The sequence below is a fragment of the Delphinapterus leucas genome, chromosome 1, assembly GCF_059928025.1.
Source record: "Delphinapterus leucas isolate spDelLeu-1000000601 "Yukka" chromosome 1, BTC_Dleu_Yukka2, whole genome shotgun sequence".
NCBI classification, from domain to species: domain Eukaryota; kingdom Metazoa; phylum Chordata; class Mammalia; order Artiodactyla; family Monodontidae; genus Delphinapterus; species Delphinapterus leucas.
Window position 1 is genome coordinate 33,213,667 of NC_143129.1, and position 1,153,433 is coordinate 34,367,099.

General features: G+C 37.6%; 4 protein-coding genes and 3 pseudogenes across 21 annotated transcripts; 3 read left to right on the forward strand and 4 right to left on the reverse strand.

Annotated features, from left to right (window-relative positions):
- Positions 1–131,529: 131,529 nt before the first annotated feature.
- Positions 131,530–133,443, reverse strand: LOC149750447 (uncharacterized; annotated as a pseudogene).
- Positions 133,444–133,647: 204 nt separating this feature from the next.
- On the forward strand, positions 133,648–221,723 carry LOC149750448 (uncharacterized). Of its 5 annotated transcripts, none has more exons than XM_089919687.1 (7): positions 133,648–134,008; positions 144,212–144,369; positions 175,201–175,291; positions 175,515–175,566; positions 180,057–180,174; positions 181,094–181,153; positions 221,646–221,723. In XM_089919687.1, the coding sequence occupies exons 2-7, from the start codon at positions 144,324–144,326 to the stop codon at positions 221,648–221,650; spliced, it is 372 nt and encodes a 123-aa protein (XP_089775813.1). In that variant the 5' UTR covers positions 133,648–134,008; positions 144,212–144,323; the 3' UTR covers positions 221,651–221,723. The 5 variants fall into 5 exon arrangements, 4 of the variants coding, with proteins under 4 accessions (XP_089775813.1, XP_089775751.1, XP_089775901.1 ...); XM_089919625.1 differs by lacking the exon at positions 221,646–221,723 and adding an exon at positions 181,733–182,351; XM_089919775.1 differs by lacking the exons at positions 181,094–181,153; positions 221,646–221,723 and adding an exon at positions 214,624–215,047 and having other exon boundaries at positions 133,650–134,008.
- On the forward strand, positions 201,693–521,817 carry AKT3 (AKT serine/threonine kinase 3). Of its 3 annotated transcripts, none has more exons than XM_089919467.1 (13): positions 201,693–201,753; positions 280,820–280,945; positions 309,626–309,737; positions 336,303–336,447; positions 365,785–365,916; positions 384,807–384,872; positions 386,247–386,315; positions 413,848–413,970; positions 422,898–423,026; positions 435,016–435,230; positions 441,785–441,872; positions 511,703–511,805; positions 518,293–521,817. In XM_089919467.1, exons 3-13 carry the CDS (start codon positions 309,637–309,639, stop codon positions 518,376–518,378), a joined length of 1,257 nt encoding a protein of 418 aa, XP_089775593.1. In that variant the 5' UTR covers positions 201,693–201,753; positions 280,820–280,945; positions 309,626–309,636; the 3' UTR covers positions 518,379–521,817. The 3 variants fall into 3 exon arrangements, with proteins under 3 accessions (XP_089775593.1, XP_089775552.1, XP_089775638.1); XM_089919426.1 differs by lacking the exon at positions 201,693–201,753 and adding an exon at positions 221,650–221,721; XM_089919512.1 differs by lacking the exons at positions 201,693–201,753; positions 280,820–280,945 and adding exons at positions 289,266–289,382; positions 335,006–335,167.
- LOC149750449 (zinc finger CCCH domain-containing protein 15 pseudogene) lies at positions 448,657–451,046 on the reverse strand (annotated as a pseudogene).
- Positions 449,612–450,172, reverse strand: LOC149750450 (zinc finger CCCH domain-containing protein 15 pseudogene; annotated as a pseudogene).
- Positions 521,818–523,443: 1,626 nt separating the features above from the next.
- Positions 523,444–786,695, reverse strand: SDCCAG8 (SHH signaling and ciliogenesis regulator SDCCAG8). The gene is given in 19 exon segments (XM_022579435.3): positions 523,444–523,788; positions 533,376–533,409; positions 533,411–533,500; positions 608,122–608,253; positions 617,398–617,506; positions 619,626–619,753; positions 651,952–652,094; positions 693,013–693,129; positions 695,980–696,114; positions 704,037–704,189; positions 721,854–721,992; positions 735,861–736,049; positions 738,786–738,850; positions 747,134–747,274; positions 752,244–752,369; positions 762,573–762,686; positions 771,583–771,665; positions 772,355–772,507; positions 786,082–786,695. Coding segments are annotated over 19 exon segments (2,148 nt in total). The 5' UTR covers positions 786,149–786,695; the 3' UTR covers positions 523,444–523,758.
- CEP170 (centrosomal protein 170) lies at positions 786,502–932,921 on the forward strand. Of its 12 annotated transcripts, XM_089919100.1 has the most exons (21): positions 786,999–787,260; positions 822,037–822,182; positions 842,376–842,465; positions 849,645–849,723; positions 862,037–862,095; positions 862,192–862,354; positions 863,449–863,583; positions 877,406–877,882; positions 881,734–881,897; positions 882,084–882,377; positions 894,476–894,625; positions 897,411–897,537; positions 899,691–901,523; positions 908,841–909,075; positions 918,447–918,624; positions 920,616–920,786; positions 924,555–924,643; positions 928,114–928,207; positions 928,982–929,033; positions 930,602–930,727; positions 931,205–932,921. In XM_089919100.1, exons 2-21 carry the CDS (start codon positions 822,078–822,080, stop codon positions 931,213–931,215), a joined length of 4,632 nt encoding a protein of 1,543 aa, XP_089775226.1. In that variant the 5' UTR covers positions 786,999–787,260; positions 822,037–822,077; the 3' UTR covers positions 931,216–932,921. The 12 variants fall into 12 exon arrangements, with proteins under 12 accessions (XP_089774959.1, XP_089774879.1, XP_089775226.1 ...); XM_089919075.1 differs by having other exon boundaries at positions 908,949–909,075; positions 930,602–932,921; XM_089918919.1 differs by having other exon boundaries at positions 787,000–787,260; positions 930,602–932,921.
- Positions 932,922–1,153,433: the final 220,512 nt, after the last annotated feature.

Genomic DNA, 1,153,433 nt, shown 5'->3' on the forward strand with positions numbered 1-1,153,433 from the left:
AAATCTTGGTGTGCCACAGACACAGTTTCATTTCCCCTCTATCTATCCCAGTCCTAGGTATCTTCTCTGAACAAGAGCTCAGGTCACACCTACTTTGAGAGCATCAGATTCTTCTGATCTTCCACCTTTCCCAATTTCTCTGTCCATTATAGTTTGTGCTACAAAATTTACCACTATGTCACAGAACTCTATCCTTTAAAATGGTGATTTTTTATGATAAATGTTATTTGTATATTTATCTCGAGAAAAAAATTGGGGGGGAAATATGGGCTTATTTTAATGAAGGCCATGTTTAAGTCTAAAGAGCTTAAAAATAAAGAACTTTTGTTATTGTTTCTTTAAAAATGTACCACTTAATTTTATATTTCTTGGATTATTTCACATATGTACATTATTTATTATATCGCCCTAACTAGACTGATTGTAAGCTTCCTGAAAGCTTGAACCCTGTCTAAACATTTCTAAGTCCTTCTCAAGACTTATAAGAGTGCTGTGAAAGAACAGACAGTAAATCAGTAACTACTGATTTATTAAGAAGGATTTTGTTGGACACACCTCAATTTGATGTTCTCTTAAAGTTATTGGGAAGCAGCCACATAGAAAGTCACAAAATCTCATCTTACCTCATTTTATCTCAAAATTCTCATTTAATATTATTTAATCACTTTATTCTGTAACCAAATTACCCTTCACATTTGTAAGGAGGAGATTTCACGGAAGCAGAAATAGAGTAGACAGTAATTTTCAGTAATTAACTGTAGGGCATGGTACCTTGGACAGCGCCTTGGTGTATTGTATGATTCAACAGTCATTCGATGGACTGAGAGGGATATTTGATTAAATGAGCCTTCAGAAAGCAAATAACTAAGAAAAGAGAAATCGGCAGAGATGGAAGCAGCATGACAGACAGCAGAACAGTGATACTCAATTGGTGCATTAGTGCACTTCAGAAACCCCTAGGGCACCACTTGGAAGCCTTGGGCTTCCTGTCTCCTTGTATATCATGGGAGGCTGGGGGCTCCCCAGAGTCTACATCAGCCAGATGGTGGCAGGACATCTGGAGCATGTCTGCTGATGCTGAGTCGCCCTACATTGACAAGGGGAGAAGAGACTGGGCCAGGTCAAGCCATGTGGCTCTAATGTGTGTACACTGCTTGCCCTCCATCATGCACTGTGGAAAGGCCTTCAGTTCAGCAAGGGCAGGATGGTGCCTGTCACCCTTCCCTCCCCAAAGTGAATGTTAAGAAGCTGACATTTATCAAAATGAACAAACACCTGCTGCCAGTGAAGCATACCCTAAATAAGGACACATAGAAGAAAGAGCATCTAGAGAGTTTGTGATGAGAGCCAGGGGCTCTTGAGACCTAGTGCCTCCAAATGCAAGCTTTCCCTCATACTGTGCACGACACTTTATTACAACCAGCTATACCCCTGCAAGAAGGGAATTCTGTGTCCATGATCTTACTTTGCAGAGATAGAGGAAACAGTGTGCAGCTTTCTTCCTGAGATATATCCTAGAGTCTCAGCCTTTTGTTTCTTCTTTCTCATATACAGCAGTTCATTTATATTCCACTGGGCTTCTGCACATAAAATTCATCTCTGTGTGGGTGGAAGTAGCCCCAACTTACTTCCGTGCTGTTCACAGAGTTATTTTCATTATTGGTACATGATGTGCTATCTCTGTAACTCACTGTACTTGGAGAAACAAGTGTTGGACTCTAAAGGGGTAAAATCCAGTTTAATTGCCTTAACTCTACTGTCACCATCAGGGTAAACATTGCTCTCCATCACCCCTCATCACATGCCTCTACCACCAAACTTAGGTCTAGACCTTCAATAAGAAAACCGGTGTAGACTTCCAGTGACTTAGAATTTAAGCTGTGCTCAATGCTCTCCATTCCTATCACATAAACAGAAAAAGTAAACTAATTTGGTGTATTCCATATCCCTTGCTGAGAAACTCCCTCTGGCACCATGCAATATCTTAAACATAATTTCTGGTAAGGATTTGGTCTGGTTTCAGAAGAGGGAGCTAACACTTACTGAGTGCCTTCTATGTGCCAGACATTTTCACCAGTCTTATTTTGTTAATTATGCTCACAATAGCTCTGGAAAGTGCATATTATTAACCTCATCTTGTGGATGAGAAAACTGAGGCAAAGAGAGGTTCAGTAACTTGCCAACAGTCATGCAGCTAGTAAGTGACAGAGTCAGGATTTAAAATCAGGACTGCCTATTTCCAGGGTCCAAGTCCTTTCCGCTCTGCCATGCTGCTTCTCCTAGTTAGTGCAGGTCCTGTGGGATGAGTGAGGCCATCAGGCATCATTTGGAGTGCAGCAAAAGAGAAAGCCGAGAGGACCCTGTTCAGAAAGTCATAAATGCTCTCTGTTCTTCCCTACACATAATGCAGCAGCACTTGAAGAAAGAAGCAGGCCTCCTTTCCATCAAACTCCTTTGGGGCTTGCTGAGTACAGCTGGATCATGACACATTCTTTCTATCATGTTTCTCAGTCGTCGTAAGGTACTGTTAGCTTTCAATTACTCCTTAATATCTGACTCTGGCTGTCTTGCTTCCAGAGATAAGAGGGCTGCAAAAATCATCCCCCCCTCAAAACCAAGATCTCAGATTAAAAAGCTTCAAGTGGTCAGTCTCCACAGGCTGTGGAGCCAGTCTGCCCAAGTTCAAATATGGCTCTGCCACTTACTAGCTGATTCGTTTTTGGCAAATTGTTTCCCTTTTCTATGTCTTGGTCTCCTCATATGTAAAACTGGAAATAATAACAGTACATATTTCACAAGGTTGTGGTGGAGATTTAATGAGGTAATATACGCACAGCACTTAGATGATACCTGACCCTTAGAAAGGGCTTCTAGCTATGGTTGCCATGTAGGCAGATGTTCCCTTTGCACTGTGGCAATGACCCTGGGAGAGATTTCCTTACTTCTGCTAGAACCACAGCATGGCTGACCAGGAGTCCTTATGAGTATCTGGGGAGTGCAGTTCTTATTTTCTGTTTGATGTGCTCTTGAAGCAGGCCTGGGTTCTTTCCTTTGTATCCATGGATTTATTCCTCATTTCAGACTTCTGTTATTTGGGAAAGGCAAGGGGCAATGCTAGATGCCTTATTCTGGTAAAGGTCTTCAGCTGGGAATGTAACCTACTTCACATCCTTTGCACTGGCCTTTCCCTGGCATCTATCATGACAACATTCCATTTTATTTCAGCCCATTTCATAGGCTGTGGATGTGTTTTATGTCCTACAGTAGTTTTAGAGGATCTGAAAGAATCACTGAAATGAAGGAGCTTGACCTCAAGGAACTTCCAGCCTGTACCCTTTTGTCATTCTTCCAATTTCCTTTACACCTACAAGAATGCCTTTCTGATGGTGGCATCCATGTATATATTCAGATGAGTTTGCTGAAGTTGGCAGCATTATTATATCCTGATAGCTTGGTGTAGCTGTAGTTAAGAAACGTACCCGAGTGCATTCTAAGACAATTATTTTTAACGTGTCTTTCCTTCTCCATTTATACAAGTAGAAAGGTTTGAAAATGTGTAATGAGATGTTTCTGTAAAATCTTGTCCAATATTTAAGAAATATTGGCCTACCTTGTTCTCAGCACTGTAGAAAATGCAAGTCCTTTGCTCTAATGGAACATGCATTCCAGGGGAGGAAACAGCCAACAAACAGGCACTAATCAGGATAATTTCGGTAAAGTACTATGAAGAAAAAGGAGGAAGAGGCAGAGGAAGAGGAAGGACAGGGGGCAGGAAGAACCAGGTAACATGACAGAGAGTAAGTTACAGAAAAGGTGGCAGCACAAGGGCTTTTTGAGGTTGAGGACGTGAGAAAGTCCTTTCTAAAGCAGTGACATTTAAGTTGAGACCTAAAAGAGGAGAGAGCCAGCCACTTAGAGTGAGCAGAAGAGCCTTCTAGGAAAAAGGAACAGCAAGTGCAAAGTCCCCGAGGCAGAAAAAAAGCATGCTATTCAAGCCAGAGAAAGTATGCCAGTTGGCTGAAGTAGGGGGAGAGTGGTTCAGCATAAGATTGCAGGTGTAGACAGTAACCAGCTCAGGCAGGGCCTTGGGGACCATGATGAAGAGTTTGCATTTGATGGTGAAGCCTGTCTGACATGTTAGCGGCTTGTACCGCATGCTAGGCTCCACACAAATGTCTCTCCTTCCTTTGATCTGGCATGATCTTCCTCCAACTTTAATAACCATTTGCTACACCAAATTATTCAACAGTGCTAAAGTAGAGAAGAAAAAGCATAGGAAGGAAGCAAGTTTTAGAGAAACTTTGCCAAATCTGGATGGAAAGGGAGAAAAATAAATCTTTAGTCTGTGTGCTCATATGTCTGAAGCAGCGGTGGCTCTCACCTGGTCTGTTACGAAGACAAGACTGGTCAGTGAACAGCAATTTAAGTTCCTTTGGATAACAGTTTCAATTGTTTTAAAGCAAATCACTGGTATCAGAAAGGGCAAAGTTTATCTTACAGACACATTCAAAATCCCAGACACAATTCATCAATTAAATCATATAAATAACAGCTTTCTTCTGGTTCCTGAGTCTGAACTTAAAATGGGATAAGGCAAGGGCAGCTTATTTGTCAGTTATGTGCCAAAAAAATCAGAGTCCAGTGTTCAGAAACAAAACCTAGAGTGAAAGGGTAGCATAAATCCCTCAGATAAACTCGATATTAAATGATGCTTTAGATAACTGCTCTGTATAATTTGTTAGTTTAAGCATTAAATGTTATTGCACCATTAAGACAGTATCTATTTCTTGTAGAATGTGGTCCAAACTGCTATTTTAAATAGCTAATCAAACAATATGTAGAAAATTAATGTCATTTTAAGGTCTTTCCTTTTATTGTTTGCTTTAATTTATCTAAAGTTCTGGTCTGCTCTCTGTAACATTCAAAATGAAAAGGATAAGAAAACCTTCTACAGCAAGACCACATGAAAAGGATCACTTTCCTCACCACAGTGAATAGAAGGGAAACCCCTTGATTTAGGAATAAGAACTTCCTCTCTGGCAGATTTAATTAAATAACTAAATGTTAATAAAGCGTTTGTCAGTGGACTGATTACTTTGAAAGCAATATATTCCCCAAGTTCATTTTCCAAATGAGAAAGTTAAGAATCACTACAATTTAGGAAATAATCTCCAGAACAATGCACTTTACAATTCTGGCCAGGAAGAAGTCCTCCACCTTCTTCTCTTTTTTGTAAAACGAATGCTATTCATTGTCTTTCCGTGTATTTGAAGCCAGGAAGTAAAGATCTCCCCAAATTTAGAGAATAAAATCACTTTTCTAACAGCTCCTCTTAGAATGGGCTCCAAAGTGCAAAATAAAAAATACAGCATACATCTCTTCTCCATATTTATATCTTCTGTATTTACATCAGAAGTGAATTTTAATTTAGGAAGCACAGTAACTTGTATTTTAAGAACAAATTAGCCTCATTAGCTAGTACAAAATGCTGCTCCTCCAGCTATCATTTTGAGATTTTTTAAAAATTAGACTCATCTCTCCTTTGCCTTCAGAAGCCAATCCTCAGGTTAAGTGACAACCTTCAGCCATACATACAGAATAAGGCAAATCATTTCTTGCTTTTGGTCCTGCCTTTGCAGATATCAGGAGCATCCCGAAGGATGGAAAAAATAAGCTATCAAGTACTTATATAGGGAGTATACTAAAACCAAATTTAAAAACGATCACCTCTGAGTGGAACTTTGCAGAGGAACAGGCATCCAGGGAGATTTCTGGGGTTCTGACAGATGAGCAGGTCCACTTGATTCTTCAGTGTTGAAGGGTCATGGCCAGGGTAAATCTAATGGCTTTGGAATGAAAAGTATGATAACAATGTAACATATTTTTCCAGCCAGAGGCACTCCTTTCACTCTCCTAAAAAGATACTTTAATAATCTCATAGCTGTCATTCAGCAAGAAGTTTTCCTTCTTGTAAATGTCAGTCCTCTATTTTATTTTACTTTATTTTATTTTATTTATTTATTTTTGGCTGTGTTGGGTCTTCATTGCAGTGCGTGGGCTTCTCATTGTGGTGGTTTCTCTTGCTGCAGAGCACGGGCTCTAGGTGCACAGGCTTCAGTAGTTGTGGCACATGGGCTTAGTTGCTCCGCGACATGTGGGATTTTCCTGGACGAGGGATCGAACCTGTGTCCTCTGCCTTGTCAGGTGGATTCTTAACCACTGCGCCACCAGGGAAGTCCCAGTCCTCCCTTTTAAACTACAGTATATACTTTTATGCTAATTATACTTTAATAATTCTTGACTCATAGGTAAAACATCAGGAAAACACCCTTAAATTTAAATGTTCCACTGTTGTTACTCTTTTAAGCCAAATCACACAGTCCGTTTTCTCATAAATCAACCTATCTCTTGTTAATCACTATTGTTGCTTTATGCTGATTTCCCCCTAGTTCCTCTATATCTGTCTGCTCCCAGGATTCACAGACCTGAACATAATACTCCAGTGTGTTCCTGCCAAAAGCACTAAATTATGCCACCTTTCCCTCATGATGTGATGTCTCCACACATATAGCCCCAAATCACATTAGCTTCCGTGGCATATTGCAAACATGTCTAATTTGTTGTCCATTCTCTCTCAGCCTCTCTGGAATTACTGTTTCTGGAGTTTTCCTTGCTTCTGCTTACTTTTATAGCTTGCTTTTTTCCCTCCAAAGCATTGGCGTTACATCTGTCAGATTTAATTCTCATTTTGTTTGATCCTCTCTACATTTTTAACCTCAGAAACCCTGTGTAGCATTTCTCTTTATTCACTGGTGTGTTTCCAGTGCTTCTTGATTTAATTTCATCTGTAAATCTAATTAACATGCTGTTTACTACATTTTTTCCAGGTTATAAATGGACATGGTCAGAAAAAAATCACACTAACAGAGATTCCCGGGGCCCTTCCCAGCATCTCTCCTACTGGGACAGTCTCAGAAAGTGCAATTAACTTTCTCTAGCTCAGGGGATGGCTGCTTCAGTCATTTTACACCATTTTGATGGACAGCTGGGTCTCCCCCCAATCAGCCAGTTTGGAGCTAGAACAATTACAAAAGACAGCAATTACTGAATGCAGTCTGTCATTGTAAAGATGGAGGTTGAGAAGAGGAAAAGGAAAGAAGAAATGGCCCAAGTTTAGAGTCAGATGATAAAAAATAGATCTCAGCCCTCTTGTGGGAGTGGGCCTAATCAGGGGGACTCTGAAAAGCAAAGAGACTCCTAGGTTCGAGGAGGTGAAAATGCAAACCTGCTTTTCTAGTGAGCCTCCAGTTCATCTCTGGACTTCTAGTAACCAGACTCATGATTGTTTTTGTTGTTATTGTTGTTCTTAAAGATTCCAAGAGTTTCTGACAATCATGCTCAGATATTTAAACAATTACTCTTAAGTTATTTCCTTATGTCTTTATTTTTTGTTATCATTTAAATGCATTTCACTTGCGTTTTTAAAGTATATAAAATGACTGACTGGATCTTTTTAAAATTCTTATTTATTTATTTTATTTTTATTTTATTTTGGCAGTGGTGGGTCTTCATTGTGATGTACGGGCTCTTCATTGTGGTGCGTGGGCTTCTCTAGTTGTGGTGTGTGGGCTCCAGAGTGTGTGGGCTCAGTAGTTGCAGTGCACGGGCTTCTCTCTAGTTGCAGCACACGGGCTTAGTTGCCCCGCAGCATGTGGGATCTTAGTTCCCCAACCAGGGATCAAACCCACATCCCCTGCATTGGAAGGAGAATTCTTAACCACTGGACTGGCAGGGAAGTCCCTTCTGACTGGATCTTTTTTTACAATCATCATAAACTGTAAAACTTTGAAGAGATGGCCTGTCATGGTGCCTTCTTTAGGCTGAATAATTCTAAGTTCTTGAAATTTCCCTAATTTCACTTTAGCAATTATCTCAAAAGCACCATATACCTTCTCCATAGCCAGTGAAAAGACCCAAAACTGGGATACTAATCAATGAGCAAGTACTATGTCTCAATTTTAATGGTTACAGTCTTATTAAAACATCATATAAATAAATAAATAAATGCTAGTATATCATGAAAAAAAAAACAAAAGAAAAACAATATGTATCTCTATTTAAATATGAATTTGGAGGTGGAGTCAAGATGGCGGTGTGGGAAGACGCAGAGTTAAGTGTCTCCCCACAATTAGGGCACCTGCAGGCTCCTGGTGGGGGACTCTGACACCCAAGGAGATGGGAGGAAGCCCAAAGTGAACCAGTAGGACACAGGGGGACTGAGGGGAGAGGAGAAGTGGAGGCCAGACAGAATCAGTACCCCTGAGGCTGGGGAGATCAGGAGAGGCAGGTGGGAGGGGCCCTCCGGGAAAAGCAGGAGAGGAGCGGAGGGTGATCATCTGGCCCACTCAGGCCAGGGAGCCTGCTGAGCTCCCAGGCCGGTCCCCTGCCCTCCAAAGCCCCCTCCAGGCTGCGTAGGTCCTTGAGGGCATAGGAGGGAGGCCAGGGAGATCCAGAGAGTCAGGCGGGAGGGGCCCTTCCAGACCCGAGGAGCAGGAGAGGAGGGCATTTGCCCCACCCACTCGAGTCCAGGAAGCCTGCAGTCTCCTAGGTGAGGTCCCCTGCCCTCTGAGACCAGGGGTAGGGGGCCCACCTGGGCCCCTTGTGTTCCTTGAGCCTAATCCCCACCCTCCCACAGTCCCCAGGGCCTTTTCCAGCCCTGTGTCCTGAGCATTGGCCCCACCCACTGCCCAAACCTTGCCCTTGCTTAGGCCCTGCCCTCTACAGCCAAAGCCTTCCCCTCCTTTTTTTTTCTTTTCCCTCCTCCTCTTTTTTACTATTGTGGTACTGACGTACTTTCCAGTTGTTGATTCATCTATATTTTTATTTTTATATTCATCCTAACATATCTGTTAGTTTACTTGTCTAATTTTATTTTTTACTTTGTTATTGTTGGGATTTTGTTTTGTTTTGTTTTGTTTTTGCTGCCCCAGGAAGCTTGTGGGATCTTGGTTCGCAAGCCCAGGGTTGGGGCAAAGCTCTTGTGGTGGGAGCTCTGAGTCCAAACCACTAGACTAACACATAACCTCAGACCCCAGGGAATATTCATCAGAGTAAGGTCTCATGGAGTTCCTCATCTCAGCACCAAGACCCAGCTCTACCCAATAGTCTACAAACCCGAGTGTTGGAAGCCTCAGGCCAAACAACCAGTGAGACAGGAACACAGTCCCACTCATAAAAAAAAAAAAAGGGGGGGGCCGGCAAAATAACATGTCACAGATGAAGGAGCAAGGTAAAAACCTACAAGACCAAATAAATGAAGAGGAAATAGGCAATCTACCTGAAAAAGAATTCAGAGTACTGATAGTAAAGATGATCCAGAATCTCAGATGTAGAATGGAAGCACAGATTAAGAAAGTACAAGAAGTGTTTAACAAAAATCTAGAAGAACTAAAGAACAAACAAGCAGAGATGAGCAGCACAATAACTGAAATGAAAAATACACTAGAAGGAATCAATAAGAGAATAACTGAGGAAAAAGAACGAATAAGTGAGCTGGAAGACAAAATGGTGGAAATAACTGCCGTGGAGCTGAATAAAGAAAAAAGAATGAAAAGAATTGAAGACAATCACAGACACCTCTGGGACAACATTAAATGTACCAACATTCGAATTATGGGGGTCCAGAAGAAAGAGAGAAAAAGAAAGGATCTGAGAAAATATTTGAAGAGATTATAGTCAAAAACTTTCCTAACATGGGAAAGGAAATAGTCACCCAAGTTCAGGAAGCACAAAGAGTCCCATACAGGATAAACCCTAGGAAAAACACACCAAGACACATATTAATCAAACTAACAAAAATTAAATTCAGAGAAAAAATATTAAATGCAGCAAGGGAAAAACAAAAAATAATATACAAAGGAATCCCCATAAGGTTATTAGCTAATTTTTCAGCAGAGACTCTGCAGGCCAGAAGGGAGTGGCAGGATATACTTAAAGTGATGAAAGAGAAAAACCTACAACCAAGATTACTCTACCCAGCAAGGATCTCATTCAGATTCGATGGAGAAGTCAAAAGATTTTCAGACAAGCAAAAGCTAAGAGAATTCAGCACCACTGAACCAGCTCTACAACAAATGCTAAAGAAACTTCTCTAAGTGGGAAACACAAGAGAAGAAAAGGACCTACATAAACAGACCCAAAACAATGAAGAAAATGGTAATAGGAACATACATATCGATAATTACCTTAAAAGTGAATGGATTAAATGCTCCAACAAAAAGACACAGGCTTGCTGAATGGATACAAAAACAAGACCCATATATATGCTGTCTACAAGAGACCCACTTCAGACCTAGGGACACATACAGACTGAAAGTGAGGGGATGGAAAAAGATATTCCATGCAAATGGAAATCAAAAGAAAGCTGGAGTAGCAATACTCGTAACAGATAAAATAGACTTTAAAATAAAGGCTGTTACAAGAGATAAGGAGGGACACTACATAATGATCAAAGGATCAATACAAGAAGAAGATATAACACTTATAAATTTTTATGCACCCAACATAGGAGCGCCACAGTACATAAGGCAAATGCTAACAACCATGAAAGGAGAAATCGACAGTAACACAATCATAGTGGGGGACTTTAACACCCCACTTACACCAATGGACAGATCATTGAAACAGAAAATAGATAAGGAAACACAAGCTTTAAATGACACAATAGACCATCTATTTGGTCTATTGATATTTACAGAACATTCCACCCAAAAGTGGCAGAATACACTTTCTTCTCAAGTGCACATGGAACATTCTCCAGGATAGATCACATCTGTGGTCACAAATCAAGCCTCGGAAAATTTAAGAAAATTGAAATCATATCAAGCATCTTTTCTGACCACAATGCTATGGCATTTGAAATCAATTACAGGAAAAAAAACTGTAAAAAACACGAATACATGGAGGCTAAACAGTGCACTACTAAATAACCAAGAGATCACTGAAGAAATCAAAGAAGAAATTAAAAAATACATAGAAACAAATGACAATGAAAACACGATGACCCAAAACCTATGGGACACAGCAAAAGCAGTTCTAAGAGGGATGTTTATAACAACACACTCTCACCTCAAGAAACAAGAAAAATCTCAAATAAACAATCTAACCCTAGACTTAAAACAACTAGAGAAAGAAGAACAAAGAAAACCCAAAGTCATTAGAAGGAAAGAAATCATAAAGTTCAGAGCAGAAATAAATGATATAGAAACAAAGAAAACAATAGCAAAGATCAATAAAACTAAAAGCTGGTTCTTTGAGAGGATAAACAAAGTTGATAAACCTTTAGCCAGACTCATCAAGAAAAAGAGGGAGAGGACTCAAATCAATAAAATTAGAAATGAAAAAGGAGAAATCACAACTGACACTGCAGAAACACAAAGGATTATAAGAGACTGCTACAAACAACTAGATGCCAATAAAATGGACAACCACAAAGAAATGGACACATTCTTGGAAAGGTACAATTTTCCAAGACTGAACAGGAAGACTTAGAAAATATAAACAGACCTATCACAAATAATGAAATTGAAACTGTAATTTAAAATTATCCAACAAACAAAAGTCCAGGACCAGATGGCTTCACAGGTGAATTCTACCAAACATTTAGAGAAGAGCTAACACCGATCCTTCTCAAACTTTTCCAAAAATTGCAGAGGGAGAAACACTCCCAAATTCATTCTATGAAGCCACCATCACCCAGATACCAAAACCAGAAAAAGATATCACAAAAAAAGAAAATTATAGACCAATATCACTGATGAACATAGGTGCAAAAATCCTCAAAAAAATACTAGCAAACAGAATCTAACAGCACATTAAAAGGATCATACACCATGATCACGTAGGATTTATCCCAGGGATGCAAGGATTCTTCAATATACACAAATCAATCAATGTGATACACCACATTAACAAATTAAGGAATAAAAAACATATGATCATCTCAATAGATACAGGAAAAGCTTTTGACAAAATTCAACACCATTTATGATAAAAACTCTCCAGAAAATTGGCATAGAGGGAACCTACCTCAACATAATAAAGGCCATATATGACAAACCCACATCATACTCAATGGTGAAAAACTGAAAGCATTTCCTCTAAGATCAGGAACAAGACAAGGATGTCCACTCTCGCCACTATTATTCAACATAGTTTTGGAAGTCCTAGCCACAGCAATCAGAGAAGCAAAAGCAATAAAAGGAATACAAATTGGAAAAGAAGTAAAACTGTCACTGTTTGCCAATGACATGATACTATACATAGAAAATCCTACAGATGCCACCAGAAAACTACTAGAAATAATCAGTGAATTTGGTAAGGTTGCAGGATACAAAATTAATGCACAGAAATCTCTGGCATTCCTTTATACCAACAACGAAAAATCAGAAAGAGAAATTAAGGAAACACTCCCATTTACCATTGTAACTAAAAGAATAAAATACCTAGGAATAAACCTGCCTAAGGAAGTGAAAGACTTGTACTCAGAAAACTATAAAACACTGATGAAAGAAATCAAAGATGACATAAACAGATGGAGAAATATACCATGTTCTTGGATTGGAAGAATCAATATTGTGAAGATGCATCTACTAGCCAAAGCAATCTACAGATTCAATGCAATCCCTATCAAACTACCAATGGCTTTCTTCATGGAATTAGAAGAAAAATTTTTACAATTCGTATGTAAACACAAAAGACCCCGAATAGCCAAAGCAATCTTGAGAAAGAAAAATGGAGTTGGAGGAATCAGGCTCCCTGACTTCAAACTATACCACAAAGCTGCAGTAATCAAGAAAGTATGGTACTGGCACAAAAAGAGAAATATAGATCAATGGAACAGAATAGAAAGCCCAGAGATAAACCCACGCACATATGGTCATCTTATTTTTGGTAAAGGAGGCAAGAATGTACAATGGAGAAAAGACAGCCTCTTCAATAAGTGGTGCTGGGCTAGAGGGATGGGATAGGGAGGGTGGGAAGGGGGGAGACGCAAGAGGGAAGAGTTATGGGGATATATGTACATGTATAACTGATTCACTTTATTATAAAGCAGAAACTAACACACCATTGTAAAGCAATTATACTCCAATAAAGGTGTTAAAAAAAAAAAAAGTGGTGCCGAGAAAACTGGACAGTTACATGTAAAAGAATGAAATTAGAACACTCCCTAACACCATACACAAAAATAAACTCAAAATGGATTAAAGACCTAAATGTAAGGCCAGACACTATAAAATTCTTAGAGGAAAACATAGGAAGAGCACTCTTTGACATAAACCACAGCAAGATCTTTTTTGACCTGCCTCCTAGAGGAAATAAAAACAAAAATAAACAAATGGGACTTAATTAAACTTAAGAGCCTTTGCACAATAAAGGAAACCATAAACAAGACAAAAAGACAACCCTCAGAATGGGAGAAAATATTTGCAAATGAAACAACAGACAAAGGATTAATCTCCAAAATATACAAGCAGCTCATGCAGCTCCATATCAAAAAAGCAAAGAACCCAATGCAAAAATGGGCAGAAGACCTAAATAGACATTTCTCCAAAGAAGATATACAGATTGCCAACAAACATATGAAAGGATGCTCCACATCACTAATTATTAGAGAAATGCAAATCAAAACTACAATGAGGTATCACCTCACACTGGTTAGAATGGCCATCATAAAAAAGCTACAAACAAATGCTGGAGAGGGTGTGGAGAAAAGGGAACACTCTTGCACTGTTGGTGGGAATGTAAGTTGATAGAGCCACTATGGAGAACAGTATGGAAGTTTCTTAAAAAACTAAAAAAAGAACTACCATATGACCCAGCAATCCCACTACTGGGCATATACCCTGAGAAAACCATAATTCAAAAAGAGTCATGTACCACAATGTTCACTGCAGCACTATTTACAATAGCCAGGACATGGAACCAACCTAAATACCCATTGACAGATGAACGGATAAAGAAGATGTGGCACATATATACAATGGAATATTACTCAGCCATAATAAGAAACGAAATTGAGTTATTTGTAGTGAGGTGGATGGACCTAGAGTCTGTCATACAGAGTGAAGTAAGTTAGAAAGAGAAAAACAAATACCATATGCTAACACATATACATGGAATCTAAGAAAAAAATTGTACTGATGAAACTAGTTGCAGGGCAGGAATAAACAGATAGACATAGAAAATTGACTTGAGGACATGGGGTGGGAGGGTGATGCTGGGGCGAAGGAAGAGTAGCATCGACATATATACACTACTGAATGTAAAATAGTTGGCTGGTGGGAAGCAGCAGCATAGCACAGGGAGATTGGCTAGGTGCTTTGCAACGACCTAGAGGGGTGGGATAGGGAGGATGGGAGGGAAGCTCAAGAGGGAGGGGATATGGGGACATGTGTATACATATGGCTGGTTCACTTTGTTGTGCAACAAAAACTAACACAGTATTGTGAAGCAATTATACTCCAATAAAGATCTATTAAAATTTTTAAATAAATAAATAAATATGAGTTTAATTAGAATGATTTCTAATTTAATGTATTTTTTCAATATGGAGAGAGAACAAGAAAGGCTATTTTTTTAAACTTGAGTTATTGGAAGAAGTCATGTCAAAAACTAGAGGAGCTTAATAAAGAAATTCTTCCCAGCATAGGTTGGACATTCATCAGGAAGGAGAAGGAAATGAGCTAAAAGAATGGTTGCCAGGGAAAACTTTTTCATATTTGGGGTGAGGTAGAAGGGAGAAAAACTCATTAGAGGATCTTATGAATATTTGACAAAAGTCTTATACCTTATTCCTCTCCAACTTTTTTCTGTCCTTGTAAAATAAAGAAAAGGAAGGGGAAACCACATAAAAATCCAGCTTCCTGTGAGCAAAAACAAAGGAGGAAAAGGTTTTTAGATGGGAGATGCCCAAGAGAGATGAGAATTGTGAAGGCAATCAAATGTCCTCTGTGAGGTAAACAGCAAATAGATGGGGGAAGCTTTTGACACCAAAACCTACTGTACCCCTGAAGCAGGTAGACCACACTGAAAGTGGAAGCTTCCACAACACTTTGCACAGGCCTGCAGCTCCACAGGTGAAAGTAAGTTAAAGATTTTCTCTCGAGAACAGAATGCAGTAAGTCCAAATTGGATTTAGCAGTGATCCTGATTACTGGCCTTGTCCTTTATTGGTTGTCTGGTCCTGCTTAAGACATTTGATCTCTCTCCATATCAGCTTTCTCATCTGTTCAAATATCCTCTCGCGTAGGGTTGTAGTAATGATCAAACGAAATAGTGGAAGTGAAACCTCAAACTTGACACAGAAATAAGATGTTTTTCTTAATTAAGGTTTCACAAAAACTGGAATGTTTTATTGCTACTAAGCGTGTTTATAGTTACTTTTAATTGCCACTGGAAAACATTCCATTTTATATTCATTAGTCTTAGACCAATGATATCAACACTTTTCGTTTTCAAACAGACCAAGAAATAGATAAGAATTAAAACTTTTAAAACATTTGAAATATCTATCAAATACATAATTGCATATACTCCTAATTGCATTTATTCTGTAACAATCTATGAAAAACAATCAGATTTAGTATGCAGTTTTTCATAGCCTTTCAATCTGAATGTTTGTATCCTATCACTTAAGTACTTTGAAATATTTTGCTATATTTCCATTTATTCTACTTCTTTACTAATGATGTGAAGTAAAAAGCAAGTCATGTAATATTTATCACATTGAAATTATCAAATATTTGATAATCACAGTGATGAGTTTCCAAACGATGGGGTAGTTAAATTAATTTAGCCACTGGCATTCCTGAAACAACTGGACATATCACTTGTGGGTTGGTTACTTATCAATGAACGGTTGACCCAATTTGGTTGCAAATATGACTGACATTAACCAGACTACAAATATTTACTATGATTATTGCCAATTGTTCACTGATCTGTGATCTAATCTGTTAGTCATTGGTCAACCTGGAAATGACCTGTGCATTTGGATGCACAAAGCATATTATAATTTACATTTAGCCTCCAACAATGTATAGGCAAGTAAAATACATGTAAAGTATGCTACGGAAAAGTTCTAGGGGTGTGTGTGTGTGTGTTTGTGTGTGTGTGTATGTGTATAAAAGTTGATATTGCCCATTGGCAGTTCTCTAGTAAATGAATATCAAAGAATTTTTGTTAGCAATTGAAGGATTCTCCAGCGATTGTACAAAGATAATGATATATCCATATGTGAAAAGAAGGTTGAGAATAGATAAATATAGTCTTAAGGATCAAGAGTATATACACTGGAACTCATTGATTGGTCTTAGCATCACTCAAAGTGGGTGGGCAGCAAGATATTATGTCCTATAATATGATGCAATAGGAAGTAGTGACACAGCACCAACTATGAAATGTTTCTAAAACTTGAACCTGAGTCCAATCAATCCTAGAGCTCTAAACACCAGTTTACAGGAAATACAGGGATAGAGGATACAAGGTCAGACTCAGAATGTAAGACATTCTAAGGACAAATGATCTGGTTTATCCCACTAATCAATGAAATGGAAAGGATAGAATAAAATAAACTTAAGAGACATAATCAGGACCTTTTGGGGTCCTTATTTGAACAAACTAACTGCATAAACACACACTTGAGATAATCAGGGGACTTCAAAGATAGACTAAGAATTAGATGATATTGAAGAAATAGTTATTTGGAGGGTCATTGTGTTTATAGAATTGCCCTTGTTTGTTAGGAATGAATTATTGAAGAATTTCAAGGTGAAATAGCATTTTGAATTTTCTTTAAAATACTCCATGAAAGGGAGGGGGGAAAGTGTGTGAGGGAATGGCAGGGGGAATGATGAAACAAAATTGGCAAAATGTTAATAATTGTTAAGTCTAGGCGATGGATACCTGAGAACCCAGTATTCTAGTCTATTTACTTCTTTTGTATGGTTTAAATTTTCTCATATTAAAACATTTATTAAAAAGTAAATGATCTACACTTCAATGAATTATTAATTCAGATAACACAATGATAGATACCAGCACAATAGTTTTGGGGAGAAGACTGTAGCTTGAAAATTTACCTGCAAGTTTTAAACCACAAGTCCCCAAAAATAAGCTCAATTCTAAACTGCAATGAAACAATAGCCCAACGATCTCCATACAGACCTACTCTTGTTCTGCCCCCCCAAAATTCCACCAAATTCTTTCCCGTCTGTCCTTCTCTCCTTTCCCACTTCCAACAAGAGTGGGTCATTTTGTAGTTGTGTTATTGCATCTTGATCATCAACACATAAACTTCTGTGATGGGGCTAGGGAGGGAAAACACTGTCTTCTCTCAAACAAGCTTGGTGCTGTACTCAGTACAGGAGTTGATAATCATGACCCAAAGAGGAGCTGGGGCTGAGGTCTGGTTAGGGACCTGTAGCTGATGCAGGAGGAGAATGAATGCAGGGAAGGTGGAAGAAGATGATATCTGAATATAAAAATTCCTCAATTCTTGATATTAATATATAATTTTCCTTTGAATTTTTGTGTAACATTTATAAATGGTTTTATTTTAGATGGATATGCTTTATTTTTGTTCACCACCTCTCCAACAAAAAGGACATTTTTTTTAAGCCTAGGAAAAATAAATATATCCCAGGTTGCCATGTGCAGAGAAGAGAAGCTGCCCCAGGGACAGCGGAGAGGCATAACGTGGAGCAACTGTTTGAAGGGTGGAATGAAAGCACATCCTGATGTCTTGCAGCTAGAGAAGGAAAGGGATATTTACATAAGATGAGATGCCAATAAATTGGAAAGTTCAATGTGCTTAGAAATAGATAGTGGCTCGGACAATGATAGAGGAATCACACTGCTGCAGCAGATTGCATCTTTCATGTTTAATTTTCATTTAATTCCTGAGGAAGGCAGAGGCTCAAAGGAATACTCACCGTCATCCTCATCTTTCAGAAAAACCTTTGCCCACCCCCCAAATGCCAAAGCCTGGAAATATCCCTATTTGTTATTCTCTAACAAATGAATTGAAAAATAAACTGATCACTTTTCCTAAGACATTTATTGATTAGAAGCAACGTTCATCTGAGTTTCAGCCACAAAGCAGTGTTTCAGACCAAGCAAAGAAGTATAGGGCAGACATTTCCAGCCTGTTCATTTAAAGTGATTCATCTGTCATCATTTTTGTGCCCCCAAAGAACAGTAAGCCCTCTCACCTCCTCTTCTGTCTCTTAATTGCTCTGTTACAAATGTACAGTTAACAAATTAAGGTATTTTATCCATTTTAATCAGAAACATTTTTGTCATCTCAGTTAAAAAATGAACTAAAGCTAAGTGATAGAATTAAAGTTCTGAATAATAAGAATAGTTGAGTTGGGTTCAAGATGAGGTTATAACAAAGTAGAAGTAAAGGAGAAATTGAAATCAAATATTTAAATAACTTTAAAGAGTTTTTTTTTAAATTAAATATAGGTGCAATATGCAGAGCCATCTGGAAACAAAGACAGCATGTTTTAATTGTCAAGAACTTGACATCCAGTGAGAGGTAATTAACCCTTATTGTAGTAGTTTCACAAAAGTCTCAAAACACATATAAAACATTCACTGCATTGCATTGATTATGAATAGAAGCTGATTTATTACGCTGATTTTAGTTCAAGGTAAACTGGAAAACCTAAAGAATTTTGGATTTACTTAAGGACACAGAGTAGATGACATACAGCTAATCTTTCTCATCTATGGTTTCCCTTTGGGAGAGGAAGTTGGCTAAAACGTATGTGTCAAGTTTGAGGCTGTGGAAAGGACTGACACCTGATTCTCTTTGTTTCTTCCTAATAGAAAATTAGTCATTAATATGGAAGGCAATCATTGATTCTCTTAAAAATTCTGAATATTGATATTTCTTAGACCGTAGGTTCATTTATTCAACAAGAATTTATGGAGCATCTACTACGTTCAAGAGACTGTGCATATAGATTTAAGAACCCATTTCTTAATCCTTTGTTATGTTATTATTTTATAATTAGGTAATAGTTTTTGGCTTTCCCATAATATGAACAGATTTTTGTTACAGTAAAAATATTAGAAGAAAACAGTGATTTCTAGCCACTAACAAACAACTTGCTTTGTTCTCTCAACTTTGTATCTGCTATTAAATGTCATTACCCAAAAGATTATACTATATTGTATTTTTAATTTGAGCCCAAATTATAGCACTTTAGATGAAATTACAGCCAAGTCCCATTGGTATTTCAAAGTGGCAATATCATGATTTCTCCAAATTATGTATTCCAGCATTTTTTTCTCTTTTCCCAACCTGTTCTGTAGACAGGTTTCCAATTCTGTACCATGTCTTCAAGTGTGATTCTGCAGGAAATTTCGTATAATTGGGAAATATTCACTATATGTCAGAAACAACCCTCTAATTTGATAACAAATTTTGGTTTAAATGCAAAGTGTATTTTTATTTCCAAGAATTTGACCTTTATTTCCCACAAAACTCCTATGAAGAAATTCCATTCATAAATTTTATCTATATCAGAACAAACTTGTCTAATTGGCTCTTCTTTGAAATCTGTATTTATCAATTATGGCTTTCTCAGGGAAATTCTAATTTGCAAAAATGCTCTATATTCCAATCTTTAACAGTTGGAGGTGGATGTCCTTAAGGATAGAGGGGGAAAAAGTTCTTTTTTAAATGGCACATTTACTAATTATAAAATGCTCTTATCTCTCTGTAGCCAAAGCCAAAATGAACATGTGCCTTGTACTAAGAAATCCCAGGATTGTCACAACTTGTGCCAGCTGTTGAGGTTATGACACCTGTGCCAGCATCGCCAGCTCTGCCCACTGTCATCTGTTCCAACAGTTCCATCTGCACTGTTTGTACCAATTCTCCCATTTCTGCATCTGTACCTTCTGCAGAAACATTTCCAACAATGCCAGCTGTGTCATTGGTGCCAAGTATGCCAGATGTTCTATTTGTCCACCCTGGGCCAAATCAATGCAGTTTTGTGCTCATTAGTCTTAGCTGGTAGATTCTATTTTACAATTTTTTGATATGTATTTAGATTGAATCCAGGCAAAAATTCCCCTTATAACAATTTTACAACTATCTATCCATCTTTTGCCACCACAACTTTTTTATCTAACAACATTATAGTCAGTCCATGTGGTCTTGGTCATATTAAACCAGTTTGTGATAACCAGTTCAACGTTATTTGTGGTAGGGCATTTCCCACAATGTAAAACTATATAGAAGAAAATATTGCAAAAGCCATGGAACACAACAATAAATTGCAAAGTAATTAAAAAAGAATAAACTTTGTTCTGATAAACAAATTGAGAGTGCTCAAAAATCAATATGTTGAGCAGATTAAAGTAATCAATGGCATAATGTTTTATTAGGCTGCCTGGGTTTAGTGGTGTTTTAATTGACACAGTTACACATGCAGGTTAATATATATGTCATACACTCCTGTTTTCTGGGTTTGGCTCTACAGAGTATTAACCAAGGGTGCACACAGGTGCTAGGGCCAGACCTACCACGCTTGCCCCTTCCTTGTAGAACTAAGCAAGCTCAGGAGCTGGTCCTCTGGCCAGAAGGTAGTTTCTCTTTCCTCTCTCAAAGGTCAGTTCTACCAGCGCCAACAGAAACCACTCAATGAATAAGAGCTTTAAAGTTGAAAAAAAGTATTTTCATACTCACAACCTCATTATTCTACATCACCACAAACCAAAAAGTAGTGTTTTTCTCTTTTCTTTTCTCATCAGGAAAGCCTTTTTTAAGGAGCACAAACACTTAATCTCTGAATTTTAACCCAAGTTCTTGCCTCTCAAATCATATTCAAGTGTGAAGGATGAGTCTAGAGTTTGTCATTTGAAACTGGTGTTTTACCAGGAATGTGAGGTCCAGATGACACAGTGCTACCTCTGGTTTATTCAGCCTAGATTATTTAACTGGCCCTTTGCAATGATGAAAGTTCCATCTATTCACTGATGCTTGAAAGTTTTAATGATGGAGTTCTTGACAATGGATAAGATGTCAACTCATGATTACGTCCAAAGATTTGTACTCAGTCTATACATGTGACGAGGTACAGTGAGGAAATGTCTCAATAGCTTTATTAGGTTTTCAAAATCCAGGCAGAAAATGCTAAGCTTCCGTGGTGAATCACCAAATCACCCTAAAACAGATGACTTTATCTAGGTCTTAGGCTAAAAATCCTGGTGACATCATTTCTTCCCAGACAAAGGTCTGTATGCTGAGGCTCCAGACCCACATGCACAATGGTCTCAGTGCACTCCAGTGTTCCTGTAATGGTAGGACACCCCTCAATCCATAACACTTCTCTCTTCTAAGGTCAGTGATTATTTCTCAATATCTCAAGTCCTTCACTCTCCTACCCAAATTTTATCTGTTTCTAACCTTTTCACTCTGTACCATTTCCTAACCTTCTCTGAACATGGAAAGGAGGTTGAATAAATATCAATTAATTAAAATGGTGGTTTTCTATCAAAATATGCCCAGTTCCTAGCTTGAGGAATCCAGCTTGAGTTCTCTGACCCTACTTCTAGAAATGTCACAGACTTTTTGATTCTAATTTCCCGTGTTACTAGATGCCAGGAGGGAACATCCTTAATTAGGATTAAAATAGTTTCATGACTTGCTGGGAGAGCACCCTGTACCTTCTCAGAACATTTTAATTAATATAACTTTTGCTCCCTGCTGACAAAGATGTTTCTGATGGTGTTTTGGCCCAACGTATTTACCGCCTTCATTAATGTGAGTCATTTGAATACTTGGAGGAATCCATAAACTTCATAATTTCATGTAGAATAGAGTGTTAGAAGTGCCAGGTAGACATACACAGCTGAGAACGTTTTTCACAATCTATGTGGCCTTTTTTTATAAGTTTTTAATACGGTGGCCATGAGAACACTCAGATTTGCAGACAAAGAATAGAAAATCATACATTTCAAGGTTCCAATGGAAAAGCAGAAAATAGACCTGAATGATTGTGAAATTTTCTATCATTACATTTAGCTTCCCCTTTAGAACGTTGTTTCTCTGGAATTAGTAAGTCACCATAGAGAAGAATACTGCCAATTGATCCTCAAGCCATTTGGAGTAAACTTCAAACCCTCTTAAGTTTCTTGAGTATTTTACTACCTACTTCCCAATCTCACTGTCCACACTTTGAAGTTTGAAAGGAGAATGGAAAATCTTAACTATGTAGCTGCATCATTATCAGATGTATTAGCATACTATGAGTATCACTCTTTAAATCACAAGTATACTAGTGGTTGTATGATCAGTATTTATGAAATATTATAAAAGATAACAATAACTTACACTGAGGTACCATGGCTCAACTGGTACTACCGCCGTCATTTTCATCGTTTCCTCACTCATTTCTACACTATGTTATTTTCAGGCAAATGACATTTCTTGACTCACTAATGTTCCAAACTATTATATTCAGCTCCTAAAAGGCAGTCCCCAAACTCCAGTGCTGACATATGTAGATAAGCTATCTACATCTAGAATTGAAGGAAGCCTGTCAAAATGTAGAAGTTTGAGTGAAAAGGAAGAGGTTAATAGAAAACAAAGTAGGGCAAGGATAGAAAAGAATAAATCACTGCACCAAATTAGGAATTAATAACTCACAAAGTTAATGAACCACCAAGTAGAAAGGAGCCTTAGAGACTCACTAATCCAATCAGAAAACAGGACCTCGGGGATGAAGTAACATATCCAAACTCACACAGCTAATTAATGGTGAAATCAAGTCTGGAACCACCCTATCCTCAGGTTCCTCGTCTGTAAAGTGGGGATGTAAATGATAGTGTGAAGGTTAAATCAGTTAAAGGGTAAAAAGCACTTAGAACAGGGTCTGAGCGATAGTAAACATCATTATCATCATTAGGATGCTTGAACCTGTGTGATTTTTACTTCTCTAGGATCATACTAGCTAAATCTTGCAAATCTCAGCATCAATTTAAAGTCACACTTTTATCCTTGGTTGTAAATTATCTTATTTCTGTTTTGTATTTGACTATCAAATTGGTCTTATGAAATAAAATGTTGGAGTATGAGTCTGGAATTAAGGAATAGCCCAACTGCTTGATTTTCTGTATCTACCTTGCACACAATGCAGACATTCAGTCAATGCAGAGAACTCTGAGGTGCCCACGTTAATGGAAAGAAAAGGTATGATTTATCTAGACCAATAAAGGACACAAAAACAGCATTATTTGGCTTTAGAGAGAAAGCACACTTTCAATCAGTAGCACACTCCCATGTACTCACGCAGATACTTTCTTGTTACCTCTTTTGTGCCAACCACAGGTATGTGGGACTTTGCCGAGCAACAGAAAGAATAAAGCAACAGGGAATCAAAAAAAAAAGAAAAGAAACTCTACTCCAAATGGATTGAGTTAACCATGTTGAGAAATTGGGAGAAGACAGAAAGGAAATTATTATGCAGTTACTAATAAAACTGATATCTCATATTTGTAAAGCACTTTATACTTCTCGGTTTTTACCATCATCTTGATTCTAGGCGTCAGTATTTGGTGGCACATTAGAATCACCTGGGTGAAGGGGGTTTGAAAAATAGGCTGCCAGACCAATTGAATCAGAATCTCTTGGAGATGGAAACCATGCATCTTAGTTTTTTGAAGTCACCAGGCTGTTCAGATGCACCAGGAGGGTTAAGAAACCACTCTTGTAAGGCCAGTCAGTGTGCTTCCCTCTTCATGAAAGCATACTCCCAATATAGAAATGTAAGTTAATCTAAATTAATTATTTAGAACTTCGGAATTTTGAGCTTTAAACCTGAAATATTACTTCATTAGAAAAATTTGGATTAAAGTGGGTTAACTTTTCCTTTCTAGGCTTCTGTTTGCAAATTTATTTCTTGCCTCATATCAATACATTTAAGTTGGACTGAATCACAAAGCCAGAGATAGAACATTAGCTCTTGAGTTTGCTCCATAGCCTCCTGTAGGAGTTTGCCTCGTTGTTAACCTTGTTACAACTCAAGATCCATCAAAACAAGTGTTGCGATGAGTGATGATACGGACAGAGCGTGTTAGAGAGATAGGTCACAGCGCTGGTATTTAGTGCCATCACAAATATGCAGTGATACCTAAACCTCATTCATAGTATCATAGGTATGAATCCACAGTGTGTGGGACATACACTAGATAGTTTTCCTCAAGAAAACCTTTCAAGTCATGTTTAAAACAGTCCACAGAACTTCTATGCATCGAAGGAGAGTTTCCCAACCTGTGGGCAATAGCACACTTGTGTGGCCCAGATGGCTCATGGGTGTGCCGAGATAGTGACCCCTTCACCCTTGGGGCAGTCAGAGCTTCTGCACTAGTTGCCCTCAGACATGAGCAGCCTCATCCGATTAGCCATGTGAATATTAACATTTTCTATATGCCAGAACATGAAAAATGTTGGAGACCACTGAATAGCACAAGCTAAGCAGTGGGGCAGCACTCTCTAGACGATTTTTTACCTTGTTTAATATCCCAAGTTTTTATTTTGGATATTAATATAAAGCGACTATCAACTGTGACTATCATTTCATAAAAGAAGGGGATGTCTGAGCTGTTTGTTTCTAACATTCTTTTTAAAGAAGATGTTGGGGGTAGCAGTTTATTAATTAATTTATTTATTTTTGCTGTGTTGCGTCTTCGTTTCTGTGCGAGGGCTTTCTCTAGTTGTGGCAAGTGGGGGCCACTCTTCATCGCGGTGCGTGGGCCACTCACTATCGCGGCCTCTCTTGCTGCGGAGCACAGGCTCCAGATGCGCAGGCTCAGTAGTTGTGGCTCACGGGCCCAGTTGCTCCGCGGCATGTGGGATCCTCCCAGACCAGGACTCGAACCCGTGTTCCGTGCATTAGCAGGCAGTTCTCAACCACTGCGCCACCAGGGAAGCCCTAACATACTTTCATTTTAAAGTAGTTTACATCATGCAAGAGATTACAGTCCAAACTTACAGTGCCAATAAAATATTTTATCAAGGAGAATTGATATAAATTCTATATCTTACTTTATCTTACTTTTTTTACTATAAAAATGACTATATAAAAAAATTACTATATCTTACTTTCTGATTTTTATTTTGAAATTTTCAGTCCTACTGAAAAGCTGAAATAATACCACAATGAATATCCATATCCCCTTCACCCATATTCACAATTTGTTTACATTTGGCCACATTTGCTTGAGCTTTAAACCTGAAATATTACTTCATTAGAAAGATTTGGATTAAACTGGGTTAACTTTTCCTTTCTAGGCTTAGCTGAAATAATACCACAATGAATATCCATATCCCCTTCACCCATATTCACAATTTGGCCACATTTGCTTGATCTCTAACTTTCCTTTCAGCGGAACCATTCGAAGGTTGCAGATGTCATGTTATGAAACTTCACCCCTAAATACTTTGTCATGCTCCCCGAAGAAAAAATTCTCCAAAACAACCACAATACGGTTGCTCCACCTAAGAAAATTAGGCTGAATTCAATGTCATCTAATAAGCAGTTCATATCCAAATTTCCCCAGTTGTTTCCAAAATCTCCTTTATAGATTTTTTTCCCATCCAAGATTCAATCTAGCTCCATACATTGTATTTGGCTGTTACATCTCTTTGGTATTTTAAAATCTAGAATAGTCCCCCTCCATGTGTTTTTAAAAAGTCATTTGTTTTTCACTATGTTGACTGTTTTGAAGAATCCAGGCAAGTTATGTTGTAGAATGTTCCACATTCTGGATTTGTCTGTTTACTCACACTTAGATTCAGTTAAAAAGGGCATTTTCAAATTCCTGAATATACAGGAAACATATAATCTCAACTAAGTGAATACACTGAATTTAAAGGAGACACCATCTCCATAGTCTCTGTTTTACTCCCCGTGGAGTATCAGTAACTTAGTCGCAGGATGGCACTTTCCACAGGCCAGCGTTAGGTAACCATCATCCTACAGAATAAAAATGATTCCACCATAGACCATCTGCCAACACACGGTACCACTGGCAAAAGATACCAGGTCTTCAGAAGAGTGGCCTAAGGTTCTGCCGGGGTTCACTTATAGGCACTAGAGCAATTGCTCACTCCAATAAATGTGTTAGGCTGAAATGGCCTTTTCTTACCTGGATATCCTCTGTGATCAAAGTGAAATGTGCTGGAGCCCAAGTTCTACTAAACAGTTAATAAAAAGAGATGAATTCAGTACCTACTGGCTTGCTGAGGAGCCCCACACTGTACTGATGTTCCAAAGCACCCATCACAGGGCTGGAGCAAGGCTGACATCACCCACCTGCCTGCTCTGTGAACTTGCCTGGTGCCAAGAATGTCCAGAACTTTTCAGTCATGGACAATAAAATAGAAACACACTCAAGCTTGAGCAAAAAGTGCTTCGGCGGTACCCCGACTTTCATCAAGACATTTCCCTAGTTATGCTGACTAGGATTACAATGTGTGACCAGAGTCCAGGCCAGGGACAGACTCCAGGCAGGGCCATCGTTTCCTCCCTGGGGCAGAGAGATTCCTCCGTCTACCAATCTTTGTGTGGCTGTCCTCGCAGGGGAGCCATCCATCACTCCATCAGGTGCTTCCCTCTGCCTACAAGGTGCATTGAGGGGGGACTTGGGGGGAAGGGAGAGCTGCAGCCACCTCTCTCTTAGTGGCTGGTAGGTCCACTCCCCTCCCGAGTCTGCCCCTCCGCCTGGGGAGAGGGGTGCAGAACAGAGCACAAGACAAGACCAGTGTGCACCCATGTGTCAGGACGCAGATGCCAATTTATTTTAAAAGGACGCTCATCTGCTTCCAAGAAGATTTGCCCAAGGCTTTCAATAACAGACACTTCTTACTTCAGTTACTCCACTTCAGGCTGGCTGCTCCAGCATCTGTTTTGTGCCATTCTGGAACTCACTGCTTCTCCACCACCTCGGCTTAGGAACCATGGAGCCTTCACACTTGAGGCAGTCCAGATGGTGTGTGACTTTTTCAGGGAATAGTTGGTAAATATGGTAGGTAGGCTTGATATGGTGATCAATTAGATATGGGCAGTGTCAGAGGGAAGAATCAATTGTCCTAAAGGTTTCTAGCTTGACAACTTGATCTAAATGTTGGTGCCACTAAATAATAAAAGAAGTTCTGAGAGATTAGGTTTAGGATGGGGCAGATGAGCCATTTATTCACTTATCTTTCACTTTACCTTTTACAGGTTAAAAAAAATAGAGTCTAAGATTGAGATTTAAATAAATGGATAATGCTTGGGAATTCGTTATATAAAAAGATCAAATTATACAGGGGAGCTTATTTTCTCATCTCCTACTGTAAGATTGTCCATTCTGCTACTTTATGGTCAGCATTTTTATCTGTTTTAATAATGACTAATTTCAGGAAAAAATAAAAGAAAATATGGTTATAATAGACAAGACACCACCAGCCATCTAGTGATAGCCTGTCCTAACTTCCTACCTGGTGAAACTTGCAAACAACAAATTATAAAACAATAAAATTATATCAAATGCCACCTTCTTCTTTATAGAACACATCAAACAGTGGTCAAATCAAGGAGATATATTTGTTGGTGTCACTTAGTTGAACTCACATCCTTCACAGGTATCCCAAGATGATCAGATTCCTTGTAGTGGAAATTCCCAAGTTATTAACAACACAGTAGTACAACTCTGTGAGACTGAGTTCCCAATCTTTGGTCACAAACCACACTGCACTCAGAGTCTCTAGCCCACCTGTTAGGCTGTTTCACTGAAGTGCAATAAACTGAGACTTTGGCTTTTAGCTGCTGATCTCTGGAATTCTGTGTATCCTATGAGATAAGAAGCCATCTGGGGGACTTCCCTGGTGGTGCAGTGGTTAAGCCTCCACGCTCCCAACGCAGGGGGCCTGAGTTCCATCCCTGGTTAGGGAAGTAGATCCCACATGCATGCCGCAACTAAGGAGCCCATGTGCTACAACTAAGGAGCTGGCAAGCCACAACTAAGGAGGCTACCTGCCGCAACTAAGACCCAGCGCAACCAAATAAATAAATATTTTTGTTTCTGTTTTTGTTTGTTTGTTTTGCAGTACGCGGGCCTCTCACTGCTGTGGCCTCTCCCGCTGCGGAGCACAGGCTCCGGACGTGCAGGCTCAGCGGCCATGGCTCACGGCCCCAGCCGCTCCGCAGCATGTGGGATCTTCCCGGACTGGGGCACAAACCCGTGTCCCCTGCATCGGCAGGCAGGCTCTCAACCACTGCGCCACCAGGGGAGCCCTAAATAAATATTTTTTTAAAAAAAGAAGTCATCTGTACAATCCAACTTGCCTGTCTCAGAAATAGTAGGTGTTCATAAACCCTTCAAAGGCAAACACTGTATTAGGGACCCAACACCTAATATACAAGTGTAGGAAAGGAAGGTATATTAGTTCTTAAGGCTGCCACAATAAAGTACCACAAACTAGATGGCTTAAACAACAGAAATGTATTCTCTTATAGTTCCGGAGGCTTGGAGTCCCAGTTCAATGTGTCTGTAGAGTCATGCTCCCTCAGAAGGCTCTAGAGGAGGATCCTTCCTTGTCTTCGTAGCTTCAAGGGGTTGCCAGCAATCCTTGGCACCTCTTGGCTCTTGGCAGCACACCACCAATCCTGTCTCCTTCATCACAGGTCATTCTCCTTGTGTGTCTGCATGTATGTCCAAATTTCCCACTTCTTATAAGAACACCAGTCACTGGACTAGGGGCTGCCCTAGTCTAGTATGACCTCATCTTAACTTGATTACATTTGCAAAGATCCAATTTCTAAATAAGGTCACATTCACAGGTAGCAAGGACTCAAACACATCTTCTTGGTAGACACAACTCAACCCACATCTGAAGGAAACTTTTGTTTTGTTGCAGCTTTTTGGCCTTTGTTCTTTGTAATAAAAGGAGACAAATGGTTTTTTAAAAATGCAGAATGTTACAAATTTTCTTAAGAAAAAAATTTTAAGTTATATGAAATAGAAATTTTATTAGAATATTAATATATACCCTAAAAATTAAAATATATAAAAATCTGAAAATGTTATTAACACTATTTGATTTTATTCTGAACTATTAACACGTGAGTCAAACGTGCTAATCGGATTGATGAAGACTTGCAGAGACAGAAACACCATATGGTGACACTGGGTAGATAACTGTGCAGACATGAAAGTGGAAGTGAAAACAATTCTTTGGGCCCCCAAAGATTAGATATCGGCAGTAATGCTTTTAGCACCTCCAGAGATTATCAGTCATTTCAAACATTTAAGATTCCCATTGCAGAAACATGGCACCTAGAGTCAGAAAACCAAGGTTATACAGATATTTGCAGTCCCGTAAACTGTCCTCATGTCAAGCACAAGAAATGTAGTAGGTGCCTCACGTAACCAAACACTGGGCCTGAATCCCCAGATCTGTGATCTAAATGAGCAAAGACAGCACTCCATGTTGCTTTAAAAAGAATGATCATAGGTGTTACACTTTCACAAAATCACCTCTTTCAGCAAAACCAAATTGCTCTATCACCTTTCAATCCAGATCATCATGGTAAAATGCTTTCAAAGCAATTTGCAGTGTTTTGCTTCTTGAGACCACACCCTGCCTGGACAGTCACTTCTGCAATCATCATTTTCTCATAGAGCTACAAAGGGGAAGATTAGCCCCAGGATACCGGGATCTTGAACTAATGGATTTATAGCCATTTATACCTGCAGTGTATAAAGGGCAACAGGATTGTCAGAAAGCTAAACTTTGACAATATCAAGTCACTCTGTCTTTTGGCTTTCTCAAAGCCAGCCTCACTGTTCACTGTTCTCCACCGAGGTAGGACTCAAGGATAAATTAGCAATCACTTTTTCTGCCATTCATCTGGGCTCCTGTGAAATAGTTCCAACCTAGCTTCTACCCTCCTGGGAGCAGGAAAAGACCTCAGAGATCATCTGGTTCAGGGCGGAAAATACTCAAGACTTGGGAGCCAATGACTTATTGGTCATTACCTTGGTTGGTCAAGGAGACTTCACAACTTGTCATCTGGTGGATATGCTAAGATTACTCTTTCCTATTGGATTTCCTTTTCCAGCTAGAACCAACATTTAAGATTCTCGATGCTAAGTCACTCCTTGCTTTCTCCTAGCTTCTCTTTCCGAACGTCCTGAGTGTGCACTGCCCAGCCCAAACCGCACTGTGTGTCTGCTTTTCCCACTGGGTGACGGGCGCCTCCCGGCGGCAGTCCTCTCTTAGCTATCCCTGCCCCCTAGGGTCTAACTCAGTGTCTGGCATGTGGTAAATACTCAGAGTTTTTCCTCAATGAAAAAATATTTCTAGAAAGAACGGTACAAGAGGCCTGCCTTTACAATCAGAGTATAAATTCATTTTATTAAAGTTTTGCCAAGGTAGTTATTTCACAAGTCACTAAGGGAATGAGATGTGATTTGGGTACTTATGTTTGCATGGGGACAGCAGGATGAATGCAGTTAAACTCCAGGGATCTATTTAGGAAAAGTACAAGTTTAATGGCAAATTCCAATTGTCAACAGGGTAGGATGAAGGGCTGGATTGGGGCTGGCTGACAGCTAAGGCTGCCTGAGGGCACTGGGGGCCTTGGAAGGTGGGCAGAGACTTTAAGACGGAGAAGGCAAGGGGCCTGGAAACAAGCATTTCTCCTGTTTCCAAAGTGACTTAAGGCCGTTCCTACTATTGCACTTCTGAGCAGGTCAGGTTAGTTCAAGCGTGAAGCGATTCAACATGCATTGTACATTGTGTAGCCTAAGGTGTAACTGTCACATGCTAATTCCCAACAGTGATGACAAGCCCCTATACGGGGGAAGTTAATTTTAAGCAAAGGCCCTGAGTCAAGACTGCATCCTGCTGCCTTCAGCAGAGGAGACAGAAGACCCACTGCTTGGCTGGCTTGGCTCTCTCATCTTGTCCTGTCCCTGCGTAGCAGCCTATTCCAGTTTCGCCCTGGTGGCTTCTCTGGCGACTGACCCTGACCCATCTGGTTCTTTCTCCTCCCTCTCCCCCAGCAGGGACTCAACATCTGAGCCAAGACTGGTGCCCTTTTCCTTTGCTGAGTAAAGTGAAGTCATAACTTGCAGGAAGGGATGTGCACACAGTCAGAGGTGCCATGAAATGAATAAGTCTTAAGATTCAGGGCCCTTCGCTTGCCCACGATTCTTCTGAGGTCCTGGGAGGGTCGTCAGCAATTTTGCACTTGTCCTTGTGAAATGTTCGCACGTGTGCACACATACACATACACATACATATGTAGACTTACATTCCTTAAACTTCGGGCTCCATACAAGGATCCATCCCTGGTCTCACATAAAAGTCCTGCACAATCACAGCCCTTCTCAGACTACTGTACTGTCAGGCAGCCTGACCTGGCCTAGAAAATTCCATTCCCCAAGCCAATCCCTTAGGCTCTTCCCAGGCCCCTCTACCAACAACAGCCCTCTATGTCTCCCCATCTGTTTATAACAGATTACAACTTGTCTCTGATCTCTCTGAGCGTTTCCTGACCAGAATCTGGGGTTGTGCAGATAAGAGCTTTGTCTCTGCCTTGGCTTGCTTCTTTGCTTTTTTTTTTCCTAAGACTTCCTCTTTCTAGTCATTTTTCCCCCACTGAGAATACAGTTCTCTCCTGCTTTTTAAGGCACATGTCATGGTATAAAATAGAATTCTATTTGGTAATAAAAATCACAACTTGCTGAAAGTCAATGTAAAACTAGGCAGCAAAATTCAAGGTCAGCCTGATAAGACAGATTCCTGAGCATTTTTACCTCCCTTTGAAATAATAACTGGAATTAAATTTCATATTACTAGTTAACTTCAGTTATTCAGTTCATTCATCTTCACTTGGACATTTCTTCCTGCCCTTGGGTGATGTTAGGATTGTAGCTCTTACAACCTCTTCTCCTAAAAACCTTCTTTAAATTCATCAAAGGAACAAGTTCTTTCCTGCCCCAGGGCAACTGAGCCCACTTTTCCCTCAGCCCAAAGGGATTTTATCCAGCACTCATGAGTAGGCAGATTCCTTCTCATCCTTTATAACTCAGTAATAAATATGACTATCTAAAGCAAGTCCACTGTCACTCTCTCCTTGCACATTTTGTTTCCTTATCAGAATATGTAATTATTTATTTGTTCATTTACTTCTCTCTTTCTTTTTTTTTTTTTCCCCTGTGTCTTCCTTCAAACCATAAGCTTCATGAAGGTAAGGACCATGTCAGCTTTGTCTCCACTACATTTGTAGCACAAAATACAGTCTGAAGACAGATGTCATTGTTACAGCAGGCTAGATCACCTTACTTGTCCCGGCTTTTCTCACAGCCCAGACAAGAGAGGCATAAAACATTGTCCCAAGCTCCTGGAAGAGCTCTTCCTAAAAGGGCAGGAATAAGGGAACTCTGTTATTGTCGTCATCTCTCTCGGAGCTCAGGAGTTGTCCTCTGAGGTATGAGAGTGATCGGGTGGCATCTTCAGGGCCTCGCTTCTCTCCTCCCCAACAGGCTGGCTCTCCTGTGCTTGCACACCGACTCAGAAAGGGTGGGCCAAGGGCAATGGACTCCATATCAGACTGAATGGGCTCACCAAATTCCAGCTAGGACTTCCCTCCACTTAGGACAACAGAGTTTCAGGAGACACGGGCATTATTTATATAACACTCCCCCACTGGAGAGATGGGTTCCAATGGTCCGCTTCGACACCAGGGACAGCTCCCCTGGGCCTGAGGGTGGGCCTGGGTGCTGAAAAAGCTTTCTGGGATTCCAATCCCTGCCCCACCTATCCTTTGTTACAGCTTTGAGCCACTCTTCCTCTGTAATAACTTCAGAGGTTCAGAGAGCCATTAGAAGGCTATATTGGATTCAAGACCAGGCTTCGCTCAGACCCAGAACTCAGGGACTTTCCCTTGGAATCCAATATATCAGCGTTACACCTGGATACACTGGGAATGTAGTGGGATGTTGGGGGGGGCGAGATGAGAACAAGTTCAGAATACCAGCTTCTTCCATCAAGAATTTACAGTCTGGTCAAATTTGGGTTAGTCTTGGCAAAATATTAACTTAGAAGTTATTTGTTCTTTTCATTCCTACAGAATGGGATATTTATATGGATGGTGACTCAGAATATTTTAGAAACTGTGAGGCAATTGCATCATATTTAGTGGCTCTGGGGTCAGTAAAACTATGGAGTCAATGTGCCTTAAGATAACTATGGAGCTAGCTCAGAAGGCGTCAACATTGATGTCCCTACCTTTAGTAGCTGGCAGGAAAAACCACCAGCAAGGGTTCACCTTTGATGCAGAATGAAGTGTTTCTTGGGAGTTGTGCCCTGCAGTCAGAGTATTGCAACCCAGAGGAGTTAGCAGATCAGTGAGAACAGGTTAGTGCAGAAAGTACTGTACCTGCAAAAGAGGCCTTTCTTGGACTTCAACATCCTATTGTGTTGTACTTATATTTTTGGTATCCATTGATTGAGAAGATATATAATGACAAAAAGATGCTATGAATTCAGTAACACCTTTAAATGGATTTATGTCTAACTAAATTAGACACAGAAGGAGCTACACACATTTTAAAAACATAATGTGTATATTTACTTAAGACATTCCACATTCAGTCCACATTCAACCTACATTCAGTCTATGATAGACACATGGACAGCTGAAACCCTTGAAACACCTCACACTGTCCAGGCGTTACAGCCCTCATATTCTGCCATCAGTCCACAATACAATGTCAAAGGGCCTGCCCTTCAGGCATGACACAGACAGGCATCAACTGGGTTTGTTCAACAGATGACTAACCCAGGCAGTCGTCCTGCCCTCAGGAATCAGAAACCAGGCGGACGCTGAGACTGCTGACCAAGTGTGGGAAAGCATAGGGCGTGAATCTGCACCAGGGAGGAAGGAGCCTCATATGATACGAAGTCCATCCAGCAGGCTAAGGCTCAGGGCAGGACTCTGCTTGGTAGAGGTTATTGGAAATAGGAGTGCTAGGACAAAGCAGGCATCTGACGAATGGAGCATCATAGGGTGTGGTGGCATGCAACAACTCTGGGGGCAAACAGGAGATCAGGGCCTACCCTTCGGGCTGGTTGGCAGCAAAGGACATCGGCAGGTGTGCAAGTTAGCAGACGTGGCATAGCAATGGTGTCCTGCATGTGCAGGGCATTTAATTTAGTTCTCCGAGGTACTGGATGGTAGATCGGGCTGAGATTGCAGACACATTTCTATTGCCAGGATTGGCTCAGAACTTGGGGCTAGACTGAGGCAGCCAGTGAAGACATCAGGACATTCAGCAGGAGAAACTAAAGACAACGGCTTCAGGGGCAGCAAGCCTGAGAGAATGACAGAACATCACAACCTCGTAAACGAGTATCACCAGACTCAGAACAGATCTGCCTATGCTCCCCAAGGTTCTGAGAACTCAAGCAAGTTATTTAGGAAAAGAGAGAGAGAGAGAGAGATGGAATAATTTCTGAGTCTCCCCTCTTTTTGCACTCTACATGCATAATTGCATACAGTGGGGGGAAAACATTAGTACTTGGGGCCTTGCTTCCAAAAAAAGAAAATGAGAGTGAAGCAGCTTTATGGGCAGAATCTTTGTGGGCTCTCTTGATTCAAATCCTTATTGTAATTCAGGAGCCAGAAGCTTTTCCACACTGCCCCCGCAACTCAGACTGGAAGAAACAGCTCCTAGGAACAGCCCCCCACCCCAAGCCCTACAGAAACTCTTCCACATCCTTTGTCTATGCATCAAAAACAGGATGATTAATGTAGATGGTGGTGATGCTTAAAAAAGGATCCCTGAGACCCAGGGATGTTATCTAACTGCAAGTGTCTCAGAAATGCCTTCCACAAGCCTCAAAGCACTCTCCATCAAACACAGCCAATGGGGCAGCCACGAAAGGCCAGGACAATAAATTGAGATGAGTAGTGCTCAGAATAGTAAAAAGTTCCAGGAATGGCCTTAAGTCAAAACAATGCATCTGGTGGGGAGGGAATTCTGCCCTGAGACTAGCATTCATGGATGGTAATAAATAAAAACTTGAGAAAGAAGGAAAAAGCCCAAGCCAGGAACAGGGCAAGCACAGGGCTGGTTGGGAGCCTCATTAACACTCTGATAGGTGACACCCACTGCCAACCCCACCTGAAAGGATCACTTTTTGGCAAGAGATGCTTATAGTTAATTCAAGAGGAAATTTTCATGTGAGGCCCCTAATCTTCTTTCTGGTCTGTGCTAGTTCAAATCCTTTGGAGGCAGCAAGGACCCCTACTCAGACTGAAGTTTCCACATGGCTCATGCACTAAGGAAAGCATCTTAAGGTAGGACTCTGACCCAGGCACCCCTTCTCAAGGTAGCACCCTCAAAGCATGAAGGAAAGCCTATTTTCTTTCCGTCTGGCCACTCACATCACAGGACAGAGTTTACACAGGCAGGAACAGGCATGGCTTGCTCTCTTCCAACTTCATCACCTCCCTCCCCAACATAGGTATAGTTCATCCCCCATGTCACCAGGCTTTAATAAATAGTAAGGAAAACAGCACCAAGAGCTGGTCGTTTGCTGTCTACTGAATGTGGGCTCTGTGCCATGTGCTATCCGCGTGGAAGTTACTGCCTAATGGTTTCTGGTGTAGGAGATGCTTCTGGTTGCCTATACAACCCCTCCACCCCTCCCTCTCTTCTTTCTAAGGGAAACCTGATCAACCTCTCCCCCATGAAGCTTAAGCAACACCTGAGAAATTGACCCCAACCCCATCTCCAGAGGTAGGCAGTGATATAGGTAGGGTCTAAATGAACAATAGTGAGCCCATTCTCCTTGCCAGAGATTGGCTCAGGAACACAGACAAGAACCCATGGCCTTCCTTCAGCGACTATCCCTAGCCTAGGGGTGGGCATGTGACCTAAGCTGGCCCAATCAGCCTGAAGGGAAGAACTTTTGACTCCTGCTCTCTCTTTCCCTCTCCCTCCCTCCCTCCCTCCCTCTCTCTGTCTCTCCATCTGGGTGTGGACATGGAAGCGCATTGCCCCTGTCGCTGCTGGGAAGCCATTCTGAGAACAAAGCTGACACACAGAGATGGGTTAAGTCAGGAGTCACTGAGAAGTGGAGTCAGAGCCCTAATCATAGAACTCCAGGAGCCTTCCTAGCTTGGGACTTCCTGATGTGTGTGTGACATGATAAATGCCCTTATGACTTAAGCCAGTTTGAGTCAAATATTCTGTTCCTTGCAGCCAAAATCATCCTAACTGATATATCTGGAGTAAAATTCGTTCATTTATTTTCCTCCAGTCCCGCCTCTCTATATTTTTCATTCCTTCCTTCCATTCTAAGGAGGCAGCTCTGCCGCTTTTCTGGCTCTGTGACCTTAGGCAAATCCTTCAACCTCCCTGGTCTTCAGTATCTTCATATTTAATGAAGGAGCTGGACTAGAATGATCTGTAAGATCCCTTCAAACTCTAATATTTATAGCACAAACATTAAAGAGTATATAATACTTCTACTAAAAAGACGTGTCATGTCAAGTAAGTAAACCACTGAGATTAGTTCAAACTAGTTCAAGCTTAAGGCAGAGAATTGCCAAGACAATAAAAAAGATGGCTTAAGAAGACATGAAGCAACCTCTCGTACACAGCAGGCTTCAAGTCAATGAACACAGAAAATCAATGAGGCGAAAACCATGTACCCCTGAGACTGAATGAGGTGAAAATAAATTGACCACAAAATCATATGTTCCTTTTATACTCAGCCAAATATACTCTATATTCCCAGTCACTCTGTTGTGCTTCCTGGCTCTGACAACCCGAAGAAGAAAAGGAGAAAGGGATGCAGTGTCTTATTCATGAGAAAGACAGCAGAAAGCACTGGAATATCGGAGAAAGAAGGAATGTTATATGGGCCAAGAGGCTCTGAGAGTCAATTTCTGTGGCAGTTTTTTCCTTCTATATTCATGTGGGCATTTTGTTCATTCTGAGTCTCCAGTTATTGTGTACTGCATGGACTAAAGACTGTTTCAGTTCAAAGTAGTTTTGCCCCAGTAAAGGATTGTTTGGGGAGGCTTGCTGCCCCTACTTACCTATCTCCTCCAACAAGACAGAGATGCAGTGAAGGAATAAGAAGCACACATAGTTGGGTAGCAGAAAATTTGGGGGTGAGGGCGGGACACTACTATGCTGAAGGATCCAGGGACAAGCAAGTCATTCTCTGTCCCAGGGAGTGATGGCAGTGAGAGCTTGGGAGCAGTGCCTTTGGGACCCAAGTCAGGAAGGGAAGAGGACACTAAACTGTCATGGAACCCCCCCAGTGCAGGTGTGCCGCCATTTAGCATAGTCCTGGCATAAATGTTCTACAGGCAGTTGTTGCATTGATGATTAAAGTGGGTAATAATACATCTAAGTCAATGAAGATACTCTGTGGCAACAAGGTATAGGAGAAATTGAACAAAGGTAGGAGTAGTTGGAATTGTACCTGGAAAGAATAGTGGATAGGGGTCCAGTAGCAGAAAAATATTTACACTAGTTATCAACCCTGGTTGCACTTAGAACCACTTGTGCACATTAACAAAACAATAGTCATGATGCTTGAACCCTACCCCAAGGAATTTTGATTCGGCTGGTCTGGAGGGGGGTTAAAGTTTGCAACCACTGGGGTAAGTGAAAGCATGGTTCCAACCAGCTCTTACTACCAGCTCTTCAAGTCCAGAGTTTTGACAAGAAGTTGTAGGGTGCCTTTTATAGTATGAGTATGTCTGTGCTTTTGGCATGCACACCACCACCAGAACTATCTCCCCAAAGCCCTCTCCTCCAGAACCTCAATGGTTCCCCACTACTTGCAGTTTAAAAATCTAGAACAAATTAATGGCTTTCTTGTGCCTCCTTTTCTTGTGATTCATCAACAGCAGTGTCTCTTTACAGTTTTGTCCCAGGGAGCTTTCTGAACCCCCAAAATAAAGGTTAAAAAGAAAAAGAAGTCAGAAAGTTGAGTTATGTGCACTTGCTTCAAAGGAAGTGTCCAGAAACAGACCAATTTAAAGATTCCTCTCTTGGTGGACACATTAATAGGAAAAAAGGAGGGACTAGAATAGAAGCCCTGGTTAAAGATCATTAGATTCTTGACAGACAGCTGGGTAAGTGGGTGGGAAACTAATCTCCCAGAGGCAGGCTCTCTTTAAGCTCATTAAAGTTTATTTTTAAATTACTCAAGTGTTTTATCAGGGATATTAACTTCTTCCCAGAAGGAACTTGAGAAACACATCATGCAAAAAGTTCAATCCAGAATAGGTTTGGGACAATTTTTCATTTCCAGTGAAAATCTTACAGCTCTCAGAGAGTACTCCTTTAAAGCAAAGAAAATCATTCTGGCACCATCTCATACTCAATCTTAAAACCACAAGACAGTGAGTGACGTTTTCAGACTTTCTAGAAAAAAGTTGTCTGATCCAAGATTTCTATACCTGACCATAAATTATTCATATGTAAGGGGAAACTAAAAATATTTTTGTTATGCAAGGATTTTAAGTGTATCCCATTTTATTCTCTTTCTGAAAAACTCACTCAAGGAAGTACTCTGCCAAAACAAAAATTAAATTGCAACAAAAATTTCTAAATAGACTGAAGCAAACTGTATAAGAAGTATGGTAAATAATTGATTAAGTAAAATTTAGAGTTAAATAGGTGATGATGTTATTGTAAAATGTAAAATAACTGCCAAGAAAAACTTCTTTAAAAAATTAGAAGAAGTATGTAAGAAAAAGCAGCACCACTCTCTCCATTCTCTTCTTTATTTTTCATATTTTATTTTATTTGCTTCGTTGGGTCTTTGGTGCTGTGGGAGGGCTTCTCATCGTGGCGGCTTCTCTTGTTGCAGAGCACGAGCTCTAGGCACATGGGCTTCAGTAGTTGTGGCACACGGGCTCAGTAGTTGTGGCTCGCGGCCTCTAGAGCACAGGCTCAGCAGCTGTGGCGCACGGGCTTTGTTGCCCTGCAGCGTGTGGGATCTTCCCAGGCCAGAGCTCAAACCCGTGTCCCCTGCATTGGCAGACAGATTCTTAACCACTGCACCACCAGGGAAGTCCCTCCATTCTCTTCTGTGGCGTCCATCCCGTCTCTGCTGTTTTGCAGTGTGGCACGTGGGAGTATATATGTAAGTGGTCCATGAGTCTTCTGCCTGGTGGACTAATTTTTTTTTTTTTTTTTGCATACTGATCTTAGTTTATAGCAAAATACCTTTTTCCTCCAGCAGCACCAAAGATTGAGCTGCTTTGACTCGTTCCTGAACATGACATTCTTTAGGAGCAGCCCTAAAAAGACATTTAATAAATAAAGGAAGAGAGTATAGTAAGGGTATAAATATGAGAAAGACCAGCATCTTAGAGTGTTGCCCTCCTAATCTCAGAGCACAGAGTAAAGCTCACGTCCTCCTGCCTTCCATAAAAAGGCAACAAGAGGAATTGCCTGACAGAGAGTAGGTAATCCATACATGTTTTTTTGAAAGGAATTAGACACACAGCTTAGCTGATTTACCTTTTCACTGCAGTCATTTATAAGGATACATTTGGTAGGTAACGTGCAACCACAGTAAGTGATTGCAAAGATTCTTATTCACCTGATTTGTCAGAAGTCAAATCACTGTTAGAATCCCACCTGCTTTTAGTAGGAGTGCTCTACACTCTACCTGTAAGCTTGGAGCAGAGATGTTTGGGCTAGGAGAGCCAGGTGGGAGGGGGTGGTGAACACCCCACAGCATGGGGTAGGGGAGGCCACATGCCCAGCTACACACTGTTCTGTCTCAGCCCGGGGCCATACCCGTGGAGCCACACCCTACTGCCCACAGCCTACAATCTCCTGCCCTACCCTTTATCTCTAGCTAAAGGGAATTTGAAATTCACAGGACCCACTGAAATGCAGCAAGGGTTGGAAGTTACGAATTTATCTTTCTTCATACCACTCACAGGCCTTGAAAATTTAAAGCTAAGTACTTCGTTCCTTAGACAGACAGACACACACACACACACACACACACATATCCCCTCTCTCTCTCCCACTCACCCAAATACAATAGCCCATTCCAGCATTCTGAATAACCAAAGGCTACACTGACAGAGGGAAAATGTGACCTGAGCTCATGTGGCTCCCAGCAACCAACTTTCACATTTAGTATTTTGGTAGGTGTAATAGAAAGCAAGAGACCCTATTCTAATCCTAGAATTTATAACTTTTCTCACCCTCGGCCTCTTAACTGTAAAAATCATAGAGAAGGTTGCTTTCCTGCTTAAAGGAGCCATTGAAAGGTTTGCAGAAGACCTATCCCATCAGATCGGAATCTGCATTTTCAGAAAATTCAAGCATACGCTTGGCGTTTTCTCTTTTGCATGTCTTGATCCACCTCTTTCACGTACAGTCTCCTTTAAACCTCCAGCAGCTTAGCCCGGATGCTGTGCAGCTGGCTAGCGCAGTGAGAGTTCAAAGTGAGTGCCGCGCGCCTCTCCGCCCGCGCTCGCGGAGGCCCGGCGGGTGGACGCGGAGAGCGCGGCGGGAGGGCGCCCGGGGTCGGGACTGCTCCCCGGCTGCTCCCGCTCGCACCACGGCGATCGTGGCAGAAATGAGAGGAATGCGCCGGGTTCACAGCCGCGTTATCAGCCGCCCGTCCCCGCCTTTCACCAGCGGGGCCTTAATCCCCTCTCTGTGCCCTCGCCGGGCATCAAGCCGTTTGTAATCCCGTCCCATTGCGGGTCTCAGCCCCGCTCCCGAAGCCCCCTCTGTCGGGCGCGAGTGGCTGGGCGGGTCGCGGAGATGCCGGCGCGCCCCTCGGCCCACCCTCCCCGCCCCGGGTGGCGACGGGTTCCCAGGAGGGAGAGAAAGTGGCCCAGCAGGATCCTGAGCCTGATAGAGAGAGAGGCTGGGGCTCATCCGAACCCTGACAGGAAAATACTTTCGGGCCCCTCGAAAATGAAAGTGACTCTGTTTTTAAAAACAAAACAAACAAACAAACAAACAAAAAAAAACCCACACACCTGAATCCCTGCTAAAGAGGTCCCAGGAGGGAAAGGATTAGAATTAGCTTTCCTTTTCAGGTTTACCTATTGCTCAGGATGACGAGAATTGGTCCCAGATTCCAGGGACGGGAGTAGAATAGGAGAGCTGGGATTGAACTTTCCTCCCTGAGATGACTATCGATCTGTGATGTGCTTTGTGGTGCTGCAGGGTAAAATTTGGACTAAAAAAAGACCTGTAGGAGAGGAAGGAAAAGAAAGAGATCCAGAGGAGTGTGGAGAAAAGCAACCAGACAGTACAAATGATAAACCATCACCGAACACTCCCTATATGCCACATAATGTTCTAAAGTGCTCAAACGCTGTACATCGTTTAATCTCACCGCAATCCCAGGAGTCTGAGGTAAATAATGTCGTCATTCCCGTTTTGAAGATGAAGACACCAAAGCAAAGAGGTATTAAACAAACCTGCGACTGCAAGGAGATTTGAGCCGAAAGTCTGGCTCCAGAGCTGTAAGGAACTCCCCTTAGTACTGTTCCTTTCCTATTTTGCAAAAACAGGCCAGTTGGCAGGCCCTGGGGAATATACCTGGTTTCAGGCAAATTGTGGCTCCAGTTAGATGAATCACTTAATCTCTGGGTCCCAATTTCTTAATCAGGAATGATGACTTTTCAGGAATGTTGTGAAACTCAAATGAAATAATGTATTTGCATATATTTGCAAAGTAGAAGGCACTTACCATCCTGTAGTCCTAGCCCATCCCTGGAGTGGAGGCCTTAAAAATATCTCCTGAGAAGGGCTCCAGAGTACACTCATTAGCTCTCAGAGGAACTTCCACTTCCGCCTCCACAATTTGTTATACAGATATTGAAAATGCCCCTCTTCCAAGTAAGCCTCCTTCCCCTCTCACCGACTTCTTTGTTCGGTATGTTGAATATACTACTGAATTTAGGTTGCTTCCCACAGGTATTTCCTTGTAAGCTAGAAACAAATTACTAGACATGATATTGGTTCCATGGTTAATATCCTGGTGGGGTGTGGAGAGAAGCCTGGTTTCTTTTTTAAGCGTGGGGCCTGACCTTAGGAAACCACTAACTTCCTTTTTATTCACTGCCTAGGTCTTACCTCCACAGCTATTGTGAGGGGGCACGGGGGGTGGGGGGATTCTCAGGCTCACCCCTGCTTTTTGAATGCTGTATGAGGGGAGCGTCTGAGAAAATCAGTCAGGAGAGCTTCAGGAAAGGAAAGAGGGATCGGGCACGATTCTGCACATGGCTGGAATTGTAGTTTCCATAGTTCCATCCTAGCCATGGTTTGCTAGGGTGGCCATAACAATGTCCCCTAAGCTGAGTGGCTTCAACAACGGAAATTTATTTTATTTACTTACTTCTGAACTTTTACTAAGACCTGAGAGTTAGGAAAAATCTGCATCTTTTTTAAAAGTAGCATGCTTTTTACCATGAAAATGTGAATTCTGAAATGGAGAATATTTTACATATTTCCTTTTGCATCTGGTAACCAGGAAACTTAGATCCAAATTTGCTAGCAGTTTCAGATTTTATGACCTGTGCATCTCCATGCTATCTTGGATTACGGTCTTCCAATCCTATCCATGTTTTCTCTAGCTCTGATTTCTATATTTATATTTTCTCTCTTATTATACAATATATATGTAGATACTGCATCCAATCCATTGTGGAATGTGGTAAGGAATATAAATAAATTATGAAATGAAATAAATGAATTTTTCTATAACTCTCTAACTGGGACCAATAATGAGACTTGCCTGTGCTATGTGCCTGGCTCTTCCATTTACCTGTGAAACACTAACTTATTAGAATGCAATAAGAATTAATGATATAGCTGATCTAGAGAACTTTAAGGTACTTCAGAAGCAGAGAATACATCAACAAAGCCACAACAACCAAAGAAGATAATATTCTTCTGACACCAAGTAACAGTCCAGCTCCTGACGCTTTCCCCAACCCCTGCCCTGCTCTGCTCCTTTCTCCCACCCCAGCCCGAGCCCAAGTGCTCCTGTGGCTTTATTTTCACAAGGTTTTTGTTGTTGTTGTTGTTGTTTGCCGCCTCCCCCCCCCCCCAGTAACTCACAAATTTGCCCCTTGAGGCTTTTTAAATCCAGAATACCTAGTCGGCAAAGCAAAATCCAAATGATCAGAAGAAATACTGTTTATTCTTATCATTATTAGATTCACTGAAGAGTCTGCTTTTGTCTCACAATGGAGTACAAGAAAGTAAGGTACTGCTGTCCAAACATTTTCCACTAAGATGGCAGAAGATCAGACAGCACAAGGGCTAGTGCCACCTGAAGCTAAATTATCACTTAATATACATAGTGAGCAGCTGATGTCCAGAAGTCAGCATCAAGCTTCTTGCTAACATGATGAGCAATGGCCATCTGTCCCCACAAAGCTAGGCAGCATGACCTTCAGTCCCAGGAGTTGCTAGCATAGCTCTTTCCCATGATGAAGGATGAGAAAAAGAGCTGCTTTAATAATTTTCTGTTATTAGCAACAACAAAAACCAAAGTGCCCATCCTTATTTTTATTACATATTTTCTACTAAAAAAAAAATAGAGGAAGAATAAACAGGAACCTGGACAGCAAGTTAGAGCTTAGTGATGTGTGATTCTATTTTCTTAGAAGGAAGATATATGCATATAATTAATATGCAACCAAAGAGCAAAGCACAGCACATGCATTATACTAGAAATTCCTTCATGTTTTATTAATCTAAACTACATGAAAATATCTAGCTGGAACAAAAGCCACAGCTCAGGCCACTAAATCTCTATTGACAAATAGCAAGTCACTCTAAACTCTGTGACTACTGTTATTGGCAGAGAGAAAGTAAACAATAAGAGAGGTAGGTGAGAACAAATCACTACAAAGATATAACCTTGCCAGTAAGGGGTTTGTAATCTAGATTGACTCATGAAATGCTTATGTGAACTGAATGCATTTCCCCATTTGTCTCCTGCATTCTTTTCTGTCTGTCATACAAGGGATCGTTAGCATTGTCAGAACAAAAAGGGGGGAAAAAGTACGCAGCTGCTTCTCAGTGGGAATTCATCAGTTGACAGAGAGTAGGATAACCATGTCCAAGACCAACAAAACCAGACATCACAAAATGTTTCTTTAAGCCTGAGTGTTTCTCACAATATCAAGCAAGTATGTATGCACTATGTTATTTTTGTAAAGAATTCCATTTTTCCATAACCTTTTGCTTAACTCTCAGGATTTAAAAAAAAAAAAAAAGTTTGTTTTTTTTTTAACGTAAGTCATTTCCTAAGAACTTGGTTTAATAGATCATTTAAAGAAATAGGAAATATATAAAAGTTGTTGATGTATTTCCTAGCATGAATTAGAACATGAGGAAACAAACAATCAGCCATGGCTTCATTGTTGGTCTCACAAGGGTCTGAAGGGGTGGGTGGCTTCAGGGTAGTACAGCAGCTCAAAGGTACCCTCGAGGGCCCAAACTCTTTCATTCTTCTGTTCCACCATCCTCTGTGTATTGGCTTTTCATTCAGATATTTGTCAGCCCAGAGTCCAAAGTTGGCTAGCAAAACTTCGGGTATCATGTTCTCTCACTGGCATCCCAGCAAGGAAGAAAGAGCAGAGGCACAACTTTTGTCCTTGCTAGACTCCCTTTTTATTCAGGAAGGGAAGCACTCTGTAGATTTCCCCTTGGATCTTACTGGTAGAACTGGGTCTCTTGTCTATTTGTAGACCAATCACTAGTGAAAATGAAAACAGGTTAAGGACAATCATGATTCACTCCCTGAATGAAATCTCTGCCCGATACCTGTGGGGCGAGGGGTGTGGGGGGGGGACGATATGGGCAAATTGCTATTGGGAAAGCAAGGAACACAATCTATTGCAATGGGCCGGGTCCCAGTTTCCTCCCCATTCTCCAAAAACTCCACCATCACATGGAATTTCTTAGATCTTATCAAGAATGGCCCGTATAAAATAGCTACACACCAGATAGGATATTATATTCATAATCTGTTCCTTTTCTGTCTCTCCAGGCATTTTCCTAGTGTTTCCTATCAATTCTTCTATTGGTATGGCTATATAATTTTTCTTCGGGCAGCATCTGTCTGTCACTCTTATGTTTGCCTCTGAGCCTTTACTCTTATCAATCACCTCTCATGTCTGAATAGCCTTGTCCTTGTACATCAAATGATCCACTTCTATTTCACTAAAAATGAAAAACGCAGGTGCGTCTGCTTGTAGTTCCTACGTTCAGGTTTATATTGTTGAAGCTGTGACTTTGGTCTCTAGGATCAGAGCTGACAAGAGCAAGACAGGTTCCCTCAACTGGCAACAGAAAGGAAGGCAGAGGGCAGAGGTCAGGATTCACTGAGGGATCTTGCTATTGGGCTGTACAGACTTGGCCACAAGTGTCCCTTGCTCGTCTGTCTTCCATGACCATCTATTAGATGTGTTTAGTTGGGAAAAAAACAATCTTCTTTGAAAGAATGCTTCCCGTCAGGCTGTCCGGCCACCACCATCTGCTTTCTGCCCCTCCCCCATGGCAGGACCCAGCTCTACACCAGGCCTCTGGGACAAACCTGACCTAAGGCGGGACGAATTCAAACAGCTCTGCTCCACACTCTGTGGCTCTTATTGCTTGTCCAATCCTAATAGAACATTATCATAAAACTGTTAGTTTCCAAAAAAAAAAGACAAAGAAATCCATATCTGCCTGGGTGGTTTGAGGGCAAAGGGAGATCTTCCTCCTGTGGGAAGAGCAGCAGGATATTGAAGGCCAGAGTGGTGTTTTCTGTGAACGCTCTCTGAGGATCAACCTCACCACAACCCACTCTGGCTTTGCTGGGACAGGTCAGGGGAAGGCGGCTGTACTCCCTCCCCCAGGCCCAAGTGTCACCACCCCCAGTTTCCTCCTGATGTCCTATGCCACAGCTGAGGTGAGGCTGCAAGACATAAATAAGACTTTTCTAAAGAGGCAAGAAAAAGGAAATAAATAGAAATGATTACAACTGATGACTTAGCTTACTACAAATGTGGCTATTTATTGTCTTTTGGGGGTCCACTTCCAGCCTGGCTCTAGGAACACTTTCTGACATCAGAAGCCATCTGCTACAGAATGCAAAATGGGGGCTCTCTGGAGGGCCACAGGCTGACAGCAAAACAAGACTCTAAAGGAATGCTTCTCGAATGAGGGTGGTTTTGCCCCCCAAGGGACATTTGGCAATGTGGGAGTAATTTTTGGTTGTTACAACTGGGGTGATGCTACTGACCTCTAATAAGTAGAGGCCAGAGATTCTACTAAACATCCTGCTATGCACAGGACAGGTCTCACAGCAGAGAATTATCTGGCCCAAAATGGCAACAGGGCTGAGGTTGAGAAACCTACTCTAGAGACACTAGCCCACCTTCACAGGAAAATCTGGGATACCATGGCCCTGGCTCTGCCACATTAGTCCATCATCTCCCTGGAGGACTATAAGAGAGGTAAAGGGAATGCAAAGACTGTGTATTAGAAAGTCATTGGTGATTGCTGCAGCTCATGGGTGACGGAGGGAGTGCTTCCCCCTTACTTTAAGCCTGAGTAAGAGGAGATTTCAAGAAACCTATCCCACCAGTTTGATATGGGTCCTCTGAAATTTAGGAGAAATAGGACCTGGCATCTGGCTTTTCTGGAGTAAAAATCTAAACATAAGAGGCTGACTAGAGCTGGCAGAGCAAAGAGAGGACCAGCTGTACTACCAACAGCAGAGAAGGCCGGCCTGGAGTTGTCTTAAAAAAAGTTAATTAGAAAAAACAAAAAGAGCTTCCCTGGTGGCACAGCGGTTGAGAGTCCGCCTGCCGATGCAGGGGACACGGGTTCGTGTCCCGGTCTGGGAAGATCCCACGTGCTGCGGAGCGGCTGGGCCCGTGAACCATGGCCACTGAGCCTGCGCGTCCGGGGCCTGTGCTCTGCAACGGGAGAGGCCACAACAGTGAGAGGCCCGCTTACCGCAAAAAAAAAAAAAAAAAAAAAAAAAAAAAGACCCTACTGACAAAAACCCTTTGGAGGAACAGATTTCTTACCCTAGCACAGGGGTAAATTGCTAGAATCCCAAGGGATATGGTACAGATAAGGCGGGTTGTAGGATGGACACAATTCCCTGGGAGTTGAAGAGAGAGCCACCACTTTGTCTCCCCCAGCAGAAACTGAACACACTGGAACGTACGTTCATGAGAGTGCTTTATGTAGGGATAGCCTTGAATCTGCCCTTGTGCATTCCTTTTTAACTTGGTGCTTGGTTATTAGTAATAAATTACTTGTAAGTATATACTCTATAACAAATATTAATAATCTGACAATTGAGAACTAATGTCATCCGTTGAAAGAGAGCTTTGACATGGATTCAAATCCTGGCTCTGCCACTTACTAGCAGGGCCTTGCCCTTGTATTTCAGACTATTTAGCTGTAAAGTAGTTCTACAGTTGTTATTTGGATTAATAAGATAAGCACTTAGCACAGAATAAATGTTCAATAAACGGCAGCCTCTGTGCATGTGGATGTGGTCTAAAGTGGAACTCATGGAATTGCAACACATAGAACTTTTCTTTAACTCTGCCTGGGCTCTTGTTGTAGAAAAAAATTATGAGGTTCTTTCTGCTCCTGTTGCCAGACTAATGCACGTCACAGTGCTTCCAAGGGCTACATGTATTTGCTAGGATGCTTTCAGTTACAAGAACGGAAAACAAACTAAATGTTCCTTAAACCATACAGTGTTTATTATCTCACATAAGAAGGCTATAGGTGAAACAGTTCTAGGGTTAATCTGCAACCAGATCTATGTAATCAAGAATCTTTCTTTCCACTCTCCCATTCCCAGTCCTGTGGCTTTTGTCCTCGGGTTTATTGTTTTGGGGTCTTAAGATGGCTGCAGTAGTTCAGAGCATTTTATCCTTACACAATAACATAAAGAGATAGGAAAATGAAGACATTTTTTAATGTTTCTTTTGAAAAGCAAAAATCCCTTTTTCACAGAATATCACTGCTGAGAAGTCTTCCTCTCACATCGAATTGGTTGGAGTTGTGTCACATGCTCATGCTTAACCAATCACTGGCAAAGAGAAATAAGACCACCAGGAAAGGTTTGGACCAATCAAGTTTCACCCCAGGAATGGTTCAGGACCTCTTCTCTGAGTATAAGGACATTGGAGAATGAGTAGACAAACAATTGTGGTTGTTACATCACTCAAAATATTTCCAGGCTAAGACTCTGTGAGAGTCCCATCAATTATATCCCCCATGCAGGGTAAATAAATGTCTAGCATCATGACTACACATAGCAATGGGGTGGGAAGGTGTGAGCTTGGAGTTTTTACCAGCAAACTGCCATTAGAAAAGTATGTTTCCTTTGCCTCTTTCTGGTGAGCCCTTCTCCCCAAGTTTCTGTCTCATTTGGCCAGATATGTGTTTTGTTTTGTTTTGTTTTTAAGTAGTGACTTAATTGCTTTCATCAAAATGATATATACTCATTACTTTTTCAAATGAGCAATACAGAAAAGTATAAAGAAAAAGAAAAGCAATAAATCACCTCAAATCCCACTGCCCAGAACTAACCAATGTTAACATTTGATGAGCATAATTGAACACATCACTAGGCATATGAGATGGATGTGGAAATGGAGAGCTAGATAGAAATAATTTAATGAGGGCATTCTATTTATTTTCTTAATAAATATTAAATTTAATTTTACTTGATTCTAGTCTGCAGGAAAAACAACTTGAAGGGAAACTTTTGCATTTTAGACAAATATTTATTGACCATAAGATACACTGTTTCCTAAAATATCTAAGATTTTTTAAAAAGAGAATAAAATGTTTAAGTTAGACTATAGTGAGGATCGATAGATGGGGTAATTAGCCTCCTCCCATCTCTATCCCCAAATTTCTATTGGTGATATTATTTTCATTTTGTCAAGTTTTGTGATGTTTTCACTATGCTCAATAACCATAACTCTGGGGCCAGGCATTTGAATAAGCCTCCCCTTCTTCCTTCAGGCCTTTTTGAAGCAAAGTGCCTGGAGGCAGTGCCACCCACCCAGACTTCACCAGCTGGGCAAACGGCCACCTCTCTGGTCAAACTTTCATTCCTTGTTCTGAGCTTTTTTATACTATTCCTTTCTCCCAGACTAACCAGGTCCTACTTGTTCTTCAAAGGCTATTTTAAATTCCACATCCTAACATTTCACAACTTAATTTTTACCTTTTCTCTGAAGCCATCCTAAATTTCTTGTCTGTACCATTCATTTTATTATTCATTCTTCTACTGCTTGTTTCGTATGTCTATGTATCATTTCCTCAGGTAAATAATAAGTTCTTTGAGGGCAAGGACCAAATCTAATGCTGCATTTTTTGCCCAGCAGGGCGCTAAGCACTCAATATACACTGAATAGATGTTTGCTCAGTTGAAATAGCCATGTGTAGAGTAAAACAAAAGCAACAGATTCTGGTATAAAAGACTTAAAAAGCACAGGTATACCCCTGCTTGCTACTCACAGATAGCAAATGGCTGCCAAGCTCCCCACACCCTTTGGGAGAACACACTGAAGCATGTCTCCTGGCCTCTTGAACAGAGACGATCTATATATCGCAGGAAATAATAAGTTGATTGGATCATTTTCTGTAGCACCCACGTGAATAAATTCAGAAATTTTAATGCTGAAAGTTATCGGTCAATGGAAGGATGGTACTTTCAATCCAGGAAAGTCCATATTTATTCACTAACATGACAAATATCATTGAACAATTACAACGTGCTAGGTTCTAACATGGTTGAACTTGATATATATGCACTAGATTCTGGTGTTGTTGAACTCGATATATGAGGTCTCTGTCCTCAAGAAGAATAAGGGAGTGAAAAAGACAGACATTAATAAAAACTACATGGTGGGTAATTCAAGAGGAGAATTACAAATGCTAATGGAGGGCAGGATCTGAGGGATCTGAAAAGGCTTCCCTGAGGAAGGGCTACTAAACCAAGAGCTGAAGAGGGAGTACAAGTTCCCTTAATTTAATTAGAAAAAGCTCCACCGGAAGGTTAGATTTAAGGAAATCTTTGCACGCAGGTGTGGAGTTAATGCAGACAGAAGGAATGACTTCTTTAAATATTCAGCAATGAAAAAGGATAAGGAAATGAAAATAACCAGAGGTGACATGTGTTGCATTAGTATCTGTCAGAAGGCTTGAAGCTTTAATTATGAAACAGAAAATCAAACTAGAATATCTGCTTAGTTGAGAAAATTAATAAATCCCTCCATTCTTTTATTTCAACACTCATTATCATTGGCTAGTTACAAGGCTTAGAGGGTCAGTTGCTTACAATTCTGTACAGTAACTTTCCCCCACAAGCATCTTGAAAACTTTTTCTATCCCTGCTGATCATATGAAAAACCTTTATGAATACATTTTGAGAGAAATGTATATGCAAAATAAATTTATTTACTTATACAATAAACATTCACCTATTAGTCTAGTTTTTTTAAATAAGAATTTACCTTTTATCTAAGACTTTGCATCAGGTACTTCATAATCCCCAGTAAAACAGGTAACTCTCATTATATTAACTAGATACATTCCAGCAGTGTGTGTGTGTGTTGTTGTTGTTGCTGGAATGGGGTCCTAAATCAAGAACTACATGTGTTTTCCCCCCACTGATTTCTACTAGGGCAATAAAAATGTCAAACTAAACGAACAAATAAATTCTAGAAATAAAGGCTTTCTACATAGTTGTTACAGAAATACCAACAACATACTTTTGGAACAAATGGTTTAGCTACACACCATTGACCAAATAAGGTCTTCCTCACCTCTGCTCTACTTGCACATGCTGTTCCATTAGCCCCAAACCATATTCCTCCCACCCCCCAGTCACTCTGCTTTAAATGGGATCAAAGGCTCAGCTGACTGGCACAGAGTCAGCTAATTGGCCTGTTAAACACAGGTTCCCTGCCCAGCCCCCTTCAGAAATTCTAATTCTGTAGGTGGAAGATGAAGCCAGGGAATATGAATTTTGGTCACCAGTCCTCAAGGCATTCCAAAGCATGAGCAAATTGGGGAACCACCGCTAGCACCCTAAAGCAGGATCTCCATCACATTGCCCTTCCAAGTCTTAGCACAAGACTCAGAATATTGTAATCCCTCATACTTGCTTGTGGAAGAAATCCAATGAACGAATCAGGAAAAACGGTTCACTTTTTGAGAAGATGAAAAGGCTAAGATGGGTCTGGTCCTTGGGCAGAGGTGTCTGCTGAGAGCCTCCGTGTTCATCGTAGGTGAGCTCTCATCTTCAGCAGCTGGTCCCTTTCCCTGCAGCCCCACAGGCTGCGGGGTCCCTTCCCCACAGCCCCACCCTTCTTCTAGGAGCCCTGACCTCGGGCTCAATTCTCAAGATGTGTTTCTCTCCTTTTGACCAGGAGTGGGGTTGCAATGTTTAGACTTCACCAAAAATGGGCGTCTAATTGCCCGAAGTTGCAGACGTGAGATTCCAGGTACTGAAACATACCAAATTTGAATGAAAGAGGAACACGTGTAATTTGGGGGGGAATTCTGAGTAAATTTTGGTAGGGTTCTACCAATAAATTTATCTCCTAGTTTCCACAAACACCGTAATACAGTTGTCATTTTTCTGAGAATTCAGTGTTAAACGAGATGTGTATGGACAATTATGCACTAACAATCTTCTGAAATCCTAACGATAATAAGACAAAGGGGCTGCCTGAAGAAGGAAGAAATAAAAGAGAGAAATGACAGCGTAAACAAGAGCATTACACTATCCCAGAACAAAACGGGGTAACGGTGGGCAGAAGGGCAGCGTCTGCTGCGCTGCTGTCTGTGAGAGGACTGAGTAAATGGGAGGGAACAGTGCCCCTTCCAGAAAAAATTTAAAAGCACCCGGAGGACGTAGCTGTTCAGGAATGCCTGCATCGTGATTCTTATTTACCACTGCAGAGCTTAAGCCCGGCTGCGTACGCGTTCACAATATAAACAGGAAGGATTAGAGTGACCCCACGTCCCAAAAGACTGAAGCAGTCCGGGAAAAGCTCTGGTTACCTTGCATCCTGAGCAGCCTGCCCCTTGATGACAAACGTCCCAGATCCGGGCGTTCTTTTGTGGTTCATGGGAAAGCACGGCTAATCCGCGCGGCCCCGCGCGCACGCACATCGCCCATTCAGTGCGGCTCACAAAGCGCCAGAGACCCGCTTCGGCCCGCCATCCCCCGGCCCCTTGCCCCGCGCCGCCCCCGCGTCGCCCCCGCAGCCCCACGCGGAAGGGGGAGGCCGGGGAGAGCACGACAGGAAAGAGCTGCCTTTCCACGTCCTCCTCAGTGAGGCTTCGGAGGAAAGAGGAAAAGAAGACAGGTCAGGTTGGTCTTTCTCCTCAAAGCAGTTCTTGCTCTGTTCCACCTGGGATTTACCCGAGTTTTTAAACCCTCCACCCTCTGCTCCCCTCGGCTGTTCCATTCTCTTGGTTCATTTACCACTTTCAATGCTCCAGGCTCTGTTCTAAGAGCCTTACAGAAAGTGTCATAATCGTCAAACAACACTGCGAGGTCGGTCTATTTTACAGATGAGGAAAGTGAGGCACAAGCTAATCCTGGGGGCGCTGGACATGAAATCACATTTCCAGAGAACACATTCTTCACCGCTGAGTTACATGTTGCGGCAGCTGTCACTAGCGCAGAACTTTCTGTAACCTGCAACGGGAGTCACCTTGACATAAACACATCTATGTTTCCATATCAACTGTCTCATTTGGAGAGACCGAGGAGTTCACACGCCAATCAAGTGGAGAAGATGAGGTGGAAGAAGCTGGAGAGACAGCTCGCAGTTTTTCACTAGCAAAGCCTGGCACGATGGAAGTTCCCTGGCTTCTGTAAGAGCGCAGGTTCAACGAAAGCCTCCACTTCCAGCAGCTCCAGTTTCCCCATTAAAGGGGATGAAAAAAGTCTCTCCCTCTGAGAAGGGGACTTAAAATACCAAGCTGTAAAAACATGAACCCTCTGTCCCAGCCATTCTCAGTGAGATGGATGAAAGGAGGGTGCTCTACAGAGGTTTCTTATTTGCTGACAAGTGATCTCCTTGGCATCTTGGAAAATGCCCGAAATAGTAAGCTATGTTCCTGGGAATAATTGGATAATTCAGAAAACAAAAAGGCAGTGAACGAAAGTTTAGGCAGATTTGTTAAGGTCTGGGGGCATAGTAATAAGAAAACTGTGCTGAATGGGTGGGGGTAAAGTTTCAATTTCATTAGTGATTAAAGAAATGAAATTAAACAGCAAAGATATACTGAATTTTAACCTGACTCTTCTTCCAAAAAAATACCTAATGAAGTAGAGTGTGCCATCTTATATACTGTTGCTGGGAGAGAAAACTGGAGCAAACTTTTAAGAGATGATGCGGAAATACTTAGCAAAAGCCTTAAAATGTGTGTATTTTTGATCCAGCAGTTCTACCTATGGAGTTTTATCCTAAGGTAATAAATTTAAATATGCCAAATAATTTGGTTAGAGGAAGAGTCAATACAGCATTCTTCAAAATACCAAAAGAATGGGAACAGATCTAGATGTCAATCAGCAGGGAACCTTTTAGATAAGTTACATAATACATACAAAGGAAAACCTCTTACAGTGTATTGCTAAAAGAAAAAAAGCAGATGTTAAAAGAGTATGCATATCAGGGACTTTCCTGGCAGTCCAATGGTTAGTGCTGCACGCTTCTGCTGCAGGGGGCACAGGTTCAGATCCCTGGTCAGGGAACTAACATCCCACATGCACGCAGCACGGCCAAAAAAGAAAAAAAAATTAAAAATTAAAAAAATTTTTTTAAAAAAGAGTATGCATATCACAATACCTTTATTGAAAAAACAAAGTCTATAGAAATATGTCTGGAAGGACATACAAAACATTAGTACCCAATGATTGTGAGTTTTATTTTCTCCTTTCTGTTTTTAATTTATCTTCAACTAATATGCATTATGAGTAATAAAGAAAAACAAAATGTTTGTTTTTAGTTTTACTTTTTAAATATTTATTTATTTTTGGCTGCATCAGGTCTTAGTTGTAGCACGTGGGCTCCACAGCGTGTGGGCTCTGTAAATGTGGCATGCAGGCTCCAGAGTGCATGGGCTCTATAGTTGCAGCACGTAGGCTCTTTAGTTGTGGATGCGGGCTTAGCTGCCATGCGACATGTGGGATCTTAGCTCCCCAACCAAGGATAGAACCCGCATCCCCTGCATTGGAAGGCAGATTCTCAACAACTGGACCACCAGAGAAGTCCTCCAAAAGGTTTATTTTTAAGAAGAAAACAAATCTCTCTGTTTACCCAATAATGATTAAATGAGAGCAGACTTTGAGTCCAAAGTGGGACAGTACCCCATTTGGGTGAGAACAACCTTCAGGCTTTATGACTTTCATAATGGAATGTAAGTCTTGCCACATGGGTGTCTGAGAAGCATAGGAATGTCCTGTTGTCTGATGCTTGGCAAATGCCCATCCAGGAGGAGTGAAATTCAAAAAAGACCATCTAAGGGGCCTACTGTCCACTGCTCCTGTAGGTATTAGCACAGTACTACTCCACACCAGTAAGATCATTAGCTCTGCACACAGACCTCATTAAATTAGTACTCCATAGAAATGCCTTTGCTGAGTTACGTTATCATGTTATATCCTTGGGTTTATGTTATCATGTTACACCTTTGGCTTCTATCTGGGTTTAAAATGAAATGGTCATATGATGGATCCCTTTTCTATAAATCCTTTGCTGCAGATGTTTTTCATGTCTCGTAATAGCTCTGTGTATTGACTCTCCTGATAAAATTCCTTCAGAGTAGTAGTGTTTAAACTGGCTCCCAGGAGCTACTGAGGGGGCTGAGGGACCAAACCCCTCTACCACTAGGGGACTCTGCTTTTACTTGTTCTGCCACAGATGCCAAATAAAAGGCAGTTTCACCTCCTTCCAAAATTAACCCTCAGAAAAGAGGGATTGCTCTTATATACGTGTGCTTAAAAACTCTCTCAGGGACTTCGCTGGTGGTCCAGTGGTTAAGAATCCGCCTTCCAATGCAGGGGATGTGGGTTCGATCCCCGGTTGAGGAACTAAGATCCCACATGCTGCCAGGCAACTAAGGCTGCACGCTCTGGAGCCTGCGCACCACAACTAGAGAGAAGCCTGCTTGCTGAAAGGAAAGATACTGAGTGCCACAACTAAGACCTGACGCAGCCAAATTCAAAAACAAAACTCTCTCATGTTACCAGGTATGAACCAATTATTTTTGGCCACAAAATATTATTTAGGAAAGACAAAAAAATGTGAAACAGATTGAAGTAGCTATTTCTGGAGGTATGACCTCACAATTGAAAGTTTCTCAATGCCACTGAAATAAGCCTTTTAAAGATCATTTTTTTAAAAAGCAATAAAATAAGTGATTATGTTGTAAGATCACAAATACCTACTGCATTTTTTTTCTAGGACTGTCATAACAAAGTATCACAAACTGTTGACTTAAAGCAACAGAAATTTATTTTCTCACTATTCTGGAAGCTAGAAATCTGCAATTAAGGTGTTGGTGTGGCTGTGCTCCCCCTGAAACCTGTAGAGGGGAATCCTTCCTTGCCTCTTCTAGCTTCTGGTGCTTATTGGCAGTTTTTGGCTTTCCTTGTCTTATAGGTGCAGCACTCTGATCTCTGCCTCCATCACCACATGGCCATCTTTTCCCTTTGTGTCTCTCCCCTGTTCTCCTTGGATATTGGATCAAGGGCACATCTTATTCTAGTGTGACCTCATTGTAACTAATTATATCAACAAAGACCCTTTTCCAAATAAAGTCACATTCTGAGACACTAAGGGTTATATTGCAGGAAGGCAGATCCTTCCCAGGGCCCAAGAGTGGGCTCTTGTCTAACACTTGGAAATGAATTGTCTGAGGAGACACATGTGCTGACAAAGCAAGATACTTTATTGGGAAGGGGCACCCAGGAGGGTAAGGGAATCCAGGAGGACTGCTCAGCCACATGGCTCACAGTCTCAGGTTTTATGGTGATGGGGTTAGTTTCTGGGTTGTCTCTGGCCCATCAGCCAAGATGGATTCCAGTGAGGAGGATTCTGAGAGGTTGGTAGGACATATGGACTGGAATCTCCTCTCCTTTTGACATTTCCCAAATTATTCTGGTTGGTGGTACCTTGTTAGTTCCACGTTCTTTACAAGGACCTCCTGTTTAAGATAACTCATGCAAGTGGTTACTATAGGGCCTGGCCAGGGTGGGCGGTTTCAGTCAGTAATTCCCCTAACAATTCCCCCCTGAGAGACTTGTACTCAAAGATACTTCTTGGGAATTAGGGTGGAAGTCTCCTTCTTCTGTAACTACTTCCTGCTGAGAATAGGCATAATCCTGCCTAACAGAGTAGAAGTCTGTCTCCACCTGATCTGAATGGAGGTATCCCGTGCCCAAAACCGGCATTCACCCTTGTAGTAACAACAATTTAACCTGAAACTGTTGGACCCTGTCAGATATGAACCTGTAAGCAGGTGAAACAGACAGGGACCAAGCAGGAGGCCTAACAGGATGGTCATTGCCCAGCCCAGAGAAGGAGGCAAAATTTGGGGTGAGGGCTGCAGGGTGTGTGACTTTTTTTCTGATTGTTTGGTAGTGAGGTAACAGGGTAGTGCTCCAGGAATCTTGGTGGTGCCCCATCCTTCACCAGGGTGGGGGCCTTAGTTCCTGCAGAATAACTCAAAGATAGAGTTATGCATACTCCTTGAGGAGGAACCAGGACCCTGCCCCAAGGCTGCACCACCATTTGACTGTTCCTCCCCTGTTTTTGCATCCCCTCCCTTCCCTGATTAGCAACTGTTTGAATCTGCCCTTTGGAACTCAGGGAAGGTCTAGGAGGCTGAATGAAGTCTATATCCAACAAATAAGAAACAGGGGACACAAAAAGTATTTGTATTCCAGAGCCCCACAGAGTCCTGTTCAGTTTTAATTCAGGAAACTGGGCGATGGCTCTGGCCACTTCCTGCTAAAATGGGGCATAGTCCTGAAACCAAGTAGGGCCCTGTGGGGCTCCCAAGTCCTGAAACCAAGTGAGGCCTGGGCATAGAGGCCTCCTTTTGTCCACCATATCTTATAGGTGAGACTCCAGCCTCCAGGACCTTCCCTGAGTTCTAAAGGGCTGATTCTGAACAGTTGCTAATCAAGGGAGGAGCAGCCATGAAACCACTTGAGGCAAGGTTAAAGGGACCAGGGAAGCTCATCAAGATTAGGAGAGGAGGGCTTCCCTGGTGGTGCAGTAGCTAGGAAACCGCCTGCCAATGCAGGGGACACAGGTTCAAGCCCTGGTCCGGGAAGATCCCACATGCCACAGAGCAACTAAGCCCGTGTGCCACAACTACCGAGTCTGCACTCTAGAGCCCACAAGCCACAACCACTGAGCCTCCGTGCCACAACTACTGAAGCCTGCACACCTACAGCCCATGCTCCACAACGAGACAAGCCACTGCAATGAGAAGCCCTCGCACCGCAATGAAGAGTAGCCCCTGCTCGCCACAACTAGAGAAAGCCCACGTGCAGCAATGAAGACCCAATGTAGCCAAAAATAAATTAATTAAATAAAATAAATTAAAAAAAAAGATTAGGAGACCACCTGGGACTAGATTAAGGGAGTGCAAGTCCTGTTCACACCCTAATCTTGTCAAAGACCCCACCTTTGAAGCTGTTTTAAAACTCTTCATCAAATCCTCTGGGGTTGGGACACACAGTTTTTCAAGGCAGAAGCCCAATGTGTTCCCCTTTGCCTGGCAAAGCAATAAAGCTATCCTTTTCTACTTCACTCAAGACTCTGTCTCTGGGATTTGATTCAACACCAGTGTACAGAGAGGCCAAGCTTTCAGTAACAGTCCTGCCTCAATTTGGAGAATAGACACCGAATTGGAAATATTTCTGAGTTCCAAGTCCTGGATCTGAGTCTTCTGTGATTAAAATCTCAAGCCCTTGGTCTGCCATTTTGGTGTACTTCAACATAACTTTTGGGGGGATACAATTTAACCCATGATATATACCTACAGAACCAATTTCTAAAAACCAACTGTCTGGTTTTGCTTAAATGACATTTGTGTCTTGAGATAAAGTTCCAATGACTGCACATATATAGATTCAAAAACTACTGTATAGGGGCTTCTCTGGTGGCGCAGTAGTTAAGAATCCACCTGCCAATGCAGGGGACATGGGTTCGAGCCCTGGCCCGGGAAGATCCCACATGCCATGGAGCAAATAAGCCTGTGCGCAACAACTACTGAGCCTGCACTCTAGAGCCTGTAAACCACAACTGCTGAGCCCATGTGCCACAACTACTGAAGCCCATGCACCTAGAGCCCGTGCTCCACAACAAGGGAAGCCACCAAAATGAGAAGCCTGTGCACCGCAACAAAGAGTAGCCCCCGCTCGCCACAACTAGAGAAAGCCCATGCACAGCAACAAAGACCCAACACAGCCAAAAATAAAATAATAAATAAATAAAATTTATTTTTAAAAAAACTACTGTACCCCAAATAAATTAGATGAAAAGATAATATTCTCTAAAGAAAACAATGTTGTCTGTGACTCAAAAAGTCACTCCATTTGATGACGACACTGTGTGATAGTTAATTTATGTGTCAATGGGCTACAGGCTGCCCAGATTAAATGTTAATTCTGGATGTGTCTATAAGGGTGTTTCTGGATGAGATTAACATTTGAATCAGTGGACTCAGCAAAATAGATTGCCCTCCACATTGGGAGTGGACATCATCCAGTCTATTGATGGCCTAAATAGAACAAAATTGGAGGAAGAAGGAATTTGCCCCTTTTTTCTGCCTTACTGATTGAACTGGGACATCTCATTTTTCCCGAGCTCAGACTGAGATGTACTCCATTGGTTCCCCAGGTTTTCAGGTGTTCAAACTTAGACTAAATTATACCACCTGCTTTCCTGAGTCTCCAGCTTGCAGATAGCAGATCATGGGATGTTTCAACCTCCATAACTGCACAAGGCAATTTCTCATAGTCTCTCTCTCTCTCTCTCTCTCTCTCTCTCTCTCTCTCTCTCTATATATATATATATATATATATGTATATGTATATATATAATATGTAATTACATATATATAATTGCAATGTTATATATATATAACATAAATATATATATTCGATTGATTCTGTTTTCTGGAGTACCCTAATATGCACTGATATTAAAAATTCATTTAAAGAGTAAATAAAATTATTTCTTAATATTTGAGAGTTGAAAAATCACATGTTCTAAATTAGTTTTTATATACTCAGAATCCCTTCGTATAATATACATTGAGTTTCCAGGTGATATTTCACTTGAAAAAGGATTCTAGTTTTTTTTTAAGTGTGGGAATAATCCTGGACTCTTGGCTTAAGATCTTAGTGTATTGTTTCTTCCTATTCTATCTTCTTTTTACTTTTTAATCTTTTTTGAGGAACCCTATTTAAGGGTGCCTACTATACATACAAAAATACTTGCTAGACATAGAGGAAATACTAGTGAATAAAACAGACACGCTTCCTGCTTCTATGAAGACTCTATTTTTAATGAAAATTGCCTTTGCACAGCAAAGGACACCGTTAACAAAATGAAAAGGCAACCTACTGAATGGGAGAAAATACTTGCAAATCATGTATCTGATAAGGGGTTAATATCGAAAATATATAAACACTCATACAACTCAATATCAGAAAAAACAAACAACGCAATCGAAAAATGAGTAGAAGACCTGAATAAACATTTCTCCAAAGGAGATATACAGATGGGCAACAGGTACATGAAAAGATGCTCAACATTGAAACAGGAGAGAAGGGGGCAGGGCACGACTTTTAAAAGAATGACATAGCCATAGGACATGACATAAATGGTTAGAACCAACTAGGTCCAAGATGGTTGATGAGACTTCCACTAGACCTTGAGCCTCAGTGTACACTCACTGTACCTCAGTGTACACTCACTGTAACACATCAGCATGCTAATGACACACCCACAGGCACCATGGCAGTTCCAAGGCTGACCATAAAGGTGAAAAAGTGAGCAGTGGCCCAATTCCTGGAAATCCCTATACCTTCCCCCCAAATAGCTGGACTACTCCTCCCACTCATTAGCCTATGAAATTACCCACCCCTATAAAAACTGACAACCCCATACCCTGGTGCCACTCTTGCCTTCTGAGATGGCCCATACTCTGTGAAGTGTGTTTCTCTCTAAATAAATCTACTTCTTACCTATCACTTTGTCTCTCACTGAATTCTTTGTGTGATGAGACATCAAGAAGCTGAGCTTCATTAAGTCCTAAGACCAGGTGTGTAATCTCAGTTAAAAGACTGTGGGTTCATGCTCCAATCTGAGATGCACGGTTTCAATATCACTAATCATCAAGGAACTACAAATCAAAACCACCATGAGATATCACTTCACATCTGTTAGAATGTCTAGTATCAAAAAGACAAGAAATAACAAGTACTGGTGAATACATGGAGAAAAGGGAATCCTCATGCATTGTTGGTGGAAATGTAAATCGGTGCAGCCGTTACGGAAAATAGTATGGAGGTTCCTCAAAAAATTAAAGATTGAACTATCATATGATAGTAGCAATTCCACCTCTGGTTATTTAATTCAAAGAAAACAGAGACACTAACTCAAAAGGATATCTGCACCCCCATGTTCATTGCAGCATTATTTACAATAGCCAAGATAAGGAAACAACCTAAGTGTCCAATGATGGATGAACGGATAAAGAAAATGTGAATGAAATATTGCCATTTGTGACAACATGGATGGACCTGGAGGGCATGATACTAAGCAAAATAAGTCAGACAGGGAAAGACGAAAATGGTATGATCTCATTTACATGTGGAATCTAAAAAAAACCAAACAGACATAGAAACAGAGAACAGATTGGTGGTTGCCAGTGGGGGGGTGCGGTAAGCCAAATGGGTGAAGGGAGTCAAAAGTTAGAAACTCCCAGTCATAAAGTAAGTCATGGAGATGTAACGTACAACATGGTGACTATACTTAATAACACTGTGTTGCTTGTTTGAAAGTTGCTATGAGAGTAGATCTTAGTTCTTATCACAAGAAAAAAATTCTATAACTATGTATGGTGACGGATGTTAACAAAACAATGTGGTGATAAGTTTGCAATATATACAAATAGTGAATCATTATGTTGTACACCTGAAACTAGTATAATGTTACATGTCCATTATATCTCAATAAAAACAAACAAAAAAGAAAACTGCCTTCAATTCTGTTTAGAAGTGGAGAAATTAATGTATAATGGGCAATAAGAGAGAAATAATAAAAGATTATGAAAAGAAGGGACAATTAAATAAGGGATTATTGGTAAACAATCCTTAGCACCCCCAAACTGTTAGTCTTTAGTAATCAGTGGTTGGTTTCTTCATCTCTAACCTGCACAAAGATGGACTAGAATAGAAAAAAAAGAGTGTGTTTCCACAAAATCCATTAAGACAAACTCCAAAGCCATGACTATGAACATAGGGGTACAGCAATCCCCAGGACTGCTGGCCTCATTGTTTTGGGTCCCAAAGTCCATGGTCTGTCTATATGGTGGCTCACTGGGCAAACTGACAACTTTTTCTCCTCTTCTTCCCTACCCCCTACCACAAACCTGCTCTTCCACTGTTCTCCTTGACAGAAAATGGCACCACCATCTACTAGGTTAGTCAAACATACAGATCAATCTTGACTCCTCCTTCTGTATCACTCCTATCAAATTAATCTCTAAGGCTTGGCAGTTCTACCTCATAAGTATCTTTTAAATCTATGCACTTGTTTCCATAACCATTTCTACTACCCTAGTATTAAAAACAAAGATTAGCATTTATTGAGCACTTAATTTATCTCAGGCACAATTTAAACTCTATTTGTATTGACTGTTTTAATTCTGACTACAACTCTATGTGTTACGTACAATTACTATCCTGATTTTAGAGGTGAAGAAATAGAGGCACATTCTCAAGGTCACACAGTAAAAAAGTGATGGAGCCTGAATTCAAACCATGGAAGACCGTCTTCTGAGCCTTAATGACAGTCCTATGCAGCCCAGCAAGGCTACTGCTTTTCGCTAAAGTTTTTGCTTCTTCTATGAGAGCTGAGTATTTTATTCCTCATACCTTCTTACCCCTTTCCACCCTCCCTACCCTCAGCTGATGACCTTGTCTTCCTCGAGAAAACAGAAGCCACCAAATCCACAAACCAGCATTCATCAGTACCTATCTTTGCTATCTCCCTTGTTATAACGGAAGAAGTGTCCATAGACCCAACTAGGAATTCTTGGAGAGAATTCAGAAATTTTGTGAACTTAAATGGGAAAAATATTAAATCTCTATTTTCATTAACTGAACAAATCACAGTAGTATTAGCAAGACTTTTTATCTTTATCAGCAGCAGAAATCATAAATGTTTTGATATCTCCAAATAGCATTCATGCTTCATCATGACTTAAAAATTACAGTAGCAGGCTTCCCTGGTGGCGCAGTGGTTGGGAGTCCGCCTGCCGATGCAGGGGACACGGGTTCGTGCCCCGGTCCGGGAAGATCCCACGTGCCGCGGAGCGGCTGGGCCCGTGAGCCATGGCCGCTGGGCTTGCGCATCCGGAGCCTGTGCACCACAACAGGAGAGGCCACAACAGTGAGAGGCCCGTGTACCGCCAAAAAAAAAAAAATTACAGTAGTTATTAGACCCATTTCTAGATCTTGTAATGTAATATATTAATAGAGAAACATACATATTACTATATAATAAACTTGTCTTTTTCTTTTTTACTATTTTTACTATCAAACCCCTCCCCCAAACTCCAAATTCACAGCCAACTGCCTCCTGTCATCTCTACCTGAGTGTCTAATAAATATTTCAAAGTTAATATATCCGAAACAGAGCTCTTGATTTTCCTGCCCAAACCTGTTGCTTCCTTAAGTCATCCACATGTCAGTAGGTGGCTCTCCCATGTGCTCAGTTGCTTACACTAAAGTCTAGGAGTCCTTCTTCATCCCTCCCTTTCTCTCAGCCCCCTTTACCAAGTTCTGTAAGTTCAACCTTTTAGTTCCCCCACCCCACCCCCTGCCCTCTCCCATCACTACACTCAGCCTCACAGGCCTCCTTTCTGTCCCTCAGCACTCCAGGCTTGCTTTCCTTTCAGGATCTTTGCATTCACTGTTGCCTCCATTTGCATCTCCAGATTCTCACATGGCTTTCACTTCCACACCCTTCAGGTCTCAGCTCAAATGTCATCAACAGCGTATGTTTACAACCTGTAACTTGTGCTTCCATGTCTCTTGCTTGTTTCTTGTCTGTCTCCCCTCTAGATCATGAGCTCCTTGAGGGCAAGGATCTTGTCTGTCCCGTTCACTGTTGTATCCCCAGAGCCTGGATATGGACTGCATAATAGATCAATAACAATGTATTGAATGAATAAATATTCAGTCAATGAATTAATATGTGGCTATTTTGAAGATTAATTAAAATAGTTAGAGCTCTTCCCTCAGCATGGTCTCACCACATGGGGAGTGCTGGATCACTTTTCTCCAATGAGTCTCCTTCACTTTCTCACTATAACAATTCAGGTTGGTCTGACAAATGCGTTCTGATGAAACAAACATAAAGTTGGAATTCAATTTAAATCATGGAAAAGGACACTGTGTGCACAGATGAAAATCCCTTTGGGCAAAAGTGAAATAAATGTAGGGTCAATTTATTAGAATAAATGTAGTCCAGAAAGAGTATGGATTTTGGAGGGAGGTTGTCCTGAATTCAAGTCCCTGTTTTTTTCCTTCCCAGATTTGCATGTTGGCAATTTCTCCAAGGTCTCCAAGCCTCAGAGTCCTTAGCTGTACCCAGGGATAACCTATATCTACATTATAGGTTGTTAAGAGCCGAATGACCTAAGAGTACTCCCACACAGCAGAGCCCTCTGCAGTATCATTTCCATTTGCCACTGTAGCAAGTCCCCTTAAAAAAGCAAGCACTTAGAGTAGCAAGTAACCTAACAGAGCTCCTGTTTTGTCTCATTTTTGAGATTTAATATCGAGCATAATGCAGTTACTTGTGTTTTTATTTTTTTCCTAATCCCCACTCCAATAGGCTGCTGCAAACAAGGAGAATTTACCAAGTATATTTTTATGCCATAAAAAGTTTTTTTCTTTCTTGCCAGCATTTGAATGAGTCCTTTTCCCAGTAGTCATGCTGACAAGGATTCATGTCTGTATTCAGCTTAGACTCCCACTGTTTTTTGTTTTTGTTTTTGTTTTTTGTGGTACGCGGGCCTCTCACTGTTGTGGCCTCTCCGCACGCGCAGGCTCAGCGGCCATGGCTCACGGGCCCAGCCACTCCGCGGCGTGTGGGATCTTCCCGGACTGGGGCACGAACCCGTGTCCCCTGCGTCAGCAGGCGGACTCCCAGCCACTGCGCCACCAGGGAAGCCCTCCCACTGTTTTTTAGGGGTAATTTTCAAATCTTTCTACACAAGTCGACACATATTTCCCATTGATAAATAACAGCCTCCATACTTTTACCACCTGAATACTATTTTGACAGCTCACCTCCCCCCCCACGAAGAAGTTTCTGTGTTTAAGGGAAGTAATTTGTCTAAAGGAAGAGGATATTTTCAGACCACACTTCTAAAAAATGTCACATAACAGGAATAAAGGGGGAAAATGAGCTTTGGAGTAAAAGAGATAGCAGCTGAATGAAAGAAATCTCAAAGTAAAAAGAATAGAAAAGATCAAGAGATGATATAAAAAAGAAAATAGGAATCTAAACATTTGTTAGAAGTAGAGAATGAAAGTAAAAAATGAAGCTGCATTCTTACCCAGTTGTGAGAGTTTTAAATGACTTGACAATGTTAGTGAAAAAGAAAAGAGATATTTCAAACCAGCAGCTTCACCCTTTGAAAAGCTGTCTTTTTTTTTTTGAATTTCAGAATACTGAGAACCAGTTGCTAGAGTTAATACACAGACACAAGTCCTTCATTGTAGGTGATTTTCCATTAGTAATTTTAATAAAAATTATAACTTCAAATAAATAGAGATAAGAAATTAAGTTATAGTCAAACCCCTAGCTGTACCAAAATGTGAATCACTAAGACATTCTGTTTAGTGAAGTGCCAAGTAATTTGTTGGTGCTCAAAGGTAAAATCTGTAGCCTCTCCCCACAATTATTCATATAGAATTTTGACCTGCACCCTTTGTTTTGTTTGTTTGTTTGTTTTCACGATAATACAATCTTTAAAAAAAGAATCCAAAACAGATGTTGACTTTAGAAGGATGTTTCTTACTGACCAAAGCCCCCAAAACCCATTTCTTAATTAAATGGAAACCCTTTTCCCCAATAATTTATTTCTTCACAGTTTATGTAAATCTATCCTTAAGTTTCTTTTTTTAAGATCACTTGCCATTCCACTTCTTAATATTGGTTTATTAATGCTACTCCACATTCCATCTCTTTGTCCTAAAAAGTAAATTATCTTTCCTACTACAAATACCTTCACACAGGCCATAAGCTAGGACTTTCATTCCAAGCAACACACTTCTGCAGCTGTTTAAATCTTCTTCATGCTCTGAGTTTTGTTTATACATATTAGGGTTTTTACTAATCAAGCTCTTTTGGTTTGGCGGCTAGTTATGGAAAGAAGGTTGATTTGAGTGAAGACTAGTGGGTACCCACTAAGAACGTTATCTCTTTGCATGCTTCCAGGGTAATTAACACTTCAGTTATTTTGCCTAAAGTCAAGGCATTTGTAGAACTTCCAAAATGTTTTATCAGTATTACTTAGTTAATAATCATGCACAATTTATGACTGCTATACACATTGTAGCATTAGATAATATGTAAAAAATAACAGCCACATCAAACCATAAAGCAATAATTTGCACTGAAATTTGGAATTAAAAAAAAATAGTATTGAAGTATGCTGGTTTCAAGCGAAAGATTATCATATTAATTCCGTTATGTTTCTCATGAAGAAATATTCTAAAAGATTCTTACTGGTCCAAGCTGATTTTTGACCATAAACAGTACAGAGCACATTGCTTCTATTAGCTATTGGACATGACACAAGTTCTTGATAATATATAATGAGAGAGACTACCGTAAGGATACAAAGTTGGGCACTCAATTCTTTGGGGGAAAGGTTGTGAGACTCACACATGGAAGCATTTATGAACAGGAGAGGTAAACATGAACTTTGAAAGTTTAGGATCATACTAGCTAGTTGCAAGAGCTTGTAATAACTGTTCGCAACCTGTAACAATTTTTTTGAGGGCTCTTATACCTTAAAGATTCTGTATCAGTATATATGTGTTGCTTAAATATTAAGTTGAAATTAAAAATTCAATCAATTATTCTGATGTATTCTCTTTTTGAGTTTTTTTTTTTAGCATAGTTATCTGGAAGCCTCATTTAATGCTCTGAACACAAAAAGAAATTAAAATTTTCTGACCTAAAGCTTGCCTGCCTCCTTATAGCTCAATAATATTCTCAATAACTGAAATAATTTAAAATAAATTTGACCATGTTCTTTCATGTTTGAGCAGCATATGTTATAGTCCAGAGTTTCACTCACAAGTTTTGCCTCCTTTCTCATGCCCTCATTTGTTCTTTTTAAATGGGTTAATAGGAGCTAACATATAGTGCATCTACTGTGTTCTAGACATTAGATGATAAGCACTTTATGTATATTCTTTCACCTGCCATAGTTTCCATTTTATACATAAGAAGCTTGAGGCTTATGGAGAAGCCTCACTTGCCCAAGATCACCGAGCTTTCAAGTATGGATTTGGATTTGAGTCTCAGGTGAGGCAGTCAAGATATGTAAGTAGAGGGCTTCCCTGGTGGTGCAGTGGTTGAGAGTCCGCCTGCCGATGCAGGGGACATGGGTTCGTGTCCTGGTCCGGGAAGATCCCACATGCCGCGGAGCGGCTGGGCCTGTGAACCATGGCCGCTGAGCCTGCGCGTCCGGAGCCTGTGCTCTGCAACGGGAGAGGCCACACCAGTGAGAGGCCCGTGTACCGCAAAAAAAAAAAAAAAAAAAAAAAGATATGTAAGTAGAAAAATAGAAACTGACTAGCTGGTTTTAGCAAAAAGAAAAGTTTATTAACTGGATAATAGATTGCTTATAGAGCTTCCAGGAGGGCTACAGAAACAGCCTCAGAAAAATGGCCAAGAGCAAAGGAAGTTATGCATGCAGAACCACAGCCCAAATCATGCCGCTAAACTCGTCTGGCTGATTCTGCTGTGCAGTCATGTTAGACACGAGTCACAGTAACTTGCGGCCCCAACAGTGCCAGCACTGGGCACCGTACATTGTTGTCAACACCACCATTCTTGGAGCCCTGGAACTTGTATGTTTCAGCTACCACTGCTACCACCAGAAAGAATCTTTCACTATGTCTACATTTTTGGATCACTAGTCTGTGGCAGGTTAGTCTAACTGACTGAGTCTAGGTCATGTGCCTTGGCCCCAACTGCAAGGAAGACTGAGAAATGAGTAGTCTGGCCCTTTTAGCTTCAATAATGGGAGGTGGGCTCCAACTTGTACCAAGATTCCTATGGTGAGAAATTTCCTCCAAAGAGAAAAAGGATCATTTCCTTTTGTTCATTACTCAAGCATTTAATACAATATTGACACTAAGTAGATGTTCAATAAATATGTGTGACATGAACAAACAGACGTATGATCCAATTGTCTCTGAGAGAGGCACAAGGAAAAGCAAGGAAACACCATCAAAAGCTGATAACACTATTGAAATGACCAAACAGGTAAACCGCACTCAAATGAAGTTCTGGGTAGTGGATGAGTAAAACTGGAGGCCCAACTCCAGAACACAAAGCTGAAACTGACAAGGCTGGGACTGAGCTGCTTCCTTACTTCCTGGGTAAGCCATTCTCCTGGAAAAGAATGCCTGAAAGAGTCCCCAGACCCTCAGTATTGGTCACTGTAGCTGCTGTCAACTAGGTCAGAAACAACTCACTCGAAAGTATGGAGAAAGCAGTCAGTGCTTGCTGTATGCTACAGGTTTTACACGCATTATCTCATGTAATCAACAGAACAACCCTGTGGAGTCGCTACTACGTGTAGCTCCATTTTACAGAAGAGAAGAGCTAAGGCTTAGGGGGATTGCCTAAGGGTGCATAACTGGCAGGACCTGTCTTATTGACTCCAAATCCATGCAACACTATAAAACAAACTTAAACTGTAAAAACAGGTTATTGTGGAAGGCATTTCTGTTACAAAATTTACTAGTTTCACTGTCAACTTATCCCATTATTTCTTATTTCACATTTTTACGGAAGAAATCAGCCTACACTTGAGTTGGCTCCAGAGAGGGAGGTGGAGGGCTGAGCTTGATGCTCTCCAAGGTTCTGAAAACCAATGTTTGAAATTTAAAATTTAACTGCCAGAGTAAAGGTAGCATCATTTTATATTGGCTCTTCAATTTTACACCCAGGGCAAAGCCATCTGTGAGCGGATGAAAATGAAATAATTATGAAATTTAGGAAGTTCTTAAGAAACTAAGTTTTCAACACACCCACATCCATTCACTAAAATTAAGGGATGTGAACTCTGAAAACAGACTTCCTTTATACATTTTTGGCTTTCCTCCACAGTTATGAAAGTCAATCCATGCCAGCAATGTCTAAAATCATGATGGGAATTTTCTGAGTGCTGCAGTAAATATATTCTCTTGGTTATGCATCGCCAGTCCTGGAACGTTGCTGAGGCCAGGGTAAGCATCTGGAACCAGAGTACCTGGTGGCATAGGCAAGAAACAGCCAGTGGGGTGATGATCAGAGTCAGAATTGGCAGCAAGAGAGTCTGGAAGAAGAAAAGAAATCAAAAAGAATGGAGGGGAGTAAAGATCTGACTTAAAGAGAAAAAAATCTATAAGCTTGAGTGAGGCCAGTTAGAAGGAGCTGAGGCTGCGGCCAGTGGCAAGTTGTGGCTTTCAATTCGTGGGGAGAAAGGTATCATCTGCTCTCTCTTTACTCCTAATACCAACTGCAGTGTTGCTGTTTCTTTCCAAGTCTTTCTACATAGCTCCACGGGGGTTGACACTGGGCTGGACTGACATCTGCTGCTACTTCTTGCTGCATTCTGTGCTATTTGGAGATACTCTATTGATATCATCCTTCTTTGACCTTGCTTCACTCTGCCCCTCCCACCCCTCCTTCCGCTGTCCTATTTGTAGCAGCCGCTTTAGTCCACTAACAAGGGCTCATTTATCTATTGGTCCTGCTCTTGCTTTTGTTTCTCTTGTCTACTTGGAGTTTAGCTTTTTGATATAAAGCCAGCACGAATTCTCTCTTGTCCTTGAGAAACTGTTGAACATAGGTGACTTGCTACAGCCAACAGGTAAAAGCATAAGCGAATTCTATATTTCATAGTAGTCTGTTTAGCAGCTTTAAACTTTAGCTAAGCAAATAACCGTTTTCCTTTGTAGAAATTGTCATCCTGCCTTATAATCACAATCCCGAGCCACTGAGATATAGAGACCACATGTGTTTAGAATAAGTAAATAAAAAGAACTGAGCTCCTATCATATGGATTCTGGCTTAGGTTGTTTGGACCGTGCCATTGCAGCTGAAGATGGGTTGCTGCTTACAGAATACTAATTACTATTACTATTCTGAACTGCTCTCTCTTGTGAAAGAAAAAAATATGAGAGAAAAGCTTATTTTGGGTTGGTCACTCAAAATCATAAGCTGAGTTGGGAGAAATTCTATGAGCAAATTATATATAGATATATGCTCTATGTAATATATATATATATACACACACACATATATATACATTGTACTCTCTCTCTCTCTCTCTCTCTCTCTCTATATATATATATATATATATATATAACATAGAAAAAAATATATATATATCCAGAATTCTTTACTGAAGTGCCTTTAGGTTTGTACCAAGTCAGAAGTATCATGACTTTTTAGTTATTTAAGTTTTGTGTGCTAACTTTATTACAACAGTCTGTCAACAATATTTACTGAGGGCTCATGTGTACACAGAATAGTAGAAGACTGATCTTACTGTTTGTTTGACTCTATTTAGATAGAACAAATTGATCTAAAAGTCTATTTACCAGAGATTCACCATTGATCATGTATTCCTTGACGTACCTTCTCTTAGTGGATTTAACATCAGATGCTGTGCTGAAAACTTGAAGATAAGAGGAAGAGTATTAATCCTTGTACCCAGATACAGGTTTTCCTGGTTTGTTGGGAAAGCTATGGATTTGGAGTCAGGGGACCTAGGATTAAACCCTGGCCCTGTTATTTACAAGTTGCTTGAACTTAAGCAAGTAACTTACTATTTTTGTGTTCTGGTTTACCATCACACAGGATTATCATAAAGATTAAGTGAGACTGTGACGTGAACCAGCTTTGTAAACTGTAAAGTACCTTTCAATGTAAGGGATTGATTAGAAACTATGATAATAATTTAACACAGAGACTATGAAATGTACAAGCTGTCAGGATTAAGGATCACATTTCAGAGGAGAGCTGCTCTAAATTGTCAACCTATTTTCCCCAAGTACAAGTTAATACTATTATAATAAATTCAAAATATGCTTCAATTTTCTCCTTCTGGGGTTTCATTCCATTGCAAATTAAAACTGAAAAATTCACTAGTAGGGAATGGAAGTAATTTGGTTCATCAGAGCTCTTTTCATTTTAACAATATTCTTTATAATGCATATACTGTAAAGAGAATCACTAAAATAATTTAGAATATATCTGAAAGTGTCTCACCAAGAAATGAAGCAGTTCTACACATTTTCTGATTAGTTGCGTCCTCCCAGGCACCGAGGTCAAATAGGGCCATTAGGGTAACTTTTAGATAGACACATCTTCAATGAAGAGAGCTCTAAGCAGCATTACAGAGCATTCTAAGAACATTCTCTTCAGATGCATATTCTCCGGGAGAGAGTACATTCCCTGTTTCTGACAGTGATCTGGCAAAGGCTAAGTTAAATTACCACAGAAGAACTGAGGAAGGGATTCAAATGCCAGCTAGAGGTCTGGAATAGATCAGTAGTTCCCAGTTTAGGGTTGCCACCCTTTTCCCAGCATTTGGAAAAAAAAAAAGATCAACTATCACCATAATTTTACTTTTTTTAAAAAAAGGATTATCTTTATACAAAAAAAGTAGGATAGCGATAATCACAGAATAAAGAACAGCCCTGCAAATAGAATCATTTTGTTTATTGAAAAACATCACTACACTGTCCTTAGATTTTCCTTTTATTGCAAACCAGAAAAACTTCGTCTGCAGCTAGCACCAGTTGATGGGCCAATATTTGGTAGGAGTTTAGGAGTCCTTTCAACCCTGAAATGCTATGATCACAAAAACGTACTAAAAAAATCATTTATTATATTCCTCAAGTACAAGATGATACTTTTTGGTGAGAGTGTGTGAGCAGCTATTTGTTGTGCTGTGGATAATTTCAAATTTTGAGAGCCTCTGCTATCATTAGAGTTTTGATGAAAAATGGTTTGATATGTTGATCACTTAATTCTGGTTACTCACCATTATGCAATGAATTCACTTTAATAGCTAACAGAAAACAGGAAGAGAAAAGTAAACTAGATAAAAATCTATTGCAGGTTTTTCTACTATAAAATTGCATAAGCTGTTCAGATATCGTACAAGAGAACATTTGACATTTTCCCTCAGGTGGAAGGTTCAGTTTCTCAGGATGTTGCACCAGTGATTTCAGTTGCTCTTTGCCAGGAGTGTGGGATTCATCTGCTGTTTTCTATTTCTATTAGCCGTGAGTTTCTCTGCCTTCAAGTTCCATCTGAGAAGCTGACTAAACTTAGCTCATTCCAGAGAGAACAGCTCCCACTGGGAAGATGTCACTGGCTAAAGTCTCATGACCCAGGTACCTGAGAAATACAAAGCTCTGCAATTTCGTTCATCATGAAAGAGAATAAAATATGTTAAAATATCTGCCTGTGTTTTTCCTAGCCATAATCAGATATTCACTAGGCTGGACCATTTTATATGGAAGCTCAAGAATCAGGATAAATTGTTCCTTAACAGAACAAAGAATTTTTTTTAAATGACTGATATATTTACTATAAATGGAATGAACAAGATTGTGGCTGTGCAGTAATATTTCAAAACTTTGTAAACATGCAATATATAGCATTTCCATTTAGTGTCCCAGGCATTCTCTGTGCAGTGCAGTGACTGCGATGCATAATAATTGTTTCTGTCCAAATCGAATTTCCTTTTTTAAAGCTCATGAAGGGACCGAGTTGATTTCTTGTCCTTATTTTCTCCCTGTATCAGCCTATCCTGAACATCAGCGAATGTAGGATAATGAGTACAGGGAAAATTAACCCATACTACCCTAATGCTCATACACTCATTCACTCACTCATTTATTGTATGAGTATTTGCTTGATGTCTACCCCGTACAAAGCATTGTGCTAAATTCTGGGATTCCTAAGATGAAAAAAGGGTTCACAGCCACAGTGTAATGGGGTCTAAGTTAGCATGTATCAACCCAAAAGGAGTCAGGACAGTGTTTCTCAAAATAAAACCTTTTTTTAAACTACAATCCACTGTAAGAAATAAGTTTTTTATCCCAATCCTGTACTCATAAACACACATATACACACCTTCATGCACACATATGCAAACACATGCAACCAACACTCAACTGAAACAAAATTTTCATAAGTCAAACTTATCCTTTCTACATGTGATACAGTGTAATATTTTCTGTTCTATTTCATTTAATTTTTTTAAAGACTGACATGACTGGCTAAATTGATTTCACAGCCCATGTGTCACAATCTGCAATTTGAAAATTAGTGGTCTGGGATCGGTCAGTATGCAGCTCAAAACATCAAAAAAGTTGTCATGGAAATAAAAACAAAAGACATTACTTAAATAATATTAAAGTATTTAGGCTGATGTACCTTAACAAAGATATTAACCACAGGAACACAAGGAACATTCTTTGCCCTGGCAGTGATAAGCTTAAATCTAATGAAGTACCATTTCACAAAGGGCATTAACTAAAGGGTAGTAAACCTAACACCTTGATTACACTACAAATGGTGGTAAATATAGAAAAAAATGAAGGGCTAAATACCTCTCGAATTTAATCTCCTGTTCTACATCTGTTCACACTTGCACACCACAAACTACATCTTTAGCAATCTAAAGAGGAGCTGAAGGTGATGCAAATATCTGATACAGTTGAAGTTTTCAGACATACAGTCAAATCTTGCTAGAAGCAGCAGAAAGAAATCTGAGATGTAAATATAATTTTCAGTAAATACATTTGAAGGCTCACTGATAACTTACCTTACAAATGTCTAAAATACTAGTGCTTTACTTGCATTGTATGTTTCTCAGGGATGGGACTGCCTGTTTACTTCATCCCAGTCTGCATCAGCTAATTTACCTCGACTGCTCCTCAGACTGCTTTCTTTCATTCTGCATATTCTCCTTAGGTGATCCATCCATTCTCTCGCTTTGAACTTTTTCCTCAATGCACTGACTGGATAGCCAACCCAGATCTTCCCCAGACACATTAGTCAGTTGCCTATTGCATCAATCAATCTAGGGGTCCAAATGATGCCTAAGAAGCAAACATATCTAAAGCCCAACTCCCACCCTCTCTCATAGTAAATCAGTTTCTTCTCTTCCTGTGCTTCCCAATACACTGAATATTACTAGGTAGAACCCGCCCATTTCTACCTAGGAGTCATGTTTTCTCACGTCCCAAACCCAATCAATCAAGTCACCAAGTTCTGCCAATTCTACCTCCTCAATATATATATTTAATTCACCCCTTCTTCTTCATACATGTTGCCTGTATCTTTGTTCTGGTCCTCACCACCTCTCACTGGTACAAAAACCTTTCGGCTGATCTCCTACCTCTGGCGCAGGCCCTGTAACACATGCCCAGGGGAGGGGTTTTTCAGCACCACTCTCTTCTCTGAGAAGCCTTAGAGCAGAGGTCCCCAACCTTTTTGGCACCAAGGACCGGTTTCACGGAAGACAATTTTTCCACGGACTGCGGGTGGGGGGCTGAGGGGGATGGTTTGGGGATGATTCAAGCACGTTACATTTATTGTGCACTTTATTTCTATTATTATTACATTGTAATATATAATGAAATAATTATACAACTCACCATAATGCAGAATCAGTGGGAGCCCTGAGCTTGTTTTCCTGCAACTAGTTGGTTCCATCTGGGGGTGATGGGAGACAGTGACACCCTAAGTGCGTTGCTTATGTCCAGTCTACTGTGTAATCTCTGCTAATGATAATCTGTATTTGCAGCCGCTCCCCAGTGCTAGCACCACCGCTTTAGCTCTACCTCAGATCATCAGGCATTAGATTCTCATAAGAAGTGCGCAACCTAGATCCCTCGCATGGGCAGTTCACAGTAGGGTTCGCGCTCCTATGAGAATCTAATGCCACAGCTGATCCGACAGGAGGCGGAGCTCAGGCGATGATGTGAGTGATGGGGAGAGGCTGTAGATACAGATGAAGCTTTGTTCACTTTCCCGCCACTCACCTCCTGCTGTGCGGCCGGCTTCCTAACAGGTCATGGACCGGTACCGGTCTGTGTCCCAGGGGTTGGGGACCCCTGCCTTAGAGTGCCTGCCATGCCTACAGCACTCTTCCTGGAAGTTTCTTAAGCCAAACTGTTTATGTTGCCTACCACATCCCCACAGCTGATGAAAGATGCTGACCCAAAGGCAACCAATTGCAGGCCTAGGAGGATGTCCAGCATCAGAGTCCTGCCAAAGTGGGGTAGGGGATGAGAGGTGGGAGTGGTCCACACTGGTTTAAAACCGGCTGCCAATCAAATCCTCCCTCTTGGGAAACACACAGAGAGGCTGCAGACACACACCTGCACATGGAGGCACCAGAGACAGCCTAAAGCAGAATGGGCACCAAGACAGCACAGGGACCCGAGCACAGAACATTGTTCTAATTTTCACAATGTCTTGCTGACATGGTTATCTCTTCCCTACTTTCTCCATGAATCCCTCAACAGTCCCCCATGAACTAAGCAAGTTTCTAACACTTAAAACTTGGAAGAGCCTGACACCCACGGCTCACTTTTCCCAATTCATCTTCCATCAGTACATAGCTGCAGATGATTCTCCAGAATACAAATGTGGAGGCACAGTCCTGCATCACAGCTCTTTACAGCGTCTCCTTCCGTATGGGAGAGAAGTTTCAAATCCTGAGCATGTCATGACGTCTGGTCTTGCCTCTTCTGCCTGGGCCTCAGTTTCTGCCTCTCAACTCAGGTGAACCCTCACCTATGCCGTGATCGCTCACCTGCGTGACGCTGCAGACCCTCTTCCCTCTGCCTCGATCCCACCCGGTGTGTCAAGTCTCAGCTTCCACACTTTCCCTCAGGAATGCCTTTCCTGTCTCCTAGACAGTGACTTCAATAAAACTCCACAAAAGCAATCATCATGTACACTGTTACTGTTAACAAATCTGTACCTACTCTGTCTCCAGCTAGGATGGGGGAGGGCAGGGCTTTGTTCTGTAATTCTTAACAATCTTTAATTATTTCCCTTACTAAGAAAATACTTACTGAGCACCTTCTATGCACCAGCCTGTGAAAATATAACAATGAACAAGACAGGCACCATCTTTGCCATCCCAGAGCTTGGCAGGGAAGATTAGCATTAAATAGACAATGTGGCAGTGTTACGTCGAGGGTAGAACAGGGCACCATGGGAGGTGGCAGCACAGGTGGGGAGGCTTCTCCACCTAGCTATATGCACATGAGACCTCGGTAGGGAGCGGAGCTCAGCAGGAAAGAGTTTTATGGGAAGGAGAAAAGAGGGAAAGATAAAGGAAAATGTGAGAGGAAAAGGAATCAGCATATGTAAACCAGTAAGGTAAGAGGAACCTTGGTGCTATCATAGAAAGAGTAAGTTCATTGGAGCTCAGAGTGCCCACAGCCAGGGGCAGGCGACCAGGTGGGAGTGGGCACAGCAGTCAACTCACTGTGGGCTGTCGTGGTCATGCTATCGATGCAGCATTTTATTCTAAGGGCAGTTATGCGCTTTAAGCAGGACATTGGATCCTATTTTGAATAACCAATTAGCCTGAGTATCAGTTACAAGGGAGAAGCAGAGAGGTGAGTTGGAGGGCCATTAGAATAGCTTGGGTGTGCTATGCTGGCAGTGGAGGTGAGAGAAGCAAGTGCAATGGGGAGATTAAGAGGGTGAATGCTCAGGACTTGGTGACTGATTCAGTGTAGGTGTGGTGGCTTTGTAATGTGTCAGCCTGGCTGGGCTAAACTACCTTTCCTAGAATTCCCCTTCCTGTATGTGTCCTGTCTTGTTTCTTCATGAGTTTTTGGAAGATGGAATGGTTAAGTACTGAGGAGCAACTTGTGTACCAGCATAAGCTTTGGAAATCTGTGCTCCCCCATCCTCCGTAATGCGAAGATTTGAGAAGGGTGCTCCTAAGCAGATGGTTGGACAGACTAAGGCATTAGTTTGCTGAGCCTCCATGCTTGCTAATTAATTCTTCAGTTTACTAGGATTTAAAATGATTGTTCAAAACAAGACATTCCTTAAAATAAATGCTAGGTGAAAGTCTCAACATGGTATTGATTATTAAGATGGTTATTTTAAATGGCTGAGGCTTGTTATTAAATAACAGAATTGCCTTACCTGCCCTGTTGGTTTAATTAAGCTGTTTTCAGTTCATAAAAAGATTATCTACAGTTTTGATATTCATTTTCTCCTGGATTGTGTTTTCCGGTTTTCTAGTTAAAATGGTAAATGGAATTCTATAGCAGATTTCATTTTACAATTCAGATATATAATAGAGTTGGCATTTATTACTGGGAAAGCATAATTTTCAGGACTATGGCTTGAATACCCTGGGTATTGAGAATTAAAAGTTGTAAATTCTAGTTTTGACATAGCTGCTTACTATGTTACCACATGTCACCTAACTTCTGGGTGTTTCTTTCTCACTGGCAAATATTAGAACTGAATACTGATCTATCTCATGCAGAGCAGTGAGAGTGAACTAAGTATCTATTATGAAGGATATTGAGACTGTGTACTATTTTCACTATACAAAAGATTATGGGAAAAAAAGCCTAAGGCTTAAGCTTTTTATTGTACAGAATTCTTCACATTTATTAAAGGAGCTTTTGGGTGTTCTTTTTATATTGGAATTCTGATATTGAAAGTGGGTATATGCAAATGCAAACCATGCAACTATTTATTTAGAGCAGTAAATGAAATCTCAAGAACATTTTTGTAATAAGACAGGTGCTCCAATGTATATTATTCCTTTAGAATAACAAACAGATTTTGAAACATGTAATAATTTGGACAGGTTGCTAGGCTTATTGTTGTCATTTGAAAAGAGGAGCGCTGTAATCCAAAAACCTGAGATCTAAAATAATTCAGGGCACAATTTTAAAAAAATATATAACATCAGACACACATGATAAAAATAGGTTAATCGGTGTAATGAAGTTAAGACACAAACTTTCCTTCTCTTCTTACTCCATTTGTTTATTACCATGAGCATCTCTCTTTGGGAGGGACCTTTAGGGACATTTGTAAAAGCAGGTCCTTGTGTTTTCTTAATCTGGTGCCATGGGAGAGGGAATGCGATGAGAGTGTCAAATGCCTGATTGGGACTAGACAGGAAAATATTATCTTTATTAAACATAAAAGTTGATATAATTTTGTAGGCTCAATAAAACTTGTATGTTCTAGTAAATTATGAAAATTATTAGAATGTTGGGTTATCAATAAACAACTAGCAAACTAAGTGCTATTATCATGATCTAAAACACTAAATTAGCTTCTCAAATTTTCAACATTTTAAAAAGATCACTATATACTAAGTAAGAAAATTAATACTTAAAATTTTATTGTATAGAATTTTTTAATTGAAGTATAGTTGATTTACAATGTTGTGCTACATTTTGGTATACAGTAAAGTGATTCAGTTATATATATATATATGTATAAAAATATATATAGTTTTTCAAATTCTTTTCCATTATAGGGTATAATAAGCTACTGAATATAGTTCCCTGTGTTATACAGTAGGTCGTTGTTTTTTATCCATACTATATATACTAGTTTGCATCTGCTAATCCTAAACTCCCAGTCCATCCCTCCCCCACTCCCTCTCCGCTTTGGCAACCTCAAGTCTGTCCTCTATGACTGTGAGTCTGTTTCTGTTTTGTAAATGAGTTCATTTGTATCATGCTTTTTAGATTCCACATATAAGTGATATCATATGATATTTGTCTCACTCTGTCTGACTTAACTTTACTTAATATGATAGTCACTAGGTCCATCCATGTTGCTGTAAATAGCATTTTTCATTCTTTTTTATGGCTGAGTAATATTCCAGCATATATATATATTCTACATCTTCTTTATCCATTCATCTGTTAATGGACACTTAGGTTGCTTTCATGTCCTGGCTATAGTATATAGTGCTGCTATGAAGATTGGGGTGCATGCATCTTTTTGAATTAGAGTTTTATGCAGATATATGCCCAGGAGTGGGACTGCTGGATCATATGGTAGTTCTATTTTTAGTTTTTTAAGGAACCTCCATACTGTTCTCCATAGTGGCTGTATCAATTTATATTCCCACCAACAGCGTAGGAGAGTTCCCTTTTCTCCACACCTTCTCCAGCATTTATTACTTGTGGACTTTTTGATGATGGCCATTCTGACCAGTGTGAAGTGACACCTCATTGTACAGTAGTTTTGATTTGCATTTCTCTGATAATTAGCAGTGTTGAACCTCTTTTCATGTGCCTGTTGACCATCTGTATGTTTTCTCTGAAGAAATGTCTATTTAGATCTTCTGCCCCCAGATTGGGTTGTTTGTTTTTTTGATATTGAGCTGTATGAGCTGTTTGTATAGTTTGGAAATTAATACCTTGTTGGTCACATCATTTGCAAATATTTTCTCCCATTCTATAGGTTGTTTTTCATTTTGTTTATGGTTCCTTTGCTGTGCAAAAGCTTATAAGTTTGATTAAGTCCCATTTGTTTATTGTATTACATTCTTAAAATTTATATATGTACAGACAGACACACACACATATATTAAGGCATTTTTTTATAGGGATTTGATCCTACACAGTGTAGACAGTGCTTATGAGTCTCTGAAAGTCTATTCTCTTTGCATCTGATGTTGGAGTTTAAAGTCCACAGGATGGGCAGCCAGGAAGGAAATGTGAATGTAAAGAAAGAATAAGAGCAATCTGGAACTCATAAGCTCGAGAGGGAGTCCCTCAGGACAAACTGAAACCCATACCAGATTTTGTTGCCTCTGACATTTATGGTGTGGGTATATGTCTAAGCCAGGGTGCTGCCACCCACAGCCGGACCAGGAGTGGGAGAAGCTGAAGGGGGTCCAGGGCAGGGTGGAGCCGTTGCTGGCTGAGTCACTGCCTCACACCATGAGGTGATGAGCCTGCAGGTAAGCGAGAAGGTGTGTGAACTACAAAATTGCTGTTGCTTCACTTGCTAAAAAATAAAGTGTGGTTTATTGAAAATTTAAAGAGTTTATTTCAGCAATTATCAATTCCAACCAGGCAATGGTTAGGAACACTCTGCCAACAGAAGCCAGGGAAAGATATTACAGAACAGGAATGAAAACAAAGAAAGGACATTTTTTGGGCTGCTATGGCTTATGACTTACTTGGCTGTTTGTGATCAGCTGTCCTTAGCGTCTTGGTCTTGATTTCATAACCTTGAGGCATTTGCAGGCTTAGATTTTGGTTTGCTTACATAGACCATGAAAGCATTAGAGCCACCTCAGTCTAATGGCCTCCTTGTTTAATCAATTTCACAACTTCCATCCTCCAGCTCTCCCATAAGAATGTCTCTCAGGAATAAGCTCTTAAACGTTCTGCCTCCTTTTGCACTTATGGTCAGAATGACAGTAAGGCCAACCTTTCTTTTAGGGTAAGGACCTGGTTAAAAATGACTTCTATACCCAGTGAGTAATGTCCCCTTCAAAATAGGTTCTGTAGGAAGTTCTAGTCTTAATCCATTAATTCTTCTGCTCAGATCATTTTTTAAATTCCATTTTTGGAATTTTGTTGTGCATATTCATTCTCAAACAGTGGGAAAGAATGCTAGTCTATTTAATATTGTTAGATATTTGATGTAAAAGTTATTGTAAACTGACTCAGGAGGCAATTCAAAAATGGAGTTCAGGGACTTCCCTGGCGGTCCAGTGGTTAAGAATCCGCCTTCCAGTGGAGGACACATGGGTTCCATCCCTGGTCGGGGAACTAGGATCCCACGTGCCACGGAACAACTAAGCCCGCACGCCGCAACTACTGAGCCCGCCTGCTCTGGAGCCTGCATGCCACAGCTAGAGACAAGCCCTTGTGCCACAACTAGGACCCGATGCAGCCATAAATAAATAAATAAATAAATATTTTTAAAATTTTTAAATAAATAAACTAGGTCTTCCCTGGCCATCCTATTTTTTTTAAAAAACTGGAGTTAAAAAAAAATCATGTTGATTAAAAGTTCACATGATTTGTCTCTCCCAGCAGCCTCAGAAGCAGCGGATTAAAGCTCCACAATCAACTTGATATACCCTGCATCTGTGGAATACCTGAATAGACAAGGAATGATCCCAAATTGAAGAGGTGGACTTTAGGAGCGAGATCTATGATTTTTTTCCCTTTTCCTCTTTTTGTGAATGTGTACGTGTATGCTTCTGTGTGAGACCTTGCCTGTATACTCTTGCTTCCACCATTTGTCCTAGGGCTCTATCTGTCCATGGTTTTTTAAAAAAATTTTTTTTCTCAATAATTAATTTTAATTGTAATAACTTTATTATACTTTACCTTCGTTCTTTCTTTCTTTCTTTCCTTCCTTCCTTCCCTCCTTTAGACAACGAATCACCCCAAATTGAGGAGGTGGTCTCTGAGAGCAAGATTTATGATTTTTCCCCCTTTACCTCTTTTTGTGAAGGTGTATGTGTATGCTTCTGTGTAAGATTTTCTCTGTATAGCTTTGCTTCCAACATTTGTCCTAAGGTTCTATCCGTCCCTTTTTTTTTTTTTTTCTAAATATTTTTTAATTCAATAACTATATTATACTTTATTTTATTTTTACTGTATCTTCTTTCTTTCTGTCTTTTTTCCTTCTTTCCCTCCTTCCTTCCTTCCTTCCTTCCTTCCTTCCTTCCTCCCTCCCTCCCTCCCTCCTTTCTTTCCTTCCTTGCTTCTTTCTTCCTCCCTTCCTTTCCTCCTTTCCTTCTTTCTTTCCTCATACTTCTACTAATTCTCTCTACTTTTTCTCCCTTTTATTCTGAGCCGTGTGGACGAAAGGCTCTTGGTGCTCCAGCCAGGAGTCAGGGCTCTGCCTCTGAGGTAGGAGAGCCAACTTCAGGACACTGGTCAACAAGAGACCTCCCAGCTCCACATAATATTAAACGGCGGAAACCTCCCAGAGACCTCCATCTTAACACCAGCACCCAGCTTCACTCAACGACCAGGAAGCCACAGTGCTGGACAACCTATGCCAAACAACTAGCAAAACAGGAACACAACCCCACCCATTAGCAGAGAGGCTACCTAAAATCATAATAAGGCCACAGACACCCCAAAACACACCACCAGACGTGAACCTGCCCACTAAAGAGACAAGATCCAGCCTCATCCACCACAACACAGGCACTAGTCCCCTCCACCAGGAAGCCTACACAACCCACTGAAACAACCTTAGCCACTGGAGACAGACATCAAAAACAACGGGAACTTCGAACGTGCAGCCTGCAAAAAGGAGACCCCAAACACAGTAAGATAAGCAAAATGAGAAGACAGAAAAACACACAGCAGATGAAGGAGCAAGATAAAAATGCACCAGACCTAACAAATGAAGAGGAAATAGGCAGTCTACCTGAAAAAGAATTCAAAATAATGATAGTAAGGATGATCCGAAATCTTGGAAGTAGAATGGACAAAATGCAAGAAACAGTTAACAAGGACCTAGAAAAAATAAAGATGAAACAAGCAATGAAGAACAATGCAATAAATGAAATTAAAAGTACTCTAGATGGGATCAATAACAGAATAACTGAGGCAGAAGAACGGATAAGTGACCTGGAAGATAAAATAGTAGAAATAACTACTGCAGAGCAGAATAAAGAAAAAAGAATGAAAAGAACTGAGGACAGTCTCAGAGACCTCTGGGACAACATTAAACGCACCAACATTCGAATTATAGGGGTTCCAGAAGAAGAAGAGAAAAAGAAAGGGACTGAGAAAATATTTGAAGAGATTATAGTTGAAAACTTCCCTAATATGGGAAAGGAAATAGTTAATCAAGTCCAGGAAGCACAGAGAGTCCCATACAGGATAAATACAAGGAGAAATACGCCAAGACACATACTAATCAAACTGTCAAAAATTAAATACAAAGAAAGCATATTAAAAGCAGCAAGGGAAAAACAACAAATAACACACAAGGGAATCCCCATAAGGTTAACAGCTGATCTCTCAGCAGAAACCCTACAAGCCAGAAGGGAGTGGCAGGACATACTGAAAGTGATGAAGGAGAAAAACCTGCAACCAAGACTACTCTAACCAGCAAGGATCTCATTCAGATTTGATGGAGAAATTAAAACCTTTACAGACAAGCAAAAGCTGAGAGAGTTCAGCACCACCAAACCAGCTTTACAACAAATGCTAAAGGAACTTCTCTAGACAAGGAACACAAGAGAAGGAAAAGACCTATAATAACGAACCCAAAACAATATAGAAAATGGGAATAGGAACATACATATCGATAATTACCTTAAATGTAAATGGACTAAATGCTCCCACCAAAAGACACAGATTGGCTGAATGGATACAAAAACAAGACCCTTATATATGCTGTCTGCAAGAGACCCACTTCAGACCTAGAGACACATACAGACTGAAAATAAGGGGATGGAAAAAGATATTCCATGCAAATGGAAACCAAAAGAAAGCTGGAGTAGCAATTCTCATATCAGACAAAATAGACTTTAAAATAAGGACTATTACAAGAGACAAAGAAGGACACTACATAATGATCAAGGGATCGATCCAAGAAGATATAACAATTGTAAATATTTATGCACCCAACATAGGAGCACCTCAATACATAAGGCAAATACTAACAGCCATAAAAGGGGACATCGACAGTAACACATTCATAGTAGGGGACTTTAACACCCCACTTTCACCCATGGACAGATCATCCAAAATGAAAATAAATAAGGAAACACAAGCTTTAAATGATACATTAAACAAGATGGACTTAACTGATATTTATAGGACACTCCATCCAAAAACAACAGAATACACATTTTTCTCAAGTGCTCATGGAACATTCTCCAGGATAGATCATATCTTGGGTCACAAATCAAGCCTTGGTAAATTTAAGAAAATTGAAATTGTATCAAGTATCTTTTCTGACCACAACGCCATGAGACTAGATATCAATTACAGGAAAAGATCTGTAAAAAATACAAACACATGGAGACTAAACAATACACTACTTAATAATGAAGTGATCACTGAAGAAATCAAAGAGGAAATAAAAAAATACCTAGAAACAAATGACAATGGAGACACAACGACCCAAAACCTATGGGATGCAGCAAAAGCAGTTCTAAGGGGGAAGTTTATAGCAATACAAGCCCACCTTAAGAAGCAGGAAACATCTCGAATAAAAAACCTAACCTTGCACCTCAAGCAATTAGAGAAAGAAGAACAAAAAAACCCCAAAGCTAGCAGAAGGAAAGAAATCATAAAAATCAGATCAGAAATAAATGAAAAAGAAATGAAGGAAACAATAGCAAAGATCAATAAAACTAAAAGCTGGTTCTTTGAGAAGATAAACAAAATAGATAAACCACTAGCCAGACTCATCAAGAAAAAAAGGGAGAAGACTCAAATCAATAGAATTAGAAATGAAAAAGGGGAAGTAACAACTGACACTGCAGAAATAAAAAAAATCATGAGAGATTACTACAAGCAACTCTATGCCAATAAAATGGACAACCTGGAAGAAATGGACAAATTCTTAGAAATGCACAACCTGCCAAGACTGAATCAGGAAGAAATAGAAAATATGAACAGACCAATCACAAGCACTGAAATTGAAACTGTGATTAAAAATCTTCCAACAAACAAAAGCCCAGGACCAGATGGCTTCACAGGTGAATTCTATCAAACGTTTAGAGAAGAGCTAACACCTATCCTTCTCAAACTCTTCCAAAATATAGCAGAGGGAGGAACACTCCCAAATTCCTTCTACGAGGCCACCATCACCCTGATACCAAAACCAGACAAGGATGTCACAAAGAAAGAAAACTACAGGCCAATATCACTGATGAACATAGATGCAAAAATCCTCAACAAAATACTAGCAAACAGAATCCAACAGCACATTAAAAGGATCATACACCATGATCAAGTGGGGTTTATTCCAGGAATGTAAGGATTCTTCAATATACGCAAATCTATCAATGTGATAAACCATATTAACAAATTGAAGGAGAAAAACCATATGATCATCTCAGTAGATGCAGAGAAAGCTTTCGACAAAATTCAACACCCATTTATGATAAAAACCGTGCAGAAAGTAGGCATAGAGGGAACTTTCCTCAACATAATAAAGGCCATATATGACAAGCCCACAGCAAACATCATCCTCAATGGTGAAAAACTGAAAGCATTTCCACTAAGATCAGGAACAAGACAAGGTTGCCCACTCTCACCACTCTTATTCAACATAGTTTTGGAAGTTTTAGCCACAGCAATCAGAGAAGAAAAGGAAATAAAAGGAATCCAAATCGGAAAAGAAGAAGTAAAGCTGTCACTGTTTGCAGATGACATGATACTATACATAGAGAATCCTAAAGATGCTATCAGAAAACTACTAGAGCTAATCAATGAATTTGGTAAAGTAGCAGGATACAAAGTTAATGCACAGAAATCTCTGGCATTCCTATATACTAATGATGAAAAATCTGAAAGTGAAATCAGAAAACACTCCCATTTACCATTGCAACAAAAAGAATAAAATATCTAGGAATAAACCTACCTAAGGAGACGAAAGACCTGTATGCAGAAAATTATAAGACACTGATGAAAGAAATTAAAGATGATACAAATAGATGGAGAGATATACCATGTTCTTGGATTGGAAGAATCAACATTGTGAAAATGACTCTACTACCCAAAGCAATCTACAGATTCAATGCAATCCCTATCAAACTACCACTGGCATTTTTCACAGAACTAGAACAAAAAATTTTGCAATTTGTATGGAAACACAAAAGACCCCGAATAGCCAAAGCAATCTTGAGAACGAAAAAAGGAGCTGGAGGAATCAGGCTCCCTGACTTCAGACTATACTACAAAGCTACAGTAATCAAGACAGTATGGTACTGGCACAAAAACAGAAAGATAGATCAATGGAACAGGATAGAAAGCCCAGAGATAAACCCATGCACATATGGACACCTTATCTTTGATAAAGGTGGCAGGAATGTACAGTGGAGAAAGGACAGCCTCTTCAATAAATGGTGCTGGGAAAACTGGACAGGTACATGTAAAAGTATGAGATTAGATCACTCCCTAACACCATACACAAAAATAAGCTCAAAATGGATTAAAGACCTAAATGTAAGGCCAGAAACTATCAAACTCTTAGAGGAAAACATAGGCAGAACACTCTATGACATAAATCACAGCAAGATCCTTTCTGACCCACCTCCTAGAGTAATGGAAATAAAAACAAAAATAAACAAATGGGACCTAATGAAACTTCAAAGCTTTTGCACAGCAAAGGAAACCATAATCAAGACCAAAAGACAACCCTCAGAATGGGAGAAAATATTTGCAAATGAAGCAAATGACAAAGGATTAATTTCCAAAATTTACAAGCAGCTCATGCAGCTCAATAACAAAAAAACAAACAACCCAATCCAAAAATGGGCAGAAGACCTAAACAGACATTTCTCCAAAGAAGATATACAGAATGCCAACAAACACATGAAAGAATGCTCAACATCACTAATCATTAGAGAAATGCAAATCAAAACTACAATGAGATATCATCTCACACCAGTCAGAATGGCCATCATCAAAAAATCTACAAACAATAAATGCTGGAGAGGGTGCGGAGAAAAGGGAACACTCTTGCACTGCTGGTGGGAATGTGAATTGGTTCAGCCACTATGGAGAACAGTATGGAGGTTCCTTAAAAAACTACAAATAGAATTACCATATGACCCAGCAATCCCACTACTGGGCATATACCCTGAGAAAACCAAAATTCAAAAAGAGTCATGTACCAAAATGTTCATTGCAGCTCTATTTACAATAGCCCAGAGATGGAAACAACCTAAGCGCCCATCATCGGATGAATGGATAAAGAAGATGTGGCACATATATACAATGGAATATTTCTCAGCCTTAAAAAGAAATGAAATTGAGCTATTTGTAATGAGATGGATAGACCTAGAGTCTGTCATACAGAGTGAAGTAAGTCAGAAAGAAAAAGACAAATACCGTATGCTAACACATATATATGGAATTTAAGGGGAAAAAAAAAATGTCATGAAGAACCTAGGGGTAAGACAGGAATAAAGACGCAGACCTACTGGAGAACGGACTTGAGGATATGGGGAGGGGGAAGGGTGAGCTTTGACAGGGCGAGAGAGAGTCATGGACATATACACACTAACAAACGTAGTAAGGTAGATAGCTAGGGGGAAGCAGCCGCAAGGCACAGGGATGTTAGCTCGGTGCTTTGTGACAGCCTGGAGGGGTCGGATAGGGAGAGTGGGAGGGAGGGAGACGCAAGAGGGAAGACATATGGGAACATATGTATATGTATAACTGATTCACTTTGTTATAAAGCAGAAACTAACACACCATTGTAAAGCAATTATACCCCAATAAAGGTGTTTAAAAAAAATAAATAAAAAAAAAAAACAAAAAAAGTTCACATGATTTGAATAAGCATGTACCTTCCCATGGGGGCTGCTCATGTTCGGATATAAATAACTGATAGACTGTTTCTTTAAAAAAATTCTCACCTCCTTAAATAAGCTCAACATATTTACCAATTCCAATTGAAGTGTAAATGTATTGCTTTGTCTGCTCACCACCTATCCTTCTCTCTTCTGATGACAGTATACTGCTTTTCCTTGGGAATGAGCCCCTTACCCACTTTCAATCTATTTAGCTCCTGGGGAGGATGGACAACTCAGGTGAGATCAATCAGATACATTCCATCACTATGGCTACAGTAATTGGTTCGAGGATGGGCCCCAAACCCAAGTATGAGACTCGATTCCAGGACTTTGGCTGAAACTGGCTTTCTTTTGGGGTTACCAAGTTAAAAATATAAATCTGTAACTGCTAGGAACCATTATATGGGGAGATCTTCCTGAGGATGAAGTTAATGCATAGTAAGGCAGAGCTGAAAGCTGGAGAAAGAATCCTGATGACATCATTTGAGTAGCTAGATCCAGCTCCACCTGAAACGTGGTTCCTGAACTTTTCAGTTATATGAGCCATTAATTTTTTTTTTCATTTCTACCCACTTAAGCGTGTTTCCCTATGTAATGGATTCAGTCAAGAAAAAAAAAACAAACAGGAAATGTTACAGCTTATATGTACACAATCATGTGGCTTATGTGGTGCCCACTTATCTTGTTATTAGTTTTAGTTTTACATCTTTAATAATGTATATTTCATTTTTCAATTTCATAGCTACACAAAGCATTTTTAATTTCTGGACTACTTTACAGAGCTGGAGATTTAGTGGTAGGGGTAGGGAAGAAAATGTAGTTATTCTTAAGACATTTTCATTAGTGACTCCTTAAGTTTGAAATATAATAATTTTGAATTAAGATATATCCAGGGCTTCCCTGGTGGCGCAGTGGTTGAGAGTCCACCTGCTGATGCAGGGGATACGGGTTCGGGCTCCGGTCCGGGAAGATCCCACATGCCGCGGAGCGGCTGGGCCCGTGAGCCATGGCCGCTGAGCCTGCGCGTGCGGAGCCTGTGCTCCACAACGGGAGAGGCCACAACAGTGCGAGGCCCGCGTACCGCAAAAAAAGAAAGAAAAAAGAAAAGAAAAGATATATCCAGAGTCAGCAATGTTACCATAAGAGGCTAAGAGAATTTAAACCAGAAATTAACCCGACATCTTTTACCTTCTCTATGTGTTACAGCCTTCCTTTTGCCAATCAGGTTAACAGCTCTTTGAGTCTTTCTGGCAGGATATTTCCTGGGCTATCATGAAAAACAAAACTCCTATTCTATCATGTAAACCCATTGCAGGCTGTTTTTCTCTAAAAATCTGATCAATACATCTGTTTCCCCAGGAGTAGAGAAAGAACAAACAGCAAGTCCTGATAAAACTTCTCTGGCATTGTTCATTTCCTCAAATGCTATACATGCCACACACTTATTACTTTAGTCCTCTGCTATTAATAAGACTTCTTGAGGAAACACTAAAAGCTCTAATTCCATCCAGATGCAAGCAGTATGCAACACCAGCACCTCATCCTTCAGGTTCTAGCGAAATTACTAGAAGCGTATCATGACTCATACATTCTCAAGCATTTCTCTCTGTCCTGAAATCTGAAACCAGGAAATTTGGAGCAGGTTGCTTTTTGGAAATTTACTTTTCAGCTACTGTAACTCATATCATGGCTCTGCAATATGTTTTCTCTCCTCACCAAGGAAGGCAGTTAACATTAAAGAATTAGCTCAGGAGTTCAGTTCCACATCCTTAAAATCCCTCAAAGGAAAATTACAATGCCACTCACTGCAAACACAGAGCATCATCGAAAGAAGATTTGCAAACAAATCTTTCACTGCAGGTTCCACAATACTACCACTTCACACACAAAGTTGACAAAAGCATTATTCTGTCAGGCCCGATGCAGAGAAATGAGCATGCGTCAGGCAGTGTCTTTTGCGTTGAACCAAATCCTCAAGATGAAATACAATGATGAGCCTATGATTTCCACCTGTTCCTTTTTCTGCAGGAAACCCAATCTCCTGGTGCCCAGTTGTTCAGTGAAACTTGCCCCCTGTCATTTCTCCCACTGTTCCCTTCCATAGTGATATTCTAGAGAGAATGTGCTTCAGAGAGGCAATAGCTTTGTACAGCTTTACTAAAATTTTCTAGAGGAGTATTCTGGAACCTTTGTGACAGAAAGTTTAGGAAAAACTTTTAACCATTGAAACTTCTTATATGAAGTGTTTAACTACACCCCACTCCACCTGCTCCGTGTAAGGCCACTTAAAGAGAAATACCTGTTCAGAAATAAAATAAGTGTATGGGAAATGGCTACTTCTGTTTTGGAATAATCACTGTCTATTTGAACAAGATTATAACTACCAGAGGAAGACAGCAACTCCTGGAAAGTTTGAAAAGAGCAATGATTTTCCAGAACACCCTTTTCCCTATTAAGTATATTTTGGGGAGGGTAAGTAAGGGATGGGGAAAGGTAAAAGTTTTACTAAAATAGTGATACTAAAAGGTGTTGATACAAAGTGTTCTTAATGAAAACTGCTTAGTCAAAAAGTTGCTGCTGCTTCTTGAATTCATTTCAAATAAAGCTCTCTGTTTAAGAGCTTTGAAAGTAAACTATACATATCACAATAGTTGGTTTGAGTTTTCTTTTGACATTATATAATTTCCAACTTTGAGGAAAATACTAGTATTTATAGATAGTATTTATGAATTTTGCAAGTCAAAAATATAACAGACCTTTAGTTGCAATGTTCATATCACTACATAGAGTGACTAATTTTTCAAATTAGTAAAGGAAGTTAGAACTGAGTCAGTGAGTGGATCACCCTAATGAATGAAAATAAAATGTATGCTTCTCTCAAATGGACTGTATTTTATTTTTAAAATATTTATTAAGGCGTATTAGTTTTGTGCTAAATTTTTTTAGTAGTTTTTCCCTATATGAGTTCCAACTCTTCGGTATGATATAGTGTTTATACATGCACAATCTAATATTGAGTCAGACATGAAATGGACATTAACAGATAATAAAAATATACAAACAGTACAGCATATTCTAATCCACTCAGAAGCACAGGTAGAGCGCCACACTTAAGAACCATTTCAATATTTAACACAAACTTTAAGGCAGGAAAAGAGGTCTGTGCTGTTAATCTAATTACCACCTACTAAACTATAAAAACAATGATGAAGCCGTTTATATGTCTATTTTCTTGACCTTGTCAAATTTTACATGTAATTAGATTTGTGTAGCAGGTCTTGCTCTATGTAAAATAAATAATCTTATTATAGACTGCAGCAAACGTTTGAATATATTTAAGCATTCTTTATTTATTCAGCGAACATTCTTAAGCATCTACTATGTGTCTGGCACTATTCTAGGTCCTGTGATGACCAAAGAAAAAGGCACAGTCTCTATGTTCAAGGAGGCGCATCCAGTACAGAGGTGACCATGTAGACAAATGTAATACAGGAACATCATGGTATGTTTTCCAAAAACATTTCTTTCCAAAAGAAATGGCCACTGAGTGAACTGTGCACAAATTAGAAACTGTAAGGCTTTAGTTTCAAAGAGCAAAGAGCTAAGATCAAGAGAAGCAATTGGGCTAATGATGAATGTCCTTTAAAGTAACAACAACAACAGAAAAGATAGCACCAAGATTCTTGTAACCAACATATGGAGATTAATAGCAATTGTGTGGCCTCAATCTTTTCTTGAAAAGTTAAGGTCCAAAGGGAAAGGTGCTAAGAATCCACAGGGATTCACTTTAGTAGCAAAGTGAAGTAGAGGCTGAGAGCATTATAACGTGTGCTATAAAGGGGTCTACAGGGGCTTAACACCAAAGTTCAGGAGCTGTGTAGATGCCCATGTATGTTTAACACAAATCTAAGCAGATGAACACAGTGGAATCAGAGAGAATAATAAAATCATCTTTCAAATAGGGCAGCTGAGTACCGTAGCCCAGAAACCTAGTAATGATAAACTGGCTTAAATTCTCAGAACCTCGTAGAAGTGGTCTCACTCCAAAAGATATTCAGGATAAGTCTGATTTCCTTCTTTCTACTGGTTATTGTCGAATTTTAAAGGAAAATTGGGGCTGGGATAAATAGTGATTACAAATAGATTAATTATAAAGGTGCTATAGTTGCCTTGGTATTTATATTTCTTTAAATTGTCCTCTAATGTAGTCAGCTAACTACACTGTGCTTTAACATGTGTGTAAAGTCTTCGCAATAATGAAATACATTTGTATAAAAATGTATGTGATTGAAACTAATAATCTTTTCAACTCAGTTAATTATGCTTATGGGATGCTTGGATCTTTGGGGACCATAGTACCATAAATCAGCACCACCTCTACACACACATACCTATAAAGGCAGCTTATCTCAAATGCAGGCAAGATGAAATAGCAGGAACAGCTAACATTGCTGATTTTTGCTATATACCAGGTACTACATTAATTATTTTGAATGTTGTATTTTAGTTAATTCTCTCAACTGCTTTAGGACATACGAGCCATAATTATTACCATCTTATACATGAGGAAAATGAGAAGAAATTTACACTTTTGCACAGTTGGCAAGTAGAGAAGCCAGAATTCCAGGCCAGAGGAGATCAGACTCCAGAACCCAGGGTGCAAATGCATCTCATTTTTTTTTTTTTTTGCGGTACGCGGACCTCTCAGTGTTGTGGCCTCTCCCGTTGCTGAGCACAGGCTCCTGACGCGCAGGCTCAGCAGCCATGGCTCATGGTCCCAGCCGCTCCGCGGCACGTGGGATCTTCCCGGACCGGGGCACGAACCCGTGTCCCCTGCATCGGCAGGCGGACTCTCAACCACTGAGCCACCAGGGAAACCCTGCATCTCCTTTTTTGAGGTATAAGCAGCAGGTAGGTACCTGCCTCTAAGTAAAAAAGAAAGAAAACTGATAGAGAGTAGGAGCATGAAAGTGGAATAGGAAGGAAAGTCGCGAAGAACAGAAAGACAAAGAGCAGAGGCCAAAAAAAAGGAACAAAGCAAAAATGTTGTCACTGACGTAATTGTAGTGGGGACTTTTCGACCACTTTATCCCACCACCGAACTCTCTGCAAGACACTTACCATAATCTATAGTTTTCCTTCATTTTTAACCTTGATTACCTCCCACAATAGAAACTCTGTTTTCCCCCTAATATACATACAGCACAGAGCACTGCCCAGCACATAATCAGCGAGCAAGGAGCATTGAATTAATTAAATCAATCAATTAAATAACATAATTTTCAGAATTGGAGGCTAAGTTGCCAGTAACGTTTTCACCCATCAGCTAAGAATTATGTCTGCTCTTCTCTAACAGGAGAGACACTACCTGGAGCGTAGTTTTAGTTTCTGCCCCTTGGGCTGGTAATTCCTATTTGCTTAGCAGTCAAGATTCAATGACGCATGGAAAGGAGGGGAAGAGCGGCTTGTGTTAAAGGGGAGAAGTATGGACCTCCTTGAGATCAAAGATGGATTATTTTGATTAGTAGATTCTGTGCTACTTAAATTTGTCATTAAAGTGACTTCAGAATTGCCTTCCCAGAAGAGGTGAGCTTAGTTGGAGGAGTATGTAGGAGAAAGGTGATGTCAGATGCAGAAGAGGATTTCGCTTCCACCATATAGGGCCATGTGGAAGCTCATGAGGAGGTGGCAGTATAAGGGGAGAGTGGGAGTGGTAGGCAATGTGATTCGAGAGTGGTGGTAGCAAATGTGGGAAGAAGAGGAAATGACAGCACTCAGTTGAACAGTGGGCTTAACAATCTGGCAGTAAACTGGGAGCTAACAAGGCCCACCTGGAGCAGTTAGCAACAAAAGAAACATTTGTAGCTCACCAAGAAGATTTGAGGAGAAAATAATATGATATTTGGCTAGCCTGAGACTCATCTTGGACCCAACTTCTTTTGGAATTTCGAAATGGGCAAGAAATGACTGCGATGTTTGTGCTTCTGGACTGAAGACTTGTTTCTTTGGTGATATTTTAGCCCCCATGCCAGCATCATCATGATTTGCTCCATAGTGATTTGGTCTTGACTTTCATGTTCCTTAACATGAGACATTTTGTTACTACTATCTTCCTTATTAAAATTGTTTTGTTTTATTCTTTGATTAACTTCTTGGCACAGATGTACTTTTTGATGCTAATCGTGGGTTTGTTCCTTTTAACTTTTTATTTTCAACCTTTTTTCATGATAGTTCAACTTTGCTCAGTTATTCTTTTTGCTGTATACTTATAAAACCTGTCTTTCATTTTTAGTCATAAAGGATTCATTCACCTTAGAGATTCCAACACTCATTTTTTTAAGCCTACAGTCCATCTGTTACCATCTCCTCTATGATATTAGATTGTATTTCCCTATGTTGTTTCCTCCAACTTTTGGCAGAAGAGACTATTTTCCAATAAGCCCACTTACTTCATATGACAAGAAATGTATCAAGTTTTTATCAGCTTTCAATGCAGACAGATCGTTAAGCATGCCCCCAAATGTTTAGAATTACCACTTGTTTATGTCACTGATGCAGTGTGTAGGGTGGTTGAGAAGAGAACACAAATATAAAGACTTGGAAAGTGGAGGGCTCTATTAGTTATCTACCGAGCTATAAAAATTACCCCAAATTTAGCAGCTTAAAACTACATACATTCACCATCTCACAGTTTCTCTAGGTTAGGAGTCTGGACCCAGCATAGCTGGGCCTTCTCCTCAGGGTCTCACTAGGCTGCAATCAAGGTGTCAGCCAGGCTGCTTCCTTTCTGGAGCTCAGGGTCCTCCTCCAAGCTCATGTGGTTACTGGCAGAATTCCATTCCTTGCAGCGATAGGACTGAGGTCCATTCCTTTCTGGCTGTCAGCAGGACTGCTTCGACTCCTAGAAGCCATATATAGTTCCTTGCCATGTGACCCCTCACAGACCCTCTCACATGACAACTTACATATTCCAGGGCAGCAGGAGAACCTCTCTCCATTCTGATAAGGCAGAGTCTTACATAACCTAAGAGTAACTATCCCCATCACCTTTGTGACACATCACTTTTGCTGTGTCAATAAAAACTACTCCTTTCTATAGTAATGTGCTGCACCTCCCTCTCCCCTCTGAGGTTGTGTCATAGGAGGCCTACAAGAGATACAGGACTTCCATGACCATCCATCATCCTATGGACTGAATTGTATCCCCCTAAAATCCTATGTTGAAGCCCTCATCCCCAAATGTGACTGTATTTGGAGATAGGGATGAGGTCACAAGAGTGGCGCCCTGATATAATATAACTAGTGTCTTTATAAGAAAGGACCCAGAGAGCACGTTCTCTCTCTTCCTCTCCCCTTCTCTTTTTTCCGTGTGAGGACACAGCAAGAAAGTAGTCAGCTGAAAGCCAGGAAAAGAGCTCTCACCAGGACCCAAGCCCCGCAGGAAACTTGAACTTGGACTTACAGGCTCCAGAACTGTGAGAAAATAAATGTTTGTTGTTTAGGCCAACAAGTCTGTGGTATTTTATTATGGCAGCCTGAACAAACTAAAACATGTCAGTAACAAGGCCAACTTCCCCCCACCTCAGTGTCAGTGGAGGCCATGTGGGGAGCCATAGTGAGACACAGCTGCCTCATCTAGTGCTCATGTGTCAGAAGAGGCCTACTAGGGAGCCAGAACACCCAGCCTTACTCAAGAGTAATGACGAACCGCTCCACCAAAGAGGAAAAAAAAAATAGAAAATCTCAGCAAAGAAACTGAAAATCTCAGCAAAAAATAGAAAATATATATAAGAAATAGAGATTTTCAAACTAAAAAAAATACAATAACTGAAGAAAAAGACTTAAGTGATGGGCTCAACAGCAAAACAGAGAGGGCAGAGGAGAGAATTAGTGACCATGAATGCAGAACAATACAAATAACCAATCTGAACAGTTAAAAATATATATACTGAAAACATTTTAAATGAACAGAGCTTCAAAGATCTGTGGGACTATAACAAAAAACTTAGTATTCATATTACTGGAGTTCTGAGGAAGGGAAAGGAAATGAGGCTTTTCAGCAATAATGCTGGAACACTTCCAAAATTTGGCAAAAGACATAAACCTACAGATTCAAGAAGCTGAGCAAGTCCCAAACAAACAAACAAAAAACCCCAAAGAAATCATTGTCAAGACACATCATAGTCAAGCTTCTGAAAACTAAATAGAAATACAAACTCTTGAAACCAATGAGACATAATGTTTTCCTATATATAGGAAAAAAAGCATTTCAAAAGACAGAGACTTCTCATCAGAAACCATGGAAGCATAAGGAAGTGGCATAACATTTTTCAAGCTGTCAAACCAAAATTCTATGCTCAGTAAAACATATCCTTCACAAATGAAGGGAAAATCAAGACATTTTCAGAATAAGGAAGATAAAGGAATTTGTCGCCAGAAGACTTGCTCTAAAAATGGCTGAAGGAAGTTCTTTAAACAAAAGAAATTGTAAATGAAAGAATCTTGGAACATCAGAAAAGAAGAATCATGGAAAGAGTAAAGATATGGTAAATATGATAGATTTTCCTTCTCCTTTTGGGTTTTCTAAATAGTGGTTCATGGTAGAGCAAAACTTATAACACTGTCTGACTTGGTCTTGAGTGTATGTAGAGGAAATATTTAAAACAGTTATTGTATAAGGGGTAAAGGAGTGTAAAGAGGATGTAATGGAAAGGGAAACTGAGATTTCCACACTTCACCCAAACTAGTAAACTGTCAAGACCAATAGACTGTGATAAATCATGTATATATAGTCAGCCTTCCTATTTCACAGGTTCCCCATCTATAGATACGGAAAGCCAACTGTACCCCAACATTTTATATTAGGGACTTGAGCATCCACAAATTTTGATGCTGGTGTGGGTCCTGGGACCAATCTTCTATGATACTGAGGACGAATGTATAATGTAATACATAGAGCAACCACTAAAAAATCTATACCAAAAGATACACTCAGAAATACTACAGATAAATCAAAATGGAATTCTAAAAATGTTTAAGTAACCCACCTGAAGAACGGAAAAAGAAAACAGAAGAACAAAAGACAGAATAAACAGAAAACAGAAAATTAAATTGTAGAGTTAAGCCCTAAAATATCAATAGTTACCTTAAATGTAAATTGTCTAAATACACCAGTTAAAGACAGAGATTGGCCAAGTGGATGAAAAAGCAAAACACACTATATGCTGTGTGCAAGAAGCTCACCTCAGATATAATAATGTAGGTAGGTAGAAAGAAAAATGATGGGAAAAGGTATACCATGCAAACATTAATCAAAAAAGGTAGGAATGGCTATATTAATATCAGATAAAGTAGACTTCAGAGCAAATTACCTATTAAAGTCCATTAAAGTGGACTTTAGAAATAATTACCTATGAAGTCTGTTCAAGTAGATTTCAGAGCAAAGAAAATTACCAGGAACAGAGAAGGACATTACATAATGATAAAAAAGTAAATGCACCAAGAAGATGTAGCAACCCTAAAAATATATGCACCAAAAAACCAGAACTGCAAAATATGTGAAGCAAAAACTGATAAAACTTAAATAAGATATAGATAAATACACAATTATTGTTGGAGACATTAACACACCTCTCTTAAAAAATGATAGAACAATTAGACAGAAAATCAGCAAGAATATAAAAGGACTCAACAATACCATCAACAACAGGATCTAGTTGACATTTATGGAACTCTCCACCCAATGACAGCAAAATACACCTTCTTTTCAAGCACTCACAAAACAAATACCAAAACAGACCCTATCCTGGACCATAAAACAGCCTCAAATTTTTTAAAGAATGGAAATCATACACAGTATATTCTCTGATTAGAATGGAATCAAAGTAGAAATCACTAACAGAAAGATAACAGGAAAATTGCCAAACACTTGGAAACTAAACGGTGCACATCTAAATAATCCATGGGCCAAAGAGGAAGTCTCAAGGGAAATATTAAAAATACACATAGCTGGGCTTCCCTGGTGGTGCAGTGGTTGAGAGTCCGCCTGCCGATGCCGGGGACACGGGTTCATGCCCCGGTCCGGGAAGATCCCACATGCCGTGGAGTGGCTGGGACCGTGAGCCATGGCCGCTGAGCCTGCGCGTCCGGAATATGTGCTCTGCAACGGGAGAGGCCACAACAGTGAGAGGCCCGCGTACCGCAAAAAAAAAAAAAAAAAAAAAAAAAAATACACATAGCTGAATGAAAATGAAAATACAGCATATCAAAATTTGTGGGTTGCAGCTAGAGCAGTGCTGAGAGGGAAATTTATACCACAAAACGTGTATCTTAGACAAGAGGGGAAGCCTCAAATCAATAATCTAAGTTCCCACCTTAAGAAACTAGAAAAAGAAGATCAAAGTAAACCACAAGCAAGCAGAAGGAAAGAAATTATAAATATAGTAGTAGAAATCAATGATTCCCAAAGCAGAAAAATAATACAGAAAATCAAAGAAACAAAAAGCTGGTTCTTTAAGAAGAGGAATAAGGACTTCCCTGGTGGTGCAGTGGTTAAGAATCTGCCTGCCAACGCGGGGGACATGGGTTCAAGCCCTGGTCCAGGAAGACCCCACATGCCGTGGAGCAACTAAGCCTGTGTGCCACAACTACTGAAGCCCGTGCGCCTAGAGCCTATGCTCCACAACAAGAGAAGCCACTGCAATGAGAACCCCGTGCACCACAACAAAGAGTAGTCCCCATTCACTGCAACTAGAGAAAGCCTGTGTGCAGCAATGAAGACCCAACACAGCCAAAAATAAATAAATTAATTAATTTAAAAAAAGAAAAGATATAAATAAATGGATATACAGACTGTGTTCATGAATAGGAAGGCTTAATGCTATAATGAGGTCAATTCTCTCCAAACTGATATGTAGGTTTAATGCAATGCCTATCAAGATGTGAGCACGATTTTTTTTAAAGATCTAGACAAAATTTTTCTAAACTTTATATGGAAAAGCACAGAAACTGGAACAGCTAAAATCATTTTGAAACAGAAGAATAAAGAGGGAGGAATCACTGTACCCAATTTCAAGAAGACTATGTGGTGTTGGTGGAGATATATACACAGAGATCAATGGAAGAGAATAAAGAAGGCAGGAGAAAAACCCACATGAGTACAGACAACTGATTTTTTATAAAGGTGGAAAAACAACTCAAAGAATGAAGGACAGCCTTTCAACAAATGGTGCTGGAGCAATTAGATATCCATATGCTAAAAAAAAAGAAACCTCAATCTAAACCTCACACCTTACACAAAAATTAACTCAAAATGGATCATAATAGTAAATATAAAATGTAAAACTGTAAAACCTTTAGAAAAAAATATGAGAGGAAATCTTTAGGACCTAGGGCTTGATGAAGAGTTCTTAGATGTGTCATCAAATACATGCTCCATAACAGAAAAAATTGATAAATTGGACTCCGTCAAAATTAAAAACTTTTGTTTTGTGAAGGACCCTGTTAAGAGAATAAGACAAGTTATAGACTGGGAGAAAATATTTTCAAATCACACATGTGATAAAAGATGAGTGTCTAGAGTATATAAAGAACTCTCAAAACTCAAAAGTTAAAACAAAATAACAACAACAACAAAATCCAATTAGAAAGTAGGCAAAACACATGAGACACTTCAGTGAAGAGGATATATGAATGGCAATAAGCACATGAAAAAATGCTTCACATCATAGCCCTTAGGGAAATAAAAATTAAGACCACAATGAGCTACCATTACACACCTATTAGAATGGCTAAAATTTTTTAAAAAGTGACAACATCAAATGCTGGCAAGGATACAGAGAAAGTGGATCTTTCATATATTGCTGGTGGGAATGTAAATAGTACAACCACGTTGAAAAATAGTTTGGCATTTCTTTAAAAACTAAACATATACTAACTCTATGATTCAGCATTCCTAGGCATTTTTCCCAGAGAAATGGAAACTTATGTCCACACAAAGACCTATACATGATTGTTCATAGCAGCTTTATTTGTAATAGCCAAAAACCAGAAACAACCAAAATGTTCTATAATAGGTGAAGAGTTCAATAAACTGTGGTACATCCATACTATGTAATACTACTCAGCAATAACAAGGAACAAACTGTTGATACATGCAACAATTTGGATAGATCTCAAGAACATTAGATTAAGTGAAAAAAGCTAATTTCCAAAGGTCACATACTGCATATTTCCATTTATATAACATTCTCAAAATGAAAAATTTATAAAGATGTAGAACAGGTTAATGGCTGACAGTGATTATAGATAGTGGGGATGGGGTGTGTGTGACTATAAACAGCACAAAGGAGATCTTGGTGGTGATGGAATAGGTCTGTGTCTTAATTGTGATGGTGGCTATATGAATCTATACATGAGATAAAATGACATAGAAATATACATGCATATTATGACAGTGTCAGTTTCCTGGTTTTTATATTGTACTGTAGCTATATAAGAGGTAACCAATGGGGAAAATTGGGTAAAGGATATAGAAGAACTTCCTGTATTGTTACTATACTGTATATGTATAAACTCCCTGTTTGCAATTTGCTGTGACTCTACAATTATTTCAAAGTAAAGTTTTAAAAACTGAATGTAGATGTATGTTTGTGTGTGTATGTGTATTTGTGTGTGTCTACTTCCTGGTAAAATAGCTGTAACTGTCAGGTACTCTGTTTAGTTTGTTTCTTTTTTAGTAAGTTTTAAAGCCATTAACTTAGGACAATAATATTTCCATATCTCTGTCATATTACCCAATCTATGTATTGGTGAGATGATCTTGAGTAAACTCTCTGAACCTCTGTTTTTGCAGTTGTAAAAATTAGGATAATTATACTTACTTCACATGCCTACAGGATTTTTCTAAGGGTCAAACAAGGTTACGTATGCAAAAACCCTGAACCCTCTATCTGACAAATGATAGACTCTCAGGAAGCAATTTCTTTCCTTCCTTCTTGCTTTCCTTTCACTTTGTATTCCACTACTTGCTAATTCTTTATTTCCAGCTGGGTTTCAAGCACTATTCTCACTCCAGTGGATGGATATATTTAATGTAAAAATCCTATGGATAAAAAAATTAAAGCTCTTTGTAGAAATGTTGATTCAAAGTCCAGGACAGGAAATGTCTGGAATATCTTTTTGCTCCATAAAGTAAGAAAACACATAATAGGATAATGTCAAAAAAACCCAGAAGCCTAATTGAATGCATTTCCACTGGCCTAAGATGGCACAAGTTGAGAAGCAAAAAGAATGAGTAAGAAGGTAGCAGCAGAGGCAGCATAGTTTTAATCTCCCTAAATTCCTCTAAAAACATAAAAAGCAGCTATGAGAGCAAAACAAAAGACCCATGGATGATATCTACAATAAATCTAAATGACCAGGTATTCCTATGATCCCCCAAGTACTCAACACCCTCAGCTACAAGACTTGAGCAATATCAGCATTTGTGCTGGAGAAAAAGAGCACTGACAAATGAGCTTCTAATGGCTCTGAGATGGAGAACCCCCAAAACACCATGTGGTACTAACTACAAAGCATGGGCCAATCTGAGAACAACAGCTGAAACTAGGAGGATAAAATTCATTGGTAAATTCAAGGGGATTGTGTTGTAATAAAGTCTAATGGAGCAGTCTGGGTCCTATAAACAAATCTCCCCTACAAGACAAAGCCCCACACTGAGGACAAGGTGATGAAAGGAGAATCCAAATTGAGCAGGATACAAACTAGAAGGGCAAATAAAGATAAGAACCAGTTAAAAGCTGGGAGGGGGAGCAAGGAGATAGGAGACAACAGAAATTACTTTTAATCACTTTGAAAATAAAAACATACAGAAGATAGAGCTCTAGAGCTATAAAGCAAGAAAAAATCTTCTGCCCCTCTCCTGAAAGTACAGGAAAGCTCATTTCATTTAAAAATGAGCATCAGAAAAAGATTATAGCTGAATCTCATACAAAGTTATTATAAGAAAAAACAGAATGAGTAGAATAATATCCTTGTAGACAAAAAGTCATGCCATAAAAAGCCTATAAAAATGAAAACTATAATTTTATACTTAAAATATCTAAAAAAACATGATAGAAATTATATGAAAATATATCAGAATTAGAAAAATTCAGAAATCAAGTGATTTTTGAAAACAAATATTTGAAAAGACAGGTGACAGAACTCAAGAAAGAATTAGAAAAAAAAATTTTTTAAAACAAAAGCAAAATCAGACTAACACACAATGGATAATGTTTTAAAAGAAATAGAAGAAGGAAAATAGAAAGTTTTGAAAAATAAAAAAGAAATTAAGAAAATAATAATAAAGATTTGAAAGAAATAGATATAGAAGATAGACCAAAAAAGCCAACAAACATATGACAGGAATCCAAAGGAGAAAACCAAAGCAATGGAACAGAACAAATGTTAAAAATTATAACATTATAATATAATATTATAAATTACAACATCTTGCAATGAAGAATAATAAGGCAGATTGTCATCTGACTTTTCTACAGCAATACTTTATACCAGAAGATGGTAGAGTTACATATTTAAGACACTGAGAAGAAAATGGAAATCATGGATTTACTATCCAGGCCAAATTAACTTCAAGAATGAAGGTCACAGGGCTTCCCTGGCGGCGCAGTGGTTGAGAGTCCGCCTGCCGATGCAGGGGACACGGGTTCGTGCCCCGGTCCGGGAATATCCCACATGCAGCGGAGCGGCTGGGCCCGTGAGCCGTGGCCGCTGAGCCTGCGCGTTTGGAGCCTGTGCTCTGCAACGGGAGAGGCCACAACAGTGAGAGACACGCGTACCACAAAAAAAAAAATGAAGGTCACAGATAAACTGCTATAAACATGCAAGTACTCACATAATTCTGTTCCCATAATGACTTCCAGAAAAATCTACCAGAGCTTCAAAGAATCAAAAAGACTAGCGAGACATCAAAGTAAGGACTACTGTTAAGCATTATATAAATAAATATTCACATGTAGAACTAAGATTAAATGATAGGATCCACAATCATGATATCTGACAATGTGGAATTCAGAACAAAAAGCATAAAAAGACATAAAAAACATTTTAAAATGTTAAAGGCTCTAATCACAATGAAGATATAATAGTTACTAATATTTATGTACCAAATATAACAGCAACGATTTTCACAGAGCATAAACCATAGGTGATAAAAGGAGAATTAAGACAGAAATACACCCACCCCAATGTTCATAGCAGTACTATTTATAATAGCCAAGAAATGGAAGCAACCTAAGTGTCCATCAGCAGATGAATGGATAAAGATGTGATATATATATATATATATATATAATGGAATATTAACCATAAAAAAGAATGAAATAATGCCATTTGCAGCAACATGGATGGACCTAGAGATTATCATACTAAGTGAAGTAAGTCAGACAAAGACAAATATCATGTGATATCACTCATATGTGGAATCTAATTTAAAAAGACACAAATGAACTTATTTACAAAACAGAAGCACACTTACAGATATTGAAAAAAATCTTATGGTTACCAAAGGGGAAATGGGGGGGGGAGGGATAAATCAAGAGCTTGGGATGAACACATGCACACTACTATGTATAAAATAGATAACCAACAAGGACCTACTGTATAGCACAGGGAACTCTACCCAATATTCTGTGATAACCTATAAGAGAAAGAATCTAAAAAAGAGTGAATATATGTATAACTGAATCACTTTGCTGTACACCTGAAACTAACACAACATTGTAAATCAACTATACTCCAATAAAATTAAAATATTAAAAAAATAAATTAAAGCAGAAATTATTGTCAGAAAACAGAAAAACAGTAGAACTAATAAATAAATCCAAAAGGTGGTTTTATAATCAAATTTTAAAAATAGACAAACTACTATGTATTAGTTATTGATGGCTGTGTAACAAATTATCCCCAAAATTTAGCACCTTAAGACAAACAAACAATATTCATTATCTCATAGATTCTATGAATCAGGCATGGCTTAGCTCAGTGTCTTTAGATCCGAGGCTCTCACAAGGCTACAGTAAAGGTGTCAGCCTGAGCTATAGTCATCTCGAGGCTCAACTGGGGGAAGATGTGTTCCCAAACTTCTTGCTTCTCCTCGGTATCCTTTCTTTCAACTCTTGTGTTTTAGCTGACTCTGCTTCACAGAGTCAATTCAAATATTTAATTTTCCACCAATTCCTTGAATGAATGAATTCTCTCTCACCCACCAATTTTCTCTCTTCATTGCCCTTGTTGAGTTATATACCTTTTATTTATTTACTGTCATTTTAGTGGAATTTTGAGAGGAAGAGGAGAAAAAAATACATTTAACCAGATGTAAATACTCAAAGCATGCCTTACATTTCTAATAACTTGTTAATCTCCTGATCATAAACTCCATGAACAAAAGGACTGTGTTTGTAACTCCAGGGCTTGCATATTGCCTGCCACATAGCAGGCGCAAAATACATGTGTGTTAAATAAATAAATGAGAAGCTGCAGAAGCAGCACAGGATCAAAATCAGTATGAAAGAGGAATTAACAGGTATCAAGAGTCTAAAAATGACTGTCACCCTGGCTTTGCATTGGAAACACCAGTAGGGCATGAAAAAGTCAGTCTCTATCTCAGAATTAACAAATGAGAATTCTTGGGAGATCCCATAGTATCCTAACGATGTTTCCTGACTCCAGGTCTTGAAGCTCTTCACTCCATCTTCCTCACTGCTCTAGAACTCTCTCTCTTGCTATGAAACAAAAATCTACTTGTCCTTTCCCTGTTAAAGTCCTGACTGTGATAACCTTCAGTATAAAGTCCAAATTTCTTAGCATGAAATGCTGTCTCAGTGATATATTGTCCCTGACTACTGCTCAACCATATCTTTTGCACTATAATTCCTCTCCCCCTTGCAGAGTGCTACAGCCATTCAGAACTGCTTGTAGTACCCCAATGATGCCAGCCCACTTTCTTCATATTCTTTTTTTAGTCTGGTGAATTATTAGTCATATTTGTTTTTAATTAATTAATTTAATTAATTTATTTTTGGCTGCGTTGGGTCTTCGTTGCTGCGGGCGGGCTTTCTCTAGTTGTGGTGAGCGGGTGCTAGTCTTTGTGGCAGTGTGCAGGTTTCTCACTGCAGTGGCTTCTCTTGTTGCAGAGCACGGGCTCTAGGTGTGCAGGCTTCAGTAGTCGTGGCTCACAGGCTCTAGACTGCAGGCTCAGTAGTTGTGGCGCACGGGCTTAGTTGCTCCGCAGCACGTGGGATCTTCCCGGACCAGGGCTTGAACCCGTGTCCCCTGCATTGGCAGGCAGATTCTTAACCACTGCACCACCAGGGAAGTACTTAGTCATATGTTTAAACAGAGCCCAAGAACTTCCCTATGAAGCCTTTCCTTATTTTCCCCTGAAGTAAAACATAAAATTTCTCCTATGGTTTGACAATTCCATCCAGTGTACTTGTATTATGTCAGCTAAAAATCTTGTGTACATGCTTATTCTCCATTTCTAAAATACAGGACTTGAGGGTAGGATGTATTACTTATTTGTCTTTGTGCCTGTCTCCAGTGCCCCATAGAGTGTCTATTATGAAGTAAGAAGTTCATAAGGGTTTGTCGACTACATTGTGTGTAACAGTATTTTTACAGGACAGTTTTCCATGCCATTTTTGCTCTTCTTTCCTGAACTAGTTATGATGGATCTTATGAGTATATACCAAATCTACTTAATATTAATACTGTAAAAGCAGTTTCTAAACCCTAAAGGAGAACTCAGGCAGTAGAGAGATTCCACCTATAATGGCTGCAATTTAAATTGCTAAATTTAGCAATTTAGTAGAGAAAGAGGACAAACACACTGGTGATTTAATACCACCATTATTATTCTTGTTCCTAAACCAACATTGGTGTAAGACTCTGCAGCAGGGGTTCCAACTCAATTACCTACAGGAGATAACACGTAACATACATAAGTGAAAGAGCGTATCAAAATGGAGGAACTGTGCCTCTTATGACACGGACAGCCATTTGCTCAACTCCAAGGAGTGAATGCCATTTGAAAACAATGAAATATAACCAATAAAATAATAGTGGAGAAAAAAGAAAATACTAAGAGTTTCATAAGTAATAAAAAAAAAAGACAGAATTAACAGAGGAACAAAAAATAAATGAGACTAATAGTAAGCAAACAGCAAGATGGTAATCTTAAACCCAACCATATGTATAATCATACAAAAGTAAAGTCAAAACTAGCAATTACCAAACTTTCAGTCTTAAGAAACTTTGCCCTAATAAAAAATTATTGAGGACTCCAAAGAGCTTTTATTCATGTGGGAGATATATATATCAAAAAAGAACATATTATATATAAGTAAATATATACAACATGCAAAAACTACCATATTAGTTATTTAAAATGAGAAATGTTTAACATATTTACATATTAATTCAGTTAAAATAGCATAACATACTTTTATGATAAATAACTATATTTCCCAAAACAAAAATATTTAGCGAGAACATTGTTTTACATTTTTGCAAATTTCTTTTAATGTTGGCTTGACAGAAGACAGTTGGATACTCTTGTTTCTGCATTGTCTTCTGTAATTGGTTCTTTTGGCTGAAGTATATGAAGAAAATCCAGCCTCACACAGATATGTAGGTGGAAAAGTTATGTTAATATCTTTTTTGTATAACTGTAGATATTCATCTTTGATCCTACACCAAAACTTGAAAAGTGGCAGTTGCTTAAAAGTTAGTTGCAATGTGGACAATGAAACCATATCAATAAACTTTTCATTGTCAAGTACATTAAAATGCATTTGTCTATCTAGCACCTTGAATGGTTCTTTACCCCGTTAAGACCATGCATTAATCATCTGGAACACAGTGGTTCACTGAGTTTTGCAAATGTTCGCACATTTGCAACATTGAAAAAATTACAGTTGTTCATATCATTACCTACCTCATCTATTGGTAAACTGTCAAGTTCACAGTGACAAGTAAAAGTTTTCCAAAATTCTAACTTTTACTTGAAAGCATAAATGTTATTATTGGTAAAAAAATACCTCAGTAGTTTTCCTTGAGGTAATTGGATCACTACATTTATTTTTGGGAGAATCACTGTCATATCTCCAAGTTTGAATCACCATATTTTGTTAGTTGTTCTTAGTAAAAACAGTACTCCATTTAAAATATTGCTAGTTCAGCTTGCAACTCAAATAATCTCACAAGTTCTTTTACTCAGGGCATCATACTTCAATATGTAGCTGAAGTGCTTTATGTGCACATTTAAACAAATGTATTTAATAAAATTGATACATTTTACTCCTTGATAAAGGAGGTTCTTTAAGTGAAACTTTTTTTAAGTACATGCTGAATACCAATGACTGTAGTACGTTTGATGTCACTGCCTTCATTCATACTAAGGAAATTTTAACCACCATGGCTTTTGCATACAGTGCAAATGTCCCCATAGTAAGAAAAAAAAATAGCATCCTTGTATTATTATGACAATCATTTTGATCTCACAAACACACCCTGAAAAGGCTTTAGGTACTTCCAGGGGTCCAGGGACTACACATTAATGACCTTTGGTCTAAACTGTCCAATTAAAAATCAGAGGTTATCAGAATGGGTAAAAAAGCAAGACCAAAATATATGCTGTCTACAAGAAACACACTTTAAATATAAACAAATTTGTTACATAGAAAAATAATAAAAATATAACACTCAAACACTGATCCTAAGGCAGCTGGAGTGGGTACATTAATATCAAAGTAGACATCATGAAAAAGCATATTACCATAAATAAAAAGGGACATTTTATAATGGTAAAGGATCAATTTGTTAAGAAGACATTATAATCCTGAATGTATGCACACAGATACTAAAAATATACAGAAAAAAAGTGACAGAACTAAAAGGAGAAATGGACAGGTCCACAATTATATTTAGAAATTTCAACATCCTCTCACCAATTGATAAAACAGGTAGAGATTTCTAGTTTCCAGTTCTGCATGTAAGGAGCTTGGAAGTTGCCACTCCATTTTAATAAGAAAAAAACTGAATAGACTGAAAAATCAACAAATTTTCTTGGATCTGTAAGAGAGGTGAGGACACAAAGCAAGCCACTGTTCCCAAGATTGGAGAGGCAGGCAGGAAAACAGTCACAGTTTACTGGAGCAGAGACTAGGAGTAGAAACTGCCTCAGGGGTAGGGAAAGCTGAACTTTAATTGACAAATTGCCAGAGGCTTAATGTGGACAAATTTGGGAGTTAAAACTCTAGAATGGGGTTTCCCTGGTGGCGCAGTGGTCGAGAGTCTGCCTGCCGAGGCAGGGGACACGGGTTCGTGCCCCGGTCTGGGAAGATCCCACATGCCGCAGAGCAGCTGAGCCCGTGAGCCATGGCCGCTGAGCCTGCGCGTCTAGAGCCTGTGCTCCACAACGGGAGAGGCCACAGCAGTGAGAGGCCCACATACCGCAAAAAAAAAAAACAAAAAAAAAAACCTCTAGAATGACCCAGTCATATGGTGATCCCGAAATACTGTACTGTGAAATTTACCTCTGGGAGCTTGACCAGGTTCCCACAGTAAATATCAAGGAAAATCCTCTTGGGCTTCTGGCAGAGGAAGGAGAAAAGGAACCATTTTGAAATATATCAGAACAATCTGTTCTTCTTAACAAGGCCTGCCCTCAAGGGAAACTAGTTAACTAGAGCCTAACCTGCTAGGGTATTATCAGAGCCTTACTGAGCTGAGACCTGAAATATCCAACTCCAGCCATTCTGTCCCACCCAATGTGGGAGAGAAAAGCTGAGAAACACTTGTGAACTTCACAGTCCAGAGGCACAGACTCACTAAAAGACTAATATCTATTTGTAGGACTATAGAACACTTCCTCTCTTCATATCTCATCACCACATTACTAAAGGCCTCTTTACAGCAGTTCCTTTTACCCAGTACATCATGTTCCAGGTACCAAGAAAAAATTACAAAGCATACTAAAAGGCAAAAAAAGTACAATGTGAAGAAACAGAGCAAGCATCAAAACCAGACATGACAGGGATTTTTAAATTATTCAATTAGAAATTTAAAACAACTATGATTAACATGTAAAGGGCTCTAATGGATAAAGTAAACAGCATGCAAGAACAGATGTGCAATGAAAGCAGAGAGATGGAAATCCTAAGAAAGAACCAAAAAGAAATGCTGGAGATAAACATTGTAATAGAAATAAATAATGCTTTTGATGGGCTTATTAGTAGATTAGACATGACTGAGGAAAGAATCTTTGAACTTGAGAATATATCAACTAAACAAGTAGACAGAAAATCTGTAAGGATATAAAAGACTTGAACATTAGCAACAACACTGACTTAATTGACATTTATAAAATGCTATATCCAACAACAGCAAAATATACATTCTTTTCAAGAGAATATGGAATATTCAACAAGACAGATCAATATACTGAATCACAAAATAATTGTCAATGCTTTTAAAAGGATTACAGTCATACAGAGTATGATCTCTACTCACAATGGATTTAAATTACAAATCAATAACAAGATGTCTGAAAAATACCAAAATGTGTAGAAATTAAACAATACATATCTAAAGAAACCATGGTCCCCAAAAAAACATAATAGAAATTATAAAATATTTTGATTGAAAATGAAAATATAGCATACCAAAATGTTTTTGATACCTCTAAAGCAGTGCTTGCAGGGAGATTTAGATGCTTATTTTTGAAAAAGAATTGTCTAAATCAATAACTTAAGCTTCCATCTTAAGAAATTGTAACAACTGGAAGGAAATCATAAAGATAAGATCAGAAATCAATAAAATAGGAAACATGTAAGCAATAGAGAAAAATTAATAAATCAAATGCTAGTTTTATGAAAAGGTCAATAAAATTAATAAATCTCTAGCTTTACTAATCAAAAAACAAATAAGACTCAAATTAACAATATCAGGAATATAAGAAAAGCTATCACTATAAACCTATAGATATTAAGAGGAGAGTAAAAGAATATTGTGATTAACTTTATGCCAGTTAATCCAACAATTTACATGAAATAGAAAAATTCATTAAAATTGTATAAGCCAAAACTTACACAAGATGAAATACAAAATATGAATACTCCCATATCCATTCAACAAATTGAATTTTTAAAAAACCTTCTCACAGAGAAAACTCAGGGCCCAAATAACTTCACTGCTGAATTCTATCAAACATTTAAAGCAGAAATAATAACAATTCTACAGAAGCTTTTTCAGAAAACAGAGGTAAAGAAAATATTTTCTAATTCATTTTATGAGGACAACATAACCCTGATAACCAAAACAAGGAATGGCATTTCTCACAGAATTAGAACAAATAATTTAAAAATTTGTATGGAGCCATATAAGACCCTGAATAGCCAAAATAATCTTGAGAAAGGAGAGCTGAGGAGCTTCCCTGGTGGCGCAGTGGTTGAGAGTCCGCCTGCCGATGCAGGGGATGTGGGTTCATGTCCTGGTCTGGGAGGATCCTACATGCCGCGGAGCGGTTGGGCCCGTGAGCCATGGCCGCTGATCCGGTGCGTCCGGAGCCTGTGCTCCACGACGGGAGAGGCCACAGCGGTGAGAGGCCTGCGTACCGCAAAAAAAAAACAAAGAAGAGCTGAAGGTATCATGCTCTCTGACTTCAGACAATACTACTAAGCTAAAGTAATCAAAACAGTATGGTACAGGCACAAAACAGATGCATAGATCAATGGCATAGAATAGAGAGGCCAGAAATAAACCCATGCACTTATGGTCAGCTAATCTGCAACAAAGGAGGCAAGAATACACAATGGAGAAAAGACAGTCTCTTCAATAAGTGGTGCTGGGAAAACTGGACAGCTACATATAAAAGAATGAAATTAGGGCCTCGTTGGTGGCGAATCTGCCTGCCAATGCAGGGAACGCAGGTTTGAGCCCTGGTCCGGGAAGATCCCACATGTCACAGAGCAACTAAGCCTGTGAGCCACAGCTACTGAGCCTGTGTGCTACAACTATGGAAGCCTGAGTGCCTAGAGCCTGTGCTCCACAAGAGAAGCCACCACGATGAGAAGCCCATGCACCGCAACAAAGAGTAGCCCCCACTCGCCACAATTAGAGAAAGCCCACATGCAGCAATGAAGACCCAACACAGCCAAAAATAAATTATTTTTTTTTAGAAAAAGAATGAAATTAGAACCTTCTATAACACCATATACAAAATAAACTCAAAATGGATTAAAGACCTAAATCTAAGACCAGAAACCATAAAACTCCTAGTGGAAAACATAGGCAGAACACTCTTTGACATAAGTCAAAGCAATATTTTTTTAGATCTGTCTCCTAAAGCAAAGGAAATAAGCGCCAAAATAAACAAATGGGACCTAATCAAACTTAAAAGCTTTTGCACAGCAAAGGAAGTCGCTGACAAGATAAAAAGACAAACTGCTGAACGGGAGAAAATATTTGCAAATGATATGACCAATAAGGGGTTAATATGCTAAGTGAAATAAGTCAGACGGAGAAAGACAAATACTGTATGATATTGCTTATATGTGGAATCTAAAAAAGACAACAAACTGGTGAATATAACAAAAAGAAGTGGACTCATAGATATAGAGAACAAACTAGTGGTTACCAATGGGCAGAGAGAAGGAGGAGGGGCAATATAGGGGTAGGGGATTAAGAGGTACAAAATATTATGTATAAAATAAGGTACTAGGATATATTGAACAACATGGGGAATATAGCCAATATTTTATAGTAACTATAAATGGTGTATAACCTTTAAAAATTGTGACTCACTATACTGTATACCTGTAACATATAATATTGTACATCAACTGTACTTCAATTAAAATAAGATATTACAAAAATACTACATACCAATATCTTTTATGAACAGAGATTTAAAATATTCTTTAAAAATTAGGAAATCAAATTCAGCAGTATATAAAAAGGTTAACACAGTATGACCAAGTGGGGTTTATCCAAGAAATGCAAGGTTAGTTTAACATTAAAAAATCAACTAATGTAATTCACCATATTAACAGAACAAAGGAGAAAAACCAAATAAGTATCTCAATAGATGCAGAAAAAGCTTTTAACAAAGTTCTCATAAATTTACGATAAAAATTCTTAGCAAACTAAGAATGGAAGGAAATTTTCTCAGTCTTATAAAGGGCAGCAATTTAAAACCTATACCTAACATTTTACTAAATAGTGAAATACTGAATGTTTCCCCCCATCCCATATCTCTTTACCACTTCTATTCAGTGTTACAATGGAAGTCCTAACCAGTGTAATAAAGCAAAGAAAAGAAATAAAAAGTATACGGATTTGAATAAAAAAATAAATTATCTTTATTTGTAGATGACATAATCATATACATATGGAACTTACACAAAAGTTGTTAGAAATTGATAAACTAATTAGCAAAGTCATGTGATGCAAAGTCAATGTAAAAATATCAGTTGTATCCCTATATGCTAGCAACAAATAATTAGAAAATCAAATTTCTGAAGAAGAACCATTTATAATAGTTTTGAAGACCATGAAACACTTAAGGATAAAATTAACAAATATATGTAAGATTTGTGCACTGAAATGTTTAAAAATTGTTGAGAAAAAAATTTATCTAAATCAGTGGTGAGATATGCCAGGTTTGTAAATTGGACATTTCAATATTTTTAAATGTTAATTCTCCACAGCTTGATCTAGAGATTCAACAGAATTCCAATCAAGAGTCCAGAAGTGTTATTTTTTTGGCAGGAATTGACAAGCTGACTCTAAAATTTCTATGGAAGAAATAACCTAGAATAGATGAGACAATTTTTAAAAAGAGGAACAATGTTGGAGGTCTTCAAGGTACCTGACTATGAAACTTACCAGTAAACTATTGTGGTCAAAAGAGTATGATGTTGGCATAAGTATAGAATAGAAATCAATGGAACAGAATAGAGAATCCAGAAATAGAAGCACATATATATGGACACTTGATTTTGATGTTGAAAAGATAATAGTATTTTCAGCAAAAGATACTGGAATAACTAGATATCAACACTGGGGAAAAAAATGAGCCTCAATCCTCGCCTCATGCCATACACAAAAATTTACCCCAAAATGGCTCATAGACCTAGTTGCAACTGGCAAAATTATAAAATACTTAGAAGAAAACTTAGGAGAAAAATCTTTGCAAAGATTTGTTAGATATGCTACAAAAAAAGCATAAACAAAATATTGGTAAATTGGATTTCATCAAAATTAAGAAATTCTGCTCTTCAAAAAAACATTACTGTATATAAAATAGATAAACAACAAGGATTTACTGTATAACACAGGGAAGTATACCAGTATCTTGTAATAACCTATAGTGGAAAAGACTCTGAAAAATATAAATATTTATATATATTTGTATACATATATAATATATATAACTGAATTATTTTGCTGTATACCCAAAACTAACACAATATTGTAAATCAACTATACTTCAAAAACAAAACAAAACAAAACAAAAAACACCATTAAGAAAATAAAAGGCAGGCCCCCAACTGGGAGATAATAGTAGCATTTCATATATCTAACAAAGGATTTATACCCAAACTATGTAATGAACTTTACAACTTAATAACAAGAAGACAAACATTCTAATAAAAAACAGGCAAATGATGTAAGAAGACATTTCACAAAAGAAAATAAATGCATAGCCAACAAATACATGAAAATATGCTCAATATCATTAAATTTAAACTAAAACCTCAGTGAGGTAATACAACACACCCACTAGAATGGTGAAAATTAACATGACTGATAATATACTCAGTATTGGTGAGCATGTGGACAACTGGAATTCTCATTGCTAGTGGAAATGTAAAATGGTACAACCGCTTTGGAAAAGTTTGGAGTTTCTTATGAAGTTAAACATATGATGCACATGACCCAGCTATTACATTCCTAGATATTTACCAGAAAGAAATGAAAACATATGTCCATCTGAAATTTTATACATAGCAGTTTTATTCATAACAGCCCAAAACTGGAAACAACTACAATGTCAATCAACAGATGAATAAATAAATCATGCTATAGCTATACAACAGGTAATCACCTAGCAGTATTATAGGATAAACGACTGATATACCCCAAATAGGTGACTCAAAAACAATATGGTGAGCAAAAGAAGCTGAACAAAAAAGAGTACATATTGTGTGATTCCATTTACATGAAATTCTAGAAAGGGGCAAAACAAAGCAGTAATTACTGAAAGTAGATAAATAGTTACAACTGCAAAAGTGTAGTGGGGAGACTGGCCAAAGGTACAAGGGAAACTTGTACAGTGATGGAAATGATCTTTATTTTGACTGTGGTAGTGGTTACAGAGGTCTATAAATTTGTATGTCTCTTGAAATTGCACTCTTAAAATAGAGAATTGTATTTTATGTAAATAAAACCTGAATAAAGTTGATAAAAAAAGAAGCTGTAAATTCAAATATTAAAAATATGACAGACAGGGCTTCCCTGGTGACGCAGTGGTTGAGAGTCCGCCTGCCGATGCAGGGGACACAGGTTCGTGCCCCGGTCCGGGAAGATCCCACATGCCACGGAGCGGCTGGGCCCGTGAGCCATGGTCGCTGAGCCTGCGCGTCTGGAGCCTGTGCTCCGCGACGGGAGAGGTCACAGCAGTGAGAGGCCTGCGTACCACAAAAAAAAAAAAAAAAAAAAAAATGACAGACAGCTAATTAAAACTTTTAGAAAAATACCTACATGAGACTAAGGTAATACATCTGTGACCCAGAATTCTGCTGTCTTTTACCAAGCACTGACTGACAAGTCTCTCTTGTCAACCATTGATGTAAGTTCAGTTGACTTTTGAACAACTCGGGGATTAGGAGCACCCACCTTCCTCACAGTCAAAAATCTGCTATAACTTTATAGTCGTCCTCCTTATCCATGGTCCCGCACTCCAGGATTCAATCGACTGCAGATCATGTAGTACTGCAGTATGTATTTAGTGAAAAACATCTGCATATAAGTGGACTTGCCTAGTTCAAACACGTGTTCCTTGAGGGTCAACTGTATTATTAATATCTCCATTGTACAGATTGCAAAACGGAAGTCTTATTACGTCCTTTGTCCAATTTCACATAGCTGTATGTACATAGTAAAGCTGGGACGCAAACCAAAATTCCAAGTCTTCAATCCTTTGTCAATTCCATTCTATTGGATTGGCCAAAAAGTTCGTTCGGGTTTTCTGCAGCATCTTACAGAAAACCCGAACGAACTTTTTGGCCAACCCAATATTATATATTTATTTGCAGGCTTTTCTAGAAGACATACTAATAATCCTAAGCCTCTCCTTCCTTAATGCTCTGAAGAAATTAATGAGCAAGTGACCTCAAACTACATTTATTTTCTTCTTTTGTTGGACAGGAATAGTCTTAAAATTGTACCGAATTTGTAATGGTTCCTTGCATTTAAGCCTCTCCTCAATACGAGTTTCTGTCTAGGGATTTCTTAGTGATTTCTCTCATTTTGTACTCCAAGGATTAGTCTTGTACCCTTTATATCACATACTATTAACAAGTGTAACATGGAAGCCAAGGTTCTAAACTCCATGATCTAACTAAAAGATAAAGAAGCATCAAATGTTATACAGTTAATTAATATTTTATCTTTAGAAAAAAACACTCCTTCTGCATACTATTCATTGGAAGCTGGGTCACTGGAAAAGGATTTACTTATCAAATGGCAAAATAATGCAAAATGATGTTCATTAATAAGACAAATATAACAATTTACCTGTAAATTGTTATGCTCATAAATATGCATACACATATGTGCTGCAGATTTACTGCACTGAAAACAAACTTGGAACTCAATAAAATTTATATTGAAGTTCTGAATATATTTCTAAGGAAGAAGTATTACTCAACCTAGAAAAAGTGAAAAATTCTCTTGCTACAAAATATAAATGCAATAACAGAAGTTCCAGTTTTTGGTCCAAGTAGGTTTTCACATTAGATACCTCTTTGGCAGCAAAATCTAGCATACACATATTTTACGACCCAGCATTTCCATTCCTAGATATCTACCCAAATGAAATGCATACATTTGTGTACCAAATGACATACAAGAATGTTCACAGAAGCACTATTGATAACAGCCCCAAACTGAAAACAATCCAAGTGTCCATCAACAATGGAATGGATTTTATTCTTCAATGTGACATACTCATACAATGAAGTACTACACAGCAATGACAATGTACAAAATATTGCTATGGGCAACAATACATGTATCCCACAAGCACATTATTGAGGGAAATAAGGCAGATTTTTAAAAAATACATACAGTATGTTCCACTTATATAGACTTAAAAACCAGGCAAAACTAATTTATGATATTAGTAGTTATAGTGGTTACATTTGTGGGGAGAGGTAGGGTGATGACTTGGAGGGGTAGGAAGGGGCTCCAGGAGCACTGGTAGTGTTCTATACCTTCACCTATTTGGCACTTACCCGGGTGAACCTGCTTTGTCATAATTTATTGAGCAATCCACTCATGACATGTGCAGTTTTCTGTATGCACACTGTACTACATTAAAAAGTTAATTAAAAAAAATAAAGGCTTTAAAGAGACATTTTCAGACACATAAAAACTGAGAGTACATTACTATCAGGTACATCCTCACTAAGGAGAATGTTAAAGCAGTGTCACTCCAAGTGAGGTCTATAGATTAATGCCAGTCTGTGAGCTTTGGCTACTAGTCCAGATGAAAGAAAGTCCAGGAACTAGGAGTAAGCAGTAGAAAGTAGAAAATGTACAGCAATTTGACAGAGTACTTTTCTGACTATTGAATCTAATAATGAAAATGTGGGGCTTGTATTTCATCTCTGTTTTCTTCATTTAATTGTCACACTTAATTAATTTATTTTTAAAATTTTTTATTTATTTATTTTTGGCCGCATTGGGTCTTCATTGCTGAGCGCAGGCTCCTTCTAGCTGCGGCAAGCGGGGCCACTCCCCGTCGCGATGCGCGGGCCCCTCACCGAGGTGGCCTCTCGCGTTGCGGAGCACGGGCTCTAGGCACGTGGGCTTCAGTAGTTGTGGAACGCAGGCCCAGCAGTCGCGGCGCGGCGCACGGGCTCAGCCGCTCCGCGGCATGTGGGATCTTCCCGGACCAAGGCTCGAACCGCTCTCTCCTGCATTGGCAGGTGGATTCCTAACCACTGCGCCACCAGGGAATCCCTATTTATGTATTTTTTAATAAGTTTATTTATTTGTTTATTTTTTGGCTGCATTGGGTCTTTGTTGCTGAGTGCGGGCTTGCTCTAGTTATCATGAGCTGGGCCTACTCTTCGTTGCAGTGCTCAGGCTTCTCATAACAGTGGCTTGTCTTTGTTGTGGAGCATGGGCTCTAGGTGCACGGGCTTCAGTAGTTGTGGCACGTGGGCTCAGTAGTTGTGGCTCGTGGGCTCTAGAGCACAGGCTCAGTAGCTGTGGCGCACAGGCTTAGTTGCTCCGCGGCATGTGAGATCTTCCCAGACCAGGGTTCGAACCCTTTTCCCCTGTCTTGGCAGGTGGATTCTTAACCACTGTGCTACCAGGGAAGTCCTGTCATGCTTAATTTAATTCATATTATTGTATTAAAAAAAATTAGTCTGTGATGATTAAAAGAAAAAAAAAAAGTCCTATACCACAAATAGTTTAAGAAACACCGTGCTAAAGAATATGCTTTTCAGAGAAGGATGATTCAAGATGCACAAAGGAATGGAGAGAAAAGAAAATGGTAAATATTTGGTTAAATAAAATAATCACTGATGGTATAAACATTAATAATAATGTCTCAGGGATATTTTTCAAAAGATATTTAAGATGCACAACTGCAAAAATATATAAAATATATTAATTTGGTAGGTGTGGAGGGAATTGAGTTCAAGCATTTTTTGTTGTTGTTCCTGCTATCACTCCAGGAGGAGGGTAAAGGTATTGAGGAAACTCAGACATTGATATGTTAACTTTGCATATTGTAAGTTCTAAAGTAATTAGTAAAATAATAGACAAAGAAAGTAATTGCCAAATCAATAGAAGACCAAAAAAGAAAAAAAAAAAGATAAAATATAATCATTCAAAAAGAAACTAAGAAAGGTGTTGGGCAAAGCAGCATTCACACATATACCACTAGCATGACAGGACATAAATTTAAAGTCAGGTTTTTTAGGGAAACTTGAAGGCATGGAGCTGCTGAAAATACCCCCCAGGCCCCATTTCTCATTATCCCATAGAGAGGCAAGCTTGAGAAGCCGAGCTCCAGAGGGCCCTGTGCTATGCAATTCTATATGTTTATGAGGGACTTGGAAGGAGGCAGGGGACACCAGTTCAACTCTGCAACTGTGAGAACTTCCTGGTCAAGAACATGGCCTTATTGAATGGGAGCCTCTGGATCTCATCTGCATTATGTGCTTCCACTGAGCTAGGATCTGCTGAGGGAGCTTCTTATTAAGCTACAGACAGTAGGCAGAACAAACAGAAACCATCAAATAGGATAATAGATCTTAAAAAAACCCAGTTTTGTGAACTGTTATATGAAATGTAAATGAACTAACTGCTATGTTGTCTGGTTAAAAGACAAAATTGTCAGATTTTGTTTTTCAAAAATCCATACAAAGTGTAAGAATACAGAAAGGTTTAAAGAAAGATTCAAAGTAAAAGGATGAAAAAAATCATGTAACTACTAACCAAAGGAAAACTGGTATAGCTTTACACACACACACACACACACACACACACACACATATACATGTGTATATATCTTGTATATACACATGTATATGTGTATACTATGTAAATACATATACACATATATATGTGTATATGTATTTACATAGTATATACATATATGCATTATTATATACATATAGGTATATGTGTGTATAGAGAAAGAGTGATTGCTTTAATATGACACAAAATAGACATTATGGTCAAAAGCATTATTAGAGATAAAGAGGGTCTCCTCATAATGATAAAAGGTTCAATTCATAGGGAAGCTGTAAGAATTCTAAATTTGTATGTTTCCAATAGCATAGACTGAAAATATATAAATCAGAAATTGACAAAACTTCAAGAAAAATAGATAAATCCACATCATAATGGGAAATTTTAATATACCTTTCTCAGTAATTGATAGACTATGGAGACCAAATGAATCAGTAAAAATATAAAAGATTTTAACATCATGATTTTTAAAGATTTATGTATATGGACATATAAAGATATGTATATGATATAACACCCAACAACTGCAGAATACATACTTTTTTCAAGTGCATATGTGGAACATTTACAAAAACTGATCAAAAGCTGGGACAAAAAACAAGTCTGAATAATTTTTAAAGGATTGAAATCATACAAGGTATGTTCACGTATTTTTTGGAATTAAATACAATTCTAAGAAAAAAATCAGAACACAAATAAAAATTATTTTGAACTAAAATATAATGAAAAGATCACATCTCAGACATATGAGACACCACTAAAGAAGTCTTTAGAGAAAAGTGTGTAACATTATACACATAACTGGAAAAGAAGAAAGGTTGAAAATTAATGAGTTCATCATCTATCTCAAAAGTTAGAAAAAGAACAGCAAAATAAAACCCCAAAACATTAGAGAATAGAAAATTAGAAAGAGAGCAGCAACTAATGAATTTTAAATGTTGGTAAAATTGGCAGACTTCTGGTGAGAATCAACCAAGAGAGCGAGAGACAGAGAGAGAGAGAGAGAAAAAAAATAAACCAATATCAGGAATGAAAAAGATGATATTACAGATTCTTCAGACATTAAAAAGAAATAAGAAGATATTGTTTTTAAAAACCTTATGTCATTAAATTTGAAAATTTAGATGAAAAAGATAAACTTCTTAAAAAATCATGATATATTCACACAATGAAATATTATACAGCAGTAAAAATGAAAAATAAAGCTGCTCACAACAATATGTATGAATTTTAAATATATAATACTGAGAACAAGGAGAAAGTCAAATGAAAACAACGTTATTTATGAACTGACAAATTGGAGGAAACACTATAATGAAAACCATGGAAGTGATTTTTCTAAAAGTGGTTACTATTGAGGGAGGGGGCTATGGGTGGGGAAGAGCACACTGGATTCAAGGTTGCTGCTTATGTTCTCTTTTTTGGATCTGGATGGTAGTTACATAGGTGTTTGCTTTAAAATCATTGGGCAATCTATACATATGTTTTAAGTACTTTCTGCAAAAATATTATGTTTCACAATTCAAGAAATGAAGATAAATAATCAACACATGACTAAAAAGAAAGTCCTACGAGCACTCTTCATTTTGCACATATTAGTTCAATCTTCCTCTCTCTTTCACTGTTTCTCATGCAAATATAGTATGTTGTACACTCTAACTAAAATACATTCTTTTCTGAGTGAAGCATTGAGCTGATTTTGTCTCCTCTTGGAATTAGAATTTTGATTGCTACAATAAGGTAGCATGTATCCTATACATATATTTATCTCAGCAGTCCTTTTAGTTAAGGATTTTTTAGGATAATAAGAGAACCGAATATTAACTTAAGCAGATATAAATAGTCCTATAAAAATGAACATTAGAATTTTGAGGTTAAATTCCAATTTCTCTTCACTAAGGAGCTGGTGAAAACTCTTAGCCAATAGGGCTAAGATAAGTTTTTTAGTCCAGTACACATAACTCTTCTCTCTTTGTCAAGGTTCTGCTGATGCTCTGCTTTGTCTCACACTCTTATTGGACCACACTGCTCTGTTACTTTCTTATGTTTGGCTCTTTATCACTCTTTGTGGGAAATGCTTGCTACTTCTATAACTGATTAAAGTTCACTTATTTTAAAATTCTTTTTGGCATGAAAAGATAGCTTCTAACTGAGGGTTTAAGTAAAGAAGATGCTCTTCCACTGCATGTAAATGTGGTCACCTTGACAACCTGGCTCATTGTTATCCATCCCCTCTGGGCCTCCTATTTAACCTCTTTTTTTTTTTTTTCAATTTCTTAGATTTTTCTCTTTTATTTTTTTAAATTTTATAAACTTGACTTATTGTGTAAATTTAAGGTGTACAACGTGTTACTTTGGTACATTTATATGCTGTAATATGATAGCCTTTGTAGTGATATTTATCCCATTGCATAGATAGTACAATATTGTTGTCTATATTCATTATACTGTGCATTAGATCTCTAAGGCTTATTTGCAAGTTTGTACCCTTAAATAACATCTATCTTATCCCCCCATCCCCTATCCCCTAGTAATAAACATTTTACTCTGTTTTATTAAATTTTTATTTATTTATTTATTTTATTTTTGGCTGTGTTGGGTCTTCGTTGCTGTGCGCGGGCTCTCTCCAGTTGTGGCGAGCGGGGGCCACTCTTCATTGCAGTGCATGGGCTTCTCATTGTGGTGGCTTCTCTTGTTGCGGAGCACGGGCTCTAGGTGCGTGGGCTTCAGTAGTTGCAGTGGGTGGGCTCAGTAGTTGTGGCTCGCGGGCTCTAGAGTGCAGGCTCAGTAGTTGTGGCACACAGGCTTACCGCTCCACGGCATGTGGGATTTTCCCGGACCAGGGCTCGAACCCTTGTCCCCTGCACTGGCAGGTGGACTCCCAACCACTGCACCACCAGGGAAGTCCACTCTCTGTTTTATTTTACTAGTTTGACTTTATTGTTTCCACTATGCTGCAGGCTCTACTATAACATAATTTGACAGCTTGAGACTTGTTTTTGTCTGTGTTAGTTGGATACTAAGCATCAGTTGAATTGGAGAAAGGCATCAGGTTAATCAAAAGAATATTGAGAGAGAAAAATCTAAGCTGATCTAAAAAGTATGCTGTATTGTCAAGGTATGTCCTCAATTGAACTGAAGTGTGAATGGAAGTCTCTATAGAAGGACGGACCTCTATGTTGTGGCAAAGAGTGCTTTTTCCCCCGCAAAGTCAGCATATTAATCATGTAATTGGTAAATGGATATAAAAAATACTCTGGGGTCAGGATTAAAGCTGATGAGCATAGAAGCAAAGAAAAAGAAAGTGAGGAAAAAGGTCAGGTCCCAGTCTGAAACCTAATGTTTTGGGAAAGAGCTGGGGTTGCTGGGATGGTAACCCTCTAAGCAGTCCCTGGGCAGTGAGGAGGGTATTCTGAAGGCATGTCTGGAGAATTTTCAAAGTAATTCTGGCATCTGCAATGGAATAAGTTACTTAATGAGAAGCACACTTACCTCCTGTTCTGTTTCCCACAGCTTGGGATATTCAATTAAGAATAATTGGCAATAGGATAATTATTATTTAATTTATAATGACTTTCTTACAGTGATTTGGGTTGATAAACAGCTTGTATATTTTAAACAATTACCTCTTCCTCTTTCTGAGGTTATATTATCATTTGAAAATACATTGGTTGAATTGTGGGAAGTACTCAAATGTAACCAGATTCAAATGCTGAATAGATGGGTTGACAAATGAGGACACTGTTACCAGTTTAATCCCCATATGGGCCAATTAGTTTCACATAGAGAAGAACTCTGTTCCAAAGCCACAGATTGCACCATTAACCCCAGTCAGCCGTCTCCAAATTGTGTGTCATTGATCATAAGAGGCCCAGGTATGAGTGTTGATAGCTCAGAGCAAACCTATCATCACCTCTGAGAGCAGAGCCATTCTGTTATCTCATACATTCTTCACCTCATAGATGGCAAGGAATATTACCGTAAGATGGAGAAGTTGAAGGCCTCTCTGTTTCCCCATTTCCTGCACCCCATAATCTTATAAAAGGTGAAAAATTACAACTGTATAGCTTCCATTTTTGTAGGAAATCTTCATGCTTTAGAGGAAACTGGTAATAGCATTATAGATAAGCAATACAACTGGCAAGCAGCAAACAAATTTGTGGATTCACTTCATCAATAATTAACTACACCATTCATGGTACCTTAGAAATCCTAACATTGACCCAAACAGATGAGAAAAGCCAAACACATGCTTTCCAGCTCCTGAAACCTTATTACTTCTGGTTAGTTTGTAGAGTAACAAAAATGAATATCAGAAGTAGAATTATATTAAATGTGAAATCTGTAAAATATGACTCTTGAAACACTCAGTCTAAAGTGTAAATGTTTGTGAATCTTGCTCATTCTCAAAACAAATGAAATCTTACCTAATTTAATTTCTTGCTATGGAAAAAGTTTCAGAGCTGTCCTTAACTTGGGACTAAGCCTGAAAAATTATCTCAAAGGGTAATTTGGGGTAAAATGGGGTCAAATTAAAGTAATTTTAAAATAGGCTTTAATAAAAATAGTGTCATCCTTACATCACTTCTGCAAACCTATAAAAGATGTTTTGATATGTGGATCCATTTAGCGTACTTATCTTTTGGTAATAAATGTAATTAAGGTAATGGTAAGACTGATTTTAGCAAAAAGCTGTTGCAGTTCTTCTTTGTAACAGAGTCAACATTCTTGGTTCTTTATAAATCTTCTGAATTAAGCCAAAAATCTGGAGAATAAGGAACAATGATTTAAATCTAATGACTGGGAGCCTGAGTAGATTCCCTTTGTGATTCACTCCTTGTCTTCGGTAGGAACTGCTTTGTATACGGGACTAGAGTTCATGGACATTTTCTAAATGTTGGAACCATTTTTTTATCTTAGATTCCACATCATGTTTATTTTTCACATTCCTTGTCATTCTTGCTGTTTCTCACCCAAACACTAAAAAGTGTTTCTTTACCACTTCCAAGTTTTCAGAGAGTAAAATAATTCCTCTCTCTCCTTGTGAATTTGGATCCCAACTGAAAAATACATACAAAAGATAGGCATTGGAAAAGAAATAGCAGCTTTACATTAGTACAAGTTGGAAATGTGCATTTAGGTCTTCAGACAAGTGAGCTTGCTAAAACTTCACGCAAGTACCAGAAAACCCCAAGCCACACCTTCAGAGTCGGCCTCTTTTGGCATGGGGGGAGCAGACATGTCCCCCATACAGAGGGACCTGAGAATGGGTTAAGTGCCTGCAGGAAGGTTTGGGGGAATTCCTGTGGGGGAGTGAAGGAAGCAGGACTGGGCAGAGGGTGAAGTGCAGCACAATCACAACGAAGACCTCAGTTAATCGTGTGTGTGTGTGTGTGTGTGTGTGTGTGTGTGTGTTGTGATGGGGGAGCAGTAGAGAAGTCTGAGGATATGGATGGTCCTATAGGCTTCCTGAACTGAGGCAAGGGGCTAGACCTTACATCCCAGACGGAACAGTCATTGGGTAGGGGATGTAATCTGGGGTAAACCTGCTCTCTCAGTAGAGGACAATTCCTGGGAAGGGGAATTAAGAAGTGTCAATGACCAACATTCTGAGCAGCTGGAGAAATGTCTGCTTCAGTCCTCAAAGGACGGGTTGCAGATCTGGGCATAATGCCACTACAGTGTTGAAGGAACTCAATCAAATGCATGACATATACCACCTTCTGTTCAAGGCAGTAAAATGCAAGTTATGATTCAGTTTGCATCCTACATGCATCCTACAGGTATTGCACTTGGCCTTTCCTCCTTCATGTCATGAAGCACTGATGCCGTCAAAATTTTCCCACTTGTCTACAAAACTCTATCTATGTAAGTCCTTTCCGCGTTCACTCTTACCTTGGAGAAGTACCCACCTTGCATTCAAGGTTTATCCCTTTATCTTTATTCATCTCCCATATCCTTTAGAATCATTCCTTGATAAATAATCCCTTTTCCTTCATTTTCAATATCTTTCCCTCAACTAGCTCTTTTTCCTTTCCCCATTTATATTGTCTTGTTTCTCTCATTCTTAAAAAAAAAAATCTCATCACCCTGGATCCCCTTCTGGTTATTATTCTTCTCCTCTGTCAAACTTTTTGAAAATACAAAGTGGTCTGGTAGAAAGAACACTGGCTTTGGTGTAAAACAGACCTTGGTGTGAGCCCTGGCTTTGTCCCTTTCTAGCCTAAAAAAATTCCTTAATCTCTCTGAATCTATTTCTTCACTTGTAATGTGGGAATGGCAATTCCTATTTAATGATGGCTAAGAATTGAATATCATAGAATAGATATGGTGGGCATGAATTTAATTTCCCAAATTCCAGTGTTTCTAGAACTGAACTGAATTCAAGTGTTTCAATATTGAGTCTCCATTTGGCTGGGTGGTTAGAAACTTCCTTTCTGCCTGGGGTTGTGATGAGGTTCTGGAGCAAAGGCAGTGGGGAGAATGGCTTACGTGGTAACAGTTCACGAGAAGGGAAAGGGCTGTTAGTCTTGGTTGTACACACTGGCATCCTCTGAGATGTCGGTCATCTCAATTGCCCTTTGATGCTGAGCTGTCCCTTAGTCCCTTCAGTGTCATCTGCTGATGTGCTAGAACTGCAGTGCTAATCCTGCATCACAGTTGAGCGCAGGGATCTCAGATGTCTGCCTAAATCTCAGAAATCCTGGTCACACAGGAATTGTTGTGTTGCTGTCCAAGTCATGCTGGGCCCCAGGAAGTTCTGTGGGGGCTGAATGCCTACATTAACCACAGGAAAGAGTCAACCTCTGGTCCTTCCATCCATCCATGCTCTCACAAGGAACGAAACACAACTTTTCTCTTTTTCTGGAATCTTGAAGGTTACCGGGTTATTTACTCATTTTCTCACTCGGGCTGGCCCCATAGGGCAGGGGGTAAAGCTGGCCCTTCCCCAGAAACCTAGCCATCTACTTCCGTATTCTCTTCCTCCTGCTAGCCTGAGGAGCTTTCCAGTGGTGGTGGTGGTATCCAGTGAGTGAGGCCTTGCTCTTGGCACCACATATTCTCCCAAGTCTGCTGTTTTAAGCCCTAGAGTTATTTCCATTTTGCCCTGAGGGCTAGACTTCTGAAACTAAAAAGCCAGGAAAGGAAGCCTTTCCTCATCAGTCTGCTCTGCCATCTCTTTCCTGAGGCGATGATCTTCTAGTTCTCCTGATGGCAAGGAAGAGCTAGGGGAGTCAGAAACCAGAAAACAATGGTTAATATTTCAAGACAGCATCCTGCCACACTTAAGCAAAGTGCCAGAACAGAACTTACTTAGCTCATAGTAGGTTTCAATAAATATTAGTTCCTATTCCCATCACTCCACTATCCCCTCTTCCTCAATTGGCCATTTTCTCATTAACTCAGTGAAGCTATCATCGCCATTACACCATGAAACTACTTCCATAAAAGTAAACATTTACTCCCCAGTGGTAAAATTCAGTAGGAACTTATCAAATGTTCTCTTTTATTTGAACTCCTCTGAAGTATTTCCACTGGCAACATCCCCCCTTTTTGAAACTCTCTCTACCTTGGTTTTTATAACTTCTGTTTCTCTCCTTACTCATTTGGCTACTTTTTTTCTCTATTCCTTCTGTCCTCAAGTATTAGTGTTTACCAAGGTTCAGTTTTCATATCACATTGCTGCCTGATGTCATCTACCCCACTACCGGTTGCAGATCTATACCTTCAGACCAAGTCTTTTAGCCAGACCTCCATATTTTCATATCCTCAGATGCCTCTGACATTATGTAGAGTGCTTACCACAGTGCTTGACACAGAGTAAGCACTCAATCATGTTGACTGCTGTGTTTATTACTGTATCTACCTGAAAGTCTCACAGGTGTACATCAATTTTAATGTCAAAAATGGCTCATTTTGTCTTTTCTCCCTCATAACCTTGCCTCTTGACAACCCTCCACCCCAAAATAAGCAATAACAACCATAGTGTGCATGCACACACACACACACACACACACACACGCACATTCCTCCTCCCAGGGCAAGGAGGGCATAATTCTGGACATCATTCTTCATTTTTCTTCTTTTCACTACCCCTCTGCCCACCATCTAATCACTCTGCCCTGATGATTCTACATCAGAAGTTACTCAGGAGATTCTTCCTTCTTCTCCCTCTCCACTGCTTTTACATGAATATAGACTTTCTTATTTTTTCTCATGATTATTCTTCAAGCCCAGCTCAAATGCCTTCATGACACTGAAACCTTCCCTGCACCCATTTTCTTTTCCTGGAGGTCCTGATGGTACTCTCTTGCTTTTCTTTGTGTTCCTTTCACTGCCTGGAATGTCTCCTCCTGCCTTATCAATTTCTGACCTCATTTTATTTATTTAAAAAATTTTGGGGGGCTTCCCTGGTGGCACAGTGGTTGAGAGTCCGCCTGCCGATGCAGGGGACACGGGTTCGTGTCCTGGTCTGGGAAGATCCCACATGCCGCAGAGTGGCTGGGCCCATGAGCCATGGCCGCTGAGCCTGCGTGTCCGGAGCCTGTGCTCCGCAACGGGAGAGGCCACAGCAGTGAGAGGCCCGTGTACCACAAAAAAAAAAAAAAAAAATTTTTTTTGTCTGGGCCATGTGGCTTGTGGGATCCTAATTCCCTGACCAGGAATCAAACCCAGGCCCTCAGCAGTGAAAGCACAGAGTCCTAACCACTGGACCACCAGGAAATTCCCTGACCTCATTTTAAAGCTCAGCTAAAATGTCATTAACCTCTCTTTCTTTAGGTTGACCTGACTTAGTCCGTCTCATCCCACTGTTAATTGTTCTGTGATGTGTTCTCTTATCCCTTTATATATGTTTCTATTATTGCATTTATTTGTATTGGTGCTTATTTATGTTGGTATCCTAATAGAATAGAACATCTTGAAGGCAGGCACTGGGTTGTACTCATATCTCTCTCTAGACCTTTGTATAGAGAGTCAACAAGTGTTTATGGAATTAAGTTGAAATGAATGTTAAAATGTGAACTGTATGATCTGAGGTATAAAACGTTTTAGCAGGGAAGACAATAGGACTAGGCAAACATGCAAATAAGTTTTATGAAACCCTGACTGGAGATTTCAGAAAAAGAGTTTATGATAACCCATGATTAAGGAGGAAGTACATAAAGAATAACAAAAGTTGGGGACTTTGCCTTTTTCTTCATTCTTTATCAGTTTTCCCTTATGAATCATCTAAAGAAGCTTTTGCTCATTAGCAAGAGTTCTAGGTATCCTGTAACTCTGATGTCATGTAAATTCAGATATTTAGAAGCAGGCATCTAGAAGGAAGTAACTTTTCGTTAGAGAAGAAATAGAATGAGAACCTTCTGTAGGCATGTGTGACGTGTTTAGTAAATTGTCATTCTCTGACTTGTACACTCAAGGCTCACAATAGCACTTTGAATGGAGCAAGATAAAGTTAAGGAGTTTAAACTAGACACCAAAGTCCAATCATTTTCTGAATCTTTTATACTTTGATATAGAGCAAAGGAAGGGAACTCATTTTTGGCAATCACAGACATTAAAGGAAAATCAAGGCAGCCTTACACTGTTAAAAAAATCCATCTGATTTGAGATTCATGCCAGTATACAGGGGTTTCATGGCTCAATGTAACCTTAGTCCAACTTACCAACTCTTAGTACAAATTGTACTTCTATATTTTTATTTTTGATTTTGTGGCATATTTATATTTTTTAGGCTCTTTAGACATAAAATTTCATAGTGTTCAAATTTTTTAAGAAAAAATTCTGAGAAATTAACCCAAGGCAAGAATCTAAATATTTAATATAATTAATGTGGATAACAATGTATTAAAAAGGCAGTTTGTTGTCACATATTTGTCAAACAGAAATACAAGCATATGTAGAGAAGATACTATTTTAATTAATTTTGTGCCTTGAACACCTATTAGCCTCAATACATTATTTTTTCGGTAATAGCTAATAATTTTTTTATACAAGTGAGCACACATCTAAATAAGAAACAGAAAATATTTATACCACAGAGAGAATATGCTTTTTAATAGGAATTTAAAACTGAAGTTTTAACTGAAATCCCCCAATACAAAAAAGTATGAAATTTCAAGTTAGGTAACTATCATGAAGGAAATAATTCAAAGCCTATTCTGTAACTCAAATGCTCTTATTCACTTTAAGAATATAAAATAGTTGAGACAGAGGAGATTTGTGTAGGGATTTTACTGGGGAAAGTTGAGCTCACCAACTCCAGTGGGGAGGGCATGGAGGATGCTTCTTCAGCTCATGCCAGGGGGCTTCCATGGGCTTCCGTGGGATCATGTGAGAGCTTGGGATGTGTTTGTTCCCTGCAATGAAGGGATTCTGTAGAAACTGGGAAGCAGGTTGCCCAACTGTTTCTGTGGCAGAATCAAGAGGGAGAGAATGGCCTACAGGGCAAAGGATGTGTGAGTGTTTCCCAAGGACCAGGTGAAGTCCCATGGGAGAGAAGGAGCTGGCTGGAGCCATCTTGAGTCCTGCCTAGGAGACCTTCTGCCAGAGGGTGAAAGGACTCTGGTAGGGAGGATACAACAGGGCTGAGGGAACAGGAGCTGATTAGGAGTGGGCAGCTAAAAGGAAAGGTGCATTACCCACATTGTAGGGGTTGCAATTAGAGAAGCCCAGAAGCAGCTCTCCAAAGAGACCCTGGAGAGCCAACCTTAAACACATATCAGTAGCTTCATGGGCCAGTGACCTGTGCAGACCTGTGCACAGAGACCTGTACTCTGTTTAATCCTCTGCTTTGCTGTCTTGAAATTCTTAATTATTTTGCAACAAGGGACCCAGCATTTCCGTTTTGCACTGGGTCCTGTAAATCCTATGGGGGGTTCTGTGTGTCAGGCCAAGAGAGTGCAAAACTGGATAACAACATTACCAGCTAGATAAGAACTGTTTTGTCCTTCATCCAGAGACTGACTTGTGAGGGGTAAGAGGAAAACGAGATGGAGAAATAGGGAAGCTGAGTTTGCCTGTTTTCCCCATACAGGCTTTCAGCCTAAAGAAGGCTTGAATTCTAAATCAAATTCAGTGTTTTGTTTAAAATCTAATTTCTGATTGAGATAGTGTTTGCAACTGAAAGTGGCCATAGTTCTATCTAGGAATTAAAGGTCGACAGAAAAATTCTGATACTGAATTTCCTCTTACCATAAAAAGCAAACTAGTATTATTTAATGAAATATTACAAATTCAACAGTTGAAGGACTTTGTAGTGGGTTAAAAAAAAGTCAGGTGTAGATCTGAAGCTTTCCAGTTGACTCAGAAAGTATTTTAGTACTTTATTACTTCTTCACTAGTAGAAGAAGTTGCGTTTTAAAATTGATGGGGAAACTTTCTGGAACAGAGCTGTATTTACATGATATAACTGAGGAAGGAGTTGAGGTAATTACCTAGGTGAGGGTTGGAAATTTACTGTCATTATTTCACTGCTAGCTGTTGTATTAAGAAGTTGAGTCCTCACAGAGCAGGTTCTGAAACAGGAAATGCACACCACCTCAGGAAGTTAAAATTATATCCTAAAATGAGGCTCTGGGATTAAAATATGTAGGTATTAGTATTATTGCATACCTCTATTTACCCGCAGTCCGAATAATAATATGTATGCTTGTTGCTTTGGAATCAGAACATGAATTCTAGGTCAATTCTCCACGAGCAGTTATTTAATTGTGGTAACTTTCTGTGACCCAAGTGTTCTGAAATACTAAATATAATGTCCAGAGATTGCTTAAGTTGCTAACAGACTTAGCCATCTAAGAGAGAACATGACAATATGAATGAAAAACTTTTCATTCACACTCTAGTAACACAGCAGGAAAACAAGTCTGCCAATATAAAACAAGAGGGAGGTTTCCAGAGAGCTTTAAGTATCCCCTTTGCACATGGCAACAGATTAGTGACATACCTGTTCTTCAGGTATTCTCATGTTACTAATGCAGACCTATACCTTAAGAAAGATAGCTGTAAAAAAGAGAAAAGACAGTATTGCAACTTACTCTTCTGCTACTTATACCTGGACTTAAACTATGTTCTTTTGGAAATTGCTCTATTAATCATCTAGAATATTCATTAATTACAGCTATAGACTTAGCATGGTTATTTCAGAAACCAACTGTGGCAGAGACTGCTGGCTGTTCATCAAACTAATTTCTTTTTCTTCCTGGGCTAGACTCCATTTCATGGGTTGCCTTGTAGTTTGATGGCTTGGGAGTGTTCTAGCCAGTGGAATGGGAATGGAAGTGATGTGCACAAAACCTTCCTTGAGTGATCTTCCATGTTTTGCCCCTTTCTGCCAGCTTGATGTTGTGATTATGTATTGAATGCGTCAGAACTCTAACATGGAAGAAACTTTATTCTTATAAATGCCTAGAGGAGACTTGCCTGCCATTCTGAACTTTACATGGATGAGAAATACACTTCTATTGCTGTGTGCCAGGATAGATTTTTGTATTTATTTGTTGTACCAGCTAGTGTTAACAAATATATTCATGTTTATGGTAAAGGAATTTTAGCTTGCTAATCGCTCACTATGTTTTAGATACTATCTAATATTTCATCACATTTAATTCTCATAATAAGCTGTTGAAGTAGTTGTAACCATCGTTGCACAAATGAGGAAATTAAAGCTTAGAAAAGTTAAGAAACTTGCCTGAGACCTCAATTCTGCAGAGGGAGGATTTGAACTCAGATCTCCAAGTCTCCAAAGTGTGTTCATGATCTTTCCAATAAGCCATCCCAAGAGGAGAGTACAGTATAAACTGCACATAGGACACAAAGAGTTATTTGCCCATTCATTCATTAATTTATCCAACAAACACATTTTGTGCATACTTTGTGTCGTGTTCTGTTCTGGACACTGGAGACAAGATACCCTTGTTATAAAGGCAGAGAGGCAGTACTTAATTTTTGTTACCTGATGTCCTGAAATTCTAAATGTGCCTTCTAGTTTAAGTTACTCCCAAGAAATGGTGGAAGTACTAACAAATAGCTCTCAGTATCTAATTTACTCATTGGTAGTCAAGAAGAGTGAATACTTTTCTTAAGCTGCATAAGTAACTACTACTGAGAGATATTAGCCTTAAGAATTTCTGGCTTAATAAAGAATGAGGGCTTTGTCTCCAAAATTTAGGAGGGACATTCCCATGGATGAACATGCTCTTGCTGCCTATATTATTGGAAAGTGATGACAACGAAGAGATCTCTAGCATACACTGTGTATGAAGTACCATCATATCACAATTGGCAGATTCTCCAAAATTCATGATGGCACAGTCTAAGAGAAAGAACAATGGTACTTAAGTAAATAATAGTTCTATAATAAATAATTGTATAATAAAAACTGATATGCTTTTATTACAGAAATTGATGAAACTACTAGAGTAGAAGTACAAAACACAGAAGAAATAGAAGTTTACAACTTTTCAAATACATGAAGCCCAGAGTATATAATCCATTGTAGTTTATACAATATTTACTTTTAGGGTTTAATCCAGTTAAGATTTAATACAATCTGATGAGATGGAGAAATATTTTGAGGCAGTATGGCTCATAAGACAAATTTGGTTCTCACAAATATGTTGATGTTAAAATTGGAAACAAATGAAAATTGCAGTTGATAAGAGATATCTGGTAATTCAGAATATAACCACTCTCAGAGTTAAGTATTTAAAAGAGCTTTTGAGACACTCTTTTTAGCGCTGGTGTCATAGTGACTATTTTCTTAAAAATAAAAAGTTGGTTGGGTTATTATAGAATAAAAATCTGACCAATTTTTGTTACTCCCAAGCAAGAAATCTGTAACGGAATCACTTTGCCAATAGGGACTGTTAGAGGTCTGATAATTATGGTAATAAATTATATTTTATACACAGATAAACTAAATAGAATTAGGAGACAGTGTATATTTATTAATCAGTTCATGACGCGCTGGGAAATACGGAAGACGGAGAAAAGCAGCAATTGAGGACTTTTATTCTCGGGTGGATTGTATATATCAAAATGGCAAATTTTGTTCTGAAATGGTCAGAGAAGTGCTTCCCTTACAAATGGAGAAAATCGACTTAAAAAGCACTTCCTTTTTTTATTAGGTTTCATATCCCTGTCCACAGATCCCAATAGATATGCATTTCATAAAAGGTGTGGACATAGATGTATAAATACAACTCCCTATATAAATACCAGGGAGATAGTGTAAAAGAATGACTACCATCCCAATGTTGTCAGGACATGGTAAGAGTAGGAAGTGCGCGTCAGAAGGAATCACTCTTCTAAAGAAAGAAGCTAAAAGCACTAACAAGAATCTTGCATTGGGAGAAATAACAGGTACACCATCAAGGTTAGAGCTACGTGGCGAAATAATACGGTTTTTTCAAAGTGTTCCAGAAGCAACAATACATGGTGTCAGAAGAAGTAAACTTCTTCTATAACTTTATGGAGTATGATGTATAGTTAAAAAAAAAATTGGCCATTTTGAAAAAAAAACAGTGTTTCCATTGCAAATATCCTCAGAAGCCATGAACTTCAAAAGAAAGAAATGCTATCTATCTTTTTTGTAGTGAGTGCAATACATCATGGCTTCCCCAAAGTCAATGAAAACTACTGTCTCTAAAAAGTGTGAAATTTTAAGGTTGAATTACGATGCTAATGCAAGCCGTACACTATGTGTGGTGATTGCTTACAGGAAGCCCAGGGAGGATGGCTCTTCCGAGAGAGGTGCTCTAGACTGGACGATAAGGTCTCCTAGGAGTCAGGAACGGTGTCAGACTCTGGACTGACCTCTGAGGTGCAGAGGGGTGGGGTCGGTTCCCGCCCGGCTCCAAGCTTTCCGGGGCGCGCCCCCACAGGGCACCGCCCATCTCTGGGGCCTCAGGTCCGGGCACCTCACGCGCCCGGCCTGACCTGCTTGGAGCTGCGGCGGGCGGGAGGGAAAGCCCCGGGCCTGGCTGCGCGCGGAAGGCAGAAGAGCCTCCCCTGCCGGGCCTCGGGTGCCCGCAGCGCGCCACGAGGGCGCGGGGAAAACCCACAACTTCCCGCCCAGGAACGACGCCCCGCTCCCGGCTTCGGCTGGGGGGGAGGGGGGGCGTGTTCTCGCGAGAGGAGAAGGGGCGCGGGCCGCCGCGGGCTTGGGGGCGCGGGGAAGCCCGCGGACGGGGGCCCGCGGGGAGGGGGCAGAGGCGGCGGGCCGGCTGGGGACGCGGGGAAACAGCTCCCGCCAGTCGCCGTGCGCCAGCCCCTGACGTCAGGAGTTTTCCTCAAAGTCAACAACAAGCCTGCGGCGGCGGCGGCGGTAGCGAGAGCTGATCAGCGGCGGCCCCATAGGGAGGAGGGGGCGGGGAGGCGGCGGCGGGCCCCCCAGCGGGGCGCAGCCCGAGAGGAGGCCGCAGACCCGCGACCCGCGCCAGGCCGCCAGGGCCCAGAGCCTCCACCCGCCGCCGCCTCGCCTCGCCGGCGCGACCCGGCCCCCGCCCGACCGGAGTTTTCTGGTGATGAATTGAATTTGTAGCCGAGATCCGATTCCCACGTAGAGTCTCCGCCCCCTCCCCCCGCCGCCTCCCTCCTCCCGCCGCCGCCGCCGCCGCCGCCGCCGCCGCTGCCGCCGCCGCCGCCGCCTCCGCCTCCGCCTCCTCCCGCTCCAGCTCCGCGGCCCGGCCGGCTCCCTCCCTCCCTCCCCTGCAGCCCGCCGCCTGCCCTCCCGCCGGCCACACCGGCTCCAGGGGGGCCAGAGGCTCTGCGGGGTGGGGGGAGGACAGGAGGGGAGGAGGAGGGAGGGGGACCCCCGAGTCGCCCCCTCTCCTCCCCCCGCCCCCCGGCTCCATCCTCCGCCGCCGCCCGAGCAGCTGCGGGGCCGCCGCCGCCGCCTTTGCAGGTAACAGCCACCGCCCCCCACTCTTGCCCTCTCTCCGCCGCGCCTGTTCTCCCTCCGGGCCCCCCTCGGGCGGGGGTGGCGGTGGGTGAATGAGGTGGGGGCGTCCGGCTTGTCACCGCGCTGGGGGCGTGGGCGGGGGCTGGGTCGCAGGGGGCTGGGGTTGGGATGCGGGTGCGGAGGCCGGGGATGCCCGGCGCGGACGGACCGCACCCCTCACTTTGCTGAGGGAAGCTGAGGCGGCGGTGCGTGGGGGCCGGGGAGGGTGTTCCTGGCCTAGCGATGCGGTCCGGGTCTGGGCCGCCCGGGCCCGGCGCCTCTGGTCTCTGCGCCACTCTCGATACAGCCCGCTCACCCTCCTCGCCGGCCGGCGGCTAGGGGAGGGGGCCCGCTCGGCCTGAGGTGGCGGCGGGGTTATGTAACGCGGGGAGCGCCTGTGTCAGGGCGTTTGGGTGGGGGAGGGGGCTGTGTGCGCGTGGGTGGGGGAAGGCAGGGATGCGACGGCTCCCCGGGGTCTTGTTCTCCACACCGCCCCCCCCCCCCCACTCCGCCGCCGGCGCACAGGAAGAGACGGCCCTGGTCGGGTGGGGGTGTGTGGGAGGTGGGGAACGTGCTTGTCTGTGTTTTTAATAGTAGTGGGGTTTTGATCCGCTCCGGAGTTGTGTGCTAAGAATAGAAATGTACGGAAGATGCTGGCTTTGGCGGATCCAGTGATGCTGTCGCTGCTGGCGGCGGCGGCGGCGGCGGCGGTGGCGGCGGCGGCGGCGGCGGCGGCTCTGGCTGCAAGTAAACAAACCAGCCTCTTCCTCGTCCACCTTCTCCTGCGCATCGGTCTGCATCAGCCATGATGCTAGTGGGGCCCTTCTGAGCCCAAAGTTGAAGCGGAGCTGGTTGCTGTGTTCACCCTGACTCCTAGGCGGGGTCACCCCTTGTTTGGGATTTCCCGGGAATCTACAGTTAGGCTAGATTGAATTTCTTTGGGGCCCTGTTTTCAATACCGGTATTTACTGTTTATTTTCTGAAAGCAGAGGAAATGTTTACCCATAAGTCAAGGCTGACATACTCACGTTTCTTCCATCAAAATAATGTTATGAAAATAAAACCAACACGTTTCACCAGTGTGGTAATTGGTTGAAAGCCCAGTAGTTTGTAATGGATAACGTTTCCAAGTAGAAATTCAACAGTGAAACCCAGGTATCTATATTAATTACTGGTGTCAGTAAAATGTTCACACTTTTTTAGTTCATCATGAAGCTAAAGAATGTGGAATAGTGACTTTTTTTGTAGTTAATGCATTGGCAACTGCCTCAAATCATCAATTTAGATATATGTTCCATCTTTGGTAAAGCATGGTCATGTAATATCTTTTAGTGGACTGTAAATCATTAGACAACTATTGGGCTTTTTGATGGAAAGTCACTAAATTAGGTTATGCATTGTTGGAAAATAGTTGAAAAAGCCAAAGGAGGAAGAATTCCATAAAGATGGTTTAGGAAACTGTCTTCAGAACTTGTCATGGCGAAATATGTGTAAATGAATAGGAATATTACAGGAGGTGGTTGTCTAAAACGTGAAAACATCTTTTATTGGAGTATCTACTTATTAGTATTACTAGCTTTAAGGTATATGACAGGATGCACAATTATTTGCAAGATAGAAGTCAGGACTGTAGATTTTTTTTCCTTTGCCGATACATAGTCTTGACTTTGAAAGTTCACCAATGAGATTGCATCTGAAGACCTGTTTTTTGTTTTTCTCACTAGGGTTTATCCCAATATCTTTGACTGGTTTGAGCTTTTAATTTTAAAGTAAGGGAAGTGCATGTACCACACGAATGAGGCAACATTGGAAGTTAGGTGAATGTAAAGTTTTAGTTTTATGTTTGTACCATGTGTTTGCAGTAGGTAGTATGTTTTCTTAGAGTGTTTGAAAAATAATGTCTAAAGTAATTCTGCAAAAAATTTTTTGAAACTATTATTTGTATTCATTTTGTCTCCTACTTTTAGCCGTTCTGTAATGATTACTTTAGTGAATTGTTTTCCAACTTAAAATTAATTTTTACTTTGACTCTTAGTTTAAGTTGTGTATGTCAGAGTATTGCTTTGGATGTTTTTGTTTATGTAACTTAAATGTCTGTAAAATATTTTAAATAAGATTTCATTCATTCATTCAACAAATATTAGAGTGTGAACTGTGTGGTAGGGACTGATTTGATTAAAAACTTCTACTATTTACATTTCATCCAGAAGATCACCACTATTAGACAGTGAATTTGTTTTCATAATCACTGCAAATCTAAACATGTTTTCGTTAAACATATGGGACACATGTACTTAGCATAGAGTCTTGTGCAAAGTAAGGATTTAAGGTTTTTTAAACTCTAGCTTTCTATTTAAACATGAGACATTCTTACAAAAAATTCGATGGAAATTTTCAACTACTTAGTTTTCTTTAAAAGGAGGAACTGGTTTTACAAATTAATTTTGTGGAAGTTTAGAATTTACTTAAACTTTGCCTATTTTTATGAAAAGATGGCTATACTTTCTTTTGTTGTTATATCTTTTAGTACTATAATTCACCCTTGGGAAGATAAGGCAATTGTTAATGATGTGTTAATTGGATTTTTAACATGATTTGATAGGATCTAGTCTTTATAGTGTGATTAAGTTTCAAGCACTAAAAAATATTTAACATAAAAATATATGACTAACATAAGATGCAAGACAGAAAAAGAAATCATTTCATTTTGACCAAATCAGTCTTGTAATTTGACTTGCATTTTTAAAGTTAATATAAATCGATGCACATGATTAATTTTTGTAGATTTGTGTTAGAGTATTTAAATTATTTAAAATTTCTCTTTTACTCCAGGTTTCAGAGTGCGCATCAGAATTCTAAATGTTCCTTTCGTACACCATGTACTTTTCTGTAGTTGCCTGAATCATCTGAATCGTCTGATGTTAACTTACATGTTTTACCATGGTCTTTTATGTATGATAGAGCTACATTCAATTTAGAGTTAATGCTAGCCAGTGCCTGATGAGCGCTTGCATGTGCCAGGTACTGTTATATGTGCTTAACGTGTATAAATGCATTTAATCTTCACAATAGCCTGTTACACTTTTGAAAGTGATTTTCACAGGAGAAAATACTTTTTCTGGCATTGTAAAAATTTGTTTCATTTTAACTTTAGTAATTTTGAAACACTTTTTCTTTCAGTGTTTGTCCTAACCTGTTTGTACCTATTATTAGAATTCACAATGACAATGCTAAATTTCAATAAACTTGTATAGTATAATTTCCACAGAAATCAAGATAATATAGTAAAACATATTGACTGATCCGTAACTTTTTTTAAATTTCATTTCTTTCAAATGCTGAATTAAATGCCACAGATGTTTACGTGTTTTATTGTAGCACCATAGTCTTTGAACATGTTAGATGTAAACATTTCCTTTGCCAGGAAATCTCCAAATGGTAGTCGATAGGTAAATTAGTGTATGCTTCTTGACCTGTAGATTTGGTTTTTAGTTCTTTTCAGTACTCTGTTTATATTTATTTGTCACCAATTACAGATATTTCACACTTTTAAGTGGGTATATTTTGCTAATATTCAGAGGGAAAAGTAAAAAAAAATTATTGGAAGAAATCACTGGGAGATTTTCAAATGAGAATTTTTCTTCTCTATGTTAATTGAAAAAGCCTCTGACTATATTTGGGAGTCTAGGGGATGAGAGGGGGAGGAAGATGGTATTTTTGCCAGTAGTGGAATTTAGTCCAAATTTTGTCTGAGTGGAATTGATGTTTGAATGTTTTATCTTCTCAACTATATATTAACCTTTTGAGGACAGGAACTGTGTATAATCAGGATACTGTCACCTAAGATGCCATCTATAAGTGAAATAGATAACTCAGTAGCTTTAAACTTGAAGAACCATAAATAAGAGCTATTTAGAGTTCATCTAATGCTATACTTTTATTTTTATGGCTAAGGAAACTGAGGCAGAGAGAATTAAAGGGCCTTATACAGCATTACTCTGGGCCGGGCAGAGTTGGGAATAGGGACCCAAGTTTCTTGTCCTGTCCTGTGCTCTTTCTAATGCACCATTGTAATGAACTTTGTTACAGGATTCCATACCTACTGGTTAACTTTCAGTTTAATCAGGAGTAAAATCTGTCAGGCTGATTAATGACATTTGTGTGTGTGTGGATTCTTTTTGTTTTATAATCAGGGAGGTCCCTGAGTCAGATTTTAGAAGGATTTTACAGGTGTATTGGAAAAATATGGCCAACTGTGCAACTAAGATTGTTTTAGTAGCAACCCTCAACCTGTCCGTGTGTTGTTACATAAGTGCCTTCAAATAGAGACAAGCCACATTTTACATGAGAAATGTAGGGGTGAATTTGTCAGGAGCTTGTTCAGTGGTTTAGGTGAGCCAGAAGAATCCAATAAGCATTTTCTTAGTTGTTTCAAATTAGAATATTAAATATATCACCCAGCATGAGTTGCTTTTTTTTTACTCGATTAATAATGGATGTGTTGGTTGAAATGGCATGTATATGCCCTAAACAGGGGTAGGGAAGAGGGGGGGAAATGCTTTATGGTTTTATATGCATATTTCAAAGTTTATAAAGCTGATTTTTAAGAATTGGCAATTTAGAATAACTGATATTTTGTGTGAAAGTTAGAAATCTTGCCTTTGCTTATTCAGGTATTTTCCCATAGTGTGAAACAGTGAAGATATCTATATGGAAAGAGTTGAAAGAAAATCCACAAAGTGTATTGTAGTATGAAGAGAGGAAAGGTATCCAAAGTATATAGTTTGTATGGTTCACTTCCCTATATGATATGTTTTTAGCAGGATAACTCTTAAAAGGACAGACTGGCTTAGAGTTATTTGAAGTGAAGATCAGGTTACCTTGAATTTCCCTTCCACTCCACTATTTTTCCTTTCCCTCAAATCCTTTTAAAAGTTTCATTAGCCTTATGCATTTATTATGGCATACATTAGCTTCACCTATTTCTTAAAATCAGTAAATATCATAGAATTACACCATGGTTACCCTTGACCATCCTTGTTTTTCAGAGTAGCAACTTTCTATTGTATTTGGATATCAGTTCATTAGTTTGGCTAGCGTACCTAAAGTATATAAAAAATGTGGGTGCAGAGCAAGTATATTCTACATAGTATTAATTATAGCCAAACGTAGTTTATAGAAGGTTGTATTATAGATTTGTATCATGGCTTTTAACTTAGAAATTAACATACAGGAAATTATTAACCTATGAATTTTGCTCTTTATAAAATAGAATTGCTTGGGGTGCTTTTTAACTTTATGTCAACTTAACTTTTAGTCTTCTATTATAATTTCGTTTGTGATGCAGTAGTTATATTTAATTTTTAATTTGTTTGAAAACATGCTTTACTGGACTTACTGAAATATAATTTGTTACAGAAAAAATGTTCAGAACTATTCACAAATGTTGTACATGTTTTTCAGAGCTCATATTGTGTTATTTTGTAGCAAGCATAACAAACTGATAGAAGAAGTAGTTACTTGTCACTAACTTGTTATGGTAACTGTGAGGAAATGTCATCATTATTGATTGGTTACGGTCTTCTTAGGTTCAAAATTGTAGATGTTATAGCTATTGCACAAATTTGTTTCAGAGTTAAATGAGAAAATATATGTGAAAGCACTTTGATAACAAATTATTATAGGTTTGGAAAAGATTTTTGAAATACTTAGTTTTGCTTGCCCCCGTATACTCAATTATAGTTCTTGTCACAGAGTAGATAATCAATACATCTTTATTGACTGAATGAACATATATGTGTGTATATATATACATATATATATATATAATGTTGCGCGAATGATATTTTAAACAGATGTTTGAAGAACTTTATTGCTTAAAATTGAATGGTTGGCTGCTGTAAGTAAACAGATATCTTTTAAAAATTCTTAAAAGTATCTTGAAGAAAATCTCCTATTCTTTCCCTTTTTCCTCCCATAATGGATAATTTTGGGCAGTGTTGATGCCTAATTTGTTTGGGAATTGAAACTTGACCATCTCAACAAAAAGAGTCGAGAAAAAAGTCGAGAAAAAAGGATAATTTTAATGTGTGTTAGGCCTTAAAATTAATAGGAAACATACTTTAATGAATAGGGAAGAATATTTATTTCAACTTTAATTATTTTTTTGTAGGTGCTTCCATAATGTTTAAGTTCAGGTTTGTTTTTACCCATGGCTTCATACCATTCTCTGTCGACTTACAGTATTAATTCGCTTCGTCTTTATTAGGTATCTAAAGCTGCATCTTTGTTCTTTCACTCATCCATTCATTCATTTATTCCATATTTGTTGAGCATCTCATGTGCCAGGCAGCATTAAATTGCTTTACTAAATAATAATGCTATTGAATGAGGTAAAAGATGTGAAAATGTTTTGTAAATTGTAAAATGACATTCAAATGTAATTATCATTATCAAATTCTCAATTTTGTATGAAAATACTTTTAGTGCAACTGCTTTGTGTGAATTATAAATTGAATCTACTAAGAATTTTGTATGAAATTTTTTATAAGAATGGGAAAAATTAGATTACCCAGCAATGAATGTTTAACGCAATAGGTTTAAAAGAAAAATATACCAAATTTTCTTTCTTACAGCTCATTGGATAGAACACATTTCTAAAGAAGTTAGGACTGTAGGACTCTACCTTAGGAAGCAGATTACATGCCTGAAGTACAGCCCATCATTTGGCAGATTAGTGTTTTTAGTAACATGGAAGACTGAGTGGGAGAGTGTATTTGACTTGGTGCAAGAGTGTTGCCACTGTAGGAAAAGTAGATCAAAGAATATAGTTTACTGCTTGAGAGTCGATAGCATTGGTTCTATACTAAAGACAGCGTTTATTTCTATCTTATTGATCATAACCCTAGAGTAGTATACCTTTGAACGTCTTTTAAATTGTGTTCAAATAGTGTATCATTTTAGCCAGAGGTGACCCAGAGCAATTTTAAAGCTGAAAATTATGAATATGGGTGGAATTTGGTAACATTTTAAGATGCAAAATGGATAAAGCCATCTTTGTAGTACCTGGTTCACTGGCCCTGTTGAAGATGATAAATTTTGTCCTGTTGATTTAATATACATTTAAAAAGTTTAAATGTTTAGGCACTGATAAACATCTTTATCTAAAAAACTAGTTTTTGGAAACAGTTTCTTTATAAAACAGAATTCATTGATTTTGGGTTGATCTGAATATTTCAATATATTGTTTTGTCCTGAAGAGGCAGTGCTAGTGGAAAGTGTGTACCTGTTTTTGTGGTCTTGATTCTCTTATAAAGTAGCTGTATGACGTTGGGCAAGTCACTTATCTGTCTTGATTTCTGTTTCCTCAATTGTAAAATGAGGGTCCCTTCTAGCTTTAAGATTCTTTCAGTGAAATGTCCACTTAAAAAAAAATAGAACCAATTTTGAAAATACTTTTGTTTTTCTAGTGTTTTATATAAGGGTATTATAATACAAATTATTTTAATAGGAAAATATTCTATATATGTTTATTGGATGTGTATTATTTTTTGTTTATTGCTAAGTGTTGGTCGCTGATCTCTTCCCTTTCCAATCCCAAGGATATTAAGATACGAATTTTCATTTACCCAGAGTATACAATTTTATAGTCAGAAACCAAGAATGGCTTAATAGATGTGAGGCCTCTTGCTGTAAGTACTACCAAAGAGAAGGTCTAAGTGCAGTTCTTTTAAAGACATCATTTTGCACTAGTGTCCCTAATATTTAACTCCCTTATACAGTTGACTCTTGACCAGTACTGGGGTGGGTTGCTTCCCTCACCCCAACCCCAGTGTCAAAGATCTGCCTACTGCTATCTCTGTCTCAAAAACAAAGGAATTGATATATGACTTATCCAAGGGCAGGAAGCTGAAACAGTGTGGATAAAATAAGGATTCAAACTTTAGTTCTTTTGATTCTACATACTGTGGTCTCTAATTGAACACAAACTTTTCCCCACACTTAGTTTAAAGGTCTGTAAAATGAAAATGCAGGTACTGTATTTATTGAAAAAAAATCCATGTATAAATGGACCTGCACAGTTCAAACCCATGTTGTTCAAGGGTTAATTGTAATTATTTATGTTGTATAAAGAGTTAACCCTTTCAGTTATCTAGCTTCATATTAAGTAGCCAGTTGACCATGTTGAGTTCTTCAGGAAGTTAGATAAATCACATTAAAATGATGTTTTGATTCTTTACTGAAAGCTTTTTTGTTTTTGTTTTTTGCCTGTTTTTAATGGTGAAATGGGTCTTGTCTTGAATTATGTGGCCATTTCCTATGGCTGTTTTTCACAGTGTGTTCCCCTGGATTTCAATACATGTTACTAAAGGAAAAAAAAAAACCCTGTGTGTTCAAGTAAGTTTAGGATTTGCTGAGATAAATAAGGTTATACATTATATATGTTGTACCTTTAATATGGTAATAGTGTTGTTTCAAGAGAAAGACATGGTTTATAGAATTTTGCAAACTTACTTGACCAAATAATTTTTTTTTTCTTTTTTTAACCCTCTTTTTCTTCTTCTTTTTCTGGAATTTCTCTTCGTATTCTGTCAAACATATTTTGGGAGAATACACCGAGATTCTAATATTCCTTTTGACTCTGAATGATTTTGAGGACAGTCTTGCTCCAGCCTGTAGTTGCTGCCCTCAGCCCCATGGCACATGAGTGGGGTGGTCTTCTATTCAGCCACGTAAACTTTGTCAGTCTTTTCTTAAGAGAATGGTAGTCTTAATTCCTGACTGCTAAATGATTAGGCTCTGTACTTAATTTGCGTTGGAAAAAGAACTGTAATTCATTTCAGCACTAGCAAGGAAGTCTAACCTTGAACTTATTCCTATGTACTATTTATTAAAACCATATTTGAGAAAATAGTATAGTTATATAGTCCATACATCCATTTTTCTGGTTATCTGAAATTTATGCCTGGGTTCCTGGGTCACGTTTTTTGGTCCCTTTCTGTGGAAATGCTTTAATTCAACTTTATCTTGGCACTTTCCTTTTTAGCTTGAGAGGGACAATAAGAAATAGCCAGTAAAGCTCATATATATTCCTGTATAGATGTGAGGATATTTTTGAGGGCTTTTGTTTATTACACTACAAGGTATCTTATGAAGACCTATGGGTTAAATTTCAGATTTTTGTCCTAGAACAAATTGTTTCCTTCTGAACAACTTCTTTTTTTCTTTTTTAAAATATTTATGGATACTGTAAATATTGAAACTGATTGTATTTCCTTATTTGTATTGCTTCCTGAAAGCTTCAAGTTAAATTTGTGGTCCATCTTTCACAAATATGTAGATTTTTACTCTGGCTTCTTTTTATCTTAAGTCAATAAGAATGCAGGCTCTGGAATCAGGTAGATTGGGTTCAGATCTTGGTGCCATCATTCATTAGCTGTGTTGAAATCAGGCAAGCCACTTAATCTCTGAGCCTCAGTTTTCCCATCTATGAAATGGAGTTAATTGTATAATAGATGTAAGCACCTGTAATAGTTCTTGACATGTCCTGAATACTCCATACTTTTTCCCACTTTCGTATTCCCTTTGTTTCACTCCATCTACTTTAAAAAATAATTGATTTTATATGATTTATAATATTTTATTTATTGTAATCTACCTAAAATATTTCTTGGAACAAGGCAGAGTAAGCATAGATAAATGTTGGTTACTTAGCACATTTTACATAAAATCCAGCAATTAAAAACATTCACAATTGCTTTGCCATACTATTTCTAAATTTACTGAGATTTTGAAACTAGACATACATGAAGATTTACTTTTAGTCCACCTCACTTTCATTCTCTTCCCTTTTCACCTCAAACACACATTACCAAGGAAATTTTCAGTATTATTTGTGTAGGTGTGACAGTGGTTTTCTTAAGACATTTTTTTGTTGCAACCTTGTAGGTTAAAAGTTTCACTGTCCTTTGAAGTTCTGTCACAAGACCAGGGAAGTGCATTCGTTATAAAACTACTTAATAAATAAGTTCCCCAGTTTGAAGAGCTAGACTTTTATGTGAGGTCAGGCCAGTTGAAGACATTTACAAAGAATTAGTTGTTTGTTATTGCTGTGTGAGTTGCAAGAATGGAAAAAAAAGAAATTCTTTCTTCAATACTTCCTTCCAGGCTGAGTCATCACTAGAGAGTGGGAAGGGCAGCAGCAGCAGAGAATCCAAACCCCAAAGCTGGTATCACAAAGTACCTTTTCTCCAAGTTGGGGGCTCAGAGGGGCGCCATCATGAGCGATGTTACCATTGTGAAAGAAGGTTGGGTTCAGAAGAGGGGTAAGTGTTCAACAAAACTGAAAATAATATGGTTGGTAAGTGTGCTAACACTAAGCGGTGTCCTGGAAGTTGATATTTTTTTCTGATGCTGTTAACAAAGTAAACTGTGACATACTATGTCCACTAAGATAGAAATGATATTTAACATATGTGTTAGGAATTTGCTTGTTATTTAGGAATTCTTTGTAATTCTTGATTTTGATCATTTATAATCAAGAAGGTTTGGCTTTCTGGTGTGTTGTGTGCATGGATGTTACAGAAAGTTCATGGTGTATTTTTCTGTATTGTTCACAGATTCTACAGTCCAGAGAGGTGTCTTTAGAATGATTTAATATCTAGAAAAGTATCTAACTTGTATGCATTTAAAGACATGTAAATATATAAATAAAGTATTCAGATATATTGAGCCAGTTTGGGCGGTGGCAGGGAAAGGGCTTAAAGTAGTAAAGAGGAAGGATTCACTCACAAACTCATGGATTCAGTAATCCCATAGTTAGATAAGTAAAGTCCTATAGTAAAAGACTGAATGAGGAAAGGGATTGTGTGTGTGTGTGTGTGTGTGTATGTATGTTTAATTTCATATTTTAATTTTTCATGATCTACTTTTATTATTCCTTGTTAATAATAAGAAATAATTATTACTTATTTCTTAAAGTTATATAGATAAATACTTTAGATAAATAATTCAAATGCATTATTATTTTTTAATACTAAAGGAACTCTTACAATGTAAAGCTTAGTTTATCCTCCATGAGATCATCTGCTAATGTAGTCAGTGTGTTTATTAGAAATCTAGACTAGAGTTTAGATTAGTTGCCAGGCAACTACTGTTTATCCACATGGCCAAATTCAGTAGGATGAAGATGGCTACATTCTCAGAGCTTTTAAGTTCTCATATATCTATTTTCTGGTTAAAAGTTACCTCTTAATAATTTAGTGATTTTTAATACTCTTTGAAGTTCTGTAGTTAATACTTAGGCTAAAAAGCTGTTGTCAATAGTTAAATATGATTATGTGTTAATGAGTTTTTAAAAATCGGCCTTATTGGGCTTCCCTGGTGGCGCAGTGGTTGAGAGTCCGCCTGCCGATGCAGGGGACACGGGTTCGTGCCCCGGTCAGGAAAGATCCCACATGCCGCGGAGTGGCTGGGCCTGTGAGCCATGGCCGCTGAGCCTGCGCGTCCGGAGCCTGTGCTCCGCAACGGGAGAGGCCACAGCAGTGAGAGGCCCGCGTACCGCAAAAAAAAAAAAAAAAAAAAAAAATTGGCCTTATTGAGTTGTAATTTACATACAATAAAATTCACCAATTTTAATCCACCAATTTTTACTTTGATGAATTTTGCTAAATTTATACGCTAGCGTAACAAACCCTAAAATCATGATATAGAACATTTCTATCATCCCAGCAAGTTCCCTCATTCCCCTGCACAGTCAGTCCTCTTCCCTGAACTCTGGCAACCACTGATTTGCTGTTACTATAATTCTGCTTTTCTGGAATTTCATATAAGTAGGATCATACAATATGTAGTCCTTTGTGTCTGGTTACTTTCACATGGCACAATACTTCAGAGATCCATCTATGTTGTTGTATATATCATTAGTTTGTTCCTTTTTCTTGTTGAGTGGTATTCCACTATCTGGACATACTACAATTTACCTGTTTACCAGTTGGTGGACACTTGGGTTGTTTCTAGTTTTTGGCTGTTATGAATAAAGCTGCTGTGATCATTTGAGTGCACGTCTTTGTGTGATGTGTTTTCATTTTTCTTGGGTATTAACCTAAATGAGATTACTGAGTCATATGGTAAGTGTATGTTTAACTCTATAAAAACTGCTAAACTGTTTTCCAAAGTGGCTACTCGTACTGTTAAGTTTAATTTTTCTCATGTTATTCTCATATTATAAATTTGGAAAGCATTTTCACATTTCAGGGCTGTATAAAAGTTATTTAAAAAATTTTTTAACTTGTCCATTACATTTATATTATTTTTCTTATTTTGTTGGGGGGGGCTGGCAAATAACTTAAACCTTTTGGAGTTTTACTTTCTTTCTTTCTTTCTTTCTTTCTTTCTTTCTTTATTTTTTTGCGGTACGCGGGCCTCTCACTGTTGTGGCCTCTCCCGTTGCTGAGCACAGACTCAGGACGTGCAGGCTCAGCAGCCATGGCTCACGGGCCCAGCCGCTCCGTGGCATGTGGGATCTTCCCGGACTGGGGTACGAACCCGTGTCCCCTGCATCGGCAGGTGGACTCTCAATCACTGCGCCACCAGGGAAGCCCGAGTTTTACTTTATTAATCTCAAAAATTTGCTCTCACAAGACTGTTGTGAGGATTAAATGAGATAGTGGGTGTGGATGTGTTTTGGCAGTTCTAACACAAATGTAAGCTATTACTATCACCACATTTTATCAAGGGTTTTGGGTGGTTCTTGAGTCTTATTTAATTAATTGTGTCTTGTTTGAAATACCAAAATAGAAGTTTGGTGTATAGTGCATGGAATGTAGAAAAATGAAAAAGAATTTCTCAGTGTTTTTCCTGAATTGTTTAGTGAATGGGGATTGTAATGAGTGTGTGTGTGTGTGTGTGTGTGTGTGTGTATTTTGGGATGTAATAGTCATATAAGTATAAGAATTTGAATAGTACACAAGGTATAGAATGAAAAGTAACTCTACCTCTTCTAACTAGTTTCTTTCCTCAGAGAGACCTTTTCTATTTTTAATTCTTCTGCTGATTATTATCCCAGTTTTTTTTTTTTTTTTTTTTTGCGGTACGCGGGCCTCTCACTGTTGTGGCCTCTCCCGTTGTGGAGCACAGGCTCTGGACTCGCAGGCTCAGCGGCCATGGCTCACGGGCCCAGCCGCTTCGCGGCATGTAGGATCTTCCCGGACCGGGGCACGAACCCGTGTCCCCTGCATCGGCAGGCGGACTCTCAACCACTGTGCCAGCAGGGAAGCTCTATCCCAGCTTTATATATAATATGCTAAACATTGTTTTTGATTAATCTTAAGTAATCTAGTATATATCTTCATTGTGAAAAAATGAAGAATTTAAACTTTTAATGCCTATTCTCGCCCTTCTTCCTTTTATTGATATTTGTTTATTTTTTGGTGTTTGTGATTAAACTTCTAGCACTTGCACCGTTAATTCTAGAAAGTATAAACTTGCCACTTTATAAGTTGAGGAAAATTAGTACCCCTCACAATCTTTCCCTTGAATTCCACATTCCCTTCCCATTTTATGTCAACTGTAACATTGATTTTATATTTTTAAGGTTTATAATAGTTATATTTGCTGATTCTAAAAAGCATTAATCCATATTATGATTATGTACATAATACTGCTAAACAGAGTAGTATGATGGGATCCATAGAGAATAGATGGATTTTTTTTTTTTTTTTTTGCCGAACGCAGGCCTCTCACTGTTGTGGCCTCTCCCGTTGTGGAGCACAGGCTCCAGACGCGCAGGCTCAGCGGCCATGGCTCATGGGCCCAGCCACTCCGCGGCATGCGGTTCTTTCCGGACCGGGACACGAACCCGTGTCCCCTGCATCGGCAGGCGGACTCTCAACCACTGGGCCACCAGGGAAGCCCGGGTTTTTTTTTTTAACATCTTTATTAGAGTATAATTGCTTTACAATGGTGTGTCAGTTTCTGCTTTATAACAAAGTGAATCAGTTATACATATACATATGTCCCCATATCTCTTCCCTCTTGCATCTCCCTCCCTCCCACCCTGCCTATCCCACCCCTCTAGGTGGTCACAAAGCACCAAGCTGATCTCTCTGTGCTATGCGGCTGCTTCCCAGTAGCTATATATTTTACGTTTGGTAATGTATATATGTCCATGCCACTCTCTTACTTTGCCCCAGCTTACCCTTCCCCCTCTCCGTATCCTCAAGTCCATTCTCTAGTAGGTCTGCATCTTTATTCCCGTCTTGCCCCTAGGTTCTTCGGACCGTTTTCTTTTCTTTTCTTTCTTTTGATTCCATATATATGTGTTAGCATACAGAATTTGTTTTTCTCTTTCTGACTTACTTCACTCTGTATGACAGTCTCTAGGTCTGTCTACCTCACTACAAATAACTCAGTTTCGTTTCTTTTTATGGCTGAGTAATATTCCATTGTATACACGTGCCACATATTCTTTATCCATTCATCTGTCGATGGACACTTACATTGCTTCCATATCCTGGCTATTGTAAATAGAGCTGCAGTGAACATTTTGGTACATAACTCTTTTTGAATTATGGTTTTCTCAGGGTATATGCCCAGTAGTGGGATTGCTGGGTCGTATGGTAGTTCTATTTGTAGTTTTTTAAGGAACCTCCATACTGTTCTCCATAGTGGCTGTATCAATTTACATTCCCACCAACAGTGCAAGAGGGTTCCCTTTTCTCCACACCCTATCCAGCATTTATTGTTTGTAGATATTTTGATGATGGCTATTCTGACCGGTGTGAGATGGTATCTCATTGTAGTTTTGATTTGCATTTCTCTAATGATTAATGATGTTGAGCATTCTTTCATGTGTTTGTTGGCAATCTGTATATCTTCTTTGGAGAAATGTCTGTTTAGGTCTTCTGCCCATTTTTGGATTGAATAGATGGATTTTTATACTCTCTTGGTACTCAAGATTATCCCATACTTTAGTTTGGCTTCTAGTTTGGCATATAACTTATTTTTGGATTTTCTAATTACTACATTTTCCCCCTGTTGGTAGAAGAGGGTGTCCCTTCTTCATCATATCACTTGGTTATCTAGCTTTTTAATCATACTGTTTGTTGAAGTTCTAATATGAACTGACTTTTTTCTGAGTATAATGCTTAGCTAATATCATTATTTAATTGCACTTTTGGAAAAGTGCTTTCTTAGCTCTCATGTCTTTTTTCTTTTTGTTTTGGATTTATTTTGTAGTTTTCTGGAGTACTTCCTGAAGTACCGTTTTCAGAAAGAATGTTTTTGGGTGCTTGTCAACACCATTTTTGAAATGTCCTTTTCACTTTTGCACCTGATACATGCCCTTGGCTGGGTATAGAGTTCAAGTTTAAAGTTATTTTCCTTCAGCATTCTGAAGGTTGTGTTTCATTACCTTTTAGTAACCAGTTTTACTGATAAGAGGTTTGATGCTAATACGGATAATATTTTTGTAGGTAACCTGTTTTTGTTTTCTGGAAGCTTTTTGTGTTGATGCCTCTTTATCCTTGGTGTTATGAAATTTAAGGAGGATGAGTTATAGTCCTTTTTAATTTATCCTATAAAGCATTTGGTGGATCCTTTGAAAATGTGGGCTGTTCTTCAGTTCTGAGAAATCTTCTGTATTTCTTTCATTATTTTTTCCCTTCTGTGTTCTCTATATTCTTTCATGTTTTTTTTCCTAGAGCTTCTATACCAATACTGTTTTGAAGTTTTTCTTTTTTTTTATGTCCTTGTTTTTTTTCTTTGTTCTGAGAGATTTCCTTGACTCTCTTGCCCTTTATTGAATTACTTATCTCAGCTTTTACTTTATATTTCTGGGAATTCCGTCTAGTTCATAGTCACCGGCTCTTATTTTACATATATAATATAATCTGTAATCTTACAACACTAAAAACATTTTAAGTTTTTTCTCCTCATTGAATAACTATTCCAGTTTGTTTATTTTGGTTCTTTTTTTGGTAGTGGTGGTTTTCTTCAGGTGTCTGGTGATCCCTTTTAGTCTGTATATATTTCTGAATGAAAGACTGGGGTTACAGATAGTGTCCTCTATTTTTACAATTTATGTATTTTCCCTATACTTTGATAAGTTAGATTTCACTGAGTGAGGATTTGTGATGCTACTGTTTAACTGTACTCTTGAAAGGATTAGTTGAAACAGTTGGACATTTTTTTTTCTTCCACTCTTAATTTATTCCTTTAGAGATTTTCAGTATTATTTTAATAATAATTTTATGTTTTAGTCAAGCAAATTTCATTATATAGTCTGTTGTTGTTTGGTTATATTTCGGTTCAAAGAATTTCTTCTGAAAGGTTATTAGTTATTATTTGCTCCTTGCTTATTACCCTGGGTAGATTATTATCACCTGAACTTTGGTATACTCATTTGAAAATAAATATATCTGCCTCCTTTACCTCACAGTGTGACTGTAAGCATTGCGAGATAATGTATGTAGAGGAGTGGTTTTAAACTATTAAACTATAAAGAAAATAAATAAATATAGAAAAATTTATAGTTCTTACTTTGACTATCAGTCCTTTTTCTCAAACCTGTATTTATGAATCAGTTCTTAGCTCCTATCCAGGTATAATCTCATTTTATTTATACTTTTAGTGTTAATAAGTTGCTCTTCAGTAAATATCTTCCTAGAAAAGGAAGAAAAAACTTAAAGATAATTACTGATATTATGTAGGATAAATGCTTTCCTAACTTCGGTTATTAGTGATAGATCAGTAGTGAAACCTTTTTTCCTGTACTTATCTGGAGCAATTGCAAAATGGTGAGTATTAATTGAGATAACACATTAACATAGTATTGTTGGTGTTAGAAATGACAATAAAAGAAACGTCAGTTGCAAACTGGAGTATTATCTGCATTTTCCTTCTTACTGGTCCTAGGAGAGCACCTCACAGTTTGACTGCACATCAGGATAAGAGGCATCTGCATATATATTAGACACTTCTTAATTTACGTCCTTCAAAGACCAGCCTGTAGGCATACTCTAGGTAACTCAATCTTTAAACTAGATGTCAAAAGTTTTGCTTTCTTAGTTTCTATTACAGCTTAGTAGTAATATTTGCTCTTAAGAAAGTTATTGTATTAATAAAATGGGAAATTTAACCTGCTTAAATGGTTTAAATTATAGAAATAAGTATATTGTAATAATATTACATAAGGGTTTATTGTAATTCATAAAATTTTGTTTGGTTAATAGTACTGTTTCTTAAAAACCTAAGTAGTCTTTTATTAATGTGGAGAGCCAGTTCCTTTGACAACAAGTTAAAATTTGTAATGTATTTCTAGTCAACTCATCATCTTGATGTTTTGAAATTGGTACAAATCTAAGAGGTAGTTTTATCATTAAAACATTTTGATTGATGAAAATGCATGATATATTAATTGCTTACACTTTTTGTTGTATTTAACAAATCTAACTTTCATGTTGTGTTTTTTGTGTGTAACCAGCTTGTGCTTTTAAAGAACTTTTTCCCTAGTTTGCCTTGTACTTATAGTTTCCAATTCAGGGATATCCATAAACTGTATCTATTGAATGACATTTGTCTTATATTCTATGAAATGGTTTGATTAGATGAACTAGAATGTTAGTATTTGTTGATTCTAAGCTAAAACTTTATATGTTTATGAGTTTTCTCACAAAACAGCTTAATCCCCACTGTGCAAAATGTACCTCAGTAACGAAGAATGTAAGCTTGGTTATGTTTTTAACGCGTGTTGTGATCTAGTCAATTGTAAGTTGTTACAGAAAACAAAGTGTGCATTTTTGGGGGTGTTTATCTAAGTCCAAGGGTCTTTCCTTCTCCTTTCATTTGTATGTACTTGTGTACATTTTGTTCATGTTTTATTCACAAAGTGGCTTTTGAAATAAATTATAAAGTGATTAAGGAGAGAGAAAATGACAGTATGATTTCCTGTTTACTACTCAGCAGCAAGGGTTTTCCATAGAGTAAAAAGCGGTGGTAGTGGTGGTAGTGACTGTATAAACCACATGGTAGATTAGAGAAGCTCGCTTTGACTATTGATGTTATAAATGGAGAAGAAACATGGAAAAATTAAGTTTATTTTCTAGTAGGATTGAAACTTGGAGATTTAATGTATTTGCTGTAATGTGAAATTTGTTTTTCCTATTGTTTCAATATATTTGTTTTGAAAATTTTAAGTAAACCAAATGGAGAGAACCATCAAATAGCTTTCATATGCATTCTAGGGTTATATAATTATAAAATTGCCATTACACACCTTACTAATCAACAGTTGAGTCAGTGTATTGATTTTATATCCTACAGTCTCATTAACTTCACTTATTAATGTTAGTTACTCTAAATATTTTGTGATGATAATCATCTGCAAAGAGCCACAGTTCTGTTTCTTCCTTTCCAGTCTTTATGCCTTTAATTAATTTTTCTGGTCTTACTTCACTGGTTAGGACCTCTAGTATAATGTTGAGTATAATTTGTGAGAGTGGACATTTTTGCCTTATTTCTCATCTTATTGGGAAAGCATTTGTTTTACCACTAAGTATCATGTAGGATTTCATTGCTGCCCTTTATTGGGTTGAGAAAGTTCCCTACTATTCCCTAGTTTGCTGAGAGTTTTTATCATGAGTGGGTATTCAACTTTTTCAGGAGATTTTCTGGCATCTATTGAAATTACCATTTAACTTTTCCCATTATTCTTTTAATATGTTAATATAGTATACTACTTTCATTGCTGGAATAAATCCCATTTGGTCATGATGATCTTTAATATATTGCCAGTTTATTTTATTTTATTTTATTTTATTTTTTTTTTTGGCTGCGTTGGGTCTTTGTTGCTGCGTGCAGGCTTTCTCTACTTGTGGTGAGCAGGGGCTACTCTTGGTTGCGGTGCTAGGGCTTCTCATTGTGGTAGCTTCTCTTGGTGCAGAGCATGGGCTCTAGGCACCCGGGCATCAATAGTTGTGGCACGCGGGCTCAGTAGTTGTGGGACATGGGCTTAGTTGCTCTGCGGCATGTGGGATCTTCCTGGACCAGGGATCGAACCTGTGTCACCTGCCTTGGCAGGTGGATTTCTAACCACTGCGCCACCAGGGAAGTCCCATGTTGCCAGTTTCGATTCACTAATACTTTGTTAAGGATCCTTTTTTACATTTATCAGAATATTGATTGATAATTTTCATTTCAAGTTTTGCATAAGTTATGGTAGACTCATAAAATAGGTTGAGAATTCCCTCAAATTTTGAAGGAATTTGCAGAAGTTGGGTTTTATTTCTTCCTTATATGTTTGATAAAATGCAATCAGTGAAGCCATCTGGGTTGGAGCATTTTTGTGAGTTTTTTTTATAATACATTCAATTTATTTAATAGATATAGGACTATTCAGATTTTGTTTCATCTTGTGTCAGTTTGAGTAAATTGTGTATTGTGAGGAATTTGTCCATTTCATCTAGTGTTGTTGTTCTGTTGTCTGCTAATTCTGACATTAGGATTTTCTTGGAGTTGGTTTCTGTTGATTGTTTTTTTTTCTTTGCCTATGATTACATTTTCTTGTTACTTCACATGTCTGGTAATTTTCAGCTGTATTACACTTCGTTGTGGATCTCTTATTTCCTACTGAACACCACTGCTTTATGTTCTAATTGGTACTTAACTTGATTCTATTCAGTCTCTACAGTTCATTTCTCCTGTTGTGAAAAGCAGTTGAAATCTCTGCTTTTTTCCTCCACTTTTTGCTTTATGCTTTCAGGCTCATTGGAGTTTTTCCTATGCATTGGAGTTTTTCCTATACATGCAGTATTTATCTAGAATTCGGGCAGAGTTTATGTGCAGGTTTGGGGGCTCCTCTGTGTCTCCCTCTCTCTTGGGATATCCTTCTTACTTTCTAGCCATGAAAAGTTTTCGGCAGTTCTGAACTCCATCATCTGACTCCTTAAGCCAGCAAGACTATGATTTTTTTTGTCTAAGTTTTTATCCACACTAATCTCAAGGAATGGAGGAGCCCCTCAAGCAAAAAGCCATATAAAAGTGCAAATCTCATCCAGTGCAGTTCCCTTCTTTCAGGGGCCAACTTCCCCCCAGTTTCTGCTTGCTTTTGGTGCTTTCCACTGCCTTCAAATAGTTTTTTTTTAGTATTTTGTACAGAATTATAATTTTATGTATGGGAAAGTTAGTCTAATACAAGTCTCCCTACAATCACTGGAAGTGGAACTCTGCTAGGCATATGTTTTAATGTATAGATCTAAAATTGTTCAAGCTTTATAAGTCACTTAGTTTTGTTTTTTGTTAATTTAATTACTCATAACAGATTAAGAGGAGTAGAAGTTTCATCTGCCTTTGTGGTTGAGGAAACAATGGTTTAAACCAGGTGAGCTCCAGTCACCTATAAACATAGCTAAACCTTTTTTCCAAGTAAATTTATGGAACTTTAAGCTAGAGGGGACTTTGGAAGTTGTCTAGTATTATACCCATTTGTCGTCAGATTAGAAAACAGGTCATTTTTTGAGTCAGGGGCAGAGCCAGGGCCAGTAGCGGAATTTCTTTATTGCCAATTTTATGATGCTTCATATTTTGTTTCTTTCTTGTCACTCAAGAATGTACTGGAGTTCTTTTAAAAAATCTATTATTAGTACCTGGTGAGGGGGTAAGAACTGTTGGACAGGAGGGTTTAAAACTCTCTAAGAACGGAAAAGGGGAGTATCTTCCATCTGGTGGAAACTTCATGTGCCATTGGGGAGTGCAGGGAAGCTATACCTCTTGAACTTGTTGTGTTAACTCCCTTGGAGAAGCTACCTCCATAGCTTCTGTATCCTTTGACATGGAGAAACTTTCTTTAATTATTGGCATTCTGTTCACATTGTCTTACTGATGTTATAACCATGCACCTACCACTGTATTTTCTTATAGGTATGTTTTTGCTTATGCCAGTTTTTCTGCTTGGCATTTTTTTTTTTTCCCTTCTGTCTTTGTTGGTGAAAATCTTTCATGACCCTCAAAGCCAAGTTTTAGTATCACCTCCTTGGTATTTTCCCACATCACAGTCTTACAAAGTTAGAATGAATTCTCTTGTCTCTAATATTACATCACTTTCATGCCTTTGCTTCCTTGAGGCTTTATATTGACTAGTTATTACATAGACCCATTATTTTACATTCTCCATTATAAACTCCCTGAGGGCAGGAAACTTGTCCAGTATAATTATATTTCTTTCCCATATAGGGTCTACCAGTACCTTGAACATAGTAGGCTCTTAATCTGTTTTTGACGAATGAATAAGGAAGAGGAAGAAGACAATTCTAGACGTTCAAGTAGCAGTATGTCACAGATTTCAGGGCAAGGAACTCAATTTGGGACAGCTGAAGCAAGGCAGGGCATATAGAATAGATCATCACAGTTGTGAAAGCAGCCTGTACCTAGTATAGAGTTTTGGGATTCCCGATCAGGTCATACATCTGGTGTGTTTTTGTGTGTAGAAACTAATGGGGTAGGAATTAGTAGAACTGACTAAATGGTTATTCCTGGCAGAGGTGGCTGGGCAGAATCCTCTTAGTCCCAGAATAGGTGAGTATATAAGTTATCTAAACCAGGTAAGTGGGACACTATAGTGAAAATACAGTAGTGGTCATAGTTCTGGAAGGTTTATCCATATTTTAAGGGTAATTTTAGCTTTACTCTTAGAACTGAGAAGTGCTTCTGAGTTCATGAAACTTAACTTTTCAAGCTTATAAGAAGAATCTTTTCTGATGGGTTTCTGATGGATCATTTATTGTAACTAAAATCTAACTGTATAAGGCATGACTGTTTCATTATTTAACAGCTCTGAGCACTAGTGGTCTTTGTTTTGCCTTCCTGAGCAGTATAAAACAAGTTCTGTTTTCCATGTGATAGGCCTTCAGATATTTCAAGGTCACTATGGTGTCTTCCCTAAAATCTTCTTTTTAAGCAAAGTGTTCTCTTTTCTTTAATTCGTTTATTGTATGACATGGTTTCTAGCTCTCTCATACGTAATCTTGTCCTACTATTGAAATATCTCAGTTTGTCTTAGAATGTGATGCCCAGAAGTGAACGTAACAATGTATTTATTATACTTTCCCATCACTAGTTTGTAAAAGTTTGTGCTTTCTCATACCATAGCCATCACTGGGTGTTATTCTTTTTGTTTGTTTGTTTGGTTTTTTGTTTGTTTGTTTGTTTTAGTTTTTATTGGAGTATAGTTGATTTACGGTGTTGTGTTAATTTCTGCTGTACAGCAGGGTGAATCAGTTATACATATACATATATCCACTCTCTTTTACATTCTTTCCCCATATAGGTCATTACAGAGTATAGAGAAGAGTTCCCTATGCTATACAGTAGGTTCTTATTAGTTATCTGTTTTATATATAGTAGTGTGTATATGTCAATCCCAGTCTCCCAATTTATCCCTCCTTCCCCCTGCTTCCCCCCCTTTTTAGTTTTTTCCATTATATTGCTATTTTATTTTACATTTCTTTGTTACTGAGGCTTAACTTTATTGTTACTGCTTTTAGCCATTGCTTTCCTCAAATAAATTGCTTGTTCTTATCCTTAGTCAGTTTTTGTATTGAAGCCTACGTCTTTAGTCAAGTTCATAAACTGTATATGTTCTTATTTATTTGTAAGAACTTTTTATATATTCCGGATACTGTTATTTTATTGATTGTTTTGTCACTGTTGCAGATATTGATATTTTCCTGATTTGTTTATGCCTTTTAACTTTAGTTTTGTCTTGGCAAAGGTTTTTAAGTGTTACATATTCTGCTGTATCAAACTTCTCTTCCAAGGAGGCCATTGACGTCATACTTAGAAACTTTTGCCCTGTTTTCTTTGAGCATCATTATGATTTTAAAAATTTGTGTTATGGAAGTCATATATGAGTTCTTTTTATAAAAGACCAAAGCAGCAAGTAAATAGAGTACCATATAATTCCTCCACTATTATTTTCCTTCTCAGAAATATTAGTGTCAAGTGTGTTGTGCCAGTATAAAGTCAAATTTTTCCTCAAATATTTGAGAACCAGAAAGATACATGCCAACTGTAAGTAGTATTTGTCTCTTGCCCAGAGATTGGGATTCAAGAAAATTGGGCAGGGCACAGGAATAGGAATAATTGAAGAAATGAGATTTCTGTGCTCTATTCTGTATAAACATTTGGATCTTTCTGTTTTGTCTCATTTTCCATAAATGGCATCATAATCACTTAACAATATGTCTTAGAGATTTGTCTATGCTGTTGCAACATGGTAACTCAGAAAAGAATGACTACTTTGATAGAACTTGCTTCTAGTGAACCTATTCTTATTTCTCATCCATCTATTTTTCTCATTTTTAAGAACTCATATACTGTCAGTTTAGTCCAGTGGTTAAGAGAATGGAACTTCAAGTCTTGGCTTTGCCTTTTACTACTGACTGGGGGCAAAATACTCAGTCTTAATATGCCTTAAATTTCTCATCTGTAAGATGGAGATGATAATAATGTCTGTTTTATATGGTTGTAAGACCATATAAAAGATCATAATGTTTGATTAGCTTTTATCACAGTACATGGGATATACTAAGTAGTTAATAAACAGTAGCTGCTATTGCTACTTAATATGTTATAGGATATTGCTAACTTTGACATCAAGTTTACTAATATTTAATATTTAGGCTCACCTATTGTTTTCTCCTATAAAAACAGTTAAGGATCCTTGCCCATACAGGATTTATTTTGTTTTGTTTTTAATACTCTTCTGATGCTCTGTATTTCTCAAAGATTATTGATGCTAACTGGAACTCAAAGTGATAACTTACTATCTTCTCAGCACCTTTGGACATCAGTGTTTGCATTATGATGGCTCTCTTGTGAGAAGACAAGTGTAAAAGAGGAGTTAGTATTCCTTTTCTGTTGTCTGGCCTGAATATTGTGCTCTCTTCCTCAGTCTTCATCTTTTATCATTTTAAAAGTTATGTGTGTCTTTAACAATTTTTAAAAATTAGTTTGTTTTTCTGTATTTGCTCTCTATAATGAAACTGCTATCTTTTCCAACACTTTTTCTTAAATTAAATGAATTAGTGCTACAGCAACAAGTATGTATATTTTTTTTCTTCCTCACTCAGGATTGGGTAAGGCCAAATGATAGTTGCATTTTAATCCTGTGGTTGACTAAAAATGTTTGCCATGTAAGAACACTAATTTCCTTATCTTCCACATTTGCAAACTAAGACATTCTATCTAAAATTCATGTGTCAAGGAATAGAGGCTTAAGTATATTTTTTAATGTTATGATATCAACCAATAGAAAAACTAAAAATGAAAATAAAAGTAGTAAAAATTGGGAAGAAAGGTGAAGGGGAACAATTTTTCACCTTCATAGTGGGAAGTCAGTTGATACGGTCACAGGTGATAAGAAAAAGAGCTATAATGCCAGAAGTATTAAAAGTGGCTGTTTTTGACAAGTGGAATGGTGAGGGTGTGGGGGGGTTGTGTGTGAATGGTGGAAGAGACAGTTTATTTTTAAGTCTTACATTCTTTCATCTGTTACTGAATTATTGTTACTTTGTGCATGTATTAGTTAATAGTAATAATAAACTGTATCCTGCATGATACCAGTTTATGAAAATAAAAAGCATAGTTCTGTATATTGATATAGGTGTAAAAATTGATTGGAAGGAAATATACCAAAATATTAAAAGTGGTTATCTCTGGGTAGTGGGTTGTTTTCTTCATTATATTTTTCTGTATTTTGTAAAATTTCTGAAGTTGAATGTGTAACTTTTATAATCAGAAAAGTATTATTAAGGAAAAATATATAGGATTGTCATACATTTGGCACCAGTATGACTATTGTTTATTTATACAAGTGCTATGACTTTTTTTTACTTAAAGGAATTAGAGAACCATATTCTCTATATGTTTTAAATGTATTAGTAAGGCAAGCATTCTGCTAAAAATAACTGAATAAGGAGGTAGCCAACAGTAACAAAGGCAGGTTTATTTATTTTACCTAAGAAGGGTAAAGGTGGGCAGTAGCTGGTTGTTTATCAGATAAGGATAAAATCACCAAAGATTCAAGCTCTCTCTGCTTCTTTACCTTTAGTTTGTTGGCTGTTCATTCCTGCAGTTGTTGCTTCAAGGTTTCAAGATGGCTTTCAGTCTGTAGTGGGAGGTGGCCAGGGTAAAAGGTATTGGGAATTGATACTGCATTAGCGAACCAACAATGTGTGCCACAAAAAGTATTGAGATACATATATATAATTATAATGTTTGTACTTCAGTTCTTAGATTTCTAGCAGAGACAATTTCCAACCTTTATAGAAGTCAGATTGAAAATTTGGCACACAGCATCCTCTAAAATTTACCCCTGTGGAGATTATTCTAAAATATAGCGATTTTTTCTGTTCGTAGGAGTATTAGACTTGTGCTTCCTTCTTAAAAAAAGGGTAGTTTGGGCTTCCCTGGTGGCGCAGTGGTTGAGAGTCCGCCTGCCGATGCAGGGGACACGGGTTTGTGACCCGGTCCGGGAAGATCTCACATGCCGCGCGCGGAGCTGCTGGGCCCGTGAGCCATGGCCGCTGAGCCTGCGCGTCCAGAGCCTGTGCTCCGCAACGGGAGAGGCCACAACAGTGACAGGCCCGCGTACCGCAAATAAAAAAAAAAAAAAAAAAAAAAAAAAGGGTAGTTTGGTATTCTGAGTTGATAGTGAATTAGGAAGTATGTTTGTAAAATGATCCTCAATTTGACTTGATTCTCCTTGCAGAATCCAAATTTCAGTTTCTAGCCAGTTTTCTGAGGATTGTGAGTTTTTAGTGTATCAAATCAATTATATAAAGGTTTTCCTTTTTGTTTTTAAGTCAGTATGCAGTGAAATCGGTAGTCACAGGTTTTATAGCTGATGATTCCAACTCTACCAACCCAAAAAGACTCAAATTACATCGTTCAAAGTGTTAGGTTTTATATTTACTTGGATTTTTTCATCCATATATTTTAATGAGTACTACCCCTTATTTTCTTATTCCTCTGTCACTGACTTCTTTAAAAAAATTTTTAATGCAAATTTATATAGCTTTCAGGGTGATATTTATGGCTTTCAGCATTAAAATGGTGCTGAATAAAAATACATTACTATCAAATTAGACTTGTTTGTAAAAGTTTAGGTCTTAATAGTTGTGTTTATCAATGAATTGATAAACTTCTTTTTTGTTAATTTTTCTTACCAGTTACCCAGAGATACTTATTTAGCCCCAAGCAATTTTATCTTAGTCTAAAAAGGTGTTACCACTTTATGCTTCTGAGGAGTGAAAAATTGTTCCTGTAAAATAAGTGAGCATATTTATTTCTAGTACTTGGATAAACTCATTTCTTTAATCAAATTAGAGAAGTATGTACTGGAGACTGGGGAGGATATGGAGATGCAGGTCACCTGCCTTCATAGAGTCTAGAGTCTAAGTGGGGGAAGAGACTCTTTAAGATGAGTTAATTTCCTCATCTGTATTATGGGGATAATAATAGTTCTTACCTTATGAAAATTATTGTGAGGATTGAGTTAAATCATGTGAAAGGCTTTGAATTATGCCAGGCACATAGTATGTGCTTCATAAATGTTAGCTGCTTTTACTATTATTATTAAAAAATAGAGATTTGTACAAAGTGCTTTGGGGGCACAGACTAGGCAGGGATTGACTCCCTGGAAAAGGGAGGGGAGTGATAAAATTTTTACCTACCTTCAATTCTGCTTCATAGTTACCTTGTTTATCTTTGCTATTGAATACCTACTGCATAGTAAGTCCTCAAAGGAAGGAATCAGAGAAGTTACACAAGTGAAATTTTCTTAAAACATCTTAAAGTAGATGCCAGTAAAATTGGAAGATGTAGCATTAAAATTTATCTCAGTCTTCTATGCCTGACTTAATCCTAGGATAGAATTTAGAATATTTTTTCAAATAAGTAAATAACAGAGGATAATTTAAGGAATAGAAAAGCTATTATTTTTAACCAGGCTTTTGAAACAAGCTGGGTTTTCAAATAGTTTAAGATAATACTTTCTAGCAAGGACTTGGGATGCAAGTATCTTACGCTTCAGACTAGACACATAGCTATATATTTTGACAGAAGTACTGTGTCGTTTTAGAGCAGTATAGCTACATTGGTTATCTGCCGCTATATAACAGATTACCCTACACTTAGTGGTTTAAAACAATGATTTATTATTTTTCATGATTCTGTGGTTTGACTCAGTGGTTATTCTGGTGATCTCAATTGGGGTCACTCAGTTGACTGCATTTAGAGGGTAACTAGGCAGAACTGGGAGATCCCAGAAGGCTTTGCTCCCATATTTGGGTCCTTGGTGCTGAATGTTGACTGGGAGTACCTTGGTTCTCCTTCCTGTTGCCTTTCTTCAGCAGGACAGCCTGAACTTCAGAGCATTTGGCTGGCTTCTGAGAATGCAAACTACCAGCCCTACTAAAGGCTAGAACCAGAGCTGGCACAGCATTTGTTCTAATACATTTTATTGGTCAAACAAGTCACAAGGCCAGCCTAGATTCAAGAGGAGGAGAAACAGAGTCCCTCTCCTGATGAAGAGTGGCAAAGAATTTGTGCCCCCTTAATCTACAGTCGTAGCATGGTGCATTATTTTTGATTGGCTATTTGCATTCTACCTTCCATGATTTATCCCTTATGTTTCTTGCCTTATGTTTTACCTTTTTATTTTTTCTTTCGTCCTCAGTGAATTTTTGTAGTTTGTCTTCTGTTTCACTGATTTAAATTTCTGTTCTTTTGGTACAGTGTGGATTTTAGTTCAGCCTTTGTTTTTACTTTGCCTGTATGCATTTCTTTTCTAGTTTTCTTTTAATATATCCTACATTTTAGCCTTCTCCCTTTTCTTTGCGCCTTTTATCTTTAATTTTATGGAATCTAAATCTTCATTCACAACATAAATCATAGGTGTGGTAGCTGGGCTAGAGTCAGTGTCAGAAACACTGGGGCGGTGTCTACCAGGTTTTGTTATTGACAGTAGGACTCTGAGTCTTTGGTTTAGGAATCTAGTGGAAGATGACTAGATAGCCCCTTTTGACAGAGACAACCCTTCAGCTTTTGATAATCACTGCTGAGTTTTTTTTGTTTTTTTTTTTGTGGTACGCGGACCTCTCACTGTTGTGGCCTCTCCCGCTGTGGAGCACAGGCTCCGGACACGCAGGCTCAGCGGCCATGGCTCACGGGCCCAGCCGCTCCGCGGCATGCGGGATCCCCTGGACCGGGGCACGAACCCGCGTCCCCTGCATCGGCAGGCGGACTTCCAACCACTGTGCCACCAGGGAAGCCCCAATCACTACTGAGTTTTTACATGTTGTAAAAATGGTTTCAGCTGGTTACCCATAAAATTGTAGTGAAATTATAAATTGCTTAAATTTTGTGATTTAAAACACGTAAGATAAATGCTAGTTTAGAAAGCATTTCAACCTGTGCATAACTTAAGTAAACTCAAGTAAAGCCTTTTGATGACTGCAGCTGTGGTAAACATGCTGCCTGCAATCTCAGGAGAGATCCTGGTCCAGAACCACCTGACTATGCCCCTCCTGTCCCATTGAAACTGTGCAGAAGTTTACTGTATTTGAAACGCGAACTTTTGGGGTAGTTATATAGAAATTGTACAGATTTTGGTATCAAAAGTGGTTTTATTTTGCCATAACAACAACCTGAAATGGAGGCCTGTCTTTAGAACTCAGTGGTGGACACAGTCTAGAAAGATTTTGAGGCATTAGTGAAAGCCTGAAAAGCCTTGAATAGATTGTTAGTAGAAGTTTGAGGCCTTTGAGAAAACTGTGGGTAAGAGCTTAAAGAAAAGTAAGAAAAATGTTATCAGCAATTTGAGGAAGGAGATTCTTGTTCTGTAGTGGCAGAAAGTTTAGGAACTCTGTCACCGGCAATAAAATGAGAAGCAGGAAAATGTACACGATGAACTAGGTGATCTAGCTAAGGGAATTTTGTAAGCAGAATGTTAAAAATATTCCTGGTTTCTTCTTGCTGCTTATATATAAAATGTAAAAGGAGAGGGACCAATCAAAGGAAGTACTGTTAAACAAAAAGGAGCGTGGAACTGCTGAGTTTGAAAATTCCTAGCTTCTTCATTTGACCAGTGTTGCTAAAATTAAGGAGTAGATTCTGGGAAACAGCAAATCCAAGACACTCTCAGGAAAACATGTTCTACAAATGAAGCTGAGGATGTGATTTTAAAATCCTTTAAAACCTCAGAAAGATCCAAGGTGTTGTCTCAAAGACCTCTTGAGTCAAACAGTAGGGGTTCTAAGAGCATTTAGAGAGTTGTCCCTCAGCAGTCTCATCAGAGGCCTACGATATAGAAGGAAGGGCTTATCTTGAAGAGATTTATGGATATGGCCTTTGTCTCACAATGGAGTAAACTGTGATAAGATTCTCAGGAGATCCACAAAGTTTCTTCTCTCTTCCTCCCTTTCCCCTCGTTTTCTTTCTTTTAATGAGAGTGAATTGGCCAAAACACTGTCAGCTTGCACTGGACTTGGACAAAGACAGTACAAACAAAAAGCAGCCTTTGGATCCCTGAACCTCTGCAGGCGGGAAGCATGTTGAGAAAACTGCACAGCTGCAAACATGGGCCATCCTTTATGGAAAAGAAAGGATGACTTGGAAAGCAGAACCAAGAGCCTAGAGGACAGAAACAGGCCTTAAATTCTGATCCGGGATTGCCTGTACTGTGCTGGATTTCAGAATTGCTATGAGCCAGTGACTCCCATCCACCTCCTGCTTTCTCTCTTTTGAGCAGCAGTGCTATAGTAGTTTCCCTGTGCCTTTTGTGCCTTTGGTCCTGAGTTCCTGACCCACAGAAACTGTGAGATGATAAAGGCTTATTGTTATTTTAAAGCTCTAAGTTTTGTGGTAATCTGTTATGCAGTGATAGATAACTAATGCAGTGACAAGTTGAAATTGGCAGGCTGAGAACAGAACCCTGCAGACATTTCAGCCCTGGAAGTGGGGGAGAACATGAACACAGAGGGAAAATAAGACCTCTGATTTCAAAGGTCTTCATCTGTTAGAATCATGGGCTGACTGTTTGTCATTGGAAAAAGATGTAAAGTCAAGAATATTAATGTGTGTTCTGTTAAACAGTGGAGAAAGGAGTTATCAATAATTATTGCTAAGGACTAGAATTTTATGTGTAAAATGGGGAAGAACTCTACTTATGTTACCTTTAGTTTTACCATTTAACCTTGTTTCTTAGTAAGCAAAGTTGTTTACATAGTGTATATTCTCAGAGGTCAACTTATTAATTTTGTATAAAAGTATTTAAAATAAATAAATCTTAGATACAGTAGGGCTCTATACTCAGCTTTTATCAGTTTACTTATCTTTAAAGTGAATGAAAAGAAGAGGAAATTACTTTCACTCTTAACTCTTTATTTGAAAATTTTGAAAATTTTAGTTATACAGAAAAGGTAAAAGTTACAGAGTTAATGAGCATGTAAACATCCTTAATGTTTCACCACATTTGCTTTATGTGTGCTTTTTTCCCCACCTTTGAAGGTACACTTGCTAAAACTTGCATATATTTAAGGTATACAATACAATGTTTTGATATATGTGTACATTGTGAGATGATTACCATAATTAAGCTAATTAACATATTCATCACCTCACACAGTTACAATTTTACTTTTTTTTTTTTTTTGGTTGAGTCATTTGAAAGGAAGATGCAGATGTTGCTCCATCCCTTAGTTCTGTTAGCCCAAATCTCCAAGAATGAGGTATTTATAACTATCATTAATACAACTAAGAAAATTAATACATTCAACAATCATATCTAATATGGCAGTCCAATAAAGCTTTTATATGTTTTTAAAATCTAGGATCTATACAGTATATTTGCTTATGTCTCTAGTCCATTTTATTCTGGAATAATAAAAATGTGACATTATGTTGCTTTCTATGACATTGATTCTAATTTTCTTTGAGGATTCTATGCATCATGTTGCCTTGTAGAATATTCCACATTCTGGATTTGTCTAATTTTTCTTTATTATTACATCCAGGTTGAACCTTTTTTGGTGAAAATACTGTGTAGATGATGTATAGTTGATCAAGAAGGTGACTTCTGGATCGCTTCACTATAGATATGTTTTTTTCCCCATTTACAAACCTGTGGGGTCATAATTCCCAACAACTTTTCACTTTGGTTTTAAACTTCCATTGGTGCCACTGCCTGAATCAATTTTTACATTGTGAATTCCAAAGGAAAATTCCTTTGTAATGGCCATATAATATATCCATATTCGCAGTTCCCTGCAAAAAATAAAATTCCTTAGCACCACTGAAAGAATCCACTGTTGTTTTTTCTTGTTAATAATAAATACGTTATTTGGACTGTGGATTTGAATATATTTATTGTCTGAGTTCCATGTACGTTTATTTTTCTTAATGAAGAATTTTGAAAAACTTCGATTTAATTTAAAACAATAAATTAATAACAGATCTGTTGGATAGTTTTTAGAATTTCTAACAGTGAGGCTCATCGAACAGTTGTGCGATACTTTTTGAAAACCAGCTACAGTGTAAGGAGTCACACCAGATAGTATAATGTACTTAACATTAAAAACTGTAGGCCTCAAACACTTATCCAGATAAGTTGAGAAGGTAAGACACATCTGCATATAAAAATAGAATAATATTCACAGCAGGAAAGCATATATGCTGAATCACTGGTATAGTCAGTAAATGATTTTTGTGTTCAGGAAACAGTCACTTTGAACTTTGACATGTGCAAAAGCAGTGTAGGTATATGAAATGTCTTAGGATGTCACTGACATTCTGAACCTGGGCTTTTTTTTTTTTTTGTGGTACGCGGGCCTCTCACTGCTGTGGCCTCTCCCGTTGCGGAGCACAGGCTCCGGACGCGCAGGCTCAGCGGCCATGGCTCACGGGCCCAGCCACTCCGCGGCATGTGGGATCTTCCTGGACCGGGGCACGAACCCGTGTCCCCTGCATCGGCAGGCGGACTCTCAACCACTGCGCCACCAGGGAAGCCCTGAACCTGGGCTTTTGAAACATATATTCCAATAAATAATCTAGTGCCTACCATGTTGTAGCAAGAAGAAGCAAAAAGAATAAAACATGTCTCTTGCCCTGAAACACTATCATTGAGGATGATACTGTACTATCACAGGGATGTATACTATATAAAATCATTAAAAATTCTATAATAGAGGTATCTACTTAGTGCCAAGGCTGTATAGGAGAGAGAACTAGGAATTCACATTGCCTGGGAAGTGGGTGTGTGACAGGAAAGGCTTCACAGAGTAAGTGGCATTTGAGTCTGAGGGGAAGTTTTTAGATTGAGAATGGAAGAGTATTCTAGGCAATAGAAGATGGGCCCAAATGCCCAGAGGTGTGATAGTGTGTGGCTTGGTTTTAGAGCCTGGTGATGCCATTTCAGGAAATTCAGAAGTGGTCCTGGTTTGGGGGAGGGGATGATAGAAATGGTTGTTCAGCCTTTCGTGTGTGTAATTTTTTCTCATACAGGAGAACAACACAGTTGAATTTTAATGGTATGTATAATTTTTCAAAAAAAGTATACAGCAAGCAGTGGACTGAAGAATGAACCTGGGAAACACTTAACTCTACTAACAATTGAGGAATGGGAGGAAAAGGTGACCTCCTTAGGGAAGTACAAAAGGCGTTATTTATTAGGAAGGAAGAAAGCTAAAACAGTAATGTCATTAGAACCAGTTGACAAGAAATTTTACAAGAGGATGGTTAATATCACAACAGAGTGTACAAAGGAAATGAAAACATTTAAAGAGACCATTGGATCTGACAAATAATTTTGTGAATTCAGTTTCAGTGATTTGGGGGAGGGAGTTGGAAGCCACTTTTCTGGGGAAAAAGAGAATGATTGATGCTTAAATACTGGATTTAAACCATTTGTTCGAAAACTTTGGCAGTGAAAAGTAGGGTAGCAATAGAATGAGTACAGTTTGGTCAAGTGAAATTTCTTTTAAAAGTTAGAGAAAGCCTTGTACATGTATGATGGCAGAGTGGAACATGCCAGTGGGAAAGGACATACTACAAGTTGGCAGAGCATAATTGATGGAGCAAAGGGTTGGGAAGAGATGAGAACATAAGAGAAAGGATTAGCCTTGGAAAGGAGGAGAGGCAAGCTTCTAGTTGGTCCAAAGGGAAGGAAGTGATCATGAAGGAAGAACAGAAAAGGAAGGATTATTAAGGAAGAGAAGTGTAAAAAAGGAACTTACATGTGGTGCTATTACATTCTCTGTGAGTTTGGATAGAGCAAAATCATTTTGGTTTTTGAATTTTCTATTTGATTTATGTATTCCAGGAGCATTAATAGAGGAATTATCCACCCAGCGTAATCTAAAGTTGGAGAGCGGCATGGCAGAAGGCTAAAAGGCAAAGGGGTAGACACATGGTATTTTCTACCATTAGAAACATTTTAATACAAAGAAAATATTGAACATCAAAATACTCTAATATTTAAAAATGCAATTGTTGTTGATACGTAAAGATTTAAAACCCTGTTTAGGAACACAATATTACTGGGTTTAATTTAAAAAATTTTGTTAGTATATAAGTTTAAAAGTATATATAGATAAAATTACTAATCCAATGTTTAAAATTTTGTGGCGTTTTTTTAAACTAAGGACTTTATGAGAATAATTAGGACTTTTAAAATTCTAAGCAACAACAACTCAACACAAGCTTAAGCAATGAAGGAAAAATTAAAAGAGGGGATGGATTTATTAGATTATGTAAATGGGGAATCCAAGATGGACTCATTTCAGGTATTCCCGAATCCAGGAATCCTGGTGATGATGTCAGGTGTTCTTTCTTCTGCTCCATTCTGCTGTTTTCCATCTGTGATGTTCTCATTTTCAAGCAAGGTTCTGCTCTGTAGTAGGCATGTGGTTACTAGAAGCCCCAGGGCAATATCATCATGGCTCACTATCCGAAAGGAAGATAGGCTTTTTCCCACCAGCCATATAGCAGATACCAGAGTAGATTGTGTCATTTTTTCACCCCTAATTATCACTGTAGCCAGGGGTATACTCTGCTAGTATAGAGCCTGGGTTATGTGATCATTTCTTGAAGGAGGTCACAATAACTGTGAGCTGAAGGGGTGGTGGCTCAAAACTTTGGCACGTTTCCTCCTAGTTGTATGTATGTATGTATGTGTGTGTGTGTGTATGTAATTTGTTTTGTAACAAACCAAGTAGTGTAATGAATGCCTTGTGTCAAATTCCTTAGGAAAGAATCAGCCTTTGATTGCTTATATAAATGAGTCTTAACAGCTTTTTAAGTTTATGATTTCATAAAGATACTGTAGAAGCCTTTTCTTTTTTTACAAGTAAAAGTGTTTTCTATGCTATATATCAGAGTATTTCCAGGCCTTCACAAAAATGGAGCAGTCGTTCATGGGTTGACTTCAATAGTAGCAAAACAAACATTGTGTGATGCTGAAAAGACCTGGATGTGTATCTAGCAGGAGTCCTGAGTTTTAACCTTAACCCTTTCAGTAACTAACTGTATGTAAACAACACATAAAACTACTTACACCACTGGGGCTGTAAGAATAGATAGGTGGATTAGAGATCTTGTGAAGCTCTAAATTTCTGCTATTTTTAATAGAGTAATTTGGGTTACAGAAAAATGTTACATAGGAGGAATCTTAATATACTGTAAAGAAAATTAATGATCCTAGTTTTCATGTTAGACAGACTTGGATATGAATTCCAGCTCCTCTACTCACCAGCTGTGTAAACTTGGACAGATTGCTAAACCTTGTCTCCTCATGTAAAGAATGGAAATAGTAATAATAATAATAATACCACCTGATTTGAAGTGTAAGGATAGAAATGCATTTGATTTCTGCTCAGTAAACTTTTACTTTTATTAGTTTCTGTAAAGTCCCCTACAAGCTCCAAAATTTGATATTTGGAATTATTTTTGCTACATGAATGTTCATTTCTTCCATCATAACTTTTCTGATAAATTCTATCTAGGAAAATTACTGTTAAGTTACAAATGTATAGTTATAAATGTATATTTATAACAGCTGCATTATGCCTGTGACATGCTTCCCTTTGAGACCATGTAGTAGAGAATTCATATGGACCATTTCATAACAGGATTTGAGCACTTAATGGTTAGCTGTCTTACCAAGAGTTAGGCTTAGTAGGAGATTGTATTGGAATATACCTGATAAAAGGCAAATTATGCTAGCAAAAATGAGGCATACAAACTTAAGAAAATTCTGACTAGGCCATTGGAAATAAGCTGTGGACTTGGGATCTACTAAGATTCCCAAAATCAAGCTAGATAGATATCACTTAAGATTATTGTAAAGATTAAAGGGCTTAAGCCCTTTAAGCATAGTATTTTTCTTATACATTAGCTACTACTACTGTTATTTTTATCTTCTAAGTATTTTTATCTTCTGAGTATGTTTCCTCATGATCAGCAAACCACATTTAGTCGAGAACAAATGCCATGGAAAATCCAATGCAATTTTTTTTTTTAACAATTTGGCAGTTTCTTTCTTTCCCTTTTTTTAAATTAATTTATTTTTGGCTGCATTGGATCTTCCTTGCTGCGTGCGGGCTTTCTCTAGTTGCGGCGAGCGGGGCCTAGTCTTCGTTGCAGTGCGTGGGCTTCTCATTGCGATGGCTTCTCGTTGCAGAGCACGGGCTCTGGGCGCATGGGCTTCAGTAGTTGTGGCATGCAGGCTCCAGTAGTTGTGGCACGTGGGCTCAGTAGTTGTGGCTCACGGGCTCTAGAGCACAGGCCCAGTAGTTGTGGCTCATGGGCTTAGCTGCTCCATGGCATGTGGGATCTTCCTGGACCAGGGCTTGAATCCGTGTCCTCTCTGCATTGGCAGGCGGATCCTTAACCACTGCGCAGGGAAGTCCTCCAATGCAGTTTTTATCTAAGGAGTCTACTGGAACCTTCAATCGAAAAACAAAACCCCCACAAAACTGAAGAAGCTCATCCAAAATCCCAAACTAGGGTTTTATTTTTTTTCTTATTTTGCTTTAGTTCCTGAAATAATTTTTCATGAGAAATTTTTTAGTATTCATTCAACAAATATTTATTCATTATGGACTAGGTACTGAGGAAAAGAGCAGTGAACATAGATAGATAACATACTTTATATTAAGAAAAAAAGCCAGTGGCTCATTTAAATTTTATTTTATAATAGCTGTGTAGTTGCAAAATAAAATTGAAGCTATAAGATTAATTAAGGCTTTAGTATACCAATGACTTTTCGGTAGGCTAGATGGAAAGAAACTTGTTTAACTTTGTTTAATTTGGTGTTTCTGAAACTTTTTGACCTATTTTCCCTTTTTTTCTCCCCCACTGAACCCACTTTCAGAGATAATGGTATATAAGTAGGTTTTTTTAACTGGAAGTGAACAATATTAGGTTAACTATGTGATATTTGTAGGGCAGAAACGGTTGCATATCAACATTTGTAGTTCATCTTATACTAATTGGATTACTCTGTCCTGATTTGCCTGGGACAGTTCTGGTTTATGTCCTGTTGCTCCAGTGGGATTATTTATAGTCTTCTCTTTAAATCTCAGAAGTGCCCTGGTTTGGATGATACATTTTTTGGTCCCCCTCTAGCTAACACTTTTGAACCACTTATTATGTGCCAGGCAGCATTCAACCCTGTGAGGTTGGTACTATTTTATCTTTCTTTTTTAAAAATGAGTAAGCTGAGGTACAGAGAGGTTAAGTCTTAAGATTACACACCTAGTAAGTCATGGGGTCAGGATTCAGATGCAGGCACACTGGTCCTAAAGGGTGTACTCCTAGCCATTATGTCTTGTGACACAAGAACGCTTTGCGAATATGCTTAAGGGAAGAGGGGGAGGACAGAACTCTGGAGAAAAAGCAAGTAAAGGGAATAGAAACTTGGAGATATGGCAGAGAGTAGGAATTAAAATTTGTTGAAATTGATTTATTTCCTCTAATTATCCTCATCCTCTTTTTAACTAGAAAGAGGTATTTTCCTTTTCACTGTTTAATAAGTGCCCCGAAGTATTAGACAGTTTTCTCTTGAAATATAGTGAAAGAGCATTTATTTAAAGCAGTTTGTTTACATGTACTTTGTTTTTAAATTTAGGGATATCTTCTTTTTCCTTAAGTAACAGAAATCACACTTTTGAAAAGGCTTTTAAAAAGCTATCAACTTATTTATGACAGTTTCTTCATAGATCTAAAAGTTAATTTTAGGTAGGGAATTTATGGAGCTTGCTTTTTTTTAACCTACCTTATTGCCATATTTTAATGTTGTCCTATTTCTACCTCATATCATATTGACTCCAGCCTAGCTCTGTCCCCCTTTATCCCATCTGGAAGTTAAGGAATGCTAAAGTATATTTTTGCTTCACTGACTAATAATTTCTAGAACTATGAATTTATTATTGTCTGCAACTGTAGTTAACAGTTTGATTTTTACAACCACACCTTTAAGGTAAATGTACAGTTCTTAGAATTTTAAATGTAAATATTTAATGAAATTGAATAAAACAAAACTATTAAATAAGGTAGTATGTAGGCGTTCAGTTAGATTTACCAAACATTGAGGCTCCATTATGGTTAATTTTTCTGCTTTGTACTTAGGGATAAAAAGGTTAAGTATAACTGTTTTCCTGTATCATCTTTCCCCTCATTCTCCCTTGTTCTCCCTTCCCACCCCTCCCCTTTGTCCTTTCTTCCTGCCCTCCCACAAACCTTACTGAGAGTCTGCTATGTGCCATTTGAGCTCAGGGATATAAAGATGAATAAGTATTGCCTGCACTCATGCCTTAGGGAGACAGACCAGCCCCTGAGTCAACCAGCTCAGAAAAGTGTAGCAAGTGTTAAAGCCAGGCTCGCACCCAGAACTGTCTGGGTTTTTTTAAGGATGAAAAGAATTTAAGTCATCTGATAGGAGGAGCAGAACTTAAACAGATAGGGAAATATGATGAGTATCAGAAAGAGGGGAGCTCATTGGTCACTGCTGAGAGGGCAATTGCTGTGTTAAGGGGTTGACAGCCTTATTAGTTGCCTTGGAGTTGAAGGTTGAGGAATCAATGGGAAATGAGAAAGTAGTCTTCTAGGAAGCTTGATGTGGTGAAGGGGATTAGAGAAGATGGTAGCTTGAGTTTGTTGTATGATCAAGTGACTATTTTTTATAGTGAGGAGATGAGATGAATATATTTGCTGTCTAGGAGTGAGCTAAGAACTGGCAAGGTGAGATTAAAGGACAAGAGAGAGAAGATGGTAGAACAAATTCCTGTAGGAAGTTAGATAATATCAAGTACACAAATAGAAAAGAGGGTTGGTTTTTTGTTTGTTTTGCTACCCTGATGTTTGAATTACATAATAAAATAGATCAGTAAACATCTTTATGATCTGGAAGCTCTTCTAATAGGCATATGTGCTAAAATCATTTAAAAAGAATTAAAGGAATTATACTGACTATGTTGTCTGATATTCCTATATGAAAATAATTAGAAACTCCTTTTATCCGTAACTTCCCTGTTGTTTAGTCCTCCAAACAAAAGCAAATGGGTCTTCATTGGTAAGAAAAAAGAGTATCTGTTTTAAGGGTCAGATGTGTCAAATTGTTCTAACTGGAGGGAGGGGTGCTACTGTGTCATAACTAGCAAGTTTTCTGTGTTTATAAATCAGTGTCTGAGAACCCAGGATTCTCATTCAAGGGGTCTGGGTTAGGACCCAGAAACCAATTAATTTATGCATGAAATGTTTTTTTAATATTTAAATATTTATTTATTATTTTGGCTGCGCTGGAATCTTAGGTGCAGCATGTGGACTTTTTAGTTGCGGCATGCATGTGGGATCTAGTTCCCTGACCAGGGATTGAACCTGGGCCCCCTGCATTGGGAGTGCAGAGTGTTACCCACTGGACCACCAGGGAAGTCCCCTACCAAATGTTTATTGATTGCTTTCCTACCATTGTCTTATTACCATAATGTGTAGGTGATGTCAGAAGGTGGCCCAGGTGCCTACTCTCTAATTGAAGGACAGAGATAATAAATAAGTAGTTAAAAAAACAGGATAATTTCATACAGCCATAAGTGCTACAAAGAAAGTAAACCATGGTATGTACTATGAAAACTAGAGTTACCCTGGTGGGGGAGAGAGAGATAACTTTGCAGACGGTGATCTTGGAAGGAGACTTTCAGGAAGTAAGTTTTTTTTAAACCTTGCTTTTTAAAAATTATATTTTAAAATTGAGGTAAAATCTACATAACATAGAATTGACCATTTTAACCATTTTTAAGCATATACAGTGGCATTAAGTATATTCACATTGCTGTACAGCTGTCACCACCATCCATCTCCAGAACTATTTTTATCTTGCAAAACTGAAACTTTGTACACTTGGCTCCTTCCATGTCCAAAGGTTCTGCATCTGTGGATTCAGCCAATCACAGATTGAAAATATGTTGGAAAAAAAAAAATTCCAGAAAGTTTCTAAAAGCAAAGCTTGAATTTGTCTTGTGCTGGCAGCTATTTACATAGCATATGTATCATTTCAGATATTATAAGTAATCTACAGATGATTTAAAGTATATGGGAGTGTATGCATAGGTTGTATGCAAATACTATGTCATTTTATATAAGGGACTTGAGCATCCACAGATTTTGGTATCTGTGAGGGTCCTGGAACCCTGTGGATACCGAGGGATGACTATACTCTTTAAACCAGGGGTCCCCAACCCCCGGGCCACAGACCGGTATTGGTTGTGGCCTGGTAGGAACAGGGCCACACAGCAGGAGGTGAGCAGTGGGCTAGCGAGCAAAGCTTCATCTGTATCTACAGCCTCTTCCCATCGCTCGCATTACCGCCTGAGCGCCGCCTCCTGTCAGTTCAGCAGCGGCATTGGATTCTCATAGGAGCACGAACCCTACTGTGAACTGCGCATGTGAGGGATCTAGGTTGCGCGCTTCTTATGAGAATCTAATGCCTGATGATCTGAGGTGGAGCTGAGGCGGTGATGCCAGCACTGGGGAGCGGCTGCAAATACAGATTATCATTAGCAGAGAGGTTTGACTGCACAGAGACCATAATAAATCAGTTGCTTGCAGACTCATGTCAAAACCCTATCTGTGGGACTTCCCTGGTGGTGCAGTGGTTAAGAATCTGCCTGCCAGTGCAGGGGACATGGGTTTGAACCCTGGTCCGGGAAGATCCCACATGCCACAGAGCAACTAAGCCCGTGAGCCACAACTACTGAGCCTGCACTCTAGAGCCCATGAGCCACAACTACTGAAGCCCGTGTGCCTAGAGCCCGTGCTCCGCAACAAGAGAAGCCACTACAATGAGAAGCCCGCGCACCGCCACGAAGAGTAGCCCCTGCTCGCTGCAACTAGAGGATTCCTGTGCACAGCAATGAAGACCCAACACAGCCAAAGATAAATAAATAAATTAATTAAAAAAACAAAAACAAAACAAAATACGTATCAGTGAGTGGCAAATGAAAACAAGCTCAGGGCTCCCACTGATTCTGCATTATGGTGAGTTGTATAATTATTTCATTATATATTACAATGCATTAATAATAGAAATAGAGTGCACGATAAATGTAATGCGCTTGACTCCCCCCCCCCCCCCCCGCCTCCACCCCCACCCCACCACCCCGGTCCGTGGAAAAGTTGTCTTCCACGAAACCAGTCCCTGGTGCTGAAAAGGTTGGGGACTGCTGCTTTAGACGGTAACTCTCCATTTCCTGCTGAATGAGATACAGCAGGAGTCAGAAATAGCTGATTTTTTGAAATCAGAAAGCAGATGGACAGGCAGTAACTGATTAGCAGAAAGGAAAAGTTACAATGCCTGTAAGTGCACAATACCTGTAAGAGGTGTAATACAGTTGACCCTTGAACAACACAGGGGACCCCCATGCAGTTGCAACTCCACGTATAACATCACAGTCAGCCCTCCATATCTGGAGTTCTGTATCCACAGATTCAACCAGCTACAGATCATGTTGCACTATAGTACTTATGTAGTGAAAAAAATCTGTGTATAAGTGGATTCGTGCAGTTAAGCTCATGTATTCAAGGGTTATCTGTATTGTGTCTTTCTGAAGCTCCCAAGAGGCTCAGCATTGGGAGGCACCAGATACTAAGGAAAGTTGAGGTCAGAAGTGGAGCTGAAAACGGAGATTGGTCAGAAAATAGGTACGTTTATAGGTTCTTTCTGTGTATCCTTATAGGTAGGTGACTGCCTCCACCACCAATCCTGGCCTCAGTAGACCAAGGTTTATTCTTTATAAAATTGAAGAGGTGCCTGCATTTTGAAACCAGGGGCAGTGGATGGCTGATTATTTAAAACAGGAAGATTAAGGGAAATGTACATCCAAACTCTGGAACTTCTAGCTTGCTTCCTCTTTTCTCCTTCCAGAACTTCACAGTTTATCCAGCTCATCTCCTGCAGAAAACTGAACTATCTTAAGGTACTGGTAGGCTCGCCACAAGAGCCCCCAGAGTGAATTACACCTGTTGACAAGCCTATTCCCCCACACAGATCTTTCAGTCAATTCTTTTCAGAACGTCATTCTTAACTATGAACTAAGAATCCAGGACCATCAGACATTTGGGGAAAGCCTCCATAAAAAAAGAGAGGTCAAAATAAGCAAACAGAAATAAAGGGGTGGAGGAGGGGAGTGATACTTGGAGTATTGGAAGAAAACAGACACCATAGGGATCAAAAAAAAACCTAAAAAAAAATCCTCTACTATTATTATCAGAGAAGACACCTGTTTCTCTCCCTACTAAAATGATAGAGAAAACTAAAGCATAAATCCATGAGGGTAAAGAGAACTGGATGAGAGATGACAGCAGAAAGAAGATATCAACTATCAGAAGCTGAGTACCTGATGTAGATTTTGCAGAGCTGGGAAAGCAGAAACTTAGTTCTGTGATATGGGTAGTTGTGCAATCAGAAGTCAGTCTTTTTTCAATTATGTTGTGCTTTGCTTTATTTGCACTACCAGTTCTTATTTTTTGAGTAGTATACTCTCTCCTGATTGGAGCTGTTAATGGGTTATCCACCAGTGGAGAAATCAGAATTATTAAAATGTAGTTTTTGTTTTCATGTGGTTCTCTTAAGTGGTCATGCGTTGTACCCTTCTCCCTATTCGTGAACCAACATTTCATAGGAATGGATAGCTGATGCTTTTCTGGGTGGCAGTGACAGTGATATTGAAAAGGATGCTGAAAAGAAAATACAAACAATATTCAATCTAAGAATGTGCTCTAAATTTTGCTCGTAAAGTAGTTGTTTAAAACTTGGTTCTTCCTTGTAAAATAATGTAGTAAATGGTTATGAGATTCCCAGACCAAACTTAAAAAACTTTTCTTCAGTAGTTAAATGGACATTGGTGAGTGCTCCAGGAGACTGAACTGTTTTGTATAATATTTTCCTGTGAAAAATTACTTTTTTGTGGTAAAGTGGCTACGTGGATTTAGAGTCATACAGATTTGAATTCAAATCCTGCCTCTGCCATTTTTATGCTGTGTAACCTTGAGTAAGTTATTTAGTGTTTCTGAATCTAAATAAAATCTAAATCAGTAAAATGAGATTAATAATATCCTACCCAGAGGGTAGTTGTAATGACTTAAGTGAAATTAAAATAGATAAAATCACTCAACCTAGCTCCTGGACCCTATAGGGTCAGTAAATGTTCGTAGTTTCCTTCACTTTTACCCTTGAGGTATGTAGTAAGAGGGAACATTAAGAGGGACTTAAGGGAACTGCGTGTCAATTGAAGGTATGTAACATTTTTGAAATGGAATTCCTGTGTTTTTAAACTTTTCCTTATTTATTTGCAACACGTGTGTTCCTTGTCATTTGATATACTTGCTGTTGTAATGCCGTAGAAAGAGCATAGGACTGGGACTCAGGAGATCCAGGGTCTAGTCAGCTTCCTTACTAACTAGATGAATGATGGTTGTATATGTTACTTCCCCACTTTGGGTCTCATGTTTGATTTGAAAAGTGAAAGTGTTTTATCGTAAGGTAACATCTAGAAATTTGTTTCTGCTCTAATATCATATGATCCTGTGATCTGTGAAGCTGAAGTTGTCTTTTTGCGACCTGGGTTTTGTGAGGTGTTAAGGCTTGGGATACATGTATTGTTACGAACTCAATATAATTGTTTGGAAGACTTGAGATTATTGGAGATTATAATAACTAGATTAATAGCTGATGTTTGGCTTTTTCATTGGAAAATAGTTCTGGCTATAAAACCTATTTTTGACTGGAAATATACCAGGACTAGCCATTGTTTTGCTTCCTACAGAGATAAATGATCTGTTAGTGCTGTTCACATGAAGCTATCACTGTTATTTTTTTCGATGTCATATAGATTATACCATTGCCCCTATAAACCCTTTCCTCCCGACAGTCGTGGACATTTTTATTCCTAGCATGATTTGGGATATGTGTGTGTATGTGTTTGTTTTAAATCATGTTTAATGTTTGTTATGCTAATTTTAGTTCAGTTGTCACTACCAAAGCAACCCCCAGGCTAGATCATGTTATTTGTTTCCGTGGTGGTTTTTTTCTTCTCATAGTCTGCATTTTATATTTGTGTGTGTGTGTGTGTGTGTGTTTGTATATATATATATATATTTATATATAGATATCTGATTTTATAGTATCTTTTTTCCCAGCTGGATTGAAAGCTCTTGGAGAGCAGTAACCACATTTCTTTTGCTGACCTTCATCTATTATGTCTGGCACATAATTGACATTCAGGATGTATTTTTGAATAAACTAATAAATTCATATTGTTTCCCAAGAAATATTAAATAAGTAGAAATATAGTGGTAAATAAAAACTCAAAATACTTACTAGAATTAACTGTAGCCTTTGCTCTTATAAAACAGTGAATCTAAAATGAAAGGAAAAAATAACCAAGGTGGTTGTATAAATGACTTTTATTATTGTTTGTGCAAGAACAGTGAACATTCCCTAGTACAGGAAGCAAGTTTTAAAAACTGCTGGCAGAACTAAGAAGTCAGACTGTCCTTGACCCTTAGATCATATGTTTTAGAGCCTGAGTTTCCTCAAATCTTCTTCAGTTTGGAGTAAACATTTTGACACAACGAAAGATTTATTCTGTAATTTTGGTCTTTATAAACAAAGAGCTTAACTAAATTTGTAGAAACAAAAAAGAAAACTTTCTCATTTGTACTAGTTTCATTTTTAAAAAGTTCATTTCCTTTCAAGTGCATAATACTGTAAAGTGAGCTCAGCTGTATTAGTAGATAAACATGTTGATTCATTTGGCCCTGAGCTACTGAATGAAGCCTGGAGGGGCACACTTTGTTCTTTCCCCCACCCAGTGGCAGAATGTTTTTCTTCCTCTTCTCCTTATTGTGGGAAGGAGACTGGAATAAGTGACTATTTAGGTTTACCTGAATTGATTAGGAGGTAAGGGAAAAAGATTTCTTCACTACTTCTTTTTCTTATTTTAATTCTTGTCATTAATATAAAGCGTATGTTTTTCATCCAGTTCTCATACGTTAATGAGTATGTGGAATAGTAGTTTGCTGTTACATATTACTTCACAGTTTTTATGAAGCCATTTTACTTAATACTCTATTTTGAGTTATTTATTGTTATGCGTCAGAGGTGTCTTCAGGTGTGTTGAGGGTGGACTTAATTTTGGAAGCAAAAAAAAGTAAGCTTATATCCAGTGGTATTGGGATAATATACTCATATGATTAATTTATGGTAGAGATTTTATGAAGTATATGAAGAATTTTTGTAAAAAACCTAGGATGATCCTTAGTATTTTGGAACAGATTTTAGAAAAGGACCAAAGTATGTGGCTTTCACATAAACCCTATAAGTAGTTGTTTGTTTCAGCACACATTGTTTCCCGTGTGTTTCATATCAAGTTAGGTACGGTGAATAGGCAAAGATTAATAAGAAATTCTCTGCCCTCAAGTAGCTTACTATCTGTGTACCATTTCCCAAAGTCATTATGGGTAGGTATTCCTCAAAAATAGATTTCTGCTTTTGAATAAGTTTGGGAAATACCTGGACTAAACAAAATAGAAGGTTTCCTTAGTAGGGTTCTCAAAAGTGTACATTGTAGAATTCCAAAAAGTAATTATAGTTTGTGAGAGTCTGAAAAAATTCCTTGTGACACAATTTTTTTTCTCATGAAACTTCTCAGGTGGGATCTGAGGGGATGGGAGGATGTGACAGATAGTGGCAGTAGCATGTTCAGAAAGAGGATGATTAATGTGTCATGGGACACCTTTTGTGAAACAGTGGACTCATGTAATATTCTTATCTAGCCCATGCCTTTGAATACGTCTCAGAAGTCTAGCATTTGCTGCAGATTCTCTGTTTATGCATCTTAATCCTTTATAGTTGGATGAAGGGCTTGATTCTTTTGATTGAATTAGTTAAGTGGAAATGGGAATTAGTAATTAATATGAAAAATGCTACCTGTTATCTCAAATTCAGCCTGTCTGAAAGCAGACTAACCATTTCTTCCAAAGTAGTTATACCTCCCAGCTTTTCTATTTGATTATACTGTTTTACCGCTTTTCTAGCACTTAGACATGAGACCACAGTTATTATTGACCTTTTCCTTTGTCTTATCCAACCATAACCCCAATGCCTATAACCAAATACTGCCTAATTTTTCCGTAATGTTCATCAGTGTTTTTTCCATTCCCACTGCTCATCTAGCTTAGATACACATGAAGTAAATGATCAGTAACTATTTGTCAGGTGATGGAATCTGTGTGTGATGTTTCCCAGTGCTAATCCAACACTGCTTTTATTCTGTCTCCCACTCCTAAATTTATATATCTGTCTGAATTATGCTCTTCTGTATGTGTTATATTACACTTTGTTCTCAAATCAGTTCCTATGTGCCCCTCCCCCTTTTTACATTCCTTAATTTCCTTTTCTTTGCAGCTTCTATTTCTTTTGCATTTCAGTAGCAGGAGTATTTTGTGTGGTGAAAAGTTGCTGTACTACTCTCATGACACTGTTCTCCAAAGCCTGGATCAAAGGGCAGAACAGGAGACTATGGGTGAGTTTCAAGGGCTGAGGAATGCTGTCACCCTCCAGCATTTCTGGTTCAATAGCGTCTAATCATTTTTGACAACTCTACCCCCAATGCTTTTAATAACTTCAGGGTTCATGATTGACTGGTTTGGTCTTATTTGCTTATTGAATACTTATCTGTTAGATACAGAATTATTAATTGTTTGTAAAAACTAAGTTACTAGTTAAATTTTGCTAATTTAAGCAGAAAGGAGGTCTCCTGGAGTTGATTGATGGAGAGGCCAGGCTGTCAGAATTGAGGCTATACAGCTGGGAAAGTGCCTTCATTCCCAAAACAGCTGTAGGAGAGAGAATATTCAGTAACTGAGTATTTTGCTTTTTAAAATTACATTCATATAGCTATTATATTCTTTTCTTTTTTTTTTCCCTTTCTTTTTTTGCGGTACATGGGCCTCCCACTGCCGCGGCCTCTCCGCCGCGGAGCGCAGGCCCCGGACGCGCAGGCCCAGCGGCCATGGCCCACGGGCCCAGCCGCTCTGCAACATGCGGGATCCTCCCGGACCGGGGCACGAAGCTGTGCCCCATGCATCGGCAGGCGGACCCCCAACCACTGCGTCACCAGGGAAGCCCTATTATACTCTTTAATTATAAACTTGTAAGTTGAGAAATTATTACTTTTCTTTTCAAGCAGAGGTTATTGTAGGGGAAATAGTGGGATGACTGGATTTGTATATCCTGGGATTTCAAATCCAGAGATGGGGAGAAAGAGGAAACACAAATTTTCAGAATATGAAAGGATAATTTTGGTCTACTTCGTGCTTGAGTACCCCTTTTTGAGCAGGGTTAGAGGATAGCCTTAGGTCAGTACATTTCTCAGTGTGTACTTGTTTAAACATAATTCAAATCTCTCGGTGAAAATTCTACCGGTTTCTTGTCTCTTACAGAAGAAAAAACAACCAAACTGCTATCAATAATCTTTAAGGCTCAGAATGATCTGGACAGAGGTAGAGTTACCATGAAGCTAATTAAAGCTTGAGGTCTCTTGCTTGTGCAGGCTGTTTCCTGGACGGGACCTAAATTGGTTAAGGCCACCATAGTTTTATACTTTGACTTCCTCCCTGTCACACTCTGCATCCTTGCAGGTTATGTTGGAGTGGACATAGGGAGTTTTGGAATCCTAAGGAGAGATGTGTTGGTACATTTATGTGATTTGCAGTACCTTTCACATATAGTTTAGTTATTGCGGGTTGACCCAGTTTAAGAATGCTTACCACCTGGGATCCTCACATGAAGGTACAAGGCCAGAGGCTGAATAGTGATATGAACTTGTACCGTGACACCCAGTCAGGACTGGAAGAATGTGGGTAATGGAGGAGAAACCAAGATGTCCATTTTAAAGTTTGTTAAACATTCTTCTAATCTTAGAACTCATGAAAGAAATGTAGAAGAGGTTTTCACAAATTCAATAATTTGAAGTATTTAAGCTGGGACAGAGTGAGCGCCATCAACAGGCAATTGTGAAGCTGAAAGAAACTTTTCTAAACTATCAATTATAAAAAATAAATTTTCACCCTCTATTCTAGGTGAAAGACTGAACTGTTCTCTCTGATGACTCTAGAAAATGATATTACAAAATCATTGTCATGAAGAGACAGTCAAGTGCAATACAGCCAAGATATGTAGGAAAAATTATTATGAAGGTGTGCCAGGGAGTTAATTATTTAAAATATTATGTTAGGATTGTTTGATGTGCTTGAGAACTATTAAAATTTTGTAATTTAATGTAGTTTTCTTTCTCATTCTGAAGAAATACTCAATTTAGGACTTAATTTTGTTTTTATAGTTTTGTATTCTCTTCCCCCAGTTTATAAACTTCAATCTCCATTAAAACCTAGATCTACCCTGGATTTCCTCTTGTCTGCCTCTTCTCATATACTCATCCCCTCATTCATTGCAGTCCAGACATATTCATCTGTTTGTCCCTCAAATGGATTATGTTTGCTCTCATGTCAGGCCTTAGGCACTTGGGTATTCCACTTTTTCCTTACCTTTTTTTTTATGAGGAAGATTTATTTATTTACTTTTTTAAACATCTTTATTGGAGTATAATTGCTTTACAATGGTGTGTTAGTTTCTGCTCTATAACAAAGTGAATCAGCCATACATATACATATATTACCATATCTCCTCCCTCTTGCATCTCCCTCCCACCCTCCCTATCCCACCCCACTAGGTGGATACAAAGCACCCAGCTGATACCCCTGTGCTATGCAGCTGCTTCCCACTAGCTATTTTCCATTTGGTAGTGTATATACGTACGTGCCACTCTCTTACTTTGTCCCAGCTTACCCTTCCCCCTCCCAGTGTCCTCAAGTCCATTCTCTACGTTTGCGTGTTTATTCCTGTCCTGCCCCTAGGTTCTTCATAACCTTTTTTTTTTTTTTTAGATTCCATATATATGTGTTAGCATACAGTATATGTTTTTCTCCTTCTGACTTACTTCACTCTGTATGACAGTCTCTAGGTCCATCCCAGATAACTCAATTTTGTTTCTATTTATGGCTGAGTAATATTCCATTATATATATATGCCACATCTTCTTTATCCATTCATCTATCGATGAACAGTTAGGTTGCTTCCATGTGCTGGCTATTGTAAATAGAGCTTCAGTGAACATTGTGGTACATGACTCTTTCTGAATTATGGTGTTCTCAGGGTATATGCCCAGTAGTGGGATTGCTGGGTCGTATGGTAGTTCTATTTGTAGTTTTTTAAGGAACCTCCATACTGTTCTCCATAGTGGCTGTATCAATTTACATTCCCACCAACAGTGCAAGAGGGTTCCCTTTTCTCCACACCCTCTCCAGCATTTATTGTTTGTAGATTTTTTTGATGATGGCCATTCTGACTGGTGTGAGGTGATACCTCATTGTAGTTTTGATTTGCATTTCTCTAATGATTAGTGATGTTGAGCATCCTTTCATGTGTTTGTTGGCAATCTGTATATATTCTTTGGAGAAATGTCTGTTTAGGTCTTCTGCCCATTTTTGGATTGGGTTGTTTGTTTTTTTGATATTGAGCTGCATGAGCTGCTTGTATACTTTGGAGATTAATCCTTTGTCAGTTGCTTCATTTGTGAATATTTTCCCCCATTTTGAGGGTTGTGTTTTTGTCTTGTTTATGGTTTCCTTTGCTGTGCAAAAGCTTTGAAGTTTCATTAGGTCCCATTAGTTTATTTTTGTTTTTATTTCCATTTCTCTAGGAGGTGGGTCAGAAAGTATCTTGCGGTGATTTATGTCATGGAGTGTTCTGCCTATGTTTTCCTCTAAGAGTTTTATAGTGTCTGGCCTTACATTTAGGTCTCTAGTCCATTTTGAGTTTACTTTTGTGTATGGTGTTAGGGAGTGTTCTAATTTCATTCATTTACATGTAGCTGTCCAGTTTTCCCAGCACCACTTATTGAAGAGGATGTCTTTTCTCCATTGTATATTCTTGCCTCCTTTATCAAAAAGAAGGTGACCATATGTATGTGGGTTTATCTCTGGGCTTTCTATCCTCTTCCATTGATCTATATTTCTGTTTTTGTGCCAATACCATACTGCCTTGATTAATGTAGCTTTGTAGTATAGTCTGAAGTAAGGGAGACTGATTCCTCCACCTCTGTATTTCTTTCTCAAGATTGCTTTGGCTATTTGGGGTCTTTTTTGTTTCCATACAAACTGTGAAATTTTTTGTTCTAGTTCTGTGAAAAATGCCATTGGTAGTTTAATAGGGATTGCATTGAATCTGTAGATTGCTTTGGGTAGTATAGTCAATTTCACAATGCAGATTCTTCCAATCCAAGAACATGGTATATCTCTTCATCTGTTTGTATCATCTTTAATTTCTTTCATCAGTGTTGTATAGTTTTCTGCATACAGGTCGTTTGTCTCCTTAAGTAGGTTTATTCCTAGGTATTTTATTCTTTTTGCTGCTGTGGTAAATGGGAGTGTTTCCTTAATTTCTCTTTCAGATTTTTCATCATTATTATATAGGATTACAAGAGATTTCTGTGCATTAACTTTGTATCCTGCTACTTTACCAAATTCATTAATTAGCTCTAATAGTTTTCTGGTAGCATCTTTAGGATTCTCTATGTATAGTATCATGTCATCTGCAAACAGTGACAGTTTCACTTCTTTTCTGATTTGGATTCCTTTTATTTCCTTTTATTCTCTGATTGCTGTGGCTAAATATTCCAAAACTATGTTGAATAAGAGTGGTGAGAGTGGGCAGCCTTGTCTTGTTCCTGATCTTAGTGGAAATGGTTTCAGTTTTTCACCATTGAGAACGATGTTGGCTGTGGGTTTGTCATATATGGCCTTTATTATGTTGAGGTAAGTTCCCTCTATGCGTACTTTCTGGAGGGTTTGAATCATAAATGCTTGTTGAATTCTGTCGAAAGCTTTTTCTGCGTCTATTGAGATGATCATATGGCTTTTCTCCTTCAATCTGTTAATATGGTGTATCACATTGATTTGCGTATATTGAAGAATCCTTGCATCCCTGGGAAAAACCCCATTTGATCATGGTGCATGATCATTTTAATATGCTGTTGTATTCTGTTTGCTAGTATTTTGTTGAGGATTTTTGGATCTATGTTCATCAGTGATGTTGGCCTGTAGTTTTCTTTTTTTGTGGCATCTTTGTCTGGTTTTGGTATCAGGGTGATGGTGGCCTCATAGAATGAGTCTGGGAGTATTCCTCACTGCTATATTTTGGAAGAGTTTGAGAAGGATAGGTGTTAGCTCTTCTCTAAATGTTTGATAGAATTCGCCTGTGAAGCCGTCTGGTCCAGGGCTTTTGTTTGTTTGAAGATTTTTGATCACATTTCAGTTTCAGTGCTTGTGATTGGTCTGTTTATATTTTCTCTTTCTTCCTGGTTCAGTCTCAGAGGGTTGTGCTTTTCTAAGAATTTGTCCATTTCTTCCAGGTTGTCCATTTTATTGGCATAGAGTTGCTTGTAGTAATCTCTCATGATCCTTTGTATTTCTGCATTGTCAGTTGTTACTTCTCCTTTTTCATTTCTAATTCTGTTGATTTGAGTCTTCTCCCTTTTTTCCTTGATGAGTCTCGCTAATGTTTTATCAATTTTGTTTATCCTCTCAAAGAACCAGCTTTTAGTGTTATTGATCTTTGCTGTCGTTAACTTCATTTCTTTTTCATTTATTTCTGATCGGATCTTTATGATTTCTTTCCTTCTGCTAACTTTGGGGTTTTTTTGTTCTTCTTTCTCTAATTGCTTTAGGTGTTAGGTTAGGTTTTTTATTTGAGATGTTTCTTGTTTGTTGAGGTAGGATTGTATTGCTGTAAACTTCCCTCTTAGAACTGCTTTTGCTGCATCCCATAGGTTTTGGGTTGTCGTGTTTTCATTGTCATTTGTTTCTAGGTATTTTTTGATTTCCTCTTCGATTTTTTCAGTGATCTCTAGGTTATGTACTAGTGTATTGTTTAGCCTCCATGTGTTTGTATTTTTTACAGATTTTTTCCTGTAATTGATATCTACTCTCATAGTGTTGTGGTCGGAAAAGATACTTGATACGATTTCAGTTCACAAAGGCTTGGTTTGTGACCCAAGATATGATCTATCCTGGAGAATGGTCCATGAGCACTTGAGAAGAAAGTGTATTCTGTTGTTTTTGCATGGAATGTCCTATAAATATCAATTAAGTCCATCTTGTTTAATGTATCATTTAAAGCTTGTGTTTCCTTATTTATTTGCATTTTGGATGATCTGTCCATTGGTGAAAGTGGGGTGTTAAAGTCCCCTACTGTGATTGTGTTACTGTCGATTTCCCCTTTTATGGCTGTTAGCATTTGCCTTATGTATTGAAGTGCTCCTATATTGGGTGCATAAATATTTACAATTGTTATATCTTCTCCTTGGATTGATCCCTTGATCATTATGTAGTGTCCTTCTTTGTCTCTTGTAATAGTCTTTATTTTAAAGTCTGTATTGTCTGATATGAGAAGTGCTACTCCAGCTTTCTTTTGATTTCCATTTGCAAGGAATATATTTTTCCATCCCCTCACTTTCAGTTTGTATGTGTCCCTAGGCCTGAAGTGGGTCTCTTGTAGGCATCGTATATAGGGGTCTTGTTTTTGTATCCATCAGCCAGTCTGTGTCTTTTGGTGGGAGCATTTAATCCATTTACATTTAAGGTAGTTATCGATATGTATGTACCTACTACCATTTTCTTAATTATTTTGGGTTTGTTATTTTAAATCTTTTCCCTCTCTTGTGTTTCCTGCCTAGAGAAGTTCCTTTAGCATTTGTTGTAGAGCTGGTTTGGTGGTGCTGAATTCTTTTAGCTTTTGCTTGTCTGTAAAGGTTTTAATTTCTCTGTTGAATCTGAATGAGATCCTTGCTGGGTAGAGTAATCTTGGTTGTGGGTTTTTCCCTTTCGTCACTTTAAATATGTCCTGCCACTTCCTTCTGTCTTGCAGAGTTTTTGCTGAAAGATCAGCTGTTAACCTTATGGGGATTCCCTTGTATGTTATTTGTTTTTTTTCCCTTGCTGCTTTTAATATTTGTTCTTTGTATTTAATTTTTCATAGTTTGATTAAGATGTGTCTTGGCATGTTTCTCCTTGGATTTATCCTGTATGGGACTCTCTGTGCTTCCTGGACTATTTCCTTTCCCATATTAGGGAAGTTTTCAACTATTAATCTCTTCAGGTATTTTCTCAGTCCCTTTGTTTTCTCTTCTTCTTCTAGGACCCCTGTAATTCAAATGTTGATGCATTTCATGTTGTCCCAGAAGTCTCTGAAATTGTCCTCAATTCTTTTCATTCTTTTCTCTTTATTTTTCTCTGTGGCAGTTTTTTCCACTATTTTATCTTCCAGGTCACTTATCCGTTCTTCTGCCTCAGTTATTCTGTTATTGATTCCTTCTAGAGAATTTTTAATTTCATTTATTGTGTTGTTCATCATTGTTTGTTTGCTCTTTAGTTCTTCCAGGTCCTTGTTAAACATATCTTGTATTTTCTCCATTCTGTTGCCAAGATTTTGGATCATCTTTAGTATCATTACTCTGAATTCTCTTTCAGGTAGACTGCCTATTTCCTCTTCATTTGTTTGGTCTGGTGGGTTTTTACCTTGCTCCTTCTGTTCTATATTCCTCTGTCTTCTCATTTTTCTTAGCTTACTGTGTTTGGGGTCTCCATTTTGCAGGCTGCAGGTTCATAGTTCCTGCTGTTTTTGGTGTCTGCCCCCAGTGGCTATGTTTGATTCAGTGGGTTGTGTAGGCTTCATGGTGGTGGGGACTGGTGCCTGTGTTCTGGTGGATGAGGCTTGATCTTGTCTTTCTGGTGGGGAGGACCATGTCCAGTGGTGTTTTTCAGGGTGTGTTTGACCTTATGGTTTTAGGCAGCCTCTCTGCTAATGGGTGTGGTTGTGTTCCTTTCTTGGTAGTTATTTGGCATGGGGTGTCCAGTACTGTAGCTTGCTGGTTGTTGAGTGGAGCTGGGTCTTAGCATTGAGATGGAGATCTCTGGGAGAGCTTTCGCCGTTTGATATTATGTAAGGCTGGGAGGTCTCTGGTGGACCAATGTCCTGAACTCGGCTGTGCCACCTCAGAGGCACAGGCCTGATACCCTGCCGGAGCACCAAGACCCTGTCAGCCACTCGGCCAGGTATGTGGGGCGTTTCTTGCCTTTTAGGAAGTCTGAGGTCTTCTGTCAGCGTTCAGTAGATGTTCTGTAGGAGTTGTTCCACATGTAGGTGTAGTTTTGATGTATTTGTGGGGAGGATGGTGATCTCCACGTCCTATTCCGCCGGCATCTTGAAGGTGCCCCCTCTGCCCGGAGGTGGGCGGAAACAGCCAGCCATCTCTAGGCGGCAGTGAAGTTGGGCGGCGGAGCTCACGGGCTCCGGCAGATCAGGGAGAACAAGGTACCCAGCAAGAAGGCGGCCACAGCGCAGCCCCGGTACAGGCTGAGCCTGAGGAGGCTTTCCTTACCTTTTCGAAGGATTTTTTATTATTTACTTCTCAGGACAAGTGTACTTCTTCTAGAGTCTTTGAACACCCAAAGTATCCTTTTCTTCCTCCCTCATCTCTACCACATCACCTGTTCTAATATTTTTAAAGCATTTACCAGTACGTGACTTTTTGTTTGTTTATATTTTTATTGACTGCCTCCACCTTCGAGAATATGAGCTTCATCTGTGAGAGTTATATCGTTCACTGCTGTATTCCCAGAGCCTGGAATAGCGTCTGGATCTTTAGTCACTCAATGGATATATTTTGAATGAAGTGTTATTAATGAGCTTGAACTTGTACATTTTGCTATGTACTTCTGTGCTATGTATTTACAGTTTCTAATTTTGTTAATTTTTCTTGCATGCCATTTGTCTCTTACAGAGAAAAAAAACTTTGTCTCTTACAGGTTGTATTCACTGAATGTAATGCTGGGTTGTCTTATCAATTTGTATAAACACTCTTTTGATCTTTTCTGCAAATATTGCTTAAGTTTGTTATCTGCCATTATATTTTGATTAAAAGCATTCTGTTTTGGAATATTCAAGCAAACAAAAAACTATAGAGAATAATAAGATGAGCACTCATGTACCCGTCTTGTAGCTTTATAATATTTTAGTATCAGATCCTTCTTTTTAATTAATTGAGCATTACAGATGCACTTGAAGTTTATGCATCCCTCTCATATTACTCCATCTCCTTTTACCCTGCTTATCCAGAGGTATACCTAGTTCTGTGTTTGCCATTCTCATGCATTTATATTTAAAATATTTTCTTATGTATATATGCATATATTAATAATAGAACTAGTATGTTTTCAAACTTTGTATAAATGATACCATACTGCATGTATCTTCTCCAGCTTTTTTTTTTATTTAAGTAGGTGATTTACATTGTTGTGATAGTTTTAGGTGTACAACAAAGTGATTCAGTTATACATATATATCAATTCTTTTTCAGATTCTTTTCCATTATAGGGTATTACAAGGTATTGAATATAGTGCTATACAGTAGGCCCTTGTTTACCTATTTTGTATATAGTAACATGTATCTGTTAATGCCATACTCCAAATTTATACCTCCCCCGCTTCCCCCTTTGGTAACCATAAGTTTGTTTTCAGTGCCTGTGAGTCTATTTCTGTTTTGTAAATAAGTTCATTTGTATCATTTTTTTTAGATTCCACATATAAGTGATATCATGACTTTTGTATTTTCTGTGTGACTTACTTCACTTAGTATGGTAATCTCTAGGTCCATCCATGTTGTTGCAAATGGCATTATTTCGTTCTTTTTTATGGCTGAGTAAATATCCCATTATATATATATACATATGTATATACACACACACACATATATATATATATATATATATATATATATATCATATCTTCTTTATGCATTTCATTCCTCTGTCAGTGGACATTTAGGTTGCTTCCATGCCTTGGCTATTATAAATAGTGCTGCTATGAATATTGGGGTGCATGTATCTTTTTGAAATAGGAGTTTTCCTCTTTTCTGGATATATGCCCAGGAGTGGAATTGCTGGATCATATGGTAACTCTATTTTTAGTTTTTTAAGGAACCTGTATGCTTTTCTTCATAGTGGCTGCACCCATTTATATTCCTATCAATAGTATAGCAGGGTTCCCTTGTCTCCACACACTCTCCACCATTTATTTATGTAGACCTTCTGATGATGGCTATTCTGACTGATGTGAGGTGATACCTGATTGTAGTTTTGATTTGTATTTCTCTGATAATTGGTGATGTTGAGCATCTTTTCATGTGCCTGTTGGCCATGTGTATGTTTTCTTTGGAGAAATGTCTCTTTAGGTCTTTTGCCCATTTTTTGATTAGGTTGTTTTTTGATATTGACCTGTATGAACTATTTGTATATTTTGGAAATTAATCCCTTGTTTGTTGCATCATTTACAAATATTTTCTCCCATTCCTCAGGTTGTCTTTTTGTTTTGTGTATGGTTTTCTTTGCTGTGCAAAAGTTTAATTAGGTCCCATTTATTTAATTTTGCTTTTATTTTCATTACTCTAGGAGTTGGATCCAAAAAAGTATTGCTGCAATTTATGTTAAAGAGTGTTCTGCCTATGTTTTCCCCTAGGAGTATCATAGTATCCAGTCTTACATTCAGGTCTTTAATCTGTTTTGAGTTTATTTTTTGTGTGTGGTGTTAGAGAATGTTCTAATTTCATTCTTCTGCATGTAGCTGTCCAGTTTTTCCATCACAACTTACTGAAGAAGACTGTCTTTTCTTCATTGTATATTCTTGCCTCTGTTGTCATAGATTAATTGACCATAGGTGTGAGGATTTATTCCTGAACTTTCTGTCCTGTTCCTTTGATCTATGTGTCTGTTTTTGTGCCAGTATCATACTGCTTTGATGACAGTAGCTTTGTAGTATAGTCTGAAGTCAGGGAGCCTGATACCTCCAGCTGAGTTCTTCTTTCTCAAGATTGTTTTGGCTATTCGGGGTCTTTTGTGTTTCCATATAAATTTAAAAATTATTCGTTCTAGTTCTGTGAAAAATGCCATCAGTAATTTGATAGGGATTGTATTGAATATATAGATTTCCTTGGGCAATGTGGTTATTTTAACAATTATTGATTTTTCCAATTGTGGAAAATGGTATCTTTCCATATGTTTATGTCATCTTCAGTTTCTTTCATCAGTGTCTTACAGTTTGTGGGGTATAGGTCTTTTGGCTCCTTAGGAAGGTTTATTCCTAGCTATTTTATTCTTTTTGATGTGATGATAAATGAGATTGTTTCTTTAATTTCTCTTTCTGATATTTCATTGTTAGTGTATAGAAATGTAACAGATTTCTGTATATTAATTTTGTATCCCGCAACTTTATCTAATTTATTAGTAGTTTTTAGAGTTCTAGCAGTTTTTTGGTGGCTACTTGAGGATTTTCTGTGTACAGTATTATGTCATCTGCAAATAGTGACAGTTTTACTTCTTTGTTTCCAATTTGGATTCCTTTTATTTCTTATTCTCATCTGATTGCTGTGGCTAGGACTTCCAAAACTGTGTTGAAAAAAAGTGGTGAGAGTGGGCTTCCTTGTCTTATCTTTTCACCATTGAGTATGATGTTAGCTGTGGGTTTGTCATATATGGGCTTTATTATATGGAGGTATGTTTGCTCTTTGCCCACTTTCTGGAGACTTTTTATCATAAATGGATGTTGAATTTTATCAAAAGCTTTTCTGCATCTATTTAGGTGATCATACGGTTTTCATTCTTCAATTTTTTTAAAAAAATTTTATTTTATATTGGAGCAGAGATGATTAACAGTGTTGTGTTAGTTTTAGGTGTACAGCAAAGTGATTCAGTTATACATATACATGTATCTATTCTTTTTCAAATTCTTTTCCCATTTAGGTTATTACAGAGTATTGAGCAGAGTTCCCTGTGCTATACAGTAAGTCCTTGTTGGTTATCTATTTTAAATATAGCAGTGTGTACATGTCAATCCCAAACTCCCAATCTGTTCCTCCCCACGCACCCTTCCCCCCTAGTAACCATAAGTTTGTTCTCTAAGTTTGTGAGTCTGTTTCTGTATTGTAGATAAGTTCGTTTATATCATTTTTGTTTTAGATTCCTCATATAAGCAATATCATATGATAGTTGTTTTTCTCTGTCTGACTTACTTCACTTAGAATGATAATCTCCAGGTCCATCCATGTTATTGTAAATGGCATTATTTTATTCATTTTAAAGGATGAGTAACATTCCATTGTATATATGTACTACATCTCTTTATCCATTCATCTGTCGATGGATGTTTAGGTTGCTTCATTCTTCAATTTGTTAATGTGGTGTATCACATTGACTTGCTGATATTGAAGAATCCTTGCGTTCCTGGGACAAATCCCATTTGACATGGCATGTGATCTTTTTAAGGTATTTTTGGATTCTGTTTGCTAGTATTTTGTTGAAGATTTTTACATCTATGTTCATCAGTGATATTGGCCTGTAATTTTCTTCTATTGTGATATCTTTGTCTGGTTTTGGTATTAGGGTCATGGTAGCTTCATAGAATGAGGTTGGAAGTTTTCCTTCCTCTGCCATTTTTTGGAATAGTTTCAGGAGGATAGGTGTTAATGCTTCTCTAAATGTTTGGTAGAGTTTACCTGTGAAGCCATCTGGTCCTGGACTTTTGTTTGTTTGGGGAGTTTTTAAATTACTGATGTAATTGCATTACTGTTAATTGGTTTGTTCATATTTTCTGTTCCTTCCTGGTTCAGTCTTGGGAGACTGTACCTTGCTAAGAATTTGTCCATTTCTTCTAGGTTGTCCATTTTATTGGTGTGTAGTTGCTTGGAGTAGTCTCTTATGATGTATTTCTGTATTTCTATGGTGTCGTTTATAACTTCTCCTTTTTCATTTCTATTTTGATTGATTTGGGCCCTGTCTCTTTTTTTCTTGATGACTCTGGTTAAAGTTTTATCAATTTTGTTTACCTTTTCACAGAACCAGCTTTTGGTTTCATTGATCTTTTCTGTTGTTTTTTTAGTCTCTATTTCATTTATTTCTGCTCTGATCTTTATGATTTTTTTCCTTCTACTAACTTTGGGTTTTGTTTTTCTTTCTGTAGTTGCTTTAGGTTAGGTTGTTTATTTGATATTTTTCTTGTTTCCTGAGGTATGCTTATATTGCTATAAACTTCCTTCTTAGAATTGCTTTTGCTGTGTCCCATTGTTGTGTTTTCATTTGTCTCTAGGTACTTTTTGATTTCCTCTTTGATTTCTGCAGTGATCCATTGGTTGTTTAGTAACATATTGTTTAGCCTCCACGTGTTTGTGTTTTTTTGCAGTATTTTTCTTGTAGTTGATTTCTAGTCCTACAACCTGGTGGTCGGGGAAGATGCTTGATATGATTTCAATTTCCTTAAATTCACCAAGGCTTGTTTTGTGGCCTAGCATGTGATCTGTCCTGGAGAATGTTCCATGTGCACTTGAAAAGAATGTGTATTCTGCTTTCAGGTGGAATGCTCTCTCTCTATATCAATTAAGTACATTTGGTCTAATGTGTTACTTAAGGTCGGTGTTTCCTTATTGATTTTCTGTCTGGATGATCTGTCAATTGATGGTAAGTGGGGCATTAAAGTCCCCTACTATTATTGTATTACTGTCGACTTCTCCTTTTACGTCTATTAACATTTTCTTTATATATTGAGATGCTCCTATGCTGGGTGCATGTATTTTATAATTGTTATATCTTCTTGGATTGATCCCTTGATCATAGATGGATGAGTGTCCGTCTTTGTCTCTTGTAACAGTCTTTGTTTTAAAGTCTATTTTGTCTGATATGAGTATTGCTACTCCAGTTTTCCATTTGCCTGGAATACCTTTCTCCATCCCCTCACTTTCAGTCTCTATGTGTCTCTAGATCTGAAGTGCGTCTTTTGTAGGCAGCATATATGTGGGTCTTGTTTTTGTATCCATTCAGTCAGTCCAAGACTTCTGGCTGGAGCATTTAGTTCGTTCATTTACATTTAAGGTAATTATCAGTATGTATGTTCTTGTTGCCATTTTTTAAATTGTTTTGAATTTGTTTTTGTAGGTCTCCCCCCGTTCTTCTTTTGTTCTCTTCTTGTGATTTGATGAGTGTCTTTATTTAGTGTTATGTTTGGATTCCCTTTTCTTTTTTGTGTGTATATCTGTTACAGGTTTTTTTTTTTTTTAAAACATCTTTATTGGAGTATAATTGCTTTACAGTGGTGTGTTAGTTTCTGCTTTATAACAAAGTGAATTGTTTGTGGTTACCATGAGGTTTTTGTCGGGCACTCTATATATACTTGGTTGTTTTAAGTTACTGATCTCTCACTTTCTAATACATTTTAACAACCTTACATTTGTACTCTCCTTCCCTCACAGTTACTGTTTTTTGACACTGTATTTTTCATCTAATTGTTCTGTGTATCCCTTATTGTGGATAGAGATGATTTTACTACTTTTGTCTTTTAACCTCCCTACTAGCTTTGTGTGTGTTCATGATTTCCTACCTTTATTGTATGTTTCCCTTTACTGGTGATGTTTTTTATTTCGTAATTTTCTTAGTCCTAGTTATGGCCTTTTCTTTTTCATGTAGAGAAGTTCCTTTAACATTTGCTGTAAAGGTGGTTTGGTGGTGCCGAATTCTTTTAGCTTTTGCTTGTCTGTAAAGGTTTTGATTTCTTCATCAAATCTGAATGAGAGCCTTGCTGAGTAGAACATTCTTGGTTGTAGGTTTTTCCCTTTCATCACTCTAAATATATTGTGCCATTCTCTTCTGGTCTGCAGTTTCTGCTGAAAAATCAGCTGATAGCCTTTATAAACCTTCTTTTAGTGTTATGTTTTTAAGGTGTATTTATATTGATACACGGAGTTCTGATTTCTTCATTTTCACTGCTGCGTGGTTTTGCATGAATAAACCACGCTTTTTAAAACTGTTCTGTTGAAGAGCTTTAAGTGGTTGCCAGTTTTTTACCTATTACAAGCAGTGCTGCAACAAATGTTTTTGTACGTTCCCCATGTATATGTGAAATTTTTATTGCAAATAGAAAATTGCTAGGTCATAGGGTATGCTCTCCCTTCACCTTTACTAGATTTTGTATATTGTTTTCTGAAGTAGTTGTTAACACTTTACTTCCACCAGCAGTTTGTGAGACTTTTCTTCTTGTCACACATAAGTTTTGTCATTCTGATGTGTGAGAATTGGTATTTTGGTGTTTTAAATTTGAATTTCTCTGGTTATTAATGGGGTTTCTAGTTCTTTTCATATGTTTATTGCTACGTAATTTCTTTTATAAATTGCATTTTCTACTCTTTGCCCCACTCCCTTTTTTGTATTAGATGGTTTGTCCTTGTTGACTTGTAGGAAGTTTTCAAGAATTGATATTCATTATTTGTTATTTGAATTATAAATACTTTCTTTTAGTTTGTGGCTTGTCCTTTTAGTTGTATGAGTACTAACTTTTTTGTACCAAAACCTTTCATTTTCAATATAGATACATTTGTCAATCTTTTCCTTTATAATTTTGCTTCTTATAATTCTTATAGTTCTTATAATTTTTAAGAACTTCCTTTCCTACATTGAGGTTATAACAATAGTCTTTATTTATTGTCTATTGCTGCATAACAAATTACCAGCAAAACCTATTTGGTTAAAAGAAACAATAAATATTTATTATTTCTTTTCATTTCTGGGAGCAGGGTGTTTGTTTGGTTATGATCTTGGTCTCTTATGAGGTTGCAGTCAACATGTCAGTCAGGGCTTCAATCATCTGTAGGTTTAATTAAGGCTGGAGGACTTGCTTTTAAAGATAGCCTACTCAAATGGCCAGTGAGTTGGTGTAGGCTGTTGGTTGGAGGACTCAGTTCCTCTTGATGTGATCCTTTACTAGGGCCACTTGAGTGTTATCATAATTTGGAGGCTGACTTCCCCTGAATGAGTGAGCCAGGAGATCAGAGTGGAAACTAATGTCTTTTTTGATCTAGGCTCTGAAGTCACAGACTGTCAGTCAGCCTGTTCATTGTGGGAGGAGACCATACTGAGACTGGAATACCAGTGTGAGAGGATCACTGAAGGCTGTCTTGGAGCCTCACTACCAGAGTGTCTTACATTTTTTAATAAGATATCTAAAAGTTATTTCACATTTAGTTCTTCTTTATTCCACCTTGAGGATGTTATGTTTTGTGTGTGTGTGTGGGGAGGTGTAAAGAAGGGGTTCTAATCTTATTATGTTTCTAAAAGTATAATAATTGCCTCAATCTCATTTGTTGAGTAATCCATCATATTGTTCTTTTTATATGTGGGTTTGCTTCCGGGCTCTCTCTACTCTCTTTTAGCCTGCTTTTTCATTCCTGTACCAGTACCACTTTACAACAAGTACTGATCTCTCTAAGGCAAGTCTCAAACTCTTTTTACTCTTCTTCACTATTGGCTTAGCTCTTCTTGTCTCCAAAGGTTATTAAGAGAGAAATTGTTAAATAAATCCATTTGATTTTTAGAGTCAGGTTTTATGAAGAGTTCTGCTGGGATTTTGCTTAAGGAATATAAAAGTATAACCCTTTTTTCATTAAAAAATTAATAGGTGCTTAGTAAAGATTTGTGAAATACAGATAAGTTAAAAAAACTTAAAACAAATAAAGCATCCATAACCACATCACCCAAATATCATCATTATTGTAGCATTAAGAATTTTTAAAGTTTTGATTTTGTAAAAACTAAATCTTCTCTATAACAAAAACCATCACATATTGGGGAAAAAAATAAGGATTAACATTTTTATTATAGTGTGTGTCCATAAAACATTAAGAAAAAGATAAATAGAAAAATGGACAAAGAATATGAACAGACATTTGACAGAGGCGGATGTACAGAGAAGTCCATATGCTCATTCCTCAAATGTTAACATTTTCCACATTTGCATTTCTTTTTTCTCTCCTTATCCTCCCTGTCATTTCCTCTCTGTCTCAGTGCTTTGTTCCTCCTTCCCCATCAATATATGATATTTAAAATATATAGAAATATTTTAAATATATTTAAAGATACTTAGGTTCAAATACATAGATTTTCTGAACCGTTTGAGACATGATGACCCTTTTACCTTTATATACTTAAGTGTGTGTTTCTTAAAAGTAGGACGTTATCTTACTTAATTGAAGTATAGTTATCAAAATTAAGAAATTAACATTGACACAATGCTGTCATCCAGATATTGTCAATAATAACCTTTATAAGCCCTCCCTCTCCAAAAAAATCTTGGATCATCATGCAAGAGTCATTATGTGACATCATGATGTCTGGTCGTGCACCTGATACATCAGTTGTCATGTCTCTTTAGTCTACTTTAATCAGGAAGCACATGATATTGCTTCGTCCCAATCCTGGTGATGTTAACTTTGATCACTGGTTACAATGGTGTCTACCAAGATTCTTCTCCATTGTAAGGTTATTATTATTCCCTCTGTAATTAATAAGAATCTTGTGGTGTGATACCTTTTTTTTATTATTGATTATTTATTTTTGGCTGCACTGGCTTTTTGTTGCTGCAGGCAGGCTTTCTCTAGTTGCAGCGAACCGGGCCTACTGTTTGTTGAGGTGTGCGGGTTTCTCACTGTGGTGGCTTCTCTTGTTGTAGAGCATGAGCTCTAGGCACACAGACTCAGCAGTTGTGGCTTGTGGCCTCTAGGGCGCAGGCTCAGTAGTTGTGGCGCATGGGCTTAGCTGCTCCGCGGCACGTGGGATCTTCCCGAACCAGGGCTCGAACCTGTGCCCCCTGCATTGACAGGTGGATTCTTAACCACTGTGCCACCAGGGAAGTCCTGTGGTGTGATACTTTGTGACCATATAAATATCTGGTTGCTCGTCAAACTTTGGCCCACGAGTTTCAGCATCCAGTTATTGTTCTTGTTTGAGCCAGCTGTTTGTTATTCATGGTGATTTTCTAATTTAGTTGTTCCTTTTTAATTTTAATTGACTTTTCACTACAAAAAAAGGTTCTCCTTCATGAGAACTTTTATTCAAAAACGTTCTCCTATTTTTATGCTAATTTATTCAATGGATTATAGTCTTTTCCCATCATTATTAATTCTGAAATGCTCAAATTATCCTAGATTTGGCCCATGTAAGCCCTGAAAAGCTAGCTCTATATTCTTTTGACATGTTCCCATCAATTTGTGAAGACTTTCTCACACAATAAAATATTCCAGGCTCATCATATAGTTTCCCAGCTCTAGAATCAACCAATTTCTCCAGGGAGCTCTGATTCCTTTTTGTGGGGAATAGTATTATCTTTGTTTTATTCTTAATTGCCTTTATTCTTCATTACTGTATGTTTTTTATTCTATCTTGATTTGTTCTATTTTTGCATGGCTAACCATACTGCTTTAATTATTTAAGTTTTATAGTTTAGTTTATTATTTAATTATTAGATCTCTCTGGTAATATTTGACACTAGAGACCAATCATGTCTTCTTGCTTGTACTCCAAAACCTCATAATTCCTGTTTTTTTCTTGACCTGTTTGATTGTTTATGTCATGCTTCTTCTGGATTCTTCTTCCTTGATTACGATTTTAAAAGGTAGATTGCCCTAGGATCCTCTGAGGAACCAGGCAGTGTCACTGCTTATTCATTGCTGGTGGGAAATCTATACTGGTTCTGTTTCTCTGGGGACAATTTGATAATATATATCAAAATTACAAATGTATATTCCCATTTCGGGAATGTATCCTTCAGGTATATTTTCAAATTTTGTAATGATGTATGTACAGGGTTATTCATACAAATATTGTGTGTAATAGCAAAAGATTTGGAGATTATCCACAATAATCTGAAAACTTTATTAACGTTTTTCTCCCTTTTTCTAGTCATATCTGCATAAGGCTAGATTTTCTTCATATGTGTCAACCAAAACAATATATCGTAGTAGAGTGAAACAAGAGCTCAAATGTCCATTAATAGTGGATAGGTTAAGTAAATAATGATACAGCAGTATAATGGAATATTATGCAGTTGAAGAAGAATAGGAAGAATAGTATTTATTTGGAAAATCATGGAAAAATCGTTGCAAGTAAAAAGGAAAAGAGTAAGGTGCAGAACATATTATACAGCAGTTTTTGTGTAAAGGAGGGGAACTAGATTTATTTGCTCTATTGGCATAAGGAACTCTGGAAGGAAAAAGAAGAAACTAACACTTTTCCCCAGGAAGTAGGGTATGAACTGGGCAGATGACAGAGGTGTGATGAGACTCTTTACTGTATACCTTTTTAATCTGTTTGACTTTTGAGACTTGCAAATATCAGTACCACCTGTTTAATTCAATTTTTTAAATGTCTTACAGTATAACTTACACCTGGTTTTGGCGCAGTATGAATTGGGGCTTTTTACTAATGCTAAACCACTGGCCCACAGCATAAAATGTTTCTCAACACACTGTATGCAGCCTTTTGTCTCTACAGCTTTATAACTTAGCCACTTCTGGCTCCATATTTTACATTCTAGCAACATTGAATTTCTTCTAACACGTGGCACTGTTTCATACCTGTGTGTGTATGTTTTACCTGTGTCTTCTTCATATTCATCTTTTAAGAATCAGTTAGTCATGTTCTGTGGGAAGCTGTTCTGCACCTCTGCAGGCTGAGTTGGGTGACTGTCATAATACTCTGTGTATTTGTCTAGTAGTGCTCTTATGATATTGCATTTTAACGTTCAGCTCCTTGTATAGTACCTAGACATATAGACTCAAAGATTTGATTCAGTTTTTTTTTTAAATAACTCTGTAGGGTAGGGGTCATCTCTCAAAGAGCTTGTAGTCTTTAATAGAGACATACATGTAGGAATGTAACTAACATAAGACAGAGAGTAATAAGTGAGACAATAGGCAAGGTTATATTTCCAAAGAAGTTCTTTTACATGGGTCTTGAAGATGTGCCATGGTCCAGTGGGGGACATTTTAACAGGGCCTGTTTAAGAGCAGCAAACAATCCGGTGTAGCTTCAGTGTAGAGGAATCATGACTCAAGGTGAATTGGGAAGGAAAGGAAAAACAGGGACAGATTGTGAGAGACCTAACATTCTAGTCTGAGGAATTTAAATAGTATCTTGTAGGCAGAGTAGGACTATCGAATGTTTTTGAACAAGGAGCCAATCTGATCTGTGTTTTAGGATGATTACTTTTATACTTTCTGTAGAGTGGTTTGAAAAAGGAAGCTATGAGAGACAGGGGCATCTGTTAAGATATTTTATACTGTAAACTACAGTGTTGAATATGGGATCAAAAAGGAACAGGCAGCTACATTTTCAAACTCCATGTTTTTGTCCATATAGTCCATTCAACCTAGAATGATCTCTTATTCCAAAAGTGATATTCTATTCATCTTTGAAGAGACAGCTTATATGTAACATCTACTAGTAATCCCTGATAAATTCCCACCAAATATAATTAATTATACCCTGTTCTGACTGCCTTTCATTTACTTATGACTTTTTTCATACTCTACCTATCTTATAATAATTGTCTTACTCACCCCTGGAATTAATTGCTTCCTTCTGGAAACCTTTGTGTTACTTTATTTGACCTACTCATACAACACCCAACACATTGTATTATTGTTTGATGTTTTTTCTGTTTATTTCAATAAACATTTCTTGGGTACCAAACCTGGAGAAATTCATACTTTGGCAGTCCATATGTTTGTTTATAATATATGATTAGATGTATGAGTTTTTAAAGGCAACTTTATTTTGATCTCTTGCACATAACATAGTTGGTTACTTATTAGGAACTCAATATTGTAGAGACATTAGTGGAACAGTATTAGTTAAAAGCCAGGTTTAAATCCCGACTCTACCACTGTAGCCTGGATCCTCTGTAGGAAAGTTATTTAGCCTATTTAAGCCATAGTTTTCTCAGTCGTAAAATGGGGAATTAGCTTGGGCTGCCATGACAAAATATCATAGACGGGGCAGCTTAAATGACAGAAAGTTATTTCTCACAGTTCTGGAGGCTGTGAAGTCTGAGAGCATGGTTTCAGCATTTTTGGGTTCTGGTGAGGACATTCTTCCTGGCTTGCAGGTAGTACCTTTTCGTTGTGTTCTCACTAGGTGGAAAGAGACACAACAAGCTCTTGGATGTCTTTTCTTATAAGGGTACTAATGCCATCATGAGGGCCCCACCCTTGTGACCCCATCTAAACCTAATTTCTTCCCAAAGGCCCCATCACACTGGGGGTTAGGCTTTCAACATATGAATTTGTGGCGGGGGCACAAACAGCCCATAGCGCTATCTTATACAGTGGTTTTGAGAATTAAATAATTTATGGAAAGCATTTAGCACTGTGCCTCTAACATAAAAAGTGATGTGTTTAACCTGTTGTCATCATTGTCATTATTTTGACAACATAAATTTTGCATATGGGGTAATGGAGGAAAATTGCAGATGCATTAGTGATTTTTCTCTTCATTGATGGAGGATATGTGATTAATTATGAAGAGAAATGTAGGAAGAAGAGCAGGATTGCAGGCATTCTGATTAGAGGTGCTTTCTTCACTCTGTCAAGAGACAAGGGGAAGATGGATGCAAATGTTAGGTTTATAGATGTAGCATAAAAATGCTAAGAGTAGAAGAAAAGAGAACCTTTAATATTCTTTGTATGTATATGATCTTTAAAATGCAATTCTTAATTGTTTTTATTCAAATCTTTATTTTTCTTTTCTCTGATTTCATTGATAAGGATGAGTTTTTCTGTGAGCCCAGGAAGGCAGAAATATCATTTATATCTTCATCCACAAATAATACTAAATTTGTTTTGCTGGATTTTGAAAAGTTCTGTTTCAGACATTTTGAATCTTAGACATATTTTGACATTTTAGAATTGGAGTATAATATATTCCTATCCTCTAGCTTGTGGATTTACTTTCTCCTCTCTAAGTTAATGAATCAAAGGTTTATTAGCCTTTCTAGGACTTTAAGTATCTCTAATTCTTTCACTTTTGGCAATAATTCTCCACATTTACTTTATAGAGTCCCTTTGGTGGAGGCCACAGGCGGAGAGGAAGCACAGGATTCATAAGATGGAGGGCGGGTGAGTGACTGAGAATTTGGGCTGGACTTGGAAAAAAAAGTGGTAGTGGTTGCACCTTCATAATAGGAATAAATTTGAAGTGTAAGTTGGGACATTACATTGTCTTGGTCAGGTCTGTAAAGATAATGGAATGGTTTTGAGTTTTTTCTTTATGTAAATTTATTAATAATTTATATGACAGAGCTATCATGCCATCTGTACTACGATTTTATCAAAATTCACACTGTGAGCACACAGTTGACAGTTTGCAGGAACATAGAGCCAATAGTTTATCCCAGACTACATCTTTTCTTTGGTAATAGTGGTCAGAAATACATCATTAAATTGTGGTTTGGGACTTATCTTTTTTGTTTTAGTAACAGAAATTTCACCTCTTAATAATATAACCTTAAATTGGCATGCAGGTTTACTGATGAATTTATGGATTTTCTATGAGTGTATGTAGTGGTATGTAGTTAGATAAGACTGATTGTAATATTATAAAGTAGAAAAAGTTTTTCTCTAGGACCCTTTCACTGCTTTTTCCTTGTTTCTTCAACCTCCTCATTTAGGAGTTATCCTCCATAGATAGGCCTTTCCCTGTTTTATCTTTATCAAAAGAAATCCCCCAGTACTTTAGGGCCTTGACAGGTTACCTTTGAAAGCCAAATAGATACATTAAGTGGCAGATTTTTTAACATTTAATTGGGGCTTTTGAAAATCCAAACAGAATTTCCTTTTGGTGAAACTTGAAACATTGACTGACATCTGTTGGGAGAAATATTTTCAGCCAAGAGAGTTTTCTGACTCTGCTCCTTAAGTGACAACATGTTGCCAGGTAGGAAGGGAACGAACACTGTTACATGCTAGTGTCTGAGCATCTGTGCCAGGTCCTTTATACAGTATCATTTGATCCCCAAAGGGAGCTTTGTGAGATAGGCATTCTTATTCACATTTTACAAAAGAGGAACTGAAAGAGGCACAGACAGGTGAAGTGACCTTCCTAAAGAGGTCACATCAGAGGCACATCTTTTTTCTTTTTTTTTTTTTTGCAGTAAGTGGACCTCTCACTGTTGTGGCCTCTCCCGTTGCGGAGCACAGGCTCAGTGGCCATGGCTCACGGGCCTAGCCGCTCCATGGCATGTGGGATCTTCCCGGACCGGGGCATGAACCCGTGTCCCCTGCATTTGCAGGCGGACTCTTAACCACTGCGCCACCAGGGAAGCCCTAGGCACATCTTAAAAGCAGGACTTTCAGACTCCAAAGCTTTTACATTTACCAGTAGACCAGTATTTGTCAGTAATTTTATTTTTTTTGTTTAATCTATAATTCTTTTTGGTGAACATAAAATATCTTGCCCTCAAGAATTCCTTTACGTGTTTCTATAGAGAGCGTTCCCCATCTCCTTCGTAAGACACCGCTTAGATCCTGCTGCTTGTGGTTGATTAGTCTCGAACTTTTTATTGTGTTTTTGGCTAGGAGTATAAAATTGCATTATTAGCAGAGATGGTGAACACTACAACATTCATCTCTAAACATATTGAATTAGATTTGTTTGTTTTTAGCAGATTGGCCAACTTTGAAGTTTGTACTTAGAGTAAGGAAGTGTATGACATATACTACCTAAGTGTACTCTAAGTGTATATACAATATGACAACTGTATATATGTGAACTATAACATTTGGGAATTATCACAGCAAGAATGAATACATTTCTTGTTACTGATACTTTTGAACAGGTATGTTCAGTGTTACAAAACATTTTGAAAATGTTCATTCGACAAAGAAATATAAAGTGCTTGCTATGTGCCAGGGCTATGCTAAATTCTACGCTGAACACAACACTAAAAGCACATGGTTTCTGCCCACAGTGAGATGATGGTTTAGAAGGGAGACAAACTTGTGAGGTAACTATTAAAATACGCTATATTCGGGGCTTCCCTGGTGGCGCAGTGGTTGAGAGTCCGCCTGCCGATGCAGGGGACATGGGTTTGTGCCCCAATCCGGGAAGATCCCACATGCCGCAGAGCGGCTGGGCCCGTGAGCCATGGCCGCAAGACCTGCGCGCCCGGAGCCTGTGCTCCGCAACGGGAGAGGCCACAACAGTGAGAGGCCCGCGTACCGCAAAATAAATAAATAAATAAAATAAAATACGCTATAATCATTACAGTTATGGAGTCTGTAGAAGGAAGAGTGGGTGCACTATGGAAGGACAAGTTAATTGTGCTTGGGTGACTTGGGAAGATTTTGAGAAGAGGTAGTTTAAACTGAAGGCCGAATATATTCTTGACTACAGGAAAATTCATGATCTGCTCATACATATTGTATACACAACATTTGCATGGGCAGCATTTCCCTTACTTGTATGCATAAATGTAGTATTAAGTTTGAACACTTAGTGTCTTCCCTTTACCTCTAAATCATACATCCTCCATATATCTTTTAAAAGGCTTCTCCTGTAGTTGCTTGTTTCCCTTTATTTTTCTGTTCTGCTGTAAAATTTCTCTGGTTTTTGGAAAGAGGCAGACTAATTGCTGGATAGTAGAGGAAAGTTACATTTATGATGATGGCTCTATTTCTACATTCTTTAAAACAGTTAGTAGTGAGTGAAGCATCACAATGATGGTGGAAAATGTAAGTAGAGCAGGGTAATGGAACTAGGTGCCTGATTGCTTTATTATTTTTACTGTCGCACAAATGGTTTTCTTCTATTTAGAATAATCTAAGGACTGAAAGTATGACTAGCTATGTTCTTGAGCTGAAAGTGAAGTTAGAAGACAGTTGTCTGGAGGGAAACATTGCATTCAGTGGTATATTAATGATTTCCTGGCCCATTTTGATTGTAAGGCTTTTTGGTGAATTATACTTATGAAGAGTTCCCCTATGATTAAGTATTAGGATACGTGCCTGTCTCTAATATACATGCTGGTTCTCATAGGCAGACACATTGGCAGATGTTAAGGCAATTCAGTTTAGTTGAGAAAGCAGCATGATATTATGGAAAGAGCCCTGCACCAGACGTTAGGAAAGCTGAATTCAGGTCCTGCCTCTGCCTCTTAGGTAATTTGTTCTCTGCCTTTGAGCTAGTCAGGTGACCTCTCTTAGGCCTCAGTTTCTTGCTTTTTAAATACTGGGTTAGGATAATGCTCCCTAAGGTATTGCTCAACTCACACTTTAATCATTTTATTATTGACAAGGGATTTATTCACCTACCAAATCTATACTGAGTGCTTTCATATTTCAGGTTCTGTGCTAGGTGGTGTAGTCAAAAAGAGACATGGAGGGTAGTCATAGATCAATGGGAGAGAGCTGAGAGTTGAGAAACTTATACAACTCTGGTAAATTTTTGACAGACGTAGCAAGACCATTCACTGCAGGAGAATAGTCTTCAACAAATGATGCTTGTACAACTGGATTTCCACATGCAGAAGAATCAATTTAGACCCCTACCTCATACTGTGTACAAAAAATAACTCAAAATGGATTAAAGACCTAAACATAAAAGCTAAAACTATAAATCTCTTGGAAGAAAATGCATAAATCTTTGTGATCTTGGATTGGGCAGTGGTATTTCAGATTTGATACCAAATGCACAAGCAACCAATGAAAAATGGATAAATTGGACCTCATCAAAATTAAAAACTTCAAAATAGACTTTAAAATAAAGACTATTACAAGAGACAAAGAAGGACACTACATAATTATCAAGGGATAGATCCAAGAAGAAGATAAAACAACGGTAAATATTTATGCACCCAACATAGGAGCACCTCAATACATAAGGCAAATACTAGCAGCAATAAAAGGGGAAATCGACAGTAACACAATCATAGTAGGGGACTTTAACACCCCACTTTCACCAGTGGACAGATCATCCAAAATGAAAATAAATAAGGAAACACAGGCTTTAAATTATACATTAAACAAGATGGACTTAATATTTATAGGACATTCCATGCAAAAACAACAGAATACATATTCTTCTCAATTGCTCGTGGAACATTCTCCAGGATCGATCATATCTTGGGTCACGAACCAAGCCTTGGTAAGTACAAGAAAATTGAAATTGTATCAAGTATCTTTTCCGACCACAACGCTATGAGACTAGATATCAATTACAGGAAAAGATCTGTAAAAAATACAAACACATGGAGGCTAGACAATATACTACTTAAAAACGAAGTGATCACTGAAGAAATCAAAAATACCTAGAAACAAATGACAATGGAGACACGACGACCCAAAACCTATGGGATGCAGCAAAAGCAGTTCTAAGAGGGAAGTTTATAGCAATACAATCCTACCTTAAGAAACAGGAAACATCTCAAACAACCTAACCTTGCACCTAGAGCAATTAGAGAAAGAAGAACAAAAAACCCCCAAAGTTAGCAGAGGGAAAGAAATCATAAAGATCCGATCAGAAATAAATTAAAAAGAAATGAAGGAAACAGTAGCAAAGATCAATAAAACTAAAAGCTGGTTCTTTGAGAAAATAAACAAAATTGATAAACCATTAGCCAGACTCATCAAGAAAAAAAGGGAGAAGACTCAAATCAATAGAATTAGAAATGAAAAAGGAGAAGTAACAACCGACACTGCAGAAATACAAAGGATCATGAGAAATTACTACAAGCAACTCTATGCCATTAAATTGGACAACCTGGAAGAAATGGACAAATTCTTAGAAATGCACAACCTGCCAAGACTGAACCAGGAAGAAATAGAAAATATGAACAGACCATTCACAAGCACTGAAATTGAAACTGTGATTAAAAATCTTCAAACAAACAAAAGCCCAGGATCAGATGGCTTCACAGGTGAATTCTATCAAACAGTTAGAAAAGAGCTAACACCTATCCTTCTCAAACTCTTCCAAAATATAGCAGAGGGAGGAACACTCCCAAACTCATTCTACGAAGCTACCATCACCCTGATACCAAAACCAGACAAGGATGTCACAAAGAGAGAAAACTACAAGCCAATATCACTGATGAACATAGATGCAAAAATCCTCAACAAAATACTAGCAAACAGAATCCAACAGCACATTAAAAGGATCATACACCATGATCAAGTGGGGTTTTTCTCAGGAATGCAATGATTCTTCAATATATGCAAATCAATCAACGTGATACACCATATTAACAAATTGAAGGATAAAAACCATATGATCATCTCAATAGATGCAGAGAAAGCTTTTGACCAAATTCAACACCCATTTATGATAAAAACCGTGCAGAAAGTAGGCATAGAGGGAACTTTCCTCAACATAATAAAGGCCATATATGACAAACCCACAGCCAACATTGTCCTCAACGGTGAAAAACAAACCATTTCCACTAAGATCAGGAACAAGACAAGGTTGCTGACTCTCACCACTCTTATTCAACATAGTTTGGAAGTTTTAGCCACAGCAATCAGAGAAGAAAAAGAAATAAAAGAAATCCAAATGAGAAAAGAAGTAGTAAAGCTGTCACTGTTTGCAGATGATGTGATACTATACATAGAGAATCCTAAAGATGCTACCAGAAAACTGCTAGAGGTAATCAATGAATTTGGTAAAGTAGCAGGATACAAAACTAATGCACAGAAATCTCTGGCATTCTTATACACTAATGATGAAAAATCTGAAAGTGAAATTAAGAAAACATTCCCATTTACCATTGCAACAAAAAGAATGAAATGTCTAGGAATAAACCTACCTAAGGAGACAAAAGACCTGTATGCAGAAAATTATAAGACACTGATGAAAGAAATTAAAGATGATACAAATAGATGGAGAGATATACCATGTTCTTGGATTGGAAGAATCAACATTGTGAAAATGACTCTACTACCCAAAGCAATCTACAGATTCAATGCAATCCCTATCAAACTACCACTGGCATTTTTCACAGAACTAGAACAAAAAATTTCACAATTTGTATGGAAATGAAAAAGGCCCCGAATAGCCAAAGCAGTCTTGAGAAAGAAATACAGAGCTGGAGGAATCAGGCTCCCTGACTTCAGACTATACTGCAAAGCTACAATAATCAAGACAGTATGGTACTGGCACAAAAACAGAAATATAGTTCAATGGAACAGGAGAGAAAGCCCAGAGATAAACCCACACACATATGGTCACCTTATCTTTGATAAAGGAAGCAAGAATATACAGTGGAGAAAAGACAGCCTCTTCAATAAGTGGTGCTGGGATAACTGGACAGGTACATGTAGAAGTATGAAATTAGAACACTCCCTAACACCATACACAAAAATAAACTCAAAATGGATTAAAGACCTAAGTGTTAGGCCAGACACTATCAAACTTTTAGAGGAAAACATAGGCAGAACGCTCTATGACATAAATCACAGCAGGATCCTTTTTGACCCACCTCCTAGAGAAATGGAAATAAAAACAAAAATAAACAAATGGGACCTAATGAAACTTCAAAGCTTTTGCACAGCAAAGGAAACCATAAACAAGACCAAAAGACAACCTTCAGAATGGGAGAAAATATTTGCAAATGAAGCAACTGACAAAGGATTAATCTCCAAAATTTACAAGCAGCTCATGCAGCTCAACAACAAAGAAACAAACAACCCAATCCAAAACTGGGCAGAAGACCTAAATAGACATTTCTCCAAAGAAGATATACAGATTGCCAACAAACACATGAAAGAATGCTCAACATCATTAATCATTAGAGAAATGCAAATCAAAACTGCAATGAGATATCTCACACCGGTCAGAATGGCCATCATCAAAACTAGAAACAATAAATGCTGGAGAGGGTGTGGAGAAAAGGGAACCCTCTTGCACTGTTGGTGGGAATGTAAATTGATACAGCCACTATGGAGAACAGTATAGAGGTTCCTTAAAAAACTACAAATAGAACTACCATATGACCCAGCAATCCCACTGCTGGGCATATACCCTGAGAAAACCATAATTCAAGAAGAGTCATGCACCACAATGTTCATTGCAGCTCTATTTACAATAGCCAGGACATGGAAGCAACCTAAGTGTCCATCAACAGGTGAATGGATAAAGAAGATGTAGCACATATATACAATGGAATATTACTCAGCCATAAAAAGAAACGAAATTGAGCTATTTGTAGTGAGGTGGATGGACCTACAGTCTGTCATCCAGAGTGAAATAAGTCAGAAAGAGAAAAACAAATACCGCATGCTAACACATATGTATGGAATCTTAAGAAAGAAAAAAAAAAAGGTCATGAGGTACCTAGGGGTAAGACGGGAATAAAGACACAGACCTACTAGAGCATGGACTTGATATGGGGAGGGGGAGGCGTAAGCTGTGACAAATTGAGAGAGTGGCATGGACATATATACACTACCAAACGTAAAATTGATAGCTAATGGGAAGCAGCCACAGAGCACAGGGAGATCAGCTAGGTGGTTTCTGTCCACCTAGAGGGGTGGGGTAGGGAGGGGGGGAGGGAGGGAGAAGCAAGAGAGAAGAGATATGGGAACATATGTATATGTATAACTGATTCACTTTGTTATAAAGCAGAAAAGTAGCACACCAATGTAAGGCAATTATATTCCAGGAAAGATGTTAAAAAAAAAATTAAAAACTTATGTGTCAAATGGCACTCTTAAGAAAGTGAAAAGACAACCCACAGGATGGGGAAAATATTTGAAAATCATACATCTGATAAAGGTCTAGTACCCAGAGTATATCAAGAATATATGACTCAGTAATAGAAAGACAGCCCAAATTAAAAATGGGCAGCAGATCTGAATTGACATTTTTCCAAAGAAGATACACAAATGGCCAATAATTCATGAAGAGGTGCTCAACATCATTAACCAGCAGAGAAATGCATATCAAAATCACATGAGATATCACTTCACACTCATTAGGATGGCACTAATCAAAAAGATGGATGATGAAAAGTGTTGATGAGGATATGAAGACATTGGAACCCTCATATACTGCTTGTGTGATTGTAAAATGGTGCAGCTGCTTTGGAAAACAATTTGGCAGTTCTTTGAAAACTTAAACAGAGTTATCATATGACCCAGCAGTTTCGTACTTAGGTATATACCCAAGAAAATTTAAATCTTATGTTTATACAAAATTTGTATATGAACATTCATAGTAGCATTATTCATAAAAGCCCCAAAGTGGAAATAACCCAGATGTCCATTAACTATTGCATGGGTAAACAAAATATGGAATAATCCATAAAATGGAATATTATTTAGCCAGAAAATAATGAAGTGTATACATGCTATACCATGGACGTACCTTGAAAACCTTATGCTAAGTGAAAAAAGTTGGATATGAAAGGCCACATATTGTATGATTCCATTTATATGAAATGTCCAGAATGGGCACATCCACAGAGACAGGAAGTAGTTTAGTGGTTGTCGGGGCTAGGAGGAAGAGGGAATGGAGAGTGGCTGCTAAAATGGGTTCAGGGTTTCCTTTTAGGGTGATGAAAGGTTCTGAAATTAGTGGTGATGGTTATACAACCTTGTGAATATATTAATACTAAAAACAAAACTACACTTTAAAATGGTAATTTTATGGTATGTGAATTATATCTCAATAATTTTTTTGTTTTTAAAAGACATGGTCCTTTCCTTCATGGTGCTAAAATGAACTGTTAATATGATAGGGATAATAAAGGGTTCCATGGGAGGATACAGTATGACATTCTGTCCTACTGTGTGGAGTTGGGGGTCAGATTCCTGGAATAAGTAACATTTAAATGGAGACCTGAAGAATTCAAGAATGAATTGAAGTTACGTAGGTGAAAAAACTGGTATAGTGGAAATTAGGAAACAGGGACGAATATATCAGAATGAATAACTTAAAGCCAATTTTAGTTCTAACAGGTATAGGCTCCTACCTCTGGCACTATGTAAGATTGTCACAGATCTTTTACCTTGAGTAATTTAATTATCCTATAATGTGTATTATGAAAAAATTATGTATCTTAACCTTCTGGGGAAAACATTTTTCATGATTTGATTCTAAATATTTAAAAATTTTAGTGTATGACATTTTATAATTTAAAATTTTCCTGAAACCAGAGCTAGATTCTATAATTTGTTTATGCTGGGTTTTTTTTCTCCCCTTTATCTGTTTGTAGATTTTATAAGCCAGGTTTTCAACCTTCCTTCATGTAAAAATTCTACTGTTTTCTTTCCTTTTGACAGTTTGAGGTTAATTTCAGATCTTTGTAAGCATTATTTGCTATAGAGTTGGGATAAATACAAATGTTTGTTTCTCTTTGCTGTTAGGTAATAAAATATTTTATTAAGAAGAAATTTCAAACATGTACAAAAGTAGAATAATATAGTCAACACCCATGTAATCAACACCAGCTTCAAAAATTTCCAACTCATAGCCAATCTTATTATATACCCACCTATTCCTTCACTTCCTAAATTATTTGGAACCAAATCTCAGAAGTTACATCACTTTATATGCATGTTCATATATCTCTTAATGAAAAGAATTCTTTTCTTTTTAATATGTATTATTGAGTATTTTTTAACTTGGAAATTTTTCCATATGAAAACAAATTATTTAAAAAGTTGTCTCTTGCTGGAAATGAATAGCTAATTTGTTACTCTTTTTTTTGCTTATATACAGTGTTCATTTTTTCTAATAAATATTAGTTATGCTTATAAAATGATAAAGTTGACGTTATGAGAATGTGGTTCATAGTCTTTATGTTCCTTGTTGTGATTAACTAGGACTTAGGCATGGTGAAACTTTACAGCCAGTAGTAGTTATGTCCTTTTACCGTATTCAATGGGCTTTTCTGCTTCGCCTTATAGGAGTGTCTGTATCATTTAACATTATGGGCTACCAGTCCTTGTTGAACACACATCTCTCTTGGCTTCCCTGACGTCTGGCTTTCTTGGTTCATCCCTGTATTGGAGTGCTCTTTTACTGACACATTATCTTTTGATATCCACTACATGTGACTATATCTCATCCTTATTCTATTCTTGAGCCTCTTCTGTTCTCTCTGCAAACTCTTTATTTCTGCTGGCATGCTGCATGACATCAATAAACATACATTATGTATGTATTAGTGAATCCCAAATATTTGTTACTAGTCAATGAAAGAACCTCTTTAATGTTCTGGTTGATTATTTAAAATGTTCCCATGGATAGATATCCCATTGTCATGATAAATTCAGCTTTTCAAAATTTTCATCTTTTTTTTCATTAATACTGATTTCCCTTCACCTTTCCTCTATTGACAAATTATTAGACTTCTTCAAATCACTAGGCTAGAAATATATCTTCCTCCTCTTTCAACCTCCTATGTACATCCTATTATCTTATTCTGTTAACTCTTCCTTCAAAATATGTTATTTGCATTTTCATTATTATTACCTATTCTAAGCATTTCCTTTAGGAAATTTCCTAACTACCTTTAGGTCATCTAAGTGCTCTTCTCTGTGATTCCCTAAACCTGTGTGTTCTCCACAGTCAAGATGATGTATATACATGTCTCTCCCTTATTAGAATTCATACTCTTCAGGGGCTAAGATTGGATTTCATTCATGCTGCGACCATAATACATAGTAATATTCATTAAATTGTTAATTGAATTGAATTGGATTTCTAATCTCTTTACCTACTATATAATATCCTGTAATATCTATTTAAGGTCTTGTCTTTCCCTTGCAGTGCATCCTATATAAAGTACTCTTTGAGAATCCAATAAAAGCACTATAGTCTCTATCAATGTGCCCTGCAAATTTCTGTCATGGAACTTATTGCAATCTAAAATTATTGTTTATTTTCTTTTTTATTATCTTTCCCCCCTTTGAATGTATTTCCTGTGATGGTAGGGACCATGTCAGCCTTACACATTTTATATATACATTCTAATATATATGTAAGTATACATTTTAATATAACCTTGCACAGGGTAGGACCTTAATAAGTACTTATTGAATATGAATGGGTATGCTTCCTGCTTAGTTGAGAGCAGTGTACTTATACATAATACAAATAATTTCACAGCAGTTACAAACCTTAAACTTTGAATCTTTGTTTTATTGTTGTCAGACTGATTTTTTTTTTTCTTTTTTGGCCGTGCTGTGGTGCTTGCGGGATCTTAGTTGCCTGACCAGGGATTGAACCTGGGCCCTCAGCAGTGAAAGCGCAGAGTCCTAACCACTGGACTGCCAGGGAATTCCCAGACTTATTTTTTCTAAAACAGTACTTTCATTGGTAAAAAGTCTAGTCAAACTCTTCTACCAGACATAAGACGGGTTCTGGGAATACAAAGATAAATAAGAACATCATTCCTGATTTTTATGGAATTTTGGAATAAAGAGAAAGAAATGCTTAAATATTCTTGTGGAGGTCATGGAAAGCTTCCTAGAGGACATCTGGTATCTCTAAGGTTTTTTTCAGCTCAAAAATTGTATAATTCATAGGTGCCATTTTCCTTAGCAGTAACAAAAACTTTGGTAGCCGCAAAGCAAAGACTGACTGCTACCAGCAGGATATTCTTGGCTGTTCCCATGGCTGCCCTCATTCTGATTAATTTGAATATTTACTTCAACCTAAGTAGTAACTTTGGAATTTAAATCTAATTCCTTACTAGATAGAGATTATTTTTAGATTACCCATTATTTTGTTAGCTGAGAATAACTCAAAGGAGAATTCAGCAGTGTTGTACATGGCTTTACTGAAGCCAGTGCAAGCTTTCCTTGTTTGTGGTTTGTTTGATTTTTGTTTGGTTAACAAGGGAATTAGGAGATATTTGCACTTAGCACTACTAATACACTATTTTTATACTTGATTTATACAACCAATTTACTTATTTTTGTTTTCACTTTCATTCCCATTAGAAGATAGGCTCTGTGAGAGCAGAATTTTTGTCTGTTGTGTTCATTGCTCAATAAATATTTGTTGAACGAATACTTAAGAAGTCTATTGGTAGCCTTAACAGAGTAGTTTGAATAAAATAGTGGGGATGGAAGCTAGTTTACATGGTTGAGGACAGCCTGAGCTGATAGTGATTTAAAAATCAAACAGGAATAGGTTTTTTCCCCTCCTTTTAAAACATGTGATAAAGAATATTTATGAAAATTCCCTTCTTAGCCACTTTTGTTTCTTTTTACTGCTGATAGCTTGTCAAATCTCTTTAAAATGAGCATGTCCTATTAGGTTTCTTTTTTGTAATTTATATGTGTCCTAATCATTAAATTTATTTATTACTGTAAGTCATATCTCAACTTATTATGACTTTTTAGATTTTTGAGAAAATGAAAATTTTAGCTGTTCTTTAACCTAAATATAGCTGTGAAATAATGTATCAGTAAATAGTTTTAGACCTTAGATTAATTTTATTTTTTAAAATTGCTAAGCAGATGTGTACCGAAAGTAAATATGTGTATAAATGTCTTTACATTATTCAAAATTCTAAAATTAGACATCTGTCTAATGAATGTTGTTCTACATTTTGCTAAATGATTAATAGTAATTAAAAGGTTAAATATAAGCTGAAGAAAGCTTTGAATTTTGAAATGTTTGCAACAGCTAGTAATCTGACTGATGCAGACGTTTTTGTCAAAGTTGAAAAAGTTAGAGCTAATTAATTTCTTGGGAGACATATGATGAAATTGTAGGTGTGATAACATATTTGAGTAACATATGGTAGTTATGGGGCACCTTTCTAATGGTTGAGCAGCCAGTTAAATACAGACTTTTTTGGTTGTTTTTCTTTTATTATCATTCTTTGTTACTGTGTATTTTTAAATTAATTTAGCTTTCCGGAGGTCAGTACTCAGGATTTAATGATTTATATTTAAAATATTAACATGAACACTTTACTCTGAATTGGCATAAATTTAGTAAAAAGTTTTCTTAAAAATACATCCCTTTTTTTCCCTCAGCATATGCATGTATTATACTTACATGATTAAAAACAAATCCAGGGGCTTCCCTGGCGGCGCAGTGGTTGAGAGTCCGCCTGCCGATGCAGGGGACACGGGTTCGTGCCCCGGTCCGGGAGGATCCCACATGCTGCGGAGTGGCTGCGCCCGTGGGCCATGGCCGCTGGGCCTGCGCGTCCGGAGCCTGTGCTCCGCAGCGGGAGAGGCCACAGCAGTGAGAGGCCCGCGTACCACAAAAAAAAAAAAAAAGGGATCCGCCTGCCAATGCAGGGGACACGGGTTCGAGCCCTGGTACAGGAAGATCCCACATGTCGCAGAGCAACTAAGCCCATGTGCCACAACTACTGAGCCTGCACTCTAGAGCCCACGAGCCACAACTACTCAGCCCGTGAGCCACAAGTACTCAGCCCGCGTGCCACAACAACTGAAGCCCACGCGCCTAGAGCCTGTGCTCTGCAACAAAGAGAAGCCACTGCAATAAGAAGCCCGTGCACCACAATGAAGAGTAGGCCCCGTTCACCACAACTAGGGAAAGCCCGTGTGCAGCAACGAAGACCCCAACGCAGCCAAAAATAAATAAATAAAATAAATTCATTAAGAAAAAATACAATATGCTCTTTTAAAAAAAAAAATAAATTAAAAAAAAAATCCAGTGTTTGGGGGATTATACTCTCAGTACACATTGTTTAACTCAAATCACCCATGAATGAAGATCCCCCCCAATGTTATGTGGTTACCTTTGATATACATACAGCACATATAGATACACATTTTAAAAATTTAGCTGTATTTTTCTCTCATAAGGATTCACTCTTTGTATTTGGACTAATTTCCTTCCTTCCGGTCTTACTTTCTGAATACTGCTTGATTACGACAACAGATTAAAAAGGAAATAACCATTCTGTTATTAAAATAGTATCTAATACCTTGGTAGAGGAAGTTCTGAGTTAAGAATTTTGCAATAGAGACAAGTAGTGACTTAGAGTTTTTCATTTTTTTAAAAGTTGGACTTTTACCAACATTTTTATGATTGTAATCTAGTGTATAAATTAAAAATTTCTAACTATCATTCAAAAATATGCACAGTAAAATAAGTTCAGGATGGAAATGCTTCTGTTGTGCTGCAGAGCCATCCACTGGAGGGTATTCAAGTTAACTTCTCTTGGTCTCAATATTCTGCTGATTAGGTTGATGAAATGAAAAATAAGTGTGAAGGCTGTGCTTTTCTAAGTCTTCTGATATTAAATGAAAAGTGGTATTTGCATCTAAAATGAAATAAACTGAAAGGGAATATAATTTTAAACCTTAAAGGAAAGGTATTGTGAAAATTCTAGAGTTATGAATGAGATAACTAACATTCCTTTGGTTTCTAATCTAGAAACTATTCAGAATATTACCGTATTTTTTAATATTCTTACTTTAAAAATTTGCATACAGTTAGAGGATCTAACGTGTCTAGAAACCTCCCAAATTGATTTACTAAACGTTTTTTATATTACCACAATTGTTTTCATTTAAATTTGAGTATCCTACAAATAATTTTGGTATGGACATCTGTTCTATGAATTCTTCCCTGTTCTGAATCTGTTGCAAAGTTTTCCTTGTCAGTTGACATGCTTTTTTAGCCCATGGTGACAAAGACAAATATTCATCAGGGGACTGCTGGAGTATTTTGCTCCAGTTGGGCTCTGAACTTAAGCCTTAAGTTAAGTAATAAAGGTGAACTTTCAAGTGACTCACAATAAAGCACTTACTTTCTCATTAATTTAATAAAATTTCTAAAATTTGCATTATTACCTAATTATCTGTGAACACTGAGTCTTAAAGATAGCAGGATTTTCTGAATATAGCTTGCTTTGAAAATGTAAGTTTCAAAAATGACTTTAGAGATTTATTCCAGTTTGAAAAATGACTTTAGAGATTTATTCCAGTGCTGGAAATTTTAAATAATTTAATTGGTTAAATTGTTGTGATTAGAATCTACAGAAACAAAATCTTAGTGAATAGACTATTCGCTTTTTAGAACTTATGAGAGTTTTAGTAGAGTAAAATAATGATTTAGAAATTAATTGATTGGTTTTGTTAATTATCAACAATAATCATTAAATTGGATAATTTAAAAAAGTAAAGTAATAATCCGTATAATTCTAGTAGTAGGCAGTATTTAATGACGAATGGCAAGATGATAGTTTTTCATTCAGTAGGAAAATTTGATATTTGATTTGGTTTCATAGTTGAATAATTATACTTAGAAATAGCATTTTTTTGCTTTATAAGTTGTTAAAATATTTTTTATTCTGGTAAGTCTTTATGTCATAAAGTAAGTAAATGACAGATATCAAATCCATAAGCCAACATTAAAATTCACTATAAAACTTGGCCCCAATTCTGAAAGCTATGGTTCATTCTAGAAATGTTTCTGGAACAGTTAGTGAATGATTTCGGAAGATGAGATTTACATTTTAAATACAGTGTCAACAGTCTTTACCTTGCCATGCATAATTTGTGTTGCCAGATGTGCTGAGGTCAGTGTTTTAACCATTCATATCTTATTTTCTGAATTTACTTAGTAACTCTTGAAGGGATTTATGATCAAAAAGAAGGTTTTGAAGGAAAGTATGTTAAGAGTCTTATTAATAGTATGGAAAGCAGTCCATTTTGTGGAGCATGATGTGCTCTGTCACATGGAAACATTTTTTTTGGATGCTTTCATAGCCATCTGTAGAGGGTGGATATTTGATTATACATAAGTCAGATAAAAAATAATTTTGACATTGTCTTTGCTTCCCTAAATACCTTGCTTCTGTGAAATGGTGTGTTAGCTTGATCACATCATTACAAAGGAGTTTCATAGTTGGCAATTAAAAGTATGTATAGTAAATTCATTGTGATTTTTAGTATTTTCTGTTGACAAGAAAAATTTTAAAAACAGATGATCGTCAGTCTAGCCTGAGGATTAATGATTTTTTTTTTGCCTCTGGAATGAAAGATTAATAAACATATTTAAAGTCTATCCATTTCATGTAATTTATTCACTAAATATGTGCCAGAACTTCTCAGAAACTCAGAATTACTATGAAACTATTACATTTATTCTTTTGAAACTTGGGGGAAAATGTAGATGCTTTATTCATTTACAATTACCAGGTATACTGACAAAACTATGTTATTTTGACTTTTAGAAATTATCCTAGCATCATAATTTCTAATGAGATATTGGATTTGGACTAGTTCAGGCAGCAAGAAAGATTCTAAGATAAAGGAACTTAAATTCTGTGCACTTTGTCTTCAGCAATAAAATACTTACATTTCTTAAATGCATATATGTTACTATATTCTTTAAAATACATTCATATTATTTTCCTTGAAAAAATTGTCTTTAAGTTAGATGGTATCTCTTTGTGGCTAATGTTAAATCCTTACTATGTATCAAGCATGGTGCTGTGTGCTTTGCATGTAGTATGTCATTTTATGTGTTTAAATGTTAAGGACAGAACAGAGAAAGATCATTAGACCTCTGACTATAGTCATGGGGATGATCTGTCTTATTTAGGCTCAGACATTTAGATAACTGGGACAGGTCCTTCATTGGTGCATATTGATGATGCAGATGACAAATGATCACCCAGGGTTTTAGGAAATCTTTCTAAACTATTGTTCCTTGCTTGACTGAGTTTTCAGGAGCCAGGGAAGATATTCTATCAACTCCCAAGTTTTAAACTTAATATTTGGGATTCAGTAAGTACTTGGAGCAAGGGTGAAGGGGAAGGGCTTACCAGAATGGGAGCTGAGTCTTTTCTCTGCCAGCTGTTCTCCATCTATTCATTTCTTCATTCAGTCAAGAAATACTTGAATACCTACTGTGTTTATGAAGCTCACATACAAGTGAGGGAGATAGCAAATAAAGATAAATACATAAATCATATGATATGTTAGACAATAGAGAAAAATCACGCCTGGGAAAGATTTATGAAACATCAAGGTTGGCAGCGGTGGGGTGGGGGTCATCTTGGTTGAAATTTTAGATAGGATGGCCTGAAGGATTAAGTTAGTACTAGCCATGTATGGGGGACATCCATTCCAGAAAGAGGTTAGCTAGTGTAAAGACCTTGTGACAGGTCTGCCCCACACATAACCCGCATATGACCGCTGTGGGGCTTCACTAAGTAATGCCCTCAGTGTGCTTCATCATATCCTGTTGCATCTCAGGTTGATAAACATGGGCCAGGGGAGAGGTTTCATTTGGTAAGATGTACCTACTATGATGTATGCCTTATTAGTGAGCGAAGTCTAGTCCTCCAGTACCTGATTGCTGGGCTTCTTTGATTTGTGCAGGAAGTTAGGCAGGGCATGTAGCACAACCATGGCTCCTTCATACCTGGGGATGCACATTCTTAGGCAGAAGCCATTGCCTTTGTTAGCCAGGTGTTTTCTCAACTGACAGGATGGGCCACCTAAAGTATAAAACCACATCATGTACCTACAGTGCAGTTTGGGAGTATTAGGGTAAATTGTTTAGAAGTATTATGGTATAAAAGTTAGGTGCCTTTATTAATATATAAGATGCATTCTATCCATATTATTTATTGTCTGAAGAAATAATATTTAATCCATAGTAGTATATATTCTTTAATATCACAGAAATGTAGCTACCTTGCTGGTAGGAGTGATTGTAAAATAGCAACTGATTCTCTTAAGTTACACATAAAATCAGCATCTTTATAGGTGCTTATGGCTCTTGGTCTAGTTTTTTCCCCTTCAATTCTTAATATTCCCTTTCTACTTTAAAAAATTATTGTGTTTAAAAATGTAATACATTGGGCTTCCCTGGTGGCACAGTGGTTGAGAGTGTGCCTGCTGATGCAGGGGACACGGGTTCGTGCCCCGGTCCAGGAAGATCCCACATGCCGCAGAGCGGCTGGGCCCGTGAGCCATGGCCGCTGAGCCTGCGCGTCCGGAGCCTGTGCTCCGCAACGGGAGAGGCCACAGCAGCGAGAGGCCCGCGAACCGCAAAAAAAAAAAAAAAAAAAAAGTAATACATTTACACCAGAATAGTGCTTCATACATAGACTTACAGTAAGATGAAAGAATATGAATTGAACTTTCAACTGGTCACCATGCAAATGAAGAAACAATATTTCCAGTATGCCAGGAGCCATCCGTAAGTCCTGCTCACATCCTCTTTTCCTTCCCCTAAAGGTAAATGTTCTCCTTACTTTTATGGTATTAAATTACCTAGTTTTTACAATATATAGCTTTAGCAGTTATATATCTCTCCTTAAACAGTACAGAATTTTTCCTTTCTTTGGTTTATGTAAATTGGGATAGAACTTTATGCGTTCTTTTGTATCTTATTTCTTTCACTCAGTATTAGGTTTGTAAGATTCATCCATATTTAGTGTAGTTTTAGTCCATTAATTTTCTTTGCTGTATAGTATTCCATTGTGTTACTGTACCACAACTTACTTTTCTATTGCAGACGGGCATTTGAGTTGTTTCTAATTTGTTACAAACTATGCTACTCTGAACATTCTTATACATGTCTTCCTGGTGAATATATGTGCACATTTCTATAAGGGTTTATATCCAGGAGTGGAATTACTGAGTCACAGGGAATATATATACTCAACTTCATTAGAATATGCAAAACTATTCTCCAAAATGGGTGTACCAATGTCCATTTTTGCCAACAGTGTTTGCTCTGTATCATCTCCAGTCTTCTATATTACCAGATTTCTAGTTTTTGCCAAAATGGGGTGTGTGTGTGTGTTAGTGTCTTATGGTGGTTTGTATTTGTCATTCCCTGATTGCTAATGAGGTTGAACATTTTTTTTTCACATTTGTCATTCTTTCATTTATTCTTATATCTACCATCTTTTATCTGGGATTGTATTTTTTTCCTCTTGAGGTATATCCTTTAGAACTTCCTCTAGTACATCTGGCTGGTGGCAACTCTTAGTTTTTTTTAATATACTGTTTTATTTTATGATAAAATATATATAACATAAAAGTTACCATTTTAGCCATTTTTAAGTGTACAGTTCAGTGGCATTTAGTGCATTCACATTGTTGTTCAGCCATCATAACCATCTGTCTCCAGAACTCCTTTCATCTTGCAAAACTCAATCTATACTCATTAAATAACTCCCCATTCTCCCGTCCTTTGGCAACCATGATTCTACGTTTTATTACTGTGAATTTGACTAAGTACCTCATATAAGTGGAGTCCTATAGTATTTATACTTTTTGACTGGCTTATTATGAACCTTAGAATAATGTCTTCAAGCTTCATCCATGTTGTAGCATGTGGCAGAATTTCCTTTTTAAGGTTGAATAATATTCTGTTGTATGTATATACCATATTTTGTTTATCCATTCATCTGTTGATGTCTTTTAATTTTTATTTGTGTGAAAATGTATTTATTTTGCCTACATTCTTGAAGGATATTTTTTACTAAATAGAGAATTCTAGGTTGATACTTATTTTCTTTTACTCACTGAAGATATCATTCCTCTATTTTTGGGTTTCCACTATTACTATTGAAATGTTAGCTGTTAGTGTCACTGTTGGGCCTTGGAAAGTTATCTTGTTTTTCCTCTGAGTAGTTTTAAGATTTTTCTCTTTGTTTTGTGCCTAGACATGTATTTCTTCTTTTTTATCCTGTTTGAATATTCATTAACTATCTTGAATATATAGGTAGATTAATGTCTTTCTGGAAAATTCTTAGCCATTCACTCTTCAGGTACTTTCAGTAACCCATTCTCTCTCTGATCTTCTAGGATAACAATAAAAAAAACTTGTAAAATCTTCCCTATGTGTACTCTATGCATCTTGTACCCTTTCTGTGTTTTCCGTCTTTTTTTTTTTTTTTTTGCTTCATTCTAGTTTCTTCTGATGTTTTCCCAGTTCACTCTTTCTCTCTCTATATTGGTATCTAACATGATATTAAGCTTACCCGTCAAGTTCTTATTTTTGGGTTATTGTATTTTTTAATTCCAGAATTTATATTTGTGTCTTTCAGATTAGCTATGTTACTTGCATAGTTTTATATTTCACTGCTGAAAATTTCAGATTTGACTTTTATCTCCAGGAACATGGTAGGTTTGTTGTTTTATTTACACTCTGATATTTCAGTATCTGGAATCCCTATAGGTCTGTTTTTGTAATTTGTTGTTTCTGTTGGTTTTTGCTTCTGGTGTCTTAGCTCATCTAAGACACTTATTATACTCATTGTACTCATTGTAAATACTGTTGATTCTTGTTATTCATGGTTGCTATGTTATATAAAGTAGCCACAAAAACTGAATCATTGCTTCTAGAGAAAATGCAGGATTTGGGTTAGTTTCCTGCAATCTTGTCACATTTTCATCAAATGAGCAATACATAACCTTGTTTTATGTGTGTTTCTGTTTAAAGACATTTAATATGTGTTACTGATTTATTAACACTGAACTCCAAGCTAAAAGCACTAACTCATGCATGAATGAACCTTAGTTATCACCTGTATTTTTTCTCCGTAAAGCACATGACAGGCTTTTTGTGCTTAGGAACACTTGACAGCACTTTAGCGCTTCTTTTGTGGGTCATTTTAAACAGTGAAATCATTAACAAAAAGCAGAAAAGTGTGAAAATTGGGGCACTAAGTATACTGTGGAAAGGACACTTGTTTACAGTCGGAGAGCTGAAGCAAGAAGGCAGCATCGCCTTTTTCAATTTCACCTGGTGGTTCAATTTTTTTGCAGGTCTGTTCTGTGTGTCTGGAAATAGCTGCAAGAGCACCCAGTGTATTGATTTTTGAATTACAAGTAAATTTTAGTGAGTAGACAAATTTACAAATCAGAATCCTGGAATAATGAGAATAGACTTTGTATACTCAACATTGTATTTGAAAATTATTGGTAGAAATACGAAGCCTTGAATAATGTTTTCTTCTCTCTGAGGGGATTTGATTTTGTATCTGCCAGATGCCTTGGAGGCATTAGCAATCTAGGGAACACCTTAAATTAAGTTCAAGTCTTGAGGTTTGCTGGTCCACTCAGATGTCATGAAGCTAGACTGCAGATCTATGTAAGATCTAGTTTATTTTTTGGTTTTCCACTACCATCAGCGAGTAATCATTGTGATTCCAGCTTAGCATGGGAGTTAGTTTATCAGTCTTCCTTTTGTCTGACATTTAAAATTATTCTTGGTGGAGTATCCAGCTGAATTACCTAATCTCACATTTACAAAAGTAGAACCTCCCTTCCTTTTTCTCTTCTTAATTTCTTCTGCCTTCTCATGATTTTCACATTTCTGTCTCCCTCTTTCCCTTCTTTTGTGTTTTCTTTCATATTTGAAGCATTTGCTATAATTGTTATAAGATTGAATAAATGTTCTCAGTTAAGTACATTTTTTAGATTTACACTAAGATTTGGTCTTCACACTACTTTAGTAATACTGGAAATAAATTAACTGATTTAAAAAAAAATGAAACCTGGGAGTTGGAACAAGACCTTGATTTTTTTACTTCTGTTTTTTGCCCTTTTAAAAAAAATAATTTGTGAAGTGAATCCTCAGCCTTCATATTATTTTGGAAAGAAACGGTGTATAACATGACTTCTTTGTTTTCATTTAGGTTTTTATTGTATTTTATAATAGATGACTGGCTATTGTGGAGAAGTTAAATTTGATTAACATTACCCTCTTGTCAAAACCATCTTTGTCCCCCTTTATTGTATTTTCTAGCAATAGCCTCAGTGATCCTGCTAAAACTTAAGTCAGATGATGTGGCTTCCCACATCATGACTTCCCATCTCAGTGAAAGCCGGAGTCCCTTCTGGGAAGGCTCTAGGTGATCTGGAGCTCCTCATTACCTCTCTAACCTTGTTCTTACTAGTCCCTCCCTTGTTCTTCAGCTCTTCATGCTCTAACCATTCCAGCTTTTTTGTGTTCCTGGAACATGTTAGGTATGTTTCCATCTCAAAGCCTTGCTGTTCTCTATGTCAAGAAGACTCTTCCCCCAGATATCTGCATCTAGCTTCCTTGTATCTTTTCAATTTTCCTTAAAAGTAACCTTCTCAGTGACAACTGTCCTGGGTTACCGTATCTAAAACTTTAGCTCCCCCATCCCCTCCAAACTCTTTATATTCCTTCCTTCACTGTTTTATGTTTTTCTCCTTAGCACTTATCAGTATCTAACATTTTATGTATTCATTTCCCCCCCATCAAAATATAAACTTCATGAAAGCAGTGATTTTTGTCCACTTTTTCCTACTATGTTCCCAGTGCCTGTCATGGAATAGGGTACTCAATATTTGTTGAGTGAATAACATATGAATGAAATTTATTACTAGAACCTATTTAAATAAGATAAATCTATATCAAAATGCAAATAAGGAACACAAATGTAAAAACCTTCACATTTTATGTATTTTTTATTTGTATTTTGAAATAATTTCAAACTTACAGAAAAGTTGGAACAATAACTCAGGTTTTTTTTCCTGATCCATTTGAGTATAAGATGCTCCATTACCCTTCAATACCTTGGTGAATTTTTCTTACAAACAAGGGCATTCTACGTGAGAAGAGTATAACTATGAAGAAATTAATACTGATACATCAGTCACTACCATTTAATCCTCAATGTCTCCATCATTTTTTGAACACATGTTTACTATGTGCACAAGATGGTCTAGGCTCATCTTGCAATACCCCTACCCTAGCTCTGGGATCAGTGTGCTCCAAGGAATCATTTTTGTGTAGAGAATGATGTTTAGAACCTAAAATATGGATAGTAGTTTTGTTCGTTGTATTGGGTGCCACTGTTCTCAGGCCCTTTCAGTACATAATCAGGAAGTGTGTGTGTGTGTGTGTGTGTGTGTGTGTGTGTGTGTGTGTGTGTACGTACATATAGGTATATATGTATACATATCTGTGTAGGTATGTATATATACATTTATATGTATATTAATTTCTGTTATATCACTATCTCAATTCCTGCTTAATACTGCAGAGTTCCTTGTAGTTTGGCCTTTCTATATTTATAATTTGCAGTGAGAAACTAGGTCCAATTATCTTCAATATGTTACTTATTTGATGATTTCCTCTGTGTAACTAATCTATTTTGATAAGTCTTATAAGAACTTTTATTCTGGTCTTTATGAACATTGTTTGCTATATCCTGAACTTATCTAATGGCTGACCTAAAGCAAAGCTTGTTGTAATAAAATTAGACTATACTTCATAAGAAAATGGTGTGGCGAATTCTGAGAGTTTTCTTTATAATTAATAATTCTGATAACATAGAGAACATGATTAACATGCAGCTCATTTAACTAATAAAAACTATTTTTAGCTCGTTAGCCAATCTATCAATATATTAGTAATTAGAGCATTTCAAATTCATACTTTAATGTTTAATTTCTAGTCTCATGTGAGTTTACAGATGTGACAAAAGGGAGGCAAGGAGCAAGAAGGAGCCAGTATGAGAATTAGTAAAGGGTCTTGAGTGATGTGTTTATTCATTAACTTGGCAAATATTTATTGATTATCTCATGTGCATCAAACACTGTTCCCCTGGGAAGGTTGTCTCTTTTGAGTCAAAATAGACAAACTTTTTACCCTCATAGAATAGAGTTTCTCAACCTTAGCACTTTTGGACCAGGTAATTCTTTGTTATAGGAGGCTGTCTTGTGCATTGTAAGATGTTTAGCAGCATCCCTGGTTTCTACCCACTAGATACCAGCAGCCTGCCTCTACTCCCCGCCCCCGCTTCCCGGCCCAGTTTGCAATAACCAAAAATGTCTCTAGATATTCCCAAATGTCCACCAGGGGTGGGGAGCAAAATCACTACTCCTGGTTAAGTGCTGCTGATCACAGAACTTAAAATCAAGTGCAGACACAGATATTAAACAGGTAATCATTCAAATATATGTATTTATTTATTATAAATATTTATATATATTCAGTGATATATATAATTATCAACTGTGATAAATGCTAATTAAGAAAAGTACAGAGAGCCAAGAAAAAGATTACTCCATACTGAAAACAGATGAAAGTTTTTATTGATTATATATTAGGTACTTGATGTAAGAAAATAAATGGTCTTTAAGGGTAGGCTGGCTATATAATGAGTCATACAAAATAGGAGGCTTTTAGGAGTATAAGAGTGTACTGTTAATAACCTAGTTGGAACAACAAGTAGAAATAAGGCAGCTCGTACATGAGGACTTCACAATCTAATTCCAAGCTTCTATAATCTACTCTGGGAAAAAGACCAATATATGAAACAAGTAGAGAATAATTCAAGGACATATATTAATTAAGTACTAAACTTTGTCATATGTTAATGTAAGAGGTGGTTCATTGTTATTTCTCCATTTTGACTTTACGAAGGCTTCATGAAGGAAGCTGGGATTCCAAGTCTTTAATTTAGTACTTGAGGTTCTCTCTAACATGACTCAACTGTAAGAACTGTTTTCAGTTCTTACACGCTGCTACATAATTTCCTAACCTGTTGAAGAGTTTGAACTTCATGTAGCAGATAATAGAGAACTGCTGGAGAGTCTTGAAGAATGTAACATGATGAAATGGTTATCTGCTCTGGAAGAAACCATTCCTTTTTATGCCAGCCTTGATTGTATCAACATTGGGTTATCAAAGAACAATATTATGTAACTATCAAGTATGTATATTGAAAGAAAAAAAATTTCTTAAACCAAATATCTCTGTTTTTTATAAAAAACTGATCTCCAAGGATTCTTTTATCAACTCATCTTCATATTCCCTGGTTTTCTTTATTAAACATTGCTTATATTTTAATTCCTTATACTACTTAAGGCGCCATAAATGATAACTTTTAAGTTAGTGGCCAAGGTATTTAAAACTAAATTATCTTTTAAAAGGTTTAGGCATGGCTTTTCACCTACTCCTTTAAATCTGTTTGCATTCTTTTTGTTGCCTTGCTGAGATCAGGGGTCGGTGTAGGAAAGATCGTAAACTTTGAAATATGGAGCATTTGGGGAAGTTAAGGCCGGTCAAGATGGTACAACATGATGGAAAAGGCATGAAAACCTTGAAACTTACAGAAATAACAGCAGAATGTGGGAGAAAAATATGTTTTGGGAAAAGGATGCAGGAATTATGTCGAAGGTACACTTGCCCATTTTGAATATTTGCTTACTGCCAATTTTGTGCCTGGGAAGAGGGATAAAAACTTTAACTTCCCTTTCCCCACCCTTCCATTTGAAGGACCTTGATTTAAGACTGGTTTAGTTGGTACCGGTTAGTGGTATTTAACCAAGTTAAATAGACCTTTGTGATGACATCCTCAAATATAATGACTATTTATAGCATTGTTCTCTGAAACAAAGCATTCAGAGTACCCACAACCTACCCCTGAAATTAAAAGAGTACAAGACCACTTAGAAACCTGCAAAGTGTTTCTGATATTAAAAAGTTTAAAGTCAATATATTGAGTTTGAAAAAATAAAATAAAAAGTTGAAAACACCAAATCTAATACTTGTGTGTAATTGAAATGAGGTTTTTTAGAAAATTAAATTTGGCAAATGATTAATCCTTAATAAGGATTAATTAGTTTGTCTATTTTAGGGAAAAATTAATTTAACAAACCTATTATTATGTGAAATTTACGTAATGAACATGGACAGTACATAATTTCTGTAACATTTATAGCATCAACTACAGAAAAGGCTGAATTAGTATCATCAAATACAAAGAACATTTATTTCAGAATCAAAGCTATTTGTAAAGCACTGCTCATGGTCACTATAATTAACTCAACATTTCAGGGCTATTTAAAATGCCATGCCGTATCACTTTACTAGATACACCTTTCAGGTGCTTATGTGCTTCATTTTGGATAAGTATCACTTTTTTTGTACCTTCCCATGTTGCGTAGATTTTTTTCTTAGTTGAAAATATTCTCTCATCTGGTGACTTCTGGTTTCGTACCAAAAGTAAAGAAACTTGTAGTTATATTAAATAATAATACAGAGGTCACCCAAAAAGCACTGTTACAGACTCTATACACAGCGTTAGCCCTGGCTCAGCCGCTGGTTGTGATTAGCCAGCCAGGCTTCTATAAGTAAGTTCTCCCACCTTTCCCTGGAGGCAGTGGAGTCTTGGTTGGGTGGAATATCAGTGTGAATAGCAGATTGGCTTAGCAGTTGTAGGCCCCTAGGCTGAAGTTTCTAGAGGCTAGCCAACCTCCTGAAACCTCCTTGATACCTAGGAACTTAGCTTTTACTACCTATCTAGGTCCTGCTTTTCTGTGTCCCCCCCCCCCGCCCCCCCACAACCCTTTTCCTCCCAGCCCCATTCCCCTGTGGGCTGGATACTGTTTCAGTTCTTCCATGTATACCTCAGGCCTGTTCCTGTAGACAAAAGTTCATTCTGCAATAAACGTTTCTGCCTTCTCCACTTTGCATTTCTGAGTTGGATCCCCCATGTACCTCTCAGATCAACAAAGCACCATTCTCCCTTCAACAGTGAACAAGGGCACATAGCAGAATATCCTGTCTTTCTCTTAAGTAGGCTAAGGAGAAAAAGAAAACTACAAAACAAAAACAAAGACTGTATCATTTTAAAAGATGCAAATAGCACTGCCCCCTCCAAAACAAAGGAAATGAGAGTGTATCATATATATAAAATTTAGATATAATTGTATTTCTTAGAGGATTACTCATTTAAGCTTTCTTAAATGAGTAATAAATCCAAATCCAAACATTGGGTGGAAAAGTCCAACTTATTTATAATTGCTTTAGATACACTTTAAAAGTTCTGTCACATGAATGGGTCTTGGTATTTGCCTTGTGGCAAATGTCACGTTATATTGATAGAAGTTGCATAGCTACTTAAAATGTATTGTTCTTCATGATTCTGTGGTAATAATTTTCTAGAAGTTCTTTTTTCCCTTTAGTAGTCTTTCTTTGAGAAACATTTAAAAAATGTATGTCTGCTTTGATGTAAATTAGAGTTGTGACATATTATAGAGCAATTTTCACAAGTAAATTGGGTCAGGTAGCTCAGAATTAATAATCTTTTTTTCTGAAACATTAACTCATTTCCTATATGTGTTTATAACCTAGTAGTGTGTGAGTACCAGCAACTAAAACAAAAGGAAGTTTTCTTTTTTTAAAGTAATTTAAAAATATGATTTTATTATTTCTTAGCAGTAAATTATTAGACAGCCTTAATCAATAGTGTTTAGTAAGAACCAAATGTGTAAAGGGTAGTATGTTTAGAAATAACCCCAATTGGAAGACAAGGACATTGAACTTGCTGTCCTTGTAAAATACAGTGTGTGTGTGTGTGTGTGTGTGTGTCTGTGTGAGTGGGAGAGAGGGCAAGGAAGGGAGGGCTGGAGGAAAGGAGAGGGGTAGGTTAGGGGGTGCATATAGTAGTTGCAAGTAACCATTATGGTGTGAAATTAAAAAGACTTAGGACACATCTAAAGATGACAAAATATATGTTAATGCAATATAAAATTCGGTTTATTAGAGATGAATGAATTATGATTGGAAATAATTGGGGTAAGTTTAAATGAAGGAGGTTTAAAGCAGTGTTTTGAAGGAGGGAAGGCAGATTAGCAGAATGTGAATTTGAGCTAAGTTCATGGGCAAATTAATTTCCACTTACTAACCGAACCACTTTATTCATAGAAACAATACTTTGCCTCTTTATATTGAAGTATATGGGAGGCCATATTGCATTTGGGCAATATGAGAAGATGTAGGCAGGGAAAGATTTTTGAAGGAGTGGAAAAGATACAAAGATTGCTGTGCCATAGAAGCCAAGTGAGAGCAATTATCACAACATCATGTATGGATTTAAGAATGAGGCCCGAAAAGAGGTCACTGATGGCCTCATTAGTGACCTTCTAGAGACCAGTTTCAATAGAGTAGTGATGATAAGCAAATTACAGGGAGTTGAAGAGTGAATAGATATTGAAGAAATGGAGAAAGTCACTATAAATTATTCTTTTGAGTTATTTTTTGACAAAAGGAAAGAAAACAGATTGCAGCAGGTCAGAGGCAGATGATGTTAGAATGGGGTGAGCATGTTCATAGGTTATAGGGAAAGAGTCAAAATGCAGAGTGAAATTCTGAAGATTCAAGAGAGATATAATCACTGACATAACAAAATGTATATAGATAACAATAAAAATGGGACACAAGAACGGGATAGCCCTTGAAAAGGAGGATGTATATGGCCTCCTTTGAAATAAAGAAAGAGGGTATTCCAAATAAAGAGACTATTTCAAATGGAGAATTGAGAAGTTGAGATTATTTACATTCTGTAATTTCCATGTTTTCTAGGAAGTAAGTTTATTATAGAATAAGAGAGATGGCATTTGAAGGAGATGGTTTTGAATAAAGAAGATGTCTGCTTTTGGTAAATAATCATCTGTCAATTTGACTTGTTAGATGGTCAAGTCAACTAACGATGAGTTAACTTCCCAAGGTTACATGAATTACAGTGTATTCCTTTGGCTTAGCTTCATGAATTAATGTACTATTACTCAGAACAATTACACAGAAAATAGATTGGATAGTATACCAAGGGTGGAGATTGATAAAATGTGTGCAGTAAAAGAAAAAGTAGATGAGAAAAATATAGGCTGACCAAGGATTCCATAAAGACAAATGAGTAAGGGTAGAAGGGAACTTGTAGACAGGGAAACTAGGGAGAGAATGAAGGACTAGAAATGGTAAGTAAAAGGAAGAAGTTCAGTGAGAGTGGGGAAATGGAATATTAGCTTAAAATACTAACGGTAGAGTAGTTTATTCCTTCAGCAGTATTTGAGTGCCCACCGTTTCCTGGGCACTGTTCATAGTAGTTTCTTACAAGAGATGGAAGTACCAAATAGGTACTGTTCAACAGAGTTGCCACTAGATGTCACTCTGACTCATGTGGCAAGTCTAAACTTGACACTCCTCAAGATACAGGGCTTTAAAAGTCAGACGTACATAAGTAGGCAATCTTTACAAGTTTACGAAGATTGATTCGTTCTAATTCAGGTATCTTATTTGTACAGCTACATCCAGAGAAAACCTCCTTTAGAACAAAAACAAACCCTGAAAATTTCATGTGATTAATACTGTCTTTGCATTGTTGATTTATTTTTACTATGTTAATCACACTTAAATAGTAGTATTCCTCTAGTGAGCTTTAAATTTTTCTGAAATCCTACACCAGAGTTTGTGCAGGTATTTTCTTTTCTTAATACTGTTTTTAGTTGTTTGCTAGATTGGTTGTGGTTTTATAGGGATGAATGAGTTTTTATAAGGACTAATGAAGCTTCTTGTTACTAACTGTTCAAGATTGTGCATGTCTATACTATACTGTGAGTGTGAAGTTTTGCTTGTGTGGCCTTTCTGTTCTCAACTCTAAGGAAGCACACAGTATCTATTCAGCGTATTAAAAAAAAATCTCATTCTTGTTTTCTATCCCAACCAGATAGGATCACCAAGTAGTTTTGCTTCCTTGTCTTCATGTTCAAATAAAGGAGTCATGTTTAGAAAGCTTGTCAGACTTCCTGCCTACCCACAAGATTTTCCAACTTGGTTCTTTCAAAACCTCTGAACAATCTTGGACAGCTTTGCAATATGATTATTTAAACAAGCATGCAAAAAACAGACAAACTGACAAATGATGTTGACTTTCCCAGAAATACATATATAAACAATACCCAGGCACACTGTATATGTTATAGGATCTGTTTATGTTCTTATGTTTTCATTTATGTTAATTTTTCTTCATTAGACTGAAGAGCCTGAGGAGACATTGCTTGAACCATTGGGTCTCAGTATAAACAATTTGAAAACCATTATAGTAGAAAAAGCATAGTGTCACACTTTCTGCATATGATATGCCTAACCATATATCCCAGTGCTTTTTACATAACCCATTTTATTGCTGGCCCTTAGTTACTTGTGATCCATTATGATCTTAAATGATTTTTAGCCATGTTTGCAAAAAATCAATACTATGTCTTAAGTATGCTGTTTTAAATTTCTCTCTTTTGAATTTTGTGTTTATGGACAAAGTCAGTTTATATTTTAAGGTGATTTTCTGTGGTACTTCCCAATGTAATATTAATACTTTCATTTGGAAAGGTAACTGTTTGCTAACATCATTAATGGTCTATATAAAAACAAGTATTAATCAGGAGAGCCCTTTGCATCAAGGGGCCAGGAACAGAACTTGTGGCACAGACTTGGTAAGCTGCAAAGAAGGAAACAAATACATTATTTGGAATAACTGGAAATAGGCAGAAGATGCAACTGCAACTTGCTTTGAGCATTTTACAAAAGACTTTTCCTTGACTAGAAAAATATTTACTGTTTCATTGGTTCTTAAGACCAGATGTTGTTAGGTAATATTTTGGTCTATTAAGTGAAGATATCTTCCTTTAATCTCTAAATGTCTCTTGAAAAAAAAACTTATTTTGCTTTTTGGACAGGTAAACATGAACATTGCATTTACTGAATTATACTAGGTAGAATGGTAAAACAGGAAAGGAGGTCAGTAAAAACTTCCCAGCAGTTGCATCATAATTTTGCTTTCTCAAAATTATGTTGAATTAATCTTTATGAGTTATAGCCTCTATGGTAAAAAAAAAAAAAAGCATTCAGCTATGATGCAGCAATGCTCCATTAATGAAATTCCTCTGGGAATTTTTCTATAACCACTTTTTTATTCTTAAATTCACTTTGCCATATAATTTTCAAAATAAAACTTTTTTCTGACATTTATATTGGAATATAAAAAGTAAGTTCATTTCTTTGGGGCTTTACAGTGGAAATATTATATATTCCTTTTTAGGAATATATTCCTTTGTTGTACTGAGAATAATAAGTTTATTTAGATAATGGCCATCTATGCTCTCTATCTCTAATCCCTAAAGGCCTTAACCTCCATTAGGAACAAATGTAGATTTTTGTTTGCTTGAAATAGCTTTCTAAGCATGTAAAAACTCTTTCGACATCATTATTTAGGGGCTCCCATCCTCCCAGTGGAATCACAGCCTAATACAAAAACTTTGCAGCTGGTGAGCTCCCAAAGCCCCTTTTGATGATTGTTTTTAAGCTCAGCATGGCAGCTTGCAGTTATTCCTTTCCTGTACTGGTACCCCCCCCACCCCCCCTCAGCCCACTGCCATGTTCATGTTCTTCTAGACGATAAGAATTCTCCAGTGGTAAAATACAGGGCTGAAAATTTTTGATGCCTTCTTCATTCTCTGTTCCTCCTAATTCTTTTCCGTTCATAAAGTTTACTGGAGATTTTCAAGGGAAAGAGCTTGTGACTGCTCTCTGTCTCTCTTTCTCTGTGTCTTCTCTGATGCCTTACTGTCTTAAACTCATTTATTAAATTAAGTAATATGTATATCGACAGGCAGTAAGTATCCAGAGGTTATGGGATTCCTCCTCTTCTCAGTAAAGTGTTAGGAATCAGAGATTCAGTCTGCAGTTCTGACTATGGCTTAGTTATCAAACTTTGAAGTTTCATCTCTTATTATGTTCTCTGTTGAAAAAAATAAGGGTACAGATAACCCAAGCAAGTGGCAGTTAATGACTTAATTCCCTGTCTCTAAAGTTTTTTTTGTTTTGCTTAGCTAGCTTTATCATCTATAGGCTTGTATTGGTATTATTTAGAGAAAAAAATATCACTCAAGATAAATCATGTTTAGCTCATTGAAATGTAAAGACAGAATACATTTTAATTGAATAATTAAATAGGGTGTGATTCAGATATTATGAAATATATAACACAGCTGTAATTGAGAGATCTAAAAAGACATGGAACTGATAGGCCAAGTTAGAGATGGATGTTAGACTACTGAAAAAAAAGATACAGAGAGAAAGTTTGAATATAAAGTACTACCTATATTTGAATTTAGTAAAATAAGTGTTGAACTAGGGAAATAGAAACAAAGCAAAGTGAAAAACTGTTCAGTGAAAGATCTTTTCGTTTTGGTTCCACACTGGGAATTTGTGCTTTTGCAGTTCGTTGATAATGTGTATTAAAGTTATGTTTCAGAGTTAATGCAGATTTTGCTAAATTAATTTTTTGCAGGTCTACATAATACATTTTTAAACTGATACATAATTGACATACAATATTTTATTAATTTCAGGTGTACAACATAATGATTTGTTATTTGTATATATTGTGAAATGATCACTACAGTAAGTTTAATGCATTGTTTCTTTGAAAGCTATTTTCAAGATAAATATTATTGAGTACTGTTGATGCTTATTTTATATAATTAGTATATGTCTTGAATTCACTAAACCCAACTTCAAAGGCATCTTCTAGGAAATCCCTAGAAGTAGTAAAATCTCCATTCCTAGTACCAGTGATCAGATGGGCAGGAGAATAGTCCAGAGGTGAGATTAATAATCTGTCATTCAGGAGAGCAGAGTACTAATATCATCTATTGCCACCAAATTACTTTACCTGTTTTTTGTAAAATAAGAGGGATTGACCTAAATCATCTCAAAAATTCCTGCATGTTTTAGCATAGTGTGATATTTTAAAATCAATGTTTTTAGTGTTGTGTTTCATTTTATTATATAGATATGCCCCATACTTCAGTTTTAGAACTAAGATCTTGAACAAGATCATTACAAGAAATTAGAAAACCTCTCCCATTACTTGCAAAAGAAATATCTTTTTGAGAAAATAATAAACATATATATTTTAATTCATAAGGACTAATAAGTATAGTTATCGCAAATGAGATCCCCACATGGTGACAAGAATAGCCATTTCAAAAATTACCATTGAATATAGTAAGGAATATTGGAACTAATACATCATGGTGTAAAATATAGTAAATCAGGAGATTCTATTTCTTTTACCAGTAGTAATTTTCTGAGGTAAATTTTTCATTAGGGTATGAGATACATACAGAAAAGTAAAAGAATCATAAGAGAGAGAGAGAAAAAAAAGAGAATCATACGAGAACCCCTCTGAATTTTCAGAGTGAGCACACCATGTAACTAGCATCCATACAAAAACACAGAACATTACCAGCACCTTCTACGTTTTCACCTGCTGTCCCTCTAGTCACTATCCTCCACGACGCTAATAGGATGGCTTCTGCACCACAGATTTCTTTTGCCTGCTTTTGAATGTGGAGTCCTGTGGTGTTGTTTCTTTTTATGTTTGTTAAGAGTTCATCCATGTTGTTGCGTATAACATTAGTTCTCTCATGCCAATTGCTATATAATGTTTCCATTGTATGACTATACCACAGTTTATTTATCTGTTCGATTGTTGGATATTTGGATTTTTAAAAATTTTTTGCTATATGTCTTTCAGTATGCTATAGACACACTTCTGTTGAGTATATACCTAGAAGTTGGACTGCTGGACCACAGTATATGCTTATGTTCAGCTTTTGTAGATACTGTTAGATACCTTCCTGAAGGATTGGGTTTTTTTTACATTCTCATCAGCAGTTTATGAGTTCCATTTGTTCTGTATCTTCACCAACACTTGAGATTGTCTGTCTTTTTAATTTTAGTCTTTCTGTTGGATATATAGTGATATGGCATTGTGGTTTTAATTTGCTTTTCCCCGATGACTACTGAAGTCGTTGAGCCCCTTTCTTACGTTTGCTATTCATGTGGAGAACTAAAATAATTTTATGACACTGCATCGAAAAAAAATTAAACTTATGTTAAGAAGGGGCATTGTAAATTAGATATTATATAAAACATTTGGCATAATCACTTGTTCTACCTCTTTGTTAAATTGTGAAATGCTTTGAAAATCTTTTCTAACTTAACAAAACATTCTCTGTATTTCAAACCATAAAGTTAATTTCAAATGCTTATCTTCTAAGTGTTCTTAAAACTAATTATTGATACCAGTTTTGGGAAAAAGCTATCAAAATGAAGTAGTTTAAACAAACAGTATAATTTTTGTGGGTTTTTTTTTGCACCAGAAGAAAAATACTAGACTTTGTAGAGAGTGTAATTTAAAGTTGATCTATCTAACTAATTTTAGTTTTAGTGGCCAATTACATAAAGCCTTATCTTCTAACACAGAGTTTGAAATTTCTTTGAGCAGTATTTTAGAGCTATGTTTCTGAGGTAGAGACCGACTTTTCCATGTGCTCCTACATTTTCTACCTTTCCATGTAATTATATTGGATACATATGACTAGTTTCTGGCCAGTGGACTGTGTGCAAAAATATTGTGTCACTTCTGGGCTGAGGCAGTGTACCTCCTCCCTTGATCTTTTCTCTTGCTATGGTGACTTTGAAGGCTATGTACTCCAAAGTCTCTGTAGTAAGCCAGCCAGCTCTGGTCTGTTGTAGCAGTCAGGGTTAAGTAACCTAATACAGTTTGAATTCAGTAAATGTGTGTGTGTGTGTGTGTGTGTGTGTGTGTGTGTGTATATATATATATATATATATATATATATATATTTAGAAGATACCATGAAGCCCCATCCATGATTTTTGTGAGCCAGAGTGCTGTCTTCCTTAAATACTAGAGTTCAGAGAATATGTTTATGAGGAGAAATGTTTCTGATGGCAAAATAAAAAAGACCAAAAAGTTTGTTTTACTATACTACCAAATGAGAAGAAAACACAGACAGATGTTTAAGGTTTCTGACTGTCACAGAGTCATATTTATCATTTATGTCGAATCCCATCATTTCCACATGATTCTAACTAGTTTGCCTTTTTTTTTTTTTTTCAGTTTAGGAAAGTGACAACTCTCACAGGAGGTGTATGTCACAGAATATATTGAAGGATCATAAAAAAGTATTGTAGTCTACCAGTATTTGCTGAACATTGTGAATACAGAGAACACACCCTAACTGAGATTAGAAACACTTTATTTAGAAAAATAAGTCCTTTTTTTTTTTTTTTTTTTTGCGGTACGCGGGCCTCTCACTGTTGTGGCCTCTCCCGCTGCGGAGCACAGGCTCTGGATGCGCAGGCTCAGCGGCCGTGGCTCACAGGCCCAGCCGCTCCGCGGCATGTGGGATCCTCCCAGACCGGGGCACGAACCCGTGTCCTCTGCATCGGCAGCCGGACTCTCAACCACCGTGCCACCAGGGAAGCCCAATAAGTCCTTTTTATCTTCATCTATCATTTAAAATTTTTTATACAGAAGTGATTTCTTTGAAAAGCTCTAATTTGCTTATTTCTTATTCTTGGTTTTGTTTTAGCAAGAATTCCCAGCAACCAAAAATAAGCCTTAGTTAATAACTTGAGGTAAAAAAGTATTTTATATACCATCATGTGTCTGCTAATCTTCTTGTATTAAATTACTTAAGCGACTTGAGTAGAAAACTTTGAAAATGTGAGATGTGTGGTACCAGGGAAATGATATTAAATAGGACAAAATTGTTTAAGAAATTGAAATGAATAAGAAGCATGTGATAAAAATATGCAGCACTCTCACTGGACTATTTAAATATCTTATGTAAGATTATTGTCGGACTGTGTTCTATAAACGTATAAAAGGAAAATATTAATTCCTTCTATTTAACCTCTTAGAGGTATTGTCAAGATTAATATTCTTACATGTAAATTTTCACAGGTAAGTGTAATAGAATTGTCACTAGCCAAAAGGTTTTAGTTTAAACAACATCAGTATGATAAAAGATAAATGCTCCTCAATAAATTATTGGAGTAGTTTTTTACTAGTGTTATTGGAAATAGGCGATGTAGTACTACTTTTTGTGTAATACTGATTTGTTTTGAAAGAGAAACATTCAAGGAGACAAAAATCAATAATGTCTAAAGACTGACAAACTTTTTACAGAAAATACAGGTATAAATTTTTATTAAATGAAAGACCTAACATACATTTCCCAGATGTACGGCCAACATTTCCTTCAAAAAATAGATTTCCAGGTACTTCATAGCTTAAGCAAGTACTTGACTTAGCCCCTCCCCTCAAATTTCATATTTGAGCTTAATAAATATGCTTAGAAAATTTACATAGATGAAGTTTTAGAGTTTCTAGAGGGCACAATATAAATAATTACTCTCTCCTATCTGGCCTTGTATATACTATTAAGCATAAAATGAAGAGCAAAGATGGAAGCCAAAATATACTACCGATAATTGGAGGTCTTAATGTGAGAGACAAATGGCTTGCTGACTGAATTACAGAGTTAGGCAGACTTTCCCAAGCACATTTCAGGCAGTACAAATAAGACAGTGTCATAGAACTTGGGTCTTTTTTTTTTGGTAAAGGACCAGATAGTAAATACCTTTGCAGTTCGTATGGTTTCTGTCACAACTATAGCTACTCAACTCTGATTGTAGTGCAGGAAAGCCACCAGACACAATACCAAACTAATGGGCATGGCTGTGTTCAATAACACTTTATTTAGAAAAACAGACTGCAGGCCTTGTGTAGTTAGTTTGCTGATCTCTTACACATAAGAACAAAGACAGGAGACTAGCTTCAAAAGGAAGAAAAAGGGCTGAGCTTAATTTTGCATACCAAGATTTTTTTCCCCCAATTTTATCCACCAGATAAATTACTCCAGAATTAGAGTGAGTAAAGGGAAAGAAAGAAGCCTGGAATTATACTAATGAACGTTCCTTATAGGAAACGGGGGGAAAGTTTTCCTCTGATCTTCAGGCTTACTACCCTTGCAGTGAACACACACAAGAACCTGTTCGGTACAAAGCATTACTTCATACTGAATATTTCAACTTTGAGAGTCTTGGTGTTTGTCAGTGTCAGTTTTGGCATAGTTTTTCATCACCAGTTTATTTCTGGCTAGTGATAGTAAAACCATGTTAATGAGCTCACAGGAGGACTCTTAGCTTTCTGCCACATGTGTTGACACGAGGGCATGTTTTAAGATAGCTCAGATTACTCTGTTGATTGATTCATATTTATTGAGTGCCTACAGAGTGCCAGGCATTTTGATAAATGCTAGGGATGTAACAGTGAACAAAAGTGACATGGTTCCTGCCCCCACAAGAGTTTGTGTCATGCACCTGGGAGGGATCTGAGGAGAGAAAATGATCTCTAAGTTGAAACCTGAAGGATGAGCTGGAGGTGGCCAGTTGACAGGGATGGGGAAGGAAAAAGAGTGTTCAGTAGGACTAACAGCACAGGCCAAAAGGGACAGCTCAGGGGCTTCCCTGGTGGCGCAGTGGTTGAGAGTCCGCCTGCCGATGCAGGGGATGCGGGTTCGTGCCCCGGTCCGGGAAGATCCCACATGCCGCGGAGCGACTGGGCCCGTGAGCCATGGCCGCTGAGCCTGCGCGTCCGGAGCCTGTGCTCCGCAGCGGGAGAGGCCCGCGTACCGCAAAAAAAGAAAAAAAAGGACAGCTCAGTGTGTCCCCTGTAGGGAACATTGTTTGAGTGGAAACGGATGAGGCTGGAAAGAAGAGGAAGCCAATGTTGCAGGGCCTCTGTGAAAGTCTGGTTTGTCTGAAGATGACTGAGAAGTGGTTAAAGGGCTTTGAGACATAAGGTCTTAGAAGTTTGCATTTTTGCATACGTTGGGTTTGGGTCAGAAGAGACAAAGATTGAAACCCTACTGCTGCGCTGCCCAACACGGTAGCCACGAGCCACAGGTGCTTGTTGAGTGCTTGAAATGTGGCTGGATGGCTGTGGTAGTGGATTTTTTTTTTTTTTTTTGCGGTACGCGGGCCTCTCACTGTTGTGGCCTCTCCCGTTGCGGAGCAGAGGCTCCGGACTCGCAGGCTCAGCTGCCATGGCTCACGGGCCCAGCTGCTCCGCGGCATGCGGGATCCTCCCGGACCGGGGCACGAAGCCGTGCCCCCTGCATCGGCAGGTGGACTCTCAACCACTGTGCTACCAGGGAAGCCCCTGGTAGTGGATTTTAAATTTTATTTAATTTTAATTAAAAATGGGAATAAAAATACTTTAACTTTTGTTAAAGGATTGTTTATTGTTTTGGTAGGATTACATTCCACTTAACCTGTTGAAAATACAGCATCTGAATTGAGTTGTACTGTAGGTGTAAAACACATACTGGGTTTTTAATTCATGCTTTGGGAAAAAAAGAATAAAATATCTCAGTGTTTTTACTGATTACTTATTGAAATGATAGTATCTTGGATATAGTTGGTTAATTAAAATATATTATTTAAAATAAGTTTACCTGTTTACTTTTTTAAACGTGGTTTTAGAAAATTTAAAATTGCATCTGTTGGATGACTTTGGCTGAAGATCAGGTAGGAGGCTCTTAGAAAAATCTAAGTGAGACATCAGGATGATCTGAGTTAGGGTTGGGGCAACAGGGTAAGGTGGATAAATTTGAGAACTATCTAGGAGGTAAAACAGATAGGATTTGGCATGTGATTAAATAAGAGAGGTGGCAAACTAGTTGTAAGGAGAAAAAGGGAGCCTCAAAGCACTAAAGTATAAGGAAATGCATAGTAGTACCTGAATAGCAAATTAAACAAACAAAAAACAATACATGTTATTTTTCATTGACAATTTAAATCGATGTAGCAGTATTTTTCTGCTTGTACTATTGAATTTTTTTTTAGCATTTTTAATGTTTGCCGTTTAGTAGGCATTACCTAAGAATTGGCTCTTTAGAGTTACATAATTTTGCATTTCTTAGATTATAGCTGGAGGCCAAATTTTACAGTGTAATCGTTTACCATCTTTATATCGTCATTAATCTCCTTCCATCAGTTACCAAGTAGGAAGTGTGGGGCACAAGGTTTTTATATAATTTTGAGTATATGAAGTCTCTCAACACCCTCTAATTTGGTATAATTGAAAATTTTTTACGTTTTCTTTAAGATTAAGCTTATTTCTATTTAAAAGAACAAGCACTTTATTTACATGTGAAGGTTTACTAGCCCATCTTTAAAGCTGAAACCCTAAAATATCTGATGAATGTTAAACATTTAATACTTTTTCCTGCTGGCCTTCTAAGAAATAGGATGCATTTCTAGCTTCATTTTCCAGTCTCTTAAGCTTATGAAAGTAGTTGAGACAGTTTGTTGACCCCAAAGAGATCTTTCAGTCTCTGACTTGTTAGACAACAGGGTCTGTAGTCTTCATTGGCATTCAAATCACAGGCAGCCACTGGGCTCAGTGCAAAGCCAAGCACAGCTTTAGGATTTAGACAAAGCCAATCTGGCAAAGGAACCCAGTTGTCAGGGAAGTTGGCTGTATTGTAAAGAACTGTTGCATAATGGAGAGACCAAGTAGAACTATTAGGATGCAAATGTGAAAAAAATGGTGGAGCTAACCTGCAAAAACAAACATTTCTTTTTTGGTGACGAGTCTATTCATTGTTGCTTTCTTCTGTTTAACTTTGCTGGGCTATAGATGTAGTTGGTGCAATTTGAGTATATTAGTTTATCTTAATCACTGGTCAGAATGCTACTCTATGTTGTTTTTAAGTGAACAGCCAATTTGCATAAAAAGACTAAAGTACTGCAGTATTCTGGAATCTTTTTATAATTTTCAACTGTGTCCTACTTCAGCACTGATCAGTTTTTATGTGTGAATTTAATTCGCAGATTAGGATGAAGACACTTTTTGACCCTTGATTTCATTTCATCTGATTCATAGCAAAATATTATTCTCATCATTGACACCCAGCTACTTCCCTAGTGGACTCTGTTGTCTTATCTAATGTAAAACCTTTATCAAGAGGAAAGTATTGAAATTCTTAAAACAGGACTTTAGTTTTGTTTTACTAATGTCCCATTAAGGAAATCTACCCTTTCTCCTTTCTTACTCTGTTCATCCCTGCCTTGAGTGCCCACTTTTCCTTTTGCCTTCTACTTCTTCATTTTTCTTTTTCTCTTTCTACTTATCATCTTCTTTAGTTAAATATAACTGAATCCACACTTGGTAAGTGCTCTGAAGTGACTTGTGCAAGCTCATATGTCTTATACATGATAGAGTCAAGAAAGCTTTCTAGAGGTTGTGAAGGTAAAACGGAGACTTAAAGGAAGAGTAAGTTACCTGCTACAGTGTGAGGGGAATCAGGTTACTGGAAGGGGACCAACAAAAGTATGACAGAATGGAATCTCCCACCTTTCTGGAAGGGAAAGTAGATCTGTAGGGCTGGGTAGTCGATGAGGAAGGGACTGTATTCAGATAATATTTTACATATGCTATTTAAGTGTGCCACAGTTCATTTATTCAGCACATATTTGTAAGTATCCACAAAGTGCCACTTGCATGGGTACTCTCCATTGGGAAGTTGGGAAGAAAATAGAAGAATATGGGTAGCATCCTTCTGAATGCAATCAGATGGACTTTGAGGTTTTTGAAAGTAGATGAATCTTTTTTTTTTTTAATTACATGAATGAATCAACAGTTTAAATTTTATTTATTTATTTTACCTTCGTTTCTGTGCGAGGGCTTTATCTAGTTGCGGCGAACGGGGGCCACTCTTCATCGCGGTGCGCGGGTCTCTCACTGTCGCGGCCTCTCTTGTTGCGGAGCACGGGCTCCAGATGCGCAGGCTCAGTAGTTGTGGCTCACGGGCCTAGTTGCTCCGCGGCATGTGAGCTCTTCCCAGACCAGGGCTCGAACCCGTGTCCCCTGCATTGACAGGCAGATTCTCAACCACTGTGCCACGAGGGAAGTCCGTAAAGTAGAGGAATCTTGAGCAAAGTCTTTGTACCTCTCTCTGTTTTGTTTTGTTTTAAATTGGCATATGCCTTGACTTTCTCATTTTGCAGTTAGGCTTCCGTCTTTATCTTAGCACTTTCCAAGTTTCCTGATTTCTTTAAGATTCTACTATTACTGTATTCTCCATTCTTGTTTTCTTTTCCCTTTGAAATATCTTTAAGAACAAAATTGCTCTACAGCTGGTGTTTTCCTGACTTTTAAACCTTTATCTGTAGAGCCATTTTCTTCCTAATTCTTGTTTTTCATTTTCTTCTGCGACTTTGCTTCGTTCAGCCTCCTTTAGTACCTTTCTTTTCTAGGAAATTTCATTAACACTGGGCATCAAGCCTAGCCATTTGAGGCCATTTTTTTCCTTGACCTCAGTTTTTTGGAATTTGAATCTTGATTATTGAAGCTGCTAATGGTTAGTGGTTGTAATTTCTAACGTTTATCAGTCACTCAATATAGTATGTACCAGGCACTATGCTGACTGCTTTATATATATTATGGAATTTAAGCCTTGTAACAACTTTGTGTGGTAGGCATTATTATTGTCCAACTTTATGGAGAAAGAAATAGAGCTTCAGAGAGATTAACTTTATGCCACACTGTTAATAGTTGGAGAGCCAGGATTTGAACTCAAGTATCTGACTACAAAAGCATACACTTTTGGGCTTCCCTGGTGGCGCAGTGGTTGAGAGTCCGCCTGCCGATGCAGGGGACACAGGTTCGTGCCCCGGTCTGGGAAGATCCCACATGCCGCGGGGCAGCTGGGCCCGTGAGCCATGGCCGCTGGGCCTGCGTGTCCAGAGCCTGTGCCCCACAACGGGAGAGGCCACAACAGCGAGAGGCCCACGTGCCGCAAAAAAAAAAAAAAAAAAAAAAGCATATACCTTTTTACCTCATCTCAAGCTTCCTGCCTGGTATTTACATTTTCTTATGTTTACAGATTTGTGTTTTTAAAAATAAATATTTGGCAGATAGTTTAGACTAAATATAACCAATGCTAAATGTATTTCCCCCTAAATTACCATTATACTTAATATTTACTTAGGACATATTTTGCATTTAGCACTAGCAAAAGGATGTAATGTCACTTTTTTGATAATATTTGAATTATTAATTTTCAACCTCAAATTCATTCTGCCATTCTGCTTAATTTCCCATGGCACCATCTCACATACCCATCATTTTCTTCCTCTCCTTTCTGGTACTTCTGAAATGTGACCCCTGTATTGAATTGAAATTTTGTTTTCCGCATATGATTGTGTCAAACGTGTTTACTTCAGCTCAGTCTAATTCAAAAGGATAGAAATTGTTGGAAGACTAATAATAATGACAGTGATGACAATGACAATGATGACTACGAAAATGATGATGATGCTAGGAAGACTTAGCCACTCAGATGCTAAAGTTTGTTTCTGGGCGTGCTATAGTAATGTCTGATAATGAAGGAACATGTTATGAGGGGAAAGAGAACAATATTTTTTTTGCTGTAAGATAATATTACTAATTATTTTCAGTATGATTAGCCTGTAAAGTTTTAAATATCTTACAAAAATGATATTTTAACAAATATTTTAAAATAATAGTATGATCTAGTTTTCCTTTTCATAGCTCACATGTTTTAAAAACAATATTCTAGCATTTCACTTTATTTGTGACCTTTATGCACTCATTCACTCACTCATACATTCTTTCATTCATGAATTCTTTTTTGGTCAGATACTGACCGTTTACTGGCAGTGTTAGCGAGGCACAGGAGATATGCTGACACACAGGGTTGACACAGCCTCTGCCCTCATGGACTTCCCGGCATATCTGTCACTGAATTGGATTTTAGAAGGATCGGACTAGCCATATTTTTCCTGTTCAGAGGTCCTGCCACGTTTGACTTCTTGTGGGTTTTAGGTTTTGTGTTAATATATTTGAAAATCCTGACTTTAGACTTACATCTATAGTTATATAGATATGGATTTGATTACTGGATATTTTTTATGATGGTTAGCTTTTACTTCTTAGCATTCTGAAATTTTCTTTGTTTCACTCTGTATTTGTGTTTCTGGGCAGTATCCATGCTATGTATTAGAGCTATAACTATTGGTAGGTCGTGCCTTTTAACTACTGTTTAGTGTTCCAGTTGAATAACTAGCACTGCATTTTACTTGTTCTTTGACAAATTTTTATAGTATTTCCCCCTTTCCCCTTCTATTTAATCAATACTACAGTATTGATTTGTCTCTTCAGTCAAAACTTTAAATAGATTTTGAAAAAGAACTATCTTTGGGCTTCCCTGTTGGCCGCAGTGGTTAAGAATCCACCTGCCAATGCAAGGGACACAGGTTCGAGCCCTGGTCCGGGAAGATCCCACATGCCACGGAGCAACTAAGCTTGTGTGCCACAAAACTACTGAGCCTGCCCTCTAGAGCCCGTGAGCCACAACTACTGAAGCCCACGCGCCTAGAGCCTGTTCTCCACAACAAGAGAAGCCACAGTGAGAAGCCTGCGCACCGCAACTAGAGAAAGCCCCTGCGCAGCAACGAAGACCAGCACAGCCAAAAATAATTAAGAAAATAAATTTAAAAAAACAAAACAAAACTATCTTTTGTGTCAGTGTGTGCTTTAAAGCAAAAGTTTTGACTTTGGTATTTTTCATTGCGTTGTTTTTCAGAAGGTTCCAGTTAAACTAGCTTGAATTGACTCTAGTGTGTCCTCTCTCTATACCTTAAGAGCGAAAGCCCCGAATTGGTCATTTTACTTAAGAGTGTATGAGTTAGCATTGCATGATACTGAACAGGTAAAAGGAAATAAAGTGTAGGAAAGCAGCTAATTATAGTAATTGCAGCTGGTTTCAAAGTACTTCTGACAGTTTGTGTATTATGCTTACTTGAAAGCATCAAATGGGTGCTAGTTGTGAAATAGAACACCTGTTTGTTGTTGAGCATGTGTTTATGCAGATGACTGTTGTTGTCAAAGCACCTTGATGTAGAGTAGTCCTGTTTACATTTACATTCTCCCCAAAGGATTAACAGTGTTCTCTCAATAAATTTGCAGTCTATTCTCCTCTCAAAGGCTGCTGTTTGGAGGATGGTGTGAAAGAGGCAACAAGTGCTTGCTAATCACTTGAATATACATAATTAGCTACAGTCTGGTGCACTGGAATCTTTGTAGAACCATAACAATACTGATTGGAAAAAGCACATAACAGTAGATGTGTTACCACATAGTTTTTGAGGGTACTTGTTTGTTCATTGGTATTTAGTTCTCGTTTTTTAGAACTTGAGTTGTTTTTATTTAAAAGTACACAAACTCTTGTTCTTTTTAATGAACTAGTTAGTGTCAGTTATACAACAACTCTTTAAAGTCACCACTAAGTAGCAAATTTCTAGACCAACTAGAGTCTGAGGTTATTACTTTTAAAAACACATTAGACATATTTAATAATTCCAGAGATTGAGACCATTTAAGCTTATTGGACAGCTAAATTCAATCCACATTGGAGGATTTTTAGACCAGTATAAAAAAACTGTAAGTTTAAGATGAGTGGATCTATATGCAAAGAAACAAAATACATTCTCTTATTTCCTAATGTTCTAGCTTTGTATTACATTGTTGAATAGCTTTGTTGTGGGAATATTTAGACCTCAAAATTTGCATCTTGAAATATGAGTGCAAAGGGAGGGTCATAGGCATTTCAGGCAGCCTTCCATAAAAGCTATGAGGCTGTGGTAATTATTTTCCTTTCCCACTCCCTTCCACAGTCACATCCACTCAGGCTTCCATTCCTGATTCCTATAAAGTTGTAGACAGATGGTCACTCACTAACTTAGCATTCTAGAGGTCTAAGTGTGGTTTTCCTCCCTGCATAAAATATTCTGTTAGTACCGTCAAACTTCAGAAGTTCTGATTTAGAAGTGTTAATAAAGAAGAGACTTTTCATATAGTAGCATAGAAAAGAAGCTTGTTAACTTCATCTCCCTAGGAGGTTACAGTGTTGGCCTATTTGCGACTCCTGCAGCAGTTAGCAGTCCTGCCCAGAACCCAGGTACAATGCAGCAGTTTAGGTGGTATGTGGGGGAGCATTTTACATTTTATTAGTGAAGTATTTATTTTTATATATTAGAGTACAGCTAACCTCTCAGACCTGTACTTTTGTGGTGTGGAAATTGACATAGACTACCCTGAAAAGAGAACAAAGGGAGACTATTTACTCAGAACTTGAGTAGCAAGAGAGTCAGCCACTTTCACTTACATTTGCCTGATACTCCAAGGCAGGAAGGGGAGTAAAAACAGGGAGGCTTCAGGTGTGCCCTGATTGGAGATTATTGGCATGGGGAAGCTAGAGGTGGGCATCTTATGTGATTGGTTTGGGGAGCATGTTTAGCTTTCTTTGGTTGTTCCTGAGTTAGAAGCAGAGGCAAAAATGAGCAAGGTTAGTCATTGCCCAGGTCCTGACTGTTCCGGGCTCATTGCTGTAGAGCTTGTAGTTTGGCTTCCTGGGCTGGTTGCAGAGGTCAGAGTTCTGTTGTCATAATATGTAGTCTGGTCATTGTTTTCATATTCAGCCTCTCAGGTAGTATTGTTAAGGTGAGACTAAATCTATTAAGGAAAAATATTTCCTTGTAATTTTTAGGATATGTACCTTAAACTCATTAATCTTAGAAAGCTTTAAGATTTTAGTGTTTCGAAGTTTTCTTTCAGCTGGTTATCCTTTGAAACCTTGAGGAATTGACAGCTTGTGACCCGAAGTTTTTCTGAAAGAGCATTGTGATTGCCTGTCTAGCCCTGTTTCATAAGATTTTAGGTAAAATAAGCTCTATAATCCAAATTCACAATTGCTAGTATGATGCATTAGCAAGCTGAAAGTTCTCAAGAACTCTATAAATATTTTCCTGATAATTATTAAAATTTATAATTGGTATAGTGTCAAATGCTGCCTTTCCAGGTATCTCCCTCACAAAGTGTTGGTAAGACAAAGCTGAGTTTATTGCTTGCTGCAGTAAGTGAGAATACCACCTGGACAGAGCTTTGGCAGTGTCTTAGAGGGAAAAAGGCAAGGTTGTTATGTATTGAGGACCAAAGTTTGGTTTAAGGTGGGCCGATACAGGGTGTGTGTGTTTGTGTGTGCGCGCGTGTATGCGCATGTGTGTGTTTGATTAGGATTGTATAAGAACCATGATAACATGTAAGGGATTCAAAGCATCTTAGCAAACTCTCTGTTGATAACTTTCCATTGAATAGCTTAGTGTCATAGGGTTGCAGCATGGTACTTTAAGCTGTTGGAATGGTGATTTTTCACTTATTTTAAAGAGATGTAGCTGAGGGCCACACAGTTGAATTCTTATAAAATATCAACATTGCACTATGGGTAACTATCAAATCAGTATTATAATTGTATTATTTTTAATTACTATTATAAAACCCAGGTCAGCATCAGATCTATTAAATTTTTGAGTAAATGTTTCTAAAATATTTATGATGCTTCATTTTCTTGGTTTTACTTTTTTTCTTTACTAGAAATACTTTGAAATAAGAGGGTGGAGTTTCTTTTTCTGTAGCCTAAGAGGATGTGAAACTTGCTTTCCTGACTTCTAAATACCCCTAAGTCATTGTTTCAAGAAGAATAGGACTTCAGCTTTGCATGTTTCGACCTTATAAATTGCAGTTAAGGGCAAGAATCCTTATAATAATAAACCTTTGGTATTGTAGGCTGATTTATGAAGACTGACCCTAGTTAAATGTTGTCTGTTGTCTGCCCTTTATTTTTATTCCTTTAACAGATGTCAGGTTGAGCAGCCTTGTCCTGATTTTGACCAGTGGTGTGTGTATTCAGCCCCAGTGTGTATTATCTAGGTTGGGATCCTTTTGAATGTTAATTCGTTCACATTAACCAAAAACATTTATACTGTGTGAATTGCTCATTTTCTATCATGACCTGGAGGAGTGGAAGTAATCTGTTGGAGACTGAGTGGGCCCACCACAGGAGGCAGGTTTTACCACAGTGCTGACATTCTCTCCTCAGCTCAGGCAGGGAGGCTTGGCCAGGCCACCTGTGCAACCGTCTAAACAGCATAGGATTGGCAGAACCTTATCTGCCTTGCTTTGATTTTATATGGATATATTGGTTGAAGGATGTCAGGTGTTTGGGTAAAATGAGTTCCTCTTTGCTCTCTATCCCTATCACTACCAAATTACCTGCTTTTTCATGAGGATGCTTTGGCTTTTAAAGGCTATGAGAACCATAAAAGAGGACAAATTTGACTCCCAATTTGAGCATGTTGACCCATCTGGAACCTTATATCTTTGGTCCTTTTTTTTTCCATGTTGTTTTGACAACTCTTTTATGGCTGAGGGGACTGAGGACTTGCCCATAGATAAAGAACTTTCTCTTGGGTTGAGAAAGAGAATGTTGGTTGATAAGTTGAGCAACTACAAACTTTTCCAGGAAAATTGTTTTCTGTTATTTTGAGAAGTTACCTTTGTAAGTTATTATAGAAACTGAATTTAGGTATTACTAAAAGACTGTATTAAATATTTGCTGTAGCTTTAGGTTGTTATATGCGTTAGTTGAATTTACTTTATATGTATAAAATATTTTTACATCTAGTAGGTAGGTCAAATGATATTAACCCAACTTTTTGGGGTAGATTAGAAAAACTGACTTTTCATCCAGGATATTTTTCCAGATGTTACCACCAGAATTTACTTAAGCATACTCTAACACATATAAAATCAGTCTTATTCTTTTATTATATACCTTTCATAAATAAATGAAGTGGATTTGACCTCTGTATTGAGGAGTATGTTATCCCCCAGTTGGAACTCCAAATTCAACAAACTTAAGATCTGTTATAATGCCCAGCAGCAGAGTAATCAAAACAGACTTGGAAAGACCAAATATCTTCTCCCAGTAGAAATTTAGCAATTAAGTTAGTATTTCTTAAAGGATGGGCTATAGTCCACCAGTATTAGAATCCCTTGGGATACTTATTAAAAATGCAATTTTCCAGAAACAGGAATTACAATGTCTTCGTTTGGGATCCTGCAAGATAAGTATATTTATATTAAGTGCCCCTGGTAATTCATATTTACACTAAAGTTTAGGACTCATTCTCTTAAATTATGATGAAAATCAATATGAAAAAAATATATTTCAGCTTATAGATATTTATTTAATACATAATTTTGTCAAAAATATAACTAATTTTAAGGTACAGTAAGTTTTATAATGTGGAAAATTTTTCCTCATTTTTGTACTTGAAAAATCTATGTCTTTACAAACTAACTTCTTTATTGATTCTCAATTTTCGATATTGACTACTGATTTGTTCACTTAATAGTTCTCTAATTAGGCTTAAAAGTATGTAGGCTTGGGCTTCCCTGGTGGCGCAGTGGTTGAGAGTCCGCCTGCCGATGCAGGGGACACGGGTTCATGCCCCAGTCCGGGAGGATCCCACATGCCGCGGAGCGGCTGGGCCTGCGAGCCATGGCCGCTGAGCCTGCGTGTCCGGAGCCTGTGCTCCACAATGGGAGAGGTTACAACAGTGAGAGGCCCGCGTACCGCAAAAAAAATAAATAAAATTAAAAAGTATGTAGGCTTAAAAAACTGAAAATAGAGATATCATCAACCAATTTTGTTATTGATTCTGTGTGAAGTAGAAAATAGTAGTCTTACCTTTCTCTGAATTCTTGGTGGTTTTTTTCCCCCTCTTTCTTGATTTTGGGCCTGCCTCATATTGTCTTAGTTGTTCCTGGGTGTAGACTTTTTCCTTCGAGGACCTCAGGGACAAGGACCCTGTCTTCCCCACCAGTCTAACACAATATTGGTACAATGGCTCAGAAAAACTTTTTTTTTTAATTGAAGTACAGTTGATTTACAATGTTATATTAGTTTCAGGTATACAACACAGTGATTTAATTTTTTTATAGATTCTACTCCATTTAAAGTTATTATAAAATATTGGCTATATTCCCTGTGTTGTATGTAATCATCCTTGTATCTTATTTATTTTATACCTAGTAGTTTGTACCCCCTAACCTCCTTCCTATGCTGCCCCTCCCCCTGTTCTTCTACCCACTTGTAACCACTAGTTTGTTCTCTGTATCTGTGAGTCTGTTTCTGTTTTGTTATGTTCATTCCTTTATTTTATTTTTTAGATTTGACATATAAGTGAAAATATACAGTATCTGTCTTTCTTGGAATTATTTCACAAAGCATAATACTCTCCAGGCCCATCCATGTTGCAAATGGCAGCATTTCATTCTCTTTATATGGCTAAGTAATATTCCACTGTATGTATATACACCACATCTTCTTTATGCATTTCTCTGTTGAGGGACACTTAAGTTGCTTTCATATCTTGGCAATTGTAAATAATGCTACTGTGAACATTGGGGTGCATATATCTTTTTGAATTAGTGTTCTCATTTTCTTCGAATGTATGCCCAGGAGTAGATTTTGGGATCATGTGGTATTTGTACTTTTAATTTTCTGAGGAACCTCCATACTGTTTTCCATAGTGGCTGTACCAATTTACATTCCCACCAACAGTGTACTGGGGGCCCACATCTTTCACCAGTGCTCATTATTTGTTGTCTTTTTGACTATAACCATTCTGACTGGTGTGAGGTGTTATCTCATTTTGGTTTGATTTGCATTTCCCTGATGATTAGTGATGTTGAGCATCTTTTCACGTGCTGGTTGGCCATCTGTATGTCTTCTTTGGAAAAATATCTATTCCAGTCTTCTGCCCATTTTTTAATTGGGTTATTCGATTTTTTGATTATGAGTTGTATGAGCTGTTTATATATCTTGGATATTAACCCCTTATCAGACATACTGTTTGCAAATATCTTCTCCCATTTAGCAGGTTGCCTTTTCATTTTGTTGTTCCCCTTACTGTGCAAAAGCTTTTAAGTTTCACTAGGTCCCATTTGTTTCTTTTTGCTTTTGTTTCCCTTACCTAAGGAGACATAACCAAAAAAATATTGCTAAGACTTATGTCAAGAGTGTACTGCCTATGTTTTCTTTTAGGACTTTTATGGTCTTACATTAAGGTCTTTAATCTATTTTGAGTTTATTTTGGTATATGGTGTGAGAAAATGTTCTAATTTTATTCTTTTACATGTAGCTATCTAGTTTTCCCAACATCACTTATTGAAGATGTTCCCCCATTGTGTCTTTTGACTCCTTTGTCATAGATTAATTGACCATATGTGCAGGGGGTTATTTCTGAGCTCTCTATTCAGTTCCATTGATCTATGTGTGTGTGTTTGTGCCAATACTATGCTGTTTTGATTACTGTAGCTTTGTAGTATAGTCTGAAGTCAGGAAGCATGATACCTCCAACTTTGTTCTTTTTTCTCAAGATTGATCTCGCTGTTTGGGGTCTTTTGTGTTTCTATACAAATTTTTAGATTATTTGTTCTAGTTCTGTAAAAAGTATTATGTGTATTTTGATAAGGGTTGCATTAAATCTGTAGATTGCTTTAAGTGGTATGGACATTTTAACGGTATTAATTCTTCCAATTCATGAACACAGATATCTTTTTTTTTTTTTTTTTTGCGATACGCGGGTCTCTCACTGTTGTAGCCTCTCCCATTGCAGAGCACAGGCTCTGGACGTGCAGGCTCAGCAGCCATGGCTCACGGGCCTAGCCGCTCTGTGGCATGTGGGATCTTCCCAGACTGGGGCACGAACCCATATATCCCCTGCATCGGCAGGCGGACTCTCAACCACTGCGCCACCAGGGAAGCCCCACAGATATCTTTTCATTTCTTTGTGTCACCTTCAGCTTCCTTCGTCAGTGTCTTAGAGTTTTCAGAGTATAGGTCTTTCACCTCCTTAGTTAAGCTTATTCTTAGGTATTTTATTCTTTTTGATGTGGTTGTTACGGGGGTTGTTTTCATGTTTTCTCTCTCTGATAGTTTATTATTAGTTTATAGAAAAGCAACAAATTTCCATATACTGATCTTGTATTCTACAACTTTACTGAATTTATTTATTAGTTGTAATAGTTTTTTGGTGGTGACTTTAGGGTTTTCTATTTATAGTATCATGTAATCTGCAAATAGTGACAGTTTAATTGTCGCTTCCAATTTTTATGTCTTTTTTTTCTTTTTCTTGTCTGATTGCTGTGGCTAGGACTTCCAATGCAATGTTAAATAGAAATGGCAAGAGTGGGCATCATTGTCTTGTTCCTGATTTTGGAGGAAAAGCTTTCAGTTTTTCACCATAGAGTATGATGTTAGCTGTGGGTTTGTCATAAATGGCCTTTTTTTGTTGAGCTGTATTTCCTCTATACCAATTTTGTTGAGTTTTTATCATGAATGGGTGTGAATTTTTATCAAGTGGTTTTGCTGCATCTATTGAGATGATCATGTGATTTTTATCCTTTGTTTTGTGAATGTGGTGTATCACATTGATTGATTTGTGGATATTCAACCATCCTTACATCCCTGGAGTAAAATCCCACTTGATCATGGTGTATGATCCTTTTTTTTTTTTTTTCTTTTTTGCGGTACGCGGGCCTCTCACCGTTGTGGCCTCTCCCGTTGCGGAGCAACAGGGTCCGGACACGCAGGCTCAGTGGCTATGGCTCACGGGCCCAGCCGCTCCGCGGTGTGTGGGATCTTCCCAGACTGGGGCACGAACCCGTGTCCCCTGCATCAGCAGGCAGACTCTCAACCACTGCGCCACCAGGGAAGCCCTATTATCCTTTTTATATGTTGTTGAATTACATTTGCTAATGTTTTGTTGAGGGTTTTTGCATCTATATTTATCAGAGATAATGACCTATAATTTTCTTTTTTTGTAGGACCCTTATCCTGGTTTTGGTATTAGGGTAATGCTGGCCTCATAGAATGAATATGGGAGTGTTCCCTCCTCTTCAGTTTTTTGGAATAGTTTGAGAAGGATAGGTATTAACCCTTCTTTATATGTTTGGTAGAATTTCCCAGTGAAGCTGACCAGTCATGGACTTTTCTTTGCTGGGAGTTTTTTTGATTACTGATTTAATTTTAGTACTACTAATATGTCTGTTCAGATTATTTTTTTCGTCCTGATTCAGTCGTGGAAGATTGTATGTTTCTAGGAATTTATCCATTTCTTCTATGTTGTACAATTTGGTGTATACCTATTTATAGTATTCTCTTATGATTGTTTGTACTTCTGTGATATTGGTTGGAACTTCTGCTCTTTCATTTTTAATTTTGTTTATTTGGGTCCTCTCTCTTTTTTTCTTAATGAACCTGGATAAAGGATTATCAATTTTGTTTATGTTTTCAAAAAACCAGCTCTTGGTTTCATTGGTCTTTTCTACTGTTTTTGGTTTTTGTTTTTGTCTCTCTTTTCACTCAGATCTTGATCTTTATTATTTCCTTCCTTCTGCTGACTTTGGGCTTTGTTGTTTTCTTTTTCTAATTCCTTTAGATGATAGGTTATGTTGTTTATATGAGATTTTTCTTGTTCCTTCAGGAAGGCCTGTATTGCTATTACTTCCTTCTTAGAACTGCTTTTGCTATGTCTCATAGATTTTGGAAGGTTGTGTTTTCATTTTCATTTGTCTCAAGGTACTTTCTGATTTCTACTTTTATTTCTTTGTTGACCTGTTGGTTCTTTAGTAGCATATTGTTTAGTCTCCATGTGTTTGTGTTTTTCCCAGTTTTCTTCTTGTAATTTATTTCTAGTTTCATACTGATTTGGTTGGAAGAGATTCTTGATATAATTTCTGTCCTCTTAAGTTTGTTGAGATTTGTTTTGTGTCCCAGGAAAGCATTTCTGAGTGATTTGAGAACTGTTTGTATGTTTGTTATGAAATGTAATTTGTTTTATATGATGTGGGGAAAAAAGGATGTACATTTCATAGAAATCAACTTTAAATGAAGTTTCTTGAGGGAGACAACTTTATTTAACTTGAATTTTATAGTGTCATCTAAAAATACTCTATCTTTTGTTGTGAAAATACTCTATCTTTTGTTGTACCATTTTCCTTAGGGGTTGATGGCTGCATTGTGCTTTTACCTTATATCTGGTTATGAAAATAATGGCGAGGTATATGCTTTGAGTATAGGGATCAGATCCTTGAATCAGTAACAATATAAAGTGAGAAGTATTAATAGGACCTAGTGAATTATCAGAAGTCTAAAAAAATTTAACTTGCATTCTCAGATCTGGAGGTGGAGGGGCAGTTGATTCAGAGTTGACTGGGTTCAAAGTGATAGTGTTTACCTCTACTATGTCATATAGAAAAAGAAAATAGCTTTGGAAGTATGGCTTTTTATTTATTATTTTCTCCTTCTCCTTCTCCTTTCCCTTCCCCTTCCCATTTTCCTTCTTCTTCTTTTTTTTTGCATAGTGACAGGGAATCTATAAATAGTGGTTAATACAGGAAAACTCCTAGGCTAGACATTGTCTTGACAGTTGGTGGACAGATGCTCCTGGTTTGAGTGTGAGACTGAGGTATACAGAAAGCACTTCAAAATACTCTCAGAAGCCAGCTAACTTTATTTTCTTTATATTGGGATTGAGTTTTTGGCTGCTCTGTAATATGCTTCTGGTAAGAGCCAGGTCAAATATTTATGGTTTGTTTATTTTGAATATAGCAGCATCTAGTCATTTTTATAAACCTTTCAGACCTTACTATTACTTATAAACTGATATAAAAAAAGACAACATATACATATTAACAGTTTCACTTTGAGTGTTAAATTTTTGAGATAAGTTTTATTTCTTTATTGATTTTTAAATAACGTGTGTTCATTATAATCAAAAACTTAATAATGTATGTAACTGTTGATATTTTTCTAAAGCATTATTCACTCTCAGTGCTAAATGAAAGAAATGGAAAATAAGCATTTACTTTGCTCAATCTAGCTCTGTGATTTTTTAGAGAATAAAAAAGGAACAGGTATATGTTCCTAATGGGAACTTGGAAAATAAGGCCCGAGGCATTGAAAAAAATGAATTCCAAATTACCCCATCTTCATATTTGAAAGAACTTTCTTTTTTTGATTTTTTTTTTTTTTATATTGGAGTATAGTTGATTAACAATGTTGTGTTAGTTTCAGGTCTACAGCAAAGTGATTCAGTTATACATATACATGTATCTATTCTTTTTCTTTTCCCATTTAGGTTATTACAGAATATTGAGCAGAGTTCCCTGTGCTATACAGTAGGTCCTTGTTGGTTATCTATTTTAAATATAGCAGTGTGTACATGTCAATCCCAAACTCCCAATATAATGTTGAATGAAAAGTGGCTTTGATAATTTTCAAAACAAGCACCCAGATTTATTTCATCCATTTCTTAAAAAAGATTAATTACTTCCTAGACAAGGTACTTTTTGTAATACTTGTTTTATATTACTCATGATTAATATAATATTTCAGGCATGATTTGTCATGATATTTCTTCTTCTGAGTTGGTTGACATTTTATGGAACATATGAATCTTTATTTTTCTGCATTTTGGAAGAAGTTTTCTCTTACAGTGGGGATTGGGCAGGGCACTCTCATCCAGGGTTCTCCAGTTTGGAGTTTTTCTTCTTTTTAGTTGGAAAGAATTTGTTGACCCTCTATGTGTGATATAATGGCCCTCAGACTTTATTTAAAGACTTTGGCCTGGGGAGGTATGGTGGTCACTGGAAAATAGAAAGTTTTGTGATTGAGGAATGTCTTCTGTAAAATAAATTTGACAATTATATTGTTTTCTCCTTAGCATTTTTGTTCATATGTCTGAACTCAAAGGAATGTATAAAATATGTCTTAGAAATGTAAAAAATTAGATGGAACTGCTTTGATGGAATTATGACTGTATATTATAAAGTAAATTTAGGTCATTTCTGTTTCAATTATAGATGTCTTTCTCTAAAATGTTATAGCATGTTTCTCTTTTACAGTAACAAGTTCAAATGTAAGCAATAAAAACTTAAGCCAGCAGTCTAGTACTTGCAGCATGAATTTAGTAGATGTGTCAAAATGTATGAATTGTTCTTAATGTTAGACATTTTGTTCATGAGAATAACATAACACCTGCTGTGACCTTTTAAGCTATGTAAATTTTAGTGACTGTAAAATTAAAATGTTTTCCTTTCCAAAATGTGTTTGGAAATTACTTGGAATGTTTTATGCTTGGCTCTTTTAGAGATTTTATTATGTATTTAATGTGAAGAGATTCAGATTTGGTATAAAAACTGAAGCATATCATAGTTCCTAGTTTTAAAAATCTTTTTAAAAAAGTTATCTGTAGGATAATCTCATTTCTGATATACCTTGTCCAGGAGCAACAGAAAGTGTTATCTAACACTACACTAATATCTGTTTCCTTTTAGCACTGACCATTTTGGAGTCTGTGAACATACTGATACTTTGTTAAAAAAAGTATCAAATAGATAGGATTACATTGGAATAATAAAATTTCCAGGGCTATTAATTCCCTTTTCTCACCATGATATAAAAAATAGTAAGAAAATATAAGAATTGTAAGAGTACTACTTATTTTTGTAACCCTGTTTGCCAATGGAATGTGTTGCAGCAGTTACTTTAAAAGAATGGTTTACGTGCTTATTTTTTCTGAGAGGTACACTGTGAGTTAGGAAGATGTTTAAAAGAAAATGGTGATTCGCATTTTGATTTGATGCAAATTTTAATCCATAATTTTATTATGCTTATAGTTTTGAAAGATATTTGTATTTCAGGAGAGTACCTCTTTAACTTGTTAAACTCTTGAATTAGGGCAATAGTGTGATATTACCAAGTCTGCTTTTTTTCTCCTCACATCTTTTAGACCAGATTAAGTAGGCTCAGTCAGGTTGAGACCCTATTTGGATAAAAATCATAGAACTCTATGTAATACGGGTGGTAAAGCACATGAAGACTGTACTTATATTTGACACTTGCTCATATTTGACTTAATACTTTTTATATTGAGATAATGATTTTGAGTGTTTCGTGTGTGTTAACGGAAAAAATTTTACGCTCCTTAGTGGCAGAGACTGGCTTCATCCCTTTATTTCTTTTTCAATTTTTTTATTGTGGTAAAATGTACATAAAATTTACCACTTTAACCATTTTTAGTTGTACGTTTGCTTTCATTTCTTATGTGTCCCTTGTAATGTAAGGTAGTTCAGAATTTATTGAGAATGTATACTAGATGTTCAATATAGCAGAGATTGGCTGCTTGTTCACTAAACTCATTTGAATACCCCTCTCACCCCAACCCTACATAGCCAGGCTCTGTTCCCCAGTTGTCTTGATAGTAGGTGTAGCCATAAGTCTAAGTTCTGATCCCTGAAATATGAGCAGCATTAAGTTTTGTGACTTCTAGGCATGGCTTATAAATGTCTCCTGTGTTCAGTCCTCTTTCTCTTGTCTCTTCTAATGGCAATCATGAAGCCAAGGAGATGGTTGAGCCTCTAGAAGGAAGGAGTCTGGGTCCTTGAATCACTGCCTGGAGGAGAGCCACCCACAGATCAGGAGTATTTGTTTGACTTTACATGAGCCCTAAATAAAATTTTGGTTGTGTTAAGCCAATAAGATCCCATGGTTTATCTCTTTAAGCAGCTCACGAATACACTGAACATTTGTTATAGTGAATAATTTAGTTTACTCAAAATTTAATTCTCTTTGTTAGGAATTGGAAGTGGAAGTCAAGAAAACAAAGTGGAACTGTCAGTAAGAAATTGAGTTTGGCTCCAGTTGGAGGAGGAGTCAATGTGAAACTAACTCAAAAGATGAGAGATGAATAAAGGATAGTGAGAAAAATTTAGAATGATGTGTTAGGAAACTGATAAGAAAAAGAGAGAGAGAGCAGGGAGTTACGGTATAAGCACATATAGGAGAGCAGTCCTGGGAGCTGGAGGAGTAGGGGACATTGTTAAATAAGAAAATCAAATCTCAGAGTTGGATAGCATTTTAAACACTTGGTTTTAAAAATAGGAATTTTGCCTCATTCCATATGCAGTTTACAAATGTGTTTTTTGCTTATTGCAGGTTTGTTTAATGAATATCTTGATAAAACATGATATTCAGAAAAAAGTGTCATTATTAAATGAGCAGAGTTGCAAACCTACGTGTGTGTGCTGCAATTTAGATTCATTACTCGGATTATTTCCGAAATGAGTCATTCTCTTATGTACATGAAAAGAATTGAATTATGACTATGTTTTATGCCTATATAAAATACAGTATATCATACTTTTACAATGCCTAAATATAGGTGAAGTTTATCTTGTGTTTTAGACGTAAAATACTACATAGAATGTTTAAAAAGGAGAACATTTATGAATTCATTTTACTAACATTTACATTTACTATTCATATTTTAAGTTGATACCATTTAACCTTTTTTTGCCTCAAACCTGGATTTTATCACCCAATAAAAAAGCAGATTGGTTAAATATTGTGGCTTAGATAGGTTTTTAAGAAAAGCTTTAAAAATGAAGAGTTAATAATACATGTAAGTTAAAAATATACTACACGACTGACCTGATGTTTCCAGTTTTCATCTCCTGTGTAAATTATAACGAAAAGAATATGTGCAATCACTGGCTGATGAATACTAATGTCCCAAGTCTTATGTATGGTGGCAGTGGCTGTAAGGTGTGACAGTTTTCTTACCCACTGTTTACAGCAGCTCAGCTGCAGATGAAATTACCTTTTATCCAAGTGGTAAGATACTACGTGACCTGCACTTTGGGCATTGTTGAGGTAGCAATGGCAACCTTTGATTGAAGGGAGAGGTCCTCTCTCTTCCTGGGCATAGTATCCAGTATGAAAAGAATATAGCTCTCTTCCTTCAAGCTACACTTAGTCCCGTGCATGTTGAAGATCACGACATGTTGTAAATTCAGTGTCCTGGTTTCATTATCATGCATTTTAAAACAGAAATGCTATTAAAGGTGATTTGAGTTTCCAGGATTTCTTACAAGTATAATGTGGAATGTATGCTGTATAATCTATGAGTTAGCTAGAACTGCACTGGGCTTAAAGTCAAAAGGACTGGTCCATGGGTGTGTCTCTTAACAGCTGTCAGTCTTGGTTTCCTAATCTGTAAAATCATAATATCCTAAAATCTTAGTGTTAAAAGTGACCTAAGGAGCAATTTGGCGCAAACTTTCACTCCAATTTCTTTTATAATATCTTTGGTATATAGCCGTCCCATGATAGGAAGCTCAAGATCCCATTCTCTTCTCCCACTGAGTGCTTACAGTTTTCAAACTCTTGAGCAAAACATCTCCCCATTCTTTGTGTGCCATCTACAGGAGCAGAAGCTACTGATGGGAATATTAATACATGACCTGTCTGTTTCACAAGTCAAGGGGAGGATCACATGAAATAATGGGAGTGAAAGTGAAGTGAAGTATTGTGAAAATATCAAATCTTATGATTAATACTGGATAGTGATTTTTCAACTAATGACTTGTGTAGGAATTAACTACCATTTATAGTAGCGAAATTATTTCTGCGATAAACTAAGTTTTCAATCCCTGACAAGTTAAATAACCTTTGGAACCCTGTCTGTCAGATGGAGTCTGCCAGTGCCCTAGTATTTTTGATGATACCTAGTCTCCAAAAATTAAAAATCTTGACCCACAATTTAAAAACTACTGGACAAGACTTTTGGGGAGGCATTTAGATTCCCAGTGTACAATAGTAGTAACCTAAAGACTATAATATAAACTGAACTTGTAGTCATATGGAAGTCACATACACTTTTGCCACAGGATTAGTGTTATTCTTGAATATATTGTGTAAAAACCACTTGCATAAAAACATGACTGTGTTTCGTGTACTAAAAGTGGATGACAGACTCAAGTGAGTTCTGCCTGGATGCCTTAATGGTTCTATCTAGTAGTCATACGAAACATAAAGCAGTTTTGGGTAAGTTATTGTTTTTTACTATGTTCATTGACTTATTCTTGAAAGCTTTTAATGAGTAATTTTCCAGTTGCTGAAACTAATTCAGTAAACTAGAAATATGTTTCTTGAAACACATGCACGTGCACACGGCTAGCATGGCTAAGTGTACTAGAGACGCCAAGGATTTATTGCTCTCTCGGTAGGTAGCCCTTTCTAAGGGAAACTACTCTACCTTCACTTCCTATTATTTGGGATAGATACTTCTGGCCCAGTCAAGCTGATGAGTGGACATCTGACCCAAGAGCTTCTTCAAGGAGTTGGAGAGGTGAAAGACTGAAGTAGCTAAGAGATGGAGAGGTGAAACCGTAACATTGTGCTGGGGTTAGAATTGGTATTAATTTATGAGGGAACCAAACCTCTAAGCAAGGTGAAGACCTAGTGGGCAGAGAGAATGTGAAAATGTAGCAGACATATTGAGAGAGATGCAGTGGAGTGGTAGGGGGAATGGGAGAGAGAGAAAGAAGAGAGACCGGAGACAGAAAGAGACCAGAACATCCACAATCCCTGAACAAGACAAAGGGAAGTGATGTTTGTCATTTTCCAGATCTAAATCGCCCAAGTTCTACCTATACAGCTCTTTTCCTTGGATGACATTTTTGTATTCTTACAATAAATAACCCTTTGCTTGTATTAGCTTTAGTGGGGTTTTGTTCCTTGCAACTGAAAGAGCCCTAAAAGAGCACTAAGGGTAGAGACAAAATATCGAGGGTAATCTTTGGCTGAGGCCTGCTTCTGACTACTATTCTAGAAATAGCCTTTTTTTCCTCCCATTCTTTTCTACATAATCATAATAAAATGTTAAGTAATTGTTGCTTTTTAACTTCTAGGCCCTCTTGATTTGAAATTCTGTGAATTCATTCTTATTGCTTGATTTGCTTTTATTATAGAAATGAGAAGTTTGTTGTAAACTGATGCATTGCTTTTATTTCTGCTGAAGAAGTCTGTACGCATGTTATTCTTCTTGAACCTTTTAAGTCTTGGAGCAGGTTTGCCATCATTGTTAGGACATCAGCAGACCAATCATTGTTTTCTTAGTGGTGTGTCACAGACTTTGACCAAATATATGCAGGTATTTAATAAGAGTATGCTATACAATATAAATTGTATTTGGTACCTATTATGAGGACTTCAGTTATTCACATTTAATAAGAAAACATCAGCTTTTTACTTCTGTGGCATATATGAGCTCTTAAAAAGATATATTGTAGGTAAACCGAAATGAGAATGTTATTGGACATACTAGTATCATTTGGTTCTGTAATTCTAATTTATAAACATTTTCTTAACAGTTTAGTTCAGACTGAATTTTGTTCTCCCCATTGCCATCCCCCCTTAGGTAAAGTCTTCAGAATCATGATTACACAAAGAAAGCATTCTTCTTAAACTATTCTTTGTACTCTTGACAAATGCTTCTTATTAAAAGAGACTTTTAAAATCGTCTTAATTTATCCCCTTGGACAGTTAGATTTTTTTGCGTTATCATTACATAATGCAAAATGGTTTCAGATAGTTTAGAAGTTGTTGGTAGATTTAGCTAAGAAAAACTGATGATGAAATGCTGTAGTGCAGTTTTTCTTAAGTCAAGCCAATCTTTAATATTTGGAAATGTTTAGTAAACTAGAAAGCAGAATACAAAAATGAAATATTTTAGTTTTAGGGTAAATTGGTCCTGTGGCTCAATACTAGTAGCATAAAAGAAAGCCACTATACCAGTAGTGGGTGATAAGGTTTTTATTTTCTAAGTTTATATCTTCCAAGGTAGAGATTTATTGTAGGAAATTATTGGTGCAACTTGTTGGATGGGCTGATCCTTCTGAATGTAATTATGCCTGCCTTCCTTGGTGGGATCACAGTCCTCTAGGATGGTATTGGGATCTTATTACCATTGATATAAACATAGTGTACTGTTAATTGAAGACACAGATTACCTCAGGCTTGAATAGGGACTCTTGAGTTCTATGTTGAACTAAAAATTGCTTAAAATATTTTACTTTGTCGTGTCCCCAAAGTACTGATCAGAACAGTACTTGTGGATACGTGTAAACTGTGAAAATTCAGACCTATGATTTTATTTCACTTCACTAGAAATTTCAGTGATTCATGAGTTCTAGTTGAATAGTTCAGTGTTTAAAATGTAGTTCATAGAAGATAAACACTTTACATTTTTATCTAAAGAGGCACACAACTGACATCAAAATGAATTTACTCTTGATTAGAGAAAAACGAATTTTACAATTTTTTTCTACACATTTCTTTTTGTCAGAAAAATGTCACTTATATTGGATTTGTAAGCAATGCCCTAATGTTACTGAAGACTTTTTTGAAATAGTGAGTTTTTATAGATTTTGAAGTAGACCGACAAAACAATAAGTCAATTTATGTAAAAAATTTTTTTTAGAAATATGAAAACTTTTGGATATTATATCCTCCCTGTGCCTATATCATGGTGCTTGGCACACGGTAGTTAAACTATTTAATAACTGACAGATTTTCTTGAAGAAAATTTTAGGACACATACAAGGAAATTTAAATCTAGGTTTACTGATACACATGGAGAAGAGTTACATCTCCATCAGTGAAATATAGACTTGAACCACATGATCTCAATGAAAGGTCACTTGGTGATTTGGTATCTTGAAATGTGTCAGTAGAAATCTTTCCAACAGCCATAGCTTATTCTTTTGGAATTTTCAAAATATACTGTACCTTAACAGCAACACTCCAATGAACCTGTATTCATTCTTTTTTACTGAGTTAAAGAAAAAACATTTTACAAAGTGGACACATTGTTTAATTTTGTTTTGCATTTACTAGGTTGGAGTGCAAGGCCAATAAATTAAACCCAGGCAGTTCTGTTGCTAATTACATACAACTTCTCTTGAGTATCAGATATTCAAATCCATTTTATGAATATGGTAGAGAGAATAACAACTGTAAAACAAAGCAGTGTGCATGTAAGTGACTGTTAGCGTGCATTTCAGAAAGGATAAATGCTCACCATATGGTACAATTACTGTGTCCAAGTTTTCAAATTAGCTTCTCTCATCCTCCTTATTACTGTCTTTAAAAAGAGAGGAAAAAACCCAACATGATTTATCTACTCTGCAGCAGAACTCTTGACGCAAAACAGCAGCCCAGTTCTGTCCAGTTTTTTTTTTTCCTTTAGCATAATAGAGGCTGTCGGACTTTTTTATACTAATTACTGTGTGAGCCTCAGATGAACCCCCTTCAATTCACAGGGCTTTGTTAAGGGAGGAGCTGTCAATGTGTCTGCCCGTTTGCAGCTGTGCTGTGGCTTTAGCTTGCTTAACATTATGCTGCTTTTTAGACTTGACAGAAGGGATTTTTTTTTTTTTTTTTTGTATTAAGGCAAAGCAGCCTTGTAGCGAAATGGTTTAAGCAGCTGCATTGTAGGGAAGCACAAAGAAGTTATTATTGTGTCTGTTTAGGGGGGTAGAATGGAGGGGGAGATATTCGGCTGCTGTTGATGCCGATTGTTGACTTGCCATCTGCCAGATAGGGAGAAGAAAAAAATGACAGCTCCAGCAGGGTGTTCAAGAGGTTGTTTGGAGAGACGCATAAACATGTGCAGATGTCGAACTGAATAATGGCTAGAACTTGAGACGGTTTATGATGCTGCTGATGTTTGTGCATATACAGAATGAATGTATGTGTGGATTTGGTTAACCAAGGCTACATACTAATTATCATTGTTTTCCTGCATGCCCCTTCCCCTTAGCTTGTTAATTAGTTTAGGAGTTTAGTACTTCCTCTTCCTTCTCTTATTCACATCTAGTAGTAGAAAACAACTTCTCTTAAAATGGCAATAAAACCTTTCTTATTTCTCCATATAGATGATAGCTAATCTATTTCGTTGGTATTAGGTGTGAACTGATAACTGATAACAGGAGATTTTGATTAGGAAACAAGGCAGGTGGAACACCATGCTCTTAATGCATACATATATTAACAGTTTTAACACTAGTCAGCATGTAAACTATTATTTGAAACTGAATTGATTTTATAGCCTACCACTAGGGGTGAGATGGAGAACCAAATTCACTTTGCTCAGTAATTCCATCATACTTTGAACTTAGATGTTACTAGTTGTGAAACAAAGTTATATGGGAACCTGGCCTTCTTGGTTACCACTCTTTTTCTCTTGGTTGTCTTTGATTCTATAAATGAAAGTTACACATTTTCATTATGGAGTAATGAATTGGTTGTATATTTCCTTCTCATCCACTCCTGTTATTAGGTATTAGAGATTTGCTATATCTGTAATGTTTTTAAATGCTGTGATAACACTTAACTTCAGGGTGCAGTGTATATGTTTATTTAATGTCTTTTTTTATTACTTTGACTTTAAATAATTGAGAAGGAATAGTGATGTTGGGTAAAATTTCTCAAAGGTATGTATGTTGTAGAACACCTCAAATTTTTGTAAACATCAAAACCAATCACAATATGAGTGAGAAAATGAAAAGAGAAGCTCTGACTTTTTTTTTTTTTTTTTCCTATTTGGATTTCTATTACCAAAAAAAAAAAAAACGTGGGGAATTAAAGAGTTTTTATTTTGACTTTTGGTAAACTCATGCTTTCCTAAAACATTTAGGGTTTTGTTGCCTAATTATTAAACAAAAACCTTAAGTATGGTTGAAAGGCAAACATACTGACAGAGCTTTGTGTCCAGAGTAATGTCTTTCTGAAAGGACTAAAGGGAGATTATCTGTTATTTCTACTCTTCATAAAGAAATAGAGGTCAGGTCTATTTAGAAAAACTTTTTGTCTTACTGTCGATTTTTCCACAAGTGACTCTAATCTGTATTTGCTGAAAAGGCACAGAGAACCATCGGCTACATTGGACCTTTCCTTTGCCTCGTATATTTAGTTTTTTCTTTTATTTGGAAGGCCACACATATGTCCATATTTTTGTATGTAGAATTATGTACATATGTTTATAGTTTCGTAGTCAGTCCTGATATCCCTCTGCTATGCTTGGGAGGAAGCAACATGCCATTTTTCAGGTAGAGGTGTTAAACTGAGAAGAGGTGATTTGACAGCGGCCAGGATGTTAGTGAGAGGCTGAGCAAAAGCAAGCTTGTATAAAAGCAGGCTTGCAGTTCTGTGCTTGGTTCATCATATCGTGTTACTTCAGAACCATTTGTAAAATCTTAGTGCTGGCAAATATACTTACTAAGGTGATTGAAATATTCAAGGCAGAGTGTCTTTGAAGTTACGTCCACCAGATTTAATTGTCAATTAACTTAGACGAGGGACTTTATGAAAGTCCCTTTAATCTGTTTAAGTGTTTTCTTCATGTGTTGGAAGAAGGAAACAATCACTGATATTCAAGGATCTTGTAAGAACTAAATGAGATAATAGTATATTTGGAATGCCTGGAACATGTGCAATAGTAGCTGTTACTAATATTTTATTTTTGTTGGGTATGATGTGTAAGTCAAAAGGCCTATAACTCTTGTAATTGAAGTGCTTATATAATGCTCTGTTGCAAAGTGAGCATACAAAGTTCTAGAGGCCATCTAAGATATATAAGGTGGTTTTCTTAGAACCTTATATTTATTTAGTGATTTATGTGATTATTTCATAAATCTGAAGGGAAATCAGTTATTTCAAGAGAATATCAAGAAAATTGTTGAATGTAACTTTTTTCCGGGCGTGGGATCAGTGGTTATTCAGTAATGATGATTTTATATTGTATCCTGTAAAATCATTTTTCTACTTAAAAAATTTAGCACAGGATTGCTGAAAATTGTATTCATTCCCTTAATTCAATATTAATCTCATTATTTTGGAGCCATATTTTTCTCTGCTATGGCCAATACTTAAGCTGTATTTGGGTTATAATTGTTTTTAAAATAAGGTGTTGGAACACATTACAGTTAATAAATGTAATAATTGTAGTGAGCAAACAACACTAAAAAGAATGTTTTATCTCCTCCGGGCATTTTAAAGCATTATTTGATTGTTCCAACACTTTATTTTGCAGACAAAGAAACTGATCAAGCTCATATAGCGGTGAAAGTCCTGGGATAAGCAGAAGTGTTTTTTTAGAGGAGTGAAGAGGAAATGGCTTTGATTGACCTGAGGGAATCAATATATTCAGTGTAGGATGGCTAGTTACCACTCAGATGTTGGTGGTTCTTTAAGGTGTTTCTTTTAAAATTGTTGTTTCTGTCAGGCATTCTCTCTTTACTAAATATTGCTCAATTTTGGATGAAGGGCAAGGGATGTTGCACCTGGGAAAGCTGCCTGATCCAGTTTCGAAGAGTGGTTAATAGGACTGGGTATAGTCACCAAGGACTTCTGTTTTAGTTTTGAAGAATAAATTGGTTATATTAAAAAAAATAAACTTCAGTTTGAGCAATGCTAGCTTCATACTAGTATATTGAATGTTTAATAGCACATGGGTAGTGGATGCCAGCATTCAGATACAGATAGTTGTGTTGTACTCTAATATTTTTTTAAAAATTGTATGTTTACCAAAAACAACTTGTAATACCAAAGAAGTGGAAATATCCCATAGCCTATGAAACGTATCACAGATTAGGATGAAACTGTTTCACAGTGAGGACATTTCACATATGAGTGAAACTGTACTTGGTGATTTTCAGGATAATTCAAAAAAACTTTAGGAATTTCTAGCTTTAATGTTATTTAGATGTATTTGAATTGTGCCTCAGAAAAATACTGCATGAATGGTAATTTTTAAAAATATTGGCCAGTATGTTGAAAGAATAGTTCATTGTTTAAGGCATCTTGCTAAATGTTTTGGCTTAAAATTTTTAATGTGTTTAGTTTCAAGAAAATCTGATTAAAGATGTTGGTAAACTTGATAACACTTTTTAGAACAGAAGATGATTAAGATACAAAGGCACTAAGGCATAAACTGTGAAGTTCATGTGTTTTTTTGGCTAGGCGAGTCACTTATTTGCTTTTAGACTGGAACACAGCATCAAAGTTCATAATTTTATACTTTTAAGTGAAAGCACATAGAACAGCAGCTGTTGTTTCCTGGCATCTTTCTGAAGAGATATTTAAGCTTAAGTATATATATTTGTTATAGAAAAGAATTTTACGAAATGACCTTCTTTTCTGTCTTTGCATTTGCATTATTTTCAACTGACTCTTTTAAGATAGCTCTTTGTACTTTCTGTTTTAGTAAAATAGGACTTGGAATTTAGTTTAAAACTTTGTTTTTGACCTTAGAAAACTCCATGGTATAGTATAATTTAAAAAGAATAAAACTGTTTAATTCCAGTAGTACATATTTTTAAAATCTAGTTTACCCAAAGTTATGCCAGGTAATGGCATAGTTCCTAAGTGGAGAAATATACCCTAAGTTTTAGAAGCAAGGACTTTTCTTAAAAGTAAATACAAATTCTAAATAAAAGCATCTTTCTACTAAGTGGAAACCATATGTCAGGAAATCTTACTGTCCAAAAGAAAATTTTATTTACCTGCTTCTGATAATTTTTATCTCCTTTCAACAGGTCATTCACTATAAGACAGCTCTTCATTTTCGAGGCTGTGTTTATTTGGGGGGTGGCCGAGGGAGGGGTGGTGGTGATGTGCAGTTTGGACTTGGATAGTCACTAATTAACTTACACCTAAAACTCTGACATGAAGGTTAGCACTTTTCACATTCTTAAATTAAAAGTCTGTCAGGCCACTGGTCTATACAGGGTGAGTTATCCAGTGTTTTGTACATCCTAAAAAAATCTTTGACAAGTGAATACCAGAAAATGTTTTTCCTACTTTGTGTGAAATAGGTACTTTCTGAGGAAAAGGAATAAAACACTCAATGCACATTGCATTGGATTCTAGAAAGTAAATTGATAATCCTTACGCTATGTAAAGATTTTTATAGTTTCAGAATCAGCATGAAAATTAAGTGGGTGCTTTGATCCTTCACTGCCAGTTTGTCATTCATATTATACTTTATTAATAAATGAGTGGTTCATAACAAATGAGCCTATTGGCTGTTAGCTGCTTATAAGAAGAAACTGGAACCCCCATTTAGTTTGGAACTGAATGTTAATCTCTGTGAAATACTTTATCTTTACTGAAAGATTTGTATGTTCTCATGTCCTGCAATTTTTAAAAAGCAAATTATTCTACAGAGACCATTATAATAGAAACTTAATATTTAAACAGCACAGAATCATTTATATAATTTTGCATTTTATTTTCCTTCATGATGCCTTGGTTTTAAGAAAATCTTTCCTCTCAAGCTTACTGGAAACATTTGAAAATGAGTGTTATTTGCTTGTAGAAGTATGGATAATGACAAGAAAAGAAATCAGTGAGCAAATATACAGGTTGTTTTATTAAAATTTATTTTTATTAGAATGGTAGGTAAAGACTGTTTTCTATAATTTCTGTCTATGTGTTAGGTAATACTGCCCTCAGAGGGCCAAGGTAAGTAAATTCATTTTTAATGTTGAGAAGCAGCTTTTCTGCTGTTTATCTGATCTTTAAACTTGCTCTGGGGAGGAAAAATGGACTTCTTTGAATCATTGAATAGCGTTTGATTTATGGTTGCATCTCTTTGATTTGTTCTGTTCTTTAAATGTGTTAGCTGTATCTGTGTACCTCACTTTGATGACAGCCTCTAAGCATGTTCAGTTCTTTTCTAAGAAAATTATAACAGACGACTGGTCACATATTGCCAAATTAGATTGGTTTACAAAGAGGATAAGAAAATTGCCTAGAAAAGTTAAGATGATTTTACTGGGTGTGTGGGTGTGTTTTACTTTTTGTCTCTTTGATAGCAAATATTCTGGTATTCAAAATTATTTGAACCATGCTTTTGAATGTATGGCAGCATTACTTGAAATGGAAGCATTATATTCCCTTCAGTTTTATAAACTTAAGCATAATCACATCTTTCAAATACAATAAATCCAGAATAATGTACTTCACTGGATATATAATTGTTATATGTAAATATAAATATACTAAAAGTTGAAATACACTATTATTCCATTTATAAAAGCCTAACATTAATGTGTGGTTTAACATGTCTCTGAATTCAGAGTACTTAAGATTAAATGATAATTAACTTGTGTAATAAAGAAGTAAAGTGGGAAAGGCCTGATGTGAAAATAATGAGTTTCATGCTTTGCCTTTTGCTTTTTGTATGTAGTAACTTTCTTATGAGATAATTTGAAACAAACATTGAGATGTTTAGTAGTAAATCCAATGGAGTGCTTGCTTTTATTTTTTTCCCCTGGAGTTAACTTGATACTGAATTAAGAAGGACTATTTCTGTGACAGCAATACCAGTTTTTAGTGAAAGACTTCAATTGGTCGAGCATAAATGACATGTAATTCATTATTATCAGTAATAATGGGGGATAAAAATAGGATATAAGCAAAGTGAATAACAAAAATTGAAACTTTATCCACTAAAAAACAGCACGTACTTTGCTCAACTAATGTGGAACAGTGATAGTCTGTATAAATGAAATTAACAAATTACATTTGAAATTTTTTTTGTTTTTTGTTGTTGGTTTTTTGTCTGTTTGTTTTGTTTTGTTCTGGGGGAGGGCGGTTGGTAGCCCGTACAGGGAACAAACCCTACATTTGAAATGTTTTAAAATTATATAAGTTTCAGGTGTATAGCATTATAATTCAATATCTATATATACTACAGAGTGATCACCATACAGTTGATTCCCCTCTACCTATTTTGCCCATGCCCCAAGCCTCCTTCCCCTCTGACAGCTGCCAATCTGCTCTCTGTATCTATGAGTTTGTTTTTGTTTGTTCATTTGTTTTTTGATATTCCACATATGAGTGAAACCATATGGTGTTTGTCTTTGTCTGACTTTAGCCTAATACCTTCAAGTCTATCCATGTTGCTAATGGCAGGATTTCATTCTTTATTTATGGCTGAGTAGTATTCCATTATATATATTGTGGTATAAATTGTGTATATATGCACCACATCTTCTTTATCCATTCATCCATTGATGGATACTTAGGTTGTTTCCATATCTCGGCTATTGTAAATAATGTTGCTGAACATAGGGGTACAGATATCTTTGTGAATTAGTGTTTTCATGTTCTTTGGATAAAGCTACCCCAGAAGTGGGGTAGCTGGGTCATATGGTAGTTCTATTCTTAATTTTTGGAGGAAACTCTATACTGTTTTCCATAGTGGCTGCACCAGTTTACAATCCCACCAGCAGCATCCTGGAGTTCCCTTTTCTCCACACCTTCTCCAGCATTTGTTATTTCTTGTAGCAAATCACGTTTTATTTTATTTTATTTTATTAATTAATTTATTTTTACATTTTATTTTAAATACTCGATTTACTTTTGTGCAGTTTAATACGTTGTACATATTAGGCACTCACTAAGTCTTTTTTGACTAGCCGTACTTTTAGGAGGTTTTATTTATTTAACAAATGCTTGTGTAATACTTACTATGAGCCAGATGTTCTGTGTGCTTTACAAGTACTAATTTATTTCTTCTTCACTACTGTTGTCCCCACTTCCAAGAGAGGAAGCTGAGGCACAGAGAGATTAAACAGCATGCCCAAAGGCACACAACTAGTGAGTGGCAGAGTTGGCATTTGAACTCTGGACTTAACATAATGTGTGCTCTGATTTTTATTCAGATCTCAACTTTGTCCTTTACTTGTTACCAGTGTCTCAGAGCCTCAGCATCACTGTCTGTGTAACGTGAGGACGTCCTAGCACCAGTCTCTCCATGCCTATGTGAAGAGGTCTCTTGTGCATAATTCCTGAGCACAGTGGTTGGCTCAGTACATTCAAGTGCCCTTGCCTGCCTTGCTTTCACCACTTACATACTGTGATACAAGTCTCAGCAAGTCTCAGTAAGTATATCGCCTAGGGAAAACAAAGGAGGGAAGAGAGAAGTTACGAAAGGCCATGGATTCATCCTCAGAATGTGATTTGATGCACTACAATTTTTGGGTCCCATGCTATTGGAAAGCTATTATAGGAGACACTCCATTGGTGAGAGTCCAAGATAAAACCTGATTCTATTTTGTTGAGTTTTGTTCTATAAGGCAGTGATTTTAATATAGGGGTGGGAAGGTTGAATCACCTGAGGGTTTTTTCAAATGTCACAGGCCTCCTCCTGATGAGCAGGCATACAACTTTCTCTGCCAACTCCCTGTCCCTGCCATAGTGAGACACTATTATTGTATATTTTACCCATCAGGTGTTACAACAGAAAAATGGATTGAGCTTTGCAGGGTTGTGTTATAGTGGGATTTCTATTTGAAAGAGCTTTTCTGGCATGAGTGTAGTCCCTGTTCTGCATAGTGGTAGGTTTATTCATCCATTCAGTTACTAGAAAATGCCAGCCTTCTCTGTGGTAGGTGCTGGTGGTACATGTAAGTAGGTTTGCAAATGGACTCAGCCCTTCCATGTTTGATACTCATTAAGACTGTTTATTGCAATGTAAGATATTACGTTGATTTTAATATTTAGAGAATATGTGGTGAAATGCAAAATATTTACAGTAAGGAAGTTGTAAACATTTCTATTAAAGTCTTTTTAAATTGGTCCATGTCTTTGAAATAGTTTAAAATTCTGTTGGCCCTAGCTACTCTGTTAAAATACTGCAGGAATGACTGTATGCTTAATGCAGTGTGTGGAGTTGGAGACTTTTTCCTTATAATGCAGGAAGCAGATTAAAAAGAAAGCTTTGCTTTTGCAATCTACAAGGGCATAAATGTAAGCAAAATAATAATTTAGTTCACATTTAACCCAGCAGGAAGCTGAGTACAGATTGAGTAATTCTCCACCACATATCTACTGCTAAGTAAACTAATCTCACGGTTTATTCTTCATTAAATTGCCAAGATGCTGTTTTTCTGTTGGCTAGTTTGTATGCGTGCTTTGTTCTCTCTCTCTCTCTCTCTCCATTTTCCTTGCTTTTCTCTCACATTAAAACTTAATACTGTAACTCTATTAAGATATTCTTATGTTTAAAAGAATAATTAGTAAGTATCACATTTTTGGCTTACAGTGTAATGTTTCCTAAAAACAAAGGGAACCAGGATTTGATTAACTAATTTACAGAATACCATGAAACAAGTTCCAGAATGTTTAAAGGTAGATGGTAATTGTGCAATTTTCTGGATAACAAAAGAAAATTATAAAGTAGACTAAGTACTGGCAGACCTGGCATTCTGAGATCTTAGAGAAGCTGGCATTCCAACATCTTGTGGTATTCAGTGCATAGGTACTTTTCTCATGATTGCTTCAAGCTTCAAAGCAAAACATGGATCCCGGGCTTCTTTAGGAAGTAGATATGAAAACTATATTTAATATAAAAATGACAAGTTCATGCATTATGCAGTGGAAGCAAAATTTCTTGACTATAATATACTTTTCAAAATAATCATGAAAGAGCATATGTGGTAAAGCAGAGGAATGTGGGTACATCTGGAAAGCATTTAAGGCATCTTGGAAGCATGATGCGAAATTACCAAAATTGTGAACACCTTCCATCTGGCCAGTTGCAGTGGTAACATTGACTAGTATAAGAGCAGACAAATCTCTCAGTGACCTTATGGGATAGTCATACAACCTGGGTGAAATCATCATAAAGATCTGATTGTTTTGCAATATGACCTCATGAATCAATACTATACAGAAAATCATGAGAGGAAAAGACAGGCCTGGACAGTATCTTGAAATATGAAAGGCAAAAGTGTGTTATATGTTATGCTGGATGGAAATAGTATCATAAACTATGTAACCGTGCTTCTCTGCTTGCACTGTCATGAGGCTTCAAAGAGGAAGGGGTACAGGGCCTCATCTTGAATTAACACAGCAGCAAACCTGGATTAACACAGTTCATTTGTGAAACGTTGAAGGACTATATGCTGATACTGCTTCCAGTCTCTTCCCCCACAGAAATGCATCAAACAGCAAATATTATTGAACACCTTTTTCACAAGGCACATAGGTTGCTATTTGGAAATGCCAAGGCATAGGAGATATTGCCATCCCTCGGTATGACCTCCTGGAGCATTAAAAATGATTAAAGAAGTGGAAGAAGTTTTCGTTTTGAATTTTAATTGCTCAGTCATCTGCTTTTCTCTAGCTCTATTTTCACTGCTGCCTACTATACTTAAAGCTCCATGAGGGCAGGTACTATGCCTGTATCATTCATTGCTGCATTCTCAGTGCTTTTTTTAGTGCCTTTTTTTAGTAAGTATTTTGACACTCACTAAATATTTTTGAATGAGTGAATCTATTAGAAGCCCATTTCCCCCAATTTTAAATAAAAATGTTTAAAGAACCTTATTCTTTGATCTGTGATGCTCATTGAGCAGTACCTTAAAATGACTGAGCTGGGCAAGAGTCATTAATGCTTTTGGCATGTTTTGCAGACATCACCTAATTTTCAGAGGCTGGCAACACACATCCAGAGCTGGTTAATGGCTGTTTGTTGAAGAGATTGTATAGAAGACACCATAGAATTTAACAATTTTAATTTACCCGAGGGCAAAGAAAGAACATCCTTGAAAAGGAGTTAATGAAAGGGGAATGATAACCTAAAAATTTAGGTTTGCAGGAGCTGGAAAAGAGTCAACATATATTTAGTAAGCACCTACAATGTTCAAAAGCACTTTCATTTATTAAAATTTCAGATTGTCCCTATGCAGTTGAAAAATTGTTATTATGCTAGCTCATTGCAATGTAGATAATATAAAAAATTCTTTAAGATTATTTTCAAGACATCTATAAAACAGTATGATGATAATTTCAGTGAATAGAATAGAAACTCATTTCTTCTATTCCCTCAGAGATAGAAATAGGGCTTTTACTTAGAACTAATTGGAGTATGATACTTGGATCTGCTATATAAAAATGTAACAGGCAATTTCAAATATTTTATTATGTTTATCATTATACATTTCTTCAGTAACTATTTAGTTATAAGATATTTACAATATAGCACACTATTATGAATTATATATTCGGTATTCATTTATTTATAGTGCTAATATTTATTTATGAAAATCCACTAGTGGAAAAAAGATTCTGCTGTGTTTTCTTTGAGGAAGTTCACATGTGTGAATTTGGTTGGAATCTGTCAACAAACAGCAGAATATTTACAGTATTGTGAACCATAAAATTAAATAGATTTTATATTGAAATTAACATTAAGGCTCTTTTTGTCTTAGGTAAAAGACATGAAGACTTTTACTTAAGACTAATGGTTTCTTAAAGTCATATAAATTTATCTTTATTGAAAGCTGTCATTTTTTGATTTAAAGCACTTTTTGGAAATTCTTAAAATACTTGTATTTTCATGGTATTGTACCCTGTGTATGTCATTTAATAAAAATAATTCAGAGATATCTAAGACTTGTGCTTTTTTCTTTGGAAGACTAGTTACCTCTGTGATATCCTACCGCTATCTTTAAAAAAAAAGTAAAAGATATTAAATCAGTGTTGTGTTTTGGTATTGGATAACCTGTTTTATTTCTTCAGCTAGGCTTTGTTTGATATACCTGAAACTAGTTAAAGAGACTTTTTTTTCTGCTGATGGAGTAAACTTATTACTTATTGCTGCCTATTGCCTCATTTATGTAAATACTCCTGAATAAGTGCTGTATTGAGTAGTAGAATGTTTAACGTGAGGTGAATTGTAAATATTACCATAAATGATAATGGCTTCATTTAATAATAACAATAACAATCTAACACTTGTTATATGCCAGGTAATGTTCTAAGCCCTTTTTATGTCCTTCCAAACCCTTCAGGTAGGTACTGTTATGATTCTTATTTTTCAGGTGAGGAAACTAAGGTGTAGAGAGGTTAATTTCCTGCAGCTGATAAATGGAAGAGTCAGAATTCAAACTCAAGATAGTATCCCTCAGAGATGACAAAGACAAATAATATTACATCTTAAAAACTTGGATTGTGGGACTTCCCTGGCAGTCCAGTGTTTAAGATTCTGCACTTCCAATGCAGAGGACACGGGTTCGATCCCTGGTCGAGGAACTAAGATCCCACGTGCCGCGTGGTGCAGCCAAGAAAAAAACGTGGACTGTGATTAAACAAGAAAATACAATATAAAAAACTCAATATTTTCAGGAAAGCTAAGTTTCAGCTTTATGACGAGTCAAAACAATAATGCCTCTTTCCTGACATGCATGTGAGAATGCCTTCAGCCTCTTCCTTAGTGAGTGATTAGCTTTTGAAGCCTCTGTTATAGCAAGTATGAGTGGCCATTGGTAATTTTAAAAGCTATATCACCTGTATCTGTAACAGAAACCATCATTTCAGTTTGCTTTAAGAAATTACAAGAAGTAAATTATTAAGTAAGGTAAGAAAGCTGGCAAAAGTCCAGAATCTGAAGTCCTCATAACTAAGTAAAACTGTGAACTCCAGTAAACAGCTCCTTCCAACCCCACATTTCATAGATAGGATTCTCTGCTATTTATAGAAGTGATGTGGATTTTCCCCTCTGTATGCATAAGGTATTAACTATGAGTCTCTATACCACTCGTGCCAAGAACTTAATCAGTAGGGTTTTGTTTGTTTGTTTGTTTGGTTTCTGTAAACAAGCCTTTGGTTATAGTGTTGAGACGCTGCGTTAGTTTTCTAGGGCTGCTGTAACAAATTACGGAAAATTGGGTGGCTTAAAACAACAGACATTTATTCTCTCACAGTTCTGGAGGCCAGAAGTTAGAATCAAGGTATCAGCAGGTGTAAGCAGCAGGTGTAAGTTAGAATCCAGGTGTAAGGCTCCCTGTGGAGACTTCAGACGAGAATCCTTGCCTCTTACAGCTTCTGATGTCTTCAGATAGTCCTTTGCTTGTGGTGCATCATTCCAATATCTGTCTCCATGGTCACATTGCCTCTTCCTTTTCTCTATGTGTCAAATCTTCTTCTGCTTCACTTTTATAGATATTTGTAATTGGATTTAGGGCTCACCCAGATAATCCAGGGTAAGCTTCTCTTTTGAGAAGCTCCTCTTCTCAAAATCCTTTTGCCATGTAAGGTGTTATTCCCAGTTTCCAGGGATTAGGGTGTATACATACATTTTGGGTTCACCATTCAGTCTACTACAGAAGCCAAAATATCAGAAACTTTGTTAGAAATTATGTGTTGTGATGTTCATAATAGCATACTTCAAAATATATAAAGCCTCCAGCCAAGGAGTATGAAAGAATTGGAAGCACGCATTAAGGTAGATAGAAAGTTGTAATGGAAATCTTGTCCAGGTGTAACTGTGGTGCTTGCTGACAGTGCATACAAATTTCGAATGTATATTGATGGGTATCCATAGAACAGTCTCTTCAGAGGACTTGGTACCCCATAAATGCTGCTGCTTTATTTAACAAGACTTTCTCCCCATTATAACCAGGCTGTCTCTTAAATTAGTTGAAATCTATGGGCTATAAATATAAAAACATGATGCAGCTTGGTTTTAATGCAGCAGGTATAAACTTAGGTGTAAATGCTATGCTTAAAAACTAAAATGTGGTTGACTTTTAGCAGTCTATCTAAAAGGATTTGTGGCAGAGAGGGTAACTTTATTCTAGGCACTTAGCGCCTGTAAAAGCCAGGGCTTTTTGGCCATATTTTTAGAGCAGCCTGAGAAGATGTGCCTTATTTGAACTCTCACTGCCTCAGCTGAGTGAATTAAGAAAGTGTTCCATGACCAGCTGGACAAGATCCGGTTTTCTTGGGAACCCCAAGGCTGCAGGAACAATTCTACTTTGCCATCAGTTAACACAGTGTCTTGCCAAGGTGTTGTGAAAAGCTATAACTTTTTTTATTCTTATTTAAGCTAGGAATATTATCCTTCTTCTGTACTGGGTCTGGAAGGTGGCAATAAGCTCACTTTTTTCTTTTATTAATACCTTATGAGTTTGTGTCCTCATAAGGCCCATTTCTTTGAGCCTCGGTTCCACTTTTGGAACTAGAAAATGAATAATTAGGCCAACACATCATGCTATTATTATATGAGCTTTAGTTAAGAATGTTTATAGGAACCTATAAAAAAGGATCCACTTGCAGGAATACTCAGAACCCTTCTGCAAATTTTAGGGGGCACCTGAAATCTTGTGTAATACTCATAAGCTTTATGAGTTAGAGACCATTTTTTGGGGGGAGTCTGCAACTGTGTTCCTAGCACCTAGAATAAATGAGTAAATACATGAATGCACTCCAAGCACTTTCTCAGAAAGTCCATTCATACTATAGATGAAAAATGACAAGAAAATAAAAATTACCTTCAGGAGTCTTCATTGAAAGTTTGAGATCCACTATTAGCTTAGCGTGACAGTACAGTTGTTGATTAACTGAATCAATTCAAAATTAGTAATAAAATGTTGTGAGAAATACTTATTTTTATCTAATAAAGAAGGGAAATTTTGACTTTCCAGCTTTTCTTCTGGGTAAATGACTATCTCACAGTCTGGGTATAATGCATTACCTGTCAGGGATGCATAATAAATTTAGTTTTAAGAACTTTTTGGTAACCAGAAATCCTGCTATAAACCACATAAAATACTTTAAATTTCTTAAGATTTGTTTAATAAAAAGATAAGATTTTGTGGTGATGTTTTGTGTCTTTCATCTGCACATGTAAATACTTAGTGGCTGACAGGAAATTATTCATAGAAATGAAAACTTTTATTTCTTTCAATTATACACATTTTTTTGATTGTTTGTTTTGCGGTACGCGGACCTCTCTCTGTTGTGGCCTCTCCCGTTGCGGAGCACAGGCTCCGGACGCGCAGGCTCAGCGGCCATGGCTCACGGGCCCAGTCGCTCCGCGGCATGTGGGATCCTCCCGGACTGGGGCACGAACCCGTGTCCCCTGCATCGGCAGGCGGACTCTCAACCACTGCGTCACCAGGGGAGCCCTACACTTTTAAAATAAGTGTATTTAGTACTCTTAAAAAATAAGAAATGATGTATGAGAAGAAATGGTGTTATCCGATTTTTTCTTCTTTAAAATTTTCAAAATGAATTTGTTTCATTTTATCTTTGGTATAATTATTAAACCATTATTATTTAGCTTATCAGACTTATAGCACTTTGTACCTGTATAAATTCGTTATTGTTTTAAAATAGCATTTGAACTCTAAATATTATATTACTAATTAGAGAACATTTTATATTTTAAATTTTATATAGGAATACTTAAATATGAATGGAAAAATAAAACAATAAGTACAATCAAGAAAGGAACTGTTTATTTTTTAATGGGGACTGTGGGCTTAGCATTCTGGTTTCATAAATTTGGCCTGTGTTTATTCATATTAGGGCCATATTTTTAAGTAAATTAAACTGAGGAGGGGTGTCAGGTTTTCCTTTTCTTTCCCTTAAGTTCTTCTTGTGTGCTTATATGCTTGTGGGGAAGATATTCATATACATATTTATTCATTTAGTACGTTATTATTGAGCATTGATAAAGTGGCAGGCACTAGGTTGGGCACTTGGAGTGTATCACTTTAAGGAAAAAGAACTGACAATGTTTACTTCCGATGGTTAAAACTGAGTTTTAAAGCAAAGAGTAGAATTTTGGAGAACATATCTGCCATCATGAGCCTCACAGCTTCCTACTGCTTGCTTTGATTTGTAGTGATAATGAATATGATCGTATGTTGAATTGTGTCAATATTTGGAAGACCAGTATAACTTGGTGGACTAGTGTTTTCTAAACGAACAGTGAGTGATGTTACAAAATCATGCAGAGTGTAAAAGATTCATTCAGTGTGAAATACAGACCAGTGGACTTCACATAGCAGAGTACAGAAAGTTCATTGATAATGGTTTCAAATTCCACATTGTAGTTAACCTTTTAGAAAATGACTGTTTGTCAAATGCTGGTGTAGTATCAAAGAAAGACATCCATAACTATCTGAATACTCTGTCCTTTTCCAGCTACACATCTGTTTGAGCCAGACTTTTTTTTTCTGTATTTCAATCAAAACAACATACCGTAACAGGTTAAAGCAGGTATGAGACTGGCTGTCTTCTGTTAAGCCAAAGATTAAAGAGACTTGCAAAGATGTAAAGCAGTTCTGCTCTTCACACTAACTTTTTTGTTTTAGAAAGTAAAACTATTTTCATAAAAATATTAATGTTACATATAATGAGTCTATTGTTACTATTAAAGGAAGTAATAAGAATTTAAATTTTCTTTTCAGTTTCTAATACAGTAAACATTATAGATGTAATCTACATACACAAACTTTGTTGGGTGCATTTAAATATTAAAAGTATTTAAGGGTGTAAAGAGGTCTGAGATAAGAATTTGGAGAATTGCTGATTCAGAGGAATGACTCCACATCTGAAATACATGTTCGGGGTGAGATTATGGAGGAGCTCACATTTTATACTAAGAAACTGACACTTTACAGTAAACAGGAGTCAGAATATTTTTGAGCACAAAATGGTATAATGAAAGCAGTACATAACAGACATTAGAATTATCTGGAGGTGATAGATGTATAAGATGGAAGGAGGGGGATGCGTAGAATAGGAGAGCAGTCACAGTGCATTAGCAGAAGGGCAGGTGTAAGGTGTTAGGGCAGTTTGGATTGGCTAAACGAGAGAGAGAGAGAGAGAGAGAGAGAGAGAGAGAGAGAGAGAGAGAGAGAGTACTGATAGGATAAGGAGAGGGAACAGTCAGGTGTTAGGTTTGAGCTTCGATAACTGGTGTCAAGAGAAACGGATTTGTAGGGAAAGCTGAACTGCTTTCAAATTTTTGTAGTGCTGTGATTAAGCACTTGAGATTGAAAAGCCAGGTAGAAATATCCAGTAGAGAACTGAAAATTGAGACCAGGGAGCCTTCCAGCTCTTAGAGTATCATGGAACACCTCTGTTGCTTAAAATTTAAAAGAAGTATGAAGTAAGCAAATGGTGATCCGGTTGTTAAAAATTTATATTTTGGTGACTAGGTGATAGCTTATATCAAAATCTGATAAAATATACATTTATTGACTATTATGTGCTTGGCACTACCATGTGTTCTTAGTTATTACATTTGTGTGTATGAGTGTGTGTATGGTTTTTAAGCTCTATTAACCCATGTTCTTTCATTTCTGTGACTTGTTTACAGCATTTGTACAGTTTTTTTCTCATGCATAACAATAAAATGTTGTTTAAACAAGTTACGATCAAGATTTAACAATGAAAACAGAATTTTTCCCTTTCTTTTAAAAAAATGACACAATTAGTTGTGGTACATGGAAGAGAAACATCTATTTCATGTCCCTCTTATGATAAGTGTTTTTTCATTGAAATTCCTTGATACTGTGTGTATGATTTATTTTCCAAGGCTTTTTAAAACGGCTGAAAATATGCTCTAACAACCATCTGATATGAAAAACTGAACAAAATGTGTACTCAGTTGAATGATTCTCTGAAGAAATAATGGTGCAAATGAATTATCAAAGTGTGAAATCATTAAAAACAAAACATGTTTGGGTTTTTATTGAATGTTAATTGCAGGCTTATGTATTTTCTTTTGTAAACTAAGTTAAAAGAAAATTGCCTATCTGAATTTTTGGAGGCCAGTGTTGTAGGACTTATATTGAACCATAATTTATTTTTCACATAAAAGCTGCTGTTCCTTTTTTCCCCCAGCATTAACATGCATGCTTTCCTCATGTAGGAGAATATATAAAAAACTGGAGGCCAAGATATTTCCTTTTGAAGACAGATGGCTCATTCATAGGATATAAAGAGAAACCCCAAGATGTGGATTTACCTTATCCCCTCAACAACTTTTCAGTAGCAAGTAAGTTAATTATAACTGTTGATTCACCTTGTATTTATTTATTTGTATGGCCTTATGTGTCACATATCATGGGATATATGAAAAGCCTATGAAAAAGTTTAGGTTTGTATTTAATAGAGAAATTTTCCACTTGGATAGAATTTCAGTTCCTTAGCATAGGGATTATCGATAATATGTGGTCTTCTATAATGCAAAATAGTTTAATATTTTTTATAGTTAGAACTTTGTGATAAAAACAATTCCTCAAATACATACCTCAAGTTTTTCTCTATAAAGTGTAAACAAAGACCTTTGAACTTGGTTGCTGGACTGAACTTCGTTGTAAGATGTTGTAGTACTTAGTGCATCTCTAATCAAAGTTTTCTATCATAATTTTAGCTCTTTTGATTGATTGTATGATAAGAAACAAGTGATTTACGTTAGACATTATTTTCTGGGGAGATTTTATGTTTGTAGTAAATTTTTCTTCCTTACAAATATCTAACAAAAATGTTTGTAATTTAAACTTATTTAGAAATTGTATATTTGCTTGAACATAGCACAAAATAAACTGAAAGATGATGATTATAATTGTTATGACCAGGCTTTCAGATTGTTCAAATTACTGATTAATCAATGAAAGGAGTTTTCTGTGTTAATTTAGGAGTAAAGCATTTTAAAAGTTATGTCAACTTAAAACAAACTTGCGTAAGAGATAAAGTTTGTACCATTGGGATAAAATCTTTAACTAGACACCATTCTTAATTTTAATTTTGGCTGTATGTTGTTATCTATTAGCCACATTTAGAAAAGATATGAGAGAAAATTAAAGCAAAAAATAAATTAAAAATATAATAAATAGCAACATCAGAAAATGCAAGGTAATAGAAATCCTTGAAGATTATAAAAGTCATTTTATCATTATATAGAGCCCCAGTTGTTTTTATGGCTACTTTCTTTCAATTTTTTTAAACAAAAAGGTAAAACAGTAAACCAAAGAGTTTGTGAAATCTTACTTAAAAAAAAAAAATTCTCTGTTTATATAAGTGGATTGTTCCGTAGGGAATTTCATTTTTTAAAAAGTGAGAATACTGTTGTATTTGTGTATTAATTAAGAAAATAATTTTTTCTCTCCACCAAATTTATGGCTTTCTTTCAGAAGAAAATTATTTTAAAAATCCTATTGTCAATTGAAATAATATCTTGTACTTTGTATTGACTTTAAGAATGCATTTTCTTTCTAAAGATCTTTTGTGCAAGCATTTGCTTTAAAGTGATAGAAATTGGCTTTTAAAACATAAGCAACATACATTATCATATCTGACCTAAAGCCAGTATGGTTTCTTAGTTTCTTCTGTTTTACTAGCAAATGCTATTATTGGTTTGTCTGAAATAATTTATAAAGTATAGAACTCCTGTATCTGCTGATCAAAATGCAGCATTCTTTGACCTTATGAAATTTCACACCTCAACAAGTTTTAAAGACATACTGTATGTCACAGTCTGCCAACATCTGCTCTGACACTTCCACTGGCAGAGGCTGAAATAAATGCTGCACTCTTGAGGAGAAAACCTATTTAGTGACTGACAGTCAACTTATCCATGAAATCAATATTAGTCGACATCTGTAATCTTTATTTGTATAATCAAGTAGTTGTGGATAGTTGACTCAAACTAATAAGTGAAGTTATAGGCCGGCTCCTTAATTTTTGGAAGGGTGTTAATGTGGATCTTACACTAAATAAACTATTTTAAATTGATTATTTTTAACGCCTGACGTATTGCAATTGTAAGTTTTATAAATAATAATTATCTGAGGAAATAATGTGTAGTGAAATGGGCCCTGGTTGAAGAAATAGTTCAAATTTAAGCTCCACCAAAAGCCATGGGTATGATCTTGGGCAGGTCATTCTCTGAGACGCTGTGGTCTTTAGTCCCTACATCAGCATAGTGAGAACATCTGGATTCAATGAATTTGTAAGGCCCTTTTGTCTCTAACATTCTGTGATTCTGAGGGGAGTTTGAGCAGGCCCTTGAAGAGTGAGTAGGAATTAAGCAAATTAAAATAGAGGTGAAGGATATTCCAGGCAGAGGGTAACAAAGAATGTTTTCATGAGATATTAAGAGAAGGAACAGTTGGAGCCAGAGAGGGTTACTCCACAAATAGTTTCCCTTTTGTCCTAGCCCACTTTAGTATATGAAAAAAGATACTCTTATATGAAAAAAGAAACTAGAAATACAAGGTATTTCGAAGCTACTTTGGGAAATGTTACATATACACATGTATTCCATTCATAGCTACAATGAGTCCCCTATTTTTCCTGATAATTAAAAATGGTACTTCAAAAATTAAATCTTTGTGGCTGTTAATGAAATTTTACCAAAATAGGTTTTTTATCCATATGAAAAAAATAAAGTATGAGAACTAGAAGGGACTTGGAATTGATCTTTCCAATCTTCATGAAGTTTCAAATTCCTTTTCTTCTGATTTAAAATTTCCAAACAGATAAGTCTTTATACTAGCTGTTTCTACTTTCCAGTCCACTGCAGCCTAACTTGCTTTCTTATTCACTTGATTGAAACCACTTTTTAGTAAGTTCTCCAGTGACCCCTTAATTGCTAAGACTAGTAGACATTTTTCAGTTCTTTTTTTCCTGAATTTATATCTGGGATATATTTTATACTTTTGATTACTACTTCCTTTTTGGGATGATCTCTCCCATTGTGTTCTAGGATGCTTTTCTTTCCTGGTTTTCTTCCTTTGCCTATTGCATGCATTTTGATATCTAACTGGATTCTGGCCAAGGGCTGTTCTCACTATGTACCTTCTCTCTGGATGGTCACATTCACATTAAGGTTTCAGTTACTCCTAGTATGCAGCTTGCTCCCACACTTATGTATCTTCAGGGCAGGCCTCTTTTCTGAGCATTAGGGTACTATATTCAACTGACTGCAAGACATCTCTACCTAGATAATCTTTTGTAGTCAGCATATCCTAAGCTGAACTGAAGATAATTTTGTCAACTTTCCCCCCTGTAAGTCTCACTACCTCAGTTCTGTCTTGAGCAGAAACCTGCCTTCCATGCCTTTTTTTTTCTTCAAATCTTCTTCACCCCACTCCCAATTCATTTCTAGTCCTGCTGGTTTTGCTTATTTCTTTAACTTACGTCCTTCTCTGTAATCGCCCTAGAATAAGCCCTCATCATCTCTGCTATAGATTCTTAACTATAGATCTCTGCCTGTAGTTTCTACCACTCATATTCTTCCTTCACATGACTGTCAAAGTGATCTGTCTAAAATTAAGTCCTAACTATGCTGCTTCCCTGTGAAAGCCCTGCCCTGGATCTTCATTGCCTACTGGATAAAGTCCAGACTCCTTCTATATCACACGAAGATCTCCTCAATCTGGCCTCTGCTTTCAACTCTTGCCTCATCTCTCTTTTGCTGTCCAATTATACTTTGGCAGCACTGAACTGCTTATAATTCCCTATATAAACTATGCTGCTTTCCTACTCTGAGCCTTTGTTTTTTCTGTTCCCTCTGATTGGAATGTCCTTCTGTCCTTTACCTGCCGGAATAATTTTTTTTTCGTCCTTTAAGACAATTCAGATTTAAATCCCTATCCTCATTCCTTGCTAAATTATTCCTCTCTGCTCTTTACAATGCCGTTATCTTTTGTTGTTATCACGTTGTTTCTTGGTTGTCTTGTTCATGTGTATGTCTCGTCCACTAATCTGTGAGTTATTTTAGGGGAAAAAGCCTAGTGTTATATCTCCTAGTGCCTACATACTAGGGTTTAATAACTGTTTTTGAATGAATGCCTGAAAACATCTAGTCCAGATTTCTTCTTTTTTAGATGAGAAAAAAGAAGCCTTTGAAAATTCAGTGATCTTTTTAAGGTTGCCCTACTAGGTAGTGGTAGTTAAGTATCAAGATTAAAACTCAAATCTCTCTACCATCATTTAGGTGTTATCTCCCGCTCTGCGCTAGCCCCCCGGCCCGCCTCCCCCCACAATTCCCCGCCTCTATTCTGTGACATTTTCCCTATGTAGAGCTTTGAGATCTGATTTTGGGTCAGATTCCAACTCTTAAATTCTAAATATCCTTTGGCATGTGGATTGTAAACTCTCCAATACCTATAAAATGCGGATAACAGTATTTGACCTTTATCCTTTTTTGGGTGGAGCAAATGTGAACTATATGTGTAATTGCCTTCTAAATATACTATAGAAATGGAAGTAAAATAATATTTTTTTCAAGGAAATTATATCTCTAATCAGAATTATGGTTAGGTAAGTTACTAATTATATATTGAGATTTATCTTGGCATAGGAAACATTACACTTTGACTGAAAAATAATATAGGATACATACAAGCATTGCTGCAAAGCTATTTTCAAAGGTACATTGAGCACAATAGCTTGTCTACCCAGTTAGTAGACATGGTCTGACATTTTGACAGTTATTAGCCCAACTCAGAAGTGGGAACAAATGCCCAATGGAGAACTTGAACATTTGCCCAGGTCTTGAGGCTCATCCTACTTTTGATCTAATCCTTCCTCCTCACAGTGGTGGGAAGGGAGAAGTGCCAACCTGTGTCCCCAGGAGCACCTACTAGAATTCTCCCTTATTCCATGTTGCAGAAACTGGCCCACTCTGACAATATCCCTTTCCTCTCTGAAACCTTTCTTCTATCTTCTTCTATCTCTTAATTGGTCAGTCTGAACTTCGTAGGCCAGTTTTAAAAGTGAAATGACATGTTTACTCACTAATCTGTTTTTCTTCTTCTCTTTGAAAGAAAGTAAGGGAATTATGGGACTTTAACCTATCAAAAACCATTTTTACCTCTGAATAAATATTAGACTCAGAGGTTTTAAATGTGTAGAAAAATCAATTGATTCCTACTAATGCTTTCATTGTGGTTGTTCACGGAGATAGAGAAATAGCGTATGACTTGATTCTTAGTCTTACACAACACGTAATAGAAAAGTCTGCAATCTAGAAAAGCAATCCTGTAAATCTAAAATAACCCTATGCTATATAAATGTATACAAGGATTCTGAGAGATCAGAATAGCTTACTTTTAAAGGGCTTATTGATTATTAGAACCATACTAGATTCTAAAAGGAGTATAAAATACAATTTTTGTTTGTAGGAATTTATCAGTGACTCTGGAACACATTTGAATAGAGCATATAGCAATGGGAGGAAAAATGAGATGAATTTTCTAGAAAATAAATGCTGTAGAAGTTGAGAGAGTAGGTAAAGGTAAGGTAAGATGACTAGATAAGAATTTATGCATGAGATAAGGTTAACATGAGCCCAGAAGGACAGGTGATATTTAGGTTTTTGGAAGAAGGAAGACTTTCTCAGTGAGGTTAACAGCATAAGAAAATATGAAGTCTGGAATTAAGGAGTAGCCTGTTTGTGAATAGTATAGGCAATATTGCTAGATGGATAGAGAGTTTTTGTTGGAGGAAAAAAGCGTTACGATTAGATAAATTGTAATCAGGTTGTGAAAGATCTTGAATACCAGTTTGATATTTTTAATGGAAACCTGTTGAAAACCATTGGTGGCTTTTGAGCAAACCATTGGTGGCTTTTGAACATTAGGTGTCCAATCACTGTTTGACTAAAAAAGAACCTATATGGTTATAGTGTACAGTAGAAGGCATTCATCCATAGATGAATAGTTTTCTTTCTCTTTCTACCATGAGTCAATCAGTCAGCTAGGGATTGTCTTATTTTCCCTATTTTCCAGTCTCACTGCTATCATCCTAGTTCAGTGCTTCATCATTTCCCCCCCTGGATTATTTTGATAGTCTCTTAATAGATCTCTTGCCTTCAAGTATTCTCCTCTCTGGAGTATTTGGAAGCAATGCATAGGATAGATTCATCTTCAGAAAAAAATCTTCCCTTGCAAATATCATCTTGCTCAGAAGAATCTTAAATTTTCTCCATTTTCACAAGAGGAAGATGAATTTTTTCATATTTATACTGTATATATTCAAGTATTCCTTTTCTATTACTCCTCAATGTTCCATACATTTTTGGGACCTAAATTGCTAGATTTTATTAGGTTCAATTGCATGTGGAATTCTAACCCTGCTTTTGTTTTGAGTGATTTTTAGACTATTTTATGTACTTGATCATTTGAAGATTTGGTGCTTTTTTCCCTCTAATTGGGTTCAGATTTTTAGGAAAACAGACAGTTATATCTGGTACTAGGTGCATCTGTCTCACTGTAAGGAATGTCTTACTTAAAAATTAAGTGAATTACTATAAATTTAATCAAAATTTCTTCCTATCCTTCATTTTTATGGGTGGTACTATGTTCATATATTTGCAAAATTTAACCCATAAACTAAGTTTAGAATTGGGAATGGAGAGAACCTTTTTTAAAAATCACTTTAAAAGGATATAGTTTTTAGAAAATTTTAAACAGTATAATGCCATATTTAGTCACATATTTCCTTCCTCTCATTCAAGTCACACTTCAATCTGATAAGAAAAAAATTTTCAATAGAATTTCTACTCCTTCCTCCTTTTTTCTACATTGTACAACGAATGTGCACAAAAGAAAATGTGTAATCCCATTTTAATGGATTTAGAGTTTCAAATCCAGCTCCTCCTACATGTGAGAACAACCCTCTGTATCTCTGAAAGATTTAATCAGTTACATGTCCTTTATAAACATAAATTTATGTGTGTATCATTTGAGTTTCCTATTAGATAATCTCACGATTTTAATCAGGTGACCTGCTCAGATTTTGGTTAGAGCCTGTATTTCCCCTAATACAGGAAAAGATGATCTCTCACCCCTCTTTTCTGATTTACTCTAGAGCTAATCTATTTAGTTGTAGTCTTTACCTTCTCAGCCCCATTCATCAGCATATAACTTACTATGAGATCTTATGTAGAATCAAGGGAAATGATAAACTTCCAGAGCACAATCACTGTGTATTCTCATTTTAAAATTTTCCTATAACATTTATTATAAGATCTGGTATATTGGAAGGTCACTTGACTTGGAGTCAGTAGACCTAAGTTTGAGTTTTGGTTCTGCTACTTTACTAGCTATGTGACCTTGGGCAAATGGCATAACTTTTCTGATCTTTGTTTTTCTCATCTTTAAACGTGAGGTTATCTACTTCTCAGGATTATGGTGAGGGTTAAATGAGATGATATAAGTGAAAACACTTTGTAAATTATAAATGCTATACAAATAAAAGTAATAACATAAGATAGAATAGGCTCAGTAATATTTTCTTTATTGAGTTAAATGGCAGCCATTTTCCCCTCTCGAGCTAAGTTACATTGGAGTAGGGTGGAAACTACTCTGTTGGGTTTTCTTTAAAGACCATTACAAGTTTTAAGTAGAACCTGTCTACAACGAGGTTGAAGTTGAGACCAGCAGCTCTTGTTCGGTTTGGGGAAAATTTTCAGTTTTATTTAATGCCGAAGACTATTGTCTGTAGAGGCTAGTCTTTCTTGTAACTAAACAACATGAGCTAGACCCCTAAACCATGCCCATAACCTTTCTGGAAAACGAAGAAGACATCACTGCAGCTGAAAGGGCAGCACCATTTGGATTGACCTCAGAGGAACTGGGTGCAGACCAAATTCTTTAATTAGAAGTTTTAGTCAGAAGTTTTTTGTTTTTTAATAAAAGTAATAAAGCCTCAAATATCTTTCTGACTGTTCTAAGAGGATCCTTTGGTTACCATCCACTGTGGAAAATTTTTAAATTAATTTGGTTCTCCCATTAGATAATTGCATTTTTGTAAGATGGAGTTTGCAATGGGGATTGTTTTTAGGGGAAGCCAGGCAAGGAGTGATCAATGTTAATAGCTTACGTTAATGTGAGGACATAAAAGAGATCCCAGCAGAACCAACCTTACTTCCTCCCTTCCTTCATCCCTTTCTTTTTCCCTTCCTCCCTTTCTCATCTTCTTCCTTCTCTCTCTGCCTCCCTCCCTCCCTCCCTCATTCAACTTCCCCTAAGGTCAGCAATCAACTCTCACTTATCCAAAGATACTTATGTAAAGAACACCATACATGTAATAATTTTCACTGAATTCTTCTTAAATACTTTTAAATTAAATTGTTTTTAAATATTTTTACCTTTCTTCCTTTTCTCATCATCCTAAGTAACAACCTCACACGCTTTGTTCTGTTTTGAAATTTCTTACCTTATGTGCATATGATTTAAAGCGACACAATTTGGAAACATAGGAGTTATCACAATTAATAATTAAACATATTTTTAGGAAATCTAAGTTCAAATGAATATTTAGAAAGTTTTTATTGAGGGTTTATTGTGTTCTCAACATTGTACCAGGTACTGAGGGAAAAAAGAAGGAAATAAGGAAGGAAACCAACCTTTCTTTGAGCGTTACTATGTGCCAGGCCCTTTCACATATGTTATCTCATTTAATCTTCACAACAACATTCTGAGGTAAGTATTATGTTCTCCATTTTAAAGAGACTGAGGGAGATTATCTGACTTGCTTTAGGTCACTTATCTGGCAAATGGCAGAGCTAGAATTTCAACCTGTGTGTAACAGAATGCTAACCTTAAAGCCTGCATTCATTTCATTAATCCACAGAAATATGATATAGCTCTTGGATTTGAAGAATTTATAATCTAGTACCAAAAATATGCCACAAACCCTTGGAGTTAGTATTTTGTGATTGGTATTTTGATGGTTCAGTTCTGAAGTAAGTTTATAATTAATATATTCAGTAAGAGTTTAGGAAAGGGAGGTGTCATTAAGGACTAGATCATCAAGAAAAGCCTCATTGAAAACTGAGATTGTTTGGAGAAATAGTAAGATTTCAAAAGATGGCATATATTCCAGGTAACAGGGATAGCAATAATTTGAAAAAATTATTTCTAAGAAACTTCGGCTGAATCTCTTATTGTTAATTTAAATGGGTATGAAATCCTCAGATATGAATGAAATCTCTAGATGGTATGTTATTTCTTTATCCCTCTATAGAGTGAAAAATATCAAAGGAGAAAGAAGGATAAATGATAGGAATAAATATGGCACTTGAAATATTTAGCAGAATGCCATAATCATACCAGATACTTTGTTTTCTTAGTGTCAGAGTTAGGCATTCGGTCCCCTATTTGCTTACTTGGCATTTTACATGCAGTTTCTGTAGTAACATTGCTATTCATCTTCTCTTCTAGTAGAATATAAAATAATCTTACTGATGCAAATAAATATTCTATTTTAAAATATCATCTTAAAGTCAATACTCCTTTTTTAGCTAAAAATATTTTGAACTGTAGCTTTTAGCTTGGAAAGGGGCGCATCATCTATCTGTTTATTTTTTCAAAATCCAACCTATTTTGTGTAAGAGAGCTGAGGTGGTGTGAATGCAGAGTGATTACTGGGTGTGGGTGGGAGGATAACCACCTGCAGCCTGTGTGTAATAAGCAGCTGTGGTGGATTTTCATATAATTTTTTAATATTAAATTAATTATTAATAGGTCAATATACTTCAGTTTTTCAAATAAAATTTTACTGAGTGTATAACACTCAGCTAGCCTTTGGTGCTAAGGATCCTTGTACTGTTGTTTTATCTTATTACTGATCCTAGAATTTTCCTCTATGATACCCTTCCATATCTGAAGAGTAAAAATAATTCTTTTTACACACATTTCCGAGTATACTCATTTATCACCTGATTACTTCTATAGATTATTTTTGGTTAAGTTAAATGTAAATAAAACCTAGCTGCCTTATTTGTTTAATATTTGTTTTTTAACTTAATTTTTTTTTTCTAAAAAGTAGAGCTTTATGTGTAATTACTTTTTTAAAAATGTAAATTAGGGAATTCCCTGGTGATCCAGTGGTTAGGACTCTGCCCTGTTACTGCTCTGGTCGAGGAACTAAGATCCTGCAGGCTGCATGTTGCAGCCAAAAAAAATCCCAAAATTGTAAATTAAAAAATGATTATATGCCCATTATATTTGCTGCTTTAATCCCATCTTACTTACAATTAATACATATGACATTAACAGAGACTTAAGGAAGTAAAGGAAGAGAACTAACATTTTTTAAGTGCCTACTATGTATGAGGTGCCTTATTTACAGGAACATGACAAGAAAAACATGAAATGAATATTACCTTAAAAAAACCAAACTAAATAGTGAAACTGAGACCTAGAGAGATTAAGAAACTTTCCTAGAGTCTCAAAGTGAGTACATGGAACAATTAACTATGATTTGGATTCTGGACTAACACCCGGCTTGAATGCATTTAATCATAAATGGGGTTCAGAGATGACGACACTCTTCAAGTAATGTATATTCAGTACCACAAAAACTTCATTATATGTCAAGTATTATTAACAGTAGGTTAATAGCAGACTGTCATTGTTCTCAAGAGGTATATTTTATTTAACTGTGAAATTTATTTATACTACAGCAGAGGGACAAGCATGGAGGTGGTAGCCAGGTGGCTGATTATTTGATAGAAATTTATTATGTAATATTGGGCCAGTCACTTCACCACCCTGGTGTTTTATCATCTGTGATGAGAAGGAGTTGGAATGAAGAATCTCTGAAGTCTTTTCTTCTAGAAGTCAATGATTTGCCTATCAGCAGCAGATAATAATTCCTTGGAACATTCAGTGTATTGAGAAGTAATAATAATAATAACCACTTGTTGAGCACCTGTGTGCTATGCACTTTATATATATATTACTAGTCCTGCTGACATTTTTTCAGGATACATAATATCTCTATTTTATAGCTAGGGAAACTGGGCTCATAGAATTTGCCAGTGGTCATGCATCTAATAAACTTTGGAACTGAAAGCTAAACCCACAGCTTTCAGGTGTCAAGGCCAGTGCTTTTTTCACACTACTGCTTAACTAAAACATCTCTGGCTGCTGTAGGGTCTTCAGGTAAGAGGTTTTCTAGCATAGGCAGTTCAGAAGGTGTGGGCTTTCCATGCCCCTAGACTAGATTATATGTTAGCATTATAGATCAAATCTTGTCATTCTCAACTAGTATATGAAAATATATTTCAGAGCTTTTGGATATTTCCATTTAAGGAAACTGAAGCTTAATGCAGAGAATTTAGTAGGTGAAGATTTCAGCCTTCTTCTTCCAATTATATCAAAGAAGTCATAGGAGAAACACTAATTTTTAGAGACAGAATCATCGGATATTAGTACGAATTATATTATCATTGCATTTTTAACAAACTAGATTTGAGGGACACATTTTTTATCCCACTGCAGTTATATACTAAATCGCTGCCTTTCTGTTTTTCCCCCTATATCTTTATGCTATTTTAAAGCATTTGTTATATTTTGAATAAAGTTAAATGAGGCTCAAGGCCACAGTCAGGGGAAGGACCTTTAAGCCTTGGAATTTAGGAAGGATAGAGAGGCATTCTTTGGGGTTGGAAATAATACATAATCAAGCAGATGCTAATGAAAAAATGAAATGCAGAGCATGAAAAAAGAGGCAAGGGTGCCTGTTTGAAAGTTTTATGGAGGAGAGTACATTGCCCCTTTATTACAATAATGTTTCTGCACTATAATAAGGTCTTTCATTGCAAGTTCAGCTTTTTTCATTCATTTGTTTTGTGCTCTGCTTCCTGTTACTAATTGTCAGCACAATGGTCTTCCAACTATGAAGTCTCAGTGTCCTTTTGGACCAATTTGTCATTGTCTTTCTCCCTCACCCCCAACCCGTGCACTATTACTATGGTTGCATTTTTAGACATTTTTAATGTTTTAAAATGGCAGTGCTTTTGAAACATGCCAGAATAGTTCATGCTAATTGAATCATCCAACCAGCAACAGTTATTGCTTCCAAAAGCACACTGATAAAGTTTCTGTCTCTATAGGATATTCTTATAAAGTAATTAAAATATATAATTCTTTATAACATTATTCCATTTGCATTGTTTCCTTTGAGCTTTACAATCGTCCTATGGAAATAGGACATTTTGTTAAAATATTTTTGTTAAACGGTATTATTTACAGATCTACTCTTACCTCCTAAATTCTTTGGGATTTCTGTGCCTTTAGGAACTTACATTTCTACTGTTTTTCTGCTAATGGCTCTCTATTCTTATAGCTAGATTATTTTACATGACTAAGGAATCAACAATGTTGGCTTAGATTGACAAACCTGAAGAAGTTCAGATTCTGATAACTCTAGTTACATGTTAATTCATGTTAGGTTCTTAACATTTTGGTCAATAAATATTTCAAATGCGCTCTCAGCTTTGTATCAATAATCTAATATTGACAGAAAGACATTTTTCCAATGTAACTTTGGCCAGTTTTCTTTGGGGGAAAACTGTTTCAGTACTCTGCATGTCACCTGTTTCTATCACTTTAATATTGCAGAACACTTGAAAGTGAAGTATATAAATACAGCTTGTTATAAATAAATAAAACTTTCCTTCTCTCTTATAAGCAGCTAACATTCCTAAAACAATATGTGACATACTAAGAAGATCCAAGAATTTAGAGCTAGAAAGCCTGGATCAGAGACTCAGCTTTGCAACCTTAATGACTTGATGATTTTGAACAAGTGACTTAAAAATCAGACAGCTTTCATTTTCTTTTTTCTATTTGTGAAATGGAAATGATGAAAATACTTTAGAACTTTATTGGGAGAAATAAGTGAGAAATAATGCATGTAATATCTTAATGTTGTGGTTAAGCTGCTAATAATATGCTAAAATAAAGACTTAGTAGTTATTTATTGAAAAAGAATGAATTTTGGAGAAATATATAATGGAAAGCATAGTTTCCCTATTGACCTAAGTTGGCAAAGATGAGATTTTTTTTTTCTATTCTGCTAGAGATGAATGAGCTGATTATCCCAATGTATGCTGTTCATTTGGCTTGCAGTGTATCAAACTAAATTATAAATTAAGTATTTTTATACTGTTACAAAGAGGCAGAGACCTGTTTATGGCTGGGTTGAAACTTTTTAAATAAGTTTGAGTAAGACTAATCAGGCTAATAGTATGTAGGACAACTTGGACAGGGAGAGAAGGCTGGAGAAAGGGAGACCATCCAGGAGGCCATTTCAGGGATCCAGATTTTGGTAATAAATTCTCCGGTTGGGTGTTAGCAGTGAAAAGAAGGGATGGTTTGTTACAAAAGAACTGTTACAGTAAATGTTGCAGACTGGGTTGAAGGAGAATCCAAGACGAGTGAGGATGTGTTTCTTGGATGATTAGGAAGGTGATACAGAAATAAAATGAATGGAAACATTGTGTGGACGTTGTAATTTTCAGTTTGGAAGATTAAAAGAAACACCCTTTTAGATATGTTGAGAATGAGGAATAATAGATCCTCAAAAGAGAGATGCCAGTTTTGCCATATGGAAATGGAGCTCGATGGAAAGGCTGGCACTAGAGGGGCAGGTTTAAGAGTCATCAAACGTCAGGTGATAATTGTGGCAGAGCCATGAGAGAGACTCTGCAGAATGACATCCAAAGTCCTTACCAGGTCATTGAAGGTCTTTTTGATCTCATCTCCTACCACACCCAGAACTTACTTTACTCCAGTCACACTAGACTTGCCATTTCTCAGACATGTGTGTGGGCTCTCTCCAACTGTGGGCCTTTGCTCTTACTGTTCCTTCAACCCAGATCACTCTTTCCACAGATGTCTGCATTGGTTGCCCATTTCATTAAGGAATAACCTTTCTAAATAGTCTTTCTAAAATAGTACCACCTTTCCTGTCATTTTAACTTGTTGCCCTGCATAATTTTTCTTCATAGTACTTATTATCATCTATTATGTTATAAATTGTTTTAATTATTTATTGCTTGACCACTTATCTCCTCAGTAAAATATAAGCTTTATGAAAAATAGGGACTTTGTTTTCTTCACTGCTGTATTTCCAGTGCCTGGCTTGTTGTCAGGCATGCTCTGAGCACACAATAAATATTTGTTTAATGAATATCTAAATTTACTAAGGATAAAATTATCGTTAAAGAAAAGCATAACACAAAGTTCTCAGCATAAGGCAGCAGCTCAGTTCTAAGGAAGAATCCTTAAGAAAGAAGATTAATGAATGGTCAGAGAGTTGCAGGTAAAATCAGGCAAGTCTGTGTCATGGGGGCCTGGGAGAGTGACTCACAGGTAGGGAGCCAGGAGCATCAGAGGCAGCAAAGAAATGAAAATGAGAAAAAGGAAAATGTATTTGATGAGAAGATTTCAGGAGACCGGTAGAAACCACAACTTAGCTAAATGGTTAAGGAACATGTAACAAAGGCCACTCTTGTAAATAATGTCTTCTAAAGGGAAGGAAAGCAGCATTCAATACATGTGCATCTTGCTCTATGTGTATATTTATTGTTTGTTTACCCTGGTATGCATTGATAAGCAACTATGAAGATGAGTAGAAATTGTCACATTGATACATGGAAGCTTGAGGTATTTAAGTTGTAAATTAAAGTTGATACAAAATAGATTATTCTAGTAGTGATACCTTTAAACTTCAATGCCCAATGAAATATTCTGAAGTTTAACTTGTGTTCAATGAGTTTAATTTACTAGAAGGGTCTTTATTTTAGGTATTCAAATATACACTTTATTTTTAAAAAATAATTTCCTTGGACATTTTTGGTACATACTTTGAGGAAAGAATCTAATAGTATTTTGGAAGGAGTTTCTGTTTTTGACTTCTTATCGTAAAAATTTTCAGACATACAGGTTAGTAGAGAAAATAGCTTACTGTACTCTAATGGCTATTGTATTGCAAAACAAACAAACAAACAAAAAGCAGAACCAAAAAATAGCTTGCCTAATGGTATATTAGATGTTTACATGACTCTTACAACTCTGTTAGGAAATGCCTCATGTTATTTTCATTATCTTAAACATTGTCCCACAGTGACCACAGTGTATTTTTACCTGAAATTTCAAGTATGTGGAGGGTATGCAGAGAACAGTTGTTCTAGAAGACTCTTGAAGTATTTGTTTGATTAATTAGAAGCAGGATATGGTGGACCAACAAGATGGAGATATGTTGATGGGGAAAGTGTTAGCTCTAAATGTACTTTTGGTAAATGGTGGTATCTGTGGTGACCATATTCATTAAAGAAAAACATATTAGGAGAAGTTCACGTTAACATGTTGTGATTTCAAATACAGTTTAAATCCACAAGTAGTATCCGTGTTAAAACCAAAGAAGTAAGATTTATGATAATTAAAATGTCAGAATTTGAAATATGTATCATAAAGTGAAAACATCTCCTAGAGTGGAAATAATGTTAGTGACCCAGCCTTACTCCCCTCTTGTATAGAATTTTGTATTTTATAAAATAACTTTTTTTTCTTCTATTTCCTTATATGGAGAAGGATATGTTGACTCTGGGTAATAGGTAAATGATTCAGACCCAAACACTAGAAACATGCAGCTGGACCAATGCAAGTTTGGGAGTCACTTTTCTATCATTAGTAATTGAAAATTTTTATTACCGCTAGCTTTACTGGTATTGCAGTTTGTGAGATCCAGCAGTGAAAACATCCGGACGCTCTGCTGCCCTCCTTGCTGCGTTCTTTCTCTTCTGTTCCTCATTTGAATCCACCTTTCCCTTACATGCCTACTTGGAGAAACAAAAAGTGGCAGCATCAGTATCCTACGAAGGGTAATCCTCATCGCTAACCATCCCTATGGTGTGTTCAGAGCCAGGAGCAAATACATTGGGGCCCACCTCCCTGTTCAAACATTGTTATCAGATGAAAGCCTGGATTTCTTTGCAGAAGAAAGGATGTCACAGAAGGGAGAACAGTCAGGCACAGGAAGGTATGGGGAAGGCACAGAGGAGGGAACAGATAGGGCTTTTCATCTGCAGATGATTACTGATTTTTTTTAAAGGCAGTTTTCCTAGCAGTGTATTCTTTCCAGATGAGCATGGAATGTGGATTCAGACAGACCTCAGGTAAATCCTTATACAGTTGCTTACAAGCTATGTGTTTGTGAGCAAGTTATTTAGCTACTTTCAGTCTCAATTCTCTCATTTATAATGTGGAGGATAATAACATAACAGCTCTTAGGTTTGGCCTTCACATGAAATTAACATTTAGAAACCTCTAATCAGTGCAGTGCCCTGGTACATAGTGATCGCAGTACACATGTCCTCTACTGATCTTGCTCTCTACCAGGGTATCTGCCACACCTAAGCTATTATCCCCTCAGTGGAATTAATAAATCTCTTTAAGGCTGATGTGTTGAGTCTTAATTGGGTGCTATGCTTTTTTGCTCCCTGGATAATAAAACCTTTAAATAAAAGAAAGAAATGTTTTTTCCCTCTTTTAAAGAATATCTGTAATAGTATTATATCTGGGGCCTTAAACTCTCTTTATGGTCATTATAACTCAAAGAGCATTATTTAATTTTGTGATTTAATTATAAATAGAATCTATTATTATGTGTTTGTTTTTCACATTGGATGTTAGTGGAACTGTTTTTAAAAGAATATAGTTAGCACTTAAAGGGTTAAAGCATTTGAAATAAAACCTAATCTTTTAAATAAAATATGAACAGGTGATGTCTAAAAATTTTTTCGGTATGTATTTTCTTGATTTAGCATCTTGCATTTCCTCTATTTATTTGGCTTTCAGGTTTACAGAGTAATTACAGCTTTGAATGAAATTGGTCATCTGTGGTTCAGAGTGGTCTAAAAGTAAATAGGATGTTTGAAATTCAGCTTAGAGTTTAACTTGGTCAGGTGAGTGTAGCTAGTGTATCTATTTAATTTAAATACTTGTGTAACAAAAACTTTATTGAAAAATATCACCTACCCATAAAATAATTCAGAATAATGGTAGTAAAGATGATCCAGGATCTCAAGAAAAAATGGAGGCATGGCTTGAGAAGATACAGAAACGTAGACGAACTAAGGAACAAACAAACAGATGAACAATACAATATCTGAAATTAAAAAAATACAGTAGAAGGAAACAGTAGCAGAATAAGTGAGGCAGAGGAATGGATAAGTGAGCTGGAAGACAGAATGGTGGAAATCACTGCTGCAGACAAGAATAAAGAAAAAAGAGTGAAAAGAAGTGAAGACAGCCTGAGACTGCTGGGACAATGTCAGATGCACGAACATTTGCATTATAGGGGTCCCAGAAGAAGAAGAGAGAGAGAAAGGACCTGAGAAAATACTGGAAGAGATAATAGTGGAAAACTTCCCAAACATGGGAAAGGAAACAGTCACCCAAGTCCAGGAAGTGTAGAGAGTCCCAGGCAGGACAAACCCAAGGAGCAACACGCCAAGACGCATAGTAATCAAATTGACAAAAATTAAATACAAAGAAAAAATATTAAAAGCAACAAGGGAAGAGCAACAAATAACATACAAGGGAACTCCCATAAGGTTATCAGCTGATTTCTCAGCAGAAACTCTGCAGGCCAGAAGGGAGTGGCATAATATGTTTAAAGTGATGAAAGGCAAGAACCTGCAACCAAGGATACTCTACCCAGCAAGGCTGTCATTCAGATTCGACAGAGAAATCAAAAGCTTTACAGACAACCAAAAGCTGAGATAATTCAGCACCACCAGACCAGCTTTGCAACAAATGCTAAATAAACTTTTCTAGGCAGAAAAGAAAAGGCCAAAACTAGAGACGAAAAAATTCCATATGGAAAAGCTTTGGTAAACGCAAACACACAGTAATGGTAGGAAATTATCCACACACAAATATGATATCAAAACCAGGAATTGTGAAAAGAGAGCACAAATGCAGACGATTAGAAATGCATTTGAAGTTGAAAGACCAGCAACTTAAAACAGTCTTGTTTATATATAGAATGCTCTATCAAAACCTCATGATAATCACAAATCAAAAATCTACAATAGATACACACACAAAAAAGAAAAAGGAATCCAAACACAACACTAAAATTAGTCATCAGCTCACAAGGGAAGAGAACAAAAGAGTAAGGGAAGAAAAAAGACGTACAAAAACAAACCCCAAACAGTTAACGAAATGGCATTAAGAACATACATGTTGATAATTACCTTAAACGTAAATGGATTAAATGCTCCAACCAAAAGACATAGACTGGCCGAGTGGATACAAAAGCAAGACCCATATATATGCTATCTACAAGAGACCCACTTCAGATCTAGGGACACATACAAACTGAAAGTGACAGGATGGAAAAAGATATTCCATGCAAATGGAAATCAAAAAAAAAGCTGGAGTAGCGATACTCATATCAGACAAAGTAGACTTTAAAGGTGAGACAAGAAGGACACTACCTAGTGATCAAGGGATCAATCCAAGAATAAGATATAACAATTGATAATATATATGCACCCAACACAGGAGCACCTCAATATATAAGGCAAATACAGCCATAAAAGGAGAAATTGACAGTAACACAATAATAGTGGTGGGCTTTAATACCCCGCTTTCATCAGTGGACAGATCATCCAGACAGAAAATCAATAAGGAAACACAGGCCTTAAATGACACATTAGACCAGATGGACTTAACTGATATTTATAGAGCATTCTATCCAAAAACAGCAGATTACACATTCTTCTCAAGAGCACATGGAACATTCTCCAGGATTATTCACATGCTGGGTCACAAAGTGAGACTTGGAAAATTCAAGAAAATTGAAATTATATCAAGCATCTCTTCTGACAACAGTGGTATGAGATTAGAAATCAACTACAAGAAGAAAAGTGTAAAATAAGTAAACACATGGAGGCTGAACAATATCCTATGAAACAACCAATAGATCACTGAAGAAATCAAATAGAAAATCAAAAAATACCTAGAGACAAATGAAAACAAAAGCATGATGATCCAAAGCCTATGGGACACAGTAAAAGCAGTTCTAAGAGGGAAGTTTATAGCAATACACTCTTACCTCAGGAAACAAGAAAAATCTCTAATAAGCAACCTAGTCTTATACCTAAAGCAACTAGAGAAAGAAAAACAAACAAAACCCAAAGCTAGTAGAAGGAAAGAAATCATAAAGATCAGAGCAGAAATAAATGAAATAGAGACAAAGACAATAATAGGTCAGTGAAACTAAAAGTTGGTTCTTTGAAAAGGTGAACAAAATTAATAGACCTTTAGCCAGACTCATCAAGAAAAAAGAGGAGAGGGCTCAAATCAATAAAGTTAGAAATGAAAAAGGAGAAGTTACAACGGACACCAAAGAAATACAAAGGATCTTAAGAGACTACTAGAAGCAACTATATGCCAAAGAAGTGGATAACCTAGAAGAAATGGACACATTATTAGAAAGGTACAATCTCCTAAGACTGAACCAGGAAGAAACAGAAAGTATGACCAGACCAATTGCAAGTACTGAAATTGAAACAGTTTTAAAAACTCCCAACAAGCAAAAGTCCAGGACTAAATGCCTTCACAGGCAAATTCTATCAAACATTTAGAGAAGAGGTAACATGTATCCTTCTGAAACTATTCCAGAAAATTGCAGAGGACGGAACACTCCCTAACTCATTCTAACTCATCATCCTGATATCAAAACCAGACAAAGAGACCACACACACACAAAAAAAATTACAGCCCAATATCACTGATGAACATAGATGCAAAAATCCTCAACAAAAGTACTAGCAATCCAAATCTGACAATACATTAAAAGGATTATACACCATGATCAAGTGGGATTTATCCAAGGGATGCAAGGATTTTTCAGTGTCCTCAAATCAGTTAGTATGATACACCACAGCAACAAATTGAACCATATATGATCATCTCAATAGATGCAGAAAAAGCTTTTGACAAGATTCAACACCCATTTATGATAAAAACTCTATAGAAAGTGGGCCTGGAGGTAACGTACCTCAACATAATAAAGGCCTTATATGACAAACCTACAGCTAACATCATACTCAATGGTGAAAAACTGAAAGCATTTCCTCACAGATCAGGAACAAGACAAGGATGTCCACTTTCACCACTGCAATTCAACATAGTTTTGGAAGTCCTAGGCAGGGCAATCAGAGAAGAAAAAGAAATAAAAGGAATCCAGATTGGAAAAGAAGAAGTAAAACTGTCATTCTTCACAGATGACATGATACTATACATAGAGAATCCTAGAGATGCCACCAGAAAAGTACTAGAGCTCTTCAATGAATTTGGTAAAGTTGCAGGATACAAAATTTGTACACAGAAATCTATTGCATTTCTATACATTAACATCGAAAGATCAGGAAGAGAAATTAATGAAACAATCCCATTTACCAGTGCATCAAAATGAATAAAATAACCTAGGAATAAACTTACCTAAGGAGGCGAAAGACCTGTTCACTGAAAACTGTAAGATGCTGATGAAAGAAATCAAAGATGACACAAATAGATGGAGAGATATACCATGTTCTTGGATTGGAAGAACAAATATTGTCAAAATGACTATAGTACCCAAGGCAATCAACAGATTCAATACAATCCCTATGAAACTACCATTTTTTACCAAACTAGAACAAAAAAATCTTAACACATCATAGACTGGAGACATATCAGTACGTGTTTTGTTACCCGAACATTATTGACTGGAGATGTATCAATAAGTTTTTAGAGAGTAATGCAATTAATATCACTGGGGGAAGTTGTTAGAAGCCTAAAGTTGATCAAGGGTTCATTTTACAACTTAACGATTGTCATTAGTATTTACATTTTGCTCTGTTAGATTTTTGTTCTAACCTTGTGTATATTATCAACACAAGTTTATTACCATAAAATTTTCAAAAATGAAGCATCGTGAAATTTTGAGTGAAGAAGAATTTGTGGGTGAATTTCATGCACCGAAATTTCTCTGATTGTCCAAGTGTCATATATACTACTGTCTCAGAAGATGATCGTTCTTCAGAATATAGTTCTGATTCAGACAGTGTGAATATTAGACCAACAAAAAGATAAAAAACCTTAGCAATTGATTCTGATTCGGAAAGTGAAAATGAAACCCACTGTGCTGGAGAATACTCCTTTGCTTCTACAGAAGTGAATTGAAGATAAAATTTCATGAAATTAGAAGACTTTACAGGTGTGTCAGGTGTAAGTATTGAATGTAGTAACCTGCAAAGTGTTAGTGAAATAACAGAATTAATTTTTGGTAAGGACTTTTTCAAGTTGGTTGCTTCTCAAAGAAAGTTGTATCATGAACAGATTGAAAAATCATATAAGAAGTATGAGAAGGCTTTAAAATGGACTGATGTAACCAATAGTGACATGAAGAAGTTTCTTGGATTAATAATTTTGATGGGACAAATAAAGTCACACTGGAAAGAATATTGATTGATTGATCCCTTACTTGAAACACCTATCTTTCCAAAGATTATGATGAGACGAAGTTTGGAACAAATAATGATATTTCTTCACTTTAATGGTAGCTTGGAAACTCTGCTTCCTGCAGACAGAATTTCCAAAGTTAAACCTCTTCTGGATTATTTTCCATCTGTATACCCAAACAAGAGCCATCACTTGTGGAGAGGATGACTTAGATTCAAAACCTATAATCCTGGAAAATGTACAAAATATGGAATTTTGGTCAGGATGGATAGCAAATGTGAAACTGATATATATGCAAACTTGAGATTTACACAGGTGAAGGAAAGAAATTGCAAGAAACAATATTATCAGTCCTACAACCTTATCTTGGTTCATGGCACCATATTTACCAAGACAGTTATTACAACAGTGTGTCCACATCTGAAATGTTGTTGAAAAATAAAACCAGAATTTGTGGGACTCTAAGAGAGAATCCTGGTCTACCAAACCAATTAAAGGAGAAATCTAAAAATCTACAGAGGGGAGAAATGACATTCACATGGAAGGGAGACGTTATTCTTATATGGAAAGACAAGAGGTTAGTCCGCCTGGTGACAACAATTCATGACACCTCCATAGCATCTACAGGAAAGGAAGACAGGAGGACTGGTCATCAGATAACTAAGCCCACTTGTATATTAGAGTATAATAAATATATGAAAGGAGTTGATCGATCTGATCAATATTTGGCAAACTTTAGTATCCTCCAGGAAACTTGAAAATGGTATAAGAAAGTGGGCTTCTATTTGAGTAATTGTGGTTTATTCAATGCGTTTAAAATTAATTGTAGCCTTAATGCACAGAGTAAAATGACTTACAAGCAATTTTTGTTAGCAGTAGCTAGAGAATGTGTAACTGACCATTCTGATGAATGTAGTGGTAGTACTGCACCTGGTCCTTCTTGTGGCATTTTTAAAAGAACCGCCCACAAAGATCCACCTTGTTGACTATCAGGTAAAAGAAAATAACATGTTCTAGAGGAATAATAGCCACAGGACTAAAAAATGCCACCAGAAAGTGTAGGTTCTGCTCTTTTGTAATAGATGTTCTGTTCCTCTGCACAGAGGTGACTGCTATACTGCGTATCACACTTGAATGAAGTACTAGAATACTTTAGTAAGATATGTAAGATAAGTTTCAAATAAATACATTAAGTGCAAAAAAGTTGTTGATATTTACTCAAATGTGGGTGTTTAAGTATTCACTTACATAACAAACCACCGGCCACAGGCATTAGTTTCTGCCAAAATCCCCCAGTCAATAATGTGTTAAAATTTGTATGGAGACAAAAAGACCCTGGATAGCCAAAGCAATCATTTTTTTTTTAATATTTTTTGGCCGTGCCAGGTCTTAGTCACGGCATGCGGGATCTTTGTTGCCATGTGTGAGATCTTTGTTGTGTCATGCAGGATCTTTTTTACTTGCGGCATGCCGGATCTTCATTGCGGCATGCGGGATCTTTAGTTGCGGCATGCAGGATCTAGTTTCCTGACTAGGGATTCAACCGGGGCCCCCTGCATTGGGAGCATGGAGTCTTAACCACTGGGACTACCAGGGAAGGCCTGCCAAAGCAATCTTGAGAAAGAAAAAGGAAGCTGGAGGAATCAGGCTTCCTGAGTTCAGACTATACTACAAAGCTACAGTCATCAAAATAGTATGTTACTGCACAAAAACAGAAAGATAGATCAATGGAACAGGTTAGAAAACTCACAAATAAATGCATGCGCCTATGGTCAGTTAATCTATGACAAAGGAGGCAAGAGTATACAATGGAGAAAAGATAGTCTCTTTAATAAATGGTACCGGGAAAACTGGACAGCTACATGTACAAAAATGAAATTAGAACATTTCTTTAACACCATACACAAAAATAAACTCAAAATGGATTAAAGACCTAAATGTAAGACCTGATACTATAAAACTCTTAGAAGAAAACATAAGCAGAACACTCTTTGACATAAATCACAGCAAAATCTTTTTCGATCCTTTGCCCAGAGTGATGGAAAGAAAAACAAATAAATGGAACGTAATTATACTCAAAAGCTTTTGCACAGAATGGGAGAAAATATTTTCAAATGATGTGACTGACAAAGGATTAATCTCCAAAGTTTACAAACAGCACATGCAGCTCAATATCAAAAAAACAAACAACCCAATCAAAAAACTGGCCAAAGACCTAAACAGACATTTCTCCAAAGAAGACATACAGATGGCCAGGAGGCACATGAAAAGATTCTCAACATCACTAAGTATTAGAGAAATGCAAATCAAAACTACAATGAGATACCACCTCACACCAGTCAGAATGTTCATCATTAAAAAGTCTACAAATAATAGATGCTGGAGAGGGTGTGGAGAAAAGGGAGCCCTCCTACCCTGTTGGTGGGAACATAAATTGGTACAAGCACTGTGGAGAACAGTATGGAGGTTTCTTTCAAAACTAAGAATAGAGCTACCATATGATCCAGCAATCCCATTCCTGGATATATATTCAGAGAAAACCATGGTTTCAAAGGATACATCCACCCCAATGTTCATTGTAATGCTGTTTACAATAGCCAAACATGGAAGCAACCTAAATGTTCATTGACAGATGAATGGATAAAGAAGATATGGTACATATATACGGTGGAATATTACTCAGCCATTAAAAAGAATGAAAAATGCCATTTGTAGCAACATGGATGGACCTGGAGATTACCACACTAAATGAAGTAAGTTATTCTAACAAAGTCAAATATACAATATCACTGATATGCAGAATCTAGAAAAAATGATACAAATGAACTTATTTACAAAACAGAAACACTCACAGAATTAGAGAATGAATTTATGGTTACCAGAGGGAATGGGTGGGGGGGTAGGGATAGATTGGGAGTTTGGGATTGACATGTACACAGTACTAAATTTAAAATAGATAACCAACAAAGATCTACTGTATAATACAGGGAACTCAGCTCAATATTCTGTAATAATCTAAGTGGGAAAAGAATTTGAAAAAGAATATATACTTATGTGTATAACTGAATCACTTTGCTGTACGCCTGTAACTAACACATCATTGTTAATCAACTGTACTCCAATATAAAATAAAAATTTTTTGAAAAAAGAAAAATATCATGGGTTATGATATAATAAAACCTACCTACCTGACATTTTATCTAAGAATGCTTGCTTTATTCCTGCATATTAAATTGTTCCAGAAGTCATAGATAATCGTTTGGTTAATAGCTTTTTAGAATCTCTATGCAAAATTTCTACTTAAAAAAAAAATTGTCCTACCTTGAGTTAGGAATCTTTACATAATAAAAAGGAAAATATTCTTCTAAAGAAGTATTGGTCAGCCTATTTATTAACCCTGTCCCTTTTAAGAATTCTCTTCAAAATAAGTGTTTTCAGACATGCACCATGTTCTGAAAACTTTCATGGCATATTTTTCCTCATTTTAGAGAGAACTGTATGATATGTTCATGTTTCCATGTTATGACTAACATGAAAGAACCCAAAGTGCTTCTGTTTACTGGCTCAGCTATTTTAATATGGTAATTTAAAGTTTCAACTGTTTTGAGTTTGGATTCAGCTCTTTAATTATATCTGTTTATGCACAGCAGTAACCCCTGAGGCATTGTGGTAGAATATTCTCTTCTGATGTTGACTCGACTGTCACTTGAATATTGTGGACTCCCTTTTGGTAGCCACTTCTCTCTTCTATAGTTTCAATCTAATGGGTATTATTTAGAAGTTGGATTGATTTACAGAGTATTTTATACTGAAACCTGTAAACATATAGGTTTATTTCTATTCTTCATGTCCATAATTACATGTAACATTTTTGTTGAGCTAGAGGTTTCGGGAGGACCTGATTAAAACCTTTATACCATTAGTAGAATATTACTTTATAATTACACAGAATGATTAAAAATAGAGCTTAGTATATGCTGTAAGCCTGTACAGTTTCTTACTCATTTTTCTTACTTACTATGCCCAGAATCTGGTGCTTGGCCCATAATTGGCATTTCATATATGTTGTTGATTCATGAATACTTAGCATATTTTGTCAAAACAAGCATGGTGTGAATAACCACTTATGTCATTTTATTATTATTTTAATATTTTTCCAAAACAATTATATTCATAAATACAAATATTTTATTCTTTTCTAAATGTTACTTTTTAGTAGTTTGCTTGGGAATGGTAATTAATCACTTTTATTTTCCTTTTCATGAATTGGAGTAATTAATAACCACTTAGAATCTCATACATAGTATTTTAAATAGCTTTTACATTTATAGCATTAAGAAGTTCTTTAGATTATAGCATTTAAACTTCATTTAGGTGTAGTGTTGAAAATATGCTTCTTTTAAAGTTTACTTTAATTCCTCTTAGTGCTTTTAAAGATGAGAAAATCTTGGGGCTTAATGTACTTTGCCTTGGGTAATAATAGCTGATAGTGCGTGATAGAGGCTTGATTTGAATCTGGTATTCTAAAGTCTATTATCTTAATTATTTTGACATCACCACAATGGAAAACTTAAGTAAAACTTAAATAGGTGAACCTTAGAGTGGGCATTCTTTCTTTCCTTTTCTGTTCTTCCTGTGTCCCTTTACTCCATGGTTCACTCTTGAGTATTTCTGTCAGGACTGTCCCTCTTTTTAAGTGTCTGTTCTCCATTCTTTACATTAAAAGCCAATTGGCAGGAATTACGTGGTGGTCCAGTGGTTAGGACTCTGTGCTTCCACTGCAAGGGCTCCGGTTCGATGATCCCTGATTGGGGAACTAAGTTCCCACAAGGCACGTGGCAAGGCCAAAAATAAAACAAAAAACACCAATGGGTCAATTAATCATCAGATATTTACTGTGTACCCTTATGTGCTGTCACTGCTGTAGGTGCTCTGAGGAAGAGTCGTACACATAATTCCTAACTTTTGAGTAATTCATCTAGCTAGGACATCAAATTAACATTAATTAAACGTCTGCAAGACAGTATAGTGAACCATTGGCTGGAAGCTTGATAGGAATTTTATAAAGAAGGAAACAGGAAGGAACAATGGGCTTCAAAGAGAATCAGATTGAGTCTGTACATTACAGGCAGAATAAGTTGGGGGAAATTATGTGGTTCTTTATTGGTGTAAATTAGTATAATATCTTTAGTATTTTAAAACTTTTGTATTTCAAACAAAAAATATAAATTGGCATACTATATTTGATTTCTTTAGCATTCATGTTTCAGGAAGTGTGTAACGTTGTTAAGTATTTAACTGTGAAATGATGGATTTTATGATCTGTCGATTCTATTACCTTTTCATTATTTTACATACCACCAGGTTCTCACTTCCCTCCTTACCCATTTTTAGTTCCTTAGTTGATTATCTAAACCACTCCCTTGTCTTGCATCCTGAATTCTGTTCCACTTTCTTACATTTTCAAACTTACTTAGTTAAAATATAGCTTTGCTTAAATGCAATCCTTTGTATTCCCCATCTGCACCTATGTAACTGAAGTTATCTGGGGAAAAATATACAACCGTGATCCCTGGTGGTACTTTAAATTCTTAATCATTAAATTCCATTGGACCCTTAATGTTGTTTAGCAGTCATGGATATTCCCCTAGTCTGTTTGCTCCTAGAAGGCTATTATATATCTTCTCTTTTCTCAGAGCCTAAGTGCATCCTCTTCCAAACTTATTCTTAAGGATGGCTTTACATGCTAATTCATTGGAAAAGTAGAAGCAATGAGCAAATAATTTCTACCAGCTCTGGGCTCCTTTACCCTATCTTCTCTCCTGTTGCATCACTAAATTCTCCATACTCCTGATTATAGCCAGCCCTCTACTTGTTCAGTGAATCCTATCCCTTTTTGACTATATAAGGAAGTTGCTCCAGAAATTTTCTCCTCTTTCCTGTATCATCAAAATTACCTTCTTGTTGGATTATTACTGTCAGAATTCACTCACTTGGAAAATACTTATTGAGTGCTATATGTTAGTTCTCGGTGCTAACAGTATATTAGTAGAGCTTATATTCTAGTTGAAGAAACAGTAAATAAAAAAGATATTAAGTTAGTCATCTCATATGTACAAAGATGGAAACATGCTATGGGAAATAAACAGTAAAGCAGGTAAGAGGAGTTGGGGTGTCCTGGGTAAAGGATGCAGATTTCATTACTGAGTGGCATGGTTGAGGTAGGCTTCAATGTGAAGATTAGAATTGATTTAAGACTTGAAGGAGGTGAGGAGTTAACTGTGGGGTTGTGTGAGGGGAAGAATGCCTGGCAGAAGGCACAACTAGACAAAAGCCCCTAAAGAGAGAGAGTGCAGTGCATTTCCTCAACAACACTGTCTGTTGCAGTGTCAGCAGACAGCCCTATCCTATTTTCTCTTGTTGTCCAATACCAGATATCCTTTGGAGTGTAGCTCAGGTGTACACCTAATAATAGCAGCTAACATTTATTGAAAACTTACTCTGTGTCACACACCATGCTAAGTACTACAATTACGTATTATTAATCCCTACATCAATTTTATGATGTAGGTACTCTTACTGCTTCCCATTTAATACTTGAAGACCAGAGAAATTAATTGACTTGTCTAAGCTTGCATCGTTAATGGTAGGAAAAAAGTTGAATCCAGGCACAGTAGTGTTGAAATCCATACTTTTAGCCACTATGCTATGTTCCTTTTCTTTGAAGTCTTCCTAGATATAGATAACTGCTGACAGAATTTATCACTTCTGACTGACTGGCTCTAGGTACTATAGATTACTAAGAGTTTTAGGGGGTGCATACTGTCAAAGGCTTATAATCTAGGTAGAGATAAGGATACCTTCTTAAAAATGATAAATAGTAATATAAGATACTCTATGCTAAGTGAAAAATGAGGGGTACAATAATAAATAATGAGAATGTAGAGTGGAGAATGTAGTGAGAATGTTATGAGAATATAGCTTGGGGAATGGTCAGTCTAGGACCAGGTTGTTATAAAAAGCTTCATGGAAGGAGTAGAATTTGATCTGGACTTAAAGGACAGGTATTCTTTTGGCTGTTGGGGATTACATATGGTTAGGGGTAAAATAAATGGAAAACATTCCAAATAGTAGTATTAGCTGGATCAAAGGTATAGATAGAGGAAAGAGCAAGATGTATTTAAGGAAAGTTTAAGAGTCCAATTTGGCTGGTTAATAGAGCATGTGAGCAGAATGGGTGATGGATTGGAAAGGAATACTGAAATTAGGTTATGAACAAACAGCCTTGAGTGGAGATCCATAGGAATCCGTAAGGTTGCAGTGGTTTGTTTAGAATAGAACTCTGTACTTCTCAACTGTTTACTTCTTGGTTTAAGTATAAGTATATTCAAAGAGACATTTTATTTTATTTCTAGAATGCCAGTTAATGAAAACAGAACGACCAAAGCCAAACACATTTATTATCAGATGTCTCCAGTGGACCACTGTTATAGAGAGAACATTTCATGTAGACACTCCAGAGGAAAGGTAAGAAACTCATTTTTTCCATTTTGTGAAAAAGTGACAATCAGTCAAAAGGTGTATATGTATCTGACTTGACCACTTGTAAATATCTGTAAATATACTTGTAAAATGCTATAGTCCCCTAATTATTCTGTTTCTGGTATAACAGATAAATGACAGGCTTACAAAAATACTAAATCAAAACCTCTAGAAGTGCTATAAGATGTACTTTTTAACAGAAAATAGAGCACTTAAAAGTTAAAATGTAAATTAAAGAGGACATTTTAATCACCAAGCTACCTTTTAAACATTATGTAATTGATTGTGTTCATATTTGGAATTCTAAGGCTGGTGACGGCAAAAGGTTTCAAGTAGTGTGCCATTATGCAAGTGACTTCCTGGAGTGTTACGCTGAGAAGGATTCTGAGATTGGGTCTAAGCTCAGTGAGGAAAAAAAAAATCAGGCTTGATTGGCATTGACTATCATCACTGCTAAAGAGGGGGGGTGGCAAAATGTTAGTAACTAGCACACCAACTTCATCAGGCCCACATTTCATCCTCCTGATCTACTTACTATCCTCCAATTCTGTCTTAATACCTTTTATCTGGTGGCTCTGATACTGAGTTAGGTCCAACAACCACAAAATCACTTTTCTACACGTTATCATATATGATCCAAATCAGAAACTTTGTGAAGTTAAATGTTATTAGCCTTATTTTCCAAATGAATAAGTTAGGTCCTAAGAGACTTGTCTAAGATTTAAAACAAAAACAACCTCTTCCCCAAATGTAGTAAATAGTAAAGTATTATTTTAATAATACTCTTTTCATCAATAAATAGTAAACAGTAACGTATGATTAATTACTTCAGGAAATATAGAAAAGAAGAAAAATAGAAAAGAATGAAAATTTACTCAGAATTCTAATTCTACAACCAGAGTTAGGGACTGATAATATTTTCTTTTATATTCTTCCAGTCTTACTCTGTGCAGATGTACTTAGGTCTTTGGTATAAATAAAATTTGGTATGTCCTCCCTCCCCACACACCCTTGTCTTCCCTGACCATTTCTATGTGCTGGATCCTCAGTTTGCTTATGTCTCCACCCATAACCATTGTTGGGCTAGTTACCATGTATCTTTCAGATCAGAGCTTAAAATGTCACATTTCCTACAAAACATTCTCTGACTCTTATAGAAGAGGTAGGACTCCCTTGCTATATACTTAGTTATCTCCTTGTATCCTTTGTATCAAGTATATCTCCACTGTAATCTTTGTTTGCCTTTCTCACTTGACTGTAAGATTCTTGACTAGCAAGTATCATATCTTCCTTGCTCATTATTTTATATTTAGCATGCAGTCCAAGGTCTGACATAGTATTTGTTAACTGGCTGAATGAACAGAACTTTTCCCATGTCAGTATATAGTCTTTGAAAATATTATTCTTAGTGGGTTTATAACATCCTATTGAAACATTAATTTTTTCATTTATGTTGGCAAAGCTGGACTTAAGCCATATCTTAATAATTATTACTAGTTTTTCAAAATAGTCTCAGCTTTTTTAGTACATTCTTTAAAAGTTTTGATTAAAAAACATAACATGAAATCTACATAACAAATTTTTAAGTTATGGTATAGTATTATGAACTATATGCACATTACTGTAGAGCAGATCTCTATATCTTTTTCATCTTGCATGGCTGAACCTCCATACCACTGAATAGCAACTCCCCATTTCCCTTTCTCACCCCTGTCAACCACCATTCTACTTTCTGCTTCTATGAGTTTGACTACCTCACCTTATAGATACCTCATATAAGTGGAAGCATACAATATTTGTCTTTCCGTGATTGTTTCATTTCACTTAGCATAACGTCCATGTTGTAGTATATGACAGGATTTCCTTCTTTTTTTTAAGATTATAATGTTCCATTATATGTTTATACCATATTTTCTTTATCCATTCAACCATCAATGAACATTTAGGTTGTTTCCATCACTTAGCTATTTTGAATAATACTGCAGTAAACAGGGGAGTACAAATATCTCTTCGAGATCCTGATTTCAATTCTTTGGGATAAATACCTGGAAGTGGATTGCTGGATCTTAGGGTAGTTTTATTTTTAAATTTTTTAATTAAAAAAAATTTTAATTGAAGTATAATTGATTTACAGTGTTGTGTTAGTTTCAGGTATACAGCAAAGTGATTCAGTTATACATATAAATCTATTTTTTTTCAGATTCATTTCCCTTATAGGTTATTATAAAATATTGAGTGTAGTTCCCTGTGCTATACAGTAGGTCCTTGTTGGTTATGTATTTTACATATAGTAGTTTGTACCTGTTAATCCCAAACTCCTGTGTTAATTAATCTTTTGAGAAGCTTCCATAGTATTTTCCATAGTGGCTGCACCATTTTATATTCCCATCAGCAGTGCACAAGGTTTCCAATTTCTCCACATTCTCACAGTCTTGTAGAGGCCATTCTAACAGGTGTGACATGATGTCTCATGTGGTTTGACTTGCATTCCCATGTTGATTAATGATGTTGAACATCTTTTCATATAACTGTGATCATTTGTATATCTTCTTTGAAGAAATAACTATTCAAGTCTTTTGGCCATTTTAAAAAGCAGGTTATTTGTTTATAGTAATCTCTTATAACCCTTTTTATTTCTGTAGTATCAGTTTTAATGTCTCCTCTTCCACTTCTGATTTTATTTGAGTCTTCTCTCCTTTTTTTCTTAGTTTAGCTAAAGCTTTGTCAATTTTGTTGATCTTTTCAGCAACCCAACTGTTACTTTCATTGAATATTTCTATTCTCTATTTTGTGTGTTTCTGGTCTAATGTTTATTATTTTCTTCCTTCTGCTAACTGTAGGCTTAGTGTGTATGTATAAAGTTAGGTTGCTTATTTGAGGTCTTTGCTCTTTTTTAATGTGGACATTTATAGCCAAAAAACTTCCATCTTAGTACCACTTTTGCTGCAACCCATAAGTTTTGGTATATGGTATTTTTGTTTGCATTTGTCTCAAGATTTTTTTATTTCTCTTTTGATTTCTTCTTGAATGCATTGGTTGTTCAGTAGTATGTAATATGCACATATTTGCAGATTTTCCACTTTTCTTTCTGGTATTGATTTCTAGTTCTATCTCACTGTGGTCAAAAAAGATACTTGGTATGATTTCAGTCTTCTTAACTTTGTTAAGACTTTTTTATGACCAAACATGTTATCTATCTTGGAGAGTGTGCACTTAAGAAGAATGTTTATTTTGCTGCTGTTCGGTGGAATGTTCTGTATATGTCTGTTAGAGCACTTTGATCTATATAGCATTGTTCAAGTTCTATTTCCACATTGATCTTATGTCTGGATATTCTATCTGTTATTAAAAGAGGGGTTTTGAAATCTCCTATTATTGTAATACTGTCACTTCTCCAGTTTTAGTGTTTGTTTCATATATTGCTGTCTTGTTGAGTTCACACATATTTATAATTGTTATATCTCCCTGGTGAGTTGACCATCTTACCGTTATATAATGTCACTCTTTGTCTCTTGTGACAGTTTTTGATATAAAGTCTATTTTGTCTGGTGAAAGTATGGTTACCCCTGCTCTATTTTGTTTATCATTTTTTAATATCTTCTTCCATTCTTGTGCTTTAACCTATGTATGTCCTAATATCTAAATTGAGTATCTTTAGCCAACGTATCATGGGATCTTTTGTTTATTCATTCAGCCACTCTGTATCTTTTTATTGAGTTAAATCCATTTACCTTTTTAAGGTAATTACTGATGGGGATTTGCCATTTTTTTAACTGTTTTCTGTTTGACTTGTTGCATTTTTTTTTTTTTTTGGTGCCTCTTTTCCTCTCCTGTCATCTTCCTTTGTGTTTCATTGATGTTTTTGTATTAACATGCTTTGATTTCTTTCTCATTTTCTCTTGTGTATTTCTTATAGGTATTTTCTTTGTAGTTACCTTAGAGCTCATATAAAATATCTTAAAGTTATAACAATCTATTTTAAAATGTTAATAACTTAACTTAAGTTGCATACAGACCTCTACTCTTTTACTTAAATCCTCATACTTTATGTTCTTGGTGTCATAATCACATCTTTTTATATTGAGTATCCATTAACATGTTTCTATATTTATAGTTTTTTAAATACTTTTTTTTTTCTTTTTTTGCGGTATGCGGGCCTCTCACTGCTGTGACCTCTCCCGTTGCGGAGCACAGGCTCCGGACGCGCAGGCTCAGCAGCCATGGCTCACGGGCCCAGCTGCTCCACGGCATGTGGGATCTTCCCGGACCGGGTCACGAACCCGTGTCCCCTGCATCGGCAGGCGGACTGTCAACCACTGCGCCACCAGGGAAGCCGAGTTTTTTAAATACTTTTGTCTTTTAACTTCTGTATGAGAATTAAGTGACTTACATACCATTGTTACAGTATTCCAATGGTATGTATTTTAAATATCTTTTTGTGTTTCTGTCTAGTGTCCTTTTGTTTCAATTTGAAGGACTCCCTTCAGCATTTCTTGTAAGGCAGGTCTAGTAGTGATGAACACCCTCAGCTTTTGTTTACTTGGGAAAGTCTTTATTTCTCTTTTATTTTTGAAGGAGAAAGTTTTGACAATTATTTATTCTTGGTTGGCAGTTTTTGCCTTTAAACACTTTAAATATATCATTTCACTGTCTTCAGACCTGCAATGTTTCTGCTGAGAAATTCACTGATAGTCTTATGGAAACTCCCTTGTAGGTGATGAGTAGCTTTTCTCTTGCTTCTTTAAAGATTCTCTCTTTGTGTTTGACTTTTGACAATTTCATTATAATGTGTCTTAGTGTAGACTTTTTTTTTCGCTCATCCTAGTTGAATCTGGATGTCCCCTTCCTTTCACATATTTGGGAAGTTTTCAGCTATTATTTTTCCAAATAAGCTTTCTGCCCCCTTTTCCCTTTCTTCTCCTTCTGGGACTCCCGTAATGCATTTAATGGTCCATTTGATGGTACCTCATATGTCCCTTAGGCTTTCTTCACTCCTTTTCATTCTTTTTTCTTTTTGCTCCTTTACCTGGATAGTTTCAAATGACATGTTTTTGAGTTTTCTGATTCTTTCTTCTACTTGATCATGACTGCTGTTGAACCTGTCTGTTTAATTTTTCAGTTCAGTTATTGTATTCTTAACCTTCAGTTTAAAAATATATATTCTCTCTCTGGTGATATTCTCATATTGTTCAAGTATCATTGTACTGAGGTCATTGAGCATCTCTCTTACAGTTATTTTGAATTCTTTGTGAGATCATTGATATACTTCTTTGTCTGTGGGGTCTGTTTCTAGAGAATTATTTAATTCTCTTCATTGGGTCATGTTTCCCTGTTTCTTCATTTGTCTTGAAAGTTTGTGTTGGGATCTGCACACTTGTAAAAACAGCCACCTCTCCCATCTTTAGAAATTGGCTTTGTGCAAGGAATGACCTTTACCAGTCAGCCCAGCTACAGATTCTAGTGAACTCTTCAGCATTGTCTGTGGATGTGACTTCTCTGGATTGGTGCATGTAAATCTCCAGTTAGAAAGACTTGCGGGTTTCTTTTTTCAGGAGCTCATAATCTCTTACTCCTTCTAGTGCTTGTCTGCAGTACTGCAGATTCTCTGGAGCCACAAGTCCCCTAGCTCTGTTTTGTTCTCAGCACTACCTAGGCTTCTAGATTATGCCAGGTCCCATCAGTGCTCCAAGTCAGATGAGACAGAACCCAGTCCCATGGGCAGTTCCCGAGAAACCAGACTATTGGATGCACACTGAACTCTTCTCTTTATCCCCTGAGGGAGAGGCTGCTTACTTGGGATACAGGAGCCTCTTAACTGATTTTTGGATTTCTCACAAAGGAGATTAATCTATGTATTGTTATTGAGTCAGTGTCTCTTTGGGGGGAAGGAGGATCTAGGGCTTCCTATTCTGCCATTTTTCTGATGTCTCCAGTGCATTCTTCAGGTTATTTTTTTAAGGTCTAAAGAAAATCTTTATTAGTATTTTATTTTATTATTATTTTTTTTGGCGGTATGCGGGCCTCTCACTGTTCTGGCCTCTCCCGTTGTGGAGCACAGGCTCTGGACACGCAGGCTCAGTGGCCATGGCCCATGGGCCTAGCCACTCCGCGGCATGTGGGATCTTCCCGGACTGGGGCACGAACCCGTGTCCCCTGCATCGATAGGCGGACTCTCAACCACTGTGCCACCAGGGAAGCCCTTTATTAGTATTTTAAATGAACTGCCTTAAACTTATAAATTAATTTGGAAAACATTGATACATTTATAATATTTAGCATTACACTAGAGTACATGCTGTTTATATTTACTTAAATACTTTGGTAGAGTTTTCTCTCTATTTGAAACAGTGAGCTAATTTGTAGCTATTTCATATTTTTATTGCTTTTGTGATTAGGATGTTTGTCATTATTTTTTCTTATTTCTTGTGTCTAGAACAAAAGCTGTTGGTTTCTGTTTATTATGTAACTCAAAACATTCTTTTGTTGACATAGCATCTTCAGGTAACACCAGTTTTGTCTCTTCCTTTCTGATCATATTATCTATTATTTCTCTGTGTTTCTAAGCAATATTTAATAATTTTCATGACAGCAGATATACTTTTTTCTCCAATTTTAATAAATGCACTTCAAAATATTCACTGTTAAATATGATTTTTTATATATACTTTATTATGTCATACAGGAACATTGACATATGAAACAAGTCATTTCCTTTTCTTATAACTAATCACTTTGTCACCACCATGCCCCACTACACTCACACCCCCAATTGCATGTTCACACATACATGCCCCTTGTGTTATAGCTATATTTATTTACCTGTAGTTTACCAAATACTAATAGTGGGTTCTCACATCACCTGGAGTTCTTTCTGGCTTTTTTTGGCCCTATGATAGGAATACCTTCCTTTGTCTGTCTGTTCCTCACATTCTCTTCCTTTACCAACTCATTGTACATTTCCATTTATAAATCACCTTTTTCTTTTGATCCCCATCCCAAACTTTCCATTGTTTTTCTTAGACACCACTGTACTCAATACATGCTTGTTATATTTTACCTGTAACACCTTGTGATACTTATTCACAATACCAATAGGCTTCCCCTATCACTGTAAGTTCTCCCTACTCCATGCCTTATTTGAGCTTTAGCAGCACTCATATATTAGATATTTTAATTAAATACTTGTTTCAGATAAATGATTAGCTTATGAAAATTGTTTAGTTTTTGTATAAGTGGTATATACTTTAAGATGAATACGTTTTCATAGGGGTCTCTGTTCTGTTTTCTAAATTGACTGCATTTTCCAACATTACATAAGAATTAGAAAATTGGATACCTTCTTTCAGTTAGTGAAATACTTGGGCACAATATTCTTTTATTTATATATAAATATATATATATATATATATATATATACACACACACACAGACACACACACACACACACATCTGTATTGTTCACTTATGGTGAATTAGGTAATTTTGGTTAGTAGTCCACCTAAGAACTTACTAGAAAAGCTGGACAGAATTTTCACAAAAAGGGTTGAGGGGAGGTGACATCCAAGAGCCAATAAGGATGTGAAGAATTATGGGTCAAAATACTCTGGAAGAAAGAAACCCAGAAAAGTGAGCCCACTCTTTCTCTAGGGGTATCTGCCAATTCTAGAAGACATGTCTGACATGTTAAGATTTGGAGTAACTGTCAGATCTGTGAATCAAATTTTGGAATCCGGGGCCTACCAAAAGGAGACATGGTAAATGACTATATTTTAGGTTGGCTCTCTAAAGGACTATACCCTAGAATAAAATGTAAACTGGATTTAGACTTACCTTTTAAGGATTGAAGTCTAGCATTAAATTATCTCATTCCTTAAATTTGGTTAACATAATCCCCTTTTGCGAGTCTCCTACAAGCCTGCTAAAAGCAAATCTCTAAAAGAAGATTATATCTTATTAGGCCTCAAACTATTTCCTTTTTCATGTACATTGTTCAATACTCATTAAAAAAAACAAGTATACAAATATTCAAGACAGTGTGGCCAAAACCACAAAAACAAAATAGACAACAGAGTCAGATTCATAGGGGCTCCAGATAATGGAGTTATCAGGCAGATTAAAATAAATATGTATTAGTATGTTCAAGGAAATAAAAGTTAAGGCTGAGAAATTCAGCATAGAGCTAGAAATTATAAAATAATGAATAAAATGAGAATTATAAAATTAAAAAATAAGATATTTAAAGTTCTTAGTGTTAGTGGGAGGTTTTAGTAATAAATTTGGCCTAGCATTAGGGAAAGTTAGTGAACTCAAAGATATGGTTCTAATAATATCCAGTTGAAAAATGAAAAGATAGAAGGATAGAAAATAAAGATAAATAAGAGGCAAATGTAAGATAAAGGGAATGCAGTGAGATGGTCTTACATAACACACATTTGGAGTCTCAAAAAATAAGAGTGAAAGAATGGGGCAGAAAGTATTTGAAGAGATAATGGCTGAAAACTTTATAAAATGTCTAAAAAGATATCAAATCACTTATTCAAGAAGTCCTATAAATCCTTATGGAGGAAAAAATAGAAGGAAAACCCACCTAGTTTTGTTAGACTTTTGGAAACAAAAGAAAGTGGGAAAATCAACAAAGCACATAGAGATAAAAAATACTTTGCCTTCAGAGGAGCAACAATGAGATCAAGAGGTAAGAGATCAACAGAAACCACTGACATGGAATGTATAGAATGGAATGATAGTCAGAGTTAATGTGCTGAAGGAAAATAAGTGCTAATGACCTAAAATATTTTCCAGAAATAAAAGTAAAATGAAAATATGTCAGTTGAATATTTTAACAATTTCAGTTAAATATTGATAACAATTTAAGAGGTATGGCCAACATGGTGGAGAAGGGAGACGTTGAGCTCTACTCCTCCCACAGGCACATCAGAATTGCAACTGTTTACAGATGAGAACAACCTGAAGACTAGCACGAGAGATTTTTCAAAACTAAAGATATAAAAATGGGTAGGAGGAGTGGAGACAGTTGCAGAGGTTCTCCCCAATGGGTGAGAGGTCCAAGCCTTACATCACGCTCCCCAGCACAGGGATCCTGCACCAGGAAGAGGAGCACCCAGAATGTCTGGCTTTGAAAGTGAGCAAGACTCACATATGGGAGAGCTGGAGGACTGTAGGAAACAGACTTGCTCTTAAAGGGCTCATGTAAAATCTCCCAATGCAGAGGCCACAGAGGCAGTAATTTGAAGAGAGCCTGAGTCAGACCCACTTGCTTGATGACCTTGAGCCTCCCAGAGAGGCAGAAGGCAACTATGACTCCCCCTAGGGATATAGATGCTGGCAGCAGCCATTTTGGAGAGCTCCTACCAAAAGGACACTGGTGCTGGTAAGCAGCATTTTGAAGTTTTCCCTCTAGATTATCAGCACTGGTAGCTTGCCCACCCATCAGCCAGGAAGCACCAGCATGGAACCCAACAGGTCCTGGCTCTGCCCACCAGCCCCAGGGCCCCACACACCAGTGGGTCTGGATCAGCCTTGGGAGCCCTCAGGCACCACAGTCAACCTACTAGTGGGCCAGCAGCATCACGGGGACCTCCCAGAACCCACAAACAGCTGGCTTGGGACATGACCTAGCTATCCCACCAACCGGGTAGCACCCAAATACCCTGGGCCCTGAAGCTGGTGACCCCAGAACCTGGCCTTGACCACCAGAAGATAAGAACTAGCCTCAGCACCTCCTGGACCATGAAGCCAGCTGTACTGGGACCCAGCCCCACCCACTAGTAGGCTGGCAGCCTCCACATGTCAGGGCCTGTTATCCAACCAACTCGGGGGTCAACACCCCCTACCACTGTGCCTATGGTGGTCAGCCCTGCCACAAGAGAAGGGCCCATACAGCCCACATGGAGGCACCATATAGCTCTGGTGACCAGAGGGAGGCGTGTGCTAAGCCCCATATGATGATTCCTACATAAGTCCATTTCTCTAAACTGGGAAATGTAACCAACCTACCTAATACATAGAAATAAAAACAGAGAATTATGCAAAGTGAGGTAACAGAGAAATATGTTCCAAACAAAGGAAGAAGATAAAACCCCAGAAGAACTAAGTGAAGTAGAGGAAAGCAATTTACTGGATAAAGAGTTCAAGGTAATGATCATAAAGATGCTCAACATACTCAGGAGAAGAAAGGATGAACACAGTGAGAAGTTTAACAAAGAGTTAGAAAATGTAAAGAACAACCAGAGAAAACTGAAGAATACAATAGCTGAAATAAAAAATACACTAGAAGGAATCAATAGTAGATTAGATGATAGACGGAAAGATCAGTGAACTGGAAGACAGAGAGTAGTGGAAATCACACAAGATGAACTGAAAAAAGAAAAAGGAATTTTAAAAAATAAAGTTAGTTTAAGAGACCTGGGGACAACATCAGACATACTAGCATTCACATTATAAGAGATCCCGGAAGGAGAAGAGAGAGAGAAAGAGGAGAGAACTTATTTGAATAAATAATAGCTAAAAACTTCTTTAACCTGGAAAAGGAAACAGACATCTGGTCCAGGAGACATAGAGGCCAAAATAAAATGAACCTAAAGAGATTCATACCAATACATACTGTAATTAAAATGGCAAAATTTAAAGAAAGAGAATCTTGAAAGTAGCAAGGGAAAAGCAAGTAGTTATGTACAAGGGAACGTCCTTAAGACTATGAGCTGATTTTTCAGTAGAAACTTTTGCAGGCCTGAAGGGAGTGTCGTGATATATTTAAAGTGATGAAAGGAAAAGATCCTACAATCAAGAATGCTCTACCTAGCAATGCTGTCATTCAGATTTGATGGAGAGAGAAATGGTTTTATAGACAAAATCTAGAAGAGTTGAGCAGCACCAAACCAGTTATAAAAGAAATGTTAAAGGGACTTCCCTGACTGGGAAATAAAAGACCACAACTAGAAAATACGAAAATTAATAAAGGAAACATCTCATTGGTAACCAGGCAAATATATAATAATGCTGGTACATCAATCACTTTTAAAGCTAGTAGAAAGGTTAAAAGACAAAAGTAGTAAAATCATTTATAGCTACAATAAGTAGTTAAGGGACACACAAAACAAAATGATGTAAAATATGTCTAAAACTTTAAATGTGTGTATGGGGGTGGATTGTTAGAATGTTTTTGAAGTTAAGTGATCATCAACTTAAAATGATCACATACAATGTTAATATAATGCAAGTATGATACTAAAGCTAGTCATCATGTCACTAGGGAAGAGAACAAAAGAAGAAAGGAACAAAAAATAAGCACAAAACAACCAGAAAGCAATAAATAAAATGCCAGTAAATACAAAATGCCAATATATAGAGTTTAAAGCAAAGACTTTAGCAAGAGACAAAGAAGGATACACATGATGATAAAGGGATCAAGAAGAACATATAAAAATTGTAAATATATATGCACCCAACATAGGAGCACCTAAATACATAAAGCAAATATTAAAGGGATATATTGACAATAACACAATAATAGGGGACTTTTAACATCCCACTTACATCAATGGACAGATCATCCAAACAGAAAAGTTAGTAAGGCAATACTGGCCTTAAATTTCACATTAGACCAGATAATATAGATACATACATACACACACACACACACACACACACATACAAAGAGAGAGAGGATATTCCATCTAAACCCAGCAGAATATACATTCTTTTCAAGTGCACATGAAAGGCTCTCCGGGATATATCACATGCTAGGCCACAAAACAGGTCTCAACAAATTTAAGGATTGAAATTATATCAAGCATCTTTTCCGACTATGAAGGTATGAGACTAGAAATCACCTACATGGACACATGGCAGCTAAACAATATGATACTAAATAATCAGTGGGTCACTAAATAAATCATAGAGGAAATAAAAGAATACTTTGAGACAAATGAAAATGGAAACACAATGATTCAAAATCAGTGGGATACAGCAAAAGCAGCTCTAAGAGGGAAACTTGTATTAATACATGCCTACCTCAGGAAACAAGAGAAATCTCAAATAAGCACCCTAACCTTTCACCTAAGAAAACTAGGATTAGAAGAATAAAGAATAAACAAAACCCTGAATTAGTAGAAAGAAATAAATAATAAAGGCCAGAGTAGAAATTAATAAAATAGAGACTGAAAAAATAATAGAAAATATCAATGAAACTAAAAGCTGGTTCTTTGAAAAAGTAAGCAAAATTGAAAATCCTTTAGACAGACTCATCAAGAAAAAGAGAAAAGGGCCAAAATAAATGAAATCTGAAATGAAAGAGGAGACATTACAACCAAAACCCCAGTAAAGAAAGGATCATAAAAGAATACTGTGAAGAATTATACACCAGTAAAATGGACAACCTAGAAGTAATGGATAAATTACTAGAAATGTATAATCTCCCAAGACTGAATGAGGAAGAAATAGAGTATATGAACAGACCAGTTACCAGTAATTGAAATTGAATCAGTTTAAAAAAAAACAAAACCTTCCAACAAACAAAAGTTCAGGCCAGGCAGCTTTTCAGGTGAATTCTACCAAACATTTAAAGAAGAGCTAATATCTATCCTTGTTAAGCTATTCTAAAAAAATTGAAGAGGAGAAATGCTTAAATAAATGGTGTTGGGAAAAGTGGCTGCTTCATGCAAAAGAATGAAACTGAACTACTTTCTTAAACTATATACAAAATAATCTCAAAATGAATTCAAGACTTAAATGTGAGAACTGAAAGCACAAAACTCCTAAAAGAAAACATAGTCAATATACTCTTTTTTAAAAAAAATTATTTATTGATTTATTTATTTACTTATGGCTGCATTGGGTCTTCGTTGCTGCATGCGGGCTTCCTTCAGCTGCGGCAAGCAGGGGCTACTCTTCATTGTGGTGCACAGGCCTCTCACTGCAGCGGCCTCTCCCGTTGCAGAGCATGGGCTCCAGGCACACGGGCCTCAGTAGTTGTGGCACACGGGCCCAGCAGCTGTGGCTCGCGGGCTCCAGAGCGCAGGCTCAGCAGCTGTGGCGCACAGGCCTAGTTGCTCCATGGCATGTGGGATCCTCCTGGACCAGGGCTCGAACCTGTGTCCCCTGCATTGGCAGGCAGACTCCCAACCACTGCGCCACCAGGGAAGCCCTCAGTATGCTCTTTGACATCAGTCTTAGCAATATTTTTTTGATAGGTCTTCTCAGGCAAGAAAAACAAAAGCAGAAATAAACAAATGAGAATATATCAAACAAAAGCTTCTACACAGTGAAGAGAACCATTAACAAAACAAAAAGGCAACTTACTAAATGGGAGAAGATATTTGCAAATTATATATCCAATAAATGGTTAATATTCAAAACACATAAAGAACTCTCACACAGTTCAATATCAGGAAAACAATCTGAATAAAAAATAAGCATAGGATCTGAATAGACATTTTTCCAAGGAAGACATACAGATGGCCAGCAGACCCATGAAAAGATGCTCAAAATGGAAATCAAAACCACAATGAGATATCACCTCACACCTGTTAGAGTGGAAATTATCAGAAAGATAAGAAATAACAAGTGCTGATGAGGATGTGGGGAAAAGGGAACCCTTGTACACTGTTGGCAGGAATGTAAATTGGTGCAGCCACTATGGAAAACAGTATGGACAGTCCTCAAAAATTAAAAATAGCACTACCATCCAATCTAGCAAGTTTACTTCTAGTTATTTTTCTCAAGAAAATGAAAACACTAATTTGAAAAGATGTATGCACCCTTGTGTTCATTGCAGTATTATTTAAAGTAGCCAAGCTATGGAAGCAACCTTATTGTGTATCCATAGATGAATGGATAACGAAGATGTGGTATGCATACACAATGGAAAAAAGAATGAAATCTTAACGTGACAAAATGGATGAACCTAAAAGAGTATTATACTAAGTGAATAAGGCAGACAGAGACAAATACCATATGATTTCAGTTTTATGTGGAATCTAAAAACAAAACAGAAACACATAGATATGGAGGACAAACAGGTGGTGGCCAGATAGGGAGGATGCAAAGAACAAAAAAATGGTACCTATGTGATGTAATGAATGCTAATTAGCTTTACTGAGGTATTCAGTTCACAATGCATATTTATATTTTTAAAGGAATTTTAAAGTGCAGAGCAGAGAAGAGATTACTGATACAGTTTGTTACCAGCAGGCCTGCTGTAAAGGAAATCCTTCTTCAGACAGAATAAAAATCATTCCAAATGGGAGGAAAGATGTGAGAATAAATGAAAAACAGTTAAAATAGTAAATAAGTTGATAAAGCCAAATGAGTATTGATCTTATGAACAATAATAATATATTTTGTGGTTTGATTATATAAAGAATAAAACAGATCTGAAATAATAGCATAAATTGAGGTCAACGGGAAAATGGAGTTCATTTCTAGAGACCTCACTGCATTTTCTGGGAAGAGTTAGAAGTACTAATATATTAGACTTTGCTAAGTCAGGGATGAATGTTATAATTTCAAGGATAACTTCTAAAAGGAAAGGAAGGGTATGATGATCACCAAGATAATATGAAGAGAAATAGAATCATAAAACATTAATGAATCTGTTTTACATTATATAAGTGAACTCTGTGTAAGTTAAGAGTATATTTTAAAATAATGCAGAATAAGATGGCTGAAAACCCTGAAGGAAAACCAAACTGGAATCCTGAAAAATGTATAAAATAATAAAACAAAACCAGAAAGGCAAAGAGGAAAATAAGAAGAGGAAACAAGCAGAAAAAAATAAAACAGTGGACTCTTGTGCAACCATATAAATAATTGTATTAAGTATTAATGTATTTAACACTGCAGTTAAAAGGCAGAGAATTTCAGAATTGATGAAAATGCAAGGTTTACTTAAATACTCTCTGTAAGAGATGTACTTTAAATATAAAGAGAGCTAGGTTGTATCATGCATTCATTAAGCATAAAAAAGAGATTTGCTATATTATATGAGATTTCAAAATAAAATATTACTAGAAACTAGTAAGACAGCTATGATAAAAGGGTCGATTGATCTGGATGATATACAATTATTAATATGTATGCATACAGTAACGATTAAAAAGAGAAAAACAGATAATCCCACCATCATATTTGGAAATTAAAAAATTTTTTTCAATAAGAGCAACTAGACAAAAAATCAACAAAGACATAGAATTATACTACCACCATGATGTAATTGATATTTACAGACTACTACACCCAAAATTGTCAGAATAAACAGTTTTCAAATACATATGGTTAATTCACCAGGATTAATTGTATCCTGGTTTATAATCCTGGATTATAAAATGATTGATTAGAAATCAAGTGAATAAGAAAACCAGAAAAGCTGCAGGTGTTTGGAAATTGAATAACATACCTCTTAGTAATCACTGAGTCAAAAACAAAATTCAAAAGAGCCATTACAAATTACAGCTGATCTTTGAACAATATGGTTCGAACTGCACTATTCAACTTATATGTGGATCTTTTTTCAATAAATACATTCTCCAGCGCTACACAATGCTTAGTTGGTTGAATCTGAGGATGCAAAACCACAGATACAGGCGGGTTCAATATGGCAGAGTAGGAGGACGTGGAGCTCTCCTCTCCTCACACCTAGGGCACTTACCAGGCACTGATGGGGGAGCTTGCACACCTGAGGGGATGGGAGGAACCCCCGAGCGATCGGGTAGGATGTTGGGGGAAGGAGGGGGGAGGATAAGTGGAGGCCAGACAGGACCGGTGCCCCGAGGGGTGGCTGGGGGAGGGGAAGAGTTCCCACGCTTGGAGGGGCCCACTCACAGAGAGAGGACCAACAGGGACAGGGAGAGACTCTCAAGGGATCAGAGGATTGGAAGGGAACACAGCCAGTGTTTCCCCTGCCCACTTGGGCCTAGGGAGTCTACTGAGGTCCAGGGCTTGATCTTCTGACCTCTGAGGGCCGCTCCGGCTGCATGGGTCCTGGGGGTGTGGGAGGGAGGGGGAGGAAAAGTAGCTAGATGGGGACTGGTGCCCCTGAGGGGTGGCTGGGGGAGGGGAGGGGTTCCCACACTCGGGAGGGGCCTACCCATGGTGAAGAGATCAGCGGGAATGGAGGGAAACCTTCTCGGGATCGGAGGATCAGGAGGGAACACAGCCAGAATTTCCCACACCCACTCAGGCCCAGGGAGCCTGGTGAGGTCCAGCACCTGATCCTCTGCCCTCCAAGGCCCCCTCTGGCCATGTGGGGCCTGGGGGCATGGGAGGAAGGGAGGAAAAGTAGAGGCAAGAAGGGATTGGTGTCCCTGAGGGACAGCTGGGGGAGGGGAGGGGAGGGGCTGGGGGAGGGGTCACCCCGAGGCCCCTCTGGGGGCCTAGGCCCCACCCCACCACCATCCCCCCAGGGCCTCTTCCACCCACCTAAGCCTAGGCCCTGCCCCCGCCTAGCCCCACCCCCCACAGCTAAGCCTTTTTTTTTTTAAACAGCATGAGCAAGTGGGTTTTATTCCAGAAATGCAACATTGATTTAATATTAAGGCTCAATTAAGTTAAGTATACCACATCAATAGAATAAAGGACAAAAACCACATTAGCATCTCAGTAGCTGCATAAAAAGCATTGGGCAAAATTTAACATCCCTTCATGATAAAAACACTCAAACTAGAAATAGAAAGAAACATCTTCAACCTGATATAAGACATCTATGAAAAACCCACAGCTAACACCATACTTAATGGTGAAAGACAGAAATGCTTCCCCCTAAAATCAGGAACAATGCAAGAATGTCATCTCTCACCAATTCTATTCTATATTGTTCTGGAAGTTCTGGACAGGGCTATTAGGCAAAGGAAAGAAATAAAATGAATCTACATTGGAAAAGAAGTAAAACTTTTCTATTTGCAGATGACATAGTCCTGTGTATAGAAAATCCTAAAGAACCCCCACCCGCTGCACAAAACTATTAGACCTAATACAGGGACTCAACAAGGTTACAATACAAGATCATATACAAAAATCAATTGTATTTCTATTCACTTACAATGAATAATTCAAAAATGAAATTAATAAAACAGTTCCATTTACAATAGCATCAAAAGGATAATATACTTAGGAATAAATTTAACAAATGACATACAAGACTTGTACACTGAAAACTACACAAAACATTGTTGAGTGAAATTAAAGAAGATCTAAATAAGTGGAAAGGCACCTCACATTCACGTATTGGAAGACTTAGTGTTAAGATGGCAATACTCCCCTAGTAGACCTACTGATTCAATAAAATCCCTGTCAAAATTTGAACTGCTCTTTCCCCCCAGAAATTAATAATCTGACCCTAGAATTCTAACAATAACAAATAAAAGGGTCCTGGAATGGACGGAAAGTCTTGAAAAAGAAGAACAAAGTTCAAGTACTTACAATTCCCAATTTCAAAACCCACTACAAAGCTACTATAATCAAGACAGTATTGTACTGACATAAGGATAGTATAGAGACAGATAATGGAATAGAATGGAGAGTCCAGAAACAAACCCATATCTCTGTGGTCAATTGATTATTGTCAGGGGGTGCCAAGGCCATTCAATGGCAAAGAACAATGTTTCAACAAATGGTCTTGGGATAACTGGATGTTCACATGCAAAAAAATGAATTTAGACCTATACCTCACACTGTATACAGCAATTAACTAAAAACTGATCAAAAACCTAAATGTAAGAGCTAAAACTATAAAACACTCAGAAGAAAACATAGATGTAAATGTTAATAATCTTGGACTAGGCAGTGATTTCCTAGGTATGATACAAAAAGCACAAGCAAGAGAAGAAACAAAAATAGGTAATTTGGAATCATCAAAATTAAAACTTTTATCCTTTGAAAGACACTATCAAGAAAGTGAAAAGACAACCCATAGTATGGGAGAAAATGTTTGCAAATCATATACGTTATAAGGGACTTGTATCCAGAATATACAAAGAAATCTTACAACTCAATACAAAAGACAAATCACACAATTAAAAAATGAGCAAAGGATTTGAATAGAAATTTCTCCAAAGAAGGTATACAAATAGCCCATGAGCACATGAGAAGGTGCTCAACATCATTAGCTTCAGGAAAACAAAAATCAAAGTCACAGTGAGATACCACTTCACATGCACTGGGATAGCTACAATAAAACAGACAGATAATAGCAAGTGTGGAGAAATTGGAAGCCTCATACAGTGCTGGTTGGAGTGTAAAATGGTACAGCTGCTTTGGAAAACAATATGGCAGGTCCTCAAAAGTTAAATATAGAGTTACCATATGACCCAGCAATTCCTCTCCTAAGTATATACCACAAAGATATAAAAACTTATGTATACTCAAAAAAACTTATATATGATGTTCATAGTAGCATTATTCATAATTGCCAAAAAGTACAAACAATAGAAATATCCATGAACTGACAATTGGATAAATAAATATGGTACATTTTTACAATGTAATGTTATTCAAAAATAATAAGAAATGAAGTATTTCTTCATCATGGATGAGCCTGAAAAACATTTTGTTAAATCACAAGAAGCCAGTCGTAAAGAACAATATATTGTATGATTCCATTTATGTGAAGTGCTTAGAACAGGCAGACAGACAGAAAGTACATTGGTAGATGCCTAGGGTTAGGGTTTCTCGTTGGGGTGATTAAAATGTTCTTAAATGTGATTAAGTTATGGTGATGGTTGCACAATTTTGTGAACATACTAGATATCGCTGACTTGTTCACATTAAAGGAGTACTTTGTGTGATATGTGAATTATATTCCAATAAAGCTGTTAAAATTGATATACGTAAATAAATTAATTAAATAACACTTCAGTCTATGTCAGATATTCCAGTAATCCCAAACCTTCTCTGGAAATGACTGCTGTGATGCATGGATTGTGGTACCTTGGCTCCCAGGGCAGAGGTTGGGCCTGAGCTCCTGTGGTGGGAGTGCTGAGTCCAAACAGCTGGACCAACAGAGAAGCTCAGACCCCAGGGAATCTTAATTGGAGCGAGGTCTCCTGGAGGTCCTCATCTCAGCACCAAGACCCAGCTCTACCCAACTGCCTGCAAAACTCCAGTGCTGGATGCCGCAAGCCAAACAGCCAGTAAGACAGAAACACAGCCCCACCCATCAAAAAAAAAAAAAAACAGATGACAAAAACATTTTACAGATGGAGGAGCAAGGTAAAAACCTACAAGACCAAATAAAAGAAGAGGAAATAGGCAACCTACCTGAAAAAGAATACAGAGTAATGATAGTAAAGATGATCCAAAGTCACAGAAATGGAATGGAGGCACGGATCAAGAAAATACAAGAGATGGTTAACAAAGACCTAGTAGAACTAAAAAACCAAACAAACAGTGAATAACAACACAATAGCTGAAATGAAAACTACACTAGAAGGAATCAATAGCAGAATAACTGAGACAGAAGAATGGATAAATGAGCTGGAAGATAGAATGGTGGAAATAACCACTGAGGAGCAGAATAAAGAATGAAAAGAACTGAGGACAGTCTCAGAGACCTCTGGGACAATATTAAATGCAACAACATAACAAATTATAGGGGTCCCAGAAGAAGAATAGAAAGAGAAAGTGTCTGAGAAAATATCTGAAGAAATTATAGTTGAAAACTTCCCTAACGTGGGAAAGGAAATAGCCGCCCAAGTCCAGGAATCACAGAGAGTCCCATATAGGATAAACCTTAGGAGAAACACACCAAGACACATATTGATCAAACTAACAACAATTAAATTCAAAGAAAAAGAAATTAAAAACAGCAAGGGAAAAGCAACAAATAAAATACAAGGGAATCCCTATAAGGTTATTAGCTGATTTTTCAGCAGAAACTCTGCAGGTCAGAAGGCAGTGGCAGGATATATTTAAAGTGATGAAAGGGAAAAACGTACAACCAAGATTACTCTACCCAGCAAGGATCTCATTCAGATTCAACAGAGAAATCAAAAGCTTTACAGGCAAAAAAAAGCTAAGAGAATTCAGCACCACCAAACCAGCTTTACAACAAATGCTAAAGGAACTTCTCTAGGTGGGCAACACAAGAGAAGAAAAAGACCCACAAAAACAAACCCCAAACAATTAAGAAAATGGTAATAGGAACATACATACCAATAATCGCCTTGAATGTAAATGGATTTAATACTCCAACCAAAAGATACAGACTGGCTGAATGGATACAAAAACAGGACCCATATATGCTGTCTTCAAGAGACCCACTTCAGACTTAGGGATACATACAGACTGAAAGTGAGGAGATGGAAAAAGCTATTCCATGCAAATGGAAATCAAAAGAAAGCTGGAGTAGCAATACTCGTATCAGATAAAATAGACTTTAAAATAAAGGCTTGTTACAAGAGACATGGAAGGACACTACACAATGATCAAGGGATTAATCCAAGAAGAAAACATAATAATCATAAATATTTATGCACCCAACATAAGAGCACCTCAGTACATAAGGCAAATGCTAACAGCCATAAAAGGGGAAATCAACAGTAACACGATAATAGTGGTGGAATTTAACACCCTGTGTACACCAATGGACAGATCATCCAGACAGAAAATAAATAAGGAAACAGAAGCTTTAAATAACACAATACACCACATAGGTTTAATTGATATTTATAAGACATTCCACCGGAAAGCAGTAGAATACTGCTTAAGCGCACAAGGAACATACTCCAAGATAGATCACATCTTGTGTCACAAATCAAGCCTCGGAAAATGTAAGGAAATTGAAATCATATCAAGTATCTTTTTTGACCACAACGCTATGAGATTAGAAATCAGAGGAAAAAAGCTGTAAATAACACAAACACATGGAGGCTAAACAGTGTGCTGCTAAAAAACTAAGAGATCACTGAAGAAATCAAAGAGGAAAGAAAAGAAGTACATAGAAACAAATGACAACAAAAACACAATGACTCAAAACTGTGTTTCCAAAACACAGGAAAAGCACTTCTAAGAGGGAAGTATGTAGCAATTGAATCTCACCTCAAGAAACAAGAAAAATCTCACATAAACAATCTAACCTTACACCTAAAGCAACTAGAGAAAGAAGAACAAAGGAAACCCAAAGTTAGCAAAGGGAAAGAAATCATAAAGATCAGAGCAGAAATAAATGAAATGGAAATGAAGAAAACAATAGCAAAGATCAATAAAAAGTTGGTTCTTTCAGAAGATAAACAAAATTGATAAACCTTTAGCCAGACTCATCAAGAAAAAAAGGGAGAGGACTCAATAAAGTTAGAAATGAAAAAGCAGAAATTACAACTGACACCACAGAAATACAAAGGATCATGAGACTAATACAAGCAACTATGTGCAAATAAAATGGACAACCTGGAAGAAATGGACAATTCTTGGAAAGGTACAATTTTCCAAGACTGAACCAGGAAGAAATAGAAAATATAAACAGACCAATCATAGGTACTGAAATTGAAACTGTGATTGAAAATCTTCCAACAAACAAAAGTCTAGGACCAGATCACTTCACTGGCGAATTCTATCAAATATTTAGAGAAGAGCTAATACCTATCCTTCTCAAACTCTTCCAAAAAATTGCAGAGGGAGGATCACTCCCAAACTCGTTCAACGAGGCCACCATCACCCTGATACCGAAACCAAAGATATTAGACAAAAAAATTACAGACGAATATCACTGATGAGCATAGATGCAAAAAGGTGCTTAGAGAGAAATGTATCACCTCTAATGCTTGTATTTGAAAAGAAGAACGTTCTCTAGTCATTAAATTTCCATCTTAAGAAAGTAGAAAAGTACAGTAAATTAATCCCAGAGCAATCCAAAAGAAGGAAACAATAGAGAGTAGAATTCAATTAAATAGAAAGCAGAAAAATAATAGGGAATAATCCATAAACAAAAGTTCTTTGAAATACTTAATAGAATCAAAAAATGTCTTGGAAAATTGTTAGGAAAAAATAGAAAAAAGAGGGAAGACACAAATTACTGATACCCCTAGAAAACATTGGCAAACTTGGACAGCTCAATATCAATGAACAGTATTGAGTTTGAGTAAAAAAATTTTTCCTGAAGAAAAACTCCAATTCCAGATGACTTCACTGTTTACTTCTGTCAAGTATTTGAAGAGGAAATATTACCAAGCCTACACAATTAATTACATAAAATAATGGAGGTGGGAACCTTTCCCTTCTCATTTTATAAGGCTAGTGTCACCCTCATTCCAGAAAATGGTCAGTGCTACCATAAGAAGAGAGAACTATATCAACAAAATATTAGCAAACCAAATCCAACAACACATAAAAAGATCATACACCATAACCAATTGGGATCATCCCAAGTTCACAAGGATGGTTCAACATACACAAATCAGTCTATGTGGTACACCACATAAAAGCCAAAAACCACATGACCATCTCAATAGATGCAGAAAAAGCATTTGACAAAATTCAACATGTATTCATTATTAAAACTCTTACAAAAGTGGGTAGAGAGGGAACATATCTCAAGATAATAAAAGTTATTCATGACAGACCTATAGCCAATATAATACTCAGTGGTGAAAAGCTGAAAGCTTTCCCGCTAAAATCTGGAGCAAGACAAGGATACCCACTTGCACTTCTTCTATTCAACATAGTATTGGAAGTCCTAACCACGGCAGTCAAACATGAAGAAGAAATAAAAGGTATCCAAACTGGAATGCAAGAGGTCAAATTGTTATTATATGCAGATGATAATATATTATATATACAAAACCCTAAAGACTCCACATAAAAACTACTAGAAATGATAAACGAACTCAACAAGGTAGCAGGATACAAGATTAACATACAGAAATTGGTTGCATTTCTTTTCACCAATGATGAACTATCAGAGAATATAAAAAAACAATACCTTTAAAAATTGCACCCCCCAAAATAAAATACTTATGAATAAATTTGATCAAGGAGGTGAAAGACTTATACACTGAGAACTACAAAACATTAATAAGGGAAATTGAAGATAATTCAAAGAAATGGAAAGATATTCCATGCTCTTGGATTGGAAGAATTAATATTGTTAAAATGGCTATACTACTCAAAGCAATCTACAGATTTGATGCAATCCCTATCAAATTACCCATGACATTTTTCACAGAACTAGAACAAATAATCCTAAAATTCATATGGAACCATCCCTATCAAATTACCCATGACATCTTTCACAGAACTAGAACAAATAATCCTAAAATTCATATGGAACCATAAAAGACCCAGAATGACCAAAGCAATCCTGAAGAAAAAGAACAAAGCAGGAGGCATAACCCTCCCAGACTTCAGACAATACTACAAAGCTACAGTTATCAAAACAGTGTGGTATTGGCACAAAATCAGACATATGGATCAATGGAACAGTACAGAGAGCCCAGAAATAAACCCACACACCAGTTGTCAATTAATCTTCAACAAAGGGGGCAAGAATATACAACAGGGAAAAGATAATCTCTTCAGCAAGCGGTGTTGTGAAAGTTGGACAGCCACATATAAATCAATGAAATTAGAACACATCTTGTCACCATACACAAAAATAAACTCAAAATGGCTTAAAGACTTAAACATAAGAAATGACACCATAAAACTCCTAGAAGAGATCATAGGCTAAACATTCTCTGACATAAATCTTAACATTGTTTTCTTAGGTCAGTCTCCTAAGGCAAGAGAAATAAAAACAAAAATAAACAAATGAGACCTAATCAAACTTACAAGCTTTTGCACAGCATAGGAAACGATAAACAAAACGAAAAGACAACTTACAAGAATGGGAGAAAATATTTTCAAATATTGCAACCAACAAGAGCTTAATTTCCAAAATATACAAACAGCTCATAACAACAACAAAACAAACAGCCTAGTCAAACAATGGGCAGAAGACGTAAATAGAGATTTCTCCAAAGAACAAATATAGATGACCAATAGGCATGTGAAAAGATGCTCAACATTGCTATTGGAGAATGCAAATCAAAACTGCAATGAGGTACCACCTCACACCAGTCAGAATGTCCATCATTAAAAAGTTACAAATAACAAATGCTGGAGAGGATGTGGAGGAAAGGGAACCCTCCTACATTGTTGATGGGAATGTAAGTTGGTGCAGCCACTGTGGAAAACGGTATGGAGGTATCTCAGAAATCTACAAACAGAATTAGCATCTGATCCAGCAATCCCACTCCTGGGCATATATTCATACAAAAGTATAATTCAGGGGTTCCCTGGTGGCACAGTGGTTGAGAGTCCACCTGCTGATGCAGGGGACACAGGTTCATGCCCCGGTCCGGGAAGATCCCACATGCCACGGAGCGGCTACCCATGAGCCATGGCTGCTGAGCCTGCATGTCCGGAGCCTGTGCTCCACAACGGGAGAGGCCACAACAGTGAGAGGCTCATGTACCGCCAAAAAAAAAAAAAAAAAAAAAGTATAATTCAGAAAGCCATGTGCCCCTATGTTCATAGCAGCTGTATTCACAATAGCTAAGACATAGAAACAACCTAAATACCCATCGACAGATGAATGAATAAAGATGTGGTACATATATACAATGGAATACTACTCAGCCATGGAAAAGAACGAAATGCCATTTGCAGCAACATGGATGCAACTAGAGATTATCATACTAAGTGAAGTAAGTCAGAAAGAGAAAGACAAAATATTATATCGCTTATATGTGGAATCTAAAATATGACACAAATGAACCTATCTATGAAACAAAAACAGAATCTTAGACCTAGAGAACAGACTGGTGGTTGCCAAGGGAGAGGGAGTTGGGGGAGCGATAGAATGGCAGGTTGGGGTTAGCAGATGTAAGCTTTTATATATAGAATGGAGAAACAACAAAGTCCTATATAGCACAGGGAACTATGTTCAATATCCTATCATAAACCATAAAGGAAAAGAATACATTAAAAACATGTATATATATTTAACTGTATTACTTTGCTATACAGCAAAATTAGCATTGTAAATCAACTATAGTTCACTAAAAATATTGATTTAAGAAAAGAAGAAGTAGCCCAATGTACTTTTGACTATAGTCAATGCAAAATTTCTTAACAAAAGTTTGACAAATCAAATTCAAAAAATATGCAAGAAAAAGGTTAACACATTATGACTAAATGGAGTTTATACTAGAATTCAGTTGTATTAACATCTGAAAATCGTTCAACTAATTTCACTGTATTAATAGGATAAAAGAGAACTACATGGTCATTTCAACAGGTGCAGAAGAAGCATTTGAAAAAATTCAACACTCTTTCATAACAAAAACACTCAGCTGGCTAGGAATGGAAGGGAACTTACTCAACTTGATTAAGGGTATCTACAAACTACAGGTTAATAATACTCAAAGGTAAAAGGCTTGATATTTTCTCTCTTAACATGTGGAACAAAGTAAGAATGTCTGCTGTCACCACTTTTAACATTGTACTGATGGTCTGTTCTAGTGCATTATAAGGCAAGAGAAAGAGATGAAAGGGAAACACACTGGAAAGGAAGAAGTAAATTGCTCTTATTTGTAGACAGTATGGTAGTATTTGTAGAAAATTCAGAAAAATAAAAGCTGTTAGAAATAGTAAATGAAATTATTAAGGCTATAGAATAAAAGGTCAACATAGAAAAAGCAATTGTATTTCTAAATACTAGCAAGAAAAATTAGAAAATGAAAAAAAATTTAAACTTCCATAATAGCATAAAAGAATACTTAGAAATAAATTCAGTTAAAGATTTGCAAGACATTTTCACAGAAAATTACAAAACACTGCATTAGAAAATTGAAGACCTAAATAAATGGAGAGCTATACCATGTTCATGGATTGGAAGACTTAGTTTATTAAGATGGCAATATCCTCCAGATTGACCTACAGATTTAATGCAATTCTAACAGACTTTGTCTTAAGAAATCTGCAAACTGATTTTATTTATATGGAAATAAATGATCCTTTATCTGATAGCACAAGTGTCAAAAAGTAAAAGCTTCATACTACTGCTCCTGAGATTTATTATTTAAGCTACAAACTGTGCCTATCATTTTTTAAAACAGAAACTTACCTATGATCTGGGAACAGTTTTTGCCTTTGAAAGCTTTTTCTTGGAACACCTGTTGGACCATAATAAAGAAACTGAGTATGTCAGTGATGGACTTACAATGGCTAAACAATACATTTTAAAAGTGTGGCAAAGTTTTGGGGGTTCATATACTTTATAGATAAGATGTGTGCAGATAATTAAAATTTAACCATACTTTAAAAGGATTTTTAGTCAATTTTCTTACAATTGTCTTCTCCGTCTCCCCTTCTCCTCCCCCTCCTCCTCCTCCTTCTTCTTTGTTAATATACCTCCAAATAAATGCTAGTATATCTTGAGGTAAAGATGGGGCTTATGTATTACTCTGGAATAGACTTTGTGTTGATTTTATATTTTATAAAAGAGAAATATTTGCATCATTATGATTCTTTATTAATGGGAATTTTTTCTTGTTTTTGTAGGGAAGAATGGACAGAAGCTATCCAGGCTGTAGCAGACAGACTCCAGAGGCAAGAAGAGGAGAGAATGAATTGTAGTCCAACTTCACAAATTGATAATATAGGAGAGGAAGAGATGGATGCTTCTACAACCCATCATAAAAGAAAGGTAGAAAATAACATCTTACTCCCCTCCTCAGCACAACATTTATATGTGTAGAAGAAATACGTTAACAACTTCCATTTGCAAAAACTGTTAGCCAATTCTCTTATGATATGCTATTATATTGGTGTGGATGGTTTTTAATAAGGTGAATCTTAAACCTGTCATTGTTTAAAACGAAATAATTGAAACATCACTTTATTTCAGTGTTTCAGCAATTACCGCTGAATGCTGAAAGGGCTGTTAGGAAGTTGTGATTGATGTGCCATCATACTATTTTATAATTTGCATTTTTCCCTTATTGTTTTTAATACTATTTTAGAAACTTGGAAATAAAGTGTTTTCCCTAATATGGTCCTTTTCTATTTGGCATTCTGTGTTCTCCTGAAAGCAGAAGGTGAAATGGCTCTGGTATACTTCCTGCTTTGTGCCCCAGCCTCACTAATGTCAGCAGGAAAGCAAACAGTCTTGGAAATTATAGCTTTTTATTTTAGTGGCTGCTTCTGAGCCAATGAGAGAAATAGATTTTTTCTTCCCTCAGTGCTCCAGAATAATAATTGCCAATTTATATATTTATGAGAATTATAAATTATGTTTTTCATTGCTATAGAAAATTGCAAAGCAACTCCCTATGTAAAAAGTGGTATTTTAAGATTAAGGGTAAAAGTATTCAAAATAGATGAACATGCCATTTTTAATGTTAGAATATATTTGTTATAATAGATTTTAAATTAATCTTCAGGTACGAAAATGCTAATTATTAAGGTAATGATCCATGTAATTTGGTATTAGCACAGTGATTAAGAACTCTTTGGAGTTAGACTGCCTGAGTTCAAATCCTCTTTTTCCTATGTGCTAACCATGGGAACTTGCTGAGCTTTACAGTTACAACTTAGATTTAGTTAATCATCCTTTCCTTACCTGAAATTTCTATTCTAATTAGAATAATATTCTATACTTGATCTTGGCCAAATGTCTGAGAACCCTGTATGTCTTCCTTGAAAACTAATCCTCTATTTGTTAGTTGAATTTTATCCCTGTTTTCTTTTGAATCACCTTAACAACGCTCTGCCCTTGTTCCTCAGGCACTGCAAAGAGAAAAATACAATCTAGCTTTAGCCACCTTCTCAGAGAGAAAAAAGCTTCTTTTGCTCATGTATATGCACATGTACACAATTAATTTGAAATTTGACTATGCTTATAAATTTAAAGTCATATCCTGATTATTGTCACCCTTTGAGTAATAAACTACCTTGTTCAGTAACAAGCTAGACTGCTGTAGAAATTCTTAATAAGAAAGATTAATAGTAAGATGCTGTTTAGGCAGTTAGAGGTTGAAAGTGGGAAGTTTATAACACTCTAACTAGAAATACTGTTACTGATAGATGTAAGAATTTTGGAAATGAATATTTGCAGAAGAACTTTGAATGAAGAGAGACAACCATTTTGAAAGATATAAAAATGGAAAACTATGGAAGATCCTTCTTTTTCTGTTAAGGCAGGTTGTAAATAATTATTAAAGCATAATACGTTTTCCTGTTTTTTTACCAGTTGATTATCTTAGAATTTATCACCTTCACTAATTATCACTTACAAAGATTTATTATATGCTTATTTTGTGCTAGGCTCTGAGCAGTACTTTTATATGTGTTATCTCATTTGATCCTCATAGGAATCATATGAGGTAGGTACTGTTATCCCATTTTACAGTTGAGTCCTATGATATTTAAAGAAGTTAAATATCTTATTCAAGCATATAATGACTTTACACACTATGCAACTTCAGTATGCAGTCTACTTTTTTTTGATTCACATATCTTGAGCTTCTATAATCTCTATAATTGTTTTAGTCATAACATAAACGAGCTATATTAGAAACAAAATTATACAGATAGACTCTCTTATATTTGTACTCTGTTTCTCAAAATAGTATGTCAAATTGTTGCATTTACACAGTGCTTGAATATTAATTTCATTTTATATTAGAGCACTCTTGGAAAAAATCAGTAGAATTTTAATATTATAGAATGCTGGTAGAAAGTGAGGTTTTTGTTGTCCTACTGCTTGAGTTCATGTCCTGGGTCTACAATGTGTGTAATTGTGGGGAAAGTCCCTTAATCTTTCTGTCCTTTAGTCCCTTTATCTATAAAAGGAAGATAACAGTGGTACTTACCTCATAGAGTTGTGAGGATTAAAATATAGTTTGGAATATATGTGAAGTACGTATATACTAAGTGCTCAATGAATATTAGCTATTATTAGCTAGTATTCTACTTTATCTACATAAACATAATTAAACATTCCCACATTTTTAAACTGGAGTCTCCTAGAATTCTCTTGTTGAAACTAAGCCTCCAAAATGAAAAATTGATAGAAGTATTTTGAATTTGGGGGGGTCGGGGTCCATTGTCTTATTTAGCCTATATCTTATTTCCATTGTAATTTTAAAATTTTATTTAATATGAAATAGTATAAAAAGTTTGAAATAACAAAGAGTCCAGAAAAAGAACATTTGTACCACTAACTATGCTATAACAATCGTAATAACTTGGTTCAAAAGGGTGAAATGTTACTATCACTTCCTTAAGATGACTCTAAAACTACAGTTGACACATGAACAACACAGAAGCTTGGTGAGCTGCCCTCTGCACAGTTAAAATTCTGCCTATAAGTTATAGTCGGCCCTCTGTGTCCCAGTTCTCCCTATCTGTGGTTCCTCTGATGCAACATTTCCTCCACATGCACTCTTGTTTTGTATCTGTGTTTCTGCATTTGAGGATTCAACCAACAGTGGATCAAAAAAATGAGTAGAAAAAAATCCACATGTAAATGGATCCACAGAATTCAAACCCATGTTGTTCAAGAGTCAGCTATATATCCTTTATGAATTTCAGTTATAAAAAGAATGTACAAGTTCAGATTACTTTAAATTTTAGATTGTAAACACAAATATTTTCAGATAAGAATATCCTTCTCTGAGAGATAGCTTCAGGATGGCGGAGGAGTAAGGCATGTAGCTCACCTTCCTCCCCATGAATACATCAAAAATACATTTACATGAGGAACAGCTCCTACAGAACACGTACTGAACGCTGGCAGAAGACCTCAGACTTCCCAAAAGGCAAGAAACTCCCCACATACCTGGCTGTGTGGCTAACAGGGTCTTGGTGCTCCGGCCAGGTGTCAGGCCTGAGCCTCTGAGGTGGGAGAGCCGAGTTCAGGACATTGGTCCACCAGAGACCTCCCAGCCCCATGTAATATCAAATGGCAAAAGCTCTCTCAGAGATCTCCACCTCAACAGGAAGAGCCAGCTACACTCAACAACCAGCAAGCTACAGTGCTGGACAACCTATGCCAAACAACTAACAAGACAGGAACACAACCCTACCCATTAGTGGGAAGGCTGCCTAAAATCATAATAAAGTCACAGACACCCCAAAACACACCAGAAGATGTGGACATTCCATCCAAAAACAACAGAATACACTTTCTTCTCAAGTGTTCATGGAACATTCTCCAGGATAGATCATATCTTGGTCACAAATCAAGCCTTGGCAAATGCAAGAAAATTGAAATCATATCATGTATCTTTTCTGACCACAACGCTATGAGACTAAATATAAATTACAGGAAAAAAATCTGTGAAAAATACAAATACATGGAGGCTAAACAATACTACTAAATAACCAAGACATCACTGAAGAAATCAAAGAGGAAATCAAAAAATACCTAGAAACAAATGACAATGAAAACACGAGGACCCAAAACCTATGGGATGCAACAAAAGCAGTTCTAAGAGGAAAGTTTATAGCAATACCTACCTCAAAAAACAAGAAACATCTCAAATAAACAACCTAACCTTACACCTGAAGCAGTTAGAGAAAGAAGAACAAAAAACCCCCAAATTTAGAAGAAGGAAAGAAATCATAAAGATCAGATCAGAAATAAATGAAAAAGAAATGAAGGAAACAATAGCTAAGATCAAAAAAACTAAGAGCTGGTTCTTTGAGAACATAAACAAAATTAATAAACCATTAGCCAGACTCATCAAGAGAAAAAGGGAGAAGACTCAAATCAATAGAATTAGAAATGAAAAAGGAGACATAACAACTGACACAGCAGAAATACAAAGGATCATGAGGGATGACTACAAGCAACTATATGCCAGTAAAATGGGCAACCTGGAAAAAATGGACAAATTCTTTAAAAGCACAACCTTCTGAGACTGAACCAGGAAGAAATAGCAAAAATGAACAGACCGATCACAAGCACTGAAATTGAAACTGTGATTTAAAAATCATCCAACAAACAAAAGCCCAGGACCAGATGGCTTCACAGGCGAATTCTATCAAACATTTAGAGAAGAGCTAACACCTGTCCTTCTCAAACTCTTCCAAAATATAGCAGAGAGAGGAACACTCCCAAACTCATTCTATGAGGCCACCATCACCCTGATAGCAAAACCAGACAAAGATGTCACAAGACAAGGAAACTACAGGCCAATATCACTGATGAACATAGATGCATAAATCCTCAAAAAAATACTAGCAAACAGAATCCAACAGCACATTAAAATGATCATACACCATGATCAAGTGGGGTTTATCCCAGGAATGCAAGGATTTTTCAATTTACACAAATCAATCAATGTAATACACCATATTAACAAATTGAAGGAGAAAAACCATATGATCATCTTGATAAAAGCTTTCACAAGAAAAAGCTTTTGACAAAATTCAAAATTTTGAATTTTTGATAATTGATTAATGATAAAAACTCTCCAGAAAGTAAGCATAGAGGGAACTTACCTCAACATAATAAAGGCCATGTATGCCACAGCCAACTTTGTTCTCACTGGTGAAAAACTGAAACCATTTCCACTAAGATCTAGAACAAGACAAGGTTGCCCCCTCTCACCACTATTATTCAACATAGTTTTGGAAGTTTTAGCCACAGCAATCAGAGAAGAAAAAAAAATGAATCCAAATCAGAAAAGAAGTAAAACTGTCACTGTTTGCATATGACATGATACTATACATAGAGAATCCAGAGATGCTACCAAAAAACTACTAGAGCTAATCAATGAATCTGGTAAAGTAGCAGGATATAAAATTAATGCACAGAAATCTCCTGCATTCCTTTATACTAATGATGAAAAATATGAAGGAGAAATTAAGGAAACACTCCCATTTACCACTGCAACAAAAAGAATAAAATACCTAGGAATAAACCTACCTAAGGAGACAAAAGACCTGTATAAGACACTGATGAAATAAATTAAATACAAACAGATGGAGAGATATACCATGTTCTTGGATTGGAAGAATCAACAATTGTGAAAATGACTATACTACCAAAGCAATCTACAGATTCAGTGCAATCCCTATCAAACTACGAATGGCATTTTTCACAGAACTAGTACAAAACATTTCACAATTTGTATGAAAACACAAAAGACCCCAGATAGCCAAAACAATCTTGAGAAAGAAACCTGGAGCTGGAGGAATCGGGTTCCCTGACTTCAGACACTACTACAAAGCTACAGTAATCAAGACAGTATGGTACTGGCACAAAAACAGAAATATAGGTCAATGGAAAAGGATAGAAAGCCCAGAGATAAACCCACACACAAATGGTCACCTTATCTTGATAAAGGAGGTAAGAATATACAATGGAGAAAAGACAGCCTCTTCAATAAGTGGTGCTGGAAAAACTGGACAGGTACATGTAAAAGAATGAAATTATAACACTCCCTAATACCTTACACAAAAATGAACTCAAAATGGAGTAAAGACCTAAATGTAAGGCCAGGCACTATCAAACTCTTAGAGGAAAACAGGCAGAACACTCTAAGACATAACATCACAGCAAGATCTTTTTTGACCCACCTCACCGAGAAATGGAAATAAAAACAAAAATAAAAAGATGGGACCTAATGAAACTTAAAACTTATGCAAAGCAAAGGAAAACATAAACAAGATGAAAAGACAACCCTCAGAATGGGAGAAAATATTTGCAAACGAAGCAGCCGACAAAGGATTAATCTGCAAAATACACAGGCAGCTCATGCAGCTCAATATCAAAACAAACAACCCAATCCAAAAGTGGGCAGAAGACGTAAATAGACATTTCTCCAAAGGAGATATACAGATTGCCAGCAAACACATGAAAGGATTCTCAGTATCACTAATCATTAGGAAATGCAAATCAAAATCACAATGAGGTATCACCTTACAGTAGTCAGAATGGCCATCATCAAAAAATCTACAAACAGTAAATGCTGGAGAGGGTGAGGGTGTGGAGAAAAGGAAACCATTTTGCACTCCTGGTGGGAATGTAAATTGATAGAGCCAGTATGGTGAACAGTATGGAGGTTCCTTAAAAAACTAAAAATAGAACTACCATTTGACCCAGCAATCCCACTAATGGGCATATACCCTGAGAACACCATAATTCAAAAAGAGTCATGTACCACAATGTTCATTGCAGCTCTATTTACAATAGCCAAGACATGGAAGCAACCTAAGTGTCCATCGACAGATGAATGGATAAAGAAGATGTGACAAATATATACAATGGAATATTACTCAGCCATAAAAAGAAACGAAATTGAGTTATTTGTAGTGAGCTTGTTGGACCTAGAATGTGTCATACAAGAGTGAAGTAAGACAGAAAGAGAAAACAAATACCATATGCTAACACATGTATATGGAATCTAAAAAAAAAAATTAAAAAATGGTTCTGTATAACCTAGGGGCAGGACAGGAAGGAATAAAGACACAGACGTAGATAATGGGCTTGAGGAAACGGGGAAGAGGAAGGGTAAGCTGGGACGAATGAGAGAGTGGCATGAACATATATATACTACCAAATGTAAAATAGCTAGCTAGTGGGAAGCAGCCGCATAGCACAGGGAGATCAGCTTGGTGCTTTGTGTCCACTTGCAGGGGGCATAGGGTGGGTGGGAGGGAGACACAAGAGGGAAGAGATATGGGGATGTATGTTTATGTAAAGCTGATTCACTTTGTTATATAGCAGAAACTAACACACCATTGTAAAGCAATTATACTCCAATAAAGATGTTTTAAAAAAATGAATATCCTTCTCATAATTTACAGAATATATTTTCTTCTTTGTTCACTTTTTGACAAATGGGCACTAGGATGAAGAAAATACCTACTGATTATGGTAGCTATGCTGAGAATTGTCTTAACTGCTCTCTGTTACATTGATCAGACAGATGTGGTAGAGTATTGCCATAGTGTCTGCTCTGCAGCTTGAAACTCTTGGAGAGGGAAGAATACTGGTGGTGGAGAGAAGAGGCAACGGCCTTGCAACCAGATTCAAGTGCTAATCTTTGTTTAAATTAAAGATGATTTTTCAAAGGAATTTGATTAGAGCAGTGGTCCCCAACCCCCCCTCATCCACACACACCCCCGCCCCCGCCAGGCCGCACAGCAGGAAGTGAGCAGCGGGTGAGCGAGCGAAGCTTCATGTGTCGCTCCCCATTGCTCCCCATCTCTTGCATTACTCCGTCAACCATCCCTCCCACCCTCAGTCCGTGTTAAAATTGTCTTCCACGAAACAATTACACAAAAATGAAGGTTGGGGTCTGCTGGACTAGAGGACGCAGGAATGCTTAATCTTGGTCTGCCAAGCTGCCATTATCTATACCCTGTCATCTATGTGAAGTGGCACAGCATAAAAGGATTAACAGTCAAATGGGAATAAAAATTCTGCTTAGTTTTCAAGTAACCAATGTAGGCCTCTCTGGGAGCAGCTGTTTATCATCTCATGACTTACGTAAGAAGTATAATCAGTACCTCCTATATTCCCATTATGTCTGATTCCAGTTCTTGGAATTTTCTTACTTACTGCCTGACTACCATAACTGATAACAATGGGTAGCATACAGAGGAGAGGAATAAAAGAACAGACCTGCTGAAATCAAGTGATCTCTCACTTCCTACTCAGAGGGAGGAGCAGCATAATCTGTGTTGTAGAAGTTGACTGATAAGATTAGAGCTTCCCCTTCCTTGGGCAAAAGCACTAGAGGAAGCAGGCAGAGAGGTGAACTTCTTGAAAGCCTCCTTTCACTCCATGGGCCTTATTTGGTTTATCTCTTACATTGTAAATATATGTGGAATTAATCTTTTTTGACCAAATATGCTAAAACCATTGTATTTTTTTCTTTGTATTCCTCTTCAATTATATATAAATATTTGTAACCTAATTTGGGGGCTAGACAACCTTTTTCTTACATTCTAGTGTGTGTGATTTGAATATACTTATTAAGCACTTTTTGTATATGCACATGCATCTCTTAACCTAAAACAGCCACGTTGATATGTTAGAGATTATGTAAAAGAAAGAGTATAACTATAACTCTGTAAAATATTTCCCTAATAAATTCTTACGTTTGGGTTTTAGAGGGTTAATTTTTCTGGAGAGTGTCTTATGCTCTTAAAAAAATTTTTTTTTATTGAAATATTGTTGATTTACAATATTGCACTAGTTTCAGCTCATATTTTTAAACTTTTTTTATTGAAGTGTAGCTGATATACGGTATTGTGTTAGTTGATTTACAATTTGTGTTGGTTTCCCCTTTGGTAACCATAGATTGTTTTCTATGTCTGTGAGTCTGTTTCTGTTTTGGAAATAATTCATTTGTACTTTTTAAAAAGTTTCCACATATAAGTGATGTAATATTTGCATTTCTCTGACTTACCTTCACTTAGTATGATAATCTCTAGGTCCATCCACGTTGTTGCAAATGGCATTATTTCGTTCTTTTTTCATGGCTGAGTAATATTCCATTGTGTGTGTGTGTGTGTGTGTGTGTGTGTGTATCATATCTTTATCCATTCATGTGTTGATTGACACTTAGTTTGCTTCTATATCTTGGCTATTGTAAATAGTATGTTATGCTCTTATTTTTAATTAAAATCTTATTGTATCTTTTCCCTTAACACCATCCAAGAGAGGAAAATAGTTTACATTTCATTTGTAAAGACTAGATAATCACCGTGTATACCGCACTGAAGATGAACATTTGGTATCAAAGATAATTTTTAAATTTTCCAAAGTTTTATCAAAATAGATATGATAAATGGTTCTGATTTTATCATATAGTAATATAAATTTTATATAGTAATGTAAATTTTTGTTAGTAATATAAGTTTCCATGTAAATTCCTCTTTTTTTTTAAGATTGACATACTGACAGAAGCTATGAAATTTAGTGTTAAGTCTGTCATCCTTTTTTAAAACCTCCTTGTCTCTAAGAATTACAATCCTTAAAGAATATAGTACTATTTCATTATTATATATTGCTTTTCATGTGAAAATGTCATAAAGCAATTTACAGCTTATTTTCTAATTTTTATCCCCAGAATTCATTTTCATTTTATATGATATTTAGTAATGGGACACAGCAAGTATCATTTTCCAGTGTTTTTAGATATAAAATTAGGTGATTACTGTTCAAATAAAGTTGTGAGCAATAAAAATAACATTATGGCTTATTTATGAGAATAATGTCTCTCAGTTCTTCACTGCTGTGAAGTAAAGTTCCCAAATTTAATATCTTAAAACAATGACAGTATATAATTTCTTCTGATTTTGTGGTTTGCCTGGGCAATTCTGCTGGTCTCAGTTGGACTTTTCAAGCAGCTGCATTCAGCTGGCACATGGACTGGGCTGGAAAATCCATGAAAGCCGTTCTCCCATGTCTGGATTTTTGGTTCTCCTCCAGTAAGCTCTCTCTTCATATGATGTCTCATATTCCAGGGCCTCTCCATATGGCCTTTTTCTTCAGCAGATAGCCTGGACTTCCTTACAGCATGAGAGCTGACTTTTAAGAATGAAACTTTTCCAAGAGGGAGAAAGCATACGCTCCCAGACTTAAAGGCTAAGTCCGGAACTGGCACTCTATCACTTTGATGGTATTTTGTGTTTAAAGCTGGACACAAAGCCAGCCCAGGGAGAGGGAAAGTTGACTCCACTTCTTCATGGGAGGAATGGCATGTACATACAGGGAGTCGGGGCTGGAGGAATTAGTGTCTGCCATTTTTGGAGACTACCTAGCACAAAGAGCTTTGTGGTAATATAGTATTACTTGATTTTTAAAAACTTGTTAATGAAAATGAAATTACTTAGTATTACCCACTGTTTGTTCAAATAACACTAGTTCTGTTAACTCTATTCTGTATATTTAGAGTGACATCTTTGGGTTTTAGTTGAATTAATAAATATACTTGGTTATTTTCCCTATCTCTTGCTACTTTTCTTTGAATTAGAGATGCTACTGAATGATTAAGATAGTGTAACTTGACATTTGGAAAAATTACCAAGATTATAGATAGCAAATATTATTGAAAAGGAGTGAAGGCATTCATTTCTAAAATTTTTAGAATTTTTACATGTATCTACAGACATATTCACCAGTGAACCATCTGGTCCTAGTTTTCTTGTTGAAAGGTTTTTTACCACAAATTCAATTTCCTTGATAGATATAGGATGTTCAAGTTACCTATTTCTTCTTGAGTAACCTTTGAATTTGAACCTTTCAAGGAATTTGTTCACTTCATATAAGTTGTTGATTTTATGAACATAAAGTTGTTTATAATACTCCCTTGGGATCTTTTCAGTATCTGTAGAAACTGTAATGATGTTACCTCTCTCATTCCTGATATTGGTTATTTGCATCCTCTTGCTTTCTTTTCCTGAATAATCTGGCTAGAGATGTATCAATTTTATTGATTTTCTCAAAGAACAAGCTTTTGGTTACATCAGTTTTTCATTCTTCTTATTTTTTTTTCATTTTTTTTAATTGGAGTATAGTTGATTTACAATGTTGTGTTAGTTTCTGCTGTAAAGCAGAGTCAGTTATGCATATACATATATCCACTCTTTTTTAGATTCTGTTCCCACATAGGTCATTATAAAGTACTGAATAGAGTTCCCTGTGCTCTTCTTCAGGTTCTTATTATTTATCTGTTCTATATATGGTATGTATATGTCAAATTTGAATCTCCCAATTTATCCCTTTCCCTCCCTTCCCCCCGATAACCACAAGTTTATTTTTGACATCTGTGACTCAACTTCTATTTTGTAAATGGGTTCATTTGTACCATTTCTTTAGATTCCGCATATAAATGATATCATATGGTATTGTTTTCTCTGACTTACTTCACTCAGTATGACAAACTCTAGATCCAACCATGTCGCTGAAAGTGGCATTATTTCATTCTTTCTTATGGCTGAGTAATATTCCATTGTATATATGAACCACCTCTTCCTTATCCATTCCTCCATTTATGGATATTTAGGTTGCTTCCATGTCCTGGCTGTTGTAAATAGTAATGCAGTGAACATTGGGGTGCCTGTATCTTTTCGAATTATGGTTTTCTCTGGGTATATGCCCAGGAATGGGATTGCTGGATCCTATGGTAGCTTTATTTTTAGTTTTTTAAGGAATCTTCATACTGTTCTCCATAGTGGCTGTACCAGTTTACATTCCCACCAACAGTGCAAGAGGGTTCCATTTTCTCCACACCCTCTCCAGCATTTATTCTTTCTAAGTTTTTTAATGATGGCCATTCTGACCCGTGTGAGGTGGTACCTCATTGTACTTTTGGTTTGCATTTCTCTAATAATAAGTGATGTTGAGCAACTTTTCATGTGTCTTTTGGTCATTTGTATGTCTTCTTTGGAGAAATATCTGTTTAGATCTTTGGCCCATTTTTTAAATGTGTTTGTTTTTTTGATACTGAGCTGTATGAGCTCTTTGTGTACTTTGGAGATTAATCCCTTGTCCGTTGCTTCGTTTGTAGATATTTTCTCCCATTCTATGGGTTTTCTTTTCGTTTTGTTTATGGTTTCCTTTGCTGTGAAAAAGCTCTTATGTTTAATTAGATCACATTTATTTTTGTTTTTATTTTCATAACTTTCAGAGGTGGATCAAAAAAGCCGTTGCTGCCATTTATGTCAGAGAGTGTTCTGCCCATGTTTTTCTCTAAGAGTTTTATAGTATCTGGTGTTACATTTAGGTCTTTAATGCATTTGGATTTATTTTTGTGTATGGTGTTAGAGAATGTTCTAATTTCATTCTTTTACATCTAGTTTTCCAGTTTTCCCAGTGCCTCTTATTGAGAATTCCTCCATTGTGTATTCTTGCCTCCTTTGTCATAGATTAGGTGAATATAGGTGTGTGGTTTATCTCTGTACTTTCTATCCTGTTCCATTGATCTATATTTCTGTGTTTTTGTGACAGTACCATACTGTTTTGATGACTGTAGCTTTGTAGTACAGTCTGAAGTCAGATAGCCTGATTCTCCCAGCACCGTTTTTCTTTCTTGGGATTGTTTTGGCTATACATGGTCTTTTCTGTTTCTGTACAAATTTTAAAATTTTTTGTTCTAATTCTTTGAAAAATGCCATTGATAATTTGATAGGAATTACATTGAATCTGTAGATTGCCTTGGACAGTATAGTCATTTTGACCATATTGATTCTTCCACTGCAAGAACACGGTCTCTTTTTCCAATGGTTTGCAGTATCTTCAGTTTCTTTCATCAGCGTCTTAGAGTTTTCAGACTTCATGTCTTTTGTCTCCTTAGGTAGGTTTATTCCTAGATATTTTATTCTTTTTTGATGCAATGGTAAATGGGATTGTTTTGTTAAAATCTCTTTCTGATCTTTGTCTTTAGTATATAGAAATGCAACAGATTTCTATGTATGAGTTTTGTGACCTGCAACTTTACCAAATTCATTGATTAGTTCTATTAGTTTTCTGGTAGCATCTTTAGGATTTTTGATGTATAGTTTCATGCAAACAGTGACAGTTTTATTTTTTTAACATCTTTATTGGAGTATAATTGCTTTACAATGGTGTGTTAGTTTCTGCTTTATAACAAAGTGAATCAGTAATGCATATACATATGTTCCCATATCTCTTCCCTCGCGCATCTCCCTCCTTCCCACACTCCCTATCCCACCCCTCTAGGTGGTCACAAAGCACCGAGCTGATCTCCCTGTGCTATGCGGCTTCTTCCCACTAGCTATCTATTTTACGTTTGGTAGTGTATATATGTCCGTGCCACTCTCTCACTTTGTCTCAGCTTACCCTTCCCCCGCCCCATATCCTCAAGTCCATTCTCTGTTAGGTCTGTGTCTTTATTCCTGTCTTACCCCTAGGTTCTTCATGACATTTTTTTCTTTTGCAGATTCCATATATATGTGTTAGCATACGGTAGTTGTCTTTCTCTTTCTGACTTACTTCACTCTGTATGACAGACTCTAGGTCCATCCACCTCACAACAAATAACTCAGTTTCGTTTCATTTTATGGCTGAGTAATATTCCATTGTATATATGTGCCACATCTTCTTATTCCATTCATCCGATGATGGACACTTAGGTTGCTTCCATGTCCTGGCTATTGTAAATAGAGCTGCAATGGACATATTGGTACATGACTCTTTTTGAATTATGGTTTGCTTAGGGTATATGCCCAGTAGTGGGATTGCTGGGTCATATGGTAGTTCTATTTTACTTGTTTAAGGAACCTCCATACTGTTCTCCATAGTGGCTGTACCAATTCACATTCCCACCAGCAGTGCAAGAGTCTTCCCTTTTCCCCACACCCTCTCCAGCATTTATTGTTTCTAGATTTTTTGATGATGACCATTCTGACTGGTGTGAGATGATATCTCATTGTAGTTTTGATGTGCATTTCTCTAATGATTAATGATGTTGAGCATTCTTTCATGTGTTTGTTGACAATCTGTATATCTTCTTTGGAGAAATGTCTATTTAGGTCATCTGCCCATTTTTGGATTCGGTTGTTTGTTTTTTTGTTATTCAGCTGCATGAGCTGCTTGTAAATTTTGGAGATTAATCCTTTGTCAGTTGCTTCATTTGCAAATATTTTCTCCCATTCTGAGAGTTGTCTTTTGGTCTTGTTTATGGTTTCCTTTGCTGTGCAAAAGCTTTGAAGTTTCATTAGGTCCCATTTGTTTATTTTTGTTTTTATTTCCATTTCTCTAGGAGGTGGGTCAAAAAGGATCTTGCTGTGATTTGTGTCATTTTTCTCTAAGAGTTTGAGAGCTTCTGGCCTTACATTTAGGTCTTTAATCCATTTTGAGCTTATTTTTGTGTATGGTGTTAGAGAGTGTTCTACTCTCATACTTTTACATGTACCTGTCCAGTTTTCCCAGCACCACTTATTGAAGAGGCTGTCCTTTCTCCACTGTACATTCCTGCCTCCTTCATCAAAGACAAGGTGACCATATGTGCATGGGTTTATCTCTGGGCTTTCTATCCTGTTACACTGATCTATCTTTCTGTTTTTGTGCCAGTACCATACTGTCTTGATTACTGTAGCTTTGTAGTATAGTCTGAAATCAAGGGAGCCCGATTCCTCCAACTCCGTTTTTCGTTCTCAAGATTGGTTTGACTATTCGGGATCTTTTTTGTTTCCATACAAATTGTGAAGTTTTTTGTTGTAGTTCTGTGAAAAATGCCAATGGTAGTTTGATAGGGATTGAACTGAATCTGTAGATTGCTTTGATTAGTAGAGTCATTTTCACAGTGTTGATTCTTCCAATCCAAGAACATGGTATATCTCTCCATCTGTTTGTATCATCTTTAATTTCTTTCATCAGTGTCTTATAATTTTCTTCAAACAGGTGTTTTGTCTCCTTAGGTAGGTTTATTCCTAGGTATTTTATTCTTTTTGTTGCAGTGGTAAATGGGAGTGTTTTCTTGATTTCACTTTCAGATTTTTCATCATTAGTGTATAGGAATGCCAGTGATTTCTGTGCATTAATTTTGTATCCTGCTACTTTACCAAATTCATTGATTAGCTCTAGTATTTTTCTGGTACCATCTTTAGCATTCTTTCTGTAGAGTATTATGTCATCTGCAAACAGTGACAGATTTACTTCTTTTCCGATTTGGATTCCTTTTATTTCCTAATTCTTCTCTGATTTCTGTGGCTAAAACTTCCAAAACTATGTTGAATAAGAGTGGTGAGAGTCAGCAACCTTGTCTTGTTCCTGATCTTAGTGGAAATGGTTTCAGTTTTTCACCATTGAGGATGATGTTGGCTGTGCGTTTGTCATATATGGCCTTTATTATGTTGTGGAAAGTTCCCTCTATGCCTACTTTCTGCAGGGTTTTTATCATAAATGGGTGTTGTATTTTCTCAAAAGCTTTATCTGCATTTGTTGAGATGATCATATGGTTTTTCTCCTTCTATTTGTTAATATGGTGTATCACGTTGATTGATTTTGCATATATTGAAGAATCCTCGCATTCCTGGAATAAACCCCACTTGATCATGGTGTATGATCCTTTTAGTGTGTTGTCGGATTCTGTTTGCTAGTATTTTGTTGAGGATTTTTGCATCTATGTTCATCAGTGTTATTGGCCTCTAGTTTTCTTTCTTTGTGACATCTTGGTCTGGTTTTGGTATCAGAATGATGGTGGCCTCATAGAATGAGTTTGGGAGTGTTCCTCCCTCTGCTATATTTTGGAAGAGTTTGAGAAGGATAGGTGTTAGCTCTTCTCTAAATGTTTCATAGAATTTGCCTGTGAAGCTGTCTAGTCCTGGGCGTTTGTTTGTTGGAAGATTTTTAATCACAGTTTCAATTTCAGTGCTCGTGATTGGTCTGTTCGTATTTTCTATTTCTTCCTGATTCAGTCTTGGCAGGTTGTGCATTTCTAAGAATTTGTCCATTTCTTCCAGGTTGTCCATTTTATTGGCATAGAGTTGCTTGTAGTAATCTCTCATGATGTTTTGTATTTCTGCATTGTCAGTTGTTACTTCTCCTTTTTCATTTCTAATTCTATTCATTTGAGTCTTCTCCCTTTTTTCTTGAGGAGTCTGGCTTATGGTTTATCAATTTTGTTTATCTTCTCAAAGAACCAGCTTTTAGTTTTGTTAATCTTTGCTCTTGTTTCCTTCATTTCTTTTTAATTTATTTCTGATCTTATCTTTATGATTTCTTTCATTTTGCTAACTTTGGGGTTTTTTTCTTCTTCTTTCTCTAAATGCTTTAGGTGCAAGGTTAGGTAGTTTATCCGAGATGTTTCCTTTTTCTTAAGATAGGATTGTATTGCTATAAACTTCCCTCTTAGAACTGCTTTTGCTGCATCCCATAGGTTTTGGGTCATCGTGACTCCATTGCCATTTGTTTCTAGGTATTTTTTGATTTCCTCTTTGATTTCTTCAGTGATCACTTCGTTATTAAGTAGTGTATTGTTTTGCCTCCATGTGTTTGTATTTTTTACAGATCTTTTCCTGTAATTGATATCTAGTTTCATAGCATTGTGGTCAGAAAAGATACTTGATACAATTTCAATTTTCTTAAATTTACCAAGGCTTGATTTGTGACCCAAGATATGATCTATCCTGGAGAATGTTCCATGAGCACTTGAGAAAAATGTGTATTCTGTTGTTTTTGGATGGAATGTCCTATAAATATCAATTAAGTTGATCTTTTTTAATGTATCATTTAAAACTTGTGTTTCCTTATTTATTTTCATTTTGGATGATCTGTCCATTGGTGAAAGTGGGGTGTTAAAGTCCCCTACTATTAATGTGTTACTGTCAATTTCCCCTTTTATGGCTGTTATTATTTGCCTTATATATTGATGTGCTCTATGTTGGGTGCATAAATATTTACAATTGTTATATCTTCTCTTCTTCTTGGATTGATCCTTTGATTATTATGTAGTGTCCTTCTTTGTCTCTTCTAATAGTCTTTATTTTAAACTCTATTTTGTGTGATATGAGAATTGCTACTCCAGCTTTCTTTTGGTTTCCATTTGCATGAAATATCTTTTTCCATCCCCTTACTTTCAGTCTGTATGTGTCTCTAGGTCTGAAGTGGGTCTCTTGTAGACAGCAAATATATGGGTCTTGTTTTTGTATGCATTCAGCCAATCTATGTCTTTTGGTGGGAGCATTTAAACCATTTACATTTAAGTAATTATCGATATTTATGTTCCTATTCCCATTTTCTTAATTGTTTTGGGCTCGTTATTGTAGGTCTTTTCCTTCTCTTGTGTTTCTTGCCTAGAGAAGTTCCTTTAGCAGTTGTTGTAGAGCTGGTTTGGTGGTGCTGAACTCTCTCAGCTTTTGCTTGTCTGTAAAGGTTTTAATTTCTCCATCAAATCTGAATGAGATCCTTGCTGGGTAGAGTAATCTTGGTTGTAGGTTTTTCTCCTTCATCACTTTAAATATGTCCTACCAGTCCCTTCTGGCTTGCAGAGTTTCTGCTGAAAGATCAGCTGTTAACCTTATGGGGATTCCCTTATGTGTTATTTGTTGTTTTTCCCTTGCTGCTTTTAATATGTTTTCTTTGTATTTAATTTTTGACAGTTTGATTAATATGTCTCTTGGCATGTTTCTCCTTGGATTTTTCCTGTATGGGACTCTCTGTGCTTCCTGGACTTGATTAACTATTTCCTTTCCCATATTAGGGAAGTTTTCAACTATAATCTCTTCAAATATTTTCTCACGTCCCTTTCTTTTTCTCTTCTTCTTCTGGAACCCCTATAATTCGAATGTTGGTGCGTTTAGTGTTGTCCCAGAGGTCTCTGAGACCGTCCTCAGTTCTTTTCATTCCTTTTTCTTTATTCTGCTGTGCAGTAGTTATTTCCACTATTTTATCTCCCAGGTCACTTATCCGTTCTTCTGCCTCAGTTATTCTGCTATTGATCCCTTCTAGAGTATTTTTAATTTCAGTTATTGTGTTGTTCATCGTTGCTTGTTTCCTCTTTAGTTCTTCTAGGTCCTTGTTAAATGTTTCTTGCATTTTGTCTATTCTATTTTCAAGATTTTGGATCATCTTTACTATCATTATTCTGAATCCTTTTCCAGGTAGACTGCCTATTTCCTCTTCATTTGTTAGCTCTGGTGGGTTTTTATCTTGCTCCTTCATTTGCTGTGTGTTTTTCTGTCTTCTCATTTTGCTTATCTTACTGTGTTTGGGGTCTGCTTTTTGCAGGCTGCAGGTTTTTAGTTCCCGTCTTTTTTAGTGTCTGCCCCCAGTGGCTAAGGTTGTTTCAGTGGGTTGTGTAGGCTTCCTGGTGGAGGGGACTAGTGCCTGTGTTCTGGTGTATGAGGTTGGATCGTGTCTTTCTGGTGGGCAGGTCCATGTCTTCTGGTGTGTTTTGGGGTGTCTGTGGCCTTATTATGATTTTAGGCAGCCTCTCTGCTAATGGGTGGGGTTGTGTTCCTGTCCTGCTAGCTGTTTGGCATAGGGTGTCCAGCACTGTAGCTTGCTGGTCATTGAGTGAAGCTGGGTGCTGGTGTTGAGATGGAGATCTCTGGGAGATTTTTGCCGTTTGATATTACATGGAGCTGGGAGGTCTCTTGTGGACCAGTGTCCTGAAGTTGGCTCTCCCACGTCAGAGGCAGAGCATAGACTCCTGGCTGCAGCACCAAGAGCCTTTCATCCACGTGGCTCAGACCGGTAGTGTTGGAGGGTCTCCTGCAGAGGTGGGGGCCAGTTGTGTCTTATCGTGAGGACAAGGACCAGTAAAGCCTTCTAGTGTTGGAAGGTCTCCTTCACAGGTGGAGGGTGGTTATGTCTCACCGTGAGGACAAGGGCACTAGCAGCAGAAGTTCTCAACAGTGACAGTTTTACTTCTTCTTTTCCAATTTGGATTCCTTTTATTTCTTTTTCTTCTCTGATTTCCCTGGCTAGGACTTCCAAACCTATGTTGAATAAAAGTGGCAAGAGTGCACATCCTTGTCTTTTTTCTGATCTTAGAGGAAATGTGTTCAGTTTTTCACCATTGAGTATGATGTTTGCTGTGCAGTTGTCGTATATGGCGTTTATTATGTTGAGGTATGTTTCCTCTGTGCCCACTAACTGGAGAGTTTTTATCATAAATGGGTGTTGAATTTTGTTAAAAGCCTTTTCTGAACTATTGATATGATTATGTGGTTTTTATTCTTCATTTTCTTGATATTCTGTATCACATTGATTGATTTCCACATGTTGAAGAATCCTTGCATCCCTGGGATAAATCCCACTTGATCATGGTGTATGATCCTTTTTATTTTTTAACAAATTTTAAAAATTGGAATATAATTGCTTTACAATGTTGTGTTAGTTTCTACTGTACAATGAAGTGAAACAGCTATATGTATCCCCTCCCTCCCTCATCACCTGCATCGTGCCCATCTAGGTCATCACAGACCACCGAGCTGAACTCCATGTGCTCCACAGTGTGTTCCCACTAGGTCTGTATTTTACAGGTGGTAGTGTATTTATGTCATGCCTAATCTTCCAATTCATCCAACCCTCCCCTTCCCCCACTGTGTCCACAGGTGCATTCTCTACATCTGCGTCTCTATTCCTGCCCTGCAAATAGGTTCATGTGTACCATTTTTCTAGATTCTACATATATGTGTTAATATACAATATTTGTTTTTCTCTATCTGACTTACTTCACTCTGTATGACAGATGGTAGGTCCATCCACATCACTACAAATGACCCAATTTTATTTCTTTTTCTGGCTGAGTAATATTCCATTATATATATGTACCACATCTTCTTTATGTTTTCATCTGTTGGTAGATATTTAGGTTGTTTCCATGTCCTGGTTATTGTAAGTAGTACGGCAGTGAACATTGGGGTACCTGTGACATTTTTTTAATATTAATTTATTTTATTTATTTATTTTTAGCTACATTGGGTCTTCGTTGCTGTGCACGGTCTTTCTCTAGTTGTGGTGAGCGGGGGCTGCTCTTTGTTGCGTAACACAGGCTTCTCATTGCGGTGTTTTCTTTTGTTGTGGAGCATGAGCTCTAGGTGCACAGGCTTCAGTAGCTGCAGTGAATGGGCTTAGTGCTCCATGGCATGTGGGATCCTCCCAGACCAGGGATCGAACCTGTGTCCCCTGCATTGGCAGGTGGATTCTTAACCACTGTGCCACCAAGTAAGTCCCTGTGACTCTTTGAATTACGGTTTTCTCTAGGTATATGCCCAGTAGTGGGATTGCTGGGTCATATACTAGTTCTATTTTTAGTTTTTTAAGGAACTGCCATACCGTTCTCCACAGTGGCCATATCAATTTACATTCCCACCAACAGTGCAAGAGTGTTCCTTTTTCTCCACACCCTCTCCAGCATTTATTGTTTGTAGATTTTTTGATGATGGCCATTCTGAACCGGTGTGAGGTGATACCTCATTGTGATGTTGATTTGTATTTCTTTAATAATTAGTGCTGTTGAGCATCTTTTCATGTGCCTCTTGGCCATCTGTGTGTCCTCTTTGGTGAAATGTCTATTGAGCTGCATGAGCTGTTTGTATATTTTGGAGATTAATCCCTTGTCTGTTACTTCTTTTGCAAATATTTTCTCACAATCTGAGGGTTGTCTTTTTGTCTTGTTTATTGTTTCCTTTGCTGTGCAAAAGCTTTTTATGTTTAATTAGGTCACATTTGCTTATTTTTGTTTTTATTTTCATTACTCTAGGAGATGGGTCATAAAAGATGTTGCTGTGATTTATGTCAGAAAGTGTTCTGCCTATGTTTTCCTCCAAAACTTTTATAGTGTCCAGTCTTACATTTAGGTCTTTAATCCATTTTGAGTTTATTTTTGTGCATGGTGTTAGGCAGTGTTCTGATTTCATTCTTTCATATGTAGTTGTCCACTTTTCCCAGCACCACTTACTGAAGAGGACTTTTTTCTCCATTTTATATTCTTGCCTCCTTTGTCATAGATTAGGTGACCATATGTGTGTGGGTTTACCTCTGGGCTTTCTATCCTGTTCCATTGATCTATATTTCTGTTTTTGTGCTGGTACCACACTGTCTTGTTTACTGTGGCTTTGTAGTATAGTCTGAAGTCAGGGAGCCTGATTCCTTCAGCTCCGTGTTTCTTTCTCAAGATTGCTTTGGCTATTCAGGGTCTTTTGTGTTTCCATACAAATTGTAAAATATTTTGTTCTAATTCTGTGAAAAATGCCCTTGGTATTTTGATGGAGATTACACTGAACCTGTAGATTACTTTTGGTAGTATAGTCCTTTTCATAATATTGATTCTTCCAATCGAGCAGCATGGTTTATCTCTCCATTTGTTTTTACCATCTTTGATTTGTTTCATAAGTGTTTTATAGTTTTCGGAGTACAGGTCTTTTGCCTCCTTAGGTATTTTATTCTTTTTGTTGCAATGGTAAATGTGATTGTTTCCTTAATTTGTTTTTCTGATCTTTTGTTCATAGTGCATACGAATACAAGAGATTTCTGTGCATTACTTTTGTATCCTGCAACTTTACCCAATTCACTGATTAGCTCTGCTATTTTTCTGGTGGCATCTTTAGGATTTTCTATGTAAAGGATTGTGTCATCTGCAAACAGTGACAGTTTTACTTCTTTTCCGATTTGTATTCCCTTTATTTCTTTTCTTCTGATTGCTATGTCTCGGACTTTGAATACTGTGTTGAATAATAGTGGTGAGAGTGGACATCCTTGTTTTGTTCGTGACCTTAGAGGATATGCTTTCATATCCATCATTGAGAATGATGTTTGCTGTGTATTTGTTATATATGGCCTTTATTATGTTAAGGTAGGTTCCTTGTATGCTCACTTTCTGGAGAGTTTTTATCATAAATGGGTGTTGAAATTTCTCAAAAGCTTGTTCTGCATCTATTGATGATTATATGGTTTTTCTTTAATTTGTTAATATGGTGTATCACATTGATTGATTTGCGTATATTGAAGAATTGTTGCATCCCTGGGATAAAACCCTCTTGATCATGTTGCATGACCTTTTAATGTGTTGTTGGATTCTGTTTGCTAGTGTTTTGTTGAGGATTTTTGCTTCTATGTTCATCAGTGTTACTGGTCCATAATTTTCTTTTTTTGTGATATCTTTTTCTGGTTTTGGTATCAGGGTGATGGTGGATTTGTTAAACGAGTTTGGGAGTGTTCCTTCCTCTGCAACTTTTTGGAATAGTTTCAGAAGCATAGTTGTTAGCTCTTCTTTCAGTGTTTCATGGAATTCACCTCTGAAACCATCTGGTCCTGCAGTTTTGTTTGTTGGAATATTTTTAATCACAGTTTCAATTTCATTACTTGTGATTGGTCTGTTTATATTTTCTATTTCTTCCTGGTTCAGTCTTGGAATGTTGTACCTTTCCAATAATTTGTCCATTTCTTCCGGGTTGTCCATTTTATTTGCATAGAGTTGCTTGTAGTAGTCTCTTATGATCCTTTGTATATTTCTACAGTGTCAGTTGTAATTTCTTCTTTTTCATTTCTAATTTTATAGACTTGAGTCCTCTCACTTTTTTCTTGATGAGTCTGGCTAAAGGTTTATCATTTTTTTTTTATCTTCTCAAAGAACCAACTTTTGTTTTTATTGATCTTTGCTATCATTTTCTTCATTTCTATTTCATTTTTTTCTGCTCTGATCTGTATGATTTCTTTCCTTCTACTGACTTTGGGCTTTCCTTGTTCTTCTTTCTCTAGTTGCTTTAGGTGTAAGATTAGATTATTTATTTGAGATTTTTTTGTTTCCTGAGGTGAGTTTGAATTGCTATAAGCTTCCTTTTTAGATCTGCTTTTTCTGAGTTCTGTAGGTTTTGTGTCATCATGTTTTCATTGTCCTTTGTCTCTATGTATTTTTTTTATTTCCTCTTTGATTTCTTCAATGATCTCTTGGTTTTTTAGCTTTGCAGTTCTTTGCCTCCATGTGTTTGTGTTTTTTAGTTTTTTTCCTCTACTTGATTTCTAATCTCATATCGTTGTGTTTAGAAAAGATGTCTGACACGATTTCAATTGGTAAAAATTTTCTAGTGCTTGATTTCTTACCCAAGGTGTGATCTATCCTGGAGAACCTTTCGTGTGCACTTGAGAAGAAAGTGTATTCTGCTTCTTTTGGGTGGAATGTACTATAAATATCAATTAAGTGTATCTGGTCTATGGTGAGATTTAAAGTTTGTTTTTCCTTATTTATTTTGTTGCTGGATGATGTGTCCTTTGGTGTTAGTGGGGTGTTAAAGTCTCTCAGTATAATTGTGTTACTGTCTTTTTCTCCTTTTTTCGCTGTTAGCATTTTACTTATATATTGAGTTGCTCCCATGTTGAGTGCATAAATATTTATACTTTTTATGTTTTCTTCTTAGATTGATCCCTTGATTGCTATGTAGTGTCCTTCCTTATGTCTTGTAACAATCTTTATTTTAAAGTCTATTTTACCAGATATGAGTATTGCTTCTCCAGCTTTCTTTTGATTTCCTTTTGCATGGAATACCTTTTTCCATCTCCTCACTTTCAATCTGTATGTGTCCTTCAGTCTGAAGAGGGTCTCTTGTAGATAGCATATATGGGTCCTGTTTTTGTATCCATTCAGCCAGACTGTATCTTTTGCTTGGAGCATTTAATCCGTTTACATTCAAGGCAATTATCGATATGTATGTTCCTGTTACCATTTTCTTAATTGTTCGGGGTTTGTTTTAGTGGGTATTTTTCTTCTTTTGCATTTCCTGCCTAGAGAAGTTCCTTTAGCATTTGTCGTAAAGCTGGTTTCGTGGTGCTGAATTCTCTTACCTTTTGCTTGTCTGTAAACCTTTTGATTTCTCCATTGAATCTGAATGAGATCCTTGCTGGGTAGAGTAATCTTTCTTGTAGGTTTTTCCCTTTCATCACTTTAAATATATCCTGCCACTCCCTTCTGACTTGCAGTTTCTGCTGAAAAATCAGCTGATAACCTTATAGGGATTCCCTTCTATGTTATTTGTTGCTTTTTCCTTACTGTTTTTAATACTTTTTCTTTGAATTTAGTTGTTGTTAGTTTGATTAATATGTGTCTTGCCGTGTTTCTCCTAGGATTTATTTAGTATGGGACTCTCTGCGCTTCCTGGTCTTGATTGACTAATTCCTTTCCCATGTTAGGGAAGTTTTCGACTCTAATTTCTTCAGATACTTTCTCAGAACCTTTCTCTTTCTGTTCTTCTTCTGGGACCCCTACAATTCGAATGTTGATTAATTTAATGTTGTCCCAGATGTCTCTGAGACTGTCCTCAGTTCTTTTCAGTCTCTTTTCTTTATTCTGCTCCTCAGAAGTTATTTCCACCATTCTGTCTGCCCGCTCATTTATCCCTTCTAATGCGTCAGTTATTCTGCTATTGATTCCTTTTAGTGTATTTTTCATTTCAGTTATTGTGTTGTTCACTGTTTGTTTTTTAGTTGTACCTGGTATTTGTTAACCATATCTTGTATTTCCTTGATCCGTGCCTCCATTGTATTGTTGATATTTTGGATCATCTTTATTATCATTACTCTGAATTCTTTTTCATATTGCTTGCCTATTTTCTCTTCATTTATTTGGTCTTGTAGGTTTTTACCTTTTCCTTCCTCTGTAACATATTTTTTTGTCATCTTATTTTTTTTGTTGGGTGGTGCTGTGTTCTTGTCTTACTGGCTTTTTGGCCCAAGGCACCCAGCACTGGAGTTTACAGGCATTTGTTTAGAGCCGGGTCTTGGTGTTGAGATGAGGATTTCTGGGAGACCTCACTCTGATTAATATTTCCTGTGGTCTGAGGTTCTCTGTTAGTCCGGTGGTTTGGGCTTGGCGCACACTCCACAGGAGCTCAGGCCCGATCCCCGGCCTGTGAACTAAAATCCCTCAAACCACATGGTGTGGCAAAAGAGAAGAAGAAAAAAAAAGGACCAAATAGAGTGACTGATGTAGAGAACAAACGTTATGGACACCGGGGGGAAAGCAGCTGGTGGGGGTTGGTGGTGGTGGGATGAATTGGAAGATTGGGATTGGCATATATACACTAATATGTATAAAATAGATAACTAATAAGAACCTGCTGTAGAAAAAAATAAATAAAATTCAAAAAAAGGAGCAGTACAAAAACAAACAATAAAAAATAAAATAAAATTAGAAAAAAATATATTAGGAAAAAGAAAAATATAAGTGAAACAACTAAAACAAGGTAAAACAGAACCACAACAGAAAAAAAAAGTGGGCAGCAGAAATCCAAAATGAGCAGAACAATAACAATGTATAAAGAATAAAATAAAATTAGAAAAATTTCAAAATTTATTTGAAAAAATAAAAATTAAAATGAAACAACAAAATAAAATGGAACCACAACCTTAAAAAGAAAAAAATGCTGGAAAAGGCCTTGGCTGTGGGGGTGGGGCGGGGCTTAGTTGAGAGTGAGGTTTAGGCAGGGGGCGGGACCTAGTCTCAGGACCCATGCAACCTGAATATTCAGCACTGCTGGAGAGGGCCTCGGAGTGCAGAGTTCAGAGATAAGGCACTTGGTGGAGGTGCGGGGGCAAGGTTTAGGCCTAACTTGGTCGGAGGGGGTCTTGGAGTGTGAAGTGCAGAGGTAAGGTTCTGGGTGGGGGCGGGGCTTATACTCAGCATGGCTGGAGGGAACCACAGAGATCAGATGATTAGGACCTCAGCAGGCTTTCTGGGGCCCAAGTGGGCAGGGGAAACACTGGCTGCATTCCCTTCCAATCCTTTGTTCTCCCAACAGTCTTTCGCCATCCTTGTTGATCCCCTCACTGTGGGTGGGCTTCCCCAGAGTGGGAACCCCTTCCCTCCCCCAGCCGCCCCTCCAAGGCTCCAGTTCCATCCTGCCTCCACTTCTCCTCCCTCCTCCCTCCCCCCCACGTCTTACTCTGTTGCTGTGGTGTTCCTCCTGTCCCCTTAGGTTTCCGTGGTCCCCCACATGGTAGGTGCCCTAGTTGTGAGGATATGCGAACTCCATGTCCTTGTAGTCTGCTATCTTTATGATCCTCTGAATGTGTTGTTGAATTTGATTTGCTAATATTTTGTTGAAGATTTTTGTGACTATGTTCATCAGTGATATTGGCCTGTAATTTTCTTTTTTTGTGTTATCTTTGTCTGCTTTTGGTATCAGGGTGATGGTGGTGTTGTTGAGCAGGTTTGGGAGTGTTCTTTTCTCTTCAATTGTTTGGAATAGTTTCAGAAGGATAAGTGTTAACTCTTCTCTAAATATTTGATAGAATTCACCTGTGAAGCCTTCTGGTCCTGGACCTTTGTTTGTTGGAAGTTTTTTAATCACAGTTTCAATTTCAGTACTTGTGATTAGTCTGTTCATGTTTTCTATTTCTTTCTGTTTCAGTCTTAGGAGATTGTACCTTTCTAAGGAATTGTCTGTTGCTTCTAGGTTATCCATTTTATTGGCATAGAGTTGCTTGTAGTAGTCTCTTATGATCCTTTGTATTTCTGTGGTGTCATTTGTAACTTCTCCTTTTTCATTTCTAATTTTATTGATTTGAGTCCTCTCCCTCTTTTCCTTATGAGTCTGGCTAAAGGTTTATCAATTTTGTTAGTCTTCTCAAAGAACCAGCTTTTAGTTTCATTGATCTTTGCTTTTGTTTTCTTTGTCTCTATTTCATTTATTTCTGCTCTGATCTTCATGATTTCTTTCCTTCTACTAACTTTAGGTTTTGTTTGTTCTTTTTTGTTGAGTTGTGTTAGGTGTAAAGGTAGATTGTTTACTTGAGATTTCTCTTGTTTCCTGAGTTAAGATTGTATCGCTATAAAATTCCCACTTAGAACTGCTTTTGCTGCACCCCATAGGTTTTGGATCATCATTCTTTCATTATCGTTTGTCTCTAGATATGTTTTTATTTCCTCTTTGATTTCTTCAGTGGTCCATTGGTTATTTAGTAACGTATTGTTTGGCCTCCATGTGTTTGTGGTTTTTACAGTTTTTTTCCTGTAATTGATATCTAATCCCATAGTGTTGTGGTCGCAAAAATGCTTGATATGATTTCAGTTTTCTTAAATTTACAGAGATCCACTGAAGTCAGGTCCCAGGATTGCAGTAATCATGTATCTGGACCCACTGTTGGTGCTATGGCGCATGCTCCATCCTTAGCCTGGCCCAACCTACATGTGTATGTGCCCACAGAATCTACAGCTGCTAAAGCTAAGCGTGTGTTTTCTGTGGGAGCACTGCTTGTTTGTTCAGATGTTCTGTAGGCTCTGAGTTTACAAGGCTAGTCTTGGAGATGTCATTTCACAGTTTGCACAGCTATGAGGAGAGATTTCAGCTTTTCTTCCTTAGTTGATGTCCCCTGGGGCTTAGCTGTGGTTACAACCCCACGTCTGCATGTGGGTCTGCTTGTGAGGCTGCCCTGGAGCATATGAGTTTGCCCTGGCGAGGAGGGGGCTCGGAGGCTGTGTAGCAGCCAGAGTCACGGGACCCCTGGTGGCAATGGGTGCATGGGGAAACCAGTGGCCGTGGGCATGAAATAGTTGGCCCCGGTGGTGGCCCTTTGTAGTGCTCGACCATGGGTGCAAGAGAGCCTTCCCTGGCATTGATGAGGCACGTAGGGAAGCCAGAGGCCGTGAGAGAGCTGGCCCCCTTGGGGGCCCTTCTTAGTGCACAGGGAGGCAAGGGCCAGTGCATGGGGAGAAAGACTGCAATGGCAGCTCCTCCCCTTCTGTGTCACTTAACAGTGGCCCTTTCCTGCTATGGCAGTCTGAGTTTCCTCCACAAGCATTCCCAGTTGTGGATTTCCTCACTCCCGTCTCATGCTGTCTCCACACAGCCAACAGCAATCCTCTCCCTGGATTTGCTCCCCAAACCCCATATTCCAGCACCCAGCCCCTTTACACACTGGGACACACGTCTCAGGCTGGGGCACACAGGGCTGTGGCACAGACCATCTGTGTAGGTCTCACTCTGCCCTGCCTGCCACAGACCGGGTGCTGCACTCTCTTCCAATGGTCCCCGAAACTCCCCTTCTGTGCCAACTGATCTCCCTGCTGGTGAGGGGCTTCCCAAGATGTGGCAACCTCTTCTCTTCTTTTTTGCTTCTTCTTTCTTTCATCCTCCCCAGTTACATGGGGATTTCTTGTCCTTTTAGGTGACCGAGGTCCTCTGCTAACTTTCAGCCTGAGCTCTGTGAGACTTGTTCCATTTGTAGATGTATTCTTGATGCATTTGTAGGGAGAGATGAACTCCACGTCCTCCTACTCCTCCGCCATCGTGACCTTGTCTCCTTTTATTTCTTCTTAAAATTTAATTGATTTCTTTTTTCTTTTCTTTCTTTTTTTTTTTTTGGCCTCATTGTGCCATGCACACAGCATGTAGGAATCCACTTCCTTGACCAGGGGTCAAACCCGTACCCCCTGCAATGGAAGCATGCATTCTTAACCACTGGACCACCGGGGAAGTCCCTAATTGATTTCTGCCCTGATCTTTATTATTTTTTTCTTCTAATTCTTTTGGGTTTAATTTGCTGTTTTTCTAGTTTCTTAAGGTAGAACCTGACGTCATCGGTTTGAGACATTTCTGACATTTACTTCAAATGGGTGGTAAAGAAATAATTCTAAAAAGGCACAAAAATCTTCAATAACTTCTGATTGTTGGTAGGATAAAACCCCAGATCCTTAAATTGTTATTTTTAAATCCCTCTAAACTGAATTTAAATTTAAGATGATAAACTGAGCATACCTCCTCTTTCATCTAAAAGCCTATTAAAATAATAGCAGAGGAATTTTTAAAAGGGACAAGTCCACAAAAATGAAAAGCTGTATGAGGGAAGGACACTAGTGGAGAAACATTATCAAAATTTTGGAAGTTTGTGGATAAATAGAGTAGGAAAAGCATTCATAGAGGGGGCTATGGGGAGCAATAGTAATTCTGCTTGGCAAAATCCTGGTAATCACCTACTACTTAGAAATGGGAATGAGAAATGAAACTGAAAACAGGCAGATTAAAGACATTCTTAGAGTTCCATGACTCCTTCTTCTGCATTGGACCAGTTGCTTTCTCAGAAGATATATTGCTGTTGTTCTTCTGTTTCTTTGCACTGGGCTCCAGAATTGTTTTCAACATTTCTTATACATGTATCTTTCTCTTTCTTGGAGTCCATCCTTATTTTGATAGAGTACATTCTCAAACACTCCCTTCAATCCTTTTCTCTTAGATATATTTGGAAATGTTTGTGGAGGACATTTTTGATTGTCACATTGTCTGGGAGTAGTGGCACTACTAAATCCTTAGAAACTTGAGTTCTTGGAAGTGAGTGAAAATGATTTTATTTTCCCTTTGCCCTTACTAGTAATTTGAGTAGTTGTGAGATTCTACGTTTAAAATTACTGTCTCCACTATCTGCGAATTGCTTAAATTATTTCCAGCATCCATGATTGGTTATGAGAAAGCCAGTGCCATTCTGATTCTTCATCATTTAAGTGTGCTTAGAAGTTGGTAAAATTTGATTTTGAGTAGATAATGCAAATATATACATATAAGTTTACAAATAAATTGCATCAAATGTTTCATATTATGTATTTTCATTTGTATTTTTCAGACAATGAATGATTTTGACTATTTGAAACTACTAGGTAAAGGCACTTTTGGGAAAGTTATTTTGGTTCGAGAGAAAGCAAGTGGAAAATACTATGCTATGAAGATTCTGAAGAAGGAAGTTATTATTGCCAAGGTAACTGGTTACTAGAGTTGATTATTAAATTTTTGTTTATGGTGTCCACAAGTGTGCGTGTTCACGCATGCACATGACTAAACTGTAGAAATTCCATTAAATAACCAAAATGTTGATTGTAGGCTACAGCTACAATAATACCTGTATATTGATATTTATTTACAGTATTAAAAGTTTCAAAGTTTGTAATATCCTCTGACTATTAGAATCTATTGTATTCCTTTGAGAGCGAAATATTTATTCTGTGTTTGTGTGTTTGGGATAATGTTTTCACTATATATTTGTGACCTATATCACTAATTTCAGTAGTGATACTTTTTGATATTTCCCCCCAATATTCTGAGTTTTTATTATTAAATAAAATGGTGAATAGAATAGATTATTAGCATAGATTTTATGTAATCATTGAATAGAAAAGCATTATTAATAACTTTAAAACACTACAATAATAAAACTAAAATGATCACTACGATACTTCTACTTAAAATCCATCACCACACGTAGTTACAAGCTTTATTTTTTGTGGTCAGACCTTTTAAGATTTATTCTTCTAGCAAGTTTCAAACATACATTATGGTATTATTAACTGTATTTATCATTCTGTACACTAAATCCCCACGAATTCTTTATTTTATAACTATAATTTGTATTTTAAAATATATATATTTATTTATTAAATTGAAGAATTAAAATATTATAAATTATGGTTGATTTACAATAGTGTGTTAGTTTCAAGTGTACAGCATAATGATTCAGTTATTTTTTCTGATTATATTCCATTATAGGTTATTACAAGATACTGAATATAATTCCGAGATATACAGTAAAACCTTGTTGCTTATCTATTTTATGTATAGTAGTTTGAATCTGTTAATCCCATACTCCTAATTAGTCCCTCCCCTGTGGTAACCATAAGTTTGTCTTCTATGTCTGTGAGTCTGTTTCTGTTTTGTATATAGATTCATTTTTTTTTTTAGATTCCACATAAAAGTGATATCATATAGTATTTGTCTTTGACTTACTTAACTAAGTATAATAATCTCTAGGTCTATTCATGTTGCTGTAAATGGCATTATGTCATTCTGTTTTATGGCTGAGTAATATTCCATTGTGTGTGTATGTGTGCGTATATATATATATATATATATATATATATATATATACACATATACATACATACATATGTGTGTGTGTGTGTGTGTTTGTGTGTGTGTATGCCACATCTTCTTAAGCCAGCCGTCTCCTGATGGGCACTTGGGTCATTTCCATGTCTTGCCTATTGTAAATAGTGCTGCTGTGAACATTGAGGTTCGTGTATCTTTTTGAATTAGAGTTTTTGTTTTTTCTGGATATATGCCCAGGAGTGGGATTGCTGGATCATATGGTAGCTGTTTTTAGTTTTTTAAAGCATCTCCATACTGTTTTCCATAGTGGCTGCACCAATTTACATACCCACCAACAATGTAGGAGGGTTCCCTTTTTCCCTACCCTCTCCAACATGTATTATTTGTGGACTTCATGATGATAGTCATTCTGACAGGTGTGAGGTGATACTTCATTGTGATTTTGATTTGCATTTCTCTAATAATTAGTTATGTTGTGCATCTTCTTTGGAGAAATGTCTACTTAGGTCTTCTGCCCATTTTTTAATTGGATTGTTTTTTTTGTTAATATTGAGTTCCATGACCTGCTTATATATTTTAGATATTAACTCCTTGTTGGTAGCATCATTTGCAGATATTTTTCTCCCATTCGATAGGTTGTCTTTTTGTTTTGTTGATGGTTTCCTTTGATGTGCAAAAGCTTTTAAGTTTAATTAGGTCCCATTTTTTATTTTTGCTTTTATTTCTTTTGTTTTTGAATATTGACCTAAGAAAATATTGCTTCAATTTATGTCCTCGAATGTTTTGCCTATGTTCTCTTCTAGGATTTTTATGATGTCTTGTCTTATATTTAGGTGTTTAAATCATTTTGAGTTTATTCTTGTATATGGTGTGAGGGAGTGTTCTAATTTCACTGATTTACACACAGGTATCCAGCTTTCCCATCACTACTTGTTGAAGAAACTGTCTTTTCTCCATCTTATATACTTGCCTCCTCTGTCAAAGATTGACTGTAGGTGCATGGGTTTATTTATGGACTCTCTATTTTGTACCACTGAGCTATATATTTGTTTTTGTTCCAGTACCATGCTGTTTTAATTACTGTAGCTCTGTAATGTAGTCTAATGTCAAGGAGCATGATATTTCCAGCTCTGTTCTTCTGTCTCAAGATTGCTTTTGCAATTTGGGGTCTTTTGTTGTTCCATATAAATTTTAGGAATATTTGTTCTAGCTCTGTGACTAATGTCATAGGTATTTGGATAGGAATTGCATTAAATCTGTAGATTTAATAGGTAGTATGGCCATTTTAATTATATTAATTCTTCCAATCCATGGGCATTCCATTTCATCATTGAATGATCTTCAGTTTCCTTTATCAGTGTTCTATAGTTTTCAATGTATAGATCTTCATCTCCTTGGTTAAGTTTCTTCCTAGGTTTTTTTTTTTTTTTACACCATTTCAAATGGGATTTTTTTTTTACTTCTTCTTGTTGATACATCATTATTAGTGTAAAGAAACCAATTTGTGTATATTGGTCTTTTATCCTGCTATCTTGCTGAATTCATTTATTAGTTCTAATAGTTTTTATGTGGCAATTTTAGGGTTCTCTATATTGAGTATCATGTCATCTGCAATTAATGACAGTTTTATCTCTTTCCTTCCAATTTGGATACCTTTTATTTCTTTTCCTATCTGATTGCTGTGGCTAAGACTGTCAATGCTATGTTGAATAGAAATGGTAAGAGTGGGAATCCTTGTCTTGTTCCTGAATTTAGCGGGAAGTCTTTCAGCTTTTAACTGTTCATTTTGTGTTGGCTGTTGTTTTGCTGTAAATGACCTTTAATATGTTGAAATATGTTCCCCCTCCCTCTATACCTACTTTGGTGAACGTTTTTATCATAAATGAATGTTGTCAAATACTTTTTCTGCATCTATTGAGATGATCATGTGGTTTTTGCCTTTCCTTTTTTTTAATGTGGTATATCACATTGATTGATTTGTATATGTTGAACCATCCTTCTGGCCCTGGAATGAATCCGAGTTGATCATGGTGCATGGTCCTTTTTGTCATGTTGGATTCAGTTTGCTAATATTTTGTTGAAGATTTTTGCATCTAAATTTATCAAAGATATTGGCTTATAATTTTTTTTGTAATGTCTTTGTCTGGTTTTGGTATCCAGGTGATGGTGGCCTCATAGAATAAATTTGGAAGGGTTCCCTCCTCTTTCATTTTTTCAGAATAGTTTGAGAAGGATTGTTATGAGTTCTTCTTTGTTTGTTTGTTAGAATCCCCAGTGAAGCAGTTTGGTCCTGGATTTTTGTTTGACAGAATTTTAAAATGACACATTCTCTTTCACATCTAGTGATTGGTGTGTTCAAATTATCTGTTTCTTCTTGACTTAGTTTTGGCAGACTGTATGTTTTTAGAGGTGTACATTTCTTCTAGGTTGTCCAGTGTTTTGGCATACAGCTCTTCATAGTATTCTCTGATTTTTTGTATTTCTGTGGTATTGGTTGTTGTTACATCTCTTTCATTTCTTATTTTCTTTATTTGGGTCCTCTCTCTTTTCTTCTTGGTGTGCTTGGCTAGAGGTTTTTCAATTTTTATCTTTTCAAAATAAACAGCTCTTGGTTTTATTGATCTTTTCTGGGTTTTTTAAATCTATTTTATTTATTCAATCTCTGATCTTATAATTTCTTGTCTTCTGCTGACTTTGGGTTTTGTTTGTTCTTCTTTTTCTAATTCTTTTAGGTGGTAGGTTAGGTTGTTTATTTGAGATTTTACTTGTTTCTTGAGGAAGGCCTGTATCCCTATGTACTTTTCTCTTAACACTGTTTTGCTGTATCCCATAGATTTTGTAAGATTGTGTTATCATTTTCATTTGCCTAGAAGTATTTTCTGATTCCTTTTTTGATTTCATCGTTGACTCATTGATTTTTAAGTAGCATGTTGTTTAGTCTCCCCATGTTTGTTCTTTTCACATTTTTCTTTCTGTGGTTGATTTCTGTTTTCATTCAGAATTTTGTACCTTTTGACCACCATCACCCATTTTACCCACCTACTGCTTCTTGCTGTTCTCTGTGAGTTCATGCCTTTCTTTCTCTTCTTTCTTTCTCTTTCTTTCTTTCTTTCTTTCTTTCTTTCTTTCTTTCTTTCTTTCTTTCTTTCTTCTTTCTCTGTCTTCCTCCCTCCCTCCCTTTCTCTCTCTCTCTCTCTTTCTCTGTTTCTTTCTCCCTTCGTTCCTTCCTCCACATATAAGTGGAATCAAACAGTATTTGTCTTTCACTGACTTATTTCACTTAGCAAAATGCCCTCAAGGCCCTTCCATATTATTGCAAGTGGCAAGATTTACTTCTTTTTGTGGCTGAATAATATTCCACTGTGTGTATCACATTTTCTTTTTCCATTCATCCATTGATGGATACATGGATTTATAAATTGTTTCCATGTCTTGGCTATTGTATATAATGCTGCAACTACAGGGAAGTGCAGCTTTCTTTTCACAATAGTGATTTTGTTTCCTTTGGACAAATACCCAGAAGTTTAGTTGCTGGATCAGATTGTAGTTTTAATTTTTTTGACAAATTTCCATACTGTTTTATATAGTGGCTACATCAGTTTACATTCTCACCTGCTGTGTACGGGGGTTTCTTTTCTCCGCACCCTCGCCAACATTTATTTCTTGCCATTCTAACAGGTGTGAGGTGATAGCTCTATGTGGTTTGGATTTGCATTTCTGTGATGGTTAGTGATGTTCAGCACCTTTTCATGTACCTGTTGGCCATCTGTATATTTTCTGTGGAAAATTGTTTATTCAGATCCTCTGACCATTTTTCAATCAGATTGTTTGCTTTTTGCTATTAAGTTATATGAGTTCTTAATATTTTGGATATTAAACCCTTACCAGATATATGACTTGCAAATATTTTCTCCCATTTAGTAGGTTTTATTTTCATTTTGTTGATAGTTTCCTTTGCTATGCATAAGCCATTTATTGATTTTTCTTTATGATATCAAATTTAAAAAATTAATTGACACAACTGGTGTCAAGAAGCTTACCACCTATATTTTTTCTAGTAATTTCGTGTTTTAGCTCTTACATTCAAGTTTTTAATCCATTTGGGGTTGATTTTTGTGTATGGTGTAAGAAAGTGGTCCAGTTTCATTCTTTTGCTTGTGGCTTCTTAGTTTTCCTAGCACCATTTATTGAAGAGAGTGTCCTTTCCCCATCGTGTGTTCTTGGTTCCTTAGTTGTAAGTTAATTGACCGTATATGCATGGGTTTATTTTTGGGCACTCTGTTCTGTTCCATTGATATTTGTGTTTGTCTTTATGCCAATACAATGTCATTTTGACGAGTATAGTATTGCAATATAGTTTGAAATCAGGGAGCATGATGTCTCTAGCTTTGTTCTTTCTCAAGATTGCTTTGGCTATTTGGGGTCTTTGTTGTTACATACACATTTTAGGTTTTTTGTTCTATTTCTGTAAAAAATGTCATTGGAATTTTGATAGGGATTGCACTAAATTATCAAAGCCTTGTAGTTTTAGGTGTACAGGTCTTCTACCTCCTTGTTTAAATTTGTTCTTTAGTATTTTAATTTCTCTAATGCTGTTATAAATGGTATTTTTTTAATTAAAAACTTCTCTCTTTTTGAGACTTTGTTATTAGTGTATAGAAACCAATTAATTTTTGTATATTGATTTTGTATCCTGCAACTTTACTGCATTTGTTTATTAGTTCTACTGCTCTTTAGGGTATTCTGTATATAAGATTATGCTTATGCAAATAGAGATGGTTTTACTTCTTCCTTTCTGATTTAGATTCCTTTTATTTTATTTTATTTTTTTATTGTCTAATTGCTCTGGCTAGGACATCCAATACAATGCTAAATAAAAGTGGTAGGTTGGGCCTCCTGTGTTGCTCCTGTTCTTAGAGGAAAAGCTTTCAGCTTTTTTCCACTGAGTGTGATGTTAGCTGTGAATTTGTCATATATGGCCTTTATTATGCTGAGGTATGTTCCATTTATAGCCACTTTGTTGAGAGATTTTATCAGAAATGGATGTTGAATTTTGTCAGATGCTTTTTCTTTATCTATTGAAATGATCATATGATTTTTATCCTTCCTCTTGTTAATGGGGTGTATGACGTTGAATGATTTGCAGATGTTGAACCATCCTGGCATCTCTGGAATAAATCCCACTTGATTGTGGTGTATGATCCTTTTAATGTATTATTGAATTCAGTTTTCTGATATCTTATTTGGGAGTTTTGCATCTATATTCATCAAAGATATTGGTCTGTAATTTTCTTTTTCTGTGGTGGTGTTGTGTGCTTTTTGGTATCCTGGTAACACTGGCCTAATAAAATGAGTTTAGAGTGTTTTGTGATCTTCTATATTCTTGAAGAGTTTCAGAAGAAGGACTGGTATTAATTTTTCTTTAAATGTTGATAGAATTTACCAGTGAGGCCATCTGCTCCTGGGCTTTTATTTTTTGGGAGATTTGTGATTACTGATGCAAACTCCATGTTCATTATTCATCTGTTCAGACTTCCTATTACTTCATGATTCAGTCTTGGTAAGTTGTATGTTTCTAGGAATTTATCCATTTTTTCTGAGTTATCTAATTTGTTATCATATAATTGTTCACTGACCCTTATGATCCTTTATATTTCTGTGGTATCAGTTTTGAATGTTCTCCCCTTTTGTTTATGATTTCATTTGAGTCATCTCTCCTCATTTCTTTTTTTTAAATTAATTTATTTTGTTTATTTATTTTTGGCTGCATTGGGTCTTAGTTGCTTCATGTGGGCTTTCTCTAGTTGCAGCAAGTGGGAGCTACTCTTCGTTGCGGTGTGCGGGCTTCTCATTGCGTTGGCTTCTTTTGTTGCAGAGCATGGGCTCTAGGCATGCGGGCTTCAGTAGTTGTAGCACGCAGGCTCAGTAGTTGTCATGCATGGGCTTAGTTGCTCCGCAGCATGTGGGAACTTCCTGGACCAGGGCTTGAACCTGTGTTCCCTGCATTGTCAGGTGGATTCTTAACCACTGCGCCACCAGGGGATCCCTCTCCTCTTTTCTTAATTTGTTTTGCTAAAGGTTTGTAAATTTTGTCTTTTCAAAAAGCCAACTCTTAGTTTTGTTGATTTTTTTAAAAAGTGTCTTTCTAATCTTTGTTTCATTCATTTCTGCTCTAATCTATATTATCTGCTTCCTTCTGTCAACTGTGGGCTTACTGTGTTCTTTTTCTAGATCCTTAAGGTGTAAAATTAGGTTCTTTATTTTAGATTTTTCTTTTTTCTTAATGTAGGCATTTATCACTACCAACTTTCCTATTCTTTTTCTACATTACAAAAATTTTGGTGCACTGTGTTTCCATTTCTTTTGTCTCAAGAATTTTTTGATTTCCCTTTTGATTTCTTTTTTGACTCACTGGTTCTTCAGAAGTGTTTTGCTTATTTTCTATATAATTGTGAGCTTTCCAGCTTCACTCCTGTTATTTTTAGTTTCATACTACAGTGGTTGGAAACTATAGTTGGTATAATTTTAATCTTCTGAAATTTGTTATGACTTGTTTTGTGATCTAACATATACTCTATCCCAGAGAATGTTGTGTGTGTACTTGAGAAGAATATGTATTGTGAAGCCGTTGGATGGAATCTTTTGTATATATCTGTTAGGTCCATTTGCTCTAAAGTGTAGTTCAATCCATTATTGTCTTGTTGATTTTCTATATGGATGATCTTTCCATTGTTGAAAGTGGGGTGCTGAAGTCCTTTACTATTATTGCATTGCTGTCTATTTCAGCCTTTATATTTGGTGACAATTGTTTAATATATTTTGATGCTCTCATATTTGGTGTGTATATATTTACAATTGTTATGTCCTCTTGATGAATCGATCCCTTTATCATTATATAATGAACTTCTTTTTCTCTTACAACTTTTGACTTAAAGTTGAAATTGAAGCTAAAGTTCAATTCTTACAACTTTCGGCTTAAAGTCTATTTGTCTGATAGAAGTATAGCTACTCCTTGTCTCTTTTGGTTTCCATTTACATGGAATATCCTCTTCCATCCCTTCCCTTTCATCATATGAGTTTCCTTAAAGCTTAAGTGAGTCTGTTTTAGGTAGCATGTAGTTGGGTTTTGTTTTTTTATCTACTCAGCAACTCTGTGTTTTTTAATTGGAGATGTTAAACCATTTATATTTTAAGGAATTATTGATGATGAAAGATTTACTATCACCATCTGGTTAATTGCTTTCTAATTATTTTATAGTTTCTTTTTTCTTTTCTTCCTCTCTTGCTTGCTTTCTTTGTGAATTGTTCATTTTATATAGTGGTATATTTGATTCTTTTTATCATTTGTGTATCAGAGTTCTTTGCTTTGTGATTACCCTGCTGTTCATAATAATTTTACAGTTATAGCAGTCTATTTTAAGTTGATAACATTGTAACTTCAATTGATTTTAAAAGTCCTACACATTTACTTCCCCCCCTAACATTTTATGTTATTGATGTCCCAATTTATATTTTTTATATTCTGTGTCCATTAACAAAATATTGTAGCTATAATTATTTTTGATGCTTTGTCTTTTAACCTGTATGCTAGAGATCAAAGTGACTTACACACTGCCACTGCAGTTTTAGAGTGTTTCAGATTTGTATAATTACCTTTACCAGTGAATTTTATATGTTATATGTTTTTATGTTACTGATTAATATCTTTTCATTTCAGCTTGAAGAACTCCCTTTAACATTTTATGTAAAGCTGTCTACTGATAAATTTCCTCAACATTTGTTTTTCTGGGGAAGTCTTTATCTTTCCTTCATTTTTAAAGGACAGGGTTGCTGGGTAAAGTGTTCTAAGTTGATAGTTCTTTTTTTCTTTGAGCACTTTGAATATATCATCTCACTCTCTCCTGGCCTGCAAGATTTCTGTTGAAAAATATGCTGATAGCTTTATTGGAGTTTCTTTGTATGTGATGAATACATTTTCTCTTGCTGCTTTCAAAATTCTCTCTTTGTCTTATATTTTTTGAGAGCTTGTTTGCAGTGTATCTTGGTAAAGATCTCTTTTGGTTGAATCTGTTTGGGGAGCTTTGGGCTTTGTGTACCTGGGTGTCCATATCTCTCTCCAGCTTAGAGAAGTTTTAAGCCCTTATTTCTTTAAATATATTTTGTGTTCCTTTGTCCCTTCCTTTTCTGGATTTCTATAATTTGAATATTGTCTCATTTGTGGTATCCCATAAATCACAGAGGCTTTCTTTACTCTTTCATTCTTACATCTTTTTCTTTGACTGGAAAATGTCAAGGGATCTGTGTTCAAGTTCATACATTGTTTTTTTTTGCCTTATTGAGCCTACTGTTGAATTTCTCTATTTCACTTTTCATTTCAATCTTTGTATTCTCCAGCTCTGGAATTTCTGATTGGTTCTTTTTTTTTTTATCATTTCTACTAGTTTGTCAAACTTCTTGTTTTGTTCATGTATTGTTCTTCTGAGTTCATTTAGCTGTCTCTCTGTGTTCACTTGAATCTTGCTAAGCTTCCTTAAACACTTTGAATTCTTTTTCATGTAACTCAAATCCATTTCTTTGGTGTCAGTTATTGGAAAATTCTTGTGTACCTTTGGTGATGTCGTGTTTTCTTGCTTCTTCATGTTTCTAATGTCTTTGAGTTGATAATCATGCATTCAAGGGAGCAGTTGCCTTTTTCAGCTTTTAAAGACTAGCTTCACTGGGGAAAGATTATCACCTTAAGATGACTGTGAATATGCCAGCTGGGTAGGGTGCAGTGTCTCTGGTTCCAGGGAGGGCACACTAAAGTCCTTTCCATGCAGCTCTGTCAGCTGAGATCAACATCAGCATAGATTGTGACATCTTCTTTTAGAAGATGTGGGTGACAGTGGTGGCAAAAGCTGCAGGGATCCTACTATTCTTTTCTGCCTGTCAAAATTCTAGCCAAGGGAATCCCTCTTGATGACAGGGCTGGTGTGCTGACACTTGGGGCATCAGTGGAGCTGGTATTCTGGCACCTGGTGCGCACAGAGCTAACACAACACCTGAGTCGTGGGGTCACAGGTACACTTACAGTGGCAGTGGCACTGGTTTCACTGGTGCAGGCACGTGAAGACTTCCCATGGAACTGGGGTCTGGGTTCCTGGGAATCACCACAGTGACTCAGGCCCTGGGGTAAAGGGGAATGCAGTAGCAGCAGGATTCCTGGGATGACAGGGTTCAGCAGTGGCTTGGGACCCAGAGCCAGAGTACAGTAGTGTACTTCTTATAGATGGTTGGTCAAATACCTGACTCTGGCCTCAGGGTTCAGTTTTATAGCAGCCGCATCTTGGCCTCAGCAATGGTGAGTCATAACCATGGCCTAGGACCCACGGGGCAGTTACAGAACAGTAACAGATTGGCCCCAGTGATGTTGCGTCATAGCAGCAACTTAGAACTCTGGGGGCGGTTGCAGAGCTCCAACAGCACAATCTACTGATGGACAGTTCAAAGCCCTGACTTTCAACCCCGGGGGCAGGGTATAGAGCAGATGTAGTGCCACCTGCCCCAGTTATGGTGGGTCACAGCTCTGACTTGGAACCCCAAGGACGGTGTGCTGAGCAGCAGCATGTGGCCCTGTAATGGCAGGTCAAGTGGTGACAGAAACCCAGGGACAGGGAACAGGGTTGCAGCAGCACAGCCTGATGATGACAGATCAAAGCCACAATTTAGGACCCAGGGGTGGTTGCAGAACAGTGGCAACATTGCTTGGTAATGGCCCATTAAAGATGTGTGTCGGGACCCTAGGGGCAGGGTGCAGAGCAGCAGCAGGATGGCTCCTTATGACAGGTCAAAGTCCTGTCTTAGGACCCAGGGGTAGGGTGCAGAGCAGTGGTATTGCAGCCCAAGTTATGACTGGTCAAAGCTACAACTTGGGACCCAGTGGCAGGATACAGAGCAGTGGCACAGCCCCATTTACGGCAGGTCAAAGCTGCAACTGGATCCTGGGAGTGGAACACAAGCAGAGCAGCCATGGCCCTGGTTGTGGCATGGTAGAGCCCTAAGGTGGGACATGGAAGGCAGGAGACAGAGTAGTAGCCCTTGTATGGCAGGTCAAAGCCCTGATTAGGACTCAGTGGTAGGGCTCAGAGCAGCAGCAGCTTGGCTTTGTGGATGGCTAGATTTTGTGGCATCCTGAGATCCAGGGAGCCAGACACAGCAGCGACTAGGGTCCCTGAGGCCAGGTGTCATCCGCAGCAACAGCTCCTGCCCCAGAGAGGAGCTGCAGTGGTGTGGACTTTCGGTAGCTCTGTTAGCTGAGTTCAGTCAGTGTTGGTGAAGACTGTGGGAATCCTCAGTAGTGAAAGCTGCAAACAGCCATGGCAGTGAAGCTTGTTGGAGTTCTCTTGCTCTTATTTTCCCATAGGGGGAAATCCCTCTGAGGCCATCTTTTCTGGTGCCTAACTGCCCTGGTCTAGGGGATGGGATGTCACAGGTAAAATGCTTCCTATACTTTTCTGGCAGCCATCCTCGTCTTTAAATCTCTACAGGGTTTATGCTGCTTCATTGCTTTCTTCTGATTTCATTGTAGTCCAGAGCTTTTCAAAAGCTGTTTTCATCAGTTTGTAGTTGCTTGTTGTTTTTGTAGGATAACCTAATATTGGGACCTCCTAGCCCTCCATCTTGTTGACGTCATTCCTAACAAGTCCTATTTCTGGTGCTAAATGTCAGTGATCCCTAAGACCACTCTCAGGCTTAATATTTCATTAGGAATCACGGATCCAGGAAAGCTGATATACTAGTGGTTATCGCTTATTGCAGTGATAACATACAGATTAAAATCAACAAAAGGAAAGTCATATGGGACAAAGTCCAGGAGAAACCTTTCAGGTGTCCTCTCCCAGTAAAGTCACATGGATGCACTTAATTCCCCCAGTAACAATGTGTGACAACATGTGCAAAGCGTTGTCAACCCAGGAAACTCACCCAAGCCTTGGTTTCCCGGATTTTTATTTTAAGTGAGTCATGTAGGCAAGCAGCACCTGTGTGGTTTCCCTAGCCATCCTGAGCAAAATCAGGCACACAGCATTCATCATTCTTCCTGTTGTTTGCATGAACTGGCTAGTCAAACTGGTGTCATGTGGCCCAAGATCTCTGGTGTGCAAAAATGCTCTTACCAGGTAGAATATTCCAAGGGATCAGAGCTTATTTCCCAGGAGCTGGCCAAGGGACCGTCCTGAGGATTGATTTTCCTTGTGAGTGTACAGGGTTTGAGCAATCCAGGCCTTCTGAATTCATTCTTTCCTACACATACACCTATTAAAATATCAAACCAGTGCTTTGACTTGACTGCTGACACTTCTCTTTCCTTGGCTTTTAAGTTATTAAGTGCTGGCCCCTAACCAGAAATTCTTATCATTTGCCAGCTTCTTTGATCCATTCTTTCAGATTCTCATGAACCTCTGTATTATCTACTGTGCAAATGATTGTGGTTTACTGTAGAAAGCAGATAATCAATGTATTTGCTTCGATCTGCTGCATCTTCATCATCTGTCATTGTGCGATCGGAGGTATGATTTCATTGATTTGTGTTCTGGATTTGCTTCTTGCAGTCGTGAAGATTCTGTCATTCTTTAGCATCATTCCTAGGGTTATCATTCACTATTTACTGATTCATTCATTCTTTCTTTCAACAAATATAAATTGAACACCTAATTATTTACTAGTTACTGCCCTAGGCAATGGGAATATGTGAATGAATAAGACTGACCAGAATTCCTCCCCTCTGGAAATTACATTTTAGTCAGGAAACGGACACATGACAAATGAGTAACTCGCAGTATGTAAGAAATTAATACATACCATGGAGAAAAAGTAAGTAGGGTAGGGAAACAAGGAATAGTAGTGTTTGTGATTTTTGTGGGTTTTGTAGTTTTAAATAGAATGATCACAGAAGACCTCACTGAGAAAGTGAAATTTCAGTGAACATTGGAAGGAAATGAGGAAGCAAGGTATTTGGGAGGAAGACTTCAGATATTTGGGAGGAAGACTTCAGGTATTTGGGAGGAAGAATATTCCAGACAGAGGAAATCACAATCAAAAAAGCACTGAGGAAGGAGCATATTTTTAAAATAGCTAGGAATCTAGTCTAGCGTGGCTTGTGTAGAGTAAAAGTAGTGGAGGGTTGTTTAGGGTAGTGGTAGATGTTGTAAGGATATTGGTTTTTACTCAGTGTAATGGGAAGCCATTGGAAGTTTTTAAGCAGTATAGTAACATGATATAATTTTCATTTTAATATCATCACTTTGGCTGCAGTGTTGAGAATAGACTGTGGGTTGGAAGCAGGGAGTTTGTTAGGAGTTAATGGCAATAATCCAGATAATTGATATAGTGGCTTACATTAGGGTATTAGCAGTGGAGGTGGTAAGACGTAATCAATCAGGGGTATATTTTGATGAAGAGCCATCAGGATTGCCTGACAGATTGAATGTAGGGTATGAGAGAAAGTAAGGAGTTGAGGATCATTGCCAGGTTTTTGGCCTGAGCACCTGGAAGGATGCTGTTGCCATTTGCAGCAATGGGGATGATTTTTTTTCTGTGGAGAAACAAACCTTTTCATGGGAGATTAGAAATTAGGTTTTGGACATGTCAAATTTGATATTTCTGTTAGACACTCAAGTTAAAGGCATCTATTAGACATCCATGTCAAATAAGCATTTCTGGAGTTTAGGGAAGAAGCCTGCATTTGAGACACAAATGTGGAAGTCCATGATCACCATATAGACTGTATTTAGGGTCATAGTCTGAATGAAGTCACCAAGGGAATGAGTATACCTATGAAGGTAAGAGGTTAATGACCTCTATTCTGAGTAGGAAGTAGGATGAAACTGTGGGAGTGAGGTTGAGATAAAGAAAGACAACTTAATGAAAATCTCCTGGGCTTAATAAAAGTCAGATAGACCTCGGTGCCAATCTCAGCTCAGTAGTTTAACTAGGTAAGGTGACTTTGTGGGGTTGTGTGTACATTTCATTATACATACCAGGCCTGGTAGGAGGCCTGGGAAAGTTTTGAAACATTCATACTGAGGAATGGAAGAATGACCTTGGTAGGGATGAGTTAAAGAATCCTAAGAAGATTCAGCTGAGATTAGAGAGGGCATTATAATGGTGCTAGTCAGTATGTTTGTGATTTTATTCCCCTTGAGATGTGGAATATATCAATAAAAGTGAGAAAGTAGAGATTGATGTATTCCAATACTGGGAATTGGAAGATGCAGAAGGAAAGAAGGGAATGTAGTGAAGGGCAATATAGACAAGCAGCATGTTCTACAATTTAAGAAGGACTAGGTGCTGAAGATTATGTCATGACTGAAGTGAAAGAAGTTCATGTAGCCCTCCATCCAAGTAACATTGGTTTGGCCAAAAAGTTTGTTTGGGTTTTTCGGTAACATCATATGAAAAACTCAAGCAGACTTTTTGGCCAGCCCGATATTTGGAACAAGAGCATCAAGAATAAAGTATTAGGGCTTCCCTGGTGGCACAGCTTTTGAGAGTCCGCCTGCCGATGCAGGGGACACAGGTTCGTGCCCCGGTCCGGGAAGATCCCACATGCCACAGAGCGGCTGGGGCCCGTGAGCCATGGCCGCTGAGCCTGCGCGTCCGGAGCCTGTGCTCCGCAACGGGAGAGGCCACAGCAGTGAGAGGTCTGCGTACCACAAAAAAAAAAAAAAAATTAAGTATCAAATAACAACATTTGATAAAGGTGATATAATATTCATAGACAACAGGGAACAATTGTGCTTTCATTTTTTCCATCAAGATGAAAAAGATCTTCAAAAAAGGTAATAGCAATAGAAATGAAGGAACGGTGAGGAGAAAGTGTGAGAGCTGGAGAGTGGAAGTATTAGAAGTCTGCGTCTGGGCCATTGCTCAAGTTTTCCAAAGAGGGGGAAGTTACAACCCCAAAATTTAGAGCTTGATAAGTATGACATCTTTGCTACGGAAGAAAAAAGTATAGATTGCTGACATACGGCTTGTCAAAACAGAACAAGTAAATAATGATCACTTGTAGTCCTTGTGGTTTAATTAAGAATAAAGGTGCCAAGGTAAAAACTTCTGCCCTCTTCTCTCTGCTTCCCCACCTGCTACATCTCCTCCTCTGAGTGTCATTTATAGCTCTGGATTAAAAAAAAAAAAAAAAAAAAAAAAGATACTTTAGATATGATGTATCTTGAGTTCAACCAGCTTCTGATAAAAGTCAGTCATTATAGTCTTGTCAAAATGGAGAAAATAATGTGAACAGAGTTAAAGTACCTAGTTAAGTTGGTACCAGGCTTTTTGAAGATGGGAGACAGTGTGGTGAAGTGGAAATGACCATTGATGTTGGACTTAGATGGGATCAATATTGACCTTTTCACCTGCAACTTGAGCAGTTTAACTTTTGTGAACCTTGATTGCCTCATATAAAATGGGAATAGTCAAACCAAACCTGCTCAGTTACTACAAGGATTAAAGGAGATGACACCCTTGGTCCTCAGTAATAGAAATGTTCTTTTCTTCTGTTTCTCTGCCGTCATTTACTCCTTGTGCCCCCTCCAAAAACAACCCCTAACTACCACAACACAATAAGTGCGGCAAATGAAAGGAGAATTTTAAACTCTGTGTAGTAGAGGGCAGTGATAAATTAGAGACAATTGAGAAAATAAATACGAGGAAGACTATTCTGCCTCATGTTTGCAAGAAATAAAATTCCATTCTCTGTAAACTTCTTTCTATGAAAGAAATTAGATTTTAAAATTCATTGTTTAGTATTTTACCATGGATGAATATACATGAAACTATATTTCAAAAGCTTTTTCATGAAAACATTATACTTACATTATATACCGAAGCACTCTTCATTTGTAATCATGATCAACAAATGGATTTTTTAAAAAGCATCATATTGTTTTAGCCACTAAGCTTTATCACTGTTATTTATAACTTTTTGTTTTGACATATTGCTTTTAACTGTAATTAAAAATTATTGACATCTGTGTTTACTTTTTAGCTTGTGCATACCTTATCTTCATAGCAGAAACTAATTAGTATGTGAAATATTGTACCATTAAATTTGCATTAAGGGGGAAATTCTAATTTGATCAGATGTAAAAATATGGTAGAAAATACATTTTAATACATGAAAGATATGTACATGGTATTAATTCTGGTTTCATTCTTACAACAAAGAAATATTGCTTTTAGCTTTTGCCTACCTACATCTTTACTTGGCTCCTTTAATGTGATTAGGCAGATCATAGAATTTAGAAAAAATATAATCTTTCATGAAACTTACAAAGTGATTTAGAAAAACAACTGTTACATATAATGAGTTTGTTTCAACAAAATAGAATGAAATATCTGCCAGAAATATTTTCTGAAGTACTAGAATATCTTTTCTGGTTTCATACTTACCTTTCTTTAAGTCTTTTCCTAGTTCACTGCCTCAAATCCCTTAAAATCGTGAAGTATAAATAGGTAAATGTTATGTCTTCTGTGAATCTCTTTCTGACTGCATATAAAGAAATATTTCTTCTGCTTTACCCTCTTGTTGGAAGCATATAGCTGTTAGTTTTTTACTATTAATTTTATATCTCAAAAATACTCCAAACATTTTTTCTTGTTCCTGCTGTTCCTGTCATCCAGGCCATCCTCATTTCACTCTTGTACTGCAGTTGTCTCCTGATTGATCCCTCCTGTTTTTGCTGTCCTTCTCAGAGGAGGCTGAGCAAACTTAAAAACAGAAATCAGCTGTGGGCCTCTGATCCTCCATCGCCTACACCATCACGTTACCCAACCTATGATCTTCCAGTAGCATTGATTTTCCTTCATTATCCCATTTACTATAGTAGATACCCCAGTTTTCCCTTAAGAAAATCAGATCACTTATCAGAATTCGTAATTATTTCTTAAATTGGATATTTACCAATTTGTTATGTCTTGTCCACTAGCATGTGAACTCCATGAGCAAAAGAATCATATCTTTTTTTTAAACCACTTTATACTTGCACTGTCTTAACATTAAGTAAATGCATATCGAGGATTTGGTTTTTTAATCATTGAATTCAGTTCTATATCTCAAAATAGCCACTGTATAATCCTTAATCTTATATTTTACATTCATTATATGATTCTCATAAACTGCAGTATCCCCTTCTCTTTTTTATTTTTTCCATTAATACTGACCACCATCTGACTAACTGGAATGAAAGCTCCACGAGGGCAGGACTTTGGTCTGTGTTGTTCAGTTGGCCTCTCTTCAATGGGTAGAACAATACCCAGAATATATTTGTTTCATATCTATTGAAGGAATAAATGATTGAATGAGTGAAGTCCCACACATTTGACATATTGGAATTCATTCCTATGATAAACAGCTAAGTTCAACAAACATTAATAAGTACCTACTGTATGCTAATCATTATGCTAGGCACTATGGGCACAGAAATTAGTTATGGTGTCATTTCTGCTTATTTATTTTGTATTAAGATATTTGATATTACTTTAATTAATTTAGAAGTTATAGTATGATATGACAGGGACTTTCATACTGTTTGAGCACTTAAGCCTGGTTCTTATTAAACAAATAAGACTGGAATGCTTTCTTACCCATACTTTATTTCACTGGTTTTAAATACTATGTCATTACACTTTACTTTCTGTTCAGACAGAATTGGTCTCTCCCTCTTGGAATGGGTTTTGGATTTTAGCATCTTTGATCAGTCTATTGCTCATTTATCTGCTAAGTCTAACTAAGGTCAGATGCTTTTATAAAAATAATAAATATAATGCAGTGTCCTAATGTTCCCTTGTCTTACTTATAACCTAACTGTGATTTGCCAGCAATATTAAGAAATTGATCCAGTAAGGGCCTTGTTCAGGATCTTGGCAGCAGCAGAGACCAGAGATGCTGTGTTAGTTTCAGCAGTTGTCTTCCTTTCCTTTCATTCTTTAAGATAGTGTTATTTTTAAAATATGAAACATTTTTCCAGTTCTCCATATGTTGAGGAAATCTTTCCTAGTTCACTTTTGATGTCAAGATGAAATTTATGTACAAGATTGGGGAAATACACTCTTAGTGTATTTTTGGTTTGAAATATATGCAGATTTAAAAAGTGTCACCTAGAATAGGCTGTGACCTTTTTTTTAAAAAAAAAAAGAAGCATGCTAAAAAAGCCACAAGCAAAAATATACAGCTTTTATACTCTGTTTTTATTTCTAAAATGTATAATTTAGAATTAAATCTTTTTTTTTTTTAAGAATTAAATCTTATACAGGTACTGTGTCCCCCTTTTCAATAACTGATTTTTCTTTTAGGTAGAAGACTTGCAACAAATTCTATGATCTTTAATGGAATATATCCTTTAAATCCCCCTGAATACAATGTAATACAGACATGGAAATATTAACTACTCCATGCCTAGCTGTTAACTTATAAGGCATTCTCTTCAAGGGGAAAGGCTTACTATTTCATTTTCTGTGTCCCTGATAATTTTTGCTGATTATTATATCATTATTGCTATACTTTAAGTATGACTGAACTTATATGAGTTTATACATTATAGCCATCTGATTTAAATCACTAATTTGATTTTTTTTTGGTGGAAGAGAAGCTTAGCAATAAAGGGAGCATGTGTTTTAAAATCTTTTTCTGTGTCTGTGTTTACCTCTTCTGGTCTTAGAGAAGTAGCAAAATTTTTATATTATTTGTGCTCAGAACATATATTAAAGGTTTGCCTTTTTCTTTTGTAGGATGAAGTGGCACACACTTTAACTGAAAGCAGAGTATTAAAGAACACTAGACATCCCTTTTTAACAGTAAGTGCTTAGAGGAAAGATGTTATAACATTTTATATTTAAGGGAGTTTAATTATAGAATCTAAGCTATGAAAAATAACATTTTAAATAACATTTATTTAGGTATGACATTTTCTTTGTAGATAAGTCAGTTTGGGGGAAATTATTAGAATGTATGGATTAAGTTTACAATATGCATGCATTTGTAGTCCTCTCGTTATATACCCATGAGTTTTTTGAGATTTTTTTTTTCTTCCCATAACTTTCACTGCCTTAAAAAAATAGAGCAAATACATTTAAAAATAAATTTAAAGATAGCATTTAAGTTAAAAATAGGATAAGTCATGGTACATTTTCTTCATTAGATAAAGTATAAACTGTGACTTAAATACATATAACTTAGTTATTTTGAAACAGACTGATTTTTTTTTTAGTCCTGTTTAGATTGCTTGTAATAGAGGCATAATTTGCAAAGTTTCTGTATGTTCCTGGTTCCAATGAAGTGTATTAAGATTAAAAATCACAGACTTTCAGGGCTCTCCTGGTGGCGCAGTGGTTGAGAGTCCGCCTGCCGATGCAGGGGACACAGGTTCATGCCCCGGTCCAGGAAGATCCCACATGCCGCGGAGCGGCTGGGCCCGTGAGCCATGGCCACTGAGCCTGTGCGTCCGGAGGCTGTGCTCCGCAACGGGAGAGGCCACAACAGTGAGAGGCCTGCGTACCGCAAAAAATAAAAAATAAAAAAAAATAACAGACTTTCAAAAGGAGAAACTTTTAAAGATTTAGGATTATTTAGTAGGTTTTTTCAGAGGTATCACCAGATACATAGACTTACTTTGTTACATTGTTGTATGTTTATTTTTCAGTGTATTAAGATAGTTGGCTCTAAAGTTTTAATATCTTTATAACCTATAAGATTATCTGCAACAACTCTATTGGATTGGGTCATGTAATGCGACCTCTATGCAAGAAGTGATACTGAAACTATATTAGAAACCCAAGTATAACCACTATAACTGTACTCCTAAGACTTTCCCTGAAGTAATTTGTAGGCCTTACTTTTAAGGTCTCATGGATAAGAAATTTAGGGACCAATACAGTTTCAAGTAGATGACATAGTAGATTGAGAAGTGCTCATAACAATTACTAAGTTTATTTTTAGTAAAAATCATAATTCTAATTTTCCCCAAATAATACTCATTGCTGATCTTCACAAAATTTGTTTTATATTTCTCATAAACTTTTACTTAAGCATTCTTAAGGGAATAAATACACTCTTAAGGAACAAAACAATTCATTTTATCAATCATGCTTACTGTTTCTAAGTATTCTCTTTTTGATACCATTGTAAGAATGTAGGATTATAATATAACATTTTTTCTTTTTCATTTCAAGTCCTTGAAATATTCCTTCCAGACAAAAGACCGTTTGTGTTTTGTGATGGAATATGTTAATGGGGGAGAGGTGAGTCAAGAAGTATAACCAGCACTTGCATTTGCATGGTAGTATTGTTATTTTTTAAAACTTATTTACAATACAAGTTGTAATAGTTCTCTACTTCTTGATAGGGATTTGTATAGCTCTTTCTACTATTTTAGTAAATGGGAGCTGAATAATTTTCTAATGAAATATAAGGATCATTTATTTTTTACAATGACTTCTATGTATAGGAACGTTTAATCATACTCTTTTTTCTAAATTTTTTAAATGCAAAAAAATGTTACTACAGATATGATTTTTAAAATCATGGTTTTTAATTTTGAAAACCAGAAATAGAGGGTTTATGATGCTTTACATAGTTCTTCCTAAAGATTTGTGAAACTTATGAAAAATTATTTTGTGCATTTTAAACTCTGCTTAACAATAGGCCATAGGCACATTGTGGTTGAGTTCTGCCTTCTTCTACATAGTAGTTAGAATAACTTTGACTGTATGTAAGGGATTTTTAAGGAATTTTGTAGTTTTGAAGGAAAATTCAATCATTTTAGTAGTATATTTCACCTATTGCTTTATTCTTTCTCCTCCCTATATTTGATCAAAATCAATGCGAAGGGAAAATGTAATTAACTGCACTAGTTAACTGGAAATATTTCACATTGTGAGTGTTCTGAAATAAGTTTAATTATTAAATAAGGGCTTGTATCTCACAGACCTTAAAACAGTCTTATTATCTGAAAGGAGGGAAGGAAGAGAGGGAAGGAGGAATGGAAGAAAAGAGAGGGTGAGGGGGGGAGGAAAAGAAAGAAACAAAGAAGGGAGGGAAAGAGAGGGAGGGAGGGAGGAAGGAAGGAGGGAAGGAAGGAAGAAGAAAATAGCCCTTATACAATATTTTCCCCTATAGAATTATCAGACTTGTAGGAATTAATCCATTGCAAAAAATTCATTCGTTCATTTGGTAAACACATTTTGAGTGCCTTGGCAGTGTGAGTTTATCCAAATGTGTTAAGAATTTATAATTTATCTTATAACTGTATTACAAATTAGAATATATAGTGAAAGAGCTTTAAATTTATCTTACAAGTGTATTATTATATAGTGAAAGACCTAAGTGTTAATAAATTCATAAAAGAAAATGTGTTATGGATGATCTAGCATTTAGGGTAGGCTTAATGAGATTTCATCAGGGGAACTGATTTGAGAGGATATTTCAGGTGGAGAGGAAGATATGAGCAGAATCACTGGTAGGCAAGCACAGAGGAAGAAGTTGAGTAGTTAGATTATAATAGCCCAGGCATGGGACTTCTCTGCTGGTGCAGTGGTTAAGAATCAGCCTGCCAGCGTAGGGGACACAGGTTCAAACCCTGTTCCGGGAAGATCCCACATGCCGCAGAGCAACTAAGCCCGTGCACCACAACTACTGAGCCTGCGCTTTAGAGCCCGTGAGCCACAACTACTGAGCCCTCATGCCACAGCTATTGAAGCTTACAGGCTTAGAGCCCATGCACTGCAACAGGAGAAGCCACCGCAATAAGAAGCATGTGCACCGCAACGAAGAGTAGCCCTGGCTCGCAACAACTAGAGAAAGCCCACGTGCAGCAGCAAAGACCCAACACAGCCAAAAATAAATAAATAAAATTAATAAATTTATTTTAAAAAAAGACATATCAAAAGTGACTTTTGGTTGGGATCAGGAAAATTAATATATACAGTGAGTTTATTAAGAATGTGTTAAGGGTAAAATTATATATTTGGGTTTGAAAAGCTTTTTCCTAAGGTTCTAAGAAAAACATATGTGGAGATATCACAGAGAATAAATAAAGGGTCAGAATATGGATACAGATTTGGGAGCAATTCCCATAAAGACTGTAACTTAAGTTATGGAAGTGGATATTTCCTATTTTGTGGGAAATGAAATTGGTGAAACTTCTATGTTAGTATCTATCAAAATTAAAACAGCACGTATTCTGGGACCCAGCAATTTCATTTCCAGGAATTTATCCTACAAACATACTCACAAATATACCACAGAATAATATATGGATAAATATATTCATTGCACTATTGTAGTACCTTAAATGAGCATTCAGTAAGGAGACTGCTTAATCAGTGTTACATCCACGCAGTGAAATACTTTATATCCATTAACAAGAATGAGGTAGCCCAATATGGGCTGAGACAAGGCAATTTCTAAGATATATTATGAAATAAGAAAAACAAGGTGCAGACAGAATATAAAGTATGCTTCTATTGTGTTAAAGTAAGACCATATATATGTGTATATATGTCTGTGTATACATTGAGTATCTCTGAAATTATGTACTGGACATTATTGCTTACCTTTGGGAAGGCAAGCTGAGTCACTGGGGAAAAGATGGGAGGACAACTTATTTTTCACTTATTTATTCTTGTGCAGCTTTTGTATTTTGTGTATTAAAGTTGAAGGAAGGAAGATAGGCAGGCAGATGGATGGAGGGATGGATAGATGGATGACCAGGGGAGAGGATATTACGTAGGGAAATGATAAACTGCAGGCAAAATCTTGGACAAGCACTCTTAAATTGCAGAAGTACTCTTAGACAGTATCATGTGTTTGCATCTATTACAAAAATTAGCACATTGTTTTATAATTATGTATTTACTTGTCTATCTTTCCTACTAGACTCAGAGCTCCCTAAGGGGCTAACTGGTATAACTCTGGCACCTTCAAATATTTATTGGATGTTTTGAATGAGTAAATAAGTGAATAGATGAACAGATTCCCTCAGGGAACAGGGATGAAAGAAGTTAGCAAAAGTGGTAAACTAGGAACTGCTGAGAAATAGGAAGAAAAATAGAAAGTAATATGGTATATAGTTTACTTTAGAAAAAAAGCTGAAAATGTTTTTTCAGGGGGAAGTATCTTTGAGTGTATTTATAAAGTACATATTTATTATGAGCAGGGCACGCTGGTAGATACTATGGGGCATACAAACCTCAATTAAACATAACTTTTACCCTCAAAGAGTTTATGATCTAGTGGGGAAGATTAGGTACAAAATTTATACTAAGTGTAAAGTGATAATTATCACTTTTATCAGAAGCATAGATTAAGGACCATGGGACTTCACAGGAAAGAAAGAAGAATTTTGGATGGTGGGATGAAGGGAAGCTGCCTAGAAGCTTAGTAGAGGGAGCTAGGTGGCACCTGCGCTTTTATTCTAAACCTAGAGTACTTCAGCGATTAATCAATTGATGACTGTTAAAAAAGTTTTTTTTTACACAAAAGCATATTTTCAGACTAGCCAGATGGTTTTCTTTAGCGATGGGATTATTTCACCTATTAAACTTATCTGAGAAGGAAATCTGTATTCAGTATATGCTTATGGTGACTTATTTTATTTTGGTTTTGCTTTAGGTTCACCATGCCATTATTCTGCTCAGGGATGCTTCCTAGAAATGCAGAAAACTCAATTGCTGTAGAAAAACTACTAAATGTAGAACTTACGTTTTTGAGATGAGATTGAAGTAGAGAGAATTAAAGTACAGAAATCTACAAATTCATACAAACAATCCATACCAACACTTATTGATACACCATGAGTTTCCCAAATGTGGAATGTCTGTGTGGTATCTAGGAAACTTGAGCAGAGAATACTAGCCTGTTGAAAAGTAAGCTCTGGTAAATTGATAGTACTCACCCAAATGGCAGCATCCTCAAATCTCTTTCTGTCCAGTGTTTGCCCAGAGATAGGCTTCTTTAGTGGACCCATTGAAGTTAATTATAACTAGCTAAGTTTTCACTCAATTCATATTTATTGTCTGTTGATTTTTAATTAGCAATAGTATTCTTTTAGCCTATGTTCTGGAATGTTTATTTTGAAGCATAAGATCAACAGCTGAGACATTTCTTTTCTTATACTTTCTTCACATTTTTGTGACTATCTGGACTTCTTTCAGCCTGATAGACCGCACAAGAGTTTAGCATGCTCCTGGCCGTGCTTGTTATTATCCCTGCATTTGCCAATATTGTTTAAAGCACTACATAATCTTGGTGGAAGTAGATTATGAGAGAAATACTGGTTGCGAAAAATCAACAGTGGCTGCTTATAGGCGTATCAGTACAATGGAGTCATATAATAATTTTATTTAATTTATATGAATTCAAAGAAATAGGCCCAGCAAGAGATAACATAGATAAATAGGAAGGAAGGAGGGAAGGAGGGAGAGAGGGAGGGGAGGAAGGAGAGTGGAAGGGAAGGAAAGAAGGAAATGGTGATTCTGCCATTCCGCTTGCTGAGTATATTCAGAGTGACCTGAAGATGAGAGAGAAATTTGCTATTCTTTTATTCCACGTCAGTTTCTACTTGCCATCCTTAGAGTTTCATGGGATATAAATTCTAGTGCTTAAAAATACATAGTTTTTATAAAACATTGTCATTAAGTGCATTGTAAGTAGAGGTGTTCATCTAAAGAAACTATATTATTTCAATGCTAGAGGAAAAACTGTGCTGAGCTTAACTATATTGAGACAGTATATTGGTCTTCAGTGTAGTACCTTCCTAAGGAATTTCCAAGGATGATTTTGGTTATACCTCATAATCTATGTGTTAACTTTAGAACCCACTCCATTATAGTCCATTTGCCTATTAAATATTTAATGAGTAACTACTATGAGTTGGAACTCAGAGGATGTAGAAATAAGGAAAATATGGTACTTTACTTTAGAAGATGAGTATCTAATTAGAGAGACAGACAAGAAAATATACATATGCAGTGTCATTATTGCTATGAAAACACTGGTTGCTGTGGGATACAGAGAATGCCTATTTGAATCAATCCAAAAGGAAGGAGGAGAATGCCAGGGTAGGAAACACTTCTTAAAGTAGTTGCTAAGCTAAGTCTTGAATGTAACTGTAAGTTACATAAATAAGGATGAGAGGGAGAGCATTCCTACACAGAGAAAATAGAATGTTTAGAGTGTGATGGAGCTCATGCAAGCTCTCCCCGATCTCCCCAGATGTAGCACAGTATGGATGATGCATAGAGTCCTGCAGAGAAAAGCCAGAAGAATCTAACCAGGTAGGTAGGGTCATGTTAGGACAGATCTCTCCCAAGTAATTTAGATTTTATCCTGAAGGCAGTGAAGCGTCATGGAAGGACGTCTGTATGAAATGTTTTACAAAGAAGACTTTGGTAGTGGTATGAGGCATGTATTGGAAAAGAAAAAATTGGATACAGGGAAACTACTTAGAAGCTACTGAAGTTGGAAGGTTTTGGTAATCCGATCATAAAAATGATAAGGTTGTTCATTGAGCCAGTATTAGTGAGAAGGAAACAAATTCTGAATGGTGTTTAGGTACTAGAATTCCCAGGATTTAATGACTAAATGGAGAGAAAGGGAAACATCACACAGTTTCCTATTTGCTGCTTGGGGAATTGTGTGGATACTGGGCTGTTTGTAAAATCAGGAAACACAGTAAAAGGAATGAGTTCTGAGTTGATCATCCTGTATGTGAGTCACCTCGTGGGGATCTGAAGGAAGTAGGAGAGTCAGGTCAGAGATACAAATAGACTTCAGCAGCAATGCGGAAACGAAGGAAGGAAAGAAATGTCCAGTGTGAGAACAGTATGTAGTTAGAAAAATAAATGGCTAAGAATGGTGCCTGAAGATACCAACATCAGACATGTTGGTGTTGAGAGAAGCCTAAGGAGGATTCTGGATAGAAAGAGCCAGACAAGAGAAGCCTTAAAAGTTAAGGAAAGTATATTAAGTGTAAGAGTATAGTAAAGATATACAACTGAAAGATAGCAACTGAATTCATTGGATTTGACATCTACTACTAGTTTCTAAGCAGAGTACCATGGATTCTTCTTTTTTTCTGGCATGATGCAAGGTATGTACCTTGGCTATAGTATAGAATATACAAGGGTTGGTTTGGAGCTCAGTAGAACAAGGTTATGAAAGTTCAGTGAAACCTTTGGTGGACAGTAAGTCAGCATCTGGAGATTATAAAAGTACTCTAATAATGTGACCAATCACACTGCTGCTGACATATCCAAGCCACTCTCTTTTTGTAGCTTAAGTATTATCAAATTCATATGAGAAGCAGAAAAATATTGTGGGGAGAAAAAGTAAACTGAACACTGACTAAGGTGTTTAGTTTGATTTAGAATGTCTCTACTTAGGACTCTTTCCCAAAATCTTACTCATAGCCTTATTTCTTTCAGGCCTGTAAACCAAACCTCTATAAATCCCTCTCCAGGCTGAAATCTCCTGGAGGTTAAGAGATTCATTAGTGGGGAAAGGAAAATCATTACAAAGATTTTGTAAATAATAAATTTTTCACATTCTTCTATATTCTTTATGTGGGTACAACTGAACCTAACACTTTCCGTTATTTAATATTCTTGTCCACATTTTAGTTCATTGTACACTCTATAGTAAGCCCTTTGATAAAATTCATTTTCTTTTTGCATATGACTTCCAGTTTCATGTCAATCTTGAGATCCTCTCATACTTATTTCAGATTCTCATTATCTGGCTGGCATTTTGTCTTCAATTATCTCATTTTAAATTCACATGAGACAAAAGTGCCGGCAGTCAGCATTCTAGTTCTACTTACTAATTTGTGGAGGTGTGACTTGGGTGATTTTTAAGTTAAAAGTATCATTTCATATTCATAGTGATGATTTTCTAAATTTTACTAAATTTATAGATATATAAATATCTGTTGTCAAGAGTCTGACAAGCTAAATTCTTTACTACTTTAGTTATTAATATATTACATAGATTTTATCAGAATTCTATTGTTTTCACCCAAAGCTTTTTCAAAAAGTCTCAAGACAAGAAGGATGCATTATAATATTCACATTAGCACATAAAGGTAAAAGAAATTCGGGAATTTTTTTTTACATCTTTATTGGAGTATAATTGCTTTACAATGGTGTGTTAGTTTCTGCTTTATAACAAAGTGAATCAGTTATACATATACATATGTTCCCATATCTCCTCCCTCTTGCGTCTCCCTCCCTCCCACCCTCCCTATCCCACCCCTCTAGGTGGTCACAAAGCACCGAGCTGATCTCCCTGTGCTATGCGGCTGCTTCCCACTAGCTAGCTATTTTACGTTTGGTAGTGTATATATGTCCGTGCCACTCTCTCACTTTGTCACAGCTTACCCTTCCCCCTCCCCATATCCTCAAGTACATTCTCTAGTAGGTCTGTGTCTTTATACCTGTCTTACCCCTAGGTTTTTCATGACATTTTTTTTTCTTAAATTCCATACATATGTGTTAGCATACGGTATTTGTTTTTCTCTTTCTGACATACTTCACTCTGTATGACAGACTCTAGGTCCATCCACCTCATTACAAATAGCTCAATTTCGTTTCTTTTTATGGCTGAGTAATATTCCATTGTATATATGTGCCACATCTTCTTTATCCATTCATCTGATAATGGACACTTAGGTGGTTTCCATCTCTGGGCCATTGTAAATAGAGCTGCAATGAACACTTTGGTACATGACTCTTTTTGAATTATGGTTTTCTCAGGGAATATGCCCAGTAGTGGGATTGCTGGGTCATATGGTAGTTCTATTTGTAGATTTTTAAGGAACCTCCATACTATTCTCTATAGTGGCTGTACCAATTTACATTCCCACCAGCAGTGCAAGAGTGTTCCCTTTTCTCCACACCCTCTCCAGCATTTATTGTTTCTAGATTTTTTGGTGATGGCCATTCTGACTGGTGTGAGATGATATCTCATTGTAGTTTTGATGTGCATTTCTCTAATGATTAATGATGTTGAGCATTCTTTCATGTATTTGTTGCCAATCTGTATATCTTCTTTGGAGAAATGTCTATTTAGGTCATCTGCCCATTTTTGGATTCCGTTGTTTGTTTTTTGTTATTGAGCTGCATGAGCTGCTTGTAAATTTTGGAGATTAATCCTTTGTCAGTTGCTTCATTTGCAAATATTTTATCCCATTCTGAGAGTTGTCTTTTGGTCTTGTTTATGGTTTCCTTTGCTGTGCAAAAGCTTTTAAGTTTCATTAGGTCCAATATGTTTATTTTTGTTTTTATTTCCATTTCTCTAGGAGGTGGGTCAAAAAGGATCTTGCTGTGATTTATGTCATAGAGTGTTCTGCCTATGTTTTCCTCTAAGAGTTTGAGAGCTTCTGGCCTTACATTTAGGTCTTTAATCCATTTTGAGCTTATTTTTGTGTATGGTGTTAGGGAGTGATCTAATCTCATACTTTTACATGTACCTGTCCAGTCTTCCCAGCACCACTTATTGAAGAGGCTGTCCTTTCTCCACTGTACATTCCTGCCTCCTTTATCAAAGACAAGGTGACCATATGTGCGTGGGTTTATCTCTGGGCTTTCTATCCTGTTCCATTGATCTATCTTTCTGTTTTTTTGCCAGTACCATACTGTCTTGATTACTGTAGCTTTGTAGTATAGTCTGAAGTCAGGGAGCCTGATTCCTCCAGCTTCGTTTTTCATTCTCAGGATTGCTTTGGCTATTCGGGGTCTTTTGTGTTTCCATGCAGATTGTGAAATTTTTTGTTCCAGTTCTGTGAAAAATGCCAGTGGTAATTTGATAGGAATTGCATTGAATCTGTAGATTGCTTTGGGTAGTAGAGTCATTTTCACAATGTTGATTCTTCCAATCCAAGAACATGGTATATCTCTCCATCTATTTGTATCATCTTTAATTTCTTTCATCAGTGTTATAATTTTCTGCATACAGGTCTTTTGTCTCCTTAGGTATGTTTATTCCTAGATATTTTATTTTTTTGTTGTTGTAATGGTAAATGGGAGTGTTTTCTTGATTTCACTTTCAGATTTTTCATCATTAGTGTATAGGAATGCCAGAGATTTCTGTGCATTAATTTTGTATGCTGCTACTTAACCAAATTCATTGATTAGCTCTAGTAGTTTTCTGGTAGCATCTTTAGGATGCTCTGTGTCTAGTATCATGTCATCTGCAAACAGTGACAGCTTAACTTCTTCTTTTCCGATTTGGTTTCCTTTTATTTCCTTTCCTTCTCTGATTGCTGTGGCTAAAACTTCCAAACTATGTTGAATAAGAGTGGTGAGAGTCGGCAACCTTGTCTTGTTCCTGATCTTAGCGGAAATCGCTTTCAATTTTTCACCATTGAGGACGATGTGGCTATGGGTTTGTCATATATGGCCTTTATTATGTTGAGGAAAGTTCCCTCTATGCCTACTTTCTGCAGGGTTTTTATCATAAATTGGTGTTGAATTTTGTCGAAAGCTTTCTCTGTATCTATTGAGATGATCATATGGTGTTTCTCCTTCAATTTGTTAATATGGTGTATCACGTTGATTGATTTGCATATATTGAAGAATCCTTGCATTCCTGGAATAAACCCCGCTTGATCATGGTGCATGATCCTTTTAATGTGCTGTTGGATTCTGTTTGCTAGTATTTTGTTGAGGATTTTTGCATCTATGTTCATCAGTGATATTGGCCTGTAGTCTTCTTTCTTTGTGACATCCTTGTTTGGTTTTGGTATCAGGTTGATGGTGGCTTCGTAGAATGAGTTTGGGAGTGTTCCTCCCTCTGCTATATTTTGGAAGCGTTTGAGAAGGATAGGTGTTAACTCTTCTCTAAATGTTAGATAGAACTCACCTGTGAAGCCATCTGGTCCTGGGCTTTTGTTTGTTGGAAGATTTTTAATCACAGTTTCAATTTCAGTGCTCCTGATTGGCCTGTTCATATTTTCTGTTTCTTCCTGATTCAGTCTTGGCAGGTTGTGCATTTCTAAGAATTTGTCCGTTTTTTCCAGGTTGTCCATTTTATGGGCATAGAGTTGCTTGTAGTAATCTCCCATGATGTTTGGTATTTCTGTAGTGTCAGTTGTTACTTCTCCTTTTTCATTTCTAATTCTACTGATTTGAGTCTTCTCCCTTTTTTTCTTGATGAGTCTGGCTAATGGTTTATCACTTTGGTTATCTTCTCAAAGAACGAGCTTTTAGTTTTATTGATCTTTGCTATCGTTTCCTTCATTTCTTTTTCATTTATTTCTGATCTGATCTTTATGATTTCTTTCCTTCTGCTAACTTTGGGGTTTTTTTGTTCTTCTTTCTCTAATTGCTTTAGGTGCAAGGTTAGGTTGTTTATTTGAGATGTTTCCTTTTTTTCTTAAGGTAGGATTGTATTGCTATAAACTTCCCTCTTAGAACTGCTTTTGCTGTATCCCATAGTTTTTGGGTTGTTGGGTCTCCATTGTCATTTGTTTCTAGGTATTTTTTGATTTCCTCTTTGATTTCTTCAGTGATCACTTCGTTATTAAGTAGTATATTGTTTAGCCTCCGTGTGTTTGTATTTTTTACAGATCTTTTCCTGTAATTGATATCTAGTCTCATAGCATTATGGTTGGAAAAGGTACTTGAGACAACTTCAATTTTCTTAAATTTACCAAGGCTTGCTTTTGACCCAAAATATGTTCTATACTGGAGAATGTGCCATGAGCATTTGAGAAAAATGTGTATTCTTTTGTTTTTGGACGGAATTTCCTATAAATATTAATTAAGTCCATCTTGTTTAATGTATCATTTAAAGCTTGTGTTTCCTTATTTATTTTCATTTTGGATGATGTGTCCATTGGTGAAGGTGGGGTGTTAAAGTCCCCTACTATGAATGTGTTACTGTCGATTTCCCCTTTTATGGCTGTTAGTATTTGCCTTATGTATTGAGGTGCTCCTATGTTGGGTGCATAAATATTTACAATTGTTATATCTTCTTCTTGGATCGATCCCTTGATCATTATGTAGTGTCCTTCTTTGTCTCTTCTAATAGTCTTTATTTTAAAGTCTATTTTGTGTGATATGAGAATTGCTACTCCAGCTTTCTTTTGGTTTCCATTTGCATGTAATATCTTTTTCCATCCCCTTACTTTCCGTCTGTATGTGTCTCTAGGTCTGAAGTGGGTCTTTGTAGACAGCATATATATGAGTCTTGTTTTTGTATCCATTCAGCCAATCTATGTCTTTTGGTGGGAGCACTTAGTCCATTTATATTTAAGGTAATTATCGATATGTATGTTCCTATTCCCATTTTCTTAGTTGTTTTGGGTTCATTATTGTAGGTCTTTTCCTTCTCTTGTGTTTCTTGGCTAGAGAAGTTCCTTTAGCATTTGTTGTAAAGCTGGTTTGGTGGTGCTGAACTCTCTCAGCTTTTGCTTGACTGTAAAGGTTTTAATTTCTCCATCAAATCTGAATGAGATCCTTGCTGGGTAGAGTAATCTTGGTTGCAGGTTTTTCTCCTTCATCACTTTAAATATTTCCTGCCAGTCCCTTCTGGCTTGCAGAGTTTCTGCTGAAAGATCAGCTGTTAACCTTATGGGGATTCCCTTGTGTGTTATTTGTTGTTTTTCCCTTGCTGCTTTTAATATGTTTTCTTTGTATTTAATTTTTGACAGTTTGATTCATATGTGTCTTGGAGTATTTCTCCTTGGATTTATCCTGTATGGAAGTCTCTGTGCTTCCTGGACTTGATTAACTATTTCTTTTCCCATATTAGGGAAGTTTTCAATTATAATCTCTTCAAATATTTTCTCAGTACCTTTCTTTTTCTCTTCTTCTTCTGGAACCCCTATAATTCGAATGTTGGTGCATTTAATGTTGTCCCAGAGGTCTCTGAGACTGTCGTCAGTTCTTTTCATTCTTTTTTCTTTATTCTGCTCTGCAGTAGTTATTTCCACTATTTTATCTCCCAGGTCACTTATCTGCTCTTCTGCCTCATTTATTCTGCTACTGATCCCTTCTAGAGTATTTTTAATTTCAGTTATTGTGTTGTTCACCGTTGCTTGTTTCCTCTTTAGTTCTTCTAGGTCCTTGTTAAATGTTTCTTGCATTTTGTCCATTCTGTTTCCAAGATTTTGGATCATTTTTACTATCATTCTGAATTCTTTTTCAGGTAGACTGCCTATTTCCTCTTCATTTGTTAGGTCGGTGGGTTTTTACCTTGCTCTTTCATCTGCTGTGTGTTTTTCTGTCTTCTCATTTTGCTTATCTTACTGTGTTTGGGGTCTCCTTTTTGCAGGCTGCAGGATCGTAGTTCCTGTTGTTTTTGGTGTCTGTCCCCAGTGACTAAAGTTGGTTCAGTGGGTTGTGTAGGCTTCCTGGTGGAGGGAACTAGTGCCTGTGTTCTGATGGATGAGGCTTGATCTTGTCTTTCTGGTAAGCAGGTCTACGTTTGGTGGTGTGTTTTGGGGTATCTGTGGACCTATTATGGTTTTAGGCAGCCTTTCTGCTAATGGGTGGGGTTGTGTTCCTGTCTTGCTAGTTGTTTGGCATAGGATGTCCAGCACTATAGCTTGCTGGTCGTTGAGTGAAGCTGGGTGCTGGCGTTGAGATGGAGATCTCTGGGAGATTTTCGGCGTTTGATATTATATGGAGCTGGGGGGGTCTCTTGTGGACCAGTGTCCTGCAGTTGTCTCTCCCACCTCAGAGGCACAGCACTGACTCCTGGCTGTATCACCAAGAGCCTTTCATCCACACTGCTCAGAATAAAAGGGAGAAAAAGTAGAAAGAAAGAAGGGAAGAAAGAAACAAAGAAAGGAAGGAAGGAAGAAAGAAAGAAAAGAAAGGAGGGAGGGAGGGAGGAAGGAAGGAGGGAAGGAGGGAAGGAAGGAAAGAAAGAACGAAAGAAGATAAAATAAAATAAAATAAGGGTAAAATAAAATAAAGTTATTAAAATAAAAAATGATTATTATGAAAAAAAATTTTTTTAAAGAAAAAACAAAAAACACAGACGGATAGAACCCTCGGACAAATGGTGGAAGCAGCTATACAGACAAAATCTCACACAGAAGCATACACACTCACAAAAAGAGGAAATGGGGAAAAAATAATAAATCTTGCTATCAAAGTCCATCTCCTCAATTTGAGATGATTCGTTGTCTCTTCATGTATTCCACGGATGCAGGGTACATCAAGTTGATTGCGGAGCTTTAATCCGCTGCTCCTGAGGCTGCTGGGGGAGATTTCCCTTTCTCTTTGTTCTCACAGCTCCCGGGGCTCTGCTTTGGATTTGGCCCCCCCTCTGCGTGTAGGTCGCGGGAGGGCGTCTGTTCTTCCCTCAGACAGGATGGGGTTAAAGGAGACGCTGATGCGGGGGCTCTGGCTCACTCAGGCCGGGAGGAGGGAGGGGTACGGAGTGTAGGGCGAGCCGGCGGCGGCAGAGGCCAGCGGGATGTTGCATCAGCCTGAGGCGCGCCGTGCGTTCTCCCGGGGAAGTTGTCCCTGGATCCCGGGACCCTGGCAGTGGCGGGCTGCACAGGCTCCCCGGATGGGGGCTGTGGATAGTGACCTGTGCTCGCACACAGCCTTCTTGGTGGCAGCAGCAACAGCCTTAGCGTCTCTTGCCCGTCTCTGGTGTCCACGCTTTTAGCCGCGGCTGGCGCCTATCTCTGGAGCTCCTTTAAGCAGCGCTCTTAATCCCCACTCCTCACACACCAGGAAACAAAGAGGGAAGAAAAAGTCTCTTGCCTCTTCGGCAGGTCCAGTCTTTTCCCCAGGCTCCCTCCTGGCTAGCCGTGGTGCCCTAACCCCCTGCAGGCTGTGTTCACGCCGCCAACCCCAGTCCTCTCCCTGGGGAATGTTTTTAGTATATACTTTTATAGTATTTCAAGGCTAGTTTCCCAAAATTCATTTAGCCAATATATCTCTGCATCTAAAGTAAGAATCCAAAGACTTGACTAGCCTCAACATCTAAGATGCTTACTTTTATATCTAGAATATCAGATGAAGTGACTGAAAGTACAGGAGCTGCCCAGGCATTTATCTGTTTTCACAATTTCTCTCCACGTGGTTATGGCACAGGAAGGCAATTTCAGGGTAGTCAAACTTCTTGCATAAAGGTTGGATTACCCCAGAGTGCGCATTTCAAGAGAGTGAAAACAGAAGGCACAATATATGTGTAATTTGAGACCGTGAAGAAAAGAAACGAAAGAAACAGGAAATGTAATGAAACAATATTTAAATATTAAAAACTCTAATCTCAAAACACAGTATATAGTCATTTGTGTTCTGCATCTTAACACGATACTTTTAATATTCATCAATATTGTTGCATATATCAGTAGCTTATTTCTTTTTATGGCTTTATTATATGGATGGATGTATTACAATGTGTTTATATAATCTCTAGTAGATAGACATTTGGTTTTCTTGCAGTTTGGGGCTATTATGAAAAAATTTCTTGTGAATAATCCAGTAGAAATCTTTGTGTGGTTGTATAGTTTCAGTTATCTTAGGTAAATATCTAGGAATACAATTTCTGTGTTATTTGGTATGTTCAACTCATAAGAAACTGCCAAATTGTACCATTTTGCATTTCTAGGATGTTACTTATCATCATCACCACACTTGGCATGGTTAGTCTTTCTTAATTTTACTCCTTCTAGTTGATGTGTATCTTATAGTTTTAGCTTGAATTTCCTGAATGATTAATGATATTGAACATGTTTTCCTGTGCTGATTTGCCATGTTATGTCTTCTTTACTGAAGTATCTGTTAAAATCTTTGGTCCATGTTTTGATTGGGTTGTTTGCCTTCTTAATATTGAGTAATCAGACTTATTTATATATTCTAGATACAATTAATTTATCATATATGTTTTGCAAATATTTTCTCCCAGTCTGTGTTCTGCCATTTCATTTTTTAGTGGGGAATTTTTTTCCTGTGTATATTTTTGTTTAAATCCGTTTTTTAAAAGTCATCTTGTTCGTATGTAATTTACATTTAGTAAACTTCACCACTTTTAAGTGTACAATTTAGTGAGTTTTGACAAATGAGTAGTTTACCATCACCACAGTCATGATATAGAACAGTTCTATCACCCAAAGAAGCCTCTCACGCCCCTTTACAGTCAGTTCCTACCATCACCTCCTGTCATCGCAACCACTGAATGTGCTTTCTTACAAGTGTCTTTTTAAGGACAGAACCTTTAAATTAGATGAAATACAGTTTATAAGTGTTTTTCTTTTGTGGTTTATGCATTTTTGGTTTAATTTAAAACATCTTTTCCTAACGCAAGTTTGTTAAGATTTTCTCCTATGTTTTCTTCTAGAAGTGTTAATAGTTTTTTGGACTTATATTTAGGTCTGCAGACCATTTCAAGTTAATTTTTGTTTATGGTGCTTGAGTCAAGGTTCATTTTTTTTGCAACTGGATATTTAATTTTTCCAGCGTATTTGTTGAAAAGACTATTTTTTTTCACATTGAATTACCCTGACACCTTTGTCAAAAATCAATTGACCATATATATGTGTGACATGTTTCTGGACTTGACTCTGTGTATTGATCTATATCCGTCCATCCTTATACTTATATCTGACTGTCTTTAAGACTTTTGCTTTAGAGTAGGTATTGAAATGAGGCAGTTCAAGTCTTCTAATTTTGCTCTTCTTTTTAAAAAGTGTCTTGGCAACCCTAATATTTTCATGTAAATTATAGAATAAGCTTGTTGATTTCTACATGAAGGTCTACTGGACTTTAATTGATAGTGTAATCTGTTGATCAATTTGGGGAGAATTGACATGTTCACAGTATTGTCTTCTGATCCATGAACATGGTATATTTTTCCAATTATTTAGATCTTCTTTAATTCTTTCAACAGTATAATGTAGTTTTTAGTGTACAGGTCTTGAACATTTTTTGTTAAATTTATCCTTATTTATCTTATTTTTTAATATTATAAATGATTTGTTTAAAGTTTCAAATCTGAATTGTTTGCATATAGAAATGCAGTTGATGTTTACTCATTAGCCTTGAATCCTGCATCCTTGCTCAGTTTGTCTATTTGTTTGTTTGTTCTTAAGTATGTTGAAATTCTCTTTGTAGATGATCACATCATGTGGGAGCAAAGACAGTTTTACTTCCTCTTTTTCAGTCTCAGTGGATTTTCTCTCTTCTTGCCTTATTAAGCTAAGACCTTCAGAGCAATGTTAAATAGCAATGTAAGAGCAGACATCCTTGCCTTATACCAGATCTTAGGGCAAAAGCATTTGTACTTTTCACCATTAAGAATGTTGTTAGCTGTAGGTTTTTCATATATACCCTTTAACAAATTGAAGAAGTTCCTTTCTGTTCCCATTTTGCTAAGCTTTTTTTTTTTTTATAAATCATGATAGGATGTAAAATTTTGTCATATTATTTTTTTGTATCTGTTGGGATGATCATGTGTTTTTTCTTCTTTATTCTGTTGATATGTTGAATTTCATTGTTTGTTTTTTTTAATGTTAGACCAACATTGCATTTCTTAGATAAATCCCACTTAGTTATGATGTATTATCCTTTTGGTATGTTGTTGAACCCAGTTTGCTAAAATTTTGTTAAGAATTTTAAATCTTTGTTCACTAGGAATATCATTCTGTAGGGTCCCTTCTCTTCCCTACCCCGAGCAATGTCTCTGGGTTTGGATTCAGGGTAATGCTAACCTCTTAAAATGAGTCAGGCAGCATTGCTTCTTCTATTTTCTGGTAGAATTCACCAGTGAAATTTTGAGACCAAGAGTTTTCCTTGTAGGAAGGTTTTTAACAATGAAGTGAAATTTAAAAAATATATTTATGGAAGCATGCATTTTATCTATTTCTTCTTGAGTGAGCTTTGGTTGTGTGTTTCCAGGAATTTATTTCATCTAATTTTTAAAATTTATTTGCCGAATATTGTTCAATTCCTATCTAGTTCTAGACCCTGAGAAGGCAACTGTACTCTATACAAGGTTCCTTCTCTCATGCAATTCATATTATGCAATTATAAAGGAGACTTATGAATGAAATTTCTTCTTAATTGAATAATTTATACATTTATTGTCTCAAGTTAATAGAAACTGTACTTAGAATAATAAATAGATATGCCCTAGAGACCAGAGACCTAAGTTTGAATCTCAGCTCTACCGCTTAAGAGCTATGTGATGCTAGGCAAGCTTCATAACATGCCTAAATCTTAGTTTTCTCATCTGTATGATAGAGATAATCATTGTACCTATTTTATAACGTTGTTTTAGGATTAAATAATATAATGCATGTAACTTACTTAGTATAGTGCCAAACAAGTAGCGGTACTCAAAAATGGTGCCTATTGTGATAGTAATAATAACATATTTATTATATTTAATCATCTATAATATGGAAATAGCATTTTGTAGCTTTTGTGATTGTTGTTAGAATGTAATATCTTAATGCTCACAAATTGTAGTGTTTATTATTTTTATTGTGTTGGTATTGGATATATTTCATAAATAGCCCAAATATTTCACATTATATCCTAATAGATTTAAATATTTTAAAATAATTACCTTGAGAATTTTTACTCTTTTAAAAGTATATTTTATTCTCCAAATGAAAAATCTATTAATATTTAATGTGGTAGAACTGAGCAATTTCTTTTTTAATCTTGTTAGTAGAGTCATAATAAAATACTTTAATGTAAATTATTTTAATTATGGAAATAAAATTTTAAAAAATTTTAAAGGAACTATTTTTGCACTTACCATATTATAAAGTATTTTCATTAAGTGACTTTTGATCCCAGAAAATTTCCTTAACTTTTCATGCCTTGCATTAATTGTTTAAAAATTAGATAGCTAGTGGGAAGCAGCTACATAGCACAGGGAGATCAGCTCGGTGCTTTGTGACCACCTAGAGGGGTGGGATAGGGAGGGTGGGAGGGAGACGCAAGAGGGAGGAGATATGGGGATATATGTATATGTATAGCTGATTCACTTTGTTATAAAGCAGAAACTAACACACCAATGTAAAGCAATTATACTCCAATAAAGATGTTAAAAAAAAAAATTGCCAGCCTACAGGCTACTTTTTCCAGTATCAGGCACCTAGTTAGATCGAGAATTCTTTTTACATTTTCAGACTTGTAAGAAGAGGGCAAGAAATAGAGAAATAGGGCTTGAGGTATTTAGCTGGAAATTTATAAACAAACAACTGTTTCAGAGTCCAGCCATCTGACCTTAGATCCCTTTCAATTCTCCTGAAACATCCTAAGGGTTTAATTTGTATTTTAAGAAATGTAATTTTGAACTATTTATTAAAATATGGCATTTTATCAGTATCCTTTCTGGAAGAAACTTTCTTCAAAAACTAAATGTAAATTTACATTACTTTACATTAATTTTTCTGTGTGAAATGCATAGAAACTGAGTTCAGCTTGAGAAGAGGATAGACATGATCTAGAAAACAATTAATATGAATTAGCTATTAAATGTAAGTGTACTTTTATTTGATCCTATAAAAGTACATGTTTAAATGTTTGTTTTATTGTATAACTGATACCATTCCAATTGTGTAGTATAGTATTTGCTACAGACTGAATCTTTATTTCCACCCTAGACTCATATGTGGAAACCTAATCCCTAGTATGATGGCATTTGGAGGGTGGGGCCTTTCTAGTGATTAGGTCATGAAGGTGGAGCCCTCCTGAATGGGATTAGTGCCCTTATAAGGGACACCTCAGAGAGCTCAGTTGCTCCTTCCCCATTGTGAGGACACTGTGAAAAGACAGCTGTCTGTGAGCCAGGAAGCAGGTACCCGATCTGCAAGTGCATTGATCTTGGACTTCCCAGCCTCCAGAATTGTGGGAAATAAATTTCTGTGGTTTATAATTCACCCAGTCTGTGGTAATCAGTTATAACATCCCAAATGGACTAAGGCAGTATTGTTGACTAGTTTTCTTGTATGTGAGCTAGAGACATTCTTTTCATCTTAGGTCTTTTTGTAAACCTAAGGGATGTGTTAATCAGCATTATTGCACAGACTCCTATGTCTCATTGCTTAATTAATTAGTTGTCTTTAGGGTACTCAGGTTCCAAGCTAAATCAATATTATGATAATGAATGTAATCATTGTAATTATTGACCCATATTGAGCATATTTTGTTATTTTCTGTTAACTGATATTTTGCTATTACAAAGGAATGACTAAAGTTTGTATAGACAGTATTTGCAAGAAAAAAGTGTAATTGAATTTAAAGTCTTAGATTGCAGTGATAGTTCTCAGGATGTTGTTTAAGTCTATATCTTTATTTTTTTTTTAAGTTTGTTTCATATTTTTCAAAATATAACAATTTATTTTAAAGATAAACATTCTTTAAAATGTAATGAAATGTTTGTAATTTTTTTTAAAGTTTGTTGCATATTTTTCAAAATATAACAATTTATTTTAAAGATAAACATTCTTTAAAATGTTTGTAATGAAATGTTTGTAATGAAATATAAACTTGTATATTTAGATCATTAAGGCAATCTATTAATATTACATTACTATATTCCCACAGCATTGCTAAGCACAACACACACACACACACACACACACACAAACATGTAGTCATTGCTAAAGGAACTTAAATTTCTAAAGGTATGTTCCTTGCTTGAGGAGCAAAAAATTCATTTTTTAAATAAAAACAAGATTAGTTATTTTGTGTGATTTTTTAATGTTTCTAATAAAAATACTTTACCTTCAAAACTTTAAGCTTAATTTTCCTTATAAATAATTCTTTGGAAAGTATTTTTTAATTTAACTTTATTCTTTGCAGTACATATTTATTAAGTACCTAATATGTGCTACATGCTAGGCTTGGTGCTGAGGATGCAAAGCTACAGAGTATTTGTGCAGTCTTCCTCTTTCTTCTGTGCCTCTGCCAAGAAAAAAAAATTTGTCAGAAGCCTGAATCAGTAAAAGCATCAACAGTATGTTTACTTAAAACCTTTATAAAATTTCTCCCATTATGAAAGTAACAACAGTACATGTACATTGCAGAAAACATCAAAAAGTTATTTCAGTTCAATTGATAAAATACTTATTTATTGACTGCATGCTACAAGCTAGTCACTGTGCTATGTACTTAGTACGTGGCATGAGGAAGACAGATGGTCTCACATTTAGGAAAGTATAATGCTCTGGGAAATGGATATTAAACAAATTATTACAGGTAATTTTCAAGGTATAAAACAGAAAAAAATACTCTAAATCTTACCATCTAGCAATGATCACTATTACCATATTAGTGTATTTTCCTGTTTTTATACTGTACCCATAATTTCCATTTTATTTAATATTGTAAAATACATACTAGTTGCCTAGTAATTAATTATGCAGATGTAATTTATTAAATCCTTACTATATTTTTGAACGTTTAGATTGTTTTCATTACTTAACCAACTTTACTTAAGTATAAGCTGCATACAATAAAATGTACTCACTTTAAGTATACATAACTTATATGACTTTTGACAAACATCTATTCATGTATTCCCCATTACAAAAAGATGCAGAACATTTCCACTGCCACAAAAAGTTCTGCTATTCCTCTTTGCAGTCAGTCTTCCCTGTCTCATTCTGTCATCTCCTGCTTCTATACCTGGCCCTAGGCAACTACTGATCTGCTTTCTGATACTAAAGATTTGATTTACCTTTTTTAAATTTTAAGGAAATGGAATCATACAATATGTACTCTTTTATGTCTGTTTCTGTTTCTTTTGCTCAGCCTAATGTTTTTGAGATTATCCATGTCTCAGTAGTTTGTTCCTTCATTGCTGAGTCATGAGCATGCTATATCGATGTTTTTTAATCTGTCCTGCTTTTGGTGTACATTTGGATTGTTTCTAGTCATCGCCTACTATGAATAAAGCTGATATGCACATACATGTACAAGTTTTCTTTTTTCTTGGCTAAATACTGGGGAGTATAATTGTTGAGTTTATAATAAGCATATGTTTACATTTTGAAAAATTCCAAAACTGCTTTCCAAAGTAGTTGTGTCATTTTGCATTCCTAGTATCAATGCCACAAGAATTCTAGTTGTTCCATATCCACACCAACTCTTGGTGTGGTCATTCTTTTTAATTTTAGTCATTCTAATATGTATATAGAAGTATATTATTGTGGTTGGTTTTGAGTTGCAGTTTTTGATGACTAATGATATTAAATATATTTTCACATATTGGCCATTCGCATACATTTTTTTACCTGTATGTTTGAATATTTTGTCTATTTATTAATTGGGCTATCTTATTGTTAAATTATAATAGTTCTTTACATATTGTGGTTACAAATAGTTTGCCAAATGAGTGTATTATAAATAGTTCCTCTCAGACTGTACCTTGCCTTTTCATTGTCTCAGTGATATTTTCTGAGCAACAGAAGTTTTAAATTTTGAAATCCAATTTATCAGTTTGTCTTCTTTGTTTTTTTTAAATACTATCTAAGAAATCTTTGTCTATCATGGATGACAAATATTTTCTCCTATATTTCCTTTTATAACTTTTATAATTGTGCTATTACATTTAGGTTTATGATATTTTTTATTTATGCTGTAAGCTAAGGATTGAAGTTCATTTTTTATCCCATGTGGATATTTGGTTATTCCAGAATCTATTGTTGAAAAGTCTATCCTTTGCCCCATTGAATGACCTTGACACCTTTGGCATATGTGTGTGTCCTTTGCTCTAACACTTTTGACATATGTGTGTGTCCTTTGCTCTAACACTAATACTGCTGCACTATAGAGGCAGTATCCTCAAGGACTCTAGTGGGTGCCACATTTCTTAAGAAGTTTTCCCATTTTGCCTGGTGAGAACAAAAAGTATTTTTAGCTCTATGAGCCTGTGATTTTTTTCACCTGATTCTTTCCAATGGCTCTTTTCCCTGGCCTCAGAATTTTCCTCATATACGTGTGCTGATTAGTAAGACTCAGAGGCAGTTCATTGCAGGTCCCTGGAGTTCTCCTCTTTGTGGTTCTCTGCCTCATGAATTACAGCTACTTTGGCCTCCCCAGTCTCTGAACTCTCTATCCTTACTTCAAGAATTCCACAGGTTCTGTTTTGGTTTTCTTTCCCTGTGTTACATTCTGGATGGTCTCTCCAGGCAGCAAGCTGGAACAACCATAATTACCACCTTGTTTCCCTTTTCTTTGGAGTCACTGTACCTTGAAGCCTAATGCTTAATGTATGAAAATCCTTGTTTTATTTATTTTATATCATGGTCAAAACAGAAGTCTCTAACCTTTATATTTTATGGATATTTCCACTGGATGCAAAATTTTAGGATGCATTTTTTCTCTTTCAGCAATTTGGACATATTGTTCCATTGTCCTTTCACTTATATAGTTTCTGAGAAGAAGTCTGGGGAAATTCTCCTATTCGTTCTTCTGTATGTATTGTGTTTTTTTTCCTTCAGAATTTTTAAAAGATTTTCTGTCACTGGTTTTTCAGCAATTTTAGTGTGATCTGACTGGTTATGTTCTGAGTATTCATGCCTGTTTGTTAGTTTTCATCTCACTGAGTTTCGTTGAAATACCTAGTCTGTGCATTTATCTTTTTTATCCTAGTTTGGAAAAATTCAGTCATTTTGCAGATGTCTCCCTCTCTCAGGATCTGCTGTTATCCATATGTTAGACTCCTTGACGCTGTTCAAGAGGTTGCTGAGATTTTTATTTTTTTCAGGTGCAATTTATATAGTTTTCTTCTGCTATGATTTCTTGTTCATTTGCCTTTTCTCTTGCAATGTCTAATCTGTTGTTAATCCCATCTAGTGAAATTTTTATTCAGATATTATATGTTTCATCTTTAAACATCCTATTTATTTCTATTTCCCATTATCTCTTCTTTATGTTCCTGTACTGCTTTAAAGTTACTGTCTATTAATACCATCATCTCTGTTATTTTTGAGGTCTGTTTCTAATGACTGACTTTTTTGTTGGTGACGGGTCATATTTTCCTGCATCTTCTCATGCCTAGTAATTGTTGATTGTATACTAGATACTTTGATTTTACTTGAGTGTTTAGATTTTGTTATCTTCCTTCAAAGAGTGTTACATCTTGTTCTGGAGAGCAGTTATTTGCAAATATGATATTTTACACTCTTGTTTGTTAGCTTTGTTAATGTATGGTTTAGCTTTTACTCCGACTTCTTTGAAATATCTACTGAATGCCTGCATGTTCAATAATGACACTCTTCTGACTTTTCTCCAAAGTTAAGCAAATATTGTGGCACCATTTATTAAATGGTCATTTTTTCCCCATATACTTCATATCCTTATGTGTAATCATCAACTTTACCATATTCTAAATTTTTATAAAGTAACCTGTTTCTGGCCACCTGATTTCATTGATATTTCTTTTAATTTGTATGCCTATTCCATATGAATTGTAGCTTTATAGTATCTCTCAATTTCTTCAGACAGAAGTTTTCTTGAGAGCATTAATATATTGAGCAAAAATCTTGTTTCAATAATATCTTGTCTCATTTCATTCATTTTTTCTAAAAGAGTCACATACCATTTCTACCTTTATATTCTCTTCTTAGCCCACCTAAGTATGACATCTCTTCCCCGAAAGGTAACGTATGACCTAATTCCTATGCCTGGTAAATGTTAATTTCCTTCCTGAAACTTTCTTTTCCTTTATTCTTCAGGTATTCTTTCTGTTTGTATTTCTTTTAGGACTCTATCTTAATATCCTGTTCTGCTTCTTTTTCCTGTCCTTATGTGCAGTCATACCCTAAAATTCTGACCTTAACTCTGTTTGCAGTTCCTACTAAATTTCTGGGCTATACCTTGCTTCCTTGGTGTCAACAGTATCCTTTATATAAATGACTCACACATTTACCTTTATACCCTTTGGTCCCATAGTTCTGAAGCTGTGCTATCAAGTTCTTATTTAAATGTCAACAGGTCAAAATAAAATCCATTGCTCCTCTGTCTCCATCCCCATTCTTTTCCTTTACACTGCTGGCAGCAACACCTACTCAGCCATCCTTAGGGAAACTTCAACACTGTTGCTCTCTGCCTTTGCACAAATGGTGCAAGCTAGTTCCCTCTGGAATATTGACTCTTGAAAGGTCTGTTACTAGCACTAATGTTCCTCAGAAGCTCTTATCCAGCTCAAAGGTTACTTCTTATATTACCAAACATACTTATTCACTTCTTTATGTGTGCTTTCTATTTTATAACTACATATTTTAGTGGAATTATTTATATATCTGGTTGTTCTAACCAAATAGTGATATTCTTTCAGATTGGTACCATTTCCTCTCATTGTGTCTGCAGCTTTTTCACAGTGGTTGTACCGAATTGGTGTTCAGTAAGTTTTGTTGCACTTTATGAATTGTTTATCTGACTACTGTAGTCTCAGATTTTTTTAATTGATTCTCTAGTTGCTGCCAGAGTTGTGTACTTAAAATTATGCTAATTTTTTTTGGACTTTCCTGGTGGCACAGTGGTTAAGAATCCTCCTGCCAATGCAGGGGACATGTGTTTAAGCCCTGGTCCGGGAAGATCCCACATGCCGCGGAGCAGCTAAGCCCGTGTGCCACAACTACTAAGCCTGCACTCTGGAGCCTGCGAGCCACAACTACTGAGCCCATGTGCCACAACTACTGAAGCCTGTGCTCCTAGAGCCCATGCTCCGCAACAAGAGAAGCCTGCACACCACAACAAATAGTATCCCCCACTCGCCACAACTAGAGAGAGCCAATGCGCAGCAACAAAGACCCAACACAGCCAAGAATAAATAAATAAAATTATGCTAAAATTTTTAACCCAAATGTCTTTGACACTCCTTATCTACAAAATTAATCTCTAAACCATATCATAGCAGTCAAGGTCCTAAACAATCTGGCCTCATCTTTGTGGGGTTTTTTTTGTTTTTTTCTTTTTTTTGCTTAAGTTCTGTCATTATCATGAATGTGTATTATTGTTCTTCAGCTACATTCCCTCCCTATGTGTTGTTTCCTTGCCATTACTATTTTTTTTCTTTAGAATTAATTTCTTCTACATACATCTATTAATTACCTCCTATGTTGATGGACTATACTAGGCTGTGGTCAAAATATTAAGAAGGATAGAACTTGTGGTCAAAATATTAAGGTGGATATTAAGAGGGATTAATTTGTTCCACATACATTTATTAATTACCTACTATGTTGATGTACTATTACTAGGCTGTGGTCAAAATATTAAGATGGATAAAACTTGCACTGTTTTGTATGCTTCCCTTATATTCTCCATTTGTGAAAAATCCATCCTTCAAAACGTGAGATGCTACCTTATCTGTGAAGTCTCCTCAGATCATTCCAATAAAGATTAATCATCCTTTGCCTCCAAAGCATTTTTAATATTGGAATTACAGAATCTCTCATAGCTCTCTTGTTTTTTATCTGTGCATATATCTCCTTCATCGGGTTGAATTTCTTAAGGTCAGGGATTATGTCTTAATCACCATTATATGCCCTCTTTTTCTCTTCCCAGTGTCCAATAACAGTGACTTTAACATAATTGATGCTCACTAAATGGAAAGTTGTTTCAAAGCCAAGGTAGAAACTTAGAAGGAATATTCAGAGAAAATCAGGAGAGTTGTAGTACCAAAGCCAAGGAATGTTTATAAGAAGGAGAGGGTAATAAGTGATGTTCTAAGCTCCAGAACGAGAGGTTCTTGGTTATGTTAACAGGAATAAGTTCCATAAAGTAGCAAGGGTAGACATCAGAGGAGAGCAGATTGAGAAATAAATAGAGTTCTTCTCCTTAAGTAGCTTTTTTTTTTAGCTGATATTTTTACAGAAATTGGCTGGAAGACAAATTGAAGATTTATGGTCTAAATAAAGATCTAGAAGCCTGCATGTATTATGTTGATTTAGGGAAGATCTATATCTTTTGTGTTGTAGATGAGTGGGTACTAGGCTTGACATTTGAAGAAAATTTAGAAATCTAACTACTACTTTCATCTCATTAGAAGACTACCATAAATCTGGGTCACAGGGGTTCCTTTGTCAAAATTGGTTATATTTTGTATTAAAGGATGACAGAAATTACTTTGACCTAGAAATATTTCAGAATGGTTTTACTGATGATCCATGCTTCTTTCTACTTCCTGTCTTTGTTTGAATGGTAGAGCATTAATCACATGTATGTGCCTGTATAAAATGAATGAATTTTGAAGCATATCCCTGAGTAATTTTATACATTGGTTTGATTTTTGGCATAGTATATTTGGTCATTTATAAGACACATTGAACATTTCTTCAGTCAGAGTGCCTTTTATATTTGATGGTGTGTCATCGTTTTAATTGACCTCATTTTTTTTTCTTGGTATTAACATAAAAAGTTGGTGGAGTTGCAATCAACAGCATCTTAGATTTGATAAAATATGACAACATAGTAGAGAGCATTAAAGTTTAGAGACTATCTGCCAAACATTTTAGTTTTACTATAAGTAATGTTGAACCAGTCTTTTTCGGCAATAGTTACATGATATTACCTCTTCTCTCTTTACTATGACAATGGGTTATGCATAAATTTTATCTTAAAATAATGATAAACTCTTAAGTGGAGTTGAAGGTGGGAAAAGGGAAGATGGAATCTATAGAGAACCTCTTTTATGTTACCTAAATTATGATTTGGTGTGTGAGAAACAAATCTCAGTTAACCATAATTCTTATAAATTTGTAGAAGCAGTTTGTAGAAGTAATCTATGTGAAAATATAGTTAATTTCTGATCTTGCAGTCAAGAATGCATTGACTGATTGTTCATTTCTTTAATCAAAGACATGTATTGAGTACCTACTGTGATACTCGCAGTGTACTCAGCACTGCGAACCATCTTTTGTTGCTCTTGGTGGATTTCTTAATACAGTGAAACAGTACACAAAAAGGTCAGCAGTCAATTCATAGTGCCTGAAACCAGCTCCTTCCTCATATACATTATTGAACTGAGAGCTGAGACGGGCAGTTTCTTAAATAAAGAGGCTGTCTAAATGGAGAGCTGGATGCTTGACCACAGTGAGCACCCAATAAATACTTGTTGACTGTTGTTAACAGGAAATGGATGGGCTTATAGTTTTAAGTGATTACATGAGAAAAGGTTGGTGTCATAGTTAATTATTATTGAAATAGGAAGAGTGTGCATTGAGAACTATTAGGGGAATAATGGGAGCTTCTCAGTCCATTTTGGGCATTACTAACGTAAATTGAAAATGTAAAGCCTCACAGTTTCTCATTGCAGAAAACATGGATTTAAACACTGAAAACATTTCTAGAGGTATCATGATGAATCAAGAGTTGTAGAATTTAACAAGTTCACATAAATAAGGTTCCACAAATCAGCAGTCCTTTCTTTGAAATCAAGTGTAACTCAGATAATTAAGTCGAAATATTCCATCTATGCTTATGTGCATTTATTTTAATAAAGTCTCAATACCTAATCCTTGAAAGAGTGAAGCAACAGTATACTGAGTGGGAGTTGTAATCTGATGATGCATACTTTTTCCTCTGGTAACTGAAGGTTAAATGGGTAGCAAGCAGAATGCCTTAAACAAGATTGGTATATTGATTAAAGTGCTGATTTAACAGCTCGCAGTCTCCCCTTGGAAACCTGGAAAAGATAAGCCAGCTGCTGTCTAAGACTGCTCAGTGTCCGCTGAGAGTACACTATCTATCATCACAATATGGTGATGAGAGGTGTTTTATGTTTGTGTTAATTTCCCCCACTAAATCAGTAATTATTACAATCCTGTCCCTGCTGTTTACCCTGCAGCTGTTTTTCCATTTGTCGAGAGAGAGGGTGTTCTCTGAGGACCGCACACGTTTCTATGGTGCAGAAATTGTCTCTGCTTTGGACTATCTACATTCCGGAAAGATTGTGTACCGTGATCTCAAGGTAAAAAAGAAAAGTAATCAGAATTTGTTTTCGCAGAGGCTGTAGGGACAAACACAAAGTAATTACAAAGTTACACAGTTTGGAGAAAAGCAGATTTAGTTGGGAAATAAAACCACTCTGTTTAAGAATTTGGTTCACTGTATTTGACAGGAAATTTCATTCACTGATAAATGTGTAGTAGTTTTATGTCCGAGTTTTTGACATGCTAAATAAGTTCTTCTTGACTGCTCTGATCAAATATGATCTATCAATAATAGTTTCATTTTTCTGAAAGTGTAATGAGTAGTGTTAAACATCTGATTATAAGTCAAGTAACTTTGCAAGTGACATTTTAAAATAAATTTCATTATTATATTCTAACATCCTGTGATGTATTATGAAGAAATTTTTATAATAAATAAGATTACTTGGGGGAAGGAAAATATTTGATTTGGTATTAAATTTTTAGTGGGTTTAAATACCTGAAGCATTTTAATATAGCCTTTTATCAATTTGTTTAATTTCCATTTTGAAAAGCACTGTATTTGTTTTATCAGTAATAGTGACTTTATTTCTCTAAGTTTCTTTCTGTTAAGACCCTCAGAATAGCTCAGGGATTGGCAAACTTTCTGTGAAGGCCAGAGAGTAACTATTTTAGGCTTTGCTGCTCTTACAGTGTCTTTTACAACTCCTCAGTGCTGCTGTTGTAGGGTGAAAGCAGCCACAGACAATATGTAAATGAGCGTGTCTGGCTGTGTTCCAGTAAAACTTTAATTACAAAAACAGGCAGTAGGCAAGATTTCACCTACAAGCCATATTTTGCTGACCCCCGGAGTAACTCATAAAAGATAGCAGTAATTCTCGTGACACTGTTTTGAATTAGATTGGTCATATTAAGGAAATTTGTACCATGACACACTCTGAACAAGTTCTAAATGTGACAATCTTACTTTCTTAAAAAGTAAATCATATGATAATCTTGACCTATTAAAATCTGACACAGAATTGCTTTATTTATCAAGTACTAATTCATTTAAAATATGATTTGTAGAGATAGAAGTTATACTAGTCTTTTATGAAATTCTGTTTCTATGAAATAAGGCATATATTTACATATTATAGCACATAAGAGAAATCACAATTATCCCCTCGCTCCCATTCACTCCTTTTTAAACACCTGTGATTCTTAAGTTATCTAATTATTTAAGCAGTTGTCTAAGTTATTTTAAGATGTTGCTATCATATACATTTGTATTATGAATGATCCCTAAGAAGTAACTATCTCAAAAAATATTATTTTACATGATGACAGTGAAATATAGTATGTATTTTTTAACATCTTTATTGGAGTATAATTGCTCTACAATGGTGTGTTAGTTTCTGCTTTATAACAAAGTGAATCAGCCATACATATACATATATCCCCGTATCTCCTCCGTCTTGCGTCTCCCTCCCACCCTCCCTATCCTATCCCTCTAGGTGGTCACAAAGCACCGAGCTGATCTCCCTGTGCTATGTGACTGCTTCCCACTAGCCATCCATTTTACATTTGGTAGTGTATATATGTCCATGCCACTCTCTCATTTCATCCCAGCTTACCCTTCCCCCTCCCTATGTCCTCACTTCCAAGTCCATTCTCTATGTCTGCATCTTTATTCCCATCCTGCCCCTAGGTTCTTCAGAACCTTTCTGACTTACTTCACTCTGTATGACAGACTCTAGGTCCATCCACCTCACTACAAATAACTCAGTTTCGTTTCTTTTTATGGCTGAGTAATATTCCATTGTATATATGTGCCACATCTTCTTTATTGTTTTATTTCTTAACATATTATTAATTAAAGAAGCTATAAAATTCTGTTTTTAGGAAGAATGAACTATGCAACTATATCTATATCAGGGATGATCAACTAAGTGCCCAAATAGACCAGAGATGGATATGAATCAACAATATGATTATATTTAGCCTGCAGCTTTTTATAGCCAGGAGTGGCAGAATTCCGCATCCCTATATCTGATGTCTGAATGGCCAAATAATCCTATAATGTTTAAATGTCTTGAATCCAGAATTTTAAAAAAGAATTTAGTTATATGGTATGATAAAACATAAGTTATATAGCATTTCCAAATTTACTTAGAAGTAGTTAGCTCTTCTCTGCCTGATCTACTCCCCCCCACCATTCCCACTTTATATTTTATGAATTCTGTTTGTAGGGAGAAGGGGGAGGATTTCCTGGATTTAAGAAAATGAGAATAATTTTGAAGTACTTAGTAATGTATCCATAATGCTTAAAGCTGGAAGATGGAATTATTAGTCTAAAGAAACAGAAGAATACTCACTTGATTGCTAGCATTGATTAAGGAATGATATAATTGGGATGGTTTTGGTCAGTATCTCCATTGATCATTTCTCATTAATGAATCAACATATTGGTACATTGAAGTTCATTTAATGAGTTTTGTTGCTCCATCCTTTCTGATGATGAAATTAGACTAAATTTATTAAGCCACAGTACTAATACTTTGTATATGAATACCAGCCATGTAGTTACCATATAAACAGACCACTAACTTTATTAGACAATTAAGTGGCCTCTGCTCTCTAAATTTATTTACTTTTTAATATAACCTTAAGTAAATGTATAGCATTGGACAGAATCCATGGAACATACACCGAGAAGAATGGATAATGTAAAAAGTCAGACATTCAAAATTTATACGTGTTGTTTGTATCCATATTGCACATGATAGAATGAGATCTTTAGGTAGAGTCGTAGAAATTTAGAGCTGACCCATAGTTTACAGCTGAGCTCATTGAAGACTAGAAGCCTAGTAAGGGATTTACTCAAAGTAATGGACTAAGTTGGTGACATAGTCAAGATTATTGGATTCCATGAATCCTAGCTCCAGGTATAATGTTCTTTTTATTACACCATTCTGCCTTTCTAGAGATGAAATGAACTTTAGGTGGGGGAATTCATTGGATTAATTCTAGGAGATCTTTGTAAATCTAAAATTTGAATAAAGCTGCCAAAGATAAGAGAAGGAATGTTTTAAATATATTTATACAAAATATATTCAAAATAACATTATCAAAAACTGATTTAGGTACCCACTTTGATTTGCCTCAGATTGGTCCCTGTCTTCTCCTTACTAATAACCTTGTGTTTATTCAAATACAAATCCATTTGAGATACTTATGGTAGCTGCACCTCTCAAGTAAATCAGTACCTGTTTGCCACTGACCCATTCATCATTAGAGGCAAAGCCTTATTTCATGTGCAAGTTAATTTAAGACATTTTATCAGTTCATAGTTCCTAATAAATTGGTGTTCACAGCAACAGATAAATTATTGCAACTTTTGTTGTAGTTTAAAAAGTAAGTTTGCATAATTTATCAATACATGTCATGATATTAAATTTTGCTTCAGTAAGGACCCAAATTCTTTGTGATTACTTAGGAAAAACTGATATTGCTTTACGATAGCATAAAAATTTGAAGAAATCCCTCCTAAGACTGTGTCAGTAGTACAAGTTTTTTTGAAAACTTTTCTGCTTAGCTCTTGTTTTTGTAAGTATTCAATATAACCTTTCTTTTCAACGACCATGGCCATCCAAGGATAGAATAGGCTGAACTAGGGACATTTGCAAAGGTACTGATACTGGAATTTCATTAAGAATTAATTTCTGGGACTTCCCTGGTGGCGTAGTGGTTAAGAATCCGCCTGCCAATGTAGGGGACACGGGTTCTATCCCTGGTCTGGGAGGATCCCGCATGCTGCAGAGCAACTAAGCGCATGTGCCACAACTACTGAGCCCATGTGCCACAACTACTGAAGCCCACGCACCTAGAGCCCGTGCTCCACAACAAGAGAAGCCACTGCAATGAGAAGCCTGTGCACCGCAACGAAGAGTAGCCCCCGCTCGCCGCAACTAGAGAAATCCTGTGCACAGCAACAAAGACCCAGCACAGCCAAAAATAAATAAATATTTCTAAAAATGAATTCATTTCTCCCAAGAGTTTATGACAGGGGGAGGGGCAAGAATAATGCATAAATTGCTACTGTATTCTACTTGTGGAAAATCTAATCTTGTTTTCTACCTAATCAGAAATTTAATGGTTAATTTAACCACTTACATTGTTAACGTGAGAAACTGCCAGATAGATTTAGATAATTTCTAAGACTCAGTGATGGCACAAAGGGATGGTTTCAGAGAGCCTTATATCACAGCCCTCCCAATCTTCCTCAGCTCCTAAATAAACCAGCGGTCTGAATGAAACAGTGTGCTTACGTTACATACAGAGTCTCAAGACACATCCTCTAACTCCCACTTCTAACCAGTCACTCTGGATTCCCTCTTTTATAATTTAAGCCACTGCTACTAAGAACCCCTTCCACCTCTAACATTAACTTATACTATTGGGCTATGTTACTCAAGTGTAGTAAATTCTTAAATGTAGTATTTCTTAAACCCCAACCTAGATGGGATCTCTGCTGTTGTATATTGTGAATTCTTTTCCATCTTAGGAAGGTTCAAAGTTTTCCTTTCAGCATTTCAACACACTGTCTTAATTCCATGGTCATTAAGTTCCTGCAGGTCAGCCATGTGACATTTGCAACTTGGATACCCATAAACCTAAATATGCAGTGTGCAGGGGAGGAATTTCTTATTACATTCTTGAGCCTGAGGCAGTCTTGGTACTGATGTAACTGTGCTAAAAAGGATTTGTAAGAGTGAGTGAAGGGTCTTGTTTTTGGTATTGCTACAGTAGCTCTCAGAGGCCTTAGGAACTGCTATTATCATTCCTTTGTTTAATCACAAAGTGTCAGCCATTTAATTAAAATGATACCTAAAAGATATATATATGTGTGTGTATATTTATCATAGATAGATATTAGAATATATATGAATTGTATATTAGAAAGCTTTTAAAAGCTTAAAAGTTAAAAACTCTTAAACTTTCTAATAGGAAGAGTTTAATTTTATTCTAGGCACCAGCAAGAGCAGAAAAAGGAGCATAGTGTTTTCTTGCTATAGTTTCTTGTTCACAAAGCACAGAGGAAAAAGATTTCAAAATCTACCAAATCAAGATCCTCTGTCAAATAATGCCTGTCCAATTGAACTGGGTAAAAAATGTTGCCTTTTTTAAATGGAAACTCTAGGATGTCTAATATTTTTGTCTCCTCAAAATATGAACTATTAGATAACAAACAACCCTCTGATACAAATTGTAAGCATTACCCAGATTTGAATATATAATCTTTTCTTTCAGACTTCCTATTTAACTTCATACATTGCTTTTGCTGGTAGATGCATCCATTAAGCATAAACATAATGCCCTGCTCTCAATCCCAGATGCTAAGACTGACAGTGGAAATAAAACAGATGCATATAAAGTTTTATAATAGAGAGTACCTGAACAGTCAGTTACAGTATATGCATTTTTCCTTTTATGGTTAAGAAAAGGAAGAAGAAAAGCATTAGATTTAGGAGAGAGAACCAAAGAAAGGTGGTTTGTAAATATTTTTATTCCTCCTTTACACAGTGGAAGGGTCCCTAAAAATGTTTGATGAAATCTTCTTTATGTTAGTGTCAAATGCACTAAGGAAGTGATTTCCAGTTGTTTTTGATATATCTAAGCCTTTGATCTGCTTTGGAAAGATTACCAGGTGATTCTGTGCATCCTTCACATTTGTGAATCATAACACTGATCGTTCTTATATTTTATGAAAACTTTGTTATGCATTTGCATAAAATTATTATTTATTTTTTAAACCAGACTGGATATTTAATTAGCCCCAATTTATCTTTATACAAGATTAGATTTGGGGATATCATTTTTTTAAGGTGATATATCTCTGACTGTTGTTCATACTGATGGACAAGTTGTTTTTGTCATTCATGCTCAGCAAAATGACATTTCAGGATGGTGAGAGAAGAAAAATAATTGATGGAAGAAGGTGGACACTATTATAAAATAACTGGCTCAAAAATTGTAAAATATTTGTTTTGTTGTTTATTCAAAAGAAATTGTTGCATATTAAAAAGTGTTTTTTTTGGCTTCCCTGGTGGCGCAGTGGTTGAGAGTCCGCCTGCCGATGCAGGGGACACGGGTTCGTGCCCCGGTGTGGGAAGATCCCACATGCTGCGGAGCGGCTGGGCCCATGACCCATGGCCGCTGAGCCTGCGCGTCCGGAGCCTGTGCTCCGCAGTGGGAGAGGCCACAACAGTGAGAGGGCCACGTACCGCAAAAAAAAAAAAAAAAATGTGTTTTTATTGAAGTCACCGAGCTGACAAAAGTGTTTTATAGGGTTCCATTTCTGAACTTTGCTCTTGTATAGAAGAGCACACACCATTTTGATAAATTATGAATCAGCCATTAAACTCTCCATGTTTAATAAATGATCAAATACATTTATTGATTAAGTTCTACATTCAGTATCTCATTTAATTCTCAAAACAATCACATTGGATCGTTACTGTTATTTACTCTGTGTTATAGATGAAGTTGAGGCACATAGATGTCAATAGGTTACACAGTAAGAGATAAAACTTGAATTTACATTTAAGTTCTCTGACTTGACTCCATAATCTTATGCACATTGCTCTCTACTGCCTCCTATGCAATATGCTACCTTATCCCCATTATGGTGACCTTTACCCCATCTCTCACAGTCATCCTGTAGGCTGACCTTATTTCTGACTATATCATTGTAATTAAGCTGATTTATAAAATAAGTAGAATGATCAACTGTCCTATTTTGCCTAGAACTTCCCCAGTTGTAGAACTTTAAAGTCCTGCATCCTTGGAGCCCCCCTCAGTTCTAGGTAAACTGGGACTCTCGGTCACTTTCATCCTGTTCCTATTCTTCACTCAAACCCTGTCCCTGCATCTCATTTCATTCCTCATCCCTCAACCCTTGGTATCTTGGAAATGAGATATGAGATTAGAGAATTAGGTATGAATCGGGATTTTAAAAAATGTATGTACTTATTGGTATTAAAAACAGTATTTATATGTTTTGATACTTCTGTATCTATCCACTTCAAAATAGTCTCGTCAGAATGTGGAGAATTAGCACATTAGCGCATACTATCATGTTTCACTTTGCATGTAAAGCACATAAAGCGAATTGACATAATATACACCAAACACATTTTATTCAATATTATTATGTATTATTTGACTTTTTTGTAAGAATTTTTGTGTATTATAAAAGATATAGTATTTTAAGAACTTAATTTGGTTTGCTTTTATATGTTATGATGTATTCATATGTTAGAACAATAAGCATATTTTTAAAAGTTAAGAAAAGAGCATATATATTTTCATTCAACAAAACAACAGACACTCCAGTGTATACTTCTCTTTCTTGTTATGGCAAAGTAGGAGCAGGAGGAAGAAGAGAGTGTTGTTTGAAAGAGAAGGAAAAAGGGGAGAAAATCAGAAGCAGAAAGAAGAGAAGGGTTTTCAAGGCAGAAAGAGAAGTAGACAGATTCTTGACGTTCCTGATTGTTTTCCCTATTTAGGACTTACTGCCATTTGTGCAAATTGGGTTTGATTTGGGGGTCCAGTTAGTAGAGAATCATGAGGAAGATGCAAACTCTCTGAATTTAGATAAAATAAGAGAACTTTCATTTTTGAAAGGTTTAGCAATATATTTATGGTTCATTCAGCTCTCTGTAGACAAGTCAAAAACAGACTCACTTCTGAAGTCTATGCAGTGCACGAAACATATTGAGCGTTGAGTTCAGTTGGGTAGCACATTTAAGTTCTATACTTAAGGACTTACGTGTACTCTGAGCTTGCTTAACTGTATTTAGTCTCTGGTTTATAAGACATTGGATAATATGACAGAGTATACCACCATCACATTTTATATGATTGTTGTCTGTTTATGTTCTTATATGGAGTTCTATTTTGAATTTGATACTGACTTCAGAGTTTGGGTAGGCACTTTCATACATCATCATGTTAAGGAGTAGAATAATGATCTACTCCTTAAGTAAGTTAATTATCATTCATCCTGCTACTATTTTTTTTTTTTTTTTTTGTGGTACGTGGGCCTCTCACTGTTGTGGCCTCTCCCATTGCGGAGCACAGGCTCCGGACGCACAGGCTTAGCGGCCATGGCTCACGGGCCCAGCCGCTCCGCGGCATGTGGGATCTTCCCGGACCGGGGCACGAACCCGTGTCCCCTGCATTGGCAGGCGGACTCTCAACAGCTGCGCCACCAGGGAAGCCCATGCTACTATTTTTTTTCACGTGTTTTTTGTGAATGCATTTCTGCATTATGTCTTCAAGATTGTTCTTTTTGTATTAATGGATTCAAACAGATTCCAACTTTATAATACCTGTGCTATATGTTTTCATTAACTGTTGAATGTTTGACTTTCATATTCTTTTTATGTGTAAAAGGGTTGGTAGTTCTTTATTACAAAGAATTGTAAAAGAGGATATTGCCTTACCTTACAAAACAAGATTTAGGTTTGATTTATAACCACCACCAAAGTAACATTTCTGTGAGTGAATATTTTATCGTAGCAACAGACTCCCAAATGAAATGGTTGAAAACCATCTGCATATATCCAGAAGAAGATGCTTGTCTCTTTGGGATTGTTTAGATCACAATTTATTTTAAACAGGAAAAAAGAGGATTGATGTTTGCTTTGGGAAGTTAATTAGGCTTTACTTCTCAGAACTTGTGCAATAACAGCTCTTACTCCTATGGGTTTAAAAATCAATTTATTATTGTGAAGTATTTGATAAAATGTTTCTTTTTACACATGAGTTAGGAAGCTACAGGGTTTGTCTTTGAAAAGTTCTATTAACTCTGTGTCCTCTTTCCAAAATATCTTATTCAACATTCAATTATTTTTCAAAACAGTATTTTCCTATTTTTGAAGACTATAGAACAAATTATGTTGTCTTTCTTACTACACAGTTGGAGAATTTGATGCTGGATAAAGATGGCCACATAAAAATTACAGATTTTGGACTTTGCAAAGAAGGGATCACAGATGCAGCCACCATGAAGACGTTCTGTGGTACACCAGAATATCTGGCACCAGAGGTAGGCTATGTTTCCATTCATAGAAAAAAATAACACTGATATAATGTTTTGCAAAGTAAACCATTTAAGCATTAAAAAAATAGCAGTGTCTACTACTTTGACCTGGATTTCAACATGAATCAAATCTGTTTTGCTCCCACTTGTTCAACATGGTATTCTAGGGCAAAAATATATATAAGTTAAACTTTATAAACTATATAAGTACAAGGATACTGGTAACTACAATAAAGTCCATTTTTATTTCTTGGCCATGTGTGTTTTATTTCTTGATTATGCCTATTTTATTTCATTTATTAAAATAGAATAATTGAATGACTACAGCAAGAATGTGAACAGTTTTATAAACCGTCTTGGATTTTCCTTAGAAACAAAGAAACAGTGATAATTTGTATTTGTAATAGTGAGGGTTTTCATACTTAATTATTGGGAAGTATTTCATTGGGAGAGTTAATGAAATGACAGTAGCTATATTTTGGAAATCATGCCAAACCAAAGCAAGCTTCAACTAGTGCCCTCCCCATGCTGAGGATTCCATACTAATTCATTAATTTGTTTATTCAAACAATTATATATTATTCATCTACTATATACTGGGTATTTTTCTGGGTGGTGTGTTTATACGAACAAGACACAAAGGACCCTGCTCTCAGGGAACTCACTTCTGGTGGAGGGAGACAGAATAAAAATATATATATAACAATGTCATATGATGAAGATGTGTCATGTCATGAAGGAAAAGAAGCTAGATAAAGGGAGGTTGTGGTGTGGTGGATGTGTTAGGTAGTGTTCTCATTATTATTACTACAAAACAGACCACTGCAAAACCTAACCATTTTATGTGATTGAAGGTTCTGAGTCAGGACAGCAGGAATGACTGCTCCATGGCACGTGGGGCACGGCAGGGGGTGACTCTGGCTGGAGGCTGGAATCTGGAAGCTCCCCTCTTTCTGTGTCTGACAGTTAATGCTGGCTCTCAACTGGTACCTTACAGGGCTCTCAAAAGCCTCAGCTTCTCCAAGTGGCCTGGTTTCCTCATACTGGTGGCTTTAGGGTAGCCAGACTATTTTGGCTGTGGGTTCTAAAAGTGAACATCCTAGGGAACAGTTTAGAAACTGCTTCCATTTTTTTAAAACCTAGCAAACCATGAAGAAATGTTTCATTCGTTTTTTGAAAGTTTCTCTTCATAGTATATTTTTAAAATTTTTGTTATCACATACCATAAATTCTACCTTTTAAAGTGCACAGTAGTGGTTTTTAGTATGTTCACATTTGTGCAATCATCACCACTGTCTAATTCCAGAATATTTTCATCACTACAACAAAGAAACCCCGTACACATTAGTTCCTCCCCTAAATCCCCTCATCCCAGACAACTACTAATCTACTTTCTGTCTCTATAGATGTGCTTGTTCTGGGCATTTCATATAAATGGAATCATACAATATGTGGCCTCTTGTGTCTGGCTTCTTTTACTTAGTATGTTTTCGAGATTCATCCATGCTTCAGCATGTTATTGATACTTCATTCCTTTTTATGGCCAAATAATATTCTATTGTATGAACATAAACACATTTTATTTATCCATTCAGCAGCTGATGGACATTTGGGTTGCTTCCAGGTTTTGGCTGGTAATGCTGCTATGAACATTTCTCTGTGAATCCCCTTTTATGGCTTTGTTTCAGGAACTGCACATCATTTCTGTCATATGCTTATTGGTTTAGAATTCCTAAGCCTACACATATTTAAGGGGTAGTAACATAGACCCCACCTCTACATTGTAAAAGAGCATGTGAGATGGGAGATACTGTTACAACTGTCTTTGGAAAATATAATCTTCTACAGATAGAATGTTCAGGGAAAGAGAGGTTTAATCAGAGACCTGAATGCTAAGAGGCAACTATTGTAAAAATAGACGGGAAGAGCTTTCCAAACACAGAGAGCAGCTAGTATAAAAACTGTGAGGCAGAACAAGTTCAGTTCTTCCCTCAAACTCCAACAAGGTTAGTGTGGCTAGAGCCAAATAAGGAGGCATTAATCTTTGATGGATGAAGATAACTATTTATTGAACATGTATTATGTGCCACATGCTATATATGTACATTGCATATTTGGAATAAACTTTTGTGATAGAAAACCTATTTTTTTAAAGGTGAGGGCACTGAGAATCAGAATTTTTCTAATGTAATCTGTACAGTAAGTCCCCTACATACGAATCTTCAAGTTGCGAACTTTCAAAGATGCGAACACGTGTTCCATCAATGTCAGGCGTGAGTGAGATTGCAGCTTGCCCTCGTCTCCTATTGCTGACGATCCTTCAGCTCTACCATCTCCCACCTCTTCTCCCTCCTCCAGTCAGTAACTCTTCTTGCCTGTTCACTCGATGCCAGCCCCTGTATGCCACCTGTTGTACTGTACTACCATATTTTCAAAATACTGTACTGTAAGATTAAAAATGTTTTCTTTATTTTTTGTGTTTGCTTGTTTTGTATGAATTATTTGTGTGAAAACTATTGTAAACCTATTACAGTACAGTACTATGTAGCCAATTGTGTTAGTTGGGTACCTAAGCTAACTTTGTTGGACTTACAAACACACTCTCAGAATGGAACTTGTTCGTATGTAGGGGACTTACTGTGCACAGCTAGGAGGTGGTAGAGATAGAATCAGTATTCTAACTAGGTTTATGTTATAAAGCCTATTTTTACTTTTTTAACCACACACACCATGGCCCAAAAAGGTCACTATTTCAAGGCCACTTATAGATGTAAATAATTGTCATTTTTAAAATAGATGCTTTGTAAATGCTAACAGCAAAAGGTAATCAAAAGAATTAGGAAATAAGAATACATTCAGAATGATACTAGCATTCCTATACATATAGTAACTAATGCCAGTTTATTATTACAATAGTTCTTTTCAGTTAGAGATTAAATTTACATTTCAAGAATGTTGAGTTACTGTAAATAAATGCTAGTAATTTGAAATATTAGCAGTATTTTTCAGTCAATTTCCAAATATTATTTTATCAAGGGCTGCCAAAAATAATATTTTTTCTGCTATGAAATCTGGAGTTTAAAATTTTCCATTTTTGTAGCTGAATTAGGTAAAAGTTTAGAAATGTTGTTTCTTGTTTATTCAAATACAAGATTACATTTTCTAGAATAGGATTGTTTTTGTGAATGTCATGAAAAACAAAATCTTTGTTTCTCTGGAGTTCCAATTGCCCTTGCTATACATTTACCATGGCTGATGATATCCCATATTTAGAATAACAAAATTAGTTGTGTCACGATTAGGAGAAATTATTTCTGTAGAAGATAAATACATCTCATTTCAGAAGCAAATGATCTCCTAAGAAACAAAGATATTGTTTTATATGCAAATGTCATTAACTGAAGAACAAAACCAAGAATTTAATGCAGGAAGCGTCCAATTGTTTCTAAATAGAAAGTTTACAATTCACAAGGAACTGTCAATTTCTTTTTAAAGACATGTAAGAACACCTTTCTGTATACCTTTTAAAAAAATGTTGCAGAAGTCTGGTCTTCAGAAGAAGTTTATATACCCCATGGCTGAGAGATGTTGATTCATAATTAAAATCTTGACACCTTGTTTTTACAGGGGAGAGTGAGCATTGTGGTTACTATCTGAGGATGACAAATCTTGAAACAATTAATTTCTCATGCAGTTATATTTTTATATTCTAAGTGTTTGTGTCCAACACTGCATTTTATTAAATCAGGGTAACTTTGTATTATACTCTTACTTTTAAAAACAAGAATTTAAGTCCTTTTTTCTGATCTCTGATATGGACCATTTCACTGAAGAGCACTCATTCATTCATTAAAGAAATATTTATTGAATATTTATTAGGTATCATGCATTCTGTTAGGTGCTGGGAATACAAAGATCGTAAAAAATGGTTTTTGTCCTCAAGTAGCTTGCTATATTTTCTAAGGTGATAGGATATGGAAAATAATCATTACTGTGCAAGAAAATAATTGCTTTACTAGAATTATTTACAGCGTGGTGAAAGGAAAAGGAAGGGTGGTGGGAGGGTCTGGTGACAGTAAAGAGGGAGCAGACTGAGAGGAGGCTGGACACATAGATTGGGATCAGAATGCAAAAGAGTTTAGATTTGATCTCATGAACAAGGAAAAATCACTTTTGAACTAAGAGCAGGGCAATAATGTGATCAGATATAGATGGTCAGAGTTAGAGAGGGATTGGCAAGAAACTAGCCTCTTCCCTTTACTTCAGATGGTATCTCTCACTTTCTTTGAACCTTGCAATTTCTAGTTCATACCATTATTAATGCCAGACTTTTCTTGATTAGTAGCTGTTTATCAGACTTGGAATATGTGCCTGAGCACTGCTTCTCTTTTGAAGGGCTCATTGTCAATATTTTCCCTTCTCCTCTTCTTATAGAAGACTTGTTTACCCATTATGGAGAGATCTTTCTGCAACCTATCATTCATCTAGCAGTGGCATCCTTTACCTTTTAAACTGTTTTTTGTTTTCTTTTGTTTTTTTTTCTGTTTGTTTGGTTATTTTTTGGCTGCACTGCACGGCATGGGGGATGTTAGTTCCCTGACCAGGGATCGAACTCGTGCCCCCTGCAGTGGAAGCACAGAGTCCTAACCACTGGACCACCAGGGACGTCCCTAAACTTTTAATCTGGTAGGAATGCTTTGCTGTTTAAAGATGGTTGAAGGGTATTTAAAAGATACTTCAAAAAGACTGTTAGAAATCGGTTCAAAGCTGATATATTAACTGTACTATATCTCAGGCTCATAGCTGATTTTTAAATAAACTTTAGTTTTCTCTTGTGGCAAAGACCACCAGGAAAAGAAAAGTTTTATAGTATAAAAATGCCATTTGTTGAAAAAAGGGTATTTTTAAAGTATTTGTTCTCTTCTTTTGATGAAGAATTATAGACCTTTATTATTAAAGGGAAAAAATCGTGTCTTTTTTAAAAGAGGTTGCAGAGATATAGTCCTAGCAGGCATATAAACTATACATTTAGTGTGCTACATCTCTAAAAATGCATTAGTATATACAGTTTTAAAGTGTTTTTGCTCTTTCTTGTATTAGAAGGAAATAAATTTTACCTGCCATATATTATGGACTATAAGATATTTTGAGGGGATTTTGTTTTCATAATCTTTACTATATTTTCATGCCTAGAAATTATAAAGAAATTAGAAATCACATATAAAATCTTACTGTTAAATTTTATTATTTGACTTGGCTCTCATTGAATCCAAACCATCCTTTTATGCAGTGCTAATTATTTAGAGTCTCAGCTTTGCTCTTGAGTTAGCAGTACCTGATCAACTTTCCAACTGTAAAACAGTTTGAAAATCAAATGTAGCTTACATGCAAGACCCAACAAAATTAAAAGTGTTAAGTACGTTTTGGCAGTTCACTTTTATTATGCCCAGTCCTCAAATGTACCAGCAGATAATCATCTGAATGTTAGTTATTTTTCACATGCTTATGTGATCACACAAAAAGTACATGCTAAAAAGAAGCAGATGGTGACAGATGGGGAAGGTTGAATAAGGTGGTTTTGGAAACCTAGAGAAATGCACTTCTGTAATAGTGTAAAAATAAAAATTATTTGATAATCAAGTTAGAACTAACAAAAAGATTGCAAAAAATGACTTGATTGTTGGGAAATACATAGTATCTAGTTGTGGTTGCTGTTCAGGAAAAAAGTGTATATAATTTTATTTCATATGTGTAAAATACTGGTTTTCAGTGGCTGAAAATGGGTTTTTTGATGTATCCCTAGTTTTCAGAACCTCATTTTTGGAAAACATTTACTTGGTATCATTTTATTCACTTTTCTTTTGAAGCCTACTAGCCTTAATATCTTTTATAATATGTATTTTGACAATATCTGAAATAGGCAAGAATATTTTTATAACTATTTTTAAAATTTATTTATTTTATTTATTTATTTTTGGCTCCATTGGGTCTCCATTGCTGCGCATGGGCTTTCTCTAGCTGTGGTGAGCGGGGGCTATTCTTCGTTGTGGTGCACGGGCTTCTCATTGCAGTGACTTGTCTTGTTGCAGAGCATGGGCTCTAGGCATGAGGGCTTCAGTAGTTGTGGCACACGGGCTCTAGAGTGCAGGCTCAGTAGTTGTGGTGCATGGGTTTAGTTGCTCCGCGGCATGTGGGATCTTCCTGGACCAGGGCTTGAACCCATGTCCCTGAATTGGCAGGCGGATTCTTAACCACTGCGCCACCAGGGAAGTCCTTGATAACTATTTTGATACAAAGATTTGCTTAAAGTCATTGTGATTCTATATAGATAATAGCACAGATGGAAATTAAATTCTATGTAAATGAAAGGCCAAAAGGATACAATAACTTCTTCAGAATGGGTTGAGAGAATCATGTAAATTAAGGGTGAAGGTAGTTTGTAGTATGGAGGGTAGTGTACATGGGGGGAGTAGTTAGAACCAAACTCGATTTAAGAGTACTAAATGGAATTTTACTTATTTATTTTAAATACAACAAAGAATAAATGAAAAAGACAATTTTATGGGCTCTATCAATATTATCTTTAGGGGATCTTAAAATAAATGAATGAGGTCAAAGTTATATATGTTTGTATCTTTCATCTGTAGATAAAAATAGTAGCACACATAGTTGCATTTTGCATACCCTTGGACAAAATTCTACTGGTTCTAACAGATTATGAAACTAAATCTCAAATTCTAAGCTTTTTGTAAAAATTAAAAGTTATTTTAGTAGCTTTCCCCAAACTGTATACATTCCTAATATTTTATTTAATTGTTAATGATTCATGTAACAATTATCCTCTTGAGGTGTTTTTGAAAACCGTCATCTTCCTGATAGTTCTGAAAAGGTCTCATCACCAATATTAAGGGGAAAATTAAGTAAATGAGCACAGTGATTAGTTCAGACAGAAGTTGTCTGCTTTATAGTTAGAATTTATATTTAAGAAATTCTGTCATGAGTTGGCTGACTGTTCATACTGTTTCTGGATAATATTAAAAAACATTCCATTTTGCTATACACCTGAAACTAACACAACATTGTAAATCAACTATATTTCAATTTTTAAAAATTTCATAGTAAAAAAAGTCTCATATTGTCCCCAAATTGGATATTGTTTAAATATGAACAAAAATGATATTTTTAGTTCAATGTTAATGTCTCTCAACATTTATAAGTAGCAGCTTTTACTTCCCTAGAGTTCTGTCAGTTTTTATAGTAGCTATTTTTCACCTAAGTTCTTTTCAGTGTTATATAGTCTTTTGGTTTTAACAATCAGAATATTTGCATTCAGTACTTTGGAATGATCCTAATTTAAGCACAGAGTTTAATTTTAAATTCTCTGCAACATAAGAACATATACAAAACTAACCCTAACTGGGAACACTAGTGATTACCTATAGTGTTTTACAATGGCCATTTTTACTTTGGTTGCAAAGACCCAGTTTCTTAGAATCCCATATTGTTTGTTGCTTCAAGATAAAAAGGAAGTATAGAAATCTCTGGGAAGATATGCGTAAGTATGATTTAATCACCAATATTGTATCCATTTAGCTTTTCTCCTTATCAGGAATGTTGCCTGTTCTAGGCAGAGAATGCTTTTGAAAGTACGATGTTAGCTGCATGCAAGTACTTGTGTCTGCATGCTAGGAGGTAGCCATAAAGCTTACAGCATCTTAATTCAGAACAAATGGCACTTACAGTTTCAGTCTCTTTAGAATCATTAGAGTGGTTGAAAACTGGATATAAAGTATATATTTATGAAGAAAATACCAATAAACCATGGAATTCATAATTCTTATGAAATATATAATTCTACTGAAGCTGCAATACATTTTAGAATCTGAATTAGAAGATTTGTAGTTCATTTTTTTAGCAAATTCCTGTGATGTTAGGAATATTAAAGGATTTCTGTAAATTATAAAGTATATAAATGTGTGTTTATCTATAAAACACACATATAAGTTACCTGAAATATAAGGTTACCAGAAAAAAAATGTTTTTGAATTAGCGGTAAATTGGTTCATCCAAGTTCGCAGTTTAGTTTCACAACATAGGTGTACAGACAGTTTGTTTAGATGTTTAATTTTTTCCCCCATCTGTTCTGTCAGGATTATTGATTGAGCAGTAAGCCACTCCAGGGCATACATAGCCTCCTCATAACTGCTTGCCTTGAGTGCATTGTGTGGCCTGGCGAACAAGCTGAGGAAGGTGTTCCTTCAGCTTCCCAGTAAATCTTAATTGGTAAAAGAATATTGAAATGAGTGTGTTTTTTGAAAGTACCCAGTAGCCAAATATTTACATTGGGAACTTTAATTGATGGTATCATTTTAAAATATATAATTTATTATTTAATGTCATTCTTTGAAATTAGTAACCATTCAAGAGCTGTTCATGGTGATTTTTTAAACTCATCTGGGTTTTGATAAGTAGAAGTATCTACACTAAATGTTATCAAATATTAATCAAATATTGCCAGAACATTTAATAGTCATTGATAACCTGCTGTGACTTCCTTGAGTCTTAGATTTTATTATATCATAAAGTGAAGCAATCTCTGGCTTCTAGTGGAAACATTGAAACTAAGCTTTTTTTCCTAGAGCCTGTGCTCTGTTGGGGTGTTTATTGATATGACCTCTTGTCATTTTTTAACATTTACATTCTTTTAGTGTTCCAAATCCCCACTTGTTCTTTATCTCTGTTTGGGCATTTGTGTTAAATGTGCTTATAAAGTGAAGCTGTATCTAAGGTTACAGAGGACAGTAGGTGTAGAAGGAAATACTAAATGTCTGCATTCATATTTAAAGTTGATTTTAGTTTAAACATTAGTGACATTGATTTCATGGAAAAGAGACACTGTCTTTAGTTTAATTCTTCAGGATAAGTCTTTCAGTGGATTATTTCTTTAGGAGCAGGTTTTGACCTGCATTTATATCTAGATTATATGATAAATTGCATTTTAATGGAGTTGAAATGTAACTTACCATTGTTGTACCTCTACATTGCCATTTATCCTACTGGTTGGATCAACCCTCATGATAACCATGAAGTAGATTAGCCTTTTTGCTAGGGAAAAAAAATCGTCAGAGGTAACCAGAAGGAATTGCAACTCTTAGGTTAAGGAATGTAAATTTTATATATTACTAGGCTGTGGATTTTAATTTCACTCTGGAATTTCTACATTATTTCAAAGTATTGTATTTTGAAATAATTTAGATATAAGGAGAGAGAAAAGCCGTTGTATGAACAGTGGTAACATGTTTTTTATTATATAGCCACATGTAGAATATTATAATCACTTTTATATTTATTTCTTGTGTATTTCATCTTCCAGCTGTCTTGAGGTAGGAGTTGAACAAAAACCTTTCTTTTTAATTGATAGCAAAGTCTCTTAGATAAAGAGGCCTGGCTGAGTTGTTGGGGTATTTTCTCCTCAACATTGCCTAAGTTTTACATGTCAGTAAGATAATACATTACATCAGATTTGTTTAGTACAAAGTAATACAGCAAACAGCTCTAATTGTAGCATTATGTATGTATATTTCAATGAAAGCGCGTATGTTCAAAAGCAAAACCACATATCTTGAGAATCAGTGTTCGTTTTACAAAGCTAAATAAAATATATTTTATTTTATCAAGCAGATTTTTTTACAATGCAGTTTTATTTTTCAGTTGCTTATTTCTCTTCAAAAATAAAACCCTTTTTTAATGTACTCACTTTCCCTTCTGGCTGCAAACCAGGTATTTAAACAAAAATAAAGGATTGCCAGTTTTGCCAGCTGGGGATGAGAACCCGGCTGGTGAAATGTGGGTTCGGGAGGCAGTTAATCCAGCTTTTATGCTTTTTATGGTTTTATGAAAAAAGAGGTTAAAAGCTACATTTGGCTCTTTATTGTATGTACCACAGTTTTGTTGCTGTTGTAGGAATGCAGTAAAAGATTACTTAGATTTAAAAAATTTTGTTATTAGGTAAAATCTTGCATCTATTAGATAAAGGCCTACAAACAGTACATTCTACTAATTGGATGTGGGAGAGATTCAAAAGTCACTGGTATTTAAAAATTATATATACAGTATTTCCTTTAAGTACACAGGTAGAATTCCTTCTACTTCAAGTTGTTTCTTGTTTTCTATATGTTCTCACATTACTCATTTCAAACAAGTAGAAATTTTAAATATTTTTGGCTAAAGATAGAAACTAGAATTTATTATTTTCCCCAAAAACATCTTGCTTAGTTTGTTATTTACAAAAGGGTTTTGGAAAAATTTAGAAACTGGACTTATGTTTATATATTGCCAATGCAGTTTCTAGTTGTCTTTAGCCACAAAACAATGATACAATTGAATTAATACTAGGGATGTAATGTACAATATGATAAATATGGTTAACATGCTGTATGTTACATATGAAAGTTGTTAAGAGAGTAAACCCTGAGTTCTCATCACAAGGAAAAAAATTTTTTTCTAATTCTTTAATTCTGTTTCTGTATGAGATGATAGATGTTCATTAAAGTTATAGTAATCATTTCATGATGTATGTAAGTTAAATCATTATGCTGTACACCTTAAACTTACACAATGCTGTATATCAGTTATCAAGCTGTATGTCAATTATGTCTTGGTAAAACTGGAAGAAAACAATCTTTTCGTAGCATTTGAAAACACTACTAAATAGATCTTTAGGTAACATAGTTTTTTTCTTAAAATTAAATTCTCCACCTTTAAATACCCTGTCTACCAAAGTTCCTTTCATAGTATTTATAGTGACCATAGTGTAGCTGTCAAAAATATTATGTGCGTTTTACGAAATTATTAGTTAAATTTTAAATAAAAGTCACATAGGCGTAATCTTCAACAACATACTTACTTAGCTCAAACTAAGAAAGTTTAAAACATGAGTACTACTTTGTTCTGTATCAAATTCTCTCCAATGTCATCAATTATAAGATTTGTTTGATTGATTAATTTCATGTATATGGTTTTCTTGATCTGTTTATCCCAAAGCTAAGAGGATCAGATAAAGTAAGCTTTAAGATTATTCAAATATAGTATCTTAAAATAAAATATTGAAAGATCCAAATAGATAAAGAAAATTCCATTGGATGAGGAACATATGCAGTAGAAGGGTAAATCAAATTTTACCTTTCTGGGACAAATGGCACGTCATCATGTTTCAGTTTGAACAGGTTGCTCTAACATAGCCTAAATTATACTTGCATATTGTTTCTTACTAAATTTATTTTACATGTAATGTGTTTTGGGAAATAAATTTAAAGTCATATACCCTACAAATATTGAGTCCATAATTTTTATTGTTTGTGTTTAATAGAAATTGTTGTGAGGTACTTAAACTTTGGATACTAAAGTTTATTACAACCCAAACAGTAAATCTTTATATTCACCTGTTGCTTAAATATTTCCTGAAAGAGTTTAAACATGTAGGGGCCTCCAAAAGTTTTTATATTTATTTTCATGGTTGTCATGCCCTGGACTCTTCTCTAGTACATTGCATTTGTTTATTCCTATCTGTCACTGTTTGATTTGTAGTAGTTGGTTCTTCTCAGTACAAGAATGTGGTAGACACATTATGTTATCTATAATCAGCACAGTTTAGCTCTAAGTTGTTACTTAAAGTCCATGTTAGTGGAATCAGAATGAAAAATTAAGTAGGCCTAAATGAAAATATGCAAATAGTTTTCATTTGATCCTTAGGGCACTCATACATTCATTTACTTAGAATCTGTTGCAATACCTTTTTTGGTACCCAGTCATTTCTGGATATATATTGAACATTTCACATATATGGTGTGATTTATATCTTTTGTAGGATGCTTCATAATTTAAATGTCAAGATCTCAGAATAGCCTACCTAGGTTATGTAAAAATCTTATGTTTTATAAATAATACTTTAAAAGCTAACGTGTAAAAATTGATCTTTTACTGGTTTCACTTTTAGGTGTTAGAAGATAATGACTATGGCCGAGCCGTGGATTGGTGGGGCCTTGGGGTTGTCATGTATGAAATGATGTGCGGGAGGTTACCTTTCTACAACCAGGATCATGAGAAACTTTTTGAACTAATTCTAATGGAAGACATTAAATTTCCTCGAACACTCTCTTCAGATGCAAAATCATTGCTTTCAGGGCTCTTGATAAAGGATCCAAATAAACGGTAAGCCGCAAATAACACACAGTGAGTTAATGATGAATGTGGTTAGGAATTGTGATATGGAAATTAATTCAAATATAACTAACTCCAAGAAGCAATGTATTTGGTGTAGACATCTTCCTACTGAGACACTGACTTATTTTTAACTGCATAATATAGAACATTTAAAAAATTCCCTCAACTCTTTCCTAACTTGGAAATTTTATACAGATTTTACCACATAAAGATTTTGAGAGTTTTATGAACAAACAGTTTCTTAATTGCCATGGTGCTTGCTATTGTGGGGATAGGAGGATCCCTTTTTTCCTTTCAGTCTCTGGGCTTTATATTTCTGCTGATTTACATTATAAAACAGATAGAACTGTCTCTATACTCTCCTCCCACACGTATGTATGTTAACATATCTAACTACTTTTTTTGTTTGTCTTTGAAGATAATTCTTTTCCATGCATGGCTGAAAGGACTAATGGCAAAAAGTGTCTTTGCATACTTTGTATTTCTATTTTTGTAGCTATAGCTGTGACCTGAGGAATCCTACAGCTCTTTGCTTAATGAGCTGTAGGATTCATTGTTCATGTTTATATCTTTATTTACACATACATTTTATAAGTCATACATAAAATGAGTATTAATTTTAAAATGTCCCTTAATATATGTGTTTGTATATACATGTGTATATTCTTTGTTCCAATAGATATATATGCATATCAGTATGTCTCTGAAAATCTCTTAGACCTTAAGCGTCTTAAGGGTAGGCCATTTCATATATTGTTTAATCTTTTGTAACACCTCACATAATTTTTGTTAATGTTCTGTTTGTGGTTGATGCTCAGTATGTATTTGTTGACAGACTGAATTAATGAGTGAAGGAATAAATGAATTTTAAATTGTGGGCTTTGTCTACCTTAGAGATGGTTTCCATCACATACTTCTAGCTTTTAAATTTGTGAGCAACATGATTTTACCTTCAGCAGAAATAAGCAAACATAATAAAAGAGGTGCCATCTTTATGCTTTGTGAAGAACCATTCAAACATGTTTCATAATTCTAGTAACTGAAACCTTACCTTATATTTATAAAGTGATTTTGTGTTCTTTGTCAGGACATTTGCACATCTCTTGTTTCCCTTGCTTTTTAGTAGCCTGTGGAGTAGGTAGGATAGATATTATTCTCATTTCCATTTGACTGAGGAGAAAATGAGGCCCAGGGAGGGTTACGTGATTTATCCTAGTTCTCACAGAAAATTCGTGCAGAACAAGAATAGAAATCAAGTTTATACTTGCCTATTTGATATTTCTCTTGTATCTTCTTTACAGTGCACCGTTTTCTTAGTTTAGGTTTTAAAATGTATTCCATTTGATGTGATTGTTTCACAACTATTGTAGCAAGTGGTACTTGGCAATAGATAATCTTTATATAGAGCTAGGATTTCAATTTTATCTAGTTGAGTTTTGGATCTAATATTTGCCTTAGATTTCAAGGGCAGTGAATTTTTAACCCATCTTTCTTTGACTCCTTCTGGTTTTCATGTCTATGTCTCATTCATTTTTTTATTGTCATTTCCCACCCTCCACCCGCACCCCACCCCCTGGGGATAGCATGTAGTAGGTACTTAATAATTGTTGAATACACGTGAGGTAAATTTTTAGAATGTTAGTGGCCTGGTACGTAGGACAACTCTTAAAGTTTTGTCTACCCAGAGGTTGATATTGTCTAAAGAGAAGATGTGGTATTTTTAACTATCTGTTATTTCCTTTTAAGGTAGATATGTCAAGCCCCTCCACTGCTACATTAAAATATTGGGAATGCAAGGATGAATAAAATGGGTAATCTCTGCTCTAGTTGTTCATAGAATAATGTAGGGCACAAAACATATATTCACAGATGCTCAGGTTAAACTACGTACAAATACTTTTGAAATTATTAGCTGTTAAGGGGATTGGAAAACTTGAGCTGGCTTATGAAGGAGTTGCAATTTGCAGTGGCTTTCATGAAGAGAATTTTACATGTAAATAACAGCTAGAATTGCAAATGAACATGGCATTTGAGAAGTTCAGCAACTGGAGTGTAGAATATGAGTTGGGTAACATTGGCAGATGAAGCCGATATGTTAGATTGTAAGGACCTTATCTTTCTTAGAAAATATTTAATCTTTATTCAGAAGGGCATGAGAAGCCACTGAATTATTAAAAGTAAGGGATGGTGTAATCAGGTCTGTGTTACGAAAAGGTAACTCAGGAAGCTTTGTCATGGATAGATTAGAACAGTGAAGCGCCAGGGGCAGGTAGGCAGGGTAATTAAGAATACATATGGAATTGTCCAGATAAGAGATGGAGTCCTTCCTAAAGCAGTTGTCAAGAGTGCTAAATAGAACTTTGTGAATGATTAAATAGAAATGGTGAGGAAGGGGAAGGAGTCAGGATGCTTCTGAGGTTTCCAACTTGGATGCCTAGTTTGGAGAATGGAGTTATTATTAACAGAGAAGGAGTACAGGCAAAGGAGGAGGCTTGATGGGGTGGATGTTGATATTAGTTTTGCTATACCGAGTCTGAGGTTTCTATAGAAAACCTAGATGTCAAGCAGGCAGCTGAAAATAGTACCAGTGCTTAATAGAAACACAATAACTAATTTTCTCTGGGTATATGTCAAGGAGTGGGATTGCTGGGTCATATGGTCAAACTAAAAACTATTTTTAGTTTTTTAAGAAACCTCCATACTGTTCCCCATAGTGGCTGTACCAGTTTACATTCCCACCAACAGTGTAGGAGGGTTCCCTTTTCTACACCTCCTCTCCAGCATTTATTGTTTGTAGATTTTTTGATGATGGCCGTTCTGACCGGTGTGAGGTGATACCTCATTGTAGTTTTGATTTGCACTTCTCTAATAATTAGTGATGTTGAGCATCTTTTCACATGTTTGTTGGCCATCTGTATGTCTTCTTTAGAGAAATGTCTATTTAGGTCTTCCGCCCATTTTTTTATTGGGTTGTTTGTTTTTTTGATACTGAGCTGCATGAGCTGTTTGTATATTTTGGAGATTAATCCTTTGTCCGTTGCTTCATTTGCAAATATTTTCTCCCATTGTGAGGGTTGTCTTTTCATTTTGTTTATGGTTTCCTTTGCTGTACAAAAGATTTTAAGTTTCATTAGGTCCCATTTGTTTATTTTTGTTTTTATTTCCATTTCTCTAGGAGGTGGGTCAAAAAGGATCTTGCTGTGATTTATGTCATATAGTGTTCTGCCTATGTTTTCCTCTAAGAGTTTTATACTGTCCGCCCTGACATTTAGGTCTTTAATCCATTTTGAGTTTATTTTTGTGTATGGTGTTAGGGAGTGTTCTAATTTAATTCTTTTACATGTAGCTGTCCAGTTTTCCCAGCAAAGATGAACTTATTTGCAAAGCAGAAATAAAGACACAGATTTGGTATCCACAAACTTATGGATACCAAGGGCGGAAGGATGGGGTGGGATGAATTGGGAGATTGGGATTGACAGACATATATACACTACTATGTATAAAAGAGATAACTAATGAGAACCTACTGTAAAGCACAGGGAACTCTATTCAATGCTCTGTGTGACCTAAATGGGAAGGAAATCTAAAAAAGAGGGGACATATGTGTACATATAACTGATTCACTTTGCTGTACAGAAGAAACTAACACAACATCGTAAAGCAGCTATACTCCAATAAAAATTAATTTAAAAAAAAGAAACACAAAACTGAATATTTGGATTTGGGATCTGTAGATACCTAGGAGGTAGCTGGAGCCATGAGAATAGTGAAAAGTGTAGAATATAAAAAGAAGGCAGCCTAGGACAGAGTCTTGGGAAATGTCAAAATTTAAGAGGTAGAAAGAAGAGAAAGAGCCAACAAAAGGACGCTTCCAAAAGTCTTTGGAAATGTAATCAAAGCTAGCACTATAGTATACCTCTTTATTATTCCTATTCAACTATTTTAAATACTGCCTGAATTTCTTTGATACTCTTTACAGAATTGCTATCAGTTCCATCAAAGAGTCAGCTCTCATCTTGCTTTTATTTCTTATTCTGCATTACATTATGATTATTCTATCAGTATCTCCTTTAGCCTCCTATGCAAATTTTGTAGGAAAAGCATGACCTCATGTTGCATTCAATAACACAAGGAAAATGTGAATTAGATGTTGTTTCTAGTTGTGAAGAATCCATAGTAGCTGAGGATTTTAGTTTGGCTTTCTGATATGGGAATTTGGTATTCTTAGACAAAAATATCTTAATGTAAATTATATTTTGATATAATTTTGAAGTTTTAAATTGTATATTAGGGAGTCATTGACATTGAAATTTTTGACAGTTTCACACTTTGAAGAAGCTTGTGTTAAAGAATCTCTACCAACTTCTAAAATGGCAGCCTAAGATTATATTCTTAGTCTTTGTATAGCATTCATGGCCGATACTTTAATTTTATATGTATTTGATAAATATAGATTAAATGCTGTCTATGTCCAAAGCCAAACTATTGCTAGAGAATTGAGGGGTGACATAAAAATGAAAAACTGAAGCTGAATTAAAACCTTTTAATTACAAAAATGATTACGGTTCTCCATTCCAACTCCTACCTCATCCATCATCTCATATATATAATTAAGATTGAAAACAGTATTGAAATAAACAATAACATAAATGTAAGAAAATACAATGAACTGCTGATTTTTCTTGTGCATACTACTTTAATGCATACTTTGAAATGTTGAATAATTCTTTTCAGAAGCCTGTGTTTTGGTGTTTCTGCTTTCCTGGCTCCCTAAGCACAAGCTTTAAAATGCTTTTTGGATAATCCAGTACTGAACTCTCCCCTCCAAAGAATTTGCATTCTACCAGGAGAGAGACATATATAACTTGAAATAGAATGAAAAAGAGTGAGGCCAGGGAGTCAAGTGCCGAGTGTTAACTAAGTATAGATTTGCCAGTCTGAAAGTTGCAAATATGCATGCAACTATTATGATCTGATCCAATCTAAAAGTTCCATATCAGGAGTGTAGTTTATTCTGTATGAATCTTGAGATAGGAGACCTAGATAGTGGGAACTATAGGATCATCACTACAGATATTCAGATATCAGCTAATTGTTTTGTTTTCCATTCTGACAGTGTGTCAGAGGATCCTGGATTCTTCCCAGTCATGTATTTATTATACCTAATAATAACCAGAATTCATTAAAATTGTATAATTGTTTGTTTTCTATGACCTACTTGCGTTTCTTCTTACTCAGTGTTGTGTTGGGAGTTGAAATGTACCAGCTTAGAAGAGCCAATTGTTAAATTTCAAAAATTTTGTGAGCTGGTTGTTGAATACAGTCATTATTAAAAATTAAATTATATAAACTTACAGTTAAATCAGGAACATTAAAATCACGGGTAAAAAATACTCAAAACTCATCACTCTTTAATAATGTTGTTAAATTTTACTCTTATCTATGCTTTTGAGGTTACTTATCTATTTTGCTTATATATTTTGAGGTTAGAAATACTATATAATGTTTTACTTCCACACATCTTGTATCAGTAAAAATAATAATATATATAAAATGCATTATATTGTATATGCATAATTTCCCTCAGAGAGCTGATTGTTAGGCATTTACCAGCACATATCATTCCTAACGATGAGTAAAATCAAATAAAACTTGCTGTATCAAATTCAGATTTAAATAGATTTCCTTTCTTTTCCTCTTTCTTTCCCTGTCCTTTTTTTCTCTTTTTCCTCTTTCCCTCCCACCTTACTTCCTTCTCTGTTTTTTTTCTGTTTCTCTCATCCTTTCTTCATAGTGACTAGTAGGTACTGTATGAAACTGAGAAAGCTAGAAAGCACCTGAATTTCAGATTGTGTCAGGTATCAGTTGAATAACATTTCCTTCAAAGATGGGGTGGGAGTATTCTAAATTTTTAATTTATATTGAAACTTGCATAGCATATTATATTGCAGTGATATTTCATAGATTAAATTTATCATTTCTGTGAAAATTCATTTGAGATATGAAAATACTCCATGAGTTTCTGTCTGTTAGCAATGTTCTCCAAATTGTTTTTTCTAAGTAATTATCTAGTCTTTTCAGAATTTATGTTAACAAGGGTGCATTTTGACGAAAGTCGTTCTAAAATAAATTTGGTTTATAGAATTGACGATACCATTTATTGTGCTAGGTACTTATGTTATTTCTAACCCTTGCAATAATCCACCAGGCTGGTATTATTAATCCCATTATACAGATGAGAAAACTGAGATTAAGCAACTTTTTTATTGTCATATATCTCATAAATTTCCGAGCCGGTTGCCTGTTTCAGGTTTGTCTCCAAAGCCTATGCTCTTTTCAAATACCATACTGTCCTGAGGCTAGTTCTTATTAATAGCATATTAGGAAAATTAGATCTTACATTAAAAGCTTTTTATTTTTATGGCTATTTATCACAAGAACTATTTACACACAGAAAATTACATTTCACAAAAACTTTGTAGTTATGCATTCAGCTTATGTAAACGTTTTATACTCATTTAATTTTATTTCTGTCCTCGCAGCCTTGGTGGAGGACCAGATGATGCAAAAGAAATTATGAGACACAGTTTCTTTTCTGGAGTAAACTGGCAAGATGTGTATGATAAAAAGGTAGGTTATCTTCATGGCATAGTGTTTATATATTTTGGTTAAAATGAATTTACAGCAAAAAAAATTTTAAGTGAATAAAAGTGAATGATGTAATTATATTTTTCATTTTTACTCAGTCATTTAATTGAATGTAGGACTCCTTAGCACAAAATTTTCTTGATAGTTTTGACTCCCGAAATGCATTTTGAAATTTTATTCAATGTGATCAGTTTTTCTTTTTTATCACAATAATTTGTTAGTTTGCTTCTCATCATTTCCTTAATTCATAAAAAATAAAGGCACCAATGTTATGTTATTCTTCAGGAAAATTAACTAGCAAAACAGTCATAATTTTAAAACTTTGTCTCTATGCCTTTCATTTTAAAGTGAGCTCTTATTTATTTATACAATTTCTTATTTCAAAAGGAATTTAAAGCAATTTAGTTTTAATATTTAACCAAGTAATAAATTTATTTGTCTTCTTTGGAACATCTGTTATTTGAAACAGAACTTAAAGACCCAGAGAATGGATGCTACAAATTATATAATTTTATTTTTACTGTAATCTGCTTAGTACTTGTTTTTAATACTGCAGTGTTTACTTAAGTTTAGGAACAGGAAATTATTGTGTTTGTTCTATCTTTTAAATTTTTTAAATTTTATTTTTACTACTTCAGATATTGTTAGTACAGACACTGATTTTTATATTTTGATTTTCAAATGCTCATATAAAAATTTTACTACGAAAGTTTTATGTAGTTCAGCATTTGCTTAGAATTATTATCTAGTCATTTTGTGTAGTTAGTCCTTCCATTTCAGTTTATTCCAGGTTTCCATATTTTTCTCTAAAATATATATCAGTCAACATTTATGTAGTGTCTACTTTGTGCCAAATATTCTTCTCTATTAAACCCTAAAGATAGAATGATATCATATGAGTTATGAGGAAGTGAGACGAGTACTTCATTTTTGTATTATGTTACAGTAATAGGGAGTGTGGTGATTTTGTAAGCATTTACTGTAAATAGGTGTTTAAAATAGTTGCACCATGTTATGATACCTCTACTCAAACTTCACTTCAATTAAACTTACATCTCTTCAGCTCGGTGCTTTGTGACCGCCTAGAGGGGTGGGATAGGGAGGGTGGGAGAGAGATGCAAGAGAGAGGAGATATGGGGATATATGTGTATATATAGCTGATTCACTTTGTTATAGAGCAGAAACTAGCACACCATTGTGAAGCAATTATGCTACAATAAAGATGTTAAAAAAATTTTTTTGAGTTTCTACCATGTATAAAGCACTATAAAGGTAGGTATTGGATCCTTTTCAAACCTTATGAGAAGCTTGTGACCATTCTTAAGTTTTCCTCAGTGTTTATTAACTTCATGTACACAGTTATACATCCACTTTATAACACTGATGATATTCTTTATGAGTTGCATCCATATATAGCCCCTAATGCACTATGTACTGTTTATCATGTCAGTACACTATAAAAGATCCTGAAATTGGGAGACTGGGATTGACATATATACACTAATATGTATAAAATAGATAGCTAATAAGAACCTGCTGTATAAAAAAATAAATAAAATTAAATTTAAAAAAAAGAGAACCTGAAAAACAAATCTGAAAAGTATCAAGATCTTGACATGTCTCCTAGAAATAATATATGGTCAGAGGTTTTCTTTGGCAGGCAAAGTTATAAGCCACAACTAAATATTCCTTTGATATACCCTGTCCGAGGAGGATTCCACCACAACCACCAACAACAAAATATGACAGAAAGAAAAATTTCTTTAAGAGACAAATGTAGAGCACCAGTATGGCACTGCTAACCTTAAAGAAGGGGCAAAACATGGACTTTCTTCAGTCCTATTCAGAGAGTAAGATATGCTACAAAGATTTTGTCATCAGCATGCAGCTTTTCATGTTAAATTGTAGTTTGGCATCATCTAGAGAACGCTCTGAGAACCCACCTACCACACAGTGAAGAAGCAAGGCTTATCCTGTCACTGTTCCACTGGGCTCAACATGCCCAGAGCAAAGGTACTATTAAGATGTCTACTCAGGCAGCTCCCTTGTGGTGAATGGAACTGGAGAAGCCTGCAAGTAGGGTAGGAGAAGGAGCTGCCAAAGCACAGCTTTGGGTGATATATGTGAAGAAATGAGTTTAAATTGTTAGTATGTTGATAAAAATAGTTGCTACTTAATTTGAGGAAAGGTGTTAGCTATCTTGCATAAAGAAGCACAACCACAAAAATCACAAAGTTTCTACACTCATATACACCTGCTACAGGTTTACTCTTGGGATGTGGGTAGTATACTGGATGTCAGATGATGTACTAATGTTTTCAGCCATCTTCACACACCTGAAGAAGAACAGCATCATAGCAGCATGCTTAAATTTTGAGACTCCTTCTAAAAGGATGTGAAAATACAATTGGTTTTATTTGGGTTTGTATTGTATCACTAACAAACAAGGAATTAATTATAGGAATGCTAATGCCAGTAGCTATTTTAATGAATTCATTTGTAATTCTAGTGTTTTCAAACATTTTTAAGGGGTCCTATGTCTTTAAAACACGTAACTTATTCATAAAAGATTAATTCATCTCTAAGATCAGGTATTTTTTTATTACAGTTTTACTAATGTGCTTTGGGACATTTACTATTTTTATAGATTTATTCCATGATTATTGGCCATTTTTCTATATATTGTGGCAAACCCAGAGATGAAGGCATATGTAAAGATCCTGGCATCTTTAGGGGAAAGCTAAACCTCTTCCTAGGCAAAGTTAAAAGTGAATTAATCTTAATTACAAGTATCATGATGTACCACTCTAAAGAACTTGGTACTGGAAAGTGGAAATACTCATCCTGGATCTGCTTCTTCCCTCTTGTGTGGAAATGGACAAGTTGTTTTACTCCCACATAAAATTATGATCTTTGAAGTATCTTCAAGCTTTAGGATTCTCTGATAGGATATTTCATAATATGAATTAATCTAGTTAAATTTCTATATAAGATTTATACTCAGTTTGTCAACATCTACAAAAAAGTCTGCTGGATTTTCTGTGAGATTATGTTCAATTTATAGAAAAATTTGGGAAGAATTGGCATATGAACATGCTATACGTCTACATTTATTTAGGTCTTCTTTAATTACTCTCAGGAATGTTTCATAATTTTCAGTGTTTAGTTCTTACCCATATTTTGTTAAATTTATCCATAAGTATTTCATGTCTTCTGATGTGGATGGTATTTTTAAATTTCATTTCCATATTGTTTGCTACCAGTAGAAATGGGCTTGATTTTTGTATATTGACCTTGTATCCTACAAGCTATTAGTTTTAGTAGCTTTTTTTGTATATGACTTAGAGTTATCTAAATAGATGATCATATCTTCTATAAATAAAAAGTTTTACTTCATTTTCAATCTGCACGTATTTTATTTATTTCTTTTGCCTTATTATATTGGCTAGGACCTTTCTACAAAGTGGAATAGAAATGATGAGAGTTGACATCCTGACTTTGTTTCTAATCTTAGGGAGAAAACATTTTTTACCATTAAATATGACATTAATCACATCTAGCACCTAAATCTTCATTACTCAATGTCATTCTCCAGTATAAAGAACCAAGGTTATTTGGAGAAGTAGTTGATCCCACAGCTGGGATGGGGAAGATAAAAGAAGAGCCCAAGGAATTTTGTGGTACCAGAAAATTAAAAAATGAAGGTAGATGGAAAAAGGTGCATGTTTGTACAACACAGGAGCCAACCTTAAATAATTCCCAGTGGTGAAAGCTGGGACAATTTCAGTAGCAAAACAAATATTGTATATGACCAAAAAAATAAGATACATATCCATGAGTCTATACTGCAGAAATTAATGATTGAACGAATAGATAAAATACTGAGAAGAGACATGTCTTCATTATAGGTGAATTCCGGTTAATAAATGTAGAAGGAATCAGGGAAATAGAAAATTACCATTAAAACACCAGAGTAAAAATTGCTGTATGCAAGATTCACCAATGAATGTTAAAATTAGTGGGCAAAAGTTTAAGAAGGAGGATATTTGCATGGTGTCAACATATCTTTCCCCAAATACATATTTACAAAGATTAAGAGAGTAATTTTACAGTAAAAAGCTCTGGCAAACACTGTCTTAAACCAAGTGATCAAGATTAATATCACCAGTAATAAGACACTGAAATCATTATAACCCATGATATGATGCCCTGAGAAGGCTGTATCACTTTTGTACTATATTCCCTCAAAATGCATAACCTCAGTATAATCATGAGAAGACCTAAGAAACCCTCAAAAGTGTCAACTTCATGAAAGGCAAGGAATGATTGTGAAACTTTCACAGATTGGAAAAGACTAAGGTGACATGATGACTAAATGCAATGTGGGATTCTAGATTGGATCTTGGAATAGAAAAGGGCCATAAGTGGAAAAACTGGTGAAATGTAAATAAATTTGGTAGTTAATACTTTTGTACCAATTTAATTTCTTAGTTTTGATAACTGTACTATGGCTGTATAAACTATTAGCATCAGGGGAAGGTGTGTAAAGGGTATATGGGAACTGTTTGTACTATTTTTCTAAGTCTTTTCTAAGCCTAAAATTATTTCAGTATAACAAGTTATAAAACTTTGATCTAAGTGTAGGGTTTTTTTTTTTTTTCTTGCGGTACGCGGGTTTCTCCCTGTTGTGGCCTCTCCCGTTGCGGAGCACAGGCTCCGGACGCACAGGCTCCGGACGTGCAGGCCCAGCAGCCACGGCTCACGGGCCCAGCCGCTCCGCGGCATGCGGGATCCTCCTAGACCGGGGCACGAACCCTCATCCCCTGCATCGGTAGGCGGACTCTCAACCACTGCGCCACCAGGGAAGCCCTAAGTGTAGGGTTTTTAATACCTCCTTTATTGGGTTGAGGAAGTTCCTTCTATTCCTAGTATGGTAATAGTTTTTATCATGAATAAGTGTTGAATTTTATTAAAAGTTTTTTGCATCTATTGCAATGATCATATGGTTTTTCTCCTTTATATTCTGTTAAAATGGTGAATTGTATTGATTATTTTTCTAATGTTAAATGAACCTTCTATTCCTGGGGAAAAATCTGCTTACTTATGATATCCTTATTATGTATTGCTAGATTTGATACAATGTGTTTTTTAAAGGATTCTTTGCATGCTTAAATCATGCATGATACTGAGGCGTCATCTTCTTTTCTTAGAATGTCTTTGTATGGTTTTCATTTCAGGATCATGTTTACCTTTTTAAAATGAGGTGGGAAGTATGCCCTCCTCTTCACTTGTATGGAATTGTTTCTGTAGAATTCATATTAAATGTTCCTTAAATCTTTGGTAGAATTTACCAGTAAAGCCCCTTGGGCCTAGAGTTTTCTCATTGTTGGGAGGTTTGTAACCGTGAACTTAATTCTTGAATAGTTAAGGGACTCTTCTGGTTATTCTTGAATAGTTAAGGGACTATTCTGGTTATCTGTTTTTTCTTGATTGAGCTTTGGTATTTTATGGCTTTCAAGGTATTTGTCATCTAAGTTTGCTAATTTATTGGCTTAAAAATGTTTGCAATGGGGGCTTCCCTGGTGGCGCAGTGGTTGAGAGTCTGCCTGCCGATGCAGTCTGACTGCGGATTCGTGCCCCGGTCCAGGAAGATCCCACATGCTGCTCAGCGGCTGGGCCCGTGAGCCATGGCCGCTGAGCCTGCGCGTCCGGAGCCTGTGCTCCGCAACAGGAGAGGCCACAGCAGTGAGAGGCCCGCGTACCGCAAATAAATAAATAAATAAAATGTTTGCAATATTCTCTTTATATCTTTATAGTGTTTGTTGTATATGTAGTGATGACTTCTTTTATTCCTGATATTGGTATATTGTTTTTCTGTGTTCAAAGTCATTAATTCTCATTTTTATTATTTCTTTATTCTGCTTCTTTTGAGTTGATGTTGCTTTTCTTGATCTTCTTTAGGAGGAAGCTAAGATTATTGGCTTGAGACCTTTCTCTTTTTCTAACATAAGCACTTAATGCTATGTTTCTATCTAAGGACAGTTAGCCATGCTTTGCGAATTTTGATATGTTGTGTTTTCATTTCAAAATATTTTTAGTTCTTCTTGTTATTCCTTCTTAACTCAGGGATTATTCAGGAGAGTATTGTTCACAATTTCCACATATATGGATTTTTTAGACATCTTTGTTATTGATTCCTACTTATCTATGGTTGGAAAACATATTTCATATGATATTAATCCTTTAAAATTTATTGAGATTTGTTTTATGGTCGATAAAGTGGTTTATCTTGGTGTATGTTTCATACACACTTGAAAAAGATGTGTATTCTACTTATATTGCATAAAATATTCTACCAGTATCCATTTGGTCAAGATGTTTGACAGTGTTATGTCTCCTATATTATTAGTGATTTTATGTCTACTTGTTCTATCAGTTATTGAAAAAGGATCATTGAAGTCTTTAGCTATAATTGTGGATTTGCCTGTTTCTCTTTTTAGATCTGCTTCTTGAATTTTGAAGCTTCATTGTTAGTTGTATACATAGCAATTTAGGATTTCTATGTCTTCTTGGTGAATCTACCCCTTTTTCATTATGAATGTTCGTTTATATTCGTAGCATTAATCTTTGTTTTGAAATCTACTTTGTCTGACATTAATATAAGTACTCCAGCTTTCTTTTGAATTTGTATATTTTTCCCATCTTGTTATTTTTAACCTATATCATTATATTTAAGTGTATTTTCTCTTAGACATGATATAGTTGATTCTTGCTTTTTTTTTTTTGGATTTTAATGTATGAGGATTTTATTTACAACGTTATTAACAACAACAACAAAGAAATTAAACATAGGTTACTGCAACTGATCCTGTGAGATTTAAGAAGTTCCATTTTAAATTGCCATCAAATTGTCCAAAGATAAACAATACTAAATCTGTGGTTTTCTTTATGAATTACAGTGCTCATATTTTAGGCAGTCCTTTTTTTTTTTTTTTTTAATAAATTTATTTATTTATTTTTGGCTGCCTTGGGTCTTCGTTGCTGCGCGTGGACTTTCTCTAGTTGTGGTGAGCAGGGGCTACTCTTTGTTGCAGTGCTCAGGCTTCTCATTGCAGTGGCTTCTCTTGTTGCGGAGCACAGGCTCTAGGCTCACAGGCTTCAGTAATTATGGCTCGCGGGCTCTAGAGCGCAGGCTCAGTAGTTGTGGCACATGGCCTTAGTTGCTCCGAGGCATGTGGGATCTTCCCGGACCAGGGCTCGAACCCATATCCCCTGCATTGGTAGGTGGATTCTTAACCACTGTGCCACCAGGGAAGCCCTAGGCAGTCTTTTAAACATATAAATACAAAAGAAATGAAATCACTCATTAAAAACTTTGTTAAATGAAGGGTATTTTAAATTTACATTTATGTTGTCCTTGTAATAATACATGCCCGGAGAAAATCAGGAGCTTGAAGGGCAATTACACTTCCTACCTGAGTGGACAGTTAGAACAATCGATCATTTCCAGTTTATCATGAACTACTCTGAACTTACTATGAGATGTAGCCAAAGTCAGAATATAGGAGTTAAGGAGAATATTCCTTTTTTGGAGGCAAGTAAGCCCACCAGAATCAGCATGGAAAATAAGCATCCTATTGAAGAATTCTAGGTGGAAAAATTAATGTAGTCGATTTCAACCATGCTGAGCTGGCTTAATTTTTTCATTGACTTGTATGATGTCATTCTTCTAAATCAAGTGTGTTTAAGTTCTTTTAGATCATCCACATCTTCCCCCAAAAAGGTTTTCATCAATAGGAACAGCATCGATGGCTCCATTTTTCTGTCCCTTCCCTTCATTGTCTTCTTCCAGATCACTTCTTTTGCCATTTTTAGCCCTACCTCTGTAATCTTTGCTTAATTTGTTTTATCTCTTTCTGAAGTATGTGTGCTGAAATCTTTCAAGACTGGCTACAGTAATACCTGTTTCATCTACATCGCTCATTGAATCATCAGCCTCATCTCCACCTGTTCCCTGGGTGTAACAGGTATCATCTGCTTCCTCCTCATTATCATCAGTTCAGGATGAAATTCAAACATCTCACAACTACTGAAAACTAGTGCCTACCCCGCTTTGAAGTCTGCTTTCCTTCTTTGCATTTCTTGATTAAGTTTATCAATCTCTTCTTGTTTTTTCCTTGCATATAAGAAAAGGTTCTGGAGTTATTTTGGCAGCATTTGGACCTAGGGCAGAACACTTTTTCAATTAGATCTTTTAATGAAATTCTCTGTTCTTTCTCTTTCTTTTTATAAAAGATAAAAATATACAATACAATATAAATACAATACAGGAGGAAGTGTATCATGATACATGCAAATATCTCCCCCTCCATGGCATATCCAAAGCCAGCCATATTTGTTGTTTTCAGTAGCTTCAAAGAAATATCTGCACACTAACTGTTTTGGAGTTTTTCTTTTCTGCCTCACTGTGCTTGTTACTCACTTCTTCCAGTTTTTCTCTCATCCCTATTAACCGTAGTATACTTTTCAAGTTCTTCACTGCTTGCATCACATTTTCTCACCACAGTCAAGTCATGAGAGAACTTATACTTATCTCCTTTAGTGCTCTGCCCATGCACGTACCACAGATTTAGGATCTGCACCTTTACTTAGTTTTTGAGCAGCAACTACAGGTTTGAATAGCTCATTTAGCTCTTGCAATTCTTACTTCTTGTCATCTTTCTTCAGTTTCTCTTTGGCTTCCCTTTATGCTACCTGATGTGGATTTTGTTGACCAAATTGACCTTGATGAGTGACAGCCTTGATAAACTTTTGTTGCTTTGCTCCTTTCTTGTTCTTTAGACCAAAAGTTTTGTCTCCAATAATCTTCTTTTTCTACTCTACTTTTTTGCTTCCCCCAGCCTGAGCAGGTTTCTTGGTTGGGGGGCAGGGGGCATTGTGGAGACAGTTGACACCAGCCAGACTTCAGCACAGTTGTATACCATCAGAGGATCTGGACCCATGGCAGGAGGAGGAAGATGAATACGCAACCACCTTAGTCGCTAAACCATACCTTGATTTTTTCTTATTCATTAGATAATATATGACTTTTAATGGAATGTGCAGCCCATTTTTGTTTAATTCAATTATCGACATAGTTGGGTTGAAATCTGCCATCTCGCAGTTTGTTTTTATTTGTTTCTTTATCTGCCTTCTTTTGGATTTATTGACTATTTTTATGATTCCATTTTATCTGAGCTATTGTGTCATTAGCTATACTCCTTTGTTTTCTTCTCTTGAGATTGTTTTAGAGTTTTCCGTATATATGCTTAACTTATCACACTGTACCTTCAGTTAATATTATAAACATATCACTTTCAATAGCATAGTTCTGTTTCCCCTTCCATTCTTTATGCTATCATTTTCATGTATTTTACTTTCATATGTTATAAACATCACAATACATCATAATTCTCTTTAGGTTTAGACAATTATATTTTAATGTGCTGAAGAATGCTTTATATTTACTACTAGTAGCACTCACCATTCCTTTATGTAGATCCAGGCTTCCATCTGGTATCATTTTTTGTTTTCTTTTGTTTTTTTCTTCTTCACTGTTTTTCTTTAGCCTTTACTCTAAAGCTCATTTAGCTCCATGTCTAAGACATGATCCCCCTAATTTGGAAATATTCATGGAAAAAAGAATGCATTTGAAGGAAATATAGGCTTGGAATTGATGGGAATGTGACATTTCAGAGGGGAGACCAATGTAAGAAGAAATAAAGTCGTTATGATTGAAGTGCATGAAATAATTCTGAAGCTGGAAAGAACCAACAATTTATGGTAGATGCAAAAAATGGAGAAGTGAGCCTGTTAATTTGGTATTGTTTCTTGAAAATTTAGCTCATGTTTGATTGATCCACCTACTTACCAGAATTATAAATCCTGAAGTAGGGGAATGACATAAGATGATTGGACCTTTTCAAGTTTGTTGGTATGGACTTTTAGGCAGAAGAGTTCGGAAAAGAGAATCTCATTTAGAGACTGCTGCAATGATACAAGTGTTAAGCGGTAGAGTCCAATGAAACAGAATAAAGGCAATGAGGAAGGAAAAGGAAATTCCGTAAATTCTATAGATATTTTAAAGAAGTAAGAATTAGTAATCTAGTCTGACAATCCTGGGGAAATGGGGGAGGATTATTGCTGGTTTTGGTAATAATTTAATTTTAAATGGAATTATCTCAGAGCTAGAAATACAGCACTAACATTTGGAAATGAGAGCGAGAATCAATAAGGAAATTCAATTAAAGTTGTGGGAATGGATTTCCTCTATAAAAAGGAGAGGAATGAGAAAATAAATGGGAAAGGGGAGGAGATTTAGGGAGAGAGACACAGGGGGAGGGAAGGTATGAGAACACTGAGAGCTATGACTGAGTATTAAAAAATATCCGTGGTCAGGAATGGGAGTTGGTTTGAGGACACATTTTTGTAAGGTGTGTCAAGGTCCTTTGGGAAGTATTATTTAAAAAGTTGCAGTGGCACTTTTCTGACTGAATCACTGCTCTCTATTTTCTGGTTGAAAAACTCAGCATGAGAAGTTTGGTGATTGATGGCAGTCATTCCAATGTTAGTGATTGTTATCGTTTTCATAAGTAAAGCAAGGTTAGACAAGTATAACATGAACACTAACAGAGAAGAGAGAGAAGCTAAAAAGATGCTTCTAGGTAGCTTCATGTTGATATTCTCCTTATCCTACTCAAATGGTGGTTCAGTCTAAAACTTCAGGTCAAAGAAAGATGAGCCACAAATATCTACCAAATGTTCTGACAGTTTAACTTTAAAATTACTCTCTTCTGTTGATTGTGAGGCATTGCACTGAGGATATAAAAGAACACAGACAGCTGTCAAAACCAACGTTAGTTGTGATATGAAATGCAAATGGTTTAAGCTGTAAAAGCCCTCAAGTAGGTTAAAAACAAAATATAACTAGATGTTCTGTACAAGAATCTCACCTAAAACAATATTACACAGAAAAGTGGAAAAAATAAGAGGATGAATAGAAGTTTAACAGTCAAATGTCACAAAAAGTAAGCAGAGACAATTATAATTTTGAGCTAAGTAGATTTCAACACATAAATATTAAACGGGAGAAGTCAATTTTGGCATAATGAACAATAGCATGACCTCCAACATAAAAAGTAAAATTTTTGCACCAAATAGCATTTATGTGCACAAAACACTATTAGAAATGCCAGAAGTCCTGATAGAAATGCAGTTTCTTTCTTAATGTGGCAGATGTTCAACTTTTTGATCTTTTGAAAGAGCCAGCTTGTGATTTTGGTGATTTTCTCTATCAGTTATCAATTTTCAAATTTATGGATTTATGCTCTCATCTTTATTTATTTTCTTCTCCTTATTTCAGATTTTATTTGCTCTTCTATTTCTGGTTTCCTAAACTGGAAGTGTAGATTATTGCTTTTAGATCTTTCTTTTCACATGTATGATTCAATGCTATATGTTTTCCTATATATACTGTTTTTACTGCATCCCACAAATTTTGATAAGTTGTATTTTCTTTTTTTTTTTTCTTTTGCTGTATGCTGTGGCCTCTCCTGTTGCGGGGCACAGGCTCCAGACGCGCAGGCTCAGCGGCCATGGCTCACGGGCCTAGCTGCTCCACGGCATGTGGGATCTTCCTGGACTGGGGCACGAACCCGTGTCCCCTGCATTGGGAGGCGGACTCTCAACCACTGCGCCACCAGGGAAACCCATATTTTCATTTTTATTTGGTTTCAAATATATTTAAATTTTTCTTAAGGCATCTTATTTGACCTATATGCTATTTAGAACTATATTATTTAATCTCTAAGTATTTGGAATTTTTCCAGATATCTTTAACTTATTGATTGCCAATTTAATTCTGTTGTGGTTTGAGAGCATACCTTTGTATGATTTCTGTTCTTTTAAATTTTTTAAGGTGTGTTTTATGGCCTAGAATATGGTTTGTCTTGGTGAATGTTCTGTGAGCTTAAGAAGAATGTGTATTGCTACTGTTGTTGGAGAAGGTAGTCTATAAATATCAATTAGATCCAGTTGGCTGATGGTGCTTTTCAGTCCTTACTAATGTTCTGCCTGCTGGATCTGTCAATTACTGATAAAGGGATGTTAAAGTCTCCAACTGTAATAATGAATTAATCTATTTCTCCTTGAGGTTCTATCAGTTTTTGTCCATTGTATTTTGAAACTCTCTTGTTACATGCGTACACACTAAGCATTGTTACGTCTTTTTGGAGAATTAACCCCTTTATCATTATGTAATGTCTCTCTTTTTTTTTTTTTTGCGGCACGCGGGCCTCTCACTGCTGTGGCCTCTCCCGTTGCGGAGCACAGGCTCCGGGCGCGCAGGCCCAACGGCCATGGCCCGCGGGCCCAGCCGCTCCGCGGCACGTGGGATCTTCGCGGACCGGGGCACGAACCCGTGTCCCCTGCATCGGCAGGCGGACCCCCAACCACTGCGCCACCAGGGAAGCCCTGTAATGTCTCTTAATCTGTGATAATTTTCATGACTCTGAAGTCGGCTGTGTCTGAAATTAATATAGCTACTCCAGCTTTCTTTTGATAAGTGTTACCATGGTTTCCCTTACTTATTTTTTAACCTGCAATTAATGCAATCTTAGATCACATTAGTTTTTTTTTAATCAAAGTACAGTTGATTTACAATATCCTGTTAGCTTCAGGTGTACAGCCCAGCAATTTATTTATACATATGTGTATTTTTTTGTCTTCAGATACTCTTCCCTTATAGGTTATTACAAAGTATTGAGTATAGTTCCCTGTGCTATACAGTAGATTCCTGTTGGTTATCTATTTTATATACAGTAGTGTTAATGCCAACCTCATAATTTATCTCTCCCCCCACCCCCTTTTCCCTTTGGTAACCATAAGTTTGTTTTCTATGTCTGTGAGTGTCTTTCTGTTTTGGAAATACCAGTTTTGGAGATAAGTTCATTTGTAACTTTTTTTTTTTTAGGTTCCACATATAAGCGATATCATATGATATTTATCTTTCACTGTCTGGCTTGCGTTACTTCACTTAGTATGATAATCTCTAGGTCCATCTATATTGCTGCAAATGGCATTATTTCATTCTTTTTTATGGCTGAGCAATATTCCATTGTATATGTATACACCACATCTTCTTTATCCATTCATCTGTTGATGGACGTTCAGGTTGCTTTCATGTCTTGTCTATTGTGAATAGTGATGCTATGAACTTCATGTATCTTTTTGAATTATGACTTTCTCTGGATATATGCCTGGGAGTGGGATTGCAGGATCATATGGTAGCTCTATTTTTAGTTTTTTAAGAAGCCTCCATACTGTTCTCCATAGTGGCTGTACCAATTTACATTCCTGCCAACAGTGAAGAAGGGTTCCTTTTTTTCCCCACCCTCTCCAGCATTTATTATTTGTAGACTTTTTGATGCTGGCCATTTTGAGCAGTGTGAGGTGGTACCTCATTGTAGTTTTGATTTGCATTTCTTTAATGATTAGTGATGTTGAGCATCGTTTCATGTGCCTTTTGGCCATCTGTATGTCTTCTTTGGACAGCTACATGTAAAAGAATTAAATTAGAACATTCTCTAACACCATACACAAAAATAAACTCAAACTGGATTAAAGGCCTAAATGTAAGACCAGATACTATAAAAATCCTAGAGGAAAACATAGGCAGCACACTGTTTGAGCAATATGCTTTTGGATTAATCTCCTAGAGTAATGGAAAAAATAATAGTAAACAAATGGGACCTAATTAAACTTAAAAGGTTTTGCACAGCAAAGGATACCATACACAAAACGAAAAGGCAACCTGCAAAATGGGAGAAAATATTTGCAAATGATATGACTGGCAAGGGATTAATCTCCAAAATATACAAACGGCTCATGTAGTTCAATATCAAAAAACAAACAACCCCATCAAAAAATGGGCAGAAGATTTAAATAGGTATCCCCTCACTTTTAATCTCTTTGTGTCTTTATATTTAAAGTGGATTTCTTGTAGATAACATATGGTTGGGTCTTGTTTTTTTATTCTCTCTGACGGCCTTTGTCTTTTAGTTGTTTTTAGACATTGACATTTAAAGTGACATTGACATAGTTGAATTAATATCTGTTCATTGAATTAATAGTTGAATTTATTTTCTATTCATTATCCTGTTCTTTGTATCTTCTTTTCTTTTCCACTTTTTACTTTTTTCCTGACTTGCCTGGTTTTAAGGGAGCATTTTCTAAGACTGCATTTTTCCTTCTCTCTTAACTTATCCTTTACACTTCTTTTAAATTTTTTTAGTGCTTGACCTTAGAGTTTGCAGTCTATATTTATAACTAATTCTAGGCCTTTTTCAAATAATACTATACCACTTCATGGATAGTATAAGGTCCTTATAATATTGCTGTCATTACTGTCACTTGTCCATAACCTGGAATTATTGTATATATTGTTGCATTACTATTTTGAACAAACTTTTTTTTTTGGCTGCGTTATGCAGCTGCAGGCTCTTAGTTCCCTGACCAGGGATCGAACGCATGCTCCCTGCATTGGGAGCATGGAGTCTTAACCAATGGACCACCAGGGAAGTCCCATAATAAACTTTTTTTTTTTTCTATTGGAGTATGGTTGCTTTACAATACTGTGTTAGTTTATACTTTACAGCAAAGTGAATCAGCTATATGTGTAAATATATCCCCTCTTTTTTGTATTTTCTTCTCATTTAGGTCACCACAGAGCATTGAGTAGAGTTCCCTGTGCTATACAGTAGGTTCTCATTAGTTATCTATTTTATACATAGTATCAATAGTGTATATATGTCAATCCCAATCTCCCAATTTGTCCAACCCTCCCTTTCCCCCTTGGTATCTATACATTTTTTCTGTACGTCTGTGTCTCTATTTCTGCTTTGTAAATAAGATCATCTATACCAATTTTTTCAGATTCCACATATATGCATTAATATACAATATTTGTTTTTCTCTTTCTGACTTACTTCACTCTGTATGACAGTCTCTAGGTCCATTCATGTCTCTACAAATGACCCAATTTCGTTCCTTTTTATGGCTGAGTAATATTCCATTGTATCTATGTACCACATCTTCTTTATCCATTCCTCTGTTAATGGACATTTAGGTTGCTTCCATGTCCTGGCTGTTATAAATAGTACTGCAGAGAACCTTGGGATGCATGTGTCTTTTTGAATTGTGGTTTTCTCAGGGTATATGCCCAGTAGTGGGATCACTAGGTCATATGGTAATTCTATTTTTAGTTTTTTAAGAACCTCCATACTGTTCTTCATAATGGCTGTATCAATTTACATTCCCACCAACAATGCATGAGGGTTTCCTTATCTCCACACCCTCTGCAGCATTTATTGTTTGTAGATTTTTTGATAATGGCCATTCTGACTGATGTGAGGTGATACCTCATTTTAGTTTTGATTTGCATTTCTCTAATAATTAATGTTGAGCATATTTTCATGTGTTTGTTGGCCATCCATATGTCTTCTTTGGAGAAATGTCTATTTAGGTCTTCCATCCATTTTTTGATTGGGTTGTTTGTTTTTTTGGTATTGAGCTGCATGAGCTGTTTATATATTTTGGAGATTAATCCCTTGTTGGTTGCTTTGCCAGCTATATGTAAAAGAATGAAATTAGAGCACTCCCTAATACCATACACAAAAATAAACTCAAAATGAACAAACTTTTGTCTAATTATTTTAATTAAGAATATAGAAAAAAATATTTAATCTTCGTGTATTCTTTCTTTAATACACTTCCTTTCTTTATGTAAATCTAAGTTTCTGACCTATATCATTTGCCTTCTTTTTGATGAATTTCTTTTAACAGTTTTTGCAAGGTAGGTCTCCTGGCGACAAATTGCCTCAGTTTTTTGTCTGGGAAAGTCTTTATTTTTCCTTATTTTTGAAGGATAATTTTGCTCTATACAGAATTCTAGGTTGATGCTTTTGTCTTTCAACACTATGTATTTCATTCCATTTTTTCATTGCTTGCAAGGTTACTGAAGAGAAACTCAATGTAATTCTTAACTTTCACCTTTATAGATAAAGTTTTTTGCTGTGTGTGTGTGTGCGTGCGCACACACACTCACCCACTTCTGCCTTCTCTCAAGATTTTATCTTTGATTTTCTTCAGTTTAAATGGCTATACCTATGGCTAAGTGTAGATCTGGGGGTACTTGTCTTAAATGATATTCTCTGAACTTCCAGGACCTGTAGTATGGTGCCTAGCACTAATTTTGGAATACTGTTATTGCTTCAAATATTTCTTTTGTTCCATTCTGTCTCTCTTCTTCTCATATTCCCATTACACGTACATTACATCTTTTATAATTGTCTCACAATTCTTGGATATTCTGTTCTTTTTTATTCTTTTTTCTCTTTGCATTTCAATTTCGAAAGTTTCTATTAACATTTCTTCAAGCTCACTGATTCTGTCCTTGGCTGTGTTCTGATTGGTGAGGCTATCAAAAGTGTTCTTAATTTCTGTGATGGTGTTTTTGATTGCTAGCATTTCCTTTGATGCTTTCTTAGAGAGTCCATTTATCTACTTATATTATCCATCTGTTCTTGCATATAGTCAACTTTTTCTACTAAAGCCTTTAATATATTGATCATAGCTGCTTCAAATTCCTAGTCTCATAATTTCAACATCTCTCCCTGCCATATTTGAGACTTGCTCTGTATCTTGAAAATATATTTTTAATCTTTTAATATGTCTTATAATTTTTTGTGGAAAGTCAGACATTAGGTACTGAGTAAAAGAAACTGAGGAAACTGAGCTAAGTAGGTCTTTAGTGGAGGGTTTATGTGAATGTCACTAGTTTATCGGGTTTGAATGTACTTAATACTTTTGGTACCTTTCTTTCTTTTAGGAGGTAGTCTACATAGATGATCATGTCATCCATTTCCAACTTGTATGCCTTTTATTTCTTCTTTTTCTTACCTTATTGCATTGACTAGGATCTCCAGAACAATGTTGTATAGAGATGGTGAGAACAGACATTTAATTATTACTAATTTGGGGGAGATAGAATTTGCATTTCCCCTTCTGATTATGATATTAGCTGTAGGTTTTTTTATGCATGCCATCTCTCAGGTTGACAAAATTATCTGGTGTTTCTATTTCATGAACATTTTTATTATGAATAAATGCTGGATTTCATCGAATGCTTTTTTTCTGCATTCATTGAGATAACTATGTGATGTTTCTACCTTAGTTTATTAATACATTGACTCACATTGATTGATTTTCACTTGCATGCCTAGGATAAACCTCTAAACAATCATGGTATGTTATCTTTTTTATATATTGCTAGATTGTTTCAGTATTTTGTTAAGAATTTTGCATTTATAGTCATAGGAAATATTGGACTATATTTTTCTTTTCATGTACTATCTGGTTTTAGAATCAGGATAATGCTGGACACCAAAAATAAGTGGTGTTCCCTCTTCTATTTTATGGAAAAGTTTGCATAGAATTGCTCTTATTTCTTCTTTAAATATTGACAGAATGTCCTGTGAAGCCATCTGAGCCTAGAGTAAAGAAATTCAATTTATTTAGTGGATATACGGTACCTCTTATTATCTGTTTCTTTTCAGTGAGATTTTGTAGTTTATCTGTGTTTCAAGGAATTTAAAAATTTTTGTCTAATTGTTGAATTCATTGGCATTAAGTTGATGCATTATTTTCTTTATTTTTTTCTATTCCTTTTACCTTGTTTTATAAGCTCTTCCTTTTAGCCAATTACGTTGAAAACTTATTAGATTTGAAACCTTTCTTTTACAATATGAGCTTGTAGTGCTGTATTTTTACTACCTCTAAGCACTGCCCTAGCTGCATCATGTAAGTTTTGTTATGTCATATTATGATTTAATTTTTATTTCAAAATGCTTTCTAATTTTCTTTGTGATTCCTTCTGTGACCCTATGGTTTACTGAAGTGTGTTGTTTGATTTACAATATTTGGAGATTTTTTAGTTATCTTTCTGTTTACATCTCTAGTCTAATTTTGTTGCTAAGGAACATATTTCGTATAATTTTAAATAATTTAAATCTATTGAGATTTGTTTAATGAAGAAAATGTGGTTTATGTTGATGAGTGTTTCATGTGCATTTGAAATAATGTGTATTCTTCTCTTGTTATATGCAGTGTTCTATAAATGTCAATTAGATCAAGTGGGTTAATAGTTTTAAGTATTCTACATCCTTACTGATTGTTTGACAGCTTGCTTTTATCAATTACTAAGAGAGGATAAGTAAAATCCTGAACTATAATTGTGGTGTTGACTGATTTTCTTTCAGTTCTATCACTTTTTCTTTACTTTAAACTTAAAGTTCTGTTCTTAGGTGCACCCAGATTTAAGATTGTTATATCTTCATGAAGCGAATTTCATCACTTCATCTAGGTTAGCCAATTTTTGGCATAAAGATTAGAATGGATATACATGCAATAGACAAATAGACAATAGAAAAACAATAGAGAAAGTCAATAAAACCAAAAATAGTTCATTGTTTGAAAAGATCAACAAAATTGACAAACTTTTAAGTAGATTGACTAAGAAAAAGAAAAAGCAAATATTAAAATCACAAGTGAAAAGCATTACTACTGACTTTATACAAATAAAAAGAATTATGAGAATAATATGAACACCTGTACACTAATAAAGTGGGTAACCTATATGTATTTGAAAAATTCCTAAAAACTTACAAACTGCCAAAACTACTCAAGTAGAAATAGAAATTTTGAATAGACCTAAAACTAATAAGAACTAATAAGGACAAAGTAATCAAAAAATCAATAAAGAAAAGCCCTAGACCAGATAGCTTCACTAGAGAATTCTTCAAACATTTAAAGGAGAAATAATGCCAATCCTTCTCAAACTATTCCAAGAAACTGAAGAGGAGTGAGTACTTCCTGACTCATTCTGTGAAGACAGCATTATCCTGATTCCAAAATCATGCAAAGACACTGCAAGAAAACTGTACACCAATATTCCCAGTTAATACACATGGAAAAATTCTCAACAAAACACTAACAAACCAATCAGCAGCATATTAAAAGGATTATACATCATGATGAAGTGAGTTGTATTCCAGGAATGCAAAGATTCATAATACTAAAATCAATCAATGTAATACCCTACTTTAACAGAATAAAGAAAAAACCCATGTGATTTCAGCTGGTGCAGAAAAAGCATTTGACAAAATTCAGCACTCTTTCATGGTAAAAGAAACAAAACAAAACAAAACAAAAACCCATACTCAGAAAACTAGAAATAGAAGGAAACTTCCTCATCATAATAAAGGCCATGTATGAACCCACAGGTCACACACTCAATGATGAAAGTCTGAAAGCTTTTCCCCAAAGATAAGGAAGAAGACAAAGATTCCTACTTTCAGCACTTCATTTCAACATAGTACTAGAAGTTGTTGTCAGAATGTTTAGAAAGAACAGGAAATAAAATGCAATCAAATGGGAAAGGAAGTAGTAAAACTATCTCTGTTAACAGATGACATGATCTTATACATAGAAAACACTAAGGAATACAGACACACACCAAAAAACCTCTTAAAGCTAATGAAAAATCCAGCAAAGTTGCAGATACAAAATCACACACAAAATACATTATATTTCTGCACATTAGCTATATCTGAAAAGTAAATTAAGAAAACAATTCCATAGAAAATAGCATCAAAAAGAATAAAATATTTAGGAATAAATATAATTAGGTAGATGTAAAATTTATATGCTGCAAACTACAAAACATTGCTTAAATAAATTAGACATAAATAACTGGAAAGACATCCCGTGTTTGTGGGTTGGAAACTTAATATTGTTGAGATGATAATTACTGGTCAAAGTGGATGTTACTGATTCAGTGAAATCCTTATGAAATGGTCATATAAAATCATTTTAATATACTTCTGAATTCATTTTGCTGATACTTTATTGAGGATTTTTGCAGCAATGTTCATGGGGATATTGGTGTGTAGTTTAGGATGTGCATTTCTTTTAAAACAAGAAATCAAACCTCAGTAGAACAAAGGAACTACAATATAGCTCTGATCATATTCTGTGATCACATTGCAATAAAACTTGGAGCAATCAGCAAGGAAATACTTCTCTAAAACCCAAACGTTTAAAATAAACTTTAATATAATTCATGGATTACAAAATAGGCACGTTGGAAATCAGAAAATATTTAGAACCGAATTACAATGAAAATTTGTGAAATGCAGCCAAAGAGGTTCTTCTTTTTTCCCTTTTTTTTTTTTTTTTTGGCTACATCAGGTCTTTGCTGCTGCACATGGGCTTTCTCTAGTTGCAGCGAGCGGGTCTACTCTTCACTGCAGTGCACAGGCTTCTCACTGCAGTGGATTCTCTTGTTCCGGAGCACGGGCTCTAGGCACACAGGCTTCAGCAGTTTTGGCATGCGGGCTTCAGTAGTTATGGCACGCGGGCTCAGTAGTTGTGGCTTGTGGACTCTAGAGTGCAGGCTCTCTAGTTGTGGCGCCTGGGCTTAGTTCCTCCACGGCATGTGAGATCTTCCCAGACCAGGGCTCGAACCCATGTCCCCTGCATTGGGAGGCGGATTCTTAACCACTGTGCCACCAGGGAGGTCCAAAGAGGTTCTTAAATACTTGTATTGTGTTGAGAGCGGACAACAGAAAAGAAAGGTCAAAAATTAATTAGTAAGTCTTCCAAATCAAATTAGGAGGGAAAAGAGCAGCAACAGAATAAACCCAGTAGAAGTGAGTAGATACAAATAATAAATACAAAAGTAAAAATGAATGAAATAGAAAACAAACATTTGAAAGGATCAAGAAAACAAAACTGCAGTTATGTAGAATATTACAAAAGTAGACTAATCTCAAAGTTAATCAAGAAAAGTGAGAGAGCACTAAAGTATGTGAAATGGGGCACAACTACAATACAGTAGTTAAAATATGATGCAACTACAATGAAAGAATTACTTGACAATTTTTATAAAGCTATAAATTATCAGCTGACTCAAGAAAAATGTGAAAACATCTATATCTAATCTTTGAATTGGTATACAATCTGTCATCTTTTCAACTTCAATGTTTCCACCCAAATATAGAAATAACAAGTCAAGTCCACATGCCTTTTTTAGATAATCTTCATACAACATTCAAAGAAAAGATAATTTCTATCATTAAAAATATTTTATACAAGCTGTTCCTGAAGAAAAGGAGAAAAACATGTTATATGCATCTGAAATTTATGTTACAACCTTGATATCAAACCCTGACAAGGCTCATACAGCAGAAATATTATTGGCCATTTATGAACATAGACTTAAATTATCCTAAGTAAAGTGTTAACCGGTTATTTCCAACAATGCATAAAATATTTACATTCTCATATTCATGTTGAATTTTTTCTAGAAATATGATTAGATTAAAAATGTTTTAATCTCATTTAACTTATTTAGAAATTGTATAATCCACATGATCATCTCAATCTTTATACAAAATCTTTTCATGAAGATGAAGTTAGAAACTATTCATTATTTTAAAAAACACATTGAAAACACTTTTAGTAACCTTAGAAGTAAATAGATTAAAAAAATTTTTTTAACATCTTTATTGGAGTATAATTGCTTTACAATGTTATGTTAGTTTCTGCTGTATAACAAAGTGAATCAGCTATATGTATACATATATCCCCATTCTCTTGCGACTCCCTCCGACACTCCCTATACCACCATTCAAGGTACTCAGAAAGCACTGAGCTGATCTCCCTGTGCTATGCAGCTGCTTCCCACTAGCTATTTTACAATTGGTTATATATATATATATATATATATCAATGCTACTCTCTCACTTTGCCCCAACTTACCCTTCCCCCTCTCCATGTCCTCAAGTCCATTATCCATGGTTGCGTCTTTATTCCTGTCCTGCCCCTAGGTTCATCAGGACCATTTTGTTTTTTAGATTCCATATATATGTGTTAGCATATGGTATTTGTTTTTCTCTTTCTTACTTACTTCACTCTGTATGACAGACACTAGGTGCGTCCACCTCACTACAAATAACTCAGTTTCGTTTCTTTTTCTGGCCCAGTAATATTCAGTTGTATATGTGTGCCACATCATCTTTATCCATTCATCTGTCGATGGACACTTAGGTTGCTTCCATATCCTGGCTATTGTGAATAGTGCTGCAGTGAACATTGTGGTACATGACTCTTTTTGAATTATGGTTTTCTCAGGGTATATGCCCAGTAGTGGAATTGCTGGGTCATATGGTAGTTCTATTTTTAGTTTTTTAAGGAAGCTCCATACTGTTCTCCATAGTGGCTGTACCAATTCACATTCCCACCAACAGTGCAAGAGGGTTCCCTTTTCTCCACACCCTCTCCAGCATTTATTGTTTGTAGATTTTCTGATGATGGCCATTTTGACTGGTGTGAGGTGATACCTCATTGTAGTTTTGATTTCCATTTCTCTAATGATTAGCGATGTTGAGCATTCTTTCATGTGTTTGTTGGCAATCTGTATATCTTCTGCAGAGAAATGTCTGTTTAGGTCTTCTGCCCATTTTTGCATTGGGTTGTTTGTTTTTTTGATATTGAGCTCCATGAGCTCTTGTATATTTTGGAGATTAATCCTTTGTCAGTTGTTTCGTTTGCAAATATTTTCTCCCATTCTCAGGGTTGGCTTTTCATCTTGTTTATGGTTTCCTTTGCTGTGCAAAACCTTTTAAGTTTCATTAGGTCCCATTTGTTTATTTTTGTTTTTATTTCTATTTCTCTGGGAGGTGGGTCAAAAAGAATCTTGCTGTGATTTATGTCATAGAGTGTTCTCACTATGCTTTCCTTTAAGAGTTTTTATAGTGTCTGGCCTTATATTTAGGTCTTTAATCCATTTTGAGTTTATTTTGTATATGGCATTAGGGAGTGTTCTAATTTCATTCTTGTACATGTAGCTGTCCAGTTTTTCCAGTACCATTTATTGAAGAGGCTGTCTTTTCTCAATTGTTTATTCTTGCCTTCTTTGTCAAAGATAAGGTGACCATATGTGTGTCGGTTTATCTCTGGCCTTTCTATCGTGTTCCATTGATCTATATTTCTATTGTTGTGCCAGTACCATACTGTCTTGATTACTATAGCTTTGTAGTATAGTCTGAAGTCAGGGAGCCTAATTTTCCCAGCTCCATTTTTCTTTCTCAAGATTACTCTGGCAATTCGGGGTCTTTTGTGTTTCCATACAAATTGTGAAATTTTTTGTTCTAGTTCTGTTAAAAATGCCAGTGGTAGTTTGATAGGGATTGCCTTGAATCTCTAGATTGCTTTGGGTAGTAGAGTCATTTTCACAATGTTGATTCTTCCAATCCAAGAACATGGTATATCTCTCCATCTGTTTGTATCGTTATTAATTTCTTTGATCAGTGTCTTATAATTTTCTGCATACCAGTCTTTTGTGTCCTTAGGTAGGTTTATTCCTACGTACTTTATTCTTTTTGTTGCAGTGGTAAATGGGAGTGTTTCCTTAATTTCTCTTTCAGATTTTTCATCATTAGTGTATAGGAATGCAAGAGATTTCTGTGCATTAATGCTATATCCTGTTACTTTACTAAATTCATTGATTAGCTCCAGTAGTTTTCTGGTAGCATCTTCAGGATTCTCTAAGTATAGTGTCATGTCATCTGCAAACAGGGACAGTTTTACTTCTTTTCTGATCTGGATTCCTTTTATTTCTTTTTCTTCTCTGATTGCTGTGGCTAAAACTTCTAAAACTATGTTGAATAACAGTGGTGAGAGAAGGAAACCTTGTCTTCTTCCTGATCTTAGAGGAAGTAGTTTCAGTTTTTCACCATTGAGAACAATGTTGGCTGTGGGTTTGTCATATAGGGCCTTTATTATGTTGAGGTAGGGTCCCTCTCTGCCTACCGTCTGGAGAGTTTTTATCGTAAATGGGTGCTGAATTTTATCGAAAGATTTTTCTGCATCTATTGAGATTATCATATGGTTTTTATCCTTCAGTTTGTTAATATGGTGTATCACATTGATTGATTTGCGTAGAGTGAAGAATCTTTGTATTCCTAGGATAAACCCCACTTGATCATGGTGTATGATGTTTTTAATGTGCTGTTGGATTCTGTTTGCCAGTATTTTGTTGAGGATTTTTGCATCTGTGTTCATCGGTGATATGGGCCTTTAGTTTTCCTTTTTTGTGGCATCTTGTCTGGTTTTGGTATCAGGGTGATAGTGGCCTTGTAGAATGAGTTTGGGAGTGTTCCTCTCTGTGCTATATTTTGGAAGCATTTGAGAAGGAAAGGTGTTAGCTCTTCTCTAAATGTTTCATAGAATTCGCCTGTGAAGCCATCTGGTCCTGCGCTTTTGTTTGTTGGAAGATTTTTAATCACAGTTTCTATTTCAGTGCTTGTGATTGGCCTGTTTATACTTTCTATTTCTCCTTGGTTCAGTCTCAGAAGGTTGTGCTTTTCTAAGAATTTGTCCATTTCTTCCAGGTTGTCTATTTTTTTGGCATAGAGTTGCTTGTAGTAACCTCTCATGATCCTTTGTATTTTTTCAGTGTCAGTTGTTACTTCTTTTTCATTTTTAATTCTGTTGATTTGAGTCTTCTTTTTTTTTTCCGTCATGAGTCTGGCTAATGGTTTATCAAATTTGTTTAACTTCTCAAAGAACCAGCTTTTAATTTTATTGATGTTTGCTATTGTTTCATTTATTTCTGATCTGATCTTTATGATTTCTTTCCTTCTGCTAACTCTGGGGTTTTTTGTTCTTCTTTCTCTAATTTCTTTAGGTGTAAGGTTAGGTTGTTTATTTGAGATGTTTCTTGTTTCTTGAGGTAGGATTGTATTGCTATATACTTACCTCTTAGAACTGCTTTTGCTTCATCCCAGAGGTTTTGGGTCATTGTGTTTTCATTGTCATTTGTTTCTAGGTATTTTTTGATTTCCTCTTTGATTTCTTCAGTGATCTCTTGGATATTTAGTAGTGTATTGTTTAGCCTCCATGTGTTTGTAAATTTTACAGTTTATTTTTCTGTAATTTATATCTAGTCTCATAGCATTGTGGTTGGGAAACATACTTGATATGCTTTCAATTTTCTTAAATTTACCAAGGCTTGATTTGTGACCCAAGATATGATCTATCCTGGAGAATTACATGAGCACTTGAGAAGAAAGTGTATTCTGTTTTTTTTGAATGGGATGTCCTATAGATATCAGTTAAGTCCATCTTGTTTAATGTGTCATTTAAACCTTGTGTTTTCTTATTTATTTTCATTTTGGATGATCTGTCCATTGGTGAAAGTGGGGTGTTTAAGTCCCCTACTATAATGTGTTACTGTTTATTTCCCCTTTTATGATTGTTAGCATTTGCCTTATGTATTGAGGTGCTCCTATGTTGGGTGCATAAATATTTACAATTGTTATATCTTCTTCTTGTATTGATCCCTTGATCATTATGTAGTGTCCTTCTTTGTCTCTTGTAATAGTCTTTATTTTAAAGTCTATGTTTTCTGATATGAGAATTGCTACACCAACTTTCTTTTGAATTCCATTTGCATGGAGTATCTTTTTCCATTCCCTCACTTTCAGTCTGTATGTGTCCCTCGGTCTGAAGTGGGACTCTTGTAGACAGCATATATATGGGTCTTGTTTCTGTATCCATTTAGCCAGTCTGTGTCTTTTGGTTGGAGCATTTAACCCATTTACATTTAAGGTATTTATTGATATATATGTTCCTATTACGATTTTCATAATTGTTTTGGGTTTGTTATTGTAGGTCTTTTCCTTCTCTTGTGTTTCCTGCCTAGAGAAGTTCCTTTAGCGTTTTTTGTAAAGCTGTTTGGTGGTGTTGAATTCTCTTAACTTTTGTTTGTTTGTAAAGGTTTTAATTTCTCCATTGAATCTGAATGAGATCCTTGATGGGTAGAATAATCTTGGTTTTAGGTTTTTCCCTTTCATCACTTTAAATATGTCCTGCCACTCCCTTCTGGCTTGCAGAGTTTCTGCTGAAAGATCAGCTCTTAACCTTATGGGGATTCCTTTGTATGTTACTTGTTGCTTTTCTCTTACTGCTTTTAATATTTTCCCTTGTATTTAATTTCTGATAGTTTGATTAATATGTGTCTTGGCTTGTTTCTCCCTGTTGGTATCCTGTATGGGACTCTTGGCTTCCTGGACTTGTTTGACTAATACCTTTACCATTTTAGGGAAGTTTTCAACTACAATCTCTTCAAATATTTTCTCAGACCCCTTTTTTTTTTTTTCTCTTCTTCTCCTGGGACCCCTATAATTCGAATGTTGTTGTGTTTGATGTTGTCCCAGAGGTCTCTGAGACTGTCCTCAATTCTTTTCATTCTTTTTTCTTTATTCTCCTCTGCAGTAGTTATTTCCACTCTTTTATGTTCCTGGTCACTTATCCATTCTTCTGCCTCAGTTTTTCTGCTCTTGAGTCCTGCCAGAGAACTTTTAATTTCATTTATTGTGTTGTTCATCATTTTTCCTTTGCTCTTTAGTTTTTCCAGGTCGTTGTTAAATGTTTCTTTTATTTTCTACATTGTATTTTTGAGATTTTTTATCATCTTTACTATCATTTCTCTGAATTCTTTTTCAGGTAGACTGCCTATTTCCTCTTCATTTGTTTGTTCTGGTGGGTTTTCATTTTGCTCCTTGATCTGCTGCACATTTCTCTGTCTTCTCATTTTGTTTAACTTACTGTGTTTGGGGTTTCCTTTTTGCAGGCTTCAGGTTCCTATTTCCCATTGTTTTTGCTGTTTGCTCCCTGTGGGTGAGGTTGGTTCAGTGCATTGTGTAGGCTTCCTGCTGGAGGGAACTGGTGCCTGCGTTTTGGTGGGTGGGGCTGGATCTTGTCTTTCTAGTGGGCAGGGCCACGTCCAGTGGTGTGTTTTGGGGTGTCTTTGAACTTAGTATGATTTTAAGCAGCCTCTCTGCTAATGAGTGTGGTTGTGTTCCTGTCTTGCTAGTTGTTTGGCATGGGGCGTCCAACACTGGAGCTTTCTGGCCGTTGGGTGGAGCTGTGTCTTAGCATTGAGATTGAGATCTCTGGGAGATCTCTTGCCAATTGTTATTACATTTGACTGGGAGGTCTCTGTTTGTCCAGTGTCCTGAACTCAGCTCTCCCACCTCATAGGCTCAGGTCTGACACCAGGCCGGGACATCAAGACCCTGTCAGCCACACAACTCAGAAGAAAAGGGAGAAAAAAAAAAACAAAAATAAAATTATTAAAATAATAATAAAATTTTTAAAAAGCAGAGAACAACCAAACCAATAAACAAATCTACCAATGATACCAAGTGCTAAAAACTAAACTATATAAACATAAAAATCTGAAACAAATCATTTGCAGACAGCAAACCCGGAGTCTACAGTTGCTTCCAAAGTCCACCGCCTCAATTTTGGGATGATTCTTTGTCTTTTCAGGTATTCCACAGCTGCAGGGTACATCAGGTTGACTGTGGGAGTTTAATGTGCTGCTCCTGAGGCTGCACAGAGAAATTTAATTTCCCTTTCTCTTCTTTGTTCGCCCAGCTCCTGGACTTAAGCTTTCATTTTGGCCCCATCTCTGCATGTAGGTTGCCTTCAGGCATCTGCTCCAACCCAGAGTGGATGGGGTTAAAGCAGCGGTCATTAGGGGGCTTTTGCTCATTTAGGCCTTTGGGGAAGTCTGAGGTCTTCTGCCAGCATTCAGTAGGTGTTCTGTAGGAGTTTTTCCACATTTAGATGTATTTTGGGGGAGGAGGGTGATCTCCACATCTTACTCCTCCACCATCTTGAAGGTTCCCTAGGTTTTTATTGTAAAATAATTGACTGTAGTTGTTTGGGTTTATATATGGGCGTTCTATTCCATTCCATTGATCTGTGTGTCTGTTTTTGTGCCAGTACTATGTTGTTTTGATTACTGTAGCTTTCTAGTATAGTCTGAAGTCTGGGAGTGTGATACCTCCAGCTTTGTTAAAGAACAAGATTGCTTTGTCAATTCAGGGTCTTTTGTGTTTCCATATGAATTTTAGGATTATTTGTTCTAGTTCTGTGAAAAATGTCATGGGTGTTTTGAAGAGATTGCATTAAATCTGTAGATCACTTTTGGTCTTATGACCATTTTAACAATATTAATTCTTCCAGTCTAAGAGCATGGAATATCTTTCCATTTATTTTTATCATCATTAATTTCCTTAATGTTTTATAGCTTTCAGAGTATAGGTCTTTCACCTTTTTGGTTAAGTTGATTTGTTGGTATTTTATTCTTTTTGATGCGATTTTAAATGAGTTTTTTTACTTTCTTTTTCTGATAGTTCATTATTAAAACTGTGGAAAAGTAACAGGTTTCTGTATATTAATCTTGTATCCTGCAACTTCGGTGAATTCATTTATTAGGTCTGGTAGTTTTTGTGTGGAGACCTTAAGAATTTCTATATAAAGTGTTATGACTAATGCAAAAGAAATAAAAGCAAAAATAAACACATGAGGACCTAATTAAAGTTAAAAGCTTTTGCACAAGCAAAGGAACCCGTCAACAAAAGAAAAAGACATCCTATGGAATGGGAAAAAAAATTTGCAAATGATATGACTAACAAAGGTTAATATCCAAAATATATAAACAGCTCATACAACTCAATATCAAAAAAACAAGCACACAATCAAAAAATGGGTAGAAGATCTGAATAGACATTTCTCCAAAGGAAACATACAGATGGCTAACAGGCACATGAAAAGATGTTCAACATCAGTAATCAGAGAAATGCAAATCAAAACCACAATGAGAGATCACCTCATGCCTGTCAGAATGGCTATCATCCAAAAGTATACAAAGAACAAGTGTTGATGAGGATGTGGAGAAAAGGGAAGCCTTGTACACTGTTAGTGGGAATATAAATTGGTGCAGCCACTTTGGAAAATAGTAGAGTTTCCTCAGAAACCTAAAAATTGAACTACCATATGATCCAGCAATTCCACTTCTGGGTATATATACAGAAAAAAATGAAAACACTAATTTGTAAAAGATACATGCAGCCCTATGTTCATATTAGCACTACTTACAATATCCAGGATGTGGAAGCAACCCATGTGTTCATCAACAAATGAATAAAGAAGGTGTGGTGTGTGTGTGTGTGTATGTGTAAATATATATATAAATATTACTCAGCCACAAAAAGAATGAAATTCTGCCATTAGGAGCAAAATAGATGGGCCGAGAGAATATTATACTTAATGAAATGTCAGACAAACAAAGACAAATACTGTATGATATCACTTATATGTGATATCTAAAAAATCTAAAAAATAATACAAATGAATGTATATGCAAAGTAGAAATAGAGTCACAGATGTAGAAAACAAACTAGTGGTTACCAGTGGGAAGATGGAAAAGGAGAAGGGCAAGTTAGGGGTATAGGATTAAGGGATAGAAACTACTATGTATAAAATAGATAAACAATGATGGAATGTTGTATAGCACCGGGAGTTAGAGCCATTATCTTATAATAACTTTTAATGGAGTACAATCTGTAAAAATACTGAATCACTTTGCTGTACACCTAAAATTAATATAATATGGTAAATAAACTATATTTCAATAAATAAAAAATAAATAAATAGGTTTTTATTAAAAAATATTCTACAAGCTTTATAGGTACTTGTTGGATATTACAAATATTTTCTTTAAATGTGAGAACAAGTTAAGGATGTCTATCAATATCACATTCTAGGCAGTTTTTAATCATAGATTATAGCCAACACAATAAGATAAGAAAAGGAAATAAGGGGTATATGATTTTTAAAGGAAAGAAAAGATCTTTAACAGGGGAGTATATAATAATTAAATTTTGTCCTTTTCTTACAGTGGAATATTATACTGAATAAAAAATTAATAACTTGGACTTGTGTCAATATTGACGAATCTCAAGTATTTAAATATAAAAAGGCATGTTACAAAGGATATTTAGGAAATGTGATACCATTATTACAAAAACTGAGAATGAACTAAGAGATGACTATATTTATGACTTTCTATATGTGGGAGAAAAGTATAAAAACTTGCATGTCAATGATACAAATAAAAACTTGCATGTCAATGATACAAATAAAAACTTGCATGTCAATGATACAAATAAAAACTTGCATGTCAATGATACAAATAAAAACTTGCATGTCAATGATACAAAATACAAATAATTCTACAACAGTATTTGCTTGAATATGTGATTGTCATTGTTGTAGGTTAAAATGTTTGAATCTTAGCGAAAGGTATTTTACTGCATCTCTGTGTTTTATATTCCAAAAAACAAAAGTTTGAAAGTGTATGTGACAAAATGTTAACATCCCTTAGGTGTGGTTTTCTTTTTCTATTCTTTCCTTTATGCTTGAAATAGTTTTTTTTTAATTTTAAAATTCAAATGGAAGGTGAAATAAATGGAAATACCAAGCATGGGCTACTCAAGAAATTTGAAAAATAAAGAGGAAGCAGTATCTAAATGGAACTTCACCTATAGAATGGATTATATTTGTTTTTGTTTTCCCTATGCAGTGAGCCCTCTGTATCCATGGGTTCTGCATCTGTGAATCAAACCAATTGTGCATGTGTGTGCGTGTGTGTGTGTATATATATGTATGTGTGTGTATGTATATATATATATATATATACACATATATATATAATTCTTAATTCCAGAAAGTTCCAAAAAGCAAAACTTGAATTTGCTGCAGGTAGGCAGCTACTTCTGTAGCATTTACATTGTATTTACAACTAATTATATAGCATTTACATTATATTAGTTATTATAAGTAATCTAGAAATGACTTAAAGTTCGCTGGAGGATGTGCAGAGGTTATATGCAACTTCTATACCATTGTATATAAGGGACTTGAGCATCCACAGATTTTCGTATCCGAAGGGGGTCCTGGAACTAATCCCCTGTGGATAATGAGGGACGACTGTATACTTAGGGGAAAAATCCAATAAGGACTCTGAAAGTGGGGTTATCTAGAAAAATAAGATTTAAGATGAGAATATACAGATAGTAAGATGTATAATATATAGATAGTAAGCTGTAAGATTAATAAATATAGAAAAAGGTAAGATATAAGAACAAAGCAAGATCTATGAAGCACAGCTGAAGGGATTAGCCTTTACAAAAGAGGTGGGGCACCTTTGTAGAGACATTGATTGGAAAGAAATAGAAATGCCCACTGAAGCAAACATGTTTATAAATATTTGGTTAGGAAGTTGGGATAATTCCTACCTAAAGGCCGTACTTTCCCTGCCTTCTTAGAGTGAGAAGAATGTGTATGGTTTTAAAAAAAAAAAAAGAATGTGTATGGTCAGTGTCAAAAGCTTGGGGAGAGCAACTGTCTTATATAGGGAGAGGAGAGGGAACCAGAGAGAAACCTAACAGGGACATGTAAAGAGGTTCTGGATAGTGCTTGAGGGTCTACCTGAGATTGAAAACTTTAGAGCCCAATTTTATGCTAACTGTTAAAGCTTTATTCTTTGTAAAGATATATATATATATATATATATATATATATATATATATATATATATATATATAAAACAGTGAAGACCAAGAGGTATTCAGGCATGATTGATTTGAAATCTTTGGCTCATTTTGAGATTGAATTTATACTTACTACATATGTATTTATTTTCCAAATATTTCCTTCAGAGGAGAAGAGAAAACTTAATTTTAGAGAGTAATTTAGGTATTTAATAATTTATTTTGGTCACTTGGTTGATAACTCATTTCAATGAAATGGCAGCTGTGTAAATGAGTAATGTTTACTATTTAAGTGCAAGGAACAGAGTGATACCTAAATGAAATAATGTGTCTTCTGAAAGAGCCTAAGTGAATCTTCCAACCCTTACTATATTAAGTGTTCCAGTTCATTTATTAAACTTCTGTGTTCCTATTTGAAGATTAATCTTCATCTGTCCCAGATTCTAAGTTAGAACTTTTAGTATTTATTTTTCTACATGTTTACCATTTCAAATGCTCTTCATTTTTTTTAATTAAATTTTTTTTCGAGATATACTTCACCCTTTAAAGTATACACTACAGTGGGTTTTAGTATATTCACAGCTGTGCGGCCATCACCACTGACTGATTCTAGAACGCTTTCATCTCTTCATTCCTTCTTGACGATCCAGGTTTCTTTCTGGTATCATTCCCCTTTAGCCTAAACAGTTTCCGTTATCATTTCTTGTAGTGCAGGTTGGCTGTCAAGAAATTTGTTTTCTTTTATCTGATGATGTCTTTATTTTGTCTTCATTTTTGAGGAATATTTTCACTGAATATAAAATTGTAAGTGCATAGTTTAGAGAGTGCTTATTCAATTATTTGTTACCTTGTAAATTATGTGTTATATTTCACTGGCTGCTTTCAATACATGTCTGTTTGTGTGATGGCCTTAGAATAAGTCAGTTTGACTAGGCTGGGCTACATTTTCTAGGATTCCCATGCTTTATGAGATTCTTGTGGGAGATTCCCGGGACAGAAGTGAAGCAGCAGCCATTTTGTGGCTCCTCGTGTTGTTGCATCTATTAGCTCATCTCCTTGCCCTGAGGCACTTGTCAGACCTGCATTTACCCATCTTCCCATGAATCCTATTTTAGATTTTCCCACTACGGTGCTGGGGTGTATGTTTAGCTCCATGGCAAATGTCCCCATTAAGGTCAGAGACAGTAAGAAATAACATGGGTTTCAGACTGTCTTATGAGCTTCAGCTCATGGTTCTGGACTCCACTTTGTTCTTTTCCCCACTTTACATGCGTCTTCTCTTCCAGCCTTCCTGCCCTATGGACACCAGACTCCAGCATTGAACATGAAGACAGCAGCCTTACAGAGAGAGACTGCATAACCAGCTCCCACAATTGAGGAAGTTTAGATCCCTATAATCCCTTCTCACACACACACACATACATACACACACACACACACACACACACACACACACAGTGGCTCTGCTTCTTTGCTTGACTTTGATAGATAGACTTTGGTTTTCAGCCTTTTGACTGTAATTTGAATAGGTGAGGTTTTCTTTATATTTACTCTATTTGGAGTTTTCTGAACTTTTTGAATTTCTAATCTTTCACTAACTTTGGAGAATTTGGGGCCATTATTTCTTAAAATATATTTTCTGTCTTATTGTCTGTTTCTTCTCTTTTTTTAATTCCCATTACACATATATTAGGCCATTTGATATTGTCTCACAGGTCTTTGAAGTTCTGTTCACTTTTTCTAATTTTTTATCCTATGCTCTTCATAACGGATAATTTCTATTGATAAATAGACTGAGTCATATGTAATATTTAATCTGTGGTAAGCCCATATAGTGAGTTTCTCATTTTTCCATTTTAGATTTTCTATTTGGTTCTTTTTAAAATAGTCTCCATTTCTCTGCTTAGATTTCCTATCTCTTTATTCATTATGAACACATTTTACTTCACATCATTCTGTATGGTTATAAAAGCTGCTTTAAAATCCTTGTGTGCTAATTCCAACATTCACGTCACTCAATACCAGTCTCCATTGATTGTCATTTTCTGTGGGCCATCTTTTCCTGTTTCTTTTTACATTGAGTCATTTTAGAAATTATCCTAGACATTGTGACCAATGTGTAGTAGGGCCTCTGAACGTTGATTCTTTGTTTGGTTGTTTGTTTTAGTAGGCAACTTATCATGGCTGATCTCAAATTGCAAACCGTCTTCTTTCCAGTAGGTGGCAGTTAAAATGTCAAGCCAGTTTATTTAGACTTCACTAGGGGGCTTAGAGTCTGTTCTGTGGTTTCAGGAGTCAACCAGAGTTTTGGGTAGACTTTATGTTCAGAACATGGGGTTCCCTCTTTTTAGCTTTCTGTTTTCTGGGATTTTTCACCCCTCACTTTTTTTTTCTTCCACTTTTATTGAGCTATAATTGACATACGGCACTGTATAAGTTTAAGGTGTACAGCATAATGATTTGACTTACATACATCATGAAATGTTAACCACAATAAATTTAGTAAACATCCATCATCTCATATACATACAAAATTAAAGAAAAATAAAACATTTTTATTCCTTGTGATGAGAACTCTTAGATTTACTCTCTTAACTTTCATATGTAACATACAGGAGTGTTTGGGGTTTTTTTAAATTTTTTTTATTGATGCATAGTTCATGTACAATATTATATAAGTTACAGTTATACAATATACTGATTCACAGTTTTTAAAGGTTATACTCCATTTATAGTTATCATAAAGTATTGGCTGTATTCCCCATGTTGTATACTATATCCTTGTAGCCTATTTTATGCTTAATAGTATGTACCTCTTAATTCCCTACCCCTATATTGCCTCTCCCCACTTTCCTCTCCCCACTGATAATCACTAGTTTGTTTTCTATATCGGTGAGTCTGCTTCTTTTTTGTTATATTCACTAATTTGTTATATTTTGTAGATTCCACATATAAGTAATATCATACAGTATTTATCTTTCTCTGTCTGACTTATTTCCCTTAGCATAATACCCTCCAAATCCATCCATGTTGCTGCACATGGCAAAGTTTCTTTCTTTTTCTTTACAGCTGAGCAATATTCCTATATATATAACCACATCTTTTTCCATTCATCAGTTGGTGGACACTTAGGTTGCTTCCGTATCTTGCAATTGTAAATGATACTGCTGTGAACATTAGGGTGCATGTATCTTTTACGAATTAGTGGTTTGGGGTTTTTTTTAATCTATACCCAGGAGTGGAATTTCTGTGTTATATGGTAGGTCTAGTATTAGTTTTTTGAGAAACCCCCATACTGTTTCCCATAATGGCTATACCAATATACATTCCTACCAACAGTGTATAAGACTTCCCTTTTCTCTACATCCTCACCAACATTTTGTGTTTTTTTTTGATGATAGCCATTCTGACAGGTGTGATGTGATATCTCATTGTGGTTTTGATTTGCATTTCCCTGATGATTAGCATCTTTTCATGTGCCTCTTGGCCATCTGCATTTCCTTTTTGGAAAAATGTCTATTCAGTTCTTCTGCCCATTGTTTAATTGAGTTGTTTATTTTTTTGATTTTCAATCTTTGAACTGTTTGTATATATTGGATATTAACCCCTTTTCGGCCATATCATTTGCAAATATTTTCTCCCATTCAGTAGGTTGTCGTTTCACTTTGTCAATGGTTTCTTTGCTGTGCAAAAGCTTTTAAGTTTAATTAGGTCCATTTATTTTTGCCTTTATTTTCTTTGCTTTAGGAAACAGGTCCAAAGAAATATTGCTGCCATTTATGTCAAAGAGCGTTCTGCCTATGTTTTCCTCTAGAAGTTTTATAGTATCCGGTCTTACATTTAATTCTTTAATCCATTTTGAGTTTATTTTTGTATATGTTGTTAGAGAATATTCTAATTTCATCATTCTACATGTAGCTGTCCAGTTTTCCCAGCACCACTATTGAAGAGACTGTCTTTTCTCCATTGTATATTCTTGCCTCCTTTGTCATAGGTTTGGTGACCTTAAGTGCATGGGTTTATTTTTGGGCTCTCTATTCTCTTCCATTGATCTATGTGTCTGTTTTTGAGCCAGTACCACACTGTTTTGATTCCTGTAGCTTTGTATACAGTCTGAAGTCAGGGAGTGTGATTGCCCCAGCTCTATTCTTCATTCTCAAGAATGTCTTGGCTATTCGGGTCTTTTGTGTTTCCATACAAATTTTAAAATTATTTGTTCTAGTTCTGTGAAAAATGCCATTGGTATTTTATTAGGGATTGCATTGAATCTCTGTATTGCCTTGGGTAGTATGGTCATTTTAACAATATTAATTCTTCCAGTTCAAGAACACTGAATATCTTCCATATTTTTGTGTCATCTTCACTTTCTTTCATCATTGTCATAGTTTTCCAAGTACAGTTCTTTTACCTCCTTAGGTAGATTTATTCTTCGGTATTTTATTCTTTTTGACTCGATGGTAAATGGGATTGTTTCCTTAATTTCTTTTTCTGATAGTTCGTAGTTAACAGGTAGAAATGAAACAGATTTCTGTATGTTAATGACTCGATGGTAAATGGGATTGTTTTCTTAATTTCTTTTTCTGATAGTTCGTAGTTAACGTGTAGAAATGAAACAGATTTCTGTATGTTAATGACTCAATGGTAAATAGGATTGTTTCCTAAATTTCTTTTTCTGATAGTTCGTAGTTAACGTGTAGAAATGAAACAGATTTCTGTATGTTAATTTTATATCCTGAAACTTTACCAAATTCACTGATGAGCAATAGTAGTTTTCTGGTAACATCTTTAGGATTTCTGTGTATACAATCATGTCACCTGCAAACAATGACTGACTTCTTCCTTTCCAGTTTGGATTCTTTTTATTTCTTATGCTTGTCTGATTGCTGTGGCTAGAACTTCCAAAACTATGTTAAATAAAAATGGCAAGAGTGAGGACTTCCCTGGTGGTGCAGTGGTTGAGAGTCCGCCTGCCGATGCAGAGGACACAGGTTCATGCCCCGGTCCGGGAAGATCCCACATGCCATGGAGCGGCTGGGCCCGTGAGCCATGGCTGCTGAGCCTGTGCATCCATAGCCTGTGTTCCACAATGGGAGAGGCCACAACAGTGAGAGACCCGCGTACCACAAAAAAAAAAAAAAAGAGGAAATGCTTCCAGCTTTTCACTGTTGGGTATGATGTTAGCTGTGGGTTTGTCATATATGGCCTTTATTATGTTGAGGTATGTTCCCTCTGTGCCCACTGTCTGGAGAGCTTTTATCATAAATGGGTGTTGAATTTGTCAAAAGCTTTTCTGCATCTAGTGAGATGATCATATTGTTTTTATTCTTCAGTTTGTTAATGTGGTGTATCACGTTGATTGGTTTGCAGATTTTGAAAATTCCTTGCATCCCTAGGATAAATTCCACATGATCATGGTGTATGATCCTTTTAATGTATTGTTGGATTCACTTTATTAATATTTTCTTGAGGATTTCTTCTCTCTAGGTTACTTTTTATGTCCATTAATCCTTGCCTTATATATTGATGTGCTCCTATGTTGGGTGAATGTATATATATATATATATATATATATATACATATATATATATGTATATACAATTATTATATCTTCTTCTTGGATTGATTCCTTGATCATTATGTAGTGTCCTTCTTTGTCTCTGGCAGCAGTCTTTATTTTAAAGTCTATTTTGTCTGATATAAGTATTTGTACTCTAGCTTTCTTTTCATTTCCATGTTCACGGAATACCTTTTCCAGTCCCTTCACTTTCATTCGGTTTGTGTCATTATATCTGAGGTGAGTCTCTTATAGGCCACATATATACGGGTCTTGTTTTTGTATCTATTCAGCCACTCTGTCTTTTGATTGGAGCATTTAGTACATTTACATTTGAGGTAATTATCAATAGGTATGTTCCTATGGCCATTTTTTTAACTGTTTTAGGGTTTTTTTCGTAGGCCATTTTTTTTCCTTCTTTTGTTCTTTTGTAATTTGACGACTATCTTTAGTGTTATGTTTGGATTCCTTTTTCTTTTTTGTATGTATATCTATTATAGATATTTTGTGGTTACCAGGAGGTTACTATTATACATATATATGTGTGTGTGTGTGTCTGTGTCTGTGTATGAATGATTGTTTTAAGTTGCTGATCTCTGAATTTCTATTGTTTTGAATTTTATTTTATTTATTTTTTACAACAGGTTCTTATTATAATGTTATCTATTTTATACATATTAGTGTATATGTATCAATCCGAATCTCTCAATTCATACCACCACCACCCCCATGCACCCGTTTCCCGCCATGGAGTCCATATGTTTGTTCTCTACATCTGTGTCTCTTTCTTCCTTGCAAACTGGTGCATCTGTACCATTTTTCTAGATTCTACATATATGCGTTAATATACGATATTTGTATTTCTCTTTCTGACTTACTTCACTCTGTATGAGTCTCTAGGTCCATCCACGTCTCTACAAATGACCCGATTTTGTTCCTTTTTATGGCTGAGTAATATTCCATTATATATATGTACCACATCTTCTTTATCCATTCTTCTCTTGATGGGCATTTCGGTTGCTTCCATGGCCTGGCTATTGTAAATAGTTCTGCAGTGAACATTGGGGTGCATGTGTCTTTTTGAGTTATGGTTTTCTCTGGGTATATGCCAAGTAGTGGGATTGCTGGGTCATATGGTAATTCTATTTTTAGTTTTTTATGGAACCTCTGTACTGTTCTCCATAGTGGCTGTAGCAATTTACATTCCCACCAATAGTGCAAGAGGGTTCCCTTTTCTCCACACCCTCTCCAGCATTTGTTATTTGTAGATATTCTGATGATGGCCATTCTAACCAGTGTGAGGTAATACATCCTTGTAATTTTGGTTTGCATTGCTCTAATAATTAGTGATGTTGAGCAGCTTATCATGTGCCTCTTGTCCATCTGTATGTCTTCTTTGGATAAATGCCTGTTTAGGTCTTCTGCCCATTTTTGGATCTGTTTGTTTGTTTTTTTTAATATTGAGCTGCATGAGCTGTTCATATAGTTTGGAGATTAATCCTTTATCCGTTGATTCATTTGCAAATATTTTCTCCCATTTTGAGTATTGTGTTTTCGACTTGTTTATAGTTTCCTTTACTGTGCAAACACTTTTAAGTTTCATTAGGTCCTATTTGTTTATTTTTGTTTTTATTTTCATTACTCTAGGAGGTGGATCAAAAAAGATCTTGCTGTGATTTATGTCATAGAGTGTTCTTCCTATGTTTTTCTCTAGAGTTTTATAGTGTCCAGTCTTACATTTAGATCTTTCATCCATTTTGAGTTTATTTTTGTATATGGTGTCAGGGAGTGTTCTAATTTCATTCATCTACATGTACCTGTCCAGTTTTCCCAGCACCACCTTTATTGAAAAGGCTGTCTTTTCTCCATTGTATATTCTTGCCTCCTTTGTCATAGGTTAGGTGACCATAGGTGAATGGGCTTATCTCTGGGCTTTCTATCCTGCTCCATTGACCTATATTTCTGTTTTTGTGCCAGTACCATATTGTCTTGATTACTGTAGCTTTGTAGTATAGTCTGAAGTCAGGGAGTCTGATTCCTTCAGCTCCATTTTTTTCCCTCAAGATTGTTTTGGCTATTCGGAGTCTTTGGTGTCTCCATACAAATTTTAAGATTTTTGTTCTAGTTCTATAGAAAATGCCATTGTTAATTTTATAAGGATTGCATTGAATCTGTAGATTGCTTTGGGTAGTATAGTCATTTTCACAATATTGATTCTTCCAATCCAAGAACATGGTATATCTCTCCATCTCTTTGTGACATCTTTGATTTCTTTCATCAGTGTCTTATAGTTTTCTGCATACAGGTCTTTTACCTCCTTAGGTAGGTTTATTCCTAGGTATCTTATTATTTTTGTTACAATGGTGAATGGGATTGTTTCCTTAATTTCTCTTTCTGATCTTTTCTTGTTGGTTTATAGGAATGCAAGAGATTTCTTTGCATTAATTTTGTATCCTGCAACCTTACCAAATTCATTGATTAGCTCTAGCAGTTTTCTGGTGGCATCTTTAGTATTCTCTATGTATAGTATCATGTCATCTTCAAACAGTGACAGTTTTACTTCTTCTTTTCCAGTTTGGATTCCTTTTATTTCTTTTTCATCTCTGATTGCTGTGGCTAGGACTTCCAAAACTATGTTGAATCATAGTGGCGAGAGTGGACCTCCTTGTCTTGTTCCTGATCTTAGAGAAAATGCTTTCAGTTTTTCACCATTGAGAATGATGTTTGCTGTGGGTTTGTCATATATGGCCTTTATTATGTTTAGGTAGTTTCCCTCTATGCCCACTCTCTGGAGAGCTTTTATCATAAATGGGTGTTGAATTTTGTCAGAAGATTTTTTTGCATCTTTTGAGATGATCATATGGTTTTTATTCTTCAATTTGTTAATATGGTGTATCACATTGATTGGCATATATTGAAGAATCCTTGCATCCCTGGGATAAATCCCACTTGATCATGGTGTATGATCCTTTTAATGTGTTGTTGGATTCTGTTTGCTAGTATTTTGTTGAGGATTTTTGCATCTATGTTCATCAGTGATATTGGTCTGTAATTTTCTTTTTTTGTGACATCTTTGTCTGGCTTTGGTATCAGGGTGATGGTGGCCTTGTAGAATGAGTTTGGGAGTGCTCCTTCCTCTGCAATTTTTTGGAAGCATTTGAGAAGGATGGGTTTTAGCACTTCTCTAAATATTTGGTAGAATTCACCTGTGAAGCCATCTCGTGCTGGATTATTGTTTGTTGGAAGATTTTTAATCACACGTTCAATTTCATTACTTACGATTGGTCTGTTCATATTTTCTATTTCTTCCTGGCTCAGTCTTGGCAGGTTATACCTTTCTAAGAATTTGTCCATTTCTTCCATATTGTCTATTTTATTGGCACAGAGTTGCCTGTCGTAGTCTCTTATGATGCTTTGTATTTCTGTGGTGTCCATTGTAACTTCTCCTTTTTCATTTCTAATTTTATTGATTTGAGTCCGCTCCCTCTTTTTCTTGATGAGTCTGGCTAAAGGTTTATGAATTTGGTTCATCTTCTCAAAGAACCAGCTTTTAGTTTTATTGATCTTTGCTATTGTTTTCTTTGTTTCTATTTCATGTATTTCTGCTCTAATCTTTATGATTTCTTTACTTCTACTAACTTTGGGTTTTGTTTGTTCTTCTTTCTCTAGTTCTCTTAGATTCTCTAACAATCTAAGGTTAGATTGTTTATTTGAGACTTTTCTTGTTTCTTGAGGTAAGATTGTATTGCTATAAACTTCCCTGTTAGAACTCCTTTTGCTGCATCCCATAGGTTTTGGATCATCATGTTTTCATTGTCATGTGTCTGTAGGTGTTTTTTAACTTCCTTTTTGATTTCTTCAGTGATCTCTTGATTATTTAGTAACGTGTTGTTTAGCCTCCATTTGTTTGTGTTCTTTTTCGTTTTTTTCCATGTAATTTATTTCTAATCTCATACTGTTGTGGTCAGAAAAGATGCTCGATATGATTTCAAATTTCTTAAATTTACCGAGGCTTGATTGGTGACCCAAGATGTGATCTATCCTGGAGAATGTTCTGTGTGCACTTGAGCAGAAGGTGTAATCTGCTGTTTTCAGATGGAATGTGCTATAAATATCAATTAAATCTATCAGGTCTATTGTGTCATTTAAAGCTTTTGTTTCCTTATTAATTTTCTGTCTGGATGATCTATCCATTGGTGTAAGTGAGGTGTTAAAGTCCCCTACTATTATTGTGTTACTGTCAATTTCCTCTTTTATAGCTGTTAGTATTTGCCTTATGTACTGAGGTGCTCCTATGTTGGGTGCATATATATTTATAATTGTTATATCTTCTTCTTGGATTGATACCTTTATCATTATGCAGTGTCCTTCCTTATCTCTTGTAACAGTTTTTATTTTAAAGTCTATTTTACCTGATATGAGTATTGCTACTCCAGCTTTCTTTTGATTTCCAATTGCATGGAATATGTTTTTCCATCCCCTCACTTTCAGTCTGTATGTGTCCCTACATGTGAAGTGCATCTCTTGTAGACAGCATATATACGAGTCTTGTTTTTGTATCCATTAAACCAATCTGTGTGTTTTGGTTGGAGCATTTAATCCACTCACATTTAAGGTAATTATTGATATGTATGTTCCTATACCATTTTCTTAATTGTTTTGGGTTTGTTTTTGTAGGTCCTTTTCTCCTCTTGTGTTTCCCACTTACAGAAGTTCCTTTAGCATTTGTTGTAAAGCTGTTTTGGTGGTGCTGAATTCTCTTATCTTTTGCTTATCTGTAAACCTTTTGATTTCTCTGTCAAATCTGAATGAGATCCTTGCCAAGTAGAATAATCTTGGTTTTAGGTTCTTCCCTTTCATCATTTTAAATATATCATGCCACTCCCTTGTGCCTTGTAGAGTTTCTGCTGAGAAATCAGCTGTTAACCTTATGGGAGTTCCCTTGTATGCTATTTGTCATTTTTCCTTGTTGCTTTTAATAATTTTTCTTTGTCTTTAAGTTTTGTCAATTTGATTACTATGTGTCTCGGTGTGTTTCTCCTTGGGTTTATCCTGCCTGGGACTCTCTGCACTTCCTGGACTTGGATGGCTATTTCCTTTCCCATGTTAGGGAAGTTTTCAACTATAATCTCTTCAAATATTTTCTCAGGTCCTTTCTCTCTCTCTTCTCCTTCTGGGACCCCTATAATGCAAATGTCATGCATTTAATGTTGTCCCAGAGGTGTCTTAAGCTCTCTTCCTTTTTTTCGTTCTTTTTTCTTTATTCTGATCCATGGCAGTGATTTCCACCATTCTGTGTTCCAGGTCACTTATATGTTCTCCTGCCTCAGTTATTGTGCTATTGATTTCTTCTAGTGTATTTTTCATTTCAGTTATTGTATTGTTCATCTCTGTTTGTTTGTTCTTTAATTCTTCTAGGTCTTTGTGAAACATTTCTTGCATTTTCTCGATATTTGCCTCCATTCTTTTTCCAAGGTCCTGGATCATATTTACTATCATTATTCTGAATTCTTTTTCTGGAAGGTTGCCTATCTCCACTTCATTTAGCTGTTTTTCTGGGGTTTTATTTTATTGCTTCATCTGGTACATAGTCCTCTGCCTTTTCATTTTGTCTGTCTTTCTGTGAATGTGGTATTCGTTCCAGAGGCTGCAGGATTGTAGTTCTTGCTTCTGCCATCTGCCCTCTGGTGGATGAGGTTATCTAAGAGGCTTGTGCAAGTTTCCTGATGGGAGGGACTGGTGATGGGTAGAGCTGGGTGTTGCTCTGGTGGGCAGAGCTCAGTAAAACTTTAATCTGCTTGTCTGCTGATGAGTGGGGCTGAGCTCCCTCCCTGTTGTCTGTTTGGCCTGAGGCGACCCAGCACTGGAGCCTATAGGCTCTTTTTTGTGGCTACTGGCAGACTCTGGGAGGGCTTATGCCACAGAGTACTTCCCAGAACTTCTGCTGCCTTGTCCCTTGGTGAGCCACAGCTGTCCCCCACCTCTGCAGGAGACCCTCCAACACTAGCAGGTAGGTCTGGTTCAGTCTCCTATGGGGTCACTGCTCTTCCCCTGGATCCTGATGCACACACTACTATGTGTGTGCCCTCCAAGAGTGGAGTCTCTGCTTCCTCCAGTCCTGTTGAAGTCCTACAATCAAATCCTACTAGCCTTCAAATTCTGATCCTCTGGTAATTCCTCCTCCTGTTGCTGGACCCCAGGTTGGGAAGCCTGATGTGGGAATCAGAACCTTCACTCTAGTGGGTGGACTTCTGTGGTATAATTGTTCTCCAGTTTGCAAGAGGTTATGGGATTTGATTTTATTGTGATTGCGCCCTCCTACCATCTCATTGCAGCTTTTCCTTTGTCTTTGTATGTGGGGTATCTTTTCTGGTGAATTCCTGTGTCTTGCTGTTGATGACTGTTCAGCAGTTAGTTGTGATTTTGGTGCTCACAAGAGGGAGTGAGCGCACATCCTTCTACTCCACCCTCTTGAACCAATCTCCTGATCTCTGAATTTCAAATGTACTTTAACAACCCTGCATTTGTACTCTCCCCCCCCCTTGATTACTGTCTTTGATATCATTTTTTACATCTAATTGTTTTGTATATTCCTTAACTGCTTATTGTGGATATAGACGGTTTTACTACTTTTGTCTTTTAACCTTCCCACTAGCTTGGTACATGGACTATATCCTATCTTTACTCAATGTTTGCATTTACCATTGAGCTTTTTCATTTCATAATTTTCTTGTTTCTAGTTGTGGCCTTTTCTTTTACGCCTAGAGAAGTTCCTTTAACATTTGTTGTAAAGATGGTTTGGTGGAGTTGAACTCTTTTAGCTTTTAGTTGTGTCTAAAGCTTTTGGTCTCTTCATCAAATCTGAAAAGAGCCTTGCTGGGTAGAGTATTCTTGGTTGTAGGTTTTTCCATTTCATCACTTTAAATATATCGTGCCACTCCATTCTGGACTGCAGAGCTTCTGCTGAAAAATCAGCTGATAGACTTCTGGGAGTTTGATTATATGTTATTTGTTGCTTTTCCCTTGCTGCTTTTAAAACAGTTAAGTCCCCTACATACAAACCTTCAACTTGCGAACTTTCAAAGATGCAAACTTGTGTTCCATCAGTGTCAGGCGTGAATGAAATTACAGCCTGCCCTCCATCTCCTATTGCTGACAGTCCTTCAGCTCTACCATCTCCCGCCTCCTCTACCTCCTGCAGTCAGTAACTCTTCTTGCCTGTTCACTTGATGCCAGCCCCTGTATGCCAGCTGTTGTACTGTACTACTATACTTTTCAAGGTACTGCACTGTAAGATTAAAATTTTGTTTGTTTGTTTTTTTATGTATTATTTGTGTGAAAAGTATTGTAAATCTATTTCAGTACAGTACTATATAGCCAATTGTGTTAGTTGGGTACATAGGCTAACTTTGTTGGACTTACGAACAAATTGGACTTACAAACGTGCTCTTGGAATGGAACTCATTCGTATGTAGGGGACGTACTGTGTTCTCTGTCTTTAATTTTCGTCATTTTAATTGCAATCCGTTTTGGTGTGCTCCTCTTTGGGTTAATCCCGTATTGGACTCTGTGCTTCCCAGTCTTGGGTGACTGTTTCCTCCCAGGATAGAGACATTTTCAGCTATTATATCTTCATATATGTTTTCAGCCCTTTTCTCTCTGTTTTCTCCTTCTGGGACCCCTATGATGAGAATATTATTGTGCTTGATGTTATTCCAGAGTCTCTTAAACTGTCCTCATATCTTTTCATTCTTTTTTCTGTTCAGCATCAATGATTTCTACCACTATGTCTAACAGCTCACAGATCCATTCTCCTCTGTTTCATTGTTGATTCCTTCTAGTTTAATTTTCATTTCAGTTATTGTAGTCTTCATCTCTGTTCTTTATATTTTCTAACTCCTTTTTAAAAACTTCTACCTTCTTGCTCTGTACATTCATTCTTCTCTTGAGTTCTTTAATCACTTCTACGATCATTACCCTGAATTCTTTCTTGGGTAAATTGCCTATTGTCACTTCACTTAGTTCTTCTGGGGTTTTATATTGTTCCTTCATCTGGAACATGTTTTTCTGCTGCCTCATCTTGTCTATTTTGCTGTTTTTATTTTTATGTATCTGGTAGGTTAGTTACATTTCCCAACCTTGGAGAAGTTGCCTTCTGTAGGAGGCAACTTATGCGTCCCAGCGTTGCACTCCCCTCTTGTCACCCAAAGTGCATGCTCTGCGTGTTCCCCCTGTGAAGGCTGTGTGGGTCCTTCTGTTGTGGCCATTATGTGGGTGACCTGGTAGGCTTAGTTGGCCCCAAGTCCAGCTGGTTGCCAGCCCCTGCCTTGTGTGGAGGCTGACAGCTGCTTATTAGTGGGGCCTAGTCATTAGACAGCTGACTGCAGAACCCCAGGGGGCCCCAGGGCTAGTTCTGGTTCACTGGTGGGTGGAGTCAAGGTCCAGAAGACTCCCCATGGCCTTTTTCCTCCCAGTGGTGGGTGAAGCCAGGTCCTGGGCTTAGTGCCAGACTACAGGCAGGCAGATCTGGGTCCTGGATTCTGGCTGCAGGGTCCTGGGATCCCAGAGCTGGTGTCAAATCACTGATGGGGACAGGGGGAGCTGGTTCCTGACACAGTTGGGTGTGGAGCCTAGGGTGTCCCTAAGCTTGTGTTGGCCTGCTAGTGGCCAGGGCCAGGGCCCAGCTGCTCTAAGGGCAGGATCTGGCATGCTGCTGGCAGGCTGCATCCTCAGGCTGCAGGATTGTGGTTTTCTTGCATCTGGTGTGTGCCCTCTGGTGGGTGAGGTTGGTCTAGAGGCTTGTGCAGGTTTCCCAGAGGGCAAGGCCAGTGCCTACTCACTAGTGGGTGGACTACGGTCTTGGCCCTCTGGTAGGCAGTGTCTAGAGGCATGTCTAAAAGTGGCTGTGGGCCCAGGAAGTCTTTAGGCAGCTTGCCTGCTGATGGGTGGTGCTGTTTCCCTGTCCAGTTAGTTGTTTGTCCTGAAGTGTCACCTGAGGCTATTGGGTGGGGCCAGGTTGCTGCGCTAATGAGCCAGAGGGAGAATCCCACTATGGTGGCTGCCCGTGTCATTGTCCATGCAGTAGAAAGCTCCCAAGTATGGCTGCTGCCTGTGTTTATGTCCCCAAGGTGAGCCATAGCCACTACCGGGTCTCTGGGAGACTCTCCAAGACTAGCAGGTAGATCTGGCCCAGTTTCCAAGCAAATTACTGCTTTTGCCCTGGGTGAGATTTTGTATGTGCCCTTTAAGAGTGAAGCCTCTATTTCTCCCAGTCCTTTGGGACTTCTGAAATTAAGCCCCACTGTTCTTCAAAGCCAAATGCTCTGGTGACTCATCTTTCCATTGCAGCACCCCAAGGGTGGGGAGCCCAACGTGGGACTCAGAACTCTCATTCCTGCAGTTCTCCAGTTTGTGGGTTGCCCACTTGGGGAAATGGGGCTTGTTTTAGTTGCAAGTATGCCCCTCCTACTCGTCTCCTTATGGTTCTTTCTTTATGCCTTTAGTTGTAGATCTTTTCAGGTAGGTTCTGGTTGTTTTCATCAATGGTTGTTCTGCAAATAGTTGTGAATTTGGTGTGCTCATGAGAGGAGGTGAGCTCAGGGTCTTTCTACTCTGCTATCTTGGCCAATCTCCTCCTCCCTCACTTTAAAGCTACTGTGCTTATCCCAAACTCTGTCCCCTGGTTCTTCATGGCAGTAAGATTGTAGGTTTCTAATCCAGGTTTTAACCCTGAATGGTATAGACTAGGGTCCATTTTCAGGCTAAAAGCCACAAAAATGGGAAGTTCATTGAGCACCATTCCTTCTTCTTAGTGTCTACGTCCCCTGTATATACCTGTTGCTTCCCAGAACCTTCATATTTTTTCCAGAGTTTCCAGCTTTTCATATTTTTTCAAGAGTTTATAATTATCCATAGGAGGTTTGATCCAATAGGAACTGCTTGGCCATTAACACAAGCAAAACTTAGTATTTGTTCTGAATTGTGCATTATTACATACCAAATATAAGTCTTTTCTTCTGGTGACACAGTAATGCTTTCTCTTCATGCAAGAAGTATCCCACAGGGCTTCCCTGGTGGCGCAGTGGTTGAGAGTCCGCCTGCCAATGCAGGGGACGCGGGTTCATGCCCCGGTCTGGGAAGATCCCACATGCCGCAGAGCGGCTGGGCCCGTGAGCCATGGCCGCTGAGCCTGCGCGTCCAGAGCCTGTGCCCCGCAACGGGAGAGGCCACAACAGTGAGAAGCCCGCGTACCAAAAATAAAAAAAGAAGTATGCCATTTGCATTTCTGTGTGATGAGCACTGCATGTCAGAGGTGGTAGGAGTATTTCAAAGGATACCTAACCTAGGTTTTAAGAATAAAGAAACAGTTATGGAGCCTGCACTTCAGGGTTGGATTAGAATTAACAGGAATTTTATTCACGTTATGATGCTTTTGGATAACTTTAGTATGAAAATTTCAGGCCTTGGTTTTCTCATTTGAAAATGAGGAGCTTGGATTAGGTCTATAATAATTCTTTCCAATGCAAATATTTTATAGTTCAATTAAAATGCATTAATAAGAGATACTCCAAACCTACTTCTTTGTTCTTCTTAAGCAATCCATGCAGACCTCGTTTTATTGCACTTCCCTTTATTGTGCTTCACAGATAATGCACGTTTTTGCAAATTGAAGGCTTGAGCCAATCCTGCCCCCAACAAGTCTATCAGCGCCATTTTTCCAGCAACGTTTGCTCACTTCATGTATCTATCACATTTTGGTAATTCTGGAAATATTTCAAACTTTTTCATTATTATTATATTTGTTATGGTGATCTGTGGTCAGTCATCTTTGATATTACTATTGTAATATTTTGGGGGCACCATGAACCACACTTGTACAAGATGGGCAATAGATGTTGTGTGTGTTCTGACTGCTCCACTGACTGGGCATTCCCCCATTTCTCTCCCTCTCCTAAGGCCTCCCTATTCCCTGAGACACAACATTATTGAAATTAGGCTGATTAATAACCCTACAGTTGCCTCCAAGTATTCAAGGAAAAGGAAGAATCACATGTCTCTCAGTTTAAATCAAAAGCTAGAAATGATAAAGCTTAGTGACGAAGGCATGTTGAAAGCAGAGATAAGCCCAAAGCTAGGCCTCTTGCTCTAGTTAGCCAAATTGTGAATGCAAAAGAAAAGTTCTTTGAAGGAAATTAAAAGTGCTATGACAGTGAACACACAAATGATAAGAATGCAAAACAGTCTTATTGCTGATGTAGAGAAAGTTTGAATGGTCCAGATAGAAGATCAAAGCAGCTACAACATTGCCTTAGTCGAAAGCCTAATCTAGACTCATGCCCTAACACTCTTAAATTGTTTAAAGGCTGAGAGGTACGGAAGCTGCAGAAGAAAATCTTGAAACTAGGAGATGTTGGTTCATGAGGTTTAAGGAAAGAAGCTGTCTCCATAACATAAAAGTTCAAAGTGAAAGAGCAAGTGCTGATGTAGAAGCTGCAGCAAATTATCCAGCTAAGATAATTAATGAAGGTGGCTACACTAAACAACAGATTTTCAATGAAGTTGAAACAGCCTTCTTTTGGAAGAAGATGCCCTCTAGGAGTTTCATAGCTAGGGAGGAGAAGTTAATGCCTGGCTTCAAAACTTCAAAGGACAGACTGACTCTTTTGTTAGGGGCTATTGCAGCTGGTCACTTTAAGTTGAAGCCAGTGTACATTTATCATTCCAAAACTCCTAAGGTGCTTAAGAATTATACTAAATCTACTCTGCCTGTGGTTTATAAATGGAACAAGGCCTGGATGACAGCACATCTGTTTACAACATGGTTTACTGAATATTCTAAGCCCATTGTTGATGCCTACTGCTCAGACGAAAGATTCCTTTCAGAATATTACCACTGCTCATTACAATGGACCTGGTCATCTAATGGAAAGGTATGATGAGGTTAATGTTGTTTTCATGCCTGCTAAGACACATCCATTCTGAAACCCATGGATTAAGGAGTCATTTCAATTTTCAAGTCTTATTATTTAAGAAATTCATTTTGTAAGGCTCTAGCTGCTGTAGATAGTGACTCTTCTGATGGATCTGGGCAAAATAAATTGAAAGCCTTCTGGAAAAGATTCACCATTCTAGATGCCATTAAGAACATATCATGATTCATGGGAAGAAGTCAAAAGTTCAACATTAATAGGAGGTTGGAAGAAACTGATTCCAACCTTCATGGGTGACTTTGAGGGGTTCAAGACTTCAGTGGAAGAAGTAACTGCAGATGTGGTGGAAACAGCAAGAGAACTAGAATTAGAAGTGGAGCCTGAGATATGACTGAATTGCTGTAACCTCATGATAAAACTTGAACACATGAGGAGTTGCTTCTTATGGATGAGGAAAGAAAGTGGTTTCTTCAGATGGAATCTACTCCTGGTGAAGATGCTGTGAAGATTGTTGAAATGAAAACACAGTGTTTAGAATATTGCATAAATTGAATTGATAAAGCAGCAGCAGGATTTGAGAGGATTGAGTTCAATCTTGAAAGAAGTCTACTGTGGGTAAAATGCTACCAAACAGCATTGCATGCTACAGAGAAATCATTTGTGAAAGGAAGAGTCAATCGATGTAGCAAACTTCATTGTTATTTTATTTTAAGAAGTGTCCACAGCCACCCCAGCCTTCAGCAAACAGCACCCTGATCAGTCAGCAGCCGTCAACATGGACGCAAGACTCCCCACCAGCAAAAAGATTAGGACTCACTGAAGGTTCAGATGATGGTTAGCATTTTTTAGCAAGTTATTTAGATATAATGTTATTGCACACATTATAGACTACAGTATAGTGTAAACATAACTAAATGCCCTGGGAAACCAAAAAGTTCTTGTGACTCGCCTTATTGAGATATTAGCTTTATTGCAGTGATCTGTTCCAGAGCCAGTGATATCTCTGAGGTATGCCTGTGGAGTAATTCAGATCATTTCAAGTCCTGTTTAACTGAAAATTTCCCAGATTAGCTGGTAGTGCTGCTTGTTATTTCTTCTAATTTTACGATTCTGCTGTTCAGCTGCTAGGGTACATATACAAGGGGAGGCTTGGATGTACAACTTAGGAAAGATAGGTGTGTGTTTAGAACCTCTTATGACCGCTTTTGTAGAAACTGCTCTCTGACTCTCTTCCTTCCCTCAAATTAAACTTTCACCTTTTCCTCCTTAGCTTTTAAAGCCCCTACCTTTCTTTCTTTACTTCTCACCAAAATCTTATCCCCCCAACCTAGGAGCTCTCTTATCACTGGACCTTTTCTAGGGAGTTGATCTGGTGTGATAATGAGAAGGTGGCTGTCATTGCAGGAACTTGGGCAAAGGAGCTAGGTTCTTGGTCATCCTCATAGAAATATAATATGAATTTCTCTATGAAAATATTATGATTATTGGTTGGTAGTTTTATTATTAGCGTTTCTTTTTTTCCTCTGTATTTTAGGTTTAATAGACTTTAATATTACTGCCTGGGAGCCTGCCCACACTGTGTAGGATTTTTTTGTTTGATTTTGTTTTCTGTCTATTGAAATAGGTCTCAGGTCTTCTCCAACCTCCTTGCAGGCTTTTGTAACAAAACTGATTTATAAATTGGAAATTGCCTATATATAATTTCTCCCCAGTTTACATACTCATTTAACTTTTGCCCATGTTTTTGAACATTCCTAATCGGAAATAGTGATGAGTGGCTGCCACACTGCTGACGCTGGACAGTACCTATGAAATCTCCTGGACGAGCGATAAAGAGTACGTTGTTTCAGCAGGTTCTTAGTGAAAACTGAGGTTTATAATGCATGCAATTTGCCCATAATCACTATCATAGAAGCAAAGTCATTTTTACTACTGTCCCCTGACTTTCAGTAAGGCCCTCTTCATTTCACTAATGAGAACTGTTTTACCTTTATTAGCAGCTCTTCTCCAAGTATAAATGAAATCTTCAAGTATGCCTTGTATCTATGGATGTTTGTGAATAGTATCACCTATGGACAGACCTACAGTCATTGAAATGAATTCTTGTGAACTTTTTAAATGAGAAAATGTATCAAGGAAAAAAAAACATGAGTTCAGATTTCTGAGAATTACTTTTAAAGCAGTTCAAATCAAATACTGTTTGTTTAAAAGCCCTTCTAAGTTCCAAATGTATTAATTAAATGTTTAATGTGTGTTATAGCTAAAATAGTCATTTCATTGGGATCAATTTATGATAAAATAGTTGTATGTTAGTGTATATCTTGGATCCCTTGGTGCATTTTTTATAGGATCAAGGTCAACATTATGGACATGAATTACTATTGTGTGATTTTGCAAAAATGAAATATAGTTTTTTGAGCTTCTGATCATCTGTCAAGAAAAGTTAATTGACATGGGAAAGGTTAGCAGAAAATATAATTAAATCTTGTGTGTCATAGATCTGTTAGTTTTGTTTGAAATAAATCCTCTTTCCATATTCCTATTTTTCCAATACATGCGTATATTGGAATACACACACACACACACACACACACACACACACACACACACATGCACAAACCATAAAACCAGTTTTTCAGAAGAACTAGAGATTAAATAAACCAGAATCCCTACCTAATCTTAGTTACTCTCTTGAGTTATTTTGAAGAGGTGGAATTATAGCATCAGATTAATGTCTGTGACAAATCTAAGCATTCAGTAGTTGGCAGTTTTTACTGTGTCTGTGTTGCCAGTACTTTTGATCCATGTATGTCATCACAGAATGGTATATGAAATAACCACAGTATTTATTTAATTAAAGGGGCAATTAACATTACATAATCACTGTGTCACCTTTCTCTGAAAGTTTCAAGCCCTGCTATTTATTTTAGAGCACCTAAACTGAAAACAGAAGAATATACAGACTTTGTGGTAGCAATTGATTTTGTTGCTAAGGAAGGTCAGGGAGACTGACCTTCAAATACCCATGCTGTCCTTCCAGCCATACCAGAAGTGGTGAATATGACTTACTCTAGCAAGTTTAGGTAATTTTTTTCTCTCTCTGTTCTTTCCCTTACCCTGTAAAGAAACATAAAAATATTTACTTTTAGAAATTCTAGATAGCAAATAGCAGACTGATTTTGTAACAGTTAAAATTTGGTAGAGGGTCAGTGTGGGAAGTGTGGTAGAGGATCACTGCAGAAAGGAGTTACGGAGCTGCAACTCTGCTGCCACTGTAGGTACTTGAGGTTGTAAACCCAATTATATCTATACCTTTTCAGTAAACTGAAAGCACTGTCTTGAACCCAGCACCTTGATCTTCCTGTTTTGATCATTGGGAACTACGTTTTCTGAAAACAAATTAGCTTTTAGAGAAAGAGCTGTGCCAAGTTTAATGTGTCTTTGGGAAAATATGTTAAGTTTGCAGTTAATGACACTATGGCCATTCATTGAGTTAACATATAACGGTAGCTGAGATTTACAGTTGAGTGTTCCTGACTTTGTCCATACCTTACCATTACTAAATGAAAGCTTACATTGTGGCCATTGATGCAGGAGTGTTTTGAGAGATGTGTGCAGAGAGAAAAGAAGACGATATTAAGACGATATTGGTTTAAAGACAAAATAGAAAATTAATGTGTTAGCCCGCTAGGGCTGCCATAACAAAATACCACAGACTGGGTGACTTAAACAACAGAAATTTTTATGTTCTCACAGTTCTGGAGGCTGGAATCTAAGATCAAGGTGTTGGCAGGGTTGGTTTCTTCTGAAGCCTCTTTCCTTGGCTTGCAGATGGCCGCCTTCTTGCTTTGTCCTCTGTGTGTGTATGCTCCTGATGTCCTTTTGAGGGTCCAAATTTTCTCCATTTATGAGGACACAGTCGGGTAGGATTAAGGCTAACGCCCCATTTTAATGTAATCATCTCTTTAAAGGCCCTATCTTCAAATAGTCACTGGGAGAGGTTAGGACTTCAACATATGGATTTGGAGGGAAATACAGTTCAGCTCATAATAATTAAATATTTGAAATTTGTTCACTTATTGTTTAAATGTATATTCTAGTAATCTGTGATAAAATCCAAGCTCTGAGCATTCTTGATGATTTCTGTGAGTATACCTCTGTTGAATACTGTACCATTTTCTTGCAGATCTCTCTCACATCTTTCCCCATATACGAAATTTTAGGGTTTTTACTTCCCTGTACATTTCACTGTATTGCCTTCTTCTTCTGTGTGTAAGGGGGGCTTGGGCAGGAAATAATGTCCTCCAGCATAAATATCTTTAACTAATGTCTGGAGAAGCAATCAAAAGCAAAAACAGTTTTCATGCAGTCTTCACATTCTAAGTACTATAGTAGAAAGAGCTTGGGATCAGGAAACCTAGGTTTTTGCTGCTTCAGTTGCTATTTGTATCATCTTTAGCAAGTTATTTTACTAACTTTAGTTTTAATTTCCTCATCTCTAAAATGGTAGACTGAATGTTCTCTGACATCCGATTGAAGGATATATTCACTTATTCAGGAAGTATGGAATACTACTATGTGGCAAGCACTATTTAAGGAATTAGGGATATAGCCTAAGTGTAAAACAATGTCCCAGATGAGACAAGTATAAAACAAATAGCAAGATGGTACATTTAATCCCAACCATATCAGTAATCACATTAAATGTAGATAAACTCTAAACACAATTAAAAGGCAGAGATTGTCAGACTGGATAAAAAGCAAAAAACACCTCTATGTGGATTAGAGAAACCCACTTTAAATGTAAAATACAGATAGGTAAAATGGGAAATGATATTCCATGCTCATACCAATCAAGAGAAGACGAGAGTGCTTATATTAATATCTATGAAGTAGATTTCAAAGCAGGTAATATTACTGGAGATCAGGAGAATTATTTCATTATAACAAAGGAATCAGTTCATCAAGAGGACATAACAATCTTAATCATTTGTGTACCTAATAACAAAACTTAAATACATAAAGCAAAGCTAATAGAACTGCAAGGAAAAATATATAAATCCAAAATTATAGATGGATATTTCAATACCTATCTTCAAATAATTAACAGAAGTAGAGAGAAAATCATTAAGATTACAAAACACTTTAGCAATACTATCAACCAAACTTAATCTAACTGACATTTATAGAAAACCACCCAATAACAGAAGACTTATTCTTTTCAAGGCCATACAGAACACTTACCATGATATACCATATTTGGGCAAAACAACTCTCTATAAATTTAAAAGGGTCCAAATAATTTAAAGCATGTTCTCTTTGAATGAAAGGGAATTAAATTAGAAATCAAAACAAAAGGATATGTGGAAAATTTCCAAGTATTTGGAAACTAAACACAATTTAAAATAATCCATGGGTCAGAGAAACCAGCAGGGAAACGAGAAAGTATCTTGAACCGAGTAAAAATGAAAGCAAAATGTTATCTGTGGGATACAACTAATACAATAGTTCAAGGGAAATTTATAGTACCAACTGATTATATTTGAAAAGAAGAAAGGTCTAAGATCAGTTCTATCTTAAGAAACTAAAATAAGAGGAACAAATTAAACCCAGTGTAAGTAGGAGAAAGGAAATAATAAAGATTGGGACAGCAGTCAATGAAATAGAAAAATAATAGAGAAAATCAATGAAAGGAAAAGCTAGTATTTTTTAGAAGACTGATAAATTTCTAACAAAATTTAACAAAAAGGTGAGAAGAAAATTATTAATATTATGAATGAGAGGTGACTTTACTACAGATTTTATGGGTTTTAAGTGGTTTATAAGGAAATATTATGAAAACCTTTGTCAATGAATTCAACAATTTTGCTGAAATGGACAAATTCCTTGAAAGACACAAACTGCCAAAGCAAAAGAGATGATCATGAATAGCTTTGTGTGTGTTAAAGAAATTATATTTGTAGTTAAAACCCTTCTCACAAAGAAGACTCCAGACCCATGTGGCTTCACCAATGAATTCCACTGAACGTTTAAGTAAGAAATAGTATCAGTGCTATACAAGTTCTTTTGCAAAATTGAATATTAGGGAATATTTCCTAATTCATTCTATGGGGCTAGCTTAATCTGCTACCCAAAGCAGGCAAAGATAGTACAAGAAAAATAAAACTATAAACAAATTTCCTTAATAGACATATATGTAGAAAAAACACTTAACATGATTTTAGCAAATTAAGTCCAAAAACAGATTTTTTAAAAAAACAGCACATCTTTACCAGGTGGGGTTTATTCCAGGAATACAAGGTTGGTTTAATTTTCAATTGATCACTATAATTTATCATATTAATAGACTGAATAAATACACGTTTATCTCAATGGATGCAGGAAAAGAAGCATTCAAAACAAATCTTACATCCATTTCTGATTTAAGCCAAAAAGCAAGCAAACAAAAATACTCCCAGTAGACCTGGAATAGGAAACTTTTTTAACCTGATAAAGAACATCTATGGAAAACCTATATTAAATATCTTAATGAAGAAAGACTGAATGGTTTCACAAGGCAAAAATGTTCACTCTGTTCACCATTGTACTGGAGGTTCTAATAAGGTAAGGCAAGAAAAAGAATTTAAAATGCATATAGATTGGAAAGAAAGAAGTAAATCTGTCTTTATTCATGAACAACATGATTTATATATGTAAAAAATCAGATGGAATCTATAAAAAGGCTACTAAAGTTTAACCCATGGGTGTACTTGATACAAGATGAATATATAGAGTTCAGGATATAAAAAGAATTGTAATTTTATACAGCAGCAACAACCCAAAGTGGAAATGAATAAAAATATTATTTATGATAACAACAGAAATGTGAAATACTTAGCGATACTTTTCTTTTTTTAACAGCTTTACTGGAGTATAATTGCTTTACAATGTTGCGTTACTTTCTGCTTTATAACAAAGTGAATCAACTATATGTATACATATATCCCCACATACCCTCCCTCTTGCGCCTCCCTCCCACTCTCCCTATTCCTCCCCTCTAGGTGGTCACAAAGCACCGAGCTGATCTCCCTGTGCTATGCAGCTGCTTCCCACTAGCTAGCTATTTTACATTTGGTAGTGTATATATGTCAGTGCTACTCTCTCACTTTATCTTAGCTTACCCTTCCCCCTCCCCGTGTCCTCAAGTCCATTCTCTACGTCTGCATCTTTATTCCTATCCTACCCTTAGGTTCATCAGAACCATATTTTTTTTAGATTCCATATGTATGTATTAGCATACAGTATTTCTTTTTCTCTTTCTGACTTACTTCACTCTGTATGACAGACTATGGGTCCATCCACCTCACTACAAATAACTCAGTTTCATTGCTTTTTATGGATGAGTAATAATCCATTGTATGTATGTGCCACATCTTCTTTATCCATTCATCTGTCCATGGACATTTAGGATGGTTCCATGTCCTAGCTATTGTAAATATTGCTGCAGTGAACATTGTGGTACGTGTCTCTTTTTGAATTATGATTTTCTCAGGGTATATGCCCAGTAGTGGGATTGCTGGGTCATATGGTAGTTCTATTTTTAGTTTTTTAAGGAAGCTCCATACTGTTCTCCATAGTAGCCGTATCGATATGCATTCCCACCAACAGTGCAAGAGGGCTCCCTTTTCTCCACACCCTCTCCAGCATTTATTGTTTGTAGATTTTTTGATGATGGCCATTCTGACTGCTGTTACGTGATACCTCACTGTGATTTTGATTTGCATTTCTCTAATGATTAGTGATGTTGAGTATCTTTTCATGTGTTTGTGGGCAATCAGTATATCTTCTTTGGAGGAATGTCTACTTAGGTCTTCTGCTCATTTTTGGTTTGGGTTTTTGTTTTTTTGATATTGAGCTGCATGAGCTGCTTGTATATTATGGAGATTAATCCTTTGTCAGTTGCTTCATTTGCAAATATTTTCTCCCATTCTGAGGGTTGTCTTTTTGTCTTGTTTATGGTTTCCTTTGCTGTGCAAAAGCTTTGAAGTTTCATTAGGTCCCATTTGTTTATTTTTCTTTTTATTTCCATTTCTCTAGGAGGTGGGTCAAAAAGGATCTTACTGTGATTTATGTCATAGGGTGTTCTTCCTATGTTTTCCTCTAAGAGTTTCATAGTGTCTGGCCTTACATTTAGGTCTTTAATCCATTTTGAGTTTATTTTTGTGTATAGTGTTAGGAAGTGTTCAAATTTCATTCATCTACATGTAGCTGTTCAGTTCTCCCAGCACCACTTATTGAAGAGGCTGTCTTTTCTCCATTGTGTATCCTTGGCTCCTTTGTCAAAGATAAGGGGACCATATGTGCATGGGTTTATCTCTGAGCTTTCTATACTGTTCCATTGATCTATATTTCTGTTTTTGTTCCAGTACCATACTGTCTTCTTTGCTGTAGCTTTGTAATAGAGACTGAAGTCCGGGAGCCTGATTCCTCCAGCTCCATTTTTCTTTCTCAAGAGTGCTTTGACTATTCGGGGTCTTTTGTGTTTCCATACAAATTGTAAAATTTTTTGTTGTACTTCTGTGAAAAATGCAATTGGTAGCTTGATAGGGATTGCATTGAATCTTTAGATTGCTTTGGGTAGTACAGTCATTTTCACAATGTTGATTCTTCCAATCCAAAAATATGGTATATCTCTCCATCTGTTTGTATTTAATTTCTTTCATCAGTGTCTTACAGTTTTCTGCATACAGGTCATTTGTCTCCTTAGGTAGGTTTATTCCTAGGTATTTTATTCTTTTTGTTGCAATGGTAAATGGGGGTGTTTCCTTAATTTCTCTTTCAGATTTTTCGGCATTAATGTATAGGAATACAAGAGATTTCTGTGCATTAATTTTGTATCCTGCTACTTTACAAAATTTATTTATTAGCTCTGGTAGTTTTCTGGTAGCATCTTTAGGATTCTCCATGTATAGTATCATGTCATCTGCAAACAGTGATAGTTTTACTTCTTCTTTTCTCATTTGGATTCCTTTTATTTCCTTTTCTTCTCTGATTGCTGTGGCTAAAACTTCCAAAACTATGTTGAATAATAGTGGTGAGAGTAGGCAACCTTGTCTTGTTCCTAATCTTAGAGGAAATGGTTTCAGTTTTTCACCACTGAGAATGTTGTTGGCTGTGGGTTTGTCATATATGGCCTTTATTATGTTGAGGTAGGTTTCCTTTATGTCCACTTTCTGGAGGGTTTTTATCATAAATCAGTGTTGAATTTTGTCAAAAGCTTTTGGCATCTATTGAGATGATCATGTGTTTTTTATCCTTCAGTTAGTTAATATGGTGTATCACATTGATTGATTTGCGTATATTGAAGAATCCTTGCATTCCTGGGATAAACCCCACTTGATCATGGTGTATGATCCTTTTAATGTACTTTTGGATTCTATTTGCCAGTATTTTGTTGAGGATCTTGGCATCTATGTTCATCAGTGATATTGGCATGTAGTTTTTTTTTCTGTGTGTGTGGCATCTCTGTCTGGTTTTGGTATCAGGGTGATGGCCTCATAGAATGAGTTTGGGAGTGTTCATCCCTGTGCTATATTTTGGAAGAGTTTGAGAAGGATAGGTGTTAGCTCTTCTCTAAATGTTTGATAGAATTCACCTGTGAAACCATCTGGTCCTGGGCTTTTGTTTGTTGGAAGATTTTTAATCACAGTTTCAATTTCAGTGTTTGTGATTGGTCTGTTCATATTTTCTATTTCTTCCTGGTTCAGTACTCGAAGGTTGTACTTTTCTAAGAATTTGTCCATTTCTTCCAGGTTGTCGATATTACTGGCATATAGTTGTTTGTTGTAGTCTCTCATGATCCTTTGTATTTCTGCAGTGTCAGTTGTTACTTCTCCTTTTTCATTTCTAATTCTGTTGATTGAGTCTTCTCCCTTTTTTTCTTGATAAGTCTGGCTAATGTTTTATCAATTTTGTTTATCTTCTCAAGTTCTTTGAGAGTTGGTTCTCAGCTTTTAGTTTTATTAATCTTTGCTATCATTTCCTTCATTTCTTTTTCATTTATTTTTTAATCTAATCTTTATGATTTCTTTCCTTCTGCTAACTTTGGGGGATTTTTTGTTCTTCTTTTTCTAATTGCTTTAGGTGTAAGGTTAGGTTGTTTATTTGAGATGTTTTTTGTTTCTTGAGGTAGGATTGTATTGCTCTAAACTCCCCTCTTAGAACTGCTTTTGCTGCATCCCATAGGTTTGGATCATTGTGTTTTCATTGTGATTTGTTTCTAGCTATTTTTTGATTTCCTCTTCAATTTCTTCAGTGATCTTTTGGTTATTTAGTAGTGTATTGTTTAGCCTCCATGTGTTTCTATTTTTAACAGTTTTTTTCCTGAATTCATATCTAGTCTCATAGCGTTGTGGTTGGAAAAGATACTTCATATGATTTCACTTTTCTTAAGTGTACCAGCGCTTGATTTGTGGCCCATGATATGATCTATCCTGGAGAATATTCCATGAGCCCTTGAGAAGAAAGTATATTCTGTTGTTTTGGGATGGGATGTCCTATAAATATCAGTTAAGTCCGTCTGATCTAATGTGACTTTTAAAGCTTGTGTTTCCTTACTTATTTTCATTTGGGATGATCTACCCATTGGTGAAAATGGGGTGTTAAAGTCCTCTACTATTATTGTGTTACTGTCAATTTCCCCTTTATGGCTGTTTGCATTTGCCTTACGTATTGAGGTGTTCCTATGTTGGTTACATAAATATTTACAACTGTTATATCTTCTTCTTGGATTAATCCCTTGATCATTATGTAGTGTCTTTCTTTGTCTCTTGTAATAGTCTTTTCTTTAAAGTCTATTTCATCTGATATGAGTATTGCTACTCCAGCTTCCTTTTGATTTCCATTTGCATGGAATATCTTTTTCCATCCCTCACTTTCAATCTGTATGTGTCTCTACATCTGATGTGGGTCTCTTGTAGATAGCATATATATGGGTCTTGTTTTTGAATCCATTCAGCTAATTTGTTTGTTTTGGTTGGAGCATTTAATCCATTTACATTTAAGGTAATTATCAATATGTTTGTTCCTACTATCATTTTCTTAATTGTTTTGGGTTTGTTATTGTAGGTCTTTTCCTTCTTTTTTGTATTGCCTGCCTAGAGAAGTTACTTTAGCATTTGTTGTAAAGCTAGTTTGGTGGTGCTGAATTTTCTTAACTTTTGCTTGTCTGTAAAGGTTTTAATTTCTCTGTCGAATCTGAATGAGGTCCTTGCTGGGTAGGGTAATCCTGGTTGTAGATTTTTCCCTTTCGTCACTTTAAATATGTCTTGCCACTCCCTTCTGGCTTGCAGAGTTCCTGCTGAAAGGTGAACTGTTAACCTTATGGGGCTTCCCTTGTATGTTATTTGTTGCTTTTCCCTTGCTGCTTTTAATATTTTTTCTTTGAATTTAATTTTTTTATTTTTTATTTTATTTTTTTTTTGTGGTACGCAGGCCTCTTACTGTTGTGGCCTCTCCCGTTGCAGAGCACAGGCTCCGGACGCGCAGGCTCAGCAGCCATGGTTCACGGGCCTAGCCGCTCCATGGCATGTGGGATCTTCCCGGACTAGGGCATGAATCCGCATCCCCTGCATTGGCAGGCGGACTCTCAACCACTGTGCCACCAGGGAAGCCCTGAATTTAATTTTTGATAGTTTGATTAATATGTGTCTTGGCATGTTTCTCCTTGGATTTATCCTGTATGGGACTCTCTGTGCTTCCTCGACTTGATTGACTATTTCCTTTCCCATGTTAGAGAAGTTTTCAGCTATAATCTCTTCAAATATTTTCTCAGGCACTTTCTTTATCTCTTCTTCTTCTGGGACCCCTGTAATTTGAATGTCGGTGCTTTTAATATCATCCCAGAGACCTCTGAGACTGTCCTCAATTCTTTTCATTCTTTTTTCTTTACTCTGCTCTGTGGCAGTTATTTCCACTATTTTATCTTCCAGGTCACTTATCCTTCTTCTTCCTCAGTTATTCGGCTATTGATTCCTTCTAGAGTATTTTTAATTTCATTTATTTTGTCGATTCATCATTGTTTGTTTGCTCTTTAGTTCTTCTCGGTCCTTGTTAAACACTTCTTGTATTTTCTCCATTCTATTTCCGAGATTTTGGATCGTTGTCACTATCATTACTCTGAACCCTTTTTCAGATGGACTGCCTATTTCCTCTTCATTCGTTTGGTCTGGTGTGTTTTTACCTTGCTCCTTCATCTGCTGCATATTTCTCTGTCTTATCATTTTAGTTAGTGTGTTTGGGGTCTCCTTTTCACAGGCTGCAGGTTTGTAGTTCCCATTATTTTTGGTGTCTGCCCCCAGTGGGTGAGGTTGGTTCAGTGACTTGTGTAGGATTCCTGGTGGAGGGGACTGGTACCTGTGTTCTGGTGGGTGGGGCTGCATCTTGTCCTTCTGGTGGGCAGGGCTGCATCTGGTGGTGTGTTTTGAGTTGTCTGTGAACTTAGTATGACTTTAGGCAGCCTCTCTGCTAATGGGTGGGATTGTGTTCCTGTCTTCCTAGTTTTTTGGCATGGGGCCTCCTGCACTGGAGCTTGCTGGCCGTTGGTGGAGCTGGGTATTAGTGTTGAGACGAAGATCTCTGGGAGAGCTCTCGCCAATTGATATCACGTGGGGCTGGGAGGTTTCTGGTGGTCCAATGTCCTGGACTCAGCCCTCCCACCTCAGAGGCTCAGGTCTGACACCCGGCCGGAGGACCAAGACCCCACCAGCCACATGGCTCAGAAGAAAAGGAAGAAAGAAAGAAAAGAAAAAAAAAAACAAAAACAGACGGAACTCTAGGACATGTGGTAAGAGCAAACCTAAACAGACAAAATCACACAAAGAAGCGTACACATACACTCTCACAAAAAGAGGAAAAGGGGAAAAAAATCAAAAAAATCAAAAATTTAAAAAAGGAACAGAGCAACCAAACCAATTAACAAATCCACCAATGATATTAAGCACTAAAAACTAAATTAAGATAAAAATAAAACCAGAAACCAATTAGATGCAGAAAGCAAACCCTAAGTCTACAGTTGTTCCCAAAGTCCACCACCTCAATTTGGGGAACATTTGTTGTCTATTCAGGTATTCCACAGATGCAGGGTTTATCAAGTTGATTGTAGGGATTTAATCCAATCCTCCTGAGGCTGCACAGAGAAGTTCCCCTTTCTCTTCTTTGCTCACACAGCTCCTGGGGCTCAGCTTTGGTTTTGGCCCCGCCTCTGTGTGTAGGCCACCCTCAGGAGTCTGCTCCCGCCCAGACAGGAGGGGGTTAAAGCAGTGGCTGATTAGGGCTCTCCTGCTCATTCAGGCCGGGGAGAGGGAGGGGTACGGTAGTCATAACTGGATTGTGGGGCCAGCCTGTGGCGGCAGAGGCTAGCGTGACATTGCAACTGCCTGAGGTGCACTGTGTGTTTTGCCGGGAAAGTTGTCCTTGGATCACAGGACCCTGGCAGTGGCAGGCTGCACAGGCTCCCAGGGGGGTGTAGGTAGTGACCTGTGGTTGCACACAGGATCCTTAGTGGCAGCGGCAGCAGCGTTAGCGGTTCATGCCCGCCTCTGGGGTCAGAGCTGATAGCCGTGGTTCCACCCGTCTCTGGAGCTCGTTTAGGCGGTGCTCTGAATGCCCTCTCCTCGCACACCCTGAAACAATGGTCTCTTGCCTCTCCAGCAGATCCATACTTTTTCCCATACTCTCTTCCGGCTAGCTGTGGTGCACTAGCCGCCTTCAGGCTGTGTTCACGCAGCCAACCCCAGTCCTCTCCCTGGGATCTGACCTGTGAAGCCCAAGCCTTAGCTCCCAGCCCCCACCCGCCCCAGCGGGTGAGCAGACAAGCATCTCAGGTTGGTGAGTGCTGGTTGACACTGATCCTTTGTGCAGGAATCTCTCCACTTTGCCCTCTGCACGCCTGTTACTGCCCTCTCCTCCGTGGCTATGAAGCTTCCCCCCCTGCCCCTGAAGCTTCCCCCCCTGCCCACCCATTGTCTCCACCAGTGAAGGGGCTTCCTAGTGTGTGGAAACTTCCTCCTTCACAGCTCCCTCCCAGAGGTTCCCTATTCTTTTGTCTCTTTTTTTTCCTTTTTCTTTTGCCCTACCCAGGTATGTGGGGGTTTTCTTGCCTTTTGGGAAGTCTGAGGTCTTCTGCCAGCATTCAGTAGGTGTTCTGTAAGAGTTGTTCCACATGTAGATGTATTTTTGATGTATTTCTGGGGAAGAAGGTGATCTCCACGTCTTTACTCCTCTGCCATCTTGAAGGTCTCTTCTAGGGATGCTTTTGACAAGATTTGAAAGACCTTTATACTGAAAACTAAAATAATTGTTGGGAGAAGTTAAAAACAGCCTAAAATAATGGAAAGATATACTGTGTTCATGATCTAGAAGACTCAATATTTTTAAGATGTTAGTTCTCTCAAAATTGATAGATAAATTCAGCACAACCCTAATTAGGACCCTAGGAGGTTATTCTGTAGAGATTATTAGGTTGATTCTAAAATTCATATGATATATAGAGGACTTAAAAGAGCCAGAACAACTTGACAAAAAAATGAAGTTGGAGGGCCTACCTACCTGACTTCAAGACTTATTATTAACTCACAGTAATCAAATCAAGAGAGCTTGTTAATGAACAGATAACATCTTTATTCACCATAGAGTTGGGCAAAGAGATCAATACAACACAATAGAAAATCTGGAAAGAGACTCACATATATATGGTTAATTGACTTTCAATAAAAGTATAAATATAGTTCAACTTAGTGCTGAAACAATTGGACATCCATGTTAAAAAAATAATTTGCAGTATATATGAAATTAACTCCAAATGTATTATAGTTCTGAACATACAGGAGAAAAATCTTTGTGGTATTAGATTATGCAGAGATTTCTTAGACAAGGGCAAAGCATGATCCATAGAAAAAAAGTAATAAATCAGACTTTATCAAAATTAAGAATGTGTATTCTTCAAAAGTCACTGATAAGAGAACGAAGAGAGTAGCCACAAATCACAAATCTGACAAAGGACATGCATACAGAGTGTATAAAGAACTCTCTAAACCTAATGAGAAGGAAAAAAAAGGACAAATATTTGAGAAGACACTTCATCAAAGAAGAAATAAACTTGTGAAAAAGGTGATTGATTATTCATTAGAGAAATATAAATTAAAACATAGTGAAATACCACCACGTATTAGAATATAGAATAAAACGTATTAGACTAAAACAATGTTGGCAAGACTGTGGAACAACTAGGACTCTTCTTCGCTGTTGATAGGAACATGCAGCAATGCAACTACTTTGGGAAAGACTTGGGCATAAAGATTCTTAGCAGCTTTATTTGTTATAGCCCCAAACTAGAAGCAACCCAGAAGTCCATGGAGAGGTGAATGGATAAACAAATTGAGGTACATCTGTATGATGGAATATTACCCAACAGTAAAATGGATGAGCTATTGATAGAAGCAATGATGTGGATGAGTGTCAAAATAATCATGCTAAGTGAAAGAAACCAGACGAAGAATACATACTATTTGATTCCAAATACGTAATAGTCGAGAAAATATAAACAAATCACTCATGGCAGAAAGGAGGTCAGCTATTGCCTGCAAGGGGATAGAAGAGAGGACAGGATTACATAGGGTTATGAGAAAATATCTACAGGTGATGGGTATGTTCATCATCTTGATTTCATGGGTATATACATATGTCAAAACATCAAATTGTATACTCTTTTTTTGTACACTCTTAAGATATGTGTGCAGTTTATTGTATGTCAATCATAAAACTGTTCTTTAAAAGTACTTACCCTTGTGGAACTTGTATTTTACTGGGGAGGAGGTGTAATGACAATAAACCTGTATTTTGCATGTGTATATATAGGTGTGTATGTATCAGATGTTGAAAAGTCTTTTAAAGAAAAATAAAGCAATGTGAGGATAGAAAGTAATGGGGAGCGCAGCTGTTTGAGAGAGGAGGTCAGGTAAATGTAGTATCATGACATTTTAACAGACTAGTTTAAGCGCCCTGTAATCTTTTGAAAACTGTTTAAAGATTTGTTTCAGTTTTTTTAAAGTTTCAGGTGACCATTCTGTCTCTCATCTAAAAAGATAACAGCTTTCCCCTAACTTGAAGGCAGATTTAAGATTTACATTTCTGCCATCAGAAGGAACCATATGGGAAGGGTGGGCAGAGGTAAGCAAAACCTACTCCACATGCCCAATAGAAGCCCATTTCTGCTCGGAGAATTTCTTCTGGTTAATTCTTTTTTATTGAAAGGATGAGACCTATTTTTTGAACATTTGTAGAATGGTGAATCAGAAAGAAAGTCACAACCAGAATCCCAGTCTCCTACTTGCCTGCCAGAGAGGCAGTTATCCCTCAGTTTTCTAAAAGGAAAACCAAAAATTCTCCAGTCACTGTCATCGTTGGTGTTGTGTGCATGTGTATGATGCCAGTGAGGGACTTTAAAAATCATTGCTCTTGTGGAACTTTTATTTTATTGAGAAGGAGGTGTAATGGTGATGCATGTGTATATGTGTCAGATGTTGAAAAGTGTTGAAGAAAAACAAAGCAGTGTGAGAATGAGCTTTTGAATGAATGGAAGAGGGAAGATTTCCATCAGTGGAGTGAACTGCTTGCTTGTTTCCAGTCATCCTAAAAGAGCAGCTAGAAACATGTTCTGGTACCTTAGCAGCCATTACAGCTCATCAGTGGAACCTGAATTTGTTTCAGTTCCCAAAAAAGTGATTGCTAATGATACAGACTTTAGAATATCTGTGTACTGGGGGCATAGAGAAAGAATGTTAAAAAGAAAAGAAATTTAAAATGCTTTGTAACATGTGCTGCAAACTGAAATGTGGTGCTTTATTTCGAAAAAATGCTTTTAATTCTGCTCATCCCTTGGTTTTCTAAAACATAGTCTGAAAATCCTAAAGATGCCACCAGAAAACTAGTAGAGTTAATCAATGAATTTGGTAAAGTAGCAGGATATAAAATTAATGCACAGAAATCTCTTGTATTCCTATAACTAACAACGAAAAGTCTGAAAAAGAAACTAAGGAAACACTGCCATTTACCATTGCAACAAAAAGAATAAAATACCTAAGAATAAACCTACCTAAGGAGACAAATGACCTGTATGCAGAAAACTATATGACACTGATGAAAGAAATTAAAGGCGGTACAAACAGATGGAGAGATATACCATGTTTTTGGATTGGAAGAATCAACATTGTGAAAATGACTGTACTACCCAAAGCAATCTAAAGATTCAATGCAATCCCTATCAAATACCAATAGCATATTTCACAGAACTAGAACAAATAATTTTAAAATTTGTATGGAAACAAAGGCCCTGAATAGCCAAAGCAATCTTCAGAAAGAAAAACAGAGCTGGAAGAATCAGGCTCTCTGACTTCAGACTATACTACAAAGCTACAATAATCAAGACAGTATGGTACTGGCACAAAACCAGAAATATAGATCAATGGAACAGGATAGAAAGCCCAAGATAAACCCACGCACATATGGTCACCTTATCTTTGACAAAGGAGGCAAGAATATATAATGGAGAAAATACAGTTTCTTCAATAAGTGGTGCTGGGAAAACTGAACAGCTACATGTAAACGAATGAAATTAGAACACTCCCTAACACCATACACAAAAATAAACTCAAAATGGATTAGACACCCAATAGTAAGCCTGGACACTATAAAACTCTTAGAGGAAAACATAGGAAGAACACTCTTTGACATAAATCACAGCAAGATCTTTTTTGATCCACCTCCTAGAGTAATGAAAATAAAAACAAAAATAAACAAATGGGACCTAATGAAACCATAAACAAGATGAAAACACAACCCTCACAATGGGAGAAAATATTTGCAAATGCAGCAACTGACAAAGGATTAATCTCCAAAATATACAAGCAGCTCATGCAGCTCAATATCAAAAAAACAAACAACCCAATCCAAAAATGGGCAGAAGACCTAAGTAGACATTCCTCCAAAGAAGATATACAGATTGCCCACAAACACATGAAAACATGCTCAACATCACTAATCATTAGAGAAATGCAAATCAAAACCACAGTGAGGTATCACCTCACACCAGTCAGACTGGCCATCATCAAAAAATCTACCAACAATAAGTGCTGGAGAGGGTGTGGAGAAAAGGGAACCCTCTTGCACTGTTGGTGGGAATGTAAATTGATACAGCCACTATGGAGGTTCCTTAAAAAACTAAAAATAGAACTACCATATGACCCAGCAATCCCACTACTGGTCATATACCCTGAGAAAACCATAATTCAAAAAGAGTCATGTACCACAATGTTCATTGCAGCTCTATTTACAATAGCCAGGACATGGAAGCAACCTGAATGTCCTTCGACAGATAAATGGATAAAGAAGATGTGGCACATATATACAGTGGAATATTAGTCAGTCATAAAAAGGAACAAAATTGAATTATCTGTAGTGAGGTGGGTGGACCTAAAGTCTATCATACAGAGTGAGGTAAGTCAGAAAGTGAAAAACAAATACCGTATGCTAATGCATATATGTGGAATCTAAAAAAGCGGTACTGATGAACCTAGTGGCAGGACAGGAATAAAGACACAGATGTAGAGAACTTACTTGAGGACACAAAGGGGGGGAATGGGAAGCTGGGATGAAGTGAGAGGGTAGCATTGACGTATATACACTACCAAATGTAAAATGGATGGCTAGTGGGAAGCTGCTGCATAGCACAGGGAGATCAGCTTGATGCTTTGTGATGAGGGTGGGAGGGAGGCTCAAAAGGGAAGGGATATGGGGATATATGTATACATATAGCTGATTCACTTTGTTGTACAGCAGAAACTAACACAACATTGTAAAGCAATTATACTCGAATAAAGATGTAAAAAAAATAAATAAAATAACATGAATTAAAAAAACACATTGGAGAATAATTTAAAGATTTTTGTCTTATTTAACATAAATTTGGTGACAGTAACAGTGGAAAATGCATTGAATGATGCCAGTTGTGTATTTGTGTCTGTAAAATTTTTATAAAATATACTAATTTCTGTCACTCTGTTTTCCATTTATCTATCTGAATGGTATTCATCAGAGCACATACTCTGACTCCACGCCCTGAGTCTGGGCTTCCTATGTTAAAAAGAAACCTGTAGGCTCTCACCTGTGAGGCTGGAGCCCTGAGAATCAGGAGCCCCCCTCCCAGCCAGTCCCTTCCCAGGTAGCGGAAGTGGAGGCTCACATGGCTCAGGCTTCTGTCATCTCCAGCATCCCAAGACTTTCCCCCATCCCATGCCTGCTGCTGGTCAGAGGCGAATGAGTCCAGTTCTCTCAATCCTGGAGCAGTTACTCTTAATCTTTGGGGTCATGGTTCCTTTTGAGGAATGGGATAAAATCTATGGACAAAACGCTTGCACGTCACTTCGGGGGCTGCCAAGAACCCCTGTTCCAGAGGGTTTCAAGTAAGCAGAGTTATATTTCTCTGCCGCCAAGTATAGAGGCAGCACTCAATCTGTGACCTATGTAACAACTGTGTAGGTAACAGCTGTTATCAAATTGCACTTTTAATAATAACCTGTTCAGCTAGGCACCAGGAAGAGCTAGAGAAAGCCAGCAAGGTTGCGCTTTTCCCACCCTAGGAAGAGCCTACATTTTGTTTCAGCCCAAATCCATCGGTTTTGTATGTATTTTACTAGGAAAAAATATTAGGACAGACTTTTCAGTATCCTCTTCCCACCCTATTTTTTATTTTCTGCTTTTTTTTTTAACATCTTTATTAGAGTATAATTGCTTTACAATGGTGTGTTAGTTTCTGCTTTATAACAAAGTGAATCAGCTATAATATACGTACATTCCCATATCCCCTACCTCTTGCGTCTCCCTCCCACCCTCCCTATCCCACCCCCCCTATCCCACCCCCCTAGGTGGTCACAAAGAACTGAGCTGATCTCCCTGTGCTATGCGACTGCTTCCCACTAGCTATCTATTTTACATTTGGTAGTGTATATATGTCCACGCCACTCTCTCACTTCGTCGCAGCTTACCCTTCCCCCTCCGCCTGTCCTCAAGTCCATTCTCTACATCTGCGTCTTTATTCCTGTCCTGCCCTTAGGTTCTGCAGAACCTTTTTTTTTTTTTTTAGATTCCATATATATGTGTTAGCATACGGTATTTGTTTTTCTCTTTCTGACTTACTTCACTCTGTATGACAGTCTCTAGGTGCATCCACCTCACTACAAATAACTCAATTTCGTTTCTTTTTATGGCTGAGGAATATTCCATTGTATATATGTGCCACATCTTCTTTATCCATTCATCTGTCGATGGACACTTAGGTGGTTCCTTAAAAAACTAAAAATAGAACTACCATATGACCCAGCAATCCCACTACTGGGCATATACCCTGAGAAAACCATAATTCAAAAAGAGTCATGTACCACAATGTTCATTGCAGCTCTATTTACAATAGCCTGGACATGGAAGCACCCTGTTCTTTGGTTCTCAATTATTCTGTTTCACATAATCCCTCAAATATAATATAGAACAACCAGGTACCTACTGTTCTGTGTTTAGTCTTGACTGTGAAGCCAAATACCACATCTACCTTACACAGTCACTGAGCAGTCTAGCCTCTTGCACTATTCATTTAGTATTTGCTCTCTAATTTTATCCTAGAAATGAATTTTCCTAAACTGAAGTCTGTTAACAGTACTCTTTTGCTTCTTACAGCTTGTACCTCCTTTTAAGCCTCAAGTAACATCTGAGACAGACACCAGATACTTTGATGAAGAATTTACAGCTCAGACTATTACAATAACACCACCTGAAAAGTGTAAGTAAATCTAGAAGGAAATTGATTATGTTCTAATGCAATTGAAGAAAACAGCCTTTTTTTATAACTGGATATTTTCAAGGTCAAATTCCACAGTGACTTATTCTGTTCCATTTAAGAACATGGGGTTTTCAATGTGGAAATATCTAAATACAGGTAGCTAAGAGAAAAGTTTTTTTGAGTAAAAAAAAATTATATATGGAAAAATTGTAGAGTTAAGAATTATAGACTAAATTATAGACTAACTAGCCCTTCCTTACTATTCTCTAATAGATTATTTTGACATCAGCTGAAAGGATTCTGAAATGAAGACCTCCCACATTTCCCACTGCTCATTCAGACACAACCTTCTAAATTTTGCTAATTCTGGTCTCCTGCTTACTTAGTAGTCTTTAAATTCACTGTAAACTGAATCACTCTTTTTTACTTAGCTGTGTCTTATGCAGTAATATCTGTGAAGACATAATTTGGTTTGCTAGTAATTTTTGATATTATAAATTAAATTACATATCTATTAAAACTATACATTCATGCACCACTTAAAATCATTCCACATATACTAGTGTGTGCCCTACACTTTGGTGAAGACATTTCACTTAAAGGGAAGAAAAGGTTGTTATATAATTTATAAACATTCTCATATGCTGACAGAGGTCTGTATTCTGTCTTCATTAGTTAAGCAGTAAGGATAAAATTGAGTTTCAGGGACACATTTGGATAGCTAAAAGATTTCTTCAATCACACATCTTTTGGCTCACAATAACATCATTTTAGTTTTTTTCTCCTTTTCTTTTTTATTATATCCTTTCCTACATTCCTTCTCCTCTCTTTTCTTTTTAAAAGGCAGATTAGGGGCTTCCCTGGTGGTGCAGTGGTTGAGAGTCCGCCTGCCGATGCAGGGGACACGGGTTCGTGCCCCTGTCCGGGAAGATCCCACATGCCGCGGAGCGGCTGGGCCTGTGAGCCATGGCCGCTGAGCCTGCGCGTCCGGAGCCTGTGCTCCGCAACGGGAGAGGCCACAGCAGTGAGAGGCCCGCGTCCCAAAAAAAAAAAAAAAGGCAGATTAGTTGATGGTGCTAATTTACACTGAGTATCCATGAGAGGGAAGATTAAAGTGCTGTTTCAAGTGTGGATGTAGTGGATTGATTACAGCATTGAAAGGCAAACCAGGAGTCATCTAGGCCAAGAGTTTTTAACCTGAGACCCAGGGCCTGACAAAAAGAGAGACTATGAACACTGTGAAATGAAAAATATAATTATGTGTGCATATGTACTTTTCTTTCTTTAGACTCGCAAGAGGTTAAGAGCCTCTTAACTTTCATTTTATAAGGGAAGACATTAAAACCCAGAGAGAAGCTGAGCTTCCCTAAGTCCCGCAGTTAGTGTTAGCTGTAGTCACGAGCAGCAGTTATAGCTTGGCCGACGAGGCCCAGGTCAAGCTGTGAAAGGGCAGCATGTTGAAGCGCTGCTCATGGTTTGTCACCAGTGGTGGGTGAGGGCTTCATTGCTAGAATCAGAATCTCTGAGAGTTGAAGATGATGTTAGAAAGCCTGTGGAGTTGTGGGCAATCAGCTAAGGACCGTCTAAGTAGGAGCAGTGGGCGTAGCCTTGACATGGTTTCCCCTGGCCCGGCGCGGGCTGTGGTGATACAATTGTCTGAAATTCTGGGCAACACCGCTGAGTTGTTGGACTGGCCTAGGAGTACTTCCCACCATAGAGCCTCATCGTTTGGATATAACCTTAATTGTAATCAGACCACATTGTTCCCCTGCTTCAAACCTTCCAGGGGCCCCACTGCTGCACTCTAAATCCAACTGCTCACACCGGCTGCACAGCTCTGTCACATCTGGCCCCACCCTGCTCTCAGACCTCATCCTGTCCATCTTCTCCACAGTCCCTGGGTTCCAGCCCACCTTGAACACACTGTGCCTCACTGTGCCTTGGGACTGTGTGTTTACTCTTCTCTGCCTAGAATTCTCTTTCCCCAGACATATGCATGAATAAATTCTTACTTGTCCTTCAGATCTCTTTAAATGTCACTTTATCAGAAAGCTTTCTTTAGCCTCCCGACCTTAAAAACAGTGCAGTCCATCAGACCCCATCACCACCCGCCCCCGCCAATTCTCTACATTGACACCTTTACTTGCTGGTATTCTTCTGGTTCATTTGTCTCTTTGTTTACTGTCTGTTTCTCCAGCTTGAGTGCAGTAGCTCTGAGAAGAAGGATTTGGTTTGTCTTATACACTGCTAACCCCAGCTCCGAGTTAGGTACCTGGCTCAGCGTAGGTATTCAATGAATATGTGTTAAATGAGTAAATAAACAGATTATGGCGAGGCCTGGTAGTTTCAGGGCCAGAAGGAGGCCCGACTCTCTCCAGACAGTGCTGTTGCCCATCACAGCCCAGAATTTGTGTTTGGCTTACCTCCTCACGTGATTTCACAGGGAGCTTTGGGAAGTTAAATAGCGCTTTTGGTATTTGTGGATTCTAATTCTTAGAACAAACTAAATGTGCTATTTTGAAAGTCATAGAAATAGGTAGGCTGTGTAAATAAATGCAAAGCCATGAGTGCATATTTTACTCCAAAATGTTAACAGTAAAATCCCAGTGTAGAAGAGAATGATGGGATTGCAGAAAGCCCTGGACTTAGACCCTGCTTTGTGTCCTGGCTCTGCCCCTCACTAGCTCTGGAATGTGACAGGTCAAAGGGGAGTGCAGGGCTGATAATTTCCAGGAGCCCCGTCTTTCCCCTGTGTGTGCCTGAGAAGCCATCTCTTTAGGAAAGGCACCCAGAGTTCTCTATAGGTTTCAATAACCCTATTTTTAATTTTATTTAAGCATCAGGTTAACCAATCCACAGTGTTCTTTGTTCTGTGACCCACTAGGTGAAGGGTGATGGTAGGTAAATACCTAGCAAAAAAGAGTGGACATGGGGCTGGGGATGGGGGAGGGACCACTAAACTATGCTGCTAGCAGTGAGGAGTGGCCCTGGCCTGATGCTGGGCCCTAGGTGGCCCAAAAACGTGCATCCAGCAAGCATCGTCTAGACTGACAGCGTGTACCACAATCTAGAGGCAGGGGGACCCTGTGGAGCTGCCAACTTATTTTCCAATTCAGGATTTCTAGAGAGAAAAATCAGGGGAAGGAGCTCAGCAGGTGGGCTGAGGCCAAGGTGTGGAAACCAGCAGCCTGTCCTTTGCAGCTCCCAGCACCAGGCCACAGGGCTGGCCTCCTGCCTTAGGCAGTAGCCTCAGTAATTGTGGACTGCAGCACCTGGGTTCTTCCAGGGCACAAGGACAGTGTTTTTTCTTGGATTATCCCTGGGTATATCCTAAATTCCCATAAGAGGCAGATCAAAGGAAAATCTGTGAAGCCTTGAACTGTGATTACATTTAACATAATCTTTTCTTCTTGCAGCTTTGAATAGTGTTGCTGGTGAGAGACCACTGCAGCTCTCAAGCTGCTAAAAGCACAGAGGTTTTGTTCATAAAAACCCACAGTAGGACCATTAAGTTAGCGATTGTCTTCCCACTTGCCACCTTGCTTTTATAAAACAGAAAGGAGCTATTTTTTAGAACAAATCAGCAGTTAGAAAGGCAAGTGTTCCTTTTTTACAAACAGCTGCAGTAACATGCCAGATTTTCCTCACTGGTGTTAATTAATTGAACAGATTTTGGAATGTGTCATCTTGCATTATATCCATTAATGGTCCTCTGGCTTCCTCTTAGAGGAAAAGAGGATTTGTTTGAGCTCCTAGTAGCTTTTGCTGCCATATAATTACTTTGGTTAAATGCTCTAAGGAAGTTAGGCGACTAATGCTGCCTGGATCCAGGGATTCAGAGGTAGAATGTGGGGTTGATCCCCCTGTTTTCTTTTCCCGCATGTGTGCTATTTGGGTTTTTTTCATAGTTCATGTCCATCATCATCACTGTTCCCTCTGAACCTTCCTTCAGTTCAGGAACGCGTTTATATCCGTTGACTGGGTGTGAAGGCCTGGCTGGGGCAGCCGGCTGTCCTGTCAGCTGTCACTCGCATCCAGCTCTCCTCCTTCCACAGCCCCGCTGGCCTGCGCAGCACTGAGGGCCCAGGGGAAACCTTCATTCCTGCCCCAGCACCTTCCCAACTCACAGCTCCTCTTGGGGCCACGATCAGAGACTTGCCCCTCACTACTGCCAAGCTCAAAAGAACAGGAGGGAGATGGAGTGAGAGGGTGATATAATTGAGTGAGAGGGTGATATAATTGACTTTAAAGAAGATCCAGATGCAGGGGCCCTCATATGGTCAACAAGATTTAGATTTACGTTCGGAAATGGGATTAATTTGTTACTAAATTGACAGAATGAAGATTCTCTTTTAACTTTCAGCTGACAGTGCAGCCTCATAGCAATAATACTCCTTGGAAAGGAAATTCAACCCCTCCTCCTGTCGAGAGCCAGGCTGCCCTGGGCTTCAGGCCTCCCTGCCCCTGGTGCGATGCCTGGTTGCAGCCCAGCGAGCTGGACAAGCCCTTCCCTGGCGGACAACACCAGGCTTCCCACATGTGCTGTCTGTTCGCTGTGCAGAAACACACCCAGCAAAACAAAGCTGCTAGCGGGGAAAACTATTCCTTTGAAATGTGATTGGCACGTGTCAGAGTCTGAACATTAAGATTTCAGCTGCTTTTCCCCTAGAGAGTTTTTATAGAGTTTTACAGAGGTTTTATATGCCATCCACAGCTCCTACCGTCTTTAGTATATCTGAAAATACTGTGGAAGGTGTTTGACCTAAAAGATGGTTTGCTTGGTACCTAACTGGTATTTTATAAGGAGGCAGAGATTTCCCCAGATCGCAGTACTATCTGGAAATGAGGACTATAGTTTAAAAGGTCTGTTTGCAGGAGGGAGGTTTACACAGAGCAGGGAGCCTCAAATGCTACTTGTGAGATTGAGTCCCACCTAATACAGTGATACTTTCTGGTACACTCAAGGCTACAAAGTTTGGTTAGCAACTTGATCCCATTTCCAGAATCTTCTATTAAAAATAGAATACTGAAAAGAACAGGGAGAAAAGAGCATGAATGTTTGTTATTCTTCAGAGGCATGCAAAGCATCATCCTTTTGGTGTAACAGGGTCAGTGCCCGTGATGCAGTGGGGTCTGTCCTGTATTCCTTCTCCTATTACATGAAATTGATGCTCCCTGGAGAGGTTGGAAAATTAAAAGAATTGGTAATGTACTTCCTATATGAATTTGAGGAAGTGGAATTATTTTGCTTGAAGAAGGTTGGGTATTTGAAAGACTCGCTTATTTCCTGTAGCACAGCATATGACCAAAGGCACTGCAAGTGGAGCAGAGGGGTTTAGTGGGGTGAGCCCCGACGACACAGGGAGGGACTTTGCGCAGAGCCCAGAACAGGGAACGTTGTGGACTGAGCGACTGAATTCATGACACATGTAAAGGAAGAGCATTCTGACACTGCAAGATTTTAATCATCAGAATAGTTATAGGAAGAGGTTGGGTGATCCTTCGTAACCTTTCAAATGCAAGAAAACAGGGAAGAGGAAAAGGGAGGAGCAGCTTAAATGGAAGTCGTCTCTTTCCATGCCTTTCAAGTCTCCCAATTTGTTTCCTGATGAACTAATACTTAGATGCTGGCCTCTTTCCCTCTCTTTCCTTGACTTATTCTCTTTAATCTACTTTAAAGTTTTTTTTTGTTTTTGTTTTTGTTTTTTTGCGGTACGAGGGCCTCTCACTGTTGTGGCCTCTCCCGTTGCGGAGCACAGGCTCCGGACACGCAGGCTCAGTGGCCATGCCTCGTGGGCCCAGCTGCTCCACGGCACGTGGGATCTTCCCTGACTGGGGCACGAACCCGTGTCCCCTGCATCGGCAGGCGGACTCTCAACCACTGCGCCACCAGGGAAGCCCTCAAGTTTTATCATAGGAAAATTAGGAACAGTAAGTTAAGGCAGATATTAGATGTAGAATAAAGAATGTAAAATCTTAAACATGTAAATCAAGGGCTCAAATGAAATGGAATCCTAATAAGCTTTATTTTGCAATCACACCTAAAGCACCATGAAGAAGAAATGCAAGCATCTGAAGACAGATTGATACTGGATTCTAGGCAGATACTTTGGGTGCCTTAGGATTCTTTGACTTTGTAACTTTGACATGCATGTTTTCATGAAAGTAAAGGTTATGGAAGATCACTTGTTCCTTTTTATTTTTAAAAATCTTGTCTTCTTCAATAGTTTTTCACAGTTTGAGCCTTGAGATGTTAGTGTCTTGAAGGAGATGATTGGATAGTATTATTTCTTCATAGGTCATGTGTTTGAAAGTGAGAAAGTTTTTGAAATAAGTGTATCCATCCTATGTTTTATTGATAAACACAAGTTTCTGGGAGCTGTTGCCTCCGTTAATCTTTATTACGTTAGGGATTAGAACTATATATACCAGAGATTATGTCGCAAAAAGTTAATGTAAAATTAAAATAGCTGTTTCCTGCCCACAGACGATGAGGACGGTATGGACTGCACGGACAGTGAGAGGCGGCCGCACTTCCCTCAGTTTTCCTACTCTGCAAGCGGACGAGAATAAGTCTCTTCTGCTACTTCACTGTCATCTTAGATTTATTACTGAAAATGATTCCTGGACATCACAGCAGTCCTAGCTCTTACAAATGCAGGAGCACCTTCAGACATCCCAGACCAGTCCAAGGTCTTCACCCCTCGCCGCCTTTCACCCACATGAGAACACACATATATGCAGACATACTCGACTTTTGTTTTTGCATGAAATTGTATCTCAGTCTAAGGTCTCATGCTGTTGCTGCTACTGTCTTACTATTATAGCAACTTTAAGAGGTAATTTTACAATCTTTGGAAGTCATGAGCCCACCGTTGTTCATTTGTGCACCAACTGTCACCTTTGATCTTTTAATTTTCGTTTTTCCCTAACAGTGAAGGCTAAATGATTCTAGGTATATTTTTTAACTTTCTAGACGATAAATCAAAAACTAATTAGACTAAGAAGATTTAGTTTATAGTTCAGAACAAGCAATTGTGGAAGCGTGGTGATGTGCATATGCAAAATTTTAGTAAAGCATATCAGATCAGTGCGTAAAATAGGTATGTATCAGTAAGATCCTACTGGAATTCATTAGGAAGCATTTGAGAGAAGGAATGAACAACTATTAAGATAGATATATACATTTATAAATTTAAATTCTTATTCGATACTGCAGAGGAAGCCTGATATTACATGTGGATGTCCAGATTTCACAGGCAGTTGTTGGCAAAGGAACATTGTTCGACCAAGGAAGGAAGCATATGCACAGCAGGGTAGGTCACTTAAAGGGTCTACGATATGATTTGCACCAGAGAGCGTTTTATTTCCCCTGTTCTTGGAAACCTTTTTCCCTTCTTGATATTATCACCTCTGATGGCTGAAGAATGTAGACAGGTGTAATGATCCTGCTTTTCACCAAAATTTGTACACCAAGGTAAACAGGTGTTTGCCTTATTTGTTTTAATTTTTTACTTTCAGTTCTACGTGAATTAGCTTTTTCTCGGATGTTAAAACTTTGAATGTCCTTTTATGATTTTGTTTACGTTGCAGTAGTATTTATTTTTTAGTGATGAGAATTGTATGTCATGTTAGCAAATGCAGCTCCAACTTAACATAAAACAGACTTAACTGCAGTTTCTTTTGACCCATGTGCAAGGAATGTACACGCCGATGAGAATCATGCACTTTTTCTCCTATGTAAAAACAAAATTTTGATGAGGCTCTGAAATTGTACATATAGATTAGAATTTGGCTTTAGGAGAAGAGATGCTGTCATTTAACCCCTTGGTGCTAAAAATGAGAAATCCCCAACTATCCATGCCAAGGGGTTGAAACAAATGGATGTTATATTTGCTCTTTTGAGAATTGAAATATTATGACGGCCTGGCAACATAATGTAATGAAGAAAATTGAGACCTGGATGATAAGAAATGAACTTTACTTGGCAAAATGAACACATCTCAAGTATTTACGAAGTGGGCAGTAAAGGATAAGGACCTGGTGTGTTTATTCTGATCATGGTACATTTATCACTGAATTAAGCCATCAGGGAAAAAACAAAACAAAAAAGAACACCTCCAACTTTTCTTTTTCTGTATATACTCATGTCCTCAAATTCCGACACTTCTCACTGAAAGGGGACATGTATGCAAACCTCATCTTTCTCTTTCATTGATGATGATCTTCAGATTAAACCCTTTGGTGCTAGGAGCTGACATTTTCCAAAGCAGCCTATGAAGTCCAGGGGGCTCCTGACTCCGTGGAGCCATCGTGGAGATGTATTTTCGTTAAACTATCTGACAGCTCCCAAATGGAAGACTACAGCATGGCGTAGTGTACGAAAGAGCAAGTGACTTTCTAAGTAGGATGAATCATATTCATATGCAGATGTCTTAGCCTCTGGACGCTGGAAGTGTGGGTTTACAGATATGAAACCACTGCTGGCAGTGGGTGGACCACTGGGACTGACAGGGGGTTAAAGGGCATTTTACTAAGGCAGCTAAGACATATTCAGACATAGATTTTATCCTAATTTTTCATATTTCTACCTGAGTGAAGTTCATCCTTAGTACTGAGTAGGAAGTTACAGTAAAATGGTAGTTCATTCTTACTTACACATATAGCTCAACTTTTTTTTTTCACTTGGAATTATGTTGAATGTTTCACTTTGACAAGAAAGTAGACTAGAAGGTATGTCCTGTAAGTTGTCTTGCATCCATTATATAAAAAAGGAACAGGTGAGAGGAAGAGAGGAAAGCTGAGACTGGCTGGTATTCAGAGCATTCATTTCTTCAGAGGGAAAGTATACCATACACTAAGCACACAGATAGTTTTGGGGTTTTCCCCCCTCCCCAAATCTTAAGGTGATTTCCATGACCTTGGCCAAGGACACTTCCTAAGGATTAATGACAGCGTTGACTGTGCCTCAGGCTGGCCACTCTGCACAGCTGGCTCTCCGTCCCCAGCTGGTGCCCGGGGCTTAGTCCCGTATCCCCTCCGAGATTCTGTTAGCGTCACACAGGGTGTGTTGTTGGCTTTGATTTTTAAGAATCCCTTACTTTCACTCCCGGATCTCAGTCAGCTGGCATGGAAAAACAATAGAAAACCAGAAATGTGTGTAGAAGGAGATTCTAAAACTTCCCTCATGTCTGCCCATAGCTGAAGTTTCGGATTCTGGTGGACGGAAAGGCCTGGCCCTGGAATCACTCTGTCAGAATAGCAGAAGTTCAGGCTTTGCAGACTCCTTCCTGTACCAACTTCCTTGAAGTCTGCCTCTTGCCATGATGCAGCCATCTTGGAGGAAATTGGCCGTCTCTGCTTGGACCTTTGGCAGGGCTGCTCACAGCTTTGCTTTCCACACTAACTACATAGCATTATTCCAGTGTTTTCCATTTCCCATACCTGATTTCCAGCTTCTTAAAGCTGACTGTTCTTGCAAGGGCCACTTGCTTCTCTTAGAGTACAAAGTAAGGGCCTTCCTTACTAACTGCAGGGTCTTTCTATTACACCTCAGCGTACACACTTTGCTGCTACTGTTTGTACTGTGTCTACAGTAGAACTCCCTTATCTTGCTCCTGGTACTGCATTACAGGCAAGCATGAAATGTAAAGTATTTATTTAAATAAGAAGAAAACCTCTAAATTGGTAATTGAATTACCTCCCTGTAGCTTTATAGTTTGTGACATTTCTTGACCTTGCTAGTTCTTTCATTAGATCCGCGCAAGATCTAGTCATCTGGTTAAGGATTTCAAGCAGACGCAACTATGAACCCAAGAAACTGTATTACTATTACTGTTGGTCATACTAAAACTGTTTATTTCCTTAAGTATATGACCCACAAGGATGTGAAATAACTACAAGAAACTGTTTTTGTACACTGTACATCCTTAGTATTTTTACACGTATATGATAGGGATGCACATTATTTTCCTTCGTACAGACAGCTTAAATAAAGCACTATGTCAATCTGCTACTTCTCTGTTTATTGTTGTTGGATGTGGTTCCGTAATCTCAGAAAATTAAATATTATTCTTTTCTAAAAAAAGATGAATGGCGTCACCTGGTATTAACCCATTCTATATAAAGTGTGACAGGAAAGTATGTACATTTCTTGTAGCTCAAAACACACACAGGATTTATTTTATTACTTCAATAAAATGGCAGTAATACAACTGTACAAACTTTGATGAAGGGCTGCTTCCAAAGGGGGGATGCTGACTTCCCAACAATGGGTTTAGGAGAGATCTGTGAAGCTGGAGATAGAATAGGTATTTTTTGAGATTTGTTAAGCCCCTAGTAGTCCTCCCACCAGGTGGTTTGGACCCAGAATTCTTAAGGAATGTAGCTCATCAGTAATGTCTTCCTGATAATGTGTTGCGCTGCATACTTCCTTTCTTAGAGTATATTTTTAAAACGTCATGGCAAATTAACCAACTGAAACGTGGGTAATAGATGGGCAGGATGGTTGGACTACAGTCTGATTTACCTAGGGTCATTTTTCTGATTTTACCTCATAAACCTAAATACTATTGGAGAAACTTGGCTTTGCTCCTGTGACTATGCCAGATAGAGGAACGGCTTTGGGACCAAAGTTGGTCAAGCATGTTATGTGTATGTCACACAGCCAAACTGGAGGGCATTCTTACATGTGCTCTTCGCTCAAAACCACTGGGGTGGACAGATCCAGGAGGCTAACATAAAGTGACCTCTATAATTCTTTAAAGGTGCTATTTTTAGAATATTGTATAATTTATTTCCTGTTCCTGAAACAGAATTAGGGACAATTAATATATCTTATGTGACAACCTTTATGTCTAGCACACTTGATGAAATCAAAAAAACTTCTGAATCTGAATAGAAGTTCTATTCTTTCAGGCTTGAACCTTGTCCATGCTCGAGAGACTCAATGGTCTTAGCGGGTGTATCATCCCACCGCCTCCAGAGCCCTAATCCACATCCTTCTGAGAGACCATGAAGAGGATGTGATGTGATGTGATGTGATGACAGATCCGTGCCAGGGAGAACAGCCTGAGGTCAGGGACTTGTCCCGACTGCAGCCTTGCCCTTAGTGTTCCATTGTCATCCTCAAGGACAACACAACACTTACAGCGCCCATTTTTATTACTTTAAAGCACTTGAGGGCTTCATTGTGAATAGTAGAAATACTATGTTAAACTAAAATGACGATCTGTGTACAGATGTTTGATAGAAGTAAATTTTGTAATTTCACTGAGTACATTTTTAGCCTCCTCTCAATTACTGCATATTGAAGAAGAAACATGACACCACCAAGCCAAAGATGCTTTTTGTCTGTTTTTGTTGTTAACAGAGTGGAGAGGATAATGCCTAGTGCTTCCTGGTGTCTTCTGACTGTGCGCAAATTAGCAGGATGATAAATAATGGAGTCTTATGGGATGTCGATTAAAAGCAAATAAAGTTGAAGGATAATATATATAGATCTCTCCAAGAGGGAAAGAAACACAAATGGCAGGAAAAAACGTTTGGTCCTTAATACCGTTTAGCCTAGTAAAAATATGTGCCTTTTTTTGGTGTGTTTTTTTTTCATCACTACAAGATAAAAAGGAAACATTTCAAGTCTTCAGAAAATTCATTTATTGAAATTCACATGTGTAACAAAGCATACAAATGAGCAGATATAAAAACATAATAACTTCGAGCCTTTTCTGAAAACATACACCAGGAGGTCTCCTCATCTAGTGTCAGACTTCAGCTCCAGCCCATCCATCCTGCAGGGACCGCTTGGCAACGAATGTGGCGGTGATGACGCAGCCCATCGCAGTCTAAGGTGGGGTCCGCTGGGAAGGTCGTGGTGCATTGTGGCATATTACGTATAAATCAGATGAATGTAAATATCTCTTTGTAAATCATTTATTTCACTGTTTCATCCAGGTCAGCAATCAGATTGTGGCATGCTGGGTAACTGGAAAAAATGATAATAAAAAGTAAGTTTAAATAGATCATGTTCTTCAATGTGATTTGTCTTCTCACTGGTTTAGTTACCTCTTTCTAAGTTTTTGTAAAAAATTCTTATGCAAAAATTATAGAAATTGTACGTAACCAACTGTATGAAAAGTTTGTAGGAATATAAGGTGAACTCTTCTAATGCTTTAAATCTGAAGACACGCTATATTCCAGACCTCTACATGTCTCTTAAATAAGGGTGGTCTGATGACAGGACACAGCTAAAGAGCCATCTCTTCCCCCATGGACAGGAGAAAGGAGACACTGATTCGTGCCAGAATCTGTTTACTGAAAATTGCTCAGACATTACAGTGAGTAAAACTGGACAAAAAAACAGGATGTGGATAGACCAAGTGTCCCTAAGAAATTCCTGGTTAAATGATAACAAGCTAACACCTCCAAACGTTTAGATGCAGACAGTGTGTTTTAACATATATAAAGGCATTTTCACATGGAAACCACCTACCACATGCTGGAAGAGGGAATTTAGTGTGTGTCCTCTCCTAGTTTTAAACAGGAATAAATGTTTCAAAACTAGCTCATGAAAATTGGGTTGAGGGAGTCGCAAGTTAGGAAAGTACTGCTACCTGCCCTAGCGGATGTCGGATGTGGCTGTTCAAATTAGTTTAACCCACGTCAGGAAGTGGTGTCAGAAACCACTGGAAATAGTTACATTGCACAGGACATTTCTCGAGTACCTACTGTGTCCTGTGTGGGAAGATGATTCAGACACGGTCTTTGCCCTCCAGGAGTGTGAAGTCACCAGGATGGTAGAGACTAGCTAGAGGGCCAGGCTGATAACTACCGAATCCCAGTTCTCACTTCAAGAGATGAATTGGAATGTAATGCAGGGACACGGGCCCCATCTGGTCTCTGTTTGGCTGGGTGAGAATCATCTTCAAGAGAAACAAGTGGGCTCTGCACTCCCCAACAGAGATTTCCTGAATTAGAGAGGGCTCTTGTCTACCCAACTTAAGCCACGATTACTTGTGGAGGATTTCCAAGACAGGACGAGTGATCAGCGTTTCCAAGATCAGAGTTTGCACAAGAAAAATATGAAAATTAGCCTGTTATCTTTTTTAAAAAATGAGAAAACGTTTACATTTCAAGTAGATTTCCCAGCGTATGTGAGACACTCATGACTTTTTAGTGAGCAATCCTGTGGGTTTCGACACAGGGCAATTAGAGTATCGTGTGCAGCCCCTGCTCTCAGACAGTGGGGGGCCCCGGACGTGGTGAGGAAGTGAGTGGTGTCTGTGTGCATCTCTCTGGGGGTTTGGGAGGTGGATGGACCCTCCTTCGTGGCGCCCACGGGGCTCCTGGAGCATCACAAGGAAGCCAGGGAGCCCCAGGGCCCTGCTGATGCAGAAAGGGCGCCCCTGTCCTCAGAGGCTGCCGCCAGCTCCATTTGCCCGTCAAACACAGGATCTCCAAGAGCTGATTTGCCTTCTGGTCCTGACTGAACTGATCCAGTGAATGACTGGCTTGAATGACCCTCCCGTCCCACAGACAGGCAGGCTGCCTGCCCACCGGGTGCTCTGGAAATGGTGGCTTACGTTCTAACTTTAGAGATTCGAGGGTGTCTTTGAATACGAGAATAAGCATAAACTGCAATAGGCACGTTTTCAAAAAAAAAAAAAAATTTTGACCTTGAGGTAGAAAAGACACATACGTGTAACACGTACAACACAGAACAGTGAAGACCTGAAGTAGAAGGGAAATGTATTGTGGGAATTTTTTAAAACCAAGCTCCAGGAAACGGGCAGTTCTCGCATGAGTCTTCACGGTTCCCGCCAGGAACTGCCCATCGCCTGGCCCAGTCCCTGCTGGTACTTGCCCAGGGGTCAGCCCACAGTTCTCTCCCGGGCTCCATCGGTTTTCTCTTTCATTTGGTTTTGGTGCAAAGCCCTGCATTCCTCCTCATAGTACTTACTGTTCACTGCCCGAGCCGTCGTGAGCATTCAGCAAATGGGACTGAATGAATCATGTACCCTATGTCACTGTCTTCCTGCTAAATAGCTCTCAGTGTCACCCTTGGATATCTGGATGTTTAGTAAAGAATGTTTCTCGGTTCTTCCCCTTAGGCAGGGAGCATGTCCAGAGAGACGGAATCTTTAGTTACTGCCAAAATCTGGCTCGTCTGCCATCACTTCTGAGGGACATGAGCCATGCCTATTTCCAGAAAGCTGGTTCACTGCCCACACCGCTGTGGACACCGTGAGGTCGGGCTGTAAGGGAGATGAGGGTGTGTGTGCCGATGGGACACAGCCAGTGTGAACCGTGGCTTGAGCCCTCAGCCACCGTGTTCCCGTCCCTGGACAATCACACTTGTCACCGAGGCCCCTTGCTGTGGCCCCCCTGGGTGGTGTGGCCACATCTGCAGTTGTCGGTGGCTGCCCTCCAGATTGAGGAGGGCTGACAGCACCCTGGCAGCTGCTCTTCTGCAGCGCTGTCCACAGATGATATAAATGCTCCCCAACTGCAAGCCCGCTATCAGTGACCCGTTTTCTTTGTTCTCGTTTTAAACCCTAACAGAACCTTCTCTCCACAAACCCTGACTTGTGTGTCTAATTTGTTTCCGAAGTTTAAATTCAAAGTTTAAAAAACGAGTCTCTCTGGGTGACCTGAATTGTTCCCCAAGCAGCCACACTGTGGGGTCCAGCCGAACCTTCTCTGCGGCTTCGTTCCCAAGCCTGCAGCTCAGGGACGTCACGGCACCAGCTAGGCCCTACGCATACGGATGCACACGGTTCAGCCTGCCCCTTGTTTCCACCATGTGTCTCTTCTCTGTGCATCTCCACTGGCCTCTTAGCAGCCCCTCCCAATGGAATATCCCTCCTTCTTGCTTTTTCCCTTGTTCATTTGTACGTTTTCCGTCTCTGTGTGGCCAGGTTAAAAAAAAAAAAAAATGGACCTGTTCCTCATGCCTCTGGCAGAAAAGCATCTATTTTTAACTCAAGAAAGAAGGTAGAATCCCTCCCCCAACCTCTATCTGGGGCATTTCAAAGCTTGGCCTCAGCTGACAGAGCTCCAGGGAAGCCCCCAGTACCCTCCTCCATGTGTCCCCACTTTGGGAGCCAGGCCACTGCTCTGCGGCTTTCTCAGCTGGGGCCCAGCTCCAGGCTGCTGCCCTGTGAGAGAGGGGCCTCCCTCCCCCTTCCATGCAGCCCGTGGCCCAGGGAATGAATACCAGTCTCTCTGGAAGTTCATTTCCCTGCCCATTCATTTCCCAGTTTTAGTCACTCCACTCCTCTGGGCCTGATTTTTCCATCTGTGCAAAATGGATGCTAAATGATTTCTCCAAGTGGCCCTTTCAAGCCTTCAGCAATCACAGTGCTACCCTGCTAGACGGTCATCTCTTCTGGGCCCTAGTAAGGCAGAGAGCTCCGTTTTAAAAGGAAGCTGGTTCTATTACTTTTTTTTTTTTTTTTTTAACCAGAAACTGAGTGATGCGGAAGCAAAGAACTTACCTGAAGTGGTCCAGAACTGTGATTTGAACCCAGGCAGTTTGACCTCAAAGTCCAGGCTCTTTTTATGCTATTCCAACCAGCTTAGTGAAAGAGCAACCACGTTTGATATTTCTGGGATTAAGTAGGAATCAAATATATCAGGCAACCCGGAATAAATCAGCCATGTGACCTATGGGTGGTCACCAATTTGTCCTCACCAGTCCCCTGCAGAACTTTGTAGAAACGTGGCCTCAGACATGACCACTGACCTGTAAGAAGGCAGTTCTCCATCCAGCACGGGGCTCAAGGTCGCGAACTGCAGGTCAGGAGAGGCCTGCCTCTGCCCCACACAAGTCACCGGAGCTCTCGCTGAGCTGTGTACCCCTCCGGCCAGCACAGCTGCCAAACGGGCAGGAGTTCACGGCAAGGTCGCCACAGATCCTCGATTTATTCTTCCCTCCCAGCTGCCTGGCTGGGTCTCTGACAATGAAAGCTCTGTGGCAGGCAGAGTTTAGGCTCCATTTTCCCTGGACTCTGGGGCCTGGCTTTGCTACCTCTGGGCTCCAAAATCGGAGAAGAACTACAGAAGCCAGAAAAACGCAACGGTAGAGGCAGGACAGACTTCCTCGCAGAAAGAAAGTGTGGACAATGACGCTGTAGCTTCCTGAAAAACAGTAGCTCGATCTGGACTTGGGACTTGCAACGTGAGGGGATGCAGCGAGCCCTGTGCACAGACAGGAGCGGTCAGAAGCGGAGGCCACGCGCGCCCAGGGGCGGGACTGCTGCGCCAGGTTCTCCCCAGAGCACACTCCAGCATGGGGGTTCCTTCCACAACCCTCGGGATCCCCAGCGTGTCATCTTCCAGCGTTCTTGAATCTCATGAGTCACGAGAACTTCCCTTGCACATGGGCAGGGGTCTGTGTTTTATACGCACCATGTTTCCATGGTAAATAGATTTTAAGAATTCCCAAAGGACAGACAGTGTCACCAACAGCAGAGAGTGGAGCCTCTGGCTGCCTCATGTTTGAAAGCGTTAAAAATAAAGACAACATTGACATTTGGGGTTGTAATGTGACGGAATTACAGTCTTTTAAAGGCAAGAACCACTTATCTACACTACATGTAATATTCAGTGTTTTGTTCACTTGTCTAATTGGATTAAAATATTTAGCTCCCTTTAAAATCTTGATTGTGAATTTATATTGCAAAATGTAATGTCTGACTCGGGAAGCAATAAGTGGAGCAAATGTATCTGAAGCAATGTAAAATTCAATTTATTTTCCTTCCATGAGTCTTATTCTGAAATTATTCACTCTTGGACAAAGTGAACTAACTGTTAACAAAGAGCAAGTTTGGCTTAAATGAAGCTGTATGCGCTTTTCAATATCAATTACACACAGGGCCTTTAGTTAAAAAAAGAAAAAAAGTTACACTATGCTATTTGAGTTTGAGGAAGCTTGTCTGAGGGCCGCCAGACCCCAGGTTAGAAATGCCGCGCCAGGGTCTTACGTCATCCTTTAACAGCCCTCAGGCAGCAGGGAGTTAATGACATTTTCGCTGCATATGTTCAAGTTTATTTAAAAAAACATGCAAGTCACTTCGGTTGACAGTGTCTTGTACACAGTTTTGAAAGAATCAGGGCAAACTTTAACAGAGTCAGTTTTTATTTGAAAAATATTTTCTGGGAATGTATCAGTGTTTATTTTTGAGACTGACAATTCGGGTGAAAATCAGGATAAAAACAAAAAAACAACAATTTGGTTGAAATCAAATTGTTTGTTTTCATCTATTTAGAATTCTTTCCAAAAAATCTTGGTTCAGGAGGAGGCTTTTTAATTTATTTTATTCAGTGTATCTGCTGTTCTATTCAAGCACCATCTGTCTCGCAGGTAGCTAGCTTCGTGGAAGTGCCGACGTAACTGGGTGAAGCCCTCAGGGCTCAAGGAAGGACCACCACAGACTCTGTGGACACCTCCAAGTCCCAGCTGGGCGACCCTACAGCTCAGTTTGCAGGGGCCCGCAGGAGCTGCACAGCCCTCACTGGAGCGCACAGTTCTGAAGCCTCCCCCTACCTTTCCTTCAGGTCACAAATGGGCCTTTCCTCCCTTCGTCATCATCTGTGTCTTTGTTTCTTGTGCGTGTTTCCAGCTTTCTTCATGAATCCTTTGGTGTAACAAGGTAATCTCCATGATTTTGAACATAATCACATATGTCTGCTGGATCCATGCACAAGTTTAAATCAAATTAGAAAGTAAATTCACTGCCAAAAATGCTCAAAAGTCATAGGGCCAACTGATTAATCACCAATAAGTCAGTTTCAAATGCTGTTTTCTAAATTGTAAAAGTGATGCATCTGAAGGGACTAAAAAGGCATCCCTCCCCAGACTGAACACTGAGGACGGAATCAAACAGCCTTTTGGGACAGAGGCTATCAGAAAATGCAAATCAGCTGAAACCATATCCATCACCAAATAAATGTACAAGTAAAATAATCTTGATGTAAATGACAGTCCTCCAAGTGGACAGATAATTTCCATTCTTTCCCGTCTCTCGGATGCCATTCTCCCCAAGAAAAGACCCTTAAGTTCCTCACCAGCTGCCGCCACCCATCCTGGCCAGATGTTAGAGCCCCAGGCGCTGGGTCACAGACCCCTGACCCCGCTCCCAGCTGTCAGGCCTTACCAAGACTCCCCTGGGGCCCAGGTTCTGTATCCTGGACACCACCCCTCAAGTCCCCACCCCCCAACAACCACAGTCACTCCCGTCCCTGAAGAGAACAGAGGAGTAAGACTGGGTTAGTGTTTTCATGTCTCTATTTCACTACAAGAACTAACATAGCAATTCATGATGTTTCAAAAGCTGTCTCCCAGAAGCGTTTTCCCCAGGAGTGAAGCAGGAGATTCATAAAGCCAGTGTTTTTAATCAGTCCTAAACTAAGAACAAGTCAGAAGAGCAGCCTTGGACTTGGCAATCAGCAAACTGAGCCACGTCCACTGGGTCAGCCACAAGGCCGGCCCGACTCTCGCCAGGCTGGCCACCACACGACAGCAGCGTTTCAGGGGAGACGGGAATTCTTATGGCCAAAGAATGTCACAGCGGCAGTTAGGACGTTGAGCAGCCCCCTCGGCCAGGCATGTTGCTGTGCATGTTTCAGAAGTTAAGCAGAAACAATTTAGAACAATAAAGCCTCCTAAACAGGCTAGATGCTTCCTGTCAGAGGCCACTGGCCAACCCGAGCTTGTCATCTGCTTCAGGGCCCGGGGCTCGGCACAGGAACAAATTGGAGGGATGTGACTCAGCTTCAGAGCAGCTGCCCAGGCCAGAAAATATCCATTCTCTTTTGAGAATCCAGTGGATAGAGATTTTTAGAGTTTGACGTGCAAAATTATTATGCTTAATTCATCCAGGCTGGGAAAATGGAAGCCTTTAGCTAAACCATCCCGAAACCAGAGACAAGACAGAGGAGTCTCTCCCCCGGAGAAGGATGGGTGTGAAGTGGGTGTGGCCGGTGACTCTGGAACCCTCAGGAGGTAGCACCCTCCAAATACCTGCCGGAGTCAAATGGCAGCCTTACTTACCTCAAGTAAGGCTCCCTGGAAACTAAACTCACAGTTCAAGTTTATTCCACGGCAGAAACAGGTCTAACGCCGCACTTGGGCGCAAAGAGCGGGCCTTTGCTTTAGAGAGTAGAGAGCTTGCCTGGGTTCCTGTCTCCTCTTTGAATGCTAGTATTTGCTACTGAAAGCCAACATTTTCTCTACCAAGCTTCTTTTGTCATGTTCACATTAAAATAATTCCAAATGCAATATCTGAATCTGAAAGATCCCTTTAGAGATGAGCCAGATGGGCCAGTATCAGATAGCATAGGATGGTCAAATCATTTCTGTTGCTTCAGGCAAGGGAAAAAAGACCTGCTCATTTTTCTGAGAGAATTTTGAGGTGTTAGGGTATTTTTTAAAATGCATTTTACAAAAATTTTGCAATCCATTTGGCAATTACCGGGTTTTTAAAGCCCTGGAAGAGGTTTCTAAGCATTGATGATCCATGTTAAGATCTAAGTGGGCTGTCAGGTAGGCAGATGGGGAGTTAAAAGGCAAACCCCACAGGATAATGATCTGGTCCAGAGTGGAGAAGAAACTACCACCTGCTCAGAGCTTGTATAGAAGACTCTCCACAACCCAAGTTCTGAAGTCGTTCTCAGCTCTTGGAGGTCAGGAGCTCCACTGGTGCTGTGAGTCCCTCCAGCTGTCTGGAGACCCGATGGCCGCAACCTTTGGCTGGCACCACCCAGGGCCCCCCTCAAGGACCTGCCCAGACAGCTGAGTTCTGGTTGAGGTCTGGCCGCACAGGTACAGGATGAGGTGACTGCACACATTGGAGGAGCTGGGTGAGAGCAGTGAACATCGTTTCATGGCTGTTGGTCCCACAGGATCTCTGCCCAACCTGTGCTTCTCCCAGGACCTTCCCCAGTTTGGGGAGGAGAGAGGAAAAGAAAATCCCTGATATTTCTTTGGCCTGTAATATGCAAGACAACCTGCCATGCACCTCGCAGCTGCCTCATTTAACACTTCCAGTGTCCCTTTGAGTTAGGCTGGTATGGTACCCACTATGCAGATGTGGAAACTGAGGCTTAGAAAAGACTTCAATGACTTGTTCAGGGCCTAGGGACAACGATGCATTCTGGAATCATTCTCTGTTCTTTCTGCCTCCCAACACTTTCAGAGGCTCTCAAACCCTAGTGTCTTCACTGAATTATCCAAACAGCTCATTAAAATGCAGATTCCTGGGCCCTGCTCCCAGAGATGCTATCTTGGTGTGTGTGAGAAGAAGCCCTGAAACCCATGTTCCTTTTTTTATATGTTATATGATGCTTATACAAGCATCCCGGATGCCTGTGTGACTGTAGGGCGTGTGGCTTGTGTACCACCCTTCCCTGCAAGCAGCCTCAGAGGCCCTGGGAGGCGACAGTGCAGGTGTGTCTCCGTCCCCCAGCCTGAGCTCAATGACTGGCTCCTGGGGATGCTCATTTACTATTTGTGGAACAAATGAGGACTTTTGCAGAGGGGTTTGGTGGGCTGAGTGGGAAAAATCACTCAGAGGATAGTGGCTCCTCTATACCTGTTTGGGCACATGGTCATTTTGAAAAAAGAGACAACTGTCTCATCGTTTTCATTTCCTGATGCATTTTTCCCATTAATCATTCCAAGCACTTCTTGCACGGCGTCCCCCGGGCACTCATGGAGCACCTCATTACCCTAACAAACTGCTTGATGGGGTAAAAAGCCCAGCCTCCCTGACAGGAAGAGAAGCAATTTAGGGAAAAAATAAAGGCTTCATTCCCTACACCAAACTTACCTGGACACTCTTTCCCCCATTATCCCTGCTGGTGGCCCCAGACCTAACCTGAACAGGGAAAGTCTGTTAAGGAGTCAGACTTAGGCTCCATTTTCAGTGTCCCTACTTGCTAGCTGTATGCGCTTGTTTGAGCCTCAGCTTCCCCATCTGTAAGATGGGGATAATCAATCTTGCAGGCTTGTTCAAGAGTAATGAGAGTTAATGCATGTTATCTATGGAACACTGCCACGCCCTCCGCAAGCACTCCAAACCCTAGCCCAATTATCAGCCAGCTGATTTAAAGCAAGACTCCTACATTCCATTCACAGGGACTCCCCTAATTGGGAGCACCTCTTTCCTCCACCAATTCAAACAGACACGTCCCCCAGGGGCAGTTCAAAGCTGACCTCCTCCAGAAAGCCTCCTGACCACTGCCTCCAGCCCTGCTCTCCCGCCTCCTGCAGTCCTCAGCGGTGGTGCCCACACGGTGCGGCTCAGCACTCCGTGTGGCTTGGTGCTTCACTGTGGGTCTGTTCTCCCGTACGAACTTTAGCTCGCTAAAGGGGGCAGGTCCAGGGCCCACACTTCTGTGTCCTCCATTGTGCCCAGCACAGTCTTCAAGATCTCCCTCCCAGCTTATTCGCTAACCAACGTGACCCCCGGGGATTTTAGCCTGGTAAGACGCAGCTCTGTAAAAGGAACAAGGGAAAGACCACGTGTACCCCGGTGCGTTCTCTGGTGGGTGAGGTGCCCTGCACAGTACCTGGGATCTCAGATGTCCCACCTCTTCAGACAGGCTGTCTCTCCAGCAGAAGCTGGTTCTGCTTGCTGAGGAGCTGCACCAGCTGCTGGGCTGTGGCCTGGCTGTGCTTGTCTAGTTGCTTTAGCCTGGAGAAAAATCCACCGCAGAATTAGGGATGGGTTCTGAAGACTGGGGGCAGTAGGCCTCAGAGAGCAGGGGAGCAAAGACTTCAGCCCTCTCCCTGTTTTCCAGTGCTCTGTGTGTTGGAGGGAAGGTCCTGACAATGAACTACGAGCTGGGAGTCAGGGTGACCCTGAAGTGAGGCCCTTGGACGGACTCCATAAGGTGAATGGAAGTGTATCAGATATGAAAGGGAATTGGGAGTCTTTTCGGTGAGCTGTCAGTTAGGGAGCACACAGATAAAACTGAATTAAAACTCAAACCTTAAACTCCCAGAGGTCAAAGATGAGGGGCCTAAATGCCTCCACTGTTCAGCTGGAAACATCTCTGGCAGACTGGAGCAGACAGCCGGTCCCGGCTGGGGAAGTGGGCGAGGGAAGGCGGAAACACTGAACTAAGGGTTTTCCATTATTAATCACTCAGTCAATCACGAGCTCTGGCATCGCTGACCAGATGTCTTTAAAGATCCTAAATTTGTCATTCTGCTGATGGGCTCTCCTCTCCAGACTTGCTAATTCTCTATTATCCTCATTTGTCCACAGACGGCTTCCTACAACCAGTAGCACACTCACCCATGGAAATGTAGGCCTTGGATTAAATTTAGACTTGAACAACTACCCAGAACTGTTCCGGAAAGAAGTTGGGTGTGTCATATGCCCTTCCTCACAATCCTCAAAAAGCACCAACAGTGAAATTAAGTTGTATTTTCACAGGAAAAGTTCAAGATGCATTTCAAACTTCAGGCTACATGTCCCGCATTGAGTCAAAAACTTCGAAGATGGTTCTGCAGACCCTGGGCTCAGCCTGCTCTCAGTTCAAGCTCTCCAGCGACCCCATTTCTGGCAGGCTCTGAGCACAATTAAACATCTGTGAGGACAGACATTCGGGACTTAGGTAGGGGTGGGCAGACTTGTTTACTAAAAGGATGCAGCACCTGGAGACAGGTAAAACTAAAACCTAACAGTGGTCTAGTAATTTGCTCACGCTCTCCTCAGGTTCCTCCGCCAGTGGCAACCCTCCCCATTTCCCAGATGGCACCTACCGCCTGCCCCGCCCCCTTCTCGAGCTCCAGTGGGTTTTGCAGGAGGTTGTTCAAGCTGCCCCAGGAACACTTACTGCACCCCAGTCTGCACCCCTATCCTCTCTGCCGAACACTCTGTGCTCCGGGTTTTCAGTCACACCTGGTTTTCTACTACCCCTCCTTCGAAGTGTCCCACATTGCAAGGGTGAGAGGCGGGAACTGGAAATACCCGATGCAGGGGTCTAGCAGGTGTGGCACATGCTCCCCAGGTAGGAGCCCGCTCTGACCACGTCCATAGGTCTATGCCCCGCCCACTGCCCCTGCTGTTTCTGGAGAGAGCAAGGACCAAAGACAGTCCTTTTTTTTTTTTATACAGCAGGTTCTTATTAGTTATCTACTTTATACCTATCAGTGTATACATGTCAATCCCAATCTCTCAATTCATCCCACCACCACCACCACCCCAGACCCGTTTTCCCCCCTTGGTCTCCATACGTTTGTTCTCTACATCTGCATCCCTATTTCTGCCTTGCAAACCAGTTCATCTGTAGCATTTTTCTAGATTCCACATATATGCGTTATTATACAATATTTGTTTTTCTCTTTCAGACTTACTTCACTCCGTATGACAGACTGTAGGTCCATCCACCTCACTACAAATGACCCAATTTGTTCCTTTTTATGGCTGAGTAATATTCCATTGTATATATGTACCACTTCTTCTCTATCCATTCATCAGTCGATGGGCATTTAAGTTGCTTCCGTGACCTGGCTATGGTAACTAGTGTTGCAATGAACATTGGGGTGGATGTGTCTTTTTGAATTATGGTTTTCTCAAGGTATATGCCCAGTAGTGGGATTGCTGGGTCATATGGTAATTCTATTTTTAATTTTTAAGGACCCGCCATACTGTTCTCCATAGTGGCTGTATCAATTTACATTCCCACCAACCATGCAAGAGGGTTCCCTTTTCTCCACACCCTCTCCAGCATTTGTTGTTTGTGGATTTTCTAATGATGCCCATTCTAACTGGTGTGATGTGATACCTCATTGTAGTTTTGGTTTGCATTTCTCTAATAATTAGTGATGTTGAGCATCTTTTCATGTGCCTCTTGGCCATCTGTATGTCTTCTTTGGAGAAATGTCTATTTAGGTCTTCTGTCCATTTTTTTTTTTTTTAACATCTTCATTGGAGTATAGTTGCTTTACAATGGTGTGTTAGTTTCTGCTTTATAACGAAGTGAATCAGCTATATGTATACATATATCCCTATATCTCCTCCCTCTTGCGTCTCCCTCCCACCCCCCCCATCCCACCCCTCTAGGTGGTCACAAAGCTCCAAGCTGATCTCCCTGTGCTATGCGGCTGCTTCCCACTAGCTACCTATTTTACATTTGGTAGTGTATGTATGTCCATGCCACTCTCTCATTTCGTCCCAGCTTCCCCTTCCCTGCCCGCCCCCGGCCATGTCCTCAAGTCCGTTCCCTACGTCTGCATCTTTATTCCTGCCAAGGAGAGTCTTATTTCCTGTGTTTGTAGCTACTTAAAACCAGGTTCAGGGTCTCCCTCGCCCCGAGCCTGGGTTGCAGTCTGGCCCTGCCCAGGCTCCCGATTCCCTGGATCGGCTGGGACAGATCCCAACCAACAGCAAGTATCTTCCATCCAAGTGTGAGCACTTTCCTGCTTCCATACTGTATAAATTACATTACCTACCCTCCCCCCCGCCTTGCCCCCATTGCCCTCCTTCTGATATTGGAGGAGAGAAAAAAACGTTTCCTCTGGTGAAGCCTTGGCCATCGCAGCTTTGGGAAGCCCAATCTACCCCCACTGCCATCCATCACGCTGTTACGTGCAGCAATTGTTCCTGAGAGCACAGTCTCAAACCCACCCCAGTGGTATCAGACCAAACCGAAGTTTTCCTCCACCGAATCCTCAGCATGGAGAGGCTGGGAGAAACAATGACATCCCAGGGAGCAGAGAAGCCAGGCCAGCCAGCTAGGGCCAGGGGGGCATTCTGCCCAGGCTGACCCACTCATCTGAGCAGCGACTCTGCTGTCCAGCACTGGAGTGGGTACCTTTGAAGACACAGAGGTGTTGAGAACAGACTTTTTCCTTGAGAAGCAAACAATCTAATGCTTTGCTATTTAAATCAGACAGGCAAAAACATCCTCATTAGCAGCTGAGCTCTCTAAACCGTCAGGTGTAGGTGGCTTTCCCCCTCCAGTTGAGTCTTGGGTGTGGAGAGAGCGACAGGCTAAGAGCTACTGACGTAGTAGTAGCCCACTGACTTCAAGCTTGCTTGAAACAAATGAAACAGCAGCATGTGAAAAATAGGTGACACCATCGAGGCTTAAAGTCAAGAAGGCGCCAGGAGTGGTCATCCTCCACGTGGTCCCTTGCCCCGTGTATGGATCAGTGAGATAACGTTCCTGCTGACTGATGGGTTTAGTGTGTGTTTTGGGGCTCCTCGAAAGAGTGGCTGCCGGATTCAGGGCTATGGGCTGAGCCAAAGCCTGTTCTCCCAGCACAAACAGCCGGCCACGGGCTGGCTGCACTGCTCACCGCCAGAAGTGGGGTCAGTTCCTGCCTAGACCCTCCTCCAGTGGAGCCCTCAGAACCTAGATGAGGCTCAGCTGGTGGTGTTCTGCAAAATGTGGGCCTTGGAACCCTGCAGCAGATATCCAGGATCCCAGGCCCCGCCCAGACCAGATCTATCAAGTCCCCGGGTGTGAGCCCCATATCAGCAGCAAACCAGGGTTTTCCTGCAGAAGCACCACTGATAGAAGGAGTAAGACCCTTGGGCAAGTCCTGCCTTCCCTCCAAGAGGCTGAAGCCTCACTAGCTTCACAGCTGAAGAGCCAAGGATGGCTTCACTCTGATTCAACTTGAACTCCAAGCAGTCCCTCTAAGGAGTGTTTTTTCTCTCTTTAAAAAATATGCTCCCTCCTTTTTCAGAGTCAGCCTCTATTGTGTCACTTTATTGCAGCAATAAAGTCAATCACAAGTTCAGAAACAGTAAAAACAACAACAAACCCAAACTCACATTTGTTAAAAAAAAAAAAAGCAAACAAACTACAACCCAGGTTTTACATAAAACGGACTTTGTTATGGAAATATATTTCAGTGGCAGCTCTCTCAAGGCCTATTTTGAATATTAGGAAAAGACTTGTTTTTTAATTAAAAAGTTATTTTTTGTAACAGCCTTCCCCAAACACTGTACAACCCAGCCTACGCTATTCATGAATGCTTTATTACCATCAGCGAAAAGAGATTTCTTGGGGTGTCCTATTGACACATACACTGTCTTTTATTCTCCATGGCGGTTACTGCTCTCATTTTTGTTGTGCTTCTAAGTTCAAGTCTTCAGCCAACCATAGCTGCAGCTGCCACCACTGACAAGAGCTAACATTTACTGAGCCTCTGAGCTTATTCCTCCATTAAAACTCACTACAATCCTAAGAGGTATGGCTAGGATTATCATCCCATTTTACAGATGAGAAAACTGAAACTGACAGGTTCAATTAACTTGCACAAAGTCACACAAGGAATAAGTGGCAGAGCATGGAGGCAAAGCTAGGCCGAGTACAGGTGTTCTTAACCACCGTTAACGGTTGGTTAATTCACTGAGTTACCTCAGCAAACCAACTCTTGGTAAACAGTTCTCATGATGTCAAGAATTACAAAAGATCCCTTCCCTTAGGGGGTTCCCAGCCAATTAAGGAGACAAAGTGGGTGCTGCACTGAGGGTACCACCAAGGCATTAAACCACAGGGTCAATACGGTAAGTGCAAGGACCAGGAAGGCTTGTGCCTACTTAGGAAATGGATCACCATTTTCACCATCATCTACTAAGTGCTTACTATGTGCTAAGTGCTTATCATTTATTAACTTTTTAGTGCTCATGACAATTCCATGAAGCAGGAACTGTTGTTATCCCCACTTTAAGGATGAGGAAACTGAGGCGTAGACAGCATATATGACTAGTCCAAGGTCACTCGGATGGAAATTTGGGATGTGAAAAGATGAATGGGTGTTGGTCTGGCAGGGGCCAGGGCAGGGCCTTCCCACATGCGAGGTGGTACTGTAAAGGCAGTGGTGTCTGGAAACTTTGTGCAGTGTGGCTTGACCAGAGGCTGTGGGCTGCTTGGAGGGAGGTGATGTTGGGACCCAGTAACGATTTGAGCCGAACTAACAACGGATGTTGTCCTTCAGATAACGGCATTGCCATTTACCAAGAGAAGATGGGAGGAGGGACAGAACTGGGGTCAGGGTGAGGTACCTGTGAGACGCCCACTCACCCCCCCCCCAGCACTTATTCAGCTTGGGGCCTAGAAGTGTCTGGCTGGATCTCCAGCTGTGCCGCCCAGATCTGTCAAGAGGTAAGGCCGTGAACGTGCTAGGGAAGCCTGGCAGAGATTTTCAAGTTAGTTAAAATTACAGACACCCAGGCCCCCACCACCTACTGGCCAAAACCTCTGCTGCAACGAGAATGAACATGGCCAGGCCCAGGCCTTGGGGAGGAGCCGCCTGTCGAGGCTGGCAGAGGGCACGGAGCCAGAAGACACTGACGGATGACGGGAAGGAGGATGAATGCCGGGAGAGGAGAGGGGCTTGCGGGAGAAGCAGGGCAGCTTGTTGAGTGGCCGCCTGCCCTTCAGTAGGGAACTGTGGCAGAAGCTGCTTTCAGGGGCGGGAGAGGGGAGACCATCCTAGAGAGGGGCTTGTCTGAGCACAAGGCAGCAAGAGGGTGTGCTGAGGATGGAGAGACGAGCCGCTGGGCAGGGTGCCCTGGAGGAGGGAAGAGAAATCCTCAGAACTGGGCTTGCAGAGGCAGGAGGCACCTGGGCAGCAGGCAGGCCCTTCTCCCAGAGGCAGAGGGAGGCAGGCGAGGTGAGCCTGAGCCTGAGAGGCCTCCTGCCCAGCAGCCTCCTTGTTCTGCCCCTGGTAGAGGGTGCGACAGTTTGCTGAGAAAGGAGGCCATGAGACAGGAGTTGCTCTGCAGGATGAGGGAGCTGGCCAGGAGCAGTGTCTCCTGAAGGGGTGCCTTCTCAGGTGGACACTGGCATCCCGACCTGCCCTCCGGATGATCTCACCCCCTTCTCCGAGCCCTGCAAAGCCCTGCAAAGCAGCCTTTGGCTGCTTCCACCCACAAGCTGGCGGCCCCCTCTGCCTGGAACATGACTCCTCCTAACTCACAGGGCTGGAAACTACTTGTTTTCAATGTTCAGGTCTCAGCATAAATGTCCTTCTGAGAGGAAACAATTTCTTGTTCTGTTTGGGCCCTTTGTTTTGAGCCACTTCCTGAACAAGGCGTGAAGTAACTAAAGGAGAGAGCGGGGCTGCCCCCAGGGCCTTGCAGAGGGGACTTTCAGACAGCAGCCCCTCCTGCAAGGAGGGGCCCAGCCGACAGCCTGCCAACCACACAGAGGTTCTGCACAGCAGGAAAGAGAGAGGATTCATCAGCTTTCAGACTTCAATCCCTAATTGGGATGCTCCTTTCCCAAGGCCTATACCTCATCTCTGGAACAGGCAGGTGTTCCATCCTCTCCCAGAGACCCCCAGGACATGCTCACTGTCTGCACCGTACTGTCCCGGCCCCCAGGGGAGCTGTGGCTAGGCCAGGCCCCTCAGGGGCAGGAGGCCATCCCTTCCTGCGAAGCCCCGGGGCTCCCCTGTCCTCACAGGGCACGGCGGCCACAGGAAGGACACTTCCAGGCTACTCTGCACCCAGGCTGGGGTCACCATCCCGATCAGGGCCCATTTCCTTAAGGACCTGCCATCACTGGGCAGACTGGGCCCCCTCAGAGGAGAAGAGCTGCTGCATGGCAAGGGCTCACCTGTGCAAAGGCTCCCTGGGAATTACAGGCGGGCAGGGGCAGCAGTTACGATGGGAACAAGCAGGCCCAGGTCTCCAAAGCCCAGGATGCAGATACAACTAAAGGAGACTGGAATGTGGGCTGGGCCCAGGCACATCTCTATTGGTCCAACAGTGATGCTCTCTGCCACACCCCGCATGCACAATCAGAACCAACATTTTTTTTTTTTTTAAATATGCACGACTTTAAGATAAGATGGAGCGAGTGGTGAAATACAAAACAACTTTATGGAGCTGAGTGGGCTGGGAAAAATATCTTATGCAAAACAGAAGCAGTGCAAGCTGCCAGCTCTGGTCCTGTGCTTCAGACACTCATTTGCTATGAATACTGTGAAAGCAAGTGAATACATATATTTAAATTTTTGTATGTTGTATGTGATACATACAAAATATATGCAGTGTCTAAATAAGTTATGAGGCATAATAATCAAATGAACACTTGTGAACCTGGTGCCAGTGCTGTGGGACCACTCCCTATGTATTTTCTCCAGCCCAGCCCCCTACTTACCCCGGAGGTGGCCAGTAACCTCATGCATATTTGGTTTTTGATCAGAGGTTTTAGTTTCACTCAACATTTAACCTGTGAGCTCCCTACAAACTACTGTGGGTGGTTTTTTGTTTGCTTGATTGTTTTTGGTGGCGATCGTGGTAAAATGTCTTTTGTCCTGCAATGCTTTCAGACTAGAGCCCCTCCTCAGATAATTGTTTGCAAAATGCTCAGACCCACAATTTCCCTGGAAGAGGGGCTTCCTCATGTAAATGAAGAGCACTTTTCAGCTAACATGTGAATTTCAAAGGTGCACATACTGTGACTGTAAAATGTGCACTGAGTTCTCTACTATTCCCAGTAGAGTACTCTAATATTTACTGAGCATTTACTAAAGGCCAGGGAGTGCTGTAGGCAGTAACTAAATGAATCCTCGTAACAATACTGCGCAGTAGGTATTTTTATCATCTGCATTTTGTGCGTAAGAAAAGCCAGGCACAGAGAAGTTAGTCATTTGCCCAAGTTCAGACAACCAGAAGGGGTCGAGCCAGGATTAGCAAGCCACAAATGGCGTGTTCCTCCTTCTGTGCCCTTCTCACATGGGTGGGACCACCCCTAGTCACCTGTCCCTGAGTCCTCCTTGCCTCCTCCCTCTCTGTCCACATCGATTCTGTAGATCAGCCCTAAACCTTCTAAACCCCTCCACAGCTTGTTCTATCTTACGCATCCCACCAGAGCACCCATCTACACTTACTACAATCATTGCTGGTCGGCCTCTCCCACTGAACAATGAATAACATTTAAGGACAGGAATGGGATCTTGTTCAGCTTTCCATCTCCAGCACTTAGCAAGGTGCTGGACAAATGGTGTCAGAAAGAGCAAACCGGGCTTCCCTGGTGGCGCAGTGGTTGAGAGTCCGCCTGCCGATGCAGGCGACACGGGTTCGTGCCCTGGTCCGGGAAGATCCCACATGCCGCGGAGCGGCTGGGCCCATGAGCCATGGCCGCTGAGCCTGCGCGTCCGGAGCCTGTGCTCCGCAACGGGAGAGGCCACAACAGTGAGAGGCCCGCATACCGCCAAAAAAAAAAAAAGAAAAGAAAAGAAAGAGGAAACCACTTACCAGTGGACAATATTTATACCAAATATAATACCTGTAATTTCATGTATAGTGTAAGTACGTTTTAATATTTAATAACTTTGTTCCCGAAAGAACATAACATATAAATCAAATAATTTTAAGTATGCTCTTGAAATCTGTCACTTAATTAAAAGAATCCTAGAACAGATGAATGAGTGCTGGACTTGGAAACAGGAGACACGGGTTCAAATTCCTATCACAAACTACCTATTTTACTTGGGCACGAGGCTTGATCTCTCTCGGTCTCAGGTTCTCCACTTCTAAAATTGAGCAAAGAACACCTCCTGACCTCCTGAATCAGAAACCCTGGGGGTGTAGCCAAGCAGTATGTGTTTTAATAAGCCCTCTGGGTGACTGTGATGAATTCTCAAGTTTAAGAACCACTGGTATGCTATATATAATTCACAGTATCAATCACATACAAAATGAGTTCTTCTGGAGAATAATGTATTTTGCGTGGCTCCAATTTTGATAATCAAAACAGCCAACTGTCTAAATGAAAACTACCCTAGTCTACTCCTAAGTTTTGGTGTCAGTCATAAAAACTTAAGCAAATTGTGTGATCACTTTGAATCTCAGTTTCCTCACATGTGAAATGACAGGATAAGCTAGAAGTGGATCAGCAAACTTCACACCACAGGCCAAATCCAGCCTGGTCCACTGTCTGTTTCTGTACAATCTGCAAGTTAAGAATGTTTTTTACATTTTTAAATGATTGAAAAAAAAATCAAAAGAAAAACAGTATTTTGTGATGTGAACATTCTCTGACATTCAACTTCCAGTGCCCCTAAATAAACTTTCATTGAAACACAGCCATGCTCATCCACTGGCGTATTGTCTATGGCTGCTTTTGCACAGTAACAGCAGAGTTGGGGAGCTGCAACACAGACCATATGGCCACAGAGCCTAAAATATTTATTACTTGACCCTTTAGAAAACAAAGTTTGCCAGCCCCTGAACTAGAAGATGACTAAGTTCTCTTTGAACTCCAAACTTCTACAATTTACAGAATTTTACTATGTTCCTATCCTCGAATACCGCCAGCTATCTAGTCATAACGGTACACCTAGGTTGCCCAAGTCGAAGTTTTGGAAACCCAATTACCCTAATTACTACTGCTCTAGGTAATTAATTTGGTGAATAAGCCATATTAAAGTTGTACACTTTGTTCCAATGCTTAAAAACTGCTGCCACATTTTATGAAATTCCATCTCATTAACGTGGCCACACAGATCAGCTAGAATAAGCCATGTGCTCGGAAATCTGGAACACATTCTAGCCAGTTATCCTCACTTAGAAAATTAAGGCAGTTTCACTAGCTGGTGTGCTGTTTAAATATCCTTTGCCCAAATCTACCCTTTTCAATAATGATTTCAATGGAGGAATTCATTCTAAGGGTCCTGCAATTCTGGGGAGAGTTTACATTTCCAATAAAGACAATTTACATTCCTGTACTGCCCCTTTAATTTTTCATTCTCTCAAATTTCCAATGAGCCTTGGCTGCCTGGGGAGTACAGCAGGGGTCGGTGGCTTAGGGCAGCAATGGGGAAAAGACCCCTGCTCTTCTCTTCAAAAGGGTCAGGTCCTGTTAGACATGTTAGAGGCAACTTAGAGGTCATTCAGTCCTGCCCATTATGGTGAATCTGGGCCCCAGAGAGTACAAGTGATCTGTCCAAGGTCCCACAGACTGTCTAGAGTAAATCTAGGACTGAAACCCATGTCTCTTGACTCCAGATCTAGTGCTCTGCAGCATTTCAAAATCCTTTTTTTAAAAGGCCCTCACTTCTATTAAGGACCTTGAGAAAGGTGACACACTGGGCAACGTACTGGGAAATGGCTGACCCACTTCCCCAAAAAGGCTGGGGAAAAGGGAGGCAATCCTTAGCTCAGTGCTTTTCTACCTAGCTCCGTGAAGAGCACCAGTGTGGGTTTTATTATTGTTCTTTTTTAACTTCCACTCTGTTGCAGACTGATAGTTTTGTGAAGTACTATAAAAATGCTGTTGCACTGCCTAACTGCTATAAAAGTTTCTAAGCACTTTCAATCTCTGTTCTTACCTTGTCACCAAACAGTTTGAGGACTCCTTGGTCTGGGAACCACAGACTGGCGTTGGCATGAAGGGTGCAGGAACCAGAGGCCAGAAGCTCCAAAACCAGCTTGGAAAACTCTCTGGAGGCGGCTCAGGAGCCACAGGACTCTGGGCGAGCCTGAGGTAAGGGAGGGCCCCGGCGGTGGCACCCTGGAGTCCCTGACAAGGTCCCTGGCTCTCTGCTGGACCAGCAACTGCTTAAAACACAGCTGACTCTGGAAACGAGGCACAGTTTCCCCTCAGGTCATTTAGGAACATCTGCTGCATAGCTACCTTGCAGTCTTAAAAGAGCATGTGCTATCTGACCTGACTGAGCTTGTAATTCCCTTGGAGGGCTGGGCATGAATAAAGGATCCGCACCACGAAACAGTGGGGACAGGAGCTGACATGGCAAGAATCTCAGACTCTGAAGGACGTAGGAAGACCATTTGCCTTAAGCCTCAGATACCCTTAACCAGTTCTTTGTAAAACAAGAGCAGAGTCATGGTGAGCACAGCCCCAGTGTGCAAAGAAAAACAGGACAGAGGAATGAAAACTGTTGAAAATCATAATCTTTGCAGAGTAGAATCCAGGCCACTTAGAAGTTCTAGGAGAAAAACCCACATCACCTCTCCTGCCACACCCGGCCTAAACCTAAGCCTGAGTACTCTCTTTTCAAAAATTAGTTATTTGGAAATAATTTCATACTTATAAAAAGTTGCACAGTGTGGCGTTTTCAGGAAGAGTCTGTTGTCAGGCAGTCCTCTGGGTGCCCCCAGAGGCTAAAGCCCTCCTCGAGGGGTCCTGGAGTGTGTCAGGTTCCACACTGTAGTGAGGTTCCCTCTAGTTTCTTCATGTTAGACCAGCCCCATCCTTGAGGTAGTCATACTGGTCACAGAGGTGTGACGAAGTGACAGTGAGCCCACGGCAGCTAAGGAACCAGACTGTCACCACGGCGCACTTACTGGCACACATTTAATTAGCTTTTAATAAAAGTAATTTGATAACTACTCCTGGTCATCCGCTATAGAACTGTCAATGCTGAAAGCTTTTTTATTTAGCTTCTCTTCCATCTATACTGAGGCAGCCTCCCTGCTGACCCTTGTCAAAGAACCCCATCTGCTGGTTGCCAGGGTAACTGAAGGCAACCAATTGAGCTGAACAGAGTGACTCGAATAAAATCTGCAGCCAAAGGAATTCTGCTAAGAGTAATAAATCATTTAGTAAAAGGGGATCCTCCACACAGTGATGAGTGTTGGGATAATATGAATGCATAACTCTTCCAGCGAGAAGGTCCATGGCAGATCAGAGTGGTTAGGCCTGCCAGAGGGTTCATTTGGAAGCTAGTGGGCTCAAACAGCAGAGAAGTCCGATCCTGCCCATTTACATGCCACCATGGGGGAGAAGGAAGCAGCTAAATCGGTTGTTTAATGTTTGGGCTGCGAAATTCTGAGTTTTAAGAAGTGGCAAGAGAACCAGTCCAGGCTTCCAACACTCCTTACTCTATTTTTCTAAAGTACTACAAGTAAACAAAACGCCCCATGTAGCCCAGGAAACTACTGTGGCCTTGAGGAAGGTGGCAAAGAGAACAAACACTGAGATTGCTTTGGAATAAAAATGTCTAGCACCATCTCTTTGTCATCAATCAACTTTTAGGTGCTCCAAGCAGAAGTCATCTAGGTGCACAAAATATGCAGTCCTTGAGATAGCAAGGGAGACAGGATTCAACTCGGAGGGTTGGGAGTATCACCATGGAAAGGTCTCAGAGAGGGTCAGGGCTCTGAATAAGAAAGGCAGAAGAGAGCTTCCCTGGTGGCACAGTGGTTGAGAGTCCGCCTGCGGATGCAGGGGACGCGGGTTCGTGCCCCGGTCCAGGAAGATCCCACATGCCGCAGACGCGGCTGGGCCTGTGAGCCATGGCCACTGAGCCTGCGCGTCCGGAGGCTGTGCTCCGCAACGGGAGAGACCACAACAGTGAGAGGCCCGCGTACCGCAAAAAAAAGAAAGAAAGAAAGAAAAAAGAAAGACAGAAGAGAAAGGGAAAACGAGGCCTCCGGGGGGCTGCTCTGGGTGACAAGAGGCAGCACGTTGCAGGCCCCTGGCAGTGGGCTCAGTGTCGTACCTGAGTCCCTCGCAGCACAGGACTCGGTTCCAGTCCTGACCCCCATTCCTGGTGAGCACCCGCTGTGTAGACTAGGAATCCCTACAGTCAGTAGTGCCCAGATTTTAAAAAGAAAAAACTCCAGACGTGCTAAATCATCCATCCAGCATTTAATCTGTATATGGCCGTTCCTTAGTGGTTGTGATGGGAGAGGCAAGGTTAAGGGCAGTAGAAACAACTGCCCCGATAGCCAATTACCATAGGGGATGAGGCAGCAGGGGTGTGTGCTGGGGGATGAGGGGTGGTGGTCAGGGCAGCCTTACCCTGCAGTGCCGCTCGTCTCAGGTTGCACCCCACCCTTTTAAGAGGTGTACAGGCAGGATGCTGACATCTTCCCAACCCCTGACCCACAGAGCCATGGGAGGACCCTGTATCCTAAGTCCCCCCCAGAGATAATTTCCTTCTTTAGAAAAGAGCAACTGCCAAGCAGAAGGTAGGTTTCCCCCCACCCCATCCTAGATGCCACCAGTGAAAGGATTCATCTTAAGAGTTTTAGTGAGATTCCGTAGACGGAGGCGTCAGGAGCGGCTGTGCCTTTTCCGGGGCCCCGCTTGTCCAAAGAGCCCACCAAGCAAAGCACTCCCGGGCCACTGCGCGTCCGGGAGCCACCAGCCCGGCCCCCACCCAGCGCGGGGCTATTGTGCCTCTGCGGGTTGAAGCGTCGGCGGGGCTCCACGTGCGCCTCTAGCGCCCACACCTGCGCTCGGCCCCCTCCGGGCGCCCGCGGCTGGCAGGGCGGCCTCGCGCTCCAGCTCCCGCCGCCGCCGCCGCCGCCGCCGCGGGCCCCGCCCGGCCCCGCGTGCCGTCCTCCTCGTGGCTCGGCCCGGCCCCGGGATGGTGGGGGCCGCAGGCTCCGGCGGGCGGGCCGCGGGCGGGGCGGGGGGGGGGGGCTGGTGCCCGGCATCTGGCTCCGGAGGCTCCGCGGGGGCTCGCAGGGCCTCTGGACTGCGGCAGAAGGAGAGGATTAAGCTGAGATGGCAGTTGAAGGAAGGAGATGGATGAAAGCTTCATTAACTCCAAGCTCACGTCCCAATTTCTTTCCCCTGAGAAGCAGTGTGAAAAAAGTTTGGTTTCCTTGTGATGGGAAAGTGCTGCGTGATTGTGTTTGCTTTTCTTACCTTTTAATTCCTTATTTGTGAACAACAACAAAAAATTAAGCATTGTTTGTTGATCATGGAGGACTCCAATTTTAATTAAGCAGGAAAAAAATCTTGCTAACAGAGAGGCTGAAGAAATATTGCAACCCGTTTTAATATCTATGTTAGTGATTAAGCTTCTCACGTGACTTAATTGAAACTGGCGAATATCTTAAGAACTCAAAGAAATGAAAATTAAAAGGGTGCTGGGTATGACATGTCTTTATTTTCCCCCTCCAATCTCGTCCAACAACTAAACTGACTTTTATGATCAATCCTAAAATGTGCCATAGAAAACAGACTTCCTGATTCCATAAAAATATCTTGAGTACTGCTTTATGACACAGTTGTTCATGCTTGAATTCCCTCTCCCTTCTTACAAAGTTACCATTAGTTACACTTCTAAACCCTACTTCCAATTCTTTGTCTCTGCTCACTCTCCGGAATTCTCCTCCATATTTCAATTCCCAGACACTCTTGAACTTTGCACATGCTGCCAGTTTCAGCTTGCGCAGAATAATCAGTATATTAATTCCACTCGGAGACAGTGAGATTTTTCTAACACAATCTGCCCAACCTGAACTCTTTCCTTCAGAAACACTTTGCCTTTAAAAAGAAACTCCCAGCATGAACCTCATATGAAGCGACATGTAACAGACAGTGCATGTGGCGCTGGGCGAGCAGCTCAGAATTAAAAGAGAATTTTTCACTTTGTTTCTTTGGTGCCATGTGCATAATGTACATGTGGACAAAACTGACATCAGACATTTAAAGCAAAAAAAGAGTGGGGGGAGGGGGGATGTGATGGTGGAGGGAAAGAAAGAAAATATGTTGATAAAAACAGTAACTTCTGTTAATCTACATTTTTCAGTTACTGTCTTAATTAAGAATGTTAGGAAATATGTTGCAGTTTAATTGCATTGTTTCAAGAAATTCTAATGCTGACAAATTTGGGACCATGTACACTTGGATGGTAAAAGGGATTGAAGTGGTAATTTCTTCCAACTGGTAGATAATCAAAATTATGCTTTCCACAGACAATCCCCCTGCCCTTGATCCTAAATTCAGACGACAAAGTAAGAATAGCCTAACACTTAGCATGTTCAGTATGAAATGAGCTCTGAAAAAGAAAGAAAGAAAGAAAGAAAGAAAGAAAGAAAGAAAGAAAGAAAAAGAAAGAAAGGAACGTGTTTTTAACCTATGTGTATGAGATAGGAATAATTTTTCAATATAAATACAAAGAATTCACAAAAAATGAAAGAGCACTTTATCTGAAATTTCTGGGTAACATTATTATCCTTGTAGAAAATAGTTATTTAGAAAAAAGTCGGTACCAATCTTCAAATTATTCTCTGATGACCTTAAGACAGTAAAAATCATTTGCCTCAGCCACAAGTACATAAACATAATGACAGTCTGAAGACACATTCAGATGTCAGAACACTGTGTCCTTTTCTCCTTCTGCAGCATAGACGCTCTAGGCTTCATTTCTCTTTGGAGGGAAGACTGCATCATCACAAAGCAAAATAAATTAAAATGTATTTTCCTTGCTCAGAGTACCTTTGATAGAAGTTATAGTAGACAGGGTAGCCTCCCACTTGCTACAGCTTACCACAGCCAACTCATTTTTAACCTGGATGTTGCATTTCTTACTTGATCCCATTGTCTGGGACCTGGGTAGCTGGGCTCACTGCCTCTGAGAAGGGAGGTGGCCACTCACACAGCACAAACCAGGCGCTGACCAACGACCCCCACTGACCTGACTACTTCAATCAAACTGGTTTGATGATTTGGTCAGTTCTTTGACTGGCTCAACTATTCATTTCACTGTCCATTAACCACGGTTTATGATACACCTAGAGCCTCAGAGTTAGTTATCTATCCAACTGAGGAGGTGGGCCTAACTTTTCTAGCAGCTAAAGATACAGCATTACACGTGCAATGGCCCTGAAATTAGAATAAAATAAGATCTGTTTGCCCGAAAACGTAGCTGAAATGTCCAAAAAGCTTGGTTAAGAGAACAAACTCGAAAGACCTGCTCTCACTAGGAGGTCTTGTGGCTTTTTCTGCCTCAGCCTCCCAGAACAAGAATGGCCAGAGGACTTGACCACAGCTGAAATCCTGCCAATGTGCTGCCACCATCAGTGTCTCAATTCTTAAACTTTTATTTATGTTTGTATTAGAGAACAGAATCCTAAAGGTCTCAAATTGCTGGATAAATGGCATGCGTGACCTCGGATTCCAGAGAGTTCACCAGTATGGAATTAGTACAAATTTTTTTCATGTCTCACAGGAGGTCCAAAATAGTGAAGGGACACATCTCTTGTGTGCTCAACACCTGGGACCACATAAAACTCCCAGCTGACTGACCAAGAAATGAAAGATTTTCCATCTTTTGGGGTTTCTGTAAATTCTGATGGTAGAGGACATTCCGCCCGCCCCTCCCCACAGTAGCTGGGCAACCTCCCCAGAAAACCCTTTGTCAGGCAGCGCTGGAGGCTGGTGTGCAGAGCCTGGACCCCTGCGGAGGGTGGCAGGAGGGGACACTGTGCTGAGCAGGACCGGAGCATCGTTAATCACCAGATCAGACAATGAGAGGAGAGTTCAAGTGGACACAGAGGCAGGGAGAACTCACGAGTGTAATTATAAGTTGAAAAGTTCTGAGTCAGTTCTCAGAGTTTAGAGAACATTAAAAGAAGAACACACAATACTGGGGGAAAAATAGGGAAGCAGTACACGCCCGAGGGCCAATTGCCTCTCCAGCAGCGGCAAGGCTGTTCCTGGGCTCGCAGGACCATTTGTTCCATTACACAATCTCCTGAAGCCATTTAGAGAGAGCTCAAACAACTGCCTGTACCAACACGACACATGGCTTCCCATCCCGACTCTTTGCTAATCCAGACGCTCTAACCATCTTTCTTTAAGATGCCATATGGTTGGCAGAAGCCTGTAGATCTAGCAGCACATCTGCTTGTGCGTTTCTTCTTCCCTCCATCCCCCCAACAAAAGAAGGATAGAGAGACAGACCAAGAGGAGGGCATGCGTGTGTACCTCTGCCTATATTGTTATTTCTTTTTACAGATTCTAACTAAATAAAACTATTACGGGGATGACTGGAATTATTCAGGGCTGGATCATTTTTTTACTAGACAACATGGCAGATTTATTTGCTTGTCAACGATTTAAATCAAGATTAGAAAAACAAAGGATGGATGATCTCCTTTCTCCAAAGGAAAACCGGTTCAAAGCTCTCCCTCTGGGAATCCTTGAAATGCTTTCTTGCCGAAGGAGAGGGACAGCACCCTTGCCTGAAGCGATTTCTCCTCTTCTTTTCGAGGAAGACAGACAAGCTGAGAAACTAGCAGATACCCAGAGCCTGCTTTGTTAGCAAGCACACGCGGCTGTATGCTAATGCATCGGCACCGACACGCTGCTTTTTTGGTGTGATGAGCAAAGATTGTTGACACTGTTGAAATCCTGGCTCTCCTGGCCTGTGAGCACACGGGCTGCCTCCTTGGAATCTGGCCCCCAGTAAGACAGGCTGCAAAAAAATAATACATTTTCTACTCTCCTGATGACTGAAATCTGGCCATTTGCAACTTAGAGCAGTTGGGCAGGGGGAGGGGACATTAGAAAAACATTCTAAGATATTCTATCAAGCTAGGAATCAAAAAGACACAGGTGAAAATTGTGGGTTTCTTTTAAACTAAAAGTTAAACCTGGTAGACATGTGTAAGTGATCAAGGCCAGGATGCTGGCTTCAGGAGCAAACCCTGAAAAGTGAGGGTGAGGGGCCATTATTGTAGCCTCTGCTGCACCGGGTAGCTGGGACGTTCCCACCACACCGGGCAGAGGGCAGTCTGCAGATGAGACAGCCCCACTAATGGCACCATCTCAGTTACAGGAGAAAAGCTAAGCTTCAGATCTTCTTGTAAATTTTTCTGAACCATATGTTGGTTGACCATGCATGGTTTACCAAGTCTGTAGAAATATATGGCAGCAAAAAAGCAAAGCAGATATTCCGTTGTTGCAAAAGTACTTTTTTTAAGTCAAAGAAGAGTAGGGGAAACCACATCTTCTGATTGCTGAGCATGAAATATCCCTTTACCCGCCTAAAAACTCTAAGAGATAGGTATTATTATTGCAATTTAACAGATAAGGAGACTGAGGCTTAGAAAGGATTACAAAAAAGAAACAAAAGATCCCAGAACTTTGGCAAAGTTATGCAGCTAGGAACTGCCAAACTCAAAAGGCCGTGCCTACCTCACTTACAGTCCAGGAGGCCCCAGGTGTGCAGCTACACTTATACACACAAGCATTACCTAGTGGATATGCCCAGGGTCAAGTATGCAAGTCTAAGCAGGTCACTATTACCTGGTGAGCAATACACCAGTTATAATTAGTATTCAGGCAGGGGCATCAAATAGTAGATTCCATTTACTTGTACTTTTAACGTGAATACAGGTTCATGTAACTGAAATGTATAAACATGAGACGTGACTAAAAAAAACATTGAACATTATAATAAAAATATCAGAATTTATCCATTCAAAAAGTATGCCCTTTAAACAATTCACCTTGGGGCCAACACATGCATTTCAACCACACTGCCATCACCTAGGACTTGCTGACATGTTCCTTCATAGCCTAGGGCTTAGTGGATACACATGTAGGTTTGTGATTGAGTGTATATTAAGTGCATTTCATCAAAATCATATGTTTTAATAAAATACCTGCAGTCTATGCTATACTAATCTATGATGAATCAACAGCTCAGAGCAGATATGAGCCTGATTCTATTATCAACAGGAACAACAAACTATCATTAACAATTCTGTTATTATCACTGAGATGTGGCTATGTAGAATGATGAGTTTAAATTTTAAAAAAAAGATGTATGTTGAAATCTGAGCATGATCCAAGGCAAATGCTTCTAAGCCTATTTCATTTCTAATGTAAAATGATACTACCTACCTCACAGGATTGTTGTGAGAATTAGAGATAACATGTAAAGTGCCCGGCACTTTGTAGATTCTCAATAAATGAAAATACAATCATTATTGTTACTATTTTCAATAGAGGGCTTCGGAGCATATAGAAAGTGCTTTCACATACATTAGCTCATTCAACTCTGAAAACAGCCCTGGAATGTAAGAAGTTTTTCTTCTATCTAATGAATTAGATAGTTGAGATTCAAAAATAAAATAACTAAAGCAATAAATAACAAGAGCTATTATTATTATTAATTATTTACTGAGCCCTTTCTACATGCAGTTACTGTGATAAGTGCTTTTCTAGCCATTTCCAATTGTAATAGCAACACTTTGAAGAACGTATTACTGGTACTCTTATAATTCTCATTTTGTAGACAAGAAACTGAGGCTAAGAGATGCTGCCAATATCTCGCCTAAATGCACATAGTTAGTAAGTGGCAGAGCTGGAAAACAATCCCAGGTCTGTCTTCTAAACCCACAATACTAACAATAGCTGTAAAATATTGAAGACAGGACTAAAAGCCAGATTTCTCTGTTTAAAATCCAGGGCCCTTTTGTCTGTACCACATTGTCCTTTGGGACTTATCTAAAGCTACTGTACATGTGACAATGAAATTTCCTAGCATAAAAATCCTTGTCCTTAGCAAATTTCTATGTATGCTAACAAATTCTATAGGGCTTATGGTTCAAATGTCATAAACAATGCACACTCACACAGAGCCTGAATGCTGGGTGCTCCCCTACAGCACAGTGAAACATTAAAGCAGGGCTCTTTTATAAGATGGCAGGACATGACATATGCATGTGAATGCATCACACACATAAACACACACCAACAAAGCTGTCATTATATATTTGGAAACTAATATCATTGAAACTGTCAGAAACTTTTTTTATCAAGATAATAGTCCTTCAATAAAAATTAACTGTCAGTAGAAGGCTTCCAAATCAAAATTATATGCTAGGGGTACTAGAACATTCAGAGGTTGCTGACCATATGCTGACATGAAGAAATGGGAGCTGGTGCAACTAAAATCTGGATTTATGGCTCACGTATGTGCTTTACCAGACAACCCTCTCCAAATAAGGCCACGGAGCTGCTCTTGTGAACTCTCTCCTTGTTTCTGGTGCAGTGGGACAAGGGGGCAGTCATCTCAGGTAGGCTCTTCTTGACCTCTCTGCTGTCTCCCTCCCTGTGTCCCCTTTATCTGATCGGACCTGGACTGATTTCTGTAAGTCAAGTTTCCCCATTGGTTCTCTCCTCTATTACCAGAGCTTCCAGGCTCCTAATTTCATTGCTGACTTCAACCCAGTTCAAAGTGGAACAGGATTTCAAACAAACAAACAAAATAAACAAGCAGGAGCCTTTGCTATCACTTCAGTGCTTCCAAATTCATAAATCTTTGATCACATTTTCAGTCAATATGGAGGGAGGGTCCCAGCACATGGATTGTGAATGGAAATGTGTTACTTGGAATTTAGTGCTCCGTAAGTGCAAGGTGCCCCACGGGTTTCAGACTTAAAGGATATAAATCTCGAAGGCTTCTCAAGAGTACTCTGGAATGCATCATTATGAGGCAGCACTCATATCTACCAAGAATGGAGACCTACATATTAACTGTCCCACGAGAGTGAGACTAGGTGCCCCAGAGGCAGACATTTTAAATGATATGTCTTTCACTAATTTCATAGGCTGCAGTAGTCCTGTGTGGTAGCATGAGAACAAAAATACTATTTTATTCTAACTTTGCTAAAGGTATGGGTAGGATGGACTTCCCCTATCATAAGTGAGTGTGACTTCCTGAGCAAGCTTATCCACTCTGAATAGGACCTATATAACTTACACCTCCTGGAGTACAACACAAGCTCTGATTTCCTATTACACCTTGTTCTGTGTGCTGGGCACTTTAGCAACTCACATAGCTCGTGTTTGCTGAGCAATTTACTATGTGTCAGGTACTGTTCTGAACATTTCTGTGTGCTAACTTGTTCAATTCTCTTAACCAATTCTCATGATTTAATAGGCTCATATTAAGTACCTTGCCCCAAATCACACAGCACAGAAGCTAAGCCATCTGGGTTCAGGATGCACAGTCTTAACTACCCTTCCCTACAATGACTCTCAGAGACATTATGTAGGAAAGGATATGATGCCTACCTAGCCTACCAGCCATGGGAATTTGGTGTCATTTAGCCTCTTTGACCCTGAGTTTCTTCAAAGCAAAACATAATTTAAACAACAATTGTCACACCTATCTATGTCAAAGGGTGGATATATGTATATTATATTCTCTCACATGTTTACTGCTTTCTTTTTCCCACGTGCAGAAGTCTTTTCTAGGCCCAAGTCGGTTGTGACCTCCTTGAGGGGAGAGGCCAGTATCTAGTATATTTTGGTAACTACCATGGCCAGAGCTCATAGTTAGTCATCACCATCTTCATCATAGCCTTATAAGTTGTTGCCACTGTGGGTGCTAATTGGGGTCTCCAAAATGAAAAACCAAGGAACCTTTGCTTTGCTAGTTAAAGACAGGGACAAAGCTTGTTCATACTGCATTTGGTGTTTAAATGCCTTTTCCAAAACAGTCTCAGATGAATTGAAAGGGCGGTGAAATTAGCCAGCTCCACTAAGACACAAAGCAATTGTCTGACCTGGACTAATGTAGAGCAAAACGAGTGGTATCTTCCCTTCTGGAAGCCCCTGAGGTCAGGTTTGTCACCTGCCCATGTTACACAGGGATATTAAAAACAATACCACAACAACTGACTGGACACAGCTAATGTGATGAAAAGGGTGATGAGATTATATACATAAAAAGAAACACTGCCTTTCTAGAGACAGAGAAAATTGTTAATACAAATGAACAGATGCTTGGGAAGAAAATATTATTTCCAAAACCCAGACAAAGCTCTATTTATTACATTTCAGAGACACTTAAATTATAGTGTCTGAAAGCTATCCTATCAAGGGTATCTGTGACACCTAAATTATCTAAAAATCTGAAAGGTTAAGCCGAAATAAAGACTTTACTGTGAGAAAGACTTAGGGAGAAAAAGTTCTTTTTTTTCTCAAAGGATCAGGTGATTAAATCTACTGTGTAGCATAACCTAATGAGTACTAAGTTCCAGCACTAAACTTTATGGAAATCCAACAGAATATTAAATTCAAAATTCATTCAGAGATGTTAATATGTGCTATTTTAAAATCTAAATGCAAATTTCACTATTCCTATGGTCTGTTGATATTCTTGTTGTTCACATTGGTTCTTTGGGCACTCCGCTGCCCCAAGCTCCAGGCCTGCCCCAGGCGCTCCACAGAAGTCCTGGGGTGTTCTCTGTGCCTCTGTGCTGGGCCAGGCCTAGAATGGAGGTGCTGGGCGTGGCAGCCACTGAGCAGGCTTGGGCTCGGATTTGTTACCATCAACCCTGACCCTCCCAGAAGAAACCAGGCTCACCACTGCCTCTCCCACTGACTAGCATGCTTCTGGCTGCCTCTAGGCATTTCCAGAAAATGGACTGTCACACACTAGGTTAAGGAGAAAAAAAGGAAATCTTATTTAGTTGGGCCCAGGAAAAGTTAAACAATGAATCAAGTGACCTGAATGGGAGTCACTGTCACAGTCCAGTGTAGATATAACTCCAAATCTTTTCAGTTCATCATTCCAGCCAATTCAATTCAAGTAAAATACAGACTTCAGTCTAGATTGGAAAGACAACAAAAACAACAGCATAAGGAAGCACACTAAAATCCATTATCGCCTGTGATATTTACAGGTACTTTCAATCTATGTTTCCTTAGGATGGGGTGACCTGACCTTGAATGCCAGGGGTGTCCAATAGGAATCTTTATCACTCTATGCAAGTGATAGAGTGATATTGCCTTTCTCCCTTCATCTACTTCTTGTTTATTGTTCCACCTTACTTCCTACACACCTCACCGGGTGTTGTGCAGCTTAGTAAGTTAGCAAAGGCTTGTGATTTTCCTAATGAAAGGTGTTAATGGTGTTATGTAAATACACAGTATTATTTTGTCTTTATTCCAGCATTCCTGGATTGAAATAGTTCAGTGTGTGTAAATATGTTGAATCATGTGTATTAATTGCATTTTTTTTTGAGTAATTCCCTGGCATTCCAGTTAACTAAGTAGATGCAAGCTTACTTGCACAATGAAATATTAAGCGTAGTCTCAGACAATTAGTCATAAGTCTTTGTGCCTTTCAAATCAAATTCTAGCTAGATGAATCCACCCAGCACTTACAGTCATTTGCTTGAATACTAGACAGAATCACTAAGTTGTGACCTCCCATGAAAATAAACAGAGGCAGATGCAAAGGTTAAAGTTTACAACATAGCAAGTAGCCTACCCCAGAAGATGGGGACAAGTATGTAAGCTCCTGGTAAACAATTAGCATAAATAACCAAGGAGCCTAAGTGTACAACATTCAGAAAAAAAATTTAAAAGTACGAATACCACCACATGTTTTAAGTTGGAATTTCCAAAAATAAATATTACTATGAGGATCAAGTGTCAATGGGGGCCACGTTAGCTCTTTTTTCTTTTTTTTTTTGCGGTACGCGGGCCTCTCACCGCTGTGGCCTCTCCCGTTGTGGAGCACAGGCTCGGGACACGCAGGCTCAGCGGCCATGGCTCACGGGCCCAGCCGCTCCGCGGCATGTGGGATCTTCCCGGACCGGGGCACGAACCCGCGTCCCCTACATCGCCAGGAGGACTCTCAACCACTGCGCCACCAGGGAAGCCCAGAAAGTGTTTGAGTCAGGATGGTCTTGGGGCTAAAAAGCCACAGGGACACTCCTGGTTAGCTGGCTGAGTCATCAGGTGGTCCAACAAGGCAAAGAACCATGCCATGATATTGGGAATATAAGGGCAGTCAGCTGGAAGTGATGTGCTGCTTCTCATCTTGGGCCTTAAGTCTAGAATGATCTTCCACAGTGTGGAATACAAAAAAATGTTAATAAAGCAATAAGTCCAAATACATGTTATGAGTTCTGGTCACAGTGCCTACCAAAATATGTGATACTGGCCCCTCCCCTCAAAGAGGTCACAGCCCATTTGGGCCTAGAAAAGACCTTTACACATGGGAAAAAGAAAGCAGTAAATACGTGTGAAGGGAATGGTCCAGGTGTGAGTGAGTGGTCTTAGAATTCAGAAGAGGAATTCATTCAAGAAAACTTCTCCATTGATTCTAAAGCACTGTGTATTACTGATTTTAAAAATGCACAACAGTGCATTTATATGCATCAATAACGCAGAAATAAGTAAGGGGATGGAAATGAAATAGACAGTCTAGCTGGTAACAAAGGCTTCGATGTGATAAATTTCAAAACAAAGTAGAATGGTAATGTAGTGCAAATCTGACTGGATGTGCCAGAAATAGAAAATGTTTCCCACTAATGCAAACTTTTTTGGAGACTAAGAAAGTGGACTTCTAAAGCTTCTCAAAGACTGCAAGTCATTCCACAGACAGTTATAAGGAACGGGTAACTCCTGAAAGCCTTCTGCAGATTGCAACAAAGACTTTAGATGCAGCTCTCCCCAACCAGAATTCATGGGCTCACGACGAGGTCAGGGACACCTTACAGAGCACATACTGGAAGAGTCAGACTGACCCAACATACTTTCTCTTTGATCACCCTTATATTTGACTGTATTTTAGTAAATTATCCATGTAGTTGTATTTTGACAGCTCTCTTTACAGCAGTAAAACAAAATGTGTGCATCGCAAATGGCAAAGATTCAAATTTCAGCTATGTTTATCCAAAATAGCACTGAACTGCTTCTGTACTTATGCTATACTGCCTACAGCTTTACGGAAGGGAAGACAGATGGGATGAATTTAGCAGGGAAACAGCTGTGGCTTGAAGAAGAGACAAGCAAAAGTTTTGCTATCAGGCTTCATTATGTATCAAGGTACCAGTAAAATGTGTATCCGTAAGGCAGCCAAAAAAGTGTTTTTCATTTGACTAGTGATAATTACCTTTTCTCAACAGCTGACAATGTTCTAAGTGGCATTAAATAGGTAAAGTAATTAAGCAGTAAGATATAACAGGCAGTGCCTTGCTGGGAATCGTGGTTTCCCTCAAGTGTGCTGGGAGGTACAAACTAAAGGGCCACTGACTTCAACCTCGTGAGAAATGCAGCAAGCCCGAGAATTTGCTGGTGGGAGTGCACACAAATAGGAAAAAGGGGGAAAAGCTATCCATGGAGACTGGCAGTTGGGAACTTATTTGTGTGACCATGACATTACTGAAAGAAAGTTAAGTAAGCTCCCACCTCTACCCTTTTCACCTATTTCTTAATGATGAGTGTGCATCATTCACACTTTGTGGCAATCAACTGGACCTTGAAATGGAGAGTTTGGGCTATTTATTTTTCTGAATCATCTCTGTCTATTTTTAAATGCCCACTTAGATATTCTTCAAGACTAAGATGCTTCAACTTTTCTGAGATCAGGAAATTTCCAGTTTTTACACTGTTGAGGGGGTGATCAATTACTTTGCGAGTTAGGCTTGCTCAGAGTGATGATTCTTGCTGGCACCAATCCCATTCTCTCCTGCAGCCTCAGGGAAAAACTAACAAATGTGCTACTGCAAATCCTATAGATCCTCCTATAGAAGTAGTGTTCACTGCACAAACTTTGTGTTTAAAATAATAAACCATGCATTCTGTGAAAAAATTGTACCCCTGTATTAATTACCTTAAGTAGAGATATTGGGTGGCTACCCCAATTATATATAATGTATGCACTTTATTAACCCCTGATAAACTGCTCTATTAAATAGTTTTTTTTAAATAAATCTAATTTATGCCACAATGGTAAATAACATCATGTTCCACCCAGATCAATAACATTATTATCGCCATGGTAACAGAAAGGGGAAAAGCAGAGAAAGCCTTAAAAAGGAACAAACACAATACAACATATATACAACAAACCATGGTGTGACTGATGTTTGGTGGCACAAAGTTCTCCTAAAAAGTCTGGAATTACCACATCACCACTGAATGGCAATAAATAAAAAGCATTAACATACTCAAAAGCATGTTAACTGCTTAGAAACTTAATAACTTCCTAAGTATCTTACCATCACTTTCCGTTCCCGTTCTTTCAAAAGGTTATATATTTTATTTCCTTCTGTGTGCAACTATCTCCCCCCTCCCCGCCCCACCATAAGCTTATGGTAAAGCTCCTCTACTTTTTTCAGTGACTTTTGCTTCTGGCAACACTTCTCAGGCCTCTACCTGACTGCATCTTGACAACCCCCCTGACAGCCACTGATTTTCTGGGTCCATTTAGCAGCAGAGAGACTGTGAGGTGTTGTGGGGAGAGCACAGGCTCTGGAGTCAGGCAAACCTGTTTAATTTCTAGCTTCACCTCTCATGGACTATGCAACTGGGGTCACATTTCCTTCTTCTGAGCCTCAGTTTCCTTATCTGTGAATTGGGGTAAACCTTGGAGGGCTGTTGTAGAGCACCTAGTGTAACGGCAGAGTAAAGTGTCAATAACTAGGAATGACATTACAGAAAGAAAATATTTTACTGAATTGCCCTTTCTGCCGTCGTCTTATTTCAAATTATTGCTTCTCTTTTTCTTCTCACTATTCATCAATCTGTCTGAAATTTAAGGTAACATAAATATATTTGAAACTGTTAATATTTTACTCTCTCTACCACATTTTCTTCCATGTATCAGAACACAAGATTTTCCCATATAGACAAAGGATACTCATGCTTAAGATACGTATGCAACAGCTTAAGACATGTATGTTGGGACTCAATTCAGAAACTGATCAAGATGCTCCTTGTAGGACAATAGTAGCAGTTTAATGGCAGGAGAGCAGCTCAGATAGCACAGAGAATGGGAACATAAAACAATAGCAAATCTTGTTGGAAGTAAAGGAGGAATTTTTTTTTAAATTGCTATTATGGGAGCTAAAGTATTCCTAAGATTCTTTGCATCAGCATCCCTTCTTCATAGACTTGGGAGCAGCACTGCCTGGGATCAAGTTCAGCCTCTGTCATGTAGTAGCTGGGTGACCTTGAGCAAGTTACTTAACCTCATTATGCCTCAGTTTCCTCCTTGATAAAATGGGGACAAAGCTAGCATTTGCCTCACAGGGTCGTTGTAAGAGTTAAGCATGTTAATGAAGGCAAGTGCTTAGAATAAGAACAATGGCTGGTGCATAGTAAGGACTATGTACATTAGCTGCTGCAACGATAATGATTTTGACAAATATTATATATTTATTATCTGTTGTATAAACATATACTGTATAATAATTATCTCCACTGTAAGAGGTTCAGGAAATTTGTACATCATAGCAGGTGGTTTAATACAGTGTTCAATGGCTATCAAATTGTGGAAAATGGGGAATCAAGGAGAGGGCCAGGAATCAAGAAGCCTTGGAAGCACAAAATGAGAACAGACACAGGGCCCTGCGCCAGGGAGGCTAAAGGTGTGGATGAACTTCTTTTATATAAGCCATGTTCTTAAGATTGTCCTTGTTGAATACTCAGACTTCTTCATAAGGAACATGGTCCTAAAATTAGTAACTTGCTCAGACCCACACAAAAGTCAAGACCAAATAGAACTTTGTCTTGTGTGTCCTGAGCGTTCATTTTGGGATGGATTCTGAAGGTTCCTACAGGGAGCTCTCTATCCATACCATGATACTTGACAATTATATTTCTGACAGAGAGAGATACCTTGGGTACTGCAGCCAAAAAGAGAAGAAAACATATAACAACAGTCTAGCACCAATGCTGTCTCACAGTGTTAAGTCAATAAAATCGCTGTCTCTTGGTTTCCTCATACTGTAAATGATAATAACCACCCTTGATAACCACTTAACAGAGGGTTGGAGAGTGCCAGCTGAAATTCATAAGGGACACTTGCTGTTGGAATTATATAAACACAGAGACAATCTCTCTTTTAAGAATCAATTTTGAATGACTTCAATGTGTTAAGGACAAAAGCTTTATAAAACTAATGAAAAACTGGACTTACATATTGTACTTTGACATCAAGCATCAACATTACAAATGTCAGGTTTGCACAAGGACTGCTACCAGCAGAAAGTTAAGAAATAAATACACTGTATTTGAAAAACTATTTGTCCATGTAGTGATGCCAGTCAACAATGGGAAACTGTTGCAAATATGAATACTGATAGGCCAATCAAAGCAAATACATTTTTACTTAAACGGTGGAGTCTTTCCCTATATTTTCTATAGGGCTCCTATATTGCATTTAAAATTATCAGCTATAAATTGATTTAATTTAAAAGGAAAGAACTATGTCTTATACCCAAAACCAACTATTAAATAATGTGGACATTTAAATAAATTATTTTTAGCTTTGTGATGATTTTCACTGTTGATGTGACACTGAGAATGAAATTTCTTTAATGTCTTCAGTGTTCAGGATCAACACAATAGACACACACTGAATTTAAATATTTATAAGATTCTTTCCAGAAAGAAAAATTATGAAATAATCAATAAGCTAATTTTTACAAAGAAGGATGTATATGGCAAAAAAAAAAAGAAAAAAGATATAAGGTCCATTTGTTACTTACAAAGCATTAATGTTTTCTAACATGTGTGGTAAATACCTATGATTCTTCCACCCATTTTCCTTTTTGGAAGTTCACCACTGTATATTCTGAGATAATCTGCTCCCCTAGAATATGAAATTTGAATAAGGCAGATTTCGTTGATTTTTTTTCCCCAGATGAATACAAAAAGGCCCTTAAAAAACAAATGTTCTTTAAAACACAGCATGATGAGTATATTTAATATTTATTAAAAATATAGCATCTACCAAAAGACCTTGAAACTGAGCTCTAGCTCTTCCAGCCCAATTCTACAAGAGAGAGTTAAATAAGATCAGGATAAAAGGTCCAGGAAAAGCACTATAAAAAAGAGGGGATAAAGATAGAAGATTGCCTCCCAAAATAAAAAGAAAAAAAAGAAACAACCTCCCCCCACCCCACCCCAGCAGAAACAAACAAGTAAACTGCTTCCCCTCCATTTTTTAAAAATGCTGGGAATGATCCACTTTCACCTATGCACATTAGTGTAAAAATAAAAGCTATAAGACTGGTTTTCCTTAGGTATTTGCATGAAATGTAGACACGGCTGACAGTTCATGTGAATTTCTTTTATCACTTTTTCTAAGTAGATTCTCCCATTCTAGTTTCATTACACGTGGAGGCATCCATTTTTTAAGATGACTTTTATTTTGCCACTATAATCCCCAATTTTTCATCTATTTCTGCAGGTTCATTAAACTAATTCCCTGAAATGCCTCACATCTCTTAACTTTCAATAACATGAATGGCTCAGTGGCCTTGAGTCACCTGCGTGACCCAGGCCAGCCACAGAGTTAATAAGAGAAGGCCAGGGTAGCATTAAGGAGGAAAGCAGAACCTGACCACTCTTCTGACCTAATTACATCAGGCTTTCCCTTTCAGTGAACCAAACCAAGGAGAGGAAGCTGAGGAGAAGGGTTTTCTATCCAGATAAACTCTGTGAGCTCCTGGCTCATGCAGTGGATAAGCAGTTGGAGGAGAAAGAAAACTAGAATGATGAAGACCAAAGAAGGGAGCCGCGTTCTGAGGCCTCCCAGACGCTGGCACAGCCATTAGCCCACTCTACTGGTCCTTGCGCCCGGAACACACATGTCTTGAGTGCAGAGACCATTCTGACCCATTTTTTGTTTTCTTGGGGCCCAGGACAGTGCCCAAACAAGTACGGTGACAAATTTGAAACTGCTGGTTTGTTAGGTAACATTATCAAATATACTCTGCCCTTGATATGCGCACAAACAGAGGGGTCTAATAAACTGAACCACATTTACAAACATTACAAGGAGAACTTACTACAACGGGTTATGTTAAGGGAAGAATGTCCACTTAAGTAATCAATTTTGTAAAATTGGATTTAATATATCAGGTTTGCCTAAAGTGAGATATAATGACAATAGCTTGGCTTTCTATCAAGCTGAATTTGGGGTAAGACATTTTGAATTAGGGTCATTTATTAAATTTCAGAGTCTCCAGTCTCTTTGCACAACTGAATGTGATCAAGATAGATAGAAGTAAAGTGTTAACAATTGGGCTACTTTTTCATGTTAGGGTAAAATAAAACCTCAAAATTCCCTAGGAATTTTCTGTTATAATTTTTAAAACTTTTCATTCCTTCATCCTGAAATAGAAAGATTCCCTTAAAAAAAAATTGTTGTACTTTTAAAATGTGCCCCAGATTTTTCTTGTCTGAGGAATTATGGCATTTTTATTCTAAGTAGTGTACATAGCTTTAAAATTAATATTTATTTTGGTTATTGAATCTAAAATAAACATTGTTACAAAGTTATGTGGTGGATTCTACTCACTGACCAAGCATTTATCTCCACATCCTCTAGCAAGTTTTCTCTGACCAACCTAGATGTCCAGCATGGTGGATGGTACACTTGTCTTGTTTATTGAAATCCTGACCAGACAAATGGCCCATCCAGTAGGAAGTGCTATGTTGCTCCCTAGGCAAGATGGAAAAACAAATAAAGAACACTTCTCTCAAATGCAAATAAAAACTACAGTGAGGTATCACCTCACACGGGTCAGAATGGCCATCATCAAAAAGTCTACAAATAATAAAAGCTGGAGAGGGTGTGGAGAAAAAGGAACCCTCCTACACTGTTGGTAGGAAGATAAGTTGGTAACCACTATGGAGAACAGTATGGCAGTTCCTTAAAACACTAAAAATAGAGCTACCACATGACCCAGCAATCCCACTCCTGGGCATATATCTGGAGAAAATCATAATTTGAAAAGATACATGCACCCCAATGTTCACTGCAGCACTATTTACAATAGCCAGGACATGGAAGCAACCTAAATGTCCATCGACAGAGGAATGGATAAAGAAGATGTGGTATATTTATACAATGGAATATTACTCAGCTATAAAAAAGAATGAAATAATGCCATTTGCAGCAACATGGATGGACCTAGAGATTATCACACTAAGTGAAGTAAGCCAAAGACAAATATCATGTGATATCGCTTATATGTGGAATCTAAAAAAATAAACGAAACAAATGAACTTATATATAAAACAGAAATAGTCCCACAGACATAGAAAACAAACTTATGGTTACCAAAGGGGAAATGGGGGGGAACGATATATTAGGAGTTTGGGATTAACAAAAACACACTACTATATATAAAAATAGATAACCAACAGGGACCTACTGTACAGCACAGGGAACTAACCTCAGTACTTTGTAATAATCTATAAGGGAAAAGAATCTGAAAAAAAAAGTATAAATGAATCACTTTGTTGTACACCTGAAACTAACACAACATTGTAAATCAACTATTCTTCAGTTAAAAAAAAGAACACTTCTCTCAAGCAGCTCACCATCCAGCAGGGAACATAATCAGGAAGATAGTGCAGGTTACAGGAGAAGCATGGGTTTTAGAAATCTCAACTATTTAATAATTACACACCTGACAAAGATTCTCTCCTTGACCAATCTTTAGTCAGGTTCCTCTAAGCCCTCTTTTCAACCAGGCTTTGACCTTGGGCTTCAGTGTCTGCCCTTGTCAGGCCTGCCTTGCCCAGTTTTAGCAAGAATACTGTCAGTTTAAAGAGAATCCCCTACCCTTGAAAGCCGATCAGCCTAAATATCTGATCACAATTCCTTAACCTTCACCATTCCCCAAGATCCGATCATCTTGGCCCGCCTTCAGGAAGGATCCTGTTAGATATGTTTGGCCAGAGTCCTCCCTTATCTCTGAAGTTTCTTCTTAGTAATTTTCTATCTACCGGTTGATTCCACACTCCCACCTGCTCCCCAGTCCTGCTCCTTTGACTATCAGCCCTCACACTCCTCCATGGCATATTTGAAATTGAGCCAAGTTCTGTACTACACTCTCTCTCCCCCTATTGCAATAGTGCCTCAATAAAATCTGTTTTTATCACTTCAGCTTCTGTAAGGCTCTGGTTTTTTTGATACTGCTATAAGACTTAGTTTGCTCCTTTGGAGAACAAGATTATTATTATCAATAATAAAAATGAGATAAAATATTACTTTAGCTGAGGCCAAATCCATATTAGTCATTCAGAAAACACTACTTCTTTTCTTACGTACACTTAAAATATATGCTCTAACATGCCCAAAAGGGTACAGTAACACAGACTGTGGTGCACTGGGACTGAAGGGCAAGAAGAAATACGTGCAGAGTGGCTGCATCGCCCTCCCACAGCTCCAAGAAAACCAAATGTGAAAGAAGCTTCTCTGCCCAGATGACTTCGTGTGAACCGTGAACAGGAAACTATGAATTTTAGCCCTGTTACAAATTAGTTCCCAGATGCTCTGGTTGGCCTCTGTGTCTCAGACTCATTGTCTCAAAGGGAAGACAATACTAATGGATCCATCTTGCACAGTATATACAAAAAAAAGTATCTATTTCATGTTTTAAAGGTCACTGAATATATAACAGCTAGATAGTTGAAGCAAAATACCATATTCATCAGTGAAATAGAAAAGTTTAGCAGCATTCATCTGTTCTCATTTTAAATTTACCACAGTATGTAAATTAGAGGATTTAAAAAAGCATCAGGCAAAAATCTGAGCTAGGTGCGAATGAAAAGCACAATCAGAAGCAAATTTGTGACTGCTTGAAGGGTAAGAGTTTGCCAAATGGGCTGGTACTTAGATTTTACTACTAATCTGAGTTTATGTAAAGCCAGTAGAAAGAACCCAATTATTATTAAATACCCAGAGTAGAAGTTTGCTGCTAAACTGCTGTACAGTATCGGTCTCAGGTTGGTTCTTGTAAGCATCTTATTTTAGGTACTGAAATTATCACAGGAATACCACGCACAAAGCTGAACTTTAAATACACAGTCCCAGTCATATATACAGTCTGAAGAAAATAAACCAAATACAATTTGGATTAGAGACTGAATTACCTGATTTTAAAAATATTTTGCAGTAGTTGAGAGAATCTACTCAGCCAGGAATAGCAGTTATTGTACCAACTTAACATTACAAAATACGATTGATGGCAAAATGAGATAACCTGATCATTCTTAACGGGATTTTTTTACATCCAAAACATTCATACTATATCAGAAAAGTACAGAGGCGGGTTTGTGATTCACACTTTTGTAGATCTCAGTGGGCCAATATGTTACATTGAGACAACAGCCTACTATTTAAACAGCACCCTGTCTGGTTTCCATGGAACAAATTACCTTCAAAAACAAAATGAACTAGATTAAGTGAAGCCAAGGGAAGGTCAAACTCAAGAATGCTGCACATTGTCAAACCTGAGAGTCAGGAGGCCTGCTGACTTGGGCTGGGGCCTCGAGCCAGCCAAGAACGAAATTTAGAGTCAGAAACAGCTTAAGTGACTACGAAGTCCAGCCTGAGAAACAAGGAGACAGATGCCCACTCAGGTGCCAAATCCAACCCTGCTTCAAAACCAATTGTGTGACAAGACAGCATAAACCTCAGTCTGAATCTCAGTCTCAGAATGCTTTTGATTACTTCCTGCTTCCTCAAGTAACATCATATTTAATCAATTCTGAAAAGTGGGGATAATAAAATAAATGCCTTTTCTGCCTCATAATGCCTAATCATTCAAAATGTTACACTTTTTGAGTGCCTACTATATTCTAGCACTGTTCTAGGCAGTAGGAAATTGGTGATGAAAACGACAGACAAGTCCTGGCCTCGTGACACATTCTAAACAAGGAGAACAAACAGGGTAAGTATAGAGAACAGGGGGTCAGGAGTTCTTCATTGTTTTGAGATTCTGATTAAAGACCAGCTCTAGAACCTTGCCTGCTACAATGGAGGCACCCAAAAACTAACTGGATCTGCTTCCCAGAAAAGAAATGAATGGACATTAAATTTTGCATACATTTTCTGGAAATTCGTAGCGCATCTCTGGAGTTCAGTTTAAGAAAAGAGAAGTGATCTATAATATTGATAAACCAGCAGAAGAGGAAAGGTCTGAGAACTCAGAGGAAAACATGATAAAAACAAAGCAATGGTATAAGTACAGGGCAAGAGCAATCAATAAGGCAAAATGGAAAAACAGACAGGGATCTAACTCTCTTTGGAAGGGTTTAGTCAGGAAAGGTTTCCTAAAAGAGGCAAAACATGAACTGGGCTTTTTTTTTTTTTTTACTGTTTACATTTCCTTTTACAAAAGTAACACATGCTCAGTGCAGAAAACTTAGCAATTATTGTAATATGTGAAGGAAGAAAATACACCAATAATCCCACTGCTTAGAGACAGTTAATTTATTATATCCTCTGTGTGTCGTGTGTGTGTGTATGTGTGCGTGTGTGTGTGTGTGTGTGTGTGTACAAGTTGGCAATGTTAAATTTACTTTTTACTCAACATCCAGGTTAGATTGAATGTATATGCATTTGAGGCAAGAGCTGGGGCAGAGTTGGATTATTCTGCATAACAGAGGGGTAAGGAGTTTATGGTCCCCAGAACATGAGAAAGCAAATAATTTGAAAGTTATGGGGGAGGGAGGAAGCAGGAGCAAGGAAAAAAGTACCAGAGTAGATATGTAGATATATAGCCTAGAAAGGACTTTGAAGGAGAGAACTAAGTATCAGTGGAGATTACTACATTTTTTCTAAGAGATGTGTGGTGTTAGTGTTCTCCATTTTCTTAATTACAATGTCCTTAGTAAAGTCCATGCTGCTCAGCAGTGCTTTTGTGCATATGAAGTCTTTGGGGAACTCTAGGAGATGTAGATTTCTACATACAAGTTGACATAGGGCAAAATTTGAGTCCACGTGTGTGAGATACAAAATCTAGAGTGTGAAGAAGACATGATATTTTGGGTACATATCTATTTTTTTTTTTTTTTGCAAAAAATAGAATCATATCATATAATATATACTACTTATATCCTATTTTCCCTTGGAGATATATTTTGAACACGTGCAATGTCAATAAACACTTTTCTTCCAATAAATGATTTTACTGGCATTTTATAATTCCATTGTAGGGAATTTACATACTGTTTATGTAACTAATCTTCTGATGTTGGATATTTTGATTATTTGATTTAATATTTTGATTTGATTATTTTTAATGTTCTTCTCTTAGAAATAATACTACTGCTTGGAGTCATAATTAGTAGGACTGGCCAAAGAGAGGTATCATTATACTTATTATACTGTATTTTATTATCTATTAGATTTCTGTCCTGCTAGGACTCTTGTACCTCGCACCAAGGACAATATATGATAAGTGTACTGCAGGGAGGAGAGATCAGCACGGCTGGGAGGTGAAGGAAGGCTAAACACTGGCAATGTCAGGAGCTTGTAAGTCAGCTACCACCTCTCTTCTGATGTAATTCTTTTTTTTTTTTTTTTTTTTTTTGCGGTACGCGAGCCTCTCACTGTCATGGCCTCTCCCGTTGCGGAGCACTGGCTCCCGACGCGCAGGCTCAGCGGCCATGGCTCACGGGCCCAGCCGCTCCGCGGCATGTGGGATCCTCCCGGACCGGGGCACAAACCCGCGTCCCCTGCATCGGCAGGCGGACTCTCAACCACTGCGCCACCTGGGAAGCCCTTCTGATGTAATTCTTGATGCCAATTTCTTGGGATTTAAAATATTTATTGTAAAAACTATAAATCTAGTTTGAATGGTCACAGAAATAAGGGATATGTAAATTTGAAAAAAAAATGTAGACTTGCTTTAGGGAATATTTAAGCCAAACGAAGACATGACCAACAAATGTCATTTTAAAATCATTTGCTTTTAAGGCATTCTGAAGATTCATTCCCAGAGATATCAAAAATGTCACTGGGATTTAGACCAGAGAAACAGCTACTAACAGGGGGAAAACATTACTTGATTCCTCCCTTTTCCTCATTTCTCATATCCTATCAACTGCTAGCCAATTTTACCCCCTAAATATTTCTCCAATCCATCACCTCTTCTTCATCTCTATTTCAGGCTTTAATTATTTCCTATCTAGTTTCCCTGCTTAGCTCCCCCAAATCCATCTTTTATGCAGCCACCAGGGTGAGTTACTTGAAATGCCAATCTGCTGTTGTGACCTGTTTAAAATTCTTCATTGGCTCCCCGATACCTTTAGGATAAAAAGCCAGATCCCTGGCACGGATCTCCAATTCATTCCTGCTTTCTGCCTTCCCCACCCCTCCACCGACACTGACCTGTTTGTAGCTCTTACACCACAAGATAGCACCTCTCTCTCCAGAGCTTTCCTCTCTGCCTGGCATGTAGCCTTGTACATCCTCTAAAGTTAAGTTTTGGCCTCCCTACCTCCAAAAAGTTCCCCAGCATCTCTCGGGCTGGATTTGTGCCTCTCTTCAGTAATCCTATGCTGCTACATGCCCATCTCTTTAGCACATGAGGTGTGCGGGGCTACAGTGAAGGATTTACACCTCCTTCTCCAGAGAGCAAGAGGTCAGTGATTGCTTAATTTATCTTCTGTATCTCCACGACCTGCAGTTCCTATCATGTAACAGGTATTCAATCACTTTCTTTTAACATCTTTATTGGAGTATAATTGCTTTACAACGTTGTGTTAGTTTCTGCTGTATAACAAAGTGAATCAGCTATATGTATACATATATCCTCATATCCCCTCCCTCTTGCATCTCCCTCCCACCCTCCCTATCCCACCCCTCTAGGTGTTCACAAAGCACCGAGTTGATCTCCCCGTGTGATGCAGCTGCTACCCACTAGCTATCTATTTTACATTTGGTAGTGTATATATGTCCATGCCACTCTCTCACTTCGTCCCAGCTTACCCTTCCCCCTCCCCATGTCCTCAAGTCCATTCTCTGCATTTGTGTCTGCCAACAAACACATGAAAAGATGCTCAACATCACTAATCATTAGAGAAATGCAAATCAAAACTACAATGAGGTATCACCTCACACCGGTCAGAACGACCATCATCAAAAGGTATTCAATCACTTTTGTGTTGGTTTTGTTTGTTTTTGTTTTGGATGGACCAAACCATTCTATAGCTTTAAAAGGTTGAAAGAGCTAATAAAGCCAGGTGAGTTCAAATCCTAATGGATTGGTGGAAAGAAATGAGAACACATACGGAATCAGCACACATTAATCCTAACCATTAACTAAAAGCTTTTAAATTAAAAAAAATCAGTTCCTAGATAATTACTCATTAATTCAACATAATTTTATACACTGGGACTTCAGAGATTGATAACTCATGGTTCACACTGAAGACTTCACAATCTAACAAGGGAAAAGGACGTAAAACGCCATGAATACAGTGCTCAAAGTGCTAGAAAATAGAAACATTTACTATAGAAATAAGAGGGCGTGACTAACTGTCTAGAATTAAGGAATGTTGACCTCTAGGGAGAGCTCAAAGTTTCTATTAGTTTCTATTCCCACGCCTACCCATCCCCCAAATCCTTCCCTGAAAGCAGTTCTCATATGAGATATCTAGAGATCAGGCCCAAATGTATTTTTCAGCCTTTCCTTGGGGTCATTTAGTCTCCATAGTGAAGAGGGGGAGATCTAGGACCGTAAGATGGGAATATGGACTTGAGGCAAAGGAGGCTGTCTGGGCTGCCTCATTTACAGTCATTTAGGCTTCCCGGTTCTAGGCAAAAAGCCAAAAGGAGTCCAGGACTCTTATGACCCAGCCAGGCCTAGCAGGAGCTAACCCTGCAGGTGAACACAGTGGCATAATTCAAAATAAGAAATGTGAAATGCAACACTAACACTATGTTCTAAGAGCCATGTGGAAAAACTGGAGCACTTCCAGATATAGGTCACAAAAATGATTATTTAAATGTGGGACAGATATAGAAGTTAAGTGTATTTGGTTTGAACCAGAAATGATCATTTCTTTCCAAGGATCAGTTTCCAAGGGCTCTTCTGCCTGGCCCTGTAAAAGAAGAAAAATGTTTCCCAGCCTCAATTCTACATTATCTCCTTCATCTATGATACAGAAATTACTAGCATTATGTGAGATGTAAAATTTAGCTGATTAAAAAAAAACCTCTCACATAGTTGCATCTTAACAATCATTCTGTAATCTATCAGGTCATTGTGGAAACCAAACGCTTGGAAAATGCCTAACTCATTCCAAATTACTGTCATAAAATTTATAAAGTCAAAGTCATTTATATAACTGCTAACAACCTTAACAAGCAGCTCCATTAAATGTGACCTACAAACCTTGCAAAATAAGGATCAACTAATAACACAATGAGTAGTTAAATGGCCTAGATAGTGTGAGGGAGCCATTCCAGTTTTAATGAGATCAAAGCATATTTAATAATTGTGATTAATATTTACTGAGTGCTCTCTGGTTGTACATCATTATGCAATAAAAATTTAGATTTATATTACTTAATGACAGTAATTAGATGCACATATATTGAGCAGTTTTTCCAAATGTGGGGATGTAGATAAGAGGTTATAAATTATTTTTCAGTTGTGTATACACATCAAACTCTGTTTTTGTCTCATCATTTTTTTCCCTTCTACAGTTTTGGGAGACTGAAAATGATGAGTTAGAAGACAAAAATGACTGCAAATTCATTTAGTGAGTGACTTCTAAGTGCCTGGCCCTTGGCTATGTACGAGAGAAACAATGATAACTAGGATATGGTTCCTGTTCTTAAGGAACTCCTTCTAATGAGTCAGACATTCAAAGAATAATTATCATGTCCTGTGCGCTTGATCAAAATGCTGTTTGAACGAAGTGTTGAGTATACAGAGAGTGGGGTTAAGGAAGGCTTCACTGAAGAGATGAAAGCTGACCTGAATCTCAAGAAAGAAGAGATCTCTAGGTAGAGAAAGGAAAGGTATTTCAGGTTTTGGGAAGCACAGGCAAGAGCATCTGGACTATGAATTCTCAAAGACAAGAGCTAAGTCTTATGCATCTTTTTAATCCCTAAGCTTAGCACAAGTCCCTGCTGGCAGTCAGTAAATATCTCGAGTGTATGTATAAACAGTTAATGAATAGATTAATAATTGGATGAACACAAAATCCTCTTTCTGTATATACCATTCAGAAATGATTCCTGATCCCCAAGAAGAAGGAAAAACATAGCAACAAAAAAAAAATCCCTTTTGAGAGTCCATGAACTGAGAAAAAGATAGCTGTTACTCTCCTTGCTCATCATAGCCAGAAGAATTGTAATAGAGATAATCAAGACTTCCGAGAACTATTCCTCTCCAAATCCATTCCTTGATATAGTCTCAGTAACCTGGAATAATCACACCTCAACTTTCACCTGTAAATAGCAGACTCCCATTGTTTGGCAGTGCAGCTGTACACAACAGCCATGAGCCGCTCTTCCTGCCTATGGGTTAGAAAGCATGGACTTGGTATTCACGCCACACATTAGAGTATAAAAGGAAAAAGTGAAAAACCATGTTTGTAATAGGAGGAGTAAGGGGCGAAAGATGATCAAAGAGCCATGAAAAACTATGCAGGTCCTCCATGAAGTGCCACAGTGGGTTATTTCCACCCTTAGATTAATGACAGGTCTCCAAAAACAGCCCTACAGAGCAGTTTATAGGTCATCATGCCACATCCTCATTTGTGAAGTTTTAAATTTTTACAAGTATTTTAATTTATATTATTATTTTAAGCCAACTTAAACTTAAAAAATGATTAATAATTTCTCAGACTTATCAAGACTTTTAATATTCTAATGTGCATTTTGACTTTCCAGAGAGAAACAGTCTTTGCAATATGTCTCAAACTAAAACATCCTGCATTCCTTTTTTCAAAGGCCATTTTGTAGGACTCGTTGTCCATAGAATACACATTGAAAAATGCTGCCCCAACCCTTTGGGCCACAACAAATGTAGCAAGGGAGTGAAGAGGCAGTTATATAGCATGTTTGTGTGTTTGTTTTGTGAAGTGGCTGTGTGCTATAATCATCATCTTGATAAATACCATGACTTAATTAAGAAAGGAAAGTGGAATGGATGCTCAAACCAAGAAAATAATAAAAGGAGAAGTAGAAGGATTATATTCATAACCCAATTTAGAGAGAGGATAGTTGTTAATTACTTGTTGATTTGTTCATTCATTATTGAGGAATGAGACAATGCATTCACAGTACCCTTTAAAAACCAGACATGGGTTCTTTTTTTTTTTTTTTTTTTTTTGCTGTGCTCGGGCCTCTCACTGTTGTGGCCTCTCCCATTGCGGTGCACAGGCTCTGGACGCGCAGGCTCAGCAGCCACGGCTCACGGGCCCAGCTCCTCTGCAGCATGTGGGATCTTCCCTGACCGGGGTACGAAACCGTGTCGCCTGCATCGGCAGGCGGACTCTCAACCATTGCGCCACTAGGGAAGCCCCCCAGACATGGGTTCTTAATCCAAGAATTTATCAAAACCCATTTTGAAATCACTTGTATTTTCAGCTGTGCAACCTCCTAGGAGAGCAATTGTTCCAGGACTTTATGCAAAGAGTAGAGCAGCTCCCTAAAGAAAGCAGGGCTGCATCCCCAAGAATCCCCAACTGAGTAGCAGGTCACTTGAAAATCTGTACATGAAGGGTGATTCTCTAGGCTGAACAGTGGCCACTGCTTTTACTGCCAAGCAGCTGTGGAAAGTTTGTTTGGTATAAGAATGTTCCATTGGCCCATCTTCTGGGTGGGGTAAGGCTGGCCTAAGACCCAGGGGATGAGAAAGCACAAAGGGAACAAAGAAAGTTCACTTTCTTCTGACTCCCGGTTGGTTGCCTCCTCTCTGGTACAAAGGGGAAAACTGCGTATGGAGAATGCAATGCAGATTCTTCTTATAAAACTAGTTCACTGTATACCTTTACTTGTCTGACTCTAGTAGCTCCTTCCAAAGGATAGTAGGAACTCTCTGAATGGAAGGCCACTTACCCCGATCACCTAATGAACCAACACTCTCCCTTCCTCTCTATTAAATGTATTGAATGACGTCCAGGGCACATGCAATACTCATGGCCATTGGCTGCTACTCTATAGTACAACTGGACACTTCTGCTCTCACCAGTTGTGTTATACTTCCCAAAGTCAGTTGTGTTTCTTCCCAAGTCTGTTTATGCTGCTAACATAAGCATAACTTAATGTTTAGTGAACTCAGAAATACGATTATTAAGAGTTTGCTGATTCTATGAAAACAAAGTAGAATGATTTAGAAAGAATCAACAAGGCTGAGTTAAAAAGTCCGTCAAATTAGGTGTGTGTGAAATAAATGTAAAAGATGTGGTGGGAGGGCAAGAGGGTCATTAAAGTCTCAAATTCTGCATGGAGGTTGCTTCCCAAGTGTCTTTATGTCCTCAGTTGTTTTAGCGAAATCAAAATTGGGTGCATCAAAAGAGGTAATTTTGGTATGGTTTATCCAGGAAAGATGATATGGCTCTCCAAATCAGGTAATCCATTCACGAAGAAAATGTCTTGGCTTAAACATACTATCACTCGCTATGATTTCCTGACCTTTCAATTAACCATCCTACTTCCAGTCTCAAGCTTACTGGATGAGCCAGTTTCTGCTAAACATCTATTTATCTGCACTTAGTATTTTCCTTTTGATTATTAGAACTAACCTACCTCCCTACTTCTGGGAACATGTAAATTACTGAGGGGGTACAGCAGAAAACACTAAAGCAGAAGTCAGAAGACACAGATTCTAGTCATTACCTGAACTGTAATCTTAGAAGTCACCTTATCTCTTTGGGCCACTTTCCTCATCTATGAAGTGTCCATGTTGCGTGTAGGGATGGAGGATGAGAGGTAGATGATAAGAGAAGGAGTTGGATTAGATAATCCTTCAGGTCTCTCCTGATTCTTTAAAATGCCATTCTATGCAATTCAGCTTATATAAGACAGGTAGAGTTCTTTAAAACATCTCTTAATCTTTATTTGGAATATAAAATATAAATATTCAGAAAAAATATATAAATTCATTGTTAATGTCAAGAGTAAGTAAATTTACTTGAGAAAAGTAACATTATTTAGAAAAAATTTTTAGAAATTTTATTTACAAAAAAGAAAATACAAAGTTATATATATACACTCACACACATAATGATTCAAATAAGATCTAAGTTGCCAACATAAAATTGATAACTGATATCCTTATAATTTGAGAATGGGAAAAAAAGTCTCTAAGATGTTACACTTCAAATGTCCATGCTCTCTATAATAAAAAGCTTTTGGAAGAAACTATCTTTATTAATAATTTATATTTCCAAAGTGGATTACAAAGCTATAGTTCTGGGAATAGCATGTAATATAAACTTGTTTAAATAATTCCCAGGTTTATTTTTTTTTTAATTTTACAAATACAAAACTACAATTACTGACTGGAAAAAATAAACTACTGAAAGAAACAAATGCTGTCTTCTTTAAATTCATTAGTTCTGCAACAGAACTAAAATGAAAAATTAAGCTCAAGACTCAGTTCAGATCCCAACTGAATTTCTTTAACAGCAGTGAGTCTTGTCAAAAATGTGTTTCTAGATTAAAAAGAAAATTGTTAGAGAGTACTGCCTAACATATTGTCTTGGTATTTCTTTCACAGAGTGATGCCTGAATCACTTTTTGTGCCATAAAAAAATAAGACTCATATACAAAGATAAGAGATTTAAGTCTAAGTATACATCATCTTTTAAAATAACCATTTGCTATTTGTGAGTGGGAAAAGAAACTGTAATACTCAGTTTATATGCTCCCTTCCGAGAACTATTGGAGTCTATATCAATTTCAAGTTTTCTTTTATGATTCAGCTATTCTAAGAGTATAAACTATTTTATTAAAAATTAATGTGTTATCCACACAAATGGCAAATATTGAAAATAGGAACATAAATAAAAAATAATAAAAATAGTAAGTCTACTAATACTGAAGAGGAAGGAAGACAGGAGGGGGAGGAGAGCATGTGAAAGGGAGAGAGATTTTAAACATCCGGTTTCTATTCTGGACCATTTATAGAAACAGACAGACACAGCAAGCAGAAGCCAAATATATTCTCGGGCTCTGACAGGATTTGTTTTCTATCTTGTCATTACTTTTACTATATTCTTCCTAATAATATTTCTCCAGTGTTCTAGATTTCCTGACCGACAATACCAATCTTATTAAGAGCTTACACATGAGAGTTGTAGAGGATTCAGGCATGTGCATGGAGTCTGGCTGCCTTGTGAGCCTACTTGCTGGGGGTTTGAAGCTTTCCCAGGAACTCTTCAGCACAAAGGCACACACATCCATGGCAACTTCCTCCCCCATCCTATGCATCCTTCCCAAATTCCTTTGAATGATTTTCTTAGGAACTAGCACACAATCCCTGGCAGAGCAGTAGGTACCTACCTGGTCTATTGCACAAAGGTAAAAGTATATGCATGATGCCCATTTCACTACTGCTGGCACAAAGGCAACAGACTCACTCAACATGCATCCTCTTTGTTTGCTCTTTTTATGAGAGTGAGTCCATGTCATATCTCAAGCAAGTACCTATCAAGCTCAACCCTTTCCATTTCAATGCCATTGAGAGAAAGTCACAGTGCCTACTAAACATGCAGCTTTAGACACACACACTTGTCCCTACATCAAAATAAAACACAATAGAATTCCTCTACACCAAAGATAATGAGGGAACTATTTTGAAAATATGAATGATTTGTTTATGCAGACTATAAAAACATCTCTTTGCATCAAAATAAGTGTCCCTCTTTATTGCACACAGACTATTTTCTATAGAATTTAAATTGCACATGAAATTATAATTGTGTCTTGTTTAATGTAAATTGATTGTCTCAATTATTGGGAAAGCATTTGAATTTTAATGGACTAATTTTAATGGACATGTGCCAAGCAAATCAGCAAAAACTCTAACAGCTCTAACTGTGGAGGTGCACAGCCAGACGTCTCTACAAATCAGAAGGGACTGCCTGGTCTGGAGAATTCATCCTAAAGTGGTGGCCCAGAGGAGTTAGTAAGCTATTCCCCATGAAGAAGAGATCAGCTTTTGATTGTCAGTGTTAGAAGATGCTGTGACAGTGAGGCTGTAATTTGGTTTCTCTCCCTGAAAAAAAAAGATTCACTATTAGTAGAAAGGACTTTTATGGCTATGCTTTTTAGAAAAAAAATTTTTTAATGTTCTTTCTTTCTACGGATTAGGCTATCCATGAAAATCAAGGCTTTAACCTGAAGGTAGAACCAACTGAGAATCTAGCAGTACTGTGTCACCAGGAACTAAGACACACTTTTTTTTTTAGCATAGTAAATATACATGTATATATTTATTATTTTTTTAAAATAGATCTTTATTGGATCATAATTACTCCACAATACCGTGTTAGTTTCTGTTGCACAACAAAGCGAATCAGCCATATGCATACACATGTCCCCATATATCCTCTCGTTTGAGCTTCCCTCCCATCCTCCCTATCCCACCCCTCTAGGTCATCGCAAAGCACCTAGCCAATCTCCGTGCTATGCTGCTGCTTCCCACCAGCCAACTATTTTACATTCGGTAGTGTATGTATGTCAATGTTACTCCCCCTTCGCCCCAGCTTCGCCCTCCCACCCCATGACCTCAAGTCCATTTTCTATGTCTATCTGTTTATCCCTGCCCTGCAACTAGGTTCATCAGTACCTTTTTTTGTTTGTTTTAGATCCCATATATACATGTTAGCATACAGTATTTGTTTTTCTCTTTCTGACTTACTTCACTCTGTATGACAGACTCTAGGTCCATCCACCTCACTACAAACAACTCAATTTCGTTTCTTTTTATGGCTGAGTAATATTCCATTGTATATATGTGCCACATCTTCTTTATCCATTCATCTGTTGATGGGTATTTAGGTTGAGTCCATGTCCTGGCTATTGTAAATAGAGCTGCAATGAACATTGTGGTACATGACTACTTTTGAATTATGGTTTTCTCAGGGTATATGCCCAGTAGTGGGACTGCTGGGTCATATGGTAGTTCTATTTTTAGTTTTTTAAGGAACCTCCATACTGTTTTCCATAGTGGTTGTATCAATTTACATTCCCACCAACAGCGCAGGAGGGTTTAAAACACACTTGAATGTAAGCCTTGGACGTCTGAGGGAAGGCCACCCCAGGAAGCTGGCTGCAGACACATCGCAGCAGCACACCACATAGTCACTGCCTGACACTTCTCCTGTTAGAAATCTGTGAAGTCAAACAAATATCCTCCACACTTACAATCACAGGCAATAGCAGACCTCACCCATTTTGCTACCCAGATAGTGCAACATTTTTATAGTTAAATTATAACCAGTGATGCTGGAGGTATAGATACACATCTGCTGGAAATTGCCAGCCTTATAAGATCTTTTTCTCACACCCCAAGCCTCAAGAAGCACTGTTGACAGGTATAAAAATCACCCCTGGGTATAATATGATGAACAATTTACTACACAGCCAAATTTATACCTCAGCTATAAATCACCATGAATTTACTTTAACTGCTATCTATTTGAGATATTTTAGGAATTGAAAATACAAAGTTTTAACCATTTCAGTCTTGAGACTCTTTTTGCAATAGAAAACTGGCAGTATTAATCTAGACATACATGTAGATGTTAGGTACGGAGTATAAATTTTGAGCCAGTGAATAAAGATTTCTTCTCCTATTCATCAAACTTTCCTGAATGAATTTCTATGATGTTAAAGAATCAAGCTGAATATGAGGCATTTCTTTCTATAACAAAATTCAGAAAGGGCCAAAAGTTATGAGCAACTACAATTTTTACTGATTTCTTCCTACATGTTATCTGGCTTGTATAAAACCACCTCAGTGTTAAGATAGTTCAATATCCATGTGTCCTATAACTTTTTTTTAAGAACGCAGAGTTCCCTGCCAACAAGATATTTGATTAAAATTCATAATTAGTACGTCTCAGATTTTGGATAATACCGCCTAACAGTGTGAATTCTACCAAAATGCCACACCCAAGGCACACCATTTCACTGCATAAGAGTATGAAATCTGGCCACAGGTGGGTATCTAGAAATAAAAAGCCGAAGCAAAGCAACAGGAGCATGAAAAGATAGAGGAAGAGTAATGTAAAAGTTAGGGGGAGTATCAGACAAAGAAGAAGATGAAGAAGTAGCAGATAAGCATCACTGGCTGGTTTGAAAACAACTCAGCATGAACTGCACGTTTGGCATTTCAACACCCATCCATCCCACATCCCCACATTTGTAGGGGACTGGTTAAGCTTCACTTAGCAGCCAGAGTCAGTAATGCATCAGCTAGATGGATGTCTCCTTTCTTTTAATGACATTTGCCTAGCATATAAACATTAAAATTTGCATTAAGGGGAAAAGAGTGACTCAAAAGCCACTTTAATGCGGCTTTTCTATATTTCTGCAAAATGCCTTTAAAATATCTGCTCTTTCAATGGCTGCATTATTTTCCATAGGTGATAAGGAGAAAACGGTCCTGCCCCTGTTCTCATACACACACACACACACACACACACACACACACGAGTATAATAGCCATTTTTAACACCAATTGACTTATAGAAAACAAAACCCCAGAAAATACCATTCTATCATCAAGATACTATAAAACCAAATTTTCTCTTTAATCTGTTAAATTCCCATCATGGCAAAAACAATGTATGAAATTGCTCCCCGCAACCCAATTCATGAAATGTTTAACTAAACAAAGGAAAACACTTTAAAAAGGACTAAAGGCATTACTCTCCTTATGTAAGCACCTCAGAAGTTATTTTGGTCAAAATGATCAAAGACATGTCAAAACCAACATGGAATCACACAAAGGAATTAATTCATTATGTTCGATTGATTCTAGATGTCTTTTGTGCAACATGGAAGAGCTAAAAGAGCACAAAAAAGAATACTGCCTACAGGGCTGCGTACACAGCCCCAACTCCAAGTACCCTGCAGGCCAGGGCTGGGTTTTCAGCCCATAGGTAATGGGCTCTCTGTTGGGACTGCCCCTCCCAAGTCAGGTGAAAAAGGTCTGCCTCGGAACAAAACTCCACAAAAGCAGCCTTAAACTGAGTATTTTCTGGGAGAAAAGTGATATTTTTTGCGGTCCTATCTATCAGTGGAGATTATTTAGTTTTTTTTTTTTTAACATCTTTATTGGAGTATAATTGCTTTACAATGGTGTGTTAGTTTCTGCTTTATAACACAGTGACTCAGTTATACATATACATATGTTCCCATATCTCTTCCCTCTTGTGTCTCCCTCCCTCCCACCCTCCTTATCCCACCCCTCTAGGCGGTCACAAACCACGGAGCTGATCTCCCTGTGCTATGCGGCTGCTTCCCACTAGCTATCTATTTTACGTTTGGTAGTGTATATATGTCTATGCCACTCTCTCACTTTGTCACAGCTTACCCTTCCCCCTCCCCATATCCTCAAGTCCATTCTCTAGTAGGTCTGTGTCTTTATTCCTGTCTTACCCCTACGTTCTTCATGAACTTTTTTTTTTTCTTAGATTCCATATACATGTGTTAGCATATGGTATTTGTTTTTCTCTTTCTGACTTACTTCACTCTGCATGACAGAATCTAGGTGCATCCACCTCACTACAAATAACTCAATTTCGTCTCTTTTTATGGCTGAGTAATATTCCATTGTATATATGTGCCACATCTTCTTTATCCATTCATCTGTTGATGGACACTTAGGTTGCTTCCATGTCCTGGCTGTTGTAAATAGAGCTGCAATGAACATATTGGTACATGACTCTTTTTGAATTATAGTTTGCTCAGGGTATATGCCCAGTAGTGGGATTGCTGGGTCGTATGGTAGTTCTATTTGTAGTCTTTTAAGGAACCTCCATACTGTTCTCCTTTTTGACCTACCTCCTAGAGAAATGGAAATAAAAACAAAAATAAACAAATGGGACCCAATGAAACATAAAAGCTTTTGCACAGCAAAGGAAACCATAAACAAGACCAAAAGACAACCCTCAGAATGGGAGAAAATATTTGCAAATGAAGCAACTGACAAAGGATTAATCTCCAAAATATACAAGCAGCTCAATAACAAAAAAACAAACAACCCAATCCAAAAATGGGCAGAAGCCCTAAATAGACACTTCTCCAAAGATATACAGATTGCCAACAAACACATGAAAGAATGCTCAACATCATTAATCATTAGAGAAATGCAAATCAAAACTACAATGAGATATCATCTCACACCGGTCAGAATGGCCATCATCAAAAAATCTAGAAACAATAAATGCTGGAGAGGGTGTGGAGAAAAGGGAACACTCTTGCATTGTTGGTATGAATGTAAATTGATACAGCCATTATGGAGATTATTTAGTTTTAAAGGAAGACCTGCTATTTTGTGTTTCTATTTTATTTTGTTTTGTTATTTAATGAGGATATACTATTAAGTTTGAATTGCAAAATAAAATCCAAGAACTTAAATTTAACAAAAGTATATATTGTTTCCTATGTGCCAAGCAGATTCCAAGCTCATTTCAGTCTTAGAACAGCCCTAGGCAATGGGAACTGTTTTCCCTCCTTTTACGTGTGAGGAAACTGAGTCACCAAGAAGTGAGGTGACTTGCCCAACATCCACAGCCTGTTCAGTGGTGGGCCTGGGCTTAGAATCCAGGCAGGAAGCTCCAGAAACTGCATGTTTTTAACCACTATCCACCACGTGCTCTATTGGTAATTTAAAAATCTTTTTAAAAGCTCATTTAGTCTTGCTATAATAACCTGGGGAGATTTCTAAGGCACATTAGCCTGAAAAGCTGCTAGCAGAGACTTTGACTCTTAGATACCACACTGCCACTCACGAGTTAGAGCGGGAAAATCTGCTGTGGGGCTTTGTGGCCTGGAACGCTGGAGACCTGGAATGGGGTCCAGGACCAGCTCAGATGCTGGCTTCCTGGGGAAACTCAGAGAGGTATGGCAGCATGCTGATGAAAGCACAGGCTCCAGCATTAGACAACCTTGCATTTCTAGACTGGCAATGGGACATATTAGCTAAGTGACTGTGGGTAAGTCACATAATCTCTTGGAGTCTCAGTTTCCCCCTCTAAAAAATAGGAGACAAGAATATTATCTCAATAGAATTGATCCGATGCTTAAATTATTCAATGCCTCTCTGCTGCAGATTCTTTAATCACAAAACTGCAGTGTTGTGTTAGAGATCACGAAGTCCCATCTACCTAACAAATACTGTGATTCCATAATACTACGACTACAAGGCAGTTGATTATAATACTGTACGTAGTGCTTATGCTTTTCAAACATTTTCACACCTATGATCTGATTTGATACTCATTACTAATCTGCATAGTATTCAATCCCTATTTTATGGATGAGGAAATTGAGCCTGAGAGAGTTTATTTGGCTTGGCCAAGATCATACGTTGGCAGGTGACATGGTTGGCCCACAAACTCTGAGCTTTTGCTCCTTATCCAGGATTCTTATAATTTGCTGTGTTTCCACAGAAGACATGACGCCTGCATGCAATAAGCTTACAACACAAATGGAGAAAGTGAAAGAACGTGAAAAAGTAGAAATAAATACTAGTTGCTCCAAGATCCTGGAGAGAATGGAGTAGCTGCCTCTGGTTTGTATGTCAGGCAGCTTGCACTGAGGGGACCTCTTACGCATCCAATGATAGTGCAGCACCCAGGCTTGCTTGGAGCGCAGAAGCCAAGGTAGAGTTTCCATGAGGAGAATGAAGAAAAGAAAATGAGAGATATTTAACCGAGACATGGTTGCAGGAATGCTTGTAACCAGTGAATGGTAATTGATGGCTCTGGAAGGGAAGAGAAGCGAAACAGTAGAGAGGATAGGAGATGCACATAATGAAAGTTTTCTCAAGGGCTGGCCTTGAGGTTGACATTATTTAATGTTAGTATCCATGACAGGTGTACCAGATTCTCTCTGTGCCATCCTTTCCTGGGCCCTCAATCCCTTGCCACTGCTATTGAGATCACTGATTTCATGGAACCCTCTTTGCTCTGCCACCTGAGGCTCACTGCATACAACTCAAGTCTTGGATTCCTCCTGCGCCTTGGAGTCCAATGACATGCCAAATTCTAGAATTTAGGATTTGGCTTCTGAAGCAACTGCTAAAAGGACTGGTAAATGTAATATGAAGTGCAGGGGAATTATCTCCCATGAGGAAAATTTTGGACCCATGGGAGACATGAGATGGAAGTGGGGCAGATAAATTCCCTCTCCTTTCCTCCCTCCAGTGAGCTATCTGGAGGCAGTTTCTCCGTACAGCCTGTCCAGAAACAGCCTGTGTGGCTGTGACTCTGTGGCTTATCATGAAGCAGTTGCCAGTATGGTAACACATTGCCTTACATTATTTTCCATTATTCTATGCCTCACCTTCCTTTCTCTCACTCTCACTGCCCTGGGGTTGCAGCTAAAATAAACATTAGCATGTAACCCTTGTTCAAGTTCTAGGACAGCAGAAGTGGCAAAGTCATCATTGAAATTACCCAGTTAGTTAATATATCTAAAAATCAACGTAAAAAGACATAATTCGTCATGGAAATGTAAGTAGTCTGATAATGTAAGCAAAATGGTGAGAAGTCAATAAACTTAGAAATCAGAAACAGACTACAGATGGGAAATAAGCAGAAAGCTATCAGGGGGTCCCTCTGGCGCTCCAAGTAGGTGATAAATATGATGATGTTTAAAAGGCTAACATCACAGAAATGCCATCCCCCACTCCCCTATCTGCTTAAGATCCTTCAAAGACTCCCTTCTCACAGTGAAGAATAAATTTCAAACATTTTTACATGATTCAAGAGAAAGACTCTTCCAGATCTAACTTCTGAGAGTCCCACCTCCTCTTAATATGTAGGAAGCCACAAAAACATTACTCCCACCCTAACAATGAGAAAAAGAGTCAGATAATCAACAAAGCCATAAGTATTCTTGAGCCAGAGAGCTGAGGTTGGAAGATAACCAGGTGAACTAAATTCCAAGAGGCAGAGTGTCCCTCTGAGGAGAGGCAGAAACACTTGAATTCTTTTATCTTTAGCAGAGCATGGAAAAGAGAAACGGCCACTATAAAAGGAGGGAAGAGGAAAGCAGGTAATGTTCTGATCTGTTCTTACAGTGTAGGCTAGTATGAGAGTCTAGAATTCCTGGGACCCCCAGACACGAGAGGACAAGAAGAGTTTGCATTCATTCTTAAGCACTTTTCCACAGGTTTCCTTCCACTGGATTGTCACAAGAAAGACTGCGAGCAGGAAAGGAGATGTGCACCCCAACCGGACAGGGCACAAGCAAAAACCCTGCTCACAGAGTAGACTCTATTTTTTCATATGAAGCAAAAGCCTCAAGCTTCTGGGGAAGGGGCAAGAAATCTTCCCAGGAAAAGGTTCAGTGCCTCTGGGGAAACGTTAGATGCAAAAGCTATCTTCCCCTGGGAGGGGTGGAACCCTCTTGCACGTGGCCCTAGGAATAGGTAAACTTTCACTGAGGAATACAGGTCAAAGCAAAATCCATCATTGCTGTGATGGTAGACGTTTGAAATCCAGCTCTCTGGGGAAAAGGAAGTTCTGAATTGTAGTGTCTGCCCATTTCTGTGATGTAAATACTTCTACCGTGTCCAACTTAAAACTAACAAGATGATGTTAAATGACTCACACATTTATAAAAATTTAATAATCAGCTCCAGCACGCAACTGCATCTGACCCTGAAGAGGCAGCAGGAAATCCCATCCCCATGCCCAATCCCATGCTCATCATAAACCACAAGGAGAGTCAAATGGAAAAACCAGAAATAAAAAACAGCAATTAAAAAAAAAAAAACCCAGCATCAACAATAAAGAATTTCTTTGATGGGCCTATCAACAGACTGAATTCAACACAGGGAGGGAAAAATCATTAAATTTGAGATTGGTCAAAGAAATTATCCAAGCTAACTACAAAGAAGATAGAAAGGAGTTAAAGTGGGAGGCACAGGGGGTAGTGTGGGGAGAGAAGAGACTAGAACAGTACATCTAAGAGCTATGGGACAACATCAAATGATCTAACCAATGTATAACTGGAATCCCAGAAGGAGGAGAGAAAGAAAGAGAATGGGAAGATCTAACTCCTGCATACTGTCTCTGCATCATCTACCGTCAATCTCCCTTTATATTTTAAAGCCACAGTAAAGTTCTTGAAGAGACCATGTCCTCCTTGACTCCCAGGACCTTCAAACATCTATTCCTTTTTCTCTGTTAAGAGTACTTCTACTTCTCAGGTATTATTTCTCTAAGGAATTGTACACTGGGTCTCTAAACCCAGGTCGGGTGCCAGTCTGGTATGCCCCAGAGCATCCTGATTCACTCTCATCATATCAGATTATACCCCTGTGATTACTGTGTGCTCCTGAGCAGAAATGAGAGCTCCTTAAGGGTAGAGATCATGACTTTTTGGACTTACATTGTGTGTATGGAAGAAATGCTTAGGGATCTTAAGCATGGAAATACATTTTTTTTTCTCTAATATAAGAACAGAAATTTACCTGCTCTGTCTTTTTAGCAAAAGCTCTGTCCAAAGAGTGATGTTCAATGCTCATAACCTCTTGTGGTTATTCGTACATTTCTAACATGTGTCTAGCACCTATTTTTAATTGAATATTTTTAAAAATCTAGACTTAATTGAGGAAAAATAAAAATAATAAACATTATAAAAATATTAAAGCTGGCTCATTATAGATGGTTTTTTTTTTTAACATCTTTACTGGGGTATAATTGCTTTTTTCACAATGTTGATTCTTCCAATCCAAGAACATAGTATATCTCTCCATCTATTTGTATAATCTTTCATTTCTTTCATCAGTGTCTTATAATTTTCTGCATACAGGCCTTTTGTCTCCTTAGGTAGGTTTATTCCTAGATATTTTATTCTTTTTGTTGCAGTGGTAAATGGGAGTGTTTTCTTGATTTCACTTTCAGATTTTTCATCATTAGTATATAGGAATGCCAGAGATTTCTGTGCATTAATTTTGTATCCTGCTACTTTACCAAATTCATTGATTAGCCCTAGTATATAGATGGTTTTATAGAATATTTGTCTCCAAAAAGGCGTTAGCTATTTCCTAGTACTTTATGTTCATAGAGTTTTTTCTTTTCTAATGTTTAAATGTTATAAAAATTTCCCTCCCAGGAATAGAAATTAAAATCTGATAGCCTTTTTTTACTTTTTTCTGTTTCTAAAGTCAAAACCTAAAATAGGTAAAATTGGGGATTTAAAAAGAGTGTGCCTCACTCCCAATTACGCTGAAAATATGATTTTTAAAACAACTAGGTAAATGTATCCCTCTTGAAATTTTATTTGGGGCTCATACTAAAAACTTTCACACATACAAACACACACACACATACATTCATATACTCACAAACACTTAGAATATCATAGGCATATCCCAAGTATTGTCCAAAATGTTGTTCCATAAATCACTTGTTGAAAACTCAGAAGGCATTTACCCTTAGAAATAACATTATGTAAACATGGCATTTTGTTTCACAGACTAGTTCACAAGAGCCTATTTAACCCCAAATATAAATAAACTACCTTCTAGAATGTTAGCCTCTCAAGTTCCTGTTGCATGTCCAAAATCTAGAACAGAACCTAGTATACTAAGGGGTTGGTAAGTATGTTGAATGAAGGATGCTGAATAAATAATAGTGTGAAACATTTGTTGAAGACTAAGTCTGCACCAGACACTGTTCTAAAGAGTTTTCAAGGGTAATTTTAGGCCATTATCACAACCTTATAAGGTAGCATTTTTCAGATAATGAAAGTGAGAAACTGAGGAAATAAGGAAGATTAAATTTATGATTTAAGGAATTTGCTCTTGACCTGACATCTAGGAAGAAAGCCTCCTTCTAGGGTGCATGTTCTTAACTACTATACATACTGTGAAAATTAGTAAAAAGAAATCTCATTTAAAATGGTGTTGGGTTTTTTGATATTTAAAGTGTGTGTTTCTTTATTTCATTTTGGATGATCTGTCCATTGGTGAAATTGGGGTGTTGAAGTCCCCTACTATTATTGTGTTACTGTCGATTTTCCCTTTTATGGCTGTTAGCATTTGCCTTATGTATTGAAGTGCTCCTATGTTGGGTGCATAAATATTTACAATTGTTAATATCTTCTTCTTGGATTGATCCCTTGATCATTATGTAGTATGCTTCTTTGTCTCTTGTAATAGTCTTTATTTTAAAGTCTATTTTGTCTGATATAAGAATTGCTACTCCAGCTTTCTTTTGATTTCCATTTGCATGGAGTATCTTTTTCCATCCCTTCACTTTCACTCTGTATGTATTCCTAGGTCTGAAGTGGGTCTCTTGTAGACAGCATATATAGGGGTCTTGGTTTTGTATCCATTCAGCCAGTGTATATCTTTCGGTTGGAACATTTAATCCATTTACATTTAAGGTCTAATTATAGATATGTATGTTCCTATTACCATTTTCTTAATTGTTTTGGGTTTGTTTTTGCAGGTCTTTTCCTTCTCTTGTGTTTCCTGTGTACAGAAGTTCCTTTAGCATTTGTCTTAAGCTGGTTTGGTGGTGCTGAATTCTCTTGTCTGTAAATGTTTTAATTTCTCCGTTGAATCTGAATGAGATCCCTGCTGAGTAGAGTATCTTGGTTGTAGGTTTTTCACTTTCAACACTTTAAATATGCCCTGCCGCTCCCTTCTGGCTTGCAGAGTTTCTGCTGAAAACAAACAAACCAATCCAAAAATGGGCAGAAGACCTAAACAGACATTTCTCCAAAGAAGATATACAGATTGCCAACAAACACATGAAAGGATGCTCAGCATCACTAATCATTAGAGAAATGCACATCAAAACTATGATGAGGTATCACCTCACACTGGTCAGAATGGCCATCTTCAAAAAATCTACCAAAAATAAATGCTGGAGAGGGTGTGGAGAAAAGGGAACCCTCTTGCACTGTTAGTGGGAATGTAAATTGATACAGCCACTATGGAGAACAGTATGGAGCTTCCTTAAAAAACTAAAAACAGAACTACCATATCATCCAGCAATCTCACCACTGGGCATATACCCTGAGAAAACCATAATTCAAAAAGAGACATGTACCACAATGTTCACTGCAGCACTATTTACAATAGCCAGGACATGGAAGCAAGCTAAATGTCCATTGACAGATGAATGGATAAAGAAAATGTGGTGCATATATACAATGGAATATTAGACATAAAAGGAAACAAAACTGAGCTATTTGTAATGAGGTGGATGGGCCTAGAATCTGTCACACAGAGTGAAGTAAGTCAGAAAGAGAAAAACAAATACAGTATACTAACACATATATATGGAATCCAAAAAAAAAAAAAAAAGGTTCTGATGAACCTAGGGGCAGGAAAGGAATAAAGATGCAGATGTAGAGAATGGACTTGAGGACACGGGGAGGGGGGAAGCGTAATCTGGGCCGAAGTGAGAGAGTGGCATGGATTTATATATACTACCAAATGTAAAATAGATAGCTAGTGGGAGGCAGCTGCATAGCGCAGGGAAATCAGCTCGGTGCTTTGTGACCACCTAGAGGAGGTAGGGAGACGCAAGAGGGAGGGGATATGGGGATATACGTATACATATAGTTGATTCACTTTGTTATACAGCAGAAACTAACACAACATTGTAAAGCAATTATACTCCAATAAAGATGTTAAAAAAAAAAAAAAATGGAGTTGGGAGGCCAGCAGGGGAACTATCAGGCCCTACCACTCCATGTCAATCACAGACCCATGAAGAAAAGACATACTTTGTACCTCCAACAGGTAGAAGGTTACTACTTTACTACCCAGCAAGAGGAAGGAAAAAAAAAAAAAAAAAACCTCCTTGCCAGGCAACAACCCAATCAATTAGAGGCTGTCACAACTCAGCCAATGAAAAGCCACTACTTTGAATTCCCAGTTTCCTCCAGTGAACTCTTTGTTTAATAACAGGCCTGCCCAAGTCCTTCTCTAGAAAAGCACATTCCTCTCCTTTGTCATTTGGACTTGCCTGTGGATCACCACAGATTAGATGTCCTGAACTGCAATTCTTTTCTGTTCCCAAATTAACCTATTTTGCTGGTAAAATAACTGGCTGTTTTATTGCTTTAGGTCAACAATACTGTCTCTCTACTTTCAGTTTCAGGTCAGAACTTGAAGGCTGTTTAAAGAATGTAAGCTCCATAAGGGCAGGGCTGTCTGCTTGTCCAGTGATTTACCCAAGCACATCAGTGCTATATATAATAAGCACTCAATAAATATTTGATGAAGAAGTGAAAGGGAGTCTTTTTCCTTTTCCTGGGTATTGGGCCTATTCTAGGAATAAGCATGAATTATATTAAAATGTCTGACATTTTCCTCATTCTCTTTTGTTGGGTATATTTCCCATTTAATTTTCTCCCAGGTGATCAGTTATGATACTGTCTGCCTTGTTCCAGCTATATAACTTATTCACTCTCGGATCAAAATCTAACTCCTAAAGCTAGAACTTCCTCTGTTACTGGGAGGGAGGAAAGCAATCTGATTTCAGGTCTTCCCAATAAAATGTAATTGAAAATGCCTTCCAGTCCTCTTAGGAATTTGCCAATAATGTGTAGAATAATTGGATTTTAAAGAAATTGCTTACTGACTCCAACTGACTTATATATTTGGTACAATTTTGGGGGAAAGGGTCAAGTTTTCTAAGCTGTTTCTGTTTTTTGTAGCTTCCTCTTTTCCTCTACACAGTACTCTCAGATTGTTTGTCTTTAGACCCCTTAGGGGAGGCAGCCTACCTAATCCATGGTCCAGCAAAATGAAAGCTAGTGATAACCAAGAAACATTTCAAAAAAGTTGAAATGAGCTTCTTTCCTAGCAACATATGGATTATATACCAGTTCCTACAATTTGATATTAGAAAATAATGGCATATAAATCTAAAATAACACAGCAATTATGCTAATTTACTTTTAAAAGTATGTTGTCAGTTATTTAGAAACACAGGTTCCCAAGCAGCTCATCACCAAAGGAGTACCTCTCTAAAGAAAACTGGTGGTGGTGATGGACAGATAGGAGGTGAGGATTATACATATATTTGCTTTAGCAAAAGAGATGCTGGATGATTCACTTCTGAATTACAATTCATACAGGACTTGAAACATAGTTATTGAGAAAATAATACACTGCTGATGTAAATATGTGGTATTGCACTATAGGTCAGCAAAACAACTCACAACAAATGAAATTAATTACCGTGAAGCTAAAGTGAGAGCATTTTATAGTTAAAGCTAATAATGTCAGTATTTGAAGACCAAGATGACCTCAGTGCAACACTAATAATGCAATATGAACTAAATGTCCTTCCCCCAAATCATCAGAAGTTAAACTACTGGTGCTTGTGCAATATCACAGGAGTTCTGCAAGGTGTGGAGGCCAGGGAAATACTGCACTGGCATTCTCAGTAAGTTGTTTTGGCTTATAAAACCCAAATTTCAGTACTTTTAAAACATTTGCTTAATAGATTTAAAAACTGCCCATAAGAACTGCAGAAATGACCTATAATTTTGGGTCAGTTTCTTGGCCATCAGTACCCAGGGAGCTTTGGTCTATATTTTGATTACTCTTCGTAACGAGGAATGATCAACTCAAGAAATTTCCTCAGGAATAGGGGAAGTTTATCAACAGACTTTTGGTTTGTGCAAAATAGAGAGAATAGGAGATAAAACAACAACAACAACAAAAAATCCTCCAGGCAACCAACTCCTACCCTGGCTGCCAAGGGTGGCTGGTCCCCCAGGACATCCTTCCTTTTTGCCTCTGGGGTTTCAGGATGCACAGAGCAGCCAGAAGGCACCTCCCCGAGATGGCAGGTGGTGTCACAGCTGCTCTGGACTCTGGGCTCATAGTGCCTTGACCAGCCCAAATAGAGAGGGAGCTTGCAACCACAGGAATGAGGCAGAGGTGAAGACACTTATTTTTGTGTCCCCTGGCCGAGTACAGTGACTGGTACAAAATAGTTGCCTCATAAATATAGAACAAACAAATTGAGGCCTCAGCTTACTTTACCAGCACCATATCCATAAACCTGCATTCATCAGCTCATACGCTCTTTTCAACCACAGCTGTAGCAATGTATGAAATAACTCTTTCCAGTCCAAGATTAATTCCTGCTCAATGCTTGTTGTCCCAACCCTCTTCTACTCTCAGGATACATAACATTGCCTCTGTGTCTACCTCAGCTTCTCCAGATTTATTTTGATCCTAAAAATCCCCTTCACAGAAATACATAGTTTTACGAAACCCCTTAGAAATTTATTAAATTATTTCATTATTTTACATAATATGATTAAGAGGAGAATTTTAAGTAAAAACATTTTATTTGAAATAAGTATATATTTAAGGATTATAATATAAAATTCATTTTAAAAGTTCTTGAACCTAAAACTACTCTAGAAAACAAGGTCTATTAAAAAATATGATGAGTATTTGCAAAGTCTCTAAGTACCTCTCCATAAGACACTTAATGATTTCTCTTGAGCAGAGAGACCTGGCAGATCCCACCTTGACCTAGTGGTCCAAGTCCACACTGCCAGTGACAGGACAAACTGACAGCATGTACCCCTCAACACAATGCACCAAGAATGACACTTGGGATTCCTGCCCCAAATATACAGCCTCAATCTAATCATGAGGAAAAATCAGACAAACCCACACTGAGGACCATTATGTAAAACAATCGAGCGGTTCTCATCAAAACTGCCAACTCTGGGAATTCCCTGGAGGTCCAGTGGTTGGGACTCCATGCTTTTACTGCCAAGGGCCCCGGTTCGATCCCTGGTCAGGGAACTGGGATCCCACAAGCCGCATGGCGTGGCCAAAAAAAAAGGAATAGAAAAAAAAATTTTTTTTAAGTGTCAAGTTTGTGGATGATGGAGAAATACTGAGGAACTGTCACAAATCAGGTTTCTCCACTCAAGGGAAATTATTAAGGGTCTAAAGACCACTAAAGAGACATGAGAACTAAATGCAGCATAGGTTCTTAGACCAGAATTAGAATATTAGGGGAAAAACTGGTGAAATCCCCATAGGGTCTACAGATTAGTTTCTAGTATTGCATCAATACTAATTTTCTGGGTCAGATAGCTGTATTGTGGTTTTGTAAGAGGCTGACATTGTGGGCAACTGGATGAAGGGTATATAGGCACTCTCAATTATTTTTGCATCTTTTTGTAAGTCTAAAATTACTTCAAAATAAAAAACTAAATAAATGTAATTTTCCTATGTAACAAATGACAGCTATTCATTTCATAAATTAAATTCTTACTGAATTAATTATGTAAGAAAAAAGACAAAACTGGCCAATAAAGTTTTTAAAAAATGTGTTCTAAAATGTATATTTGAAATTAAATCCATGTATAGAACAAAAACCTATAAAAGAGCTTCATGATATTTTTTTGAATTCTTACTTTTTAATGTAAAATTCCACTGTTACTTTTATAGATTCCTCATTTTGTTATTGACTATTTTTTAGAGCAATTAAAGATTCAGAGCGAAACTGAGGGGAAGATACAGACACTTCTCATACACATTTCCCACACGTTCATAACCTCCCCCGTTAAGCAACATCCTCCACTAGAGTGGTGCATTTGTTACAACTGATGAACCTACACTGGCACATCATAATCACCCAAAGTCCACAGTTTACATTAGGGTTCACTCTTGGTGTTGTACATTCCATGGGTTTGGACAAACGCATAATGACATGTATCCATTTATAGTATCATACAGAGAAGTTTCACTGCCCTACAAAATACCTCTGTGCTCCACCTATTCACCCAACCCCTAACCCCTGGCAACCACTGATCTTTTTTTGTCTCCATATTTTTGCCTTTTTGAGAATATCACATAGTTGGAAATCATACAGTATATAATTTTTTCAGATTTGCTTCTTTCACTTAGTAACATGCATTTGAGTTTCCTCCAGGTCTTTCCATGACCTGATAGCTCATTTCCTTTTAGTGCTGAAGAATATTCCATTGTCTGGATGTACCACACTTTATTTATCCATTCACCTACTGAAGGGCATCTTGGTTTCTTCCAAGTCTTGGCAATTATGAATAAAGTTGCTGTAGACATCCATGTGCAGGTTTTGTGGTGGACATAACTTTTAAACTCCCTTTCGTAAATACCAAGGAGCACCATTGCTGGATTGTATGTTTGGTTTTACAAGAAACTGCCAAACTGTCTTCCAGAGTGACTGTACCATTTTGCATTCCTACCAGCAATGAATTAAAGTTCCTTTTGCTACAAAGACTTATCAGCATTTGGTGGTGTCAGCGTTCCAGACTTTTGCCATTCAAATAGGTGGGTAGTGGTATCTCATTGCCGTTTTAACTTGCATTTCCCTGATGACATATGACATGGAGGATTTTTCATATGCTTATTTGCCATCTGTATCTCTTCTTTGGTATCTGTCAAGGACTTTGGTCCATTTTTTAATTGGGTTGTTTGTTTTCTTGTTCTTGAACTTTAAGTGCTCTTTGCATATTTTGGGTAACAGTCCTTTATCAGATATGCCTTTTGCAAATATTTTCTCTTAGTATGTGGCTTGTCTTCTAATTCTCTTGACATTGTCTTTCTCAAAGCAGAAGTTGTGAATTTTAATGAAGTCCATCTTACCAATTATTTCTTTCATGTATCATGCTTTTGATATAACTAAAAGGTCATCACCATTCCCAAGTTCATCAAGGTTATCTTCTAGGAGTTTTATAATTTTGCATTTTATATTTAGGTCTGTGATCCATATTGAGTTAATCTCATGTAAGGTGTAAGATCTGTGTCTACATTCATTTTTCTCTATGTGGATGTCCAGTTGTTCCAGCATTATATTTTGAAAGGACTTTCTTTGCTCCACTGTACTGCCTTTGCTACTTTGTCAAAGGTTGGTTGACTATGTTTATGTGGGTTTATTTCTGGGCTCTCTATTCTGTTTCATAGATATATTTGTTTGTTCTTTCTTAAATACTACACTGTCTTAATTGCTGTAGGTTTATAGTAAGTTGGAAGTCAGGTAGTATCCAGTCCTCCAACGTTGTTCTTCATTATATTGAAATTGTTTTGGCTATTTTGGGTCTTTTGCCTCCCCATACAGAAACTTTAGAAGCAGCTTGTCCCCATCCACAAAATACCTTGCTGGGATTTTGATTGCACTTGTATTAATATACAGATCAAATTGGGAAGAACTGATATCTTGACGATATTGAGTCTTCTTTTTTTTTTTCTTTTTCCTCCACTCTGTTTTAGATCCTATTCCCACATAGGTCATTACAGAGTATTGAAGAGAGTTCCCTGTGCTATTCAGTAGGTTCTTATTAGTTACCTATTTTATATATAGTAGTGTGTACATGTCAATCCCAATCTCCCAATTTATCCCTCTCCCTGCTTTCTCCTGTGGTAACTACAAGTTTGTTTTCTATATCTGTGACTTTATTTCTGTTTTGTAGATAAGTTCATTTGTACCATTTCTTTAGATTCCACATATAAGTAATATCATATGATATCTGTCTTTCTCTGTCTGACTTACTTCACTCAGTATGACAAGCTCTAGGTCCATCCATGTCACTGCAAGTGGCATTATTTCATTTTTTATGGCTGAGTAATATTCCATTGTATATATGTACCACATATTCTTTATCCATTCCTCCATCAGTGGACATTTAGGCTGCTTCCATATCCTGGCTGTTGTAAATAGTGCTGCAATGAACATTAGAGTGCATGTATCCTTTTTTTTTTTTTGCGGTATGTGGGCCTCTCACTGTTCTGGCCTCTCCCGTTGCGGAACACAGGCTCCGGACGTGCAGGCTCAGCAGCCATGGCTCACAGGCCTAGCCGCTCCGCGGCATGTGGGATCTTCCTGGACCGGGGCACGAACCTGTGTCCCCTGCATCAGCAGGTGGACTCTCAACCACTGCGCCACCAGGGAAGCCCCACGTATCCTTTTTAATTATGATTTTCACTGGATGCATGCCCAGGAGTGGGATTGGTGGATCATATGTAGCTCTATTTTTAGTTTTTTAATGAATCTCCATACTTTTCTAGATAGTGGCTGTATCAATTTACATTCCCACCAAGAGTATAGGAAGGTTCCCTTTTCTCCACACCCTCTCCAGCATTTATTATTTGAGATTTTTTGATGATGGTCTTTCTAACTGGTGCGAGCTGATACCTCACTGTAGTTTTGATTTGAATTTCTCTAATAATTAGTGATGCTGAGCATCTTTTCATGTGCCTCTTGGCCATCTGTATTTCTTCTTTGGAGAAATGTCTATTTAGATCTTCTCCATTTTGGGGTTGGGTTGTTTGTTTTTTTGATATAGAGCTGCAGAAGCTGTTTGTTTTTTGTAGATGAATCCCTTGTCGGATGCTTCATTTGCAAACATTTTCTCCCATTCTGTGGGTTGTATTTTTGTTTTGTTTATGGTTTCCTTTGCTGTGCAAAAGCTTTTAAGTTTAATTAGTCCCATTTGTTTATTTTTGTTTTTACTTCCATTACTCTAGGGGGTGGATCAGAAAAGATCTTGCTGTGATTTATGTCAGAGAGTGTTCTGCCTATGTTTTCCTCTAAGAGTTTTATAGTATCTGGTCCTACATTTAGATCTTTAATCCATTTTGAGTTTATTTTTGTGTATGGTGTTAGGCAGCATTTTAATTTCATTCTGTACAGGTAGCTGTCCAATTTTCCCAGCACCACATATTGAAGAGACTGTCTTTTCTCCATTGTATATTCTTTCCTCCTTTGTCATAGATTAGGTGACCATAGGCATGTGGGTTTATCTCTAGACTTTCTATCCTTTTCCATTGATCTATATGTCTGTTTTTTTGTGCCAGTACCATACTGTTTTGATTACTGTAACTTTGTAGTATAGTCTGAAGTCAGGGAGTCTGATTTCTCCAGCTCTGTTTTTCTTTCTCAAGATTGCCTTGGCTATACGGGGTCTTTTGTGTTTCCATACAAATTGCAAAATTTTCTGTTCTGATTGTGAAAAATGCTATTGGTAATTTGATAGGGATTGCATTGAATCTGTAGATTACTTTGGGTAGTATAGTCATTTTGACAATATTGATTCTTCCAATCCAAGAACAAGGTATGGCTCTCCATCTGTTTGTGTCATCTTTGATTTCTTTCATCAGTATCTTATAGTTTTCTGAGTACAGGTCTTTTGCCTCCTTAGGTAGGTTTATTCTTAGGTATTTTATTCTTCTTGATGTGATAGTAAATGGGATTGTTTCCTTAATTTCTCTTTCTGATCTTGCATTGTTAGTGTATAGGAATGCAAGAGATTTCTGTGTATTTATTTTGTATCCTGAAAATTTACCAAATTCATTGATGAGCTCTAATAGTTTTCTAGTAGCATATTTAGCATTTTCTATGTATCATGTCATCTGCAAACAGTGACAGTTTTACTTCTTTTCCAATTTGAATTCCTTTTATCTCTTTTTCTTCTCTGATTGCCATGGCTTGGGCTTCCAAAACTATGTTGAATGAAAATGGCTAGGGTGGACATCCTTGTCTTCTTCCTGATCTTAGAGGAAATGCTTTCAATTTTTCACCGTCGAGGATGATGTTTGCTGTGGGTTTGTCATATATGGCCTTTATTATGTTGAAGTAGGTTCCCTCTATGCCTGCTATGCCCTCTGATAAAAACTTCTGGAGAGTTTTTATCATAAATGGGTGTTGAATTTTGTCACAAGCTTTTTCTGCATCTATTGAGATAATCATGTGGTTTTCATTCTTCAGTTTGTTGATGTGGTGCATCACACTGATTGATTTGCAGATATTGAAAAATCCTTGCATCCCTGGGATAAATTCCACTTGATCATGGTGTATGATCCTTTTAATGTGTTGTTGGATTCCGTTTGCTAGTATTTTGTTGATGATTTTTACATCTATATTTATCAATGATATTGGCCTGTAATTTTCTTTTTTTGTGATATCTTTGTCTGGTTTTGGTATCATGGTGATGGTGGCCTTGTAGAATGAACTTGGGGGTGTTCCTCCCTCTGCAATTTTTGGGAAGAGTTTGAGAAGGATAGGTGTTAACTCTTCTCTAAATGTTTGACAGAACTCACCTGTGAAGCCATCTGGACTTTTGTTTGTTGGAAGATTTTTAATCAGTTTCAATTTCAGTACATGTGATTGTTCTGTTCGTACTTTCTATTTCTTCCTTGTTCAGTCTTAGAAGGTTATACCTTTCTAGGAATTTGTCCATTTCTTCTTGGTTGTCCATTTTATTGGCATATAGTTGCTTGTAGTAGTCTCTTATGATCCTTTGTATTTGTTGTGTCTATTGTAACGGATCCTTTTTCATTTCTAATTTTATTGATTTGAGTCCTCTCCCTTTTTTGCTTTATGAGTCTGGCTAAAGATTTATCAATTTTGTTTATCTTCTCAAAGAACCAACTTTTAGTTTCATCCATCTTTGCTATTGTTTTCTTCACCTCTATTTCATTTATTTCTGCTGTGATCTTTATGATTTTGTTTGTTTTTTGGTTTTGTTTGTTTTTCTATCTCTAGTTGCTTTAGGTGTAAGGTCAGGTTGTTTACTTGAGATTTTTCTTGTTTCCTGAGGTAAGATTGTATTGCTGTAAACTTCCCTCTTAGAACTGCTTTTGCTGCATCCCATAGGTTTTGGATTGTGGTGTTTTTATTGTCATTTGTCTCTAAGTATTTTTTTTGATTTCCTCTTTGATTTCTTCAGTGATCCTTTGGTTATTTAGTAACATATTATTTAGTCTCCATGTGTTTGTGTTTTTAACAGTTTTTTTCCTGTAATTGATTTATAATCTCATAGTCTGTAGTTTGAAAAGATGCTTGATATGATTTCAATCTTCTTAAATTTACATATGCTTGATTTTTGGCCCAAGATGTGATCTATCCTAGAGAATGTTCCACGTGTACTTGAGAAGAAAGTGTATTCCACTGCTTTTGGATGGAATGTCCTATAGATATCAGCTAAGTCTATCTGGTCTAATGTGCCATTAAAGCTTGTGTTTCTTTATTAATTTTCTGTCTGGATGATCTGTCCATTGGTGTAAGTGCGGTGTTAAAATCCCCCACTATTATTGTGTTATTGTCAATTTCCCCTTTGATGGATGTTAGCATTTGGCTTATAAATTGAGGTGCTCCTACGTTTGGTGCATATAATTTACAATTTTTATACCTTCTTGGATTGATCCCTTGATCATTATGTAGTGTCCTTCCTTATCTCTTACAACAGTCTTTATTTTAAAGTCTATTTTGTCTGATATGAGTATTGCTACTTCAGCTTTCTTTTGATTTCCATTTGCATGGAATATCTTTTTCCATCCCCTCACTTTCAGTCTGTATGTGTCCCTAGGTCTGAAGTGGGTCTCTGTAGAGAGCATATCCATTCAGCCAGTCTATGTCTTTTGGATGGAGCATTTAATCCATTTGCATTTAAGGTAATTATCTATATCTACTGCCATTTTCTTAACTGTTTTGGGTTTTATTTTTTCTTCCCTTACTTTTTTGTTGCCTTCTCTTGTGGTTTGATGATCATCCTTAGTGTTGTGTTTGGGTTGCTTTTTCTTTCTTGTTTGTGTATCTATTGTAGTTTTTGGGTTTGCTATTCCCATGAGGTTTTAATTTAGCAGTCTATATATGTACAAGGTTGTTTTAATTTGCTAGTCTCTTTCCCGCCTACGAAAGTTCCTTTAGCATTTGTTGTAAAACTGATTTCATGGTGCTGAATTCTCTTAGCTTTTGCTTGTCTGTAAAGCTTTGGTTTTCTCCGTCGAATCTGAATGAGAGCCTTGCTGGGTATTCTTGATTGTAGGTTTTTCCCTTTCATCACTTGAAATATATCATGCCACTCTCTTTCTGGCCTGCAGAGTTTCTGCTGAAAAATCAGCTGATAATAATAATCAGGATTCCCTCATATGTTATTTGTTGCTTTTCCCTGGTTGCTTTTAACAGTTTTCCTTTGTCTTTAATTTTTGCCAGTTTGATTAATATGTGTCTTGGCATGTTCCTCCTTGGGTTCATCCAGTGTGGGATTCTCTGTGCTTCCTGGACTTAGTGAGTGTTTCCTTTCTCATGTTAGGGAAGTTTCTGGCTAAAATATCTTCAATTATTTTCTCAGGCTCTTTCTCTTTCTCTTCTCCTTCTGGTACCCCTATAATGAGAATGTTGGTGTGCTTATTATTATCCCGGAGATCTCTGAGACTGTCCTCATTTCTTTTCATTCCTTTTTCTTTATTCTGTTCTGTGGCAGTGATTTCCACCACTATGTCTTCCACCTCACTAATTCATTCTTCTGCCTCAGTTATTCTGCTATTGATTCCTTCTACTGCATTTTTCATTTCAGTTATTGTATTGTTCATCTGTTTGTTTGTACTTTAAATCTTCTAGCTCCTTGTTAAACATTTCTTGTATCTATCTTCTTGATCTATCCCTCCACTCTTTTAACAAGATTTTGGATCATCTTTACTATCATTACTCTGAATTCTTTTTCAGGTAGATTGCCTATCTCCTCTTCATTTAGTTGTTCTTGTGGGTTTTTATCTTGTTCCTTCTTTTGTAACATATTTCTCTGTCATCTCATTTTGTCTAACTTTCTGTATTTGTGGTGTCCTTTCCACAGGCTGCAGGATTGTAGTTCTCTTGCTTCTGGTGTCTGCTCCCTGGTGGGCGAGTTTGATCCAGGGGCTTGTGCAGCCTTCCTGGTGGAAGAGACTGGTGCCTGCCCTCTCATGGGTGAAGCTGGATCTTGTCCTTCTGATGGGCAGGGCCACATCAACGGGTGTGTTTTGAGGTGGATGTGAGCTCAGTACAACTTTAGGCAGCCTGTCTTCTGATGGGTGGGGCTGTATTCCTATCTTGGTGGTTGTTTGGCCTGAGGTTTTCCAGCTTTGGAGCCACAGGTTGTTGGGTGGGGTTGGGTCTTGGTGCCAAAATATGGACCTCCAGAAGATCTCACTCCAATCAGTATTCCCTGGGGCTTCTGCTACCAGTGTTCTTGCCCTCGTGGTGAGCGATAGTCGACCTTCACTTCCCCAGGACACCCTCTAAGACCTCTAGGTAGGTGTAGCCCAGGTTGCTATTGAGGTACTGCTTTGTGCCGGGTCCCAGCGCATGTGAGACCTTCTGTGTGCCATCCAAGGGTTTAGTCTCTGTTTCTCCCAGCCCTATGGAGTTCCTGCACTCAAGCCCTGCTGGCCTTCATGGCTAAATGGTCTGGGGGTTCTTCTACCAAATTCCAGACCCTCAGACTGTCTTGGAGGGCTATTTTATGTGGGAATGTCCCTATGTAGCCTGCATGGGTTTAATATTTTTTGGTGTGAGGGTTGTTTTTAGTATAGATGTTTGCCACCTCTTCCTCAGTGTATCCTGGCCATTATCCCCTTTACAGGAGGTGTGACTGATGTGGTGAACAGAGCCAGCACTGGATATTGAGCAGGGCCTCCCCTTTGCTCTGTGGTTGTCATTGCCCTGTCAGACATGGGGTCTGCTCCCTAGTTGTTGGAGTAGAGGCCCTCAGATCTGTTTCTTAGCTGTATTTCTGATCTGTGGTGTGAGGTAGGTAGGATTGGAGTACTCCCACTGGGAGGGAAGCCTCTGAGTATTCCTCCTCTGGACCTGTTCACCTGTGGCTGTGCTCTGTTATGTCACTTTTCACCTGTTGTGCGAGCTCTCTTACACTGTTGTTGGCACTGCTCTAGGCTCCACCTTAACTGTGGGTATGCCGGCAGTTGGCCCTGGTGTCTCTCAGACGTTGTTTTCACCAGGCCACCAGCATAGACCCACTTAAGTCAGGTCCCAGGATTGCAGTAATCATGGGTTGGACCCACTATGGGTGCTATGGGGGCAGCTCTGACTCTAGTCTGGCCCAACCCCCATGTGTATGTGCCGACAAAATCTACAGCTGCTAAAGCTAGGCCCATCTTGGTTGCAGGAGCACTGGCTGTTCATTCAGATGCTCTGTAGGCACTGAGTTTACAAAGCCAGTCACAGCATTGTCAATTCATGGTTTGAACAGCCGTGTGGAGAGGTTTCAGCTTTTCTTTCTTAGTTGCATGGCCCCTAGGGCTCAGTTGTGGTTTCAGTCCCACCTCTGCTTGTGGGCCACCCATAGGGGTCTGCTGTCAAGGTTGCCCTGGAGCACAGGAGTCCACCCCGGCAAGGAGGGGTTGTGGCAGCAGCATGGTGGCTGGGGTCGCAGAACCCCTGGCAGCAACAGGCATTAGGGGGAGCTGGTGGCCGCAGGCACAAGAGAGTCGGCCCCAGTGGGGGCTCTTCCTAATACCCAGCCACAGGCGTGGGCGAGCCAGCCCTAGTGTTGATGAGGCATGTGGGGAAGCTGGCCCCGGTGGTGACAAGGCATGTGAGGGAGCCAGCCGTCATGGGCACAAGAGACCTTGTTGTGTGTGGGGGGGGGCTCCTAGCACCCAGCCACAGGCAGGAGAGAGCAGGCCCCAGAGGGGTCCCCCTAGTGCCTGGCTGCTAGCGTGATAGAACCGGCCCTGGTGGGGGCCCCTCCTAGTGCCCGGCCCCCTGCACAAGAGGCTAGCCGTGGCAGGGGCTGCTCCTTGCACCCGGCTGCTGGCTCGAAAGGGCTGGCCCCAGCAGGGGCCCTTCCTAGTGCCCAGGGAGGCAGGGATGGCACATGGGGAGAGAGCCTGCAATGGCAGCTCTGCCCCTTACACATCACTTAACAATGGTGCTTTGCTTCTATGGCACCTGGGTTTCCTCCACAGGCATTCCTGGTTGCAATGTCCTCACTCCTGTCCCCTCAGGCTGTCTCCTTATAGCCAACAGCAGTCCTCTACCCAGGTTTGCTCTCCAAACACCACATTCCAGCACACAGCCCCCATCCTCACCAGGGACACATCTAGGGCAGGGGCACACAGGGCTGTGGCACGAACCGTCTGTGTAGGTCTCACTCTGTCTTACCTGCCACAGAACAGTTGCTGCACTCTCTTCTGATAGCCCCGAAGCTCCCCTTCTGTCCCAACCGATCTCCCCACCAGTGAGGGGGCTTCTCCAGATGCAGGAACCTCTCCTCTCCTCAAGCTCCACCCCAGGGCTGCCATTCACGTCCGGCTTCCTCTCCTCTTCTTTCCCCCTTCTTCTTTCTTTCATCCTACCAGGTTATGGGGGATCTTTCTTGTCCTTTTTGGTGTCCAAGGTCCTCTGCCAGTGTTCAGCCAGTGCTCTGTGAGACTTGTTCCATTTGTAGATGTATTCTTTTTTTTTTTTGCGGTATGCGGGCCTCTCACTGCTGTGGCCTCTCCCATTGCAGAGCCCAGGCTCCAGATGAGCAGGCTCAGTGGCCATGGCTCACAGGCCCAGCCGCTCCGCGGCATGTGGGATCTTCCCAGACCGGGGCACGAACCCGTGTCCCCTGCATTGGCAGGTGGACTCTCAACCACTGCACTACCAGGGAAGTCCTGTAGATGTATTCTTGATGCATCTGTGGGGAGAGATGAACTCCACATCCTCCTACTCCTCCACCATCTTGACCTCCTTTGATACTGAGTCTTCTTATCCATTAACCTGAATATCTCTCTATTTATTAGTTCTTCTTTAATTTTATTCATCAGAGTTTTATAGTTTTCCACATCTAGATTTTGTACATAATTTGTTAGATTTATACCAAAACTTTTCATTTTAGGGGGGCTAATGTAAACGGTATTGTGTTTTTAATTTCAAATTCCACTTGTTCATTGCTGGTATATAGGAAAGCAAATAACTTTCAGATATTAACCTTGTACCTTGCAACCTGCCATAATTGCTTTTTAGTTCCAAGAATTTTTCATCAATTCTTTCAGATTTTCTACATAGATGATCATGTCATCTTGCAATCAAGAAAGGTTTTTATTCCTCTTCCCTCCCAGTCTTTATACCTTTTATTTCCTTTTCTTGTCTTATTGCATTACTTCCAGTATGATGTTGAAAAGGATGGGTAAAAGGGAGTAACCTTGACTTACACCTGATCAATGGGGAAAGCTTTGAGTTTCTCACCATTAAGTATAATGTTAGCTGTAGGTTTTTTTTTTTTAAGATATTCTTTATCAAGTTGAGAAAGTTTCCCTCTATTTCTAGTTTACTGAGAGTTTTTTAAAATCATGAATGTGTTTGGATTTTGTCAAAAGCTTTTTCTGCATCTATTAATGTGATCATGCGATTTTTCTTTTTTAGCTTATTGATGTGATAGATTACATTTAATTTTCAAATAATGAACCAGACTTGCATACTTAGAATAAATCCTACTTGACTGTGGTGTGTAATTCTTTTTAAATGCTGTTGGATTCTATTTGCCAATATTTTGTTTTTTCAAGGACTTCTCAGAAAATAATGAACAGTCCTCCAAAATTTAACGTTGAATTAGATAAAAATCAATATTTTACTTCTTATTTTTAACCCTAGTTTTCAAGGAATAAAATTTCTATTAGAAAAATACAGCTTACAGATTTGTTAAAGATCATTGTGAGGCAGTTTATAAAAGAATTACCAGTTCTAAATTAATAATTAGTTTGTTACATTTCAGTCAGCAGCTTCATGTCATCATTCAATGTTTTTTTAAATTATTTATTTATTAATTATTATTATCTTTTTTTTTCTTTTGGCTGTGTTGGGTCTTCGTTGCTGTTCGTGGGCTTTCCTCTAGTTGCAGTGAGCCAGGGCTACTCTTCATTGCTGTGCATGGGCTTCTCTTGTTGTGGAGCACGGGTTCTAGGCACACGGGCTTCAGTAGTTGTGGTACACGGGCTCAGTGCTCATGGGCTCTACAGTGCAGGCTCAGTAGTTGTGGCGCACGGGCTTAGTTGCTCCACAGTATGTGGGATCTTCCCGGACCAGGGATCGAACCCGTGTCTCCTGCATTGACAGGCGGATTCTTAACCACTGTCACCGGGGAAGTCCCCATTCAATGGTTTTTATGTATATAATTTAAACAATACACTACCATAAGAAATTTTAAAAAATGTGAAAGTGTATAACCAAAAAAACAACCAGGATTTCTGGGGGTTGGTGACATAATACTAAATCACATGAGAACACATGAGTGCGTTCAGCCCATTTCCACTAGCTCGAGGGCTTGCTCCCTGTGTATACACTGTGGAGTTCTCACGCGGTTCTACTTTCTAGGGAGAAATATATGAATCAATACTTATTTTAAAATATAACTAGAAAGAAATACCATTGCTATCTTTAGCCTGAATTCCCTGGTCTGCCTTTGTGGACACCAAGGGTTCCAAACTACCAGCTGGAAAATGTAACTTTCCTGACTTTAAAACTTTAATAATCTTGGCAATCAGAATTTAATAAGTTCACATCTACTGCAACTCAAAAAATTGTCTTTTCCAAAATGCCCCTCCCAATACATCTACCCACCACCAGTTGGTTGGTCTGTCACTTGCTTTCTCTTGCTTCCCTCTTTTCTGTGCACCCAAATCTTGTGAAAAAGTGGTTTAAATTTGCTATTTCAATTTTTCAACTCACACTGTTTTCAATCCATATTATATGATTTCTGTACCCACTCTTCCAGTACAAATATTTTTGTTAACATAACCAGTGCTGTCCATGTCACTAAGTCCAATGGATACTTTTCAGTCTTATTTAATCACTCAGCAGCATCTGGTAGATCACCTCCTCTTTCCTGAAGTATTTCCATCTGTCGGCATGCATGATAACAAGCCTTTTCAGTTTCTACTTATTTCTCAGGTTATCTTACCTTTAAAACTTTTGATGTTCTTTAGGATTCAGTAAGCCAATCTTCCTTCTCACTTTATTTCTCTAGGTGACCACACTTACTCCCAAGGTTTCTAATATTCTCTGTAAGCCAGTGGGGATTTCTATCTCCAGCCCAGTCCTCACTCCTGAGCTTAGTCCCTTGTGTCTCCATGCTTATTCAACATACCCATTTGTACAATGCTCTTGAACATTAAATTCAACAGGGTCGAAACCTAACCCTTGATCTTATCCCAAACCCAGGCCATCTCGACCACAAACCTCCTTATTTTGTGTATTTTCTATTCTCACTAAGTACTACCACTATGTACGTATTGCTCATGTCAGAAATATGGATATGCACTATTCTCTACCCAACATAGCCAATCAGTCATTAAGTCCTGTTGATTTCACCTCCTATATATTTCACCAATCTGTTTACTTCTAGCACCATTATTATCAGTTCAATCTAAGCCATCATCATCACTTGACTAACTGCTCTACTAGCTCCCTAACTGGTCTTGTGTAAACACCATGGCTCTGCTCCAATCCATTATCAACTCTGGAGCTGGAATGCTATTTTTAAAATGCAAATTTGATCACATAATTCTCCTTTGTTTTTTAAAAAATCTTTTAATATCTTCCTTTTAGTAAAAGGATAAAGTGAAAGGTCTACAATAAAAACTTAAAGGCCTTGTCTTTATCCGGCCCTCACCTGCCTCTCCAACCTCATCACATGCTATTTTTTCCATTATTCTTTATGTTAAACACAGTTTCTTTCCTTCTTTAAAAGTCCTATCTCAGGACCTTCAATTTACAGTTTTCTTTTCTCTAGAAGAGGAGCTGGCAAACTTTTTTAGGAGAGGGCGAGATAGTAAATATTTTAGGCTTTGTGAGCCAATAGGCCAGTCTTTGACTCACCTACTCATTGTAGGGTGAAAGGAGCCACAGATAACATGTAAACAAATGAGCATGACTATGTTCTTGAGCCACACAAAATGGGCTTGGGCTGGGGTGCAATTTGCCAGCTCCTGCCCTAGGACTAATAATCCCTATATTGTCACTCACAGATTCATTTCAAGTGTCATTTTTTCATTGAAACTTCTTCTGATCAGGGTAAGTCACCTTATTAAATGTGCTTATACCACAAAGTATATTTCCCTTTCATATAACTAATCATTACTGCAATTAATTAGATATCTGTGAAATTCTCTTGTCAATATCTATCTTCCCTATAAGGCTGTAAACTCCATTAGACTAGGAATTATATTTACTTTGCTATTTTATTCCCAGCATGTGGTGGAGAACATGACACATGGTAGCAATCAATAAATATTTGTTGAATGAATGAATTTACTATCATTCATATCAATGAATGAATGATTAATCTACTATCTGACCTTCAGTTGGCAACTTTATCTTTCTGAGCCTTAGTTTTCCACCTGGAAAGGAAGATGATAATAACAACTACTTCCCAGGTTTGTTTCAGGTAAGAAAACATGCGTGAGGTGAATTTTGTGAACTCTAAAACAATATACAGATGTAAGAAAAGAAATATTAGAAAGATGAGTTGGTTGCATAGTACAGGAGCAAATTATAGCCCAAGGTCCAAATCTTTTCACTCATTTTGTTGGGCTTCTAGCTAAGAATGGTTTTTGTCTTTTTAAAGGGTTGTAAAGAAAACCAAAACAAAGACTACGTGACAGAGACTACTCGTGGCCCAGGAAGCCTAAAATATTTTACTCTCTGGTCCTTTACAGAAATAGTTTGCTGATCTCTGGCTTAGAAAATAAATGAATGATTAATTCTTTATAAATATACTCACCTTTTAATATTTTGGTGTCATTTTCTGACTACCTTTCTTCTCTTCAATAGAGAAAGTGATCAAATTTATAAACATTCCTCCTGCCCCTGCCGAGGGACTCTATGTTTACTTTAAAAAATTATGATAAAGGGAGTATTTAAATATTTTCTTTTCCCCTCAGTTATATGAACAATTGATTTTGAAACAGAGTAGGCCTGGGGTGTCTGGGGATGGGATAGAAATGGGGAGATGGATGCCAAGAAAACCATCTCCACTGGAAGGTTAACTGCTGTTATGTATGCGATTGCTGAGATTTTTTTTCCTGGGTAATTCATCACTATATAGAAATTAGGAGTGACACATTTATAGTAAATATAAGGGACTGTGTTTTTCACACACAAAAAAATACTGCACAAAAAAGGAAAGGAATTTGGAATCAAAAGATCATGATTCAAGTTTGAACTCTACCAACTTACTCAATATGGCACTTTGAGCAAATACATTAGTATCTCTCAGCTTGAGCTTCTCCATCTAGAAAAAGAGAGTAAATATTGATTCCATTTAGTAGGTGGCTATTATGAGCCAGGTGCTTTACATATATTATATTTGATCTTTATACCAAACTGCAAAGTGGCTATTGTTAGCTCCAATATATAGATGAAGAAACTGATGCTCAGAGAGGTTAAGTAACTTGCTCAAAGTACACCACTAGAAAGAACCAAAGGGTCTGGAGTCAAATTCTGACTCTAGCAATATATTTAACCTTCTTAGGCCTTACATGTTGTATCTTACAAAAATACATACAAAACCTAATTTCTAGAAGAGAAGTTTTGAAATTCCTGCATATTACATTACCAGCTTGCACCTTAAAGGTAGATGGTTTTCCTACAGTGTTCTATATTAAATCTACTTCTGTGTCTTTAGAGAATAGTAAAGAGGGAATGTGCTCTCCTCTCTGTGTATTATAAGAACAACCTAAATTGAGAAAGCATAAATATATAGAAATATTAGATTTTAAGCATGTTCCTTGAGTACCATAGTAACCATGAATTCTATTTATTCCACAGCAATTCCCATTCTGTTTTTGAACCAAACACATTCAATATGTGGCACATCAGTTGATTATTAAGTCTTTATTACCTTTGCTTCATTATCTCATGTAGTCTCCCATGCTGGACACACTGTTCCTCCAATTCATCATTTCTTCTCTGTAACTTTTCCAGTTTGTCACATGTATACCTTTTTTCTTGACTGAGCTGAGCTATTTCAGATCTAGAGAGGTGTAAACACAGAAGTGACTGATGTTAAAGGTTCTTATTACCAGACCATGTTTTTATTGTATAACCTTATCATTTTCTTGAACTCTGTACTTAAACATAACAGTGTCAATAAAAATTATTTTATGTAAAATATTTCAGAAATTACAGAATGTCTAGTAGAAGGATATACACACTGCAGGAACTCAACTGGTAGACAGAAAGAGGAATAACAACAACAGAGAGAGTTTTTTCAAGGAACAGGACAAAAATGATAATAATCAAATCCCGTTTTTAAAAAGACAGCTATTAATTTACCAAATATTTAGTAAGTATCTATTACAGGCCAGCTACCATGCTGTTACAGGAACAACCCCAGGCCTAATTTCTGACAGAGAGTTGTTTCTTTTAATTAACATAGCTAATTTAATGGTACATGATTAAAATCATATAGTTTTAAAAAATGGTGAGGCTTCCCTGGTGGGGCAGTGGTTGAGAGTCCGCCTGCTGATGCAGGGGACACGGGTTCGTGCCCCGGTCTGGGAAGATCCCACATGCCATGGAGCGGCTAGGCCTGTGAGCCATGGCCGCTGAGCCTGCGCATCCAGGGCCTGTGCTCCGCAATGGGAGAGGCCACAACAGTGAGAGGCCTGCGTACCACAAAAAAAAAAAAAAAAAATGGTGGTTCTCTGCCCCCTGACTCCACCTCCAGCTTGTCAATGTAATTACTAATATTTCAGTTTGTAGTTAAATCAGTATCAGTTTTATGTCATAACAACTACATAAATATTGGTCCTTGTTGTTTAAGGAGTATATTATGATTACACATGCATTTGTGTACATTTATTTTCCCTAAACAAGTGGGCTTTAGTGTAGAATGATTGAGTGGCAAGCCATCTTTTCTGATGGGAGATTCCCAATATTATCAGCATCCGTAATTCTTTCCCCTGTGGCCATTCTGTTTCTCAAAAGAAGGATTCTCCATTTTCCTGCTTGTTGTGTACAACCCTAACCATCAGTGGTCTAGGAGCTGGTTGGAAATAGAGGGGTGGTGTACTCACCTTTCAGAATGTAGACTTTTAATTAATTCTTCTATTCTAATTTCAGTGCAGCTATTTTCACCAGTGCCTGCTGGTTTAATCTCTTCAGAGGGGAAGCTCCTAGTTTTCTGGGTGGAGGAGGGATAGTCACCTGGCTGCATGGGGTGGGGGTAGAACTGTCAACTTTGGCTTCAGTCCTATATTCCACTCCTGCCTTCTAAGTCTTTCTGGGATCCTGAGAGCAGATCAGCTTGCTTCACATACAAGTATCCCTGTCTGCAGACATTTAAGACTCACCTTCCTCCATTTGCTAAGTGAGGTACCATTCCCCCAATTTTCTTTCTGTTTTCACATTATTTCATTTGGGATTACAGATATCTATCTACTTTGGTGATGATTGGTGTTTGTGAGGAAATAACGTTACTTCTTCAGTGTCTTGGATGGCCATTTCAAGGCTCAAAATTTGAAGCTAAGAGAGACATTTGTCCAAGAAAAATTGTACTTTGTCCTTGATTTAATTAAACATTACTACTTACTCCACCATCTCCTCATACTCCACTGCCTCATAGGTTAGAACTGAAAGCTTAGAAGTCTTGCACATTAAAATACAAGTAGTTAACAACTGGTTCGTTTCTTGAGGTTTATGTGAGATGCTTGATGTAAAATTATTTCCCTCCAAAGAAAGGATTCCTCCATTAGGTGACATAGCCTTTTTTTTTTTTTTTTTTCCTGGAAAAGATTTGGATTTGCTAAGGGAATTTATCCCAAGGACCAAGCTGCTTCACATGGCATGAAGCAATTGCTCGCTTTTAGTTCACCTCATTCCTCATTTTGTTTTCACCTTGGTTCAAGTTTCATCTCGAAGAACGCTTGCTCTGATTAATACCTGCAGTTCTCAGTATGCCAGCACATTTTTTGAAACTACCTCTAGCTTTTATGCATACATTAGCTTATAATTTATTCCTGTGAATTGTGCTCTGTGCCTCATCCTTCTTGCTAGATTACAGATTACACACAAGGGCATGGATTATCTCATTTTCAAGCTCAGATTAAGCACTCAATCTATATTTACTTCTTCTAATAAGAATTTACTTATATTTGAAATAGTCTAAATAAGTAAATAATGACTATGTCTATCCTTTCAAAATCACATACAATATAAAAGAATTTAGGAGCAGTTATATGAAATTTTTAATTTAGTATTCTTCCACGATTAGTATTTCCTATCACAATATGCACTATGCACTAAAATTCCAAAAGGCCCAAAAATATCCTTAAACTGCATTAGAAAAAAATGCATAAGAATATTTATCTGTTCTCAGGTACTTTCCCAGAAAAACAAGTCACTTTTGAAAAGTCACGAAGGAAACATAGATTTTACAATATAAGAATATAAAGCTTTTACATACAACAAAATCATGTTTTTATGAGCATGTTCCTTGTAGCACTGTTTCTAGAAACAACCTTGCTCTGCAACCCAATATATGAAAACTTAACCCAGAAATGTATCAACAGATGATTAGTTACATTACTTTAAAAAAGAAATATCAAGATGCTATTCTGATAATATGGCTATTTATTGGTGTTATATATTGACCTAAAAATATGGCATATTGGTAAAAAAGGAAAATATTAAAAATCAGCATAAGGTAATTTTATTTTATAAAATAAAAAATATTTTGACATGTATTCCACATATTAATATTGATTATCTCTTGGTGTCCAGATTAGCAATATAAAATATTTTTTTTCCTTTTCTGTATTTTCTGAATTTTTACAATGGACATGTATTGTAATATTTAAAACAAAAAATAAAGTCACCTTGATTTTGAAAAAATTCTTAAGAAACAAAAAGAACTGGGAACAAATTTTTCGAAATTAAAAAAAGGGAACGTAAAAAATGAGACAAATGAATATTAGACGCATTATATAATAAACTGCTATCCCCACTCTTCATCAAAATTCCAATTAAAAAAGTACAAGGGATATGAAAAATACAGAGGAAGAAACATAAATGATCAATAAACATTTATAAAACATTCAATTTCCCTATTATTCAAAGAAATGCCTAATAAAACATTTACTGTATGCCTACACTACACTAGGTAGTGGAATTCATCCTTTACATTATGATCTCAATTAATCCTACAAGGTAAGTGTTTATTCCCTTTTCTCTGGGAGGTAAATATGAGGTTTAATAATTCGCCTAAGGTCACCTAAATGGTGATTACCCAAGCCCAGACACAAACACTGGTCTGTCCAACTCTAAAGGGGTTGTCCCACCCACTGTGCAACATGGCCCCTCACTCCTTTTTTGAAAAACCTCTCACTTCTTTTGTCACAAACTGCTATGTACACATATATACTGAGCAGAATTTAGTGCAGTACTTGAGCAAAGTCATACACATTAACAGCCTTAACAGGGTTCACAGTCTTTGGACCAGCAATCCCCTTTTAGACATCTCAACTAAGAAAATCATGAAAAAATTCAGATTTATGTATAAAATTATTATTATATTATTCATTACATTTTAAAAGAGTTTAAAATTCTGATGAATTATTATTCATACAAATGATTCAACTAAAATTATGTTTCCTGAGTATTTACTGATGTAGAAAAGTGTTCATCAGATAATATTAAGTAAAAAAAGCAGGATGTAAAACTGTATATATATATATATATATATATATACACACACACACATATGTATATCACTCACAATATAAGTGCATGGTAACATACACATTTACCTACACATGGAAAATGACTGAAAGTAAACATGTCAAAAGTTAACCATAGTTAGCTGGATGGTAATGTTACAGGAAATTTTTTTCCTTAATTTTTCTTTGCATTTATAACCAAATGCCCTATATTGAGGATATCTTATATACAGAATTTCAAAAATATAAATGTTAATTGTAAAGTACATATTACTATCAAGTATTTTATTGCTACAGTACTTTTCTGCTTTGCATATTTTATGTGTATGCTTTTCTTTGTTTATAATAGTAATTTGCCTACCAACTTCCAATGTTCAATAAAAATTTGGTATATGTACATGGACATCATCTTTTATCTGTCTAGAGTCCATGATATATTGAAAGAACTAGCAGTTTACAAAGTTCAAAAAGTAAACTTACGAGCTTCTATGTTAGCTTGAGATTACATTTGTGGCATGATTATCCTAGTGTCATATAAAAAGAAAATTGATTCTAATCCATTTTCATAGAAAATTTAGGTAATTTCTGCCTTTACAGAAGCATGAACTTCTCACTGCATTTTTATATACCAGTTATACTGTGTAATTACATTTTCATGAAGTATAATATTTTACTACGATAATTAGGATTACAGTGATAATTGCTTTTTAAAGAAAAACATGACCCCTTAATTTTTTACTCTTTTAGAGTCTCATTCAACTTTCGGTAATAATTAGCAGAGGACATTATCAGTTTCTTCTTGTAGAATATAATTTTTGTAGCATCCCAAACTAACATCATCTGAACATGCCAGGGAAAAAAAATAGTTCAACCGGGTATGTGTTCTTTACTTCAATTAAACTCACACAGTTGGATACCTACTGTTGCCAAAACAGTAATATAATTTATACATTATAGTCCACACAGTAAAACTACACTAAAAGTCATTTAACAATATTTATAACACCATAAAATACAGTGTTAAAATATATGAACTGCAATATGTACCAAAATTATAAAATTTGTTTCTCATCATCAGTGATTAAAGCCAGGATCATTGCTCTAGCCTCAATACCCACAACCCTGGTGACAGATTAGAATTCAAATCTTAATGATCAATTTACAATTAACAAGATAGAAGCGAAACAAATTAAACCAACCATTATATATAACGAGACCCAATGGACTCCCATTGTTCCTCTTAATTACAAAACGCAAATCACAAATATACAATGGGTAGTGTTAGACATCAATCCACGAACCTAGCAACCCAGACAGTGACAATGATAGAAAAGAAAGAGAAGCAAAACCATGCAGACCCCAGTTCTATGCTCTATATCCTTTTCTTTTTACTGGGGCAGAAGTGTTGAGAGGTGAAAACCTAGCACATGCTGGATCTCCATTCTGCAGCTGGCAGAGGCTCCCTTCCTAGCCGGTGCCCAACCTCTCTGAGCTCTTCCCAGGCCACGTTTTAGATTGCACTGCAAACTGCACTGCAAACATTTTACTGCTGATTCATCTAAGTGCCTGGGGACAGGGAACACCTCCTTCACTTTGATAAAGAAAAATCACAGTTGCACCAAAGATATTTAAATATCTCCATTTACCAACTTCAGAAACAACCCTACCACTGTAATAAGCTCTCAGAGTCCTGGGAAATAAAGACAAAAGGGAGCTGAAGTTTATGTGAGTTTCATCTAAAATCAGCCAGAATGTCTGCCTAGTGCCAATTAAAAGCAAAATGGAATTACTTGTCTGATGCTCAAAAAAAAGCTATATAAAATGCATGGAATTGGCAGTTCACTTTTAGTTTTAAAATGGGATGTGCCATTCACAAACCCTGGGGTTACAGACACCACCCGAGCAGTGTGGAAGGCATACTGTGCAGGAAGTACCGGCTTTTCACTGTGGAGGGCTTGCAGACAGCAGAAGCAATAGGCACAGCCATAATGCGACTTACATCTACTTGGGGAGAAACCCATACAACAGGACACACACACGGAGGAGCCATTTCTAAACACTTTCATAAAGCAGCCTAGCATGAGGATGGGATAGAGAGTAAGAGTGTCTGGGATTGGTGCTCCCAGATTGTCAGCTTTCCCAGGGGCTCTAGTCAGAGGACTAGATCTGTGAGTTAAAAAAAAAAAAAAAAAAGCGTATTTTAAATGGTATGAATCCGTTTATTTAGTATGGGATTTTGAATAACATGAAACTCTTAGACATAAAAAATGTTTAAATTGTTAGTCAACATGAAATAAATACACTTACTTTCAGGAAAAATTTTACTGCAGTACTCTGAGGAAAACCTGGATTAAAATTACCATAGGGCCTAAATAATTATTTTGGAGACCGTGCTTTCACAATGACAACAGTTTAGAAAGCTCAGAAAACTTCAGGATTTCCTCACTTCAAAGCACAGGGGGAATTATTTATCCTAAAAGTTTAGTAGAGGGTATGTAGAGGCTCACTCCTGGAGGGCTTCTACAAGACTTAATAAATGTATAGCTTTACTTTAAAAGAAACACTCTGAGCCCTTCAAGTTTTATAGGTGTTTTCAAAGCAAAGGTAATATCAAAATGGAGTGTCTTTCATGTAGGAAGCCAGAGTGAAATGAGAAATTAAGAGTAAACAAACGAACAACCCCCCCACCACCAAATCACAATTTATCCTATTTATAATGCTAATTTCTTGTGAGACACACAAAATGTACATTTTGTAAATTTTAGGGGCACTTAAAAGTTTTAACAGTAATAAGTTACAACTTATCTAGTCTTTATTATTTGCTAGGTTTTAGTTTCGGATCCACTTATAAAGTTACAGTAGATGCCTATTTTAACTCTTCAGACTTACAAGACGAGGTACCAGAGCAGGAGCTGAAACACAACCAAATCCACATTTTCCTGATCCTGCATTGCCTTCAGAAAGGTTTTCCACTGTGGTATAGACTTTATGTCTGTCAGAGAATTATGGCACTCAGACTCTGGCCAAGACATTAGTAGCTAGGTGAAGTGATATCCTAATTGCCAGTCAAGACCCTTAAAATGATACCATCAATGACAGCAATAGCACCTACTGTATACTTCTATGGGTCAAGCATGGTGTTAGGTGCTATGTATATGTGTGTACCTATATACATCTCTCTAAATCACTAATTCCCACCATAAACCTGCAACATAGTTTTTAAAAGGTTTTTACAGATGGAGAAGCTGAGGTTTGGAGAAATTAAGCGATGTATGCAAGGTTATGAAGCTAAGTGTCAGAGCAAGATTCAAACCTTGTTCCTTCTGAATTCCAAAGTGTTTTTTACTGCACACTGCCTGTCATCAACAAAGGAATAGTCTGGAACCAGAGTCAGATCAGGATACAGGGGGTAGTAGCACCATGCTCGTTTGTTTCATTCATTCATTCAGTAAATATGTATCAGGTGCCAGCTGTGTATCAGACATAAAGGAACACATTCAATTTACAAAGTAGCAGTCAGGAGCTAGAATCAGAAGTGAGAGGAGTTGAAGAGAAGAGAGGCTGAGGTTCAAGTTCACTAGACTAGTACAGGGTAAATTGATAGACCTAGAGCAGGGGAAAGAAGGCCTCAGGGCACATGGCACAGGTTAACCCAGGCTCACAGGTTAACCCTCACATGCCAAGTATGCTTACTTCTCCATGGAAATATAAAGATTAATTTTTCTTTCCTAAACTTTCCCATTGTAACTACTTTGGCCTGGATTTTCTTTAGTAGTAGATATAAAATAATTATACTTATTGTAAGAAAGATCATAGGCTTTGGAACCAGAAATGTCTAAGTTAGAATTCTAGTGCTCCTACTTACTAGCTATTTAAACACTCTGAGTATTGGTTTCCTCCTCTGTAAAAGAAGATAACAATTCATGTCTCAAGCTGTTGTGAGAATTAAATAATATATAGCAAGCATATAGCTTCTCTTTCTCTTTTATACACTTCCATTTCCTCAATTATGTCTCCTCAGACAGCAAGATAATTAATCAATAATCAACCCCAAAGCAATCTTAAGATAACACAATCTTTTAAGACCCAATTCAAAATAATTTTTGCTTAAGTTATTAATCTAGTTTGTTTATATCTATGTGAGGTAAATCAAATATTTCTAGTTAGGAATACCTCCTGTTGATATATTATGAGGGTCTCTTCCACGGCAAAATTATTTGGGTTTCCTTGTCAAATTTCCTGAAAATACTGGGTATTTTGGTACCCTAAGCCTTTTCCCATCCCAAACAAGATACTTAATTAGTATTCGCTAAGAAGGTACATGGTCAGAGCACATTCTGGGTGGTTATAGGAGCTTCTGCCTTCCTGTGAGCAGAAAGAATTGGATTCATAAGCCCCCTGATTTTCAAAAAAATTCAGGGATGGGGATTCCATAAGGTAAGCCAGCTTATTGATGCAGGAACCCAAGATAGGGCTCAGAGTGATCAGACATGCTCTGACCCTCCTAGAAATTCTTTCTGAATAATAAACCTAAGTCAGTAGTTGGTTTGCTGAGCCCTATTGCTTGTTCTTTGATGATCTAAGTGAGTTTCAGAAAAGTATGCAAGAGAAGATACACAGATTATTTTCCCATTAGGTTACACTGTAATGCGACATTTTATACCTAGCTAGTTAAATGAATGATTTCTTTTGAGTTCAAGTCAAAGTGACTCTGTTCAACATCATTCATTTACAAGAGGAAACCACAGTTCAAGCAGGTCAAATAAATTTGTCCAAGATTACACAGCTACTGTCAGAGCTAAGATGAGAACTCAGGCTTCTTAGAATTTAGAATATAAGTAATTCATTTATTGAGATAATATGATTAGAAAATGTACAGAAAAAAATTCATTAAGAACCCAATCAGTGGATTTATAAAAGAGCATGTACCTACAAAATCAATGATGGCTATTTTATTAAAATAAAACAATTTTAGGAGAAAGAAAAGATGGTTTTGGTTTATTTCAAAGTATCATCTACTTTTATTTTTATACATTCATATTTTATCCATTATCATTTGCCTTAAAGATAGCTTTTATGTGTTCATGGAGAACTATGATAATAGACTAAAATATGTTAGCTGTGTTAAAATATGACTTTAGAACTGCTTGATTTATCTGCATCCTTTATTAAAAGGATGCCATCTTGACCTTTGTGCTCTGAAATTTCATAGTTTTCAATTCTGAACGTTAAAAAAGTCAAATTATAGTATGGATACCTAATTATGAAAAAACATCAAGGTGTCTGTATGGATAATTAAGAAAATTCTCATAGAGAGAAAATGTTTTTTACAGGAAATATGTCAATACATATCTAATTTTGACATTAGACTATAAAATAGTGGAAGTACTGTCTTTTAAGAAAAAAATTACAGTATTCATATAAACAGTGCTCTGAAAGTATTGTATTATATTACCCACCTGCTTTTCTGAGAGATTTGTTCCAGTTTCTTGGCTAATGTGCAGCACTCTTCCTTTAACTTTGTCAGAAATGAATTCTGGGAGGTCAGCAATGAATACTGTTCATTTTCTAGAAATAACAATAACCCCCCCCCCAGGCAACATAAGATGTTTATGGTTGTAGCTCTGCAGTGCTTCCACATGTATAGTGGTAAAAGTGCTAAGACAACCACACTTTTCCTATAAAACGCTAGATCACTTTTACAGTCCTAGGTCAAAGGAATGCTCATCTGGCAAGACACTAAAGCTTGTGAGACATTTATTTCCCTAATAATTACACAACAGAAACATTTCTGATCATATCAGCTCTGTGTAATTTTTCACATGTTAATAAATTGTCAAATACCTCAAGTGGAGTCATAGATGCTTATATCTTTGTAATATGCAATATATTTTTATTTTGATAATTCTACTATAAACAGTGTCAAATTTATCACAACCAGATAATTCAAAACTAAAATAATTGAGGAACTCTTTCTACACTGTAATTCATGCTTTATGTTTCATATCTGCTCACATATTTCACTACTCCCATCTTGCATATACTTCTCTAATCATAAAAGAAAAATACATAACTTTCCTTATTTTATTGGAAATAAATAATTTTCCCCAACTATTTAGTGTGAGCTTCAATGAAGAGCTGATCAAAGAAACTGAAGAGAGTATGTATTTTTGTGCAAAACAAAAGGAAGTATTCTCATGGTGGTTCAGTTAATACTCTTATCTAGCACTCAGAGATATTGCCCAAGACTCCTTGATCACCGGCATCCTGATAGTAGTGGAGGCAAACAATAATTCATCCTGTAATCTTCTCCTTTTGTTTTTAGTGGAAAAACAACTACCAAGCCTGGAGAATTTTCATTTCTTCTGGCCAAACACTGTGAGAAGAAAATCTCTACTGAAAGTGATGGAGTGAATTATGTGGATCAATATGACATTTGCCTCTTTATTAGCAAACAGATTATTTAATGAATTTTACATTAGCAATTTTTCACTTACAGGATAAGCAACCATTTATTACCATGTCATCAAATATAGTATACATCAAATCACATGAAAATTATCTTTAGGTGAAAAGTTTAACAGGCCCTTTCTTTTCAGTTTTAGACAATGACTGACAAAAAAGCATATAGCATACAAAGCAAAATAAATCAAGGCACTAAAAATTAATCAACATTTTTCTGGAAGAAACAGGATCAATTAAACTTTTGTTTTAATAGTACAATCAGCTTGGTGTATGTGGTGTGGAATTATAATGACTGACACTGTCTTGTTTTGACTAACACTGTCTGTGAACACACAACTCAAAAGTGAAAGGAACTACATAATGCTCTGACTGAACAAATCAAACTGCCTATTTTCAAAGTGCATTTTACTTTCAAATTAAAGGTAAAGAGTTACTGGCCAACTCAGTCTGCAGAATAGTGCCAATGCGATGAAAGATGGCAATTTTTAGCCAAGCTGCCAGCTGTGGTCAATGCCTTGTATTAGTGAATTTTAACAGCAGTTGTGAGAACTTGAAGAATGCAAAGGATTAAACATCACTCTAGACTGGGTTGGGGGAGGTGGGGAAATCATACAAATGCTAAAAATGTTCGAAGCTGCAAAGATTAAATAAAGGAACATATCAATTTGGAGCCACTGAATTACATCCAGCTGCGACAGTGAATTAAGAACCGATTAATGGCTAAAGCTTTTCTCCAGTTTGGATGCTGAAGCAAACTCATTAGGCTTTTAGAGTAGCTATAATGTGTGTACTGTGGGAGCTGTTCAATGCTATTCAGGAGGCTCTAACTGTAAGCTCAGAGCATTTCCCGCAGAGCTTCTGATGCTATTTTCTTTATATAACATGTGTGCCTGAAAACCCAGCCAAAAACAAGCCCTTTGTTTTTCTACTTTGTTGTGGTCTCTCTCAGCTTTACGTTTCTTGAACACAGGTAAATAAACTCATAATCCAGATGGTGCAACAGATGTGAGAGCAGCACTCTGAAATCAACAGACAGTGGGCAATACTTTCCATTTTCTCTTTTAAACGCTAACTAATATGTAATTCGGAATCTCCGGTGTAGTTAGCATCTGCTCCCTTCGGCCAGCCAAAGGTTACAGGTGTTCCTGATGTCATTTCACAGTAAGGCGTGGGCCTGGCTTGTGAGCAAGTGCCCAGGCTCTAATCTTTCCCTACCACCTACCAGTTTTGTCATGCTGGGCCTCCATTTGCTGTATCTTCTGTGTCAGCTCCTGCTCTCTTTGCTGGGCCTGAAGGGCTTGGGCCTTTGCATCGTTGCTAAAGCTCTGCTGAATGCTATCTTTTTCCAGCCTACAACGCAGAGAGGAGACAGACAGAAATTTAAACTACAGATGCACTAATCCCCATCATTTCCCCTACAGACCACAGAGAGCTGATACGTAGTAAATTGTTAAGCATAAGTAGACAACAGTCTTTCTACAGACTCCCCCTTACTTTAGGCAGAAACTCCAAAGGACCTTTCATACAATGTTAAATACTTGCCATAAATCTAAATTGACTAAAGTAAGCAACTTTAAAAATCAAAAAATCATGACAACTGAATAATGCTATTTTGTAACTTTAAAACACAAACACCGTTCTCTATAATATTCTCAATGTTACGTACCGCCAATTAATCTTTTTTTTTTTTTTGCGGTACGCGGTCCTCTCACTATTGTGGCCTCTCCCGTTGCGGAGCACAGGCTCCGGACCTGCAGGCTCAGCGGCCATGGCTCACAGGCCTAGCCGCTCCGCGGCACGTGGGATCTTCCCAGACCGGGGCACGAAAGGCGGACTCTCAACCACTGCGCCACCAGGGAAGCCCATCTTTTTTCTTTTGAATGGTCAATATTTCCTAAAGATCCTGAAGTTACAGGAAGAGCATGACTCAATACACCCAAAACTTAAATTCTTGAAACTAAGTTTTGTAGATAACCTCTGCTTTTCCTCCCAAGCTTAAAACGGAATCTCAAATATAATGTAGGAGATTCTATCTGGAGGCAAGTAAATGATTCTGCAGTACCACATGCATGTTTTCATTAAATATTTTCACACATTAGGCCATGTAATGTGAATATAAATATGAAAATAAAAAACTTCTCCCAGCACTTCATAATAAGATCCCTTTTGGGTCACACTGAAAGAAACTGCAGGATGAGAAGCTTCTGTAGTCAAAGACGATGTATCTCACCCCACTGTGACTGGATATTGACCAGTGGGATGGGTCAATATCCAATCACAGTGGCTCCTAAAGAGAGAAACTTCCTAAACAATTAGAACCTGAAGAATGCAAAGGACCTCATCACTGGCACCACTGTGGATAATGACAATGTGTGTGAGCACACACACATACACACAAACACACACACACTCACACATACACACATTAGGTTGGTTCTTTATTCTCTAAATATGGGTAAGTGATATAAAAGTTTCCTTCAATTAACTGGCTTAGTTATTTCTAACTCCTAATCTTCTTGTGGGCATTTCTCATCCATGCTGCTTTACTTTACTAATTGAGATATTTACTGTCTTGTCTTGCCAAACTAAAAATAAACAATTCCATAAAGCTATCACTACTAGTCTATGTACTGCTGTGGAACTTCAAACCACTGGCTTCTAATCATAAAGCAACATAAGGAAAGTCTGTATTGTAATAGGTCAATGAATGTGGTAATGTTGTAGTACAAAATTCCAGAATGAAAATACACCCACACCTCAATCAAATGGATCATCAGGGGGCCACGCTAAATGTGAAATAAGGTCCCTTCTGGTACTTCTAGTAACAACACCCCGTGGACTTGCGCCAAGGTCTTGCCTCACACTCAGTTCCAAACTGGTATACAGCAACACATGGATGGTCCGTCGAGGCCACTTTTTGCCTCCCCAGTCGTACCACATATTTTCTGGCCATGGAAAGCTGCACATGTCTCAGCGTGGTTTTTTTTGTTTTTTTTTGTTTATTTGTTTGTTTCTTTCTTTGCGGTACGCGGGCCTCTCACTGTTGTGGCCTCTCCCGTTGTGAAGCACAGGCTCCGGACGCGCAGGCTCAGTGGCCATGGCTCACGGGCCCAGCCACTCCGTGGCATGTGGGATCTTCCCAGACCGGGACACGAACCCGTGTCCCCTGCATCAGCAGGTGGACTCTCAACCACTGCGCCACCAGGGAAGCCCGTCTCGGCGTTTTGCTGGGATGGTTTTTTACCCCCGTCCACCTCACCCCTCTCTGCCTCCCACCACCCCGTCACCCCTGCTCAATGTATACTGCTCCTTTAGGACCTGGTCAAAATTCCCCTCCTCTCTTTCCCCTCTCTCCTAAATTAACTGTTCTTTCTACAGTGACATCAGTATATGTTGTGTATGTATGCATCCTACGAAGATAGCATTTATCACACTTTGGTTATTGGTTTACTTGTCTGTCCCTTTCTGCCATCTTTGTCTCTCTATACCATGAGCCCAGCTCAGTACATGGCACACAGAAAGCGGGCAGTGAATGTTTAATGAACGGATGTTCTTATATACTTGCCATAGGGGAAAGAAGGCTGCGGTCTTTAAGTGGAGCTGCAGAATCTGCTCAAGTCTTATATGAGGAGGCAAAAACTTTCCAGACGTGAAAAAAAAGAGAGAAGAGTGTATGGAAGAGAACGGCCCTAATGGTGTTGCCAGATGGAGATGCTGCCGCTGAAGGGGTTAGCTTGAAGAGAGCACTGCAGATTCTTTCACTGAGTAACCATCCCCGAGACAGAACCCTAGCTAGAGCAGGGGATATAGGTCGGGAGACCTAGGACTCTGAGATCCCCAGCAATCGGGTGACCAAAAAATGCATTGTTCAAAACCAATACCCATTTGAGAGTGAAAACGGGCATTACTAATAATTAATAATAAGTAATTATACCAAAACAAACAGTCATAACTGGGACTACCCTTTGTAAACTGGGGTTTATGGTTCACTTACACAAAGGGGTTGCCAGTCTCACCAGTAATTTTCAGAATGAGGAACCTAATTACTGATCTCCTAACTTTACTAGAGAAAAGAACTACTGTCTTATTGTAGTTCTCCTTATAAAACAATTTAAAAGAATGTTCTACCAACAAAAGTTGTTACACATCAACTTTTGTTTCTTGAATCCTTGCCCAACTTTTACTCTGTTTAAGAAACTACACATTTCATTTTCAATTGCATAAAAACACGACATATTTTTGCTTTCCTACCTTCTTTATATACCCCTTTCCTTCTATGTTGCCCTCTCACCTTGCAGGTTCTTTCTGACTTAGCAGGTTTTTTATAAAACCGTAACATTTTAGAACTGAGAAGGAATCTCAAATTTGTTTAATCAAATCCTCTCACATTATAGTTGGAAAAAGAAAAAAAAGGAGGGTCATAAAGAATTAGAAATCTGCTCAAAGGTTACTGTAAATGCTGTAAAGGCAGAGGTGGGATTTGCAATATTTTGATTTAGGAAACTTATTTTATAACACCCTACAGGTAATGCAATAATGGGTTGAAAGAATTAATAAAAATCACTTAGTTATCCAAGGAAGTGATCAGAGAAGAATCCAAACCAATTCATTTAATATTTAACATAACTCTGAAAGACGCTCTGTTAGGCACAGGTCAAACAAAGATACATAGATATGGCATAGTCATTGTCCCAATAGGGGATTCAAAATGGCCAAAATAGAAGGTAAAAGGTGAAATATACCACAAGAAAGGTACTAGGGAATAAAACTACTAAAGCATAGAAAAATAAGTCAATTCCAGCTGGGTGTGAGAGCCTTGTAAAGGATAGCTGGGCCAGGCTTCCCCAAATGGTTTTCATTCAGTTCTTACTCAAAATATTGATGATCTCACTTAACCAAACTTATAGTTACCATACTTTACAAATTGGAATAAAAGCAATGGCAGTAAAGAAGAATTTCTTGGTTGTTATTAAAATAAGGCTGAAAGATGTATTCATAATAGCTAAAACCTGGAAACAACCTAAATATCCATTAACTGCTAAATAGATAAACAAATCGTGGTATAGCCTTACAATGGAATACTAGCAATAGTAGTAATAAAATAGTAATAAAAAGCCATTGTTACATATGACACCTAGGTAAATCTCAAAGACAGTATGCTTAAAGAAGCCAGGTACCAAAGACATATTTTATGATTTCATTTACATGAAATTCTAGAAAAGTAAACAATAGAGTGACTGGTCAGTGTTTCCAGGACCTGGAGGTAGGGAATGGGCATGAGGGAACTTTGGGGTTGATAGAAATGTTCTATATCATGGTTATGATGGTTCTGTAACTATGTACATTTGTCAAAACACATTTAATTGCAAACTCAAAATTGGTGATTTTTATTATATTTAAATTTACCTCAGTAGAGCTGACTTTAAAAAGGAGCAAACGTATTAGAATAGGAACATCCACCTTTTTCTCCAAGTTATCCACATCACCTGTGGCAACACATGGGCGTGTGGGCCATGTCGATGTTTACTTGATAACAATTGAGAGTTAAAAGGAGGGAACAAGTACTGGGTAGGCCTCAAACACAGACTAAGCACACATTGAGGTTTAGTCTCTCCTTTTTTCCGATTATAATTCTGGTTGATTATATTTTCTAAAATGTCATTTACCATCCCATTTAAAAAATGGGATTGAAGAATTAACTATACATTTCTAATACTCAACTTTTCCATATCATTTATTATTTTAAATCTTGCTATTTAGAAAAATACATGTCATAGAGCAAAGATGATTAATTAGATTTTTTTAAAGTACATTTAAAATTTTACTACTACATTAAAGGACTAAAAGTTTCTGATGATCCTAAAATTCACCAGTGAGTGCGGCACGGAAATGATGAAAGCCTCAAGTCTAACCTGAGGACAAGGACGTGGTGTTGCCAGTGATTTGAGGCACCAATCCTGTCCGCCATGTTTCTATTCACCTTTTTACTAGTGACTGAAGTGCTAGTATTAGACATACAACCCATTTGGTTAAAAGGTGTTTCCTTTTTAAAGTAAAATATAGAGAGCTTTGTGACAGTAGCATATTGGTGTAACAAAATGTATGAGACCATTTATAACATACTTACTAGCTGAGAGCCATTCTTGATGGAATTACAGAGAGAAGCAGCAGGGAGGTGGGGGGTGCTATTGTGAGTTAAGAAACATGATGTTGGGCTTCCCTGGTGGCGCAGTGGTTGAGAGTCCGCCTGCCGATGCAGGGGACATGGGTTCGTGCCCCGGTCCGGGGCCCGTGAGCCATGGCTGCTGAGCCTGCGCGTCCGGAGCCTGTGCTCCGCAACAGGAAAGGCCACAACAGTGAGAGGCCCGTGTACCGCAAAAAAAAAAACCAAAAAAAAACATGATGTCCACTTGTCCCAATAATAGTGATATTATCTTTGATCACTTGGTTGATGTTACTGGTGTGCTGGAAAATGTTTAATAATTGATTTGGGGAGGTATCCCTCATTTGCAGTGTTTACCAATTTTCATTGTAAATATTTCTACCAGGTCCTATTTTAATAATATGATATTATCTATTATTCTTGTGCACTTCTTAGCTACCTATTCCTAAGATGTTCCAGTTTCATCTTGTACTGTCCTTTACCAGTCTTGGAATCAGCATTTGCTCAAGGAGCTCTTGGGCCTTTTGGTGGAGAATGGTATTTAGAAATCAAGATCTGTCACTAGGTGGTACTCACTGTTACTGACAAGTCTTGGCTTCTAGGTCACCTTAGTAGACAGAGCCAGTATATGAATATACATATGAATATATAAATATAAATATGAATATTTGTCTATACATCTTTATGTGAATGTATACATACACATTCAAATCGATGTCTCTAATTCCAAACCAATAACATCAATAGAACCTAGTCTTCCCTTTTCCCTAAGTGTAACATTATTCCTCAGCAGTGAGAAACTTGGAATCCATTCTTTAACATACTCATTTTCTCAAACTTGGTATACACAGAAGTGCTTTCTAAGTTGCTAGTCTACTATGGAAATCAAATCTATGAGTAACTAGAATTAAATATTTCCTTATAGCTTTTAGTTTTGCTTTTTTAAAAATTGAACTATAGTTGATTTACAATATTGTGTTAGTTCAGGTGTACAGTCAAGTGATTCAGATTCTTTTCCATTATAGGTTATTACAAGATATTGAACATAGTTCCCTGTGCTATACAGTAAATCCTTGTTTTCATCTATTTTATGTGTAGCAGTGTCTATTAATGCTTTTTTTTAAAGCATACACACCATTTTTCACTTGATTCTTTTTGTGTTCTGGGAAAACCACATCTTAAGAGGCAATGGAGGGACTTCCCTGGTGGCACAGTGGTTGTGAATCTGCCTGCCAATGCAGGGGACATGGGTTCGATCCCTGGTCCGGGAAGATCCCACATGCCACAGAGCAACTAAGCCTGTGCGCCACAACTACTGAGCCCGTGCGCCACAACTACTGAAGCTCGTGCACCACAACTACTGAGCCCACGTGCTGCAACTACTGAAGCCCGCATGCCTAGAGCCTGTGCTCCGCAACAAGAGAAGCCATTGCAATGAGAAGCCTGCGCACCGCAACGAAGAGTAGCCCTCGCTTGCCTCAACTAGAGAAAGCCCCCACAAAGCTACAAAGACCCAATGCAGCCAAAATAATAATAATAATAAATTAAAAAATAAAAATAAAAAAAGAGGCAATGGGGTACAGTAGAAAACTCACAGAGATAGAGGATCCAAGTATAGTATCTACCTCCTGATTACCTATGTGATCAAGAACAAGTAACTTAATTCTTCTAATCCAGGGGTTCTTCCTGAAAATAGGGCAGGAAAAAAGCCTACTTTAAGGGTTAATAATTTTAGTAATCTATTATTTACTAACGTTTAGCATAAGCTAAGCTCTTTACATGTATTCTTTTATTTAATCTCAAACAACCCTAAGACGTAGGTTCTCTTATTATCCTCACTTTATAAATGAGGAAACTGAGGTCTAGAGAGGGTGTACAATTTGTTCAAAGTCCCCCAGTTATTAAGGGACATAGCCAGGAAATTCAGGCGTACCTGAATCTAAAGTCCATAGTATGAATCTCTATGCTTCAATATCTTACTCTGTCAGGGATGCAGAGAAATGAGATAAAGGATGACAAGAGTCTTATTTCAATTAGCCGTGTGTGCGTGTGTGTCATTTACTACCCATATTATCCATCTTGATAGCCAATCCCAAGCTAGTCCTCATTCTCCTTTCCCATTTGTCCCATATGTTATTGGAACACTTCCTCCTACAATGACACCATCAATTAGTTGTATCCTCCTTAAAGAAATATATTGACTTTTGCAAAAACATTAAAAGGCACATAAATACATCTCCTGCCTCAAGTTTATCACAGACTCCCAGGAAAGATAAGACGTGCACATCTTAATTGGAATGTAAGTGCCTGAAGAATAGGGACCTTTGTTTTGCTCACTAATTTATTCCAAGAGCCTGGAATGGTGCGTGGAATACAGTTGTGCAGTCAACAAATATTTGATGAACGAATGAACGAGTGAATGAATGAATGAACAACTGTTAAGGGACAGAAAATACTAAGTATCCTTACAGGTTTAAGGATCCTCCTACCTACTGATTAGAAGAAGAGAATGGGATAAAATAATCTCTATTTTGGCCAATAATTTAATTTAGTTTTATTATTGTTATTGATAATAACAACAAAATAAAAACAAAGTAAAATTAGTAGAGAGAATGATATCTTCCATGTTTGAGAAGAACCAAAATCCTGTACCTGTTTACTATTAACAAGGACTATGTTCTCATATTTGAGCAAATGTAGAAATACAGGGATGAAACAAATAGGGAAAGGAAAATACAAGACGGCTAGGATTCAGTAATCCCTACTTCCTCAAGTATGCAAAAAACTTCATGGCATTATACATATTTCCTAGAGGATATTATTTCTATTTTCTTCCCTGCAAAGTATATCAGAATTTTAAGTACAATGTTGGAAGTTGAGTTATCAGATCAGAGTGTGAGTCACTTCTAGGAAAGGAAGCAGAAACGAAGGAGGTCAACTTCTTTCAAAGGAATAAACACAAAAGAAAGGAAATAATTCACAGAAACTTTCCTAAAAATATTTTTCCCTCCAAAAATGTTCTTACAGTATCTCCAAAATAATTTGAAAATTCTAACCTTCAAGGCCAAGGATGTGTGCTAGACTCTATATTGCCAGCTTCTATTACACCTCCTGAATAACTCACATTTACTTAAGACAAAACCCACAGACTTTTACCATCTCATCATCTTCCAGTGTCTGTGCTTTCTATTTTACAAAGCACAGTCAGATGCACTGACCTCTTTATTCTTCTTTTTTTTTTTTTTTTCTCGGTATGCGGGCCTCTCACTGTTGTGGCCTCTCCCGTTGCGGGGCACAGGCTTCCGACGCGCAGGCTCAGCGGCCATGGCTCACGGGCCTAGCCGCTCCGCGGCATGTGGGATCTTCCCGGACCGGGGCACGAACCCGTGTCCCCTGCATCGGCAGGCGGACTCTCAACCACTGCGCCACCAGGGAAGCCCTCTTTATTCTTCTTAATAGTTCTGTAAGGCATGGAGATGGAGCAGATATCCTTGTTTGACAGATGAAGTATCTCAAGCCCAGAGAATGAAGAGATTTGCTCAACACTGCACAGCTACTAGTAAGTTTGGTGTCCTTTCCATTCCATGGCATTGCCTTACATGAGGAGTTTAGTAAAATTCTATTGCTCATCCAATTCAACAAATACTTAAACACCAATTTGTGCCAGGCACAAAAGTGTGGGGATGCATCAGTATACAAGATACAGACCATGACCATCCCCTCGAAGAGTTCATGGTCTAGTGAAGAAAATAGACAAGAAAAAACAATTAAAATAGTAAGGTAAATAATAAAATGGAGCTAAATTCCTGCTATCATAGAGTGGATAGGACAGGAGTTGGGGAGTAGCTAGGCACAGTGAGGGAGGATTTCAGGAAGCTTAAAATATTAGAGGCTTAAAATGAGTAGTCATTAGCCATATAAAGAAAGAGAGGAATATCGTTACAAGTGAAGTGGACAACTGGTGCAAAGGCCCAGGGAAGAGAGAGAATCAGGTGCCTTTGGAAAACTGCAAACAGTTTTGGCACGAGTGGAGGGTGGAATATATGTGTTGTGGGGTAGAAGCGAGCAGTTGGTGGAGGGGAGACTGAAGAAAGATGAGACTGGAGATGTAGGCAGGAGCCAGAACATGAAGCTATTTTTAAGGACTTCATCCTCAGGGAAATAGGGAGCCAATGTAGGGTTTTAAGCAGGGGAGTGTTGTGATCACACTCGAGCTTTAGAAAGATCACTCTGGCTGCAGTGTGGGGAACAGATGGGGAAGGGACAACATTAGAAGCAGGGAGAGCACTTATTACTACAGCAATAGCAAGAGCAATTTTGGTAATTGTTTCTTAGATATAGTAGATATCATAGATCGATACTGAGACTGAATAGCCATCAAATGCACATTTCAGGATTTTCAGTCTTGAAATTTCTTAAGTAGCTCAGAGGGCTCTGATGCATTAAGTGCTTGTCTTGATCAAAGTTCCTGGGAGAATATTAGGCCCTCCTATATTCTATTTTACAATACCATGGGCCCAATTCTAACGGCTAAAGAATAAGAACAGCATGCTTTTGCATGAAATAAATTAGACCATGATTTTGCCATGCATCTTCATATTGTCAAAATATTCATATTTCCATCTCTGACTTTTCTGTGTAAACTAATCACATTGGTCCGCTCTTGCCTTTCCTCTCTGAAAAATATCAGTTTATCTACATATTCCCAATAATTAATTAATCCTTCTGATGAGTAACTTCAAATTAGACATCAGTAGGATCAATATATATTATAATGGCATTTCTGTAACCTCTCAATGGATCTGCATCACTGTCAAATTGTAGTACAATTGACTGAAAGAGTTTATATTCTATTATTAAAATGTTTTGGAATTAATTTCTAGGATCCATTTTTAAATGGGGAACATGTTGATTACTTTGTGGCTATTAAATTTATTCAGAAATATGCTATAATAGCAAGAGTTACAATTATGAAATACATGTCATAATGTCTCATTTCTCAAGCATAACAGAGTAATGCTTCATTTATCTGGAATGTTGGGAGATGAGCCGTTCCACGAGAGAGAATTTTCCAGGTGTTAGACCCATACAAATCTGACCATTTGCAGTAGAAATATCTAAAATATATTACATCCCTGCTTCCTTAAGCAAATACACCAAATATAACAAACTCTTCAAAATCAAGGTTCATAATGCCTGCTTGCAGCTGCATTCCCTTTGCTAGGAAGCTCCTAGGAATCACTGCTCATTGTTGTATCTTCAGGTATCTACCATAGTGACTGGAAACAGCAGACACTCGATACGATTTGTTGCATGGAAAGTCTCAGGTGCTATTCTAACAAAACAGAAAGCATACAGAAGCACTAATCTGCTTCTTATAATTTTTTTTTATTGATTGGTTTGCTATGATTTGCTGACATGTTTTTTGCTTTGTTATGTTTCCATTTTGTTTTAATATATAAAACTGATGCTTAGGATAGTTCCACTGATCCTACACAGAAAAGTGCAAGGGCTTTGTGATAGTTATTTGCTTCTTAAAAGTACTTTTAAATTTATATCTCAGTTTATGGCTATGTGTCAAATGGCTGAATTTACCAGAAGTCTACGTCTGAGGAAGTAGGGAAGTTCTCTAAGAAAGACAGCAGGGTTTTCATTGTTCTAACGTGATGGCCTTTGGTCAACCACCCAGTATGTTTGTACAAAGAAATTAGGACTGTGATCTGCTGACTGACCTTGGCTTGATAACAAAAACACAGTTCATTTTTAAAGCTTGATTAAGATCTCTATAACATCTCCATTGTTTGCACAAACCTCTGGGGCTGAAAAATACTACGCTTATGGAAGAAAAAAACTGACCTGAGGCCAAGTTTTCAGATTCTTAACTCCAGTATAATTCTCACTCTTCTAAATAAGAAAATCATTGTTCTTGTCACAGTAATTAGGTCATTTTCCTCATCAAAACATTTTTCCTTTTAGTCATTTCATGATTTAACATTATTTCTATTTGGCTTGTTAACACTTGCTTGTAACTATTTTTATCTACATCCTTAACTGTTTCCTCTGCTTCAGGAACTTAAAGTGTTTGTTGGATTTTCTTCTTCCTCAAGCCATTTCTAAGCCATCACCCTCATCATTCTTATAGTTGCAGAACTGTCCTTTCCATTCCTGAGAACCTGCTTTTACCTTTATTCTAAATCGATTTATATTCAAATTCATTTCTGGGAGGCAGCCTGTCTTGAGCCTACCCAAACCAGCAGAATTTGTGCCCTAAGAAAAGGAAAATGAGCAACTAAAATCCTAAAATATGTCTAAAAATAATGTCGCACTTTTGGCCTTTATCCCTTAGTACGTAAACTTCACTGCCAGCAGGGCTGGGTTGGTCATTCTTTGTACACAAGGAGGTAGGGATTAAGGGTGCATACTTTGGTGTCAGACAGACTGGGCATCAGAGTCTCCATACCTCCACTTACTAGCTGTGTACCCTAAGTGAGTTACTTACCCCATCACTGTTTTCTCGAATGTGAAATGGGGTTAGTGGTACCTCTCCTTATAAGACTAGCATGATATTGTATTAAAATACACTTAGTATAGTACTGACACATTGTAAGTGTTCAAAAATATCAATTAGTGCCATTATTATTTCTCAAAAGATGACTACTCAAAGTGTAACAATCAATATAATTACCTCAAAGGCAAAACACCTTGAGGAAAGAATAAAAAATTTCCTCAGTTTACTGATAAAACCTACATAGGGGGAGGTGGTATTGCACAGTGGATGTGAGCTTGGGCTTTGGACACACACAGTCCAGATTTGAACCCTGGCTCCACTATGTACTAGTTGCATGACACCAGAGTGGAACTTCAGCCTAAGGCTTATTTTATCATTTAATAAAATGATATTATTAGAATATGTGAGATAGTCTACATAAAGCAACCAGCAACGTCCAGCCCAGATCATCATTTGAAAGGTGGCTAAATTCAACTAATGGACTGGCATCTAATTATTTGTCAAATTTACTTTCCATAGCTCTTAACATGTAAAGGTAAAGACGGGACAGTAAGATATGGAAGAACTTATTGTAATTTGCTGCTGGTACAGTAAACTCTTCAGCTGCTTTCTCTATCCTCCTCCTCCCCTCAGAGTGACAGTTCCTCAGAAAAAAATTAACCAAAGTTAGTCCTGGCTACCAGTTTTAAATTAAAAAGCTGACATGATTTTCTTATTTGTACAGAATGATTCCAATTATTGTAGAAATCGACTTTAGGGTTTATGACTGCATCTACAGTGGGCATTGTGGGAAAGCCAGGAAAACTGAGGAACAAAAGGTCTAGGGCTACAGTGGTGTGTACGGCAGCCACTGGCCACATGTGGCTACTGAGTACTTGAAATGTGGCTAGTTTGAAGAGAGACATGCCTCAAGTCTGGACTGCTGTGAAGAATTAGAAAAAAAAGTAAAATATATCTAATTAATTTGTATTGATTACATGTTGAAAAGGTACTATTTTCTATATATTGGGTTAAGTATACTATGTTGTTAAAATTAATTTCACTTGTTTCTTTTTAAATATGGTTATCTGGAAATTTAAAATTGAATATGTGGTTTGCATTTCGTGGCTCCCATATTTCTACTGGACAGTGCTGATTTGAGCATAACTCCTTTTCTCCCTCCCTAAAGCAGAGCATCATTTTTAATCTTGATGTTCCATAAATCAAAGTAACCATGTTGCCAAACACTGCTAACTCTAAATGGCTCACAAAGATACAAAATCTCATAATTCTTATAAAAAAGCCAAAACTATTAAAATAACATTTTCTTATCTTGATAAATTTCTCATTTGCATCAGCCAGTCACCATTACTTGAAAAGGAGAAACAAAGAAGAATTCTAATAGAAAACTAAGAAAAGCTAAAGCTGAAGTAGTCACCATATTATACAAATGTAAGCAATACAAGCTTTTTTTTTTTTTTTGTAAATCAGATTTGGTTTGAAGCAACTCCCAAAATACATATTCATATTTAAAATTAAATTATAAAGCATATTAAAAAATTATTCCACACAGCCAAGCTGGCAAATTATAGAAAAATGTCCAGTTATATACATGGATTGTAGGCTCCTAATAAGTTAATGTGCATATAGTTGGAAAATATTGATCATTTAATAGTCTCTCTATAATTGTTAAATGGGAAATAGCAGATTCTCTATGATCCGCCCTCCCACAGATTTCTTTCCTGAATCTTCAGCAATCATCCTCATATCATTCATTCTTTGTTTCTAGTAAGAAACTAACAGTTTCAAAGTCTATCGAGAGTATTAGTTAGTCAATCAATCTGTCAACCAGTTTTTAATAAATTATCCTACTGCCTGGTGAGTTAATCTGTTGTCTTGGTAGTTTTTACTTATTGCAAAACATTATCTCCATTTCATGAAATACAAATAAGCTGCTGAATGGTTTCAAACCTCTAGAAACACTGGTGGAATTTATTTGTTGAGAGAAATGTAATTCAAGGATCCGGAAAGGAGAATGAGTGGGAAAGCCAGGACCACACCATAGTAAGCCCTCATGAGAATCACAATTCCACTCACCATTATCATTACAAAGTCGTTCTTTATAGAAAATCTCACTTGAAATATTTATAAATTATGGGCACCTCCAAGTGTATTTGTAGAAACATTAACACATTATGAGTGCTAAACTTCTTAATTTCTAGAGCTTACTGCCCATGAGTTGCTGCATTTCTTCAGAATACAGTAAAGGATACACACAGAAGGGAGGAATATCAGTATGCCATGAATGGAAGGAGAATGAAATCTACTGCAGAGTTTGACTTAGGGTCCCATGCTTTAAATTTGTGCCAGTAATCCTTAGCAGAAGATTGTTTAAAATAATTTATACCCAAAAGTACCCATAATGTTTTATTCTATAAAATCTTATTCTAAGAATCAAGCTTTGAAAGGTACATAAATTTAATTAGCTGACTGGCATCAAGTTATCTAATTGTCAACTTTATTTTCCAGAACTGTTAACATATAAAGGCAAAGTTGGAACAGCGGATATGGAAGAACTTGCTGTAATGTCACTCTGACACAGCTAATTGTTCAAGTAACGGTCAAAGATGTTCCCCCTCTCTCACTTCCATTTCAGAGCACTGGTTACACCTAAAGTGAAAGTTACTTACCTCCCTGCTCTCTTTGTGAATGAAAGTGAAGTGGGAGGTGGGGGCACAGACTGAAGTTCCGGAGGCACAGATGAGATAAGAAAACAAACAATTTAAATAATTTAATTTTGTGTATTCCCCAAAACCTGATTCCTGGGAGATATGTGAAGATTTAACAGAAAAGTTTCCCTAAGTCATATAAATTTGACTGAAATACTGAAAACTAAATTTCTTTCTAAAGAAAGTCATACTGTGTGTTAGCATATTAAAATCTCTGAGAAGCCCTACTGTCAAGAACCCTATTTAATTCGACTTTCCAAAAGGAATATTTTCACACCACCCACCACCATCAGAGGCAGATAGTACAATGGATAAAACCTTATTCTGGAGCCTAACTGCCTAGGCTTGAATCCCAACTCCACCACTTGGTGGTGCTGTGACCTTGGCCAAGGTATTAATCTGCAGACACCTCGGTTTTATCTGTAAAATGGGGCTCATGGCAGCATCCACCTGGAAGGGTTGCATGGAGATTGAGTTCATGTGAGTAATGTGCTCATCATGGAGTAAGCAGTGTGTCCAGGGAGCTACCTTTACCACTACCCCCAGGAGGAGTGTTCCAAGAAGCAGTAATTTTTGTTTGTAAGCTACACCTCTTTGCTTTTTTGTTTCAAGAACCAATAACCATGTGCCCGAGTCCAAAAAGAACATTATTTTCCCTTTCAGCAACAGGTTGTGTGAAATTTCTACAGAAAGATTTTAATGTGTTTATTCAGATTAGTCATATTATCAATGAATACAAAGTAGTAGTATGTGGAATGCAGGGAAAAGCACTAGACCAGGAGCAAGGAGATGGAGATTCTACGTTAACTTCCACTAAATGACTGTTGACCTTGGGCACGTCACTGAACTTCTCTGCATCTCAGTTCTCACATATTATAATGAGTATTGGCCTACATGGGAGTTTCATTAATTCATTCATTTAAGATGATCTTCAGTTCAGGACAGTTTATAAATCTAAATACACTGTTTTCTAGATTTTACACACACACACACACACAAAGTATGTAGTTACATAAACCTTGTCCACTAGGTTGTAGGATAACTATAAAGAAGAATCATGCTGTCTTCAGTTAAAAATTTTAGTGCCTAAATGTTCCCTCTACAGCTGGAATAGAACACGCACTCAATAAATGTTGAATGAATGCCTCTTTAACTGCAATCAACCCTTATCCCTTCATTCAAAAACAATTCAAGACCCGTATGATGTAAGACACTAAGCTGGGTACAACTAAGTTTACATATTTCTGGAAAGCTATTAGTTTTACCTCTAAAGAGCCTGCAATTTAATTTGCAGTATGAGCATCAGATGATGACACTAATTGTTGCAGTTTCTGTTCACTACCTTTCAGTTTGAATCCCATAATTCAAGTGAGTTTCATGGTATTATTTTATACAGCAGCACCATGCTATTAACATTACTATAAAAAGGTGTTTAGTAACTATGATAGAAGAGATGGCAAAATCAGTATATTACAGTGAAAGCAAGTATGTTCTAATAAATTTTATGTAAAATTTTAGATTAATAAGAGTATCTATTAGGTGAAAACTTCTTGATGGGTTGGGGGAAAAAAGCACATTTTAGAGCTGATTTTTAAAAATCAGGTTATCAATTTCCTTTTATTAGAAGACACAACTATTTTCCCTTCAAATGTATAGTTGTATGTAGCCTCATCCAGTCTTTAAAGTGACCAAAAGTGTTGATCTCTACAAACAATATAAGCGTACATCTTCTACAACTGCTAATTAAATTTCAGTTCTTCTCTTTACAGACAAAAGCATGCCATGGATCATAGATATTTTCTCTAAAATCAGAATGTCCCAAAGCACCCTGCCCTAATCAAATGTAATCTACTTGATCTAGGCTGCTCTGAGATGGGGAATGTGAATGCAGTGCTCATTGAATTTACTCTGAGTATTTAATCTTTGTGAGGAGAATGCAGAAACTCTTGTGAATAAATTATTAGATCTTTAAAATCCCAAAATAATTGTGCATCTTCATTGTTTTTCCTAGTGATTGCTTTATAACGGCTCCTCCTCTATTGGCATCTTTTTATCAGTAATGTAACAGGAACTTTCCAAGGACAAGAGTGGAAGACAAGGGCCCACATAAACGGCATGCATGATGTGACCAGACAGATGATTAGCAAGATGTCTGTAGTTTGCAGAGAGAAGGTTTCATTTTCATAGGTCTAAGAACATTTTTTTAAAAGTCCTCCTTCTTAGCCCCGCTGTAAACTGTTCCTATTGTAAATGATACCTAATTTGCAGGTGTCTGCCTAAAGGCAGGTCACTGAAAGTCAATGAAAATCAGGGCAATCTCAGCAACAGAAATTAACCTGAAGATCATGGCGGGTAAACATATATTTCAGAGAGCATTATTCCAACTGAAACAATCAAACCGGACTTCAAAAAATGAACAGAGACTTAAAACAACAAAAGCAACCGACGGCATCTATTTTAACATTGCAAATTTCTTAGATATTACAGATGTCACCCAACAGTGCGTGCATTTGCTTCCCATATGTGAACAAAACTGAGGCATCACCAGATAAATTTGAATGGAATGTTAATCTTCACTTTAAAATTTTTTTCTTTTCCTAGCTGACGACACAATTTTAGTATTATCATAACGGAGCTTCTGGCTGGAAAAAATTAAATTAATGGATGGATAAAAAAAGCTTAGAAACTTAAAAAAAATAAACAACTTTCAAATATCTATACTTGATGGTGTCAAGAGCCAAGATGAATGTATTTCAATTGCAACTTCCAAACTAAACTCACAAATTACTACCATTATGCTAAGTGTTAGCTACCCCACTGTGCAGTTTTGCTTTGTGAATTTTTACCTTCCTCTATGAACACTTTTAGCCACTGATCACACAGCCTTTCAATGTTTTCTGCCTTTTCCTTTAAATAAACTGGCTCTGGCTCCTTCCATCTGGTTCCCCTTCCGTCAGCAACCCTGCACCTGTTCACACCTCCTCTCCTGTTGGATTCCACTGAACATTTCCTCCTCTGCCAGGGCTATTCTGGCACTCGCAACCTTTCTGTCATTCAATCCATCTGTCAGAAGTGAACTTTGTTTACCGCAAGCTTCTGCTTTCTTCTTCAAGAAGCAAAGCCCCTCAAGGTCATTGTCAAATGAACTGTCGGTATGGATTTAAATCCTCTACCGCTAACCAGCAGAAGATGAAGTTCTGCTGTGTAATGTACTTGTGAAAATTACTTTTGGGTTCGGGAAGACAATAATTTGGAGTCAAAGTAGTAAGACATAGTGTTTTAATGATCATTTGTAAAACCAGACAGCTGACATGTATTCCCTTCATGTGTGTCTGCACTTCTTATTATATCAAGTATGAACTATATGTATAAGAAGCAAAATAAAAGTTTTAAAGTGAAATCAAAATATCATAAACAAGTTTACACTATGTAAAAATTGCTTCATACTATATAGCATTAACTTGAGGAATAAATATTTTCACTAATGAATTAGCCAAGGGAAAGAGTATTCCAATTAAGAAATTTTACACTGAGATGCTTAAAATGTACAAATATGTACCATTTCAATTATAAGCTATATATTAACACATAGCTCCACTACTGCTTTGAAAACCTTAACCCATGATATACAAATCAATTCATGTATATTTTAAATTCCATCATTTAAAAAATAAACAATTCTGCTTAAATAATACTCAGATATATGTTGCCAAACAAACACATCATCTATCTAAAGAAATGCAGTTGTATCAATAGGCCAGTTTTGTGAAAGAAATAAACTCATAGGAATTAGGTGAAAACGATACTCTCAATTAAATTTACTCTGTGTCATCTACAGCTATCAAGTACTTACCCTACCTTCATAAATTGAACATGAAATTACTTTATGTTGAATTATTCACCACTCTTTTAGACAACTATATTCTTTAGGAAAAAGGCAAAGCAATGACTTGACTCAAATTTCTTATAAGAAAAAGGAAGATCACTTTTTAGGAGAAAATATATTTTAAACAAAGCACTGTTACAAATGTAAAGCTAAAAGGCACTTTGTTCACAATGTTGCTTTTATAATTTGGAAGAATTACCCCAAGATTTAATCTTACTGCATGTGCTTTTATGAAGTAAAATTAATCAGGTCTGTAAACTTTTCTATATTATTTTTAGAAAAGATAATTAAACATTTTTTCACTGCCACATAATTGAAAGCAGGTTTTATTAATAAAAAGAGTCTAAAAACATGCAATTTAAAATTTGAATCTTAGGTTTGGACTGATTAAATGTAATTTATTTAAAAAGACTTTGTGAGAGAAATTTTTCAGATGCATTTTAAGAAAATTATTGTAATACTAAATATAAAAGTAAAAACCAAAACCAAAAAACGATAGCTTAAAATCCAAGTACAAAGACATTCTTTTTTAGCTCTAATTTCAATTTTATTACTAATCTCCAAAATACTCTATATCCTATAAATCACTCTTAGCTAATATATATAATTTAATATATGGATTTTGAACACAAAATATGAATTCTAAGAGGTGCTTTCCCTTTCATCTTCCTAAAACGTAATTTCTAAATAATTCAATTTTATGTGGAAAAAAATTCAAAAATAATATCTAATTTACCCAGCAAGTTTGTTAACACTGTTCCGGGTATTTTTTCCTTTTAGTGTAATCTGTGCTTTGACTGTAGTTTGGTTACCTGGATCCCTGCTTCTGAATAGCATGGAAAGAATACTGCTAATTTGATCACTTCTACAGTCTGATTTGCTATATAAAAGAAAGAAGTATTAGCAAAATGCTAGTTTAATAGAGGCTGCTTAAATTACCGTGAAGGAACTGTTCATTTTTAGCAAATTGCGTTTGAAAAACGCAGTAGTAGGCTTGTTTTGGAAATTTGTATAATAAGAACATAAATAAAAACCACTCAGTTTAACATCACTGATAGTCACACACAGATGCATGAATGTGCGCGCACACACACACACACACACACACACACACTTTTCCCCTCCATAAATACGTAAGAAAAAGAACAGGGAAATAATACTACGATTACTTTTACAAATGAGCTAATTTAAGGAATTCAAAGACTACTGTTAATGTTAATTTGCTTAATGTATAACATGCTTATTTTATCTTTTAACCAGAAAACACTAGGAAAAAGTTTTAGATAGTTTGCTACCAACACGGGAAACACAAATTTTACAGAAAAAATAAAGAGGCATTGAAGCAATGTTGCCGGGTTGCACTAGAGAACAGGAAAGCCGTTTCTAAGGGCACTGCCAGGTAAAGACCAAGAGCTGATGTCATTCACATTCTTTAACATCAGTTTTCCTAAAACAGCATAGGGATGTAGGATGGAAGGTAAAATATTTAAACTCCTTAATAAAGAACTGACCTTCATTTATCTACATTCTGAATGAGACTAATAGTTCTGCTTTTCTAAGAACTGAAAATGATGAAAATACTATTATTTTCCTCTGGTTTATTGATTTTTCTGCCTATATATTCATGAAGTCTTTTAATAGCAGAGGATATTCATTCTTCCACCCCCTTCCTCAATTACCTTAAGGCAAGACCTTCTTTCAGATGTGGAAATATTTGCAGGACTGCAGGACAAAGAACTGAGACATTTTCATAGAGTTGATCAAGGGGGAAAAACAGATTTGCAAGATTCTGTTAAAGAGTAAGAAGAGACTAAATGACAACTTTAAATCTGCCACAATCATTTACTAATGTGCTGCTATATCAAATAAGTCTAATTTTTTGACAGCACCGAATTAGATTTATTGCAGAAACTGCTGCATAAATAGCATATGGCTATGTTATACCACCTATTTCAAATCCTGGTAATGTTTCCCTTCCCCCTTCAAAATGAATAAATTGAGCCAAGCTACAAACCTTCTGCGAAAAAAGAAATATACTAGTTCAAAAACAGATGTAGGCGATCTGGATTTCTTTGTTAAAGTAATAGTTTTAGCATGAATGTCCCACTTCTATATTTAAAAAAACATGACTCCTTAATAAGTTATTAAATTTAGTAAGTCAGTTTTCTCTTCCATTTCTTTCAGAATGACTTAATTTGATTTTTGTTTTAAGGTTTTAGGTTCTGAATTATGCTTACATTTTGATGTTCAATCCACAGTTACACGGGGGAAAAAAGAAGGGCAAGTGGCTCTGAATCAAGCATGGCTTAAATCAGGTTATGAGACATTATTAAGCACAAATGCATGTATTGTATGATTGCTTTTGGTTTTCATTTGTGAAAGACGTGGTAGAAATCATATCAAAAAGTCTTCGCTAATTTTAACTATAGCTTTGATACTGCAAACTCTTTGATGCATAAAATATATAAAGTGATCATTCCATGTGCCACACTATACACATTAGGACGGCAGAAACGTACAAACTGCAAAAATCAAAGTTCCATGAAAACTGGGATTGAAAACTCACACGACAATTCCGAGATGGACAATTCTTCCTTTCTCAGTCTCTACCCTGATACCCACCCAACCCCCAACTGTGATGCAATTCAACTCGATTTTTCTTTTTGAACAAAAGTTTCAGTTCTTCCTTAGATGGGAAAGACATTGCAAGGTCTTATCTCAGACCAATGGGCACACCACTGCAAACATCATGGCACTCGGCTACCCCGCAGACTCCCTCTCTGTGGTCAGTCTTCCCAGCTGCCCTATCTGTTACTGTCTGATTAGTTCTGCTAAGGAGCCCCTCCCCTGCCAGCTTTCAGTGCCATCTGTTCTACACAAGATGGCTGCTGCCCAGCAACCTAACACTGCCCTCCTACCTGGCACCCGGCTACCATCCTTACCCCAAAGTGCTAACACAGGTTCTCACTGCTGGCAGAGTCAGGATTTCATTACTACTACTTTGACAAGTGCAGGGTTGTTTGTAATTTCTCTTTTATCCTGATTTTGATTGTACAACCACCTCCCACTGATTCAGTTTGCTTCAGTTTTGTTGCTCACAGATTTTACTCTCCACATTAATCTCCCTCTGGCATGTTACTGCATCTGTTCCCTTTTTTATTATTAATTTTCAAATTCCCACCATTTTTGACAAAAAGGAGGTAATCTACACTCTGTTTCTGCCCATTTCATTTTCTTTAATTTGGAAGATAAGTATGAAAGCATGCCAAAGAAGTTAATTCTCCGTTAACAGTTTATTTTCTGGCATCCCTAAGCCTTTGTATATGAAAAACAGATAGGAATAAATGTTGACTGAATCACAACAACATAGTCGGAACCATTCCTGAATTTAATGAAAAGCAAACATATGAAACAGCATTTTTAAAGTTTATTAGTTATATGAGTTGTCTCATGCAGTCATTCCTTCTTCCACTTTTAACAGATAATTCTTTGTGGAAATTAGTCTGAGTGCAGGATCTGAGTTTGGGTACATCTATAGTTCTGACATGGGCTCTATTTTCACTGTAGATTAATTTTATTATTCCTTAATATAATTATCATCTTTCTTCAACCCAAACATTGATGATTAATTCACTTGCGAATGATTGCGAATAAATGCCTTATTTCAGAAATAGGCCAAGAATAGAGAATTGCCATCAGTGCAACAAAGCAGAGCTTAAAGAGCCCCCAGGTTGTGGAGCTGCTTCCGTGAGATCTTGTTTAACAAACAGTTAATATCAGGAATGGCAAGATGGTTTTTCCTCTAAAGACAAAGAGGACTACTTAAGATTTAGAAAATAGGAAGTCATATATTTAACAATATACGCTCTTTGTGCCCCTAATTTGTCACCACCACCACCTTGCAAAAAAGGACTTGAGTAATTTGATCACTGCCCTAACATTTTCTAGATTGAGCAACACATTGTGACTGATAATTAATTTTACATGAATTCATATTAATAGCATAGGATTCCCTGAATAGATGAGCAACACCTCAGATTTACAGAAACCTGAATGAGTTTAAGTGATTTTCATACTCACATATATCCTCATAAAATCACAGTAAAGATCTGTAGGAAATAAAGTACAGTAGTAGATTTTTCCAAAGGCGACAGAAGATAACCATATACAGACCTATGCCCAGCCAGGTGAACCACACTTCAGATCTGCTATTGGAAGATCAGAAAATCTTGAACATTGCTAAAACCCACTTTTAAGGCCCCATCTTGAACACTGCCTAAATCTATCTCTTGCATATATTCCAATAGTGACTTGTTACTTTATTTTATATAATTCTTTTGTGGGTACAGTTATATATATAACTACTCCCTCAACACAGGGTGCATTCTTTTGGTAAATCCCTTGGCCAACAATAGGCTTCTTGGAGGTAGTCGCACATAGGTGTCAGAGGGATAAGTTACAAAGACACAGGGAGGTACCCTCCCTGCAGGAATTCCTTTGACACTCTCCCTGTGCACCACCCTCCCCATTGCTTTGTCAGGGCAGGAGATGCTCAGCCCTCCCACAGGTGACCTGCGCTTGCTGGGGAGAGGCCACACAGACCCAAGGTGAAGCAGTCTTTGCTCAGCTGGTCATCTGCTTTACAGGCTGCTTCCAAACATTTTCTGACCTCTCTTGTACCCACTCTGAGTTCCTGAATTCAGGGAACTGTCTCCTCTGCTTGTCCAATCTAATAAAATAGTAGCTTAAGAAAAGTTTGTTTACTTGAATTGGGCCCTGCTCCTCCATGAGACATGGCCCGAGATGGGCACTGAGGAGACTGGATATACTCCAAGCCTCCTCTTTTCTCAGTATCCTTAAAATGAGCTTTGATTCCAGGATTTACCAACCAATGAATCACTCTACGATCTACTTGTGGGTATCGGGGAGACATTAAATTACAAGTGAGTAATGCCTAATACTAAGTTGATGATCTTTTATACTTCTTTTACCTTAAATTAGTATTAGAGAGCAGAGCTTTCCTGCAGAAAATTATTCAGACTTAGGGCTACTAGGATAACAATTCTGCTCTTGCTTTTTTTTCTCCTATTTTCATTGAACTTGATGTTCATTGTTTTGAATCAGGCAAGTGGTGTGGACGATGCCTTCTCAGTTTCCTCTGGGCTTCTTCAGAAAATGAATTGGCAGCCACCACCACCATGCTCCAGGCTGTGGGCCTGTGCGGCAGGGAGAAGAGTACATCCCCAGCATGGATTTTCATTGCACACACATTCGGGCTTCACAGACTGAGAGAAGCAAGCCAGGGAACGCTAAGCAGAACCTTCAGAGACACATTCCCTGGCAGCCTCTGACTCTAACCTCCCCTGCCCCGGGCCACACTGAGACCAGGGTTCTTAGCCCATCAAACAGGTGGAGCAGAGTGGGCTTGGGCAACGTGGTGTCCACCAGAGCAAAATGAAATGCCTTGTCTTTCCTGGCTCTCTGACAGCCTGTTCCCTCTGATACTGGGTGGGGGAAGGAAAAGAGGACGCAATTTAAAACAGTACCAAGGCTGTCTATTTCAAGACTTGAAGATGTTGGTTGCACATACATCCATTTAAAATTATTTTTGACACATTCTCTGCTTAATTTATTCATGAAAGGAGTAGAAGAAAAAAAATGAACTTAACTTTTAAATGGAAACTTAAGGCTAAAAATTCCTCAATAATTTGGAAAAAAAAGATACAGTTCACTATGGAATAGCAAGAATACATGTCAATGTTATACCATTCCCTTCAAATGAAGAGATATTGAAAGCTTGGTCTTTTGACCTAAGCTAGTTGTCACCTGAAGAAGAGTGCAGTTCCTTCTGAATTTTTCACTAACGACAAAGACGAAAGGCACGTTTATCCAGCATTTACAGAGATCTTGTCAAACAGCCTGCTGACGAACTTGGTGCTGGAGACACAGAGATGAAAAAGGCCTGCTTCCTGGCCCATGAACTGAGAATTTATAATCCCCAAAGTATTTCTATTTAGCTTTGAATTATGTTTTTATGCTTCTTTGTGAACATGAATCCAGATCACAGGTTCTAGAGTGTGATGGACCCAGTTCAAAGTCTGCCTCCTCCTTCCCCCTGTGTGATTCCTTGTCTCACCCTTCCAAGACTCGGCTTCCTTGGGCTTGTTGTTCTGACTGAGAAAGCAGGGTGTCTAAGCTTCTTGTGTAAAATATCTAATATTTTACAAAGCATTAGCTTTGTAAAATGCAAAAAAAAAGAATTATTAGAAACTTTTTTTAATTTAAAGATACAAAAAAAAAAAAAAGAGCACACTGACCATGTACTTGGATATCCTGGCAATTTAAAATGATAAAAACGTTTCCAAACACTCTCACCTTTGGATCTATGTTGCCACAGAGTAGTAACCTACAGCCCACCATGGACCACACTTACTATATAGCACTGTTACAGGAAAACAAGGCACAGTGCTTGGCACGTGCTAAACATTCACCTATGCATCCTTTATATCTCTCTTTTTATATTCTAAGAGTTCTTTAAATAAAACCACAAAGCATCCCTGTGGAGAACTGATCATGCCTCCTTGGATTTATGTTGACAATAGAGAATCTCTCTCAAACCAACATGACAGAGATGTACTCCTCTTTCTCTTTCCACTTCCAACCATCCCTTAGCCAAAGGAAAAAGCAGGGATTGTTAAAAAGACAACAGAAGGGACATCTGCTGTTTTATTTACTAAGGATCCTGACAACCTTCCCCTAGTAAGAGCACCTCCCCTTGCTTAGTACAACTCTCTTCCCTTACTCTTGAGGTTCTGCCAAGGCTGCCAGCCACAGCACCCAAAAGGGTGTGTGTGCACATGAGTCAGCTTTAAAATTTGAACTGAAGGTTCTGAATTGGAAGTGGAGGAGCCAGGATGTCACATTCTTACAGTATGAAATCAAGGGCATCTCCTTTATGTTTAGTTCAGATTGAAGGATGTGGCTCCATGCTGTGGAAGAACCTGAAAGAATGAGCCAACATTCAGACAGAAGTCGAGCCCTGCGATTGACAGAAAATAACTGCACGATGGTGCCGCCTGGAGTCCCTGGTCCAAGAAACCCCGAGGCCCCAGTCGCACCTAGGTTTTACATGGTCTGGTTATCAAACTAATAATTCCCCCTTTGGGGGTTTCTATTACCTCAACCAAAGAGTCCTGACTCATACTGGTAATCTGAGAGGTCAAACCACTAAGAATGCACTTACCAATAGTTATTAGGTGGAAGCTAAAGGCTCTGGAATGGAAGCCTTAATCACCTCTCCCCAAGTAAAGCACCCATCATAATCGGATAACCTGGTGGCTTCTCTCTTATACTCTTTCTCACTTTCAAAAAGATACGAACACTATAGCTCAAGTTGCTATCTCTCGAGGACATAAGGTCAAATTGTCCCATCTAGATCACAAAAGTAGGTCATAGCATAATACCTATCTTATGGACCTCCCTTAGATTCCTGCTCTAAGAAGTGCTTTGAAGTACATATCATTAAAAACGTTATTTATGTAAAAGGGGAAATACACATTTTAAAGGTAGCCCTGCTGATATAAGCTGGAGCCTAATATGTAATATCATAAAGTAATCTGCCCACATGTATGTAAATGGTAGTCTTGTGAGAGGGATGTAAATTCTATAGCTTTTTAAAGATGTTGGGACATGTCAAAAACAAATACGTGAAGGAATTTCCACTTTTTAATAAAAGCCTCTCTTTCCTCTTGGGTAAAAAAGGAGTGAAGTAAAGGAGAATGATAGTTGTATTACAATGTGTTAAATGACTAAGGCAAATGATGAGCCAAAGGACACTGTTTCTTAGGAAAAGCATAGCCAAGACTACAGTTCACTGACAGGTATTTATATCAGTGTATAAGGGAGCAGCTAACACTAATCTCTATTATAAATTTACGTTACAGATTTTCTTGGTTGTCTTGTAGAAACAATCGCATTAATCCATTTTCCTACTAATTCACATAGAACTACAGACTGATGGATAACTGTATAGGCTTTGCAAGCAAATTGCTGGGTTTCAAATACATACCAGCTGTGCGACCTTAGATGAATTGTTTTGCTTCTTTGTGCCTAGTTGCATCAACTGTAAAACAAGGAAATAATAGTCTGCATCTTACAGGGCTATTGGGAGGGATAAATGAAAAGCACTCAGCTCAGTTCCCAGAGCACAGTAGAGGTTCAGTAAATGATGGCCCCTTGCCTTTAGCTCCTACCTCTATTATTTTTTAAAAAGCTACTTCATGTGACATGGTACCAGGCAGATCCTAAGATGAATATATTCTTAACGTCAGAGACTGATACTTGTATGTATTTAACTTACTTTCATGTATGCATGTGTACCTCCCAAATGCCATTTTTCCCTCTGGAATTTACCATGAAACTTCCTTCATTTCCACTTTCCTATATCCAAACGCTACCAAGGATCGCTAAGAAATTACCTGTCCCTCTGTCCCTGTAATACTTTATCTGGAATCTCCCTTCTGGGTCTTATCATTTATCTTACCAACTCTTTGTGTATTTTTTTTCTTCCCCACTAGCCTATAAGCTTCTGAAGGGCAGCATATGAAGCTATTTTATATCTCCCATCATCCCTAGCACAGTGTCTTGTAACAGGAAACGTTCCATGCAGAGTGAGCAAATACATGAACAGATATCTTTAAATGTACTTCGAAGTTTGTTATTGAAAAGAAAAAAGTTGTTTGACTGCTACTAGCAAAGACATAACTGGGAAGGGAGTAGCCTTGCTTTTGTTTTCATGTATACTGGGCTATGTATGCTTAATGATCATGTTTATTAGGCACTGGTTTCAAACACTGTCAGAGGGGCCATCTTTTAATTACAGAGACCTCTAGTTTAAAATCTTGTGTGTGTGTGTGTGTGTGTGTGTGTGTGTGTGTGTGTGTGTGTCTGAGGTTTTCAAGTGAGCATATTTAGGGGAAAGGCATACTACACTTTACCAACCCTACTTGAATTGTTAGAATGGTTATCATTTGATTCGGCTATGCTTAAACATGTATGTGCATACTAAGTTAAAAATGAAAAAAAATTACAAAATCATAACATAGTATAATAGGTACAAGAAAAATTCCCAACAAAAATTTTCAATCTTATCTCCATGTCTTATTTTTTACCCTGATATACCTGATAATACATATATATGTATATATTTGTTTATTTATATATCAATACTGGGCTTTAAACAAATAGTCGTAAAATTGCAATATATTAACCATTCCTATAATAATGACTTATTGAGCTCCAACTCTTTGCAAAGGGCTGAGGTAGGTGCTCTAAAAAATATAATATTAATAAGGCCTCTCCTCCCGCTTGAGGAATAATGCATTATAGAAGGGACGACTAGCAGGTACATAAAAACTTCAGAGTATGAATTTATTTTTTTCAGATTTTCATTTTTCCTGTTTTGAGGAATTTATTCAGTAGTAGGAATTGCCTTCAGCTCTAAGTGGGAAGGATGATTCAGAGGGAAACGTGCTCCCTCTGGCATGGGTCATCAGGCAGGACTACAGTGGAAAAATCAGGATTTCAGGGAGACCTGGAAAAGAAGGTAAGATTACAATAGGGCTAGAGAAGCTCAAAGGGGTATTCTGGGTGCAGAGAACAGTAAAGGGGGAGAAAAGTCCAAAAGTTGAAGGAGGGCTGCATCTGCTTAAATCACATGTTGGAAATCAGCATGTGAGAGGATGAAACTGGTAGCAATGAAATAAAACCAGAAGGTTGGGAGCCTGTCAGGCAACCTTAAATGCTGAGTGGTCTGGACCTTCTACAATAGCATGGCACCAAGGAAGGTTTTGAGAGCAGGTAACAGAGTCAAGACAGTGCTTATGGATATCCACTTAGCAGTGGCTGGCACAAGAGACTGGAAGGATGTTAGGAGAGAATTTTCATAACCCTTATGAGAAGCTGGCAGAGCCTAAATTATGATGAATGTAAATGGTGGGTAGGAAGGACATTTCTATGAAACCTCTTTGGGCTTCAAACTAAGGAAACATTTTAAACACAGGATACTCCAAGCAATTTAAATATCTAATGTCCAGAAACAGGAATTTAATAATGCATTGTCTTAAATCATTGTTAGAATCATTGACTATCAGAGCTGGAAGGAAACTTGATGATCTAGTCTAACCTAGTTTTATAGGTAAGTTATGTGGGTTCAAAGAATTAAGTAATTTGTCAAAAGTTGCAAAGGTAGTGAATGCCTGTGAGAAGATACTATAACTCAGTTTCCTTAACCCTAGGATACCTACCAACCGCCCCCCCACACCCTTAGTAAAGTGTGTGGTTTTAATTGTTACTTCACCAAAAGCATACTTTGAATCACTCTTTATTCTTTTCTTATACACTGAAGGTCCCATTTCAGTCTCCTTAGCTATTTTTCCACAGTACTTGAAAACATGGTCCTCTCTACATGCTTTCACCCACTCCTTCGGCTACAATATCTTTATGTAAAAGTATCCAGATCTAAACCTCTCGTCCTGATCTTTCTCCTCATGCTAGATCTACACTGGACATCTCCATCGGAGTTCCGAAATAAAACATATTCTTTCCTCTGCTACTCCTTTTACATTCCCTAGTTGAATTGATGGATCATCCAGTTAACACAGGCTAGAAACTTTGGAATCACCTGTAATTCTAGCCTCTCTTAGCACTACCTTAAATGCCTCTTGAAGATACTATTTCCTTTCCATTTTACTGGCTCAGTCACAGCTGAGGACTACTACTGTACTTATATTCTAATTGGAGTCTCTGCCAATCATCTCTTCCACAACCAATCTGTTTTCACAGTGCCTTTCAATTACCTTCTTTAAATATACATTGGATCCTATCATAGTTCAAGCTCTCTTGACTTCTTACTTGAGTTAAACAGCCTCGCAACTGAGGAACTGTAAATGTTTTCTATAAAGGGCCAGATAATAAATATTTTAGGCTTTGAGGACCATAGTCAATTCTGCCATGGCAGTGCTATACATAATACATAAAGGATAATCATGGTCGTGTCCAATAAAATTTTACTTATGCATGTATAATTTTTATGTGTCATAAAACATTGTTTTTCTTTTTTCTCCCCAACCCTTTAAAAATATAGAAAACATTGATAGCTCATGGACCATAAAAAAACAGATGATGTGCCAGATTTGGCCTATAGGCTGTAGCTGCCACCTCTGTCCTAACTGGCCTTCTTGTCTCCTACAACAACTCTCCAAGTTCACTCTCCACACGGCTGTCTGAGTCAGGATCCCAACCCAAAAAGTTGATCATGTTGGCAGCCCTGATTAAAGTACATCAAGAGTAACTCCAGAATATGGCCCACAAGACCCTTCCTCTGGTTCCTCTCCCCTTTCCAGGTTTATCTCTTGCCAAACACCTAATGTGACTGTAGAGTTTATATTCCCTCCCATCTTTATGTCTTTGCATATATTGTTCCCTCTACCTGGGGTATTCACCCCACCTTTCTCCACTCTGAGGACTCCTATTCATGAACTCAGAAAGCTTTCCCTATCACCTTCAGCGGCAATGTAGAATGAGCCCGTTCTCCTTTATATGTGCTCCTGTGGCAATCTTCACTTCTCTAATTACACTGTTATCACACTCTACCATAATTGCATATATAGATCTGGCTCCTTAGTAGAGTGTGAACAACCTAAGGGTAGGAACTGAGTTTTGTTTTCTCTCTATGTCCAGGGCCATCCAGTGTACTTAAAAGATAGTAGGTGCTCAATAAATACTTGTTAAATAAGTGAATGCTATATTTACTAATTGTGTCCTTCAATAAATGAATTTCAATTTTCCATTTTTAAGTCCAATTAGACAATAAAGGGAAATTCCAAAAAAGTGACAGGTTATTTTTCTTTCAGATTGGCCTATGGATTTCTACCCCAGTTTTAATTGTCTTTGCCCTAGAAGATTTGAATCCTTATTTTATCATTACTTTATATCATCTTTTTCATATTTAATTTTAAACTTTGTTTAGAATATGCCACTCAAAATATTTAAATTAGACTAAATGAAGCACTACCTGTGTGGGATTTATTTATTTCAGCTGGTTTACACTGAAAAAGAAAGACATGAAGTTTCCCAGTCACACACTTGAGTATATGAATCAATAAAGAATGGTGAAGGGAAGCAAACTCTATAAAACCCCAAACTATATATCAGAAATATTTAGCCCAACAACCAAGTCACATTTTCAGTGCAAAAGAGAGATATACACAGTTCCTTCCATTTTTTATTGTCATCTTTAAATTTATGAATGTGGATTTTATAAAACATCAATATAGACTAAGTGTAAAATGCTTACAAAAGAGTACTACTTTTAGAAAATAGGTAATTAAGTTTTATTTTCTATAAGACTAAGTTAAATTTTGGTAGACTTGTTGTAAATAAAGCTCAATAGAAAAAGCTTTCTATGGAACCAAGCAAAACCGTTTTTCTTAAGAACAAAGGAATTAGTTACCACCAGTCCATTTTCAGCAGTTGCTGCATCTTAATATGCTTTACTTGCAAGAAATGGATCTTGTCAGACAGTACAAATTGATACTGCACAGGAAAGCTCTCTATGGACTTTGACTTCAGAAATGAACTCTCTGAATAAGACAGAATGGCAAAGGGGACAAAACCAGCATTAATATTTATTTATTGAAGCTCAGCCACACTGAGACATTAAAAGCTGTCCAATTTCTGTGGGTTAGTGGTACTTAGCACACAAATGGTTGGTTCTCAATAGAAGTCTGACAGAGAAGAAGAACGATTAACTATCATGATCAAGCTAAATTCCAAAACTTCTAAGATTAAATAACCATAGGAACTATGTTAACATGACATTCTCAGTTCTATAATGACAATACTCTAAATGGGCATGAAAAGAATAGTTACTATTCTGCAATATTAAGCAATTTTTTATCATTAAAGTGTTTCATCTCTTGGGATTTTTCCAGATATCACACATGTATAAATGATTTGCTTTCTTTCTTTCATTTTTTCCTTTCTCTCTTTCTCCTTCTTTCTTCTCTTTATCTTTCATTGTTTAAAAAGGAAGTTGGTAAACCATTTGGAATATTATCATAACAAAATGTTTTTAACCAAGTTTGATTTTAACAGAACTAGAGGCATCTTAACACTAACCCAAAACTTTGGGAGGTTCACCAACCTCTAGAATATTTTTTTTTCTCCAAATGCAGGCTGTTCAAGTGGTGCTTTTCTCCATCTGTTATCATACCGTGCTCAGAATTACATTGTCATATTTAATGTAAAAGGGATCAGTCCCCTTTCATAGTTTAAATTCAACATATTACTATGATTAGAAGACCAGTGTTTTTCTAATTTATGAATAAACCAGATTCTATAAACTTACATGTGTATTTACACAAAGTTCTCTCTAAAAACTGAAAAACTCTAAGAATTGAACAAACCCAAAGCCTTGATCTGAAAACTGAAAAATTGTACTAAAACTCAAAGGGAAAAGGAACCCATTTATATGGTAATGTGACTTACCTACAATTTCAGTTTAAATTTTTCTCTGTGTATATTTATGTATGTGTGTGTGTGTTTTCAATACAGCAAATTGCCCAATGTTTACTACCAAAAATGTCTTACTGTAATTTAGGGCTGAGCTACATGTTTACTAAAGTTTTATGACAATGATGATCACATCACAATATCTCATGATGGAAGCAATGTAATTTGAAATCACGATAGTGTAAGCATGGTTATAGTAAGGGTTTAAACATGAACAGTGCTAATCAATTTCATCTCTTAAATTTTACACCTCCTTAGGACTCAGGTTGCTTATTTTGTATCAGTTCCATCTCAGTTTGCATCTTAGAATGTCTTTTACTTTGTCTCTTTCACCACTGACAGTATCTGATTATTTCCCTAAATATATTCCTCAGATACTTCAGTTCAACATTTTTATTAGACACAGAATTAACAGGAGAGGTAGTGTAGTGGTAGAAGAAATATGTCATTTTGCTTATATTGATAGAGAATCACCTAAATATTTGAGCATTGTAGATGAAAGGTTTTGTAATATATCAGTAATTCCCTGCCACACTTATCATTCACGTGTCTGGGTGTTTTGCTTACCACATCTCCACTTTTCTTAATATGCCTGAAAACTGTGTGTTAATTGAATGACTAAGACTTAACTCTAACAACTGTTTGGAAGCCTGTGGCAAAAATCAGTGGAATGAAATTGGTGCTATGGTGCATAATGGGATTAGGCAGTACCTGGTGAGGTGCAGTTGGTGCTCAGATTTGCCCAGCAGTTCTGTCAGTTTCAGGCACTCCTCTCTGGCCCGGGTTGCCTTCTGCTGCTCCTGTTCCAAGTGCTGCTTGCTTTCACTCAGTTCTAAACTCAATTTCTCTATTTCCTTAGGTAGAGAGAAGAGGGAAAAAGCATCCTATAAAATATATGCACTTGAATTCAAAATTATCTCATTTTTATTTTTGCCATGAATTTTAATGTGATGAAAAATTATTAGAAAATTTAGGCTAGCTTCCATTTTATGACAAAGGGAACTAACACAGCCCAAACTGCACATTAGTGAGGATTTTTCAGATCGTAAGATTCAGTCTAATTTTAAAAATGAAATGATTAAATGAGAATAGTCAAAATGGATAATCTGCACTTTGAATCTAAGGCTCAGTCCCTTTAAAAAATAATACGAACTTAAAAAGTCACTATTTTTAAAATACAACATTTCTGTTTGTGAGATTAGATCAGACATGTGCAGTGATTTACATCAAATATGAGACTCTTTTTTTTAAAAGATACATTTATGGTTTCATTTGGATGTTTTGAAAACCAAATTAGATCGTAAAATAATTTAAGATATCTTTTAGAAAAATGTGAGGTGTAAAAGAAGGCATCATTATGATGCACAATATTATTTGGAAAACAATAATTTAGGAAAAAAATAAAGCATGAGAACCTTCAAGTGTTTTGAATGTATGACATTTCTGAGCTAAAATAATACTGCATTATAATTGCATTTTAAAAAGGCAACAAAAGCACTCTAAGATTAATAAACATCTAAAATATACGAAAATTTATGGTAGTTTATTCTTTGGTCTCAGTATGAAATTATCCTTTTTTTACTGAAACTCAAATATTTCAAAGCAAAAATATGTTACATAGAACATAGTTTAAATAATTTATACATTAAAGTACAAATATTTATTTATTATGGAACATCCATAATTTAAAAACAAAAGAAAATAGAAGAGATAAATATTCAGACTCTTAAAACAAGAAAAACAAAAAAGGGGAAAGTAAAGGGTTGAAACGTTTTCAAATTCAGCAGAAAGCAAGAAGCAATTTTAATACACAAAAATGCAATCTACTCTTGGAAAACAAAACCATGTCTAAGTAGAGTTTTAAACTTGGTATTTAAGTACATTCTAATTTCCTCATGTCATTACTCAACATTCTGAACAATCTACAACTATATTTAATATATCAGGCAGGATAAACTAAGTAATTTATTTTTCTACATTTATTACACTACAAATATTCAGTTTATCCCCATCAAAACTGTACATTACCAACAATATAATAAAACAACTTACTATAAGTTATTTATTTTAAAAAATCCTAAATAATAATGAGTATATTGCTTTCATTCAGAGTAGATTTTCTATATCTTTCAGATTAGGATACTAAGTGAAACTGATTTGTTTAAAATATTTTTAACCGTTAAAGTTATATCAATATATTTCCATTCATAACTAAACATAAATAAAGAGATGGAAAAATATAATAGAAAAGTCTCCTAAATTTTGTCTAACATTTATGAAATTAACAAAAAAGCAAAGAAATATAGAATTGGAATTATACATTAATTTTAAAATTTCAAAAATTCATTCATTAATTTTTTTACACAGTGCTATATGCAAGAATCTATACTAAATATTATGGTGGACTCAGAGAGTTTCCATCTCTACACTCAGGACGTAACAATTCAGTTGAGTAAATGAGACAAAAACACACAAAAAGACTATCAAAATACAAAGCATATAAAAAACAACAAATGAGATTTAGAGAAAATCTGTGCTTCAGTAGGCCAGATTAGGGATACACTAGCATGGGCAAGAAAAGTGGGAAAGAAGGTAAGGCCACATAAACTCATGCAATGATAGATTAGACCAATTATGAAACATCTTGAATTCTAGATTTATAAAGCTGTATTTTTCTTATAGAGAATGAGGAAAAAATGGTTTAAACAGGTATGCAATATGAGAGCAGAGCTTCAAAAAACTGGATCAATGTGTACGATCATTAAGATAGTAGAGACTGGCAGTAGGGAGACCACAAAAAGACAGGTGCAATACTCCAAACATGAGAAGCAGAGACACTTAAAACAGAAGTATAAAGAGAACATGATGAGTATATGTAAATATCAATAAAAGGAGAGCTATCAGGAGACAACAAAGAATTTTGAATTGAGAGGATACAAAAAAATGACAGAAATAGAAAATGTATAAAATTCCAAACTTTCTTCAAAAGAAAAGGTACAAGGACTTCCCTGGTGGTGCAGTGGTTAGGATTCCGCCTGCGAATGTAGTGGACACAGGTTCGAGCCCTGGTCCTGGGGGATCCCACATGCCGCGGAGCAACTAAGCCTGTGCGCCACAACTCCTGAGCCTGCACTCTAGAGCCCACAAGCCACAACTACTGAGCCCGCGTGCCACAACTACTGAAGCCAGAGCGTCTAGAGCCCGTGCTCCGCAACAAGAGAAGCCACTGCAATGAGAAGCCCACGCACCATAAGAGTAGCTCCCACTCTCTGCAGTTAGAGAAAGCCTGCGCACAGCAACGAAGATCCAATGCAGCCAAAAATAAAATAAATTTAATTAATTAAAATAAAAAAGAAAATGTGCAACAAGTTTTATAAGTATTTTCCAACAACAACAACGTATGTAACCTTACATTGGTAATTAGGTTTTAAGCATAAAGCAGCTGCTTTCTTAATCTCATGTAATAAAAAGTCAGAGGCCACACTGAAAGTCAGTCAAACACAGAGATAAAGAACATGGGCCCAAGAGTCAACACAAATCAGGGTTTCAGACACAGCTCTGGCACTTTCCAGCTCTGTGACCTTGGACAAGTGACACAACTCTTATCAGTTTCTTCAGTCTAAAATGGGAGTGATAACTCTAGCAAGCTCCTAAAACTACTGTGAAGATAAAATGAGATGATGAGTACTTAGCAGAGTGCCTAGCATATAGTAAGAGCTGAAAAAAAGACAGCTAGTATCATTACTACTGATTTTTCTCTGTCTTTCAAGAAGAGCAAAAATATAAGTAGAAGAAGAAGACCTGCCTAAGGATATATAGTTATCACTGAGGACTAAAGAGTTCTTGATTTAGTTCAATAAAATTTCCAGATAAAGTCCTATTTTGGAGAAAACTGAATAAAACTTTATTATAATTTCAAAATGCAAAAAGCATTTTTGCTAGGAAGATGGAAAATTACTGCCTGCTTCTGATTATCTGTGCCAGAGAAACAGCTTATTGGTGCAGATAATCAAAATCAACAAATAATCTAACCAGCTGGACCAGGGCTCAACACTTACTCCCTGAGTCAGGAAAATCTGCCATGGCACCAACTCCAATAGTTAGAAGAGGAATCTCTTGCCAGAAATGCCATACTCCCACTGGCAGGGTAACCCTTTGCCTCACCCAACTAGGTCAAGGCTGCTTCCTTGGCTGTATGTAGTGGTTCAGGGATTAAAGACCAACAACAGTCGTAGGCCAATTGTACACTACTCTCAAAGTACACTATTAACCTGAAATGTACAATGCAGTTTGATATGCCCATCTTTTGGCTAACCAGGCAAAGACGAGTCCAGATAGCTTTACACTGTACCAAAAGATACACTCCAAGTCATGAATGTTAACCACAGGAATAACTAAAAGCAGAAACTGTTAAAAGTGGCTACCTCAGGAGAATAGTACCAAGGATGGGATGTGGAGAAAGGGAGACTCATTACTGTTCATTTATAATCTGTAATGTACCAAATCTTCTTATTAATCATGGTAAACTTTATTATAATTATTTATTAGATTTTCTTATCAAAGTAATGTGCCTAATTTAAGTCAGATAGTACACCCATCTCCAAGCCTAATCCTCAATGGCACACAGTATCCACCCTTGATATTTATCTTCATACTTTTAAGTAACAGACTTATAATGCTATCCCTTGATTTTGCTACATTAGACATCATCTACTGACTTCCTATATTAAAAAAGGTAGTGATTTAGCTCTCTTATACCACCCAATATACCTACCTCATCCTCCCATATAACAATTTTGGTTAAATCATTAGTCAGTAGTTCATTCACATTATAATGATTATAGAAATATTATTCACTACTGAGACAAGCATTATTCTGCTTAAATTAATTTTCTTGTAAAACATTTTATTATTTATGTAGAATTAATTGCTTGCTTTTTAATAGTTATTTTTCTAGGTAAGTAACATTTTTCCCCAAATGTTCAAACAGGTCACTCAAATACCCATCAATAAAATTTTCTCAAATAATGAAACATATCAGATAAATCATCAGTTCTGTTAAATTATTTTCCTAGATATATCCTTCTTGGTGACTTACGTCTGGCCTGGTTGATCTCTGTCTTGGGTTAAGCCTTACCCATGCTCCTATTAGAGTTTCCTATTTTCTGGGTTTTAAGTCATCCTGTTTTACAGTTTACTCCCTTTTTTGGTTGAAATACATTCTCCAGGTAACTTTCACAAGAAAGGTTACATGAATAATACATTTTCAAAAAGTATCTGTATGCCTGAAAATGCTGTTGTTCTATGCATACACTTGATAATTTGGCTAGGTATGAATATCTATGCTGAAATTAATTTTCATTCAGGATTTTTAAGGGATTACTCCACTGTCTTCAAGATTGTAATATTACAATTTAAAAGCCCTATGCCATTCTGATTCCTAATACTTGGTCTATGATTTGCTTTTTTGTTTCTGAAAGATTTTATAATAATTTTTTTCCCTGGAATTTTAAAATTTTACAATGTTAGACTTTGGGATGGGCCTTTTTTCATGCATTGTGCTAGGTTTTCAGTAGGCCCTTTTCAATCTGGAGGTTTGTTTTCTTTAGTTTGAAGAAATTTTCTTGTACTATTATTTTAAAATATTTTCATGCTATATATTTTAATAATTCCTCTTCCTGGAACTCCTGGACATTGGTTTTTGGCTCTGTTGAATTGATCATCTAATTTTCTTATTTATTTTCTGTACTTGTTTTCTGATTCTAACTTCTGAGATAGTCCCTTGACTTTATGTTCCAAAAATTTTATTGAATTTAAGGAAAAAATTTTAGCACAGTTTTCATTTCCATGAGCTATTTCTTTTTTTCATTGTTTTTATATAGCATGCTATTTTTATCTTATTAATATAATATTGTATGTCTCCATTAAAATATTGAAGTATTTTAAATGTTCTCCTCTGCTAATATTGCCTCAGTTTCCTTTTTTGCTATTTATGTGTTTTAGACACTCTATTATATAAGAGGCTTTCTTCAAATACATAGTGATACTTGGCTGTCTTTTCATATTTGAGAATGAAGTACTTAAGAAAAGTTTGGATGAAATGATTTTTGGGTAATGTAATAGTTTAGATTATTCTTCAGCAAATATTTACTTCTATCACCCTCCCACTGGGATTGGAATACGCTATCTCTCCCCAGTGACTTTGGGCTTAGCCATGTGATTTCACTTGGCCAATGGAATTTTCATGTCTATAATGAAAGCAGAAGTCATAAATATGTTTATGTGGTTTGACTTTGTTTTTATATTCTGGTGATTCTCCATGAGAAAAGCATGCCCTGTATAGCTGCTGCCCCTTTTGCCTGGACCACACAATAAATACATGTGGATCAGAACCAAACCCAAACCATAGCTAAGACAACCCACAACCCACAACCTGAAGCAGAGCCACCCAGTCAAATGCAGCACAACAGATCAAATGATATTCCAGCTGACCTGAAGGTTGGTGAACATGAGCATAAATGATTGCTATTGTAAACCATGAGTTCCTTCAATATAAAATAGTTGACAAACCACTCTAAAGGAACAAGGAGTGCTACAACTGTATATCATCTTAGAATGTATTTCATTTTTGAAACAACTGCATGAAGCACATAGGGCAGGTATCCTTGTTTTTCCAAATAAGAAACTGAGGGTCAAAAACATTGAATGATTGTCCAAAGAAGTAAATCTAAGTCTTGAACCAGATGTACTGACATTGCTCCTCCATACCATACCATAAATTAGACAATAGCTTTTAATCTTTTTTATTTTCTTCTCTTTTTAACCAAGATCCATAGTAACAAATCCATTTCACATCACAATTTAGAAACATGCACACTCTCCCACATATATGTATAAATGTAACATTTCATAAAACAATATTAATCCTCATTATATGTGAAGCACTCAGACATTTCCTATTCCTTCTTACTTTATTCCACGTTTAAAAAAAAAAAAAAACTTTTGGTTTCACCCCATAAAATCGACTTCATGGTCCTACAATTTAAAAAGTAGGGAAGGAGCCAAGATGGTGGAGGAGTAGGAGGACATGGAGTTCACCTCTCCCCACAGATGCGTCAGGAAGTGGAACAGGGCTTCCCTGGTGGCGCAGTGGTTGAGAGTCCGCCTGCCGATGCAGGGGACACGGGTTCGTGCCCCGGTCCCGGAGGATCCCACATGCCGCGGAGCGGCTGGGCCCGTGAGCCATGGCCGCTGAGCCTGCGCGTCCGGAGCCTGTGCTCCGCAACAGGAGAGGCCGCAGCAGTGACAGGCCCGTGTACCGCAAAAAAAAAAAAAAAAAAAAGAAGTGGAACAGTTCTCACACAGCACTGGCTGAACACTAGCAGAGGCCCTCAGACACCTAAAAGGACAAGAAAGACCCCTGTGTAACTGGGTAGGACAAAAGAAAACAGAAGGGAAAAAGAAGAGGAGAGGAAGAGGGACAGCTCCGTGGGGGGGGGGGGGGTCCTGAAGGAGAGGAGAGGTTCTTGCATCTGGGGGAGCCCCCTCACTGGCGGGGAGATCAGTTGGGACAGAAGGGGAGCATCGGGGGCTATTAGAGGAGAGCACAGCAACTGGTCAGTGGCAGGCAGGACAGAGTGAGACCTACACAGGTGGTCCGTACCCCAGCCTGAGATGTGTGTTCGCTGGTGCAGACAGGGCCTGGAAGCTGGAATGTGAGGTTTGCAAAGCAAACCCAGGAAGAGGACTGCTGTAGGAGACAGCCTAAGGTAACAGGAGTGAGGCAATCTATGGCCATCAGGGTTTCCTCCGCAAGCATTCCATTTGCAGATTGAAGCTAAGCACCATTGTTGAGTGACACGCAAGGGGCGGGGCCGCCACTGCAGCCTCTCACCCCATGCGCCGGCCTCCCTGGGCACTAGGAAGGGCTCCCACCCATGGTCACCTGCGACACGAAGCACCCTGTCCCCCCCGAGGTCATCTCTCTTGCGCACGTGGCCACAGGCTCCCCCACGCATCCGTCCCCATCAAAGCTCCCCCCACCCAAGAGGCTGCAGCCTTCTCCTCTGCTCTCTGTCCCCACCACAGCGGGCACTCTCACGACCCTGGCCACTGCCGCCTCTGTTGCCCCTCCTCGCCGGGGCAGACTCGTGTGCTCCAGGACAGTCCCAGGAGCAGACCTCTATGGGGCTGGAACCATAGCCAGGCCCCAAGGGCCGTGCAACTAAGGAAGAAAAGCTGAAATCTCTCCTCCCCGTTGCACAAACCATGAATTGACACCACCCCCACTGGCTTTGTAAACTCAGTGCCTACAGAACATCTGAACGGACATCCAGTGCTTCTGCAACCATGACGGGTCTAGCTTTAGCAGCTGTAAACTTTGTGGGAACAAACACATGGGGGTTGGGCCTGGCCAGAGTCTGAGCTGTTCCCATAGCATCCACAGCGGGCCCAGATTCATGATTACTGCAGTCCTGGGACCTGACTTCAGTGGATCTATGCTGGTGGCCTGGTGAAAACAACGTCTGAGAGACACCAAGGGCCAATTGCCAGCATACCCACAGTTAAGGAGGGGCCGAGAGCAGTGTCAAAAACAGTGCAATCTGAGAGATCACACAACGGGTGAAAGGCGACACAACAGAGCACAGCCACAGGTGAACAGGTCCAGAGAAGGAATACTCAGTGGCTTCCCTCCCAGTGAGAGTGCTCCAAACCTGCCTACCTCACACCGCAGATCAGAAACACAGCTAAGAAACAGATCTGGGGGCCTCTACTGCAACAACTAGGGAGCAGACCCCACATCTGACAGGGCAGTGACAACCACAGAGCAAAGGGGAGGCCCTGCTCAATATCCAGTGCAAGCTCTGGTCACTGCAACATCAGTCATACCTCCTGTAAAAGGGATAATGGCCAGCATACACTGAGGAAAGAGGTGGCAGATATGTATACTAAAAATAATCCTCACAAGAAAAAAGCTACTATACGCCAATAAAATGGACAACCTAGAAGAAATGGACAAATTCCTAGAAAGGTACAACCTTCCAAGACTGAACAAGGAAGAAACAGAAAATACGAACAGACTAATCACAACTACCGAAATTGAAACTGTGATAAAAAACTTCCAATGAACAAAAGTCCAGGATTAGATGGCTTCACAGGCAAATTCTGTCAAACATTTAGAGAAAAGTTAACACTTATCCTTCTCAAACTATTCCAAAAAATTGCAGAGGTATGAACACTCCCAAGGTCATTCTACAAGGCCACCATCACCTTGATATGAAAACTAGACAAGATATCACAGAAGAAGAAAATTACAGGCCAATACCACTGCTGCACATAGACGTAAACATCCTCAACAAAATACTAGCAAACCAAATACAACAACACATTAAAAGGATCATACACCATGATCAAGTGGGATTTATCCCAGGGATGCAAGGATTCTTCAATATATGTAAATAAATCAATGTAATACACCACATTAACAAACTGAAGAACAAAAACCATATGATCATCTCAATAGATTCAGAAAAAGCTCTTGACAAAATTCAGCACACATTTATGATAAAAATTCTCCAGAAAGTGGGCATAGAGAAAACCTACTCAGACATAATAAAGGCCATATATGACAAACCCACAGCAAATATCATTCTCAATGGTGAAAAACTGAAAGCATTTCCTCTAAGGTCAGGAACAAGACAAGGATGTCCACTCTCACCACTTTCATTCAACATAGTTTTGGACATCCTAGCCATGGCAATCAGTGAAGAAAAAGAAATCCCAATTGCAAAAGAAGAAGTAAAACTGTCAGTGTTTGCAGATGACATGATACTATACATAAAAAATCCTAAAGATGCTACCAGAAAACTACTAGAGCTTGTCAATGAATATGGTAAGATTTCAGGATACAAAATGAATACACAGAAATCTCTTGCATTTCTATACACTAACAATGAAAGATCAGAAAGAGAAATTAAGGAAACAACCCCACTTACCATCACATCAAAAAGAATAAAATAGCTAGGAATAAACCTACTTAAGGAGTCAAAAGACTCAGAAAACTATAAGATACTCATGAAACTATAAGATACATTGTCAAAATGACTATACTACCCAAAGTAATCTACAGATTCAGTGCAATCCCTATCAAATTACCAATAGCATTTTTCACAAAAGTAGAACAAAAAACTTTACAATTTGTATGGAAACACAAAAGATCCTGAATAGCCAAAGCAATCTTGAGAAAGAAAAATGGAACTGGAGGAATCAGGCTCCCTGACTTCAGACTATACTATGAATCTACAGTCATCAAAACAGTATGGTACCGGCACAAAAACAGAAATATAGATCAAGGGAACAGGACAGAAAGCCTAGAGATAAACTCACACACCTATGGTCACCTAATCTATGACAAAGGAGGCAAGAATACACAATGGAGAAAAGACAGTCTCTTCAATAAGTGGTGCTGGTAAAGCTTGACAACTACATGTAAAAGAATGAAATTAGAACACTGCCTAGCACCATACACAAAAATAAACTCAAAATGAATTAAAGACCTAAATGTAAGACTGGATACTATAAACTCTTAGAGGAAATCATAGGCAGAACACTCTCTGATATAAATCACAGAAAGATCTTTTTTGATCCACCTCCAAGAGTAGTGAAAATAAAAACAAAAATAAAGCAATGGGATCTAATTAAACTTAAAAGCTTTTGCACAGCAAAGGAAACCATAAACAAAATGAAAAGACAGCCCACAGAATGGGAGAAAATATTTGCAAATGAAGTGACTGACAAGAGATTAATCTCCAAAATATGCAAACAGCTCATGCAGCTCAATATCAAAAATAATAATAATAATAAAGCCAAACAACCCAATCAACATATGGGTGGAAGATCTAAATAGACATTTCTAGAAAGAAGACATACAGTTGGCCAAAAAGCACATGAAAAGATGCTCAAGATCACAAATTATTAGAGAAATGCAAATCAAAACTACAATGAGGTATTACCTCACACTGGTCAGAATAGCCATCATCAAAAAATCTACAAACAATAAATGCTGGAGAGGGTGTGGAGGAAAGGGAACCCTCATGCACTGTTGGTGGGAATGTAAATTGGTACAGCCACTATGGAGAACAGTATGCAGCTTCCTTAAAAAAATAAAAATAGAACTACCAAATGATCTAGCAATCCCATTCCTGGGCATATATCCAGAGAAAACTGTAAATTCAAAAGGATACATGCACCATAATGTTCACTGCAGCACTATTTACAATAGCCAGGACATGGAAGCAACCTAAATGTCCATCGACAGAGGAATGGATAAAGAAGATGCAGTATATATATACAATGGAATATTACTCAGCCATAAAAAAGAATGAAATAACGCCATCTGTAGTGACATGGATGGACCTAGAGACTGTCATACTGAATGAAGTAAGTCAGACAGACAAATATCATATGATATCGCTTATATGTGGAATCTAAAAAAAGTGTACAAATGAACTTAAATGAACAAAAATAGAGTTACAGATATAGAAAACAAACTTATGCTTACCAGGGGTTAAGCAGGGGAGGGACAAATTGGGAGATTGGGATTGACATCTACACACTACTATATATAAAATAGAAAACTAATAAGGACCTACTGTAGAGCCCAGAAAACTCTACTCAACACTCTGTAATATCCTACATGGGAAAAGAATCTAAAAAAGAGTGGATATATGTATATGTATAACTGATTCACTTTGCTGTACACCTGAAACTAACACAACACTGTAAATCAACTATACTGTGATAAAAATTTAAAAAAAAATAGAGTCACAGATGTAGAAAACAAACTAATGGTTACCAAGGTGAAAGGGGGGAGGGATAAATTGGGAGATTGGGATTGACATATATACACTGCTATATATATAAAATAGGTAACTAATAAGAACCTACTGTAGAGCACAGAGAACTCTACTCAGTACACTGTAATGTCTTATATGGGAAAAGAATCTAACTGGATATATGTATAGGTATAACTGATTCACTTTGCTGTACAGCAGAAACTAACACAACATTGTAAATCAACTATACCCCAATAAAATTAATTTAAAAATATAAAACAAAAGTAGGGTATATTTCTGATTATAAATTATATATATATACCTTTTTTTACATCTTTTTAAATAGGATTTATTTTTCTTGAGAAGTTTCAGGTTTACAAAACAATTGAGCAGAAAGTTCAGAAATTTCCCATAAATCCATCTCTCCCTCCCGCATAAAGTTTCCCATTAATAACATTTTGCTTTAGTGTGATACATTTATTACAATTGATGAAGCAATATTGATACATTATTATTAACTAAAGCCTATAGTTTCTATGAAGTTTCACTTTTTGTATTTCTTTGACTTTTGACAAATGCATACTGCCATGTATCCATCATTACAGTATCATATAGGATAGTTTCAGTGCCCTACAAATCATCTGTGCTTCAACTCTTCTTCCTTTCCCTTAACCCCCTGGCAACCACTGGTCTCTTACTGTCTCTATAGTTTTGCCTTTTTCCAGAATGTCATATAGATGGAATCATACTGTAACACAGTCTTTTCAGACTGCCTTCTTTCATTTGGCAATACACATTTCAGTTTTCTCTGTGCCTTTTTGTATCTTGATAGCTCATTTCTTTTTATCTCTGAATAATATTTTATTGTATGGATGTAATATAGTTTGTTTAACCATTTACCTACATCTTGGTAGCTTCCAATTTTAAGCCAATAATAAATAAATCTGCTATAAACGATCTGTATATAGGTGTTTGTGTGGACATAAGTTTATAACTTATTTGGATGAATACCTAGGACTACAGTTCCCAGTTTGTATGGTAAGACTATGTTTAGCTCTATAACAAATTGCCAAAGTGTTTTCTAAAATGGTTGTACCATTTTGCATTCCCGCCACTAGTGGGTGAGAGTTCCTATTGCTCTACAATCTGGCTAGCATTTGATGTTCTTAATGTTTTGGATTTTATCAGAAATGTATTTTGCAATTTTTTTCTTCAGTCTGTGATTTCTTCAGTCTGTGATTCATACTCTTAGTATCATTTGCAGAGTAAAAGAAAAACTATATATTTTATATAAATTAAATAGAATGAAATAAAAAATTTCATTAAGAGAATTTCTATTATATACTTCTCCTGATTTCCTGAGAAAAAAAATCTTAAGAAGTGAATGCAAAACCCATTTAAAAAATTTTATGTCATCTTAATCCTGAAGGATAACCTTATTTGGAAAGAAAAGGTAGCATACAGGAACTATTTTAATCCAATGGTAGTGATTTATCCCTGCTACTAAACATTATGTGACTTAAAAATCATTTAATAATCATTAATACAGGGTAATTTATTTGTATACATAAGAAGAAAATGAGGAGAAAAGAAGAAAATACTACAGAACAGTAGGAAGGCTGGAACCCTTCCTTGCATAGTGAGAAAGAAGAACCTGTGGTTTTGAAGCTGAGAAAATTTGACAATATGAATTTATCACTCAGAACCCAATGGAATTCATAGAATATATTTAGAAAAGTAAATTGGCATATGACATTGAAAAATAAAACATAACAATCTATCACTTGGGAGATGAAAAATAAAACATAACAATCTATCACTTGGGAGATAAACAATAGTTTCTATCAAGTTCTGTGCGGGTAAAAAATATGTACTCATTAGAAATTGAGCATTCACCCCCTGACACTTTTATTAACTCCTAGATATTAAGAATGATTTTATCAAATCATTAATAAGGTTTGTCTGGAGCTACGCTAGCTACCTGTGGCTACTTAAATTTAATTTAATTAAAATAGAGAATGTAGTTGCTCAGTTGCATTAATCACAAAAGCGCTCAACAGCCACATATGGATCATGGCTGCCATATCAGACAGTGCAGGTGTAAAATATCTCATCATCACAGAAAATTCTACTTGATAACACTGGTCTAGAATATAGCCAAATTTATTTCTAAGATTCACTCTCAAAACTAGACTCTTGGAAAACCAGCCTAGGTAAATACAAAGATATTAGTAGTAGTAAGAAAGTCATTTTAGAAATGGACAAAATGGCTGTCCTCTTTACTGTAGTAGATGTAGAAGTGTAAGCAGCTCCTTTGCCCCTTTTCTGTTTGTTCATTCCTGTTTTCCTCCAGTCTTGATCATAAAGACGAGATTACCAGGCAACATTTAATCTAGTTCCTGATTTTTGCTTTACTGAATGTACACAATGCCTTGCCTAATCTATTGATTCCTTTCCTGGATTAGAAGGAGTAAGAATGAAGAATTAAGTAGTTAAAGAATGATTGACTCTCTACCCCTAGCTTCCCTTCAGTAAATTTGCAGGTGGACCCCACAGGTGCAGTTGGACCATGTGGGCAAGACAGCCTCCAACTGCAGGTGGACCATGTGAGCAAGACAGCATCCCAAGGAAGATCAGGAGAAGTCAGTAGGTCTGCATGCAATGGAAAGATGATGAAGAATCTGACCTCCTGCCTTAATGATTACGATTGCTTCCCCTTTTTCCCTTTAAATATTGTCATGGCTGAGCAGAATCTTCAGAGTTGGTTTCTAGACACAAGTCCACCTTCTCCCCAGATCGCTACCTTTTCTGAATGAAGCACCTTTCCTTTCTATTGACACTTGCCCCTTGATTATTGGCTTTTGAGTGGCAAGAAGCCAAACTTGAGTTTGGTAACAGAAGGTTGCTGCTATCACGGTTATCATTGTTGAGGGCACACAGCATTGATTTAATATGTTTTTACTTCAGGCCTAACAGTAATACTGATACCAGCTATCATTTTTGAGTGCTTACCATGTGTCAGGTGCTGTATTAGCATTCTGTACTTTTAAATTTTGTATTTTTAATCTCATTTTGTGTTCTTGACAATCTTGTAAAAGTAAATATCCTATCCTTGTTTTACAGATGAGAAAACAGACACAGACATTTAGTGACTTATACAAAATTATATGGTGGCAGAGATGAGATTCAAAATGGGATTAGTCTGATTTCAAGTCCTATAATCTTTTCACTATACAGTATATTGTCTCCCTACACAAACCTTCTGGATGTAACAGAAGATGAAGAAAAAAATGACACAATGTGCTTTCTAAAACCTCTTGGCCTGCAATTTGGCATAGGTAGAAGACACAGACAGACACTGGGAGAAGATTAACTCAGATGGCTGGGATCAAACGTCACACTAGCAAACACAAGGCTCTCAATTTGCAAAGCGCTGGCCAAGATTCACTTTGAAGAAGCATTTCCCCATGAGACTTTAGGGGTAGCCTTGAGGAAGTGGAGTTTGGATGTACTTAGTCTCAGGTCCCAAAGTTTACATCACAAAGATTCCACACAGCACGGAAGTCAACATGGTGCTTGACCTTTTATCCTCCCCAATACAGTATGTAACATTTTGGTGAAACTTTTCAGTTTTTGGTTACTAAATCAATTCTTACTCTAAGCAAATATTCTTTAAATTATTTTAATAAAACGTTTTTTTTCTTTCCTTAATGATAAGAGAAGTGGCATCAACTGATCACATACTCAGAAGCACTTCCTTAGAGCTACAGTAGCTCTCAAAACAAGTTTTCAAAACAGATGACATGGGTCTATGGCAGAAAAAGAAATGCCTTTCTTAAAGTATGTATCTAAAGAAGAAAAGAATTTAAGGCACCTGATACAAAGCTGATTCTGTTACATTGTGACAATACAGCAGACTTTTTGGTTAAACCAAGCTTACATTGCTGTTCTGTGATGCCAGAAAATTCATGGGCAAAAATAAGAATAATTGCAGCTCTGTGGTCAGTATACAAAAAAGAGCTGAGGTGATAGCACTACTTTTTTGGGCTGGTTTAATAAATGCTTTATGCTTGCTAGGAGTAGAGAAAGGGCTTGCTTTGCCCTCTCATCACAGACAAGATATCAGGCCACTCATAAAGTCTATAATTTTTTTTCTTTAAAATATGAGGTGTTGGACTTCCCTGGTGGTGCAGTGGTTAAGAATCTGCCTGCCAATGCAGGGGACACGGGTTCGAGCCCTGGTCCAGGAAGATCCCACATGTCAGGTGGCAACTAAGCCTGTGCACCACAACTACTGAGCCTGCACTCTAGAGCCCGCGAGCCACAACTACTGAGCCTGCGCACCGCAACTACTGAAGCCCGTGCACCTAGAACCCGTGCTCCACAACAAGAGAAGCCACCACAATGAGAAGCCCACACACCACAATGAAGAGTAGCCCCTGCTTGCCGTAACTAGAGAAAGCCCACGTGCAGCAACGAAGACCCAATGCAGCCAAAAATAAATAAAATAAATAAATTTATAAAAAAAGAAACTGAGGTGTGCTTTTTTTTTTTGTCCCCTATTCTACTATGTTCTTTCAGTGTTCTAAAATGGTGCAGTAGTAACAACATTCAAATCATCATATGCTTACACATTCACACTGTAAACACCATGGAGAGAGAGATCTTGGCCTTTTATGTCTGCTGATGTTAAGAGTTTAGGTATTGTTGGAAATACAAAGGAGGATTAAGATGATTCTGGATGAGGTAAATTCTGAAATAAGATGTAACTGTTGGAAAGCCATAAAAAAGAGGTGATAAATTTTTGAAACGATGCATTGCAAAAAAGTTGTTCGGTTGCTATGAACATGACTAAGAGCTAGTTGCAGGTCACAGATCAAATTGGATAAAAAAGACCCCACACTGTGGGTAAAAAGAAGTGAAGTTAAAGAACACAAAGTTGAAGTAAATGGAAGATTCTTAAATTTATAAAGGAAGATGGAAGATTCTTTAAATTTATATAAATCTGCTAATTGCTGACCATGCCACATGGTCAGCATCTATCAATGATGTGGAGTTAAAATGGTCTGAGAATAAATTCTGCATTGGTTCAATACCAGAAAATGTATCAAGAGATGCACTAAAAATGATAGCCATCTATCATGATGATAAGAAAGAATCTACCACTTCAGAGGTATACCTGCCACCTACCCAGGTATACCTCTGAGTTGAATTCTTCATCTTCTACCTGGAACCTCCCCTGTTTCTGCTCTACAGTTTGATGTCAAGGGCCCTCAGTGGATGCAATCTCACATTGCCCTGCTGTGTGGTACATTTCATCCTTGTTTTCATTCATTATGATCATAGAATCAGATGGCTGAGAGTTAACATTACTGCAACAGGAATATATGATGGAGTTGCAATGTCTAACAGCAAGAAAGAAATGGAAGTGTAAGTGACTCTGAATACCATTCAACTCATTAAGTGGACATCTTGGAATGAATATGAAGAGTGAGACATGAATCTATTGAGCCCTTCATCAGTCAAAATGCATGTGTACCTCTCACAGTATGAGCATCCCACCACACTAAGTATAATTTCATATAACAAATATATATTTCATACACATGAGCTCTCAAACACAAGCTAACTTGTTTATATCTGGTCCCTGTCTGAATAAACAGTAATCTGTCCCAAACATAAAAATAAAATGATATGAATTAAAGTTTTTGAGGGTGGTCCAGTGGTTAGGATGCCTCACTCTCACTGCTGAGGGCCCAGGTTCAATCCCTGGTCAGGGAACTAAGATCCCGCAAGACCTACTGGTGCAGCCAAAAACAAAAAAGTTTTTGAGAAACAGTATGAATGTCTCCAATGTGGTAGGAATATATGGCTCAACACATATAAAATCAATACATACAAATCTATGTAGACTATGTAAATTATGAGTGATTTAAAAGATTTTAGAAAGGAATTTTGACCTTTACTTTTCCAATTAAATTTAGAGCATAACCCCCTCCTGAATTGTCATGACACTACAGTGAAATATGCTGAGTTTATTTTAGTAGTAGAATTTATTTCAATGGGTTCATACATAATTTTAGTTCTTTATTTATAAACATTCTAGAGGTTGAATGGGTCAGTTGTACATCTATTCTACTGCACATATCTTAAAATGTTGCATGGGGACATTTAAACAGTCTTGCAACTTTTTTTGTGGAGAGAATATAACTAAAAAGACTAATGCAGGTCTAAATTCCTGTGTACTTATGAAGGAAATCCTTTAATATGCTGTAACCACCCGTGTTATAACTTTTAAAACAAAGAAAGGCTCAAAAAATAACTGTTTGGCTTCTTATTTTCTAGAAGAAAATTTATGTCACCAATGTATGTAACATTCCAATTTAATAAAAGGAGAAACCATTTTACATTTAAAATGTTAAAATATAAAACTGACTTTATGGGAATGTAAATTGGTGCAACCACTATGGAAAATGGTATGGAGAGTCCTCAAAAGATTAAAAATAGAACTACCATACAATTGAGCAATTTCTCATCTGTATATTTATCTAAAGGTAATGAAATTACTATCTTGAAAAGATATCTGCACCCTCATGGTCATTGCAGCATTATTTACAACAGCCAAGACACAGAAACAACCTAAGAATCCATTGACAGATAAATGGATAAAGAAAATGTGGTATACACACACACACACACATACACACACACAATGGAACATTATGCAGCCATAAAAAAGGAAATCCTGCCATTTGTGACAATATGGATGGACCTGAGGGCATTATCCTAAGTAAACTAAGTAAGACAGAAAGAGACAAATACTGTATGATCTCACTTATATGTGGAATCTGAAAAAAAACAAACTCATAGACACAGAGAAAAGACTGGTTGTTGCCAGAGGTGGGGAATGCATGGGTGGGCAAAATGGGTGAGGGTGGTCAAAAGGTAAAAACTTCCAGTTATAAGATAAATAAGACATTAGTTAAAAAAAAAAAAAAGCCAAGAATAAACTATGACTCCTTCCATTCTTTCCTGAGAATTGGGGCCATGGTCCTTTGGTTGAGGGGCAGGAGAGGGTGGTCAGGGAAGATAACCCCACTGTTTCTGAGGTAAAAGTCACCAATGCAAAGGAGTCTTTGACTTGCATTTCCTAACAAATTAACACAATTTTTTTAATAGTAGTAATTCATGTTAAAAAAATGTTAGACCTAACTCTAACCCAATCCTTTTGAAGACACTTCAAAAGTATTTTGCTAGCTACAATAAGTATATTCAAAAGAAAAATAAACCTGGAGTTGTTCCTCTCAAAATGAACTGTATTAAAAACAGGAAGTTCTCTTTTCTGATGGGGCATCTTTATATAAAAAGATTGGTGTTTTCAAAGACCAAAAAATTTATTTGATATGCTTTCCTCTCTGATGAAAGAGGAACAATCTAATAAGTACAAAAACTGGAAGATAAAAAAAAAATACTAAAGAAAAAAATCTACAAATAGTTACTGCAAGCTCAAATGTTCAATACAGTTAGTTGACTTTTATCACCATTTGAAAAATAGTTTTATTACCAATTGAGAAAACCAACCAAAGTAAAAATAAAATAAAATAATTCCAATTTAGGAAAACAAACTGTTACTTTATTCCCCCTTAAACAATTCCTTCCCAACCCCTCAGTTCAACAGAATAAATATTTTTGAGTACCTATGTACCTACTATGTGCCAGACATTGTATAGTATGTATATTATATATTATATATATAACCCGGATTATATATGTAATCCAGGTGGCCAATTACAAATATATATCCAATCTGTCTACTATTCATCTCACTCTGTCTTTCTTGTCCTTTATAACTATTAAAATATAAACTAATTTCCTATCATTTTGATTAAAAAGCAAACCCAGTGATACATCTAAACTGTTATATCATTTCCTCCTCAAATTTATAATCATCTGGGCTATGGTAAATAACAGAAATTACTGCCATACTCTTGTTTAGTTCTTATAAAAATTTATAGCAGAAAATGTCTTACAAGCATTAATATTAAGGCTCCAGGATTCATGTTAAATGAAGTCTACCCATAATTTTCAGATTATATTACATTTCGGGTATAATTTTGTTCCTTATAGCTCTGTATATTAAAGCTGTGAATATTTTCCAATAGAATAATTCAATTTAAAATACATTAGAAGCAGCTCTATTTACAATAGCCAGGACATGGAAGCAACCTAAGGGTCCAACAACAGATGAATGGATAAAGAAGGTGTGGCACATATATACAATGGAATATTACTCAGCCATAAAAAGAGATGAAATTGAGTTATTTGTAGTGAGGTGGATGGACCTAGAGACTGTCAAACAGAGTGAAGTAAGTCAGAAAGAGAAAAACAAATACTGTATGCTACACATACATATGGAATCTAAAAATAAATTTTAAAAAAAAGGTTCTGAAGAACCTAGGGGCAGAACAGGTATAAAGACGCAGACGTAGAGAATGGACTTGAGGACACAGGGAGGGGGAAGGGTAAGCTGGGACAAAGTGAGAGAGTGGCATGGACATATATATACTACCAAATGTAAAATAGCTAGTGGGAAGCAGCTGCATAGTCCAGGGAGAGCAGCTCGGTGCTTTGTGAACACCTAGAGGGGTGGGATAGGGAGGATGGGAGGGAGATGCAAGAGGGAGGGGATATGGGGATATATGTATATGTATATCTGATTCACTTTGTTATAAAGCAGAAACTAACACACCATTGTAAAGCAATTATACTCCAATAAAGATGTTAAAAAAATAAAATACATTAGAATATATGATTACAATAACTGGTCATATTGTCCACTACTAATTACAGTGTTCTTGATATTGCAGCATTCTTTATGTGTAGAAATGTGACTAAACACAAATAAAAAATAAGAGTAAATATAAAACCACACTAAAACAATTTTAATAAACAAGAGAATGAAAGGCATTTTCAAGTAAGATATCCTTATATCTTTATATTTATTTATCTATCTATAAAGATAAATAAATTTAAGTGAACTGAAAATACTGCTAATTCTAAATTATATCTGATTTTGCCACCAGAAACATTATAAGTAAATTTAAATATGTGAAGTTTGTTATGTATTTATGGTTTATAAAATATCTTTTTATTACTAAATGTATTTACAATGATGTCAGGTTCTCATTATGAGATTAAAAATATCTAAAAGACATCAAGGATGTCCTTTATAATCCCAAATTAAATAGTTTTTTTCAAAATTGAGACTATTACTTTACATGAATTGCAGTATAAAGTTCAGTGCAATGTGGAATTTCAATAATTTCCTATATTTTCCTTTAATGCTTTAAATGTAGTATTTTATTTTTAAATGTAGCATTTTTTCAGATACTATCATTACAGGGATACCAATATAATATTCAAGTATACTTTTCAAAGCCAAAAAGTTTTTAGAGTAGATATAAAAGTACTGACAACTACAAAATCACAATTTCCAAAAAAAAAACAAAAATTAAATAAAGCTGTTCCTATTCCAATAATAAGCATGATTTTTCAGTTATTTTATCAGCCATTAAAAATTGTGTAAAAATAAATTAGCCCATTTATTCTTACCTAGACGAACAGGGAATGCTGGCATAACTATTTTGTCTCAGATGCTGTGTACATTTTTATTATTTTGCAACTAGAACAAATTGAAACTCTTATACTCAATGTTGCTTTTATAGGAGTTGTCAGAAAAATATTGGTTAAATATTCTGATTCCTGAAGGGAAAATACAAGATAGGTTTTGGGCTATTTTGCACCTAACTTTCAAGACTTCAGTGTACATTTTTTTTTTTTTTTTTTTTGTGGTACGCGGGCCTCTCACTGTTGTGGCCTCTCCCGTTGCGGAGCACAGGCTCCGGACACGCAGGCTCAGCGGCCATGGCTCACGGGCCCAGCCACTCCACGGCATGTGGGATCTTCCCGGACCGGGGCACGAACCCATGTCCCTTGCATCGGCAGGCGGACTCTCAACCACTGCGCCACCAGGGAAGCCCCAGGGTACATTTTTAATTTATCAAATAAAATTCCTCTTCCTTAAATATTGTGCTGGCTGTATTTCTTCTACAAAAATGTGTTCCAACCAAAAGGACCCTAAAACATTTGGGAGTTTAACTCCCCTGTTTACATCAAGATTTTGTTTAATGAAAGCACAGGCCTTTAAAAAAGAACACAGTTAAAGATAGAAGACACCTCAGTTATCATCTTTATCCCCTCCTTTTACAGATGAGAGCACTGGGGTCCAGTGAGGTTGAATGACCCACTGAGGCCCACTAAACTGGACTCGAACCCAGGCTTCACGCTCTTCGTCCATACCTAGTTCCCTTCAAACATGTAATAATGCCAAACCACAAAGCTAACCCAGTTATGAGCACAAACAAGCTTCTACTGGCAATAATTAATTTTTTAAATGCAATAAAGAAAACTATCATCTGTTTCTTCTCTGACAACTGTTATTCAACAAGAAGTTTTCCTTTTTGCTCTATGTATTCTCTTATTAGTTAAATTCTGTCAATCTCTGACAATCAGAACAAGTTTAAGACTCAGACCCCCTTTTGAAAAAGCTAGTTTCATAAGACAATATACATCATTTCTTAATTTAGGGAAAAATATATTTTATTGGATTTTATTTTTATCAACATTACTGTTTAGTACAAAATATTTCTGTTCTCTCAAACCAAGAAAAGCTCAAACCTATTCAAGATCTCCCTTGAGATTCCATTCAAATGGAATGATTTTATTTTACAGGAAATCGTATTTTAATTTTTTACTAAATCAGTTCCATATGACTGAGAAAAGGAAACCCCTATCCAAGGAGTCTGGACGCTTAACAGTACAGATGATGGAACACAGCTCCTGTTCTTTCCCATACAAAATCACTGGACCTCTGTGAGGTCACCTCTCTTTCTACCTACACAGTTTCTATTACTCCTTGGTGTACCTGATTACAGAGAACATCATATCAATGCTCTGGCTCTAAAACTCTAAAGAGTAAGAGAAGTGGAACATTACTGAAAGCATTCCTAGAGCATTCAGACCTACAGGCTCTTCCCTGAACGTTTATACTTGGATTCAAAATATTCTGACCACTGAAACAGCATGTCTGTCTTCAACTCACCTCTCTGCTGCTACCCTGCTCGCAACACAAAATGGATCCTCTTCCACTGGAAAACTGGACAATTTAATCTTATCTTGTTGGAGGATTTTCACCAAAATTAATGAGATGTTCTTATGTGAAGAGGAAACAGCAAAAAATTTTGTTGTTAAAATAACAACAGGGCTTCCCTGGTGGCGCAGTGGTTGAGAGCCCGCCTGCCGATGCAGGGGACATGGGTTCGTTTCCCGGTCCGGGAAGATCCCACATGCCGCGGAGCAGCTGGGCCTGTGAGCCATGGCCGCTGAGCCTGCGCGTCCGGAGCCTGTGCTCCGCAACGGGAGAGGCCACAACAGTGAGAGGCCAGCGTACCGCAAAAAAAAAAATAATAATAATAACAAAACTAGGTTTATTTTTAGAGACAAAACTGTTTGGAAAAATAAATCCTTCTGTACTGAGACAGGGCGTACGTAATCTCACCTTACGGGGAGTTTTTAGAAAATTCACTTTAGCTGTGGATTATGTAAATATTTCTGTAAAATACTATTTGGGGAACTTAAGAATTCATTGGACTAAGCTTTAACTCTAAAATCACCTATATCTTCTAACTAATTTTGGCAAGAAGCCTTCAATGTAAAGTAGATGCTTTAGTTAATAAATAGTTGGAGTATGATTCAAATTAATAGCATCCACATACAAAGGAGTAAATCCATCTATTCAATTTACTGACCATCTATTCAATCATAAAAGCTCTATGTATGTATACAACTTTTCATAGCTTAGAAAACACTTTCATATGCAGTACTGAATTTATATGCTGTGACAATTACAAAACACATAATTCTTGCTTTCACTCATTTTCATAGAGGAAAATGAAATAGGTATAAAACAGATAAATATAGGGTAATGATTAGGACAGAACACTTTTTTGTATTGAGATATAATTGACACATAACATTGTATTACTTTCAGGTGTACAACATAATGATTTGATATATGTATATGGACATAATACTTTTAAAAATGAGAGTAGGTCAACAGAATCAATAGAAGAAATCTCAGAAAAATGATTTTGTAGACTCTAATTCCTTAAATTTCCAATTTAGTCCATTTATCCAAATTATTTAGATGAAGAAATTAGAATTCCAGGCAGGCCCATTCCCCTTCCTTTGGGAGTTTCCCAGCACAGGTTTAAATCCTGCCAACTAATAATCCGCTCCATATTTACAAAGGCACTTTGATTTCTTAGCCACCCATGCCTAATTTTTCACAATTTGCCACCACTGTAATCTTCTGTCACATGGCTCAGTGGTACCTAAGCACACTAACTGTACATAGTAGGTACAAAAGTAAATATTTTTTGATTTGACTAGAATTATTTTGAAGAAGGTAAATGGTCTGAATCTTAAACAGGAAAACAAACACATCAGTTAAAAAAAATCATACGGAAGGCAGAATGGAAAATACCAAGCTATAAGGAAGTCTTCAGTGACAGGTTGCAGGGCTCTGCCCTGCCTTTCATGTTATACTGTTTAATCCACTGACTTTAATGAGGACACCAATGATACAATGATCAAATTTGCCTGTGACAAAAACCTGAGAGGACTAATTTATTATGGTGAAATGTTAAAAACAGAGTCCAGAAAGGTTCAAACAAGCTGATACCATAGGTCCAAACTAAAATGATCAAGTTTCAGAGAGACAAATGCAAATATCTGTATTTACTGCCCAATTGTAGGGCAGTAGACTTATGCCATTAGAGGTTTTAACTGAATTTAAGCTCACTAAGAGTTCACAATGAGACATGTTTGATAAACACATAACCCAAATGATAACTGGCTCTGAAGCTAGATTAATATAAGCTTAGATGACAGCTCCACTTCTATGTGTTGCTGAGGTCATACCAAAAATATCATATTTAGTTATCATCATGACTCTTTAAAGCAACTAGATAAAATAGAACACAGGAGAGAGAAATGAGGATATAGAATGTGAATAATAATCATAACAGCCTTAGTAAAAATAATAATTATTAATATTTATAGATCACTTATTAATGTCATGCACTGGGCTAAGAGATTATTACCTCAAGGTTTTTACAAAACACTATAAAGTGGTAATTTTTTCTATCCTCATTTTACAGATAAGAAAACTGAGGCTTGGGGGCTTCCCTGGTGGCGCAGTGGTTGGGAGTCTGGCTGCCGATGCAGGGGACACGGGTTCGTGCCCCGGTCTGGGAGGATCCCACATGCCGCAGAGCGGCTGGGCCCGTGAGCCATCGCAAAAAAAAAAAAAAAAAAAAGAAAACTGAGGCTTGGATATATTAAGTAATTTGATCAAGTTCACCGGGTAGTAGATATTAAGGTGAGAATTTGACTTTAGGCAATCTACTTTCAGGGTCTGAACTTCCTGCTACCTAACCACCCACCCATCCAGTTCCTGGGACCCTAATTGTATGCTAGGCACTGAAGCACTGGAATACAAAAGTGGATGTGACAAGTAAGAGTCTCTGACCTCAAACTTACATTCCAATGAAAAAGACAGATATTTTTAAGTAAAAAAAATAATAAAAAATTATAATAAGTTCCATGAAGGAAACAAGGTACTTTGAGAGAATAATGGAGCAGTGCAAGGGGATACACATTAATAGTTAGAGAAGTGAAGACATTTAAGCAGAAACCAAAGAAAGAGAAAGAGGTGGTTAAGCACAGGAAGAGTGAAGAAGAACATATAAGGCAGATGTTTGTCCAAAGGCCTTGGCATCTTTGAGAAGCTAAAGGAAAACCATGAGGCTCAAGTGAATGCAGAAAAGAAAAGTAGATAGGAAGAGTAGATGTTAAGACAATTGCGATCAGATTATGCAGGGCCTGGTAAGCTATGGAAAAGAGTTTGGATTTATATTTCTAAATGCAAATGGGAAGACACTCCAAGTTGTTAAATGGAAGAACAACATGATTCAGTTCACATTTGCCTGTGCTAATATGTTGTGTATGGACTGGGGGGGGACATGACTTCATGAAGCTAATATCGTGGCAAGGAAAAAACAGATAACAAACACAATAAATGAGTAAGATGTGGAGTAAAATAAAGCAGAAAGGGGAAAGAGAGTACTGGGGGAGTGGTGTACAATTTAAAATAAGGTGGTCAGGGATGGGCTCACAGAGGAAATATGAAAGCAATTACTTGAAGGCATTAAGCTAGTGATCCATAAGGCTATCACAGGAAACAGTGTTCCAGGCAAAGGGAATAGCAAGAACAAAGGCCCTGAAGTGGGATTGTATCTGATGTGTTTGAGGAACAGCAAGGAAGCCAATGTGGCTAGAGCAGAGTGATGGAGGAGAAAAGTAGGAGATGAGGGGCAGAGAGGCAACAGGAGGACCAGACTGTGCAGTATCTTGTAGATCAATTGTGGGGACTTTGGCTTTTACCACGACTAAGGTAGGGAACCACTGGTAGTTGCAATCAGAAGAGGGACAAGATTTGTCTCTGCTCTCTGTGAAGGGACTAAAATGGGTTGAAGCACAGAAAAAAGGAAGCCAATTAGGACATTACTACGATAACACTGGTGAAAATGATAGTACCTTGAGCTAGAGTATAGCAGTGGATATAGCGGAAGAAGATATAGGGATGGCAAGCAAGCATCTGAAAAGATGTTTAATATCATTAATCATTAGGGAAATGCAAATTAAAGCCACAATGAGATATCATTATACACCTACCAGAATGGCAGCATATAAAAAGACTGATCAAACACTTTAAACAAATATAATTGCTGAAATATAAATATCATTATAAAAGAAGTTATTTTCATCCTGATTTTAAAACTTTCTAGGCAGAACACTCTTTGACATATATCGCAGAAATATTTTTTGGATTTTTTTTCCTTTCCTAAAGTAAAGGAAATAAAAGCAAAAATAAACAAATGGGACCTAATTAAACTTAAAAGCTTTTGCACAGCAAAAGAAACCATTGATAAAATAAAAAGACAAGCTACTGAATGGGAGAACATATTTGCAAATGATATGACCAATATAGGATTAATATCCAACACATATAAACAGCTCATACAACTCAACATCAAAAAAAAAAAAACAGCCTAATTAAAAAATGGGCAGAAAAACTGAATAGACATTTTTCCAAAGAGGAAATGCAGATGGCCAAGAGGCACATGAAAAGATGCTCAACATCACTAATTATCAGGGAAATGCAAATCAAAACTACAATGAGATAACACCTCATACCAGTAAGAATGGCTATAAATGAAAAGTCTACAAATAAGAAATATTGGCAAGGATGTGGAGGAAAGGGAACCTTTGTACACTGTTGATGGGCATATAAATTGGTGCAGCCAGTGTGGAAAACAATATGGAAGTTTCTCAAAAAGTTAAAACTACCATATGACCCAACAATTCCACTCCTGGGTATATATCTGAAAGAAACAAAAACACCAATTTGAAAACATACATGCACCCCAATGTTCACAGCAGCATTATTTATAATTGCTAAGACATGGAAACAACCTAAGTGTCTATTAACAGATGAATGGATAAAGATGTGGTATATATGTGTATATATATATATACATATTCACACAATGGAATAAAAAAGAATGAAATTTGATGGACATGGAAGCATTATGCTAAGTAAAATAAGTCAGAGAAAGACAAATACTGTATGATATTACTTATTTGTGGAATCTAAAAAGTACAACAAACTAGTGAATATAACATAAAAGAAGCAGACTCACAGATATAGAGAATAAACTAGTGGTTACCAGTGCGGGGGCAATGTAGGTGTGTGGGGGGTGGGAGGTACACACTACTGAATGTAAGGTAGGCTCAAGGACGTATTGTACAACACGGGGAATAAAGCCAATATTCTGTAATAGCTGTAAATGGAAAGTAACCTTTTGAATTGTATAAAAGTAAAAACTTTAAAAAAACTTTCTGCCTGATATAGCACAACAAAGGTAAACTAGGAGTTAGAGGATCTGTCATCTAGTTTAGGTACTATTACTAATTATTTAAAGTTCATTCTTTAGTTCACTCAGGCATTCATTTACTCATTCATTGAACTAACAGATAAAACTTACGGTAGGCCTTCTCTGAGCTGGATACCAGGGATACAATGATGAATAATATATGGACTCTGACTTCATAGTAGTTTACAGACACTTCTGGCAAATAATAGTTTTCTGGGGCTCAGTGTTTCTATCCTCATCTCTTATGCCTCCTTTTGCCCTCCAGGAGTATATGGAACAGTGTCTTTGCATATTCTGTCCCTTTTGCCTGAATGGCCTTCCCTTCCCACTCTCTCTGTTCCCCCTCCAGACTAGGTTGAAATATGAATTTCATGGTAGAATCTTTTTTTTAAATAACAGATTTATTGACATAATTTACATACAACTCTCCCATTAAAGTATATAGTTGAATGTGTTTTAGTATATTCAGAGTTGTGCAACCACCACCTTGATGAATTTTAGAACATTTTAACACCCCAAAAGAAACTCCATACCCATTAGCAGTACTCCCCATTTGCCCCCAACCCACTCAGCCCAAGCATCTACTAATCTTTCTGTCTCTATAGATTTGCCTATTCTGGACATTTCATATAAATTATACAATATGTTGTCTTTTGTGACAAGCTTCTTTCACTTAGCATAATGTTTTCAAAGTTCAGCCATGTTGCAGAATGTATCAGTACCTCATTCTTTTTTATTGCCAACATATAGCTGTATAGACATAGATATAGATAATCACATTTTATTTATCCATTTATTAGTTGAAAAACATTTGTGTTGTTGCGAGTTTGGGGCTATTATGAATAATGCTGATATGAACACTCATGAACATGTTTTTTTAAAAAAAAATTTATTCATTTATTTTTGGGTGCATTGGGTCTTCGTTGCTGCCTGCGGGCTTTCTCTAGTCGCGCTGAGGAGGGGCTACTCTTCGTTGCAGTGTGTGGGCTTCTCATTGCGGTGGCTTCTCTTGTTGCAGAGCACAGGATCTAGGCACACAGGCTTCAGTAGTAGTGGCACACGGGCTCACTAGTTGTGGCTCGCGGGCTCTAGAGCGCAGGCTCAGTAGTTGTGGCACATGGGCTTAGTTGCTCCACGGCATGTGGGATCTTCCCGGACCAGGGCTTGAACCCGTGTCTCCTGCATTGGCAGGTGGATTCTTAACCACTGACCCACCAGGGATGTCCCTCATGAACATGTTTTTGTGTGGACATGTTTCATTTCTCGTGGGTATAGACCTAGTAGTAGAATTGCGGGGTAACTTTTGAGAAACTGTCAGACTATTTTCCAAAGCAGCTGCATAGTTTATAATCCTGCCAGCAGTGTGAGGCTCCAATTTCTCCACATCCTCGTCAACACTTGTTATTATCTATCTTTTTGATTATAGCCATCCTAGCAGGTGTGAAGTAGTATCTCATTTTCGGTTTGATTTGCATTTCTGTGATAGCTAATGATGATGAGCATCCTTTCATGTGCTTATTTGCCATTTGTATATCTTCTTTGGAAAAGTATCTATGAAGATTCTTTGCCTGCTTTGGAAATGGTTTATCTTTTTATTATTAAACTGTAAGCCTGCTTTATACATCCTAGTAACAAGTCTCTTATCAGATAGGTAATTTGTAAAAATTTTCTCCCATTCTGTGGGGCTTTTTTCCACTTCTTGATGATGTCCTTTGAAGCACAGAAGTTTTTAATTTTGATGATATCCAAGTTATCTATTTTTTTCTATGGTTGCTTATGCTTTTGGTGTCATATCCAAGAAAACCATTGCCTAGTCCAAGTTCACAAAGATTTATGCCTGTCTTCTTCCAAGAGTTTTGTAAGCTTAGCTCTTACAGTCACGTCTTTCTATCTACTTTGAATTAATTTTTATATATAATATAAGGTAGGGGCCCAACTTCATTCTTTTACATGTGGATATCCAGTTTTCCCAGCACCATTAGTTGAAAAACTATTTTTCACCCATTGAATTTTCTTATTTTCCATGTTGAAAACTGATTGACTGTTGTGTAAAATCTTTTTGAATTCTCTCCCACCAAAGTAAGCTACCCTTCCACTGAGCCCTCATCTTATCACATTCAACTTTCTCACCAGACCATAAGAGTTGTATGAGCAATACATATATTTTATTTTTCAATGCAACCCCAGCGCCTATTTGTTAGTGACACCTAATAGGTTATCAGTAACTATTAGTTAGATAAATGAATGCATTAAAATGAGGTATTAACTCTCAGCTTACTCACAGTCTAATCATTTATGAAATGAAGGGGCCAAACTAAGTCATTAAAGTCTTTTTGGGTCTCAGTACCCACCAAGCTACTGCCCTTTACTATCTGATGTCCTCCCTTTGATCCTTCATATGAAGCCACTGAAACAAGGGAGACTAAAGATAAAAATTACCTTCATGAATTTTATTGCTATGTGGTTAGAAAGCATCTTCTGAAAAATGCCAAGCTATATTAAGTTACTCTTAACAACCAGCAATGGTTGGGGGAAACGGGGGTGGCGAAAAGGAGCTATAGCAATTACAGTTTAAAAAAATCCATGATTATGGATCCCTCCTGAAAATACAGATAGAATATAATGATGGATCTGTGGTCATGTTGGCCCCTTCTAAGTTATAGTTGAATGTGAAACAGTAAATAGAGGTGAAAGCCCAGTTGTTCTTAGTGTAAATGTCTTTAGAATGCCTTCTAAAATCTTTCTCATTTTCTCTTCCTACTTTGTTTTTTTCCTTTTCCTCTACTCTCCTTTTCTTGTTTTTATAACTGGAACAACTCAAGAGTCCTTTGTTCTCTCCTGGCTGATGAAGTAAGTCAAAGGTATCCTAAATTCAGCATTTAGAGACTTCAGGCTCTGCTCAAGAAAAGCCTGCTTATCAGTAAGTCACACTTCTTATATTATGTATTAGTGAGACATATGTGCCATGTATCTATATATATATACACACATACATACATATATCTGTATATATACACACACACAAAGATATTTGTCCTTAGATTTTTAAATATATAAATAGATATTTGATTCATCCATTTGCCTAAATCCCCTTTTAGACCAAAACATCTGGCTCTTGATATATAAGCCCTTAAACAGCTTCAATCACTGTACACACAGTGGACTTTCAATTACTTAGGGAAGAAACACTGCCCCAGCCCTATTTTTCTATGATAAACGTAAGTGTAGAGACAAGTTGAAAATGACACCCTAAAGTTTCTAATTCAAATTAGGATATGACAATTACCTCTCAGGATGAGATTATCATATTAAGTGAAGTAAGACAGAGAAAGACAATTATCATATGATATCATTTATATGTGGAATCTAAAAAAGTGATACAAATGAACTTATTTACAAAACAGAAACAGACTCACAGACATAGAAAACAAATTTATGGTTACCAAAGGGGAAAGCAGGGGAGGGATAAATTAGGAGTTTGGGATTAAAATGTACATACGACTGCATGTACAGATAACCAACAATGACCTACTGTATAGCATATCTCATAATAACCTATAATGGGAAAGAATCTATATATAACTATATATGTAGTTATATATATATATATAACTGAATCACTTTGCCACACACCTGAAACTAACACATTGTAAATCAACTATATTTCAATAAATTTTTTTAAATGAGTGAATTCAGATTTCTATGCAGATAATTCTGAACAAGTGAAAGAAGGACCCAAAAGAAAAGGTAGTACTTGCAATGATGGGACAATCTTTCATGTCAAAGAATTCAACAGTTCTTTCTCCTCCATCTTCTTAAGATTTCCCTAAAAGTTTTTACCTCCCCCTTTTCCTTGGCTGCCACTTTCTCTAAGACACGAGCATTCCCTTGTACTTTATGGGGAACTTTCAACCACAGTTGACTCATGACTTTTGAAGCCAGGCCAATGTTATTACTTGCATGTTTTATTACCATGGCTGGGGGGGGGGCGGCGGTGACAGGGGGTGGAGGGGAAGAAGAGAGAAAGAGAGACAGGATGAATATGAATGAATATCAGAACTTCAGTTGTAAGTAGAGAGATTCTATACAGAAAAGAATTTTCTATTCTCCACAGGGAATGCCAAAAATTCTCAGGGAAGTCAGAAAGCAGGTCAGAAATAAGGACACTGCTGCTTTCTTGTCTTTTCTTTAAAATCTAAATGTTACTGTAAGTGATCCACTTAAATATAGATGTTAACACCAAGAAGGGTTAAATTACCTTGACCATCTCTTAAGAATAGTAGCATGAAAATCTAAACATCTTGCAATTTATTAATAGTCATGAGCAGCCTGCAGTTATATCTAGAATCTATGTCTAGGGCAGCCTCTCACATTGTACTCCAATGAGGGTCAGGGGAACATGCCAGGGATATGTGAAATCTCTAAGAGAATTAAAAACTTGTTCTCATTCTGATGATTAAAAAATCAAAATACAAAAAAATATGATCATATTCTAGGTCATCCAGATCCAGAATTGCCACAGCATTTCATTCCATGGCTGTATTTATGAGAGCACCAAGGAAAAACTGAAAGTGAAAGCATTAACTATTAATGCCATTTTTCTCCAAAGGAGTTACCAATTTATTCCCAGGGGTCATGGGTTCACACAGATATGAAACTCTGACTAAGGGTATTTAATTCTGCAGGCTTCCTGAAAAGTGACTACTCTTCCAAAATACTATCTTGGGCAGTTTGCTGTTGCCTAAAATCCTTCCAATAGAACTTCATTCTTAATTCAGACTAGGACTTTAATCCTTATTGCAGATTAAATGGTATCTATCTTGTAATTAAATTCAACTGTTTAAAAGGCTAGATGTTTTATTGTTCTACTATTCATCATAATGAAAAGAATATAATCTAAAATTGATGACAGGAAAATTTCATTCTTATTATAACAGAAGTGTCATTTTTATAAAATCAGAGTGAATGGGAAATTTGGAATGACACTTGAGACTCCATGTAATTTTACTGATTTTATTAATACTTAATTCATAAGTAAGAACAACAGAGAAATATTTCCTATGTTTCTGAAAACACAGGCATTTAGACATAAAGAAAACCTTAGCTTTCACTTATCCAAGCTTCTCATTTCACTGGGAAAGAAAATGAGGCTCTGAGAGGTTTGCTCAGGAAGTTAGCTGAAAAGTCAAATTAAGTCTTTGGACTCACAGTCCACAGGTAAAATACTACCCTGTACATTCTGTGTTTCACCTTCCATTATTAGTCATGTGCAAATCTTCTACAAATCGTTAAAGTAACTGTCAATTCTTTTATTTCTAGAAAACTAATCCTACTTGATTCTAACACTGTTAATAAGATGGCATTTTGTTGTATGTCATCTCAAAATGATGTTGAAAATCTTAAAATTGTCTCATTACATAGAAAACACTACAAAGGAAACGAAAAACTTATGCACATATTCCCAAAATATAATACGACTTCTGTGCCTGACTGTAAGACATGCAGCATGTTATAAGTAGGCAATTACTTGGGATTCTGAACCTTATAGAAGACTTTTTTCTATGAGCAATCTTTTATAACAGAGATGTGGCACTTGAGATACTGAGGTCAGTGATACAAGTATGCTATGGAATCAAAAAACACATGCATTCCTTGAACACCTCCTCCTTCCCCTGTGCGCCTATCCCCATTCCTTTGCTCAAGCTGCCATTTTCCAACCTAAATGCCTTCGTCTCCCATCTATGGTGGGCAACATCCTTACCATCCTTCAAGTTTGTCCTCTCTCCTTCTCCTAAATCATCTTACCCTTCGGTAGTTTGCTAATGATAGTTATTATGTTCTTTGACATATATTTATTTGCAAACCTGTCTTACATACTCCCTTTTTTTAAGAACAGAAGTTCATTCTAGGCCAGCATAGTGCATGCAATATATGGTTACTGAGTTAAAAAAAAAACGAGTGAAACTTAGGGCAAAAGGATTCTAAATTTATAACAGTATCTGTTCTCTTCAAAATATGACTTATCACTTTCCTTTGAAAGTACATGTAAATGGCCATATTAAAGTGATCTATGAAGAGAAGGCAGCAACGCATAAAATGCTTAAGATATTGTTAAGTGGAAAAAGTAAAAACCATAATTACATCTATGCTATGTTTACTACTTGAAAATATTATATATGCATATGGACAAAAAGTAGAAGGTAAAACAGAAAAATGAAAACAATTTGCTCTGTTGGGTGGTGGAATTATTGGCTTCTGTGAATGTGTCTATGTTTATACAATAAATATTTTTAAAAATGTATACATATGTAGTAATTAGTAATATTTATACTGGATATTGGTACTAATATTTATGGACTATAAAACAAAAAAGCATCTGTAGCTGTCCTATGTCTAATACCACTCAGTTTGCCAGCCTGCATGGAAACATATTCAAAGAACTGCTGCCACCTGGTAGTCACCATAATTGCAGACTTGGTAATCAGAGAAGGTAACCGGTAAGATTAGAAGGCTGGGTCAACTTTTAAGGTCAAAATAAGCATGCACAAATTTTTTAAGGACCGAAATATGAATCATCCACTGAAATTGAAATACGGCAAAACCTGTATTTCTTTAGGACCAATAGTTGATGAATCTTATGACTTCCTTAAAACACAAAAATATTTCTTGACTTCACTTTACAGTTTTATATTCCTATCCAAAGGCACACATTTATTTCTAAATATTTATCCCATAAGGCGTATTATTTCTAAAATGGCTTGTTTTGTTTCTTATTTGTGCCCTTATCTCTAAATAGCCCTATATTGCTACTTTCATATATATTGTTTCTGTGCATATTTGATTTTTTAAAAAATATATTATTATGGTGAATAGCATTATCATCTTTGCTGGAAAATCAAATGACTTTTTTGAACATACGTATTTCCATGTTGGTTTTATGAATGAGATATACATATACTGCCCCCTAAAACCATGGCCCAAATCATTATTAAAGTTACTAATGCTAAATGCCCCAAGGATCTGCAACTTGGTATTATTCACTGGATTGATTTGGAACTGTTTCTTTGTTCAAAAAAATCAAACTCAATTTTTTACTGCTAATTTTCTGACCTTACAAACATAATTATAATCTTAAACGGAGAAATTAACTTTATGTGGTGTTTTAGAAAAATAATAAGTTGATAACATTTTATAAAATGGAGATATTTTAAATTATTTACGAAATCCTATTTGTTCCATTCAAGCATCACACAGCACAAGAACAAAAGAAGCTGATTTATTAGACATATGCCAGGGTGAAGAATTTTCTCAGAATTCTTGGTTAGCCTGTGATAAGAACACAAATTTATCTAAGTATGATGAACAATGCTTTAGGGCATACTTAGGGAAGATGCTATTTAAAAAAAAAAAAAAGCTTTATTGCATCACACACATGGAACCAGATTCTCCCTCTTATGGGCTGTAGCCAGCATGAAGTTCACACTACATTAATTTGCACTTGTCGATATGCTACTTTGCAAGTATTTTTAAGGCATGTTCAAATGTGTACTCTGTCTCTTAAACTAGAATATAAACCCCCTAAGGGCAGGACCTGGGTCTTCTAGCTATCACCCCACAGTGCCTAGCGTTCTGGTCTGGGCAGGCCAAGCCCTCTCGAATGGCTGTGGTCTGAGTGAGAAGCAGGGAAACGAATGTGCTAAGCCTCCAGCACTGAAAGACGGTGTGAAGAACACTGGAGAGCAACTCTGTCATCACCAGGACCAAGTGATTACATGTACTAACGGCATGCCCAAGTGGCCCAATCCCAGTCATTTTTTAGAGACAGAAGTGAGACTGCAGGTGGTAGTTGGATAGTTTCTGAAGTTTAGCTCTCAGAAGCCATCCATTATCTCAATATATTCCCCAAAAGCCTTCTGAAGAGAGTATACAGCATTACAGACACATAAGAAAGAACAGAGACGAACGGGATTTTTCTTTAATCTGTAGTTGCTAAATTACGAGTAGAAAAGACAAATATCACTACTAGCCAGTTTAACACAGTGAAATATTCCTAGGATGTTTCCAGAATCAAATAAAAGACAATGGACCTCAGAGGTCCATTAGCTTGGGTCTTTAGGTAAAGCATATTACTGCTACTGTTTAAAACTAAAAATTTCAGGGAAGAAACTTCCATGGCCTGTTGTAGCAATCTATTTCAATCTTCTTACTGTCAGAAAGTTATTTCAGGCTGCTGTGATTTCCAGTTGCTGTGATTAAATCTCTTTGTTCTTATTCTTTCCACACTAAAGATTGAGAACAGGTGTTTAACTTTCTCCTTGAAATTATCTGTCAAGTCCTTAAAGACAGTGAAGCAATGCTTTAGTCTTCTCTAAGTAGAAAGGTACAATTCTTCAACTTTTCTTTATTACTTTTATTTCTCTGGCCTTAAGTAGGACTTAACCTTTAGGACGTGTTGGGCTTCCTCTCATATTTACACAAAGCCATACAAAATAGCTGTACTACTCCCAACAATCTAATTCATTCAACTGAACTTAGGAAATAACTCCTGTGTTGATACAGTCCACATTTTTTAATGTCAGCATTAAAGTGTGGCGTCATACTGCTGTAGGTACGAGCAACACTCAAACCTTTTTTGGTGCTAATTTTCTAGCCAAAATTTTCTGATCTATTTCTTTTGTATATGTGCTCTAGCCTTAAATATTTGCTTTGATTACCCCCTTCAGGTAATTTTGAGCTTCAACGTTTCCTACTCAGTATTAGCCACAACTCCAAAGTTATAAATTACACAATACTGATAAGAAAGTCTTTTTATCTCTGAAAGAAATTGAACCAACCTAAAAATGTTGTAATATAAAACAATTTATTTATGTATATGTGTATTCTCATCCAAGCCAGTTTTTAAGCCATGTGCCACTAATAATAATAAGACTAAAACCAATCATATATTCACCTGCTGATGCCATTAGATGATTAAGAGACCAGGGATCAGGCACATTTTCTGTATTTCAAAATACTCTAAAACCATTAAGTTATAATTTAAGATTGATAAGTCTTCAATCTCAGAACTCCACACTCTAGCAGGGCAGGGGAAACAAAGTTTTATCTTTATACTCAGGGCAGGGGTTGGCAAGATTTTTCTCTAAAGGCTCAGATAGTATTTCAGTCATGGTGGGCTACGGGGTCTCTGCCACAACTTCTCAGCTCTGCCTTTGTAGCAGGAAAGCAGCCATAGACAATACATCAACAAATGAGTGTTGCCATCCTCTTCTACAACTTTATTTGTAAAAACAGACTGCAGGTCAGATTTGGCCCATACTCTGTAGCTGGCCAGCCTTCTTTTACAGATACAGGACACCTGCGCATGTTAAACACACACTCATATCTGCATATGTAAGTAGGAGTATATATGTGTGCGTTAGCACACCAAATCTCTGTCTGTCTATCCCCATAGCCATGGTGGCTTCTTGGGCATGTGATCAGTGTGCTCATACAGGGCCCTGTGTTTAGAAGGGCCCTGAACTTGCAGTTTAATGCTCTGTGGTCAACGTCTTAAAATTCTTAATGATTTTATATTGGAATTTGTGGTTTTATAGGTGAAGTCTGATGGTACAATGGAAGCCCCACTCACATCTGTGGTCTTGTCTCTCCACTGACTCATGGCAGCCCTGGGGCACTTCTTGGACACTTGTTCCCTTCTAGCTTCCTCTTCCTGGCCCCTGCCTTGGGACCTTGCTGCTCTCCATGTTGGGTGGGACCAGGTCATGGCAGTGTTAGGGGGAGGCATTCGTTCTGCCGTTATCCTTTACCTCTGGCAGGAGCCTGGATGTGAGCCTGGGAAAGGTTGGGTTGAGTGTGTACACCCCAGGACATGGAGTTGACTATCCCTCCTCCCGCCTGGAAGCACTACAGCACACTCAACGGACTCAGCATGGAGCCTCTGCCCACTCTGACCCCTGTACCAAGTGTCTCCCTGTGTGGAGGCTGCAGTCTCTAGGGGGCTGCCCAGCTGACCACCTTGGGATGGAGAAGACTGACTCTCTCCCCTCCCCACCAGGGCATGGTGTATGGGTTCTGTGGCTAGTGACATGGAGAACCTAGAAACCATGGATTCATCTGTACACTCAGTCATGGGGCACCTATGGGGGTCTGCGTTCCCCCCACCATGAATATCCCTGTGCTGGAGGGAGTCCAACATTAAATAGCAAATAAAAACACCACGACATTCAGAGGGAGGGAGGAAGAGGGAGAAGGGGAGAGAGAGAGAGAGAGGAAAGGCTGCCTGCAGGATAAAGGAAAACGTTTTGTAATTCAGTACCTTTAACATCACTTTTTTCCTGCTTTTTGAACAAAGGGCCCTGTGTTTTCATTTGGTACTAGGCCCTGATCAAAGATTAGGGGCTGTAAAGAATCATCTTCTGAGACTCATCTACCAAAATGGAAGCTAATAAAGAAAATTCCACTTATGCATCACTCATTTCAGAGTCAGCTAACCTTCATATCACCAGGGTAATAACAGGTTTCCTGCAGCCTTCCTAAATGTTAAATGTAAGGCTCTGAAATTAATTATGTATTTTGGATTTCAGACTAAGGGCCTCCTTTCAGAATATGATGATTGGGGTTGCTGCAAGGTAGCCATTTCCTTCAGACAGTTTGCTACAGGATTAACTCATTTCCTTAGAATGGTGATGAGGTACCCTATAAATATAAAGCACAATCAAAACATTATGCAAGAAATTTATTGATAACAACAAAGAAAGTTGAAACTTTTCTGAGATTTCCCTTTATTTCCTATTAAAGAAGGTAACACCATAACATTCTAACATACAAAAACGTGGGTTTCCCTGATTTGAATAAACTAACTGTAAAACAAACACTGTAGAGATGGTATTTGAATATGGGTTGGGCATTATAGGATATTAAAGAATTATTAATATTTTTAGGTATGATGATGACATAGTGATTGTGAAAAAAATCCTTCGTAGATGCACACTGAGGCATTTATGGGTAATAACACAATGTCTGAGATCTGCTTTACATACTTCAGCAAAAGCAGAAGAGAGGGAAGACAGAAGAGGAAGAGGAAGAGAAGATGGAGAAGAAAAGGATGACAAAGATGACAAAGAAGATGAAGATGACAATGAAGGTGAAGATGAAGGAGAGAAAAAAATGTGAGGTAGATGGAATAGGATTGGCAAAATGACGGGCCTAGGTGATGGAGATGTGGGAATTCATTATAATAGTCTCTTTATCTTCATATATGTCTTTAAATTCCCATAATGGAGTGTGTGTATATGTATAACTGTTGTCTACAAAAAATTTCTAATAAAAATCAGGGCACAGATTTTTCATTCTCCTTCATACCAAATGTCTTTTTTTTTTTTTTTTTTAGTGCGAGAAGCATCCTCTGAGGCTGACAGGAGCTCTCTAAACTGAAGAGATACAAAGGAGTTGATGGGAAGGATAATCTGCCCATCAGTTCCTAACACAATAAAAAAAAAAAAAAAAAGAAAAGGAGAAAATGGGAGCAAGAGATTGCCATTGTTACTCTCCTAACCTTTCCTTCTAATTATGCCAGAGTCAAGGCTTGGGTCACAAGGAAAATGATCTGGGTGGTCAACCATTTGCCCTCTTTTGTATACATCAAAAAGCTCTTGTTCTCACCACATTCCAATCTGACAGATTCCCATCTACTTTAAAAATGTAAGAAGCCAGATTAACAAAAATATAAATAAAATATTTATATATTTTACAAGGAACCCCCTTTTTTGTAAACATAGAGATAGCCTTCTTGTTATTCTGAATTGCATGATATGTAACACTTTAAAAGTAAAATATGCTTTATATTATTATAGGTACTTCAGATAAACATTCAACATGCCCAGCTTTTAAAAGTTAAATGTAAATTTCTCTCTTGAGTGCAGATGGTGGCCAAGCAAAGTAGCTCTTCAGTCATAAAGACAGAAGGTCAGGTCATGGCTGAAAGACCAAAGAACAATTGCTGCTTTGCTACTCCAGATCATCAATGGAATGAGACACCACTACTTTCTTTTTTTTTGAAACTGTCTATTCAATACAAAATAGTTACAAGGAGTACCTATAAGATTTCCTCAAATTATGTCCAAGAAAAAATACTAATAAGCACATCACATCTCTGACATCCTAAAAAGGCACATCTCTAACTAAAAATAATACTAAAATCATTATAAAAACTGTCAGTGTTTCCCTATTTAGCAGGAAATATTTACAAATGAAAACTGCTCCTTTTATAATCCTGCAACTTTAGCCTCCACCTCATTAGTGGTTAATTAAAATGAGATATAGCACTAAAAGACAAATATTACAAATACTTCTACACACGTTATTCATTTATAAGGGATATTATAATCTTATTATTCCTATAGTGTTCTTTCTCCTAGAATATTAAAATGTAATTCTTAAATAACTCAGAGACTCTTCCTTACTGTATTTTTCCAGTTAGTCCAAAATGTTATGCTGGCAGATGCTACAGAATAACAGAAAAGGTATATAATAATGCGTAAGCATGCCAATATGATACTTTTTTTAAAAAGTCGTATAATATATCAGAAAAGGAAAGTTCTGTGTTGGTTAGTAATCCTAGATCTTCAGTTCCTGATAGAAAGGATTTTTAATTCCACTATCAGGCACGCCCCCAACTGGATGGAATGAAATATCAACAGTTTCATTATTTGTACATGTTAACAAGGAAAATTCTTCTGAGAATTTAAAACTCTTTAGAACACTTTGAATATAGTGATACAAAAGCATAATTTGATTTTGGTTGTTTAGATTTTAATTTAATGCCAGGGATTTCAGCTACAACTTGAAAAACTTTTTGTACTAAATTTCATTATCACTTTCATTTTCAATACTTTTCCCAATTGTCTTTGCATCATTTGCATAGAAGAGTTGATTGGGCTGAAAGGGAGATATGTTGGAAAATACGGTAAAAAGTGTTGAACTAGAAATATATTTCAAAAAAATTTATTTAGGACTACCCACTTTTAAACCATAGTGATTTCTTTAAAATAATGACACTGAAAACTCAGTCTTATTTTAATTGAATAGATTTCTCAACCTGCTTTCACTGAATAAAAAGAATGAAAGCGTTCAATGTTTTGTACTATAACAAAATTAGAAAATCAAAAGTCAGCCTATTAGAACTGCCTCTCTAAAAACTTTATCCATGTTGTCAATTAAAATTGAAGTATCTACATGATCTCAACAAAGATGTAATGTAAAACATCTGTTCAAACTGAAACTGAAGTAAGTAGCAGTTTTTTTCCTAACATTTCCAATTTTACTGTATTTAGGTTTCCTGAGCAAACGTATTCATGGTTATCTTAGTTAAAACTGGTTTCACTCTGCCAACGATCAATTTGATTGACATATTTACATATCAACTCATCTCATCTCACAAATTTTAAACTTTTTCACTTAAAATTGGATTCAAGTTGGCATCTTTAAAGAACTTTATGTACATATATTTTAGGTTCAAAATGAACATTAGAACATTTTCTTTTACTTTTGTAAGTAATAGATACACATATCCAAATGTATATTTATGACCTGTCAGATTGTAATTTCATATGCATGCAGTTGTATTCGCACAATTTCATGTGAAAGGTGATAATTTTAGGCAACTGTAGATGAAATTCTTTTAACAGTATAAATTGGATCATTCCATTAGTTAGAAACAATATAATAGAAATGAATGACTTAGGAATAAAACCATAACCATTTCAGAAAAAAACATTAGTTATGTCTTTAATTGCTGCAGTTACGCTTGTATCAAATCTTACCTGATCTTTAATTTCAAGATCCCTTTTAGTTTTTGTTCTGTACTCTCTGTGCTCCTTTTCTGCCTCATCCTTCTCCATTTTGGTTTTATTCAATTGATAGCGCATTTCTCCACACACCTGTTAGATTATAAAAACTAGATCAATAGCTGCTGGAATCTACCAGGCAAGGCCTGCAATTAGATCTTTTGGTGCCCCCTAGAGGTCATATAAATAAAACACAATAGAACTTTTCTAAGAATGGCATTTTCTATTAGCATATTCAATATATTCTGTTAAGATGTGGAGGCAATATCAGATGTTATTGAGTCTTACAATTTCAAATGACAGATAAAGAAATGCACAACCAGGGAATTTAAATGATATATACAAGATTTTTCATGTAAAATAATAGTTTCAATTGCATATTATCTAAAATGCACTATCATCTTGCTTTTAACTAGGTAAAATTAGTAATTAAAATATTAAGCTATGTCATTATTCATTCAAATTGTCATGGTTATATAGATACTCTATATTAAAAACTTTCCTTTAAACTCGTTATCAGTTAGGCTTTTATTTAAGGAAATTTATAAAGGTATTTTTCTCTCTGCTAATAGACTATATTATCAATATTTATGAGTAGAGTATTACCCAGCTGGTATTTACCGTAGGCTTTGCAGATTATGTCAATCTTACCATGCACAATACTATGTATTTAAATTAAGAAAGTTAAAAGTCATAGACTGCAACTAAGCCCACTCTGCTTTTAAAATAGCTATGGCATTCAACATAAAAGGAAAATATACATGTAAGTGAAATGACTTTAACATATTGTTAAATAATAAACACACTCAGTATCTTAAAATTGTGTATCATTCTTTATGTAATCTTTTTTTTCAATCCAGGGCATCTACAGACAGATAAATACATTTGGAAAATACAACTAGCAGATAAATCTAAATAAAGAAGTTATTAACTTTTGAGATAACTGAGAACTTGTAGAGAGATCAAGTAATACAAACATCTGCTAAGTCAGCTTCTAAGTTACAAATACAAGTTTTTAAAAATCATGTATCATCTAATGGCTATACTTGTTTGAGACTTCGCAATTTTGGTAGTTCTCCAAAAATGATCATTAGAATTTTAGAAATTAGTTTCATCATTATTGAAGTATTAGAATCTTATAAAACCTATATGCATTTCTTATGTTCAAATAAAAAATACGTTAAAAATAAACTAATCTGTGTTCAAAAATTATAGTGACAAGACAGAAGAAAAAGTCAGTAAGTTTCTCCCCAGTGACCCTCAGAAAGCTAAAAAAAGAATAAAATTACTACAAATTGTATCTGAAATTCAAATACCTTCAATGTGCAAGAGTTGATCCTTCCCCTTTCAAAAATATTACTAATTCACAAAAAGTTACTAAAGCTAAATAAAATTTAAAAATTAAGAATTACAGAAAAAAATTAGAGGAGCCCTAATTGACTTTCTTCACTATTCCAATCTATTTGATTTACATATAGGAATAAAATTTAAAGACCCCAATTATAATACCAGAAGATAACAGTTATACAACTATGGTGTTTAAAACCCAACACCAGTACAAAATTATTATACATAATAAATATCTAAGCATTAGGTCCTGTTTAAAATGATTGTACCCCTTAATTTTATTTTTAAAGTTTCCTTGCCTCACTAATTTCAGTTTAAAATGCATTTGCTAAGTTTATCTGTAACACTTAAATTTCATCTAAAATAAATGAACAAATTAAATTTAACTAGAATTATATTATCCCAGGGTTGGAAGCAGGCTTAAGGCACTCCTCTGATGCTTGAGTCCTTTTGGACAGTTCTAAAGACAAGTAATCATTCTTTACTGTACCAAATTTCAACAGAAAGTTCTCTCCTTATAATGAACTGAAAATCCTCATCATACCTTTCACCTATTAATCCAGGTTAACCATTTCCATCTCTCTGCACCAGTTCCCTTACTTCTACCCCTACCTCCACACAAACATCAATTATATTGGCAAATATGATATTTTAAGCTTCTACATTAGCTAGCTTGAATTTTAGAAAGCAAATGAAGAACTATATAAATTCAAGGAAAAAAAAAGAAAAAATAGGCTTCCTTTCCTAATATATATTAAAGTTAATTTAAATTACTGAGTTATAAAACAATAATGGCATTAAAAATGTGTCCAAATTTAGGAAAATATGTTGAGAAGTAAAATGCAGTATGAAATGGGTATGCATTTTAATAAAATTATCTGTGTATGTACTGATGAAAAATAAATTGATTTAATTTATTACATCATGCGTGTCCATATTTAGTGACTTAGTTTTAAAGCAATGATTACTGAAATCTACACAGACTTCTAGTGTTTCTTAAACATGTACCTTAGCCAGTTAAGATCATTAAGCATTTTAGTTCTTGGTTCACAAGTTTGTGATGCCCATAGTGCAGGCACAGTGATACCACAGTGTAAAGTATAAATTTAAGGACCAACAGAATAAGAAGTTGTAGTATTAGAATCTTGATTTTAGAGAACAGGTCTGAAAGAATGAGAGATGGAGAATTACGTTAAGCACACTTTTCATGTTATAAATAAATACATGTCTTTTAGTATTATTGTGAAGACCAAACTTATGCAAAAAATTACTCCTAGTTGACTAATTCAGATGCACAAGTTTTATCAGGTATTCAATAATTAAAGTAATAAAACTTGTTAATTTACAGTTCTGTCTCAGCAACTTAAGCTCTTTGAGGACATTATTTGTGTCTAATTCATCTTTGTATTTGCAGCACCCAGAAAAGGGCCTGCTGATAATAAGTAAATGTTTGCTGAATGACCATTATGTGGACCTTTATTATCTTGAAATAACAAAATTTTTATACCCCAGACTTCTTTTTGAGCTTTTAACACTAGGAAAAAATTTTCAACTAAAATATTTAAGTAATTAGTAAACTAAACTCTCTCTTTGTACCTTTGTGACATCCATTTCCCGGGAAGAAAGCTGGTTTTGAATTTCCTCTAGTTGATTAACAGCTGAAATTTTCTCTCTTGTAATCTTTTCCACCTGAGCCTCCAGTTGGGCAATACTCTGAGATAGGGTCAACGTCTGTACGAGGAAAAAAAGTCCTAAGTGATAATGTCATTTGACAAAAATATTTTAAATATCTTGAATTAATAGAGTCTCAGCATGGCCACTGGGCTCTCTCTGTAAGTCATTTCTCTGTGGATTGGGTATCTCCATTGCTCTGCATTCTCAATTCATCTCCCTTGACTATCACCTCACGTAATTTTCTTTTTTTTCTGGTGGTGAGAACTTTTAAGATTTGCTCTCTTAGCAACTTTCAAATACACAGTACAGTACTGTTAACTATAATCACCATGCTTTTTAAATATTAAAAATAGAATCAATCAGCAGATATTAAGAAACTTCCATATGCTATACTAACCCTGTAAGAATACCAAAGTTTTATGTCCTTTAAGAATTTCTAACCACCTTATAAAGATATGCCTAATATCTGAAAAATTCAATAAGAATATAAAATAGTATTTTTTAAAAATACGAAGTATTTTAGAAATTTTGTACTATGGTAGACACAAGAATAAAGGTGCTGAATTTATCCTCCATGCTAAAATATATTTCAAATTTTCTTGATATATTATTTCTCAACTAAAATTATTTACATGCACAGTACTTAACACATCACACTGTTTTTTGTTGTCTGTTTCCTCATTAGACTAGAAGTTCCTCAAGAGCATATTCCTCAACAGGTATATGTTTAACATTTGATGAATGAATGAATCAGTAGAATAAATGGCTTTTCGGAGGGACTATACGGATATCAGGTTCTTAGTTTTTCTTCCCAGGGTCAGAAATGTTTTCTAGACCTTAGATTTAACCTTTATAGCTTTTGGTTTGCAATTAGATTTTACTCTGCTCCAGTAGGTCAAACTTTTCTAGGCTATTAATTTCTCATTTGTATTAGCAGTTTTAAAGTGATGAAGAAATGCTACCTTGCCCCAGATCAAAACATATGGGATAGCTATCAGTTTTTAATCAGCTAAAATAAAAACTGATAACAAATTTGAAATAATATTTGAAATCTGTCATTGTACACTAACATGGGTGTGAATTCAGTTTTACAACTGAAATCAATAACTAAAATTTTGTAATAAAAATCAAGATTACCTTTGTCAACTAATTAAAATTGACAACATGAAAATAATGAGCCCCAGTAGCTACTTTCTAATTTAGACGGTAGATGTATTAATTAACATTTCTGGGGATTGCGGAGAATTGTACATTTAACTTATGGCTGTTTACATGTCCTTCTTTCATCAAGAGACTGGCTACAAATCTAATTTGCACATAAAATTACTTTTACTAATACCAAGCTACAAACTATCCTTATGCAGATTACAATCTGAAACAAAAATTAAATGTCAAAAGAAGTTAAATGTAACAAATCAAAAATATTAATTGAATTTTCTTAATTTAAAACTTCAAGTTCGTGAGTAAGCATATTATGAATATGTAATTATAGCTTTTCTGGAACCATACAACAATAACAAACTTTAATTACCAGCTACTAAAAACCATATATTACTTATTTATGTGGATCTATGGTAAACATATTAATATTGTGTGGTTTTTTTGAAGTAAATGGGCAGACATTTATTTTGCTAATGGTAAATTCTGAGTCAGTTTCTATAGCATGTAACAAATCATACACCTTCCATATGATTCTTTCCCTCTGCCACCCATCACTTCATTCCTCTGCCCACTACCTGTCTGCTCCCTTCTGTCACCCACTTCTCAAGGCCTCCCCTCCTGTTGTCACACCTTCTTTTTCTCCATGCCCACCATCTGGAAGTCAACATTACACTGCAGGAGCTTCTCCATCCACATCTGTTGCAGGGGCAGAAGTAACACAGACAGCTGCAACACTGCTGGATGTCCAGGGTGTTGACATCAGATAAGTCCTTTAAACTTTGACAGGGGCAAGCAAGAGACAAGGACACCCAGGATGGGAGAGCTTGATAGAAATCTCTACACTAAAGCAGTCCCTAGTGCACTGAACGTGGTATAAAGTGGCATTCCTCATAAAAAAAGGTACAAGAATTAAGGATTCTAGCAATGGGCTATTATCAAGGGAACCAAATGAGAAAATACACAAACCACAGGGGGCATTCAATAAATAGATGATTGAAGGACTGATTGAACGAACAAACTTAGCGGTTCAGTGCAACCAAAGACCATTACTGATGCCAACAGGCAAACTCACAGCAAGAACTGTTCATGGGGGAATGATTCAAAATCTGTCTAGGTAGAAGGCATCTGCTCTCCTAGAGCTTCCCACACAAATGAAATTTTTAAGCAGTAAGAAGAAAGGAAAGAAGAAAAATAATAAATAGAAGGAAAGAAAATCTACAAGTCTCATGAGCATTTCTACCACTAGGAAAGCAGGGACACCTGCTCCAGCACTAACCATGAGAAGTTACAACGTTATGATTAATTGTTCAGACACCCTATTAAATTAACTTCCTGTGCTAAGCAGTGTGATAATTTTCTCTTTTAATTCCCTTTGGAAAGGCATGTATTGGATTAACTTTCAGTTGAAACTTAAGTAATGTTGCCAAGTTCATTTCAAGCTAATAAATAAAAAGTAAAGCTGGACTTTATATTAAAATTTGTCTGCTTTTACTAACACAAAGGTCCAAGAAATCTACCCAATAGAGCTAATTCTCTCTTTCACTAGAGTAAGAATAATAACCACAAGCTAAAATTTGTTAAATGGTCTAACCTAAGCCAGGTATTATATTAGGTACTTTCAAAACATTATCTCATTTAATCCTATCAATTCCTTGAGTAGATCAACCAAGGATCTACTACTCTGAAATTTGGAGAGGTTAAATGAATTGTTCAAGGTCACATAAAGGTCAATTTGGATTCAACACTAAATCCTTTTACTTCAGAGCTTCTTTCTGCCATTTTCTGTGAGAGTACTTGCTTCAGTGCTAGGATCACTTTCAGCTCTTTATTCATACATCTTTATTTAGGGCAGGATCTTCAGATTAAATGTCAAATAAGGCTTAATGGAGTCAAAAAGAAAAAAAGGACTCAGACTCAGAAATGCATTGTAGGACTTCCCTGGTGGCACAGTGGTTAAGAATCTGCCTGCCAGTGCAGGGGACATGGTTCGATCCCTGGTGGGGGAATATCCCACATGCCGCGGAGCAACTAAGCCCATGAGCCATAACTACTGAGCCGGCACTCTAGAGCCCGCGAGTCACAACTACTGAGCCCGCGTGCCACAACTACTGAAGCCCACGTGCCTAGAGCCTGTGCTCCGCAACAAGAGAAGGCACTTGAGAAGTGCCAATGAGAAGCCCACGCACCGCAACAAAGAGTAGCCCCCGCTCGTCACAACTAGAGAAAGCCCGCGTGCAGCAATGAAGACCCAATGCAGCCAAAAATAAATAAATGAATAAATAAATTAAAAAAAAAGAAATGCATTGTATTTCTGTTAACACTTTCATTCATGAAATAATTATCAGTTTAAGAAAGTTATATATAAAAGCACCTGGAATATTCCCTGGCACAGTTCAGACTTCCTTTTTTTCTTCTTATCAGGAATTCTCATCAACATATTTTTACATAATAGAACTACTCAGCAAGGCAAAAGTTTCCACTAAACAACCCAGAAAAAAAGTCTCCTAGGCATGAACAGTAGCTGATCTTTGCTCTTGATGCCATTCATTCTCTCTCTCAAAGCTCAGCTTGCAACTTTACCTCCCTCCATACCTTACTCATGTTGGTACATCTCCCCCACACTCTGCATTTCTAAATCCTGCCTGTTTTCTTGAAGCTCAGTTAAAATGCCACCTTCTCCACCAAGTGTTCCATGATCTCTTGCAGACAGAAATCTGTTCTGATCCTCTGAACTCTCAGTATTTTAGTCATGCCTTTCCAATGGCATGGAGCCTTCTTCCTTCCATTTGTATTCCCCTTGTATTCATTCAATAAATATATACTGAACACATTTTATGTGGGAGGAATGTGGCCATAAGGCAATAAGGATGTTAACAAACCATATATGCAAGGGAATCATAGTAAATTAGGGGAGATAATTCAATAAGACTTTGCAATACATTGAGTTATTGAAGCCCATAGGAGGGGCTCCCAAAAATTTATCATTGGGAGACTGTGAGAAGAGGTGGTATCGAGAACTCTGAAGGATCAGTCAGAGAGGTCAGAGGAAGATTCCTCTAGGCAATGGGGGTGAGGTGGGGGGTGTGGGGATGGGAGGGGAGGGGCAAAGCCCTGAAAAATCCTGAAATGAAAACACAGTATGGCAGACTGGCATGTTTGCACATTTGAGGAAGTGCAAGTAGATCGGTATGGTGGTAATACAAGGAAGAAAAGAGAAGGGAGATGAGACTGGAGAACCAAAGAGAGGGAAAAAAATGTACAATCTTTATGCTATAGTAAAAGATCGGGTTATAGAGAGACAAGAAAGGATTTTAAAGCAAGAGACTGACATATTGACGTGTTCATTTTAGGAAGATCATCCTTGGATCTTTGGGTAAGAGAACAGATAAGGAGGTGAGACTAGAAGCAAGGGGCTTCTACCATTTGGGGCTGTAGGAATCACCCAAGGGTGAGACATGGAGAGCAGTGGGATGGAGAGACAAGGCAATGTAAAATCGGTAAGGGCCTGAAACTCTAGAACTTGGTGACTTGATGTACAGGGTGAGGGAGAAGGGGGAAACAAGGATGACAGCAAGATTTCTGAGTTGGGCAAATGGATGAATGAATAGTAGTTCTACTATGAGAGGGAAGATGGGAAGTGCAGCTGGTTTGGGGGCTCACTAGAGAGCTAAAGATTTAGGAATCAATACCATACATATGAAATTAAAGCCACAGTACTGCTAAAGACATCTAAATCTAAAGCTCTCTGCTAAACTCTAGAACCTCCTATCAAGGTGCTTTCTGGATGTGTCTCCTTCATTATCTCAAAGGCAGCTTAAACTCAGAGTAACCTAAAAGGCACACATCATCATTCTCCCAAAACAAGAATATGATTCAGGGTTTCCCTGGTGGCGCAGTGGTTGAGAGTCCGCCTGCCGATGCAGGGGACGCGAGTTCATGCCCCGGTCTGGGAGGATCCCACGTGCCGCGGAGCGGCTGGTCCCGTGAGCCATGGCCGCTGAGCCTGCGCGTCCGGAGCCTGTGCTCCGCAACGGAAGAGGCCACAACGGTGAGAGGCCCGTGTAGAGCAGAAAAAAAAGAATATGATTCAGAGAAATCAAAGAAACAGAACCTTTTAAGGAGAATAAGAATGAAAAAATATTCACTAAAAATAGCACAAGGAGGTCTCCAGTGAACACAGCAATAGTAATTTCATTGGCTATGGGCACAGAAGCTGAAATGTAGTGGGCTGAAGAGTGAATGAGCGGTAAGAAAATGAAGATAACATGTATGGACAAATCTTTCAAGAAACTTGACTATTAAGGGGAAGAGTAAAGAGGGATATGGAATTACTAAGGTGGCTTCCAGCCTTGGCCACACATTGGAATCACCTGGACAATTTTTTAAAATACTGACCCCTAGATCCTACCCTCAGATATTCCCCCATAATTCGTTTGGGATGCAGATTGGGCAATGAGAGTTTTGGAACTTCTGTGTAGCCAAGATTGAGAATGACTGGATAGAAGAAAGATTAGTTTCTTTCAACAGGTGAGAGAAGTTTGAGACTATTTTCCTGGTGATGAGGAAAAGGCTATAGTGAAGGACAAAGGTTGAAGATTCAGAAGAGAGTGGGGAACTAATGGAAACAGGTCACTGAGGTGGTGGAAGAGGATGGGATTCAGAGCACGAGGAAAGGATTAGGATTAAGCCACTCCCATTCTGACACGGTTGCAGTACAGGTGAAATTTTACTTTAGGCAGAGGTAGGGGGGGATAAATAAGGTGATTACCATCTAATGGCTGTCAACTTTCTTTGTTAGGGAAGTAAGGCTCTCTGCCGAGAATGAGGGGAGAGGTGGTATGGTAGAGAATTTGAGGGGAATAAAACTGATTTGAAATAGTCCTTGAAAAATGTATCTTAGATACCAACACTTCCCACCTAGACTACTATAATTACCTCCCACCTGATCTCCAGGGGTTTATTCTGGTCCTGCTTCAAATCTATTGACAGGTGATTTTTCTCAAATATAAATGGGATCACGACACTGCCCAATTTACTGCCATTCAATGGTTTCCCTTCACTTTTGGATAACATTTAAAACCTTTCACATGGATTTTAAGACCATTCATGATTTGGTCCTTGCATACTTCTCCAAACTCATCTTCCACTACTCTGGCCCTTACTTCCTATGCTCCAGTCACCTGAGCCCTCTCTAAATTCCTAGAAAGTATGATGCTTTCTAGCTTCAGAGCCTTGGGAGTGTTGTTTTCCTGGGTCTGAAACTCTTCCCCTCAACTCTTCACCTGACCGCTCCTACTCAACTCTTTTGAGCCTCATTTGCAAAACCTCTTTCTTAGGAAAGTCTTCCATGACTGCCCAGACTAAGTTATATTTGCCTGTTACACATTCTCATGGTACCCTATACCGTACCTTCATGCCTTTATCATAGTGGTAAAAACTCATTTGTGGAAGTATGTGTTTAATGTCTACCTCTCCCACAAGTCTATAAACTTCATGACGTAACTGCATTGGTCCTGTGACTACCACATTCCCAGGACCTCCAATTAATATCTGTTGAATCCTGAATGAACAGGAGAGAGAGGAATGCATAGGAGGACTGCTAGAAAGCACCAACAGAATGGTGGACATTGAACCATAAGTGTATGGTGGTGTCATCTGCAAGATTATGGGATTTTTCTTCCCTAGCTGAGATCACCAGTCCAGGTCAGAGAATGTAGATAACTAGACTGACCTGTAAGTAGGTTTTAACAGGCACAATTTTTTTAAAAAGGATAAGAAAATGAGGGAGTTTATCTTGGCTCAGGTAAGGTAAGACTTAAAACTCATTGGGCAGAATTTGTGAGTTTTCTCTTTATATAGCCTTAGGCTTACACACTGCCTTGCACACGGCAGATACTCAGTAGATACTTGCTGAATGAGTTAACTACCACATGTTTAAGACAGCATGTAGGTATAAGCTGTGAGCCTGCTTTGAAAAAACAGAACATGTAACCATTGTTTGGGTTACTTGAGGGACCACATCTTGCTCAATTTTATTCAACTGTAGCAACTTTAAAGCTAGGTTCCACTAAACTCTGTATTCTAGCTTGTTACTCTTTTTCAAACACTGCCCATCTCATGTTATCTGTTCCCTTTGACTCTAATTTCTCTCTTCCATGTATTCATCTGGTTATAGTCATTATTCATCATGTAATTTGCTAGAACCTATTTTGTACAGAGTATACCATCACTTTTTGTTTTGGTTACTTGGTTTCTTACAAGTGTTTTACCTTCTTAAAGGCTAATTTAGGAGTGAGGGATGAAATGGGGGAGTCATCTCTCCTTGATTTAACCAAGCTTGAAATAAAATCTGGATATCTGCAGAGCACCTGCTCTCCTCTGACAAACAGAAAGGGAATCAAACAGAATGGCAGGATTAGAGTAAATTTCACATTTTCCTATCATGAAATCTAATTGATTATTTTCTTTGGAAAGGTCAGAGAATATAACTTTTATTGAGAAACACATTGAAGAATAGAAAATTTTTATGAACTCTAAGTTATAAGCAAATTGACTACTTAAATGGTTTAAACATGTAAGATCATTCAAGGGAGGCTCAAGAGGGAGGTGATATGGGGATATATGTATACTTATAGCTGATTCACTTTGTTGTACAACAGAAACTAACACAACATTGTAAAGCAATTATACTTCAATAAAGATATTAAAAAAATTTTTAAATAAAGATCATTCAAGAATTGCAACCTGCAGACTCATCAATTATATCACCACAAACATTTCTTCTGCAATGTCGATAACAAATTGAACCCTTTAAATACCTTTGAGCCCATGTCCTCTCTTTCTTTTGTTATTTCTCTTTTCATCATCTCTTTCTCAAAGGCTCTTTTTTCTCGCTGAGATGTGAGTTCTTTCTCAAGTCGCTCTGTCTGCCTCTCCAGTTCATTCTTCAACTGTTCGCACTGGATTAAAGCCTGCCAGAATAAGACAGAGTGAAATGGGACCTTAGAATTTAGAAGAAATGAGAGGGAAATAAGACAATTAAGCTTTGATTTTATTTAAAATAGTTACAACTCACTGTAAAGTCAAAGTAAAGAATATTTTTATATTTGTTTGTCAACACCACTTACTGATTCATATGTTACATGTATTCAAATGTTACATGTATTCAAATGTTGTATTTATTCACATATTTCAGTTTGCACAATTAAGGCTATATTAACTAATCAACTAAGAAATTCAGGTAACAAACCTTGATAAGGGCCACAGAGGAGTCTGAATTTTATAAAAGGGAATCAGAAAAACCAAGTGTTCTAGTATTTTCAATTATATATCATGTTTATACTACAAGAAATATATAAGTATCTAATTTAACTGATTTTTCATCTCGACATGGTTAAAAATTATTTGTACTTTAAATGATAAACAGATCAAAATTTTAAGATGAGATGTATTTATCATTACATTACAGGCATTTACTGTTTATATAATAACTGAGCTTCCTTAAATATAAGTACGATAAGATTTGGTTCACTCTCCTTACACACATAACTAAAGTAAAAACTAGGTAATAATCAAGTTTAGATAAGGAAAGACTCAAAACAGCATTTACTACCTAGTTTTGTAAAATGAGAAGTGTTATATTTCATTTCTGGCAATTTAAAAGTCGATAATTGTCCTTTAGTTTAAATTTCCCACTCTGAATTTCCAGAAGTAAATTCTCTCTAACTTCCTTTTGGCTATATTTACAATATCGTTATGCATAACACACAATAATAAACTAAATTCAAAATCTCAAGAAAAAAATAAAATTAAGGTGCTTGACATAGAAAATCTGAGTCATACTATGGTGTCTTAGTCTCATCCCAGTGGCTCCTCATTATATCCTCCTCACTCAAACTCTATTGTGCTCCCCTGAATTGAGAGGAAGAAACTCAAGTCTCATATGACTTATATACTATGTAATTATAAAATGATAGTCACAGTTGTTGTTAATGGAGATGGAAGCAGTCTCAGTAAGCACTGTAAGCTCTATGCATTGCTATGCTTCCCTCTGGTGAAAGCTATAATAAATATAGACAATAAATATCTAGGATATGTGAATTTTCTTCTTTTAATCATGAGAGCATTAAACCCTAATTTCTTTCAAACTCTTCTGGAAATGTTCTATACTCCTAGGCATAAAAACTGAGGATAAAATGCAACTGTCCCAGATTAACCGATAAGCAAATAAAATGCCTGAAAAAAGATTCTCCTAGGGAGTTAGTCCCAAGTCCAATTCTAGCTGAAAATGTCTGGAAAATAAAATTTTACATTAGATTTTAAAAGAAATGGAAAAGCATAATTTTTCTATAATTTAAACCCTTGGAGCTTGAAATACTATGAATTAGAGATTTTTGTGCTTCAGAACACAATTGCTCTTGTGTAAAATATTTTTTATGAACCTAATAAAAATGTTCATAATGTTCACTGATATATGAATATCATGAAAGACTAAAATGATTATGGAATATAAACTAATACATTTAATCAGAAGGTTTTTCATTGAATAAAAACTCAGGAATCAACCTTATTAGGTACAGAACAGTGGAAGGAACTGCTGAAGATCAGGCTAACATGAAGAGCAACTAAAGAGTCAATTCAAAGAATTCAATCAATTCAAGAACAAGGAACAGTAAATGATCCTGACAGGTAAGAGGTCTAACGCTAAGATAATATAAACAAAAAGCACAAGGGAGAAGTTGTAAATCACTTAAACAAAGCCGTTGCTGGAGCCTTGGTTTCATGGATGGCCTTCTATGTGGAGTACACACCACTGAGAGGTGATGGTGAGTATGAAAGCAGTAACGAAACACTGAATAAAAATATTAGGTTAAAAACTGGATATTGATCACTCTCGGTTTGTAGCCAATGATTCCATATAAAATAGCTTTTGCTTGTTTTGATTTTAATATATATGTCTGGTCACAATGAAGAAAATATTAAGTAACATTTGGAATTAGAAAAGTCATTTAATCTTACAGTGGTCCTCATATACAAGATTTGGGTTTACTAAATAAATATTTATACATTCCTTCCATTAAAGCTTTGTCTTTTAATTCTAAAACTTACTCTCCTAGTTTTCAGAATCCCAGATGACTCAGTGCTCCCTGATTATACTCCATATAATCGTTCAGTAAAGGCATATAACCGAATCCTCAAAGACTATCGACCAAAAAGTTCGTTTGGGTTTTTCCGTAAGATGTTTGGCCAACCCAATTAACTGATGGATCTTCACAGGTGACCAAGTTAGTTTGGGATCTGCGGCTGCCATTTCTCCTAGTAGTTCCCAAGGTCGTGGCTCCTTTCTTTCCCTGAGCACAATCCCTTTCTTGGTGGAAATGGCTGTAGGTCTTGGGGAGTTGGGGATTTACACAACCCTCACCCTCCAGTAGACTCAATCTTCAAAGGGCCTTTTCTCTTCTGGGAAATTTATTTGTGGTCATTCTTTGTTGGCCACAGTAACACATTTTTCAAAACATAATTTATTGGGCTTGATATTCCCAGTCCTGGTTTTATTAAACCAAAAAGTATGCATTACTATCTTAATGGAGTCAAAACATTTTCCAAAATAAATTTGTACCTAGTCAACTCAATTCTTAAAATAGGGAAACTCTTTTAGGAAATATAAAAGTCCTTCCCAGGTGCTAGGGTTAGGTTCCTAGATATCCTTGTGATCAAAGAATTCATGATTATAGGATTAAAGAATTATGAGGAATAACAGAGTCCACACTTACGAACATAAACTTAAAAATTTATGAAAATGCTTTCATTTTTATGAAACATAGCCCACAACATAAAAATGATTTTCAACATGTTTTAGGCACTTAATTTACAAATAATGCAAACTATTGATTATTAATTTATAAACTCATCCTTACTAGGAACCTATCAGTCAGTCTATCCCTATCTCCCATTTTCAAGATATTTATAATTTGTTTTTGTCTTGTGGAAGATAGTGTACATATCAAGAAACATTGTATTCTACATTTGTGCTTGCAATCAAATGCTCAAGGCTTTTCTGATTTTCCTTTTACTTCGGGTTTCTAATTCTTGCCTTTCTGATTCTGCTGTAGTCTAAGGAAAACAATAATTTGAATACTTAAAAAGGAAAAAAAAAGTTTGGGGGGACATTTATTCAAACTTCTGGGTTGGTATTTTTTAAAAAATGTTTCTTCAGGGCTTCCCTGGTGGCGCAGTGGTTGAGAGTCCGCCTGCTGATGCAGGGGACACGGGTTCGTGCCCTGGACCGGGAAGATCCCACATGCCGCAGAGCGGCTGGGCCCGTGAGCCATGGCCGCTGAGCCTACGCGTCTGGAGCCTGTGCTCCAGATGAGAGAGGCCACAACAATGAGAGGTCCGCGTACAGCAAAAAAAAAAAATTTCTTTAGAGGATTATCTCATTATAGATATGCTCATGGGAACATCATGCCAAAGCCAACAATTTCCCTTCCAATAGAGGCAGGCAGGTCTAAGGCCCAGTTAACCTTTTTATCTTGTAGCTTTACCAAAACATCACTGCAAAAACCTCTACTTTTCTACCTTCATTTATTCCCAAGTTAATTTTTTTCTCCCTCTTAAAATTATTCCCAGTTGTAATGACTTGCAAATTTCAAAGAAAAACAAAAACATTTATTGATCACTTACTGTGTGCCATATACTTTCCTAAATGGCTTACATGGATTAATTTATTTAACTCTCTCACTGAATTTTAAGTGGCTTTTATCACTCTGTTGATAAGAAACTGAGGCTTTGAGACATTAAGTAACTTGCCCAAGAGCACAGACCTAGAAAGTGGCAGAATAGGGATTTGATCCAAAGAAGTTACACAACTGAATCCAGGCATGGCACTATAATTTTCTCATGTTATAGATTTATTTTCTGATAAAATTCTCAGGTGTTTTCATTGCCACTGTAAAAGTACATATAGTCTGTCCTCCTTATCTGCAGGTTCTGTATTCACAGTTTCTGCATCCAAGGTTTCAACCAGTCACAGATTTCTGTCCTGGAACCAATCCCCCATGGATAAAGAAGGAGGACTGAATATGATATGACATGATATAATACAATATTAATGTAATGTAATGTAATTGCTTCTACTTATTTAGCATGCAATATGCAAAATAGAACACTAGGTGGCAACAAATGTTAAGGAACTATAAGAAGAAAGTAACCATTTCATAACTCAGTAATAAAGTAGTTGGTTTTAAAATTAAAATATGTATGCTGTTTCACTCTTTAATCTCAGAAAGCAAAATTCCTAATACTTTTTTTTATACATCTTTATTGGAGTATAATTGCTACAATGTTGTGTTAGTTTCTGCTGTACAACAAAGTGAATCATCTGTATGTATACATATATCCCCATATCCCCTCCCTCTTGAGCCTCCCTCCCACCCTCCCTCTCCCACCCGTCTAGGTCGTCACAAAGCACCGAGCTGATCTCCTTGTGCTATGCAGCAGCTTCCCACTAGCTGTCCATTTTACATCTGGTAGTGTATATATGTCAACGCTACTCTTTCACTTCGTCCCAGCTTCCCCTTCCCTCCTGGCGTCCTCAAGTCCATTCTCTACATCTGCGTCTTTATTCCTGTCCTGCTATTAGGTTCATCAGTACCATTCTTCTAGATTCCATATATACACGTTAGCATATGGTATTTGTTTTTCTCTTTCTGACTTACTTCACTCTTTATGACAGACTGTAGGTCCATCCACCTCACTACAAATAACTCAATTTCGTTTCTTTTTACAGCTGAGTAATATTCCACTGTATATATGTGCCACATCTTCTTTATCCATTCATTTGTCGATGGACATTTAGGTTGCTTCCATGCCCTGACTATCGTAAATGGTGCGGCAATGAACACGGTGGTACATGTCTCTTTTTGAATTATGGTTTTCTCAGGGTATGTGCCAAGTAGTGGGATTGCTGGGTCATTTGGTAGTTGTATTTTTAGTTTTTTAAGGAACCTCTATACTGTTCTCCATAGTGGCTGTATCAATTTACATTCCCACCAACAGTGCAGGAGGGTTCTCTTTTCTCCACACCCTCTCCAGCATTTATTGTTTGTAAATTTTTTGATGATGGACATTCTGACCAGTGTGAGATGATACCTCTTTTTTTTTTTTTTTTTTCTGCGGTACACGGGCCTCTCACTGCCGTGGCCTCTCCCGTTGCGGAGCACAGGCTCCGGACACGCAGGCTCACGGGACCAGCCGCTCGGCAGCATGTGGGATCCTCCCGGACCGGGGCACGAACCCGTGTCCCCTGCATTGGCAGGCGGACTCTCAACCACTGTGCCACCAGGGAAGCCCTCATTTTGGTTTTGATTTGCATTTCTCCAATGATTAGTGATGTCAAGCATCTTTTCATGTGTTTGTTGGCAATCTGTGTATCTTCTTTGGAGAAATGTCTATTTATGTCTTCTGCCCATTTTTGGATTGGGTTGTTTTTTTGATATTGAGCTGCATGAGCTGCTTGTATATTTCGGAGATTAATCCTTTGTCAATTGCTTCATTTGCAAATACTTTCTCTCCTAATATGTTTTAACATACCTTAGAAATAAAAACTGCCAGACTTGCACTGCATTTTGTAAACTGCTTAGAAATCAATCCTTGAATTATTACTAACTCAGTGAAAAATAGATTTACAATACACAGTAGCCTTTCTAGTTCTTAACCACTAAGATTTTAAAAGCACTAATTACAAAAATTCATCCTAATATTTAAAGCTAATAATTAACTTTACTTCAGCTCAACAACATTTATTGTACAATTAATATGTAAATGGCCATGTGAAGAATACAATGATAGATGTCACAGACCTGGTTTTTAAGGTCTTTTGGTGGAGAGGGCTATGTAAACAGCCACAAAAATTATACACAGCTCGCTAGGAATACAGAGAAGGAAGAGGTTAATTCAAACAAAAAGGTGCTGGGGAAAACTTCCGAGAAGACTGCCATCTGAGATGCCCCTCATAGAATGAATAGATACTTCACAGATGGATACAGTGCAGGAAAGTACAACATGAGCAAATTCATGGAAATAGTCAATTGTAGGTCACGTTATAGAAACAGTATAGGTTATATGAAAACTTGTAGTGAAAGATAAGGCTAGAAAAGTTAGAGTGGGACCATATTGTGAAAGATCTGGAAGGTCATGCTAAGGATTTGTCTTATTCTACTGCAAGAAGAGAGCTGCCTGAACAGGGAGATTTACAGTTTAGGAAAACTTTGGCAGCAATGTGAAAGATACACTGGAATTGAAAGAGACCTGAGGGAGACCAGTTAGAAGGCTATTGCAATAGGCCACATAAGAGTATGTAAAGACTTGAACCAGAGCAGGAGTATAGGTATGGAAGCTGCGGGCATAACTTAGTAGGAGTTTTTGAAGATACGGTGAGAGTCTGATAACTGATTGGATGTTGACAGTGAGGAATGGGGAGGACCCAAGATATTTTAAAGGTTCCAAGCCAGGGCTGTTGGTAGGATGATAATACCATTATCTGAGAAAAGATAATACAGAAAATTGTAGAAGGAAAAGGAGTGATAGACAGTAAGGAGGAGAGAATTTACAATTTGGTGGTGTAGAGTTTCAGATGCTAATGGCATATCATCCATAAAAGAGGTCTAGTAGAAGCAAGAAATGTAGGTCTGGGGCACAGAGGAGTTCTTAGAGCTAAAGGCACAATGTGGAGGTGGTCAAGTGAGGGGGAGACACAAAGTCCTGGAAATTAGGGCAACATGGCTGGACAGCTAGGAACTGACTGAGGAATGTCTGCATTCCAGGCTGGTGGAAAACAAGTTAAAAGACATGTGGAAGAGTAGACAAGAGCAATGCAAAGAGGACCCGCAGAGTGAAATATCAGATTAATCAAGGGGAAATGATGATATGTTATGCTAGTACAGTTAACGTCTTCCTGGAGTTGGGTCAAATGAGGACTGAGATGAAGTCACTGGGTTTAGTAATCAGGAAGTGACTGGTGACCATAATGTGACCAATTCAGTAGCATGAAATCAGACTACAATTTGTTAAAAGACTGACTGCAATGTGTTCAGAAGTGAATGGAAAGCTACAAAGGTAAAAACAATGGAGAATGAAGGATGGAAGATACAAGAAAGATGTGATAACAAATGTCTCAATGTCCCTGAAACCCTAGAAGTAGGAGATATCAAGAACTTAGAGAGATTCATCTTGGGAAGTAAGAGGACCAGATAAGAAAGAAAAAAATGAGAAGACACATTTGAGGGATGAGAAAGTGTTGATGAGGCTCTTGTCAGTTGGTTGTGATCTCAGTAAAGTAGGTCAGCTGTTGAGAGTGAGGTGCTAAGAGTGGAGTTGGGAAAGTGAACAAAGTGGCATTCCTGTCTAGTCTAAAGTACATGTGGTAGGGAGACCTTCAAGAAAGTGGAGTAAGATGTGGAGATCACCTTCCTCCCCACAAATACATCAGAAATACATCCACATGTGGAACAACTCCTACAGAACACCTATTGAACACTGGCACAAGATATCAGACTTCCCAAAAGATGCCCTCAGGCAACCTACACACAGAAGCGGGGCCAAAGCGAAAGCTGAACCCCAGGAGCTGTGTGACCAAAGAAGAGAAAGGGAAATCTTTCCCAGCAGCCTCAGGAGTAGCAGATTAAATCTCCGCAGTCAACTTGATGTACCCTGCATCTGTGGAATACCTGAATAGGCAATGAATTATCCCAAAATTGAGATGGTGGACTTTGGGAGCAACTGTAGACTTGGGGTTTGTTTTCTGCATCTCATTTGTTTCTGGTTTTATGTTTATCTTAATTTAGTATTTAGAGTTTATTATCATTGGTAGATTTGTTTATTGATTCAGTTGCTTTCTTCCTCCCTTTTTTTTATATATATAGATATTTTTTCCCCTTTTCTCTTTTTGTGAGTGTGTATGTATATGCTTCTTTGTGTGATTTTGTCTGTATAGCTTTGCTTTTACCATTTGTCCTAAGGTTCTATCTATCCGTTATTTTTCTTTGTTTTTTTGTATAGTTTTTAGTGCTTGTTATTGATGGATTTGTTTTTAGGTTTGGTTGCTCTCTTCTTACTTTCTTTCTTTGTTTTATTACTTTTTAATTTTTTTAACTTTTAATAATTTTTTATTTTAATAAAATTATTTTATTTTTCTTTCTTTCTTTCTTTTTTTCCTCCCTTTTCTTCTGAGCCACGTGGCTAACAGGGTCTTGGTGCTCCAGCTGGGTGTCAGGCCTGTGCCTCTGAGGTGGGAGAGCCGAGTTCTGGATATTGGTCCACCAGAGACCTCTCGGCTCCATGTAATATCAAACAGTGAAAGCTGTCCCAGAGATCTCCATCTCAATGCTAATACCTAGCTCCACTCAACGATCAGCAAGTTACAGTGCTGGAAACCCAATGCCAAACGACTAGCAAGACAGTAACACAACCCCACTCATTAGCAGACAGGCTGCCTAATATCATAAAAAGGTCACAGACACCCCAAAACACACCACTGGATGTGGTACTGCCCACCAGAAAGACAAGACCCAGCCTCATCCACCAGAACACAGGCAAAGTCCCCTCCACCACGAAGCCTACACAATCCACTGAACCAACCTTAGCCACTGAGGGCAGACACCAAAAACAGCAGGAACTACGAACCTGCAACCTGCAAAAAGGAGACCCCAAACACAGTAAGTTAAGCAAAATGAGAAGACAGAGAAAAATACAGCAGATGAAGGAGCAAGGTAAAAACCCACCAGACCAAACAAATGAAAAAGAAATAGCCAGTCTACCTGAAAAAGAATTAGAGTTATGATAGTAAAGATGATCCAAAATCTTGGCACTAGAATGGAGAAAATACAAGAAACGCTTAACAAGGACCTAGAAGAACTAAAGAGCAAAGACACAATGATGAACAACACAATACATGAAAAATTCTCTAGAAGGAATCAATAGCAGAATAACTGAGGCAGAGGAACGGATAAGTGACCTGGAAGATAAAATAGTTGAAATAACTACTGCAGAGCAGTATAAAGAAAAAAAAAAAAGAGAAGAATTGAGGACAGTCCTAGAGACTTCTGGAACAATATTAAACACACCAAGATTCGAATAATAGGGGTCCCAGAAAAACAAGAGAAAAAGAAAGGAACTGAGAAAATATTTTAAGAGATTAGAGTTGAAAACTTCCCTAATATGGGGAAGGAAATAGTCAATCAAGTCCAGGAAGCTCAGAGAGCCCCATACAGGATAAATCCAAGGAGAAACACACCAAGACACATATTAATGAAACTATCAAAAATTAAATACAAAGAAAAAATATTAAAAGCAGCAAGGGAAAAACAACAAATAACATACAAGGGAAACCCGAAAAGGATAACAGCTGACCTTTCAGCAGAAACTCTGCAAGCCAGAAGGGAGTGGCAGGACATATTTAAAGTGATGAAAGGAAAAAACCGACAACCAAGATTACTCTACCCAGCAAGGATCTCATTCAGATTTGATGAAGAAATTAAAATCTTTACAGACAAGCAAAAGCTAAGAGAATTCAGCACCACCAAACCAGTTTTAAAACAAACCCTAAAGAAACTTCTCTAGGCAGGAAACACAAGAGAAGGAAAAGACCTACAATAACAAACCCAGAAGAATTATGAAAATGGTAATAGGAACATACATATAATTGCCTTAAATGTAAATGGATTAAATGCTTCAGCCAAAAGACACAGAATGGATGAATGGATACAAAAACAAGACCCATATATATGCTGTCTACAAGAGACCCACTTCAGACCTAGGGACACATACAGACTGTAGGTGAGGGGATGGAAAAAGATATTACATGCAAATGGAAATCAAAAGAAAGCTGCAGTAGCAATTCTCATGTCAGACAAAATAGACTTTAAAATAAAGACTATTACAAGAGACAAAGAAGGACACTACATAATGATCAAGGGATCAATCCAAGAAGAAGATAAAACAATTGTAAATATTTATGCACCCAACATAGGAGCACCTCAATACATAAAGCAAATGCTAACAGCCATAAAAGGGGAAATTGATGGTAACACAATCATAGTAGGGGACTTTAACACCTCACTTTCACCAATGGACAGATCATCCAAAATGAAAATAAATAAGGAAACACAAGCTTCAAATGATACATTAAACAAGATGGACTTAATTGATATTTATGGGGCATTCCATCCAAAAACAACAGAATACACTTTCTTCTCAAGTGCTCATGAAACATTCTCCAGGATCGATCATACCTTGAGTCACAAATCAAGCCTTGGTAGATTTAAGAAAACTGAAATCAAATCAACTATCTTTTCTGACCACAATGCTATGAGAGCAGATATCAATTACAGGAAAAAAAACTGTAAAAAAATACAAACACATGGAGGCTAAACAATACACTACTAAATAACCAAAAGGTCAGTTAAGAAATCAAAGAGGAAATCAAAAAATACCTAGAAACAAATGACAATGAAAACACGATGACCCAAAACCTATGGGATGCAGCAAAAGCAGTTCTAAGAGGGAAGTTTATAGCAATACAATCCTACCTCAAGAAACATCTCAAATAAACAACCTAAACTTACACCTAAAGCAGTTAGAGAAAGAAGAATAATAAAACCCGAAAGTTAGCAGAAGGAAAGAAATCATAAAGATCAGATCAGAAATAAATGAAAAAGAAATGAAGGAAACGATAGCAAAGATCAATAAAACTAAAAGCTGGTTCTTTAAGAAGATAACCAAAATTGATAAACCATTAGGCAGACTCATCAAGAAAAAAAGGGAAAAGACTTAAATCAATAGAATTAGACATGAAAAAGGAGAAGTAACAACTGACACTGCAGAAAAACAAAGGATCATGAGAGATTACTACAATCAACTATATGCCAATAAAATGGACAACCTGGAAGAAATGGACAAATTCTTAGAAAAGCACAACTTTCTGAGACTGAACCACGAAGAAACAGAAAATATAAACAGACCAATCACAAGCACTGAAATTGAGACTGTGATTAAAAATCTTCCAACAGGGCTTCCCTGGTGGCGCAGTGGTTGATAGTCCGCCTGCTGATGCAGGAGACACTGGTTCATGCCCCGGTCCGGGAAGATCCCACATGTTGCGGAGCGGCTGGGCCCATGAGCCATGGCCGCTGAGCCTGCGCGTCTGGAGCCTGTGCTCCACAATGGGAGAGGCCACAACAGTGAGAGGCCCGCGTACCAAAAAAGAAAAAAAAATCTTCCAACAAACAAAAGCCCGGACCAGATGGCTTCACAGGCGAATTCTATCAAACATTTAGAGAACAGCTAACACCTATCCTTCCCAAACTATTCCAAAATATAGCAGAGGGAGGAACACTCCCAAACTCATTCTACGAGGCCACCATAACCCTGATACCAAAACCAGACAAAGATGTTACAAAGAAAGAAAACTACAGGGCAATATCACTGATGAACATAGATCCTCAACAAAATACTAGCAAACAGAATTCAACAGCACATTTAAAGGATCATACACCATGATCAAGTGGGGTTTATCCCAGGAATGCAAGAATTCTCCAATATACACAAATCAATCAATGTGATATGAACAAATTGAAGGAGAAAAACCATATGAACATCTCAATAGATGCAGAAAAAGCTTTTGACAAAATTCAACACCCATTTATGATAAAAACCCTCCAGAAAGTAGGCATAGAGGGAACTTACCTCAACATAATAAACGCCATAAATGACAAACTCACAGCCAACATCATTCTCAACGGTGAAAAACTGAAACCATTTCCACCAAGATCAGGAACAAAACAAGGTTGTCCACTCTCACCACTCTTATTGAACATAGTTTGGCAAGTTTTAGCCACAGCAATCAGAGACAAAAAAGAAATAAAAGGAATCCAAATCGGAAAAGAAGAAGTAAAGCTGTCACTGCTTGCAGATGACATGATACTATACATAGAGAATCCTAAGGATGCCACCAGAAAACTACTAGAGCTAATCAATGAATTTGGTAAAGTAGCAGGCTACAAAATGAACGCACAGAAATCTCTGGCATTCCTATACACTAATGATGAAAAATCTGAAAGAGAAATTAAAGAAACACTCCTGTTTACCACTGCAACAAAAAGAATAAAATAGCTGGGAATAAACCTACCTAAGGAGACAAAAGACCTGTATGCAGAAAACTATAAGATACTGATAAAAGAAATGAAAGGTGATACAAACAGTTGGACAGATATGCCATGTTCTTGGATTGGAAGTATCAACATTGTGAAAATGACTATACTATCCAAAGCAATCTACAGATTTAATGCAATCCGTATCAAACTGCCAATGGCATTTTCCACAGAACTAGCAAAAAAAATGTTACAATTTGTATGGAAACACGAAAGATCCTGAGCAGCCAAAGCAATCTTGAGAAAGAAAACCAGAGCTGGAAGATACAGACTTTAGACTATACTACAAAGCTACAGTAATCAAGACAGTACGGTAATGGCACAAAAACAGAAATATAGATCAATGGAACAGGATAGAAAGCCCAGAGATAAACCCACGCACATATGGTCACCTTATTTTTTTATAAAGAAGGCAAGAATGAAAAATGGAGAAGAGACAGCTTCTTCAATAAGTGGTGCTGGGAAAACTGGACAGCTACATGTAAAAGAATGAAATTAGAACACTCTGTAACACCATACACAAAAATAAGCTCAAAATGGATTAAAGACCTAAATGTAAGGCCAGACACCATCAAACTCTTAGAGGAAAACATAGGCAGAACACTCTATGACATAAATCACAGCAAGATCCTTTTTGACCCACCTCCTAGAGTAATGGAAATAAAAATACACAAATGGGACCTAATGAAACTTAAAAGCTTTTGCACAGCAGAGGAAACCATAAAGAAGAGGAAAAGACAACCCTCAGAATGAGAGAAAATATTTGCAAATGAAGCAACTTACAAAGGATTAATCTCCAAAATTTACAAGCAGCTCATGTAGCTCAATATCAAAAAAAACAAACAACCCAATCCAAAAATGGGCATTTCTCCAAAGAAGATACACAGATAGCCAACAAACACATCAAAGGATGCTCAACATCACTAATCATTAGAGAAATGGAAATCAAAACTACAATGAGGTATCACCTCACACTAGTCAGAATGGCCATCATCAAAAAATTTACAAACAATAAATGCTGGAGAGGGTGTGGAGAAAAGGGAACCCTCTTGCACTGTTGGTGGGAATGTAAATTGATACAGCTAGTATGGAGAACTGTATGAAGATTCCTTAAAAAACTAAAAATAGAATTACCATATGACTCAGCAATCCCACTACCGGGCATATACCCTGAGAAAACCATAATTCAAAAAGAGTCACATACCACAATGTTCATTGCAGCTCTATTTACAATAGTCAGGACATGGAAGCAACCTAAGTGTCCATCGACAGATGAATGGATAAAGAAGATGTGGCACATATATACAATGAAATATTACTCAGCCACAAAAAGAAACAAAATTGAGTTATTTGTAGTGAGGTGGATGGCCGGAGAGTCTGTCATACAGAGTGAAGTAAGTCAGAAAGAGAAATACAAATACCGTATGCTAACACATATATATGGAATCTAAAAAAAAAGCTTCTGAAGAACCTATGGGCAGGACAGGAATAAAGACACAGACATAGAGAATGGATTGAGGACATGGAGAGGGGGAAGGGTAAGCTGGGACGAAGTGAGAGAGTAGCATGGACTTATATATACTACCAAACGTAAAATAGCTAGCTAGTGGGAAGCAGCCACATAGCACACGGAGATCAGCTCGATACTTTGTGACCACCTAGCGGGGTGGGATAGGGAGGGTCGGAGGGAGGCCCAAGAGGGAGGAGATATGGGGATATATGTATATGTATAGCTGATTCACTTTGTTATAAAGCAGAAACTAACACACCATTGTAAAGCAATTATACTCCAATAAAGATGTTAAAAAATATAAAATAAAATAAAAGTAGAAAAGTATATGTGGTAGTCAACTGCAAGGAAAAGAATTGCTAAACAGTACTTATACACTGAACATGACCGGTATTACTCTCCTGTGGAATTCATTCTGTTGCTTTCTTACATGGCTTCCCTCAGTAACACTTGATAGGCTGAAAATGACAGGAAAAACATGTATGATTTGATTTGACTTAACTTTCACGTGGCACTGGTAAAGTAGTTAAATTGGAAAGGTAAGAATAACAGAATTCTAGAGTGTTACTGAGAGCACACTGCAATTCCCTTAGCGGATATTTACTGAGTACCTATTACTTACCAAACACTATGTAAGATACTAGAGATTTAATAGTGACAAGATGGACAAGTTACTTCCTGCCAAGGAGTTTAAAGTTTAATGAAAGATACAGACAAATAACCAATAATAATACATTTTGATAAATGCTGTAATGAGTAGTTCTCAACTGGGGGCAATTCTGCACCACCCCCCTCAGGGTCATTTGGCAGTGTCTGGAGATATCTTTGGTTATCAGAACTTGGGGGAGAGGGATGTGCTACTGGAATCTAGTGGGTAGAGGCCAGGGATGCTGCTAAATATCCTATAGCATGGAGGACAATCTCTAAAACAAAGAATTATGTACATCAAAATGTCAGCCATGCCAAGGTTGAGAAACCCTGCTCTAAAAGTACATAAGAGGTATATCAAATCTAGACATGGGAGATCATAGATTTTCTAGAGACAGTGGCATGAAGGATGAAGAAAATATCCAAGCAATGGTGTGGAGAAGAATTTGCATGGCATGTACAGAGACCCAGAGGCTAGAAAAAGCATGGCATAAACACAGGGATTAATAGCCATCACCATCACCACAACTACTTATTGAAGAAATATTTTGTGCCAGAGTTTCTATAAGATAACAGATGTAAATTTTAAAATACAGTCCTCATTAAAATCCTATGTGTCAGATATTATTTCCATTTCACAGATGAAGAGAAACTGAGGCACAGAGAATTAAATAACTTGCCCAAGGTCACACAGCTGGTGAATGGTGGAGCTGGAAGTTGAATCTAGGTCTCGCTAACTCTACTAAGACCATGCTCAACCTCTAAATTCTACTGCCTTTCCAAGCTGACAGGGGCTGAGTCTGTTGGAGGAGAGTAAAAAGTGGCACTAAAGGGTCGAAAGGAAGCACATTAGGACAGACCTCATAAGCATGTAGTTTGGAGATTACCCTGAAGGCAGTAGGAAACCACTGATGGATTTTAAATCAGAGAGTCACATGATAAAATCTGCTTTGAAGAAAGATCACTTCTAGCTGCATTGTAGGGAACAGAGTGAAGGAAAAGAGACAAGGGATGTTATAATTCATGAATCCAGAGATTATGGTATCCTGAACAAGAAAGGTGACAGTGAGGAAAGAATTCAAGCAAACTTCAGGGATTAAAACTCCTATTTAGTGATTGGTTGGAAGCCAAAGGAGAGGATGACATCCAGTTCCCAATCAGGGCATGACAGTGGACAAAAGTGCCATTCAGCGAGTAGAGAACACAGCTGTTTTGATGAAGTGAATATAATGAATTTAGTTTGAGATCATAAAATGCACATCTAAATGGAAAGGGAAGAGGAACAGCCTGAAGATAATAGATAAAATGAGATATGAAAGGAGGCAGAAGAACTGGAGGCAGTTATGAGGACACTGAGTAGATTTAACTGAGATAGGGAGGAAGAGAAAAGGCTCTGGTCAGAGAGATCAGTTTGAGTTTGAGATCTCGTGGACCCTTCAGTTCACGTGGGAGTTACAGAAGAACATAGAAAATGTTAGAGTTAAGGAAAGCAAAGTGTGTCGGGACTAAGATGTTGCATATGTTAACAGTATGGATGTGGAAACCTTTCAGAATGATGAAAAGAGATAAAGTAGAGGGTGCTATGGACTGAATGTTTGTGCCTCTCCAGAAGTCACATGTAGAAATCTAACCCCCAATATGATGGAATTAGATGGTGGGCCCTATGGGAGGTGATTAGGTCATGAAGGTGGAGCCCTCATGAATGGGATTAGTGCCCTTATAAAATAGACTTCAAAGAGTTCCCTTGCCCCTTCCACCATGTGAAGACAGAGTGAGAAGAGAGCTGTTTATGAACCAGAAAGTGAGCTCTCACCAAACACCAAATCTGCTGGTGCCTTGATCTTGCACTTCCCAGAACTATGAGAAATAAATGTTTGTTGTTTAAGCCACCCTGTCTAAGGTGTCTTTGTTATAGCAGCCTGAAAGGACATAGACAAGGGGGAAAAGTGTCAGAGGCTAAAGCTCTTAAAAGGTGTCAAAGATCTTACAACTATTTTATAAACCCAAGTGATGGATGATTTTCTTTAAAAAAAAATGTCAAATAGTGTCTTCCAGATTGAGAGTTTATATTGATTAAAATTAGGGGGAGGAGAATCAACGATGATTTCAAAGAGAAATGGTAAACTAATTTCAAAGACGAGTTAGTAGGTACGAAAGCAAAGGCCTGGAAACAGCAGTATGGGGTGATATGAATGCTGACCCCTCCATCACAGTCACATGAGATAAAATGAACAGCAAAGGGCTTCACTGGAGGTTTTGAGGGTCATAACATCAGCAAGGGACAGCTAGAGTCAGTCCAAATGAAGATGTAAGAGTGTTTGAGGAAGCAAAATATGTTAGGGCATTTGGTCAGAATGAACATAAGTTTCAAAAGGCATAGGGGCATTATGAGGGTCAAATGGTCTAGGAAGAGTTAAAGATGGTCTGGATAGAGATAAACGGGTAAGGCAATGACTGAGGAGAAGCTTAATATAAAGGTGATTAGCCCAATAGTTTAATAAAATAGTGATGCTACTATATGGCTCAGGCCAATGCTACCTAAAGCATTTTTTGTGATAATGGACATGTTCGATATCTGCACTGACCAATACAGTAATCACTAGCTACATGTGGCTACTAAGTACTTGAAGCGTGGCTAGTGTGTTTAGGGAAAATACATAGCAACTTTAATGGCTTAAGGTGTGGCCCCCAAACACAGAAATGAATCATCAGTAACCTCCTACTATTCAAAGTGCTTAGAACACTGCCTGATCACTAAGTGTTAACTATTACTGTCATTATCATTATCATTATCATTAAATGCGTTTGACTTAAGCACACAATGGATACAGACTCATAGCTAAAGATGCTATTAAATACACATATATTATTATTGTGGCATATCTGGATGTTCTCAAACTTTCCCAGGTATAGAGGAAAAACATCTGTCTTCACATACATGAGCATACACAAATGGGTGACTATGGGTGTTAATAGTTTCACTTCGCATTAAAAGTTATCGGCAAATAAAAAGATTAAGCATACAAGTCTCTCAAAGTACTGTATCACATCATAATACTATTCTTTCAATAGTGATACAGCAAGAGAATTTGCAGGGGAATAAGAATTCTCCAAAGAGCAAATCTGTTTAATTTAGAAAGTCAACATTAACAAACTGGTATTTACTTTGTGTGTTTGGAAAAAAACAGTTTAGCTATGGAGAATAACCAAACAAATACTCAGAAAAGAAAAAAAAAGGCAATTATGGCATGCCTTTATGTTATTAGACTTGCCTTGGTTTTCTCAAAGTTGGCCTCCTCAGTCATTTGCACAGCTTGTTTCACCTGCTCATAAGCACTTACTTCTCTTTGCTGCACCTCTGTCAAGCTGCTCCTCACGGAAACTAGTGCAGACATTAAGTCATCTCTTTCTCTGTCAGCACAAAAAGAACATTGAAAACAACAAATGATCAAATGATCGTGTATTCATACGTCAGGAAGAAAAAAGCATTAATATGTATTAGAAGAAGAGCCAGGGCAGGCCAGCTCAGCACATATTCAAGCACACCCCAGAGAAAGACCCTCTGTCCTCACTTGGTGAGGGGCAGGCAGAGCAGCCAAAAAAGCCATGAGCATTCATGGCAGGACTGCATCCACGTGGGATAATAACCAATTATGGAGAGGACTGGCACACTGAGGGCTGGAGAGGGAAGCCCAGAAAAGAGGAAATTAATTTAAAAATTAAAAAGGTGGGGGGCAGAAAAGGAGAAAAAAGTAATAAAGTAGGGAAGGTGGGGATTGTACTTCAAAGTAGAAGTAACCATGGTAAGAAGGGACTACTGAAATTTTGTTTACACTGCCGACTCCCCTCTCTACTAGAACAAACATATGTCCTTTCCTTTTCATCTTCCTTCACAATCCTCTTTTTCACCCTTCTCTATGAATTAAAAACTTTCACCTACTTATGAACATATTTCTTCTTTCAATGGGTAGTACTGTTGAATCACTCAAGTGCCCTGGTTACACATATAATGCTCATTATTTTACAAAATCTTATCCCACAGGTTTTGACCCTTGCCTAGATCCATCCCTTCCTTAGCAATTTTCAGAAGTACCCTAGGCTAAGCTATTTCTTGGGGATAGAATTGAACTGAATGCCAAAATGCGTTGGCATGTAAAATAGCAAGGATCCAATCTTATGGATTAAATAAATCCATATAAAATCCTACATGGCCAGCCCAACACCAGGCCTGAGTGAGCCTCTCACAATGGGAAATTTTACATGATATATCAATGTGAGAATGAGAGGGCAGTTCTCCAAATTACCATCTTCCAAGGCAAAAGTTCTTTAACTGCTTAAAAATACCATGGGAATATTTTGATGAATATGATCAAGGAGTCTTTCAAACAAAGCAAGCGAACAGGATAGAAAGCCCAGAGATAAACCCACGCACATATGGACACCTTATCTTTGATAAAGGTGGCAGGAATGTACAGTGGAGAAAGGACAGCCTCTTCAATAAATGGTGCTGGGAAAACTGGACAGGTACATGTAAAAGTATGAGATTAGATCACTCCCTAACACCATACACAAAAATAAGCTCAAAATGGATTAAAGACCTAAATGTAAGGCCAGAAACTATCAAACTCTTAGAGGAAAACATAGGCAGAACACTCTATGACATAAATCACAGCAAGATCCTTTCTGACCCACCTCCTAGAGTAATGGAAATAAAAACAAAAATAAACAAATGGGACCTAATGAAACTTCAAAGCTTTTGCACAGCAAAGGAAACCATAATCAAGACCAAAAGACAACCCTCAGAATGGGAGAAAATATTTGCAAATGAAGCAAATGACAAAAGATTAATCTCCAAAATTTACAAGCAGCTCATGTAGCTCAATAACAAAAAAACAAACAACCCAATCCAAAAATGGGCAGAAGACCTAAATAGACATTTCTCCAAAGAAGATATACAGAATGCCAACAAACACATGAAAGAATGCTCAACATCATTAATCATTAGAGAAATACAAATCAAAACTACAATGAGATATCATCTCACACCAGTCAGAATGGCCATCATCAAAAAATCTAGAAACAATAAATGCTGGAGAGGGTGTGGAGAAAAGGGAACACTCTTGCACTGCTGGTGGGAATGTGAATTGGTTCAGCCACTATGGAGAACAGTATGGAGGTTCCTTAAAAAACTACAAATAGAATTACCATATGACCCAGCAATCCCACTACTGGGCATATACCCTGAGAAAACCAAAATTCAAAAAGAGTCATGTACCAAAATGTTCATTGCAGCTCTATTTACAATAGCCCGGAGATGGAAACAACCTAAGCGCCCATCATTGGATGAATGGATAAAGAAGATGTGGCACATATATACAATGGAATATTACTCAGCCTTAAAAAGAAATGAAATTGAGCTATTTGTAATGAGATGGATAGACCTAGAGTCTGTCATACAGAGTGAAGTAAGTCAGAAAGAAAAAGACAAATACCGTATGCTAACACATATATATGGAATTTAAGGGGAAAAAAAATGTCATGAAGAACCTAGGGGTAAGACAGGAATAAAGACGCAGACCTACTGGAGAACGGACTTGAGGATATGGGGAGGGGGAAGGGTGAGCTTTGACAGGGCGAGAGAGAGTCATGGACATATACACACTAACAAACGTAGTAAGGTAGATAGCTAGGGGGAAGCAGCCGCAAGGCACAGGGATATTAGCTCGGTGCTTTGTGACTGCCTGGAGGGGTGGGATAGGGAGAGTGGGGGGGAGGGAGACGCAAGAGGGAGGACATATGGGAACATATGTATATGTATAACTGATTCACTTTGTTATAAAGCAGAAACTAACGCACCATTGTAAAGCAATTATACCCCAATAAAGATGTTTAAAAAAAAAAACAAAACAAAACTGTCAAAAACAGGTTTTAAAATATAATAATAAAAAAAAACAAAGCAAGCAATGCAGCATTAACCCTGTAACATGCCATCATGATCCAGATGAAAGAGCAGCTGAGGCAGAAGATGAGGTAAGAAGCATGGGTGTCAGTTCTGGGGTGAACTAACGAGCATGTAGTATTTAAGGAACCTAGTGCAATAATCAGAGGAAAAAGGAGAAAGTCCCTGAATAATCTTGGCCAATGTTTAAAATAAGGAAAAGGGAGAGTTGGGCTGATATGTACATGAGCTTCATCTTGAAATATGGAGTGCCTAAGAAGTGCCTTTAATTCTTAAGTTATTCCACAGTTGCTAGCAGTTTTAAGCTTTATTAAGCATTGTTAATAAGTATTATCACTGTTTTTAAAAAGAAAGTCTAGAAGGCTAACTACAACATTTCCTTATTCCTCATTTCTGGGAAGTTCCTACCCATAGTCTTTCAAAGCCAGCTATACAGAAGATTGCCAATCACCTACCCCCAAGTCACAGGCTGGACTGAAGTCCCAGGATAGTACAGTAGTGATCACTTCTCCTGTCTGAAAAGTACACTGAAGCTCCTCCAAGGCACTATGAGCTACAGAAAGGAGTTTAATATAAAGCAGTTTCACCCTGAATCCCATTTGAAAGTATTTTGATCATTGAGAAAGAAAGAGCGGTTATTGTTGCTCTTACCTACTTCATGACATAATGAGGTCTGAGTGGAAGGCAGAATTAAAAAATACTATAAGGACTTCAAACCAACTTTTAAATTATATCCAATGTACTCAGCAGTCGTTAAGTATTCTCTCCAAAAAGTCCCAAGTGCCCTAACAAAACACCACAAACATATGGGTCATCTGGTCTCCAAGTTGTGCCTGATCCTCTCCTTTTCAGCTGCCCAATGTTGTGTCACATAGTCAATAAATTACATGCTAAAAAATCAACAACGTAGTTTAAAACTAGTGTTACAATGCTACATTTTGAATAGAGACCAGGAAACTCTTTTGATTTATCATATTTGGGATATAACTTTTTAAAAATCCATATTAGAGTCATGCAGGAAATACTATGATACAGTTCTTTGAGGGTTCAGGCTTCTAACTATGCTTCAAACTAGAAATCCAAACATAAAAAGTTTTGGTCACTCTTCAAAGTCAGCATACACTCAGTATTCAGCATTCTGCATTACTAAACTGAAAGAAACTGAACACCAGCTTAGGTCATATAGACAAAGATTTTCATTTATAATAAAAGCAGAAACCTTCCATAGTATACTGTTATTAAGGTAGAACATGAGCCAACGACATGCTGACAAAGCAGAAAACCAAACTGAGAAGGTTAACATTTATTTTAAGAGGCTAAGAGCTGAAATTTAGGATAGAGACAAAGAAATATATAACTGAGCAAGAATCTAATTCCTAAATGACTGCCAGACTTGGAATCAATGTAAACACTGTAGCTTCCTTTCAAAATATTTTTCTCATGACCTAAAAGGATAATATGAAATGCAATATAATAGGGGGAAAAAAAGTTTTTTATTTGTTGATTGGTTTTGTCAGACTACTTAGTTTATCTTAGACTATCCTCTTTATCTGCATGACTTTGAATATGCTTTTTCCATTTTAAAATTAAATTTTCATTACTTTCTCCTTATAATAAATTAATTACCAATATGGTTAGAGACCTATTTAAAACATACTTTCAATTTCAATGCCTTCTTCTACTTCTCCAGTGGTAATCACTGTTAAATATTGTGTGTTTATTCTTTCATATCTTTCTCTACGCATATATATGAACCTGGAGAAAATATATAGTAAGGTTGTGAATGGACCTCTGAAGGAATACAAACAGTTTCATACCAGGTATGTCTTTCTCATCTTGTTTTATTTTTTTCCTTCAACAACATATTTTGGAACTTGGTCCCACATTAGTACATATAGATCTACTTCAATCATTTTTTTTTGGCTGTGCATAAAATTTCATAGTTATCTCAATTGTAGTTCAGTTATTCTTCTTTGAAGAATATTTAGGTTGTTCACATCTAAAAGAAAAACCTCTTGTTTTCTTCTACACCCAGTTTCTGTATTCACAACACTTCTGATACCACATGTGTAGGTTTTCCACATACAGCACTTCTCTTAATTCTCAGTGGACACTAACTGAATTCTGACACTAATTGCCTGGAGTTGGTACAGACCCCACAGGTTAAGGCTCAGTCCCACAAAACTGCCCTCTACTTTAGGTGCCGATTGCAAGTCCCAGGTATCTTGTATCTCTGACCAACTGGCCAGAAATCATGGGTTCCCATGACCCCTTCTAGGATTAAATACTTTGCTAGAACAGTTCACAGAACTCAGGAAAGTGTTTTCCTTACTATTTCCCCTTTATTATAAAAGACCCAACTCATGAACAGATAAACAGAAGAGATGCCTAGGGCAAGGTATGTGGAAAGGGGTGTGGACCTTCCATGCCCTGTCTGGGAGTGCCACCCTCTACCACCTCAATGTTTTGACCAATCCAGAAGCTCCCTAAACTCCATTGTTTAGGGTTTTTACAGAAGTTCCATAGGCATGCTTGATTAAATCATTGCCATTGGTGACTGGACTCCATCTCCAGCCCTTCCCCTTCCTAAAGGCTGGGGAGTATAGACTGAAAATTCCAATCTTCTAATCATATGGATGGTTTCTGTGGCAACCGGCACTCCCATCCTTAGTGGGTTTCCAAAAGTCATCTACTTAACATAAACTCAGGAGTGGTTGAAATGGGCTTCTTAAGAATAACAACCTATTTCAGAAGCAGGGGACAAAACCCAAATATTAGTACAAAATATGTACCTATTACTTTTACCACTTAGAAAAATACAGGAGTTTTAGGAGCTCTATGCAAGGAACAGGAGATGAAGACCAAAATACATATTTCTTATTAAATCACAATATCACGATACCATCACAAATAATGCTGCAAAAAGAGTTCCTACAAATGCCCCATTATGCACATACATACATTCTCTATGGTAGATTCTGAAATGTGTAATACATAATTTAAATATTAATGAATAGTGCTAAATTACCCTTCAAAGTAGTGTCAATTTATAGTTCCACCAGGGTATGAAAATACACACTTATTCATAGCCCCATCATTCTTGAGACCTTTTTTAAATGTTCACCAATTTGATAGTTGGCATTTTAAAATGTATTTCCTTGAATAATAACAGAATGAATACCTTTTAAAATAAGATAAAACTTGCAAAGAACTAGGTGAAGTGGAGATAAGCAGTCTCTAATAAAGAGTTCAAGGTAATGATCATAAACATGCACAATGAATTTGGGAGGAAAGTGGATGAACACAGGAAGATGTTTAACAAAAACTTAGAAAATACAAAAGGAATCAAACAGAGCTGAAGAATATATAACCGAAATTTAAAAATACACTAGAAGGAATCAATAGTAGGTTAGATAATACATAGGAAAAATCAGCAAACTGGAAGACAGAGTAGTAGACACACACACACACACACACACACACACAAGAGAAAGAAATACAAACAAGAAACTAAAAATAGTCATAAAATGAAAAAGGAAAATAGCAAAAGAAGAAGGGACAGAAAAGAACTTCAAGAATAACCCCCAAACAATTAACAAAATGGCAATGAATACAGACTTATCACTAATTATTTTAAATGTAAATGGACTAAAGCCTCCAATCTAAAGACACAGAGTGGCTGAATGGATACAGAAACAACACCTGTATATATGCTGCCTACAAGAAACTCACTTCAGATCTAAAGACACACACAGATTGAAAGTGAGAGGATGGAAAAAGATAATCCATGCAAATGAAAATCAAAACAAAGCTGGGGGCAGCAATACTTTTATCAGACAAAATAGACTTTAAAACAAAGAGTGTAACAAGAGACAAAGAAGGACATTACATAACGATCAAGGGATTGATCCAAGAAGATGATATAACAAGTATAAATATATATGCACCCAACATAGGAGCACCTAAATACATAAAGCAAATATTAACAACCATAAAGGGAGCTACTGACACAATAATAGAAGTGGACCTTAATATCCCACTTAAATCAATGGACAGATCATCCAAACAGAAAAATCAATAAGGGAACACTGTCCTTATATGATACATTAGACCAAATAACTTAATAGATATATGTGGAACATTTCATCCAAAACCAGCAGATTATACATTCTCTCCATTCTCCAAGAAAGATCACATGCTAGGACATGAAACAAGCCTCAGTAAATTAAAAAAAATTGAAATCATATCAAGCATCTTTTCTGACCTTGAAATCACCTATGAGAAAAAAATAAAACTACTAAAACTACAAATACATGGAGTATAGACAATATGCTAAAAACAACCAATGGGCCACTGAAGATATCAAAGAAGAAATAAAAAATACCTGTAGATAAATGAAAATGAAAACACAATGATCCAAAATCTATGGGATGCAGCAAAAGCAATTCTAAGAGGGAAGTTTATAGAGATACAAGCCTACTTCAGGAAACAAGAAAAATCTCAAATAAATAACCTAACCTTACACCTAAAGGTAGTAGAAAAAGAAGAACAAACAAAACCCAAAGTTAGCTGAAGGATAGAAATCATGAAGATCAGAGTGGAAATAAACGAAATAGAGACTAAAACAACAATAGAAAAGATGAACAAGAAGTTACAACCAACACCACAGAAACTCAAAGGATCATAAGAGATTATTATGAACAATATTATGCCAATAAAATGAACAACCCAGAAGAAATGGAAAAATTCCCAGAAATGTACAATCTCCCAATACTGAACCAGAAAGAAATAGAACATATGAGTAGACCAATTACTCATAATGAAATTGAATTAGTAATTTTAAAAATCTCCCAACAAACCAAAGTCTAGGACCAGGTGGCTTCACAGGTGAATTCTACCGAATGTTCAGAGAAGAGTTAATACCTATCCTTCTCAAACTATTCCAAAAAAACTGCAGAGGAAGGAACTCTTCCAAGCCCATTTTATGAGGCCAGCATCACCCTGACACCAAAACCAGACTGAAGAACCTAGATGGAAATTAAATATCCTCAGCAAAATACTAGCAAACCAAATCCAACAATACATTAAAAGGATCATACACCATGATCAAATGGGATTTATCCTAGGAATGAAAGGATTTTTCAATATCTGCAAATCAATCAGTGTGATACACCACATCAACAAACTGAAGAATAAAAACCATATGATCATCTCAGTAGATGCAGAAAAAGCTTTCTGACAAAATTCAACACCCATTTATGATAAAACCTCTCCAGAAAATATGATTAGAGGGAACATACCTCAACATAATAAGGGCCATATATGATAAGCCCACAGCTAACATCACAATCAACAGTGAAAAGCAGAAAGCATTTCCTCTAAGATCAGGAATAAGACAAGGATTCCCACTCTCACCACTTTTTGGAGGGGGGGCGGGCAGGGGGAGCAGAGAAAGGTTTATTGCAGGGGCGTGCAAGGAAAATGGGGGACTGATCCCCCCAGAAACCCTAACTCCCTGAACGGTTTCAGCAAAATATTTTTAAGGGCAAGCTGAGGGAGGGGTGAGGTTGGTTGTTGCAAACTTCTTGGTGCAGGAATCCTTTGTCCATGAAGGTTAGGTCACAATGTTCCTGTAAACCTCCAACAAAACAACTGTTACTCTCTGTTCTGCAACGTTTTATCTCTATATGAATGGAAAAGTGTTATACTCTTAAAGGTCAGAGCCTTGAGAATGGGCTATCCTGTATATTTCAGGCTATAGGCAACATTCTTAACTTGAAGCAAAAGCCATAGAGTACAAAGGTTAAAGTAAAAGAAACAGATTTTATATGGAGTCAGATTTGTTCTTCCCTATCACAGTATCAGACTCAAGGACACCACCAGCTATTCTCAAAACAGTATCTGCTGGCAGCTGCCACCTGCAACCTGATGGTCTCAAGGTCCCTCCTTGTAACTAAGCAATCATTTCAAGCCCCAGCCAATCGTTGCTTAACAGGCACCCTTACTTCTTCTTTTTTTTTTTTTAATAAATTTATTTATTTATTTATTTTGGCTGCGTTGGTTTTGTTTTGTTTTTTAACATTTTTATTGGAGTATAATTGCTTTACAATGGTGTGTTAGTTTCTGCTTTATAACAAAGTGAATCAGTTACACATATACATATATCCCCATATCTCTTCCCTCTTGCATCTCCCTCCCTCCCACCCTCCCAGCTGGTCACAAAGCACTGAGCTGATCTCCCTGTGCTATGTGACTGCTTCCCATGAGCTATCTATTTTACATTTGGTAATGTATATATGTCCAGGCCACTCTCTCACTTTGTCCCAGCTTACCCTTCCCACTCCCCATGCCCTCAAGTCCACTCTCTAGTAGGTCTGCGTCTTTATTCCCGTCTTGCCCCTGGGTTCTTCATGACCTTTTTTTTTTTTTTCTTAGATTCCATATATATGTGTTAGCATATGGTATTTGTTTTTCTCTTTCTGACTTACCTCACTCTGTATGACAGACTCTAGGTCCATCCACCTCACTACAAATAACTCAAGTTCATTTCTTTTTATGGCTGAGTAATATTCTATTGTATATATGTGCCACATCTTCTTTATCCATTCATCTGTCAATGGACACTTACATTGCTTCCAAGTCCTGGCTATTGTAAACAGAGCTGCAATGAACATTGTGGTACATGACTCTTTTTGGATTATGGTTTTCTCAGTGTATATGCCCAGTAGTGGGATTGCTGGGTCATATGGTAGTTCTATTTTTAGTTTTTTAAGGAACCTCCATACTGTTCTCCATAGTGGCTGTATCAATTTACATCCCCACCAGCAGTGTATGAAGGTTCCCTTTTATCCACACCCTCTCCAGCATTTATTGTTTGTAGATTTTTTGAAGATGGCCATTCTGACCGGTGTGAGATGATACTTGCAGCTCCACTTATTCTACACAGTCAACTTATTTAATTTTGATGCTCACCACTTTTATTCAATAGTATTGGAAGTCCTAGCCACAGCAATCAGACAAGAAATAAAAGGAATCCAAATTGGAAAGGAAGAAGTAAAACTGTCATTGTTTGCAGATGACATGATACTATATGTAAAAAATCCCCAAGATGCCATCAAAAAAATAATAGTCATCAATGAATCCAGTAAAGTTCTAGGATACAAAATTAATATACAGAAATCTGCTGAATTTCTATACATTAACAATAAACTATCAGAAAGAGCATTTAATAAAACAATCCAATTTCCCATTGCATTAAAAAGAATAAAATACCTAGAAATAAATCTAACTAAGGAGGTAAAAGACCTATAATTGGACAGCTATAAAACACTAATGAAAGAAATTGAAGACGGCAGAACAAATGGAAAGATAACCCCTGTTCATGGATTGAAAGAATTAATATTGTTAAAATGTCCATAGTACCCAAGGTAATCTACAGATTCAATGCAATCCCTATCAAGATACCAATGGCATTTTTCACAGAACCAGAGAAAATAATTCTAAAATATGTTTGGAAACAAAAGACCCTGAATAGCCAAAACAATGTTGAGAAGAACAGAGATGAAGGTATCACACTCCCTGATTTCAAACTATACTACAAAGCTACAGTAATCAAAACAATATAGTACTGGCACAAAAATGGACACATAGACCAATGGAACAGAACAGAGAGCCCAGAAATAAACCCATGCTTAGGTGGTCAGTTAATCTATGACAAAGTAGGCAAGAACATACAATGGGGAAAAGACAGCCTCTTCAATGAACGGTGTTAGTAAACCTTGACAGCTACATGCAAAAGAGTCAAACTGGACTACTTTTTCACACCATAAACACATATAAACTGAAAATGGATTAAAGAATTAAATGTAAGACCTGCAACTATAAAACTCCTAGAAGAAAACATAGCCAGCATGCTCTTTGACATTGGTCTTAGCAATATTTTTTGATATATCTCCTCACAAGGGAAACAAAACAAAAATAAACAAGTGTGACTACATCAAAATAAAATGCTTTTACACAGTGAAGGAAACTATCAACAAAATGAAAAGGCAGCCTACTGAATGGGAGAAGATATTGGCAAACTATGTACCTGATAAGGGGTTAATATCCAAACGACATATCTGATAAGGGGTAAATATCCAAAGAACTCATGCAACACAACATAAAAAAATAGCCTGATTAAAAACTGAGCAGAGGACCTAAATAGACATTTTTCCAAAGAACTCAAATAGATGGCCAATAGCCACATGATAAGATGCTCAGCAACACTAATCATCAGGAAAATGCACAATTAGATAGCACTTCATGCCTGTCAGAATGGTTATCATCAAAATGACAACAAATAACAAGTGTTGGCAAAGATGTGGAAAAAAGGCAACTCTAGAGCACTGTTGTTGGAAATGTAAATTAGTAAGCCATTAGGTAAAACAGTATGGAAGTTCCTCAAAAAATTAAAAGTAGAACTACCATAGGATCCAGCAATTTCACTTCTGGGTATTTTTCAGAGGAAAACAAAAACAGAAATTCAAAAGGATGTATGCACCCCTATGTTCATTGCAGTCTTATTTCCAATAGCCATGATATAGAAGCAACCTACATGTCCATCAACAGATGAATGGATTAAAGAGTATGTGATGTATGTGTGTATATACACATACATAAACAATGAAATATTACTCAGCCATACAAAGGAATAAAATCTTGCCATCTGCAACAATATGGATGGACTTAGAGGGTATTATGCTAACTAAAATAAGTCACACAGAGAAAGACAAATACCATATGATTTCACTTATGTGTGGAACCTGAAAAACAAAACAAAACAAATGAACAAACATAACAGAATAGAAACAGACTCATAGATACAGAGAACAAACAAGTGGTTGCCAGAGAGGAGGGGTTTGGAAGGATGAGTAAAACAGGTGAGAATAAGCACTACAAACTTCTAGTTACAAAATAAATAAGTCAAAAGGATGAAATGTACAGCATGGGGAATATAGTTAATAATATTGTAATAATTTTGCATGGTGACAGATATTACTAGACTTGTTGTGGTGATCATTTTGCAAATGTATAGAATTATCAAATCACTGTGTTGTACACCTGGAACTAACATAGTATTGTGGGTCAATTACACTTCAATTAAAAGAAAAAGCATGAGTACTTCCTCATGTATTATCTTCCTCTTTTATTGCTTACCAGTTCCTAATCTATATCCATTTTGCAACTGGGCAGTTTTTCTTTTCTGTTTCTTTCAAAAGAAATTATTTATACATTGTACCAAAATTTGTGTTATATAAGATGTAAATATTTTCCCATATTTTTAGTTTGTAATATTGTATCATAAGGATGTTTTGTTTTAATGGAGTCAAGTTTTTTTTTTCCTTTATGACTCTCACTTCCCTCGTCATGCTCAGAACTTTAATTAGCCCAAGGCCATAAAGATATTTTTCTATATTTTCTTCTAATACTTTTGTAGTCTAGAATCATATCTAGGTCTTTAAACCATCCTGAATTTACTTTTGTGAAGTATGATTCCATTCTTTTTTTCAAATATAAACAAGCAAATTTTTAACTTCTCTGAGCCTCAGTTTCCTTAGTTGTAAAATGAGGGTAATGTATTTACCTCACCAATGCTTTACTAAGATTAAAAGAGATTATGTTTTTAAATTATCTGGCACAGTCCTTGGCATATAAGAAATGTTTACCACACGTTACTTGTATCTGAAAATATATTTAACATACTTACTAAATTGTCATTATGTTAAATATATATGTTAATAATATATTTAAGAATTAATATAATATTTAACAAAAAGCAGGACTACCACTGTAGATCATGAAAACTACCACTGGAGAAATTCAGTTTTTATATAACAGACAATAGGTTAGTCATATGTAGAAACCATGGCTACCAGACATTTTGACTGCTTCTAAAGTATGCGAGGTACAGAAGGGTTTTAATATTTATAGAGAATTTACAATATGGCAGGAACTGTTTTAAGTACTATATAGGTATTCTTTCAATGTCCCCTCAAATATAACACTATTAGGTACTTTTATCTCCATTTTCAAATGGGGGAATTGAGGCATGAGAAATTAAGTAATTTTTGTGAGGTTACATAGTAAGTTATCAGTAGAACCAAAGTATGGACCCAGGCAGACTGACTCAAAAGCTAGTGCTCTAGTCACAAGGCTAAGCTGCATCTATAATATCCCAAGAGGTAGGTATTATTCCCCCAAACAAAAGAAGACTCCAAACTTAGGGAAGTAAAGTCATTTGTCCAAAGTTCAAAACCAACTTTATTGACCAAGTCTTTCGACTCCTGACACCAGTTCCAATTAGACGATCTCTGATGTTAAGCAATAAATACCAAAATGCCTGTAGGCCAGGTACTCTGCTAGAAGCCAGGGATACAGAAATAAACAAAGCACAGTTGCTGTCTGCAAGTATACACAATATATTATAAAGTTACAGGAGGAAAGACCCTAAATCAATTGAGGACAAAATGGGGTGAGGCTGGTGAGAGAATACTTCTAAGAGGAAGTGATGTTTGAACTATTTAAATGAACCCAAACAGACAGAGAGAGGTGACCTTGAGCATAGAGAAAAGTAGAAGGCATGTGAGAGAGAACACCCTCTATAAATCATCATTGGATGGTATATTAAATAATAATTCTCAACTTCTACAGAATATAATTTTCATAGGAAAGGGCTTCCTCTGGAATACTGAAAACAAAACAAAAAAGATGTACACAGAAAACTGTAGTATTTCAGCCTAGATGAAAACTTTGACTCCATAAAAGCTCATTTGTAATTTGTCCTTAGTCGATCTCAAATACTAATAATGGGATATAGTGGGCCCTTCTTCCAGTGTACTCATAATATTCTTCACAACAGTCACATGATAAAAACTTGATAAAAACTCACTTTACCTATACTACAGCAGGGATATCCAAAATAAGGCAAAATCGAAAGAATTCCTCTCAAACTCAGTCTTGTTATGAATAGTGCTGGATTTGCAATTATAGAGTTATAGAAATGAACAGAATTATAAAGGTTATCTACTTCAATTCTCTCATTTCAGATGAGACTGAAACCAAGAAAGATAAAATTATTTGTCCAAAATGACACGGCTATACACAGTTGGCAGAACCCACATATTCTGTCTTTAAGAAAGCTACAATGAAGGGACCTTTTAAAATCCATTTTATTTGAAGCTTAACATGCGATTTAGCATGGGGATAAAAAACTACTGTGCCCATTTAAAGACATGAGTTTCCATGTTGCCAAAGACTCCACATATAGAAACATACTTACTTAGACAGTCTTTCAATGGTCTGCATGTGAACATTATTATGGGTTTGGGAAAGCACAGCTTCATGCTGAGCACATTTCAAACAAAGACCACCAACACGGTTAGAAATATTAGCAGCAAGAAGAGACTCTTTATGCTTTAGTCGCTCTTTAAGATCTTCACAATTTTTCTGATATTCAACTAGGTCTTTCCTAAAAAGAAGGGAAAAAAGTTCCAGCAAATGGCCAGGTAAAAGTACACTACTTCTAAATGTATCATCATAGTAATAACTACTATCATTTACTGGTGCTTACCTTATTAGGTGCTTTACATACAGTACCTTATTAGTTCTTACCACAGCCCTAAAATGTAGGTGTAATTATCCTAATTGACACTTTGAATAAAATGAGCCTTGAAAATATTAAATTTCAAGTTGTTTTAAGATTTTAACAGATTAGTCTGCCTCTGATACTGGCTTTTTTTTCACAGGATCCTATCTCCACACAAAAAAATAAAACTCCAAACACAAATCCTAAATAGTTTCTCTTAATAAAGGGGTGGAGCAACATAACACAATATCCTTGAATTGAGGGAAATACCCTATTTCAAATGTTCACCCCTTAAAATTTGTAAAGACAACCTTAAAAGATCACATAAAGAAAATGGATTTTATGCATGAGTAATTTATTACTGTTCATTTTTCTTCAGTAAAAAAAAAAAGAAAATTATCCAGAGACACAGATGTAGAGAACAAATGTATGGACACCAAGGGAGGAAAGCAGTGGGTGGGGGAGCAGTGGTGGTGGTGGGATGAATTGGGAGATTGGGATTGACATATATACACTAATATGTATAAAATAGATAACTAACAAGAACCTGCTGTATAAAAAAATAAATAAAATAAAATTCAAAAAAAATTATCTAATCTACAAAGAACTGCTTCAAAAGAGAGTGGGCTACAGAAAGAAGCTAGAACTTGCCAGACATAAGATTTCATAAGTAGCAGCTATTAGCTGGAAATATGCAACTTGGTAAAGAAAGGGCTGAGGAACTGTGTGTGTGTGCTCTTTGTTTGTTTTAATGGGATAGCTCTTGGATGAGGTTTTTCTCCAAGTTGACTTGTCAAGGATTAAAAGACCAGTATATGGGTTGTATTTTCCTCCCCCTCCCCAAAAAAGCTTTGGTAAAGTCAACTTGGGTAAACTGAGCTTCCTTGCATACACATCCCTTTCATGTTGTATTTTTTTAAAACTTCCTAACTTAAAAAGGAAAAAGTTGTTCTTAAATTCTTAGACTGCTGAAGGCAGGCACTTTATCTCTGGCTCAGACTACTCTCTGCTGTTTCTATTAAATTCAGAGATTTATAGCCATCCTAATTTGTTCACTGTCACAAAGGAGAAGCCAATAATCAAGACACCTGGCTGTCACATACTACCTCGACTCTTGGGATTTAGGGGGCTTTGAGACAGCCTGGGAGAGGTGGGAAAGATCTACAGGAAATCTAAGGGTTAAAAAAAGCTAATCTAATGACACGCTGAAGCAGAAAAATAGGAGCTGTTGATGTCCTATTCCCAAGATGATATCTACAACATAATAAGTTTTCTTTCTACTTATCATGTAGAAAAAGTCTGACTTTCAAAGGCTTAAAAAGAACTTTAGAAGTACATTCCAAAGTCAGAGTCTCCATTACTATTTCTGTCAGGTTCAAATTCAAAACACTCAAGTAGATTCAGTTACATGAAATGGCAAAAAGAAAATTAAAAACAAATAGGTAACATAAAACCAGAGTTTATAAGAGTAGTGATTTTATTTCTTTCTTTAAGAAAATGCTGCTTCAAATAATCTTAAATTATACTAAAAGAAAATGAGGAAACAGAAGAATGCAGGAAACAAAGTCTGGTCCATTGCAAAGTGACGTTTTAATGTAATTAAAGATTGCATAGTTGAATTGTGAATGAGACAAAATAAGTCACATTCCCAAAAATATAATGACCTAGAAATATATCACTTTAAAAACTGAAGAACCAAAACACAATAGAAATCAACATATAGCAAATCAAGAAACCAAAAATTAGACCACCTTTTAAAAGTTTAGGTTTCTTCATGAAAGCTCTAGTAAAGATCCTAGAGAAATCCTCAACCTTATGAGGCATGAAAAGCATAAGAGTATATTAAAATAAATGAATAATAACATTTGCAACAAAAGCCATGAGTTCTGGTTCTTAGTATTACTCTAGTTATGTCTCTAGACAATGTACAGCCTGGAAGATGTTAAATTTTATTTCAAACTGGACTTATTAAAATAAAATTATAAAAATATTTTAAAGGTTATTCCACTTGAAAATATTTCATTACCACTATTTCAATTAACCTTTAATTTAAAAAAATTAACTCCTATCTTTTCCTACTCATATAACAAAGCACTAATGGTTAATCTATAATATATAGGTTTTATTGGGATTTTTGATAACATATCAAAAAGTACATGAAAATTCATATATACTCAAATTCACCATGTATACAAATACTCAAACTATTATATTATTGTTGCAATTTAAAAATTAGACGAAGACTACCTACAGAGGAAAAAAATACTTGCTTGTAATTTGAAAATTAAAGTGCTTTATTTATACTATTTTATTTTAAAAACATAATTTCCATAAGAGCAGCTTCTGATTCTTTTTTCTATGGGAAAACACAAATATTTTACAACTGATAAAGGGATAAAATTTATAATTTAGCTCACAGTTCTTTGAAATGGGATTTGAAAAAGGACTTCACAAATCCCCTTATCCTTTACCATTCTTGGCAAATTTCATATATTGCATATAAAATATCATCAAGTAATTCCTATGCTGACTAAAACTGGCATTTCAGCAAACATTCAAACATATTTTTAAGATCATTATGGTTTTGCCAATAACTTTAAATAGATGATAATACTTTACCTCAAAAACATCAATTGAGATTCCAGGATTTTACTCTTTTCCTCATAAGTAAGTTTTAGTCTCTCCTTTAGAAAAGAAAAAAAAAAGTATATTTCTCCATGCCCTGTGTTTTATAAGCAAATTTTAATTATTAATATTAAATTCATTTCTTTTTACCCAAGAGGAAAATCATTGTGTCCCCTCTGGAATCACGTTCCCTAGTCCACCCCAAATACTCTTATTTTTATTGAGCAGAAGCCTGCAGAGAACTACTGAGTCATGAAATGGTGATTACTAACAAAAATTTTTTTTCAAAATTGCATACATCAGTTCTTATTTTTAAAAAAGTGTGACTCTAGGCAAAACCAATTATAACCTGTAAGGTCCATGAGGACAAGAATCAAATCTTCCTGGAATCTCCCATTGTGACTGCTGCATAGCTGACATACCAAAAAATATGTGCCGGATGAATGATAAAAAGGATGCTATAAATCACAGGACGACAGACCAAAGTGATATACAATCTACAAGCCTCTGCTGACATCCAGTTTTTCTTTAATTCAACATATATTTATTGGGTTTCTAAGACGAAGACACCACTAACCTCCAGGAGATTTAAGAAGGAACAGAAAGACAGATGAACAATTACAACTATTTATAATTTACTCTAATGAAAATACAGAAGGTAAAATGAAATCAGAAAGGCAGGAACTCGTAATTCAGCTGAAGAGAAGTACAGAAGCCTTCATTGGAGGAGATGCAAAGACTTGAAGGATGATTTCCAATAGAGCAAAAGGCACAGAAGCTGGAGAAGGCATGCTATATATTTGGCCAATCAGTATCACTAGAATGTAGATTGCTAGGTGGAAGCGTAGATAGAGATGGGCTGATTAGGTAAGGTGGTCAGTGAGAAGAATAAAAATATGAAGACTTTTATTTAGTCTATACAACTAAATAAAAGTCTCTATGTAGTTGATGTATTAGATGGACATTGAAATCTTTTTATCAGTATTGAATCTTAAATTACTCTGAAGTGTGGAAAAAGGGGATCATCACAAATGAAGACATTGCAAATAAACATCAATAGGTGAGAGATAAGTGCATGAACAAGAGAAATCAAGCAACAAAGATAAAAAAGATTTAGTACAAAGCAGTATAAAAGTAAAATTGAATTTTTTTCTCTTTAGTGTTAAATTTTATTTATTTATTTTTCTATAAATTTATTTATTTTATTTATTTATTTTTGGCTGCATTGGGTCTTTGCTGCTGTGCGCGGGCTTTCTCTAGTTGTGGTGAGCGGGGGCTACTCTTCATTGAGGTGCACAGGCTTCTCATTGCGGTAGCTTCTCTTGTTGTGGAGCATGGGCTCTAGGCACATGAGCTCAGTAGTTATGGCTCACAGGCTCTAGAGGGCATGTTCAGTAATTGTGGTGCACAGGCTTAGTTGCTCTGCGGCATATGGGATCTTCCCCAAACAGGGCTTGAACCCATGTCCCATGCACTGGCAGGCGGATTCTTAACCATTGCACCACCAGGGAAGTCTTAGTGTTAAATTTTATTTTGTTTTATTTATTTTTTTATTAAAGTATAGTTGATTTACAATATTGTATATGTTTCAGGTCCACAGCCAAGTGATTTAATTATATACATTTTTTCAGATTACATTCCATTATAGGTTATTATGAGATATTGAATATAATTCCCTGTGCTATACAGTAAATCCTTCTTGCCTATTTATTTTATGCATAGGAGTTTGCATCTGTTAATCCCATACTCCTAATTTGTCTCTCCTTCCCTCCCTCGGTAACCATAAGTTTGTTTTCTATGTCTGTGAGTCTATTTCTGTTTTGTATATAGATTCATTTGTATTATTTTTTAGATTTCACATATAAGTGATATCATATAGTGTTTGTATTTGTCTGCCTGACTTACTTCACTAAGTATAATATTCTCTAGGCCCATCCATGTTGCTGCAAATGCAATGTTTCATTCTTTTTATGGCAGAGTAATATTCCATTTTATCTATGTATATATATATATACACATATCTTCTTAAGCCAATTGTCTGTTGATGGGCACTTGAGTTGTTTCCACGTCTTGGCTATTGTAAATAGTGCTGCTATGAACATTGGGGTGCATGTGTCTTCTCAAATATGAGGTTTCATTTTTTTCAGATAAATACCCAGGAGTGGGATTGCTGGATCATATGGTAGCTCTATTTTGAGTTTTTTAAGGAACCTCCATCCTGTTTCCCACAGTGGCTGCACCAGTTTACGTTCCCTCCAACAGTGTATGAGGGTTCCCTTCTCTCCATACCCTCTCCAGCATTTATTATTTGTAGACGTTTTGCCTCTCACTGTTCTGGCCTCTCCTGTTGCGGAGAACAGGCTCTGGTTGCACAGGCTCAGTGGCCATGGCTCACAGGCCTAGCCGCTCCACGGCATTTGGGATCTTCCCAGAACGGGGCACAAACCCGTGTCCCCTGCATCGGCAGGCAGACTCTCAACCACTGCGCCACCAGGGAAGCCCCTATTTGTAGACTTTTTGATAATGGCTATTCTGACCAGTGTGAGGTGATAACTCATGGTGGTTTTGATTTGTATTTCTCTAACAATCTCTTTTCATGTGCCTGTTGGTTATCTGTATGTCTTCTTTGGGAAAATGTCTATTTAGGTCTTCTGCCCATTTTTTTATTGGGTTGTTTGTTTTTTTGATATTGAGTTATATTAGCTGTTTGTATTTTTAGATATTAACCCCTTGTTGGTCACATCATTTATAGATATTTTCTCCTTTTCCATAGGTTTTGTTGCTGGTTTCCTTTGCTGTGCAAAATCTTTTAGGTCCCACTTGTTTATTTTTGCTTTCATTTCTTTTGCCTTGGGAGACTTACCTAAGAAAATATTGCTACAATTTATGTCAGAGAATGATTTGCCTATATTCCCTTCTAGGCTTTCTATCATGTCATGTAAAGTTGACAGAATTTCATGATTGAATAGATGTGGGGGAGAAAAAGACATTAAAAATAACCCTGGGTTGCTGAATTGAGCAACCAGGTGAAAGCTGATGCTAAAGATTTTTCCAGACTGAGAAAAGGAGGTAAATAGAACCATTAAAATGTTCAACTAATTCAAAAGAAGGCAGAAAAAAAAAAGGTGAAGAAATAGTAGATGGGGTAAAAAAAGACACAGCGAGATAGTGGATTTAAACCCAAGTATATAAATAATCACATTTAAAGGAAAGATATTGTCAGACTGGATAAAAAAAGCAAAACTCAACTATATGCTGTCCACAAGAAACGCATATTAAATATGAAAATACAACTATGTTAAAAGTAAAAGGATAGGGGAAAAATACCCTGCTAACACTACTTTCAAAATAAAGTAGGAATCAGTCAAAATACAAAAAACCATGTGCTTTTCTCTATACCAGCATTGAGGAGTTATAAAATGAAAAATTTTAAATATGTATGTTGTTTATGATAATATCATAACTAGTCTAGAAATTAATTCTAAAGGAAGATGTGTAAGACCTTTACTCAGAAATTATAAAAGATTATTGACAAAAATTAAAGATGACCTAAATAGAGTGATACATGATTTTAATATTTCACAATATATTACTGTAAAGATATCAATTCCTCCCCCCAAAAAATGACCTATACCTTAAAATGTAATCTCAATCAAAACCACTTAATGGCTTTTTGAAACTTGACAAATTAACTCTAAAATGTACTTGTAAATGCAAAAGGCAAGAAACAGTCAGGACATTCTTCAGGTCAATGAACAATGTTGGAAGACTTGGTCTACCAGATGCAGGGTTATAAGAATCAAGACAGAATAGTAGTAGCACAAAGAAGTAGTAGCACAGACACCAAGGAAATAAAACACAAAGCCCAGAAACAGACTCACACATATACACACACCTGATTTATAACAAACGTGGCAGGCAAATGATTGTCTTTTCAACAGTGGTGCTGTGATATATAAATAACCCTATGGAAGAAGTAACCCCCTACACTTCACATCAGATACAAAAATAAATTCCACATACACTGTAGTTCTAAATGTAAAAAGCAAGATTATAAAGTTTCTGAAAGATAATATAGGAGAATATCTTCATGACTTGGGGGTAGGGAAACACTTTTTATATAGGACACAAAAGGCACTAAAAAAATAAAGGGAAAACACTGATAAATTGGACCACATTAAAATTAAGAAATTCTAATCAAGAAAGAGAAAACGAAAACTCTCAAGAGAGTTCCAAGGCAAGCCATAAAAGTAAGAAAATATGTTTTAACAGATATAACCAACAAAGGGCTTGCATCCATAATATATTAAGAACTTCAAAAAAACATTGACAGATAATTCAAAACAATAAGTAGGATATTAGAACAGGCATCTCACAAAAGAGCACATCAAATGGCCAATAAATATGTGAGAAGATATTCAATCACATGAGTAATCAGAGAAATGAAAATGAAAATCACAATGAGATGGCACTACAAGCCCATCAGAAAAACAGAATATCAAGTGTTGGCAAGGATACAGGGCAATGGTATCACTCATATGCTGCTGACAGAAGTGTAAACTGGTAAAAACCACCTTCGAAAAGTTTGCCCTTATCTCTCAAATCGAACATATATATACACTACGACCAACAGTGCCACACCAAGGTACATACCCAACGTAAATGTATACAACGCACACCAATAGACATATAAAAGAATGTTCACAGCAGCAATATTCACAATAGCCCCTGAAAACTGAAAAAATATAAATGTCTTTCAACAATAGAATGGATACATAGATTGTGTTATAGTCATACAGTAGACCCATCAATGAAAATAAACAAACTTCTAACACATGCAACTACATGTATGAATCTATCAAATATAATGTTGAACAAAAAAGTCTAGACAAAAAAGAGTATGTACTACGTGATTCAATTTATGTAATGTTTTAAAAGCCAGGCAGAAATCAATTCGAGTGTTTGGGGATCATGCTTAGAGATCAATTTTCATAAAAGTCAAGATAGTGATTAGCTTTAAGAGAATGAAGGGGCAGTGACTGGGAGTGGGCATGAACAGGGCTTCTGGGACATGGTAATGTTAGACATCTTACAGGTGACAATTATATGCTTGTTCATTTGGAGATATATCATTAAGCTGTACATTTTTGTTTTGCACACTTTTCTGAATTTATGTTAAATTGTTTCATTAGAGGGCTTCCCTGGTGGTGCAGTGGTTGAGAGTCTGCCTGCTGATGCAGGGGACATGGGTTCGTGCCCCGGTCCCGGAAGATACCACATGCCGTGGAGCATCTGGGCCCGTGAGCCATGGCCGCTCAGCCTGCACGTCTGGAGCCTGTGCTCCGCAACGGGAGAGGCCCGCGTAGCGCAAAAAAAAAAAAAATTCTTTCATTAGAAAAATCAAAGGATGGTATGATGAACTAACGTACATATTATAGAATGCTGCTCCAAGGTTCAGGAAGATGAGGACTGATATGTGGAGGTTATTAATGACCTTGAAAAGAAACATTTTAGGGGAGTATAGGTGGGGAGAAGCTCAAATAAAGTATGTTGAAGAGAGAATGGGAGGTGAAGAACAGAGGCATGAGTATAGACAACTGTTTGGAAAGACATTGGGATGAAGGGGAGCAACTGGGTGATAGTTCAAAGGAAATGTAGGACGAAGAGAATATATTTTGTGTTTGTTTGCTTTGTAGATGGGAGCTAGTAAGGCACATATTTGGCTGAAAATAAACCAGTCACGAGGGATAAAAGATACAAGAACAAGAGGAGGTAAGTGTAAGAGTGAAATCCTTGAAAAAAGTGAGAAAGATTTGGAACATAAAGCACACAAATGCACACAGATGTGACCTTTGACACACACAGGATAAAAACAATGAACCTATAATAGTTATAAATAGAACACTAAGAGAAGACATAAGAGGGAAAATAATTCTAATGCGAGAAAAGGAGGAATGGAAGCATGTAATCAGGGAAGGTAGAATGGGAGGGGACACTTGAACTAAGTTTGGCAGGCTGGAAACATTTAAATATGTAGAGGATAAGAAGGAAACATTTTAGGTAGGGATGATTGCATAAACCAAAGTCAATTCTTCAAAGAGAAATGGAATTGGGAAATAAGTTTATGAAGTAGCAAGTAGTGAGTAGTCTGCATGCTTATAGCCAATACTTGTGAACGTGACAGAAGAGTGAGAAGTGAGTCTGGAAATGTAGTTTGAAGTAAATTGTAGATGGCTTGGGAGACTGGTCTTAATCCTATGGGTATTAAGTAGATATTATAGTTTATTCAGCTGGAAAAAAACATATAATTTAGTCTTTCAGATTTTTTTTTTTAAAGAAAGGAACTCTTTCCTAAATAGTAGAATAAAGCTTGGATTAGGGAATGAGAAAGAGCAGGGAGATTTGGGCCAGAAAGAGCCTTTAGAAAACTATAACAACACCTGTAGATGATAATGACAGCAGAACTGTGATTCCCTCTATATTCCCTAGAACATTCCATTTTTGGTGTTGTTTTTACCCAGATCAGAGGACTTAAAAGTATCATTTGATCTTAAAATAGAATTATTTTAGACTCTTTGGGAAATTAGGACATTCAAAAGCATCTGTGTATAGGGGATATTTAGAAAGCCACAAACATGCCCAGGGAAAATGCATGCTCAGAAAAGTCCTAAGAAGACCTGAAGCTTTCACTCAGGCTGATCTCTAGGCTCAGAGCAAGCCTAGCTGAATGGTGAAGACCAGCACAGCCAAACTGCAAAGACTTGGAGAGTTTGTTCTTCTATTTTGGGGGGCTTTTTGGTGTTTTTCTTGTTGTTGTTTGTTTCAGCTCCTGGCAAAGAAATCTGTCAAACATCAGCTGACCATGAGCTAATGAAACAGAGACCTCAATGATCACACATGACAAGGAATAGTTTCTACAGAAATAGTTTGGAAAACTCTTAAAACAAAAGGACTACTACAGCCTTCAACAATAAAAAAAACAACAAACCTTAAAAAAATGGGATATCTGATTTCCAGAGTTACCACAGTATAACACTTCAATGCTCAATTTTCAACAACAAAAAAAATCACCAGGCATACAAAGAAAGAGGAAAACATGGCTCACTCAATGAAATAGAATAAATTTACAAGAACAATGCTTATGAAACTATAGACATCAGACTTACTAGACCAAAACTTTAAAACAACTGTCTTAAATATGCTCAAAATGCTAAGAGAAAACATGGACAAAGAACTAAAGGAAGTCAGGAAAACAAATTATAAAAGGGAACCAAACTAATTCTGGAGATGAAAACAACTAAAAACTAAAATGAAAAATTCACTAAAGAGATTTTAGGGACGATATGGGCAGCAGAACAAAGAATCAGTAAATCTGAAGATAGGAAAATTGAAATTATTGAGTCTGAGAAGCAGAAAGAAAAAAGAATGAAGAATTATCAAATGATCCAACAATTCCATTTCTGAGTATATACCCAAATGCCTTGAAAGTATGGCCTCAAACAGATACTTGTGCATCAATGTTCATAGCAGCCTTATTCACAATAGCCAATAGGCTGAAACCCCCCCAAATCCATTAACAAATGAATGGATAAACAAAGTGTGGTATATATGTACAATGGAATATTATTCACCCTTAAAAAGAAATGAGGGGCTTCCCTGGTGGCACAGTGGTTGAGAATCTGCCTGCCAATGCAGGGGACACGGGTTTGGGCCCTGGTCTGGGAGGATCCCACATGCCACGGAGTGACTGGGCCCATGAGCCACAACTACTGAGCCTGCGCATCTGGAGCTTGTGCTCAGCAACAAGAGAGGCCGCGACAGTGAGGGGCCCGTGCACCGTGATGAAGAGTGGCCCCCACTCACTGCAACTAGAGAAAGCCCTCGCGCAGAAACGAAGACTCAACACAGCCAAAAATAAATAAATAAAATTTTAAAAAAAGGAATAAAATTATGATACGTTACAACATGGATGAAACTTGAAAACTCTATGCTAAATGAGACAAGCCAGATGAAAGGAGAAATATTATTTGATTCCACTTACGTGAAGTACCTAGAATAGGCAAACTCAAACACAGAAAGTAGAAGAGGTTACCAAGGGTTGCAAGGAGAAGTGAATGGGAGTTATTGTTTAATGGGTAGAGTTTTTGTTTGGGATAATGAAAAAGTTCTGGAAATGAATGGTGTTGATGTTGCACAACACTGTGAATGTACTTAGTGTAAATAAATTATACACTTAAATTTTTAAATGGTTAAAATAGCAAATTTTGTGTTATATATATTTACCACAATAAAAAAGTACCCAAAAAAGTAGGTGCCTAAGAGAGAAGTACCCAAATACTCACCAGTTCTAGTTTCCATTTTTCAGCCTCACTAGCAGATGCAGCTTTGTTAATATCTGCATTCCCATGGGAAAATGATCTCTTGGCAGCTTCATCCACCCTAGAATCTTCACCTGTTGTAATCCAAGAATTCTGTATGTTTCCCTAAAATAAAATGTGAAAGTACTTGCATTCAACCTTTAACTTTAAATCAATATACGTACTTTACAAATGGAATACTGATTATTATCTGTGATGAAAGGAATAAGAAAAAGAGCAGATGCTTCTAAATACAAATCAAGAATTATTTTACATTTTCAAGCTATTAGGGTCATATTCCAAACAAGTGTTACAAAGTCACATTCCTATAGGTATAGGCAATAATGTAAATGAGCAAAGAGGGGTAGATATCAGTATATTGAACAAATGAACTTATCTCTTACTTCTTTGAAGACATATACTCTTGAAACACATAAACCTCTCTTGGTTTGTTTTTCATTTTCCACATTTCATAAAGGCATGACTAATAATAATAATAATACATATGATGTTTATGTTTACTATGTGCCAGACACCGTTTTATGTCTTCCACATATATTAACACATTTAATCATTACAACAATCCTATGAGAGAAGTTTCACTGTTATCTCCATTTTATAGATGGGGAAACTGAGTCACACAGAGTAACTGCTAAAAGTCACAGAGGTAGAAAGCGGCTAATAGGTGGCAGAGCTAGGATCTGAATCCTGGCATTCTAGCTCCAAAGTCCTAAACCACTATGCTCTTCTGCCTTTTCAGAAAATTATTTCTCTTCAATAAGAAAAACAGTGCATGGTGATAAATAGAACTGACATGCAGCCTGAACGTCAAGGACTCAGAAAGTAATGGTTGGGGCCATGACAGAGCAACCAAAGGAAGTAGTCACTACTCAGTTTCAGTCAATGGCTGCCATGTGGGAATACCAACTCACATTACCAAAAAATCTTTTGATTTTTAAAAAGATGAGGCAGATATCTGGCTCTTCAACTGAAACAGTGTTAAATATTGAGTCAGTTTTTCAAACAAACAAAACATGCCTACAGACTGAATTTGGTGAACCCACTGTCAGCTTGCGAACTTTGGCATTCTTTCAACATTCAATGAAATAAGCAGCCCAAAGAACTGGGTGATTTATGTGTGAATCAAGAACTAAAATACTTATATTAATTTACTCAACAAGTAATTATTGAACTCCTGCTAAGGGCCAAGGGACACAGTAGTATTAATAAGAGAGGACATGTCCCCAAACACAGAAGTATACTGCAGTGTCATATGTTAGAATGTAGTAAACTGCATTCATCCAAAGTAGTATTCTGAGATTCTATTCCATATTCTTTGGGAAGTTCAGTTTAATGCAAACATCTGTGTAGTACCTACTATGTTCAGGCACTGTGCTAAAAGCTTGGGGAGGGGGGTAAAAATGAGCAAGACCAATATTATCCTCAAGGAGTTTACAGACTAATGAAGAAGAGAAACACCCAAGCAGATAATTTCAATTTAACAAGGCAAGTGCTAGGCCAGAGGTGTGCATGGGGGACTACGCCAGAACAGAAGAGGGATACTAAGAGCAACTGGAGATTCAAGGAAAGTTTTCTGGAGAAGTTTTGACACTGGTATGATATCTGAAGGGTGAAAAAGAGTAAGCTAGATGGGAAGGGCATGCCAAGAAGAGAGAACATCATGAGAAAACTCACAGAGGCGTGAAACAGCATGGTGCCTGCCAGAGACCTGTAGGCAATTCAGCATTACTAAAGGTTGAAGCACAAGGCAATGAATGTCAGAAGATGAAGCTCTAACTGTTCACAACAGCCAAAATATGGAAACAACCTAAATGTCCATCGACAGATGAATGGATAAAGATGATGTGGTACATATATACAATGGAATACTACTCAGCCATAAAAAAGAATGAAATAATGCCATTTGCAGCAACATGGATGCAACTAGAGATTATCATACTAAGTAAAGTAAGTCAGAAAGAGAAAGACAAATACCATGATACCACTTATATGTGGAATCTAAAGTATGGCACAAGTGAACCTATCTACAAAACAGAAACAGACTCACAGACATAGAGAACAGACTTGTGGTTACCAAGGGGGAGGAGGGAGGGAGAGGGATGGACTGGGACTCTGGGGTTGGTAGACGCAAACTATTACATTTAGAATAGATAAATAACAAGGTCCTAATGTATAGCACAGGGAACTATATTCAATATCCTGTGATAAACCATAATGAAAAAGAATATAAAAAAGAATGTCTGTATGTGTATAACTGAGTCACTTTGTGTACAGCAGAGTTTGGCACAGCATTGTAAATCAACTATACTTCAATAAAAAAATTAAAAAACAAAAAAAGGAAGAAGCTAGAGAGTTAAATAAGGGTCTGAAACGTAAAGCGTGCAATGTTAATAAGCTTGAACTTGATTCTGTAGGTAGGGAAAAAAATCACCCAAGATGTGATTGCATTCAAAATAGTCTTGCAGAGCAATGAAGGAGGGTGGTACTAATTTCCTACGGAGAAATTGGAGACAGTGTGTAGACTATAGATCACTGACTTATGATATAAAATATTGTTATTCTTTGGAAAGAAGTGCTAATCTAATTGACACTTTGTTCTTTCACAGACAGCTTTTAAAAAACTCGAATGATATTTGACCAAGATTTCAAAAATCAAATTACATTTACATCCCTGAAGATCACTGAAAACCTTTGATTTCTTAACTGAGGGGAGGGGTTGGAATGGATGGGGATGAGAAGAGACATGGAAAGAAATGGCTCAGAAATTTTCTACTTTAAAAAAAATCTCCTAGATCTTTGATTGACCACACATGCCAAATTTTCTAATAAAAAGCATATTTTAATATAATTTTTTGAACTCTCAAGAAAAGCCCCTTAAGAAGGAAAAATGATGAAAAATGAAGATGGAAATGAAGTACTCTTTGAATGGTTTTAGTTTTTTAGAAATAATCTGCTTGCTTCTTCAACTGCTAGGTCATAAACTAGGCTAAAAGCTCAAAGTCATGTAGGCTGCCATCCAAGTCCCAGTCCATTGCAAACGAAGATGGTTTGGTTCAATATTGACAAGCTATTCCTAATCTAGGCAGAAAGGCAGTGTAATTCGAGGCCAGGTAGATGGATTTGTGGAGTCAGATAGTCCTTTGTTTGAGTCCCAGCTTTGTGACATTAGACCAGTTGCTTTGGTTACTTAACTGCTGTGTACCTTAACTTAATCACCTGAAAATAGACATAACAACACCTGTCTTGTGTGGCTATCATAAAATGGAAATAATATAATGTAAAGAAAGTACTTGATACAGTACCTGGCATATCACAGCCATGTAGTCATCAATAAATACTAATTCTTACTATATAACTATTTCAATTGTTTTTCCAAAGAAAGCATTAAGAAACTTTGAAAATATATATTCAAATCTGCCAACAGCTTTGGCAAGATTTACCATCAACATGGTAATAGGCTCATTAAAAAGAGTGCAGAAAAAAAAGAAGATAATATCTCTTGATCTGTTTATATTCAAGATATTCTAAATAGTTTCATTTACCTCAAAACTCTCAATACAACACCATGCATAGGTTGCTGAAATGCCTCAATTCACCTACACAAGTAAAAAGTGGGGGCAACAATACTGTAACAACAAAATAACACAGAAGACTAACATTAAAATAGATATCAAGGTCACCTGACACATCTGCTACAACTGTTTCAATATTAGCACTATGTTTTAGCTCATGTGAATGTTTAAACAAAAACCTCTCTACAACTTTATCCCTTCTATAATCTGTATATCTGTAGTTTTCTTTAGCAAGTTTCCTTTGTTCACATGGCAAAGCATGTGAGCGTTTACCATCATTTCCTTCCCCTTTTGCATTACTCACTTCTCTTGCCCTCTGATTCACTTGTCTGTCTAATTTCCTTTCTTATTTCACTTCCCCATCTTCCACTTCTTTCCATTGTATAAATATTGAAGACTATGAATAACTGAGTCACTGTTCGCTGCATATTTGGAGGAAAAGCAAAAGAATATACTTTATTTTAAAAATGAACTTACTTCTAAGTACTTTCTATATGGCTATATCATTTTCAAATTGACACCAAAATAATAAGAAACTAAGATGAAATTTTTAAGTACTAATATTAATAATATAATAATATAAGCTGTGATTAACTACATCCCATAGCAAAGGAGTAAAAAACATTTTGAAGGCAAAAGTATCTCTGATAATTCATAAAAAGATATTAAGCTTAAACTTTATTTAAATATCATCATAAAAATTTTATGTCACAGAATTATAGAGATCATCTAATTCTCTGTTCCTCAAAATGTGCTCCACTGATACTAGACTCACTTTGGCAGCTTGCTAATAATTCATATTTTTAACTCAAAGACTTAGCCCAGACCAACTGAACCAGACTCTCAGGGAATGAAGCCCAGGATCTGCACTGTCAGCAAATATCCCAAGTGACTGTCATTCACATTAAAGGTTAAGAACTGCTAATATTGGTGAATTTCTCAAATGCCAATAAATAAACAGAGGACTCACGAGGTTTCATGCTTGAAAGTCCCATAAAATTACTTGTTCAACACCCAGCTTGTTAGGGACAATGGGAAGATTAACATTTTGAATCTTGGACCCTCAGGTCAGTGTTCTTCCTGCTACACCATGCTAACTAGACTTATTGGAATTGAAAGTCCAAAGAAAATTTAGAGAAATACAACAGAAATCTAAGCTACAGTTCTGAACAGTTGCTGGATTTAACCAAGTCCTTCCTATATTACATACTCCCTGCTTTCAGACCTGCTCTTTCCATATGGAAAAAACATAAATGGTATGCTCGGAAAGGAAACTGGAGTGGATATTAGGCATCATTACATCATTTCATTTGAGGATTCATTCCACCAATAAATTAAAATAGTGAATTTTAATTTTTGAGGCCCCAAGTGAATACCAGCATAGCACTTCTGCCGAACTGCCAGAAAAAAAAAAATCTATGCAATTAAGAAGGCAGGGGGAAAGGGTAGGAGGCAACATTCAAACTATGTATTTTAGTTTAATCGTTTAAATAAATGCTCACAGATGCATCCAGAAGTGTTTGTTCCCTCATTGCTTCCTCTTGCCTTTGAGATTTCAGCTCTTGTTGGAGCCTTTCATTTTCAAGCACAATTACTTGTACCCTATTTTTCATTCCAGAGAGTTCCTCCTATAAAAAACAGAAACAAAAACCAAATACATTACACATTTTTTTCTTTTATTTTAAGAAATGCCACTTGTGGACTGCATACATTAAGCAATTTTAAGTAGTGCTTTTTTTTGTTGATTACTAGATGATCCAATATGATATAAAGCATGGAAGACTGATGCTGTCTACCCCTTTTCAGAAATATTATAATTACATCTAGACAAGGAAAGAAGCTCAAGCATTAGCTAACAAAGAGAAGGCTGGGGGAAGATAGTAGAGGACCTGCTAATGGCCATATCACAGGACTGTGTGGTTTCTGACAATTTTTTGCAGGCTTACAGAAATGCTTTAATTAAAAGGTTTATCTAAAAGACTTTTAAGAATGAGGTAGACTGCTGAAAAATAAGGTAAGATTATTATTCTTGATCAAATGCCAATAGCTTGTTGAAAATTGACAGAGGACTACATAGATAATAGAGGACACTGAGATAGAAAGGCAAGGAAAGTTACAATGAATATCTATGAACTGCTAGCCAGATGGAAGGAAGTTATGAGTGAAATTGTTTGGTGGAGAGCTCTTAAAGAGTGTTTCCTTGGCCGTGCAGGGCATAATACAAAGAATTACCAGTATACAGCAATTAGAAAAGCTATCAAGTTACATCTCACCCTGAAAAAATGTGAAAAATATTGATATATTGATGGTACAATACTTAACTTAATCTTCATTACCAATATAATTGTGCAGTCATTTTTTATTATACTGGTTGTGCAAAAAACTATTGTACAATATATGAAAATTCCATTCAATTATTTTATTCAGAAAAAAAGTCAAAGCTGTAATTGAAAACTGTAATTAAACATTGCATACTTCCAGTTGTTGGTCTGACATATAAGCAGCTTGGAAGACATCAATCCCATCTTCACAATAAGAAAAAAAGCTGAACAAACTGAAAAATCAACGACTCTTCTTAGATCCATCAGAGAAATAAGGTCACAGGGAAAACTATTATCCCTCAAAATGGAAAGACAGACAGGCACTTCTGAGAACCACAATCTACCAGGGCAGAAACTTCTGGGGGGACCAGTGCCAGGGTAGAAAAATATATCAATAAAGTAATTGATGAAATGCTGGAAGCTTAGTGTAGGCCAGTTTGAGTTAAAAACTCCAGGAGGACCCAATCTCTGGGGGGAAGGTGTCTCCTACACTTTTATATGACACTACCAGGTTCTTACAGCAAAGACTAGAGAAAATCCCCCTCCTGCTTCCTCCAGTAGGAGAAGAAAAGTAACCAAAAAGCATTCTGTTCTTTTTAACCAGGCCTGCCTCAAGAGAAACTATCTTACCAGAGCCTAAAAAACATGTTTTTTTTTTCAGAACCTAAGTGACCTGGGGGAAGGGAAAAAAACCAACTCCAGCTTCCTAGCCTTGCCATCTCACTTAAGGGGAGGGGGAGACTGAGAAACACTTGTGAAGGACATAGCCAAGGGGCACAGGGTCACTAAAAGACTGAGACCTAATCATAGGACTACAAAATGCTCCCCATACTCCCATACCCTACCACCACATCAAAAGGGCTCTTATATCATAACAAGGGAATACACTAAAATAACTGCACATCTCAGAATGTATTTAAGAATTCTCAAGGGAAGCCCAAAGACAACAGCAGAGACAAAAACCAGGACACTAGAGGAAATTTTAGCCTCTAACACCTATACTAACAGCAAACAGTAAACACAGTGTAACTCCTACAACAAACAAAAAACCTCACACTAAATGCATATTTCCCTCAGTTCCTTTTACTCAGTACATCATGTGCAGCATTCAACAAAAAATTAGAAGGCATACTAAAAGACTTAAAACACAGATGCAAGAGGCTAAGCAAGCATAGAACCAGTCTTGGATATAGCAGAGATGTTGGAATTATCAGATGGAGAGTTTAAAATAATTATGATTAACATGCTAAAGGGTCAAATGGAAAAAGTTGTCTACATGCAAGAACAGATGGGTAATGGAAACTAAGAAAAAAATCAAAATGCTGGAAATCAAAAACACTGTAGTAGAAATGAAGATTGCCTTTGATGGGCTCATTAATAGACTGGACACAACCTTTTTTTTTCCCCCTATTTTTTTGGTCATGCCACATGACATGAAGGATCTTAGTTCCCCAACCAGGGATCGAACTTGCACCCCCTGCAGTGGAAGCACAGAGTCTTAATCACTGGACCACCAGGGAAGTCCCTAGACTGGACACAACCAAGGAAAGAATCAGTGAGCTTGAAGAACTGTCAACAGAAACTTCTCAAACTGAAATGCAAAGAAGAAAAAGAATGAAAAAGACAGAAGAGAATATCCAAGAATTGTGGAACAATAAAAAAAGGAAAAGAAATATGTGAAGCAATAATTACTGAGAATTTCCCAAAATTAATTATAAGCACCAAACCACAGATCCAAGAAGCTCAGAGAACACTGAGCAAGATAAAACTAAAAAATCCACACCCAGGAATAGCATATTCAAACTGCAGAAAATCAAAGACAAAGAGAAATTCTTTAAAGAAGTCAGAGAAAAAAATACCCTTACCTATCAATCACAGAAGCAATGATGAGAATTATATCAGCTACTCTTCAGAAACTATGCAAGCATGGATAGAGTGCAATGGAATATTTAAAGTTTCGAAAGATAAAAACCCCACCAACCTAGAATTCTGTGTTCAGTGATACCAACTTTCAAAAGTGAGGGAAAAATAAAGACTTTCTCAGATAACCAAAAATTAGGAAATTTGTCTCTGGTAGACCTGCCTTGCAAGAAATGTTACAAGAAGTTCTTCAGAAAGTAGGAAATTTATTTAAATTATAAACTCAGATCTACATAAGGAAAGAAAGAGCATTTGAGAAGGCATATATGGAGATAAAGTAAAATATTTTATTTTTCTTAATGTTAATTGATCTAACAGGTAACAGTTTGTTCTGTATCATATTAGCAATAGTGTATGTAGTGATCATAGCATATGGATAATTGAAATGAATGAAAGCAGTGCATAAGGGTCAGGAGGGAGGAACTGGGAACCCTGTTATAAGGAACTTTCCCAACCCCTGAAGTGCTCATTGAAAGTAGACTTAGAGTAGTGGTAAATGTAACTGCAAACTCAAGGACAACCACTTATAAAAGTTAAAAAAAAAAAGAAGTTCAATTGATATGCTAAGAGAGGAGAAAAATGCAATCATATAACATGGTCACTCAAAACCAGAGATGGCAGAAAAAACAAGTGGAGGACAAAAAAAAGAAAGAAAGAACAAGGGTAATGAATAGAAAACAGTAACAAATATGGTAGGTATGATAGATATCCAACTATATCAATAATCACATTAAACATCCATGATCTGACTATACCAATGAAAAGACAGACTGTCAGAAAAAATAAGACCCAAATACATGTTGTCTACAAGATGCCTGCTTTAAATCTAAAGACACAGATACTTTAAAAGTAAAGGGATGGAGAAAGACATACTATGCTAACATAAATCAAAAGAAAGCTTGAGTAGCTGTATTAATTTCAGACAAAGCAGACTTCATACTAAGGAAAAAAATATCAGGGATAATAAAGAGGCATGACATATTGATAAACAGGTCAATTTTCCAAGAAGTCATAATAATCCTAATGTGTGTATGCCTAACAACAGACCATCAAAATACATAAGGCAAAAACTGATAGAACTGTAAAGAGAAACAGATGTATCTACTATTTCAGTTGGAGATTTCAATATCCCTCTATCAGTAATTGACAGATCTGGCAGACTGGCAAAATATCAGTATGGACATAGTTGAACTGAACGGCACCATTAATCAACTGGATCCAATTGACATTTATATACTACTTCATCCAACAACAACAAAATACACATTCTTCTCAAGCTAACACAGAACATTCACCAAGACATACCATATTCTGCGGCCTAAAACCATATGTTAACAAATTAAAAACAATAGAAATCACACAAAGTATGTTATCAGATCATAATGGAATTAAACTAGAAATCAATAACAGAAAGACAGCTGGAACACTCCTAATATATGTGGTGGTTAAACAACACTCTTCTAAATATATATGGGTCAAGAACAAAATCTCAAGAAATAAACTGAAAATATATATATATATTTTTTGCGGTACGCGGGCCTCTCACTGTTGTGGCCTCTCCCGTTGCAGAGCACAGGCTCCGGAGGTGCAGGCTCAGCAGCCATGGCTCACGGGCCCAGCCGCTCCGCGGCATGTGGGATCTTCCCGGACCGGGGCACGAACCCGTGTCCCCTGCATCGGCAGGCGGACTCTCAACCACTGCGCCACCATAGAAGCCCTGAAAATATTTTAAACTTAACAAAAATGAAAATACAAATCGAAATTTGTGAGATGCAACTAAATTAGGGAAAAATATTAGAAAAGAATAAAGATTTCAAATCAATACTCTCAGGAAACTAAAACGAACAAACAAACAACAACAAAAAAACCCAAATTAAATCCACAGTAAGCAGAAGAAAAGATAAAAAAAAATTAGGGTAGAAATAAATGAAATTAAAAACAGGAAATCAACAGAGAAAAGCAACAAAGCCAAAAGCTTTGTCATTGAAATGATCAATGAAATTGATTAGACTCTAGCCAGGCTAACTAAGAAAAAAAGAGAGAAGACACAGATTACTAATATCAGAAACGATACCACTACAGATCCTATGGACATTAAAAGGATAATAAAGGAATATTATGAACAACTGTATATCCATAATTTGATAACCTGGAGAAAACGAACCAACCCCTTGAAAGACACAATCTACCAAAACTCACAAAAGGAGAAGCAGTTAATCTGAATAGGACTACATCTATTAAAGAAATTGAATAAATAATTAATAATCTTTCAAAACAGAAAGCACCAGGCCCAACACTGGTTCACTGGTGAATTCTGTTAAACATTTAAGGAACAAATGAGACCAATTCTGTAAAATATCTTCTATAAAATACCAGAGGAAATACTTCCTAACTTATTCTATGAAGTCAGCATTACCCTACTACCCAAACCGGGTGAAGACACTATAGGAATGAAAAACTACAGGCCATGAATACAGATGCAAAAATCCTCATCAAAATATTAGCGAATCAAATCCCACAATGTACAAAAAGAATTATACAACAGGACCAAATGGAATTTAATCTACCTATGCAAGTCTGGCTCAATATTTCAAAATCAAATAACGTAATTCAACAAGCTAGAAAAAAAATCATAGGATCATATCAATAGATGCAAAAAAAGCAAGTAACAAAATCCAGGAGCCATTCAAGGTAAAAACCTCAGTGAACTAGGCATAAAGGAAATACATCTTCAGTTTAATAAAGAACATCTACAAATAACCCATAGCTAACATCGTACTTCACGGTGAGACAATAGATGGCTTCCTACTAAGATCAAGAATAAGACAGTAAGGTAGATAGCTAGTGGGAAGTAGCCGCATGGCACAGGGATATCGGCTCGGTGTTTTGTAACCGCCTGGAGGGGTGGGATAGGGAGGCTGGGAGGGTGGGAGATGCAAGAGGGAAGAGATATGGGAACATATGTATATGTATAACTGATTCACTTTGTTATAAAGCAGAAACTAACACACCATTGTAAAGCAATTATACCCCAATAAAGATGTTAAAAAAAAAAAAGAATAAGACAATGATGTCACCTCTCATCATTCCTATTCAACATCATATTAGAAGTCCTAGCTAATACAATAAGGCAAGAAAAGAAAATAGAAGCTATACAAGAAGAAATTTTTTAAAAAGACAGCTGTATTTTTCACAGATGACATTACTGTCTATGAAGAAAATCTCAAAGAATCAAAAAAAACCTGCTAAAATGAGTGATTATAGCAAGGTTGCAGATTACAACATTAATATACAAAAGTCAATTGTTTTCTTACATATTAGTAATGAGTAATTGGTATTTGAAATTAAAATCACAATACCATTTACATTAACACAAAAAAATGAAATACTCAGGTATAAACTGCACAAAATATGTATAAGATCTATAAGAATAAAACTGCAAAACTCTGATGAAGACATCAAGGAATATCTAAATAAATGGAGAGATATTCCATGTACATGGATAGGAAGATTCAATATTGTCAAAATATCACCTCCTCCTAACTTGATAGATTTCAATACAATCTCAATCAAAATTCCAGAATGTTACTTTGTAGATATTTACAGATTGATTTTAGAATTTATATAAAGAGGTAAAAGACCCAGAACAGCCAACATGATATTGAAGGAAAAGAACGAAATTGGAAGATTGACACTACTAGACCTCAAGACTTACTATAAAGCTCCAATAATCAAGACAGTGTGGGACTTCCCTGGTGGTACAGTGGTTAAGAATCCACCTGCCAATGAAGGGGACATGGGTTAGAGCCCTGGTCCAGGAAGATGCCACATGCCACGGAGCAACTAAGCCAGTGCACCACAACTACTCAGCCTGCACTCTAGAGCTCGCGAGCCACAACTACTGAGCCTGCGTGCTACAACTACTGAAGCCTGCATGCCTAGAGCCCGTGCTCTGCAACAAGAAAAGCCACTGCAATGAGAAGACTGCGCACCTCAATGAAGAGTAGCCCCTGCTTGCTGCAACTAGAGAAAGCCCATGTGCAGCAAAGAAGACCCAATGCAGCCAAAAATAAATAAATGAAAAATAAATAAATTTTAAAAAAAGACAGTATGGTATTTGTGAAAGAACTGACCAATAGATCAATGAAGCAGAACGGTGAGCCCAGAAATAGACTTACACAAGTACAGCTAACTGATCTTTAACATGGAATAAGGGTAATTCAATGTAGATAGTCTTTTCAAAAAATGATGCTGAAACAGATGGATATCTACATGTAAAAAAAAATTTAAATAAATCTAGACACAGATCTTATACCCTCACAAATATTAACTCAAAATGGAGCATAGATCTAAATGTAAAACACAAAATAATCAAACAGCTAGAAGAAGAATAAGAGAAAATATTAGTGATCTTGGGTTTTGCAATATTTTTAGATATAACACCAAAAGCACAATTGCATGGAAAAAATTGATAAGTTGAACTTGATTAAAATTAAAAACTTCTGCTCTATGACACAGTTAAGAAAATCAAAAGACAAGCCAAAATTGAGAGAAAAGAATTGCAAAAGACATCATATGTGATAAATGACTGGTACCCAAAGTATATAAAGAACTTTTGAAACTCAACAATAAGAAAATGAACAACCCAATTTAAAAAATGGGCAAAAGACCTGAATAGATACCTCATCAAAGAAAGTATATAAATGGAAAATAAGCATATGAAAAAAATATTCAACACTGTATGTCACAGGGAATTGAAATTAAAACAACAAGATACCATCACATATCTTTAACACACTAGAAATCAAAACACTGACAACACCAAATCCTGGCAATGATGTGGAACATCAGGAACTCTTATTCTTTGCTGGCAGGAAAACAAAATGGCACAGTCACTGTGGAAGACAGTGTGGCAGCTTCTTATAAGACTAAACATACTTTTACCAGGCAATCCAGCAATTGTGCTTTGTGGTATTTACCCAAATAAGTAAAAACTTTATGTCCACACAAAACCTCTACACAAATGTTTACAGTAGCTTTATTCATAGTTGCCAAAACTTAGAAGCAAGCGAGATTTCCTTCAATGGGTGAATGGATAAACAAACTATGTTATATACATACAATGGAATATTACTCAGTGATAAAAAGAAATGAGCTATCAAGCCATGAAAAGACATGAAGGAAACTTAAATGTATATTATGAACTCAATGAAGCCAATCTGAAAAGGCTACAAAACTGTATGATTCCAACTATATGACATTCTGGAAAAGGCAAAGCTATGGAGACAGTAAAAAGATCAGTGGTTGCCAGGGGTTTAGCAGGTAGGAAGGGATAAATAGGCAGAGTGCAGATGATATTTAAGGCAGGGAAATTATTCTGTATGCTACTGTAATGGCGGGTATATGTCATTATACGTTTTTTAAAACTTATAGAATATAAAACACAAAGAGTGAACACTAATGTAAACTGAGGAATTTAGTAAATAATAATGTAATAATATTGGCTCATCAATTGTAACAAACAATTGTACTACACTGATGCATGATGAAAATAACAGGGGAAACGGCTGGGGAGCTATAAAGTACATGCGAGTACATGGGAACTCTATGTACTTTCAACTTTTCTGTAAACCTAAAACTGATCTAAAAAATAAAGTCTGTTAATTAATCAAACTAATAGGCCCTTAAACAGTACTTTCATTATCTTACTCACTTGTTAAAATGTATCATATTTATACTCTGTCTGACTTTCAAGGATTTTGTAATCTTCCATTTTATCAGTTCAGCATTATTTTAATTATTTCTAAGAGATATCCTCCATTGTAAGAATTTAGAATAGATGCCTCATGTCCCCCATAAATAAATCATATTCATCCTGAATATATTCTTTCATTGTTGCTTTTTTTTCTTTGAAATTCGTTCATCTCCCTTCTGCTGATCTAATGATCCTACACCTTAAGATTATTCTCTGCCATAAAAACATCCCCAAAGACACTAGCTTTTAGTAACCTTCTTCTCTCATTATAATTATAGTTTATACCACAAAATAAACGGCTACACTATATCTTCTACAGGGCTGCTGTGGTCCTCATAGGTAACAGTGCTCTCAACTAAATGGTAAGTTTATTATGATGTATATTGCAGAGTGGCAGAATCTGCCATCCCCTAACATGTCACTTTGGAAGAATTATCTTGAGCTAAGGGCACGTGAAAAACAGCAGGTACAAGAAGAGTGCTCTGACTTCCCCTTTTCCTCCTGAAAGCAGGAATAAAACTCTCATGTGAAAGATGCTCTCCCTACACCAGGAAGAAAAAAACATTCTTATCACCAGAAGTAGAGGCTGAGAGAAATCTGTACAAACAGACCTTGTTAAAAGAACTCATCTTCTTTACCTCCCCACATATTTTAGTTACACTTCCACAGCTGCCTCTCTTTGTTCAACCAAGTATAAAAACATTTAGGTTTCACCACTTCTTTGGGTCTTCACTTCCTTATGAAGGCTCCCATGTCACATAAATCCTGCATTAAATAAATGGGTACCCTTTCATCCTGTTAATCTGCCTTATGTCAATTTAATTTTAAGGCCCAACCAAAGATACTACGAGGGCAGAGCTAAACTTTTACTTCCCCTACAATATCTCTTAAGTTTTACCCACAGCATTTTAGGAATTAACAGAAGCTTATTAATGGACTGAGTCCTAGGATATTATTTCAGCTTTTCTGGTAATCCAAGAATACTTGTATAATAATGATTGTATCCCCAAGAACAAAGAGAAAATGACACGCTAAGATCAGGAAACGCCCTTGAAAACTCAAGACATTAAATGTTTAAAGGTTTCTTAAGTTACCTATCAGACTTACACCTTGCAAGAGTAGCCAAACATTGAAAATGTAATACATATAATACTGATAAAAAAGATATCAGTAACTCCTATAAAAATATCACATGATCTGAGGCATTGATATTTTTAAAAAAAACCAAAAAACTAAAACACTAACATACTTTGGGAAGGCAGAAAGGCTCCAATGGCATTAATGACATTACTAAAGTTCATACAGTCATGCAATATGTAACATCTAGTGTTACATGCCATAGGTGACACATCTGGTTTCTTGATCATAAGTATCAGTACCCCCATGAGCTATCTGTATTCAAAGTCAAGGTAAGAACCTTTACACTGACATGGGGTAAATTTAATCTACTGCTTAGAATCCCTACTTGCTGCACAACAATTTCAATAGGTTGATAAGTGTGCGAGAATGATTGGTATTAATATTCCAAAGCATTTGCCATAAGCTGGGCTAAAGTAAACAGGGTGGAAAGGAAAAATTCTGAAACATGAGAGAATATTATCAAAATATTAGACATAGTTAGAGACTACTGGGAAATTAAGTATTCAGAAATGGCATAGTCAGGAGTATCATTCCCAAGCCTGAGAAGCTCCTATACACATCAGTCTTTTCAATCATATAAAGATGGCAACTTTCAATGTATTGCTATAAACATTAATAATAGCAAATTTTCACACAAGGCATTATTAATATCAACTTTAATTTAGGTTGGCTTAAATTTTTAATGAGAAACTTACCTTACAGAACTTGACTTCTGCCTCTAAATGATGAATGTATTGAGACTGGTCACTGATGATGGGAACAAAATTGTGTAGAGCAGGCATATCGGTTTCCTCATATTCTGATGATTTCTAAGGCAAAAATAAAAACAAATGAAGCATGTTTGGATTTAGCAAAGAATCAGTTAATACCATCTCCATACTCAATTTAGCACTGATGTCATATAAACATGGTATAAACATAGACTAGGGAGATTGCTTCAAGATGGCAGAGTAGAAGGACGTGCACTCACTCCCTCTTGCAAGAGCACTGGAATCACAACTAACTGCTGAAAAATCATCGACAGGAAGACACTAGAACTCACCAAAAAAGATACTCCACATCCAAAGACAAAGGAGAAGCTGCAATGAGACAGTAGGAGGGGCGCAATCACAATAATACCAAATCCCATAACCGTGGGGTGGGTGACTCACAAACGGGAGAACAATTATACTACAGAAGTCCATCCACTGGAGTGAAGGTTCTGAGCCCTACGTCAGGCTTCCCAACCTGGGGTTCCAGCAACCGGAGGAGGAATTCCCAGAGATCCAGACTTTCAAGGCTAGCAGGATTTGACTGCAGGACTTCGACAGGACTGGGGAAACAGAGAATACACTCTTGGAGGGCACACACAAAGTAGTGTGCATCAGAATCCAGGGGTAGGAGCAGTGACCCCACAGGAGACTGAACCAGACCTACCTGCTAGTGTTGCAGGGTCTCCTGCAGAGGCGGGGGGTGGCTGTGGCTCACCATGGGGACAATGACACTGGCAGCAGAAGTTCTGGGAAGTACTCCTTGGCATGAGCCCTCCCAGAGTCTGCCATTAGCCCCACCAAAGAGCCTGTAGCCCCCACTGCTGGGTCGCCTCAGCCCAAACAACCAACAGGGAGGGAACTCAGACCCACCCATCAGCAGACAAGCAGATTAAAGTTTTACTGAGCTCTGCCCACCAGAGCAACACCCAGTTCCACCCACCACCAGTCCCTCCCATCAGGAAGCCTGCACAAGCCTCTTAGATAGACTCATCCACCAGAGGGCAGACAGCAGAAGCAAGAAGAACTACAATCCTGCAGCCTGTGGAATGAAAACCACATTCACAGATAGACAAAATGAAAAGGCAGAGGACTATGTACCAGATGAAGGAACAAGATAAAATCCCAGAAAAACAACTAAATGAAGTGGAAATAGGCAACCTTCCAGAAAAAGAATTCAGAATAATCATAGTGAAGGTGATCCAGGACATCAGAAAAAGAATGGAGGCAAAGATCAAGAAGATGCAAGAAATGTTTAACAAAGACCTATAAGAATTAAAGGACAAACATCTAGAAGAATTAAACAACAAAAAACAGAGATGAATAACACAATAACTGAGAAGAAAAACACACTAGAAGGAATCAATTGAAGGATAACTGAGACAGAAGAACAGATAAGTGACCTGGAAGACAATGATGGAATTCACTGCTGTTGAACAGAATAAAGAAAAAAGAATAAAAAGAAATGAAGACAGCCTAAGAGACCCCTGGGACAACATTAAATGCACCAACATTCACATTATAGGGGTTCCAGAGGAGAAGAGAGAGAGACAGGACCCAAGAAAATATATGAAGAGGTTATAGTGGAAAACTTCCCTAACATGGAAAAGGAAACACCCAGGTCCTGCAAGCGCAGAGAGTCCCAGGCAGGATAAACCAAAGGAGAAACACACTGAGACACACAGTAATCAAATTGACAAAGAAAAATTATTAAAAGCAAAAAGGGAAAAACAACAAATAACATACAAGGGGAGCTACCCTGGTGGCACAGCGGTTAAGAATCTGCCTGCCAATTCAGGGGACATGGGTTCAAGTCCTGGTCTAGGCAGATCCAACATGCTGTGGAGCAGCTAAGCCCATGTGCCACAACTACTGAGCCTGCACTCTAGAGCCCTCAAGCCACAACTACTGAGCCCTCATGCTACAATTACTGAAGCCCACATGCCTAGAGCCTGTGCTCTGCAAGAAGAGAAGCCACCACAAGGAGAAGCCCGCACACAATGAAGAGTAGTCCCTGCAGACTGCAACTAGAGAAAGCCCGCAGGCAGCAATGAAGACCCAATGCAGCCAAAAAAAAAACAAACAAAAAAAAACCACACAAGGGAACTCCCATAAGGTTCACAGCTGATTTCTCAACAGAAACTCTACAAGCCAGAAAGGAGTGGCAAGATATACTTAAAGTGAGTAAAGGGAAGAAACTACAACCAAGATTACTCTACCTAGCAAGGATCTCACTCAGATTAGATGGAGAAATCAAAAGCTTTACAGACAAGCAAAAGCTAAGAGAATTCAGCACCACCAGATCAGCTCTACAACAAATGCTAAAGGAACTTCTCTAAGAGGGAAGCATAGGAGAAGAAAAGGACCTATAAAGAAAATGGTAATAGGAACATACAAATCAATAATTACCTTAAATGTGAGTGGACTAAATGCTCCAACCAAAAGACACAGATTGATTGAATGGATACAAAAACAAGACTAGTGTATATGCTGTCTACAAGAGATGCACTTCAGACCTAGGGACACATAGAGACTGAAAGTGAGGGGATGGGCAAAGATATTCCATGCAAATGAAAATCAAAAGAAAGCTGGAGTAGCAACACTTGTATCAGATCAAAAGACTTTAAAATGAAGAATGTTACAAGAGACAAGAAAGGACACTACATAATGATCAAGGGATCAATCCAAGAAGAAAATATAGCAATTATAAATATATAGGCACCCAACATAGAAGCACCTCAATACATAAGCAAATGCTAACGGCTATAAAAGAGGTAATTGACAGTAACACACTAATATTGGGGGACTTCAACATCACACATACACCAATGGACAAATAATCCAGACAAAAAATTAATAAGGAAACACAAGCTTTAAATGACACAATAGACCAGTTAGATTTAATTGATATTTATAGGACATTCCATCCAAAAACAACAGTATACACTTTCTTCTCAAGTGCATATGGAATATTGTCCAGGATAGATCACATCTTGGGTCACAAATCAAGCCTTGGTAAATTTAAGAAAATTGAAATCATATCAAGCATCTTTTCCTACCACAACACTATGAGATTAGAAATAAATTACAGGGAAAAAACATAAAAAACACAAACATATGGAGGCTAAACCATATGTTACTAAATAACCAAGAGATCACTGAAGAAATCAAAAAGGAAGTTAAAAAACACCTACAGATACATGACAATGAAAACACAATGATCCAAAACAGATGGGATGCAGCAGAAGCAGTTCTAACAGGGAAGTTTATAGCAATACAATCCTACCTCAAGAAACAAGAAACATCTCAAATAAACAATCTAACCTTACACCTAAAGGAACCAGAGAAAGAAGAACAAACAAAACCCAAAGTTAGTAGAAGGAAAGAAATCATAAAGATCAGAGCACAAATTAATGAAATAGAAACAAAGAAAACAATAGAAAAAATCAATAAAACTAATAGCTGGTTCTTTGAGAAGATGAACAAAATTGATAAACCTTTAGCCAGACTCATCAAGAAAAAGAGGGAGAAGACTCAAATCAATAAAATTAGAAACGAAAAAGGAGAAGTTACAACAGACACTGCAGAAATACAAAGCATCATCAAAGACTAGTACAAGCAAAAGTATATGCTAATAAAATGGACAACCTGGAAGAAATGGACAAATTCTTAGAAAAGCACAAACTTCTGAGACTGAACCAGGAAGAAACAGAAAATATGAACAGACCAATCAAAAGTAATGAAATTGAAACTGTGATTAAAAATCTTCCAACAATCAAAAGTCCAGGACCAGATGGCTTCACAGGTAAATACTATCATACATTTAGAAAAGAGCTAACACCCATCCTTCTCAAACTCCTCCAGGAAACTGCAGAGGAAGAAACACTCCCAAACTCATTCTACGAGGCCACCATCACTCTGATACCAAAACCAGACAAAGATACTACAAAAAAAGAAAATTACAGACCAATATCACTGACGAACATAGATGCAAAAATCCTCAACAAAATACTAGCAAACAGAATCCAACAACACATTAAAAGGATCATACACGGTGATCAAGTGGGATTTATCCCATGGATGCAAGGATTCTTCAATATACTCAAATCAATGTGATACACCATATTAATACACTGAAGAATAAAAACCATATGATCATCTCAATAGATGCAGAAAAAGCTTAAGACAAAATTCAACACCCATTACGATAAAAACTCTCCAGAAAATGGGCATAGAGGGAACCTACCTCAACATAATAAAGGCCATATATGACAAATCCACAGCAAACATCATTCCTGATGGTGAAAAACTGAAAGCATGTCCTCTAAGATCAGGAACAAGACAAGGATGTCCACTCTTGCCACTATTATTCAAGATAGTTTTGTAACTCCTAGCCATGGCAATCAGAGAAAAAAAAGAAATAAAAGGAATACATATTGGAAAAGAAGAAGTAAAACTGTCAGTGTTTGCAGAGGACATGATACTGTACATAGATAATCCTAAAAATACCACCAGAAAACAACTAGAGCTAATCAGTGAATTTGGTAAAGTTGCAGGGTACAAAATTAATGCACAGATCTCTTGCATTTCTACACACTAACAACGAAATATCAGAAAGAGAAATTAAGGAAACAATTGCATTCACCATTGCAACAAAAGGAAAATACCTAGGAATAAACCTACCTAAGGAGACAAAAGACCTGTATGCAGAAAACTATAAGACACTGATGAAAGAAATTAAAGATGATACAAACAGATGGAGAGATATACCATGTTCTTGGATTGGAAGAATCAACATTGTGACAATGACTATACTACCCAAAGCAGTCTACAGAGTCAATGTAATCCTTATCAAATTAGCAATGGCAATTTTTTACAGAACTAGAACAAAAACTCTTAAAATTTGTATGGAGATACAGAAGACCCCAAATAGCCAAAGCGATCTTGAGGGGAAAAAAACGTAGCTGGAGGAATCAGACTCCCTGACTTCAGACTACACTACAAAGCTACAGTAATCAAGACAATATGGTACTGGCACAAAAACAGAAACATAGATCAATGGAACAGGATAGAAAGCCCAGAGAGAAACCCATGCACCTATGGTCACCTAATCTCTGGCAAAGGAAGCATGGATATACAATGGAGAAAAGACAGTCTCTTCAATAAGTGGTGCTGGGAAAATTGGACAGCTACATGTAAAAGAATGAAATTAGAACACTCCCTAACACGATACACAAAAATAAAATCAAAATGGATTAAAGACCTAAATGTAAGACCGGACACTATAAAACTCTTAGAGGAAAACATAGGAAGAACACTCTGACATAAATCACAGGAAGATCTCTTTTGACCCACCTCCTAGAGTAATGGAAATAAATACAAAAATAAACAAATGGGACCTAATGAAACTTAAAAGCTTTTGCGCAGCAAAGGAAACTATAAACAAGACGAATAGACAACCCTCAGAATGGGAGAAAATATTTGCAAACGAATCAACGGACAAAGGATTAATCACCAAAATATATAAACAGCTCATGCAGTTCAATATTACAAAAACAAACAACCCAATCAAAATATGGTCAGAAGACCTAAATAGACATTTCTTCAAAGAAGATATACAGCATGCCAAGAGGCACATGAAAAGCTGCTCAACGTCACTACTTATTAGAGAAATGCAAATCAAAACTACAATAAGGTATCACGTCACACCGGTTAGAATGGTCATCATCAGAAAATCTACAAACAACAAATGCTGGAGAGGGTGTGGAGAAAAGGGAATCCTCTTGCACTGTTGGTGGGAATGTAAATTGATACAGCCACTATGGAGAACAGTAAGGAGGTTCCTTAAAAAACTAAAAATAGAATTACCATATGACCCAGCAATCCTACTACTGGGCATATACCCAGAGAAAACCATAATTCAAAAAGACACACACACCCCAATGTTCATTGTAGCACTATTTACAATAGCCAGGTCATGGAAGCAACCTAAATGCCCACCGACAGACGAATGGATAAAGAACATGTGGTACATATATACAATGGAATATTAGCCTTATAATGGAATGAAATTGGGTCATTTGTAGAGATGTGGATGGACCTAGAGACTGTCATACAGAGTGAAGTAAGTCAGAAAGAGAAAAACAAATATCGTATATTAACACATATATGTGGAATCTAGAAAAATGGTACAGATGAACCGGTTTGCAAGGCAGAAATAGAGACACAGATGTAGAGAACAAACTTATGGACACCAATGGGGGGAAAGGGGGGTGATGAATTTGGAAACTGGGACAGTCATATGTACACTAATATGTATAAAATAGATAACTAATAAGAATCTTCTGTATAAAAAATAATTTACAAAAACATAGACTAGATCACAATGTGGCTAATAGTATTTATTTCTTCACCTATAAATTCCACAAATAGATAAGAATGAGGGATATGAATATCATTTTTTAAAGATGGACAGTGAAAGTGGTTGTAAAAAGCATATGGCAAATGGAAAAATGCTGGAGTAGTATAATTGGCTGGGATGAACTTCCTATTTGAGCCATCTGAAAATGTGATATCCTATTCAGTAATTATGAGATAAAGGGACAGCTCTTCAAGAAACCACCATAGAAGAGGACTGCTAGCTAAAATTGCAGAACAAGCCACCTGAAGGAGGGATTCTTTAGACAAATGTGCCAAATGTGTGTCAGTAAGGTAAAATTCTATCTACTAATGAGTACGCTAGCAAAACCTGATTTTTAATTTTTGACCCTAGTACTCAAGGCAATTTGAGACTCTGCTGTTCTGGAGCCTCCAAGACTAGAGTGCCAAAGCAGATACGTACAAAAACTGAGATACGCTGCACTGAGGACTCAATGAAGAGACGTCATAAAAAGTGTTAATTCTCTTTACTTCTGCAGCAGTCCTGGAATTGATTTTTTAATGTACATCTTACCTTATCCTAAAATGATTGTAAAATGGTTTATAAATCATACATCATACGATGATATTAGTTAAAGAAAAGAGGAAGAGAGGAAAGGGAAAATGAGGTTCAACCAGTTAGATGAACCCAGAGGAAAGCTTGAGATGAGACACACAACCATTTTGTTTTTCAATCCAGCAGAAATTCCTATAAATGATGAAATACCAGCTCCCATGGCAGAATAATTCAGTAGAGCTTTGCTTCTGGGAATATTTAATAAATTTAAAAACCAAAGAGACTTTAATTAAATGAATTATCTGTGTTAAGTAGAAAGGAACTAATTATAATAATTAATATTAATAGAAAGGGGTTCGGTACATAGGCAAATATGAATTATTATTATGTGTATATAGGGGATAGTCAATGTGAAAATTAAAAACAAGCTTATGTCATGTGGAAAATCTCCATATGAAATAACTTGCATATACTTTGAAGGGTTTATTATAATCTGGATGTCCACATTTTAGAATAACAAGTAATAATGTTTAGACATTTTCTATCTCAACACTGCCTCAGTTTCACTATCAATACAGCCACATATTTTTCATATGTCATATTGGCTATGAAACTGCATTCTAAAGGATAACATCTTCAAAAGCTACTTATTATGGGTATGGCTTATAATCATCACATGTAGGTCATATACATTTAGAGTCTAAGTTCCATTCTTTCACATAGCTCCAATACAAATAGACCTGCGTATTGGTATATACAACTAATGATTTTGATGAGAGTCTTCTTGCCTATTTGAAGTCAATAAGTTTTGTAATATCACTGCTCAGTTTTACCTTTAAAATGCTAATAAGCATGTCTGAGCATTCAACAGATACAGCAACTTAATCTACTAGACTTAAAAGTACTCCACGCATGTGTGCTTAAGAGCATTCTAGAAACTAGGTGTCAACGGTAATAAATTCACTGAATGATGAAGTATTTTTTTAATTATAATTTATACCTATAAATATTGAATAGGAGTATGTAGTACATTTCTCTAAAGTGGGAATTAAACATGAAAGTATGTGTCAGGCTGGAATGAAGTGTTAATATAAGGGTACTTTTATGACATTTCAGCTGTGAGTAAAGGAAACTGACATGTCTCCAAGTTTCCAGCATGTAGCCTTGGTATCCAACTGTCACAGACATTGAAAATGCAAGGTGGTTATTGTTGCTATGACATTTTATATTTGTGTCATACTTCATAGGTTTCTAAAGAATTTTAAATATATGATCTTATCTTATTATTACAAAAACCCTGTGAGAGAGTACATAATAGACCCTAGATAGACCTAAAGCCTAGATTATTATTTTGACCATTTAAACCTGGCCAAATCCTTCCCTCACATATACCCTTTCCCCCACAGTACCCTTCCCTCACACCCACCCTCCCTCACAGTACCCTTCCCTCACACCCACCCTGCCCTCACACCTATCTCAGGCTTTATATCACATTGCCTCAGTCAGAAATAATACACTCCGTCAAAGCAACAGCAATAGAAAACAGCTTCAGAAGAAGCAGAGTACAGCTTCTCATATCACACAATTTTATAACCATATATTTTAAAATTTAGAATAAGATTACATAAAAGAGTAAAACAAAGGACTGCTAGAATTAAACAGTAAATTCTAAAAATAATAAAATATAGATATGCCCCTCTAAAAAAGCAATGGTTAATCTTTTCCATATATTGTTTCTTTTTTATATTTGCTAACAGTTGCAAAGTAAATTCTCCAAACTATTTCCTCACTCATATTTTTCAAGTAAAAAATAAATTAAAAAATCAGAATTCTCTCTGCCATGGAAGTCTCTCTTCTTCAGCCAAAATAATCAGAGGGAAAATAATTTCTTTTAACGTTTTACACTATTAGCAGGCCCTGCTCAGAATCTGTTTACAATATGTACTACTAAAATGACACAGTAAAATTAAAACATGGTTAGAAAAATAATGTTTTTGTCAGGTTGCAAAAGCTGATACTTACCAAAGGGGACAATTTTCGTCTTCTTGGAGATACCTCACTTTCCTTAGTTGCTTGTTGGCATAGCAAAGCTTTGAGTTGATTAACTGTGGAGCAAAAGCGATGGGTTTATTCACCTTATTTTAGATCCATGGTTTATTATCACCCATCTATCCATCCATCGATCTAACAAATATTGTTTAAATATGTATTATGCACCACAAAATGTGCTACTGACTGGGGACACAAAGACAAACAAGAAAACCTCTACCACTTAAGAGCTAAGAATCTTGCTTGTGAGCAAGAGGGATATAACTAACAGATATAAAATTATATAATAAGTTCTAGGTAGACCTAGAGCTAATGCATAGTGCTATGAAGAGGAAGCACATAATTGTTTTCACAGAGAAGACAATACGGTGAAGGATAAACAGGAGATTACCGAGCAGAAAAGGGTGAGAAAAAATCCAGTTAGAATGCGTGGCTCATGCAAAGCATAGAAGCATGGCCGTAGGTTGTTATGATTAGAACATGGCTTGAAAGGTGGACAGTTGAAAGGAAAACAGAAAAATGAGGCTGGAGAGGCAGCTTGGATTCATCTTAAGGAAATACTGCTACGACATCCTATAGGCATTGAGAAGTCAAAGGAAAAAAAAATAAGCAAGGGAATTAGATTAGCTGATTTGTGTTTCTCGACTAAAATCCTAGCAGTAAAGGATAGACTGGAGTCATTACTGTACAAAGTTTAAATAATTCACTGTGTGTCATTCAGGTCAGGACTGACGTTCACACTCACCAGCATGGCTGTGTTGCAGTTCACGCCAGGCATTCCCAGCATCCTCATTTCCTACACTGGTACTAAAAGAAGGATCCATTACATCTTCTCCAATAGTGACATCACCTTCTCTCAGGGCACATTTCAATTGGTGAATGCTTCTACTGGCACGTTCTGTAACAATATGATGAAAATCAGGGCCAGTGAAATCTGGGCGACCAAAGGTACACTGACTCAAGAAGACAATTTCTAAAGGAAAAGCAATCATTTCTGATACTTCATGGGGAAAAAAGCATAGTTTTGTTTCTAGCTTGCTGAGGAACATGCCAGAGGAAGTAAGAGATTAAGTTCATGGGTTAGAAGTTAGACTTGATGATCTCTAAGGTCCCTGACACCTCAGTGATTGATATTCACTATATATAGCTCTATTGCTGAGGAGGAATGAATGGGAGAGCTTCTCCCCCCTCCACTCCTCCAAACAACAGCCTCACAGGGAAAGCACTGTCCTAACCCCTCAATGCCTAAGACTCCCCTACCCCTTCTGGAGAGGGGTGGGTGGGCAAAACTGGCAAAAGGGACACCACCACACCAAGTTCCTGCCCAAGGAGGCCTCCTTGTCCCTGTAGGCCAGATGTCCCTCTAGCAGCAAGAGACATATGACTACCTGGCCTAGTTTTGATCAAGATTTGAACAGCTGACGTGCTTATAGCGGCAGCCTCTCTAGTATAGTCGTACTTACGTACTGCTGGCTGACTACATCTTACATAGAAATTCTTGGTTAGTGCACCTGACTACCCCTAGAATTGAAGCTTAAACTCACTAGCACATACTTAACATAAATAGTCTAAAATGAAGTATTTTAAGGTATATTATTCTAGTAGTTCATCTCTAAAAATAGCCCCCAAAGGACCCAGCCTCACATTCTTGCCCTCTCCCGGGTTGAAACTCAGTGGGCCTGTAACCTGCACTAACCAAGAGAATGCAATGGAAGGCACACCACGCCAGACCAGTCACATCTTTAAAACATCTGGTAGCTTTTGCTTCTACCTTCTCGGAACTCTGGTTTTTGTAAACCCAAAGCCAAACAAAATAGGAAGTCTGGCTACCTTGCTGGTGAGATTGTGAAGAGGCCATGTGGAAAGGAAAGCCCCTGAGACCACCACAGGGAGAAGGAGAGAAGCCCAGCCCCACTAACAGCCCGGTGGAGTCTCCTGATGACTCCAGCACCAGAGGCCATCCACCTACAATGGCATGAAAGAAACCCCAAAACTGCCCAGCTTGAGTCCAATTAACCCACAGATCTGTGAGAGATACTACAAATGCTTTTCTTTGTTGCTTTCTGCCATCAAGCTTTAGAGTGTCTTGTTAAGCAGCAATAGATAACTGAAATAATTATTCAGTGAAATACGTACCCAAAAACATCTTCAGCAAAGGATCGAAGTCTTACATTAATAACAGAACTATACTAATATAGTAATATTATACTGTACTATATGTTAATACTATACTATAATATACTAATGACACTGGTGATGACATTACTAATAATTCTACCCCATTTTATGGATATTTTACATGTATGACAACTGGAGAACCAGGCAATCAATGGGTAATTTCATTAATTAAAGTCCAGTTACTTCTTCAGGTTTAAACTTGTTATTTCTGCTAATCTCTTATGACTAAATTCCCCAGTTCCAATCTAGAAAACATTAACTATAATAAAAAATGTTCCTTGTACATTAGAGCTGAAACCCAGATTTCACTCATCATTTTCAAGTTTTGACATCTGTATTTGAAAGTTATTTTTAATTCATAAATTTACCAAATATTTACATATATCTAACATAGAAATTTATGTTAGAAAAAGATGAATTCCCATGCAAGTTCATGTATAGCTACTATCTATTTCATATGGATTTTATCTAAATAATTCTTAAGATTTTCAGAGGAGATCTTTTTTTTGCGGTACGCGGGCCTCTCACTGTTGTGGCCTCTCCCGCTGTGGAGCACAGGCTCTGAACGTGCAGGCTCAGCGGCCATGGCTCACGGGCCCAGCCACTCCGCGGCATATGGGATCTTCCCGGACCAGGGCATGAACCCGTGTCCCCTGCATCGGCAGGCAGACTCTTAACCACTGCGCCACCAGGGAAGCCCAGAGGACATCTTTTTCTAAGTAAAAACTTTCCCTAATTCAGAGCAACACATAACAATGATGCCAATGAAGTTCTCTCTTTCTTCTGACCAAGGCCCTTCCTTGACAATTATATATATTTCGCCTTGTGTACTCAGGAGAAAAAGCTCCTATTCCTTGCTACCTACGTGGGAACCCTAAAAAAGCTATAAAACAGCTATCTTTTCATTACCAATCATGGATGGAAATATATTTATAAACATATATTCTACAGGACCTTGAAACATAGATTATACTTCCTCCAAGCCCATTAATTTAAGTTTGAAACCAGAAAAAACTAACCATAACTTAATAGAAAAAAATATTCTCTATCTTACAAAATCTCTAATATAGGTTCTTTGCTTACAGCAACTCATTTTCTACCTTGATTAAACTAAAGAAAACAGGTCTTTTAGGTCAGGGTTCAACAGTGAAATTCTACAACTAACTACACAAGAGACCCAGGGAATTTACCACTACAATTTTCTCCACATCAATCCTGTTTCCACGCAGACCTTTCTCTGACTGGAATTTGGAATTGATAACTAACCAAGCCTGGTCTCCTTTTACTCCTCATGAGTTTAAAAAGTCCAGATAAGATGCATTCCTGGTTTTAATAAAATGAGAAGCAGCAAAAATAGTTTTTCAATAACTCAGTATTTTCTAAAGAGACTTGTTAAAAAGGAAAATCAAAGTGTTACTTGATAAGCAATTTAGTTCACACAGCATTAGACTTAATGCACTGAAATCTATGAATAAAGCACTTATCCTTACTGCATCCATTAAAAGGAAAGAGAGGGTTTGAATTACACTATAAGTGTGCTCTGTGGAGCCATCAAATGACTTCATCTATAAGACAAAGGATAATTATTTATTTATACCTAATCTGACTAAAAGTTAATAAGCGATATTAGGAAAAGGAAAGGAAATCTGAAAAAAATTGTGTAGTTGTAAATCCTTATAGGTAGACTTCTTTCATTAGCTTACAATGATGGCAGAGCTTTATGAGCGCATTTAATCCCTTTCCTAATATTGTTTAATCTTTTAGAATTTTTAACATTCAAAGACCATGTGTTAAATTGCACTATGAAAATAGTATTATGTGAAATAGTAATATATTGAACTCAACAACCATCCCAAAGAAAAGTGATTACACAAGGTTAGGGGTTTTTTGCAACGAGTGACTTTAGTTGTTAGTATCAGAGATGAAGACAAGGAATTTCTAAGAACTGTGTCTTAAAACTAAAACTAAGGAGATAAGTGATATTTTAAAGTCATTTCAATACTACATTTCAAAACATGCTAAATGTTTTTTCAAATATTTACATACTAACATAATTATACACTGCAACAAACAGTTAATCCTGAGGAATAACAACACTCAGATCTTTCAAGACAGATAAAACCCCACTTCTCTTCAACTGGAGCCACTGCAACTGAAGGCCCCATAATCCTTATTAAGAACACTGCTCCCCAGATGCAGTTATCTGCTGCTTTCATGTAAGGAAACCAGATTAGACAGGAGGTTCCAGTTGTGGTTTCCTATCCCACTGTTAATGGGCACAGCTTTATCTGTCTATAAATGAGAGATGGAAAGAATACTCATTTCCTCTTCTCTCCTGAGAGGACAGTAAGAGATTTCACAATACATCCTGGTTTCTTCTCTCCAGCACCAACTATGGGCTGAATATAAACTTAATTATGTTCTGCTAATTTTGGGGGTTTTTTGTTCTTCTTTCTCTAATGGCTTTAGGTGTAAGGTTAGGTTGTTTATTTGAGATTTTTCTTGTTTCTTGAGGTAGGACTGTACTGCTATAAACTTCCCTCTTAAAACTGCTTTTGCTGCATCCCATAGGTTTTGGTTTGTTTTGGGTTTTGTTTTCATTGTCATTTGTTTCCAGGTATTTTTTATTTCCTCTTTGATTTCTTCTAGTAGCGTATTGTTTAGCCTCCATGTGTTTGTATTTTTTACAGTTTTTTTTTCCTGTAATTGATATCTAGTCTCATAGCATTGTGGTTGGAAAAAATACTTGATATGATTTAAATTTTCTTAAATTTACCAAGGCATAATTTGTGACCCAAGATATGATCTATCCTGGAGAATGTTCCATGAGCACTTGAGAAGAAAGTACATTCTGTTGTTTTGGATGGAATGTCCTATAAACTACCAATGGCATTTTTCACAGAAGTAGAACAAAAAATTTCACAATTTGTACGGAAACACGAAAGACCCCGAAGAGCCAGAGCAATCTTGAGAAAGAAAAACAGAGCTGGAGGAATCAGGCTCCCTGACTTCAGACTATGCTACAAAGCTACAGTAATCAAGACAGTATGGTACTGGCACAAAAACAGAAATATAGATCAATGGAACAGGATAGAAAGCCCAGAGATAAGCCCACGCACATATAGTCACCTTATTTTTGATAAAGGAGGCAAGAATATACAATGGAGATAAGACAACCTCTTCAATAAGTGGCACTGGGAAAACTGGACAGCTACATGTAAAAGAATGAAATTAGAACACTCCTTAACACTGTATACAAAAATAAACTCAAAATGGATTAAAGACCTAAACGCAAGGCCAGACACTATAAAACTCTTAGAGGAAAACATAGGCAGAACACTCTATGACATAAATCACAGCAAGATCCTTTTTGACCCACTTCCTAGAGAAATGGAAATAAAAACAAAAATAAACAAATGGGACCTAATGAAACCTAAAAGCTTTTGCACAGCAAAGGAAACCATAAAGAAGACGAAAAGACAACTCTCAGAATGGGAGAAAATATTTGTAAATGAAGCAACTGACAAAGGATTAATCACCAAAATACACACGCAGCTCATGCAGCTCAATATCAAAAAAAAAACCCATCCAAATATGGGCAGAAGACCTAAATAGACATTTCTCCAAAGAAGATATAAAGATTGCCAACAAACACAGGAAAGGATGCTCAACATCACTAGTCATCAGAGAAATGTAAATCAAAACTACAATGAGGTATCACCTCACACTGGTCAGAATGGCCATCATCAAAAAATTTACAAACAATAAATGCTGGAGAGGGTGTGGAGAAAAGGGAACCCTCTTGCACTGTTGGTGGGAATGTTAATTGATACAGCCAGTATGGAGAACAGTACGGAGGTTCCTTAAAAAACTAAAAATAGAACTACCATACGACCCAGCAATCTCACTACTGGGCATATACCCTGAGAAAACCATAATTCAAAAGAAGTCATGTATCACAATGTTCATTGCAGCTCTATTTACAATAGCCAGGACATGGAAGCAAACTAAGTGTCCATCAACAGATGAATGGATAAAGAAGATGTGGCACATATATACAATGGAATATTACTCAGCCACAAAAAGACATGAAATTGAGTTATTTGTAGTGAGGTGGATGGACCTAGAATCTGTCATACAGAGTGAAGTAAGTCAGAAAGAGAAAAACAAATACCATATGCTAACACATGTATATGGACTCTAAGAAAAAAAAAAAGGTTCTGAAGAACCTAGGGGCAGGACAGGAATAAAGATGCAGATGTAGAGAATGGACTTGAGGACATGGGAGGGGGAAGGGTAAGCTGGGACGAAGTGACAGAGTGGCATGGACATATATACACTACCAAATGTAAAATAGATAGCTAGTGGGAAGCAGCCGCATAGCACAGGGAAATCAGCTCAGTGCTTTGTGACCACCTAGAGAGGTGCGATAGGGAGGGTGGGAGAGAGGTGATATGTGGATATATGTATAGCTGATTCACTTTGTTATAAAGCAGAAACTAACATACCATTGTAAAGCAATTATACTCCAATAAAGATGTTAAATAAAAGAGGCATGTTTTTTATAACAGAGCTGCATTAAAAAAAAAAAAGAACATGTGGCACATATATACAATGGAATATTACTCAGACATAAAAATGAACGAAATTGAACTATGTGTAGGGAGGTAGATGGACCTAGAGTATGCCATACAGAATGAAGTAAGTCAGAAAGAGAAAAACAAATACCATATGTTAACACATATATGTGGACTCTAAAAAAAAAAAAAAAAAGGTTCTCATGAACCTAGGGTCAGGACAGGAATAAAGACGCAGACATAGAGAATGGACTTGACATGGGGAGTGGGAAGGGTAAGCTGGGACAAAGTGAGAGAGTGGCATATATACACCACCAAATGTAAAATAGATAGCTAGTGGGAAGCAGCCGCATAGCACAGGGAGATCAGCTCGGTGTTTTGTGACCACCTAGAGGGGTGGGATAGGGAGGGTGGGAGGGAGATGCAAGAGGGAAGGGATATGGGGATATATGTATACGTATAGCTGATTCACTTTGTTATACAGCAGAAACTAACACAACAATGTAAAGCAATTATACTCTAATAAAGATGTTAGGGAAAAAAAAGACAGTGGCAGAGGGAAAAAGAGAAGAGGGTTTTTAATTAGAAAAATACAGATTCAGGGGGTGGGTGTGTGGGCAAGATGGACAAAGAGGGTCAAAAGGTACAAATTTCCAGTTACAAAATAAACTATGTCCTGGGATATAATGTGCAGCACGGTGACTATCATTAATAATACTGTGTTGTACATGTGAAGAGTAAATCTCAAATGTTCTCATCACAAGAAAAACAATAATTAAAAAATTAAACTTAAGAATACAAACACAAATACAACCTCTGAGTCCTACAGGATCATATGAACATAAATGTAAGTAAATACTATTTCTGCTGGTCCACTATCCAAATATCAATCAATACAATGAGCACTGAAAAGGTTACTAAGCTGTTGACTGCCGAGAAATTTAAGTCTGTTTTATTCATTTTTGTAATCCAGTTGCCCTACTTTCTAACTCCTAGCTCAACACTGAGCCTCTCTTCATCAAGATGCTTTTGAACAAAAGGGAAATATGTCCCTGTCTAGGAAGGATCATCACTTATATACGTACTGAGGATTACTGATGTCTACATTCTCCATCTGTACTGGGAGATGTGAACAAGAATTATCCTGGTGACAGGGAGGCGGAACCACACCCAGTGAAGTGCTCAGCTGTCTCTGAGAAAACATGCAATGAACCATATCTCCCTAGGCCGAGCATGAGGCGAGCCACAGTTCTTAAAGCATGCTTAGACCAGGACAGACAAGCAGAAAAATGAAACCATGGCAAGATAAGAGACACATGTGTCTGTCCACACTTGACTGGGCCTCAGGTAGTTCAGAAGATTGTTGTCACTGTTTACTAGGGAACTGACAGGTAGTATGACCAAGATAAAAACAGCATAATCCAAAATCAGAGAAAAAGAGCTTTGTAAACGGCAATTATAATAATGAAAGAGATTAAAAGTGTGCAGAAACTACAAAATCTCAAAAAAATCCTATCGTAAGACTCTAAAAGCTGAAAAATATGAAAATGGTTGGTGCCAGGAGTGAAAGATAATCCGAACAAGAATGTAAACATCTTAAGAGAGCAGTGTCTAGAAGATCATTAATGATGGATGGATGCTGGCAAATCAAGATTGACAATATGCATTATGAGGGATACACCTGGTATTTTTTTGGCACCAACTGAGAGGACTTATGCACCTGCCACTTTCCTGATAAAGAAGTAATCCTAGCCAGACTGGCAGAACTTAGGTAAAATTATCAGCCAATACAATCTGTACCCTTAATTGTAATTATTCTCAAGTATGATTCTCACAAAGTAAATGTTATGAGCAATGCCTTGCTACTTCTAGATCATGGTTCTCAATCTTAGCACTATTGAAATTTGGACCTGATAATTCTTGACTGTAAGGTGATGTGTTGTGTTTGTATAGCAGCGCCCCTGGCCTCTACCCACTAGATGCCAGTAGACTCCTCCCTGCCAGTTGTGACAACCAAAACTGTCTCTGGACATTACCAGATGTTTCCTGGATGGAAAAAAAGTCACCCTGGTTGATAACTGCTGGTTTAGATTAATAAAACAAGATAGCCCCTGTTCGGTTTTAAGGAGAGACTTTCCACGTTGCTACATTGTAACTACAGGCACCTCCTGATGAAAAGTGGTCAGGATAGTGAGCCATCCTGCCACTGTGGTAGGCAGTGCACAACCCATGGCCATCACTACCATGAGGCAGTTCTGATCCAGGTATCTGGAGTTGTTATATCTACTGTAATTAAAAACTTGAAATTCATATTTAGTTTCATTTTGTTTCCAGGCCTAATACATGAAGCAATAGTTGTACTCTAAGGCCATATTTCAGAGCTACTTTAGGTGATCATTCCTTTAAATATTCCAGTGGGCTTTGATGAAGCTCTCCCATAATCAAGGTTGCTTTAGCAAGTACACAAGCGCATGTCAAGGTACTTTCCCTACCTTTTGATCCTCAAAGGAGTATCACTAAGTGAAAAGGTGGAAAATCTTAGCAAAAACTGGTGAAATGATCAGAGTTTAAGTCTTTTAAAAATCCCAAGAGTTAATATAATTATTCTCAGTATCTCAAAAGCTTGAGAACAACTTCATCTCTTTTTTCTGTCCAAACATGGCCAACATGTGAAAATGCCCTTACAATCTCATAACACTGAACCACTGTTTTGGTTCTACATTATTTCAGGATGACTATTTACTTGTAAAACACCCTTTTGGGGCTGCTAAATCCTGTCTTTTGCCTATTTTACCTCATTATCAGTAGGGAAGAAAAAATGGAATTCTACTAGCTTTTTGCTATTCTGGTAGAAGAAATGGTCATAAAAGTTAAAACTACTAAGAAAAGCCATATAAGTATATAAAACAAAAAAGGAATATATGTAATTTAAATTTTATCAGCAAAAATGTAAACTCAAATGTTTACAAACTTCATTTGCATTACCAATCCTTATTTATTAATAGCCAATATTTCCATTTCTTTAATTTTTAGAAAAGAGAGATATGTTTCAGTCTGCACTAAAACACCAAAATAATTTTCTCATTTCATAATAAATGCTTCCAGAGCCTTTATTACGTTGTTGCCTGTCTTGGTCTCAATGAGGCTGATAGTTAAACACATAAGCAAACATTAACTATAGAGAATATGTGTGTGTGCATAAATATATACTATATATGGCAAAGAATATTTTAAAATTTTAGAAAACATTTAAGAAAAACAAAAAGAAGAAGAAATACAAGTTTGATGAGTAAAACTGAGAAAAAGAGGAACTTTTACTTAAGTAGTTATACACAGGTTTTCTTAAGTCTGCCAAAGGTCCTGATGATATCACTTCTGGTTAATTCAGTGACCAAATTATTGACTAGTAAGATTAACACTGGCTTTCCACAGATGTGATTCCTTCTGTGGAATGAAAAAAACACTTTGTATGAATTGGAAAGATGCTCTATATCTTACTTGTGTACAATTGGCCCATCAATATTATCTTCAGTTTTATCAAACTAGATCAACTTACAAAGAAAAGGATCACTCCCCCCAATTTTATATTTTCTTCCCATATTCAACCTCTCACTTTCTATGAACCTAGTTCCTTACTCTCATTTGTATATGAAAGAAACAGAACCATTATCATTCATGTGTTCCAATCCAGTGTTGATAGAAGGGACATTACAGATCCAGGGGTCTGAGGTAGTGCCTGAAGGCAAACCAAGCTCTCATGTGTTTTGCTTGACCCACACAGTATAGGACAAAGGGAAAAGAATAAGAGAAAGTGAAGGAAAAAAAGAGGGAGGGAGCAAGAAAGTACCTGGAATGTTTTTAGAAAAAGCATAAAATGCCCAGTTTGGCCAGAGCCTCACCATTCCCTAGTGTCTTCCACTGACTCCACCACATATTTTGTCATCTGCTTGGCTCCTAAAGGCAATAATTCTCCACCTAGTCCAAACTTTTCATATTCCAGATGAGGAAACAAGAATCCAAAAACAGTTTATTAACTTGCCTAAGGTAACATAGATGGTTATTAGAAAAGCAACAGTAAGAGTTGTAACTTGGATCCTAGTTCCACATTCTCTTCTTTGAATCTATCATACTCTTCCACAAATTCAATCTAGAGCCTAAAAACACCAAAATGTTGAAAGAAAAAGGAGGAATCAGCATACAAAATGTATATAGAAAGTAAATGATGTATTCCTGTCTCGGTATAAGTTTGTTCCATCTCTTTATGCCCACCCAATCAAAGGTGGCCAGGAAGTTGGAGAATAGGTGAGTCATGTATACAGGTATAAAACTGTATCCAAAGCTAACACTGCAGCAATAGATGAAACGTGATTCAGTTATTAAGGCTGGGACACTGAATTTCTAACAAGTTCTCTCCTTCTTTCTAACATCATATCCCTACATTCAAGTGTACAAAATTGAAAACAGCCTGAATTTCCTGTTATTCTGGTTTTCCTGACCCTTTCTTGGCTATAAATTAGTTTATTTTATACCTCATGACCTTGCACTATGATGTGTTGAATTTAAATTAGAGGAGGGGTAGTTGCTATTCTGCCCAGTTATCAATACAATTCTGTGCGTCTTGAATTTTAGATGCCGAAAGAGTGAATGAACACCTAACCATATTGCCAGAAGACCTTCCAAGTCACTTCTGGTTCTAGATTAAATTCTGTGACTCCCAGGATACCTGGTATGCCCACTGTATACCACATTGAAAACTTTCAGATCATCTACTATGTAGGAATAATATTACAGATCTGTGGGGCAATGAAGTTTTCTAGTTTTTCTGCCAGATCTCTTACTTTGAAGAAGTCTTTCAACCACTCCAATTCTTACAGTGGGGGAATAGACAATCCAAAGCAGGAGTTATCCTTAGAGGGTGACTACATCTGAAAGGCGTCAGGGAAAGAATAAGAGGTGAGTGTAGAGCCTGCAGATGGGATCTCTATTTCCATGGCTGCTCTAGGGTCATCAGACTCAAGGAGAGGCAAGAATTCCTCTTAAGTTTTAAAAGCAAGAAAGCAACATTGACTCTGCTTTTCACATCAGAACTTCAAATTCTTCATATACTATAATAGTACCAAAAATTGTGTTTAAAGTAAAGAAATGAGGAAAAGCTATAAAAAAATGAGAGACTATCATGGGAAAATTATAAAAGCATTTTGCATTTTTATATGCCCACTTCCTTGCTAAATACAACTGAAAGAATTAGTAATGATTACATGTACAGTTATTTAGAAACCAGAGGAATAACTTGTGAGGAAAGACCAAGAATACCTATTACCTTTTCTTTAAGCATGAACTAGACAAGCCATTTTGGGGAAGTAATGGTGGATAGACAAAACCAAAACAAAAGAACTTTAAATTGCATTTTGTCTGGCCGCATAGTAACACAATTCTCAAGTTATTAGGCACAAAACGCTTAAAATAATGAAATTTCATATACAAAATAATGCCACCATACTGTGTTTATTCAGAAACACACATTTTGACGTTAAAGGGAATTATCCTATCTAAGAGTGGTAATTTATACGTGTGAAGTGAAGAACTTCTGATCGTGCTTCATTTCAATATTAGTTCTGTTTTGTTTCCTTCCATAAGCTATTATATAAACTAAATAAACCTGAAAATTAAAATGCTACTTAATAAACAATAAAATAAGTCCTGAAAACCCATGAAAAATTTCAAGTTTCATTTCTTGATTCATTGTTAAAACTATCACTAAAAATTAATAAAAAACAAACTAACTTTTTGCTCTGCTTTATTTGCTCTTGATTATAAATGTTTTCACTACTTTATATTGTTATAACACTAAATTTTAAATTTATTTTAAAATGAATTATCTTTGAATAAAAACTCTTCACTATAATTACTGAAAGCAGTATCGTGGGTATTAAATATAGTACTATAACATTAGTTTGAAATTAACTACTGCATCAAGTCTAATATTAAATAGCCTCTAATACTTAAATAAAGGTTCAAATTAAGGTTAAAGGAGGAGAAGCACTAGGAGAAACATAATGGAAAACAAGATTTTTTTACCGACCTCAAAAATTAAACGCCACTGGTATTATTGCGCACAGTATTTTTCTTGCTTTCAAATGAAAAGTTACAAGTGGTTATTTCTGTATCTAACAGCTCTTGAAACATCAGTAGGCTGATGAAGGTATTCATTCAGAGCAATTATTTTATTCTTGCAGTTTGAATACTGAGAATGTTGACAGTTTGTAACACTGTTGACAGATGGAAACAATAAATAATAACCCTTTCAAAGTCTAGACTCACTAGAAGATAAATTTGCTAATCAAACAATAAATAATAGCCCTTTCAAAATCTAGACTCAGTAGAAGAAAATTTGCTAAACTCCTTGAAAAACCTTCACTTTGCTACAAGTACCAATTATAAATAGTAGCTAACATTTAATGAGTGCTTATGTGCCAAGCACTGATCTTTACTCTTCTTTTTTATCATAGTAATCTGTAATTATTTTGTTTATTGTGCTTCACTGCATTAATCCAGAGGCTCCCTGAGGACAGTCACTTTGTCTAGTTCCTTATGGTAACCCCAGCATTTGGTATGTCTAACATACAGTAGGCACTAAATTAATAAATGAGTCAGTGCTTTAAATGCTTTAAATATTTTTTAAGCTGTTGGTCATGGCCTAAATGGTTAAGAAAATGCAAAAGAACAGAAAGTAGGGTGAATTACATCTAGTAGAATAAATATTCTTTAATGAAACTTTTCTTTTAGTCTATATGTCTATGCCCCATACAAAACATATTTCTTATTTATGGCTAAGATTAAAAAAGAAAGCCTGAAAAATCACTGCTTTATGTGAATTATTTTATTTGCTCCTCACAAGAACCCTGTAGCCAATATCATAACTTCTACTTTAAAGTAAGAGAAATGAGGTTTCTAGATGTTATATATGATGTTCAAGATGATAGAGCTATCTACAAGTATATCACTTCTTCAGCTACTCATAGGGTACTATAGTAATAAAATCTGAATTAACTAAAAAAAGTTTCAGTAATAGTAACTGTAATATGATTAATAAAGAAAAACATAGGCTTTTAAGGCAGACAGGTCTGACTGAATTTAATACCTGGCTCTGCCACTAACTAGCTATGTTGGCTTTGGCCTAACTTAACCTCTTTGCACCTCTATTTTCCCATGTGTAGAAGAGGGACATTCATAAGATTGTAAGTTTTAAGTGATTTAATGTATGTAAATAGCCTAGACTACTAAATAGAAGCTGTTGTGATTAAAATAATTATTAGTGGTTTTTATTCCTGGTCCAATAAATCACATTCAATCCACTACACCATAATTTGAATGTGTAAAAAGAGCGCATCAGGAATTTACTGGATTATAAAGAGAAGTATGGGAACTGGGCAAAACTGGCATTGAGCCGTCCAAGAGTTTCTGCGGGCGCCGGGTAAAAAAGATGCCCAGGAAAGATCAGGCAGTTGGTTCAGGTAACTATGGGAATCAAGGGAAACAACGTTGCTTAAACGTAAAAACAAACACAACTATTTAATCTTTCCACAGCAACATCCATCTTCTTCCTCTGCGTTCTGGCTAGGGCCGAACCAAGGTGTTAGGAAACGCCCCTGGTCAGCTCCCGTCCATTAGGCCCTGCTATCAAGGGGCTAGGGCACAGAGGTTCGGAGCAACTCACCCCGGAGACTCCGTTGATACTGCCCCAGAATCTCCTCCAGGGCAGAGTTCTCCGGGGACTTCGCCATGAACACACTCGGGGCCCAGAGATGGGAGTTGCGTGGGGAAGTGTCCAGTGTTCTCCCCTCGGAGTGCAAGAGGCCTCAGCCCCCGGAAGGGGCCCACCGACTTCCTGCTGCTGCTGTCACTGGGGAGCACAGAATCTCGTACTGAGCTCTCCAGCCTCTTCCCACCCACGGACCCTCGTGGTGGACGTCGGAAGTTGTAGTCCACAGTGTCCGGGCTTACAGTGTCGAAGCTCCTAAGAGCACTACCAATGACACTACAATTCCCAGAGGGCAACGCGCTCCAAGCTCAAGCTTTGGCGATTTGGCGGCAAGTTCCGGTTGCCAAGAGACTCCTTGGAGGCTCCGCCCATTTCTGTAGCCCAGCCAGGCTTAGTCCTGCCTTCATCCCATCCTGCTGTCTGGACCACCTAACTGACAGGAAGGGTTCACTCAAAGCCTTTACTCTTCTAAATTCGCTTATATGCTGTTGATCCTTGAGCCTTCTCAAGAACGCAAATAACAAGCTCAACACCCTTCAGCCGCAACATCTGCCAACACCGCGAAATAAATTCTCAAGAAAAAGAAGCTCTGAATCTGCCAAACAGCGTAGATCGTGAAGGCGGCTGACACTACCAATCTTAGCACGCCCAGCGACCCGACCACAGCTTGGAGTTGGCGCACTGCCGGCTGGGAACTGTAGTCCTTGCCGGTTGTGGTCCCAGCTAAAGCCCGGGTCCTCTTCATTGTTGAAGCTGGTCTTTGGTATACGCCTGCGTAGTCGGCAGCTGGAGAAGCCTGTGGGTGAGACCCCCCCCCCCCCCCCCGCACAACCCCTTTTCATTGTCTGTGCTTGGCGCTTGCGCAGTAGGAGTTCGCTGGGACTGGACCGGACCAGGGGTAGGGCTGGGCTCCTCGCCCTCTCCCCGGGCGCCTGCGCACTGGGCGGCCGCTCCTTGCCGTTACCGCTATGTGCGGAGCGTGTGCGGAATAACGTTATTGCCCAGCGGCGCCGAGGGGCCGAGAGCTCGACCGCGGCGGCGGCGACGACGACAGGGTGGGGGAGGACGCTTGCGAGAGACTCACGGGACGCGGTGCGCCCCGCCCCCCCGTCCGGTCCCTCTCAGCAGTGAGGGGTAAGTGATGCGCTCCGATGCCGTCGTCTCCGCCTTTCCACATCCTTCTTTTCGGGTTTGCAGCGGGGGCTCGGGCGCGGCCCGCGGCGGGAGGGGTTGAGGGCCGGCGGCGAGGGGCGCTTCCCTGAGGCTTCGTGTGCCGCCCCCGCCCCGGACCTGGGACTCGGCGGGGGCGCCCCTCCCCCCCACCGCCCCCCAACCCTGCGTCCCCGGGCCCTGCGTGCCGGCTTCCCCTGCAAGTGTCCACGTATTGAGTCGTCTCTGGCTCTCCTGGCTTTGTGCAGCCCCCTCCGCCCCAGCAGTTTGCAGGGGTGCGGGCGGAGCAGCGGAGGGAATGGCTACGCTGCTGCTGGAGAAGGGGTTTTCCCGATCGGAGCAGCTCCCAATGTCGTTTCTTTTCGTGTGGTTGGTTTTGATGTGTGGGGCGGTTTGGGGTGGTCCGGCGAGGAGCCTTTCGGACGCGGTGGGAGGGCGTGGAAGACGTGGTGTCACGCACCCCGCCAGGCGACAGCACCCGCTCAGGCTGTGGCTCTGTAGTAACCCGGGGGAGGAGAGAGTAGCTTCCTGTCGACTTCATTGTCCTGAAATTCAAATGTGGGCTTTGGTATGGGTCCCTTCATTTTATGTAAGGAAAAGAAAAATTAGCAGCTGCCTAACAAGGGGCGGGAAGATGTGGGATTTGTACCCTAAGTCATAGTATCTGTTTTTTTAGTGTTTAGCGGAGTTTTACTTGGAGAATGTAAGCTCCTGGAAGACAAGGACAGTACCTGTCCAAGCATTGCCAAGGTGATCCATATAAAATTACTAGCTCACGATGAAGAATGGACCAGGAAGGGCCTGACGACGAAGCTGTTTGTGTAGCAGGAAAATGAACCAGCAGAATGTTTTTTCATAGGGTGGGTAACGCATTCACGTGCCTAAGGGAATAGGTTAGGATACATCCTTCCGTTTTGTTTTTTAAGCATTCAAAATCAAACATAGGCCTGGTACATTTCTGTTTCTGAATTTTTTATTCATATTTTTATTCTCTTAATGAAAATTCATCCAGTTGGGAGAAATGTGGTGAAGCAGATAACATACTTGATTGAAAATGCATCTTTTAAAATGATTTGATTATTAAGCTTACAACCGTTTGCTGGCATTAAAACAAGCAAAAGAGAGATTGAAGCCGGATGGGGAGGAGCAGGTGGAGGAATGATGTGAGAGGAGAAAGTGACATTATGAATACGGTATCCAGATCTTCACTGATATAACCCTGGCTGGATATGCCGCAATGATTTAGGAATTCAGCTCTGGAAATATTACATTGCAAGTTACAAACCATTTTGTATTTTTCTGCCATTGTTTTTTAAAAAGTAAAACCAGTGCTGCTTTTACTTTTTCCTAACTTTGCAAATATTGTAGAATTTTGGTGTTTTAAAACTGAAGAGTCTAAATGCATTTGACAGAGAAAGAGGAAGACACTAAAACTTGGAAAGTTAACTGACTTGGCTGTCCAAGCCAAACTGCTAATGAAAGGCAGAGTTCAATAAAACCAAGGTTTCTTCTGCAATATGCTCTTTTCAGCTGTGTCCCCTAGTCCCCCTACCCTGTGAAAATTTATGGAAAGCTTCTCTGCATGCTCTTTGAGTTGTCTGTGACAATCAAGTTCATTGATACCTCATAGTTGTATTAGTCTAGTCTTTTTCTTTTGATGTGAAAGTAATAATTCTAATGAAGTGGAACTATAATTTTATAAATTAACTTACTGATATAGGAAGAGATGTCTTAACATGGGCTTTTCATAAAAATGGAAACTGTTGGAATTTTTTCCCTTCTTATCAGTAACCATATTTTAATAATATTTTCTGCTATTCGGTAGTATTTTATAATATGATCAACTCTATAAACTCTGAAAAATGAAATTGCTACATAACAAGAACCCATGAAGTTCAGTTTTCTTCAATTAATGAATTTTATTATTTTCAACTTAAAAAAGTTTACTTTTTGAGGAAAAAATTCATGTTTAACTTTTTTATTAAAATTGAATTTGTGCTCTTTTATTAAGTTGATTTTGCCATAAAGTGCTTTTTTGTTTTCTTATACTTTTTATCCCTTAATTCCACATTGTATTTTAATCGACGTTTTTTTAATAGATCTTTATTGGAGTATAATTGCTTCACAATACTGTGTTAGTTTCTGTTGTACAACAAAGTGAATCAGCCATATGCATACATACATCCCCATATCCCCTCCCTCTTGAGCCTCATTCCCACCCTCCCTATCCCACCTCTGTAGGTCATTGCAAAGCACCAAGCTGATCTCCCTGCGCTGTGCTGCTGCTTCCCACTGGCTAACTGTTTTACATTCAGTAGTGTATATATGTCGATGCTACTCTCACTTTGCCCCAGCTTTGCCCTCCCGCCCCCACTCCCCCGTGTCCTCAAGTCCATTTTCTATGTCTGCATCTTCATTCCTGCCCTGCCACTAGGTTCATCAGTACCATTTTTTTTTTTAGATTCCGTATATATGTGTTAGCATATGGTATTTGTTTTTCTCTTTCTGACTTACTTCACTCTGTATGACAGACTCTAGGTCCGTCCACCTCACTACAAATAACTCAATTTCATTTCTTTTTATGGCAGAGTAATATTACAATGTACATATGCGCCACATCTTCTATATCCATTCATCTGTCGATGGGCATTTAGGTTGGTCCCACGTCCTGGCTGTTGTACATAGTGCTGCAGTGAACAGTGTGGTACATGTCTCTTTTTTTGTTTGTTTTTAAAATTTATTTATTTATTTTATTTTATTTTTGGCTGTGTTGGGTCTTCATTTCTGTGCGAGGGCTTTCTCTAGTTCCTGCGAGCGGGGGCCACTCTTCATCGCGGTGCGCGGGCCTCTCACTGTCGCGGAGCACATGCTGCAGACATGCAGGCTCAGTAGTTGTGGCTCACGGGCCCAGTTGCTCCGTGGCATGTGGGATCTTCCCAGACCAGGGCTCGAACCCGTGTCCCCTGCATTGGCAGGCAGATTCTCAACCATTGCACCACCAGGGAAGCCCACATGTCTCTTTTTGAATTATGGTTTTCTCAGGGTGTATGCCCAGTAATGGGATTGCTGGGTCATATGGTAGTTCTGTTTTTAGTTGTATTTTTTTTTTTTTGCGGTACGCAGGCCTCTCACTGTTGTGGCATCTCCCGTTGCGGAGCACAGGCTCTGGACGCGCAGGCTCAGCAGCCATGGCTCACAGGCCTACCCGCTCCACGGCATGTGGGATCCTCCTGGACCGGGGCACGAACCCGTGTCCCCTGCATCGGCAGGTGGACTCTCAACCACTGCGCCACCAGGGAAAGCCCTTTAGTTGTATTTTAATAGACTTTTAAAAAAAGAAGTAGTATATTTCTTAAATTTCAATTTACTTAAAAAATAATCTGTGGAAACCATGTGGAATTATATTAAATCAAACTTGAAATGTATTTTACTGTTAAATTTCATGGTGTGCTAAAATTACTTTGTATGGAAGTAAATAACCATCTGCATGTTTTCCAACTTTACACTGTAAAATTATCATGCGTTATGTCTATTAATGTAAATATCAAGGTGCTTTTAAAAATTCTATGCTTAGGGATTTATTTGTTACAAGTATCAGTTTGTTGTTTCATTTTATCACTTTAGAAAAACCCCAAAAAACTAGTTTTATTGGGCTTCCCTGGTGGCGCAGTGGTTGAGAGTCCGCCTGCCGATGCAGGGGACACGGATTCGTGCCCTGGTCCGGGAGGATCCCACATGCCGCGGAGCGGCTGGGCCAGTGAGCCGTGGCCGCTGGGCCTGTGCGTCCGGAGCCTGTGCTCCGCAACGGGAGAGGCCACCTTTGTTGTTTCCTATTTTGTTTTTTGAAAAATTTGTCTGGAAATCACTGATGTAGGCAACATAAACCTGCATCTTTTGTATGTTAAGATTTTTCCCATTCTGTATATACATGTAGATGATGTTTTTAAGCAATATGTACCTTTAACCCTTTTAAATATCATCTACTTGAGTGTAGTTAAAAGTTGAAATCTTTTTTTAAATTTTATTATTTTTGGCTGCGTTGGGTCTTCATTGCTGCGCACAGGCTTTCTCTAGTTGTGGCGAGTGGGGGCTACTCTTTGTTGTGATGCGTGGGCTTCTCATTTCGATGGCTTCTCTTGTTGCGGAGCACGGGCTCTAGAGCGCAGGCCCAGTAGTTGTGGCGCACGGGTTTAGTTGCTCAGTGGCATGTGGGATCTTCCCGGACCAGGGCTCGAGCCTGTGTCCCCTGCTTTGGCAAGCGGATTCTTAACCACTGCACCACCAGGGAAGTCCTTGAAACCTTCTTAAATAATGATTCTGTCATCCAAGGGATTAGCTTCTCTTCCTGGCTTTTTGACATTTATAAATTTAACAAGCAAGCCCTCTTATGTCTTCATCTTGTGCATGTATTGGATATAGCCAAGGACATACCATGCAAATTTATAAATAGAATAAAAGTTACATAGATAAACTATGCTGGAGGAAAAAGGTGACAAAAAGATACTGAAAACCATTTCAATGTTTTGTTTTTAGTTAAGGAGAAAATCATTATATTCTCTAATACTAAGGGAGTTGGTTGAAGCTTACTGTCTGGTGGAGATGTGGATAATTATATAATTATATTATATGAAGTCAAGTAAGCGTAGATGCTGTGAGTAAAAATAAATTAGAGTAAAGGGATAGAGAGTGGTGGACTGCTATTTTTTATTTACTTTTAAGTAGTCATTCAAATAACACATTAAAATTGTTCAAAAAAAATCAAACAATATTTTAAAAACAAACAATGTGAAAAATCCTCCCACCCATCTACCTTATCTGCTGAGTTAATAGGTAACTTTTCATGTATCTTTCCAGTGAATTTGTTTTCAATTTAAGTAAATACAGTATATATTTTTAACCTACTTACCTCTTTTTACACTAAAGATAGCCTCTTTATACAAAAAAGAGGCATCTAGAGAGCTACTATTTTAGTGAATGGTTAGGGAATACCACTCTTTGAGAAGGTGTCATTTAGCAGAGACTTATGTAAGGAAGCACACCATGTAGATATCTGGTTGGAGAGTGCTGGTCCTGGACAGGAATGGGATGAATGAATTCAGAGAACAAAGAGGCCACTGGCTGGAGATGAGCAAGAAGAAGGAAGAATAAGAGGAAACGAGGTTGGATAGAGATTGTATTGGTTGACTTTATTTAAAATGCCTTGGGAGTTCATTGGAGTGTTTTGAGAAGGGGAGACTAACTTTTTATTGCTTATGTAAAAACACGGAAACAAAACCCAAAGACAAATATCTAAAGAAACTTACCACCTACTAACACTATCATTTCATAAAAAAAGGTTATTTTAACATTAGAAAAGTAGAAATACAGAATGTAAAAAAAAATAATAATCCCTTGAATTGGATAAAAGAAAAAAATCCCTTGAATTGGACAAAAGAATTGGCTTACATTTTTAAAATATGGTTCTGGCTGTTTTGTGGATAATAGACTGGAGGGGAACAAAATGGGAACAGGGAGATGAGTTAAGAGACTATTGGAATACTTTAAACTGAGGTGTTAATGGTTTAGACTAGAGTGATAGTGGTGGAGATAGTGAAAGTTATTAGGTTCTGGTTTTAAAAAATCAAGAGTTTTGGACATGTTAGGTTTGAAATGTCTATTAAATGTCCAAGTGGAGATAATCAAGTAGGCAGTTGAATATTCAAGTCTAGATTTCACAGGAGAGGTTGGGACTGAATAAATTTTAAGCATCACCAGTAGACCATATTTAAAACTCTAGGACTGGAAGACATCACTTAGGTTGAGAGTTTGAGAGTAATTAGATTAAGAGGTCCAAGAAAGAATTGTACCTGATACTGTCCAATAGTGAAAGCAAGAGAGAAGGAGCCATCAAGGATTGAAAAGAGGTGGCCGGTGAGGTAATGAGTGTGGTGTCCCAGAAGACAAGTAAAGAAAGTGTGTTTAGGGACTTCCCTGGCAGTCCAGTGGTCAGGACTCTGCGCTTCCACTGCATGGGGCACAGGTTTGATCCCTGGTTGGGGAACTGAGATCCCGCAAGCTGCGAGGTACGGCCAAAATAAAATAAAATAAAGTAAAATTTTTTAAAAAAAGTATGTTTAGAGATAAGGAGTGATCAGTCAACTATACCACCTTTAATCACTTAAACATTTCTTAAGAAATCAGGTTATATCCTTTTTCCTTGTTAACTATCTCTGAAAACATTATTATCAGACCTGTCTTTATTCCTTTATTCTCATTTATCAGTGAAGATGTTCTTTTTTTTTTTGGCTACGCCATGCGGCTTGCAGGATCTTGGTTCCCCAACCATGCATTGAACCCGGGCCACTGCAGTGCAAGTGCCGAGTCCTAACCACTGGACTGTTAGGGAATTCCCGCGATGTTCGTTATTATTCTCCCCTAGAAACGACTAAATCTAAAGCCGTGAACAAAGTTTTACTCACAAATATATTGCTGCTGTTTCTTAGGTCGATGGATGTGGCTGCTTTGCTACTGAGATTTGTACAGGGGAGATGGTTGCTGTCACTGAGAAGAATTTGCTCTCAGGAATTGCTTCAGAGGCATTAATTGTGTGATCTTGGGCATGTCACATCATTTCAGAAGTTCAGTTTCTTCATCTGTAAAATAAAGCTGGCAGTAGTCCAACTATCTCAGAGGTTTATTTTGTAAAACAAATGAGATAGATATAAAAGACATGAAAGGTATAATTGCACGTAGGGATCCCCTTCCCAGTGCCCCAAGTGTGGTACCACTTGATAGTGTTAGGTTTGAAGAAATATTTTGGTTTGGGTGGTGAATAGAAGTATGTTTTCATTCTGACTCTGTAGGAATAGTTTTTTACTTCTTGTGCATTCTGTCCCCATAGGCAGTTTTGTACATCATTTTACAATACTCTTGGGGTTGGAGGAAAGGACATGAGGCCAGAAAGAGGCTTTGAAATAATAACTTTCTCTATTCGTAAGCACATCTTTCAATTCTAAGCATAGTGTCTAAATGAGAATGAAGTCAGAAAAAAGTAAGCAGCCTAGCTTACTTTTGTTCCAGGCCAACAAAGAGCATTTTCCTATTTTAACTAGCTTTTTACTGGATAAGGATTTCTCAGATTCAAAGCTTAAGGGTTGATTAGGGGTCTTGAACTCCGGTCAGTGAGCTAGAAACTGATTTCGCGAAACAGAGGATAGGGGAAATGAATGTCCTTGATGATGGAGAAGTAAGTATAAAATCTTTATTTTGGTGAAAAAGGAACATTGCAAATAGAGGACTTTCTGTGTAAGCTTTTTTAGGCAATAGGACTATAATTTCAAACTATCTAGAAAATACCATTAAGTCAGGAAGAACACACTCTTACAATCCTACTAGCTAGTGACACCACTGTTACATATTCTTGTCTATTTTGGTTTAATCTGATAACATTTTATCATGAGATTAAACTTTCATTTTACGAAGCTTATAATTTACTTGCAATTTATGGAAATTAAGGATGTTTTTAAAAATTGTAAACAACCCTATAGTGGACATTTCTAACTGAATTTCTGTGCAAATCAGTATTTTTCTTTCCCACTGTTTCAAGAAATGAATTGTGTCAAAGAACATGTAGAGTTCTAAAACCTTTTCTAATTTCTAACGTACTGATAATACTCCATCCGCCCCCGCCCCACCTCAGTCTGTTGCCAAAGTACACCTCCCTCACTGGGGTATGAAATTGTGTTTCTTCAACGCTTTACCACTGCTGGGTATTACATATCTTTTTAAAATTTTTGCCCAGTTGATAAACTAAAAACCTTATTTAAATTTCTCTTATCAGTAATACATCTGAAAGGCTTTTTAAAAATGCTTATTGGTTATTTTTATTTCTAAAATAAAAGGCTCTTATTTTTAGTGAATAGCTCATCATATTCACTTGTAGCTACTTCTTTTTCCAAGATTACCATTTGCCTTTTAAGTTTATGTTATTTTTACCCAGCAAAAATCTTTAACTTGTATATAGCCTAATTTCTTCTTTCCTTTTTCTTACGAAGTAATCCCGCTGCACAACATTTTATTGAATACATACCTATATTTTTTCTTGTAGAATTTATGATTTGAAATTTTACACGCAAATATGTTAATTTATCTAAAATATATTTAGGCATATATATAGCCTTTTGTCATGTATTGCATAACACTTCATTATCTATCACAATTTGAAATGTCTTCTTAAATATGCATAGATTTATTTCTGGATCTTTTATTCCATTTGATTGCTGCCTATTCCTGCACTGCTGTATTATTACCACGTATTATAACATAGGTTTATAGTATCTGTTTACAAATGGATACTTTTCTCCTTAGCCTATTCTGGTGTCATAGAATTTACCTAGTTATCTTTGTATGCTTTTTTTTTTCCAGATGTGTTTTACGGTTATTTTGTTAAGCTCATTTGAAAAAATCCTTTTGGGGTTTTGATTGAGATTAAACTGAGTTTATTGACTTATTTATGATCTAAAAGATGACAAAGAAACTCTCAAACAGGTATTTAAGGCCTTAGTTTTTAATAGTGTTTTCAGGTCTATTCAAGTTTCTACCTGTTTTTGAGTCACTTATGTCATTTTTATCTGCCTAGAAGTTTATTCACTTGAGATTTTCAAATTTAGAAGCCTAAAATTGTAGATATAATTATTCTGTAAATTGAAAAGATCACGTCTGTGGTTACACCTTTTTTTCTGGCCACACCATGAGGCATGCAGGGTCTTAGTTCCCCGATCAGGGACCAGGGATTGAACCCTCACCCACTGCAGTGGAAGTGTGGAGTGTTAACCACTGGACCACCAGGGAAGTCCCAGTTACATCCTTTTACAAAGTTAAATATTTGTGAGGAATGAAGAAAAAAATCTGCCAGGGGTTTTAGTATTTTTTTTTTAAGAATGAGCTTTTGATTTGTCATTTTTGTCTTTATGTTTTTAATTTATTATTTTTAAAAATCTTTAATATTTATCTCTACTAGTTGTCGAATAGTAAGTTTATTTTTATTTTTCAGTTCAGTGGAAAACACTTAAGGCTGTAAATTTTTTTATCAGTACACCTTTGGGTACCTTCCTTAGATTTTACATATATTGGTCTCAGAGTTTTTACTTTTTAAACTATTTATTTCTTTTCACTAGAGTTAATTCGTGAGGTAAGTTTTTGTTTTTAAATACAGGGCATGTGTGTATGTGATTTATTATTGTTCTCGTGGGGTTTTTCCTAGTATTTTTTTAACATCTTTATTGGTGTATAATTGCTTTACAATGGTGTGTTAGTTTCTGCTTTATAACAAAGTGAATCAGCTATACATATATGTATATCCCCATATCTCTTTCCTAGTATTCTTAATGGAAGTTCTCAAGCAGGCAGGGAAATTGAAACAGTTTCATAGTGACTACTCATATACCCACCATCTTGATTCTACCATTAATATTATGTTAGTTTTATATATATCTGGTCATAAATCCATTGTCTATTCGTCAGTCTATGTTACATTTTGATCCATTTCCAAGTAAACTGTAGACATCTGTGTGTGTGTGTGTGTAAGAAAAGTGTTCTTAAATCATTTGAAATTGTTTGTTTTAAGTTTTCTGAATGTGCTTTTGAAATATTTTCTAACAACCACTGTCATATTAAACAAGAGTTTAAAAATGAAATATACTGTTTTCTATTCCAGTAGTACGGAACTCAATTTTTCTGTAAATAGCTAGCTTACGAAATTGACACTGATGACACTGAGCTATTCCATTCTTGGAGGACGGGTATTCATTGTGTGTATGTTCATCTGTGTGCGTGTGCTTTGAAGAGGAATGGTAGATAGTTTGGTTTTTGGTTTTGATTAAGCTGAAGAGCTATTGAACAAAACATACACTGTTTCTCTAATCTAGTAATTCTGCCATTTCCTTCAGTTGCAAATCCAGGAGTGAAATATTTCTTCTCAGTTCTACATCTCACTACCTTCCACTTCAACTATTCCCCTACCCTTCACTTATGTGAAAAATTCTGTGTTGGGCTGTTCACTAAAAATAAGAGCCTTTGCTTGCAGTAAGAGAGCACGGTTAGACCCTAAGAATTTAAGTGGTTCATATAACAAATTCCAGAATGTTAAAGATGCACTATATGGAGTAGGAATTTAAAATTTGTAAATTGGAGAGGTGGGAGCAAATAGAGTGCAATTAAATGAAAGGTAAAGTGAAATTTAGAAATTTATTTGGGAGGGTGACTTAGAGACAAGAGAATTGGGCTATTCAGTGTCTAGTAATTATTGTTAGTGACATTCAGAACATAATTTATCAATGGAATCTGGCACCTTTTTTGCTAATGGTATTTAGGTTAATTGCAAGTTCGTAACCCTTGCTCCCCAAAGATACGAGGTTTGTATAAGATGGATATTTCATCATAGAATGCTGTCTTGACAACCATTTCTTTCATCTGATTTTCAGGTGTCTGGTTTTGTCACTAGAATTTCTAATCTTTGACTTCTTCTTCCCTTTCTCTCTTTTTCTTGGATACAATTTGTAGTTTTTCCCTCCAGCCTCAGCATTCTAAGTCAAGACATTGTGTATTTCCTGTGCCCTAGTACTTTCTAAATTTCTTTCTCTTTAGTCTTCACAATTACAGCCCATTTCCCCCATCCCTACTCTCCCATGTTGTCAACCCAGTCAGTCCAAGCTGAAGGGGTCTTTCTTTCTGAGGAATTAGAAATACGTGTTTTCGTGTACACGTTTCATCAGTGATTTATTTAAATAAAGGGAGGTTGCTAGAGAGAGTACCTGGGTGGTTGATACTGCCATTTATCAAGATAGACAAAGCAGGAGGGAGGCAGATTTTGTTCGGAAGATGGAATGATGGAATTTTTTTTTTCAGATAAATTTTGACAGGTGAGTGGGGACTTGGAACTGAAAATGATTTATAAGTAATTAAGGTCTGCATCTTATAAAAGAGGTTTTGATTTGAAACTTACTTAGATGCATGACTTAATGTAATAAACTGTATTTGAAGTCCAGTAGCTTCAAAGAAGTCTCAAAACGAACATGTATTGGGAAGTAACCTCCTAAAAACACGGATTTAAAGAGAAAGTAGAGACTTTCAAAGAGATTGAGGAGTGGCCACGGAAGTCAGAGAAACCAAAGTAATGTTTCTAGAAGGTAAGAATGGTCACAGATACTGAGAGTTGATGTAATAGGAATATTAATGATCATTGGGTTTAGCAATTATGAGGACATTTTTTATCATGATTCAGTAAGGCAGTTAAGAGGAAGAGAAAGGACAAAAATTCAGTAAACCTTCAGAAGATAGGGTAAATTCAAGAATGGTTGAAAGGTAAGGAAGTGGATTAGCAAAAGCAGACTAGTCATTAAAGCCTAGCACTAAACAGAAGGAAGGAAAGCTCTTTTAGGTGAATTATATACTGTCTGTATTTTATTTTCTTTTTCAAGGCTTTAAAAATTTTTTCATGCTTTCTAATCATTTTAAAGCACATTCTTAACAGTTCTTTTGTAAAACAAGTTTTCAAAATGCAAAAACCTACATTTAAAATAGAATAAGTTCTTAAAAAATATGATAATATATTAATCCCTTTATTTGAAAGTTCATTAATTTTAAGGACATAGATTCTGAAAGGGTAAGATATCCTTAGATTCTAATAGGCACTTGTATTTTTATATTCCAACTTTGCTGTGTGTAAAAGGAGCTAGTCTTAAGAACTGGATTATAGTTTCTTAACAGGAAATAACATTTATTAAAACTAGTAAAGCTACTTTTTAAAATAAGTTGCTGTCTAAGGGTATCATGCTCAAAATCCAAAAGTTACCTTGGCCTTGGAAATCCAAATTTACTAATATGGGTACTGAGTTTTGTTATAAAATTGCTTTCTGATTAGGAGATTTGCGTCTTTCTCTGATAATGTATATATACCATATACTCTAAAAAGTAAGTTTACTATTTGACAAAATTCAAATATAACGATCAAGATCACTTCTTAAAATTGTATTAGAGTTTGAGTAAACCTTCTGTGTTGGATCCAAAATAAATGAAGGAAGCAAAAGCAAAATTTTATCAAATATATCAGTGTTAAAAATAAGGACAGAATAAGGGCTTATGTCCAGAGCAGGGAAGAATAATTATGAAATTTATGAATCTGAGTCTCTAGGCACTTACTGGAAATAAAAATTATTTACTGCTTTTCATATTTTGAATATTTTTATTTGATCATGTGAAAGTGTCTGATCTAAGTCTCCATGGGCTATGAATAAGAAATTAATGGATATCTATGAAATGCAGGATTATTATATCTTTTTTATGGATTCTCGAACATGTAATGGAAGCAGTAAACTACTTCAAATAAAAAAATTTAATAGAAATCACAACAGGACTCTGACTAATTAATTTAATATATATTTTTCCTTTTGCTGGCATTTACCCCATAGGTTGGTCTTTAGTAGTGTGACACGATTTTATCTGTTTAATGCAGTCATAGGAAACTATTTGTCAAAAGTTGCAAAACTGCAGGGAAAAAAATGCGGGTCATGTGAAGGAGAGAACCAACTTCATTTTTTTGAGCTAATCACCTTTATAAGCCTAATTGTTTTACAAATTAAAACATATATTGTTTTATTAGTAAATACTGTCATCAGGTATCTGCTTCAGAAAAATCATACGGCTTAGTTATTTCTGTCTTAGATGACTTTGGAGATTGTTTCTTGCTCTTAGGATAAACACACACACACACACACACACTCTTTGTCAACATGGTGTAAATAAAGGAATAATTTGTACAAGGGGTTTGATCTCCGTTTTACTTTTGGCACTGTTACTATGTAACTATATGACATTGGACAAGTCTTTAGTCTTACTGTCTCATTTTGTTCATTTGTAAAAATAAAAGGCTTACACTATGTAAAATTTAAGATTACCATGTACTTTTAAAGTAATATTTATTGTGTCTGTGAAAGATTTAGAATATTCTTCAGTTGTCTGTTTATGCTCCATTGAGTCACAAATAAATAAGAGAACCAGAGGAATTGGAGGGTTTGTATGTTATGCAGTGGTGTATAGAAATGGAAAAAAAAAAAAATGAAGAGGGCTGATCAGAGGAAGAAAGAAAGGAAGGCTTGAGAAAATAAGCTTTCAGAAGGTAAACCTTTTTTTTTCTTTTCCCCCACATATCCTGATATTCATTTGGGCTCAAAGTATTATCTCCTAGTAATAATTGTTCCTAAAAATACCAATAATCTTTTAATCTATTTTGGCCACTTTTTATCCTCAAACTTGCAGAAGCTCTTCTCCAAATGAAATAAATGTCAATAGTGAATTATTCTTTAGCTATGCCTGGAGATACCCTCTCTTAAAAGAATTGCCTTCGCAGAAATATTCACACTACAAATTATTTCCAGTAAAACCATTACATACCTCATAGTTTTCTGGTAATGAACCTAATTCTGTAAGCATCAGTAGTTTAATGAATTATAAAGTATGAAAGAACAGACTTTCGGACATAGTAACAGTTGAAATGACTATTGAAAAATTTCAGCCAAATGATAGGCTTGATTGCTTATGTAATTTACTAATTTGTATGAATTCTGTATACCTTTATGATTGAAAATATGAAGCTCATTATGCTTGTTTGATCAGATCAAAATTTCTCTTTCCAACATAAATTATTTTTCATCTTCCTGTTCTGTGTGTTTATATTCTAAAGGTATGAAGTTTTTAACTAAAGCCATCCTTAATGTAAATAATTTTGTGATTCCTGTTTGTATAAAGCTGAGCTAGCTAGAGTACCTACTAGCAGTATGTGAATATTTACATTTAAATTAATTAAAATTTAAAAAAATAAAAAATCTTCTCAAATGCATTTGCCATATTTCAAGTGCTCAGTAGTTCACATGTGGCCTGTGGCTTATGTACTGAACAGTGTAGATACAGAACCCTTCTATCATCAAAGTTCTATTGCACAGTACTGTAATATTTATGAGCATTGTAATTTAACATGAAGGTAAAAAGAAATAGTGTATAATTTAGGCTAGTAATTAACAACTTGTTATTAGACAATGAATAAGTGCTTCTGTGATGCATTCATAAAATATATACTTGTCTGAAACATACTCTGAGACTTCTTAGTTATTCTTTTGATTTCAGTTTTCATGTGTTGTACTGATACTGTGGTGGAAATGATTTTATACCCACCTCCCAAACAATTTATTTATAGTGAATTAGATGAGAAAAGGTAGTGTTGATAATTAGAAAAAGTTTTTTTTTCTTAATTGAAATATAGTTGATTTACAATGTTGTGTTAGTTTCTGGTGTATAGAAGAGTGATTCAGTTATACATATATATATTCTTTTTAATATTCTTTTATATTATGATTTATTACAGAATATTTAACATAGCTCCCTATGGTGTACAGTAGATCTTGGTTGCTTATCTGTTTTGTTTTATACATATTAGTTTGTATCTGCTAATCCCAAACTCCTAATTTATTCCTCCTCCACTCCTTTTCCCCTTTGGTAACCATACATTTCTTTTTTATGTTTGTGAATCTGTTTCTGTTTTACAAATAAGTTCATTTGTATCATATTTTAGATTACACATATAAGCGGTATCGTATGGTATTTGTCTTTTTTTCTGACTTACTTTACTTTCTGTGATAATCTCTAGGTCCATCCATGTTGCTGCATATGGCATTATTTCATTCTTTTTTATGACTGAGTAATATTCCATTATGTATATATACCACATCTTATCCATTCATCTGTTGATGGACATTTAGGTTGCTTCTGTGTCTTGGCTATTGTAAACAGTGCCACTGTGAACATTGGGCTTCATGTATCTTTTCGAATCAGAGTAGAAAAAGTTTTTAAATGGCACATAAGGCAGTTATATGCTGAAATTCATTACAGAAGAATGACAGAAACAAGAGACATTGTTCTCATAGAGTGAACTAAGAAAGGTGAATCAAAAACATTTGGGTTTCAGGCTCTTATAAACCCTTAACTCAAGCTGCTTTCTTCCACTGTCACTCCCTCCTGTAGGTTCTGTTTTCAATTCTTTGAGACAGCTTAGTGCACCTTTTCCTGCTCCTAGTAATAGTTGACCTGACAAAGTTTTTCAGATTCATAGTTGTGCATTGAGCTTAGAGATAGTTTACTGTTCTTTCAAATTCTAGGTTTCTGATCTATGCTGTACCCCAGTTTACTGAATTTGTACCATTCCTCTAGATGGATGATTGATTTTTGGTCTCTGATTTTAATATAAATTGATTGATTCTTCCTTGTCTATGGACTTCTCAGGGAGAAAACCTTGGAACCTACTTGTAGCCCAGCAGCAAGCTAAGAGGTAGATTGAAAATAGATTGAATTTTGCATGACCTGTCAATGTTGATTGTGTAAAAAGATAGTGTCACAGAACATGTTACTAGGTAAAAATATGTTCTTTTCAGCCATATTCAAACTCTTTAGCCAAATCTTCATCTATAGGAATTGACATCACTAGCACCATTTTAAGGCATACTTGAGGAAACTACAAAGGCGACAGTAATTGTGGAAGAACCCCTGAACTTGGTATCTGAAAGCCCAGGTTTGAATTCAGATAGCTCCTGTTTACTACTACTAGATTCGTGACCTTGGTTAAGTCATTTAACTTCAGCTTTCTTCAAGGGAAAAATGTTTCTCCCATGCTTGTTTTGTTTCATTCATGCTTATATGAAAGTATAAGCACCTAGTACAGTTACTGGAACAAAGGAGGTACTTAATAAATATTTGAATCTGAGTCTTTATTTGTTAGTGTAAAACAACAAAATTATGTTTTAACAGAGTTGTACAGTTCTAGAAAAGAAAACAAGTCAGCCTTTACATTTTTCATAAACTGGCAGAGAAAACTTGGCAGAAACTTTTTTTTTTCTTTAAAAAGATGTTTATATGAACAAAAGGAAGATCAACTGATTTTTTATACAGGCATTTACATATAAATCATTTAGTGTTTGCTTCTTAGATTTTTTTTTTATGCTTTGAAGGGTGTTTTAAAAATACCTTGTCTTTGTGATGTCGTATAAGAAACTGAAGAAATTCCTTTTGTGTCTTTGAAATGCATATTCTTATTTCTCTGAAATAGTCCTTAAATAGGAAAATTTCATCCTTAATATTAACTTTTTTTTAACATCTTTATTGTAGTATAATTGCTTTACAGTGTTGTGTTAGTTTCTGCTGTATAACAAAGTGAATCAGCTATATGCATACGTATATTCCCATATCCCCTCCCTCATGCATCTCCCTCCCACTCTCCTTATCCCACCCCTCTAGGTGGTCACAAAGCACTGAACTCATCTCCCTGTGCTGTGCAGCTGCTTCCCACTAGCTATCTGTTTTACATTCGGTAGTGTATATGTCAGTGCTACTCTCTCACTTCATCCCAGCTTACCCTTCCCCTTCCCAGTGTCCTCAAGTCCATTCTCTAGGTCTCTATCTTTATTCTTGTCCTTTGGCAGAAACTTTTAATGCCTAGGCAATTTGTAGAAAAGTATATCATCAAATCTAAGTCTTCTTTTGAAAGTATATAGTAAACTCAGATATAGAATGTATGACTATTGATATTTGGAATATCATCTTCATTTTCCTTAATGAAAAAATTTTTTACTTTTTAATGCTGTTTTAGGCAAAAGTTGTAAATTAGGCTTTTTCTCCACATGTATTTGGTTTTTTCAAGATTTAATTAATAATGTATGTGGCAGATTATAAAGGTAAAATTTGGAGCAGTTGTTCCAAAATAATCAAGAGTATATGAAAGCAGAAGTTTTCCCAGTATAGAATTTGTTCACATGCTCATGAACAAGTATCTTGGTAGGTATCCAAAAAAAGCACAGCTGTGGATTTAATTTTAGGGATTAACTGTACTGTCTCAAATGGGGGTGGGGATTTTAAAAGGAATAAATTTTTCCCAAGAATGTATTTCATTATCTCTCCCATATCAAGTTAATTATACAGCAGAGTTGAATTTCTGAGTATGTTCAAAGTATATGTCACTTTCTTAGACACGTTTCCTGGACCACCCAGCCTAAACAGCACCACCTTAGAACTGTTACATCATGCTGTTCTTGTTTTTCATGTTCCAGTCTTCCCATTGTCACTGAAGTTGTCCTATTCATTTACTTAGCTTTTGTTTGTCTATTTTTGCTTCTATGAGATTATGAACTTTCTCTGTCTTATCACTCTTTCCCTGTTACTAGTGCATAGTACATACCTTATGAATGAAGAAAAATAGATTAATTCATTGTGTAGTACTCTAAAATAAGAGTTCTCTGGTGTAACTGTTGTATAATGTTTGTCTACTTTCTAGAACTTACATAATTTTCATTGTTAAAAAGCTGTGTGCATGTGTGTGTATGAAGTTCTTAGAACTGTCTGCCATATAGTAAATGGTCAATAAATGCTATCTATTATTATAAGTAAAAGATTATAGAAAATGATGTTTATTTGCCTTTATAGCATATGATCAATCATATCTGCACCTTATTTGATTCTGAGTCGTTAGCTGAAATGCATCCCTAATGTTTTTATCATTTTCAGAAATATAAGGTGTCAGAGGCAGAGCCTTTAGTGTTGAGGATATTCTCTATTAGGGATTTAGTAGGGGGAAAATGTGAAATAGTAGTCCTGAATTTATACATTTATTTAAAAATTAGTCACTTATCTTTTGGGTACTCAGTATGATAGGATAAAAAGATGTGATATTTATAGCAGCTTTATTAATAACTGCCAAAACTTGGAAGCAAGTAAGATGTCCTTTCACAGGTGAATGGATAAATTGTCATACATCCAGAGAGTGGAATATTATTCAGTGTTAAAAAGAAATGAGCTATCAAGCTGTGAGAAGATACGGAGGAACCTTAAATGCATATTACTAAGTGAAAGAAACCAATCTGAAAAGGCTACATACTGTATGATTCCAATTATATGATGTTGTAGAAAAGCATGGAGGCAGTAAAAAAAAAAATCAGTGGTTGCCAGGGGTTGGTGCAGGGAGGGATGAATAGGAGGAGCATAGAGGGTTTTTAGGGCAATGAAGATACTCTAAGATACCATAATGGTAGATATATGCCATCATAACCCATAGAATGTACAACAGAATTTTATGTCTAGTCTACATATCTAAGATTGTAGGCTTCTCGATTAAGTTATTCCAGTGTTAGAAATTGATGCTATGGGAAATGGAAGAGTCTTGAGTTGTGTGTTAGTTATATTGTTAATCGCTTTAAATGAAGCAAGAAAATGTATTCATTTCTCAATAATAGACGTTAATATTTGTAATTCTTTAGTGAGATTTCCTGGAGTTTTTACTTTTTGTGATGAAAGCCCTTACCTTCTCTCATGCCCAAAACACATGCACATGTATTTAGAGTTTTGATTTTTCAGAATTACGTATAAAACTCTCAGGACCCTGAATCTATTTAGCTTGTTAAATCTAAACCTAAGCCATACACATTTTAATTATATGTTCATGATTAATGGGTAAGCATACTCCATATGGTCTAATCTCTGAAACTATACTAGTAAGTTTTGGGGCCAATCTTTTAGTCTCTTAATTCCTCTTTAGATAAAATTCTTCCATACTCTGGATATATCAAATTCCTTTCTTTGAATTCAAAGAACTCAGTATTCTTATTTAATTTGATCTTTAATTTGGAAGGGAAATACAATGCTATTTTACAATAGCATCTCACCTGTAGAATTCTGCTGCCTACAGCTAAAGATCCAAAAATAAACTAAAGCTTGTGGAGTGACAAAATTTATCTTTCAAATGAAAACACATGTAGTTTATTCACAGGAGCTCTCATTCAGATTCTTGTTGTTCGTTTTGAGCCTAGTTGAAATATACTTATGTTATTTTTAAGGCCTTGCAGGAGGGACTGGGGCTTTAAAGTGAAAAATGAATACTGATGAGAAGCGAGAAGACAGAAAAACATGTACGGTGTGAGTACGGGGTCTCAGAAAAGCAGAGCTATCAACAGATAGTATTAGGACAGATATAGCCCATATACCTTATATATTCTGATGAAATCACTTTTACAGCATAGTTTAATAATTATTGATAATAGTGATGATCATGAGCTACTAGTAGAGTTAAATACAGTAGTTAATATTTTGAGTTGTAAAAGGTGGGTAAATGTGAAATATATTTTAAAATATTTTCATTGAAAATGGTAAAACTAAAAACTGGTATTGATACTTTAAGGCAGACTTTCTATAAAGGGCCAGAAAGTAAATATTTAAGGCTTTGTAAGCCATATGATCTCTGTATGAACTACTCAACTCCACTGTTGTAATACAGAAGCTTTGTGTTTCATTAAAACTTTATTCACAAAGTAGGCAGAAGGCCAAAGTTAGCCAATCCCTGATTTAAGGAAAAATTCTCACTTCTGTGGAAAACTTGAATGTCCAAAATACCTTGTTCTAAGGTAGACAAAACCAAATACAAAACTAAACGAAATAAAGTTTTACTATGTCTCCAATTTAAGAACAGAGGAATCAAGGCAGAGAGAGGACTTGAGTGGCCTTTCTTTTTCAATAACACTTTTAAAAAAATCATGGTAAAGTATATATAACATAAAATTTACCATTTTAACCATAAGGTGTACAGTTCAGTGACATCAAATTCACAGTGTGTAACTGACACCACTATTTCTAGAACTTTATCATCATCCCAAACAGAAATTCTGTGCCCATTAAACAACTTCTTATTCTCTCCCTTCAGCCCCTTATAACCTCTATTCTACTTTCTGACTGTATACATTTGCCTATTTTAGGTCCCTCTTATAAGTGGATCATACAGTATTTGCCCTTTTGCATCTGTCTTATTTCACTTAGCATAATATAATATGTTTTAAGATTCATCCATGTTGTAGCATGTATCAGAATTTCACTTCCTTTTATGACTGAATAATATTCCCTTGTATGTACATACATTTTTTTATTCATCTGTTGATAGACACTTGGTTTGTTTCCACCTTTTGGCTACTGTGAATAATGCTGCAGTGAACATTGGTGTACAAGTATCTGCGTGAGTCCACATTTTTTCAGTTGTTTTGAGTATGTACCAAGGAGTGGAATTGCTGGATGATATGGAAATTCTCTGTGTACCTTTTTGAGAAACCATAGCAGCTACACCTTTACACATCCCCACCAGCAATGTACAGGGTTCCAATTTCTCTACATTCTTACTGACACTTGTTATTTTCATTTTTTGATAATAGCCATCCTAATAGGTGTAAAGTGGTATCTCATTGTGATTCTGATTTGCATTTCCCTAATAATTAATATTCTGGATATGAATCGCTTATCAGATAAATAATTTGCAAATATTTTCTCCCATTCTTTTCACTCTCTACATAGTGTCCCTTGATGCACAAAAATGTTAAGTTCTGATAAAGTCCAATTTATCTTACTTTTCCTTCTAAGGGTTTTACATAGTTTTAGCTCTTATGCTTAAGTCTTTGATCCATTTGGAGTTAACTTTTGTATATGGTATTAGGTAAAAGTACAACTTTATTTTTTTGCATGTGGGTATCCAATGTTTTCAGCACTAATTGTTGAAAAGGCTGTCTTTTTCCCATTTAATGTTCTTGGCACCCTTGTTGAAAACCAATAGACCATATATGTGAAGGTTTATTTCTGGGCTGTCTGTTCTGTTCCATTAGCATATAGATCTATCTTTATGCAGCACTGTACTGTTGTAATTACTGCCACTTTGTAGGAAGTTTTGAAATAAGGAAATGTGAGTTCTTCAACATTGCTTTTCTTTTTCAGGATTATTTTGGCTATCCAGGGTCCCATGAGATTCCATATGACTTATAGAATGGATTTTTCTTTTCCTTCAAACAGTACTGTTGGGATTTTGATAAGGATCACACTGACTTTGTAGATTGCTTTGGTAGTCTTATCACCTAACAATATTAGGTCTTCAAATCTGTGAGTACAGAATGTCCTTACATTTATTTAGGTCTCCTTTAAATTCTCTCAGCAGTGTTTTTTATTTTTCAGGGTATAAGTCTTGGGTCATCTTGGTTATATCTTCCTAAGTATTTTATTCTTTTTGATGCTGTTATAAATGGAATTTTCTTCTTAATTTCCTTTTCAGATTGTTCATTGCTAATAACTAGAAATGCAACTGATTTTTTACTTAATTTTATATCCTGCAGTTTCTCTGAATTCATGCATTAGCTGTGGTAATGTGGGTTTTGTGGTTGTTTTGGTAGACTTTTTAGAGTTCTCTACATATAAGATCATGTCATCTTTGAACAGAGGTGATTTTACTTCTTCCATTTAATTTTGATGCCTTTAATTTCTCTTTCTTACCTAATTACTCTGGCTAGGACTTCCAGTACTTTGTTAAATAGAAATGAAACCAGGTGTTCTTTTCCTGTTTCTGATTTTAGGGGCACAGGTTTTAGTCTCTTACCATTGAGTATGAATTTAGCTGTGGGCTTTTCATATTTGGCCTTTATCATGTTCAAAGAGTTTCCTTCTCTTCCTACTTTACTGAGTGTTTTTATCATGAAAGGATTTTGAATATTGTCAAATACTTTTTATGCATGTCTGCATAATTAACTAATACAATTTCTGATCATTTTTTCCTTTCATTTTATGATTATACTCTATTACCTTGATTTATTTTTATATGTTGACCCGTCTTTTCATTCCAGGAATAAATCCCATGAAGCCATGGTATATAATCCTTTTTAATATGCTGCTGAATTCAGTTTGCCAGTATTTTGTTGAAGATTGTTACATCAGTAATATCTTAGTGTGGTTTTCTTTTCTTGTAGTTTCTATGTCTACCTTCGGTATCAGGTATTGCTGCCCTTATAGAATGAATTAGGATGTCTTCCCTCTTCGGTTTTTTGGAAGAGTTTGCGAAGAATTGGTGTTAATTCCTTTTTTTTTTAAATTGAGGTATAGTTGATTTACAGTATTGTATTAGCTTCAGGTGTACGACATAGTGATTCAAAATTTTTACAGATTATACTCCATTTATAGTTATTATAAAATATTCCTGATGCTGTACAATATATCCTTGAGGCTTATTTATATTATACATAATAGTTTGTACCACTTAATCCCCTACCCATATTCTGCCCCTCCCCCTTTCCTTTCCTCTCTCTCACTGGTGACCACTACTTTGTTCACTGTATCTGTGAATCTGTTCTTTGTTATATTCACTAGTTTATTTTTTAGATTATACATATAAGTGATATCACACAGTATTTGTCTTTCACTGACTTATTTCACTTAGCCTAATATCCTCCAGGTCCATACATGTTGTTGAAAATGGCAAAATTTCATTCTTTTTTATGGCTGAGTAGTATTTCATTCTATATAAATATATATTCACATCTTCTTTCTTTGTTCATCTTTTGATGGATGGACACATAGGTTGCTTCCATATTTTGAGTATTGTAAATAATGCTGCTATGAACATTGGGGTATATATTCAATATGTCTTTTTGAATTCGTATTTTTGTTTTCTTCTGATACACACACAGGAGTGGGGTTGCTGGATCCTATGGTAGTTTTATTTTGAGTTTTTTGAGGAACCTCCATACTGTTTTACAAAGTAGCTGTACCAATTGATATTCCCACCAACAGTGTACAGGGGTTCCGTTTTCTTGACATCTTTGCCAACATTTGTTATTTGTGGTCTTTTTGATGGTAGCCATTTTGACAGGGATGAGGTGATATCTCATTGTGGTTTCACTTTACATTTCTCTGTTGATTAGCAGAGTTCAGCATCTTTTCATGTTCCTGTTGATGTTGAGTTGCATGAGATCTTTGTATATTTACCCTTTATCAGATATATCATTTGTATATTAACCTTTTATCAGGTACATAGTTTGCACATATCTTCTTCCATTCAGTAAGTTGCCTTTTCATTTTGTTGATAGTTTTCTTCACAATGCAACAATGTTTTAGTTTGATGTAGTCACACTTGTTTATTTTTTTGTTTGTTTCCCTTGCTTGAGGACATATATCCAAAAAAATATTGCTAAGACCAATGTCAAAGAGTGTACTACCTGTGTTTTCTTCTAGGAGTTTCATGGTTTCAGGTCTTACATTTAAGTCTTTAATCCATTTTGAGTTTATTTTTGTATATGATGTGAGACAGTAGTCCAGTTTAACTCCTTTGCATGTAGCTGTCCAGGTTTATCAACACCATTTACTGAAGAGGCTGTCTTTTCTCCACTGTACATTCTTTCCTGTTTTGTCATAGATTAATTGACCATATAAGCATGGGTTTATTTCTGGGCTCTCTATTCTGTTCCATTGATCTATGTGTCTTTTTTTAGGCCAGTGCCACACTGTTTTGATTACTATAGCCTTATAGTATGGTTTGAAATGAGGGAGTGTGATAACTGCCAGCTTTGTTCTTCTGTCTCAATATTACTTTTGGCTGTTCAGGGTCTTTTGCGTTTCCACACAAATTTTAGAATTATTTGTTCTAGTTATTTGCTTTTGGCATTATGGACATTTTAACAATATAAATTCTTAAAAATCCATGAACATGGTGTATCTTTTCATTTGTATCATTTTCAGTTTCTTTCTTCAGTGTTTACAGTTTTCTGGTTACAGGTCTTTTACCTCCTTAGATTTATTCCTAGGTATTTTATTCTTTTTGATACAATGGGAAATCAGATTGTTTTCTTAATTTTTCTTTTTGATAGTTCATCATTAATATATAGAAATGCAGCAGATTTCTTTATATTAATTTTGTATCCTGCAAGTTTACCAGATTCATTAATGAGCTTTAGTAGTTTTCTGGTGACATCTTTAGGATTTTCTATGTGTAATATCACGTTGTCTGCAAACAGTGACAGTTTTACTTCTTCCTTTCTGACTTGGATTCCTCGTGTTTCTTTTTCTTCTCTGATGGTTGTGGCTAGGACTTCCAAAACTATGTTAAATAAAAGTGGTAAGAGTGGGAATCCTTGTGTTGTTCCTGATCTTAAAGGAAATGCTTTCTGCTTTTCACCGTTGAGTATGATGTTAGCTGTGGGCTTGTCATATATGACCTTTATCATGTTGAGGTATGTTCCCCCCCTTACACATTTTCTGGAGAGTTTTTATCATAAATGAATGTTGAATTTTGTCAAAAGCGTTTTTTGCATTTATTGAGATGATCATGTGTTTTTTTTGTTTTTTTGTGGTACGCGGGCCTCTCACTGTTGTGGCCTCTCCCATTGTGGAGCACAGGCTCCGGACGTGCAGGCTCAGCAGCCATGGCTCACGGGCCTAGCTGTTCTGCGGCATGTGGGATCTTCCCGGACCGGAGCACGAACCCGTGTCCCCTGCATCGGCAGGTGGACTCTCAACCACTGCGCCACCAGGGAAGCCCGATCATGTGGTTTTTATTCTTCAGTATGTTAGTGTGGTATCACATTGATTGATTTGCAGATATTGAAAAGTCGTTGCATCCCTGGGTTAAATCCCATTTGATCACAGTGTATAATCTTTATAACGTATTGTTGGATTTGGTTTGCTAATATTTTGTTTAGGATTTTTGCATCTGGGTTCATCAGTGATATTGGCCTGTGATTTTTTTTTTTTTTTTTTTTTGGTAGTGTCTTTGTCTAGTTTTGCTATCAGGGTGATGCTGGCCTCATAAAATGGGTTTGGAAGAGTTCCTTCCTCTCTGTAGTGTTTGGAATAGTTTGAGGGTAGGTATTAACTCTTTTCATTAATTCTAAATGTTTGTTAGAATTCACCTGTGAAGCCGTATGGTCCTGAACTTTTGTTTGGAGGTTGTTTTTTTTTCTTAAATTACTGATTCAATTTTATCTAGTGATTGGTCTGTCAGTCTTTTCTGTTTCTTCCCAGTTCAGTATTAGGAAAATTGTACATTGCTGGGAATTTATCCATTTCTTCTAGGTTGTCTGTTTTGACATAATATTGTTCACAGTAACTTTTATGATCCTTTGAGTTTCTGTGGCATTGGTTGTAACTTCTTTTTCACTTCTGATTTGGGCCCTCTTTTTTCTTGATGAGTCTGGCTAAAGGTTTATCAATTTTGTTTATCTTTTCAAAGAACTAGGTTTTAGTTTTGTTGATCTTTTTTATTGTTTTTTAGTCCCTTTTTCATTTATTTCTGCTCTGATCTTTATGATTTCTTTCCTTCATCTAACTTTGGGTTTTGATTGCTTTTCTTTTGGTAGTTCCTTTAGGTGTAATGTTAGGTTGTTTGAGATTTTTCTTGTTTCCTGAGGTAAGCTTGTATCACTATAAACTTCCATCTTTGAACTGCTTTGGCTACATCCCATAGATTTTGGATCATTGTGTATTCATTTTCATTTGTCTACAGGTATTTTGGGGTTTCTTCTTTTATTTCTTCAGTGACCTATTGGTTGTTTAGTAACATATTGTTAAGCCTCCATCTGTTTGTGGTTTGGGTAGTTTCTTCTTATAGTTGATTCCTAGTCTCCTAGCATTTTGGTGGAAAAGATGTTTTATATGACTTCAGTTTTCTTAAATTTACTGAGACTTATTTTGTGGCCTAGCATGTCACCTGTCCTGGAGAATATTCCATATGCACTTGAAAAGAATGTGTATCCTGTTGCTCTTGGATGGAATGTTCTATATATATCTATTAAGTCCATTTTAATGTATCATTTCAGGTTAATGTTTCCTTATTGATTTGCTGTCTGGATGATCTGTTCATTGATGTAAGTGGGGTGTTAAGCAAAAAGTTAGAAAATGTAAAGAGCAAAAAGAGCTGAAGAATATGTAACAAATTTTAAAGTGTGTTAGAAGGAATCAGCAGTAGGTTAGATGATACAGAGGAACAGTCAGCAAACTGGGAGACAGAGTAGTGGCAATCACCCAAGCTCAAGAGAAAAATGTTTAAATTTAAAATGAGGATGGATTAAGAGACCACTGGCACAAAGTCAGGTGTAAAAACATTAACACTATAGGGGTCCTAGAAGTAGAAGAGAGAGAGAAAGGGGCAGAGAACATATTTGAAGATATAACAGCTGAAAACTTCCCTAACCTAGGAAAGGAAACAGACATCTAGGTCCAGGATGTAGAGTCTGAAATAGGATCAACCCAAAGGGCACCACACCAAGATACATTGTAATTAAAATGGCAAAAGTTAAAGATAAAAAGAGGTTATTAAAAGCAGCAAGGGGGGCTTCCCTGGTGGTACAGTGGTTGAGAGTCCACCTGCCGATGCAGGGGACACAGGTTCGTGCCCCGGTCCGGGAAGATCCCACATGCCATGGAGTGGCTAGGCCCGTGAGCCATGGCTGCTGAGCCTGCACGTCCAGAGCCTGAGCTCCGCAATGGGAGAGGCCACAGCAGTGAGAGGCCCGCGTACTGCGCAAAAAAAAAAAAAAAAAAAAAGCAGCAAGGGATAAGCAACAGTTACACATAAGGAACTGAGCTGATTTTTTAGCAGAAACTCTGCAGGTCAGAAGGAAGTGACACAATATATTTAAAGTGATGAAAGGGAAAAGTCTACAAACCAGAAAACTCTACCTGTCAAGGTTCTCATTCAGATTTGATAGATCAAAATTTTACAAACAAGCAAAAGCTAAAAGAGTTCAGCGCCACCAAACAAACTTTACAAGAACGTTAAAGTGACTTCTTTAAGCAAAAAAGAAAGGCCACAACTAGAAACAGTAATCTTTATTATTTTCTTGCTTCAGTTACTTTTGGGTTTGGTTTCCTTAAGGTGTGCATTTAGATTATTGATTTGAGATCTTTTTTTTGCTTGTTTTTTTTATAGTAGTTACAGCTGGAAATGTCTCTATTAGGACTGCTTTTGAGCACATCTTACAAGTTTTGTTATTCTGTATTGTTCTTTTCATTTGTTTCAATTTATTTTTTAACTTTCTTATGATTGCTTCTTTTACCCACTCATTGTTAAAGAGTGTGTTGTTTAGTTTTTACATATTGAGAATTTTCCAACTTTCCTGATGTTATTGATTTCTAATTTCATTAGATTGTGATTAGAAAAGTTGTTTTGTAATATTTCCATCTTTTCATTAAGACTTGTTTTAGGCCTAACATTATGGCCTGTTATGGAGAATATTCTTTGTGCACTTGAAAAGAATGTGATTCTGCTATAGTTGAGTGGAGTGTTTTGTATGTATCTGTTAGGTCAGATTGGTTCATAGTGTTACCAAGTCTCCTCTTTCTTTATTGATCTTCTGTCTGGTTGTTTTTCATAGTTGAAAATGGGGCATTGAAGTCTTCACTGTTACTGTTCTACTGTCTACTTATCTTTTTAATTTTGTCCATTTTTGCTTCACATATTTTGATGTTCTGTTGTTAGGTGTGTATATGTTTGCAGTTTTTATATCTTCTTGCTGCGTTGAACATTTTATCAATATATAATGATCTTTGTCTTTTGTAAGCTCTTTTGAATTAAAATCTATTCTATTTGACATTAACATAGCCACCTCATTCTTTTGATTCCGGTTTGCATGGAATTTCTTGTTTTATCCTTTTACTTTCAACCTCTTTGTGTCCTTACATATACAGACTCTCTCATAGACAGGATCCTTTTGTTTTATCCAGCTTGCCTTTTTCTTCGTTTTACTAGGAGAATTTAATACAAAGGTTTTATGAGGAAGTACCTTGAAATACATAAGTGTTTGAACTCATCCATTAGTTTTCCTTATCGTAGCTTCTTTCCAAATTCATAAAGTTACCAAGAATATTCTTTTAGCCATTTCATCTGAGAGTATGGAAACATTAGCGTATCATATGTTGTTTGATGAACTATACAATGCTCATTTGTCCAGGGATTGTTTGGAGGCATATCCAGAGTTAGATTAACATGACTGTGGAGACTTTTGCCCCTTTTATTTAGCTTCTGTTGAATCATAGCTGGTGTTTGTAATTTTAATAGTATATAACCTGAAGTTTGAAATCAATGCAATTAGAATGAAGTAACCAAACTACAGATATGGAGAGCAGACATTATCATTGGGAATTCAATTCTTTTAAGAGTAGCTAACGTTCTTGAGTCAATCTGGAAAAAAGAAAAGGAAACGATTATGACACTAAAGAAAATTGGGATAATGTATGATCATTGAGATATTTTATTATATTTTGAATAGCTAGTTTATTTTAATGTTATTTTATTTCAAAATCATATGATAAAAGAAGCAGTTTTCTAGAAGTATACTGAATAGGGCCCCTGGAGTTTTCTCTGTTCCTTCCCAGTCTCACTAATACAAAGAGAATGAGAGGAAGCTACTTGGGAAGAGAAGTTGAGAAAGTTTTGGCAGAGGGGGAGCTGTGGGAGGAAGAAATAAAGAAAAAAAGGAATCCTCATAGAATCTTGGAAAGGCTTGGGAATGTGAGATACCAATTATCTTGGAAGACAGGGTGGACTGAAACCAAGAAAATCAGTTGAAGTTCATATAAAGAACTAGTAGGCTCCATTGCCCAAACCCCTATTCCCGCAGAAGATTAGAGGTTTATTATCTGAAGATACTAAATCAGAGAGACTCTAAACATGTGACCCTCAAGGTCCTTCAAGGGTAGGATAAGGTGCTATGCTTAACCAAGGAGATAAATACATAGAAACTCTTCACATGGAATGGTGAGGTTCCCCCCAGTTATTTCTTCTTGACTTGGCTTCCACAGCATCATCAGTGTGCTTTTGCCCACTTTGGGAGGAGATTGGAGGATTCTCCTGTGGGTAAACTGAACTGTTCCAGATGGTGAAAAAGTAAACTATAGATGTTGACCTTTTTCCCAAAGAAAAAGTGAGCTTGCATCTTCTTCTATAGCTGGATTCTCTCCTTGTTGGACTTTTTGTTAATATAAGCTTCCTTTATCTACAATTTGTAGTTCTGTAACACATAACAGCCTTAGGTTTAATTATGCAAATAAATGTTACCATTCTGAGATGAAGAAACTGGAAAAAAGGGAACAATTTCAACAAAATTTCAATTGTGTATTTCTGAAAATACTCAAGTGAGTGTATTGGACTATCAGTGTACTTTTTTTTTTTTTTTTTTTTTTTTTGGTACGCGTGCCTCTCACTGCTGTGGCCTCTCCCGCCACGGAGCACAGGCTCTGGACATGCAGGCTCAGCGGCCATGGCTCACGGGCCCAGCCGCTTCACGGCACGTGGGATACCCCCGGACTGGGGCACGAACCCGCGTCCCCCGCATCGGCAGGCGGATTCTCAACCACTGCGCCACCAGGGAAGCCCTATCTGTACTTTTAAAAAGATACTATATTTCAGTAAATTATACTCACCTTTTGTGCATTATAGTCAGTGATGAAGCAAATCACTCCACGTCTCTCAATGGCTTAAAACAACACTAATTCTATTTTTCAGCTAAGGGTTGAATGATATACTGAGGGCCTGCTTCAAGTTCTGTGTTAGATACACATCTGTTCTACATGTGTCTCATTCTTCTTGAAGTAATGGGCTAGCTAGGGCGTGTTCTTTCTATGGTAATGGCAGAGGTACAAGAGGTCAAACCCAATTGCCCAAGCACATTTTAGCTTCCATTTGCATCACAGCTATTAACACCATTCCATTGGCCAAAACAAGTCATGAGGCAGAGCCCAGATTTATGGAGTGGGAAGTTTTACTCCCACCTTTAATTGGAGGAATTGCAAAGTCATAGGGCAAAGGTTATAGTTTATGGCTGTACTTGAGATGTAATAAGATCTGGGACTGTAATCTTTGCAAAGGTCAGGGTCTTCCATACTCTTCAGTCTTTAGATCCCCAGTATGACCTGAAAACTATTTGTGCTTTGAGAAAGTGTTACAGGAATTTTAATCAGTGATCCATTAAATGTACTTTTCAGAATTGAAATATGTATAAAATAAAGGTTATAGTATTTTTAATTTTATGAGTAAGGTATAAGGCATATTATATTGCCATAATTTTTACCCTAAACTATTTCTTTAAGTGAATAATTTTAGAACATTGACATAGAAGATATTCAACGTATGTTTATTGTTTGGTTGATGTATTTTGAGTCTCAAATTATGACATTATTGTATTATTTGGCAGAAAAGATTAGGAGGAGAGGGAGAAAAGGCAATGAGCATAAATTGAGTGCCTCCCAATATGCTGGATACTACAAGATAGCATATCTATATCTCATTTTATCTTGATGTGCTCTCTTCTTGTTTTTTTGCGTTATTTTTTTTTTCTTTTCATTTTTACAGATAGGATATCTGAAGTGCCCAAGTCAAGACCTTGGGCATATTCCATCCAGTCGGCAAACCCAAAGGCCCCTTTTCCTGCCATTTAGAGGAAGCTGAGCTGAAACTTCTGCCTTGGCCACTGAGGAAGCTCAGTTTTCACCATATGCAAATGTCAGTATTAACTCAGTGAGTAGGAAAAGAGCATTGCAACTAAGGGACCAGTGAGAAAGCTGTCTTAGATAAGGGAAGAGTCCCATGTGAGAACTGAGAGACAGTGGGTTTATATCATATCTCATTCCCTCCCATTGTAGAAAAACTAGAAGATGACTCACGGTCACTGCCCCACCCCAGTAAATAAATACCCTTCATCTTGAGGATTATGCGTTTCATTTTTGTTTCTTAGAAAATGTGTATATTTGTTACCTTTTAAGTGTCATTGAAAATCAAAATAAAATATATAAAAAGCCATTATTTTAATTTAATTTAATTTTATATAGTTATATAATTACTGTATGTTTATATTGTGTAGTTATATATTACATATTGGTATATAATTATGCTTGCTATTGTCTAAATAATTAAAATATTTTTGTAGCATATGAATCATGCTTACATACTACGTTGTGATTTAAAAAATGTCTGGAAACTGTTCTTGTTGCCCATGGTTGGCTCTGGTGTTTCGTTTATTGTATTTAGGTTAATTTGATTTCCTTTAACATGTCTTATGGACATTGCCCATACAAATGCTGAAAAGTTTTTTTTCTTCAGTTCCCTTAAATGAGTTTATAACTGTTGACTTACTTATTAATGTCATGTTTTAAAATTGTCTTTCCTTGGAAAGGCAGTATGCAAATTATATACCATATTTAGATTGAAGGTTTTTTCTTCTGGTAAAATTTTTTTGATTCTCTATTTGGCCAGGACATACATATAAAATGCTAAAAAGCATTTTGACAGAAAGTAGACAGGTGGATGGAAGACTAACAACAACATTTGCATCAAGAAATTAGGTGAATGGAAGATTTAAGAATCCACATAAATTAACCATATCAATTCAATAAATTGAGAAGGGAGTAAGACTTAATTGTTCTAACTTTACAGAAAATTATTTGCTTATTTTGGTGAAACCAATTGTTTCATGTATGTGTAGATAAGTTCATAATATATGGGATTTTTACCTTAACATGAAATTCTACATTTTAAAGGTTTCTCTTTTAATATATAGTTGTGTTTCTTATTGCAGAATGTTTTGTTTCACTGTTTTGTAGTATAGCTTCTAATTAAATCATATAAGAATGTATATGGGAATTTCATGGGAAAAATATTTACAAGTAGTATTCTTTTGATCAATAAGAAAAAAACTGTTGAGTAGATACTATCCTTATTCCCATTTTACACAAGAGGAAACTAAGGGACACGGGGTAATAAGTAACTTGCCCAAGGTCGTGTGGAAATAAGTGGTGGAACCAGGAATCAGACTTCTCCACCAATCTGTCTGACTCTTAAGTTTATGCTCTTAATGACATAGTCACATCCTCTAAGATAATAGTAATTCTTAGAGCCCAGTCAACAGGCCTCTGGGAATCCTTGAAACCGTTTCAAGGGTCACAAGGTCAAAACTATTTTCATAATACTATCAAAACATTATTGGCTTTTTTGCTGTATAGACCTTTGAACTGATAATATGGAAAAACAGTGGTGGCTAAAGCTGCTGCTTCCTTAGTCAAGGCATTGGCACCATACTATGCTAATAGTAATAATATTCTTCACTGGCATGCACTTGCAGGTAAGAAAAAAAGCCATTTTCACTTAAGAATGTCCTTGATGAAGTGTTAAAAATGATTGTTTATTAAGTCTTGACCTTTGAATTACATCTTTTTAATGTTTTGTAAGACTAAATGGAAATACATATAAAGCACTTAACGCTGTATACCAAAGTGCCACAGTTGTCACAAGAAAAAGCACTTGTGTCATTGTTTGAGTTGTGAGCTGAACTAGCCAGTTGTTTCATAGAACATGATTTTTACTTGAAACGATGACTGACAGACAAATTATGGTTTTGTAGACCTGAGTATTTAGCAGACAGTATAAACCTGTCACTTCAAGGAAAAGAATTGACAGTATTTTTTTACCAATAAAATTTAGGCAAATTTTTCTAAGAGAAAATTAGAATTTTAGGAGCTTGATTCTGTTGCTTAACAGCTGCCCAGTAATTAAAGAATTTTCAGGTGAGATGGGTGATGATATAAATGAATGTGATATTTTAAAATAGTATAATGAAATGTGTCATCACTTGGAAGATCTGTGTAACTCAGGGAACCAGTCTTTTTCAAATGACCAATGCACAGTGTTAACAAAATCTCTTCAGAGCAGAAGATGGATTTTCATGTTAAAATGTATGGAAAGTTTCAGATTCCATATTATAAATAACTTTCAGGAAATTACCACCTGTGAACTTTTGATGTAGTATCAGAGAAAACTATCTTCAGTTATTTGGAAAGACTATTAAAATAAATTTCCCATTTCCCACTACTTATCTAGGAATAAGTATGAAGCTAGGCTTTTAAATATTTTAAGTTAAACAGTATATGGCAACAGATTGAATTCAGAGCAGATACGAAAATCTTCTGTTAAGCCAGAGCTTAAAGAGATTTTTAAAAATGTAAAGTAGTGCTATTCTTCTCACTAATTATTTGTTTTGGAAATATAGTAAATCTTCATTAAAATGTTAGCCATTTTTTCTGTAAAATTGATTTATTGATCATTTTAAATGAATTAATACATACCAGTTTCTCAGTTTTTATTTCTAATATGGTAAATATTAATATATCTAACCCATGTAAACAAAATGTTCTTTAGGGTCCTTTTTTTAAAAAAAAAGTGTAAAAGAGTCTTAAGGACAAAAAGTTTAGGAGCTGCTGCTCTAGAAGAAACATATTTAGAAAGTACAGTATAGGGCTTCCCTGGTTGCGCAGTGGTTAGGAATCTGCCTGCGAATGCAGCGGACATGGGTTCGAGCCCTGGTCTGGGAGGATCCCACATGCGGCAGAGCGGCTGGGTCCGTGCGCCACAACTGCTGGGCCTGCGCTCTAGAGCCCGCACGCCTAGGACCCGTGCTCCGCAGCAAGAGAAGCCACCTCAGTGAAAAGCCCGTGCACCGCAGCATGGGGTAGCCCCCGCTCCCCTTAACTAGAGAAAAGCCCGAGTGCAGCAGTGGAGACCCAGTGCAGCCAAAAATAAAATAAATAAATTTAAAAAAAACACACCATTCACTTAAAAAAAATGAAAAAGTACCGTACACGTTAGGACAGAGAAATTGAAATTGCATGTTTTTGAAAGTGCATTAAGTGGTCTACACTTGGTAGACAAAGAAGCAATTTCTTTGGTGTCCATTGTTAGCTCTTAATCAGATATCAAATATATTCATTTGAATTGAGTGTCTTTCTCAAAACATTTATAATTGAGACACTTATTTGTATAACATTGCTAGTGTTTACTGAGGTTAACATGATACTAATGTGATCATTTACTTGAGAATTGTAGACCTTTATAAGCTATGTCAAATTGTAGACCTTTATAAGCTATAGAGATATGACAAATGTTATTAGTTGACTACCTACTTAATTGCCTAATGTATTCCTTTTTAAGTGAACTCTTTTTTTTTGGAACGCGGGCCTCTCACTGCTGTGGCCTCTCCCGCCACGGAGCACAGGCTCTGGACACGCAGGCTCAGCGGCCATGGCTCACGGGCCCAGCCGCTTCACGGCACGTGGGATACCCCCGGACTGGGGCACGAACCCACGTCCCCCGCATTGGCAGGCGGATTCTCAACCACTGCGCCACCAGGGAAGCCCTATCTGTACTTTTAAAAAGATACTATATTTCAGTAAATTATACTCACCTTTTGTGCATTATAGTCAGTGATGAAGCAAATCACTCCACGTCTCTCAGTGGCTTAAAACAACACTAATTCTATTTTTCAGCTAAGGGTTGAATGATATACTGAGGGCCTGCTTCAAGTTCTGTGTTAGATACACATCTGTTCTACATGTGTCTCATTCTTCTTGAAGTAATGGGCTAGCTAGGGCGTGTTCTTTCTATGGTAATGGCAGAGGTACAAGAGGTCAAACCCAATTGCCCAAGCACGTTTTAGCTTCCACTTGCATCACAGCTATTAACACCATTCCATTGGCCAAAACAAGTCATGAGGCAGAGCCCAGATTTATGGAGTGGGAAGTTTTACTCCCACCTTTAATTGGAGGAATTGCAAAGTCATAGGGCAAAGGTTATAGTTTATGACTGTACTTGAGATGTAGTAAGATCTGGGACTGTAATGTTTGCAAAGTGAACTCTTAATGGAGTCCATGGACTTAATTTACTGCTGAGAATTTGGTAGATAGGTTGTTTCCTGGGACCCGTGGCCTGTCTTATTTATGTAGTCAGGGGTAAATGTTGAATGCAGTTCTATTCCAAGGCCTAGTTATAGGGTTTGGTGAATAAATGCTAAAGTTGAAAATATCTAAATGTATGTTTTTCTGAATCTCTCTCTGCAGGATGACGTAGCTTTGCCAAAGACTTAGAAGCTAAGCAGAAAATGAGCTTAACATCCTGGTTTTTGGTGAGCAGTGGAGGCACTCGCCACAGGCTGCCACGAGAAATGATTTTTGTTGGAAGAGATGACTGTGAGCTCATGTTGCAGGTAATTGCGTCTGCCTTCTGTATGTGTCGACTCAAAACCTGGAACTGACATGAAATATTTTTCTACTCCTTTGGAGAGCAACTCTACTTAACATTTGAACTTTCCAGCTCTCCCTCTTTAAGCTCTAGTTACTATTTTAATAAATTTTCTCCCCTTGTATCATTTAAAAATAAGTTCTAAGTCTTGGAGATTATATTTTGAAAAATGAGAGCTTTGAGTAGAGAATTTTGTTTTTAAGAAGTAAGAAGTTTCACATTATACACTTTTAAAATAAGACTTGTAAGTAATTCATAAAATTAGCATAGAATGAAGTAAAACTGAATTTTAATTATGGGTACTTAATTGATACTGGAATTAATCTCTCTTTTTCTTTTCGAGGTTTTCATTATATCTTCCAGTAGTTTGAGCATACAGATTGTTGGCATTTACTGAATTATGTATAAAGGAGTTACTTTTAAAACATACTTATAAGATTTTTTTAAATTAATTTATTTTTTATTTTATTTATTTATTTTATTTATTTTTGGCTTTGTTGGGTCTTCGTTGCTGCACGCGGGCTTTCTCTAGTTGCGGTGAGCGGGGGCTGCTCTTCGTTGCAGTGCGCGGGCTTCTCATTGCGGTAGCTTCTCTTGTTGCGGAGCACGGGCTCTAGGTGCAGGGGCTTCAGTAGTTGTGGCTCACAGGCTCTAGAGTGCAGGCTCAGTAGTTGTGGCACACGGGCTTAGTTGCTCCGCGGCATTTGGGATCTTCCTGGACCAGGGCTCGAACCCCTGTCCCCTGCGTTGGCAGGCGGATTCTTAACCCCTGCACCACCAGGGAAGCCCTTTTAAGATGTTTTTGAGCAAAGTAATTAGAAAAATGGATCCCCAGGTTTTTGAGATTTAGTTACTTTAATAGGTCCTGGTAATCTAGATTAGAATCTTATCCCCTTGCCCTCCCCCGTTTTGTTGGTAAAAAAACTGTAAACAAGTACTTAGAATAGAGAGATTTGTTCTGTTAGCCCAGATTTTCTCAACTGGGGTGATCCTGCCTTCCCCCAATTCTCCCAAAAGATATTTGGCAGTATTTGGAGACATTTTGATTTTTTTTTTTTTAAGAGACAGTTGATTTTTTAAAATATATTTATTTATTTAGTCATTTATTTATTTAGGCTGCCCCAGGTCTTAGTTGTGGCACATGGGATCTTCGTTGCCTCATGCAGGATCTTTAGTTGCAGCATGCAAACTTCTTAGTTGCAGGATCTTTAGTTGCACTGGGATCTAGTTCCCTGACCAGGGATTGAACCTGGGCCCCCTGCATTGGGAGCGCAGAGTCTTACCCACTGGACAATCAGGGAAGTCCCCATTTTGATTGTTGTGCATGGTAGAGGGTTGGAGGTGGTTGCTACTGACATTCAGTAGGCAAAGGTCAAGAGACCGGGGGGGGTTGCAAACATCCTACAGTATATAACATACTTCTTCATACCTCCTATACCACCCCCACCAAACACACCCAACAAAGAATTATTTGGCCAAAAATATCAATAGTGCTGAGACTGAGAAACCCTACATTGTCCCCAGAAAAGTCAGATTTGCATATGTTTACGTACGTTTTTACTTTAAAATTAAAGAACTTATTTTATAGTTTTGAGACAGTAAAAGTAAAGCCACTATATAGCTATATGAGTATATGAGTTACATGTATAATGAAACCTTATTTAAAGAAATTCAATGAGGGAAATAGAATAGTACAGAGATTTTTCTGGGCTCCTCAGTGAGATGGAGTAGTGAGACTAGCAACTGAGAAGAAGGCAGTAATGATTCTGTTTGGATATAGGCCCCTTGTAACTGAAACATATCTTAAGTTCAAACTGGGGGGAACTCATTCATTAGAGAGTGGAAGAGGTACTTTCTATGTGGCATTTCTGTCAACTAGCAGAGCAGTATCTTAGGAAATGTGGGAATGGCTGTTTAGGAGCTTGCAGAATAAATCTTTTCTTACATGGAGATAAGATTAAGAGACATGACTGGTAAGGTGTCTGTGTCCTGGATTATGTGTAACAAATGTAAGTTGTCTGACAATTTGTGAGGTGGAGGGAGGAAGCTGCGAGTCCAAGGAGACCAAGATGGGTTCCAATTCACAGGACACACCATCGGAGAGGAAAGAGCTACATAGAGAAAGAACTCTGTGGAAGATTACCCTTGAGTATGCAGTTGAGTACTGATCAGCACACATATGTGAAGAAACTACCCAAGGGCAGGGGAAAAAATCCCACTCAAATTAGAGTTAACAGCATCCGGCACTAACAGGGTCAGGAATGGTGCCTGTTGCTAACAGCCAGACTGGAAAACCTCACAATTCACAGGGAATTGGTCTCTACCCCTTAGTAGTGGGGAAATAATTAACCCTAGTCTGAGTTCTACTCTTATCTCAATCTTAAAAACAATACTCAAAAGGGTCACACTGTTTTTAAGTAACTTAGCTGTGTCCCAGACCAAAGTTCAAGAATATTTATAGGAATACAGAAATACAAAGGTAAAATTCCCAGTGTTTGTTAGCCAATAAAAAATTATCAGGCCTGTAAAGAAGCAGGAAAATGTGACCCATAATGAAGATTGATTAAAGATTTTCTGTTTCTGAAGAGTTTGGCAAAGTTTGGCAAAATTTAAAAATGGCAAAACAATGTTGAAAAAGAAGAATAAAGTTACACAACTCACTTCTCAGCTTCAAAATTTATTACAAAGCTAGCAATACTGGAATAAGGGTAGACATACAGACAAATGGAACAGAATGAAGAGTTCAGAAGAAAACCCATATATCTATGGCTGTTATGGTTTGAATTGTGTCCCCCACCCCCAAAGATGTATCAAAGTCCTAATATCCCATACTTGTGAATGTGATCTTATTAGGAAATAGGGTCTTTGAGGATGCGATCAAGTTAAATGAAGTCATTAGGGTGGACCTTAAGCCAATATAACTTGGTGTCATATGATGAGGAGGAGACAGACACAGAGAGAAGACAGCCATGTAAAGATAGAAGCAGAGATTAAGAGTTATGCTACCAGAAGCTAAGGAAACCTGGGGCTACCAGAAACTGGAAGAGGCAAGGAAGGATTCTTCCATGGAAGTTTTGGAGGAAACATGGCCCTGCCAAGTCCTTGATTTTGGACTTCGTGAATCCAGAACTTTGAGAGAATAAACTTGGACTGTTTTAAGCTACTCAATTTATGGTACTTTTTTATGGCAGCCCAAGGAAACTGCTACAGTAGGTTTTTGAGAAGGGTGCCAAGTCCATTCAGTAGACGAAAGAGTGGTCTTTCCAACAGATAAAGCTAGGACAACCGGATTTCTACATGTTAAAGAATGAATTTGGACCCCTACCTTACAACACATATAAAAATTAACTCAAAATGGATCAGTGACCCGAATATAAGAGCTAAAGCCATAAAACTCTTAGAAGAAATCATAGGGATAAATCGTCATGACCTTGGATTTGGCAGTGGATTCTTAGATATGATACCAATAGCACAAGCAACAAAAGAAAAAGTAGGTAAATTGGACTTCATCAAAATTAAAAACTTGTGCATCTAAGGATACTATCAAGAGAGGAAAAAGACAACTCTCAGAATTGGAGAAAATATTTGCAAAACCATATATATCTTATAATATCCAGAGTATATAAAGAAATCCTACAACTCAACAACAAATATACAAACAGCCCCCTTAAAAAATGGTCAAAAGACTTGAGTAGACATTTCTCCAAAGAGATATAAAAATGGCTAATAAGCACATGAAAGTCACTCAACATCATTTGTCATTAAGAAATGCAGATCAGAACCACAATGAAATACTGCTTCACATCTACTGGGATGGCAATAATGTTAAAGAAAAAAAAAGAAGATAAGTGTTGGTAAGGGTATGGAGAAATTGAAATTCTTGTACTTTGCTGGTGGGAATGTGAAAAATGGGGTAGCCGCTGTGGAAAACAATTTAGTGGTCCCTCAAAAAGCTAAACAGAATTATCATATGACCCAGCAATTCCACTAGTAGGCTATACCCAGAATAATTGAAAGCTAGGACTCAAACAGATACTTGTATTTAAGTCAGTGTTCATTGTAGTGTTATTCACAGTAGCCAAAAGGTGACAACAACCCAAGTGTCCAGCAGCAGATGAAGGGGTAAACAAAATACAGTATATGTCAATACATATAATGGATTATTACTCAGTTACAAAAAGAAACGAAGTTTGAATACATGCTACAACAGAAATGAACCTTGAAAACATTATGCTAAATGAAATAAGCCAGAAACAAATGACAAATGTATGATTCCATTTACATGAAATATCTAAAACAAGCAAATTCATAGAGATACAAAGTAGATTAGTGGTTACCAGTGGCTGGAGGAAGGAGGGTTGAAGAGTTATTGCTATACAGTTACAGTTTCTGTTTGGAGTGATGAAAGAATTTTGGAAAGGGGTATGGTTTGGGGTGTTAAATTTTGGAATCGGATATTGTGCAATGGTGATGATTGCACAACATTGTAAATTTAATTAATGCCACTGAATCGTACAATGAAAATGGTTAAAATGACAAATATTATGTTATATATATTTTACCACAGTGAAAAATTTAGAGGGAAATCAATGGCAATAGAATTTTAAAATATCGTTGAATCAATTCAGGTATTATAATCAAAATAATGCCTTTATAACAGAAATTAAAAGAAAATCAATAATTTTTAAAGCACAAAAACCACTATTACCACTATAAGAAGTCAAACATTAAAATAACATTTTTATTTAAAATTCATCAATGTGTCTGATGTGGGCATCTATTCTACTTATGACTATTTTTAAATTTATGCTTTATTTAAAAAATAAAATATAAAGTTGGTGAAACTCCATGATCAGGCAAGAAGAAAACCAGTTTTGACCTGTTACTCAGACTCCACCTCTAGAGATACTTCTGCCCTTAATCTGATAGGAGCGTACTCCTTTTAGCACTACCCTGGACACAGTGTATTCTCTGAAAAAGTTCCATGATTTGATTGCCATCATGGTTACCTGGTAGTCAGAATCAGTGCTACAGATTAATGGAACTCTTCTTAGTACAGAAAGTCACATCTTTTGTATGGAAGTAAGAACAAGTATTTGCAAATTGTATTTAGTTTTGTTTTTTTTTCGCGATACGTGGGCCTCTCACTGTTGTGGCCTCTCCTGTTGCGGAGCACAGGATCTGGGCGTGCAGGCTCAGCGGCCATGGCTCACGGACCTAGCCGCTCCGCGGCATTTGGAATCTTCCCGGACCAGGGCACGAACCCATGTCCCCTGCATCGGCAGACGGACTCTCAACCACTGCGCCACCAGGGAAACCCTATATTTAGTTTTTAAATGGTTTAGTCGAGGAGCTTCAAGGTGGCAAAAGAGTAAGACATGGAGATCACCTTCCTCCCCACAAATACATCAGAAATACATCTATCTACATGTGGAACAGCTCCTACACAACACCAACTGAACGCTGGCAGAAGACCTCAGACCTCCCAAAAGGCAAGAAACTTCCCCACGTACCTGGGTAGGGCAAAAGAAAAAAGAAAAAACAGGCAAAAGAATAGGGATGGAACCTGCACCAGTGGGAGGGAGCTGTGAAAGAGGAAAGGTTTCCACACACTAGGAAGCCCCTTCGTGGGCGGAGACTGCGGAGCTTCGGAGCCACAGAGGAGAGTGCAGCAACAGGGGTGCAGAGGGCAAAGTGGAGAGATTCCCACAGAGAGGATCGGTGCCGACCAGCACTCACCAGCCCAAGAGGCTTGTCTGCTCACCTGCCTGGACGGGTGGGGGCTGAGAGCTGAGGCACGGGCTTCTGTCAGATCCCAGGGAGAGGACTGGGGTTGGCTGTGTGAACACAGCCTGAAGGGGGCTAGTGCGCCACGGCTAGCCTGGAGGGAGTCTGGGAAAAAGTCTGGAGCTGCTGAAGAGGCAAGAGACTTTTTCATGCCTCTTTGTTTCCTGGTGCGCAAGAAGAGGGGATTCAGAGCGCTGCTTAAAGGAGCTCCAAAGATGGGCATGAGCTGCAGCTATCAGCACGGACCCCAGAGACGGGCGTGAGATGCTAAGGCTGCTGCTGCATCCACCAAGAAGCCTGTGTGCAAGCACAGGTCACTATCCACACTGCACGTCCCGAGAGCCTGTGCAGTCTGCCACTGCCAGGGTCCCGTGATCCAGGGACAACTTCCCCAGGAGAACACACAGCGCACCTCAGGCTGGTGCAATGCCACGCCGGCCTCTGCCGCCACAGGCTCCCCCAGCATTCTGTACCCCTCCCTCCCCCTGGCCTGAGTGAGCCAGGGCCCCCAAATCAGCTAACCCCGTCCTTACTGAGTGAAGAACAGACGCCCTCAGGTGACCTACTCACAGAGGCAGGGCCAAATCCAAAGCTGAAACCCAGGAGCTGTGCGAACAAAGAAGAGAAAGGGAAATCTCTCCCAGCAGCATCAGGAGCAGCGGATTAACTCACCACAGTCAACTTGATGTACCCTGCATCTGTGGAATACTTGAATACAAAACGAATCATCCCAAATTGAGGAGATGGACTTTGGGAGCAATGATATATATTTTTTTTTTCCCTTTTTCTCTTTTTCTAAGTGTGCATGTCTATGCATCTATGTGTGATTTTGTCTGTATAGCTTTGCTTTTACCATTTGTCCTAGGGTTCTGTCTGTCTTTTTTTACTATAGTTTTTAGCGCTTCTTGTCATTGGTGGGTTTGTTTTTTGGTGTGGTTGCTCTCTTCTTTCTTTCTTTCTTCTTTATTACTTTAAATTTTTTTTTAATAATTTTTATTTTAATAACTTTTTAATTTAATTTAATTTAATTTTATCTTCTTCTTTCTTTGTATTTCTTCTCCATTTTATTCTGAGCCATGTGGATGACAGGCTCTTGGTGCTCCAGCCAGGTGTCAGGGCTGTGCCTCTGAGGTGGGAGACCCAAGTTCAGGACATTGGTCCACAACAGACCACCCAGCTCCAGGTAATATCAAACAGCTAAAATCTCCCAGAGATCTCCATCTCAACGCCAAAACCCAGCTCCACTCAACGACCAGCAAGCTCCAGTGCTGGACACCCTATACCAAACAACTAGCAAGACAGGAACACAACCCCACCCATTAGTGGAAAGCCTGCGTAAAATCATAAGGCCACAGACAGACACCCCAAAACACACCACCAGACGTGGACCTGCCCACCAGAAAACAAGATCCAGCCTCATCCACCAGAACACAGGCCCTAGTCCCCTCCACCAGGAAGCCTACACAACCTACTGAACCAACCTTAGCCACTGGGGGCAGACACCCAAAACAACGGGAACTACGAACTTGCAGCCTATGAAAAGGAGACCCCAAATGCAGTAAGGTAAGCAAAATGAGAAGACAGAGAAGCACACAGCAAATGAAGGAGCAAGGTGAAAACCCACCAGACCTAACAAATGAAGAGGAAATAGGCAGTCTACCTGAAAAAGAATTCAGAATAATGATAGTAAAGATGATCCAAAATCTTGGAAATAGAATGGAGAAAATACAAGAAACGTTTAACAAGGACCTAGAAGAACTAAAGAGCAAACAAACAGTGATGAACCACACAATAAATGAAATTAAAATTCTCTAAAAGGGATCAATAGCAGAATAACTGAGGCAAAAGAATGGATAAGTGACCTGGAAGATAAAATACTGGAAATAACTACTGCAGAGCAGATTAAAGAAAAAGAAATGAAAAGAATTGAGGACAGTCTCAAAGACCTCTGGGACAACATTAAACACACCAACATTCGAATTATAGGGGTCCCAGAAGAAGAAGAGAAATAGAAAAGGACTGAGAAAATATTTGAAGAGATTTTAGTTGAAACCTTCCCTAATACGGGAAAGGAAAGAGTTAATCAAATCCAGAAAGCACAGAGAGTCCCATACAGGATAAATCCAAGGAGAAACACGCCAAGACACATATTAATAAAACCATCAAAAATTAAATATGAAGAAAAAGTGTTAAAAGCAGCAAGGGAAAAACAACAAATAACATACAACAGAATCACCATAAGGTTAACAGCTGATATTTCAGCAGAAACTATGCAAGCTGGAAGAGAGTGGCAGGATATTTAAAGTGATGAAGGGGAAAAACCTACAACCAAGATTACTCTACCCAGAAACGGTCTCATTCAGATTTGATGGAGAAATTAAAACCTTTACAGACAAGCAGAAGCTAAGAGAATTCAGCAATACCAAACCAACTTTACAACAAATGCTAAAGGAACTTCTCTACGCAGGAAACACAAGAGAAGGAAAAGACCTACAATAACAAACCCAAAAGAATTAAGAAAATGGTAATAGGAACATACATATCGATAATTACCTTAAATGTAAATGGATTAAATGCTCCAACCAAAAGACATAGACTGGCTGAATGGATACAAAAACAAGACTCGTATATATGCTGTCTGCAAGAGATGCACTTTAGACCTAGGAACACATACAGACTGAAAGTGAGGGGATGGAAAAAGATATTCCATGCAAATGGATATCAAAAGAAAGCTGCAGTAGCAATTCTCATGTCAGACAAAATAGACTTTAAAACAAAGACTATTACAAGAGACAAAGAAGGACACTACCTAAAGATCAACGGATCAATCCTAGAAGAAGATATAACAATTGTAAATATTTATGCACCCAGCATAGGAGCACCTCAATACATAAGGCAAATACTAACAGCCATAAAAGGGGAAACTGACAGTAACACAATCATAGTAGGGAACTGTAACACCCCACTTTCACCAATGGACAGATCATCCAAAATGAAAATAAATAAGGAAACACAAGCTTCAAATGATACATTAAAGAAGATGGACTTAATTGATATTTATAAGACATTCCATCCAAAAACAACAGAATACACTTTCTTCTCAAGTGCTCATGGAACATTTTCCAGGATAGATCATATCTTGGGTCACAAGTCAAGGCTTGGTAAACTTAAGAGAGTTGAAATCATATCAAGTATCTTTTTGACCACAACGCCATGAGACTAGATATCAATTACAGGAAAAAATGTGTAAGAAATAAAAACACATGGAGGCTAAACAATAAACTACTTAATAACCAAGAGATCACTGAAGAAATCAAAAAATACCTAGAAACAAATGACAGTGAAAACACGACGACCCAAAACCTATGGGATGCAGCAAAAGCAGTTCTAAGAGGGAAGTTTATAGCAATATGATCCTACCTTAAGAAACAAGAAACATCTCAAATAAACAACCTGACCTTACACCTAAAGCAATTAGAGAAAGAACAACAAAGTTAGCAGAAAGAAAATCATAAAGATCAGATCAGAAATAAATGAAAAAGAAATGAAGGAAACGATAGCAAAGATCAATAAAACTAAAAGCTGGTTCTTTGAGAAGATAAACAAAATTGATAAACCATTAGGCAGACTCATCAAGAAAAAGAGGGAGAAGACTCAAATCAATAGAATTAGAAATGAAAAAGGAGAAGTAAAAACTGACACTGCAGAAATACAAAGGATTGTGAGAGAGTACTACAAGCAACTGTATGCCAATAAAATGGACAACCTGGAAGAAATGGACAAAGTCGTACAAATGCACAACGTTCAAAGACTGAACCAGGAAGAAATAGAAAATATGAACAGATCACTCAGAAGCACTGAAATTGAAACTGTGATTAAAAATCTTCCAAGAAACAAAAGCCCCGGACCAGGTGGCTTCAGAGGTGAATTCTATCAAACATTTAGAGAAGAGCTAACACTTATCCTTCTCAAACTCTTCCAAAATATAGCAGAGAGAGGAACACTCCCAGACTAATTCTACAAGGCCACCATCACCCTGATACCAAAACCAAAGATGTCACATAGAAAGAAAACTACAAGCCAATATCACTGATGAACATAGATGCAAAAATCCTTAACAAAATACTAGCAAACAGAATCCAACAGCACATTAAAAGGATCATACATGATGATTAAGTGGGGTTTATCCCAGGAATGCCAGGATTCTTCAATATACACAAATCAATCAATGTGTTACATCATAATAACCAGTTGAAGGAGAAAAACCATATGATCATCTCAATAGATGCAGAGAAAGCTCTTGGCAGAATTCAACACCTATTTATGATAAAAACCCTCCACAAAGTAGGCATAGAGGGAACTTGCCTCAACATAATAAAGGCTATATATGACAAACCCACAGCCAACATCGTTCTCAATGGTGAAAAACTGAAACCATTTCCATTAAGATCAGGAACAAGACAAGGTTGCCCACTCTCACCACTATTACTCAACATAGTTTTGGAAGTTTTAGCCACAGCAATCAGAGAAGAAAAAGAAATAAAAGGAATCTAAATTGTAAAAGAATAAGTAAAGCTATCACTGTTTGCACATGACATGATACTATACATAGAGAATCCTAAAGATGCTACTAGAAAATTACTAGACCCAATCAATGAATTTGGTAAAGTTGCAGGATACAAAATTAATGCACAGAAATCTCTTGCATTCCTATACACTAATGATGAAAAATCTGAAAGTGAAATCAAGAAAACACTCCCATTTACCATTGCAACAAAAAGAATAAAATATCTAGGTATAAACCTGCCTAAGGAGACAAAAGACCTGTATGCAGAAAATTATAAGACACTGATGAATGAAATTAAAGATGATACAAATAGATGGAGTGATATACCATGTTCTTGGATTGGAAGAATCAACATTGTGAAAATGACTACTACCCAAAGCAATCTACAGATTCAATGCAATCCCTATCAAACTACCAATGGCATTTTTCACAGAACCAGCACAAAATATTTCACAATTTGTGTGGAATCACAAAAGACCCCGAATAGCCAAAGCAATCTTGAGAAAGAAAAACAGAGCTGGAGGAATCAGGCTCCCTGACTTCAGACTATACTGCAAAGCTACAGTAATCAAGACAGTATGGTATTGCACAAAAACAGAAATAATAGATCGATGGAACAGGATAGAAAGCCCAGAGATAAACCCACGCACATATGGTCACCTTATCTTTGATAAAGGAAGCAAGAATATACAGTGGAGAAAAGACAGCCTTTTCAATAAGTGGTGCTGGTAAAACTGGACAGCTACATGTAAAAGAATGAAATTAGAACACTGTGTAACACCATACACAAAAATAACCTCAAAATGGATTAAAGACCTAAATGTAGGGCCAGACACTGTCAAACTCTTAGAGGAAAACATAGGCAGAACACTCTTTGACATAAATCACAGCAAGATCCTTTTTGACCCACCTCCTACAGAAATGGAAAGAAAAAGAAAAAGAAACAAATGGGACCTAATGAAACTTAAAAGCTTTTGCACAGCAAAGGGAACCATAAACAAGATGAAAAGACAACCCTCAGAATGGGAGAAAATATTTGCAAATGAAGCAACTGACAAAGCGTTATCTCCAAAATTTACAAGCAGCTCATGCAGCTCAATATCAAAAAACAAAAATCAACCCAGTCCAAAAATGGGCAGAAGACCTACATAGACATCTCTCCAAAGAAAATATACAGATTGCCAACAAGCACATGAAAGAATTCTCAGCATCATTAATCATGAGAGAAATTCAAATCAAAAATACAATGGGATATCATTTCACACCGGTCAGAATGGACATCTTCAAAAAATCTACAAACAATAAATGCTGGAGTGGGTGTGGAGAAAAGGGAACCATCTCACACTGTTGGTGGGAATGTAAATTGATACAGCCACTATGGAGAACAGTATAGAGGTTCCTTAAAACCTACAAATAGAACTACCATATGACTCAGCAATCCCACTACTGGGCATATATACTGAGAAAACCATAATTCAAAAAGAGTCATGTACCATAATGTTCATTGCAGCTCTATTTACAATAGCTAGGACATGCAAGCAACCTAAGTGTCCATCAACAGATGAATGGATATAGAAGATTTGGCACATGTATACAATGGAATATTACTCAGCCACAAAAAGAAACGAAATTGAGTTACTTGCAGTGAGGTGGATGGACCTAGAGTCTGTCACACAGAGTGAAGTAAGTCAGAAAGAGAAAAACAAATACCATATGCTAACAGATATATATGGAATCTAAAACAAAAATGGTCATGTAGAACCTAGGGGTAAGACGGGCATAAAGACACAGACCTACTAGAGAATGGACTTGAGGATACGGGGAGGGGGAAGGGTAAGCTGGGACAAAGTGAGAGAGTTGCATGGACATATATACACTACCAAATGTCAAATATATAGCTAGTGGGAAGCAGCCACATAACACAGGGAGATCAGCTCGGTGCTTTGTGACCACCTAGAGGGGTGGGATAGGGAGGGTGGGAGACGTTAGAGGGAAGAGGTATGGGGATATATGTATATGTATAACTGATTCACTTTGTTATAAAGCAGAAACTAACACACCATTGTAAAGCAATTATACTCCAATAGAGATGTTAAAAAAAAAAAAGGCCAAGCCGTAAAAAGTAAAATAAAATAAATAAATAAATAAATAAATAAATGGTTTAGTCTTTCATAGAATATTAGTAAAATAAATGGATTATTTAAAACTTACTATTCTTTTTATATTATTTCTGAAAAGTGAACTAAGCTCACGTATGGAGAAGTGGAGACTTAGAAGTATATAAATATTAGTGAAATATATTTGTTCAGAGCTCTAGAGTTGATGAAGTTATATTTTCATTTTAAGGCGTTATGTAGATGAAATGGTTCTACATTGGTTAGATCAGTTGTGAGAAGTAAAATTGTTAGAAATACAAATAATTACTATTTGCTTTTTTAAAGAGTCAATAAAAGAAGATCTTTTAAATTTTGCTAACCTAATTTAGTATTTATGGTTTATAACCCTTTATTTGTAACATACAGGAAACAACTGGTTAGTAGTTAGGTTTTAGAATCTCTGCCTCTGAATAATTTTCAGTAGTTTCTTACCTGTAAAGATTTCAACTACAAATAGATTTACTGGCATTGTAAGCAATACTTTGATAATAATGTAGCTTAAAACCCAGTGCAAAATGGAAACAAATAATCCATGAGGTCATATGCTCTGTTTGATTACAATTACATTTTTTTGTTAATTATGACCAAAAAAAAGTTTTGAATTTTTTGTTGTTATTTCATCTCATTCCAAAAATGGTAGTCTAAAGAATGTGGTCATTGAGAAGAAAATGTGCTTGGATATTAAAGAGTTGGTGATTAAACAAGGGATTCTGGAATTCGAGTTTTGTTTCTGCCACTTACCTTGGAAGACTTTAGCAAATTAATGAACTTGCTGTGCTTGTTTGTTGTGCTATAGAAAGATGATTATATCATGCTATGTTCCATAAGACATATGTAAAATAAATCTTACAGAGCCGTGAATGAAAGGTATACAGTATAATTATTGGGTAAAGATTATACCGTCTTTGTTTTTTTTTGTTTTTTTTGTTTTTTTATTTGCGATACGCGGGCCTCTCACTGCCACGGCCTCTCCCGTCGCGGAGCACAGGCTCCGGATGCGCAGGCTCAGTGGCCATGGCCCACGGGCCCAGCCACTCCACGGCAAGTGGGATCCTTCCGGACCGGGGCACAAACCTGCGTCTCCTGCATCGGCAGGCGGACTCTCAACCACTGCGCCCCCAGGGAAGCCCCCCGTCTTTGTTTTGAGTGATACACAATATTACTACTATTAAAAGTACCATGCCGTTGAATTATACTTTCTGTTGTTCTCAGTGTTCATTTATGTTAGTTCAGTTGTTCCTCAAGAATTTCTTAAAGATATAATTACCTCCATTTTACAGATGATAAAATTAAGATTCAGAAAGACTTAGTCACTGTGTTTTATTACAATATATTGGATTCTTCTATATACAAGTTGAGTTGCATTTTGAAAAAAGTTCATATCTAAATTCTAATTTTATCTTAATTGTACCAAATGCATGACTTTTGCTCTATTTGGAGAATCATCATCATACTAATTAAATAGTTTTCCTAATGCATAATAGAAAATATAATAAAATTGTATTTGACTCACTGTTTTAATATTTTAATTTTTGTATGATATACTAACAGAATGTGTTTTGAAGATCATAGGTTAGTAATTTTCATCTATCCTTTGGAGCACATAGCAAAGGATAAATCACTGTTTATTACTATGATTGTAAAAACGCAACTGGACTTTTAAAGAATATTTCAGCTACACTATCTTTAAAGAACATTTTTTTTAAATTATTTTTTTATTTTTGGCTGTGTTGGGTCTTCGTTGCTGCACGCGGGTGTTCTCTAGTTGCGGCGAGCGGGGACTACTCTTTGTTGCAGTGTGTGGGCTCCTCATTGCAGTGGCTTCTCTTGTTGCACAGCGCTGGCTGTAGGTGCGCGGGCTTCAGTAGTTGCGGCTCGTGGGCTCAGTAGTTGTGGCTCATCAGCTCTAGAGCTCAGACTCAGTAGTTGTGGCACACAGGCTTAGTTGCTGTGCGGCATGTGGGATCTTCCCGGGCCAGGGCTCGAACCCATGTCCCCTGCATTGACAGGCGGATTCTTAACCATTGCGCCACCAGGGAAGCCCCTCTTTTAAAATTTTTAAATGATGAGACATACAGTGGCAATCTTTCTCTTTTTAGTTTTTTCTTAACATATGTATCCATGTATTTGTGTCTTTTTCTTTCATATTTTTAGTAGGAAAGAGAAATAATAGCCATTTCATATCCAATGTGTATATAGATAGGGTCTTTCTGTCCTTTAAGGCTTAGAGTCTAGTAGAAGGATATGTGTATGTAAATAAGTGGGTATAAACAGTATGTACAAGACAGTGATGGGAGTTGGTATGGGGTACAGAAAAAAGAGGTTGGTCAGTTCTGCCTGCAAGGAAATGTGGGAATGTGAAATCTGGAAAGACTTCTGGAGGAGATGGCTTTAGCTGAATTATCTTAAAAGATGAATAAATGGTTTCTGGAAGGTTAGAGTGTGGTTGAGTGCGTGGTATTGAAGATAGCATGGCATTCAGTGTCTATTTAGGTAAATTAAAATAGTTCCTTGAAGTTTGTATATAAGATGTGAAGGCAAACGTTTTGAGAAATTAAGACTTGGGCATTAGAAGAGGCCAGATCGTGGCAGGCCTTGTGTTCTATATTAAAGACTTGTTGTATCTTACCTTAGCCAGTAAGAGGAGTTTTTAGGCAGAGCGATATTGCCTTTTCAGATGCTTCCCATGCATTTAATCCTCAGAAAAAAAAATCTGTGAGCTAGGTTTACCTTTTTGTAGAATGATTATACAAAGATTAGTAATTTTACCAAGGTCCCAAAACTGGCAAGTGGCTGGACCAGTTCTTTTTGACTCCAACACCTGTGCTTTAAACTACTATTCTATATTACTGCTCAGGATTAGAGATTGGAATTGGTATAAGCAGTTAGATGATTATAATAATCTAGGAAGAGACGGTTAAGTTCTAAGGAAGAGAGTATCATTTAAAATGAAGAAAAGAAGACAGAGCAGGAGAGAGATTGAAAATAGAAGGCTGTGCTTTCTAGTTTTATATATAATGTATGAGGGAGAGAAAAAGAATGTAAGACCTAGCCTTTCTGGCATGGAAACAGATGAAGTAGTGGTTCAGGAGGTGTACTTTTGGGGAATAAGATAATGAGTTTGAGGTTCCTGAGGGATACCCAGATTGATATATTAAACAGAAAACTGGAAATAAATATATGAAGCTGAGCAGAGTAGCCCATGAAGAAGGTAGAGATTTGGGGATTAGGAGCATAAAGGGAATAGTTGAAGCCAGGGGGGAATCTAGGTTATATAGAGAAGGAAGTAAAGTCAGAGTTATAGGATGTGGTTGCTCGGGAGAAAAGGAAGGGGTCAGAATATTAGATGTCTTGCTGTTGTCAAAGGACTTAGGTAATATACTAGTAAATTATTGTAAATAATTGAGAAAACTGGAAGAATAGGCAAATGTAGTCTCAGAAATACTATGGCTTAGATTCCATAGGTGGAATCAATTTCGCATGATAAAGTTTAGCAATGGGAGTGGTATGACAAGGTATGGTAAGGATTTTGGTTGTGGGAGTAGAAAAGGCTAGATTTTTACATGGGTTATCTACAGAGACATTTAAAATCAACCATGAAGAAGTAGGAATTTGAATTTACCATTACCCCAAAACTTAAGTCAAAAAGTTAGAATGACCGCAAATGATTGAAGCAACCTGGGAGGTGAGTGTGTGTGTGTGTGTAAATATATAGTGTGTATATATATTTATTTATACTTATATTTATATGTAGGTGGATAACAAGAACTTCAGAAAAGTAAAAAGTTTTTTTCATTGGAGGGGGAAAGTAATGGTCTAGAAGCCACAATAGTAGACTGGACTGCAGTTCAGACTGCATCTCTGTACTCAACAGAATATTGGATTTAGGAGGATATCATCCACTTTAAAGGAATGTCGTGGAAATAGTGTTCTCAGGGGGAAAGCCAGATTTTAAAGGTAGGAAGTAGGAGATAACCCTAAGAGCTTGAGAATGAAGAGGCGTTTCAAGTAAGGAGGATTCTCAAGAGTGTAGTGTAAAAGCCTTGGGAAGAGGGTCTTTGTAGAAAGTAAAACTTATGAGGGAAGAGGCATAGGCTCTTGTGGGGGAAATGACTATGAGGGGATAGTGACTAGAGAGTCTTGCATTCTTACCAAAGGCATAAGGTGGAGCAAATAAGAAATCTGGTCAAAATTGACTATCTTTGTGATTTAAACCTGGACCAGCTAAGGTTTTTCCATTAGTATTAGAAATTTGATAAAGTTAGCTGTCTTTGTCAGGGTTTAAATTATATGTTTCTGAGAGATTATTAAATTTTTATTGAAAAGCTCAAATGGGTTGTGAAAGTTAAGTTGCAGTGCACCTTCTCCTGGCTCAGTTTAATCTAGAGGAAGTGTGAATTTATCTGGAAATGAAAATGGTTTAATGCTTGTGTGGTTAGATGTAAATAACAAATCTTTTTTATTCCCTCAGTTTTTCTTGGCCACTTACTTGACATATTATATTCTATAGTCTTGGTTTCCTGCTTAGTTTCTGTGATGGGTACAGAAACACATTGATACCTTGAATACATTTGATAAATAAGAACAGACTTTTATTTGCTTTCATTGGCTGTTATTTTTTGAAGAGTTACACAAATGCAATGACTTGTCCTGTGATTTCTAAACCGATGATATCCCTTGCCTTGAGTTCATAAGACTAGTCTTCTCAAAAAGTTATTAAGGTCTTTATTAAACAAAGAAAAAAGATGCTTTTTCTGGTTCCATATAATGTGCCCGCTCCTTCACTCCTCAATCTCCAAAGCTGTAGTGGCATCTCAGTGGACTCTCATTTTCTTAAGTGTGTTCTACGTTTAGTAGCAGGTGTTCTTGTATTATCTATCCCCATAAATGATTTGAGGGCAGGGTGCATGTCAGATTCAGAATATTCCAGGTTTCTAGTAAGTTGTAAACTTAGGGAATTGGCCGCTTCAAATTATTTCCTCCTCAAACTGTTTTTTTCTCCATATCTCTGAGCCATGTAGACTTCCCTCAAAAGCTGCCAGTCCCTGACTCTGTGAGCAGCCATTTGATTTTTTTTTTCCCCATATCTAACAGTAAATTTTCACTTTTCTTTCTGATTTCTTTTCCTCAAGTCTCATTTAGATTTTTTCCCCTTGAATTTCATCATACTCTCTTCTAAGAACTTCTGCCCTTTCTCTATTCTCTTCCTCACAGAGAGATTATTTACGGTAGTCTAGTCACTATTTATTTAGAGGTTGCATATACTTGAACTCTCACTTGCCTTACAACATGTAGAGATTTTTTTTCTTCCTTAGACTAGTTCAACTTGATAAACCCACAGTTAGGAGAAATTATTTTTGTAGTTGTGCTTCATTTGCTTCTTATCACCCTAATAACTGAATTTAGTACTTCATTAATTTAAACAGAGTGACAGTTTAAACATGACAATAAAAACCAAAACAAAGTTTAAGTAACTTTTAGATTTAGTGCAGGTGTTTTGCAGCAGTCTAATTTGCCATAATAGATGGTTTTTCAGGCAAGCTGTAGAGAAGCGGGGGTAATAGTACTACTCATGAAGTTACTTTTAATTCTGAGATTTGCAGTTTGTCCTAGAGAAATTGAGATTGCAGAAAAAACAAAACAACCCCCCCCCCGAGATCAACCTTTAAGAAGAATAAAAGTATATGTATGATAAATCTTTAGATTTTGTTGGAAGATTGCTTTAGGTCACATATTGTTTCTTCCTAATGTCAGTTATTTTAATATAGAGTTTTGTGTGCTGAAAGGAAAGACCAAAACTTTTTCAATATAGAATTTAAGCTAATTGGGTAAGGGACTTTTTAATTTTTGTAATATTTATTTGGAAAGGATCATTTCAACTAGGATTTATATCTTTATTATTATTTTATTAGTTGCTGACCTTTCCCATTTTTCTAATGTGGCTAGGAGTAAGGCTGTGTTTACTATTTGTTATAGCTACAAGTGTCAGAGATTAATATTTCCTATACTGTCCTTGGTTTTTTCTCCCCTGTTGTCTTTGAGTTTTCCTAGAGGCTCCTTCTTATATAGTGCTTTACAGTTTTTCTATTGTATTGTAACTCCCATTGTAATGGTAATAATAATAGTTATTTATAAATCCCTGTTGATATGATGGTAAGGTTTGGGAGGAGGGGAAGCATGCTGAAGTACTATTAGTTCTCAGTCTTTGACCTTCACAAGTACATCTCAGCTTTTTGTTCACCTCCTTAGGTGAGACAGGAAGGCTAGATGAGGCTGGAGTTGGGTATTTCCATTCTCCCATGTCAGATAGGCTCTGGTAAAACCCACACTGGTTGATTTGGGTGAGCTCTGGAAAAGTAGTTTTCCTTGAGGACAGGCTGTTGCTGAGGAGAACAGAATGGGTGTATTTCAAAATGACTACTTTCCCCCTCACCATACCAGAAGCATGAGAAGATTTTTCTCCAGTCCTCACCCTGAGGTCCTTTTGGGGCTTCTGGAGGTAAAACTCATGAAAAAATGGTGTTCCCGCCAAGGCTGTGCCCCCAGGAGTTCTTGCTTTCAAGCTAGTTGACATTCAAGTTTCCAGCAATTAATCATTTAACCTTTAAGCTTTCCTGCCAGTTGGTGGTTGCAGCAGTAGTTTCAACTGCTAGCAGTGAGCTGTGATTCTCTGTATTTGCCTGTCTCTCCAGATTTCAGAGTGGCAATTGACCTTATGACCTCAATTTTCTGATGAAACTGAGACAAGTTTTTGATTTTCAGTTTAACTTTTTTCTTGTTATGAGGATAGAAACGATGACTTCCAAGCTCCTTACATGCTGGACTGGAAACTGAAAATTATATCTCCTCCCCATTTTGGATGCTTCCTTTGCTTTTAGTATACCAAGGTTCACATAGTAACCCAGTAGTAAATGGTTGTTGAGTTCATGTTCAGTGGTTCTCAGACTATTTCTTCCTGTGACTATAGTGATATTTCCTTTGGATACAAATTTCCAAAGGCTTGTAGTTCATCTCTGAGCTACTTTCATCTGCAGATAACTCACTAAGCTCTGGAGAAAGAGAGTGTGTGTGTACTTTAAAAGAGACTTAAAAGCAATTTTCAAAAATCAGTTTGCCATTCTAATTCCTTCTTTTGACTTTCTCTTTCTCTCTTAGACCTCTCCTATGAGTTTTAGAACCCATGTTTTAAGTGAGGATAATTTTATTCAGGAACATATTACATTTTGTCCCTTAATCTTTGGTATTGAAAGATGTAAATCCTATATGGTAATTTTTCTTACAGTGAGGTATATAAAACATAAAATTATACTTCACATGATTTCCATATAAGAATTTCAGGTTATAAAAAAATTATTGTCGTTCGATACATTCAACAAAGTCAACTGAATTAAATTCTCTCAAAAGTAGAACGTGTGACTTTGGTAGAAAAGAATGTCTTAAAATTTTGGCTGCTTTCCTCTTTGGGAAGTGATGCCAAATTTCTGTTGAAGAGTAACAGTTTAAATCTTATTGAATCTACTTTTACTTTGGTATTTCCGTATATTTATCTGCTATCTTATTAACATAAAGTATTTAGACAAAAATCTTTGTTTTTGTTATTTACTCTAGCATTTTCTTGTGCTTATTAACTTAAAGAATTTTCTTTCAGTCTCGTAGTGTGGATAAGCAACATGCTGTAATCAATTACGATGCCTCTACTGATGAACATCTGGTGAAAGATTTGGGCAGCCTAAATGGGGTAAGTTAAGAGTTTGCTTTTTGTCTTATTTGAATTTTTGTTTAATATTGTAAGAAAACATATATAACACAAAATCCTGTTTTGTGTTATATTTCCTTTTCTCTAGTTTGCATTTACTTTTAAATGCTTACTAGGTACATAGCACTTTGAGGACCATACAGTAGAATATGAATGTAGCCCATGTTCCCAAGAAATGATGTTGGTAGTAAATACTTAACAGGAATTCAGATGGTTGTTGGTTGTTATTATCCAGTGGTTAAAAAAAGACTTCTTTAAGGAGGTTAAGATGAAAGCTTGCCCTTACTGAATGGCTTGAATTTATATGTGACAAAGCCGTGGAAAGTCATGACAGTAAGAATGCAAAAAAGCACTCTTGGGAGTCAGAGAAGTGTGGGTTAACTTTGGAAAACAAAGATGCAAACGTGGTTTGGTACCAGATGGTTGGAGGATCTTCTATACTAGAGTAAAAAGGAGTGAAACACATCCATTTACCTTAACAAATGTGGTATATGATCTAAATACTAGTGTTTATTATTGCTTCTTTGGTTTCCTACATTGAAGATTTTTGTGTTACTGCAGTGAATTTTTTCCTAATTCTTCATTTGATCTTTCTACATTGGCAGAATGTAAGTAGCTGCAGAATAAGAGAATGCTAAAGTATTGAATAATTTATCTTATTTTTTCTCAATTTTCTCATGGCTCTGCTAACATAAGCAAACATAATTTTGTTCAGATCTGTGCTGTTGAATTTCTTAAAATGACTTTAACAGAAATTAAATGTATCCAAACTTCTTCTAACTGCTGCTTCTTTTCAAAATATACATTAAACGGAAAAACATCTGCAGAAATTCGGCAAATATGGTAAAACTTTTTTTTCTTGTCCTGAGTCGGCCTGCTACTGAAGGACTTTTATGTTTATTCACTGAGATACTTTTTTTGTAGGCCTGTTTTTATGTTAGTTTTATTCACACCTTTATTTGTTTCTCATGACACATAAAATTAAGTTTGTGGTACGCGGGCCTCTCACTGTTGTGACCTCTCCCGTTGCGGAGCACAGGCTCCAGATGTGCAGGCTCAGCGGCCATGGCTCACGGGCCCAGCCGCTCCTCGGCATGTGGGATCTTACCGGACTGGGGCACGAACCCGTGTCTCCTGCATCAGCAGGTGGACTCTCAACCACTGCGCCACCAGGGAAGCCCTAAAACTCTCAACCACTGCGCCACCAGGGAAGCCCTAAAACTAAGTCTTAATTCCTCATGTTTGAATTGAAATACCTCACATTTGGCATCACCCACTTTTCCAGATTCATGCTCCATCACATTTTCCTTGCCATACCTCCAAAACAGTAGTTTTCCTACTATACTGTCTTCTTCTCCAAATAATTTGTTAGATTTTCTGCAGCCCAGTAGTTCTTCCATCTGCCTTGCCATTTGTAAAAGTTGTACTTACTTTTAAAAGTAAAATCCCAATTCTACATCTTCCTGAAGGGAGCAGAGAAAAGATATTTAAGAATATTGACTTATTAACATTTTGAATGGATTAAAGTAGAAAAAGATAGGCAGATGAGGTAGAAACTGTTTTACCATGGGCCATGTCAGGAAGCATTTCGATTCCAAGGTGCTATTTAAGGAGTTACTCTCTTCCTTCTCCGCACCTACAAAATTCTGTTTTAATCTCTGTTTTGGGTGCTTTATGAGCCTTGTATTAAATCTGCTTGTGCATATCTGTCACTGTGCTAGATTATGTGCTTCTGAACAGTTCATGTGCCTTTTGCTTCTGGTAAGTACACCACAGTGCCTACTAGCACAAGGTTCTGCACAGTGCATGAACCCAGTAAATCTTTTCGAATGGAATTGAATGAATTTTCTATATGAAAGACTTTATAGAGAAAAATTTTAATCCGCTTTTATATGTGGAATATTTTAACAATGTTATATTCTGTTTTTAAGCCTAGAATGTTTCGTCTTGACCACAGTGCTATTCTTAGGTGTCTTTACATTATATCTTGGAAAATAATAAGTGAGAATTACATCACAGTGTTTTAGTCTTTTAAAACATTGTGATCAAATATAAAAATTATTGATGTTGGTTGTAAAAAATATCAGGTGAAATATTAACTTCTAAGTTTATGTAGGCTGACCTTTCTTATAATTTGATTGTACTCAGTAATTGCCTGAAATACAATAACTTACAGAGAGTGACATCTTCATTTTGAACTTGAAGTCAGGACCTAGATTTGAATCTCAGTCTGTAATTTACCAGCATTATAACCCTGGACAAATTACATAAACTCTCTGAAATTCGGTTTCCTCATATATATTCATATTAGTTCCCAAACTTGTGCAAAAATGTAATGAGTTGAAGGTTATGAATGTGAAGCCTCAATGCAAAATTTAGTTACCTGTCTTCAGCTTTAAAATAGTGAAATGATCATTCCTGCTCTGTAGTATTGTTATGAGGATTAAATGTGACAATACATGTGAGTATGTGCCTGGTACAGAACTTCAAAATATTACACAAATGGATAAATGCACTGTTACCCAAATGGATAGCCTAGGAAATATGCCAGAATGGACTTTGGTAGCCAAAGTCTGTGAACTACCAGCTATCATGCATTTTATTCATAGAAAATTTGTAGATTATTATTCACAGCCTGTTTATTCTTAACATTCATATAATTCTAGAAATTTGAGCATCAGGTTAAAAGTAGTAATTTCAGAAGGGGCACAGTATAGGTGGTTATGAGCCCAGCTTGAATTCTTACTAGTGAGGTAACTCTGGACAAGTTACTTAATTTTTCTGTTCCTCAGTTTTTTTAACAGAAATAGTAAAATGGTACTCCTCTCAGGTAGTTATAAATAAGTGAAGCTATAAATAAGTTAATAGTTTTAAACACCTAGTTCAGTAAGTGTTAGTTACTACTGTTGTTGTTATGGTAAGAAAAGCAGTTAAAACAAGTTTAGCATCCTGTAGCCTACATACTTTTCAGTGAATACATACAGTTAAATTATTTTGGAAAGCACTTATCAACTAAACTCAACTTATAAATAACTACCTGTGACCACTTCCACTCTCACTTCCTTTCACCCTACCCTAAAATACACTCCCAAGTTAACTAGGTCCACACTTGCTTTTATTACTACCAGAAATGAGGTTGTTCTGCTTGGGGAAGCTGGAACTGGTTCTGTAGCTGATGTGATAGTAGGCTATTTCCCTGCAAGCCCCTGGAAGCTTCTCTTTCTATGAGAGCCCTTGTTTGCCTTCAGTTCTTCCTGCCCCCTCCATGCACTGGAGTACCTGCACCTCTCTGATAGTCACCATTGACCTTTGCCGCAGCACTCCCATCCCATTCCACCTCACCTCCCTGTGTTCCAGCCCCTGCTGTGTCCCCTTTCACACTGGCGTTCCTGCAGCATCAGACCAGTATGGCATAGAAGGAGGAAGGTATGAAAGGAGTGGTTAGGGGAAGAAGACGAGACTTTTCTCACTGACAACATGATTGATGTAGTTGTGCTGCTGGCCACTCTATTCACATTTCCCAGAGCATTAATGCAGTACATGGTGGTTATATGATTTTATACTGTCAATTATGTGATTTATTTGTATGTAAATTAAATAGATATTTATCTGGTTTGGTTTGCTTCTCTGAGGTTAGTGGTTTGGTTGAGGGAGTTTGGGGAGCTGGCTTGGCCTGGCTTGGGCATCCAAGCTTCCTTGATGTGCAGAGAATGTGGGGTTTGTAGTTCAGAGAGCTGAATTTGAATCCCAGTAATTCTGCTTCTGAACTCTGAGAGCTTGATTGTTACTTTGCACCCTGTGCCTCATTGTCCTCACCTGTCCTACCTATCAGGTAGAGGTGTGATCAAATGATGTTGACATAAGAAACAAAACCTATTTTTCTTTCCATATCTAATTTATTAAAATGCTTCATAATTGATTTATTTAAATGATTTTTTTCCTGTAGCCCTTTGAAATTTTCTCTCCTTTTATAATTTTCGACCGTCAGGAGACTTTTTGCTCCCAAGTGTTTTCACTTAACATTTTGCGAGCTGAAACTTCGTGTCTGGCTCATATTTCCTGAGCCTTTTTAGACCTTAGGGAATATTTCTGTCATAAATGCCAGCAGGTTAAAATTATGTGTCTCTTAATCTCTGAAAGTACCTAGTACATATGTTAAAAACAGTAGGTGCTTAACATTTAAGAGAGTCAAGCAATAAGCTTTGAGTGAATCTTAGAGCTCATCTTAGGCCTTTTGAGTAATTATGGTATTTTAGGTTGAGATAGTTTTAAATAAATTGGCTTAGAACTGTGGCATCTCTCTTATACCGTGTACCTAATTATTTATCTTCTGCATACCAAACATCAGTTAATTAACATTTTTTTATTCTTCTCTTTTCCATCATTTTCCTCAGCTTTTCTCTTTTGTAATTAATATAGAATATTTTGGTAAACTCAAGATATGTCTTAAAACACTCTAAAAATGTTCGTTTGGAAATGAACCTGAAATTAGAGTTTATAAATGCCTGAAGCCTTTGAATTTTCTTTGTATTAACATTTCAGTCTTTCTGTGAAGCATGTAAGAAACTTGTTATTTAGGATTACTCATAAATCATACTAATGTGTGATCTTGAGTTTTAGCAGCATTCTGCTGTCTCCTTATATCTGAAATAAGATTGCAGCTTCTAATTTTTTTGTTTGTTTTTGATAGATTTAGAAACTGGTATTCTATGACATATTACAAAGTGCTAGCTGTGCAAAGGAATTTGAGAATATGATCATAATAACCCAATCCCCTTATATATTTTACTGTATAACATTCAGGACCCTTCTAAATTTCCTCATTATGGAGGGAACATTCCCAAGTAAGGTATCGTGGCCATCTCAAATCCAATAACATAATAGATGGGAAAAAATGAAATTTAAAAGGGAAGAGTAAAGTAATTTTTAAAGTTGCAACTTATCAAAGAAAAACATATTGGGTATTTATATGATGTTCGCATTCCAGGCAATTAAGTATAACATTGTTCTATGTTTTATAAATCTAGATAATTCTAGGTCTTTTAACTTCTAGTATGCCAGGAAAAATAGTCATCACCATTAACCATCTGTGTCCAATGGACCTCTTAAGTCTTTTTACAAATAGTTTACACAAGTAAGAATTAAAAGATGAGAGAACAACTTGAAATTTTAATAAAAATGAGGCATGACAGACTCAAATTTTTATTCCATGTTTTCCTGGTTTTGAAAGGTACATAACATGCAAAATGGGTATTGTTCTTTGAATGCCACTAACTGTTCATTAGCTGTCATGCCTTCTCTGGGATATATATCTATTTTATAAATGTTGATTTCAGATTTCAAGGACATCTCTAGCTAGTTCTAGCTTACCATTATTTCTAGTTTTTCTTGCTCTTGCATTATCAAAATGCATTATTTTTAAGACTTTGACATTTTAAAATTTTAAGAGGAAAGTCATCTTCTTTTTCTTCCATAATTGTAAAACAGTACAACAGTTACAAGATCAATTCAATAATTTTATTTCTACGTCATCTCTTTCCTTCTAGTTACCTTTGTATAGATACCCGCCTTGATCATTTGTCCACTTACATAGTAAATCAAATGAGTATTGAAACACAAACACTAAAAAATGAGAGAAAACTGTCAAAATTTCTTTTAAAATACAGAATTATCAGTTTTGTGTTAAAAAATATTGCATGATTCTTCTTATTGATTTAGGCTAACTGGATGAAAAATATCTTAGTTTCTTTTTGACTTTGGAAACATTCTTCTCTTATCAATTCTTGTGTTAGGGAAAATTCATCTAGGGTTATCTTCACCTGAAGACTCCTGGTCTGATATTTTGCTTACGTTATTATCATTTTATCATTGTTATTATAGTCTAGAGTGCTGCTGCTCTACTTTTTGTATTTACCTTATGATTGTGAAATATCTTCCTGTCTTTTTTTTTTTTTTTTTGCCTTTATGGATGTTAAATAAAAAATCCTGAATTCTCAATTGTGCTCTTTGATAGCTTAAAAAAAAAAAGACACAGATGGTGTCTCCAGATGTCTTTTATATCTTCTTGGGAAGATGGTGCAATATTTTGGGCCATGCAGTAAGAAACCTAAAGGTTGATGCAATAGTAATGATTTATTTCACAATTGCATCATCCATCTAGCTCTGTGCTATTTGCTGCACTAGCCACTAGCCATGTGTGTCTGTTGAGCACTTGAAATGTGACTAGTCTAAAAATAAAAAGGTAAAAAAAAAAAGAATGTAAAATGTCTTCTTAATTTTCATATTCATTATTTGTTAAAATAGTACTATTTGGGATGTGTGGGTTAAATTAAAAGTATATTATCAAAATTAATTTCACCTCTTTCATTTTGCCTTTTTAATGTGCCTACTAGAAAATTTAGTAGTATATGTGTAGCTTCCGTTTGTGGCTTGCAGTGTTTCTGTTGAATAGTGATGTTCTAGGTAATTCCATTCTTCTGTTATTATTTTGGTCATTTTCAACAAAGTTAGAAGTAATTGATAAGTTCAAATACTTACGGGATGATGGCGATGAAACAATGTTTCAACATACAGAAAAAATAATGTATCTATAACGTATCTTAGATTCATGTAAGGGTCCTATAAAGTATCTTAAATTCATAAAAGGGTACAAAGGACTCGTTGGCAATTGTAAAATAGAATGAGTTTTATTCAGTTTTTTTAAGTAAATTTTCTTTTTGTTCTTTGGAAGACTTCTAGGAATAAAAATAATGAAACCTCAATCCTCACAGATAATTACAGTTGTCCAGAAAAGTTAAAATTGAGTCCAGTGGGCCCTGATGGTATATCGAGAGCTATATTATATTTTACCCTTTACAATTTCTAGCTTCGGGTCAGAGCTTTTCTTGACGTCATTTTTAGGTGCCTAAATTTGTCGTAGCAGCATAGTAGACTCAGAGGAACCGCACCCTGGTTCTTTGTGTGTTACTTGTAATAGTAATAAAGGGCTTAGTATGAAATCATTTATTAGCCTATAAGATGCAGAGCGCATTTTATGGTGATACACAAGCTGTATTAGCCACCATTTGATATACACTGTAAAGCATAAGGTTTGAGTATTTGCTTGTCTAAATTTTAATAATTAATACTTCATATATTAACATCTTTTTTTTTCTTTTGTAGACTTTTGTGAATGACGTAAGAATTCCAGAACAAACTTATATCACCTTGAAACTTGAAGATAAATTGAGATTTGGTTATGATATCCTTACTGATTTTGTGCATTTATTAAATTTATTCAAAAATCTTTACTCTGGTATAAATTAACATTTCTTGAGACATAAGAATTCATAATATAGGCATGCTGGAAGTCTCTGTGCCCTTCCAAACTAAAATACATGTTTAAAAATAATACTTTTTTTTTTTTTTTTGGTTATAATGCCTGTTCCTAAAAATAATCCTGGAAAAGTTAATGGACTCCTTTTTTTTCTCCTCACTCTGTATTATAGTTTCAGCAGAAGTATCCCTGCAGTGCTATTACATATGTAGTTTGGGTATCAAAGAATGTAACTGGGGAGAGGACAGAGAGTGTGTAATAGTAGCCCAGCCCAGGGATTTTTTTTTTCCCCGGTTAAATGATAATGACACAGGTCAGCCTCCAGGAGGAATGTAAAGAATTTAACCCTATCTTTCCTTCTGTCCCCACTTTTACTCCATTTTATGCATTCCATCTCAGTTGCCTTCAATTCAAATTTTTCCATATCCTGTGTCTTCTGAGACCCACACTCCCTGATTAAGTACATTATGCATTTAGCATGTATTTAAAATTCTTTTGTTTGAAAATAGGATGCTAAGAACTGAATAAGGATATGATGGTGTTCTCCTAGTAAAGAATCACTAGTGAAGAGAAGGGACATGATTGGATGAAGAAGAATGAAAGCATTTCTATTCATACAAGGCAAAAAGCTTTGTAAAAAGAACTTGTTTATATTTAATTAAAATACAGATATTACACATTATGCTGAATGGTTTTTTTTCACTTTTAATTTTTTCATTTATGGCATTTATCTGGACTTTGATATTAAGGAATGTATCAAATGTACTGGCAACTTGGATATACTTTTATCACTGTAGTAGAGAAAATGTCTCAGCTAAGTAGAGCTGATACTTAGGTAAAGTAAATGTACTGATACTTTAAAATTGTTCCTAGAGCATAACTAGTTTTTATTTTAGATTTAACTTAAAATTTATGAAAAAAATAGTTTTGTAGCACATCATATAGCCTTTATACTTGTAGAGCCAAAGCAGCATGTGAAAAGTGAAACCATTAAACATTAATACCTTTAATTTGTATATTTTAAATCCTTTAAAAAATATGTATCATGTAAAATGATTAGGAATTAGCATTAAAGCCTTGATTCATGGGTTATTTCTACCAACATAAGTTTCATCAAAAAGTAAATACAGGTATATTTTAAATTTAAGTAACTCAATTCATTTGACATCAGCTGTTTCAAAACATGAGAAAATAGTAGGAAATTTGGGTTTCAGTAAAACTCTATAAAGTTTACTTTGAATTTTAAATCAAGAAGAAGCTATTGAGAAGCAACTCATCTTCTATAGATTGTATAATGATTTCTTAATAGAGAACTAATATTTTCTTATATACTTGCTCACAATATTTCTGTCGAAAATTCCTGGGACAAATGTTTTGTTCCCAAGGACTTTTTCAGGGCTGTAAATCAGTGTTGAGCCAGAACGACTACCCAGATCCTCAGGTTAGGCTCAGTTGATTTCATTATTTAAAAATAGCATCTCATATTGCTTTTGATTTTTGAGGATTGTGTATAAATGAACATTGGGCTGTTTCAGTGGCAGAAATTTTATTAGATAGGATGAACTTTTAAAAACAAATTTATTTGTTCTGATACCAGACTGAAGTCACTATCATGCTTTATTCATAATTAAAATTAAGTTTAATAGTTAGCTAGTCTACAAACTGTTACACCTTGTAGTTGAAAACTGTTTAATTGAAATGCCACAGCAATAGAAAGAACATTTTACCATGAATTGAGACTGGAACTAAGAAACAGAATTTATCTGCCCAAAGTTCTTTTTTCTAACAAGAGAAATTGATTTGGAAAAGCAAGTAGTGAAATATCCAAGTTTAAGAAATGACTATAAACTCAGGAGGTATAGTAAAATGCTGCAGTAATCAAGATAAACTTCAGAAGGAGGTAATATATCTCCAGATAGCCAGAGATGTAGCAGGTAAGCAAGCCTAAGTTCATTTATTTTACAATTATTTATTAAATGTCTCCCACGTGCCAGGCATAGTCCCTGCAGTCTGGGGTACAGTACTAAATAAAACAGACCACAGTTTCTGTCCTGGAGCTTATACTTTAATGGGGTTGGAGGGAACTGACAGCACGCACAAAAAGGATAATAGAGGGCGATAAATTCTGTGGAGAAAAAGTGTGAATGGGAGACAGAGAGCTACTGCTGGTGAGTGAGAAGTTATAATTTTAAAAAGGCTGGGCTTCCCTGGTGGCGCAGTGGTTGAGTCCGCCTGCCAATGCAGGGGACACGAGTTCGTGCCCCGGTCCAGGAAGATCCCACATGCCGCGGAGCGGCTAGGCCCGTGAGCCATGGCCGTTGAGCCTGCGCGTCCAGAGCCTGTGCTCCGCAACAGGAGAGGCCACAACAGTGAGAGGCCCGCGTACCGCAAAAAAATAAATAAATAAAAATAAAAAGGCTATTCATGAAGACTTCACTAAGAAGCCAGCAATGGAGCAGGTAAGGACGCTGGCCTTATGGATCTATCGGGGGAAACTGCTCTTCAAGCAGATAGAAGAGTTAAGTGCAAGACTTAAACCAGGAGCATGTTTGCCATATATGAGGAACAGCCTTAGAAGTCAGTGTGGCTGGAGCCAGTGAAGAGTAGGAGAATATGGGGAGCCAGAGTGTATCACCCTAAATAGGTCACTATAAGAATTTTGGTTTTTATTTTAAGTGAAATGGGGAGCCATTAGAGGGTTTGATCAAAGGAGTGATGTGATAATGACTTACATGTTTAAAAGAATCCTCTGGTTAGTCTTTTTCAAAGACTAAGGGGTTAAGTGGGCAGCAGTGAAAAGAGGGAGACCAGTTAGGAGGCTGTTACAGTAGTTGGCAGTAGTTCCAAGTGAGCAATAATGGAGGTTTGGACCAGGGTGACAGAAGCAGAGGTAGTGAGAAATGATAGAATTCTGTACATATGTTGAAGATGGAGCCAGTAATATTCTTGATTAGATTGGATGTAGACTAAGAGAAAAGAGTCAAGGATAAACCCAAGACTGTACAGTTGATTTAAACAATTAGAAAAGTGGAGTCACCATTAACTGACAGCATATCCTGTGGGTAGAGCAGATATTGTGGAGAAAATGGGAAGAATATTCCCCCAAATCCATTTAAATTTGGTTTAATTGAATTTGGTTTAATCGAATTTTGCTGTTACTGTTTTCTTTTTGATTTCTGCTGTCTTTATTAATTTCTTCTAGGTGAAAGCTGAGATAATTCAAGATCTTTCTTTTCTAATATAGGCATTTAGTGCTATAAAATTTCCCCTAAGTACAGGCATACCTTGGAGATATTATGGTTTCAGTTGCAGAGCCCTGCAATATTGCAAAAAGCCAGTCACACACATTTTTTGGTTTCTCAATGAGTATGAAAGTTATGTTTGTGGACAACATTGGAGTCTATTAAGTGTGCAATAGCATTATGTCTAAAAAATTTGTATATACCTTAATTTAAAAATACTTTATTGCTAAAAAATGTTAACTATCATCTGAGCCTTCAGCGAGTCCTGATCTTTTTACTGGTGCAGGGTCTTGTCTCAGTGTTGACGGCTGCTGACTGATCAGGGTGGTGGCGGCTGAAGGTTGGGGTGGCTGTGGCCATTTCTTAGAATAAGACAACAGTGAAGTTTGTCACATCGATTGACTCTTCCCTTCAAGAACAATTTTTCTGTAGTACACAATGCTGTTTCATAGCATTTTCTCCACAGTAGAACGTCTTTCAAAATTGGAGTCAGTCCTCTCAAATCCTGTTGCTGCTTTATCAACTGAATTTATGCATTATTCTGAATACTTTGTTGTCATTTCAAAATCTTCACAGCATCTTCATGAGGAGGAGTTTCCATCTCAAGAAACCATTTTCTGGGACTTCATTGGTGGTCCAGTGGTTAAGACTCTGCACTTGCAGTGCAGAGGGCGCAGGTTCGATCCCTGGTCAGGGAAGTTCCGCATGCCGAACGGTGCAGCCAGAAAACAAACAAAAACAAACCACTTTCTTTGCTCCTTCATAGGAAGCAACTCCTCATGCGTTCAAGTTTTATCATGAGATTGCAGCAATTCACTCACATCTTAAGGCTCCACTTCTAAATTCTAGTATTCTTGCTGTTTCCACCACATCTGCAGTTACTTGTTGCACTGAAGTCTTGAACCGCTCAAAGTCACGCATGGGGGTTGGAATCAACTTCTTCCAAACTCCTGTTAATGTTGATATTTTAATCTCTTCCCATGAATCATGAATGTTCTTAACGGCATCTGGAATGGTGAGTCTTTTCCAGAAGGTTTTCAATTGACTTTTCCCAGATCCATCAGAGGAATCACTGTATATGGCAGCTTTGTGAAATGTATTTATTCAATAATAAGACTTGAAAGTTGAAATAGCTCCTTGATACATGGGCTGCAGAATGGATGTTGTTAGCAGGCATGAAAACAACGTTAATCTTGTACATCTCCATCAGAGCTCTTGCGTGGCCCGGTGCCTTGTCATGGAGTAGAAATATTTTGAAAGGAATCTTTTTCTGAGCATTAGGTCTCAAACAGTAGGCTTAAAATATTCATTAAATCATGTTGTAAACAGATGTGCTGTCATCCAGGCTTTATTGTTCCACTGACAGAACACAGACAGAGTAGATTTAGCATAATTCTTAAGGGCCCTAGGATTTTCAGAATGGTAAGTAAGCATTGGCTTCAACTTAAAGTCACCAGCTGCGTTAGCCCCTAACAAGAGAGTCATCTTGCCCTTTTAAGCTTTGAAGCCAAGGCATTGACTTCTTCTCTCTAGCTATGAAAGTCCTAGAGGGCATCTTCTTCCAAAGAAGACTGTTTTGTCTACATTGAAAATCTGTTGTTTATTTTAGTCACCTTCATTATAATTCTTAGCTAGATCTTCTGGATAACTCGCTGTAGCTTCTACATCAGCACTTGCTGCTTCACTTTGCAATTTTATGTTATGGAGACAGCTTCTTTTCCTTAAACCTCATGAACCAACTTCTGCTACCTTCACACTTTTCTTCTGTAGCTTCCTCACCTCTCTCAGCCTTCATTGAAGAGAGTTAGGGCCTTGCTCTGGATTAGACTTTGGCCTAAGAGAACGTTGTGGTCTGATCTTCTTTTCAGACCACTCATACTTACTCCATGTTAGCATGAGGCTATTTAGCTTTCTTATCATTCATGTGGTCACTAGAGGAGCACTTTTAATTTCCCTCAAGAACTTTCCCTTTGCATTCACAATTTGGCTGACTGGCACACGAGGCCTAGCTTTGGTTCTGTCTTGGCTTTTGACATGCCTTCCTCACTAAGTTCAGTCATTTCTAGCTTTTAACTTAAAGTGAAAGATGTGTGACTCTTCATTTCACTTGAATATTTAGAGGTTATCGTAGGGTTATTAATTGGTCTAATTGGTCTAATTAGGCATTGGTCTAACTTCATTGTCTAATTTCATTGTGTCTTAGGGAATAGGGAGGCCTGAGGAGAGGAACGGAACGGCCAGTTGGTAGACCAGTCAGAACTTGCACAACATCTGTCAATTAAGTTCACCATCTTACGTGGGTGAGGTTCATGGTGCCCCAAAACGATTACAATAGTAACATCAAAGATCACTGATGACAGATCACCATAATAAATATAAAAATAATGAAAACGTTTGAAATACCGTGGGAATTACCCAAATGTGATACAGAGACACAAAGTGAGCAGATGCTGTTAAAAAAATGGCTCTGATAGACTTGCTGGGTGCAGGGTTGCCACATACCTTCAGTTTGTGAAGAACAATATCTGCAAAGCACAATAAACGGAAGTGCAATAAAACAAGGTATGCCTGTACTGCTTTAACATGCAAGATAGTTTCTAGTTTCTCTTTTGATCTTTGCATCATTGGGTTATTTAATCTTTGTTACTCAGTTTCTAAATATTTGGATATTTTTCCCAGAGACTTTGTTATTAATTTCTAATTTAATCCCATAGTGGTCAGGAACATACTATGTATATCTCAAATCCTCTCCTGTCACCCAGAATATATCTAGTCTATCTGGGTAAATATTCTCTATGTACTTGAAAAGAATGTGCATTCTACTGTTTTTGGTTGGAGTATTCTATTAATGTCAGGCCAGGTTAGTTGGTAGTGTTGTTCGCATCTTCTGTATTATACTGATTTGTTGTCTACTTGTTCTATCAATTTTTGAGAAAGAGATATTGAAATCTCGGGCTATAATTGGGTTTGTTTCTCCTTGCAGAAGTTTTTGCTTCATGTAATTTGAAACTCTGTTATTAGTAATGTAAACATTTAGAATTATTGTGTCCTCTTGATGAGTTGATCCCCTTTATAAAATGACCTGCTTTGTCTGTGATAATATTATTTTTTGCTCTGAAATCTGGTTTGTCTAGACATTCGTTTTGGATTGGTGTTAGCCTGGAATATCTCTTGCATTCTTTTACTTTTAACCTATTGTCTCTACATTTGAATTAGGCAGCATATAGTTGGTCTTACTATTTCATTCAATCTGATCATTTCTGCCTTCATTTGGGGATTTAGAGCATTCACATTTAATGATGTGGTTAGACTTAAATCTATCATCTAGATATTTGTGCTCGATTTGCCCCATTATTTTTTCTTTTCCTCTTAATTAATTTTGGATTATTTGAACCTTTTTCAGGATTTCATTCTGTCTCCTTTGTTAGCTTATTACTGTAGCACTTTTAAAATATTTTAGTGGTTGTTTTAAGATTTATAATTTTATCCTTAATTTTAAGCTGTATCTTCAAGTGACATTATACCACTTCACGTATAGTATAAGAGCGTTACAGTAGTATACTTTCATTTCTTCTGTCCTGACCTTCGTGCTATGGTTGTCATACATTTTATTTTTATATATGTTACAAATCCCATTCTACACTCTTATCAGTAAAACATCAGTTATCTTTTAAAGAGATTTAAATAATAAGAAAAATATCTTAAGATTTTTATGGGCGTTGTACTCTTATATCTTAAACCAATGTAGCTACCATTTCTTGTGTTCTTCATCCTTTTTTATAGATCCATGTTTTCATCTAGTATCATTTTCTATGTAAAGAACTTCCTATAATATTTCTTATAGTATGGCTTTGCTGGTGATGAATTATTTCATCTTTTTTATGTCTGGAAAAGCTTCACTTTAGTTACTGGAAGTTATTTTTTTTTTATTTTTATTTTTTTGCGGTACACGGGCCTCTCACTGTTGTGGCCTCTCCCATTGCGGAGCACAGGCTCCGGATGTGCAGGCTCAGCGGCCATGGCTCACGGGCCCAGCCGCTCCACGGCATGTGGGATCTTCCCGGACCGGGGCACGATCCTGTGTCCCCTGCATCGGCAGGCAGACTCTCAACCACTGCACCACCAGGGAAGCCCACTGGAAGTTACTTTTGCTGGGCATAGAATTCTAAATGACATTTCTTTTCTTTCAGTTACTTTAAAGTTGTTGCTCCACTCACTGTATTCTCACTTGCATTGGTTCCCTTTTCCCCTGGTTTTGAGCAGTTTCATTATAATGTGCCTTTGTGTAGTTTTCTTCATGTTTCTTGTGCTTGAGGATTTTTGAGCTTCTTGGATATGTGGGTTAATACTTTTAATCAAATTTAGAAAAAATTTCAGCCATTACTTCTTCAGATCTTTTTTTTCTGTCCTCCCTATTTTTTTTCCGAAGACTTCAAGTAAATGTATATTAGGCTACTTGAAGTTGTCTCCTAGCTTACTGAGGCTCTATTTATTATTTTTTAATAATTATCTGTTCTCTCTGCATTTCAATTTGGGTTGTTATTGTTTACTAAACTTTTCTTTGGCTGTGTCTAATCTGCAATTAACCCATCCAGTATAGTTTTCAGCTCTAGAAGTTCAATTTGGATTTTGTTTTTGGTATCTTCCAAGTCTCTACTTATTTTTTTTAAACAATATAATAACTGTGTTAACATGTTTGTTGACACCTGTGTCAGTTCTGGGTCAGTTTGGTGTTCTTTTTGGTTTTTTTTTTTTTTTTTTTTTTTTGCTGTATACGGGCCTCTCACTGTTGTGGCCTCTCCCGTTGTGGAGCACAGGCTCCAGACGCGCAGGCTCAGCGGCCGTGGCTCACGGGCCTAGCCGCTCTGCGGCATGTGGGATCTTCCCGGACCGGGGCACGAACCCGCGTTCCCTGCTTCGGCAGGCGGACTCTAAACCACTGCGCCACCAGAGAAGCCCCTGGGTCAGTTTTGATTGATTTTTGCATTCACTGTAAGTTTTGACTGAATGGCAGACATTGTGAATTTTTACCTTGTTGAGTATTATATGTATTTTTGGATTCCTATAAATAGTTTTGAGCTTTGTTCTGGGAAACAGGTTACTTGGAAACAATTTCATTATGTTGAGTCTTGCTTTTAAGATTTGTTAGGCTTCTAAGATTAGTCTGGGATTAATTAATTCCCCACTACAGAGGCAAGGTCTTTCTGTGTACTCTGCTGTAGGGGTCAGCAAAACTATTGGTAAATCTGACTCTCAGGCTGTATTTGTAAATAAAGTTTTATTGGCACACAGCGATATACACTCACATATTTCTTTTTTTTTTTTTTTTTATAGAGTTTTTTTTTTTTTTAAACATCTTTATTGGGGTATAATTGCTTTACAATGGTGTGTTAGTTTCTGCTTTATAACAAAGTGAATCAGTTATACATATACATATGTTCCCATATGTCTTCCCTCTTGCGTCTCCCTCCCTCCCACTCTCCCTATCCCACCCCTCCAGGCTGTCACAAAGCACCGAGCTAATATCCCTGTGCCTTGCGGCTGCTTCCCCCTAGCTATCTACCTTACTACGTTTGTTAGTGTGTATATGTCCATGACTCTCTCTCGCCCTGTCAAAGCTCACCCTTCCCCCTCCCCATATCCTCAAGTCCGTTCTCCAGTAGGTCTGCGTCTTTATTCCTGTCTTACCCCTAGGTTCTTCATGACATTTTTTTTCCCCTTAAATTCCATATATATGTGTTAGCATACGGTATTTGTCTTTTTCTTTCTGACTTACTTCACTCTGTATGACAGACTCTAGGTCTATCCATCTCATTACAAATAGCTCAATTTCGTTTCTTTTTAAGGCTGAGTAATATTCCATTGTATATATGTGCCACATCTTCTTTATCCATTCATCCGATGATGGGCGCTTAGGTTGTTTCCATCTCCGGGCTATTGTAAATAGAGCTGCAATGAACATTTTGGTACATGACTCTTTTTGAATTTTGGTTTTCTCAGGGTATATGCCCAGTAGTGGGATTGCTGGGTCATATGGTAATTCTATTTGTAGTTTTTTAAGGAACCTCCATACTGTTCTCCATAGTGGCTGAACCAATTCACATTCCCACCAGCAGTGCAAGAGTGTTCCCTTTTCTCCACACCCTCCCCAGCATTTATTGTTTCTAGATTTTTTGATGATGGCCATTCTGACTGGTGTGAGATGATATCTCATTGTAGTTTTGATTTGCATTTCCCTAATGATTAGTGATGTTGAGCATTCTTTCATGTGTTTGTTGGCATTCTGTATATCTTCTTTGGAGAAATGTCTATTTAGGTCTTCTGCCCATTTTTGGATTGGGTTGTTTGTTTTTTTGTTATTGAGCTGCATGAGCTGCTTGTAAATTTTGGAGATTAATCCTTTGTCATTTGCTTCATTTGCAAATATTTTCTCCCATTCTGAGGGTTGTCTTTTGGTCTTGATTATGGTTTCCTTTGCTGTGCAAAAGCTTTGAAGTTTCATTAGGTCCCATTTGTTTATTTTTGTTTTTATTTCCATTACTCTAGGAGGTGGGTCAGAAAGGATCTTGCTGTGATTTATGTCATAGAGTGTTCTGCCTATGTTTTCCTCTAACAGTTTGATAGTTTCTGGCCTTACATTTAGATCTTTAATCCATTTTGAGCTTATTTTTGATACACTCACATATTTCTATGGTCGCTTTTATACTACCACAGCAGAGTTGAGTAGTCGCAACAGAGATCATATGGCCCTCAAAACCTAAAATGTTTACTGTCTGCCCCTTTTTAGAAACAATTTGCCAATCCCTGCTTTATCCAGTGGCTCATGATACATGAGGTTTTCCAGCTTGGCTGTTGTAATTAGACACTATTTCTGGCCCTGCTTGAGCACTGGGCACTCCAATACTTTCAAGTGGTTCTTGTCCCAGTCGTTTCTCAAATGAATGTGCTGATCAGTATTCAGCTGAATACTTGAGCAAGTCCCTGTAACAGTCTCTGGAATTCTATCTCTGTGAAGCTCTCTTCTCTTCAGTAGTCAGTCCCATGAACCTTGGTCTCCCTAGACTCTCAACCCTCTGTCTTCCACAGCTCAGAGAGTCTGCCAGGTTCTGCCTGGATTACCCATTCTTGCAGTGTGACTTGGAAGCTCTCTTAAGGTAGTGAGTTGGGGCAGTGATTGCGCTCACTTTGCTTTGTTCCTCTACACTCAAGACATTGGTCTTTTGTTACCTGGTGTTGATTGTCTTGCAGACCATTGTTCTATGTATTTTGTCTGGTTTTCAGTTGTTTCTTATTTAAAGAAATGTGGAAATAATCTATAAAGATTAATGATTTTTAGTAAGCAAGATTTAAGTAAGCATGTAACTTTTTTCTGGAATTTTTTGAGGTATAATTGACATACGACTATAGTTAATATTACTGTATTGTATATTTAGTAACTTATTGACATCATAAGTAATTGTACCTTAGATTGTCATTTTTCTGAACTAACCAAGTTAGAAACAGTTACCTGGGTCCGTACCACTAGGAAGATAGTAGCTTTGGAGGGAAAAGCTGAGGTTAGGGCAGTCTCAAAATCTCGTAGTCATACCAGAGTTCTCAGGTAAATTCATGACCTAAACAGAAGGATTTTTGAGGGCTTTGGTGCCCCACACAGGAATTTTTTTGTAAGGTAAAGTGTGTGAACCTATGAGTTACACCCTCTTATAAGTTTTCCTTGATCTTAAAAAAGTCTAAATCTAAAGAGAATACCCCAGACTAGCCTTGAGGAGTAGCCTTAAAAGCTCTCCCAGGAGAATCTAGAAGCATCAGAAAACACAACAGGCTAAAATCATTTGTTTCCCATTGAAAAAAATAGAAGTGGCTTTCAATATTTTTAAGATGCTGTGTTTAACGTTGAAAATGTAAGAATGCTATGAATCTTCTCCAGCTGTTAATAAGTTTCTTGGGGGTAAAACAAAGTTACTAGATTTTTACTTTTTATTAGCTATACTTAGTTATGAACTGTGGGTTCTGCCCCGTTAGTCCTCAAGTTCCTCTTCTATAGAATGGGAAGGCGGGTTAATGGAATTGAACAGGATATTCCCAAAGCGCTTTACAATTCTAAAAAATTCTGAGTTTTTATTATTTTAATGAGTAGAACTATGGGTCAAATACTCGTTAACAAGTTTACTGCTTGTTATGCATGGAAAGTCTGTTTTTCTCCCACGTGGTAATTAAAGCTTTCTACCCTTGAAGTCATGGGTGCTCTGAATTGGTAAAGAAGACTAGAATTTACTATGTGGTTATAAAAGTCCTTTCATTACGGGGTTAAGTAATGGTGAGAAATGTGACCTCTACTGTTTAGTGAAAGATCTTTTTAATATACAGAGGCATTGTTCTTTTTGGTATAATAATGAAAGCATTCATTATATCTAGCTTTTGGTTCTAATCTGTATAGAATCAGTTGTTTGATAATGTAGTATGACCCTGATTGCAATTCATGGGGGGAAGGAGTGGTTGTAGTTGCTGTTAAGATCCTAATTATAGCATTTCTTTTGCACTTTCAAGATGAACTTCATTTTATCAATGCTTGTGAAGAAGGAGTAATTGAATTCCTTCAGGATTTACTGTTGGGTAATCACTGATGACGTACTTCTTTTTAGATTTTTGTGATTAGCTATCAATATAATTTGATCCAGCTGCTTTCTCTTTGCAGTCATATTATTGTTAGTGAGAACTGAAAATGTCTTTTGTGCTTCAGTTAATCATCCAGTTATTTGCTTCTTGAAGGCCACGATTACCTAAGTTTAGAATTACTTGCTAGATTTTAAGATTTTATTTAGTCTTTAAAAATGAAAAGTTTTATATTTGTGAGCATATTTTAACATTTAATTCTTAAAGGGAATATAGTCATTCTACTGTAACTACCTGTAGAAAATAGGACAGTTTCTATATTTGATCATTTTAAGCTTGATTATCAGAATTTTGAAATTATATTCTTCCTTAGCCCTGTTTACATACAAATCTTTTCACTGTAGTACGAGGAGAAATGAGGGTCCCTGAAGAAGCTCTAAAGGTAAAAAGTTTTTACTTATTTCTTTTGTAAATCTACCATTTACTAGGGTTGATTTCACTCATGTATATTTCACTTCCATTTTAAAATGTTTTATAGCATGAGAAGTTTACCATTCAGCTTCAATTGTCCCAAAAATCTTCAGAATCAGAATTATTGAAATCTGCATGTGCCAAAAGCATAGATTCAAAGGTAGCAGATACCGCGGCAGAAGTGCCACACAAAGCTACAGAAGCACTAAAATCTGAGGAAAAAGCCATAGGTAAGTTAACCTCTTTCAAAATATCATATATATACTCAGTTATGAAGAAATTGCATGCTTTGTTCTCAAAAGCTTGGCCATATCCTTTTAAAAATAATTAATGATAATAATGACAATTTCAGAGTGGGTTTTAATACAGCCAGTGCTTCATTAGAAAGCATTATAAAACATACAATTATATGGCAGTTGTATGTAGGTGCGTTTAAATATTTGAAGAAAATACATATATTTTGCCTTATAGTATTTTTATTATTTCATGTTTGCTACTTTTTTTTCTGGATTGTAACTGAAATGAATGAAAAGGAAATGTCCAGTAATGCCTACATCATCATAATTATCGTATTTATAGTATTCCAGGAACTGTAAAAAATATTTTATATAGATAATCCCATTCATACAAAAGCAATTTTTAAAACTGCTAGACATTACCAGATTGCTCAAACATAAATCTGTTAGTCCAGTTAACAACTAGTTTAAATTTAATTACTGTGCAATGCCCTTAGGATTTAAAAAAAAGTAAAAAACGGTCACTTATACCAAAATTTAGTTTCATCCTTCACATTTAGATTTATGAGCCATTTCTATATACCAAAGAACTAATTACACTTTGACAAAAAGCTATTGGGCTATAGCAGTTTACATTACTTAGATAATAGCCAGTGCAGAATTTCATTTATTTCATCATGTTCAATATTGAATGAGATTCACAAATACTAAGTTATTCAACTTAGAGTACTTTTCACCTATCTAGACTATACAGTTGACCCTTGTACAACACTGCTTTGAACTATGCAGGTCCACTTATATGCAGATTTCTTTTCGGTAGTAAACACTACAATACTACAGGATCCACCTTAGTTGAATCTACGAATGTGGAACTGCATATATGGGGGGACTGTGGATTTGGGAGGCTGACTATAAGTTATACTCAAATTTTCAACTGCAGGGAGGGTTGAGGCTCCTAACCCCGTGTTGTTCAGGGGTCAGCTGTACTTTTTCATTTAATAAATCAACTGGGCAATTCTAGCATTCTGCAAAAGCATTTTTTTTTCTGTTTCATATGCTTTAGACAGATTTTTCCCACCTCTTTCCAGATACTTCTGCTATGCCCCGTGGTACTCCATTATATGGGCAGCCATCATGGTGGGGGGATGATGAGGTGGATGAACAAAGAGCTTTCAAGTCAGATGGCAAGCCTGAAGAGAAAAATCACGAAACTGGAACATCAGGTAAAAAAATCTCAGACTATGACATTAAGTAGGTATTTTAGGAAGAACTTATCATCGAAGCAAAAATCTGTCTACCCTTAAAAGAGATGTCTCCTATTCTTTAATATGTTAGAAATAGTTGATGAATGTTTTAATGACATTGTCATTTTAAATTAAATTTATTTATTATGAATGATTCTCTCATAAAGTATTCTAATATCTTTGTAAATCACTTTTATTTAAAATATTTTTCCTTATTTAACTTATTTATGAGGGTGTTAAAACTTGATATATAGTTAAGTAATATAGTTGGGCATTTTAAGTATTTTAAAATAATTTTTAAAATGTTTTAATTAGACCAAAATAGTAAATACAAACTAGTTTTGTGTGTTTTCATTAGATTCACAAACATATAATCATATTTTTAAATGAAAATTTTTTATTGTGTTCAAAATGTTGTATGAAGTTTAAAACTTCTTTAAAATCTCAGCGTGCCCAATTTGTTGGGGCATGGTAGCAACAAGATTAGCTGTTCGGCAGCCAGAATGAAGAAATAATTCTGGATCACATTCTCAGATTAATAGTCAAGGAACATAATCTTTTGTTGCTGGAGAAGTTTAGTAATGAACTAAGTGAAAAGCCAGAAAATCAAGATTTCCAGGAAATAAATGGAGCTATCAGTTGTGTGTCACATAAGGACTTGACAAGGACATCAACACTGAAGGATGAACAGCCAGTTTCCGTGATAATAGCAGATAAGGATTAGAACTGGAGGAATTAAATACAGGCACCAGGGAGCAGTATGGAAAGCCAACTTTGACTCTGAGTCAAGGATAGATTCCATCAGAAGTTCTGTCAACTTTCTACCTTTGACCATAATTCTGCAAGGTAAATAAGAGATTTTTCTTAGCTGGAGAATAAGAGCACTCGTTCTTAAATATGCTCTAATTTTACCAGGGTACAAGTCTTAGAAAGCTGGCCTTATCAACTTGATCTTAAAGTGCCCAAAACTGAAAGTTGTGAACTTTGCAAATAAATTCCCATCTCAGTTTCCTTGTTTCTGTGGCCAACACGTTTTTAAACTTCATGTTCAAGCTCAGAAGCTTAGTATTATTTAGCATACCCTCAAATGCAAATAATAGAAATGCCACCTGAGACTAAACAGGAAGGAAATCTCCTGGCTTGAATAAATAACTGAACCTCTTCAGGATTGGTTAATGCTGCATCTCAATGGTGTCATCAGCTAGCTATTTTCTCTCAGACTCTCTGCCCTTCTATTCACAGTGGCTGCATACTGAGGGAGTTTCCCCTCGTACTCATATGCTGCTTGCCAGTAGCAGTTGGAGTGCGTGCTACTTTGATCACATCCAGTGGGAAATAGCAAAGATCGCTTCTAGAAGAACCCCTGGAAACCTTCCCCAAAGTTTTCAACACATTTGTCATCTCATTGGCCTCTCGTGGGTTCAGGAGTAGGTCACCTGCCTATTTCTGAACCAATCCCTGGCAAGGGTTATGAGATTATCCTTAAGGCAATCGTACCCATCCTGAAGCTGAATATGGGGTTAGTTTTCCCCTAAGGCACATGAGCTGTATCAGGGAAGAGCTAGAGATACCTGGGAATGTTGGAGTTCTTTTAGGAGGGAGGAACGGGAAATGGATTTTGGAAGGCAGTCAAGAATGTCTACTTTATATGAAATCTTTGTGTCTTCCCTTCCTTTCACCTCATCTATTATATTGCCTACTTCTGTTGCCCTTTTTTTCCATTGAATCATAATTGAACTATTTCCAGTTTCAACCCTTCTGCAGTTCATTTTGTATAATAAATCTAAGCTGCCGTTTTTTTCCTTTCTTTAAGAAACTACAGTAGCTTCCTTTTGCTTGCCAAATAGATATTATGTCAAAGCTCTCTCTAATTTTGTCCCACTTTCTTAGCCGTGTATCCAACTACCAGTTGTTCAGTGCTCTCTCCCAGTGCATTTCCACATAAATTAGACTAATTCTTGCCTGCTCTTCTCCCACAGACATGTATACACGTAAATCAGGTAATATAAAATTCTAAAGGGTATGTCTGTTTATATGTATTGCTAATATGTAACACTTTCCTTCAGTATTTTGTGTGTATGCCTTCTCATCTAAACTATAAGTTCCTTCAGGGATCACATATTATATTATCATTGTGTACTAGAGCCACCTAGGAGAAAGAGAGAGAGGGAGAGAGAGAAGGGGAGGGGGAGAGAGAGGAAGGAAGGGAGAGAGGGGAGAGTGAGAAAAAAAAAAGTACTAATAATTGGTGGTTAACTTAGAAGAAAACACAGCAGAATTTAACTGTTGCCAAATTCTGAAAATAATTGTGATACTGAGTTTATCTAGCCATTAAAGATCCTTCCACCTTCACACACAAAACAACTTTTGAAATCTGAAATACATATCTTCTAGAATACAATCAATGTAATTACAATAAATGTAAATACAGTAAATGTAAATTTTGTCCTGTTGTTCTGTTTGTTCTGCCATGGAGACAGAACCATGACTTATTAACAACAGCTAACACTTCAGTGGTGCTTGCTTTATCAAGACACTCTTCTAAGTGCCCTGCATATGTTTAATCATTTAATTCTCTCACAGCTATACCTAAAAGTAGTTACTGTTATCATCCCCATTTTATAAATAAGGAAACGGCGGCAAGGTGATGTGAATTTATTCACAAGGTCACCCTGCTAGCAAATAGTGTAGCTGGGATTTGAACCCAGGTACCTGACTCTCGAGTCCATGCTCTTAACCACAAACAGTTAACATTTCAGCAGTCATTACACACACACACACACACACACACACACACACACACAGTCACTCCAAAAGAATATACTTCGTAGAGTATAAAGATTAAAACAAGCACTCCAAAAACAAATTGACATAAAAAATTGATCTCTCATACCTAAGTGTAATGAAATGAATTTCAAACTGTGAAGCATCCAGTAGTAATTTCATCCATGTGAATGAAACTAAATTCTTAAATGATTACCAGCTTGTGTCGCGTGTCTCATTGAGTATCTTTTCTGCCAGATGACAAAAGCTGTCTCATAATCTTAGGATTATTTTTGAGTTAGAAGGAATTAAGTGATGTACGTCTTTTGTTAAGTAGCTTGAAGCACTCTGTCAGATTCAGCTGATTAAAAGCCTTAATGAGAGTCTCATTTGCTTTCTTATGTTAGTATGAGGATGTTATTGTTTCAGATTTATCATTTGTAGTTTTTTAAAATATAGGGTGAGAGAAACAGTTTACTAATCTGAAATAATTTATGATGCCAGCAGATATTGTAGAATCAAATTTGAAAATGTATATTGAATGCTATTTCACTTGGTCATTTTGAAATTAAGGTTTTTTTAGTGTTTCAGATTATGAAATATAAATGATTAGTTTATTTGTGCTCTAAGCATGCTTTTTTGGTAAAAGCAAAAAGTGATTTGCTTCTTGGTTACCAATTTTTAGAATGTAAAATCTTAGTATTTATTTTGAAAGGTGAACATTCCAAAAAGGGTAATAGAGAATCTACTACCTAGTAACTTTCTGTGTCCCTTTCTGTGGGTCCATGTGTATCCAGAATCTCCTACCAATTTACCTTAAAGCCCAAAGAACCCTAGAAGCAAATATTAGAGCAATCAAGTTCTCCTGAAATTGTGTGAATATTTGAGTCCTATTAAAGGAGAATTTATCCTCATTTTAGTTCAGGTATGCTCTTCTACCTTCTAACTTGGTTTAAACGGTTTAAACATTTTTTAGGTTACAACTAAAGGCCTTTAAGTGTTGCATACAGTTTGAAAAGGTGTGTACAACTGTGAAGAGTAGATTTTTGGCTCTTTTGCACTGGTTTTTAATCTAATTAAACTAAATTTGAAAACTTTTGAGTTGTAGTTCCTTTTCGGTAAAAGGAGTTTCCCAGTCTTTGTAATTTGAAGTACTTGAATATACTAGGATGGATATCTTAATCAGAATTTGCCTTCATAATTATAGTCTTTATCATCTCAAAACAGCTTAATATTTCATTTAATTTAGTACAGAAGAATGAAGGGAACATATTTTCTGAATTATGTATGTTATAAGGTTCCCTGGAAGGTCACACAATCATAAAATACCTTAAGAATTTAAGGATATTGCTCTTTTGATTTAGATAAACATAATTAATTCTAGCATAATCAGTTATTAAATGCTTTTAAATATCTAGCAGTTGAGAAAAATAATAAACTATTGGTATAAATAAAATATTAGTATTTTAGTATATAATTTAGTTTACTTAGTATAAACAAAATAGGTTTTGAATAGAAATACATGTTAAATTCATAAATTTCAGAATATGTTTCGTCAGTGTACTGAGAGAGGAAATCTGTTTTATTTTTCTATATTAATTTAGAAGACCCCTAATAATTTTTCTAGTGGGCATACAATTCCCATACATACTAGGCCCATGGTTTTATCATCTTCAGAGAAATGAATTCCTCTACATAATGAATTTTGCAGATGACTGAACTTTACTTTTACAACTGAAATTTGTTTTTAAGTTTAACCATTTCCTATATTTCTATTAAATGAATTACCCATGTCATTGCCTTCTTAAGCACAGAAGGCTGAATATAATTTAAATGTTTGCCTTATGACTCAGAAGCATCATTATGAACATCAGTGATTGAACTATGATGCATTACAGTGATGCCTTTGGGAGACTTGAAGTATGTAAGACTGTTTGCTCCATATACTGAATGAATGGTTCTGAACTACTGTGTTTTTGAGCCATGTGTCTGCTCTTGATTGTTTTTTGTCTTATCTCGACCACTTGACTCTTCTTAGTGCAATATGTCTGACCTTAATCCTTGCTTTTACATCCCCTCCAGATTTGCCACATATAATCTGAGTAAACAGTCAAAAAAGGTTCTCAATGAAGGACTTTCCTGGTAGTAAAGATCGATGATATAGGTGTTGTCATATCTGTCTCGGGTTTTTTATTTTAGAGTTAGATATTTGGTTTTAGTTTCTTGTTTCCCTAATTAGCTATGTTGAAGAGTTGGGGAAGGAAAAGTAAGAGAAACATTTATTTTTGTGCCTACTTTGTGCCAGACTTTTTCTGGATAACTTATCTCACTGAATCTTCACAACAATCTTATGGGTAGATATTATTTTCTCATTTAACAATGAGGAAAATGAGAATTAAGGACTGATAGAGACAGGACTTACCTGATTTCAAATCTTCTCCCTACCTTCCACTAATCATATCATATATGCTGCCTTACCACTCTGTTGTGCTACTTGACATTGTTAGATAAGTGATTTCTGGTTAAATTAGGTGTTAACTTGTATAAGTCTCAGGGTTTCTAGTCCTTGGAGTAAAGGCAGTTTTGAAGTAGGACTAACTTAGGAAATAATAATCTTAAACATAGTTATGTGCTGTTGTTGATCTCTGCTTTTTTAATGTGTTATAATGTGAAAGCATATTAAAAGCATGTCAGTATTAACTGAAGTTTTTTTCACAAGGGAGGAAAATTGGGAACATACTCATTTGAATCGTGAATAACAAGTAAATGATAAATGCTATACCCCTGGGCCAGCTTTTTGTAGTTATTGCTTCATAGTTCAGCTACATCATTTTATTTGGGTATTCAGGTAGTGGTAGTAGGAAACTACTAACCCTTGTCCTCAGGGTTACTCTGTTACCTGTAAGGATGTGGAGAGCAAAATGAATGAATGAATGACGATAGATAGATAGGATAGGTTTGCTTATTTATTTATTTAACATCTTTATTAGAGTATAATTGCCTTACATTGTGTTAGTTTCTGCTGTATGACGAAGTGAATCAGCTATATGTATACTTATATCCCCATATCCCCTCCCTCTTATGTGTCCCTCCCTCCCCTCTAGGTGGTCACAAAGCACCGAGCTGATCTCCCTGTGCTATGTGGCTGCATCCCACTAGCTATCTGTTTTACATTTGGTAGTGTATATGTGTCTATGCCACTCTCTCACTTCGTCCTAGCTTATCGTTCCTTCTCCCCATGTCCTCAAGTCCATTCTCTATGTCTGCATCTTTATTCCTGTTCTGCCCCTAGGTTCTTCGGAACTTTTTTTTTTTAGATTCCATATATACATGTTAGCATATGGTATTTGTTTTTCTCTTTCTGACTTACTTCACTCTGTATGACAGATTTCTAGGTCCATCCACCTCACTACAAATAACTCAATTTCGTTTCTTTTTGTGGCTGAGTAAAATTCCATTCTGCATATGTGCCACATCTTCTTTATCCATTCATCTGTAGATGGACACTTAGTTTGCTCCCATGTCCTGGCTATTGTAAATAGTGCTGTAGTGACCATTGTGTGGTACATGACTTTTTTTGAATTATGCTTTTCTCATGGTATATGCCCAGTAGTGGGATTGCTGGGACACATGGTACTTCTATTTTTAGTATTTTAAGGAACCTCCATACTGTTCTCCATAGTGGCTGTATCAATTTACATTCCCACCAACAGTGTAAGAGGGTTCCCTTTCCTCCACACCCTTTCCAGCATTTATTGTTTGTAGATTTTTTGATGATGCCCATTTGGAATGGTGTGAGGTGATACCGCATTGTGGTTTTGATTTGCATTTCTCTAATGATTACTGATGCTGAGCATCCTTTCATGTGTTTGTTGGCAATCTGTATATCTTCTTTGGAGAGATGCCTATTTAGGTCTTCTGCCCTTTTTTGGATTGGGTTCTTTGTTTTTTTGATATTGAGCTGTGTGAGCTGCTTGTATATTTTGGAGATAACGCTTTGTCAGTTGCTTCATTTGCAAATATTTTCTCCCATTCTAAGGGTTGTCTTTACATCTTGTTTACGGTTGCCTTTGCAGTGCAAAAGCTTTTAAGTTTCGTTAGGTCCCATTTGTGTGTTTTTGTTTTTATTTCCATTTCTCTAGGAGGTGGGTCAAAAAGGATCTTGCTGTGATTTATGTCATAGTATGTCATAGTGTGTTCTCTGTTTTCCTCTAAGAGTTTGATAGTGTCTGGCCTTACATTTAGGTCTTTAATGCATTTTGAGTTTATTTTTGTGTATGTGTTAGGGAGTGCTCTAATTTCATTCTTTCACATGTAGCTATCTAGATTTCCCAGCACCACATATTGAAGAGGCTGTCTTTTCTCCATTGTATATTCTTGCCTCCTTTATGAAAGATAAGGTGACCATATGTGCGTGCGTTTATCTCTGGGCTTTCTATCCTGTTCCATTGATCTATATTTCTGTTTTTGTGCCAGTACCATACTGTCTTGATGACTGTAGCTTTGTAGTATAGTCTGAATTAAGGGAGCCTGATTCCTCCAGCTCTGTTTTTCTTTCTCAAGATTGCTTTGGCTCTTCGGGGTCTTTTGTGTTTCCACACAAATTGTGAGATTTTTTATTCTAATTCTGTGAAAAATGCCATTGCTAGTTTGATAGGGATGGCATTGAATCTGTGGATTACTTTGGGTAGTAGAGTCATTTTCACAATTTTGACCTCTCCAGTCCAAGAACATGGTATATCTCTCCATCTGTTTGTGCCATCTTTAATTTCTTTCATCAGTGTCTTATAGTTTTCTGCATACAGGTCTTTTGTTTCCTTAGGTAGGTTTATTCCTAGCTATTTTATTCTTTTTGTTGCAATGGTAAGTTGCAATGGGAGTGTTTCCTTAATTTCTCTTTCAGATTTTTCATCATTAGTGTATAGGAATACAAGTGATTTCTGTGCCTTAATGTTGTATCCTGCTACTTTACCAAATTCATTGATTAGCTCTAGTAGTTTTCTAGTAGCATCTTTATGATTCTCAGTGTATAGTATCATCTCATCTGCAAACTGACAGTTTTACTTCCTCTTTTCTGATTTGGATTCCTTTTATTTCTTTTTCTTCTCTAATTGCTGTAGCTAAAATTTCCATAACTATGTTGAATAATAGTGGTGAGAGTGGGCAACCTTGTCTTGTTCCTGATCTTAGAGGAAATGGTTTCAGTTTTTCACCACTGAGAACAGTGTTGGCTGTGGGTTTGTCATATATGGACTTTATTATGTTGAGGTAAGTTCCCTCTATGCCCACTTTCTTCAGAGTTTTTATCATAAATGTGTGTTGAATTTTGTCGAAAGCTTTTTCCTGCATCTGCTGGGATGATCATATGGTTTTTCTGCTTCAGTTTGTTAATATGGTTTATCACATTGATTGATTTGCATATATTGAAGAGTCCTTGCATTCTTGGGATAAACCCCACTTGATAATGGTGTATGATCCTTTTAATGTGCTGTTGGATTCTGTTTGCTAGTATTTTGTTGAGGATTTTTGCATCTATGTTCATCAGTGATATTGGCTTGTCATTTCCTTTTTTTGTGACATCTTTGTCTGCTTTTGGTATCTGGGTGACAGTGCCCTCGTAGAATGAGTTTGGGAGTGTTCCTCCCTCTAGTATATCTTGGAAGAGTTTGAGTAGGACAGGGGTTAGCTCTTCTGTAAATGTTTGATAGAATTCGCCTGTGAAGCCATCTGGTCCTGGGCTTTTGTTTGTTGGATGATTTTTAATCACAGTTTCAATTTCAGTGTTTGTGATTGGTCTGCTTATATTTTCTGTATCTTCCTGGTTCATCTCGGCAGGTGGTGCATTTCTAAGAATTTGTCCATTTCTTCCAGGTTATCCATTTTATTGGCATAGTGTTGCTTGTAGTAATCGCTCATGATCCTTTGTATTTCTGGAGTGTCAGTTGTTACTTCTCCTTTTTCATTTCTAATTCTGCTGATTTGAGTCTTCTCCCTTTTTTTCTCGATGCGTCTGTCTAATGGTTTATCAATTTTGTTTATCTTCTCAAAGAACCAGCTTTTAGTTTTATTGATCTTTGCTATCATTTCCTTCATTTCTTTTTCATTTATTTCTGATCTGATATTTATTATTTCTTTCCTTCTACTAACTTTGGGGGTTTTTTGTTCTTCTTTCTCTGATTACTTTAGTTGTAAGTTTAGGTTGTTTATTTGAGATGTTTCTTGTTTCATGAGGTAGGATTGTATCGCTATAAACTTCCTTCTTAGAACTGCCTTTGCTGCATCCCATAGGTTTTCGATCATCATGTTTTCATTATCATTTGTTTTTAGGTATTTTGTGATTTCCTCTCTGATTTGTTCAGTGATCTCTTGGTTGTTTAATAGCGTATTGTTTAGCCTCCATGTGTTAGTAGTTTTACAGTTTTTTTCCTGTAATTGATATCTAGTCTCATAGCACTGTGGTCAGAAAAGATACTTGATATTATTTCCATTTTCTTAAAGTTACCAAGGCTTGATTTGTGACCCAAGATATGATCTATCATGGAGAATGTTCCATGAGCACTTGAGAAGAAAGTGTATTCTGTTGCTTTTGGATGGAATGTCCTATAAATATCAATTAAATCCGTCTTGTTTAATGTATCATTTAAAGCTTGTATTTTCTTATTTATTTTCATTTTGGTTGATCTGTCCATTGGTGAAAGTGGGGTGTTACAGTTCCCTACTAAGATTGTGTTACTGTCGATGTCCCCTTTTATGGCTGTTAGTATTTGCCTTATGTATTGAGGTGCTCCTATGTTGGGTGCATAAATATTTACAATTGTTATATCTTCCTCTTGGATTGATCCCTTGATCATTATGTGTCTTCTTTGTCTCTTGTAATAGTCTTTATTTTAAAGTCTATTTTGTCTGATATGAGAATTGCTACTGCAGCTTTCTTTTGATTTCCATTTGCATGGAATATCTTTTTCCATCCCCTCTCTTTCAGTCTGTACATTTTCCTAGGTCTGAAGTGGGTCTCTTTAGACAGCATATATACGGGTCTTGTTTTTGTATCCATTCATCCAGTTTGTGTCTTTTGGTTGGAGCATTTAATCCATTTATATTTAAGGTAATTGTTGATATGTATGTTCCTATTCCCATTTTCTTAATTGTTTTTGCTTTGTTATTGTAGCTCTTTTCCTTCTCTTGTGTTTCCTGCCTAGAGAAATTCCTTTAACATTTGTTGTAAAGCTGGTTTGGTGGTGCTGAATTCTCTTAGCTTTTGCTTGTCTGTAAAGGTTTTAATTTCTCTGTTGAATCTGAATGAAATCCTTGCTAGGTAGAGTAATCTTGGTTGTAGGTTTTTCCCCTTCATCACTTTAAGTATGTCCTGCTTCTCCCTTCTGGCTTGCAGAGTTTCTGCTGAAACATCGGCTGTTAACCTTATGGGGATTCACTTGTATGTTATTTGTTGTTTTTCCCTTGCTGCTTTCAGTATTTTTTCTATGTATTTAATCTTTGATAGTTTGATTAATATGTGTCTTGGCATGTTTCTCCTTGGATTTCTCCTGTATGGGAGTCTCTGTGCTTCCTGGATTTGATTAACTATTTCCATTCCCATACTAGGGAAGTTTCCAACTATAATCTCTTCAATTGTTTTCTCAGTTCCTTTCTTTTTCTCTTCTTCTTCTGGGACCCCTATAATTCGAATGTTGGTGTGTTTAATGTTGTCCCAGAGGTCTCTGAGACTGTCCTCAGTTCTTTTCATTCTTTTTTCTTTATTCTGCTCTGCGGTAGTTATATCCACTAATTTATCTTCCAGCTCACTTATCTGTTCTTCTGCCTCAGTTTCTGCTATTGATTCCTTATACAGAATTTTTAATTTCATTTATTGTGTTGTTCATCATTGTTTGTTTGCTCCTTAGGTCTTCTAGGTCCTTATTAAACGTTTCCTGTATTTTCTCCATTCGATTTCCAAGATTTTGGATCATCTTTACTATCATTACTCTGAATTCTTTTTCAGGTAGACTGCCTATTTCCTCTTCACTTGTTAGGTCTGGTGGGTTTTTACCTTGCTCCTTCATCTGCTGCGTATTTCTCTGTCTTCTCATTTTGCTTAACTTACTGTGTTTGGTGTCTCCTTTTCTCAGGCTGCAGGTTCATAGTTCCCGTTTTTTTGGTGTCTGTCTCCAGTGGCTAAGGTTGTTTCAGTGGGTTGTGTAGGCTTCCTGGTGGAGGGGGCTAGTGCCTGTGTTCTGGTGGATGAGGCTGGATCTTGTCTTTCTGGTGGACAGGACTGCGTCCAGTGGTGTGTTTTGGGGTGCCTGTGACCTTATTATGATTTTAGGCAGCCTCTCTGCTAATGGATGGGGATGTGTTCCTGTCTTGCTAGCTGTTTGGCATAGGGTATCCAGCACTGGAGCTTGCTGGTCATTGAATGGAGCTGAGTCTTAGCATTGAGATGGAAATCTCTGGGAGAGCTCTCACTGATTGATATTATGTGGGGCCAGGACGTCTCTGGTGGTCTGATGTCCTGAACTCAGCTCTCCCACCTCAGAGGCTCAGGTCTGACACCCGGCTGAGCGCCAAGACCCTGTCAGCCACACGGCCATCCAAGAAGGATAGAACGGAAGCTGAGAAGTCAGCAGAAGGCAGGTCTAACAGGTTTGATTCTGAATAGAATACAGCTGAAAAGTGACTATTAGGAGATTTATAGTAAAGTAGATTCTCCTAAAGGTACTGAAAATTGCAAGAAATCACTTACCAAAGTTGAGCAAGCATCAGAGCCAGTAGGATATGTTTGTAAACCAGTTGTACTGTATGAAATTGATCAAGTACAGGACATAGTAAATAAATCAATGTTGAAAAAATAAAAACATTAATGAGTTTATTAATATATGTAAAGTAGTTAATGCATATTACTCTCATGGAAATTTTAAGTGACAGGCCTTCAGAGTAAACACTCAAGTGGATACTTTAAGGAAAAGATAAATGAACTCTGTAATAAAGAAATTTTTAAAATGTGACTTAGGTTATTAAGAATCCTGTATATGCTCTTCCTCCAGAAAGTGTGTAGAATTATTGCTTTCATAGTGCAGAGTGTTTTTGATACACTTTTTTCATTTTCAGTAGTGAGAAAAAGTAGATTTTGAAAAGGATAATTTTTATGTTGAACATTGTTTTTGTTATATATTCTATTTACTGTCTGTGTAATTTGCTTTCACTGTTTTTTTTTTTTTTGGAAGTGGAACTTGATGTCTTCTAATACCCTATGCCACACATTTGACTACAGAGATGTTGCTGTCCTATTCTTCTGTAACGTAAAAGCAAACAGCTTTATGACTATTTCATATTCACCCTATTGCTAAGAAACTGATTATAGCACCTGAAGAATCCCATTCGTATTTGATATTTGAAAAAATGTGTCAAGACCAATACTTCACTTAATTAGAAAATGATTAGAAACAACCTCGCCCCCCCCATATTGCCTTTCCTTCCTAATAAGTTATCTGCAAATGGTGTTTCTGTCAATCTCTTTTTAAAAGGAATGCTTTTTTGAGCTTTAGGGAAATATTTTTCATTTGAATTCACTCTTTACCATCTTTTTTTTTGTTTTTTTTTTTACATCTTTATTGGAGTATAATTGCTTTACAATGGTGTGTTAGTTTCTTTTTATAACAAAGTGAGTCAGTTATACATATACATATGTTCCCATATCTCTTCCCTCCCGCATCTCCCTCCCTCCCACCCTCCCTATCCCACCCCTCTAGGTGGTCACAAAGCACCGAGCTGGTCTCCCTGTACCACACGGCTGCTTCCCACTAGCTATCTACCCCACGCCTGGTAGTGTATATGTGTCCATGCCTCTCCCTCGCTCTGTCACAGCTCACCCTTTCCCCTCCCCATATCCCCAAGTCCATTTTCTAGTAGGTCTGTGTCTTTGTTCCTGTCTTACCCCTAGGTTCTTTATGACATTTTTTTTCTTAAATTCCATATATATGTGTTACCATCTTGATAATAGTTCTTTTGTTTCCTGAAAAACAGGGCAGTTTAATCTTTAAATTCTTTTTGCATTTGCAGTATCTGATAACAGATTTAAAGCATTTCAGTTATCATTTTCATTTATGTGCCTTCACATATTTTATATATAAATGCATTTGTTTTTATGCCTTCATATTTGTCCCTGAGGCAACAGAGGAATAGTGTTCCAGAGTTGCTTACTTATGCCAGCTCTTGTTGATCTGAGATTTATAATTCAGCTTTCCTCCACTGATTTTGACACTTGGATGTATTCTGCTGTATAGAAATGTACCTGAATTTCCTTTTGGAATTAATTGGCTGGCAACTGAATTGTCTATTTTTAACTTACTTGTTTTCATACTGCTGCTTGGATTGCAATGCCACAAGCAAACCACATGTTTTATCTTTACTAATTCTTTCATTCTTTATAAAATGTATCTATTTTCTTATAAGGATCACACATTGGTAATATTATTTTTGTCCTTCTAAAAGTAATGTCTCTGAATGTGATGGTGAAGAATGGTAAGTGGAATCATTATGTCCAGAACATTGATTACATATTGACGTCATGTTTCTTTCTTCATTTGAGCACCTCTTCTCCTTTGGAAATTTACTTGTTTTCATAGATATTTCAGATATTTCATCCTCCTTATACTTGATAAGGAAGTTTATATTTTTTTCTATCTCTCTGTATATGTACATTGAACATGCATATCCATCTCCATTTGATTTCAGTTCTTTTGTACTTTGATGATTTCTGGATCCAAGTTGGAAAAAATATGGACCTAGCCATGCAAGGTTCATCTCTTAACTGCTTTGCTATCCTTTGCCACTGGCTGCTTATCTTGCATCTCCTATTGGTAACTGAATGCTACATTTATAATCAGAATTATTTCTCTTCTGTGACATTTGCCATTCTTTTTCATCCAGACTATGATCTGCCTTCTGATTTCCATGGAATAACACAAGTGGCCATTACTGTACTCCTTCAAGTGCTAGAAGCTTCCAAATATTTTGAATTTTCTCTTATTTTTCTTATTAGGGTGCAGCATAGATGCCAAGCAAGTTGAGGAACAATCTGCAGCTGCAAATGAAGAAGTACTTTTTCCTTTCTGTAGGGAACCAAGTTATTTTGAAATCCCTACAAAAGAATTTCAGCAACCATCACAAATAACAGAGAGCACTATTCATGAAATCCCAACAAAAGACACACCAAGTTCTCATACAACAGGTGCAGGGCATGCTTCATTTACCATTGAATTTGATGACAGTACCCCAGGGAAAGTAACTATTAGAGATCATGTGACAAAATTTACTTCTGATCAGCGCCACAAATCAAAGAAGTCTTCTCCTGGAACTCAAGACCTGCCAGGGATTCAAACTGGAATGATGGCACCAGAAAACAAAGTAGCTGACTGGCTAGCACAGAACAACCCTCCTCAGATGGTATGGGAAAGATCAGAAGAGGATTCCAAAAGTATTAAAAGTGATGTTCCAGTTTACTTAAAAAGGTTGAAAGGTAAAGTGAATTGATCATTTTAGAACTTGCTATTTTATGGTAAAGTTCAGTCTTCACAGTTACCAACCTACTATTAGATAAACAATTATATGGTATAAAGCTTCTGCATTTTTGAAGGTTTATATTTGATTTTAAAGCTCAAAAGCCAGCCAAACTGCCCACATCCAACTTACTCATTCAAAACAGTCTGCCTTCATTTTCTTGCCAAAACCAGATTGGTTTTGTAAATTTGTATGTATGCCATTAAATATGTTTCTTTTTCTTATGGAAATAAAAGATTCATTCATTTCACCAGTGGAATTCCCTAGAAGGCAGTTCTCATCATTTTCTTGACTTCAGGAAAAGATATATTCAATTCTGTTCTCTATTATGTGCTTCCTGTAAAATAGCAGTATGTAGATTTTGAAAGTTTTAAGCCATTGGCTAATGGGCTGACAGTTCTACTTTGGTAATATAGTCACATTGTTGGTAGAGTGTTTCAAACTCTTCTCAGGTTACTCATGTCATGAAACAAAAATTTTTTTGTTTAGAGATATTGGGAATTAATTGAGTTAAGAATTTTTTCACTAGTAAGACTTTTATAAAAATTGTAGTTGAACGTTTATTTGTGAAATAATTATTATATGTGTTTTATTAGTATAATACTTGACGAAAGTTAGTAAATTCTTTCTTTACACCTGTACATCGAAGTATCAACTGATCATTTTTTCCATTGATTTTGCTAACTAAATTAATTTAGAATTTTCTGAATACAGTTTTATGTTACTCTATCTTAATTTTATTCAACAAGCTGCCTGTAAGGGAAAAGATTGCATGTTAATCTGACCATTCTGTTACTACACAAAAAGTTAAAGAGCTTTAAAAGAACACTCGTTGAGGTCAGAGATTATATATTTACTTACCTTATATCTCTTTCCTGGGGCTTGAGTATGTGACAGGTACTCAGTAATTGGAATAAACAATGAATGGCTTCACTATCATTGACAAGACTGACCCTGGTTTAACCTGTACTTTATGGCTTGGGATTCTGTTCAGCTAATGAAGAAATACCTATTTCTGATTTACTTCTAAGGCATTTCAGGATAGTGAGATGGTGTGATTACCTAATTCTTTGTCAGGGCCTATTTCTATATTTAATTATAATCATAAGCAATTATTACCTGGCATATGAACTTTTAACAGGTGATTGTTGTCTTTACTCCTACTAGATAATAACAAATATATAATTGAGACCTATATCTGTATTGATATATATAGGTTAAAGCTCACAAATGAAAGCTACCCATTTGTAAATTGATCATTTTTATGCATTGAATAAAATAATACTGATATCCTCGTATAATGTAAAAAGTAGTGTGAACTTTGAAAATTTAGAAACGACATCGTCTTTTTTAGACCACCCTTAATAAATGTACAAAAATGAGCTAAAATGTCCTTTTAAAAGCCACCATTAAAAAGTACCTTTATGGGACTTCCCTGGAGTTCCAGTGGTTAAGACTTCGTGCTTCCACTGCAGGGGGCACGGGTTCCATCCCTGGTGGGGGAACTAAGATCCTGCATGCCACTCAGTGTGGCAAAAAAAAAAAAGAAAACAAATGAAAAACAAAAAACTTTTATTACACCCTTTTATTATAACTGTACTTTAATAATAGACTTTCAGCAACTGTTTAGTCAAAAACTTGAAAGTAGGCAAAACAAAACAGCTTTGCTCCTGCAAGAGTGGAGTGCACGCGCTTTGGGACAGTTAAAGAAAATAATGTTCACAAATCCCATACACTTTTACCCTTTAGGAGAGTTGCAACGTTTTTTGGCCACAACTCCTGACTAGGTACAGCTAATCTACCCTTAAAAATACTGAAAGTGGGCTTCCCTGGTGGCGCAGTGGTTGAGAGTCCGCCTGCCAATGCAGGGGACACGGGTTCGTGCCCCGGTCCGGGAAGATACCACATTCCGCAGAGCGGCTGGGCCCGTGAGCCATGGCCACTGAGCCTGCGCATCCGGAGCCTTTGCTCCGCAACGGGAGAGGCCACAACAGTGAGAGGTCCGCGTACCGCAAAAAAAATTTTAAAAATGCTGAAAGAACTTCAACATATTAATGCCTGATTAATAATAGACAAAACAGAATCTTGTTAAGAACAGTTCCAAGTGATTTTTTGTTGTTGTTAAGTAAGAACAAAAATTGCAGTTCTGATCAGATGTGTTATCTTGTATAACACTGAGAAATGCAAAAAGAATAATAATTTTTGAAAAAAGAAAATGGCTAATCTATAGAGAATTTTTAACCTATAACTTAAAGAAAAGATACTGAAAGGACCTGATGCCAAATAAGTGCCAAATTTTTGTATGGTGTTATAAGAACTAAATTCTGTAAAGATGGCATTTTCATATTGTATATGTGTGTAATATGGGTTATCTGGTCTTACTACACATGAAATATGGGAGTTTAGTTATTTACAGCTCTCACAAACTGGATTCCTTTTCAGTGCATCCAGTGCAACATGAAATAGGTTGTACAGTGTCCTGTTTTTAATGAGTTTTGTATTTGAACTAGTAGTTTTGTTTGGTTCTGCATTCCATCTGCCTATCCCTGATTCCTAGCTTAATTACCAAGGCACGAATTCCATTAATTAAATTAAACACCATTTTTTTCCTTTCAGGTTGCATTTTCAGTAGTTGCTAGTTTGAAGAAAGATTTTCAGATTTAGTCCTGGAAATATTGGAATACACGTGGTTGACTGGAGTAATTTATAGCTTTCTTCTAAAGAGCTATCATTTAAGCCCTCATTTGTGATTCAGCCCTCATTTGTGATTCAATCTAAAACATGCATAGAATAACTCTTGACTTTCCATTAAATTCATGCTATAATAATTGTCATTTGATTATTTCTTCTAGTATACTTATTATTTAGATAATAAGAATTCTGCATCAGTGAAAAATCAAGTAATTTTTATAAAGTTTCATATTTAATCCCTAGTAGAACTATGAAGGGTAACAAAAAAACCTCTGGTAGGAAGCTGATGTTTTCAGAATTCAACTACAGTATTCTAACTTCACTCGCTCTATATGCTTAACAGAGAAGACATATTTTTATCTAGTTATATTTAGCACCATGCCATTTGTCTGGTAGATTTATGTAGGATTTCATAGACTGCGCTTTTCCATGCTAGGCCTTTTAGGATGCTTTCTTTAACTCGCTGAAGCCACCAGAGTTTAAATGAGCACACATGCAAAATTGCGAAAATTCTCATAGCTAGAAAGAGGTTTGTAAAGAATTATACAATAATTGGTGGAAACTACAAATTTGCATTTTTATATTAAAAAGGCAAGGTGTGCTATATTTTTGGAAGTTTTGAACGTCACTGAAAGTTAAGTTTCATCACATTTTTATGGCATTTGCATTCTCTTTTCCTATGTAATGATAAGCACCTCAGTGGGATCACACTTTTTTCTGTCTTTTTCTCTCTAATGCTAAAAATAAATTTTTGATTGCTTAAATAAGGTATAAGGTTTAAAGCCAGGATTAATGTTTAATGTTATAAATACAGACTGTCACAGAGATATAGCATTGCTTATCTGTTAAGGCACTGGTGAACCATTATAAAGTTAAAATTTGGAGAAAGAAAAGTAATCCTATTCAGTTGTTTATAAAGGACTCATTGTTGGTTGATAAAATTTGAATGTAAGCATTGCAATTGAGGGAAGTTTGCCGAGCCTGTTACTGAAAAGAACATATGACTTTTGATTGAAAAGGGGGAGGGGGCAAAACAAGCAGCACTTTTGTATGTGCTTCTAATTTTCTACATGGGATTTTTTTCCTTCTCTATTATGCGGTTTCTTTTTTTGTGTCCAGGAAATAAACATGATGATGGTACACAAAGCGACTCAGAAAATGCTGGGGCTCACAGGCGCTGTAGCAAACGTGCAACTCTTGAGGAACACTTAAGGCGCCACCATTCAGAACAGAAAAAGCTACAGAAGGCCCAGGCTACTGAAAAGCATCAAGACCAAGCTGTTGTAAGTCACACTGCTTTTATGATTGCATTCTTTGATGAAGACAGTCCCAGACAAAGAAGGTCATATTCTTTTACTCACAGTACGGGAATCTTGTGTCAGGAAACTACTTATTCAGCACCACATACAAAACTTGAAAAAACAAAATCTCCAACAGCAGATGCCAAAGTGGTTTCTTTGTCTTTACAGACTAGCTCTGCGCACCACAGAGGGGGGCATGGTGTTCCACATGGGAAATTGTTAAAACAGAAATCAGAGGAGCCATCGGTGTCAATTCCCTTCCTACAAACTGCATTATTAAGAAGTTCAGGGAGTCTGGGGCACAGACCAAGCCAGGAGATGGATAAAATGTTAAAAAATCAAGCTACTTCTGCTGCTTCTGAAAAGGATAATGACGATGACCAAAGTGACAAGGGTACTTATACCATTGAGTTAGAGAATCCCAACAGTGAGGAAGTGGAAGCAAGAAAAATGATTGACAAGGTAAATAATTGAAATTTGGGTATGATATTAGTTTTCTCGTGGTGTATCACTATTGGAAATTACTAGAGAGTATAAAATGTTCTCATGTAGTCAGTATCTTGAAACTTTAGGATTTTGTTAGGGAACTGCAAGACTAACAATAAGACCAAAATGCTTTCTGATTTTATTCTGCTTATATTCTGAATTTGCCCGAGTTTCATATGTAAAGTCCTGTACGTATAAGCTGATTGGACCTTTTAAAGTTGTATAAATTTAAGATTGACTTTTCAAATGCTATACTTTGGCCATTCTCACTTTGCATTTATTTAAAAACTAAAAGTCAAAGCCAGATTGCTATGACTCTGTTAATATAAACATGAACATTAACTGATAATAAACAAAGGTTTCCTGCCTACTAATTTCATTTTGGAAGCAGATGAAAATACATGTTTTAATCAATTTTGTTCTTTTTCCTTAGTTTCTTCTCTTAATTTCTATTAAGTGCTGTCTGTGGTGATAGAAAAGTGTATAAAAACAAAATCAATGTGTTTATGATACTCTGAGTTTAACCAAGTATATACCTAGTCATGATGATTATTTACATTTCAGATTTGTTTTTTGATGTTATTGGTTAATGTGTATAATGATTGTTGTATGGTTTAAAAAGTAGTTTTGCTCCCAGTAATGGAAGGTTGACTTTAGAATCAGCTGTATATTTTATCCCCTGGAAGATAGAAACATAAATTTGGCTAAACATTAATCCCTTGTTCAAGTTCTTGTTACTCAGCACATGAGCAGCATTAGCGTCATTAGGGAGCTTGTTAGAAGTACAAAATCTCAGGCCCATCTTAACCATACTGAATCAGAATCTGCTTAAAAGCAGGGTTCATATGCACATTAACATTTGAGATGCACTAGTTCAGATGATGAGTTTACAGAGTGGTCTTTTAGAGAGCAGATGAGGTAAATAACCCTTTGGGATACAGGAAAATTATTAGGACTTAGGTTTACTTTTTTTATACATATAAATTTATCTATTTTATTTATTTTTGGCTGTATTGGGCCTTCGTTTCTGCGCGCGGGCTTTCTCTAGTTGCGGCGAGCAGGGGCTACTCTTGGTTGCGGTGCGCGGGCTTCTCGTTGCGGTGGCTTCTCTTGTTGCAGAGCACGGGCTCTAGGCACACAGGCTTCAGTAGTTGTTGCACGTGGGCTCAGTAGTTATGGCTCGCGGACTCTAGAGCACAGGCCTAGTAGTTGTGGCACATAGGCTTAGTTGCTCCACGGCATGTGGGATCTTCCCGGGCCAGGGCTCGAACCCATGTCCCCTGCATTGGCAAGCGGATTCTTAACCACTTCGCCACCAGGGAAGCCCTGGATTTATGTTTACTTTTCTTTTTTAATTAATTTATTTGTTTTTGGCTGCATTGGGTCTTCGTTGCTGCCCACGGGCTTTCCCTAGTTGTGGTGAGCAGGGGCTACTCTTTGTTGTGCGCGGGCTTCCCGTTGCGGTGGCTTCTCTTGTTGTGGAGCACGGGCTCTAGAGCGCAGGCCCAGTAGTTGTGGCGCATGGGCTTAGTTGCTCTGTGGCACGTGGGATCTTCCCAGACCAGGGCTCGAACCTGTGTCCCCTGCATTGGCAGATTCTTAACCACTGCACCACCAGGGAAGCCCTATGTTTACTTTTAATTTCATAGTTTTTATTTCTATTTAGGAATGTGTTCTGTAGCGTATGTATGTAATTTCTAATATCCATTTATTGAGGAGCACATGATCAGAATTTTTTACTGTTGGGGTATAGACTTCCAAACTTTTGGAGACCCATTAATGTAGGAAATAGATGTTATGAAAGTTGTTAATAAGCGAAGCAAAGCAATTAAAAAACAGATAAAGTGATTTTTCTGATTATATTAAAGGAAATCTAAGAACACGGTGGTAACAATAGAAAATGACTCTTGGTGATTTCGAATTATTTTCATCATTGAGAATCAATAATGACATTTCTGTCAGATTATTATAAAGTTTATAATTTTTCCTCTGGTTATTGAGAACAAGTATAGTGCTATTTAAAATACTGTCAAATAGAAAATAAAAGGATAGGTTTTGAAAAAAAAAAGAATGCTAAGAAGTTTTAAAATTCAGATTATATTAATTTTATCCTGTTATAGCTTTGTTTGGTTTATGGATATTTCATTCATAATTATTGATGTTTTCTCTAGTAAAAGATTTTACAGTGAGGGGTTATATTGTAGTATTTAAGAACGTGAACACTTGCAGGCAGACAGATTTGAGATTAAGTGCAAACCCTACATGTACTAGATATAAGTACATTGAGTAAACTCGAGTAAACTAACATCTTTAAGCCTGTGTTTATTTTTTTAATAAACTGGAGGAGATTTCACTAGGTTATGAAAAGAATGCAGTAAAATATATAAAAGTCTTATTACAATGCCTATCTTATAGTGAAAGGTCTATAAATGTTAGCTATGTTATTACCCTTACTAGGAGTTTCCACATATGAATCTCTACACTAGGTATTGATTAATCCTGAAAAGTTCCTCAGCATTGAAAGGGCCAAATCTGAAGCTCAAGTGGAAGGTACAGTGCAAGGGAATAGCCTGGCCAGAATAGCAGAAAGCCAAGAAGAAGTCACTGTTGCAGATGAGACTCTTTAAAAGTAAACTGCTGGATAGAGAGAGGGACCGCAAAACCTTGTGTATACCTGCTGTCTATAATTATCATAAGCATGTTTTTTTCATTTTCAAAAAGAGCCCCAGTTTCAATGACGAATTATACGGTCACACTATGGATAAAGGAAACCAAGATTTTAAAGCAGGATTCATTTAAGGGAATAATGTCAGGATGTGACTAAGTAGATAATTCAGAGTCATTCTTGGTTTGTATAAACCAGAAAACAAAGCTAAGACCGTAAGTCTAGGGAAAAACAAGAATCACTACATTATCTTGTGAATACCAAAGAAAAAGAGCCGAGATTCTACTAGCTGTGGTTAAAGCTAGAGGTCAGATTCAGGCTAACTGAAGTCAGGCTCTGGGGAAACAAATGTCTGAAGAAAATGAGGTAACCTGTGGGCATGAAGAAAACAAAGACCAAAAATAGTCAGAATCAAGGCATAAGAAGGACTTTGGGAGGATGGGAGTAGATTCAAGCGTCATATCAAATTGCTTGGGTAAGCTCTGTCATCCATTTTCTCCCTTTTGAAGTTAGGGTGTGTGGGATGGAAGTTGGGACCATCAGCTGTTGCCCATCTGAATTTAATTGTTGTTTGGTCCTGAAAAAATGTGGTCTCTTTCCCTTTTTACTCCCTTATTTGAGAGCTAGTTTATTTCATTAATTTATACTTTTATCAAGCTTTATTCAACATCAACCATGTGCCAGGCTTTGTGTTAGGAGAGCGAGATTGAAATTGAAAAGACGGAGTTCTTCCCCTCAATAACTAAGTATGTGGAGGGACGGAAATACACAAGTAAAAACATACGAATTAAAAATGGTATGATGAATGCTTTGATAAACAAACTGTTCAAGGAAGGGTACCCAATAGCTTACGTGAGGGGATCTCAGGTTAAATATCTTTTCCTCAGAGAAGTCTTTAGCTATCCAATCTAAGGAAACCTCCCCTAGTCACTGTCAAATCAGCTTGTTTCATTTTAATCATAAGCTTTGTAACCAGTTGATAGTTTCCTATTTATTTATTTGCCTCCCCACTCCCCTATAACACACACACACACGTGCATCTGCACACAAGAATATAAACTTCATGACTGCAGGAACCTAGTGCCTGGTATATAAAATGTCCTCAATAAATATTGAATTTAATTGCCAACTGAGCTCATTTTGAAACGTGGAATTAATCCTTTAACAGGTATGGTAAAGGAGGGTTTTCCAAAAATATGGAGCAACCTTTTCAAAAGCACAGGAGGGTAGAGGACTTGTTCAGAGGACCACAGTTACTTTTAGAGAGATGAGATTGGACTAGATCTTGAAGGCCCCTACATATCATACTAAGAACTTTAGATTTTTTAATGCTAAAGGCAGTGGTGAATCATTGAAAACTTTTAAATCTGGCAGTGATGTGCAAATCACTGTCATAAGTGTGAAGAATGGATTGAAAATTGGAAAGGCTGGAAGCAGAGAAGGCAATTAAAAAGCTGCTGACATGTCCAGTAGTCAGTTGGATATAAAGGTCTGGATCTTAGGAAAGGTATAAAGGTCTGGGCTAAAATAACAGTTTTGGAATTATAAGAGAGTAGATGTGAATGCAGAATAATAGATGAGATAACTTGGAAAGAATGTATAGCGTGAGAAGAGGCAAAGTATGAAATTATTAGCAACACCAGTATGGGTGGACAAAGGAATAAGAGTGAATAAAGGAGGATCAAACAGAGGATTAAGGGAAAACCAAAAGGAAATAGTATCTTGGAATCAAAAACTCACTTACTCAAGAAGTGAGTAAGCAGCAGTGTTACATGATACACTGATATTAAATATAAGTACTAGAATGCCTTTTCAGTTTTTCCCCAAAATACATTGTATTCCTGGGTCTAGAGAAGATAAGCAGAACATATATTTCCATCTTAACTCAGGAGAAGTTGCATACTGTTAAAATATGATCTCTTTAAAGAGATGATCAAGCTGAAATCCTATTATCTTTTTCAGTGCTGGTTGTATTGTTAGGTAATTAAAAGGTGCTGAGATATCCACACCCCAACCCCCAAGTTATGGGATTACAGCATTTTGGTTTGTACTTTTGTGTTGTGTGTTTGTCAGTAGATAAACTTATTTTATGCTTTGTCCCCAAATTTACCTTTTATAATATTAACACAAATGTCTGTTATTTATAAAGAACTCTTAAGTTTTATATCTAAGCTTACATGGAGATGCGCTATAATAAGAAAGTGCTGTTAACTGCCTGGATTAAAGGTAATTATCTTCCATTGCAATGATAATCTCCCCTAGACCTCCCTCCTTTGACTCCCCTATGATACCTAGAGAACCCATCATAGTACCAGCTTCTTTCCCCACTCCTTCGTCCACAGTACTACTGAGGGAAGAGGAGGATGTTGTCAGGGCTGCTTCATAGCCTTTCAAGCTAAATGAGAAAGATTTGTAGTGAAAACAGAAGGCTAAATATTAAATGAAAAGGGAAAAATTGGTCATTGTAGAGGGCTTGAGGTTCTTTTGAAAAAGTATTTCTCTTCTTCATAAGTTTCATACCATAGACCAGTTCTTCCAGATACTTCTCCTTTCCTGAGTTTTGACTCCCGAAATACCTCTTATTAGCATATTCTCTCCCCTCATGGGGCCTTGTATCTATCAGTGCTGATTCTATAGGCAGCAGGTGGTAGGGAAAAATGCAGAACCAGGAGAACTATAACAAGACTGGAAACATGGAATGAAGAACATCTACAGCAGTGTGTCAGCCCAGAGGAAGTCCGTGCTGAGAACCTAGATCCAGGTTTAAGCAGTTTGGAATGGAGATATTCCAAACTCAAGTTCACAGCAAGATTTTACATTAGCTCCAAGTCAGAGCCAGGGAACTATGATAAACCAGAGTCAGAATCTAGGTAGAGAGTGCCAGTTAGAACACAGAGGAAGGAGGCATGTTCAAAGTCCACTCAAACACCCAATCAAGATGTATGGGAACTAAAGGATAAGAGATCAAATAAGAGCTTGAGTCGTAAGAGAGGACATTGATAACAGAGGCTGCATTTGGATTTTGACTTAACATTTTTTTCTACTTCCTGTCAATCCAGAAATAATCTGAGTTAATGGGCCAAAGCAAATAGTGGTTCTTAACAGGTAAATTATGACAGCTTGATTTTTCTTCCTCTTATACTAATCTTCTTTCTTGCGGTCTCTTCACTGAACAATTTTTTAAAAAATTTTCTATCAGGAGAATTTATTTTTGGTCACTCTGATTAATGCTCCTCTCCCCTTCTTAGCACCCCCTTGTTCTTCTTAGGTATAGGAAACCCTATCCTGCTATATTAATTCCCAAAGCTGCATAAGGGAACCCTCACCTTTTTTTCAGTCAAAAGCTTAACATTTAATATGTTTACCCCTGTTTTCCTTTCTCTATTATTGTATGAGATCTTATTTGTTTTCCTGCTTTTAAGGGGCTTTCCACTTACTGTGCCCTAGTCTAATGAGCTCTTCCCTGTGTGGTTTTTTTGTTTTGTTTTGTTTTTGCATGCCTACCTCCTTCTCATAATTTACTTTCAGAGGCTTTCTTTAACCACCCTACCTAAAATAGCCCTAGCATTCCCCTCTTACTACCATGTTTGATTTTCTTTACAGAACTTACCTCTAGCTAGTTTATTTTCTTTCTGTCCTTTCTAGAATGATCTTATTTGCCTTGACCATTTCTGTATGTCTTGTGCCTTGAACAGTGCCTGGTATGTAGTAGACACTCAATATCTGTTGAATGAATGAATGAGAAAGAAAAATTTTTGACACGCTTTTTTCATTCTTATCAATATTTGTATGTGGTTAGCTATATATTAGCTAAATTATTTCACTGAATTTATAGATTGGTTAAATCCAATCAGGCCTCCACAAACAGGTTTTCCTGTATTTTACGTGCTGAAACTAGTTTATATCTTGATTTCAAAGTAACTTGTTAAAATGTATAATTTAAAACCTTGTATGTTTTATAAGCTTCTCTTTGTACTAAGAAACATGATTTCTTGTACTAAGAAACATGGTTGTGTCAGAAGAAATGAATAAGTTTCAGGGGAATTGCCTTGATTAGTAGAAAACTAGAGATACCTTTGCATTTCTAGTGGTACCTACCTAACGACTTAGTGCTTAAGAATCTTTGGCAAGGAAAGGAAGGGTAAGATCGTCATTGACGAGCAGTCAGATTTTAGGGATGAAAGAAAAGAATTCATGACAGTTAAATAAGCCATAAAGAGGAGAGAAATCAGACATTTTAACTATAGAAGCATTAGAGTAGACCTGAGTGTGATTTGAGTATGCAAAGGAGGAGCTAATAGAAAAAGAATGGTAAACAGTGATGGAAAGGGAAGAGATTGTGGCTGTAAGACTCCTAAGGAATGGGAAGAATCAAGGATGTAGGATAGATTTGGGGAGAGGACAAAGATTTACCCAGACAGGTGAAAAGGAAGAAGGTAAGGCCAGATAGTGCCCTTTTTAAAAAACTGAGGTAAAATTCACACGACATTTACCATGTTAGCCATTTAAAGTGTGCAGTCTGTTGATATTTAGTACATTCACGGTGTTATGCAACCATCAGCACTGTCTAATTCCTGGACATTTTCATCACCCTAAAAAGAAATCCCATACCTATTAAGCAGTCACTTCAGATTCCTCTGTCCCCCAGCTCCTGGCAACCACTAATCTTTCTGCATCAGTGGATTAGCTTATTCTGGCCATGTCATATAAATGGAATCTCATAGTATGTGGCCTTTTATGACTTGCTACTTTTCACTTAGCATATCTTTTCAAGGTTCATCCATGCTGTAGCATGCGTCAACACTTCATTCCTTTTTATGACTGAATAATATACCATTGTGTGGATATACCACACTTTATTTATCCATTCATCCATTAACAGACATTTGGGTTGTTTCTACCTTTTGGCTATTGTGAATAATGCTCCATGAGCATGCATGTACATGTGTTTATTTGTATACCATGATAAATTATAAAATATCTCTCCTACCCCCATTCTGAACTCCTTTTTTTCTAACAATTTTGTCTGAATTTTCAATTTAGAAGTTGATTACAAATATATTATCAAAATAACAATGTTAAACATTCAGAACCATTTATTCCACTGAATTTGTGGGACTTTGCATTTTAAAAATGAATTAGATTTTCATGGAAAGTTACAAGTTAAAAAAAATTCTCTATTAAATCTTCCTGATTTTGTTCCCTGATGTTAGCGGCTAGCATTCTGCATAGTTCTTGAACTATTTATGTGTGAAGTGATTTCCAGAAACCATGGGAACCTCCACTATTGATTTGAACAGGTTAGAGACCCTGCTCTCCTTACCCAGGAGGTCGTTGCTCATTGAAGAAATAGACGTTCTCATCATCTGAGGGTGAAACTTCAGTGCATTTTTACTTAGACCCTTTGATATGATCAGTATACTAATGCAGTGCCATTCTTCAGTTGTTATTTTAAAATAGGCCTACAAAAGCTTGATGTTTAACCTTTTATGTTTCTCATTTCTGTGGGAAGATGAATTCTGAATTTCAACTGATTTGGAAATTTTTTTAACTAATAAAGGACTATTGCTATTGAATTGCCATTTTACTCTACATTTGTATTATCGTATTTCTATGCCTAAGTCTTCTCCCTTCCCCCACCCCTTTTGTCTCCACTTTCTGTCACAAGAAGCAAGCCACCTGTGTCTGAGGTTGCCAAATATAATTTGACCTCTCTTTACAAGTATTCAGTAGGTGGAATATTTACCCCCATGAAAGTTAATCCTGTGTTCTTCGGTTTGATAATACCATTATTCCCCCTTCCCCAACCTCCAATTTCAGAATTAGAAACGGTGGACATTTTTAGTGTAGTCTGAACTTTTAAACAAAAATGCCGTTAATGGCAATATGCTAGTGAAAAACCAAGGGCAAACTTTTCATAGGCTTGGTTTGTGTTGTATATACTAGCCCTTTATCATCTGAAGAATGTTTAGTTTCTTTACATTTAAAACTAAAATCTAAAAATATTGTCTGGTTCTTATAGAAATATTGTTTTAACTGCAAAATACCCCTGCAAGGTTCAGGCGACGTTCTCTTTTTTTTTTCTAAGCTCCTGTTTTGGACTAAACTCCTCGAGAGCAAGGACTGAGTTATATCTATATTATATATATATTAAATGCCCTATGGTGGTGAGCCCAGTAGCCTACAAATAACAAGTACCATGTCTCAGTAACAGGTTGTTAAAATTGTTTAAAGTAGTCAATGAGATATAGATGTGAAATCCCAAAGTGAGATGCCAGATTATCACATACACATATTCAAAAGAAAAGATTGAGAACATGTTCCATAATTCTGTCTTCTTACCCTAAACCTAGAGGCTGTGGGGAGGGTCACAGGTCACTCCCCCATATAGAGATGCATCCACCTGGATCATGGGAACTATAGGAGAGAGCACATGAAAGCCACTCCCAACCCCTAAGATAAATATTTAAGTTATCTTTAAACTGCCAGTCCCAGAGAGCTCAGAGAATATAAGTTCAAGAAGAAATTTTCTGTTCCCATACCACTCCTCCTTCCTCCCCATGCCCTTCAGAAGAATTAAAAACTAACTGACAAACTTGGGGAGGAGGGTACTACTTAAAGTGGAAGCATAAAAGTTGGACAGATACCTGATGTCTCCCTTCCTCAGTTTAGACTTCTAGCCTAAAAAAGTTCCTAGTTGAGTGAGGAACACCTGATTTTGTACTCTATCAGGTTTGGGGGTTTAATTGAGCCCTGGTCAGAGTGGGGAAGAGAAGAGATTCATGAGCCTGGGTTAGTATACTGTATTTGAAATACCCTTGAGCCATCTAGGAGGAGAAAGTACAGATAGGTGAGCAGCTGTCTACAGTTGGTGATTTAAGTGATGCCTTGGATATGGGTGGAATCACCTAGGGACAAAATCTAGAATGAAAAGATGAGAAAATCTAGTAAACTTGGTGTCTGCTTTGAGGAGCTCTTAAGTTCTGTTTAAGCATTATATTGCATGTCAGATTATATGTACTTTTTTAGGTATGGAAAGTATGTATTATAGCTTCAAAGTACATAGACAGCATAGCTGTTTCTGTCTTTGTTTTCACACGAAAGTTGTGGATTTTTTGTACCTAGACACAAAAATGACAGTTTGGATTTCAAGCTGAGCTAGTTATAACTATTACTAATTTTTCAAAACACTATCAAAAATACGGGTATGAACTTTGAAGGCTTCTTTGCTCATACAGCAGTACTTCAGGCCCTTTCACTTGCTTGGAAAATAAATTGCTACTTCTCTGACAGATATATATGCACAGCTATCTCTAATGTTTTAAGAGGAATCTGTAGGAAGTCATCTGAGTACTCTTTCTGTACTACTTCAGTCCCCTTCCCTAAAAACATTAGTTATCTGTGTGTGGGTCTTTTGTTATTATTTCAAAATAGTGTCAGAAGCGATTTGGAGAGATTTAATATATTTGAAACTGCTGGTGCTTAGATATTTGAGGAAATCAAGTTTTGGAAGTCCATTATTAGAATTAAATATCAAATCAGAAATTAACTGAAGGTAATTTGTAAATTAACATGCCAGAGATACACAACATGCAAGTAATCACATATGGTTATTTTTGTCTTTTACTCCCAAACTTGAACTATAAATTTTTTTCTAGTAATTATACAAATAAGGAAATAAACTTCAGTAAATGTGGAGTTCAGTGACTTGAGTTAGAAATAATTTTTAAATTTTATTTTAAGTTAGTCAGATAACTTAGTACTTCTAATTTCTTTCTTTATAAGTGGGGTTGAAGGCAGAGCACATGGAAAGGTATACTTCGCAGGTTTTATTGCTGTTCTTGTTAAACTTACTAATTCTGCTGTTTAGCAAAATGAAGCAGGTTTGTTTTTTTCCTTCTGTACACTGTGCTTCCATATATTATTAAAATTTATATTTGATTTAAAGTTAATAATACACAATTTGCTCTTAAAGCAAAGATAATTTAAAATATTGAGTGGTTCAACAGAATATTAAGTTGTAATTCCTGAAAACTATACAGTTATATTTGAATTAAATATTAAGTAATGCCATCTAGTGGTAACATTTCCAAGTTTAGTGAATTTGAAAATTTGGTATCTGCTTTACTAAATGTGGACTTCAGAATTTATCAGCTAGGTATACTATATCATTAAAAAGGTTTCTGGAAAACAGTTTAACCTAAGGGTTTTTCCCTTTTTGGTGGAAAATGAAGGCTCTTTGGTTATGTTCTAAAGATCCTTTCTACAAAGTGCTAATTGAAACACATTATTATTCTTTATTGTGATAATTAGAGCCACAGCTATTACCTGTAAATAATAAGCACTGGGAACAAAGTAGGCTTAATAGTAAAACAGAATGTTAACGTTTATTTAGTTATAACCTTTTCCCAGTCTATTCAGGGGCTATTATGTGCCAATAAATGAGTAAGACTCAGGTAACTGCCCTTAAAGGCACATGATTGGTTGTTGGTCTCTGTGTTTAGAATATTTCAGAAGTGTTGACCATAGACAGCCTTCTTATTGAAAATGCTGATCTGTGTGAACAGACTCAGGAATCTGCATTTCAGACAAAGGCCTTTAAGTTTAAAAAATTATGTTATATTCTATACAAAGTTTGAGAATTATGGTATATTCTATACAAAGATCATATGTTTAAATCTGTTACTTATGACCTTAGAAAGCTATATGTATAAATTTAACTCATATATGTAAATGTTAAGCATCTGTTAGGGAAGGAACAGATAAAATCAGCCATACCTTTAAGCTTCCAACATGCTCCTCAAAAATAACAGCAAAGAGGGCCTCCCTCGTGGCGCAGTGGTTGAGAGTCCGCCTGCCAATGCAGGGGACACAGGTCCTGCCCCAGTCCAGGAAGATCCCACATGCTGCGGAGCGGCTGGGCCGGTGAGCCATGACCGTTGAGCCTGCGCGTCCAGAGCCTGTGCTCCGCAACGGGAGAGGCCACAACAGTGAGAGGCCTGCGTACCGCAAAAAATAAATAAATAAATAACAGCAAAGAGACAAGCTGAAAACAAGCTGAAGTGGTGTGGTACTCTTTCCTAACTCTTGGCATTATTGTAATGCTTAATATTATTAACATCTTTTAACAAAGCAAATGTAATATCCTGAATATCTCTTACTTATTATCAAATAGTACATTTTGCTAAATGTTTAAAAAGGACATTTACATAAGCTGTCACTGCCCTGTTTTTGTCTCCAGCTATTACTCCTATTGGATGTTACCCTATCATTAAACAAGTTTCCCTCATTATTGAAGTTACCTATGAAATTAACTTGAAATATTATTTGCCTCTGAAGTTACTGATAATACTCACATATTAATCTGGTACTCAGACTTTTCATTTATAAAGTAATTTTCTCCTCCTAGGTATTTGGAGTAGATGACAATCAAGATTATAATAGGCCTGTTATCAAAGAAAAACATAAAGATCTGGTAAAAGATTGGGCTCTCAATTCTGCTGCAGTAGTAATGGAAGAAAGAAAACCACTGAGTACACCTGGATTTCACAGCTCAGAGGTATACACATCTTTCTCATATTTTTTACACGCACAAAATATAAACTTTTATCATTTGTAATTACAGCTGACCCTTGAACAACACGGGTTTGAACTGCGCAGCTCCACTCACACACAGATTTTTTTTCACTAGGTACATACTATGGTAGTACATGATCCATGGTTGGTTGAATCCACGGATTGGGGACCATGGACACAGAGGGCCAACTGCAAAGTTATACATGGATTTTTGACTACATAGAGGGCTGGAGCCCTTATTCCCCCCACCCCCCCACCTTTGTTCAAGGGTCAACTGTATATTATTATAAACAATTGATATATCCTCTTGTAAAATACTTTAAATTAATATGCTTTTGTCAGTGAGTGAAAATGTTAAATTTCAGTAAGCAATTAATGAGCTATATGCTCACTAATTGACATTATGAAATAAGGCAAAAAAATATACACTGCATATACTTTCTAGGAGGTCATGTATTTGGAATGGAAAGATCTGTCATGCCAGGAAACATGTGTATGGTAGTGCCTGATATATATAACTTATAAACCTAAATAAGTGCCCTTGTAGTGCAGCCCAGGATGTAACTAGAATAATGTGAAATTAATTAAGGGTGGCTTGGTTAAGGCAGTTTTGGAGTCAGTATAGTATAGTAGAGCTTCTAGGACCTGAGTGCAAATCCCAGAACTGCCACATTTAACAGAATACCTTTGAGTCAGTCATTTCCCCTCTCTCATCTTCAGTTTTCTCATCTATACAAAGGGCATTTTTGATAACACCTATTTACAGGGAAGGATATGAAGCCTGGAAAGTACCCAGCATCGTAATTGTCTGAGATTTATGCAGTCAACAAATGTTTATTCCCTTAACAGAAATATTAGAATTTCATTCTACACTGATATGTCGGAAAGAAGTGTTAAAAAAGTATATAACTGAGAATTATTAATTAATTATAATTTATTCAACTAACAAGATCTAACATTCAGTGGACGCTTTCTGCGTACCATTTTACAAATAATGAAACTGAAGTATGTAGAAATTAATTTGGTCAGTGTCTTAAAACTAGTACCTTGTAGAGCCAGAATTTGAACCTCAAGGAGACTTGATTTCTTAACTCATTCTCTTATTCATATATTGCCTTTCAGGAAATGAGTTAATTTAAAATATACAAGTAGTAAATAAATGTTGAATATAAATAAAACCTTAAGATAGAAATAAAATAAAATATAAATGAGGTATTGTATTTGTGTGAAATGTAACTATTCTTTATAGACAACTAAATACACATATATTTTTGCTTATTAATGTAAAAATTTTTCCTTTATGGCCTGCTATTTCCTGAAAACTGTCAAAACAGTTACTATATTTTAGTATTCTTTTTTCCTCCTTCATCTTAGAGAATTTTTATTTTGATTTCTGTTTTACGAGATGCGTAATTATTGAAAGCGAGTGATGCTTACTTGAAGCAATGTTTTAGTATTCTGATTAATCTAGAAAGGGTGCTGGTGATTGTGAACTTGTAGGACTTCCTCTTCTCCTCTCTGTCCCCTCAGCCCATGCCAAGTAAATTTATATATAGCCTGAGTATGTACCTGCCTTTGAAGGAGTCACCTAAACAAGCCATTAGAACAATCTGCACGAATGAGTCTACATAAATGTGTGTCTTTGAAACCCACCCTGTTGTGGGTATTCCTAGCATGATTTGTACTGGTACTTCCTTCAGTCTCAGAACTGTGAGCAGCCCCCATGAAACCTTGGAGGAAATTCAAAGATTCAGCAGATTTTGGTACCCTTAGGCTTCACTGTATGTATGTCACTATGTGTACAACTTACTATTTTAATCTATTATTCTTGAAATCGTATAGTACATAGTCTGTATGAAATATTTATCAGTTTCTAGCCTGTCATTTGACACTTTTAATATTGTTTTGAACAATTCAGAATAAAATTTGGTCAGAGCTTTCCATTCCTTAGTTGTCATTACAGGTTCAATACTAAGCATTGGCTTAAACTTTCAGTGAGGAAACATTTTTTCTATACTCCTAGATCTTCCATATTAAATGCCTAGATTGACCTAGTCTTAAGAATTACCAGTATACATCCATAAGTCTGTGGAAGCCTATCATGAATTAAATTCGATTTCACAGTTGACTAAGTACTTGCCTTAAGGACAGATGTAGCCAGGGGCAGGTCTAGGTTCAGACTAGTTATACAAAAATCCTTAAAGGTTGAGTCATTTCTGTCTTCTTCTGGAAGTACTAAAGTGCCGTAGAAAGAAGCCTAAAGCTTTGCATTTGTTTTTGAAATCCCTGAAGACATGACCTGGGAGATTTAATACTCTTTGAGACTCTGGAACCAATCTGATTCATGGAAACATTTAGAGGGCTGGAGAACAACTTAGAAATAGGTCTTTAAACTCTCTGTTCTGTAGAATGGAGTAGAATTAACTTCACTGTGGTAGCCACAAAGCTATTGTAGTACACCTGAGTTTATTTAGTAGCAGTAAATTTTTAAGCTCTAAGAGTTTATTTTAGTACCATTGTTAGTACTTAATAAGTACAGAATATTATAGTACATTCACAGTAATAATGTTGTAGTTAAAAGAGGAGCCTAGAAAATCTTCAATTTATATATGAGGAAATTTAGTACATGATAATATATCAATGTGAAGTTTAAATATTGCTTTGTATGATAGGTTAAATGGAATTTAATGACTAAATGGAATTCTCTGAACACGAGAATCGGATTTGACCAGACTAGGTCATTGCATTCTCTTATTTCTCTCCTTTAGGAAGGCACATCTTCATCTGGAAACAAGCGTTGGGTTTCACAGTGGGCTAGTTTGGCTGCCAATCATACAAGGCATGATCAAGAAGAAAGGATAATGGAGTTGTCTGTACCTGTTTCTTTAGAGAATGGTATTTTCTTTCCTTCTTTCTTTTTTTTTGTGAATCATACATCAATTTTTAAAATACTATAAGCCAAATCTATATAGTAAGACATAAATTAAACCTAAATAAACATATTCACATAGTCTCATGCTCATACTGTATATAGATTTTATTTTCAATAAAAATGCAGATATCATCAAAATATAACCCTAACTGAAGATAAAGAGATAATTTGTAGATGAAGCATATATATACATACTCACACAAATTTATATATATACAACATATATATAAATGAAAATTTAAAAATAAGACTAACACAGTTCCAAACTATCCCATTCATTAACACAACAAATATTTAAATGCCACTTTATGCCATAGGTTCAATGAAAAAGAATTTACTTAATATGTATTTAATTTACTTAATACATCATTTGCAAACCTATGTAATATGATTTTTATTACCTTTTTATTATATTTCTGTGAACTGAAATATAAAGTTTCTTTAAAAAAACACAAAATTATATGCCTCTTATGATTTTGTTATTAGATTCAGTTAATTACGTTCTTAATTAAAAATAAAACTCTCAAGGAGAATTTGTATGTGGCTTTTTACCTGTATTATTAGTTGTATTATTGGAAATGGAAATAGAAATTTGTTTTGTCTTTGACTTGTGGCACCCAGAAATCTGTTTAGGAATTTTGTAAACATTAGTCAGCAAGTATTTGAGCAAGGTACACATCAGTGTACTAGAAAAGCTATATAATTTATCATAGAAGCTAGAAGTAATTTTTAATATTACCAAAAACCTTTGGAAAGACAGAGTAATTTGCAGCTTGGTTCACATAAACTGATTACTGTTTGGGAAACAAAACAGAGAGGCTAGGCAAATTTACAAAAGAATCATTATAAAATTATTATTAGCTGTGGAAAGCAAAATTTTATACTTGTTATAAAAATTAATAGTACTTGGCCTTCATTATTTCATTTCTGTTTCATGTTCTAAATGGACTTACTTAGATAAGCTGATAAATCTACTTGTAATCTAAAATGTTCTCGTCAAATATTCATTGAGTGTGTGTTAGGAGCCAGGACAGTGTGAGAAATCCTAGAAAAATACAAACTGATAAAATAGCTATTACAGTTTAGTGCTTCAAGTAGCACTAAGGAGATAAGACATAACAAATAACATGATTAATTGCTGAATTGAAGTTACATCAGTTTTCCTACATTAAAACCATAGTATTGCTATGAAATTTAAATGCTAAAATTTTAGAATTATAAAGGGAAGAAAAGACCCATAGAAGCTATATCTAGTTTCTTTTTCCCACTTATCCCCGAAAGATTTAAATGCTTTATATGTTAATTTATATTTCCCTAAAAAGATCCCTTTTCTCAGAAATACATTCCATTTATAAGCAGTCAGGAAAGTCCTCCTTAAGTAGTATTCTCAAAGTCTCTCACATGGAAACATCAAAGTTATATATTTTCTCATTGGCTTCTCAGTTTGAGGCTTTAATATACCAGAAGATCATAATTTTAAAATACCTCAGTTTGTAAAATTATGGCAGGTCCTGTCACCTTTTTCCGTTCTTACAATTTTTAAAAATCTTTTAATGAGCTTTGAATTTTTTTTTAGAAAAACTTGTTAAAATTCTACATTTTCTATTTTACTTAGGAAATCCAAACTTGTCATTATTTCAGTAGATAATAATGCTTATTAAAAACCAGGTATGTTATTATTCTTTACTATGTAATTCAAAGTATAACAAATAAACAGTGTTTACTAGTCATTATTTTTGCAATTCTGTGTACCCTACGTAGAGTCCATTTTTTGTGAGTGAAACTTCACAGATGGGACAAGTCACAAAAGCAAGAATGAACACAGTAAACTTCTCTGCCATAAGACACATTAAGAGAAAAAAGAGAGCAACAGATGTAGGTTTAAGATCAGATGACCCTGATTTTCATCTCATACAATTTGCTTTCTTGACTCTCCTATTAGTAATCTACCTATTTGTGCATTTTGGCATTGTATTTTCTTTTTAAACTACACTGTCACAATGTTGGCTTATTTATTCAAAGTTTTACTTTATACTTAAGCCATTTCTTCAGAATCTAAGGTAATATGATACTCGTTTGCCCCAATAAGTTCCTTATTTGTTGTTTTATTTTATAGATACAGATATCAGTGAATCTGGCCTTTCAGTGAGAAGTACTGGCTCAGCAACTTCCTTGGCTAGTCAGGGAGAGAGAAAGAGACGAACCCTTCCCCAGCTTCCAAACGAAGAAAAGTCTCTTGAGAGCTCCAGAACAAAGGTTATAGCCCAGAGGTCAGAGATAGGAGAAAAGCAAGACACGGAACTTCAGGAGAAAGAAGCACCTACACAGGTATACCAGAAAGATAAACAGGATGCTGAGAGAGCCCTGAGTAAAATGAACAGGGCAGTAAATGGTGAGACTCTTAAAAGTGGTGGAGATAATAAAGCCCTGCTTCACTTAGGCAGCTCTTATTCTGGGAAGGAGAAAAGTGAAAATGATAAGGAAGCTTCTTTTGTAAAGCAAACATTAGCTAAAATCCAGCAACAAGAACAAAAGGAACAGGCACAGTGGACACCTACTAAATTATCTTCTTCAAAAAATATTTCAGGTCAGATAGATAGATGTAGGGAGGAACCTTTCAAACAGGAGTCACAACCTCAAGAAAAAATTCCAGGACTTTCTACAAGCAAAGGAGAAAGAGTGATACAAAATGAGGGTAAGCGAAGAAAAGCTGAGGAAATTCTGAAAAGTCAGACTTCAAAAGGAGGAGACAAGAAGGAATCCTCCAAGTCATTAGTGCGGCAAGGAAGCTTCACTATAGAAAAACCTAGCCCCAACATACCCATAGAACTTATTCCCCATATAAATAAACAGGCTTCATCTACATCCTCTTTAGCATTAACAACTGCCAGCAGAATACGAGAAAGAAGTGATTCTATGGATACTGATTCTAGTTTGGACACAACCCTTATTCTAAAAGACACAGAAGCAGTAATGGCTTTTCTAGAAGCTAAGCTGCGTGAAGATAATAAAACTGATGAAGGCCCAGATACTCCCAGTTATAACAGAGACAACTCCATTTCACCGGAATCTGATGTGGACACAGCTAGTACAATCAGTCTGGTTACTGGAGAGACTGAAAGAAAGCCAACCCAAAAGCGAAAGAGTTTCACTAGTCTCTATAAAGATAGGTGTTCCACAGGTTCTCCTTCCAAAGACGTTACAAAGTCATCATCTTCAGGTGCTAGGGAGAAAATTGAAAAGAAAACAAAAAGTCGTTCCACAGATGTAGGTTCTAGGGCAGAGGGTCGTAAATTTGTGCAGTCCAGTGGGAGAATAAGGCAGCCTTCAGTAGATTTAACAGATGATGACCAAACCTCTAGTGTACCTCATTCAGCCATCTCTGATGTTATGTCATCTGATCAGGAAACTTACTCTTGTAAATCTCATGGAAGGACTCCACTTACCTCAACGGATGAGCATGCACGTTCCAAACTGGAAGGAAGTAAAGTAACTAAATCCAAGACTTCTCCTGGAGCACCTGGTTCATCCAGTAAATCAACCACTCTCCCAAGGCCACGACCCACCAGGACTTCCCTCTTGCGCAGAGCCCGACTTGGTGAAGCTTCAGACAGTGAACTCGCCGATGCTGACAAAGCATCTGTGGCTTCTGAAGTGTCCACAACAAGTTCGACGTCGAAACCTCCCACAGGAAGGCGTAACATTTCTAGGATTGATTTGTTAGCTCAGCCTCGTAGAACAAGGCTTGGCTCATTATCAGCTCGCAGTGACTCTGAAGCAACAATCTCTAGAAGCAGTGCCTCTTCACGGACCGCAGAAGCCATCATTAGAAGTGGAGCCAGATTAGTACCTTCAGATAAATTTTCTCCTAGAATTAGAGCTAACAGTATCTCTCGACTATCTGACTCCAAGGTCAAAAGTATGACCTCAACACATGGCTCTCCTTCAGGTAAATTGGATCCAGACTTTTTATAATATTAGCATATTTCTTTTATGTTTTGGGACTCCTTTTTAAAAAAATTAAATATTAGTGTTGATTCCCAAAATTTTCAGCAGAAAGGTCATGCTGTAGAGGGGTTTGTTCCTATAAAAATTACTTTATTTAGCTTAGTAAATGGAAAATTCAGAAATTATACACACTTCCAATTAATGTCCTGGTACAAAATAGTGATTTCAAAATTAGAAGTATATTGAACCGATTTGGAATTTTAATTGTCTAGTTGGTGAGGTATCTGGATTTGTGTGTCAAAGTTAGATTAGGAATTATTATCTAGTTTATACAATAGAAATTAATAAAAATTAATATTGTGTTTCTAAAAACATGTTTAACTTTTAAACATCTTCACATAATTCTAAGAGTCTGAAGAAAAGCAGTATACCCTTTATTTACCCCTTTCAGAGCTAAATGAAATAATCAGTTTTATCCTTTTTTCCTATTTATTTTGAAACATCTTGTATTTTTTTAAGTTAAATCTGTTTATGGTTGGGGCAGATGAAAACTGATCCTTAATTTATTGCAGTGAAAGAAGATGGATTTGAGAGACAGTCACTAAGCACGTGGGCGAAACTGGGCTATAGAAATTTAACTGGTTTTGAGCATTATCTCATAAGGTGCCGTTATATCGTTTAACTAGTGACAGTAATTAGCTGTCATTGATTGTAATAATTACAAAAGCTACTTTCTCCCCACCAGAATTAACTGCTTCTGGCATATTTGTCTGTTTATATACTTCATATTCAAAGCCATAGCCAGTGAGAATACATATGTGATCAAAGAGTACTAAGACAGATATTGGTGTGTGTCCTGTAAACATGGTCTCATTACTTTATAATCAGCTTCATATGTGGGTGTGGCTGAAACGGACAGTTGAGGGGAAACCAGCTGTTAAAAGACTTGAAGATTCATTTCCATCAGTCATCTAAGTGAGCCCTAAGTCTTGAGTGAAGAGTAAAGGGAAAGTTGGTGTGCAATCTTTTTTTTTTTTTTTAATTTTGACTTCTATCACGATATAGCCTACAAGACCCAAAACTAGTGGTACTTTGCAAGTGTTATTTTTTTCATTTTTTGTTCCTCCTCTCTCCTCCTCACTGCTGCTTTTCTCCACTCCATTCACACTCCATCTCTCTCCTGGTCTGTGGGTGAGGTGGTGATGATCATCATGGGTGTAAGCTGAAGATAGATAGCATACAGTCTTGAATTCCAAAAGAATAGGTGACATTTCCCTTATTACTGTTGTCCTCCTTGTCTCTATGCTTCAGGCTTTGGTTGGTGGTTCATGGGTTTGTTGCCAAGTATTTTAAAAGTGCTCTCACTTGATTTATGTTTCCCCAGTGTTGTTATCTGTTGTTCCATGTGGCTCTGCTTCTTCAGTTCACAGTTCCTTTGTGCTGCATTCTATGGTGTGTACTCTTAGCAGATTTCTTCTGCCACATTGCTTGTCTCTTCACCTCATGTCTATTTAAGTTCATAAAAATGTTTAAGTATTCTCCTGTCTTAACATAAGCTGTGACATAAGTTGTATGTTACCAAGTAGCATGAAACTCTTGGTAACTCTTCCTTCGGTACTAGTTATCTAGCTCTAACACATGAGTGATCTGATTTTATTCCTCAGTGTTTACCAGAGGGGCTTATTTGAGATGCAAACCAAATATGATTACTTCAGCAAGTCTAAGAAACAGCTATACGATGCCATATATATATATATATATATCTTTAAAGATATATTTTGTTTTCTGCTTCTTTGAACGCAGAACTTCATAAACATCTTTCTGTGTCCAAAAAGTACCTGAATTGCTTAATGAAATTTCCTAGGGCAAACTGAGGTGTGTGATCTTGGCCTTCTCCATACTTACTAGCAGTATATTAAATAATTAGAGTCATGGAATTTTATAGTTCAAAGGGTTATTCAGTTTAGGGAACTAAGGCCAAGAGATGGAATAACCTGACCTGGTCACATAGATATATATAGCAAGAACAGGTTGAGAATCCAAAGCTTTTAATTCCCAACCTATTGCTTTTTCGACCACAGCCAGTCTAGCTCTGAGAAATAGTCTCTACTTGTGTGCAAGCTTCCAGAGGACAGCTGGACTCTATTGATTATCATGAATATATATAAGGCCAATATACAGTATAAAGATTTTGGTATTGTTCACCATAATCTTTGTAATTATGATGTTTTACCAAGTTCATGTTCTCTTTTCCACCTTATTGAGCGTGAAGCCACATTGTGATCCAGGATTATATATTCAGATTCTCTCAAGATGCCCATTTACAGTTTTATATCCTATCTAGGACAATGACCAGGGTCTTTCAGTCAGGGTAACATACTAAAATAGTTACATGTGGTAGGTAGTAAAAATTAAAACAAACATACTTTTTTGATTTTCCTAATTGAGGTATCTTTGATATTATGATACTTCTACTTAATATAATTATAAATCTTGAATGGAAAAAGAAAATAAAAATTCATAGCTTTTGAAATATGGTTTAAAAGAATGTGAAACCATACTTGTCAGTGTTGCTATTCACACTGTAAACTTCAAAGGTCTTAGAAATGTCTGAACTTAGAGCCTGTGATGTCCAAATTGTCATATGTAAAAACAATTCTATAAAGCTTCAAATTCTGTATTTTAACCTATGTTAAAAAAAAGCTTTTCAAAGAAATATATGTGATAAAAATAGAAGCATGGAAATCTCGGATTTAGCAAAATTAGGAGTAAGGTTTCTTTTATGCTTCTTTAATTCTGATGTAATTTGTTTTTAGGAGTTCAGTTCCCCCCACACCACGAAAATTTCTACAATGATCCTTCAGTATGAAGTTATATTAAAATATCCAGATTTATTTTCATACGATACATTTAAAATTTAGCACCCTGAATTATCAAAATAAAGCAGTTGGTTTTCATTATGTTTTAAGTACACATTCTAAAAATTTTAAAAATCATGTTAACATCCTTAGAATTTTTTTAGACCATTTGCTTTCCCACTTTTATTCTAATCCTCAAAATGTATAGATGGTAGGAGTTAAAAGTTGGACATGCATGGCTTGAGTTATTTTTTCTCAGGTCAAAGACCAATACAGAACACTGTCAGGGATTTTTTCCCTCAAATGGTCTCATTGCTACTTGCTTATAAATATACATGTAAAACGTGTTTGTGGCTTAACTTCCCACAAAAATATTCTGATACAAGTATGAAGATGCAATGTTTGTTTTCTGAAATGTATTTGTTACATCTGTAGATGTGGATGTGTTTTGATGTCAACAGAGTTTTGGTTAACAGTAAAAGAAATCAAAACAGTCACAGATAAATGATCCTAATAACTCTTTTTCCCTTTTTAAATTATTTATACATCATAGATAGTATGTTTTCTTAGTGAATGTAGTAGTTTATTACTTCCACAAGAGGGAGTGTTGCATAGTTTTATAACTAAAATAAGTCTTTTTAACTAATGTAACTAAAATAATTTTCAGGTTAGCTACAAAATTAATTAAGCCCATCTTAGAACTTTTTCTCATTTTATTATATGTGCTTTCTAGCACTTCATCAACCCAAGAAGCTTCTTAGAGATTGGCATTTCAGATACCTTCAATACAAATTTCCAATTTAAGGATTTATCTGAAATGCCTTATTAGTACCAATGTATGAAATAAGCCTAATGATATAAAATTACATTTGATTCTCTAAATGATTTTACCTAAACAGGATGAAATTCAAGAAAAAACTAAAAAAAATTTTCAGCACTGGTAAAAAAATATCACAAAAACAGTCATTCTGTGAGAAGTCTAGGATGTATTTTTTTTTTTTTTTTTTTGCGGTATGCGGGCCTCTCACTGTTGTGGCGTCTCCCGTTGCGGAGCACAGGCTCCGGATGCACAGGCTCAGCAGCCATGGCTCACGGGCCTAGCCGCTCTGCGGCACGTGGGATCTTCCCGGACCGGGGCACGAACCCCTGTCCCCTGCATCAGCAGGCGGACTCTCAACCACTGCAGCACCAGGGAAGCCCTGTCTTTTTTTTTTAATTAGTCTAACTTAAAATGTTTGGGTTTTTTTAAATATAAAATACTTATTTTTTGTAAAGCACTTGGAATGAATTTTGCACTCTGGGAGTCCGTAGACCTGGCTTAAACTTTGATTTAAGCAATGCAAGACCTTTCTGGGCCTGATTTTTATCTATAAATTCAAGAATTTGGACTATCTAATGTCTAAGGTCATTTTATTCTAAAATTCTATGAAATAAGAAGGCACTGGGGAAAGTTAAAAACATTTTTACTTGAAGTTTGCTCTGCAATAGCTAGCAGATTATAGGGATTTTTCTTCAGATAAAATGTATTGATGCTACAGTTTGGAAGCAAAGGTTAAGAACGCAAAGGTATTGAGAGAAGTTCTTCGACAAATAACAGGTCAGAGGTCCTGGCTTTAAACTCCCTTTCTCAGTCCCTTTTTCACCAGTAGTCATCATTTCACTTCTCAGTTCTACACGTTGCTGTTACACAAGCCAGGTTTTGTCCAGAGGTTAACTCGAGCTTTGCTTCATAGCACACCATGTACGGTATGCTTTCCATTGGTAAACATAACCTTTAATTGTTTGAAGACTTATTAATCATATTTTCATTTTCTGCTATGTCCTACTTATTTTATCTCTCAATTTCAGGAGAACACACCTAAATATGTTACCTTTCAGGTTTTAATATATGCTTTGTTCTTTTGGTTGCTTTTCTTGTTATTTTCCTTCATTCCTCCCTCCCTCCCTCCCTCCCTCCCTTCCTTCCTTCTATTATTTTTTAATTTTTTATATAATTTTAAAGGTTACTTTTCATTTACAGTTATTACAAAACATTGGCTATATTCCCCATGTTGTATAATAATACATCCTTGAGCCCATCTTATACCCAATAGTTTGTGCCTCCCACCGGGCCCCCATATTGCCTGTCCCCCTTTACAAGTTATTATTAGAAGCTTCAGTATTCTTACTGGATTCTAGATAGACCTATAAAAATAGGTGGAAAGTTTATGAATTTCATTTGAAAAAGAATTTTCTCTTTTATTCTTTTCTCCAAAATGTAATGATTCTCTCACCTCAAGACTTTAGACTGTTAAAATTAAATTCTCATGTGGCTCACCTTATATATTGTCACCTGACATTTAGCACTTGGTTCTCACTTTCTCATTCTGCTTTCATGCGCTCTGCCACTCATAAAATCTATCAGCCGTTGATGCCATTCTCTCTAAATTTTCTCTACATTAACTACCTGAGTTCTATAATACCTGCTTATGTTTTCATATGTTCTGCAGTTTATTAAAACTCTTTGTTATTGGTTTTGTCTTCTCTCCAATTTTCAGTTTTAGGTATGGTTACATAGTTTCCACATCAAAAATCAGGAACTTTAATCTAACAAATGATGTTTTTTTATTTATGAACTTCCTTTTATGAATCATATTCTAGGATAGCAAAATAAAGAGCATTTAGCATTTAATGAAATGCCTTTATTAAAAAGTACAGATTTGTTTACCATATATCTAATTGCCTTGCCATATTTCTATTTTTTGAAAAAACTTCTTTGTTCTTGTTCCTTAACTTTTCCTAAAATTGTTTTCACGTCTCAGGGTCAGTTCAACTTAAGGAGTTTTCAGATGTCTAGAAATGAGTAAATTTCCACCATGGTAAAAGTAATATTTATGTTAATGAATTATAATGTTAAAATCAGAAATTATATTTATTACCCCCTTCAAAACACTCTATGATTAATTACCTGGAGTTCCATATATGTATTTGCATACACTTTTACAGAAAGCCGTAAAGTTTCTGCCTATCTTCATTCTGTCAAATAGAAGTTTGAATCCAGGCAAATGGGTAGGCTCTGACTTATGATGTAGTCCTGATTACAGATTTCTTTTTCTCTGTTCTTAAAGCAGTTCTGGGGGTAGTGTGTATCAATTTTGTTTGAGAGCCAACTCAGCCTTACAGAGCCCCAGTCAAAAATGTAGTTAGGGGAGGAAAAGGCAGGAAAGGCATAAAATTCTAGTGGAGTAGTATGAAGGAATTCTAGACTTCACAAACCTACACAGCCTAGAGTCAGTTTCTGTTTTAAAAGAGAGAGAGAGAAAGAAAACTCTTCTAATATTAATAACAGTTGGAACTTTAGGCAGGAGCCAAGGTTTTATCATTTGAGCCACCAAAAACATCTCATGCTTTTTACTAGTTTTTTCTAATTTGAGAAAAGGAAATGGTCAGTATCTAGGAATTAATTCATTTATTCAAAAGTATTTATTAAACATTTGTTAGCCAGACACTCTGCTAAGTGCTAGATACACGTTAGTGGCTTAGATAGGCATACTTCCTGCCCTTTTGAAGTTTACCATGAATTAGCTGTTATCTTCCTGTTTTTTACACTTTATGTTTGATTCTTTTATTAACAGTAGTAGTGATCTGTCTGCATTAATTTGTCTTCTGATTTTCAAATGTGTCAGCAAAACCATTTTTTAAATCTTTACTAACCTTAAATAAGAAAGTGATTACCACTTTCTTTAATGTGACTATCGTCAGTATCTTCTGTGCCATAAGTGTCAGTGGTTGTGAGAATAGCTTGTAGGTTTTATTGCCGTTGTCTGCTTTCACCATATGCTTTCAGTGTCAAAGCAGCAGTTGTACTAAAGATGCTTTGTTGTGTTTTTACCGTGTAAAAAGATTTTTTCCAATCATAGCATAACAGGATGTTGAATGACAGAGGTAATGTTTTTTTTTCCTGCCATAAGGCATAATTTCCACAGCAGGAATTATGCATATTTGTATGTTGGGAAAAGAGGGTTTTTACCATCTCCATGTTGAAAGTCCATGTGGCATGAGGAAATCTTTTCCTTTATTTTTATTTTTGTTGTTGTTGTTGCTATCATTTAAAAAAATCCATATCGTCACTTAAATGAGAAATATTTGCAATTAAATAGTACCCGAGTTAAACATTTATGAATAGAGCTTGCTTAGTTGTTTGTCATTAGTGAATTTTTCATCTGAATGTTTATTCACCATGCTACAGAAAATGTGATCTTTCTATTGTTCTTAATTCCTCATTGTTTTTAATTCACCAAAGTATAATGTTTCTATCTTTAAGGAATAGTAGACTTATGGTTTTTGTGAGGTATGTGTACATCAGTTATTGAAAATTGTGCTGTGTGTGCTCTCATGGTGTTTTTGAAATCATGAATTTTATTTTACCTCTTTTAAAAGATAACATAATAATTCTTTTTTTAATAATTAAACTAATTTAGTAAATGCAAGATGGAGGCGCTTTCCTACTGATTATGCTTCCACCTCAGAAGATGAATTTGGATCAAACCGTAATTCCCCTAAACATACCCGTCTACGTACTTCTCCAGCCCTGAAAACGACTCGATTGCAGAGCTCTGGGTCCGCAATGCCTACTAGTTCTTCATTCAAACACCGGATAAAAGAACAGGAAGACTACATCCGAGATTGGACTGCTCATCGAGAAGAAATAGCCAGGTTGGTTTTAATGGGTTATCTCTAAGAGTTAAAATTGTTTCAACTTGATAACAAGTTTAGCTTTTACTTGGTTTGTACTAATAGTCCAAGGAATGAAATCCACAGATAACTATCTGTTATCCACAGATAACTATCTGTTATCCACAGATAACTTAGTTTTGTTGGTAGTATTACTGTCTATCCTTTTTTTTTTTCATATGGTATTTTTAATGTGAGTGCTACTTACATATTGTAGAATTAATTTATTTTGGTAAACCACCTTTTCTTATTTCTAGTAGAGATACAGATGAATTAATATAATTTTTGAAAGGTAGTCAGTATCAGCTCTACATAATTGAGAATTGTGCAGCTAAATTTTTGATTACTTTCCTTTTACCTTCCAAAGAGGTAATAGTGTACTTGTTAGAGATGTTGCTAATGTTCTCTGGGGAGAATTAGAGTTAGTCAGATTATTACTCACACTTCGGTGAGTTCATTAGATACAGTCAGTACAATCCTTTAATAATCAAATGAAAATATTATTTTGGATGTTAAATAAATGTATTTATAATAACCTGAAGATTACATAATAAAAAGTAAAATTCATGCTGCGGATGTGATTTTTAATTGATAGCATTGTAGTTGAACATTAAAGAGAGGCTCTACTCAAATAAATGCTATAGTAGTTAAGGGTTTTTTAAGTTTGTAAGGTATTAAATTTTACTGCAGTATGCCACATGTTACCTAAACATTTTCACTGTGTACATGCTAAAATTATTTCTGCCTTTAGTTTAAGACCCTAATCTTCAAGTTTTATACTTGACAACATTTATTAAAGAATTTATTTATAATAATTCATAAATGCTTTTTAAAAAAACTTTTATGATGTTCATCTTTTGTTTTCTTTACTCTGTGGACTTCTGTGAATTGTTTTTTTCTGGCTCATTAGTTTAATGTTTAGGTTTTTTGGTTTTTTTGTCTTTAATGACTATTCACTTGTGATTGCCTTTAGTTCTTAAAGAACATGCCCTTCTAATCTCATTACGCTGCTTAAATGTTGTTTTTTGGCCGTATAAATGACAATAATTATTGAAGCATTGTAAACCAGTTCTGATTACAGTACAGGCATATATGTGCTTTGGGATCCATGAATTATCATGGGCTCACAAAACTGTTAGTGAGAGAATCTTGACACTACATTTTTTCTTGTGGGCACAGCTGGCAACAGCAGGCCTTGCTCTTGTCTCATTTTTCTCCTTCCCATGCAGAAGTCTCACCACGTGAGCTCAATGGGTACCTGAGGGAACTAGAGTGTTCTGCTTTTTCTTAGGAGGCTTTGCGTCTCAAGCTCTCTGCCCCAAACTAGAGCACTAATAACCTTCTTCTGGGCCAAACCCACTTCCCTGCCCCTAAACAGAAAAGAATTATGATACAAAGGGGAAAGTGAATAAGAACTGTCTGTTATATTTTCACTTTTATTTTGTTAGTATGTGCGTTTTATTACCCTTGTCTATGTATATTTTATTATCTATAGTAGTACTCTAAAGCTAGGCTATTTAACCTCTAATGATTTCATGCCTTTTTCCTCCAGTTTCTTAGTAGCATTATGCTAATAAAACTTGCTATTGGGATTTAATTTTTCAAGGTATATTTTTCAGCCATACATCTCAAAGCAAGAGAAAGTTCTTTTTGTTTATTAAGAAATTTAAAAAGGCGGAGGGAGGATAGGAAGTATGCAAGGAAAGAAAGTTAATGTTGATATTTAATGTTCCTGTAAGACGCTGATAAGTTTGCTTAATATGAGGAAATTTATTTTCAAATAACTATGAATCACATACTAAATAGAATGGAGAAATACATAGCTTTATTTCTTTAAATTAGCTACCACTTTCACTTAAGAAAACTCACATGCTGGAGCAATACTTTTTTTTTTTTTTTTTTTGCTGTTCGCGGGCCTCTCGCTGTTGTGGCCTCTCCCGTTGCGGAGCACAGGCTCCGAACGCGCAGGCTCAGCGGCCATGGCTCACGGGCCCAGCCGCTCCGCAGCATGTGGGATCTTCCCGGACCGGGGCACGAGCCCGTGTCCCCTGCATCAGCAGGAGGACTCCCAACCACTGCGCCACCAGGGAAGCCCTGGAGCAATACTTTTAAGAGTAATAGGTAAAGATATTTTTATTTGAAAAGCACAATAGTGATTTTAATTTATTACAAAATGTTTTCTGCTTTGTTATATTCTATTTGCTTAGATTTTAGAACTATATTACTAAACTTACTTTGTAAGTCCGTACATAGTAATTATTTACCTTCGTTTAAACTTAAAGCACAAAAATTCCATCTGGAATATAAAGAATATAAGCAAAATATATTTAGTCTTTCAATTTGAAGAGGAAACTTTTTTCCAGGTACCCCCGATACATGTGCTTTCGATAATGCTTTTCCCAGTTTCTCCATTATAACACAGATACAGATTTGCTTCCCTTGGGAATTTCTTAGATTATACCTTTATGAATTTTAGGGTAAACAAAGCTATAATACCACCTTTACAGATTATCAAATATAATACATTTAACCTAAAAATTATACTGGAAGATTATATAATTCTCATTTGGATCACAATGCACTTAACGATATTTCAGTGTTTTAGATTCATTATTACACATTCCACTGTAACATTAAATTTTTTAGGAGAGAGTTCTAGTTAACAATATTTTACTTTAAGGTTTAACAACCAGTTCATTATAGATATGTTATAGGAGAGGATTAAATCATAAAGGCAATATGATATTTTATCCTAATGTTGATTGAAGGTATTATTTGCAAAGGTGAGATCCTCTTGCACCTTTACACCTCTGCAGTTTTATTTTGGATCAAGTTTTTGTATGCATAAGTACTTTATATATATTGTGTATATGCGTGTAATCCCCGTCCACTCAACAAAGAATTCCTGAGCAACTCCTATGAGCAGAATGTAGTGTTTAGCGTGAGTGAACTGTAAAGATGACTTAGACATGGATGTCCTCAGTTCAGAGTCAGAGGAAAGAAGCAAAAGTGTTGTGTGCAGTTGATACAGGCAGAGTGACAGAAGAGGTTTTAAAAAATAGGAAGTTTGTCCAAGTATAAGATGTAAAGGTGTATAGTTATTGGATGACCAAATTGAAGATAATACAGAGCCAGCTAAATAATAGGAGACTTTGAATGCCAGCTACGAAGTGTGCATATTATTTTATATATGTTGAAACTTTAAGATTTTTGAAAAGGAAGGTAACTTAAGATCTATATTAAAAGAAGGTAACTCTGAAGGGCATTTTGTAGAATTGTTTGAGAGAGAAGAGAGCCTAGAGATAAACTAGTAATCTATTCTAGAAGTTAATGTGCAACATATTGAAGACCTGAGACAAGACAGTGTTAGTGAGGGTACAAGTGGAGATATGGACGTGTAACAGCTGACAGCGTTTGATGATTGCCAGCATGACTCCATGGTTGTTCAAATGGATATTAGTAAGAATAAGGAAGACAAAAGACAGGAAGGAAGACAAGCTTCGTTTTGGACATACTGACTTTAAGGTACTTAAGGAACAGCCATGTGAAAGCGTGTGGCTCTGCAACATAGGAAGCTGATGAGAGCTAGAATCATCGTTTTGGAAGTCAAAGAGAAAATACTTGAAGCTGTGGTCATAGATGATGTTGCCAGGAAATGGTGAGTGAACCTAGAATACTGTCGAACTCAGAGGTATAACCTAAATTATAAGGATGCAGTATACCTGAATGATCAGAATCGTGGACTCTGGGATCAGGCCTTCTAGATTGAAACCCAGCTCTACCCACAAGGTCTGTATGACCCTTGACAAGTTAAGTAACTGTGCTCTAGTGATCTCATGCATAAAATGGACGTAACAGTAGTGCCAACTTGAGAGAGTTGACAGACTGATGCATGTGCTTGACATATAGTGCTTGACATATAGTAAGCTAGCAATAAATGTTATATTTAAGTGGAGTGCAGAGAAAACAGTGTGGTGTGTGTGTATACTCAAATATGATTATATTTAGAACTTAATTGTGAGCTTTCCGTTTTCTGTATGACTCCAGATGTAATTGGAGTTTCAGAATCAATGCTATATTCTTATAATTTATAAAATATTCTGTTAGGCTTACCCTATACAAATAGGAAACCTAAGAATCTCAGCCAAGGTTTTGTTCACATTTTCAATCCAAACATTATTTTAAAATGTTCTTTTTTACCTGAGAATAATAACGCTGATATATAAGTGGTCTGTTTTTTTTTTAAATATTGAAATGATTGTTAAATAAATGTATCACAGAACACCCACCTAATGAGTCCTACTCCCTGATTTGATAGCCTCCAAAGTAAAGTCATCTGACACTTCATGTCAAGAGGGAAAAAGCTTTTATTATTACTAAGTCTTTTACATATAATACTTTTATTAGTGAAATTCAAATAAGAATACCTATCAAATACATTTTTAAAAATTTTAGAATAGAACTATGGTTTATATTTTTCAAGCCTAAATAATATTTGCAATTAAAATTACAAATGTATGGTAATCTTAACGATGAAAAACCAAATACTTGTAATTTTAATACATTACTAAAAGCTTTTTTGTTTTATTTTTTTGGTAAGAGTCAGTTTAATTTAGTGGCCAGGATTAAGTGGTATGAGGTTCCTTATAATCTATAAAGTAATGTAATGAAACATCTATACATAGCAATCTATTTTAGTTAAAAAATTCTTTTAATGGCAATACAGTTAAAAGATATACTATATTTGGGGGTATGTGTGGAAGTGAGCTTTAATAATACTAAAGTATTTTTTATTTCGGAGAAAACACCATAGAGATAAAATTTACGTTATCAAAGAATAAAGTACATCTGTTCAGTCAGTTTTAAGCTTCATTGGTTCACAATAGCTGAAGTCCAGGTCCAGCCTCTGTCTGTTTGTTCTGTTGGGCTAGGCCAGATCCAAATAGCAAGGGTAGGAACAAAACATTTGCCCAGAATAACTGTCAACTGACAGTTATTCTTCAGTTTCTTATAGTTTTTCAGCATTTCCTAGATATTATGCCTTCATCATATTCTCTGACCTGAGGGTACCTTATACTACCTCTTTGCATGTACTTTGGCTATCTCAAATCTTGCTCATTGAATAAGGGCAGTATTTTCCTGTCAGGTGACTTCACACCATCTTCTTTTAACTTGCAGACTTTGTGTCTGGTGGAGATGGCATGGGGTGGTGTGGTGGTGGTTGTTTCTTTAATTTTTCTCATTTATTTAGGAACTGTTTATTGATGGCCAAGAGTGTGCTAAGACCTTCTAAGTTATCTTCTTACCATTACCTCTTCATGACTTGCTCAGTTTATTTGAAGCATATTCATAAGTTTAAAGACTACACTTAAGTAAATATAACGTATCTGTGGTGCTAAGCTCACATTTAAACTTAGTTTCATTGAAGAAAATGGGAGGTAACTTTTTAAAAAAATATATAATTAAATCCCTACCCCCTTTGATGGCCAGAAATATATTCTACATACTTTATTCCTCTATTTGGGCTAGCCGTTAAATTGCTTTGGCTACCCTGAAGAGCTTCCAATTTCAATCCATTACTCTCCCAACCTAAGCCAGTCTTTTGTGGCTCAGGTTACCTATTTCTCCCAATTCTCCGTGCTTTCATTAAATGCCCACAATAGATGTGGATTGCCATAATTCTTTCATTAAGGTTTTTTGTAATATTGCATCAAAATTCCATCAACATATAATAAATATAACTGAGAGTTTCCACCAAAAGAAGAATAAGATCTTCCTTATCAGTAGGAAACTTTTGTGAACCTTCCCTATAGTCTTTAGCTAGGTCAAGTATATGAGTTAATCTTTATGCCTCTTGAGAGCTAGGCTTCTTTGATTCTTTATTATGAAGTCAGATTCAACATAAGATTTTCTGGAATGACCCTTAATGTCTCTCCTAAAACTAATTTTATATTTTTATCACTCCTGTCATTTAAAAAGTAGACTAAATTATTTCTTAAAAGCTAAGTAAAGTTATAGTTATAATCTCTTATCCAGTGTTAAAGTAACAAGAGGTTTGATTTGTTATCATTCACTTCAATGTTAGGATTCTAAAGCTAGTATACTTCTTCAGTAGCTCATCACTTCCTTTTTTCCAGTAATATCAAAGGCAGTCTCATCCTCATGGTTTATATATATATCCTTTGAAGCTCTACTTACATATAAAAACTTTTGAAACTTAATATGCTATTAAAAAGATAAAGCAGATATTTTCCTTTTCAGTTAATTTAAAACCTAAAAGACTGTTAATGTTGGTAATTTAAATCAATAAAGCCTGATAGTTTGTTTCTATCATGGTTATTAGGTCACACTTGCAAATATTGCATGTTTAATAGGACATGCATTTCACAAGGACTCACTCTCATTTTCAACATTTTAAACTTCCAGTATACCCAAAGCGTATTATTAATATATTTTCCCCTGTTTTTAACCCTTCAGTGAAAAATAGCCTTTAATTGATTTAAATAAGAAAGGGGACATTACTGAGATAGTTCACCTGAGAAAATCATAAACTTCATAAAGTATGTCCTCATTACCCCACCTTTTTACAAATAATGCATATTCATTTCTACAAAATTTTTGAAATTGGATTATTGGTTCTGACCCTAAGGTAGACAAAATTACACAGATGTTATAGAACTTAACCCTGAAACTATATTTCCTTCCTTAAGGACTGTTTTCCTATCCATATTTTGTAATAAAATAAAATGTGAAAATTATCCATTTTTCTAATTAGAAGGCTTGAGTTTTTATTGATATTGCAAAGCAAGCAGATGGAAGCAAAACTCCAAATAAAAGGTCTGTTCATTTTAGAATTTCCTCCTTCAGCAGATTTATAGAGGTGGAGATTGAGAATAAGAACAGGGGTTATAAACTTGGAGATCAAAGAAAGAACACAGAATACAAGAGATATAAAGAACTACATTATTGTAAAATAGTCTAATAACTGTAATCTAGAAGTATTACAGAATTAATTTGTAAGCCTAGATTGAAAAACCATATGAATAGATCCATACTCTATGTTGAGTCATAAAACTGTTATTTCTGAAGATATTCATAACTTTGGCTTTTTTTTCCTTGATAATTTTATATGTCTTTTAGAATTCCTAATACTGGTTTTAGTAGGTGCTAAGATTTTTAAGCAATGCAGATTTAAATTAATTGTCTGTATTATTGAGTCAGCTTTAAGATAGGAATTGCCATGCAAAGAAACAGCTGGTATATACGCAACATACTTGTAAATTAAAAGAAAGCTTTTCGGATGCCTACTAACTGAACAGTATATGAGGTATATACATTAAGAGTTCATTGTAGTACAGGTTTTACTGTATAACATGTTGACATTGCTGTTGTTTGTGGGGTTTTTTTAATTAATTCATTACTGCTTTCTGCAAATATCAGAAGCTTCATCGTACAAATGTCTGCATAAAAAACTTTAAAAATAAAATAGATAGATAAGTAAAAGTTGTCTATTTCTTATCTCATTAAACTGGGTTATTCTGTTTCTCATCCTAGTTCATTTATTTTAGGAAATTACAAGAGTGGAATATTGTATCTAAGGAAACAGTTTACACCCATTCTCAAAAGAGTTACATCAACAGTTAACAAGTTTTTAAAAATTAGATGTGGAATGGTAATATGAGATATAGCGTGACGTATAGAAAGATCTGGTTACACCACTTACTGTTTGTGACCTTAACCGAAAAATTAGTTGCATAACCTCTCCTGAGGCTGATTTTCCTCATCTGCAAAACAAGCTGATTAATACCTCTCTTACCAGGTGGTTGTAAGAATTAGAGTTGGTGAATATAAAGCTTCTTTATAATGGTTTTGATTGTAATATAATGGTAAGTATTGGTTTTGATTCTTTGAAAATATAATTCTAAGCTTCTGAAGCCAAGGACCCTGTCTGCTTATTCACCATTGCAGCCCTTAGGGCCTACCACAGTGGCCAGATCAGTAAATATTTTTTGGTAAATAAAAAGGAATTGACCACAGACTGCTTCTGTTGGGCCATAGCTTCAACATAGCTTTTCTTTTTAAATCTGTAGTTAAGTTTTTATGCAATTACTGCATTCCTTGAAAGTCTTTCAAGCTCACATTTTATATAAGTTAAAAAACTGTTACTTTGTGCTTTGGATTTTAGAGTTGGGAATCTTAAAACAGGTACTTTACAAATATTGTCATTCCAAAACTTTCCCTGTGGAAGTAGCCAAATAGAGAGCATGTACAGGGGATGCATAACTTAGAAAATGTTCAGTTATCACCAATAACAATTATTTAATTTTTCAATCCATGTAGCTAAAAATACAAATAAATGGCTTTATGGAAATAAGCTCTAAACCTGGAATCTGGCCCTGTCTTAGCTACTTCTAAGTTGTATGGTCATGAGCAAGCCAGTAATTTTCTCCTAAAATGTGTCTTTATTCATAATCCGATGGGTTCTACCTCACAAGCTCTGCCTCTATCTTGTGACCCTCAAATGACATAAATTGTATACTGTGAAGTATGGTATATGGTGTAAAGTGCCACGCTATGTCACAGTTCCTCACCTTGGTACCGTACACCCCTTGGGCCATCTGGGGAAGCTTAGGGAGCCCTTCTCAGAAGAATGTTTCTAAATGCATAAACGTAAAATACTTAGAATGACAAAGAAATGCAATTATATTGAAATACAGTTATCAAAATATTTTTAAAGGTATATAGTAATATATGGTTCTCTGTTAACATACTAAATGGAATGTTATGGCTGTGGGTTTAATGAACTGCAGTAATTTTGAAATAGTGATGACTAAGTGTTTTGAGGTACTTGTAGCAACTATAATGTGATTACTTTTGCTGACAAAAAATCAGCAGTATTGCTAATACCACTGTTGTTTTTTGCTTGTATTTATAATTGAAAGAAATGCTAAGTTTCAGTTAGGAGAGTAGTGAAAATAAAGTTGTAATTGCTTTTCTCATTCAAGTTCATGGACTCCTTGAATTCTGTTCACTACCCCCAAGTTTAAGAACTCCTGTATAGTCATTAACATTAACAGTGTATTTTTAAAAGATATATCACTACTTCAGGTATTTAACATGTATTTTTCAAAGTGACAACTTGTAGATGACGTGCAATTTAGTTTTATTAATATTTGGAATTAAAGTTTAAGACTTTGAGTATCAAATAGTTAATAGCATGTCCAAAAAAATCTTAAATTTTGAGTACAGATCTTTAAGTAAATATACAACTTATGTAACTGATTCTATCAAAATGATTGTTTCTAGACCTGTTATTTGAAAGTATTAAACTTCTTTTCTAAAATTATTGCCAGGATCAGCCAAGATCTTGCTCTCATTGCTCGGGAAATCAACGATGTAGCAGGAGAGATAGATTCAGTGACTTCATCAGGCACTGCCCCTAGTACCACAGTAAGCACTGCTGCCACCACCCCTGGCTCTGCCATAGACACTAGAGAAGAGGTAGGAGATCTTCATGGAGAAATGCATAAGGTTCTTTCTTTTCTTTATTTCTTTTGCTTTTAGCTTTTTGCTTAGTTTATTTTAGTTACGTCCACCCTTCCTGTTTGCATGAAGCTCTGCATTTTCCAACTTTACTTTAACAAGTTTCTTTTATGTTTTTATAACAAAACTAGTAAAGGCTAGCATTTTGTCTACTATTAACATGAAGCTATAAAATGATTTAAAATAAGCACTTTGTAAAATATGAAAATAAACGGTATCAGAAAAGCAAATCCAAATTTGGTAAATGCATAAATAATAAATAGTTGTATAAAGTTTTTGTAAATTTTACGTAGCTTCTTAACTAGGAGTTATCTCTAGTAGCAAAGAAAGAGAAAAATTCTACAGTTTTCACGACTTTAAATAATTCTGTTGATGAATATACACATGCATATGTATACACAAAGATTCTTAAAAAATTGAAATATACCTACACACACACTCAAATATGTGTATCCAGTTTTGAAACACTCGTGAACTCTGCAATGTAAGTTAGCATATATAGACTATTGCCCTGCCAAAACCAGGGCCTCCTGCCCTCCCACTCCTGGGGGCACCATGTACATACATGGCTCCAGAAGGTGCCTTTAACATATAATATAAAAATAATGTACTCTGGCCATGTTGGCTCTCTTGATTTGGTGCAGAGATACAAACAAAAGATTGGCATTTTGAAAAATTATAGTTTTATTAGGACAAAGCCACACTAATTTGTTTAATTATCATCTGGCTGTTTTATGCTACAACGTCAGAATTGAGTAGTCGGACAGAAGCTGTATGGCTGCAAAGCCTAAAATATTTATTATCTGACCTTTTACAGAAAAAATTTGCCAGCCCCTAATATTGATGATTCATTCCACTCCCTTAATTTTATAAAATAATGTTCTCAGTAGTAGCCAAAATGGCTAGCCTCTTTGACAAATTTAATTCTGGTAAACTGTACTACTAAAATTTTCTTCAGTTGCTTTTTGTCACCTTTATAATCTTATTCTTTAATGGTCATTTTTTGGTTGTTTTTTTTCCCCTTTATGTGTTGTCTAATTTGGTAAATGATGTTTCATCAACCTGTGTAGAGTTTTGTTACCACAGTGATCAATTGTAAATGTATATAAAAATCATTCTTATTTGTGAAAAACAAAAGAATCCTCTTGGTGGCAAGACGTACACAATTCTTCTGGTACACTTTAAATGATGAAGATATTATTTTCACAGCTGTCTAACTAAATTTTACCTAACATGATTGTACCTTCACTCAGACCCAGTAAAATTTTTCAAACATTTCATTGAGTAGACTTCCATTTTTTCCTTTTGGCTTTATTTCTTATTATTGTACTAGAGTTTATTCCTTCTTCAGTAAACCTGAGCTACTTTGTACCGTATGTGTATAATTTGCACTGTAGATGGCAGTATATCATTTGTACTGGAATATGTCATTTCTGTAACATTGCTAAAAGTTTATCTAAGACCAAAAAAATACTTACTTTGTGAATTAAAAAAAACCTTTTTTTTTGGAAACTTAATTATAATTTGCAATTTATTTATCTGTGAAGAAATTTGGCACCTGGATTTGGGGAGAAAAGAAGGAAAAAAGCAAGATAGGAAACTAAAAGAAAAAGAAAGATTATTTTACACGGGCAAGGCAATGTGAGTAAAATGAACTCCTTGTCCATCTACATGGCTCAGTTTTTTCTATTTACCATCTGCGTTTTCCATTTAGGGGAAACCTTATCCATGGAAGACTCAAATTTAACATAGTTACATATTTTGGATTTTGAAAATCGATGTAGATGAACATTTATTTTATAAAACAGACACCTTTGAAGTGCTTATAAAAAGAAAGTAATTGGTTTATTGAAGATTTCATGCTTCTGTTACTACCTGAGAATGGAATGACTTCTGTCTAATTATAAAAACTATAATGCCAATATCTATATTTTTCCAAATTACTCTGTGCTCATAAGGATTTGCTTTTGTCCTATTAGTTAGTTGATCGTGTTTTTGATGAAAGCCTCAACTTCCGGAAGATCCCTCCATTAGTTCATTCTAAAACACCAGAAGGAAACAACTGTCGGTCTAGTGATCCAAGACCTCAACCAACAGAGCCTCCTGATCACTTAACTATTACAAGGCGGAGAACCTGGAGCAGGGATGAAGTGAGTAAACCATAAACTTTAACAAATGGCAAAGGAGGCATGCCCCATTGGTGGGAAAAAGATGAGAACTATTCAATATATAGGGCTGGGAAAAAAAGTGTTTGTCCTTATGGGTAGAATGGAATTTCATCCTGACATCACATCAAATACAAATAATTAACTCCAAATGAATTTAGTTCCTAAAAGGCAAAAGCAGAACTTTAAAATTTTTTAGTAAAATATAGGTAAATATCTTTCAACATTGCAGTAGGGAATGATTTCTTAAAAGGCACAAAAAGTTTTGACTTTAATAAAAGATTGATAAATTTGAGTATGTTAAAGGACTATGTGAAACATATAGGCAACAAGGGATTAGTATACAGAATATATCAGAACTCCTACAATCAATTTAAAAAGGCAAAAACAGCCCAGTAGAAAAATCTGCAAATAACATGCACAGCATTTCACTGAAAATACCCAGGGCCTATGAAGAGATGTTCAACTTCATGAGTGTTCAGAGAAATACTTTTCAAGACTACAGTGAGATTATTTTATACTCATTCAATTGGCAACAAATAAAAAAAGTCTTAAAATATTAAATGTTGGAGAAGATGTGGATACGTAAGATTTCTTATTGTTGCTAGTGAGGTTAAATTGGTCCAGTCACTTTGGCAAACAGCTTGACATTATTTCCTAAAGTTGAGCATAAACATAGTCCATTGTCTAGTAGTTTTGCTGCTAGTGCATACCCTTTCCCATTGAGAGCAAAAGTCATGCAAAAGGATATTTATAATAGCGGTGTGACAGTAACAAAACTTGGAAACAATCTAAGTGTTTATATCTGAAGAAAATTGAATGTATTAACTGGTATGTACACAAATTGAACAATTTATGGAGTAATCAAAACAAATGAACTACAGCAACATGCCACAATGTGGATGAATTTTAGCAATAGAACGTTTAATGAAAAAAGTAGGGCTTCCCTGGTGGCGCAGTGGTTGGGAGTCCGCCTGCTGATGCGGGGGGCACGGGTTCGTGACCCGGTCCGGGAGGGTCCCGCATGCCGCAGAGCGGCTGGGCCTGTGCGTCCGGGGCCTGTGCTCCGCGGCGGGAGGGGCCGCGGCAGTGAGAGGCCCACATACCATACACAAAATAAAAAAAGTAATTCTCAAAAGATTGTATATAATGTGTTTTGTCACAAATTAATAAAATAAAAATATATACTTAGGATAGAAATAGATCTAACAAATTATATAAAAAGGAAAGCAAGGGAATGATAAATGGGATTCAGGACATTGCTTACCTTGGGTGGAGGGAGACAGGGAGCTGCAATGGAAAAAACCTAGAGGTAGATTATAGCAGTTAGCTGTTTCTTTATAACAGACCACAAAAATCTCAGTGGCATAAAGCAATAGGCATTTATTTATCACACACCTGTGAGTTAACTGGTGGTACTGCTCAGCTGGGCAATTAAAAGTTGTAGGTTGAGTTTAGGTTTGCTCCATGTGTCTCTCTTGTTGCTAGGACCACATCTGTGGATTACTGGATATACGGAACTGGAGGTAAAAGCGTATAAGAATATATATGTTTGCAGTAGTACAGAGTAGAAAAAAATCTACCTGATGGAGAAGCACTGTAGCTAGTTCCATAGCTGCAATTATAATATGCTAGATGGTTTTAGAACACACTTTCTTTGTCCTGATAGTTGATAAGTTGTTCTTGCTTTCAGAGAAAGGGCCCATTCTCTAATCTTATTCATACTTACTTGTCCTGAGGTCTAGGAAGAAAAATTCCTCTAAATGTAATAAAACTATAGAAATTTATATTTTTAAAGAGAATGGAAACATTTAGATTGATAGTTATCTCATAGTTGATAATCAGAAAAAAATTTAATACATTGTGATACTGAACTCTATGACATAGAAAAGAGAGATATCCTTTCTATGTTATAATCTACCATAGACTACCCTGCCCTTTCTCACTCCTTCCTAATTAACATATGTCTTCTACTCTTATTTGGCCTTTTTTCTCAAGGCTCACAAAATACCACTATGCTTATTTAGCCTTTCATTGTCTTTATGTTGCTTTTCACACCCTAAGTTACCTTTTATCCCTCACTAAATTCAAATACTTATCATACTCAAGTTCTGGTTTTCCATGATACTTTCCTTATTAATGCCACCGCTCACTGAACTCCCTTTCATTAGAATTCGTAAAGCAGTGAATCCCAATTAGTACTTATTTACATTGTTTTTATAAAAATACTTAATAATATTTCCTGTATGTTGTTGTTATTTCCCCTACCAGTGTTTAAAGCACCTTAACATCCAAGGCCATATCTTATTTTCTGGGTTTTTTTTTACAGAGTCTAGATATAGTTCTGACAATGTAAGGAACTGATTTTAGAACCCATATCTAGTCCCAAGTTCAGTCCTTTTTCTAGCATTCCACACTAGCTGTGCCTTTCATGGTTTAGCTCTTGGCAAACTACAGGATGCTGGCCAAATTCAGCCTACCACCTGGTTTTGTAAATAAAGTCTTATTATGACACAGCTGCTTTTGCTATAATGTAGCTGCTTTTGCTATAATGAGGTGCATAGTTGTGACAGAGACCATATGGCCCCAGTCTTCACTCTCTGGCCCTTTACAGAAGTTTGCTAACCCTTGGTTTTGCCCATAAAGTTCAACTGGGGTGGTAACAACCCCCATCATTAAAACTTATTATTTTGAGTAAATTTTTAAAAATTATCTTTCCCACTGTGGAGAACAAGGATTATAATCTTCTTGATCTCTGTGTGCATATTATTTGGTGAATATTTGCCTACTATTTAATACTAGGAGACATGCCTTGAGTTTGGCTCAAGTACTCAGTGTAGTTGAAGGTGATATATAACTGTTATCATTTTGAATTTAATTCCACCAAAGGGATATCCTAAAACTAGAGCATTATGGGAGGGTTATTAACCAAAGGACTAAATTAATGAAATAAACATTGATTAACAGAATCTTATATGGGAATAAAGTCTCCAAATTCAATCACTGATTGAATGATTTTTTGACTGCACATTATTTGTCCAGCACTGTTTTGATGCCCTCACAGCTGAGTGCAGAAGGCAGCCAAGTAAGCAGGTAATTACAATTCACTGGGATAAGTGTAAGAAGGGAAATATAGGATGTGATACTGTGGGAACCCATAGGAAAGGCACTTGAGAAAATTCAGAGAAGGGTTCTTAGAGATATTGCCATGCAATTTAAGTCCTGAAGGATGGGAGAGGTGTTGGACACTCGAAAACTGGGTCCAGTTGAGAGGGTTAGGGGATGATGAGAGATGACAATGGACATACTTCATGGAGGGAATTGAGGAATAGAAAATTCAATACAACACAGTCCCTATACACAAGATTCTGGCTAGCGAAGGGGTCAGACACTGAAAGATAATAAATTACTTATATTTTCCCATTTATGATCATTTGAATTGGAAGCATGGGAGACAGGATCATGATAGTAATTGAAGATTAGATAATACGGATTATTTTTTGAAAGTTATATGATGAAAATAATAGGGAAACTTGACAAGTTATTTAACAAAAAAGAACTCCTTTGTTAATATTTACTTTTCTTTCTCAATTTAGTTACACATTGCTCTAATTAGATTCTTCATTGATCTTTATTAAAATTAGCATAAATATTAAATGCCCCTAAATGTAGTGAGTTGTGACTAGTATTCTTGGTGGTTATCCAATAGAGCAGTACTATTTTAATGTCTGTTCTTTTCTTTTCATGTTTCAGGTCATGGGAGATAATCTGCTGCTGTCATCCGTCTTTCAGTTTTCTAGGAAGATAAGACAGTCCATAGATAAGACAGCTGGAAAGATCAGGTATTTTTGTATTACTCAAACATCCTTGCTTCTGTTACCATCTGTTCCACTTTCTGCAAGCCTGCTATCACAGCTTCTGGGAACTCGTGAAGTCAATGGTACTGAACCTTACTGCTGCCACTAGCATGTTCTTTCCTGTTTAGATATTATAGCTATATGCTAGACAGCACGAAGGGCACAAAAAGAGAACAGATGTCCCAAATAATCAGCCCCTTGGTAATTGAGAGCTAACAGCTGTAATCACTTAGATTAATTTTATTAATAATCAGAAAAATTTACTCTTCCACAAAATAATAGTAAGTATTTGAAATTAACAGAATTTTAGGGCATCTTTTATGACCTCAAACTTTAGTCTAGTTACAGCTTCCTCATCAGTAAAGAGAACAAAATGAGTACTCGTGTAAGACTCAGAAAATTTATGTAAAAAGGCCGTAGATAGTCAAAAACTAGATTTTCTAATGCCTTTGCTATTTATTCATGTTGAATCACAATAATTTTTTCAGTGTCTGACCCCATCGCTAGCCAGAATCTTGTGTACAGGGACTGTGTTGTATTGAATTTTCTATTCCTCAATTCCCTCCATGAAGTATGTCCATTGTCATCTCTCATCATCCCCTAACCCTCTCAACTGGACCCAGTTTTCGAGTGTCCAACACCTCTCCCATCCTTCAGGACTTAAATTGCATGGCAATATCTCTAAGAACCCTTCTCTGAATTTTCTCAAGTGCCTTTCCTATGGGTTCCCACAGTATCACATCCTATATTTCCCTTCTTACACTTATCCCAGTGAATTGTAATTACCTGCTTACTTGGCTGCCTTCTGCACTCAGCTGTGAGGGCATCAAAACAGTGCTGGACAAATAATGTGCAGTCAAAAAATCATTCAATCAGTGATTGAATTTGGAGACTTTATTCCCATATAAGATTCTGTTAATCAATGTTTATTTCATTAATTTAGTCCTTTGGTTAATAACCCTCCCATAATGCTCTAGTTTTAGGATATCCCTTTGGTGGAATTAAATTCAAAATGATAACAGTTATACATCACCTTCAACTACACTGAGTACTTGAGCCAAACTCAAGGCATGTCTCCTAGCATTAAATAGTAGGCATATGATTGGGCCCTAAAGGTTTGTTAATTCATGTGTAATAACTAATTGATTAAGCTGACCTTTTTTTTTTCCTACAAATTTCAGTTGGGCTTTATGCCAGGGAAGGGAGAGCTTCATTTGTCTCTGGGCACATGCCTGATTAGTAAATCATAGGATGGTTTGTCATGTGAAGGAGAGCTCTCTTACTTGTGACAGAAGATGGGATCAGCAAACTTGGGAGTGATGTAGTCATTAAAGGAACACATACACAATATCCCACCTAAGATGATGTTAGAGCACTAATGACTTAATCACTGAGTATGATTAAAATGAAAATAATGCACTCATTTATAAGCCCAATCAGAAATTAGAAAATGGTGTTATTTATGAAGAGCCTGCAACTAATGTAATTTCTCTAAATCAGTTATAAACCTGAAAATGTGCACATTTTTAATTTAGAAAGATCCAGTGAAAATATATTGTTATTATACCTTTTACTTCTTTGTAACATGATTTTAATAATAAAAATATTTTTAAAATAATAAAATAAATTTTAATAATAAAAAGGGGTGATTGGACTTAGATGGATTAGAAGTTGTGAATAGTAAAATACAGATGGTAAAGCAAAATAATGAAATTAAGACAAATCACATGTAGGTAGCAAAGACAGCTGCCTGCTCAAATAAATGAGCTAGAATGTAAGTTCCGTGAGAGCAGGGGTCTTTGTCTAAACCTACAGTGACTAGAATGTACAATATTTGTTACTATTTGTTGATGAATGATTATTAAATTATGACTCTCTAGGAAATTAAGCTTCTTTAAAACTCATAGCTATATGTGAAAATTGGTAAGGGTAAACTTATCAATAAAGACATATTGTCTTTAAGTTTTTTATCCCTTCAGTGGCTTAGAACTCTGGGGACATTTGTGTGAGTGTGTGAGTTAGGAACCTCAGGTGACAATTCTAAGAAAGACATTTTCAGCAAAGGTGAAATATGTATGGTTTAACAATTTGAAAAAGCACAAGCATTATACTCAGTAACCACCTTCTGGCAAAATTCACTGAATTTTCAGTGTGGCTAAGCACAGACTTTTTGTATTGTATGAGTCCATTGTAATTCTAAGTTGGTCCATGAAATAGTCATTGTTTTCTTACTTTCACCAATCCTAATGCTATAAGCTGTAAGGACTCTTTTATAGAGCACATAATAATTTCTTATGCCTTAATATCATAGTCATTAGGATAACAGCTCTTAGATAGTTGGCAAGGATGTTTAGTCTTTTGGGTATAGAAATTTTAACAGATCAGAAGAATATTCTTATATAGGATTCTGGAACCATTGTTGCCTTTTTAAGTATGGTTATTTGTAATTGTTGATGTTCCAGACTTGATTAGATGTTTATGAATTTCATGTTTTTAAATAAGTTGAACCTAGCACATTGAACTTTGAAGAAATACAAATAAAAATGTAATTTAGTTTACTACTTAAATACTGATCAGCTTCTAATAGTAATACTTTACTTTCCGGTACAGTGTTGGTTTTTATATAAGGCAGTTAAACTAGATTTCCAAGCCCAATGACGAAATTCAAATAGAAACTAAAAAGGTACCTAGTATTTACAGCTCTCTAAAGCTGCCGAATCGTGTCTTCTAGATTGAAGAGAGAAGCATACCACATTTGAAAGACAAGTCAAAATTTTGTGGTCCTTTATTTTATAAGTTAAGATACTTGAAATTAATTTTGAACATAAGGATCTTTATTAGCAATTGTTTTTGTCAAAAGGATGGTGTCTTAACTCTTAATAGGTTATTATGTACAAATATACTAACATGAATTAGGATTTTTAAAGAAAAGCAGCATAAGTACTCTAGTTTTCAACCTTTGAAATAATGTACACGCTTTGTTCAATCAATATGAAGCCTTTTCCTATTTAAAGAGGTCTTAACAGACACATTTGTTTATACCTAATTCAACCTATTTTCATCTTATATTTACACTGCATATGTTCTATATGAATGAAGTTGTGTTTTTGTTATAAAAGGTGGTTATATGGTTAATTACAAGTATTAGATAAAGTTTTGGGGTGATTCATCTACATTTGTTTTATATTTGGTTTTCAGTAAAGAATGAGATAAGTACTAAAGGGTTTATGTGTGTATTCATAACCAGTCAGTTACTTTATTAGTACAAATCTCTCACAAAAATGATTTTATTGGTAATGTTGGCTCAGTATTTAATTCACAGTTCGTGTTAACACTTAGTGTTTTTTTTAATTCTTGTGTAGCTTTGAAAAGATACATTGCTTTTGTATTATCATGAAAAATGTGATAAGTTTTTAAAATATGAAAAGTAAAATGCTTATTTTTTTTATTTATAGAATATTATTTAAAGACAAAGATCGGAATTGGGATGAAATAGAAAGCAAGTTAAGAGCTGAAAGTGAAGTCCCTATTGTGAAAACCTCAAGCATGGTATGATCATTTTTCTTGAATATTAAAACATTTTTTTAAAGTAAGGTTTTGTTTTCAGGGAATGATATGCTTATTTTTAAACTGTTGATTTACATTTATAAAAGAAGATATAAGTGCACAAATTTGGGGAATTTTATGCCTTCAATTGTCTCTCACAGGGATTTAAAATGTTGACTGCTTCAAAGTTGCAGAGGGTATGGAGGAACCTTTTATGTTTCTCACTGTTATATACTCTTGTTCTTGTAATAATTATATGTTATAAATAAGCAATTTTGAAATAGGAGCCAAACTCAAATATAAGTTGACATCAGTCATTTCTATTTACTTAATAGATTGCTTGTCTCCTCCTCAAGAATTTGTACAGATTTTTATTGTTCAGGAAGTCATCCTAAAACCAAGGTTGCAGTTTATACATTTTCCAAAGAAAATCCTTAAGCACTTTTACAAAGTCGTTGCAAGAGTGATCAATACAAGTTTTTCAGAATCTTTGCTTATTGTTATTGTTTGCTTATTGTTATTATTATTATCTTGAACTTTTCATTTTCTGTCATCTCATTGAAAAAAAAAATCTGTTTCAACATTAAAGATTTTAAAATTTGAATCTTGTTTACTGGATATCATGAATTATTTCATATCCTGTTGCTACAGATGTGGTGCCATGTCAATAATAATTAAGGATTCCAAATAAGATTAGTGTGAGGTTCATTGCTTATCAAATCAAATAAAAATGTTTTAATTAAAGTAAGCTAATTTTTGTCATTGCTTTCGCTACAGGAGATTTCTTCTATCTTACAAGAGCTAAAAAGAGTTGAAAAGCAGCTACAAGGTAAATTTACTACTGATTAAGTGTAAAGAGCTAACAATTTGGGACAAGTACATTCTAAGTGGTATTTCTAAAATATTATTAAGTATTAGAACACTGATTAAGTGTAATTATGTATGGATAAAGATATAACATTCTACATATTCAAATTACTCATAAAAGAAAAGTATTAAAACCAGTATAAATAATTAAAAATATAATAAAGTTAAATTCTAGGCACATAGGCTAGAAGTTATAATTCATAGTATTATATATAGTATATGAAAAATATATAAGATATTAAAATATGTATATGCAGCTGAAAATGCTTATTGACAATTAGCATTGTTTACTTGATTTGATAATTCTTAAATTGTATATATGGTATAACCCAAATGAACTTATGTTATAATATAAATAATAATAATTTGGATAAACTACAAGAAATGAGTGCATATTGGACACAGGGACCAGAAGGAGGAGGTAGAGAAGAAAAAGAAAGAGACTGTTGGCCTCCTAAACTTCAACAGGGACATTGTTTTTGGTGTATGTCAGATCTTTAATTATGCATTTATGCCTATGTGTGTCTTGACCTAGAAGTCCCCAGTGGTACAACAAGCAGATTCCAGAGTCAGTTTCTAATTCTACTGTCTTTGTCGATTGAATTATCAGAGGCATGATATGTTGGTCCAACTAAGTGATTCTTAACCGTTTTGCAGCCTTAGCACACCTAAGGGTTATAGTATAACCCCCATGAGGCAAAGTGGCTTGTTTATGTGATTATTAGCTGGTAGGAGGGAGTATGCTTTTAAAAGGACCTCTTGAATAATTCTTGTCTCTATGGTGCTTCTTTCTCCCAACTCCCCACTCTACCCAATGCCAAGTTGAAAATCACTGTCCAAGATTTTCCCTTGTCCACGCAAGGATCTTTTGGATTGAAAGCTGGTTTTTATCTGGCCCTTCCCATGAGGTAGCAAGGTCTATTTGGCCTGCTGGGGCTGCCACGGGATATTAGTATCTGGACTATGAGGGGAACTTTATGGCCCAGTGGTACATATACTTGTACATGGCTAATACCCTAGCACTCTCACCAGGATGAAGGACAACATGCTGTGGTAGGATTCAGAGTGTGCTGATAATTACTTCGGCCTCCTCAACTTTAAGGTTACTCTGAACCACGTTTTAGCAACCAATCTCCAATTATCTGAGTAATAAATAAGGCCAGGAGTGTTTCTTTAAATCATAACCAATATTTTCATCATCCTCTTATAATGATTAAAGCATATATCAAAAAGATCTTTCCTGAATTCCGTATCTCCAAATCCTAGTCTTCCAGCAGGCTCAGATGCCCATAAGTAGCCTACTCAAGGGACCATAGAAAGCTTTTAGGTTTTTATAATCCACAATATAGATCAGCCCCAGAATTCCTGAAAGTGGGGTTTAAAATACAGAATTGAAAGGATTAGCCAAATTTAAGCTCATATAAGCATCAGTAATTGAAATGTTATCCAAGTCACAAGCAATATTCATATCCAGATTTAACTGTATCTACAATTATATCTTTTCCCTCTATTTCTTTTTTTTTCTTTCAGCAATCAATGCTATGATTGACCCAGATGGAACTCTGGAAGCTCTGAACAACATGGGATTTCCCAGTGCTATCTTGCCATCTCCATCAAAACAGAAGTCCAGTCCTGTGAATAACCACAGCAGCCCGGGTCAGACACCGACACTTTGCCAACCAGAAGCTAGGGTTCTTCATCCTGCTGCTGTTTCAGTCTCAGCTGAATTTGAGAATGCCGAATCTGAGGCTGATTTCAGTATACATTTCAATAGGTTCAACCCTGATGGGGAAGAGGAAGATGTTATAGTACATGAATGACTTTCTCTTGCTTGTTAGAAATAATTACCTGTGGAATGACTAGGAGTATTGGAAGCAACATAGTGTTGACTTATACAAAATAAGAAAGCTTGGTCAACTACAATCTTGTTATCTCTGTCTTCTTAATTTTATTTATTTTTTATCTATAATGTGGAGTCATAGTAATCCTTTCAAACCATTTAGATAACCATTTGATGCACATAGAGGAAAACTCAGATTGTGACAGTTTCACATTTTGTGGTTTTATGATTTTCAAATTGAATTTGATAATTGCATCCTTTCCCTTCATAGATCTTTGTTTTTTTTCTTTAAGCCATGCTGTGACCTACAAGCAAACTAAATACCCAACATTTCTGACCCCCATGTATCCTGTGCCAAGCTGCTCCCTGAAATGGACTTCCTCTTCATCTGTACAGATTTGTTAAACACTTATATTTGCTTCTTAAATAATAGGATTTATATTAGTATTCATTACCATTGGATACAATGACATATTACTCTCCACAGTCAAACTGACCTTTCAAAACAGTCCTTCTTGTGTTCTAAAATTTTCCAACATATATGTGATTTATATAACTTTGTTGCTGCGTAAATTTTCTTGGGGTTTATGGAGATGAACTGTTACGTTTGCACTAAGATTTGCTGGGAGTGGTAGGTGGACATATCTATATGTCAGTAAGGACTAACCATCTTTTTTTTTTTTTTGTATATAGGATATTGATAACTGTATTTGTTTTAACCCCACAGTGTTTTACTCCACTTTAAAAAAGATGAATTTGGCACTTTTTACCATTTTTTTTTAATGAAAGTAAGATTTTGTCTCATTTTAGGGCAAATAACTAGAAGGATTAAACTAGACAGTTTAGGTGGAGTATATTTTTAAAACTAAGAACGTGTATATTGGTCCTGTGTTACCAAGTTTATATGTGACGGTTGAAAAAATTTTTCCCTTGAAATGATCATGAAGTTAAAATTTTTGGCATTAGGAAACTTGGAGAACCAGTAGTCATAAGATTAGTGGATAGTTTCATTCCCAAGCGATAAGTTGCTTCTGTGTGTTTCCCTGTAGGACCCAGTAGTAAATCCTGTCTCAGTCTTGTACATTTATAAGGACCCTGCAAGGCGACAACGACCAAGGCTTTGGGCCTGTGCTAAACAGGAAGCTTATGAAAAGTATCTTCTATAAACTTGTTTTTTCTCCTTCCAGTAAGTTCACATTTGGATAAGTTTAAAAAGAAAGTAATTATCTTTATGTTGCCAGAACACTATAATTTGGGTGTATCTTATTAATTCAGTTAAATATTATTAGTAGACCTTGACCCCATCAGTCTATAAAGGTTAAAACTACAACTTTGGCAACTTTTATGAAATACTCTTTAATATTTCAGCAATAATCCTGTGCTACATTTGTTTTAAGAAAGTAGCTCTGTTCACTTCAAAACTTTACAGGAGTTTTAAAAATCCTGTACTGTTGGGCCAGTTAAAGATGCAAAAAAACTGTTTTGTAGAGATGTAAAAACAAAAGTCTGTTGTAAGATGGATCTCATATTTTTCTTTAAATTAAAAAAAAAAAAGGGTAAATGGACTGTTGTCCTTGTAAACCTAAATTCCCAATTCTGTCTAATAAAGGAAGACTGAAAAAATGATTTTAAAGAGCATGAATGGAAAGATACAATTGCTTTGAAGAAATAAGTGAAACATTAAAACAGGGTCAATCCATTTGAAGAAAAAGTACGACAAAGTAATCACCATTGTTTCCTCTTTGTTTAATGTTTGAGTACTGATTATATCAACATGGAAGTAGAAGGTAAGGAGTTGTTTAGGAAAATATTAGCATCTATTCTACTTACATTATCATTTAAGTGTTTACACAGTTTTGTTCAATTACAAACATTTGGCCTTTTACTATGTTATTTTTATTTTGTATGAATACATTATTCTCCTTATTTATTTTTGTTACCTTTATTACTTATGTTATTTTGTTATGCATTTACAACTCCATTTTTAAATAAAGTGTTTCTGGAACTTTATGCAGTTGATTGTACATTTTATTTCTTCTACCATCTGGATTGCTAATACTTCATCAATTTATATAATAATTGTATATCATTTTCCAAGGTTTAGCAAAAGAAGAAATTCTTCAGTTTTAATTAATATGTGGTAACTGTAAAACTTCATCCTATTTTGGGCTAAAGAAGAAAATATTTTCTTAGCAAATTATAGCAAATTTAATTCTCTTAGCTTAATACGCTAATGTAATAGGTACATGCACAGCCTTTATTTTTAGCTGGCCTGGAGTCATCAGAAAGCTTTATGACAGTGATATATTTGGGGAACAAAGAAGAATTTAAAATACATCTTAAATTTAAGAACTATTCATTTGGACTCATTTTCTTTCATCGTATCATTCGTTGCCAAGAGTCTTGAATATTTCCCTGTTAACAATAATAAAAATGTTATCATTCAGCATTCTGTTTCTCGGCCTGACCTTTTTAGGCTTTCCATAATGTGGCTCTTTTTTTATGTCAGTGTACACCTGATACAGACTCTCCACCATGAGTTCCTGACAGTCTGGAGCTTCTTCAACGCTCTGTGTACTGCTTCTTCCTCCCCTTCCTTCCTGCTTACACACATTCCTTCCATTCTTCAGAGTCCCACCGACCTCTCCATAAAGCTTCCCTCACTTGACTGGGCCACAGCAAAGGGCTGTGCCACATACTTACATTTTCCCTTTCCCTTCCCCCACTATATATACACGTGTTTCTTCCTTCTAAATTAATAATCTCTATTTCCTGGGTATACTGTATTTTAAAATGTCTGTGCTGTTTTGCTTCCTTCATCTGTCTTTGGTTTTGCTTGCCATATATGTCTCTGCCTGACAGGATCCTAACTTTTGAAAGGAAACTAGACTTAGAAGCTTAGGCTCCAGACCCATTCCTCACTACCTAAAAATGTGTTTCTATATCTTCTGATCTGCAGAATGAAAGCATCTTGATATCCAAGTCCCTTCTAATCCAAGTGGTCTATGACTGTGAAGTGGTTCTCCTTCCTGTTTTTCTTCAGAAAACCTTCTCTGATTCCTTGCCCTACAAAATCCTTTATATCTCTATCTTCTTTGGAAAATTTTCTATTTAGGTCTTCTGCCCATTTTTGGATTGGGTTGTTTGTTTTTTTGATATTGAGCTGCATGAGCTGCTTGTAAATTTTGGAGATTAATCCTTTGTCAGTTGCTTCATTTGCAAATATTTTCTCCCATTCTGAGGGTTGTCGTTTCGTCTTGTTAATGGTTTCCTTTGCTGTGCAAAAGCTTTTAGGTTTCATTAGGTCCCATTTGTTTATTTTTGTTTTTATTTCCATTTCTCTAGGATGTGGGTCATAAAGGATCTTGCTGTGATTTATGTTATAGAGTGTTCTGCCAATGTTTTCCTCTAAGAGTTTGATGGTGTCTGGCCTTACATTTAGGTCTTTAATCCATTTTGAGTTTATTTTTGTGTATGGTGTTAGGGAGTGTTCTAATTTCATTCTTTTACATGTACCTGTCCAGTTTTTCCATCACCACTTATTTAAGAGGCTGTCTTTTCTCCATTGTATATTCTTGCCTCCTTTCTGAAAGATAAGGTGACCATATGTGCGTGTGTTTATCTGAGCTTTCTGTCCTGTTCCATTGATCTATATTTCTGTTTCTGTGCCAGTACCATACTGTCTTGATTACTGTAGCTTTGTAATATAGTCTGAAGTCAGGGAGCCTGATTCTTCCAGCTCCATTTTTCTTTCTCAACGTTTTCTTTCTCAAAGCCAATTGCTAAAAAAAAAAAAAAAGCCAATTGCTTTGGCTATTCAGGGTCTTTTGTGTTTCCATACAAATTGTGAATTTTTTTGTTCTAGTTCTGTGAAAAATGCCATTTGCAGTTTGATAGGGATTGCATTGAATGTGTAGATTGCTTTGGGTAGTATAGTCACTTTCACAATGTTGATTCTTCCAATCCAAGAACATGGTATATCTCTCCACCTGTTGTATCATCTTTAACTTCTTTCATCAGTGTCTTATAGTTTTCTGCATATAGGTCTTTTGTCTCCTTAGGTAGATTTATTCCTAGCTATTTTATTGTTTTTGTTGCAATGGTAAGTGGGAGTGTTTCCTTAATTTCTCTTTCAGATTTTTCATCATTAGTGTATAGGAATGCAAGAGATTTCTGTGCATTAATTTTGTATCCTGCTACATTACCAAATTCATTGATTAACTCTAGTAGTTCTCTGGTAGAGTCTTTAGGATCCTCTGTGTATAGTATTATGTCATATGCAAACAGTGACAGCCTTACTTCTTTTCTGATTTGTATTCCTTTTATTTCTTTTTCTTCTCTGATTGCTGTGGCTAAAACTTTCAAAACTGTGCTGAATAATAGTGGTGAGAGTGGGCAACCTTGTCTTGTTCCTGATCTTAGTGGAAATGGTTTCAGTTTTTCACCATTGAGAATGATGTTGGCTGTGGTTTTGTCAAATATGGCCTTTATTATGTTGAGGAAAGTCCCCTCTATGCCTACTTTATGGAGGGTTTTTATCATAAACGGGTGTTGAATTTTGTCAAAAGCTTTTTCTGCATCTATTGAGATGATCATATGTTTTTTATCCTTCAGTTTGTTAATATGGTGTATCACATTGATTTGCGTATATTGAAGAATCATTCCATTCCTTCAGTAAACCCCACTTCATCATGGTGTATGATCCTTTGAATGTGCTGTTTGCTAGTATTTTGTTGAGGATTTTTGCATCTATGTTCATCAGTGATATTGGCTTGTAGTTTTCTTTCTTTGTGAAGTCATTGTCTGGTTTTGGTATCAGAGTGATGGGGGTCTCATAGAATGAGTTTGGGAGTGTTGCTCCCTCTGCTATACTTTGGAAGAGTTTGAGAAGGATAGGTGTTAGCTCTTCTCTAAATGTTTGATAGAATTCGCCTGTGAAGCCATCTGGTCCTGGACTTTTGTTTGTTGGAAGATTTTTTTTTTTTGCGGTACGCGGGCCTCTCACTGTTGTGGCCCCTCCCGTTGCGGAGCACAGGCTCCGGACGCGCAGGCTCAGCGGCCACGTCTCACGGGCCCAGCCGCTCCGCAGCATGTGGGATCCTCCCGGACTGGGGCACGAACCCGTGTCCCCTGCTTCGGCAGGCAGACTCTCAACCACTGCGCCACCAGGGAAACCCCTGGAAGATTTTTAATCACAGTCTCAATATCAGTGCTTGTAATTGGTCTGTTTATATTTTGTTTCTTCCTGGTTCTGTCTCGGAAGGTTGGCTTTTCTAAGAATTTGTCCATTTCTTCCAGGTTGTCCATTTTACTGGCATATATTTGCTTGTAGTAATCCCTCATGATCCTTTGTATTTCTGCAATGTCAGTTGTTGCTTCTCCTTTTTCATTTCTAATTTTATTGATTTGAGTCCTCTTCCTCTTTTTCTTGATGAGTCTGGCTAATGGTTTATCAATTTTAGTTATCTTCTCAAAGAACCAGCTTTTAGTTTTATTGATCTTTGCTGTTGTTTCCTTCATTTCATTTTCATTTATTTCTGATCTGATCTTTATGATGTCTTTCCTTTTGCTAACTTTGGGGTTTTTTTGTTCTCCTTTCTCTAATTGCTTTAGGTGTAAGGTTAGGTTGTTTATTGGAGGTGTTTCTTGTTTCTTAAGGTAGGATTTTATTGCTGTAAAATTCCCTCTTAGAACTACTTTTGCTGCATCCCATAGGTTTTGGGTCGTTGTGCTTTCATTGTCATTTGTTTCTAGGTATTTTTTGATCTCCTCTTTTGATTTCTTCAGTGATCTCTTGGTTATTAAGTGGTGTACTGTTTTGCCTCCATTTGTTTGTGTTTTTTACAGATTTTTTTCCTATAATTGATATCTTGTCTCATAGTGTTGTGGTTGGAAAAGATACTGGATATGATTTTAATTTTCTTAAATTTACCAAGGCTTGATTTGTGACCCACAATATGATGTATCCTGGAGAATGTTCCATGAGCACTTGAGAAGAAAGTTTATTCTGTTGTTTTTGGATGGAATGTCCTATAAATATCAATTAAGTCCATCTTGTTTAATGTATCATTTAAAGCTTGTGTTTCATTATTTATTTTCAATTTGGATGATCTGTCCGTTGGTGAAAGCGGGTTGTTAAATTCCCCTACTATGATTGTGTTACTGTCGATTTCCCCTTTTATGGCTGTTCACATTTGCCTTATGTATTGAGGTGCTCCTATGTTGGGTGCGTAAATATTTACAATTGTTATATCTTCTTGGATTGATCCCTTGATCACTATGTAGTGTCCTTCTTTGTCTCTTGTAATAGTCTTTATTTTAAAGTCTGTTTTGTCTGATATGAGAATTGCTACTCCAGCTTTCTTTTGATTTCCATTTGCATGGAATATCTTTTTCCATCCCCTCACCTTCAGTCTGTATGTGTCCCATGTCTGAAGTGGGTCTCTTGTAGATAGCATATATATGGGTCTTTGTATCCATTCAGCCAGTCTATGTCTTTTGGCTGGAGCATTTAATCCATTTACATTTAAGGTAATTATTGATATGTATGTTCCTATTACCATTTTCTTAATTGTTTTGGTTTTGTTATTGTAGGTCTTTTCCTTCTCTTTTGTTTCTTGCCTAGAGAAGTTCCTTTAGCATTTGTTATAATGCTGGTTTGGAGGGCTTTCCTGTGGCGTAGTGTTTGAGAGTCTGCCTGCCGCTCAGGGGACACGGGTTCGTGCCCCAGTCCAGGAAGATCCCACATGCCATGGAGTGGCTGGACCCATGAGCCATGGCCGCTGAGCCCGCGCGTCCAGAGCCTGTGCTCCACAGCGGGAGAGGCCGCAGTAGTGAGAGACCCGCATACCGCAAAAAATAAAAAATAAAGCTGGTTTGTTTTTGCTGAATTCTCTTAGCTTTTGCTTGTCTGTAAAGGTTTTAATTTTTCCGTCAAATCTGAATGAGATCATTGCTGAGTAGAATAATCTTGGTTGTAGGTTTTTCCCTTTCATCACTTTCAATATGTCCTGCCACTCCCTTCTGGCTTGCAGAGTTTCTGCTGAAACATCAGCTGTTAACCTTATGGGGATTCACTTGTATGTTATTTGTTGTTTTTCCCTTGCTGCTTTTAATATTTTTTTTGTATTTAATTTTTGATAGTTTGATTAATATGTGTCTTGGCATGTTTCTCCTTGGATTTATCCTGTATGGGACTCTGTGCTTCCTGGACTTGATTAAGTATTTCCTCTCCTATATTAGGGAAGTTTTCAACTATAATCTCTTCAAATATTTTCTCAGTCACTTTCTTTTTCTCCTCTTCTTCCCGGACCCCTATAATTCAAATGTTGGTGCTTTTAATGTTATCCCAGAGGTCTCTGAGACTGTCCTCAGTTCTTTTCATTCTTTTTCTTTATTCTACCCTGCAGTAGTTATTTACACTGTTTTATCTTCCAGGTCACTTATGCATTCTTCTGCCTCAGTTATTCTGCTATTGATTCCTTCTAGAGAATTTTTAATTTCATTTATTGTGTTGTTCATCATTGTTTGCTCTTTAGTTCTTTTGGTGCTTGTTAAATGTTTCTTGTATTTTCTCCATCACATTTCCAAGATTTAGATCATCTTTACTATCATTACTCTGAATTCTTTTTCAGGTGGAGTACCTATTTCCTCTTCATTTGTTTGGTCTGGTGGGTTTTTACCTTGTTCCTTCATCTGCTGTGTGTTTCTCTGTCTTCTCTTTTTGCTTAACTTACTGTGTGTGGGATCTCCTTTTTGCAGGCTGCAGGTTCATAGTTCCCGTTGTTTTTGGTGTCTGCCCCCAGTGGCTAAGTTTGGTTTAGTGGGTTGTGTAGGCTTCCTGTTAGAGGGGACTAGTGACTGTGTTCTGGCGGATGAGGCTGGATCTTGTCTTTCTGGTGGGCAGGTCCACGTCCGGTGGTGTGTTTTGGGGTGTCTGTGACCTTATTATGATTTTAGACAGCCTCTCTGCTAATGGGTGGGCTTGTGTTCCTGTCTTGCTAGTTGTTCGGCATAGGGTGTCCAGCAATGGAGCTTGCTGGTCGTTGAGTGATGCTGGGTCTTAGCACTGAGATGGAGATCTCTGGGCGAGCTTTTACCATTTGATATTACATGGAGCCTGGAGGTCTCTGGTGGACCAATGTCCTGAACACAGCTCTCCCACCTCAGAGGCACAGGCCTGACACCCAGCAGGAGCACCAAGATCTTGTCAGGCACACGGCTCAGAAGTAAAGGAGAAAAAAAAGAAAGAAAGAAAGAAAGGGAAAGAAAGAAAATAGAATAAACTAAAAGGAAAATAGAATAAACAAGTTTTTAAAATAATTATTAAAAATATTAAAAAGTAATAAAGAACAAACGGAGACAGACAAATGGTAAAAGCAAAGCTATTCAGACAAAATCACACAGAAGAATACACATACACACTCACAAAAAGAGAAAAAAATATATATATATATCTCTCCAAAGTCGCTCAATTTTGGGTTGATTCTTTGTCTATTCTTGTATTCCACAGATACAGGGTACATCAAGTTGATTGTGGAGATTTAATCCGCTGCTCCTGGGGCTGCTGGGAGTAATTTCCCTTTCTCTTCTTTGTTCGCACAGCTGCTGGGGTTCAGTTTTGGATTGGCTCCGCCTCTGCGTGTAGGTCACCTGAGGGCATCTGTTCTTCACTCAGACAGGAAGGGGTTAAAGGAGCAGCTGCTTCTGGGGCTCTGGCTCACTCAGGCTGGGGGAGGGAGGGGTATGGAATGCGGGGTTGCACAACTGTGTAAATATACTAAAAACCATTGTGTACTATAAATAGTTGAATTATAACATATCTATTATCTATATATAAAATAGATATGTGAATAAAGTTATTTCCAAAAAAGAAGAATTAAAAGTGATACTATTACTACTTTCTACTATTATTAGGAGAAGGAGGTGGGGAGGAGGAGAGGAAATGTAAAGTCAGGTGAAGGTGCAACTGATTGCTCTAGAAGTGACCAGTTTTGTGCCTATTAGCATTCCTCCTTGCCTATAGATGTCTGTACTCTACATTTTCCTTTGTATTCGTTTTTAAATCTTATTGGTTCCCTCATTAATTAATGAGTTAAATAAAATCTTTGACGTGTGTGTTCTTTTTATAAAACAGAAAATGAGATATTTCTCATGAAGATTTTTAGTTTACCAAAACGAGTTGCACTGGGAAAACTGGAAGCCAAGACACACGTGAAGAGTCAATACTGTATCAGTCTAAAATGAGCAACTATTATGTGCTGACACTGTGCTAGGTCCTTTAGTACTTCATTTAATCTTCACAACAACCTGTAATTATAGATGAGAATTACTCATCCCATTTTACAGAAAGAGCAGAGGTTTGAGTCAAATAAGAGGCTCTAGATTACAAAGTAAGTGTGAGTCAGATTTGAACTCGGGTCCAACTGACTTTTTCAATCCTCCTTATTTTCAGTCATGAGGAGGCAATATGGTATAATGTAGTAGAAAGCCACTCAGTGGAGTTAGAAATATGCAACTAAATTTAATGTAGTTTTGGCTTTGGGCAAGTGATTTCAATTCTCACCTCACTTTCATTGTCTGTAAAATGGGGTAGGGAGGTTGACTAGCTGATCTCTGATGTATCTTCCTGCTATATTAGTTTGTATTCTGTGACCTTCAGATACTTCACTCTTCGCTCTCTTGCCCAGATTTGAGGCAGAAACATATTTTGCTGTCTTTACAGTAATCCTGCCTCTCTTCCTGTTCCCTTAATAAATGATTGGCCAGACGCTTACTCTTGCATTCGTATGTTATTCTTCCTTAAGCTGCGTAATATTTTGCTCATTTCCCTTTTGCCCACACAAAGATTGCCAGTGGTTTGGCATAGTGATGATGGTACCACTTCCCAGAAAAAAAGCCTAGCATTTACTGAACCCCTTCTATACGCCAGGCACTACTGACCAGGGCAGTATTTTGAGAGTTTGTTTTCCATCATATTTCTCCCTTTGGACACAATTGCTCATAGTCTCTGGGGAGGAGAGAAAGCAAAACTCAACTGTAATTGTCTCTGGCTTTGAGGTTTTAGAGACCAAAGCCCTTAGGGGAATACATATGACTTTTAGACAAGTGAAACAAAGCAGATTCTCAGAATTTAGTTGGAATTCCAAGAGTGAAGGATTTCTTCCATCCTAGAAAATAGGACCTTCTGTCTCCAGAGAGAAGGGGAGAACCCGCTATAGCTTCAGAGCAGCGCCACTGCGAGGCAGCTGCATCCCTGAAGAAAAACTGTGGGATGTGTGTCTGGGCAATTGGGACTGTGGACAGCTTGGAAAGTCCCCTTGACTTGCTCGCTGCACGGAAGCAGCAGAGGACCAACAGGCCAGGTTCCCAGGACAGTAGGCCTCTCAGGGGTGACTTCTGCGGTCAGCTTGACACAGTGTGGAATTGAAGCTGAATCTGACCTCTGTACCCCAACACCAAATTAAACCTTGGAGACAGAGTTTTGGGTGAAGTAGAAAAGAATAGCTTTATTGCTTTGCCAGACAAAGGGGGCCACAGTGGGCTAATGCCCTCAAAACTGTGTGTCCTGACTTGGAGGCGGGTAGTGAGGAGTTTTATAATAATGGTTCAGAGGGTGTGATCAGCTCATGGACATTCTTCTGATTGGTTGGTGATGCAGTAAGTAGGCATCAGCATCATCAACCTTGTGGTTCCAACCAGTCTGGGGTCTACATGCTTGTGGGCAGCACACAGTTAACTTCTCCCACCAGGTGGGGGTTTCAGTATCTGCAAAACAGCACAAAGATATTGTTATGTATATCCCTTGAGGGGGGAAAAAGACCCTGTTCCAAGGCTGCATTGTTGTTGTTTTCAATTTTTGTTTTATATAGGAGCAAAGTTGATTAACAATGCTGTGTTAGCTTCAGGTGTACAGCAAAGTGAATCAATTATACATATACATTAATCTATTCTTTTTCAAATTCTTTTCCCATTTCAATTATTACAGAGTACTGAGCAGAGTACCCTGTGCTATATAGAAGGTCCTTGTCGGTTATCTATTTTAAATATAGCAGTGTGTACATGTCAATCCCAAACTCCCAATCTATCCCTCCCCACCACACTTCCCCACTGGTAACAATAAGTTCGTTCTCTAAGTCTGTGAGTCTGTTTCTGTTTTGTAAATAAGTTCATTAATACCGTTTTTTTAAGATTCCGCATATAAGCAATATCATATGATATTTGTCTTTCTCTGTCTGACTTACTTCACTTAGTATAATAATCTCCAGGTCCATCCATGTTGCTGCAAATGGCATTGTTTCATTCTTTTTTGTGGCTGAGTAATATTCCATTGTATATATGTACCACATCTTGTATATATGTATACAATATGTAGTACATATATGTAATACACATTGTATATATGTACCAAATGTCTGTCAGTGGACATTTAGGTTGTTTCCATGTCCTGGCTATTGTAAATAGTGCTGCTATGAATATTGGGGTGCATGTATCTTTTTGAATTATGGTTTTCTCTGGGTATATGCCTAGGAGTAGGATTGCTGGGTCATATGGTAGTTCTATTTTTAGTTTTTAAGGAACCTCCATACTGTTCTCCATAGTGGCTGTACCAATTTACATTCCCACCAACAGTGCAAGAGGGTTCCCTTTTCTCCACATCCCCTCCAGCATTTATTGTTTGTAGACTTTTTTTTTTTGCGGTATGCAGGCCTCTCACTGTTGTGGCCTCTCCCGTTGCGGGGCACAGGCTCCGGACGCACAGGCTCAGCGTCCATGGCTCACGGGCCTAGCCGCTCTGCGGCATGTGGGATCTTCCCGGACTGGGGCACGAACCCGTGTCCCCTGCATCAGCAGGCGGACTCTCAACCACTGCGCCACCAGGGAAGCCCTGTTTGTAGACTTTTTGATGATAGCCATTCTGACTCGTGTGAGGTGATATCTCATTGTAGTTTCGATTTACATTTCTCTACTAATTAGTGATGTTGAGCATCTTTTTATGTGCCTCTTGGGCCTCTGTATGTCTTCTTTGGAGAAATGTCTATTTAGGTCTTCTGTCCATGTTTTGATTGGGTTGTTTGCATTTTTTATATTGAGCTGCATGAGCTGTTTGTAAATTTTGGAGACTAATTTTGTTGGTCACATTGTTTTGCCAATATTTTCTCCCATTCTGAGGGTTGTCTTTTCATGTTCTTTATGGTTTCCTTTGCTGTGTAAAAGCTTTTATGTTTAATTCGGTCCCGTTTGTTTATTTTTGGTTTTGTTTCCATTACTCTAGGAGATGGATCGAAAAAGATATTGCTGCAACTTATGCCAAAGAGTGTGCTTGTGTTTTCCTCTAAGAGTTTTATAGTATCTGGTCTTACATTTAGGTCTTTAATCCATGTTGAGTTTATTTTTGTGTATAGTGTTAAAGAATGTTCTAATTTTATTTTTTACATGTAGCTGTCCCGTTTTCCCAGCACCATTTATAAAGACTGTCTTTTCTCCATTGTATAGTCTTGTCTCCTTTGTCATAGATTAATTGACCATATGTGCGTGGGTTTATATCTGGGCTTTCTACCCTGTTCCATTGATCTATATTTCCATTTTTGTGCCAGTACCATACTGTTTTGATGACTGTAGCTTTGTAGTATAGTCTGGCATCAGTAAGCCTGATTCCTCCCGCTCCATTTATCTTTCTCAAGATTGCTTTGGCTATTTGGGGTCTTTCTGTGTCTCCATCCAAATTTTAAGGTTTTTTAGTTCTAGTTCTGTGAAAAATGTCATTGGTAATTTCTTGACTCTTCCTCCCTTGTCTCCACAACACCACCCGTCCCTAATTAGCATCTGTTTGAACCTGCCCATTGAAACTCAGGGAAGGTCATGGAGGCTGAATGAAGCCTATTTCCTGAAATCAAGAAATAGGGGACACAGAAAGGCTTTTGTACCTAGGAGCCCCACAGGGTCCTGATCAATTTCAGAATACTGTAGACTCTCCTTGGTAGGAGCAGAGCCAGGGTTTGAGCCCAGGTCAGTTCCTCTGGGAAAGTCCAGGCAAATTATTAATTTTCCCCTTTCACTCCCTAAAGTGTCTCTATTTGTAACAAATTAAATGTGCATCCAGTTTTGCCACCCAGTAGCCTGAGCATCACTTCCTTCAGCCTCATTCTCAAAAGCCAGGAGCCAGAGGAGAGAGGTGAGCACCCATCCAGCCTCCACGCTGCTGACCAAGGGCTGGAAGGGTGGCGGTGGCAGCATGTGGCCTCCTCTCTGTGGCCAAGCAGGCTGGGAAAGCCTCGGGAAGCCTGCATCCTCGGGTCAGTCTATGGAGGTTGCAGGAGAGGGTGAAGAGTGTTTCTCTTCAGTAGGATCCCTGGGAGGTAGGTGCTTCTGCCACGGGTGGAGCAAGTTTTGGGGGCCTGAAGCTTAGACTGTTTATGGGGCCATTTTGAAGGCAAGGAGCACAAAATTACAAATACAAAATTTGGCACTTAAGTGAAGATTTATTTAGAATGAGATGAGAAATTGCAACTACTTACAAGTTTCAAAAGCTGTAAAAATGCCACAACATTGTTGTTGAACCCACAGTGAAGCCAAAGAGACTGAAAAGTGGAGTTTGGAACAGAGCAAGGTTTATTGCAGGGCCAAGCAAGGAGAACAGAAAAGGCAGCTCATGCTCAAAAAAGCCCCAACTGCTGGATTGTTTTCGGGGAAGAGTTATAGGCAAAATTTGCGGGGAGGGCTGTAGAGTATGTGACCTTCATCTGATTGGTTGGTGGTGAGGTAACAGGGTAGGGTTCCAGGAATCTCAGTCATCAGCCTTCAGGTTCCAACCAGTCTGGGGCCTATGTCCTCGGCTCAGCCTGAAATTATCATCCTCCACCTGGGTGGGGGCCTTAGTTCCTGTAGAATGCAGAGATGTGTATCAGATTGTTATATATATCCCTTGAGGAGGATATGCTTTTCGTTTGTTTCCTTTGTTTCCTCATTCCCGTAATTAGTAGCTATTTGAATCTGTCCTTTGGAACTCAGGGAAGGTCTAGGAGGCTGAAACCTTTTTCCTACAAACTAGAAACCAGGGACATGGAAAGGTTTTTGTACCCCAGAGGGCCCTGCAGGGTCCTGCTTGGTTTCAACATCGCCAAATCCAGAAAAAGAAACCTCTATAATATTTTTTTTCCCTGCATTTCTGGGCTTTATTCTCTTTGATGGCCTCTACATGTGATGACAATTTTGTAATATCACTTTCTACCAAGAGAATAGAAGGATATTTGTCTTTCCTCTAGCATGGTTGATCAAGTTTGCTTTTTGATAGTTGGGTGCACAAAACAAGAGACTTCATACATTGGTGGACTTGGCTGTTTATAGTATTGCTGTTAAGTTTGTGCCATATAAGCACAGAAATTCTGATGAATTCTATGTTTTTGCTATTCCCATGAAAAAGAAAACCAATTAATGGTACACTTATAATTGTTTATGCTGCATTCACAAACATATTCGTGACAGGAGAGAACTTCAATTTTTGACTAGGCATCAATGAAAACCTCTTTTCCTGTTCATACACGATTATGCATCAGATAATGGAAAGGGTGTTTCCATAGACCAGCTTCTAGCTCCACGCATTGCAGACCTTGTTTCTCTCCACTAACCACATACTGCCTGTATGGGGTGCTTTTGGGCACTTCCCTATCATGTCTGCACTATCATGTTACACTGTGAAGGTTGAGTTCACCGTGCAGGTTGAGTTCACCTTGCAGGTTGAGTTGGCAGCAGTGGCTGGTAGGAAGATTTCAAGAGACCATTCCTACACTGGAAATGGTAGCAACAGCTTAACTGTACCAAGAGATTGTGAACCACATAATTATATGCTACTAAACCCATACAAAATACATCCCCAAATCAAATTTCCTTTATCTGGGTCTCATGCCCATGATCATTCTGATGTCACCTGACAGCAGGTTAAATGCTGTCAGAGGCGGGGTTCATAATGAAAAGGGACAGTAGCCTTAACCAATTGCAAATTTTATACAAAACATATGATCCTGTCCACACATGGCTAAGTCCATCCAGGACTTTGGAAGGGGCTGATGCAAGTGAAGGGCCTTGAAAAACAAGTTTCTTTGGATTCACTGTAAATCAGCTGTGAACTCCCCATGCCTCTCTAGCCAGAGCACTTCAGCCCTCTGGAAATATATGAGATTTTCTATTCATTCAAGAAGTATTTATTGAACATTACTTATCTCAGGCACTGTGGGTGGCACTGGAGTACAGCAGTAAGGACCTGCTGTTCCAAAAGTTCCTGACCTTCTGGAACTTTCTGGGCTACTGCACATTGAAGATAGTTTCCTAGCCCGGCAACAGCCCTGACACAAAATTGTCAGAGTTCACAAAGCAATGCAGGGGATTGTGGAGCTGGAGAGAAACTTTTGCATGTTGGGGCCTCTTGTCTCCTCACCATTCTTCTCCCCCCACCTCCACCCAATCACTCAACAGTTTCTGGGATCAAATCTCGCATTACCTCTAGTCACTGTCTTAAGTTTTCTGCAGGCTACAAGGGTAGGTCTCCTTTGAAAATCTTCAGGGAGGTGAGTGATATATGCATTGACTTGACATGCCTGCATTTTATATTCATAATCTATATCCAGTGGATCATCAGATACTGTCCCCAGGGTCCTCTTAAACTTAATTTCTGACTTTCAAGCTATTGCCTCATATTATATCCTGAGGGAGAGAGGAATCCACAAGAAGATATATTTTAAGATATTTTGTCCTGGCTTTTTAGCTCCAGCAATATCAACCACATATAAAATCCTGCTCCCTTTTAGTGTCTAGAAACACTGGATAAAATATAACATTTTTCATTTAATTTTAATTTTAAAGCATAACTGAATTCAAAAATTCCCAGGGGCCAGAATTAAAAAGGAAACTGAAATACAGAGCTGATTCTGTGATCTTGCTGAGAGACTGCTGTCACGGCTTCTTGGTGCCCAGAAGGCTTGGGCTTTATTTCATGCAAAGAGAGGAAATGAGCCTTGGAGTGTGCGTGTGTGAGTGGTAGGCAGTCAGAACTGTGATTGTCACATGAGCCACCTCAGGGAAAAGGTGACTGGGCATGAGAAAGGGGCAATGTGTGAGGAGTAAAGAGGGTCTTTTTCCAGAAATCTGAATTCAGATCCTCAGATTTATAAATCACAGTGAATCTCAAGCCTGATACATTTTTCTTTAGTACCTGGTTACATTGTAGTGAAATTGTAGAACACAAAATTCAAAGAGAAAATTTTAGAATTAATTAAAGAGAAAGAAAAATTTTTTTAAACCAAGGACTACAACTAGACTTCTCAACAGCAACAAAAGCTAGAATGCAGGGAACTGATATACTGTTTATGGGTGCATATTTGTGCAGAAGAAAAATAAAAGCATATGTGGAAATGACACATACTAATTTCTGAATCAATTTGTCCCTGAGGATGGAGAGAGAAGAGGAAGGGGATGGACATTGGGTGGGCCTTTAGCTGGGCTGTAATATTTTATTAAAATGTAGCATTTTTGTTTGCTAAAATAATGTGTTCAAAGCAATTAAGATAAAGTATTAATAACTGTCTCATCTTGATGGTATGCCATAGAATTTGTTATCTTTTGTGCTTTTTTTTTTTTTTTTTTTTTTTGCGGTACGCAGGCCTCTCACTGTTGTGGCCTCTTCCGTTGCGGAGCACAGGCTCCGGACGCGCAGGCTCAGTGGCCATGACTCACGGGCCCAGCTGCTCCGCAGCATGTGGGATCTTCCCGGACCGGGGCACGAACCCGTGTCCCCTGCATCGGCAGGCGGACTCTCAACCACTGCGCCACCAGGGAAGCTCTTTTGTGCTTTTTTGTATGCCTGAATTGTTTCAAGTTAAAAAAAAAGTGTTTTAAGATATTTTTCATTGCCCTCTCTTATTTGATTTATGCTTTAAGAATGTCAATCAGTTAAAAGATTGAAATTGATACTGAATTTCTGGCATGTCTAACAAGGAGAGTAATTCATCAGATCTACTTATCATACACTTGAAGGAGACAGAATGTAAAAAGAATTGAATTGGCACCGAACTACTCTTCTGAAACTGAGCTAGCATTGCTGAGAAGGGCAAAATCCATTAAGTGCAACATTGGCTCATGCAGTTAGACACTGGGGCTTGCATCCAACATGCAGGCCTCTGTATCTCCTGCCTTCTATCCAGGAAAGTTTATATACAATGGAGATCTGAATACATACTGGAATTACTAAAGAAGATTTTAGAATTTCATTTTTCTGAGTTTGTTTGTTTTTTTTAAATACAATGGTTCTTCCTTCAACGACTTAGCTGTTGTCTTCCCTTAGATTCAGAAGCTAGACGAGTGGATTTCTCCAAAGTCTCTTGATAATCCATCACAAGATTACTTAATGTAATTGCCTAGTTTGTTGCCTTAATTAGCTTCCAGGATTTTGTAATTTTGGCAAGTGTTTCTAGAAGATGGGAGTGAAGGATTAGGGAGAGTGAAACAGGGAAGGAGGGAAAGCTAATAATGAGGCATTCTCAGGTCTTCTCTCATAGGGAACTAGGGCTTGATTCCACCAGGTCATCAATGTATGACCAAGTCATAATGGTCTTGAGAGAGAAAGGAAGTTGTTTGGGGGCATGTTGAGTTGACAACTGGAAGGTAATTTTATGCTGTTTCCACAATACACTCCCAGAATCCCAAAGGCAGAGTAAGAAATAGAATGCGCCTGAGCCAGGGAGAAGGGAGACTAGAATGTGTTGAATACCCACCTGGTGCCAGGCATTGCTCACACAATGTCACACTTCATTCCCCCCAGACTTGGTCAGGTGAACTTACCATTGTATCTTACAGAAATGGAAGCAGAGTCTCACGAAAATGAGCAGCTTGCCCACGTCATGTGGTCCAGTGGAACATTGTTTCTCACTTCCAGGCCTGGGACTCAAAGTGTCTCTCCACTACTACTGACCACACAGGGCCGGCTCTCCGTCCGTGCTCTGCTGCTCTCCAGGGCCTGGAGCACGGGGCTCAGCGGTAGCTGGCCTCAGTGTTGTCTGGTCCTGAGGGTCTGGAACCAGACCTGGTGGCCAGCTGGTGTGGGACAGCTTCCAACTAAGGTCACAGGGCATTATGTCATTTCTGATTTTATCTGAGTCACCAAAAGATCTTATGTTGCTCAAGGAATTCTACAGGGATTTATCTCAGAATGAAGTAGATTGGAATGAAAAACTATCCTATCAAAGGAAGAAAAAAATTCAATAACTTCGTGTTTCCAAATTGTAGTTTTTGATACCTTGGGTCTTGAGACTCTGGTATAATTTATTTGGTGTGTTTCATCCCAAAGCAGCCAGCTGGCCTCTTTGATGAGAACACCACCGTGAATCACAGCAGCCACAGCAACTGCGAGACCATTTTCTATCCCATGTTTGAGTTTGTGGAGCTCTGCCATGTACATTTGTCATTGGAGGCTCATAACAGCCCTGTGGACATGTGTGATTACCCCCACTGTACAGACGAGGAGAGACAGAGTGTACTAGTGACCTTCCCAAGGTTGGAGAGCTTCTGGTGCCAGTGGTCATTCTAAGACACCGGACGGACGATGGAAATGTGAGCCCTGCTTGACCCAGGGTGGAGTGGAACTCTGCCTATGTACCCTGCAGACTTTTCAGATTGAGCCTGTTTTAAATTAAACCCCAGATTTCCCAGTTTACACTAAACCTGCTCCCCTGTAGCCTTGCCATCTCAGGGCGACTCCATCCTTCCAGTTGCCCAGGCAAATAAACAAACAAACAAAATCATTGGAGTCATCCTTGCCTCTCCTCTTTCTCTCACACCCACTTCCAGTGTCCTACAAAATCCTATTGACTTTACCTTGAACATATCCAGAATCTGACCACTTCTCACCACCTCCCCAGCTCTCCCCCGGTCTGAGTCAGCTTCACCACTTGCATGGATTCTTGCAGTGACCTCTCAGGTGGTCTCCCTGCTTCTTCTCATTGACCTCAGTGTAATAGTCAGAGATCTTTTTAAGATATGACATAGGTTGTAAGTCAGATCAGATATTTCTCTGCTCATCACCCAGCACTGGCTCTCATTTCAATCAGCACAAAAGCTAACATTCTTACAGTGACCACAGAGTCCTGTCTGTTTGCTCCGGCCCCATTACCTGATCACCTCCACTCCTACTATGCTCTCCTTCCTATTCCACTCCAGCCACACAGACCTCTGTACTGTTCCTCCAGAATCCTGGGCATGTTCTTACTGCAGGGTCTTCACGCCAGATGTTCTGTCTCCTTGGAATGCCCTATACTCAGATTACACTTGGCCAGCTCCCTCATCTCCTTCAAATCTGTGCTTCTCACTGAAGACTACCCTGAGAGCTCTTTAATACTGCATCATACTCTATACTGTTGCATCTGATCCACTGTACCCTGTTCTACTATTTTTTCTATAATCCTTATTTCCTTCTGTATTATTATATAATCTTATAATAGGTAGCAGATAAACTGTATTATTATCCAAATATGTTCTATGATGCTCTCTGGAGAGGATTATACCTCCCCCAGCCCATTGACTTGACTACATGACTTGCTCTGATTAATGACATGTGAGCAGAGGTGCAACATTGTACGAGAAATGCCTGGCACCAGGTGGGTGTTCAACACATTCTAGTCTCCCTCCTCCCCACTGGCTCCACCCCTGGATCAGGCACATTCTAGTTCTTTCTCTGCCTTTGGGATCCTAGGAGTGTATTGTGGAAACAGCATAAAATTACCTTCCAGTTGTCAAAAGTTTTAGGAACCAGCATGTGGTCTACAATTTTTTTTTTAATCCTGTCATGACATTTTTTGCAATTGACTTCTTTCACTTAGCAATAATATTTTTGGAGTCATTCATTTTTTTTCTGAGTTCATAATATTGTGTCTTTTCATTGCTACTTCAACAGGCTGGGTCCAAAGGGAAGGCAATGTGCAGCAGAGCTGCAGCTAACCAGCAGTCATCAGACAGCATCAGTCAGAAGGGAACCTTTGTCGTGGAAACCATTAAAATTTTGGAAGAGTTTGTCTCTCCTGACTGACTCACATCTCTTTTGCTCAATGATGTATCACAAGCACCTAGAAAGAATTTAGCACGTAGTTTAATAAATATTTGAACGAATATTGAGGAATGTCATTTAAGGAGTGCTAAGTATATTTTTGATCCCCAAATATTCTTCCCCTCCCTGGTTTCTGAAGGCTGAAACTTGATTACTATACATGTACTCTTTTAGGTTAAGCATTATTACTCAAACATTTAAAAAATTATGCTATAATTGATTTTATTAATATTTTTAATACAAATGATGTATTGACACCAATAAGGGCAAAGAAAATGCTTGGATTGTGAAAGACACCCTGGTAATTGGAAAGAGAGCTAAAGAGTCATCCACCCTTTGGCCAAATGATGTTGAGGTGAATAGCCCTTGTTTTAGAAGCTGGACCATGGAAGAACTGGGCATCTCTTTCTAAAACGATTATTATACAAATGATTTATCTCTGATCATTGAACTTCTGTCATCTTTAGCACTAATTTTTTTAGCTTTACATTAAAAAAAGCTGTATGGAGGCATTATTTGCTTAAAATAAAATTCACTAATTTTAAGTGTATGCTGGGATGAGTTTTGGTATTTGTATGCAGTCACATAATCTCTACTGAAATCAAGATATTAGAAGAGTTCCACCCCTCTTGGAAGTCCTCTTCCCTAACCCAGCCAAGAGCAACTACCGATCTTCTTTCTGTCTCTATACATTTCATTTTCTAGAAGTTCATGTGAGTGTAATCTTACAGTTTGAGTCTGTTGTGTTTGACTTCTTTCATTTAGAAATAATGTTTTTCAGCTCATTCATGTTTTTGAGTTATATTCTGTTCCCTTTTTTTTGTTGAGTAGTATTCCAAAGTATGGATATGCACAATCTATCAATTCAAAAACTGATGGAGGGTGGGCTCTTTGGTGGGGCTAATTGCGGACTCTGGGAGGGCTCACACGAATGAGTACTTCGCAGAACTCCTGCTGCCAGTGTCCTTGTCCCCACGGTGAGCCACAGCCCACCCTGCCTCTGCAGTAGACCCCCCAACACCAGCAGCCATGTGGATGATACGTTCTTGGTGCTGCAGCCAGGAGTCAGTGCTGTGCCTCTGAGGTAGGAGAGCCAACTTCAAGACACTGGTCCACAAGAGACCTCCCAGCTCCACATAATAACAAATGGCAAAAATCCCCCAGAGATCTCCATCTCAACACCAGCACCCAGCTTCACTCAACGACCAGCAAGCTACAGTGCTGGACATCCTATGCTGAACAACTAGCAAGACAGGAACACAACCCCACCCATTAGCAGAGAGTCTGCCTAAAATCATAATAAGTGCACAAACACCCCAAAACAAACCACCAGACGTGGACCTGCCCACCAGAAAGAAAAGATCCAGCCTCATCCACCAGAACACAGGCACTAGTCCCCTACACCAGGAAGCGTACACAACCCACTGAACCAACCTTAACCACAGGGGACAGACACCAAAAACAACGGGAACTACGAACCTGCAGCCTGCAAAAAGAAGACCCCAAACACAGTAAGATAAGCAAAATAAGAAGACAGAAAAACACACAGCAGATGAAGGAGCAAGATAAAACCCCACCAGACCTAACAAATGAAGAGGAAATAGGCAGTCTACCTTAAAAAGACTTCAGAATAATGATAGTAAAGATGATCCAAAATCTTGGAAATAGAATGGACAAAATGCAAGAAACTTAACAAGGACCTAGAAGAACTAAAGATGAAACAAACAACAATGAACAACACAATAAATGAAATTAAAAATACCCTAGATGGGATCAATAGCAGAGTAACTGAGGCAGAAGAACGGCTAAGTGACCTGGAAGACAAAATAGTGGAAATAACTACTGCAGAGCAGAGTAAAGGAAAAAGAATGAAAAGAACTGAGGACAGTCTCAGAGACATTTGGGACAACATTAAATGCACCAATATTCGAATTATAGGGGTTCGAGAAGAAGAGAAAAAGAAAGGGACTGAGAAAATATTTGAAGAGATTATAGTTGAAAACTTCCCTAATATGGGAAAGGAAATAGTTAATCAAGTCCAGGAAGCACACAGAGTCCCATACAGTATAACTCCAAGGAGAAATACACCAAGACACATATTAATCAAACTGTCAAAAATTAAATACAAAGGAAACATATTAAAAGGAGCAAGGGAAAAACAACAAATAACACACAAGGGAATCCCCATAAGGTTAACAGCTGGTCTTTCAGCAGAAACTCTGCAAGCCAGAAGGGAGTGGCAGGACATATTTAAAGTGATGAAGGAGAAAAACTTGCAACCAAGATTACTCTACCCAGCAAGGATCTCATTCAGATTTGATGGAGAAATTAAAACCTTTACAGACAAGCAAAAGCTGAGAGAGTTCACCACCACCAAACCATCTTTACAACAACTGCTAAAGGAACTTCCCTAGGCAAGAAACACAAGAGAAGGAAAAAACCTACAATAATGAACCCAAAACAATTAAGAAAATGGGAATAGGAACATACATAGCGATAACTACCTTAAATGTAAATGGACTAAATGCTCCCACCAAAAGATACAGATTGGCTGAATGGATACAAAAACAAGACGCATATATTTGCTGTCTACAAGAGACCCACTTCAGACCTAGAGAGACATACAGACTGAAAGTAAGGGGATGGAAAAAGATATTTCATTCAAATGGAAACCAAAAGAAAGCTGGAGTAGCAATTCTCAGATCAGACAAAATAGACTTTAAAATAAAGACTATTAGAAGAGACAAAGAAGGACACTTCATAATGATCAAGGGCTCTATCCAAGAAGAAGATATAACAATTGTAAATATTTATGCACCTAACATAGCAGCACCTCAATACATAAGGCAAATACTAACAGCCATAAAAGGGGACATCGACAGTAACACATTCATAGTAGGGGACTTTAACACCCCACTTTCACCCATGGACAGATCATCCAAAATGAAAATAAATAAGGAAACACAAGCTTTAAATGATACATTAAACAAGATGGACTTAATTGATATTTATAGGACATTCCATCCAAAAACAAGAGAATACACATTTTTCTCAAGTGCTCATGGAACATTCTCCAGGATAGATCATATCTTGGGTCACAAGTCAAGCCTTGGTAAATTTAAGAAAACTGAAATTGTTTCAAGTATCTTTTCTGACCACAACGTTATGAGACTAGGTATCAATTACAGGAAAAGATCTGTAAAAAATACAAACACATGGAGGCTAAACAACACACTACTTAATAACGAACTGATCACTGAAGAAATCAAAGAGGAAATCAAAAAATACCTAGAAACAAATGACAATGGAGACACGACACCCAAAATCTATGGGATGCAGCAAAAGCAGTTCTAAGAGGGAAGTTTATAGCAATACAATCCTACCTTAAGAAACAGGAAACATCTCGAATAAACAACCTAACCTTGCACCTCAAGCAATTAGAGAAAGAAGAACAAAAAAAACCCGCAAAGTCAGCACAAGGAAAGAAATCATAAAAATCAGATCAGAAATAAATGAAAATAAAATGAAGGAAATGATAGCAAAGATCAATAAAACTAAAAGCTGGTTTTTTGAGAAGATAAACAAAATTGATAAACCATTAGCCAGATTCATCAAGAAAAAAAAGGGAGAAGACTCAAATCAATAGAATTAGAAATGAAAAGGAGAAATAACAACTGACACTGCAGAAAGACAAAAGATCATGAGAGATTACTACAAGCAACACTATGCCAATAAAATGGACCACCTGGAAGAAATGGACAAATTCTTAGAAATGCACAACCTGCCAAGACTGAATCAGGAAGAACTAGAAAATATGAACAGACCAATCACAAGCACTGAAATTGAAACTGTGATTAAAAATCTTCCAACAAACAAAAGCCCAGGACCAGATGGCTTCACAGGCGAATTCTATCAAACTTTTAGAGAAGAGCTAACACCTATCCTTCTCAAACTCTTCCAAAATATAGCAGAGGGAGGAACACTCCCAAACTCATTCTACAAGGCAACCATCACCTTGATACCAAAACCAGACAAGGATGTCACAAAGAAAGAAAACTACGGGCCAATATCAATGATGAACATAGATGAAAAAATCCTCAACAAAGTACTAGCAAACAGGATCCAACAGCACATTTAAAGGATCATACACCATGATCAAGTGGAGTTTATTCCAGGAATTCAAGGATTCTTCAATATACGCAGAACAATCAATGTGATAAACCATATTAACAAATTGAAGGAGAAAAACCATATGATCATCTCAATAGATAGAGAAAGCTTTCAACAAAATTCAACACCCATTTATGATAAAAACTCTCCAGAAAGTAGGCATAGAGGGAACTTTCCTCAACATAATAAAGGCCATATATGACAAACCCACAGCCAACATCGTCCTCAATGGTGAAAAACTGAAAGCATTTCCACTAAGATCAGGAACAAGACAAGTTTGCCCACTCTCACCACTCTTATTCAACATAGTTTTGGAAGTTTTAGCCACAGCAAGCAGAGAAGAAAAGGAAATAAAAGGAATCCAAGTCGGAAAAGAAGAAGTAAAATTGCCACTCTTTGCTCATGACATGATACTATACATAGAGAATCCGAAAGGTGCTACCAGAAAACTACTAGAGCTAATCAATGAATTTGGTAAAGTAGCAGGATACAAAATTAATGCACAGAAGTCTCTGGCATTTCTGTACACTAATGATGAAAAATCTGAAAGTGAACTCAAGAAAACACTCCTATTTACCATTGAAACAAAAAGAATAAAATATCTAGGAATAAACCTACCTAAGGAGACGAAAGACCTGTATGCAGAAAATTATAAGACACTGATGAAAGATATTAAATATGGTACAAATAGATGGAGAGATATACCATGTTCTTGGATTGGAAGAATCAACATTGTGAAAATGACTCTACTACCCAAAGCAATCTACAGATTCAATGCAATCCTTATCAAATTACCACTGGCATTTTTCACAGAACTAGAACAAAAAATTTCGCAATTTGTATGGAAACACAAAAGACCCCGAATAGCCAAAGCAATCTTGAGAATGAAAAACGGAGCTGGAGGAATCAGGCTCCCTGACTTCAGACTATACTACAAAGCTACAGTAATCAAGACAGTATGGTGCTGGCACAAAAACAGAAAGATAGATCAATGGAACAGGATGGAAAGCCCAGTGATAAACCCATGCATATATGGTCACCTTATCTTTGTTAAAAGAGGCAGGAATGTACAGTGGAGAAAGGACAGCCTCTTCAATAAGTGGTGCTGGGAAAACTGGACAGGTACATGTAAAAGTATGAGATTAGATCACTCCCTAACACCATACACAAAAATAAGTTCAAAATGGATTAAATGCCTAAATGTAAGGCCAGAAACTATCAAACTCTTAGAGGATAACATAGGCAGAACCCTCTATGACATAAATCACAGCGAGATCCTTTTTGACCCACCTCCTAGAGAAATGGAAATAAAAACAAAAGCAAACAAATGGGACTTAATGAAACTTCAAGGCTTTTTCACAGCAAAGGAAACCATTAACAAGACGAAAAGACAACCCTCAGAATGGGAGAAAATATTTGCAAATGAAGCAACTGACAAAGGATTAATCTCCAAAATTTACAAGCAACTCATGCAGCTCAATAACAAAAAAACAAACAACCCAATCCAAAAATGGGCAGAAGACCTAAATAGACATTTCTCCAAAGAAGATATACAGACTGCCAACAAACACATGAAAGAATGCTCAACTTCATTAATCATTAGAGAAATGCAAATCAAAACTACGAGATATCATCTCACACCAGTCAGAATGGCCATCATCTAAAAACCTAGAAACAATAAATGCTGGAGAGGGTGTGGAGAAAAGGGAACCCTCTTGCACTGTTGGTGGGAATGTAAATTGATACAGCTACTGTGGAGAACAGTATGGAGGTTCCTTAAAAAACTACAAATAGGACTACCATATGACCCAGCAACCCACTACTGGGCATATACCCTGAGAAAACCATAATTCCAAAAGAATCATTTACCAAAATGTTCATTGTAGCTCTATTTACAATAGCCCAGAGATGGAAACAACCTAAGTGTCCATCATCGGATGAATGGATAAAGAAGATGTGGCACATATATACAATGGAATATTACTGAGCCATAAAAAGAAATGAAATTGAGCTATTTGTAATGAGGTGGATAGAGCTAGAGTCTGTCATACAGAGCGAGGTAAGTCAGAAAGAGAAAGACGAATACCGTATGCTAACACATATATATGGAATTTAAGAAAAAAAATGTCATGAAGAACCTAGGGGTAAGACAGGAATAAAGACGCAGACCTACTAGAGAATGGACTTGTGGATATAGGGAAAGGGAAGAGTTAGCTGTGACAAAGAGAGAGAGAGGCATGGACATATATACACTGCCAGACGTAAGGTAGATAGCTAGTGGGAAGCAGCCGCATAGCACAGGGAGATCAGCTCGGTGCTTTGTGAGCGCCTGGAGGGGTGGGATAGGGAGGGTGGGAGGGAGGGAGACGCAAGAGGCAAGAGGTGTGGGAACATATGTATATGTATAACTGATTCACTTTGTTATAAAGCAGAAACTAACATACCATTTTAAAGCAATTATACTCCAATAAAGATGTAAAAAAAAAAAAGAAATTGAAAATGCATATATTCTTGGAGTTTGGAGTTTAGTAGGTAGAACTCCATTTCAGCCTAGTAGTACAAAAACTCCTTAAGTTTCCTTGGATCTCTTGTGAATGCTATGGCCCTTGAATGACCTAATATAGACTTTTGCTCCATCTTTATGGCTTTTTTATCTTCCTAACAAGGGGAATCAAAGTAGAAAGTTAAGTTCTAAGTATTGTCAGCACTTAGAACTTGAAGCTCTTATTGTTATAGTGTCCCCTTACCCCTTGAACAGAAGTAATGGTGGTGGCAGCGATGCTGGTGATGGGGTGTGTGTGTATGTGTTTCCTACTTGGTTCCCAGAAATCTTAATCCTAAAGAGGAGTCCCCTACCCCTCTTCTGTTCCCACCTGCTTTCCACTGTGTGCCTATTTCCATCAGGCCCGCAGATTCTGTATTCCGTTCCTCAGACCACCCATGATCACTCTAAAGTTGTATCTGACAGTTGCCTATTTGAAGTTATCTGGCTCTCACAAATGGAGACCCTTTGCTACTATGTCTGCGAACATCTCTGGCTGCCACTCACCAGTTTTTAGCCCCATGGAAACACTGAGAAGTCCTAATTAAGCTGTTTCCAGATCTTCCTCTCACCAGGAAAATGACCTTTGGGCCACCCCCAGGAAAGAGTTTTTACCTCTTATTTTGTCATTGAGGTTAATTTTCTGCATGAGGCTAAATTAACCTCAAGAGCTCATGCTTGGAAAATCATCTTTTAGCAGCAGCCAAGATTCAAGTTCATTAACTACCTAATTCCATTCTGTCTGTTTACTGTTTGCCAGGACCTTCCTTTCTGAGAGCAGATACCCTCACCTCTTTCCTGCAACTTCAGGTTATCAATGGAGAATTTCTCTAGAGATGGAATCTTTCTTTGGCATTATTTAGTGGGTTTGTATTCTTGTAAATCTTTATATGTGACATGTGGCCTCTCCACTTGTACCTGATGAATTCCTCAGTGTTCTGGCAGGATTTCTAAATACAGAGAAAGGTGATTATATAACAATTTATTATGCAATAAGCTTAGCTAGACTGCCCACAGACACATTTTAGATTATCAGTGCTAACTGGAACCAGCAAGAGCATGGATAATTGAAATTCTCTGCTATTGCACAAATGCTATTTTAGTTGCTGTGACAGTTTTTAATGTGTCAGTTTGGTTGAATCACATTTCCTGGAAATCTCTTTCCTATTAGTTTCTGGTTAGGATGGACCACTAGACAGAGTTTTAGAGGTGATTTGGGGGGAGCCAGTGAAGTTGCAGCCATTTTGTAGCTCACATGCCTTGTCACTTATCTTCTGGCTCACCCTGTTAGCATGAGGCAGGGGTCAGGCCTGCAACTGCTTTACCCTCCTCTGGATTCTCCTTCAGCTTCTCCCTGCATGTGTGCTTAGCTCAGTGATGAAGGGTCTTGGCTTCTGCAGGACATCTACACCATTGATGTCAGATGCTACAAGAAATGACAAGGACTTCTGTCTATTTTTGTGGGCTCTAGCTCATGCTTGTGGGTTTCACCTTGTTCTTGCTCTGCACCACTTTACATCCTTCTTCCCTTCCCAACTGCCTTCCTTCTGGATCTACATCTTCTATAAAATGTCCTAGTGGTTCTGCTTCTCTGCTTGACCTTGACTGATACAGCGGCTAAGGTGAAATGTCTTCCAACCAAACCATAGCAGTTGAGGAGAAGAAGACTATTGAGAAGGAGGTAAAGAAAAGAGTAGTGCTCTGATGCATAATAAGGTCTGGACAAGAGCAGCGGCCTTGGCAGATGGTATGATGCTAACTCTACTTTCCTAAGTTTGGGCTTGGACTTTCTCTTCTAATTCCTGGTTCTCGGGCTACTTTTAAGATTTTTGTCTTTAAAATTGGTTTTAAGCAATTTGATTATGATGTGCCTTGGTGTATTTTTCTTCATGTTATTGTTCTTTGGGGGGGTTGTTCTTTTTAGATCTGTGGGTTTATAGTTTTCATCAAATCCGGGAAAATTTTAGTTACTGTTTCTTCAAATGTTTATTCTGTTACTCTAGCTCTCTCACTGTTATTCAGGGATCCTAATCACATCCTAAATACATTAGGCTGCTTAAAGTTGTCCTGATGGTCTGTTCATTTTTTCTTCCTTGTTTAAGTTCACATAGTTTCTATTGCTGTGTCTTGTGTTGGTTGATCTTTCCTTTTGCAATATCTAATCTGCCATTAATCCCTCCAGTGTATTTTTTCATCTCAGATTTTATAGTTTTAATCTTTAGAAATTTGATCTGGGTCTTTCTTTTTAAAAAATATCTTTTTATAACTTTCATGGCTACTTAATATTGTGAAATAAAAGTCATATTTTTATGGCAAGACAAGAGAAATTTAAACAAAAATTCTTCTCTGCCCTTTGTCCTCCTCTCTCCCTGCACTGTGCATTGTGTATCGGCATCATGCATCAACAAAACCTCCCCCATGGGCAGGAATACCTGCTCAACCATAAACAGCAACATTCCCCTAATATCACCAAGACAACTCTTTAAAAGATAACATTCTTTCTTGATCTTGTAAAGGTGTTGCATGACCCACCATGATGATGCTTAGACCTGGATTATGTAAACTGTCAATAACACGTCATTTGATATACAGCCCTCTGTCTCAAAAAGCTTATATAACTTGACTTCTAACCAGTGGAACAGTTCTCAGAGCTTTCTGAGATGCTCTTCCTGGGTTATAATCCTCAAATTTGGCTCGAATAAAATTTTCCATTTCTTTCTTAGATCAACTGATTAATTTTTTATTGACAATATGCTCCATATTTCCTCCTTCTCAAATATATGTATAGCTTTAATAACAATTATATGTCCTTTGTCTACAAATTATATTATTTTTGTCATCTTGGGGTCTACTTTAACGGGTTAATTTTTCTCCTCATTTTGGGTCATACTTTCCTGCTTCTTTGCATGCCTGATAATTTTTGATTGCATGATAAACATTCGAATTTTACCATTTTAAGTGACAGATATTTTTGTATTCCTATAAATATTCTTGAGCTTTTTTCTGGGATATTCAGAAACAGATTGATCCTTTTGAGACTTTCTTTTGTCAGGTGGGACCAGAACAATCTTTAGTCTAGGGCTAATTTTGCTCCTCTTTTAGGCAAACCCCTTCTATTGTCCTATAAATTAAGAGGTTTTTCTACTCTCTGGGGAAATCCAAATTATTTCCAGCCTCATGTGAGCCCCTGGTGTTACTGAACCAAAACTTGGGTCTGCTCACGCATGCACAGTAAAGCCAATCTACTGACAGTGGGTTGTTATGAAGGAAAGTGCAGTGTTTATTTTAAGGTACGAATACAAGGAGTTCAGATAGCTAATGCTCAAAAAGCCCAAACTCCCCAATGGGTTTCAGTAAAGGAATTTTTAAAGGCAAGGTGAGGGAGGGGTGATCCCAGGGTATGTGATCAGCTCATGCACAATTCTCTGATTAGTTCATGGTGAGGTAACGGGGAAGTGTCACAGGGGATAACATTATCAATCCTTAGGTTCCTCTAGGCCTGGGGACTATGTGCTCATGGTCATCAAATAGTTAATGTCTTCCATTTGGTGGGGATTTTAGCATCTGTAAACAATTCAGGAAATGTGCAACAGATATTATTGTCTAGATACTTCAGAGAGGAGTTAAAGCAGAGGATACAGGTGAGGGGTCTGTCCCCAGGAAAGCCCCATGGGGTCTGCTCAGTTACAGTAGGCTAGTTTTTCCCACATATGTACTGATTAGTACTCTATTAAAGAATCAAGGGGGAACCCTAGGCAGATCTCTTCAACTCTTTCTCAGTTCAACTCTCTCTTCTTTGGTACTCTGCCCTGTGAACTTCAGCCATCTTGTCCTGCCTGGACTCCCAATTCTGTCTCTTCAAGTCTGGGACACTGCTAGGAACCACGTGGGATCCCTCTTGTTACCGAAAAAAGTTTGTGTGCCTGATGCACAGTGAGGCCAAATAAATCAACATGTTAGAGTTTGGAGCAGAGTACGGCTTATTGCAGGGCCAAGCAAGGAGAATGGGTAGCTCATGCTAAAATACCCTGAACTCCCTGATGGTTCTGAGGGAGAAGGTTTTTTGTTTTTTTTTTTGCCCTCTTCTCCTCCCTCTCCCGTTTCCCCGCCACCGTCCCCTTGTTCCCCTCTGGCAGTGGTGGCTCCCCCGGGAAGCACAGGGGTTGGGGGCAGGCGGTGGCTTTGTCTCCTCATGAGCTTGCAGGGCCGCAGCAGGGGCCGATGCTGCGTCCCACGCCACTGCGCCACATTCACTCAAGTGAGAGAGTGCGAGGGGTGGGGAGGGGAGAGAGGGAGAGGAGAGAAATGAGGAGGAAGGGGCATGGGGCAGAGGGGAGTTACCGCCTCACAGGCCACAGTGGCAACAGTGCCACAGCCCCGGCGGCGAGGGGGTATGGGGGGAGAAGTTTTTATAGGCAAAATTTGGGATGAGGGCTGTAGGGTGTGTGACTTTCTTTTGATTGGTTGGTGGAGAGGTAATAGGGTGGTACTCCAGGAATATTGTGCTCAGCCTGAAGGTGCCATCCCCCACCTGGGTGGGAGCCTTAGTTCCTGCATAAGAACTCAAAGATATTGTTATGTATATTCCTTGAGGAGGAACCAGGACCCTGCTTTATCACTGCACTATTGTTTCTTGACTGTTCCTCCCTTGTTTCTGCATTCCCTCCCTTCCCTGATTAGCAACAGCTTGAATCTGCTCTTTGGAACTCAAGGAAGATCAAGGAGACTGAATGAAGCCTATTTCTTACAAACAAGAAATGAGGGACATGGAAAGCTTTTTGTACCAGGTAGGGCTCCCATAGGATCCTGATCAGTTTCACCATCTTTGGGCTGCAGTCTGGAAACTATCCAGGTAGTATGTTGGGGCAGTTGTAGGACTCTCCTCTTTTCCTGTACTGCCTGATCTGTGATGTATAAAAACCTTTGTTTTGTCTATTTTTAAAGTTGTTTAGGAAAGATAAATCTAGTCCCTGTTAGTGCATCTTGGTTGGAAGTGGAAATCTCAATTTACGTAGGCCAATTTTGAGATAAAGTTTTTTTCTGCTAAGTCTGTTTAACCTAAGAGTATTCTGTCATGCAAGTCAGCTACTAAAAAAATAATAAAATACACAAAAGCCCTGTTACCACATACAATTAGTTATATGGGTAACTCATGACTTTTTAACATTTTTACAACCAGAACAAAACACAAAAATCAATTACATGCCCAGAATGATGTGAGATGGCTATTAATGTCCATAGCCTCCAATTTGAAATTTGTTTTTCTTATTATTTATATTAATTATTCTGACAAGTCAATGTAAATGTATATGTCTAAAATACATTTATAGTAATGAGATACTATTTTTATCTGTTATATAGAGAGATTGTAGCATTTTTCTATAAGAATTCATTTTTAAATCATGCTCCTATGCTTAAAAAATGTTAAAAAAAACAACTGTCATGCTCTGCCATGGAAACTGTTTCATAGCAACAGTCATTAAAGAATACAGAGTGGGGCATTTGAGGAACAAGGAATGAGGTAAGCACAGTGATAGTAAAAGGGCGCCAACTCAAAATAATGAACAGTATCAAGTCCTAATGCTGTGTCTGGACATAGGCTCATTTCAAAAGCAGCACTATGTAGATCCAAGATCTTAATTTTACCAGGTCCCTTATTTCCACACTAGGATTTTCTTAACTGTGTTTCAGATGTTTTCCCAAACACAAGCTTCAGATGTTAATAGGGCAAAAGTGATCCTGGGAATAAATAAGTTTGGAAGAAACTTTGAAAAAGCCTGCATACAATGTCCTATTACTAGACATGTCCAGTATGCACTTATATGAAACGATCTGACAAGTACTGTTTAATCAAGCATTTTATTAAACAATATTTCCTGAGAGAAAAGTGTTATTTGCAAAATCAGGTTGGGGAACTCTGATGTAGATGTTAAAAATATTTATAATGAGTGCCATTATATAGTTGTCATTATCATTAGGGTCTTTAAATGTTAAGTGTTTCTGTTGTATTTTGTCATTTTTCTAATGCTGCCCTGTGAAATATGTAGCCACTAGTTACATGGAGCTATTTAAATTTAAGTTAATTAAAATTGAATACAATTCAAAATTCAATTCCTCAGTCATACTAGTTATATTTTAAGGGCTCAATAGTGCTCATGCGGCAGGAAGCTACCTCTAGGTTTTTTTGTTTTTTGTTTTTTGGTTTGTTTGTACAAAGTAAATACCGCATAAATGCAAATCTTCACAAATTTCTAAAACATACAGTATAGACACACTTATCTAGAGTACTCAAATACCTTTGAAAACAACAATTTATTAATCTTCATAAAAGCTTTGTGAAGCACTAACCATAATTCCTTCCTGGAGAGAAGACCTCAGGTGTTGTCATTTAAGGGAAATTTAAAGTTAAGTTAAATTGCTGAATTTAACTTAATTGCTCAATTAGTCATTTGTGAAAGTTCCCTGTGATTCTCTGAATGTGCTATAAGCAAAAGCAAAGAATATACGAAACCTAAGACCAAATCCTCATCATTTTATGATAGAAAGTGGGGAAGTCACATGTAACTGGGTACCCTAACAGGTACAAGTAGGGATGGGCCTGTGGCATTTGCCCCAATCTTGGGGTGTAAATTGAACTTTGAGCACTTCCCTCAGTGAAGGACCGAGAACTTTTCTTGGTCCTTAGTGTTAGAAATTGTCCATATTCCTATTCCAAACATCTGTTCCAGGCATGGTAGCAGTGTCAAAACTTTAACACCACACTGTTTAGGTATGCAAAGAAAAACATAGCTTTTTAAAAAAAATAACTAATCTAATGAATCTTTTACAAAGGTCTCTCCCTGCAGGAGGGATGGGAACAATGACTTTAAATCTGGTAATTGATGGTAACAAAATCTCTTCCAGTTTGGGTGATTTTTTTTTTTTTTTTTTTTGCGGTACACGGGCCTCTCACTGTTGTGGCCTCTCCCATTGCGGAGCACAGGCTCTGGACGTGCAGGCCCAGCGACCATGGCCCACGGGCCCAGCCGCTCTGTGGCACGTGGGATCCTCCCGGACCGGGGCACGAACCCGCGTCCCCTGCATCAGCAGGCGGACCCTCAACCACTGCGCCACCAGGGAAGCCCATTTTGGGTGATCTTGTTGAGGTCATACTGGCTTTCAGGTTTCTGCTCTGTCTGTTCCCCTCCAGGAGGTGGTCTGGATGTGTATTTCTAGGACATCCATAATGGGGAGCAGAAGGAGGATCAGTATCCACACATAAGGAAGCCCTGGATCCTTGTTCATCTCTGTCTTGAGGGGCTGCTCTGTTATGCTCTCTGGCCTTCTGATGATTGAGTGCACCCTCTCAGTTGAGGTACTCAGAATCAGCAAATAAAAATATAGGACACCCAGTTAAATTTCAATTTCACATAAACAACAAATAAGACAGTATAAGTATGGGACTAAAACATATTGTAAAAATCATTTGGTATTTATGTGAAATTTAAGCTTAACCAGACCTCCTGTATTTCATCTGGCAATCTCACAGCACTGTGCATCCCTTCGTGGGGTATGCAGGGAATTTTGGGTCTCTGGCTCACCATGCACAGATGGAGTACCATTCTCCCCCTCCCAGTAACACTCCCTAGCATCTTTGTGAAGCTGAGCTTGGGATTTCCAGGAGAGGCTTCGGTCTCTCCATCCCATGAGCTGGTTTTCTTGGGTGCTTTCATACCTACCTCACTGTTTCCTCAGCTCCATCCACACATTAAGCTCAATCCATCTCCCTTTTCCTTTCCCGACTTTACCAGGGGAGAAGGTCCAGGCTCACTTTCTCTGTTCCATCTTCTCCTTCTTCCCAGGACACAAGCTTCAGACACACAGGCTGTCCTTACGGCAGAGTGCCTACTCTCTGTGACACTAGGAAAAAATGATGACCTGGGTGGATCAGGTGTAACTCTTATTATGGGGCAATATGAAACTAGAAACAACTAAGGGTGAAAACACCTGGTTTTAAAAGAGGATAATGTCATGATTCTCATACAAACATAAAATGAGCACACATCAAAGACTTTATTTAACTCATTAATTAATGAGGGAACCAGAAATTTATTACATTGGTTCAAAGGAGACTCTGAAGAGCAGACACAATTATAGGCCATTAAGAATGTTGAAATGTATCTGCATTAAGCAAATTAAAAAAGTGAATTGGCTTCTTCCATAATAGGGGGAGGGAAGCCAATTGAAATTCCTTGGGACAGAATTTGCATTTCTATGGCAGAAATTATTTGATTACTATTAGGTTCCTACAGTTAATTTCCAGCTCCACAGAGTTGAAAAATAACCCAGTCAAAAGCAATGAAAATTGGAGGTAACCCAGATGGATGAGCTAGTTAGGATACTCACTAAATTTCGAAGTCTTTCTCAATAATATTTTATAGTTTAATACATTAAAACTACTACCCTATTACAGGTGTTTTTCCACTTTTTTGAGTCACCTACAGGCCCTAATTTGGCCTTGCCTATGACTGATTGATTTTTCCATGGAGACACACTATTTAAGAAGCTTCCTGGTCATGAAATGGTGAAAATACCATGAATTCTGGAATCAAATATATCTGGATTTGAATCCTGGCCCTCTCAATACTAGCTTCACGACTTTGGGAAAGTCATATTATTTCTGAGCCTCATCTGTTAAATAAGTATAATAAAACCTAATCTAAGTGGTGAAGAAAATCAAATGAGGTAATGTATATGAAGTTCCCAGCACAGTACCTAGAATATAGTGGTGATCAACAATGTTTTTTAGAACTGTAAAAAGGAGTTGGCTTCTGTGCCAGAGTCTTCTTGCTTTTGTTCTGTTGAATGATTATCCTTGCTACGTACCTTCTTGGCACCGAGCAGACCTCTGCCGACTCCCCCCTCCCTCCTCCCCAAGACTGCCCCTCCATGTCTCCTGCCTCTTGTTTGTTGAACAGCTGAAGTCTCCCAGGCCTCCCAGAGTCACAAAGGAGCAGGTTCAAGCAGCTAATGGTTAGGACAGTAGAGTCACAGACTCAGCATCTGATGCATATTCCCGAATTGTTTTACAGACACTGTAACTGCCAGCAGAGGGAAAAGGCTGACTGCATGATGACCAGACTGCAACCATGACATAAACTGCTCCATCTTGAGCAGTACTGAATCTATGGCTAGTACAGTTCCAAGAAATGGACTTGAGACAATGGGATTAACACTACTGCAGATAATAATCTATATCTTTGTGGGCATCAAAATAATTCTACCTTGTTCTGCTCATGTATGTAAATGGGCAACTACAACTGTCAGCAAAGAGAAACTACAGACCCATGTCGATATCTTCCAGTCTAAGAATGCGATGTCCTATGTCAGAATGAAGTTACAGAAGACGGACCTTTGCCCATGATCCCATAGAAATGGAATGATGCTCTGACAGGTGGGGATTTGTAAGTAGCTTTTGGCAGGAAAGAGCTCTCTGCAGGAGGCCCCTTTGTCTTGTCACTAAACAAACCAGGCACCCCCATGCCCTGCTCATCTCCGGCCCCAGCACACCTTTCAAATCTTTTGATCACACAAAACCTTGCCTAACTTGTTGGTTCCTTTTCTAGATCAAAGAAATAGAAATAAAAAATCAGTAATTAACAGATGACCAGATATCTTCCCTAGCTTCCCCTTCAGTAATCTCATGAACAAACTGTGTGAACATGACAGCATCTATAGAAAAACCACAAGAAGTTGGCAAGCTTGCACACAAGCCTGCACACAGTGGGGGATGGTGATGACTCTGGCCCCCTATCTCAATGATTAACTGAGATTACTTTCCTTTTTCCCTTTAAAAGCTTTCATGGTTGAGCAGAATCTTCGGAGATGGTTTTTGGTGGACACTGAGTCCACAGTCTTCCCAGATTGCTGGAATTCTGATTAAAAGCAACTTTTCTTTCTACTTTCTCTATCTGTCTCTCTCTTATTGATGTTTTGAGTGGTGAGCAGCCAGACTAGAGTTCAGTAACATTCTTGCAGTGCTCCCAGAAGAACGTTGAATGATGGATTTCTACCCCAATGACTTGGAGAGATTAAGAGACTTAGATCAATAAAGTGAATCCTCTCATTTTGTAATGAACTGAGACCCAGAAGTTAAACAAGTTGTTCAGGTCACCCAGATGGTAAAAGGGAACATGGCACAGAGGACAGGGCAGTGAGTGCAGATTCAGCTCCAGCACTTGCTTGTCTGACTTGGGATTATTTTAACAGTTACCACATATTGACTGCCTGCTATTTGCTAGGTGTTGTGCTGGGCAAGTCACAAGGATTGTCTCATTTCAGCCTCTGATGAGCTTAAGACAGCAACCCTATGATGTCAATCTGAGATTCATACTCTTATCTCTTTGGCTCTTAAACCAAAAGTACCACACCACCTTTCATTAAATTTCTTGAACTACAGAATTTTTGCCTCCATATTTCTAGATACTATAAAGAATGTTAAATGTAAACATACTCAACTTCCTTCACTCTTTCCTTCAAACCTGCATCTTCCCATCCTTCCTCCCTCCTTTATTTCTCACACTTTGGACATTGAGGAAGAGCTATCTGTCTTTTTTCCTGGCCAAGATGAATCCCTTTACCTGACTATTGACCATCCTTCTTCTCACTTCCTCCATAACTCTGCACCATCATTCATACCTTCTCTCTCCTGGTCCCTGAAAGTGGTCCTTTCCATTGACTCAAGCCCTTAGATTGAGAGGGGGAGTAGGTCCCTATCTTGGGTGGTGATGGGTGCATGTCCTCAAGTTGCAAAACTACCTCTTGTCATAAAGATATGAGAAGCTTTTTTCCTTTGCACAAAGACAATTAGCTAACACAGATGATCACCCCAACTATTAGGTAAAGTTAGGATGAACTCTGTGTGTCAAATGGTGCTTTCAAGCTCTCTTACATGAGGACTAGTTACTGTGTATCTTGAGAGCATGCGTTAATGGGTTGTATCTGCCTAGTTATATAAAAAGATGAGATTTCTTTCTGTCTTTGCAATCTCTTAGATTGCCGGTAATATGCATCATATTCTGGTTTAATGCTTACTCAATAATAAGTTTATAATAAGTTTTCTTTCCCTACCACCGTTGAAGTGAGGATTTCTAAGTCAGGAGACTTTTTTTTTAATTTAAAAATACTTTATTGCTAAAAAACACTAACAATCATCTGAGCTTTCAGCAATAATCTTTTTGCTGGTGGAGCGTCTTGCCTCGATGTTGATGGCTGCTGACTGATCAGGGTGGTGGTTGCTGAACTTTGTATTGACTGTGGCAAATTTTAAAGATAAGACAACAATGAAGTCTGTGCATTGATTGACGCTTCCTTCCATGAACAATTTCTCTGTAGCATGCAATGCTGTTTGATGGAATTTTACTCACAGTATGACTTCTTTCAAAATTGGAGTCAATTCTCCCAAACCCTGCTGCTGCTTTACCAATTAAATTTATGTACAATAATATCCTAAATCCTTGTTGTCATTTTAACACATTTTAACACACTTCACAACATCTTTACCAGGAGTAGATTCCATCTCAAGAAGTCACTCTCTTTGCTCATCCATAAGAAGCAACTCCTCATACATTAAAATTCTATCATGAGATGGCAGGAATTCAGTCACATCTTGAGTCTTCTAATTCTAGCTCTCTTGATATTTCCATCACATCTGCAGTTACTTTCTCCACTGAAGTCCTGAACACTTCAAAGTCATCCATGAGGGTTGGAATTAACTTCTTGTAAACTCTTGTTAATGTTGATATTTTGACCTCTTCCCATGAATCATGAATGTTCTTAATGGCATCTAGAATGATGAATTCTTTCCAGAAGGTTTTCAATGTGCTTTGCCCAGATCCATCAGATGAATCACTATCTGTGGTGGTTATAACCTTATGAAAAGTATTTCTTAAATAACAAGACTTGAAAGTTGAAATTATTCCTTGATCCATGGGCTGCAGAATGGATGTAGTGTTCACAGCATGAAAACAATAACAATCTTGTACATCTCCATCAGAGCTCTTGGGTGACCAGGTATACTGTCAATGAGCAGTAATGTTTTGAAAGGAATCTTTTTTCCCTGAGCAATAGGTCTGAACAACGGGCTTAAAATATTCAGCAAACCATGTTGCAAACAAATGTGTTGTCATCCAGGCTTTGTTTTTCCATTTATAGAGCACAGACAGAGTAGATTTAGAATAATCCTTAAGGGCCCTAGGATTTTCAGAATGGTAAATGAGCATTGACTTCAAATGAAAGTCACCAGCTGCATTAGCACCTAAAAAGAGAGTCAGCCTGTCCTTTGAAGTTAGACATTGAGTTCTCCTCTCTAGCTATGAAAATACTAGATGGCATCTTCTTCCTATATAAGGCTGTTTAATCTACATTGAAAATCTGTTGTTTAGTGTAGCCACCTTCACTAATAATTTTAGCTAGATAATCTGGATAATCTGCTGCAGTTTCTACTTTGGCACTTGCTGTATCACCTTGTACTTCTATGTTATGGTGAGAGCTTCTTTCCTTAAACTTCATGAACCAAGCTCTGTTAGCTTCAAACTTTTCTTCTGCAGCTTCCTCACCTCTCTCAGCTGTCACAGAATTAAAGGAAGTCAGGGCCTTGCTCTAGATTAGATTTTGGCTTAAGGGAATGTTGTGACTTGTTTGGTCTTTTATCTCACCACTAAAACATTATCCATATCAGCAATAAGGCTGTTTTTCTTTCTTATCATTTGTGTATTCACTGGAGGAGCACTTTTAATTTCCTTCAAGAACTTTCCCTTTGCATTCACAATGCAGCTAATGGTTTGGCACAAGAGGCCTAGTTTTCAGTCTGTCTCAGCTAGGAGAAGATTTTGTATTTAATTACATTCACCAGCACATACTTGTGAAGGCTTGCTGTGGGCAACACTTCCCTTTGTTTCTGTGACATCACTCTTGTGTTCCCTCTGAGTCTATGGCTCACTTTGGCTTCTTGTACTGGCCTACCTCCTTTGCCTCATCCCTTAAACAATGTGTCCTCCCAAGTTTCTCCTGAGTTCTAGTTTCTTCTTAATAAGACCAATTTCAGCCATGCTCAACATGTATGCTATTGAGAGCTAATTTCCCTCTCTAGTCCAGATCTCATTTCCAAACTTGAACTTTGAATTGTCTATTGGACATCATCATGAAGCACCTTTTCCCATTAGCACTTCAAACTCAACATGACAGAGTAGTGGAGGGGACAGAAAGAATCTTGGTTTGCAATAAGAATTTTTGCTCCTATACTAGAGTTGAGTCATGCCCTGATGATTAGCTCTGTAACAATGGAAAAGGTATTTCTAACCTCTCTGAGCCTCAGTTTCTTCATCTAACAAATGGAAATGATAGCATTAGTATGAGTATTACAAGAGATAACATATATGTATAAAGAATTGGCACATAGTAGGCACTTAGTCAATTGAAATTGCCATTATTATGTGTTCAAAAATAATAACAAAATAGCTTCCCTTTTTCAAATGTAGATTCCATACCTTTTCCCCCCTTGTCTTGACTAATGGCAATAACATCCTCTTAATCTCTCAAGCCATAAAGTTGTTGACATCAAACAAATCACCAAGTCTCATGAATTGTGCCTCCTAAATATCTTTCAAATCTGTTGTGTCCTCTAACTTTGCTGTCTCTGGCCTTTATCACCTCTTTCTTAGATAACTATGATTTTTCTCCTAGACTCTATGTCAATCCTCCTCCAGCCCATTTTCACATTCAATAAATATCTGATGATGTTGTTGCTAAATAAGTAACCAGAGTGTTCTTTCTACAATGAAAATTTGGAACAATATCTATTTAGGTTTTCTGCCCATTGTTTGATTGGGTTTGCTTTTTTGATATTGAGCTACATGAGCTGCTTGTATATTTTGGAGATTAATCCTTTGTCAGTTGCTTCATTATCAAATATTTTCCCCCATTCTGAAGGTTGTCTTTTTATCTTGTTTATGGTTTCCTTTGCTGTGCAAAAGTTTTAAGTTTCATTAGGTCCCATTTGTTTATTTTTGTTTTTATTTTCATTACTCTAGGATATGGGTCAGGAAAGATCTTGCTGCGATTTATGTCAAAAAGTGTTCTGCCTATGTTTTCCTCTAAGAGTTTTATAGTGTCTGGAACTACATTCAGGTCTTTAACCCATTTTGAATTTATTTTGTGTATGGTGTTAGGGAGTGTTCTAATTTCCTTCTTTTACATGTAGCTGGCTAACAGACACATGAAAAGATGCTCAACATCACTAATTATTAGAGAAATGCAAATCAAAACTACAATGAGGTATCACTTCACACTGGTCAGAATGGCCATTATCAAAATCTCTACAAAAAATAAATGCTGGAAAGGGTGTGGAGAAAAGGGGACCCTCATGTACTGTTGGTGGGAGTGTAATTTGATACAGCCACTATGGAAAACAGTATGGAGGTTCCTTAAAAAACTAAAAATAGAACTATCATATGACCCAGCAATCCTACTACAGGGCATATACCCAGAGAAAAACATAATTCAAAAAATACATGCACCCCAATGTTCATAGAAGCGCTGTTTACAATAGTCAGAACATGGAAGCAACCTAAATGTCTATCAACAGAGAAATGGATAAAGAAGATGTGGTACATCATATATACAATGGAATATTACTCAGCCATAAAAAGGAACAAAATTGGGTCATTTGTAGAGAACTGGATGGACCTAGAGACCGTCATACAGAGTGAAGTAAGTCAGAAAGAGAAGAACAAATATTGTATATTAATGCATATATGTGGAATCTAGAAAAATGGTATAGATGATCTTATCTGCAAAGCAGAAATAGAGACACAAATGTAGAGAACAAATGTATGGATACCAAGGGGGAAAGGGGGAAGTGGGAGGAATTGGGAGATTGGGATTGGCACATATACACTATTGATACTATGTATAAAATAGATAACTAATGAGAACCTACTGTATAGCACAGGGATCTCTACTTAATGCACTGTGGTGACCTGAATGGGAAGGAATTCCAAAAGGGAGGGGATATATGTATATGTATGGCTGATTCATTTTGCTGTACAGTAGAAACTAACACAACATTGTAAATCAACTACACTCCAATAAAAATTCACTTAAAAAATTTAAAAGCTTAATAAAATGAAAGTTACCCAACTCTGCTTAAATATCCCTTAATAGTTACCATTTTCTTCAAGATAAAATCTACTTCTTTATTCTGGCATATCAAATTCAGCTATAGTCATCCTCTGCCATTCTGAACACATGCCCTGTGCCCAGCCTTGCCAGGATACCTGCCATCCCCTCCCCACACCATGCTGTGTCTTACCTTAGTATTTGTCCTTCCCTCTGCTGAGAATCCTCTTCTCCACATATATTCCTTGTACAGGGAGCTGCTACACATCCTTCCACACTCTGTTCAGATATCACCTCCTATTTTTCATTGACCACCCAAGACAAGGCATCTGTATTAGTTTTCTATCACCATGATAACAAATTATCACAAACTTAATGGCTTAAAAACAATACAAAGTTATTATCTTACAACGTTGGAGGTCACAAGTCAAAATGAGTCTCATTGAACTAAAATCAAATTGTTTTCAGAGTATATTCCTTCTGGAGGCTCTAGGGGAGAATATGTTTCCTTGACTTTTTCTAAGCTTATGGAGGCTGTCTGTACCCCTTGGCTCATGACCCCCTTCCTCCATCTTCAAGGCAGTCTTGTAGCATCTTAAAATCTTTCCCTGATTCTGAAATTCTTCCTCCTTTTTCCCTTTTTTTTTCTTGTAAAAGTAATTTTATGTTGAGGTATAATTGATATACAATATATAATTAATTTAAGGTGTGCAAGGTAGTGTGTTGACATTTGTATACATTGAGAAATGATCAAACAATAAGTCTATTTACCATCTGTCACCATACAATGTCAATACAATATTATTGGCTATATTCCCCATGCTGTACTTTACACTGCCATGACTTACGTGTTTCATAACTGGAAGTTTGAACTTCTTGACCTCTTTCACCCATTTTGTTCCCCCACCTCTCCTCTGGCAACTTTGAATCTGTTTCCTGTATCTATGAGTCAGGGTTTTGTTTTATTTTGTTTGTTTATTTGTTTTGTTTTATAGATTCCACATATAAGTGAAATCATGTGGTATTTGTCTTTGTCTGACTTATTTCACTTAGCGTAAGACCCTCAAGGTCCATCTATTTTGTTGCAAATGGCAAGATTTCATTCTTTTTTACAGTTGAATAATCTTCCATTGTATATACGTATACCATACTTTCTTTATAACATTCATCCATCAGTGGACATTTAGGTTCCTTCTATATCTTGTCTATTGAAAATAATGCTGCAATGAACATAGGGGTGCACATATCTTTTTGAATTAGTGTTTTTATTTTCTTTGAATAGATACAGTAGTGAAATTGTTAGATCATACCATAGATCTAATTTTTTAAATTGAAGTATAGTTGATTTACAATATTGTGTTAGTTTCAGGTGTACAGCAAAATAATTCAGTTATAACTGTACACCTGAAACTAACACAATATTGTAAATCAACTATACTTCAATTTAAAAAATAATATTTTTCAGATTCTTTTCCATTTTAAGTTATTACAAGATATTGAATATAGTTCCCTAATAATAGATCTATTTTTAATATTTTGAGGAAACTCCATACTGTTTTCCATAGTGGCTGCACCAACTTACACACCCACCAACAATGCACAAAGATTCCCTTTTATCTACATCCTTACCAACACTTGTTATTTCTTTCTTGTTTCCTTATCTTTTTGATTATAGCCATTCGGACAGGTGCAAGGTGATATCTCATTGTGGTTTTGATTTGCATTTCCCAGATGATTAGTGATGTTGAGCATCTTTTCATATGCCTGTTGGCCATCTTTATGTCTTCTTTGGAGTAATGTCTGTTCAGATTCTCTGCTCATTTTTTAATCAGATTATTTGGTTTTGGTTGTTGTTATTGAGTACTTTATATATTGTGGATATTAACCCATTATTGGATATATGATTTGCAAATGTCTTCTTCCATTCAGTAGGTTTCCTTGCTGTGCAGAAGCTTTTTAGCTTGATGTCCCATTTGTTTATATTTGCTTGTTTCCCTTATCTTTGGAGTCAGGTCCAAAAAAATAAAAAACTCTAAGACACATGTCAAGGAGATTGTCACCTATGTTTTCTTCTAGGAGTTTTATGGTTTCAGGTCTTACATTCAAATTTTTAATCCGTTTTGACTATTTTTATATACAGTGTAAGAGAGTGGTCCATTTTCTTTCTTCTGCATGTATCTGTCCAGTTTTCTCAATACTATTTATTGAAGACACTGTCATTTCCCCATTGTATATTCTTGCCTCCTTTGGCATAAGTTAATTGACTTTATAGGCATGGATTTATCTCTGTGCTCTATTGTGTTCTGTTGACTTTTGTGTCTGTTTTTATGCCAAAACCATACTATTCTGATCACTATAGCTTTGTAGTATTTTTTGAAATCAAGGAGCATGTCCTCCAGCCCTGTTCTTTCTCAAGATTGTTTTGGTTCTTTGAGGTCTTCTGTGTTTCCATACAAATTTTCGAGTTATTAGTTCTTGTTCTATGGAAAATGTCATTGGAAGTTTGATAAGGATTGCATCGAATTTGTAGATTGCTTTTGGTAGTATGGACATTTTAACAATATTAGTTCTTCTATTCCATGAGCACAGACTATCTTTCCATTTATTTATGTCTTCTTTAGTTTCTTTCATCAATGTCTTTTAGTTTTCAGTGTATAGGTTTTTCATTCCTTGGTTAAATTTATTCCCAAGTTTTTAATTCTTTTTGAAGCAATTGTAAATGGGATTGTTTTCTTCATTTCACTTTGAAAGTGTTTGTTATTAGTGTATAGAAATGCAACAGATTTTGTATCCTGCAACTTTACTGAAATCATTTATTAGTTCTGACAGTCTTTGGGGTTTTCTATAGACAGTAACATGTCATCTGCAAATTGTGACAGTTTTACTTTTTCCTTTCCAATTTGGATGACTTTATTTCTTTTTCTTGCCTAATTTGCTGTGGCTAGAACTTTCAATACTGTGTTGAATAAAAGTGGCAAGAGTGGGCATCCTTGTCTTATTTCTGATCTTAGAGGAAAAATGTTCAGCTTTTTGCTGTTGAGTATGATGTTAGCTGTAGGTTTATCATATATGGTCTTTATTATATAGAGGTATGTTCCTTTTATAGGCACTTTGTTGAGAATTTTTGTCATAAATAGATATTTAATTTTGCCAAATTATGCATCTATTGAGATGATCATATGATTTTTCTGTTTCATTTTGTTAATGTGATATGTCATATTGATTAATTTGTGGATGTTGAGCCATCTTTTCATCCCTGAAATAAATCTGACTTGATCATTGTGTATGATCCTTTTACTGTGTTTTTGAATTTGGTTTGTTAATATTTTGTTGAGGATTTTTGCATCTATGTTCATCATGCCTATTGGTCTGTAATTTTCCTTTTTTGTGGTGCCCTTGTCTGGTTTTGGTATCAGGGTAATTCTAGACTCATAAAATGAGTTTGGAAGGTTTTCCTCCTCATTTTTTTGGAAGAGTTTGACAAAGATATGTATTAAATCTTCTTTGAATGTTTTGTAGAATTCATGAGTGAAGCCACCTGGTTCTGGACTTTTGTTTATTGGGAGGTTTTGTAAATTACTGATTCAATCTCCTAGTAATTGGTCTATTCAGATTTTCTATTTCTTAATTATTTGATCCTGGAAGAATGTAAGTTTCTAGGAATTTATTAATTTCTTCTAGGGTATCCAGTTTGTCAGCATATAATTCATAGTAGTCTATTATGATTCTTTGTATTTCTGTGGTATCAGTTGTAACCTCTCTTTCATTTTAATTTTATTTATTTGGGCCCTTTCTCTTTTATTTAATAGGTTTGCCAATTTTGTTTATCTTTTCAAAGAATGAACTCTTAGCTCCATTGATCTTTTCTATTGTTCTTTTTTTTTTTTAAGTCTCTTTACATTTCTTTCCATTCCTATCTTTATTATTTCCTTCCTTCTATTAACTTCGGGCTGTGTTTGTTCTTCTTTTTCTAGTTCCTTTAGGTGTAATGTTAGATGTTTGAGATTTCTCTTGTTTCTTGAGGGAGGCCTATGAACTTCCCCCTTAGAAGCACTTTTGCTACATCTCAAAGATTTTGGTATGTCCTATTTGTTTCCTTTGTCTCTAGGTATTTTGAAAAATATCTCCTTTGATTTCTTCTATGTCCCAGTAGTTGTTCAGGAACACGTTGTTTAATCTCCATGTATTTGAAGCTTTTTCATGTTTTTGATTTCTGGTTTCATTTCATTGTGGTTGGAAAAATGCTTGATATGATTTAAATCTTGAATTTATTGAGATTTGCTTTGTGGTCTAACTTGTGATCTATTCTGGATTCCATGTGCACTTGAGAAGAATGTGTTTTTATAAATCTATTAAGTCCATCTAGTCTGTGTTGTTTAAGACCAATTTTTTTTATTGATTTTCTGCCTGGATGATCAATCCATTTATGTAAGTTGGGTGTTAAAGTCACCTACTCTCATTGTATAGTTGTCAATTTTTTCCTTTAGGTCTGTTAATATTTGCTTTATATTTTTGGTGCTCCTATGTTGGGTATGCACCACATATACATTTATAAATGTTATATCTTCTTGCCAGATTGACCCCTTTATCATTAGGTAGTGCCCCTCTTTGTCTTTTATTATAGTCTTTGTTTTAAAATCTATTTTCTCTGATATTAGTATAGTTACACCAGCTTTCTTTTCATTTCCATTTGCATAGAATATCTTTTTCCGTCCCTTCACTTTCAGTCTGTGTGTGCCCTTACTCCTTTTTTTTTTTTTTTTTTTGTGGTATGCGGGCCTCTCACTGCTGTGGCCTCTCCCATTGTGGAGCACAGGCTCCAGACGCACAGGCTCAGCAGCCACGGCTCACAGGCCCAGCCACTCTGCGGCATGTGGGATCTTCCCGGACCAGGGCACAAACCCGTGTACCCTGCATCGGCAGGTGGACTCTCAACCACTGCACCACCAGGGAAGCCCTGCCCTTACTTCTGAAGTGAGTCTCGTCTAGACCGTAAACAGATTTGTGTTTTTGTTTGTTTTTTATCCATTCAACCACTCTATATCTTTTGATTGGTGAATTTAGTCCATTTACATTTAAAGTAATTATTGTATTATGTACTTAGTGCATTTTTGTATTGCTTTCTGGCTGTTTATGTAGTTCCCCTCTGTTCTTTTCTACTTTTCTTTCACTCTTCCTGTGAGATTTGATGACTCTCTGTAGTGTTATGTTTAGATTCATTTCTCACTTTCTTTGTGTATTTATGATAATTTTTTTGCTGTGTTGTTACTGTGATGTTCACATATATCCTTCTATGTATATAAGTCTATTTTAAGTTGATAGCAAAATTTAAATTTGAACACATTCCAAAATTCTACATTTTTACTCCATTGTCCCATGTTTTTTTTTTAAATGTCACATTTTACATTTTTAATTTTATGTATCACTTAACAAATTATTGTACTTTTAGGTTACTTCATAGTACTTTATAAGTGACTAATCCTCTACCTTTACTATATATTTACCTTTTTCAGTGAGAATTTTACTTTCATTTGTTTTCTTAGTATTATTGGTGCCATTTCTTTTCAGCTTAAAGTAGTCCTTGTTATGTTCCTTGAAGCCTCATTTAGTAGTGATGAACTCCTTTAGCTTTTGCTTATTTACATAAATTTTTATTTCTCCTTTAATTCTGAATGATAACCTTGCTGGGCAGAGTATTCATGGTTAGAAAATTGTCTTTTTTTTTTTCCTCTCAGAACTTTGAATATGTCATGCTACACCCTAGTCACTTGCAAAGTTCCTGCTGAGAAATCTGCTGATAGCCTTATGGGGTTTCCCTTGTATATAACAATTTCTTTTTCTCTTCCTGCTTTAAGGTTCTGTCTTTATCTTTAACTCCTGCCATTTTAGTTATAATCTGTGTTGGTATGGATATCTTTGCATTTATCTTATTTGAAACTCTCTAGGTTTCCTTTTCTGCCCCTTTCTTTCTCTCTTTTCCTTCTGGTACCCCTATAATGCAAATGTTATATTCCACTTGTTGTTGTCCCATAGGTCTCTTAAGTATCTTTATTTATTAATTATTTTTTCTTTTTTCTGCTCTGTCTGGGTGAGTTCTAGCTCACTGATTTACTCTTTTGTTTCATCCACTCAACTCTTAAACCTCTGTACTGAATTTTTTGATTTAGTTATTGTATTCTTCCTCTCCATGATTGTTGTTTGACACTTTCTTACAGTTTCTGTCTCTCTGTTGAAGTTCACACTGTGTTCATCCATCCTCTCCCAGGTTCAGTGAGCCACTTTCTGACATTACTTTTAATTCTATCAGGTTACTTATCTCTGTATCCGTAAGGGCTTTTTTGAGGTTTCATCTTGTTCTTTCATTTAAAAAAAATTTCTCTTTTTCCTCATTTCACTTGACTCTCTGTGTTTGTTTCTATGTATTAGGCAAAAGGGCTACTTTTCTCCATCTTGAAAGAGTGGCCTTGTGTAGGTGATGAATCTTCTCATTCAACCTTGCCCTAGCTCTTGGTTATCTCTTGAACCTTTATGGTTGTCCAAACTGTCTGACTTATTCTTTTTTTTTTTTTTTTTTTGCTGTACGCGGGCCTCTCACTGCTGTGGCCTCTCCCTTTGTGGAGCACAGGCTCCAGAGGTGCAGGCTCAGCGGCCATGGCTCATGGGCCCAGCTGCTCCGCGGCATGTGGGATCTTCCCGGACCGGGGCACAAACCCGTGTACCCTGCATCGGCAGGTGGACTCTCAACCACTGTGCCACCAGGGAAGCCCACTTATTCTTGATATGTCCCTGTTTTTCAGGGTGTGCCATGACCTTCCAGTGTTCCAAGAGGGGAGAATCTCATTTAGCACCTAATTTCAGGCTGATTGGAAGCCAGAACCTTAGGCAGCAGCTTTTAAAGTTTGCAAAAATATACAGTCCTGTGGGGCAGCAATTGTCATCCCTGGTGGCCTCTAGTCCAGGAAAGATATCTGGAGGTGTCCCCTGGGCAACAGTTTCAAAAATTGGGGCTCCAGGTGACTGTATAAGCTGGTAGGCCTTATAGAGCTGTTGTGAGGTCAAAGGGGTGCACAAAGATGGTGTCTCTCTGCTTAGGTACTCTGAGAGTGTTTCCTTAGCCCCTAGATGTGTGGGGAACTAGAAGCCTGTCCCCCAAGTGAAGCTCCAGGCTAAATAAATAAGCCTTTTCACAAGAAGACTGTGGCTGTGTTTCAGTCTATTGTCTGTGCAGTGCCCTGGGTTGGTAGTCTGCCTAGAACCATCCTTTCAAATGTTACAGTCCCATGGAAGTCAGTAGCACTTTGGGTCACTTGAATGTCAGCCCTACTGGTTTTCTAAGGCAGACCTTTTGGGGACCTCATCTCTCCAGTGCACATCCTAGGGGTTTGGGTGCCTGGTGTGGGGTACCAACGCCTTGCTCCTCAGGGAGAAGCACTGGACTGGTGAGATACTTCCGAATTCATGTTGCTGCACTGCGGATGGGTTTTTGCTGATAGTCTCTGTCTTTCCTACCCGTCTTGTGTTGGTCCTTGTATCCTTTGATGTGGAGAAGCAGTTCATCTAGTTGTCAGTTTTAAGAGGGAAATGATCCATATATAGCTATAGCTGTAGATTTGGTGTGTTCATAGAAGGAGGTGAGTTCAGGATCTTCCTACACTGTCATCTTGGACCCCTGTCCATTTCTTTTTCCTTTTTAAAGAACCACTGTGATTAGATTGGACCCACTCAGATACTTCAGGATCATCTTCCTATTTGAAGGTCAGTTGATTAGCAAACTTAATTCCATCTGCAACCATAATTTTCTTTCACCATGTAACTTAACATATTCCCAGATTCTGGGGATTAGGACATGGGAATCTTTGTGGGGAGTATCAAGGAGTCCTTGATACTCCTGTGATATTTTGTGCAAACCTAACTATAACACTTGTGACATGCATAGCAGCCTGAAGATGGCTAGAACAAGAACTGCAGAGACTTAACTTTGCTTCTTATGAGATGTGAAAACTACTTAACTTCTCTCTGCTTCAGTTTCCTCATTTGTGAAATGACGATGATAATAATATCTACTTTATAGAGGTGTTAAGAGAATTAAGCTACATTACTTAAGCACTTTGTAGAATGCTTGGCACAGAATAGTTGCTAAATAAATGTAATACTGTTATATATGAGCCATAAGACATCTGACACCTAGTGAATGCTGAATGTATATGAGTTGCATTCTTTTGCCTTCCTTCCTTCTCAATTTTGTCTGTTTTCTATCAGATAAGAGGTGATAGAAGAGTGGAAGAAAGAAAGAAAACGTCCTGTATGCATTCTGGAATCAAGATCCAAGAAGAATCTTCATCTTAAACCAGCTGTCAGTGTGATGGGCAAGAAAGAGTGTAACTCCACCATACTGTTTCACTTCACTGGACATCAAGAGTACTGTATTCAGGCTCTAATGGGCTGCCAGTAGGGATGATGTGAGTATGGGGACAGGTTAGTAAAACTAAATAAAATGTGGAGAAAGGACATTGTCTTTTGAGTTCTCTGAATGTCTGAATATCCAAAAATGGCAGATTCCATATTTCAAAGTGAACTTAGATTTCCTCAGTAATTTGCAAATGAGAAATGCTCAGAGTATCTTCAATAGGCCAGGAACAAGTGGAGAGCATGAGAGGAATTTGATTAATTAGTGGGCTATGATGGCCAATGGGTCTCAGAGCATTAATTTAGAAAGAATTATGAGTTTAAGTCTTTGACATGGAAGTAATGCCAGCCCATAAAGAATGCCCACCCCGTTTTTGCTGACTTTGGAGAGAATTTCCTGGTAGAGTGGTGTCAAGCTTTGAATTTGGACAAAGCCTTCTGCACTTCTGACATTTCTGTGTTTCACAGAGAGATTGTAACTCTTGCCTGGGATGATAACTTCAGCTCAAAGAAATATCAGAATCTGCCTAAGCCAAATTAACTAACTATACCTAAGTCAAAATACCTTTAAAAAATATTGTTGTGCATGTGAATGTGTGTGCAAAAGTGTATCTGTGTATGTAGATGGGGAGGAAAGTCATTGTGTGTATTTAATTCCTTAGTGTGAAAGATTTGTTCCCTTTTTCTATGGATGTTTTAGTAAAGACTCAACAAGCAACATAAAATGTATGAAATCAAATGACAAAGCAATGCAAGTCAATTCTATAAGGATTCTATGCAGACATCCCTATGTGGCTAGTATATTGCAACTAGCAATTCACAGGATATTATGTTTGTGAAATCAGGTACTTGGTTGAGAATGAGATTTTTTAAAAATTCAGGTGACTGCCATTTAAGTTTCTATCAGGGGGAGACCTTCAAGAAGGCAGATGAGTAAGATGTGATCACCTTCCTCCCCACAAATAAATAAAAAATACACCTACATGTGGAACAACTACTATAAAACGCCTACTGAATGCTGGTGGAAGATCTCAGACCTCCCAAAAGGCAAGAAAATCCCCACGTATTGGGGTAGGGCAAAGGAAAAAAGAAAAAACAGAGACAAAAGAATAGGGACAGGACCTGCACCTCTGGGAGAGAGCTGTGAAGAACGAAAAGGTTCCACACACTAGGGAACCCCTTCACTGGTAGGGATGGGGGGTGGACAGGGGTGGGGAAGCTTCAGAGCCATGGAGGAAAGCACAGCAACAAGGGTGCAGAGGGTAAAGCGGAGAGATTCCCACACAGAGGATTGTTGCCGACCAGGATTCACCAACCTGAGACACTTGTCTGCTCACCCACTGGGGTGGGTGGGGGTTGGGAACTGAGGCCTGGGCTTTGGAAGTCAGACCCGAGGAAAGGACTGGGATTGGCTGCATGAAGACAGCCTGAAAGTGGCTAGTGCGCCAAAGCTATCCAGGAGGGAGTCAGGGAAAAGGTCTGACCTGCCGGAGAGGCAAGAGACCATTGTTTTGGGGTGTGCAAGGAGAGGGGATTCCTGCTCCAAGTGCCCACAGAAGGCAGAGCACCACCTAAGCAATCTCCAGAGACAGTCATGAGCCACAGCTGTCAGCTCAGACCCCAGAGACAGGCATGAACTGCTAATGCTGCCACGGCTGCCACCAAAAATCCTGTGTGCAAGCACAGGTCCCTACCCACCCCCGCAGGGAGCCTGTGCATCCTGCCACTGCCAGGGTCCCATGATCCAGGGACAACTTCCCCTGGAGAACACACGGCGCACCTCAGGCTGTTGCAATGTCACATTGGTCCCTGCTGCCTCAGGTTCACCCCAAATTCCACTTATGACTAACTATCCCTCCCTCTCCTCAGCCTGAGTGAGCAAGAGAGCCCTAAACAGCTGCTGCTTTAACCCCGTCCTGTCTGGGCCGGGAACAGACACCTGAGGGTGGCTTACATGCAGACGTGGGGCAAAAAACAAAGTTGCACCCCAGGAGCTGTGCGAACAAAGAAGAGAAAGGGAAATTTCTTTCTTTCTTTTTTTTTTAACATCTTTATTGGGGTAAAATTGCTTTAAAATGGTGTGTTAGTTTCTGCTTTATAACAAAGTGAATCAGTTATACATATACATATGTTCCCATATCTCTTCCCGCTTGCATCTCCCTCCCTCCCACCCTCTCTATCCCACCCCTCCAGGCGCTCACAAAGCACCGAGCCGATATCCTTGTGCCATGTGGCTGCTTCCTACTAGCTATCTACCTTACGTTTGTTAGTGTGTATATGTCCATGAGTCTCTCTCGCCCTGTCACAGCTCACCCTTCCCCCTCCCCATATCCTCAAGTCCGTTCTCCAGTAGGTCTGCGTCTTTATTCCTGTCTTACCCCTAGGTTCTTCATGACATTTTTTTTCTTAAATTCCATATATATGTGTTAGCATACAGTATTTGTCTTTCTCTTTCTGACTTACTTCACTCTGTATGACAGACTCTAGGTCTATCCACCTCATTACAAATAGCTCAATTTCGTTTCTTTTTATGGCTGAGTAATATTCCATTGTATATATGTGCCACATCTTCTTTATCCATTCATCCGATGATGGGCACTTAGGTTGTTTCCATCTCCGGACTATTGTAAATAGAGCTGCAATGAACATTTTGGTACATGACTCTTTTTGAATTTTGGTTTTCTCAGGGTATATGCCCAGTAGTGGGATGCTGGGTCATATGGTAGTCCTATTTGTAGTTTTTTAAGGAACCTCCATACTGTTCTCCATAGTGACTGAACCAATTCACATTCCCACCAGCAGTGCAAGAGTGTTCCCTTTTCTCCACACCCTCTCCAGCATTTATTGTTTCTAGATTTTTTGATGATGGCCATTCTGACTGGTGTGAGGTGATATCTCATTGTAGTTTTGATTTGCATTTCTCTAATGATTAATGATGTTGAGCATTCTTTCATGCGTTTGTTGGCAATCTGTGTATCTTCTTTGGAGAAATGTCTATTTAGGTTTTCTGCCCATTTTTGGATTGGGTTGTTTATTTTTTTGTTATTGAGCTGCATGAGCTTCTTGTAAATTTTGGAGATTAATCCTTTGTCATTTGCTTCATTTGCAAATATTTTCTCCCATTCTGAGGGTTGTCTTTTCGTCTTGTTAATGGTTTCCTATGCTGTGAAAAAGCTTTGAAGTTTCATTAGGTCCAATTTGTTTATTTTTGTTTTTATTTCCATTACTCTAGGAGGTGGGTCAGAAAGGATCTCACTGTGATTTATGTCATAGAGTGTTCTGCCTATGTTTTCCTCTAAGAGTTTGATAGTTTCTGGCCTTACATTTAGGTCTTTAATCCATTTTGAACTTATTTTTGTGTATGGTGTTAGGGAGTGATCTAATCTCATACTTTTACAAGTATCTGTCCAGTTTTCCCAGCACCACTTATTGAAGAGGCTGTCCTTTCTCCACTGTACATTCCTGCCACCTTTATCAAATATAAGGTGTCCATATGTGCGTGGGTTTATCTCTGGGCTTTCTATCCTGTTCCATTGATTTATCTTTCTGTTTTTGTGCCAGTACCATACTGTCTTGATTACTGTAGCTTTGTAGTATAGTCTGAAGTCAGGGAGCCGGTTTCCTCCAGCTCTTTTCTTCGTTCTTAAGATTGCTTTGGCTATTAGGGGTCTTTTGTGTTTCCATACAAATTGCGAAATTTTTTGTTCTAGTTCTGTGAAAAATGCCAGTGGTAGTTTGATAGGGATTGCATTGAATCTATAGATTGCTTTGGGTAGTAGAGTCATTTTCACAATGTTGATTCATCTAATCCAAGAACATGGTATATCTCTCCATCTATTTGTATCATCTTTAATTTCTTTCATCAGTGTCTTATAATTTTCTGCATACAGGTCTTTTGTCTCCTTAGGTAGGTTTATTCCTAGATATTTTATTCTTTTTGTTGCAATGGTAAACGGGAGTGTTTTCTTGATTTCACTTTCAGATTTTCCATCATTACTATATAGGAATGCCAGAGATTTCTGTGCATTAATTTTGTATCCTGCTACTTCACCAAATTCATTGATTAGCTCTAGTAGTTTTCTGGTAGCATCTTTAGGATTCTCTATGTATAGTATCATGTCATCTGCAAACAGTGACAGCTTTACTTCTTCTTTTCCGATTTGGATTCCTTTTATTTCCTTTTCTTCTCTGATTGCTGTGGCTAGGACTTCCAAAACTATGTTGAATAAGAGTGGTGAGAGTGGGCAACCTTGTCTTGTTCCCAATCTTAGTGGAAATGCTTTCAGTTTTTCACCATTGAGGATGATGTTGGCTGTGGGTTTGTCATATATGGCCTTTATTATGTTGAGGAAAGTTCCCTCTATGCCTACTTTCTGCAGGGTTTTTATCATAAATGGGTGTTGAATTTTGTCAAAAGCTTTCTCTGCATCTATTGAGATGATCATATGGTTTTTCTCCTTCAATTTGTTAATATGGTTTATCACATTGATTGTTCTGCGTATATTGAAGAATCCTTGCATTCCTGGAATAAACCCCACTTGATCATGGTGTATGATCCTTTTTTTTTTTTTTTTTGCAGTACGCGGGCCTCTCATCGCTGTGGCCTCTCCCGTGTGGAGCACAGGCTCCGGACGCGCAGGCTCAGAGGCCATGGCTCACAGGCCCAGCTGCTCCACGGCATGTGGGATCTTCCCGGACCGGGGCACGAACCCGCGTCCCCTGAATCGGCAGGCAGACTCTCAACCACTGCGCCACCAGGGAAGCCCTATGATCCTTTTAATGTGCTGTTGGATTCTGTTTGCTAGTATTGTGTTGAGGATTTTTGCATCTACGTTCATCAGTGATATTGGCCTGTAGTTTTCTTTCTTTGTGACATCCTTGTCTGGTTTTGATATCAAGGTGATGGTGGCTTCGTAGAAGGAATTTGGGAGTGATCCTCCCTCTGCTATATTTTGGAAGCGTTTGAGAAGGATAGGTGTTAGCTCTTCTCTAAATGTTTCATAGAATTCGCCTGTGAAGCCATCTGGTCCTGGGCTTTTGTTTGTTGGAAGATTTTTAATCACAGTTTCAATATCAGTGCTTGTGATTGGTCTGTTCATATTTTCTATTTCTTCCTGATTCAGTCTTGGCAGGTTGTGCATTTCTAGGAATTTGTCCATTTCTTCCAGGTTGTCCATTTTATTGGCATAGAGTTGCTTGTAGTAATCTCTCACGATCTTTTTTATTTCTGCAGTGTCAGTTGTTACGTCTCCTTTTTCATTTCTAATTCTATTGATTTGAGTCTTCTCCCTTTTATTCTTGATGAATCTGGCTAGTGGTTTATCTATTTTGTTTATCTTTTCAAAGAACCAGCTTTTAGTTTTATTGATCTTTGCTATTGTTTCCTTTATTTCTTTTTCATTTATTTCTGATCTGATTTTTATGATTTCTTTCCTTCTGCTAGCTTTGGGGTCTTTTTGTTCTTCTTTCTCTAATTGCTTGAGGTGCAAGGTTAGGTTGTTTATTCGAGATGTTTCCTGCTTCTTATGGTGGGCTTGTATTGCTATAAACTTCCCCCTTAGAACTGCTTTTGCTGCATCCCATAGATTTTGGGTGTCGTGTCTCCATTGTCATTTGTTTCTAGGTATTTTTTGATTTCCTCTTTGATTTCTTCAGTGATCACTTCATTATTAAGTAGTGTATTGTTTAGCCTCCACTTGTTTGTATTTTTTACAGATCTTTTCCTGTAATTGATATCTAGTTGTGGTCAGAAAAGGTACTTGAAACAATTTCAGTTTTCTTAAATTTACCAAGGCTTGACTTGTGACCCAAGATATGATCTATCCTGGAGAATGTTCCATGAGCACTTGAGAAAAATGTGTATTCTCTTGTTTTTGGATGGAATGTCCTATAAATATCAATTAAGTCCATCTTGTTTAATGTATCATTTAAAGCTTGTGTTTCCTTATTTATTTTCATTTTGGATGATCTGCCCATGGGTGAAAGTGGGGTGTTAAAGTCCCCTACTATGAATGTGTTACTGTCGATTTTCCCTTTTATGGCTGTTGGTATTTGCCGTATGTATTGAGGTGCTGCTATGTTAGGTGCATAAATATTTACAATTGTTATATCTTCTTCTTGGATTGATCCCTTGATCATTATGTAGTGTCCTTCTTTGTCTCTTCTAATAGTCTTTATCTTAAAGTCTATTTTGTCTGATATGAGAATTGCTACTCCAGCGTTCTTTTGGTTTCCATTTGCATGGAATATCTTTTTCCATCCCCTTACTTTCAGTCTGTATGTGTCTCTAGGTCTGAAGTGGGTCTCTTGTAGACAGCATATATAAGGATCTTGTTTTTCTATCCATTCAGCCAATCTGTGTCTTTTGGTGGGAGCATTTAGTCCATTTACATTTAAGGTAATTATCGATATGTATGTTCCTATTCCCATTTTCTATATTGTTTTGGGTTCGTTATTATAGGTCTTTTCCTTCTCTTGTGTTTCTTGTCTAGAGAAGTTCCTTTAGCATTTGTTGTAAAGCTGGTTTGGTGGTGCTGAACTCTCTCAGCTTTTGCTTGTCTGTAAAGGTTTTAATTTCTCCATCAAATCTGAATGAGATCCTTGCTGCGTAGAGTAGTCTTGGTTGCAGGTTTTTCTCCTTCATCACTTTCAGTATGTCCTGCCACTCCCTTCTGGCTTGTAGGGTTTCTGCTGAGAGATTAGCTGTTAACCTTATTGGGATTCCCTTGTGTGTTATTTGTTGTTTTCCCCTTGCTGCTTTTAATATGCTTTCTTTGTATTTAATTTTTGACAGTTTGATTAATATGTGTCTCGGTGTATTTCTCCTTGGATTTATCCTGTATGGGACTCTGTGTGCTTCCTGGACTTGATTAACTATTTCCTTTCCCATATTAGGGAAGTTTTCAACTATAATCTCTTCAAATATTTTCTCAGTCCCTTTCTTTTTCTCTTCTTCTGGAACCCCTTTAATTCGAATGTTGGTGTGTTTAATGTTGTCCCAGTGGTCTCTGAGACTGTCCTCAGTTCTTTTCATTCTTTTTTCTTTATTCTGCTCTGCAGTAGTTATTTCCACTATTTTATCTTCCAGGTCACTTATCCGTTCTTCTGCCTCAGTTATTCTGCTATTGATCCCATCTAGAGTACTTTTAATTTCATTTATTGTGTTGTTCATCGTTTCTTGTTTCATCTTTATTTCTTCTAGGTCCTTGTTAACTGTTTCTTGCATTTTGTCCATTCTATTTCCAAGATTTTGGATCATCCTTACTATAATTATTCTGAATTCTTTTTCGGGTAGACTGCCTTTTTCCTCTTCATTTGTTAGGTCTGGTGCATTTTTATCTTGCTCCTTTATCTGCTGTGTGTTTTTCTGTCTTCTCATTTTGCTTATCTTACTGTGTTTGGGGTCTCCTTTTTGCAGGCTGCAGGTTCATAGTTTCCGCTGTTTTTGATGTCTGTCTCCAGTGGCTATCGTTGGTTCAGTGGGTTGTGTAGGCTTCCTGGTGGAGGGGACTAGTGCCTGTGTTGTGGTGGATGAGACTGGATCTTGGTTCTCTAGTGGGCAGGTTCACGTCTGGTGGTTTGTTTTGTGGTGTCTGTGGCCTTATTATGATTTTCGGCATAATAATGGGTGGGGTTTTGTTCCTGTTTTGCTAGTTGTTCGGCATAGGTTGTCCAGCACCGTAGGTTGCTGGTCATTGAGTGAAGCTGGGTGCTGGTGTTAAGATGGAGGTCTCTGGGAGATTTTCACCGTTTGATATTATATGGAGCTGGGGGGTCTCTTTTTGACCAGTGTCCTGAAGTTGGCTCTCCCACCTCAGAGGCAGAGCCCTGACTCCTGGCTGGAGCACCAAGAGCCTTTCATCCACACGGCTCAGAATAAAAGGGAGAAAAATTAGAGAGAATTAGTAGATGTATGAAGAAAGAAAGAAAGAAAGAAGCAAAGAAGGCAAGAAGGCAAGAAGGAAAGAAAGGAGGGAGGGAGGGAGGAAGGAAGGAAGGAGGGAAGGAAGGAAAAAAGACAGAAATAAAGAAGATACAATAAAATAAATTAAAGTATAATAAAGTTATTGAATTAAAAAATAATTATTTAGAAAACAAAAAAAAAAGGGATGGATAGAACCTTAGGACAAATGTTGGAAGCAGAGCTATACAGACAAAATCTTACACAGAAGCATACACATACACCCTCACAAAAATAGGTAAAGGGGAAAAAATCATAAATATTGCTCTCAGAGACCACCTCCTCAATTTGGGATGATTCGTTGTCTAAAGGAGGGAAGGAAAGAAAGAAAGAAAGAAAGAAAGAAAGAAAGAAAGAAAGAAAGAAAGAAGGTAAAGTATAATAAAGTTATTAAAATTAAAATTAATTATTAAGAAAAAATTTTTTAAAAAAACCATGGACGGCTAGAACCCTAGGACAAATGGTGGAAGCAAAAGTATACAGACAAGATCTCACACAGAAGCATACACATACACATTCACAAAAAGAGGAAAAGGGGAAAAAATCATAGCTCTTACTCTCGAAGCCCACCTCCTCAATTTGGGATGAATTGTTGTCTATTCATGTATTCCACAGATGCAGGGTACATCAAGTTGATTGTGGAGCTTTAATCCACTGCTTCTGAGGCTGCTGGGGGAGATTTCCCTTTCTCTTCTTTGTTCTCACAGCTCACAGGGGCTCAACTTTGGATTTGGCCCTGCCTCTGCGTGTAGGTCGCTGGAGGGCGTCTCTTTTTTGTTCAGACAGGATGGGGTTAAAGGAGCTGCTGATTTGGGGGCTCTGTCGCACTCAGGCTGGGGGGAGGGAGGGGCACTGCGTGCGGGGTGGGCCTGTGGCGGCAGGGGCCGGCATGACGTTGCACCAGCCTGAGGCCCGCCATGCGTTCTCCCAGGGGAGTTGTCCCTGGATCCCGGGAACCTGGCAGTGGCGGGCTGCACAAGGCTCCGTGGAAGACGGGTGGGGATCGTGACCTGTGCTCGCACACAGGCCCCTTTGTGGTGGCAGCAGCAGCCTTAGCGTCTCCCGCCTGTCTCTGGGGTCCGCACTTTTAGCCATGGCTCACGCCCATCTCTGGAGTTCCTTTAAGCAGCGCTCTTAAACCCCTCTCCTCGCGCACCAGGAAACAAAGAGGGAAGAAAAAGTCTCTTGCCTCTTCGGCAGGTGCAGACTTTTCCCTGGACTCCCTTCCGGCTAGCCGTGGTGCACTAACCCCTTCAGGCTATGTTCAAGCCACCATCCCCAGTCCTCTCCCTGCGCTCCGACCGAAACCCGAGCCTCAGCTCGCAGCCCCGCCCGCCCCGGCGGGTGAGCAGACAAGCCTCTCGGGCTGGTGAGTGCCGGTCAGCACCGATCCTCTGTGCGGGAATCTCCCCTCTTTGCTCTCTGCACCCCTGTTGCTGTACACTCCTCCGTGGCTTCGAAGCTCCCCCCTCCGCCTCCCACAGTCTCCGCCCACGAAGGGGCTTCCTAGTGTGTGGAAATTTTTCCTCCTTCACAGCTCCCTCCCACTGGTGCAGGTGCCGCCCCTATTCTTTTGTCTCTGTTTTTTCTTTTTATCTTTTGCCCTACCGAGGTACGTGGGGATTTTCTTGCCTTTTGGGAGGTCTGAGGTCTTCTGCCAGCCTTCAGTAGGTGTTCTGTAGGAGTTGTCCCACGTGTAGATGTATTTCTGGTGTATCTGTGGGGAGGAAGGTGATCTCCGCGTCTTACTCTTCCGCCATCTTCAAGGTCCCCCTCGAGAAAGGGAAATTTCTTCATGCAGCTTCAGGAGCAGTGGATTAAATCCCCACAATCCACGTGATGTACCCTGATCTGTGGAATACCTGAATAGATAACGAATGTTCCAAAAATTGAGGTGGTGGACTTTGGGAGCAACTGTAGATTTGGGGTTTGCTTTCTGTATCTGATTTGTTTCTGGTTTTATGTTTATCTTAGTTTAGTTTTTAGTGCTTGTTATCATTGGTGCATTTGCTTATTGGTTTGGTTACTCTCTTCCTTTGTTTTTTTATTTTTTACTTTATTTTATTTTATTATTATTTTATTTTTTTCCCTTCTTTCTCTTGTGATTGTGTATGCGTGACTGTGCCTGTGTATGTGTATGTGTCTATGTGTGATTTTGTCTGTTTAGTTTTGCTTTTACCATTTGGTTTGTGGTTCTATCTGCTTGTTTTTGTTTTTATTTCTTCCCTTTCTTCCTAGCTGTGTGGATGGCAGGGTTTTGGTGCTCTGGCTGGGTGTCAGGCCTCAGTCTCCGAGGTGGGAGAGCTGAGTCCAGGACACTTGACCACCAGAGACCTTCTGGCTCCACATAAAATCAATTGGCAAGAGCTGTCCCAGAGATCTCTGTCTCAACACTAAGACCCAGCTCCACCAAACGGGCAGCAAGCTCCAGTGCTGGAAGCCCAATGCCAAACAACTAGCAAGATAGGAACACAACCCCATCCATTAGCAGAAAGGCTACCTAAAGTCATACTAAGCTCACAGACAGCCCAAAACACACCACAGGATGTGGCTGTGCCCACCAGAAGGACAATATCAAGCTCCACCCACCCGAACACCGGCATCAGTCCCCTCCACCAGGGAACCTACACAAGCCACTGAACCAGCCTCACCCACTGGGGGCAGACACCAAAAACAATGGGAACTACAAACCTGCAGCCTGCAAAAAGGAGAACCCTTTCACAGTAAGTTAAGCAAAATGAGAAGACAGAGAAATACGCAGCAGATGAAGGAGCAAGGTAAAAATCCATCATACCAAACAAAGGAAGAGGAAATAGGCATTCTACCTGAAAAAGAATTCAGAGTAATGATAGTAAAGAAGATCCAAAAACTCAGAAATAGAAAGAAGACAATACAAGAAACATTCAACAAGGACCTAGAAGAACTAAAGAGCAAACAAACAATGATGAACAACATAATACATGAAATTAAAAATACTCTAGAAGAAATAGCAGAATAACAGAGGCAGAAGAACGGATAAGTGACCTGGAAGATAAAATAGTGGAAATACTGCCACAGAGCAGAGTAAAGAAAAAAGAATGAAAAGAATTGAGGACAGTCTCAGAGACCTCTGGGACGAAATTAAGTGCACCAACTTTTGAATTATAGAGGTCCCAGAAGAAGAAGAGAAAAAGAAAGTGTCTGAGAAAGTATTTGAAGAGATTATAGTTGAAAACTTCCCTAACATGGGAAAGGAAATAGTCAATCAAGTCCAGGAAGCATGGAGAGTCCAATACAGGATAAATCCAAGGAGAAACACACCAAGATACCTACTAATCAAAATATCAAAAATTAAATACAAAGAAAAAATATTAAAAGCAGCAAGGGAAAAGCAACAAATAACATACAAGGGAATCCCCATAAGGTTAACAGCTGATCTTTCAGCAGAAACTCTGCAAGCCTGAAGGGAGTGGCAAGACATATTTAAAGTGATGAAAGGGAAAAACCTACAACCAAGATTACTCTACACAGCAAGTATCTCCTTCAGATTGGACAGAGAAATTAAAACATCTACAGACAAGCAAAAGCTAAAAGAATTCTGCACAACAAAACCAGCTTTGCAACAAATGCTAAAGGAACTTCCCTAGGCAGGAAACACAAGAGAAGGAAAAGATCTATAAAAACAAACCCAAAACAATTAAGAAAATGGTAATAGGAACATACATACTGATAATCACCTTAAATGTAAATGAATTAAATGCTCCAACCAAAAGACACAGACTGGCTGAATGGACACAAAACAAGAACTGTATATATGCTGTCTACAAGAGACCCACTTCAGACCTAGGAATACATACAGAGTGAAAGTGAGGGGATGGAAAAAGATATTCCATGCAAATGGAAATCAAAAGAAAGCTGGAGTAGCAGTTCTTATATCAGACAAAATAGACTTTAAAATAAAGACTATTACAAGAGAAAAAGAAGGACACTACATAATGATCAAGGGATCAATCCAAGAAGAAGATATAACAATTGTAAATATTTATGCACCCAACATAGGAGCACCTCAATACGTAAGGCAAATGCTAACAGCCATAAAAGGGGAAATCGACAGTAATACAATCATAGTAGGGGACTTTAACACCCTACTTTCACCAATGGACAGATAATCCAAAATGAAAAAAGTAAGCTAACATAAGCTTTAAATGGTACATTAAACAAGTTGGACTTAAGTGATATTTATAGGACATTCCATCCAGAAACAACACCATACATTTTCTTTTGAAGTGCCCATGGAACATTCTCCAGGATAGATCATATCTTGGGTCAAAAATCAAGCCTTGGTAAATTGTAAAAATTGAAATCATTTCAAGTATCTTTTCTGACCACAACACTATGAGACTAGATATCAATTACAGGGAAAAATCTGTAAAAAATACAAACACATGGAGGTTAAACAACACACTACTAAATAACCAAGAGATCACTGAAGAAATAAAAAAATACCTAAAAACAAATGACAATGAAAACACGACAACCCAAAACCTATGGGATGCAGCAAAAGCAGTTCTAAGCGGGAAGTTTATAGCAATACAATCCTACCTCAAGAAACAAGAAACATCTCAAATAAACAGCCTACCCTTAAACCTAAAGCAATTAGAGAAAGAAGAACAAAAAACCCCCAAAGTTAGCAGAAGGAAAGAAATCATAAAGATCAGATCAGAAATAAATGAAAAAGAAATGAAGGAAACAATTGCTAAGGTAAATAAAACTAAAAGCTTGTTCTTTGAGAAGACATACAAAATTGATAAACCACTCACCCGACTCATCAAGAAAAAAAAGAAGACTCAAATCAATAGAATTAGAAATGAAAAGGAAAAGTAACAACTGACACTGAAGAAATACAAAGTATCATGAGAGACTACTACAAGCAACTATATTCCAATAATATGGACAACCTGGAAGAAATGGACAAATTCTTAGAAAAGTACAACTTTCCAAGACTGAAGCAGGAAGAAATAGAAAATATGAACAGACAAATCACAAGTAATGAAATTGAAACTGTGATTAAAAATCTTCCAACAGACAAAAGTCCAGGACCATATTGCTTCACATGTGAATTCTATCAAACATTTAGAGAAGAGCTAACACCTATCCTTCTCAAACTCTTCCAAAATATAGCAGAGGGAGGAACACTCCCAAACTCATTCTATGAGACCACCATCACCCTGATACCAAAACCAGACAAAGATACTACAAAAGGATCATATGTCATGATTAAATGAGGTTTATCCCAGGAGTGCAGGGATTCTTCAATGTATGCAAATCAATCAATGTGATACACCATATTAACAAACTGAAGGATTAAAACCATATGATAATCTCAATAGATGTAGAAAAACCTTTTGACAAAATTCAACACCCATTTATGATAAAAACTCTCAAGAAAGTGGGCATAGAGGGAACCTACCTCAACATAATAAAGGCCATATATGACAAACCCACAGCCAACATCGTTCTCAATGGTAAAGAACTGAAATCATTTCCTCTAAGATCAGGAACAAGACAAGGGTGCCAACTCTCTCCACTATTATTCAACATAGTTTTGGAAGTCCTAGCCACAGCAATCAGAGAAGAAAAAGAAATAAAAGGAATCCAAATTGGAAAAGAAGAAGTAAAACTGTCACTGTTTGCTGATGACATGATACTATACATAGAGAATCCTAAGGATGCTACCAGAAAACTACTAGAGCTAATCAATGAATTTGGTAAAGTAGCAGGATACAAAATTAATGCACAGAAATCACTTGCATTCCTATACACTAATGATGAAAAATCTGAAAGAGAAATTAATGAAACACTCCCATTTACCATTGCAACAAAAAGAATAAAATAGCTAGGAATAAACTTACCTAAGGAGGCAAAAGACCTGTATGCAGAAAACTATCAGACACTGATGAAAGAAATGAAAGGTCATACAAACAGTTGGACAGATATACCATGTTCTTGGATTGGAAGTATCAACATTGTGAAAACGACTATACTATCCAAAGCAATCTACAGATTCAATGCAATCCCTATCAAACTACCAATGGCATTTTCCACAGAACTAGCACGAAAAATGTTACAATTTGTATGGAAGCACAAAAGACCCTGAATAGCCAAAGCAATCTTGAGAAAGAAAAATGGAACTGGAGGAATCAGAATCCCTGACTTCAGACTACACTACAAAGCTACAGTAATCAAGACAGTATGGTACTGGCACAAAAACAGAAATATAAATCAATGGAACAGGATAGAAAGCTCAGAGATCAACCCACACACATGTTGTCACCTTATGTTTGATAAAGGGGGCAAGAATATACAGTGGAGAAAAGACAGCCTATTCAATAAGTGGTGCTGGGAAAACTCAACAGGTACATGTAAAAGAATGAAATTAGAACACTTCCTAACACCATACACAAAAATAAACTCAAAATGGATTAAAGACCTAAATGTAAGGCCAGACACTACAAAATTCTTTGAGGAAAACTTGGGCAGAACACAGTACAACATAAATCACAGAAAGATCCTTTTTGACCCACCTCCTAGAGAAATGGAAATAAAAACAAAAATAACATATGGGACCTAATGAAACTTAAAAGCTTTTGCACAGCAAAGGAAACCATAAGCAAGGTGAAAGGACAACCCTCAGAACCAGAGAACATATTTGCAAATGAAGCAACTGAGAAAAGATTAATCTCCAAAATATACAAGCAGCTCAATATCATAAAAACAGAAAACCCAATCAAAAAATGGGTGGAAGACCTAAATAGACATTTCTCCAAAGAAGACATACAGATTTCCATCAAATACATGAAAGGATGCTTAGCATCACTAATCATAGAGAAATGCAAATCAAAACCACAGTGAGGTATCACCTCACACCATTCAGAATGGGCATCATCATAAAATGTACAAACAATAAATGCTGGAGAGGGTGTGGAGAAAATGGAATCCTCTTGCACTGTTGGTGGGGATGTACATTGATACAGCCAACATTATGGAGATTCCTTAAAAAAGTAAAAATAGAACTACCTTGTGACCCAGCAATCCCACTTCTAGAGATATACCCTGAGAAAATCATAATTCAAAATGAGACATGTACCACAATGTTTACTGCAGCAGTGTTTACAATAGCCAGGACATGGAAGCAAGCTAAGTGTCCCTCGACAGATGAATGGATAAAGAAGATGTGGCACATATATATAATGAAGTATTACTCAGCCATAAAAAAGAAATGAAATTGAGTTATTTGTAGTGAGGTGGATGGACCTAGAGTCTGTCATACAGAGTGAAGTAAGTCAGAAAGAGAAAAAGAAATACCGTATACTAACACATATATATGGAATCTAAAAAAAAATGGTTCTGGTGAATCTTGGGGCAGGACAGGAATAAAGGTGCAGATGTAGAGAATGGACTTGAGGACACGGGAGGGGGAAGTGTAAGCTGGGATTAAGTGAGAGAGTAGCATTAACATATATACACTACCAAATGTAAAATAGATAGCTAGTGCGAAGCAGTTGCATTGCACAGGTAGATCAGCTTCGTGTTTTGTGACCACCTAGAGGGGTGGAATAGGAAAGGTGGACGGGAGGTACAAGAGGGAGGGAATATGGGGATATATGCATACATATAGCTGATTCACTTTGTTATACAGCAGAAACTAACACAACATTGTAAAGCAATTATACTCCAATAAAGATGTTAAAAATAAAAAAACTAAAACTAAAAAGTTTCTCTCAGTGTTCTGAACCAAAGCAGGAGAATTCCTTTCACCTTTGAGACAGACTTCTTTTTTTAAGATAGTATGAGTTCTGTTTAGTATCGTTAGCTAGATGTATTCATTTTCTTGGTTACTGATAGTAGAAACCAAGTTTGTGAGCATCAGAAGAAAAAGAATTAGAACAAGTAACTCATGGAATTGATGAAAGCATTGGAGAACTATGTTCAGAAAATAATATGAAAGAACTAAGGAAAATTTTCTAGCTGACAACAGAGATAGGTCATGACACAAGAACACTGTGCCTGGGAAACCACTGCTACCAGTGATCCTGACCACTGCTGTCCCCACTACTCTGGATGGTAGTCACAGGAGGTCACCACTCACCACCAGAATAAGGTCTAGTAAAGCTTCCTTTTCATTTGCTCCTGATTCGAAGCTCTGGCAAGGATTCCATAATTGTCCAAGATTAGATCATGAACACAACTGACTGCCTATGCCCTGTTTTCCTCTAAGATGCACAGGATGGTGGGTTTCCCAAATATAACAACTCACCAACCAACAAACCAACCAATAAACTTCAAATATCAACTATCTACTACATACAGAATTTTCCCTCAAAGTTTTGTTTTAATCCATGCTATCCCTAATGGCCATGTAACTGATAGTCCAAATCAGGGTTACTCTGAGTGTGACAGGTGGTGCTGGGATAACATAGGTGTAAACTAGAACTGTCCTGGGCAAACTGAGATAAATGATTGTCCTACCTATATCTGAACAGTTATTACTTGCCCTTAAGGGTTATGTTTTTGTCTTACCTAAGAATTTTCTCATGGTGCACAGCATGCTGAAATATAGCAAGAAGGTCTGATCTTCTCTTTAATTCAAGATGGGGGAAAAACCCTGCGATGAAGAATGGAATTGAATTGGTACAGCTCTATATCCACTGGGAGTCATAAAGGTAGAAATGTTGAAGACTGAAGCCCCCAGCCTTTGGACCTCTACCGTGTGTTTTTGTGACTGAGTGGTCTGGATCTCAGGACAGTGGGCTTGGATGTACCCTGAATAAAATGGATGTGCTGTTCATCAAAAATTCTGAAGCAGCAAAGGAAGAAGGCCTTGGTAAGGGGTAGGCAAATATATTTTTCTATTCATAGCGTGAAATGTCTCACTGGATCTACACTCTAAGGTTTGGAGATTCCTGTTAGTGGTGGGGTGGGAGAAATTGCTTCTGGGAGCTCAGAAAGAACTCTGAGGTCAGGTTTCATTATGATGTACCCAGGTGTGGTTTCTATGTACTCATCGTGCTTGGGTTTTATAGCCCTTTTGAATCCATGGCTTAATGATATCTTTCATTTGTTTTGGAAAATTCTCACTTTCTTGGGAAATGATCTCAAACTTACAGAAAGTTACAATAACAATACAAAAAACTTTTTTCTCTGAACCATTAAGCTTGAGCTGCTGACATGATGCCCTATAACCCTTGAATAGCTTAATGTGTATTACCTGCAAATGAGAATGTTCTACAAAGCTATAGTGCAACCATAAAAATCAAGAAATTAACTTTAGCTTACTACTACCATCTAATCTTCAGATTACATTCAAGTTTCATCAGTAGTCCCAATAATGCCTTCTATATCAGAAAGATCAAGTCTAGAACTTTCATGTCTAGACTAGAACTTTCAAGTCTAGAAATTTCATATCTTTAGTCTCCTTTAGTGTAGAACAACTTTCCATCCATTGAGTTTTTTTCTTGGTTTTCATGACTTTGACCCTTTGGAAGATTACACGAATTGCTTTGTAGAATGTCCCGCAGTTTGAGTTTGTCTACTGTTTTCTCATCATTAGATTCAGTGTATGCGTCTTTGGCAGGGGTGTCATACTTTATTTTCTCATTGCATCTTGTCAGATGACTCATGATTTTGACTTAGGGATGATGCTCACACTGACCTCATGATTAAGGTAGTCCTCCCAGGCTTCTCACCTGTAAAGCTGCACTTTCCCTTTAGTAATTAGTACATAATTTGTGGGCAGGTACATAAAGACTATGTAAATATCTCATTCCCCCTCAAAATTTCAATGTATTCAGTTATTATTTATATTAACATGGTGTCACGAATCCCTACTTTGTTCAATGGGTCATAATCTATTATTGTCATTAACAATGACCTCCCAAAACAAGGTCCTACTGTACTGCACAGAGAACTGTATTCAATATCCTATGATAAACCATAATGGAAAAGAATATTAAAAAAAATACATAGATATGTATAACTGAATCACTTTGCTGTACAGTAGTAATTAACACATTATAAATCAACTATACTTCATTAAAAAACAAAACAAAACAAAAAACAATGATCCCCCCCAGGTGAGCCAGATCCCTTTAAGGAGACTTCCTGGATGTCCCTCACAACACTTCTGCTTCCATGTCATTAGTCAGAACTATTCAAACAACTTCACACAACAACAGTGGATCCTAGGAAAAACCTTTTATTCCAGGTGTCAATGTGCCCAGCTAAGATCAGTATTCTCTTAGTAGGAAAAATGGAGAGAATGGATATGGGGAGCAACTAGCAGCCTCTGCCACTGTGGCTTAAAAAATAAAAATCCATATGAGGATTTCTTGGTGTATTCTGGAATATTATTTCTTAGCAACATTTATGAAAATAGAGAAGATATGTATATTAATCACAATTTTAAGGCACTATATCAAGAGCTTTTTTTAATAGTTACATATTTTTCAAATAAATAGTACTCCTTTGAAGGTTTGCAGAACAGGGTAAAATGTAAAGAAATGTGCATTGTGTTCCAATTTTCGTTATTGATCTGCTTTGTAACATTTGGGAAAGTCACTTGAAATGTCTGCGTGACTGTCTCTTTATTGGTAATTGAAAGAATGCCTGTATAAGGAGGTATTGTTAAGTCTAGAAAGTGAGAGAATTTCTAGGGCTAAAGGTAAAGGTACTCTCTCAGTAAACACATAAACACATCATCATTTTTGAGAGGGGCACTAGGCTATGTTTAGTGATGAGTAACTTTGTCAAATTATATAAAATAGATTTAATGCTAGACATTTTTGTGGTAAATCAAATATTAACTTTTATTGTTAAAGTGTGTTCCCATGGATAGAAATGCCTCATTTTCCTCATCCATTAAATGACTCAATAATCTTTACTTCCCAGAATTATTGTGAGGACTAAATGTGACAGCATATGAAATGTGATTATCACAGTGTCTGGCCCATAGTATGTACCTGATAAGTAGTATTTATTAATTTTACAATAATAATATTTTTATGATTAGAGGGTATCTGTACTTGTCTATGTAAAGGCATATACTAGTGTCAAAACAGGGATGAGGCTTTGGTCACTTATGTTAAGTGATTCACTACTCTGATAAAAATTCACAAAAATGAAACTGCGCTAAAGAGCTTTGTTGAAAAAAATATGGTTCCCACCGTACTACTAGTTTTCATAAATAAGCCAAGCTGAAAGAGGCGTGACAGGGCCCTAGGGCCTATGCTATCATACCTCCTGACAGCATTTTCCTTACTACCTGAGGATACATTGGATCCTGGCGAGTTCTAGTTCATCATCTACAGAAAATACTGGAAGAAAAGGTACTAGAAAAGTTTATTTTAAAAACCAGTTAAAACCAGGTTCAATTGGAACTCATGTTCTAGCATTTTTAATACCTTGGTCTTTCCCACTGCTATTTGTGTAATATTGGAATTCTGGTGTTGATACAAGTCTATAAATCAGAAATACTCTCTTCTGTCTTGATTTCATTGTGGTTACAATGAGATAAATCTAGTTGAATGAGAACAATTAGATTATAATAATAGAATTCCTCTTTGGGGTGCTTCCTCAGTACCTGCGATTTGACCTTACCTAAAAAGAATTTAAGAACTAAAACTATCATATGAATAAAAACTGAGAGCACACACTTTTGAAGGTATTTCAATCCCTGTGAAATTTGTAGGACTATTAACCTCCCACAACTGGAGATGTTATAAAGCAAGTACTTAGCATTGCATTATCAAAATGATAATTCTAACAGCACAATGGCATAAAAATATGATACCTGGAAGATAAGATACAGCATGTTAAGAAATAAAATTTATCTAAAAGTTGTTTATCCTTGGGTGATCAAGCCCTAGCATTTGCAAAAGAGTTGCATATAAATGTAGGAGTGAATCGAAGAAGAAGAAAAAAATTAGTTCTTCGAAGAATATTTTTGGGCAAATGTTGCCACTAAATAGAGAAAAAGCAATTATGACCCCATGAGTCAGTTAAGATGGAATGTTCTAATGAAAGTAACAAACAGAAATCTTCCAGTCTTGAGATCTATCCCTTGCCAGGGTTTTGGGACACAAGTGACTCACTGTCACTATTTTTACTTAAAGGAGTGCATCTCCCCTGCTCCTCCCCCCCCAAAAAAAAACAAAAACAAAAAAAGAAAGAGAAGAAGAGTCAGACAGAGAGAAATGCAAAAGTAGGAGGGGAAGGAAAGGGCACACCAAAGAGCATAACAGGTTATTTTCTTCAAGATGGGAGAAGTTCATCAGGGAATCCTTCACTGGACCCTTTATGAAGTCTTCAGCAATGTACAAAGGGTGGGGTGGCACTGCTAATGCACAGTGATTTTTAAAAGGCAGACACACTTTTACTTAGTTTTATTAATGTTTTTACATTCTCTACAGACAATGCCTTCGTACTTCCATGGGGGCTGACCATTCCCTCCACTCTGTCCTTGGTATGTCCCTGGAGGAGCTTTGAGTTTTATAAAATAAGCTATACTTACATAAGGGAGTTTAGAGAGCAGAGTGGAGTGCAGCTTAATTTCAAAAGGTAATTAATCATGTGTTTTTTAAAGACCACAGCTTTTCCTGACTTTCTCTTTGTTCTCCGTCACCTGTCTTGGATCACTTGTGCTGTCTGTTTTTCAGGCTCTGTATTGCTGAAGTCACTTATGCAGTTCATGATCCATGAAACTGCTTTAGCAATGAAATGACATACCCAATCCAGGGTTCAAAGCAAATTTTTATGTCCCCTCTAGGTCAGAATCCAAACTATGGAAGAAATAGGGATGTAACAACTTTACAAAGTAGCCAAGTCTTCTAAAAGTCTCCCTAGCCAGGTAATTACATAGTTCTCCCCCTATTAAACAAAGAAAATAAAAAAGCACAACATAAAAGATTTTCTCCTAAACATACATGTTTATTATGGAAAATATAGTAAGCCCCAAAGAAGAAAAAGAAGACAACTATAATTCCACTACTTAGAGATAACTATTACTTGTTCAGGTATCTGTATATTTTCAACTCTTTACATAGACTGCATATATCTATACACACACATATATACACACAGAGTACGTTCATATATACGTATATAAATATATATATATGTATATAGATGGTTTCACAACTTTTTCTTACTGGATAGGTTATGAACATTTATCTATGTTATCACCACAGCATTCTTGAAGTCTTAGAATCAGGCATGTTTTCAACAGGCCTTTATTCTGTTGGAAAGATCTATTCTGACTGTAGTTAGGGCCAAGAAAAGAGGTATAAGATGACGTCTAATGTTAAGTGCAGAGCTGCTCTGTTTTGCTAGACATTTTGTTCTTTTGAGATGATTAGAAGCATGATATTTCAAGATATTTGGTCATCTTCAATTAACCTCTCCAAGAAGTGACAAAATTCAAAAGTTGTCTATGGAAGGATTGATAGTTTCAAGGCTGCATGTCAGTAGCAGAGAAAACATCAGAACAAATTCAGACTTATCTATGTGGTCCTTAGTGAGAAGGACAGTCATTTGTTTAAGTTGGACTGCCTAGTGTGTTTAGTATTGGCATCAGGTCTAAGTCAGAATCTTAGAGATGTAAGGAAAATGTTCTGCCAAGTGCAGGAATCTTTTCTTTGCCCAACAGCAGGTGACAGCCTAGACTATGATCGAATTTCATAAAGGATGACTCTTCCAATTGCAATCCATGCCAATGATGGATGGTTCTAGAGATCAGGAACTTACTGCTTATGTTAACAAATTTCTGCTTCCCAATAACTCTCCTGCCTGTATCTAATGTCTGCTCTCTGGACTACCACAGAATAGTTTATTCTGCATGAGTCTTCACACTTGCCTTTCCTAAGTCTTTTTCACACTATAGTAAACATCCTGCTTTTTGTAATGGTTGACATACCAGCTGGTTTTCTTAGGATGCATTCCTTGTATGTTTCTTCTCTCTGAGTCATTCAGATTGAAGGGGGTCTCCAAGTTTGTTCTGGTCTGTAGAGGACAGTAGCACTCAGATCTCTGATGATCAAGACCTAGAATATACATCAATAGACCTGAGACTAAACTCACATTTTTTGTTGTTGTTTTAGCATCTGTGTTACTCTGTTGGATGAGAGTGAATATGAATGGATGTGTTGGTTATTCTCTGTTTGCTTCCCCAACAGATAGATTCTCTACTTTGTCCTCCCTGAAAGATTCCGTAGGAGTCTGAGCTGTACTGAATGTACCTCTCAGGTGGCCCTGCTCTCTAACTTCTGATTGGGCTTGGCCCCAGCAGGAACTTTGAGGGTAAGGGCAAGAAGATATTGAATCTTTTTAAAAAGAACAGGGAATGTGTCTTACCTGTGGCCTCAGCTCCTGGGAATTATGGTGCCAGTCCTTGGATGATTCACTATTACTAGTTAGTTGCCTTTACCCTGTAAACAGTTCCTTCATCAAACTCTTCTCAGTTAAACTCTTTGACAGTGCCAACATTTTCTGCTGGGACACAGACTGGTATAAGGAGCATACAGGCACTAAAATGCTGAGAAATTTTTTCAGATGAACTGCACCAGAAAAGATCTTCCTGCTTCTGTTTGTGTAGAAGTATTTTTTTTAAAGTCCCAGATATAGTATTTTGAACTTAGCTCTCAGGGAGTTCTTTATGTTGGTGTCAGCCAATCATTTCAGATGGTTGAGATCATTTAGATCTTGATTTTATTAATAGTCTTAGCCTTCCTCCTCAACAATTTGCTAACTGTGTACAAAATTTATTAATATGTGATCTCTATCTCTATCCACGGAGAGGCAGTATAGCATCGTGAGGAAAAATCAACTTCAGAGTAGATAGAGTTAGGTTTGAATTACTAACCATGTGACTTTAGAAAAATTACTTAAAATGAGCTTCAATTTCTTCGTCTATAAGATAAACATAATACCTGAAAAATTTGGTGTGAGTTTAACAAAAATGTCTTTAAAGCCCTTATGTCCCTCTTGGCCCATGATAAGCATTCAATAAATGATAGCTTGCATACAGAAATGCATGCTATCCCAAAAAGAAATAAGGGAAATAAGAATACCATTCAAGATATAAGTATAGAATAGGAGGAGTATGGATTGCGTGTGGGGCTATGGGGTGGGGAGGGGAGTAAACAAGTGAACTGACCCTCAGACTTCCCATAGAGTGGAAAGTAATTTCATTGGGAGCTTCTGTCATCTGAAAAGATGGTTATTTGAACATTTTTTCTTGGACCTCTGGCTTTGCTTCTCCAGCTGTCTTTGTTTATTGAGCTCTCTCTGCCTTCTGTCTTCTCTGCCCCAACCATCTCCTCCCTCCCCTAATTCAAAATTTTTCCTGCCTACTGCCAAGATATAATACTTTATTTAGTAATTTGTTCTATGTTTTTGTTTTCTAATATATTGTTTTCTGCTTTCATGTTTACTAATGCATTATTTCTGCTTTCCTAGGAGTAATTGTTCACCTTTTACTATTTTTTGCTGAGTACTTAATGTGTTTATTTTCATTCTGCTCTATTTTTCATACTTAGTGTTTTTATTGTCACTTTTCTAGATATTCTACAAATTTTATTTTTATTTATTTATTTATTATTATTATTTTTTTGTGGTACGCGGGCCTCTCACTGTTGTGGCCTCTCCCGTTGCGGAGCACAGGCTCCAGACGCGCAGGCTCAGCAGCCATGGCTCACAGGCCTAGCCGCTCTGCAGCATGTGGGATCTTCCCGGACTGGGGCATGACCCCGTGTCCCCTGCATCAGCAGGCGGACTCTCAACCACTGCACCACCAGGGAAGCCCTTGATTTATTTTTGACAAAAGAATCATTTGAGAAAGCTTTTAAGTTCCCATGTTGTAATTTCTAGTTTTATTGCACTGTGATCAGAGAATATAACTTGTATTTGTAATAGCATTTATACCACATTTATACCTTTTTTAACTTTGCTCAGATTTTTTGCAGGTGATCTAATGTGTTCGATTCTGTAAATATATCATGGACATATAACAGTTCAGTGTTTACATTTTCTGGTTATAGGCTTTGCTATACAGTTTTAGGCATTTGTATTAGGCCTTTATATATTTTCTTTGTTGCCTTCTTTCTTTATCATGAGATGAAAGGGTAGGGTAAAGTCTCACCATCATTTCTCTTTCCATATCTCTTTGCATTTCCTGAAGTTTTATCTTCATGAAATTTTTATGCATAAAACATTGCACATACAGTTTTTATGCATATATAAAGAGATTTCCTCTCCCCCTTGATTCTGGCTATTATTTTCTTTCTTTTCTTTTTTTTTTTGGCCGCACTGAGCAGCATGTGGGATCTTAGTTCCCAGACCAGAGATCAAACCCATGCCCCCAGCAGTGGAAGCCTGGAGTCTTAACCACTGGACCGCCAGGGAAGTCCTCCCCCTTGATTCTGATTGGTCTGCTGTTAACAGCACAGGTTTAACATTCCAGGGAGAAATCTGATTAAGAGTCAGAAGGATCTCAGCGCTGCTAATAGTGGTTCAGGACCACGGACAGCTATCCCTCTAGGAACCGTCTTCCTCACTTCAGCATCTTAAGCACCGCGGGGCTTCCCTGGTGGCGCAGTGGTTGAGAGTCCGCCTGACGATGCAGGGCACACGGGTTCGTGCCCCGGTGTGGGAGCATGCGCGTCCAGAACCTGTGCTCCGTAACGGGAGAGGCCACAACAGTGAGTAGGCCCGCGTACCACAAAAAAAAAAAAAAAAAAAAAAATTGTGAATCACAGAGTTAGATAAGAGATACGGAGAGTCACCTTAAAATGATAAGCTGATTTCTGGTCTTGTGTAAGACTTCACAGTAGGCTGCTGGACTGTGCAAATCCAGAAACTGTTCAAAGTAGGGAAGTCACTCCTAGTGTCTTCAATCTTACTACCTCATTGGGCAAGATTATTCCTATTGTGAAGGAGACTGTCCGAAGCTGTTTTGGCTGAGGCATGTTTCTAAAAATGCATCCAATTAACTTTTAACTTCCCCTGTTGTGGTTTCTTGCTCACCAAACATTATTCTGATTATAATTCAACATCCCATATAATTCTAGCTGTAGAGAGAAAATATATTAGGTATGACAATGCTAACGTTTCAGCCCATGTCAATGCAAACGTTTCAGTATAATTTGGTAACTTGGCATCTGGGTTCTATACATTATTTAATGTATACATTTAATGTGTGCTTAATTAGCATAATGACTTCACTTCCAGAAATACTCATCCTTTCTCAATTGTGGGTAAATCAGCTTTTGCATATATGAGGTTAAGAGTCAGAACTTAAAACTTTATGAATTCACTAAGATATCTCTTGTGATGGTAATCTGCCAACTTGCACTTTTTCATTACTGTGCACTTTCCAAAAAGAGCGTGGACCATGTGTGAGCAAGGGGAGAGCCCTGTGGCACTCCACCAAATTCCCCTCTCCAAGTTCACATTGGCTTATTAACCAATGCTCACTATCACATGAAACTCTGTAACTGAATCTGGGTGCCTGGCATGATGAAATGGTGTGAGATTCAAGCAGCAATACGGATATTCAAACATCTGTTTATTTCCTGGGAGAAAAATTTTAGTTAAAGTATCTTTAAACAACTGTTTATATTTGACTAAAGAAAAGCAAGCAAGCACTTAATTTATGGATTTGCTAATTACTCTTCTCATCTGAGAACACTGGTGTTGAATATATGTCATTAATTTCCAGATTTTGCACTGAATAATCTCAAAGACTAAATGACATGGTGCCTACATGGGTGCCTGAGGAATGACTATAAAAGCAACCCTGGAGCTACTGAGGCTGTCACAGTGGCACTTAGCTGTTTTGTTTGGGCCTAGGGCCACTTTTTTCCCAAATAAAGTAAAATAAACTTGGTTCTTACTTATAACACATACATAAATACACTGAGGTTCATTTATATTTGAATTTTGAAAAACCTGTTACCAGGAAGGCACATCAATGCATTTTTCTTATGCTGGTAGTAATTAAAGGCAGCTCTGTTTTCTTTCTGAAGCATTTTCTTATGCCAGCAATAGGGCACCTCCAGTTTTTACGGAGATCCTTTCTTTATGAAGTCACGTGGCTACATTTAGTCAATTTCAGTCAACGATATTTACTAAATGCCACTAGAGCAGAAGTGAACACCAACAGAAAATCATATTTTACAAAGACCATCACCTCAGTATCCTAACCTGCCACGTCATAATAATTGTGAGGTTTCTCTTTTTGGCTGCAATTGGTCTCCTGATTATGGCTGGAGGAATACAGGTGCCCCACGTAGCCTCCTGAGAGAACTTGCATGACCTTTCTAGAAAGGATGTTCTTGGATAATGAGTAATTTTTAAAAGCTGGAATGAGTCAGCATCAATAGCAGAAGGAAAAAAAATGAGTATGGACAATCCAAGAAGCCATTTGGCAGGATAAGGGTTCTGAGGGAAACCCCTGGTTTAGGAAACAACTCAGGAGTTGCTTCTGTCATATTAGGGTGGGATGGTAGGAGATTGGGAATCTTGGGGATTTAGTTGCCTAATTTCTTGCCTAAATTCTGGTGCAAATGATGAGAAGCACTTCAAGAACCTCTGCATCTGCCACCGTAGAGTATATTTGTCACATTTTGGCCGTGAAGCACCCACACAATTCCTATTAGCACAGCAATATCTCTTTATTAGGAATTCTTCACTGTGGGCAGATTTGTTGGTATTGCTGAGAGCATGTGACTTAGTTTTGGCTGCTTGGACATTTTTTTATGGGATTTTGAACAGTGAATGAGATATATGGGCAGTCTTGCTACACAGGTGCAAGTAAACTAGAATATTCCTGGGGCAGCCTATATTTTCTGCTGCCCAGCCCTGAGGGGGAAATCCCTTTTTTATGACCTGTTCTCCCAACCTTGTTCTACAACTCTTTGTCACTTCTTTGGGTCTCCCCACTCATACTTTAAAAATAAAATAAATACCTTTTTTTTTTTTTTTTGCGGTACACAGGCCTCTCACTGTTGTGGTCTCTCCCGTTGCGGAGCACAGGCTTAGCAGCCATGGCTCACGGGCCCAGCCGCTCCGCGGCATGTGGGATCTACCGGGACCGGGGCACGAACCCATGTCCCCTGCATCGGCAGGCGGACTCTCAACCACTGCGCCACCAGGGAAGCCCAATAAATACCTTTTTGTTAAATCTATCTAGAATACTCACATGGTCCTGACTAACTTCAAGGATGGTGTAGCAGTGCAATTCCACCATGTTTCTGGAAGCAGAACCAGCCCTGATCACTACCACAGTACACATACACCACACATTTATAGCTTGTCTTATAAGAGGTTACTGATATGCGCAGCTAGAAAGGAAGCTCTTAAGTGGAAAGAAATAGTTGTAAATTTCCTTTAAACGGTTTACTTTGTAATTCTGCCATGGTGGGAATGTGGAGCTCTTACTGATGAGCTCTAATTTCCTCAATAAATAAAATGAAAGGCTGAGAATTGAGGTTAAAATTTGAATAACATATAGACCAAAGGAAAAAATTTAATGACCTTTTAGATAACTAAGACAAAAACAGTTGTGGCATCAACACAATTCTATTTATTTATGTATTAAATAAATTGCAGGAAAGAGAAAACAAGTTGATAGCCAAGTCAACATATCACTAAATGAGCATTTGGTCTGATGTTTTGCTGAATTGACCAAATAAAGCAGTAGTTTAAGAATCATCTAAACACAGCCATGTTCCTTCAGAAAACAGAACTTGCAGATAGCACTATCCCTGAAAATTGGGGCATGTAGTTAGCACTTTTGGGTTTTCAGCCTGTGAAGGAAGAATCTAAAAGGTGACACAAAGCAAGGGGGTCATTAGGAAAATGTAACTTTTTTTTTACATTTTGGCCGCCAGATTGTGGGATCTTAGTTCCCTTACCAGGGATTGAACCCTGGAGCCATGGCAGTGAAAGTGCTGAGTCCTAACCACTGGACCACCAGGGAATTCATTGCAACTAGTCTTTCTTATAGCTTACCATCTGTTCAACGGACAGCCTTGGACTGAATATTCTTATTTTTTATTTCCCATTTTCTTACCACCCGGTCCTGACACACACATCACTCCCTCCACGCCCCCCACCCCAGCTCGCGCAATTTCACTCGTGTTGACAACTTTGCTTTTATCGGGCGGGGGTTGGTCTATCAACCTACATTTTCTTTAGAGAAACAAAATAAAACCAAACTCATCTCCACCCACTTAGCCCTCGGAACCTTTAACTGCTGTAATATTTTAAAAAATAAATAAAGGAAGTAATAAATAAAACAAGCTCACTTACTCCCTAAGCCTGTAGTTTGGTGTTAGTCTTTTGCAAAATATGTTTTGAGCCCACTGTGGTGACTACCAGAGGCTTTGGTGAGTCATGCTCAACCCAGTGAGAACAGAAGTGCTGGCACACGCCCTGAAGTATGGAGTCCCTATTTGCCCTTCAGAATGGCTGCCTGAACTAATTTATTACTCAACTTGAAAAGCCATTTTTTTATAACTCGCTGTGGTTTTACCTTGTTTGTTTCTCCTACTGTCCTGCAAAGGGTACTGAGAAATTACTTTTGTTGATTTCTCATACTGGCAGTGACTAGGGAAATCACCCATTCGTTACTACCTAACGAAAGCAAAACTGACCCGTTCTGAAGCCCAGTGCCCACCTCCCAGCACACAGACGCCTGTCTCACGTTCCCCCTTGTCTCCAGTGAGCAGAGGGCTGCCTTCAGGGGCTGTCTCCCATTTGCCTTCATCAATCTTAGGACCATATCATGCCCATGGAAATCTCAATTTCCAGTCAGCAAAGGATTCACATAAAAGTAAGAACACAGAGGTTTTTTTCCCTTCACTGGCAGTTTACATTTTCCTGGGGCTTATAAATCTCCCAGCATTTATTACACTTCCTGGTTTGATGTTAGCTTATTTGTGAAGCTGTCTGTCATCATGCTTAAAATTGAGGGGGCCCACAATCTTGCCAGGAGACGTGAGTAATTCCAACTGTCCTCCCCCCTAGCTTTTGGGCAGCAGGAAACTCTGAGTCACTGCAGATGAGCCCCTACAGCACTTAGAATGCTCTTCCACCGTGCCTCCCAGCCACACTGAGCAACTAACAGAACCGTGACTGGTGTTCATGCCTCCCCTGAATTTGTTTGCTTGATTTGTCCTTGAGTGTCCTTGGAAGATTTGCTGTCTCCTTGCCTACTGGGGCTTGGACACCCCGTTCTTGGGGTTGGCTCCACGTTGACTCTGGCCCTGACTTAGAGCAGATGCTATAGGCCAAGAAACCTACAGCCTTGGCAAAACTGGAGATGATGGATGTTTCGTGTTGGGACACAGGAAGGTTGAGAACCTCTAATGAACCTGGACTACTAGTTATAAACCATGTCAGACTCTTTAGAGTGGTTAGCCCTGGGCTATGGAATTAAGAGGGACATTTATTTTCTATTTTAGATTCAGCTGCACTTTTTTTTTTTTTTTAAAGAATATGCATTCTTTATTATACTCCTCATATACAGTGTTATATACAAATGAACATGGAACATTTACCAAAATGAGAACAGATTTCTTATTACATTGAAGCCATTGAAATCCACAGGCCCAAAATGCCTGTCAGAACAAGACAACAGGCCGAAAGTGGAGTCACTTATGCTACTCCCCATGTTACCAAACCGAGAGTTGACTTAATTACACTTTTGGCCTTTCCCAGAAGTGGAATTTTGGACCAATCTGTCAGGAGCTCCCTGATCATTCCTACTGAGGTAGTCTGCCTGGCAGACCCTGGTCATCCCCTAAAGGAAAATGACCTTGCCACAGCCAGTCCCCTTTCTGCTAGTATAACTTCCTTGTCCCACTCCCTTCTGCCTATAAAAACCTTACATTCTGTACAGCTCCTCAGAGCTCCTTTTTATCTGCTAGATGGGATGCTGCCTAATTCGTGAATCATTTTTTTTTTTATTTTTTTTATTTTTTTTTTTATTTTTTTATTTTTTTATTTTTTTATTTTTTTTAAACATCTTTATTGGGGTATAATTGCTTTACAATTGTGTGTTAGTTTCTGCTTTATAACAAAGTGAATCAGTTATACATATACATATGTTCCCATACGTCTTCCCTCTTGCGTCTCCCTCCCTCCCACTCTCCCTATCCCACCCCCAGCTGCACTTTCTGCAATGGACGTGTATCAACAAAATACATGATGCTGTTCAGAAATTGCCCCATCGTCATGTTGCTGGTGTTATTGGGGGTGCTGTTGTATCTGATGAATAAAAATCTAGGCTGCACACTCCAAGCAAAATCAATGGACCTGATATGTATTCTCTCTTCTTAATCCCGGGGAATTTTAAACATAAAAGTATTCCATGTGATCAAATTAACAGGTTCAGAGAATGGATGGGTATTTTGGTTACTGCTTTTCTACCCTTCCTACCAGCTGCCCTGGCTCACAGCACTTTGAGAATGGCACTTTATAAAGGAAACCGTGTACTTTCTTGTAAGTGGAGCAATCAGCTCCCTCTTCTCCAGCGACTGACCCTTTCTCTGCGTCAGGCTAGCTGCACTCCTAGGCCTCCTGGATTTCATCAGGGCCGGTGGAGTGGTCAGGCTTCCTTTTGTTTCTCCTCATACCCTTTCGAAGGAGTTAGTTTATGTACATATCACAGATTGCAAAATACAGTCATTTAATCCTCTTATCTGGTCTGCATGTCCCTTTGCATGGGCATGTATTGTGACTTTGCCACTCCATGCATCAAGAGGAGCCTATTTAAGGGAATCTGGACAGACCTCGCAACTTGTTTGGCCAGTAAAATATGGAGAAAACAATGTTGTGGGACTTTCAAGTCTGGATTATAAGAAGCCTTGGAACTTCTGCTTTTACTGTCTTCGAATGCTACTCTGATACCACTAACTGAAGGGTGAGAGGTCAGTGGTAGGGAATCAAGACTCTCAATCAACTGACAGTCACATGAATGACGCCATCTTGGACCTGACAGCCCAGTAAGCCCTTCAACTGAACACAGTCAAATGAGGGAGCCCAGAAAAAATAAATCATGTGTTTAGTTTTGGGGTGGTAATTGCACAGCAACAGATCATTGAAAAGCACAATGCCTTTTAGAGAGTGAAACACCTAAATCGTATTCATGATAACACATGATGGATGTTGGAGTGGTATTGCCTGCAGGTAAGGTAAATAGACAGTGGCCAGAACACGAGGCCTTATAGTCTATGGTCAAGAGTTTAGACTTAATCCTAAGAGCAGCTATAGAAGGATTTAGGCAAGAAAGTAACCTGGTCAGATTTTCATTTTATAAAGTTACATTGGCATCCATGTGGAGAATGGATTTAAAGGGGTCAAGACTGGAGGCAGGAAGATCATTTGGGAGGCTATTACTGTAGTTATTAAGAGTTGAAGGTAGGCTGAGGAATGGGGCAAGTGCAAAAAAAAGAAAATGGATTCAAAGATTTTAGAGATATCAAAAAGGCAAAATTGGTGGGACTTGACTGGAAGAGGAAACTGGGTGGAGAGTGGTGTTAGGCCTAGAGGTGGAGAATTCTGGAGGCAGAGGAAATTAAATTTGGAAGGAAAGATGATGAGTTTGGTTTCTTAAATGCTTGTGGAGGAAGCATTCATATGGAGAATTCTGATGGACAATTTTATAGAGGACTACATTTAAAGAGGTCAGAAGCAGACTCACAATAAAATTAAAACCACCAGTAATTGTCAATTTTAAATAAATAATATTTTCCTTTCTGGTTAAAGGTAGTACACATAGAAGTCAGAGACCCAGAATTTTTTTTTTCTGGCCAACCTGTAGAAGGGAACACAACTTATAGAACAGAACGTAAACATGGATTTTGAAAATCAACTCTAAAGCTCCTAAGAGAACAAGAAAGATTCTGTTTCATGATTCATGAGGGGTGACATTTTAGAGTTGATTTCATAAGGGAATTCATTAAGCCAGTATAGGGCCATGCCATTTTAATGCCATGTAATGTTTAAGTACCTTTAGCTATCATTTTTAAATTAGCAGAAGCAAATAAAGAGAGCTTCACTTTAACTGTGGGAAATCTCACTTCTGTGCTTCAAGTGACTTCAAATTTGTCCTGATGTTGCCGTGCAAATAATCCCAGTGCTTACCAAGATAATTGTTAATTTCCTGAGTAGTAAATCCTTACTTTGTCTCAGTTTCTCTCCTACAGGATTGGATCGGAAAATGGGAATAGGACCTACTAATAGGTCTTACTGATAGGCTCTGGAACAGCTACCAGTGTGAGGAGCCAGACAAAATATGTAATAAATTTTTTTTTAGTGCCAGAAGAATCTTTAGAGATTACTTGCCTATCCCCCTGCCTCTCACTTTCACTCTCTGTCTGTCTGTCTGTCTCTCTCTCTCTCTCTCACACACACACCTCCTCGACACACATTCAGGTGCAGACACAAAGGATATTAATAAAAGCTAGTATTTGTTGAGAAGTTTTTGTATATCAGGCAGTGATTTAAATGGTTCACATATATTAGCTCGTTTAATCCTCAAACCACAATTAAGTAGATACTATTACTATTCCTTTTTATTTTACAGATGAGGTAGCAAGGTACAGAGAGGTTAAATAACTTGCTCAAGGTTACCAAGCTAGTAACTGGTGTGGCTGAAACTCAAAGGAGGGCATCTGGCTCCGGGATCAACCCAACCAAAACAGCATAGGTGTTGACAACACTGCAGGGAGTAAAAAAGGATAAAATGAGTCCTACTTGAGTTTCCCACTAACCTTAGCCTCACTCCCAAACAAGCAGAGAGCAGAGCAGGAAGGAATTATATGCAGTACCCCCCTCCATGCTTCCAGACCAGCCTCCTTCCCCAGACTCGGTGCCAGCCTGTGCCAAGCCCCCAGAGGGCAGTGCCGAGCTATCTACCAGGCAGGCAGCACAAACAGGGCTGAGAAGGGCCCCATTCTTCCTTCAGACATCTCCTGTTTGATTCTCCCTCATTCCATTAAGGTCTTTCTGTACAAACAAGTAAGGCGGCTCATAAAGCCTTGCCCTGGGCATGCGACAGCAACCCCACCCTCTTACCCTGCTTTATTTTCCAAGTCTTTATTGTTACCTGACATTATATTATATTTTTATTTTAATTGTGTCCCCCTACTTGAAAAGAAGCCCTATGAGGACAGGGACTTTTCATGTCACATCAATTAGAGTTCCAGCATCTACCATAATGCCTGGCACATAGTAGGGGCTCATTAAATATTGAGTGCTGTTGGAGCTCAGGGCAGGCTGCCCCCAAATATGCCAAAGTGGCATATTGATTATTTTGAATTAAAGTTACTTGAGAAATAGCCAGTGCAAGAAGAAACTCTGACCCTCCTCTCTGTCCCCACTGAAAGCAGGAACTAAATTTCTCATTTGAAAGGTGCCTCCCTGCACCAGGAGAAAGAGAGGAGTACATTCTTATCACCACAGATAGGAAATTCAGGGGTGAGAAGTCTGACAACAAACGTTGTTACTTCTTTATGAATTTAGTACCCCAAGCTCAACCTCTGTTTAGATTCTTCACTAATTAAGCACCCAAGACTAATTCCTTTGTCCTTTATCTTTTATACTTTTTTGTCTAAAAAGTATAAAAGCTGCCTGCCTTGACTATTTCTATGAGACCTCCATAGGTACCAATTAAATTAGTTTTTTTCTCCTGTTAATCTGTTTTATGTCAGTTTAATTATAAGACCAGCGCAAGACCTCAGGAGAGGTGGGGGGAAATTTCTCCTTCACAGCAGTGCATGTTGAAGAGTGTTGAGTTCAGCCTCCCCTGGTCAGGAGGACTGGGGAAAAGAGGTTTTAGCATAAATACAATGAGCATTAAAGAATTCAGCAGTTCTCAGCAAGGCCCTGAGCCAGGGTGTGTACTGAAATCTCAAGGCGCCACTTACAGCCTGAATTTGTTGATTTGATCCCCATCGTGGCACAGAAGCCAGTTTAATAAGCCTTTCATTTGTTTCTCACTGGGAAGGAGCTGAGCGTGGTTCCCGACTGTGGACTGACCAGGGGAGGGAGAGTTGTGGGAAGACTTGGTGGCTTCCAGGCTCAGCTTTGCCTGGACACCCATGAGGGCTCCAGTCTGCTTTGTGTTCCGTCAGCTCTCCTGGGGTGAAGGCCCCACCAGGCTCTCTGAGGAAGGGCTATTCTCTAGAACAAGGGAGGGTCTTTTCCAACAGGGAGAGCTGAACAACAGTATAGTCTTTAAGAGCTTAGGGTTTGAACTTACATTAAAAATTGGTTCCGTTGCTTCCCTGTAGTGTGGCCTTGAATGAGTTATTTAACCTCTCTGAGCCTCTCTTCTCATCTGTTCAATGAAAAGAACTATACCTATTTTGTGAGATAGTTCTCAGGACTCAATGAGATAAGCTCTCACTAAACAGTAGTCTATTACAAAAGAATCACCTTATTTCTGAAGTGGGCAATTCAACCTATTTCCAGGAGCTTTCTGGTGTGCTTTCAGATATCTATTGGGATTTTGTGAAAGGGTTGACTGTAAATAGCTTTCATGCTCCAGAATTTTCTTAAACAATAGGTTTTCCCAAAGTGCATTTCATAGGCTACTCATTACCAGGATGTCAGTAGATATCACAAAAACAGACAAATATTGCAGTGTTTATGTAGTCTGTAATCAACTGAGTGGCTATTGCAAATATCTAAGAGAAGTATTTCCCAGTTTCCCAAATTCATTAGATCACAGACTTTTCTTTTAATGGAGTTCTTGATAGAACTTACATTCCATGCAAAGTAGTGTGAGAGAAACTGCTTTCAAAAGAAAAAGACTCAGTTCTATATCAGGAGAAATAACTGGCATCTTATTGTATTAAACAATCTAGTCTCATCCAAGAAAATAAGAGTGCTGTTTGTCAGTTTTAGTTTAGGTAGTGGGGACAAAGGAAAAAAGACCATTTTGAATGCTCCGTACTAAGGCAGCAGGGCAGCTCCAAGTCCTGTCTCGTGGGTCAACAGTGAAGGGAATACTGATACAGAGCAGGACCCTGTGAGGCTCCTGGGCACAAAAGCCTTTCTGTGGCCCTCATTTTTTTGATTACAGGAAAGAGTCTTCATTCACCCTCCATGACCTTTCCAGAGGTCCAATGGGTAAATTCAAGCAGTAGTTAATTAGGAAGGGGTGGGGAGGCGAGGCAAGGGAGGGACAAACAGTCAAGGGAAACAACAGTGCAGCCTTGGGGCAAGGTCCTGGTTCCCCACCAAGGGATACACACAACAATATCTTTGAGCTGTTTTGCAGAGACTGAAACCCTCACCAGGTGGGAGAAGTTAACAGTTAACTGGTTAAGGACAGTATACTGCAAGCACATAGACCCCAGACTGGTTGGAACCACAGGGTTGATGATACTGACTCCCACGTGCCTCACTAGCAACCAATCAGAAGACAGAAGAATGTCCACCAGCTGATCATGCCCTCTTTGAACCATTATTATAAAACTTCTCACTACCCCCTCCAGGTTGGGACACAGTTTTTGAGGGCATTAGCCCACTGTGGTCCCCTTTGCCTGGCAAAGCAATAAAGCTATTCTCGTCTACTTCACTCAAAACTCTGTCTCCAAGATTTAATTTGGTGTTGGGGTACAGAGGCCAGATTCAGCTTCAGTATGACAATGAAGTGCATTTCTACTGTTAAGACATCCTGAGAAGGATTTGTAAACTATCTTGTAAATGGTCAATATGTTTTAAATTCAAGAGCCACAGATATGGTAACAACTACTCTTTAGGCCTGAAGCTTTAGGGAGAAGCAATTTCATACCTAAGCCACACTGATTTTAAGTGTAATATTGCAAACCATTGTTGAAATTACGTAGAGGTTATCAGACAGCAGGTGAGATTCGAATGCCTATCACTTTCATTGAGCTGAATCTCTGTGATGTTCTTATTTGTAAATTTATTTGGCTTAGAAAGTACATGCACCATTAGTCAAAAACTACCTCTTGGTTTTCATTTAAGTTCTTCCTTTATTAGAATGGCTTCCAAGTCATTCATTGAGAAACACAGCCAATTCAAAGATTTTGTCCATAGGCACAAAATGGATTTTTTAAAAGTGCTGCTGCACAAAGAATTGTTATTTTGCAGACAAGAATTTCTGTTCCTCTTCCCTCTCCTCTCCTAAGTCCTATTTGTTTCAGGCCTGCATACAAATGCCAGCTCTATAGGCCGTACGCTGTCTGAAGCACACTTGAGCCTGAAATAAACTTCACCTCTAAGCCTTGGTTTTCTCACCTGAAAATGGGGATATTTATGCCTGTCTCAGAGGGCTGTTATGAGGATGGAGGGACAGAAAGTGCAGTTAGTGGCCAATGAATAGCATCTGTTATTCTGAGCATCCTTGTAGCTTTGGGCTTCAGGCTAGTGAAGAGTGTGAGGTGACATTTTTTTTTTTAAGTGCAGTGGTTAAAAAGACAATGAAAATATCAGCATTCTTTCCCTAATGAAGTCATACGTAGATGACCGGAATTTGTAAAGCACAAGATAGGAGCTGCTATGCCTGAAAAAGTGGGCTGGGGTGTGGGGGGTGGGGAGGGGCTTCACTTGGGGGAGGGGGAGCAATCTGATCACAAGCTGCACTGCCCCTCACAGGCACTTAAGCCTCTTTGGAACAGTATTTGAAAACATGGCTCTAGCAAATCATGTTTGAAAATCAAATGGTATCTTGGGGCAGGAGCTGACCAATCTTGGAAGAAGGATGTGTTTGCTGCCAGCCGGGCCAGCTCGAGGAGGGCCTGCAGGAGCTGTCTACCCTTTTGTTGTGTCCCATCTACAGAGCCCAGGGGAAGCTTAGCATTCTCTAGGAGTTTGACTTTACACTCAGGCGGGCCTAATCACAGAGATATGACATGGGGCCCAGGCAGAACGACTGAGGCTTCTACTGGTTGGGACCCACATCTCCTTCATACATTTCCTATCTTTCTTTGTCCATTCATCCAACAGATATTTATTATCCAGTAGTAAGTATTATCCATATACTAAGCCAGAAGCTGCAGAGAGAAGATGAACAAGACAGTCTCCGGTCCTCCAGGAGCTCTTAACCTAATAGGAGGATACACACATATCCCGGCAAACACCTAATAAATATAGCACGTCTCATGAATGCTGCAAATGACATGTGCAGAGTGACGGGAGCATAGAGTGAACTTAAGCCAGTCCAAGTTTATGTTATTAAGATGGGCAAAAACAGACACAGACACTTATTTTTTTTATTTCATTTTTTTTTGCGGTACACGGGCCTCTCCCTGTTGTGGCCTCTCCCGTTGCGGAGCACAGGCTCTGGATGCGCAGGCTCAGTGGCCATGGCTCACGGGCCCAGCCGCTCCGTGGCATGTGGGATCTTCCCGGACCGGGGCACGAACCCGTGTCCCCTGCATCGGCAGGCGGACTCTCAACCACTGCACCACCAGGGAAGCCCCACAGAGACTTACTGTTAGAAGATCTATGTTATTTCACGCTTATTCTCATTTTATTTTTTCCTTGTCTCCTGTATCATCCTTCCCTCAAATCATGATCAAGGAATTTGGAAAGACGGTAGACTGAAAGTGGCCCTTTCTGCAAAATTCTTCTTGAGAATGAATATCTGCTCTCCTCTTAGAGGCCGACTCTAGTGATAGCCCCCATTTATTGACTGTTTATTATCCATTGGGTTCTGCTAAGTCCTTTAGGATTATGTATTATCCTATATATATAAATGTATTATGTCATTTAACTTCACAGAACCTTTATGATAACACCTCAACACAGATATTTTCAAAATAAAGAATGGGGAGACTCAAAGTAATTGAGAAATTTTCTCACACAGCTAGTAAATGGCAGAATCTGGATGTGAGCTCAGGTTTGACTGGCCCTAAGTCCTTAGGTCTTGGGATGGATAATTTTATGTGTCAAGTTGCCTGGATTAAGGGATGCCACCTAAAACATTTCTGGGTGGGTCTTTGAGGGTGTTTCTGAAGGAGATTAAAGTTTGATTCAGCAGGCTGAGTAAAGACAGCCTTCCTCCTCAGTGTGGGTGTGGACCATCCAGTCCACTGACGGCCCTAATAGAACAAAAAGGCAAAGGAAGGAAAAATGCTCTCTCTTCTTGAGCTGGGATATCCATCTTTTCCTGCCCTCAGGCATGGGACCTCCTGTTCTCAGGCCTTTGGGTTCTAGGACTTATGCCAGTGGCCTTGCCGTTCTCAGGTCTTTGGGTTCTAGGACTTATGCCAGTGGCCTTGCAGTTCTCAGGTCTTTGGCCTCAGACTAGGAGTTACACCAGTGGCTCCCTTGATTCTCAGGCCTTCAGATTCAGAATGAATTATACCACCAGCATTTCTGATTCTCCAGCTTGAAGATGGCAGACTGTGGAATTTCTTGACCTCCACAACCTCATGAGCCAATTTCTATAATAAATCCCCTCTTATACATATCTATATACATCCTATCGGTTCTGTTTCTCTGGAGGACTCTAACACAGGTCTTTCCCACTTTACCATTGCCTCTCCCATGCCATTTCTAACCTGCAAAGAGCCTGTATCTCAGAATGAGCATAGAGCTGAGGAGTGGGTTAAGTGGCCATCTGTTTTATGTGCTTTGAAATCAGAAATGACAGGTCCATTGAAGATGAGTTGCCTCATGGGAATTAAACCATTCTTCTCCTTTTGCTCTGAGTTCTGTCTGTGGTTCTACCTATTTTGTGTGTTGACCACAAGGCATCCAAATTTACTGAGCTTTTCTTTGATACTGAACTTGGGACTCGTTGTCATTGCCCTAATCTCATCTCATAGTGCTTCCGTTTCTTATATTCAGCAAATGGAAATGATGCTCCCTCCTCATCAGGGGACTACAGAGTCTAGATGATGATTTGCATCAGTAATCCAGAAGGTGACCTAGGAACAGTACTGGTGGCTCTTCATTTGTACTAGAGATGACACTTTTCCCATATAAACCTCTTAGAAACTGTCACTGTGAATGATGTGCTGATTAAAGATAATGGTGACAATGATAATTCTTTAATTACGTGTTATACTTCTCACCTCCTTGGAATTTCAAAAGGATTCATACATGTCCTTACTCAAAATAGATCCATTAGTTATACCAAGATAAAGAGGTTACTGATAAAGTGCTGGACATTGAGCCTCATAGGGGAGAAAACCAAATGGACTTAGCCCCATTCACTGTCCTTTTCCCAGAAAAATACCCTTTTCCTTAGAATCCTCTCAATGGTGGTTTCCACATCAGGTCTACAAGAGATAGTGGCGGTGAACATACAGGATTAGGAGGGTAAGGAGTCTCACCCAGGTGGGCTCAGTTGCTTTGTCACACTGGGTGGGGGGAGGCCAACCTGCCCCTGTGAGTGCCAAGAAGCACCAAGGAGGCTGCCCAAGGTATCTGTCCACTCAGCTCAAACATGTCCTCCGCTGGGCAAGTTTGGGAAAGAGGAGTCATTAAACTGGGGCTCTCTCAAGACCAGGCAGTTCTCTTTCAATTGTAGTTTTTCTTCTCTCTCTCTTTACACTCTTCTCTCTATTCCAGCCTATTCATCTTCTTGGAGAAGCTGCTCTACTACCCACAGAGTGCGACCAGTCCTGTGTACCTGATAAGCAATTAGGCACAGCTGACTGGGCCAGGGATGGACATCTGAACTTGAGGGGCAGATACCCTCTTCTGGCCATTGGGAATTGGGAGACTGTTAGGGAGCTGAGCTGGAAGGTTCTGCTGACTCGAGTGATTGGACTGCCATTTTGGAAGAACTTTGAGGCCCCTGAAAAGAAATCAGTCTGCAGAAAGAAAAGAATGGAAAAAGAATCACAGGAAGAACAGAGATTAAGATGGGTAGTGAGGTGAAGGGAGAAGCTGCACAGTGAGATCTCGGGTTCTAAACTTGTTCTGTAAGATTCCCTGTATCCATACAACAGATCCTCCTTTACTTGAGCTAGTTTGAATGGGTTTCTGGTGTTTGAATGGTCTCTGAATAAGACACTGGGTGTTGCCTCAGCCTGTCCCTAAAACTCAAATGAGTAAAGGTAGCCTCAGAAACACCCTCATGTCTCATGTCTGTGACTCTAGGTAAGAGTGTAACCCAGGCCATGTGGCCCCTGTGGATTAGGAGGCACTCTTCATGTGAGTGAGGCTCCATTGGCTGTAAGAAAAAAGAGAGTCATTCCAATAATGAGGTTTTTTTTTAAAAAAAGGATACTTATAACACATAGAAATAAGGAAGGCAGCAATTTTAACTGCCTGGCCCAGGCTAATGGAAGCTAGAGGGTACAGTAGCTCTATTGTTTTTATTGACAACTTCTTGACCCAGAAGAAGTTGTGTCCTTAGAATGGGGCTTCTACAGATCCTCCTTTAAACGCCATGTTTCCACATCTCAGCTATGGTCTCCTTACTTCTGTTTCTTTCCAATACTAATTTACTTATTCTCTTCCTTCCGACATTAATGGGCTTTTCCTCAATAACTCCCACAAAATTCCCCAGAAAGTGACAATCTGATTGGGCCACTTTGTTCCTGCTTGGGCACAGCATTTGCCATGAACTATAAAGACCATTGACAATCATGAGATGGCCTTAATCCTGGTGCCCAGTCCTGGCCTATTGAACCCATCTGTATTCAGAAAACAGCCACCTGCAGCTTCTCTCTCAGTAAGGTTGTGGGATGGACAGTTTCTATCAGAAGGATCTGATAGTGTCAGCCACCCAGAGCATCACTGTATTTTCATATCCTAGCTTGTGGAGGTCAACTTTGTTAAGAAAAATTATCTGAAACTTGGAAGTAAAAATAGGATGACTGCATGTCTTTGTAATGTCATACTGTACCGTTGTCCAAAAAGACCCTAAAGATTTTTTAATTCTCTACTTTTGTTTGACTTACTATTGAAGGGGAGCAGAAGTTGCCACTCCAAAATATGCCTCTTGTGTGTAAGAATTATTCTAGGCTGATTATTTTTAAGCAATAGCAGACACAGGAGAAGCTCTGAAAACTGAGTGGAAGTTAGCCTTTTGTAAAAGACATTTCAATTGATAAGGTAAATCTCTATTTGTAAGGGTGGCTCCCTTTCTGTACCAGGTAGAGAAGGATGACTAAACTTCGAGAAACCCTCATCAGTGGAGAAGACACCAGCTTAACTCTACAATAACAACCTTACCCTTGTTTACTGTGCTTTCCCTGATAGCCTTCCTAACTGGCTTCCCCACCCTCCAACACCTTCTTTTGTCTTTAGCTGGAGATGGTACTTAAGGTGGTGGCTTGGGCCATTTTAGAAATTTACTTGGTTTTCTTGGGTATTTCCCATGTACGGGAGTTGTATATTCTATTAAACTTCTGTTTTACTCCTATTAATCTTTATTATGGGGCAGGGTGGGAGTCTCAGCTGAGAACCTAGAAGAACAGAGGGAAAATTACTTTTCCTCCTCTATGCTGTTTACTACTGATTGGGGCCCAGACTCTGTGAAGCTACATGTTAGTTTTATTCTGATCGAGATGCAGATGATTTCTTTCCTTTCAGGAGATTTTATTGCCCTGTGAGACGTTAACCAATTTGGTCCCTAAATTAGCACACTTATTCTAGCATGCCATTCCTGACGGTCTATATGAATCTTTGTTCTTCCAATTCTCCTCTGAAACAGCTTTACCATTCTCTGATTCTGTCTTTTATGAAGTAAATAAATCTTTGATACACATTCACCCTGTGTTTATATCATAACCATGTTTTAAGTTTATGTAAATTATACTTTGACCATTCAGCCAGACAGGCTGGGGAAAGTTCTCTGAGAATTGTCAGATGCCAAAAGGATAGAATCGGGCTTTTCTTTGTCATGGCTGACTTGAGGCTCATTCCCAGACATGAGTGTCCTTGACCAGGGCCTGATGTGGGAGTGAGGAGGGTTCCATCGCTGAGATACCAATATCATGAGGAAGGCTGGGACCCACAGTAGGGGAGACAAAGCAAGAATGATGAGAGTGACTAGAAAAATTAGAATTTTCACTAAATTGGGAAAATGGAAGAGAGTACTGCTGGATAAGAGGGGACCTTAACACAACAAGCAGAGACAAACTGGGAATGTCCTTTATCCAGTAAGCTCTGACTAGAGGCCAATACTCATGTCTTTATTAGTGTTCAGAACTTTACTTAATAGTAGTAATAATATTACAGGTAATCTACGTAAGTAATTAATTCCTCTGCTTTTTTTTTTTTTTTTTGCGATACGCGGGCCTCTCACTGTTGTGGCGTCTCCCGTTGCGGAGCACAGGCTCCGGACGCGCAGGCTCAGCGGCCATGGCTCACGGGCCCAGCCACTCCGCGGCATGTGGGATCTTCCCGAACCGGGGCACGAACCCGTGTCCCCTGCATCGGCAGGTGGACTCTCAACCACTGCGCCACCAGGGAAGCCCAATTCCTATACTTTGATTGCCTAATAGTGCTAGCAGGCTTACATATGATATTGCTTATCTTTACCCCAGTCCCGTTAATTGGTAATATGATGAAGAGAGGGACGTGAAGAAAGTAAATAACTCACCCATGTTTTCTTCACAGTTAGAATTGTTAGAGAAAGGATTTAAACCTAAGTGTGTCTAACTCCACGGTCCATGGGCTCACCCTTTCCTTCCTCCCTATCTCCTCCCTCCCTCTCTATCTCAAACATTTATTGAGTACTACCATGTGCCAGGCTCTTGGGATACAGCAAGAAACAAAGTCCTTGTTCTCAGGGAGTTTACATTCCAGTGGGAGGGACGCAGAAAATGATAATTAAAAATACATCTCCTGTGGCAGCAGGGGCTATGAAGAAGACACAGCTTTCATATTTCTTGCTTAATGCCCGTCAGCATTGCATTTTTCTCATACTACATCCCTCATCTTCATGCAGTGCTTAACTCTGGCCTGGAGAATCAGGAGGACTTCATAGAAACACCTGCAGTCTCTTTGTCTCAGGGCCTTTGGCAAAGAACAGCAGACATAGTGGCAGACAAAGCTGCTGGAAGTAGTGGTGCTAGTGGCAGCCAGAAGCTTAATCATGCATTGCAAAGGCAGTGTATGTGATGTCACGTTTCTGGTGCTGGAAGGGAAACCGAGGGCAGCTCCTTGGAAGTCGTAATCGGCCCCCTATCTGCCACGGAGGCACCTACACACTTTCCGAGGTGTGACTGCAGAGACTCGAAAGGGTTCACTCACTCTGAGAGGAATCGATAATAATTGTTGCTAAGCTAAAATTCATGCTAAGTAATCGGCATTTATAAGTCAGGATCTCAGCGGAGAGGGCATGACAATAATTAAAATAAGTGTCACATCTGAATAATTAGACCACGTTATGGCTGTGTTGGAGAAGGAAAAGCTTGCCTCTACCCTTCTAGTTTCTTCCAGCTGGTCTAAGAATTGAATTAACATCAGACAGGTTAACAGTAAGACGTCAAATTTAATTTCATACATATGGGAATCCCATATACATGAGAGGTTCAGAGACAGAAAGGCAAAATGAGGTATGTATGCCATCCTGAGTTAAGAAATGGGGTAGGGGCCTGGGGCTTCCAAGGACAGTAGGGTCATTCATAGGACAAGAAGAAGGCCAGATGTTTGGTAATTAGAGGTTTGCCCTGCCATATATATGGGGTCTCCTAGATAACATTTATTTCCATTAATAACTCTTTTCTGGGAAACCCCCCAACTTAAATTATTCTAGGTAGTTAAGGAAGGGGCAGTAATTTCTCTTGAACCTGCTGGGTCTTGATTACCTTTAGTTCAAAATGATCGTCATGCAAAAGTGGCACATTTGGTAGAAGCTCATTCTGAACCCCTACAATTGTTGTTTTACCTGTTTGTAGGACTTCTGGTCGCAATGCAGCATCAAAAATGACAAAGCAAGATCTTGAGACTGTAACAATTCAGAAAAGATAGGATTTCAGAAACTTCTGGGACACTGACATTTGGGAGGCTCTGCCTGGAAAGCACTTACCTTTTTCTTTTTAAATGTGTTGAGGCCTTTTTTTTTTTTCCCCATTAATGGCGCCTCTAAATACCAACTTTGTATTTTAACTCCTTCAAGGAATCCTCACCACTCACCTCTCACCCCCTGCCCGATTCTGAGTGTGAAGGAAGAGAAGAGGCCAGGGATCGCTAACCAAAGGCCTGGAGGGAAAGAGAACAGGATGAGATGAACAGTGAGCCTTGAGAGGCCTCACACAGGCCCTTCCAGGAGAGCCCTGGTTTTCCACTTCTTTTGGGGACTGGTCTGGATTGCTGAGACTATGGTCCGTGTACTGGCATCTTGGTCAATAGGGCTCAGCTTCCGGGTTGGGCTCCTGTTTCTTAATTTCCTCATGCCTCCCAGTGGCATCACCGGATCCAGCTCTCCTTGTGTGTAGGGGTTACAGCAGGTCATGGATTTGGTGAGGCCAGTTACTCTGGGCTGGCTGCTTCCTACCTCTGACGGCTCTGCTTGCCTACACATTGGGATCATCTGGAGAGATTAAAAAAAAAAAAAAATCAGGGGTAGATGGGACCAGGCATCAGTAATTTAAAAAATCTCCCCAGGGGATTCTAATACTCAGACAAACTGGAGAACCACTGTCCTAAGAGTCATAAGAGTGAGCTGGTCTCACAGTAGACATGTGCTTACGTTTCGGGGAGTGAACACATGAACCCATGATGGATCAATAGCATGACATTCTCGGGGAAGAGAGCACCTACTTCTGTGGCATAGCATGTGGCAGCTATATTCTGAATCATGATCTTATTCCCATTTTACAGAGGAGGAAACTGGGGCTCAGGAAGGATAGGCAAAATTCCCTAGGACAGTCAGCTAGAAGGAGCAGAACAATGTGTGTGTACTGAAGACTCTACTGTTAGAGCAGAGGGGAGACCAGGAATGAATTTCACTCTATGTAAGTTGTGGCATGCCAGAGCTAGCACTTCAGGATCTACAAATTAGACCTTTTCCAAATTTCCACCTTAAAGAGCCAATTCCAAACCTTAAAACAAGTTACATTGGATTTAAGGGCTGAAGCCCAGTAATTCAAGAGTGTTGCACTTGGGCATGGCTCTGCTAGGAGGAGAGATGGGCCCTGGTAAGGATTATGTTAGGGACAAACAGGGTGTGTCTTCTGGGGACCGCACTATGGATGGTCAAACAGCTCCGTGACAGGTAGAGTGAGGTGGGGAAGGACACAGATCAATGAACTGTCTAGCTCAACACATCCTCACTTCCTCAGGCAAATAAAACCACAGGAAGAAACAGACAAGAAGGCTATTCATGTGTTGGTCCACCGCGTGCCTTGATTCTGGAATAGTCTTTCCCATCCAAGTCATGGCTTCAGTCTTCCAAAATTATCCTACCTCTGAAAAAGCCACTCCAGCACATGAATCTTCCATGATGTCTCTCACAGAGTGGTATCCACATCCCTCATTCAAAGATCCAATACACTCCCCAATTTGATCTTTCTCTACTTTTCTGGTATTTTCACTGACCCTCCACCAACCTTGGGTTTCAGCAAGTTGGATCTAATGGCCGTTTTCTGAAAATGCTCTGAGGCTAGTCTCACTGACCAGAGCGCTCTACATGTCCTCCACCCTCAGTGCATGCCCTCCCCCCATAGGTACCCAAGTCCCTGCTTTCCTCAAAGCCCAGTTCACACGCCTCCTGTTTGTTAGTGGTCTTCTCACGGCTTCCAGGTGTACTGAAGCCTCCTTTCCTTGGACTCACAAAGCAGAGTTAGTTGCAGCCTTGTTTACAGCACTCCACAATCTACCTTCTTTGGATGTGTGTGTTCTGTCCATCACTAGATGCTCATAAAAATTGGAGCAGAAAACATTAAAAACATCCTTTTATCCATTATATGAGTAATCTTAATGATAACCTGGCAAGCGCTTAGGTACCTCAAGTTGATTAGTTTACAGCTGCTGCCTAATGTATTACTGCAATCTTAGTGGCTTAAAACAATACTCATTTATTATCTTACAGTTTTTGTAGGTCAGAATTTTGGGTAAGGTGTGGGACTGGATTTCTGTTCATGGTCTCAAAGGGCTGAAATCAGGTGTTACCTGGTCCTTGTCCAAGCTCATTTCCTGTGTTTGTTGCTATTGATAGAATTCATTTCCTGTAGTTGTAGGACTGAGGTCCCCATATTTCTTTCTGGCTGTCAACCAAGGGTTGCTCTCAGCTCTGTAAAAAAAATTAATAAACAGAAACTTCAATTAAATAGAGTCAGGAGACCGGGGGAGGAGCTCTCACACACTGTGACAGCAGCAGAGCTGAACGGGAAGAAGAAAGACTCCTCTTCTTTCCTGGCATGAACTCAACCAATGAAAAGCCATGGACTCTTTCTTACTGTAGCCCTCCCAACTCCCTTTTCCTCCTAATAAAAGTGTTCTCCTTCCCTTGCCATGAGGGGACTTGCATGTTGGCTCACCATAGTTGCAGACCTTGAATTGCAATTCTCTGCTGGTTCTGAATGAACCCTTTTTTTTTTTTTTTTCCTGGAGAAATAACTGGCAGTCTATTTGTTTTAGGCCAAAGTTTTGGTGGCCTATATGGGGGCCAGAGAAGACTCTCGACAGCTCTGGGGTAGGTAAGCAAACAGGTGCTGTTACCCACAGGTTGACCCATATGCTCACTGAGTTTTTTCACTGACCCTGGAGTTTGAAGGTAGCTCTTCTCCTGGATCCAAGCTCATGCCCTCTTTGCATCTGAAGCTCTCCAGGCTTTATTTGAGATCTAGTTAAAGGTTTTGTCTTTCTGGTTAAGGGCTTGTTCTGTATGCAAGTACTCATTTGACACTTGGTTTGATTTTGGGATCAGACTGTTTCACTGAAATTGGCTGAGAAGCCTCTAGCCCATTCCTTTGGGAACAGGGGCTACTTCACTGAAACTGTGCCAGTTCAGCCATCAGCCCATTCATTTGGCACAGGGACTGTTCTATGGGAACTAGGTGGAAAGCCTGTGGCCTGGCTCCTCCAGGACCAAGCTGCTCCCTTTGAACTGGCTGGTATTAGGCTTGCTGGCTATTGAGTTGCAAGCTGTTTGAGATATTTGAACTGTTTATGCTGTTTGAATTGCTAGCTGTTTGAGCTATCAACTGTTTGAGCTGTTTGAAAACTGTTCTTTTACTCTAGAGAAAATCCTATGAGAAACAAGGACCCAGTTATCTAAATATTTTGAGGACTGCCCTCTCCCCCAAAAGGGACTCCAGCAGGTTTTATGTTTAAAAACTGTGGTCCTTCCTCATATGCCTTTTTAACTGAATGAACTGACCTGACCGAAGGCAATTTAGAAAATCAATTGCCATTATGGGGAAATTTTGAAACACCCAGGCTTAATTTTCTGAAAGCTGAATTGGACTACAATAGCTCGAAGTTTTCCAGAAAAAAATGGACTGCCTATCTTGACTGGTATTTGAGACTTCCAAACGTTATCCAGAGCCTGAAGTGACCTCTTTCTGCAGAATAATATTTTAAGATTGACTGAGGCAAACAAATGATTAAAGAAAGATCAAACGGTTCTTGAAGCCTCAGGCTCTTCTTCTTGGCTTTTTTGTCTCAGGCTCTACCTCAAATGCCATTTTCCTCCTTGCTTTCTATGCTGCCTGCATCTCCCGTATACCCTCAGTTCCCCCACTTTAATTCTCTCACCAAACTTTCCTTTTTCTCTGAAACACTCCCCACTCCATTTCCTCTGAACTTATCAGAACCTGTCCCTTTAGAATTAAGCCTTCTGAGAATCCAGAGAGGCTAAACCCTTAATTTCTTATATACTCTGGACTAAAGCTGAATTGTGAGCCATCGTCAAAGATGTTCCCAAGGTAACCAAAGATCCTCACAGATTTGCTGAGGTTTTTAATATAGTTATTCAAACTTATTAACCTGGTTTCTCTGACTTAACATCAGCTAGTTCATATTGTTGTTGGTGAAGGCCAGGATGTTGTTAGATGAAAACCACTAATTGGGAAAATCCTGAAAAGTCTCTAGACAACTGGGAGACCAACCTGCTAACTTATTATATGGTCAGGCTCAGGCAATTGCTAGGTGAATTCATCAAGCAATTCTTAGGACTTTTCTAAAGCCTGTTGATGGGAACAAAATTCAGACTTGCACACAAAAATCTGATGAACATGTTCAGGACTATTACAATCAATTTGAATGTTTTCAAAGAAAATTCTAGTCTTCCTTCAGATGTTGATTCTATCTGGGTAGCTTTTAACTCTATGCTTATTAATGGGCTGAACTGGAACCTTTCCCTTCTAGTAAAAAGGAGCAGGATGGAACGGAAACTATGTCTACTCTAGATTTACTTAATCTGGCAAACCAGCTCTCTTGTGCTCTAGATGTGTCACCTCAAAGGAAGACCACCAAAATTCTTACATCTTCAACACCAGCAATCGAAAGCCCTTAAACGAAACCAGCGCCCTCTTGGTTTCTGCTATTATTACAAGTAGCCAGCATATTGGAAAAGAGATTGTTACAAATTGGAGCACTTTAGGTGCCTTCAGCCCTCTAACTAGCCTTTCCAACATCCTCACAATTCTCAATGATGGGCTTTTCCCAATCCTCCCTCTTAATCAGCTTGGAAAAACATTTCTTCAGAATGGGATGAATCTCTTCCAGTCCTAATTGACACCAGAGCCAGTGTCTTAGTGCTCAGTCCCACTATTATAAAACATCCTCTGCCTTGGAGTACTAAAATAGTTCAAATAGCGGGGATCTCTGATGAACTTCAATTGATCCCTGCCTCTGAACCTATTCCCTTTTGTTTCAGCTCTTTGAGAGACATTCGCCCTTTTCTCCTTAGTTCCTCTCTCTCTATCCATTTCCTAGGCTGAGACTTCTTAGAAAAGCATGATGTCGGAATTTCTTTCTCCCAAAATGGGGGAATAATTCTAGAATTTGACAGTAGTCATCAAAGTAACCCACCAGGTGAATTAAATGACCTTTTGACATCTTTTATTTGTTATTGACATCAATCATCTGTCCCTATCGAATCAGCTAACACTTTCCTTGTGGGCTAAATCTCCCACTGATGTTGGCAAAGGTCACAGCATGCTTCCCATCAAGATTCAAATAGATCCCCCTCTTCCCAGAATGAATCAATATCCTATAAGTAAAGAAACTCTTCAATGCATAAAGCCCATAACAGAATATTATAAGACTCAATGCCTCATTACCCCTTGTACTAGTCCCTGAATCACTCCCATTTTACCGGTGAGAAAACCTAGACTTTTATCCAGGACCAATAAATGACATTGTTATTCCTCAACCCCTGTTATTTCTAATCCCCATATGCTGCTAATATCCCACTGGAAGCAAATTCTTTACTGTAATTGATTTATGCAGTGCATTCTTTAGTATTCCAGTTGATGAAACTAGCCAATACCTTTTTGCCTTCAATTGGGAAGAAAAACAATTCACCTGAACAGTAATGCCTCAGGGTTTTACTGAGAGTTCTTCCTATTTCTCACAAATCTTGAAGGCTGATCTGGATGATATAGAGTTCCCTAGGGGTTCTACTTTGTTGCAATACGTGGATGATTTGATTTGCTTCTTGCTCTTCTGCTCAAGATTCCTCACAGGAAGACAGCATCCACTTACTAAAGCTTTTAGTCATAAATGGACATAAAGTTGCCAAAGAAAAATTGCAGTTTGCCCAAACCCAGGTCTAACATTTAGGGTATCTGATATAGAACAAGGGCTACACCTAGATCCAGACTCACGGTGTCCTAAGTTTTCCAAAACTTAAAGCTAAGAGTCAACTGTGAGTTTTTCTTGGGCTAGTTGGTTATTGCCGAAACGGATTCCAAATTTCTCTCTTATGGCAAAACCTCTGTATTCTTTACTCAACATTAACAGCCCTGACCCAATTTTATAGGAAGAATCAGACAACATAGACTTCATGGCCATAAAAGAGAGTCTGATGAACCCATCCGCCCTTGGTATCCCAATTATCAGATCCCCCTTTTCCTTTTTATATATGGGAAGGAAGGGAATGCCCTTAGGATACTCACCCCAAAACATGGGGACTATCACCAACCCATAGGGTATTATAGACAGCAACTGGACCCTGTGGCACAGGGATGGCCTCCTTGTCTTAGAGCCACTGCAGTCACTGTCCTTTTGATTAAGACCACTGAGAAATTTGTTGTGGGATCCCCTTTAACCATTTTTGTACCTCATGCAGTAGAAGCTCTCCTGAATTCTCATCACACTCAATATTTCTCATGCAGCAGCCTCACCTCCTATGAAATCCTTTTGTTAACTGTCCCTCACATGACTGTTTTATGTTGTAATTCTTAGCCTAACTACTCTTCTCCTCTCCATCACTGATGAAGTTGGTCATGACTGCTTAATGCTGATGGAACACCTCCTGATTCCTTATAATGATCTATAGGAAATTCCATTAGGTAATATTGACTTCTCATTTAAAAGGTGACGGTGGCAAATATTATGCTGGGCATGCTATTACAACTTCTTTTGACGTTATTGAGGCAGCATCTTTACCTATGGCTACTTTAGCCCAACATGCTTTTATACAAGCTTGTACTTTAGCCAAGGACAAAACTGCCAATATTTATACTGATAGTAGATATGCTTTTGGAGTAGTTCATGATTTTGGAATGTTCTTGAAGCAATGTGGCTTTCTTACTTTCAGTGGGAATAAAATTAAAAATGGCCCTATGTTTAGGAATTATTGAATGCAATACTTTAACCTGCCACTTTAGCTATTATTAAGATTCTAGGACATTCTAATCTTGATTCTCTGAAAATTAAGGGAAATCACCTTGCTGACATTTTTTCAAGGAATGCTGCCCTTAAAGGGATTAACAGCAGCCAAACATCTGTCATGGTCCAAAGGGATATTTCTCCAAATGATAATTTAGAAAAACTGGCTAGAGAGGCCCAATAATTGGCCTCAGAAAGAAAAACAAGATTGGAAATCCAACAGTTTTTGGCTTGATAAAAAGAGCAAGCTCTGGTTTGGACTACGTAACAACCCAGTCTTACCAGGGACCCTAAAATTCCCACTCCTCACCATTGTACATACATTACACTATCAGTCTAGTGACAAAATGATAGCCTTCATGCATCAGTATTGGTGGGGAAACATTAACAAGGCTGCAGAAAGTGCCTACCTCATTTGTTCCACTTTTCCAAAGTGCAACCCAGGGAAGCCTGTTTGTACTTCTCCTGGATATTTCAAACTGCCTGGGCCATTCAAGTTCTGGCAAATGGATTTCATACAACTTCCTCCGTCTCATGGATATAAATATGTTTAAGTCATGGTCTGTATGTTTTCACACTGGACTGAAGCCTTCTCTTACAGACAGGCTAGTACCTCTTCTGTGGCTAAAGGCCTTTTGGAAAAGAGTATCCCTACATGGGGAAATCCTCTCAAACTTCACAGTGATTGACGAACCCATTTTATGGGCCGGGTACTTTCACAAGTCTGTGTTGTTTGGCCAGTTTTACAACACTTTCACTGTACTTAGCGCCCTCAATCCTCTGGTTTAGTCGGACACAGTTATGGCATTATTAACACTCAACTGGCAAAATTTGTAGAGGCCCTCCAAATGCCTTGGCTAAAAGCATTTTCATTGGTCCTTCTAAATCTCAGGGGTAGCCCTTTTGGAACTCATGAACTCTCACCCATTGAGATAGTCACAGGACGCTCAATACACTTGGCTTCTGATTCTTTTGACCCATAACTAATAAAAGGAGAAACATCCTAATATTGAAAAGGCCTAATCACTTCTATTAAAATAACCATGTTTTGGTAGAACCATCTTTTCAAAGTGTACCCTTGGGAGATGAAGTCCTCAAGCATCACACCTTGCAGTCTGAAGATTTTGTCTATTGGGAAAGATACCTCCAGAAAAACTCTCTTCAACCTCAGTGGAAAGGTGCCAATCAAATACTGCTATCCAACCCTTGTGCCACCAAACTCCGAGGAATAGACTCTTGGATTCACATGACACACCTAAACAAAGCACAGAAACCTGACTGGACCTACACGTTATCTGATGACTTGAAAGTAAAGATTTCCTGGGACTGAAGCAGACAACATCTGATGAGACAGCTTTCCCAAGATGTCTGGATCAGACCTGTTGGAAGTTTGTTGCCAAACATTTGATGATGACATAATGCTTCAGGTGATCTCTAATTTCTATGATCTTGATAATATTGGGTTGGCCCAAAAGTTTGTTCGGGTCTTTCCATAAGCTGTCATGGAAAACCCCAAATGAACTTTCTGGCCAACCCAATATATGAAGTTTAGATTAAAAGTGCCTGAGAGGGCTTCCCTGGTGGCGCAGTGGTTGAGAGTCCGCTTGCCGATGCAGGGGGCACGGGTTCGTGCCCTGGTCCGGGAAGATCCCACATGCCGCGGAGTGGCTAGGCCCGTGAGCCATGGCCGCTGAGCCTGCGCGTCCGGAGCCTGTGCTCCGCAATGGGAGAGGCCACGACAGTGAGAGGCCCACGAACCGCAAAAAAAAAAAAAAAAAAAAAAAGTGCCTGAGAGTTCTCCCTCTTACCCTTCGTTGTTACTTGAATATGACCTCAATAGGTTTCCAATCTGTTCACTTTCCCTTTGACCTGAGACACTACATCCAGGAAAGTTCCATTTGACATTTAGAGACAAAAAGCACTGAAACCAGAAAACGTCTGACTCTTGATCAGCAATGCTTTCAGAGAAGGATCTTGATCAAAAGGGGGAAAATGTAAAAAATTTAATAAACAGAAACCTCAATTACATAGAGTTGAGAGACCAGAAAGGGGAGTTCTCATGTCCTGTGACACTAGCAGACCCTTACAAGAAGATGAAAGTCTCTTCTTCGTTCCTGGTAAGAACACAGCCAATGAAAAGCCATGGACTCTTTGCTTATGTATCCCTCCCAAATTCCTTTTTCCCTCTGTAAAAGAGTTCTTCCCTTGTTATGCAGGCACTTACATGTGGCTCACTGTATTTGCAGACCCTTAACTGCAGTTCTCTGCTGTTCCCAAATAAACACTTTTTTAGCTAGGGAAATAACTGGCAGTCTACTTGTTTTAGGTCAATAGCTCCTAAAGGTCACTCTCAGATTCTTGCCACAAGGGCCCATCCATCGGCAAAGCCAGCAGAAGAACGTCTCTTGAATTGAATTGCTCTCAGGTTTGCACAGACTTCTCTGGCCTCTGACCTCTAGGCTCAAATTTAAAGGACTCGTGTGATTAGGTCAGACCCACCCAGGATAATCTCTCTTTTGCCATATGTTTTGCCATAATATATCCTGGGATTGATACATAGGTTCTACCCACACTCAAAAAAGAGGAGATTATATAAGGGTCATTGAAGTCATCTTGGAATTCTGCCTACCACACAAATATTAATCAATAATGCACTAACTAAATCCTATCTTTGGGCCATTGGACTTTGGGCGTGTTTATGGTCGCAAGTCTGTTTGATTCCCTCCTGATATATTTACAATTTTTTGTGTGTGCATACATGTATCCCTTTTTCTGGGAAGAAGATCCATGATTTTCATTAGATTCTCAAACATTCTGGAAGTGTTCACTCATCACAGACACCCACACCAGGTGAATTAAATCAGAGTCACTGCAGATGGTAAATTCTAATGGTAGCCTAAGTGGAAAACCACCATGTGCAAGGAACACTGGGCTTGGAAGATAAGTGACCTTGGTTTTTATCTCATTACCAGTGTCTCTTGACTATGAGACCTTAGAGAAATCACTCAACTTCTTTGGGTCTCATGTGCAAAGAGGATTATAATAATAAGTGCTGTTTCTAACAGTTTTTAGGAGGATGAAAAGTATGTAAAAATGTTTTGCAAACTGCGAAGTGTTAGCATTTACCAATTATCAGTGTGAAGAGACACTGAGTAGGAGACAATATTTTGACTGGAAAAGGAAGGTAAAATTTCACATCTATCAGAGTTCAATATTAGATACTGTGTACCTTCCAGAGTCTTCTGCTGTTGGGAACAAGTAAGTTGCCATAACCTTTCTGGAAAGCAATTTCCCAATATATATCAGGAGTGTAAAAAATGTCCAAGCCAGTTGACCCCAGGATAACATTTCTAGGGATTTCTTTTAAGCATTTAATTTATTTTTCGTTTAAGGATTTAATGAATGTACAAAGATTATGGTAGTATAAAATTGGAAATAATCTAAATATTTAACAATAAGGGATTGTTTAATGATAAATGATATATTATTTAAGTGTTAACATTCTTTTGCATTTAAATATTTGACATGGAAATGTGCTTATAATAAATAGTATGAAAGTTAATTTATAAATATGGTTTGTATGATATGTTCACATTTTTTAAGAGTTCTAGAAGGATTTATACCAAAATATTGACAGTGGTTCAGGGGATGAAATTTTTGGAAGTATTATTATTTCTTTCTTATATTGAATCTGCATTTTTTTTTTTTTGGATTTTCCATTTAAAAAGAAAAGTCTGTTAAAAGTACTCAGTGTTGTTAAGGATCAGGGTCACTTCCATTCCTACTGAGTGCAGAATCCACTTCTCTTATCCCAAGGGAAGAGTCAGGAGCACAAACGGGGCTTATCCTGATGCCAGGGGCTGACTCAGAATGATAAAATAATTATCTGCTTTTCTCCCAAAGGCTGGCCATCCTGCCTTCCTCCACTTTCCATCCCCAAGCTGGGCCAGGATATTTTGAGCAAAATGAGTTGTTGAAATCTCTAACATGAAAATTGTCCCTCCTTAAGCTGGGTTCTCTGAACAAAGTGTTCTCACTGATCACCACCCTCTGTGCCCCTTCATTATCACAGCTGGGAGGCTGACCTTTCTTGAGACCCAGCTGAAGTAGTGTGGGGTTTGGCATGGGACCCAGGTCTAGGCTGCCAGACTAATTAGTTATGCTGCTTTGTGCATACAGTTTAGATGCTCTGAGTTTTGATTTCATAATCTCTAGTTGCCAGACAAATGGGTTGGTAGGAACAGCTTAGATGGACCCATGGAAGCATTTGCAAACTTGGACATGTTCACGTGGCACTTCTGATCAAACCATCATTCCTGCTGATCCAAACTAGTGTGATGTTCCAGCTCTAAAATTGTGGCTCATGACCTGTGGGCTCACTGTGTGCCACAGTCACCAGCTGAGCTGCTGCTGCCATGCTTGTCTCCACAGTCCTGTTCTAAACTGTGGCCTAAAACTACTCTTCTCCCCTACGTGGCTCTTGCCATTGCCTCACACCAGGACCAGAAGCCTGTCTTTTAACTCCCATCCCAGAGTGTAAAGTAATATTTCTCAAAGTGTGTTCCCTGTGTCATCTGCCACCAACTTGCCTGGATCCTAGTTAAAAACCATATCCCTGGGTCAAATTCCAGACTTATGGATCAGAACTGGCTTTTGGAATGACTGGGAATCTATGTTGTTATTAAGTTCTCCATGTGATTCTTCTGCACATTAACGTTTGAACACCACTGATCCAGGGCTTGGATACTGAACGTAGACCTCTCAGATGCTACCTGTCTCTTTGCTTCCCTGGCTGGCCTGGACTCTGGTATCGGGTACTCCCTATTTCTTGGTTTCTGATACTTATCTTGTACTTCCCTGTATGATTAGTGCACTGTTACTTACAAATGAACAAAAACTCAATCCAAAATAATTTAAACAAAAAGAAACTTTATTGTAGAAGTTCAGGAATAGACTGCTTTCAGGCATGGCTTGATCCAGGGGCACATGTTCTGTTTTTCTCTATCTCCTCACTTGGCTACTCTCTCCTCTTTGTTATTCTCAGAAAGAATTGATTCTGTGCTCAAAGAATGGCTACAGAGGATCCAGATCTTATAGCCTATCATATTTTAGCCTGGTGGAAAGTTCAAGTCCAAAATTCTCATCAAAGTCTTACACAGACTCTCTCTGGCTCTGATGGGGTCACCTGTGCATCCTTGAGCCAGCCACACATTTCAGGGGGATGAGTGCCTCTCATTGACCATGGTTCAGTGGTGGTTAGCTTTCAACAACATAGACTAAGGTGGGAGTTGGCGGGGTGTCGGGTGCATTCCCAAATGAAAATTGTAGGCTTTTCTCAGAAGTAAGGTAAATGGTTGCTAAATGACCCCAGGCGCAAATGTCCATTTACTCCTTTTGTGAAATTTGGACTCTCCCCGAAACTGCTGTGACTCAGGCCCACAGCACTCTGTCTGATGTTCTGACCTTGTGGGTCACCTCCTGTATCTGTGATAAGGCACCTGGCTTGTGCAGTCCCCATGGCTTCCTCACGCCCATGCCCTGTCCCACTCTAGCCATATCAGCCATGCCCCTCTGAGTGCCAGCTGTTACAACAGGCCCAGTTTCCTCTACCGTCCATTATTACCCATAGCCAAACCCAGAAGCAAAACAGAAATTTCTTTTGAAATCCAAAGTAGAAGACGATCAGCTGAATTCAGACATAACTGAGGGTAAGGGAACCTCTTTTATTAAAGCCCTATCCCTCTGTCAGAGGTGATTTCACTCAAACTCTTAAAAGCTCAGGATAATTCACCCCCCACCAGGCTGCACTGAAAGGGAATAGCCAGCAGGCCTGAAGCACAGGGGTTGATGGTTAAGATGAGAGGCTGCACTTTGTTCCCCAGGAAAGAGCTACAGATTGAGTCCATTCCCCATCCTGCAGAGGTGACAATGCAGCAGGCTGCCTGGGGGCTGACACTGGGGTTAGACATAAAGAAAAGAATTAAGCCAAGAAGGAGCCTTGGCCAGGAGGAGACTTTGTTCTCTGGACTACACACCAGAGCTGGAAGAGACTCCAGCAGCCTGAAGCCCACAGTGCTGTGTGTTCTTTTGGTTCAGGACGGGATTCCAACAGGGGTCAAACCTTCTGCATTACACTGTATGGGGAGAGGTTAGAGATTAGCTGCTCACCTTCTCTCACCTTTATTTGGGCTGAGACAAATTTCCAGACAGAGTATACCTACAGGACAGAGGTTATTTCCCACTGGGCAAATGTAATTAGATGAGACAAAAACAAAGCTTTGAAGCCCTAATTCGGGGCAAACCCCTAAGTAGTTTATACATATGAACAGCCAGGAAACAGGGGCTGAGGCTGTCCTTGCCAGGCCTGGGCAGAGCTAACCCTGGGCGTGAGAGCTGCACCACTGATCCTGTGCTTGGCTCTAAACCTCCTTCCATTTAGCAGCTGTGGACCCCACACTCTGGAATATGTTTTTGGTGTGTCCAAGGAGGAAGGTCTGTCAGTGCTTGAAATTGGATTGTTTCAAATAACCATTGTGCAGAATGACAGTGAGGAAGGTAAAATACGGATGCTTCCCCCTAAACTTTAGGGCCAAAAGGGATTTTTTTGGAAGGGTTAGGTTTATGTACTGTACATTATTTATATTTTATTTTTTTATTCATGTATAGTTGATTTACAATATTGTGTTAGTTTCAGATGTACAGCAAAGTGATATATTCTTTTTCAGATTCTTTCCATTATAGATCATTACAGAACATTGAATATAGTTCCCTGTGCTATACAGTAGGTCCTTGCTGTTTGTCTACTTTATAGATAGTAGTGTGTATCTGTTAATCCCAAACTTCTAATTTACCCCTTCCCCGCTTTCCCCTTTGGTAACCTTAAGTTTGTTTTCTGTCTGTGGGTCTATTTCTGTTTTGTAAATAAGTTCATTTATATCATTTTTTTAGATTCCACATATAAGCGATATCACATGATATTTGTCTTTGTCTGACTTACTTCACTTAGTATGATAATCTCTAGGTCCATTCACGTTGCTGCAAATGGCATTATTTCATTCATTTATTTTTATTTTTTTATTGGAGTATAATTGCTTTACAATGTTGTGTTGGCTTCTGCCATACAGCGAAGTGAATCAGCCATATGTGTGTATACACATCTCCTCCCTCTTGAACCTCCCTCCCTGCCCCCATCCCGCCCAACTAGGGCATCACAGAGCACCAAGCTGAGCTCCATGTGTATTCCATTCTTCTTTATGGCTGAGTAATATTCCATTTCATATATATATATATATATATATATATATATAAAATCACATCTTCTTTATCCATTCATCTGTTGATGGACAATTAGGTTGTTTCCATGTCTGGGCTATTGTAATAGTGCTGCTATGAACATAGGGGGGCATGTGTCTTTTCAAAATAGAGTTTTCATCTTTTTCGGGTATATGCCCAGGAGTGGGATTGCTGGAACATATGGTCACTTTATTTTTAGTTTTTAAAGAAACCTCCATACTGTTTTCCATAGTGACTGCACCAATTTATGGTCCCACCAACAGTGTAGAAGGGTTTCTTTATCTGCACATCCTCTCCAGCATTTATTATTTGTAGACATTTTGATGATGGCCATTCTGACCAGTGTGAGGTGATATCTCATTGTAGTTTTTCTTTTAATAAATTATTGGATTGAACTAAACTTTATTATTATTATTTTTTAATTAATTAATTAATTTATTTATTTTTGGCTGCATTGGGTCTTCATTGCTGCGTGAGGGCTTTCTCTAGTTGTGGCGAATGGGGGCTACTCTTCGTTGCAGTGTGTGGCCTTCTCATTGTGGTAGCTTCTCTTGTTGCGGAGCACGGGATCTAGGTGTGCAGGCTTCAGTAGTTGTGGCATGAGGGCTTTAGAATGCAGGCTCAGTAGTTGTGGCACATGGGTTTAGTTGCTCCACGGCATGTGGGATCTTCCTGGACCAGGGCTCAAACCTATGTCCCCTGCATTGGCAGGCAGATTCTTAACCACTATGCCACCAGGGAAGTCCCCTCATTGTAGTTTTGATTTGCATTTTCTAATAATTAGCGATGTTGAGCATCTTTTCATGTGCCTGTTGGCCATCTGTATGTCTTCTTTGGAGAAATGTTTATTTAGGTCTTCTCCCTATTTTTTTCCTTTTTTTTTTTGCGATACGCGGGCCTCTCACTGTTGTGGCCTCTCCCGTTGCGGAGCACAGGCTCCGGACGTGCAGGTTCAGCGGCCATGGCTCATGGGCCCAGCCGCTCTGCGGCATGTGGGATCTTCCCAGACCAGGGCACGAACCCGTGTCCCCTGCATCGGCAGGTGGACTCTCAACCACTGCACCACCAGGGAAGCCCCCCATTTTTTTGATTGAGTTATTATTTTTTTTATATTGAGTTGTATGAACTGTTTGTATATTTTGGAAATTAAGCCCTTGTTGGTAGGACCTAAAGGAACTTGTCATCAGCAGCTGACAGTTTTTCTACTCTCGCTCTGGGATGGAGGAAGTGGGGAGGTGATTGTGCCTAGACCGGAATCTCTCAAGATCCAGGAGATTTTGCCCAGGGACACGTGAAATGGGAGCAGCAGGACCATTGTGAGAAAGGGACTTGCAATGCTGAGAGCTGGGGATTTCCCCAGTCTTCCCTGGGCAGGAATGTCCACCCCCAGTTGAAGGACCAATTCATCAAGAATAGAACCATGGGCAGTAAGGAGGAGGAGGGCCACAGCTCTTCTGGCTAGCCTGCTTTGCTCCCACACTGGGGTGGGTCTCAGATGCTGCCCAGGAACCCGCTGGCAGTGCCTCTGATAGCACCCCATTCTTGGGTGTAGGGCCACAGATTTGCTTTTTACCCAAATCTCTCTGGCTGCTGAAAAATGTAAGAATATCAGTGAGGAATATCTTAAAGAGCTGCTTTTGGTCTTCTTGCCAGAGAACCAATATTGGTTGTGAACAATAGGGCTATATCAGGGGTGCAGAAATATGAATTTTTCAATGGTGTTTCAAGGAATACTGGAATCTTATCAAAAGCAACATATCAAATTATTGATTCAATTATTTGAAGTGCATTAGCCTATCAGAGGTGCCTATCAAAGGGTGCCTATCAGACTCAGACGTCTGAGTGTTTAATCCAGTGAAAAGAGCCCAGGCAGGGAGCATATGTTAAAGTTCTTTGCATCTCTATGTGAGTACAGTGTATGATATGTGACATAAATGTTATTTTTTGTTTTGGTTTTGGTTGGGTGATGAGATGAGTAAGGGATTAAAATTCCATGTTTGTTTCCACTGACCTACCCTGCCCATTTGGGAAATGATTTGTTTTCTTGAACACATCATATGACTTCTTTTGTTTTTAATCAATAGAACAAAATGGATTTTATGAAACAAACTGAAAAAATTCCAGTGAGCCCAGGCCACAAAGATATTTCCACAAATGTCAGGTCATTGCTGCTCTGTCCCCTCAACTGAGGGTACAAATAGTTCAGATATCCCCAGAAACTCTTGCCTACTCAAATAGTATTGCTCAGAAATGAACTAGCACTTTGGCTTAAAGGTAACTGTCTTAAGCTTTTTACGACATCAAAAACACACAGATCAACATTTAAGTAATTAAGTCAGTCATCAAGATGTTTGGTTTACAGCATGTAAAATAATCATCTCTATTGAGTCTTCAAAGAATTGAGCAGTTGAATGTCATGCCAGCACAGCCTTTATTGAATCCTTTTTATTAAATCTTGTGAATTAAAAGGCCCCCAATTTTGAAATATCTGGGGGAGTTAGTCTCATTGTGTTTCCCTTGGAGATTGGGGATGTGGTCCAAGAGAGCAAAGCCTACTCTTAGGAAAATCTTCTAATTCTGATCCACAAAGGAAACCCAGGAGAGAAGAGAGTGTATTTCCATTTGTTGTCTACAGGGTTCTTTGCTTGTATTGCTCTGGAAATGGGATGACTCTGTATGTCTGGGTTATAGTTGATGGAATAAAGCATAATTTTATACCATATCTGAGAAATAACTTGAGTCTATTAAAAATAATAAAGTGGGCCAGCTCCTTCTGGGAACATTCTCTGTCTGTCCCTGGGATCCTGCTTCCATTAATATATATGGATAACGCCTGACATTGCTTTATAGTTATGTGCCTGTCAACCCTGTATTTATTAATACACCCCTAGGCTTCCATAAGGCGATGAAAACAGTGATGTTATATACCCCGTTGGATGGGTCTTTAAAAAATATAACACTCTCTGCTGAACTGTAAGCTGTTTCACAAGGTAGAGGCTGTTTGGGAGGGCCTTCCCAGAATCAGGGCTCGGCCAAGGACAGGACTGGCTAGTGTGGTGATTCCTGTGAAACCAAGTTCAGATGACGATGAAATAATCCTGGATTCCAGGGCCAGAGATATGCTGCTGAGTTAGTTCTTGCCTGCCCACTTTTGTCACTATTTTACTTTATGACTTGGAGATGAATTTATTTCCTGAATCCTCGGTCCCAAATTGTGAAAAAAGAATAAACTACCCATCACCAACTTGAACCTTAAAAGAATGGCTGTATCAGTTATTCATTATGTGCCAGCCACTGTTGTCAGCACCTTACATGTTTTAACTCATGTCATCCTCATAGCAGCCCCAATGAGGCGGGGGGTCCTGTCACTATTCCCACCTTGCAGGTGGGGGAGGTGAGATACCGAGAGGATAGGTCACTTGCCCCAAAGCACACAGTCAAGGCAAGAGTTCAGGCGTCTACCAGAACCTGTGCTCCTCACAAGCCCCTGCTACTGCCTTCCCTATGGACAGCTGCTTGTATGTGCTGGGGGCATTTGGAGGCACAGGGCCAAGGACGCTTTTTGGGTTACGCTGTTATGTTATGTCACCTTTCAAATAGCAATTTCATTCATTACAAGAACAAACAAGCAAAAGAATCAAAAAGTAACCCATTGAAAGAGACCCTCTCAAGTCCTCTTCTTGTTTCTCACCAGTTAAATTGAGTGTGCTTCACACACTGTTGCTGAGCAGAGAACCTTCCAAAGCACTAGTGGTTTACTTTGGTTGAGAAACAGAACAATTTCTCCAAGCTCAGAAAGCTTTCCTCAACCCATGATAGCCCTGCCTGATATCTGAAACACAATTAGAAACTCTGAGATCCTAAACAAAATATGAGGGTTGAGTTTGGTAAGGGGTTTCCCCTTTCTCCTTCCTAGGCTGGTCACTCAAGTTCTTACTGCATAAAATCTTTAAGAAGGAGGAATCCCCACAAGGCCATTCAGTCATATTTCTAATCTGAGCATGGAAATCCTGCCTGCAGAGCTAGAGTGCTTACCTGGGTCCAGATCCTGGGACTACCACTCAGCAGCAGGATGACTTTTATGAAGTTATTTAACTTCTGTAAGCACTGATTTCCTTATCTATAAAATGGGGATAATATTGGTAACCACCTCTTCATATTCTTAAGAGGAAATATGTAAAGTAGTGATTAGCATACTGCTGGGAACATAGTAAGCACTCAATAAATGCACCTATTATTTAGTTATTTATTTTTTTTTGCAGTACGCGGGCCTCTCACTGTTGTGCCCTCTCCCGTTGCGGAGCACAGGCTCCGGACGCGCAGGCTCAGCGGCCATGGCTCAAGGATCCAGCCTCTCTGCGGCATGTGGGATCTTCCCGGACCGGGGCACGAACCCGTGTCCCCTGCATTGGCAGGCGGACTCTCAACCACTGCGCCACCAGGGAAGCCCCATATGCGCCTATTATTGTTATTAAGGTCATCTCATCTTTGTTCAAAACTTTCAGTGGTGAGGAGCTAACTACCTCATAAAGCAACTTGTTGGAAAACTCTAGTTCAAGGAATCCTACAATTTGATATATAAGAGAACAATTAGTTCAATCTCATTAGTTCACAAGCAAGAAATCTAAGGCACAGAAGGATTAAATGATTTACCCAAGGATATACCACTAGTCAAGGGCAGGAACAACACTAGAACTTCAGAGCCCCTGATTGACTCCAGTGTCTTTTCCTTTCTTAAATTATGTCAAAGGCTACCTCCCTGTAATTCTTCCCTGTGGGTCCAACTTTCTCCCTGTCATTGGCCCCAGCAATAAATACTGGATCCTTTTAAAACATGAGGGTTGAAATGAGATTTCACATTGTCCATTATCGATTTTAATAGATATTAGAATTCTTGTCTTTTTCTTGGCACTTCTAAGTACTCCACAGATAGGTTACAGAACAAGAAATGCTGCCCTTTATAAACATGGCATGGAGCTATTTCTTATATTTCCTTTTCACATTCGGGTAAAAAGGGGTCATGACATACAATCATCCTTATTCTCTAACCTGGTCTTATTATGGGTAACATTTTATTCATTCTTCAATCTATCCATTTGTTGCTCAAAATGAGTCCTTACTCTTTGCCAGATACTGTGGATACACAAACAAAAAGACATGCTCTCTTCTCTCCAGATGCTAATGAAAAAGTGGAAGGACAGATCCATGAACAATGGTAACTGGGCAATAATTAATACAGTGGAGACAGGTGCATGGTTTTCTAGAAGCACAGAGGAAGGAGGTTTAATCTACCTTAGGTCGGGGGTTCAGGTAGGGGTACGTGTGGACCTAGGAAGAGAGTCAGTTGAGGAAGTGATCTGCGGCTGTGCGAAGGTTAAGTGGTACCATTACTGTGACAGACAGTGGCTGGTTGTTCAAGAAGCTGTTTCTCCTTCTTCCTGTACACACCAGCCCTCCTTAGGATCAGGAGGCCACATGACTGAGTTTTAGCCAATAAAATGTAAGCAGAAGTCATAAGTGCTACTTCAAGGCTCAGACCACTAATTCTCTGACATGCTTCCTCCATCTGCAGGCTAGATGCAGACACAGGCAGTGAACTGGAAGGCACATGTTGCAGATGTAGAGCCGCAAGATGGAAGAGGCTGGGTCCCTGGTCAGAAGTGAGCCTCCTGCTGACCACATACACGTATTTCAGACTTTATGAATGTGAGAAATAAGTTTCTATTATGTTTAAGCCATTACATATTTTGGGGTTAATTTTTTGTTGTTGAAGCAGTTGGTGTGTTACTACTATTGCAATTAACTAAACTCAGAAGTTGGGATTTATTTACAGCATGTTGAAACCAACCAAACTAGCCAAGCCGGTCTGAAAAAAGTACAGCCAGTAATCCTGGGTTCTTAGTCTACTAGACAATGAGCTAGCTTGGGAGCTAGACTCACAATTTGCTCCTCTCTTGTAAAATTCCATTTGAAATAGAGTTGGCTCCTTATCCTTGAAGAAATCATTTTAGCCTTGATTGAAATGTTCCTGTTTCCCATAGATAACATGGCTTACTCTACAGCTGGTTTGCTGCTGCTAAAAATCTACAGCTTGCTTTTTTTTTCTTTGTAAGCAGAAAGGAAGGAGCAGGAAGCAACTTTACCCCGTATACAGAGAAGGGAAAGAGGACTGGCAGCCTATGTATGAGTATGGAAAAGGCAAAGAAGGAAAAATATTTTATCTGTTGTCAGTGTGATTTTTCAGGGCTTTTTCTCCAGTTAGCTTGGCTTTCTTTCACATCCCTAACTTGATCTTAATCAGAGCACATCATATTTCATTATAATTTTATTGTCACTTCTGACATTTCTGCCACAAAATAACCCACGGACTTCAGTCAAATCAAATAAGGACACAGTCAAATAAGGAATAAATTGGAGAATTCTAAAGAAAAAAAGAGAGATGTCTGAATATTGACATTTCTCTAGTTCATATATATGCAACACATTTTCAATTCATTCATTTAAGCATCTGTATTAGTTACCTAACGCTAAGTAACAAATTATTCCAAAACTTGGTGGCTTACAACATCAGTCATTTCATTATCTCACTGTTTCTGAAGGTCAGGAATCTGGGAGTGGCTTAGCTGAATGATTCTGGCTCAGGGTCTTTCATGAAGTTGCAGGCAAGATGTTGGCTGGGGCCTGCATCATGTGAAGGCTTGACTGTGGCCAGAGGATCTGATTCCAAGATCACACACTCACGTGTCTGTTGTCTGGAGGCCTCAGTTCCTAATTATGTGGCCCTTACCATAGGTCTGCTCATGACATGTCAGCTCACTTCACCCAGAGTAAGCGATTCAAGAGAGAGCAAGTGAGGAGGAAGCCATGGTTCCCTTCGTAACTTAGTCCCTGAAATCATACACCATCATGTCTGCTTTATTCTTTTCATTAGAAGTGACTGCATAGCACAGGGAGATCAGCTCGGTGGTTTGTGACCACCTAGAGGGGTGGGATAGGGAGGGTGGGAGGGAGGGAGACGCAGAGGCAAGAGATAGGGGAACACATGTATATGTATAACTGATTCACTTTGTTATAAAGCAGAAACTAACACACCATTGTAAAGCAATTATACCCCAATAAAGATGTTAAAAAAAAAAAAAGAAGTGAGTCACTAAATCCAGCCCACACACAAAGGAAGAGGAAGTAAATGCCACCTCTTGAAAGAAAAAGTATCAAACAATTTGTGGATGTATTTTAAAACCACCCCAGCATTTGATAGTTACCTTCTTTGTACCAGCATTCTTTGATGCGCTGGAGATCCAGGAATAAAGAAAATAATGAATACTTCAAAAGAATGTCTGTCATAAACTAGCAACGGATGTTAAGGATCAACTTGGAGACATTTTTCCAGCTCCCTTTTCCCACCATAGGCTGTAATATCAGTCAGTCAACCAGTTATATCTGCTGATTGAATGCTTACAAAGTCTTGGACAGTGTAAAGAAGGAAAATATTGTATATGGAATGTCTACTTGATTATACACTAAATATACAGTTTTCTACCTATCTCTCAATCATAAATATAACACGTATATTTAGACATGATTCTTACTGCATACCGATTAGCATCAAAGGGACCTTCATGCAACCAAAGATTTACAGGTTTTCCACACAAATTGTGTTTTCTGACCAACATTCATTTTGATAAGTTTCAGATAGAGTAAGAAGTAGAAAACAAACTAATGAAAGTTAACATAACTTTTGTGATATCAACACAATGAGCCACATGTGACATAATAATAGTAACTACCTAAAAGATTACATACTCACTGTGGTATGGATTAATTCAGGTGGCTCCCTTTAAACTACTCCCTCTTGATAAATGGATAAATGGAGGTGACCTTGGGTAACCTTCGGTGCTCTGACAGGTGCCAATTCTACTTCAGGGAAGCAATGCTTTACAATTCTAAGATCCAATTCTATATCACCCTAGCAGGCCTGAGCAAAATGGACTGGTTGTGGCACCCACCGAAGACTCCTAGAATCCCACAGTCAAAGAGGTGGAAAGGGCCTTGGGATGTAAACTAGTCAAACATCTCCATTTTGCCATTGTAGAGACTGAGCCTTAGAGAAGAGAGGGGACTTGCCCTGGATCATCCAGTTGTCGGTGGCAGATGTGAGATTACAAACCAGATTTCCTGGTTTCAATCTTGACTTCTTTCTCTATTGCCCACCTTGCCTCTTGCAGTAGCAGTCCCCCTGGGTGCCTTCTGAGCAGGAGAATGCCATATTTGCAGAGTGAAAGGCAGTTGGCTGTTGTAAGCCTTTGCAACACTCCTATTGTTTACAAATTGCTATCCAAACATTTTGTGGGATGTAATGATAGCCAATATTTTTGAGGACTCACTACTGCCAGGAATTGTTCTTAATCTTATTTAATTCTCACAAAAATCCAGTGAGGTTGTTATTACTATGATTCTATTTTTATAGCCAAGGAATCCAGGCACTGAGAGGGTACGTAACTTGCCCAGGGTTGCTTAGGTAGTGAGTGGCAGAGCTGGTGTTCAAATCTCAGCAATTTGGCTCTAGATCTCATGCCCTTTAGCCCTAGGCTATTATTAATTGCAATTCTGCTCACCAACAATGTTTTTCCTCTTTGTGCTTAAGCTGTTCCTGTTGAGGGGGAAGGTGTCTTCACTTGTGCTATGCCCTAGCCTGGAATTGTTCTGTGTACCCCTAATTAGCTTTTAGGACCCACAGCAAGTCCAACATCTTTCAGTAAGTCTTCCTGGATTCCCTCCCTGTTGTGAGGCAATAATTTTTGATCCAGGGTCCTTGCAGTACTCATTTAGCACTTTCCTAGCCCTCACTGCACCAGAAGCTTTCTTCACGCACAAGTGAACAATAGCCTGAGGCAATGGCATGAGCACTGGATTAGAAAAAAGAAGGCCTGGGTTCCAGTCCCTGTTGTACCACAACTTGCCTAGTGATGCTGCAAAGCCCGTCAAGCCACGTGGGCCTTGGAATCTGTAGAAAGCAGTGTTGTCTATCCGGCAATGCCCAGTGGCGTTATTGATTCAGGTAAGGTTCCTCATATATGCTAAAACGTTAGGTGAGAAAGTTTCCGGGAGCAGGCTGTCTGTGTGCTTTTACTCTATCACCCCACAGATTACTTCCTGTTTGCAAAGAGAAAGCATACCATTACTCTGGAGAGATCCGAGGCCACCATCTTAACCAAGAGGTCAAACTGAGCCTCATTGACCGAGGGAAAAACTAAAATTTATGAGCCTCATGGTGTGATGCAATAAAAAATGCACACAACACCATCTATGAAGTTTTCTTTCTTTTCTAACAGCCTTACTGAGATGTAATTCACATACCAGATAATTCACCCATTTAAAGTGTTCAGTTGGATGCTTTTTTTGTATTTATGGAATTGTACAGCCATCATTAGAATCGAATTTTAGAACATTTTCATCATCCCACAAAGAAGCTCTATACGCATTAACAGTCATTCACATATCCTACTTCTCCTGCCCCCATTCCTAGGCAACCACTAATCTACTTTATGTTTGTATAGATTGCTTATTCTGGACATTCATATAAATAAAATAACATAACATACGGTCCTTTGTGACTGATTTCTTTCACGTAGTATGTTTTCAAGTTTCATTCACATATCAGTATTCCATTCATTTTATGGTTTAATAATATCCTATTGTATGGAATGAAATGTACTGCATTTTATTTATCTATCAGTTGATGGACACGTGGGTTGTTTCTGTTTTTTGTTTATTATAAATATTGCTGCTATGCGTACAAATTTTTATGTGGACATATTTTTTCAATTCTCTCTCGGCTGTATACCTCATAGTGTAATTGCTGGATCATATGGTAACTCTGTGTTTCATAAAAATATATCTTTTTGAGTGAAAAAATATTTTTATTTTTCTCTTTTATTCTGTTAATATTGTATATTATTACAATTTTTTTAAAAAAGACTTTGTTTTTTAGAGCAGTTTTAGGTTCACAAAACTGAGAGGAATGTCTAGAGATTTCCCATATACCCCTTGCCACCACAAATGCATAGCATTCCCTTGCCCCTCATCAACATACCCACTAAAGTGGTACATTTGTCACAACTGAGGAACCTACATTGACACATCGTAATCACCCAAAGTCCTCAGTTTACATTAAGGTTCACTCTTGGTGTTGTACATTCTGTGGGTTTGGACATGTATCCATTATATGGTATCATACAGAGTATTTTCACTGCCCTGAAAGTCCTCTGTGCTCCACCTGTTCATTCTTCCCTTCCACCCCACACCTTGCCACCACTGTTTTTTTTTTTACTTTCTCCATAATTTTGCCTTTTCCAGAATGTCACATAGTTGGAATAATACAGTATGTAGCCTTTTCAGATTGGCTTTTATCACTTAGTAATATGCATTTAAAGTTCCTCCATGTCTTTTCATGGCTGGATAGTTCATTTCTTCTTAGTGCTGAATAATATTGCATTGTCTGGATACACCACAGTTTATTTATCCACTCACCTACTGAAAGACATTTAGGTTGTTTCCAGTTTGGGGCAATTATGAATAAAGCGTCTATAGACATCCCTGTGTAGGTTTTTGTGTGGACATATGTTTTCAACCCCTTTGGTTACTGAGGAGCACAATTGCTGGATTGCATGTTAAGGAGTACATTTAGTTTTATAAGAAACTGTCAAACTGTCTTTCCAAGTGGCCATATAATTTTGCATTCCCACCAACAATGAATGAGAGTTTCTGTTGCTCCATAACCACACCAACATTTGGTGTTGTCAGCGTTCTTGATTTTGGCCATTCTAATAGGTATGTAGTGAGACCTTATTATTTTAATTTGCATTTCCCTGATGACATATGAGGAGGAACATCTTTTCATATGCTTATTTGCTATCTGTATATCTTCTTCGGTGTGGTGACTGTTAAGGTCTTTGTACCATTTTTTAATTGGGTTGTTTGTTTTCTTGTTGATTTTTTTTTTTTTTTTTGGCAGTACGCGGGCCTCTCACTGTCGTGGCCTCTCCCGTTGCGGAGCACAGGCTCCGGACGCGCAGGCTCAGCGGCCCAGCCTTTCCGCAGCATGTGGGATCTTCCTGGACCGGGGCACGAACCTGTGTCCCCTGCATCGGCAGGTGAACTCTCAACCACTGCGCCACCAGGGAAGCCCTTTCTTGTTGATTTTTAAGAGTTCTCTGTAGATTTTGGATAACAGTCCTTTGATAGAAGTATCTTTTGCAAATATTTTCTCCCAGTCTCTGGCTTGTCTTCTCATTCTCTTGACATTGTTTTTTTGTGAAGCAGAAGTTTTTAATTTTAATGAAGTACAGCTTATCAATTATTTCTTTTATGAATCAGGGCTTTGGTGTTGTATCTAAAAAGCCATCACCATACCCAAGGTCATCTAGTTTGCTCCTATTATCTTCTAGGAGTTTTATAGTTTTGTGTTTTACATTTAGGTCTAAAATTGATTTTGAGTTAATTTTTTTGAAGTATGTAAGGTCTGTGTCTAGATTCAATTTTTTACATGCAAATATCAAGCTGTCCCAGCATCATTTGTTGAAAAGACTATCTTTGCTCCATGGTATTGTCTTTGCTCCTTTGTCAAAGGTCAGTTGACTATATTTATGTGGGTCTACTTCTGGGCTCTCTATTCTGTTCCATTGATATATTTGTCCGGTCTATCACCAATACCACACTGTCTTGATTACTATAGCTTTATAGTAAGTCCTTAAGTTGAGTAGCATTAATCCTCCAATTTTGTTATTCTCCTTCAATATTGTGTTCATTATTCTTGGGCTTTTGCTTCTCTATATAAACTTTAGAATCAGTTTGTTGATAGCCACTAAATAACTTGCTGTGATTTTGACTGGGATTTCATTGAATCTATAAATCAATTTAGAAAGGCCTGACATCTTGAAAATATCGAGTCTTCCTATCCATGAACATGAAATATGTCTCTATTTATTTAGTTTTTCTTTGATTTAATTCATCAGAGTTTTGTATACAGATCATATACATTTGCATATAAATCATATATACATTTTGTTAGATTTATACTTATTTCTTTTTTGGGGGGGTAATAATGTAAATAATGTGTTTTTAATTTCAAATTCCACTTGTCCCATTGCTGGTGTATAGGGAAACAACAGACTTTTGTATATTAACTTTATATCCTGCAACTTTGCTGTAACTGCTTATTAGTTCCAGGAGGGTGTTTTTTTGTTTGTTTGTTTTTTGTTAACTCTCTTGGATTTTCTACATAGATGATTATGTCATCTGAAAACAAAGACACTTTTTTTTCTTTCTTCCAAGTCTGTATACTTTTTATTCCCTTTTCTTATTTCATTAACTAGGGTTTCTAGCACAACGGTGAAAGGGAATGTTGAGAGTGGCTATTCTTGCCTTGTTCCTAATACATTTAATGTTTTAAGGAACTGCCAGACTGTTTTCCAAAGTGGCTGCACCATCTTACATTCCCATGAGCAATGTATGAAAATATGAAGTTTTGTCAAACATGTTCAGTAAAGCCTTAGTCCTAACTTTCAGTTTACAGGAAACATTGACAGAGAAAAGAGTTAACGGATACCATGAGGAAGCAATCAGAAAATTCCAGAAAGTGAGACATTCTCTAATTGATCTCTTCAAAAATTCAGTGAGTCAATGTTCTTTAAAAAAGAAGGATGATGGAGGCTATTTTAGATTAAAAGATACTAAAGAAACATAACAACCAAATCTAATGTGTAGATCTTAATTAGATCCTGCTTAGAACAACAAAAAAAAATCAGCTCTAAAAGACATTTTTGGAATAAGTTAGGATATTTAAATGGATATTAGATAGTATTAGGGAATTATTGTAAAATTTCTTAGATATGGTATTAATATTATAATTAAATAGGAGGAGAATATTCTTATTTTTAAGAGATGCAGCTGAATTATTTAGGGACTTTAAGTGTCATGATATCTGCAACTTCTTTCAAGTTGTTCAACAATCTCTCCAATCTCTCTCTCTCTCTCTCTCTCTCTCTCTCTCTCTCTCTCACACACACACACACACACACACACAGAGATAATGCAAGTAAGTAATGTAATGGAAGATGTGAGTTTTTAAATACAGGTGATGAATATGTGTATGGGTGTTCACTATATGTTACTGTTTCAGCTTTTGTGACGACATTTTTCATAATAAAATGTTGGAAAGAAAAGCAATTAAAAGCTCCATGATTTATGACTTTAGCTTTGTCTCTGCAATTAGACTGCAAACCCTGAAGGTCCAGGGCCCAATCTGTACCCGTCTAGCTCCTGTACCAAGCCCAGTGCCCAGAACCTTGAAGGTTTCTGGCAATGATGCCTAAGTACAGATGTCTAATCACTAATCAGGAGGCAATGGAGGAACTTGCACAGACTAATAGTCCCGAAAGTGTTGCTGAAGTGAAAGGAGATACATATGACATCCTTCACTCTTTATAGCTCTAGTTTGGAAAATGAGTGGGTAGTAATTGCAGCCATGTGCCTGATGGCTACCAGCAAAAACCAGCTTTTTAAAATTTGCTCCCAGAGTGGTTAGTGCAAAAGAAAACAGGAATCAACCAGCATCCCAATTAGCATCACTCATGTTGATTGCTGCTACTGCCTAAGCCTAAGCAAGTCAGCTAAGTAATATCCTGAAACAAAACATAACCCCTGGGGTAATGAACTCTTAATCGTCCTAAAAGACAGAGATCTTGGGGGAAAGGTTCTTGGCATATATGCAGCATTCCAATACATAAGGGGCATTTCCAAGACTAGCCCTGGTGGAGGGTGAGTTCCTGGGGATTTTACAAAAACATCAGGGTCACCTGGGCCAACTAAGAGCAATCCTAATCTAATATTCTTCTCAGCTTTCCATTCTTTTCCTGACTCCTATTTGCCAGGAGATGGAAAAGAATTGTCCTCTGCCAGTGCAGTTTTCTTCACTTGGAAACAAGAGTCATTTTTTTCTCTACAGTATTGTTTTTAGGATTACGGGGCGAATGATAGAAATATAACATGTGCCTTAGGAAAAACAGAAAAGTAAGTGCTTGAACTAGATAAATCTATGTGGCCTTTCCTCGTTCAAGACAGAGAGCACATCTCAAACCTCTTGGAGACTCCTAATTTCAAAGGTTCTGTGTTGTTATTCCTGCAAACTGATAAAATGTCCTGGTTATTCTTTTTCTTCAAATTGAATCTGTATTTCTCAATGACTTATCTCTAACCCCTTGTGCTACAAAACTCCTTTCTCATACACTGGGTTCTATTAGTTTTTGGAAAGTGTTGCCACTGTGGACATTGTTGCAAAGCAAGAATGGTCTGTTTTCCTGAAATAGAACAGCTTCTTTTTATCAGAGAGTCTGACCTCATGCTCTGAGTTCCAGGAACAGTGTTGGTTTACATTTTCTACACCTTTGCTAGTGTATGTATTCTGACCCTATATCAGTGCAGCATATAGTAAACTTTTGTTTCCAAACATGTGGTGGTCATTGCTGTGTCCACATGCTACCTCTGTAAATGACCATAGTCCTAGAATTCACTTAGTTAACAGAATTCAGGCTTTGTAGGGACCATATTGATTCCCATTAAGATTTCTAGGAGTACAAAAACAAGCTCTGTTAAATTTCACAAAGGGGAAAGAAAATTGACACAAAAATTAAGTGACTTACCTCTAGTAGTATTTCCTAACTTCTAGTAGTATTTCCTAAGATGTGTATCAGAGAAAAGGGATCAAGGTTCCAACATATTTGGTAAAACTGCACACCAGATCCTTCTTTTCGAAGGCCTCAATGCACGTTAACATATTGAAGGCTTAGGAAGGTCCTGCAGTAAAGAAATTTGTTTAACTTTGTTTAATTCAGGGTTTGCTAAATTTACTGGCCTACAAAAGGTCTTTTAAAAATTGTATAACACCAGTTTCTCAGGGAAGGCACTTTGGAAAATTATGACTTATAATTACTATAAAGAAGAATATGTTATTCAAATAAACTGTTAAAAATTAGGAGCCAGAGAAAACTGAATATTGATTGAATATTTGATGATATTAATGTTATTATTAATTTTTAAGTGTGATATTGAGATTCAGTCTGTGGGTTTTTTCTTGACCCCTTATCACATGCTGAAATACTTACAAATGAAATGCTTTAGTATCTTAAGTTTGCTTCAAAATGATTCAGAGCAGGGCAGCTTGGAGTAGGTGACTACATAAACTGACATCAGACATCAATTGATAATTATCCAAGCTTTTTTTTATTTTATTTTTTAATTTTATTTATTTATTTATTTATTTTATTTTAAAGAACATGGTCATGTTTTAAAAAATTCTTTTTTAACATTGGAGATCTGAGTACCTAATTGTTTGATGGCACGAAGATGCTTCAGAAAGTATCTCCAAGCAACTTCTAATTTGCAGGATAGTAGTAAGATGGTTATTTCTTTCTTTATTTATTTTTTTTTCGGTACGCTGGCTTCTTACTGCTGTGGCCTCTCCCGTTGCGGAGCACAGGCTCCGGACGCACAGGCTCAGCGGCCATGGCTCACGGGCCCAGCCGCTCTGCGGCACGTGGGATCCTCCCGGACCGGGGCACGAACCCGTGTCCCCTGCATCGGCAGGCGGACTCTCAACCACTGCGCCACCAGGGAAGCCCAATATGGTTATTTCTAAGCAGATGCTAAAGACCTGAACTAGGAGCATTCACCAGGACCCAGCTCAAGGCTGCCACCATGCAATAAGCACTTGCTAATCAATGGATAGACTTGATAGAGGACCCAGGAGTATTCCAATACCAATGCATTTCACCTATCTACATATTTTGTTTTTATGATGGAACTTGCTAGGATCCCAGAATCTTAAGCTAGTCCAAGGATCTCATTTGACAAGTTAAGACAAGGAGTTCCAAAGATTGTATCCATCATGGTGAGCTCCAGTGGCTCAGAGGCACGGTAGAGGAAAGATATGGCTTTGGAAACCTGCTTGGGTTTACGTCTATGGATCATCACTTTCTAGCTGTGAGATCTTAAGCAAGTCATTTAGGTTCTTTTGGCTGTTTCTTCATCTGTAAAATTGGAAGAGTAACAATAACAATACCTCCTCATAAAGCCATTGTGACTCTTAAATTAGATGATCTACTTAATAATTATCAATTATTATTGTCATCACCATCACATAATCTTTCTAGTCACTGGTAGGGATTGCTGATATTCTGAGTAACTCCCAGTCAAGTCCTGTGAGTCCTTGTTTCCCAACAAAGCATGGGAAACAGTTATAAAACTAATGGAAATAGATAGCTGCTAAGCAATCACAACAGTTCAAAAGAGGCAAAAAATGGTTCCTTTTGTATCTACGTTAGGAAATATGTTTTCTCTTTTTGAACAGTTTTTACCTCAATTTGTTTAAGTGAGAAAGCAGGCAATACCACCCTGATCTAGTTTATTAAAATAGAAATTTGCTTAAATCTTTATTAAAACTTTGTCAGTGATGTGTTGCTGATACCATTGCTATTATAGGTTATTCTTGTTGTAAATATTTGTAACATTCCTGAAAAAGGCATGTGTGGAGTGATTATTTACATTTTGATGTCTACTTTATAACTTTAATAATAACTTCTTTAGTAATTTTAGAAATAAAAAGTCTATTAGTCATTTGACAATTGTTCATTGAAAATGGCTAATGTTTATCATGTTACATGCCAAACTTTGCATGCTTTATACCTTCCAATTCTTGAGTCAACCAGTAAGTAAAACTGTTTTATAGATAGGAAATCAAGCTTAGCAAACGTGAAATCATTATTTCAGTGGAATCCAGGTCTGCTATTCTACAAAGCCTTGAGTCTTTGGATCATAACACTGTCACTTGCTGCTTATGATCAGGGTGCTTATATTGCTAAAATTTTCTGAATATCTGTAGCAGATTTTCTTTTAAGTCCTAAGAAATCACTGTAACAATCCCAGGGAAATGAAAAAACATGAAGGTTTTAAGCATATGTATATGTTAATTGTCTAAAATCATCTGAACTGATAATTTGAACGCTTAAAGGAATTGTGCAGGAAAATTAAAGATATATGAAGATTAAATGTTCCATGAAAGGAACATTTGGATGCCCAAGCTCCTTATTGCTTAATAACTTTCAACTTCTTTTCCTGAGGTGGTATATTTCTCCTTAGAGAAGCAAGATTTTCATTTACAATCTCTGCTCTCCTAGAGGCTGAAAAATGGTATTCTTGTGTAGACTCTGTGGCTTGTTGGGGTTGTTGTGGTGGCAATGAACATTCTCTTGTGACTTTTCACTTCCTAAGCCAGAGGGCAAGTCCCTGAAGGGCTCCCTTAACATCACTGAGTGCTGCTGCTCTGACCACTGCTGAGAGATGGTTCATGGAAAAAGAATGAATGGCTACATTGGACCATTGCCTACATAGTGAATCACCATGAGAAATGAGTATCTTTAAAGAGATTTCTTTTCAAGGTACCTTGAAAATACATGGGTCAGGTTCTTAACCATTTATTCTATGCTTTCTGATTAGTGACCAGGTTGTTGGACACATTTCCTAATACAGCCCAAACCCAGGAGTGCTTCCTTGTATAAAAATGTATGTATCCAAGAAAAAAAAATGGTTCTGAAGGTCGTATAATCTTTCTCTCACGGGGCAGTGGACTTTCCTTTTGTTCCTTTCTTTCCCTTTCTCTTTTCTTTATGATTAAAACAAAGATGCAAAATCAAAAGAAAATGCTGAAAACTAATCAGCTACTCTACTGAAAACTTCCATTTCACTCAAAAGGCAAATATAAGCAGATTTGTTTTCCCAGTTTTACCCTGCATCCGGAACATATGGACATAGTTTATTTTCTCAATGTATAAGCAAACCATTCTATGTTATAATAAAATGCAGATGGGTGCCCAAGTCCACAGACATGTTCGCCAAACCTAAAAGGAATTTCTCAAGCTGTTTAATCCTGAGATTGCTAGTTGTCCCTCTGAATTTTAAATACCAGAGAATTTCATTTTTTATTACCTTATTAGAATGGTATTATATAATCTTAGCCACTTGTATTCTCTTTACCTCTTTAACCCCATTATTTTCCTGAGCCCACACTCAGGTAATGAAAGGAACACTTAGATTAAAAATAAATAAGTGGGCTTCCCTGGTGGTGCAGTGGTTGAGAGTCCGCCTGCCGATGCAGGGGACATGGGTTCGTGCCCCGGTCTGGGAAGATCCCACATGCCGCGGAGTGGCTGGGCCCGTGAGCCATGGCCGCTGAGCCTGTGCGTCTGGAGCCTGTGCTCCACAATGGGAGAGGCCACAACAGTGAGAGGCCTGCGTACCGCAAAATAAATAAATAATAAAAATAAATAAGTATAACTAGTAATTGTGTTCTGCACATTATATAATCCCCCATTTCATACCTTAGGAGGACAGCTCTTTATTCTTGAAACTCACTGTTGAGAGTTAGGGTCTGCATAGAATTAGTGGGAGTTTAAAGTGGTTTATATCTGATGATGAGTTTTTGTCAGAGACTGCTGGGGTAAATTGAAAGCAAATGTCCCGGCCTATCTCAAGGACCCAATTCTCTCCCCAGATGTGAGAAACTAAGATGCACTCAACTAAACTACAGCATGAAAGTATTTGAATCAAATTAGAGTTAGAAAGAGACCGAACCTCTCATCTGTGAACTGCAGTCACACTCATAGTCCCCCAGGCTCTAAGAGAAATACATTTTTCTCTGGCCCATTGAGGGTCCAAAAACAAAGAGCTCTCAGTCAAGGCAAGGACAGACCTTAGCATTTCCGGTGTTTACTTCTGATCATTTGGAGTCATTGGTTTAAGGCTACGTACACTAGGGAGGGGAGGGATTCAGTCATATAAGTAAAGGGAGTAGGTACATTAAAGAGGCAAGAAAAACAATGCTGCAAGGGGTGGTGGGAGGAGAAGAGAGACTCAGCAAGTTCCAAAGCAGAGGTAGGTTGGGATAGAGTCCTAGAAAAATAGGACTTCCTTCATAAGACAGGGGGAGAGCTGAGCAATAAACACAAGGCCAAGATAAGAATGAATGAGTCCTGTTTGATTAGCCCCAAAGAATCTCCTTTTTGTGGGTTTCCCTGGTGGCGCAGTGGTTGAGAGTCCGCCTGCCGATGCAGGGGACACGGGTTCGTGCCCCGGTACGGGAAGATCCCACAGGCCGCGGAGCGGCTGGGCCCATGAGCCATGGCCGGTGGGCCTGCGCGTCCGGAGCCTGTGCTCCGCAATGGGAGAGGCCACAACAGTGAGAGGCCTGCGTACTGCCAAAAAAAAAAAAAAAAAAAAAATCTCCTCTTTGTGAGCATCAGCTGGACCAGATATAAAGTCTCAAACGAGGAGGCAATCTGCACCCACCTAACTCATTATCGAGAAGGCTTATCTAAAGAGCAATATTCCAGATAAAGCTGATTTGTGTCATTATCCCTTTAATACCTGCTGGGTGTCTTTAAGGATCAAAAGCATCTTAATGTACTTAACCTGCTGGTCATTAGCGAAGGAGCAGAGAGCTGCAGTCGGGACCCTGGAGGCAGAAGCCAGTCAGGGAAATGGAGTTCGGCTCAATGCTGTGCCCCTGCTATTACTCTCAGGCCAGCAGATCAGGCCTGTTGGTTAGCCTTAAACCTGAGCTGGGAATAGATCCATAGCTGCCCGTGAGCATCAAAAAAAAAAAAAAATCCTGGAAAAGGTGTTTGAGCCAGAGCTGTCACTTAAGCAATTTAGTATGTCCAGGGGCCATAGCTACCTTTATTGCCTCAGTTGGCTTGTATGCAGTTCTGGTGTGTGATTAAAGGGAGGATAGGATTAATGTCCTTTTGACAACAGTATCCATCCACATAAGATGAGGATGCAGTTTATTTCTTGAGTACTATCAACCTGAGTATGATTTGTGGCTGGCTTTCCAGCTGAGTTGCAACTTTCAGGAGAAGCCCCCTCCTCCCCCTGGCAACAAATACATTCTTTGCCTTGAGAGTTCTAAAACCAGTTTCAACATTAGACAGCAGCCAGAAGCAAAAAAAAAAAATCCCTCCTTCTCTGAGACTTTGTGCAGAGAAACATATAAGGGCAGGATCAAGGACAGGGACCATGTTGTGTCCTCTGCTCCATGTCCAATATCCAGCACCAAGCCTGGCATGTAGTAAATACTCCACAACAATTGATAAATAAATGAGTATAATAAATGATTGGATGAATGACTATAAATTCTTTAAGCTTTAGCTTCAAGCTTATTTGAAAGTTTAATGGTAAAGTTCAATCCAAATAATTATTTTACTTATATTTATCTGCAGAATTTCCTCAAGGGTAAAGGAAAAAATGAGGAGTAATATGGAAAGGGCACAACACCCTTTTGCTATGAAACAGGCCTTAGTTTTTCCAGAAGTTCAAAAGCAGTGGTTCTCAAAAATAATCATTAGAAATCTATGGGGAGATTTAAAAGAATACAGATTCCTTAATAACTCCTAGTTTTAATTATCTTGTTTCAAATGACCCCCAATTATCTGGATTTAAGAAAACAACCACCCTAAAATATTCTGTGGATGAGCTAGGTGTCGGAAACCACTGGCCCATCATGTTCTACTTTCCTAATGAACGTGAGTATGGGCTTAGCGCTGCTTTGGGTTTCTTCGCTTTTTCTGGGAAATTGCACCATTTTAGTATTGACAAGACTAAGGATAAGGGACCAAGTTGATTTTAAAGTGAAAATTGTGAAATAAATGAGATTTGTCTCCAGTGTTCTGCTTCCTCTCTGTTATGGGCTGAATTGTGTCTCCCTCAAACTCATATGTTGAAGTCCTACCCCCAGTACCTCAGAATGTGATTGTATTTGGAGATAAGGTCTTTAAAGAGGTAAAACGAGTTCATTAGGGTGAGCCCTAACTCAAACTGATTAGTATGCTAATAAAAAGAGGAAATTAGGACATACACACTGACAGAGGGAAGACCATGTGAGGACACAGAGAGATGATGGCCACCTACAAGCCAAGAGAGGCCTCAGAAGAAATCAAACTTGCCAGCAACTTGATCTTGAAGTTCTAGCCTCCAGAATCATGAGAAAATAAATTTATGTTGTTCAAGCCACCCAGTCTGTGATACTTTGTGTGGGCAGCCCTAGCAAACTAATACACTCTCCTATCTGCAGTCTCTCTTTACTCCTCATCTTCCCCAACCAGGGGCAGCTTACTCTCTCTGAACTCCCAGGTCTCCTCAGCAGAACTGCTTCATCTGAGCTGTGTCTACTGTACAGGACTCCAAGTTCTAGATGTGTGTCTTTGATTCAATTCAGAGATCATCTGCCACTCCTGCCCGTGTAACAGGTGCTCTCACAGGTACCAGGGAGCAGAGAAGATGCTGTTTCAAGGTTCTCACAGCACCCTCTCAGTTGACCTCTCTCTAGGTCAGTCCCACTGGAGTTTGCTAGGTAAATGCAATAAGCTTATCAACAAATTCCTATCTGGATTATTATGGATCTTCTAGTCTAAATGCTTTCTCTAAGAATGCACTTCAACTAGGTACTCTTGAGGTCAGGAACATCTCATTTATTCAACATTTTAAAAAGTAACTACCACGTAGAAGATGCCCAACAAACCTTATTTTCAGAATCAAAGTGATCATCTTGCTTCCTTTTAGACACTTCTGGTGACTGAGGGCTCAATACTTACTGACATGACAATTTCTTTACTTAGCATAATGATTAAGACATATATTTAGGACATGTACATTATAGTTAATGTATATTATGAATATAATTTAGATTAAAATTATAAAAAGGAAATAAAATTTTCTTACTTATAGCCTTGGAAAAATCTTCTTTCAAATGGTTTTAGCTGTGGTGTATGAAAATAATTTAATTTCTCTTACATGTCAAACCTATTATTTAGTCATCATATATCTTTTGGCACCCTACTACATATTAGGTACTGGTATAGAATGGTGAACAAATGTGGTTCCTGCCCTCATTTAGGTAGTCTGGTAGAAGGGGACAGACGAAAAAAAGATATATATAGCCAACTAAAGAATGTCATTCACCATCTGGTTCTATAAGAATGAAGTCACTAGCCACTGCAGTTGCTGTTCAGGGTGGAGATCAGGAATGAGGCACTCTGTGCTCTGGGAAAAACTAGCAGAACAGGCCTTCAGATAGTTAGATATTTTCAGGAGAAAGTTTTATGAACCCAATTTCTTGCATCTTCTCATACCTAGAAAAGCACTAAGATCCTTAACAGAGACATCTGTTCCTCGTGACTAGCAGCAACTGTCTACCGAGATGTGTACTGGATTGCACGTACTCCCTTCACCAAAATCACATATATATTGACCTCCCCCGTACCTCTTCAAAGAAGTTCCTCAGAGCCATCTGAGAGGCTGTCTCCCGGGCCATGTCCTCATTAGGCCCCAAATAAAACAACGCATAGCTCTCACGTTGTGCACTTTTCTTTTAGTCAACAATATATATAACCAAAGACTGTGATAAATGCCATGAAGTGAATGTATAAAAGATGCCATTGGAAAGACCACCAGAGGCATTCTGTTTAGAGTGAAGACTCAGAGAAAGGAGTTTTGAAAATGTGAGATTTGATAGATGAGTAGCTGTTAGCCAGGGGTTAGAAGGGAAATAATATTCTGTTAAAGGGAGCAACATGTGTGGAGATGCTGAAGTAGGAAGCTTGTCATATCCAGGAACCAGAAGGCCAATGTGACTGGGGAGGGGGAGTGCCTGGGATTGATCAAGAGGCTGGTGGTGGGTGGTGGGGGAGTTTGCACTGAAATTATCACTAGTATTGTAGAATACTTTTTCTGTTTAATTAACTATAATTCTACCTATTCCTCTCTAGAGGATGTGGTTTCTGGTCCAGGTGTCCTTTTTGAGCCCCCTTCCTGCCAAGCTTGTGCCTGCCTTGAGCTCAGATGGGGCAATCCTTCCAGGATTCCTAAGAATATGTGTATATATCCCTGAGTAGCTAATATTGTATATCCTAAAATCTTTTTTTTTCTTATAGCCTTTTCACATATGAGATGGGATTCTCAAATAATAAAAGCACATTTACAACCATACGAAAATCGATCTTTTTGTACTGGTTGTACCTTATATCTTCCTTTGTTAGTTCTCTGCTCTAATAGAACTGAATCAGAACTTCATTCTCAACCTAAAATATTATTTTATTATGGCTATATCTTCACTCCCATCTGAGATTGTAAGCTCCTAGGGCCACTATTCAGGGTTGAATCATCCTATGTACCCAGCACAGACATCACCCAAGACTGAGACCTCAATTTTCCTTGCTCTTTCCAAGCACTCAGCACTGCTGCACAATCGTCACAGGGTGAGTACATGGCAAATGTTAGGACTAACGGTCTAAGTCGGGGGAAAAAAAACCCGATTAAGTATATATTTTGGCCTGGGCGGTGTTATTTTACATTATTTTCTGCCTTATTATAAGATATTGAATGGCTTGTGCTACAGGGATCTGGGGAAGTTGTCTTTCTGGTCATGCTTTAGGTTAAAAAAGAAACAGATCAATCGAGAGAGTAATCTGACACTTGGTTTGGGGAATGCCAGAGACCTTGAGTCTTTACAGACCATTGTTAATTAGTAAGTTGCACCTTGCATGGGGTTTAGAGTGTTCTGTAACAGAAGTCACTTTGGTTTACAGTTTTCTTTAGGTCTTTTAGAAATTCATCAGTATTGACAGAGTTGCTGTCTTATTTGGGTTACTGAATTACATCTAGTCCATTCTACGGAAGGGGATTATGTCTTATTTAATGTTGTATTCCAGAGCTTGGCACCGTGCCTGGCACATAGAGGTGCTCCCAGATGTTTATTATGGAATTCTAGAATATATAGATATTTCCTGGAAATGTTTCTGTTTATAGTCTTATGTTGGCCACATTGTATTGAAGCTTTAAATGCATCTCATAACTCTGGGCAATTGTACGGGGTTTTCTCCTCTAGATACTCTGGTGGCATGAAGGGTTTAATCGGGGATCAAGTACCCTGTCCTACACACTCCATGGGGCTAGGAGTTCCTGACCAAGTCTGGACTCTTGGAGAACAGATCTCTTCTGAGCTTATTTTTACAATTATTTGGTACAGTACATAGTAAGTGGTCAACATATGTTTGTGGATGGCAGTGAATAAATGTATTACCAGAGAAGGAATTGTACCAGTTCCATGACTGTGATCACCAGAGCAGTGAGTGGTAGAGATTTGCTCCTTGTTCAGAGTCAGCTTCTGAAGATTCAGTTATCAGTACTGTTGTCAGACACTGATGATAATACCGTCTGGAACAGACTTGACTTAGAGCATTAAATCAATCTGTCAAAGCAGATCATGTGGCTTCCTGGGGTTGAACTCAGTTCTGTTTTTTAGATGGGGACAAATCATGTTCTTTTGCTGGGGGATGCAATTTGAAAGGTTCCTCACTGCCTCAGTGATCTCAGGTAGCCTTGGCTATGCCCAGAATCTGTGGCAGATATCTGGTTGTCTGGCTTTGAATACAAACAAGTTCCTGCAATCCCTAAGGAAAATCTTTATAGGCAAGGCCAGAACAAGGCATGTTTGTAAGAACTGTCAAAATGCAGTGATTAAAGTGATAAGGAAAGCCCTTGACACTCTCCACACACCCAAGAATACCTCCTTTGTGCCACACAGCATACAATTCTCATCACTTCTCAAAACTGAGAAGTTTAAAGAAGATGACACATTTGCTAGTTTACACAGTAGCAGGGATTATTTTAGAAAATGTACCCATATTTTTTAGAATCCTGTATTAGACTCAGAGAGTAGGCATCAATAGGGAGGTAGGGTAGGAATCGGGGGCAGAGCTTAGAATTAAAGAAGAGAGGGACAGGAAGAGAGGGAAGAAGAAAATGTGTGTGTGCATATGTGTGTGTGACAGAGAGAGAGAAACAGAGACAAAGAGAGGTCATTTTATGCTAAATGCTAAATGGAGCCCACAGGAATCAGAGTACTAAATTTACTTATGTTCCTACTTCTTTTTTTTTTGTTGTTAAATCTTAAGTTAATGTGAGGAAGGGCACAAATTCACTTAATATTGCCATTTCAGTTAGCTAAACAAAAACTGGCAAAAAATGTTAGCCTTTTGGGGCAGAAACTTATTTACTGCTGTATCCCCAGTGCCTAGGAAGGTGCCTTGTACCTAGTAGGCCCTGGACAAATGTATACAAATAAAAAATGAATTAACCACTACGAAATATTTACAGAAGAATTAATACCAAGTCTTTACAAACTCTTACAAGAAATAAAATAAGGGAGAATATTTTCTATCTCATTTTATGAAGCCATTACCATCCTGATGCCAAAACCAAAGACATCACAAGAAAACTACAGACCAACATCTCTTATGAATACAGATGAAAAATTTCAACAAAATACTAGCAAACTGAATCCAGCAACATATACAAAGGATGATACAAATACTGTGATGAAGTTAGATTTATCCTAGGAATACAATGTTGGTTTAAAATTTGAAATTAATGTAATATACCATATCAATAGAATAAATAAAATGCACATGATTATCCAAAGAGAAAAGAGTCTGGTAAAATCCAACACTCTTCAATGATAATAATACTCTACAAATGTGGAGTAGAAGAGAACTTCCTCAACCTGATAAAGGGCATTTATAAGAAACCCACAGCTAATATCATACTTAATGGTGAAAGACTAGATGCTTTCCCCTTAAGATGAGAGAGAAAAATAAAACCTCAAGGATGTCTGCTCTCACCATTTCTATCCAACATTATCCTGGAGGTTCTAGCCAGGGCAATTTGGCAAGAAAAGGAAATAAAAGGCATCCAGATTGGAAAGTAAGAAGTAAAACTCTCTCTATTTACAGATAATCTGATCTTGCATATAGAAAATTCTAAGGAACCCACTAAAAAACTATTAGAATTAATAAATGGGTTCAGCAATGGTTTAAGATCAATATGTAAATATTAATCATGTTCTTATACACTTATATTAATCATATTCTTATACATTTGCAATGAACAATCTGAAAATGAAGTGAAATGAAAACATTTACCATAGCATCAAAAAGAATAAAATACTTAAGAATAAATTTAGCAGAAGAAATGCAAAGCTTATACTCTGGAAACTACAAAATATTGTTGAAAAAAATTAAAGAAGATCTCAATAAAATGAAAGATATTCCATTTTCATGGATTGGAACGTTGTTAAGATGGCAAACCTCTCCAAATTGGTCTACAGGTTCAACACAATCCCTACCAGAATTCCTACTGGCATCTTTGTAGAAACTGATTCTAAATTTCATATAAAATTGTAAGGGATCCAAAATAGCCAAAACAGTTTAAAAAGAGGAACACAGTAGGAGATTCAGGCTTTCTGATTTCAAAACTTACTATAAACAAGTGGTAATCAAGAGAGTATAGTCCTGGCATAATTATAGGTCTATAGATCAATGGAATAGAATTGAGAGTCCAGAAATAAACCTATGCATCTATGGCCAATAGATTTTCAACAAAGGTGTGAAGACCATTTAATTAATAATAGTCTTCAACAAATGGTACTGGGATAATTAGATATGCATGTGCCAAAGAATGAAGTTGGAGTCCTGCCTCACACTGTTTATAACATTAATTCAAATGGATCAAATGACTAAAGGTAAGAGCTAATTTTATAATACTCTTAGAAAAAAAAACAGAGGTAAATCTTCCTGACCTTGGAATTAGCAAGTTTCTTAGTAGACCAAAAGTACAAGCAACCAAAGAGAAAAAAAAATAGATAAATTAAATTCATCAAGATTAAAAACTTCTGTGTTCCAAAGAACACTGTCAAGAAACTGAAAAGACAACCCACAGAATGGGAAAAAAATTTTGCAAATCATATATCTGCAAAGGGAGTTATGTCAGAATACATAAAAAATTCTTACAAGTCAAGAATAAGAAAAACATTTCCCAAATAAATAACAGTCAAATAATCTATATAAACATTTCTCCAAAGAGGATATACAAATGGCCAATAGCAAACAAAAAGATGCTTGGCACCATTGGTCATCATGGAAATACAAATCAAAACCACAATGAGACAATGAGATACCACTTCATACCAACAAAGATGGCTATAGTAAAAAAGTCAGATAAATACAAGTGTTGGTGAGGATGTGGAGAAATTGGAACCCTCATAAACTGCTGGTGGGAATGTGAAATGGTGCAGCCACTTTGGAAGCATTCTGAAAGTTCCTCAAAAAGTTAAACGCAGAGTTACCATATAACCCTGCAATTCCAGTTCTATTAGGTATATTCCCAAGAGAAATGAAACGTGTATCTACATAAAAACACATACATGAATGTTCATAGCAGCATTATTCATAAGTGCTGAAATAGTCAAAAGGTGGAAACAACCCAACTGTCCATGAGCTGATGAATGAATAAACAAAAGTGGTATATCCATACAATGAAATATTATTTGGCCAAAAAGGTACATACAAATTACTAATACATGCTACAGCATGAATGAACATTGAAAACATTGTGCTAAGTGAAAGATATCAGTCATGAAGGACAACGTATTATGATTACTCTTATATGAAATGTCCAAAATAGGTCAATTTATAGAGACAAAAAGTAGAGTGGTTGTGGAATGATAACTAAAGGGTCTGGTTTTCTTTTTGGAGTAACGAAAATGTTCTAAAACTGATTGGGGTGATGGTTGCCCAACTGTAAATATACCAAAAACAATTTAATCGTACACTCTAAGTTATATGGTATGTGGATTTTATCTCAATAAAGCTGTTACCAAAAAAAGAGAATGAATTAATAACTTGAGAGTTTGGGGATTTGAATAAAGCCTATCACACAAATAGATAAAGAGATAAAGTACATATCCAAGTTTTAAATTAATCAATAAAACCTTTAGAAATCACAGAAGTTTTCTCCTTCAGTTAAAAAAAAAATCAAGTCTATTAGGACTAGATTTGAGTTACTCTAAAGTCCTAAACAACACTCAGATTCTATGGAAATAATATTTAAGGAGGAGCCTCCTTTTAGCCAATGTTGAGAGAAGTAAAACCGCATGATGCATTTAAATACATTTCCAACTGATGAGAGTAGATTTGGATAAAACCGTAACAACCTCTTTAATTCATACAAAGCCAAGCTCCCTGGTGGCCCAGGTTTAGCACAGTGTGGCATTCACAGGAACATCAGGCTGACGTCCAACAACGATATTTGAAAAGCAATTTAAATATTATGAATAATTTTGCAAAGCATTCTTAATACAGAGCAAGCCTATTGAAATCTCTTTCCCTCTTGCTCTCTTTCTCAGCAACTCATGAACCTGACAACTACCCAAATAACTCCCTCTTCTCTTATCTGAACTCATCTCTCTTTACCTCCTAAAAAACTCTTTCCAATCCTGCCCTGGTTGCTCCTGTTCTTTCCCTCCCATCTCATCTTCTATGTGTAGTCTGCACTCACTGGCCAACAGTTCTCTGTCATTAACAGTGTAAATCTATTCAGCTCATTTTAATAACTTCTAATTCTCCCTTTCCCACACCACCCTGTTTCTATGCAAGAAAGGTCACAAAGACAGAATCCACTTTAACAGACAAAAGAGGGTGTGAGGTTATAATGTTATTTTTCTGGTTATGTTGCCTGACATATTTAAAAATTAGAAGTGACAGATTAAGGCTTGTAGAAAGAGAAAGTGAGCACACGTCTGTGCTTTCAGGAATCTTCTACTTACCAGGGCAGCCAGAACATCAGTTGGAAGTAGGAGAAGGGCGGTTTAGTTCTCTGTGTACTTGGTGGTGACTGTCACCCCAGTTTGAAGGAGAATTGTTTTAAATCTTAGAAAGCATGACTCCTCCATTTACATTAGTCATCTAAGTGGACTGACCCCAAGCCTTTGAGGTCAATAAAATTATAAGGCATATTAAGGATCTAAAAGAATCCACAATGACTCTGTTCTTTAAAACAGAATCCCTGAGGATGATGCTTCAACCGCTAACCCGAAGACAGGATGAAAAGGGTTAAGAAATCAATTCCAGTAGCATTCAGACTGCTTTTCAGGTTATTTGCAGTCAGCCAGCCAATGGCACTTATTGAGTGATTGTCTTCTGTGTATCAAGCAACAAATTAGCCTTTAAGTTGCAAGTTCTGCAAAGAGAACTCTTTTCATGCCTTGGTCAAGGTAAGTACATCTTTCTCTACAGACGAACTCCTTCTGGGAGTTCCCTGGCATTCCGGATGCCTCTGCACAACAGTCAGAGGTTGGTGCCCTAATTTCACATAAATAGAGGAGGCAGACTGCTTTCCCTAGTTCCCCTGCTTATTCTTCTCTAAGTTGGTAAGAAAATTTCAGTCAAAACTGAAATCCACTCTGGGACAGCCTAGGCTGACTTAGAAACTTCACTTGATTGAAGATGATTTTCTGATCTACCGTGTCTCTCTTATGTTTAAATCTTTCCATCTTGGGATCTTTCTCTGAGAAAGGGCAGCAATAGGAATCCTGTACAGATCTGTGGGTATCACTGTTTGAAATGTCAGTTGAGGTCTCTGAGGGAAGATGCCAGGTAAGGTGCAATCAGTGAATGAGTGTAAAGTCATTTAGTATCAATATTTACACTCATTGAGAAAATAACTTTTTAGAGGGGTAAGGAACAAGCTACTCTCATTTGAACTCGTTTTTCCTCTATTTCCTTCCACCAGCCCACTTTTGGCTGTTTTTGAATTTGTTAGCACCATTGAATAAAGGTTAAGGGAGAGGAAAAGAACAGCAAATCTTGCTTAGTCGTGCTTAGGTGAAATGTTCTGCAGAGAACTTGAGACACATGCCAGGGTTCTGAAAGAACCCTGACTTCTAGGCTTCATGTGTATAGATGATGAAGAGCAGTAACAAGCAGCTGGACTGGAGAAGTCTGGCTCCCCACGTGGGTGTGGGCTGCTGTGCGCATGCTGCATGGCTTACTTTTCCCAGAGAAACTCTTACATGCTGAGAGGCTCTACTTCTGTTCTGTGTAAGTTGAAATGTGCCTGGCTTGACCTCGGTTGACTTTAGGAAGTATGTGAGATGGAAGGTGACGCTCTGAGCAGGAAGTCTATACCATCACTCTTAGGTTCAAGTCTAGTGATCTTGTTTTCTTGTCAAAATAGACGGCAAAGCCTTATCGGCAATACAGAAGAGACTGTCTTTACACACAGAATTCATACCTGGGGACTGGATATCAAGTTATATCATTCCTTTGAAACTACTCAGCTGCCTGAACTGGATAAGATTCGTAAACTCCAAGCTCAAGGTAGGAGCTGATAGGTCCCAAATTGCACTTTTCTAACATTCCCATGGATTTCAAGCTTGATTGGATGTCATCTAATAATGAATGGCATTGAGTCTTCAGGTATGAAAAAGCAGGTGCCTTAGGAAGTAAGTAGCTGGGAAAATAAGGCATTCTTTTCGAATGGCTATCAGCAGTTTCTTTGTGAAATGTGCACATTCTAAACTGAGAAACTTCTTAAATTTTTAAAATAAAAAACATTTTTACTTCTGGCAACTGAAGAAAGTATGCCCGAATTAGGAGTTTCCTGGGAGAGGTTGCACATTAACTCACTCTCCATTTAGTGGGATATGGGCAGCACAGTAACCATAAAGTACACCAAAAACATTGCCCAACACCTGATGTTGTCAAGGTGGGCATTATCCCTTCTAATTAGTTTGTGTGTTGGAGGGGAAGGAGGAGGTAGGAAGAGATCACGAAATGATTATAAGCCTTCTAAATGTGTGGCTGTTTACTGTTGTTCAGACGTGCGTGGGGCTGCCACTGGGGAGGTTGATACAGCAGAGTGAAACCTCAGTGAATTCACTGTTGCCCCAGTATATTTTCCATTCTCACAATCATCAGTAGTTCCTGAAAGTTCTAAAGCAATTTTTAATAAAATGCACTGTTTCTATGCTATTTCAGTTTTCCATTCTGTGCCTAGAACATGACTGCTAAAATTGCTCAATAGCTACCTATTATTGCTAAGAATGAATAAAAATAGTTGACTCTGTATACTACTACTTTATTTCTAGATAACCAACACTTTTATTCTCCACAGTTTTATGATGACTAGTGCCTGGATTCATTGTGGCAGTTGATTATTAATGAATTCTGAAACATTCACTTGGGACATTGCAATGAATAAGGCACAGCCTGTGTCCTCAGGGGCTCACTGCCTAGTGTGGGAGGCAAAGGAATAGACAACTAATGACAAAGCTCTGGAGTAAATGCTGGGGATAGAGTGCTGGTCAAGGGAAAAGGCACAGGAGGTGCTTCCCTGTGACTTTTTTCCCTGTGACGTTTTTCCAGCTGAAGGACTGGAACCCTCTGTAGAAAACAGGCGTGGGCATACCTGGGTCATCCGGGAAGAATATTTCCATATCAAGGGATGTGATGCTAGAGTGTAATGCTTCCTCACCAAGGGCTTAGACCTGAGGACTTGGGGGATTATTGAAGTCATTCATTATTTAGATACATGTCTATTAAACATACTAATCACATGCATGAAGTTCTCTCCCTACTGTACAATCTTCCATCCTCCCCACGCCTAGAAACGTGGGCTGACAAGTTAAATATCGGGCGCATAATCTACCACTGCATTAGCGATGGATTGTGTCCTGCCAAACAGAAAAGTTAGGACTTGCAGCTGTAATGATGTTTTATTTCTTCCCTAGTATCCCTATATCTAAAATGGTACTGCTTTGATCAAGTGCTCACACAAGCTTAGGAGTTAGAATTCCATAAACAGACACCAGAGAAAGGAGCTGCTATGTGGAGCATCAGTTGGAAAGCATCTTGGAAGAGAGTTGCCCTGTCAATCAGAGGATTCCCTAGAAGTACTCTTACCCCTTGATTATGGAGGGAAGGTCATTTGGTAATAGTTTTGGTAAGGGCTGTGGGGGTGGACCGTCCAAGGTCACACTCTGGTCCACAGTAGGATGGAGGAAGTGTTTTCAATTGTTCTAAATCTCTTATGTTCAGGTTTCCTTCCATCCCTGCAGAAGCCTCCTTCTGAAACTCAGAGGTACCAAATCCTCCCTCTATGTGCTCTTCTCCAGTGATCTTCTCTATATGCCAAGCATGAGCAGGGGATTACTGAGCTGGAACTGACAGCCTCTAACTAAGCTAGACTCTGGGGCAGGTTCTCAAGAGTTTACTATGGTGATGGTGCCAAGGCAGAGGCTGTGAGCCTGGGGAGATGAGAGGCCTTGGTTGGCCCTGATGCTAAGCAGAGGCTTAGAAATAATTTTGCTAGCAGTTTGGGATACTTGATAGAAGCATTAAGTCAATGGGTAGAGTTGAAGGAGGACAAAGGGACAGTCTCCACTCACTTTCAAGTATATCTGAAGAGGGTCTACCTCTGTTAAGAGCAGAGAATTTATTTATTTGTTCTTTCAGCAAATGGCAGGCATGATGATGGTTAATTTCAAGTGTCAACTTGACTGGGTCATGGGTTGGTCAAACATCCTGCATGTGTCTGTGAGGGTGTTTCTAGATGAGATTAACGTTTGAATAGGTAGACTGAGTAAAGCAAATTTTCCTCCCCAATGTGGGTAGGCCTGATCCAAGCCACTGAAGTCCTGAATAGAATAAAAGGCTAAGTAAGAAAAAATTCTTTCTCTCTGCCTGATTGTCTTCAAGTTGGGACTTTTTGGTTTTCTCCTGCTTTTAGACTTGGACTCTGAATGGAACTTACACCATCAGCTCTCCTGCTTCTCAGGTCTTTAGATTTGGACTGGAACTATACCACTGGCTCTCTAGAGTCTTAACTTCTTAGCCTCCATAATGGCCCCTGGTCTAACTGATCTTACATTTTTGTTGGGTGAGACAGATAATAAACAAAGCAAACAAACAAACACAACAAGTGAACAAGAAAGACTATTATGATCAAGGCTGTGATTCCTACAGAAGAATTCAAACAAAATGGTGTGATAGTAAGTGATTGGATGGCTCTTTTAAGTTGGGTGGTCAGGGAAGGTCTTTTTGAGGAGATGACATTTAAACTGAGTTTTGAGTGACAAAAAGCAGCTTGACAAAAGTCCTCAGAGAAAAGCCTTCCCAACAGAGAGAATAGTAAGTGCAAAGGCCGTGAGGTAGAAACAAGCATGGTATGAGTAACAAAAAGGCCAGCATGATTAGCCCTAGTGAGTAAAAGGCAAGGTGGTAGAAGACAAAATCAAATATTTGTCAGGTAACAATGGGTTTTGTAAACTGTAAACCAGAGAAAGAGTTTGAATATTATTATAATGACAAGCAAAGGCCATTGAAAGGTTGGGTTCCAAGGTAGTAATTGGATCTGATTTGGATTTTTTAAAAGATTTCTCTGGTTGCTGTGTAGAGAATGAATCATAGGACTTCCAAAATGATGGTGGGTTCCATTTACCCATTTTCTGCTTCTTCCCAAGTGCCCCACAAAATGATTATAAAGAAATGTAAATAAAGAGGCAAAGCTCACAAATACAATGATAATGGAAGAGGATGTGACAGCAACAGGAATCGGAAGCTAAAACCTGACAGATGAGTGGTATCTGACTTGTCAGGTATAAACTGGAAATGAGGGAAGCAGAGAAAAATCTGATTTACAGTGCAGACAAGCCCCTGCCCAAAGACCATTTTAAGACTTAGGGATCACTATGATCAGGTACCTTTAGAAGGGAGGTCAAAGTGAAGTTACGGAAGCATTGGTCGAAAGTCAGTTTAAGAAGAAAACAGGACTTCAAATTGATTCCCCCTTTCCATGAAGCTTGTGATTGCCCCCCAACCCCGACTCTTACAGGAGACTGGTGATACATTCTCTGGAGAGGGTAAAATTGAGGGTCTCTGGAATTACTTAGGCACAGTTGTGGTACAAATAAGAGGGGAATTAAATCAAAGTTTACATACAATATATCGGGACCCCACTGAGTTCCCAGAAAGTTGACACCCAAACTTATACCTCTCAGGTATAAGTTGGAAAAGATCAGGATGGATATTGGGAAAGGATGGATATTGGAAAAGCTCTCTCTGGGGGAATTTTACTGGTTAAAGAGGAGACATAAGATACTGACATGGGAGTTCTCAAGGAAATAGCCCAGATAAATCATCTTGTGGGAAAGTCCATAGTTTTCTGCATAGTTAAATTCTTGTCTTTGTGCAAAGAACTTCTAACCAGCTTTCTAGTACCCACTTAAATATTCTCAGACTGCTAAGAATCATCAATTTGGGCTCTGTTTTTTAATATCATCATACAAATTATAAAAGCCAGAGTCACAAACAAACAAACAAGCAAGCAAAATAAAGTGGCATGGGGAAGATTTCTGTAAAAGGAAAAGAGAATTTAAAATCAAACAAAATTTTCTCTATTATTAATTTCCTTAAGAACATATTTTTAAAAGGTATTGCATCCATGAATCAGTAATAGAATGCTATAAAATAAAACATTTGGAAAAAAGATCTCAGGACCTAAAAGAACTAATAACTGTGATAAAAACATAATGCAACAATACAAAAATCAACTCAGTAGAAGGGTTGGAGGGAAAAGTTTAGGAAATCTTCCTTGAAATAGAGCAAGCAAAAAGATTAAAAACAGGAGAAAAAGAGAAAAACTTGAGGATCAGAAATCCCAAAACTTAAATAACATGAATTAATAAGAGTCAGGGAAAGTAGAAGGAAGAAAACCATTCATGAAATAATTTCAGAAAATAATCCAGAACTAAAGTACAGAAATCTCCAGGTTGAAAGTTCCCCTTAGATGCCCAAAACTGGATGAAAACAGATCAAGACACATCATTGTGAAATATCAGAATACTGAGGAACAAAGAGCCAATCATAAAAGCTTCCAGAGAAGAAAAATAAAAACATTAAGACAATTATTAACTCCAGGGAAAACAAAATGTTGCCCAAGAAAGAAAGTAACCATGGTACACTGCATGGCTTAGTAGTAAGTAGTATGCACTGCTTCTCAGGAGGGCTTTGTGCAGCAATGTCCTGCCTATTGCAGGACTTTTAGCATACCTGGTTCTCACCCACTAAATGCCACTGACTGACCCAACCCCTCCCACCCAACCCCCCTAACACTGACAAACCAAATGCTGCCCCACATTTCAAATTCCCTTTTAAGGGGTATTACTGAGCCACGTTGAAAATCACTAGTTTACAGAGTCATAATAATGTAAGTCCTAGTTATAAATAAAATCAAAATTGAACTGTGAATACAGAGTGACTACAGGGTGTGTAGACAAAGGAGGGGTGCATACGAGAGCCAAATCTTCATTCTCCACCTTGAAAAGTCAATAGTTAATGCCTAAAACTGACCAATCATGATCTATTTAGAGATTTGAAGGTAAATAAAAGAGATCAAAATATTTGAAGGTGGCTTATTCTAGGGAGGAGAAAATGGAAGGTAAAGGGATGATTGAATGCCGTTTTTTGTAAGAATACTTTTAGAATTATTTGATTTTTAAAAAGTATGTGCAAGTATAATTTTGATGAAGTTTAAAATGAGTTTGGAGGTAGCAGTGGAGGCATGGAGATAGGAATGTATCTTTGTCTATCTGTCAGTCTATCCATCTATTCGTATATCCATTTTACAGAAGGTGAAAATGAGGCCTAGGAGACTAACAGAAGTTAATAAGCCACAGAGCCAGCAGAGGGAGGAGTCAGAAAGCAGTCTGACTCTAACACCAGAGCCCCTGATCACTCTCCTTTGCTGCCCTAAAAGAGCAAGTGAGAGGAAAGAGTGAAGGGAGTGGGCAACAGACAAGAGAAACAAATGAGATGTTCTTTGAAGGTTGTTTCTATCTTCTGTGACTCTAGGTGTTGCCCAGGGGGACACTGTGGCAGATGTGATTTATAGAGCTCTCTGTTCACAGACTGCTGTAGGAGGGCAGATGAATGGAGGGAGCCACTCCAGAGCTATTAAGAGAAGAAAGGGAACTAGGACTGAGTCTCTGCCTTCAAATGTTGCCTTCTCAGAGTGAAAAAAGAGGCCTAAAGAGTTGCACATTTCATATAGCTGATCCCAGAGCACTGTCTCAAACAGGAATGACCTGTGTATTTAGAACATCTACCCTAGTCATTTTCTCTTGTGTAACTTCAGAACCTATCTGTATAGTAATTCTCTGTGAATATATTTGAAAATAATGTCAGCCCCAAAGTAGTTTGGCTTAGATTTTTCAGCTTTTATGTTTTTCCTGGCACAAGGGAAATCTCATTTCTTTCCCTAAATACCCTGTTTCTTATCTCCATTATTTCATTTATCACATCATATTTTATATAGATATTATTGTTATTTTAATCACAATGCAATCTTTTCTCCTTGCAGAAAGTTGGAAAAAATTAGAAAATTACAAATAAGAAAATAAAAGCCACCCATAATTCCACCACATAAAGATAGCCACTGCTTGTACCTGGGTGGTGCCATCTCCTCCATACACATGAGAACTTGAGCTTGTGATTAAAACTTCCATCTGTGAATCTCCAGCCCCAGGCAGGGCACCTGACACAGCTGACACTCAATAAATGTTTGCTAAAGCTTTAGTTAAGCATCTGGCATTTAAGTAAAAGATATATCTAAAAATATAGAAAGTAGCCAGCTGGTCCACTTGGGAAGAGAGGTGAGGAATCTTTGAAAACTCTATACATCAACTTTAAATCACCAAGAATATTTTCAAGATCCTTCTACTATCTTGCTCCTTTTCCAAAATTTGTTCTCTACAATGGAGCAACATTCTCTTCAACTCTCACTGAGATGTTCTCATAGCCTCATGAGCTCCCTGGGGTCATATCCATCTTCATATCTCCCCCTCTTCTAGAATGCTCTCCCCTCATGCTGTTCTGTTGATCTATAGCTTATCCATCTTCTATTTCCAGCTCAAGTCCAGTCTTCCACCCCTGTATCCCTGACTACTTGACTTCATTTACTTCCTTTTCTCCTCTAAATTATGTAGCCCCTGGAGCCTGCAGCCTAGCACTTCTTGTGGTTGATTTGAACCATATACCATAATTGCACCTGGGTTTGCTTTCTTTCTCCTTAGAAGAGGACTAGACACATTACTCGGAACTGTTGCAAATACAGGAATATCCCCTAAGTACAGGCATACCTTAGAGATATTGTGGGTTCAGTTCCAGACCACTGCAATAAAGCTAATATCACAATAAAGCAAGTCACATTAACTTTTTTGTTTCCTGGTGCATATAAAAATTATGTTTATACTATACTGTAGTCTATTAAGTATGCAATAGCATTATGTCTAAAAAATGTACATACCTTAATTAAAAATGTTTTATTGCTCAGATGCTATCATCTGAGCATTCAATGAGTCATAATCTTATTGAGGGTGCAGGGTCTTGCCTCAGTGTTGACGGCTGCTGACTGATCAGGGTGGTAGTTGCTGAAAGTTGGAGTGGCTGTGGCCATTTCTTAAAATAGGACAACAGTGAAGTTTCCCACATCTATTGACTCTTCCCTTCACAAATGATTTCTCTGTAGCACACAGTGCTCCTTGATAGCCTTTTACCCAAAGCAGGACTTCATTCAAAATTGGAGTCAATCCTGTCAAACCCTGCTGCTGCTTTATCAACTGAGTTTATATAATATTCTAGATCCTTTGTTGTCATGTCAACAGTCTTCACAGCACCTTTACCAGGAGTAGATTCCATCTCAAGAAACCACTTTCTTTGCCCATTCATAAAAAGCAACTCCTCATTCATTCAAGTGTTATCATGAGATTGCAGCAATTCAACCACATCTTCAGGCTCCACTTCTAATTCTATTTCTCTTGCTCTTTCCACCACACCTGCAGTTACTTCTCCCACTGAAGTCTGGAGCCCCTCAAAGTCATCCATGAGGTCTGGAATCAACTTCTTCCAAACTCCTTTTAGTGTTGATATTTTGACTCTTCCCATGAATCTCGAATGTTCTTAATGGCATCTAGAATGGTGGGTCTTTTCCAGGAGGTTTTCAAATGACTTTTCTCAGATCCAGCAGAGGAATCACTGTGGTAGCTGTAGCCTTATGAAATGTATTTATTCAATAATAAGACTTGAAAGTCAAAATGACTCCTTGATCCATGGGCTGCAGAATGGATATTGTTGTTCGCAGGCATGAAAACAACATTAATCTTGTACATCTCCATCAGAGCTCTTGCATGGCCAGGTGCATTGTCAATGAGCAGAAATATTTTGAAGAGTCTTATTTTCTCAGCAGTAGTTCTCAAACCGTGGGCTTAAAATATTCACTAAACCTGCTGTAAACAGATGTGCTGTCATCCAGGCTTTACTGTTCTACTGACAGAGCACAGGCAGAGTAGATTTAGCATAATTCTTAAGGGCCCTAGGATTTTCAGAATGGTAAGTAAGCACTGGCTTCAACTTAAAGTCACCAGCTGTATTAGCCCCTAAGAAGAGAGTCATCCTGCCCTTTGAAGCTTTGACGCCAAGGCATTGACTTCTCCTCTCTAGCTATGAAAGTCCTATAGGGCATCTTCTTCCAAGAAAGGCTGTTTCATCTACGAAAATCTGTTGTTTAGTGTAGTCACCTCCATTATAATTGTCTTAGCTAGTTCTTCTGGATAACTTGCTACAGCTTCTGCATCAGCAATTGCTGTTATGGAGACAGCTTCTTTCCTTCAACTTCATGAATCAACTCTTAGCTACAAACTTTTCTTTTTCCACTTCCTCACCTCTCTCAGCCTTCATAGAATTGAAGAGAGTTAGGGCCTTGCCCTGGATTAGGCTTTGTCTTAAGGTGATGTTGTGGTTGGTTTAATCTTCTATTCAGAGCACTAAAACTTACTCTGTACCAGCAATAAGGCTGTATTGCTTTCTTAGCATTTATGTGTTCACTGAAGTAGCACTTTTAATTTCCTTCAAGAACTTTTCCTTTGCATTCACAACTTGACTAACTGTTTGGCACACAAGAACTAGCTTTCAGCCTATCTCGGCTTTCTACATACCTTCCTTGCTAAGCATAATCATTTCTAGCTTTTGATTTAAACTGAGAGACATGTGACTCTTCCTTTTGCTTGGAGGCCATTATAGGGTTGTTAAGTGGCCTAATTCCCATACTGTTGTGTCTCAGAGGATAGGGAGGCCCAAGGAGAGGGAGAGAGATGGGAACGGCCAGTCATCGGAGCAGTCAGAACACATACAACATATATCGATGAAGTTCATCATTTTATATGGGTGAGGTTTGTGGTTTTGAGAACAATTACAATAGTAGCAGCAAAGATCAGTGATCACAGATCACCATAACAAATATAACGATAATGAAAAATCTTGAAATATTGCTAGAATTACCAAAATGTGACACAAAAATCTGAAGTGAGCAAATGCTGTTGTAACAATGGTGGCAATAGGCTTGCTGGATGCAGGGTTGCCACAAAGCTTCAATTTGTAAAAAACTGCAAAGTTCAATAAAGTGAAGCATAATAAAATGAGGCTGCCTGTAGCTAATCCTAGGCTGGAGAGGTGGTTTCTTGGTGATGCTGAGAGTGGGCTATGAAAAGTGCTCTTTCAAGGAAGTGGAGATCCAGATACTGGGCTCTGAGGTGATTTTTTTTTTTTTTTTTTTTTAGTAGAGCTCAAAAGAGACATGAGATAGAGAGTGGTTTTATTTGGAACCTGTGGGTTAGCCATAGACTAACAACCATATGAGTTGAAGAGGGCAGATTACTTCCTGAAATCTCTAAACACGAGAGTTTAATCTCTGCAGTAAACCTGCCTGCACCAGGTAGAAAATAAGTGGGAAGAAAATGAAATAATATAATCCATCTGAAGAGCCTTGAGCACAGATGTTTCATTAAACTCTCAGAAAATAACAACCCCAGTAACAGCAGATATTCCCTGTTTTGTCTGCGGGCTAGGGAGATTTGCAGAGCAAGAAGGATGAACGCAGCCAACTGTCTTGACTTTCCCCTGGATATTGCTGCCCTCGTAAAAACCCAGACCTGGCCGCCAGGGAGAAGGCTCACACCACTTCTTCATTTCTCTCTTGCTTTGCAATTACCCCCCACAAATTGGTATGTGAATTGAAGGGCAGCACGTGTAAAGGAGCAAACTGAAGCTGAGGTTGCTCCCCAGCTGGTTTTCACTCAGGCTTGTGGAACAGATTCTCTGAGGCACGATGCTGGCAGCCCATTGACAAGAATTTGTGGTGGTTTAAGATGAGGAGTTATGGTGTGGTCTTCACTTATACTGTCCTCTCTTTCTCCACACTCCTTTTGTGAGATATTTTACCCCCCAGACTAGGTAGATTGCTCCGGGGGCCGATGCTCAGAGTATGGCACATTGAAAAGCTGCAGTAACATCCCGCAGAGGCGACCTCTGACCAGGTGGACAGGATGGTGCGCTGGGCATTGCTGACCTCAGGCCCTGAGCTGGGAGGCATGCGAAGTTCTCAAAGTATTTCCTGCACCAAATTTGCACCCCAGTAAATGTGGTAAATTCCATTGATTCTACTTGGGGAACACAGGTCCTGTTTTCTTTCTGATTTTTTTTTTGTGCATTTAAATTAGATAACAAATTAACTCTTCCTGTACAGAGAGTCAGCAGATGACTTATTCATATGATGCCATATCCCCATCTTTGGAAGAAGCTTTCCCAAACTGATTGACTCAAAGACTCAAGCTGGCCTTTCAGCCTGAGGGGTGGAGCTAGAACAGATACTCAATACTGACATTTCTCTGAGGCCGTGTTTGTTTTAATCCTTTGAATGTCTGCCTCCTTCAATACTTATTTCTTTTTTCTCCCCAACTTTATTGAGGTATAATTGACTTCAATAAATAAAATAAATAAAAATTGCATTTCAGATATACAACGTGATGATTTTATACATGTGTACACTGTGAAATGATTACCACAGCCAAGTTAATTAACAGAGTCATCACCTCACGTAAGGTTTTGTTTGTGGTGAGCACATTTACCATCTATTCTCTTTAGCAAATTTCAAGTATACAATATGGTATTAGTATCTACAGTCATCATGCTGTACATTAGATCCCCAGAACTTATTCATAATACATATTACTTCAGTGCTACTGCAAGGCAACATCCTGGTGGTGGTGGTGTGTGTGTTGGGTGAAGTGGGGGAAAGCAGGTGATGTATAAAATACCTCTGGCCTTGAGGACCTCAGTTAGTAGAAGAGATTGGACGTGCCTACCCAGCTCTTGTGCCAAGCAGAATCCATTTTGTATGGTTAGATAGGAAAAAGTGCTCTGGGGGATCAGAAAGAGAGAGGGTACTGAGGCTTGTGGGGCTAGGAAAAGCTTAGCATGGAAAGAAATGGGATTTGTGCCTGGCTTTGAAGACTGAGCCAGATTTGAAAGAGGTTTTGGGGATGGATGTGAACAAACTCAATCCAAGAAAAGCTCCAAGGTATAAAACCTAGAAGAATCAGTAATTCTATATAGCCAGGGAGGTCGCAAATGGAGTAGTGGGCTAAGAGCATGTACCCCAGAACAAGACAGCCGGGGTTCCAGTTCTGCCTCTGCCACTCCTGCTCTGTAACTTAGAGCAAATTACTTCACTTCTCTCAGCTGAGGTGTCCTCATTTATATGGAAACCCACAGCACTGCCCACAGCATCTCGTAGGTTTTGCCCATTCATGACCAGCTTGGAAACCATCTTGGCTTTGGCCGATGGTGGATACTCCAGCATCCAATGTCCCTTCTTTCCTCATCGAGTCCCCAGGCTGGACTTGGGCAGTGTTGGGGAGCCCCTTCTCTCCCTGAAACCTCCCCCCACCCCCATCTCTTCTCCTCCATCCACTCCATCCATTTCAGTGTCCCATCTCCCTCTGGTGGTTGCTTCCAGTCTCCATGAGCAGTGTTTCTAGCTTCAGACACCCTATGTATGAATGGCTGTAGGGCTTTCACATTCTGTAAATTGTAGCATCTGCAAGACAAGCCAGCTTTTCTCCTGCTGATGTTGGTCAGATCCTCAGCCAATAACATGCCCAGAAGTTCTGGCTATTTACACCAAGTCAGACCTTCCTTCTACTCAGAGGTGAGGAAGGGGAGGAGAGGGGGAAGGGAAAGGAGCCAGAACTGCATTCTTCCACAGGTACAATAAAGACAATGGAAGTATTTGCCTCATAGGTACTTCCCCAAGATCATATGGAAATAATGTAAGCAAAACCCATGACACAGTGTCAGGCACAGGGCATTCTTTCAATAACTATTATTAGTAGTAGTATTGTATCTATATTCGGGGGCTAGATGACCTGGATAGTTGAGATAAAATGATAACGTCCTGAGAAGCAGGCCTTTTTGCATCTTCTCCCTATAGGGTCACCTCTCTGGGTCTCAGTTTCCTCATCTGTTAAATGGAGGTGATAATAGTAACGGTACATGTACATAGATTGGTTCTGAGAGCTTAGAACAGTGTCAGGCAGAAAACTCTATCTGTGTTTGCTTTATTATTATTATTATTATTACCAGAGACTTCCAGGTTCCTGTGTCTCTGTGCAAACATCAATTTCCAAGGAAGAGAACTGAGCTGCCTATATCGAGCCAGGTGTCACTTTGGGTTAAGTTGGGTGAGGCAGAGGTGGGAAGATTATTTTGTACAGACATGGCCCACAGGAACCCATATCACTGTGTTTACAGAGAAGACAGACCTTGCAGGAGCTGCCTACTGCAATCAGTAGTCCCATTTTACAGATGAGGCAACTAACTAAACATCAGATATGTTAGGTTACGTGTTCAAGGTCACGTTGAGTCATCATTGAGACATAGAACTTAGATTAAAATGTAAATTTCTGTTCCTTTTCAAGCCTACAATCTCTCCATCCACAGTCTACTGTGTTCCCTGGTGTCCCTCTGAGCAGGTGTACCCAGCTACCTTTGAACCAAACATCATGATGTGGCAGGTTCTGCTTGCTGGAAGAAAACATAAATGATAAATGATAGCAAGAAGACAAACAATAATAGGCTAATACTTACTTCACAGTAAGCTGAAGAGAGAAAACCTGAAGTTCACTTTCCCATTTTAAATTAGGTTACACAGGCCATTAAGTCAAGACATATTTTTAGATTTTTGGACAGAGTGTACAATAGCCAGAACTTATTGCTATGTGAAAACCAGACATTCAAGGTTAGATACCAAGCATCCAACTTAAAACTTACCTTATCACCAACATCAGCCTTGCAAGAGAGGATGGAAAGGCTTTTAGGCATTTACCTTGACTTTTTTTCACCATATAATTATCTTCTAGATGCTTTCTGTTTGTAATGAAACTATTTAGTATCTTAAAACCAAAAAACAAAAAAAGACAACATTGTCAGGAAGTAGAAGTTGTCTTGGATTTGGAGCTGATACTGATTATAAGTTTTCTTAATTACGAAAATCATTATCTCAGTGTAACTCTGTCCTTTTCTTTTAATTAAATAAACACAGTTCATCCAGCCTGAAGGTGTAGCACTGAATAGATTTCAGAGGCAGTGTAGAAAATTCTGCAAGTTCTGCATGTTCATAGATTTTTAAAAAATTCTTTGCAATGAATGTTCTTGAATAAGAAATGGCAACAGAAATGCGTATATTTTACAGATTTCTGCTTCTCTAAGCACCCTTTGCTTTACCAGTAGACTGAATGTTCCTCATGGGCAGGGACCTTGCCTGTCTGCTTATTATTGTAGCCCCAGTGCCTGGCAAAAAGTTCTCTGCTCAGCCAGTATTTATCAATGTGAACTGGATTCCAGGAGCTTTAGCTTCTATTTCCATTGTAATCACTATATACAAATAAATAGCCAGATAAGGCAGATATGATTATCAATATTTTGGGGGGCATGTAAACTGAGGCAGGAAAAAGTCAACTTACCTGTCTTAAAGTTAAAAAGCCAACAAGTGAAAAAGCAGAGGCTGGAACCCAGGGCTCATGTCTCTGAGCCTGTCCTTATTCCACAAGACAGGACGGGAGTTGCAGATGTGGCACCTTGTTCCTATTCCCCACACCTAAGGGGACTGATGTGAATAGTTTTGGAGAATTATTGTCTTCAGCTGCTGTGAAACCCTTGTATGAATGTTCCAATATGAAAATATTTTAAAATTGATAATGAATTAAAAGATACCTGGAGTTGACTTGATATCTTTCTATTTCCCAAAACCAAGCCAAACATTTCCTAAATCCAGAGTAATAACATTCATTATTTCATGTTTTCTTTCTTTTTTAAGAAGTCATCAGGCTCATATTTTATTTATAACTTCACAATGATCAATAAGCGAACAACCACATGGTTCCCCCTAATCATTTTATCTATTGAACCAAATTCTGAGACTCATGAAAAATGTGTCTGAATTCCAAACCTTATCATATTATTTAACAGCAAATGTTTGCCTACCCTAATCTCCAGAACTTCAAGAAGTCCCAGCATCTTGAATTTTTTAACTTTCATCAAGGAACACATTTCTGATTTTCTTTCCATCTTGATTTATTTCATTCCCTAATTTCTTTAAGTATGGATTATATTTAAGGTATATTCAAGAGCAGTTTTGTGTGTGCTCATACTGGCTTGCTGGAGCTAACTTAAATTTTCAAGAATTTTTGCAAGCTGGTTATTAGATACAGCCATTATTAAATCTTAAATTATTTAAACTTACAATTAAATAACATATTAAAAGCAGGTAATAAATATGTAAAACATCACTTTGTAATTACTACCTTTTGCTACTGTTATCTATGCTCTTGGGATTATTGGTCCATTGATGGAATTACTATATAATGGTGTGCTTCTGTCCATATCTTCCCAATTCTGTGTGCAGTGATTGGATTCACATTAGATTGAAGTCGGCCTTGGTGGGAGTATTTTCACCATGGAAATTGGTAAGCTGCACAAAGCAGAGATTTTTTTCTCTGTAGAGCCACCTGCTAAACATCACTAGCACAGGTAGAGCCACAGGAGAATGACATGGCAGGCTCTGCGTCTCTGGTTAACAACTATCTCACCTTGGGTGAGATGCCTAGTCTCTCTGAGCTTTAGTTTCCTTGTCTGTAAAATAAATTTGTTGTAAGGATCAAATAGTGGTATGCATATAAGCCACTGATCACAATTCTTAGCTCATCACATGGAATGTGCTTTAAAAATATGGCTAACATAATTGTTAATAATGCCAGCCTTCTCTTCTTCCTCTGTGTAGTAGGAAGAGAACATGACTTTTCAAAGATAGCTGCTGCTGCTTTTGTCATCTACATAAATAGCACGGCAGGTTTTTCCAATGTTTAAGAATATGCCTTGATGGAGCTTGAAGAAACTTTTATGGGAGGAAAATTGAAGCTCCCTTTGACATAGCCTATTTGGGCAATATTATGTACAAGTTAGAATTGAATTCATCTGCACAGTAGAGACAGAAGAATTTTGAGATTTGATGGGCAATCCAGAAAGGAGTGAAAAAAACAGTAGGATATGCAAAGAATTGCAGAGCTCTGAAGAGAGTCTATAGACGGAGGTAGAAGAGCGAGCTAGCAATAGGGAACCAGGCAAGCATTGAAGAACAATCCACCCAGGGAAAAATTTCCTGTGATGGGGGGTGGGGTGGAATGTACAACCTTCAAGGTGAAGTTGTTTCTGGTCTTGACTTTCTTTCATTACTGCCACATGTAATAAAAGTATGGAACATTGTGTAGTGGTGTTTGGGGAGTCGGAAGGGGCCAAATACGTGAGTCATAGAAAATACAGTGGAAGGAAAATGTGTAAGAAGGATGTAATCTGCACTCCTCCATCCCTTATTTCTTGGGAATCTACAGAAATCTGAGTGAGCTCCCTGAATTTTCCACGGTATATGAGATGGAAACTTGAGTCATTTTTCTTAATTATTCAAGGCAGGTTTAGAAGACAATTAGGCAGTAGACTTGTGGGTTACGAGGAACAGTCTTAACCCAAGTTCCACACAGATATTGACCCAACATATATTTTTAGCCCTAATCTCTCTCAAGCTGCAATCTGCCTGTCCAACTGCCTGGTTAGCCTCTCTTCCTGTACCTCAAAATTAACAGATGAAAATTGAAGTCAGTAACTCCCCCCACAAATGTGTTCTTCTGCACTGATAATTTTTTATTAATGGACCCTTTCCTTCAAGATGTTTGAAGTAAACAACTACTAGAAATAGCAACATAACAATTCATGTCCCCCAAACCCAATACACAAATTAAAAGGGTTGCTACTGATGAATGGCCTTCCCTTTTCTCTGAAGTATTCTTGACAGTTTTGAAGCATTTGTACCCAAACTGTCTCCCACAACTCAGACTATAATCTCGTCAACCATAAGGTTTCTTCCCATTTTACAGATCAGGAAACCAGTGTTAAGCAGCAGAGAGGAACAATTTATTCACTATCAATCCACAGGCAGTGGGTCGCTGGTCTTCTTACTGCTGGGCCAGCATTCTCTGGGACCAGTGACTCCCCACTTGCCTGAGGACCACCTCTCTCAACTCAAGACCCTGGTTTCCATTGCTCTGTAGCATCAGTTCTTTCATAAAGAGCTCTCCAGGTAGAGTGGAGTCAGTGTTGAGAACTGCTGTCTTAGAACTTGACTCTCTGGCCATGGGTGGTCTCCTATATGATATTAGTTGGCTACTGAACATGTACTAGTGATTCTGAACAAAAATAGAGGATCACATTCATTACATTTAAGTTTTACTTATTTCTGCCTGAGCTAGTATGATTACCACTATGAAAGTTAGTAATGGCTCACATGTATCACTGGCTGAGATGATGTTTCTATTGTTTCCTACAAATCTTTGATGTTTGGGTGCTTTTCTTTCATCAAGGGAAACTTTAAAGTGAAGAACAGGATGCTTTCACAAAAGGTTAGTTTTATTTTGGGCTGGAAGGGGGAAGAACTAAAACCAAGTATGCTGGTGGCCTTACAGGTGAGGCAGGCCTTTCCTGCTTAAATAAGGGGTTTCCTGAAAAGGCAAATCTGTGATTCTCAATGTACAGAGACTAAGACAAGTGTAGACTCCTGGTGGGGAGCACCTAGAGCTTGGTCGAATGCTGGAATTGAGGGGGTGAGAATGCCTAGCACCTGATACTTATAGTTATCAGTCAGTGCTGATTCCCTCTCCCCTCTCTGTATTTCTACCTGGTAAACATCTATGCTTTCCTCAGTCCCACAGTTAAAACCATCTCCTCTGAGGGGACTTTCTTGACTTACCCATGCAGAATTGATTTCTCCTTCATTGTGTTCCCGTGGCATCCCATGGCACCTCCCTCTTTCACATGATGGTGTGTCAGTTTGGTAGTTTCAGTCCATTCCCAGCTAGACTATGCGCTTCTGGTGGGCAGAGATGATTCATCTTCATGGCCCAGGGACTGTCCATGGTCTACCACATGGCAGGTACCCATAAAATGATTCTTAGAACAACTTGCTAAATAAATGAAAGGGTCAGCCAAGCAAGGAGGGAAGCGTGGGTAGTGGGAGGGCTTAAAGAAACAGGATCTAAGGAGCTGTGGTATATTGTTCTGGTTAAAACCTCATCTTGAAAGTTGATGTCTTTGAATTGGGAGGAGAGGGGAAAGCAACTACTTTCAAAATGGCTCTTATGTGCCAATAAAAGCGATTGAAAGCAACTTTAAAACACATTCAACATAAGTGCTCATCTGTGGATGTGTCAGACATGACCCTCTTTTATGCTGGAATAGAATGAGAGAGGGTGGAAAGGAACACCGAGCATATCATATCCATTATCCAGAAATGTCTGTCACATAAGTGACACAAATACTTAGGACTAACTTCTCTCATGTGATTATCTCAGGTGATATAACTAATAACACATCTCATCGAAAGATGTGCCCTTTTAAATGACAGGGGCAAGAAATTCAGAAATTTAGTCCCCAGGCCAACACACTGCTGCAAAATTAAGTTATCAGCCTCTTGGGTCTTTGGAGTTATTCATACTTTTCATTTCCTTTTTAAGTACTAGTGATAAAGGTGGGTCAAAAACAAGAACTTAATAGCAAACTTTCAAAGAGCACTTTGACTTAGCCTTCTAAGACTGTGGCAGCCCAGAGTAGTGATGCTGTCTTTGAGGGCATGTAGGGGTTAAAATATCCATGTGTGTAATTTAGGAGTGAAGAAAGTAATTTCTTCTTTGTTTTTTTTTTTCTTTTTGCGGTACGCGGGCCTCTCACTGCTGTGGCCTCTCCCGTTGTGGAGCACAGGCTCCAGACGCGCAGACTCAGCGGCCATGGCTCACTGGCCTAGCAGCTCTGCGGCATGTGGGATCTTCCCGGACCGGGGCACGAACCCGTGTCCCCTGCATCGGCAGGCGGACTCTCAACCACTGCGCCACCAGGGAAGCGCAGTAATTTCTTCTTTGGATAAATTCAATTAATTGTCCTGGACCGGGAGAAGGACAGACTGATGGTCTTGAAACAGTTTCGGTATCTGTGGTGGCTATACTACCCAAAGCAATCTACAGATTCAATGTAATCCCTATCAAATTACCAATGGCATTTTTTACGGAACTAGAACAAAAAATCTTAAAATTTTTATGGAGACACAAAAGACCCCAAATAGCCAAAGCAGTCTTGAGGGAAAAAAACGGATCTGGAGGAATCAGACTCCCTGACTTCAGACTGTACTACAAAGCTACAGTAAACAAGACAATATGGTACTGGCACAAAAACAGAAACATAGATCAAGGAACGAGATAGAAAGCCCAGAGATAAGCTCACGCACCTATGGTCAACTAATCTATGACAAAGGAGGCAATGATATACAATGGAGGAAAGACAGTCTCTTCGATAAGTGGTGCTGGGAAAACTGGACAGCTACATATAAAAGAATGAAATTAGAACATTCCCTAACACCATACACAAAAATAAACTCAAAATGGATTAGACACCTAAATGTAAGACCAGACACTATAAAACTCCTAGAGGAAAACATAGAAAGAACACTCTTTGAAATAAATCACAGCAAGATTTTTTTTGATCCACCTCCTAGAGTAATGGAAATAAAAGCAAAAATAAACTAATGGGACCTAATGAAACTTCTAAGCTTTTGCACCACAAAGGAAACCATAAACAAGATGAAGAGACAACCCTCAGAATGGGAGATAATATTTGCAAACAAATCAACGGACAAAGGAATAATCTCCAAAATATATAAACAGCTTATGCAGCTCAATATTAAGAAAACAAACAACCCAATCCAAAAATGGGCAGAAGACCTAAATAGACATTTCTCCAAAGAAGACATACAGATGGCCAAGAAGCACATGAAAAGCTGTTCAACATCACTAATTATTAGAGAAATGCAAATCAAAACTACAATGAGGTATCACCTCACACCAGTTAGAATGGGCACCATCAGAAAATCTACAAACAACAAATGCTGGAGAGGGTGTGGAGAAAAGGGAACCCTCCTGCACTGTTGGTGGGAATGTAAATTGATACAGCTACTGTGGAGAACAGTATGGAGGTTCCTTAAAAAACTAAAAATAGGAATTACCATATGATCCAGCAATCCCACTACTGGGCATACACCCAGAGAAAACCATAATTCAAGAAGACACATGCATCCCAATGTTCATTGAAGCACTGTTTACAATAGCCAGGTCATGGAAGCAACCTAAATGCCCATCGACAGACAGATGGATAAAGAAGATGTGGTACATGTATGCAATGGAATATTACTCAGCCACAAAAAGGAACGATATTGGATCATTTGCTGAGACATGGATGGATCTAGAGACTGTCATACAGAGTGAAGTAAGTCAGAAGGAGAAAAACAAATATCATATATTAATGCATATATGTGGAACCTAGAAAAATGGTACAGATGAACCAGTTTGCAGGGCAGAAATTGAGACACAGATGTAGAGAACAAACGTATGGACACCAAGGGGGGAAAGCGGCAGGGGGTTGGGGGTCGTGGTGTGATGAATTGGGTGATTGGGTTTGACATGTATACACTGATGTGTATAAAATTGATGACTAATAAGAATCTGCTGTACAAATAATAATAATAAAATTCAAAAATTAAATAAAAAATTTTGTTTCCAAAGAAGATACACAGATGACCAACAGGTACATGAAAAGGTGTTCAACATCATTAATTATTAGGGAAATGAAAATCAAAACCACAATGAGATATTACTTCTCATGTGTTGGAATGGCTATTATCAAAAAGGCAAGAAATAACAAGTTTGGAGAGGATGTAGAGAAAACAGAACCCTTGTGCACTGTTTGTGGGACTGTAAATTGGTGCAGCCACTGTGGAAAACAGTATGGAGATTCCTCAAAAAATTAAGAATAGAACTACCATATGATCCAGTTTTCCCATTTCTGCGTATTTATCCAAAGAATACAAAAACACTAATTCAAAAAGGTATATGCACCCCTATGTTCATTGAAGCATTTTTTTTTTACAACAGCCAAGATATGGAAACAACCTAAGTTCCTATCAACAGATGGATGGAGAAAGAAGATGTGATATATATATATATATGTACACATATATATATATACACACACACACACTCTATATATATATATATATATATATATATATATATATATATATATATACACCCAATAGAATACTACTCAGCGTTAAAACAGGAAGGAAATCTTGCCATTTGTGACAGTATGGATGGACCTAGAGGGTATTACACTAAGTAAAATAACTCAGACCTAGAAAGACAAAAAGACAAATACTGTATGATTTCACTCATATGTGGAATATAAAAAAAAGCAAACAAAAAAAAAATAAATGAACAAACCAAACCAAATCAAAACAAAAAGGTAGATACAGAGAACAGAGTAGTGGTTATCAGAAGGGAAGAGGTGGGGGAAGGGAGAGGGCAAAATGGGCAAAAGAGGTCAATTGCAGTGATGATAGATTGAAACTAAACTTTTGGTGGTGAGCATGGTGTAGTGTATACAGAAGTAGAAATGTAATGTTGTACCCATGAAACCTATGTAATGTTATAAACCAATGTTACCTCAATTAAAAAAATACCTAATCTGACTTAAGTATTCTTTTTCACTAACTGGTCTCCCAGTTTCCACAGAGCAGCAAGAGTGGCCTTTGAAAAATGTAAGTCAGATATTGTCACTCTCCTGCTGATCTGACCAATCCTGAGTCCTTGCAGTGGCTCACAGTCCCATGGGTGAGCTGGCCTCTGGCTACCTCTCTCCCTCTTCACCTTCCATTCTCCCTCTGGCTCACCATCCCCAGCTCATTGGTCTTTCCTTTCCCAACTTGCCAGTGGCTTTCCTGCCTCAGGGCTTTTGAACGTCCTGTTTCCTTTGCCTGGAATGCTCTTCCCCCCAGACCCACATATGACGGGCTCCTTCTTACCATTTACGTTTTAGCTCAAATGCCACCTCCTCAGAAAGACCTTCCTTGATGATGCTGTCCAGCAGGGCACGGCCTCCCCACCGTAGTCCATCTGTAGCAGAGCTTCTCAGCCAGCGTGCCTCAGTATACTGGTGTGTTGCTAGTGGATAAAGGGGGTGCTCACCCCTAAGAAAGTCTGTGGTAACCAGAGTCCAGGGCTGGTTGCCTTCAGCTATGCCACAGCCTCGTGCCTGTCTTCCAGTATTCTGCAGATGCCATCAAGTTTTATGCGTATAATCCAGTGAACACACTTGGGAATCACTCCTGGCATCACCCTGTATTATTTTTTGAAAAGCATTTATGACTATCTGAAATTAACAAATTTGTTAATCTCACCTCCCTTCACTAGAATGTAACAGACTTTATTCTGTTCATCCTTGTATATCCTGCAATGTCTAAAACAGCACCTGGGCTTCCCTGGTGGCGCAGTGGTTGAGAGTCCGCCTGCTGATGCAGGGGGCGCAGGTTCGTGCCCCGGTCCGGAGAGATCCCACATGCCGCGGTAGCGGCTGGGCCCGTGAGCCATGGCCGCTGAGCCTGCGCGTCCAGAGCCTGTGCTCCGCAACGGGAGAGGCCACAACAGTGAGAGGCCCGAGTACAGCAAAAAAAAAAAAAAAAGTTTAAAATAGCACCTGCTACATAGTGCTATTTTATTTGTTAAAATAATGAGCCCTCGTTATTGTTCAGAAAGCAGTGGCAAGGATAGGAAACTGGGTTAGGATTTGGGGTAAAATTCAAGCACTGAGTAGGTGAAGTAATCCAACAGCTGTTGGCAGGATAATAAAATAAATCCTTAATTATTTTAAGCTGCTACTACAAGCCCAGAAATAGAGTAAGTGTAGTTATATAACATTATTCTCCAAAAGAACAAATTCATAGCGAAATCAGCTGATTTGAATATAAGCTAAGTACGAGGCTGTGGAAGGTTCTGCGAAAATCAGTATTTGTAAATTCATAATATTTATTTAATATTTAATACTAAAACCAAACTGCAGAAATTTACTGAGATAATAACTTTCATTTTTGGGGGGAATGTAGAAAAATCATGCTACAAAAATAAGCTTCTCTTTTTATTGTGAGTTTCTGCTTCCCTTCAATTTCAGCTCTAAGTCAGTAGATAGGTGAATGAAGGTCAAACCTTATAGCATGATGAGCAAAATTATGGCTATAATTTTGACAGCTAACTACTGATTTTCTCTTCTCTGAGAACAAGCACAGAGGTGCAAAAGGAGTCACTATTCTATCTAAAAGGTAAACCTGTGCTAACAGTAACACAAACAGGGTTTCACGGATGAATTTTATGTTTGGCCCACTACACAAATTTTATCATCAAAATGCATACAAAAAGAGTTTACCTGGAGTTTTTTTCCCCGAGCTACAAATTTTCTTATGACCAACTCGTTCCACGTTTAACTCACATAACACACACTTGGGCAGACAGCATAGCTCTCTTTCTTTTAAGGAATAAACACTATCTTTATTGCTAAATTGGTAGGAAGTATTCTTACAGTGGTTTCTACCACATGACTTCAGGAAAAATCATTATCTGGGGAAGCTGGGCAGCCACAGATACTTTTAAGGCGCTGATCAAGTTTCAAGTCTATGTGTGCTTTGATCAGGAGCTGTACAAGGGGAATGCACTGTTCTTTTCATTTTTCGATATTGATTGTTTGGAAATAGGTTTCAGTAATCTGGAGGCATTGCCAGCCGAGAGGGACATTAGCAAAGGACAATCCTAAGCTGTGTCTACATGAGGTCTCTACAACCGGTTTCAACGGGAAACATGCAGTCAATCAGCATTTATCGTTAAAAGAAGGAACCAAACCACCCACTTTATTGACTTAGCTCCGCTGAAGGACTTAAATTTTGCATGAATGAGCTAGTGGTTTAAGACAGAGCAGCTTTTGCCAAAGAGAGGGGAAAAGAAATTGAGTGATTAGACTGTGTAGCAGGTTTACCTGGAAGAAACTTCACTTGAGATTGTTTTGATTGTAAGTAACACACTTTTCAGGCGCTGATGCTATTGATGCCAGAGGCTAGTCTGAGCGACAGCATGGTTTTATATTTTCTTTGTGATCCACAGTGAGGCTAGCCTTCACCTTGAACCTCCTTGTGAGGCAGGCAGTCTCTTTACTGTCCTGCTAATAAGCTATACTCATTTCTGCCACTGAGCCTTGCCTACCCTCAGCCTGCTGCCTTTAGCACTGCGCGCCGCAAAGATCACTGCGCGCCGCAAAGATCCCTGCGCACCGCAAAAATCAACTTTAAGCTGAATTATGTCTTTGGGTTAGATGAGAGGTCAGCTTTTGGTTAAAATGGGCATCTTTTAAATAATTTTCTATTTCTTACTGCAATAGTCTTTTAATTAGAGGATTAGGTTTCTCAAACTTACCTGAAGATAAAAATAGCACTACACCTATAGCACTGAATGTGATTCTGCGAGACGGGGTAGGGGGCTGTTCAGGTGGGGTAGCGGGTTGGGGGGTGGGGAATAGGGGTGGTGGTGATGAAGACTCAGGATCCTATTTTAAACAAATATCCCAGACGGGTCTTATGTCAGGCAAGTTTGTCAAACTGTAATGGAAGTTGGATGGTGGGAAGGGAAAGCACAGACGTTAGTAAATCGCTTTAACGTCTGGATGGTAAAACGGCTCAAGGCTATTGCTGGGCAGTGGTTCCCTCAAATCCTCTGCACTGGGCCAACTAAAACAGTTTTAGGGCTTGGGTTAGTCATAAGTTCAGAAGACAAAGTTTTTATGTTGGAAGGCATCCCTGGAGTGAATGTTCTGCCCTCAGTTTACCGAGAAGGAAACTGAAGCTTCAATAACTTGCTCATGTAAAGCATCAGAGGAAGAACTCAGATCACTAACTCAGGGCCGTGTAGTCAGGACAGGCCTTGTGCTCTAATAAGTGTGGGGTTTAATGCTGTACCGTCGGCATTTTGAAATTCTTAATAATTTTATCTTTGAATTTGTGTTTTGCAAGTGAAGTCTGATGAGGTGACAGAGCACGCCCATGACAGAGGAGGAATGCAATATCCAGATCCATTGTCCTGTGCCACACCACTGACATACAGTGTCTGTAGTACAGCACGAGTATTCTGGTGGGTCCACGACCCACGGGGGCAACGAGTCTCAAAATGAGTGCAAGTGGGAAGGTTCATGTCTGAGTAAACAGGGTCCCTGAGAGCCCCCAAAGGCCATCCTTTCTATTTGAACCACAATTTGCTCCACAATAGAAAGGAAATGGCATTTAAGAAGTCCATGTTACAAAAAAAAAAAAGTCCATATGACAAAGGAGCCTACCATATCCTTTCTTACTCTTGTTACTTCCCTGTATTAGCCAACCACTTACACTGAAAGTGATGCCATAGAAGGAAAGGCGAAGAGGGTGACCCACAGTTCCTTTTCTTTTCAGTCCTTTATTCCTCGTCAGTAAGTAGGAGGTAGGGCACGTAGATAGAATGAGTGTATATCAAGAGGTTGAAAAAAAAAACGTTGAATTAGTTTTGTGCAGCATTTCTGTTGTACTGGTAAGACAAAATACATATGCATGCCTGACCTATGAAATAGGAATTGTGTAATTTCTGTGATTCTGCATTAGTTAAATGCTCTTATGTTTGCATTCTAAAGGCGAACAATATAAAGGTGAACAGTAAAATTCACCCTATTAATTTAAAATTTAAATTTTGCCTTACTTAGAACAACATTAAATTGCAAATAAAAAGCACCATGACAAGTTGAGAGAGACTGTGGAAGGAAGGATAAAACTTTTTATTTTAGCATCTTTTTTTTTTTTTAAACATCTTTATTGGGGTATAATTGCTTTACAATGGTGTGTTAGTTTCTGCTTTACAACAAAGTGAATCAGCTATACATATACATATGTTCCCATATGTCTTCCCTCTTGCGTCTCCCTCCCTCCCACTCTCCCTATCCCACCCCTCCAGGCTGTCACAAAGCACCGAGCTAATATCCCTGTGCCTTGCGGCTGCTTCCCCCTAGCTATCTACATTACTACGTTTGTTAGTGTGTATATGTCCATGACTCTCTCTCGCCCTGTCAAAGCTCACCCTTCCCCCTCCCCATATCCTCAAGTCCGTTCTCCAGTAGGTCTGTGTCTTTATTCCTGTCTTACCCCTAGGTTCTTCATGACATTTCTTTTTCCTTAAATTCCATATATATGTGTTAGCATACGGTATTTGTCTTTTTCTTTCTGACTTACTTCACTCTGTATGACAGACTCTAGGTCTATCCATCTCATTACAAATAGCTCAATTTCATTTCTTTTTAAGGCTGAGTAATATTCCACTGTATATATGTGCCACATCTTCTTTATCCATTAATCTGATGATGGGTGCTTAGGTTGTTTCCATCTTCGGGCTATTGTAAATAGGGCTGCAATGAACATTTTGGTACATGACTCTTTTTGAATTTTGGTTTTCTCAGGGTATATGCCCAGTAGTGGGATTGCTGGGTCATATGGTAATTCTATTTGTAGTTTTTTAAGGAACCTCCATACTGTTCTCCATAGTGGCTGAACCAATTCACATTCCCACCAGCAGTGCAAGAGTGTTCCCTTTTCTCCACACCCTCTCCAGCATTTATTGTTTCTAGATTTTTTGATGATGGCCATTCTGACTGGTGTGAGATGATATCTCATTGTAGTTTTGATTTGCATTTCTCTAATGATTAATGATGTTGAGCATTCTTTCATGTGTTTGTTGGCATTCTGTATATCTTCTTTGGAGAAATGCTATTTAGGTCTTCTGCCCATTTTTGGATTGGGTTGTTTGTTTTTTTGTTATTGAGCTGCATGAGCTGCTTGTAGATTTTGGAGATTAATCCTTTGTCAGTTGCTTCATTTGCAAATATTTTCTCCCATTCTGAGGGTTGTCTTTTGGTCTTGATTATGGTTTCCTTTGCTGTGCAAAAGCTTTGAAGTTTCATTAGGTCCCATTTGTTTATTTTTGTTTTTATTTCCATTACTCTAGGAGGTGGGTCAGAAAGGATCTTGCTGTGATTTATGTCATAGAGTGTTCTGCCTATGTTTTCCTCTAAGAGTTTGATAGTTTCTGGCCTTACATTTAGGTCTTTAATCCATTTTGAGCTTATTTTCGTGTATGGTGTTAGGGAGTGATCTAATCTCATACTTTTACATGTACCTGTCCAGTTTTCCCAGCACCATTTATTGAAGAGGCTGTCCTTTCTCCACTGTACATTCCTGCCACCTTTATCAAAGATAAGGTGTCCATATGTGCGTGGGTTTATCGCTGGGCTTTCTATCCTGTTCCATTGATCTATCTTTCTGTTTTTGTGCCAGTACCATACTGTCTTGATTACTGTAGCTTTGTAGTATAGTCTGAAGTCAGGGAGCCTGATTCCTCCAGCTCCTTTTTTCGTTCTCAAGATTGCTTTGGCTATTCGGGGTCTTTTGTGTTTCCATACAAATTGCGAAATTTTTTGTTCTAGTTCTGTGAAAAATGCCAGTGGTAGTTTGATAGGGATTGCATTGAATCTGTAGATTGCTTTGGGTAGAAGAGTCATTTTCACAATGTTGATTCTTCCCATCCAAGAACATGGTATATCTCTCCATCTATTTGTATCATCTTTAATTTCTTTCATCAGTGTCTTATAATTTTCTGCATACAGGTCTTTTGTCTCCTTAGGTAGGTTTATTCCTAGCTATTTTATTCTTTTTCCTGCAATGGTAAATGGGAGTGTTTTCTTGATTTCACTTTCAGATTTTTCATCATTAGTATATAGGAATGCCAGAGATTTCTGTGCATTAATTTTGTATCCTGCTACTTTACCAAATTCATTGATTAGGTCTAGTAGTTTTCTGGTAGCATCTTTAGGATTCTCTATGTATAGTATCATGTCATCTGCAAACAGTGACAGCTTTACTTCTTCTTTTCCGATTTGGATTCCTTTTATTTCCTTTTCTTCTCTGATTGCTGTAGCTAAAACTTCCAAAACTATGTTGAATAAGAGTGGTGAGAGTGGACAACCTTGTCTTGTTCCTGATCTTAGTGGAAATGCTTTCAGTTTTTCACCATTGAGGATGATGTTTGCTGTGGGCTTGTCATATATGGCCTTTATTATGTTGAGGAAAGTTCCCTCTATGCCTACTTTCTGCAGGGTTTTTATCATAAATGGGTGTTGAATTTTGTCAAAAGCTTTCTCTGCATCTATTGAGATGATCATATGGTTTTTCTCCTTCAATTTGTTAATATGGTTTATCACATTGATAGATTTGCGTATATTGAAGAATCCTTGCATTCCTGGAATAAACCCCACTTGATCATGGTGTATGATCCTTTTAATGTGCTGTTGGATTCTGTTTGCTAGTACTTTGTTGAGGATTTTTGCATCTATGTTCATTAGTGATATTGGCCTGTAGTTTTCTTTCTTTGTCACATCCTTGTCTGGTTTTGGTATCAAGGTGATGGTGGCCTCATAGAAGGAATTTGGGAGTGTTCCTCCCTCTGCTATATTTTGGAAGAGTTCGAGAAGGATAGGTGTTAGCTCTTCTCTAAACGTTTGATAGAATTCACCTGTGAAGCCATCTGGTCCTGGGCTTTTGTTTGTTGGAAGATTTTTAATCACAGTTTCAATTTCAGTGCTTGTGATTGGTCTGTTCATATTTTCTATTTCTTCCTGATTCAGTCTTGGCAGGTTGTGCATTTCTAAGAATTTGTCCATTTCTTCCAGATTGTCCATTTTATTGGCAGAGTTGCTTGTAGTAATCTCTCATGATTTTTTTTATTTCTGGAGTGTCAGTTGTTACTTCTCCTTTTTCATTTCTAATTCTATTGATTTGAGTCTTCTCCCTTTTTTTCTTGATGAGTCTGGCTAGTGGTTTATCTATTTTGTTTATCTTCTCAAAGAACCAGATTTTAGTTTTATTGATCTTTGCTATCGTTTCCTTCTTTTTCATTTATTTCTGATCTGATTTTTATGATTTCTTTCCTTCTGCTAGCTTTGGGGTTTTTTTGTTCTTCTTTCTCTAATTGCTTGAGGTGCAAGGTTAGGTTGTTTATTCGAGATGTTTCCTGCTTCTTAAGGTGGGCTTGTATTGCTATAAACTTCCCCCTTAGAACTGCTTTTGCTGCATCCCATAGGTTTTGGGTCGTTGTGTCTCCATTGTCATTTGTTTCTAGGTATTTTTTTATTTCCTCTTTGATTTCTTCAGTGATCACTTCATTATTAAGTAGTGTATTGTTTAGCCTCCATGTGTTTGTATTTTTTACAGATCTTTTCCTGTAATTGATATCTAGTCTCATGGCGTTGTGGTCAGAAAAGATACTTGATACAATTTCAATTTTCTTAAATTTACCAAGGCTTGATTTGTGACCCAAGATATGATCTATCCTGGAGAATGTTCCATGAGCACTTGAGAAAAATGTGTATTCTGTTGTTTTTGGATGGAGTGTCCTATAAATATCAATTAAGTCCATCTTGTTTAATGTATCATTTAAAGCTTGTGTTTCCTTATTTATTTTCATTTTGGATGATCTGTCCATTGGTGAAAGTGGGGTGTTAAAGTCCCCTACTATGAATGTGTTACTGTCGATTTCCCCTTTTATGGCTGTTAGCATTTGCCTTATGTATTGAGGTGCTCCTATGTTGGGTGCATAAATATTTACAATTGTTATATCTTCTTCTTGGATCGATCCCTTGATCATTATGTAGTGTCCTTCTTTGTCTCTTTTAATAGTCCTTATTTTAAAGTCTATTTTGTCTGATATGAGAATTGCTACTCCAGCTTTCTTTTGGTTTCCATTTGCATGGAATATCTTTTTCCATCCCCTTACTTTCAGTCTGTATGTGTCTCTAGGTCTGAAGTGGGTCTCTTGTAGACAGCATATATAAGGGTCTTGTTTTTGTATCCATTCAGCCAATCTGTGTCTTTTGGTGGGAGCATTTAGTCCATTTACATTTAAGGTAATTATCGATATGTATGTTCCTATTCCCATTTTCTATATTGTTTTGGGTTCGTTATTATAGGTCTTTTCCTTCTCTTGTGTTTCTTGTCTAGAGAAGTTCCTTTAGCATTTGTTGTAAAGCTGGTTTGGTGGTGCTGAACTCTCTCAGCTTTTGCCTGTCTGTAAAGGTTTTAATTTCTCCATCAAATCTGAATGAGATCCTTGCTGGGTAGAGTAGTCTTGGTTGCAAGTTTTTCTCCTTCATCACTTTCAGTATGTCCTGCCACTCCCTTCTGGCTTGTAGGGTTTCTGCTGAGAGATCAGCTGTTAACCTTATGGGGATTCCCTTGTGTGTTATTTGTTGTTTTTCCCTTGCTGCTTTTAATATGCTTTCTTTGTATTTAATTTTTGACAGTTTGATTAATATGTGTCTTGGCGTATTTCTCCTTGCATTTATCCTGTATGGGACTCTCTGTGCTTCCTGGACTTGATTAACTATTTCCTTTCCCATATTAGGGAAGTTTTCAACTATAATCTCTTCAAATATTTTCTCAGTCCCTTTCTTTTTCTCTTCTTCTTCTGGAACCCCTATAATTCGAATGTTGGTGCGTTTAATGTTGTCCCAGAGGTCTCTGAGACTGTCCTCAGTTCTTTTCATTCTTTTTTCTTTATTCTGCTCTGCATTAGTTATTTCCACTATTTTATCTTCCAGGTCACTTATCCGTTCTTCTGCCTCAGTTATTCTGCTATTGATCCCATCTAGAGTACTTTTAATTTCATTTATTGTGTTGTTCATCATTGCTTGTTTCATCTTTATTTCTTCTAGGTCCTTGTTAACTGTTTCTTGCATTTTGTCCATTCTACTTCCAAGATTTCGGATCATCCTTACTATCATTATTCTGAATTCTTTTTCAGGTAGACTGCCTATTTCCTCTTCATTTGTTAGGTCTGGTGCATTTTTATCTTGCTCCTTCATCTGCTGTGTGTTTTTCTGTCCTCTCATTTTGCTTATCTTACTGTGTTTGGGGTCTCCTTTTTGCAGGCTGCACGTTCGTAGTTCCCGTTGTTTTTGATGTCTGTCTCCAGTGGCTAAGGTTGTTTCAGTGGGTTGTGTAGGCTTCCTGGTGGAGGGGCCTAGTACCTGTGTTGTGGTGGATGAGGCTGGATCTTGTCTCTCTAGTGGGCAGGTTCACGTCTGGTGGTGTGTTTTGGGGTGTCTGTGGCCTTATTATGATTTTAGGCAGCCTCTCTGCTAATGGGTGGGGTTGTGTTCCTGTTTTGCTAGTTGTTTGGCATAGGTTTTTCCAGCACTGTGGCTTGCTGGTCGTTGAGTGAAACTGGGTGCTGGTGTTAAGATGGAGGTCTCTGGGAGATTTCCGCTGTTTAATATTATGTGGAGCTGGGAGGTCTCTTGTTGACCAGTGTCCTGAAGTTGGCTCTCCTACCTCAGAGGCAGAGCCCTGACTCCTGGCTGGGGCACCAAGAGCCTTTCATCCACATGGCTCAGAATAAAAGGGAGAAAAAGTAGAGAGAATTAGTAGAAGTATGAGGAAAGAAAGAAGGAAAGGAGGAAAGGAAGGAAGGAAGAAAGAAGCAAAGAAGGAAAGAAAGGAGGGAGGGAGGAAGGAAGGAAGGAGGGAAAGAAGGAAAAAAGACAGAAAGAAAGAAGATACAGTAAAAATAAAATAAAGTATAATATAGTTATTGAATTAAAAAATATTTAGAAAAAAAAAAGGGACGGATAGAACCTTAGGACAAATGTTGGAAGCAAAGCTATACAGAGAAAATCTTACACAGAAGCATATGCACACACCTTCACAAAAAGAGGTAAAGGGGGAAAAGTCATAAATCTTGCTCTCAGAGACCACCTCCTCAATTTGGGGTGATTCTTTGTCTAAAGGAGGGAAGGAAGGAAGGAAAGAAAGAAAGAAAGAATGAAGGTAAAGTATAATAAAGTTATTACAATTAAAATTAATTATTAAGAAAAAAAATTTTTTAAAAAAACCATGGACGGATAGAGCCCTAGTACAAATGGTGGAAGCAAGAGTATACAGACAAGATCTCACACAGAAGCATACACGTACACATTCACAAAAAGAGGAAAAGGGAAAAAAATCATAGATCTCGCTCCTAAATTCCACCTCTTCAATTTGGGATCATTCCTTGTCTATTCAGGTATTCCACAGATGCAGGGTATATCAAGTTGATTGTGGAGCTTTAATCCGCTGATTCTGAGGCTGCTGGGAGAGATTTCCCTTTCTCTTCTTTGTTCTCACAGCTCACAGGAGCTCAGCTTTGGATTTGGCCCTGCCTCTGCGTGTAGGTCGCCGGAGGGCGTCTGTTTTTTGCTCAGACAGGACGGGGTTAAAGGAGCCGCTGATTCGGGGGCTCCGGCTCACTCAGGCCGGGGGTGGGGGGGGGAAGGAGGGGCACTGCGTGCGGGGCGGGCCTGCAGCGTCAGAGGCGGCGTGACGCTGTGGCAGAGGCCGGCGTGACGTTGCACCAGCCTGAGGCCCGCCGTGCGTTCTCCCGGGGAAGTTGTCCCTGGTTTCCGGGAACCTGGCAGTGGCGGGCTGCACAGGCTCCGCGGAAGAGGGGTGTGGAGAGTGACCTGCGCTCGCACACAGGGCCCCTGGTGGCGGCAGCAGCAGCCTTAGCGTCTCCCGCCCGTCTCTGGGGTCCGTGCTTTTAGTCGCGGCTCGCGCCCGTCTCTGGGGTTCGCGCTTTTAGCCGCGGCTCGCGCCCGTCTCTGGGGTTCCTTTAAGCAGCGCTCTTAAACCCCTCTCCTCGCGCACCAGGAAACAAAGAGGGAAGAAAAAGTCTCTTGCCTCTTCGGCAGGTACAGGTTTTTCCCCGAACTCCCTCCCGGCTAGTCGTGGTGCACTAACCCCTTCAGGCTATGTTCAAGCCGCCAACCCCAGTCCTCTCCCTGCGCTCCGTCCAAAACCGAAACCCGAGCCTCAGCTCGCAGCCCCGCCCGCCCCGTCGGGTGAGCAGACAAGCCTCTCGGGCTGGTGAGTGCCGGTCGGCACCGATCCTCTGTGCGGGAATCTCCCCGCTTTGCCCTCCGCACCCGTCGCTGTGCACTACTCCGCGGTACCGAAGCTCCCCCCTCCGCCTCCCGCAGTCTCCGCCCGCGGAGGGGCTTCCTAGTGTGTGGAAACTTTTCCTCCTTCACAGCTCCCTCCCACTGGTGCAGGTGCCGTCCTTATTCTTTTGTCTCTGTGTTTTCTTTTTTTCTTTTGCCCTAACCAGGTACGTGGGGAGTTTCTTGCCTTTTGGGAGGTCTGAGGTCTTCTGCCAGCCTTCAGTAGGTGTTCTGTAGGAGTTGTTCCACGTGTAGATGTATTTCTGGTGTATCCGTGGGGAGGAAGGCGATCTCCGCGTCTTACTCTTCCGCCGTCTTCAAGGTCCCCCTATTTTAGCATCTTTAACGCTTTTTTTCTTGCTTTTTGAACAAGAAGCCTGCATTGTAATTTTGTGCTGGGTCCTGCAAATTACATAGCTGGCCCTGTCCCGGCTCCCATTCCAATGGTGTCCGAATCTCGAGCTTCCAACACAGCACCGGCTCCCTGGGAGGGGTGCTACAAAGGGCAGTAGACTGAAAAGGGGGCAGGAAGACAGAGGCATGAGTTCCTCCTCAGGCATAACAATGTCACTTTGGCTTCTACAAGAAAAATCTGTGCAGCAGCTTTACCTTGGTCTCCATGGAAACTGGTAATATATTAAAAATGAAAAGTTAAAACACCTTTCCACTGGCTCTCCCTCTAGGAAGGAATCTCCTGTAACTAAAATAGGTTAATAGATGCAGCCACCTGCTGGCCCCTGCCAGACCTCAGGTGACAGAGTTCTTTCCTTTCAAGCACAGGCTTCCATGAAGCAATTACCTTTCTTTTCACTCTTTCAGTCCAGTGAACAAGATAAGAGAAAATCAAAAGCAATCCATTGTATTCCAATGAGTGTGAACTTAGGGCTTCTCTTCAGACACACAGAATTGAGCTTCTCTGTCTCCTAGCTTTCTGTTACGTTATAGTTCTGGATTTTCTTAGAATTGAAAGCAAACATCTTTTGGAAGGTTTTGTTTATAGTTTGGTCTGAGTCAAAAAAAAAAAAAAAAAAAACTTGGAAGACCAAACTCTCTCCCAGCATTAGGTTTACTGTTGGGGAAGGTAGTGAATTTCAACATCCCCCCTACCTTGAGCTTCAGAGGCATCTTCTGTGACCAAGGAAGGAAGCAGCCCAGGGTAAAAGAGTGACGGAATCTGTGTGGCCACTCGGTGGGTGCTAGCTCTGGGAACTTTGTTCCCCTCTCTGGCTGTGATTGGGAAACTTTGCAAGTGGTCCTCCCAAGAGAACACAAAGAAGAATGCTGAATATTGATCTTGCCCCCTCCAAAGAAATCCTCAAAGAGCCTCACCTCATGAATGCACTCAGGCTGGCATCTAAGTTTCAGGAATGATAAGGACTCCATAGTAGGAATGGAGGGCTCTCACCATCATTCACAGCGGGTTTTCAAACCACGGAATCCCTGCCCATGATATTCAGACAGCACCTCATCCCCTCCCACCCAAACTCCTGCTTGGGTGGAAAGATGTAAATGAAAAGCAGCATCGGCTGCAGATGAACTGTGTTCTCTCTGCCCACAGCATAAAGAGTAACACACAACAGAACAAGATAAAATGCCCTTGTCCCCTAGTCCTCCCATATCAACACACACACCAGTGCCATCCCATGCACCTGGGGAGCCGGCCCTGCAGGGACTCTAGCCCACAGACTCACCTGTGTTGCTTACTCGATGGGAAAAGAAACAAATCTGCTAATGGTGCTTTTCTGTGGAGATGAGATAAGTATCCTAATTAGGAAAGTTTCGAAAATGAGTGATTGAGGCATTATTTGATCTGATTTGGGCATTGCTACAGTTTGAAGCCTGAACACATTAAGCAGTAGTGAATTAGAGTAACAGGGTAGGCTAGGCAGAAAGAAAGAAAATCCTTAAGGTATTTTCTATTGAAAGTACCTCTAAATGGCTTCTTAGAAATAGGTCAAGGAAAAAGTATATTTATATATTCACTCTCCATCCATCCTTTGTGTCCAGCTTGTTATCTAGAAAGTTTTAATTCTGTGGTTTATTACCATTAGAGCATTAACACAAACAACACTGACATATGTAGATAATGACTTTCAACATGACCGAAATGTCTGGAAGTGTAGTGTGCTGGGAATCAGCCTGATTTCTTTGTGGGGATTCTTGTATCTGACTTCAAATCTTGCTGAAAAATCCGCTCCTCTGTGGAGACTTTTAGGCTCTCCCACCTCCCAGCATACATACCTCCCATAGCCTAACAGGCTAAAAAAAAACATTTAAAATAATTATTACTTTTTTTCCTTGCTTCTATTATTGCGGTGGTATAGTGCAGTAGAAAAGGCACAGGGATAAGGAGGCAAGCTGGCCTGCATGTAAAGACCAGCTCTCTGGCATACAAGCCACATGATTCAGGGCAAGCTGCAACTCTTGATTTCTTCCACTGTAAAGCAGGGATGATGGTTATACTGACTTGGAATTGTTATAAGATATGATATAATGAAATACAGAATGTGCATTATTCAAGAATAAATGTCCAAGATAATTATTCAGGCATTACTCACCTGCTCTATTGTAACAGCTTCCAATCCTTAGAATTTATGAATGGGTTACCTCACATGGCAAAAGGGATCTTGCAGATGTGATTTAAGTTGAGGATCTTGAAATGGGGAGATTATCCTGGATTATTTGGGTAGGTCTAATGTAATCACATGGTCCTTAAAAGTGGAAGAGGGGGGCAGAAGAAGGGTCAGAACCATGAGATGTGAGGATTCTACCCACCATTGCTGTCTCTGAAGATGGAGGAAGGGCACAGGGAGCTAAGAAATTCAAGTGGCCTCTAGAAGCCAGAAAAGGAAGAAAATGGATTGCCCCTAGACCTTTTCATAAAGAAATGCAGCACTGCCTACACCCTGATTTTAAGCCAGCGAGACCTGTGTTGATATTTTTACCAACAGAACTATAAGATAATGAATTCTTGTTGTCTTAAGCCACTAAGTTTTGGGTAACTTGTTATAGCAACAATAGAAAACTAATACACTCACCTTATGTATTTTCCACCTGACAGCCAGAGGGAACTTTTGAAAACCTTGGATGGATCATGATACTTTTCTACTCAAAACCCTCCAATGGCCTCAGTCTCACTCTGAGTACTCCTCAGGACCCTACAGTTTCTGGCCCTGCCGCCTCCCTGACCTTAGCTCTATAAATCTTCCCTCTCTTACTCTGGCTGCTCCTACAACATGGCAAGCCCTCTCCTCACCACAGGGCCTTTGCCTCCGCTCAGGTTCCCTCTCCCTGAAATCCTCCAACCTCAGAGTTGGTGTGGTCTGGTGGGTAAGCACATGGGCTTGAGCCAGCTTGCCTGGGTTCCAGCCCCACCTCTGCCACTTGATAGATAGATAGATAGTGTTGGCAAGTTATTTAGCTTTTAGTTAAAAAGTAGTTTTAGATTAGCACTTCAGTTTCCTCATCTGCAAAATGAGGATAATCACAGCTCCTATAGCATGTGATTTTCATGAGGATTTAGGACTGTTCCTGCTTCAACTAGACCCCTCAATAACTGTTTCAGTGCGTCTCTGTGGCTCAATGCCTTTTCCTCTATCTTGGCTCAGCTTACTGATTCCTATGATTCTCTGTCACTTTATTGTATTTTTCCTCCCTGCACTCATCACCACCTGACATGTATTTATTTGCTTATTCCCATTGTCTCCCTTACTAGACTGTAAGCTCCATGAGAGCAGGGACTTTCTTTTGTTCACTATTGAATCCTCAGCTCCTGGTACAGTGCGTGGCTCCAGTAGGCTCCCAATGTTTGTTTGAAAATGGATTTATTCCTGTCGGGAATACAGGAGAGGAGACACCGACAGTGAATCTGAGGTTCAAGCGTGAGACCTCTAAGGCTTTTTTTTGTCCCCAAGGTTGAAGATGTTGCTCATGTTCACAGCCCTAAGTCCTGGCTTTTTATTTGGTATCTCAGGCAAAGTTTTGTCATAGGTACTTTCTCATGTCCAGCTGATGTCTTTCCCATAAGGGCCCTCCAATGGGGCATCTTGGTTCTTCCATGTTCCTACCTCTAGTAAACACATTTTACTTGCCTGAGTCCTTAGGTATCTACTTGGTGCCATGCAATAGCTGATATTCACGCCTTAATAAAACAATTTATATGCAGTGAGGGAGCACGAGGTCTTAATATAACTAAAAATGCCTATGACCCCAGATTACTTCTAAAGATACAAAGTGTTGACCATGAGGCAGACAGGAGGGAACAGTTTTAAGGGAGACTCCTTAAAATCATGTCACATAAAGAATTGTCATTTATAACTCTTACAGTTGGGTTGTAATTTGTCAGTAGTACTGTAGAAACTGCTAAAAAAAAAGGATGAGGCCTATTTGGAGATTTAAGTCCTACAGTGGTATAAAGTCATTTAGAGTAATCTTATTTAAAGAATTTTCTGAATATTGGTGGCATCTTGCTGCTACATGCAGACTTGTGCACACAGAAATAGAAGAGCAAGTATTTTTAATTATCTGATTATTCAGGCCATTGATAGAGCTTAAAAAATGAAATGGATGATGGTTTATTTGACTGAATTAAGAGAATCAGCTGGTTGACTTGTATACCAATCAGGGTTTAGGTGCAAGTAATAAACACTCCATGGCTTCTTTTTTCTTTTTTATTGTGCTAAAATATACATAACATAAAATTTAACAGTCAACTGTACAATTCCAGTGACATTAAGTATATTCACATTTTTGTGCAACCATCACCTCTATCCATTTCCAGAATTTGTTCATCATTTGAAATAGAAACTCTGTACCCATTAAACCATAATTCCCCATTCATTTCAACCCAAAGGCCTCTCGTAACCTTTCTTGTAGAGCAGGTCTAGTGCTAACAAACTCAGCTTTCATTTGACTGAGAATGTCTTAATTTCTCCCTCATTTTTGAAGGACAGTTTTGCAGATATGGAATTCTTGTTTAACATTTTTCTTCTCACAGCACTTTAAATATATCAATTTTGCTGCCTTCTGGTCTGAAAGGTTTCTGCTGAGAAATCCAGAGATAGTCGTACTGAGGATCCCTTGTGGGTGATGAGCCACGCCACCATCAATTATTTCCCTAATCCCAAGTTCCTTTCTTCTACTCTCCATATTCAAACCAAGTCTTCTAGATTTATCTCTTTCATATTTCTTAAACATACTCTTTCCTCTCTATCTTCATTGCCACGGACTTAGTTCATCTCTTGTTAGGATTACAATTCTTCTTCCTACCGTGTTTTTCTAAGTATGCTTTTGACTTTCTCTGGTACATTCTCAGTGTTCCAATAAACTTGATCTGAAACACTTATGGTCATGACGTTTAACTATTTAAAGTTGTTCGTTGGTTCCTCATGGACTTTGGCAAAGTCCAGACTTCTGGCCATGACATTTAAGACCCCCTGCCTCAGTCTCTCTTTGCCCAATTTTCTCAGGCTTACTCCACTACTGGCGATTTCATGAGTGTTGTGGGTCTAGAAGTCTTATCTCATCATTTTCTCACCACCACAGATTAAATATTTTTCATGCTCTTAGGATATCTTGTATATATTTTTATCGTGCCACTTGGCACTCTGTATTGTACAATCTTTTGTTTTTCTAAGTGTTTTCCTGCTGTACAGTAGGGAATGGACATTTTTTACTTAGTTTCATGTTTTTAATGCCTAACAAAATATAAGTTCTATAAATCCATGTGGAATGAATAAATAAATGAGTCACCACCATCCTTATTATAGGAAAGCATTTTAAAAAAAACTGTCAGAGGGCTTCCCTGGTGGCGCAGTGGTTGAGAGTCCACCTGCCGATGCAGGGGACACGGGTTCGTGCCCCGGTCCGGGAAGATCCCACATGCCACGGAGCGGCTGGGCCCGTGAGCCATGGCCACTGAGCCTGTGCGTCCAGAGCCTGTGCTCCGCAACGGGAGAGGCCACAACAGTGAGAGGCCCGCGTACCGCAGAAAGAAAACAAACAAACAAACAAAAATGTCAGAATTCTTCTTATCTTTCTTTAGAGAAAAATTTTAAAGTTTCATTATTATTAATACTTTACAAATACCCAATAGTGAATGGAAAGAGCTTGGCCAGTTTCTATGTCTTTCAAGAGAAAGAGATGGAATTAATGTACTACAAGTAGTATCTTTTCAGTTTTTTTTTTCAATGATGTAGCCCATCCCCGTGTCTCATTTTAAACTATCCTCTCAGTTGCTATCATTTCTCAAGCAGCCATTTTTATTGTTTTCCATTTTTACATCACCTTCCCAGTCCCTATTACCAAGTGGAGACCCTAAAACAGTTATTTTCCCCTCTACTAAGGGAAGCCTCACTGTTGGTACAGAGCCATGTTCTTCCAGCACATAATTTGCTATCACATTGAATAACGTTTTATGAATATTTCCACAGGTCAACCTGCACCACTGATCTTCCTTATGACTGGTCTGTCTTTTGATTTTGGTGTGAGGGCAGTTAATAACATAATGATTCTGAAGTTCAGCCCTGAACATTGCATTATCTCCTATAAAGGGGTCAGTTTAATCCATCAGAGCTGGAGAGTGATCAAAGAAAAGAGTGCTAAATCAAATTAGGTTAAGTGCACCGAGTGAGAGAGAGTCATGCAGCACCCCTACAAGCTGACCAGTCATTTCCACAGTTGTCATTTCCTTTGAAGAAAATTAAAAATAAGACCCTAGAAAAGTGGCACTGTTCAGATAAAGGGGAAAAGTAGCTTAGAATTTCCATGGGACTAACTGCCTAACTGTATTCCTTGGAAGATGTAGAAAACAGGCCACTGCAAAATTTATGCCACACCCTTCTCATTTTTTCCCACTGAGCTCCCTATGCTTTAGCTAAGTCGGGCTGCTCATTCTTTCTCAGTCACATCCTGAGCATTCTCACTTTTATACTTCCATATGGTTGCCTTGGAAAACATCCATTAGTGTTCTATTTCTCTGAGTCCTTTCCATTCTAAAATAGAGCTTCCTACATGGAAGTTCACTGTTTTTCCATGCAATGATCTCTTCCTGTTTCTATGAGTACAAAGCAGTTTCTTCAATCCTCTCTTCATTATCTACTTTATGTGGAGATTATTGTTTGTATGTTATGCACCTTAAAATCCCTAGCTCAGTACCTTGTGTCTAGTAGGTGCCCAGTAAGAGATTGTGGCATGAATGCTGCAAATGTGCATGGTTCCAGCAGCTGTGAGAGCAGCGAAGGAGGCACTCCTCGGTTGTGGGAGAGACAGAGAGCTGGGACCACGGGGATGCACACGAGCATGAGTGATGTTGGGACTGAGGCAGCGGTTCCACAACTAACACATGGAAGAAAAGGTGCTGAGCCAAAGACTCATTAGAAATGTCAGAGCTTTGACATATTCCTGCCCTTTGGGAGGGAGGGAAATATGTGAGAAAGAGAGCCAAAGCCAGATCCCTATGTCCTACTCCATTATGTCCTGTTATCTCTTGATCGGAGTTATTCTGGGAAGAAAAAGAATGTGACCTTGAGTCTCAAGGAGGATGAAGAAGCCCAAGAGGATGGAGACTTTTACATTTCTGACGTTGAACACAATGACAAAAATGACCTAAGCTTTTTTATAAGGAGCATTTAAATTATGTTGGCACCCCCCCACCAGGGGGCCACTGGTATTTGGAGAGGGGGTTCAGGTAAAGGTAATGTGAGCCATATGCACTCGGCTCGCTCCAGGGGCTCAGGGTCTGTGTAACATTTACTGTTGCTGATGGAAGTTTGATTTGCAAAGTCCACTTTCAGCTCCAGTTCCAGCCTTGGGCTCTGGGGTCCAGGGCTGTTTTTCATATCTCAATAATCCTAAAGGAACTTTCATATTTACCCTTGTCAGACTGCTCAGGCTAATGAAAATATCAGGTGTTTTTTTCCTTTAAATTGGAATTAGATCCACTTAAGGTAGGAACACTCTTATGTTAATTTGAACTTGATTGGTAAAATGTGAGCTAATTTTAAAAATACAATTTCTTTGCTAGATAAGCTCTTTCAAACATGGGTTTTCCATGCTATTGGGACAGAGACTTCAGAGTATTTTCTCCCTTTTGCTCTGTGAGGAGATGGAGGAATACTTTAATTCCCCAGCTCTGAAGTATTCTGTATTTCTGTGTGTTGTTACTGTTGAGACACTTCTGACTTTCTCTGCTGTTCTCTCATTTCGCCCATCTTCTGCATGTTTAAGTAGCTAATTAGCATCAAATTATTTTATTAGGTGCAAGTTTGCCAACAATTTTAGGTTTTTTATAATCTGCTAAAACCATTCATCAAAAGAGACTGTTTCCTATTCTGAAAATTTAAAATACTTCAGAAAGCAATACAATATACAAAATGTAAAAACTTTTGTAATATGATATTTTCATCACTGCATATATAAGACTATGTTGCTACATTTGTTGTTTCTTTTTAGCATTTTAATTCAAATGATGAGGTGGCAAAGAACAATTCCTAGGAAGAATTGTCATACATAATCCCACAACACTAACATAAAATATTTTCATTTTTGTGTCTTATCCTTTAGGCCTTGTTCATATGCTTTGTAAGTATTTTTCTTGGTACTGTTGAAGGCATTGTATGCATGCCATTTTGTTTTTGTAATTTTTAACTAAAAGCCACATAGTGTCAAAATAATAGTCTACCTAAAACAAAAAGGGTAAGAAGTCAAGAGAATAGCAATAAAAAATGGTATGCTGAGAATTCGGGAGGGTGCTGATAGCAGAAAAAAACAGGGAAGGGAGTAGAGGGAGTCAATACTTATGAATTTTTTGGATGATTTTTAGTTTTTAAGTAACATTTGGTGTATACATGACAATATAAAAATATATATGTAGGCCATAAAGCATAAAGCACAACGATGACACCACCTAAGTTAGATTTTGATCAAATATTCATTCAGTCCATCTATGTACTCCACTCTGATCCCATCCTACTGCCTACCTCACAAAGACAATTGCTCTCCTGAATTTTGTGTTAAATGTTTCCTTGTTTTTAATCCTATATCAGAAGTGGAGGTACTGAGTCATGTAGCTTCAGGCATATAACTTAAAGTTATAAAGCTAAACCCATGTAGAATCCAAGACAGAATATAACTTCAAGATCTAAAGAAAAAAAAAAAATCAAAGAAAATATAAAATAATATAAACAAAAATAAAATACAAAGAAAGTAACAAAAAGGCATTAGAAATATAAAAGAAATGAAAACTATAAAATGAAAACTAAATGTATTTGTTTTAACAGCAGAAGGGAGTGAACTTACCTGTTGAGAGAAAAAGTCTCTTAGGATGGATTTAAAAATACACATTTAGCAATATGTTGTCTAAAAGAGACAAAGCTAAAATGGAGTGACTCAAAAACTTTGAAAACAATGAGCAAAAGTTTGCCAGATAAATACGAAGTAAAGATATTAAACAGTCAGGAGGGTCATTGAAAGTGAGGGGTTTAATCCTCAATGAGGCTATTAAAATAATGAAATTCTAAAAACCAAATAAAATTTTTGAAATACAAAAAGGAAATATCTTTGGAAATATAAGTGAAAATTGATAGTAGCATAATAGTTGTGGCAGATGTTAATATACCCCTCAGTCCTTGATAAACATGTAGACAAAAGAAAATACAGGATACGAATGATACAATTATTGATACTGATTTTTAAAGACACATATCAATCCTTCTATGTTGCAAACAGAAAATACACATTCTTTTCTACCACTCATTAAATTTTTACAAACATTGACCATATATTAGATAAAACTAGTTCATAATTTCCTCAAAGTAAAAATAGTATAGGCTATACACTTTTAATGTAATTAATTGAAATTAGAAATAACAAAAATAGAATTCACATCCCTAATCAAAAATTTAAACAAACTTTTCTAAATAACTCTTGGATCAAAGAAAAAATAAAAATTGTGATTTCAAAAGTGCTAGAAAATAATGGTAACAAGAATTCTGAATAGCAAAACCTGTAGATGTGACCAAAGGTATAATCAGAAAAAAATGCAGAGCCCTGAACATTTTCTTTTTTAAAAAAAGAAAAAGTGGAAGTCAATTAATTAAGCACTCAATTCACAAATTTGGAAAAAGACTGGTGCCAAAAACTTGGCCTCTGTACACTGGTGCCAAATCAAATCTCAGAGACAGTTTTGGATGAAATAGAAAAGAATAGCTTTATTGCTAGTCAGGGAAATCGGGACACAGTGGGCTCCTGCCTTTGACAACCTGGGAGAATTCGGTGAGGAGTTCATATAGCAATGGTTCAAGGGTGGGGTTGCTAATAAGAGGGTGTGTGCAGGGTCTGCACTCCTTTAATCTGGCCTCAGGTGGTCTCCTGATCTTGATGGGCTTCTCTGGTTCCTTTAATCTGGAATGAAGAATACGAACACTTTTCATTCGTAGGGGGAGTTTTAGTTCTGTGAAGAGTTCAAAGATTTTTTTTTTTTTTTTGTAGGAAGAGTGCAAGGGCTGCAACTGACAGGGCCCCCTGGCCCACCTCCCACACCAGGGGTGGCAAAGGACCTGGACATGGATGCCGTTGGTGGCATGCACGTGCCGCCGCCCCTCCAGCCCCGCTTGCTCCCTGGGAAAGGGGCCAGACGGGCCGCCCTGTGATGCCCCCCGCCTCTCAGTCTGCAACGACCTCCGCACTTTCCCTGACCCAGCCTGTGCAATGATATTGTTATGTGTATCCCTTCAGGCGGAACCAGAACCCTGCCCCAAGGCTGCACTTTGTTTCTCTTCCCTTGTTTCTGCATCCCCTCCCTTCCCTGATTAGAAACTGTTTGAATCTGTTCTTTGGGACTCAGGGAAGGTCATGGAGGCTGGAGTCTATTCCTTACAAACAAGAAATGGGGGACACAGAAAGGCTTCCATGCCCAGGAGCCCCACAGGGTCCAGCTCCGTTTCAAGCTTATGTTTACTTTTGTTACTCATGTTTACTTTACATAAGTAAAGTAAAAGGAATAAAATAATTTAGATAAATGCAGAAATTAATGAATTAAAAAACAAAGAGACAAGTCCACAGATTTGAGGAATAATCCTAAGAGCAAAAAAAGAGAGAAAACACAAATATACAAAATAGGAATTAGAGAAAAAAATATTGCAGTTATGAAAAAAGAAATAATAATTATAAGAAATATTATGCTAATAAATTTGGAACTGAATGAGGAGGAAGAGGACACTTTTGAGGACACTAGAAATAAGCAAAATTGACTCAAGAATAAATTAAATATGTCAGGGGTCCCCAAGACCAGGTTTAGACTGATGATTTCCTGGAAAGAGTCACAGAACTTAGAAAAGCTGTTTATTACAGTGAAAGGGCAGGTTAAAATCAGCAAAGGAAAAAGGATTTCTCATGGAGCCCATGAGAAATCATTCACAAGTTTGTCCTCTCCCAGCAGAGCCACAAACACAAAGCAACATTGTGTGGAAGTAAGCTGAGTGTTGCCAACCAGGGAAGCTCACTTGAGCCTAGATGTCCAGGGTTTCATGAAGGCTCAGCCACATAGGCCTGGATTGCCTGTGGGACTGACTTTTGCTACTTAGTTTTCAGCCCCTTCAGAGCTCAAACTGATACAGCATGGCCCAGGGCCCCAGGTGAACAAAATTGGCATTCACCTTAAATCACATTGTTAGCATAAATTGTCTGGCTTGGCCTGAGGACTCAGACATGCAGAGACACTCTTTTCAGGCAGGGTATCTAAAGGACTTAGAGGTTATCTCTGGGGAGCTGGTCAAGGGCTATTGCTAAAGACCTTTGGAATATGAAGGTTTTGGATAACCTAGGACTGCCGAGTTAACCCTTTACTGCACACAAAATAAACCAGTTATTGTGAAAAAGATTTTGAAAGTTGTTAAGATCTACCATTTCAAAAAGCACTAGGCTTCTAAAGCTTCATAATTAAGTTCCTTCCAACTTTAGAGTATATAATTGCAGTGTGATTCAACCCTTTCTGGAGTCTATAGGAAGAAAGAAATCTTCTTTATTAATATAATTTCAGCATAAAAACATACTACCAAGAACAAATGGTGGTTCAGAAAAGAAAGCTACAGATGAATCACACTTTTGGATATTGATGCAAAAATCCTAAACGAAATATAAGCCAGTAGAATCCAGGAGTACGTTAAAAGAATAACATACTGTCACCACATGGAGTTCATTCCAAGAATGGAAGTATGGTTCGATACATAGAAATAAATCACTATACTTCACGTATTAATAGTTCAGTGTAGAAAAGAAACTATATTATCCAACAGATAGCAGAATAATATTTACGTTCATCATCTAGTTCTGATTTTACAATAAAGTAAAATAAGAAAGTATTTCCTCACTTCAATTAAAAATGTACATCTCAAATTGTTAGACAAGGCCAACCACCATCTGACTTTTATTTAGCTACTAATTCTAGAAGTACTGGCCACTATTATTAGATGAAAGAAATACAAGTTAAGAAAGAATTTTAAAATTATTATTTGCAGATGACATGACTATATACCAGGAAGAACTAAACCAACTAGAACTTTAGTATAAACTATAAAGGAGCTCAATAATATGACTGGTTAAAAATTGGATACAAAAAGTCAACAGATTTCTAGTTTTTAACAACAAAAACTAGTTTGAAATTTAAGAAATGACTCCACCTAAAGGAATTCATAAAATATCTGTGAATAAATTTAAATGAGATCTATATTAAGAAAACAATAAAACTCCTTCCAGGGATATAAACAAAGATTTAAAAAAATGGAGAGACATATCTTCTTCTATTTGGAGAAGGTTCAACATTTTCATGGTGCATCTTCTCCAAAAATTAATCTAATAAACTTTGATAAATCTCATGCAGTCCTAATATAAACTCTAATAGTATTTCTTTTGCTACTCTAAAAAATGATTGTAACATTCATCCTGAAAAATAAATATGTAATAACAGCCATGAAAATTAAAACCAAAAATGTCAGAATGTTACTATTTGAAAAGAAATTAAGTAGTGTCTTTCATAATTCTCTTAATGCCATAATATTTAAGAAAGAGGTACTAGTGAAGTCCAGACAGATCTAAGGGATATGTGTCTGGAAAAGATAAAGTACAGAAAGTTATTTTCCATTAACTCCCTGTTCTCTCTCATGCCTGCTTTGAGTCCCAACATGGGTTGCAAATGGCAGCAGCCAATCCCAGGCTCTCCCTGCTGCCTTCGGTGTGGTCTATTGACCAGCTCACTTCCCTGCCACCTTCTCCTTTCATAGGAGGAACTGGAGAAACTATTGTATCATAAGCTTAGATTCGCCAATGAATATGAGACCATTTGTAGTGACATCCTTTTAGTTCCACAGATTATGAAACCAAACCAAAGTAGCAGGTAGAATTATAAGACCAGAGACTCGATGTGTATGTCACCTAGAGAACAGCCTCTGATATCCTTTTTTTTTTTTTTTTTGTACTCTGGGGAATTCCAAGCCTCTAATGACTCTGCAGAATTAGTAAATCACATCTGATCTGCAAACCAGAAGGAATCTTTTGAGATGGATACCGTATTCCTACGTAATAAATGTTTTCTTATTTTAATGTAATAAACCTACTTCTGTTTAACTTCCACGTGGCTAGAATTGTTGCTGTCATCTTTAGAAAATCATTGAAAGGAAAAATAAACCTAGATTTAGGGCTTTGAACTGATGCTGTAATGGGATAAGACTTGAGAAACTTGGCAGGAGGTGACTATATTTTGTATTTGTTAGGAAGATAAATCACTGGGCCAGAGGGTAGGCTATGGCAGGCAGAATTTTACTCTGGCCCTCCAAACTCCCAACCCTTGGTGTGCCACAGTCTCTATAGTTTACTTGCCTTGAGTGTAGGTGGAGCTAAAGAATGTGATGGGACATTACTTTTATGATTAGGTCACTAATCAGTTGATGGAGTTAATGAAAAAGGCAGATTATCCTTACTGGGCCTGACCTAACCAGGTGAATCCTTATAAGGCGTGGTACTGGGCATCTCCTGAAGTCAGAGAGAGTCAAAGTAGTAGGAACATTCTCTTGCTGGCCTTGACGAGACAAGTTCCTATGAGTCCTACAACCAAAATGAACTGAATTCTACCATCAATCTGAATGAACTTGGAGAGGACCCCAAGGTCCAGTAAGAGCACAGCCTGACCGACCCTTAGAAACAAGATTGCCGCCTTGTGATGCCTGAGCAGAGAAGCTGGTCGAGTGCCGCTGGGACTTCTGACCTATGGAACTGTGAGATAATCAGTGAGAGCTGTTTTAAGCTGCTGTTCATGTTAATTTGCTACATAACAGTAGAAAACGAAATACACAGCCTTCTAGTGGAAGAATCCTGGGAAATGGCAGGGGTTTTGTTTGCTTTGTTTTGTTCCTTTTAAAACAGTAAACATAGTTTTATTTTTTTGTGTGTCCTTGTCTGTGTTCTCTTTCCTCTTCCCCCACCCTTCTTTCTCTTCCTTTCTTCCATCTTCTCTTCTTCCCTTTATAAATCTTCCTTTGAAGTTTCTCTTCCTAGTAAGATTTGATCTCTGCTTCTGTCATGATATATTTCTGTATTATAGCCATGTGCATTTGTAATCAGTGGAGTTGAAAGGTTCATAGAGATGTCATAAAGAGCTCCACCATTAGTTAGCCCAATGGACTTGAGCAATTTACATAACTCATTTGCAAATGATAAGATGTCTGAAGGTTCCTACTTGCATGAAAGTTCAACAGTTCTATGAACTGCCCATATCTGTGTGCAAAATTGTAGATAATTGTGTCACTGTTTCTGGGGTGTTTTGAAGGGTAACATAAATGGCTACAGTCAATAATTTATCTTGAACAGCTGTCTCCCCTGGAGCAGGCTCATGATGTTCCTAAATCACCACAGCCTCATTAGAGAGTTCCACGTAGGTTGTAAGGATTGGGCTTTCATCCCAGGCAGGCTCTGATTTATCTTTCCTGTAATATCACTTCAATTTCCTTACCAACAATATAGAAGAAATCTAAAAGAATAGATGCCAAAAAATGAGCAAGAATTCAGTCTTAGAGTGATCCTCCCTTCTGATGATCTCCTTTTAGAGAGAATTAGCCTCTATAAATTCCACCTATATGTAATCAGCATTACTCTTCTAAGTACTGGGGATTAAAAGATGAATAAATCAGACCTTGAAGTAGCTCACATTCTTTTGGTCAAGGTTTATGTATGATCGTACGACTATGAACAGCCGTAAGCAAATCAGATCTTAAAATCATAACAGGAATATAATCAATGTATCATAGGGGTTCAGAAGAGGCAGATTTTAGGGTTGAGAATTTACAGTATTCTTAAACCCCTCCCCACCTTGTGGATATTGAACTGAGAGTTGTTGGAGGAGGGGAGAGAATTTTTGGACACAGCTGTTGGGTTAAGTCACCGTCCCTTACCTACAAGGAAAGTTGAAGTTGGTGCTTTCTCCTTCAAGTTGTGTGCCTGACACACAAGCAGTTTGAGGGGTAGTGAACATGTGTCTGATTCACCCTGAGAAGTCCAAATACAACCTGCATCACTGATTAGTTGAGGTAAAGTGTTATTAATAGGCCAGACACATCGTGGAAGGAGGCAGCATGACGTTATCTGATATCGATCGCTACATGGGACTCCCTGGAGGGGTCTGGTCTCAGCAGGAAAATGTGGAGATTCTGGATACTTGAGGGTAGAGAAGTGGTTCCCAGTTTTTCTCGTCTCAGTATCTCTTTACACCTTTAAAAATAATTGTGGACCTTGAGGGGGTTTTGTTTATATGGGGTATAGCTATCATTTCTTATTAGAAATTAAACCTGAAAAAAATTAAAATATTCATTTATAAATTCATTAAAAATAGCAGCAATATTATATATTAGCATAAATAACATTTTTATATGAAAATAACAAGTTTTCAAAAATAATTCAGAGCTGTTTTACATTTTTGCAAATCCCTTTAATGTCTGGTTTAAGCTGGATTCTGCTTCTGCATTCAACCTGTTGTTGTTCTGCATTCAATGCACTGTTTTGGTTGAAGTATGGGAAGAAAGTTCAACCTTATACAGGTATGTACTAGTTGGAAAAGGGAGGAATATTTGAATAGCCTTTTCAGGTAATTATGAATACATCCTATAGCCTCTTTAAAACACACTGTACACTTGTGAGAGAAAGAAAGTGAAAAAGGTAAACCACATCTTAGTATCATGATGAGAATGCTTTTAACCTTGAAGCCTCCCTGAAAGGGTCTCAAGAGTCCTCAGGGATCCCTGGACCCGACCTGAGAAGAGCTGTGCTCAAGGAAGAAGTAACCAACCAATCAGAGAAGCACCACACTTGTCTCCATGGAGAAGCTCTGGGCGATGATGGAGGTCTCTGAAAGACACATGGATGAAGTCCCAGAAAATACCATTTAGGTAAGAACTTTTCTGTTCCCCTTATCTTTTCTCGGTTGGAAATACAGGTAATCAATGTGGAGGAAGAAGGATGGTAAAAGGGGAAAGAGAAGCACCCAACCAGACATCCTTCCCCCAGTGGCAGCCTTCCTACTTGCAGCAGTCCTGAGGTGGGGAAGAAAGCCTGGTTTTAAGATTGACCCTTTTGGGGTTTCCTTGGTGGCGCAGTGGTTGAGAGTCCGCTTGCCGATGCAGGGGACGCAGATTCGTGCCCCGGTCTGTGGAAGATCCCACATGCCGCGGAGCGGAGTGGCTCGGGGCAGAGCGGCTGGGCCTGTGAGCCACGGCCGCTGAGTCTGCGTGTCTGGAGCCTGTGCTCCGCAACGGGAGAGGCCACAACAGTGAGAGGCCCGCGTACCGCAAAAAAAAAAAAAAAAAGATTGACCCTTTTAATCTAGCATTTTCCAGAGGATCTTTTGTTGCCTAAAGCGATCAGATAAGAAATGATGACTGCCTGAATTTTCATACAAGGGTGGAGAAGAAAAAGAGCTCCGTAGAATAAATGTAAAGGCATAGTAAGTGGAAAAGAAAATAAATTTGCCTCAGCATTTTGGTTAAATACCTTTTAAACAAATAATTGCACATGGAATGTGTATGCCTGACCAGCATTTTGGTTAAATACCTTTTAAACAAATAATTGCACAAGGAATGTGTAATCCCTGTGAAAGAAAATCACAGGTGTTTTAGAGGTAAATAATACTGGCCCCAATCTAGTCTTGGGAAAGGTATCTTTATTGGAGACCACATTGAAAACATGGAATTGGAGTCAGATTGGAGCAGGGTTTGGCTGCCAGTTTGGGCCACTTGTGCTCAGCTTGCTGGGCAGTGAGGGGCAACTAGAGCCACTAGAGAGGAATCTGCTTTTTTTTTTTTTGGCCGTGAGGCATGCGAGATCTTAGCTCCCCAACCAGGGATCAAACCTGTGGCCCCTGCAGGGGAAGCACGGAGTCTTAACCACTGGACCACCAGGGAAGTCCCAAGAGAGGAATCTGCTTTAGACAGAGTTGCTTTTCTCCTTTCCATGGAGAGTAGAAGCCATTCATAACCAAGAGAGTCTAACAGGCAGCATGTTTAAAAGCTTTTATCTTTTTCTCCAGGAGTATTTCTGAGACTTTCAAGCATATATAAAATTTGTCTTTCTTCCCTCCTTTCAGGTATTGGGGCTTACTCTCTCCAATTCTGCTCACAGCAAACCTGGCAGGATAGGAAAAATGCTGTCAGGAGGAAAATCGACTGTGTGTTGAGTTACACCCTAGGGAAGGCACACTCTAATCACCTTGGCAGATTGCTTCCTTTCCCTTTTCATTCTCTCTGAATCCACCCTCTCCTCCCCTAGTCCTTGTCCCTGCTTTCTGCTCCCTAACCCACCCTTTGTTTACCTGTCTTAGCCCAGGAGGTAGAAGGCATGGCAGCCTCATCAGGGCTGCTTTGGGGATCATCAGATCAGAGAAAACAAACAGGCCCAGAGCCAGGCAAGTTAGAGGCTTGTGAGGAAGTCAGGTCATGGTGTGTACTTGCTTCTCCCCATGCCACCCTTAAGGAAGAGAGACTCTCTGGTTATGACCGTAAGACTGGTCATCTGACTGATGGGGATAAACTCATCCTGGCTCATTTGTAGAGAAGGGCTCATGTGGAAAGTGCTGCACCTGAAAATCACCTGAAGAGCTCAGCTTCTGAGGCAGACAAAGCTTCCTTCTTAAACCGGTTTGGTTGTAAAGGATGGGTGGGCAGGAAGGTTTACTAATGGCTGTTACCTTATGCCAGGCATTATATAGAAATCATCTCATTTAGGCCTAAGGAAACTCTAGGAGCTAGATTTTCTTATCCCCATAAGGCAGATAAAAAAAAGCAAGGTACTGAGAGATTGAATGACCTGCCAAACCCATACCACTAGTAAATGATAGAGCTGCAGATTCAATAGAGATAATTTTGGTGCCAATGGTTGTTCGTGTACTGCCCAAATGCACAGTATTTCCCACTGCTTGTTGTCAGTCATTTTATTGTTCTTATTAAGAAGGAACTGATTAAAGAACAAGATCAGGTCAAGGTTTTCTTACAGTTTATTATTCTGCTGTTGTTGGGGATATTGCTCTTCATGATTGTTTTAAAATTTGGCAGGTAGTAGAGGAAGAAAAGCTGGGGATGATTATTTTTATAAATTGATTCTGAAAATTATTTTTTCCTTTTAGGAACAAGAGACATCTGTGTGTAGAAAAATGAATTTTTTCTCCTTTACTTTTCTCCTTCCCTCCCCCTCCCTCGCTCTCTCCTTTCTTTCTCTTTTTCTTTCTTTCTTTCTCTTTTTCTTTCTTTCTTTCTTTTCTTCTCTTTCTTTTCAGATTTCTCTAAAAAATATTTTTGTATTAACTTTGAAAACATATAGGAAAGTAGGAATAATAATATAATTAATATCCATGTATCTACAAGTTCTTCTTTCTCAATTAAAAAAAACTTATCTCTAAAATTACTTTTCCCATGCCCTTTCCCTCCTGCTCCCAAAAGGTAGAAATCATCTCCTAACTATAGCTTTGAATAAAGATCTGATTTAAGCTCCTTCATGGTAGACACTTAGTTTCTAATAAGATGGATTTTCCTAAAGTTTTGAGTTCTCTTTTTTCTATCTACTTACAGCCCCTTCATTCTGAAACAGGAAAGCTCCTTGGTAGCCATCTTCATAAGGATGTTTCTAGAATTAATGAGCTGAGAGAGATGACATTTTGAGCTTCCTTAGAAAAAAGTTAATGTGCAGCCTATTTCTCCTGCTTCAATGTATTTTTAGAGAAAGAGGCTGTCTTATCATTCTCTTACACACACACTCACTAACAGACACCACTCCAGGATTTATTGAAGGATAGAAACTGGAGCGTAATTTCTAATTGAATAATGATAATAAGAAAAGATTCAGGGTCATTCTAAAACATGAACATATGAAGAATAATTAATTGATAATAAAAATGATAAAGCCAAACTAGTTCTTCACTTATCAATCAGTAGGCAAATACAAAGCACTATAAAGTTATTTCTTTTATTAACATGCATTTGCCCATTTATTTTTGGCTTTGTAGCTAAATTTTAATTATTTTATATGATGCTACAAAATAACAAGAGCAAGTGTCCTAGCTCTACCTTTATTAACTGTGTGACCCTAAGTCAGCAATTTCCCTTTTGTAAGCCTCATTCTCCTCATGTGCATTATGGAGATAATGAGGGTACTCACTTCATCAGGCATTGTGAGGATCAAATGAACTCACTCATGCACAGAACCTGGTTCCTAACACACGCTCAGTGAATGGCCACCACTGCTTCTATGCTGATTACAATAGTTTTAACAGTTGTTTGGAATGACAATTACATCACTCCCAGAAATCCACTGAATGAATTGTGCTTTCTATCCCTGTGACTCTGGAGTCTACAGGGTGAGAGGTCCTGGTCCCCAAAGGGGCATACTTTTGCCAAGGGCCACAGGAAGATTCCCATTGAATTATAAAGTATGGCTGCCACCTGAGGAGTTTAGGCAACTTGTGTCATGGGCAGGAAAGAAGAGGTGTCATTGCCTTCGCCCTGAGCGTCCAGAGGAGGTAAACCTGCTGTTGTATAAAGGGGATAGGGAGGAATATGTATGGAATCCAGATGATCCACTTGGGTGCTTCTTGGTACTCTCTTTTACAATTGTGATTATAAATGGACAGACAACAATGCTCAGAAACCTCAGCCTGAGAATTCTTTTTTTTTCCACAACGAGATTCTTTTTCATTATTTTAGAGAGAAAAAGTAGGGGGAAAGTCACAAACGTTAATAATCCATGTTGCCAAGCTTCTGGGGAGTAAAAATTTCCCAGCTAAGAGGAATATCTCCCTCAGTTTCTGTTTTATTAATATGAATAAAAAACATCTGCTTCTTCCCCAGGAAGTCCTGTACTCAGAAAGAACTGACCCAAGTCTTGGAGAACAACCAGTTCAAGTGGAGGGGCTGAAGCTTCCAAACACAGCCACTGTTTTCTGTCGTGCATCTTCATCTCAGTGGTGACATGGCCGCTGCCCAGGGAACCAGCAGCAGGAAGCCCAAGGTGAAGCAACAGCCGATGCTTGTGTGGCGACAGTGGCTCACAGCCTCCAGACTCATAGCTCTGAATGATAGGCTTCTGCCTTCAATGACTGCTATGTAAGACCAGCAGAGATGAAGCTAATGGCGGTGGTAATCTAAAACAGATGGTGAAGGAGGGAGATGATGAGTATCAATTGCAGCCTGAAATCAACTGCAGTGGAGTGGAAATAATTCTTCCCACTAACTAATCTTCTTCTTCTAAGTGTCCCCTGAGGAAGAGAGGCCCACTGGAAACTGAGAGGAGATGCTCCCTGATCGTATATGGAGAAGTGGATCCAAATGGCACCAAACACGGACTCTGATAGACACAGAGATGTGCTGCCTATATCTCCCTTCAAGGTAGGACTTGCGGTGGGGCTGACCAGAAGGCAGCCTCCAGGTGTCAGCTCATTTCAGGGGCTGCCTCAGCATCTGGCTCCAGGGCTCCTGACCGCAAGGAACTTCTGGATGGGCATCACAATTGGATTTCTCCCTGCACGGTCCTGGTTCTTCTCCCTTCCATTCACAGGTGTTGATTCCTCGTGAACATTTTGCACCCAAACTCTTCTCAGCATTTGCTTCTAGATAACTAGACCTATGACAGCTCCTGTTTTAATTTGGAGCCATGATACTGGCTAATTCCATGTACCACCCACCCTCCATTCTTGTTCTGTCCTTTCTAATTTCATTGTATATGATTATATTTCTTACTATAATCAAGGCTAATTTTTTCTTCTATATCTCAGTGTTATTTGTAAGAATCCTATGCAGGGATTCATATATGTATTATAAGTTAAGAAATAGAAATCAATTCTGGCCAAGTAAAGGAAAAGGGAGAGAAAAGGAGAGGAAAATTTGAAAGACTCTGGTGCAGCCCACACAATCCAAGACAAAGATGATCAAGCTGGATCCAGAGAAGGAATGGTCCTGTGAGAGCTTCAGGGTGTTTGTTTAGGAGTAGGAGTTCATAGACCTCTTTCCCCCCCAGAGTACTGCCATCAGTACAATTTCCAGCATGATGATTCTTCATTCTAAGTTTCAGATTCACAAGAAAGGGAATATGATTGACCAACCTGTGTCTGCTTCAGATCAGGGAAGACAGAGGAAGCAGTTGGAGTTCTGCAGCTGAGGGGCTGCCCCCATAGAAGAGGAAATCTCTGGGGCAGCCATTCCAAGAGCCATTTATTGCTTTTAGTAACAAATCAGCCAGTAGAGAAGATGCGTTTCAATGACTCACTTGGTTGTCAGAACTTTATTAGCAGAGTTGGAAAAATTATAGGAAGCCTAGCTTGTGTTTCAGTGTTTCTCCTCTATTGAGGCTCTGCCTGCCTCTCTCTTCTCTTCTTGGTTTTGGTAAACTGGGCCACAGTCCTCTGGCTCTTTGGCTGCCTAGAGACATTGACTTACTCGGTGACTTCGTGACCACTCCTTGTGGAGAGCTGGGTTTTCTTCCTCTATCCCTGGGAGGCCAGGCTGTGTCGCATCAGTGAGTGAAGGGCATCTACAGCCATGGGCATCCCCTCCTTAGTGCTCACTGCAGAAGTGATTCTGAGAATCTCCAGTCTTCTGGAGATTTTGATGGTGGGAAGCACTTTTTCCAGAGGGATCTCTGTTATTTCAGGAATAATTGCATTTCTGAAGAGAAATTTATGAACTGTGTGTTGTTATAAAACCAAAGCAGGTAACCACAACATATTTCTCTTTTGCCTTAGTGGTTAGATATATTAGATCCATAATTATTTCCCAAGTGTAGAAATTGGTTCAGCTATGCATTTGCTAACACCAGCTCTTTCCTTTCTCTTCCGTGGAGTCCTTTTTGCGCTATGCCTATATGTCCTATTGTGCCTTTGCACTACGTTCAAAAGTGTGAGCTGGCCCAGGTCCTTCTGGAAGCACACAGTATATAAATCTTTAAATAAATAAAGATAAGCCGTTTTTCCTCCTCCTACCTCCAAAATAGAAAATAGCCATAATGGCTTATTTCAGAGGTAAGAAAACTGAAATATTTTGATGAAAGAGAAGTGACCAAATTGAAGATGACTGCTAGGCCTTCCACAGAACGAGATCAACGTTTATAGATAGCACACAGGCTCTTGGCACCAAGAAGGAAAGTTTCAAAACACACAGCCTTTGCCAGAGCTGCCTCTGGAACAAAGAGGAGCTACCATTTTTACCTGACATAAAGGGGTGCCCATGTCTCCTCTCTGTTTTATTAAATCAGTTGAGCAAAAGGTTTGTCAGTGTATGCTCTGTATTCACCTCACTGTGTTTGACAGTTAAATCCCTGAAAAGGGGATATTTTTTGGCCAACTATCCGCTTTGGCAGAAATTGGTGTTGCATCAATATATAAATTTTTTTCTGGTAAAAGATTTTCTTTTTTAGGCATATAATTTTCAAAGGAAATGATAACTTGTATTTCCCTTCCTTGGACTGTTAACGTATTTGGGTAGTTAACTGGGATAAAGGGGGCCAACATTTCAGGTTGGTTCCATGTGTGGGACATAAATTTCTGTCCCAGGGTCTCCCTAATGTGTTCCATGGTCATAAAGCTCACCTGTAGTCCTAAGTAACCGTCTTGTAAATGACAAGGTATGGGGCTGGAGAGAAAAATTCGCAGTTCTCCACAGGTGTGAGCAGTTGACTCCCGAGGGCAATCCTCCAAAGACCACTGAAGGTGTGAATTGCTAAAAGCAAAACCACATTGAAGCTGAAGCAGGAGGGGAGAGGGATGCACAAAGGCAGTAAAAGGGATCCAAGAGGATCAGGGTGGAATGCTGACATTCATCGGTGTCCACTCCTTTTACTGTCAGATCTACTCACATATCAACAAATTCATTCCATCCTGCCTCAAATCCTCTAAGATGGCATTTGGACATACTGTCTGGGGAAAATTTTATAAGTGAAGGGTTAATGGGTGTAATAGTTTGCTAGGGCTGCCATAACAAAGTACTACAGACTGGGTGGCTTAAATAACAGAAATTTATCTTTTCACAGTCTGGAGGCTGGACATCTGCGATCAATGTGTTGGCTGAGTTAGTTCATCTGAGGTTCTCTCCTTGGCTTGTGTACGGCCATCTTCTTGCTGTGTCCTCTGTGTACACATCCCTGGTGTCTCTCTCCTTATAATATCCTCTTCTCATAAGGACACCAGTCATATTGAATTAGGACCCACCCTAATGGCCTCATTTTTAACTTAACTACCTCTTTAAAGACCCTAACCCCGAAATACAGTCATACTCTGAGATACTGGTGGTTAAGCCTTTAACATATGAATTTGGGGGGAGGGGAGTGGATACAATTCAGCCCAAAGCAGTGGGACAAGCTACTGCAGTTGGTCTTCTGATGCAGTTGTTCACAGTGCTATAACTGATGTGAACCATTCCCCTATCTGCCACCCATTCCAGATCCCCTTCACTGTGGCTAACGCGTGTGCTGTTCTAGACAGCTTGCCTAGATCACCTGGCTCGGTGATTTTCATCCTGAGATATCTGAGCCCCTGTTATCATAGCCTTGTCAGGCCATGTTTGCTTTAATTGCCTCTTTATAGTTAAAACTGGAATGAAAACACCAAGACATGTGCTAGTGAATACCTGTGTTCCAAGTACAGTCCTCTCCACCCTGTTATGTAGTGGTAGGGTAATTGACCCTACCACTGGTCAATTACCCCTGTTGATATCATAACTTCTTTGCCTGCTGGTCAACCAGCATAAAAAAACCTGAAATGACCAGACAGAAGCTATAACTTTAAGTATAGAGGGACTTTTACTGTGTCCTATGGTAGAGGTGTTCCTCTTCTGGGAATAAGTTACTCAAGGCCTTCAGAGACTAAGTTTGTCTCCAGTGGGAAATTAGCAGTGATGGTGAGTGGGGCCACTTCTATTTCTACCCCTTGGTGGCCAAACTCTTGTATTCTACATCTGGAGGACACAGAGACATATAAGGACCACTGGCTCAAGATATGTACTATATCCTGAAGGAGGGTGCATCAATGTCACAGGATGTCATCTACAGGCTAGTGCCTCAGCTGCACCTTATGTGATTGTTCCATCTCTCTACCAGGGCTGGCAGCTTCTGTCGGTACAGTATAGTTTGGTGTAGGACCACTGAATACCATAGGCAGTGGTTGTTGCATGTCCTTTGCTGACAGGCAGGTCCCTTGGTTTGAGCTGATGTTACGCAAGATCCCCTTCAGGTAATTGGACATTGTGGTACCATATTAGTGTTGACTTGTGCTGCTACAGGCTGGATATGCAGTAGTGGCAGTGGCTAGATCAGCTTTGGTGAGAGGGAGCCCATGCATGGCCTCTATCCGTTACCCTGTGGCCACACTCTGCATCGGCTCATTTTGCAAGCACTGGGGTGGCCAAAGACTGAGGCTTGCTGAAATTTACTGGATGAGTCATCCTGTCTGCTTGGTTGTTTAGTGCCCCTCCTGTAGTGGATACCCTCTAGTGGGCACCCTCTAGTGGGCATTAATGTGCAGCACAAAGAGTCCCTCACTTTATGCCACTACCATAATTCCATCCACATACCTCTTCTCCCCTTGTAATTTTGGTCATTACAAACCTCTGACAAACCAGCTAAGCATTTCCTCAGTAGGCAATAATCTGTGTATATCCTTTCTTTCTCTCAACAAAATGGATGACCTCATACATCTCCTAAAGCTCTGCCCACTGGAAGGTTTCCTTTCATCATGGTGTTTCAGGTCTATCCTTGAGTGAAACCATAGTGCTGCAGCAATCCTTTTCCAGCTCACACCAACATATCAAGCTGACCTTTCTGTAAACCAGCCCCAGGATTTTTCCGTCTCCGACAAGTGGTTGTAGAGAATCCCAGAGTAGGCCACGGGTGAGTTGAGGGAGAAGCGCCGGAACAACATGGTAGGGAATGTTGGAACCTAGATGCCTGTTCTGCAACTTACTCATGCCTGATGGTCCTGCTTGTGCCCAATCCAAGAGGTACCTCTTCCATTGTACAATGGATCACTGCTGTACCTGCATGACTTTATGACTTGGTCAGTCTGACAGCACCCAGCTCATTATGGGAAGCTCTGGTTGGTTACATGGTCACTTGATCTATGTTCAGAGCTCAGTCTCTATGAGGACCCATTAGTCTTCCAGGATATGGCTTTCAAAGTATCTTTCTCCAGAATCCTAGGAATCTGTGCTGAAACTCTATTGGAGATTGCCAGACACCCAGTTCAGATCTAATACCATGGGGTCTGCTGGCCCTGTCACAGAGTTCCCTTTGCTCTGAGCTCCATTTGAAACTGTCAGATTTCTGAGTCTATTGATCAATGAGTTAGAGCAGTAGTCTTAAGTTTGGTATATGCTACTTCAAAATTTGGAAAGGCCTATTCATAGCAGTGCTTCTTTTTTAGTGGTAGGAGGTGCAAAATGCAGTACTTATTCTTTATCTTGGAGGAGAGATATCCTGGCATGTCCCAGACCACTCGGCCCCCAAAATCTCACCAATGTATTAGGTCCCTGAGTCTTTCTAGGGTGTGTTTACTGGCTCTGGATCGTGTGTCTTATCAGGAAATCCAGAGTACCTGCCTTTTCCTGCCTATCATCAACATAGAGGGCCAGTGTGCTGCTCTGTGAAATGTCTGAACAGTAAAGTTCTCTTTAGACAATATTATAGAGAGAACAAGTGTGTTAACAGCCCTGAGACAAGACTGAATTTATATTGCTGTCCATCTTAGTTGAATATGAACTGCTTCTGTTCCTCCTTCCTGACGGGGTATTGAAAAGAATGAAATTATCAGATCAACAGCCATATACCATGTAAGATGCTGCGTTGATCATGTTCTAGTAAGGATAACATTTCCAGCACAGCAGCTGCAACTGGGACACTTCTCGGTTAGGTTTGTGGTAGTCTACTATCATCCACTATGACCCAGTTGTTTACTTCAGGGGCCACACGAGATTCCCCACCACTACAAGCTTTAAGTCTTTGTGAGTGGCACTAATGTCTGCTATTCCACTCAAGAGATAGTAATATTTTTACTTGCAATCTTAGTGGGAGAAGGAGAGGGACAATTTCAGGGGCTTTTTCTTGGCTTTTCCTAATGATAGCTCTTATTTCACACGTCAAGGAGCTAACGTGAGGTTTCTGCCATACACACAGTGTGTCTATCCTTTGCAATGCTATGCATTTAAAAACTGGGGAAATTTCCCCTGTAGATGACCCAGAGCCAGGACTACATTCATCACCTGCCCTCTACAGATCTGTACCCTAACATGGGGGCTGTTATGGCTCTTTGGATCCCCAAGTGAGGGTCAGAGAAGATGCTTTATATATCAGCATAGGTCCCTCTGAGGGAAGACTGAAGCCCTGGAGGAATCACTGCTGCATAGATAGTCTATGGCATTGCAGGTGAAGTAGCTTTCTACACCTGTTCCTGTCCCAAAATGCCCGGGAACCTGCTCACTGTTCTGTCCCAGTGAGCATAGACCTTGAGCCCTGGGAATTCTGGTTCCAATGCACTAGGGCTACACAACTTCTACATGTAGAAATGAGGGCCGCACTTTCTTTTTTCTGCAGGCCTCTTTTTGGTGTGGCTAATGTCAGTGTTCACATGAAAGAAAGAGGAGGCATCACTGGAATTGGGTTGAGCACTCACAACGTGCAACCCTGGGATTAGATTATTCTGATGGTGAGCTTCCTAGGATGCCTGGGAATTTAACACTGTATACTTCCAACCTTCAAAGCAATTTGAAAACACTTATATTGGGATCCTTCTAGATTATATTAGAAAATGCCCATGTCTGTCCCTGCGGGACATCCTTCAGAGAAAACAAAATGATTACATTCTATTTCCTCTATAACTCGTTTATACCAGCCTTATTTTTTATTATCTTCTTTGGGGTCTTTTTGGCTTTAAGGAACACTAATGAGCTAAAATTTCCAAGCAGAGTTTAATCTGAAGTGTCTATTTCTATCTGAACATTTAAAATCCAAGACAAAACTGCTTTCTTGTAATCTTTTCAGACCTGTTTCCTTATCTTTTATATCTTTATAAAACAGCATTCTAAGGTAGAAGAGGGTATGAACAGAAAGCGATTCCAGGAGCAGTATGCTTCTGAAGGACAGGGAAAAAAATTATCCTCTAGCAAAGAAAACCTTTGGTTCACACTGAAAGGCCCCCAAACTGGATTTATGTTTCTACCCCCAAAGAGCTTTTTATTAAGCAGATGCCTTGGTCCTGGACTTGTATCTCATGTAGGCAAAGCAACTTCAGGAAAAGGCCTGTATTTGGAGAGGTTTGGGCAGTTCTTTACTGTAGACCAAGAAAAGGATTGTTTTCAAATCTAGGTGGTTGTTCTGTAAAATGAGCTGTATTGAATAATTGATATAGTTTATCTAACCAATGTATCTTAAGAACCTACTATGCCCCAGATTCTGATAGACACAGGGGACTCACTAGATCAGACAGAAAGATCCCTATCCTCATGGACCATTTTTCTCAAGGCGATAGACAAAACAGCAGTAATGATGCTTGGTGAGTGTGATGTCAGTGTTTAAGGGGAGAACAAAGCAAGAGTCCAGCACCAGGGAAGTTTTGACTCATCTGCTTCACAGATGTTTGGGGGTAAACTAGTGGTAAGAAAGCACCATTTAACTAATTTAGTTGCCCTTTTAATCCCTAAACTCTGTGTCTCCATCCTGTTTCCTCTGGGGGAATGTATGTAAGGTGGAGATCCAACATTGGTAAGAAATGAGACCAAAGGTATAGGAGATGATTGGTGTCCCTTGCACATCTCCATGGGAGATAATATGATTTTGGACTAAACCAGCTGTTGGCTAAAAGCAAGACTTTGCAGATATACTTCTTCCTTTTCATCTTCTTCAGAAGAGTTCAAAGTCATTAAAACTTTCTAACTCATATGCAAGACATTCTGTTAAACTTTGGCCAATTTCTCTTCCCTTCCTTGATTTTAACTTATTTCTCTTATGCCACATTTCTTTCTGCATTTGGCCCTCTTTATGGCTTTCTACAAAGTTTTCCTGTGGCTTTATATTCCTGTGTCTTAGAAATTTTCTTGAATGCTACACTCAACCTCTTTTCTAAGCCTAATTACTCTGTGTTATGGTTTCTTGTTACTAACCCTTTCTCTGGTCTCATGGTTTCTGTTTTCCTGTCCAGTCTTTCTGGATCAATGCTTCTTATTCTTGAGTCTGTAACTTTGCTTCTAGATACCAACTCTGATTCTCTCTTGGGTGCATTCTCCACAGTCCTCAGCCTCTAGATACCAACTCTGATTCTCTCTTGGGCGCATTCTCCACAGTCCTCAGCCTAGCGCAGTCCTAAGTTCAGCCCCCTCCCAGAACTTCTGCCAAAGACAGCACCCACAGTTGCCAACTATACCAGAGGGGTTTAGAAAATTTAAGTTGCACTTATTCTCTCAATTCACTGTAAAATAGAAACAGACAAGTTAGTTCACACCAAGCAACATGATTGGAAAAAACACAGCATATAATCTATATCATGAAGATTACCTTTTAACAGGAGCTAATAAGTACTTTAAACCAATGCAGTAAGTATCTGATAGTTGAATTTAAGATAATATGAGAAACTAATGGAAGGAATATTTTATGCAAGATGGTTATGTTCTTCCAGAATTGGTCTGAGCCTGAAATGTCTCTCCTTTTTAACATATAGTTGGACATAATTTTGAAGTTACTTTCTTTTCTATAGTCATGATGAAGAATTTTCAGCCACCTGTTCACACTTCTAAACACCAGGTCATACTGAAGAATTCAGCTATACATTTTAGCCATGCAAATTAGAGTATCGTGGATGTTGATTCACTGAATTTGATTAAGAGCTATATTTTTGTGATGGGGAAACTGCTTGAGTGGGTGTGTGTGTGTGTGTGGGTGTGGATGGAGGTACATTTGTGTGTAGCAAGGTGAGGGGAATTATAGGGGCTGGATGTGATGAAAATACTAGGCAGATGCAGCCATACCCCAGAGTGTACTCATATTGACTCACCTGCTGTTCTACACCTCTGGGCTCTTGGATGGTCAGGGCTGTACCTTGTCATCTGTTAATTATCCATCCCCTGGGACAAGACCTGGCACAAACTCAGAATTCAATAAATGTTTATGGACTGAATGAAGTGGTGGGAATTGTAGAAATGTCATAGAGTCATATGGAACCTGAAAGATCTTTTTTTTTGCAGATAGAAAAGTGCAGCCAATAGATGTGTGACCCACCATAGTTTGTTGATGGTATATCAGGTATCAAACCTAGCTTTTCTGACTCTGAGATCAGTACTCTTTGTGTTTCCTCACACTGCTCTGGGTCTGAAGAGTTTTTGTTGTTGTTGTTTTTTCTTGTTGTTTTTTTTGGCGGTACGCGGGCCTCTCACTGTTGTGGCCTCTCCCATTGCGGAGCACAGGCTCCGGACGCGCAGGCTCAGTGGCCATGGCTCACGGGCCCAACCGCTCCGCAGCATGTGGGATCTTCCCGGATCGGGGCACGAACCCGTGTCCCCTGCATCAGCAGGCGGACTCTCAACCACTGCACCAACAGGGAAGCCCTCTGAAGAGTTTTTAAAAAGTAGTTTGTAAAATTGTCAATCAGATAACATGTAATATAATGAGGTTTTATTTCTGCTCCTTTGAGCTTAAAATTTGCAGATTTTTAAGCCATCGAAAACAAGTGCAATATTTGAAATTACACATTTTCTTCTAACAAAGATATTTCCTTAGGGAAGAACACAAGAAATATCAGTGTAGTCTACCTGAAATTGCTTCTGGTAATGTCACATATTGCTTCTTAAGCCCTGAGAGGTGGATTAATAGATCTGGAATGGTGTGCCACTAACAATTTTCTGTGACCCACTTTTACATAAAAGAGCATGTTTGGGAGTGAAGACAGAAACAGGTATATATAATTGAATAAACATCTATTAATGGAAAAAGGAGATTTGAACTTCTTCATTTTAAAATATATATTAAGGGAATTACAAAACAAAATGAAATGATGTGAAGTATTCTAAATAAGAAAGCTGAGTATAAATTAAAGTTACCTGAAAGACACTTCATGCTTTTTCTGTCCTTGCTCCTATTTGGTGGAGTGACTTGAAATCATGGTCCAGTAATATTTTTGTTGAAGTAAATGTTATCTTTTTTCTTTTTTTTTTTTTTTACATCTTTATTGGAGTATAATTGCTTTACAATGGTGTGTTAGCTTCTGTTCCACAACAAAGTGAATCAGTCACACATAGACATATGTTCCCATATCTCCTCCCTCTTGCATCTCCCTCCCTCCCACACTCCCTATCCCACCCCTCCAGGTGGTCACAAAGCACCGAGCTGATCTCCCCGTGCTATGCGGCTGCTTCCCACTAGCTATCTGTTTTAAGTTTGATAGTGTATATATGTTCATGCCACTCTCTCGCTTTGTCACAGCTTACCCTTCCCCCTCCCCGTATCCTCAAGCCCATTCTCTAGTAGGTCTGCGTCTTTATTCCTGTCTTACCCCTAGGTTCTTCATGATATTTTTTTTTCTTAAATTCCACATATATGTGTTAGCATACTGTATTTGTCTTTCTCTTTCTGACTTACTTCACTCTGTATGACAGACTCTGGGTCCATCCACCTCATTACAAATAGCTCAGTTTCGTTTCTTTTGGCTAACATTCCATTGTATATATGTGCCACATCTTCTTTATCCATTCATCCGATGATGGACACTTAGGTTGTTTCCATCTCCGGGCTATTGTAAATAGAGCTGCAATGAACATTTTGGTAAATGACTCTTTTGGAATTATGGTTTTCTCAGGGTATATGCCCAGTAGTGGGATTGCTGGGTCATAAGGTAGTTCTACTTGTAGTTTTTTAAGGAACATCCATACTGTTCTCCATAGTGGCTGAACCAATTCACATTCCCACCAGCAGTGCAAGAGTATTCCCTTTTCTCCACACCCTCTCCAGCATTTATTGTTTCTAGATTTTTTAATGATGGCCATTCTGACTGGTGTGAGATGATATCTCATTGTAGTTTTGATTTGCATTTCTCTAATGATTAATGATGTTGAGCATTCTTTCATGTTTTTGTTGGCAGTCTGTATATCTTCTTTGGAGAAATGTCTATTTAGGTCTTCTGCCCATTTTTGCATTGGGTTGTTTGCTTTTTGGTTATTGAGCTGCATGAGCTGCTTGTAGATTTTGGAGATTAATCCTTTGTCAGTTGCTTCATTCGCAAATATTTTCTCCTATTCTGAGGGCTGTCTTTTTGTCTTCCTTATGGTTTCCTTTGCTGTGCAGAAGCTTTGAAGTTTCATTAGGTCCAATTTGTTTATTTTTGTTTTTATTTCCATTTCTCTAGGAGATGGGTCAAAAAGGATCTTGCTGTGATTTAAGTCATAGAGTGTTCTGCCCATATTTTCCTCTAAGAGTTTGATAGTTTCTGGCCTTACATTTAGGTCTTTAATCCATTTTGAGCTTATTTTTGTGTATGGTGTTAGGGAGTGATCTAATCTCATACTATTACATGTACCTGTCCAGTTTTCCCAGCACCACTTATTGAAGAGGCTGTCCTTTCTCCACTGTACATTCCTGCCTCCTTTATCCAAGATAAGGTGAACATATGTGCGTGGGTTTATCTCTGGGCTTTCTAACCTGTTCCATTGATCTATCTTTCCGTTTTTGTGCCAGTACCATACTGTCCTGATTACTGTAGCTTTGTAGTATAGTCTGAAGTCAGGAAGCCTGAATCCTCCAGCTCCGCTTTTCTCTCTCAAGATTGCTTTGGCTATTCGGGGTCTTTTGTGTTTCCATACAAATTGTGAAATTTTTTGTTCTAGTTCTGTGAAAAATGTCAGTGGTAGTTTGATAGGGATTGCATTGAATCTGTAGATTGCTTTGGGTAGAAGAGTCATTTTCACAATGTTGATTCTTCCCATCCAAGAACATGGTATATCTCTCCATCTATTTGTATCATCTTTAATTTCTTTCATCAGTGTCTTATAATTTTCTGCATACAGGCCTTTTGTCTCCTTAGGTAGGTTTATTCCTAGATATTTTATTCTTTTTCCTGCAATGGTAAATGGGAGTGTTTTCTTGATTTCATTTTCAGATTTTTCATCATTAGTGTGTAGGAATGTCAGAGATTTCTGTGCATTAATTTTGTATCCTGCTACTTTACCAAATTCATTGATTAGCTCTAGTAGTTTCCTGGTAGCATCTTTAGGATTCTTTATGTATAGTATCATGTCATCTGCAAACAGTGACAGCTTTACTTCTTCTTTTCCGATTTGGATTCCTTTTATTTCCTTTTCTTCTCTGATTGCTGTGGTTAAAACTTCCAAAACTATGCTGAATAAGAGTGGTGACAGTGGGCAACCTTGTCTTGTTCCTGATCTTAGTGGAAATGGTTTCAGTTTTTCACCATTGAGATTGATGTTGGCTGTGGGTTTGTCATATATGGCCTTTAATATGTTCATGAAAGTTCCCTCTATGCCTACTTTCTGCTACTTTCCATAAATGGGTGTTGAATTTTGTCAAAAGCTTTCTCTGCATCTATTGAAATGATCATATGGTTTTTCTCCTTCAATTTCTTAATATGGTGTATCATGTTGATTGATTTGCATATATTGAAGAATCCTTGCCATCCCTGGAATAAACCCCACTTGATCATGGTGTATGATCCTTTTAATGTGCTGTTCGATTCTGTTTGCTAGTATTTTGTTGAGGATTTTTGCATCTATGTTCATCAGTGATATTGGCCTGTAGTTTTCTTTTTTTTGTGACATCCTTGTCTGGTTTTGGTATCAGGGTGATGGTGGCCTCATAGAATGAGTTGGGGAGTGTTCCTCCCTCTGCTATATTTTGGAAGAGTTTGAAAATGATAGGTGTTAACTCTTCTCTAAGTGTTTGATAGAATTCACCTGTGAAGCCATCTGGTCCTGGGCTTTTGTTTGTTGGAAGATTTTTAATCACAGTTTCAATTTCAGTGCTTGTGATTGGTCTGTTCATATTTTCTATTTCTTCCTGATTCAGTCTTGGCAGGTTGTGCCTTTCTAAGAATTTGTCCATTTGTTCCAGGTTGTCCATTTTATTGGCATAGAGTTGCTTGTAGTAATCTCTCATGATCTTTTGTATTTCTGCAGTGTCAGTTATTATTTCTCCTTTTTCATTTCTAATTCTATTGATTTGAGTCTTCTCCCTGTTTTTCTTGATGAGTCTGGCTAATGGTTTATCAATTTTGTTTATCTTCTCAAAGAACCAGCTTTTAGTTTTATTGATCTTTGCTCTCGTTTCCTTCATTTCGTTTTCATTTATTTCTGATCTGATTTTAATGATTTCTTTCCTTCTGCTAACCTTGGGGTTTTTTTGTTCTTCTTTCTCTAATTGCTTTAGGTGCAAAGTTAGGTTGTTTAATCAAGATGTTTCAGTTTCTGAAGGTAGAATTGTATTGCTGTAAACTTCCCTCTTAGAAGTGCTTTTGCTGCATCCCATATGTTTTGGGTCATCGTGTCTCCATTGTCATTTGTTTCTAGGTATTTTTTTTATTTCCTCTTTGATTTCTTCAGTGATCACTTCGTTATTAAGTAGTGTATTGTTTAGCCTCCATGTGTTTGTATTTTTTACAGATCATTTCCTGTAATCAATATCTAGTCTCATAGCATTGTGGTTGGAAAAGATACTTGATACAATTTCAGTTTTCTTAAATTTACCAAGGCTTGATTTGTGACCCAAGATATGATCTATCCTGGAGAATGTTCCATGAGCACTTGAGAAAAATGTGTATTCTGTTGTTTTTGGATGGAATGTCCTATAAATATCAATTAAGTCCATCTTGTTTAATGTATCATTTAAAGCTTGTGTTTCCTTATTTATTTTCATTTTGGATGATCTGTCCATTGGTGAAAGTGGGGTGTTAAAGTCCCCTACTATGAATGTGTTACTGTCGATTTCCCCTTTTATGGCTGTTAGTATTTGCTTTATGTATTGAGGTGCTCCTATGCTGGGTGCATAAATATTTACAATTGTTATATCTTCTTCTTGGATCAACCCCTTGATCAGTATGTAGTGTCCTTCTTTGTCTTTTGTAATAGTCTTTATTTTAAAGTCTATTTTGTCTAATATGAGAATTGCTACTCCAGCTCTTTTGGTTTCCATTTGCATGGAATATCTTTTTCCATCCCCTTACTTTCAGTCTGTATGTGTCTCTAGGCCTGAAGTGGGTTTCTTGTAGACAGCATACATATGGGTTTTGTTTTTGTATCCATTCAGCCAATCTGTGTCTTTTGGTGGGAACATTTAGTCCATTTACATTTAAGGTAATTATCGATATGTATGTTCCTATTCCCATTTTCTTAATTGTTTTGGGTTTGTTATTGTAGGTCTTTTCCTTCTCTTGCATTTCTTGCCTAGAGAAGTTCATTTAGCTTTTGTTGTAAAGCTGGTTTGGTGGTGCTGAACTCTCTCAGCTTGTCTGTAAAGATTTTAATTTCTCCATCAAATCTGAATGAGATCCTTGCTGCGTAGAGTAATCTTGTTTGCAGGTTTTTCTCCTTCATCACTTTAAATATGTCTTGCCAGTCCCTTCTAGCTTGCAGAGTTTCTGCTGAAAGATCAGCTGTTAACCTTATGGGGATTCCCTTGTGTGTTATTTGTTGTTTTTCCCTTGCTGCTTTTAATATGCTTTCTTTGTATTTAATTTTTGACAGTTTGATTAATATGTGTCTTGGCGTATTTCTCCTCGGATTTATCCTGTATGGGATTTTCTGTGCTTCCTCGACTTGATTAACTATTTCCTTTCCCATGATAGGGAAGTTTTCAACTATAATCTCTTCAAATATTTTCTCAGTCCTTTTCTTTTTCTCTTCTTCTTCTGGGACCCCTATAATTCGAATGTTGGTGCATTTAATGTTGTCCCAAATGTCTCTGAGACTGTCCTCAGTTCTTTTCATTGTTCTTTCTTTATTCTGCTCTGCAGTAGTTATTTCCACTATTTTATCTTCCAGGTCACTTATCCATTCTTCTGCTTCAGTTATTCTGCTATTGAGCCCATCTAGATTATTTTTAATTTCATTTATTGTGTTGTTCATCATTGCATGTTTCCTCTTTAGTTCTTCTAGGTCCTTGTTAAATGTTTCTTGCATTTTGTCTATTCTATTTCCAAGATTTTGGATCATCTTTACTATCATTTTTCTGAATTCTTTATCAGGTAGACTGCCTATTTCCTCTTCCTTTGTTAGGTCTGGTGCGTTTTTATCTTGCTCCTTCATCTGCTGTGTCTTTTTCTGTCTTGTCGTTTTGCTTATCTTACTGTGTCTGGGGTCTCCTTTTTGCAGGCTGCAGGTTCATAGTTCCCGTTGTTTTTGGTGTCTGGCCCCAGTGGCTAAAGTTGCTTCAGCGGGTTGTCTAGGCTTCCTGGTGGAGGGGACTAGTGCCTGTGTTCTGGTGGATGAGGCCGGATCTTGTCTTTCTGGTGGGAAAGTCCACGTCTGGTGGTGTGTTTTGGGGTCTCTGTGAACTTATTATGATTTTAGGCAGCCTCTCTGCTAATGGACAGGGTTGTGTTCCTGTCTTGCTAGTTGTTTGTCATAGGGTGTCCAGCACCCTAGCTTGCTGGTCGTTGAGTAAAGCTGGGTGCTGATGTTGAGATAGAGATCTCTGGGAGATTTTTGCTATTTGATATTATGTGGAGCTGGGAGGTCTCTTGTGGACCAGTGTCCTGAAGTTGTCTCTCCCACGTCAGAGGCACAGCACTGACTCCTGGGTGCAGCACCGAGAGCCTTTCATCCACACGGCTCAGAATAAAAGGGAGAAAAAGTAGAAAGAAAGAAAGGAAGGAAGAAAAAAGGGGAGGGAGGGAGGAAGGAAGGACGGAAGGAAGGAAAGAAAGAAAGAAGATAAAATAAAATTAAGTTATTAAAATAAAAAATAATTATTAAGAAAAACAATATTTTTAAAGAAAAACAAACAGACAAAAAAACAAAAACGGATGGATAGAACCCTAGGACAAATGGTGGAAGCAAAGCTATACAGAGAAAATCTCACACAGAAGCATACACATACACACTCACAGAAAGAGGAAAAGGGGAAAAAATCATAAATATTGCACTCAAAGTCCACCTCCTCAATTTGGGATGATTCGTTGTTTAAACATGTATTCCACAGATGCAGGGTACATCAAGTTGATTGTAGAGCTTTAAACCACTGCTTCTGAGGCTGCTGGGAGGGATTTCCCTTTCTCTTCTTTGTTCTCACAGCTCCCTGGGCTCAGCTTTGGATTTGGCCCCGCCTCGGCCTGTGGGTCGCCTGAGGGCGTCTGTTCTTCTCTCAGACAGGACAGGGTTAGAGGAGCCACTGATTCAGGGGCTCTGGCTCACTCAGGCCGGGGGTGAGGGAGGGGCACGGAGTGCGGGGCAAGCCTGCTGCAGCAGAGTCCGGCGTGACGTTGCACCAGCCTGAGGCACGCCATGCGTTCTCCCGGGGAACTTGTCCCTGGATCACGGGACCCTGGCAGTGGCGGGCTGCACAGGCTCCCCGGAACGGGGGTGTGGATAGTGACCTGTGCTCACACACAGGCTTCTTGGTGGCTGCAGCAGCAGCCTTAGCGTCTCATGCCGGTCTCTGGGGTCCACGCTTTTGGCCGGCTTGCGCCCGTCTCTGGCGCTACTTTAAGCAGCGCTCTTAATCCCCTCTCCTCGCGCACCAGGAAACAAAGAGGGAAGAAAACGTCTCTTGCCTCTTTGGCAGGTCCAGACTTTTCCCCGGACTCCCTCCCGGCTAGCCGTGGTGCACTAACCCCTTCAGTCTATGTTCACGCCGCCAACACCAGTCCTCTCCCTGCGCTCCGACCAAAGCCTGAGCCTCAGCTCCCAGCCCCGCCCGCCCCAGCGGGTGAGCCGACAAGCCTCTTGGGCTGGTGAGTGCCGGTCGGCACCGATCCTCTGTGCGGGAATCTCCCTGCTTTGCCCTCCGCACCCCTGTTGCTGTGCTCTCCTCCGTGGCTCCGAAGCTTTCCCCCTCTGCCACGTGCAGTCTCCACCCACGAATGGGCTTCCTAGTGTGTGGAAACCTTTCCTCCTTCACAGCTCCTTCCCACTGGTGCCAGTCCCGTCCCTATCCTTTTGTCTCTGTTTATTCTTTTCTCTTTTGCCCTACCCAGGTACGTGGGGACTTTCTTGCCTTTTGGGAGGTCTGAGGTCTTCTGCCAGCGTTCAGTAGGTGTTCTGTAGGAGTTGTTCCACGTGTAGATGTATTTCTGGTGTATCTGTGGGGAGGAAGGTGGTCGCCGCGTCTTACTCTTAGGCCATCTTCCCCTCGTCGCCAAATGTTATCTTTATGCAGATGTGAAATGGTGGTATAAGAGTGATTAATTGAGTGTGTGTATATGTGTGTGTGTGTGTGTGTGTGTGTGTGTGTGTGTGTGACTGAGGATTGGAATGAGATTTTATTATCAGGAATCTTCTTTGAGAAAAATGTTAATACCCTTAGGAGGAGTATAATGTTGAATTCTGGCCAGAAAATCACTGTGACACTGTGAATATAACTACACCCAAAAACATCAATAAATTTGAGGATTTAAATAAAAAACATCCAAGATACTAACCAGAAAACTCAAACATTTGGGCTTTCTATCATTTATTCATTATAGTCTATATAGTCTAGATATTCCCTTAAAGCATTTATTATTGCAGTTTACTAATAACAAATCACCAACTTCTGATCCAAGAATATATATAGAAAATGAAAATGATGGTAAAAATGATTTTTCTAAGGAATATAATGGTTATGGAATTGAATCATTATATGCACTTATATGCTATTTCTTATCTTCTGATTTATGAATTTTCTAAATTTGTTGGTTGGACTGAAAAATAACTTCATACTTTTGCTCCATAATAATTTTTAATGATCTTTGCTTATCAGTAACTTAAAAATGGATCTTCCATTTTTCTACTGATTCTTCCAAATCCTGATGGCAGATGGGGTATAAATGATTTCAGATTCTCAGTACTCAGTGGAATCTGCCAATTAGGCTCCTTTCAAATGCAATTATGCTTTTGTCAAATTTATGGAATGTTTTAAACATGAAGGATGAAGTGATCTAACTTTTACTTTATAGAAAAATTATCTCTCTGATCACTAGGGTTTATGGAGTTGCTGACTATAAAGGTTAGTTGACAAGATACCACTGGTTGATGTAAGAGAGGAATAAAAATTGTAATGTGTTCTGTGTGTCAGATAAGACACTGGTTTAAAAAGATTAAAATCATCCCTGGAAATTTGTCTTAATCACAATCAATGTTTTCCCATTTGATTGAAATCATAAACCCTTTCCTTTTTATATCAGGAAACTTAAAGATTGATGTTAAATATCTTGTACAAGATCCTAAACCTAATAAGTAGCTGGGACAAGAAATTAAGTCTCTTAACCTCCAGACTAATTGTCTTCCCACACATGTTTATTCTTCACTTAAAATAGGATGGTCTCTACATGAACTTCAGTAAACTCCACTCTCTCATTTACACTTGTTTGATATATCTAAGCCTAGGTTTATGGACAGGATGCAAAGAGAAAAAACTCAAAAGGCCAAACTTGTCTGACTTGATCTTTCCTTATCAACAGTATTTTAGGCAAGGTCACTGCATAAATAGATCCAGAAGAGACAAGAACTAAAAGATGGCCAGAGGGTAATGCTGGGATGAGAGTGGGGAGGTTGAATTAGATTTATGTTTAAAACTGAATAAAGTCTTGGATGACAGCATTCAGATTTTCAGCACTGGACAGCACCCCTACTTAAAAAATAGGTCTTCAGAAAAGAAATTACCTTACTGAAGCCTGAATTGAAACTTTCTCTTTCTGGAATGCCAAAAAGAAAGTTTATTTCCAGGGCAGAGCTTTTATAAGTCTTGATGTTTAATCAAGAATGCAAACTAACACAGTTTAGTAATGTTTTTAACAACACAGATTGAAACAAAAGGAATTCTCTGTTTAATCCAGAATTAATCAGAACACTAAGTTAGCCAAAATACTTTGAGCATCTGGATTAATTAAATTTTTAGCAGAAGAGGGATGCAGATACACTGAGTGGGCCATGTGGATGCACAGTGGGATTTAAAGCAGGATGTGTTATGTCCTGAATTTGGAACTGGAAAACAACCTGTCAGGTGCTGAATGTCAGAAGAGTCTTTATCACTGGGGAAGATACTAATGGGGATAAAAGAAGGTACATTTGGTGACATCATGATCATCAGAAAATCTGTTGAGGATCCAAGCACAAAATATTGTACCTGCCACTAGTTAATATGAAAAATCAGTGAGTTAGTTATTTTATCTTCATGGAATGAAACAATCAATTTGACTTTCATTTGAAATAATTGATGTGTTGATGCTAGGTAGATATAACAGAGCTTTATGCCCCAACATGTCTGGCACTCCATATCCTAAATTTGTGACCAAGTCTAGGCTTCTTTCTCAGGTTGATGCTAAGCTTCTTTTTATATTTTTAAATTAATTTTTATTGGAGTTTAGTTGATTTACAATGTTGTGTTAGTTTCAGGTGTACAACAAAGTGAATCAGTTATACATATACATATATCAACTCTTTTTTAGATTCTTTTCCCATGTAGGCTATTACAGAGTATTGAATAGTTCCTTATGCTATACAGTAAGTTCTTATTAGTTATCTATTTTATATATAGTAGTGTGTACATGTCAAACCAAATCTCCCAATTTATCTCTGCACCCCCTTTCCCCCTTGGTAACCATAAATTTGTTTTCTACATCTGTGACTCTATTTCTGTTTTGTAAATAGGTTCATTTGTACCATTTTTTAGCTTCCACATAAGCAATATCATATGATATTTGTCTTTCTCTGTCTGACTTGATGATGAGATTCTGCACACTAAGTTCACTTTGGGATGAACTATCTACTCTTTTCCTCAAACAGTATGAGAAAAAGCCATGACTGCCTCATTACTGAATTATCAAAAGATCTTGGGTCAACACCATTTTTCTTTTAAGGCTTTTGTTAAATCATAACAAAACTTGAGTTTTATGGGTTTTCTTTAATTTCAATTAAATTAAACATTAGGTATTTTATGAAAGAACGAGGGCTATAATGTTTGTTATTAAGCTTGGGCATGGAGTTAAAGAAACTAATTCCTTTTAAGCAAAGAACTATGTTGTTTGGGCTCTTTCTGCTCCTAGAAAAGTGCTGAGCTAGAAAAATCAATAGTATATGTATAGGGGCTTCCCTGGTGGCGCAGTGGTTGAGAGTCCTCCTGCCAATGCAGGGGACGCGGGTTCGTGCCCCGGTCCGGGAAGATCCCACATGCCGTGGAGCGGCTAGGCCTGTGAGCCATGGCCGTTGAGCCTGCGCGTCTGGAGCCTGTGCTCCGCAACGGGAGAGGCCACAACAGTGAGAGGCCCGCGTACCACAAAAAAAAAAAAAAAAAGTATATGTATAAAGTTTATAAATCATGATGTGCTCAAATGCTTTGGTTGCCTGAATAAATTTTTCCTTTAATCTCCCATCTTTCTAACTGATATGTAAGAGGGCAACAAAAGATAAATTTCATGACAACTGTTTGATTCCCAGACATCTGCCCTGCCTATGCTTCTCTGCCCTGAAAGTTAAAAATGGTCTATCTCATGTAGGCTCACAGCAGACCAGCTAAAGGATGGTATTTAAGTCCAGCTCTCTGAACTGGTACCAAGTCTGTGAGGTCAAATCCTGCATTGTGGATGTCTGGCAGCAAAGAGCCACCATCATGGAAGACTAAGTGAGTACTGAGTCACCATACTAGCTTCTGGGATTATTACCTTATTGTTTCCAGTGTGTGCTCTGGAGCTAGAGTCTGGGGGAAAGAGCACCGGTTGTTTGCAGCTCTGAACAGGGAATTTATGACAAGACAACTCATATGCAGTATTACTGGCACACATTCCGTATTGTAGTCAGTATCTGAAGTCGCATTTTGATCAACAACTCCCCAAGCATACATTAGGGCTGAAACCAGTCAGTTTTTTCTATCTTATTAAAATAGTAAGGGAAAACTCATTTGTCCCTGACTAAGATTTTTATTACAGAAAGGTAATGAGATTCCTTTACAGCACACCAGGACCAGAATAAATACTTTCAAATACTTTCAATAAGCACTAAAGAAGTTAGATTAGGGAAGAAAACCTGTCAACATTAATAAAGTTATTAAAAATGTTTCCTCCTAAGTACCAAGCAGCAATAATAATAGTGGGACAACTCTTACCTGTGGAGATGAGTTGGTGTTTACAGTTACTGCTTCAATAACATCTTCTCATTTGTAACTTCTATTTTCTCCCATTTTGTGTACAAAGGACATGGGGTTAGATGGGGACGTTAGTTTTGGAAGAATGTATTTGTTAATTCAACTTTCTTAAAAACGATCAATTAAATGATTTGTTTGAAATTGGCAGGAGTAATCTAATTGTATCTGTAATTAAAATTCAGACCCACATATTTTACAACAGCTCTCTTTCTGCTTTCAGTCCCCTTTTCTGTCTTGACTGCTTGGAAAACTCGTCATATTTCAAAACCAAGTTCAGATGTAACTTCCTCTGAAAAGCCTACGTGGACTGCTATATGTAGAGGAGTGCTTCTTATTGGGGTATATTATTTCTTATTCCAGTAAGAATTAGCACTCATAAGTGTTGTAACACCTCTTAGGAACTATTTACCATTTGGTAAATGAGATGAAACTTCTCACAGACTTAAAGCTACATGGGAGAAATGTCCAACTATATAGTAATCTGTAAATTTGTTCACCTCCCACTTCCCTTGGAGAGTGTATAAGGAATAATTTCCCTGATTCTAGGGCCTTCAATTAGAACAGTGGTTTTTCACTGAGGGTGATGCTCCCCCCAACCCCAGCAATGTCTGGAGACATTTTTGGTTGTCACAACTTGGTACTACTGGCATATAGTGTGGAGAAGTCAAGGATGTTGCTAAACACCCTACAATGCACAGATAGTCCCCTTCCCCAACAAAGAATTATCTGACTCAAAATGTCCATAGTACTGAGGTTGAGAAACCTAGACTTATAACAACAATGAGGGTTTCAAATGAAAGGGTTCTGGAGTAGATATTGGGATGCCTCAACCATATACCTTTTAGTAATTGAAGTAAGCTGGTGGGGAGCAATGAAACAGAGCACATGTCAAGGAGACTTCTGGCAACTAAAGCCAGGCTTCTTGGGCTGCCATCACCTCATTAAGCCTTTAGAACCTGTTTCTCTGCTTTGTAGGTTCTGATTCCATATGTGACCAAGCCAAGTGTTGAAGGGGCTGTGGGTCACTGACTCTAACATAGATAAACTCATGTGAAATTGATGTATAAACCAGAAGGTCAATATACTACCTTATAACTGGAAATATCATTATTGAATAGATGAGATACAAGAACCATCTTATCAGGATAATCTTTCCCTGCAGGTATATTTACAGAAGTAAATGTATAATCAGAAGATTTCTTGCTAAGCATACATTCAGAGAAAGGGGAGTTGGTTGGACCAGTAGCATAGTCTATGAGAGCTTTTTGTCTCTGAGTCTACTGTTAATTGAATACACCTGTCAAAAGGACTGAACACTTTTTATTTCCTAATTTTTTAATTTAAAAAATAATTTAGGGCTTCCCTGGTGGCGCAGTGGTTGAGAGTCCGCCTGCCGATGCAGGGGATGCGGGTTCGTGCCCCGGTCCGGGAGGATCCCACATGCTGCGGAGTGGCTGGGCCCGTGAGCCATGGCTGCTGAGCCTGTGCGTCCGGAGCCTGTGCTCCATGACGGGAAAGGCCACAGCAGTGAGAGGTCCACGTACAGAAAAAAAAAAAATTAAAAATAAAGATGTACAATGTGGGCTTCCCTGGTGGCGCAGTGGTTGAGAGTCTGCCTGCCGATGCAGGGGACGCAGGTTCATGCCCCGGTCTGGGAGGATCCCACATGCCGTGGACCAGCTGGGCCCGTGAGCCATGGCCGCTGGGCCTGCGCATCCGGAGCCTATGCTCTGCAACAGGAGAGGTCACAGCAATGAGAGGTCCGTGTACCGCAAAAAAAAAAAAAAAAAAAAGATGTACAATGTGATGTTTTGTTATGCATATATTGTGAAATTATTACTACAGTCAAGCTAATTAACATATCAATCATCTCACATAGTCACCACTTTTTTTGTGTGTAGAACACTTAAAATCTATTCTCTAGAATGGAGCCTCTGTTTCCGCAGAGGTGGAACTCCTGGCTTGGGGTCTGTTCCCTCTGCCGTCACTGAACTGCCCTGGAGCCCGAGAGGAGGGCAGCCTCACTGAGGCTGCCGTTTCTGGAAGGGCCCCAGCAGCTGAAGCCACGACAGTCCTGGGGACTGTGGGCCGGCCGTGTGGATGGCAGGCTCTTGGTGCTCCAGCCAGGTGTCAGGGCTGTGCCTTTGAGATGGGAGAGCCAAGTTCAGGACACTGGTCCACAAGAGACCTCCCAGCTCCACGAAATATCAAATGGCGAAAATCTCCAAGAGATCTCCATCTCAAAGCCAAGACCCAGCTCCACTCAATGACCAGCAAGCTACAGTGCTGGACACCCTATGACAAACAACTAGCAAGCCAAGAACACAGCCCAATCCATTAGCTGAGAGGCTGCTTAAAATCATAAAAGGCCACAGACACTCCAAAACACACCACCAGACATGGACCTGCACACCAGAAACACAAGATCCAGCCTCATCCACCAAAACACAGGCACTAGCCCCCTCCACCAGGAAGCCTACACAACCCACTGAAACAACCTTAGCCACTGGAGACAGACACCAAAAAAACGGGAACTATGAACCTGCAGACTATGAAAAGGAGACCCCAAACACAGTAAGTTAAGCAAAATGAGAAGACAGAGAAAAACACAGCAGACGAAGGGGCAAGGCAAAAACTCACCAGACCTAACAAATGAAGAGGAAATAGGCAGTCTACCTGAAAAAGAATTCAGAATAATGATAGTAAAGATGATCCAAAATCTTACAAATAGAATGGAAAAAATACAGTAAATGTTTAACAAGGATGTAGAAGAACTAAAGAGCAAACAAACAGTCATGAACAACACAATAAATGAAATTAAAAAATCTCTAGAAGGGATCAATAGCAGAATAACTGAGGCAGAAGAATGGATAAGTGACCTGGAAGATAAAATAGTGAAAATAATTACTGCAGAGCAGAATAAAGAAACAAGAGTGAAAAGAATTGAGGACAGTCTCAGAGACCTCTGGGACAGCATTAACCACACCAACATTCGAATTGTAGGGGCCAGAGGAAGAAGAGAAAAAGAAAGGGACTGAGAAAATATTTGAAGAGATTATAGTTGAAAACTTCCCTATCATGGGAAAGGAAATAATTAATCCAGTCCAGGAAGCACAGAGAGTCCCATACAGGATAAATCCAAGGAGAAACACGCCAAGACACATATTAATCAAACTATCAAAAATTAAATACAAAGAAAAAATATTAAAAGCAGCAAGGGAAAAACAACAAATAACACACAAGGGACTCCCCATAAGATTAACAGCTGATCTTTTAGCAGAAACTCTGCAAGCCAGAAGGGAGTGGCAGGACATATTTAAAGTGATGAAGGAGAAAAACCTACAACCAAGATTACTCTACCCAGCAAGGATCTCATTCAGATTTGATGGGGAAATTAAAACCTTTACAGACAAGTAAAAGCTAACAGAATTCAGTACCGCCAAACCAGCTTTACAACAAATGCTAAAGGAATTTCTATAGGCAGGAAATACAAGAGAAGGAAAAGACCTACAATAATAAACCCAAAACAATTAAGAAAATGGGAATAGGAACATACATATTGATAATTACCTTAAATGTAAATGTTAGTAAATTTAAGAAAATTGAAATTGTATCAAGCATCTTTTCTGAAGAAAATGTTATGAGATTAGAAATCAATTACAGAAAAAAAGAGTGTAAAAGACACAAACACATGGAGGCTAAATGATATGCTACTAAATAACCAATGGATCACTGAAGAAATCAAGGAGGAAATTTTAAAAATACCTAGAAACAAATGACAATGAAAACACAATGACCCAAAACCTATGGGATGTAGCAAAAGCAGTTCTAAGAGGGAAGTTTAAAGCAATACAATTCCACCTCAAGAACCAAGAAAAATCTCAAATAAACAACGTAATCTTACACCGAAAAAAACTAGAGGAAGAAAAATAAGTAAAACCCAAAGTTAGTAGAAAGAAAGAAATTATAAAGATCGGAGCAGACATAAATGAAATAGAGATGAAGAAAACAAGAGCAAAGATCAATGAAACAAAAATCTGGTTCTTTGAGAAGATAAACAAAACTGATAAACTTTTAGCCAGACTCATCATGAAAAAAAGGGAGAAGACTCAAATCAATAAAATTAGAAATGAAAAAGGAGAAGTTATAACTGACACCACAGAAATACAAAGGATCATGAGAGACTACAACAAGAAATGATATTCCCCCCAAAATGGACAACCTGGAAGAAATGGACAAATTCTTAGAAAGGTATAACCTTCGGAGACTGAACCAGGAAGAAACAGAAAATATGAACAGACCAATCACAAGTAAGGAAATTGAAACTGTGATTAAAAATCTTCCATCAAACAGAAGTCCAGGATGAGATAGCTTCACAGGCGAATTCTATCAAACATTTAGAGAAGATCTAACACCTATCCTTCTCAAACTCTTCCAAAATATAGCAGAGGGATGAACACTCCCAAGCTCATTCTACAAGGACACCATCACCCTGATACCAAAACCAGACAAAGATATCACAAAGAATGAAAATTACAGACCAATATCACTGATGAACATAGATGCAAAAATCCTCAACAAAATACTAGCAAACTGAATACAACAACACGTTAAAAGAATCATACACAATGATCAAATTGGATTCATCCCTGGGATGCAAGGATTTTTTCAATATACACAAATCAATCAATGTGGTAAACCATATTAATAAACTGAAGAATAAAAACCGTATGATCATCTCAATAGATGCAGAAAAAGCTTTTGACAAAATTCAACACCAATTTATGATTAAAAACTGTCCGGAAAGTGGGCATAGAGTGAACTTACTTCAACATAATAAAGACCATATATGACAAGCCCACAGCAAACATCATTCTCATTGGTGAAAAACTGAAATCATTTTCTTAAGATCAGGAACAAGACAAGCATGTCCTCTCTTGCCACTTTTTTTCAACATAGTTTTGGAAGTCCTAGCCACAGCATTCAGAGAAGAAAAAGAAATGAAAGGAATACAACTTGGAAAAGAAGAAGTAAAACTGTCACTGTTTGCAGATGACATGATACTGTACACAGAAAATCCTAAAGATACCACCAAAAAACTACTAGAGCTAATCAATGAATATGGTAAAGTTGCAGGATACAAAATTAATGCATAGAAATCTCTTGCATTCCTATACACTAACAATGAAAGATCAGAAGGAGAAATTAAGGAAACTATCCCATTTACTATTGCAACAAAAAGAATAAAATAACTAAGGCTACAAAAACCTGTACTCAAAAAACTATGACACTATTGAAAGACGTCAAAGATGACACAAACAGATGGAGAGATATACCATGTTCTTGGGTTGGAAGAAGCAATATTGTGAAAATGACTATACTACCCAAAGCAAGCTACAGATTCAATGCAATCCCTATCAAATTACCAAGGGCATTTTTCACAGAAGTAGAACAAAAACTTTACAATTTGTATGGAAACACAAAAGACCCCAAATAGCTAAAGCAATCTTGAGCAGGAAAAACAGCTGGAATAATCAGGCTCCCTGACTTCAGACTATACTACAAAGTTACAGTCATCAGAACAGTATGATACTGGCACAAAAACAGAAATATAGATCAATGGAACAGGATAGAAAGCCCAGAGAGAAACCCACGCACATATGGTCACCTAATCTATGACAAAGCAGGCAACAATATACAATGTAGAAAAGACAGTCTCTTCAAGAAGTGATGCTTAGAAAACTGGACAGCTACATATTAAGAAATGAAATTAGAACACTCCCTAACATCATACAAAAAAAAAACTCAAAATGGATTAAAGACCTAAATGTAAGGATGAATACTATAAAATTCTTAGAGGAAAACATAGGCAGAACGCTCTTTGACATAAATCTCAGAAGATCTTTTTTGACCCATCTGCTAGAATAATGAAAATAAACAAATGGGACCTAACTAAACTTAAAAGGTTTTGCACAGCAAAGGAAACCATAAACAAGACTAAAAGACAACCCTCAGAATGGGAGAAAATATTTGCAAACAAAGAAACTGACAAGGGATTAAATTCCAAAATATACAGACAGCTCATGCAGTTCAATATCAAAAAACAAACAAACAAACAAAAAACCCAATTAAAAAATGGGTGGAAGAACTATATAGATACTTCTCCAAAGAAGACATACAGATGGCCAACAAACACATGAAAAGATGCTTCACATCACTATTAGATAAATGCAGGTCAAAACTACAATGAGGTATCACCTCACACCAGTCAGAATGCCCATCATAAAAAATTCCAGAAACAATAAATGTTGGAGAGGGTGTGGAGAAAGGGAACCCTCTTACACTGTTGGTGGGAATGTAAATTGGTATAGCCACTGTAGAGAACAGTATGCAGGTTCCTTAAAAAACTAAGAAGAGAACTGCCATATGACCCAGCAATTCCACTCCTAGGCATATACCTGGAGAAAACCATAATTCAAAACATACATACACCCCAATATTCATTGCAGCACTATTTCTGACATCTAAGACATGGAAACAACATAAATGTCCATCAACAGAAGAATGGATAAAGAAGATGTAGTGCATATATACAATGAAATATTACTCAACCATAAAAAGGAATGAAATTGTGCAATTTGCAAAGATGTGGATAGACCTAGAGACTGTAATATGGAGTGAAGTAAGTTGGAAGGAGAAAAACAAATATCATATAATATCACTTATATGTGGAATCTAGAGAAACGATACAGATGAACTTATTTGCAAAACAAAAATGGAGACACAGGCACAGCAAATGGACGTATGGTTACCAGGGGGGAAAAGGGGCTGGGATGAATTGGGAAAATGGGATTGACATATGTACACTACTATGTATAAAATAGATAACTAATGAGAACATAATGTATAGCACAGGGAACTCTACTCAATTCTCTCTGGTGACCTAAATGGGAAGGAAATCCAAAAAAGAGGGGATATATGTATATGTATAGCTGATTCACTTTGCTGTACAGCAGAAACTAACACAACATTGTAAAACAACTATACACCAATAAAAATTAATTAAAAATACTATAAAATCCATTTTATAAAGTTTTTTTTTATATAAAAGGAAGAAATTTGCCATAGATAAGCTATAGCTATATGTAAAATGAATCTCTCCTTATGTTGTTATGTTAACATATTCAATACTGCATGGATCAGGAAACTTAGAATACTGAATTAAGAAGATGATTTTTTTTTTTTAACCTGGGTAGAGCTAGTTTTTCTAGATGAACTTATGTCCCTATTCTTTAGGTGGGTGACCTCACAGAAAAGAAATTCTTCTTTTCTGACTAATTCCTAAGAGATATTTGAACGTCTTGGCCAGTAACTTACTTAATCTCTTGCTTGTGAATTTTTAGACAGGGTTATAATTTTGTGGGGAGATAAGATAAATGGTAGGTAGAGGTGATAGTCAATATCACATCAACATAAAAAAATTTTTATAGATTATATTCCATTTAAAGTTATTATAAAATATTGACTATATTTTCTGTGCTGTACAATATATCTTTGCTGCTTATTTATTTTATACATAGTAGTTTTTGCCTCTTAATTTCCTACCCATGTTCTGCCTTTCCCCCTTCCCTCTCCCCACTGGTAACCACTAGTTTGTTTTCTGTATCTTTGAGTCTGTTTCTGTTTGGTTGTATTCATTCTTTTTTTTCATTTTTTAGATTCCATATATAACATACAGTATGTGTCTTTCTCTGGCTGGCTTATTTCACTAAGCATAATACCCTCTAAGTCCATCCATGTTGTTGTAAATGGTAGAATTTCATTCTTTTTTTATGACTAATATTCCATTGTATACCACATTCTCTCCAGATTTTCCTTAATTTATCTTAACCATAATTTTTAGTTTTTAGTGTAGAGGTCTTGCACATATTTTGTTAGATTTATTTCTAGAAAGTTGAAAATTTTTGAGCTGTTTAAATAATATTGCTTTAAAATTTAATTTTCCAATTATTTTTTTTAGTATATAAATGTATTTAAAAATCCAATTGATTTCTGTACATTAACTTTGCTAAGTTCACTTATTAATTCAAAGAGAGGTTTTTTGATAGATTCTTTTGGATTTTTACATACAAAATAATGTCATTTACAAGTGAAAACTTTTACTTCTTACTTTCTCTACTAGTTTCCTGTGGCTCCTGTAACAACTTATTACAAACTATGTGGCTTGAAACAACAGAAATATATTGTCTCACAGTTCTGGGGGCTAGTAGTCTGAAATCAAGATGTTGTCAGGGTCTCACTCCCTCTGGAGGCTCTCAGGAAGAATCTGTTTCTTGCATTTTCCAGCTTCTAGTGGCTAGTTGGCATTCTTTGTCTTGTGTCCACATCATTACATCTCTATTTTTGTCTTCACATCTTCTTCTCCTCTGTGTGTCTGTGTTACCTTTATTTTTTTTCTTTCTCTCCTATAAGACACTTGTGATGGCATTTAGGATCCACCCACATAATCCAGGGTAATCCAGGGTAACCACAAGTTTGTTCTCTATTCCTGTAAGTCTGTTTCCTTTTGTTATATTCACTGTTTTATTTTTTAGATTCAACGTATAAGTGACATCGTCCAGTATTTGTTTTTATCTGTCTGACTTATTTCATTGAGCATAATTCCCTCCAAGTCCATCCATCCACATTGTTACAAATGGCAAAATTTCATTCTTTCTTATGGTTGAGTAGTATTGATGGACTACTTAGGTTGCTTGATGGACACTTAGGTTGATTCCATATAATGACAATCATAAATATCTCATGTGGTGATATCTCATTTAATTTGCATTTCTCTGATGATTAATGATGTTGAGCATCTTTTCTGTGCTTGTTGGCCATCTGTATGTCTTCTTTAGAAAATGTCTGTTCAGGTTTTCTGCCCATTTTTTAATGGGTTATTTGCTTTTTTGATTTTGAGTTGTATGAGCTATTTATGTATTTTGTATATTAACCCCTTATTGATCATATCATTAGCAAATATTTTCTCCCATTCAGTAGGCTGTCTTTTCATTTTGTTGATGGTTTCCTTTGCTGTGCAAAAGCTTTTAAGTGTAATTAGGTCCCATTTGTTTACTTTTGCTTTTATTGAATATTTCCTTTGGTTTAAGAAACAGATCCAAAAATATATTGCTACATTTTATGTCAAAGAGTGTTTTGCCTATGTTCTCTTCCAGGAGTTTTATGGTTTCGTCTTACATTTAGGTCTTTAATCAATTTTGAATTTATTTTTGTATATGGTGTGAGAAAATGTTCTAATTTCATTATTTTATATGTAGCTGTCCAGTTTTTCCAGCACTACTTATTGAAGGGAAAGTCTTTTCCTCCATTGTATATTCTTGCCTCCTTTGTTGTAGGTTAATTTACTTTAAGTATGTGAATATATTTCTGGGCTCTCTATTTTGTTCCATTGATCTATATGTCTGTTTTTGGTTTTGGCTAAGTTTTTAAAGTGTATGTTTTCCTGTTCTTTTAGTTAAAGGGTATCCTTGTTTTTAAATTAATTAAAAGGTATCTTGTAAACAAAATATAATTGGGTTTTATATTATTGTCCAGTCTGAAAATGATTGCTTTTTCTTTAGAGTGTTTTGTCAATTTCAATGTAATCATAATTACATACTATAGTTGTATTTTGGTTTACCACATTGCTATTTGGGTTTTATTTGTCCCACCTGCTCTCTGTACCTTTTTTGCCTCCTTATTCCTTCTTTTGTAATAAGCAAGTGTTTTCTTTTTAAAAATTATTTATCTTTGTCTCATTTGCAAGCTTTAAATTACATCTTTTTGTATCACAGTGGCTACTGTGGAATACAACATGCATCTTTGATGTAATTTTGTTAAATTTCAGTTACTACATATACCACTTCCTAAAGAATACAGC

Bases quoted from the DNA above. Each gene is read 5' to 3' on its own strand.
- LOC149750448 (XM_089919576.1), top strand. From the start codon at position 144,324: ATGAGCGATGTTACCATTGTGAAAGAAGGTTGGGTTCAGAAGAGGG. The intron at 175,292-175,514 runs GTACGTTTATAG...TTCTCCTTCCAG, and splicing joins GGAGATTGGTCAGAAAATAG to AACTTCACAGTTTATCCAGC. The intron at 175,567-180,056 runs GTACTGGTAGGC...TTTTCTTTGCAG, and splicing joins GAAAACTGAACTATCTTAAG to CTTCTATTTCTTTTGCATTT.
- AKT3 (XM_089919512.1), top strand. From the start codon at position 309,637: ATGAAAACAGAACGACCAAAGCCAAACACATTTATTATCAGATGTCTC. The intron at 335,168-336,302 runs GTAAAAGGCTTG...TTGTTTTTGTAG, and splicing joins CAGGTTAATAATACTCAAAG to GGAAGAATGGACAGAAGCTA. The intron at 336,448-365,784 runs GTAGAAAATAAC...TGTATTTTTCAG, and splicing joins CAACCCATCATAAAAGAAAG to ACAATGAATGATTTTGACTA.
- CEP170 (XM_089918833.1), top strand. From the start codon at position 822,078: ATGAGCTTAACATCCTGGTTTTTGGTGAGCAGTGGAGGCACTCGCCAC. The intron at 863,584-877,405 runs GTAAAAAAATCT...TTTTCTTATTAG, and splicing joins TCACGAAACTGGAACATCAG to GGTGCAGCATAGATGCCAAG. The intron at 920,787-924,554 runs GTGAGTAAACCA...TTCATGTTTCAG, and splicing joins GAACCTGGAGCAGGGATGAA to GTCATGGGAGATAATCTGCT.